The sequence below is a fragment of the Mastigoproctus giganteus genome, chromosome 11, assembly GCF_048544385.1.
Source record: "Mastigoproctus giganteus isolate SK-2022 chromosome 11, ASM4854438v1, whole genome shotgun sequence".
Taxonomy (NCBI): Eukaryota; Metazoa; Arthropoda; class Arachnida; order Uropygi; family Thelyphonidae; genus Mastigoproctus; species Mastigoproctus giganteus.
This window is the reverse complement of record NC_143585.1, coordinates 144,258,991-145,160,952: the sequence shown is the minus strand read 5'-3', so window position 1 is coordinate 145,160,952 and position 901,962 is coordinate 144,258,991. Positions and strand designations below refer to the sequence as shown.

The following is a 901,962-nucleotide window of genomic DNA, read 5'->3' as shown; positions in this document are numbered from 1 at the left end:
AAATACATATTTTCCAAGTTTTTATTTTTTTAAAATGCATTTCAGGCAGAACTTTAATCATCAAGTTGTAGATATATTTTTCTTAAAATATTTCTTTAAAAATTTAAAGCTTATGTTACAAAAGCTTCATGTAAAAATTGATACTTTTCTAAATAATTTTACAGTGCATTTGAATGTTTGTGGCTAAATGCTTATTTTGTACCTTCTGAAGTACGTAGATTCATCTTTCATAAGAAAAAAAAAAAAAAAAAAAGAATGTTTATCTTAACAGATTGAAAATAGAAACAGGACAGCTACTTGTATGATTTGGCAAATAGCTGTCCTTAAAAAGTTTTTATTTTTAATTTAGTACGTAGACCTTTCATTATTGTACATGCAATTATCTGGGCACAGTTCTACAAACATGTACAGAATTACTTTTGACAGACCTTAAATGAGACCTAAAAGCTACATATTACAATCTTATTCACAATTTTTATTTACATAACACAAAAGTCTGTTCTTGTAAACCAAGCCATTTGTGGTGCCTTTTCATTCTAACAGTCACAAACTTAAAACAAGAAAGTACAGTTTTTTGTAGCTCACATGTGATGCCGGCCTAGGTAATTACAAAAAAAATTGTTAATTACTGTTAATAGATGATATTGTCTCTCATATTTTCATGTGTGCTTATTGTCACAGTTTTTTTAACCATATGTTGATGTTTCACACTGCATCAATAAAATAATCTTGCATACTAAAACTAAGATGATCTAAGTATGAGTTAACAGGATGGTCAGATATCTTTTAGAAGAATCTGTTGGCATAAAAGTTTTGTTAATTGTTTGCCATCGTGTTGAGGTCACCTAAGGTAAATAATGGCCATGGTGCATGCATAATCGATTGATATTCTTCATGACTGAAAACAGTTTAGTGACTTTTCTCTACATGCTAAATATGGCCAAAGTATTATTATATTTGAATACTTCCATGCCATCCAATGTCAGTGAGTAACCCAAGAGCACAAAAAGTGTTGTGCAAAGGTAAACACATTAAACTGGCAACAACAGTACCATCTACAAAACATCTACATAAGCTGGAGGCACATCTGTTTGTCTTCTGAAAATTGTCCATTTCACAAGGTTATTTACAGAGTAGATTCACATTGTACGGTAAGGGCCTTTCATTTTTAAATACTGAAATAAAATAAAAAATCTGTATTAATTGTAATATAAATTAATAACATTTTTAAAAAATCTCTGAACACTTTTAGGTATTAATAGCAAGAACAAATCCTGTTTGTTAGCTAATTTTTTATTTTGGGTTGGTGGGTGGGTAAGTTTTAGGAAATATTTATTTAAAACACAAATACGAATAAAAAGTGCTTATTTTGTTCATGAATAAAAAATTTTGTTATTCAAAATTAAACTTATCTTGAAATTTATTATGAAATGAAATTTAATTATTCAAATAAATTTCCTATGTATTACTTACACAGTTTTATTTGGAGTGTAAAAATAATTCTTTACTGACATGACAAAAATGGAAATTCAAAGGGGGAGATTTTCAAATCACTAGCTGAGTGGTAAAAGCCAAGGGTACAGAGGTACACATGCTTAAGTGTCTGTGGTTCAAGAACATATGACTACTAAGTACCGTAATATTGTATTCTCTCCCTCTCTCTATATCCCCCCAAGACTCTTTCTTGTGAATTTCCTAGAAGTTCCATTTTCAGAAGAATGGATCTGGTGCAGACAGGAGCAACAAAGTAAGTGAGGGAAACAAAAGAGTGCTCTTACCAGGAAATGCTTCAGTTTTGCAAATTGTAGCATTTGGAAACTAGGCACCTGCAAAGAGATCTGACTAGGGTGTGTAATGATTTGAATGGATTGAATAAACTCAAAACCAGTGGAATCCTTCCTCTTGCTCAGACTACATGAAGGGACATAAATTCAAACTGAGGAAGGGTGGTTGCAGGAAATATGTGCAGAAATTTGCTTTCAGCCAGGAGATAATTGATTATTATAGGGGGAATGATTCTCCCTCTCACCACTTTTTTGGCCGATGCTGTATTAGTTTTCCTTCTTGGATGATTTGTCACTACTAATACTAAACTCCTCTGATGTTATGTAAGTCATCCCAGAGTATAAACATTTTTTTAGAGGAATGCGTGTTTTTTTTTTTTTTTTTTTTTGTGTATGTTGTAAGCACCAAACCATTCATTTACAGATTTGACGACCAACCTTTGACTGATGCTTCCCCCATTTTTTTTTTTTTTTAATATATAACACAAATAGGTTGCTACATACATTATAGTTCCCCTTACTATAAATTTGCCTTCTGATATAACCGTTTTCTCAATAATTTCATATGTCTAATGTTTGTGTGTGTTTGGTGCAAGGAGTATAAGGAAATTAGGTTGGTTGGTTATTGGAAGTTTAATGGCGCATCAACATCTAAGGCTATCGTGCGCCTGAGGAAATTAGGTGTGAACTCGGCATTCTGATGCACATTTATGAGAGCTTGTAGAAAACGGTGGTGCACTGAAAGGAATTAGAATAGGAGGACTATTAAGCTCTCAGCTGCCCAGCTCAATGCCAGAGCTCAGAGAGCATCAAGCAACACACTGGCAATCCCCAAGGCAAAAAAGTGGAATAAGACCAGGGTATTTCTACAAGCAGTAAAAGTAGATGATGTTGTACAGCAGATATCACTTTTTTTAGAGAATGAAAGGTGATATTATTGTGCAAGTGGGCACTAATTATTAAGAGTAGGAGATCTCAGGACTTGCTAAACAAATACAGGACAATGTTGGATGAAAATTTGTGAGTTAGGATTAAATTTGAAAGTGATTGCAATTCTGCCTAGACATGATAAGGGGAGTACATGTTGAGAGCCTTGTCAATCAATTCATCCCTGGATGAACTGATTGACAAGGCTCTCAACATGAACTGGAGAGACTGTGCAGGTCTCATCGGGTAGAATTTTTCTCAGCGTGGTCTGTGCTTGCTAACAGGAGAGATTGTTTCTACAGGGATGGGACACACTTAAATAGAAGGGTGCAAGAATATTCACTGATGCTATCAAGGCAGTGTTAGGTGGGTCAGAAACTGTTAGCTTGGCAGGAGGAATACACAGACTAATAATTAACTAGAGCCACAGGCAGAGGTGAAACTGATTCTTGCACTGCTCCTATTGAAACATGCAGTGGCCTGGAGAGAAAGGTGTCTGGGATTTCAAGCCCTGCTGTGGGTCATCATGGAACAAGTGAATACACGGACTCTGTTAGAGTAATGAAGAGTAAGAACAGGTGCATGTATACTTGAGTGTAGAAGAATGCTAGGAGCACAGTACATAATTTGATGAATTAGAAGTATTGATTGCATCAAATGCAGATAGTGTTGGGAAATCCCCAAGTGAACAACAGACCATGGTTGGTCTGTTATTCATTTGGCCTCTTTGCCATTGGGAAGGAAGACCAACGTCCCGCCACTGCCTGTCATTATCCACGTAGAGATGGACCAGGCAGTAGGATCACATAAATCTCTGGTGAGGCAAACCCTTGCATCGCCTAGGCTTGCCAGGGAGTGGCCCCCCCCAAAAAAAAAAGAAAAAAAAAAAAAAAAAAAAAAAGTTTTTTATTGGAAAAATGGAAATGAGTGCAGGGGTGATGGTCTGCCCCTCTCACTAAAAAGTGAGTGAGGCGGGCAGGCCTTCACCCCTGGGACCCGCCATGCAAAAAGGGAGGGGGATGGAGCAGACCCCTTAGGTGAGAGAATGGGAGAATAAAAGTCATTGGGTCAAGGGTCCCTATGTGGAAGTTTTGGTTGCTATCTAGACATCTTTTGTCAGCAGTCTGACATCCCACACTGGCCGGTGTCAGCATCCCACACGCCATTGCCCGAGAAAAGGATTTGGCATGGTATCAGCAGAGGGCAGGCACCAAAGTTAGTTTACCATCCCAACTGCAGTCAAGTTTGGGGGGGGTGGGGGGGGAGATCCTGTCTATGACAGGGACACAAGGCATTTAAGAATTTTTTTTTTTTTGCATATATTTAGGGTGCAAATACAAGCAACCTCCATATAGCACAGTACTTTACAACACGGTTTTGCTTTAACATGATTGTTAAATTGAAGCAATCCTCGCACAACACTTATATAACACAATTTCGCTGCAACATGGTTAGAGAATTGCAGAAAACCTCATAACATGGTATTTTTGAGTTTTTGTGTGGGAAAACCCTGCTATTATGTTGGCTGTAATTTTTCATCATTTACATTCTTTTTTGTGAATTCCTGCTATTGATTTGTTAGTCGTTATGCAAAAAAATTATTAGGAAATCCCTGTGTTAGGTTCTATGCTATTGAACTTGTGCTTGTTTGAGACCATAAAAAATTGTAACTTCAAAGTGTGCAGTTCATGACTTTTAAGGTTTTCGTAAGGTTATTTTGGCTTTTATTTGATCATTTATAAATTTTTCCAGGTATGTATTACTAAACTTTGTTCTTAAAAATTGTATTGGAATAATTTCTTTGTTGTGAAATAAATTCCAGCCCTAAATTATGCCTAAGGAAAGTAAAAAAAGAACTGCTCAAGAGAAACTTTATTTCTCTAGAATCAAAGATACAAATTTTGGATCATCTTAATAAAGGGGGAAAGGTATCATACATTGCAAAAAGTTTAAATTTAAATGAAGCAACAATCTGGACCATAAAGAAAAATGAGGGTCTTGCAGTATCTTTCATTTCCACAAATATGACAGCTCATCCCCGGGCACCAATAATTGAGAAAATGGAAAAAGCACTCGGTATTTGGATTGATGATAGCAGTAAAAAATGGATCCAATTAGATGGCAATATAATTAAACAAAAGGTACTAAAAATTTATTACCATTTAAAAGAAAATGGAGACACTTCCGTTAACCCAGAGTTTGTTGCTAGTAAAGGTTGGTTTGAATGATTTAAAAACCACTTCTCATTACATAACATAAGAATTCAAGGGAAAAGTGCATCAGCTGATAATGAAGCTGCCAAGAAGTATACAGAGGAATTTCAAAAAATTACTGAAGAGCATGAATACCCAACAGAACGTTTATTTCAAAGAAAAAAAAAAAAAAGAAAACTGCACAAGGTTTTAAGACATCAAAAGATTGTGTAACATTACTTATGTGCAGTAGCACATCAGGAGATTACATGATAAAACCTATGCTAGTTTATAGATCCTCTAATCCTTGTGCAATGAAAGGTGTAAATAAAAATGTGTTACTGGTATACGGGAAAGCAAATAAAAAGCTTAAACTTAAAAATTTACAAATATCTATCAAACAAAAGCAAACAAACCCAGATTACTAATTTTTTTAAAGAGAGCAGAAGATACACGAAATTTAGATGTTGCAGAAGAAAGTTCAGAAGGTGAAGATATTCTGCAACAGAGAAAACTTTCTCGTTTGACTGTGCTTAGCAGCAATGAAGAGGAAGAAAATGAAGTGAATGTATATTATCTGACATATATGTATCAGAGTTTTTAAGACGTTTGTTCAGTTATTACTATTTTTAATAAAAATTAAGTTTTCAATAGTTATAAAAAATGGTGTATTTTTGTTATCTTTTGGAACGTAACCTCCCTTTTTGTACTGGTTCTTAGTCCTATATACAGATTTTATAGGAAGCTAACTACCGTATTATACGAGGGTTACCTGTATAGGCTATTAAAAATTTGCATTCATCCTCCTTTCACCTTCATTCATACACCCTCGCATACAGCCCTGGATATGGACACCAGAGACAGTGCCACAATTTAGTCAGTTGGTCAAGGCACAGTTTACCAATTTATTCATATAATGATTACACATTTTAGCCTGTCATAGATGGTTTGGGAAAAAGAAGACATATTCTGCAGTGCACACAGAAAGACAGTTAACATCGAGGGAGACAGTCTCATTCGTCACTCTGAATAGGAACACGCGTACATACATTTTTTTTTTTTGGCAGGCTTAATTCATGTCTGCACAGGGTTTCATGGGAATAAAGACAGCTATAAGACATATAAGACATAAGCAGAAGGAAAAACACCTTTGGAATAAGAAAGTGAAAAAAGGCGGCAAAGAACAGGAGGAAGTTCAGGAGCACAAGTTTTGAGAACAAGTGGAGAAATACCATTGGGACCTGGAGCTTTCTTATTCTTAGCATCAAGATTCGTCGACATCCTTTTGACGGAAGACCACAACAGGCATTGAATGGAGCGTGTTGGGAACGGTGGGAGGTGTTTTACCAAGATCATTAATACATGAGTTGGAAGAAAATTGGGATGCTAGCAGGTCAGCTTTATTCTTGGCTGAAGTGACAACAGAACCGTTTGGTTTGGACAGAGGTGGGAGCAAAGATGAGCAAAAGTTGCAGCCAATAGCTTTGGCAAGAGACCAGAATGCTCAGCTACCATTACGGCAAGAAACAAATTTTCTACTCTTAGCCTGTTCAAACTCTAGTTTGGACTGATTAATAACTGCTTTACAATTGTTGTGAGCTTTAGCGTGTGCAGAAAATGAAACTGAAGAATTAGGATATGCAACGTTCTTCTCTTGAACAGCCTTAGCACATTTAGTGGAAAACCAAGGTTCAGATAAAGGACGAGATTTTAAAGTGGAGTGTGGGATAAAGGATTCCATTCCTGCAAGAAAAATTTCACTTGCATGATCTGAGCAAACTTTGTCATCAAAAGTTTTGAAACAGTAATCCGAACAAGGAAAAGAAAAAAAAAAAAAATCTAGAAGGTCATCCCATTTTGCATTCTTGTAATGCCAAACAATACGAGGTTAGCAATAGCCATGAGATAAAGGCTTCACTGGAGAAGAGACAATCACCAAGTTGTGATCTGAGATACCTAAAGGATCTCTCACTTCGACCGTGTACTTAGAAGGGTTGTTTGTGAGAAAAAGATCAAGCGTGTTGGCTGTATGGTTAGGATTGTCCGGTATTCTTGTAGGTAAATGAACAATCTGTGCAAGGTCATTAGTAATTGCAAAAGCCTCAGCATCGTGACCAGCTGGGTAGTTGTGACTAGAAAACAGAAGCCAGCAGGAGTTGTGAACATCAAAATCACCAAGGAAAATTACCTCACTGTTAGGAAAGTTGTACTAGAGAAAGTCAAGTTACAAAGAGAGGAAGTCAGAGCTCCAAGTGATTAGTGGAGGTGGGAGAACGGTAGAGACAACAGATGAATTTGACACAATGAGGTAGAGAGATTTTAAGCTAGAGAAGATTGAAGAGAGGAGATTCAAAATTACCAAGTCTCTGACAGGGAATACTGGTACGGACATATGCACAAATACCGCCTTTGAGGCGAAAGGAATCATACAGGGAATAATTTGGGCAACTGTAATGAGCAGTAGTTGAATCCACCGATAACTGAGATTCTGTCAGAAAAAGTACACGGGGTTTGGTAGACTGCAAGTGGAAAATTGGACATCATCGAGATTAGAATTGAGACCATGTATATTCGTGAAATAAACTAGGGAGTGTTTGGTAGGCTTAGATCTTTTCACAGATAAGCTTACTCTATTATTTTGACAATTCATGGTGTATTCAATAGTAAGAAAAAGTGGGTGGGACATGCTGTATGAAGTAATGAAATTTTTGGATATGGTGTACACATGGTAAGAATATACCCAGATCCTTGACATAACGTGGCCTTGACAATGCTCGTGCATACACACTACTCGGACTCCCTCCAGTCACTATCTGGCAGAGTAGAGGTAGCAAGATTATACACTAGCCGATCTGGAAGCCTCCTAAAGAGTTACTGATAGGTTCGGTCCATTGTACTATTTAGTGGCCAGCCTGTGAACACCATTTGAGAGCTGTACCCTCGAAATGTAAAGAAGATTGGATCGCGCCATGATGTTCATCATAATCTCAAAAGTCATCAGTCATACTATATGATGGAAGAGAAGGGGAAGGGTGGACTGGAACTTAGCTCTGGAGACTAAACATGGGTTCCACCACTTCAAGTCTCCAATAAGCAAAGTGGTGGTATTGAACCGGTTGACGAGAGTCATCTACCACCTAGTACTGCCTGGTAACACAGACAGCGGCATTCCTCCATGTGGTGCAGATGCCACACCTCAATCCCTGATTACGTTGGTTCACACCTGGACCCACCATGTACTTGTGCATGGAGGTTATACCCAGGATTACTAACAGTCCCACCACTGTGAAAGTGCAAGCAGAGGATTTGGCTGTCACAGACCATCTGGACTTCACCGAAATTGGGTCCACTTGACTTGAATGTCACCAGAATATCAGTTTCATCAGCATTTTAGACTCCTAGGTAGCAAGTACAGCTGTCTGGCATATCTGAGAGAATGTCTGTGACAACCTCAAGGACCAAACTTGCCTTTAACTAGTATTAAAGGATTTTTACTCAAACCTTGTTTTCTTTATCTGTCTCTCTGGTACAACTGAAGTACAGGTAGTTCTTGACATTACGAGTTAATTCGTTCCTAGTGCTCGCTCGTAAGGCAAAAACATGTAAAGTGGGAATTAAATCCCATTGGGCATAATTAAAAATAGGGGTTACATTCTCAACAATTAAATTATTTAGGTAATTAGTTTGTTTAAACAATGATTGATTTATCCAGAGAAATTAAAACGTAGCCTGTAAAATCAAGCAAAAATATAATAATAAAGAAATTATTTATGACTTACAAATTTTAAAGAATGTTTATCCTTCATCATTGACTAAATGCATACTCATTAATTACTCATTATTAGCTTGGCACTCGTTGGTTTGTTGCACAAGGAGTCATCTTCTTCAGAAATACTTCAAGAGGCATTTTTTCCAAAGATAATTTTCTATTTTCTTTATAAATTTCAATAGATGCATAAGCATTTTTTAACAGAACACACAAATTGCAACCACTATTTGTGCGGAGTAACAAGTTTACACAGCTTAACAAAAAAGGAATGAAGAGAATATTCTGAAAATTTATTTGTTTTTTATACGATTGAAGATATCAGTAAAGGGGAAACACACTTCACCATAATAATGCAAAAAAACACACAAAAATCCAGGTATCGGTATTTTCGCAAATGCAATAACATCGAGTTTACTACCCATTTATAACTGCTTGCAGTAACAGAAAAGCCCAATAAACCGGAAAGTGCAAATTGTTTTTATTGTTTTATGGTCATGACCTCCAGAAATGTGCTTCAGAAAAATGTCACAAAGGCGTTCAAAATTGGTTCTTATAACAGATGATAATGATGAAAGTGTAGTGCATTTTAGTGATTTGAATTGGTAACTAATACAATTTGCACTATATAAATGACCTTTAAGAGAGTTATATAGTGAAAATTTCAACTTCCGAGATCGTGGAACGAATTACCAAAAAACAATGTGTTATTAGGTTCACATTACGATATTTTCACAATACGATGGTGTCTCTGGAACGGATTAATATAGTAAAGCTGGGTACACTGTACTGTATAGCGTGGTTAGAAATGTGGTATTTATGAAAGTTTAACATTGATTTTCATATTTTGATTTTGTTGATACTGGATACTTTGAAAAAAAAAAAAAAACTCGTAAACTGGGAACTGCCTGTATATATACATTCAATATTAATCCTGATGAAGATAAACAATTCATTACCATTTCCTATGCACCACCTATCGGCAAAGAAATTGCTGAAATTAAACAATTCATTACCATTTCCTATGACCACCTATCGGCAAAGAAATCGCTGAAATGGCTAAAATTATTTCATTTATATTCCATTGAAAAACATAACTTTTTATAAAGGTATACAAAAAAGCCACAACATTAAAAGACCCTTCCAAGACCCTCATCACTAAAAACCCTATATACCAGCTACAATGTAGAGACTGCTCTAAAGCTGACATAGGACAGAGCAAGAGAAAACTTGTAGCCAGAGTAAAAGAGCAAAAGAAGGACATTGAAAAAGCCAGTGTAACAAATTCAGACCCAGCTTTCCATATGTGGATAGAGTATTACAAATGAGCATTTTCCAAAATGTTAGTACTGGCTGCAGACAGATACCATAACTGTAGACTATACAAAGAAGCCTTTCTAATAGGAGCAAACAAATAACATTAACTGCAACAAAGGAATTCAGGTAGAAAAATAGTCACATATACATCTATTATAAGAACTGTATCTTAACCCAAATTAAAAATAAGTTTAAACTTCTTAACCACAACCAACCCTCCAACCAATAATCCCCCCCCCCCCCAAGGTGTGTAGTGTACTATGACCTAAGTCAATCCCTATCAATCACCCTAAAAACAGAGGATCTCAACTGGCAAAGTTTTCAGACAATAAAATTTTTATTTTATCTTATTCTATTTTAATTTAAAATAATCAAATTTAATTTTTTTTTCAATACCACATATCCATAAATGTGTAATGTTACCCACAGGGCACAAGTAAACCCTGGTGTTGAGACTATAAAGATAATCCCTTAGATTCTTGCCCACCAAACCACCTAGCAATGAGATTAAGTAAACTACACTGTGTTTGTGTATATTAGCAGTAATAGTGGCAAATGATGCAAGAAAGCAAACTTATATAGAATCAGCAAAAAAAAGAAAAATAAAATAAACCTCCTTTCACCTATCCGTTCCGTCAAATAGTTTTAGTTCTTTTTTGAATTTATTTAAGCCATCAACTTCCACAATGCCAGATGGAAGTTTTTTCCAGCAATCATCCACCTGCTGACTACAGGCAAACTTCTACACATCTATTCTGCAACTGTCCTCAATTTGAATTTATGTCCCCTTGTGTGTAGTCTGAGCAAGGGGAAGAATTCTATCGGCAATGAGCTTGCTCAATTCATTCAAAGCCTTGAACACAGGTGTCTAGGTCTTCACACACTGCAATTTGTAGAACTGAAGCCTTTCTTGGTAACAACACCCCTTTGTTCCTCTTACCACTATATATATGTTTCTATATAATAGTGGTAAGGGAAATATATGTTTCATCCATGAACAAGTCAGGTTCTTGTGAGCTAAGTAACCTTTTGTAATGGCAATATTGCAAAGACAGCTTTTAAGTACTTACTTATTATCATTTACTTATATAAAATGTACTTTAAAACAAAATTCTTTGAATTAGATCTGAATTTGATTTATTAAAAGGTTTTCAGAAATTGAATTCTACTGGAATTTTTAAGAATTCGACAATAATAACCCTTAGTTACTGTCTTTGCAGTCACTGAAGAAGAGGTATGAAAATAACAGGAAACATTTGACTCTATTATGTCCATATTTCCAAATCAAAATTAAACATAATTAAATCAATGTAGGTTTGAGTGCTTTATTAACTTCAAATAAGAAAAACGTATTTTGCAGCAGTGGCAAAAGAGGGAGGAATTTTTACCAGTGAGAAGTAATATGGATTATGTTTCACATCGGTTGAATCAAAAAAAGGTTATGTTAGTGAACTGGTAGACACTACATTATTATATCATGTATTACGTAATTTATAAATGAAATGATACAATTTAAAGGAATTGAATCACTCAATGCCAAACACTTAAACAGTTTATGGCTAGGTTTTGGGAACTCACTGTTTCCCATCTTCAGGACTAGGTGGATTGCTTGAGGAGTAATACTACAAGTTTTCAATTTGATAATGATACAAATACAAATTCTGTACAAATCAATACAAATACAGTGGATTCCGGTTATTTCGGCCAAATCTTAAAAAACAGAATCCAATCGAGAAAACAGCCAGGGTTTACTTCGCTTAATTGGGACAACATGCCGTTTAATCGGGGTAGGAAACCGCAGCAGTGGAGATTACCCTATGATTGTCTCCGCCCATACCACGTGGTTCGGTCGGATTTTTGGAGGTCACAACCATAAAAAAAATAAAAACAATTAACAGTTACCTGTTTATTGGGCTTTAACTGATATTGGGCATAAACCGATAGTAAACACGATCTTATTGAATTTGCGATGATACCGACAGCTGGAATTCTGCGGGTTATTATGGTGAAATGTGTTTACACTTCATGGAATCATCTCTTCATTCCTATTTTTAAAGCTTCGTAACTTGTTACTCCGTTCTCACTTGTGCATATCGTGTTACTTGCAATATGTTTTTTTTTTTTTTTTTTTGATTTGGTAGTTGTTGGCGCATCGGCTTCTGTGTCCATATTGCACCTCCCAAGGTTTTTGCAGTACTTTGATCCAAGCCCGAGGCGGGAATCGAACCCGCAACCTTTGGGTTGCCGGGCAGGTACTTTACCCACTCGGCTAGCCCGGTCGGCTCTTGCAATATGTGTGTGCAGTGTTCTTTGTTATTGATTGCTTATCTTTTTACTGTTTTAAATTTTAACCCCCACCCACAAATGTCAGTGAACAGAAATGTCTAGTTAGTATGTACATATTACAGTATGTATTAATTATTCCGATTATCACGAATATCATATTCTTCTGATTTTCATGTAACATTTAATTTTTTAATTGGTAAAGTAATAAAGGGTAAATTTGTGCTTAATATATCTTTACTTTTATAGTCTGTGATAATATTCCTCCTATTTTCACTAATTAGAATTGAAATTCAATTCACAAATGTGATAACAATGACTAGAGCTTACTACACATCATGTAGTGAACAGTACTTTACTATGGTGAGTCCATCGCAATGTGATTTGATCGTACAGTGAACCATTGTATTTTTAACAATTTACGTGAAACTTCAGATAATGGGGCAGCCGCTTAATCGGGCCAAAATGTACTAGCCCCGATGTGTCCCAAATAACCGGAATCGACTGTATTATAATGTAATTTTTTTCGCTCAATTTTTTTTTTTTTTTTTTTTTTAAGATTGTAAAATTTAAAACAGTAAAAAAAAAAAAAAAAATAATCAATAACGATGAACATGGCGCACACAAATTGCACAAGTGAGATGTGGAGTAACAAGCTTAAAAAATAGGAAAGAGAAGATAATGAAAATTTATTTATGTTTTTTTTTTTTATGACTGAAGATTTCAGTGAAGGGGAAACACATTTCACCATAATAACGTAAAAACCCACAGAATTCCAGCCATCAGTATTATCGTAAATGCAATAAGATTGAGTTTACTTACCCATTTTTAATGAATTGCACTAACAGAAAAGCCCAATAAACCAGAAACTGCACATTTCATTTATTGTTTTAATGTAGTGATCTCCAGAAATGTGCTTTAATGTAAAATGAAAAGTTTAATTAATAAAGTAAAGTAAAATGTGAGCTCACATGAGGTGATAATACTGTGTTTCCACCTTAACCCTGTGAAGTTCTTAACAGAAAATTTCATTATGACCGTTATCATGGTGACGATTAAGAGAATAAGTGGTACTAAATACTAATATATCTACCAAGAAAAGGAAAAAAAAATTTGTCAATGTTAAACTTCAGTTGCCACCTCTCAGCCCATCTACTCAACTTTTCCAGATCCTGTTGCAGTAGCATACTATTGTTAATGACAGTAATGATAATACGCTACTACAACAGGAGCTAGAAAAGTTGAGCAGATGGGCTGAGAGGTGGTAATTGAAGTTTAACATTGACAAATGGGTAGCAGTAACCCCAGAGTAACATATCAACTGGGTGGTACTACACTCAGGGTAATGGAGAATGAAAAGGACCTAGGAGTAATTGTTCAGTCAGATATGAAGGTTTCTGAGCAGTGCAGACAGGCTTGAAGAGTAGCTAATGGTGTCTTGTCAATGATATACAGGAATTTTTCTAGTATGGATAAGGAGGTGATTGTCTCCTTATATAAGGCAATGGTGAGGCCACACCTTGATTACTGTATACATGTCTGGAGGTCTCATTTTAGGAAAGATGTAGAGCTGTTGGAATGAGTACAGAAAAGGGCAGCGAGATTGGTAAGTGGAACAAAAGGTTGATGTTACCAAGAAATGCTAAAGTTCTGCAAACTGCAGCTTCTGGAGACTAGGCACCTGCAAGGTGATTGAATTGAGGTGTATAAGGCCTTGAATGGTTTGAGCAAGCTCAATGCTGATGGGATTCTTTCTCTTGCTCAGATTATTCACCTGAAAGAACAAAAATTCAAATTGAGGAAAGACAGTTGTAGAATGGATGTTTCAAAATATGCCTTTAGCCAGCAGGTGGTTGATAGTTGCAACAAACTTCCATCTTTTGTAGTGGAAGTCAACAACTTAAATAAGTTCAAGGCAGAACTAGTCAAACATTTGGAGTGAATGGATGGGTGAAATGGGAAGGGTTTTTTTTTTTTTTTTTTTTTTGGCTGATGCTGTATAAGCTTGCTTTTTTGCATCATATGCCTCTACTAATGCTAAAAAGCAATCGCTTTGGATCAGCAAATTAAAATGATAAGGATGTATGAAAATGGTCAAACATTAATAAGTATCACACGGAATTTAGACTTGTCAGTGTCAACAGCGATCACAATAATAAAGGACAAAGAGAGACGAGAAATGGTGAAGGGATCGGCACCAATGAAGTCAACCATAATAACCAAGGCTATGAAATACATATCAGTTTTTACAGTACAATAACATGTGTTTTTATTTCCTTTTATGTTTTCTTTTCTTATGTGCCACTCTGGCTACTTCACTGCTGTCCCCAGATAAAGTTTTAATTGAACTAATTAAAATCATAGAACTATTTTTCTATATATATAACTAATATATAAAAAATATATAACTAATTAACTGAAAAATATATAACAATTTTTCTTCATTCTTCTGAGGATATTAAGTAATTTCGGCATATCAGGGATATAGTGGAAATATTTTTATTAGCCATTCCCGAGTTACGTAAAATTCGACTTATGTAAGAACTCCTGGAACGTATGACGGGGACTTACTATACTGCATTATATACAACTGCCTTCTAATTATTACATTTTTGCATTTTTTATTTAATTAATTCATTAATTAATAAATTTTTTAATGAAAATTCCCTAGAGTTACTCTGATTTAGGTATGAAGTGCTTACCTGTCAATGTGATACTGCATTGGAGTTTCTTGGTCCAGTTGGAGAGGACTGGGGAGGTAGGAGTGGACTGAGTGTTTATATAGGTTGGGGTTGACTTGATGTAGACATTGGGAGGTTGTTGTGTGGTTAAAACTAGCAGATTTTGGGGACAGGGACATATTATGGTGGGAAAATTAGGCAGGTTCTGAGTTTAAGGAGGTTTTGTTTGTTATTTGGTTTTTAGGAGCATTAGCAACTAAGGCCATATTGCTCGGGGGATATGCAGTGGTTATTCCCTGACCTTTCCGCATCCTCCATATTTGGTGGGTATGGGCTCGAACCCCAGTCTAATCAAGAAGCATGTGCTACGCACTGCTGCTCCTGCCCACCTGGTTACAGAGGCGCCAGTTTAAGGAGGTAGGGTGAGGACCAGTTTGAGAGTATATCTATGGATTATTAAACATGATCTGATTGATTTACATGTGAAGTAACTATTCAAGAATTGATTGTGTTGTTCTACCAAACCCATTAAAATTAAATTAAATTACAATATCATGATAATGATAATAATTATTACTGATTGATTAATTACTTATTTAAATTCAAGTTTAAATTAATTTTAATTTGATTTTGACTGGAACTCCCTGGAGTTAACCCCTCTGTTAAGAGGTTTCGGATCTTTTTGCTGAGAACTTCTTCAGGATATCTGCATGGAATAGGTTGTAATAAGCATCGTGGAAGTTAACTCTGCTTCTTGTTGATTTTGGAGCTTCTGAGACATTTTACAAAGTAGGCTTATTTAAAAGTTCTGGAGTACAATGAATCTGTCATCAGTACTATGGTGCTGGAGAAGTCCATGTGCCTCTGGAGGAAAGGGTGTATGTGCAGCTGTTTCAAATTTTTTGATCCTGCTGATTTGAGTGTCTTATGTTCTCATATCCTTTTGTTGAGTCTTCTATATGTTTCTCCGACGTATGTTGAGTGACATGAGCATTGGATAAGGTACACAGGGCCTCTGGGGTTAGATGGTTGATGTTGGTTCCTGGATAGTTTTGTTTCAGAGATTAGGTTCCTGCATAGAATGCTTGGATGTTGTGGTTTTTTACTGCTATGCTGATGCTAATTCTTGGGATGTACGGAATAAGAGCTTGGTCTTAGGTTTGTCTTCTTTCTTCTGTGGAGGCCTGAAACTATTGTTTAGAGTTTTGTTGATGATGCTGTCTGTTAATGCTGGAGGATAATGGTTCTTTAAAGAAGTTGCTTTTATGTTTGAGATTTCCTGTTCCTGTAATTCTGGTTGGTTGCAAACTTTTAGAGCTCTGTTGATGTAGGTTCTGATAATGGAAATTTTTGTGGAGAAATGACTTGTAGTTTAGGATGCATCCTGTGTCCATGGGTTTCCTGTATACTCTGTAGATCATTAGGGTTTCTTGAGATGAGGATGTCCAGGAATGGGAGTTGTCCATTTTCTTCTGTTTCTATCTTAAATTTGATTTTGTGGTGGAAGTTAGCGAGTTGATTTTTCACCTTTGACTCCAAATGAGGAGATGTCATCTGCATAGACCCAGAACTTTGGTTTTATGAGTTGTTGATTTAGAAAATTTTCTTCTAAATGGCCTATAAAGGTTTCTGCCAGGAGGGGAGATAGGGAGTTGCCCATATTGAAACAGTGAGTTCCTAAATGCAGCTGTTGTTATTTATGGTTTTATGGTGCAAAAGCTGCTTTGGCTATATTGTGCCTGTTCAAGTTTTATTTCCAGTTATGTTATTACTGATTTTGGCATATTAGATGTGGTTGGTAAGATTTATTTATGTAAAGAGTTCATTTATGTCTGATTTGTCTCCCATAATAAGCTGAAGGGTTAATGGTTCATTTCCATTGATTCGAAAGCTGATTGGCAGGCAACTTGGTAATGTGGACATTCTAAGATGCTTGCTTTATTGTTAGTGTGGTCAGACACTGTAGGCGATGTGGAGGATCATTTTTCATTAGGAGATAGGGGTGTGTTAAAAGTGTGTCCAATGTGAAGCCAGGCAAGGATGAAACTTTGTGTCTGTTTGTCTGGAAACTTAATTTCCATGATTTCAGCTGCTGTTTGATTTGGTATAATTTGTTGTTTGTTTGAGATTTTCAGGTGTGAGTCCATATATATTCAGAGGCTTTTTTTGGATGACATTTTTTAAAGTTATTTTAAAGTTTATTTGTTTTTTGTGTGGAATTTTATTATGCATATGAGAATTTTCAGTTGAAGGATGTTTTGCAGCTTGATCCACAAGTTCACTGCCCAGTATTCCAGAATATCCAGGAATCCAAGTGAATTTGACTATTTGGTTTTTTTGTCCTAAGATGCGATAAGCAGGAAAGAATTTTTCTTAGATACAGATGAGATGGCTGATCTTCTAGGTGTAAAGCATATATTGCACTTAATGAGTCTGTAAAAATTATATTTTTTATAAAGTATAATTTTTAATTATACATTATAAAGTTTTGAGTTTTGACAATGTGATCTAGTGTGAGACTTATTGCAAATAATTCAGCACTATATATACTGTACTGAAGAGACTGAGAAACTATGCTGTTTGGCAAGACCACTGCAGCACCAACGTGTGTATCCGTTTTGTAGCCATGAGTGTACAGATGACAGTAATCAGAGAACTGCATTACATAAGAAGAATGTAGCTGTTTTATATATTGATTTGGGATGTTGTTTTGCTTCAATTTTGTGAGATCTATGTCACAGTTGACTGAACTGATTTCCCATGGCAGAAGGGATAGGGGGTATCCATAGATTTTATCCATACTTAAGTTCCATTGTGAAAATAATTCTTTTAGTTGGATACTTGCAGGTTTGTATGTGCTAGGTTTGTTCACATATAAGGTTTCCCATTTTGGATTATACAGACATTGTCATGTTGGATGTCCGGGAAGGCTTTAAATTTTAGCAGCATAGTTCAGAAGAAGAACTTGTCTACAAAGACTGAGTGGGAGTTCGTGGATCTCTGTTTATATACTGTACATAGGTGAAGTACGAAATGTTCTGGAAACAATGCATAATGCACTATGATAAATAGGATCTAACCAATTTAACACACTTTTCCTAGCTGAGGAGTGGATGGGAGAACCATAATCTAATCTAGATCTTATCATTGCATGATAAATGCATAAAAGAGAAAAGTTATCAGCTCCCCATGTCATGGCAGATACTGCTCGAAGAATGTTTCATTTGTTTAAGCACACTGTACGTAGATATTCAATGTGTTCTAGGAAATTTAATTTGTCATCCATGATTAGTCCTAGAAGTTGGATACTATATTTAAGTGGGATTTGTTGATTGCTTATTCTTAGTTCTGGGTCAGGATGCATCTTTCATTTTCTGCAGAAGTGTATTGCCGCTGTCTTTTGTACTGAGAGTCGATATCCGTTATAGATGGACCAGGACTTTGTTTTGTTTATAGCACACTGGAGCTGTCTCTCGACTGTGCACATATTCTGTGAGTTATATTGAAATAGTAAGGTTGTTGGTATATAGATATGTTTTTACAGTTTCTGGAATTACTTCTGTGATAGGGTTAATTTTGATTGCAAAAAGGGTTGCACTAAGACTGAGCCTTGGGGTACCCCCCTGTTCTTTACTGTATATTTGAGACAGAATATGATGGTAGTGGACTTTTATATATAAATAAAAGTTCATGTATAAAAGTTCTTTTATACATGAAGTACTGGAGGAACTTTGGTAGATGGCCTTGCAGTCCTAATTCGTGTAGGATACCATATCACCAGATAGTATCAAAAGCCTTTTCAATGTCAAGGCATATCATAACAAGGTGTTCATTTCGGAGAAAGGTTGCATATGTTTGCTTCAGCTTTTGTCATTAGATCTGTTTTGAACCAATACTGAAACCTGTATTTGTTCGGACTAAGGAGATTGTGCGAGTCAAGAAACCATGTTAACCGATCATTCACCATATTTTTTCTAAAGTTTTACCAAGAAGGAAATAGAGCGATAATTATATGGATTTGAATGGTCCTTCCCTGGTTTTGGAAAGGCCAGCACAAACAAATGCTGCCAAGAGTCTGGATATGTGTCCTCAAGATATATCCTATCATAAAGCAGCAAGAGCATGCATAAGGAATTTTCGTGAGATGTTTAATCATTTGATAGTGGATTCCATCCAGACCTGCTGCACCTTGTTTTGATTTGGTTAAGGCTTTATGCAGTTCATTTATAGTAAAGGGCTGGTTATATGAAATCTCATGAGTTGTGTGGAAATTAATTTTGTATATTTTGATTTGAGTTTTTATATTTTTGAAAGACTGGTCTGTATGTTGCTTCAATTCCTCAAAGGTTTCTCCTAATAGGTTTGCAATTTTTTCTGGTTCAGTTATGTCATGAACTTTTCAGCTCATTATTGGTTTAGGGGTTTTTGAATATTTGCTTGAGATTTGTCTAATTTTATTCCAAATAATTCTAGTGTGCATATTCCTATTAATTTTGCTAGCAAAGGATATCCAGGACTCTTTCTGTGATTTCTGACATATATATATAGCGTGCTTTTGCTCTGGCTTGCTTATATTTTAGGAGATTAGTGGGGGTGGGGAACTTTCTGAATTGATTCCAGGCCTTGTTTTTTTTCTTTCTTTGCTTCCAAGCATTCTTCATTCCATCACTGTTTGTAATGTGTATGGTACTGATTAGTTGTCTTTGGTATTGCAATATTTGCTGCAGAGATTATTTAGTTTGTGACATTAGTAACAGCAGTATTGATATCAGAATGTCTTATAGTTTGCTCATCTAAAGAAGCAGAACATTGGTATTTTTCCCAGTTTTCTTTGTGAAATTACCTCTTATAGATTGCAGTACACCATTTGTTAATAGGTGATAAACAACTGGGTAAAGGTCACTGTTATAGGGATCATTTGAAACAGACCAGTCAAGAATAGGAAGGAGAGCCAGGGAATAGATGGTGAGATCAAGAGCAGTAGCAGTCCCTGTAGGACATGGGAGTGAGTACCTGTGTTTAAGAGTGTTAAGTTCCGGCTATCTAGAAGTTTTTCAATCGTCTGACCTCTTTTGTCTGTATTTAGAGAACCCCAAATGATGTGATGCCCATTAAGATCCCCTCCCCCTTAAAACAGAATTGAGATGGTAATTGGTTAACTAAGTTTTCAGTCTTGCAGCATATATATGTATGGTTAGATGGAAGATAAAGTGAAACCATGGTAAAGGTAATTCCAATCATGACTGCTACGACTGCTTCAAGGGGTGTTTGCAGCTGAATATGCCTGGATGGAATATTAGAGTCGACCAAAATGGCGACTTCTTCACGAGCCATTGTTGTGGTTTCTTGCCTATATATATTGTAGTGCTTGATTGAAATACTTACGTGCAGAGTTAGGTTTCTTTCTTGTAAACAAACACTTGCAGGATTGTAGACAGAAATGAGATCTTTGATATTGTTAAGGTTACTTCGAATGCCATGACAATTCCCCTGAAGAAACTGTATGCATTATTTGGGCTTAGTGACTGATTCAGATGATTTATGATGGGCTGCCTGTTTGAACCAATCTGTTTTAGTTTTTTCTTTTCTAGGGAAGCTTGATTGACCACCACTGTCCATATTATCAGTTGCATAAAGTTCCAGGACTGGTTTATCTTCTTGCCCTTTTTCATTGATTTCCATAGTATGTTCTATATGTTCCAGCACCTTTGACCAGCTATATGTTCTAGACATCTTTGTATTACAAAGGGAGAAAGTTTATTGAGTCTAGTCTAGTCTGTCAGAGAATGAAAAATTAGAAATAGTGAAGAGATGGTCTGGGTCACATCTTTCTTCTGTCTCTTGGCAGTAGATGGGTTAAGATCATCTTGCTGCTGATGATGTTCAATTTGATCTACAGATCCAGGTGAAACCTGGTTTGTCCAGTCCGTTATTGCTCCTTTTAGCCCTGAAAAAGATTATTTTTCCTTTCAGGTTTCTGGCCCTGCCATGGGGAGGCAGGAGCAGTGCCACCTAGTGACCAAGCGGCTAGAGAGGTTAATCTGTCAGTGAAAAAATTAATACACTAAGAAAAGAAAGGTAATTTTCCTTCCTGGGTTTTTACTCAAAATTTGTTAAGTGCAGAACCACTTACAATGAATTGAGGATAAGAAAGGCACTAGAAATAAAACAGAACAAAATCACTCAGGATGATCAATCTATATGTTACTGAAGAAAAAACACTTGGACACTACTGCTTGGGTACTCGGCCCTGTAATGTAGCCATGAATTGTTTAAGCATTGAGGTGGTTCAATTCCTTTAAATTGTATCATTTCAATAAAAATTACTTAATTTACCACATGATATTATAGCACCTATCAATTCATTAACATAGTAATGAACAATCACATAGATCTCCCCTTCCAAGTAATTAGAGACAAAACAAGGTTCTTCCACCTTTGCATATGAAGCTTGGATTAATGAAGAATTTTGCTTAAAGCTCTGGATAAAGAAGAAAGTGGATTCAACTGTCTAAGGGAAATATTTTCCAATTTAACAAATGCAAAACTGAAACTGAATTTTGATTGGGCCTACTATGTCTAGCTCAGAGCTCAGCTCTAAAGGTGGAAGAACTCCATTTATGCTCCTTTGGTCTTGGTGGGTGGGTTGGCTCTTCTGCCCCTGCCACATAAAGGCAGGAGTTATGCCACTCGGTGACCAAGCAGCTGGGACAGGTTAAGTTAGTAATACAAGGGTAATAAGAAAAGATGAAACAGAAAGGTAACTTTCCCTTTTGCACTCTAATGTACTGCTTGCAGAATTCAGAATTTGTTGTAATCAGAATATTTGATTGCAACAGATATCCAACTAAACTAACATATATCTTTTACAAAATACTTGGTGGGTTTCAAGAAGGTTGTTCCTTTTCTTAATTCTTAAATTAAGAAATGTTATCTTTGATTAATCATATATAAATCTGAACTGTGTGGTGATGTTCTGTATATGCCAGTTAACAGAAAAATATAACAAAATTTTACCTGAATTACTAAAGAAGGTCCTCCATTTACAATGTCAGGTGGTATCTGAGATAAAGGACAGTTTTCAATGCTCATTATTTGTAGATTAGAGCAGAGGGCTAATTCAAATGGGAGACTATGTAAATTAGGATTGTCATTGATGTATAGCGACTCTAAATTTTCCAAAGTACCTAATAAAATAAAAAATATGAGAAATTTCTGACATAGAGTTTAAACAACATTGTAAAGTTAGACAAAACAAAAGCATGAAAATCATTTAGGAAAATAAGATGGTTAAAATGCCAACCTATTTCTTCTGGTAGATAAACTAAGCCATTTTCTCCAGCACTCAAATAGGCAAGGTTTGTCAAGTGGCCTATAGCACGAGGAAGATTCATAAGTTGATTACTTTGCACAATCAGCTTTTGAAGATCTCGCAAAAATCCTGAAAATAAGTTATTATAGAATTTCAAAATATCTTCAAAACAAAATATTTTGTTTTGAAAAACAAATCTGTTGGCATTAGGAAAATTTATAGTTTAATACTTTAAATAACTGCATGAGATGTTTGGACTAAATTCTTTGTATCTTTGCATCATTTTTTTTTTTTTTTTTTTTTTGGCTGGGGCTATAAGCTTTATAAAGCCATATAATGCTTTCTCGCATTATATGGCTTTGCTGCTAATGCCAATATCTATTTATCTGCCTAAGTGAAGAAGTATTCTATGAAATGTTCATTAAATTTTTGCATTCTTTTGTGATGTTATCTTACAACTGGATTGTGAAAAGCCTGTTTTGGCCAACTAGTGAGAAAGAAAGAAAGGAAGTAGGACTTCGTTGTTGGTTTGGATGAAGACTTAATTGACACAAGAACTGCAAAATTGTACCCAGAGCTGGAACTAGGGTAGGACGAGCAGGGCACCAGCCCCAGGTGCAGCATTTTAAGGGCGCATCTGACCAGTTATATATTTTAAAATTGCTTCATTTTTGATTTTATTATAGTCGGACCTGTGTTAACGAACTTATTTATAGCAAATTTTTTGAATACTACAGAATGCATTCTCTCAGCATTCGAACAAAGAGCTGAGCTAGCAACCACGTACCTCGACATAAGCGCAGCCTTTGATGCCATGTCGATCCCGGCCTTGCTCCTCCTACTTAAGGAGAAATTTCACATTCGAGGTGATATGCTGTGCTTTTTGGAATCTTTTCTCTGTCACAGGGTCCTTATTCTCTATCGGCAACAATGCACCCTATCCTGCGACATTACTGCTGGAGTACTGCAAGGGGGGTGTCCTATCCGGTGTCCTGTTCACAGCTATCATCGTGCCCATTATTGCCTCAACGAATGGTCTCCTATGCTATGCCGATGACCCCAAACTGCTGACTCAAATTAACCCTGGCGACAACCCCACTCAGCTTAGCAACAGGATCAATTCCCAACTTAAGGATCTAGAATTGTACCTGGCAAACTTCAATCTAAAAATCAACCCACTGAAGTCTGCCCAGGTTATATTCTCCCTTAAATCCATGCCGACAGTACTCAATGTTTCACTCGCAGGGGTACGAATACCAAATGTACCCTCGCATACAGACCTTGGCGTTCTGTTTGACCAAAAGATGTCCTTTGTCAACCAGATCGACAAAATCAGTACCAGATTTTCTCGTCTACGGTGGATCTCAAAGCAGCAGCTGCTACACGTCCGACATCCTGTCACTGTTAAAAGGTTCATCACCTCCACCGTCTACCCCGCCATTCTGTATGGTGCAGAAATATGGGCCTCCGCTGCACCTAAAAACCTCAAGCGGGTGTACACCGCTGAATACTGGTTACTGAAATGGGCCAATAACAAGCTTCATCTACCTCCCGCTACCACAACCACCATGATGGCACAAGCACTCGACATCCCGAGGTTGAAGTTCCTGATCGTGGAAAAGAGGCTTGTCTTCATAGCCAAACTCATCACAGACCAGGTATCATCTCCAAATATTTGGAACGCTTGCTCTTGGAGGATTCCACAGCCAAGCCTAAGGTCGGTACCAGCACTCGTGGCTCACCACAACAGGCTTGTACTCACCGAGAGATTTCTTCCCAAGCAGATGCTCGCTGCCCTCAACCGTGTGGACGCCGACATCGACAGCATAATAAGTAACAAGAAGGACAGACACAACTTTATCAAAGCCCTTGAACCCTGATATATTGCCAAGTTGTATTTATTTCTGTATTTGTGTCTAGCTCTGTGTTTTTATGCTGTATTTGTATTTATTTTGCATTTGTGATCGGTATTTTGTAGCCTTTTTGTATGTGTTCGCTGTATTTTGTAGCCTTTTGTATTTGTACGCTGTACTTATCTTATCTATATGTGAACCCCTGGTGCTCGTCGCCATGATGGGATATTGTGCTGTAACTCTACTTCACAATAAAGATTTATTTATTTATTTATTTAATTACATTTAAAAGTTTCTGTAGAATGAAGAAAATTTCCATATAATGAATGGATTATGAGAGACTTAACTTTGTATGTTTTGTTTCCATCTCCGGCCTTTAGGAAATTTAAGCAATTAGAAAGTGCAAATTAAGGGTTAAAGGGATTACAGTTCCATAATGTAAGCGGAACATAAGACGTATGCAGCCACCTGCATACGTCTTCCCACATACCGAGAAGTCATGCTAGTCAACTGCTTTCTATTTTCTATTACCAATCAAAAGATTAAGGTGTATTCCTGACATGGATAATAGTTATAATGATTCCGGAAATTTTTGTGACTTTGTGAGAGTGAAAAAAAATATCAGGGGGGAACAGTGTTTTATAAATTTTGAAAATAACAGAGAAACTCCAATTACAAACTTCTACAAAGTATGGCCTGTTTTCTGACATCACATCTTTGAGCTTTTTGGTTTGTCCTCCAGTGGTTAGCACTGGAGGACAAAATTTTTCAAATTTCTGTTATTTGAAATATCACAAATATTTCAAATATCTGTGAACAGATATTTGAAAAATTATGTTTTATCAATTTTGCAGGATATAAAATCTGTAACCCCTTTACAACTTCTCCAATTTGTTCATGAGTATTGTCTAATAAGAATCTTATCTAAATATAGAAATAGCGCTATGAATTTTCTTACCCTGCCTGTAACAGTAGCTTCTTGTGAAAGATCCTTCAAAGCGAGGTAAAATTCAATTAAAATAATATACCTTTTGCATATTTTTAGTTTATGTTATATTGTTAAAAGTACTAAATTTCACAATATTTTGTTTCTATGATTTTATACTAGATATATAAACATAAACTATCTGGTTTTTTAATTTCTTTGTAGTTTGTATAGAATTAAATTCTCTGTAGATACAAATGATTATTTGTAAGTTTCTTTTTCTTTGATATTTTTGTAAATACAGTAAGCGCTGGTTATAGTGATCACGTTTGGAAATTGAATTTTGATTCTAATAAGCGAAAATCGGCAAATATTATCCAGAGGCTATAAAAATAAAGATATAAAGCACAAATTTACACTTTATTACAAATTAAATAATATGTAAAAATCGGAAGAATATTCTGAATTTTACGTTCCAAACAAAATAAAAATAAATTTATACTTACGTACATTGCTTAATTAATATACATATTAATTAAACATAACACTTTGTAATATGATTATAATTTAAAATAGTCACTTATTTTAGATTTGCTCTAAATTATCACTACAAAGTCTATTTATAGATTTTTCAATATTGTATAACAGTCTATATTCACGATCACTTGCATCAGTTTCTTCCAACGCTCTCCTCAGGATGGCTATAGCTTTGTGAGTTTGCCGTTTTGTAACTGGAATTCGTTCGGGTTCATCTTCATTTTCCTCCTCCTCCTCCTCGGCAAAATTATCAGTAGCAACCGGGCAGTTTCTTCATCTGTTAAAGCTGTAGTAACTTGTAGATTATCTATGTCCACCCAATCATTAAACTCCTGTTCACCCATGTCTTAAGGCTTTTCGACATAATCAGTATTGTGACTTGGTTGACCATCATGAATAATTAATACACATTTTTTGAAATAGTTGCTAATGTAGGTTTCGGAAACTTTATTCCAGGCACTCATTGTCGTATGAAGTGCATCTAGAACAGTTATCTGCTTTGCGATATCGGATGATGTTCCCAAACCTTCATCTATAGACTGGATGATTCTTTGTCTCGTATCCAATCTATAAAAGGTGTTACAAAGGTTTTTATTATTCCCTGGTAGAGAGGTTGAATCAGTGATGTGGTTTTTGAAAGTCAGCTTTGGATGAGCTGTGCAGTTGTCCAAAACCAATCCACTTTATTTTTGTTTTTTTTATCAAATTTCAAATCCCATTTACGAAGATAAACTTCAAATAAAGAAGCTGTCATCCAAGCATTGGTATTATTGGCATATTCAACAGGCAGCTGTTTTACTCCTTTAAAACATCTAGGCGATTTACTTTTGCCGAGAACTAATGGCTTTATCTTGATTGTTCCCATCATGTTGCATATTAAAAGAACTGTAATCCTGTTCTTGATCTTCTTTCCTGCAGACGCAGAGAAAATTTAAAAAATCATTCAATGGTCTGGGGTTGCCCTGTAGTACAACCCTGTTTCATCTGTATTAAAAATGTCTTCAGGACTATAAGTGCTTAACACAGTTTGCCAAGAGGTTTTCAACCAGGTGTCAGCTGCAGAACCACCGGAATCCTGTTTTTCTCAGTGAAGTTTTTTGTAAACAGTATCATACCTCTCCTCCCATCTTGTCAGCCATCCGTCCATTGCCTTAAACTCTGTGTAGTTTTCAGCAAAATCATTAGCTTTTTCCAGAAGAATGCTACAATTGATTGGCGTATTAAATTTTTGAGCTGGCCTGTTTGAACCAAATGAACAGAACTTCATCTACTGTTTGGAATTTCCCTTCACACTTCCTCTTTCTGGTTTCACTAATCAGATTATTACTGTTGAACAAGATCAAATTATCTTATTACTGTTGAGGAAGGGAGCTGACGCTTCCTGCAACATCTCCTTATATAACAGGCTCACGGTACCTCCACACGTGGTATTCCTCCACGTGATTCCCTTGGCGCACGGGCAGAACCGGAAGCGGACATGGCTCGGGTACGTGGCAAACAAAATCATTCATCCATAAAAAAGAACTGCTTCAAAAATAGGATGTATGCGTATACCTCTGTCCCTATTCATGGTATTCTTACTGGATGAGCCAATCCGTAAACCCTCTAGCAACTTACGCTCCCAGTACCCATGCACATGGTCCACGATAATCGCGTCCTCTGGGGGAGATTTGATTCTCCCAAAAATGTTCGGCCACAGCAGACTTATAATCGGCAGTTCTTATAGCATTTAAATGCTCTCCCAGACGATCCCTGAGCCATGTTTTGTTTCCCCCACATAACACTCCCCACAATCCGGGCATTCTATTCTGTATACAAGTCCACTACTGAGGTCTTTTGGTATACGGTCTTTCACCTGGGACACAGCTGTGCACAGCCTCTGCCCGGGAAGCTGTACACAGTGTGTCTTATAACCCTGTAAAATTCTCGTTAAATGCTCAGTAAGGCCCGGATAGTAGGGGATGTATGCGGTGGCTACCGGAACGAATGGCTCCCTACGTTTAGACACTCCTTTACTATATCTGTCCAGGATCCTCTGGGGGTATCCGCATTTTATAAGGTCTGCCGTGACACGATTAATTTCCTTTTCTTTATCCTCAGAGGTGGTGCAGTGTGATCCTGCTCTATCAAATAGGGCTTTTACTACACTGTTCTTATATTGTCCAGCTTGTGCTGAGTTGTAGTGGGTATATTGGCCTCTACACATGGGTTTCTTAAATACTGACGTCTTAAGTCTAGAACCCATCCTAGAGACCAATACATCCAAAAATGACAGGGTACCGCCTATTTCCACCTCTGAGGTAAATTGTATAAATTGGGAGAAGCTATTAAGCCAGCAAACTGCATCATCCTCCCTCCCCTTCTGGACCAGGGTAAAAGTATCATCAACACATCTCTTCCAATTTCTAATAGGAAACGAACACCCACTAAAACCCTACTTTCTAACTTCTCCATGGCCAAATTGGCCACGGTGGCACTAATGGGCGAACCTGTTTGTACATAGTTCCTTGAAATAACATGGTAGTACTAGCCAGACATAATTTCACCCCGGCACAAATATCCTCTATACCAAGCAGTGATCTGTTACCAAGTGAGACATCCTTGGTCAATGCCATTTTTATTCCATGTTTAATAGGAATACATGTAAATAAAGATACGACATCAAAAGAGATCATATTCTCATTATCATTTATAGTCAAATTCCCCACAAAATTTACAAACTCTCTGTCTTTAATAACATATTCGGACTGCCCCACTATGGGCGCAATTAATTTAGCCAAGTACCCTGATAGAGCATACGAAGGCCTCCCTATAAATGATACTATGGGTCTCAGGGGTACTTCAGCCTTATGAATTTTTGGCAGTCCGTAAAACCTAGGGAGTTGACTACCTGTAGCGTGTAATGCCCAGAAAGTCTCCTTGGAAATCTTCTCCGTATTCAACCAAGATTGCACTAATTTGTTGACTCGCCGTTTCAGGCCCACCAACGGGTTCCTTTGGGTCACCTTATAAGTATTATTATCTTGCAGAAGATCCAATGCCTTCTTATTATAATCCTCTGTATTTAGGACCACCGTTGATCTCCCTTTATCCACTGGAAGAATTACTATTCCTTCGTCTCTTCTCAACTCTTCTAGGGCTCTCTTTTGACTAAGGCTAATATTCAGGGATGCTTTCCTCACCTGGCTCAAAATTGCAGCAGACTTCACTCGGATTTCATTAGCTAGAGCCTCAGGAAACTTATTATAGCCCGTTCAATACCCATTGCTATCTCCGCAATGGGGGGTTTGGGGGGGTACAAGTGTTGAACTTGGGGCCTAAATTTAGGACTTCCTCATGTTCTTTAGTGAGCTGTCTATTACTCAAATTGTGTATAAAATGGGTGCTCCTATCATATCGCTGTACTAAATTTTCACTCAACAACCTATTGAACTTCATAATTTGTCATTGTCTATATGACTCCGCTACTCTATAAACTTTATCCGAGACTAATCTTCTAATAAGAACCAAGTGTCTGGAAGAAACATCACTACTAATATTACCTAAATATACATCAATAAATATACATCACATGGAGGAATACCACGTGTGGAGGTACTGTGAGCCTGTTATATAAGGAGATGTTGCAGGAAGTCTTATTACTGTTGAGGTAAACCACCCACAAATGTCAGTGAACAGAAACATCAACTAGTTAGTATGTTCATATTACAGTACGTATTAATTATTCTGATTATCATGTATCATTTAATTTTTTAATTGGTAAGGTAATAAAGGATAAATTTGTGCTTAATATATCTTTACTTTTATATCCTATGGATAATATTTCTCCTATTTTCACTAATTAGAATCACTGTTTAATAGAATTAAAATTCAATTCACAAATGTGATCACAATGACCGGTTCTTACTACACATTGTATAGTGAACGGTACTTTACTATGGTGAGTCCATCATAATGTGATTTGATTGTACAGTGAACCAGGGTCGGGGGTAAAGGGGGGGTCCGTTGTATTTTTAATTATTTACGTGAAACTTTGGATAACTGGGGCAGCTACTTAATCGGGCCAAAATGCACTAGTTCCTATGTGTCCCAAATAACCGGAATCGGCTGTACTTGTATTTTAGGAAAGCTTTGATACTGTGGCAAATGGAAGACTACTGTACAATTTGGAGCAGTATGGCATTAAGGGCAAGTTACTACAATGGATAAAAGGATGGTTAAGTGGGAGAAGATGGAGAGTGGTTATCAATGGACACTGCTCTTCATGAACTTTTGTTTTTAGTGGAGTCCCCCAGGGTTCGGTGTTGTGCACATTGTTGTTTTTGGTATTTATCAATGATATTGATGAAGGTATATCAGGGTTAATGTCTAAGTTTTCAGATGATATGAAGATTGGCATCATCGTTAAAGACAGTAACGATAGTACACTACTGCAACAGGATTTGGAAAAGTTGAGCAGATGGGCTGAGAGATGGCAATTGAAGTTTAACATTGACAAATGTAAAGTACTTCATATGGGTAACCCCAGAGTAACATATCAACTGGGTGGTATACACTGAGGGCAGTGGAGAATAAAAAGGACCTGGGGGTAATTATGCAATCAGATATGAAGTTTTCTGAGCAGTGCAAAAAGGTTGCAAGAGTAGCTCATGGTGTCTTGTCAATGATATACAGGAATTTTTCTAACAGGGATAAGGGGGTGATTGTCTGTTTGTATAAGGCAATGGTCAGGCCACACCTTGAGTACTGTATACAGGTCTGGAGCCCTCATTTTACGAAAGACGTAGAGCTGCTGGGACAAATACAGAGAAGGGCAATGAGATTGGTGTGTGGAACAAAGGGTTGGTGTTCCAAGAAAGGCTTCAGTTCTGGAAATTGCAGCTTTTGGAGACTAGGCACCTGCGAGGTGATCTAATTGAGGTGTATAAGGACTTGAATGGATTGAGCCAGCTCAATGCTAATGGGATTCTTCCTCTTGCTGAGATTACTCAGCTGAGGGGACATAAATTCAAATTGAGGAAAGACAATTGTAGAATAGATGTGCGGAAATTCGCCTTTTGCCAGAGGGTGGTCCATAGTTGGAACAAACTTCCATCTGTTGTGGAGGTCAGCAACTTAAATAAGTTCAAGGCAGAACTAGACAAACATTTGGAGTGAATGGATGGGTGTTTTTTTTTTTTCCTTTTTTTTGGCCAGTGCTATATAATCTTTCTTCCTTGCATCTTATACCCTGCTGTTTTTACGAATCACTGAATTGTTGAAAATGGCATCATTTTTTATCATATCTCATATTGTGAATACCACAACGAGTTGCCTGACATCGTACTACCTCAAATAAGTAACACATCACTAGTAGATAAGGGATAACAGGCTGCTGTTGTTGTGGGGCTGCAGTGATCTGGCAGAGCTGTCAGCCGATTCACTACCCTTGATCCCAATGTGATGTGGGATCTAACAAAAATGGATGTCAAAGGAATGCTCAAAAAGAGAATGTAATGTCTGCTGGATCCAGGTCAGGAATGGATGAGGTTTTTTGTACTCAATCTCTGATAAAGCCTGTAGTACACTTAATGAGTCAGTATATGTACCATGCTCCTTTAGTAGTTGTGAGTTTCAATATGGTCCAGGGCTAACTCTGTAGCATACAACTCAGCTATATATATGCTGTATATCTGGAAAGATTCCTGGGGAATCTTCCCAGATATACTACTGTCCAGAAAGACAGCAGCAAATCCGACAGAAAACTCTGACTTCGAGCCATCAGAAGATAGGCAAGAAATCAGAGTATTCAGCTCAGTGAGCAGTATAGAGTTATTGGTAGACAGAAGATGGAGTGGCGGCCTTACTCCAGTTTTTAATAGAGAAATCGCATGATGAAAGATGAGCATGCCCGGGTGGAAGGCGTTGCCTTGGTGACTCAGCAACATTATCTACTGTTATGCTAAGCTCTCAGAGCAGCTCTTGGACCCGGATACCAAAGGGACGATTGGCAGTGTGATGGGTGTTGTAGAGAGTTTCACATAGTGGCTCAAAAACGCATGTCCATGTAGGGTTGTCTGGCAGGAATTTCAGCTTAAAAGTATATTTTAGAGACAATTTCTTTTGTTGCAGGGACAGAGGCAGTTCACCTGATTTGACATACAAACTCTGGTCAGGAGATGCTCTAAAAGCTCACACAGATGACTTGATGATGAACTGTATCTAGGCATCGTAGTATGCTGTTTCTTGCTGATTCGTACACTTGGGACCTGTAATCTAATTTAGAATGGACAAGGGCATGATATAGGCAGAGTAAGGTGCAGCGGTTTGCTCCCCATTTATTGGAGGAGATCACATTTAGGAGGTACAGTCCCCTTGTGCACTTTGTCTGCAGTTGACGGATATGTGGTAGAAATGTCAACTTTTTATCAATTATGAGCCCCAAAAACTGTCAGGTGTTACTGGAATGATATTTTGTCCCAGCTTGAGTTCTGGTTCAGGGTGAAGATTCCATTTGCAAAGGCTGTCTGCAAAAGTGCATGCAGACGTCTTTTGTGGAGAGAACCTGAAACCGTTAGCCATTACCCAAGAGTTGATGTGGTTATGGCATGCTGCAATTGTCTTTTAATGACCCTCATATTGCATGAGTGAAAAAAATGTTAAGTTGTTTACAAAGAGGGCACTATTTAAGGTTGGAGGAAGTTGTTCAGTAATAGAGTTTACTTTGATGGCAAAAAGGGTAATGCTTAGAACTGATCTTTGTGGAACTCCCTCTTCTTGGCAAAACGGCCAAGAGTGGGTGGATCCTACCTGAACTTGGAAAGACTGGCTAGAGAGGAAGTTTTTAATAAAGATGGCAATGTGTCCCCTAAGAACAAAGTTATATATCTTTTAAGATTCCGTATCTCCAAGCCATGTCATATGCTTTTTCCACATCAAAGAAAACTGACACCTGGTGCTCACATTGCAGGAAGGCATCATGTATAGATGTTTCCAATCGGATTAAATAGTCAAGTGCTGACCTGTTCCTTCGGATGCTACAATGTGTCCTGGAAAGGAGGTCATTAGCTTCTAAATACCACATAAGGCGAGTTTTAACCATTCTTTCCAGGATCTTGCACAAGCTGCTGGTCAGAGCAATAAGATGGTAATTTTTTGGTATTTTTGGATCATTTCCCAGTTGCCATATGCCACGAGTTCGGAAAGTGCTCTTCAGCATAGATTCTATTATACAGTCAGAGCAAGAGATCCATGAATTCTGATGAAAGATGTTTAGTCATCTCATAATTGCCATTATCTGGTCCAATAGCACTTGCCTTGGATAGGGATAATACCACTTTCAGCTCCCATTGTGTAAAAGGCTGATTGTATTTCTCACAGCTGTTTGAAGACAGCTTCAGTTGCTGTTCTTCTGATCTTGGTTTGAGGGCCAGGAACTCTCGGGGGTATGATGTTTCTGAAGACACTTTAGCAGATGTCTCCCCAAGAGTGTTTGCGATTGTAGTTAGGCCTGCAGTTGTACATCCATTATGGTGTGATGTGTATTTGGCCTTCATTTTCCGAACTTTGTCCCAGATGGCTTTAGGATTGGCAGCCTGCATGATGGAAGATACATATCGGATCCATCCTTTTGGCTCTGATGTCTGATGTAATGTGCTTTGGCAAGGTCATGGTTGAAGGCTATTCAATTATCTCTGGTGGGTTCTGACACAAAATTACTACACTTTGTTTTGAGCATTCTAGTTGCTGTGCATTCTTCATTCCACCGTGATTTTGGAAAACGTGTAAACTCGGTTGATGTCCTTGGGATTGCAACTGCCGCTGCCTGGACGATACTTTCTGTGATGTGTTTTGCTGCCTTACTAATTGACTCCTGCCTGACTGTGGTGGTAAAAACATGGTCTAAATGTCTAAAGACATCCCAGCCTGCGTGATTGACCTTCCACCGTGGTATCCTAGACTGGTGGCACTGTCTCCAATTAAAAATGGTGGATAGCACGGGGAAGTGATCACTGCCATAAAGGTTTCCTTCCAATGTCCCATGTACACACAGGCAGAAGGGAAGTGGAGCAGATGGAAAGATCAGTGGCAATAAACGTACTGGTAGCCATGTGAAAAAAGGTATTAGATCCCACATTTAGAAGGGCCAGATCATTATTTTCAAGCAATTGCTCAATAATCCGACCCTTCTATTGATGTCAGAACTACCCCACAGAATATTATGTCCATTGAAATCCCCTAATAATAGAAAAGGGGTTGGCAGTTGCTTAATGAGATCATCAAGGTCTGCCTGGGGGATGTCATTCCCAGGTGGCAATTAGATGGAACAAACTGTTAACAGGAACTCTACTGTAAGACAAACTGCTACAGCCTCTAGGTTGGTGGTATGTGGTATAGCTTGAAAGGGAGTGTGATCACTCACAAGGGTGGAGACTCTGCCATGAGCAGGTCCATCCCCAGCTCCGTCTTTGCGAATAACTGAACAGTTATGCAAGTAAGGATCCTTATTTGCCTTAAAATATGTCTCCTGTAAGCAAAAGCAAGTTGGCTCATGCTTACTCAGGAGTCTTGATGTCATCATTGTTGCTATGGAATCCCTGGCAATTCCATTTTATAAATTTAAATGTACCCATTATTTAGATTTTTGGATCCGTCTGGTGGCTTCTGAAGGACTGCGGGCTTTGTTTTCTGTATCCTTTTCTCTTTCTTTGGAAAGACTGGGCGTTGGCCTGTCTCCATTTCTTCTTGTTCCGCAAAGAGTTTCAGGACTGATTCATCCTGTACCTCCTTATCTTCCACATTCATTGTTTCCTGGATTATATATGGCTGTTCCAATTTCTTTGGAGTTTCTTTAGTAGTGTGTTTTGGAAGTGGTGGAGCATTAGGAGGTACGGATATACGGAGGGGCAGATGACTGATTTTTGGGTGGGCTTTTGGGAATTTAATAAATAGCGCACAATGGAAGTAAATGATTCCCTTGGTGGAACAATCTAGGTGCCAATGGTATTCTTCCCAGAAGCTATCTGGGTGTATGAGGGCTTGCCGCTATTTATTGGTTGGATGCGTTTTCTGGCCTCCTGACAGGATATGTTCAGCTCTGTTTTTCTTTTTTGAATTTCTTTTTTGACCTTCCACTGCTGGCATGTTCGAGAATATGTAGGGTACTCTCCTTGGCAGTTAGTACAATTTGGCTTAGAAGCTTTGCTCTCGATCTTTAGCACCACAGCAAGCACAGGCAGGGGAGCCATGATAAGTTGCTTGGGAGTGGCCATACTTTTGGCATTTAAAACACCTCAATGCGTTAGGGATTTAGGTCCTCACTGGGAAGTTTAAGTAGCCTGCCTTTATAGAAGTTGGAGGCCATGGGGTGTTGACCGTTAGGATGAGAACTCAGGTAGGGATGAGATTCCCATCCTTTTGCATTGATATTCTCTTGACAGCCGTCATTCCTTGGTCTTTCAGTTCAGAGCAGATCTCTTCTTCAGAGACATGAAGAAGGTTCCACTCTGATATGACACCACCTGAAGAGTTCAGAGTTTTATGGGGGGAAACAACTATGGGTATTCCCATTATCGATGTGGCTTTCCGAAGTTGATGTGAATATATTAGGTTTGCAGCCTCAACTAAAATGTCTCCAGAACACAGCCTTTTGACGGATTTTGGAGATTCTGTCAACCCTTCTAATCCTTTGTGGATGAAGGAGGGTGACATTTTCCCAAGTGACTGCTCTCCAGTGGAATGGAGAATGAGGAAAAGCGGTGTCACTGATGGTGGTCTGTTCTCAGTTCTGAGGCTTTTTGAGTTGGTATTATCGGTGTCATTGGATAGATTAGGTAGGGGCCTTGTTAGAGCCCAGAAGGAAAATAAGGATTTAAATTGCTCAAGAGAGCAAGATAAAAAGTTCAGATGGCTAAGTAGCCCACCCAACAGGGAGCCCTACAAGGGGATGCACACTCATTAACTAGCAGGTACTGCGTGCATGAATGGGACACCAAGTTCGCTCAAGAGCATCATACCCACGTTTCCAATAAGCCTTGATCCCTTCCCAGGATCAAAGGGAGGGAGACTTATTAGAAAACACAGTTGACCCTAGCAGTAAGTACCACCTGCCGATTGATCAGGCCCTAAGTGGTGTATTAAGGCTGGGCCCCTCAACCACCAGATCCCCCTTTCTGAGTTCCCACAGGTCTCGGTGCATGGCTGCACATGCTAGATTCCAAAGATGTAAACCTGGACCCAAGGTATGGGAGTTGGATCCCAGTGATGCTAATCTGAAAATCTAGCAGCATCACTGGGAGGTTGCCTCACCACATAACAGGTGTCTATGTTGAGGGGAGATGATATATAGGAATTTTTTTAGTTGGGAAAAGGTGATTATCCCTTTGTATAAGGCAATGGTCAGGCCATGCCTTGAGTACTGCATACAGGTCTGGAGGCCTCATTTTAGGAAGGATGTAGAGTTGCTTGAGCGAGTATAGAGAAGGGCAACAAGATTGGTGAGGGGGAACGAAGGGGGGTCCTCTTACCAAGAAAGGCTTAAGTTCTGCAAATTGCAGCAGCTGGAGACTGGGCACTTGTGAGGTGAACTAATTGAGGTGTATAAGGCCTTGAATTGGTTGAGCAGGCTCAATTCTGATGGGATTCTTCCGCTTGCTCAGATTATGAACCTGAGGGGGGGCATAAATTCAAATTGAGGAAAGACATTTGTAGAATAGATATTTGCCTTTAGCCAGCAGGTAGTTGATTGCTGGAACAAACTTCCGTTGTTGTGGAAGTTGATAGCTTAAATAAATTCAAGGAGGAAATGGAAAAACGTTTAGAGAGAATGGATGTGTAAAATTGTTTTCTTTCTTTTTTTTTTTTTTTTTTTTTGGCTGATACTACATAAGCTCATATGCTTGCTTTCTTGCATCACATGCCTCTTCTACTACTACTACATTTGATACAGACTTTGGATATTGTGGTCTTTAGACCCACTGGGTGCAAGCAGGTGAACTGGCATACTATCTGTGAGTGCCCATATTTACGGCATTTGAAACATCTTAATTGGTTTGGAACTGTCAAGTATCAACTTGACAGTTATGTAACCTGCTTTAATAGGTGATGCATTTTAAATGTAAGAATAGCTGTCCTAGTGGGAACTACATTTCAATCACACCATACCAATATACATTTCATGGCCATTACACCTTGATCCTTTAACTTAGCATATACACTGAGTGGACAGAAATCATGGGATAGCTACCTTGTAACGTGTAGGCCCACCTTTTTCCAGGATAAGGGCATTCACGCGGTGAGGTAGTGCATCCACTTGTACACAAAAGCATTCCACGGGTATTTCCATCCATGCTTGTTGCACTACTGTCCATTATTTTGTCGCATTCCTAGGTAGAGGATCCAAAGCTTGAATGGACCTATCCACTGCATCCCACAGATTCTCCACTGGGTTCATAACCGGTGAACAGGGAGGCCATTCGATGGTGGTAAAATCTGCAAAATGCTCTTGGAACCGTGTTCTAGTCATAACGGCTCTGTGGAGGGTCCTGCTGGAAGAGTCCACATCCCTGTGGATGCACAATGACCATGAAGGGATGCACATGTAGTCAGATGCGTCTAGACATACCAGGGATCTCAATGTGTGCCGGTTCAACATGCCCCAGACCATTACCGACCATCCATCTGCCTGCCTGAACAGTTCCTTGTTGAGATGACAGGTGCAGAGCTTCGTGTGGTTGCCACCAGATATGCAACCTCCCATCCCCTTGAAATAACTGGAAATGGGAGTCATGGGACCAGGAGACCTGTCTCCAATCATCTGACGTCCAGTGCTGATGTTCTTCGCCTACTTGAAGCGTAGAGTCCTGGTATTAGCAATGGGACTCTGGTGGGTCGGCAGCACCATAACCTATTGCAGCCAATGATCACCTGATGGTCTTGGTGGAAACCTTTCTGGCATCTACCTCACTGATTTGTGCCACTGTCGCTCTCCGGTTGGCTGAAACAATGCAAGACAGACATCGATGGCCACATTCATCCATCACCTTTCCCTGCCCACACCATGATGAGATGTTTTTCTGGAAATGGCATATTCCTGATAGACTCTCGATACTGTTGAACGGGGATATGGCAATTTCTGTATCACCTCCACGATAGAGTGACTCATGCGTTGGGCACCCACTATCATCCTTCTTTCAAAGTTGGTTAACTCACAACGTTTATCCATACTGACATTGAATTACCATCAGTGTGGATGCAGTGTACTAATATACCTGACAAGTGGGGGGGGGGGTTCATCCACTAGCGAGAGGAGTGACAGTGGCATGTTGCCCAGAAACCAGGTATCCCATGAATTCAGTCTGTTCAGTGTGTTTCCTCCTAGGAAACATGAAGCAGGTCTAATTTTGTTATGACTCCATGTGATGTGCTGAGCATTTTATCGGAGAATTACCATTACAGGCAGCTCTGCCCAACAAATTCATAGCATTTAACAGTTGTTCGCAGTGCTTGGCACTGGAAGTTTCCACAGGGCCATCACTGAAACCTAACTGCTTGGGGGGGGGGTGCTGCCAATCTTTCTAGTCCCTTCTGGATGAAGAAGGGTGACATTTTTCCAACAGCTTGCTCACTGTTAGGGTGTATTATAAGGAAGAGTGGCATCACAGTTGAGCTGCTGTTATTGGCTATTTTGCTACAGTACATGATTAGGTGGAGACTCTTGAAGCAGGCCTAAAAGGAGAAGAGTTTCATATGGCTTATCTCACCGACCAGTGGAACCCTATGAGAGCACACTCGCTTTTCTAACTAGCAGATAGTGTACGTAAATGGAATGCCAAGTTTACTTTGAGCATCATACCCACATTTCAATAAATTTTGGCAATCTCAGGCCCTAGCAGAAAGACTGATCCCACTCAGGCTGGTCTGGGATCACCTACCTCATCGAAGCTGGGGCCCAAGTTGTGCATTAGGGCTGGGCCACTCATCCACCATGATCTTCCTTTTCTGAGTTTCCACAGGTCATGGTGAATTCCGGATTCCGATGATGCAACCCTGGAACCAAAGTATGGGCATTGGATCATTGGAATCCAGAATTCACCATGACCTGAAGGGTTAGATGCATATGCCCAATATTTCGATTAGAGGATCTTTTTTTTCAATTTCTTCATTGGTTGTTGTTGGTACGTTGTTTAATGACACAAGGGCTGCTAAGGCCATAAGGCCATATTGTGCCTGATTCTATTAAGTAGTGCAGTTAAAATGCTAAAATCTGTTAAATAACAGATTTTAACATTTTAAATTTCTGTTTCAAGAACGCAAAAAACTCAACTAGATTTGCATTGTCTCCATTCAGATGAGATAATGTTAAAGATTCTCACACAATTTTCACATCTTGCAGATGTGAAAGCGATCTGAAAATTGTGTTTCGAACATTAATATAATGGTTACAACTTAGTAGAATATGTTTCACCGTAAGTATAGTCTGACAATATGTACAAATAGGCGGATCTTCCCCCCCACAAGGGCGCCTCCGTAGCCAGGTGGGAAGGAGCAGCAGTGCATAGCACACGCTTCTTGATTAGACCGGGGTTCGAGCCCGTCCCCACCAAATATGGAGGATGCGGAAAGGTCAGGGAATGACCACCGTATATCCCAGAGCAATATGGCCTTAGTTGCTAATGCTCCTAAAAACCAAAAAACAAAAAAAAAAAAAAAAAAAACCCACAAGCAGATAAATATGGGTTAGATGCATATGCCCAATACACGTTCTAGCCAGGATCACCTCCTCTTGCCTATTTGATCTCATGCTTGATGCCCACAACTGAGGTTCCTGTTTAAATTGCAGCAGCTTATTGCTGCCCTGAGCCTGCCAGTGCAGCCATTGTCCTTCACACGTTTTTTATGACTGATTTGTAGTCTGTATATGGCACTTGGTACTTAGGAGAGCATGCAGTAGTCGGATGTTTAGCTGCTTGATCTGCATGTTCATTTCCTTTGATGCCTAAATGACCTGGTATCCAACAGAAAGTGACTGATTTGTTTGCAGCACGTAACACAATTATCGGTGATCTGAGTTGCTTCAAGACAGGGTGGATTGGCTTGGATGAATTTTTTAATGCTGTTATTGCACTCAAAGAGTCAGAATAGATAACTATTTGCTTACAGGACAAATCAGTTACGTGATCTAGAGATATCTTTATCGCAAACAGTTCAGCATTATAGACACTGCATTCCTTCGGAAGGGACACAGAACTAGTAAAGATAGAAGCAACTGCTGCTGCACCTACTGTTGTACTTGTTTTTGAGCCATCGTTATATATGTGAAAACATCGAGAATTTTTAGCTATGCAACATGGAGTGTCCTGATGATTAGATCTGCTGTTTTTTTCCCCCATTGTTGGAAAGACAGATCACAGACCGTATATAACTAGACCATGGAGATTCATAAGTGTATGTTTTCTGAAAGATATTATCTATATGTAAGTTCCAGCATTCTATTAACTGTAGTAGACTTATTCCAATTGGCTTGTTTTCGTTATGTTTGTTATCATAAAAGGTGGTCCACTGGGGCTCGAATAAGTATGGCCAGATAGGATGAAAGGGAAGACTGTATTTTTGCTGCATAGGTGAGTAGCAACATTTTCCTCTGAAGGTGGAGTGGAGATTCATGTGCCTCTATACAGGGTGTCTCAAAAATGTTGGTACAAACGTTTAGGGGAGGTAGATAACAAGGAATGTGAATCGCATAGGAACCCATAACCGGAAACGTCACCGTAAGTCGGTAGACGGTTTCTCCAAGAAAGTGTTCAAGACTTGAATTTTACAGCCTATGTTTTGTTCATGGATGTGGCTTATTTCACTCGGGAAGGCTTATTCAATCAGCACAATGCTTGGGTGTGTGGGCTCACGACAACCCACACGGTGTGCGCCCCCATGCAGCACAACATCGCTTCGCAATAAATGTGTGGGCAGGTATGGTCGGTGACTGCTTAGTCGGCCCATACCTGTTACCATCCCACATGAACTCTGCTAAATATCGGATCTTTCTTGAACAAGTTCTACCAGGGTTACTTGACGATGTTCAGCAAATGTGAAACGCGACATTTGGTTTCGACATGACGGGGTGCCTGCCCATTATGGAAGGTGTGTTCGTGACCATTTGAACAGGCGTTTTGGGCATCGATGGATTGGTCATGGTGGACCTGTTGCCTGGCCCCCATGCTCACCTGATTTATCGAGCCTTGATTTCTTTCTGCGGGGCCCCTCAAATCTATTGTGTATGAATCGCCAGTGGAGACGGAAATGGATCTTGTGGCGAGACTTGTCTGCGCTGCTGCTACTGTCAAAGAAACTCCAGGTGTGTTCGACTTTGTCCGCAAATCCATGCTGTGTCAGTTTCACGCATGCATCGCGTCTCTTGGTGGAACCTTTGAGCATCTGTTGTAACATCATGAAATGTATCCATCTCGTACTCCATTGTTAATATTATGTCAAATAAATGTTGCCACTAATTGCTGATTAGTGGCAAACACTAATTGCCACTAAGTCTTGTGTCATTTCTGCTTCTTGTGCCTCTGCTACTACTTTCCCATGACGTTTCCGGTTATGGGTTCCTATGCGATTCACATTCCTTTAGATGTTACCTACCTCCCCTAAACGTTTGTACCAATATTTTTGAGACACCTTGTATATAGACTCTGTACACAGGAAGTTCTGAATGCTCCTAAAGCAATCCTTAGAGCATTGTGATGGATAGTGTCTAGCCAAAGTAGTGCACTTTTCCTGGCTGAGTCATAGATTGAAGCTCCGTAATCCAAGCAAGATCTAATTAAAACCCGATATGATTGAAACAGAGTATACCGGTCGGCACTCCATGTTGATGGAGATAGTACTCTGAGGATATTTAATTTTTTCAAGCAAATGGTTCTCAGATGTGTGATGTGCTGTATGAAGTTTAATTTATTGTCCAAGATTAGGCCAAGAAATCTGATACTATTGGAAAGAGGTATGGTAAAATTTTTAAGTTGTAATTCAGGCTCGGTGGATTTTATGCTTTTTACAGAAATGAACACAGTTTGATTTTTATGCTAAGTAGTACTTTGTGAGACATCCACAGCTCTATTTTGTTAATTGAAATCTGAAGCTCTCTTGATAGAATTCATATTTTTACCTTGGCACGAGATCATGAGGTCGTCTGCATACTGATATAATTCAACTGTGCTTGGAATATCACAGATGATGTTTATTTTTATTAAAAATAGAGTACGACTCAAAATAGATCCCTGAGGAATGCCTTTCTCCTGTATATCGATTTTAGAAAGAACATTTAGATAACGAACCTGAAAGATTCTGCCACGGAGAAAGCTTTGAATAAACAAGGGAAGCCTACCTCGTAGTCCAAAGGTGTGAAGATCCTGTGAAATACCGAAATGCCATGTTGTACCAAAAGCCTTTTCCAAATCCAAACTTACTTACTATAACTAGGTGGTCATTTCTGATGTTTGATTCTGCTTTAGTCATCATATCAAATACAGATTTTTTCATCGAAAGCCACACTGATTTTTGTGCAGGATGTCACGTGACTCTAAAAATCAGGTAAGGCATTTGAGAAGCAATTTTTCCAGTGTTTCCCCTAAACTAATTACAGAAATCAGACGATAGTTAGCCGGATTAGAGCGAGCTTTTCCTGATTTAGGGATGGCTAATACAAGTAATATCTCCAAGAGCGAGGACAAACATTTTCTTGAAAAATTCTGTTAAGGAATATTAGTAAAGTTTGTAAAGTTGTGTGTTATTCAAGTGTTTCAGTATAATATAAAATATACCATCAGGGCCAGCCGCACTATTAGGTGCTCTGTTAAGAGACTCCTTGGATATTGTAAAATATTGATTATATGGAAGAGAGAGACTGGTGTTGAAATTTAACTTGTGCCTTTCTGCTGCCTCTCTAATTTTCTGAAATTGAACGTCATATGAATTTGCTGCTGAAGTTTTAACAAAAGTCTCAGCAAAAGCATTTGCTATGTCTTTGGGGGGGGGGGAACATAGTTCCTGTCCATTGCAGATCAATATACGAGATGATGATCAAAAAAGGAATAAGTTTGCTAACTGGTTGGTCAGTCAATAAACAAGGCCAGACATTTTATTTGTGTCTTTCTATTAGCATGGAGAGGTTATGAGCTTGTTCTGTAAAGTGTGATGAATCAGTGGGCCTGTAAGGTGGAGTCCTTATATAGTTGACATTTTCTCCTTTTTCATCCTTGGCAGATGAACTTTTCTGCCAAGGTTTCTTGCCTCATCATGCAGAGGCAGGAGGTGCCACCAAGTGGCTAGAAATTTGTGGAGTTAGTTTATTAATTTAATAATAACGGGAAAAAAAAAAGAAAAAGAAAAATGAGTTTCTTTTTTAGAAACTTTGCCAACTTCTTGTTGAAAAGAAAGGCTTACCAAATACAGAAATATAGAACAAGCACTTTATATGTCATAAATATAGAGGAACCCCATGACTTAAATAAGGGTTGCGTTCCGTGGAACGCTACGTGTCGGTATTTCCCCCATGCTTGTGCAGCGCTCGCAACTATGCTCACTGAATTGATTGAATCAAAAAAGAAATGTTCAATGAACTTGTGAATAGAATTATTTATTCAATTTTTTATCTCATGCTCAGGAAAAATGACAAAAGCGTGCAATTTAAAAAAATTTCAAAATTATAAAAATACAAAAAAAGAGAGAGCAGACAGGCATAATGTCAGTAAGTTTTACCTCTTGAGCATCATTGCCAGAATCGACGTCTTCATCTGATAAGTACACCGCTGCAGAGGTTGAGGGCTGTGGAGTTTTAGAAGCAGTCGGCCGCTCAATCTTACGAAAGAACATATTAATGGATGACGGTGGCTTTTTTATTTTCATCGTAGATTTCTTTGTAGAAAGCAAGCATATCATTCACACCTCTGTTAACTTTTAAGAATCGTCTGCTGTCATGTTCCATCTTCTCAAACCTCGCCACTGCCGATGCACTTTCATGAAATGCCATTGCCATCTGAAATTTTACATTGTCTCTTAATGTAAAATTTTTCTCATTGTCTACTGCAGACAATGCCCAAGCCTTATTAATGTTTAAGATGGTGGGGCAAATATTGTAAGATTTCCAAAAGTCCCCTAACATTAAATTTTTCTCACTTTTTACTACAGACAGCCCTTAAATGCACGAGGATTTCCAAATTGGTGCACAAGCAGTGGTATTAATCTGTAATCTCCTGCTGCATTAGCCCCAAGCAAGAGTGCAGCCCTATCTTTTGAAGCCTTAAAACCTGGCATTGTATTTTCCTCTTTGGCAATGTATGTTCAATCCGACATTTTTTCCCAATACAGAGCAGTCTCGCCAACGTTAAAAATTTGCTTCGTTGAAACTTTATCAATAATGTTTTCCAACATATCACAAAATTTCTCTGCAGCTGCAGAATCGGCACAGGCAACTTCACTGCATACTTTAACATTGTGGAAACCAGCATGATGCTTGAACCTATTAAACCACCCGTTGCTTGCCACTAACTTGGTTTGGGGTTCGCCGTGCTTGTATTTAATATCTTTATAAATACTTGTTGCTTTTGCTTGAATGGTCATTAGACTCAAGGGCACTCACTTCTCAATCTGATTTTCCATCTATATTATTAACAGCTGCTCCATCTTCGATATATAGCACCTGAACGCTGTTTTGTAATCACTATTGACTTTAAGTGCATTGATCCTTTGACATGTTCTTTTATATGTGCACTGTCCTTTAAAATAGCATTCACTGTTGAAGCAGTGAGACCTAATTCCCTTGCAATAGATGACAAACTTTGTCCTGCTTTGTACTTCTACTACTACTACTTCTTAATCATTTTTATCTTCATTTCTAAACCAATTTTGTTTCATTTCCTGACATTACTACTACTTGCACTTTTTGTTGGTCACTTTCCCTTCATCATTGTAATACGTAAATAGGAATGAAGAGAAGTTTCTGAAAATTTGTTTTTTATATGATTGAAGATTTCAGTGCAGGGGGACACATTTTGCAATAATAGTGTAAAAACCCACACTCATTGTAATACGTAAATAGGAATGAAGAGAAGTTTCTGAAAATTTGTTTTTTATATGATTGAAGATTTCAGTGCAGGGGGACACATTTTGCAATAATAGTGTAAAAACCCACACAGTTGCATTATCAGTATTATCACAAATGCAATAAGATCAAGTTTACTACCTGTTTATAATTAGATACACTAACAGAAAAGCCCAATAAACTAGAAAGTGCAAATTGTTTTTTGGTCATGACCTCCAGAAACGTGCTTTAGAAAAATATCACAAATGCATTCAAAATTGATTCTTATAATGGAACATATGATAATGATGAAAGTGTAGTGCAATTTACATTATAAATATGACCTTTTAGAGAGATAAATAGCTTAGTAATATAGTGAAATTTTCAACTTCCAAGGACTTGGAACGAATTACAAAAAAAAAAAAAAAAAAAAACACACGTTATTGGGTTCCTATTACAATATTTTCACGATACCTCCCATTTATTCCTACGGGATGCAAAATACGTTTCCACATTTTTTTTTTAAGTTTGCACTGGCTGGCAAAAACTTATGTAAAGTCGAATTTCTGTAAGTCGAGTATTACATAAGTCGGGGAGTTCCTGTAACTTGAAGCACACTGTGAATTGCTGGTACCCAGGGCCCTCATTATGTCCTTTTTTTGATATCATTCTTCTGTCATTTAGCTGTTCCATTAATTTTTGTTTTCTGTTCTTCTTCTAATGTGAGTTACATCTGGCAGCTTGGAGTGATTATTGTTATTCATTTGCAGCATTTCAAACCATGAAAAGCCGAGAGTAAGCTTAGGTTTTCAGCCCTATAATGTGTGGTCAGAAGCATTGCCACCTAGTAACGAAATGGCTGGAGAACTTGCTAGGTTAGGAATCAAAAAGAAATAAAAAGAAGACAGCTGTCCTTAAAGTAATTTTCTTTACTGTAAAGAGAAATTAGAATGCTTTATCACTAGTTTGGAGTTTGATGCTTGGGAAGCTTGTAAAATTCTTGACTCTGGATTATGTACTCATGATTTGACTACTATTGAATTTCTTGATCATGGCTTATGTATTGATGTTGGCTAATATTTATTTGAAATATTTGAGGGAAATTACTGTTTTCAGCTATGATCTGATCATATTTTGACCTCTGAAAAACCTGTGGGATTTCTAAGTCAAGTATGCTCCCGATATTTTCATCCTTATATATCTTCTGTGGATTTGTGCAAAGTTTTTCCAGGAGGTCTTGGTATGGTGGTGAGTATGGCATGAACATGACCTTAACCTGGCAGTGGTAGTTGTTCCTAACCAAATTTAAAGTTCAAAAAAAATTTTGAATTCTGCTTAAACAGTGCCAATATTTTTCTTAATAGATTGCAGTACTCATTGTATGTACTTTAAATTTTAATAAAAAGTTAGGTTAATCTTTAGAAGCAGGAACCCATTTCGAGAATTTTTTGCAATGGCGTGGTGCAATGCAGTGTTTGACAAGCATAGCTCTTCCCAACTGATAATGTGACACTTATGCAAAGAGAACTGCCTAGACTGTGACTCGCAGCCACAAGCTGATCATGTGACATCAATTACACCATGCTGGTGCTTTCCCTCCGATCTTGGTGGCAAGCAGAGAGAGAATATGGATACTTTTCTCTCCACATTTGAAGAATGATAGGGAAGTGATGCTACAATGAATGCTGAGAGAACTGTCTCGACTGCACCTTCTTTTGCAAGCTGGTCATATGATATAAATTGTGCCATGCCAGTGCTTTCTCTTGGATCTCGGTGAGAGAGAGAGAGAGAGAGAGAGAGAGAGAGAGAGAGAGAGAGAGAGAGAGAGAGAGAGAGAGAGAGAGAGAGAGAATATGGGTACCTTTTTCTACAGCTTAAAAGAATGATAGGAAAGTGGCACTCCAGCAAATGTTGAGATAACTGCCTAGACTGTGCCTTGCTTTCACAAGCTAGTATATATGACATCAATAGTGCCATATCAGTACTTTCCCTCTGATCTTGCCAACAAGCAGAGAGAGAGAGAGAGAGAGAGAGAGAGAGAGAAAATACGAGTATCTTTTCTTACACATTCGAAGAATGATAGGTAGTGGCACCACAGTGAATGCTGTCTTTCCAATGAATGCGTGCCATATTGGACAAGGTACAGTATTCTAAGAAAGCTCCATGTCCTGATGGTATTTCTCCACATGTTCTCAAAACCTGCGCTCCTGAACTTACTCCTGTTCTTTGCCGCCTTTTTTTTCACTTTCTTATTCCAAAGGTTTTTTGCTTCTGCTTGGAAATTTGCTCATACCCAGCCAGTTCCTAAAAAGGGTGACAAATCCCTGCCATCCAATTTTCGTCCCATTGCAAATACTTCTTCTCTTTCTAACATAATAGAGAAATCAATTAACTGCCAACTCTTAAACTATCTAGAAATCTTCCGTCTGATCAACGATTGCCAATATGGATTCCATCAGTGTCAATCCACTGGTGATATTCTGGCTTATGTTATCCATCTATGCACAAATTCAATGGAAAAGTTCGGTGAAACACAAGCCATTGCTCTTGACATCTCAAAGGTTTTTGATCGTGTTTGGCATAAAGGTCTTCTGTTTGTTGTTGTTATTTGGTTTCTAGGAGCATTAGCAATTAAGACCATATTGCTCCAGGGATATATGGTGGTCATTCCCTGACCTTTCTGCATCCTCCGTATTTGGTGGTCACGGGCTCGAACCCTGGTCTAATCAAGAAGCATGTGCTACGCACTGCTGTTCCTTCTCACCTGGCTACGGAGGCACCTAAAGGTCTTTTAAACAAGCTTCCATCTTATTGTTTGCCAACTGTTTTTTGTAATTGGTTATTCAGTTTTCCCTCTGACTGCTCACTGAGGGTGATGGTAGATGGCTCTTTGTCTTCTAACTTCTCCATTAATGCTGGTATCCCCCAAGGTTCAGTTCTTTCCCCCACTTTTTTCCTCTTGAATATTAATGGCCTTCTTCCATTGACTGGAAATCATATCCATAGATTTGCTGATGATAGCATTCCACTTTCTAGTTTGAGAAACCTTGACTTGCTCAATCAGCTTCTACTTCTCGAATATCTGCTACCAACTCCTTAAATGCCGATCTCCAGGTAATTCTCCAGTGGGGCAAAGACAACTTAGTTGACTTCAATCCTAAAACTCAGTCCTGTCTTATAAAAGGATTCTTCTGTTCCTTTGCTTATCTTTGTGACACTCCGATTTCTAAGCAAGATGATATCTCTCTTTTGGGGATTACCTTGACTTCTCTCTTGGCACAAGCACATTACAAATATTGCTTCCTCTGCATCCAAAAAACTTGGTTTTATTTTTTGCTTTTGGCATTACTTTTCTTCCAAACAGTTGTTCACTCTGTACAAATTGCAGGTCTGCTCAACCATGGAATAATTTTCCTACATCTGGGGCGGTGCCTCCAAAACCTCTCTCTCAGGCTTCTAGATTCCATTCAGAAGAGGGCAGTTAGGTTAACTAATGACTCATCTCTAACAGAGTCTCTCCTCTCTCTGTCTCATAGATGCACTGTTTCTGCTGCATGCCTTTTCTACAGATACTTCCATGGGCACGGTTCTTCTGAATTAGCTTCTATAATTCACGCTCTCTCTTTCAAAACAGTCCACCACCAGCCAACATCCATTTATTGTCCAACTTCAAACTCACAGAACCAACTTTTCTTCTTCCTCATTTATTCATTCAACTGCCATTTTCTGGAACAACCTTTCTTCATACGTATTTCCTGAAAATTACTGTCTACAGAAGTTCAAGTCTAATGTCAACAAATACCTTTTTTCGTCTTCTCAACCTCCAACCCATGCATGGTACTAAGTACTATAGGTTCTGATACCTCTCGTGTTTGGGGTTTCCATAAAAAAAAAAAAAAAAAAAAAAAATCTGAAGATGCGAAGAAAGGTTGATCGGCAGGATAACATCCTTAAGATTAAAACACATACACCTAAGATACAAACACGGAAGGGGTACCCACTGTAAAGATTATAACACACTAATGCAAAGGGGTTACAGTATGCAAAATAGAATGAATACATGTATCTCATTTCACCACCATTTTTTAATCCTTTTCCATCGGTGGGTAAAAGGTCCCAATGGTAGAAATAAATTGTTTGCTTATGTCCGTAGAAGTGTTTCTCGATTGAACGGTTTATGAGTGTAGTTTTTGATCTCTTACCGGTATGGTGTCCTATGTGTTGTTGAGATTGATGAAGGCAAGTTTGCTTCACTTCAGCGATCGTGAAACTGGAGAAAACACCAACAGTATTGAGGGATGGTGAAGTGCTATGAAAAGACAAGTGCCAGCAGGCAGGAAACCAATTCAATGCGAATCTAGTGGAATTTATTTGGCAAAGGAGACACACATATCTACATAAGCAAACAATTTATTTCTGCCAATGGGACTGTTTACCCACCAACAGAAAAGGATTGATAAACGGCCAGCAAAATGAGGTGCATGTATTCATTCTATTTCTCCGCAGGTATCTCCTCTGTAATTTTAATTTTAGTGTGTGTTTTAATCTTAAGAATGTTATCCCATCTGTCAATCCTTCTTTGCATCTTCAGAATACAGTATGGTTTGTTGGTGCAATCAATCACATGGCATGCTGGCATGCAGTTGTTGGTAAGACAGCATTTAGTGAACCACCACTTCCCTATCATTCTTTGAATGTATAAAAAAGGTACCCATATTCTCTCTGTCTCTCTGCTTGTTGCTGAGATCAGAGGGAATGCACTGGCACAGTGTGATTGATGTCACATGACTAGCTTGTGAAGGCAGGGTGCAGTCTAGGTAGTTCTCTTAGTATAAGTGCCATGTGATCACATGATGGAATGGGAGGAGCTACACTTGTCAAGCACTGCATCATGCCATGCTTGTGCAAAATTCATTGAAGTGGTACCCGCTTGTAAAGATTAATGAAAAATTAAAAATTTTAAATCATGCCTTTTATTTTCAAAATAAAAAATAATAATAAAATAAATTCTACTGAAATTTACAAAAACATATTAAACATAAAAGAGAAACACCAGTCTCTTATATTCCTCCATTTTCCCATTTAAAAGACTATTAAGAGTGTGAAATTTCAAACATGTACATATATATCTGCTGTGTGTGTGTGTGCGTGCGTGCGTGCGTGCGTGCGTGCGATTAAAAAAAAACAAAACAAAAAACTATTATATATATTTGATACTATTAGCTACTTCTGTTTTCAGGTTTATGCATCATATTTTCCACAGTGTCATCTTGAAAGAATATCAGATTTCATATTATCATTTTTAATAACAATCTGCTACATCTAAAAACAATTAGAGATTTATTGAACCAGCCAGAGAAGAAAATCAAGTAACCTGAAAGTAAATCAACATAGTGCCTGTGTTTGTCCAGTACCATGTTACTTCAAAAGCATAAAGCATAAAAGCTGCAAATACAGTTACAGGTCATTTAACAGGTTCTTGCATGCAGTTTCTGAATGAAAACAAAAAAAAAAAATCAGTTTAGAAACTATTGCAGTAAAAGTTTGATTACATTTAGGAAGGTAGAAAAAAATGGAGAGTTTTAATCATGGATTAATAGTTAATGCAGAATGTTTATTTTCTAGAGTTAACTGTCAAGTGACCAACCACGACTTACTAGGCTAAATGATTTTTACCTAATCTCTAAAATATATCACTTGTAGTTACTTGAATTACTATAACTTAATTGAGAATTAAATTAATTTACCAAAATGAATTGAGGCTAAATTTTGTTCATTAGTCCTTTGCTTGTTTGTTTTTTGTTTAACATTTAGTTGTCTGATTTTATAATAATATTATAACATAAAAATATAACCATTTACAATGGTATCCGAGTATTACTCCTTTTTTGGGACTCCAGTAGCTACCTTTGCATCAGCTGGTTGTGATAATATTCTTCCTGCCTAATTCTGTAACTGGGCCTGGAGTGAGGTAATGGAGGGTTTCTAATAGTTTTGTTATGATACTCAGTTATAAATAAATGTGAAAAACTGTGATCTGAAATAGAAAAAGGGTTTAAAGAAATTTTAATACTTAAAAACTTTTTTACCTATTTCATTTGGTAAACTTTCTAATTTATTTTCTTCTAGATCTAAAACTCTTAACCTTCTTAGATTTCCAATGGTTGCAGGAATTCTTTTGAGCAAGTTGTTGCTGAGTGTGAGAACTTCAAGTGACTGAAGGTACTGAATATCATCTGGAATTTTACTAAGCTGATTTGTACCTAAATTTAATTCTACCATATTTGTCCACGTACCAATATCTAAAAAATAATAAAACTGAAAATTAAAATTTTATATATATATATATATATATATATATATAATGCATAAATAGGAAATAAGAAGAAAATACAGAAATTGTACCTGAGTGCGCAAGGCTGCAACACAGGATACAAATGTATATAGATGAAATCAGAATGAATTAATAGAAAAATACATAAAGATGGAACAGTATAGAACACAAGGTGCCGAGTCTAATAGAAGAAGAAAAGAATGAGAAATAAAAAGAGAAAGAATTTTAAGAAACTAAAAAAAAAAAAAAATATATATATATAAAATTATCTGAAATTAAAGGCTGAATCAATGAGCCAATTAAACGTAGAGAAGCTGAAAGCGAAATGTATGTGTATGTATATATTGCTTCGGCCGCACTTGGAACGTTAGTTCATCTTCGCCTTGTTTCACTCTACAGATACAGTGCTTTGTCAAAGGCCAGGAAAAAAAAAAAAAAAAAACATAGAATATACATAGTAACTAATCGAGAACATTTGACTAATTAGTATAAACAAACTTATAAGCAACAAGCTATTTTGTCTAGACATAAACAATGGACACAAAAGGTAATAATACATAATGGTAGAGCGCCAAGATTTGAGGACCATATAAATTTACAATTCAGATACTCAAATCATGTGTACATACACCAATGCAAGATAACAGACAGCAAAGGGGCCAATTATCATAAATGTTAACAAGATTCAGTATCATCCCAGAAGGGCATTATAAGATTAGTTGGCCTCAGTGTAGTTTCCTATGCTAAACTCTTAATAGACAGCTACTGTAAATCTATACAGCTACATAAATATTGACCTTGTACCCGTGGAACAAAACATGTTCCACAGGCTTACATCTCATAAAAGTCCTCAGAATTTTGGAGGACATACTATGAAAACCATTATTGAACAAAACACACACGTATATCACATATAATACATATACAAGACTAAGTATATACACAGTCGTTAGTTTGTTGGTTGTTGGATTTTTTTGGCACAAAAGCAATTTTAGCCATATTGCGCCTATCTATTAGTATTATGTGACAATGACATTGACGTTTCTTAATTATGGTTTATATCTGGCTAAAATATCCTATTAGTTTTAAATAAGTAAATATATTTTCAATGTTGGAGGTATCGCCCTAGGATTTGTGATAAAGTCAGGGAATCCTGAATATTTATAGGGAGATGGAAGGCTGATTGTCGTGCCATGTGATATTGTGGACATTCTATAAGGAAATGTTTTACAGTGAAGACATTCTGGAGGATTTGCTTTTGTGAGTAAGTACAAGTGTGTGAGATGTGTATATCCAATGCGCAGTCTGGTTAAAATGACTTCTTCGTGCCGATTCTTATGAAGACTCGAATTCCACGGCTGAAGTTCATGTTTTATTTGAAACAGTTTATTGTTTGGTTCATTTTGCCACATTTGTGACCACTGAGTGTGGTGAATCTGAATTTTTTGATAGGTCTGTAATCGGAATGTGGAACTTTGTAAAGCCTTAGGTTTGTATTTGTAGGATTCTTTGCTGCTCGATCAGCACTTTTATTACCTTCAATGCCTGCATGTCCTGGTATCCAACAGAAATTTACTTGCCTTCTTTTGCTTTTGAGCTTAACAAGATGAGTTTGTATCTGGTAAAGAATGGGAAGTGATGGAGTCTGCTTTTGTTGGAGAGCATGCATTGCACTCAATGAATCTGCATATATGAGATGTTCCAGAAGAGGAGAGGATGCAATGTATTTTAAGGCCATTAGTAGGGTGAATAGCTGAGCAGAATAGCTACTGCATTGGTTGGAGTTTGTATAAGATGAGCTTGTATCTGGTAAAGAATGGGAAGTGATGGAGTCTGCTTTTGTTGGAGAGAATGTATTGCACTCAATGAATCTGTGTATACGAGATGTTTCAGAAGAGGAGAGGATGCAATGTATTTTAAGGCCATTAGTAGGGCGAATAGCTGAGCAGACTAGCTACTGCATTGGTTTGGGAGTTGCTGTGAGATAACAGTGTGTGGAAGGACCGACTTGGGTATCTGTTTTAGAGCTGTCTGTATATATTTTAAGATTTTCAGAGAACTGTGATGAGTGGGCTGCATGCATCTGTTTTATGTTGACATTTTCCAGAGTGCTTTTTCCCCGCTGTTGAAAATAAGTGTCACAGTTAGGCATGAAAGTGTGACATGGTGGAATACTTATGCTATTATCCTCATGTACGTTGTCAAAGCTTAGGCCCATTTTGAAACTATTTCTTTTAGTCGTATTCCAGCTGGTTTATTGCTGTAGAGGATCTCCCACTGTGGACTGAAGAGATACTGCCAAGTAGGATGATGAGGAAGACTTTGGATTTTAATAGCATAGTTTAATAGCAGCATTTGCCTACAGAGATATAGTGAAAGCTCATGGGTCTCTACATATAAGCTCTGTACAGGCGATGTTCTGTATGCCCCTAAGAAAATTCATAAGGCACTGTGATGTATGGAATCAAGCCATTTGATGTCTACACGAGCTATACACAGGGGCTCCATAGTCGAGTGTTGATCTGATTATAGCACGGTATAGGTGAAGTAGTGTGAACGGATCAGCTCCCCACTTCATTGCAAAAAGAACTCTGAGAATATTTAGTTTTTTTTTTGACAGGTTGTTCGGAGGCATTTGATATGTTCCAAAAAGTTAAGTTTTTTATCGAGAATCAGGCCAAGGAAACGTATACTATTTGCTAGAGGTATCAGCTGGTTTTCTAGTCTTATTTCTGGATCTGGGTGCATTTTTCGCTTTCTTTTACAGAAATATGTAGCCATTGTTTTTTGTTGTGATATTCTGTAGCCATTGTTTTTAGTCCACAATTCTATTTTTTTCACTGCACTTTGTAATTGCCTTTCAATCATGTCCATGTTTTGTGAATGGCACGAAATAGTAACATCATCTGCATAAAGGAATATTTCAACTGTTTTTGGCAGGTCTTTTGTAATAGAATTTATTTTGATTGCAAACAAAGTTGCACTCAGCACTGAACCCTGAGGAACTCCTTCTTCCTGAGTATATGTTTGTGACAGACTGCTTTGATATTTTACTTGGAAGGTTCTGAGCTCCAGAAATTTTTTTATCAAGATTGGTAAGTGGCCACACAAACCAATGTTGTGGAGGTCATTTGGAATGCCATATCGCCAGATGGTGTCAAAGGCTTTTTCTATGTTGAGACTGATCATAATTAGATGCTCATTCCTTAGAAAAGTATTGCAGATATTTGCCTCTGCTTTTATCATGGGGTCCAGAGATGATCTATTTTTACGAAAGCTGTATTGATTTATGTTAAGTACATTATATGTTTCCAAGAACCAGTTTAATTGGTTGTTCACCATTTTCTCAAGGGGCTTCCCAAGGGAACTTGTTAGAGCTATTGGTCGATAATTTGTGGGGATTGTATGATGTTTGCCAGGTTTAGGAAAGGCAATTACAAGGGAGTGACGTCAGGAGTTTGGATAGTAGTTTTCCATATAAATTCTATTGTATAGTATAAGTAATGCCTTTAGAGAGATTTTTGATTAAGTTGTTGGATCATTTCATAGTGAATGCCATCAGGTCCTGCTGCACTCTTCCTAGACTTAGCCAGAGTTTTTTGCAATTCTTCTATGTTGAAAGGCTGGTTATATGGGAATTGTTGGCTGGTATTAAAGTTTAGTCTGTATTTTTCAGCTACAGTTTTTGTTTTCTGAAAGGATGGGATATATGCCAATACTGCTGATATATTTGCAAAAGTAGTTGCAAGTATGTTTGCAATTTCCTTGGAGTTAATTGCAAACATACAATCTCCTGTCCATTCCAGACTATTAGTGGAGTTGGAACAGAAAGAAATTTCCCATTAAGTTTTCTGATTTTGTTCCATATAACACAGGTATTTGTATTTTTGTTAATTGTGGAGGAAAAATGTATCCGTCATTCCTTTCTACTTCTATGCTGGATATATCTGGCTCTGGCTCTAGCTTTTTTAAAATTTATGAGGCTGATGGAGATGGGATACTTTTGGAAGAGATTCCAAGCCTTATTTTTCTCTCTCTTGGCTATACTGTATTCTTTATTCCACCAGGCTGTGGCATGTTTATGATATTTTCCCGATGACCGAGGTATTGTAGCTTCAACTGCTATTAAAATTTGGTTTGTGACATGAGCTACAGCATTGTCTATAGGCTGAGTGGTGATTAGTTGTTCATCTATTGCTGCAATTGTTTTATTATATTTTGTCCATTCAGCTTTATGGAATCTCCATCTTTTTTTGGCCATCATGATGTGTAAGGTCATTTGTTAATATTTTGCAGACCACAGGGAAATGGTTGCTATTAAGAGGATTAGTCAAGATTGTTCATTCAATCAGTGGACATTCAATTCAATAGGACAGGTGAACATATGGAAATGTCAATTGCAGAGGCTGTTCCAGTGGGCAAGTTGATGTATGTCTCAACTCCAGTATTAAGGAGTGAGAGATTTTGCTCTTCCAATAATTTTTCAATCAATTTACCATTTTGTCTTGGTGGCGAGATCCCCACTCCATTTAAATCTCCCATGATACAGACCGGAGATGGTAGCTAGGTTAGTAATGCTTCTAGATATGAATATGCATATTCTTGATTTGGGGGAAGGTAAAGTGAGAATGTAAACTGGATTGAGACTCTTACTGCAACTGCTTCCAAAGATGTTTGTAGTTGGAGGCATTTACATGGAATTCTGAAGTCGATTAAAATTGCCACTCCACTGGAAGGGAATCAGTCTTGTCTAGGTACTGTAACAGTTCACTGCTGTGTTTACTTGTGGAGTTAGGTTAGTTTCTTGAAGGCAGACACCTACCAGATGATATTTATCAATTAGGTCGCGAATGTCATCAGTGTTACTGCGGAAACCTCGACAATTCCATTGTATTATTGTGCGCGTTATATTGGCTTTGTATTCGTATCTGTCTTTTTACGAATAGGGGTCTGCTTGGATCACTCAGGTTTCTTCTCTTTTCTGGGGAAAAATGGACGAACTTACATCTCTTCCTCGGTATGTATCTAAGATTGGTTCCTCTGAGACTTCTTTTTAATATGTATCCATATGATCATGGACAGAGAGTTTGCAATCTGTATATATATCTTTAGTATTTATGGTTGGCTGTGATGTGGAAGACATGTTTGGTGGAATTGTAACAGGTGTATTGATGGCTTGATTGGAAGTTGGTGTTGAGAATGATTTTGCTGATGGAGCTAGGATTGAGCAAGCCCAATCAGATATAGAGATGTTGGGCGGAACTGTAACATTAGTTTGAACGGCAGTGGTAGTGGTGGTAACAGCAGTTATCTGTTTATGCTGTTGGACAGTTGCTGCTTATGAGCGTGTTACTGTAATTGGTGATATTTATTTCTTTGCTTAAGATAGGAAACTTTATGCTCGGTTTTGTACTTCTGAATCATTTTTTCTTTTTTCCATGTTTCACAGTCTTTGGGGTAAGCGGAATGATTGCCTCTACAGTGTGGACACTGTAAAGATTGTGCAGAACATTCAGTATGGATGCGATCTTTAGATCCACATGAAGCACATACAGCAGTCCTTCGACATACTGCCTGTGAACGCCCAAATTTCTGACATTTATAGAATCTGATAGGGCTCTGTATATACGGTCGGACATGACAGTTCAAATATCCAGCCTTTACAGAAGTTGGTGGATTTGGCAAGTTGAACGTTAGTATGATGTTTCTGGTTGGAAGTAATGAATCATCCTTTTTAATTAGGATTCTCTTAACCTGAATAACATTTTGGTCTGAGAGTTCTTGTTTAATTTCTTCCTCAGATACATACAGAAGATCCCATTCTGTTATAACTCCTTTTAAGTAGTTTAAGGTGGCACGAGGTGACACTTCTATGGGAGTTCCTCCAACTGTTTTCAATTTAAGTAACTTGTCACAGTGCTTGGGTTGTGTTGTTTCAACAAGCAGGTCACCTGATTTTAGTCTGCAAACCATTTTTGGTGAGCCAGCAGCATTCTCTAAACATTTCTGGATCAGAAAAGGAGAAAGCTTGCTGACTGGCTGGTCAGTCAAGGAATGTATTATAAGGAAGTGAGGCCAGATATTCTGGTCTGTATCCTTCTTTTGTCTCAGCATAGGAAGGGTTGTGATCTTCCTGCTCTCTAGAATGTGATGGGGTATTGATCCTGCAAGAGTCAGTATTGGTATAGTCCATCTTTGCTCCTTTCAGCCCTTGGCAGATTAACTTTTCTGCTAAGGTTTCCGGCCCCTCCATGGGGAGGCTTTTTTTTTTTTTTTTTTTGTTGGCGCTTCTGTGGCCATAATGCACCTCCCAAGGTTTTTGCACTACTTTGATCCAAGCCCGAGGCGGGAATCGAACCCGCGACCTTTGGGTTGCCAGGCAGGCACTTTACCTACCCGGCTAGCCCGGTCGACCCATGGTGAGGCAGGAGCAGTGCCTAGTGTGACCAAGTGAAAAGTAGTAGGGGTTAGAAATAAACTATGAGAAATAAAGCAAGGTGGCTTTCCTTCCTTGCTCTGTGCAGATACTTTTGTTACAAGAGCTGTTATGAAATAAATAGATTTCTTAATGACAGGAACTTAAAAGAACTGTAAACTGCTTTTTGGAAATCACATTGGAATCACAGAGAAATCACTCGGTCACAATCGCTTGGCACCCAGGGCCATACACAGTCGTACATGTAATATATACAAGAGAGGGGAACATCATGTGAGTAGGGGCCACAGGATAGTTTGTGCACTATACACTAAGTAGATCGCTAAGTCTATATAGATACATAAATTTTTTTCTGTAGCCATGGAGCCAAGCCGAGGTCTATCTTGACAGTGTATTTTATGGTAGGAGATTGTCCCTCCTCAGAAGATAGGGAGAGTGGTACAGAAGGACTCATTCCAAGTGTAGTAGTTGTTGTTGTTGTGCAGCCCAAGTTTGCACTGTTTGAGGTGATGCACTGATTTCTGTTGATGAAGTAGATCGATGGTTGATGAAGCCACAGTTGTTGTAGGTACAGTTGAAGTGTAGTTGTTGTTGAAGTGTCCACGAGAGCAGAAGTTGCACTATTTAATTCAGAAGTTAAGAGATAGTCTTCTAGCAAAGACATCATGGGCAAACAGTTGGAGAGCTTGAAAAGTGCCGACTGGGCTAGCCAGGTGGGTAAAGTGCCTACCTGGCAACCCAAAGGTTGTAGGTTCGAATACCGCCTCGGGCTTGGATCAGAGTAAAATGCAAAAAATAACTCTGGGAGGTGCATTATGGCCACAGAAGCTGATGCGCCAACAACTAACAAAAAAAAAAAAAAGCTTGAAAAGCATTAACGTTCTGAACTAAGAGAGACTCTTGACTGGGAGAGAAATTTTCAATTGACTTAGATAAACCATCTCTTATGTCGTGCAGTTGACATAGAGGACGTGTTTCCAATTTTCAATTCTGTCACAAGCACAGAGATCAGTTTGGGATAACCTAAATTTGTATAATTTCTCATTTAGTGATCCATGTCCTGTTAATAAATAAGAAGTGCACAGATCCATAAAGAACCAGGTTTTAATTTTCGTGCTCGACATGAAGGTAACGTCAGGAAAAAATTCTTTAGTGACAGTACCCAGAGAAGTGGTATCTCAATGTGTTTGCTATGTATTTAAAAGTTCGTTCCAACACTTAGCTTTTTCATGCTTAACATCTGTTTGAAGATCTATGGTGATATTCAAAAATTCAGTTGGAATCTGTCTCTTAATGCGAAAGCAGAGGGCTATATATATTAGGTGTAGGTTGAAGGGCACGTGCCAGTGATAACTTGTAACGCAGGTGTAGATATAGTTCTGCATACTTTTAGCATACTAAGGAGCATAGTTCTCTGTAAACTAGCTAGTTTTGCTTGAAATTTAACTAATTTTGCCCTGTGGAACCATGTGCGAGCAGCACAATTGCTATAGGGAGGAAGACAGCATTGTAATAAACCTATATGGTCCGACACGAGAGACCCCAGTCAGTTCTCAAGACCTTCATGATGGCACCAATTAAGTTTTTAATTTTAGCAGTTACATGATTAAGATGTGAGAAAAATGTAGTCTACAGTCCACAATCACACCCAAATATTTGGTTTTCGTGACAATTAGGAGTCGAACATTGTTAACTTTGACTTGTGGTGGGCGTTGAATATTTAATTTGGAGCCAAAAATCATCATTTTAGTCTTCAAAGCACTGATGGATAGCTTTTTTTGTCTAGAGTCCAACCATAAAGATTTGCAAAAAGAACAGCATTAGCAGAGACTTTGATAGCTGCACGAGAGTGACCACTGATCAAAATGGTTACATCACTGGCATAGGCAATTATTTTGGTGTTGTCAAAAGATCTGGAAATCCATTCCTGAAGGATAGTGTTCCAGATGAGGGGGCCCGGGGGTGTCCCCAGGGGACCCCTGGGGACACCCCCGATACACCTGCCTGGAGACCTGACAGAATTTTGATTTTACGAGCACATGCTGGTTGTTGAAATAACTTCTGAACAAAAGATAAAGTTGTTGAGGACAGTGGCTGGTGCGGAGATGTTCGAGGGTGCTTTCCCACCAGAGGGAATCAAAAGTGCCCTTAAAGTCGATAAAAATAGCAGGAGTGTATTTAGATGTTGAATTTTCAATATGAGAGGTAAATTCAACCAGGGCATCCTCACAGGACCTGCCTGCCGTAAAACATTGATTGGATGTCAGTAAATTCTGTGACTGTAGGTTATTCATAAGGCGCAAAGCCATGAGCCGTTCTAACAGTTCCCCCAGATTTGTCAGAAGGTTTGTTTGTTTGTTTGTTATTTGGATTTTAGGAGCATTATCAACTAAGGCCATATTGCTCCAGGATATGCGGTGGTCATTCCCTGACCTTTCCGCATCCTCCGTATTTGGTGGTGACGGGCTCGAACCCCGGTCTAATCAAGAAGCATGTGCTACGTACTGCTGCTCCTTCTCACCTGGCTACGGAGGTGCCAGCTTTGTCAGAAGGTGATAGGTCTATAGGACTTTGGTTCCAAAGCTGGTTTGTCAGTTTTTTTTAAATAAGTTTTAGTAATGCTGTTTTCCATATGTCTGGGAAGAGACCCTCTTGCAAACATTTATTATAAAGATTAATCAGTACTAGTGGTCTTAGTTTAATAATCCTTAAAACAAAGGTTTTCTACTAGACCCAGACCTGGACACTTTTTAGTATTGATTTTATTTGTGACAGTTTCAAATTCCACAAAAGTAAATGGAGAAGTCTCTGTTAGATTTATATTCAGAGTTGGCAGAACAAGCATTTGAGTGAGCTTATGTGTCAGTTGAAGGGTCATCAATTGGGAATAATCTGTCCAAAATAGTGTTAACAGAGTCTGACCAGTCAGATGTCTCAACAGAATTGTTGACCACAGTACCTTCTAATGAAGAGGTCTTGTTCCTTGAGATTTTGTAGGGAAGGTCCCACAGGTTTGTGTTGCCAGAGCTGTTGACGAAATTCATCCAAGTCTCTCGTTTTCAAGAAGCTTTTACGTATCTTTTTTTTAAGAGATGTATATAGTGAGTGAAAATGCTCTGCATCAGCAGAAGGCCAATGCCGATGTCATTGGTATCTTCGATGGGCCTGATGGACAGATTTTCTAAGTGTTGTGAGTTCTTGGGACTACAACGAACACATTTTGAAATTGATCTTTTTTCCCCTTGAAGACTTGTATGAGGCTTTAATAATCACACTTTGGATTGCAATAGCAGTTTCATTAGCAGAAAAGTCCTGAAAAATATCTGTATCTTTCTCAGGAAAATCCATGCAGATTTAAATATCAAAGGATTGCCAGTTAATATTTTTTGTTGAAAACTTCTGTTGTGGTTGAGTCTAAAAAGTTCTGGTTGAGGAGTATAATTTTTGCCGGAAGTACTGGAGAGAAAAAGATTTTTCCAACCAGGAAAAATGGTCCAATTAGATATGTTAGCACTGAAATTATAAGTAGTCAGGGTCACATTGATATTTGACTCCCCTGAATAACTTGAAAACGCAGTAAATTGTTGTGGTCTGTTAACAATAGATAAGTTATGATTAATTATGAACTCTTCCAGAAGTTGGCCTCTTGTATCAGAGCTAGTACTAAACCACATACTAGATTTAGCATTTACATCAGATGTGATTATGATATTTGTAGGTCCCAAGAAGTTTAATGCAGATTCCAGGTAATATATAGACAGAAGGTAAAAAGTTAGGGTTTGATAGGTAACTAAAACACAAGTTGCTAGTTGATTGCAGAGTCCGTAGATAACAGTTATATCTAGATTTCCATTTAAAAGTTTTAGTGTCTTGTACTGGTTGAATTATTCTGGTGGAGAGGGAAAATCCCTTTATTTTTGAAGTTTGGCCTAAGTGAACCTTTCCATAGGCCGAAAGGGAAAGCTGCGCCTGCTAAAAAAAAAAAAATTCTGAGGTTCCCTGAGAGAGAGAGAGAGAGAGAGAGGTAGAAGGGCATCACCAAGAAAGAGAAGAATGATGATATCCAGCTCATGACCCGGGGCTTGGCACATCTAGGGTCCTGAGCTGGATATCATCATTCTTCTCTTTCTTGGTGATTCCCTTCTACTTCTGACTCTCTCTCAGGGTAACTCAGAATTTTTTTTTGGCTTCCTTGCACCATATAGATAATAATAATAATTATTATGCCTTGTGCATTTAGTCTTCAAAATAATTAAGTTAAGGAAATTAAATTAGAGTATAAATGAATTAAAGAAAAAAAATGATAATGAATACCTTGAATTCATGTATATACCTTAAATATATACTGTATATGTTAAAAGGATAGTATTAATTTTGCATGTCAAAGATGAGGAGAGGTAAATTTTGACTGAAAATTTTAGGAAAGATGTAAATTTAGTGTAACAGGCAAAGTTTTAGAAATGGGAAATAAAACAGAGTGCAGGAAGGAAAAAGTAATAAAAATAAAAGAGGCGAAAATAGCAAAGAAGGAAAGTAAGAATGTCCAAATCGCCCTTGTATTACACTAACAGCTCAACGGACAGAAAAAATGAAGGATAAAAGCCAAAAAAAAAAAAAAAAAAAAAAAAAGAGTTTAAAAGACAGTAGGTAAGCTGAGTATGTACATACCCAACCTCTTAGAGAGGGCCTTGACTGAGAGAGCATTAGTCAAAGGAGAAACTAATACCACATGCCTGTGATACGTTTTGGAATGTCAAAAAAAATGGCCAAATATAAAAATATAGAAGAAAATAAATAAATAAGAATGAATTCAATAAAGTAGAAATTATGAATATCAGAAAACAAATAAATACCTGAAATTCATTAAATTAATTCATGTCATCAAGATAGGCATAAATGGGATATAAACAGAAGCAAGGAGCTATGACAACTGTGGAGTTGCTCAGAGAAGAAGAACAGTATATAAAGTATAATGCAGACTGAATAGAGAGCTGCGTAAAAGAAAGAACTAGTGCCCTCTATAGCTGTTATTACTGTAACATAGAAATAAGCCAAGCTATCGAATAAAAAATAAGCCTGTTAAGACTGAAATACATTTTAAAAAATGAATGTGAAAGGCTGTTATGGCGAAAAAGCAACCTGGAGAAAAGAGAAAGAGCAACATAATCTTTCTCTTTTCTCCAAAATGTATTCTGATCTTATGGGCTTATTTTTTATTCAATAGCTCTGCTCATTTCTATGTTACACTAATAACTTTGTTGCTCACTAATAATTTAATCATATATTTTTTTCTTTCCCTTTCAGCTTCCCTATGTTTAAATTTGCTCATTGATTTCAGATAATTTTTTTTTTTTTTTTTTTTTTAGGTTATTAAAATTCTTTCTCTTTTTATTTCTCATTCTTTTCTTTTTCTTACTTTTCTTCTATTAGCCTTGGAACCTTGTGCTCTGTACTGCTCCATCTTTATGTATTTTTCTATTAATTCATTCTGATTTTACACACACACACTGTTTTGACTATTGTATGTTTATGTTAATTTAAATAAATTAAGTACACTTCTTTCCTTCCTTTTTTAAACATAGACAATGTTAACCATCAGTTCATATTACAAATGTTTAAGTTCCCTTATTTTAAGCCAGAGATTCCTGATGACATTAAGAAATAATATATAAAATTATGCATGATTAATATGTAATAAAGTTAAAATTCTATTGTATGCGGTTTATCCCAAAAAAAAACATGGTATTATACTGTTTTCAACATGTGAAGGCTAAAGATTGAACCACGGACAAAATGCTGGATCACTTTGCACACACTGTGATTTTGAGCATGTTATTATTACTGAGTATCAGCCTTGCAAACAAAGCTTTTCAGATGGAAAAATTTTTGTTATGATTTCCAATTTAGATGGAAAGTATTCTAAAAATTTGCGATGCCCATGCATCATATATGTTATTTCAATATTCAGTAAATTATTTGAGGCATTAAGGTAAAGGAAAAAAAAAAAAAAAGAAAGTGGCACGTGTGCCGAGCGAGCACCTGCAGTAGATGGTTTTACGTGAAACAACCTCTGCATTTCTTTTAGGTATTATGATTTGTATATATTGATTATGAAATAAAAGCTTTTGTATTGTAAATATATTATTGATCATTCACAAATTTTCATAATTTAAATGAATTTGTGAAAACTAAAGTAAGGGATGTATACTTCCGATTGTTGTTGAAATTCAAGGAGTAGTGTTTAGAGTTAGATTGAATGTTCTTGCAGAAAAGAAATTAACGGTTTAGTTTCTTCCAATCTCGGTCCTTGAGGTTGTCACAGACATTCTCTCAGATATGCCAGACAACCTGTACTTGCTACCTGAGAGTCTAAAACGTTGATGAATAAAAATAAGCCTGTTAAGAACTGATATTCATGTGACATTCAAGTCAAGTGGACCCAATTTTGGTGAAGTCTGGACGGTCTGTGACAGCCAAATTCTCTGCTTGCACCTTCACGATGGTGGGACTGTTAGTAATCCTGGGTATAACCTCCGTGCACATGCACACTGTGGGTGACCACCAAAGTGTGAAACAACGTAAGCAGGGGTCGAGGTGTGGTGCCCACATCACATGGAGGAATGCTGTCCCTCTGTGTTACCAGGCAATACTAGGTGGCAGATGACTCTCATGAACTGGTGCAATACCACCACTTTGCTTATTGGAGGCTTGAAGTGGGGGAACCCATGATTAGTCTCCAGAGCTAAGTGCCAATCAACCCTTCCCCACCTCTTCCAATGGAGTATGACTGATGACTTTTGAGGTTATAATGAACATCATGGCAAGATTCAATCTTCCTTTCATTTCGAGGTTACAGCTCTAAAACGGTGTTTGCAGGCTGGCCGGTAGTCAGTATACCGGACCGAATCTATTGGTAACTCTTTAGTAGGCTTCCGGATCAGCTAATGTATAATCTTGTTACCTCTACTCTGCCAGATAGTGACTGGAGGAAGGCCAAGTAGTGTGTATGGGGGGGGTGGCATTGTCGAGGCCACGTTATGTCAAGGATCTGGGTATATTCTTACCATGTGTACGCCATATCCAAAAATTTCATTACTTCATATAGCATGTCCCCCCCACTTTTTCTTACTATTGAATACACCATGAATTGTCAAACTAATAGAGTAAGCTTATCTGCGAAAAGATTTTGTTTGTTTGTTATTTGGTTTTTAGGAGCATTAGCAACTAAGGCCATATTGCTCCGGGATATGTGGTGGTCATTGCCTGACCCTTCTGCATGCTCCGTATTTGGTGGTGACGGGCTCGAACCCTGGTCTAATCAAGAAGCGTGTGCTACGCACTGCTGCTCCTTCCCAACTGGCTACGGAGGCGCCGCGAAAAGATCTAAACCTCCCAAAAACATCCTAGTTCATTTCACAAATATGTAGTCTCAATTCTAATCTCCACGATGTCCATTTCCAGTTGTAGTCTACCAAACCCCATGTACTCTTTCTGACAGAATCTCAGTTATCGGTTGATTCAACTACTGCTCATCTCAGTTTCCCAAATTATTCGCTGTATGATTCCTTTCGCCTCAAATGTGGTACTTGTGCATATGTCCATTCTGATATTTCCTGTCAGAGACTTGGTAATTTGGAAACTCCTCTTTTCGATCTTCTTTGGCTTAAAATCTCTCTACTTCATCGTGTCAAATTCATCTGTTGTCTCTACCATTCTCCGAACTCCACTAATCACTTGAAGCTCTTTGACTTCCTCTCTTTGCAACTTGACTTTCTCCTGTCCAACTTTCCTAACAGTGAGGTAATTTTCCTTGGTGATTTAAATGTTCACAACTCCAGCTGGCTTCCATTTTTCTAGTCACACTGACTAGCTGGTCGAGATGCCGAGGCTTTTGCAATAACTAATGACATTGCACAGATTGTTCATTTACCTACAAGGATACTGGATAATCTTAACCATACAGCCAACACACTTCATCTTTTTCTCACAAACAACCCTTCTAGGTACACGGTCGAAGTGAGTGGTCCTTCAGGCACCTCAGATCACAACTGTGATTGTCTCTTCTCCAATAGAGCCTTTATCTCATGGCTATTTCCAACCTCGTATTGTTTGGCATTACAAGAATGCAAAATGGGATAGAAAAATTGTGGCAATTAGAAAAAAACCTGCAAGATATTTTTCTTCTTTTCCTTGGTTGGATTACTGTGTCAAAACTTCTGATGTCAATGTTTGCTCAGATCGTGTCAGTGAAATTTTTCTTGTAGGAATGGAATCCTTCATTCCAAACTCCACTGTAAAATCTTGTCCTTTATCTAAAACTTGGTTTTCCAATAAATGTGCTAAGGCTGTTCAAGAGAAGAACGTTGCATATCGTAATTGGCTTGTTTCAAATTCTTCAGTTTCATTTTCTGCCTACACCAAAGCCCACAATAATTGTAAAGCAGTTATTAATCAGTGCAAACTAGATTTTGAACAGGATAAGAGTAAAAAACTTGCTTCTTGCCCTATGGTAGCTGAGCATTCTGGTCTCTTACCAAACTATTGCCAGCAATGTTTGCTCACCTCTGTCAAAACCAGATGGTTCTATTGTCACTATAGCCAAGGATAAAGCTGACCTGCTACCATCCCAATTTTCTTCCAACTCATGTATCATTGATCTTGGTAAACACCTCCCACCATTCGCAGCACACCCCATTCAATGCCTCCTGTGGTCTTTTGTCGAAAGGATGTCAGACGGATTTTGAGGAATCTTGATACAAAGAAAGCTCGAGGTCCCGATGGTATTTCTCCACTTGTTCTCAAAGCCTGTGCTCCTGTTCTTTGCCGCCTTTTTTTCACTTTCTTATTTCAAAGGTGTTTAGGTGTTTTTCCTTCTGCTTGGAAATTTGCTCATATCCAGCCAGTTCCTAAAAATGGTGACAAATCCCTCCCATCCAATTATCCTATTGCAATTACTTGTCTTTCTAAAGTAATGGAGAAATCAATTAAGCGCCAACTTTTAAACTAGGAACCTTCCGTCTGATCAACAATTGCTAGTATAAAAGTATGAATTCCATCAGTGTCAATCCACTGGTGATTTCTGGCTTATGTTACTCATTTATGGACAAATTCAATGGAAAAGTTTGTTGAAACACAAGCAGTTGCTTGTGACATCTCAAAGGCTTTCGATCGTGTTTGGCATAAGGGTCTTCTAAACAAGCTTCCATCTTATTGTTTTCCAACTGTTTTTTGTAATTGCTTATCCAGTTTTCTCTCTAATCGCTCACCGAGGGTGATGGTAGATGGCTCTCTGTCTTCTAACTTCTTCACTAATTCTGGTGTCTCCCAAGGTTCCGTTCTTTCCCCCTACTCTTTTCACCTTGTATATAAATGACCTTCTTCCATTGACTGGAAATCCTATCCATAGTTTTGCCGATGATAGCACATTACATTCCACTTTCCATTTTGAGAAACCTTTCCCATGCTCAATCAGCTGCAACGTCTCGAATATCCGCTACCAATTTCTTAAATGCCGATCTCCCGGTAATTCTCCAGTGGGGCAAAGACAACTTAGTTGATTTAAAATAAATAAATAAATTTTCTGTTTATACTCCGGCACGACAACCAAGTCAGTAGAGTTTACAATAAATCGTCAATACAAATATTTATCGTATTTAGTAGTCACGGGCTTGAACCCCGGTCCACTCAAGGAACGCGTGCTATGCACTGTCGCTCCTGACCACTGGGCTACGTCAGGCTCAATCCTTTTAAAACTCAGTCTTGTCTTATATCTCGTAAAAAGGATTCTTCTGCTCCTATGCTTATCTTTGGTAACACTCCAATTTCTAGGCAAAATGATATATCTTTTTTGGGGATTACCCTAACTTCTAATCTCTCTTGGCACAAGCATATTACAAATAATGCTTCCTCTGCACTAAAAAACTTGGTTTTCTCTTTCATTCTTAAGGTTACTTTTTGTCCAAACAGCTGTTTACTCTGTACAAATTGCAAATCTGCCCTACCATGGAATATTGTTCCCACATCTTGGGCGGTGCCCACAAAACCTCTCTCAGGCTTCTAGATTCCATTGAGAAGAGGGCAGTTAGGTTAATGAATGACTCCTCTCTAACAGAGTCTCTCCACTCACTGTCTCATAGATGTACTGTTTCTGCTGGATGCCTCTTCTACAGATAATTCCATGGGCACTGTTCTTCTGAATTGGCTTCTATAATTCCCGCTGTCTCTTTCAAAACAGTCCGAACACGTGCCGCCACCAGCCAACATCCATTTACTGTCCAACTTCAAACTCACAGAACCAACTTTTCATCTTCCTCGTTTATTCATTCAACTGCCGTTTTCTCGAACAACCTTCCTTTATACGTATTTCCTGAAAATTACAGTCTACAGAAGTTCAAGTCTAATATCAACAAATATCTTCTTTCATCTTCTCAACCTCAAACACAAGCAGAGTAGTAAGTACTATAGGTTCTAATACCTCTCGTGTTTGGGGTTCTATAAAAAAAAAATCTGAAGTTAATGCTGAAATCGCAGCTTATGATCATGGGTATTTTAGGCAAATCTTTCTTTAACAAAGATGCACCTTAAATTGAGTCAATTATATCCTGCATGTCACTGTTAAAGAAATATAGACAACTGTTGTAAGTATCACTTGGCTGTTGGGTAAAAAGCTCTCCGCTGTACATATATCTCCAACGGGTCGAACACCGCTGTCTAACTAGTCGTTTGTTGATAGATGACATCTAAGTATAGTGTAACAATGTGTACATCATCCATCTTTGTTGTGATATATTGCAGCTCCAGCTGTCTGTTTGGTTTCACACTTGAATTGAACCATGCAATCAAAGTTTGGGATGCCGGCACTCTCGTTATCGTCTAACCAAGTCTCACATAGCAGCAAGATTTGGCATTGCTCTATAACAGTCTTAGTAAGGTCGGTGTGGTGTGCCCGTAGGCTTTGGCAATTGAGTGAAAGAAACGAGAGTTCCTTTCTATCGTGGATGAAATCAAGCAAGCTGTCGTGTCCAGTCTTGTTTGTAGCTGATTAGTCAAAAGCCTAGCAAACTCATTTTGTAGATCGATGGCGGACGTAGCGTTTCTCAGACCACGGCGCACTCTCTTGTTGCTGGTCAGCGAGACGATGTAACGTCCATTGATGTCAGTTATGCGTGACAGAGTGACATAAACCAGCTGCTGTTCATGCTTCTTTTCGTACTCATAAACCGCTGTATCGAACATGCTGCCGTTCAACTTGTGTGTCATCATTGCACAAACCGGTGTGAGAGGAAAGTGATTTCATTTGGCACAGATTGTGCAGTCGTTGTTCAACGAAATACTCACAGTTCATCTTGAGTGTGGCACAGCTGCTGGACTGATGTTGTTTGCTTGCATATATCTTGCCACCTTCTTGCGAGCTAACTTTTTGATCTTAGGTGAGGTGGTAAATTTGAGCCACAATCTGTTGCTCTTCCTTGTATTCAATCTTTACCCATGGTACCATTAGCAAGCCCATCAGTAATGTCCACATTGGTAGTGATGATATATGGCTTTCCAATAACCAAAGGGAGCTCATAGGATAATCCACTAGTGTCGATAACCAACATTTTATAGTTTCACCAGAAACTCTATAAAGTGATTCCACTATCTCCTTTGTGGGACTGAAGGTAGCACGGTTGTACTAAATGGAATTATTTTGCAAGTAGAATCATATTCTGTGATGGCAGAGGAGATTTTCTTTCCTCCCGAGCAAAGAAATGCCACTTAATAAGTTCTTGCTCATTCTGATCTAATTTAGCTCCATTAATGATTCTGGTTCAACAGTAGAGAACGCAACGTTCGACTGACACTTATTATTATTATTAGCTATATGGTACAAGGAAGCCTGAGGCTTATGCTGCACCAGCCAAAAAAAATAAAAAATCCCAAGTTACCCTGAGAGAGAGAGAGAGAGAGAGAGAGAGAGAGAGAAGTAGAAGGGAATCACCAAGAAAGAGAAGAATGATGATATCCAGCTCAGGACCCTGGGTGTGCCAAGCCCATACTCACCAGATGTGAGCCCCCAGGATTTAACTTGATTGAGGTTGTAGTATTTGAGGCCATGCCAGAGAGTGGAGCTAGCGATACACTGCTTTATCTGTTTATATACAGGAGTCGTGTGAACTGGAGGCAGCTGACGTAAGTCCCTGATTAGGAACATGTCATGTCTACTGAAGTTTGTTCTGACATTTCCAGTTATCTGTTTTAGCCTCACATCCATTTGCGATAACAGCTCGACATTGATCATACTGACTTTGTCAATTAATAGCACTGTGACGTATTTAAACAGTGATCTGTATTGCTCTGTGACTTCCACTGACAGAGGCAGATTTCTTGAAGTGGATATCTTGATTGGAGTGTGCACAGTGGTTCCATCTATCGCAACGGTAGCCTTACCAATTTGAAGTGATGGTTAAGACATTCAAGGCAGATATTGCTGGAATATCAGAGACGTGATGCCACTCAGATATAAGGGATCTTATATCGGAGTGGCACCAAAATCTAAGGAAGTGCATCCAGTTGACATAGATGTCCAGTTCAGTGTTGAGTCAGTTTGGTGACTCTGATGAGTACAATGAACAATTATACAGAGAAATAGAGTGGGCCAATAAATCAGAGTGTCTTATAATGGGGGATTTTAACTCCCCAGATATAGACTGGAACTTGTGGGTTAGTCACTCGTACACTAGCAAGGCTTTTGTGGATTTATTGGATGATTGTTTTCTAAAGCAGCATGTTAGAGAGGCAACATGAGGGAGTAACACTCTTGTTCTGATTATCAGCAGTGATTATTCATGCATTAAGAATTTACAGATAAAGGAACCACTAGGTGGCAGTGATCACAATGTACAGATGTGGGATTTACTTAAGGATGTAACTACCATCAGGGGTAAAGGGAAGGGTTTTTGCTTTCGTAAAAGCGGCTACAGTGGACTCAGAGATTTTTTAGGTTTTATACAGTGGGACCAACTGATGATGTTACCAAAAGCAAATTCTAAATGAGAAGCATTCAAGGAAGTAATTTTGGAAGCGTTGATTTGATTTTGATTTTTGTGGCGCAAAAACAGAAAGGTTATAGTGCGCCATGAAAAGGTTAAAATATAAAAAGATAAGACTGGTAACTTTTAAAAAGATTACTTTGTCAAAAAGTGCATATACAGTGAAACTTCTCCTAACGGACACCTCTCGTTAACGGACATCTCTCTACAACGGACATTTTCAAATTCCCCAACTCACCTCCATTGGTTTTAACGTGTTTGCAGCTTCTGTCTAGCGGACATTCTCTGTAACGGACGCGGACAAGCAATCTGCACTGTTTCATTTAGATTAGCACTTAATTTGATCTCCCCATAACGGACAGCGGGTGAGCTTACGGCCCTTTTTCTTCCACATATTGCCTCAATCGTGTGTTTATTTTCTATTTCCGATTCTCTGAATTTTATCAAGGTTTACGTCGCGGTTCTAAACCCCTTTTCAAGAATTTTAAGGCACGTGTAAAACTTCTGATGAATTCGGTGTGTGCAGGGGGGGGGGGGAATATGGTCGGCCTTTCGTCTTTTCAGTTTCAGTTTTCAGTTTTCTTCAGTGTTGTGTGAAGTGCACAATGTCTTCTCATAAACATTTAACTTTAAAAGATAAAGTTGAACTCATTAATGCGTATTATCGGCAAAAAAATAGTGTTCGCAATCTCGCTGCAAAATTCAAAATCGGGAAGACACAGGTAAGCGACATCCTAAAGAGAAAAAATGAACTGCTTAAACAATTTTGGCAACACGGAAATGATCAGGTTCAAATTCCCGAAAACTGTTGGACTTCAAATTGACAATGTTACATATGAGTGGTTTTGTCGCGAATGTGCTAAAAAAATTCCCATTAATGGGCCTATTATTAGGGAAAAGGCTTTGGAGGTTGCGAAATCTATGGGAGTAAATGAGTTCAAAGCTTCTGTGGGATGGCTAGACAAGTTCAAAACTCGGCATAAAATTTCTTGGAAAACCGTAAGTGGTGAAGGTGGATCTGTTGATACTGGGGTTGTAACAGAGTGGACCGTCAAATTGGAAGATTTATGTCGTGATTTTGAAGCTAAGGATATTTACGACTGTGATGAAACAGGGTTGTTTTTTAAAGCTCTTCCTGAAAAAACAATGAGTCTAAAAAACGAAAAGTGCCAGGGCGGAAAAATTTCTAAGGAACGCTTGACTGTACTATTGTGTACAAATATGCTGGGAGACTTTGAACAACCTCTTGTTATAGGAAAACCACAAAATCCTCGTTGTTTCAAGGGCATAAAGTTGAATCTTTTGAATGTTGACTGGAAGTCTAATAAAAAAGCGTGGATGACACGAGATATCATGAGCGAATGGATAAGTCACTTTAACCAAAACATGATTCGTCAAAACAGAAAAATTATTCTTTTCATGGATAATGCTGCATCTCACCCGCACATTGAATTGTCCAACATTCAAATCGTTTTTCTGCCACCAAACACATCTGCAGAGTGTCAGCCCTTGGATCAAGGGATAATAAAAAAATTTTAAACTTCACTACAGAAAACGAGTTTTAAGACATCTCATTGCAAACATGAACGATGTAACATGTGCGAGTGACCTTGCAAAGAAAATCAGCATCCTAGATGCGATTCAATGGATTTCCTCTTCAGTAAACGCAATTAGAAAACAAACTGTCGTGAACTGTTTTGTAAAGTCTGGCTTCTCAAACGCAAAAATTGAAGTTGTGAACAGCAACGTGGAGCACCAAGAAGAACAAGAACTTCAACATCTATTGATAATGTACGATACTTCCGCTACAAGTGACCCTGGCTACAAAGATAGAGACTCGAACCTCACTACAGAAGATGGTGCTCTAGATATCAACGACATTATCATCGATATTTTTCAAGAAGTTCCTCATGAGGATGAAGAAATGGAAGGAGGTCATTCTGTCGAAGAACATATTAACGACGAACCACCGATGAAAATAGAAGAAACGCTCATACAAATCAATCATTTAAAAATGTTTTGCACCGCTGAAGAAGATACAGAAGGACTTTCGATGGTTTCTTCACTCCAAACAAATGTTGAAAACAAAATTATCAGCCGGAAGAAGGTGCAGAAGAAAATAAGTGATTACTGTATGCATTTTTCTTAAGATAAAGTCATAATATGCATAGCACAATTATATTTATATTATTTACAAAAATATTGCGCAAAATCTGTATATAATTTAATTTAATTTTACATTAAACGTTTAACGATTTTTCTTTATCTCTTGTGTATGTAATTGTATATTATTTACAAAAATATTGTTCAAAATCTGTATATATTTTAATTTAATTTTACATTAAACGTTTAACGATTTTTCTTTCTTTCTTTTTTTTTTCTCCCTCAGACTTCTTGTTAGCGGACACTTCTCTCTAACGGACACATTTTTGTTCCCCATGGCTGTCCGTTAAAGGGAAGTTTCACTGTATATACAGACATATCAATAACTAAAATCAGAACAATGATAAAAGCAAATTGTATATTTCATATGAGTGTATATATATTAATCGATTTGAAAAATCTAAAAACTGCTGACACATTGTCATTGTCATTTAAAATCTGACTGAGTGTATATGGCTCAGTCAGATGGATAAAAGCAGTAAAACGAGCATTTCTAAAATTGGTACAATCACAAAATATGTTGAACAGATAAAATGGGGTCGCATTGCTCGCACATAGGAGGGACATCAGCCCTCAGCAAAAAGGAGTGTGTCATATGACAGTGTCCTATGTGGAGCCAAGCAAGAACAACTTCCTCTTTGCGATCCCTGCATAAGCTGGACCACCAAGGATTGATCACAGGCTTAATCCAACATTGTTTGTAGTAACCAGGCAATGCCACGAATCTTGCCACTGAGATTATAAGTTACTACGGATCACTTGCCTGTAGTCTGTATAGGGGACTAACAGGTCAAGGTTATCCGTCAGGGCTGCTGATTTGGCTGCAGTGTCAGCCAAATCATTTCCTCTAATCCCGATGTGACTGGGGATCCAGCAGAAGCGGATATCAAATCCACTTGCATAGAGGCTGTATATTATCTGCTGAATTCGGGACAGGGTTGGATAATTAGTGTGTGACACCGCTCATAAAGCCTGTAGTGCACTCATTGAATTGGCATATATAATACACCGTTGGTATCGGTGTTTTTCTTATGTGATCTAGAGCCAACTCTATAGCATGCAGCTCTGCAGTGTAAATGCTGCAGTCAAGGGGTATCTGCTCTGATATGGTATTATCTGGAAAAACAACAGCAGATCCCACATACGATTCTGACCTCAAGCCGTCTGTGTAAACTGGCAAGAGGTCAGAATGTTCTGGATGGTGTTGTGAATAGAGCTGAAGGTAGACAGAAGATGAAGTATAAGTATTGGACTTCGTCAAAATCATGAGTGAGAAGTCATATGCTGGTATTTGCACATGCCAGAGTGGAGGGGGCTGTGTTGGTGATTAAGCAATCTTGTCTACCGAGATGTTAAGCTCATTGAGTAGCTCTTGAACACGCATGCTGAATGGGCGATTGGCGGTCCTTTGTGCGTTATAAAGATTTTCCCACCGTGGCTCAAAAACGGATGTCCACGTGGGGTGATCTGGCAGGGATTTCAGTTTGAAGGTATATTGTAGAGACAACTGCATTTGTCGAAGCAACAATGATGGTTCATTTGCTTCGGCATACTGACTTTGGACATGCGAAGTTCTAAATGCACCAGTAGCAATGCGAATGGCTTGATGATGGATGGGGTCAAGCCAATGAACAGTGCTTTTTCTGGCAGATGCATACACCTGAGACCCATTATCTAATTTTCAGCATACTAGTGCATGGTATAAATGGAGTAAAGTACATCGATCTGCATCCCAAGAGGTAGGAGAGAGAGAGAGCGGAGAATGTTAAGCCCTCTCGTGCACTTTGTGTGTAGGTGACGAATATGTTGGACAAATGTCAGCTTTTTATCAAAAATGAGTCCCAGGAATTTTGTCTCTGGTACAACTGGAATGGTGTTTTGTCTAAGTCGTAATCCAGGATCAGGGTGGAGGTTACGTTTGCGACAAAAATCGATGCAAATGGTCTTCTCTGATGAGAACCTGAAACCATTGGCCGTGGCCCAGGTGTTAAGACGGTCAATAGCTGGTTGTAGTTGTCTCTCAATAACCCTCATATTGCATGATTGAGAAAATATGCTGAAGTCATCGATGCAGAGTGCACTGTTTATAGTTGGAGGAAGTTGTTCGGATATAGTCTATTTTAATGGCAAAAAGCGTGACACTTAAGACAGATCCTTGTGGTACCCCCTCCTCTTGGCAAAAGGACCGGGTAAGGGCGGATCCTACACGAACATGGAAATAACGGCAGGATAAAAATTATTTAACAAAATCGGGAAAGTGACTTCTTAGACAGAGGTTGTAAAGGTCTTTTAAAATACCGAATCTCCAAGTTGTGTCGTACGCTTTTTCCATGTCAAAGAAGATGGACACCAAGTGTTCTCTTTTTAGGAAAGCATCTCGAATAGATGTTTCCAGTCCAATTAAGTGGTCCAGTGTGGACCTGTTTCTTCGGAAGCCATACTGAAAGCAGGAGATAAGGTCATTCGATTCTAAATACCGTAAGAGACGAGCATTGACCATTCTCTCTCTCCAATATTTTGCACAGACAGCTGGTCAGAGCAATAGGATCCTTTCCTGGCTTGGCAAAAGCAAGAATAGTTGTCTTGCGCCAGGTATCTGGAAAATTCCTTTCAAGAAAGATTCTATTGTACAGGAAGAGCAGACGGTCCATGGATAATATACTGGACAATCCTAATCATACAGCCAACACGCTTGATCTTTTTCTCACAAACAACCCTTCTAAGTACACGGTCGAAGTGAGAAGTCCTTTAGGCACTTCAGATCACAACTTGGTGATTGTCTCTTCTCCAATGGAGCCTTTATCTCATGGCTATTCCCAACCTTGTGTTGTTTGGCATTACAAGAATGCAAAATGGGATGACCTGCGAGATTTCTTTTCTTCTTTTCCTTGGTAGGATTACTGTTTCAAAACTTCTGATGTCAACGTTTGCTAAGATCGTGTCAGTGAAATTATTCTTGCAGGAATGGAATCCTTTATCCCACACTCCACTTTAAAATCTCATCCGTTATCTAAACCTTGCATCCATATGGAAAATGGAAGCATCTTATGGAAAACCATAAGATGCTTTCATCTTATGGTTTTCCAATAAATGTGCTAAGGCTGTTCAAGAGAAGAATGTTGCATATCGTAACTGGCTTGTTTCTAATTCTTCAGGTTCATTTTCTGCCTACACCAAAGCTCGCAACAATTGTAAAGAAGTTATTAATCACTCAAACTAGATTTTGAACAGGCTTAGAGTAGAAAACTTGCTTCTTGCCCTAATGGTAGCTAAGCATTCTGGTCTCTTGCCAAAGCTATTGGCCTGAACTTTTGCCCATTTCTGCTCCCACCTTTGTCAAAATCAGATGGTTCTGTTGTCACTTCAGCCAAGGATAAAGCTAGTATCCCATTTTTCTTCCAACTCATGTATTAATGATCTTGGTAAAACACCTCCCACCATTCCCAACATGCTCGATTCAATGCCTCCTTTGGTCTTCCATCAAAAGGATGTCAGAAGGATTTTGACGAATATTTGACGCTGGCTAAAGGCAAATTTCCGCACGTCTATCCTACATCTGTCTTTCTTAATGATTCATCTCTAACAGAGATGAATCATTAATTAACTCTCTCCACTCATTGTCTCATAGATGTACTGTTTCTGCTGCACGTCTCTTCTACAGATACTTCCATGGGCACTGTTCTTCTGAATTGGCTTCTATAATTCCCGCTCTCTCTTTCAAAACAGTCTGAACACGTGCCGCCACCAGCCAACATCCATTTGCTGTCCAACTTCAAACTCACAGAACCAACTTTTCATCTTCTTCGTTTATTCATTGAACTGCTGCTTTCTTGAACAACCTTCCTTCATACGTACTTCCTGAAAATTATAGTCTACAGAAGTTCAAGTCCAATGTCAACAAATATCTTCTTTCGTCTTCTCAACCTCCAACCCAAGCACGGTACCAAGTGCTATAGGTTCTAATACCTCTCGTGTTTTGGGTTTACATAAAAAAAAAAAAAAAAAAAAAAAAAAAAGATGGTCCATGGATTCTGGTGAAAGATGTTTGATCATTTCATAATGGATGTTGTCTTGCCCAACAGCGGTAGCCTTGTATGGGCAAGTGCTGTTTTCAGCTCATGGATGGTAAATGGCCCATTTTATGGGTGGGAACCCTTCGATGTGAATTTAAAGGTGTTTTTCAGTGTTGTGGTTTAAGACCAGAAAATGTTTCCCCAGAATTGGCTATTGCAGTAGAGTCTGCAATAGTACATCCATTATATTCAAGGACCGATGAGGGGTGTGCTGTGTATTTTCCCTTAATTTTCCGGATTTTTTCCCAGACTACCTTAGTGCTGGTCGTCTGGGTGATGGATGATGTGAAACAGATCCACAATTCCTTTTGACCTGACGGCGGATGTAGCGTGCTTTCCCTCATGCACGTTTAAAGGCTAATAGTTGACCGTGGTAGGATATCGTTGAAATATCCTCCAAGCTTTGTTTTGAGCCTTTTTGGCTTCTGTGCATTCCGGATTCCACCATGGTTTTGGAAAGGGAGGAAACCGCGTGGATGTTTTTGTAGTTGCAGCTGCATGGGCAATATTTTCTGTTATGTATGTAACTGCATCATCGATAGGCTCCTGACTGACTGACTGCAAAGTTGTCAAACTTTGCCAGGTGTTGAAAGGCACTCCAATCAGCCTGGTCAAACTTCCACCTTGGTAACCTGATAGGAAGACAAGGTCTCCCAGTAATTAAGGTGGTTATCATGGGGAAGTGATCACTTCCATACGGGTTCCCCTCTACCTCCCAAGTAAGTGAAGGGAGAAGAGAAGGGGAGCTAGTACAAAGATCAATAGCAGAAAATGTACGGGGTAGGCATGTGGAAAAAGGTGTTTGTTCCTACATTAAGAAGGGAGAGGTCATTGTCAATGAGCATACGCACTATGATTCGTTCCCTTCTACTGATGCTAGCACTACCCCACAGGGTGTTATGCCCATTAAAGTCTCCAAGAAGTAAGAAAGGGGGAGGCAACTGCATTATGAGATCATCAAGGTCTTTCTGGCAGATGTCAGTACCAGGGGGCAAATATATAGAGCAAATGGTTAGTAAAAACCCCACTGTTATTTGAGTTGCTACTGCCTCTATGCTGGTAGTAAGTTGCAGCGGCTGAAAAGGGGTATGGTTGCCCACAAGGATTGCAACGCCTCCAATGAGCGGGGCCATCCCCAATTCTATCCTTGGGAATGATAGTAACGTTATGCATCCTGGGGTCATCATTTGCCCTTAGGTAAGTCTCCTGTATGCAAAAGCAAGATGGTTTGTGCTTTAGCAGAAGTGCTTTGATGTCTTCTGCATTTTGCCGGAATCCACGACAATTCCATTGTAGGAATTTAGCCATTATTTTGGCTAGGTGATTCCTTCAGGTGGCTTCCGAGATGCTGAGGGCTTGCTTTTTTCAGTCTTAGATTTATCCTTTCTGGGGAAGTATGGACGCTGCCCTGTGTCCATATCCTCCTCAGGAAAGAGTTCCAAGGCTGTTTTTCTTCATGTACCTCCTCCTCAACGTCCATTTTTTTTCTGAGAACTAGAATCTACGTCAGATTTCTTATTCTTTTCTCCAGAAACTTGTTTTCTTATTGGTAGGGCATTAGGAGGTACAGATATCAGAGTGGCAGCTGATTGGTCCTTTTGTGTAGGTTTTATTGAACTTAGCAGGTAGCAAGCAATAGGAGTGAATGACTCCTTTGGTGGTAAGTCTGAGTTCCGATGGAATATCTGCCTGCTACCGTCTGAGCCTAGGTTGGTTTATTTTTATTTAAAGGTTTCACCGTTTTCCTTGCCTCTTGATAAGATATGTTCAGCTCTGCCTTAAGTAGTTGAATTTCTTTTTCTTGTTTCCACCTCTGGCACGCTCTTGAGTAGGCTGGGTGTTCTTCTTGGCAGTTAATGCAGGTTGGTTTTGCAGCTGAATATGATGTTGTTTCGTGGTCCTTTGCAACACACCGAGCGCATACAAGGGTTCCAAGACAAGCCACCTGTGAGTGTCCGTATTTCTGGCACTTGAAGCACTGTAACGGATTTGGGACATATGGACGCACTGGGCAGTTAATATAGCCAGCTTTGATTTCATGAGGAAAAGTTGGTGAATTGAATGTTAAGATAATATTTCTGGTGGGAACTAATTTCCCATTCCTACACATGAATATATGTTTTACAACTGTCACTCCCTGTGGTTTTAACTCTGAACAGATTTCCTCTTCAGTCACATCCATCAGATCCCATTCTGCGATGACACCACGGGATGAGTTCAGTGTCTTGTGGGGGGATTATAGTGACAGGCATTCCCTCGATAGATGTAGCACAGAGGAGCTGTTCTGAGTGTATATCACTTCTGGTTTCTACAAGTATGTCACCCGAACAAAGCCGTTTGAGAGACTTAAGAGATCCTGCCAACCCTTCCAAACCCTTCTGGATAAAGAAGGGTGACATTTTTCCTATAAGCTTCTCACTAATTGAGTGAATTATCAGGAACCGAGGTGTTGGACCTGATATAACCTCCTTTTTCTGTCTTTCTGCAGAAGTGACGTCCTCTTGGTCTACGGTCAAATTTTCAGTTAGGGACCACATAAGAAATTAGTTTATCAGGATTCATGAAGTTTTTTTAAGTGGTTCAGTGCCTGGGCTCCCCATCCACCACGGAACCCAAAGGGACGTCCACTACCCGGCATACAATAAATGCGCTCGGGAGTAGAACGCCAGGGCTACCCAGACACCATACCCGCACCGCCAACCAGCCTGAATCCTGTCCCTCGGACCATGGCATTGACATGGTTGACCCTTGCAGGTGAGCCTACTAGCTGATTTATCCTAGCTGGGCCTTCCAGGACCACGCATCTTGTCGAAGCAGGGGGCCAAAGTGGTGTATTGAAGCTGGGCCCCTCAACCACCAGGATCCCCCTTTCCGAATTTCCACGGGTCACAGCGCACGGCAAACACGCTGGATTCCATTGATGTCGGCCTGGAACCTAGGCTGTGGGCGTTGGATCCCAGTGATGCTAACTGGAGGTCCAGCAGCATCACTGGGAGGTCCCCTCACCACGTACAGGTGCCCAAGTCGAGGGGATTTTGGAAGCTACTAGGCTTTTTGTTCCAACTAAGAAATACTGCTGTAGGTTTAGGCCAAAATGGATGTCAGATGAATTAATGGGACTAGTGGTTGGCAGAGAAGAAAAATGCATGGGATGCACATAAATTGTCAGGCGACACAGAAGCTTATGTGACTTAATTGCACAATATAAGTTATTGTGCAATTAAGTCACAAAGGAGGTTAGGCAAGCAAAGGCAGATTAGGAAAAATCTTTGGCAAAGAAAAACAGCAAAGAATTCTTTACTTATATAAACTCTAAAAGGAAGGGATATGAATCAGATTGGCCCACTTGATATCAATGGTTTGGCTGTAGATGATCATCTATCTCAGATATCTGCCAAACTAAATGAATATTTTGCATCTACATTCACACATGAGGAGTTATTCAAGAAGGATAAAGCCAGATGTTTATCAAACTCTAACAGGGAGTTGATTTTGTAATAACAGAGGAAAGTGTAGGAGAAATTGTTGAAGTTAAACATAAGAAAGGCATATGGGGTTGATGGGATCTATCCAGTTATATTAAAGGAGGTGGCAAAGGAAGTAAGTAAGCAAACCCTTAGCCATAATTATGAGAGCATCCTCTGACTCAGGGGAAGTTCCCAAGGACTGGAGATGTGCTAATGTATCTCCAATTCACAAAGAGGGATCAAAAGACATGAGTAATTACAGACCTGTTAGTTTGACCTGTTCAAAGGAAAATAATGGAGTCATTGGTTAAAGAAGCATTGCAGGATCATCTAGACAAGACAAAAGTAATAATTGAGACAGCATGAGTTTGTCAGGCACCTCTGTAGTCAAGTGGGCAGGAGCAGCAGTGCGTAGCACATGCTTCTTGATTAGACCGGGGTTCAAGCCTGTGACCACCAAATACGGAGGATGTGGAAAGGTCAGGGAATGACCACTGCATATCCCCGGAGAAATATGGCCCTGGTTGCTAATGCTCCTAAAAACCAAACAACAACAACGAGTTTGTCAAGGGGAAGTCTTGTCTGACCAATTTGACTGGATACTATGATGTGGTCACAAAGGAACTGGACGCAAAAAATAATTTTGATATCATATACAGGGATTTCAGGAAAGCTTTTGATACTGTTGCACACGGAAAACTACTGTACAAACTGGAGCAGGGCATTAAGGGCAAGTTGCTATAATGGATAAAAGGACGGCTGAGTGAGAGAAAACAGAGTGGTAATCAATGGGTACTGCTGTCCGTGGACTAATGTTATCGATGGTGTCCCTCAGGGTTCCGTATTGGGCCCATTGTTGTTTTGTATATTTAACAATGATACTGATGAAGGCATATCAAGTTTAATGTCAAAATTTGCAGAGGATACAAAGATTGGCAAGGTTGTTAATAACAGTAATGACAGTATGCTGCTGCAACAGGATCTGGAAAAGTTGGGTAGATGAGCTGAGAAGTTGCAACCGAAGTTTAACATTGACAAATGCAAAGTACTGCATATGGGCAACAGTAACCCCAGAGAAATGTACCAACTATGTGGTGTTACATTCAGGGTAGTGGAGAATGTAAGAGACCTGGGGGGTAATTGTGCAGTCTGATATGAAGTTTTCTGAGCAGTGCAGACAGGCTGCCAGAGTAGGTCATGGGGTGGCTCCGTAGCCAAGTGGGAAGGAGCTGCTCCTTCCCACCTGGCTACGGAGTGTAATACTGTGTAATACACGCTTCTTGATTAGACCGGGGTTCGAGCCCGTCACCACCAAATACGGAGGATGCAGAAAGGTCAGGGAATGACCACCGCATATCCTGGAGTAATATGGCCTTAGTTGCTAATGCTCCTAAAAACCAAATAACAATAAATAAATAACAGTAGGTCATGGGGTCTTATCAATGATATAAAGGAATTTTGTGAGCAGGGATAATGAGGTGATTATCCCCTTGTATAAGGCAATGGTCAGGGCACACTTTGAGTACTGCATACAGGTCTGGAAGCTTCATTTTATGAAGGATGTAGAGTTGCTAGAATGAGTACAGAGAAGGGCAACAAGACTAGTGAAGGGAACAAAGGGGGTGCTGTTATGAAGAAAGGTTTAAGTTCTGCAAATTGCAGCTTCTGGAGACTAGGCACCTGCAAGGTGATCTGATAGAGGTGTATAAAGCCTTGTGGTTTGAGCATGCTCAATGCTGATGGGATTCTGCCTCTTGCTCAGAATAATCACCTGAGAGGGCATAAATTCAAATTGAGGAAGGACAGATGTAGGATAGATGTCTGGAAATTTGTCTTTAGCCAGCGGGTAGTTGGTTGGTGGAACAGACTTCCATCCCTTGTTGTGGAAGTTGATAGCCTAAATAAATTTAAGGCTCAGCTGGACAGGTATTTTGAATGAACGGAGGAGTGAAGTGGAAGTTTTTTTTTTTTTTTTTTTTTCTTCTGGCTGATGCTGCATAAGCTTGCTTTCTTGCATCATATGCCTCTACTAATGCTAATGCTAATCACAAACAATTTTCATATGTATGCTATAATAGCTTCACATGTATGTGGCCGATGCGGTTTCTCAAGAAATAAAGTAACAAATGTATGTGGCCACGTTGGCCACATATAGCGACATAAAGACTTTTTTTTTTTATCTTTTAAGCGAAAAAACTACAACACTGACATTACAATATTTATTTTAGAATTACTAATCAAATTATTTCCTAAATATATTTTTTGGCCGCTGGGAAATTTTTTTTCTTAAACTAGCTTGGCAGTCAACATGTTAACGGTAGAAGGAGGTGATTAGCTGTTGGGTAAAATGTATGTGCTAAAACAACCACTGGTGATCTGGCAAACTCATAATCTGGCACCCTACAGGTCCCAATGCTGCTGGATTAGTGATGGTCGACCTGCATATGATATCAAAATTATTTTTTGCATTCAGTTCCTTTGTAACCACATCATAGTATCCAATCAAATTTTTGAGAATTTGATTGGATACTATGATGTGGATACTATGATTTATGAGAATTTGTAAGACAAGACTTTCCCTTACCAAACTCATACTGTGTCTGAATTATTGATGCAGTCTTGTCTAGATGATTCTGCAATGCATCTTTAACCAGTGACCATTATTTTACCTGGAACAGAAGTTAAACTAACTGGTCTGTAATTACTCATGTAGGGTGGATCCCACACGAACTTGGGAAGACTGGTCTGTAATGAAGGTTTTATAAAGAGGGCAATGTGTCCCATTAGACCAAAGTTATATATGTCTTTTAAAATTCCGTATCTGCAAGTCTTGTCATACTCTTTTTCCACCTCAATGAAAACCAACACCTGGTGCTCACATTTCAGGAAAGCCTCATGAATAGATGTTACCAGGCGGATTAAATGGTCGAGCATTGACCTGTTCCTTTGGAAGCCACATTGTATCCTGGAAAGGAGGTCGCTAGCTTCTAAATACCACAAAAGGTGAGCACTGACCATTCTTTCCAGGATCTTGCACAAGCAACTCGTCAGACAATAGTACGGTAATTTTTTAGTATTTTTGGATCCTTTCCTGGTTTCGGAAAGGCAAGAATGGTTGCCATGTGCCAGTAGTCCGAAACGGCTTTTCAATATAGATTCTATTATAGAGACAGAGCAAATGAGCCATGGATTCTGATGAAAGGTGTTTAATCATCTCATAATGGATTTCATCTGGTCCAACTGTACTTAACTTTGATATTAGTGTGCTACTTTCAGCTCCCACTGTTTAAGAGGCTGATTGTAGTCCTTGCAATTGTTAGAAGACAGCTTCAGGTGATGTTTTTCTGACCTTTGTTTGAATGTGAGGAACTCTGGGGGGTAGGATGTTTCTGAAGACGCTTTAGCGAATGTCTTCTCAAGAGTATTTGCAATTGCAGTTAGGTCTGCAATTGTACATCCATTATGTTCCAGGTTCGATAAAGGGCACACCCTTTTTCGAGGTGTATGTGTCCTTCATTTTCTGAAGTTTGGCTTTAGGATTGGCAGCCCGTGTGAGGGAAGATGTAAATCGGATCCAAGATTCCTTTTGGCTCTGAAGTCTGATGTAACATGCTTTAGCACATGCATGTTTGAAGACTATTAAATTATCTGTGGTGGAGGAATGACGAAATATTCCCCATGCTTTGTTTTGAGCCTTTCTAGATGCTGCACATTCTCCATTCCACCATGGTTTTGGAAAACATGGAAACCAGGACAATGTCCTTGGGATTGCAACTACTGTTGCTTGGATGATACTTCTGTGATGTGTTTTACTGACTCATTAATTGGCCTCTGGCCAACTATAGTGGTATTGAACATTGCCAGATGTTAAAAGGCATTCAAGTCGGCATGATCAATCTCCCAATGTGGTATCCTCAACTGGTGGCATTATCTCCTATTAGAAATGATGGATAACAGGGAAGTGATCACTACCATAAAGGTTTTCTTCAACCTCCCATGTACACAGAGGCAGGGGGGAAGTGGAGCAGATGAAAAGATCAATGGCAGTATGTTGTTGTTGTTGTTACTGAGTTTAATGACACAAAGGTTGCTAGGGCCATATTGTGTCTTTTTAATGGTGAATATGAAATATTAACTTCACTGTAATACCTGTTATATTTTGTGGTATATTCCTAAATGATTTAGGAAAGTAAATAGTTTTTTTTATTAGAATCATCTCCCAGAATCTGCAGTAAATTTATTGATGACCATGTTTTAGCAATTGATTTAAAGGTGTTTAAGTGGGGACAGTCCACTAACAAATGGCAAATGATCAGTTGTACTTGATATGATATACATTGGAGAGTGCTGTCATTAGTTAATAGATACAGGTGAGTGAGGTGAGTATGCCCAATACTTAGCCTTCCTAAAATTGTTTCTTCTTTGGTTCTGGTTTTATTTGGTATAGTTTGTTTCCTGGATAGCCTCTCCAGATTAGTGACCAGCTATTGTAAAATGATTTACGGATAATATGTTTATAATCAGTATATGGAGTTTGAAAAGCCTGCAAAAGAGTAGTAGCTGATTGTTTAGCTGCAAGGTATGCTCTTTCATTTCCTATTATTGTCAATAATAGTAAATGTACAGGTAGCCATGTGGAAAAAGGGGTTAAATTCCACATTTAGAAGGGTCAGATCATTGTTTTCAAGCAATTGCTCGATAATCTGACCTCTTCTATTGATGTCAGAACTACACCACAGAGTATTAAGCCCGTTGAAATCCCCTAATAATAGAAAAGGGGATAGCAATTGCTTAATGAGATCATTAAGTTGGGAGATGTCGTTCCCAGGTGGCAAATAGACAGAGCAAACAGTTAAGAGGAATCCCACTGTAAGACGAGCTGCTACAGGTTAGTGGTAAATGGTTATTTGGTTTTTTTTTAGGAGCATTAGCAACTAAGGCCATATTGCTCCGGGATATGCGGTGGTCATTCCCTGACCTTTCCACATCCTCCGTATTTGGTGGTGACGGGCTCGAACCCCGATCTAATCAAGAAGCGTGTGCTATGCACTGCTGCTCCTTCCCATCTGGCTATGGAGGCGCCTGTGGTAAGTGGCATAGCTTGAAAGGGGGTATGGTTACACACAAGGATGGCAACTCCTCCGTGGGCAGATCCATCCCCCAGCTCTGTCTTTGCGAATAACTGAACAGTTACGTAAGTAAGGGTCTTGATTTGTCTTTAAATTCGTCTCCTGTAAGCAAAAGCAAGTTGGCTCATGCTTACTCAAGAGAGCCTTGATGTCATCATGGTTTCTACGGAATCTCCAGCAATTTCATTGTAGAAATTTAAATGTACCCATTATTTAGATTTACTGGGTCTATCTGGTGGTTTCCAAAGGGCGGAGAGCTTCGTTTTCTCAGGCCTAGATTTATCTCTCTTTGGAACCTCATCCCTCTTTCCAATGCCCTAAGTACCTCATCCACTACGGAAACCTATGAGGAGTCACCCCACTCGTGAACAAGCAGGTACTGCGTTGGTTTATATCCATATCTTCTTCTTCTTCTTCTTTCTCAGAGAGTTCCAGGACAGACTTGTCCTGTTCCAACTTATCTTAATGGATTGTTAATGACTGTAATGATAGTATGCTACTGCAACAGGATATGGAAAAGTTGAGCAGATGGGCTGAGAGATGGCAACTGAAGTTTAACATTGTCAAATGTAAAATACTGCATATGGGTAGCAGTAACCCCATAGTAACATATCAACTGAATGGTACTACACTAAAGGTAGTGGAGAATGAAAAGGACCTGGTCTAATTGTGCAGTCAGATATGAAGTGTTCTGAGCAGTGCAGAAAGGCTGTAAGTGTAGCTCATGGTGCCTTGTCAATGATATACAGGAATTTTGCTAGCAAGGATAAGGGGTGATTGTCTCCTTGTATAAGGCAATGGTCAGGCCACACCTTGAGTTCTGTAAACAGGTCTGGAGGCCTCATTTTAGGAAAGGTATAGAGCTGCTGGAATGAGTACAGAGAAGGGCAACGAGATCGAGTGGAACAAAGGGTTGGTGTTACCAAGAAAGGCTTAAGTTCTGCAAATTGCAACTTCTGGCAACTAGGCACCTGCGAGGTGATCTAATTGAGGCGTATAAGGCCTTGAATGGATTGAGCAAACTCAATGCTAATGCAAGTCTTCCTCTTTCTTAGATTACTCACCTGAGGGGGCATAAATTCAAATTGAGGAAAGACAATTGTAGACTAGATGTGCGGAAATTCGCCTTTAGCCAGTGGGTATCTGGTTGATAGTTGGAACAAACTTGCATCCATTGTAGTGGAGGTCAGCAGGTTAAATAAGTTCAAGGCAGAATTAGACAAACATTTGAAGTGAATGGATGGATGGGTGAAATATGAAGGGTTTTTTTTTGGCTGATGTTACAAGCTTGCTTTCTTGCATCGTATGCAGTACTTAATGCTAATTGATAATTTTTAACTATCCAATCCATTCACCAGAATACAATACTGGCCTTTTGCACAAAATTGTGAGCCCTATGTCTACAAGCAAACACTAAATGTTCCTGAAATCTAACCTAATCCATAGTGATTTCCTGCAGTTACATCAACACTAATACCAAAACCTGACCTCACGCCTGTGAGGTCAGGTTTTGGTATCACTATTGATGCTAGTTTATACAGCATGAAAAATGTATATACATATATTACCCATTCTCTCCAAATACTTTGTCTAAATCTTCCTTAAAGTTATTCAAACTACCCACAACACTAGGTGGAAATTTATAATGACAATCAGTTACTCTTTGGCTTAATGCAAATTCATGCACATCTATTCTGTGGCTATCCTTTTCTAATTTAAATATATGCAATACAGTAGACTGTTCAAATAACGGCACTTTTGAGCTAACGGCACATTGAGATCAGATTTACATACAGCGCAGATATCTTGCAGTGCCGAAAAAAGAAAACGGCAAATCACGTGATTACTTTGTTTGTTTAAATTCGCCATTTTTAAAGTGAATTCTATACTGATATCATGGATTATACTGCTGTTTTACATTTATTTTAAATTAAAAACCCCGCACTATGGCTCTTAGTGAGGGGTTAAGTTAATAAACCTCATACAAAGAAGAAAAGAAAAATAACATTAAAGCTTAGTGACAAACTTGATATTATAATAGAAATTAGAACGGGTGTAAGTAGGAGTATATTAATGGTAGAATATAACATTGGATTTTCAACATGTTTATGATTTTTATGTGTAGTTAATAAAATTGCATTCTTAATCTCTATTTTTTATTTAGCCTCATTATTTCTGCATTAAATATATTAAAATAAAACTTTCTAGATAATGGAAAAATCGAAATAACTGCATCTTGAATCCCCGAAGGAGCCGTTATTTGGAAAGTCTATTCTATATCCTTATTACTTTACCAATTAAAAAATAAATGATACGTGAAAATTGGAAGAATATACGTGATAATCAGAATAATTAATACGTACTGTAATATGCACAGACTAACTAGTTGACATTTCTGTTCACTGACATTTGTGGGTAGGAGTTAAAATTTAAACAGTAAAAAGATAAGCAATCAATAACAAAGAACACAGTGCACACAAATTGCAAGTAACACGATACGCGTAAGTGAGAATGGAATAACAAGTTACGAAGCTTAAAAAATAGGAATGAAGAGGAAACACATTTCACCATAATAACGTAAAAATTCCAGGTGTGAGTATTATAGCAAATTCAATAAGATTGAGTTTACTATCTGTTTATAATAGATTGCACTAACAGAAAAGCCCAATAAACCAGAAACTGCTAAATGTTTTTATTGTTTTATGGCTGTGACCTCCAGACTGACTGGACCACGTGGTATGGTTGGAGACAATCGTAGGGTAATCTTGAGTGCTGCAGTCTCCTGCTCTGATTAAATGGCATGTTATCCCAAGTAAACTGCCCCGATTAACTGGTGGCCCAAATAACCAGAATCCACTGTAGGTTGTAAAACTTTAAAAATATATGACACTTGGTCATTTTCTGATAAAATCTGACTGAGTGTTTTGTATAGATGGGTAAAAGAGGTAAAATGCGTATCATTAAAATCTGGACATTCTATTAAAATATGTTTCACAGATAGAACTGTGGCACAGGACTCACACATAGGAGAGTCATCAGCCCTTAGCAATTACGAATGTGTCAGATGACTGTGTCTTATGCAGGTCCGGGGAAGAACAACTTCCTCTTTTCGATTCCTGCTCAGACTAGACTGCCACGGTTCAATTACAGGCTTTTACATCATGTCATTTTTTTGTAGTCTGTCCATCCTACGAATCCTGCCAATGGGAGTGAATCTTTTTGTGTATTATTTGCCTGTAGTCTGTATAGGGGACTGACAGGCAACAATTATTAGTGGGAATTGCTGATTTAGCTGCAGTGTCAACCAAATCATTTTCTCTAATCCCAATGTGGCTAGGAATCCAGCAGAAGCAGATGTCGTATTCACATTCATGGAGAGAACAGATCTTCTGCTGAATCTGAGACAGAATTGGGTGAGAACAATTACCATGTGCCAGGTATCCAGAAACTGCCCTTCAGTATATAGATTTTGTTATATAAAAGGAGCAGGTGATCCATAGATGTTGGTGAAAGTTGCTTAACCATTTCATAATGGATGCCATCTGGTCCAATAGCACTTGCTTTAGATATGTTTCAGGACCAAAAACTCTGGTCAGCTTATGTTTCAGGACTATAAACTCTAGGGAATAGGAAGATATCCCAGAGATGTTTGCAAATGTTTCCCCAATAGTATTGGCTATTGCAGTTGGCTCTGCAGTAGCGCATCCATTTTATTCTAGGATTGATGAAGGGCAAGATGTATATTTTCCCTTTATTTTCTGGATTTTATCCTAGGCCACCTTAGTGCTGGTAGACTGGGTAATAGATGACATAAAACGGATCCATGATTCCTTCCGACTCTGGTGGTGAATGTAGCATGCTTTGGCTCGTGCACTTTTAAAAGCTATAAGGTTGGTCATGGTAGGAGATCGGTGTAATATCCCCCAAGCTTTGTTTTGAGCCTTTTTGCTGCTGCGCACTGTGAATTCCACCATGGATTGGGAAAAGGTGTAAACTGGGCAGATGTTTTTGGGATTGCAATTGCAGCTGCATGGACGATATTTTCTGCAACATACGTGACTGCATCACTGATAGGCTCCTGACTGACTGACTGCAGTTGTTGTTGTTGTTGTTGGGTTTTAACGACACATAGGCTGCTTTGGCCATATTGTGTCTTCTAATGGTGAATTCGAAATAATAACTATATTTTATGATATATTTTTATCCGGTTTAGGAAAGTAAATAGCTCTTTTTTATTAGGATCATCTCCCAGAATCTGCGATAAATTTATTGATGACTGTGTTTTAGCAATTGATTTAAAAGTATCTAAGCGGATGTTTTGAAAGTGGGGACAGTCCACTAACAAATGGCGAATGGTCAGTTGTACTTGACATGATGTACATTGTGGAGCGCTGTCATTATTTAATAGATACAGGTGAGTGAGATGAGTATGCCCAATCCTGAGCCTTCCTAAAATTATTTCTTCTCGTCTGCTTTTCTGGAAGCTGGAGGGCCACAGCTTTGGTTCTGGTTTTATTTGGTATAATTTGTTTCTTGGATAACCTCTCCAGATTAGTGACCAGCTATTGTAACATGCTTTACGGATAATATGTTTATAATCAGTATATGGGGTTCGAAAAGTCTGCAAAAGAGTAGTATCTGGTTGTTTCGCTGCAAGATCTGCTCTTTCATTTCCTGCTATCCCAGAATGACCTGGAATCCAACAGAATGTTACAGTTTGGTTTGACTCATTACACACAAGTAATTTAGAATGGATTTGTTTTATTACAGGGTGAGAGGAATTGGTATTACTATTTATGGCAGAGACAGCACTGAGCGAGTCAGTGTATATTATGGCAGACGAAATTAGAAGTTTAGCAATGTGACCTAGAGCCAAGTTAATAGCATAAAGCTCAGCAGTGAAGATACTGCATTCTACAGGTAATGAGACAGAAGTGGTGAAAGATGGAAAGACTGCCGCAGCACCTACTTGAGTCTCAGTTTTTGATCCGTCTGTGTAAATCTTACAGGCCTGTGAATTAGAAGCAGAGTGAGCTTCATGTAACTGTGCGATATTGAAGGGACACAAGGTGTTCTTTCCCCACTGTTGGAAATAGTCATCGTAAATTGCAGGGATATTTGTCCACGGTGGATCAGGCGGTGTTATGTCCTGATATATATTGCCTATTTCAATATTCCACGCTTGAGTTAGTTCTTTAAGTCTAAGTGCAGCAGGTCTGTTTTCATTTGGTTTGCTGTTGTAAAATGAGTCCCATTCGGTATTGTATAGACATCTCCAATTCGGGTGGTAGGGAAGACTGCGGATTTTTGCGGCATATATTAAAAGCAATGTTTTCCTCCGAAGATGTAAGGGAGGTTCGTGGGGTTCAATGTAAAGGCTCTGGACTGGAGAGGTCCTGAAAGCCCCTAGAGAAACTCGAAGGGCACTGTGCTGGACGGTATTTAACTGCTCTAAAGTACTCTTCCTCGCAGAGTCATACACTGGAGAACCGTAGTCCAAACGGGACCTGATGAGAGCTCTATAAATATGGATAAGCGTATGCCAATCAGCACCCCATGACATGGATGACACACACCGAAGGATATTCAATTTCTTCAAGCAGAACTGACTGCAGTGATTTAAAAATTTGCATGATGTTGAAAGGCATTCCAGTCAGCCTGATCAAACTTCCACCACAGTAACCTAAAAGGAAGACATGATCTCCCACTGTGTAAGCAGGTTATCACAGGGAAGTCATCACTTCCATAGGGGTTCTCCTCCACTTCCCAAGTGAGAGAAGGGAGAAGTGAAGGGGGAGCAGATAGAAAGATCAATGGCAGAAAATGTATGGATAGGCATGTGGAAGAAGGTATTTGTTCCCATATTTAGAAGGGAGAGGTCATTGTCATTTAGCATATGCACTATGACTTGTCCCCTTCCATTGATGCTAGAATATCCCATAGGGCACTATGCCCATTAAAATCCCTGAGAATTAAGAAAGGGGGGAAGCAGCTGCGTTACAAGATCATCAAGGTCTTTCCGGGAGATGTCAGTCCAAGGTGGCAAATAAATAGAGCAGACAGTTAATAAAAATCCCACTGCAAGGCGAATTGCAACAGTCTCTGTGCTTGTTGTTGTAAGTAGCAAGGGCTGAACTGGGATCTGGTTGCCCATAAGGATAGCCACTCCTCCATGAGCAGGACCATCTGCATTTCTATCCTTACAAAAAATTGTGATGTTATGCATGGTGAGATCATCATTTGCTATTAGGTAAGTCTCCTGCAAGCAAAATCAAACTGGCTCGTGCTTTTGCAGGAGCGCCTTGATGTCGGCAGTATTTCGCCAGAATCCACAATAATTCCATTGTAGGAATTTAGCCATTATTTTGGCTTGGTGGGTCCATCAGGCAGCTTCCGAGGTGCTGAGGGCTTACTTTTGTCAGTCTTGGATTTATCTTTTTTGGGGAAGTATGAATGCTGACCCGTGTCCATTTCCTGCTCCATAAAGAGTTCCAAGACTGATTTGTCTGGTACCTCCTTATCCTCTACATCAGTGGTTCCCAAACTACTGAGATCTACAGACCCCTTCAAAAATGAAAAAAGTTTACGGACCCCTTCAAAAATTAAAAAAAGTTCGTAGACCTCCTATATATATGTATATGTTTCTCTGTGTGTGTGTGTGTGTGTATATGTGTATGAACACTGGGTTTTCTGAAAAGAAAATTCAGAGTTTTACATTTAAAACAACTCAACTTTATTCTAATTTTTACATAAATATATAATAATAATTTTAATTTATCATCAATTTGCTATACGTAGAACGAATAATTTGACTAGTTCCAGATGGTCATTTTGCGGACCCTTTGAACTTGTCTACGGACCCCAGTTTGGGAACCTCTGCTCTGCATCCATTGTTTCTAGTATTACAGGTGGCTCTTTCGATCTTTTTGGCTTTTCTTTATCACTTGGTTTTGGTAGTGGTGGAGCACTAGGAGGTATGGATATAGGAGTGGCAGCTGGCTGCGTTTTTTGGGTGAGTTTTTGTGAATGCAATAAATAGCATGCAATTGTAGAAAATGACACTTTTGGTGGTATAGTTATCTCAGTTTGTGTACTGATAGTGCACTTCACAGAAATCTTCTGGGCATATGAAGGCTTCCCGCTATTTATTAGTTGGATGCGTTTTCTGACCTCTGGATAGAAGATGTTCAGCTCTGTTTTTCGTTTTCTTTTTTGTCCTTCCATCGCTGGCATGCTCTAGAGTAGGCAGGGTGCTCTCCTTGGCAATTTACACAGATCAGTTTGGAAACTGAGCATTCCTTGCTCTTGTGGTCTTTTGAACACATCGAGCACAGGCAAGGTTACCACGACAAGCTGTTTGTGAGTGGCCGTATTTTTGACATCTGAAACACCTCAGTGAGTTTGGAATGTAAATCATCACTGGGCAGTTAAAGTAGCCTGCTTTGATGGAACTTGCAGGCTGTGGGGGTGTTGAAAGGATGAGAACTCAGGTAGGGACGAGATTCCCATCCTTTTGCATTGATATTCTCTTGACAGCCAACATTCCTTGGTCTTTTAGCTCAGAGCAGATATTCTTTTGGTACATGGAGGTCTCACTCTAATATGACACCTTGTGAAGAATTCAGAGCTTTGTGGGGGGTTATAGGTATTCCCCCTATGGATGTAGAGTTCAGGATTTTTTCTGATTGTTTTGTGGTAGAAGCTTCGAACAAAGGGTCGCCAGAGCACAGCCATTTTAAGGATTTTGGTGAACATGCCAACCCTTCTAATCCTGTCTGGATAAAGACGGGTGACATCTTTCCGACTGACTGCTCTCCGGTGGAATGGAGAATGAGGTAGAGCAGTGTCACTTATGGTGGTGTGTCCTCAGTTTTGGCTCTTTTTACCAAGGTGTTTTCATTATTTTCACTTTGATTAGGTAAGGGCCTTGTTGGGGCCCCAGAAGAAATAGGATTTAAATTGCTGGTATGAGTAAGATAAAAATTTCCAATGCCCTAAGTACCTCACCCACCACGGAGCCCTATGAGGGGGTGCCCACTCACGAACTAGTAGGTACTGCGTACACGAATGGGACGCCAAACGTGGGTATGGTGCTTAGGAGCACCATACCCACATTTCCAATAAGCCTTGATCCCCTCCCAGGAACAAAGGGAGAGAGAGTTATTGGAACGCAGTTGACCCTAGCAGTAAGAACCACCCACCGATTAAGCTCAGTCCAGCCAGTTCGGGACCTCCTGTCTTGTTGAAGCAGAGTCCAAAGTGGTGTATTAAGGCTGGACCACCCTCAACCACCAGGATCCCCCTTTCCAAGTTTCCATGGGTCATGCTGCATGGCGGCTGCACATGTCGGATTCCAATGATGTAACTCTGGAACCAAGGTATGGGCATTAGATCCCAGTGATGCTAATCTAGAAGGCCAGCAGCCTTCTAGATTAGCATCTAGGAGGGAGGTCCCCTCACCACGTACAGGAGCCCACGTCGAAGGGTATTTCCTATTGTTTCCCCAACTAATCTTGCTGTTCATATCTGCACACTTTGCAAAAGATCTATATTGTTCCTAAAATGAGGTTTCCCAACCTGTATGCTGTATTCCACAGGTAATCTGTAATCTACATGTGGTCTAACAATTGCATTATACAATGGAATAATCACCTTTTTGTCTCTTCTGGCAAAGAGTACATACACTGTATCATTGATAGAATTGCATTAGGTATTCTAGTAGCTTGTTTGCACTGCAGAGAGAATTTCATGGTACAAATTAACCCTAGGAATTTGAAATGGAAGCCATTGCAAAACAAAATAAAACTGCACAAATGAAAAAGATTATAATTTAATAATATTCTTTCATAAAATCACTATACAGCCTGAAAATACAATATATTACAAGGGCATAACAAAGGGCTAAAAATTAAATTTAAAAATTAACTATTGCCAAGTCCAGATTTACTGAGGTGCTTCAATTTGTATAGATGACTTTCTATTGATATTTCACTACAGATGACAGTGTGGCAATATTGCACTTTTAAAAGCAGAATGTATGCTTATACCTGAATCTGAATTCACAGTATTCAATTTCTATTTGTTTCAATTTATATTTTTTTTGTTGTATTAATTACCAAACTAAAATCATCAATGGCACTCCCAGTAAAGTTCTTTGCCCACAAAGGACATAATGAAGTTCTCTGAGCAATGCAAATGGACTGCTAGGACTGTCCATGGGGTTTGTCAATGGTATACAGAAATTTTTCCAGTAGGGATAGATAAGGCGGTCGTTATCCTGTTGTATAAACTGATGGTTACGCCTTTTTTTTTTTTTTTTTTTTTTGTTTTTTTTGTTTTTAGGAGCATTAGCAACTAAGGCCATATTGCTCCGGGATATGCGGTGGTCATTCCCTGACCTTTCCGTATTTGGTGGTGACGGGCTTGAACCCGTCTAATCAAGAAGCGTGTGCAACGCACTGCTGCTCCTTCCCACCTGGCTACAGAGGCGCCTTACACCATATCTTGAATACTGCATACAGGTATGGCCTCATTTTAGGAAGGATGTGGATCTGTTGGAACGAATGCAAAGAAGAGCAACAAGATTAGGAATGGAGGAACAAAAGGGTATTCCTACAAAAAAAAAAAAAAAAAAAGTATTGGTTGCAGTATTGGAAAAACAGGAATTACAAAAACAAATAATATCATATGCCTGGATCTCTGATCGAATTGTCACACTCAGATTAAAAACCGGAAGAAACTATGTCTGTTACAGGTATTTATGCTCGTGTGACTAGAGAATCGGAAGGATTTTATCAAAAGGATTACAAAAAACAATTGACAAAATCAATAAAAAGGATTTATTGATTTTTATAAATCAATAAATAAGCTTTTCATACCAATAAGAAATATGTTCAAGGTTTAGGCCTAAACAGATGTCAGCTGAACTGAGACTTGTGGCAGAGAAGACAGATACATGGGATGCATATAAATTATCAGGTGACACAGAAGTCTATGGTAGCTATAAGCCAGTCTGTAATCAAGTAACAAAGAGGGTTAAGCAAGAAAAGGCAGATTACAAGAAATCTTTGGCAAAATTTGCATTCTTTACTTATATAAACTCTAGAAGGAAGTGAATGAATCAGGTTAGCCCACTTGGTACCAATGGTTTGATTTGATGATCTTGCTCAGATAGCTGAAAAACTAAATGATTATTCTGTATCTACATTCACACACGAGGAGTTATTCAAGGAGGAGAATGCCAGAAGTTTATCAAACTCTAACATGGAGCTTAATGATTTTTTAATAACTGAGACAGCAAAGTGAAGGAGAAATTGTTGATGTTAAACATAAGAAATGCACCAGGGGTGGATGGGATCTATCCAGTTATATTAAAGGAGGCAGCAAAGAAGTAAGCAAGCAAACTTTTAGTCATAATTATGAGTGCATCCTTGGATTCAGGGGAGGTCCACATGAACTGCAGATGTTCAAATGTATCCCCAATTCAAAAAGGGTAATGAAAGGGTGACACGAGTAATTACAGACCTGTTAGTTTAACTTCTATTCCGGGGAAAATAATGGAGTCACTGGTTAAAGAAGCACTGCAAAATCATCTAGACAAGACTGCAGTAATAATTCAGTCAGCATAGGTATGTTAAGGGGAAGACTTATCTGACCAATTTGATTGGACACTGTGATGTGATTACAAAAGAACTGGATGCAAAAAATAATTTTCATATCATATACTTGGATTTCAGGAAAGCCTTTGATACCATTGCACATGGAAGACAACTGTACACATTGTAGCAGTATGGCATTAATTAAGGGCAAGTTGCTACAATGAATAAAAGAGTGATTGAGCAGAAGAAGACAGAGCGTGGTAATCAATGGACACTGCTCTTCGTGGATTAATGTTATAAGTGGAGTCCCCCAAGGGTTTGGTGTTGGGCTCGTTGTTTTGTATATTTATCAATGAAGGTATATCAGGTTTGATGTTGAGGTTTGCAGATAATACAGAGGTTGGCAGAGTTGTTAATCACAGGAAGTTACTGCAACAGGATCTAGAAAAGTTGGGCAGATGGGCTGAGAAGTGGCAACTGAAGTTTAACTTTGCAAAGTACAGTGAAAGGACAGAATTCATGGGCTACCTGCTTCCTGGGCAATGCAACACTGTCAGCCCTCTCGCTAGTGGGCGAACCCACCACTTGGTAGGTATATAGGAACATTGCATTCACGTAGGCGGTAATTCGATGTCAGTATGGATAAACATCATGAATTAACCGACTTTAAAAGAGGGATAACAGTGGGTGCCCAAAGGATGGGTAACTCTACTGCGAAGGTGGTACAGAAATGCACTATCCCTGTTTGACACTATTAGGAGTGTATTGGGATTATGCCATTTCTGGAATAACATCTCATTGTGGACAGCACTGTGGGCGGAGGAACATGGCCATCAACATCTATCTCGCATTGTTTCTGCCAAAAGGAGAGTGACAGTGGAACAAATCAAAGCCAGCTTCAACAAGGGAGGTGCCAGAAATGTTTACACCAAGACTGCCAGGCGACCATTAGCCTCAATAGGTTATGTGAGCCTCTGACCTGCCAGAGTCCCATTGCTAACACCATGAACACAAGACTCTAAGCTTCAAATGGGTGAAAGAACATCGGCATTGGAACTTGGATGATTGGAGACAGGTCTCTTAGACCGATGAGTCCCGCTTCCAGTTATTTCGAGCTGATGGGAGGGTGCGTATCGGTTAACATGACAGGTGCTATGCACCTGTCATGTTAACAAGGAACTGCTCAGGCATGTGGACAGTTAATTATGGTCTGGGGCATGTTCATTTGGTACATTTTGGGTCCTCTAGTACATCTAGTTACATCTCTGAATGGTCCGGTTACTTGTATATCCTTGGAGACCATATGTATCCTTCATGGTCATTGTGCATCCACAGGGCAATGGACTCTTCCAGCATGACATTGTACCTCCCCACAGAGCCGTGGTGACTAGAACATGGTTTTACGAGCATTCCACAGATTTTACCACCTTGGAATGGCCTCTCTGTTGAACTAGACATGAACCTAGACATGAATTGTCAGGGAAACGGGGAACATGCTTTGTAAAAAGGATAGGTGGAACAGGACCAGGGTATGTCTGCTAGGGGCAAAGGTTGATGACGTTGTAGAGCGGATATCATCTTTCAAGGGCACAAAAGGTGATATAGTTGTACACGTTGGCACTAATGATATTAAGAGTAGGAGACCGGCGGAATTACTCAACAAGTACAGGTCACTGTTGAAAAAAAGCCGTGAAATAGGGTTGAATTTGAAAGTGTCTGCAATTCTGCCCAGACACGATAGGAGGGAGTACATGATGAGAGCCTTGTCGATCAATTCGGCCCTGGAAAGATTGTGCAAGGCTCAAGGGGTAGAATTTTTTTCAGCCTGGACTGTACTTGTTAACAGGAGAGATTGCTTCTACAGGGATGGGATACACTTAAATAGAAAGGGTGCAAGAATATTTGCTGATGCTATCGAGGCAGTGTTAGGTGGGTCGGAAAACTGCTAGTTTTGGGGGATACAAAGACTAATAGTTTAACAGTAACCGCAGGCAGAGGTGAAGGTGATTCTTGCACAACTTCTATTAGAATAAGAAGCGACCTGGAGCGAGGGGTGTTGGGGGTTTCAGGGACGGATGGCAGTCATCATGGAATAGTTGGGTATATGGGATGTGTTAGGGTAACAAGGAATAGGCATAGGCGCATGTATGTTTGCATGTATACCAATGCTAGAAGTATAGTAAATAAATTTGATGAATTTGAAGTGTTGGTCAAGACATCAAAGGCGGATATTGTTGGGATAGCAGAGACGTGGTGTCACAAAGATATAAGGAATGCAGAACTGGAATTTGGGGAGTACAATGTGTACAGAAAGGATAGACAGGACAGAAAGGGAGGGGGTGTTATGCTGTTAATTAAGAAAACCATAAAATCAAAGGAAGTGCACCCAGTTAATATAGATGAACAGTGCTCTGTTGAGTCAGTTTGGTGTGAGATAAGCACTGCGAAAGGAAAAATAAGAGTAGGAGTGTGTTATAGGCCTAATGACTTGAATGAGTACAATGAACAATTATACAGAGAAATAGAGTGGGCCAGTAAATCAGAATGTCTTATAATGGGGGATTTTAACTTCCCAGATATTGACTGGAACTTGTGGGTTGGTCACTCACACACTAGTCAGACTTTTGTGGATTTATTGGATGATTGTTTTCTGCAGCAGCATGTTCGAGAGGCAACCAGAGAAAGTAACACTCTTGATCTGGTTATCAGCAGTGATCATTCGTGTATTAAGAATTTGCAGATATAGGAACCACTAGGTGGCAGTGATCACAGTGTGCTGAAGTGGGATTTACTCAAAGAGATAACTACCGTCAGGGGTAAAGGAAAGGGTTTTTGCTTCCGTAAAGGGGAGTACAGTGGTCTCAGACAGTTTTTAAATTCTGTACAGTGGGATCAACTGACGATGTTACAAACAGTAAATTCTAAGTGGGAAGCATTCAAGGAATTAATCGTGGAAGCTACTAGGCTTTATATACCGATTAAGAAATATTGTTCAAGGTTTAGGCCTAAATGGTTATCAAATGAACTAATGAGACTCGTGACAGAGAAGAAAAATGCATGGGATGCATATAAATTATCAGGTGACGCAGAAGCCTGTGGCAGATATAAGCTAGTCTCTAATCAGGTCACAAAGGAGGTTCGGCAGGCGAAGGCGGATTACGAGAAATCTTTGGCAAAAGATGCTAAGAAAAATAGCAAGGATTTCTTTACTTATATAAACTCTAAAAGGAAGGGGATGAATATGATTGGTCCACTTGACATCGATGGTTCGACTGTTGATGATCCTGCTCAGATAGCAAACAAACTGAATGAGTATTTTGCATCTAAATTCACACGTGAGGAATTATTACAGTTTGAAAATGGAAGAAGGTTATCAAATTGTAGCAGTGTGCTTAATGATTTTGTAATAACTGAGAGCAAAGTGGAGGAGAAATTGTTGAAGTTAAACATAAGAAAGGCACCTGGGATGGATGGGATCTATCCAGTTATTTTAAAGGAGGCGGCAAAGCAACTAAGCAAACCCTTAGCCATAATTATGAGAGCATCCTTGGACTCAGGGGAGGTTCCCACGAACTGGAGATGTGCAAATGTGTCCCCAATTCACAAAGGTGGATCGAAGGGTGACACGAGTAATTACAGACCAGTTAGTTTAACTTCTGTTCCGGGTAAAATAATGGAGTCACTGGTTAAAGATGCATTGCAGGATCATCTAGACAAGACTGCAGCAATAATTCAAACACAGCATGGGTTTGTTAAGGGAAAGTCTTGTCTGACAAATTTGATTGGTTATTATGATGTGGTCACAAAGGAACTGGATGCAAAAAGTAAATTTTGATATCATATACTTGGATTTCAGGAAAGCTTTTGACACTGTTGCGCATGGAAGACTACTGTACAAATTGGAGCAGAATGGTATTAAGGGTAAGTTGCTACAATGGATAAAAGGATGGTTAAGTGGGAGAAGACAGAGGGTGGTAATCAATGGGTGCTGCTCTTCGTGGACTAATGTTATTAGTGGAGTCCCACAGGGTTCGGTGTTGGGTCCACTGTTGTTTTGTGTATTTATCAATGATATTGATGAAGGTATATCAGGCTTAATGTCGAAGTTTGCAGATGACACAAAGGTTGGCAGGGTTGTTAATGACAGTAATGGCAGTGTGCTACTGCAACAGGATCTAGATAATTTGGGCAGATGGGCTAAGAAGTGGCAACTGAAGTTCAACCTTGACAAATGCAAAGTACTGCATATGGGTAGAAGTAACCCCAGAGAAACGTACCAACTGTGTGGTACTACACTTAAGGTGGTAGAAAATGAAAAAGACCTGGGAGTAATTGTGCAGTCAGATATGAAGTTTTCTGAGCAATGCAGACAGGCGGCTAGGGCAGGTCATGGGGTTTTGTCAATGATATATAGGAATTTTGCTAGCAGGGAAAAGGAGGTGATTGTCCCTCTGTATAAGGCAATGGTCAGGCCACGCCTTGAGTACTGCGTACAGGTCTGGAGGCCTCATTTTAGGAAGGATGTAGATTTGCTTGAGCGTGTACAGAGAAGAGCAACACGATTGGTGAGGGGAATGAAGGGATTCTCTTACCAAGAGAGGCTTAAGTTCTGCAAATTGCAGTGGCTGGAGACTAGGCACCTGCGCGGTGATCTGATTGAGGTCTATAAGGCCTTGAATGGGTTCAGCACGCTGAATTCTGATGGGATCCTTCCACTTGTTCAGATTACAAACCTACGGGGGCATAAATTCAAATTAAGAAAGGACAGATGTAGAATAGATGTGCGGAAATTTGCCTTTAGCCAGCGGGTGGTTAATTGATGGAACAAACTTCCATCTGTCGTTGTGGAAGTTGATAGGTTAAATAAATTTAAGGAGGAACTGGACAGGCATTTGGAGGGAATGGTGTGATTTTTTTTTTTTGGCTGATGCTGCATAAGCTCCTACACTTGCTTTCTTGCATCATGTGCCACTACTACTACCTTATGCAGCATCTTTGGGATGTTGTGGAAAGGTCTGTTTGAACTTTGGCTCCTTCACCCTGGAATGCGATGGAATTATGGACTGCGATGCAGCAAGCATGGATGGAAATACCTGTGGAACACTTTCGCGAAGTTGTGGACTCAATGCCTCGCCATGTGACTGCCCTCATCCGGGCTAAAGGTGGGCCTACCCATTACTAGGTAGGTATCACATGATTTCTGTTCACTCAGTGTACTGCATATGGGTAGAAATAACACCAGAGAAACATACCAACTGTGTGGTACTATACTCAGGGTATTAGAGGAAAAACACCCCGGGGCAATTGTGCAGTTAGATATGAAATTTTCTGAGCAGTGCACATTAGCTGCAGAGCAGGTGATGGGGTCGTTTCAGTGATATACAGGAATTTTGCTAGCATGGGATAAGGAGGTGATTACCCCTTTGTATAAGGCAATGGTCAGGCCACACCTTGAGTACTGCATATAGGTATAGAGGCCTCATTTTAGGTAGATGTAGAGTGCTGAAACGAGTACAGAAAAGGGCAACGAGTTTGGTGATGAGAACAAAGGAGCGCACTTACCAATAAAGGCTTAAGTTATGCAAACTGCAGCATCTGAAGACTAGGCACCTGCGAGGTGATCTGATTGAGGTGTATAAGGCTTTTAATGGTTTGAGCAGGCTCAATGTTGATGGGATTCTTCCTCTTGCTCAGATTACAAATCTGAGTGGGCATAAACTCAAATTCAGGAAAGACAGTTGTAGAATTGATGTGTGGAAAGTTGCCTTTAGCCACAGGGTAGTCGATTGCTGGAACAAACTTCCATCTGTCGTTGAAGTTGATAGCTTAAATAAATTGAAGGAAGAACTGGACAAAGTTTTTGTAGCAAATGGATGTGTGAAATGGGAAATTTTTTTTTTTTTTTTTTTTTTTGCCGATGCTGTATAAGCTTGGTTTCTTGCATCATGTGGCAATGCTAATTCTAAATGACTACATAGTAATTATGGAAGATCTAATGCTAGAATAGGTGGCAATCATTTAATAGACTGCACTTGAAAATATGGACAACAAACCTATAATCAAAATAGAAAAATGTCTGAAAGATTTGTGTGTTTATAATGATGTCCGAATTACTAATACATATTTTAAACAGAAAGATATTCACAATTACACATGGGCAGCAAGATGGATCAGATCAATTATAGATTATATAATAAACCAGAAACTGAAGTCGCATCACAGATACAAGAGTGTATAGGGGTAGCGAAATAAATACTGCTCATAGGTTATTGATAAGTAATTTAAGACTTCCTTACACTGTATGGAAGTCTTACAGTGGTTTCCTTATATTGGCACTGCTATTGTAAGGAAGCCATTGCCACAAGTGTTAAAAAATTACTTCCACAGTTCTAAATATAAAACACATCTTTTAAATGAAGAACGTATCCAAAATTTATATATAACTACAAGAAATAATTACCTACATAAATACTAGTATTGGCTCAGGGGAGAACTGAGGGGGGCAGTTGCCCTCTGAATCAGAGCCTATTAAAATGCACTACTTGCTTGATGTTTGTGGAGCAGTCGGGTACGGGACATGATACTGCCATGGGGGATGTCTTTGTGTGTGCGCGATGCAAGGAAATCAGGCGACAACTCAGCGTTGTTATGGGCCTATATGAGAGCTTGAAGGACAGGGTGGATGCCCTCGAAGGATTAAAAATAAGGGGCCCATCAAGCTCTCAGCTGCCCACACCAATGCCAGAGCTTGCACTTGGTTATCACGCAACGCAGCTGCAGCCCCCAAGGCAGGATGCGCTGGTCACAAAGGAACTAGTAGTTGTTGGTGACTCTATTGTCAGGAAAACGGGAAACATGCTTTGTAAAAAGGACAGGTGGAACAGGACCAGGGTATGTCTGCCAAGGGCAAAGGTTGATGACGTTGTAGAACGGATATCATCTTTTAAGGGCACAAAAGGTGATATAGTTGTACACGTTGGCATTAATGATATTAAGAGTAGGAGACCGGCGGAATTACTTAACAAGTACAGGTCACTGTTTAAAAAAAGCCGTGAATTAGGGTTGAATTTGAAAGTGTCTGCAATTCTGCCCAGACACGATAGGAGGGAGTATATGATGAGAGCCCTGTCGATCAATTCTGCCCTGGAAAGATTGTGCAAGGCTCAAGGGGTAGAATTTTTTTCAGCCTGGTCTGTACTTGTTAACAGGAGAGACTGCTTCTACAGGGATGGGATACACTTAAATAGAAAGGGTGAAAGAATGTTTGCTGATGCTATCGAGGCAGTGTTAGGTGGGTCAGAAAACTGCTAGATTGGGGGGATACAAGGACTAATAGATTACCAGTAGCCACTGGCAGAGGTGAAAGTGATTCTGGCACTGCTTCTATTAGAATGAGCCGCAGCCTGGAAAATAAGATGCAGGATATTTCAGAGACTGCTGGGAATCATTGGAGTACAAGTAAACACATGGGTTGTGTTAGGGTAGCTAAGAAAAAGAACAGGTGCATGTATACTTGGTGTACACCAATGCTAGGAGTTTAGTAAATAAATTTGATGAATTTGAGGTATTGCTCAAAACATCAAAGGAAGATATTGTGGGGATTTCAGAGATGTGGTGTCACACAGATATAAGGAATGCAGAACTGGAATTTGGGGAGTACAATGTCTACAGAAAGGATAGACAGGATAAGAAGGGAGGAGAGGTTATGCTATTAGTTAAGAAACACATAAAATCCAAGGAAGTGAAGCCAGTCGACATCAGTGGACAGTGCAGTGTCTAGTCAGTTTGGTGTGACATAAGCATTGGGAGATCAAAATTGAGAGTAGGAGTGTGCTATAGGCCTAATGATTCTGATGAGTATAATAAGAAACTGCACAGGGAAATAGAGTGGGCCAGTAAATCAGGGAGTCTTATAATGGGGGATTTTAATTTCCCAGATATTGACTGGAATTTGGGGGCTGGTCACTCACACACTAGCAAGGCTTTTGGGGATTTATTGGATGATTGTTTTCTACATCAGCATGTTCGGGAGGCAACTAGAGGGAGTAATACTGTTGATTTGATTATCAGTAGTGATTCTTCATGCATTAAGAATCTGCAGGTAAATGAACCACTAGGTGGCAGTGATCACAGTGTGCTGAAGTGGGATTTACTCAAAGAGGTAACTACCATTAGGGGTAAAGGGAAGGGTTATTGCTTTCGTAAAGGTGACTACGATGGACTGAGACAGTATTTAAATTCTATACAGTGGGACCAACTGATGATGTTACCAACAGCAAATTCAAAATGGGAAGCATTCAAAGAACTTATCTTGGAAGCTACTAGGCTTTACATACCAACTAAGAAATATTGTTCAAGGTTTAGGCCTAAATGGATGTCAGATGAACTAATGAGACATATGGCAGAGAAGAAAAATGCATGGGATACATACAAATTAACACGTGACACAGAAGCCTATGATAGATACAAGTTGATCTGTAACCAAGTTACAAAGAAGGTTAGGCAGGCGAAGGCAGATTACGAGAAATCTCTGGCAAGGGATGCAAAGAAAAACAGCAAGTTGATCTGTAACCAAGTTACAAAGAAGGTTAGGCAGGCGAAGGCAGATTACGAGAAATCTCTGGCAAGGGATGCAAAGAAAAACAGCAAAGAGTTCTTTACTTATGTAAACTCTAGAAGGAAGGGGACAGTGGAAGGGGACATCAGTGGACAGTGCAGTGTCTAGTCAGTTTGGTGTGACATAAGCATTGGGAGATCAAAATTGAGAGTAGGAGTGTGCTATAGGCCTAATGATTCTGATGAGTATAATAAGAAACTGCACAGGGAAATAGAGTGGGCCAGTAAATCAGGGAGTCTTATATGGGGGATTTTAATTTCCCAGATATTGACTGGAATTTGGGGGCTGGTCACTCACACACTAGCAAGGCTTTTGGGGATTTATTGGATGATTGTTTTCTACATCAGCATGTTCGGGAGGCAACTAGAGGGAGTAATACTCTTGATTTGATTATCAGTAGTGATTCTTCATGCATTAAGAATCTGCAGGTAAATGAACCACTAGGTGGCAGTGATCACAGTGTGCTGAAGTGGGATTTACTCAAAGAGGTAACTACCATTAGGGGTAAAGGGAAGGGTTATTGCTTTCGTAAAGGTGACTACGATGGACTGAGACAGTATTTAAATTCTATACAGTGGGACCAACTGATGATGTTACCAACAGCAAATTCAAAATGGGAAGCATTCAAAGAACTTATCTTGGAAGCTACTAGGCTTTACATACCAACTAAGAAATATTGTTCAAGGTTTAGGCCTAAATGGATGTCAGATGAACTAATGAGACATATGGCAGAGAAGAAAAATGCATGGGATACATACAAATTAACACGTGACACAGAAGCCTATGATAGATACAAGTTGATCTGTAACCAAGTTACAAAGAAGGTTAGGCAGGCGAAGGCAGATTACGAGAAATCTCTGGCAAGGGATGCAAAGAAAAACAGCAAAGAGTTCTTTACTTATGTAAACTCTAGAAGGAAGGGGATGAATCAGATTGGTCCTCTTGATATCGATGGGTCAACTGTTGATGATCCTGCTCAGGTAGCTAACAAACTAAATGAATATTTTGCATCGACATTCACACATGAGGAGTTATTCAGCGAGGGGAATGCCAGAAGTGTATTCAACTCTGGAAGTAAGCTAGAGAATCTTGTAATAACTGAGAGTAAAGTGGAGGAGAAATTGTTGAAGATAAACACAAGAAAGGCACCTGGGGTGGATGGGATCTATCCAGTTATATTAAAGGAGGCAGCAAAGGAAGTAAGCAAACCCTTAGCCATAATTATGAGAGCTTCCTTGGACTCATGGGAAGTACCTATGGACTGGAGATATGCAAATGTGACCCCAATTCACAAAGGAGGATCAAAGGGCGACACAAGTAATTATAGACCTGTTAGTTTAACTTCTGTTCCCGGAATATTAATGGAGGCACTGGTTAAATAAGCACTGCAGGATCATCTAGACAAGACTTCAGTTATAGCTCAGACACAGCATGGTTTTGTTAAGGGGAAGTCTTGCCTGACCAATTTGATTGGATACTATGATGCAGTCACAAAAGAACTGGATGCAGGGAATACCTTTGATATTATATACTTGGATCTTAGAAAGGCTTTTGATACTGTTGCACATGGAAGACTGCTGCACAAATTGGAGCAGTGTGGCATTGGAGGCAAATTGCTGCTATGGATAAAGGGGTGGTTGGGGGGGAGAAGACAGAGAGTGGTAATCAATGGACACTGCTCGTCGTGGACTAATGTTATTAGTGGAGTCACTCAGGGTTCAGTATTGGGTCCATTATTGTTTTCTGTATTTATAAATGATATTGATGATGGTATATCAAACTTAATGTCGAAGTTTGCAGGATCTGGAAAGGTTGAGCAGATGGGCTGAGAGGTGGCAAATGAAGTTTAATATTGACAAATGTAAAGTACTACATATGGGAAACAGCAACCCCAGAGCAACATATCAACTCTGTGGTACTACACTCACAGTGGTAGAGAGTGAAAGGGACCTGGGGGTGGTTGTGCAGGCAGATATGAAGTTCTCTGAGCAGTGCAGACGGGCTGCAAGAGTAGCTCATGGTGTATTGTCAATGATATATAGGAATTTTTCTAGCAGGGATAAGGAGGTGATTATTCCCTTGTATAAGGCAATGGTCAGGCCACACCTAGAGTACTGTATACAGGTCTGGAGGCCTCATTTCAAGAAGGATGTAAAGCTGCTGGAACGAGTACAGAGAAGGGCAACAAGATTAGTGAATGGAACAAAGGGTGCCTTACGAAGAAAGGCTTAAGTTTTGCAAATTACAGTGTCTGGAGACTAGGTACCAGCAAGGTGATCTGATAGAGGCGTATAAAGCCTTGAATGGTTTGAGCATTCTCAATACCGATGGGATTCTTCCTCTTGCTCAGAATAATCAACCTGAGAGGGCATAAATTCAAATTAAGGAAAGACAGATGTAGGATTAAATAAGTTTAAGGCTCAGCTGGACAGGTATTTCGAAGTGGTTACTTTTTATTTATTTATTTATATATATATTTTTTTGGCTGATGCTGCATAAGCTTGCTTTCTTGCATCAAATGCCTCTACTAAGACTAATGCTAATACTGCTATGCAGTACATACAAAATTTATGCAACCATCTTAAAAAACAAACTTATAAAATGTGTGGAAAATGTTTTTAATTGAAGAACAATCAGGTTTGTGGAAAGATTGAAGCTGTACCAATCCTGTCTTAATTTTACAACAAATAAATAACAGGAGAAAAGAATTTAACCAGTCAATCTCCCTAATGTTTATTGGCTATAAGCAAGCATATGACAAAATCCATGGACTGACTCTGGGAAATTTTATGGTGTAAATTCACATTTATTATCAGCATTTAAGGTTTTATATGATAATACAGATGTTAGTACAATTAAACAATTTTAAATTTTCAAACAGAATTAAAACAACTAGAGGATTATGACAAGGGTGTGGACTCTCACCTTTACTGTTTAATATCAATAAGGTAACAGAAGACTGGATAAAATTACACTCTAACGGGATTCCAATTTCAGCATAAAGAAAAGTCTCAACTCTACTATATGCTGATGACCAAGTTATTTTAGCTGAATCTCAGACAGAATAATAAAAATCTGCTCATGATCTTTTCAAAATTAGTTCATTATTTGGTATGGAAATATCCATAAAAAACAAAAAAAACTATGGCCATGCAAGGAAAGGAATTATTACGAGCAAAAACAGTATATATATAATAGAACAAGTAAAAACATTTAAATACCTCAGAAATATGATTTTAGATTAAGGAAATGCAGATATGGAGAGTAAAATAATAAATTTCAACAAAATTAATGGTATTATTAAAAGACATTTTGGTAAATATATGTCAAGAGATATACAATTACAGCTTATAAAATAATCTCAAAGCCAGCATTAATGTTTGGCTCCAAAACTTGGATCTTGAAGAAAAAAGATGAAAGAAGGTTGGAAGCACTACAAATGAGATTTCTTAGACTGCTTGCAGGGTATTTGTTCAGAGACCATATACCAAACCACACCGTTAGAGAATGTTTTGGCTTCAGAAATATAGTGAAAGATATTACAAGATATAGAACACAGTTGGGGGGGGGGAACACATAATGAGGATGACTGACAAAAGACTTCTTAAGAAGGCTCTGTTTCACAGGCCATACAGATGGAGAAGGGTTGGAAGACAAGAAAAGACGAAGTTTGAGTTGCTGGATGGAATCAGCCCTAATGGCCCAATCCCTGTTTGTAGAGAAGAAGAAAAATCACTACAGCTCTGCAAATCGTGCCATGTGGAAACCAGGGACTTGTGAGGCGATCTGATTTAGGTGACTTTGAATGGATTGAGTAAGTTCAAGTACATGCTGATGGCATCCTTACTCTTGTTCAGGCAATACATATGTGGGGAGCATGAATTAAATGGAGGAAGGATGGTTGCAATACAGATGTATACAAATTTGCTTTCAGCCAGAGAGTAGTTGATTGTTGAAAGACAAATTTTCATTGGCATTGTGGAAGTGGGTAGTTTGAATAAATTTAAGAAAGAACAAAGCAAATTATTAGAAGGGATGGACAGGTGTATTTTTATTTAACTTTTATTTTTTCCCTGAGGCTGTATAAGCTTGCTTCGTTGCATCATTTGCCATTACTAATACTAATGCTATTAATTTTGATAGTGATATTGAGGTTGCCAGTCGAGGAGTTGTTTTATACCTTACATAAACCTACATCTCACATTCATAAAGAGTATATGGTGAGATTCCTCCATTTCATAAATAATAATTACTTATTAATTTGAAAGAAACATTCCAGTCTGTGGGTTTTGGCTGGAAAACAAATATTAAAAGCTTTATAGATTCTGATTTCTATTGAAGGTAGTACACTCAATTAAAAACTTTAAATAACTAACGGAATAAAGAATAAATAAATGAAGGATGTCAACAACAGTATCTTTATTAGAATCACATTGTAACATAAATCCACAATTAGATAAACTGATATTAGAAATATATTTAAAAATGATGATACATAGTATTGGTATGCCATAGGATAATCATATGATATTTAAAATATTGATTATGCTAATGATGTAGAGGATGCTACAGTACATGCACAAACTATAGAATGAATTTTGTCCATTTCAAATGCAATGCCACAGCTCAAGAAGTTTAAAGAGAGATGAGAAGCTGGGTGCCATGTCATAGGACTTAGGTTAGATGAACTGCCAAGACTGAGGAGTCTTTTTTCCAATGCATGCACGCTTGCTCGAAAATCATACAGAAATGGAAGACAAAGGAAATGAAGAAGTTGAATTGTGAAGAGCTGATTGCATATCTTGAGAGGACCTCAACTGTGCTTATCCCAACTGTGAAGCATTGACAGTATGATGTTACTTTTCATAGTATGGCACTGGACCACTGATTTTTATATATGGTATGATGTTCTAGACAATGGAAATCCACTGGCAACCTGTAGGGCCAAATAAGGCAGTATAAATTTGTATAGCCCTCTGCAGTTTCTAAAAACTTCTCTTCTGATGGATGTTGATTCAACTCAAGTTCCACTTTAAATGACATAAATCTAGATTGATATTTATATATATATTAATCATAAATATATTAATGGGATATTTTTGCACCCCAGGGTTGTGGCTTATGTACCAGTGAACTGGTACATAAGACACAACACAAGTCCATGTTGAAGAGCTACAGTTTTCAGCAGAAGTGATTTGAAGAGAACACTCTGATACCACTGGTATGGCGAGATCAGAGCCTTAATCTTAACTTCAGTGAACATCTGGGATGAGTTGGCAAGGCATACACAAAATTGAGGAGGTTAACCTTACAAGCTAAAAAAGATTTCCTGCAATTTCTCCTGGAAATTTCCAAAAATTGATAAAAATTTGCCACATAGGCTATCTACTGTATAGAAGGCCAAAGGTGAGCAGAAATCATTTTAAAATAATATTCAGCCATTTTAAAATTTGTTTGTCACTTATATGAATGTCTCTCTTGGTGTCCCAATACTAATGATATCATAATTCAAAAACTTTCCATAACTAAAACTTACCTAATGGTAATGAAGTCAGTTGGTTATCTTTCATATTGAGTTTTGTCAAGTTTTTGGCACGTGAAAAAATACCAAAAGGGATTTTATTAATTAGATTGTGCTCCATGTTTATAGTCTAGAATTTAAAAAAAAAAAAAAAAAAAAAAAAAAACACTTCCTGTTATATACTGCCAATTACCGGTCCTGATAGCAAACAGTTAATACATGTTAATAAATACATGCATAATAATGATTATTGAAATCTTAAAAGATCTTTCTTTTTCTCTCTCTCTCTCTCTCCCTCAACGGGCATCCATATGTGGTGAAGGGGACCCCCCCCCAGTGATGCTGCTGGCTTCCAATACTCATACCTTGGTTTCAGGGTTACATCATTGGAATACACCATTTTTGCCCTTGCTTCAACAAGACAGGAGATTCTGAACTGGTCTGAATGGGATCAATCAGTGAGTGATTCTAACTGCTAGGGTCAACTGCATTCCAATTAGGCTCATTTCCTTTGGTCCACGAACAGAAAGAAGTATTGGAAATGTAGGTATCATGCTCTACATAAACTTGGCATCCCATTTGCATATCTAGTACCTGCTATATGGATCATAAATATTCTTTTAGCAGCACATTCTTTTGTGCAGGCATATCAAGAACTGGAAATTGGTGAAATAACGAGAACTTAAACCTCTGTGGAGTGTATTCTTTAGAAATGCAGATTATTCTCAGATGTTTCGTGGTACTTCCTGCAACATTTCTTCAGTGATTGTAATGACAGCAGAACTGATAAATTATGGTGATATGATTAGCATAAAGTTGTTAATTTTGATTACCCATTAATTTCTCAATAAGATCAAAGGCTTTGGATCGTGTTTGGCATAAAGGTCTTCTAAACAAGCTTCCATCTTATGGTTTGCCAACTGTTTTTTGTAATTGGTTATCCAGTTTTCTCTCTGATTGCTCCCTGAGGGTGATGCTAGATGGCTCTCTGTCTTCTAACTTCTCCACTAATGCTGGTGTTCTCCAAGGTTCAGTTCTTTCCCGCACTCTTTTCCTCATGTATATTAGCGACCTTCTTCCATTGACTGGAAATCCTATCCATAGTTTTGCCGATGATAGCACATTGCATTCCATTTCCCATTTTGAGAAACCTTATCCTGCTCGATCAGCTTTTTATTTCAATCCTTCTAAAACTCAGTCTTGTCTTATATCTCACAAAAAGGATTCTTCTGCTCCTATGCTTATCTTTGGTGACACTCTGATTTCTAGCCAAGATGATATATCTCTTTTGGGGATTACCCTGACTTCTAATCTGTCTTTGCATGAGCACATTACAAATATTGCATCCTCTGCATCTAAAAAACTTGGTTTTCTCTTTTGCTCTCATTACTTTTCTTTCAAACAGCTGTTCACTCTGTACAAATCGCAAATTCGCCCTATCATGGAATATTGTTCCCACATCTGGGGCAGTGCCCCCAAAACCTCTTTCAGGCTAATTAATGACTCCTCTCTAACACAGTTTCTCCACTCGCTGTCTCATAGATGTACTGTTTCTGCTGCATGCCTTTTATACAGATACTTCCATGGGCACTGTTCTTCTGAATTGACTTCTATAATTCCCGCTCTCTCTCTCTTTTAAAACAGTCCGAACACATGCCTCTACCAGCCAACATCAATTTACTGTCAATCCCAGGGGTCACATCTGGTGAGTACGGGCTTGGCATACCCAACCCAGGGACCTGAGCTGGATACCATCATTCTTCTCTTTCCTGGCGATTTCTTTCTACGTCTGTCTCTCACAGGGTTACTTGAAAATTTTTTTTTTTTTTTTTTTTTTTTTGGCTGGTGTAGAATAAGCCTCAGGCTTCCTTGCTATATGGCTAATAATAATAATAATAAAAACTTCAAACGAACACAACCAACTTTTCATCTTCCTTGTTTATTCATTCAACTGCTGCTTTCTGGAACAAACTTCCTTCATACGTATTTCCTGAAAATTACAGTCTACAGAAGTTCAAGTCTAATGTCAACAAATATCTTCTTTCGTCTTTGCAACCTCCAACCCAAGCACGGTACTAAGTACTATAAGTTCTAATACCTCTCGTGTTTGGGGTTTCCATTAAAAAAAAAAAAAAAAAAAATTGATTACACATTTCTGATTTGTTAAGGTGTAGTCTTGAATTAATTAACAAATAGTTATTAGCAACCATCAGGCAAAGAATTAAATTTTAACAGTTTTAAAAATTATGTGAATTGTGTTAAAACTTTAACTGTTAATTCTTTACCTGATGTTGCTAATAGCTATTTGTTAATTATTTGAAGACTAAATCTTATCTTTAGCAAATAAAAAATGTGTAATTGGATTACTGCTTAATAATGTATAATCAAATTAACAGGTAATAATGTGTAATAAAAATTAACAACTTTATGTGACTCATATCACCATAATTTACCATATCTGCTGTCTCATTTTACAGTCACTGAAGAAGTTGCACAAGAAGTAATACGAAACATCTGAGAATAATCTGTAATTCTTAAAAAATTAAAGGCAGATTACTCCACTCTGGTTTAAGTGATCACTATTTCACCAATTTCCAGTAGTACCTGCTAATTTTTGAGTGGGTATCCCTTTGAGGGGGCTCTGTGTAGTAATTTAAATAGTACATAGTGATTTACATCTTTTTCTTCAAGGCCCTGTCTAACCGATTAGAACAGAAAGACAATATCTGCCAAAAGAGCTAGAAATGAGGATATGCCATCAGTGACACCACTTTTTTTCATTCTCCATTCTGCTGGAGAGTAGACATTCAGAAAAATGTTAACCATCCAGAAAGGATTAAAAGGGCTGGCATAGTCTACAAAATTTGTGAAACATCTGCATTCTGGAGATCTAGTCAAGGCTTCAAGTCCCAAAAATGCCTAGAAAATTCTGAAAGCCACTGATAGGGTGAATGCCTATCATCGTAAACCTTCCCTTCCTATAAAACTCTGAATTCTTCATGTGTGCCATCTCATGATGGGATCTTCTTCATATCTCTGAGGAAGAAATCTGCTCTGAAATGAAAGATCAAAGTGTGACAGCATTCAAGCAAATATTGTTGTACAAGGATGGAAACTCCATGGCCTCCAAGTTAAATCCAGGCAGGCTACTTAAGCTACCCAGTAAGAATTTATATTCCAAATCCATTGAGGTGTTTAAAGTGCCAAAAGTATGCCCACTAGTAAACAGCCTGTCATGGCAACCCAGCCTGTTCTCAGTGTGGTGCCAAAGACCACGAGAGCAAAGGATGTTCAGTTTCAAAACAGGTTTGTACAAATTGCCAAGGAAAGAATACTGCATACTCCTGAGCATGATATCAGTGGAAGGAGGGTAAAGAAATTCGAAAACAGAACTGAATATTTCCTATCAAGAAAGGCCATGTTGTTGTTTAAGGGTTTTAAGACATATGGGCACCAATGGCCAAGATGTGTCTTTCCAAGTTATTAATATAATATCGGTGTTTAGATACACCATAGACAACTCTTAAGAAACTACAAAGTAGTTGTTGTAGGCATCATTTGCTCTTTCTCATATCGTGCTCTGCTTTTAGAGTTGTCTATGGTGTATCTAAACACCGATATTATATAGATATTAAACTCTTAATGTATTATGTCTTGTGCATTTAGTTATTTTAAATATTGTCATATACACCTTTTGGCATCTCTCATATTGTGTGATTATCTTCACAACTGGGTCGTCATGTCTGCAATACCAGGGTACCTGCCCACCCACTGATGATAGGCCAATAGCCTTGAAACATGTCTGGGTGGTGGTACTCACTGAGAATAAGTAACAATAGTCTTCTCTATTAGTGAAGTGTTACTTATTCGAGGTAGTGCAATATCATGGCAACTCGTCGTGAAGGCAGAGCACAATATGAGAAAGAGCAAATGATGCCTACAACAACTACTTTGTAGTTTCTTAAGAGTTGTCTATGGCGTATCTAAACACACCGATATTATATAGATATTAAACTCTTAATGTATTATGCCTTGTGCATTTAGTTATTTTAAACCAAGTTATTAATGTAAATTGAACATTTTTTTAGATTTGTTTATCAAATAGGATTGGCCAAATAAAATTGAACAGTGATCTGGTTATTGCATAAACTCTGAACATAAAGGAATCTGGAATTTCTGAATTGAGGGCATACCAAAAGAATGTGTCTTAATGAAAGCTGAACATGGCATTGAACACAGAGTGGGGGATTTTTATATGCTAAGAGATGAAAATACGCGAGATGAGTATGACCAATTTGTAGTCTGGCAAGCATTACTTCTTCTGATGCTGGAGTGCCATATTTGTGGAGTAGGTTTTATTTCCTGTAGTTTATTGTTGATTTGATTTTGGCATATCTGGGCCCATTCATTTTTTAACTTTCTCTAATAATGAGTATGTGGGACTATCATTGTTCTGTTTGGCAGTTCTGATGCTGACTTAGCTGCATTGTCTGCTTTTTCATTGCCTTCTATTCTGCAGTGTCCTGGGATCCAGCAAAGAGTTATTTCAGTGTTTCTTTTGATAGCGGTTGATTAGAAAGCCAATTTTTTTTTGTAGGATAGGATGATGAGAATTTTGTTTACCCTGTATGCTGAGATAGCAATGAGCGAATCAGAATATAATAGGACAGAGAGTGACAACTGTGGACATATTTCACTTAATGCAAGCTGGATAGCATATAGTTTTGCAGAAAGTATGCTGCACTCAGCTGGGAGGGATTTTGAGATTACATGTGAAAGGAATACAAGTGCTGCCCCTACATGTGATTGGCACGTAGAGCCATCCATATATGAGTTTCCCAGTGGGCTCCAAAGTATGGTCAGTATGTAACTGTCAGATATTAAGTGGTGGAACAGTATTTTTTGACAATTGAGTGAAGTATAGATCAATGTCTGTGTCTTGTCTATCTGATGGAAGCAAAGGCATATTTCTACTTTCAGCAATTTTATTGAAGTCAATTTTCCACTTCTGTATTGCTTCTTGAAGATGTATCCCAGCAGGCCTAGGTTCATTAGGCTTGGATTCGTAAAGTATTGGCCAAATAGGTTCGTTGAGGTATACCCAGCAGGGGTGAGTTGGAGAGCTTCTTATTTTGGCAGCGTATTGGCAGAGTAGGCATTGCCTTCTAAGATAAAGCGGAGGTTCATGTGCTTCTATGTACAAGCTCTGTACTGGAGAGGTTCTGTAGGCACCTAGCGCGGATCGAAGGGCACTGTATTGGATGGTGTTCAGAGATTCTAAGATGTTGTTTTTAGCTGAAGCATATACTACAGCTCCGTAATCTAATCATGACCAGATTCGACACAATATAAATTCAGCAATGACTGCCTGTCAGCACCCAAAGAAGCTGAGGATACTGCATGAAGGATGTTTAATTTCTGAAGCACGTAGTTTCCAGTTATATGCATATGAAAATTTGTTTGGTGTCTAAAATTAAACCCAATAATCTTATGGAATCTTGGTATTTCTCTGTCTTTCAGTTTTATTACAGGTTTCGGATGAAGTGATCGTAATTTACAGAAGTGTACTGCTGCTGCTGTTTTTCCCTCGGTTAATTGATAGCTGTTATATTTTGTCCAAGTTTCAATTTTGGTTATTGCTAACTGTAGTTGTCTTTCAGTGGTAGCCATGCTTGATGAATGATAGGAAATAGCAAGATCGTCTGCAATACAGATGTTTCAGCTGTAGCTGGGATGTCTTAAGTAATGCAAAAAGTGTGGCTCTTAAAATCAATCCCTGAGGTACTCCTTCTTGCATGTGAATTTTGGACAGCTTATTCTGGAATCTTACTTGAAAGGTCCTGAGATGAAGAAATTCTGAATGAATCTAGGCAGGTTACCTCTCAGTCTAAGGTTGTATAAGTCTTGGACGATTTCACATCTCCAGGTTGTGTCAAATGCTTTGGTAATATCAAAAGTTATTATTACGATGTGCTGTTTTTTTGACAAAAGCATTTTGAATGTGAGCTTTGACTTTGATGTGGACATCAGTTGTAGACCTGTTACAGCAGAAACCAAATTAGTATCTTGATCTTCAATGATCCAGAAAATCTCCTGTGAACCATCTTTTCCAGTATCTTTGCTAAGTAGCTGGTCAATGATATAGGATGATAACTGTTGAGGGAGGAAGCATCTTTACCCGGTTTTGCTATGGCTACCACTATTGACTGATGTCATGTATCAGGGTAAACATTCTCTTCAAAGATTCTGTTGTAAAATTTCAGTAGTGTAGATTTTGAGTTTAGGTGGCGAAGCATTATGTAGAAAATGCCATTTGGCTCGGCAGAACTATTTCGAGAATTCTGGAGAGCTTCACTGAGTTCAGTAATAAATAGAAGGTTATAGGAATATGATTGGTTTGTCTTAAAGTTAATTTTATACTTTTCCACAGACATTTTTGTGCATCTAAATGAGTCTTCATAAGACTGAAAGGATGAAGTGGCAGTGAATGTTTCAGCTAGTACCTCTGCAATATCAGTCAGAGAAGAAATATCCATTTCTTTCCAAGACAGGAATGGGTGCAGAAGTTCGTTGAAACTTTCCACTGAGGATATGGATCTTTCTGGGGTCAGTGTTTCTGCAGATGGTAGAAGTAAATCGAATCCATGCATACTGTTTTGCTTTCCTATGAATTCAGCGTGTTTCAGCTTTCAGTCGTTTATAATTTATAAGGTTCTCCATTGTAGCATTTCATTGAAAAATGTTCCACACTTTATTTTGTTTTCTTTTGGCAAGAAAACAATCTCTTATCCACCAACCATTATATCTTTGTTTCGTAATATTTGATTTTGGTATTGCAGTGGCAGCAGTTCCAAGCAGTTCTTCTACTATATGACTAGCGGCATTATTAATAGATGTAGTAAGTATTAAATGGCTATCAAATTGAATGGTATTAGAAAACTGTTCCCGGTTTGGGTGGAGAAAATTCCATGTAATTCGTTGGTTGTAGGCATAGTTTGTATCTGTCTGTATTTTACAAATTATGGGAAAGTGATCACTGTGGTGAAGGTCAGTTAATACTGTCCAATCAAGGCTAGCATAAATGGACGAGGAACATATGGACAAAAAAGAGACAAGTAATTGATAGTACGTATGAAGTTTGAATATCGAAATAAGGCTAGAATTTTCTAATGCAATCCCGCTTATATTGCGATGTGATTCTTTGGACTCCGAGCATCGTGTTATAAAGGGTTTCACCAGAACTTAAAATCAAATGATCTCCCATTCCAGGACACAGTGTGAAGGAACAGGTCAACACTTAACCATTTAATCACATTGAAAACACTTTAACAAAATGTTTTCCTAATATGCAAGCACCCGGTGCCCATTTTCTTTGATATGGAAAAAAAACAACACGACTTGTAGATTTTTTGGAATCTTGAAATATGTTCTTAACTTTGATCTTCAAGGTCATCTTGCTGTATTTGTTAAAAATTTTCTTTAAAAAGGTTCATTCTAAGTTTGTGTGGGCCCTGCAACCTCCCTCTGCCTTTTTTGCCAAGGGGAAGGAATTCCCAAGGATCTGTTCTAAGTATTGCAGTTTTTTGCCGTTAAGTTAATTCCATTACTGAACAACTTTCTCCACCTGTGAATAGTACCCTCTTTGTTGATTACCTAATTATTTTTATGTACTCATGCAACATGGCAGTCATTGAATGGCAATTGCTGCAAACGATTGCCACCTCAACTCCTGAGCATTGGCTAAAGCAGTGGTTTTCGACCTTTTTATAATAATAGCACCCCTAAGTAATTTATTTTATTATGTGGCACCAATACTCAATTTTCTGCCTGTTAGATCCGATTCTCTCTCTCTCTGTATATATATATAATTTTATTCTTTACGTAGAGGTACTAAATAAACATCAATTATAGATCTCCACAAAAGTAAAAAGATAACATACATTTTATAATGAAATAAATATATAAATTAAAAAAAAAAAAAAAAGTTTGTAAGTAAATTAAACCCAAATTACGTGGCACCCCTGGAATGTTGATGCGGCATCCTAAGGTGCTGCAGTACCCAGGTTGAAAACCACTGGGCTAAAGGTTTCAGATTTTTATATCAGAAGACCATTTGCTTACATTTTTTGTACACGGAACCTTCACCATGAACCAGAACTCATGGTCCGGACAAATGCCATACCAGCAGCATCTGACAGAAAATTCCTTGGATTTATATTTGATAATAAGTTGACATTTCTGCAACACATCTAACAACTGTAGACAAAAGTGCATGAAGTGCTAAACTTCCTAAGGTCCATATTATTTCATAACTGGACTGCCGATTGTTGTATACTGTATTTTGAAACTATTGTGCACTTGTCCAGCCCAAACTAGATTATGGGTCTCAGGTCTATATGTCCGCCAGAAAAAGTATATTGTGATGGTTAGATCCAATCCACCATCAAGTTACCCATATTATTGCTGTTGGAGTATTTAAAATATTCCCTGTCCTGATTCTTTATGTTGAAGCTACTGAACCACCCCTTTCTCTCTGATGAAAGTATTTGTCACTATAGTATATCTTTAAACTAAAATCCCTGGTCGACCACTCCATGTGAACATCCATTTTTTTAGCCATGATAGGAGAATCTCTATAACACCTGTAACACACCCTACTGCCAACCATCCCTCTGGTATTCGAGTCTGAGAGTTGCTCAGAGAGCTTAACATCACAATAGACAATGTTACCTAGGCAAGCTAATCCATCGTCATGCAATTTCTCCTTTAAAAACTGGGGAAAGGATAGCACTCCATATATTGTCTACCTACAAATCTATGCTGCCCATTGAGCTGATTACTCTGATTTCATGTTTGTGCCTATCTTCACTGATGGTTCAAAGTCATAATCATCCGTGGGATCTCCTGCTAGCTTCCTAGGTAATACTCTATCTGAGAAGATTCCCAAAAATGCAGCATATATAGAGCTGAGTTATATGCTATTGAGATAGCCTTGGATCATTAAAAGATACCATTATCAAAAGATATATACTGATTCTTTAAGCACATTATGGGTTTGATTTGCCATGAGATATAATTTTTATCCAGTCCTGATCCAGGTTCATGCTACTTTTGGTTAGAGCATTCGTTTGAGTGTTCTTATGTTGGATCCCAAGCCACATCAGATAAGGGGTAGGTAATGATCTGGGTGATTCTGCAGTCAGATCAGCACAGTCCCAGAACAATCACAGTCTGTTAGTCCCCTATACAGACTGCAGGTGAGTAATATGTAATATATTATATTTCCAGTGACAAGAGTCATGGCTGGTCATAAATAAGGTATATTAGATGTAATCAAACTGTGGCAGCAGTCTAATTTTAACCACACAGAGGAAGCTGTTCTTGCTTGCCTTTGCATAGTACACAGTAATATGCAGAGGCAAGCAAGAACAACTGCATAGCACACAGTAATCTTACACTTTGTTTCTTATGAGGGCTGATGACACTCCTGTGTTTGAGAATTTGTGACATCATTTTAATTTTCTGGCATATTTTGTTTTACCTGTTTTTACCAATGAATATAGTTCATCTTTTACTTGTTTTAGCCACCTGACTTAGCCCTATACACTCAATCAGATTTTATCATGACAATGATAATGTATCAGCCATTTTAACTATTTAACCCTGCCTGTTTTCCTTATATCCACTGTATGCTTGTACTGCTCCGGTCATATAGACCCGATGTAGTATTTCTATAAGTTTTTGTTAAGAAATGAAAACATGATACAAAGTAATAATTAGATAAAAATGGAAACAAAGTTAGTATAAGGAGATATATTATAATAATGGTAAGGTACAAAATGCTTGTAATTAGTAAACAAACAAAAATTTTGACTCTAAAATGATAGAAAAACAACAAACATTTTTTGCAATTAGGGTAGTAATATGTGACATGAACTTCACACAGATACTTGTTGCACATGCAGCATGTCATATTAGTTTTCTTGCCACAACTTGAAGAGCAAAATTTGCATCAGGCTTCTTTACTGGGTGCAGGTGATCCTCATGCAGGAGGTGATGCTGACATTCCTAGGAGATCCCTGACAATGGTAGCAGCTTGATCAGTTCTGGGTTTATTTTTTTCTCATGGTAATATACGGAGTTATCAGTGACTTTTCTAATTCTGTTATGAATATTCATCTCTTGTGCAAAAGATTATTTTTCCACTCTGGATTAATTTCTCTCCACAAAACAAATGCATTGTAAGCACTTAGGTCAAGCATGTTGTAAAATATAATCATGGGCCAATGATTAGTTTTCATTTTGCAATCATACATTGCAGTAAGTTGGCCCAGGCTGTCAACAGCTCTTTTTGTGGAATTATAGTCCAATATCCAAACACTACACATATACCTTGATTTTGTTTGAGGAACTTCTCCAAGTAGGAACTTATACTATCACAGAGAGTTCATATTTTGATATATGGTATTAGCTGGTTCCGTAGAGGCCTCCATAGCCGAGTAGTCAGTAGCGGGAGTGCAGTAGCATACGCTCTTTGAGTTGACCGGGGTTCAAGCCCTTGACTGCTGAATACGGTCGATCTGCCAACCTGCATTGAACCAGCGTGGCAGATTATGGTCCATTTCCCTCAACATGAATTGTTGAGGAGGCTTCCATCCTGCAGTGAGTTGATAATGGCTGCACTTTACCTTTTTTATTACCTGGTTTGGTAGGAATATATTCTTTGAAAGGGCACAGTCTTCTAAAATTTACCAGCTGTTTCACCTGAATTGTATAACTTGAGAAGGACATTTCAAACCACTTTTCCCATAATTATTGCAATTAACTTGCCTTTTGCTATTCTTTCCACATGATCAGTTTTATCATCAAAACATAAGATGTGTGATATGCAGCAAAAATGTTTGTGACATTATTGCACGAAAAATAGGATCAACCTGATGCTAGATCCCAGACTCTTAGTTGAGTCACCAAATGACAAAACCAGCCAACAACAGCAACACCATTAAGCATATGATGCAAGAAAGCAAGCTTATACTGCATCAGCCCAAAAAAAAAAAAAAAAAACCCCTTCCCAATTCACCCATCCAGTCACTCCAAATGTTTGTCTACTAGAGCCTCAAATTTATTTGAGCTATCAACTTCCACAACAGATGGAAGTCTGTTCCACCAATCAACTACCTGCTGGCTAAAGGCAAACTTCCTGATATCTATTCTACACCTGTCTTTCCTCAATTTGAATCTATGCCCCTCAGGTTCATAATCTGAGCAAGCGTAAGAATACCATCAGCATTGAGCTTCCTGAAACCATTCAAGGCCTTATTCACCTCAATCAGATCACCTCGCAGGTGCTTAATCTCCAAACGCTGCAATCTGCAGAACTTAAGCCTTTCTTGGTAAGAGCGCTCCTTTGTACTCGTTCTAGAAACTCTGCATCCTTTCTAAAATGAGGCCTCCAGAACTGTATGCAGTACTCAAGGTGTGGCCTGACCATTGCCTTATACAAAGGGATAATCACCTCCTTGTCTCTGCTATAAAAATTCCTATATATCATTGACAAGACTCCATGACCTGCTCTGGGGCAGCCTGTCTGCACTGCTCAGAGAACTTCATATTTGACTGCACAATTACCCCTGGGTCTTTTTCATTCTCCACTTCCCTGAGTGTAGTACCACACAATCGGTACGAGTGTAGTACCACACAATCGGTACGTTTCAATCGGTTGGGTTACTGCTACCCATATGCAATACTTTGCATTTGTCAATGTTAAACTTCAGTTTCCACTTTTCAGCCCACCTGCCTAACTTTTCTAGATCCTGTTGCAGTAACACACCATTATTTTCATTAACAACACTGTCAACCTTTGTATCATCTACAAACTTGGACATTAAGCCCCTGATATACCTTCATTGATATATACAGAAAACAATAATATTCCCAATGCTGAACCCTAGGGACTCCACTAATAACATCAGTCCACGAAGAGCAGTTTCCATTGATCCACCACTCTCTGTCATCTTCCACTCAACTATCCCTTTTTCCATTGTAGCAACTTGCCCTTAATACCATACTGCTCCAATTTTACAGTAGTCCCCCATGCCCAACAGTATCAAAAGCTTTCCTGAAATCCAAGTACAGATAGCCCTCATTTTGTGCTGGTCCGATTTGTGCTGATTCACAATAGCGCCAATCACTAGCCACAATGCCTTTTTTATTTTTTATTTATTTATTTTTGCAATTTTTTTATAAATTGAAAGTTTAAAATTGTCAGACAAAATTTATTGGCATCATACTGTGCTATGTGTCATGCACTGTTCATGTGATTTAGGACAATCTGAGCCAATCAGCAATTAGTGCATTCGCATCAGAGACGAGAAAGATTCCCGCCCTCAAAGTAACCACTCGTGGATGTGGGTAGTAAAGGTTTATGCGGTGAAGCATTCAGTTGGTTGTTGTTTAAGCTATTTACACGTGTTGGAAATTTATTATGCTAACATTTTTTTATTAATTGTGCTATTAATAAATTAAAATAATAATAATAGTGATAGCCATGGCAGTTTTTTCCAATCGTGTTATAAAGTTTTTAATTTAACAGAATGGCGCCTCTGTAGCCAGGTGGGCAGGAGCAGTAGTGCGTAGCACATGCTTCTTGATTAGACCAGGGTTCGAGCCCATGATCACCAAATAAGGAGGATGTGGAAAGGTCAGGGAATGACCACCGCATATCCCCAGAGCAATATGGCCTAAGTTGCTAATGCTCCTAAAAGCCAAATAACAACAACAACAATTTAATAGAATAAAGACATGCTATGTCTGGTAAAAGTAGTTAATTGAATTCTAGCACAATATTCGGAGAATAGAATCTGATGAAAGCCACCCTAATGTGTGTAGGGCTATGAATATGCTTCCATCCACTATTACTACAACTATGAAGAATGATAATAAAATAAAACAATTGATGCAAAGTGGTAGGTAAAATTTTTGGTGCCTGGAACCTAACCCTGTGATTTCCAATTGACTCCATTATATAAAGGGTTCCATTTGAACCTGTCCCCCCGGGAACCTAACCCCGATGTAAATCGAGGGTTGCCTGTATATGATATCAAAATTATTTTTTGCATCCAGTTCCTTTGTAACCACATCGTAGTATCCAATCAAATTTGAAACTTTCCCTTAACAAACTCATGCTGTATCTGAATTATTACTGCAGTCTTATCTAGATTATCCTGCAATGCTTCTTTAACCAGTGACTCCATTATTTTTCCTGGAACAGAAGTTAAACTAACAGGTATATAATTATTTGTGTCACTCTTTGGGGATACATTTGTACATGTATTATTTTGGCCAGTTCATCATCATTAAGATAACGCCTTGCCATTGTTTCACTGTTATGCAGCCAAGGAAAAGAAATCAAACTAAATATTTACTTATACAGGGTGTTTCAAAAGTGATGGTCAATAATTTAAAGGTGAACTGTACAGATTACAATATGCAAAAAAAAAACCTAGTAAACATGGGTCTTTAAGTGAATCGAGATATTGCACTTTTCTAGTTGGGATCCACCACTGACTTGTTTATTTAGGTTAGGCTATGCTCTTTCTCTCCATTTCCCCTCTCTCAATGCTCTTTTGAGACATAGCAGGCATACTACTTGTCAAAGGATAGTCAATATGGAAAGAGGTTACAGCAACGAAGAGTATGCAGACATGCACTTCATGTATAGTAAAGCCAACAGCAGTGCACTCGAGACTGCACGTTTGTACCAAGAAGCATTTCCCTGCCGAAGGCAGCCCAACAGGCACACATTTATCAGGGAACATGGGCGCTTCACACATGGAATATGAGCAGTTAGGCCCAGAAGCATAACACCTGATGTTGGGAGTTAGAAAGAACATCCTGCAACATCCTGTGGTGTTGAAACCAAAAATTAAAAATGTATTATCTTATGTTTAATAAAACCACCCTTAGCAAAGGATTCACAGCTTTTTGCTAAACTAGTGCTCCCATAGTCAGTAGTGGATCTTAACAGAAAATGTGCATTATCTCAAAAATGGTTCATTTGCGGCCCGATGTTCATTGTAACTTTTTTGCTTATTTTAGTTTGTACTTTTCACCTTTAAATTATTGACCATTTTTGAAACATCCGGTATATCCATGAAGCAAGATATACCTACTACCATCTGTATATCTTGCTTTGGTGTGTATCTTGTCAGAATGAAACTAAATCCATTTGTACTGGATTTCCATTTATATGCTTGCACAGACATGTCTGAGCTCATACAGAAACTTGTTGAATTGTGACATATGAGCTTATTTTATGGTAAACGTCTTGCAATAGTAGAAACATTCTATTTTTATCATAAAATAGTTTATAATTTAATTTTAGGCACTCAAAAAATAAAAAAAAGCTATTTTATCCACATATGATCATAACTACCCAAAGACAGTATACGTAACAATGTTAATTATACAAAAGTTTTAAACTATATTTTTCCTAAAATAAGAAAAATATAAACATTTTCTGCTGAGAAACAGTCATGAAGCATTAGAGTAAAATGTTAGCATAAAAAATTATAGTCACTTATCATTTCAAGGACCTGAGGAGAACAGCAAACATTTTCTGCTGAGAAACAAAGTCATGAAGCATTAGAGTAAAATGTTAGCATAAAAAATTATAGTCACTTATCATTTCAAGGACCTGAGGAGAACAGCAAAGTTAAAATTGTTTACAGATCTTTTATCCTTATACCTTTGACATAGTGACCTAATTTTGTAGGTCACTGATCTCTTTCATGCTCTTACCTTTTACATGACCTTGGTTTGGTGCATCATAGACTTTGTTGCTAATGCCACTAAAATCCAACGCTATCAACCATGCACACACATGGTTGATTTTGTTGGGTTATTTTCTCTGGAGATTTTTATTTTGAAAGCTTCAAGGTTAACATTTGAAAATAAATTTTTTTTCAAATATTGCACATATTGCAGGTACATGGAAATAAGCAAACAGCTTCCACAAATCTACTATGAATTATGCTACATATTATTACTTAATGAAATAAAGTAGCTGTTATACCGCACAAGGTTTTTGTATAAGATATTTATTGAAACATATGACTGCAATTTAAACTTAGTAACAATTGGCCAATATGCTTTGGAGTTCCTTTGTATACCATTGTCATGCCTGTAGAGTGCAAAATGCACCAAAACAAAACATCACAAAATAATATTAAATAACTTTAAGAACTGCATTACATTGAAATACAAGAAATTGTTGACATTTGTAGGCTAGGCTCGGTAAAATACATATAGTATACAATTAAAATAAAAATTATATAAAAGTCCTTAGAAATTCGTTGTTTTTCCCTGCAACAGAACAAATTTCTCAGCATTCTACCAAAGATATCATAAAATACAGTAAGACAACACCAGATGGGAAATATAAGTTGGGGTAAAGGAAATGGTAAATATAGAGGAAAGCCAAAAAACATTTAGGTCTATTTATTACAAAATGATTAAAGGGAGAAATATAAACTAAATTACAATCAATGAAGTGTAGGTAACTAAACTACTGTGAGATGAAAAATCCTGAAAACCTAAACACTGATGGGGTACTTTAGAATTAGCATTAGTAGTGGTAAATTATGCAGAAAGCAAGCTTATACAGCATCGGCAAAAAAAAAAAAAAAAAAAAACGCACACAATTCCCATTTCATCTATCCATTCCCTACAATAGTTTGTCTAGTTCATCCTTGAATTTATTTAACCTTCAACTTCACAACAAGAAATGGAAGTTTGCCAGCAATCAACCACTCACTGGCTAAAGGCAAACTTCTGTACATATATATTCTGCAACACCATCCTTGCTCAATTTGAATTGTGCCCATTCATGTGCACAGTCTGTACAAGATATAGAATTCCATCAACATTTAGCTTGCTCAATCCATTGAAAGCCTTAAACACCTCAATCAGATCACTTCACAGGAGCCTAGTCTCCAGAGGCTGTAATTTGCAAAACTGAAGCTGTTCCTTGGTAACAGCACCCCCTTTGTTCCCCTCACCAATCTCATTGCCAGTATTTCTATATCCTAACTAAAATGGGGCCTCCAGACCTGTGTGCAATACACAAAATGTGGCCTGACCATTGCCTTATTCAACGGGATATTCATCTCCTTATCCCTGCTAGCAAAATTCCTGTATATCATTAATAAGATCCCATGAGCTGTCCAGGCAGTTTCTCTACATTGCTCAGAGAACTTCATATGACCGTACAATTAATCCAAGGTCTTTTTCATTTTCCACTAACCTGAGTGTAGTACCAGAGAGTTCGTATGTTACTCTGGAGTTACTGCTACCCATATGAAGTACTTTGCATTTATCAATTTTAAACTTCAATTGCCATTTCTCGGCCAATCTGCCTAACGTTTATAGAACCTGTTGCAGCAGCATTCTGCCATTACTATCATTAACCATCCTGCCAACCTTCGTATCATCTGCAAACTTGGACATTAAGCCTGATATACCTTCATCAATATCATTGATATTTTAAATTCTGTATGTTGGAACCAACTGATGATGTTACCAACAGCAAATTCAAAATGGGAAGCATTCAAAGAATTGATCTTGTACGCTACTAGGTTTTTCATACCAACAAAGAAATATTGTTCACGATTTAGGCCTAAATGGATGTTCGATGAGCTAATTAGACATGTGACAGAGAAGAAAAATTCATGGGATATTTATAAATTAACATGTGACACAGAAGCCTATGATAGATATAAGCTGGTCTATAACCAAGTTACAAAGGAGGTTAGGGAGGCGAAGGCAGATTATGAGAAATCTTTGGCAAAGGATGCAAAGAAAAACAGCAAAGAGTTCTTTACTTATGTAAACTCTAGAAGGAAGGGGATGAATCAGATTGGTCCACTTGATATCGATGGTTCAACTGTTGATGATCCTGCTCAGGTAGCTAACAAACTAAATGAATATTTTGCATCAACATTCACACATGAGGAGTTATCAGGGGGAGTTATGAGGAGTTAAGAATAACTTTGATATCATAGATTTGGATCTTAGAAAAGCCTTTGATACTGTTGTACGTGGAAGACTGCTGCACAAATTGGAGCAGTGTGGCACTGGAGGCAAATTGCTGCTATGGATAAAGGGATGGTTGAGTGGGAGAAGACAGCAAGTCGTAATCAATGGACACTGCTCTTCGTGGACTAATGTTATTAGTGGAGTCCCTCAGGGTTCAGTGTTGGGTCCATTGTTATTTTCTGTATTTATAAATGATATCAGGCTAAATGTCCAAGTTTGCAGATGATACGAAGGTTGGCAGGGTTGTTAATAACACTAATGACAGTACACTGCTGCAACAGGATCTAGAAAAGTTGAGCAGATGGGCCGAGAGATAGTAGTAGTAGTGGCATGTTATGCAAGAAAGCAAGTGTATGAGCTTATGCAGCATCAGCCAAAAAAAAAAAAAAAAAAAAAATCACACCATTCCCTCCAAATCCTGTCCAGTTCCTCCTTAAATTTATTCAATCTATCAACTTCCACAACGACAGATGGAAGTTTGTTCCAGCAATTAACCACCCGCTGGCTAAAGGCAAATTTCCGCACATCTATTCTACATCTGTCTTTTCTTAATTTGAATTTATGCCCCCTTAGGTTCTTAATCTGAACAAGTGGAAGGATCCCATCAGAATTCAGCGTGCTCAACCCATTCAAGGCCTTATATACCTCAATCAGATCACCGTGCAGGTGCCTAGTCTCCAGCCACTGCAATTTGCAGAACTTAAGCCTCTCTTGGTAAGAGGATCCCTTCATTCCCCTCACCAATCTTGTTGCCCTTCTCTGTACACGCTCAAGTAAATCTACATCCTTCCTAAAATGAGGCCTCCAGACCTGTAAGCAGTACTCAAGGCGTGGCCTGACCATTGCCTTATACAGAGGGATAATCACCTCCTTTTCCCTGCTAGCAAAATTCCTATATATCATTGACAAAACCCCATGACCTGCCCTGGCAGCTTGTCTGCATTGCTCAGAAAATTCATATCTGGCTGCACAATTACTCCCAAGTCTTTTTCATTTTCTACCACCTTAAGTGTAGTACCACACAGTTGGTACGTTTCTCTGGGGTTACTTCTACCCATATGCAGTACTTTGAATTTGTCAAGGTTAAACTTCAGTTGCCACTTCTTAGCCCATCTGCCCAAATTATCTAGATCCTGTTGCAGTATCGCACTGCCATTACTGTCATTAACAACCCTGCCAACCTTTGTATCATCAGCAAACTTCGACATTAAGCCTGATATACCTTCATCAATATCATTGATAAATATACATAACAATAGTGGATCTAACACCGAACCCTGTGGGACTCCACTAATAACATTAGTCCACGAAGCGCAGCACCCATTGATTACCACCCTCTGTCTTCTCCCACTTAACCATCTTTTTATCCATTGTAGCAACTTACCCTTAATACCGTTCTGCTCCAATTTGTACAATAGTCTTCCATGCGCAACAGTGTCAAAAACTTTCCTGAAATCCAACTATATGATATCAAAATTATTTTTTGCATCCAGTTCCTTTGTAACCGCATCATAATATCCTATCAAATTTGTCAGACAAGACTTTCCCTTAACAAACCCAAGCTGTGTCTGAATTATTGCTGCAGTCTTGTCTAGATGATCCTGCAATGCATCTTTAACCAGTGACTCCATTATTTTACCCGGAACAGAAGTTAAACTAACTGGTCTGTAATTACTCATGTCACCCTTTGATCCCACTTTGTGAATTGGGGATATATTTGCACATCTCCAGTCCGTGGGAACCTCCCCTGAGTCCAAGGACGCTCTCATAATTATGGCTAAGGGTTTGCTTAGTTGCTATGCCGCTTCTTTTAATATAACTGGATAGATCCCATCCACCCCAGGTGCTTTTCTTATGTTTAACTTCAACAATTTCTCCTCCACTTTGCTTTCAGTTACTCCAAAATCATTAAGTATCCTGCTACAATTTGATAACCTTCTGCCATTTTCAAACCTTAATAATTCCTCATGTGTGAATGTAGATGCAAAATATTCATTCAGTTTGATTGCTATCTGAGCAGAATCATCAACAGTCGAACCATCGATGTCAAGTGGATCAATCAGATTCATCCCCTTTCTTTTAGAGTTTATATAAGTAAAGAATTCCTTGCTGTTTTTCTTAGCATCTTTTGCCAAGGATTTCTCGTAATCTGCCTTCGCCTGCCTAACCTCCTTTGTCACCTGATTACAGACTAGCTTATATCTGCCATAGGCTTCTGAGTCGCTTGATAATTTATATGCATCCCATGCATTTTTCTCCTCTATTACGAGTCTCATTAATTCATTAGATAACCATTTAGGCCTAAACCTTGAACAATATTTCTTAATAGGTATGAAACTTTTAGTAGCTTCCACGATTAATTCCTTGAATGCTTCACACTTAGAATTTACTGTTGGTAACATCATCAGTTGATCCCACTGTACAGAATTTAAAAACTGTCGGAGAGCACTGTACTCACCTTTACGGAAGCAAAAACCCTTTCCTTTACCCCTGATGGTAATTAAATCTTTAAGTAAATCCCACATCAGTACACTGTGATCACTGCCACCTAGTGGTTCCTTTATCTGCAAATTCTTAATACACGAATGATCACTGCTGATAACCAGATCAAGAGTATTACTTTGTCTGGTTGCCTCTCGAACATGCTGCTGCAGAAAACAATCATCCAATAAATCCACAAAAGTCTGACTAGTGTGTGAGTGACCAACCCACAAGTTCCAGTCAATATCTGGGAAGTTAAAATCCCCCATTATAAGATATTCCGATTTACTAGCCCACTCTATTTCTCTGTACAATTGTTCATTGTACTCATTCGAGTCATTAGGCCTATAACACACTCCTACTCTTATTTTTGCTTTCGCAGTGCTTATGTCACACCAGACTGACTCCACAGTGCACTGTTCATCTATATCAACTGGATGCACTTCTTTTGATTTTATGTTTTTCTTAATTAACAGCATAACATCACCTCCCTTTCTATCCTGTCTATCCTTTCTGTACACATTGTACTCCCCAAATTCCAGTTCAGCATTCCTTATATCTGTGTGACACCACGTCTCTGCTATCCCAACAATATCCGCCTTTGATGTCTTGACCACCACTTCAAATTCATCAAATTTATTTACTATACTTCTAGCATTGGTATACATGCTAGAAGTACATATGTATACCTATGTAAATTGGTATACATAGGTGGCAAATGAAGTTTAACATTGACAAATGTAAAGTACTACATATGGGAAGCAGTAATCCCAGAGTAACGTATCAACTCTGTGGTACCAAACTATCAGTGGTAGAGAATGAAAAGGACCTGGAGGTAATTGTGCAGGCAGATATGAAGTTTTCTGAGCAGTGCAGATGATCTGCAAGAGTAGCTCATGGTGTCTTGTCAATGATACACAGGAATTTTTCTAGCAGGGATAAGCCGGTGATTATCCCCTTGTATAAGGCAATGGTCAGACCACATCATGAGTATTGTATACAGGTTTGGAGGCCTCATTTGAAGAAGGATGTTGAGCTGTTGGAACGAGTACAGAGAAGGGCAACAAGATTAGTGAATGGAATAAAGGGTTGCTCTTACGAAGAAAGGCTTAAGTTTTGCAAATTACAGCGTCTGGAGACTAGGCACCTGCGAGGTGATCTGATTGAGGTGTATAAACCCTTGAATGGTTTGAGCATGCTCAATGCTGCTGTGATTGTTCCTCTTGCCCAGAATAATCACCTGAGAGGGCATAAATTCAAATTGAGGAAAGACGGTTGTAGGATAGGTGTGCAGAAGTTTGCCTTTAGCCAGTGGGTGGTTGATTGCTGGAACAAACTTCCATCTGTGTGAGAAGTTGATAGCTTAAATAGATTCAAAGCAGAACTTGACAAACATTTGGAGCAAGTGAAATAAGGTTTTTTTTTTTTTTTTTTTGGCTGATGCTATATAAGCTTGCTTTCTTGTATCATGTGCCTTTGCTAATTCTAATAAATACAGAAAACAACAATAGGCCAACACTGAACTCTGGGGGACTCCACTAATAACATTACTCCATGAAGATTACCACACTCTGTGTTCTGCCACTTAACCATCCCTTTATATATAGCTGCAACTTGCCCTTAATGCCACACTGCTCCAATTTGTATAGCAGTCTTTTACATGGAACGGAATCAAAATCTTTCCTGAAATCTAAGTAAATGATATCAAAATTATTTTTTACATCCACTTCTTTTGTGACCACATCATATCAAACAAGATTTTATGTTTGATATGATGGGGTCGTCATCATATCAAACAAGATTTCCCCTTAACAAACAACATGGTCAAACAAGATTTCCCCTTAACAAACCCATGCTGTGTGTCAAGTTTAATTGTGGTCTTGTCTAGATGATCCTGCATTACTTCTTTTAGGAGTTTAACAGTAGTTAAACTAACAGGCTTGTAGTTACTCGTATCACCCTTTGAATAGCAGTCTTTTACATGGAACGGTATCAAAATCCTCAAAGAAGTAATGCAAGATCATCACATTGCTCTGGTCACCCATGTCAACTGGATGCATTGCCTTAGATTTTATGTGCTTCTTAAATAAAAGCATAACCTCACTCCAATCCTTTGTGAATTGGAGTATGCATTTGCACATCTCCAGCCCGTGAGGACTTCCCCTGAGTCCAAGGACGCGCTCATAATTATGGCTAAGGGTTTGCTTACTTCCTTTGCAGCTTTCCTTAATATAACTAGATAGATCCAATCCACCCTAGGTGTCTTTTTATGTTTGACTTCAACAATTTCTTTTCCACTTTTCTCTTATTTATTACAGAAGCCATAACCCCACTCCAATCATTTAGCTCCCTGTTAAAGCTTGATAAACTTCTGGCATTCGCTTCCCTAAAGAATTCTTCATGTGTGAATGTAAATGCAAAATATTTACATTGTTTGTCAGCACCCTGAGGAGCAGCATCAACAGTTGAACCATCCATATCAAGTGGACCAATTTGATTCATCCTCTTCTTGAGTTTACACAGGTAAGAAGTCTTTGATGTTTTCCTTTGCATCATCTTTTTACAAAGATTTCTCGTAATCTGCCTTCACTTGCCTGCCCTCCTTTGTGATTTGATTACAGACTAGTTTACATCTACCAGAGGTTTTTGTCTGGCCCAATAATTTATATGCATCCCATGCACTTTACTTCTCTGCTACTTGTATATGAGTAGTTCATCTGAAATCCATTTGGGTCTAAGCCTTGAAGAGTATTTCTTCATTGGTAAGAAAATCCTAGTAGCTTCAATGATTACTTCTCCTAATACTTCCTATTTAGAATTTGCTGTTGGTAACATCATCATTTGTTCCACTGTAGTCACCCTTAAGAAGGCAAAAACCTTTCCCTTTGCCCTTGACAGTAGTTATGTCTTTAATTAAATTTCACATTAGTATTGGTGGTCAGTGCCACCCAGTGGGTCTTTAACCTGCAGATTCTTAATGCATGAAGAATCACTGCTGATAACCAGATCAAGATTAATGCTTCCTCTTTTTGCTCTCTAGCATGCTGCTTTAGAAAACAGTTATTCAAGAAATCTACAAAATTCTTGCTAGTGTGTGAGTGACCAACCCAAAAATTCCAGTCAACATCTGGGATGTTAAAATCTCCCATTAGAAGTCATTCTGATTTACTGGCCCACTATATTTCTCTGTATAGTTGTTTGGTATACTCATCAGAGTCACTAGATTTTTGCTTTCCCAGTGCTTGTGTCACACCAAACAGACTTCACATTGCTCTTGTCACCCATATCAACTGGATGCATTGCCTTAGATTTTATGTGCTTCTCAAATAAAAGCATAACCCCACTCCAATCCTGTCTGTTCTGGATGTATATATAAGTTTTTTATGCATCCAGAAATCATGGAGTCACATATAAGCTAGTAGTAGAGGAATTAAAAGTGGTTCAAGACAAAAATGGCATGCTATGCAACTGACATGAAATTTTCTGGATAAAAAGGAGGCCTGTCCGTGATTTAAAGGACCTTTTAATAGAGTGTAGAACATTAATATCCTCTATACAAGGTGATGATTAGACTGCATTTGGAGTACTGTACCCAGGTTTGCACACAGCACCTAAAAAAAGATAACTTCTACAGATGTTCAAAGAAGGGCCACCAGATTACTGATGAGTGCAAATCATTGCACATGCGAAGAATGGTTTAGATGATGGACTGCAGAATTCAACAACTAGACATCTAAATGGAGATCTGATTAAGGCGTATAAATCACTGAAGTTCCTTTGCTGCTTCCTTTAATATAACTGGATAGATTACATCCGTCCCAGAAAGGCACCTGGAGGTGGATGGGATCTATCGAGTTATACAGTGGATTCCGGTTATTTGGGCCACCGGTTAATCGGGGCAGCCGTTTATTTGGGGCAAATCCTAAAAAACAGAAACCAATCGAGAAAATAGCCAGGGTTTACTTCGCTTAATTGGGACAGCATGCTGTTTAATCGGGGCAGGAGACCGCAGCACTGGAGATTACCCTACGATTGTCTCCGGCGGTACCACGTGGTTTGGTCGAAATTCTGGAGGTCACAACCATAAAACAATAAAAACAATTAGCAGTCAGCTGTTTATTGGGCTTTTCTGTTAGTGAAATCTATCATAAACGGACAGTAAATTCGATCTTACTGAATTTGTACCAACAGCTGGAATTCTGTGGGTTATTATGGTGAAATGTGTTTACACTTCCATGAAATCTTCAATCATATAAAAAAAATTAATTTTCAGATCTTCTCTTCATTCCTATTTTTAAAGATTTGTAACTCGTTACTCCATTCTCACTTGCGCGTATTGTGTTACTTGAAATTTGTGTGTGCCGTGTTCTCTGTTATTGATTGCTTATCTTTTTACTGTTTTAAATTTTAACCCCTACCAGCAAATGACAGTGAATAGAAATGTCAACTAGTTTAGTTAGTATGTACATATTACAGTACGTATTAATTCTTCTGATCATCACATATATTCTTCCGATTATCACGTATATTTTTCCGAATTTCACGTATCATCTATTTATTTATTAATTATTAATTATTTAATTATTTATTTATTAATAATATTATTTAATTATTTATATCATTTAATCACGTATCATTTATATCATTTAATAAAGGGTATTTTTGTGCTTAATATATCTTTGCTTTTATAGCCTGGGGATAACATTCCTCCTATTTTCGCTAATTAGAATCGCTGTTTAATAGAATTAAAATTTAGTTCACAAACGTGATCACAATGACCGGTGCTTACTGCACATCGTATAGTGAACGGTACTTCACTATGTTGAGTTTGTTTTAACGTGATTTGATTGTACAGTGAACCAATTTTAAAGTGTGGGGGGGGGGGGGTACAGTACATTGTATTTTTAACTATTTACGTGAAACTTCAGATAATTGGGGCAGCCGCTTAATCGGGTCAAAATGCACTAGTCCCGATGTGTCCCAAATAACCGGAATGGACTGTATTATGTGTCTCCAATTCACAAAGGGGTGGGATCAAAGGGTGACAAGAGTAATTACAGACCTGTTAGTTTAACTTCCGTTCCAGGGAAAATAATGGAGTCACTGGTTAAAGAGGCAATGCAGGATCATCTAGACAAGACTGCAGTTGTAGTTCAGACACTGCATCAGTTTGTTAAGGGGAAGTCCTGTCTGACAAATTTGATTGTATACTATGATGTAGTCACAAAGGAAGTGGATGCAAAAAATAATTTTTGTATCATATACAGGTCGACCATCACTAATCCGGCCACCCATTATCCGGTTCCACCGCTAATTTGGACATAATTTCTGTGAACATAATTTCAAATTTCCCCGGCTGGCGCACTGACCTGCCACTACTGTTTTGGTGGCAGCATTAGCTGTTGGTGCAAACTGATAAACACTTAATATTTAGCTGGCAAGCCATTCCTACGTGTTTTTCTGGATTTATTATTATAACCTGCTCACATTTAGCCCCAGCCATGGTTCCAATGCATTAAGGAAGTGCCTCTTTTGGTGTAAAGCGCAAACACAGTACATTGTCCATAACAGATAAAGTTGAACTTCTGAAAAAACTCGACAGCGGTGTGTCTGTGAGAAGTTTAACTCTGATTAATTGTAAATTCCAGCAGTTCCTCTTATTTTAGTAATTTTCTTTTAGCCATTCCTTTTTAGATTTTTTTTTACAACACACTTATACACACTTTCGGAAAAACACAACACAGTATGATGGATAATACAGTGTGCTAACGAACTTGTTTTCACACAATCTCTAACAATACTGACAAACGTATTGTGAGTTTGAGAGTTTATTTTATCATAATTAGTTTTATTGCAGCTTTCGCCGCACGTGCAATAAACTAATCACAAACGACCTTCATATGTATGCCGTAATCACAGAGTAGTATTTTACTTCTCTGTGGCCATAATAGCGTAACACGTATGTGGCCGACACGGCTTCTCAAGAAATAAAGTAACCAAATATGTGGCCATGTTGGTCACATATATGCAACATAAGACTTTTTTTTTTTTTTTTCTTTTAAGCGAAAAAACGACAACACTGACATTACAATATTTATTTTAGAATTACTAATCAAATTATTTCCTAAATATTTTTTTGGCCCCTGGGGAATTTTTTTCTTAAACTAGCTTGGCAGTCAACGTGTTAAAGGTAGAAGGAGGTGGTTAGCTGTTGGGTAAAATGTATGTGCTAAAATAACCACCGATGATCCGGCAAACTCGCCAATCCGGCACCCCAGAAGTCCTGACGCTGCTGGATTAGTGATGGTCGACCTGTACTTGGATTTTAGGAAAGCATTTAATACTTTTGCACATGGAAGACTACTGTACAAACTGGAGCAGTATGGCATTAAGGGAAAGTTGCTGCAATGGATAAAAAGATTGTTGAGTGGGAGAAGACAGAGAGTGGTAATCATTAGACATGCTCTTCATGGACTAATGTTATTAGTGGAGTTCCCCAGGGTTTGTGTTGGGCTCATTTGTTTCCTGTATTTATCAATGAAGGTATATCAGGGTTAAAGTCTAGGTTTTCAGACGATATGAAGGTTGGCAGGGTTGTTAATGACAGTAATGATAGGCCATTCCTGCAAAAGGATCTGGAAAAGTTCAGCCGATGGGTTGCAACTGAAGTTTAACATTGCCAAGTACAGCATATGGGTAGACGTAATCGCAGATTAACATACCAACTGGGTAGCACTACACTCAGGATAGTGGAGAATGAAAAGGACCTGGTGGTAATTGGGCAGTCAGATATGAAATTTTCTGAGCAGTGAAGACCACCTGAAAGAGTAGCTCCTGGTGTCTTGTCAATGATATACAGGAATTTTGATAGCAGGGATAAGGAGATGATTGTTCCCTTGTATAAGGCAATGGTCAGGCAGGCCACACCTCGAGTACTGAATACAGGTATGGAGGCCTCATTTTAGGAAGGATGTAGCACTGCTGGAAACAAGTACAGAGATGGGCAACGAGATTGATGAATGGAACAAAGGGTTGTGTTACCAAGAAAGGCTTAAGTTCTGCAAATTGCAGCCTCTGGAGACTTGGCACATGTGAGGTGATCTAAGTGAGGTGTATAAGGCCTTTTAATGTTTTGAGCAAGCTCAATGCTGATGGGATTCTTCCTCTTGCTCAGATTACTCATCTGAGGAGACCTAAATTCAAATTGAGGAAAGGCAATCGAGGAAAGAGAACAGTGCAGAATAGATAGATGATTGAAAATTGAGGAAAGAGAATAGATGCGCAGAAATTTACCTCTAGCCAGTTGGAGCAAACTTCCATCTTTTGTCGTGGAGGTCAACTTAAATAAGTTCAAGGCAGAACTAGACAAACATTTGGAGTGAATGGATGGGTGAAATGGGAAGGGGTTTTTTTTTTTTTTTTTTTTTTTGGCTATATATGCTATATAAGCTTGCTTTCTTGCATCATATTCATATTATGTAATAACTTAGCACCTAATGCTAAGTTATTGTGTAAAATGAATGAAGGAGGTGAAAATCTGCCTTTTCTCATAGGCAAGACATGAACCAGTGGTAAGAAATATAATGTCTCAGGGAATTAGCCATAAGTAGTGGCATATGATGCAAGAAAGCAAGCTTATACAGCATCTGCCAAAAAAAAAAAAAAAAAAAACTTCCCATATGACATGTCCATTGGCTCCAAAATTATGTCCAGTTCTGCCATGAATTTATTTAATTTATCAACTTCCACAAAGTCAGATGGAAGTCGGTTCCAGCAATCAACTACCCATTGGCTAAGGGTAAACTTCGGAACATCTATTGTACAACTGTCTTTCCTCAGTTTGAGTTTGTCTCCCTGAGGTTCCTAATCTGAGCAAGAGGAAGAATCCCATCAGCACTGAGCCTGGCAAACTGTTCAAAGCCTTATACACCTCAATGAAATCACCTTGCATGTGCCTAATCTACAGATGTTTAAGGGTTTTAAGACACAATGGCATCAATGGCAAGATGTGTCTTTCCAAGTTTTAAATGTAAATCAAATTTTTTTTTTTTTTTTTTTAGATTTGTTTATCAAATCAGATTTGCGAAATAAAATTAAACAGTTCATCTAGATTTGCAGAGTTACCTAAGATCTGTTGAATGGTAAGTGGATTCTTGTTATTGCATAAACTCTGAAAACAAAGGAAACTGGAATTTCTGAATTGAGCACATACCAAAAGAATGTGTCTTTCTGAAAGCTGAACTTGGCATTGAATGCAGAGTGGGGGATTTTTGTTTGCTAATAGATGATATTGGGTAAGATGAATATGGCCAATTTGCAGTCTGGCAAGCATTACTTCTTCTCTGCGACCTCCTCTGATGCTGGAGTGCCATATTTATGGATTCGGTTTTATTTCCTACAGTTTATTGTTGTTTTGATTTTTCCATATGTGGGACCATTCATTTTCACATTCTCTAATAATAACTGGACTAAAATCAGTGTGTGGGACTATCATTGTTTTTTTGGCTGTTCTGATGCTGACTTGGCTGCACAGTCTGCTTTATTATTGCCTTCTATTCCGCAGCATCCTGGAATCCATCAAAGAGTTATTTCAGAGCGTTTTTTTTGACAGAGATTGATTACAAAGCCAATTTCTTGTAGGAGGGGATGATGAGAATGTTGATTACTGGATGAGCAATATCCATCTCATCATCAGCATGTAGCAGGAGAACTGCATCTTCATTATCCGAGTTCTCATTAATTTCCATAGTTTGATCAGTTGGTTTATTCAGTGTAAAATTTGCATCTTTCTCCTTTGTTTACATTTCTAACTTGGGGGCATTGTCTTGTGGCTTGGATGGCTTTGTATTAGTAGAATTTGTTGTACTCTTGGTGCTGGTGTTGGTTGCTATCAGTGTTTCACCATCCGCAAAGATGGATCTGGTCCATTGGGCAAGAGATAATTTAGGAGGAATTGTAATATAAGTCTGTGCTGAAACTTCTTTAGTGTTTTTAACTGCATTAGAATATGATTTGTAAGGCATCATGTTTAATATCTGTTTTCGTGCTTCTTGGTATGAGATATTTTTTTTCTACCTTGTACTTTAGTATTTTCTTACCCATCTTCCACGATTCACAAGATCTGATATATGGCAGTTGGGACACTTTGGTGTTACTACTGTGTATTCAGTTTGGGAGTAGTCCAGAAAGCCACACAATTGACCAATGACCTTTCCTTGACATGCTGTTTGAGAATGACCATACTTCTGGCATTTAAAGGAACTAAGTGGATTTGGAATTTATGGTCGGATCTTACAAGAAAGATAGCCAGCTTTAACCGGTGCAGGGAGATTTGGAGTGTTAAAGGTAAGGATAACATTTCTTGTGGGTGTAAGGACACCATTTTGTTTGGTCATTATTCTTTGGAACATTAAGGAGGTTCCATTCCGAAATGACCCCTTTTGAGAGGTTTAAAGTTCTGTGCGGGGTTACAAAAATGGGAAGGCCTCCAAAGAGCGTTTGCTTCAGGAACTGCCTAGATTGATATGGGTTCAATGTTTCTACAAGGAGATCTTCTGAGTGAAGTTGTTTGACCATTTTAGGAATTCCTGCTACAGCCTCTATGCTTTTCTGTACAAGAAATGGAGATAACCTGTTAGGAGGTTTATTTGACAAAGAATGCAGAATTAAGAGAGCAAGTATGTCAGATGAAGCATTATCTTTTTTTAATTCTTTTTGCTTGAGATGATTCAAGTTTACGTGAGTACATAAGCTCATAAGATATTAGAGGATCTATGTTTGCTCCTTTTTGCACTGAGTGCTGCGTTTATACTCAGGTTACCAGCCCTGTTATGTAGAGGCAGGAGCTACCAGTGACCAAGTGATAAGAAGTTAGTGGTTACTGTGTGTTAGAGAAGTTATATAAATACAAAAGAAAGGTGTATTTCCTTTCTTGGTATAAAGCTTACTTCTTTATTTAGGAGACAAAAATAAATAACTTTGAAATAAAAGATGCTTTCAAATCACTAGAACACTTTGATTGGCACTCTTGGCTGCAATTTGCAGAACATAAGCCTTTCTTGGTAAGAGCACTGCTTTGTTCCCCTCACCAATCTTGTTGCCCTTCTCTGTACTCACTCAAGGAATGTTACATTCTTCCTAAAATGATGCTTCCAGACCTGCATGCTGTATTCAAGGTGTGTCCTGACAATTGCCTTATACAAAGGGATAATCACTTCCTTTTTCCTACTAGCAAAATTCCAATTCCTGTATATATCAATAACAAGACCCCATGACCGACTCTGGCAGCCTGTGTGTGTGCACTGATCAGAAATCTTCATATCTGTCTGCACAGGTCTTTTTCATTCTCCACTACCTGGGAGTGTAGTACCACACTGCTGGTACATTTTTTTTTGGGTTACTGCTATCCATATGCAGTACTTTGCATTTGTCAATGTTAAATTTCATTTGCCAGTTCTCAGCCCATCTGTCCATCTTTTCTTGATCCTGCTGCAGTAGCATACTGCCATTGCAGTCATTAACAACCCTGATAATCTTTGTATCATCTGCATACTTGGACATTAAGCCTGATATACTTTCATCAATATCATTGATAGATATACAAAACAAAACTACTTTTGTAATGAGCAGCAGCCTAGAGGGCACCATTGCTGGGGATTTCAAGAGCTGCTAGGAGTCATCATGGAACAAGTAAATACTCGGGATGTTTTAGGGTAACTAATAGTAAGAACAAGTGCATGCATACTTGCATGTACAATGCTAGAAGCATAGTAAATAAATGTGATGAATTTGAAGTGCTGATCAAGGCATCAAAGGCAGATATTGTTGAGCAGAGACATGGTGTCACACAGATATAAGTTATGCAGAATTGGAATTTGGGGAGTACAATGGGTACAGAAAGGATAGACAGGGTAGGAAGGGAGGAAGGGTTATGCTATTAGTTAAGAAACACATAAAATCTATGGAAGTAACGTCCAGCTGACATGGGTGTACAGTGCAATGTTGAGTCTGTGTGGTGTGACATAAACACTGGGAAAGGGAAAGTGAGAGTAGGAGTGTGTTATAGGCCTAATGACTCTGACGAGTACAACGAACAGTTGTGCAGAGAAATAGTGTAGTGGGCCAATAAATCAGAATGTCTTGTAATGGGAGATTTTAACTTACCAGATATTGACTGGAACTTGTGGATTGGTCACTCACACGCTAGCAAGACTTTTGTGGATTTATTGGAGGATTGTTTTCTACAGCAACAAGGTAATACTCTTGATCTGATTATCAGCGGTGATTATTTATGCATTAAGAATTTGCAGATAAAGGAACCACTAAGTTACAGTACACTGTGATCACAGTGTACTGATGTGGGTTTTACTTAATGATGTAACTACCATCAATGGTAAAGGGAAGGATTTTTGTTTTGTAAAGGTGACTACATTGGTCTCAGAGAGTTTTTAAATTCTATACAGTGGAATCAACTGATGATGTTACCAATGATGAATTCTAAATGGGAAGCCTTCAGGGACTTAACCTTGGACGCTACTAGGCTTTTCATACCAACTAAGCGATACTGTTCAAGCTGCAGGCCTAAATGGATGTCAGATGAATTAATGGGACTCATAGCAGAGAAGAAAAATGCATGGGATACATATAAATTTTCAAGCGACACAGAAGCCTATGGCACATATAAGCTAGTCAGTAATCAAGTTACAAAGGAGGTTATTATTTATTAGCTATATGGTGCAAGGAAGCCTGAGGCTTATGCTGCACCAGCCAAAAAAAAATTCCCGAGTTACCTGAGAGAGAGAGGGAGAGGTAGAAAGGAATCACCAAGAAAGAGAAGAATGATGATATTTAGTCAGGCAAAGGCAGATGAAGAAATCTTTGGCAAAGGATGCAAAGAAAAAACAGCAAAGAGTTCTTTAGTTATGTAAACTGTAGAAGGAAGAAGTTGAATCAGATTGGTTCACTTAACATAGATGATTCGACTATTGATGATACTGCTCAAGTAGCTGATAAAATGAATGTGTATTTTGCATCTACATTCACACATGAGGAGTTATTCAAAGAGGGGAATGCCAGAAGTCTAACAGGGAGCTAAGTGATTTTGTAATAATTGAGAGCAAAGTAGAGGAGAAATTACTGAAGTTAAGCTTAAAAAAGGCACCTGGGGTGGATGGAATCTGTCCAGTTATATTGAAGGAGGCAGCAAGGGAAGTTAACAAACCATTATCCATAATTATGAGAGAATCCTTAGATTCAGAAGAGGTCCCCATGGACTGGAGATGTGCAAATGTATCCTGAATTCACAAAGGGGGTTGAAAGGGTGACATAAATAATTATAGACCTGTTAGTTTAACCTATACTGGGGAAAATAATGGAGTCACTGGTTAAAGAGGTGATTCAGGATCACTTAGAAAACATTGCAGTAATAGTTCAGACAGAGCATGGGTATCTCTCTCAAAGCCACGGAAATTTTTTTTTTTTTTTTTTTTTTTGGTTCATGCAGCATAAGCCTCAGGCTTCTTTGCACCATACGGCTAATAATAATAATTATAAAGGAGTAGTAAACTCGATCTTATTGCATTTGCGATAATCCCGATAACTTGTGTGGATTTTTACGTTATTATGGTGAAATGAGTTCCCCTTCACTGAAATCTTCAAACATATAAAAAATATAAATATATTTTCAGAATCTTCTCTTCATTCCTATTTACTTATTACAATGGTGCAGGGAAAGGGACCAAAGGAAGGTGCAAGTGCTGGCAGAGATAGGAAACAAAACAAAATTGATTTAGAAATGAAGATGATTAATTAAGAAGTATACAGCAGGAAAACGTTTGTCATTATTGCACAGAATTAGGGCTCACTGCTTCCACAGTGAATACAATTTTAAGGGACGCTCAAGGGGTAGAATTTTTTCAGCCTGGACTATACTTGTTAACAGGAGAGACTGCTTCAACAGGGATGGGATACACTGAAATAGAAAGGGTGCAAGAATATTTGCTGAAGCTATCGAGGCAGTGTTAGGTGGGTCGGAAAACTGTTAGCTTGGGGGGATACAAAGACAGTAGCCATTGGCAGAGGTGAAAGTGATTCTTGCACTGCTTCTACTGGAATGAGCAGAAGCCTGAAAAACACGATGCAGGATATTTCAGAGACTACTGGGAGTCATTGCGGTACAAGTAAACACATGGGTTGTGTTAAGGTAGCTAAGAATAGAAACAGGTGCATGTATACTTCCGTGTAATGCTAGGAGTTTGGTAAATAAATTTGATGAATTTGAGGTATTGCTCAAAGCATCAAAGGCGGATATTGTTGGGATATCAGAGACGTGGTGTCACACAGATATAAGTAATACAGAACTGCAATTTGAGGAGTACAACATCTACAGAAAGGATAGACAGAATAGGAAGGGAGGAGGGGTTATGATATTAGTTAAGAAACACATAAAATCCAAGGAAGTGAAGCCAGTCGACATAGCTGGACAGTACAGTGTCGAGTCAGTTTGATGTGACATAAGCATTGGGAGATCAAAATTGAGAGTAGGAGTGTGCTATAGGCCTAATGACTCTGATGAGTATAATAAGAAACTGTACAGGGAAATAGCGTGGGCCTGTACTTCAGAGAGTCTTATAATGGGGGATTTTAATTTCCCAGATATTGACTGGAATTTGTGGATTGGTCACTGACACACTAGCAAGGCTTTTGTGGATTTATTGGATGATTGTTTTCTACACCAGCATGTTCGGGAGGCAACTAGAGGGAGTAATACTCTTGATCTGATTATCAGTAGTGATTCTTCATGCATTAAACATCTGCAGATAAAGGAACCACTAGGTGGCAGTGATCACAGTGTGCTGAAGTGGGATTTACTCAAAGAGGTAACTACCATCAGGGGTAAAGGGAAGGGTTATTGCTTTCGTAAAGGCGACTACAATGGTCTGAGACAGTATTTAAATTCTCTACAGTGGGACCAACTGAAGATGTTACCAACAGCAAATTCAAAATGGGAAGCATTCAAAGAACTTATCTTGGAAGCTACTAGGCTTTACATACCAACTAAGAAATATTGTTCAAAGTTTAGGCCTAAATGGATGTCAGATGAACTAATGAGACATATGACAGAGAAGAAAAATGCATGGGATACATATAAATTAACACACAACACAGAAGCCTGATAGATACAAGTTGATCTGTAACCAAGTTACAAAGGAGGTTAGGCAGGCAAAGGCAGATTACGAGAAATCTTTGACAAGGAATGCAAAGAAAAACAGCAAACAGCTCTTTACTTATGTAAACTCTAGAAGGAAGGAGATGAATCAGATTGGTCCACTGGATGTTGATGGTTCAACAGTTGAGGATCCTGCTCAGGCGGCTAACAATCTAAACAAGTACTTTGCATCTACATTCACACATGAGGAGTTATTCAGGAAGGGTAATGTCGTGGGTGAAGTAAACATTGGCAGTGAGCTAGATGATTTTCTAATAACTGAGAGGAAAGTGGAGGAGAAATTGTTGAGGATAAACATAAAAAGGCACACGGGGTGGATGGGATCTGTCTAGTTATATTAAAGGAGGCAGCAAAGGAAGTAAGCAAACCCCTAGCCATAATTATGAGAGCTTCTTTGGACTCAGGGGAGGTACCCATAGACTGGAGATGTGCAAATGTAACCCCAATTCACAAAGGAGGATCAAAGGCTGACACAAGTAATTATAGACCTGTTAGTTTAACTTCGGTTCCAGGAAAATTAATGGAGGCACTGGTTAAGGAAGCACTGCAGGATCATCTGGACAAGAATTCAGTTATAGCTCAGACACAGCATGGTTTTGTTAAGGGCAGGTCTTGTCTGACCAATTTGATTGGATACTATGATGTAGTCACAAAAGAACTGGATGCAGGGAATAACTTTGATATTATATATTTGGATATTAGAAAGGCTTTTGATACTGTTGCGCATGGAAGACTGTTGCACAAATTGGAGCAGTGTGGCAATGGAGGCAAATTGCTGCTATGGATAAAGGGATGGTTGAGTGGCAAAAGACAGAGTGTTAATCAATGGACACTGCTCAACGTGGACTAATGTTATTAGTGGAGTTCCTCAGGGTTCAGTGTTGGGTCCATTGTTGTTTTCTGTATTTATAAATGATACTGATGATGGTATATCAAGCTTAATGTCCAAGTTTGCAGACGATACAAAGGTTGGCAGGGTTGTTAACGACACTACTGATGCTATGCTGCTTCAACAGGATCTGGAAAGGTTGAGCAGATGGGCTGAGAGGTGGCAAATTAAGTTTAACATTGACAAATGTAAAGTACTACATATGGGAAACAGTAACCCCAGATCAACGTATCAACTCTGTGGTACTACGCTGACAGTGGTAGAGAATGAAAAGGACCTGGGGGTAATTGTGCAGGCAGATATGAAGTTCTCTGAGCAGTGCAGACGAGCTGCAAGAGTAGCTCATGGTGTCTTGTCAATGATATACAGGAATTTTTCTAGCAGGGATAGGGATGTGATTATTCCCTTGTATAAGGCATTGGTCAGGCCACACCTTGAGTACTGTATACAGGTCTGGAGGCCTCATTTCAAGAAGGATGTAGAGCTGCTGGAACGAGTACAGAGAAGGGCAACAAGATTAGTGAATGGAACAAAGGGTTGCTCTTACGAAGAAAGGCTTAAGTTTTGCAAATTACAGAGTCTGGAGACTAGGCATAGGCGAGGTGATTTGATAGAGGTGTATAAGGCTTTGAATGGCTTGAGCATGCTCAATGCCGATGGGATTCTTCCTCTTGCTCAGAATAATCAACCTGAGAGGGCATAAATTCAAATTAAGGAAAGACAGATGTAGGATAGATGTGCAGAAATTTGCCTTTAGCCAGCAGGCAGTTGGTTTGTGGAATAGACTTCCATCACTTGTTGTTGAAGTTGATAGCTTAAACAAATTTAAGGCTCAGCTGGACAGGTATTTCGAACGAACGGAGGGGTGAAATGGGAGTAGTGGTTGTGGGTTTTTTTTTTTGGCTGATGCTGAATAAGCTTGCTTTCTTGCATCATATGCCTCTACTAATGCTAATGCTAACTGTTTGAGACCACTGTAGTCAGCTTTAAGAAAGCAAAAATCCTTCCCCTTACAGTAGTTACATGTTTAAGTAAATTCCACATTAGTACACTTTGATCACAGCTGATAATCAGGTCAAGAGTATTACTCCCTCTTGGCTCTCGAACATGCTGCTGTAGAAAACAATCATCCAATAAATCCATAAATGTCCTGCTAGTGTGCGATTGACCAATCCACAAGTCCAAGACCAATTCTAATTGTGATTTACTGGCCCACTCTATATCTGTGTACAGCTGTTCGTTGTACTCATTAGAGTCATTAGACCTATGATATACTAGTTCCCTCATTTTTGATTTCCCAGAGCTTATGTCACACGAAACTTACTCAACATTGCACTGTCCTCCCATGTCCACTGGATGCACTGCCTTAGATTTTATGTTTCTTAACTAACATCATAAACCCTCTTCCCTTCCTATCCTGTCTATCCTTTCTATATACATTGTTCTTGCCAAAATCCAATTCTGCATTCCTTATATCTGTGTGACATCACACCTCTGATATACCAAAAACATCCACCTTTGATGTCTTAACCAGCACTTCAAATATATTTACTATACTCCTTGCATTGGTGTACATGCAAGTATACATGCACTCTTAGTTACACAAACAGCCCATGTATTTACTTGTTTCTTTATGACTCCCAGCAGTTCCTGAAATTCCCAGCAACTTGCTTTCTAGGCTGCTGTTAATTCGAATAAAGCAGTACTAGAATCATTTCTCCTCTGTATGTGGCTACTGTTAATCTCTTAGTCTGTGAATCCTCCAAGGCTAACAGTTTTCCAACCCACCTAACGCTGCCTCAATAGCATCAGAAAATATTCTTGCTCCCTTTCTGTTTAAGTGCCCATCCCTGTAGACACAGTCTCTCCTGTCAACAAGCACAGACCAGGTTAAAAAAAGTTCTACCCCATGGTCCTTGCACAATCTCTGCAGAGCCGAATTGACCAGCAAGGCTCTCATCATATACTCCCTCCTATCATTAGTGCCAATGTGTTCAACAAAATCATCTTTTGTGCCCTTAAGTGATATCTGCTCTACAACACCATAAACCTTTGCCCCTGGGAATCATACCCTGGACGTATTCTACCTATCCTTTTTGCACAATATATTTCCCCTTTCCCTGACAACTGATTCACCGAAAATAACTAGTTCCTGTGGGACCTGCACATTGTCTTGAAGCTTGGCACTATGTTGCCTGTTGCACACGAGTGAGCTCTGTCATTGAATTGGACAGCTGAGAGAGCTTGATGGGTCCCCAATTTTACTTCCTTCGAGGGAATCTTCTCAAATGCTCATAGACATCCATCAGAAAGCTGAGTTGGTGCCTAATTTCTTCACGCTCTCTGATAGTGTTTGTGCTTTGCCTGCATATGTATAAGTTTCAATAGTTTTAGTGATGTCGTGTCAATTTTGTTGACCTGAATTGTGAATGAGGTTGCAGTGAGTATATATCCCTGCACTACTTCTTCCTCCCGAATATGAGATGTAGACAGTATGTTTTGATGGCAGACCTGAAAAGAACACAGGTGTAGGAAATTCTGGATTATTTCAGGGACAATGTTCCTTTAGCCCTATATGTAAAGGTTCATAATAATACCAAATCACATTGACCTAGTGAACAGATTTGCCCCAAAGCTTCTGTTCAGCCAACACATATACATGCTTCTCACAAAAGCTGCTAGACTAAGATGGTTATGCAAGCAGCATCTTCAACATGTAACAGACAAATCCGCCCTTGTCAGATACATTTCAACAATTGTTTATCCTCCTTTCTCTATGCTGCAGAGATCTGGACATCTGCATCTCCCTCTACCATCAAACCACTGTTCTCCTCCAAGTATTGGCTTCTCAAATGGGCTTGCCACAAACTGAGCCTACCTCCCCAGCTCTGAACCACTGCTGTGGCCAACACACTTGATATCCCAAAACTCAAGTGGCTCATAATTTAAGTAGAATCGTTATTACAGTCAAATTCATGACTGGTCTCATCTTCTCTCCCTCCTTCTGGGATAACTGTGCATGGAGGATCCCAGTGGCGTATCTGTGAGCAAATCCACAGATATTCCCTCTTCCAACACACCTTCATCTGTCAGACCAGTTCCTTCCTCAGCAGATGTTATCACACGTCCAAGATCTAGATGCTGCCTTCAACAAGTTTAGTTATACCCAATTCATTTCTCTATTTTTCTAATACTTTATTTAACTTATTCATTATTATTATTATTATTTATTTTTTTTTTTTTTGTTTATTCAGGTGACTTTGTCTTTACTTTACATTGTTAACCCCTGACCACTTTTCTGTGACGGGCAGATGCAACTGCACTATGTACATCACTATCTCTGTGTTGCAATAAAAATTTCTCTCTAATGGCAAGGAATGTCAAATTCCTTTTCACTATCTAAGTTGACCATGATTAGATGTTGTTTCATGATGAAGGCATTTCGAATATGGGATTTAGCTTTGATGAGTATGTCTAGAGTGGATCTGTTCTTGCAAAAGCCATACTCATGAACTGTTAAAAGATTCTCTAACTCTAGGATCCTTTTTGCCTCATGTGAACCATTCTTTCAAAAATTTTTTCCATACAGCTTTTAAGAGATAAAAAGTAAAGTAAAGTAAAGTGCAGCCATTATCAACCCACTGCAGGATGGAAGCCTCCTCAAGAGATATTTTAGAGATATTTACCTCTAATTTTAAACCAAGGAATGAATGAACAGTGTCAAGAAAGAATAAAAACATTTTTGGAGAAGAGCCGATTCATAAATTAGTAGAGTACATAAGTATTCGTCAAGTATTTAAGAATAACATAATGAATGCCACCTGGGCCAGCAGAACTATCTGAAGATTTATTTAAATATTCTTTAAGGATTGTCAATGTAAATGGTTGAAGTAAAAGGTGTGGAGAAGTTAACTTTGTGCATTCAGCCTCTGTTTTGATACACTGAAAGGAGGTGGTGTAAGCGGCAGAAGCAGATATTATATTGCAGAGAACGATTCTGCTCATGCATTTGCAACTTCTACAGCCGCGGCTAGATATATTTCCCATTCCAGCAGAGTATTGGAGAGGGTGGTTGAAGGAATTTTCCTTTAGCACTTATATTCTTCTCCAGATAAATTGTGAGTCAGTGTCTTTGGTGACAGTCAAGGAAAATGTGATCTGGAGTTGTGTTTAGCCTTCTACCTCATTTTTATTGCTTTAGCTTTAAGTGTTTTTATATTCAATTAAATGTCTGGTGGTGAGAAACTTGTGGGAGTTATTCTGAACATAGTTTTTCTCCCATTTGGCATTAGAGCAATTCTGTATTCTACCAGTGGTTTTGGTGGGTCCAGAGAGTACATAATTTTGGAATGGAAGCTTCAGATGCAGTTAGTTTCTGATTGACAGTGTACATAGTTACATTGTCACTGGGTTGTTGTTGAACATAAATTCTGTTTAAATGGACTTGGATGGAGCAGCTGTCCTCGTTCATCTTGTTAAACTTCCAGGTGAATCGTTGCTCAAGAGATGGAGTTATCTATGTTTGTAACTAGAAAATGATTGGAAAGTGATGACTGTGTAGGGAGTTGTTTAACACTGACTATATCATACTTGGAAAAGGAAAAACTCATGTCAGCAGATTGCTAAGTCTATTGGTATCCTGTAGGTAGGTGAATATAGGTGGTAGATTCAGTGTAGTAGAGGAGTTATTATTCAGGAATGTTTCAATCAATTTGCCTCTTGTGCCCATTATAGGTAACTCTTGTAACAGATGGTCATTGAAGTCATAAAAAAGATATATTGGAGTGGAAGTTGCATAATAATATTGTCAATTTCTCAACTGGGGAATGGTTGCAATGGAATATAAATGGAAACCAGGGTAATTGATATACCAATTATACAAGTTGCAACAGCTTCTAGGGTGGTTTGCAACTGAATATGCCCGGAGGTTATATTTGATTTAACAAGAAAAACTACTCCTCCACGGGAAGGACTGAGCTCCTCTTTCTTCTATACATGGTGTAATTTGTAAATTTTGGTGAAGCGTGTGGTGGTAAGAATGTTTTCTGAAGACATACTCCTAGTAGATTGAATTTAATGAGTAATTCTCTTAAGTAATCAGAACTGTAGTTTAGTCCTCTGCAGTACCCCTGTATGATGTTGAACATTATTTAAGTTTAGTCATGGAAGATTAGTCTGACTTTTTTTTGGAAAATAGGGCATCCAGAATACAGTGTCATTCATGTAGTAGAGTTCTAAAATGGGCTCCTCGTTATCTAAATGCTCATCTACTTTAATTTAAAAAAAAAATCAAATCTCGATAGATTCAGACTTAATGAATAATTCTCTTAAGTAATCAAATTGTTGCTTAGCCCTCTGCAGTATCACTGTATGATGTTGTACAGTAGCATGAGATTCAGTGTTTTTTGAGCCTTTATCAGTTTTTGATTTTTCTGTATCATATGAAACTGAAGGAGCATCACTTAGGATGTTCATTGGGGTATTTGTAGCTTCACTAGTTTTCATTTGAGACATATCTTGGAGGTTGAGAATGTACATTTGATCCAGTTAGCTGGAATTGATACATCCATATATATTTTTTTTAGAGCTGCAACAGAAAGATAGCTTAGTGTGCAAGCAGCATAGGAACAGCTACGCATATTCAATGTAACTTGTCTATTCCTCAGGAAATGTGACCTTATTTTCTATTTTTAAAATTTCCCCCATCTCCTGTTATCCATAATTCACATTCTTTGAAAAAAGGCTGGGTGGCTTCCTTTGCATTTTGGACAAAAAGGGGTTGTGGCTGAGCAATCTGCTCGCGTATGTTCTTAAGAACCACAGATGGAACAAATGGCATCGCCAAGACATGCTTGCTGGGAATGACTATATTTCTGGCATTTGAAACAACAAACTTGATTCAGAATGTAAGATCGAATCTAAATTTTAAATGATTAGCTTTAATTGTGGATGGTAAGTGGAGTGCTGAATGTTTAAATGATGGTTCTAGTTGGAATGACAATCTTTTTTTAGTTATGATTTGTAGCATTAATTACTTTTTTGATAGCTGTTTTCCTGAACTAGTTTCTCTTCAGAGATTAAGTAGGTACCACTCTCTGATGGCACCTTTAGATGGATTTAAGGTATTGTGCAGAATAATGGATACTGGCAGCCCATATTGTTACCTTTAATAGCCACTCAGAATGTTTTGAGGTGGCTCTTTCAATTCAGGAGGTCACCTTGGATTGTAGTCACTTTCAACATTTTAGGTGATCCAGTGATAAATTCCAAGTATTTTTGGAGTAAGAAGGGTCATAACTTGCACACAGGCTGTATAAAGAGTGTATCACCAGATACACTCTTAGAGATTATAAAATTGTAATTATAAAATTACAAAAAAAAGAGTGTATCATACTCCTTTATCCACCCAAAGAGTGTTCACCAGAGAGAGTATGGTATATCATGGCACTGTGTTTCTGTTCTGAGCCTTTTAGGTTGATTAGATTCTTGATTGTCATGTGGTTTGGGTCTTGAGCCTGAATACTCTAATGGTGGAAAATTGTTTTGTCTGTGGTGGCTCCTTTTGTCACTGAGGCCAAAATCTTTAGAACCTAAGATACTGGCCCCACCACGGGAAAGCAGGAGCATTGCTATTTGGTGGCCAAGCAGAGGTTAATACCATTAATAGAGCTAATAAAAAAAATTAAACAAAAAAGGGTGCTTTACTTATTCTGGGCTCTCTTTGTACTTCTCTTAAGAAAACAGAGCTACTTAGCAGTAAAATGTAATAAGTAACACAGAAAACAAGGGAAATTCAGTTGTGTAGGAGAGAAAAACTCACTAAGCAACAAGAATTGCTTGGCCGTGGAAGTTCTTGACACTGGGCTGACCAGTAAATTTTTTTTTTTTCTCTGGTGCTGTATAGCTTGTTTCCTTGTGCTACTCATAATATTATTATTGATACTAACTTCAAGTTGAAAATGCACATAGTCTTTTCAGAGCTCAATGTTTTTCAGGATTCCAGATGATGAACTGATTTTTCAATGAATTATGGTCTTATTTTGATTTTACAGCTTCAAAAACTCAATCACAACAAATACTGCAAAATTATAATGTTAAGAGTTTGATTTCAATTCACTTCAAGTTCACTGACAGTGTAAACTGTCAGCCCTAAAATCACTAGAGCCAATAATAAGTATAATTTTGAAATCCCAAAATTTCTAGCAACCTCTTGAATTGACAGTCAAATAGAATCAAATCAAGAGTTCTGATTCTTCTGGCATTCTAGAGATCTTCTGGAAATTTCCCGAGACACACACACACACACACACACACACACACACACACAATATATCCAAAATTAGCCTTCTGTCAACTGATTTAATGCCTTAATGTCATGCAATGCCTGGACACTCCTGACTTATGTAAGGATTGCGTCTACGGAACACTACAACATAAGTCGGAATTTCCCTCATTCTTGTGCAGCACTCACAACTGTGCTCGCTGAATTGACTGAATTAAAAAAGAAGTGTTTGACGAACATGTAAATAGAATTATTTATTGTATTCATTCAATTTTTTATCTCACACGCAGGAATAATTACAAAAAGAGAGGAGACAGGCACAATGTCAGTAGGTTTTACCTCTCGAGCATCGTTGCCAGAATCAGCGTCTTCAGCTGATAAGTACGCCACTGCGTAGGTTGAGGGCTGTGGAGATTTAGAAGGGGTCGGCTGCTCAACCTTACGAAAAAACAGATTAATGGATGATTGGATAGTTGCTTTTTTCTTTTTCATCATAGATTTATTTGTAGCAAGCAAGCATATCATTCACCCTTCTGTTAACTTTTAAAAATCGCTCACCATCAGGATCTATATTCTCAAACCTCGTCGTCGATGCAATTTAACGAAATGCCATTGCCAAATCTCTGCCGATGAAGCTTCTTGGCTCCTCAATTTGGTTCATCTTGAGCTTTGTCAGCATTTTCTTCTTTCACTATCACTGCCTGCAAGTCAATAGGTCTTCGTTAGATAATTCCTTCTCTTCTTCCTCTGTTAAATGCAATTCTGCCCAGACACGATAGGAGGGAGTATATGATGAGAGCCTTGTCGATCAATTCGGCCCTGGAGGGATTGGCAAGGCTCAAGGGGTAGAATTTTTTTCAGCCTGGACTGTACTTGTTAACAGGAGAGATTGCTTCTACAGGGATGGGATACACTTAAATAGAAAGGGTGCAAGAATTTTTGCTGATGCTGTCGAGGCAGTGTTAGGTGGGTCGGAAAACTGCTAGTTGGGGGGGATACAAGGACTAATAGATTAACAGTAGCCACTGGCAGAGGTGGAAGTGATTCTTGCACTGCTTCTATTGAAATGAGCAGAAGCCTGAAAAACAAGATGCAGGATATTTCAGAGACTGCTGGGAGTCATTGCGGTACAAGTAAACACATGGGTTGTGTTAGGGTAGCTAAGAATAGAAACAGGTGCATGTATACCTGCGTGTACACCAATGCTAGGAGTTTGGTAAATAAATTTGATGAATTTGAGGTATTGCTCAAAACATCAAAGGCAGATATTGTTGGGATATCAGAGACGTGGTGTCACACAGATATAAGTAATGCGGAACTGGAATTTGGGGAATACAATGTGTATAGAAAGGATAGACAGGACAGTAGGGGAGGAGGGGTTATGCTATTAATTAAGAAACAAAGTCCAAGGAAGTGAAGCCAGTCGACATCGATGGACAGGGCAGTGTCGAGTCAGTTTGGTGTGACATAAGCATAGGGAAATCAAAATTGAGAGTAGGAGTGTGCTATAGGCCTAATGACTCTGATGAGTATAATAAGATATTGTACAGGGAAATAGAGTGGGCCAGTAAATCAGAGAGTCTTATAATGGGGGATTTTAATTTCCCAGATATTGACTGGAATTTGTGGGTTGGTCACTGACACACTAGCAAGGCTTTTGTGAATTTATTGGATGATTGTTTTCTACATCAGCATGTTCGTGAGGCAACAAGAGGGAGCAATACTCTTGATCTGATTATCAGTAGTGATTCTTCATGCATTAAGAATCTGCAGATAAATGAACCACTAGGTGGCAGTGATCACAGTGTGTTGAAGTGGGATTTACTCAAGGAGGTAACTACCATCAGAGGTAAAGGGAAGGGTTTTTGTTTTCGTAAAGGCGACTATGATGGTCTGAGACAGTATTTAAATTCTATACAGTGGGACCAACTGATGATGTTACCAACAGCAAACTCAAAATGGGAAGCATTCAAGGAACTAATCTTGGAGGCTACCAGGCTTTACATACCAACTAAGAAATATTGTTCAAGGTTTAGGCCTAAATGGTTGTCAGATGAACTAATGAGACATGTGGCAGAGAAGAAAAATGCATGGGATACATACAAATTAATGGGTGACATGGAAGCCTATGGTAGATATAAGTTGGTCTGTAACCAAGTCACAAAGGAGATTAGGCAGGCAAAGGCAGACTACGAAAAATCCTTGGCAAAGGATGCAAAGAAAAACAGAAAAGAGTTCTTTACATATTTAAACTCGAGAAGGAAAGGGATGAATCAGATTGGTCCACTGGATATTGATGGTTCAACAGTTGAGGATCCTGCTCAGGTGGCTAACAATCTAAACGAGTACTTTGCATCTACATTCACGCATGAGGAGTTATTCAGGAAGGAGAATGATGTAGGTAAAGTAAACATTGGCAGTGAGCTGGATGATTTTGTAATAACTGAGAGGAAAGTGGAGAGATTGTTGAGGATAAACATAAAAAAGGCACCTGGGGTGGATGGGATCTATCCAGTTATATTAAAGGAGGCAGCAAAGGAAGTAAGCAAACCCCTAGCCATAATTATGAGAGCTTCTTTGGACTCAGGGGAGGTACCCATAGACTGGAGATGTGCAAATGTAACCCCAATTCACAAAGGAGGATCAAAGGCTGACACAAGGAATTATAGACCTGTTAGTTTAACTTCTGTTCCAGGTAAATTAATGGAGGCACTGGTTAAAGAAGCACTGCAGGATCATCTAGACAAGAATTCAGTTATAGCTCAGACGCAGCATGGGTTTGTTAAGGGCAGGTCTTGCCTGACCAATTTGATTGGATACTATGATGTAGTCACAAAAGAACTGGATGCAGGGAATAACTTTGATATTATATATTTGGATCTTAGAAAGGCTTTTGATACTGTTGCACATGGAAGACTGCTGCACAAATTGGAACAGTGTGGCATTGGAGGCAAATTGCTGCTATGGATAAGGGGATGGTTGAGTGGCAGAAGACAGAGAGTGGTAATCAATGGACACTGCTCAACGTGGACTAATGTTATTAGTGGAGTTCCTCAGGGTTCAGTGTTGGGTCCGTTGTTGTTTTCGGTGTTTATGAATGATATTGATGATGGGATATCAAGTTTAATGTCCAAGTTTGCAGATGATACAAAGGTTGGCAGGGTTGTTAAGGACACTACTGACGCTATGCTGCTGCAACAGGATCTGGAAAGGTTGAACAAATGGGCTGAGAGGTGGCAAATGAAGTTTAACATTGACAAATGTAAAGTACTACATATGGGAAACAGTAACCCCAGAGCAACATATCGACTCTGCGGTACTACACTGACAGTGGTGGAGAATGAAAAGGACCTGGGGGTAATTGTGCAGGCAGATATGAAGTTCTCTGAGCAGTGCAGACAAGCTGGAAGAGTAGCTCATGGTGTCTTGTCAATGATATACAGGAATTTTTCTAGCAGGGATAAGGAGGTGATTATTCCTTTGTATAAGGCAATGGTTAGGCCACATCTTGAGTACTGTATACAGGTCTGGAGGCCTCATTTCAAGAAGGATGTAGAGCTGCTGGAACGGGTACAGAGAAGGGCAACAAGATTAGTGAATGGAACAAAGGGTTGCTCTTACGAAGAAAGGCTTAAGTTTTGCAAATTACAGAGTCTGGAGACTAGGCACCAGCGAGGTGATCTGATAGAGGTGTATAAGGCTTTGAATGGTTTGAGCATGCTCAATGCCAATGGGATTCTTCATCTTGCTCAGAATAATCACCTCAGAGGGCATAAATTCAAATTGAGAAAGGACGGATGTCGGATAGATGTGCGGAAATTTGCTTTTGGCCAGCGGGTGGTTGGTTGGTGGAACCGACTTCCATCACTTGTTGTTGAAGTTGATAGCCTAAACAAATTTAAAGCTCAACTGGACAGGTATTTCGAACGAACGGAGGGGTGAAATGGGAGTGGTTTTTTTTTTTTTTTTTTTGGCTGATGCTGAATAAGCTTGCTTTCTTGCATCATATGCCTCTACTAATGCTAAATCCTCAACATCTTTGGCATCAACCTCCAACTGAAGTAGCTCTGCAACTTTTACAATCTTATCTGTAACCTCTTCATATGATTAGTCTTTTTCAAACCTTTGAAGCCTTTCACGTGCTGTGGGCATAATTTCTTTCATGCGCCATTTAAACAACTTTTATTAATTTCCGCCCAGGCCTTATTAATGTTTAAGATGGTGTGGTAAATATTGTAAGATTTCCAAAAGTCCCTAAACGTAAAATTTTTCTCACTGTCTACTGCAGACAATGCCTGAGCAAATGTTGTGCGTAAATAATATGCTTTTAAATTCAAAATAACACCGCTGATCCATAGGTTGGATGAGTGAAGTCTTGTATGGCGGTAGAAATGTGACTCTCATGTTCGAATTGAAATCAGCTAGATGTGTAGGATGTCCAGAAGCATTATCTAATAGAAGCAAAATCTCGAAAGGAACGTCGTTGTCTTTACAATATTTTTCAACCTCGGGAATGAAGCAGCATTTAAACCAATCCTCAAAGAGAGATATTGTTATCCATGCTCTCTGGTTCGATCAGAAATGCACGGGTAGGATGGCTTTGTTGATGCTCTTAAATGCACAAGGATTTCCAGCATGGTACACAAGCAGTGGTTTTAACCTATAATCTCCTGCTGCATTAGCCGCAAGCAAGAGCGTGGCCCTATCTTTTGATGCCTTTAAACCTGGCATTGTAGTTTCCTCTTTGGCAATGTTTGTTCCGGCATTTTTTTCCAATACAGAGCAGTCTCGCCAATGTTAAAAATTTGCTGCATTGAATAGCCGCCTTCATCAATAATTTTTTCCAACACATCACAAAAGTTCTCTGCATCTGCAGAATCATCACTGGCGCCTTCACCGCTTACTTTAATGCTGTGTAAATCAGCACGATGCTTGAACCTATTAAACCACCCAATGCTTGCCACGAACTTGGGTGGGGTTTGCCGCATTTATCCTTAATATCTTCATAAATACTTGTTGCTTTTGCTTGAATGGTCATTAGACTCAGGGGCACTTGCTTCTCAATCTGATTTTCCATCCATTTTATTAACAGCTGTTCCATCTTCGATACAGCATCTGAACAATCTTTTGTGATCACAGTTCACCTTAAGTGCATTGATCCTTTGACATGTTCTTTTATACATGCACTGTCCTTTAAAACAGTATTTACTGTTGAAGCAGCGAGACCTATTTCCCTTGCAATAGATGACAAACTTTGTCCTGCTTCGTACTTCTTAATCATTTTCATCTTCATTTCTAAATCAATTTTTGTTCGTTTTCTGGCACTACTACCACTTGCACTTTTCATTGGTTGCTTTCCCTTCATCATTGTAATACATAATAGGAATGAAGAGAAGTTTCTGAAAATTGGTTTTTTATATGATTGAAGATTTCAGTGAAGGGGAACACATTTCATCATAATAGCGTAAAAACATATACACTGTAGTTATCGGTATTATCACAAATCCAATAAGATCGAGTTTACTACCCATTTATAATTAGATGCACTAACAGAAAAGCCCAATAAACTGGAAACTGCAAATTGCTTTTATTGTTTTATGGTTGTGACCTCCAGAAACGTGCTTCAGAAAAATATCACAAAGGCTTTCATAAGTGATTCTTATAACAGAACATATGATAATGATGAAAGGGTAGTGTAATTTCCATTATAAATATGACCTTTTAGAGAGATAAATAGCTTAGTAATATAGTGAGATTTTCAACTTCCAAGGACTTGAAACTAATTACAAAAAAAAAAACAATGTGTTATTGAGTTCACATTACGATATTTTCACAATACCTCCATTCATTCCTACGGGATGCAAAATATGTTTCCACGATTTTTTTAAGTTTGCACCAGCCAGCAAAAACTTATGTAAAGTCGAATTTCCATAAGTCGAGTATTACGTAAGTTGGGGAGTTCCTGTAATATAAATATAACATCATAGTAGATATCCAGTGCAATGCCACACAGTAATGCACTTGGAATCAACCACACTGCTGTTTGTGTACTCACTTCAGCCCCACACTACTTCAGTTTCCAACCATCTAAAGGTAGTTCAGTTTTAGTTTTTGAATTAGGAGATGGATAAAATGTGGAAGCTTGGGTCATGTGTTGTCTGTGTTCTTACCTAAATTTGGGCCTGATTACAGAGGTTGTCTGCACTGTTTCTTATGTCGAAAATAAAAATGAGACGAATGACTTGTTAAAGTATGCGGTGATTAATGTGCAGGAAAGCAATACCATATTATCTTACAATAATATGGTATTGCTTTCCTGCACATTAATGGATAGCTTCTGTAATCTAAAAATATATTCTTGGCTAAATGCTATGAGCATGAAGGAGATAGTTTATCTTGCATGGGTACTGCACATACATCATTTAATTATATCTTACTTTGTGAATACCTTCATAACGAGTGGCCGAGGTATTGCACTGCTTTGAATAAGTAATGCTTCACCAGTGGAGAAGACTAATGTTACTTATTCTCGGCAGATACCATCACCCAGATGGCACCATTTTGAAGCTTGTTGGCTTACTCATTGGTGGGTGTGTACTGCATATACATCACATATAATTTAATAATGCATTCATACTCTTAGCATTTAGCCAAGAATATATTTTTGGATTAAACCACACACACACCATCAAGCATATCACATATTGTGGAGTTATACTTCATAATTGGGTTGTCACTATTTCAACAACAGGGTACCTGCCCGCCCACTGATGAGTAAGCCAACAAGCTTTGAAACGGTGCCGCCTGGGTGGTAGTATCCACCAAGAATAAGTAACATTAATCTTCTCCACTGGTGAAGTGTTACTTATTCAAATAACAAGGTATTTCACTTATTCAAAGTGAAATACCTTGGCCACTCATTGTGAAGGTTGAGTCACAATATGAGATATAATTAAATGATGCATTCATACTACCTGAGTAGTAGAAATGATGTATGTGCAGTACCCATGTATAATAAACCATCTCCTTTAGCTTCTGTAATGGTCATCTAATGATGCCCATTCTTGTTTCTAGCTGAACGACTTTTCCATGCCCCACTATACTAAAAAAATATATATAAATAAATAAATAAAATAAAAATATAGATATTACTTTTAGTGCACAAAGTTGTTAAAGTAAAAAAGAAATAATAAAAAATTCTACATTGCCTGTACTTAATATATATATATATTTTTTTTGTGCCTGTGAATACTAAAGCAAACAATTAAATACATGTTAAAGTTTAAAAGTTAGTGATTCTGTTGCCATTCAATATCATAGGAAGAATCATGGCATCTGGAGTGTGATATAGGAAGGGTGCCTGACTCAGGATTAAAAGACTTTATTATTAATACTAGGATAAGTTACATAAAAGTTGTTTAAAAAATTGCAGGACATAACAAGAAAAACTCATTCAATCTACAGTTCCCCCCTCCTTTTTTAATAATAATAAAAATATGTATTTCAATTGCCAAGACTTCAAAATGCAATTTATGCATATACTTACATAAACATTACAGAACTGAGATGGGCCTCCAACAGGATAAGATGTAAATGCATTTCTTGATAATGTTAAGCTTGTTAAAGTACTTAGACTAGACAGTAAACCCTCCTTAAAAAAAAAAAAAAAATAATAATAATAAATAAATTAAAAAAAAATAAATAAATAAAAAAAAAAAAAAATATATATATATATATATATATCAATAAAAGAAAGAATGGGAAAACAAAATATTAGAATACTCTTGGATATCACCAAGAATATTGAAATTAAGACTAAAAATTCTATCTTATACAATAACGATCATTGGCATCTATGCACTAGTAGAAGGCAACATTGATGAAACCGCGGAATTTTATGACGTTTACAGCAGATCATAGACCAAACTAACAAAAACGAGTATCTCATACTAGCAGGAGATTTTAATGCAAGGGTTGGTGCTCAATCAGTAGACAAATGTATAGGATCAGAAGGTGAACCCGTGGTCAACAATAATGGAAGATGCCTGGTAGACTTCTGCATTTTTAATAAACTTAAAATCACAAATACTTTTTTCAGACACAAGAATATCCATAAATTCACATGGGAAGCAAGAAACACAAAGTCTATAATAGATTATATTATCATTAATGAAAATTTAAATGACAAAATTAGAGAGACTACAGTATTCAGAGGCAGTGAAATCGACAGTGATCACTACCTAGTAGAAAGCACTTTCAAAATAAAAAGAAATTATATTAATAAAAAGAAGAAAATACCAACAAAAACTACTAAGAAATTAAAAATACATTTGTTGGAAGATGAAAGCACTAAATTCCTGTATGAAAGTCGATTGAAAGATAAACTCAAATCAGATGAAAGTGATAATGTTGAGGAAATCTGGTCAAACATGAAAAAATCAATTCTGGGAGCTGCTGAAGAAAGTCTTGGATATAAACCTATAAAAAATAAAAACTGGCTAAGAACTTGGAGTGAAGAATTGAAACAAACAATCAATGAGAAAAAAAAAGGCCTATAAACTGTTCCTACAAACTAAAGACCTACATCTACACATAAAATATAAAAAGCTTAGAGCAGAAGTCAGAAAACTAACCAGAAGAATCCAACGAGATGACTGGGATAAATTTGTTAAATCTTTAGAACGTGATATCACGGACCCACAGAGAAGAGGTTTTAAAATTTTTAAGATATTACAACTAGACACAAATGATCAAATAAAAACCAACTCCATCTCCCAAGCAGAATGGAAGCAACACTATTCTAAACTATGGTATAACCCAGGCACTAGGGAATTGGAAGATGAATCTGTGGTAACTAAAGATGAAAAAATATAACAGTGGAAGAACTAGAGTTAATATTACAAAAATCAAAAAACTGAAAAAGCCCAGGCATAGACAATATGAAGGTAGAACTATTTAAATATGGGGGTACCTTACTAAAAAATGCACTACTAAAATTATTTATCATCATATGGCATAAGCAACAGATACCCAAAGATTGGGAAACAGGAATAGTAACCAATTTACACAAAAAAGGCTCCAGAAATAACCCTAAAAACTACAGAGGGATAACACTGCTGTCAACTGCTGCAAAGCTATACTCTAATATACTAAAGAATAAACTTAATAAATACAGTGAACAGTTCTTAGAAGAAAAACAATGTGGATTCCGAAAAGGGAGAAGCACAATAGATGCCATTTTCTCACCAACAAATTTTGGAGAAAAGAAGAGAATTCAATCTACCAACATTTCTGCTGTTTATTGATTATGAAAAAGCATATGACAATGTAAACCGGGAAAAAACTTTGGCAGATTCTACGTGAAGAAAATATCCCAACCCAACTCCGGAAAGCGATGCAAAGCCTATATAAAAACTCAAAAGTCTGTATAAAATATTCTAATGGCCAACTATCAGACCCAATTAACACCAATAAAGGAGTCAAACAAGGATGCGGACTATCACCAAATTTATTTAATATCTACCTCAATAAAATTCTTAAAAGAATGGAAACAAACAATTAACAACGGAATACAGTTGAACAACAGGAATAAAATCCAAACTATATTGTATGCTAATGAACAAATTATAATTGCAAAATCCGAAGATGAACTACAGATAGCAGCAAATGAACTTAATAAAATAGGTAAAAAGTACGAGATGAAAATCTCCACCTCAAAAACAAAATGAATGGGATTATGTGGAAAAATCATACAAAGAGTCAAAATTGTTATTGATGTAAAATAATAGAACAAATATCTGACTTCACCTATTTTGGAAATTTAATATCAAATGAAGGGAAAGACATCCACACTAAACTACAAAAATATAATAAAATGAATGGAACGATTAAATGCCACTTCAGAAAACAAATGACAACCGAAACATATGACTGCACAACATCACTTCAAAACCAGCCCTCTTCTACAGCTGTGAGACTTGGGTCATAAATAAGAAAGATGCACACAGACTAGAAGCAGCACAAATGAGATTTTTAAGACCATTATTAGGCTTTACAAGACTAGACCACCAAAGAAATTTAGATATCCGCAAGAAATTAAAAGTAGATAACATAGTAAATGACATAAAACGGTATCAGGAAAAATGGATCAGCCACATAGAAAGAATGAACCCAGACCGGATCCCAAAATTAGCCTTTAATTATAAATCTACAGGCAAGAGAGATGTTGGTCGACCAAGACAACGATGGCGAGATCAAGACCACCTCCAAGAGCTACAATGGAACAGGTCTTAAAAGACCTAAGCCGGACCAAGTTCATGATGATATATCACTACTCATTAAAATAACTAAAAGATTCTATTCTTTCAACTAGAAAATAAAATGGCTATGTCTATAGTTAAATATAGTGTATAGTTAGATAATAACAGCCTAAAAAAATGGAATGGTTTCTTATTGTATAGAGGTGTGTGTTAAATTAGAAACACACATCAGTCACATAAAGCATCATAAGAAGTTTTCTCAGACTGTTATCAATTAGGTCGTGGTTGTTCTTAACTATAAAACAAATTACAAAGCATCACATTCTCTTTCAGATAATATGATACTATGTTACTGCATCATATGCTGCATGAGAGAGAGAGAGAGAGAGAAGTAGATATCCAGCTCAGGACCTGGATATGCCAAGCCCATTTTTCTTTTTTTATGAAAACCCCAAACACGAGAGGTATTAGAACCTATAGTACTTAGTACCGTGCTTGGGTTGGAGGTTGAGAAGACGAAAGAAGATATTTGTTGATATTAGACTTGAACTTCTGTAGACTGTAATTTTCAGGAAATACATATGAAGGAAGGTTGTTCCAGAAAACGGCAGTTGAATGAATAAACGAGGAAGATGAAAAGTTGGTTCTGTGAGTTCAAAGTTGGACGTAAAATGGATGTTGGCTGGTGGCGGCATGTGTTTGGACTGTTTTGAAAGAGAGAGTGGGAATTATAAAAGCCAATTCAGAAGAACAGTGGCCACTGAAGTATCTGCAGAAAAGGCATGCAGCAGAAATAGTACGTCCATGAGATAGCAAGTGGAGAGACTGTTAGAGAGGAGTCGTTAATTACCCTAACTGCCCTCTTCTGAATGGAATCTAGAAGCCTGAGAGAGGTTGTGGGGGCACCGACCCAGATGTGAGAACAATATTCCATGGTAGGGCAGATTTGTGATTTCTACAGAGTGAAGGACTGTTTGGAAGTAAAGTAACGCCAAGAGTGAAAGAGAAAACCAAGTTTTTTAGATGCAGAGGAAGCAATATTTGTAATGTGCTTGTGCCAAGAGAGATTAGAAGTCAGGGTAGTCCCCAAAAGAGATATATCACTTTGCCTAGAAATCGGAGTATCACCAAAGATAAGCATAGGAGCACAAGAATAATTTTTTGGTTGATATAAGACAAGACTGAGTTATAGAAGGATTGAAATCAACTAAGTTGCCTTTGCCTCACTGGAGATTGGTATTTAAGAAATTGGTAGCGGATATTCGAGAAGTTGAAGATGATTGAGCAGGGCAAAGTTTCTTAAAATGGAAAGTGGAATGCAATGTACTATCGGCAAAACTATGGATGGGATTTCCAGTCAATGGAAGAAGGTCATTAATATTCAAGAGGAAAAGAGTGGGAGAAAGAATTGAACCTTGGGGGATACCAGCATTAGTGGAGAAGTTAGAAGACAGAGAGCCATCTCTGTCTTCTAACTTAATCAAAATCCTTCTACCATCACCCTCAGTGAGTGATTAGAGAGAAAACTGGATAGTCAATTACAAAAAACAGTTGGCAAACCATAAGATGGAAGCTTGTTTAGAAGACCTTTATGCCAAACATGATCAAAAGCCTTTGAGATGTCAAGAGCAACAACTTTTTTTCCCCGAACCTTTCCATTGACTTAGTCCATAAATGGGTAACATAAGCCAGAATATCACCAATGGATCGACACTGACGGTTTCTAGGTAGTTTAAGAGTTGGCGGTTAATTGATTTCTCCAATACTTTAGAAAGAGTAGAAGTAATTGAAATGGGATGATAATTGGATGGGAGGAATTTGACCCTTTTTAGGAACTGGCTGCATATGAGCAAATTTCCAAGCAGAAGGGAAAAACACTTTTGGAATAAGAAAGTGAAAAAAGGCGGCAATGAACAGGAGTAAGTTCAGGAGCACAGGTTTTGAGAACAAGTGGAGAAATACCATCAGGACCTGGAGCTTTCTTAGCATCAAGATTCGTCAAAATCCTTCTAACATCCTTTTGACAGAAAGGATTTTAATACAGATCATTAATACACGAGTTGGAAGAAAAATGGGATAGTAGCTTTATCCTTGGCTGAAGTGACAACAGAACCATCTGGTTTTGACAAAGGTGGGAGCAGAAATGGGCAAAAGTTGTGGCCAATAGCTTTGGCAAGAGACCAGAATGCTCATCTACTATTAGGGCAAGAAGCAAGAATTCTACTCTTAGCCTGCTGAAAATCTAGGATTGTTTGAACTGATTAATAACTGCTTTACAATTGTTGCAAGCTTTGGTGTAGGCAGAAAATGAAACTGAAGAATTAGAAACAAGCCAATTACGATATGCAGCATTCTTCTCTTGAACAGCCTTAGCACATTTATTGGAAAACCAAGGTTTAGATAAAGGACAAAATTTTAAAGTGGAGTGTGGAATAAAGGATTTCATTCCTACAAGAATAATTTCAATGACACGATCTGAGCAAACGTTGACATCAGAAGTTTTGAAACAGTAATCTGACCAAGGAAAAGAAGAAAAGGTCATCCCAATTTGCATTCTTGTAATGCCAAACAATACTAGGTTGGGAATAGCCATGAGATAAAGGCTCCATTAGAAAAGAGACAATCACCAAGTTGTGATCTGAGATGCCTAAAGGACCATTCACTTCGATCGTGTACTTAGAAGGGATGTTTGTGAGAAAAGCTGTATGGTTAGGATTGTCTGGTATTCTTGTAGGTAAATGAACAATCTATGCAATCATTAGTAATTGCAAAAGCCTCAGCATCTCTGTTTTCTAGTCACACTGATCAGCTGGGTCGGTGTGACTAGAAAACGGAAGCCTTCCTTTGCTGCTTCCTTTAATATAACAGGATAGATCCCATCCACCCTGGGTGCCTTTTTTATGTTTATCTTCAACAATATTGTCTCCACTTTCCTCTCAATTATTACAAAATCATCTGGCTCGTCCCCAGAGTTGTAGTAATTAAACACATAATATATAATAATATAAAACACATAATATATAATAATATTTTATTATATATTATGTGTTTAATTATAGGGTATAACAATAAAGTCCAACTTAGGTTAACTAAATACTTGGCCTTATGGCACTATAGGCATAGTTTTACTCTGAATACCAATATACTACATTCTAATTTTATTTCATTTGTCATTTGATTCCCATTATATATATATATATATATATATATATATATATATATATATATATATATATATATATATATATAAAAGATGATACCTTGTAATAATAGTGGAATTTAAAATTCATTGTAGTATATTTCACACAAATAATTCTCATTTCTATCTACTGAAAAATCACTGGAAGTTACTATTGCTACATTTTCCCTTCAGCTAATGCCAGGATATAGCATAATGTGTAAGGGTATAGAGCTTCCACTTTAAATTTCCAGGATTCAATATAATAATTTTGGGTCACTGATTCCAAATTCTGAAAATGTATACCAGAAAGATATACATTCCAATTAGTTTCTCTTGTAGTAGTAGTAGAGGCATGTGATGCAAGAAAGCAAGCTTTTGTAGCATAAGCAAAAAACAACAAAAAAAATCATTTCACTCACCATTCCCTCTAAAAGTTTATCCAGTTCCTCCTTGAATTTATTTAGGCTATCAACTTTCACAATGACAGATGGAATTTTGTTCCAGCAATCAAATCCACCCACTGGCTAAACGCAAACTTCCACACATCTGTTCTTCAACTGTCTTTCCTCAGTTTGAGTTTGTGCCCCCTCAGGTTCGTAATCTGAGCAAGAGAAAGAATCCCATAGGCATTGAGCTTGCTCATACTGTTCAAGGCCTTGTACACCTCAGTCAGATCACTTTGCAGGTGCCTAGTCTCCAGACGCTACAATTTGCAGAACTTAAGCCTTTTTTGGTAAGAGCACCCATTTGCTTCCCCGACCAATCTTGTTGCCCTTCTCTGTAGTCAAGCAACTTTACATCCTTCCTAAAATGAGGCCTCCAGACCTGTATGCAGTACTCAAGGCATGGCCTTACCATTGCTTTATACAAAGGGATAATCATTTCCTTTTCACTAGAAAATTTCCTGTATATCATTGACAATACCCCATGACCTGTTCAAAGCATTTCTGCACTGCTCAGAAAACTTCATATCTGACTGCACAATTACTGCCAGGTCTTTTTTATTTTCTACCACCCTAAATGTAGTACCACACAGTTGGTACTTTTCTCTGGGGTTACTTCTATCCATTTGATAAAAGTAACCTTCAATTTGATATTGTTGTACATGTTGGCACTAATGATATTAAGAGTAGGAGACCGGTGGTATTACTTAACAAGTACAAGCCAATGCTGAAAAAAAGCTGTGAGTTAGGGTTGAATTTGAAAGTGTCTGAAATTCTGACCAGACACGATAGGAGGGAGTATATTATGAGAGCCTTGCGATCAATTTGGCCCTGGAGAGATTGTTCAAGGCTCAAGGGGTAGAATTTTTCTCAGCCTGGTCTATGCGTGTTAAGAGGAGTGACTGTTTCTACAGGGATGGGATACACTTAAATAGAAAGGGTGCAAGAATATTTGCTGATGCTATCAAGGCACAGTTTTCCGAGTTCCGCCTAGGAAAACTGCTAGCTTGGGGGAGATACACGGACTAATAGATTAACAGTAGCTGCTGGCAGAGGTGAAAGTGATTTTTGCACTGCTTCTATTGAACTGCAATTGAGCAGCAGTCTGGAAAGCAAGGCAATGGGGATTTCCAGGACTGCTGGGAGTCATAGTGGAACAAGTCAGTACATGGGCTGTGTTAGGGTAACTAAGAGTAGAAAAAGATGCATGTACACCAACGCTAGGAGTATAGTTTATAAATTCGATAAGCTTGAAGTGCTAGTCAAGACAATAAAGGCAGATATTGTTGGGATATCAGAGACGTGGTGTCACACAAACATAAGTAGTGCAGAATTGGAATTTCGGGAGTACAATGTCTACAGAAAGGATAGACAGGACAGGAAGTGCATCCAATTTATGTTTGTGGACAATGAAATGTTGAGTCTGTGTGGTGTGACATAAGCACTGGGAAAGGAAAAACGAGAGGTGGTGTGTGTGTTATAGGCCTAATGAATCTGATGAGTATAATGAGCAAATGTGCAGAGAAATAGAGTGGGCCAGTAAATCAGTCTTATAATGGGGGATTTTAATTTCCCAGAGATTGACTGGAATTTGTGGGTTGGTCACTCACACACTAGCAAGGCTTTTGTGGATTTATTGGATGATTGTTTTCTGCATCAGCATGTTCGGGAGGCAACTAGAGGGAGTAATACTCTTGATCTGATTATTAGTAGTGATTCTTCATGCATTAAGAATCTGCAGATAAAGGAACCACTAGGTGGCAGTGATTACAGTATGCTGAACTGGGATTTACTCAAAGAGGTAACTACCATTATGGGTAGTTACGTATTTTTTAGAGAAGGGTTTTTTCTTTCGTGAAGGTGACTACGGTGGTCTGAGATAGTAAATAAATTCTATACAGTGGGACCAACTGATGATGTTACCAACAGCAAATTCAAAATGGGAAGCATTTAAAGAATTAATCTTCGAAGCTACTAGGCTTTTCATACCAACTAAGAAATATTGTTAAAGATTTAGGCCTAAATGCATGTCAGATGAACTAATTAGACATGTGACAGATATAAAATAACAGGTGGCACAGAAATCTATGATAGATATAAGCTGGTCTGTTGTTATTTGTTTTTTTTTAGGAGCATTAGCAACTAAGGCCATATTGCTCCGGGATATGCGGTGGTCATTCCCTGACCTTTCAGCACCCTCCGTATTTGGTGGTGACAGGCTCGAACCCCGGTCTAATCAAGAAGCGTGTGCCATGCACTGCTGCTCCTTCCCACCTGGCTACGGAGGTGCCAGCTGGTCTGTAACCAAGTCACAAAGCAGATTAGGCAGGGCAAGGCAGATTACGAGAAATATTTGTCAAAGGATGCAAAGAAAAAACAGCAAAGAGTTCTTTACTTTAATATCAATGGTTCAACTGGTGATGATCCTGCTCAGGTAGCTAATAAACCAAATGAATATTTTGCATCTACATTTACACGTGAGGAGTTATTTAGAGAGGGGAATGCCAGAGTCATATTAAACTCTGGCAGTAAGCTAGATAATCTTGTAATAACTGAGAGTAAAGTGGAGGAAAAATTGTTGAAGATAAAACATAAGAAAGGCACCTGGGGTGGATGGAATCTATCCAGTTATATTAAAGGAAGCGGCAAAGGAAGTTAGCAAACCTTTAGCCATAATTATGAGAGCTTTAAAGTAGTAGTAGTATGTGATGCAAGAAAGCAAGTGTATGAGCTTATGCAGCATCAGCCAAAAAAAAAAAAAAAAAATCACACCATTCCCTCCAAATGCCTGTCCAGTTCCTCCTTAAATTTATTTAACCTATCAACTTCCACAACGACAGATGGAAGTTTGTTCCAGAAATTAACCACCGCTGGCTAAAGGCAAATTTCCGCACATCTATTCTACATCTGTCTTTTCTTAATTTGAATTTATGCTCCCTTAAGTTCATAATCTGAACAAGTGGAAGGATCCCATCAGAATTCAGCGTGCTCAAACCATTCAAAGCCTTATACACCTCAATCAGATCACCGCGCAGGTGCCTAGTCTTCAGCCACTGCAATTTGTAGAACTTAAGCCTCTCTTGGTAAGAGGATCCCTTCATTCCCCTCACCAATCTTGTTGACCTTCTCTGTACACACTCAAGCAAATCTACATCCTTCCTAAAATGAGGAATCAGTTTTGGTTCTACCCAAGCCTTGTTACATCATACATTCTAACTAGTCACAGTTCTTTGAACGCTTGTCTTCTTCAATTCAATCTATCCACGACAGATACCTGTTTCTGTGGTGCCTCTGAAGACTGGAGTCATGTCTTATTCTTCTGCCCAGTTTACCAAGATTTAAGACAAACATTAATCTAGTACAGTGCATAATTTCTCTCCTGGAAATGAAAGATATCTTATTGAAAATCAAAATGCCTTCTCAGCTCTACAGGAATTTTCCACACAGGTTTTCAACAGACGACGTGGATTGCTGAGCTGACTTCTATACTCAACAAAGCTACTTTTTTTTTTTAATAATAATTATTATTTAAATATTTTATCTAATTAATTTATTATTATTATTTTTTTTCTTTATCTTTTGAAACGTAATAGTATTTTGTCCTTTTTTTTTTTTTTTTTTGTTAGCCACCTTTGGGGGCAGGATTCGCTGGTCTCCAGTTTATTAGAGACAGGATTTTAAACTGCTTGTACCCAGATTGAGCTTCCTGGGTATGGGAACTGCTGGCATCCATTGCTATTACACTTTTTGCAGTGGATGAGGGATTCTTTGTTGTATTCACCACCATACGTGATTATAGGAGCCTGCTACACCCATATGACTTGCGCTTATTCCTATGAGTGCTTGAAATATTACATTTAGTTTAGTATGTGTATAGTTGGGCCTGCCTCCTCGTGGCGTGGACAGGTACTGGAAGCAGCCTTCCCGATGATCGCTGCTTCCTCGTAGCAAAGCGGCCAGAAACAGCTAAACATACACACACACACACACTATGCAAACATAACACTACACTAATTTCTGGCAATTGTATAGAGTCTTGTATATCATCACAGAGAACCATGGTGGAGATAAACTAACATTTAGGGGCTGCCTTGCGTAAGACACAACACATGTCCTCAATCAAAAACAACGGTGGTCCCAATACTGATCCTTAGGGAACCCTGCTTCTTACATTAACCCAATATGGGGAATAACCATTTATCACAACCCCCTGCTTAGTGCCTTCAAGCCATTGTGCTATCCATCTAAGGATTTTCCCTATGATTTCAGCCTGCTCCAACTTATAAAGTAACTGCTAATGTGAGACTGAGTCAAATGCTTTGCTGAAATCCAAATAAACAATGTCGAAATTATTCTCTAAATCCAGCTCACGAGTGACCTGTCAAAACAGTTTATCCCCATGAGCCAGGACAGCTCATGGGGATTTGGCAATGATATACAAGAACATGATTACGATTAAAGAGGCCTGTGCACTCTGTATTCATATTATTATTTTTGATTATTACAATACACAGAGCGAAATGGAGACAGAATAAGTAATGACAAGTTTAATATTAATTGGAAGACACACATATAATTAAATTAGATACATACAAAAGCTTTTGGTTAGTTTTTTCGGTTAGGAGGTGAAAAGTGAAACCTTCATTAGTCAAACTGACAGTTAAGAGTGTGGAACATGACGGCGTGTACTGCCAGTCATATATATGAACTGCGTGGTTAATTGTTGGATGTTGAAGCCTGTGGCTGTGACGGATGTTGCCAATGTTTGTCATTCATCAAAATGGTTGCTTCAATGATAGGGTGGACACAACATCCACTGCTCCTGTTGACTGAGGTATTAGAGCATGTGATGTTCAACGACTCCAACCAGGCATGCCGCCGGTAGTGGCAGGACCTATCTACAATCATGACATTGCGGTGTGGGCCAATGTCGTGGTGGGTTAACCAGAAGTGTTCGGCAATGGCCGAGTGTTCTATGTCCACTAAGTGGATGGCTCTTTTGTGTTCCAAAAGACGTTTTCTGAGCCGTCTTCCAGTTTCCCCAATGTAGTAGCCAGTGCAGTCACAGCAAGAGATGCGGTAGACTAGACCACTTTGTAGTAAGGTGGGAACTGGTGTTTTCACTTTAGAGATGAGGGATCATAACTTTCTGCCTGGGAGTTGTACGCATTTTATCCCATGTAGACCACTAGACCACTTTGTAGTAAGGTGGGAACTGGTGTTTTCACTTTAGAGATGAGGGATCATAACTTTCTGCCTGGGAGTTGTACGCATTTTATCCCATGTAGACCACTAAACCACTTTGTAGTAAGGTGGGAACTGGTGTTTTCACTTTAGAGATGAGGGATCATAACTTTCTGCCTGGGAGTTGTACGCATTTTATCCCATGTGATTTTAGGACCCTAGAAACCTGTTGTCATAGGCTTGGGTAGTATGGGATAAAGGCGCTCCCGGTTGAGTCATTACCTTGGATGTTCCTGTTGGTTGCTATGTGGCCATGTGCCTGTAGGTCACACCTATCAAGGGTACTGGTAGGATAGGCAACCTCGCAAGATCCGCTTTGACTTTAGCGATTTCGGTGCACCTCTCATCTACAGAACTAGAGTGGCTCCAGGCACGAGTTAATAAGGTTCATGCAGTGGCAAGAAGATGGCTGCACACGTGTGCTGACCATAAGTTGGTAAACTGGCCAGTACACATTGGTTTACGATAGACAGTTGTCTTCAAGTGCGTGCCCTCACGTCGGACAAGGGTGTCTAAGTATGGTATGGTATTGTCTGATTCTAGCTTGATGGTGAATTTTATGAAAGGCGACAGAGAATTGAGGTGGTCTAAGAGTCGGACACAAAGTGACACCAAAAGGTAATGGGATCTGGTACATTCGTAAATGCACGACCCTCTAATTCTTCCATCATGATATTTGCCGTGATTGAACTAACTGGGGAACCCATGGCTGTGCCGTGCACCTGTTGGTAAATGGAGTCGCTGAACATATCGTCTGGTGTTAGTTTGGTTCTGCTGCTAAGAGTTTGGTTGTTATCCAAGAGTTCCTTTGCACATGTGATGGCAAGTTCCACTGGAATGGAGGGAAAAGTGAAACTACATCAAATAATGGCATGATTTGATTTTCTGAGATGGATAGGGTTCGGATCTGTTCTATAAATTCACTACTGTTGGAGATGGTGTTGGTGGTCTTGCCTACTAGGGGAGAAAGAGCCCAGAGACAAACTTCGCTAATTCATAACTTGGCGAGCCACAACAGGAGACAATGGGTCTTAACGGTATACATTCTTTGTTAACCTTCGGTAGTTCGTAGAATTGTGGAATCTGGCAGCTGGAAGCACAGAGGCGATTACATGTGGATTCTGTTATTTTCTTCTGTTTAAACCAACTGTTGACAAGGATGTTCACTTTTGACTCCCATCATTCCAAGACTTTGATGGGAGGAATGGTTAAGGGTTGGTAAACAGAAGTGTCCTGCAGGAGCAGCAGGGTTTTCGTCTCGTAATCTGTGCGATTTAATATGGTTGTTCGATGTCCTTTATCTGCCAGTAAGATGACTATGGGAGTCTTGTTTCAATGCTTTAAGAGCAGAAATCTGTTTGTGGTTGAGATTGGAAGAAGCAGGGCGAGCATGATGTAAAATTGCTGCAGTTTTTAGGATTTTGCTGCAAATTGTGTTTGCCACTTCTTCAGGGAAACGTGTTAAACACGCTTCTACGCCTAAAGCAATATCAGTGATTGGTGGGTTTCTTGGAAGGACAGCAAATTTCACCCAGAGTCAACAGATCTACTTGTTCTGTAGATAACTGTTTGTTGCTTAAGTTCAATACAAAATTGTGTGCAATTTGTGGAAGCGGTACTATGCCGATGACGAGATTCACGGGACTCACCAATTAAAACAGCAAACTTACATTTTTGGCATGTACAGTGGTGTTCAGATTCTCTGACGGCTTGGGAGCACAAGGTATGGATTATATAGGTGTAAACTGGATCAGGAACTAAACTTCTAAGTTCGACTAGCAGGGCTGCTTTACTCGTTGAAGCATTTTTTAAGTCTCGATGAAGGCAGCCGATCCAAATTTTGAGGGTCTTGTAGCTGAAGTTTTGACTGGCATGTTGCATACATTTGTTAGGAAATGGAGGTTTGTAGAGAAATCCTTTCGGGATGACGTCATTTGATTTACACCTGTGGGCAAATCTAAGATGTTGTCTACCACGGGCTATCAAAATGAAGTTCTTTTGCGGTTTCACCACTATGTCGTATGTTTGTTGGCCAAGAACAGTCCGAATATGATTAAAGAGGCCTGTGCACTCTGGATTCATATTATTATTTTTGATTATTACAATACACAGAGCGAAACGGAGACAGAATAAGTAATGACAAGTTTAATATTAATTGGAAGACACACACATATATTAAATTAGATACATACAAAAGCTTTCAGTTAGTTTGCTAACCTTCATCAGTCAAACTGACAAGTTAAGAGTGTGGAACATGAGGGCGTGTACTGCCAGTCATGTGTATGAACTGTGTCGTTAATTGTAGATAGGTCCCGCCACTGCCGGTGGCGTGCCTGGTTGGAGTCGTTGAACATCACATGCTCTAATACCTCAGTCAATAGGAGCAGTGGATATCGTGTCCACCCTATCACTGACTCAACCATTTTGATGAATGAAAAACGTTGGCAACATGCGCCACAGCCACAGGCTTCAACATCCAACAATTCACCACGCAGTTTATAAACGTGACTGGCAGTACACGCCGTCATGTTCCACACTCTTAACTGTCAGTTTGACTGATGAAGGTTAGCAAACTAACAGAAAGCTTTTGTATGTATCTAATTTAATATATGTGTGTCTTCCAATTAATATTAAACTTGTCATTACTTATTCTGTCTCCGTTTCGCTCTGTGTATTGTAATAATCAAAAAAATAATAATATACAGGAACTTTGCTAGCAGGGATAAGGAAATTATTATCTCATTGTACAAGGCTACATCTTGAGCCTAATTTTAGGAAGAATGTTGGTCTGCTGGAACAGGTGCAGAGAATGGCAATGAGATTGAAGGGAAAGACAGAGTGGTCTTTCCACTCTATCTTTCAAAACTGAAGTTGCAGAACTGAAGCCTTCCTACCAAGGAAGGCTTCAGTTCTGCAAATTGCAGTGTGTTGGAGACTAGGCACTCGCAACATGATCCGATTGAGGTGTTTTAAGGCTGTGAATGGATTGATCAAGCTCAATGCTGATTGCATTCTTCCTCTTGCTCAGACTATACACATGTGGTGGCATAAATTCAAATTGAGGATGGTTGCAGGATAGATGTACAGAGGTTTGCCTTCGGCCAGCAAGTGGTTAATTGTTGGAACAAACTTCCATCTGTTGTTATGGAAGTGGGTAGTTTGAATTGAATAAATTCAGGGAAGAACTAGAAATATAATTGGAGGATGGACATGTGATGTGGGAGCAATTTTTTGGTCGATGATTCATAAGCTTGCTTTCTTGCATCATTTGATACTTCTAATATTGTTATGATTTTATTTACAGTGTGCTCAATCTATTTGCTACTGGTTTTGATATACCTCAGACAGACTGATTTAATTATGCAGTTGTCTTCTCCTGTCTTTCTTCTTCAGGATTTCATTGAACATAACACTCTGGGGTAGTACTTACATTAATGACATTGGATGTGTCATATAGTATATGCTCACTGACAATCACATCACCTCTCCCATTTGAATGCAGGAACTAACACATTTTTCAACATGTTAACCAGGATGTTCTCTACCATTATCTTACAATCTGCTCCTTTTATCTCCTTCCTCCACTTACATGGAGGTGGAAAAGGAGAACCCACATGGAAGTGAACCCTTCCCCCATGCTAACTTTTTACTTAGCAGGAGAATGTGTCTTCTTTTTAGGTTATTATGGTGGAAGATTGTCAGGTTGACTGGAATGCCTTCCAATATCTGGTAGAGTTTACAGTCCGTCAAGGAGCCTATCAATGATGCCTTGATATACATTACAAAAAAATACTCTCCATATGGCTGCAAGTATTACAACCGCTTACCCAATTAACATCATTTCCAAAACATAGTGGAATGCAGAATAAGCAGAATGCACAGCAGTGAAAAAGGCTCAAAACAAACCTTGAGTGGATGTCTTGAAGTTATTCTATCACTTTTAATCTCATAACTTTTAAACATGCATGTGCCCACTGTCAGAGCCAAAAAGAATTCTGGATCTGGATTCTTTAAATCAGCATTTCCCAAAATGTTTTAGTCACGGAACACTTTTCATCTCACAACATATTCACAGAACACTTACGAAACACAAGTTTAGCGGGAGCCACAGAATTGTTTGCTAATATTTTATTACATATGATGCATCAGGAGCATCTTTATTAACTGTCATTATACTTTCATTTTGGTCTTAGTTGGTTCCTGTTTTTTCACTTTGGATTTTTGGGAAACAAAAGGCTGTGATTGTTCATCCTTATTTTGAAGTGTGACAATATTGCGTTCGTTTTCATTGACCACAGTTGCACTACTAGAAGTACTTTGCTTCTTGTTTTAAAGTTCCTTTTTTCAACCACAAATCTGTTGTCATATATTTTAATAATAATATTTCAAAATACTAATAATTAGCAAAAAAAATTTAAACAGGAAGCGAGTTTAGTTATGATATTGGTTCACTTCCTCCTCTCCTTCAACCCGTGTACTCCAGGCTAAATCATATATGAATGGCATACTAGATAACCACATTGCTACTTTTTTACTTTTTTGTAGGTGTCATTACCTCTATGCATACTTCTCTGTGCAAAAGCCCACCAAAATAAAGTGTTCCACAGTCTATTTGATTATTAGTCTATGCCAGTATATTAATAAAAAAAAATTATGTTAAATATTATAATGATTCAAAAGTGGTGTACGCTACAAATATGCAAAATTTATTTTTTTTGCGGAACACCACATCTCATGGAACACTAGTGTTCCGCAGAACACAGTTTGAGAAACGCTGCTTTAAATCATCTATCAGCCATTGAACCATACCTTAAGGGACAGCATCTGGAAAATAAACGGAAAATATACATCTGTTATATATCAGTCCTGATATATAACAGATGTTGTAGTTATTTGGTTTTTAGGAGCATTAGCAACTAAGGCCATATTGCTCCGGAGATATGCGGTGGTCATTCCCTGACCTTTCTGCATCCTCCATATTTGGTGGTCACGGGCTCGAACCCCGGTCTAATCAAGAAGCGTGTGCTATGCACTGCTGCTCCTGCCCACCTGGCTACGGTGAGCCGACGTATAACAGATGTGTTGCAGCTGATTCAACTCCAATTGTGCTCTTAGGAAGACATTTTCTAACATCTCTGCAACATTGTCTTATTCTCAGAGTTCTTGATCCTAAAACAGAAAATGTAAAAACAGGCACTTAATTTCACAAAGGTTTTTAACCATACAACAGATCGTTTACCATTCAGGAGTTTAAAACAGCTTTCACTCTTAAGAAGTCAAGTGCAGTCAGACCACATTGCATCCATTATGAAATGAATAAGCACATTTTGCTGATATCTAATTATCATCTGCTCTTCTTGTATAATAGAATTTTTCTTGAAGAGCAGTTTCTGGATGCCTGGTGCAAGGCAACATTCCTTGCCTTTGCTAAGCCAGGAAAGGGTCCCAAATATCCAACAAATAATTGTCCCGATTAGCTGAATATGCAAAATCTTGGAGAGAGTAGTCAATGCTTATCTTATATAATATTTAGAAACAAATGACCTCCTCTCCAACATTCAGTGCAGCTTTTAAAGGAATAGGTCCACTTTGGACCATATGATTAGACTGGTACCATCTATCTGAGATGCTTTTCTAAAATAAGAACACCTGCTGCCTATTTTTTTTTTTTTTTTTTAATAAAGGAAACTTTCAAAGCAGGGGCCAAAGTTTATTAGGGCTGCTCACCCATCAGGGGTTCCCTGTTTCAAGTTTCCACAAGTTGCATTGCATTGCTCAGCTGCACATTCCAGATTCCAGTGATGTAATCCTGGTACCAGTGTATGGGCAATTGATCCCAGTAATGATAATCTAAAAGACCAGCAGCATTATTGAAAAGTCCCCTCACTACATAAATGTGCCCATGTCTAGGGGCTTATACACTTAATTTACAAAAAATATAACTTAAAAAATAAACAAAGTTTGTATTTGGTTAAAATATAACTAAGTTACAACATAATGGAAATACAAAAATTTGTTTCTTACTCACTGGTAACTGTGATATAGCATTACTTTCTACATTGAATTCAGTCATATGAACACAGTTACTAAGGGATTTTGGAACTGCTGTCAATTGGTTATATCTGATATAAAAAAAATCAAAAAAAAAAATCAATAATTTTATACTTTAATTTGAATGTTTCTTAATGAAAATTGTGCATTGTAACTTTAAATGATTCATTCAAACAAATAAAACAAATCTTTCCAACTGATTATAATCTACCGATACAAATTATATTCCGAAAATTAAATAAATGTTAAATAAAAATTATATTTCTGTATAAAATACATGAACTGTGTGAACAAATAATTAAAGATAAAATTAAGCTTTAAAATTTTAAAGGTAAAATTTTAAGCTTCAAAATTTAGATATAATTTATGCCTGTCAAATTATATATTATAGTCATCCACAGATGACAGTAACTCACAAGTGTTACAACAAATATTTTCTGATTAAATCCAAATATGTGATGCCAGTAAGCACTAACATAAGTTTGTTTCCTGATAAATGTTCACTGGACCAGTGGCTTTCATTCTTTTGCCTATTTGTTCATTCATTTTAAAGGTAAGAGTTCTGTTTTAACTGTTCCCAACATTTAAGCATCAAAGAAAATTTTGTTTTCATTAAGTTTAGTGAGATGAGTAATTTTCAGTCAAACAGGAAAAAAAATAAATAAATAAATAAAAAAAACATTCTTCACTGAAAAAAGAATGAATTTATTAAATGCAATGAAGTGTGGCAGAAGCAAAGAATATGTCAAAGACTGAATAATCTTTTAAGGAATCATTATATCTAGGAGGCCCTAATGAAATTGTAAAACTTTTTGAAACAGTATTAGGAATATGCAAATATAGCGAAACCTGTCTAAAGCAGTTAAGATGCTCCAAACCACTGGTTTAGGAGAAAGTGTCTGCTTTGCAGAGTTAGTGTAACCAATTTCAATAATTCAGAAAAATGAAATTCACTGCAACAAGTTGCTTACTCAGTTTTTTTTTTTTTTTAATTCATCATCAGTATATGATGCAAGCCTTGTCAATCAATTCGGCCCTGGAGAGATTGTGCAAGGCTCATGGAGTAGAATTTTTTTCAGCATGGTCTGTGATTGTTAACAGGAGAGATTGCTTCTACATGGATGGGATACACTTAAATAGAAAGGGTGCAAGAATATTCAGTAGTGCTATCAAAGAAATGTTAGGTGGGTCGGAAAACTGCTAGCTTGAGGAGATTCACAGACTAATAGATTAACAGTAGCCACAGGCAGAGGTGGAAATGATTCTTGCACTGCTTCTATTGGAATGAGCAGCAGCCCAGAAAGCAAGTGGCTGAGGATTTCAGGAATTGCTGGGGGTCATGAAACAAGTAAATACATGGCTATGTTAGAGTAACTAACAGTGAGAACAGGTGCATGTATACTTGCATTTACACTAATGCTAGGAGTATTGTAAATAAATTTGATGAATATGAAATGCTGGTCAAGACGACAAAGGCAGATATTGTTGGGATATCAGAGACATGGTGTCACACAGATATAAGGAATGCAGAATGGAATTTAGGGAGTACAATGTGTAGAGAAAGGGTTATGCTGTTAGTTAAGAAACACAAAATCTACGGAAGTGCAATGTTGAGTCAGTTTGGTGTGACATAAGCACTGGGAAAGCAAAAATGAGGGTAGGAGTTTGTTATGGGCCTAATGACCCATGGAAAACTAATGACCCATGCACAAATTGGAACAGTGTGGTATTGGAGGCAAATTGCTGCTATGGATAAAGGGATGGTTGAGTGGGAGAAGACAGTGAGTGGTAATCAATGGACACTGCTCTTCATGGACTAATATTATTAGTGGAGTCCCCTCAAGGTTCAGTGTTGGGTCCATTGTTGTTTTCTGTATTTATAAATGATATTGATGATGATATATCAGGCTTAATGACACTAATGACAGTACACTGGATCTAGAAAAGTTGAGCAGATGGGCTGAGAGGTGAAAAAGGAATTTTAACATTGACAAATGTAAAGTACTACATATGGGAAGCAATAATCCCAGAGTAATGTACCAACTCTGTGGAACCACACCGAGAATGAAAAGGACCTGGGGGTAATTGTGCAGGCAGATATGAAGTTTTCTGAGCAGTGCAGATGGTCTGGGAAAGCAAAAATGAGGGTAGGAGTTTGTTATGGGCCTAATGACCCATGGAAAACTAATGACCCATGCACAAATTGGAACAGTGTGGTATTGGAGGCAAATTGCTGCTATGGATAAAGGGATGGTTGAGTGGGAGAAGACAGTGAGTGGTAATCAATGGACACTGCTCTTCATGGACTAATATTATTAGTGGAGTCCCCTCAAGGTTCAGTGTTGGGTCCATTGTTGTTTTCTGTATTTATAAATGATATTGATGATGATATATCAGGCTTAATGACAGTACACTGGATCTAGAAAAGTTGAGCAGATGGGCTGAGAGGTGAAAAAGGAATTTTAACATTGACAAATGTAAAGTACTACATATGGGAAGCAATAATCCCAGAGTAATGTACCAACTCTGTGGAACCACACCGAGAATGAAAAGGACCTGGGGGTAATTGTGCAGGCAGATATGAAGTTTTCTGAGCAGTGCAGATGGTCTGCAAGAGTAGCTCATGGTGTCTTGTCAATGATATACAGGAATTTTTCTAGCAGGGATAAGGAGGTGATTATCCCCTTGTATAAGGCAATGGTCAGACCACATCTTGAGTACTGTATACAGGTGTGGAGGCCTCATTTTAAAAAGGATGTAGAGCTGTTGGAACGAGTACAGAGAAGGGCAACAAGAATGAAACAAAGGGTTGCTCTTACAAAGAAAGGCTTAAGTTTTGCAAATTACAGTGTCTGGAGACTAGGCACCTGCAAGGTTATCTGATTGAGGTGTATAAACCCTTGAATGGATTGAGCATGCTCAATGCTGATGGGATTCTTCCTCTTGCTCAGATTACAAACCTGAGGGGACATAAACTGAAATTGAGGAAAGACAGTTGTCAAATAAATGTGCAGAAATTTCCTGTTAGCCAGCAGTAGTTGATTGCTGGAACAAACTTCCATCTGTCATTGTGGAAGTTGATAGCTTAAATAAATTCAAGGCAGAACTAGATAAACATTTGGAATGAATGGATGGGTAAAATGGGAAGGGTTTTTTTTTTGGATGATGCTGTATAAGCTTGCCTTCTTGTATCTTGTGCCTCTGCTAATGCTAAGAAATATTTGTTTCAATTAGGTTTTAATAAATAACTTTCAGTAAATTTAATTAAATTTAAATTTAAAATTTCTACATATGGCCCTGCGATAAAAGCAAGAAATTGTATTTCTTAAAATAAATTAACACTCAATCATTATCATAGGAAAATTTCCAGATGTGGTTTGGTTTTTCTGGTGTGTGAGAAACAAAGCCTATAATGTGCCTTTGTTGCATGCAGCTTTTCACCAAACAGTCAAAGGTTATAATGATTCAATACAAGTAAATAATAAAAAAAGGTTTTCCCCTCGGCATACATCACTATGCTAAATGTATAAGCATACAAAACATAAAGTCTATCAGAAATTAATGGTACAATCCTAAATATATTCACACTATACATTCACAAAATATATATACATTCACACTTTTTAAAAAGTTAAACACAGCGGGTATATATGGTCTTTTTCAGAAAATCTGACTAAGATTATAAGGCTCAGTGAAATGACTAAAAGCTGTAAAATATAAAAGACTTTGTCAATAACATGGACAATCAGTTAAAATAGTGTTTCAGTTCACACACATTAGTATTAGCAATGGCCACATGGTGGAAAGAAGCCTATGGCATATGCCGCACCAGCCAAAAAAAAAAAAAATAATAATAAATAAATAATAATAATAATAATAAATAATTAAATAAAATAAAAAAATAAAATAAGAAGAAAATTTAAAAATTAATTAATAAGAAAAAAATAAATAAACAACCTATGGTTTGCCACCTCCCGCAGATAATTATCCAACTAATCTTAGAACTTCCCCAAACTGTCGGCCTCTACCCATGTATATAACTTTAGGCAAGGTAAGCGTCGCTTACGGGTGGCAGTTCAGGAGGGCACCAAAAACATTTTGGACATATACAAGTCAGAGTGTTTAATGAACTTCTTTAAAGAGAAATTTTCTTTACAGCGATTTTTTTTAAAATTCCCATGGGTAATTAGATTTATAATAGTTTCAGTAGAACGAAGAAAATTTCCATATAACAACAGATTATGAGAGACTTTACTATTAATTTCATTAATAGAATTAATAGAGAATGCATTGCTTGCACCTCTGGCCTTCAGGCAATTGAATCAATTAGTGCTGCTGCTAAGTACAAATTAAGAGCAAAGATATTACCATTCTGCAACTTAGTGTTACCATTAAAACCTAAGCAACCGCCTGTCACACATACACAGAAGTCGTTGCACTGGTCATCTGATTGGTTTATACAACCAATCAGATGATCAATGAATGTGACTTCCATCGTTTACCAGTATTCAACATAGCAGGCAAATAACTCATTTGAAATAAATACAGTGCACAAAATTAGCATTAGTTGAAGCATATGATGCAAGAAAGCAAGCTTATGCAGCATCAGCCAAAAACAAAAAAAAACCTTCCCATTTCACCCATCCGGTCACTCCAAATGTTTGTCTAGTTCAGCCTTCAATTTATTTAAGCTATCAACTTCCACAACAAGATGGAAGTCTGTTCCAGCAATCAACTACCCACTGGCTAAAGTAAAACTTCCGCACATCTATTCTACAACTGTCTTTCCTCAATTTGAATCTAAGCCCACTCAGGTTCTTAAACTGAGCAAGCAGAAGTATCCCATCAGCATTGAGCCTGCTCAAATCATTTAAGGCCTTATACACCTCAATCAGATCACCATGCAGAATTTAAGCCTTTCTTGGCAAGCGCACCACTTTGTTCCTCTCACCAATTGTGTTGCCCTTCTCTGTACTCATTCTAGCAACTTTACATCCTTCCTAAAATGAGTCCTCCAGACCTGTATACACTATTCAATAGGTGGCCTGACCATTGACTTATACAAAGGGATAATCATCTCCTTGTCTCTGCTAGAAAAATTCCTATATATCATTGACAAAACTTCATGACTTGCTCTGGCACCCATTTGCACTGCACAGAGAACTTCATATGATGACTGCACAATACCCTTAGGTCTTTTTCATCCTCCACCTCTCTGACAGTAGTACCACAAGATACGTTTCTCTTGGGTTACTGCTACCCATATGGAGTATTTTGCATTTGTTGTTAAACTTCAGTTGCCACTTCTCAGCCCATCTGCCTAACTTTTGTGGATCCTGTTGCAGTTGCAGACTGTCTTTATTGTCATTAACAACCGAGCCAACCTTTGTATCATCTGCAAACTTAGACATTAAGCCTGATATACCTTCATCGACATCATTGATAAATACATAAAACAACAATGAGCCCAGCACTGAACCCTGGGGGACTCTGCTAATAACATTAGTCCACTTAGAGCAGTGTCCATTTATTAACATTCTCTGCCATCTCCTACCCAACCATTCCTTTATCCATTGCAGTAACTTGCCCTTAATGCCATACCACTCCAATCTGTACAGCAGTCTTTCATGTGCAACAGTATCAAAAGCTTTCCTGAAATCCAAGTATATGATATCAAAATTATTTTTTGCATCCAGTTCCTTTGTCACTACCACATCTTAGTATCCAATCAAATTGGACAGACAAGACTTCCCCTTAACAAACCCATGCTGTGTCTGAGCTATTACTGCTGTCTTGTCTATGTGATCTTGTATCGCTTTCTTAACCAGTGACTCCATTATTTTCCCCGGAACAGAAAATAAACTAACAGGTCTATAATTATTTGTGTCACGCTTTGAACCTCCTTTGTAAATTGGGGATACATTTGCGCATCTGCAGTCCATGGGGACCTCTCCTGACTCTAAGGATGCTCTCATAATTATGGCTAAGGGTTTGCTTACTTCCATTGTTTCCACTTTCATTATAACTGGATAGATTCCATCTGCCCCAGATGCCTTTTTTATGTTTAACTTCAACAATTTCTCCTCCACTTTGCTCTCATTATTACAAAATCACTTAGCTCCCTGTTAGAGTTTGATAAATTTCTGGCATTCCCCTCCTTGAATAATTCCTCATGTGTAAATGTAGATGCAAAATACTCATTCAGTTTATCAGCTACTTGAGCAGAATTATGAGTAGTCGAACCATCTATCTTAAGTGGACCAATCTGATTCATCCCCTTCTTTCTAGAGTTTACACAAGAAAAGAACAGAACCCTTTGCTGTTTTTCTTTGCGTCCTTTGCCAAAGATTTCTTATAATCTGCCTTCACCTGCTTAATGACTTAGCTCCTTTGTGACTTGATTACATACTAGCTTATATCTGCCATAGGCTTCTGTGTTGCCTGATAATTTATATGCATTCCATGCATTTTTCTTCTCTGCCACCTGCCTCATTAATTCATCCGACATCCATTTATGCCTGAACCTTGAACAGTATTTCTTAGTTGGTAAGAAAAGCCTAGTAGCCTCCAAGATTAAGTCACTGAAAGCTTCCCATTTAGAATTCACTGTTGGTAACATCATCAGTTGATCCAACTGCATAGAATTTAAAACTGTATGAGACCACTGTAGTCACTTTTATGAAAACAAAAACCCTTCACTTTACCCTTGATAGTAGTTATATCTTTAAGTAAATCTCACATCAGATCATTGTCACCTAGTGGTTCCTGTATCTTCAAATTTTTAATGCATGAATAATTACAGCTGATAATCAGATCAAGGGTATTACTCACTTTGGTTGACAGTCGAACATTGTGCTGCTGTAGAAAACAACCCTCTAATAAATCCACAAAAGTCTTGCTAGCGTGTGAGTGATGAACCCACAAGTTCCAGTCAATATCTGGAAAGTTAAAATCCCCCATTACAAGACATTCTGATTTACTGGCCCAATCTATTTCTCTGTACAACTGTTCACTGTACCCATCAGAATCATTAGGCCTATAACATACTCGTTCTCTCATTTTCCCTTTCCCAGTGTTTATGTCACACCAAACAGACCCAACATTCATTGTCCACCCGTGTCAACTAGAGGCACCACCTTAGATTTTATGTGTTTCTTAACTAACAGCATAACCCCTCCTTCCTTCCTTCCTACCCTGTCTGTCCTTTCTGTACACATTGTACTCCCCAAATTCCAATTCTGCACTGTTTATATCTGTGTGACACTATGTCTCTGATATCCCAACAATATCTGCCTTTGATGTCTTGATCAGCGGTTCAAATTCATCAATTTTACAAATTGATTTGTATTTACTATACTTCTAGCATTAGTATACATGCAAATATACATGCACTTGCTCCTACTCTTAGTTACCCTAACACAGCCGATGTATTTACTTGTTCCATGATGACTCCCAGCAGCTGCTCATTACAATAGAAGCAGAGCAAGAATCACTTTCGCCTCTGCCTGCAGTTACTGTTTACCTTGTAGTCTGTGAATCCCCCCAATCTAGCAGTTTTCCAACCCACCTAACATTGCCTCGATAGCATCAGCAAATATTCTTGCACCCTTTCTATTTAAGTGTATATCATCCCTGAAGAAGCAGTCTCTCTCTTGTTAGCAAGCACAGACCAAGCTGAAAAAAATTCAACCCTATGAGCCTTGCACAATCTCTCCAGGGCCGAACTGATTGACAAAGCTCTCATCATATACTACCCCCTATCGTATCGGGCAGAATTGCAGACACTTTCAAATTTAACCCTAACTCGCAACTTTTTACAGGATTGAATTTATTTTTATTTATTTACTGAATTTAATTTACTTGTTAAGTAAATCTACAGATCTCTTACTCTTAAGGTCATTAGTGGCAATCGTGTACAAAAATATCACCTTTTGTGCCCTTAAAAGATGATATCTGCCCTGCAATGTCGTCAACTTTTGCCCCTGGCAGACATACCCTGGTCCTGTTCCACCTATCCTTTTTGCATAATATATTCCCTGTCTCCCTGACAATAGAGTCACCAACAATAACTAGTTACTGTGGAAAATTGTTGACACTTTAAGGTGCTTATCTGGATCTGTGTTTCATATTTATATTTTGCAGTTATAAAATCTTTTTCTTCAAGTTCTCTGTCCTCCAGCAGGTTCAGGGCTCCATTGGCGCCATGCTTCTCTATCTTGTGCTATCCTTTTAATTCCTGCATAATTTGCTATTAACATCGAATTTGCTATTAACATCGCATTGCAATTCTCCTTCTCCCAACAGTTTTCTCCCCACACATCTACCCCTGTCCTCTATATGCTTTCTCTCAATACATGTCCTATAAAGTCATTTTGAGTGCCTTAATTCTTTACTAATGTTCTCTCTTTTACTTTCCTCAAAATCTCATTACTCACTCTGTCCATTCATTTCACCCATTCCATTCTAGCCGTCTAATCTCCTCTGTCCCCAGTGTCCATGTGCCATAAAGTACAACAGTCCATATTAATGTTTTCACAATTTGCTTTCTTTATTCTTTCTTGAAATTTCTTCTAAATAGTTCTTTTCTATTACTAAATGCCTCTTTGCCAATTGCATAATATATTCCCTGTCTCCCTGACAATAGAGTCGCCCCACAATATAAGCAAGCCTTGTTTTTATTATTTCTTCCAGGTTTTTTTCCATTTTCTGTCATTATGCTTCCCAAATACCTGTATCTGTCGACCTGTTCCAATATTATTCCATCTAATGTTGTATTGATTCTTCTTTCTGGCCTCTTTGAAAGAACATTACCTTCGTTTTGTTGCTGTTAGTCTTCATATTTTACTCCTTTATCATGCTGTTCAAGATGTCCAAGGAACTCTGTAATTTTTCATTATTAGCAATCAATATCTAATCATCTGCAAATCTTATTGTCTTTATCTTCTCCCCTTTTACTTTTACACCTCCTTTTAGCTCTTCTTTGAATTCTTTCATCAATGCTTCTGCGTATGAATCAAATAGTATGGGGGACATGGAACATCCTTATCTTACACCCCTACCAATGGAAAATCACGGAATATTTTCAAGAAAATAGAACAGAGAAAGCATTCCAAAATATTCTTGATTTGGCTAATAATATGGCTACTCTCATTGGCATTGCCACTTAATTTCCAAAAGTAAGCACTGTAAGGAAAAGATTGAAAAGACGTCATTTCGATTATGAAAGTAGAGAAGAAGCTATTCAGGATCTGCAACAAAATTTCAAAATTAATTTTTTCTTTCAAATTATGGACAGAATTTTCTTGTGAACTGAAAGGTTTAGAAATATGAAAGAACATGTAGAAATATTTGTAATATTTCTGAATTAAAAAAAAAAAATGGTGATATAACGACTTCTTAAATCTTTGCAAAGACTTACATATTAAATTAAGTGATATTGATCGTAATGAGTCTGATATTGATGGTTTAGCATTATTTGAAGAACTTAGAGTACTTCAAATTTATATTAAAGACAATATTACCCCATGTGAAGCATTACAATATATTTTTAAAAAACAATTTTAAAGATACTTTTCCAAATGCAGCAGTTGCATTAAGAATTTATGAAATGAGAGGAACAAGGGGGTCTGGAGACAAGGCCCTGCAAGGTGATATGATTGAGGTGTATAAGGCCTTGAATGGGTTGAGCAGGCTCAATGTTGATGGAATTCTTCTGCTTGCTCAGATTATGCACTTGAGAGAGCATAAATTCAAAAACTGAGGAAAGAAGTTGCAGAATAGATGTGGAAATTTGCAATTAGCTAGAGAGTGGTTGAATGCTGGAACAAACTTCCATCTGTTGTTGTGGAAGTTGATAGCTTAAATAAATTCAAGGAGGAACTGGACAAACATTTAGAATTTAAAGTTTATTTCCAGAATTTTAGAATGATTTTGTTATTTTTGTTCGTTGTTTCATTATATTATATGTGAGATATGTTGTAATTCTTTTCTTTTTCAATAAATTAACAATAATTATTTACACCTTATTTTATTTTTTAATCGAAATATTTTTGGGCGGCAAATTTGATTTCGCTTACTGGCGGCACATAGGGTTGCAGCAGCCCTGCTTATTCCAGTAATTTATAACTCACTGGCCCAAATAAAACTTACAGAGGGAGATGTTAGACTGAAATGCAGTCTAACATCTCCCTCCGTAACTTGAAATTATGGCCCCTAGTTCTAGAATCATTTATAACCATGAAAATTTGGTCTGCAATGGCTGAAGTACTGCTTTGTTTTCCAAAGTCTTGTATGGCTGAAAATGGTTTTAGTTCAGTAAATAAAATATTAGAAAAGGAGAGAAACAGAACTGATATATGTACAAGAGGAGACATTAGAATTAAACTTATTAACATCATATCGAACATTGAACATTTAGCAAAGAAGCATCAGGCTCAGGGATCCCGTCGAATAAAAGTATATAAAATTTTCTTGTTTAAAATTTCATAGGGGCAACAAAAAAAAAAAAAAAAAACATTCTCTAAAAAAAAACCCTTTGGGGGTGATAATTAAAAAAAGGTTGAGAAACACTGGGTTATATCATTTCCCCTGATCACAGTGACTTGGAATCCAGCAGGAGTGGATGCCAAATTTAGAGAGAGAAAAAAGCATCTGCTTAACGTGGGACAGGACATGGATGAAGATTATACCTCATTGTTAATAAAGATTGTAAAGTGCTTGACAAATCAATATACATTACATTTTTTTGGTAATAGTTATTTTTGGCACAATCAAGCCATTCAACACTGCTCTATATGTGCTACTTCTCGTGGTATCCGGCTGGGCAACATTTTCTGCGGAAGGATAGTAGTGGATATCCCACATGTGATTGTGACTAAAAGCCATCTGCGTAGACTGGAAGAAAGTCAATACTTTCCAGCAACTCTTCACAGTTTTAGATGCTGTGAAGAGTTGCTAGAAAACAGATGGCAGTGTTCCAGACTCTTCCCTACTGCCCTCCTCCTAGATCTTGATGGAGAAGTTGCAATTTGGGAGAAGGCAGAAAGAACTGTCTAGGTAATTGGGTAACGTTGTTGTTCTCATGTTTAAGCAACTTAACAACCCTGTATACAGTTTCCCATTGTGTGGTACAAGCAGTGAAGTCCAGGGCTGATTAGGCAGGGATTTCAATTTTGGTGTATATTTTCTTATATTTTATTGCTAATATGAACCAGAGCTGTAATGCTCAATATGCTTTATGTTGATATCAATATCGTAAAATGATAAGAGAAGTTTACCTCAATATAATACGTAGAACTCTGTATGATACTCTCCGGCAATTAAAACGAAAAAAATCGAAAATCTTGCATAACAGTAAAAAATAATTAAAAATCAATTGAACACAATTAAAAATCAAATGAATACAATTAAAAATTAAATAGATTAAGTAAAAGAAATTTAACGAAAAAAAAAAGCAAGACGATTTTCCTTCCTGAAGCTGACAATGCTTTCTGACCATTTGTCGTGATCACAGGAATGAAAATTACCGAATAGGGGTGAGCATGAAACTTAAATAGGGATTATTTGTCTTCGTGCATGCTCATAAAAGCCCATGAATCAGAGATTAGAAATGGCTGGCGAACATTAACAGAATTCTCATGTAATTTAAGTTCGACAGTTTCTGCAATTATGTTGGACAATTAAGTATTTTGGCCTCGTTAAATAAAAAAAGTATGTTTTTCATTAACGGCATGAAAGGCTAATTCTGACGCTGTTGAACGAGAAGCACAAACTGAGGGTGCATGGTGATTAACACGAAAATTCAGAGGAAATCACGTAGAACCTTGGTACGACGAGTTGCAATCACCACAAGAAATGTTGTATACCAGGTCATTTTTCAAGAAAAGGGTGAACAGAAAGTGGACATGGAAGAGCGCAAATGGATTAACAACTAATGAAATCTACTTCATCCTCACTAACAGAAGATATATCATGAATGATGTTACTGTCCTGAACAGGGTAAACGTTGGAAGTGATCACAGAATGGTAAGATGCACGCTTGATATAGATGTTAGAAAAGAAAGGAAAAAAACTAACTCGAGTAAATAATACGAAGGTCTTTGAGATAACAGAAGAGGAGAAAAAGCAGTATGTACTGCTTTTTCTCCTCTTCTGTTAGTTGTTAAAAAAAGTTACTTAAGAACAAGTTTGAGCTTCTGCAGATGGCTCAGGACCAAGATATCGATGATGAATATTACAACTTTCTGAAAGTGATAAAGCCCAAGAAACCTATAGGTAAAAAGAAATCCAAAGAAGAAAAAAATTAGTCAACAAACACTTGTCATGATGAACCGAAGACGACAAATGAAGAGCAAGATAAACACTGACGAGGAGAAAATTGAGTATATTGAGTTATGCAAAGCATTAGAAAGAGACTCAGAAAGGACATAAGAAGATTTAATACAAGAAAAGTAGAACAAGCATTAAGGGAAAACAAAGGATTTAAATCAGCAGCCATGGGCAGTAATACAGAAAAACAAATGATACTGAACCTGAAGAATAGCAATGGTGTACTTATAAATAGCAGAAAAGGCATAATTCAAATAGCAAAGACTACTATAGAGAATTATACAAGGAGCGAGGGAATGATGCCAGCAGTGGGGAAGAGGTCACAAATTAGTAACACACACACACACACACACATGACATACCCGATATCCTTCCTGATGTGGTAGAACATGCGTTGGAGAAAATGAAGAATCAGAAAGCCCTGGGGGAAGATGAAGTTACTGTATAGTTGTTAAAATTGGAAGGAAGAAACATGGCACAAAAACTGGCAAGACTCTTCACAAAATGCATTAGAAAAGGTGTGACGCCTAAGGAGTGGAATAAAGCAACCATAGTTTTGCTGCATAAGAAAGGAGAAAAATCAGAAATTGGATATTATAGATCAATTAGCTTGTAATCCCACATCTACAAGTTGTTCACAAGGGTCCTTACTAACAGATTAAAAAGAATACTTGATGAGAATCAACCGAAAGAGCAAGCTGGCTTTAGGACAGGATTCTCAACTATGGATCACCTTCATGTAATATCACAGCTAATGGAGAAAGCAAATGAATATAAAACACCATTATGCCTGGCATTTGTGGATTATGAAAAGGCATTTGACTCCATACAGCATAAGTCAATGTTTCCTGCACTGGAAAGACAAGGCATAGATACCCCATATATTATGATTTTGAAGAAAATGTATCAGAATGCTACCTCCTTTATTAGACTAGACAAAGACAGTAGCAACTTTAAAAGTGAGAAAGGAGTTCGACAAGGAGACACAAAATCTCCAAAGTTGTTTACTGCTGTCCTTGAGGAAGCTTTCAGAAGATTAGACTGGTTGCAGAAAGGAGTCAATGTGAATGGAGAGTACCTAAACCATTTATGATCTGCAGATGACATTGTGGTCATAAGCCATGATCCCAAAGAACTGGAGGAAAATCTTAATCAGTTATGCAGAGTTAGTATGGATTTTGGACTAAAGATGAATATGGCTAAACAAAAGTAATGATGAACAAGTATGCCATTGAAAGGGATATAATGATTGAAGGAGCAGTAATTGAAAAGTTGGAGTCATATACTTATCTGGGACAAGTCATGAGCTGTAATAATGATAAATGGCTGAAAGTCAAGAGAAGAATAAATTTTGGATGGACAGCGTTCAGGAAATAGCCACATACCGAGGAGCAATATCACAATTTGTCTGAAACGTAAAATAATGAACCAATGTATACTACTTATCATGACTTATGGTAGTGAAACTTGGGCACTCACCAAAAGAATGGTAGAGAAGCTGAGAATGACACAGCGAAGAATGGAACAAATTATACGGGGAATCAGACTGTGACTGTTAGATAAGAAGAGAAATACATGGATTAGCAAACTCAAGTAAGGGACATTGTTATCAAAACTAAAGAACTAAAATGGTCTTGGGCAGGACACATAGCTTGAAGACATGATGACAGATGGACTAAGAGAATAACAGAATGGTGCCCAAGAGGTGCTAGAAGAAAACCTGGAAGACAATGACAGAGATGGACAGAAGAAATTCATGAGTTTGTGGGTAGTAAATGGATGGCCATTGCACAAAACAGAAGGAACTGGAAAGTTGCTGTAGAGGCCTTCATCCTGTAGTGGATTGATAATGGTTGATGATGATGATGATGACCAGGTCATTTGTTTGTGTTGTGAATGAGGAAAGGACTGAGTGATTTTTCAGTATAGTGTGTAGTTTCTGTATTGGCCTGGCCACAATTTTAAATTCGGTATCTTTAAAGAATCTGTTAAGCAGTTTATGCCACTGTTCAACATATGGGACAGAAATAAAGTATCTTTTAATATTACGATTGTTGGTTGATGTAGTATTTTGTATTCTATCCCTAGCTGGTACCCTAATTCGGTTTATTGTAGCAAGGTTTGTTTAATAACCCCTGTTTAAGAATTTGCTTGTTAATATTTGTATTTCTGAGCCCAAAGCAGATTCCATCATTGAATATTTATAGGCATTTAGAAATTGATTAATGATAATAGATCTCCTGTAGGAGAATGGGTGATAGCTGTTATAATGTAGAAGCATGCCGGTGTTTGTAGGGTTATGTTAGATGTAAATTGGATTTTATTCGTGTCCCAAGTAAGCGTGAAATTTAGAAAATTTAATGACTTTGTATCTGTACCATCCCTTTCCAACGTAAATTTCAGTCTAGAGTGAATATTATTAAACGAATGTAAAATGTCTTGGATAGTACTACCATCAGTAATAACTAGAACATCGTCTACAAAAATTTGTAAATACCTCCCATAGTATGTGATACGGGGTAAAAAAGGTGTCAAATGTATATGTCAATTGTTGAGAGATATACCTCGGATATTAAGCCGCTCAAGCTGAATCCAATCGGCAAACCAAAAATTTGTTTGTATACTTTGTCTCGAAAGGTGATATAGTTGGCCTCAACTAAGAGTTTAATTAAGTGAAAATTTTCTTTAATAGGAAGCTTCTTATAATTAATCGGTATAGAATTATTATTTAACATATCTCAAATAATATCTAATGTGTATTCAACATTTACATTTGTATATAACGAGGTAACATCTAGTGAGAATAAATTATCATTATCACTAAGTCTACAGTCCTTAAGGTTCTTAAATAATGTATTGTAGCTCTTAATCCCAAATTGTATCGCCTATCTAAAGGTTTTTATAATGCTATATACATGTGTGGCCAAGATGAAAATGCCGAGTTTCTGTAGGTAACAATAGGCCGAATAGGAAATCCGGTCTTGTGTAATTTTACCTGACTGAAAAGTGCAGGAATATTGTATGTTCTGGCCTTCAAATCCTTTAATTTAGCCATAGTAATGTAGTTATTTTTTCGATACGTGATTAACGTTTTATTGTATTGATTGACCAAATTGTTAAATAGTGCCAGGTCTACTTCAAGGTAAGTGGAGGTATCTGAAACAACCGAATCTAACTTATTAATATAATCCTGTTTATCGAGTATAACAACTGTAACTCCTTTATCTGCCTTCTTTATTTGCCCTCTGTATAATAATGTCTTTATTTTCCCAAAGTTCACATAAAGCTGAACTGTCATGTGTATTCAATTTAGGAAGTTGCATTTCTTTTCTGTTATTCACCACTTGGTTAACTTGTTAAATAAATAAATCTTTCTGTAGAACATTACGAAGTCCAAGTTCAATATCAATTATGCACTGTTTTTTCAGCCGTAACACAGGAAGCAGAAGCAGTTCCTGCTAGGGTGACCAAACAGTATTAAAGTTAGTATGTTAATAAAGAAAGATAACAATAAAAAGGTATTTTTATTTCCTGGAACTTGCTTACAGTTTGTAAAACAAATTCTACTTTTTAATGGAAATGGAAGAAAGAAAAAAAAAAGACTTATAAAAGTGCACAAAGAATCATCCTCAAGTGAGAAAATTAGTGATGGGCATATAACTGAGTGGTGATATCATCTGAATGATATATGTGATTATGACAAATTGTTTGATTATTTTTTGAATGATGTCAATAAATTATATCATTTTAATGATTAATATTTAATAACTACTAATCATGCATTTATTGAAACCTCTTGATTACTAATCATTCAATAATGCCCAACGTTAATAAGACTGCATGGCACCTAGGGCTTTAGCAGTATACTGCAATGAGAAAACAATAAGGCTCCAGGCCAAAACTTTGTTATAGTAGGGAGATAAAAGTTAATTTTTTTTCAAAAGCCAAGGTTTACTAAAAATAAATTTAAAGTTTCAGCTGTGTTTACATACATTTGAGATGCTTTCTCTACATCTTTACAAACATTAATACAATATTTTGCTGTGTTTTAGGTAGTATGTCTTTATCACCCTACATAATGGTACCATATATGCAGACCTTCAGACTGAACATTACTTCGAATGCAAAATATTAAATTGTCCTTTAATTGTACTTTAATTGTCCATAAACAAGTCTTATGGGATTAAATCACATGTTTAAGCGCTGAAGGGAATACTGTGCAGATGTTTGTAAGATGATAGGATATGTGGAACCAATATCAAACACTTGTAGACTTGTGAAACAAAAAAAAGAAATAAAAAATATATTATTTTCTTTTGAAAAACTAAAAATAAATAACAAAAACTTTCAAATTTGTTAGGTTTTTTAGTATTTAGATTAATTCCATTCCAGATGCAAATATTTCTGAGGAAACATGCACTCTAGTTTGTACAGTTGCAGAATGAAAATCGTGGGATAATTCATGGAGGGTCTAATTTGTCATAGACTACGACAAATCAGTGAAGGGTAGAAAAGCTACTATACCATCACAAAAGACAATTAAAGTAAACCTGTACTTATACATAAATAGCAGTAAGTGATTAAAATGACACTGACATTACATTTATAATCATCAATGTAAATTAATCTTTTCAAAATGAAAAATTGAATACACTTACCTTAATCCCATCCTTGAAAGAGCTTTTAAATTACCTATTGTTTCTGGAATATCAATTAATTCATTATGCTGGACATCTAATGTTGATAACTGTACACAGTTTCCAATTTCTGAAAAGAAAAACAAAAAAAAAAAAAAATAGAAGGGGGGATTTTTGACTGAAATGTATTTTTAAAATATAATAATATGTTAATGCAGTTAAGTATCTCCAATATAAAGCAGTGGCATGGCGTAGCATGAGAAGCATGCTGATGCATATCTAATAATTGTCCATTGCTAACACTGATATATACACAGGGGGGGGGGATGCATTACACTAATAACTGGTTCATAAATTTTGAACCTCAAAGCATTAAGCAATAGAAAGACTATTGCATACACTAAGCAGTTTAAATATTGGAAGCTGAAAAAAACCTATGAAAGCAAAAAAAATATAATATATAATTTCAATAAGGTGAAAAAGCTTTTGTCACTTTATAATACTGAAGCTCTAACTTTGTATAAATAATTTAAAAAATAAAATGACTATATATTTTACAGCTTTATTCATCATCTATTGTTGTTCCGCTGTTCCACGGGTTGACGTAAAAAGCCCCGCCATCACGTCCTACTTCATTGATTTTGCTCCAATTTCCTCCTCTCTTTGTACAGTATTTTTCCATGCGAAAAAGTGTCAAAGCTTTCCTGAAATCCAAGTATATGATATCAAAAATAATTTTTTGCATCCAGTTCCTTTGTAACCACATCATAGTATCCAATCAAATTTGTCAGACAAGACTTCCATTAACAAACTAATCATGTGTCTGAATTATTATTGCAGTCTTGTCTAGATGATTCTGCAATGCATCTTTATCAGTTTCTCCATTATTTTCCCTAGAACAAAAGTTAAACTAACTGGTCTGTAATTACTCGTGTCACCCTTAGATACCCCTTTGTGAAATGGTGATACATTTTCACATCTCCAGTCCGTGGGGACTTCCCCTGAGTCCAAGGATGCTCTCATAATTATGGCTGAGGGTTTGCTTACTTTCTTTGCTGCCTCCTAGAATATAACTGGATAGATCTCCTCCACCCCAGGTGCCTTTCTTATGTTTAACTTCAACAATTTCTCCTTCACTTTGCTCTCATGATTTGATTTGATTTGGTGTTTATTGGCGCAAAAACAACTAAGGCTATACTGCGCCACTTTGCTCTCAGTTAGCACCTCCATAGCCAGGTGAGCAGGAGCAGCAGTGCGTAGCACACGCTTCTTGATTAGACCGGGGTTCGAGCCCGTACACACCAAATATGGAGGATGCGGCAGGTCAGGGAATGACCACCGCATATTCACAGCCCAGATAAAGGGTGAGGGTTGGCATCAGGAAGGGCATCCGGCCGTAAAAATTGCATGCTAAAACAATAAAAAAAAAAAAAAAAAAAAAACGCTGACCCCATATAATAATGGGAAAAAGGCGAGGACAAAAAAAAAAAAAAAAAAAAAAAATGGATGATTGTTTTCTACAGCAGCATGTTCGGGATGCAACTAGAGGGAGTAATACTCTTGATCTGATTATCAGTAATGATTATTCATGCATCAAGAATCTGCAGATAAAGGAACCACTAGGTGGCAGTGATCACAGTGTGCTGAAGTGGGATTTACTCAGAGGCAACTACCATCAAGGGCAAAGGGAAAGGTTTGTGCTTTCGTAAAGGCGACTACGGTGGTCTGAGACAGTATTTATATTCTATACGGTGGTACCAACTGATGATGTTACCAACAGCAAATTCAAAATGGGAAGCATTCAAAGAATTAATCTTGGAAGCTACTAGGCTTTTCATACCAACAAAGAAATATTGTTCAAGATTTAGGCCTAAATGGATGTCAGATGAACTAATTAGACATGTGACAGAGAAGAAAAATGCATGGGATACATGTAAATTAACATGTGACACAGAAGCCTATGATAGATATAAGCTGGTCTGTAACCAGGTTACAAAGGAGATTAGGCAAGCGAAGGCAGATTACAAGAAATCTTTGGCAAAGGATACAGAGAAAGAAAAACAGCAAAGAGTTCTTTACTTATGTAAACTCTAGAAGGAAGGGGATGAATCAGATTGGTCCACTTGATATCGATGGTTCAACTGTTGATGATCCTGCTCAGGTAGCTAACAAACTAAATGAATATTTTGCATCGACATTCACACATGAGGAGTTATTCAGCGAGGGGAATGCCACAGGTGTACTCAACTCAGGCAGTAAGCTAGATAATCTTGTAATAACTGAGCGTAACGTGGAGGAGAAATTGTTGAAGATAAACACAAGGCCTTTCTTGTGTTTATCTTCAACACACCTGGGGTGGATGGAATCTATCCAGTTATATTAAAGGAGGCGGCAAAGAAAGTAAGCAAGCCCTTAGCCATAATTATGAGAGCTTCCCTGGACTCAGGGGAGGTACCCATGGACTTTGCATGGAAGTACCCATGCAAATGTGATCCCAATCCACAAAGGAGGATCAAAGGGAGACATGGGTAATTACAGACCTGTTAGTTTAACTTCTGGTCCTGGGAAATTAATGGAGGCACTGGTTAAAGAAGCATTGGGATCATCTATCATTGCAGGACACAGCATGGGTTTGTTAAGGGGAAGTCTTGTATGACTAATTTGATTGGATACTATGATGTAGTGACAAAGGAACTGGATGCAAAGAATAACTTTGATATCCTATATTTGGATCTTAAAAAAGCCTTTGATACTGTTGCACATGGAAGACTGCTGCACAAATTGGAGCAGTGTGGCACTGGAGGCAAATTGCTGCTATGGATAAAGGGATGGTTGAGTGGGAGAGAGTGGTAATCAATGGATACTGCTCTTCGTGGACTAACGTTATTAGTGAAGTCCCTCAGGGTTCAGTGTTGGGTCCATTGTTGTTTTCTGTATTTATAAATGATATTGATGATGGTATATCAGGCTTAATGTCCAAGTTTTGAGATGATACGAAGGTTGGCAGGTTTCTTATTGACACTAATGACAGTACACTGCTGCAACAGGATCTAGAAAAGTTGAGCAGGTGGGCTGAGAGTTGGCAAATGAAGTGTAACATTGACAAATGTAAAATACTACATATGGGAGGCAGTAATCTCAGAGTAACGTATCAACTCTGTGGTAGCACACTGACAGTGGTAGAGAATGAAAAGGACCTGGGGGTAATTGTTCAGGTAGATATGAAGTTTTCTGAGTAGTGCAGATGGTCTGCAAGAGTAGCTCATGGTGTCCTGTCAATGATATACAGGAATTTTTCTAGCAGGGATAGGGAGGTGATTGCCCCTTGTATAATGCAATGGTCAGACCACACCTTGAGTACTGTATACAGGTCTGGAGGCCTTATTTTAAGAAGGATGTAGAGCTGTTGGAACGAGTACAGAGAAGGGGAACGAGACTAGTGAATGTAACAAATGGTTGCTCTTAAGAAGAAAGGCTTAAGTTTTGCAAATTACAGTGTCTGGAGACTAGGTACCTATCAGGTGATCTGATTGAGGTGTATAAAGCCTTGAATGGTTTGAGAATGCTCAATGCTGATCTGATGGGATTTTCCTCTTGCTCAGAATAATCGCCTGAGAGGGCATAAATTCAAATTGAGGAAAGACGGTTGGAGGATAGATGTGCAGAAGTTTGCCTTTGGCCAGTGGGGTGGTTGATTGCTGGAACAAACTTCCATCTGTCATTGTAGAAGTTGATAGCTTAAATAGATTGAAGGCAGAACTTGACAAATATTTGGAGCAAGTGGATGGGTGAAATAAGGTTTTTTTTTTTTTTTTTGGCTGATGCTATAGAAGCTTGCTTTCTTGCATCATGTGCCTTTGCTAATGCTAATGATCCAAATTGCAAATAGGGTAGCACTCAGGATGGAGCTCTGGGGAACACCCTCTTCTTGAATGTGAGATGATGAGAGCACATTTCTTTATCTGACTTGAAATGTGCATAACCTTAAAAAATTCTGAATTATTTGAGGAAGGTAGCCTTTCAGCCCTAACCTATGCAGGTCTTTAATAATACCATGTTGCCAAGTGGTATCAAATGCTTTCTGATTATCTAGGTTGATCATCACTATATGTTGTATCATGACAAAGGTGTTGTGTATGCTAGATTTGATTTTAACTAGTAAATCTAGAGTACACCTGTTTTTGCAGGAGCCATATTGGTGATCAGAAAGAAGAATTTGAGAGTCTAGAATCCAGGTGAGCCTCTTATTCACCATCCTTTCAAAGATTTTGTCCAAACAGCTTGTCAATGATATGGGTCTGCAATTCTGAACTACAGAGTTTTCTTATAGCACAATACAGGAATGACACCATGACAGAGGAGATATGGTTATAGAAGAGTAATAATATGCCTAAATCGGTTTCAAATAATCTAATAATCTGGTCCTGCTGCATTATTTGGAGATTGCTCAAAGATTCTTTGAGCTCATCTAGAGTAATAGGCTGATTATATGGAAGTGAGAGCCTGGTTGAAAAATTCAATTTATGACGTTCATCATTAGTTTTAATGCATTGAAAGGAGGTCACATAAGGGGAAGAGGAGGAAATATTATAGAAAGATTCTGCTAAAGCATTTGCAATCAAAAAGACGTACTGGTCATGGAGGAGAACAGTCAGCGGATTTTTGGCTGTTGTGAAGGAATAAGTATTTAGACAGTTTTACCATATTCTTCGTTAATTAACATACTACATTGTGTTTTACAAAGATATTAAATAGGTTTAGTAGCGTTCATTAACTTCTTATTTTGAATTTAACTAGTGATTTTTGGAAGATATGACTCCCGGTGCTGGTGCCAATATTGTTGAACTAGCCGCCATATTGTAATTGATAAGAAATAGTGCAACATATATATCTCGAACTGATAGCATAAGGTATAACGTAATACGAAGCAGTGTATTAGGATTCTGTTAGTTTAGTATAGTATTATCAATTAAATATATTTATTAATCTTATTAAATTCCATCGTTGATTAAACTGTATTTAAATGGAAATCATGACACAGACAAGAGCAGCGAAGCAAAGATTAGCGAGAGTGCTGTGATGCAGGGTAGAAACGAAGGGGGCGATTCTCCAATGCATCACAGTCTCAAAAAATGTGCGAAATGTGAAATGTTTGCCAAACTTTCTAAAACAGGACATGATCTAGCCAAGGAGGATGTCTTTGTCTGTGCTAGATGCCTAGAATGTCAAGAAATTAGGTGCCAACTCAGCAATCTGATAGGAGTCTATGAGAGCTTGAGGTGTAGGGTAAATTCCCTTGAAGAAATTAATATGAGGGGTACATCAAGCTCTCAGTTGCCTGGTTCAACGGCAGAGCTGACTCCAGTGCATCAGGCAACACAGAGGCAATCTCCAAGACAGAATGCGCTGGTTCCAAAGAAAATAGTTATTGCTGGTGACTTTATTGTCAGGGAGACGGGGAATATACTATGCAAGAAGGATAGGTGGAACAGGACCAGGGTATGTCTGCCAGGGGCAAAAGTTGATGACAGAGCAGATATCACCTTTTGAGGGCACAAAAGGTGATATTGTCTGAGTCTAAGGAAGCTCTCATAATTATTGCTAACGGATTGCTTACTTCCTTTGTTGCCTCCTTTATTATAACTGGATAGATCCCATCCACCCCAGGTGCCTTTCTTGTATTTATCTTCAACAATTTCTCCTCCACTTTACTCTCAATTATTACAAGATCATCTAGCTCACTGCCAGTGTTTACTTAATCTATGGCATTCCCCTTCCTGAATAACTCCTCATGTGTGAATGTAGATGCAAAATATTGATTTAGTTTGTTAGCTACTTGAGCAGGATCATGAAGAGTTGAACCATCGATATCAAGTGGACCAATCTGATTCATCCCCTTCCTTCTAGAGTTTACATAAGTAAAGAACTCCTTGCTGTTTTTCTTTGCATTCCTTGCCAAAGATTTCTCGTAATCTGCCTTCTTCTGCCTAACCTCCTTTGTAACTTCGTTAGAGATCAACTTGTATCTATCATAGGCTTCTGTGTCACATGTTAATTTATATGTATCCCATGCATTTTTCTTCTCTGCCATATGTCTCATTAGTTCATCTGACATCCATTTAGGCCTGAACCTTGAACAATATTTCTTAGTTGGTATGTAAAGCCTAGTAGCTTCCAAGATAAGTTCTTTGAATGCTTCTCATTTTGAGTTTGCTGTTGGTAACATCATCAGTTGGTGTTGGTAACATCATCTGTATAGAATTTAAATACTGTCTCAGACCATCGTAGTCGCCTTTACAAAAGCAATAACCCTTCCCTTTACCCCTGATGTTAGTTACCTCCTTGAGTAAATCCCACTTCAGCACACTGTGATCACTGCCACCTAGTGGTTCCCGTATCTGCAGATTCTTAATGCATGAAGAATCATTACTGATAATCAAATGAAGAGTATTGCTCCCTCTAGTTGCCTCCCGAACATGCTGATTTAGAAAACAATCATCCAATAAATCCACAAAAGCCTTGCTAGTGTGTCAGTGACCAACCCACAAATTCCAGTCAATATCTGGGAAATTAAAATCCCCCATTATAAGACTCTCTGATGTACTGGCCCACTCTATTTCCCTGTACAGTTTCTTATTATACTCATCAGAGTCATTAGGCCTATAGCACACTCCTACTCTCAATTTTGATCTCCCAATGCTTATGTCACACCAAACTGACTCGACACTGCACTGTCCAGCGATGTCGACTGGCTTCACTTTCTTGGAATTTATGTGTTTCTTAACTAATAGCATAACCCCTCCTCCCTTCCTATCCTGTCTATCCTTTCTGTAGACGTTGTACTCCCCAAATTCCAGTTCTGCATTCCTTATATCTGTGTGACACCATGTCTCTGATATCCCAACAATATCCGCCTTTGATTCTTTGAGCAATACCTCAAATTCATCAAATTTATTTACCAAACTCCTGGCATTGGCATACACGCAAGTATACATGCACCTGTTCTTTTTCTTAGCTACTCTAACACAACCCATGTGTTTACTTGGACCCCATTGACTCCCAGCAGTCTGAAGTATTCTTCATCTTATTTTCCAGGCTGCTGCTCATTCCAATAGAAGCAGTGCAAGAATCACTTTCACCTCTGCCAGTGGCTACTGTTAATCTATTAGTCCTTGTATCCCCCCAATCTAGCAATTTTCCGATACACCTAACACTGCCTCGATAGTATCAGCAAACATTCTTGCACCATTTATATTTAATTGTATCCCATCCCTGTAGAAGCAGTCTCTCCTGTTAACAAGTACAGACTAGGCTGAAAAAAATTCTACCCCTTGAGCCTTGCACAATCTTTCCAGGGCAGAATTGATCGACAGGGCTCTCATCATATACTCCCTCCTATCGTGTCTGGGCAGAATTGCAGACACTTTCAAATTCAACCCTAATTCACAGCTTTTTTTCAACAGTGACCTGTACTTGTTAAGTAATTCTGCCGGTCTCCTACTCTTAATATCATTAGTGCCAACGTGTACAACTATATCACCTTTTATGCCCTTAAAAGATGATATCCGCTCTACAACGTCATCAACCTTTGCCTCTGGCAGACATACCCTGGTCCTGTTTCACCTATCCTTCTTATAAAGCATGTTTCCCATTTCCCTGACAATAGAGTCACCAACAACTAATAGTTCCTTTGGGACCAGCTCTGCCTTGGGGGTTGCCGCTGTGTTGCGTGATGCCCAAGTGCAAGCTCTTCCGTTGGTGTGAGCAGCTGAGAGCTTGATGGGCCCCTCACTTCTAATCCTTCGAGGGCATCCACCCTGTCCTTCAAGCTCTCATATAGGCCCATAACAACGCTGAGTTGTCACCTGATTTCCTTACACTCCTTGCATCGCGCACATACAAAGACCTCCCCCATGGCAGTATCATGTCCCGTACCTGACTGCTCCACAAACATCAAGCAAATAGTGCATTTTAAAAGGCTGTGATTCAGAGGGCAACTGCCCCCCTCAGTTCTCTCCTGAGCCACAGCACTTCCATTAGCTTGAGCCTTTTACTTTGCTGCTCTGGTCTGAGTCATGATTTTGATTTAATTTCAATAAAATTTCAATTTCAGTACAAAATTAAAACACTAAACTTGTATCCCAACACAGTTATAACGCTATATTTATGTTTCAGTATTGAGTGTTATCTACGAAATCCCTTTATATAACTTCCATATCATGTTAAGTATTAATTATTTATTTTTGCTAATTATTTATGTTACGTAATCTAAGTCGTTATATGTATATTGTTAAAAGTAGAATTTAATTGACAATGAAGTTCAACAAGATTAATAGATTTACTGATTAATTGACAATATTATATTATGTACTATACTATACTAAGCTTATGCTATCTAGTTCGAGATATTTTGTATCGCGTAACAATGCCGGCAAATTACGAACGGTAAATCTACGAACACTTAAGTATCGATTAACGTCCAAATCTTGCTGTCTTAATTCAGAATAAACTAAGGATTCTGACTACCTACTTACAGAAAATAATTTGATTAGTAATTGCAAAAGCCTCAGCATCTCGACCAGCTGGGTTGGTGTGACTAGAAAACGGACGCCGGCTGGAGTTGTGAGCATTAAAATCGCCAAGGAAAATTACCTCACTGTTAGGAAAGTTGGACTGGAGAAAGTCAAGTTGCAAAGAGAGGAAGTCAAAGAGCTCCAAATGATTAGTGGAGTTGGGAGAACGGTAGAGACAACAGATGAATTTGACACAATGAAGTAGAGAGATTTTAAGCCAGAGAAGATTCCAAATTGCCAAGTCTCTCACAGGGAATATCAGAACGGACATATGCACAAGTACCACTTTGAGGCGAAAGGAATCATACAACAAATAATTTAGGCAGTTGAGATGAGCAGTAGTTGAATCAACCGATAACTGAGATTCTGTCAGAAAAAGTACAAGGGGTTTGGCAGACTGCAAGTGGAAATGGAAATCGTTGAGATTAAAATTGAGACCACGTATATTTGTGAAATGAATTAGGAAGTGCTTGGGAGGTTTAGATGTTTTTGCAGGTAAGCTTGCTCTATTAGTTTGACAATTCATGGTGTATTCAATAGTAAGAAAAAGTGGGTGGGACATGCTGTATGAAGTAATGAAATTTTTGGATATGGGGTACACATGGTAAGAATATACCCAGATCCTTGACATAATGTGGCCTTGACAATGCTCTCCGCATACACACTACTCGGACTCCCTCCAGTCACTATCTGGCAGAGTAGTGGTAGCAAGATTATACACTAGGTGATCCGGAAGCCTCCTAGAGAGTTACCAATAGATTCGGTCCGGTGTACTAACTAGTGGCCGGCCTGCGAACACCATTTTAGAGTTGTACCCTCGAAATGTAAGGAATATTGGAACTTGCCACGATGTTCATCATAACCTCAAAAGTCATCAATCATACTGCATGATGGAAGAGAAAGGGAAGGGTTGACCGGAACTTAGCTCTGGAGACTAAACATGGGTTCCAACCCTTCAAGCCTCCAATAAGCAAAGTGGTGGTATTGCACCGGTTGATGAGAGTCATCTAGTCATCTACACCTAGTACTGCCTGGTAACATAGAGGGGCGGCGTCCCTCCATGTGGTGTGGGCGCCACACCTCGACCCCTGCTTACGTTGGTTTACACCTAGGTGGTCACCCACCATGTACTTGTGCATGGAGGGTTATACCCAGGATTACTAACAGTCCCAACATCGTGAAGGTGCAAGCAGAGTAGTATAATAGCTGATTACAGAAGTGCATAACAGCTGATTTTTTCTCAGATATTCTATATCCATTATTTTTAGTCCATGCTTCTATTTTGTTTATGGATAATTGGAGCTGTCGTTCAGTTGAGTTCATGCTTTGTGATTGAAATGAAATAGAAAGGTCATCTGCGTACATATATATTTCCAGTGAAGGTGGTATAACCTTTGTGATATTGTTCACCCGCAGCGCAAACAGGGTTGCATTTAATACTGAGCCCTGGGGGACCCCTTCCTGTTGTGTATATATTGTAGATAAACAGCCTTTATATCGTACCTGAAATGTTCTGTTAGTAAGGAATTTTTCTATAAATTGTGGAAGTTGTCCTCTGTATTCTAACTGAAATAGATCTTATAGGATTTCGAATCTCCATGCTGTGTCAAAAGCTTTTTCAAGATCTAGAGTTACCATCACCATATGCTGCTTTCTTATAAATGAGTTTCTAATATTTGTTTCAACTTGGACATATAGATCTAGTGTTGATCTATTTTTCCTAAATCCAAATTGGTGGAGTGATAAAACATTCTCTTTTTCCAGCAACTATGTAAGTCTATTGTGCACCATTCGTTCAAGGATTTTCCAAAAGCAGCTGGTCAGTGAAATAGGGTGATAATTATATGTATAGGAAGGATCTTTTCCTGGTTTGGGAAATGCAAGGACAATTGCATGCTGCCATATCAATGGATACAGGTTGTTCAGAAAAATTCTATTATATAGAGCTAGCAGGATATCCAGACAATCAGAGTTTAGGTGTTGTATCATAGTATAATAAATGCCATCGGGACCTGGTGCGCTATTAGGCAATTTTGTAATTTGTTTAAGTAACTCCTCTTTCAGAAATGGTAGATTATAGGAATGAAATGTCTTGGTAGAGAAATTCAACTTACTCCGTTCAGCTTTCTCTTTATATTTTTGAAAGTCAGTGCTGTAGCTTGTAACTGCTGATGTAGAAGCAAAAGATTCAGCCAGAATTTCTGATATCTTGTCTGTTGTAGAAACGTTCTGCCCTTTCCAATGGAAGATTGGAGATTGTATGCTTGGATATCTTCCACTTAATAGCCAAATTTTTTTCCACACCAAACTGGGACTCGAGTTCCTAGTAAGTGTGGAGGCAAGCATGATCCAAGAATTTTTCTTTGCCTTCTGAATTCTCCTCGCTTCGGCTTTGGCTTTTTTATATGCAATCAAATTGAGGATAGTTGGATATTTCCGGAATCTATTCCATGCATGATTTCGTTTTGTTTTGTTTTTGCTGTTGCACATTCTGCATTCCACCAAGAGTTGTACCTTGCCCTGCTTATTTGGGGTATTGTAGCTTTTGAAGCTTTTAGCAGTTGATCGTTGATATATGACAGCATCATCTATTGGTAGGGTTTCTATTAATTGCTTTTCTAACTTGATTAATTGCATATATTTACTCCAATTAGCTTTTTTAAAATTCCATACTGTTCTAGTTTCTACTGTAAGAGTCTATTGTGTCTGTATGTACTATCGGAAAATGATCACTGTTGTAAGGATCACTTAATACGAACCATTCTATACTGGGATAAATTGATGGAGAACATATTGTTAAGTCTATTGCAGAAGTGATACCTGTAGCCAAACTGATATAAGTGTGAGATCTAGTATTCAGTAAATTCAGTTGTTGATCATCTAGGAAAGTTTCGATTAAGTTACCTCTATTGTCTGTGTGAGAAGATCCTCACAGATGATGATGGGCATTCATATCTCCCATAAGGCAATAGGGAGGTTGAAGCTGCATAGTAAGATTGTTTAATTCCGATCTGGAGAGAGGAATATTTGGTTGAAGATAAAGGGATGAGATTGTGATAGAAATTCCGATGGCTATTCTCACTGCTACTGCTTCTAAGTTGGTTTTTAATGTTGTTTGCTTAGCTGGTATATTAGTATTCACCAAAATTGCCACTCCTCATTTGGCAGTTCTGTTATCATTTCAGTCTCTCCGGAAAAGTGTATAATTTTGAAATGTGGGTGAAGATTGAAGTGTTAGATGGGTCTCCTGAAGGCAAATGCAGACCGGTTTATACTGCTGAATAATATCTTTTATTTCATCCAATTTTCCATGTAAACCACGGCAGTTCCATCGTATAATGATATGTTGCATTATTTAGGTCTCGGAACTATTTGTTGAATCTGGCTGCGCTTTTGAGTTTTTTCGTTTATCATATTTGGGTCTGTCTTTCTTCGGAAAATTAGGACAAGGTGTATCAATATCTTCTGCAGGGTGTAGTTCTAGTATGTTCTCTCTCTCTCTGTTCATCAGTATCCATTTTGTCTATGTTTGTTTGTTTCTGTTCATTAGATGCTGTTTGCTTTGTTTTTGAAGATGTTACTTCTGATTTCTGCTTTCCAGGCATGGAAGTATCCTGCTCTTTAGCAATGGATGTTTCTTGCGAAGCTGTTTTTGTCATCAAAATTACTTTACTCCAGTCTATAATTTGATTTAGAGGTATTACTACCTCCGTTTGAGTGGCTATAGTTTGCTGTCATTTCACTGCTGAAGCATAGGAACGTGAAGGTTTGGTTGCAAGTATCTGTTTTCTTGCTTCCGGATAAGACACTTTATTTTCTACTTCGTATTTTTGAATTTGTTTTTCCAATACCCACATTTCGCATGTCTTCGAAAAAGCAGGGTGATTTCCGTGACAGTTTGGACAGAGTGGCGTAGAGGATGTGCAGTTTGCTTGATTGTGTTCTTTCGATTCACAGAGTGGACAGATGGGATCACTGCAACATGTCGCCTGAGAGTGTCCATATCGCTGACAGTTGTAACACCTTATTGAATTCGGTATATACGGTTGGATTTTGCAATTTAAATATCCTGCTTTAACTGAGTGGGGAAGAGAAGGATTGTTAACGGTGAGAATAACTGATCGGGTTGGAGTGAGAATTCCGTCTTTCTTCATCATTATCCTCCTAACATGTATCACTTGTTGTTCTGTTAACTCGCACAGTAATTCTTCCTCTGAAACAGTCAAAAGGTCCCATTTGGTAATAACACCTTTCGATGTATTCAGGGAATTATGTGGGGTAATTTCAACTGGCAGTCCTGCAAACGTTTTTGGTTTTAGCAATTTCTCAGATTGATGACTTAGTGAGGTTTCTACTAAGAGATCACCTGATTGTAATTGTTTTATCATTTTTGGTGATCCAACCATGGACTCTATAGTCTTCTGAACTAAGAAAGGGGATAATTTCCCAATGGGTTGTGTTGATAACGAATGTATCACCAAAAAGAAAGGAACAGTAGGCTGAGAGCTGTTGATTTTCATTCTCTTAGCCTGAGAGATGTTCAGCAGTAAGTCATCAGATTTATTGCAGTTAACTTTCTCCATTCTTGTGTTGTTAGTTTTTTGGTCCATTTTAAACTCCTTTTAGTACTGGGTGATGTCTTTTTACCCAGGTCCAGCCCCGCCATGGGGAGGCAAGAGTAGTGCCACCAAGTGACCAAGCGAGTAAAATAGAAGGTTAGTACACAGAAAAATTAAAAAAGGTTACTTTCCTTTCTGAAACTTCTTCCTTATGCTTTAAGAAAGAGAACTCTTATTATATGTTTGAATAATGGAAGAAAAAACATGTGAACTCAAAGGGAAAAGTTTATCTCTCTAATATAATCGCAGTAGAAGTCACAGGGAAGATCGCTTGGCGTCAAGATTCGCTTGGCGCCCAGGGCCATTACTTAGAAGGCTTGTGATGTACAAGTTAGTGCAAATGCATCATTTTAGTATGTAGCACCTACTAAAGTGGTTAAAAATTGGCATCATTTAAATATATCTCATATTGTGAATACTTTCATGAAAAGTTCTCATGATATTGCACTACCTCAAATAAGTAACGGCAAACCAATGGAGAAGACTACTGTTACTTATTCTCGGCGGATACCACCACCCAAATGGTACCATTTCGAAGCTTATTAAAATAAGCTCGTTGTCAAGGTATTCACAATATGAGATATACTTAAATGATGCCAATTTTTAACCACTTTAGTAGGTTACTGCATACTAAAATGATGCATTTGCACTAACTTATATGTCAGTAAACTCATATGCAACACGAGGCTTCAGCCCTAAAACATTTTTAATATGATAACTAGTTACATACCATCAGGCTTCTCTCATATTGCGGTGTTAACTTCATAACTGGGTTGTCATCATTGCAATGTCAGGGTACCTGCCCACCCTGATGGGCAGGTACCTACCTGGAGATGTGCAAATGAATCCCCAATTCACAAAGGGGGATCGAAGGGTGACACGAGTAATTACAGACCAGTTAGTTTATCTTCTGTTCCGGGTAAAATAATGGAGTCACTGGTTAAAGATGCATTGCAGGATCATCTAGACAAGACTGCAGCAATAATTCAGACACAGCATGGGTTTGTTAAGGAAAAGTCTTCTCTGACAAATTTGATAGGATATTATGATGTGATTACAAAGGAACTGGATGCAAAAAATAATTTTGATATCATATATTTGGATATCAGGAAAGATTTTGACACTGTTGCACATGGAAGACTATTGTACAAATTGGAGCAGAATGGTATTAAGGATAAGTTGCTACAATGGATAAAAGGATAGTTAAGTGGGAGAAGACAAAGGGTGGTAATCAATGGGTGCTGCTCTTCGTAGACTAATGTTATTAGTGGAGTCCCACAGGGTTCGGTGTTGGGTCCACTGTTGTTTTGTATATTTATCAATGATATTGATGAAGGTATATCAAGCTTAGTGTCAAGCTAAAGGTTGGCATGGTTGTTAATGACAGTAATGGCAGTGTGCTACTGCAACAGGATCTAGATAATTTGGGCAGATGAGCTAAGAAGTGGCAACTGAAGTTTAACCTCGACAAATGCAAAGTACTGCATATGGGTAGAAGTAACCCGAGAGAAAAGTACCAACTGTGTGGTACTACACTTAAGGTGGTAGAAATGAAAAAGACCTGGGAGTAATTGTGCAGTCAGATATGAAGTTTTCTGAGCAATGCAGACAGGCTGCCAGGGCAGGTCATGGGGTTTTGTCAATGATATATAGGAATTTTGCTAGCAGGGAAAAGGAGGTGATTGTTCCTCTGTATAAGGCAATGGTCAGGCCACACCTTGAGTACTGCGTACAGGTCTGGAGGCCTCATTTTAGGAAGGATGTAGATTTGCTTGAGCGTGTACAGAGAAGGGCAACAATATTGGTTAGGGGAACCAAGAGAGGCTAAAGTTCTGCAAATTGCAGTGGCTGGAGACTAGGCACCTGCGCAGTGATCTGATTGAGGTGTATAAGGCCTTGAATGGGTTGAGCACGCTGAATTCTGATGGGATCCTTCCACTTGTTCAGATTACGAACCTAAGGGGGCATAAGTTCAAATTAAGAAAAGACAGATGTAGAATAGATGTGCGGAAATTTGCCTTTAGCCAGCAGTTGGTTAATTGCCGGAACAAACTTCCATCTGTCGCGGAAGTTGATAGGTTGAATAAATTTAAGGAGGAACTGGACAGGCATTTGGAGGGAATGGTGTGATTTTTTTTTGGCTGATGCTGCATAAGCTCATACACTTGCTTTCTTGCATCACATGCCACTACTACTACTACTACCCACCGATGAGAAGCTTCAAAGAGGTGCTGTCTGGCTGGTGCTATCTGCCGAGAATAAATAACAATAGTCTTTTCCATTGGTGAGGTTTTACTTCTTCTAGGTAGTGCAATATCGTGGCAATTTTTTATGAAGATATTCATAATATGAGATTTACTTAAATGATGCCAATTTTTAATCCCTTTAGTAAGTTGTTTGCTGCATACTAAAATGATGCATTTGTACTAACTTGTACATCAGTAAACTCTTATGCAAAATGAGGCTTTAGCCCTAAAATATATTTAGTTAGAAGCGTTTTTGTGAAAAAAATATCAAGTGTGTTGGCTGTGTGGTTAGGGTAGTCTGGTATTCTGGTAGGTAAATGGACAATCTGTGCAAGGTCATTAGTAATTGCAAAAGCCTCAGCATCTCGACCAGGTGGATCTGTGGGATTAGAAAAGTCACACAGAGTTGTTAACTGGAGTTGTTAACATTACAATCACCAAGGAAAATTAATGCACTGTTAGGAAAGTGAGTTTCAAAAGTTTCAAAGAGTTCAAAGTGATTAGCGGGGTTGGGAAAACGATAGAGGCAACAGATGAATTTGAAAGAACGTTGTAGTGAGAGTTTAAGCCAGAGAATATTAAAAGGAGGAGATTCCAAATTACTAAGTCTCTGACTGGAAATATCACAGCAGACATATGTAGAAGTACCACTTTTTAAGTGAAAGTTATCATATGGTGAATATTTCGGACAAGTGATTTGAGCAGCAGTTGAATGAACTGATAACTGGAATTCTGTCAGAAAAAATGCATGGGGATTTGGCAGACTGTAAGTGGAAATGGACCTCATTGAGTTTGGAACTTAGACCACATATATCTGTTAATTGAACAAGGAAGTGTTTGGGAGGTGTAGATCTTTTCACAGATATGTTTGTTCTATTAATTTGACAATTCATGACGTATTCAGTAGTGAGAAAAGGTGGGGAGGACATGGTGTGTGAAGTAATGATGTTTTTGGATATGTCATACACATGGTGAGAATATACCCAGCTCCTTGACATAACGTGGCCTTGACAATGCCCCCCCCCCCCCCACATACACATTACTCGGACTCCCTCTAGTCACTATCTGGCAGAGTAGAGGCTATATATGAGATTATACACTAGCTGGTTTGGATGACTCCTAGAGAATTACCAATAGGTTCGGTCCCATGGACTATCTAAGGGCCAGCCTGCGAACATCATTTTAAAGCTGTACCAAAATGTAAGGAAGATTTGATCTCACCATGATGTCAATTGTAACCTCAAAACACATAAATCGTACTGAATGATGGAAGAGATGGGGGAGGATTGTGATCACTGCATGCATTTTTCTTTCGTCACTAGTCTCATCACTTCATCTGACATCCCTTTAGGTCTACGAATTGAACAGTATCTCTTAATTGGCATAAAAAGCCTAATAGCTTCTATGATTACCTCTCTGAATGCTTTCCATTTAGAATTTGATATTGGTAAAAACTATCAGATGGTCCCAATGCATAGAATTTATAAACTTTGACCATTTTAGTCACCTTTACAAAAGCCCTTCCCCTTTGCTTTTAACAATGGTTATATCTTTTTTTTTTCTAACCTCCACAACAATATACTATATTCTTAATGCATGAAGTGTCATTGCTGATAATTATATCAAAAATGTTACTTTTTCTTTTTCCCTCTCTAACATACTTTCATTCTCTAACGTGTGGAAAACAATCATCCATATATATCCCCAAGTATTACTACTGCACAGTGACAAACCCACAAGTTGCAGTCAATATCTGTAAAGTTAAAAAAATCTCATATTAAAAGAACAAAGCTATTGGCCGCAACTTTTGCCCATCTCTGCTCCCACCTCTGTCCAAACCAGATGAGGTTCTGTTGTCACTTCGGACAAGGATAAAGCTGATCTGCTAGCATCCCATTTTTCTTCCAACTCACGTATTAATGATCTTGATAAAACATCTCCCACCATTCCCAACACGCTCCATTCAATGCCTCCTGTGGTCTTCCGTCAAAAGGATGTAGGAAGGATTTTGACGAATCTTGATGCTAAGAAAGCTCCAGGTCCCGATGGTATTTCTCCACTTGTTCTCAAAACCTGTGCTCCTGAACTTACTCCTATTCTTTGCTGCCTTTTTTCGCTTTCTTATTCCAAAGGTGTTTTTCCTTCTGCCTGGAAATTTGCTCATATCCAGCCTGTTCCTAAAAAGGCTGACAAATCTCTCCCATACAATTATCATCCCATTGCAATTACTTCTACTCTTTCTAAAGTAATGGAGAAATCAATTAACCACCAACTCTTAAACTACCTAGAAACCTTCCATCTGATCAACGATCGCCAGTATGGATTCCGTCAGTGTCAATCCACTGGTGATATTCTGGCTTATGTTACCCATTTATGGACTAATTCAATGGAAATGTTCAGTGAAACACAAGCAGTTGCTCTTGACATCTCAAAGGCTTTCGATCATGTTTGGCATAAAGGTCTTCTAAACAAGCTTCCATCTTATGGTTTGCCAACTGTTTTTTGTAATTGGTTATCCAATTGTCTCTCTGATCACTCACTAAGGGTGATGGTAGATGGCTCTCTGTCTTCTAACTTCTTCACTAATGCCGGTGTCCCCCAAGGTTCAGTTCTTTCCCCCACTCTTTTCCTCTTGTATATTAATGACCTTCTTCCATTGACTGGAAATCTTATCCATAGTTTTGCTGATGATAGCACATTGCATTCCACTTTCCATTTTAAGAAACCTTGTTCTGCTCAATCAGCTTCAACTTCTCGAAAATCTGCTACCAATTCCTTAAATGCCGATCTCCAGGTAATTCTCCAGTGGGGCAAACACAACTTAGTTGATTTCAATCCTTCTAAAACTCAGTCTTGTCTTATATCTCGCAAAAAGGATTCTTCTGCTCCTATGCTTATCTTTGGTGACACTCTGACTTCTAGGCAAAATGATATATCTCTTTTGGGAATTACCCTGACTTCTAATCTCTCTTGGCACAAGCACATTACAAATATTGCTTCCTCTGCATCTAAAAAAACTTGGTTTTCTCTTTCGCTCTCGGCGTTACTTTTCTTCCAAACAGCTGTTCACTCTGTGCAAATCGCAAATCTGCCCTACCATGGAATATTGTTCCCACATCTGGGGTGGTGCCCCCAAAACCTCTCTCAGCCTTCTTGATTCCATTCAGCAGAGGGCAGTTAGGTTAATTAATGACTAATCTCTAAGAGTCTCTCCACTCGCTGTCTCATAGACGTTCTGTTTCTGCTGCATGCCTCTTCTACAGATACTTCCATGGGCACTGTTCTTCTGAATTTGCTTCTATAATTCCCGCTCTCTCTTTCAAAACAGTCCAAACACGTGCCGCCACCAGCCAACATCCATTTATTGTCCAACTTCAAACTCAGAGAACCAACTTTTCATCTTCCTCGTTTATTCATTCAACTGCTGTTTTCTGGAACAACCTTCCTTCGTACGTATTTCCTGAAAATTACAGTCTACAGAAGTTCAAGTCTAATGTCAACAAATATCTTCTTTCGTCTTCTCAACCTCCAACCCAACCACGGTACTATGTACTATAGGTTCCAATACCTCTCATGTTTGGGGTTTACATAAAAAAAAATAAATAAATAAACTTTAATACTAATACATGGTGCTATATTATTTTATTGTTTAAAATTGCAAATTACTTACCGTGAGGTAAATGTTTCAGATGATTATTGGAAGCATCAAAAGTAATGAGCTGAGTCAGTCTTCCTATGCCTGCCGGTAATTCTCTAATCTTATTTTCCCTTAAACTCAGCATTGTTAAATTCTGAAAGTTAATATTATTTATTAATATACTTCATTATAAAGAAAATACAAATAACAGTTCAAATTTTTGAGATATGTCGAAGTTTACATCAGTCAATTCGTAAAGAGCCATAAAAATTTTGTGCTGGAAGAGAAGTCTACATATATCTTTGTACTTAGTGTATGCAATATCAAACTAAAATATAAAATGGCAACTTCTACTTGTTATCAGTGTTTTTTTGAGTAGTTATGCATTCTGCTTGTTTAAATCCATATGATGCCATAGACTGGTAAAAATCTGTTAAAGAATGGATCTGTAAACCTCATTGGCCCTGTGTGGCAGTCTCAGAATATAGGAGAATCGTGTGAGATGTCTATTTCAATTTTTAGTGTTCCGTCACGTGTTGAGAGAACACTAAAAATTTAAACATTTTTAGTGTTCTCTCAACACTAAATGAGTTTTAAAAATCATTGGATTCATCTTGACGTTTTTCTCGTAAGAAGGTCACAGAAAGCTGGCTTATTTCTAAGGCATTCACTAAATGAAAGGTGAGCAATTTCAATTTTGCTTAAACTCAGAAAACAATTTCCTATAATCAGTGCTTACCAGTGAAGGTTGTATTCCTTAAGAAAAAGATTCTCCCCCATACTAAGACAGCAGCAAGAAAGAGATGGATTTTTACCTACCAAAGGAATTTAAATTCGATAGCTCTGAATTATTTCAACTAAAAGATCACTTAAGATTAATTTAAAATGGCTAAAGTGGCTAGAGTACCACAAATCTCAAGAAACCAGTGCATTTTTTGTAAATCCATAAGAAGGAAGACTTATTTCTTATGGTCTGTAAATGTATCATGTGTTTAAAATGTTTTAAAAATTTCAAGGATAACTAAACAAAGAAGCAGTGAACTTCAGTTGTCTTTTGAAGCAAAATGTGGTTCTTAAAAAACAAAAAATTAAAAAAATGTTCTTGTTTATACTCCGGTACAACCACCAGATCAGTGGAGTTCACAACAATTCATTGATGCAAATGTTAATCATATTTAGCAGTCACGGGCTTGAACCCCAGTCCACTCAAGGAGCATGTGCTACTGCGCTCATGCTCCTGACCACTCAGATACATCAGGCCTTAAGTCAGAGTAGAAACATGGCAACAAAGTTATCCAGTCAAATAATCAGAAAACACCTGCCTCCAAAATTAGCAAGCCCAGACAAGAAACTAGCCTTAATTTATAGGATTCCCTATTAACTAGAACAGATGAGATTAAATATGGCAGCAAAAAATTGAAGAAATTATCAAAGAAAACCAGAAGAAATCATTGCACGAAGCCCAGAACAACTCACACTGATGAAGCTCTCCTTATATCTCTTGAATATGAATCAAGCTTGAATATAACCTCTCCTCTCAATATTAATTGTAGTAATATTAATGTCACCCACAATGATGAGAGTCTGGATGATCCCATCACCTGTTCCCAATGATCACCCATCTCTCACTCTGTATATCAGCTATTAAGGCTACAGACGAGCTCATCCAAATAAGTACAGTAAGCACTAACCAAACTAAAATTTTCCTGCAAAATTATACTGAAAATTGGCATTCTCAGAGCATTAAACCCATCCCCACACCACAACAATGGGCTGATCACCCCATTCAGCTTTTCCACATTGCCAGTGAATTATCAACAAGGTCAAAAGATTTGTGGGACAATTCTTCAATTCATCTCAGAGGACTGCCACTTGATCAGCTTTCTTGATAGCAATATCAAGCAATATCAATAGCAATAACTAAAGCTGAATTTAACTCTTAATTTAACTCTGAATTTAACAAACAGAAATTTAACTCTTTCTTTGCAAGCTAAAGAACTATCAAAGTGACCTTGTGAACACCACCGATTTACATTCGATGGATGATGATGTACAAACTGGGCAGAAGCAGAACCAAACTTCAGCTGAGGTTTACAGCCCATTTGCCAATGATGCATGTCCACTGAATACTTGGGCATCAGATGGTTGCACCACAACATCATTAGAGGTAATTGAGAAACCAAATAAGAAAGCGAGAAAAGGTCTAGTCTGTAACTGCTCCACTACCCAACATGAGCTGCAAATGCCAAACCATTAGAAGTAACTACAGGGATAATATCATACAAGGGCCTCCTCTGACCTGGAAGCCTTTACTATGACATAACTCTACAGAAAACCATGGATCATGTGAGTATCCAACAGATGTCATCAATATAATAGACCTGTATTCCAGGCACCTTAGATAGTAGCTAATAAAAGCACACATCTTGGATCACACAAATGCTTGGAAAACTATAGACTGCATGTAGTCACCAACATCAGCAACCCAGCCATCAGTTCAGAATGAATCTGCCTGCTGACAACCATGGATTTTCGCTATGAAATGCTTCACACCCTGCAAGGCACAACTTCTTTATACACAAGGCTGATCATCGCTCTCAGCTAAAAGCTGCACCTGTATGAGAGAAAATGTTTGTGACCAGGCTAGACTCTAACACCACAATTTCAGATCTTCAAACTCTTATATTGTAAAGAACTGGACTACAGCCATAAATAAGCCACAGATATGGACCAAACATTCATCATATTACTCATTCAAAGGGACATTCAACCTTCAGCATTTTAGCACCATACTCAACCTGCAAATATTGTCTTTTGGATTGGATTGGATTTATTATGGATTTACTGCAGCAACCTAGGCTGTATTGCTTCAACAACAAAAAATAAATAGACATATTGCAAAAAGCTGTTTAAGCATGGGTAATGCATCTCCACCATTTCTACTACCTAGGTAAGAGCGGTTTCTGAAAAGTAAGGTAACATATTTTTTTTCTTAATAATGGTGAAAGGGAATGAGATGAAATGCGGTGGACAGATAAACCCGTTAATAACGTTCAAAAAGACCGCCAGTGCAGTGTTGTAGCACTCTCACCTCACTACTGCAACGAGTACTTCGCAGATACCAGCAAAATGGCAGCTACCATGCGAGTGTGGTCCAAAACAGGCATTCATGAAGTTATTCGCTTTTTGCAAGCAAAAGGGTTTTCACTAAGTGACATTCACCATGAATTGGTTGCTGTGTATGGCGAAAAGGTGATGACAAAGAAGCAGATATGTTTTTGGTGCAAGGGCATCGTTCTTGAAAACAGGCGAGTGAAACTGTGTGAAATTGCACAAATGATGAATGTGAGTAAGTTGGCTGTTCATGATGTCCTTAGCTTTTGAAAGGTGAGCTGCCACTGGGTGCCCTGACAATTGTCAGAGGAGGAGGACAAAGCAAAATGCATGGGGATGTGTCTGGAGAAACTGTTGCGATACAGCGATGAAGGAGAGGATTTTTTAGCTCGCATAGTCACAGCAGATGAAACATGGGTTCATCACTTTACCCCAGAGAACAAACAAGATTCCATGAACTGGAAACATCCACAATCTTCTGTGCGAAAAAAATTCCAAACTGTTCCCAGTGTCCGAAAAGTCATGGCCGCAGTGTTCTGGGATCGCCAAGGCGTTCTGTTGGTAGACTTCTTGACGGAGGGAGGAACAATCAATGCACAGCTTTACCATGCAATGTTGAAAAAAAAATTAGGGCCAACATTCAACAAAAATGACAGGACTCCTGACAAGCGCCGTGATTTTGTTGCACAACAACGCAATTCCACACACTGCCCACACCACTCGTGAGTGGTAATTATTGGGAAACTCTGTCACATCCCCCCTACAGCCCAGACTTAGCTCCTTTAGACTTCCATTTGTTCGGCCCTCTGAAAAAAAATCTTTCAGGAAAGCATTTCACCATGGATGAGGAAGTTCATCAGGCAGTGTGATGTTGGTTACTGCATGTGAGCACGGACTTCTTCAGTACTGGTATTGATAAATTGATCCATCATTGAGACAAGTGCATCAATAAAACTAGAGACTGTGGAGAAGTAGTGTATTTTCACTTATTTCTTGGTGTGCAATTTCAACTTAGTATTATTAAACATCATCGAGAGAAAAAATGTGTTACCTTACTTTTCGGAACCACCCCTCATATTATGCATGCATCGTTTTATTATATCTCATATTGTAAATATCTTCACGAGTTGCCTAGATATTGCACTACTTCAAATAAGTAATGCTTCTCTGGTAGAGAAGGCTACTTTGTTTATTTAAAAGTTATACTGTTACTTATTCTCAGATGGCACCACCACCCAGACACCATTTCGAAGCTAGTTGGCTTCATCATCGGTGGGTTGGTGGTTTAATCTAAATATATTTCTTGACATTTCGTCAAGAAATATATTTAGTTTACACCATCAAGCATCTCTCATATTGTGCAGTTATACTTCATAACTGGGTTGTCACTATTGCAACAGGGTACCTGCCACCCACTGATAATTAAGCCAACTTGCTTTGAAACAGTGCCATCTGGGTGGTGGTGGTACTTATTCTCAGATGGGCACCACCACCACCCAGTGCCATCTGGGTGGTGGTGGTGCCCATCTGAGAATAAGTAACAGTAGTTTTCTCTGCCAGAGAAGTGTTACTTATTAGAAAAATGCAATATGTAGGCAACTTGTTGTGAAGGTATTCAACAATATGAGATATAATAAAATGATGTATGCATACTACCTAGGTAGTAGAAATGATGAAAATGCATTACCCATGCTTAAACAGCTTTTTTCATACTCTTTGACATTTCATCAAGAAATATATTTAGATTAAACTATGCACACCATCAAGCATCTCTCATATTGTGGAGTTATACTGCATAATTGGGTTGTCACTATTGCAACAGGTTACCTGCCCACCCACTGATGATGAAGCTAACTAGCTTCAAAACGGTGCCGTCTGGGTGGTGGTGAGAATAACAGTAGTCATCTCTACCAGAGAAGCATTACTTATTCGAAGTACAGCCACTCCCCGACTAACACAAGGGTTGCAATCTGCAGAACGCTACATAAGTCGAATTTTATAATAATCTTAAATTATACGTGAAAACCTCATACCTTTGAGTAGGACTGTTAATCTCAAAACTCAATCGCGAATGATTATATGAATTTTTCCCCGTGTATTGTCATAAATGAATCAAGTTAAAATAACTATTAATTAAAATAAGCATGTATTCAACTCTCATATCATGTCAAGGGAATCGGAAAGACACCAGGTGGGAAGGAGCAGCAGTGCATAGCACACGCTTCTTGATTAGACCGGGGTTCGAGCTTGTCACCACCAAATACGGAAGATGCGGAAAGGTCAGGGAATGACCACCGCATATCCCAGAGCAATATGGCCTTAGTTGCTAATGCTCCTAAAAACAAAATAACAAACAAACAAACAAACACGGCGGCCACCAACCTCCAAAAACCAACCAACACCACAAGCCATCATGAGAATTGAAAGACAATTTTCACGAAATTCTAAAAACGACGACACTAATAAATTAATTCATACGAAAGTTAAACTTTAAAGTCGTTATTAACTTCTTTTAAGAGATCACCTTACTCGGTATTGTTGCCATGTTCACAAGAAGTACAAAAGTGATTCGCAAATGCTATCCCCCTGTTTTATATCAAATTAATGACACCTGACATGATTATTTATATAAACCAATGTATGAATTGCTATTCATGCATGCACGTAAGAGTCCATGAGTCCGAAAAATGATAAGGTCTGTGTACATTAATAGATTTAACATTTAATCTCATTTCTAATGTTTCAGCAATTAATAATTTAAAATATTCATGCTGTTTATTAAGAACCTTGGATTCATTAAAAAGAAACATATGTCCATCAGTGATTACATGAAATGCAGGCTCAGATGCACCCATCCTATCTGCTCTTACTGATGCCAAATGCTGCTGTATCCTTACTGAAAGTGAATTACTCGAACATGATGATTGTTTTCTGCAGCAGCATGTTCGAGAGGCAACCAGAGAAAGTAATACTCTTGATCTGGTTATCAGCAGTGATCATTCATGTATTAGGAATTTGCAGATAAAAGAACCACTAGGTGGCAGTGATCACAGTGTACTGATGTGGGATTTACTTAAAGATTTAATTACCATCAGGGGTAAAGGAAAGGGTTTTGCTTCCGTAAAGGCGAGTACAGTGGTCTCCGACAGTTTTTAAATTCTGTACAGTGGGATCAACTGACGATGTTACCAACAGTAAATTCTAAGTGGGAAGCATTCAAGGAATTAATCGTGGAAGCTACTAAACGTTTCATACCTATTAAGAAATATTGTTCAATGTTTAGGCCTAAATGGTTGTCAAATGAACTAATCAGACTCGTAACAGAGAAGAAAAATGCATGGGATGCATACAAATTAACACGTGACACAGAAGCCTATGATAGCTATAAGTTGATCTGTAACCAAGTTACAAAGGAGTTTAGGCAGGCAAAGGCAGATTACGAGAAATCCTTGGCAAGATGCTAAGAAAAACAGCAAGGATTTCTTTACTTATATAAACTCTAAAAGGAAGGGGATGAATCTGATTGGTCCACTTGACATCGATGGTTGGACTGTTGATGATCCTGCTCAGATAGCAAACAAACTGAATGAGTATTTTGCATCTACATTCACACGTGAGGAATTATTAAGGTTTGAAAATGGCAGAAGGTTATCAAATTGTAGCAGGATACTTAATGATTTTGGAATAACTGAAAGCAAAGTGGAGGAGAAATTGTTGAAGTTAAACATAAGAAAAGCACCTGGGGTGGATGGGATCTATCCAGTTATATTAAACGAGGCGGCAAAGCAACTAAGCAAACCCTTAGCCATAATTATGAGAGCATCCTTGGACTCAGGGAAGGTTCCCACGGACTGGAGATGTGCAAATGTATCCCCAATTCACAAAGGGGGATCGAAGGGTGACACGGGTAATTACAGACCAGTTAGTTTAACTTCTATTCCGGGTAAAATAATGGAGTCGCTGGTTAAAGATGCACTGCAGGATCATCTAGACAAGACTGCAGCAATAATTCAGACACAGCATGGGTTTGTTAAGGGAAAGTCTTGTCTGACAAATTTGATAGGATATTATGATGTGGTTACAAAGGAACTGGATGCAAAAAATAATTTTTATATCATATATTTGGATTTCGGGAAAGCTTTTGACACTGTTGCGCATGGAAGACTATTGTACAAATTGGAGCAGAATGGTATTAAGGGTAAGTTGCTACAATGGATAAAAGGATAGTTAAGTGGGAGAAGACAGAGGGTGGTAATCAATGGGTGCTGCTCTTCTTGGACTAATGTTATTAGTGGAGTCCCACAGGGTTCGGTGTTGGGTCCACTGTTGTTTTGTATATTTATCAATGATATTGATGAAGGTATATCAGGCTTAGTGTCGAAGTTTGCAGATGATACAAAGGTTGGCAGGGTTGTTAATGACAGTAATGGCAGTGTGCTACTGCAACAGGATCTAGATAATTTGGGCAGATGGGCTAAGAAGTGGCAACTGAAGTTTAACCTTGACAAATGCAAAGTACTGCATATGGGTAGAAGTAACCCCAGAGAAACGTACCAACTGTGTGGTACTACACTTAAGGTGGTAGAAAATGAAAAAGACCTGGGAGTAATTGTGCAGTCAGATATGAAGTTTTCTGAGCAATGCAGACAGGCTGCCAGGGCAGGTCATGGGGTTTTGTCAATGATCTATAGGAATTTTGCTAGCAGAGAAAAGGAGGTGGTTATCCCTCTGTATAAGGCAATGGTCAAGCCACGCCTTGAGTACTGCGTACAGGTCTGGAGGCCTCATTTTAGGAAGGATGTAGATTTACTTGAGCGTGTACAGAGAAGGGCAACAAGATTGGTGAGGGGAATGAAGGGATCCTCTTATCAAGAGAGGTTTAAGTTCTGCAAATTGCAGTGGCTGGAGACTAGGCACCTGCGCGGTGATCTGATTGAGGTGTATAAGGCCTTGAATGGGTTCAGCACGCTGAATTCTGATGGGATCCTTCCACTTGTTCAGATTACAAACCTACGGGGGCATAAATTCAAATTAAGAAAAGACAGATATAGATTAGATGTGCGGAAATTTGCCTTTAGCCAGCGGGTGGTTAATTGCTGGAACAAACTTCCATCTGTCGTTGTGGAAGTTGATAGGTTGAATAAATTTAAGGAGGAACTGGACAGGCATTTGGAGGGAATGGTGTGATTTTTTTTTTTTTTTTTTTTTTTGGCTGATGCTGCATAAGCTCATACATTTGCTTTCTTGCATCACATGCCACTACTACTACTACTACAACTACTACTAATTTTGGGTCGAGCCAATATAAGTAGAATTGCATCCACCACAAGAAATGTTGTAAACAATATTGTGAGCTTCCATGGTAGGAACTACATATGCCCTATATTTCAAGATCGCATGGAGCTTACTCATGGGTTGTGGATCAATCTTAAATTCAGTGTTCTTAAATATGTTAATAAATTGTCTATACCAATATTGTATATACAGAACTTTCCGCCCTGTCATTTGTTGTACCCATCTCTAATTTATATTTCGCCTGTTGACTAATCTGCATAATGGTACCTAATGAATAACCCCTATTTAAAAACCTTTTTGTCAGTTCTGTGAGCTCATCCAATAAGGATTCTTGAATAGAGCTGTATCTATATGCATTATGAAACTGGTTAAAAATAATGCTCCTTTTGTATGTAAAAGGGTGGTAGCTTGAACGGTGCAAGAATTTTTCCGTATTTGTTGACTTTCTATAAATTTTAAAAAATATGTTTTCATTAATTCTGATTAAAGTAAAATTTGTGATGTGGAATTTGCATTTCTAGGGTGAATTTAAGTCGAGTTTGAATGTTATTAAATGTATCCAGGACCTTCTGTACTATATATTTATTAGTAATTATCAAGATATCATCAAGATATCTGCCATAAAACATTATATTAGAGAGATATGGTGTTAAGTATATCTGCTCGATCATATTTAGATAAATTTCAGCCAAAATCCACTCAAGCTAAGTCCCATTGGTAAACCGAATATCTGCTTGTAAATTTTATTTTGGAAATTAATATAATTGGTTTGTACAAGAAATTTTATCAAATAAAATATTTCATTTCTGGGTAAATTTGACATGCTTAAACAGATTGTCTGATCATTGATAAGGTTCCATATTATGTCAAGGGCATATTCTACATGTACGTTGGTGTACAAGGAAACGACATATAAAGAGAATAATTCGTCATCTCCATTTAGCGTTTTTTCTTTTAATTGGTTGAATAACCACTCTGAATTCTTTAGACTATAAACTTTAATGTTAAACGCAGTGGTTTAATAATGTTGTAAAGATATGCCACGAGCGATGCAAAAGCTGTGTTTCTGTAAGAAACAATAGGTCTAATAGGGTATCCTATTTTATGAAGTTTAACTTGTCCGAAAAGAGTTGGTACCGCATTAGTCCTAGCCTTAAGGGATTTTAAAGTGGCCATCGAAATATAGTCTTTTTTTCTGTACTCAGTTAACTTACTATTAAATTGTTTAATTAAGTTGTCAAATACCACTTTCTCTACAACCTGGTATGTAGAACTACCAGATATAATATTACTAAGTTTGTCTATATAATCTATTTTATTTAAGATTACAACTGTATCACCCTTGTTGGCTTTCTGTACAATAATATTGTTGTTCCGTCATAATTTTTGGAGATCAATACTTTCTTCTTTTGATAATCTAGGTATATACGGGTCCCTGTTCTGATTGATAATTCCATTAATTTGCTGTATCAACCCTTCCCTATTTTTAGAGTTCCTTAAGCCAAATTCGAATTCAATAACTGTTTGCTTTTTTTGGAAGATGTCTAAATTATAATTTAGACGTCTTCCAAATTACCTTTACTTAAATTACCTTTACTTAAAAGATTGATTTGTGGAATGGACAATTCATAGGAAGATAAATTGACCACACCAACTCTGTGGTACTACACTGACAGTGGTAGAGAATGAAAAGGACCTGGGGGTAATTGTGCAGGCAGATATGAAGTTCTCTGAGCAGTGCAGATGGGCTGCAAGAGTAGCTCGTGGTGTCTTGTCAATGATATACAGGAATTTTTCTAACAGGGATAAGGGGGTGATTGTCTGTTTGTATAAGGCAATGGTCAGGCCACACCTTGAGTACTGTATACAGGTATGGAGGACTCATTTCAAGAAGGATGTAGAGCTGCTGGAACGAGTACAGAGAAGGGCAACAAGATTAGTGAATGGAACAAGGGGTTGCTCTTATGAAGAAAGTTTTGCAAATTACAGTGTCTGGAGACTAGGCACCGGCGAGGTGATCTGATAGAGGTGTATAAAGTCTTGAATGGTTTGAGCATGCTCAATGCTGATGGGATTCTTCCTCTTGCTCAGAATAATCACCTGAGAGGGCATAAATTCAAATTGAGGAAAGACAGATGTAGGATAGATGTGCGGAAATTTGCCTTTAGCCAGTGGGTAGTTGGTTGGTGGAACAGACTTCCATCCCTTGTTGTGGAAGTTGATAGCCTAAATAAATTTAAGGCTCAGCTGGACAGGTATTTTGAACGAACGGAGGGGTGAAGTGGAAGTTTTTTTTTTTTTTTCTTGGCTGATGCTGCATAAGCTTGCTTTCTTGCATCATATGCCTCTACTAATGCTAATTCTCTTCTGTATGTATTACACTAGATTCCGTCGTGTTATGTCGTGTCAGCCTATCAGTTATCATATGTTGTAAACCCATCCCACTAAATCTTGTCTTGTATTATTCCCCTACGCCAAATCTCTACTGCTGTGTTATTATTCCTCATGTGAAGTAAGCATTGTAGTTTATTATTAGTATGTCTCATATTTATTTCAATTGCTTGCGCTTGTTTCCTTAATTCAATATTTGATTTTAGATAAGCCCAATCATTAATATGTAAATAATCCTTTATCTTATTATGTAAACGTTGTAGTTGACAAAAGTAACTCTTCTTTCTGCAAACTCTGAAATCCAGGGTTAATCTAACAATAAAAACCAATATAAAATCTAACAATATAAACCAATGTATGAATTGCTATTCATGCATGCGCGTAAGACACAAATAATCTCGTGTCAGGTGTCGTTAATTTCATATAAAACAGATGCGATAGCATTTGCGAATCACTTTTGTACTTCTTGTGAACACAGTAACAATACCGAATAAGGTGGTCTCTTAAAAGAAGTTAATAACGATTTTAAAGTTTAACTTTCGTGTGAATTAATTTATTAGTGTCATCGTTTTTAGAATTTCGCGACAATTGTTTTTCTATTCTCATGATGGCTTTGGCGTTGGTTGGTTTTTGGAGGTTGGTGGCCGCTGTCTTTCCGTGATTCTTTCCAATTCCCTTGAATACATGCTTATTTTAATTAATAGTTATTTTAACTTGATTCATTTATGACAATACATGGGGGGGGTGAATTCATTATTTTTGACTTACAAATATTAACGAATGTTTACTCTTCATCATCGACTAAATGCACACTCGTTAATCACTCATTGTTGGGTCGGCAAACGTTATTGGTTTGTTGCACAAGGAGCCGTCTTCTTCACAAATGATTCAAGAGGTGTTTGTTTTTCCAGGATCTTCTCTTTTATTTATAAATTTCACGTTAGCAAGCATAAGCAATTTTTAATGGCACGCACAAATTGCAACTAATTAACATGATATGCGCAAGTGAGATTGCAAATAACACGATACACACGGAATAACAAGTTTACAAAGAAAAGGAATGAAGAGAAGATTCTGAAAATTTATTTATGTTTTTCATATGATTGAATATTGCAGTGAAGGAGAAACACATTTCACCATAATAACGCAAAAACCCACATAATTCCACCTATCAGTATTTTCGCAAATGCAGTAACATCGAGTTTACTACCCGTTTATAATTGGATTGCACTAACAGAAAAGCCCAATAAATTGGAAATTGCAATCCAAATTGTTTTTATTGTTTTATGGTTTGCATCTTCCAGAAATATGCTTTAGAAAAATATCGCAAAGGCATTCAAAATTGATTCTTATAACAGAACATGATTTGAATTCGTAATTAATACAATTTACATTACAAAAATGACCTTTTAGAGAGATAAATAAATTAGTTATATAGTGAAAATTTCAACTTCCGAGGTCTTGGAATGAATAACCAAACAACAGTGTGTTATTGGGTTCATATTACGATATTTTCACGATATGATGGTGTCAATGGAACAGATTAATATAAGGGGTGCACTGTATTGTATAGCTACAGGCATGGTTTGAAATGCGGGATTTATGAATGTTTAACATTCATTTTTTTGCAATTAATGTTCATATTTTTGAATTTGTTGATACTTGATACTTCTACAAATTGCAGCATCTGGAGATTAGGCACCTGCGATGTGATCTAATTAGGGTGTATAAGGCCTTGAATGGTTTGAGCAAGCTCAATGCTGATGGAATTCTTCCACTTGCTCAGATTATTCACCTGAAGGGATATAAATTCAAATTGAGGAAAGACAATTGTTGATTAGATGTGTGGAAAAATGCCTTTAGCCAGCGGGTGGTTGATAGTTGGAACAAACATTGACTTAAATACGTTCAAGGTTTGAACTAGACAAACATTTGAAATGAATGGATTGGTAAAATGGAATTTTTTTTTTTTTTTTTTTTTGGCTGATGCTATATAAGCTTACTTTCTTGCATCATATACATCTGCTAATACTAACTTCTTCTGAAACTGATTATAGATAAAGCCTTAATGCACTTAAAGAATCAGTGTGACCCATACACCTTTGATAACTATTAGTTTTAATGTGGTCCAAGACTAGCTCTATTACAACTCTTCGGTTTATATACTGCACTCCTATGGAATTTGCTGAGAAACTATTATCTGGGAATGCAGCAGATCACACAGATGACTTTGATTTCGAATCATCAGTAAAGATGGACAGGAAATAAGATTAAGGAGATTGATCGGCAGTATAGAGTTGTAGGTAGACAGAGGGGGAGGTACGTGCCTTTCCCCAGATGTTAAGGGAGAAATAGTGGGAAGTGTTGGCTTGGTGAGTGGGCAATATTGTGAAGCTCTATGAGCATGAATGCCAAAGGGACAGATGGCAGTCCGATGAGTGTTATATAGATTTTCCCATCATGGCTCAAAAATGAATGTTCACGTAGGATTGTCTGGAAGAGATTTCATTTAAAAGCAGATTTTAGTGACAGTGACGATTTAGTTGCTTCAACATATAAACTCTGGACAGGGGATGTTCGCATGCCCCAGTAGCAATAATGATGGATTGATGGAGAACTCAGTCTAGCCATCGAAGTATGCTGTTTCTAGCAGATGCGTACACCTGGGACCCATAATCTAATTTAGCATGGACAAGTGCATGGTTGCTGTTGTTTAAGGGTTTTAAGACACAAGGGCATCAGTGGCCAAGATGTGTCTTTCCAAGTTTGTAATGTAAATCAAATTTTTTTTAGATTAGTTTATCAAATCTGATTTGCCGAATAAAATTAAACAGTTCATCTAATTTTGCAGAATTGCATAAGATCTGTTGAAGGGTAAGTGGATTCTGGTAATTGCATAAACTGTGAAAACAAAGTAATCTGGAATTTTTGAATTGAGGGCATACCAAAAGAATGTGTCTTACTGGAAGCTCAACCTGGCATTGAACACAGAGTGAGGGATTTTTATTTGCTAATAGATGAAAATGTGCAAGATGAGTATGGCCAATTCGTAGTCTGGCATGCATTATTTCTTCTCTGCGACTTCCTCTGATGCTGGAGTGCCATATTTGTGGATTAGGTTTTATTTCCTGTAGTTTATTGTTGATAATAATATAATAATAATAGTTTAATAATATGTAAATCACCAATTAAAATTCGAAAAAAAAAATCATACAAATTATAATCAAACATGCAAGTATTATGATAATCTTATTCTTCTTTGCTTTTTATTTACATATGTATCAATCACTTCATTTTTTAATTTTTCCAATAGCTCATTCGGGCCCTCTAAGCTTATCTTCATGCAAAGTACTTGATATGGGTAGCAGTAATCCCAGAGTAACATACCAACTGTGCCTTACTGCATGTAGGGTAGTGGAGAATGAAAAAGACCTGGGAGTAATTGTACAGTAAATGATGTTTTCTGAACAGTGCAGACAGGCTACGAGGTCTTGGAGTCTTGTCAATGATATATAGGAATTATGCTACCAGGGATAAGGGGGTGATTATTCCCTTGTATAAGGCAGTAGTCAGGCCACACACCTTGAATACTGCATACAGGTCGGGAGCCCCATTTTGGAAAGATGTTGAGCTACTAGAAAGAGTACAGAGAAGGGTAACGAGATTAGTGAGTGGAACACAGGGTTGCTGTTTGCAAGATAGGCTTAAGTTCTGCAAATTGCAGCATCTGGAGACTAGGCACCTGTGAGGTGAGCTCGTTGAGGTGTATTATTGGTTTGCACAAGCTCAATGCTGATGGGATTCTTCCTCTTGCTCAAATTCTGCAAATGACAAAGGGGGGTGGCATAATTTCAAATTAAGGAAAGACAGTTGTAGAATAGATGTGCGGAAATTTTCCTTTAGCCAGTGGGTGGTTGATTGCTGGAACAAACTTCCATCTGTCATTGTTGAAATTGACAACTTAAATAAATTCAAGGATGACCTAGACAAACTTTTGGAGTGAATGGATGAGTGAAATGGGAAGGGTTTTTTTTTTTTTTTTTTGGCTGATGCTATATAAGCTTGCTTTCTTGCATCATATGTCTCTATTAATGCTAATGCTAATCTTCCAATATTATAGTACAGATACAGATATAATAAAAATATCATAAAACGTAGTCTCTAGGCTGAAACCAAGCCACCTTGTTTGCTGTATACAATGGAAGAATTAGCCACAAGTAGATTCTTGCTGTGAAAAAAAAAAAAAAAAAAAAAACCCAAATAAAGGGAAATCTGAAAACCATAAAGTGAAACTCCCCACTTGAAGTAGTGGCTGCAGTAGCCTCACCTCTCTGCACATGCATCATTTATCCCTTCTCCTGAAAGCCATGGGACACTTTATAATTACAATAGCATCAGTCAGGTACCAATTCAGGCAAACCTATTGACAGCTTGTGATCGAGTTGTTGACTTGTTTGCAATTTGGAGGGAAAGTTTTTACAGCTCCAGCTAATAGAGTTTTTCTTAAATTTTTGCTGTTTTATTGACTTAAATTGGCATATTAATTTATTTTCTAGAAGTAGCTTTATATTCCTCGATATGATACTTAGTTTATTTTGAACTTAGATAGAGATTTTGTAGGTTATTAATTAGTATCGGTAAAGGTATCCAATCCGTGTGTTGGATAAGATTTTGCAGCTCCGGTGAACTACTTTTTTAATTATATTTAGCTGTTTTATTGACTTAATTCTTATATTAAATTATTTTCTATAAGTAGCTTATAGTCCTAGTCCAGCTCCTTGGTTTATTTTGAATTTACATAGCGATTTTGAAAGTTAATACTTAGTGTCCGTAGATTTACTGTTCGTAACTTGCCGCCATTGCTATACGATACAACGTATATTCTGAACTAGATAGTGTAAGGTTTAACATAAAACCAGATAGCAATACCCATAGCACTGCATTAAAAATCTGTTAGCTTAGTATAGTATTATCAATTAATCAGTAAAATTTATTAATGATATTAAATTTTATTGTCCATTAAACTGCACTTAAATGGAATCATGACCTAGAGCAGTAGAGAAATTTAGCCAGAGTGCTGTGGCTCGGAGGAGAAGAAGGGGGTGATTCTCCAGTGCATCAGTCTAAAAAAAATGTGCAAAATGTGAAATGTTTGCTTGGCTAGATCGTGTCCTGTCTAGAACAGGACACGATCTAGCCAAGGAGGATGTCTTCTTGTGTCATGTACACTAGGTGCAGACTGTGAAGAAATTAGGCACCAACTCAGCATTCTGATGGGTGTCTATGAGGGTTTGAGGTGTAGGGTGGATGCCCTCAAGGAAATTAATAAGAGGGGCCCATCAAGCTCTCAGATGCCCAACTCAATGCCAGAGCTCAGTCCTGTGCATCAGGCAAACACAGCGGCAATCTCAAAGGCAGAATGCGCTAGTCCCACAGAAACTAGTTATTGTTGGTGACTCTACTGTCAGGGAGATGGGGGATATATTATGAAAAAAGGATAGGTGGAACAGAACCAGGATCATTAACTTTTGCCCCCTGGCAAAAGTTGATGACATTGTAGAGCAAATATTATCTTTTAAGGGCACAAAAAGTGATATTGTTGTACACGTTGACACTAATGGCCTCATCTTATAATCACTCCTATTGTGTCTGGCAGATTCTGCCCAGACACAATAGGAGTGATTATAAGATGAGAGCCTTGTCAATCAATTCAGCCCTGGCGAGATTCTGCAAGGCTCATGGGGTAGATTTTTTTTCAGTGTGGTGGTCTGTGCTTGCTATCAGGAGAGACTTCTTTTACATGGATGGGATACACTTAAATAGAAAGGGTGCAAGAAAATTTGCTGATGCTATTGAGGCAGTATTAGGTGAGTCAGAAAACAGCTAGCTTGGGGGAATACAAACAGTAGCCACAGGCAGAGGCAAAAGCAATTCTTGCACTGCTTCTATTGTAACGAGCAGCAGCCTAGAGAGAAAGTTGCCAGGGACTTAAAAATACATGGGCTGTGTTAGGGGAACTAAGAGTAAAAACAGGTGCATGTATACTTGCATGTACACTAATGCTGGAAGTATAGAAAATAAATTTGATGAATTTGAAGTACTGATCAAGCCAACAGAGACAGGTATTGTTGGGATATCAGAGACATGGTATCACACAGATATAAGCAGTGCAGAAGTGGAATTTGGAGAGTACAATGTGTACAGAAAGGGCAGACAGGGTAGGAAGGGAGGAGGGGGTTATGCTGTTAGTTAAGAAACACATAAAATCTAAGGAAGTGTATCCAGTTAACATGGGTGCACAGTGCATTAATGGCCTTTCAAATTTTACAAGACACTTTCAAATTTTAACTTTCCAGATATTGACTGGAACTTGTGGATTGGTCACTCGCGCGCAAACAAGATTTTTGTGGATTTACTGTATGATTGTTTTCTACGGCAACATGTTTAAGGGGCAAGGAGGGGGGGGGGGTAATACTCTTGATTATCAGCAGTGATGACGCATGCACTAGGAATTTGCACATAAAGGAACCACTAGGTGACAGTGATTGCAGTCTACTGATGTGGGATTTACTTAAAGATGTAACTACCATCAAGTTGAAAGGGAAGGGTTTTTGTTTTTGTAAAGGTAACTACAGTGGTCTCAGCCAGTTTTTGAATTCTATATCATGGGATCAACTGATGATGTTGATCCCAGAAGAAAAATGTGTGGGATACATATAAATTATGCAGGTGACACAGAAGCCTATGGCAGATATAAGCTTGTCTGTAATCAAGCACAAAGGAGGCTAGGCAAGGTTAAGTAGAAAAAAAGTGCAGTCATAATAAAAACCTAATCTACACTAATCAAAATTGATAGCTGCTTCCTTTTAAGAAATACGCTCCTACAGAATTCCTGTAATAGCTTAAAACGTTTTTCATCAATCAACCATTCTGTTTCAGTTCCCCTATTCAGTGTAGGCAAGCTATCTCTTAATTTACTTCTAAATTCTTCATAAATTGGGCAATCACCCAATCATCCACATATCCAGTTTCATGCAGCCACATATTAAGTACCAGATTCCAGAACACTAATCCCTGTGGGCAACCCCTGTTAATATCTCATTCAAATTTAGAATGTGGTGCCCAGTGAACCTACAGGAGCACAAGGGAGCTGTTTCCCGACCTAGATCACATAGCTTAGATTTTAATGAGCCATGTCCCATTAGCAAATGAGACACTTCCATAGTTGGTTAAAACCACTTAGTCTTCTTACCACTATTAAAACTTACTTTTGGAATAAATAGCCTAGTAACATATCCAATATTACTTGTGCTCCAATGGTTCTGCCATATTTCATTTAACTTTAACCATATATTCCTTTTCCTCAATTTTCCTATCTACCAAAATGTCATTAGTAATACCCAAAAATGATATCTGAATTCCCTTTCTCAAAAAACAGCTAAATGCTCTAAACGCTATACAGGCAGTTCTTGCTTTACGAGTTCTCGGGTGTACGAGTTTTTTCCCTCAAGTATCAACAAAATTGAAAATATGAACATTAATTGCAAAAAATGAATGCTAAACATTCATAAATACCACATTCCAAGCCACGTGCATAGCTATACAATACAGTGTACCCCGCTTTACGATATTAATCTGTTCCAGAGACACTATCGTATCATTAAAATACCGTAACGTGAATCCAATAACACATTTGTTTTTTGATAATTCATTTCAAGATCTAGGAAGTTGAAATTTTTGCTGTATAACTAAGCTATTTATCTTTCTAAAAAGATTTAAGGTCATGAGCATGACCTTAAGGCCATATAAAAAAAGGTCATGAGTGTGGTTTGTAAATTGTATTAGTTACCAATTCAAATCATTAAAATGCACTACCCTTTCATCGTTATCATATGTTCTGTTATAAGAATCAATTTTAAATGCATTTGTAATATTTTTCTAAATCACATTTCTGGAGGTTACTACCATGAAACAATAAAAACAATTTTCACTTTCCGGTTTATTGGGCTTTTCTGTTACTGCAAGCAATTATAAACAGGTAGTAAATTAGATCTTCTTGCATTTGCGAAAATATCGATAGCTGAAATTGTGTGGTTTTTTACGTTATTATGGTGAAACGTGTTTCCCCTTTACTGAAATCTTCAATCGTATAAAAAACATAAATAAATTTTCAGAATCTTCTCTTCATTCCTTTTTTTTAAAGCTTCATAAACTTATTACTCCACGCGAATCGTCTTAGTTGCAATTTGTGCGTGCCGTTAAAAAATGCACATGCATGTAATCGTGAAATTTATAAAGAAAAGAGATTCCAAGATTATCTTGGAAACAAACGCCTCTTGAAGCATTTCTGAAGAAGACGACTCCTTGTGCAACAAATCAATGAGTGCCAGGCCAATAATGAGTGAATAACAAGTGTGCATTTAGTCAATGATGATGATGAAGAATAAACATTGTTTAACTTTTGTAAGTCGTAAATAATTTCTCTATTATTATAATTTGCCTGATTTTACAGACTACGTTTTCATTTCTTTCTATAAATCAATCATTGTTTAAACATAAACTAATTAGGTAACTAATTTCATTGTTGAGAACGTAATGCATATGGGAAATAAATTCCTGCTTTACGAGTTTTCACTTTATAATGCGCACTAGGCAGGAATTAACTTGTAAAGTCGAGAACTATCTGTATATAAATCTAATGGAAGGGTGCCAGCAATTACCTGCATTGCATGTGTGGAGACGGTTTTACATATTTGGTATTGTTAGCAACATGGATCTCTGAATTGAGTTAATCTTATTCCTAAATTTAATTACATTAATTCTCTTAAACCAGACAGAAGCAGCATATGATACTATACATAACCTTATAATATAACACAAGGACCCTTTTACCGAGTCCCCAGTCCTTTCTAGTAATCCTTACAATAGGGGCAGTAATTTTTTTTAACCTTGCCATTCAGATATTCAAGATGTGCCACAAACGACATATTATCATCTATAATTATACCAAGGTACTTGACCTTAGAGACCAAAGGTATCTGCTTATTATTAATAAGTATATGAGGAGGCCTACTGTAATCAAGTTTCCCTTTAGTCAACATCATAACCATCTTAGTAGAAGATATACTAAGTTTATTGTCTGTAGCACAATTGGCCAGACTATCCACAACCATCTTAATTTTACCCTCAATGTCTCTCCTTGATTTGCCTTGCACACACAACACTAAATCATCCACATATGCAGTTTCATGCAGCCACATATTAAGTACCAGATTCCAGAACACTAATCCCTGTGGGCAACCCCTGTTAATATCTCATTCAAATTTAGAATGTGGTGCAAACAATAATTCTCCTCCCCTTTAAATAATCTCCAATTATTCTGTATAATAAATCCAGGCAATGTAGTGCTCTCAAAGAGGCCAACACACTCTCATACCAAACAGTGTCAAAGGTCCACTCAAAATCAATGAATAGAGCCAAGACATATTTATAATTAGAGTTTATACTATAATTAACAAGATCATGTATTGCATCCTCTGTCGAGCTTTTCTTTTTAAAACCAAATTGGTGTGGAAAATATAAATTCCTGGCCAAAAATAAAGCCTCCAATCTCATTAATATCAATCTTTCCGATACTTTACCAAGATTTGGTAACAATGAGATAGGCCAATAGCCTCTTGGATCAGAAACTGGTTTTCCTGGTTTCCTTATTAATTTTAATAAAGCGATCTTCCAGAACCCAGGTACAGTCCCAGAGATAAAACATTTAATATAAGATCAGAAAAGGTAACTACAATTTTAATAATACAGCTATTTTCAAGCTTATCAATTCTTGGAGTTTTATTAACATTCAATTAAGAGCAAACTGACCTAAGTTCAGTAATATTAAACAAATCAATATCATTATTACCAATGTACCTAAGATTCTCTTCCCTAACTTTCGTCTGTACTCAGAATCCTCACTATGGTCATCCATCAAAAATAATTTATCAGTTATTGTAGTTATAGTTGTTAACCAATCAGTAGTTTCCCCATTATCAGAAGTAACTGTACTTATTGCATTATTTAAATTTAGTTTATCCCTGGGATACAGAAGCCCCAGGGATCAGTATTCCCAACATTAAAAACCAAATCTTACCATGCCTTAATCTTATGATTATAAATGGCTTTATGATACAACCTCCTTTAATTTTATACAAATCCTTATACACCTCAGCCTCAAAAGCACCCCAACTTCTCAGCCTGTGATACTTCCTCCTTAGGCCAAACACCTCATGCCTTAATACAGTTAATTCAGCTGACAACCAAGGTACTTTATGTGAAATATTTCTCTTATGCTTAACTGTGAAATAAAGCATTCAGTAAGGTATGCTGGACAAAAAACACATTCTGTAGCTGTGACATCATTCAAAGATTATGCAAACAAGACAAACTTTCTCCAATTAATTGATTTAAAGTTTAATCTAGTGTGATCTTGTAACACAGGCTTATTTAATTGACCTTTGTATAAACTCAAATAAAACAAAATGGATCTGTGATCACTATTAGTAAAGTTATCCTTAACATCCTGATAAGAAATTCTTCTATCTAAAGGTAAAAAGGTAAAGTGCAGCCATTATCAACCCACTGCAGGATGGAAGCCTCCTCAACAATTCATGCTAAGGGAAATGGACCATAATCTGCCACGCTGGTCCATTGCGGATTGGCAGATCGACCATATTCAGCAGTCAGGGTCTTGAATCCCGGTCTACTCAAAGAGCATGTGCTACTGCACTCCCGCTCCTGACCACTCGGCTACGGAGTTCTTCTATCTGACTAATGTTGATATCAATATTAGAATTGCCATGTAAATTGTCAAATGTATATGGCTTATTAGGAAAATTTAAAATATTCAAATTATAACATAAAATAAAATCCTCCAACTGTGCCCCTCTGCTGTCTCCAATATTGCTATGCCACATTCTAGACTTAGAATTTGCAGCTAATGTTATGATTACATCACTGCCAGCCACAAATTCCATAAATCTTTCTACATATTGAATAATAACATCAATGTTAATTGCAGGAGACCAGTACAGAGACACTACATAAACTGATATCATGGAAGTGACAATATGTGCACATGTAGCATATTCTGAACAAAAACTGGATATAACAGTTACATTTAAATTTTTATTGAAAACAACAATAGCTGTTTTCGGTTTTACAGTCAATGTATGGATTACCTTGCATGTTACTGGAAAACCAGTCGCTTTATAGGTTTCTGCAAAAACACCAACATATGGTTCTTGCAAACATAATACATCTAACCCATAATCAATCATTAAAACTTTAACCTCATCCATAAACCTTCTGCATCTTTGACTATTTAATTGCATTAATCAATTCTACATGCTACACAACCTCTAGAATTTATACCACTATTATTATTAGAAACATGCGTACTGGCAAAATCTAATGCTATTATATATTATGGACACTGTGAATCGCTCACAGAGTGTTCAAAGTTCCTGCCTCTCCTTTTACAATTTATACATTTAGGAGGTGAATCTTTATTTTGACAATCATTATAAATATGACCAGACTGAGCAGTGGCTACAAAAAATAGATTGGCGAGTACAATAGACTGAAGAATGTCCGTATCCGAGACACTTAAAACATTTAGTAAGTATTACAAATTTTCGAAACTTATGGGAATTATACCCAATAAATATTCTGTCATTCTGCAAGATACTGTTATAGATCGTCAGGATCAGGCTAATCACCCAATTAGTCACCCACTGTTTAGATCCTGTACTAAATCTGAAAGTCACACCATCTTGTATTTCTTTCTCTGTAAAATCCCTGAAATTTTTGCAATATAGATCTTCCAGTATCTCTTCCTTGGTTATATCTTTCGGCACATCGAATACTAAAATTGTTGGATTAGCTAATCTAACCCTATCAGATTTAATTCCCTGTCCTGACACCCCCTCAGAACTGACTATCCTATCAAGTTCTTCAATTTTTTCTGTTTCAAGGAGGACACCCTTATTTCTAATCTTTCGCAAATTCCGTACTTTTATATCTCTGAATTCCTTTTTTACAGAATTAACCACTGCATCATTAACCTCTTGACTAGTGCTAAACTTGGCATCATTACCAGCCCTGAATATTACTGTATTATTAACGCTGGGCTTAACATTTCTAGACCCATCGATTTCCCTACTCTTCTCAGAAGACAGCATTAGCATTAGTTCAGGCATATGATGCAAGAAAGCAAGCTTATAGAACATCAGTCAAAAAGAAAAAAGCCTTCCCATTTCGCCCATCTGGTCAGTTCAAATGTTTGTCTAGTTCAGCTTTAAATTTATTTAAGCTATCAACTTCCACAACAGATGGAAGTCTGTTCCAGCAATGAACTACCTGCTGGCTAAAGCAAACTTTCTCCCATCTATTATACAACTGTCTTTCCTCAATTTGAATCTATGTCCCCACAGGTTCTTAATCTGAGCAAGCGGAAGTATCCCATCAACACTGAGCCTGATCAAACTGTTCAAGGCTTTGTACACCTCAATCAGATCACCTCACAGGTGCCTGGTCTCCCGATGCTGCAACTTACAGAATTCAAGCCTGTCCTGATAAGAGAACCCCTTTGTTCCTCTCACCAACTCTATATCCTTCCTAAAATGAAGCCTCTAGACCTGTACGCAGTATTCAAGGTGTGACCATTGCCTTATACAAAGATATAATCACCTCCTTGTCTTCTGACAAAACTCCATTACCTGCCCTGGCAGCCCATCTGCACTGCACAGAGCACTTCATATCTGACTGCACAATTATCCCCAGGTCTATTTCATTCTCCACCTCCCTGTACTCAGAATCCCCACTATGGTCATCCATCAAAAATAAGCAATCAGAATGAATAGCAGTAACCCAAGAGAAACATACCAACTGTGTTACTGCTATTCATATGCAGTACTTTGCATTTGTCAATGTTAAACTTCAGTTTCCACTTCTCAGCCCATCTACCTAACTTTTCTGGATCCTGTTGCAGTAGCATACTGGCTTTACTATCATTAACAAGCCCTGCCAAGCTTTGTATCATCTGAAAACTTGGACATTAAGCCTGATATACCATCGTCGATATCATTAATAAATACACAAAACAGTGGGCCCAGCAGCAAACCTTGGGGGATTCCACTAATAACATTAATCCATGTAGAGCAGTGTCCATTTATTACCACTCTCTGATATCTACCACTCAACAATCCCCCTATCCATTGCGGCAACTTGCCCTTAATGCCATGCCACTCAAATTTGTACAGCAGTCTTTAAAGTGCAACAGTATCAAAAGCCTTTCTAAGATCCAAATATATGATATCAAAATTATTTTTTGCATCCAGTTCCTTTGTGACCATATTGTAGTATCCAATCAAATTGGTCAGACAAGATCTCCCCTTAACAAACCCATGCTGTGTCTGAAATATTACTGGTCTTGTCTAGGTGATCTTGCATCACTTCTTTAAGAATTGACTCCATTATTTTTCCCAGAACAGAAGTTAAACTAACAGGTCTATAATTATTTGTGTCCCCCTTTGACATGCCGCTAAGTATTTTAATGTGTGCGTATTATGTGTGCGCATCCAGTTCCTTTGTGACCATATTGTAGTATCCAATCAAATTGGTCAGACAAGATCTCCCCTTAACAAACCCATGCTGTGTCTGAAATATTACTGGTCTTGTCTAGGTGATCTTGCATCACTTCTTTAAGAATTGACTCCATTATTTTTCCCAGAACAGAAGTTAAACTAACAGGTCTATAATTATTTGTGTCCCCCTTTGACATGCCGCTAAGTATTTTAATGTGTGCGTATTTTGTGGCCATTGTGCCGGGTGAGCTACACTTATAAGAATTGTACAAAGAGGTCTTATGCACCTAAGTGCATCAATTGCTGGCACAGAGAGTCCTCTTCTGCACACTCACTGGCCGATAATATCTGCCCTGATCACTGTAGAGCGGTGGATATCCTTCAAAGAAGGACCAACTTTGGTAATTAGAGTTGGTTGCTGGGTTGTGTGGGGATGTTTTCTGAACTGAACAGGAACGATCAGATTTTAGGTTGTGCCTCATCCAAGAATGGCTGCGGACAGCTTGCTGTAGATCGAGTGTTGTGTGTGTTGGTGGGTTGCTGCTTGTGTGCATTCATGTCAGTGTCATAATACTATTGTCAAGAATTAGTTTTGTGATTACGATTTTAACCACTTGTTATAGTTGCCATGGCGAGATCCAAACTTCCTTACATTTCAAGGGTACAGCTCTAAAATGGTGTTCGCAGGCCGGCCACTAGTTAGTACATTGGACCGAACCTATTGGTAACTCTCTAGAAGGCTTCTGGATCAGCACTAGATGATCTGGAGGGCATTGTCGAGTTCACGTTATGTCAAGGATCTCGGTATATTCTTACCATATGTATGTATGCCATATCCAAAAATTTCATTACTTCATATAGCATGTCTTGCCCGCCACCAACTTTTTTGTACTATTGAATACACCAGGAATTGTCAAACCAATAGAGCAAACTTATCTACGAAAAGATCTAAACCTCCCAAACTCTTCCTAGTTCATTTTACAAACGTGGTCTCAGTTCTAATCTCAATGATGTCCATTTCCACTTACAGTCTGCCAAACCCCATGTACTTTTTCTGACAGAATCTCAGTTATCAGTTGATTCAACCACTGCTCATCTCAGTTGCCCAAATTATTCACTGTATGATTATTTTTGTCTCAAAGGTGGTACTTGTGCATATGTCCACTCCGATATTCCCTCAGAGACTTGGCAATTTGGAATCTCCACTTTTCAATCTTCTCTGGCTTAAAATCTCTCTACCTCATTCTGTCAAATGCTGTTCATTTAACCAACAGCAAATTCAAAATGGGAGGCATTCAAGAATTAATCTTGGAAGATACTAGGCTTTACATACCAACTAAGAAATATTGGTTCAAGGTTTAGGCCTAAATGGATGTCAGATGAACTAATGAGACATGTGTCAGAGAAGAAAAATGCATGGGATACATATAAATTAATGGGTCACATGGAAGCCTATGACAGATATAAGCTGGTCTGTAACCAAGTCACAAAGGAGATTAGGCAGGCAAAGGCAGATTATGAGAAATCTTTGGCAAAGGATGCAAAGAAAAACAGCAACGAGTTCTTTACCTATGTAAACCCTAGAAGGAAAGGGATGAATCAGATTGGTCCACTGGATATTGAGGGTTCAACTGTTGCTCAGGTGGCTAACAAACTAAATGAGTATTTTGCATCTACATTCACACATGAGGAGTCATTTAAAGAGGGGAATGCCAAAGGTGATTAAACTCTGGCAGTGAGCTAGATGATTTTGTAATAACAAAGGAAAGTGGAGGAGAAATTATTGAAAATAAACATAAAAAAGGCACCAGGGGTGGATTGGATCTATCCAGTTATATTAAAGGAGGCAGAAAAGAAAGGAAGCAAACCCTTAGCCATAATTATGAGAGCTTCCTTGGAATCAGGGGAGATGGACTGGAGGTGTGAAAATGTGACCCCAAGTCAAAAAGGGGGATCAAAGGGCAACACAAGTAATTATAGACCTGTTAGTTTAACTTCTGTTCCAGGGATTTTAATGGAGGCATTGCTTAAAGAAGCACTGCAGGATCATCTAGACAAGACTTCAGTTATAGCTCGGTTTTGTTAAGGGGAAGTCTTCTCTGACCAATATGATTGGATACTATGATGTGGTCACAAAGGAACTGGATGCAAGGAATAACTTTGATATCATATATTTGGATCTTAGAAAGGCTTTTGATACTGTTGCACATGGAAGACTGCTGCACAAATTGGAGCAGTGTGGCATTAGAGGCAAATTGCTGCTATGGATAAAGGGATGGTTGAGAGGGAGAACACAGAGAGTGGTAATCAATGGACACTGCTCTCCGTGGACTAATGTTATTAGTGGAGTCCCTCAGGGTTTAGTGTTGGGCCCATTGTTGTTTTCTGTATTTATAAATGATATTGATGATAGTATATCAGGCTTAATGTCCAAGTTTGTAGACGATACAAAGGTTGTCAGGGTTGTTAATGACACTACGCTGTTACAACAGGATCTAGAAAAGTTGAGCAGATGGGACAAGAGTTGGCAAAAGAAGTTTAACATTGACACATGTAAAGTATTATATATGGGAAGTTTTTTTTTTGATAGTTGTTGGCGCATAGGCTTCTGTGGCCATAATGCACCTCCCAAAGTTTTTGCAGTACTCTGATCCAAGCCCGAGGCGGGAATCGAACCCACAACCTTTGGGTTACCAGGCAGGCACTTTACCCGGTCGGCATATGGGAAGTAGTAACCCTAGAGTAGTGTATCAACTGTGTGGTACTACACTGACAGTGGTAGAGAATGAAAAGGACTTTGAGGTAATTGTGAAGGCAGATATGAAGTTTTCTGAGCAATGCAGATGGTTTGCAAGAGTAGCTTGTGGTGTCTTGTAATTGATATACAGGAATTTTTCTAGCAGGGATAAGGAGGTGATTATCCCCTTGTATAAGGTAATGGTCAGGCTACACCTTGAGTACTGTATACAGGTCTGGAGGCCTCATTTTAGGAAGGATATAGAGCTATTGGAACTAGTACAGAGAACTTCAAAAAGATTAGTGAATGGAACAAAGGGTTGCTCTTATGAAGAAAGGCTTAAATTTTGCAAATTAGTGTCTGGAGACTAGACACCTGCGAGGTGATCCGATTGAGGTGTATAAAGCCTTAAATGGTTTGAGCATGCTCAATGCTGATGGGAAACTGCCTCTTGCTCAGAATAATCACCTGAGAGGGCATACATTCAAACTGAGGAAAGACAGTTGTAGGATAGATGTGCGGAAATTTGCCTTTAGTCAGCAGGTAGTTGATTGGTGGAACAGACTTCCATTTTTTATTGTGAAAGTTTGATAGCTTAAATAAATTTAAGCCTGAGCTGGACAGGTATTTGGAACGAATGGAAGGGTGAAATGGGAGTGAGTTTTTTTTGTGCTTTGGCTGATGCTGCATAAGCTTGCTTTCTTGCATCGTATGCCTCTACTAATGCTAATGCTAAATTCATCTGTTGTCTCTACTGTTCTCTCAACTCCACTAATCACATGGGACTCTTTGACTTCCTCTCTTTACAACTTGACTTTCCTAACAGTGAGGTAATTTCCCTTAGTGATTTTACTGTTCACAGCTCCAGCTGGGTTCCGTTTTTTAGTCACACAGACTCAGCTGGTTGAGATGCTAAGGCTTTTGCAATTATTACTAATGACCTCGCACAGATTGTTCATTTACCTACCAGATTACTGGATAATCCAAACCATACAGCCAACATGTTTGATCTTTTTCACACTTCTAAGTACATGGTCGAAGTGAGTTGTCCTTTAGGCACCTCGGATCACAACTTGGTGATTGTCTCTTCTCCAATGGAGCTTTTATCTCATGGCTATTCCCAACCTCGTGTTTTTTGGCATTACAAGAATGCAAAATGGGATGACCTGCGAGATTTCTTTTCCTTGGTCGGATTACTGTTTCAAAACTTCTGATGTCAACGTCTGCTTAAATCGTGTCAGTGAAATTATTTTTGTAGGAATGGAATCTTTTATTCCACATGCCACTTTAAAATCTCGTCCTTTATCAAAACCTTGGCTTTCCAATAAAAGTGCTAAGGCTGTTCAAGGGAAGAATGTTGCATATGGCAATTGGCTTGTTTCTTCAGTTACATTTTCTGCTTACACCAAAGCTTGCAACAATTGTAAAGCAGTTATTAATCAGTCCAAACTAGATTTTGAACAGACAGAGTAGAAAACTTGCTTCTTGCCCTAACGGTAGGCAAGCATTCTTCTTGCCAAAGCTATTGGCAGCAACTTTTGCTCATCTCTGCTCCCACCTCTGTCAAAACAAGATGGTTCTATTGTCACTTCAGCCAAGGATAAATCTGACCTGCTAATATCCCATTTTTCTTCCAACCCATGTATTAATGATCTTGGTAAAACACCTCCCACCATTCCTAGCATGCTCCATTCAATGCCTCCTGTGGTGTTTTGTCAAAAGGATGTCAGAAAGATTTGATGAATCTTGATGCTAAGAAAGCTCCAGGTCCTGATGGTATTTCTCCACTTGTTCTCAAAACCCGTGTTCTTTAACTTACTCCTGTTCTTTGCTGCCTGTTTCACTTTCATATTCCAAAGGTGTTTTTCCTTCTGCTTGGAAATTTGCTCATATCTGGCCAGTTCCTAAAAAAGGATGACAAATCCCTCCCATCCAATTATCGTCCAATTGCAATTACTTCTACTCTTTCTAAAATAATGAAACAATCAATTAACCACCAACTCTGAAATTATCTAGAAACCTTCCATCTGATCACCGATCGCCAGTATGGATTCCGTCAGTGTCAATCCACTTGTAATATTGTGGCTTATGTTACCCACTTATGAGCAAATTCAATGGAAAATTTCAGTGAAACATAAGCAGTTGCACTTGACATCTCAAAGGCTTTCATTCGCGTTTGGCATAAAAGTCTTCTAAACAAGCTTCCATCTTATGGTATGTCAAATGTTTTTTGTAATTGGTTATCCAGCTTTCTCTCTGACTGCTCACTGATGGTGAGTGTAGATGGCTCTCTGTCTTCTAACTTCTGCACTAATGCTGGTGTCCCCCAAAGTTCAGTTCTTTCCCCCACTCTTTTTCTCTTGTATATTAATGACCTTCTTCAATTGACCAGAAATCCTTTAGTTTTGCTGATGATAGCACATTGCACTCCATTTTCCATTTGAGAAACCTCGTCCTGCTCAATCAGCTTCAACTTCTCAATTATCTGCTACCAATTCCTTAAATGGCGCTCTCCAAGTAATTCTGCATTGGGGCAAAGACAACTTAGTTGATTTCAATCCATCTAAAACTCAGTCCTATCTTATATCTCGCAAAAAGAATTCTTCTGCTCCTATGCTTATCTTTGGTGACACTCCAATTTCTAGGCAAGATGACATATCTCTTTTCGGGACTACCTTGACTTCTAATCTCTCTCTTGGCACAAGCACATTACAAATGTTGCTTCCTCTGCATCTAAAAACTTGGTTTTCTCTTTCGCTCTCAGTGTTACTTTTCTTCCAAACAGCTGTTCACTCTATACAAATCGCAAATCCCCTGTACCATGGAATATTGTTTCCACAATATTCCATGGTACGGGGGATTTAGGAACTGGGGCAGTTCCCCCAAAACCTCCCTCATGCTTCTATTCAGAAGAGATTCCATTCAGAAGAGGGCAGTTAGGTTAATTAATGACTCATCTCTAACAGAGTCTCTCCACTCTCTGTCTTATAGACGTACTGTGTGTGCTGCGTGTCTTTTCTACAGATACTTCCATGGGCTCTGTTCTTCTGAATTTACTTCTATAATTCCCGCTCTCTCTCTCTCTCTCTCTCTCTTTCAAAACAATCCGAACACATCCGCCACCAGCCAACATCCATTTACTGTCCAACTTGAAACTCACAGAACCAACTTTTCATCTTCTTTGTTTATTCATTCAACTGCCATTTTCACGAACAACCTTCCTTCGTGCATATTTCCTGAAAATTAGTCTACAGAAGTTCAAGACTAATGTAAACAAATATCATCTTTTGTCTTCTCAACCTCTAACCCATGTTCGGTACTATTCTCTCTCGTATTCGGGGTTTTCATTAAAAAAAAAAAAAGTGAGAGATCTGGGCCTATAGGTCGAGAGGCCTCCTAGGAAACGCCCGACATTAGTAGTGTTTGACATTAGTAAAACTGTGACAAATGGCTACTTCTATCAGGTCTATGAGAGGAACCCGACTGAGTGCGGGGTGACTCAGAATCAGATGTAAAGATATTGACAAAGAATAAGTCCAGAGGTTCCTCTGGTCTTAATTACATTCTAGAGGTGTCAAGTGATTCAGGTGAGGGATCTCTTGATGATGACCCCAGCACTATAGATGTATGTTATAAGGTGCCATTTGGCCAGGCACTGTGCAGCAGATGTCATCTGTGGACATTGTTTTTGTTTGGTTTTTAGGAGCATTAGCAACTAAGGCCATATTGCTCTGGGGATATGCAGTGGTCTCTTGACCTTTCCGCATCCTCCATATTTGGTGGTCACGGGCTTGAACCCTGGTCTAATCAAGAAGCATGTGCTACGCACTGCTGCACCTGCCCACCTGGCTATGGAGGCACCTGTGGACATTGTGCTGAGCATGGCCACTCCTTTAGAGTGTAGTAAAAAGGATCAGCCGCCAAGGTGTGCAAATTGCTGGAGGAGGATGTGTCCTTCTGGGCACACCACAGTTGATAAAAGGTGTCCAGATTATATAAGGGCTACTGATATCGTAAGGAGGACTATTTTTAGACATACATCCTGCAGTGTTGCTCAGGGGTGCCGCTATCTTTGGTTAGATTGAGTCAGGTCGAAGATGTGTAGATATGCACAATCTGGGGTGGCTGCCTCAGTTGATGGACCAGAAGCTGCCAATAGCGTTATGCTGGGCCATGCATCGGGGATTCCCTTGCCTAGTATGGGGGGTCCTGGTAATGATGCCCTCCTGTGTTGGGAGATGCGAAGTATTGAGTACACACTGATGTTAGTTTGTATAAATATTTCTGGAAATTGTTTAAATTGCTTATATTGTTGTGATTGGAGAAGCCAATTGCTTTGAATTAAACAGAGGAGAGCAAGACTCTCTTCCTACCTGGCTTGAGCTGGGCCCTTGAGTAGGGTTTGAGCAAGAGATTCTCACAAACAGTTCATTGCTAGTTAAGTTTATAAAATTTAATTGATCAATGAGTGTTTGATTATTAATCGGAATAAGGTCTCCTAGGTAGGGCAACCTACCTCTTGTGGTGGAGGGGTGGAGTAACTGTCCCTGTCGAGAGGCCAATGGTCATTTAGTTATGTTGTTATTGAACTTGTGAAACTAACCAAAATAAGGTACAGCTAAGCTGAGAATAAGCACCATATGGGCAGGAGCCCAGATGGCCACCTAGATGAAAGTTCGCACAAATGATAAATGCCTCTTTTACTTTGTTGTTGAGGAGCAGGCTAAGTCGTACTAGGCCACCCATTATTAGAAGTGGAGGTGTCTCTTTGAGGAATGTTTCTTGTGTCAGGTACCTGGGGTTGCATTTGGAAGAGCATCTCTTTATGACGAAACACGTAAAATATTTGAAATCAGAAGTTAAACTATTATATGCCGAGCTTTAAATATGCTATATGAATGTGTTTTTGTTTCCATTCTGATGTATGCCTCTAGGGATTGGTTTGAACAAGTTACAAATGTGATAATTAAAAAGCATTTGTTTTCTACTCAGAGATTTGTTCTTCTGCGGGTAATCAGGGCCTGCCATACTGTGACTACTGACATCTTGCAGGTCATTTCGGGCAAAATGCTGGCTGACCTATTGGTAATAATAGTAGGGTTGAAATACTGTCTGCGAAGAAACATTTCCACTGAGATTTTGGGCATCTGGTCATCTCCGGTGTTGGGGGGGGGGTGCACTCAATTCTCATCAGATGACTGCTGAGAGGCAGAGAATACACGAACTTATGAACAGTTGGTAATACAGATGGAATTGTTCTGAGAAGGGTAGGGAGACATTTGTGTTTTTGCCCTCCATCTCAACAGTAAATTTTAAATTGTGGCTTTGGCTACTACAATTTAGTACAATCGTGTGTTTTCTCCCCACTGAAATGGCTTGAGGTCCAGACTGAGCCAGTTTGGCTTGGTCACCTCTGATTTGGGTGAGCGCGGGACGACAAGCCTTCAGGTTGCCCTCTATTGTCCAAATTACGGGGACATTAGATATGAATTAGAAAGAAGCACTTTTGTTTTTAATGATTCTTTGCTAGAGTTCTTTTTGGATAAAATTTTATATAAATTATTTTCAGTTTGTAAATAATGCTTTTAAAAGAAGAGCTAGAATTCTATCTACAAACAGCATACCTCTGCAAGATCTGAGACGGTAAATGAATGCCTTTGACAGTGCAATGTGCTGTTCAATGCCTTCAGGCAAACTGCTGTAGCTCTTCATTATATGCATTTCATTGGTTTTAATATTTTTTGTTTAGATAGATAGATAGGTTTTATAGTAAATTTTATTTTTAATTTACTTGTAATATATTTCATTCAACTGATTAAGAAATGGAAATACAAATACTGTAAATAGTTTTTTTATAAGCATTATTATTTTGTATATACAGTAGACTCTTGATTTTCCGGGATAGATAGTAAAAAGAAAATCCCGGATAATCAATTTCCCGGTTAATCCAAAACTACAGTAAGTCTCCGACATACGTAAGAGATATGTTCCAGAACTTTTTACGTAACTCGGGAATGATTAATAAAATATTGCTACTATATCCGCAATATGCCAAAATTACAAAAACCACAATGTCCTTGGAAGAAGGAAGAAAAATAGTTATATACTGTATTTTTAATTAGTTCAATTAAAAACTATCCGGGCAAAGCGATGAAGTAGCTGGAGTGGCACATAAGAAAACAAAAGGAAGAAAAAAACGGATGTTATTATACTGTAAAAACTGAATGTATTTCGTAGCCTTGGTTAATATAGTTGACTTCATTGGTGCCGATCCCCTCACTGCTTCTCGTATTCTGTCTTTGCCCTTTATTATTGCGTTCACCATTGACACTGACAAATCTGAATTCCATGTGATACTTGTTAATGTTTGGCCATTTTCATACATCCTTATTATTTTAATTTTCTGATCCAACTCAATCACTTTCCTTTTCTTGATAGATTTACTAGTACCGCTCTCACTTATTCTCTTAGTCGGCTCCTGATAATGGTCAAGATGAAATTTTCTGTAAAGAACTTCACAAGGTTAAGGCAAAAACTCACTATTATCACCCCATGAGAGTTCACATTTTACTAAAGCACATTTCTGGAGGTCACTGCCATCAAACAATAAAAATAATTTGCACTTTCTGGGTTATTGGGCTTTTCTGTTACTGCAAGCAGTTATAAATGGGTAGTAAACTTGATCTTACTGCATTTGCAATAATACTGATAGCTGGAATTCTGTGGGTTTATTATTATTATGGTGAAATGTTTCCCATCCGATGAAATCTTCAATCATAAAAAACATAAGTAAATTTTTAGAATCTTCTCTTCATTCCTATTTTTAAGCTTGTTGTTCTGTATCTCACTTGTGAAAGTTGTGCGTGCTATGATCGTTGTTATTGATTGCTTATTACATTTTTTTTACTGTTTTAAATTTTACAATCCTTAAAAAAAAAAATTGAGTGAAAAAAAATTTACATAAGTCTGAAGTTACATAAATCGGGGACTTACTATATCGAAAAATGTTCGCCAACCTACGTAAAAAATATGGTGATAGATAAAAATTGAAAAAAACTTACCACGCGCTACTTGCGTGTCCAATCCAACATGTCCTTTTATTTTTTACGATGCCGCGTAAAGTTTGGTCATATACAGGAAAAATTCCTGTATATCATTGACAATACTCCATGAGCTACTCTTGCAGCCCGTCTGCACTGCTCAGAGAACTTCATATCTGCCTGCCCAACTACCCCCAAGTCCCTTTCATTCTCTACCACTGTCAGTGTAGTACCACAGAGTTGATACGTTGCTCTCGGGTTGCTGTTTCCCATGTGTAGTACTTTACATTTGTCAATGTTAAACTTCATTTGCCACCTCTCAGCCCATCTGCTCAACCTTTCCAGATCCTGTTGCAGCAGCATAGTGTCAGTAGTGTCCTTGACAACCCTGCCAACCTTTGTATCGTCTGCAAACTTGGACATTAAGCTTGATATACCATCATCAATATCATTTATAAATACAGAAAACAATAATGGACCCAACACTGAGCCCTGAGGGACTCCACTAATAACATTAGTCCACGATGAGCAGTGTCCATTGATTACCACTCTCTGTCTTCTCCCCCTCAACCACCCCTTTATCCATAGCAGCAATTTGCCTCCAATGTCACACTGCTCCAATTTGTGTAGCAGTCTTCCATGTGCAACAGTATCAAAAGCCTTTCTAAGATCCAAATATACAATATCAGAGTTATTCCCTACATCCAGTTCTTTTGTGACTGCATCATAGTATCCAATCAAATTGGTCAGGCAAGACTTTCCCTTAACAAAACCATGCTGTGTCTGAGTTATAACTGAAGTCTTGTCTAGATGATCCTGCAGTGCTTCTTTAACCAGTGCCTCCATTAATTTTCCTGGAACAGAAGTTAAACTCACAGGTCTATAATTACTTGTGTCAGCCTTTGATCCTCCTTTGTGAATTGGGGTCACATTTGCACATCTCCAGTCTATGGGTACCTCCCCTTGTCCAAAGACAGAAAGCAGGGTAATATGATCTAGCTAGGATAGGTGGTTTCTCAGGGTTCTTGAGTATCAGTTTGATGTTTGCATTTTTCCAGGAATCTGGGAATGTGCCTTCTGTAAGGCACCCATTGAACAAGGGGAGCATAGTATTTGGGTGAATTTCTGTGCCAGTTTCTTCAGGAGCTTTCCTCAATAAGATAGGCCCAGGGCACCTCCTGTCTTTCATTTTTGCTAAAGCATTGAAGAGCTCTTCTCTGGTAAATGGTTGTTCAATTAGTGGGTTGCAGTAGTTCTGATTGTGGGTGTATGTTTTTATTTGATGCTTCATAGTAGGCTGTGCATCCTTAGGGATAAAGTTGTCCAAGATGTTGACCGTGGAATCCCAGGAGCAAGTCATAGTGCCTGCAGGAGTAATCATCAATCGAGCAATTTCTCCTCTTGGGAGCTTGTCAGTAACAACATGGTTGACAAGTCCCCATGGGTCACTGTTTCCAGTATAAGAAACAGGAGTGTGCCAAGATTCTGTCTTCTTAGTTCTAATGTTAATGTATTAGTTTCTCAATTTCCTATATACTTCTCTGCAGGCATCAACCTCAGGCTGGGGCACAGAGGTCCTGGCATTCTGGAAGTATTTCTGGGTAGAGTGAACAGCCCTGCAAAGATGGTCTGATTCTGAACACCACCACAGAACAGCTCTGTGATGGGATTTTCCTCATTTTGATGGTTTGCAAGTCTTCATCACAATATTTAGCTGGTCAGGGCAGCAGCAGCAAGAGACAATGTTGTCATCAGGAAGCTGGGACTCAACCAACAGAGCCCTGTGGTCACAGGTGGTCCAGGCCTCTTGGACTTGGCAGAATTGAAAGTGATGTGAGATTGATCTTGAAACAAGTGTGACATTTATAGTACTCTCTCAAAGTGTACTACTAAATGTTGGAAGATGGCCAGATTTACTGAGGAGATCCAGGGTGGTGGCATGCAGGAAGTCTTCAAGCTGTTGTCTGCAGTGGGATCCAGCTCTGTCAGGAGTTTTACTGTGCCACAGGGCCGAGTGGCAATTGGCATCTATAGAGATAAGTAATTTGGCAGGTGAGAGGAGCATGATGTCTGCCTGAAGGTACTGAATGGTGATAGTGGCAGTGATATCTTCATTTGCCCTTGCATACAGAGAGAAAAGGTGGAGTGAGCCAAACCATGTAGAAATTTGAGCATAGGGAAGTTATTTTAGTGACCATGATCTGGGAGTTTCGGACAAAAACAATGGCAGAGCAGGGTGATTTATTTGAACATTCAATCACCCTGAAGCTTCTAGGATAGCCCTCAGTTGCAAAGGAGTGAGCGTAAGGTTCTTGCAAAAAGAGGACATCAATATCCTGCTCATCCATGATTATCCTGATTTGATTGGTTACACCTGTGGAATGTTGGGAATTAATTTGCAAAAATTTAATCATTGTGTTGATTTTCTGATTCTGCTGTCTGTCCATAATTGGTCTTTTGCTGGATGAAGCGCTTTGCTTTTAGGTACACAGAACATGATGGATCTTTAAATGAGTGTGTTCTCTGGCTTGGCCAATTTACAGTTAGAGCACACTGGATCCTGGGAATGATTTGGGCACTCTTTGAATTTGTGATCCTTTTGAGCTCAGTGCTCACATATAGTAGTTGTTTGAGTGCATGTATGAGTAGTGTGCCGAAATCTCAGGCATTTGAAACATTTCTGGACTGGGATGTGTTCCTGAAATCAATGGCTTTTCCACCCCAAGTAGATTCTACTTGGGGTGGAAAAGCCAAGGCCTAGAACATTTTTCAGAATGTTCCAGGTTCTGGGTGCCAGCTCCAAGATCCAATTTAATATATTGCCTATTTTTAATCTGGTCAAGTATTTAAGTCTTGCTTCTTGTGGTAAACCTTGTTTGGGAAAGTGGCCTTGCAGAGGTCATCTGATATCTTGTCAACATCAAAGAGAACAGAATGGTCCTTTCTATTTCAGCCTGTAGGCCGACATTAGAGACTTCTGGGTACGTTAGAATGCATTGGGCTTCCTCCCTGGTCGCAGTCTCAATGATTATACCTGGATGTCTTGTATTTCTTATGCTTTTTTTTTTTTTTTAATGTTTTGCAGATGTACCTTGAGTTTTGTTGTTACAGCTGCTTTAACCGGCACACAGGAGTCAAGCAGGACCACATCCTTGGACCTGATGACAACAAGGTTCTACTCTCTGTTGGGAGATGGTCTTGATTTGCTGGGTTGCACTAGTGGCCGGTTCAGTTTCAGGTTCAACAGCGAATCGGCAAATGAGTGGAGGCACTGTTGCATTTTATTTGTTTTTCACTCATTCAAAAGCAGGTCTAATCTTGGCCATTTTCATCCAAATGTTTATAATTTTGCTTCTTGTTGCAAATGTGCTTCAATTTTCTTGCTGGGAGGAAAACTTACTCATTTCTGATGTGCATCACTAGAGTCTCTAATGATGCACATCAGATCTCTTGTCTAGAGAGATAAAAAAGCCATCGGGGATGGCAAGGCCGTCTTGTTGAAAATCATCATTGATACAAGTTTCATCTGTGACAGTTGAGAGAGAGAGAGAGAGAGAGTGGGGATTTAGTGCCCACACATGACGGTTTGGCCACGCGTACGTGGCCAAACCGTCATGTGTAGGCACTGTCATGGTTCTGGCACTCCGGAACTTTCTGCTAAGTTTCGGAGTGCCGGAGGTATTCTGAGAGTTTTCCAAAACAGAGTCTGGTTTAGCCTGTTAATGGTGTCAAGGAGTTTGGAATCAGCTGCGTCCAACTCAGAGTTACACATATTTCATTAGTTTGTCAAATTCAGCTTATAGGCAAAACTTGGAAAATCAGGAATTCTGGATAAAAGAAACAGCCACTGTCTCAGTCAGTGGCGTAGCCATGATTTTTTGTCAGCACGTACGTTCAAAAAAAGCGCTAATTGCCTAATGCTAAAATGTGGCACAATACCAGATTTCGGCATCGAGGAGTACAATGCACCTGCTGACCCTACCCTGACTATGCCACTGGTCTCAGTTCAATACAGTTTTCAGAGACAAGTAGAACGAGGTATGTCATAATTTAGTAAAAGCATTTGTCTTTGTAGCAGCAAAGGTGTTTCATGGTAATGTACAGTATGTCCCCATTGCAAGAAGAGCACTGTGGTCTACAGGATCAAGCCAACGTAATGCTCTTGGTCTACTGGAACTATAGACTAAAGAATCGTAGTCTAGATGTGACCGTATTAATTCATGGTATAAATGTAGCAGTGATTAATGGTTGGCTCCCCATGTTGTGCCAGGTAGAACTCTTAAGATGTTTGGCTTTCTAAGACAAGCAAGCCGGAGCATTTTTATATGTTCAAGGAAGGCGAGTTTTTGGTTGAATATCACCCCGAAGGTGTCATGAATTTTAATTTCTGTCTTAATTAAAAGATCAAGAGTGGATCTACCTTCACAGAAGCCACATTGCACTGGATTTAGGAGATCATTTCTAGCTAGAAACTAGGTTAGCCGGGCATTGATCATTTTTTCCATGACCTTGGTCATACAACTGGTGAGTGCAATAGATTTATAACGTTACAGATTTGTAGGATCTTGTCCTGGTTTTGGAAATGCCGAAACATAAGAATAGTGCCATTTGTCAGGGAAAGTGTTTTCTTTGAATATTCTGTTGTAGAGGAGTAAGTGTTTTGAGGGCCAGTTCAGTAAGTTTTTTTGGCGCCTCCGTAGCCAGGTGGGAAGGAGCAGCAGTGCGTAACACACGCTTCTTGATTAGACCGGGGTTCGAGCCCGTCACCACCAAATACGGAGGATGCGGAAAGGTCATTCAGGGAATAACCACCGCATATCCCGGAGCAATATGGCCTTAGTTGCTAATGCTCCTAAAAACCAAATAACAAACAAACAAACAGTAAGTTTTGCTATCATGGTGTAATGTATTCCATCTAGTCCTGTTGCACTGAGTTTAGTAGAAGCTAGAGCATGATGCAGTAGATGACTTTCATCAACCAGTGAAATACCACCACTTTGCTTATTGGAGGCTTGAAGTGGTGAAACCCAAGTTTAGTCTCTAGAGCAAAGTTTCCGGCATCCCCCTTCCCCCCATACTTCCCTTCAACCCATGCACGGTACTAAGTACTATAGGTTTTGATACCTTTCGTGTTTGGGGTTTTCATAAAAAAAAAAAAAAAAAAAAAAAAAAATGATGCAACTCTGACACTGTTAAGGGGAGATCATATGCAGCACTTAGATGCCGATTACAAATTGATTATGAGATTTCCGTGAAGGATCTACCAAGGGTGTTAGCAATCTACTCTGGTTTTGTAGATGACCAGATAAATGTGCACGTGAAAAAATTCCATACGAAAATTCTGCACAGAAAAAACACACTGTCATAAATGCTCACATTAATTTTACTTTACAAAAAAATTATTTTATATTTCAAAATGCAACAAAATGTTGAATTTATATATTTTATTTCTACTTCTATATGATGTATTTTAATATAACTTTTGATATATGAAACTTTTGATTTCAATATAAAATAGAATATTTGGATGTAAATGTGTGTAATGGAAATTACAGGAAATAAAATGTTCTGGTTTTATTGCAGCTAAAGCCTTTTATTTTATTTATAAAAATAAATTATTTTTTCTCTGTCTTACAAAGTGAACAGTCAACAGTTTTTGGTTTTTTTATCAAGAAACAACTAATTCAGACACATTTCAGTGATTTATTTATTTGTCAAGGATTTGAATAGAATTTTCATTACTGTAAGTTAGCCAATCTCTGCATATCTTCTACCTGCTCATATTCCTGCACAAAAGTGGCAACAGCAGTCATGTAGTGAATCATATCTTCTCTTTTTCACCTCTAGACGACCTGTCTATGTATTAGCCAGTGTCAATCTGTGGCAAGCCCTCGTCAGCGGAATAGAGAATTAAGTGTATTGTGAAATCCCTCACAGCAGTTTGTAGTTTTAGGCGACTGTTCAAGAGCAGCATTCTTAGTGATTTATTACTATTTATACCCCAGAGGCTCACATCTGGTGAGTATGGGCTTAGAAAACCCAAGGTCCTGAGCTGGATATCATCATTCTTGCTTTCTTGGTGATTCCTTTCTACCTCTCTCTCTCTCTCTCTCTCTCTCTCTCTCTCTCTCAGGGTAACATGGGAAACCTCAGGCTTCCTTGCACTTTATGACTAATAATAATAATAAGTATCCAAGTTCTTATTCTGTAACAAAATGTAAATACAGTCAGTCCTCGTATAGCACGATAGTTGTGTTCCTAGAAAACCTCGTGCTATGCAAAATCGTGCAATATAAACAACAGGCCCTATGGGAAAAATCGGGTTAGGTGCCGACCACCCAAGATTGAACACACATTTGTAACCAAAACATTACCAAACACAATAAATAATCACGTATTTTATTATGACTATTACGTAATAAAATATTGCTAATGCCTTTGCTTCTATCGTAAGCAAACTTGTTTTTTGTTTGGTTTTCTATCCAAACTGATGACAGCCGTTCCATCTCTTCCAATTATTTGTGTCTTAATCTAATGAATTAAATTACACTTTGAGTTGTTCCTGCTATGAAAGTTGTTTTTGTTTTCTCTCCATTCTTTGTAATTCTCGGCGTTGCCTCATTTAGGTCTGTAGCACGTGCAATATCACATGGTCTTCCATTTCGCTCAAAGCGTTTCACAATTTCATATTTTTTTCTCTATCGACAGAAGCGGACTGGCCATAAGCCGTACCGGGGAAACCCCGGTGGGTCGGAGGCCGGTGTGATTTTGGCCATAAACCATAGTATGAGGCCACTATAAATTTCCCCGAGTAAGAATTTTTGACCCAGTCCGCCTGTTTATCGATATTGCTTTTCTTTTTCTCTCTGAATTGTTGGATTAGGTAAATGACCGTTTTCTCTGTGATTGAGAAGATTTCTCACAAGGGATGACTGTTTGGGCATTTGGGCATATGAGTAATGATGTACTGGCTGTACATCATTACTCAACTCTGAAACACATTCCCCATCACATTACAAGCAGTAGAACTAACTACTCTCGGAATTTATATGTAATGTATTGCCTCATTTTGCTTCTGGCAACATTGGCTTCTGCTTTTTTAGGCCAGGAATCATGACAATGTTCGGTTGGTTGTTGTATTATGTTGCCATCTTTTGTTTTCATAATTGACTGACAATTGAGGGTGCAGCAGGTAGAGATCCCCAGTTTCCAATAAGAATATGGAATCATCATGATGCAGCTCTTGAATGGTCACCTAAAACTACAAACTGCTATGAGGGATTTCACAATGCACTTAATTCCCTATTCCACTGCAGTCATCCCAGTGTGTGGTTTTTGATGGACTGAAGAGGGACCTGGATTGCCACAGACTGACACTGACTAATGCACAGGCAGGTCATCTAGAGGTGAAAAAGAGAAGATATGATGCACTGCATGACTTGGTTGCCACTTTTGTGCAGGAATATGAGCAGGTAGAAGACAAACTGAAATACTTGCTGAAAATTCTATTCAAATCCTTGACAAATAAATAAATCACTGAAATATGTCTGAATTAGTTGTTTCTTGATAAAAAACCAAAAACTGTTGACTGTTCACTTTGTAAGACAGAGAAAAAATAATTTTTTATAAATAAAATAAAAGGCTTTAGTTGCAATAAAACTAGAGCATTTTATTTCATGTAATTTCCCTTACAAACATTTAAATTCAAATATTCTATATTAAAATACATCGTATAGAAGCAGAAATAAAATATATAAATTCAACATTTTGTTCATTTTGAAATATGAAATAATTTGTTTTTTGTAAACTAAAAATAATGTGAGCATTTATCCGTGTGGGTATTTTTAATGTGAGCATTTATGACAACGGGGGTTTTTTTGTGTGGGCTTTTGTCAGGGAACTGGTTTTGTAATATCATAGCCACTGATAGTGAGCATGGGACAGTTGATGTGTGGGTGTTTTGCATACATTCGGTGTATTTTGGCCCAGATTGTTTGGGTTTTTGTTATTCTTGTAATTGTAGAAGCGAAATGCTTCCATGCTTCCCTTTTGCTAGTCTGCCTGACATGTTTTGCCTGTTTAAAGCAAATGAACCCCAGGGGCTCACATCTGGTGAGTATGGGCTTGGAAAACCCAGGGTCCTGAGCTGGATATCATCATTCTTCTCTTTCTTAGTGATTCCTTTTTACTTCTGATTTTTTTCTCTCTCCCTCTCTCCCAAATTTTCTTTTGGCTGGTGCAGCAAAAGCCTCAGGCTTCCTTGCACCATATGGCTAATAATAATGAGGTGTTCTGTTGTTGGGAAATTCCTGAAGATGTTCCATACTCTGTTCTTCTGTTTATAAGCTGCACTGCATTCATCATTCCATCACACCTTTGAGCGTGCCGATATTTTTGTGGATTGTTTAGGAATTGCTTTGCCTGCAGTATATGGTTAGGTATAAATTCTACTGTCAGGTTTATGGGTGTTTGTTGGACCTGCTTTACTTCTAGTGTTGCTAGCTGCTTGTACCCATCCCATTCAGCTTTGGAAAAGTTCCATTTGGCAATTCGGTAAGAAAGGCAAGGAACATTTGTATCAATGCGGCATATCACTGGTAATGATCATTGCCCAGTGGATTTCTGTGAATAGTCCATCCAAATAATGGATATATGGTTGCTGAGCATAGAGAGATGGTTGAAGTAGATCCTGTAGGAAGATGCATATAAGTGTGCACTCCATTATTGAGAGTTATCAGATTGGACTGATCAAGTAATTTTTTGACAGTTTGTCCATGCTTGTCCAGGTTATGGTTTCCCCCACAGTGGATGGTGACTGTTGAGATCTCCTAGGCTGCAGTAGGGTTTGGGAAGTTGTATCACTAATTCTTCTAAGTTGGCTAGGTAGCAAGTATAATGAGACTATCTAACTGATTCATGCAGCAACTGCCTGAATGTTAGTTTTTAGTGTATCTGGGAGTTGATGATAAGCACTACCCCTCCACGTGCAAGATTGTTCGGATTGCATGCAACACAATCTTTCAGAAGTATTATGTATTTCCAAAGGGAAACAATTATATTTGGTGTTAGATTGTTTCCTGTAGACAGAAGGCAATAGGATCATATTGTGAAAAGAAATCACATTTGTGACAAGAGAATGTGTTTAAATTCATAGAACAATTACATTTGTTAAAATGTAAAAAGAATGCATACAGATATTCTGCTGAAGTATTAATATCTTCATCTTTGGTTTTTTAGCTATCTCCACATGCCTACAAATTTCTACAGCATTCTGTATTCCTACTTCTCCCTCACCCAAGTACTATTCATAGGCTCTGCTCTTCTCGAAATAAAAAAATTCCAGATAACCAGCAAGAGAATCGATTATTTTCTGATGTATGCTAAACAGAAATTGGCCTTCTTAAATTCTTCAAAAGGCAAAATTGGCTTAATGATCGATGAAATCTGTCTGCAACCTTATATTGATTACAAAGGTGGAAACATACCGGGAAATTCTTTTGACAGTACTGATGCCTACAAGTGCATATGTCATTTATATTTTATCCATGAAAAAAATTACTGCAGAAAAATTACATTCAATTTTTAAAAAATTATGAGTTTGGAAAAAATTGGTTATAATGTAACAATTGTAAGTGATAATAATCCGATTAACAGAAAAAATATTTAATTATTTATAAATCCTCCAAGGCTGAATAATTCACAATAACTGGTTACACCAACATAACTTGAGTAAATATTTTTATTATCCATCTTTTGAAAATACTGCACATCTTCATATAGCTTCATTTATCTTGCCTTATTAAAGCATTGTATTCCATGTAATACTGAAAAATCTGTGAAATATGGTTACAAATTAACATTGAAGGCTTTGAATCCCTGAAGTTCAGGGAGACCAAGTGTAAAACTTGTATTGCAGATTTTCAATAAAAATGCCATTAATAGCCTTATTCATTTAGGTCCAAAAAGAAATTTACCACTTCATAAAAATACTTATTTAATTAGAAATGAAATAGTATCTTTATGCACCTTTGAAGCATACCACTTACATTTTACTTGAAATGGTAAATTACTGTTTTACAGAATTAAACACGAGTTATTTTCTTACAGGAAAATTTCAGACACCTTAGAGGAAAGATATGACCAATACATACAATTATCTGATTCAGTATAGTGTCTTTAAGGCAAGTTTATGAAAACAAAATGAAATTATAAATGTATTCTGTATTATTTTTAACTTTAAAATCAATGCTTTCAATGCAAATGCATTTCAGGAAAGTCTTGTTGAAATAGGAAATGCAGACTACTACATCCATACTGTTTTCTCACATTACCATCTCAGAATGTGATTTAATAAAAGAAACAGGTTACATGCCACTCTTAGTTTATCTTAATGGATATCTGCATATATTGTTATCAAAAGATATCGCTGTGCGGAATGAAAACTTATTTTAACAGTGAACGAGTTATTACCTTCAAGTAGCCAATCTGAACTAATTCAAAATGTAGATAGAGGTGGACTGTTGTACACTCAATCAAATGTTGCTATTACTGTATATTGTTATACATTGTTTCAAAAAATTATATCATCACACACACCATAGAGAAACAATTCTTGAAGTTACATAATCAGAGAGATTTCTTATCACTGCTTACATCATTTTTTTCTGAAACTACTGAAATTTCTTTGAATGGTGTTTGCAAAAATGGTATTTTTAGAGAAATAATTTTAAATTTGCAAATTAATACCATTATCAATATTTGGCTCAAATTATTGTAAAAAGAAAAATGATGTATGAAGAGCAACACATAAACACAAACTTCAAACATTGAAAAAAAAAAAAAAAAAAAAATGTTAAAAAAAAAGGGTAAATTTAAAGTAAAAAATTTCTGTTCAATTACAGTAATCAAATTATTAGATTTAATGTATAAATGTATACATTAGTTGGATTACAAATTACATGTGACGCACTCAAAATATAATAAAAAAGTTAACCATAAAATGTATCTAATATTTTTAGAATTTTTATGATAAAAAAAAATCACATTTAAGTAACAAAACTTTAATCTTTTTTAATTTTCATATAGTCTCTTTCAACTTATAAATTAGTTTTCCATTATGCACTGAAAATAAAGCAGAGTTACATTCAATTCTTACAGTAGTGACAGGTAGTCTGGCCAATATTTTAATAAACAATAATTGCATATTGTAAAATTCCAGTTGTACACAATAGAGCGATCAAGATGGTTCATTTGGATTAATATACAAACTTTTAACTGGAGACATCCAAAAGGCACCAGTAGCAAAATAGATTCCCTCATGATAATGAATTAGATCATGTCATCGAAGAATACTTTCTCTGGCTGAAGCAGGTATAATCGAGCACTATAATCCAGTTCAGTACGAACAGGTGCACGGTTGTTGTTGTGGTGTTTTCTGGCACAAGGGCTACCTAGGCCATATTGCACTTCAGGTGCATGGTACAAATGGAATAGTGTGCAGAAGTCTGCTCCCCAATTAACAGCATATAGAGAACAGAGCATAGTAATATCCCTTGTGCATTTTGTCCATAACTGATGAATGTGCTCAAGAAAGGTTAGCTTCCTTTTAAAAATGACCCTCGTGATTTAAACTTCTGTTGTAAATAAGATGAATTTTCTCATCTAACTTGAACTCCTGATTGGGATGCAAGTTTTACTTTTTTTGCAGAAGTAGCTGTATACAGTCTTTTCCAATGAAAATCTGAATCCACTGACTATGTCCTCTTATTAAGATGGTTTATAGCCTGATCCAGCTGCCTTTCAATTACTCTCATGTTGCATGACTAATAGTAAATGTATGCTGAAGTCATCAACAATAAGAGCATTACAAAGTTCTGTAGAAGCAGGTTGATGGAGTTTATGCTGACAGCAAAAATGCTTATACTGGATCCTTGGGATACTTCTTCCTCTTCATGGAAATGCCAAGAAAGGGAAGACTTGACTTTGAAGTTGAAATGCATAATATGATGAAAATGGGGAAATTTCTCTTCAGATCAAACTTATGGAGATCTTCTAAAATCAAATCTTTGGTCTATACATAATGCTTTCTTGATATCAAAGAAATCTGATATTCAACGTTACGACTTCATAAAGGAATCATGGAGATAAATTTCGAGTCTAATTAGATGATTCAAAGTAGATCTACCCCTTTAAACCCACACTGTGTTTTGAAAAGCAGCTCACTTTCTTCCAAATTCCATAAAGTTTGAGCATTAACCATATATTCTAGCACTTTACATACAGAGTTATGGGTCGATAATTTTGTGGGATATACAAATCCTTTCCTGGCTTTGCAATGCTAAGACTATTGCCTTGTGCCATGGGTCTGGAAATCCTCCTTCAAAGAATACATGACTGAACAAGAGAAGTTGTTGTTTGATTTATTGGTGCAAGAGCTAATAAGGCCATAATGCATAGTACAGTCTTAATTGGTACAGGTTTGTTATATTAAACAAGTGGATTCAGATCTGACAAGTAATTAATGATCTTATTTTCAGGCAAGTAAAAAGATCATTAATAACTTGTCAGTCTCCAAGGATCTGCTGTAAAGTAAATTTATGAGAGGAATATAGATACAGAGAGAAAGCTATTTATCCTTTCCTCAAGTATAATGGGCATTCAGTAATAAGGTGTTTTACTGTGAGTTCGGTTTGACAGTTCTGCACAGTGAAGGCTCATCCCATGATTAGGTAACTATGAGCTAGGTGGGTATGTCCAATCTGCAATCTAGCAGGTATAACTTATTCCTTCCTGTTCCCTCTTAGGCTAGGTAGCCATTGTTTGTGATCATTTTTAATCTGGAACAGTTTATTGCTTTTGTTCTCCTGACAAATGGATAGCCATTTTTTTTTTCTACCAATACATTGTATTATGTGTTTTTAATCAGTGTAAGGTATCTGGAGGTGATGTTATGTGACTGGCATTCTTGGCAGCAAAATCCACTCATTCATTTCCTGTGATTCCAGAACATCCGGGTATCTAACAGAAGATTATTTTTTGTGTGTTTGCAAGAAGCTTCGCTAATTTTATTCGAATTTGTTGTTGAAATACAACAAAGGAAGTTTACAGTGAAGAGCAGATACAACGCTTAAAGAATCGGCATAGATAATGGTTTGAGACTGTTTTACATTCTCTAAAGCCATCAGGATAACATACAGTTCTGCGGTGTAAATGCTGAACTCCAAAGGGGGCTGATGTGATATTGTTATATTTGATAGAACTACAGCTGAACCAACTGTACTGTACTGTCTGTCTTGGAGTTGGTGTAAATTTGGGTGAAATTAGAGAATTGAAAAGAGTGAGCCAAGTGGATTTCCTTAATACTGAAATTTGGAATTGCATTTTTTCCTCTTTGTTGGAAATGTTTATCATGTGCCAAGACTATGTGTCATGGCGGTGTAGCTTTCATCAGGAATTATGTTATCCATATTTAGTCCCCAACATGTGTTTAAGCTTTGTAACCTAATTCTGCATGGTTTATTTTGCAAAGGTTTATTTTTATACAAATTATCCAATTTTAGTGTAAACAGATATTGCTATATAGGATGATGTGGGAAACATCTGATCTTAGCTGCATAGTGGAGTAGCAGAGTATGCTGATGCAGGGGTGGTTCATGTGCTTCTGTTTAAAAACTCTGTACTGGTGATGTATGGAAAGTTCCTAGGACAATTCGGAGAGCATTGTGACGTACAGGGTCAAGCCATTTTAATACACTGTCTGAGACATATACAGGAGACCCATAGTCTAGTCTAGATCTAATTAGTGAACAGTATAAGTGTAGCAGCATGTACCAATCTGCACCCCATGACATAGTAGAAATTGCCCTAAGTAGATTCAGCTTCCTTAGACAGGTCGTACGGATATGCTCCAAAAAACTTGATTTTTTTATCCAGAATTAGTCCAAGAAATCTAATACTACGTTGAAAAGTAATTGGATGAGAGCAGAGTTGTAAGTCTGGAACAGGATGTAAATTCCATTTACAGCAAAAATGAATTGCTGTTTTTTTTTCTTTGAGAGTTGATAACTGTTATCTTTTTCCCACTGAACAAGCTTGTTAATTGAGCCTTGAAGCTGTCTTTCATTTACATGCATATTTTGAGAGTGGCATGAGATGGTGAGATAGTCCACATATAGATATGTTTCAACAATGTCAGAAAACATTTGGTAATTTAATTAATCTTGATGGAGAAGAGCGTGGCACTAAGCACAGAACCCTGGAGGACCCCTTCTTCTTGCACAAATGTTTGGGAGAGAGCAAAGTGAAAACATACCTGAAAGTATCTATTGCTCAAAAAGTTCTGGATAAATTTGTAAGATGACCTCGAAGACTGCATTCATAGAGATTGTGAAGAATCCCATATCATCAGCCCTTTTCAATGTTAAGACATATCATCATTAAGTGTTCGTTCCTGAGAAATGCATTTTGAATGTTTCTTTCAGCTTTGATCATGAGATCAAGTGTTGATTTACTTCTTCAAAAGTCATATTGATTTTGACTTAGGATGTTTTCAGTCTCTATGAACCATGTCAAGCTGGCATTAATTATTTCTAATGTTTTTCCTAAACAGCTAGTTAAAGCAATAAGTCACTAATTTGTTGGATCAGAATGGTCCTTTCCTGGTTTTGGGAAGGCTAAAACAATGGAATGATACCAGCTAGTATGGTAGTAATCTTCATGACAGATTCTATTATATAGTTTTAGAAGGGTAGACCGGGACTCTTCACTCAAATGATATAACATGACATAATAGATTCCATCAAGGCCAGCAGCACTATTCTTTGTTTGTAAGAGCGCACTGTATAACTTCATTGTAAAGGGTATATTATATGGAAGCTGGCTTGTAGTATTGAAATTCAGATTATATTTTTATGCTTGTAGTTTATGTAACTGAAAGGCTGGCTCATAGGCAGTTACAGCTGAGTGTGTTTCAAATATTTCACCTAATAAATTAGCAATTTTGAGAGGATTACAGATTTCTTTCCCTTTTAAAAGTAGTATCGGAGTGGTTATAGGAGGCTAATTCCCATTAATTCTTTTGATTTTATTCCAAACTGTTTTGATGTCTGTGAAAGGTGTTTTAGCATTATGCATTACTTAATGGACAATGTTTGGTCCAAGTGCATGTTTCACAAAGAGAAGGGACAATCATCAGTTCTTTACTAAAAGGCTTTTATGATAATGACGTAAAATTGATCCCTTTCTATGATAGTCAAAAAAACTTGAGTATAAAAGGTTCTTCCTGAAATATGTACAAATAAATCTCCAGTGCATCTGCAATTGGACCTCCATTATAATGCAGGATTGGTGATGGTAAGAAGAATATCACCACCTCATTTTTGCTTTTATCCCATACAACTTTAGAACTGGTCAACCAGGTTATAGATGAAGAAAATTAATCCAAGAGATCTTCTGATTCTAACACTAAAATGGAGAGCTTGAGCACATTTAAATGTTAATATTTTCAGTAGTAGGATAACATCCCACCACTGAAATGGTTCCATTCTTTGTTTTGTGCTCTCCTAGTAGACAATTCTAGAATTCTTGTGGCGTGTGATATTGCACCACTGATTGAAATGACTGACTGTGAATGCACTAAATGTGCTAGATGTTTGAAGGTATTCCAGCCAGCTAGTTCAAACTTCCACTTTGGAACCCAAACAGGATAACAAGGTTGCACACTGACCAAGGTATATCACTGGGAAGTGATCATTCAAGGTTTTCAATTACTTCCCACATAAATAATGGGAAGAGGAAAGAGGAACAAATGGACAAATCACCAGTGGTAAAATCATGCATGGATTGATGGAAATATGTATGTCTCTAACTTTAAAATTGAAAGGTCATTATGGTTCAGCTCTATTAATTGACCACATCCATTAATACTGGCTTACCCCATAATGTGTATTTGATATTAACCCACCATTGGAGGTGGGACACCTCACAGGTGTCCCTCAAAAATAAAGTTCCTACATTAACTGTTAATCAGTGATTTAAAAAACTGAATTTTTTTTTTTACCTTCCTAAATACAGTAAAACTTTTTCTGCAATAGTTTATGATTTTCTTACAAAAAACATAAGAAAATCACTTCAAATGGCTGCTACTTTGTAGTAAGCAGTATATGTAGTTTCATATTTTGTGCTCTGTAAAGGGTACCAAATTTGAAATAAGCCTGAAAATTGGAAGAAACTAACATTACTGAATATCCTGAAAGAGGCCTCTGAGGTCGGGAAAACTCATATCTAGGAAATAAACTCATACACCGACCATTGAACAAAATTTACTGTAACTAAAATTTTTACAAATAGTATAGAAATATAATATAAATTATTTACAATAAACTAATGATTGTACATTACGGAATACTAAAAACTGTAATAAAAGATCATTTACAATAAAATAAGCTAAAATATAAAATTAAAAGCGCTAAAAACCTGGAGCTTTCGAGAGCGTCAGCTCTCTTCTTCAACAGTAATATAACTTTCTGCAACATCTCCTTAAATAGCAGGTTCACGGTACCTCCACACGTGGTATTTCTCCACGTGGTTCAATCGGCACATGGTCAGAACCGGAAGCGGAAATGTCTCGGGTACGTGGCAAAGAAAATCGTTCATCCGAACTTAATACAATTGTTTCAAAAATAGGATGAATACGCATGCCTCTATCTCTATTCATGGTATTCTTACTGGATGAACCAATCCGTAAACCCTCGAGCCATTTACGCTCCCAGTATCCGTGTGCATGATCCAAAATAATAGCGTCCTCCGGTGAGATTTGATGCTGCTTCTCCCAAAAATGTTCGGCCACGGCAGACTTACCGTAATCAGCGGTTCTTATGGCACTTACTGTAACCTGATTACGGTAAGTCTGCCGTGGCCGGGGAGAAACAGCATCAAATCTCCCCGGAGGACGCTATTATTTTGGATCATGCACACGGATACTGGGAGCGTAAATGGCTCGAGGGTTTACGGATTGGTTCATCCAGTAAGAATACCATGAATAGAGATAGAGGCATGCGTATTCATCCTATTTTTAAAACAATTGTATTAAGTTCGGATGAACGATTTTCTTTGCCACGTACCCGAGACATTTCCGCTTCCGGTTCTGACCATGTGCCGATTGAACCACGTGGAGAAATACCACGTGTGGAGGTACCGCGAACCTGCTATTTAAGGAGATATTGCAGAAAGTTATATTACTGTTGAAGAAGAGAGCTGACGTTCTCGAAAGCTCCAGGTTTTTAGCGCATTTTATTGTAAACGATCTTTTATTACAGTTTTTAGTATTCCGTAATGTACAATCATTAGTTTATTGTAAATAATTTATATTATATTTTTATACTATTTGTAAAAATTTTAGTTACAGTAAATTTTGTTCAATGGTCGGTGTATGAGTTTATTTCCTAGATATAACATTACTGAATATATATTAAGTTTTTAATAATGCTTATATACACAATTAGCAGAAATATATACACATTTGCAGTTTGAAATTTCATGCACTGAACAGTCTTTTAAATTGGAAAATAAACAGACTAAAAGATGCTTGTATTTTATGCCTAATATATTTTTTTGCAATATTTAGCAAAATTAATATATTATTTTTTGAAAATAAAAGGCATAAAATATCCAGATTTTAAAAATTTAATATTTTTTTAAAACTGAAAAAGTTATATACATTAAGTATTGCAATCCATTAAAAAAAAAAAGATAAGATACCATTGTTCAAGCAGAATTAAAAAAAAAAGGCAAAAAGGTTTTTCTAAAATTAAATGGGCAGCTTTCTTGAGAACATGTCTTACTCTCATGATCTAGAGGGATTACCACATCAAGCACAGATGAGAATTCCATGACAGGCCACATGTGAACATCCATTTTTCTGACATTTAAAACATTGGATTGAATTTGGTGCATAAAGTCTTACTATACAGTGAACATAACCAGCTGTGATGAAGTAAGGCAATGTTGGAGAATTAAAGGTAAAGGATGACTGTTCTTGGTGGAACTACATTTCCCTCCTTGCACATGAGTATTGTTTAAGCTGCTGTCACTCTGTTTGGGATTTTGGTTAATTGCAGACTTCCTCCTCTGACACCGAATTCCCACTCTGAGATGACGATTTATGATGAATTAAGTGTTTTTTTTTGTTTTTTTTTTTTGTCATAGTAATTAATGATCCTCCAATAGCAGTTGTTTGGAAAAGCTACACAGAATATTTCGATTTTATTTCAATTAGATCTCCAGAACAAGTCTCTTAATTTACTTGGGGGGACATTCCAATCCCTCTAAAGCAATCTGTATAAAAAATGGGGACATCCTTCCAATAGGTTTTTTGGTGTTGAAATGCATAATCAGGAACTCAGGTATAGGCCCTGATTTTCTGGTCTCTTTGCAGCAGTGATGTCTAGCTCAAGGCCATGGTTTTCTGATAGGGAGAGCATGTTGGGGCCCCCAAAAGGATTTGCAATAACAGGATTTATGAAAATTTTAAATTTTGTTTCAATTTCTGGGCTCCTCATCCAATGCAGAACCCAACTACCTGGCAAGTAATAAATGTGCTCAGGAGTGGAATGCCAGGGATACCCAGACACCACATCTCCACTAGTCTGAATCCTGTCCTTTGGATCATGAGGATGAGGACATGGCTGACCTTTGCAAGTGAACCAACTAATTGATTGATCCTGGGTGAATCATACCAGGACCACCAATAATATTGAAGCAGGGGCAAAAGAAGTGTGTAGCCCTAAACCACCCTTTCTGAGTTTTCACATGTTACAACACAAGGCAAACACGCTGAATTCCTATAGTGGTAGCCTAGGATGTGAGTTGGATCCCAGTGATGCTAATCTGGAGGACCAGCATCACTGAGAGATCCCTTATCACATACAGCACCCACATAAAGGGACAAGTGGTCAGATACAGCTTATTGGAGGCACCTCCTTAGCCAGGTGGGCAGGAGCAGCAGTGCATAGCACACGCTTCTTGATTAGACCGGGGTTCGAGCCCGTCACCACCAAATACAGAGGATGCGGAAAGGTCAGGGAATGACCACCACCCAGAGCAATATGGCCTTAGTTGCTAATGCTCCTAAAAACCAAATAGACAAACAGACAGCTTATTGGTGCAAGAGGCCAATGGAGATTGGCTTAACTTGTGCAGGGTAAAAGAAAGTCTATATTTAAAAAGTAACAACCCAGTACAACAGTGGTAACCAAAGAGACAGTTCAGAATGCACAACTCATCATACCTTATCATGGATGGAGTATTTCAGCTGACAGCTGAACTGGGTTCCACCTGTCAGCAATAAAAAAAGAAAATACAGTTACAGTGGGCTCAGGAACACCAATATTTGACAGTGGAGGGTTGCAAATATGTTGTCTAGTGTGATGAATCCTGGTTCCTGTTGTGACACATAGAACTAGAATATGGAGAAAACAACATGAGTCTGGTTCCATCCTATCAGGTGTCAATAATACAGGTTGGTGGTGGAGATAGTGGTAGTAGTGTAACATTATGTGGAGCATTTTTATGGTGCACATTGGACTCTCATTGATACCAGCAGAACAAGGAAGTAAGCAAACCCTTAGCCATAATTATGAGAGCTTCCTTGGACTCAGGGGAGGTACCCATAGACTGGAAATGTGCAAATGTGACCCCAATTCACAAAGGAGGATCAAAGGCTGACACAAGTAATTATAGACCTGTGAGCTTGACTTCTGTTCCAGGAAAATTAATGGAGGCACTGGTTAAAGACGCACTGCAGGATCATTTAGACAAGACTTCAGTTATAGCTCAGACACAGCATGGTTTTGTTAAGGGGAAGTCTTGCCTGACCAACTTGATTGGATACTATGATGCAGTCACAAAAGAACTGGATGCAGGGAATAACTTTGATATTATATACTTGGATCTTAGAAAGGCTTTTGATACTGTTGCACATGGAAGACTGCTACACAAATTGGAGCAGTGTGACATTGGAGGCAAATTGCTGCTATGGATAAAGGGGTGGTTGAGGGGGAGAAGACAGAGAGTGGTAATCAATGGACACTGCTCATCGTGGACTGATGTTATTAGTGGAGTCCCTCAGGGCTCAGTGTTGGGTCCATTATTGTTTTCTGTATTTATAAATGATATTGATGATGGTATATCGGGATTAATGTCCAAGTTTGCAGACGATACAAAGGTTGGCAGGGTTGTCAAGGACACTACTGACACTATGCTTCTGCAACAGGATCTGGAAAGGTTGAGCAGATGGGCTGAGAGGTGGCAAATGAAGTTTAACATTGACAAATGTAAAGTACTACACATGGGAAACAGCAACCCCAGAGCAACGTATCAACTCTATGGTACAACACTGACAGTGGTAGAGAATGAAAGGGACTTGGGGGTGGTTGTGCAGGCAGATATGAAGTTCCCTGAGCAGTGCAGACGGGCTGCAAGAGTAGCTCATGGAGTATTGTCAATGATATACAGGAATTTTTCCAGCAGGGATAAGGAGGTGATTATTCCATTGTATAAGGCGATGGTCAGGCCACACCTAGAGTACTGTATACAGGTCTGGAGGCCTCATTTCAAGAAGGATGTAGAGCTGCTGGAACGAGTACAGAGAAGGGCAACAAGATTAGTGAATGGAACAAAGGGGTGCTCTTACGAAGAAAGGCTTAAGTTTTGCAAATTACAGTGTCTGGAGACTAGGCACCAGCGAGGTGATCTGATAGAGGTGTATAAAGCCTTGAATGGTTTAAGCATGCTCAATGCTGATGGGATTCTTCCTCTAGCTCAGAATAATCACCTGAGAGGGCATAAATTCAAATTGAGGAAAGACAGATGTAGGATAGACGTGCGGAAATTTGCCTTTAGCCAGCGAGTGGTTGGTTGGTGGAACAGACTTCCATCCCTTGTGGTGGAGGTTGATAGCCTAAATAAGTTTAAGGCTCAGCTGGACAGGTATTTTGAACGAACAGAGGGGTGAAGTGGAAGTGGTTTTTTTTTTTTTTTTTGGCTGATGCTGCATAAGCTTGCTTTCTTGCATCAAATGCCTCTACTAATGCTAATGCTAACAACGTTTAGATGCTTCAGGTTATTTAAAAAATGCTTCTGACCAGGCTATTCTCTTTATGGCTGGAATGTATCCATCTGTGAATAGGTTTTTCTAACAAGACAGCAAGCTTATACAGCATCAGCCAAACAAAAAAATGCAATGTATCACAAGGCCAGTTTGTACAGGGTTGGTTCCAGGTCCACAAGAGTAAATTCAGTCTACTGCAGTGGTCTCCTCAGTCACCAAGTCTAACCCCAACTGATTACCTGTAGAATAAGGTTGAAAGTACCCTTGGGAGTGGAGATCTGTAGATATCCAATTTTCAACAACTGTGGCAAGCAACTGCATCTTGACATAGAACAGAACCCATGTAGCAAGCTTTTGACGAGTTTATGCCACAATTAATGCAAGCTGTGCTGAAGGCTGTTGTTATTTGTTATTTGGTTTTTTAGGAGCATTAGCAACTAAGGCCATATTGCTCCTAGAATATGCGGTGGTCATTTCATGACCTTTCCGCATCGTCCGTATTTGGTGGTGACGGGCTCGAACCCCGGTCTAATCAAGAAGCGTGTACTATTATGCACTGCTGCTCCTTCCCACCTGGCTACGGAGGCACCAGTGCTGAAGGCTAAAGGGTAGTGAGACACGCTCACTGTTAGGCAAGTAGGGTGAACCTAATAAAGCAGTCATATTTTTGATATTTAAAACACATTACTGGGTTTCAAATTTATGGTCTGACCTTACCGTTGGATAGCTAGCTTTTAGTCTATGGCCTATGTTCTGTTCCATGTTAAGATGCACACAGTTGTTGCAAATTGGATATTTACAGATCTCTACTCCCAAGAGTACTTTCAACTTACCTTTAACTAGGTAAATTACAGCTGAGCATCACATTATAAGGGAATAAGCAGTGTTTTGTTTTGTGATAATTTTTTTGCCTATACAGCCACTCCCCGATTAATGTAAGGGTTGTGTTTCATGTAAGTCAGATTTTACGCAAGTCAATTTCCCCCATGCTTGTGCAGCAATCGCAACTGTGCTCGCTGAATTGATTGAATTAAAAAAGAAATGTTCGACGAACATGTGAATAGAATTATTTATTGTAGTCATTCATTGTTTTATCTCATGCGAAGGAAAAATTACAAAAGTATGTAATTTAAAAAATTTCGAAATTATAAAATTACAAAAAAAGAAAGGAGACAGGCATAATGCCAGTAAGTTTTACCACTCGAGCATTGCCAGAATCAAAGTCTTCAGCTGATAAGTACGCCGCTGTGGAGGTTGAGGGTTGTGTAGATTTAGAAGGGGTCGGCCACTCAACCTTATGAAAGAACATATTAATGGATGATTAAACGGTGGCTTTTTTCTTTTCACTGTAGATTTCTTTTTTGCAAGCATATCATTCACCCTTGGCACCTCAGTAGCCAGGTGGGCAGGAGCAGTGCGTAGCACACGCTTCTTGATTAAGACTGGGGTTCAAGTCCGTGAACACCAAATACGGAGGATGCGGAAAGGTCGGAATGACCACCGCACATCCCCGGAGCAATATGGCGTTAGTTGCTAATGCTCCAAAAAACAACAACATATCATTCATCCCTCTGTTAACTTTTAAGAATCATTTGCTGTCAAGATTCATCTTCTCAGACCTTGCCATTTCCAGTGCAATTTCACAAAATGCCATTGCCATTTCTCTGGTGATGAAGCATCTCGGCTCCTCATTTGGTCCATCTTGAGCTTCGTCAACATTTTATTCTTTCACTATCACTACCTGCAAGTCAATAAGTTTGTCATTAGATAATTCCTTCTCTTCTTCCTCTATTAACTCCTCCACATCTTTGACAATAACCTCCAACTGAAGTAGCTTTGCAACCTTTACAATCTTATCTGTAACCTCTTCATATGATTCATCTTTTTCAAACCATTCAAAGCCTTTTATGTGCCATGGACATATTTTCTTCCCTGCACCATTTAAAATTTTTTTAGTAATTTCCACCCAGGCCTTATTAGTGTTTAAGATGGCGTGGAAAATATTTCCAAAAGTCTCTTAACGTAAAATTTTTCTCACAGTCTACTGCAGACAATGCCTAAGCAAATGTTGTGCATATATGGTATGCTTTTAAATTCGAAATAACATCCTGATCCATAGGTTGGAAGAGTGAAGTTGTGTTTGGTGGTAGAAATATGACTCTCACATTCGAATTTTAAATTATCTAGCTGCATAGGATGTCCAGGAGCATTATCTAATAGAAGCAGCATTTAAACCAATCCTCAAAGAGAGATAATGTTATCCATGCTCTCTGGTTCGATCGGAAATGCACAAGGATTTCCAGAATGGTACACAAGCAGTGGTATTAATCTGTAATCTCCCGCTGCATTAGCGTGGCCCTACCTTTTGAAGCCTGGCATTCTTTTCCTCTTTGGCAATGTATGTTCGATCCAGCATTTTTTTACAATACAGAGCAGTCTCGTCAACATTAAAAATTTGCTCCGTTGAATATTCACCTTCATCAATAATTTTTTTCCAACACACCAAAATTTCTCTACAGCTGCAGAATCAACACTGGCAACTTCACCGCATACTTTAATGCTTTGGAAACCAGTGCAATGCTTGAACCTATTAAACCATCCGTTGCTTGCAACAAACTTGGCTTGGGGTTTGCCGTACTTATCCTTAATATCTTCATAAATACTTCTTGCCTTTGCTAGAATGGCCATTGGACACAGAGGCACTTGCTTCTGAATATGATTTTCCATCCATATTATTAATAGCTTTTCCATCTTCGATATAGCACCTGAACACTGTTGATCTTAAGTGCATTGATCCTTTGACATGTTCTTCTATATATGTGCACTGTCCTTTAAAATAGTATTCACTGTTGAAGCAACGAGACCTAATTCCCATGCAATAGGTGATAAAAATTTGTCCTACTTCATACTTCTTAATCATTTTCATCTTCATTTCTAAATCGATTTTGTTTCGTTTCCTGGCACCGCCAGTGCTTGCACTTTCCATTGGCCCTCTCCCTTCATCATTGTAATAGATAAATAGGAATGAAGAGAAGATTCTGAAAATTTGTTTTTTATATGATTAAAGATTTCAGTGAAGGGGAACATTTCACCATAATAACGTAAAAACCCACACAATTCCAGTTTTCAGGATTATCGCAAATGCAATAAGATAGAGTTTACTACCTGTTTATAACAGATTGCACTAACAGAAAAGCCCAATAAACCAGAAAGTGCAAATTGTTTTTATTGTTTTTTGATCGTGACCTCCAGAAACGTGCTTTAGAAAAATATCACAAAGGCGTTCAAAATTGATTCTTATAATGGGAACATATGATACCGATGAAAGTGTAGTGAAATTTCCATTATAAATATGACCTTTTTAATAAATAGCTTAGTAATATAGAAAATTTTTCAACTTCCAAGGATTTCGAACGAATTACAAAAAAAAAAAAAAAAAAAAAAAAAGTTATTGGATTGACATTATGATTTATATTTTCACAATACCTCCATTTATTCCTACAGATGTAAAATACATTTTCATATATTTTTTTTTTCAGTTTGCACCAACCGGCAAAAAGTTACGTAAAATTTGCATAAGTCCAGTGTGACCCAGGGGCTCACATCTGGTGAGTATGGGCTTGGCCCACCCAGGGTCCTCAGCTGGATATCATCATTCTTCTCTTTCTTGGTGACTTCCTTCTACTTCTCTCTCTCTCTCTCTCTCTCTCTCTCTCTCTCTCTCTCTCTCACACACACACACACACACACACACACACACAGGGTAACTCAGAAATTTTTTTTGGCTGGTGCAGCATAAGCCTCAGGCTTCCTTGCACCACATGGCTAATAATAATAATAATAATAATAATAATAAGTCGGTGACTTCTTGTATAAGAATTTGGTTATACAAGTTCTACTTTCTAATCTAACATATTAAGTAAAAGCCCACCCTGGTATTTCTCTTATTGAGGTGTGAATGGGAAGCATTCGAGGAATTAACCTTGGAAGCTACTAAGCTTTTCATACCAACTAAAATACTGTTCAAGGTTTAAGCCAAAATGGTTATGATATGAACTAATGAGACTCGTAGCAGAGAAGAAAAATGTGTGGGATGTATATAAATTATTAGGTGAGACAGAAGATTATGGTAGATGTAAGCTTTTGTAATCAAGTCACAAAGGAGGTTAGGCAAGCGAAGGCAGATTATGAGAAATCTTTGGCAAAGGATGCAAAGAAAAACAGCAAAGACTTCTTTAGTTACATAAACTAGAAGGAAATGGATGAGTGTCAAAGTAGATGCAAAATGAATATTTTGCATCTACTTTGACACAAGGGGAAGTCTGTACGGAAGTGGGGGCCAGAAGCTTATCAAACTCTAGCAGGGAGCTAAATGATTTTGTAATAACTGAGAGCAAAGTGGAGGAGAAATTGCTGAAGTTAACCATAAGAAAGGCAACTCGGCAGATAGGATCTATCCAGTTATATTAATCCCTTCCCCGGAACATTTTTTTCCGAAAAATGTGCCGTAATGGATCAACTTTTTTTTATTTTACAGATTAAAAGTATGCACCATGCGAATATTCAATATATAGTTTTTTGTGTTTTTTATTAATTTTTTTGTAGAAAATACATGGGAGTAATTAACCCATTTGGGCTATACCGAGTTATCTTGTGTACGACAAAAAGTGTGCAAATTATACAGATTTTTTTTTAATAAATTAGCGCTTGAGCTAAAAGAAAGGCACAGAAAAGTCTTCATTGCTTATTATATAGGGCACCTCCGTAGCCAGGTGGGCAGGAGCAGCAGTGCGTAACACATGCTTCTTAATTAGACGGGGGTTCGAGCCTGTGACCACCACAAATATGGAGGATGCAGAAAGGTCAAAAAATGACCACCGCATATCCCCAGAGCAATATGGCCTTAGTTGCTAATTCTTCTAAAAACCAAATATCAAACTCATTATATAAATAAATTTAAAAAATCAAGTGGAATGCACAAGCAGTAATCACGAACTAACTACATTCTGACACATGGCTGCCACAAGTGGACAGGCAAGGTAAGCGTCGCTTACGGGCGGCAGTTTAAGAGGGTGCCAAAATATTTTTCGATATTTTTGTGAATTATTTTCGTGGGTTCAGTATTCTGCATTTAGGATAGCAAATTATATTTTGCTTATTGGCGGCACAGGAATGCGCACTACTGTTCTGACATTGCTGTACAATATAAGTAAAACGAAAGCCAGTCGTTTCCTGCCAGGCGTAATAAAATCCTGAAAAAAACTCTGAATTTACCTGCCTAATGCAAAATTAGCCAGATAAATGTAGAGAAAATACGTTTTAGTCCTAAATTTTGAGGTATTATTGTTTGCTTCGGGTATTATTGTACCCCAAGATATTTTGTGTAGTTCCAAATAACTTTTAAAACTAAAAACGAGATATCTCGGAATAATCCATGAAGCGGTTAAGGGAGGCAGCAAAGTAAGTAAGCAAACCCTTAGCCATAATTATGAGGGCTTCCTTGGATCCAGGAGACGGTCCCATGCACTGGAGATGTGCAAATATATCCCTAATTCACAAAGGAAGATCAAAGGGAGATACAAAGAATTACAGACCTGTTAGTTTAACTTCTGTTATGGGGAAAATAACGGAGTCACTGGTGAAAGCCATGCAGGATCATCTAGATAAGACTGCAGTTATAGTTCAGACACAGCATGGGTTTGTTAAGGTGAATTCTTGTCTTTTGACTGGGTACTATAATGTGGTCACAAAGAACCTGGATGCAAAAAATTAATTTGATATTATATACTTGGATCTTAGAAAATTTGATATTATATACTTGGATCTTAGAAAGGCTTTTGATACTGTTGCACATGGAAGACTGCTACACAAATTGGAGCAGTGTGACATTGGAGGCAAATTGCTGCTATGGATAAAGGGGTGGTTGAGGGGGAGAAGACAGAGAGTGGTAATCAATGGACACTGCTCATCGTGGACTAATGTTATTAGTGGAGTCCCTCAGGGCTCAGTGTTGGGTCCATTATTGTTTTCTGTATTTATAAATGATATTGATGATGGTATATCAAGCTTAATGTCCAAGTTTGCAGACGATACAAAGGTTGGCAGGGTTGTCAAGGACACTACTGACACTATGCTGCTGCAACAGGATCTGGAAAGGTTGAGCAGATGGGCTGAGAGGTGGCAAGTGAAGTTTAACATTGACAAATGTAAAGTACTACACATGGGAAACAGCAACCCCAGAGCAACGTATCAACTCTATGGTACTACACTGACAGTGGTAGAGAATGAAAGGGACTTGGGGGTGGTTGTGCAGGCAGATATGAAGTTCTCTGAGCAGTGCAGACGGGCTGCAAGAGTAGCTCATGGAGTATTGTCAATGATATACAGGAATTTTTCCAGCAGGAGGTGATTATTCCATTGTATAAGGCAATGGTCAGGCCACACCTAGAGTACTGCATACAGGTCTGGAGGCCTCATTTCAAGAAGGATGTAGAGCTGCTGGAACGAGTACAGAGAAGGGCAACAAGATTAGTGAATGGAACAAAGGGGTGCTCTTACGAAGAAAGGCTTAAGGTTTGCAAATTACAGTGTCTGGAGACTAGGCACCAGCGAGGTGATCTGATAGAGGTGTATAAGGCCTTGAATGCTTTAAGCATGCTCAATGCTGATGGGATTCTTCCTCTAGCTCAGAAAAATCACCTGAGAGGGCATAAATTCAAATTGAGGAAAGACAGATATAGGATAGACGTGTGGAAATTTGCCTTTAGCCAGCGGGTGGTTGGTTGGTGGAACAGACTTCCATCCCTTGTGGTGGAGGTTGATAGCCTAAATAAGTTTAAGGCTCAGCTGGACAGGTATTTGGAACGAACAGAGGGGTGAAGTGGAAGTGGGTTTTTTTTTTTTTTTTTGGCTGATGCTGCATAAGCTTGCTTTCTTGCATCAAATGCCTCTACTAATGCTAATGCTAATTTTGATATCATACACTTGAATAATCAGGAAAGCTTTTGATATTGTTCCACATAAAAGACTACTGTGACTACTGTACAAATTGGAACAGTATGGCATTAGGGGCAAGTTGCTGCTATGGATAAATGGATGGTTGAGTGGAAGAAGACAGAGTGCTAATTGATGGACACTGCTCTTCATGGACATGTTACTAGTGAAGCCTCCCCCAAAGGTTCAGTGTTGGGCCCATTGTTTTTTCTATATTTATCAATGATAATGAGGCTTAATGTACAAATCTGCAGATGACACAAAGTCTGGCAGGGTTATTAATGACAGTAATGAATGTATACTACTGCAATAGGATCTAGAAAAGTTGGGAAGACGGGCTGAGAAGGGGCAACTGAAGTTTTAACATTGAGAAATGCAATACACTTCCCATGGGTAGCATTACCCCATAGGCTATACTATGACGAGCACTTAAAGCACCAGCATCACCTGGAGTAAATGCCTCCAAAACAGCAAACGTTATGTCAAGGATCTGGGTATATTCTTACCATGTGTACGCCATAACCAAATATCTAAACTTTTCATTACTTCATACAGCATGTCCCACTTTTCCTTACTATTGAATACACTATGAATTGTCAAACTAATACAGCAAGCTTATCTGCGAAAAGATCTAAACCTCCCAAACACTTCCTAATTCATTTCACAAATATACATGGTCTCAATTCTAATCTCAACGATGTCCATTTCCACTTGCAATCTGCCACACCCCATGTATTTTTTCTGACAGAATCTCAGTTGATTCAACTACTACTCATCTCAGATGCCCAAATTATTCGCTGTATGATTCCTTTCGCCTCAAAGGTGGTACTTGTGCATATGTCCATTCTGATATTCCGTCAGACTTGGTAATCTGGAATCTCCTCTCTTCGATCTTCTCTGGCTTAAAATCTCTCTACCTCACTGTGTCAAATTCATCTGTTGTCTCTACCATTCTCCCAACTCCACTAATCACTTGGAGCTCTTTGACTTCCTCTCTTTACAACTTGACTTTCTCCAGTCCAACTTCCTAACAGTGAGATAATTTTCCTTGGTGATTTTAATGTTCACAACTCCAGCTGGCTTCCGTTTTCTAGTCACACCGATCCAGCTGGTCGAGATGCTGAGGCTTTTGCAATTACTAATGAGCTTGCACAGACTGTTCATTTACATACAAGAATACTGGACAATCCTAATCATAAAGCCAACATGCTTGATCTTTTTCTCACAAACAACCCTTCTAAGTACACGGTTGAAGTGACAGGTCCTTTAGGCACTTCAGATCACAACTTGGCGATTGCCTCTTCTCCAATGGAGCCTTTATCTCATGGCTTTTCCCAACCTCTTGTTTGTCATTACAAGAATGCAAAATGGGATGACCTACGAGATTTCTTTTCTTATTTTCCTTGGTCGGATTACTGTTTCAAAACTTCTGATGTCAACGTTTGCTGAGATCGTGTCAGTGAAGTTATTCTTGCAGGAATGGAATCCTTTATCCCACACTCCACTTTAAAATCTCATCCTTTTTCTAAACTTTATCTAAATCATCCTTTATCTTAGCACAATAAATGTGCTAAGGCTTTTCAAGAGAAGAACACTGCATACCGTAATTGGCTTGTTTTCTAATTCTTCAGTTTCATTTTCTGCCTACACCAAAGCTCGAAACAATTGTAAAGCAGTTATTAATCAGTCCAAACTAGAGTTTGAACAGGTTAAGAGTGGAAAACATGCTTCTTGCCCTAATGGTAGATGAGCATTCTGGTCTCTTGCCAAAGCTATTGGCTCCCACCTCTGTCCAAACCAGATGGTTGTTGTCACTTCAGCCAAGGATATAGCTGACCTGCTTGCATCGGAAAAACACCTCCCTCCATTCAATGCCTCCTGTGGTCTTCCATCAAAAGGATGCCAGAAGGATTTTAATCATTCTAAATGCTAAGAAAGCTGCAGGTCCTGATGGTATTTCTCCACTTGTTCTTAAAACCTGTGCTCCTGAACTTACTCCTGTTCTTTTCCATCTTTTTTCACTTTCTTATTCCAAAGGTGTTTTTCCTTCTGCTTGGAAATTTGCCCATATCCAGCCAGTTCCTAAAAAGGGTGACAAATCCCTCCCATCCAATTATCGTCCCATTGCTATTACTTCTACTCTTTCTAAAGTAATGGAGAAATCAATTAACCGCCAACTCTTAAACTACCTAGAAACCTGCCATCTGATCAACGATCGCCAGATGGATTCTGTCAGTGTCGATCCACTGGTGATATTCTGGCTTATATTACCCATTTATGGACTAATTCAATGGAAAAGTTCGGTGAACCACAAGTAATTGTGCAGGCAGATATGAAGTTTTGTGATCAGTGCAGATGGTCTGCAAGAGTAGCTCATTGTGTCTTGTCGATGATATACAGGAATATTTCTAACAGGGATAAGGACGTGATTATCCCCTTGTATAAGGCAATGGTCAGGCCACACCTTGAGTACTGTATACAGGTCTGGAGGCCTCATTTTAAGAAGGATGTAGAGCTGTTGGAATGAGTACAGAGAAGGGCAACAAGATTAGTGAATGGAACAAAAGGTTTCTCTTATGAAGAAAGGCTTAAGTTTTGCAAGTTAGTGTCTAGATACTAGGCACCTGCGAGGTGATCTGATTGAGATGTATAAAGCCTTGAATGATTTGAGCATGCTCAATGCTGATGGGACTCTTCCTCTTCAAATTGAGGAAAGACAGATGTAGGATAGATGTGCGGAAGTTTGCCTTTAGCCAGCGGGTAGTTAGTTGGTGGAACAGATTTCCATCCTTTGTTGTGGAAGTTGATAGACTAACTAAATTTAAGGCTGAGCTGGACAGGTATTTGGAACGAATGGAGGGATGAAATGGGAGCACTTTTTTTTTTTTTTTTTTTGGCTGATGCTGCATAAGCTTGCTTTCTTGCATCATATGCCTCTACTAATGCTAATGGAAATACTTTTTTCATGGCATGGGCAGGATGCACACCAATTATACCCAATTAAATTTGTAATTGAACAATGGCAGGCTAATCTGCACAGGAATCACAAAAAGGAAGATGTTCTAGCTCAGAGCTGAGCTAGAACAACTTCCTGTAGGACCTCGTTTGATTCATTTGTTTTTGCTGAGGACTGATGACCTTTCTATATATGAGTGCTATAACACTGTTTTAACCACAAAACACATTTTTACTGAATGTTCCAATTTATCAATGGGTGCTGTTTAAGTTTTAACTCCTTTAGCATCTAAGCCTTAGACATTCAGCCTGATTTTATCTGATGAAGCCAACGTGTCTAAAATTTTTCAGTTTTTAAAACACACAAATATAAATTAGTTTTTGTTAGTAAGCATATATATTTATGGTTCTTTGTTTTTAGACCTGTTACTGCTTTTATAAATTCTTACATCGTAACCTATTTGTAGCTTACTGGTATTTTATTCTTGGACTTGTTGCATCATGGCCTAAATTTGCTTGTGCTCCATTAAAAACCAAATCAAATCTCTGATAGGGTAAAAGGTTGGTTATGCAGTTCATTAAGACTGGTGGAAAAATTCAGGCTCTATTTTTCAGTTTGTGCTTTATGAAGAGTGGTGGGTTATTATTGGAGTGTTTAGAAGTTTTGGCAAAGATATAATCTAGAATATTTCTGACATCCCCTGTTTCAACATTATCTTGCTCATTTCCAATTAAGTAGAGAGGAAAAAATTTGGTAAAAATAGTTCATTTGTTAATTTTACTCCCTACCACTCTGGTTATTGCAGATGTAAATCAGATCCCAGAGTCCCTTTTTCTTTGCTGCGTGACATACCTGTCTTTCACACAGATTTTTTTTAAAAATTGTTTTAGATTTTAGAAAGATATCCTATGCATAGCATGTTTTACATTATTACACTTTCATTCCACCAAGGTACTGTGGGGAACCTTGTGTATGTTTTTGGTATTAATAGTTCAGCTGCCAGGATTATATGATTTGTGATTTATTCTTTTACCCCCTGAGCTGTTGATCAAAATTTAGAAATAAGAAACTTGGCACCACGAAGTTACCAAAGTGAGCACCTATAAAATATCACTTAGGTAATATATCTTTAAAAAAATAAAATAGAGAGAAAAAAAAGACAGGATTTTTTTAAAAGATGATTTTCCAATTTTTTTTTTTTTTTTTTTTTAAGAATAAAAGTAAAGCAATACTCCAGCCTTCTCATGATCAGCAGTAAACACTTTCCCACAGCCACCTGCTGTTTTGGTGGCTGTGAGAAAGTGTTGCACAGCTATGGGAACATCTTAAATTGCTTAGAAATCAACGTTTAAAAAAAAAAAAGAAAAAAAAAAAGTTACTTCATATTATAAGAGGGACATTCAAAAAATAAGTTACACCTGCCGCCATCTCTTAGTATAATTGCACAGCAACTGTGGTGTCTGCACAGAATGGAGTTCATATCGTGCACCCCCTGGTAGGTGAGTTTCGTTGACGTAGCGGTAACAGTTGTGTAGGAGCAAGCGTTCATAATGGCATGTCGGCTAGAATGTTACTCCAAGTTCGAGGTACGTGGCACAGTACGATTTTTGTGGGTTTGTTTCGGGATTTATTGGGCACATCGGCAACTATGGCCATAGTGCACTATACATATGGTAAGTATGCATGCCATTTCTTCTCAAATAGAGAAAATGGAAAAAAAGAACCAGAAAGTAATTTTTTAACTAACTAAAGGAGGTGATATACTTTAATCATCTTGAGAAAGTTATAAATGCTTGAGACATTTGTTTAATTATTTAAAAGTGAAGTAAGTGTAGAAGGATCTTCTGTTGTGCAAAGATTCTGGCATTCTCTTGTATATTTTGTACATTCAACCAGAATGTGTTTCACTGAGAGCATTTATTACAGTGATGACATTGAGGGGGTATCTCTCCTCTTAAAAGATAACCATGAGTGATATTTGTGTGACCTATTTGCAGACAAGCTAATATTACCTCCTGATGTTGGATTGAACTGAAGCTGGAAGGCCATCGCTCAAGGTTTGGCTTGATACTTCGAAGCTTATTGTTAGGTTGATTTTCCCATGATAACTGCCATTGGCACACGTATTTTTCCTGGATTATTGGTCGATAGTCTTGATGAGGCACTTTCCACTTGTTCTCGGGTGGTAGGTGAGCTAATTTGGCAGCATTGTCCGCTAGTTCATTTCCAGGAATTGACATATGTCTGGGACCCAGCAGAAGTGTATGTTTTTCCCAAATTCTGATAAGGTATGTAAAGAGCTGACTATTCTTTTCACGACTGGGTGGGTGATGTTCATGATGTTTTTAGTGCTTGAAGTGCACTTAAAGAATCTGTAAAAATTATGCTGTTGTTAATATCAGAGGATTCAATATGATTCAGTGCAACCTGAATTGCTATTAATTCGGCAGAAAATATACTGAACTCGCGTGACAACTGATAAGCTAATGTGATGTTTGAAAAAACTGCGGCAATTTCAACGTGGACATCATTCTTTGTCCATCAGTATGTACTACGGAAAAGCAGGGAAACTGGTCCACCACTGCATGGTGGTATGATTCTTTTTGCTTCTTGGTAAGAAACATTATGGTTGGTTTTATATTTCTGGATAAGTTTCTCACTTTTCCAGCGCTCACATGTTCTAGCATAAGCGGGATGATCTTTTTTGCAGTTTGGACATACTGATTGAGGAGCATTACAGTTTTCACAATCGTGTTCAACTGAACCACACTTTGCGCAAGTAGGGGTTCCCCGGCAAGAATGGACATTCCCAGCTGTCTGGGAATGTTCATACTTCTGACATCGGAAACACGGTAACGGGTTTGGGACATATGGTCTGACATTATATACCAGATATCCGGCCTTGATGGACGATTCGGTGTATTAAAGGTCAAGATCAGATTGCGGGTAGGGATCAGATTGCCATCTTTTCTGGTGGAGATTCTCTTGACATGAATAACTCCTTGTTCTTTCAGTTCTTCTAGCATTTATTCTTCAGATACATCTACTAAGTCCCAGTCTGAGATCACTCCTTTAGAGGTATTCAGTGATCTGTGGGGCATTAGTCACTGGGAGTCCTGCAAAGAAATTAGTTTTCAGAAGTTGCTCAGAATGTTTGGCATTAGATGTCTCAATGAGAATATCTCCTGATCTGAGTCTTTTTACGGATTTCGGAGATCCTGCTCTACTTTCCAATTCCTTTTGAATTCTAAATGGAGAAAGTTTGCCAACTGCATTCCCACCAGTTGAATGGATGATCAGATAGGTTGGAATTGGATAGGTCTCTGGGCTCAGTTCTTTGGCACTTTGCAGTTCCTGCTGTGGAACTATCTTTCTTTTTTTATATCTGGGTTGCGTCTGGCAGCCCAGATAAGTCTGAGTTTGACTTACTCATGATATGCTCTTTTTGGCCCCGGGAGATTGTCTTTTTCTCCGAGGTTACCAGCCCTGCCACGTGGAGGCAAGAGCAGTGCTACCTAGTGACCCAAGCGAAGAAAAGGGTTAGTATTAACTAAAAATAAAAAATAAAAGAGTGGTTAAAGAAAGGTGGCGTTCCTTTCTAGGTTATAGTATTTGAATATATCTATTTAATTATAATATTCAGGAGTTATCGGACTTTCGAAACTCAGGAGAAACGTATTTATAGTTAAGCGTACTAGATAATCACTCTGGAAAGGCACTGTGGTCACTAATATCGCTTGGCACTCGAGGCCGATTTTTGTCTGAATTGTTCTGAGACTCATCGTGAAATAACGGCAGTGTATGGAGAAAATGCAATGTCGCGTCCAGTCATAGTGAAGTGGTGCCAGCAGTTTGAAAGTGGTTGCACAGAATTGATGGATGCTGATTGAAAAGGAAGACCATCAACATCGACCATTGCAGACAATGTGATGCAGGTATATGAAATGATTCACAATAATTGAAGACTAAGAGTCGCAGAAATGGCAAAGCAGTTGGATATTAGCATTAGCATTAGTAGAGGCATATGATACAAGAAAGCAAGCTTATGCAACATCAGCCAAAAAAAAAAAAAAAAACTATGTCCATTTCACCCCTCCTTTACGTTTGTGAGTAACCAACCGCTCTGATCGTCGAAATACCTGTTCAGTTCAGCCTTAAATTTATTTAGGCTATCAACTTTCACAACAAGGGATGGAAGTCTGTTCCACCAACCATCTACCTACTGGCTAAAGGCAAATTTCTGCATATCTATCCTACATCTGTCTTTCCTCAATCTGAATTTATGCCATCTCAGGTGATTATTCTGAGCAAGAGGAAGAATCCCATCGGCATTGAGCATACTCAAACCATTCAAGGCTTTATACACCTCTATCAGATCGCCTTGCCGGTGCCTAGTCTCCAGACACTGTAATTTGCAAAACTTAAGCCTTTCTTTGTAAGAGCAACCCTTTGTTCCATTCACTAATCTTGTTGCCCTTCTCTGTTAACTCGTTCCAGCAGCTCTACATCCTTCTTGAAATGAAGCCTCCAGACCTGTATACAGTACTCAAGGTGTGACCTGACCATTGCCTTATACAAGAGAATAATCACCTCCTTATCCCTGCTGGAAAAATTCCTGTATATCATTGACAAGACACCATGAGCTACTTTTGCAGCCCATCTGCACTGCTCAGAGAACTTCATATCTGCCTGCACAATTACCCCCAGGTCGTTTTCATTCTCTACCACTGTCAGTGTAGTACCACAGAGTTGATACTTTGCTCTGGGGTTGCTGTTTCCCATTTGTAGCATTTTACATTTGTCAATGTTAAACTTCATTTGTCACCTCTAAGCCCATCTGCTCAACCTTTCCAGATCCTGTTGCAGCAGCATAGCGTCAGTAGTGTCCTTAACAACCCTGCCAACCTTTGTATCGTCTGCAAACTTGGACATTAAGCTTGATATACCATCATCAATATCATTTATAAATACAGAAAACAATAACGGACCCAAAGCTGAACCCTGAGGGACTCCACTAATAACATTAGTCCACGATGAGCAGTGTCCATTGATTACCACTCTCTGTCTTCTCCCCCTCACCATCCCTTTATCCATAGCAGAAATTTGCCTCCTATGTCACACTGATCCAATTTGTGCAGCAGTCTTCCATGTGCAACAGTATCAAAAGCCTTTCTAAGATCCAAATATATAATATCAAAGTTACTCCCTGCATCCAGTTCTTTTGTGACTGCATCATAGTATCCAATCAAATTGGTGAGGCAAGACTTTCCCTTAACAAAACCATGCTGTGTCCGAGCTATATCTGAAGTCTTGTCTAGATGAATCTGCAGTGCTTCTTTAATCTGTGACATGATGTGACATGGCAAATGTGACGTGGCTCCCGCAATGTCACATTTGCACATCTTCAGTCCATGGGTACCTCCCCTGAGTCCAAGGAAGTTCTCATAATTATGGCTAAGGGTTTGCTTACTTCCTTTGCTGCCTCCTTTAATATAACTGGATGGATCCTATCCACCCCAGGTGCCTTTCTTGTGTTTATCTTCAACAATTTCTCCTCCACTTTACTCTCAGTTATTACAAGATTATCTAGCTTACTGCCAGAGTTGAATACACCTCTGGCATTCCCCTCGCTGAATAACTCCTCATATGTGAATGTAGATGTAAAATATTCATTTAGTTTGTTAGCTACCTGAGCAGGATCATCAACAATTGAACCATCAATATCAAGTGGACCAATCTGATTCATCCCCTTCCTTCTAGAGTTTACATAAGTAAAGAACTCTTTGCTGTTTTTCTTTGCATCCTTTGTCAAAGATTTCTCGTAATCTGCCTAACCTCCTTTGTAACTTGGTTACAGCCAGCTTATATCTATCATAGGCTTCAGTGTCACATGTTAATTTATATGTATCCCATGCATTTTTCTTCTCTGCCATGTGTCTCATTAATTCATCTGACATCCATTTAGGCCTTAACTTTGAACAGTATTTCTTAGTTGGTATGTAAAGCCTAGTAGCCTCCAAGATAAGTTCTTTGAATGCTTCCCATTTTGAATTTGCTGTTGGTAACATCATCAGTTGGTCCCACTGTATAGAATTTAAATACTGTCTCAGACCATCATAGTCGCCTTTACGAAAGCAAAAACCCTTCCCTTTACCCCTGATGGTAGTTACCTCTTTGAGTTAATCCCATTGTGATCACTGCCACCTAGTGGTTCCTTTATCTGCAGATTCTTAATGCATGAAAAATCACTACTGATAATCAGATCAAGAGTATTACTCCCTCTAGTTGCCTCCTGAACATGCTGATGTAGAAAACAATCATCCAATAAATCCACAAAAGCCTTGCTATTGTGTGAGTGACCAACCCACAAATTCCAGTCAATATCTGGGAAATTAAAATCCCCCATTATGAGACACTCTGATTTACTGGCCCACTCTATTTCCCTGTAGTTTCTTACTATACTCATCAGAGTCATTAGGCCTATAGCACACTCCTCTCAATTTTGATCTCCCAATGCTTATGTCACAGAAAACTGACTCGATACTGCACTGTCCAGCGATGTCGAATGGCTTCACTTCCTTGGATTTCATGTTTCTTAACTAATAGCATAACCCCTCCTCCTTCCTATTTTGTCTGTCCTTTCTGTAGACATTGTACTCCCCAAATTCCAGTTCTGCATTCCTTATATCTGTGTTATATATTGTAATTTTTTATTTTTTAGGAGCATTAGCAACTAAGGCCATATTGCTCCGGGATATGCGGTGGTCATTCCCTGACCTTTCCGCATCCTCCGTATTTGGTGGTGACGGGCTCGAACCCCGGTCTAATCAAGAAGCGTGTGCTACGCACTGCTGCTCCTTCCCACCTGGATACGGAGGCGCCTTATATCTGTGTGACACCACGTCTCTGATATCCCAAAATATCTGCCTTTGATGTTTAGAGCAATACCTCAAATTCATCAAATGTATTTAACAAACTCCTATCATTGGTGTACACCAAGTATACATGCACCCGTTCCTATTCTTAGCTACCCTAACACAACCCATGTGTTTACTTGTACCGCAATGACTCCCAGCAGTCTCTGAAATATCCTGCATCTTGTTTTCCCGGCTAATGCTCATTCCAATAGAAGCAGTGGAAGAATCACTTTCAACCTCTGCCAGTGGCTACTGTTAATCTATTAGTCCTTGTATTCTACCAAGCTAGCAGTTTTCCGACCCACCTAACACTGCCTCGATAGTATCAGCAAATATTCTTCCACCCTTTCTATTTAAATGTATTCCATCCCTGTAGAAGCAGAGTCTCCTGTTAACAAGTACAGACCAGGCTTAAAAAAAATTTACCCCTTAAGCGTTGCACAATCATTCCAGGGCCGAATTGATCAACAAGGCTCTCATCATATACTCCCTCCCTATCGTGTCTGGATATTTTGACAGGCAGTGTTCATTCCATCATCCGTGAACATCTTGACTATTGCAATTTGTGTGCACAATGAGTTCCTCATTCACTGACAGATGAACACAAAGGTCAACTTTTTTTTTCCTTCTCTAGCCTTCCTTCAACAGTATTCTGTGGAAGGCCATGACTTCCTGAGCTGCATGATCACTGGCGATGAAACGTGGATGTACCATTTCAACCCAGAAATGAAGACAGCATCTATGGAATGGAGACACACAACATCACCTGTGTGGAAGAAATTCAAAGTTGCACCATCAGCAGGAAAGGTCATGGCCACTGTGTTTTTCAACTGTGAAGGAGTTGTTTACACAGAATTTATGGCAAAGGGCACAACAATTGTTAATGCTGCCTCACACTGCCAAACATTGTGGTCTTTGTGAACAGCCATGAAAAACAAGAGGCATGGGAAGTTATGCAAAGGTGTTGTTCTCATTCAGGACAATGCCATGCCACACAATGCATGCACAACACAACACTTGCTCCAAAGTTTTGGATGGGAGGCATGACAACATCTGTCATACAGTCCTGATCTTTCACCTTGTGACTATCACATCTTCAGCAAGCTGAAAGAACATCTAGGGGAACAACGATTTGCAAATGATGAGCAGGTGCAAACAGCAGTTCGATGGCGGCTGAATGACCAAGGAGTGAATTTCTATCATCAGGGAATCGAATGTTTAGTCACACGTTCCGAGAAGTGTTTACACCAACTCGGTAAATATGTGGAAAAGTAGTGCAAGGTATGTGCTTTCTATTGCATAATGTTACGTACCTCGATAAATGTTTTTCTTGGGCTGCAATGGTCAAGTGTAACTAATTTTTTGAATTATGTTTTATTCAGAATGTGGAGTTTGGATAATGTAATGCAGTGTCATACAATTTATCCAGTAAGCTTGATGGGAGAAAAGCCAATTTTCCAATTTTTTGAATGATACATATACCAGTCGGCTGATTATACTCTTGATCATTGGATGAAAGTGAAAATTGTGAATGAAATTCTCCATAGCTGTGTTTGGATATCTTTAATACAGTATATGCATGCCTGTTTTACTTACTGAAGTGTCGAACAGCTATATAGGAGATAATTAAAAAGGCAAGAGTAATGAATATAGCAGTGGTAAGCACTTGAAAAAGCTTTCCACGAGCCTTCAAGCAAATTTAGTTTTTCAGGCTTTTTATTTCCAGCACAATGCAAATGATATGGCCCAGAGATGATGCTCTCCCCCACTTTAGAAAGCAGTACAGATTTAACCTAATACAAACATGAATAAAAATTAATATCAAAGGGGAAAAAAAAAAAATTCACAAAATGATCTCTTAACTTTTGTTGCTTTTTATAGTGCCAGAAGTTAAAAAAAAAAATGTTCTCCCTTGTTAACAAATTAGTAATGGCTACCTCTTGGTCATTGTTGTGAGATATCAATGAAATGAGGGCAACTAAGGCTGACATATCTTTCTGTGGTCCATCTGTTAGAAAGCTTAATCTGTACATCAGAGCAATTAGATACATGAATACAGCTGAATTTGTGAAAGAATAGGAAAAGTTCATTGAACATTTACTTTATTTCTGAGAATATGTTCTATTATTGTTGGAGGGGTCTGTAATTTCAAAAGTGTTCTAAAGGTGCAAGGTCTTTCATTTGAGAAGCGTTGACCACAGGGGCTCACATCTGGTAAGTATGGGCTTGGCACACCCTAGGATCCTGAGCAGGATATCATCATTCTTTCTTGGTGATTCCCTTCTACTCTCTCTGTCTCTCTCAGGGAATTTTTTTTTTTTTTTGGCTGGTGCAACACAAGCCTCAGGCTTCCTTGCACCATGTAGCTAATAATAATAATAAATTGCACTGAGGACAGCTTTCACTCATGAGCAAATGGAGGTGAGTAAAATGTGTATGGCCAATATATATAACAGTGTTAAAATAACTTCTTGTCAGTTTCTTCAGGAACTTGATAACCATGTCTGCACCTCAATTTATTTGATAGAGTGCTATTTATTTCTGCAATCCATATTCATGCCCATTTGAATTTTTATGCCTTTCGGACTGCATTCTTATAATCTGTGTATGAAACTATACAGTGAAAACAAACTGGTCTGTTTAGCTACTGTACTATCTCTGCTTGTTCATTTTCTTGTCAATCAGAGTTGCCTTATATCCAACAAAAAGTTATTTCTATTTTATGTTCTTAAAAGTAGTGAAGTTTATATCAGATATCTTTTAGTGCTGGATGAGAATCATGGAAATTATTTTGTATAGCTGATACTGCATTCAGATGTAATGACACTATCTATGAAGGAGGGTAAAACACCTGCTGCTCCCAGCTGATTGTCAGATTTGGCACCACCTGTGCATGTTTTATATTTATATGGATTCTCTGAAGCATGCAGTTGTTGAAGTTACAATATGGTAGTGTGTTCCTATCCCCTCTGGGTAAAGGAAAGATCACAGTGAGGAGGATAGGCTCTTTCATGGTGGATCACGAGTATCGGTATCCTGGTGAGTGTTACTTAGATTCAAATTCCACTTATGCAAGAGTTCTTTCAGTTGAAGACCTGCAAGTGACTTTTTATGAAACAAAACACTAAGTTTTGTTTCATAAAAAGAGAGCCTCTGGGGATCGTAGAGATATTTCCAGTTCGGATGCATGGGAAGCCTTTGTATTTTAGCTGCATATATACATAAGAGGATTTGCCTCCTGAGAAACAGTGGAAGTTCCTTTGCTTTATATACAAACTTTGCACAGGAGAAGTTCTAAAATCTCTGATGGTTGTCCAAAGTGCACTACGTTGGACAATATTAAGACAATACTCTCCTCCTGGCTGAGGAATATACTAGAGAACTATAATCGAGGCTAGTAGTATCCAGCCTTTTTCCATACAGGGGCCATAATCAGAGTTAGTGTGGCCCTCAAAACAAATCTAAGTGATTTGAGAAAAATTAGTGTGTTACATTTTCATTGAAGTGTACTGGGCATACACTTTTGCACAGCCACCAAGGTTAAGCAGAAGGCACACCATAATTGGAGTCTGGGAACATTTTGATAGTACCTTGTATATACAGATGCTTCTGGTCAGACATGCGCATGTTTGATACAAAAATATATAAAAGAAACAGAATTCCCGACACCAACATGTGGTTTCATAACTCAACACTCACAGATTCACTGCAACAAATGAATCTGTGAGAGTGTTGAATGTTTATTTCTGCTTATTTTAGCATCGAATGTACATGATTCTTGAAATATTTTAAAAAATTTTAAATTCTGTTTTAGTTCTAACTTTCTGCGTGGGCTGTATAAAAATGATTCACATGCCATATCCAGCCCACAGGCCATAGGTTGGACAACACTTATCTAGGCCATAATCTGATTAATGCTCTATATAAATGTAGTAGAGATTCTCTGTCTGCAGTCCAAAATGTAGCTGATACTGATCAAAGGATGTTTAGTTTTTGCAAGCAGTTAGTGATCCTTGATAGTAGTTACATCTTTAAGTAAATACCATATCAGTAAACTGTGATCCCTGTCAACTTAGTTTTTCTTTTATCTGCAGATTCATAATGCAAGAGGAATCATTGGTGATAATCAGATTAAGAGTATTTCTTTCTTTAGTTGCCTCTCAAACATGCTTCCATAGAAAACAGTCATCCAATAAATGCACAAAATTCCAACCCACAATTCGAGTCAATATCTATAAAGTTAAAGTTCCCCATTATAAGACATTCTGATTTATTGTCCCACTCATTTGTCTTCCCAGGCACTTTTTCATTAGAAAGGAAGATAGTTTTAAAATATGTTAGTCTGTGTGTTGAGTGAATGATGTGGACTGCCTGGAGCATTGATTCTGTCTATATCAGTGTTTTTTAATTTTTTTCTGGAACTTAAGTTCTTCATATTTTTGGCCTGTTTCAGTTTTGGATATGAACCAACTGGATTTCTGGGTCTTAAATTCTGTTCATTCCACTCCCTGTAATGCAGTGATTCATTCTCAAAGGGTGTGCCATGAAACTTTGGATGTCATGTCATTTCAGGTAGCTAAATTAGTTATCTTTAACAGATAAATGGCCATGTTTGGTATTCAAATATCTTTTCAGTTTACTGGGAACTATACACTCATTGCTAAGTTTTTTTCCCACAGACCACACATTCGGGAATACAATGGTTTTCAGATTCACTGTATGTAAATCCAAAGTTTAAATAACTTATCTGTACAAACAGATAGGTTAAAGACTGTACAAAGGGACTGCATGTCCTGTACGGATTATACGAAACTTATACCTGCAATTGGTTTGTTTTCACTTTTGTTATTTTCTGCCACAGACTTATTGTTCACCATTTTTTGTTTAATCAAAAACTTATCCATATTAAATTTAAAAATTTTATTGAAAAAGGCAAAATAAACAAAGTTTTCCAAAATATACAAAAAACATATGCACTTGCAAAGAACTAAACAAAAATGGCTGCTCTTATTGAAGGGAAATTTAAATGGTCAGTGTGCATTTGTTCATTCATGGGAAAGAATACTGAGCCGTCAGCAAAAAAAGTCTGAGAACCATTGTTGTGAGAGGAAGCTTTTCCTAACTGGGCTGCTGGCTCCACCAAGTGAAAGTAGCAGTGCCACCTTGTGACCTAATCTTGGTGGAGGATAAGTAAAGATTATCTAATTGAGTATTTAAGCAGAGGAAAAGATTTTAGTTCTTCAAGAAAGAGTGCAAATTTACTGAAAATGTCACTAGATCACAAAATCACTCGGCATTTGAAGCCAGAAAAAGTAATCAGTAGTGATTGCTACTATGAGAGTTTGCTTCAACTTCAAAAGTAGATTTACATAAAGGAAAGGTGGGCATAAGAAGAAATCAACTGCTGATTTAGTATGAAAAAGAAGGTCAAAAAAGTATTGATTTTGCTATTAAAAAGGAATAAATGTTAATGATCAATTGAAATTCTATATCTTGCAATTATCTTTGTAATAAAATTATTCAACCCTTAATTTGTACAATTTTTTTTTAAATACCCTGTATACAGGGTTATTTCAATTAAAATGCACTGGGGTAGATATATCTTGCTTTATCGTCTGAACCTTTTTCATCATAATTGGGGTGAAATTTTTGATATTAAAATTGGACTAAGTATTACTGCTTAGATTTTACAATTTTTGAATTAAAATTTTTCCTCCTTAACTGCTTTTTTCTCAATAGGAACGTTGTTTTCTTTCTTTCTTTCTTTCTTTCTTTCTTTCTCTCTCTCTGTTAAAACATCAGTGCATTCTAAAATGAATCAGTGTATCTGAAATAGATTCATTTCAGAATCTAACCCGATTTTATTTGAAGAAAAAACGAACAAACAAATACAATGGTTGTACGTGATGGCCACTTTTCGACAGGGGTATTTAGCTGAATCTATCAGCTAGCTGTACATGGGCAGTTGTGTTGTATTTCCTCTTACAAATAATGACAAAAGAAATAACATTCAAAAGAATGTGGTGGAAAGCAGAAATTCTGAGAAAAAAGTTTGAGGGGGAAAAAAACGAATTCACAATAATAAATACATTATCAGGGAATAAAAAAAAGAGAGAGAAATGAAAGACAACGATTATTTTGTGTGTAAATTTTATGATTTTGATCTTTTGTTATCAAAGATCAGTTATCAGTAACATTCAACAATGCTGTTATTGGCTGTGGCTTTTATTTCCAAAAATGAAAGGTAACAATGTCAATACACTGAAAGGAGAGAATTCACGGAATACCTGGTTCATGGGCAACATGACTGTCACTGTCTCGCTAGTGGATGAACCCACTGCTTGGAAGGTATATAAGTACACTGCAATCACATAGACATGGTAATTCATGTCTATGTGAATGCAGTGGTAATTTGTTCATTCACATGGTAATTCGATGTCAGTATGGATACTGACATCGAGAGTTAATTGACTTTGAAAGAGGGATGATAGTGGGTGCCCGATGCATGGGTCACTTTATTGCGGAGGTGGTACAGAAATTGCACTATTCCCGTTTGACAGTATCAAGAGTGTATCGGGAATACACCACTTCTGGAATAACATCTCTTCGTGGACAGCACTGTTGGCAGAGAAAGGTGGCGGATGAACATGGCCATCGATTTGGAACATGTTCACAAAGAAGACAAAGAATTTTTGATACTGTTGCTTCTAGTCACATCTAACTAGCGTGTTTAGAGGTTATTACCACGTTGACTAAGATTTTTGCAGCTCTGGCGAATGCTAAGTTTTCATTTATATTTAGTCATTTTATTGACTTAATTGTTATACTAAATTATTTTCTATAAGTAGCTTTATAGTTCTAGCCAAGCTCCGTGGTTTATGAATTTAGATAGCAATTTTGAAAGTTAATATTTAGTGTCCGTAGATTTTACTTTCGTAACTTGCCAATATTGTTATATGATAAGGAATAGCGCAAGGTTTAACTTAAAACTAGACAATGAAAAACATAGCACTGTATTACAAATCTGTTAGATTAGTATAGTATTATCAATTAATCAGTAAAATTTATTAATCTTATTAAAGTTCATTGTTAATTGAATTATACTTAATGGAATCATAACCCAGACTAGAGCAGCAAAGCAGCGTTCACAGAATGGCCAGAGTGAACAGCCAATGCATCACAGTCTAAAACAATGCATGAAATGTGAAACGTTTGCAGATCTGTCTAGAATAGGACATGATCTAGTCAAGGAGAAGGATGTCTGTGTGTGCTACGTGCAGAGATTGTGAAGAAATTAGAAAACAACTCAGCATTCTGATGGGCATCTATGAGAGTTTGAGGTGTAGGGTAATGCCCTCAAAGAAATTAATATGAGGGGCCCATCAAGCTCTCAGCTGCCCAAATCAATGCCAGACCTCACTCCTGTGCATCAGGCAACACACCCAATCTCCAAAGCAGAATGCGCTGGTCCCACAGGAACTAGTTATTGTCTGTGACTCTATTGTCAGGGAGATGGGGAATATATTGTGCAAAAAGTATAGGTGGAACAGGACCAGAGTATGTCTGACAGGGACAAAAGTTGACGATGTTGTAGGGCAGATATTATCTTTTAAGGGCACAAAATGTGATACTGTTATATGCATTGGCACTAATGACCTTAAGAGTAAGAGATCTGCAGAGTTACTTAACAAGTAGAGGTCAATGCTGAAAAAAGTCACGAGTTAGGGTTAAATATGAAAGTGACTGCAATTCTGCCCAGATATGACGAGAGCCTTGTCAATCAATTCAGCCCTGAAGAGATTGTGCAAGGCTCAAGGGGTAATTTTTTTCAGCGTGATCTGTGCTTGCTAACAGCAGAGACTGCTTCTACAGGGATGGGATACACTTAAATAGATAGGGTGCTGATGCTATTGAGGCAGTGTTAGTAGGGTCGGAAAACTGCTAGTTTGAAGGGGATACACAGGTATCAGACTAACAGTCTAACAGTAGCCGCTGCAAAGGTGAAAGTGATTTTTGCACTGCTTCTATTGTAATGAGCAGCAGCCTAGAGAGCAGGTTCCTGGGGACTTCAAGAGCTGCTGGGAGTCATCATGGAACAAGTAAATACATGAGCTATGTTAGGGTAACTAAGAGTAAGAACAAGTTCATGTATACTTGCATATATGCTAATGCTAGAAGTATAGTAAATAAAATTGATTAATTTGAAGTGCTGATCAAGACATCGAAGACAAATATTGTTGGGATATCAGAGACATGGTGTCAGACAGATATAAGCAGTGCAGAATTGGAACTTGGGGCAATGTGTACAGAAAGGACAGACAGAGTAGGAAGGGAGAAGGGATTATTCTGTTAGTTACGAAACACAAAATCTAAGGAAGTGCATCCAGTTGGCATGGGTGGACAGTGCAATGCTGAGTCTGTTTTGTGTGACATAAACACTGGGAAAGGGAACATGAGAGTAGGGGTATGGCCTAATGACTCTGATGAGTACAATGAACAGTTGTGCAGAGAAATAGAATTGGCCAGTAAACAGAATGTCTTGTAATGGGGGATTTTAACTTTCCAGATATTGACTGGAGCTTGTGGGTTGGTCACTCGCATGCTAGCAAGACTTTTGTGAATTTATTGGAGGATTGTTCTCTATAGCAACTAGAGGTAGTAATACCCTTGATCTGATTATCAGCAATGATTATTCATGCATTAAGAATTTGCAGATAAAGGAACCACTGGGTGACAGTGATCACAGTGTTCTGATGTGGGATTTACTTAAAGATGTAACTACCATCAAGGCTAAAGGGAAGGGCTTTTGCTTTTGTAAAGGTGACTACAGAGGTCTCAGACAGTTTTTAAATTCTGTACAGTGGGAACAACTGATGATGTTACCAACAGTGAATTCTAAATGAGAAGCCTTCAGGGACTTAATCTTGGAGACTACTAAGCTTTTCATACCAACTAAGAAATACTGTTCAAGGTTCAAGGCTAAATGGATGTCGGATGAATTAATGAAGTTCGTGGCAGAGAAGAAAAATGAATGGGAAGCATGGCAGATATAAGCTAGTCTGTAATCAATCACAAGGAAGGTTAGGCAAATGAAGGCAGATTACGAGAAATCCTTGACAAAGGGGGTGCCTCCGTAGCCAGGTGGGAAGGAGCAGCAGTGCATAGCACACGCTTCTTGATTAGACCGGGGTTCGAGCCCGTTACCACCAAATACGGAGGATGCGGAAAGGTCAGGGAATGACCACCGCATATCCTGGAGCAATATGGCCTTAGTTGATAATGCTCCTAAAAAAAAAAAAAAAAAAACCCATGTTGACAAAGGATGCAAGGAAAAACAGCAAAGAGTTCTTTACTTATGTAAACTCTAGAAGGAAGGGGATGAATCAGATTGGTCCACTTAACATAGATGGTTTGACTATTGATGATCTGGCTCAAGTAGCTGATAAACTGAATGAGTATTTTGCATCTACATTCACACATGAGTTTATTATTAGGCATATGGTGGAAGGAAGGCTGAGGGTTCTGCTCCACCAGCCGAAAAAAAAATTTGAGTTACCCTGGGAGAGAGAGAGAGAGAGAAGGGAATCACTAAGGAAGAGAATAATGATGATATCCAGCTCAGGAGTTATTCAAGGAGGGGAATGCCAAAGTTTATCAAACTCTAATAGGGAGCTAAGTGATTTTGTAATAACTGAGAACAAAGTGTAGAAGAAATTGTTGAAGTTAAACATAAAAAAGGCACCTGGGACAGATGGAATCTACCCAATTATAATGAAGGAGGCAGCAAGGGAAGTAAGCAAACCCTTAGCCATAATTATGAGAGCATCCTTAGAGTCAGGGGAGGTACCCATGGACTGGAGATGTGCAAATGTATCCCCGCTTCACAAAAGTGGTTCAAAGAGTGACAGAAATAATTAGAGACCATTTAGTTTAACTTGTTCCAGTGAAAATAATGGAGTCACTGGTTGTTAATGACAGTAAAGACAGCATGCTACTGTAACAGGATCTAGAAAGGTTATGCAGATGGGCTGAGTACTGGCAACTGAAGTTTATCATTGACAAATGCAAAGTACTCCATATGGGTAGCAATAACCCAAGAGAAATGTACCAACTGTGTGGTACTACACTCAAGGAGGTGGAGAATGAAAAAGACCTGAGGGTAATTGTGCAGTCAGATATGAAGTTCTCTGAACAGTGCAGATGGGATGCCAGAGCAGGTCATGGAGTTTTGTCAATTATATATAAGAATTTTGCTAGCAGAGACAAAGGAGGTGATGTTCCCTTTGTATAAGGCAATGGTCAGGCCACAACTTGAGTACTGTATACATTTCTGGAGGCCTCATTTTAGGAAGGATGTAGAGTTGCTAGAACAAGTACAGAGAAGGGCAACAAGATTGGTGAGATAAATTGGTGCACTTACGAAGAAAGGCTTAAGTTCTGCAAGTTGCAGCATCAGGAGTGTAGGCACCTGTAAGGTGATCTGATCGAGGTGTATAAGGCCTTGAATGGTTTGTTCAGGCTCACTGATGATGGGATACTTCCGCTTGCTCAGATTAAGAACCTGAAGGGACATAGCTTCAAATTGAGCAAAGATAGTTGTAGAATAGATAGTTGTGGATGTTTGCCTTTATCCAGCAGGTAGTTGATTGCTGGAACAGACTTCCATCTTTTGTTGTGGAAGTTGATAGCTTAAATACATTTAAGGCTGAACTAGACAAACATTTGGAGGGATCGAATGGGTGAAATGAGAAGGGTGTTTTTTTTTTTTTTGGCTGAGGCTGTATAACTTGCTTTCTTGCATCATATGCCTCAACTAATGCTAATCTTCGTCATGCGAGATCAAGTGGGTGGATATTGGTGGAGACTCAGAGAGAACAAACTGTGTCTCTATCATTTGTTTTTACAACAAGGTGATGATACAAATGCTTGGAATCAGGGTGATGCATGGGTATTTGTGGGCCCGGATGCAAAAGGAGTTAAGGGGACCTGTTTATGTCTCCTTAACCCTTTTTAAGACTGATAGTTGCCTCAACTGGGGCCCCTAAACCCCTTGGAGTGGTCCTTGTGCAGCACATCCAATGCACACCCCCCATTTGCATGGCCCAGCTTAGAGTTTTATAATTTTCTGTTAAGTAATTTAGAAGAAATTTTCAATTTCCTTAGCAATACCCTATGGACTGATGACCTCGTTCACTTGAGATGATTTCACCAATATACACAATTTTTGATACTCTGCTCCTATCTGTCAAAACCAATACTGTTGTTGAATAGTTGTCATGAGGCGAGATGGTTTGTTAGTGTGTGCTGTGGCATGTAGGGGAGATGGAGTTGTTGGCCCAGTTTTTACTGATGTCACACTGGCTGGTGAAACATTATGAATTACCACACATTGACATATTTAATTGGTTAAATAATTCCATAATCATCCCAGGGATGCCAGACATCCCACAATGCGTGGGACAGTCCCGCGCCCCGCATAAACATTTAAATGTTCCGTGGGTAAAAAATTAACATATTTTGACTGTAAAATAACAAAATAATGCCGTAAAAAGTGATGGATGCTGTTATGAAATGTATTTCTTTCCTAATATGTATGAATTTCGGACACTGGCGGGAGTTGCACGCTAATGGTCATGGGACGCGTTAGATGTCAGGGAATTCCCTTGAGCCGCTTGGGGATTTTTAGACCCTAAGCGTCTGCGTAAATAGTGTGATCAACGATGTCAGTGTTTTCTGGTGGTCTAAGCTAGGTGTATCTCGAGTGTGTGTTTATCTTTCATTATAAAAAGAATAAAAATTATTTTGACATCTGTCTAATCAGTTCAGCTGCTGTAGGAATTGTTATTTATATAAGGTAAATTTCATTTAATTTTTGTTTTAACTAAAATTTTTAGTCTAATAACGAGTGCTTGGCGTAAAGATAGAAATAGATTGATTCTAAAAAATTTGGAGGCTGAGTTGATGATAAAACAGAATTTTGGAATGAATTGTTCGGAATTCCAATTTTTTTTTAAAAATCAAGGTTTAGTCATTCAAGTGAAATCAAGTGATAAATATTGAATAATTTTTAGGATTATAGTATAAATAAAAATTTAACTCAATTATTTTTGTTGTTTTTTTTATTAGATACATTTTTAAATGGCCAAAATGAAGTTTATAAATTAAAAATGATATGTCAAAATCATTAATTGTGAAAATTTTCTTTAGAAAAATTGCCGCAATTTTTTTGATTTTTGTCCCGCGAGACCTAATTTGAAATCTGGCAACCCTGTCAAAGCCCGATATCCGCTGAATCCAGCATAATGGCATTCCACTGCACTGCACTGCACAAACCTATAGCAAAACAACAGCAGCAGGTATGACACGTATTTAAAGCCCAGTGCATAGGATATGGGTTGTTATATCTTGGCCACTACGTTCTCCCAATCTCACTCCCTTTAGACTTTGTATTTTGGGGTTTCGTTAAAGCAAAAGTGTATGAAACACCCATTGATAATTCAGACAATCTCAAAAGCAGAATACATAATGCATGCACTAAAATTAACAGTGTTATGTATTGTGACAGAGGAGGCCACCTAGTTTATGGATAATATTGAAAGCACATATATATTGTTTAATGTAAAAAGGTCAATCGTTTGTGTGGTGTGTATCTGCTGTTATTAAAATTGTTTGAATCTGTTGTTGTTATTATTAGTTACATTGTTACCTTTCACATTTGTAAAAATAGCAATGGTCATACAGTGTTATTGAACATTACAGATAACTGATCTTAGATAATAAATGGCAAAAATTGCATAATTAAGCACCAAAATATCCATTACCATTTCATCTATAACTTTTTTTTTTTTTTTTTTTTTTATTTCCTTATAATGAATTTATTATTGTGCATTTCCAAAGTCTACAGATGATGCAAGGATTGGCAGGGTGGTTAATGACAGTAATTATAGTATGCTACAACAGGGTCTAGAAAAATTAGCCTGATGGGCTGAGAAATGGCAATTGAACCTTCACAAATACAAAGTACAGGCGCACCCTGACTTATGAAAGGTTTCTGTTCCGGAAACCTGTCCATAAATCGAAATTTTATGAAACTCTGAAACCACCCAAATCTGTACATAAAGGTAAACATAAGTCTTTAAGGTTATTATTATATTAATACCACTCTTATGCCACATGAAATTAATAATAGTTTATTAGGCTGTTCACCTAAATTTCTATACATTAAGGTGACGTTTCAGGTATCTTACCAATACCCATTATTAGACCATGCTGTTGGGAGGAAAAGAAAATAGAAAGCATTATGAATTTGAATATTTTAGAATGTTACAATTACAATATTACAGTTCTAAAGTATAAAGTTTTGAATAGCCATTACAACAGGAAATCTGAGGTTTAACAAAGAGATTAAATAGTTAAATTGTTACCTGCTGATAGACTCCTCTTGCCGATGCTCCCAGAAACCTGATATGCAGACAGGCAAGAGGCGCTGTCAGCAGTTAATTAACTGTATAAATAATGGGGTGTAAAAATGAGGCAAAAGAAGAAATAGTTTAATAAGAACCTCTCATTCTAGATACATAAAAGTCATTGCACATCATGTGATAAGTCGTGGTGAGCGATGTGCATGGGCAATGTTATTGCCCATGTACATAGCTTGCTAGAGATTGTAGCTTATCTAGATTGTCTCATTGTATAAGGCACTGGTCAGGCCTCATATAGGTCTGGAGTACCGCATATAGGTCTGGAGGGATAGGTCATTTTAGGAAGATGTAGAGCGTGCTAGAACCAGGGGGGAGGGGGGGAGAGAAGGGCAACAAGATTGGCGAGGCAAACCGAGGGGTGCTCTTACCACAAAAGGCTTCAGTTCAGCAAAACTGCAGTGTCTGGAGACTAGACATCTACATGGTGGTCTGATTATGCTGTTCAAGGCTTTGAATGGCTTGAGCATGCTCAATGCTGATGGGATTTTTTCTTAGACTACACATGAGGGGAATGATGGATGCAGAATTGATGTGCAGAAGTTGTGAAAGTGGATGGCTCAAATAAATTCAAGTAAGAACTAGGCAAACAACAGTATGCTTGGTTCTTCTTCTTCTTCTTTCGAATGGAGGAATACATACGCGAAATAGGATTTTTTTTTTTTTTTTTGCTGATGCTGTATAAGCTTGCTTGCTTGTTTGCATTATTTGCCAACACTAATACTAATAGTTTTGTTCCTAAACTTCTATTTGATGAAATTTCTGCTTTCCACTCCACATTTTTTTTTTTTTTTTTTAATAATTATTTTTAATGTTATTTCTTTTGTCATTATTATGCAAGAGATGTGGCACAAAACTGTGTTTGTAAATCTACCTGTTCAATAATAATGTTAAATTCATCACATAACCATTCTGTGTGTTTTTTTTTTTTTTTTTTTTAAATTGGTTTAAATTTGTTTTAGAAGTACATAAATTATGTTTCTGTACTAAATCGATGACAGAACAAGCTTCCCAATGATAAAAAAGCAGCTGATTAGGCAAATTTTAAATTTAGAAACTGTAAAATCTAACAGTAATACTTAAACAATTTTAATATCAAATTAAAAAATTTAAGCCTAAATATGACAAAATGGATCCAGATGAAAAAAAAGCCTAAACCTAAAAATAAGCATGATACATTTTGGTGATTTTAATTGAAACACCCTGCGTATTTAAACTTAAAAAGAAGTAATAATCCTATAAGGTTTACTTAGCTTCTTAAGCACTGCTTTTAGGAACAAGAATGAATTCTTTTCCTATAATGTCATGCACTAATAATTAAAACTATAAACACTTTATAGTTCAGAAAAAAAAAGTTATAAAAGGATATACAGTATTTTAGAAACAAATCAGGAAGAGTTTTATTTCTATCTATCCCATATGCAAGTACCCATTCACTTTATTAGTTAAAATCAATAAAACATATGTTAGGACTGAATGAAATGTTAAATTTTCCTTCATCTAGGAATATATATACTTTTTGTCAATCATTAGAATTTTGATGTCAAGGACCATGATATCAAATTGAGAGTTTTAGTGGACTCAATAAAATGAAAAGCAACCTACTTACAATTATTTATGTTGTGTCATTTTTGTGCCTCTGTCCCATAGCATGAAAGAACTAAGCATTAATTGTTGTACAAAAGGTTTGAATTCTTGTAGCAATAATCCAATTTCACTGCAATTATTAGCAGGTCATCCACTTGCTTCCATCTTTACAAGATTTCCTAAGTACCCTGTTAAAGTAAATGAATGCACGTTCACATTGTGCTGTGCTTTCAGAATGTTCATACATCTTTGTCATAGCTTCATTGAAATTCAGTGAAGCAAAGATAAGTTTGTACTTTGCCCATTCAGCTAGATAAAGACTTTCTATTAAAATCATTATGATGTTTAGATAAATATCTGTAATGTATTATATACTTTTTTTCTAATGGCAAAATTTAATTTTTTCTGCACTATTATTTATGTAAAGAGATGTTACTATTTATGATGGGGCAGATTTAAATGTCTTCTAAATACTACTTTTGACAAGTAATAACACTTATTATCTTAAGTTTTTTTCCATACTGTACATTAGTACTTCACATATCTGTTGTTCCAATACAATCATATATTATTCTTCTTGGTGAGCAGCCATTTCATTTTTTTTTTAAAGATCATTTCCTGAATGTTCAAATTTTAGGATATGAATAAGGAAATGATTAGTCTCCCCACCCCCTTTCAGAAGGAATTAAAGATGAGTGCATAGAGAATCATCAAAAAATACATAGTTAGTTGAAGTTTAACTGGTTTTGAGTTTTCAACAGATTTCTTATCTGAGCAATGTCTAAAAGTTAAGAGAAATTAAAACTGCTGTGGTTTTCTATCCAGGAGTAATCAAGGATGCACTTTGAGTGTCACATTAAAGTCACAATATTATGCAAGAGCAATGGGAAAATGCCAATGTACTCTGTATTTATTATTCGTCCCCTTATTTGTTTTTCATGTACTTTATCTGTGAATAGTATTAATAACAAGGAGTGAGTTTTTTTTTTTTTTTTTTAAATACAGTTAGCATTATTATCAATTTTTGTGAACAATGGACAATTTGTTGAAACACCTACAATTTTGTCAAGAGAGACTCTGGATGAATTACCATGTGTTTTAAAGTGGATTGAATACTACAGAGTCAGCCACATATAACATGCATTTACAAACATCGATACTAAATTTTTTTTTAATCTAAAATTTCAGCTTAGTGAAAAAATAATACCTTATTTCTTGCAATTAAGCTAATAAAATTAAAAAGATGAGTCACACTAACCAAGTGATTTTGTATGGGAACTAATATAACTTCCTGCTTTTTTCATGACTTGTCGAACACACTAGCAAGGCTTTTGTGGATTTACTGGATGATTGTTTTCTACACCAGCATGTTCGGGAGGCAACTAGAGGGAGTAATGCTCTTGATCTGATTATCAGTAGTGATTCTTCATGCATTAAGAATCTGCAGATAAAGGAACCACTAGGTGGCAGTGATCACAGTGTGCTGAAGTGGGATTTACTCAAGGAGGTAACTACCATCAGCGGTAAAGGGAAGGGTTTTTGCTTTCGTAAAGGCGACTATGATGGTCTGAGACAGTATTTAAATTCTATACAGTGGGACCAACTGATGATGTTACTAACAGCAAATTCAAAATAGGAAGCATTCAAGGAATTAATCTTGGAAGCTACCAGGCTTTACATACCAACCAAGAAATATTGTTCAAGGTTCAGGCCTAAATGGTTGTCAGATGAACTAATGAGACATATGGCAGAGAAGAAAAATCCATGGGATACATACAAATTAATGGGTGACATGGAAGCCTATGATAGATATAAGTTGGTCTGTAACCAAGTCACAAAGGAGATTAGGAGAAATCCTTGGCAAAGGATGCAAAGAAAAACAGAAAAGAGTTCTTTACCTATTTAAACTCAAGAAGGAAAGGGATGAATCAGATTGGTCCACTGGATGTTGATGGTTCAACAGTTGAGGATCCTGCTCAGGTGGCTAACAATCTAAACAAGTATTTTGCATCTACATTCACACATGAGGAGTTATACAGGAAGGGGAATGTCGTAGGTGAAGTAAACATTGGCAGTGAGCTAGATGATTTTCTAATAACTGAGAGGAAAGTGGAGGAGAAATTGTTGAGGATAAACATAAAAAAGGCACCCAGGGTGGATGGGATCTATCCAGTTATATTAAAGGAGGCAGCAAAGGAAGTAAGCAAACCCCTAGCCATAATTATGAGAGCTTCTTTGGACTCGGGGGAGGTACCCATAGACTGGAGATGTGCAAATGTAACCCCAATTCACAAAGGAGGATCAAAGGCTGACACAAGTAATTATAGACCTGTTAGTTTAACTTCGGTTCCAGGAAAATTAATGGAGGCACTGGTTAAAAAAGCACTGTAGGATCATCTAGACAAGAATTCAGTTATAGCTGAGACACAGCATGGTTTTGTTAAGGGCAGGTCTTGTCTGACCAATTTGATTGGATACTATGATGTAGTCACAAAAGAACTGGATGCAGGGAATAACTTTGATATTATATATTTGGATCTTAGAAAGGCTTTTGATACTGTTGCACATGGAAGACTGCTGCACAAATTGGAGCAGTGTGGCATTGGAGGCAAATTGCTGCTATGGATAAAGGGATGGTTGAGTGGCAGAAGACAGAGAGTGGTAATCAATGGACACTGCTCAACGTTGACTAATGTTATTAGTGAAGTTCTTCAGGGTTCAGTGTTGGGTCCATTGTTGTTTTCTGTATTTATAAATGATACTGATGATGGTATATCAAGCTTATTGTCCAAGTTTGCAGACGATACAAAGGTTGGCAGGGTTGTTAAGGACACTACTGATGCTATGCTGCTGCAACAGGATCTGGAAAGGTTGAGCAGATGAGCTGAGAGGTGGCAAATGAAGTTTAACATTGACAAATGTAAAGTACTACATATGGGAAACAGTAACCCCAGATCAACATATCAACTCTGTGGTACTATGCTGACAGTGGTAGAGAATGAAAAGGACCTGGGGGTAATTGTGCAGGCAGATATGAAGTTCTCTGAGCAGTGTAGACAAGCTGCACGAGTAGCTCATGGTGTCTTGTCAATGATATACAGGAATTTTTCTAGCAGGGATAGGGATGTGATTATTTCCTTGTATAAGGCATTGGTCAGACCACACCTTGAGTACTGTATACAGGTCTGGAGGCCTCATTTCAAGAAGGATGTAGAGCTGCTGGAACAAGTACAGAGAAGGGCAACAAGATTAGTGAATGGAACAAAGGGTTGCTCTTACGAAGAAAGGCTTAAGTTTTGCAAATTACAGAGTCTGGAGACTAGGCATCGGCGAGGTGATCTGATAGAGGTGTATAAGACTTTGAATGGCTTGAGCATGCTCAATGCCAATGGGATTCTTCCTCTTGCTCAGAATAATCACCTGAGAGGGCATAAATTCAAATTGAGGAAGGACGGATGTCGGATAGATGTGCGGAAATTTGCCTTTAGCCAGCGGGCAGTTGGTTTGTGGAATAGACTTCCATCACTTGTTGTTGAAGTTGATAGCCTAAACAAATTTAAGGCTCAGCTGGACAGGTATTTCGAACGAACGGAGGGGTGAAATGGGAGTAGTGGTTGTGTTTTTTTTTTTTTTTTTGGCTGATGCTGAATAAGCTTGCTTTCTTGCATCATATGCCTCTACTCATGCAAGGAGTAATTAATTACTCCTTGGTCTTGCAATTCTTGCTTTAGTTCTTCTTTTTGATGCTTTTAGTTGTATTCAAGGATTTGGTAACATTAAATGTAGGGGAGACAGTAGCAGAGGTTCCACTAAATGTTGAGCTTTTGTAATTTCTCAGATTTTCAAGCAATGGCAACTTCAACTAGAAATCCCCTGATCAAGATGGATGGATGAGATCTATCCAATTATATTAAGGGAGACAGCAAAGGAGATAATCAAACCCTTAGCCATAATTATGAGAGCATCTTTGGATTCAAGGGAAGTCTCTGTTTGGAGATGTGCACATGTATCCCCAATTCGCAAAGGGAACAAAGAGTGACACAAATAATTACAGTCCTATTAGCCTTAACCTCTATTCCAAGGAAGATAATGGTCACTGGTTAAAGAAGTAATACAGGACCATCTAGACAGCAGTGCAGTTATACTTCAGTCACAGCATAGGTTTGTCAAGGAACAAGCTCGTCTGACCAATTTTATTGGATACTATGATGCAGTCAAAGGAAATGGATGCAAAAAATAATTTTAATATCATATACAGTAAGCTCCGGTTATAGTGATCATGTTTGAAAATTGAATTTTGATTCTAATAATGCCGATACTAATAAGCGAAGATCAACAAATATTATCCACAGGTTAGCAAAATAAAAATAAATTTATACTTATGTAAATAGCTTAATTAATATACATATTAATTAAACATAGCACTTTGTAATATGATTATAATTTAAAATAGTGATTTATTTTAGAATTGTTTTAAATTATCACTGCAAAGTCTATATATTTTTCGATATTGTATAACAGTCTATATTCACAATCACTTGCACCAGTTTCTTACAAAGCTCTCCCCAGGAATGCTACAGCCTCAAGAGTTTGCTGTATTGTAACTGGAATTTGTTCAGGTTCATCTTCATTTTCTTCCTCCTTGGCAAAATAATCAGTAACAGACTGGGCAATTTCTTCATCTGTTAAAGCTGTAGTAATTTGTTGCTCACCATCTATGTCGACCCAATCATTAAACTCCTGTTCACCCTCTTCAGGCGTTTCAAAGTAATCAATATCATGACTTAGTTGACCATCACAAATAATTAATCCACATTTTTTGAAACAGTTGCTAATGCAGGTTTTGGAAACTTCATTCCTGGCACTCATTGTCACATGTGCATCTAGACCAGCTATATGCTTTGTGATATCGGATGATGTTCCCAAAACATCATCCGTAGACTGAATGATTCTGTGCCTCATATCCGATCTATAAAAGGTCTTAAAGGTTTTTATTATTCCCTGGTCAAGAGGTTGAATCAATGATGTGGTATTCGGAGGTAGAAAAACCAATTCAATGTTTTTGAAAGTCAACTTTGGATGAGCTAGGCAGTTGTCCAAAACCAATTCAATTTTTTTTTTTTTTTTTTTTGTTTTTCTTATCCAATTGCAAGTGTTGCCATTATTGGCATATTCAACAAGCAGCTGTTGTACTCCTTTAAAACATCTAGGTGATTTACTCTTGCTTATAACTAATGGCTTAATCTTGATTGTTCCCATCACATTGCATGTTAAAATAAATGTAATCCTGTCTTTGTTCTTTCCTGCAGACGCAGAGGAATTTTTAAAAATCATGCAATGGTCTCAGGTAGCCCCGTAGTACAACCCTGTTTCATCTGTATTAAAAATATCTTCAGTATTATTAGTGTTTAACACAGGTTGCCAAGAGGTTTTTAACCAGTTGTCAGCTGCAGAACCACCGGATTCCGGTTTTTCTCCGTGAAGTTTTTTGTAAACAATATCATACCTCACCTTCCATCTTGTCAGCCATCCATCTGGTGCCTTACACTCTTTGTGCAGTTTTTCAGAAAAATCATTGGCTTTTTTTGAAGAAGAATGCTACGATTGATTAGTTCACTAAATGAGCTGGCTTGTTTGAACCAAACGAACAGGGCTTCATCTACTGTTTGACATTCCTCTTCACACTTCCGTTTTCCGATTTCACTAATCATATTAGTGTTAGTGTGTGTTATGTGATTTTAATAATTTTGAAAAAGATGACTCAGGTGCTCTTAATTTTACCGCTGCTTCTCTTTGAGATATATTGCTTAAGTTTAATTTGTCGTATGTTTCTATAATTTGTTTGTTTCGGGATTTATTAGGCGCATCGGCAACTATGGCCATAGTGCGCCATCTATAATTCGTAACATCTTTTACACTCAAATTCATTCTTTCTATTCACTGACATTTTTTGGGTAGTAAAAAAGATGTGTCGATCAATAAAGCACACAGCACGCACAAACTAACACAAAATGTGCAAGTGAGATACAGATTAAAAATTTAAGAAGTTTAGACATAGGAATGAAGAACAGATTTCAGTGAAGGGGAAACACATTTCACCATAATAACATAAAACACACAGAATTCCAGCTATCGGTATTATTGAAAATGCAATAAGATTTAGTTTACTACCTGTTTATAACAGATTGTGCAAACAAAAAAGCCCAACAAAAAACTGCAAATTGTTTTCATTGTTTTATGGTTGTGACCTCCAGAAATGCACTTTAGAAAAATATCAGAGAGGCGTTCAAAATTTAAAATGTGATTCTAATAAATAATGAAAGTGTAGTGCATTTTATTGATTTGAATCAGTTCTTTGAAATTTGATTCTATAAAATGGCTAATTCTAATAACCAGTGATCACTACAACCGGCGCTTACTGTACTTGGATTTCGGGAAGGCTTTTGATACTGTTGCACATAACAGACTGCGGTTCAAATTGAAGCAGTGTGGCATTAAGGGCAAGTTACTGCTCCGGATAAAGGGATGGTTGAGTGGGAGAACACAGAGTTGTTATCAGTGGACACTGCTCTTCATGGACTAATGTTATTAGTGGAGTCCTCTAAGGTTCAGTGTCCGGCCCATTGTTGTTTTCTATATTTATCAATGATATTGATGAAGGCATATCAGTCTTAGTATCCAAGTTTGCAGATGTACGAAGATTGGCAGGGTGGTTAATGAGAGTAATGACGGTATGCTACTGCAACAGGATCTAGTTTGTTTGTTTGTTGTTTGGTTTTTAGGAGCATTAGCAACTAAGGCCATATTGCTCTGGGGATATGCAGTGGTCATTCCCTGACCTTTCCTCATCATCCGTATTTGGTGGTCACGGGCTCGAACCCCTGTCTAATCAAGAAGCATGTGCTATGCACTACTGCTCCTGTCCACCTGGCTACAGAGGCAGCTATAGGATCTAGTAAAGTAGAAACACCTACCATTTTGTCAAGGACATAGGCTGAGAAATGGTAATTGAAGTTTAACATTGACAAATGCAAATTACTAAATATGGGTAACAGTTTTTTGGTTTAGATTTTATTGGTGCATTAGCAACTAAGAATATAATGTGCCAAAAGCACGGTTAAAATTTTTCAGTGACCTAAAAAATTAGGTTACTTTGTCAAAGGGGATAAAGTTACATCAGCAGTGTAAAAGATATATTTTTAAATAAGACAAATTGTTTAAGAACTTTAAATAATTAAAAACAGATGAAGTATTTATTGTCAAATAAAATCTGACTGCATGTGTATAAGGCTCGGGAAGGAGACTAAAAGCTGTAAAATATAGCACATGTTCATGTCTATAATGTGGACACTCGATTAAAATATGCTGAATGCTTAAATATTTTCACAATTCTCACACATAAGAGAATTATCTGCCCTCAGCATGAACGAGTATGTAAGATGACTGTGTCCTATGCAGAGGCGACAAGAACAACTTCCTCTCTACAGTTCCTGTGCAAACTAGACTGCCAGTATTGAATTACAGGATTTATCTAATAGAATTTGTCTGTGTCCTGCCCACGTCAAGATTGTTGCCACTGGGAGAATAATTTGGAGTGTATCATATGCTTGTAGTCTGAATAGGGGATTAACAGGCCACGACTGTTCTGAGATTGTGATGTTATGGCTGCTGCACCTGCCAGATTATTACCTCTGATCCCAATGTGGCTTGGGATCCGGAAGATCTGGATGTCAAACCTCTATTCATAAAGAGACAGGACTGGATGAGGATTATATCTTATCATTGATAAAGCCTATAATGCACTTAAGGAATCAGAGTAATACCATACACCTTTGATATTTATTAGTTTTAATGTGATCATTATATAGCATACAACTTTGCAGTATAATATACTGCAGTTGTGGGAAATCATTACAGATGATGTACTGTCTGGGAAGACTACAGCAGATCTCAAAGATGATTCTAATTTCAAGCCATCAGTGAAAACAGGCAGGATTTGGTTTGGTTTTTTTTTTTTGGCACACCAGCAACTAAAGCTATAATGCACCAAAACCAGGTTATACAAAATATAACAGTTAAGAATTCAGTGACCTAATGAAATTAGGTCACTATGTCCAAATGTATAACAATAAGCATATGTAAAAGAGTATAAAAAGGTGACTTAAATACAACTAAAAAGGTTTAATGATTTTAAATAACTAAATGACCGACACACGGTCACCGTCGGATAAAATCTGACTGAGTGTATAAGGCTTAGTCAGATCATCAAAAGCGGTAAAATATAAAAGATGTTGGTGTCTATATTGTGGACACTCAGATAAAACAAGCCGAATAGTTAAAAAGGAGTCACAATTCTCACACAGGGAGTCACCTGCCTGCAGCAGGAATGCATGAGTAAGATGACTGTGTCCTATGTGGAGGCAAGCAAGAACAACTTCCCCTCTGCAGACTCTACTGTCACTGTTGTATTACAAGCTTTATCTGATATAGCTTGTTTGTAACCTGCCCATGCCAAGATTGTTGCCACTGGGAGAGTAATCTCTTGCATATTATTTGCCTGTAGTCTGTATAGGGAACTAGCAGGTTAATGTTGTTCTGAGCTTGCGGTGACCTGGCTGCAGCATCAGCCAGTTCATTACCCTTGATCCCAATGTGGCTTGGGACCCAGCAGAAGCGGATGTCGAAAAAAAGCTCTCAGAAAGGGAGTGAAGCAACTGCTGGACAGGTCAGGTATGGATGAGGATTATATCCCATCCCCGATAAAACTTGAAGTATACTTAATGAGTACTGTATACACCATACACCTTGTATGGTGTATACAGTACATGTGGATTTTAATGTGGTATGATATATATACAGTAATTGTGGATTTTAATGTGGCTTAAGGCTAATTCAGATGATTCTGACTACAACCATCTGTGAAGACAGGCAGGAAGTCAGAGTATTCAGCTCAGTGGGAGCACAGAGTTGTTCGTAGACAGAACTGAGAGTGGTGGCCTTTACCCTATTATGAATGGAGAAGTTGCATGATGGTATTCGGTCATTCCAAGGTAGTGGTGATGATTGCTTTGATGACTTGGTCACATTGTCTACTATCATGTTCAATTCTCCTAAAAAATCTTGAATATGGATACCAAAGGAATGGTTGGCCGTCTTACGGCTGTTATAGAGGTTTACCTAATGTGGCTCAAAAGCAGATGCCCACATGGGGTTGTTGTTGTTATTGGTTTTTAGGAGCATTAGCAACTAAGGCCATATTGCTCCGGGGATATGCGGTGGTCATTCCCTGACCTCTCCGCATCCTCCATATATGGTGGTCACAGGCTCGAACCCCAGTCTAATCAAGAAGCTTGTGCTACGCACTGCTGCTCCTGCCCACCTGGCTACGGAAGCGCCCTGGGGTTGTCTGGCAGGGATTTTAGTTTAAAGGTGTATTGTAATGACAAGTGCTTTCATTGAAGAAACAAGGATGGTTCAGTTGCTTTGACAAACAGGCTCTGGACAGGAGATGTTCAGAGCACTCCAATAGCAATGTGGATAGCCTGGTGGTGGACTGGGTCAAGCAATTGCAGTAGGCCATGTCTGGCAGATGCATACACTTGGGAACCCATGATCTAGTTTACAACGAATGAGTGCATGATAAATTTGGAAATAATGTGCAACAATCTGCATTCCACTTGTTGGAAGATAATATAGCCCATAACATGCACAGGCTCTTTGTGTAAATTTTTTGAAGTTGATGGATGTGACGTAAGAGTGTTTAATTTTTATCAAATATAAGGCCGAAGAATTTTGTTTTAGATGCTACTGGGATTACATTTTGTCCGATCTTTAGTTCTGGTTCAGGGTGAAGATTATACTTTGAACAAAAATGGACACAGACAGTCTTTTGGGATGAAAACCTGAGCCCATTTGTCATTCAATTACCCTCATATTGCATGATTCTGAAAAGATGCCAAAGTCATCAACGAAGAGGGCACTGTTTATGGTTGAAGGAAGTTATTCAGTAATAGAATCAACTATGATAGCCACTTAGTACTGATCCTTGAGGAACCCCTTCCTCTTGGAAAAATGGCCGAGAGAGGATTGCACACAAACTTGGAACAACTGGTTTGAGAGGAAGTTTTTTTATAAAAATGGATGTGTCCCCTAAGACAAAGTTTTATACACATATATATATATATATATATCTTTTAAAATTCTAAAATTTCCAAGCCATATCATAAGTTTTTCCCATATCAAAGAAAACAGACCTGATGCTCATGTTTCAGGAAACATCACGGATAGATGTTTCTAGGTGGATTAAATGGTCAAGTGTTTCTTCGGAAGTCAAACTGTGTCCTGGAAAGAAGGACATGGTTTTTGAAGGAAACAACCTCCAAAAACCACATGAATCTACAGTTGACCATTCTTTCAGCATCTTGCAGAAACAGCTGGTCAGAGCTATAGGATGATAATTAACTGTGGATATTAGTAGGTGTTTTTGGATCTTTTCCTGGTTTAGGAAAGGCAAGTACGATTGCCTTATGCCAAGGGTCTAGAAACTGCTCGTTGATATAAATTCTATTGTAGAGACAGCAGATAATCCATAGATTCTGACGAAGGATGTTTAATCATCTCATAATGGATGTCATCTGGCCTGACAGCACTTGTCTAAGAATGAGAGAGTGCTACCACCAGTACCCATTGTGTAAAATGCTGATTGTATAGTTCACAGCCATTTGAGGAAACTTCAATTGCTGCTTTTAAAATTTTTGTTTGGCAACCAGGAACTCTGGGGTGTAGGATGTTATAGCAGACATTGGCAAATGTCTCCCCAAGAGTGTTTGCAATTGCAGTTTGGTCTGCAATTGCATCATCATCATCATCACTAACCTACACTACTTGTACAATGCGTTACCTGAGGAACAGCTCATCCGCGCTTGTCTTTAATCTATAATTTCATCCGTAATCGATCTTTCTTTCTTTCTTTCTTATCCTTTCATATTTTTTTTCTTCTCTTTCCCTTTCCTTTTTTTTTCTTTTCCTATCCCTTTTCTTTCTCTCTTTCTTTTTCCCCCTCTTTACAAACTGTAACTCACATAAAACTTTAAACTCAAAAAATGGCAATATAAATAAAAACTCACAAGTGCAAAAATAACTGTGATATAAATAGCTCAAAATATAAATAAAGATAAAATAGCTAAAAAAATGTAAATAAAAATAGCATCAGTGCAAATTAAACTCTTAAAACTCCATTTACATATGTACACTATATACAATCCATTAATTTCTCAATCTTATATTCCTTATTTCATTAATTCCCTTAGCATAATCCAAAAAAGCTTCATACCAAATCCTATTCTTAAATAAGTCACTGGGGGTATTTGAGTCACAGTGAATCTTAGAGAAAAATATTTCTCTGTTCTGTGTACCTTGCACAATTATTTTCCAACACATGATCTGTATCTTCAATGTGTCCACATAGATACCTTGAGTCATTTTCTATTCCTAGCTCCACCAACTTTTTCCTCATTCCATGTCCAGTTACTATCATTGTAACCATCAGACCCACGCCCAGCCATCTATCCATTTCTCTTACTGCCTCCACTCCAGACAGGAAGGCATATGTGACACGGCCGTTGTCAGAACGGTTCCACCTTTCTTGCCAAATACTATATATTTCTTGTTGCAATCATTTTCTCTCTCTCTCTCTCTCTCTCTCTCCTTTAGATCCTGCTTCCCATATACCTTATTTATCTCAATACAAGATTTAATCCCCAATATTTCTATCCTCTCATTTTTCTTTATTGCATACTCCATTACTCATTTAATCACAATCAGATCAATTGGTCTACAATTGCATATCCATTACGCTCTAGGTTTGTTAAAGGGTGATATGTATTTCCCTTTAATTTTCCAGACTTTGTCCAAGACAACTTATTTTGCAGCCGCCCGGCTGATGGAAGATGTCAAGCAGATCCAAGATTCATTCTGACTCTGATATCTAATATAACATGCATTGCAACGTGCACATTTCAAGGCTATTAGATTTTCTGTGGTAGGATATCAACGAAATATCCCCCACGCTTTGTTTTATGCCTTTCTTGTGCTGTGCATTCTACGTTCCATCATGGTTTTGGAAACATTGGAAACCGAGTTGATATCTTCAGAATTGCAACTGCCGCTGCTTGGATAATACTTTCTGTGATGTACTTAACTGCATCATTAATTGGCTCCTGGCTGGCCATAGTTGAATTAAACGTTGCCATCTGTTTGAAGGAATTCCAGTCAGCACGATCAACCTTCCATTGCGATATCCTAGACATGTGGCATGATCTCCCATTGCAAAGTGTGGATATCACACAGAAGTAATCACTAAAGTAAGGTTTTCTGCAACTTCAAATGTACAGGCAGGCACATACAGGAGGGAAGCAGAGCAGATGGAAAGATCAATGGCAGTTGTTGTTGTGTTGTAGGGATTTATTAGGCGCATCGGCAACTATGGCCATAGTGCACCATACATATGGTAAGTATTAATTTTATTTCCCGTCAGATAGAGATAATTGCAAAAAATAGTACCAGGAAATTAGTTTTTAACTAGTTAAAGGATTTGGTATATATTAATCATTTTTAGAAAGGTAAACATGCTTGAGACATTTCCTTTATTGCCTAAAAGTGAAATAACTTAACATGAAATAATTTGACCTGTACTTGTTAATTACTTAACAAGTACAGGTCACTGCTGAAAAAAAGCCGTGAATTAGGGTTGAATTTGAAAGTGTCTGCAATTCTGCCCAGACACGATAGGAGGGAGTACATGATGAGAGCCTTGTCGATCAATTCGGCCCTGGAAAGATTGTGCAAGGCTCAAGGGGTAGAATTTTTTTCAGCATAGTCTGTACTTGTTAGCAGGAGAGACTGCTTCTACAGGGATGGGATACACTTAAATAGAAAGGGTGCAAGAATATTTGCTGATGCTATCGAGGCAGTGTTAGGTGGGTCGGAAAACTGCTAGATTGGGGGGGATACAAGGACTAATAGATTAACAGTAGCCACTGGCAGAGGTGAAAGTGATTCTTGCACTGCTTCTATTGGAATGAGCAGAAGCCTGGAAAACAAGATGCACTATGTTTCAGAGACTGCTGGGAGTCATTGCAGTACAAGTAAACACATGGGTTGTGTTAGGGTAGCTAAGAATAGGAATAGGTGCATGTATACTTGCGTGTACACCAATGCTAGGAGTTTCGTAAATAAATTTGAGGTATTGCTCAAAGCATCAAAGGCGGGATATCAGAGACGTGGTGTCACACAGATATAAGGAATGCAGAACTGGAATTTGGGGAGTACAACATCTACAGAAAGTATAGACAGGATAGGAAGGGAGGAGGGGTTATGCTATTAGTTAAGAAACACATAAAATCCAAGGAAGTGAAGACAGTCGACATCTCTGGACAGTGCAGTGTCGAGTCAGTTTTGTGTGACATAAGCATTGGGAGATCAAAATTGAGAGTAGGAGTGTGCTATAGGCCTAGTGATTCTGATGAGTATAATAAGAAAATGTACAGGGAAATATAGTGAGCTAGTACATCAGAGTCTTATAATGGGGGATTTTAATTTCCCAGATATTGACTGGAATTTGTGGGTTGGTAACACACACTAGCAAGTGTGGATTTATTGGAAGATTGTTTTCTACATCAGCATATTTGGAAGGCTACAAGAGGGAGTAATATTCTTGATTTGATTATCAGTAGTGATTCTTCATGCATTAAGAATCTGCAGATAAAGGAACTACTAGGTGGCAGTGATCACAGTGTGCTGAAGTGGGATCTACTCAAAGAGGTAGTAGTAGTAGTAGTGGCATGTGATGCAAGAAAGCAAATGTATGAGCTTATGCAGCATCAGCCAAAAAAAAAAAAAAAAAAAAAACACACCATTCCCTCCAAATGACTGTCCAGTTCCTCCTTAAATTTATTCAACCTATCAACTTCCACGACAGATGGAAGTTTGTTCCAGCAATTAACCCGCTGGCTAAAGGCAAATTTCCGCACAACTATTCTACATCTGTCTTTTCTTAATTTGAATTTATGCCCCCTTAGGTTCGTAATCTGAACAAGTGGAAGGATCCTATCAGAATTCAGCGTGCTCAACCCATTCAAGGCCTTATATACGTCAATCAGATCACTGCGCAGGTGCCTAGTCTCCAGCCACTGCAATTTGCAGAACTTAAGCCTCTCTTGGTAAGAGAATCCCTTCATTCCCCTCACCAATCTTGTTGCCCTTCTCTGTACACGCTCAAGTAAATCTACATCCTTCCTAAAATGAGGCCTCCAGACCTGTACGCAGTACTCAAGGCGTGGCCTGACCATTGCCTTATACAGAGGGCTAATCACCTCCTTTTCCCTGCTAGCAAAATTCCTATATATCATTGAGAAAACCCCATGACCTGCCCTGGCAGCCTGTCTGCATTGTTCAGAAAACTTCATATCTGACTGCACAATTACTCCCAGGTCTTTTTCATTTTCTACCACCTTAAGTGTAATACCACACAGTTGGTACGTTTCTCTGGGGTTACTTCTACCCATATGCAGTACTTTGCATTTGTCAAGGTTAAAATTCAGTTGCCACTTCTTAGCCCATCGGCCCAAATTATCTAGATCCTGTTGCAGTAGCACACTGCCATTACTGTCATTAACAAACCTGCCACCCTTTGTATCATCTGCAAACTTCGACATTAAGCCTGATATACCTTCATCAATATCATTGATAAATATACAAAATAACATTGGACCTAACACCGAACCCTGTGGGACTGCACTAATAACATTAGTCCAAGAAGAGCAGCACCCATTGATTACCACCCTCTGTCTTCTCGCACTTAACCATCCTTTTATCCATTGTAGCAACTTACCCTTAATACCATTCTGCTCCAATTTGTACAATAGTCTTCCATGCGCAACAGTGTCAAAAGCTTTCCTGAAATCCAAATATATGATATCAAAATTATTTTTTGCATCCAGTTCCTTTGTAACCACATCATAATATCCTATCAAATTTGTCAGACAAGACTTTCCCTTAACAAACCCATGCTGTGTCTGAATTATTGCTGCAGTCTTGTCTAGATGATCCTGCAATGCATCTTTAACCAGCGACCCCATTATTTTACCCGGAACAGAAGTTAAACTAACTGGTCTGTAATTACTTGTGTCACCCTACCATCAGGTAACTACCATCAGGGGTAAAGGGAAGGGTTATTGCTTTTGTAAAGGCGACTACGATGGTCTGAGACAGTATTTAAATTCTATACAGTGGGACCAACTGATGATGTTACCAACAGCAAATTCAAAATGGGAAGCATTCAAAGAACTTATCTTGGAAGCTACTAGGCTTTACATACCAACTAAGAAATACTGTTCAAAGTTTAGGCCTAAATGGATGTCAGATGAATTAATGAGACTCATGGGATACATATAAATTAACACGTGACACAGAAGCCTATGACAGATATAAGCTGGTCTGTAACCAAGTCACAAAGGAGGTTAGGCAGGCAAAGGCAGATTATGAGAAATCTTTGGCAAAGGATGCAAAGAAAAACAGAAAACAGTTCTTTACTTATGTAAACTCTAGAAGGAAGGGGATGAATCAGATTGGTCCACTTGATATCGATGGTTCAACTGTTGATGATCCTGCTCAGGTAGCTAACAAACTAAATGAATATTTTGCATTGACATTCACACGAGGAGTTATTCAGTGAGGGGAATGCCAGAGGTGTATTCAACTCTGGCAGTAAGCTAGATAATCTTGTAATAACTGAGAGTAAAATGGAGGAAAAATTGTTGAAGATAAACACAAGAAAGGCACCTGGGGTGGATGGGATCTATCCAGTTATATTAAAGGAGGCAGCAAAGGAAGTAAGCAAACCCTTAGCCATAATTATGAGAGATTCCTTGGACTCAGGGGAGGTAACCATAGACTGATGCCAATTCACAAAGGAGGATCAAAGGCTGACAAGTAATTATAGATCTGTGAGTTTAACTTCTGTTCCAGGAAAATTAATGGAGGCACTGGTTAAAGAAGCACTGCAGGATCATCTAGACAAGACTTCAGTTATAGCTCGAACACAGCATGGTTTTGTTAAGGGGAAGTCTTGCCTGACTAATTTGATTGGATACTATGATGCAGTCACAAAAGAGCTAAATGCAGGGAATAACTTTGATATTATATACTTGGATCTTAGAAAGGCTTTTGATAGAGGTGTATAAAGCCTTGAATGGTTTAAGCATGCTCAATGCTGATGGGATTCTTCCTCTAGCTCAGAAAAATCACCTGAGAGGGCATAAATTCAAATTGAGGAAAGACAGATGTAGGATAGACGTGCGGAAATTTGCCTTTAGCCAGCGGGTGGTTGGTTGGTTGGTGGAACAGACTTCCATCCCTTGTGGTGGAGGTTGATAGCCTAAATAAGTTTAAGGCTCAGCTGGACAGGTATTTTGAACGAACAGAGGGGTGAAGTGGAAGTGGGTTTTTTTTTTTTTTTTTTTTTTGGCTGATGCTGCATAAGCTTGCTTTCTTGCATCAAATGCCTCTACTAATGCTAATGCTAATGCTAATACTGTTGCACATGGAAGATTGCTGCACAAATTGGAACAGTGTGGCATTGGAGGCAAATTGCTGCTATGGATAAGGGGTGGTTGAGGGTGAGAAGACAGAGAGTGGTAATCAATTGACACTGCTCATTGTGGACTAATGTTATTAGTGGAGTCTCTCAGGGTTCAATGTTCGGTCCATTATTGTTATCTGTATTTATAAATAATATTGATGATAGTATATCAAGCTTAATGTCCACGTCTGCAGACGATACAAAGGTTGGCAGGGTTGTTAAGGACACTACTGATGCTATGCTGCTGCAACAGGATCTGGAAAGGTTGAGCAGATGGGCTGAGAGGTGGCAAATGAAGTTTAACATTGACAAATGTGAAGTACTACATATGGGAAACAGCAACCTCAGAGCAACGTATCAATTCTGTGGTACTACACTGACAGTGGTAGAGAATGAAAAGGATCTGTGGGTAATTGTGCAGGTAGATATGAAGTTCTCTCAGCAGTGCAGACGGGCTGTAAAAGTAGCTCATGGTGTCTTGTCAATGATATACAGGAATTTTTCTAGCAGGGATAAGGAGGTGATTATTCCCTTGTATAAGGCAATGGTCAGGCCACACCTTGAGTACTGTATACTGGTCTGGAGGCCTCATTTCAAGAAGGTTTGGTTTGGTTTGTTTGGAATTTTTTGGCGCACTAGCAGCTACGGCTATGATGCGCCAAGACTAGGTAATATTTATATATATTTTTTTTAAATTCTCGGTGACCTAATTAGTAAGGCCACCATGTCCATATATATAATAACAATGATATAAAAAATAAATCAATAAAAACGTAACAATAACATAAATTAAATACAATTAAAAACTTTTATTAATTTAAAATAGCTAAAAACAGCCGACACGTTGTCATTGTCAGATAAAATCTGACTGAGTGTATACGGCTCAGTCAGATGATTAAAAGCGGTAAGACGGATATTGCTAAAATCTGGACAGTCAATTAAAAGGTGTCTAATCGTTAAAACTGTGCCACAGGACACACACATAGGAGGGTCACCAGCCCTCACATTTCAAGAAGGATGTAGAGCTGCTGGAACGAGTACAGAGAAGGGCAACAAGATTAGTGAATGGAACAAAGGGTTGCTCTTACGAAGAAAGGCTTAAGTTTTGCAAATTACAGTGTCTGGAGACTAGGCACCGGCGAGGTGATTTGATAGAGGTGTATAAAGCATTGAATGGTTTGAGCATGCTCAATGCTGATGGGATTCTTCCTCTTGCTCAGAATAATCACCTGAGAGGGCATAAATTCAAATTGAGGAAAGACAGATGTAGGATAGATGTGCGGAAATTTGCCTTTAGCCATTGGGTAGTTGGTCGGTGGAACAGACTTTCTTTCCTTGTTGTGGAAGTTGATAGCCTAAATAAATTTAAGGCTCAGCTGGACAGGTATTTCGAATGAATGGAGGGGTGAAGTGGAAGGTTTTTTTTTTTTTTTTTTTTTTTGGCTGATGCTGCATAAGCTAGCTTCCTTGCATCATATGTCTCTACTAATTATAATGCTAATAAGTGTAAGAGGGTCTTCTGCTGTGACTGGAGTAAAAAGATTCTGGCGTTCTCTTGTATATTTTAGACATTCAACGAGGATATGTTTCACTGAAAGTACTGCATTCCAGTGATGACTCGTGGGGGGGTCTCCCCCTCTTAACAGATAACTATGAGTGATATTTGTATGACCTATTCATAGGCATGCTAATATTACCTCCTATTGTCAATTGAGTTGAAGCTTGAAAGCCATCGCTCAAGTTTTCGCTTGATACTCCGAAGTTTATTGCTATATTGATTTTTCCATGATAATTGCCACTGGTACATGCATTATCTCTGGATTATGGATTTGTAGTCTTGATATGGTACTTTCCAGTTGTCATTGGGTGGTAAGTTGGCTGATTTTGCAGCATTGTCAGCTAATTCATTTCCTGGAATTCCCATATGTCCAGGGACCCAGCAGGTGTATGCTTTTCCCAAGTTAGAAAAAAGTATGCAAAGAGGAGGTTACTTCCTTTAAGACTGGGTGGGTGATATTCATGGGATTTTTTAGGGTTGAAGTGCACTTAAAGAGTTTGTAAAAATTATACTATTTTCAATATCGGAGGACTCTATATGCTTCTGTGCAATCTGAATAGCCATTAATTCGACAGAAAATATACCAAACTCATATAGCAATTCATAGGCCAATGTGATGTTCAGAAAAACTGCGGCAATTCCAATGTGGGTCTCATTCTTTGATCCGTCCGTATGTACTATGACGAAGTTGGGGAACTGATCCACTATTGCATGATGTTTGTTTGTTATTTGGTTTTTAGGAGCATTAGCAACTAAGGCCATATTGCTCCAGGAACATGCAGAAAGGTCATTCCCTAACCTTTCCGCATCCTCCGTATTTGGTGGTGATGGGCTCGAACACCAGTCTAATCAAGAAGCGTGTGCTACACACTGCTGCTCCTTCCCAACTATTGCACGATACAGTAATAAAAAATTTTCTTTATGCAATGTAGATTTATTCCATTGATGTTGGGATAAATCGCATGAAAGTAAGTCCCAAGGAGCACAGGAAATTAGAAGTGTATTTGCAATATTATAAAAAGACAGATTAAGTTCATCTGAAAGGTATTTTATTTGCATACCTAATGGTTGGTTAGCAGGGCAGTTTCGGTATAACATGCTGTGCTGGTGGGTGAAAAGTATCTCCCAGTTTGGGTCAGGCATAGATCTAATTTTATTTGCACAGTGTAATATAAGTTGTTGTCTTCTGATTGAGAGAGGGGGTTCATGTGCTTCAGCATACATGATGTGTATTGGAGATGTGCAATATGCCCCTATGGCAATGCATATTGCACTATGATGGATAGGGTCAAGCCAGCGAAGGACACTAGGCCTTGTTGCACTATACACTGGTGCTCCATAGTCAAGCTTTGATCTCATTAAGGCTCTGTATAATTGCAACATGGTAACTCGATCAGCTCCCGACTTAGTTGCTGAGAGAAAACACAGATGATATTTAGCTTTTGTTGACAGGATGTTCTTAGTTTTTTAATATGCTCTAAAAAAGTAAGTTTATGATCTAATGTGATTCCTAAAAACCGTATGCTAGGATGAACTGCTATTGGTTGGCCATTCAGTTATAGTTCCAGATGTGGGTGAAATTTACGTTGGCGGCAAAAATGGATGCATGTTTTATACGGACAGAGTTGAAATCCATTAGTTTGTGTCCATGAACTGATCTTATTTATTGCCACTCGTAATTGTCTCTCAACAGTATTCATGTTTTTCGCATGACACGATATGCTAAGAGTCATCTACAAACAGTGCTGTATCAGTAGTGTTTGGAATCTGTTCGGCAATGGTGTTCATTGGAATTATGAAAAGCGTAGCACTGAATACATAGCCTTGGGGGACTCCTTGTAAGAACACATGGGATAATGAAGTTTTAAAACAAACCTGAAATGTGCATTTGTACAGGAAGTTCTGAATGAAAATCGGGAGATGACCCTGAAGTCCATGGTGGTATAATTCGCGGGGTAGTCCATACTTTCATGTGGAATCGTAAACTTTACTTATATCAGAACACACCATGACATAATGTTCCGATCTAAGGAATGCATTTCGGATGGATTTCTCAAGTCTTATCTAAGTCTTATCAACACTAGTATATCTAGTGTTGATCTGTTTTTTCGGATACCATATTGTGCAGAAAGTAGGAGATTAAAGTTTTCTAGGTAACATATCAGTTGACGGTTTATAATTTTTTCAAGAATTTTGCAGAGGCAACTGGTTAAGGCAATGGGTCTATAGCTATTAGGGTTTGTTGGGTCTTTTCCTGGTTTAAGGAAGGCAAGGACTGTAGCATGGTGCCATTGTCTAGGGAATGTATCTTCTAGGTAAAGTCTATTGAATAGATTAACAAGTGACAGCATTAATTCAGTATTTAGTTCCTGCATCATCGAGTACTGAATATTATCTGGTCCTACAGTACTGTGTCTACATGTTGATAGAGCTCTATGCAGTTCGTGGAGAGCAAAATGGTAGGTTGTTGTTGTTGTTATTTGGTTTTTAGGAGCATTAGCAACTATGGCCATATTGCTCCAGGATATGCGGTGGTCATTCCCTGACCTTTCCGCATCCTCCGTATTTGGTGGTGACGGGCTCGAACCCCGGTCTAATCAAGAAGCGTGTGCTACGCACTGCTACTGCTCCTTCCCACCTGGCTACGGAGGCGCCATGGTAGGTTGTATTGTTCATTCGCTTTAGATGAAAAGTTTAATTTTTGTTTTTCTGTATTTGTTTAAAATCTTCTGAAGGCTGGTGTGTAACTTTCTGTTGCTGATACTTTGGCAAAAGTTTCCCCTAAGATGTTGGCAATTTGGGCAGGGAGAAATATTCTGTCCCCCATTCCATGATAGGAACGGAATCGTCTGGTGTTTACCACTCATTTTTCTGATTCTTTTCCAAATTTTATTTGTAGGAGTGTCTTGGTTGATGGTTGAAGTAAAGCGGATCCAATTTTCCTTTTTATTACAGCATCTAACATATCTTGCTCTTGCACATTTATACTGGATAAGATTTTCTGTAGTTGGACTGCGACGAAAGGAATTCCGCACTTTATTTTGTTCTTTTTTAGCTGCCTGGCATTCTTTATTCTACCAGATTTTTGGGTGTATCGGCAATTTTGAAGAGGATTTTGGTATTGTTTTTTCTGCTGCATGTAATATTGTTTTTGTGACATATTCAACTGCTTCATGAGGTGGGGATTTTTTGATTATTTTCATGTCAAATTTAGCTAGTTTTTTATACATCTGCCAATTTGCTTTATCAGTGAGCCACTGTGGAATTTTAGTAGGATAATAAGAGGGCTTATTCAGTAATTAAATCAGCATGGGAATCACTATGAAGTGGATCATTATTTATTGACCACTTCAGAGAAGGATATAGGGCTGCTGAGCAGATAGACAGATCTATTGCAGTATTAGTTCCAGAAGGAAGGTGAACATATGTAGGTGACCCATCATTAAGAAGGAGAAGGTTGTTATCGTTTAAACATTTTTCAATTTGTTTTCCTCTTTGGTCAATGTTGTTGTTGTCCCACAGTGCGTGATGACCATTTAAATCTCCCAGAATGAGGAAAGGTGTGGGGAGTTGAGCTATGAGATTATCTAGATCATTTTGATGAAAGTTATAGCTAGGTGGAATGTACAAAGAACAAATTGTAATGTGGATATCAGCAGCTACATAGACTGCTGCTGCCTCAAGGGGAGAGTTCAGTAAAATATGCTTGACAGGAATGTGTGGGTTGAATAAAACAGCTAAACTACCATGTGCACTATTTTGATGGGTTCTGTCTTTTCTAAAGATATTATACTGCTACAGTTTTGGTGTATCTTGAGGTTTTAAATATGTCTCTTGAATGCACAGACATATTGGAGTATATTTAGAGGTAAGATCATAAACATCATCAATATTGACACAGAAACCACGACAGTTCCACTGAATTATTTTGTTCATTATTTGGTTCTTGTTAGGATTTCAGAACGTTTTCATGTTGACGTTCTCTGATTTTCGCTCTTGTTTTTATCGTTCTCTGATTTTCGCTCTTGTTTTTATCTTTTTTTGGAAAGTAAGGCTTACATGTGTCCATGTCTTCAAAAAAAATTTCTAGGACACCATTTTCTGCAGATTTTTCATTAATATCCATTTCTTCTTGATGTCTGAGAGTTTTGATTGGTTTTTCTTTGCATTCTTTGTCCGGGGAATGTAGTTTTTTCACATGGTATGGATATTGCTGTATTGACTCCTTGAGTTTGGGTTGCACTGTACAGGGTTTTGACATAATTTGAGAAAGAGACTCTTTTGGAGGTACTGATAATTCAGTTTGCGTTGCTGTTGACTGATATTTTTTTATAATTTGGGCATACGTAGGTCTGTTTGGATGGGTTTGTGGTGAGATGATCCACTTTGCCTCTTGATAGGAAACATTATTGTTTGTTTTATATTTCTGAATAAGTTTTTTGTTTTTCCATCAGTCACATGTTTTAGCATAGGCAAGGTGGTCCTTTTTACAGTTTGGGCATATTGGTTGAGGGCGGTACAGGCTTCGGAGTCATGTTCTACTGAACCACACTTTGCACAAGTAGGGGTTCCCTGGCAAGCTGTCTGGGAATGTCCGTACTTCTGACATTGGAAACACCGTAGCGGGTTTGGAATATATGGTCTGACATTGCATACCAGATATCCGTCCTTAATGGATGTTGGATGATGTGGTGTGTTAAATGTCAATATCAGATTTCGTGTAGGGGTCAGATTGCCATCTTTCCTGGTGGAGATTCTCTTCACTTGAATAACACTTTGTTCTTTAAGTTCCTCTAACATCTCCTCTTCAGACACATCCAGTAAATCCCAGTCCGAGATCACTGCTTTGGAGGAATTCAGTGATCTGTGGGGTGTCACAGTTACTGGTAGTTCTGCAAAGAGTTTAATGCTCAAAAGTCGTTCTGAATGTTTAGAGTGACTTTAGAGGTCTCTATGAGGATGTCTCCTGACCTCACAGTCTTTTTACAGACTTGGGAAGTCCAACTCTACTTTCTAATTCCTTTTGGACTCTAAATGGTGAGAGTTTTCTAATTGCATTTTCACCAGTTAAGTGGATAATTAAAAAAGTAGGAATAGGATAATTTTCTGTCTCAGTTTTTTGGCATTTGGCAGTTCCTGCATTGGAACTGTCTTTCGTTCATTTTGGATGTCTGGGGTGCGTCCGGCAGCCCAGATGTCAGAGATTGATTTTCTCATGACATGCTCTTTGTGGCCCTGGGAGAGTGTCTTTTTCGCCCAGGTTACCAGCCCTGCCACATGGAGGCAAGAGCGGTGCCACCTAGTGACCCAAGCAAAGAAAAAAAAAAAGGGTTAGTATAAACTAAAAATAAAAAAAGGAATTAAAGAAAGGTGATTTTCCTTTCTAGGTTATAGTATTTGGATAAATGTATTTAAAAATAATACTCAAAAGTTACCAGTCTTACAAAACTCAGGAGAAATGTATATAAAGTTAAGCGTACCAGATAATCATTATGAAAGTCGCTGTGGTCACTAGTATCATCACTTGGCACTGGGGGGGGGGGGCAGATCAGTGGCAGTAAAAGTACAGGTAGCCATGTGGAAAAAGGTATTAGATCCCACATTTAGAAGGGGCAGGTCATTGTTTTCAAGCAATCACTTTATAATCTGACCCCTTCCATTGATGTTAGCACTACCGCACAGAGTACTATGTCCATTGAAATCCCCTAGTAATAGAAAAGAGGGATTGCAACTGCTTAATGAGATCAAGGTCTGCCTGGTGGATGTTGTTCCCAGGTGGCAAATGGATTGAACAGATAGAAGAAACCCTACTGAAAGATGTATGGCTACGCCTCTAAATTGTTAGTCAGTGGCAAAGTTTGAAGGGGAGTATGGTTACCAACAAGGATGGCAACTCCTCCATGGGCAGGTCCATCCCCAGTTCTGTCTTTCTGAATGGTAGAACAGCTAAGCATATGAGGGTCCTCATTTGCCTTTAAATATGTCTCCTGTAAGCAGAAGCATGTTGGCTCATACTTATGGAGGAGGGCCTTGATGTCTTCATTGTTTAGATGGAAACCACAGCAGTTTCACTGCAGAAATTTGAAATTGGATGTTACTCAGATTTGGTGGGTCGTCTGTGGGCATCCAAAGGGCTGAGGGCTTTACTCTGTCTTGAATTTATCCTTTTTGGGAAAGAATGGACATTGTCCAGTTGTCCATATCTTCTTCTGCAAAAAGTTCCAAAAACGCATCATTTGTTTCCTTCGCCTCTATCTCCATTTTTTTCATTTGTCACAGGCAGCAAATCAGGTTTTTTTGTTTACTCTATATTATTTTGTTTAGGTAGAGGTGGAGTAGCAGATAGTATTGAAATGATAGTGGCAGCTGACTGGGTGTTTTGATGTGGCTTTTGATTGTTCAGTAAGTAGCATGCAATGGGAGCAGGCAGCAGAAGTTTTTTTTGGTGGGATTGTTATATCTGTTTGAATTCCAACAGATTACTTCCCTGCAGCCTTCTGAGCATATGTGGTTTATTGCTAATTATTGGAAATACTAGTTTTCTTGCCTCCCAATAAGGAATATTCAGCTCTGCCTTGTGTCGCTGTATCTGCTTTTCTTGTTTCCACTGCATGCCCTTGGGTATGCGGGGTGCTCACCTCCTCAGCTGACACAAGTGGATTTGGTGGCTGTACATGCATTGTTTTAGTGGTCTTTTATACTCCCAAGCACAGGCAGGTGCTCCATGACAGGCCACCTGCAGATGCCCATATTTCTGGCACTTAAAAACATCACAATGGGGTTAAAATGTATGGCCTTACATTGCAATTTATGTACCCGGCTTTAATCGAATTCGGAGAATTAAATGTAAGAATTAAATTTCTAGTTGGTACTGACTTCCCATCCTTACACATAGAAATTCTTTTAACAGCTATTACTCCCTGCAACGAAAACAACCCGAGTAACTTCAAGGAGAAGGAGGAGGTCCCACTCTGAGATGACACCCTTTGATGAATTTAGAATTCTATGTGGTGTCACAGTATTTCTGCAATTGATGTTGCTCGGGGTAGCTGCTCAGAGCAATTGAATCAATTGAAACTAAGAATGCCCAGTCATTCTTAGTTTCAGTTAAGAGGTCCCCAGAACAAAGCCTCTTAACTGATTTAGGGGAACTCCTCTAAACCTTTCTGAATGAAAAAGGGCAACGTTTTTCCAATAGGTTTCTCGGTTTTGGAATGGGAGCTAATAGAACTTCAGTTTGTGATCGCTTTGCTGCAGTGGCATTTGTCTGGTTAATTTTGTTTTAAATTAGGGACTGGGTTGGTGTCTCAAAATAAATAATTTTATCAGGATTCATAATGATTTTTGCATTTGTTCAGTGCTGAGGCTCCCCACCCACCACAGAGTCCAAATGGAATGCCCACTATCTGGCAAGCACTAAATGTACTTGGGAGTGGGACAGGGCTACCTAGACACTGTACCTGCACCTCCTCCGCCAGCCTGAATCCTGTCCCTTGGACTGTGGGAGTAGGGTTATGGCATTGACACAGGTGAACCCACTAGCCGAATAATCCTAGCCAAGGCCATCCAGGACCACCCTGGTCAAAGCAGGGGCCAAAGTGGTGTGCTGAAGCTGGACCCCTCTCAGCCACCAGGATTCCCTTTCCGAATTTCCACAGGTTGCAATGCACGACAAACACACCGGAGTCCTACGATGTTAGTTAGCCTGGAACCTGGTAGGCATTGGATCCCAGTGATACTAATCTGGAGGACCAGCAGGATCACTAGGAGGTCCCTTCACCATGTACAGGTGCCCACATTGCAATTAAGTCCCATTCTGCGATGACGCCTTTCGATGAATTTAAGCTATTGTGGGGAGTAAGAAATACTGGAAACCCACCAAATGTCATTGTCTTTAAGAGCCAATCAGAATGTTTGGAGGTGGCTATTTCAAACAAGAGATCTCCTGATTGTAGTTGCTTCACCATTTTTAGTGATCCTGCAATAGATTTCAGATGTTGAATCATAAATGGCGATAACTTGCCCACGGGCTGAGTGGACAGAGTCCACCCAGCCCGTGAGCAAGTCTGGACACTGTGCTTCTGTTCGAAGCCTTCTTGGTTGACTAGTGTTATTATCATGACAGGATTCTCGTCTTGGGCTTGAAGACGAAGGGTGGAAAATTATTAGAATCCATTATGGCTCCTTTTGGCCCTGGGGGTTTATCTTTACCACCCAGGTTTCCAGCCCCGCCACGGAGAGGCAGGTGCAGTGCAGCGAGGTGACCAAACGGCTGAGTTACTAAATTAATATTCAAAGAAAAAAGAAACAGAAAGGTGGTTTCCCTTTCTGGGCCACTGCCTACTTCTTGTAGAGTGAAAGTGCTACTCTGATATACAAATCAAATCAAGAAAACGGTTTTTGAAACAAAAAATAGAATCTGTTAGCTCAAATACTCTTTGTAGAAATCGCTTTTAGAAATGCACTAGAAATTGCTTGGCCACGGAACGCTTGGCACACAGGGCCAAGAAAGCCTGCATGTTGAACTTGCCTCCAAATACCACATAAGACAAGCATTGATCATTCTCAACAGAATTTTCCACAAACAGCTAGTCAGAGATATAGTTTGTGAACAGTTTGTTGGGACTTGAGGATTTTTTCCTGTCTGAGGAAATTGCGTATGCCTGGAAACTGCTCTTCAAGAAATTTTACTATATAAAAAGGGAAGGTGTTAAATCATTTCATAATGGGTGTTATCTGGTGCATCAACACTACCTTAGTAAGATTTAGAGCTGTTTTTAGCTCTTCAATGGTAAGTGGCCCATTATTGGGTTCAAAATTTTTATATTTGAGTTGAAGTGCCTATATTTTTTGTTTTTCTCTTTTTCACAACCAGGAACTCTAGAGCATAAGAAAGATGTTGCAGAGATGGTAGGTAACAAATTCTCCCCAAGAGTATTGACTATTGCAGTTGAGGCTGCAATAAAGTATCCATGTTGTTGCAGGACCAATGAAGGGAGAAATATGTATTTTCTTTTGGCTCTTACAGCAAATACAAACCAATTTTTGGTGCAAACACTTTTAAAGGCTAAGAGATTAATCAGAGTCGAATTAGAAAGAAAAAGGCTCAAATCAAGCTTTTTTTTAATTGTAATTGCAGCTGCATGGCTATATTCTGTGATGTATACCACTGAATAACTGATAGGCTCCTGACTGACTGATATGAGTTAATATCTGTCTGGTGTTGAAAGGTGTGCCAGTCAGTCAATCTTCTACTGGGATGACAGTCTCCTACTAAGAAAGCAGGTTATCACATGGACTCAAATCACTTCCATATGGGTTCCTGTTCCCCTCACAAATAAGTGAAGAAAGGGGAGAAGGAAGGCATATAAAAAGATCAATAGTAGAAAACGTACGAGTAGACATATGGAAGAAGGTGAGTTCTCACATTTGGGGGGGGGGGAAGAGGAGAGAGAGATATCATTGTCAATGAGCATATACTCCATGACATGTCCAATTCCACTCATGTCAGCACTACTAAACAGGGTAGTATGTCTACTGATATCCCCAAGAAATCAGACATGAGAAGCAACTGCATAATGAGATCAAGATCTGTCTGAGGGATTTCAGTTCGAAGTAAAAAATAGATGGAATACTGTTAAAAACCCTACCGGTTTTTATTAAGAGTATTATTTTTCTAAAGTAAATGATTCTTTTGGTGGGATCCCTCTGTCTGAGCTTATGAAGGCTTGTTGGTATTTAGAGTTTTCATTGATTTCCTGCCTCCTGATATGATACGTTCAGCTCTGCTGTAAGTTTCTGCATTTCTTTTTCTATCGCTGGCATGTTTGTGAGTAAGCAAGGTGCTCTCCTTGGCAGTTAATGCAAGTTGGTTCAGCTGAACACGATGTAATTTCATAGTCCTTTTCACCATGCCATGTAAGGGCACAATGGTAGGCCATTTGAGTATCCATATTTCTTGCACACTTAAAACACTTTAAAGGATTTGGCACATATGACGTATAGAAAAATTTAGATAGCCAACCTTGATCGAATTAGGAGACATTGGTGAAATAAAGGTAAGGATGAAACTTCCAGCAGGTACTGGATTCCTGTTCCTACTTACTAATAGTCATTTTGCAGCTATAATTCTCCTGGCCTTAGTTCAGAACACATTTATTCCTCAAACACGTGGAGAAGATTGCATTCCAAGATTATGCCTCGGGATGAGCTGTGTCCTGGGTATTAACACAATCAGTATTTCCCCCAGCAGATGTTGTTGCTCTTTGTCTCGATAACAATGTTTTCCTCACATTTGGCATCACAGCAATCTGCATTCCACAAGTTGCTAGGGTGGGAGCATTTGTGAGGTCATGATTTCGGAATGGAATCTTTAGCTACAGTTTATATCGGATTGGTAATGTATGTAGTTACATCGTCAATGGGTTGTTGTTGAGCATAACTCCTGTCTAACTGGACATGGGTGGAATAGCTATCCCAGTTTGCCTTGTTGAACTTCCAGGTGGATCATTGCTTGAGAGTTGAGGTTACCTACGTTTGTAATGAGCAAATTATTGGAAAGTGATCACTGTTTAGAGGATCGTTTATAACTGACCATGTCATCCTTGGAAAATTTAATGGTGAGCAGATTGATAAGTCTATTGCAGAGCTAAATCCTGTAAGTATGTGAATATAGGTGGGAAATCCAGAGTTTAGTTAGGTTGTTATTATACATGAATATTTCAATCAATTTACCTCTTGTGTCAATTGCAGGTGACTCCCCATAATGGACTGTGGCGGTTGAAGTCACCAAAAAGGCAGACTGGAGATGGGAGTTAGTGTAATCAGATTAATAAGTTCTGTATTGGAAAATGGTTGAGAAGGTTGTATATATATAGAAGCTAGGTTGAAATTATTGATATATAGAATGAAATACGCAATGCCAAGGCTTCTAGACTGGTTCGTAACTAAATGTGCCTGGCAGGTATATTTGATTTCAGAAGCACAGCTACTCTTCTGTGGGCAGGAGACTCTAAGATCCTGTCTTTTCTATAGATTGAGTAATTTGTAAATTTTGGTGAAGCTTGTGATGATAAGTAAGTTTCCTGAAGACATACTCCTATCGGAGTGAATTGCATTAGTAAATCTCTCTTAAGTCATCAGAACTGCTGCTTAGTCCTCTGCAATTTCACCACATGATATTATTTAGGTTTAGTAGTGGCAGGTTGGTCTGATTATTTTTTTGAAAGTGGAGTGTTTGTCTTCTGTCTTGTTTTATTTTGTCTTTTTTTTCTTTGGGGAAAAGGTGCATCCAGAATTCATGGTGTCATTTGCATGTTGTTCTAAAATGGGCTCTTCATTAACAGCTCATCTACATCCACACTGTTAGTGGGAGTTTCCACTTTTTTGAGCCTGTGTCAGATTTCAATTGTTCTTATGGAGTATCACTAGGTATACTGTAGTGTTTATAGCTTTGCCAGTTTTCTTTGAAGGATTATCTTTTTTAGTGGTTGTAAATATAGATTTCAACCTGTTCTCTAGAGAGGTGTTAGGCAGAACTGATACATCCATTTGTGCTGCAGCACAAATGGATGTATCAGTTCTGCTTCAAGTGCAGGCTGCATAGGAATGATTACTAGGCATGCTCAACCTGCCTACATGCCTCAGGAAATGTAACTTTATTTTATATTTTGTATTTATTGAATTTTCTTTCTCATTATCCATTACTTCACAAGTTTTGGAAAATGCTGGGTGGCTTCCTTTGCAGTTTGGACAAACAGGGGTTGTGATTCAGCAATATGCTTAAGTATGCTCTTTAGATCCGAGATGGAACATATGGCTGTTTGACATGCCTGCTTGGGAATGACTGTATTTCTGACATTTAAAGCAACGAATGGGATTCAGAATGCAAAGTCTAATCTGAAAGTTTAAATAGCCAGATTTAATTGAGGATGCAAGTCTGGAGTGCTAAATGTCAAAATGATGGATCTAGTTGGAGTGAGATGTCCATCTTTTTTAGTCATGATCCGTTTCGCATTTATTACTTTTTGACTGCTGACTTTCTGGAGTTCTTTTTCAGAGACTATAATTAGGTCTTGCTCGCTGATGACACCTTTTGATGAATTTAAAGTTTTGTGGGGAGTAATAATTGATACTGGAAACCCAACAAATGTCATTGTTTTTAACAGCTGCTCAGAATGTTTTGAGGTGGCCGTTTCAATCGGGGGGGGGGAGTCTCCAGATTGCAGTCTTTTCACCATTTTTGAAGATTCAGTAATAGATTCTAAATATTTTTGAATTAAGAATGGTGATAACTTACCCACAGATTAGGTGGATAAAGAATGTATCACCAGGATATTTGGTATATTACCATAACACTGTGCTTCTCTTCGAAGCCTTTTAAGGTGACTGGAGCTTGAAGACTAAAGGCAGGTAACTATTTGTATCTATGGTGGTTCCTTTTTGGCCTTGGTTTCTTATCTTTACTACCTATGTTACTGGCCCTGCCATGGGGAGGCAAGAGCAGTGCCACTTAGTTACAGTTTTATTGGATTGGTAATGTATGTAGTTACATCGTCAATGGGTTGTTGTTGAGCATAACCCCTGTCTAACTGGACCTGGGTGGAATAGCTGTCCCAGTTTGCCTTGTTGAACTTTCAGGTGGATCATTGCTTGAGAGTGGAGGTTACCCACGTTTGTAACGAGCAAATTATTGGAAAGTGATCACTGTTTAGAGGATCATTTATAACTGACCATGTCATCCTTGGAAAATTTAATGGTGAGCAGATTGATAAGTCTATTGCAGAGGTAAATCCTGTAAGAAAGTAGAGCTACAGAAAAATTTAATAAGTAAGAGAGAACACAAAGAAAAATTCAGTTGCAGGAGAGAAACAATCTTTAATCACACAAGAATCACTTGGCACCTGGGGCCAGAAATGTATGCATACTCAGGATGTTGCCTAACTATTGCCCTAATCACCTCCCTATCCTTGCTGGAAAAGTTCCTGTATATCTGCACTGCTCAGAAAACTTCATTTTGGACTGTGCAATTACCCCTAGTTCTCTTCTGTTCTCCTTAAGTGTGATACCACCATCTGGGATCAGTATTAGTTATTTGTTTTTTTTTTTTTTTTTTTTAGGAGCATTGTTTGACTAAGACCATATTGCTCTGGGAATATGCGGTGGTCATTCCCTGACCTTTCCGCATCCTCCATATTTGGTGGTGACGGGTTCGAACACCAGTCTAATCAAGAAGCGTGTGCTACGCACTGCTGCTCCTTCCCACCTGGCTACGGAGGCACCTTTCAGTATTAGTAATGGCAAATGATGCAAGAAAGCAAATTTATACAGCATCAGCCAAAAAAGAAAAAGAGCAAACACTTCTATATCACCTGTTCCCCCACCCTTCTAATAGTTTACCCAGTTCTTTCTACAATTTATTTAAACTATCCACCTGTACAATACTAGATGTGAAGTTGTTGCAACAATCAACTACCTGCTGGCTAAAGGCAAATTCACACACTTCACAATTCTTCACACTACCTTGGAGCCATCCTTCCTCAAATGTATGGTCTGAGAAGAGAAAGACATTGAGCTTACTCAGTGCATTCAAAGCCTCCTGTATATCGTGGACAAAATCCCATGAGCTGTGCTGGCAGTCTACCTACACTCTTCAGAGAACTTCATATCTAACTGCACAATTATCCCCAGATCTTTTTCATTTTCCACTACCCTTAAGTGTAGTACCACAATGTTAATCTGGGATTACTGTTCCTCATGTGAAGTACTTTTGTTCATATTAAACTTAGCATTAGCATTAGTAGAGGCATTTGATGCAAGAAAGCAAGCTTATGCAGCATCAGCCAAAAAAAAAAAAAAAAAAAAAACCACTCCCACTTCACCCCTCTGTTCATTCAAAATACCAGTCCAGCTGAGCCTTAAACTTATTTAGGCTATCAACTTCCACGACAAGGGATTGAAGTCTGTTCCACCAACCAACCACTCGCTGGCTAAAGGCAAATTTCCGCACGTCTATCCTACATCTGTCTTTCCTCAATTTGAATTTATGCCCTCTCAGGTGATTATTCTGAGCAAGAGGAAGAATCCCATCAGCATTGAGCATGCTCAAACCATTCAATGCTTTATACACCTCTATCAGATCACCTCGCTGGTGCCTAGTCTCCAGACACTGTAATTTGCAAAACTTAAGCCTTTCTTCGTAAGAGCATCCCTTTGTTCCATTCACTAATCTTGTTGCCCTTCTCTGTACTCGTTCCAGCAGCTCTACATCCTTCTTGAAATGAGGCTTCCAGGCCTGTATATAGTACTCTAGGTGTGGCCTGACCATTGCCTTATACAAGGGAATAATCACCTCCTTATCCCTGCTAGAAAAATTCCTATATATCATTGACAATACACCATGAGCTACTCTTGCAGCCTGTCTGCACTACTCAGAGAACTTCATATCTGCCTGCACAACCACCCCCAGGTCCCTTTCATTCTCTACCACTGTCAGTGTAGTACCACAGAGTTGATACGTTGCTCTGGGGTTGCTGTTTCCCATGTGTAGTACTTTACATTTGTCAATGTTAAACTTCATTTGCCACCTCTCAGCCCATCTGCTCAACCTTTCCAGATCCTGTTGCAGCAGCATAGTGTCAGTAGTGTCCTTGACAACCCTGCCTACCTTTGTATCGTCTGCAAACTTCGACATTAAGCTTGATATACCATCATCAATATCATTTATGAATACAGAAAACAATAATGGACCCAACACTGAGCCCTGAGGGACTCCACTAATAACATTAGTCCACGACGAGCAGTGTCCATTGATTACCACTCTCTGTCTTCTCCCCCTCAGCCACCCCTTTATCCACAGCAGCAATTTGCCTCCAATGTCACACTGCTCCAATTTGTGCAGCAGTCTTCTATGTGCAACAGTATCAAAAGCCTTTCTAAGATCCAAGTATATAATATCAAAGTTATTCCCTGCATCCAGTTCCTTTGTGACTGCATCATAGTATCCAATCAAATTGGTCAGGCAAGACTTCCCCTTAACAAAACCATGCTGTGTCCGAGCTATAACTGAAGTCTTGTCTAAATGATCCTGCAGTGCTTCTTTAACTAGTGCCTCCATTAATTTTCCTGGAACAGAAGTTAAACTCACAGGTCTATAATTGCTTGTGTCAGCTTTTGATCCTCCTTTGTGAATTGGGGTCACATTTGCACATCTCCGGTCTGTGGGTACCTCCCCTGAGTCCAAGGAAGCTCTCATAATTATGGCTAAGGGTTTGCTTACTTCCTCTGCTGCCTCCTTTAATATAACTGGATAGATCCCATCCACCCCTGGTGCCTTTCTTGTGTTTATCTTCAACAATTTCTCCCCCACTTTACTCTCAGTTTTTACAAGATTCTCTAGCTTACTGCTAGAGTTGAATACACCTCTGGCTTTCCCCTCGATAAATAACTCCTCATGTGTGAATGTCGATGCAAAATATTCATTTAGTTTGTTAGCTACCTGAGCAGGATCATCAACAGTTGACCCATCGATATCAAGTGGACCAATCTGATTCATCCCCTTCCTTCTAGAGTTTACATAAGTAAAGAACTCTTTGCTGTTTTTCTTTGCATCCCTTGCCAAAGATTTCTTGTAATCTGCCTTCGCCTGCCTAACCTCCTTTGTAACTTGGTTACAGATCAACTTGTATCTATCATAGGCTTCTGTGTCATGTGTTAATTTGTATGTATATCATGCATGTTTCTTCTCTGCCATATGCCTCATCAGTTCATCTGACATCCATTTAGGCCTAAACCTTGAACAATATTTCTTAGTTGGTATGTAAAGTCTAGTAGCTTCCAAGATAAGTTCTTTGAATGCTTCCCATTTTGCATTTGCTGTTGGTAACATCATCAGTTGGTCCCACTGTATAGAATTTAAATACTGTCTCAGTCCATCGTAGTCGCCTTTACGAAAGCAATAACCCTTCCCTTTACCCCTAATGGTAGTTACCTCTTTGAGTAAATCCCACTTCAGCACACTGTGATCACTGCCACCTAGTGGTTCATTTATCTGCAGATTCTTAATGCATGAAGAATCACTGCTGATAATCAAATCAAGAGTATTCCTCCCTCTAGTTGCCTCCTGAACATGCTGATGTAGAAAACAGTCATCCAATAAATCCACAAAAGCCTTGCTAGTGTGTGAGTGACCAGCCCCCAAATTCCAGTCAATATCTGGGAAATTAAAATCTCCCATTATAAGACTCTCTGATTTACTGGCCCACTATTTCCCTGTACAGTTTCTTATTATACTCATCAGAGTCATTAGGCCTATAGCACACTCCTACTCTCAATTTTGATCTCCCAATGCTTATGTCACACCAAACTGACTCGACACTGCACTGTCCAGCGATGTCCACTGGCTTCACTTCCTTGGATTTTATGTATTTCTTAACTAATAGCATAACCCCTCCTCCCTTCCTATCCAGTCTATCTTTTCTGTAGACGTTGTACTCCCCAAATTCCAGTTCTGCATTCCTTATATCTGTGTGACACCAAGTCTCTGATATCCCAATAATATCTGCCTTTGATGTTTTGAGCAATACCTCAAATTCATCAACTTTATTTACTAAACTCCTAGCATTGGTGTACACGCAAGTATACATGCACCTATTTCTACTCTTAGCTACCCTAACACAACCCATGTGTTTACTTGCACTGCAATGACTCCCAGCAGTCTCTGAAATATCCTGAATCTTGTTTTTCAGGCTTCTGCTCAGTCCAATAGAAGCAGTGCAAGAATCTCTTTCACCTCTGCCAGTGGCTACTGTTAATCTATTCGTCTTTGTATCCCCCCAAGCTAGCAGTTTTCCGACCCACCTAACACTGCCTCGATAGCATCAGCAAATATTCTTGCACCCTTTCTATTTAAGTGTATCCCATCCCTGTAGAAGCAATCTCTCCTGTTAACAAGTACAGTCCAGGCTGAAAAAAATTCTACCCCTTGAGCCTTGCACAATCTTTCCAGGGCCGAATTGATCGACAAGGCTCTCATCATATACTCCCTCCTATCGTGTCTGGGCAGAATTGCAGACACTTTCAAATTCAACCCTATTTCACGGCTTTTTTAAAACAGTGACCTGTACTTGTTAAGCAATTCTGCCGGTCTCCTACTCTTGATATCGTTAGTGCCAACGTGTACAACTATATCACCTTTTGTGCCCTTAAAAGATGATATCTGCTCTACAACGTCATCAACCTTTGCCCCTGGCAGACATACCCTGGTCCTGTTCCACCTATCCTTTTTACAAAGCATGTTCCCCGTTTCCCTGACAATAGAGTCACCAACAACTACTAGTTCCTTTGGGACCAGCGCATTCTGCCTTGGGGGTTGCCGCTGTGTTTCACGATGACCAAGTGCAAGCTCTGGCGTTGATGTGGGCAGCTGAGAGCTTGATGGGCCCCTCAATTTATTTCCTTCGAGGGCATCCACCCTGTCCTTCAAGCTCTCATATAAGCCCATAAGAACGCTGAGTTGTTGCCTGATTTCGATACACTCCTTGCATCGTGCACACACACAAAGACATCGTGTGTGCACGATGGCAATATCATGTCCCGTACCTGAATGCTCCACAAACATCATGCAAGCTGTGCATTTTAGAAGGCTGTGATTCAGAAGGCAACTGCCCCCCTCAGTTCTCCTCTGAGCCACAGCACTTCCATTAGCTTGAGCCTTTTGTTTTGCTGCTGTGGTCTGAGTCATGATTACTTTTAATTTAAATAAAATTTCAATTTCAGTTTATAACCCTAACTTATCTCCCAACACAGTTATAACGGGATATATATTTTTTAGCGTCAAGTATTAATCAATCAGTCAGTATTAATTATCTCCGAGTTCCCTTTATATAACTTCCGTATCAGTTATGTATTAATTAATTATGTTACGTTTGTAATCTAAGTCGGTATATGTATTTAGTTAAAAGTGCAATTTAAATGCCAACGAAGTTCAACAAGTTTAATAGATTTTACCGATCGCTGAAAATATTATAACGTATACTATACTAACGTTATCTAGGTTCGATATATAACGATCGTATGACAAAGACAAAGGCGGAAGTTACGAACGGTAATCTATGGACACTTAAGTATTAATTACCTTTCAAATCTCGCTGTCTCAATTCAGAATAAACTAACGATCCTTACTAGGTCTATAAGCTACTTACAAAAAATAATTTGATGTAAAAAATATTCAATAAGCGGCTAAATTTGGCTAAAAAAACTTCTCGTTCAGCGGAGTTGTAACTTGTAACACGTGGATTTGATACCCTTACCGATACTTTTATGCAATTACAAGGCCGAGTAAAGAATAAATACACCAGATTAATCAGAAATATCACAAAATAATGCTATACTACTAAATTTAAATCAAAAGTTTTAGAAAAACAATAATTTCAAATCAATAAATAAGAAAAATCCACTTAGCGGCTTTGAACACGTCTGGCCCCTACTAGCCTCGAACTTAAATTGCCACTTCTCAGCCCATCTACCTAATTTGTCTAGATCTTGTTGCAGTGGCATACCCTGATTACTGTGATTAACCACCCTGCCACCTTCACACCTTTTCATCTGTAGATACTTAACGTGATATGCCTTTATCAGTATCATTAAAAATATCGAAAACAACAATGAGCTGAGCACTGAACCTGGGGGCCTTCGCTAATAATATTAGTCCAAGAAGAGCAGTGTCCATTGGTGACCACATTCTGTCTTCTCCCACTTAATCATTATCTATAGCAATAATTTGTCCTGAATGCTACACTGCTCTAATTTGTATAGCATAGGATTACTGCTACCCATATATAGTACCTTGCAATTATTAATGTTAAACATCAGTTGCCACTTCTCAGCCCACTGCCTAATTTATCTAGGTCTTGCTGAAGTAGTTTGAATCCTATAATTAACCACCCTGCCAACCTTTATTTCATCTGCAAACTTGAAACAATAAGTTTGATATGCCTTCATCTGTATCATTAATAAATATTGCAAAGAGTCAGGGGGCTAGCACTGAACACAGAGTCTCAACTAACATCAGTAGTGCTGCTCCAAGAAGAGCATGTCCATTAATTACTGCCCTCTGTCTTCTGCCACTCACCCAACTCTAATTATTGTGATAACTTGCTCCCAATGTTACAATGCTCAAATTTGTACAGCAGTCTTTAACATGGAATAGTGTCAAAAACTTTGCTGAAATCTCAATGCAAGGTGTGCAATAAAGTTTGCAGACTAATGCAATAAAAGGAACACAAAGCAAAGCAGCTAAAAGACTGTTTTATTTTTATTCAAATTATCATCACCTGTACTTATTACACCATTCTAAAAGTTTCCAAAAAGAATCAGCAAATTCATTCAAAGAAATGATGTTAAGTTTGGCAGTTGCAATTTTCTTTATGCCCATAACATCTGAAATCTCTTTTCTTTGAGGACATTTTTCATCACAGGAAACAAGAAGAAGTCCACAAATGCTAGATCAGGAGAGGATGGCTGATTTGTAAAATGCCATGTTTTGTCAAAATTGTCTTCAGAACAAGTGCGGAACGGGTAAGGGCTTTATCGTGCAATAAGAACAAGCTGTCTTTCACTCAAAATTGTGGCCTCACCTGGGAAATGCACTTCAGTATTCTTTGAAGAATCTGTACACATCTCCCCTTCAGGTATGAATTCCTTGTGAATCACATCCTGTCTGTCAAAAAACATCAGCATCATCTTGATCCTGGACTTCTTCAAACAAAACTTTTTAGGCTTTGGCAATGATTTTGAAGACCACTGCATGCTCTGATATTTCATCTCTGGGTTGTACTGAAACACCCAACACTCATCCGCAGTGACAATAAGTTGAGGAAATTAAGATCATCTTGACAAGTCTGGATGAAGTCTTCACATGACATTCTTCCTTGATTCTACTCTGTGAGGCTGTGCTACAGAAATTTTGTGCAGACCATCCTTTTCACTAAATCTGCACAAAAAATTTTACAAATCATCTCTTTATTCATATCTAACTCATCAGCTATCATTCTGAGAGTCAAACCATCTCTTGCCACAATTTCCAAAACTTTTGCAAATCTGTCCTCATTTCGAAGATGAGGAAAGACAGTTGTAGAATAGATGTGCAGAAATTTGGCTTTAGCCATCGGGTAGTTGATTGCTGGAACGAACTTCCATCTGTTGTTGTGGAAGTTGATAGCTTAAATAAATTCAAGAAGGAACTGGACAAACTTTTTAGAGGGAATGGATGTGTGAAATTGTGGTTTTTTTTTGGTTTTTTTTCTGCTGTGCTAAATAAGCTCATATGCTTGCTTTCTTGCTACTACTACTCTACTCTACTTTGTTGTTAATGCACACAACTAATTAATCTCCAATTTCATTATGGGGAATCTGTCAATTTGACCCCTTCTCAGTCTCGCTATTATGTTAGAGATGACAGCATTGAGTTTCATAGTCTTTTGCAAAAACATTTTTTTTTTTTTTTTTTTTTTTTTTGGTAAAGAAATAGGTGGAGGAAAAACAATGTGAGCAAATCAGAATTTTTAAGAAATTCCTTTTTCTTCACTTTGGTAAAGAATGTAGTCATGGTTAAGCTGGCAACAGTTTTCCGTAAATTGATTTGGTATATTTTCATTTCCAGTGCATCATTTTGGCACAGGGATGATATCTCAATTTATAAAGCAATAAAGATGAATAAAAGAATTTAAAGCTTATTTGAAAAGTCATATAAGTATTTAAAATGTATTTAAAAAGTGACATAAGTAACGATTTATTTTCAAAAAATAATTAAATTGTGTTTTCAGCTTCAAACTCGTTACTGATAGAATGCCACCAATAGAACCTAGAAATAAAAGCCAAAATACTGCCCACCATGACATACATTAGTAAAGGCTTCCTTCCTTATCAATCTCAATTCTTCTTCTTCTTTGGTCCTTAGCTGGCGGCTGGAGGAGGCGGTTGGCCACGCAACCAGTACGCTGCTGTAGGTGCCGCAGGGTTTCGGACTTGCTCTTTGATGTTCTTCCATGCTTTACGATCCATGGCATCAGTCCTGGCCTGATTAAGGTCGAGACTTCGGCTCTTCAGGTAATTTTCCACTTGCTTGGCCCACGTTTTCCTAGGCGCGGTCCATTGAATGCTCCATTGGGTGGGTCATTGTCTCCAAAGGAGTGTGGATGGTATTCTATTTGCACCCATTCTACATACATGGCCGAACCATCTAAGCCTTTGCTTCTGGATTTGGTCGGCGATGGTTGGTTGCTGTTGGCACTGGCGCGGATAGTATCATTAGTGATGTGGTCGCGAAGTGAGATGGCCAGGATCTGCTGCAGGCATCGCATTTGGAATCAATCTCAATCAGTAACCATCAATGAGAGACAAGTGCATAGATAGTATGTGATGAATGTAAAAACAAGTTGATGCAGTAAAACTTCATTTTAAATAAAGTAATAAAGCAATTAGTAAATAAATCTGATGAATTTGAAGTGCTGGTCAAGTCATCAAATGCAGAGATTGTTGGGATATCAGAGATGTGGTGTGATGCAGAATTTGAATATGGGAAGTAAATGTAAGTAAATGTGTGTTAATCAATGATCTTCGCTCTTAGTTAAGAAGTACATAAAATCTAAGACAGTGCATCCAGTTGACATGGATAGACAGTGCAATGTTGAGTTAGTTTGATATGACATAAGCACTGGAAAGCAAAAATGAGTAGGGGTGAGTTATAGGGCCAAATGACTGGGATGAGTACAATGAAAAATAGAATAGACAGATCAGAATGTCTTATACTGGGGATATTTTAATTTTCCAGATACTGACTGGAACTTGAGTATTGTTCACTCTCACACCAGCAAGACTTTTGTGGATTTACTGGGTAACTGTTTTCTACAGAAGCATGTTAGAGAAGAAAAAAGAGAGCAATACTCTTGATCTGATTCAGCAGTGATTCTTCATGCATTAAGTATCTGCAGTTAAAAGAAACAGCAGGTGGCAGTGATCACAGTGTATTGATTTGGGATTTACTTAAGAACTACCATCAAGGGAAAGGGAAAGATTTTTACTTTTGTGAAGCAGACTACAGTGGTCACAGACAAATCTCTCTCTCTCTCTCTGCTTCAATCTCACCTGATAATTTTTCCCGTGCATGGGGTAAATTATCAAGTGAAATAGAAACCTATGGTAGACTAGTCTGCAATCAAGTCACAAAGAAAGTTAGGAAAGCCAAGGAGATTTTGAGAAATCTTTGGCAAAAAAAGCAAAGAAAAACAGAAAACATTACTTTACTGATATAAACAGTGGAAGGAAGAGGATGAATCACACTGTTAATGAACCTGCTCAAGTTGCTGACAAACCGAATACATATTCTGCAGACATTGTTTGGATATCAGAGATGTTTAAATGAGATGGGTCATATTCAAACATGAGGAATTCTTTAGGGAAGTGGATATCAGAAGTTTATCAAACTAACAGGGAGCTAAATGATTTTGCAAAAACTGAGAGTAAAGTGGAGGAGAAATTGTAGAGTTAAACATAAGAAAGGAACCTAGGATGGACAGAATCTATTCAGTTATATTAAAGGAGGTAGCAAAGGAAGTAAGTAAATCCTTAGCCATAATTATGAGGGCATCTCTGAATTCAGGGGACATCCCTGCAGACAGCAGATTTGTAAATGTATCCCCAATTTATAAAGAGGAATTAAAGGGTGACAAGTAATTACAGACCGGTTGGCTTAACATCTATTCCAGGGAAAATAATGGAATCACTGGTTAAAAAGTAACACAAGACTATCTAGATAGGACTGCAGTTATACCCTAGACACAGCATGGGTTTGTTAAGGGAAATCTTGTCTGGCCAGTTTGATTGGATACTATGATGCTGTCACTAAGGAACTGGATGCAAAAAATAATTTTGATATCATAAACTTGGATTTCAGGAAGGCTTTTGATACTGTTGCACATAAAAGACTGGTACAAATTTGAGCAATGCGATATTAAGGGCAAGTTACTGCTATGGATAAAAGGATGGTTGAGTGAGAGAAGACAGAGTGGTTATGAATGGACACTGCTCTTCATGGACTCATGTTATTAGTGGAGTTCCTCAGGGTTCGGTGCTGGTCTCATTGTTTTCTATATTTAGTAATAATATTGATGATACAAAAGTTGGCAGAGTGGTCAATCACAGTAATGATGGCATGCCACTGCAACAGGATCTAGAAAAATTAGGCAGATGGACTGAGTATAGCAATTGAAGTTTTACCTTAAAAAATGCAATGTACTGCATTTTTTAAGTTACTGCAACTCTGGGGTTACTGCATATGAGTAGCAGTAACCCCAGCGTAATGTACGGGCTGCATGGACCTATGCTCAAGATAGTAGAAAATGAATTAGAGCCAAGAGTAGTAGTTGTTGTTGTTGTTGGGGTTTTCGGTGCAATTGCTACTTAGGCCATATCCACCTATCAAAGTAGTCCATATTACCTTCGTTGGCTGCTGTGGAAGCAGTGAAAAGCGGTCACATAATCCTATTCATTTCAGGAAGGAGAAAAATTCGAGATTTGAATTTTTGCCTATGATATGGTTAAGTGACAAAGATTCCTTTAACTTTGCAAGAGAGCTGAATGACAATAGACAGGCATAATTATACAAAAGCACATTCCAGAAGTCCAGTATGGTTGACTGTGAGTGGTGTGTGGCAGTGAGTACATTTTGGAGGGTCATTTCCTGACAAAAGGAATGGGTTAAATGAGCATGGCCTACTTGGGTTCTGGCTAGGATTACTTCTTCCTGTTTGTTTGTAATGAAGCTGGAAGTGCATAATTTTGGTACCAGCTTAATTTGAAGGAGTTTACAGGAATACCTTGCATAGCGCGGTTTTGAACAGCGTGGTTTTGCTATAGTGTGGGTTACAAATTGAAAAAAAAAAATTAACTGCATTACGCACCAATACATTTGATATGTACATATGTAGGTATTAAAATGCCAGCACGTAGGCCAATGTGTTATGGATTCAAGGCCATTCTGACTGTTGTCAAAACTTCCATTATATACGGACTCTGCTAGCATTCATACATTAGTAAACACTCTAGATTCCGAACGGTGAGGGCGTTGATTGTGCATAAGCTGTACAAATATTTTTCGCTGTGTATTTTTATTAAAGATTTTTTAAAAACGTTACACCTTTATACGCAAATATGAGTGGAAAGAAGAAATGTAATGGCGCCGAGTGTTCTTCTAGATCCAAACATCGAACGAGGTATGAAAGTAAGGCAGGCATTGAAAAATGATATTCAATGTTATAAAGAGATGTATGCAGATAAAAAGAAGAAAAAAAACTGTGCAAACTAAGCTGTTCAGTTATTTTTCAAAATAAAAATACAGTACATCACTTATATTCTTTTGGTATGCACATACTGCAATAAAAATTATTTCTAATGTACTTACTAGTATTTTTCATTTTTATCATTTTAGTCTATTTTTTTGCAAGAACTTTGTATGCATCAATTTATAGTAAACAAACACCTATATATTTTTGCAACTCGACCCATATAATCAAATTTTCGGAACGCATTACATTAAAATACATACTAATAATACCTCGATCAGTGCGGTTTCGCATAGCGCAGTATTTTTTTTGGCACGAATTAACTGCACTATGCGATGTATTCCTGTATTGTGAATTTGTGCTTGCCACTGAAGTGACCACCATCCTTTTCATATACTTTGTATATTTATTTTGCAGTCAATGAACTGTACTAAGAAAATTCATTGGGACTGTGCTGGATGGATGTTTGGCAGCAGCAGCAACATCATCATCATCCATGATCTCTTTTGCTGGTATTCCAGTATGGCCAGGGATCCAACAGAAGACAACCTTTTGCCAATGTTATCTGAGACAAATCAGGTCTCTTCTGATGAACTTTAGTAAGGGATCAGTAGGTGATGGAAGTGTTTTGTAAGGCTAAATAAGGTGCTTTGCCAATCTGTGTATATCATGCTTTTGGACTAAGAGGTGGAAAATATTTTCTATAGCAAGCTTTATGTCATATAATTCAGTGGTTAAAACTACTACATTCTGTGGGAAGTGATACAGAAATGGCGGTGTCAGGTAATACCACTGCTACACCCCCTCCAATCTCAGACTTCGATCCATTAGTATAAATTTTAAATTTGAGATAATATTGTATATGAACAATGTGCAGCTACTGGATGTTAATGTTTGCTATACAGTGTTTTCCTCAATTGTTGGAAATAATTGTCACAAGATGGTAATGATGGTAGACCATGGAAGGTCATGATCTACAGGAACTCAGAGGACTTTATTGAAGTGTATATTCCAATTTTCCATTAGTTCCTTTAACCTAATACCAGCAGGTGTAGCTGCCTGTGGTTTGTTTCTATTAAAGGTAGCAAACTGTGGATCGTTAAATACTGACCAATTAGGATGTCAACTGGCTTTGGATCTTGATTGCATAGTTCAGTAATAGCATGCTTCTCCTGATATTTAGAGGAACTTCATAGGCTTCAAACCTACAGACTTTGTACTGGAGATGTTCTGAAAGAACCTAAAACTATTCTAAGAGCTGAATGTTACTGCTACCCACATGAAAAGTACTGCATGTGGATAGCAGTAACCCCAGAGTAACATATACCAACTGTGCAGTACTACACTCAGGGTAGTGGAGAATGACAAAGACCTGAGGGCAATGGTGCCATCAGATATGAAGTTTACTGAGTGGTGAAAACAGGCTGCCAGAGAAGTTCATGGGGTCTTGTCAATGATATACAGGAATTTTGCTAGCAGGGATAAGGAGGTGATAATCCCTTTGTGATAATCCCACACCTTGATTACTGAACACAGGTCTAGAGGCCTCATTTTAGGAAGGATGTAGAGCTGCTGGAATGAGACAGAGAAGGGCAATGAGATTGGCAAGGGGAATAAAGGGTTGCTCTCACCAAGAAAGGCTTAAGTTCTGCCAGCACTTGGAGACTAGGCACCTGCAAGGTGATCTAATTGAGGTGTATAAGGCCTTGAATGGTTTGAGCAAGCATTAAATAAATTATCTACCTAAGGTACTTCCCATAGTTATATTTGAGTTATTCACGATTTATCATGTTCCTACATATCTCAACTTGAATCATACTAATTTTGATCCCACTTTGTGTTACAGAGTCATTTAGGTTGTGTGACTCTGTAACAGAAAGCAGGAAGACACTTGCATCAAATTATGAATTTGCTGAAATTGGAGCAACATTCAGTCATCAAGTTTCTCACCAAAGAAGGAAATCGACCGAAGCCATTCACGAAAGGATGGTGGTTGTGTATGGCAACAGTGTACCAAGAGTTCAGAGTACCAAGTGAAATTATGGTCAAAACAGTTCAAATGGGATAGGGAGTCCATCGAAGATAACCCAAATCCAGGAAGGCCTGTGACAGCAACCATCTAGAAACCCTTGTACTCAATAGCAGACGTTTAAAGGTACCCCAATCTCTAGGAAATGTGACATATCTGAGGGAACAGTTATAACCATCCTCCATGAACATTTGGGGGTGAATAATATCAGTGCAAGGTGGGCTCCTGATTTCTGACCCCCCGGCAGAAGCGATTCAGAGTATGGTGTTGTAAGGTGAATTTAGAACTTTATGGAAGAGATCCTAAAACTTTCATCTGCAGAATTGTTAAGGGTGATAAAACATGGGTTCATCACTAGGATCCTAAGACCAAGAAAGAATCAATGCAATAGAAGCATAAGGGTTCTCCCCCACCAAAAAAATTTCAGACACAATCTTCAACTGGCAAGGTTGTGGCCACCATTTTTTGGGATGCTAATGGAATTTTGTACATTCACAACTTGGAACACAAGCAAATAGTCACTGGAGATTCATATGCATCTCTACTGTACAGCCTAAGGAATGTCATAAAGGAAAAAATTTCCAGGGTGTGCTGCTTCTTCACGAAAACGCACAGATCACATGCTGTTGCTGTTGCTTTGAGAGACTGTGACTTTACAGAACTTACCCATCCATCTTACAGTTCGGATCTGGTCCCAGTGACTATTTCCTGTTTCAACACCAATAAAAACGTACATGGACGTCACTTTGCTGATGATAATGAACTGAAGTCTGCAGTTTCTGCATTCTTTGATGGACAGGACAAAGAATTTTATTTGTCTGGTATTTCATCATTTCCAACAAAATGGAACAAGTGTATTGAAGTTCAGGGGAGTTACATTGAAAAATAAAAACAGATTTTTGCCTCTATCTCATTTCCTCCATAGATAGATAAATTTTAGAACATCCCTTGTATGATCTTGCCTAGAAATCAGCATCATCAAAGATAAGCATAGGAGTACAAGAATCCTTTTTACCAAGATATGTCAGGACTCAGTTTTAGAAGGATTTAAATCAACTAATTTATCTTTGCCCAAGCAGAGAATTACCTGGAGATCAGCATTTAAGAAATCTGGAGTGGATATTGGAGAAATTGAAGTTTTTTGTGCAGGGCAAGGTTTCTCAAACTGGAAGGTGGAATGCATTGAGCTATCATTAGCAAAACAATGGATAGGATTTCTGGTCAATGGAAAACAATTATTAATATACAAGAGGCAAAAAAGTATGGGCAAAAGAACTGAACCTTGAGAAGTTAGAAGACAAAGAGCCATCTACCTTACCCACAGTGAGTGGCAAGAGATAAAACTGAATACCTAATTACAAAAAACATTTAGAAGATCTATATGCCAAACATGATCAAAAGCCTTTGAAATATCAAGAGCAACTGCTTACGTTTCACCAACTTTTCCATTGAACTTATCCACAGAGGGGTAGCATAAGCCAAAATATCACCAGTGGATCAACACTGATGGAATCCATATTAGTAATCATTGATCACATGGAAGGTTTCTAGCCAGTTTAAGAGTTTTGGCAGTTAATTGATTTCTCTATCAATTTAGAAATAATACAAGTAAGTTCAATGGGATGATAACTGTATGGGACAGATTTGTCACCCTTTTTACTAACTGGCTGAATATGAGCAAATTTCTAAGCAGTAGTGTTATGTTATTTTTGTTATTTGGTTTTTAGGAGCATTAGCAACTAAGGCCATATTGCTCCGAGAATATGCGGTGGTCATTCCCTGACCTTTTTGCATCCTCCGTATTTGGTGGTGACGGGCTCGAACCATGGTCTAACCAAGAAGCGTGTGCTACGCACTGCTGCTCCTTCCCACCTGGCTACGGAGGCGCCTGGAAGCAGTAGGGAAAATACCTTTGGAGTAATTATGTAGTAGATCCCATCTGGACCAGCAGCACTACTGGATGTTTCATTTGAGTGCCCCTAAAAGTTCTGTTAATGTGAATGGCTGGTTGTATGGGTGTGAAGCTATTGTAGAAAAATTAATCTTCTGCTTTTTTTCAGATTCTTTAATTCATTTGAAAGGTTGGGTTGTAGGTGGATATTGATGATATACTGGTAAATGATTCTGCTAAGGCATTTGCTATTTCTCCCAGCAATGACAACTCCTTCCCTTCCCAGTTTAATATAGTAGTTGGGGACTGGACATATTTGCCATTAAGCATTTGTATTTTCCTCCAGATGATTCTGCTGTCAGTGTCTTTGTTTATACTTGAGGAAAAGCTAATCCAGGGATCTTTCTTTGCTTTGTCTTATTTGGCGGAACTTTGCATTCAGCATTTTAAAGCTAAATAAGTTACTAGTTGTGGGAAATTTGCAAAACAAGTTCCAAGCTTTATTTTTTTTCCTGTTTAGCAACATGCACAATCCTGATTCCACCAGTGATTACTGTGTTTGCACTTCCCTTGCAAAGATTTTGGTATAGCAGATGTGGCAGCTTGCAATATTTGATTAGTTATGTGTTCTGTGACATTATCTACAGGCTGGGATTGGACTATATCACCATTAATGAGAGGCATATTCATTCCAACGTGCCGTACGAAATTTCCAAGCGGAGCAACGCAATAAAGGGGAGTTTCCTGTGTTTGCAGATGATCGGTAGATGATCATTTTGGATTTTCAAGTACAGAACACTCCACATTAGAATATATGGAGGGAGAATAGATTGAAAGATCTATTGCACTCATGGATCCTGTAGAAAAATTAATATAAGTAGGCTTGCCAGTGTTCAAAAGGGTAAGCTGACAAACATCAAGAAGTGATTCTATTAGTTTACCTCTCTTGTCAATTATGGGAGATCCCCACAGAGAATGATATGCATTGAATTCTCCAAGCAAGTAGAATGGATGTGGTAGCTAGTCTATTTGATTTTCTAGGTCATCTGAAGAGGATAAGAAATTAGGAGGGATTAACCTTAGGGGCTCACATCTGGTGAGTATGGGCTTGGGCACACCCAGGGTCCTGAGCTGGATATCATCATTCTTCTCTTTCTTGGTGATATTTTCTCTCTCTCTCTCTCTCTCTCTCTCAGGGTAATTCAGATATTTTTTTTGGTTGGTGCAGCAAAAGCCTCAGGCTAATAATAATAACACACATAGATGCTATTGTAAGAGTAGTCCCAATTACAGTATACACTGCTACTACTACTTCAAAAGGAGTTTGAACTGCAAGATGTTTGGATGAAATATTTCCAATAAGAACCACCACCCTCCACAAGCTGGTGAGTTACTCCTGTCTCATCTGAAAATAGTGTAATTTTTAATGGTAGGACACACTTGTGAATTTAAATATGTTTCCCGAAGGGATATGTCTGCTGGTTCGCACCATTCAATGGGATCATATAAATCATCTTTTGTGTTGTGAAAGCCTCTACAATTCCATTGAAGTATTCCTTCCATTAAGCAGTTTTGTTGGTTGGTTTTGTTTCTAACTGCTTTTTTGTTTTAAGCTTATTTGTAACCATCTATTTTTGCTTTTTCTTTCTTAGGAAAGAAAGGATGTGTTGTGTCCACTTCACTGGTTGCATGAAGTTGCAAAATTCCGTCATCAGAATCATTCTGTTGATCAATATCCATTCCAGTTGAAATTGGTGGTTGCTGTTTTGTGGTTTCTGTCACTTTTGGTTTTGCTGTTGGATGATGAATATCGGCTGAAACAATAACTGGAGTATTACTGGCTTGTTCAGATTTTTGTTGTGGAGGACACTGTTTGGAAGTGGAGAGTATGGAACGTGCCCAATTAGTGGTGGATATATTTAGAGAAACTGTAACATCTGTTTAAATAGCTATGGACTGAAATTGTTGAGCAGCTGTGGCATATTGTATGCTTTGGCTCTGTTTTTATTATTTGTCTTCTCGCCTCTGAATATGTGGCTTTGTTCTACACTTTATATTTTTGTATTTTTTTTTTTTCCCTTGCTTCCTATAGATCACATGTTTTGGAAAAAGCCGGGTGATTACCCTTATAGTTTGGGCAATGAGAAGTGGCAGTGCATTCAGATTGATTGTGTTCCTTTGGTCCACAATTAGGACATATTGCCTTACCTTTGGGAGTGTCCTTATTTTTGGCACTTATAGCACATGATGGAGTTTGGGACATAAGGACAGACACAGCAATGGAGAAATCCTGCTTTGACTGATTTTGGTAGGATGGGCGAGTTAAAAGTGAGGATTATGCTCCTAGTTGGAACAAGAATACCACCTTTCCAGGTGACGATCCTCCTTGCTTGGATGACTCTGTGTTCATCTAGCTCTTTGACGATTTCCTCTTCTGGTACCATTAATAAATCCCATTCAGAGATTACTCCCTTTCAGGAGTTTAGGGTGGCATGGGGAGTAACTTTTATTGGTTGTCTGCCAAAAGTTATCAGCTTTAACAGCTTTGAAGAATGCTGGGATTTCATGGTCTCTACCAGAAGATCCTCAGATTGGAGTTGCCTTACTGATTTTGGTGAACCTGCAGCAGACACAATACATTTTTGCACAAGGATGGGGATAGTTTACTCAGAGGCTGGTCTGAGAGAGAGAGAGAGAGAGAGAGAGAGAGAGAGAGAGAGAAGTATGAGGAATGTTGTTATCTCCTCTTGATGGTTTGTTTTCAACTTCTTTAGTTGAGAGAAGTAATTTTCAGTGTCATTTGTAGGTAGTCTTGAGCTCAATGGCTCTAAAAGTGAACATTGTTATCCATCTTTGCTCCTTTCAGCCCTGGGAGAGTGAATTTCTTCTCCCAGATTACTGGCCCTGCTGCAGGAAGGCAGGAGCAGTGCAGCTAATGACCAAATGGTATAAAAGTTAGTAAGTTAGTTTAAAGGAAAAAAAGAAAGGCAGTTTTCTTCTGAAACTTACAATTCATAAGACTAAGTTTACTATTACTTAATGTCAACATAAAAAAAACTATTACAAATGAACGAAACTATAGCTTTGACAAAAATGTTCTAGAAATTACTCAGGGAATCGCTTGATCACCATAACGCTTTGCACCCAGGGCCACCCTGAGCAGAATTGTCCACATTCAAACCATCAATATGAAGTAAACCAAAGTTATCTATTGCCTTCCTTCTAGTAAAGATGTCTCCGCTGTTTCTTGCTGATACATCCTTTGCCAACCATTTCTTGTGATCTGCCTTTGCTTGCCTAACCTCCTTTGTGACTTGATTACAGCCTAGTTTACAAGTACTATAGGCTTCTGTGTCACCTGAAATTCCATCCCATGCATTTTTCTTCTCAGCCACAAGTCTCATTGTTTTATCTGACATCCATCATTATCATCAGCCATTTTCAATCCATTGCAGGATGAAGGCCACTCCTGCAACTTTCTAGTTCCTTCTGTTTTGTGCAATGGCCATCCATTTACTGCCCATCTCCATTGTTGTCTTCCAGGTTTTTCTTTTAGCTCCTCTTTGGTACCATTCTGTTATTTTCTTAATCCATCTCTCATCATGTCTTCAAGCTATATGTCCTGCCCAATCTGACATCCATTTAGGCCTAATCCTTGAACAGCATTTCTCAGTTGGTATGAAAAGCCAGTAGCCAGCAATGTGATTAATTCCTTGTCTTTTCAATTTAGAATTTGCTGAAGGTAATATTATCAGTTAGTTCCACTGGATAGAATTTAAAAACTGTCTGTGACTACTGTAGTCATCTTTATGAAAACAAAAACCGTTCCCTTTACCATTGATAGTAGTTACATCCAGGGCCAGATTTACATATAATCTAAACAAGCTACAGCTTAGGGCCTCACATTACGAGGGACCTCGCTCCATCTTAAAAATCCTTTTTTAATATTGTCACAGGTGAACAGTATGAGAAAAGGGCCTCATACAGGTTATAGCTTAGGGCCACAACAAGTGTTTAAATCTGGCCCTGATTAAATCTTTAAGTAAATTCCAAATCAATACACTATGATCACTGCCATTTAGTGATTCTTTTATTTGCAGATTCTTAATGCAAGGATAATCAGATCAATGTTACTCCCTCTTGTTGCCTTTCTAACATGCTGCTGTAGAAAACAGCCTTCCAATAAACCCATGAAAGTCCTGCAAGTGTGTGAGTGACCAACCCACAAGTTCTAGTCAATATCTAGCATTTGTGAGTTGAAAAGTTAAAATCCCCAATGTAAATGTCTTATAAAAGACATTCTGATTTATTAGCCACTCTTAATTCTTTGTACAGTTGTTTGCTGTATTCATCAGAGTACAACTAACAATTTCAACAGAGCAAATTCATTAAGCTAATAACACACTCCTATTCTCATTTTGCTTTCCCAGTGTTAGAACCCACCAAATTGACTCAACATTGCATTGACCACTCAAGTCAAATGGATGCACTGGCTTAGATTTAAATGCTTCTTAACTAAGGCAGTGCATCTATATTTGCTGTTCTCCTAGCATTTGTTCTTACTCTTAGTTACCCTACCTGCCCACATATTTACTTGTTTCATTATGACTCCCAGCAGTTCCTGAAATCCCCAGCAATTTGCTTTCTAGGCTGCTGCTCATTCCAATAGAATCACTTCCACCTCTGCCTGCGGCTATTGTTAATCTATCAGTCTGTAAATCCCCCTCCTCCAGCTAGCAGTTTCCAACCCACCTAACTCCACCTCGATAGCATAAGCAAATATTCTTGCACCCTTTCTATTTAAGTGTATCCCATTCCTGCAGAAGTAGTCTCTCCAATTAACAAGCACAGACCACTCTGAAAAAAATAACTCCAAAAGCCTTGCACAATCTCTCCAGGGACGAATTGATTGACAAGGCTCTCATTATACACTCCTTCCTACCGTGTCTGGCCAGAATTGCAGACACTTTCAAATTTAATCCTAACTCGCAACTTTTTTTTTTTTTTCAACATTGTCCTATACTTGTTAAGTAAGTCCGCAGATCTCTACTCTTAATGTCATTAGTGCGAACAACAATATCACCCTTTGTGTCCTTAAAAGATATCTGCTCTACAACATCATCAACCTTTGCCCCAGGCAGACACCCTGGTTCTATTTCACATATCTTTTTTGCACAATATATTTCCCTGCAAATAGAGTCAATGACAACGATTAGCCCCTTTGGGACAAGCACATTTTGCCTTGAGAGTTGCCGCTGTGTTGCCTGATACTCAAGTGCAAGCTCTGGCATTGAGTTGGGCAGCTGAGAGCTTGATGGGCCACCCGAATTTAAATTCTTTGAGGGCATTAATCCTGTTCTTCAAGCACTCATAAAGGCCCATAACAATGCAGAGTTGGTGAAAATGCAGAGTGCAGAAACCACGGTAGGGTTTCTGCACTAGTATCCTGAAATGTATAACACTCATTTAGGCTCCAGCATGTGTTTAGACCTAATGTTGGATGGTTTGTTAAGCTGTAGTTTAGTTTGATAAAAGTCCACTATTTTGGTAAGAGGAGACATTGGCATATGGAGTGATGTGGAAGGCTGCTGATTTTCTCTGCCCAATTTAGTAGAACTGTCATCAAAGATGTAATAGCAGCAGTTTGTCAGATGTAGCAGGTGCCAGAATGGAAGGAGGGGTAGGTTTCAGAATAGAAACTGGTTATGTACAAAAGGCCTGTGGTACAATTTGTAGTGCATTGTGATGTATGGATCTAGGCATTTCAGTGTGCTTGGCCTAGCTTAGGTATAATAAATAAATAAATAAATAAATAAATAAATAAATTTTCTGTTTATACTCCGGCACAACAACCAAGTCAGTAGAGTTTACAATAAATCGTCAATACAAATATTTATCGTATTTAGTAGTCACTGGCTTGAACCCCGGTCCACTCAAGGAACACGTGCTATGCACTCTCGCTCCTGACCACTCGGCTACAGCCACAATCCAATTAAGATCTAATGATACAGATGTAACAGCATATAATGACTCCTCAATGTAAGCATCTCTACATGGCGAGGGAACTCTCAGTGATTCTGGTCCTCCAGATTTGCATTACTGAAATCCAACACTTAGGTATAATATAATAATTTCACTATGATATAAGTCTAGGTTACAGGCTTATATCATAGTGAAAGCTGAAAATAAGCGAATATAAATTGTAATCAGTATGCAACACCTTGCCAAATATGCAAACTAGGATAGTTAAACATGACTAGATTTAAAAAAAGGAAAAGTCCTACTTTATTATCTGGAGGAAACAAAACAACTGTCTTAAAGATTCACAGAACATTCTAGTAAAGATTTGCTATCCTTTAAGAATTTTCCTTTTTGTTTTTCTGTTTTTATTACAAATCAAAGCTTGGTATAGTATACATAAGCATAACCTATTTATAAGTAAATCAAATTTAATCCATTTCATTAGCAAAGGACAACTTGTAACTTAAATTTCCTTTTGAAAAGTAAAATGCCTCAAGAGGCAGACTAAATAAATACTTTTCAGTCTGATTATAGCTCTCACATCTGATAAGCTTCAAATGTTGCACTATATATTGGTGGTGGGGAAAATGCCTACTCTTTCAGTTCCATGAGACCCTCTATTTCTATATTATCTCTAAGACAAGAAGCACTAACAACAGACAGTGGGAACTGTCTCTCTTTCTCTAGTAGAGCTTATAGTTAGGAAACACTGGAGCATATGTACAATATTTTAACACAAAAGGAATAGTTTTATGTCTAATAATAACTGTTTATTTACATTAAAAAATATGGCAAATAAGTAATTTCTAAAAATATTTATTTTAAACAATTAATTTAAGAGTAACAAGGTTTTAATAATTAAAACATTAAAAAATATATATTACAATATCAACATTCTTTTAATGGAAAGCAGTTCATAAATAATTTATAGTTTTGTTCCTGTAAATTACTGTGTGCAATTAAGATGATGATCAATAGTTCATTCTGCAATAGTCACCCTTCCACAAAGCAGAATAATTACAAGAAAAATCTGACATGTATACCATGTGCTGTGACCAGTGAACTCAGAATGGGTGATCCTGATGGCCTTTGGGGAGTCAGCTTCCCCATGTGCTATTTTTTCCTGTGCTTTGACAAGTACAGTCAGTCCTCATATAACACGTGTTTACACTTCACGAATTCTATCATACACAATTTATAAATAGGGGAACGATATTGCATACAACATGAACATAATTCGCTTATGCACGATTCACCTTTATGTTTACAAGAAATGGTAGTCGAACGCGACATAATCACCCCAACTGAACACAACACAGTAGGAATGAAGAGAAGATTCTGAAAATTTATGTTTTTATGAGTTCATGGAAGGGGAAACATTTCACATAATAATGTAAAAACCCACAGAAACTCCACTAGCAGGAACCCCCAAAAAACCGGAAACTGCAAATTGTTTTTATTGTTTTATAGTATCGACCTCCACCAATTGGACGAGGCTAGTGGGAGCCAGACGTGTTCAAAGCCGCTAAATGGATTTTCTTATTTATTGATTTGGAATTGTTGTTTTTCTAAAATTTTTGATTTAAATTTAGTAGTATAGCATTATTTTGTGATTTTCTGATTGATCTGGTGTATTTATTCTTTAGTCGGCCTTGTAATTGCATAAAAGTATCGGTAAGGGCATCAAATCCACATGTTACAAGCAGCTCCGCAGAACGAGAAGTTTTTTAGCCATATTTAGCCGCTTTATTGACCAATTGTTACATCAAATAATTTTCTATAAGTAGCTTATAGACCTAGTCAGGATCCTTAGTTTATTCTGAATTTAGACAGCGAGATTTGGAAGTTAATTAATACTTAAGTGTCCCTACATTTACTGTTCGTAACTTGCTGCCATTATACGACACAACGTTATAACCCGAACTAGATAGCTTAAGCTTAGTATAGTACAGTATATAATATAATATTGTCAATTAATCAGTAAAATCTATTAATTTTATTAAACTTCGTTGTCAATTAAATTGTACTTTTAACTAAATACATAACGACTTAGATTACAAACGTAACATAATTAATTAATACATAACTTGATACGGAAGTTATATAAACGGAACTCGTAGATAATACTTGATACTGAAAAATATGTATAGCATTATAACTGTGTTGGGATACAAGTTATGGTTATAATTTTGTACTGAAATTGAAATTAAATCGAAATCATAACTCAGACCGCCGGCCGGGCTAGCCGAGTGGGTAAAGTACCTGCCCGGCAACTCAAAGGTCGCGGGTTCGATTCCCGCCTCGGGCTTGGATCAGAGTACTGCAAAAACCTTGGGAGGTGCAATATGGCCACAGAAGCCGATGCGCCAACAACTACCAAATCAAAAAAAAAAAATAAAATAAAATAACTCAGACCAGAGCAGCAAAGCAAAAGGCTCAAGCTAATGGGAGTGCGGTGGCTCAGGGGAGAACTGAGGGGGGGGGGCAGTTGCCATCTGAATCAGAGCCTTTTAAAATGCACTTCTTGCATGATGTTTGTGGACCAATCGGGTACGGGACATGATACTGCCATGGGGGATGTCCTTGTGTGTGCGTGCGATGCAAGGAGTTTAACAAAATCAGGCGACAACTCAGCGTTATAGGCCTATATGAGAGCTTGAAGGACAGGGTGGATGCCCTCGAAGGAACTAAATTGAGGGGAACATCAAGCTCTCAGCCCCACATCAATACCAGAGCTTGCACTTGGTCATCACGCTACACAACGGCAACCCCCAAGGCAGAATGCGCTGGTCCAACACGAACTAGAAGTTGACTCTATTGGCAGGGAAACGGGGAACATGCGTTGTAAAAAGGATAGGTGGAACAGGACCAGGGTATGTCTGCCAGGGGCAAAGGTTGATGATGTTGTAGAGTGGATATCATCTTTTAAGGGCACAAAAGGTGATATAGTTGTACACATTGGCATTAATATATTAAGAGTAGGAGACTAGCAGAATTACTTAACAAGTACAGGTCACTGTTGAAAAAAAAGCTGTCAATTAGGGTTGAATTTGAAAGTGTCTGCAATTCTGCCGAGACACGATAGGAGGCAGTATATGACGAGAGCCTTGTTTCGATTAATTTGGCCCTGGAAAAATTGTACAAGGCTCAAGGGGTAGAATTTTTTTCAGCCTGGTCTGTACTTGTTAGCAGGAGAGACTGCTTCTACAGGGATGGGATACACTTAAATAGAAAGGGTGCAAGAATATTTGCTGATGCTATCGAGGCAGTGTTAGGTGGGTCGGAAAACTGCTAGCTTGGGGAATATAAGGACAAATAGATTAACAGTAGACACTGGCAGAGGTGAAAGTGATTCTTGCACTGCTTCTATTGGAATGTGCAAATGCCTGGAAAACAAGATGCAAGATATTTCAGAGACTGCTGGGAGTCATTGCGGTACAAGTAAACACATGGGTTGTGTGAGGGTAGCTAAGAATAGGAACAGGTGCATGTATCCTTGCGTGTACACCAATGCTAGAAGTTTGGTAAATAAATTTGATGAATTTGAGGTATTGCTCAAAGCATCAAAGGCAATTATTGTTGGGATAACAGAGACGTGGTGTCACACAGATATAAGGAATACAGAAATGGAATTTGGGGAGTACAATGTGTACAGAAAGGATAGACAGGATAGGAAGGGAGGAAGGGGGTTATGCTGTTAGTTAAGAAACACATAAGATCCAAGGAAGTGAAGTCAGTCAACATCGCTGGACAGTGCAGTGTCGAGTCAGTTTGGAGTGACATAAGCATTGGGAGATCAAAATTGAGAGTAGGAGTGTGCTATAGGCCTAATGACTCTGATGAGTATAATAAGAAACTGTACAGGGAAATAGAGTCGGCCAGTAAATCAGACAGTCTTATAATGGGGGGGATTTTAATTTCTCAGATATTGACTGGAATTTGTGGGTTGGTCACTCACATACTAGCAAGGCTTTTGTGGATTTATTGCATGATTGTTTTCTACATCAGCATGTTCGGGAGGCAACTAGAGGGGGAGTAATACTCTTTATTTGATTATCATTAGTGATTCTTCATGCATTAAGAATCTGCAGAGAAAGGAACCACTAGGTGGCAGTGATCACAGTGTGCTGAAATGAGATTTACTCAAAGAGGTAACTACCATCAGGGGTAAAGGGAAGGGTTTTTGCTTTCGTAAAGGCGACTACGATGGTCTGAGACAGTATTTAAATTCTATACAGTGGGACCAACTGATGATGTTACCAATAGCAAATTCAAAATGGGAAGCAATCAAAGAACTTATCTTGGAAGCTACTAGGCTTTACATACCAACTAAGAAATATTGTTCAAGGTTCAGGCCTAAATCGATGTCAGATGAACTAATGAGACATATGGCAGAGAAGAAAAATGCATGGGATACATATAAATTAACATGTGACACAGAAGTCTATGATAGATACAAGTTGATCTCTAACGAAGTTACAAAGGAGGTTAGGTAGGCGAAGGCAGATTACGAGAAATCTTTGGCAAAGGATGCAAAGACTTCTTTACTTATGTAAACTCTAGAAGGAAGGGGATGAATCAGATTGATCCACTTGATATCGATGGTTCAACTGTTGATGATCCTGCTCAGGTAGCTAACAAACTAAATGAATATTTTGCATCAATGTTCACACATGAGGAGTTATTCAGCGAGGGGAAAGCCAGAGGTGTATTCAACTCTGGCAGTAAGCTGGATAATCTTGTAATAACTGAGAGTAAAGTGGAGGAGAAATTGTTGAAGATAAACACAAGAAAGGCACCTGGGGTGGATGGGATCTATCCAGTTATATTAAAGGAGGCAGCAGAGGAAGTAAGCAAACCCTTAGCCATAATTATGAGAGCTTCCTTGGACTCAGGGGAGGTACCCATAGACTGGAGATGTGCAAATGTGACCCCAATTCACAAAGGAGGATCAAAGGCTGACACAAGTAATTATAGACCTGTGAGTTTAACTTCTGTTCCAGGAAAATTAATGGAGGCACTGGTTAAAGAAACACTGCAGGGTCATCTAGACAAAACTTCAGTTATAGCTTGGACACAGCATGGTTTTGTTAAGGGAAAGTCTTGCCTGACCAATTTGATTGGATCCTATGATGCAGTCACAAAAGAAATGGATGCAGGGAATAACTTTGATATTATATACTTGGATCTTAGAAAGGCTTTTGATACTGTTGCACATGGAAGACTGCTGCACAAACTGGAGCAGTGTGGCATTGGAGGCAAATTGCTGCTATGGATAAAGGGGTGGTTGAGGGGGAGAAGACAGAGTGGTAATCAATGGACACTGCTCATTGTGGACTAATGTTATTAGTGGAGTCCCTCAGGGTTCAGTGTTGGGTCCATTATTGTTTTCTGTATTTATAAATAATATTGATGATGGTATATCAAGCTTAATGTCCAAGTTTGCAGATGATACAAAGGTTGGCAGGGTTGTTAAGGACACTACTGACGCTATGCTGCTGCTGCAACAGGGTCTGGAAAGGTTGAGCAGATGGGCTTAGAGGTGGCAAATGAAGTTTAACATTGACAAATGTAAAGGGCTACAAATGCGAAACTGCAACCCCAGAGCAACGTATCAACACTGTGGCACTACACTGACAGTGGTAGAGAATGAAAAGAACCTGGGGGGTAATCGTGTAGGCAGATATGGAGTTTTCTGACAGAGCAGACGGGCTGCAAGAGTAGCTCTCATGGTGTCTTGTCAATGATATACAGGAATTTTTCTAGCAGGGATAAGGAGGCGATTATTCCCTTGTATAAGGCAATGGTCAGGCCACACCTTGCGTACTGTATACAGGTCTGGAGGCCTCATTTCAAGAAGGATGTAGAGCTTCTGGAACGAGTAGTGAAGGGCAACAAGATTAGTGAATGGAACAAAGGGTTGCTCTTACGAAGAAAGGCTTAAGTTTTGCAAATTACAGTGTCTGGAGACTAGTCACCGGCGAGGTGATCTGATCGAGGTGTATAAAGGCTTGAATGGTTTGAGCATGCTCAATGCTGATGGGATTCTTCCTCTTGCTCAGAACAATCACCTGAGAGGGCATAAATTCAAATTGAGGAAAGACAGATGTAGGATAGATGTGTGGAAATTTGCCTTTAGCCAGCGGGTAGTTGGTTGGTTGAAAAGACTTCCATCCCTTGTTGTGGAAGTGCATAGCCTAAATAAATTTAAGGCTCAGCTGGACAGGTATTTCGAACGAACGGAGGAGTGAAGTGGAAGTGTTTTTTTTTGGCTGATGCTGCATAAGCTTGCTTTCTTGCATCATATGCCTCTACTAATGCTAATGCTAAATGTGCTTTAGTAAAACGTAAGCATGTAATATGTGAGAAGTGTGTTTCTGCCTTTACTGCATTGTTTATTCAGTTTCTACATTTGTGCTGCGTCGTTTATTCAGTTGCTACTTGTTTGATGCGCGTTTATGTATATCAAACTTGCCTCCTCATTTTTGTTCTTTTTATACTTGTGCTCTATTCTCAAAAGAATTAGTAAAATACTTGAAAAAAAGTGTGAAAAGGAAGCTTTCTGGTGAAAATACTTCAGAGAGAAAAAAGAAAAGCAAAATCGATAGAAGAAAATATGAAATTGTGAAAAGCATTGAGCGGAATGAAAGAACATTCGATATTGTGCGTGCTACATGTGATAAGGGAACACTGAGAACAATTAAAAAGAATGCAGAAAAAATAAAAGCAACTTTCATAGTAGGAACAACACCACAAAGTGTAACAAAATCAATTAGATCAAGACACAAAGAATTGGAATAGATGGAACGTCTTTTATCTGTTTGGATAGAAGATCAAACAAAGAAGAGATCAGGAACAAGTACGATAAAAGCAAAGGCATTGGCAATATTTGAAGACCTCAGAAATAAAGCCGAAAACCCTCAAAAAGTGCCTCCCTTTACTGCCAGTAGTGGCTGGTTCAATAATTTCAAGAAACATCATGCTTTCCATAATGTGAAATTATCAGGTGAAGCTGCGAGTGCAGATGAAACAGTGGCAAAGGCATTTCCGCCGATACTGAAAAAGAGGGCTATACACTGGTCCAAAATTTCAACTTTGAGGAAACCGAACTATATCGGAAAAAAATGCTACCACGCACATATATCTGAAGAGATGAAGCAATAATTCCAGGCTTCGAGGCTGCTAAGGATAGACTCACCGTTATGTTAGGAGCAAATGCAAGTGGTGACTTGAAACTGAAGCCTGTTGTTGTTTATCATGCAGCCAATCCACAAGCATTAAAAGGGATCGTAAGGACTACCCTGGGTGTTTACTTTAGGAACAGCAAAAGAGGGTGGATGACAGGGCAGATCTTCACTGACCTTCTACTACATGTGTTTCGAAGCTACTGCAAAAAGAAAAATTCGGATTTTAAGATTTTAATTATTTTGGACAATGCTGAACTGTCACCAAACATTAAAATCCTGTTTTTACCACCGAACACAACATCTCTTATCTAGCCACTTGACCAAGGAGTAATTGCTGCTTTTAAGCACTATTACACAAGATGCACATTTAAGATGTTGATAGCAGAAACAGAGGGTGAAAAATGCACCAACAGTTAAAGACTTCTGGAAACGATTCAACATAAAGAATGCAATTTACATAATTGTGAAGGCTTGGAACGAAGTGACAAAAGAATGCTTACATGGTGTTGGTGGCCTCTTTTGCCAGATTTTATTTGTAATTTTAAAGGCTTTGATCCTGTAAACGAGCTTCCTAAATTAAAAGCACATTGTGTTGCCCTCACAAAGAAGGTTGGCTTTGAGGAATTGGAGGAAGAAGATTTAGAAGAGTTGCTTGTCTCATGAAGAAGAACTTTCAACTGAAGAACTGCAACAACTTGTTGCTGGAGGGCAGGTGGAAGATGAGGAAGACTATGAAGTTGAATGCCTGAACGCCACCATAAAACAGCTTTTACTTCAGAGTTATCTTCAGTTTTAAATTCATTTGAGAAAAGTATGCAATGGCTAGAAGATAACGATTATAATGCAGAAAGAAGCAGAAGAGCACTTCATACAATTCAATCCTTTGGAGCCACATAAGCAGCTGCTTTGTGAAAGAAGGAAGATTGTGAAACAACTGAAACTAGATGTTTTTTTTTTATGAAAACACCCAAGAAAGAGACAGAAAATAAGCCACCGCCCTGTAGTTCTGGCATGACCACATTTCGTCCAAAGTCCTCATCGGCATCTCCTCCAACTCCCAGTTCCGATAATGATGACAACCTGCCGCCACTTTTCCCATAATTCCGCTGCTTCAACCCTTTCTCAAGCCCTTTCCCTCAAGCTGTCTTCATTTATTTTTAAGGCAAGAATCTAAATTTAAATGATTATATTATTAATTTTTTACGTTTTTCAACTGTGTAAGTGTTTTATTACAATTATTTATTGTATTTGGTAATGTTTTGGTTACAAATGTCTGTCCAATCTTGGGTGGTCGGCACCTAACCCTATTTTTACCATAGGGCCTGTTGTTTCTATTGCACGATTTTGCATTGCACTAAGAACACAACTATCGTGTTATACAAGGACTAACTCTACTGACCAAAGTGGATGGTCCAAGGATGTCCACAGCCCATGGACTGTGTATGCACAGTCCATTACTTCACACTGTGCAGCCTGTGGTTACGTAAACAGCCTTCAAATGTTTTGCATCCCAAGTTGAAAAACAGCATCACAAAATATCTATTTTTAATAATATTCATATTTTTCTATGTTGCTTTTTCATTTTTATGTATCTTCAGAATTTAATAATGTTATTTATAATGATATAATAACAACAGTGCAATAAAAGTTAGTATTATGTAATAAATAGCAATAAATACATTTCATAATTAAATTTTCATATTTAATTATGAAATGTAAAAAAAATAATACTGTAAATATGAATGCAGATAACAAAAATTAAATTTTCGCAAAAAAATGCATAATTAGTTACTACTAATTTCTTACTAGGAACTAGTCTTGCAGCCCGTGACCTTCAGCATTTTATCTGTTTTGATCCCTAGCCAAAAAGGGTGGGATAGACAGGAGATTTTGGGATGGCTCACCTTGGATCTGTCTAATCTATCGGTTCCAACAACTTCATACCCGATTGTAAATTGCCAACCTTTATCGAATCGCAAACCCCTTTCAACATAATATTTTTATCGTGAACCCCTAAGCCTATAATCTCTGAAATCATATAATAGTGCTGAATTTTTGTTATAATATATTTCCAGTACTACGTGTTTATAAGCGATATTATGTATTAAGATAAAATTATTATTAAGTACCTGTAACATAACGGTCTTTGAGAACAAAAAAAAATTTAGTACGGAAAACATTTATTTAACACCATATACTGTAAGATAGTAAACTAATTATAAGGAATTGTGGATGATGTGGTTTCTTTCATTGGCAATGCTTTACTTCATATCTAATTTTATTTTACTTTATTCTATTTTTGTTTATTATTAGTTAATTTTTTATAACTCTTTTACCACAGCCCACAAGCTACCTGCTTTGTATGATCAGAAGGTCCAAGATATTTGAGTAATAAATGTCATTTACTATTTTTTTTTTTTTTTTTGGAAAAATATCGATAGCTTATGAGCAATTACGAGGATACCAATAATGATCAACAAAACTTTTTTTATTAACGCACAAAACTTTACACTTTATTTTTACAAATAAACAAGCATTTCATCTCATTCAAAAAATTTAAAAGGTTTCTCTCTTCCTCCTTTTCAAATGAAACACACTTAATTTAAAATTGTCCACTCATTACAAAGTCTTACAGAATGCATGTAATAAAATCCTTAAACATAATCTTAATATGCAGTTATAAATCAAACTAAATCATAAATTTAATGTGATTGTTGGGTTAGTTTTTTTCCCAAACAAAGTGTAGCAATATTTGGTTTGAAGGAAGACAGACAGAGCCTCAAGTCTGGTTCTGCATCAAGTTTGTTCTGGTATTGTGGCTTCAACAAGGTATAAATTGCAAAAGCTCTCTCACACATATGTAGTTAAAAATGGGAGCAGGATTTTCACAGCTTTTTTGCAAAGTGATGGATATTCTCTTTTTAATCCAAGCCAAAAGGTTATAAGATTTTCAGTCTTGAATAAGTTTTGAAGTTGAAATGTTGTTGATATATCAAAAAAGGTTTTCTTTTACTATTAGTTTTAGGTCAGCCCATTGCCACAAAAAGACTCATCAAATGGATTACGAATCCAGTCCAGATTTTTTTTTATATTTGTGGAAAATACTCTCTGTGGGAAAAAAGTGACCTGTAGGAAGTTGAGATGCTCCTTAATATTTTTCTTAACAACTTTGTCCAAAGTCATTTCATTTTCAGTTAAAAAATTATATAAAGTGCTAAAACACTCTGTACTGTTATCAATAAAGTCTTTCGAAAATTAATTTTTTTATCATGCTTTCCACTCAGTCTTGAACAGTGAAAACCATTGTATTTGAGCCTTGTAATGATAAATGGAGTTCATTTATCTTCACAAAATATCGGACAAATAAGCTAAGTTTTGAAGCCATATTTGGTCTGTTGTACACCCACTGAGATGAAAAGGATGATCCATGAAGAAAAGAATTAATTTTTGTCTTAATTCAAATAAATGTGTAATTGCTTTGCCATGTGACAGCCATCTAATATCCATGTGTGTTAAAAGAGTTACATGCTCACTGCCCATTTCTTTACATAAAGAAGTGAATAGTGTGGAATTTGTTGGTCTCGATTTTATAAAGTTAACTATTTTTACAGCATCATCAAGTACACTTTTAAGTTGAGACATTCGTCTCAATGCTACAGCTTATCTATGAATGTTGCAATATGTCCATGAGATATCAGCACATATTTTTGATGCGAGTAATAAGGCCCACAAATTTTCCTGTCATTGATTTTGCTCCATTTGTACAAATTCCACAACACAAAGACCAATCAATTTGTTTTTCTTCAAAATAGGAGTTAATTAAATTAAAAATGTCCTCACCTGTTGTATGCTCTGTTAAAGGACGACAAAGCAGTATATTTCCCTCCACTTTACCTTCCTTCAAGTAGCGTGCAAATACAATTAAAATGGCCAGATTGGAAACATCTGTGGTCTCATCTAATTGCAAAGCATAAAATGTACTTTTTCTCACCCTTTTTACAATAATGGATTCAACATTTTCAGACATATCATGTATTCAGCGAGACACTGTTATTGGAACAGGGTATCATATTCAATTTCCTCGCCAAATTGTCACAAAATATACACCTGACAATAGCTTTTGCACATGGGAAAATCAAATTTTCAGCAATACTATGGGCTTGCCCAGCTTTTGCTATTTCATAGCTTACTAAATACAATGCCTCAAGTGCTTTTTCACTGTCTTGATTTTGGAGCGATATATGCAAATCAATATTAGATGTTTTGATTTCTTGCAATTTCTGCTTTAAAAAAAAAATCAACTGGATTTTATACATAATTTTCGTGTTTTGTTTCTAAATGACGAGACAAGGGGGAAGGTTTCAAACTACTATTGGCAAGCACTTCTCTACAAATGACATATTGTGGGCATGGTTGGTCCTCATCTCCAAGAAATGAAAAACCAAATTTAACCAAACTTCACTATATTTCCTCTTTTTACTATTCCTTTTCATAGTGGTTTTTTGAAGGTCATCTTGGGACAAATTTGAGGGATGATTTTGATTTTCAAGCTTCTCATTAATTTGTATTTCAACATCATTGTTATTCATGATTTCAGTCTTCAAACAATGGTCCATAATGATTTTTAAAGTTTAGTGTAATACTGCACAACATTCAAATCCGACATGATGTGGCGCAGCAACTAGCGCAATGTTTACCGGAGTTTGTCTGACACGTGACTGAACGGTGCGATACATATTGGCACATTCGCACCCAATTCCCTCACTGGCAGTCTAATAGAAACCTCTGAAATTAAAGATTCTATATCCATGTTGAAATCAATGCCTAGTGTCGACAACCAGTGAGCTTAAATTAAAAAGCAGGAGGATTAACACAACCAGCACTGACCAATTCCGATATGTTTTTACGGACATGATTGTCTACTTGTGACTTAGTGGGGTTAGGGAGGTGAAAGACTTTTTCGGAGGTAGAAAATTGATGGGTGTTAACAATTACTGTCTTTTTTTAGGCCACGATTTAAAATATAATGCATATTTTACGCATCGTGCAGGCTGCAATTTGCTGTAAAAAGCAAAACAGTAAGGAACTTTTTAAAAAAGGGCATTTATTGACCAAAAATCAATGATAGTAAAAAATGCAATTTTACTATCATTGATAGTCTTGCCAGTATTTCTCCATGGCATTCCTGTTTGAATGCAGTTTCACACTTTTGTCCCATATTTCGCATTTTACATAAATCTATAAATGTTTGAGATTAAAACTTCTGTATTGCAAGTTTTCTTTACGTCACCAGGAATTCTTGCTTTCTATAGCAACAGCAGTTCCAATAATTGTCTAAAGGCCAGAGGTGTGAGCAATGTGTACCCAGTTGAATGACATCTGTACTTGCCCTGGGGATCAGCAAGCTTAATTTGTTAAAGTAAGCTGGGGATTAACACAAGAAGCGATGCCACTGTCCACACGCTGTTATTGTACACACTCCCATTAACTTACATGAGCACCTATCGTGCATGCTCGCCATGTAAGGGCACATAACCAAAACCATAACTAAATATAAATTTTGAATTGAACCGCATAAATTAATATTAAACTATTTCGTAGTTTACAAAAATATACCTATGTAGATCTAAGCAGACACCATTACAGAATTTTTAGTGCAAACCCCCTGGAACACTTTTGCAAACCCACAGGGATTTGCAAACCACCGGTTGGGAACAGCTGCTCCAGAAATGTTGGGAAGCGTTGATCCCAATATTAATCAAATGGCTTTGTTCTGATGACATCCTTTTATGACTAATGAGTTCACTTGTAAAGTTCAAGCATGTTAATGCTATGTCCTCACCTTCATGGTCCAAAGGACAAGATTCTGGCTGGAGGAGAGTGGGATGCCAGGTCTACCCCCATTCGCAGGTGAAATTGGGAATGGGTAGCCCTGGCATCTTACTCCAAAGTGCATTTATTGCTTAGGCATCCCTATAGGTTCTGTGATGGGTCAGGAGTTCATGCAGTGAAACAAACCAAAAACTATGAATCCTTATACAGTAGAGCATTGACAATCTGAACTAACTGGGACTGGGGTAGTTTGGACTTCTGATTTTTTCAGATTTTCTTATCATTATCATTATCTTTTTATTGAACTTATCAAAAATACTGTTCTACACTGTTCTGGAGACTAAGAAAAGTTTAGTAGTAAGTTTAGAAATAAAAAAAAAACTGACTAAAATCTGAGGCACCACCTAATTTTCTATTAAAACCCAGCATCTTTTCACACAACAAAGATCCAGATATGGATTCTCCTAAACTTTGTCTCTGTGTGAACGTAGTAGTGGCATCTTCGAGGGATGGGTCAAGGGCTATTCTCATAGTTTTTCTTTCTTTTTTTTTTTTGCACCATCTGAATCAAGTTTCAACATGAAAGTTAAAATTTTTTCCTTGTTTTTGATGTCTGTTATGGTTGACTTTCCAACCTCATAATTTTGCTAACGAAGACCCAATTTTTCCCTTTGAAAATCTGTTTAAAATCTCAATCTTCGATTCAACTGATAAAAATTTCCACTTTCTTTTAAAAGATAAAGAAAACTACAGTATGGTAAAAAATAAAATTCTGTAAAAACTTTGTTCAGAATCTTTTTACTCTATATGTTATTTGTGTGTTTGTTAGTTGCAAGTTCCGCGTGCCATGTTTTGCTATTGATTGACGCTTATCTTTTTTTACACTTTTAGATTTAAAACAAAAATGTTATTGAACAAAGCCACTTGATTGCTTTTGGGTTGATCCTAAAAGCAATCAAGTGGCTTTGTTCTGATGACATCCTCCTCTTTTATTTTATTTTATTTTTTTTTTAAGAACAGAAATGACAAGCACTCAGAACTACTCCACTGAACCACCCACACATTAACTGCCATGGAGAACATCCTGCATACTCTGATTGATACCAGCAGTGGAAAGAAAGAAAAAGAAATACAGAGACTTAAAGAAGAGCTGAATATATCATATCAGGAGATGAAAAGCAGCAAAACTAGTAAACAGCAATAAGCCCACACACGCTTAAAAGGTTTTAGTGAATTGTTCTATCGAGATACAAATGGAAATGACTATTCCACCAAATAAATCATTCACTCCTACTGCTCGTTATTTACTGAGTTCTCAAAATCATACAGAGAAAACTCTGTCAGCTGCTGGTACAAGTACCTCCTAATGCTCCACTACTAACAAAAATCCAGTGATAAAGAAAGATCACAGAAAACTCAAGTACCACTATTAACACAAAAAATGGATATATGTGATACCTGACGAATCGTGTTGGAACTTTTGCTGAGGAAGAAATAGACACTGGTCAACAGTCATTTTCCCCAAAAAGAATAATCTGAGATTGAAAAGAGTAAGCCTTCAGAAGCCTGACCCATCAGATCCACCAAGCGCAAATATTGGCTAAATTCCTACAGTAGAATTCCAATAAACTGCTCCTTAAAAATATTGAACAGCTTGTTTTTGCATGCAGGAGACAGTCCTAAGGGTACTGGAAACCCTTCCTTGAATAAAATTACTGTAATCGGTAAAGATAGTTCTGGAAAGGAAGTTGCTATCCTTATAGGAAGCCAGATCCCGTTTCATTGCTATTCATATTAGAATTGCAGTTGCATTTTTATTAATAGTGTTTTCCATCTATATGACACCTGGGACAGACACCACCCAGCCACCCAGAGCCAGATCTTGAATATCTCATTATGCAAGTCACCTATGCAAATATGGCCGCCGTTTAGTTTGGATGCACATTTCAATGCTCCTGATATTTTGCTTTCAAGATGTGATTAAACCTTAGTATATATTATATAATATCAGTGTAAATACACCATAGTTTCCCCATAAGTTTAACTACATAAGTAGTGTAACAGCATCGTTTGATTTTTATCTCATATTGTGGCTACCTTCAACAACGAGATACCAGGTATTGCACTACTTTGAATAAATAACGCTTCTCTAGTAGAGGAGACTACTGTTATTTATTCTTAATGGGTACCACCACCCAGACACGTTTTGGAGTTTGTTGGCTCACTCATCAGTGGACAGGCAGGTACCCTGATGATAAAGCAGACATGCCATCATGGTTGTGAAGTTAATTCCACAATATGAGAGATGCCAAATGGTGACAATAATGATACGTTGAAGACTAAATGCACAAGGCATAATGTTATGGGTTGAAATTAACTATATAAAATCAGTGTAAATACACCATAGTTTCCCCATAAGTTTAACTATATAAGTGGTGTAGCGGCATCGTTTGATTTTTATTTCATTTTGTGGCTACCTTCACAATGAGATACCAGGTATTGTACTATTCCGAATAAATAAGGCTTCTCTAGTAAAGGAAACTACTGTTACTCGTTATGAAGGTAGCCACAATATGAGATAAAAATCAAACGATGCCATTATGTAGTTAAACTTACAGGGAAACTATGGTTATGTTATATTGTTATTTGGAGCATTAGCAACTAAGGCCTTGTTCCGGGGATATGCGGTGGTCATTCCCTGACCTTTCCGCATCCTCCGTATTGGTGGGCACGGGCTCGAACCCTGGTCTAATCAAGAAGTGTGTGCTACGCACTGCTGCTCCTGCCCACCTGGCTACGGAGGTACTGGAAACTATGGTGTATTTACACTACTATTATATAGTTAATTTCAACCCATAACATATTATGCCTTGTGCATTTAGCCTTCAACATATAATTTTCATCACCATTTGGCATCTGTGGAATTAACTTCACAACCATGATGGATATCTGCTTTATCAGGGTACCTGCCCACCCACCGATGAGTGGGCCAACAAGTGCTGAAACATGTCTGGGTGGTGGTACCCATTGAGAATAAATAACAGTAGTCTCCTCTACTAGAGAAGCGTTATTTATTCAAAGTAGTGTAATACCTGGTATCTCATTGTTGAAGGTAGCCACAATATGAAATAAAAATCAAACGATGCCATTACACTTTGAGCTCTGCCGCACCCTAGCCTGACAGCAGATAACCACACAAACAGTACCGATATGCCATCCAGAAAGCGGGCTGGCCACTTTTCCAGGCGATGCTACACAGAAATGCCCAAATGCTACAAACTAGACTAAACCTGGACCAGTACCAGATAGCAGTGGTAAATCTTATAACAAGAGCTGTAAACCAATCCATCAAGCACAAAAAGTCTATTTCAGGAGCCATACCCTGGTGGTGTCAGAAGCTCCAACAACTCAGGCACCAAGTTCAAAGAAAAAGGAAACTGTTCCAACATGCTCGGCATTCCTGGCCAGCCATTGTGGTGGAATTTCTGAATCAATGATACCAAGAAACCAGAAATGAATACACGTCCCTGATATGCCAGCAGAAACAGCATTGTTGAGAAAACTTTGTCTCCACGACAGGAAATGCCGACCCTTGGGGTGTGGTATAAACAATAACTACCAATAAACTCCGCGAGGGAGAGGTCACACCAGCAATGAAAACACTGCAGGATACCTTCACCAAAACGTGGCAGGTGTCCAACAACATTTTAGATGCCATGCTCCAGCAACATCTGGATGCTGTCACCCCAGACGAGACCATACTATGTGAAGAAAACGAAAACCACCACACTGACTCAGAGGAGAGCCCGTTCACCAAAATAGAACTAGACCTAGCCACGATGAAGCTGAAAAACAAAAAATCACCAGACTGTGACCTGCTGGAATCTGAGATGGGCAAAAGGGCTGCAGAGACCATTCCAGAGGTATATCCTAGATCAGTTCAATCAGTGCCTCAAGGTGGGCTATTTCTCACTGGAGTGCAGAACTGCCGGTCTTTGCCTCATGCTTAAAAATACTACAAAACAACCAGACCTTCCGAAGTATTACCAGTCCATTACGCTTCTGTAGGTACTCAGCAAATTGCTGGGGCACCTCCTCCGTAACAGGATAGAAGCAAGGCACACAGACGCTGGCCAAAAGTCTCAAAACCAGTATGGTTTCAAGAAAGGATGCTCCCGCATCAGAAATACTTTCTTACCATAGCAATAAACTTTGCCGGGCGTTTGACACCCTATGGTGGCCAAGCATCCTCGGCAGGCACCGGAGGGCCAACCTGCCTGCTAATATAAATATTGCATCAAAAGCTACTTAACAAACCGGGCAGTTACAGTCACAGTTCCATACTGTTCAATAAACAAGTGTATAGTGGATGCCCACATGGCTCTGTTCTGGGCCCACTCCTCTGGAACATGGTTTTTGATGGCTTTCTGACCAAGGACCTTGGAAGAGTGAAAAGCCAAGCCTAGGCAGATGACCTGATTTTAATGCTGGCCGTGGACACCGGGGCTATGCTTGAGACTTCTGCAACCCAAGTGATCAACATCCTGCAAGACTGGGCTGAAATGAATAATCTTAAGATCTTCACCACAAAGACAAGCTCAATACTTTTAAAGGGTACCCTTGACATAAGGTGACCACCACAAATTCATATATGTGGAACCAGAATCAAGCTATTCACTGAACTTAAGCACCTGGGTGTTGTATTGGACAGGAAAATATCTTTTACGCCACACTTCAACTACATCCACAACAAGATCAGATGCTATTGTGCACTTTTTGCAAGGGTCTCCAACAAAGACTGTGAAGAAGAACCCTTGGCCTATTCTACAAAGCCGTAGGATATTTCCTAAGTGGCGGGTGTTTGGTTTCATAAGGCCACCACTGCCATAAACAAAAAGATACTCGAAACTATGCAGCGACACATACTTCTCATCATTATTTCAAGGGCATGTAATACTGTGAGCACCCACCACTCTCTCAGGGCCCTGCACGGAACCCTGCCTTCAGACCTGGAGGTGGTTTATCGGGGCTGCTGCACCACCTGACAAAAGGAAAAGAAATCACCAGCCTCGATATCACAACTGATCCTGCAAATGAACCAAAAATAGAACGAAAATGCCTTGCCACATATCTACTATGTGTCTGGCTGACACGATGGTAGATGTCGTCGAAGGGTGCCATCACACAAAAGTTCATCCCGGACGTGCAAACCGTGTGTTCATGCTTCCCACAGTGGTTATCACCCAGACTGCAAACAACATACCTCCTGACTGGACATGGAGTGATCCAAGGAAAGTTTCACACCTTTAGATTGAGTGACACCCTTCTGTCACTGTGGTGAAACAGAGACATGGGATCACTTAATGTATTTCTGTCATCTTTATGAAGACTTGTGATACAGACTCATCACAGACATCCACTTCTCACCATAAAACGAGGAGCACTATCTTCTTACTGAGGAGGACAACTACACGGCTTTCACCCGCTTTGCCCACGATCTTTTCGCAAGAGACCAGACATGCTCCAAACCTCAACCGCTTCCAGACCATAACCGAGTGCCAAACTTTTACACGGCCTTCACCCGCTCTGCCCCAGATCTTTTTGCAGGGCACCAAATGTATCCCGAACCTCAACCACTTCAAGACCAACACTCAGTGCCAAACTCCACCACCCAAAAAAAGATAACCCAGCCAACTCATTCATGGAGGGGGAACTGCAACACTGTCTGTGACTCCACGATCAACGGACCACACTACAAGTACTTGGATCCGACTCTGTGCCTGGACGGGACCCCACCCCTACAAGAAATCTTCTTGGTGGGGTCTGCTCCCAAGAACGACAAGGACTCCTAAACTGGACCTACCACTGACTATGACTAGTCACCTAAGATCTAGATCAAATAACCTGCTCCAAACAGAAAAAACTTACTGGAATCAACTCAACCACACCGGGATGCTGTCCCATGATCAAACAATGCAAGACTAAATCAAAAAACCACAGATGGACACCTGTTTAACTGGACTGACCAGCCTCAGATGGGACCCTGTCCCATTAACAACCACCAGACTGGACACTTAAAAACCATGGATGGGACAGTCTCGGGAATGACCTACTGAACTGATGGAACTGCTGTTACACTGCACATACGAGGCTGTGCAGCGTAACAGCAGTTGGCATTCGAGGTGAGTGGACATGCTTCGTCAGGGCTCCTCAGATAAGTGGATTGGATTACTGTTGATTATTGCTTTTAAATATTTGATTTATTTAGTATATTGTTGGATTATTTTGTTATAGGTTTTCCTGTAACAGTTTGATTTTTATAATATTATAGATATCATTTTTTAAAGTTAATTTCAATTGATATTTAGCTAATTTTATAATGGTAATTATGAGATCTGCCTTAAACACGTCACAGGGTATCATGGCTCACACAGAAATAGCCGATGGCGATTTACAGGCGAGTCATGATTTAATCCGTTGCGGAACCTGTGGAATGGTTTCTAAGGTCGACCTGGTGACTAATCATAGCTCACCTGGGGATTCTTTTCTTTGTGATCGATGCAAAGAGTGCACCGATCTTAAATTACAATTTGGTCCACTGATGGAACAATTTGAGTCACTGAAAAAATGGGTGCTTGCCCTCGAGAATAATGCATCTGGGAGCTCGTCAGGGACTCAAGACTCCAACAATCTACCAAGTGATGCACTCCCGATTCGGGCCTCAAAACAGAAAAACCAAGTGCAAACTACTCTGGTTAAAAAGGACATTGTTTTATTAGGAGACTCCATTGTCAGGGAAACAGGGAATATTTTTTGTAATAAGGATAGGTGGAGTACAACCAGGGTATGTCTGCCAGGAGCAACTATTAATGATGTCACCAACAGACTGTCAGATTTTAAGAGGGGTAAAGAGAATATTATTATTCATGTGGAGACTAATGACATCAAAGGTACACGATCTGATGATTTGTTGGTAAAATACAGGACCATACTGAGGAAATGCCACGAGCTAGGCCACAATGTCTATGTGTCTGCAGTTCTGCCCAGACACGATAGGAGGGTATATGTTAAAAGCCTTGTGGATTAACTCAATACTTAAAGGACTCTAAAGGCTTTTGGGGGGAAATTTCTATCAGATTGGTCCGCAATTGTAGGTGAAGGAATTTGTTTTGTAGAGACGGGATACACTTAAACAAAGGTGGTGCAAAAGTTTTTGCCAGTTTTATTGAGGATACCTTAAAGGTTCAGGGAAACTGCTAGTTAGGGGGGGGGGGATGTGGATAATACTGACACACGTTTATCTGATCATATTGGTCAAAGTAATTCTTGCACATACCTCAAGAGTTCTTATCTGTTACCCCAACTGGACATATTATCTAGATGTTCTGGGGGCAGAAACGTTTCAAGTGAGCTGGTAGCTAATGCCAGGGAAGAGAGCCTAAAAAACTTCAAGGGTTGTTAAACATGCAAGAACAGTAAGTCTCAATTGTTTATGTAGTAATATTAGAAGTGTCATCAATAAAATGAGCAAATTCGAACTACTGGTTAAAACAAGTAACAAGGACAAAATAGGGCTTACGGAAATGTGTTATTACCCGGAAATAGGGAATGATGAGTTTCAGTATGGCTTGTATAATGTATTTAGGAAGGATAGAAGGGGTGGTGGGGAAATCTGGAAAAGCTATCGTTGCTCAGGCTGCTTCTTATCAGAAGCAGCCTAAGCGACGATAGCTTTTCCAGATTCAGACGTTTCACGTGCTAGTATAGAATCTGTATGGTGTGAGATAGTTGGAAATAAAGGTATAATGCGAGATACAATGATCTACAGACCAGGTGATTGTGAAGATTATGATGGAGCCTCTACATGCAAATGGCGTGGGCAAGTAAGCATCAATGTCTTAATATGGGTGATTTCAGTTTGCCTCTAATTGATTGGAGTAAATGGGAAGGAAACTCGACATGGGGAACAAACTTTTTAAATCAACTAGATAACTGTTATTTGCATCAATATGTCAGAGAAAGTACTAGAGAAAAGAATATCCTAGACCTCATCATCACCCATGAATCAGATGACATAAGAGGGCTGACAGTAGAGGAGCCAGTAACAGGAAGTGATCATGGAGTTCTACAGCGGATGATGAAAAGAGAGGTAGCAGTAGTAAAAGACAAGGGAATGGGTTTTAATTTCAGAAAAGGAAATTACAATGCCTTAAGGTACTACATGGCCTCTATCAACTGGATAGATATCACACAGAAAACAAATACAATTGAACTGTGGTATGCTTTTAAAACATTAATCACAGACGCCTTGAATGCATATTTACCATTAAAAAAAAATACTCCACGAGGAGGGTTCCAAGTTGGATGAATAGTGAAGTTGCCGCATTACTTGAGCAGAAAAAGGTGGCATGGAAAAGTTATAGAGCAATAAAAAGTACTGAAGCCTGTAACAGCTACAAGATGATCTGTAATAGAGCCACAGAAAAGGTTCAACAGGCAAAGGCAGTTTATGAGAAATCACCAGCAAACAGAGCAAAGAGGGGGAATAAGGAATTCTTCACATATATAAATGCTAAGAAGAGCAAGACAAACCAGGTCGGACCTTTATGTAAGGGAAAGGGGATAGTATTAAATACACCAGCTGCCATTGCAGATGAACTCAACAGTTATTTTGCATCGATATTTACAGATGAAAGACTTTCGTGACAATGGGAAATTGTGGGAACGAAGTTGAAAAATATGTAATTAATGATATTGAAATTTCGCAAGATTATTTAATGAAAAAACTTTCGAGCCTACAGGCCAGTAAGGCTCCTGGAGTTGATGGAATATACCTTATAAACTTAAGGGAGGCGCAAGTGAGTGCATTGAACCATTGAGGCTAATTATGCGAGCATCACTAGACTCTGGGGAGATTCCGTTGGATTGGAAAAGTGCCAATGTATTCCCATACATAAGGGTGGTTCTAAGAGTGAAGTGGGAAATTATCAACCTGTCAGTCTGATTTCAGTGGTAGGGAAAATCATGGAGGCAATGATCAAGGGTGGAATTCAGGATCATTTGGATAGAATTGAAATTCTCAAGGTTACTCAGCATGGTTTTGTAAAGGGAAAATAATGTTTAACAAATCTGGTTTGCTATTTTGAAAGGGTCACTCACGAGCTGTATTTAGGGAATAATTTCGACATTGTTTATTTAGATCAGCAAAGCTTTTGACTCAGTCCCACATGAGCGGTTGTTTTATAAGCTGGAACAGGTTGGAATCACTGTGAAAATCCTTAGATGGATAGCAGGATGGCTTCGGGGCAGGAGGCAGAGGGTTGTGATAAATGGCTCTTCCTCAGATTGGGTTGATGTAAGAAGTGGGGTTCCCCAAGGATCACTATTAGGACCACTGTTGTTCTTAATTTTCATAAACGACACTGATGAAGGGATAGACGGCGTGATGTCTAAATTTGCAGATGATGTTAAAATTGGTAGAGTAGTTAATATCATTGTCAAGCTGAGCTTCTTCAGAGAGACCTAGATAGACTTCAGGAATGGTCAGAAAAATGGCAGCTATGCTTTAATCCAACAAAGTGTAAGGTATTAACACCTGGGAAACAGTAATCCCAAAATAACTTATTCACTTGGTGGAGTTCAACTAAACCCAGTACTGGAGGAAAGGGACTTGGGTGTTATGATACGGTCAGACATGAAATTCTCTGAGCATTGTAAACAGGTTGCAAGGAAGGCCCATGGTGTCCTATTTGATGATCTATTGAACTTTTGCAAGTAGAGATACAGACATGATAATCCCATTATATAAGGCTTTTGTTAGACCACACTTGGAATACTGTGTTCAAGTATGCAGACCACACCTAAAGAAGACATCGAGCTTCTTGAAAGGGTACAAAGACGGGTAACTCACTTGGTGAGATTGGCAAAAGGGTGTCCTTATGAAGAAAGACTTTGAATACGTGGGTTGCAGAGTTTGGAAACTAGACACCTTAGAGGAGATTTGATTGAGGTGTTTAAGGGTCTGAGAGGCATCAGTAAAATGAATGAGGACGAAATTTTCAAGATAATAAATGATGCTAGAACTAGGGGACATAAATTCAAGTTACGGGGGAGGGGAGATGTTTAGATTGGACTGCTAGAAGTTTTATTTTAGCCAGCGAGTTATAAATTACTGGAATAAGTTGCCTACATGGGTGGTAGAGGCTGACAGTTTGGGGAAATTCAAAAGTCATCTGGATAGTACCTTCAGGTGAGGGGAAAGGCATAGGATGATAGGTTTAATTTCCTTTTCTTTTATTAATTATTAGTTTTTTTTTTTTTTTTTTTGGCTGGTGCAACATAAGCCATAGGCTTTCTTGCACCATGCAGCCATTACTAATACTCCTTTGGCAATCTGGGCAGGTGTTCTTGCTTGGCCTATCTTTCTTTCCCTTCCCCTTGTGGGGGTAGGCAATGGCGCCTTGTCTCCACCCTTCCACCTCACAGTTTCCTCCTGGTGGGGCACTGGCGTGCCCCACTGACATTCCCTGAGATCGCCTTCCCTATTTGACCCTATATTTCAGTCTTCAGTCTCCTTCCCCCCCATACCTAAACTACACAGTGTACACCCTACACAATCAAAAATTTAACTCTCCAAATTGAATCTTGCATCACCCTGTTTGGCTTCTAACCTCATTTGTGTCTTATCCTCAAAAATCGCATCTTGTGTTCCCCCCCCCCCTCAACCATAGGCCCTAGCCACTAAAATCTCAGGAAACTAGGTGGCAGGGCCTGCCAGAGTGATAAAATAAAATTACTGAGTACCTGGTCTGCCTCCACAGGGCAGAGTGTTAGCAGTGGTGGGCATCAATAAGGGTCCAACGGCTAAATGGCCAGATGAACAATGGTACATGAGACTATACTCTACAATATCCATACACTTTTAAATCTCTAGCCTTTACAGCATACTGTAACACGTGACAAGGTATACTATGTGGAGATGAGGGAAACCCCTGGTGCCATTAGACTCTAAACACACTTTACACAAATCACCTACTCCTGTGTTAAAAAAGAGATTTTAACATGGGTAAGTAACGACATTAATGGAAATTGATGTGCCACAGATCATATTCTCATTGACAATGACCTGTCCCTTCTAAATATGGGAACCAACACCTTTTGTATGCCAATCCATACATTTTCTATTTTTTTTAATCTCACCTTCCTTACTTAGGAGATGGAAGACTGCTATGGAAGTGATCACTTCCCTGTAATAACTTCATTCCTTAATAGGAGACCATGCTTTCTTTTTAGACCAACTAATGAAGACTGATCAGGCTGACTGGAATGGCTTCCAAAGTCTGGCAGAGGTTGACATCACTATAGCCAGTCAGTAGCCTATCAGTGATGGCAAAAAAATATTGTTTTTACTATTGCAATTCCAGAAACATCTATCTAGTTTCCACCATTTACAAAAAAATGATAAAGTAACAACAAAAAGGGTCAAATAAAAAAGCTTGGGAAGTATTCCGAAGATATCCATCCTACAATATATAATCTCATATCCCTTAAACATGCATGAGCCACGTCATGCTATATTCGCTGTCAGAACCAAAAGAAATTAGAGATCCATGTTATATCCTCTTTTACTCAGTCAACCTGGCCTAAGGTGGTCTGGGTATTTATCCTAGTGTTCACAGGCAACAGTTGCACAATATTTGTGGAATCCCATGGCGATGTTTTCTCTTGAGAGTGCAGTCACCAACCCCCATATATTGTTTATTTATTTGGTTCCTTTTTAATATTGGAATTAGCTAATTTAGGTATATTTAACTGCTTGGTAGCAATTAGTGCTGCTCAAGAATTTCTTCTGTTGCAGTTAGCAGCAACCTCTCAATTGGTGTAAGAGTGATTTAATTTGAACCTTTTTTAAAGTATATGATATATAAAACTAAATTTATAATAAATTAAAAATTATCATATTTCCATATTTTTATAAAATTTAATTAACTGCTTACTGTGAAATTGGCTATTTCTTCACCAACAATTTTGATCCTATTAAATCTCAGAAATAATGTTGTTAATGAAGTCAAACTATATACCACATCCGGAATCTAGAAAAAAAAAAAAAAAAAAAAAAAAAGTGACAATTTTGATTTTTGGGAAAAACCACACAAGAGTGACTTTTTCTGATATTAAATACAAAATAAACCACATTATAGCAAAAAATAAAAATTACCCAGTTTTTTTCCAATTTTTTAAAATGAATACTCAATGGTCTATTAGGTAATATTTTTATATAAGTAAAAATAGTTTTGCATGTTTTAATTTTACAGTTTTGCTGTCAGTGGATGAAATTTGTTCAATATTTTAAACAGGGAAAAAACAATTATTGTAATAGTAGTGGCAAATCATGCAAGAAAGCAACCTGATATATCATCAAAAAAAAAAAAAAAAAAAAAAACCACTATACACCTTACTCATCCATACCCTTCAAGAATTTGTCTATTTCTTCCTTGAGTTTATTCAAACCATCCAATCACACAACAGATGGAAGCCTCTTCCAGCAATCAAACATCCACTGGCTTAAGGCAAACTTCCACACATCTTTCCTTCAACTTCAACCATCCTTCCTGAACTTAAATATGAAAGATCTCCAGATTTACTTAACAAGTACAGATCAATGTTGAAAAAAAGTTGCAAGTCAGATTAAATTTGAAAGTGTCTGCAATTCTGCCCATGCACGATAGGAGGGAGTATATGACAAGAGCCTCTGTCAATAAATTCAGCCCTGGAGAGATTGTGCAAGGCTCATTGGATAAAATTTTTTTCAGCATGGTCTGTGCTTGCTAACAGGAGAGACTGCTTCTACATGGATGGGATTCAATTAAATAGAAAGAGTGCAAGAATATTTTCTGATGCCATTGATACAGTTTAAGTGGGTCAGAAAACTGCTTGCTTGGGGGGGATTCACAGACTAAAAGATTAATGGTAGCCACAGGCAGAGCCAAAAGTGATTCTTGCACTGCTATTGTAATGAGCAGCAGGTTTCTATGGATTTCAAGTGCTGCTAGGAGTCATCATGGAACAAGTAAATACATAGGCTGTGTTAGGGTAACTAAGAGTAAGAACAGGTGCATGTATACTTGCATAAATACCAATGCTAGAAATATAGAAATAAATTTGAAGTGCTGATCAAGACATCAAAGGTAGATATCATTGGGATATCAGAGAAATGGTGACACAGAGATATAAGCTGTGCAGAATTGGAATTTGAGGAGTTCAGTGTGTACAGAAAGGATAGACAGGATAAAATAAAATTACTGGGTAGGAAGGGTGACTTTGATGAGTACAAGGAACAATTGGGCAGTGAAACAGAGTGGGCCAATAAATCAAAATGTCTTGTAATGGGTGATTTTAACTTCCCATATATTGACTAGAACTTGTGGATTGGTCATATGCACACTAACAAGACTTGTGTATTTTTTAGAGGATTGATTTATATGGCAATGTGTTCATCAAGGAGCAAATAAAGGGAGTAATACTTTTGATCTAATTATCAGAAGTGATAATTCATGCAGTAAGAATTTGCAGATAAAAGAACCACTAGGTGACAGTGAGTGATCACAATCATTTAGTAAATTAGAATTAGTAGAGGCATATGATGCAAGAAAGCAAGCTTATGCAGCATCAGCCAAAAACAAAGAAAAAAAAAAAAAAAAAACACTCCCATTTCACCCCTCCGTTTGTTCAAAATACCTGTCCAGCTGAGCCTTAAATTTATTTAGGCTACCAACTTTCACAACAAGGGATGGAAGTCTGTTCCACCAACCCAACTACCCACTGGCTAAAGGCAAATTTCTGCACATCTATCCTATATCTGTCTTTCCTCAATTTGAATTTATGCCCTCTCAGGTGATTATTCTTCCTCTTGCTCAGTGAGCAAGAGGAAGAATCCCATCAGCATTGAGCATGCTCAAACCATTCAAGGCTTTATACACCTCTTTCAGACCTGTAACTGCCTAGTCTCCAGACACTGTAATTTGCAAAACTTAAGCCTTTCTTCGTAAGTGCAACCCTTTGTTCCATTCACTAATCTTGTTGCCCTTCTCTGTACTCGTTCCAGCAGCTCTACATCCTTCTTGAAATGAGGCCTCCAGACCTGTATACAGTACTCAAGGTGTGGCCTGACCATTGCCTTATACAAGGGAATAATCACCTCCTTATCCCTGCTAGAAAACTTCCTGTATATCATTGACAAGGCACCATGAGCTACCCTTGCAGCCCATCTGCACTGCTCAGAAAACTTCATATATGCCTGCACAATTACCCCCAGTTCCTTTTCATTCTCTACCAGTGTCAGTGTAGTACCACAGAGTTGATATGTTGCTGTGGGTTTACTGTTTCCCATATGTAGTACTTTACATTTGTCAATGTTAAACTTCATTTGCCACCTCTCAGCCCATCTGCTCAACTTTTCCAGATCCTGTTGCAGCAGCATAGCATCAGTAGTGTCCTTAACAACCCTGCCAACCTTTGTATCGTCTGCAAACTTGGGCATTAAGCTTGATATACCATCATCAATATCATTTATAAATACAGAAAACAAAAATGGACCCAACACTGAACCCTGAGGGACTCCACTAATAACATTAGTCCACGATGAGCATTGTCCATTGATTACCACTGTCTTCTCCCCCCCCTCAACCAACCCTTTATCCATAGCAGCAATTTGCCTCCAATGCCACACTGCTCCAATTTGTGTAGCAGTCTTCCATGTGGAACAGTATCAAAAGCCTCTATGAGATCCAAATATATAATATCAAAGGCAATACCAAATATATAATATTCCCTGCATCCAGTTCTTTTGTGACTGCATCATAGAATCCAATCAAATTGGTCAGGCAAGACTTTCCCTTAACAAAACCATGCTGTGTCCGAGCTATAACTGAAGTCTTGTCTAGATGATCCTGCAGTGCTTCTTTAACCAGTGCCTCCATTAATTTTCCTGGAACAGAAGTTAAACTCACAGGTCTATAATTACTTGTGTCAGCCTTTGATCCTCCTTTGTGAATTGGGATCAACATTTGCACATCTCCAGTCTATGGGTACCTCCCCTGAGTCCAAAGAAGATCTCATAATTATGGCTAAGGGTTTGCTTACTTCCTTTGCTGCCTCCTTTAATATAACTGGATAGATCCCATCCACCCCGCATGCTTTTTTATGTCTATCCTCAACAATTTCTCCTCCACTTTCCTCTCAGTTCTTACAAAATCATCTAGCTCAATACCAGAGTTTACGGTGTCTCCGTAGCCAGGTGGGAAGGAGCAGCAGTGCACAGCACACGCTTCTTGATTAGACCGGGGTTCGAGCCCGTCACCCCCAAATACGGAGGATGCAGAAAGGTCAAGGAATGACCACCGCATATCCCAGAGCAATATGGCCTTAGTTGCTAATGCTCCTAAAAACCAACCAAACAACAACCAGAGTTTACGCCACCTCTGGCATTCCCCTTCCTGAATAACCCCTCATGTGTGAATGTAGATGCAAAATACTCATTTAGTTTGTTAGCCACCTGAGCAGGATCCTCAACTGTTGAACCATCCAGTGGACCAATCTGATTCATCCCTTTCCTTCTAGAGTTTACACATAGGTAAAGAACTCTTTTCTGTTTTTCTTTGCATCCCTTGCCAAAGGTTTCTCATAATCTGCCTTTGCCTGCCTAATCTCTTTTGTGACATGGTTACAGACCAGCTTATATCTATCATAGGCTTCCATGTCACCCATTAATTTATATGTATCAAATGCATTTTTCTTCTCGGCCATATGTCTCATTAGTTGATCTGACATCCACTTAGACCTAAACCGTGAACAATATTTCTTAATTGGTATGTAAAGCCTAGTAGCTTACAAGATAAGTTCTTTGAATGCTTCCCATTTTGAATTTGCTGTTAGTAACATCATCAGTTGGTCCCACTGTATGGAATTTAAATACTGTATCAGACCATCGTAGTCGCCTTTACGAAAGCAAAAACCCTTCCTTACCCCTGATAGTAGTTACCTCTTTGAGTAAATCCCACTTCAGCACACTGTGATCACTGCCACCTAATGGTTCCTTTATCTGCAGATTCTTAATGCCTGAAAATTCACTACTGATAATCAGATCAAGAGTATTACTCCCTCTGGTTGCCTCCTGAACATGCTGATGTAGAAAACAATCATCCAATAAATCCACAAAAGCCTTGCTAGTGTGTGAGTGACCAACCCACAAATTCCATTCAATATCTGGGAAATTAAAATTATAAGACACTCTGATTTACTGGCCCACTCTATTTCCCTGTACAGTTTCTTATTATACTCATCAGCGTCATTAGGCCTATAGCACACTCCTACTCTCAATTTTGATCTCCCAATGGTTATGTCACACCAAACTGACTCGACACTGCACTGTCCAGCGATGTCGACTGGCTTCACTTGGATTTTATGTGTTTCGTAACTAATAGCACAGCCCCTCCTCCCTTCCTATCCTCTCTGTACACATTGTACTCTCCAAATTCCAGTTCTGCATTCCTTATATCTGTGTGACACCACGTCTCTGATATCCCAACAATATCTGCCTTTGATGTTTTGAGCAATACCTCAAATTCATCAAATTTATTTACCAAACTCCTAGCATTAGTGTACAAGCAAGTATACATGCACCTGTTCCTATTCTTAGCTACCCTAACACAACCCATGTGTTTACTTGTATCACAATGACTCCCAGCTGTCTCTGAAATACCCTGCATCTTGTTTTCCAGGCTGCTGCTCATTCCAATAGAAGCAGTGCAAGAATCACTCACTGCTGCCAGTGGCTACTGTTAATCTATTAGCCATTGTATCCCCCCAAGCTAGCAGTTTTCCAACCCACCTAACACTGCCTCGATAGCATCAGCAAACATTCTTGCACCCTTTCTATTTAAGTGTATCCCATCCCTGTAGAAGCAGTCTTTTCTGTTAACAAGTACAGACCAGGCTTTAAAAAATTCTACTCCTTGAAATTCAACTCTAATTCATGGCTTTTTTTCATCCTGATGTAAGATTTACTTAAAGATGTCGTTACCATCAAGGGTAAAGGGAAGAGAGTTTTGTTTTCGTAAAGGTTACTATAATGGTCTCAGAAAGTTTTTAAATTCTATACAGTGGGATCAACTGATGTTAAAAACAGAAAATTATAAATGGGTAGCCTTCAAAAAATTAATCTTGGAAGCTACTGGGCTTTTCATAACAACTAAGAAATACTGTTCAAGATTTAGACCTAAATGGATGTCAGATGAACTAATCAGACATGTGGCAGAGAATAAAAATGCATAGATATATATAAATTAGCAGATGACACAGAGGCCTATGGCTCCGTAGCCGAGTAGTCAGGAGCAGGAGTGCAGTAGCACACGCTCTTTGAGTAGACCGGGGTCCAAGCCCCTGACTGCTGAATACGGTCGATCTGCCAACCCGCACCGGACCAGCGTGGCAGATTATGGTCCATTTTCCCTCAGCATGAATTGTTGAGGCTTCCATCCTGCAGTGGGTTGATAATGGCCGCACTTTACTTTTTTTTTTTTACAGAAGCCTATGGCAGACGTAAGCAAGTCTGTAAGCAAGTCACAAAGGAGGTTAGTCAAGCAAAGGCTGATTTCGAGAAATCCTTGGAAAAGGATGTAAAAAAACCCCAACAAAGACTTCTTCACTTATGTAAATTCTAGATTGAAGGGGATGAATCAGATTGGTCCACTTGATGTTTTGATGTTGTGGGTTTGACTGTTGATAATCTGCTCAGATAGCTGACAAACTGAATGAGTATTTTGCATCTGCATTCAACATGAGGAATTCTGTAAGGAATGGGAGGACAGGTTTACTAAACTCTAACAGGGAACTAAATGATTTTGTAATACCAGAGAGCTAAGTGGAGGAGAAATTGTTGAAATGAAACATAAAAAAGGCACCTGGGGCAGATGAAGTCTATCCAGTAATATTGAAGGAGGCAGTGATGTAAGTCAGCAAATCCTTAGTCATAATTATGAAAGCATCTTTAGATTCAGGAGAGGTCCCCATGTACTGAAGATGTGCAAATGAATCCTCAATTCACAAAGGGGGTTCAGAATAGACACAAATAATTATAGACCTGTTAATTTAGCTTCTGTTCCGGGGAAAACAATGGAGTCACTGGTTAAAAAAGATGCAGGATCACCTAGACGAGACTACAGTTATAGTTCAGACACAGCATAGGTTTGTTAAGGGTAAGTCATTTCTGACCAATTTGATTGGATACTATGATGTGTTCACAAAGGAACTGGATGCAAAAAATAATTTTGATATCATATACTTGGAATTCAGGGAAGCTTTTGATACTGTTGCACATCAAAGACTGCTGTACGAATTAAAGCAGTATGGCCTTAAGGGCAAGTTGCTGCAATGGATGAAGGGATGGTTGAGTAGGAGACGGCAAAGAGTGGTAATAAATGGACATTGCTCTACTTGGGCTAATGTTATTAGTGGAGTCCCCCAGGGTTCGGTGCTGGGCCCATTGTTGTTTTGGGGATTTATCAATGATATCGATGAAGGTATATATCAGACTTAATGTCCAAGTTTGCAGATGATACAAAGGTGGCAGGGTTGTTAATGACAGTAAAGGCAGTATGCTACTGCATTAGGATCTAGCAAATTTAGACAGATGGGCTGAGAAGCAGCAATTGAAGTTTAACATTGACAAATGCAAAGTACTGTATATGGGTAGAGGTAACCCAAAAGAAACGTACCAACTGCGTGGTACTACACTCAGAGAGGTGGAGAATGAAGAAGACCTGGGGGCAATTGTGCAGTCAGATATGAAGTTCTCTAAGCAGGTCGTGCAGTTTTGTCAATGATATATATAGGAGTTTTGTTAGCAGAGACAAGGAGGTGATTATTCCTTTGTATAAAGCAATTGTCAGGCAACACCTTGAGTACTGCATACAAGTCTGGAGGTCTCATTTTAGGGAGGATGTAGAATTGCTAGAATGAGTACAGAAAAGGGCAACAAGATTGGTGAGAGGAACAAAGGGGTACTCTTTTCAAGGGAGGCTTAAGTTCTGAAAGTTGCAGCATCTGGAGACTAAGCACCTGCGAGGTGATCTGATTGAGGTGTATAAGGCCTTGAATGGTTTGAGTAGGCTCAATGCTGATGGGATACTTCCACTTGCTCAGATTAAGAATCTGAGAGGGCATAGATTCAAACTGAGGAAAGACGGTTGTAGAATAGACGTGCGGAAGTTTGCCTTTAGCCACCGGGTAGTTGATTGCTGGAACAGACTTCCATCTGTTGTTGTGGAAGTTGATAGCTTAAATAAATTTAAGGCTGAACTAGACAAACATTTGGAGTGACCGAATGGGTGAAAATTGGTTTTTTTTGTTTTTTTTTTGCCTGATGCTATATAAGCTTACTTTCTTGCATCATATGACTCAACTAATGCTAACTTAAATTTATGCCCTCTCACGTGCAGTCTGAGCAAGAGGAAGAATGCCATTCACATCCTTAAACATCTCAATCAGATCACCCCCACAGGTGCCTAAGTCTCCAGAACTGCAATTTGTAGTTTTTAAGACTTTCTAGGAACCCCTTTTGCTCCCTTCAAAAATCTGGATGCCCTCCTATGTAGCCATTCCAGCAGTGCTACATCCTTTCTAAAGCGAGGCCTCCATGTTTCCAATACTCAAAGGCTTGTACAAAAAAATAATCACTTCTTTATCTCTGCTAGAAAAGCTTCTGTATTTCACTGACAAAACCCAATGAGCTGTCTTGGGCAGCAGGTCTGCAGTTCTCAGAAAATTTCATATCTGACTGAACAATTACCTCCAGGTCTTTTTCATTTTCCACTACATTAAATGTTGTACCACACAGTTGATAAGTTACTCAGGGATTATTGCTACTCATATGTCCTACCTTGCATTTGTCAATTTTAAACTTCAACTGCCATTTCTCATCCCATTGACCTAATTTTTCAAGATCTTGTTGCAGTAGCTCACGCTGATTGCTGTCATTAACCACCCTGCCATCCTTTGTATCATCCGTAAACTTTGACCTTAAGCTTGATATACCTGCATCATTATCATTAATAAATATTGAAAACAATGGGCTCAGCACTGAACCATTTGGGACTCCTCTGATAACATTAGTCCACAAAGAGCTGTGGCCATCTATAACCACTCTCTGTATTCTTCCACTTAACCATCCCTTTATCCATAGCAGTTACTTCCCCTATATGCCACATTGCTCCAGTTTGTACTCCAGTCTTTTATGTGCAACAGTATCAAAATCATTCCTGAAATCCAAGTAAATAATTATGATATCAAAATTATTTTTTTCATCCAGTTCCTTGATCCCTGCATCACAGTAACCCATAAGATTGGTTAGACAGAACCACCACTTAACAAATCCTTGCTGTGACTGCAGTATAACTGCATTCCTGTCCAGATAGTCCACCATTACTTCTTTAACCAGTGACTCCATTATTTTCTCTGGAACAGCTAACAGGTCTGTAATACTCATGTCGTCATTTTACTCCCTTTTTTGAATTGGGGATACATTCGTAATATCCAGTCCATAGGGACTTAGACTGAATCTAATGATGATGCTCTCATAATTAACGCTAAAGGATTGTTTACCTCCTCTGCTGCCTCTCTTAATATGATTGCATAGATCCCATCCATCCTAGGTACCTTTTTTCATGTTCAGTTTCAACAATTTCTCTTCCATTTTCCTTTCATTTATCACAGTCATTTAGCTTCCCACTGGAGTTTGATAAACTTCTGGCATTCCCTCCACTAAAGAATTCCTGATGTTTGAATGTAGATGCAAAATACCTATTCACTTTTTCAGGAACCTAAAGTACAGAAGTCTTTTGCATAAAAGTCTTTCTGCTTTTCTTTGCCAGAGCCTTCTGATAATCTGCCTTAGCTTGCCTAACCTTCTTTGTGACTTGATTACACAGCAATTGATTACACAGTAATCAATTACTGTGTAATCAATTACACAGTAATAAATTTCTTGATTACACAGTAATAAATTTCTTTACTTCATTATACACTTAAATTTTTTCATCTAATGTAATCTCAACATATATTTATATGTGCATTAAGGATTGCTTAAATAAAACTGATTTCTTATACACAAATATAACTATTATAATTCAAAAAACATACTTCTAGTTTGCATGGACACAGATAATCATCCATGATATCTTTTGTAATAGGAAATTGAGAATAAATGGGTTTAAATAAATTCCTTCAATTTTGGCAAGGTATAATTCTGCTAAAAGTCCACTGAGGACAACTCATGGGGTTTTGTCAATGATATACAGGAATTTTGCTAGCAGGGATAAGGTGATGGTCAAGCCACATCTTGAGTACTGAATACAGGTCTGGAGGCCTCATTTTAGGAAGGATGTAGAGCTGCTGGAATGAGTACAGAGGAGGGAAACGAGATTGGTAAGGAGAACAAAGGGGTGCCCTTACTAAGAAAGGCTTTAGTTCTGTAACTTGCAAAAATATGAGGATGGGTGGAACTAGAGAAACTATTGGAGGGAATAGATAAGTGATGTGTGTGTGTTTTTGTCTAATGCTGTATAAGCTTGCTTTCTTGCATCATATCCCACTATTAATGCTAATGCGAATTTTTACCTATCATAAGCTTCTGAATCACATGATAATTTCTATGCATCCCATGCACTTTTCTTCCCTGCCACTTGTCTCAATAGTTCAGCTTATATCCATTTAGGTATTTGCCCTGAACAGTATTTCTTTGTTGGTATGAAAAGCCTAGTAGTTTCTACTATTACTTACCTGAATGCTTTCCATTTAGAATTAGCTGGTGGTAACATCTCTGGTTGGCCACACTGCATAGAACTTAAAAACTGTCTGAGATAACTGTAACCCTTACGAAAGCAAAAGCCTCTTCCTTTACCCTTTATAGTAATATTGTCTTTAATTAAATTTCACATTGATACACTGTGATTGCTGCCTCTCAGTAGGTGTCTTTTCTTTTACCTTACCTGCAAAGTCTTAATGTATGTATAATCACTATTGATAACAAGATCAAGAGCATTGCTTCCTCTTGTTGCTTCTCTAAGATGCTGCAGTAGGAATTCCTCCAAGAATGTCTTATAATCCCAATTATAAAACATTCTGATTTACTGGCCAACTTTCTCTGTATAGTTGTTTGGTATACTGATCACAGTCATTAGGCCTATAACACATTCCTACTCTCAAGTTTATTTCCCCGTTGCTTATATCACACACCAGATTTTAGCATTACAGAGGCATTTGATGCAAGAAAGCAAGCTTATGCAGCATCAGCCAAAAAAAAAAAATAAATAAATAAATAAATAAAAACTAACCACTTCCACTTCACCCCTCTGTTCATTCGAAATACCTGTTCAGTTGAGCCTTAAACTTATTTAGGCTATCACCTTCCACGACAAGGGATGGACATTTATTCCACCAACCAACCACCCGCTGGCTAAAGGCAAATTTCCTCACGTCTCTCCTACATCTGTCTTTTCTCAATTTGAATTTATGCCCTCTCAGGTGATTATTCTGAGCAAGAGGAAGAATCCCATCAGCATTGAGCATGCTCAAACCATTCAAGGCTTTATACACCTCTATCAGATCACCTCGCCGGTGCCTAGTCTCCAGACACTGTAATTTGCAAAACTTAAGCCTTTCTTCGTAAGAGCACCCCTTTGTTACATTCACTAATCTTGTTGCCCTTCTCTGTACTCGTTCCAGCATCTCTACATCCTTCTTGAAATGAGGCCTCCAGACCTGTATACAGTACTCTAGGTGTGGTCTGACCATTGCCTTATACAAGGGAATAATCACCTCCTTATCCCTGCTAGAAAAATTCCTATATATCATTGACAATACACCATGAGCTACTCTTGCAGCCCGTCTGCACTGCTCAGAAAACTTCATATCTGCCTGCACAACCACTCCAGGTCCCTTTCATTCTCTACCACTGTCAGTGTAGTACCACAGAGTTGATACGTTGTTCTGGGGTTGCTGTTTCCCATATGTAGTACATTACATTTGTCAATGTTAAACTTCATTTGCCACCTCGAAGCCCATCTGCTCAACCTTTTCAGATCCTGTTGCAGTAGCATAATGTCAGTAGTGTCCTTGACAACCCTGCCAGCCTTTGTATCGTCGGCAAACTTGGACATTAAGCTTGATATACCATCATCAATATCATTTATAAATACAGAAAACAATAATGGACCCAATACTGAACCCTGAGGGACTCCACTAATAACATTAGTCCACGATGAGCAGTGTCCATTGATTACCACTCTCTGTCTTCTCCCCCTCAACCACCCCTTTATCCACAGCAGCAATTTGCCTCCAATGCCACACTGCTCCAATTTGTGCAGCAGTCTTCCATGTGCAACAGTATCAAAAGCTTTCTAAGATCCAAGTATATAATATCAAAGTTATTCCCTGCATCCAGTTCTTTTTGTGACTGCATCATAGTAGCCAATCAAATTGGTCAGGCAAGACTTCCCCTTAACAATACCATGCTGTGTCTGAGCTATGACTGAAGTCTTGTCTAGATAATCCTGCAGTGCTTCTTTAACCAGTGGCTCCATTAATTTTCCAGGAACAGAAGTTAAACTAACAGGTCTATAATTATTTGTGTCGCCCTTTGATCCTCCTTTGTGAATTGGGGTTACATTTGCACATCTCCAGTCCATGGGTACTTCCCCTGAGTCCAAGGAAGCTCTCATAATTATGGCTAAGGGTTTGCTTACTTCCTTTGCTGCTTCCTTTAATATAACTGGATATATCCCGTCCACCCCAGGTGCCTTTCTTGTATTTATCTTCAACAATTTCTCCTCCACTTTACTCTCAGTTATTACAAGATTCTCTAGCTTACTGCCAGAGTTGAATACACCTCTGGCATTCTCCTCGCTGAATAACTCCTCATGTGTGAATGTTGATGCAAAATATTCATTCAGTTTGTTAGCTACCTGAGCAGGATCATCAACGGTTGATCCATCAATATCAAGTGGACTAATCTGATTCATCCTCTTCCTTCTAGAGTTTACATAAGTAAAGAACTCTTTGCTGTTTTTCTTTGCATCCCTTGCCAAAGATTTCTTGTAATCTGCCTTTGCCTGCCTAACCTCCTTTGCAACTTGGTTACAGATCAACTTGTATCTATCATAGGCTTCTGTGTCATGTGTTAATTTGTATGTATCCCATGCATTTTTCTTCTCTGCCATATGTCTCATTAGTTCATCTGACATCCACTTAGGCCTAAACCTTGAACAATATTTCTTAGTTGGTATGTAAAGCCTAGTAGCTTCCAAGATAAGTTCTTTGAATGCTTCCCATTTTGAATTTGCTGTTGGTAACATCATCAGTTGGTCCCACTGTATAGAATTTAAATACTGTCTCAGTCCATCGTAGTCGCCTTTACGAAAGCAATAACCCTTCCCTTTACCCCTAATGGTAGTTACCTCTTTGAGTAAATCCCACATCAGCACACTGTGATCACTGCCACTTAGTGGTTCATTTACCTGCAGATTCTTAATGCACGAAGAATCACTACTGATAATCAAATCAAGAGTATTACTCCCTCTAGTTGCCTCCTGAACATGCTGATGTAGAAAACAATCATCCAATAAATCCACAAAAGCCTTGCTAGTGTGTGAGTGACCAGCCCCCAAATTCCAGTCAATATCTGGGAAATTAAAATCCCCCATTATAAGACTCTCTGATTTACTGGCCAATTCTATTTCCCCGTACAGTTTCTTATTATACTCATCAGAGTCATTAGGCCTATAGCACACTCCTACTCTCAATTTTGATCTCCCAATGCTTATGTCACACCAAACTGGCTCGACACTGCACTGTCCAGCAATGTCGACTGGCTTCACTTCCTTGGATTTTATGTATTTCTTAACTAATAGCATAACCCCTTCTCCCTTCCTACCCTGTCTGTCCTTTCTGTAGACATTGTACTCCCCAAATTCCAGTTCTGCATTCCTTATATCTGTGTGACACCACGTCTCTGAAATCCCCACAATATCTGCCTTTGATGTTTTGAGCAATACCTCAACGAACTCCTAGCATTGGTGTACACCAAGTATACATGCACCAGTTCCTATTCTTAGCTACCCTAACACAACCCATGTGTTTACTTGTACTGCAGTGACTCCCAGCAGTCTCTGAAATATCCTGCATCTTGTTTTCCAGGCTAATGCTCACCAATAGAAGCAGTGCAAGAATCACTTTCACTTCTGCCAGTGGCTACTGTTAATCTATTAGTCCTTGTATTCCGCCAAGCTAGCAGTTTTCCGACCCACCTAACACTGCCTCGATAGCATCAGATTTTTGGGTGACCATTGCAAAAATATTGCACTGGTCACCCATGTCGACTGGATGTACTGCCCTATATTTAATATGCTTCTTAACTAAGAGCATAACCCTTCCATCTGCTCATCTGTCCTTCCTGTATACACTCTACTCCTCATATTCAAATTCATCATCACTTATGTCTCAGTGACTCCATGTGTCTACTATCCCTATAATGTCTGCACTTGATAACTTAATCAGTACTTCAAATTCATCAAGTTTAATTACAATGCTCCTTGCATTCGTGTACATGCAAGTATACATGCACATGTTATTACTCTTAGTTACCCTTACACAACCCATGTCTTTACTTGTTCCATAATGATCCACAGCAGGGCCTGAAATCCCAGTCACTTTGCTTACCAGTTTGCTCCATTTTCCAATAGAAGCAGTGCAAGAATCACCTTCACCTCTGCCACCAGCTTTAGTTAATCTATTTGTCTGTGTATTCCCCCCAAGCTAGAAGTTTTCTGATTCACCTATCACTGCCTTGATGGCATCAGGAAATATTCTTGCACACCTTCTATTTAAGTATATTCCATCCCTGTAAAAATAATCTCTCCTGTTAACAAATACAGACTATACTGAGAAAATTTCTACATAAGCTTTGCACATTCTACCCAAGGCCAAATTGATTGACAAGGCTTTCAACACACACTCCCTCCTATCACATCTGAGCAGAATTGCATTCACTTTCAAATTCAATCCTAACTCATACCTTTTTACCAACACTACCCTATATACTTGTGAAGTAAGTCCTCCGATCTCCTATTCTTAATAGCAAAGTGTGCAACAATATCACCTTTTGTGCCCCTAAAAGATGATATCTGCTCTATATCATCTACTTTTGTTCCCTGTCAGACATACCCTGGTCCTATTCCACCTGTACTTCTTGCACAATATATTTCCTGTTTCCCTGATAAAAGAGTCACTGACAAACACCTGTAGTGTGTGTGTTCACAATAATGCTACACTTCGAAATAAAAACATTAAACAGCAATACTTCACATACTTCAAAAATAAAATTTCAAAATTGCCAATTTCTTGTAGAGATCCCCAGCTTCCAAATGAGACATGTTTATTTACAGGGAATCCAATTTACAATGCATTACATAAATATGAAATAAGGGACAACTCAGCTACATAGTCATAGGCACCATAGTTTAACATCTGAAATTGCTGAGTGGTCAAATGTGAGGGTGCAGCAACAGCAAAAAAAAAGGCTTTTTTTCCCCCCCTAATAGGTACCCCTTGAGTTGCACCAATTAAGTTATTACATAAAATCATAGTAAACCAACTGTAAACCAACATTTTTCTACAGAATATGGTGTAATACAAATGGTTTACATTTTGGATCAGACTAAGAGATCTCCCAACTCACTCAAGGATTTACTACTTGAAGTATCCTCAACATTGACAAACGTGAATTTCACAGCACAGATCTCGTAATTACAAAGAACACTAATTGAAGTGAATAGTCAATAGTGTTCTCTGTAATTCAGTTGTAAATTACAGAAATTTATAACTGAATTACAACTGGGAAATACAGTAGTTAGTTCCCTTATAAAGCTAAATGTTAAGTTTTGTGAGTGTTCTGTGTAGAATTAGCATTTCATTGTATTTTTTATCGAATTTCTAATTGAAGTGAGACGGGAAGCAAATGAACATCTAGAGCAGTGCTTCTCATTTAGTGTACAGAGTCATAAAAGGATACAATATAATAATAATCCCAGCTTGAATATATTGATGTTTCCATAACATAACGATATATTATAACTGTAAAGTAGCCTTTTCAAAATAAATTTTTCTCATAAAATTACTGTTATTCCCTAGTATAAAACTTTAGATGCTTTCAATTACTTAAAAGCATATTTTCATTAAAGGGGGGGGAAAAAATTTTTTTAATGGAAAATTTGTTTTGCTGCTATTAGTGAGTAAGGTTGTCTCAGGTCCATCATTTCTAGCCTCACAGATGAACTGTTATTATTAAGGTTTAATAGTGCACTGCACCTTTCATACAGTGTACAGAAATAAACACACCCTCAACATTGGCATGTTAACTTTGCATCTCATAAGTTTTAGGAATGGAAAAGCTTCTGTAATATCTTATCTATCTTCAATCATTGCAGACACCTAGTTCAATTGAACAACTGTGGCCAGGAACATAGTGAATCATTTTATTAATAATCACAAGGGCTTGCTGTACTGTAAGCACACTTTCACTTCAGGTACTTGGTTGAGAGAGAGCAGTCACATTGGTTCAAAGCAATGTACTTATGCCCTCGTACCTGATCACTTAGATATGGTTCTTGCTATGGTTGTTGCATTCAGTTACTCTGCAAAAATCATTAAAAATCACTTCAGAGGCAAATGAATAAAAGTGTTTGTCTGTATTTGGGAAGGTGGAAAAGGTTTCAGATTTTTAATCGCTGGTTGGAGGTTAATGTGAGATTATAATTTTCAAAGGTTGCCTAAGGGGTGACTATCTCCAAACTTCCCTTAACCTGCCACCACAGCCAGGTTAAGGGAAGGTTGTGTTTGACCAACCTGGTAAATTATTATAATGCATTATTAAATAGATGGATGCAGGTAAGAATTTTGACGTTATATATCCAGACTTGAGTGAAACTTTTGATACCAACCCTTGTGGAAGGCTACTATATAAACCAAAACAAACTAGTATTACTGTAAGATCCAATTCTGGATTGTTGGATGGCTAAAAGTCAGGAGATAGAAGATTGTCATAGTCAATTTTTACAGTGGAGACCAGTGCAACCAGTGGGGTCTTTCAAGGTTTCGTGTTTGGTCCCCTCTATTTTTAATTTTCATAAATGATATTGATGGTGGTAGTGTCCAAGAAATGCCGTCAACATGTGCTGATTTGAAGGTGGGAAGGGTGGTTAATAATTTGAACCAAGGCCATGATGTTTCAAAGAATTAGATTAGGTGCAAATATGTTATGAAAAATTGCAAGTTCAATGTTTCTAAATGTAAAGATTATGCATTTGGTGAACAGAATAACAGAAATCTTGAAGGTGTGTGTGTACAAGTTTGCAATTAGCCCTGTCACAGCCAGAAGTTCACAGGATAGGTTGAAAAATAACATGTGCACATTAAGTTTACTTGGATCTAATCTAAAGTTTAATAAGTAAAATGAAATAAGGTAATGTTTACTAGCAAACTTAATATAAAACAGTGGAATAATCGACACTGAGTAACTTAGAAAAGCAAGAATGAATTTTCATTATTTGGGAATTACATATATGTTAGGACTTCTTCATTATGACTCTTTGGGAAAGCACTTGAGAATCAGCTCTGTATCATGTTACTTACAGTTCGGGTAATTTTCCATTAAAATGGATTCCATGAGTTCACTTCATTTATTTTGTGCTCCATGAAATTTACAGGTGCCCTTTTCATTTACCCTATATCCTATTGAGCTGTGGAACCACCATATATGATAATATACTATTTGTGTATTTGAAGTCAGAGGCAACCTAGTTTAGGTCCACATTTAGGCTTTTTACGATATAGCATTTGATGTGGGATGAACTGTCTGTAAGTGGGAGAGAGTTAAAGGCAGTTCAAAAATGAAAAAGATTTAGCTGTTACAATTTAACCTGACAATTTTCCATTCAGTATAAACAGATGACTAGGAAGGCACATGGTGTCCTGTCCATGAATTATAGAACCTTTGCTAGTAGTGAGTAGAATATCCTTATTCCTCTGTATAGACAATGATAACTAGATTGCATTTGGAGTTTGTAATCAGGGATGGAGAGGGTTCAAAGAAGGGGTGGCCAGATTAGTTGTACAAATCGACACACATGAAGGACACCTTTGGATGTGGGAACTGAAAAGTTTGACAGCTAAATATCTAAGGGGAGATTTGATTGAGGTGTATAAAGTGCTGAAGAGGGTGGTTAAAATGAATAAGACTTGTTCTCTCACATAAACGAGACAAGAACTGGGAGGCCCAAAAGGCTGGATCTTATGAAATTTGCCTCTGCAAAACAGGTTGTTCAACACTGGAATAAATTACCTTCCAAAGTGGTAGAGGCAATAAGGTTTTCTCTCTCTCTCTCTATATATATATATATTGGTGCCTGCGTAGCCAGGAGCAGCAGTGCTTAGCACACGCTTCTTGATTAGACTGGGTTTCGAGCCAGTGACCACCAAATATAGAGAATGCAGAAAGGTCAGGGAGTGACCACCGCATATCCCCGGAGCAATATGGCCTTAGTTGCTAATTCTCCTAAAAACCAAATAACAAACACAACATATATATAGACAAAAAGGTAATTATCAGTGTATTTTGTAGGGGAGTTGAGCTATCAGGTGTAATAACCATGGAAGAATTGGTAAAAATAAAAAAATACCCGAAATAAAATGCAATTAATGTAAGCACAATTATAGTAAGTACATAAAGCTGTGGGTCCTAGGACTTTTAACTACTTCGTCTGGGGGTCAGCAGCAAAAATCGTAGGAGCCATCACAATAAGCCAGGTCTGTTTCTGTTATGATGTACACATAAAAAGTATACGTATACATCATAGCTGACCCAACAGAAACCAGAAGGAAGAATAAAAGAATAAATAAACTGCATCTACAGTAATGTCAGGAGTGTTATCAATAAAATGGCTGAATTTGAACTCCTGGTTAGGACAACTAATGCTGATATAATGGGGCTAACAGAAACATGGTGCCACCTGGAAATTGGGGATGACAAGTTCCACTATGGTATGTATAATGTATTTAGGAAAGATAGAAGGGCTGGAGGGGTCATGCTTCTTATCAAAAGCAACTTGAGTGTGAAAGGAGCTTTTGTTGAGTCTGAAGTTACATCTGTCAGCATAGAATATGTGTGGTGTTTAAAGTGGATGAGATTTGCAGTTGTTGGAAACTTCCTGAAGATGTTCCGTGCTTTGTTCTTTTCTTTTTTAGCCGTGCTGCATTCATTCATCATTCCACCAAAATTTTGAGCATGCTGATATTTTATTGGATTGCTTTGTCTGCTGCCTGTAGTATTTGTCGAGATATATATTCTGTGGCTGAGTTTATGGACCTGCTTTTCTTCCAGTATTGTTAGTTGTTTGTATATATCCCATTTTGCTTTGGAAAATTCCATTTAAAAGTTCTTTTAGAAAAGTATTAGCATTAGAGGAGGCATATGATGCAAGAAAGCAAGCTTATGCAGCATCAGCCAAAAAAAAAAAAAAAAAAAAAAACCCCTTCCACTTCACCCCTCCGTTCGTTCGAAATACCTGTCCAGCTGAGCCTTAAATTTATTTAGGCTATCAACTTCCACAACAAGGGATGGAAGTCTGTTCCACCGACCAACTACCCGCTGGCTAAAGGCAAATTTCCGCACATCTATCCTACATCTGTCTTTCCTCAATTTGAATTTATGCCCTCTCAGGTGATTATTCTGAGCAAGAGGCAGCATTCCATCAGCATTGAGAGTGGGGGATGTTTGTATCAGTCCGGCATATCATTGGGTAATGGTCACTACCCAGTGAATTGCTGTGAATAGTTCCATCCAAATATAGAATATATGGATGCTGAGCATAGTGAGACATCAATAGCTGAGGTAGATCCTGTAGGTAAATGCGTATAGGTGTGTGTGCTATTATTGAGAGTAATCAAATTGTGCTGGTCAAGTAACTTTTCTATAATTTGTCCTCGTTTGTCCATATTTTGATTTCCCCATAAAGGATGATGACTATTGAGGTCCCCTAGGATGAAGTAGCATTAAGGAAGTTGTACCACTAGTTCCTCTACGTCAGTGTAGCTTATATTTTGATTAGGTGGCAAGTATAGCGAGATGATATTCAAGTCAAAACTAAAGCTGACTCGCACTGCAACTGCTTCAAGGTTTTTTTTTTTTTAATGGGAGTGGTTTGGAGAGTATTTGAGTGTTGATTATCAATGCTACACCTCCATGTGCCTGATTGTTAGGGTTGTGTACAACACGATCTTGCCGATGAATTATATAGTTCTGGAGAGAAAAAGTTATGTGGGGTCAGATTGGTTTCCTGAAGGCAGAAAGTGATAGGATCATATTATGAGAGGAGATCTTGGATGTCATTTAAATTACTGCGATATCCTCTACAGTTCCACTGCTGAAATGTAGGCATTATTTGGGTTTAGTAGAACCCTTGATTTGTTTTCGAGGGGTTGAAGGTTTGTTTCGCTCAGGTTTCCCTTTCCCCTTCTTTGGAAAGTATGGTTTTCCCTGTGTCCATATCTTCATCAGTAAATAGTTCTAGTACGTGCTCATCTTGGTGTGAGCTATCTTCTAGGTCCATCAATCTGTTTGGTTTGCATCAGGAGAGGTAGTTACTTTAGTGTTTTGCTGTGGGGAGGCATCTGGCTGTACAGTAATTGGAGTATTTATGGCTTTACTTTGTTTGCTTGTCGTTTGGTTTACTGGTACGGTGGTCAATACTGACCTTGCCCATTGAGATAGCAATTCACTTGGTGGTATGGTTACCACTGTTTGGGTTGCAATTGATATGTCTTTTGGTTGGTTTGTTTTATTATTATTCAGGGTTGGTAAAGATTTTTTGGCCTCTTGATAGGTGACATCGTGTTCAGTTTGGTGTATGTTTTTTTAACTTTTCCAAAGGGGACACTCCTTAGAAAACGCCGGATGTGCTTCTCTGCAGTTTGAACAACTAGGTGTTGTAGCTGTGCATTCAGTGTTCATGTGTGCAGTGGACCCACATGCGGCACAGGCAGCTGCTCCTCTGCAGACTGTCTGTGAGTGCCCAAACTTCTGGCGCTTGTAGCAGTGCAAGGGATTTGGAATGTACACTCTAACACAGCAATTAAAATAACCTGCTTTGATTGCTGTTGGTGGTTTTGGATTATCGAAAGTGAGTATTATGTTTCGAGTGGGAACTAGTGTGCCGTCTTTCTTTGTCATTATTCTTCTTACATTGATTACTCCTTGATCTTGTAATTCCTGTTTTAACTCTTCATCTGACACGTTCGTGAGGTCCCATTCGGTGAAGACACCTCTTGATGTGTTCAGGGAAACGTGTGGTGAAATGGTAATGGAAGTTCCAAAAGTTTTTAGTTTCAGTATTTGCTCAAACTGTCGAGCAGTGGCAACTTCAACCAGTAAGTCTCCTGATCTTAAGCAACGAACTGTCTTTGGGGTACCTATTATTGGGGTATCTAGGTATTTTTGCACTAGAAATGGTGATAGTTTGCCACTAGGTTGTTCTTCAGTTGAGCGAATGATAAGAAAGGTTGGAGTTCTGATTTTGGCTACATTAGTCTACATTACAACTGTTTGCGCCCTGTAAGAGTCTCATCCATGCACCCAGTGGATTTCTGGGTCTTAGGATCTGTTAGCTCCATTTCACCCTGGAAAGGAGAGCTTTTTCCCTCCAGGTTACCAACCCGCCACGTGGAGGCAGGAGCAGTGCCACCTTTGTGACCAAGCAGTAGTGGGTTAGTGATAAAACTAAAAAATGGAATAAAGAAAGGTTACTTTTCCTTCTGATCTAGTAAAGTGCTTTTTTACTGAATGAATTGAGTGTTAATGTAACACTGAAAATAAGAAAACGATTTTATTTCATCAAGAAAGAACACTAATTTACTGGCAGAGACACTTGACCACAAAATCGCTTGCCATCTGGGGCCGTTGATTGTTGCCTGGAGATTCCTTTTGTTGGGAATCGGACCTTCAAACCAGTGACTACCGCTGAGAAGTCTAGGAATTCCACCCGAACGGGGACTTGTTCTAGGAACTTCACTTCAGACTTGTTGAGAAACTGCTAGAGAATTTTGCTGCTGACCTACTGCTGCTTTCTGAAGACTTCTTACTTCATCTTCTGCCCAATTGCTAGTCCCAAAGCCTTTCAGATGTAAGCTATCAGAAGAACCATTGAAGACTAAGACTTAGAGAAGAGACTTGGAGAAAGACTTCTTTTTCCTGAACAAAGCAAAGATTTTTCTGGCAAGTCTCACCCTAACTTTATGACACAATAGCTTAAATATGAATGAAACTATCAGACGTTAATAACTTACTCTTAACTTGATAGTCTAAGAAGAAACATCCCTCCTTGTAAGAACACTTACTAATGTAGTATCACTCTTACAACACCTTAGTAATTAGAATGCAAGACACAGGTGAATTTATTTGTATTAATGAAATTCATTAAGCTTAGACTGTTATATATTGAGTCCGTGCAGTACATATACATATGCAACTATACACTTGCACTGAAGGATGAGTGTTGGTTCTTAGAGGACGAGCAGTGCAAACTGAAGACCACATATTTGTCCACATGTATCATTAGCTTTACATATATAGTATATCATTTTATCCTTTTTGGTAAGAAATAGAGCTCATTGTACAATCAGTATTTTTTGTGTGTTTTTTATATGCTACAATTAATAAACTATGTTTTGTTTAATCATCTTGCCCTCTGACCAATTCTCTTGCCACACGTTAATCTTAGCACAAGATTTATAGTAAAGGAACCATGTTTTGCAGCATTCTGAGATCTAACTTTAATATCTGCATACTTATAGGATGATTTCAGAGTAAAAAACACAATGCATGATCCAAGCTTCAAGTTCTCCTTATCAATGTTAAGCAGAATTTTAGAGCATACAACATCATTGTCCTATTATTGAACCGCTAGACAATCACTGACTTTCACAGTTTTTCTGGGACATCTTTAACTAAGATTTAATATAACCAAATCAGCTTTGGAATTCAGTCCATGCACAAGGCATGTTAGTTAACACTGATAGGTAAAGGCTGCAGAACACTGATGTCCACGAAACAGCCTGCGTAACATATCAGTAATTCTTCTAAGTCAGCATAGCTTATATTTTGGTCAGGTGGCAAGTATAATGAGACTATGGTTAAATCAAAGTTAACATTGACTCTGCAGTGACTGCCTCGAAGTCTATTTTTAGTGATTTTTTTTTTTTTGGATTGTGGAACAAAATCTTGCCGATGAATTATGTATTTTCAAAAGGAAACAATTATATTTGGTGTTAGTTGTTGTTGGTTTAGGGATTTATTAGGCGCATCGGCAACTATGGCCATAGTGCACCATACATATAAGTATTAATGCTATTTCCTGTCAGATAGAGTTAATTGCAAAAAATAGTACAAGCAAGTTAGTTTTTAACTAGTTAAAGGAGGTGTGGTATACATTAATCAATTTGAGAAATTAAAAATGCTTGAGACATTTGCTTTATTGCCTAAAAGTGAAATAAGTGTAAGAGGGTCTTCTGTTGTGGGTGGAGTGAAAAGATTCTGGCATTCTCTTGTATATTTTAGACATTCAACATGGATATATTTTATTGAAAGCACTGCACAGCAGTGATGACACTCGGGGGGGGGGGGGGTCTCCCCTCCTAATACATAACAATGAGTGATATTTTTAGTGACCTATTCGTAGGCATGCTAATATTACCTCCTGTTGTTGAATTGAGTTAAAGCTTGAAAGGCATCACTCAAGTTTTGGCTTGATGCTCCAAAGTTATGTCATATTGATTTTTTCATGATTAATTGCCACTAGTACATGCATTTTCTCTGGATTATTGATTTGTAGTCTTGATATGGTACTTTCCAATTATCATTGGGTGGTTAAGATGGCCGATTTTGCAGCATTGTCAGATAATTAATTTCCTGGAATTCCCATATGTCCAGGGACCCAGCAGAGGCGTATGCTTTTCCCAAGTTTGAAAAAGTATGCAAAGAGGAGATTACTTCCTTTAAGACTGGGTGGGTGATATTCATAGGGTTTTTCAGGGCTTGAAGTGCACTTAAAGAGTCTGTAAAAATTATACTATTTTCAATATCGGAGGATTCGATATACTTCAGTGCAATCTGAATAGCCATTAGTTCAGCAGAAAATATACTAAACTCATATGGCAGTTCATAGTCCAATGTGGTGTTCAGAAAAACTGCGGCAATTCCAACGTGGGCCTCATTCTTTGATCCGTCCGTACGCACTACGACGAAGTTGGGTAACTGATCCACTACCGCATGATACAGTCGCAAGAAATTTTCTTTATGTAACATAGATTTATTCCATTGATGTAGAGATAAATTGCATGAAGGTGAAGTCCCAAGGAGCACAGGAAATTGGAAGTGTATTTGCAACATTATTAAAAGATGGATTAAGTTCATCTGAAAGGTATTTTATTCACATACCTAACGGTCGGTTAGAAGAAGGGCGGTTTTGGTATAACATGCTGTGCTCGTGGTTGAAAAGTATCTCCCAGTTTGGGTGTTCAGGCATAGATCTAATTTTATATGCATAGTGTAATATAAGTTGTTGTCCTCTGATTGAGATAGGGGGTTCATGCGCTTCACAGCATATAGGCTGTGTACTGGAGACGTGCGATATGCTCCTATGGCATTGCACTATGATGGATAGGGTCAAGCCAGCAAAGGACACTAGGGCTTGCTGAGCTATACACTGGTGCTCCATAGTCAAGCTTTGTTCTTATTAAGGCTCTGTATCATCGCAACATGGAAACTCGATCAGCTTCCCACTTAGTTGCTGAGAGAACCCAGATGACATTTAGCTTTTGTTGACAGGATGGTCTTAGTTTTTTAATATGTTCTAAAATGGTAAGTTTATGATCTAAACTGTATGCTGGGATGAACTGCTGCTGGTTGGCCATTTAGTTGTAGTTCTGGATGTGGGTGAAGTTTATGTTGGTTGCAAAAATGGATGCACAACGTTTTATGTGGACAGAGTTGAAATCCATTAGTTTGCGTCCATAAACTGATCTTAGTTATTGCTCCTTGTAACTGTCTTTCAACAGTATTCATGTTTTTTGCATGAAATGCTAAGGTGATCTACAAATAGTACTGTATCAATAGTGTTTGGAATCTGTTCGGCAATGGTGTTTATTGCAATTATGATTTGAGTTTTTTTTTTTTTTTTTTTAGGAGCATTAGCAACTAAGGCCATATTGCTCCAGGAATATGTGGTGGTCATTCCCTGACCTTTCCGCATTCCCTGTATTTGGTGGTGACAGGCTCGAACCCCGGTCTAATCAAGAAGCGTGTGCTATGCACTGCTGCTTCTTCCCACCTGGCTACGGAGGTGCTTGCAATTATGAAAAGTGTAGCACTGAGTACAGAGTGCTTGGGGGACTTCTTATAAGAACACATGGGATAATGAAGTTTTAAAACCAACCTGAAATGTGCGTTTGTACAGGTAAATGAAAATCAGGAAATGACCCCAAAATGCACGGTGATATAATTCACAAAGTAGTCCATACTTCCACATGGAATTGTAAACTTTACTTATATCAAAACACACCATGACATAATGTTCCGATCTAAGGAATGCGTTTCGGATGGAGTTCAAGTCTTGCTAGTATAATTAGTGTTGATCTGTTTTTTCGGATACTATATTGTGCGGAAAGTAGGAGATTAAAGTTTTCTAGGTACCATATCAGTCAACGGTTTATCATCTTTTCAAGAATTTTGCAGAGGCAACAGGTCAAGGCAATGGGTCTATAGCTATTAGGGCTTCTCGGGTCTTTTCCTGGTTTAAGGAAGGCAAGGACTGTAGCATGGTGCCATTGTCTGGGGAATGTATCTTCTAGATAAAGTCTATTGAACAGATCAACAAGTGACAGCATTGATTCAGTATTTAGTTCCTGTATCATTGAGTAGTAAATATTATCTGGTCCTACAGCACTGCATCTATATGTTGATAGAGCAGTTCGTGGAGAGCAAATGGTAAGGTTGTATTGTTCATTCGCTTTAGACGAAAATTTTAATTTTTGTTTTTCTGTATTTGTTTTAAATCTTTTGAATGCTGGTGTGTAACTTTCTGTTGCTGATGCTTTGGCAAATGTTTCCCCTAAGATGTTGGCAATTTGGGCAGGGTCAGAAATATTCTGTCCCCCCCCCCCCATTCCATGATAGGAACGGGAATTGTCTGGTGTTTTCCACTCATTTTTCTGATTGTTTTCCAAATTTTATTTGTAGGGGTGTCTTGGCTGAGGGTTGAAGTAAAGCGGATCCAAGTTGCCTTTTTATTACAGCGTCTAACATACCTTGCTATTGCACATCTATACTGGATAAGATTTTCTGAAGTTGCACTGCGACAAAAGGAAATCCACACTTTATTTTGCTCTTTTTTAGCTGCCCAGCATTCGTTACTCCACCAGATTTTTGGATGAATCGGCAGTTTTAAAGAGGGTTTTGGTATGTTTTATTCTGCTGCATGTAATATTGTTTTTGTGACATATTCAACTGCTTCATCAGTTGGGGATTCTTCGATTATTTTCGTGTCAAATTTAGCTAGTTTTTTATACATCTGCCAGTTTGCTTTATCAGTGAGCCACTGCGGAATTTTAGTAACATAATAAGAGGACTTATTCAATAATTAAATTAGTATGGGAAAATTATCACTATGAAGTGGATCATTATTTACTGACCACTTTAAAGAAGGATATAGGGCTGCTGAATAGATGGACAAATCTATTGCAGCATTAGTTCCAGAAGGGAGGTGAACATATGTAGGTGACCCATCATTTAGTAGAAGGTTATCGTATAAACATTTTTCAATTTGTTTTGTTGTTGCCCCATAGTGTGTAATGACCATTTAAAACTCCCAGAATGAGGAAAAATGTAGGGAGTTGAGTTATGAGATTATCTAGATCATTTTGATGAAAGTTATATAGCTATGTGGAATGTACAAGGAGCAAATTGTAATGTGGATATCAGCAGCTACACGGACTGCTGCTACCTCAAGGAAAGAGTACAGTAAAACATGCTTGGCAGGAACGTGTGGGTTTACTGAAACAGCTACACCTCCAAGTGCAGTATTATATAGATAAAGATATTATACTCAGTATACAGATATTAAACTGAAACAGTTTTGGTGTATCTTGAGGTTTTAAATGTCTCTTGAAGGCACAGACATATTGGCATATATTTAGAGGTAAGTTCATAAACATCATCAATATTGGCATGGAAACCACAACGATTCCACTGAATTATTGTGTTCATTATTTGTTTCTTTTTAGGCTTTCAGAACGTTTTCGTGTCGAAGTTCTCTGATTTTCGCTCTTGTTTTTATCTTTTTTTTTGGAAAGTAAGACTTGCATATGTCCATGTCTTCGAAAAAAATTTCTAGGATGCCATCTTCTGCTGATTTTTCATTAATATCCACTTCTTGATGTCTGAGAGTTTTGATGGGATTTTCTTTGCATTCTTGGTCTGGGGAATATAGTTTTCTGGGTGGTATGGATATTGGTGGTATTGACTCCTTGAGTTTGGGTTGCACTGTACAGGGTTTTAACGTAATTTGAGAAAGACTCTTTCGGGCGTACTGATAATTCAGTTTGCATTGCTGTTGACTGATATTTTTTGATAATTTGGGCATACGTAGGTCTGTTTGGATGGGTTGGTAGTGAGATGATCCGTTTTGCCTCTTGATAGGAAACAGTTTGTTTTATATTTTTGAATAAGTTTTTCGTTTTTCCAGCATTCACATGTTTTAGCATAGGCAAGGTGGTCCTTTTTACAGTTTGGGTATATTGGTTGAGGGGCAGTACAGGCTTCGCAGTCGTGTTCTACTGAACTGCACTTTGCACAAGTAGGGGTTCCCCGGCAAGCTGTCTGGGAATGACCGTACTTCTGACATTGGAAACATTGTAACGGGTTTGGAATATATGGTCTGACATTGCATACCACATATCCAGCCTTAACGGATGTTGGACGATGCGATGTGTTAAATGTCGATATCAGATTTCGTGTAGGGGTCAGATTGCCATCATTTCTGGTGTAGATTCTTCACTTGAATAACACCTTGTTCTTTAAATTCTTCTAGCATGTCCTCTTCAGACACATCTAGTAAATCCCAGTCTGAGATCACTCCTTTGGAGGAGCTCAGTGATCTGTGGGTTGTCACGGTTACTGGTAGTCCTGCAAAGAGTTTAATGCTCAAAAGTCGCTCTGAATGTTTAGTGTTAGAGGTCTCTATGAGGATGTCTCCTCACCTTGGGAGCTCCAGCTCTACTTTCTAATTCCTTTTGGACTCTAAATGGCGAGTTTTCCAATTGCATTTTCACCACTTCAGTGGATAATTAAGAAAGTTGAAATAGGATAATTCTGTCTCAATTTTTTTGGTGTTTGGCAGTTCCTGCATTGGAACTGTCTTTCATTTTGGATGTCTGGGGTGCATCTGGCAGCCCAGATAAGTCAGAGTTTGATTTTATCATGATGTACTCTTTTTGGCCCTGGGAGATTTTCTTTTTCTCCCAGGTTACCAGCCCTGCCATGTGGAGGCAAGAGCAGTGCCACCTAGTGACCCAAGCAAAGAAGAAAGCGTTAGTATAAACTAAAAATAAAAAAGGGATTAAAGAAATGCGATTTTCCTTTCTATGTTATAGTATGTGGATAAATGTATTTAAAAATAATACTCAAGAGTTAGCGATCTTACGAAACTCAGGAGAAACATTTTTACAGTTAAGCATACCAGATAATCACTATGAAAGTCACTGTGGTCACTAATATCGCTTGGCATTTGGGGCCGTAGACAGAAGGCAATAGGGTCATATTGTGAAAGGAGATCTCGGACATCAGACAAATTACGATAGCCTCTGCAATTCCACTGTAAGAAGGTAAGCATTATTTGGGTTTAGTGGAACCTTCGACTTATTTCAAGGGACAGAAGGTTTACATCGCTCAAGTTTACCTTTCCCCTTCCTTGAAAAATAAGGTTTCCCTATATCCATATCCTCCTTGGTGAACAATTCTAAAACCTGTTCATCTTCATTTAAATTGTCTTCCGAGTCCACGTATTCTGTTTGGTTTGAGTCAGGAGTGGTAGTACTGCGGTATTCTGCTGTTGAATGGTATCTAGTTGTACTGATTGGCATATTTATAGATTTGCTTTGTTTGTTTTTCATTTGGTATGTTGGTACTGGGGTAAATAGTGACCTTGCCCATTTGGCTAGTGATTTACTTGGTAGTATAGTTACCTCCATTTGGGTAGAAATTGATGCATGTTTTGCTGTTATTTGTACATAAGTTGGCTTGTTAGTATTCGGAACAGGTAAGGATTTTTTAGCCTCTTGGTAGGTTACATTATGTTCAGTTTTGTACCGTTGTATTTTTTTTTCACGTTTCCAAAGGGGACACTCCTTGGAATACATCGGATGTGCCTCTTTACAGTTAAGACAGATTGGTGTTGTGGCAGCGCAGTCAGTACTAATGTGTGCAGTGGATCCACAGGCAGTTACCCCTCTGCAGACTGTCTGTGAGTACCCAAACTTCTGGCACTTGTAGCAGCATAATGGGTTTGGGATGTATGGTTTAACTCGGCAGTTAAGATAGCCTTTTATCACTGTCAGTGGTTTGGGGTTGTCAAAAGGGAGCATTATGTTCCAAGTAGGAACTAGTATTATGACAAAGAAAGACTAGCTGTCTTTCTTTGTCATAATTCTTGTGACATTGATGACTCCTTGGTCTTGTAATTCTTGTTTTAGCTCTTGTCTGACATGTTGATGATGTCCCATTCGGTGATGGCACCTCTTGACGTGTTCAGGGAAACTTAGTGAAACGGTGACAGAAGTTTCACAAAAGTTTAGTTTTTGTAGTTGCTCAGATTGTCGAGCAGTGGGAACTTCAACCAGTAGGTCTCCTGATCTTAAACGACGAACTGTCTTGGGAGTACCGATTGTGCTTTCTAGGCATTTCTGCACTAGGAGAAAGTTTTTCAATCGGCTGTTCTTGAGTAGAATGAATGATTAGGGAAGTGGGAGTGTGGAATCTGTCTACGTCAGTCTTTTGGCATTTTCCTGCGACAGAACCAGACTCCTCTTGTTGCCTTGTCACAGTTTCTTCTGTGCACCCAGTGGTTTTCTGGGTTTTGGGAACTGCTTGCTCCATTTCACCCTGGAAGGTGACCTTTCCCCCTCCAGGTTATCGGCCCTGCCACATGGAGGCAGGGCAGTGCCACATTTGTGACCAAGTAGTAATATGGGTTAGTGATAATATGTAAATAAAAGAAAAAAAGAAAGGTTACTTCTCCTCCTGATCAAGTAAAGTGATTGTTAGCGTAACACTAAATAAAGAAGAAGATTTTACTTATTCAAGAGAGAGTGCTAATTCACTGGCAGACACATGATCACAAAATTGCATGGCATGGGCCGAGAGAGCATGGAGGAAATTTTAACCTCTCACGTATTTGTACACAAGGTGGCAGATATGTTGAAGGAACATCAACTTTTTATCGAATATGAGCCCCAAAAATCTTGCAGGTACCACTGGAATTGCATTTTGTCCAAGCCTCAATTCAAGCTTAGGATGCAGATTACACTTGCAACAAAATTTTCATTCAGCAAATGGGCCTTTGCAGTGAAAACCTGAGGCCAGGTTTTCACTGCTCAGTAATTGATGCAATCAACGAAATGCTGCAGTTGTCTTTCGGTGCCCCTTATGTTGCATGACTGAGAAAATATGCTGAGTCATTAACTTAATGGGCATTATTTACAATTGGAGGAAGTTGTTCCATAATGCAATTCACTCAGATTTTAAAACAAGTTTTTAACTGCCAAGGTACATTATTGATAATTGAATTTACCTGAAATGTAATTGTATTTGAGGTAATGTAAAGCACATACATAATCCCAATTTTACTGTATTGTGTCCTCTAACCAATTTTCTCAACTTCCACGTTTCATATTTTGACATTTCCTCCCATTTTCTATGTATATTGTTTTCGTTCATTGCATATAAATCTTATCTTAATGTCATACACAGGAGTTTAGCACTTCCTTTTTGCTTATTATTGTTAAAAGAGTATATTCTTGTGGACATTATTATTATTTCTACTTAAATATATTCTTTTAGATATTATTATACGGTGGATTATGGTTATTTGGGCCACCGATTAATCGGGGCAGCCATTTATTTGGGGCAAATTTTAAGAAACAGAACCCAATCGAGAATATAGCCAGGGTTTACTTCACTTAATTGGGACAATGTGCTATTTAATTGGGGCAGGAGACCGCAGCACTGGAGATTACCCTATGATTGTCTCCGACCATACCACGTGGTTCGGTCGGATTTCAGTCACAACCATAAAACAATTAGCAGTCACCTGTTTATTAGGCTTTTCTGTTAGTGCAATCTATCATAAACGGATAATAAACTCGATCTTATTGAATTTGTGAGAATGCCGACAGCTGGAATTTCAGTCATATAAAAATATTAATTTTCAGAATCTTTTCTTCATTCCTATTTTTAAAGCTTCGTAACTTGTTACTCCCGTTCTCACTTGCGCGTATCCTGTTACTTGCAATTTGTGTGTGCCGTGTTCTTCATTATTGATTGCTTATCTTTTTTACTGTTTTAAATTTTAACCACTGCCCACAAATGTCAGTGAACAGAAATGTAGTAGTAGTAGTGGCATGTGATGCAAGAAAGCAAGTGTATGAGCTTATGCAGCATCAGCCAAAAAAAAAAAAAAAAAATCACACCATTCCCTCCAAATGCCTGTCCAGTTCCTCCTTGAATTTATTTAACCTATCAATTTCCACAACGACAGATGGAAGTTTGTTCCAGCAATTAACCACCCGCTGGCTAAAGGCAAATTTCCGCACATCTATTCTACATCTGTCTTTTCTTAATTCCGATTTATGCACCCTTAGGTTCGTAATCTGAACAAGTGGAAGGATCCCATCAGAATTCAGCATGCTCAACCCATTCAAGGCCTTATACACCTCAATCAGATCACCGCCCAGGTGCCTAGTCTCTGGGGTTACTTCTACCCATATACAGTACTTTGCTTTTGTCAAGGTTAAACTTCAGTTGCCACTTCTTAGCCCATCTGTCCAAATTATCTAGATCCTGTTGCAGTAGCACACTGCCATTACTGTCATTAACAACCCTGCCAACCTTTGTATCATCTGCAAACTTCGACACTAAGCCTGATATACCTTCATCAATATCATTGATAAATATACAAAACAACAGAAGACCCAACATCGAACCGTGTGGGACTCCACTAATAACATTAGTCCATGAAGAGCAGCACCCATTAATTACCACCCTCTGTCCTCCCACTTAACCATACTTTTATCCATTGTAGCAACTTAACCTTAATACCATTCTGCTCCAATTTGTACAATAGTCTTCCATATGCAACAGTGTCAAAAGCTTTCCTGAAATCCAAGTATATGATATCAAAATTATTTTTTGCATCCAGTTCCTTTGTAACCACATCATGTCAACTGGTTAGTATGTACATATTACAGTACATATTAATTATTCCAATTATCACGTATATTCTTCCAATTTTCACATATCATTTAATTTTTTAATTGGTAAGGTAATAAAGGGTAAATTCGTGCTTAATATATCTTTACTTTTATAGCCTGTGGATAATATTCCTCCTATTTTCTCTAATTAGAATCGCTGTTTAATAGAATTAAAATTCAATTCACAAATGTGATCACAATGACCGGCACTTACTACACATCGTATAGTAAGTACTTTACTATGGCAATTATTATTATTATATTAGGGTCTCCCATAAATGATTACATATACCCGTTTATGTATTATGTCTGTAAATTGCGTGTGTTCTCTGGTCGATTTGCCTGTTTTGCTGGACGAAAAAAAAACCCCAGTTTCTGGGGGAAAATTTGCTATCTGCGCCTGAGACCGACTAACTCAGCTACGGAGTGAAAAAAGCCCATTAAAGTTCCTTGCGTCATCGACGGAATTCGAACCCGGGCTTTTTCCACCCGGTGTGGGGAGGATGGTGACGATACCACTATCGTCACGGTGCTACACGTGCAGACTCTTTACTATGGTAAGTCCACGATAATGTGATTTGATTGTACAGTGAACCAATTGTAAAGGAGGGGGTAATGTGAAATTTCGGATAATATTGGCAGACGCGTAATCGGATCAAAATGCACTAGTCCCGATGTGTCCCAAATAACTGGAATCGACTGTATCTGCTTACACAGGGTGTATGAGACTTATCTTTAAAACTTTGTTCATAAATAAAATTTTAATCGGGAGTCGTAGAGCAATATTGAAGGTCTAATCTTATAGAAAAACTTTTGAAGTGTCACTGAGTACAGGTAGCAAGTGATTATGCAAGGTGATAGGGTTGCCCATAAGAAATTTGCAATCACCATGTTTGATAGAGTTCACAGGGATAATGAATTTCTGGAAAAAATCCTGTTCACAGCTGAAGCCACATTCCACATTTCAGGGACAGTTAACAAACAAAACTAGAATTTGGGGAGTACAATGTGTACAGAAAGGATAGACAGGATAGGAAGGGAGATGGTGTTATGCTGTTAATAAAGAAAAACATAAAATCAAAAGAAGTGCATCCAGTTGATATTGATGAACAGTGCACTATTGAGTCAGTTTGGTGTGACATAAGCACTGCGAAAGCAAAAATTAGAGTAGGAGTGTGTTATAGGCCTAATGACTTGAATGAGTACAATGAACAATTGTACAGAGAAATAGAGTGGGCTAGTAAATCGGAATGTCTTATAATGGGGGATTTTAACTTCCCAGATATTGACTGGAACTTGTGGGTTGGGCATTCACACACTAGTCAGACTTTTGTGGATTTATTGGATGATTGTTTTCTGCAGCAGCATGTTCGAGAGGCAACCAGAGAAAGTAATACTCTTGATCTGGTTATCAGCAGTGATCATTCATGTATTAGGAATTTGCAGATAAAAGAACCATTAGGTGGCAGTGATCACAGTGTACTGACGTGGGATTTACTTAAAGATTTAATTACCATCAGGGGTAAAGGAAAGGGTTTTTGCTTCCGTAAAGGCGAGTACAGTGGTCTCCAACAGTTTTTAAATTCTGTACAGTGGGATCAACTGACGATGTTACCAACAGTAAATTCTAAGTGGGAAGCATTCAAGGAATTAATCGTGGAAGCTACTAAAAGTTTCATACCTATTAAGAAATATTGTTCAATGTTTAGGCCTAAATGGTTGTCAAATGAACTAATGAGACTCGTAACAGAGAAGAAAAATGCATGGGATGCATATAAATTATCAAGCAACTTAGAAGATTATGGCAGATATAAGTTAATCTGTAATCAGGTCACAAAGCAGGTTCGGCAGGCAAAGGCAGATTATGAGAAATCCTTGGCAAAAGATGCTAAGAAAAACAGCAAGGATTTCTTTACTTATATAAACTCTAAAAGGAAGGGGATGAATCTGATTGGTCCACTTGACATCGATGGTTCGACTGTTGATGATCCTGCTCAGCTAGCAAACAAACTGAATGAGTATTTTGCATCTACATTCACACATGAGGAATTATTAAGGTTTGAAAATGGCAGAAGGTTATCAAATTGTAGCAAGATACTTAATGATTTTGTAATAACTGAGAGCAAAGTGGAAGAGAAATTGTTGAAGTTAAACGTAGGAAAAGCACCTGGGGTGGATGGGATCTATCCAGTTATATTAAAGGATGTGGCAAAGCAACTAAGCAAACCCTTAGCCATAATTATGAGAGCATCCTTGGACTCAGGGGAGGTTCCCACAGACTGCAGATGTGCAAATGTATCCCCAATTCACAAAGGGGGATCGAAGGGTGACACGAGTAATTACAGACCAGTTAGTTTAACTTCTGTTCCGGGTAAAATAATGGAGTTGCTGGTTAAGATGCATTGCAGGATCATCTAGACAAGACTGCAGCAATAATTCAGACACAGCATGGATTTGTTAAGGGAAAGTCTTGTCTGACAAATTTGATAGGATATTATGATGTGGTTACAAAGGAACTGGATGCAAACAATAATTTTGATATCATATATTTGGATTTCAGGAAAGCTTTTGACACTGTTGCGCATGGAAGACTATTGTACAAATTGGAGCAGAATGGTATTAAGGGTAAGTTGCTACAATGGATAAAAGGATGGTTAAGTGCGAGAAGACAGAGGGTGGTAATCAATGGGTGCTGCTCTTCTTGGACTAATGTTATTAGTGGAGTCCCACAGGGTTCGGTGTTAGGTCCACTGTTGTTTTGTATATTTATCAATGATATTGATGAAGGTATATCAGGCTTAATGTCGAAGTTTGCAGATGAGACAAAGGTTGGCAGGGTTGTTAATGACAGTAATGGCAGTGTGCTACTGCAACAGGATCTAGATAATTTGGGCAGATCGGCTAAGAAGTGGCAACTGAAGTTTAACCTTGACAAATGCAAAGTACTGCATATAGGTAGAAGTAACCCCAGAGAAACATACCAACTGTGTGGTACTACACATAAGGTGGTAGAAAATGAAAAAGACCTGGGAGTAATTGTGCAGGCAGATATAAAGTTTTCTGAGCAATGCAGACAGGCTGCCAGGGCAGGTCATGGGGTTTTGTCAATGATATATAGGAATTTTGCTAGCAGGGAAAAGGAGGTGATTATCCCTCTGTATAAGGCAATGGTCAGGCCACACCTTGAGTACTGCATACAGGTCTGGAGGCCTCATTTTAGGAAGGATGTAGATTTACTTGAGTGTGTACAGAGAAGGGCAACAAGATTGGTGAGGGGAATGAAGGGATCCTCTTACCAAGAGAGGCTTAAGTTCTGCAAATTGCAGTAGCTGGAGACTAGGCACCTGCACGGTGATCTGATTGAGGTATATAAGGCCTTGAATGGGTTGAGCACGCTGAATTCTGATGGGATCCTTCCACTTGTTCAGATTAAGAACCTAAGGGGGCATAAATTCAAATTAAGAAAAGACAGATGTAGAATAGATGTGCGGAAATTTGCCTTTAGCCAGCGGGTGGTTAATTGCTGGAACAAAATTCCATCTGTCGTTGTGGAAGTTGATAGGTTGAATAAATTTAAGGAGGAACTGGACAGGCATTTGGAGGGAATGGTGCGATTTTTTTTTTTTTTTGGCTGATGCTGCATAAGCTCATACATTTGCTTTCTTGCTTGCTTACTACTACTACTACTACTACGTACGAATCTGGGGATCAGAAAACCCACACGTCATGACAAAGCACATTAGAGACAGACCCAAAGTTAATGTGTGGTGTGGCCTGTTTCATATAGTGTGATTGGATCCTTTTTCTTCGTTGAATCAACAGTCAACTCTAACATCTACCTAGACATGCTGGAAAACTTTGCCTATCCACAGCTAGAAGAATTGCAACCTGGTTTCTTCTTCCAGAAAGATGACGTCAGACCACACTGGGGCTTGATTGTGCGCGAGTCTCTCAACGAGAAATTCCCGAACCGATGGATTGGGTGTGGTGCTCCCATACCTTGGCCACCTAGATCATCAGATATCAAGCCATGTGATTTCTTTCTATGGGGGTATGTTAAAGACAATGTGTACAAAACTCTGGTGGGTGACATTAATGATTTGAAGGAAAGAATCGCAGTTGAAATTTAAAAGGTTGACACAAACATGCTGAAGCATACATACATGGCAGGAACTGGAATATCGTTTGGATATTTTGCGCCTGACTAATGGTGCCCACATTGAGTGTTTGTGACTTTCGGGAAAAAAAAGTGAAATTTTCTGTTAGATGTTGCCTGAATGGTAATTCTAAGTCTTTCAATAAAGTTCTTCAGATATTCTCATATACCCTGTGTGTGTGTGTGTGTGTGTGTGTGTGTGTGTGTGTGTGTGTGTGTGTGTGTGTGTGTGTGTGTGTGTGTGTGCACACAATTTCAATATATAATTCAATATCAATATATTAATACAAACCTATATATACAGGAATCCCTTGATTAGCGCGGGTTCGATTAGTGTGAGATGAATCAAAATTTCGATTAGCGCAGTATTTTGGCTTGGCCTAAAGAAACTGAAGCTAGTGATGCTACAAAGTCAATACTAAGCTACGAATGTAAATACAGTGCTAAAGTATGCATAACATTAGAGAACATTATAGAAACACATCCCTTGTTTTCTTAGTGAAAATGCAGCTCTGTTCACAAAAGGGAGTTACTGTTTATTTCACGTCGCGTTACACCTTCTCCATCGAGAAATAAACAAAAACATACGCAAGCTACAGTATGGGAAGCGCGTTTTTCTACCATAAGAAAATAAAAAGGAAACGGATTATTTCAAACGTATTATTACAACAATTGAAATATTTTCTAATATTATGCACTCTGAAGGACAACACCAGCCACACTACATTTGTTACGTACATGCAGATCAGTTGTTCTTGCGTTGTGTGTTAACTTGCAGACTCCCGTGTATCTCCTGCAATTAATTACTGAGCATACTAATTAATTACATTAATTTCTATTAAATTTTTTATATATTACGTAATTATTAACTATGGATAAAAGGAAAAGTGTATCTGATAGTGCCTCTGGTAAAAAAAAGTGATAACGTTAGATGAAAAAATTGAAGTCATAAAAAGATTTGAAGATGGCGATAGTAAAATACAAATTTGACATCTTGGAATGCCTGAATCAACAGTTCGGACAATTTTAAGTAAAGCCAGTGCATATAAGGAAAAAGGTAGGCTTGCTTCATCGTCAGCATGCACACAAACCACAAGAAATAGACGTGTCAATGATTGAGATGGAACGTCTTTTAGCCATTTGGATAAAAGACTGCAATCAAAAAAGAATTCCAATCTGCACAATGACCATAAAGGAAAAAAGTCAACAATAGAAAACTTGGGTAGAGCGGTAACTGAAGAAAATGTTCAAGCAAGTTCTTCAAAAGAAAGTGATTGAAGCAGAAATGGAAGAAATTTCACTGCCAGTAAAGGCTGGTTTGAACGTTTTAAGAAAAGAATAGGACTGCATAACGTTGCATTAACTGGAGAAGCGGCAAGTGCAGATAAAGATGCAGCCACGAAATATCCCAAAATTTTAAAGAAAATTGTTGAGACGGCGGCTATGCAAATGAACAAATATTTAACGTTGATGAAACAGACCTTTTTTGGAAACTAATGCGGAAAAAAAAAAAAAAAAAAAAAAAAAAACTTTCTAGCAAAAAAAGAAAAGGCTCAACTAGACTATAAAGTTTCCAAAGATAGAATAACACTTTTATTGGGAGGCAATGCAGAAGGTGATTTGAAATTAAAACCCATGGTTATCTATAGAAATGAAACTCCCAGATCTTTCAGTAAAGGTATTAATAAAGCAAGCCTACCTGTTGTTTGGCACTCTAACAGAAAAGCTTGGGTCACGAAAGCTTTATTTGAAGAGTGGTTCACTAGCTATTTCTGTCCGAAAGTTAAGGCCTACTGCGAAGAAAATAATCTTGCATTCAAAATTTTATTGATTTTAGACAATGCCCCTGGCCACCCACCAGCACTTTCTGATTTGTGTGAAAACTTGAAAGTTATTTTTTTACCTCCAAATACGACAAGTCTTTTACAGCCTATGGATCAAGGCATAATTACTACTTTTAAGGCCTATTATTTACGCAGAACATTTGCTTGTTTGTTTATTCCCTTTTTTTTTTGTTTATTCCCTTTTTATGGTCATTCCCTGACCTTTCCGCATCCTCCATATTTGGTGGTCACGGGCTCGAACCCCGGTCTAATCAAGAAGCGTGTGCTACGCACTGCTGCTCCTGCCCACCTGGCTACGGAAGTGGCCCAGAACATTTGTGCAAGCAATTGAAGCAACAACTGGAGATGGTGCAGTTTCTTTAGTTGAATTTTGGAGAAATTACAACATCATGAAAGAAAGACAATATTCATGAGTCATGGTCTGAAGTAACATCCAGTAATATGAGAGCAATTTGGAAGAATATTTTGCTATATTGCGCAAATGATTTCTGTAGTTTCACTCATGTCAACATTGTTATTAATGAAATAGCAAATATTGGAAGATATCTAGGCTTTGATGAAATCAACAACAGTGATGTTCAAGAATTGCTGGAATCACATTCAGAACAATTAAGTGATTCTGACCTCCTTAATATTGCTGAATAATGAGCATATGACAAGGTGGAAATTTGCAAGGAAGAAAATGTTCAAGAAAAGAAGTTGACATTAACAGAACTTAAAGGAATATTTCACGCAGCTGAAAATTTGAAATGAAACAACTAATCATGGATGCAGACCCAGATATAGAGCGCAGTATGCAAATTCGCAGGAACATTGAAATAGATATGTATCCATACAAGCAAATTTATGATGAAAGGAAGAAAGAAAAGTCTGCACAAACCAGCCTTTTGAAATATTTTACAAAGAAATAAAGTGAGTTATATATTCTAATTTTTTTTTTTAATTTCAATAAACTTTTGATTACTGTACTGCAAATATTTATAATTATCCTTTGCTTTTATACTGATGTACATTAAATTGCCATAAAAAATGTATTTTTAAAAATATTGATTGGTATATTGGAATGAATTAGGCTATTTTGTATTGATTATTAACTTCGATTAGCGCGATTTCGCATAGTGTGCCATTTTCGCTGAACCAATTAATTGTGCTAATCGAGGGATTCCTGTATATATATATATACACAGTGCTTTTTTTGTGACAGTATGCAACGGTACGGCGTACCAGCACCTTCATTAACAGTGACGTGTGACATTTGGATGCAGTGCACTTCAAAATTTGTAATATTCCGTAAATTTTTTTACATGTTTATCTACTATTCAAATAAGCTTAAAATTATTTAACTAATTTTACATTTTCACTGTCTATTGTTAAGATATTTTCTATATAAAACTGTATAACCATTTTTATAATTCTAAATTGCTCAAATCTGACCTCTGTTTAATTATTTTGAATTCCCCTTGGAAGTTACATTTAAAATAGTTTCCGTTGAGCAAGAAAATTTTCATATAGTAAACAGATTAGGAGAGAATTAACTCGGTACGCACTGTTCGCATTTCTGACCTTCAGGCAATTAGTGCTGCTGAGCGAATTAAGAGAGCTAAAGGGATTACCATTTATAATTTAGTGGTACCTGGTAAAACCTATCCGACCACCTGTCCTGCGTATGGAGAAGTCGTGCTGGTCAACAGTGAGCAGATCAAGATGTATTCCCAATGGGCTCTGGCCCACCTTCTACTGCAGTGGTGTCCAACCATTTCCCATATAGGTGCATATTCAAAAAATTTCAAAGTTAGATTTCTTTAGAGTGTTACATTTTCCATATCTTGTTGCATGTAAAAGTAAAATTGAAAATATTCAAAAATTTTATTAAGTACAATACACAATTACATTTACTGAACAAAACATTTAAAGAGAATTTTTTTCATAATTAACAAAATTTAAAATGCTGTTTTAGTTCACTTTCCTCGCGGACCATAGGTTGGACACCTTCGTGAATCAACTGTAAATGCCCCGTTCGAGAATTAGGAGGGAGTAATTTCTTTTACCCCGACAAATAATCATCTGTTGTTTCGTGGAAGTGCGTTATCCACATTTTTCCGATCTCTGTTTACATGATCACAATACCTGAATATCCGAATGACACTGACATTTTCAAAAAAAAAAATTCAAATTTAAGAACTAGTGACAATACCAATGACGAGAGAAGGAAAACTAGGACAACAAAGGTATTAAACCTTCTAAGCATGAATAGTTGGCATTTGGTGAAAATGAAGTTAGAAAATTGTCAATTAGGTTACAGTTATATGCAATTCGTGGATTTCGGAGGTACCTAATTGAAAAGATGATTTCGGAAGAATTTGATGGGCGCTCTGAGTATGATACCAATTTCATCGAGTGAATGTGAATGAGGATTTTCACAAATGAATCTGATTGTCAGCCCAACCAGAGCTTCGTTGATGACAAAAACACTTTCTTCACTACTGTTTCTTAAAATTGTAGGCCCACCGCTGATCCACTTCAATCCGACAAAATATGTTGATTCATGGCTGCTTCAGAAAGGTCATTGAGCAAGAGACACACAAAGAGGAAGAAAAGAAGTTGGCATAGGGTGTTGGATGAGAACTTATTAAAAATTTGGAATATTCTACAAAAACTTTATTATAAAATTATTTTTATTTATGTTATTTATTTTTACTTATTATTTTTAGGGGCCATAGTTTAATGAAGGACCATTAAAATGTCACTTGGTTGTCTGCCTGTCTGTCCGTCTGTTGCAGCATTGTATCTCTGGAACCACTCAACCTATTGACTAGAAATTTTGCATGGGTTTGCACATCAAGTGGGCCAACATAACACCATATTGATCACTGTTGACAAAAATTTGTCTGAGAAATGGAGGGCGGTAAATGTGGGGGATAAAAATGTTGTCGACAACCTATAGCTACACCATTGGAAAGAGCTCAACGAGTATGTTTAAAATATAATTTTAAAATATTTTTAAAATTAAAAATGGTGGCATCAGACAGGAAAATGTAAGTAATTTTCGTGTCTCCCCTCTATTTCGGTCGCTAATGGAGCTAAAAATTTAAAAATCACATTAACTGTGCATTATTCGATGCTTATCAAGGGAAAACTATTGCAATTGAAATCCATCATTTATTTTTGTGCTAAACTCAGTTCAAAATCTTTTTTTTGTTGCACTTCAATAGCGTGCTTCTTTTTACTAAGTAACTCTCCTTTTAGTGACAAAAAGGTTCCTAAATAGTTAGTTAATAATTCTATAAAGGTCATTTATGAATTCTGTGACAAGAAGTACTTTTTAACAATTTTCAAAGCTGTGGGGTTGTCCCGGCAAGGAGGTACTCAGAGAGCCAGTGTTGAGGCGGCAGTGGTGGGAAGGTGCCTGCGCAGTCTTGCAGGGCCCTCACCTACCAGTCGCTTCTTCCCCAAGACTTTAATTGCTTCTGCAGGAAGAAGTCGGAGTCGCTTCTCCCACCCTTGGTATTGGTATTCATAACAATGGGAAAGACTCAAATAGACAACATTTTCATTATTTCCTAAGTTTTAGGCCAAGCCGGGGTACTAGAAACTTTTTTCAGTTACCATAAAGCTCTCTATTTGAGATACTACACTAACAACAATTTGTGTAATCCTGAGTGTCCGGCACTCAGTAGTTGACCGATTTATTTACTTATTTTATTCACATTTTACTTATTTTTCTATATATACTTGAATAATAAATTTATACTTAATAAACTGTGTTAATACACTAAATTTGTTGTTCTTATTCCAAAAACATTACTACGAAAGTAACTATCGGGAAAAAAAAATTTTTAGAGTACTTTTCATATCCTTTTAATTTTTCCTGATAGCAAAGAATGAGTACCAGCACCTATTTTTTTTTATAAAAAAAGCATTGTATATATTTTTTTTTTCATTTTTTTTTTTTTTTTTTGTATTATTATTTTTCCAGCTTTTATACATTCAGAAACTATTGTAACATTCATGCTTTTTTTTTTTTTTTTTTTTAATACTAGAAACTCTTGACTTGACATCAACTTAAGTTAAAAGTAGTTCATGGAGCTTGTGAAATACATCAAACAGCATGTATAAAACTGTTTATTAAACCAGGAAGAATTTCGAATAGCATTTAATTCCATTTTCCAAATAAACCTGAGAAATGCAAGATATATCATTCAGCAATTAATAATAATTCAATAATTCACTAGTTATACAATGTAAGGGGAAATAAAAATTACTTACCTCACTGAGTTTGTTATGCCTGAGATCTAATACTTTCAAATGCGTTAAGTTAGATAGTGTATCTGGCAAACTAGTTAAACAATTTTCACTAAGGGCCAAAGTTTCAAGGTTAATAAGGAAGCCAATCTCGTAAGGAAGGGTAGAGAGTTTGTTGCCATAAAGATATAATTCTACTAAATCAGTCAACTCTTTCACTGATGCAGGAATTATACTTATCTGGGACAGATAAAAAAGAAAAAAATCCACTTGTAGAGTTAATGTAGATAAGATTAAAATACAACTTAATTAAAAATAAAATTAAAAAAAAAAAAAAAAATCACACAATGTAATAATGTTATCCAACAATGTAATTACCTCAGTAAGCAAAACCAAATGTAAATTCATATAACTTTTGAATACTCCGTTATATTAGTATTAGTAATGGAAAATGATGCAAGAAAGCAAGCTTATACATCATCAGGAAGAAAAAAAATTAAAAAAAAACTCCCATTTCATCAATTCGTCATTCCCTCCAATAGTTGGTCGCATTCTTCCTTGAATTTATTTAAGATATCAACTTCAACAACAATAGATGAAAGTTTGTTCCAGCAATCAACCACACGCTGGCTAAATGCAAACTTCTGCATATCTATTCTGCAACCATCCTTGATCAAATTTGTGACCCCTCACATGCACAGTCTAACCAAGAGGAATAATTCCATTATCATTGAGCTTGCTCAAACCATTCAAAGCCTCAATCAGATCACCTCGCTGGTATGCCTAGTCTCCAGATGCTGAAATTTGCCAAACCGAAGCCTTTCTTCAAGGTGTGGCCCCAAAATGGCCTCCAGACCTGTATACCTGGAGGCCACATCTTGAGTACTATACACAGTACTCAATATTTGGTCTGGCTGTTGCCTCATAGAATGAGATAATCACCTCCTTATTCCTACTAACAAAATTCCTCTATATCATTGACAAACCCCATGAGAACCTCATATCCGACTGCATAATTACCCCAGGTCTTTTCATTTTCCACTACCCTGAGTGTAGTACCACACACTACATTATTGTATTATTGCTGCTACCCACATGCAGTACTTTGCATTTGTCAATGTTATACTTGAACTGCTATTTCTCAGCCCATCTGCCAATTTTTTCTAGATCCTGTTGCAGTAGCATACCACCATTCTGATCATCAGCCACCTTGCTAACCATTATATCATTTACAAACTTCAACATTAAGCTTGATATTCCTTCATCAATATCATTGATAAATATAGAAAACAACAATGGGACTAACACCAAAGCTTGGGGCCTCCACTAATAACATTATTCAACAAACAGCATCCGTTGATTACTACTGTGTCTTCTCCAAACTCAACCATCCCTTTATCCATAGCAGCAACTTACCCTTAATGCCACATTGCTCCACTTTGTACAGCAGTCTTATATATGCAGAACAGTATCAAAAGCTTTCCTGAAATTCAAGTATGTATAGTATCTTATGTAGGACGGCACCTGAACGAAAGTTCAACTCCGTAAAGTATGAGAAATAATGTTTGATATCAAAATTATTTTTTGCATCCAGTTCCTTTGTGATCACATTATATGATCAAATTGGTCAAAGATTTCGCCTTAACAAACCCATGCTGTGTCTGAACTATTTCTGCAGTCTTGTCTAGATGATCCTGCATTACTTCTTTTACCAGTGACTCCATTATTTTCTCTGGCACAGAAGTTAAACTAACAGGTCTGTAATCACTTGTGTCACTCTTTAATCCCCCTTTCTGAATTGAGGATACATTTGCACATCTGCCGTGGACTGGAGATGTGTGAAACTCCCCTGAATCCAAGGATGCTCTCACAATTATGGCTAAGGGTTTGCTAACTTCATTTATTGCCTCCTTTAATATAATTAGATATATCCCATCAACCCCAGGTACCTTTCTTATGTTTAACTTCAACTATTTTTCTTCCACTTTCCTCTCAGTTATTACAAAATCATTTAGCTCTCTGCTAGAGTTTGATAAACTTCTGGCATTCCCTTCCCTAAAGAATTCCTTGTGTGTAAATATAGATGCAAAATACTCATTCAGTTTGTTCGACTGTCACTGAGTCAAACCATCGATATCATATGGACTAATCCAATTCATCCCCTTGCTTCTAGTGTTTACAAAAGTAAAGAAGTCTTTGCTGTTTTTCTTTGCATCCTTTGCCAAAGATTTCTCGTAATCTGCCTTCTCTTTTCTAATGTTCTTTGTGTTCTTGATTACAGAGTAGTTTATATCTATCATAGACATTTGTGTTTCCTGAAAATGTATATGCATCTCATGCATTTTTCTTCTCTGCCACAAGTCTTATCAGTTCAGCTAACATCCATTTAGACCAATTGTTGAATCCAGGGGGTGAGTTTCACCCACAGTGGAATAAAATCCCCCTCAGGTGAAAAATAGTAATTTTTATTTTATAAAACACAAATTCAATAAATTTATGTCAAATAAACATAACACGAAAAACACATCAACTAATGTGGTACTTGTTAGGTAGTACACACGGCGAAAATAAATCACTAAAATTCAAAGGACATGAAATTTTCAAAATAATTAAAAGGGCAATATTTCTGGCTGCACAAATTGTAACTACTAAAAGTCACGATTTCAAGTGTCCGCATTTTCGTTTTATGGTTTTCAGGTTCCTTTTATTTTCACACGAACCATCTCTTGATAGTGTTTCACACAAACGGTCCACTTGTGACTAATTCTTTGTTTGTATATTGCAAACAAGATTGCAGGCACGAATAGGTTCGCCTGAATTGGTTCCTGACAGATGCTATTGTAATTATAAAGTGTTCCGCAGCTTTCAGGGGAATCTGCAGCCACTAATTCAATCGACAGCAGTTTCGCTTTATAGTTTTCACATTCCCATTATTTTATTTTATTTTTTTTTCCACAGCAAGGGTCTACTTGTGGCTAATTCTTCCTTTGTATACCACAAACAGGACAGTTTGGTTGCGGCCTATAAACAATACATTTTATATCCTTTTTATTATATATGCATCTGTACTGTAATATTGAATAACTCATTGGAAGAGGGTCCAAATGAGTTACCAGAAACATTAATAAATGAAGTGATTGATACACATGCAAAGAAAAAAAGCAAAGAAGAATAAGATTATTACCGTACAGTTCTTGCATGCTTGATTATAATTTGTTTTGTTTTTTTTTGCAAATTTTAATTGGTGATTTTCATATTATTAAACTGTGATTATTGTCAACAATGTGGTTTTTGTGAACTGACTATTATAGTATTTTGATGTTAAATAATAAATATTTCCTTTTTTGTTTTCTCATATTCAATTATAACATTCATAAATATGTATAATCTGTATATTTATATTTATGCATATACACTGATGTTCAAAGAAAATGCATCACCTAGGAATTTCACATTTCTAACCCTTTTTCACAATGGTACATTACATTAATGACTAGCATCACAAATAGAAATATAAACAAAAGATATTTATTAATAGTTAAGGCAAAGCTAAGCAATATTTCACAGTTGCTCTCAAAAGTCGGCCCTGGACAGATTGTGCAAGGCTCAAGGGGCAGAATTTTTCTCAGCCTGGTCTGTGCTTGTTAACATGAAGACTGCTTCTACATGGATGGGATACACTTAAATAGAAAGGGTGAAAGAATATTTGCTGATGCTATCGAGACAGTGTTAGGTGGGTCGAAAAACTGCTAGCTTGGGGGAGATACACGGACTAATAGATTAACAGTAGCTACTGGCAGAGGTAAAAGTTATTCTTTCAAGTAACTACATGGGCTGTATTAGGGTAGCTAAGAATAGGAACAGGTGCATATATACATGCGTGTACACCAATGCTAGGAGTTTGCTAAATAAATTTGATGAATTTGAGGTGTTGGTCAAAACATCAAAGGCAGATATTGTTGGGATATCAGAATTTTATCTTCATTCCTTTATTTACAGATTGGTTTTCACCTCACTTTGTGCCTGAAGTAAAACAGTATTGTGAAGATAAAAATATTCCTTTTCGGGCGATTCTGATTTTAGATAACGCACCTGGCCACCCACCACCCTAATATCAAAATAAATTTTTTGCCACCAAATTGCGACACTACTTTTGCAACCAATGGACCAGAGCATTATTTAAACATTTAAAGCACATTATCTGCGAAAGACATTTGACATGCTAATTAGGAGGGAGGTCCAACTGTTAAAGAATTTTGGAAAGAATTCCATATTTTAGATGCAATTAAAATAATACAACAAACCTGGAACAAAATTACAGAACTTGAAGGGTGTTTGGAATAAACTATATCCTCAGTTTATTGATAATTTTGCAACAGAAGCAGATTGCTAATCAATTGCAGCTTGACGTTTCTTCAATTGATGTCACTAATCTGTTTCAAGCACATAATGGAGAGCTCACAAATGAAGACCTTTTTGAAACAGCAAAATGTGAAGAAGCTGAGGAAGAAGATTTTACAGCCGAAACTCCTGTTAGTTCCTTCACTCTCAAGGGGCTAGACGAAGCTTTTCAACACATAGAAAAAGCAATTTAGATTTTCGATTCACAAGATTCAAAATTTGGAGCATACTAGGAAAGTTGCTAATGATTTAAAAAATGCTTATGCATGCTATCATGAAATTTATAAAGAAAAGAGAAGACTACCTTGGAAACAAATGTCTCTTGATGCATTTCTGGAGAAGACGACTCTTTGTGCCTTCAACAAACCAACAACGAGTGTCGTGACAACAGACCAACAATGTGTGATCAACGAGTGTGCATTTAGTCGATGATGATGATGATGAAGAATAAACTTTCTTTAACATTTGTAAGTCAGAAATAATTTATTTATTATTATAATTTGCTTGATTTTACAAGCTAGGTTTTTATTGCTTTGGATAAATCAATCATTGTTTAAGCATAAACTAATTATCTAAATAATTTCATTGTTAAGAACGTAACCACTAATTTTAACATTACGTCTATGGGAAAAAAATTCCCGCTTTACAAGCATGTGCGAGGAGCGAATTAATTCGTAAAGTCGAGAACTACCTGTATTTTAAATATTTGTACAGAAGGCCCTCGTTATAACATGGTTTGCTTTACACTGATTCGCTATAATGCTGTTCTTACATTATAACCCGTATCTGACTATAACACTCTTTTACAGATTGCATTTTTGGCATATTTAACGAAATCGTTTCATTTGATGGAGTTGATGGCTTGAAAATGAATAGCAAAATGGCATTAAAATGTTTCCCGTACCGACTTGAGAAATTTTCCCACGCACAGTGAAATTTTCTCGCAGGCTAATTTAATTGCAGTACAGTGACTTGTTACGTAGTTCCAAGATCAACATTTTAAAAAATGATCAAGTATATTGCTTGTAATATTTGCGTTATATGCATTTATCCGAAGTCTAGTCATCACTCAGTACAGTATTAGACATTGTGCGTAACGGACAGTTTACTCGAACATTGTATCATAATTATTATTTATTATAATAAATATTATAATTATTATTAATTATGCATAATATATTAATTATTCGAAGAGTTAATAATGTCAGATAAGAATGAAAAAGCAACAATGTCTCGATGCAGTACAAAGACTATAAATGTAAGAAAAAGATTGAATTTGCAAATTAAATTAGATGTTTTGAAGCAAATCGATTCCAGTCAACGACAAGCGGATGTGTGCCATAATTTAGGACTGGCAAGTTTAACTGTAAGAACAATTATAAAAAAATAAAGAATTAATTTTAGCAGCGGGAAAGACAGCTGTTCCACTGCAAGCAACTATGGCTAGGCCGGCTATTAGGATTGAAATGGAGAGACTAACTAATTTTATTGAAAAGAATATCCAATGCAGAATTCAGTCAAGTTAAATATTATATATAAAAAAAAAAAAAAAAAAAAAAAGAGAGAGAGATTAGCTATATGATGATCTAAAGAAAACTCACCTAAAAAAAAAATGTGGACCCATTTAAAACTAGTAAGGGCTGGTTGAATAGATTTAAAATCCAGGGAGAAGCTGTGCCGCAAGTGCAGATCAAGGAGCAAAAACTTTCAAAATAGAAATCGTTAAAATTATTGAAGAGGGGTATTATGCGTTATACTTCTCAACAAGTTTTTAACATAAATGAAGCAGGACTTTTGTGGAAACGAATGCTTGATGAAGCAGGACTTTTGTAGAAACGAATGCTTGATGAAGCAGGACTTTTGTAGAAACGAATGCCTAAAAGAAGTTTCATATTGAAAGAAGGAAAAAACATGCCAGGTTTCAAAGCTGCAAAGCAGCGGTTGACTTTATTGTTGGGTGGTAACGCTGCGGGAGATTTAAAATTAAAACTCCTTTTAGTTTATCAGGAAGAGGGGCAAAGTACAACCTAAAATAGACACATTTTTCATGATTAAATTCATCAATTAAATTAAATCAATTAAAATCAATTTAGATCAATTAAATTCATGATTTTAATTGGAATTTTAAGTTTAATTTTGATACGTGAGTAGTTACCACATAATTATACAGTATACGTATGTAATGCAGAATATTTTATATGTACAAATATTTCAATGTTAAATATTTTGACTGACATTTGTGCATCTTTTTGCTACCATTTATTATTGATTAGGAAATATTCTATGGCACCGACTGCAACTCACAAATACATATGTTACCCTATGGGTATGGGCGCTCGCTTAGTGCGGATTCACTTAGCGCTCTGTTTTTCTGCAACAAATTATCAGTGTTAAGCGGGGGTCACTTGTATAGTTTGTAAATAATTCAGTGAAATATTTTGGTCCTGCTCTTTGGGATGCAACAATATTCCTCATGCATTATGAAACCCAAAGCAAAAGGCCTTTTTCTAAGTGACCTATGTAAATTCAAGTAAATAATTACATTGTGATATTTATTTCACCTTGAGAATGCCATGCACTACAAATGCACAGGTAAATAATTACATAGGTCATTTCCTGATTAGATGTCGATCACAGTGACATTGTTTTTTTTGTCTGGTGGCACCGGGGCTCTCCCCCAATTCCACATAGAATACAATACTCTGCATAAGACAAGGGTGTGTGTGTTAGTGGGTGTTTTGTGAAGTATTAGTGTGGGTTGTGTTGTTCCTGTGACCACTTAACCTGGGGCCTGTGGAGAGCCACTAACACCACCAGTTTCCATCACCGCCCCCAGGACACATTAGGAGAGAAGAAAGCTCTGGCAAGGTGAATCCTGGTGCAGTCTAGGCATCCAAGGAGAGCCCAAAAAGAATAAATAATAAATATAATAATAAAAAATAATTTTATTGGAAATGAGATAATGGGGAGATGGGAAGAGGGTGGGATAAAAGGAGCAGAGAACAGAGTGGGGGAAATAATCGAGGCACTTGCCTGATTTGAAAGAGGAGACAGTAAGGGGACCCTGGTAGAGGATACCCATTCTGGTCCAGAGGGTGGGAGATGAAAGTGGGTGGTGGGGTGAGCCACCATGCTAAAAGGGGTAGGGACACCCAGGGTGGGGGAAGGAGACAACCATCCCAGGTTGTAAGGGAAAGAGATTCTTATAGCAGAGAATGCTTTTTGCAACTCTGTCCCATACTGGCCTGGGGTTGCCTTAAAGGTCAGCGTCAGCATCCCACACCATGCCAGATGGGAAGAGCTACAGCATTAGCATTAGTAGAGGCATATGATGCAAGAAAGCAAGCTTATTCAGCATCAGCCAAAAAAAAAAAAAAAAAACCACTCCCATTTCACCCCTTTGTTCGTTCGAAATACCTGTCCAGTTGAGCTTTAAATTTGTTTAGGCTATCAACTTCAACAACAAGTGATGGAAGTCGGTTCCACCAACCAACCACCCGCTGGCCAAAGGCAAATATCCGACATCCGTCCTTCCTCAATTTGAATTTATGCCCTCTCAGGTGATTCTGAGCAAGATGAAGAATCCCATTGGCATTGAGCATGCTCAAACCATTCAAAGCCTTATACACCTCTATCAGATCACCTCGCCGGTGCCTAGTCTCCAGACTCTGTAATTTGCAAAACTTAAGCCTTTCTTCGTAAGAGCAACCCTTTGTTCCATTCACTAATCTTGTTGCCCTTCTCTGTACCCGTTCCAGATGTCATGGTGTCAGCTTGGATAACGATAAGGCCTCTGAGGGCCTGCATAGCCATCAGTTTGTCCAGTGAAGAGGCTAAGATAGAACATGCAATTAATAACTTTCATTCACTCAAAATTCACACAATTTTACTTTTTATAGTTTTTTTCTTACACTTTCTATTTTCTTTTATATATTAGATATCAGTGTGTTTTAACAGGTGTGTCTTTTATGTAGAAAAGATTTGACTTACTCTGTCCTACCTCTACATATTACATATAAAAGCAAGCGGGGGAAGGGGGGGGGGGGCAAATCCCCCTAATTATAATTAATAATATAGTTTCTTTTATATTATAATATAAAATAAAGTTTTATATTATAATAATGTAGTTTATTAGGCAAACAGCCTAATAAACTACATTATTAATTTCACGTGATATAACAGTGATATGAATATAATAATAACCTTTACGTTAAAATATTTCATAAAATTTTAAGACACATCAGTGCTTACTTCAATATTCATGAGTATTTTTTTTATTTTTTTTTTATTTCAGTGACCCCATAAAGTTCATGTTCAAAAAAATAAAAGTCGATGCTGAGTATAGTGTTTTTAATGAGTGGTAGCCAATTAATTACTTTTTTGCATTCCTCAATGATACTTGCACATCTTATGCGCAATGAAGCCTTGTAGGTGTTCAAGGAATATAATGTGAAACGTCACTACATCACAAAACATGCCTCAACTTACAATAAATTTCAAGCTTTGGGGCAGAAAAAACTCCAAGAACTGACCCAAATTTTCAAAGTCAACAACAGAAGATTAGTACTTTTACTCATCAAAATTTATCTGCAGTTAGCTAGTTTTTGAGCCTCCCAAATCAAATCGATGCCAAAGAAGGAAGGGCCTTTACTGATGGAGAATTTGTAAAACGAATTTGTTTGGCAATTGCAGAAGAAGCATGTCCTGAGAAAGTAAAGAATTTTGCATCTGTAAGTTTATCTTCATCAACGAGAAGATTTAGGAGCCGATGTTCAAAATCAACTTGTACAAAAAGTTTGTGAATTTACACATTTTTCAATAGCAATTGATGAGAGTAAAAATACAAACTATACAGTTCAATTACTAATTTTTATCAGAGGTGTAAATCAAAATTTTGCAATAACTGAAGAGCTAGTTGCATTAAAAAGCTTGAAAGATACATGTGAAAATATTTTTGAGGGGTGTCAGAAGAAAGTCATGGCCTCAAATTGAATTGGGATTTGCCATCAGCAGTTACGACGTATGGCACGAAAAATATGGTCAGTACTAAAATTGGGTTCATAGGTCAGCTTCATAAATATCTTGAGAATAACAATATTAAAAAACCAATGCAATTTCATTGTATAATTCACCAGCAGTCTTTGTGCCAAAAATTTTTGGGTGTAGATTCAGTCATGTCAACTGTAATATCAACAGTAAAGTTTATTCGCAAGTCTGGTCTGAATCATTGGCAATTCAAAAATTTTCTTGGAACTAATGAGGCTGAATACGGCGATTTGTTTTAATTTACATATTGTCTACCATGATGAAGTATGATGGTTGAGTTGCGGTAATGTGTTGAAGCGATTTTTTGAACATATTCAAATTAGATCTATTTATGAAAGAAAAATTGAAACTCGTTCCAGAATTGCGAGATCTCAAATGTTTGTGGAGCCTTGATTTTTTAACAGATATATGTGAACATCTGAATTTTCTTAATATGAAACTACAAGAACGAGACAAACTTGTCAATGAATTGTATTATAATGTCAAAGCATTTGAAACAAAACTAGAGTTATTTAAAAGTCAACTACTTCAGAATAATTTTTTACATTTTCCATGTTGCAATAATTTATTTAAAAGTATGCCTAGGTGTAATTTTTCCACTGAAAAATTTGTCCAAAACGTCAATTTATTGTAGGAAAATTTTGTAGCTAGATTTTCTGATTTTAAAAATAATTCACAGGTGTCTGAACTTTTTCAAAATCCGTTTGACATACCAGTCAATAATGCTGATGAGAATTTACAATTAGAGTTGATAGATCTTTAATCTATTTTATGCACTAAATACAATACTAAAAATGAAAATCTAATTCAATTTTATTCAACATTATCTGAGTCAGATTATCCAAAAATTAAAAAAAATTTTGCAAGAAAGGTTACATCAATTTTCGGAAGTACATGCATACGTAAACAGACCTTTTCAAAAATGAAATATGTACAATCAAAAATACGAACACATCTAAATGACCTACACTTACATGCCTTTTTAAGAATTGAAACTAGTACTTCAAAACTCGATATTACGAAACTTAGTCACACTCTACAACCACTTTTATTGCATTAATTATAATTTTGTTTTGTTACTAACTGTATTTTTGTGATTAGTACAATAAATAAGCAATAATTAATTTTGTTGTATTACTGACTGTATATTTGTGATTAGTACAATAAATAAGTAATAATTAAAATCTGATATAAACAAACTGGTATATTTCATATACCAGTTTGTTTCTATCATTTCATATTATATATCCATCGATTTATTTTTGAATTTGTAGATATAGGTAGGTATAAAATTTGTTTCTCTGCATAACATTTAAGTTGTGCAGAGAACGTAGTTTTCAAAAATTAGGAATTTTCTCCGGCACACTAAATATTCCAGAAATTCATATGTGGCCCACTTCTCTAAAAATTTGGGAAACCCTGCCCTAGAGTATGAGCAACTGCAGTTGGATCTGCAAATGAACATCCATTGCACTCTATAATCAATAAAGAGCATGGTGGATATTTCTGCTTCATTTTCTGAATCATATCCCAAACTACTTTTGAGCTAGCAGCCTGGGTTATAGAGGAGCTAAAATAGATCCAAGGTTCCCTTTGGCTCTGATGTTGGGTATAGTATGCTTTGGCACATGCATGTTTCAGCATTTTTGCTGCTATGCATTCTGAATTCCACCCAAGGTTCTGGAAAAGGTGGAAATCATGTAGAGGATTTTGGAATTGCAACTGCTGCTGCATGGTTGGTTTGAGTTTTATTGGTGTATTAGCAATTATGACAATGCACCAAAACCAGACAAGATAAAAGCTAAGATTTCACTGACTTAATGAATGAGGTCACTAGGTCAAAATATATAATAATAAAGGTATAACAATAAGAAGGTAAATTTTAAATAAGAATAAAAAGGTTTCATGATTTTAAATAGCTAAAAAAATGGACACATGCTCATTATCACATAAAATCTGAGTACATGGCTCAGCCAGTGACAAAAAGCAGTAAAGTATAAAACACGTATAACATATATTTAGTATAATATAGACACTCAGTTGAATATTATGAATGGTGCCACAATTCTCACATATAAGAGAGTCATAGTCATCTGCCCTCGGCAGTAATCATGCGTAAGATGACTACGTCCTACGAAGAGGCGAGGTATAACAACTTCCTCTCTACGGTTCCTGTGCAGACTAGACTGCCAGTATTGGATTATGGGCTTTATCTGATACAGCTTGTTCATAACCTGCCCAAGCCAAGGTTGTTGCCACTTAGAGTAATTTAGTGGATATTATTTGCCTGTAGTCTGTATAGGGACTAACAGTCTACAGCTGCTGTGACATTATGGTGATCTGGCTGCAGCCAGTTCATCAAAAACAGATGTCGAAAGAACACTCAGAGACAGAGAATGAAGCATCTGCTGGACCAGATATGAATGAGAATTATATCTCATCCCACATAAAACTTTTAGTATACTTAATGAGCCAGTATACACCACATGCCTTTGGTAATAGTGGGTTTTAATGTGGTCCAGGGCTAACTCTATAGCATACAATTCAGCTGAATATATGTTGCATTCATGGGAAATGTTTCCTAAATAGTATAATCTGTGAAGATGGCAGCAGATCCAACAGATGACTTGAGTCATCAGTGAAGACAGGCAAGAAGTCAGAGTATTCAGCTCAGCAGATAGCGTAGAGTTGTTGGTAGCCAGAAGATGAGGTGATGGCCTTACCCCAATTTCTAATGAAGAAATCACATGGTATGCAATCACACTAGGGTGGAAATAGTTGTCATGGTGACCAGGCAACACTGTCTACTGTGATGTTCAATTATCTTTATAGTTCTTGGACATGAACCACACTAAAGGAATGGTTGACATTCTGGCATGTGTTATAACATTTTTCGCCATCGTGTCTCGAAAATGGATGTTTATGTGTGATTGTGTGGTAGGAATTTCCATTTTAGTGACAATTGCTTTCATTTGAGCAACAGTGGTGGTTCATTTACATCGACATATAAACTATGAACAAGGGATGTTTAAAATGCTTCAATAGCAACATGGATGGCTTGATGGTGAACTGGGTCTAGCCATCATAGTACGCTATTTCTTGCTACGTACACTCGGAACTCAATCTAATTTAGATGACAAGTGCATGAAAGAAGTGGAGTAAATTGCAGCAGTCAGCTCCCCTAATTATTGGATGAGATAGCATATAGAAGGTTCACTCTCATTGTGCACTTTTTATGGAGTTCATGGATATGTGGGAGGAATGTAAACTTATTTTTGAGCATAAGCCCCAAAAATTTTGTCTCACATACTAATGGAATGATGTTTTCTCTGGGCTTGAGTTCAGGGTGAAAGCTTTGTTGGCAAACAAAAGTGTATGCAAATGTTCTTCTAAGATGCGAACCTGAAACCATTACTTATTACCCAAGAGTTGATGTGGTCAATGATGCGCTGCAATTACCTTTTCAGTAACCCTCATATTGCATGACTAAGAAAATATACTGAAATCATCAACAAAGAGAGCACTTTTCACTGTTGGAGGAGGAAAAGGTGACATGTTACATCATCAACAAAAGCACTGTTTATGGTTAAAGGAAGTTGTTCAATAACAGAATTAACATTTATAGCAAAAAGCATAACACTAAGAACTGATCATTGGGAACTCCCTCCTCTTGACAAAAATATCAAAACAGAGAAAGAGAGACCTACACAAACTTGGAATGAAGGATTTAACAAAAAAATTTTGATGAAAAGGGACAGATGGTCCCTAAGACCAGTGGTGTGCAAACTTATTTTCTCATGAGCCCCTTTATTAAACATAAAATTGAAGTAACCCCTCAATGTAACCCGAGATAGGATGACCAGATTTTTAGAGAAGAAAAATGGCATTTTATGAATTAAGTAGTAAAAAATTTTATTCGAGTACTGAGAAAGGAATAAAAAAAATTCTTTTCTTTTTAATTTACACATTAAAATAATTGTTTAATATTTTAATTGAAAACAACAAATCAAATTCTTATTCTTTAATTAAGATTACTAAACAATAAAAAATGAAAAATTACAAAACAAAACAATTGATGAGAAGGATGAACCAATTAATGATGGATAAGCGATAATTTTCGGTCCATATTTGGTGCAATGTCTGAAATTACTAATCTCATATCATCTTCTGGATCAAGTCTGGAACACTGTTTTGTTTTTACAGCTGTTAATTTTGAGAAACAAACCTCACATATATATGCAGACCCGAAAGGTAGCAATGTTTGTATTGCCATTTTCGATAATTCTGGATACTTGTCTCAAAGAAAAAAAATCAAAATTTTTTCACAAGTTGCAGTCTTGAACGAGCACTATAATGCTTCGTCAGACGACAGGTCGATAAGATCTTCCTTTTGCTGAATGGTAATTTTGGGGCATGAAGAAATTTCAAAAGCAAGGGATCAAAAATATCCAATACAAATTTTTTTCTGGAGATACATTAAATCGTTTGAAAAAATTCTTAGTTAGCATTGTTAAGTGGGTGGCGATGATATCATTGCCACCCACTTAATTGTAAAATGTCAATATTATTGTTATTAAAAAAAAAAATCAGAAAAAAAAATAGGAACATTTCAGTATTATTTTGCTCAAATTCAGTTTTCAAAAGATTAAGCTTCTTTTTGAAAGCTTCTATTTTATCATTGAGTATTAATACATTTGTTCCCTGTCCTTGAAGACTTAAATTTAAATCATTAAGTTTTTCAAATATATCAACAAGGTAACTAAGTTTTCCAAGCCATTTTTTATTTGTAAACAACTGAACAAGGTTCTGATTTTTATCTGATAAAAACTTCATGTTTGAGGTCAAAAAGATGTCACAAAACTTTACCACTGGACAGCCACCTCGCTTTCATATATAAAAGAAGTGTTTCATAAGTAGATCCCATTTCATTAAAGTATAGCAAAAGGTCTTCTATTTACGCTTCTACTTTTAATAAAGTTGATCACACTTACTGCATCTTTCAAAACTTTGTGCAAATCAATTTTCATTTCCTTCGTTACTAATGCTTCCCTATTTATAATGCAATGATTAAAAACTATATTTGTGATGATTTACATAATTAAATTACATTACTTAATGATTTACATAAAATATAAATCATTAAGTTGTGGAGCAATTTCCTTTACTTTGCCTTTTAAACCTTTATTTTCTTGTTAATGCAGCCACACCATCAATATAAATCACTTTTTCCCACGTTACGTTATTTGTTTGAAAGAAAATATTTATAACATCAAAAATCTTCTTGCCCATCATTCTTCCTTCCAAAGCTTTGCAAAACAGAAAATCCTCCAAAATATCTCCCTTGTAGTAGTATCTGGCATATACAATAAGTTGAGCAAGGTTTGAAATACCTGTGGATTCATCTAACTGTATTACAAAAATTGGACTTTCTCTCAATTGATTTAATAAATTGAATTTTAGGTTGTCCTCAATAACTGTAATACAGCACATGTAATGTCTCTGGATAGAGGAATAGTTTTCAAATCATTGCTGTACTTTTCTCCATACATAATTGAAATCATTTTTATTGTAGCAGGGAGAACAAGAGATTCAGCAATAGTAGTATGTGATTTCAAATTTTCCCCTATTAAATATGAAACTTCCACAGATGCTCTTAAAGCTTTACAAGGAACTGCTGCATGTTTCTTCATGAAAGATTTCAGACCTTGTATGCCGTCGGCTTGTCTCTTGAAAAAGGATTCAGTTTTTTTCATTAGCTCTGGATGTTTCAATACGCAAGTGTCTTTTTAATTTAATAGGTTTTATGCTTTCTTTATCCAGTTTTTCGTAACATTATGAAACAGGATGTTGCTCATCATCAACAACACTGTAAGTGAAGCCATACTTCATAAATTCCTCTTGATATTTTCTATTCTTTTTCATTCCTTTTGGTTTGGAATATGATGGCTCTCTACCAGAAATTCGTGGTTGCACTACACTTGAAAGTGCAGTGCAATTGCCAATTATTAGTGTCCAAATTTTCATATGATATATTTCTTACCTTATTAGCTTCTGAAGTATCTGTAGTAACATTGTCGTCACTCCGTGGCCATTTTGTTCTGATTACCCATGGTAAAATATATATCTTTTTTCTCCTTAAAGACAAGGATAATAACAGTGAAACATGCAATATAAAAAGTAGCAGAGGAATGAAAAATACATCCAAGTTGACATGAAAGCACCGAATTACAAAACAGAATAAAGTGTGCATGCAAGAAACTTGCTATATAACATATTTACTGACACTGCATATTCGTACTTCTGACCTTCAGGCAATTTGAGAATTTGTGCTGTAGGAAGCACGAATTAAGAGGTAAAGAAATTATCGTTCAGCAATTGAGTAGTACTGAGAAGTATTAATACATACTAAGAAAGTCGCACTAGTCGGATGCTTTCTATGTGTCCATAGCCAACGAGCAAATTAGGCATATTCTTGACATGGACAATAAGTAAGAACTCCACCTGCATCACATGTGTAACCAGCCTAACAAAATAAAAAGTGGCAGTAGAGTTCATTCATATCTCAGACTTTGTTTGAGTAGTAAGGTCTCTACATAGAAAATTTTATTTAAAAATTGCCACGAACCCTCTGGGGGTCGCATGCCACAATTTGCACACCACTGCCTAAGACCCATGTCATATGCTTTTTTCTTATCAAAGAAAATTGACACCTGGTGCTGGAGTTAGAGAAAAGCATCTTGAATTGATGTGTCCAGCCTTATTATTTGGTTGAGCATTGACCTGTTCTTTCGGAATCCACATTGTATTCCGGAGAGGAGTTCATTTGCTTCTAAAACCATACGCAGTGAAATTGACCATCCTTTCCAGGATTTTGCACAAGCAGCTTGTCAGAGTAATTGGGGGTAATTGCTCAGAAATTTTGGATCACTTCCTAGGGAAGGCAAGCACAACTGTCTTATTCCAGAAGTCCAGAAACTGCTCTTCAAGACATTTGGTTATATCTGATCCATAGATTCAAATGAAAGATATTTACATGTCATAATGGATGTCATCTGGCCTGATGGCACTTGCACGGGATAGAGATAGTGCCTTTCATTTCCCATTCTGTGAAGAGCTGATTATATGCCTCACAGTTATTTGAATACAAATTCAAATGCTTCATTTCAGCAGACACTTTAGCAAAAATCTTCCCCCAGAGTGTTCACAATTGCAATTGAAGTAAACTGATCTAAACCAAAAGATACATTTGGCCTGACATAGGGTATAGTATGCTTTAGTAGGTGCACATTTCAAGGAATTAAATTTTCTTCTGTGGGTGGGATATTGTTGGAATATAATCAGATGTAAGAATTGTTAACACTATTACATGTACTTACAATTAATTAGATCCTGATGAATTGTTCTCTTATTTGAAGTATATAAAACTATATCATCAGCTCTAACCATCAAGTATTGGAAAAGAATTTCTTTCAAATAAATAACAAATAATCATAATTCGATCTAGTGGGCCCTTGTACCAATTAATCTCACACAATAACAATAAAAACGACAACTATTTGTTTGGCACTTGATCAGAGTGCCCCAGAATCCAGTTTAACTTGGAAAAATGGTTTTTATTCTGTAAATTAATCAAAAACTTGTTTTGTTTTATTGCTGGATGAGAGGATAAGAATTTATTTTCAGTGCTGAGACCACACTCAGAGTTTCTGGATATTAAGTGGAGCTGAATGTTGATAACATCCAAGGCTAACTTGTTTGTATACACAGTGCTGTCATATTATGATAGTTACATTCACTAGGGAGAGATAGAGAAATAGTATTGGAGGGAAAATTCAGTGCAGCACCAGTTTTAAAACTGTCAGTGTCTAATATCAGATAATTCAAACAGCTGTTAAGAGCATGTCCATAATGAAGTTGTTGAATGTTACAGTTTGCTAGAGTTTGTTTTTCCCATTGTCAAAAAAGTTTCACAAAGTGCAAGATTGATCAACCAGCATGGGAGCTCATTTTCCCCTATACAGTGGATTTGAACAGGAAATATTGGAAAAGCCCTTAGTACAGTGTGGAGGGTGTTGCATTGAATGGTTTTAATCTTAAACATACAGTCTTCCTAGCCAAGCCACAGACAACAGCACTACAGTCCAAGCTGGATCTGATACAAAAGCAACAACTGAAACTACAGGCAACCCATGTTGTAGCAGAGATGGCTCAGTGCAAGTTGAGTTTTTTTAAGTATGTTATATGAGAAGCAAAATTGAATGTGGAGTCTATTATTAAACCAAGACAAATATTAATGGCAAGGGGATCAGATTGATCAACCAGCATGGAAAAAAGACGACTTGAATCTGAGTTCCAGGTCAGGATGTAGTTTATGCTTTTTTAAAGAAGTAAACTGCAATAGTTCTTTGCTCTGATAGATAGTATGACAATAATGTTAAAAAAAAACCATATTTCTTATTTCATGTTAAGAGATATTCCATATTTCTTAACATAGATGCCAAAGTCTGTTTCTTACTCAGTTAAAAGCTGAAGACAAATGACAAATACAGAGAGTTCATCAGCATACCAATATAATTCAGTATTTGGGATAGTCTGTGTTATGGTATTTAATTTAATTGCAAACAGAGCAGCATTAAGTAGTGACTCCTGTGGGGCACCTTTCCATGTAAATTTTCAAGAAAGGATGTTCTGATATCAAATCTGAAATGTTTTACATTAAAGGAAGTTTTAACAAATTGAAGTAAATGATCTATATACCACTATTATAAACTTTCGTTGATGGGTTGGTTGCATGTTTTTCCTTGTTTCTTCCATTGCCTGTCTTAATGAAATTGTCATATCCTGTTAGTTTAGGAAAAATAGCGATAAGTTAATAAATTTTTTTTCTAATTTGCAGTTAAAAGAAGATAATGCTCATCTGGTAGCAAATTTTTTGTGGAACTAACAAATACCATTGATCACAGTTTTCTGTGCCTACTTCATGCTATCAATGAGCAAGGTGATGCTTGCTGCCAGTGCTTATCTGCCTCCCTGTAGTACCAAAGGCCTTTTCTATATCAAGGCTTACCATTACAAGATGTTCATTTCTGAATGTCTTGTAATGATAAGTTGGGTTTAGCATTCATAAGCATTAAATGCTAGCACCAGTTGTGATCATAAGATTCAAAAGGGGAATTGGTTCTGTTGGACTCCAAATTGATTTTTCTTCAAAAGAGATTCAAGAACTGATAGAAGTTGTCTGCATCTCAATCCCTGTGACAGTGTGTCATGCAAACAATGTAAATAGGCTAAGGGGGAAATAAAGGATACTAATGGCATTTATTTAAAGAAAAAATAAATAAAAATTAAATGTGGCCAAAAATAATCTCACATTTGGAAGCAAAATTTTCGTAAATGAATCTTTTGTCTCTTCACGCAACATAATTCTGACACAACTACATAAAACTGGGACCAATGAAAGAGTTTAAGGCCATAGAGGAAGGCTGTTACTGGCACACTATTTCAAAAAGGTCCTGAGACAAGTGATGTTAAACTTCATAGTGAACTCAACAAACCACAAATCAGAGCTGCTGCTGAAACTTAGTTTCATACTTGCTACATCTCAGAGAGAAGAGAAGGCTCAGTTAATAAGAGTGTTGTTAAAAATTATTTTAGGCATTTATAAATCAAAGGCCTGTGCACAACGTACTTAATTTCAAGACACCATGTAGCAATGTGAGCGTTAAGGTTCATTTTCTATACAGCCACCATGATGCAGTTAGTGAAGAGCTGGATGAAATCAAAATATTAAGACTATGAAAAAAAAAGTTATCAGGGTAAATGGAATGAGGCAATGATGGCAGACTACTATTTGTTAGTGTCTATGTGATGTGCACAAGAGTTTCAAAAAACAAATTCATCCACATGCAAAAAAGGAACCGTGTCAAACTGCTATATAAGATATTGGTTTAGTGAGATGACTGAGTACATTGTCACTGGTTCTTAATATTCTGTGCCTATCTGCTAAATGTTTGAAAGAGATATATATTTTGATATGGGTGGTAACATTTTTTTTATTTTTCATTTTGTGTAAATTGACATGACACAGCAAAATCAATTACAGATTTGGAATTGGCACCTAAAATAAGCGTACAAGTTCCACCATTTGCTTTCATAAAAAAAAGTTTTTTTTAAAATAGTACCATGTTATTTTATAATGCTGTGAAATATTTTAGAACATAAAATTTGAGATGACTCGAGTGTAATCATTATTATTTAAAATGTGTTATTGTATAACTTTTGTATAGAAGTAATTAAAATAACACTAATGTCTGCATTAACAATGCTATAAAATCTTAGCATGGCATCATTTTCTCATATTGTGAAGCTATCACTACAAATAAACAGCCTTTCCCAGAATGTGAAATGTATTGCCAATCCTGTGTGATGAATATCGCCACTCATATGACCATTTTGGGAATTACTGTGCCCTCATCAGTGGGCCCGCATACACCTATCAGTACGCCACTTGAAAATCCTGTGATGGTTCAGCTCAAATGCAACAATTTTGTGCAAATGTTAGCTTGACATTTAGTTACTACTAGTACAAGTATCACATTTCAGCAGTAATATCAAATCTGTGTAACATGAAACTCTATGCTCTGACAAGTTCAATTTTAGATTTCACACACCATTTGGCATAGTTTTAAGTTAAACCTTTTATTATGCACATATCCATCCAAAAATTGTAGTTTACATTTTCAGCTTTAACTGATACCAAAAATATCTAAGAACGTAAATTAAAGTACAAAATAAAGGTCTTACATTGGACTTGCTCAGATCCAATCGAGATGATCCTTCTTCTTTACATCTGGAAAATTCTTTAGACACATCCTAAAAGGAATTTTTAAAAATTAATTAAAACAGTCTATTAAAAGAAAACAGCTATCCATGTCACAATAGTTATACATAACAGGATGCTAGTCAGTGATATAGCTAAAAATTTTTGATAATTAATATCTCCCAAATCTGATATATACAATATGCAGTGTATATATAAATAAATATTCATTTACTGCATATTACAGCAAGCCCTTCACAGCATATGGCTAGGGCGCCAGATAATTTAGTACATAGGAAATAAAATAGTATGTTTTAACAAAATAAGATAGTTGCAATACCAGTGTTCACCCCAGGACCTATCGAATGGGCGCACCACCCTCTGAATTTAACTGACCGCCCGGCTAAAATTGAAGCAATTCTCGCAGTACCATATGGTACTGCCCACTGATCTCGATCAAAATTAATTCGAACATACTATGTGATCGAGATCAGTGCGACAGGAGCATATAACGTTAAATTATGCAATTAATTTTTGCTCTGGATAGCTTAAGTCACATTTATAAATAACAGAAATTTTTTTAATATTGCAAAGTATTACACTTCCCCACCCGGCTACTTCATAATGTCACCCAGCTGGCAAAATTTTCTGGGGGAAGAACACTGAATACAATACATTAAGTTGATAGTTACTTGGTTGAAGGCAGACTGCTGTTTGTGTTTCTTTTCACCTGATTGGAAATATGATTCCTGTATGCTTGAGAGATGATAAACCGTTGGTAATCAACACCATAAAGATTCACAAGCTGAAGAGGTGCATTCGGAAACATTCTGTCCATCTGCTTGAGTCTGGAAAGGCTAATGGGACTATATCTTTAATCTTATAAATAAGATGAAAGATATAGAACAGTAAAAAAGGGGAGAAGAAATGTAGTGAAATAGTAGAGCACGGGTAGCCTGGAGTCCTATTTCTATAGAAAAGACCTTGAACAGAAAGGTTCAAGGTTAATGAACTATTTCATATCTGAAACTGAGACAAAGTTTGATATTGTCACCTTTACTTGCAATTTTGATGACTGGTTCTTGAAAAGTGACACCAAGGCACATATAAATATATATACACACACAGGTGGGCTTTATTTTGCACTGGTCTGATTCGCAATAGCGCCGATCATTAACCACAATGCTATTTTTATTTATTTACTTTTGCAATTTTTTTATAAATTGAAAGTTTTAAAATCGTCAGACAAAATTTATTGGCATCATACTGTGCTATGTATCGTGCACTGTTCACGTGGTTTAGGACAATCTGAGCCAATCAGCAATTAGCGCATTCATATCGGAGATGAGAAAGATTCTCACCCTCAAAGTAACCACTCGTGGACGCGGGTAGTAAAGGTCCATGCGGTGAAGCATTCAGTTGGTTGTTTGTTTACACTATTTACGTGTTGGAAATTTATACACTAACATTTCTTTATTAATTGAACTATTAATAAATTAAATAATAATAATAGTGATAGCCGTGTGCAGTTTTTTCCAATTGTGTTATAAAGTTTTTAATTTAACAGAATAAAGACACACCATGTCTGGTAAAAGCAGTTAATTGAATCCTAGTCCAATATTCGGAGAATAGAATCTGATGAAAGCCGCCCTAATGTGTGTGTAGGGCTACGAACATGCCTCCATCGATTACTACAACTATGTAATAAAACAATAATGCATCGATTGTTTTATTATTTACAAATAATAAAACAATCGATGCAAAGGATGCAAAGTGGTAGGTAAAAGTTTTGGTGCACGGAACCTAACCCTGTGATTTCCGATTGACTCCATTATATAAAGGGTTCCATTGTGCAAATGCACCTGTAGGAACCTAACCCCGACTTAAATTGAGGGCTACCTGTGCATATATATATAAGTTAATAGTCGTGAAGGGCACAACTACATAAGTTAGACAACTAACTTATGTAGAAATTATGGTCGTTGGGTACTTTCTGCATATAGCAGTGTCCCAGGTCCGTAATCCACAATTATTATTATTTTTTTTATTATTAACAATATCAAACCGTTGCTGCCTATAAAACATACATATATATGTATGTATAATACAAAATGAAATAATATTAAGCAAAAAGATATTGCCTCTTTTTCTCTCACATCTCTTCTTCCCATTGATCTTATCACAACTAATATTCATCATGGTCATTGGGTTTCTCTGATTATCAGTAGTCCTAGTCCATGTAAATATGTTCTTTCGTTCTCTCTTTTCTATATATATAAAATGTGGTTTGTATCATAAATATAGTGCCTGAACTAAGAGAGGTTTAAAGGAAAGTAAAAACTGGAAGTATAGTAGTGGTGAAAAAGTGAAAGAATTTAAAAAACCTAGTGCAAAAATGAAATGGGACTAAGGAAGCAAACAATATACAAAAAAATATTTGTAGAAATAAATAATACATAAATAATAATGTATTCAAATATGGGAGGGCAATATTAGAAAGACATCAAATAAAGGGATGGCAAATATGCAAAATCTGAATACAGTAAACGAAAAAAATTATACATGGCCAGGCCTTTCAACAGGGGATCTTTCATTTTTATCTTTCTACTTTCTTTTTCTATCTTTTTCCAGTTCATAAAACTATTAGTGTAATACGAGGGTAATATGAATGCCCCTGCATCCTATTTTCGCCTTCTTTTGACCATCTTTTTCTCCCCCTCCCTATCCTCAAGAATTTTACCATTCCCTATACTATTTGCTTGGCTACACTTGTTGCACTAGTTGCACGTAGTGCAACTATTTTTCCTGGTAGTTGAGAAAGAAGAAGAAAGCTGTCTTAACTACAGGGTGGCTGGCACCCACCAGTACTGCACTACCTCCAGTGGGTGTGGGATATTGTCTACTTCAGGACTGGCATAGTTGACGAGATTGTTAAGGTACATATTAATTGAATCCCACCTCCCCTGCACTGACTTCGTACAGGTGCTCACATCAAGGGGGACTGGCATGGTGGTTAATGACAGTAATCAGGATATGCTACTGCACCTAGATCTAGAAAAGTTAGGCAGAGGGGGGGCTGAAAAGTGACAGGTGAAGTTAACTGACAAATTCAAGCTATTGCATATCGGTAGCAATAATCAAAGAATAACACTGAGGATAGTAGGGAATGAAAAAGACCTGAGTTTAAGTGGTGTGTTGTTATGAAAACTCCAAATGCAAGAGGTATTAGAACCTATAGTACTTAGTACCATGCATGGGCTGAAGGTTGAAAAGATAAAAGAAGATACCTGTTGACAGTAGACTTGAATTTCTGTAGATTGTAATTTTCAGGAAATAAGTATGAAAAAATGTTGTCCCAGAAAAAAAATGACGAATGAATAAATGAAGCAGAAGAAAAGTGGGTTCTGTGAGTTTGAAGTGGACAGTAAATGGATGTTGAATGGTCGCAGCACATGTTCTGACTGGTTTGGAAGAGGGAGCAGGAATTATAGAAGCACCAATTCAGAAGAACAGTGCCCACGGAATTAACTATAGAAAAGGCAGGGGCAAAGGTAAATAAAGCCATCACGAGAATCATGGCAAACTACAGGAAACTTATCAGACAAACTGGTTTGCCACTACCACAGTTTCTCCCTGCATCCTCGGTAAACAGATGGTGCACGTTATCAGTAGAAGTCGAGAAAGATATACTGATTGACACATATGGTGACAGACAAAGTACTGATTGACATTATGATATGCATACATATATATAAAGAATCTTTCTTTCTTTTCCTATTATTTCCTAACTTAACATTTAAGGTCAGGTTATGAAATAATGTATAATTAAAAATAAAGAAACCTTAGTAAAATTTCATAACCAGGTGCATATTCTAGCATAACATAACCTAACTTTTTTCACTAGCTTGCTTTAATCCATCCCGAATTAGTGGCGTAAACTAATTGAACCTTTTCACTAGCCAAAATTTTGTAAAATAATAAGAAGTTTACCTCAATATAATAAGTAGAACACTTCCGTATGATACTCTCCAGCAATTAAAATGAAAAAATTGAAAATCTTACATTATATCCCCTTGCTACAATAAACCAAATTAGGGTACAAGCTAGGGATAGGATACAAAATACTACATCAACCAACAATCGTAATATTAAAATATACTTTATTTCTATTCCATATGTTGAACAGTGGCACAAACACCTTAACAGATTCTTTAAAGATACTGAATTTAAAACTGTGGCCAGGCCAATACGGAAAATACACACTATACTGAAAAATCGCTCAGTCCTTTCCTCATTGGCAACACAAATAAATTAACTGGTATACATTTCTTGAAAGAGATTGCAACTCGTTGTACCAAGGTTTTATGCATTTTCCTCTGAATTTGTGTTAATCAACATGTGGCCTCAGTTCGTGCTTCTCGTTCAGCAGTGTCAGAATTAGCCTTTCATGCCATTAACAAAAAATATATTTTTTATTTAACGAGGCCAAAATACTTAAGTGTCCAACGTAATTATACAAGACTATTAATGGCAGAAACTGTCAAAATAAAATTACATGTGAATTCTGCTAATGTTCGCCGGCAATTTCTAATCTCCGATTCATGGCTTTTACACGCATGTGCAAAGACAAATAATCCCTGTTTAAGTTTCATGCGCACCCCTATTTGATAATTTTCGTTCCTGTGATCACGACATACAGTCAGCTTCATTTTGCATTTTTTTTTGTTAAAGTTCTTTTAATTTTTAATTGTGTTAGATTGATTTTTAATTGTGTTCAATTGATTTTAATTATTTTTTACTGTAATGTAAGATTTTTTCTTTTAATTGCTGGAGAGTATCATACGGAAGTGTTCTACGTATGATATTGCGGTAAACTTCTCTTATTATTTTACAAATATTGATATCAACATAGAATGTACTGAGCATTACAGTTCTCGTTCATACTATCACTAGCCAAAAATGAAAATCTATTTAAAAAAACCCGCACACAATTAAAAAACACTGATAGTCTGGAGTGTGCACCCTGTTTTGAATTTTATCCAAAACCAGTAAACCTTTTCCTTGGGAAAAAAAGGAAAAGGTTAGGTTTCCTAACCTAACCTTAAAAACATACAAAGAAATCAGTAATATGGTTTTTTATAGTGAAAAAAAAATAAAATAAAATAATCTGCTTTTAATAATGAGGAGAAAAAAAAAAAATCATTACATGGTCTATCATGCCTACGTGTCAATCAATATAAAGTTGTTGGCTTCCACTGCCACTAACGATAACACATACAGTGTTTACCAAGAAGGCAGGGAGAAACTGCAGTAGGAGCAAACGAGTTTGTCTGATAACTTTCCCATAGTTTACTGTGGTTCTCATGTTGGCTTTCTTTACTTTAGCCGAGGAAGGCAGAAAAAACAGAAAATCTATGAGGCAGAGAGTGGAGAGAGACTGTGTTAGATAAGAGTCATTAATTAACCTAACTGCCCTCTTTTGAATGGAACCTAGAAGACTCAAAGAGATTTTGGAAGCACTGCCCCAGATGCAGGAACAATATTCCATGATAGGGCAGATTTCAGTTTGTACAGAATGAACAGCTGTTTGGAAGACAAGTAATGCTGAGAGTGAAGGAGAAACCTACTTTTTTTTGATTAGAGAAGCAATATTTGCAAAGTGCTTGTAACAAGAGAGATTAGAAGTCGGGTTATAACTTCCAACAGAGATATAGGATCTTGCCTAGAAATCAGCGTCGAAGATAAGCGTAGGAGCAGAAGAATAATTTTTGCGAGATATAAGACAGGACTGAATTTTAGAAGGATTGAAATCAATAAAGTTATCTTTGCTCTACTGGAGATAAGCATTTAATTACTTGGAGATCAGAATTTAAGGAATTGGGAATGGATATTCAAGAAGTTGAAGCTGTATTATTCTGGGCAAGGTTTCTCAAACTAGAAGGGAATACAATGCGCTATCATCAGCAAAAACCATGGTTAGGATTTCCAGTCAATGAAAGAAGGTCATTAACAAACAAGAGGAAAAGAGTGGGAGAAGGAACTGAACCTTGGGGAACACTAGCATTAGTGGAAAAATTAGAAGACAGAGAACCATCTACCATTACCCACAGTGTGCGGTCAGAGAGAAAACTGGATAACCAATTACAAAAAACAGTTGGCAAACCATAAGATGCCAGCTTATTTAGGAGACCTTTATGCCAAACACAATCAAAAGCCTTTGAAATGTCAAGAGCAACTGCTTGAGTTTCCAACTTTCCCACTGAATTTATCCACAGATGGATAACATAAGCCAGAACATCAAGTTTGATGGAATCCATACTGGCAATTGTTGATCAGATGAAAGCTTTCTAGATAGTTTAAGAGTTGGTGATTAATTGATTTCTGCATGACTTTAGAAAGAGTAGAAGTGAAATGGGATAATAATTGGATGGGAGGGATTAGTCATCCTTTTTAGGAACCAGCATGATGTGAGCAAATTTCCAAGCAGAAGGGAAAATAGCATTGGAATAAAAAATGCAACACAGAACAGGAGTAAGCTCCAGAGCACAGGTTTTGAGAACAAACAAGAAATACCACCATAACCTGGACCTTTCCTAGCATTGAGATTGTTCAAAATCCTTCTGACAGAAGGCAATAGGAAGCAATAACTGGTGTACTGGGAATGGTAGGAGGTAGTTTACCAAGATGAGCAATACGTGGGTTAGAAGAAAAGTAGGTGCTAGCAAGTCAGCTCTAACTTTAGCTGAAGTGGCAAGGGAACCATCTGGTTTTGACAGAGGTGGGAATAGAGATGGGCAAAAATTGTGGCCAATAGCTTTGGCATGAGACCAGAATGCTCAACTACCATTTGGACAAGAAGCAGGTTTTCTACCCACAGCTCATTTGAAATCTAGTTTGGACTAATTAATAACTTCTTTATAATTGTTTCAAGCTTTGGTGTAGGCAGAAAATTAACCCAAAGTTTCAGATACAAGTCAATTGTGATATGCAACATTCTCACCCTGAACAGCCTTAGCACATTTATTGGAAAACCAAGGTTTAGATAAAGAATAAGATTTTACGGTGGAGTAAAGAATAGAGGATTTTATCCCTACAAGAATGATTTCATTAACACGATCTGAGAAAACGTACTGAAATTTGGGCAAAGTCTTTGAGAGGTTGCTTGCCACAAGATTAACCAAAATGTTTGAGGATTATTATCTTAGCTCAGATCTCAGCATGGGTTTAAAAAAAGGTCACTCGACTGAGGATGCTATACAGACGGTTCTGAATTACATCTAGACATCACCCAGTAAATATGTTCTAATGGTTTTTGTGGACTTTGAGGGTGCTTTTGAATCACTTTGGTGGGAGAGTGCCCTCAAGTCTTTGCATTCGGCACACTGTGATAAATACATCTTTGAAACTTAAGATCTTATTTTCAGGATAGAAAGGTAAAAGAACGTGCTAAGCACTTAACCTATGAGTCAAAATTAAAAAACTTTTAATTTTGTTTTAATGTCACCCATTAATTTATATGTATCCCATGCATTTTTTTTCTCTGCCACATGTCTCATTAGAAGGGCATGAATGGATAAGCATGATTGTGTACACTCACAAATCTTCTGCATTGTTAGAAATAGGGTTCCAGATGAATAGAAAAGTAAAAATTTGAGACAACCTGCCATAGTTCTATAAGATGTACAAATACAGTCCTAAGATTGGAACAGAAAAAATTATGTCTGTTGATCTACTCTGTGCTAGAGGTGGAAGAAACATATGATGTGATATTATAAATACTTTAAGAGTAATGAGTAACTTAAGGAGGAAGCTTTGTATATAAGTTTATATTGTATGTTTGTGTTGTTTTGTGCTTTCAGTTTTTTTTTTTTTTTCTGGAAGTGTTGTTGGATTTCCTTTGACAAATTAAAAAATATTTTGGTCAATAGTTATGGAGTATTATACTGGTGTGAGCTCACTGGTGCAAAATATATATATATATTTTTTTTTTTTTTTGCTGGTATCCAGGACAGCAGCCTGGGTATGGAATTTTTCTGGCATCCACAGGCATAGCACTACCTCCTGTGGGTGTGGGATTTTGTGCATTGCACACAGACCGTGGAAAATTAGTAGGTAAGTGAGGTATTCAGAACTGGGCAACCTGAGTACGGGGTCAATGTATTCACTCATTTTTCATACACGACCAATGTATTCACCTGTAGTGGATGCAAATAAAATAGAGGCAACAGGTTCGGCTCCACATGATAAGGAGGGGCACTGGACAGCAGTTGTCCAGGTGATGGCTGCTCCCTGGCAGAAAAGAGACCTGACACTCACAACACATACTACAGAACATACATTAACCACATGTCAGACCCATTTTACAGAGTTTCTGTATTTCATCACAATGACACTAGGTGGAGATGGACTTTTGTCTGGGAGCCACCATCTATGGTGGCTCCCAGATGGAATTAACACATACAGGGTACACATACATGTTCCTTCTGTACGCAGCGTACTCCCTGTATTCTGAATCCATTATATCTGAGTGAAATAATGTCTCTGATACTCCCACACTGTCTGCACCAGATGACTTGGTCAGTACTTTAATTTCATTAAATTAATTTACTATGCTCCTAGCATTAGTGTAAATTGAAGTACAGTTATTTATTATATTCATCACAGTCATCAGGATCATAACACACTCCTACTCTAATTTTAGGTTTTCTCCAGTGCTCGTGTCACTCTAACCTAACTTTACATTGCACTGGGGAAACGTGAACTGATGCATTTTGTTAGATGACTTCTTTATACACCTATACATTAGAGAAGATGCAACAAAGGAAAGAAACGCTCCCGATCTGGCCATCAGCAGAAACTGTCATGCATTAACAATCTGCAGGTCGGAAGCCACTAGGTAGCGGCAATCACTGCATAAAGATATAGGACCCATTCCAAGAAATAACCACTGCCAACTGCAAAGGGAAGGTTCCTGCCTTCACAAAGGTGACTATTGATGGGCTCACAGTTTTAAACTCTTTTCTGTGGACCCAACTGATGACATTTAAAATTATAAATGAATGGAAAGAGGTCAAGAATTCTAGTTTGTTTTTGGTTTTAAATGCCATAATATGCCAGTCAGACAACAGAATCAGTCAAATCAATGGAGTTTAAAAATCTCTTGAAGAAGTTTTATGTGTCTATATTAAAAACATTTGGAGGAGAGTCCAGAAATCAGTAGCACATTGAGATAGTATGGTAGGGGTTAACTACCTGCAAAAAATAAAAAAATACTGTTCATGAATTAACAGCTGCTGGAGTGTATATCGTTCCCCAGATCAGTCCACAGATTTAAAGCGTAACTAACACTCTTATTGAAGAGTGTACATTCATGAGAAAATGTTTACCATTATAATGGTATTGTAATTTAAACATAGTAGGGATTTAGCTCCTCTGCTCATAGTAAGTGGGAATGAGCCAGATTTATATTACCAATCTGAAGTCAGGTGAGAACTACTTCTGGGCAGAATATACATGTGCTATAATGCCATGAATCAATTTTTGGTTTAATTTGGTGTACTTTTTTAAAAATATGATCATTGAAGTATGTTTGCTATTGTGAGAGGTAGCTATATCACACTGTGTATTTATAATTTGTATATCAAACAGGAAAGACTGAATTACTAAATAAAAAGTTGTGATTTTGCTGTTCGATTAGCAATTCATTCTGTTTTATCCTGACATGGCCTGGGATCAGAAACAGACATAATTCTTTTTGAACAAAGTTAACAAGGTAAACTGGATCTGGCAAAAATTTGAGTGATTCCCCCCTCCACTGTGTGTGTGTGTGTGTGTGTGTGCGCGCGCGCGATGACTTTTAATTATTATTAAGGGATATTAATGGAGTTGTGCTAATTTAATGCTATTGTATAGGGTTAATTTTAGTACATATAAAACATAGTTTTTATATGAACTAAACTTATATTTCTTATTAAATTTGGTTCTACATTGGAAAAACCAACCCACTAGTTAGCTATAAACTATCCCTGGAATGGGTAGCCTAATGTACCATCTTCTTCCAGTCACATAGCTCCCTGAGGAGCTGTTGTGGCCACCAACAAATTCCTTCAACTGCATCGATTGTGTGCTATACGAGCAGCATCGCAAAGTATCATGCCCAGAAGTTCACTGATCCATCCTTCCACCTAGTTGCAAGTCTTCCTCTGCACCTCTTCCCCTCAGTTTTTCTTTCCATTATATTCTTCAACAGAAAGTTTTCTCTTCTTACTATATGACCAAAAAAACTTGAGTTTTCTTTTGTTGATGCTATGAAGAATTTTAGGCCTGCCAATTTTATTCAATATCCACTCATTTGTTCTTCAATCCAAGTAAGAAATATGCAGTATTCTTCTGTAACACCACATTTCAAATGCCTCAATTTTCTTCCTGTCAACTCTTTTCAGTGATTCACAGTTTCGTCTTTAGGGGCAGATCATGATCTCTCCAATATTTTATCAGATCAGCGACCGATGTTTTAGCAATTGCCTGTCGTCTCTTTGCATCATTTGAGCAGTCACTATTTTTTATTTATTCTTGACCCTAAGTAATCAAATTCATCAATTTCTTTGATATCTTGCCCATTAACCTTCACCTTACTGGAATCAAGATTATCACCAATCACCATAATAAATCAGAAACAATTCTTTTTTCTTACTTGCTTCACATACTCTCCTCAGAGTTTCTTTAAGATGATCCTTAGAATTAAAAATTAGAACAGTATCATCTGCATAACAAAGGTTGTTTATCTTTAGTCCTCCAATTTTGATGCCATTTTTAATAACAGCACCCCTAATTAATTTTATTTTATTGCACCCCTACTCAATTTTCTTCCTATTAGATCCAATTCTGTGTGCAATATTATTAAAAAAATGTTATATGATAGTTATTGCAATAATATAACTATAAACAAAATTACAATTCATAATACAAATTATATATATATATACTGTATAATTTTATTCTTTATATAGAGGTACTAAATAAAGATCAATCATAAATCACCACAAAATTAAAAAGATACCGTACACCTTTTTATAATGAAATAAATATATAAATTTTAAAAAATAAGTTTAAGTAATGTAAACCCAAATTACATGCACCCCTGGAATGTTGTTGCGGCACCCCGGTTGAAAACCATTGCTCTAAATCTTCCAAAACTTCAAGCATGATGTCTTCAGCATAAAGATTAAAAAGGTGAGGTGACAAAATACAGCCCTGCCTGACGCTGTTACCTATTGTGAAAAAGTCCGTGTTTCCCATGTTTGTTCTCACAGTTCCTTGCTGTTCTTGGTACAGTAGCTTAATCAGCTAAATTATGTGGATTGGGAAACCCATAATAGTCATCATTTCCCACAATTTCTCATGTTAAACACAATCAAATGCTTTTGCATAATCTATAAAATGCAAAACGACTGGAACATTGAATTCTTTGCATTTTTCTATAATCAGTCGTAGGCTTAAGATCTGATCCTCTACCCCTTCTGAAACCTGCTTGTTCTTCTGGCATTTCTTCAAGTTTTCTTGAGATTCTGTTCAATATGATTTTAAGAATAATCTTGCTAGTGAGTGTGACAAATTAGGCTAATAGTCCTGTAATTTGAGCAAATTTTCAGATTTTTTTTGAGAATGCCGGGTGGTTTACATAAAAGACAGCAAACTGTGATAGGGGCTTTGAATCACCTGTCACAGTTTGCTGTCTTTTACGTAAACCATCCTGTTTAATTAAAAAATTTAAGTACATATAACTTATTTACCTTATTCCAAAAAAATTTTCCCCCAAGTTATGACCTAAAGTTAACCTAGAAAAACTGGTATAGAGATTACAGGAACAGGTATGTAATAAACATTCTTCTAGTTTGGCTATGTGTCTGCTGAAAACTCCTGAGGAAGTAGCAGATAAATGGCTAAGAGGGAGAATGTTAATTTTTCTTTAATTTCCTTAAGTTTCTCCAAATTTACATTAATTTCAAAATGTTATATATTACTATATATTTATATGTATCTATGGTACATTAGGCTATCCATTCCAGAGTTAGTTTATTGATAACTAGTGGGTTGGTTGGGGTCACCACACACCTGATGCTCCCACGTAAAACCAAATTTAATAATAAGAAATAAGTTTAGTACACACACACACACACACACACACACACACACACACACACACACACACACACACACACACACACACACAGTACTTTTATGATGGTTGGTCATGCCATATTCTAGAGAAAGTTGTACTACATATAATTCAGCTGTGTATATGCTGCATTCTAAGTAGAGTCTAGTTGACAGATTTATGTCCGGAAAGAATGCAGTTAGGGTTTTAGATTTTGAGCCATTAGTGTAAATTTGAGCATAAAAATGAAAGATTGCAAAATTGTGCATATGTAAATATTCTAGGGCAGAGTTCTTCAGCATATGGGCAGATTTTGTACAATTAGGAGTTCCTGGACCCAAATCCCTATAGGTCTATTGGTGCTTTGAGAAAAATTATACAGATTTTCCCAGTGGAGAACAAAATTGATAGGAGGAATTTTTGGTTTAAATAAATATTGCAATGCTAGTTTTTTGATGCCTGGTGGACAGAGTTGGTTCATTGGCATCTACATACAAATTGTTGATAGGAAATGTATTGAAAGCTCCTGAAGCAATACGAATGGCACTATGATGAACTGGGTCCAACCATCTAAGGGCACTTTTATTAGCTGAGTTATACACTGGGGCATCGTTATCTAGTTTAAATCATATAACAGCATGGTATGATTGGAGTAGAGAACAACTATCTGCTGCCCAAAAGGTTGATGACAGGATATGTAACATGTTCCACTTGATCAGATGTGCTCAAGAAAGGGTCAACTTCTTATCTGGTATTAGCTCTAAAAATTTTACATATGGTTTTACTGGGATGAGGTGTCCCTCTAGTTTTAATTCCAGATGAAGATTACATTTATGGCAAAAATGTAGACACACACAGTTTTATGTATTGAAAATCAGAAACCATTATTTAAGGCATGTGCATTGATATTGTTAATATCAATCTGAAATTGTCTTTCAGTTCTCATTTTCTATGAATGGCAGGAGATACTCTCATGCAGTAGTGTGCTATTAATTTTTAACAACTGGCTCACTAAAAAAGAACAAGACCAAAAATGTGTGTATATATTTATTGCAAGTTTTACTGATTTACAACAATTCAGAATACAAAAATTTTCAAACAATAATAAAATATTCATTTTTTTAATTTCTACATAGCCAATTGATTTTCACAAAATGTTTTTGTTGATTTTTGCCGAGTTCTTGTACCGAATCTATGGCTGCGATTCAATCATGATTTGACAGTAACCCCAGAGTAACATACCAACTGTGCGTTACTACACTCAGTGTAGTGGAGAATGAAAAAAAAAAAACCTCATTTTAGGAAGGATGTGGGGCTGCTGGAATGAGTATAGGGAAGGGCAAGAAGATTGGTGAGGGGAACAAAGGGGTGCTCTTGCCTAAGTTCTACAAATTACAGCATCTGGAGACTAGGCACCTGCGAGGTGATCTGATTGAGGTGTATAAGGCCTTGAATGGTTTGAGCAAGCTCAATGCCGGGGATTCTTCCTCGTGCCAAGATTAATCGCTTGAGAGGACATAAATTCAAATTGAGTAAAGACAGTTAAGAATAGATGTGCGGAAATTTGCCTTTAGCTAGCTAGCGGGTGGTTGATTTCTGGAGCAAACTTCCATCTGTCGTTGTAGAAGTGGAGAGCTTAAATAAATTCAAGGAAGAACTAGACAAACTTTGGAGTGAATTGGTTGGTGATCTACTAATACTAAATGTTTTTATTGACTTTTGCCGAGCTCTTGTATCCGTAGCCAATCTATGGTTGTGATTCAACTGTGATTTGACAAATGGAGTTGTATCCCAATCAGCTATCTCTTTTCCCAATAAATTTATCGTCATTAAATCTGACATGTGAACTAATGTTAAACTATTCTTCACCCTTGTACAAATTATGTTCATTAAACATAATTAGGATAAAGGTATGGTTGAGTGGGAAAAGACAGAGTGGTAATCAATGGATACCGCTCATTGTTGACTAATGTTATCAGTGGAGTCCCTCGGGGTTCAGTGTTGTTTTCTATCATGAATATAAATGAATATAAATATTCATAAATATTCAATGAATATATACTATCATGAATATAAATGATATTCATGATAGTATATCAAGCTTAATATCCAAGTTTGCAGACGATACAAAGGTTGTTAAGGACACTAATGACAGTACGCTGCTGCAACAGAATCAAGAAAAGTTGAGCAGATGGGCTGAGAGGCAGCAAATGAAGTTTAACATTGACAAATGGAAAGTACTACATATGGGAAGCAGTAACACTAGAGTGACGTATCAACTCTGTGGTATTACACTGACAGTGGTAGGGAACCAAAAGGACCTGGGAGTAATTGTGCAGGCAGATATGAAGTTTCTGAGCAGTGCAGACAGTCTGCAAGAGTGGCTCATATTGCCTTGTCAATGATATACAGGAACATTTCTAGCAGGGATAAGGAGGTGATTATCCCTTTGTATAAGGCAATGGTCAGGCTACACCTGGAGTACTGTATACAGGTCTGGAGGCCTAATTTTAAGAAGGATGTAGAGCTGTTGGAATGAGTACACAGAAGGGAAACAAGATTAGTGAATGGAACAAAGGGTTGCTCTTATGAAGAAATGCTTAAATTTTGCAAATTACAGTGTCTTGAGACTAGGCACCTGCGAGGTGATCTGATTGAGGTGTATAAAGCCTTGAATGGTTTGAGCATGCTCAATTGCTCAATGCTGATGGGATTCTTCCTCTTGCTCAGAATAATCACCTGAGAGGACATAAATTCAAATTGAGAAGTTTGCCTTTAGCCAGCAGGTAGTTGGTTGGTGGAACAGACTTCCATCCTTTGTTGTGGAAGTTCATAGACTAAATAAATTTAAGGCTGTGCTGGACAGGTATTTAGAATAAATGGAGGAGTGAAATGGAAACAGTTTTTTTTTTTTTTTTTCGGCTGATGCTGCATAAGCTTGCTTTCTTGCATCATATGTCTCTACTAATACTAAAGTACACAGTCAAAATGAGTGGTCCTTTAGGCTGTTCTTGTTGTTATTTGGTTTTTAGGAGCATTAGCAACTAAGGCCATATTGCTCCGGGGATATGCAGTGGTCATTCCCTAACCTTTCTGCATCCTCCGTATTTGGTGGCTCACGGGCTCGAACCCCGGTCTAATCAAGAAGCATGTGCTACGCACTGCTGCTCCTGCCCACTGAGCCGCCAGGTCCTTTAGGAATCTCAGATCACAACTTGGTGATTGTCTCTTCTCTAATGGTGTTTTTATCTCATGGCTATTCCCAACTCTGTGTTGTTAGCATTACAAGAATGCAAAATGGGATGACCTGCAGGAATTCTTTTCTTCTTTTCCTTGGTTGGATTACTGTTTCAAAACTTCTGATGTCAACGTTTCCTCAGATCGTGTCAGTGAAATTATTCTTGTAGGTATGGAATCCTTTATTGCACACTCCACTTTAAAATCTCATCCTTTATCTAAACTGTAGTTTTCCAATAAATGTGCAAAGGCTGTTCAAGAGAAGAATGTTGCATATTGTAATTGGCTTGCTTCCCATTCTTCAGATTCATTTTCAGCCTACAGCAAAGCTCACAACAATTGAAAAGCAGTTGTTAATCAGTCCAAACTAGATTTTGAACAGGCTAAGAGTAGAAAACTTGCTTCTTACCCTAATGGTAGCCAAGAATTCTGGTCTCTTGCCAAAGCTATTGGACACAACTTTTGCCCATCTTTGCTCCCACCTCTGTCAAAACGAGATGGTTCTATCATCACTTCAGGCAAGGATAAAGCCAACCTGCTAGCCTCCCATTTTTCTTACAACTCATATATTAACGATCATGGTCTTAACTCCATTCAATGCCTCCTGTGGTCTTCCATCAAAAGGATGTCAGAAGGATTTTGACGAATCTTGATGGTAAGAAAGCTCCAGGTCCTGATAGTATTTCTCCACTTGTTCTCAAAACCTGTGTTCCTCAACTTGTTCCTGTTCTTTGCCGACTTTTTTTCATTTTCTTATTCCTTTCACTTTCTTTCACTTTCTAAGAAAGTGAAAAAGGGCGGCAAAGAACAGGAGTAATATGAGCAAATTTCCATTCAGAATGGAAATTTGCTCATATCCGGCCAGTTCCTTAAGAGGGTAGCAAATAACTCCTATCCAATCGTCATATTGCAATTACTTCTACTCTTTCTAAAGTAATGGAGAAATCCATTAACCGCCAACTCTTAAACTATCTAGAAACCTTCTGTCTGATCAATGATTGCCAGTATGGATTTCGTCAGTGTTGATACACTAGTGATATTCTGGCTTATGTTACCCATTTATGGACAAATTCAATGGAAAAGTTCGGTGAAACACAAGCAGTTGCTCTTCACATCTCAAAGGCTTTCGATCGTGTTTGGCATCTGTTTGGTAATGGTTTGCCAACTGTTTTTTGTAATTGGTTCTCCAGTTTTCTCTGACTGCTCACTGAGGGTGATGGTAGATGGCTCTCTGTCTTCTAACTTCTCCACTAATGCTGGTGTCCTCCAAGGTTCAGTTCTTTCCCTCACCTTTTCCTCTTGTATATTAATGACCTCCCTCAATTGACTGAAAATCCTATCCATCATTTTGCTGATGATAGCACATTGCATTCCGCTTGCCAGTTTGAGAAAGCTCAACCTACTAAATCATCTTCAACTTCTTGAATATCTGCTACCAATTCCTTAAATGCCGATCTCCGGGTAATTCTCCAGTGGGGCAAACACAACTTAGTTGATTTCAATCCTTCTAAAACTCAGTCCTGTCTTATATCTCGCAAAAAGGATTCTTCTGCTCCTATACTTATCTTTGGTGACACTGTTTTGTAGGCAAGATTATATATCTCTTTTGGGGATTACCCCATCTTCTAATCTCTCTTGACACAAGCACATTACAAATATTGCTTCCTCTGCATCTAAAAAAAACTTGGTTTTCTTTTTCGCTCTCAGCGTTACTTTCCTTCCAAGCAGATGTTCCCTCTGTACAAATCACAAATCTGCCCTACCAGGGAATATTGTTCCCACATCTGGGGCAATGCCCCCAAAACCTCTCTCTCAGGCTTCTAGATTCCATTCAGAAGAGGGCAATTAGGTTAATTAATAACTCCTCTCTAACAGAGTCTCTCCCCGTCTGATACTGTTTTGCTGCATGCCTTTTATGCAGATATTTCCATGGACACTGTTCTTCTGAATTGGCTTCTATAATTCCCGCTCCTCTCTTTCAAAACAGTCTGAACATGTGCCGCCACCAGCCATTTACTGTCCAACTTCAAACTCACAGAACTAACTTTTCATCAACCTCATTTATTTATTCAACTGCCATTTTCTGGAACAACCTTCCTTCATACGTATTTCCTGAAAATTACAATCTACAGAAGTTCAAGTCTAATGTCAATAAATATCTTCTTCGTCTTTTCCAACCCAAGCACAGTACTAAGTACTATAGGTTCTAATACCTCTCGTGTTTGGGCTTTTCATATAAAAAAATTCTTGCTGCACTGCTGTCCATAATTCCATTGCATTCCTGGGTGGAGAATCTAAAGCTCAAACAGCCCATTCCAACAGCATCCTAAAGATGCTCCACGGGGTTCAACGTCCAAAGATGGGAGGCCGTTCCATTGTGGTAAAATCTGCGGAATATGAGAAATGCTCTTCGAACCATGTTCTAGTCACCACGGCTCTGTGGGGAGGCGCACTGTCCTGCTGGAAGAATCCAGTGCCCTGTGGGTGCACAATTACCATGAAGGGATGCAGATAACTGCAAGAATGGACACGTTCTTGCAGTTATCTGCATCCCTTCATGGGCTGTTCAGAGCTGCATCTAAATATACCAGAGGTCCCAACATGTGCCAGTTTAACACGCCCCAGACCATTACCGACAGTCCACCTACTCAAACTTCCTTGTTGACATGACGGGTGCATAGCTTCATGCAGTTTTCGGCAGATACACACCCGGCTGCCTGCTCGAAATAACTGGAAACAGGACTCATCGGACCAGGAGACCAGTCTCCAATCATCCAAGGTCCAGTGCCGATGTTCTTTCACCCAGTTGAAGCGTAGAGTCCTGTGTTGTGGTGTTAGAAATGGATTGGCAGCTATCATAACCTATTGCAGCTAATGATTGCCTGATGGTCCATGTGGAGACATTTCTGTTTTAGACATTTCTAAAAGGAATACATGTAAACTATTTGTATAGTTATCCAACAATGGAGAGTATCAGCACTGAAGTGTTCTACAAAACATCACAGAGGTGATTCCTCCAGTTCCTACCTAATTGATTTACAATGTTAGAACGTATTGAGCCTTTGCTGCTCTGTTATCTATTAATTAAATACATAAATATAAAATGTGAAACTTTACAAATGGAATGTGCACAGCGTGGTCATGTGTTGAGTAAAAAGAGAGAGCTTGCATGAGGATATGCGAATGCTAAAGCATCAACTAAAAGAAAAAAAAAAAGTGCAGAACTAGGTGATTGTTGTAGATGCTGTAACACTACATACTCCATTATTGGTGGAGATGCATGCCTCTATTGCAGTTAAAAATGCTATGACAACCAGATATGTGCAGTGATTAAAGCCACAGTCATTGATAGTAGTGGCAAGATTGGTCAACCACCAAAAGAGCATGTGCTCTGGCCAATCTTTCCACTGCCATCAACGATGGTAGTGGAGAGATTGTCCAGAGCACAAAGGCCTGTGTGCACACTACTCTCTTGAATCTGGAGTCATTCCAGCTCCATGGGGCGGCACACAGGCAACAAAGTTTCTAAGATAAGAGCCGACTTCACCAACTGTGGCTGTCCCACCTGTGTCTTGGACAAATGCGACCTACAAGCCCGTGAGCTTGCCACACATCCGAGCCCCCCCCCCATAACAACAAGACAATATCTACCGCTTACATCCCATATTACCAGGGCGCTTCAAATTGCATTTCTAAGATCTTATGTGGGTACCAGATAAAGTGTTTGCAACTTCCAGGTAGAGGATCGCGATCTCTTGTCTCGAGGGCAAAGACACCCATCTCCCCCCCGTTTATGCTGTGGTGTGATACTCTGCATTATATGCCACGATTGCGGCAGCTGCTATTTGGGGCAAACTGCCAGAATGCTCCAGGACCGCCTCTCTGAACATGAAAGGGCTATTCGATTAGCTGACTTTGCAGTTGCAGAGCATTATTGGTCAATGCAACACGACCTCAATCCCAGATGTGATAATGAGGTGGTTGACCAATCCTGCCACTACCTTCAATGACTGTGGCTTGAGTCACTGAAAATATCTGGTTGTCATAGCGTTTTTAACCACAATAGAGGCATGTGTCTACACCCAATCATGGAGTCTGTAGTGTTACAGCATGACAACTGCTGGAAATCAGTCCATGTATGTAGCCAGCATCTACAACAATCACCTAGTTCTACACTGTGATGCTTTAGCATTCGCATATCCTCTTGCACACTCTCTCTCTTTTTTGCTCAACATGACCACGCTCTGCACATTCCATTTGTAACATTTCATATTTATGAATGTATTCACACAGATTCCAAAGAAATACTTAAATCTCAAAATCTCCTGTTAATTAATTACTTATTAAATTCCATAGATGAGTGAATTCCTTTACTCATCTATGGAACTTGGTACCACACGCCTTTAATTTCATCTAGGTTTGAATCCAAACTGTTTGTCTGACTGGTTTGCATTTAGGCAGCACGTTTCTAAATGGAAGAATATGGATACTAGATGTCATGATTTGATAAAAGGCATCTCATATACTCATTTCCATTTTTATTAAATAGTCTCATGTAGAACTGTCGCATCTTAAGCCACACCGAGTATTGGTGAAATTTTCATTATGTTCTAGATTCCACACTAGTCTTTGTCTACATACCACACTACAATTGAGTAGTCTTTCCAAAATTTTGCAGATACCACTGGTCAGAGCTATGGGATAGCAGTTATTTGTAACAGTGGGACCTTTGCCATCTTTTCGGAATGTCAGGACTACTGCTCAAAGCCAAGGATCGGGTAAAACATCTTCCATAAAACCAGACTACTTTTTCTTCGGATAGCAATAGTGCTATATGGAGTTCTTTTGGTGTAAGAGGTCTACTGTATGATTCAATTCCATTAGAACAAAAGTTTAGCTTCTATCCAGTCTTTGTGTACTAAGAACTTCTGAGGATAAGATGTCCTTGCTGATAGATGAGCAAATATCTTACATAGTGCATTCAGTAATGCATTACATAATACTAGGGAGGCAGAGTTTCTGTATTTAACTTGCATTTCGTGGATTTCATTCCAGAGAGCCTTCATACCAGTGGACTGGTTTATGAATGACACAAAATAGATCTAAGAATCTTTCTGGCTTTGATGGCTTATATATTTTACTTTTGCACATGCTCATTTGAATAGTACTAAGTTCTCAGTGGTGGGATACTGACAAAACTTGTTCCATGCTTTATTTTTTGCTTTTCTGGCCTCCATGCACTTGGCAGTCCATCATGACTTTGGATAAAGAGAAAAAAATATGTAGAAGTTTTTGAATAGACTGTGTGGCAACTTGAACTATACTTTCTGTGATATGTATTATTGCACAATTTATTGATTCTTGACTGACTACTTATGTATCAAATGAGGCTAATTTACTGTAAGACTCCCAATTGGCACTTTCAAATTTCCAGTGAAATATTCTGCTGGAATGGCAAAATGTGTTGGCAAAGTGTAGAGATTACCAGACAGTGGTTACTATTAAATGGACTTTAAATGACTTTCCAAATGAAAACAGGGTATTACAGTGGATTAGTTGTTAGAATGTCCATTTTATATGGTAGTGCTCACAATATTGTGAAAGGTCACCTGAAAATGGCACGGATCTGTGCCCACTGGATTCCAAACAATTTGGCTCCAGAACAAAATCAGCAAAGAGTAGACGTGCAAAGAAATGTTGATCATTTTGAAACACTGTCAATTTTAAATCAAATAGTAATTTGTGATGAACATTGAATTTTTCACTATGATCCAGAGACAAAACAACAGTAGAGTGAGTGGAAGCATTCTGATTCACCAAGACCTAAGAAATCGAGCTTCTCATTCGGTTGAAAAACAAATAGTGTGTGTTTTATTGACAGAAAGAGCATTCTTGTTACACATTTTTGCCTCGTGGAACAACTATGAATAGGAAAGCATACTCTGTGGTTCTCAGAGTTAAATTTCACTGTGCCATTCATTAGCATTAGTAGGGCATATGATGCAAGAAAGCAAAAAATCAGCCAAAAAAAAAAAAAAAAACCCTTTCCACTTCACCCATCCATTCACTCCAAATGTTTGTCTAGTTCTACCTTGAACTTATTTAAGTTTCTGACTCCACTACAACAGATGGAAGTTTGTTCCAACTATCAACCACCCGCTGGCTAAAGGCAAATTTCTGCACATCTATTCTACAATTGTCTTTCCACAATTTGAATTTATGCCCCCTCAGGTGAGTAATCTAAGCAAAAGGAAGAATCCCATTAGCATTGAGCTTGCTCAATCCATTCACGACCTTATACACCTCAATTAGATCACCTCACAGGTGCCTAATCTCCAGAAGCTGCAATTTGCAGAACTTAACCCTTTCTTGGTAACACTAACCCTTTGTTCCACTCACCAATCTCACTGCTCTTGTCTGTACTCATTCTGGCAGCTCTACATCTTTCCCATTCGTGAGGAAATATATAGAACTTTCCGATGTGAAACGATTTCTCCATCAAGACAATGCCAGGCCCCATATAGCTAATATTGTGTAGCCAGTGACCACTGCCATAGGTGTCGAGGTTCTGCCACATCCCCCTTATTCACCAAACTTAGCCAGCATGAATTCTTCCTATTTCCACGTCGGAAGAAAGCTCTGAAAGGCAAGTGTTTCACTTCCGACAACGATGCCACAGAGCCACAACAGAAGCACTTCAGTCTTTAGAAAAATGGCTTGCAAGAAGCATTTAATGCCTGGGTACAGTGGTGGTGAATTTGTGTAAAGTTCAAGGGAGAGTATTTCAAGAAAGAGAAATCCACAGAAGATTCAGATGATGACAATTACGATAAGATCTTGCACCAGTCCGTGAATTAAATGATCGCCTCTCGTATAATGATCACATGGTAATGAAAAATCACACAAGTGGACTGCTACTTCTTTGAGATGGCTCATCAGTGGTAATTATTGCACTGGTAAAGGGTATTCACAAAGATGGTTACACCACTATGAGCCAGCCCTTCACATACTGCATCCTAATGGTACATTATACAGTTCAGTCCAGTGGACTATCTAGCAGCCAACCTACAAACACCATTTTAGAGGTTGTACCCTCAAAATGTAAAGAAGGTTGATTCTCCCCATGGCGTCCATCATAAACGCAAAGGACATCAATGATACTGCATGGTGCAAGAGATGGGTGGAGGAGTTGACAGAGCTTTACTGTAGAGACTAAACATGGGTTCCACCACTTCAAGCCTCCAATAAGCAAAGTGGTGGTATTGCATCAGTTGATGAGAGGGTGCAGTCAGGCATGAAGTTCTCTGAGTAGTATAGACAGGCAGCTAGGACAGTTTGTGGGGTTTTGTCATTGGTATGCAGAAATTTTACCAGCAAAAAGGAGGTCATTATCCCTTTGTATAAGGTAATAGTTAGGCCACATCTTGAGTACTGCATATCGGTCTGGAGGCCCCATATTAGTAATGATGTGGACTTGATGGAATGGGTGCAGAGAAAGGCAGCAAGATTAGTGAGGGTAATAAAAAGATGCTCTTACCAGGAAAAGTCAGTTCTACAAATTTCAGCATTTGGAAACTAGACACCTGCAAGGAGATCTGACCAGGGTTCAAGCCCATGATCACCAAATACGGATGATGCAGAAAGGTCAGGGAATTACCACCGCATATCCCCGGAGCAATATGGCCTTAGTTGCTAATGCTCCTAAAAACCAAATAACAAACAAACAGGAGATCTGATTGAGGTCTTAAAATTAAGCTTTTAAGACTGAGTAAGCTAAATGTTGATAATATTGTTACTCTTGCTCAGACAACCTACATAAGGGGGCATAAATTTAAGTTTAGCCATGATGGTTGCAGGAAAGGTGTGTGAAATTTTGCTTTCAGCCAGCAGGAATTGATTTCAGGCAAACTTCCATCTGGTGTTGTGGAAGTAGCTAGTTTGAATAAACTCAAGGAAGAACTAAAAAAACTCTTAGTTGGGGTTTTTTTGGCCGCTACAATTTCATCAGGTTGCATATTTCTCCTTCACCTGAAATTTGATAATACACTGCCAATTCACATTCAGGTTGATGGAATCAATGCCATATTATATTGGTGTCTTCTTCATAAGATGCTGGAGAAATGAGCAATGTGACTTATTATAACCAGAAATGAAATTAGTTTTCTCATAAAGATGCTGGTCTCTGGAAGCCCAGTTCAATCTTGAATCACTCCCATACATAGATCACTAAGATCAAAGTTATTCAACAATACATGGAGCTACTTCCGAGCATAAATCAATATGGCATGCCACAATCTCTTAACTCTGGGGTAGGAATGAACATTTGATGATAAAATACTTACCAAGTCTGCCTGTATAGAGCCTTTCTTTTTTGATGTTAGCTTCACTTTGTTACTACCAGGATGAGTGACAGTGACCTGTTTGGGCCTTGCAGTGTCTCCACTACCCAGAGATCCTGAGCTTAGTTTCTTTTCCTAAATGCAAACAAAAATTACAAAATATACCAACTGATGAAAAAGAAAAAAGCAAATTATTAATTAAGCTTATTAATAAAACTGGTTTACTACAAACAAAAAAATTATGTAATTATGTACCAGGTACATAATGAGTTGCTACCACTCAACTCTGAGACTGATAGTGTCACAGCGGCAGCGGTTAAAAACACCTTTATTGCAGGAACTCATTATGAAACTAAAATTATGTGTAAAGTTACCACTTTGCGTATATGTTCATGAAGACATTGTATTATAATTCCAATACTGAATTATTTTAGGAAATTCTCTTTTCACCCATCCCCCATTTCCTTTTCGATAATGAGCAGTAAATTGTGCAAGATTTATATATTTTAATGTTTCACCCTGTTTTTCATATTTATCAAAAATACTATCTTTCCATATATCCAAAGACTCACTATCAATTTGTTGTTCATCCAATTCAGCCTTTGGTTTACGTAATTTCTGATGCTCGTGTGGCCACACCATTGGCACGTATTCAATCGCTCTTGAAGACACGGATATTGGGTATTGTAATAAATACCAAGCTGCCTCTTGTGTATCCATAGAATTCAACACATCTACACTTAATGCTCGTGTTATATCAGTTATATCCATATCAGGATATTCTTCTTGTTCTTGTAGCTCTATAATTTTCCTTTGCAGATTGCTTATTCCTCTGTTAGTTTTATTCACATATTCAATTACATATGCTGCACATAAATATTCTTCTATGATAAATTGTAAATCCAAATTAGACTTAAGCACTCCTAAAATCCAAGGATTGTAATTATTCATAGATATCTCTTCTACCTTGCAATGCGTTTACAAAATACACGTGGTTATTTGATACCAGCCCTCAAAATATTTAGATATTCTTCTTCTGATTGGCATTGATTTGATTTGAGGAATTATTCGAAATTAACATGATTATCCAATTCTAATGAGTCATGCATTTTACGATAAGCTAATCTTCGGAGGCCATCAGTATCAATATACGAGTTTGTGACATTGGGCAAAAAGGTGCTTCAAATTGACATTCGCGTTATTTTTATAACAGGTAAAAGTATGCTTATGTTGCTGTAAATATGAATAATCTGAAGTTCTCTATAGAACATAATGCATCTATCATTTGGATTGATTCTTCCATCCCACCTTCTTTTTCTTCTAATGGTGCAGAGGGTGCATTGTTCATCCATAATAATATATTTGCATGTGGACTTCCTCGATGTTGAAATTCAATGCATTTAAAGAAATTTAAAACATAATATTTCCCAAAAGGACTATAGATGTTTGACTTTAAAATTTTTAGTATACTCTCAACAATTTTATTAAAGTATATTTTTTTTTTTTTTTTTTTTTTTGATTTGGTAGTTATTGGCGCATCGGCTTCTGTGGCCATATTGCACCTCCCAAGGTTTTTGCAGTACTTTGATCCAAGCCCGAGGCGGGAATCGAACCCGCGACCTTTGGGTTGCCGGGCAGGTACTTTACCCACTCGGCTAGCCCGGTCGGCATTAAAGTATATGGCACACGTTACAGGGTTTTCATTTATTAATGTAGCTCTTTCCATGTAAGATAGATCTATAACTTCATTAGTTGTAATTTCTTGTTTATATCTGAATTTGTATAACACATAGTAATATGGGCCATGTTGGTTCATTATTCACACGTACTCAACGTCAAGAAGGTTTTTAGATCCATAACTTTTCCTAATTGACAAATAATTGACGTAGGTTTCCTAATTGACGAATCATGGCAAACACATTTCATTTACGTTGACTCCAATAATATGCTGAATTTTAGAAATGCCAAGTTAGAAACTAATGACTTGTTTATAAATTCTTTTTATTCCAATATAGAACAAGTAATGTTATCTGTTATTCCTACTGATTTAAATACAATTTGCAAATTTTCTGCAGTATGCATTCACATAATTTTCATTGCCACATATAGCAAATGTTGGGGCATTACTCCACAATGATCAGATTTACAAATTTCACTCAATGCCATCATAAAGGGAGTAATTTTCAATCCATTTTTAAATTTTTATCCAAAATATATAGCTGAAAAAGAAAGTTCTTCTGCATGTATATCAAATATGAAACGTGTTGGAGACGATTTCTGACCCGGTGCCATAACATAAATATTTATCTTCAGACCATAATAATGTTTGTTGTTAAATTAACAATAGTTCATCATCAAAGTTGACAGGTTCCACAATTTCATCTGAATGTTCCCGTTCACTATCATCATTTGTCCCCAAGAAATTGTCACTCACTTTTATGCCATAGAATTTATACAAAGGTGAATTTATCAAATACTGTAACCATATCTTCCCTATTTTCTTCTGCACACATCCTTGTAGATATGATGATTTATGTAAGAGTCTTCTTTTTATATGCACATTAATGGTATAATCGTCATCTAATTCTCTAGGTAATTGATGAACCATCATATTGACGTTAACTTTTGGATATATAAATCCATTTGACCTGGCCATAGTTGGTATCCATCCCTCTTTTAATGAAGTATGACATATATTACACATACTCACTTCAGTAAATGAAATTCATTTTGAAGTAATTCATATGAAGTTGTTGTAAATGGTTTCAAATCTAATTGAAACCATAAACGATCACAAACATTACAACTAAATCCAAATGGGTTTTTGTACACTAGTTTTTCAAACTCACTGTCAGCTCATGTATAACTATAGGGATGTAATCAGGAATCTTGTTATTAGCCATTTCTAATTTTGCTTTTTTTCGTGCACGATATTCCTTTATTCGTTCTGCTGGAGTTTTAGATTCCTGATAAATATCAGGCATAGTAGAACTCTGTGGTTGAATTTCATTATGATTCGGAATAGTTTGAATTTCTAAGCTCCTTTTCTTCCGTTCACAACATTCCTTCATTATTTCAGTTAGAGTTTTTTTGGGTGCAGTTTGAGAACTCCCAACTTCCCTTTCTTTTTTTCATGATATTCCTTCGAACACTGGGTTGTAGATTTTGGCACAGTCACTTGCTTGTTTGTTTGTTATGTTGTTTGGTTTTTAGGAGCATTAGCAATTAAGGCCATATTGCTCTGGGGATATGCGGTGGTCATTCCCTGACCTTTCTGCATCCTCCGTATTTGGTGGTCACGGGCTCGAACCCCAGTCTAATCAAGAAGCGTGTGCTATGCACTGCCACTCCTGCCCATGGAGGTGCCACAGTCACTTGCGTATTAATCATTATGCTGATATAACAGTATAAAGTAGTGGGTCACTGCTCAATTGTACTTGTTGTGTTACTGCAACTTGTTGCATACAATTGAGTTTTCTTGGGCACATGCGTTGTATTTGTTACGTCACTACAACAACAAGTACAATGAATGCGCATTGGGTTTCATGACAATTTCCAGTTAACGTAATGCTTCTTTCCAAATAACGCTGGTAAAAACGTTTTTAATGTAAAAAAAAAAAAAAAAAAAAAAAAAAAAAAAACCACATTCTTCTAAGAAAGGGTTAATTCAGTGGACAAAGTAATGGGATCATTACATAGTGGGGGAGGGGGGGACTGGTTATTCCGAAAGCATAATCTTGAACAATCTGCTTCTTGTATTTGCTTTAAACAGAAAAATTGTTTGTTACACCTCTCCAAAAACAATGGTTGAATCTGCTCTTGCAGTCAAGTCAAGCACAAGGCAAAATAACAAAAATGAATTTTTAAAAAATTAGTCGAATAGTAATAAAGAGACAAATTATTCAAAACTGTATTCAATAACATATTCTATCTGTTTTCTTCTCAAAATATGCAATCTACTGGTGCATACACATTAAACCTGAAAAAAAAAAAATTCTTTTGTTTTAACCAGTAAACTGCAACAATATATATCAAACTATAAATATACCATTGCAAGTGACACAGTGTAGTAGTAGTTTAAATGGGTGTGATTCCCATCATGAGATAGGAATCAGACCCATCGAAAAATACTTCCCATTAAGATGGGGAAAAACTTTTCTGGACTTTCTGAAATATGTTTTAAAAAACAGTGGGCTTTACTACCCTAGCATATAATAATCATTTCACTGCCTTGATGAGCAACTAATTGACAAACTAAAAATGAGAATTTTCTATTCAGATTAATGAATCCACAGTTACTGACAATAAGGCCAAATTTCAAGAAGAGATGTTTGTAAAATCTATAGAAACTTACTTTACTGGAGCATCCATTTTTGCTGTAAAAACATGGTTTGATGGAAAACAAGTACCACTGGAAAATTTGGTATTTTGTGCCACTGATGGTGCTATCTCTATGGTTAGAAGACAGGTTTTATAGCCCACAATATACTAAATGTGATCACATGATCATCTTATATAAAGGGACAATGGCATTCTCTTCCCTTTAGAATGGCATTCTTTGCAAATGTCTTATACATTTGCAAAGAATACAAATCTTACTAATGTGACACACAAAGTCACAAAAGTGGCTTCCAACTTTGTGTTGGAAAAATGGGCAGACAGACTATAAACCACTGCTCTTATTTCAAAATAAAGGTCCTTTGTTAGATCTGAAGAAATACAAATTAGAGCTTCTAATTTTGGCAACTTTGTAGCCCATCGCAAGCTTATTCTAGTGAGGAATCCCATAAAGGACACCATGAGATCCTCAATGTCTCCTTTGTATGTTCTTCTGAAGAGGAAACAAGCCCCAGGTGTTTCTAAAGATTCCAACTAACTAAATCTGTTGATTTTGCATGTCCCAAAACAGTGCAGTTAAGAGAAGTCAAAATGTTAGAGATACAGCTGCACAGACATTAAAAAAAAAGATTATAAGAATGTGAGAATCAAATCAATGAGCACATATTTTATTTATATACAGAATACAGGCACTCCCCGGCTTACGTAATACTAGACTTACTGAATTTCTACTTTACGTAAGCTTTTGCTGGCTGGTGCAAATTTAAAAAAAATCGTGGAAACGTATTTTGCATCCTGTAGGAATAAATGGAGGTATCGTGAAAATATAATGTGAACCCAATAATACAGTGTTTTTTTTTTTTTTTTGGTAATTTGTTCCAAGACCTTGGAAGTTGAAATTTTCGCCATATAACTAAGCTTTTTATCTCTCTAAAAGGTCATTTTTATAATGGAAATTGCACTACACTTTCATCATTATCATATGTTCCGTTATAAGAATCAATTTTGAATGCCTTTGTGATATTTTTCTAAACCACATTTCTGGTGGTCACAACCATAAAACAATTTGCACTTTCTCGTTTGTTGGACTTTTCTGTTAGTGCAATCTATTATAAACAGGTAGTAAACTCGATTATTGCATTTGCGATAATACCAATAACTGGAATTCTGTAGGTTATGTTACGGTATTATGGTGAAATGAGTTCCCCTTCACTGAAATCTTCAAATCATATAAAAGACAAATAAATTTTCAGAATCTTCTCTCCATTCCTATTTACTTAATACAATGGTGAAGGGAAAGGAACCAGTGAGAGAAAACTGGATATTCAATTACAAAGAACAGTTTGCAAACCATAGGATGGAAGCTTATTTAGAAGACCTTTATGCCAAACGCGATCAAAAGCATCTGAAATATCAAGAGCAATGACTTGAGTTTCACCAAACTTTTCCATTGAATTTGTCCATAGATGGGTTTGTTGTTTGTTTGTTATTTTGGGTTTTAGGAGCATTAGCAACTGAGGCCATATTGCTCCGGGATATGCGGTGGTCATTCCCTGACCTTTCCGCATCCTCCGTATTTGGTGGTGACGGGCTCGAACCCTGGTCTAATCAAGAAGCATGTGCTACGCACTGCTGCTTCTTCCCACCTGGCTACGGAGGCACCTTCCATAGATGGATAGATGGGTAACATAAGCCAGAATATCACCAGTGGAACGACACTGATGGAATCCATACTGGCCATTGTTGATCAGATGAAAGATTTCCAGATAGTTTAAGAGTTGGCAGTTAATTGATTTCTCCATTACTTTGGAAAGAGTAGAAGTGATCGCAATGGGATGATAATTAGATGGAAGGGATTTGTCACCCTTTTTAGACACTGGCTGGATATGATCAAAGCAAAATGAAAATCACCTTTGGAATAAGTAAGTGAAACAAAACGACACAAAATTGGAGTAAGTTCAGGAGCACAGGTTTTGAGAATGAGTGGAGAAATACCATCAGGACCTGGAGATTTCTTGGCTTCAGATTCACCAAAATCCTTCTGATATACTTTTGACGGCAGACCACTGGAGGCATTGAATGGAGTGTACAGTACTGGAAACGGTTTGATTTACCAAAATCGTGAATACATGATTTGGAAGAAAAATAGGATGTTAGCAGGTTAGCTTTGTCTTTGGCTGATGTAGCAATGGAACCATCTGGTTTTGACAGAGCTGGGAACACAGTTGGGCAAAAATTGTGGCCAATATCTTTGGCAAGAAACTAGAATGCTCCGCTACCATTTGGACAAGAAATGAGTCGGTATCACGAAAGGAGAGATCACCAGCAAGTTTTTTCCACAGACAAATATAGTATACCCAAAATCACCATCATGGTTCTTCCCAGGACTTCATACAATGTACTTAATAAAAGGGCATGGCCCCTTCAATGCAAAGTTTGCTGGCTTCAGACTCACAGAAAACCCACATTGCACTTGTGGAGAGATAGAAGACTGGAACCATGTTATGTTTGACTGTCCCATCTACGAAGACCTAAGATATATTCTGATTACAAAAGTGAGATTTCTTCCAAGCCAACAAGAATTTCTCCTCTTTGAAACGAAAGATTATAAAGCATTGTCACGATTCGCCCAGGACCTCTTTGCGAGAAGAAGGGTGCAAATTCCCATACACTGAGGAAAAGCCATCAGGCTATGACAACCCAAAGAAAAAACATATCACCAACCAGCATTTCTCCTCCTTTCAACGGAAGAAGATTAAAACCGAAAACTTGATGACAGGCTGCAAGCACAACCTCACCTGCAAGTACGGGACTTGTCCCAGGGATGACCCACAACCCTAGAAGTTGACGTCTCTTTAGAAGAACTAGAACTTAAATAGAAGACCTACCATGGACTTGACCTCATTGCAGCTCTTTCAACGCCACAGGAGATCCTATACCTGTGCTCTCTTGCACAGTACTTTCTTTCCACTTCCCTGGGGAGGGGAGGAGATGGTTTCACTGTCTCTTTACCTCCTTGCTCTCCTTTTCCTCCTGGTGGGACATGGGCTTGCCCCACTGACCACAGGGGTCACATCCTCTATCGACCCCTTACTTCCTGTTTCCTCCCCCCAGTCTTCAGTCTCTCCCCTACTCCGTTCACTTTCACAGCATAACCCCACACATTCTAAATTTAAATCTTAGACCTGGGGTCGCCTTCCCTATTGGCTCCATAATTCTGACTCCCCCCCCTACTCTGCCTAAACACCAGCGAATGCCCCACACAATGTCAAAATTTTAAAAAATTTTGAAAATTCCAACTGCATACGAAAACCCCTCTCGGCCTAACCTTTCAGTGACTACAGTAAACCCCCGCTATTTGTGGGGGTTACGTTCCTGAGAAATGTCACGAATATCGAAAACGCGAATACTGAGTTATGGCTCCGATAGTAATAAAGGAGTTCCGTTCCAAAGTATGAAATATATAAGAAAAACTAGTCTAAAATTTTGTCTATGTATGTATTATATGTACCTTCATAATATGACAATGTACATAGGCAGTACATAGTGAAATGCAAGCATATGGCATCGAAATGAAAATAAGAAACAATTTAATATTAAATTGTAATATTTATTAGAAATTTCAAACAAATCTTTCAAACCAGTGCCTTTGCTAGCTAAAAAACGTATCCCGCCAGTGCTATCACCAGTTTCGCTAAAGTGTTGATAAAGGTGTTTTGCCTTTTCACGAATGATGAGTGAACTTAACGGAATTATATTTTGAGTTCGGTCTTCTATCCACAGATTTAAAGCTTTTTCCATTTTTTCTAATTTAACATCACGAGTTACAGAGCAAATTTTTGAAGCAATTAGCGTGTTTTCACGGACACTACGGCGGATTTTTTCTTCCGATTTTTTGATTGATCGTACCGTTGACTCATTGATTTTATAATGTTTTGCCACTGAGCAGACACTTCCAACATTAGAAATTTTGTCTAATAACTCAATTTTATTCGCTAATGTCATCACCTTCTTTGATATTTTCACATTTCCCTTGTTATTCGTAGCCATATTTTTGTACGGGTAAAAAAGAACTTGTCCACAATAAAGGCACTTTCTGCTGTTAACACACTCGAAAAATCTGTTTTACCCTGCAAAACGGTAGATTTATCACTTTTGTAAGCATATCAATTTATAAATTGATAAATTTATAAGGATATAAATTAAAAGCCAACGACCAAACCTTCCATGACAAGCGCATAACACATACTGAACAAGGATTGCAAGAAACATCCAAGCTCAATTTTGTCACCCCTCTCCCCCCACCCACTGAACGCTTTTTTGACCGGGAAAGATAATTTTAGCCACACCCATGTTTTTTTATGGCGGAAAATATTCACGGCGCTTTAAAATTCATTTTTTTTTTTAGGTTTCATTTTATATTAAATCAACGATTGCGAATACGCGAAACCACGAATAGCGGGGTTTACTGTACTTCCAAATACTATTAAATTATTATTTTTTTAGGTCCTTGCCACTGAAATCTCAGGAAATTAGGTGGCAGGATCTGCCAGAGTTAAAACTTAAAATTACTTGGTACCTGGTCTGCCTCCACAAGGCATAGTGTGGACAACGTTGGGCCCCAGCAGGGGTCTAGCGGCTAAATGGCCAGAAGAACAACAATACACAACATTACACTTACAAAATCCATACACTTTTAAATCTCTGGACTTCCCAGTGAACTGGTACACCTACAATGAAAGCAACGTGGAGATGGGGGAAACCACTGGTGCCGTTAGACATGAACACACTATAGAAACATAGTACTGGAAATATTTTATGATAAAAATTCAGAAATATGATTTCAGAGAATATAGTGGTTTGCATTAAAAATATTGTGTTGAAAGGGGCTCGCGATAAAAAATATAACGTTGAAAAGAGTTTGCAAATCAAAAAAGGTTGGAAACCGCTGCTTTAGACAATAGATTTCTGTTTGCATAAAGATTCTTTTAAAAATGTTAAGCTTGTCTAAATGCAGAGTCTCTTTCAGTTTTTCATATTCTTTATGCTTGGTCAAATAGTGGCGTTCAAGATTGTACTTTTTATAAACTGCAACCAATTCTTTACAAATGAGACATGCACACACACTTTCCATTTACTTCCATGAAAAAAATATTCGTCCATTTTTCATCAAAGAACTTTTTCCAACAGCTCTTCTTTTATTATTACTAGTAATTGCAGAAAGGGGTTACCTTTTATGCATTTTACAATATTGACTTAAATAAAACGAAGCAAATGAACCATAAATGTTGCCAGATTCAAAATTATTGCAATTATGTGTAATGATGCAACCGACAACCAACCAAGACAAAACTTAAATCAACACTGACTACTGATTGCCAATAACAAGACCTAATAAGACAGAGGCAATGCATGCAAGCGTGGTTTTTGGGGAGAAACAAATACTAAATGCTAATTGGTTGTAAAAATGGTGTGACTATTATTCATATGTATTCAATTCATCAATTATAAGTCATCAATTCATATGTATTCCAACTCATGATTAATGTCACAAGACAAGCATTACAGCCAACAGAAATTTGTTTATGGAGTACTTAAAACAACTACAGTGAAACTTCCCTTTAACGGACAGCCATGGGGAACGAAAATGTGTCCATTAGAGAGAAGTGTCCGCTAACAAGAAGTCTGAGGGAGAAAAAAAAAAAAGAAAGAAAGAAAAATCGTTAAACGTTTAATGTAAAATTAAATTAAAATATATACAGATTTTGCACAATATTTTTGTAAATAATATACTGTACATACAATTTTGCTATGCATATTATGACTTTATCTTAAGAAAAATACATACAGTAATCACTTATTTTCTTCTGCACCTTCTTCCGGCTGATAATTTTGTTTTCAACATTTGTTTGGAGTGAAGAAACCATCGAAAGTCCTTCAGTATCTTCTTCAGCGGCGAAAAACATTTTTAAACAATTGATTTGTATGAGCGCTTCTTCTATTTTCATCGGTGGTTCGTCGTTAATATGTTCTTCGATAGAATGACCTTCTTCCATTTCTTCATCCTCATGAGGAACTTCTTGAAAAATATCGATGATAATGTCGTTGATATCTAGAGCACCATCTTCTGTAGTGAGGTTCGAGTCTATATCTTTGTAGCCGAAGTATCGTACATTATCAATAGATGTTGAAGTTCTTGTTCTTCTTGGTGCTCCGCATTGCTGTTCACAACTTCAATTTTTGCGTTTGAGAAGCCAGACTTTATAAAACAGTTCACGACAGTTTGTTTTCTAATTGCATTTACTGAAGAGGAAATCCATTGAATCGCATCTAGGATGCTGATTTTCTTTGCAAGGTCACTCGCACATGTTACATCGTTCATGTTTGCAATGAGATGTCTTAAAACACGTTTTCTGTAGTGAAGTTTAAAATTTTTTATTATCCCTTGATCCAAGGGCTGACACTCTGCAGATGTGTTTGGTGGCAGAAAAATGATTTGAATGTTGGACAATTCAATGTGCGGGTGAGATGCAGCATTATCCATGAAAAGAATAATTTTTCTGTTTTGACGAATCATGTTTTGGTTAAAGTGACTTATCCATTCGCTCATGATATCTCGTGTCATCCACACTTTTTTATTAGACTTCCAGTCAACATTCAAAAGATTCAACTTTATGCCCTTGAAACAACGAGGATTTTGTGGTTTTCCTATAACAAGAGGTTGTTCAAAGTCTCCCAGCATATTTGTACACAATAGTACAGTCAAGCGTTCCTTAGAAATTTTTCCGCCCTGGCACTTTTCGTTTTTTAGACTCATTGTTTTTTCAGGAAGAGCTTTAAAAAACAACCCTGTTTCGTCACAGTTGCAAATATCCTTAGCTTCAAAATCACGACATAAATCTTCCAATTTGACGGTCCACTCTGTTACAACCCCAGTATCAACAGAACCACCTTCACCACTTACGGTTTTCCAAGAAATTTTATGCCGAGTTTTGAACTTGTCTAGCCATCCCACAGAGGCTTTGAACTCATTTACTCCCATAGATTTCGCAACCTCCAAAGCCTTTTCCCTAATAATAGGCCCATTAATGGGAATTTTTTTAGCACGTGCGCGACAAAACCACTCATACGTAACATTGTCAATTTGAAATCCAACAGTTTTCGGGAATGATTTTTGAACCTGATCATTTCCGTGTTGCCAAAATTGTTTGAGCAGTTCATTTTTTTTTCTTTAGGATGTCGCTTACCTGTGTCTTCCCGATTTTGAATTTTGCAGCGAGATTGCGAACACTATTTTATTGCCGATCATACGCATTAATGAGTTCGACTTTATCTTTTAAAGTTAAATGTTTACGAGAAGACATTGTGCACTTCACACAACACTGAACAAAACTGAAAACTGAAACTCAAAAGACGAAAGGCCGACCAAATTCACCCTGCCCCCTGCACACACCGAATTCGTCACAAGTTTTACACGTGCCTTAAAAATTCTTGAAAAAGGGTTTACAACCGCGACGTAAACCTTGATAAAATTCAGAGAATCGGAAATAGAAAATAGATTGAGGCAATATGTGGAAGAAAAGTTCCTAGAAAAAGGCCGTGAGCTCTCCCGCAGTCCGTTATGGGGAGATCAAATTAAGTGCTAATCTAAACGAAACAGTGCAGATTGCCTGTCCGCGTCCGTTACAGAGAATGTCCGCTAGACAGAAGCTGCAAACACGTTAAAACCAATGGAGGTGAATTGGGGAATTTGAAAATGTCCGTTGTAGAGAGATGTCCGCTAACGAGAGGTGTCCGTTAGAAGTTTCACTGTATATTAAATGACTTTATGCCCCCATAAATTATTATATTAGGGTCACCCGTAATTCATTACATAAACCTGTATATTGTGTCTGTAAATTGCGTGTGTTCTCTGGTCGATTTGCCTATTTTGCTGGACGGAAAAAACCTTGCTATCTACATCTGAGATAGACCAACTCAGCCACGGAGTGAAAAAAAGCCCATTAAAGTTCCTCACGTCATCGGCGGGATTCAGCTCGGGCCTTTTCCACCCGGTATGGGAAGGACGGTGCTGATACCACTGTGCTACCCATGCAGACTTTTTTACCACAAAATTTATGGCGTTTTTTTCAATTGGCATTTTAGAGGACTTCATCAGCTGACAGTTTCAAATTTGACTGGGGGTGAAATTTTGCCAGCGGGTGAGAGGTTCAAGTGATCAGGTGGCACTAGGATCTTCTACCTCCTGCAACAATGATATTTGAACCAAGTAGTTATGATTCCCGAATGCTTCAGATGAGTGAAAATACTGAAAAATTGATTTTTAAACAATGGCACTCTTAAATGGAGCAAAAGTTTGATCCCAGGCAAATGCATGCTTTATACTTTATTGTTTATCAACTTGCATAGGGGAGAATTGGTAAGAAATTAATAATAGTTGAATACAATGGTAAAACTACCATACTGTCACCATAGTTGAGCCTGTTCCAAGAATTTCGCTAGGGAGAAGGAAGAATTTGTAATTTTTATTGGGTGAGTAACTGTTCTTTTGTTTTCATGGTGCATTAGATCTGAAGGAGAGAAATTATGAAAGATTACAAGAATGAAATTAGGAAGGATATTATAAAAGAAAAATAGTAAAAAATATGGTTTCAGCACACGTAACTAATAAATACTATTGCTACTACTCCTCTAGTCCAATTTGGTCATTCCAGAATAAAAACAAAATTTTATATTTGACATAGGTAAAGACTGCACCCTCTGCCTTTGGGCTTGTATACTTTCACTTTAAACCTTAGACCAATGTTCCCCAATATTTTTCCAGATACAAACCACTTTTAATTTGAGATGGAAATCATGGCCCACTATCAAATTTGAGGCAGAGGCCACCATGGACCCATGAAAACTATTAAAGTATATATATGCAAATATATTAATATCTTTTTTCTTTTTTTTTTTTCCAAGTACAATGATAGGTACTCATGCTTAACATATGTAGTATACTTCAGGTTGTTATAGGTATACCCGATCTCCCATAATTGTTAATGAGAACAATTTTTTTTTTTGTCTACCACAAAAAAGGAAAAAAAAAACCAATAGTTTTATTGTAAAGTCCCACGGATTACTTACCTTCAATTTTCTCAGGGAAAGAATGGGAATAGGTTTAAAAAAAATGCTAAATTAAAAATGTTAAAAATGCCTATAGCTGAGTGGTCATGAGCAGCAGTGTGGTAACACATGGTTTTTGAGTAAACAGAGGTTCAATTCCTTGACTGCTAAATATGGTCAATCTATCAACCTGCACTGGACCAGCATGGCAGATTATGGTCCATTTCCTCAACATGAATCGTTGAGGAGGCTTCCATCCTACAGTGGGTTGATAACGGCTGCAGTTACCTTTTTTTTTTTTTTTTTTTTTTTTTTAACGGGGAACCCATACTGCTTGGTCATTTTCCTTTGTGTAAAATATACTTAATCCTCACAAAATTTAAAATAAATTGGAGATGACATGATAACGCACTCACTCTCTCAAGTTTCTAGCACTCTAAGTGCCAGCTCAGAAGTTGATGACCAGCCTGATTAATAGAAGGCAATGAATCCATACTTTTTTTTTTCCCATACTGGGGGGAAGGTTTAATGTGTGATTACTAATAACAGAATTTAACTTGATATTTTATCCTAGTGGAGGGGAGATACAAATCCCTTTTGAAGTGAGCAAAGCTTCTGTTTCAAGACCGCTAAAATCAAGAGCCAATTTAACGAGACATTTAGAATTATCCAGTCTTATTTCTCCTCCTGGAATTCCCCCCCCTTTGAATTCAGCACTATATCCAATCATTTCTGCCAGTTGCATTCTACCCACCCTGCTCTATAATATTCCTTTAGCCTGCACCAGGCTATTCAATTAGTGTGTTGGGCAGACCACTTTTAGGAGGTTCAAAGATCTAGCAGGCCATTGTAATTATTAATAAATATTTATTTGCCTAAGTATTATTAATATACATACTTGTTTTATATATGAGGCTAGATAAAGAAATTTAACAACATATGAATAAATTGTAGTCTATTTAAAAAGTTAAGTACATAAAAATGATGAAGTTTTTGTTTATTAACAGTTTCCAATGGCCCAAGCCAACAACAGACCAGTGGAAAGTGCATTGCAGACTACTGAATGAATAGTGCTGTCCTACATCCTTTCACCTCTCAATAAAATTTAATGAGATTTACCTAAGTCACATTTCCAATAACCAGTTTTTAATAATTACTTTACTACCCCCCCCCAGTAATCTTCGGAAATCACTATACATTTTAGTATATTTATTTATTTATATAAAAAGACAAATTTAATCTGTACAGGAATGAATAGTTTTTGTATTTTATGAATTTTGCTAGAAATGTGTAAGTGGTGTAGTGCAAGACACCATTTTTGTTTTTATTTTTTTGGAATAAAGGATGATAATGATAATAATAATATCTCCTAACATTTTATGCAAGTACTACTCCTGCTATGGAGTAGTCAAACCATACTATCAAAGCTATTGAAGGTGAAAAGTCTTGGACATACACTGACTGTCTCCAGGAGCTCCTGCTCCAAGGTCGGTCCAGAGTTGCTTTCCATTCCCTTGCAGCAACACTCTACCTGGCAGCATGATAGGCCACGCTAAAAGGCAGAAAAAGTATAGTACTACTAATACTGATTTCATGAACTGAAATATACAGTGCCAATATAGGATTAATCAAAGAAAATACAGAATTAGCAAAAATGACAGCCAAATATGGTTACGTAAAGCTTTGTACACAAAATTCAGGCAAAAATATTTTCTTACAGAATTTAAGACTTTAGTGATCATTAAATATAAATGAAGAAAAAAATAAAAGAGAATAAAACTATAAAAAAAAACAAATTTAAGTTGGTTTTATTCTTTGACAGGCGACCAACTTTTAATTATCAGCAAAGTTGATTTATACCGAACAGCTTAAAATTAAATGAGTACTCCCTGCCCCTACCGATGAGTATATTATTTTTTATTTAAAGGAATGTCCTTGCTCTAAAAGCCATTTCAGTTAGCTGTAAATTCATAAAGCAGGTTGTTGACACCAAGTCTGAAGGCTGGCAAACCAGGTACTGAATGGAAATGTAACTCAGATTTAACCAACTCTAAACCTCCCCCACCCCATCTGTGGAGGCTTGGTTTCACATGGTTAGCTGCAATAATCAAAATCAACTGTCCAATAAAATAAAAATTATGGTAAGAAAGACCACTCTCGACATAATAATATATCTCCTATTTTTTTTATGCAAAGTACTACTACTACTGTTACAGAGTACTCAACCCATACTATTAAAGCTCAAAAGGTAAAATTTTTCACAGAATGGTGCTTGTTAACAGGAGGGAGGGAGAGGGAGAGAGAGAGAGGGAGAGAGGGGGAGAGAGAGAGAGAGAGAGAGAGAGAGAGAGAGAGAGAGAGAGAGAGAGAGAGAGAGAGAGAGAGATTCTACAGGAATGGGATACACTTTAATAGAAATGGTGCAAGAATATTTGCTGATGTTATCATGTCAGGTGGGTCGCATACTGCAAGCTTGGAGAGATTCACAGACTAATAGATTAACAGCAGCTGCAGGCAAAGGTGAAAGTGATTCTTGCACTGCTTCTATTGGAATGACTATCAGACTTAAAAGCAAGGTGATGGGAATTTCCAGGACTGCTGGGAGTCATCATGGAACAAGTAAATACATGGGCTGTATTAGGATAACGAAGAGTAAGAACAGGTGCATGTATACTTCCATGTACATCAATGCTAGGGGGTTTAGTATATAAATTTGATGAATTTGAGGTGCTGTCAAGCCATCAAAGGCAGATATTGTTGGAATATCAGAGACATGGTGTCACACAGATATAAAGAATACAGAATTGGAATTTGGGGAATACAATGTGTACAGAAAGGATAGGAAGGGAGGAGGGGTTATGCTGTTAATTAAGAAAAAAAATCTAAGGAGTGCATCTAGTTGACATTGGTGGACAATGCAATGTTGAGTCGGTTTGGTGTGACATTAGCAATGGGAAAGCAAAATTGAGAGTACGAGTGTGTTATAGGCCAAATGACTTGGATGTGTACAGTGAACAACAGAGAAAAAAAAAAGGAGTGGCAAGTAAATCAGATTGTCTTATAATGGATGATTTTAACTTCCCAGATAATGACTGGAACTTAAGTTAGTCACTCGCACACTAGCAAGACTTTTGTGGATTTACCGGATGACTGTTTTCTACTGCAGCATGTTCGAGAGGCAACTAGAGGGAATAGTACTCTTGATCTGATTATCAGCAGTGATTCTTCATGCATTAAGAATCTGCATTAAAGGAACCACTAAGTGGCAGCAATCACAGTGTGCTGATGTTGGATTTACTTAAAGATATAACTACTATCAGAGGTAAAGGGAAGGGTTTTTGCTTTTGTAAAGGTGACTACAGTGGTCTCAGATAGTTTTTAAATTCTATATAATGGGATCAACTGATGATGTTACCAACAGCAAATTCTAAATGGGAAGCATTCAAGGAAGTAATCTTTTCATTCCAACTAAGAAATATTGTTCATGGTTTAGGCCTAAATGGATGGCAAATAAGCTAACGAGACTAGTGGCAGAGAAGAAAAATGCATGGGGTACATATAAATTATCAAGTGACACAGAAAACTATGGTAGATATAAGCTTGTCTGTAATCAAGTCACAAAAGAGGTTAGGCAAGCGAAGGCAGATTATGAGAAATCTTTGGCAAAGGATGCAAAGACTTCTTTACTTATGTAAACTCTAGAAGGAAAGGGATGAATCAGATTGGTCCACTTGATATCAATAGTTTGATTGATGTTCGATATCAAGCGTTCGATTCTTAGCCAGAAGCTTATACAACTCTAGCAGGGAGCTAGAATTGTATAAGCTTCTGGTTAGCTCCCTGCTAGAGTTGTATAAGCTTCTGGCTAAGAGAAGATAATCTTCTGGGTGATTGTCTGGCCTTTCTGAAGGTAATCCACTGGTAATACTCCATTGGCATCCCAAAAAATCAATGCCATCCAAGAATTGAACACGGCCTTCCTTGGAGGAAGAAAACAGCTGTTTCTGTTTCCACTGTCAAACAGTGCAAATGTTCACTTGACTGGACAACTCTTGTGTGTTTTTGATTTGCTATCAAAACTTTGGGACCCATCGTGCTGACACCTTTTTCATAGCAAGAACCTCTTATGTGGTACGCACATTCAGATGAGATTCCCAATATATGCTGGCAATGTATCGAACTGTCACTTGTTGATCACTCAACACCAGCTCATGCAAACTATCACCAACTTCTGGAGTGGTGGACATTGCAGGTCTTCCATGACAACGGTCATCTACCAAACTCCCCCTCCCATGTTGAAATTCTGCTGCCCACTTCTTAACCATGCAATAGGAAGGGGCATCCTTCCTCAATGCTACAACCATATCTTCATGAATTGCCTTTGGTGTTAGTCCCTATTTTTTCTTTTTTTTTCCCCAAATATTGGATGACTGCACTGTGACACTCTCACTCTCTCTCTCTCTCTCCCCTCATTCACACAACTCTGTTGACTTTAGGATCTGTAATTAAAAAAAGATCTTATTGAAACCATGTAAACTTTGGATTAGTATTTAAAGTGTTATGCAAGTACAAAATTTTTTTAACACTATACCACTACCCTTTCATACAAACCCTCTAATACAAATTGGAGCAGTGTAGCATTAGGGGAAGTTACTGGTATAGATAAAGGGATGGCTGAGCAGGGTGAATATAAATGGCACTGTTCTTCGACTGTTGTTATTAGTGGAGTTCCCAGGGTACAGTGCTCCAACGATCGTTATTTTCAATACTTATTAAAGATACTGATGAAGACTTATTTAAGTTTGCAGATTACACAAAGTTTGGTAGGGTGGTTAATGCCACCAATCACAGTATGCCACATGGGCTGAGATGTGGCAACTGAAGTTTTAACTTTTACAAATGAAAAGTACTGCATATGGGTAACAGCAATCCCAGATTAACACACCAACTCTGTGGTGCCACACCAAAGGCAGTGGAGAATGTAAAGACCTGGGGAGGTGTAATCTTGCAGTCAGATATGAAATTCTCTAACCAATGCAGACAGGCCATCTCATTGGGTTTTGTCAATAATATACAGGAATAAAGATGATTATCCCATTATATTAGGCAATGGTAGGTCACACCTTCAGTACTGCATACAGGTCTGGAAGCCTTATTTTAGGAAAGATGTGAATCTGTTGTAACAGGTACACAGAAGAGCAACAATGTTAATTAGGGGAACAAAAGGGTACTCATACCAAGAAAAATTTCAGTTCTGCAAAATGCAGCATCTGAAAACTAGTCACAGGTGAGTAGATCTGAGAAGTGTTTAAGGCTTGAATGAACTGAGTAAATTAAATTGTTGATGGTATCCTTACTTTTGCTCAGACAACACAAAGTGGCAAATATTTAAACTGAGGAAGGATGGTTACAAGATAAATGTGCTGAAATTTTATTTTAGTCAGTTGACTGTTAAAACAAACTCCCATCACATGTTGTGGAAGAGGACAGTTTGAATAAATTTAACGAAGAATCAGATGTTTCAGACAATGTTTGCTTTTCTTCTTTTGGCTGACTGTTATAAGCTTCCTTTCTTGCATCATTGGCCAATACCAATAATAAAAACTAAACAACAATATATGCTATTTTATGTAACTTAACCAAGTATTTGTAGAAAAAAGAACATGCTACCACAAAATAAATACAAGCAAATTAATTCTAAAATTAGGCTTATTCTTTGTGAGGTCTGAGTCTGCTGCTAACTATTACTACCTGAATACCAAGCTATTCTTATTAATCAGAATAAATTATAGTCAGCCTTATAACAGTAACAGTCAAAAGCATTAATGTGTAACAGTACTTTTAGTGGTATAGCTGGTTTTCTTTTTTCTACAATAATTTTATAGACAATAAATTTTTCTTTACAGACAAAGTTAGGGAACCTAACCTTGCTAAATAAGGTTATGTTAGGGTACATAAAAGAGAATAATTAGCAGTTGGTTCTTAAGCATTTAGTAAACAATGTTGATTGAAATAGTTTAGAGAAAGCAACGTGTAAGTTTGTTCATATAAAGTATGATTTGCAGTTGCTAGCTGATGATGGTTTAATGGTAATGATGGTTTGACTGACAAAAGTTGGCAGCCTTCAGAAAAAAATCAGAGACTAACAAACTGTGAGACTTTGTTTTCTTCTCATATTGAAGATATGGAAAATTATTGAGTGAAAAGAACATTTAGTTTATTCTTTCCAGTAAATCTACACGATGTATTTGATACAAGTGTTGAAGCACACAGTAATTATTATTTTTTTTAACCAGCAGTAGAATCTCATCTCCCTTAGATGGCCAGGTTAGCAATTAGCATTGGCACACGATAAAAGAAAGCAAGCTTATACAGCATCAGCAAAAAAAAAAAAAAAAACACTTTCCCATTTCACTGATCCCTTCATTCCAAATATTTGTCTAGTTCTGTCTTGAATTTAAGCTATTAACTTCCACAACAACAGATGGAAGTTTGTTCCAGCAATCAACTACCTGCTAACTAAACTCAAACTTCTGCACATCTATTCTACAACTGTCTTTCCTCAGCTTGAATCTATGCCCCCTCAGGTTGCAATCTGAGCAAGAGAAAAAATCCCCTCAGCATCAAGCCTACTCAATCCATTCAAGATTTTATACATCTCAATCAGATCACCTCGCAGGTGCCTAGGCTGCAGAAGTTGCAATTTGCAGAAATTAAGCCTTTCTTCATAAGTGCATCCCCTTTGTTCCCTTCACCAGCCTCATTTCCCTTCTCTGTACTTGTTCTAGCAACTCTACATCCTTCCTAAAATGAGGCCTCCAGACCTTGAGTACTGTACACAGTACTCAAGGTGTGGCCTGACCATTGCCTTATACAAGGGAATAAGGTACACAGTTGAAGACCCACTCTGGAATCCTGTCTGCACTGCTCAAAAAACTTCATATCTGACTGCACAATTACCCCCAGGTCTCTTTCGTTTTCCACTATCCTGAGTGTAACACCACATAGTTGGTACATTTCTCTGGGGTTACTGCTACCCATATGCAGAACTTTACATTTGTCAGTGTTAAACTTCAGTTGTCACTTTGATGTTATGCAATTACTTGAAGTTTTCAATTTAGTTTCAACATGGAAATAATAATTTATCATTATCACTTTTTCATTGAAAAATGTTAATTTCTAGGTGTTTTCTGGTTTAATTCTTTTACAGGTATTTACTAGATTAATTTTTAGTGCTGGAATAATGTGAGTTGTTTTCTGTAAAAAAATATCTATGGAAATTTAAATATGGCAGTGATTAATAGTATCACATTTCTATTTTGAGGTACCAATAAGTTTTTTAAAAAGTTATGCATAATTAGTGTATATATATATATATATATATATTTTTATTTTTTTTTTTTGGTTTGTTAAAACTAATGAATATTTCTAGTGGCCAAAAAAACAGCATTATCATTAAAAAATAAAACTTAATAAGTAGTGCATTCATAATTAATAATCTTAATAAGTAGTGCATTAGTCTAATATAAGCACAACTCAAAATACAATACTAAATACTTTTTTCAAAACTTAAGGTTAAAGTTAGTCCCCTGTCAGGTGATGGGTTAAACAGTTCAATCCACCTTCACCCTGTTAGGTGAAGGTAGGCCAAACAAATCAATTTTAAATTAATTTTACTTTTAGTATCAGTTTGCTTCTTGCCATGTTATTAATTTAATTTTTTTGTTATATCTTCTACATTCATAGTAAATAAAAATAAGTAATTTTAAGTTAATTTATTAATTAAGAAATATAATAAACACCATTTCCTTTAATACCTAAGTAGAAAATTTTAAAAAAATACACTACAGCTAGATGGAGAGAAATAAGTGTTTACCAAACTAACAGACTGAAAATTATCAGTTTACAGTCAAGAGGCAAAGGATTCTTCACAAATTATTTTTATATACAGCTCAATGTCTTCAGCTTTTCCTTTATATAAGCAATATTCTTTTAAAACTAAACAGAAACATATGGAAAATAGAACAAAGCTAATTCAATAATAAAAAAAAATTTAAACAGTTGTTTATGAAGGCGAAAGATGCACCACTGTATCAGAGTAGTCAGTAGCACACGCTTTTCACTTGACCGTGACTGCTAAATACGATTAACGATTGTATTCATGTTTTATAGTAAACCCCTCTGACCTGGTGATCATGGCAGAGTATAAACATGGAAATTTGAGGTGTTGTAATATCCAAAAAATCGAAAGTGAAATTTTCGTGGGGTGAGGGAACACCTTCCTTCATATGTAATGGCTCTGTCCATCTCTTTTCTGAAGTTCGCCAATTGATCAAATGTATTTAACTTGGGAATGATGATTATTATGACTTTATGTGAAATGGGCGTGAATAACTGCTCAGAATAATTACTTAAATTCCTATTCTTAATCTTTTAGATCCATGTTCACCTATACAGTAAGAATAAAGTTTAACTAAGTGAAATGAAATGTGCGTTCAATTCATCAACGTAGGGTGCTAACGAAGATAAATCCAAAAGGAGAAAATGGATGGGGGGGAGTGAACTGAGGATTTAAAAAAAATTCATTCACTTTTCCGAGTTTTAAACAATGGTATATGGAGGGATACATTTCCTACCCCAAAAGGGTATATTCCTTGGCCTTTTTACATTCTTTACATTTGTATTCCTAATCTAAGAGTAAATAATCTGAAAATGCTTGTTTTGTAGTGATGTTTATTAAAAAAAAAAATGAATTTAAAACTGCTTTCACTAATTTAAAATAAAGAGGCCTTTCGGTTTTCGAAAGGAACCTACAAAAAACAGGGGAGGGGGGAATCGGAATGGGATTTAGCAATTTAAAACTTACGTTCATTCATTGTACTGAAGTATTTCTTAAAGAAAATAAGGCAAAAAAAGAAAATTAATAATAATTATTTTACACTATCAAAATTTAATTATTTGAAACCCGACTGCATCTAACGCCAAATCATAATTTCATTTCCTTTCTAAACCGTTGTTCGATGGAAATGTGGTGACCTTTAACATTAAAGGGGGGGGGGAAATAACGGCCACACTTCCACAAAAAATAAGGTAACTCACTGAGCGTTACGCACTATCTAAAGAAGAAAAAAAAAAAACACATCAAGCTTTTCTTTACAATTACAGACCACAATACGGGGTAAGCACGTGGCTGCAATGCTCCCAGCAGACCCCATGCAAATATAAAACGCAATTAGCATTCTGAATACGTCACTCATTTAAGGATTAACTGTCTCTTACCTTTGATCCATCTTTGGTTTCTTTACTAGTTGACGGCAAGCTACTTCCCGAAGTTTCAGGTGCGTCATATGTGCTTGTAAGACATACAGGAATGTTCATGGGTCCTAAGCTCATAACTTCTGGGTCCGGTGAACTAGGACTAACGTTAGGGCTGAAACTTGAAGGTCCAGGCCGAGAACTACTAGATGGTCCACTGCCTTCACCTTTATAGTCCGCAAGCCTTTCCGCCGCACTAGAACTACTGACATTTTCGGTCCGCGCCCTAAAAGACTTCCGCATGCTGTTAGTTTTTCCCGCGGTAGAAACGGTGCCAGCTGAAGCACTACAAATTCATTCAACCGATTGCTGGTAGCAATGAACTGACGCCGAGGTTAGGGAAAGACGAGAAACTTTCACATACACGATCTACAAAGATTTTATGAAAAATTCTGGCTCTTGGGTGTAAGGCGTTAAATTCCACAAAAAGCTGCACAAAAACTAAGTTACGAATAAGTACAACACATCATCAAAATGACAACCTGGGAAACCGAAGTGCGCTTCCATTTGAGAACGAGAGTGCGAAAAGTTTGACAGTTTAGTTACCACAAAAGTAATCAATACTTCTACTTTACATATCATTTAAGTGACTTCATAATTCGGCATCACACCACAGAACGTATCATCAGTACCATTTTGTATGCATAATTACTGTGAGAAATTAGTCACTAAAAACAAATTGAAATATCCGCACTTCAAATTCAAACATTTCTTTGAATCAACGATCAGTTGTAGCTCACTTAAAAACACAATCTTGTTAACTAACAAACTGAAGTGATAACGGCACGATACGATGTTATCAACTCATTCTATTGATCGAAAGACATGTTATACTGATACCCATGTTCAGAGTATAACCTAAGAGCATGGCTGAGATTAAAGCTCAGTCACATGCACTTCAACAATCGTGGGAGGAATTCCCACTCAAAAACAACTTACGTAGTTCACACCTGTGTCGAGGCTATAAAGGCGAAAGCAGCTCCGTGTAATGAATTTCGTTTATCAAAGCACATTCGGGTTTGCAGTAAGCGGGTGCATGCAATTCTCTGATGCATGCCTTTTCATTACCAATCTATAGAACTTGCTCCGTATACTTTAACGAAACATTAAAAAATATATATTTTTTGGAACTTTCACCGGATAGTTCAGAATTTCCTTGTATAAGCACCCTCTCATTTCACCGGTGCCTACAGATCTTACTGATGTTATGTCATTCTGCGTGGAGCAGTTGCGCAGTAAGCTGTATCCAGGGGCGTGACGTTTTAGCCCAGGGTAACAACTGGGGACGCCGTTTTAGTGTAGGTGACAACGATGGTCATAACATGTGGAGGGGAGGTCAACTGGTGGTTGCTGAACACATGCTTTCAATGAAACCAGAGCAAATTCGGTTATATTTGGGCAGTGATTGACCATTACATCAGCTGTGGCGACAGATGAAACCAAGTTAGTGTGTCACACGTCCGCTTGTACCTTAAAAGCGAATGAATTGGTCAAAACGTGCCCAGAAGACGTTTTATATCACAATCTAAGAGCAGCAAGAAATGCCGGTAAGAGTTGTGGAGGATCGCGAATATTATTATTCTATTCAGTAAATTTTAGGGTTTATGTGTTGTATGCTGTTCAAATTTCATGCGTCTTCATTAAAATTGCTTAACTGGAAAAACACATTTTTTTTTTTTATGATATCGCAGATTTCTAGCATCCTTTGTCAACATTTTTGTGAGAATTCCCCGTGGAATTCACACATTGTACTCGTCTCCTATGGAAGTAATAAATTAATCCAGTCGAATGAGCGCACAAGAAATTATAAACCCAATAAAATAAGTTAGAAAATACAACAGACGAAAGATGAAAATAAATATTCTTCCTTGGAAAGAAATAACTTGTTTGTGAAAATTACGTGTGTAACAAAACTCAAGAACGTGATTAGTCACGGTTTCCTAAACACACGTGACTACATTCGATTTTCCGCCATCGGCATAACCTAGATTCCCGGGGAAGACTATCACTGTTTCGTCCAGGCACTTTCGATCAGTTGTTGCAGCACATGCAGTCAGGTTCGAATATTACGCAAGAACTGGCAGCTTCAATCCGTGCGACATGTGCAGAGAGGCGTCCCAGAATGTTCTCCAGCTATTGCCCGGGATTCACCCTTGTTCGCATGCTGTTTGGAAAGTATGATAAAAGCTGTTGGGAAAAGTGTTCAACTGTTTACAAAGAATTTATCTAAGAAAAACAATACGGCGGCAACATCAATAGCAAGTCATGCTTGAGTTGTAATAATGCAATGCGGAACAAAGATATATTAATATGCAAATTAAGCGTATATGGAATCTTTTTTTTTTTTTTTTTTTGAGAATCCTGTGACTGCAGTTTTCGATGCTTGCATTGTCATATCATCGCAGGCTTCGACTGTGATGCCATGCAGTGTATTTATTGTTTATGTAACTTTTCCTTCCCTCCCCTGAGCTTAGGGCCTGGTGCAGCTGCACCATAGTATGGTATACAGAATAGTACTGTACCCTGTGATATGGTATGCCTGCTGCAAGTTAATCAAAATCCCTCTCCGAGACAAATGCACGGGACTACACTTCAGATAAATGCATTCTTATTTTCTTAATCCCCTTTGGCTGAACTCAAAATACCGTGAACTTGCTATTATTAGTAACATTCTATTATTTCTCAACTAAATACTCAATATCATGTTACATTTATTTTCGTGTAAAATTAAAAAATAGGCCCAAGTATAAATCCCCCACCAGCATTAAGCCAAAGTAGAAAGTTGCGCTGTTGGATTGTGAAATATTTTGTTTAATATGAGGTATAAATGGCACATGAAGGAGGTGGTGGTTTTGCCAACTGCTATCAAGTAACATTCCTGCGAATGTTACCTAACAACAAAGACAAAATCACTTGGGAAAAATAAGTTGTGCACCCTCCATGAATGGATGAATAATGAAATGCAGCAGAACCTCATAAATCGGATAGCCTGCGAATATATAACATACCAAAGTTTTTGAAAATTCTGATTTACGGGTAAGCTCTTGTAATTTTAATTTCCGACTGCATGATTTAATGGAGTCACACGATTAACGAAATTTTTAATTTTACGATGTGAATTCGGGGAGAGCTTTCGGTTGCGTAATAAAGTAAGTACAGTATGCTTTTTTCCAAACTAAATAATTTAAACATATTTTTGGCAATCGAATTGGAATATATATCGCTAATGCTGGTAGCCCAGGTACTACTCTGTGGCTGGTAGCAACCAGCATTAAGCCAAAATAGAAAGTTGCGCTGTTGGTTTTTGAAATATTTTGTTTAATATGAGGTATAAATGGCACGATGATCTGATAATCCTTTGGTGTAGCGCTGTAACAGCTTCGGAACGTTTCAGCATCCTGCGATTCCAATTACTTTTTTTGACGAAGCATGTCGCTCATCCCTGTGGTTTACGACGTACTTTCAGAAAGAATTAAATACTTTTTTTTATTTATTTATTAATTTTAACGTTTTTATTTATATTTCCCGTCTCTCTCTCTCTCTCCCTCCCTCTCTCTCAGCTGGGGAATTTAAATTTTTTTTAATGATTATAAAAGGTACCATATGATCTGATAATTCTTTAGCGTCGGAACGTTTCAGCTCTATCCGTGATTGCAACCTGTTTTTCTGACAGAGCATGCGTGTCTTTCACTGTGTTTGCCCATCTCTAAAGTGTAGTAAGATACTGTATTACTACTCTATATACTTTTCGACGCACTTTCAGTAATTCAAAAGGAATTAAATATATTTTTTATATTTTTTTTTTACTTTTAACATTTTTAATCTCTATGCTTATATTCGGAGCTTATGTGTTGAATTCCCGCTAATTAATGTAATTAACGAATTTTAATTTGCTGCTTTTATAGAAGCTATATTTTGACCACTACCATGAAGATTAATAAAATTTTCATATCATGAAATACGAACGCACATGAACACAAATATAAACTAAAGATACGTTCACAATCCAGACATAAGGCAGATTGTAAAAGTATCGTCACAACAGAATACACATACACGCCCTTTTCATTTGTTGTGTACATTATTATTATTATTATTATTAGCCGTATGGTGCAAGGAAGCCTGAGGCTTATGCTGCACCAGCCAAATTCCCGCGTTACCCTGGGAGAGAGAAATAGAAGAGAATCAGCAAGAAAGAGAAGAATGATGATAGAGTTACTGTTTATCATTCTTCTACAATAATGAGGCACACTTAAATAAATCTTTATTGCAATGCAATAATAAGACTTTTCATGGCAATGGCCAGGGTTTTACATCAAGAAAAGACAAGAAGTGAATAAAGTCTAGAAGGGCTCATGTCGAAATCTCAAGCATCTAGGTTTCTGGTGTAAATCTGTCAAATATTATTGTGTAAAGGTTTTGAGTTTAAGATTATTAGTAAAGATACATTAAAAATTCCGTTAGCATAATTTAGAAGAGTAGACAATTTAAAGATGAATAATTAAAATAAATTAGAATACTACTAAAAACTACAAGAGGAAACCTCATACCTTTATGTAGGACCAATTCTCTCAACCCTGACAGTCGAAGGATTATGTGATTATACGAATAAATGGCAATAATAGGGGCTTTCTCAGGGAGAAAGCCCTTGTTAATGAGGAAAATGGTAATGAAGTGGATAGCTGGCCTCCTCAGTATTAAGAAGGGCAGGAAAGTGAAAAATCAAGAAACTATAGAAATTCTAGAGTTGCAACAAAAGAAAGAACTAAAACTAGATTACTTAACAAATTTGACTGACCCTATCAAACAGGCAAAGGAAACCAGAGTGTATCTAGAAGAATATATGCACAAGCAAACACCAACAGGATTACTTCTGCAATTAAGCTTGGATAGTGAACTGTTGGTCACTGCTTGAGCAGCACCTGATTGAATTAAACACAGAGAACCAAGTGTTAAAATTAAAATTAGAGATTACAATTGAGGAGAAGAACAACTATAAAACAATGGACACATTAACCTATGCCCAAGCTGCAAAGGTTAATGGCAAACAGGACATAACTAAAACTAAACAAATAGATACTAAGCAACCTAATATAAACAAGGAAAGCAACATTATTATTCTGAAAGCAAAAGTGACTCTATCCATAAAACCAGTGAGGCAGTTAAGGACAGAGTGGTAACAAAGTCGAGGCCTCATCTGAGAGAAATAAGATAAACATGAGAAAAATCAGGAATAATGGAGTCCTGATCGAGGTAGCAAGCAAAGAAGATCTAAGAAAAATAGAAAACCATCCTGAGGTTGAAAAACTGGGCTTACTCCCTGAAAAACCAAAAGGGAGAAACCCAAATATCATAATCTTTGATGTACCTGTGTCAGTAATAGAAAAAGAATTCATGATGGACATTTACTTCAAAAACTTTAACAATGAAATGACAATAGATGAATTTGCTGCTGAAAAGAGCAACGAAAAACAAAAGGAATGGACAGCTCAACATAATTGCAGAAATTACACCGAAAATTTGGAAGGTATTGCAGGGACAACAGAGAATCTATGCTGGCTGGACCCCCTAGGCGCCTCCGTAGCCAGTTGGGAAGGAGTAGCAGTGCGTAGCACACGCTTCTTGATTAGACCGGGGTTCGAGCCCGTGACCACCAAATACGGAGGATGCGGAAAGGTCAGGGAATGACCACCGCATATCCTGGAGCAATATGGCCTTAGTTGCTAATGATCCTAAAAAAAAAAAAAAAAAAAAAAAAAAAACAAATAACAAATAATAGCTGGCTGGACCAGTCATAGATTTAGGGAACATTTCCCTGTCCAAAGATGTTTTAACTGCCATAAATACACACCTGTGTGTATATACGAAGTGAGATGGCATGAAACCCTAAATTTATTTGGGGCAGTGGCAAAAATGTCGTTGCTATAAGAGCAGGAAATTAAAATTAACAAAGATGACTACAATAAAATAAATAAATGTTTCTTACTGAAAATACGGCAGATCTCTTACAACATTGGGTGAGTGGGGAATCCACGAAACAAGCTCCGAATAGCAAAATTAAATTCCCAATACCGACGGACAAATAGGGCGAATGACACACATCACATACTCCATCAAGATAACAGGTTGGAATCACAAGTCGAAGCGGAGACGTAAAGCTTGCCCAGATTTCATAAATCGAATGACCTTAAAAACTAAAATACTAGTTCACAATACAGAACTATGAACTGGTATTGAATATCGAAAAATGAATGATATTTCATTTAATATTAGTAGTAGCAAATAAATACAAGAAATCAAGCTTAAAAAGCATCAGCCAAAAAAAACACTTCCCAACTCACCTGTCCATCCTCACCAAAAATTTATCTAGTTCTTTGTATTTACTCAAACTACTCATTCATCGTTACTATTTTCATAGTAACGATGAAGTACAGTATCGTAAATGTGCAAAAAGAAATCGGTGTGTGAAAAGTATTAACGAAACATAATCTACAAAACGAGCACTTGCGGTGCTTTTTGATCCCACTAGTCTTCTAAAGTCTTGAGGAGGTAACCTCCGATTTTGTAAATTTGTGGTTAGTTTAAATGAAATTGCACAGTGGTCACTACACGTTAGATCCTCAATCACAGCCCAGTTTGATATTTTGTTAGTGATGCTTGCAGTTCTGAGGGTCAGGTCGCTGTTAGACTCACCGTTTATTGTGAAGAAGGTTCTGGCTTGGTTGGATTTATTTAGGATGTGCCAGTATGAAGTTCTCCAGTTGTCGTCCTCTGTGGTCAGTAGAGGTACTAAACCATAATGGAGACTTGGCATTGAGCTATAATGATTGGTGATAGGCATAGTTTTTCAATGACAAAATCTAGATAGTTCAGGGAGATTTGGGTATCTTCAGATGGAGAACAGTAGAGTGGTACCAAATAGAAAATATGAGAAAGTGATGAGATTTCTACACGTAGCATTTGGTCTACAAAGGGAAGAAATAGTTGTTATATCAAGTGGGGTATTAAATGCCATTATTGCAGATTTTGGATGTTCTGCATCAGCATGTATGATCCGGGCAGAGATTGGGGAACCCATTAATTTTGAGTTGTGTCCATGGAGACGACTTCTGGAAAAATAGGGTTCTTGTAAGCAGAGCAAGTCATAGGAATTCTCAGTGATGGCAACTCTGACTTCATCTGTGACATTCCTCGAGCAATGAGCATTCAGTTGCAGTATGGTAATATCCTCATGGTCAGGGAAAGTTGCATTAAGGGCAGAGGTCTGGTCGATGTTACTCATTAACGGTTCTTCTTTTAGCCTGTTCCAATGCTCTAATGTATTCTGGACACGAAGTGTCCTTTACAGAGTGATTGTAATCCTTATGACACCTCTTGCAATTGATGCATTTTGGTCTATCCTGTTTTTGAGGACAGTCTGCATATACATGTCCTCCCATGGCACAATGAGCACACGACACAACTTTTTGATTACAGTTGTGCGACCAAAACCCAGACATCTAAAGCATTTGTTCACTATTATAAACCGATGGTACTTATGGGCTTGATACCCAAGATAAAGTCTGTCCTGTTCAAAAAGATATTTTAGAAATTTTGCAGGGAAGCCAATGACCCAATTTGTTGAGTTGGCTTTAGATCCTGTGTTAAACCTGAGATTGATGGACTCTTTGACTTCATCAAATTTGAAGCTAAAATTCTGTAGGTTCTTATGGTATATGTCAGATATGATATCATCTTTTGATAATTCTTTGGGAACATCATACACAAGTATCATGGGATCATTCATCTTTGGCTTGGCTGTAGAGAGACATTGTTTGATAATTGTCTTAGAAGATACAATCTTGTCTAGATCATCAGAGCTAGTGGTTTCCAGAACAATGCCTTTATTCTTAATTGTGCGTAAAGATTTTATTTTAACATTTCTTCTCTCAGTGATTTTGCAACTGTATTTTTGATTTCATTACTTGATTCCATTTTGCAATTATTTGTGGCACGTATGATCAATACATTTTGTTTTGGAGTTGTCTGGGAAGTTTCGTGCTGTTCGTTTCATCTAGGTTGTCTTAGAATATAGTTGTCTTCTGCAAGATGTGGTGAAGCAACAGAGTTAGAGTAACTTTTGCACTTTACAGTGTTCAATCCCTGTTGCAAAGTGGTGGCATATGTCTTCTTAGAGTCCGATAGGACTTGAAAATGGCATTCTTGGTAGAGAACTTGTTTTCTGAGTTCTTCTGCTCTTTCTTTTAATTTCTCCTTTTCTATGATGAGAGTTGTTATGGCTTCCATTTCAGTCCATTTATCCATAATAAAGTTTATGGCAGACATTATGTTATTTGCCTCATGGATGATATAGGCCACTATGTCACATTTAAGCAGTGATGTGGCTTCATTTATAGATGTTAGGGAGTCGGTTGTATCCTCTTTATTAATGTAATTGTTATTTTTGGTTATTGTATCTTCTTCTTCTTTGCTACTTCAGGTGTGCACCTGGCTGGAGTCATCAACAGCACACAGATGCTGTTCTGACAGTTGGGAGCATTTTTGTGTTTCATTTCTTGATCAATAATTATGCTCAGTTCTTCTAGTCTGGGAATTCCTGATGGTCCAACCTGTCAACCTGCACCATCGGTCTTATCTGACGTCGCACTGTCTGTGGGCCTATTGCCAGGATCCCTGAACTTTGGATGTTCCATTTTGTTTTTGTTGTAGGTGTGGTTTCCAGAAGAGAGTTGGATAATGGTTGGACCCACGGCTTACTTTTAAGACTGGGGTGTTTGGTTACTGTTTTATGTTCTTTGAAAGTCTTCAAAAGGGGATGAAAACTGATGCAGTTTCAGAGACAAGTCTTTTTTTATTATCAATTTTGATGGTGTGGTCCTAGAAGTGTATAGATTGTCTTAATGGCAAAAGGAGATCAAGTTGATCCTGGGAGGTCTTAATTCTAATCCAGAAAAGTAGTTGGATGAAGGTGAGGGGGTAGGGGTAAACTAAGACTCCTCTTGGAGGTGGTTGCTGCAACATAGATGGTTACACATTTTGCCTTCAATTTTTGTAAATAAATTTGTTTCTAAGGAATATGGGTTCCTGTCAGAGGTAACAAATGATGCTGATTCTTTTGAGACCTGTCCTAAATCTGTGGGTGATGTAGTTACAAAGAATCACCAGTTGTAGATGTCACTCACCCACATAGGAACAGTGCAGGGGTTTGGTGTGACAAATCTTTTTGACAGAAAATTCAATGTAAAGTCTCTTGGGTGTATATAAGGCATTGGGAGGGTATACCTATATGCTGCTGATTCTGTTGGGATGGTTATTTCTTTCCCAGCAGGTCCTGGTCAATAGCTATAGTTCAAATAATATGTGGAAAGCCCTTTTTCCAAGATGGTGCTTAGGCAGGTGTTGTTCATGGTGGAATTTTTAGAGTAGGTAGATTGGTACAAATAAGGATGCTTTTATCTTAAGGGAAGTCCTGACGAGTGTTTTGAGGTGTTTATTGTTGGAATCCGTTAAGTAGCTGAACCTCCATAGACTTCGGATGGGGGCGGAGTAACAGAATTTTTTGGGAATACTGATGATTCAGAGAAGCGAATTCTGCTCAATGCTGGTTTCACTGGTGTCCAATAATGATTTATCTTGATGGAGTTACAAAGTTATTGGTCTTGTAAGTTATGATATCGTAACATTATCCAATAGAAATGAAGGCAAGTACATCGTTAGGGGTATGTCTCAAGAAATACTGTCAAAATAATTTGTGAAAATGGTCTAAAAAGAAAGCCCAGAGTCTTTTTAGACTCTGGGCTTTCTATGAGTCCACATCCCAGTAAATAAATCCGGAAATTCAAAGCAACAGATGATCGAGCATGACGATACAGCCTCTCTAATATCAATCCTATGGCTGACCATTGGCCACTACCATAGGAACAACGTTAGATTCGATCTAGGAATTTCGAGCCTTCCCCATGAGATAGACACTTGAAATTTTACTTACATGTACTTCAAATAATTCTATATCAAATACAATACTTGGCGCTATCTGGAAACTCGACAGTCCGAAGTTCTTGATCATTAATTCGGAATACTGAAACAGGCAACCATCATTTTATATAGAGGGCGTTCGCATGCCAGTAGGCCTGACCAGTGAAATGTTGGTCCATACACACAAATTTGTCAGCTGAAATTAATGTTTAATCAAGGGGTCTAGTTTTTACAGCAAAACGTGCCTCATATTAAGCAACCATCGCCACTTGCCTAGACAGTGGGCACTATGCATGATGGGTCCATGGACTCATCTGTGCTGCTTGCACCACACACGAAGGCGCACTTTAGCGTGTTGCACCAAGTAACTGAGCTTATCCGACAAACACACTTGTTTCTAGCCCTCCATTGTCCGACTAGCGTGTGGTTGGCTCTACAGCATCTGCCGTTGATGATGATGTTGGTGAGCAGAGGTGTCTCCTGGGGTCGTTTTTAACTTTTTTGACAATCCCAATTAAAAGCTACAGTATTTAGTACCGTGCAGGGGGTGAAGGTCTAGAAGATGAAAGAATTTTACTAATTGATATTAAACTTGCATTTCTCTAAATTTGTCAGTTCCTAAAAAGGATTTGTCATCCTTTTTAGGAACTGAGCTATTTTCCAAAGGAGAAGAGAAAACACTTTTGGAATAAGAAAGTGAAAAAAAAGGCGACACAGAACACGAGTCTGTTCAGGAACACAGGTTTTGAGCACGAGAGGAGAAATACCATCATGATCTGGAGCATTCTTAGCATCAAGATTGTTTAAAATTCTTCTGGTAACCTTTTGACGAAGATCACAAGAGGCATTGAATGAATTGTACTGGGAATGGGTAGGAGGTAGTTTAACAAGATCGATACATGAGTTAGGAGAAAGTAGGATTGGTTTGGTTTCTATTGAGGTTTAATGGCGCATGGACTACGCAGGTCATAATGCGCCAGCAGAGAGAAAGTAGGACTCTAGCAGATCAGCTTCACCTTGGCTGAAGTGGCAATAGAACCATTTGATTTTGAGAGAGGTGGGAATAGAGATGAGCAAAAGTTGCAGCAAATTGCTTTGGTAAGAGACTAGAATGTGGTCGACTACTATTTGGACAAGAAGAAAGTTTTCTACTCTTAGCCCGAATGTCAGTTCCATTAGCGTTTTACACTCCCAGGCAGTGGCGTAGGAACACTTTGGCATTGGGGCAGTTGCCAAGGGCGCCGACAGGAGAAGGACACCACAGAGGCCACATCAGTACAGTTCCAAGCTATTTCGACACCCGAGGCTAACTGACGAAATGGCGCCCCTCGATGATGTCGAATCAAGATGACAGCACACGGAGGGTGAAAATTAATTTTCACACGGCGATTCAAGCCTGCATGCATCCGTACATCTGAGTACATACTGCATAGCATCATTGATCTCTTTGCTGTCCAGAATGTAACTTTGAAGGGACCGATCAGGCGATCGCTTCATCAGCGCATGCTCAAATTCATAGCAGTTCGCAATTCACGCATTGTGTACAAACTGAATAAGTTATAAGTTATAGTGTTTTTGTGATTGCTATATAAACAGGTAGCAATATATAAATACATATTGAACAATTAAACTTTACACCAGCCGTTTTTTTTTTTATTGTTCAATATGAATTGCCCCAGCCTTGTAGGCCTATTTAGAGATATCCTTAATAGCTATGGTCACTCCGTAGTGCGGCGCATCCGCGAAAAAAAAAAAAAACGTCTGGTGTAAAGTTTAATTGTTCAATATGAATTGTCCCAGCCTTGTAGGCCTATTTAGAAATATATAAATAGCAATATAAACGTAATGTATGAATGTACCAACTATGAAGACCTACACTGCAAACTTATGACAGCAACCACGTACTTCCCAAGATATCTCGAGTCGCACCTACTAGATTCATGCGAAGAGTACAAGGCACTAGCCAAATTCGCGCAGGAGTTGTTTACCAGGAGCAAAACACAAATTGCTGTTCACAGGGAACCACAATAATAAGGAGACACTCGTGCAAGAGCTGCTTACCCCTCCAGCGCAAAACACAACTGCTGAATATAAGTAACTTCAATAAGGAGGGACCTCGCGGACTCTTAGTACAACGACCTACCTAATAGAGACACGGAAATATGAATGACGCATGTAAGGATTGCCGCTCGTGCATCGTCTGCACAAAAATGGATATACTAACTAATAGACAGGTCGGGACTGTCCCAGGAATGACGAACTTTTAGCTTGGACACTTCAACTACTATAACTACACGCAGCTTTGCTGCTGATGCCATAAGGCGATCCTACACCTGTGCTCACTTGCACAAGGCTTTTACTCCACTGGGCGGGGGGAGAGAGTGGACGGCTCTGCTGTTTACTTTCCCCCTCGCCCACCTGTCTTTTCCTCCTGGTGGGGCATGAACATGCCCCACTGACCTTCTCTGGGGGCTACTCATGTGAGGCTTTGTTCGATGCGGGTTGTGTTAATTAGTGCTCTTCAAAGTGTGTTTTTTAAAGTGGTGCCAATTTATCATTTTGGATTAAATTCAAGTCGAAGTGGATCTATTTGGTTCGGTGAGTCGACTGATGTTTATTTTATGCCTAACTTCTAAGGCGTTCTCCAGTTATGAACGACTTTAAATCTTCACCCTTATCGTTCATTCACGGTTCACGGCTCGTTCATAATGGCTACGCCCTATAGGTCCGGCCGTTGTTTTTAACTTTCACTCTTTGCCATAGTTTTAGACCACTTATCTTTTAGAGAGTTATGGATACCCTAATTAATTTCATATCAGCTGCTACTGATTTTAGTGAAATTGTGTTGATTGCTGTGATTTGAGGAATATATTGTTTTGGCGCGAATAATTTCGTCCTTTCTTCTTCGGCCACTTTGTTTGAAATAACAAATCACGAGACCTCCAGGGCGATCGGCTATTGGTTCTCCTGAAGCCAGGAACTTAAGTTAGAACTTCTAATTAGGAACATTTATTTATTAATTATGATGTCAGTAGTAATTAATACTGACTGTCTATTTAGTTAATTAATGTGGTTATTCATTTTGGAACATACTATTTACATAGCTTTTGAAGGGGACTCTCTTTTATTGTGCATTGATACATCTGAATACTGCTCCTCGGGTGACGTCAGCAATCCTCTGTCGCCCAAGAATACAATATGCAAATTTTTTCCCATCTCTTTCAGCGCCCCCTACCGACACGAGTTGGAAAATCTTCTTTTCAGTTAATTATTTAAATTCTTCACTAGCCATTTCTGGATTTTTGACTAAAATTCAGTAGAACCATTCACCCCCTGAATTTAAATATTTCATCCCAGCAGAGCAAGATGGTTGAAAATAATGAAAATACTGAAAGTTCACAGGATGAGGTTAGCACGTCTGAGAGAGACGAATCGGAGACTTCTAATTCACTGCTTCTTAGAGTATCTGGCAAATCCTCCTCCAAGAGAAAGAAGTCCAAGGGAAGGTCCAGAGCTTGTCCTCTGCGCTCCTCTTGCTCTCCACTTCCTGCACAGATGAATAATATTTGTATATCACCTTACATAGACCATAATTACTCAGCTTCCACCTTGGACCAAAGAATCTCTACACCAGTAGCTGCCTCCATCCTCGAATCGATGGCAAACTCCACCTCAACCGCAGCCTTACCTGCAGTTCCAAACACTCCTGTAGCTGCTGCTTCTGAGACGCAAAACTCCTCAGGTGCTCACCAAACTCCATCAGCTCTGCCACTTCAAACTGCCCCAGCAGATTTCTTGGCTACACAACTACCGTCTGCTCTGGACCAAGTGGTCTCATCTGGGATCCCACCATCCAGTATGCTTACCATTCCTGCACCACCTGTTCTGGCTGGCCTCTTTAATGAGGGAGACACCACCTCCTTCCATCAGATCATTTCAGTCTTGCACAGGAACTTGGTGGCACTCCTCAACCAAGACTCCATAAGATTCACCAAAGCCACTGGAAACTATGTCCAGGAGCTTTGGACAAGCCTAGAAACAATCACAACAGCTCTTCTAATCGAGAATGAGAAGCTAAAAGCTGTCAATGAAGAAATCAAGACAAGGTCTACAATACTGGAAAAGGCCTTAGACATCTGCGCTAAGCTTCCGCAGTCTTCACTCGAGCGGGAACTGGGCCTAACCAAAGAACCTGAATCAACTACAGTGCCCTCTTATGCCGGTGCTGTATTTAAGAACCTTCCAACCTCTAAACTGGGTACCTCCATCCAAGGGCATCCACCAGAGACCAGTCAACAAAACCCCCAGCATATAAGAAAGAGAACCCTGATAAAACAGCAGAATCTGGTCGTTATCAGACCCATTAACTCCAAAGAATCACATACAAGTGAACAAATCAAGACCAAAATAATGACAGAGTTGAAAGATGATCTCAAAACTACAAAAATAAAAGCAATAAGAAAAACTAGAAATACAGGCATAGTGATCGAAACGGAAACTAAAAAAGAAGCTAACAAAATTATGACCAATGCAAAAATAATGACAATGGGTCTAAAGGCAGAGCCGCCAAAAAAGTTGGGGCCCTCTATCATCATTTTTGACCTCAGTGACAACCTGACCCCACAGCAACTCACTGAGGAACTATACTGTAGGAACTTGCAGGAGTACTTCCCAGACTTAGAGGCAGATGCCTTAATCACACCTAAATACTCAAAAAAAGTCAAAGGAGGAGGAGGCAAAAACTGGATTGTTCAAATCAACCCAATCGCCTGGAAGGTCCTTAACAATCAAGCAAGGGTGTACATAAACTGGGGCAGCCACCGCTTTCGCGAACATGTGGCTGTGCCTAAATGCTTCAAGTGTTGTAGGTTCGGCCACACCTCACACACTTGTATCCAGACAGTGCCAACGTGCGGCCATTGTGCTGAAAAGGCCACGAATTTAGCAGCTGTCCTAACAAAACCAAAGATCCTATTTGTGTGAACTGTAAAAGTTTCAAAATCGACTCAGCACATTCCATCAGAGACAGAATATGTCCAACATATATAAAAGCCAAGGGTCAGCACCAACAACGGATCGATTATGGGGAGACATCTTAAAAAATTTAACTTCGAAGAGGTAAAAATAATGCAAATTAACGCACAGCGGGCCCGGGCTGTGGTCGGCCAAATCAGGATTCGGGCAGAAGAGGACAACACTGATGTAATTATCCTGCAAGAGCCGTACACCCATAAGAACCAGGTCAGAGGCTATCCCTTGACCTACAAAGTCATCCAGGTGGAAGGGGAAACCCCCTGGGCAGCAATAGCTGTAAGAAACCCTGACATCACAGCCACAAAGATAACACAACTTTGCACAGCCTGGGCCGTATGTGCCCACATTATTACAGCGCTTGGAAACTTTTACGTCGTTGCCCTATACTGCCGTCCAGGAGAAGATATTATCAGGGCTATAAGATACCTTCAAAGTGTACTAAATACTCTTCCTGAAGGGAGAATTATCGTTGGGGCAGATGTAAACTGCAGGTCTCCCGCGTGGTACAGCACAACACCAGACCGTCGAGGAGCAACAAACGGCCAAAGACTGGAGAACTACCTGGGTAACTCCCCTTTCGGAATCCTCAATCAGCCAAACAACCTCCCCACTTTCAGCAGCACCCTTTGGGAAGCCACCATTGACATTTCTCTTGCTACAAGAAACACAGCCAGCTATATCTCCGACTGGAAGGTCCAAGATGATTGGACGACCTCGGACCACCGAGCCATTACATTCAGGATCACAAAAAACTGTAATAGACAACCAATTTCCAGAGTAATGCAACATAGATATGCAATAGAAAAAACAAACTGGGACACGTTCAGGGGTGCCCTGCTGGAAATGGGTGGGAAAACAGCAGCAGAAACTCAGGCAAACTCAAAATCCAAACCTTCTTCAAAAAGAGATTACCACCCTATTAACACAAGTCTGCAATGCCACAATTAAAAGGAAAAAACCTTCTCCGGGAGCGGTGCCCTGGTGGAATGAGGAGCTTCGAAGGATGAGAAAGGAGGTACAAGCCAAACGAAAAGCGTTCCAAAGGGCGAGAAGATCTTGGCCTGATGTGGAGGTCGAAGAACTTAAACAAGTATATCGAACAGCAAGAAACGTGTATACGGAAAGAATAAAGAAATCAAAGCAGCAATCCTGGGAGCAACTTGTCTCTTACACGGGAAATTCTGATCCCTGGGGGGTGGTGTACAAAATCACCACAAACAAACTCCCCAGGGGGGAAGTGAACACCGCTACAGAAACCCCGCAGGGAAACCTAACCACCACCTGGAGGGACTCAGTCTCAAACATCTTAAACAACGTTTTTCCTCCAAACATTAATCCAACAACAACTGAGCAGCATGAGATCTGCAGAGAAAATGAAACCTATTGGACTGGACAAGTTGAACCGCAGTTCACACATGAAGAACTCCTAGCCGCAACAGCTCTTATCAAAGGGAAAAAATGTCCAGGGCCTGACTTGTTCGAGCCTGAGATTGTGAAGAAGGTTGTGGAGCTTTCCCCGGAGCTATTGCTGCACCTGTTCAATCTCTGCCTACACACTGGCACCTTCCCTGATGACTGGAAAGTTGCAAATATGAAACTTATCCTTAAAAATCCGACAAAACCACCACATCTACCAAGTTCGTACAGGCCCATAGCCCTATTGTCCGTATGCAGCAAGCTCCTAGAGCGTCTCCTCCATGTACGGATCCAAAGCTACTATGAGAAAGCAAACCTAATATCTCCAAACCAATATGGTTTCAGACCAGGGCGTTCCACGGTTGATGCTCTACAGGCACTGCTCACTGAGGCCCACCAAGCAGACAGAAAATACTTCCTGATGATTACAATTGATTTCGCGGGAGCGTTCAACACCCTTTGGTGGCCGAGCGTCCTCCGCAGACTCAGGCAAGCAAATGTACCGGACAATTTGTTCAATATCATGAAAAGCTACCTCTCAAATAGGGTAATCACAGTAAATGCACCTTATCAGAAATTCACAAGACGGATACACCGTGGCTGCCCCCAGGGCTCGGTCCTGGGGCCGACCTTATGGAACATGGTGATGGACGAATTTCTATGCCTTGACCTCGGGGAGGTTCGTTCACAAGCCTTTGCTGATGATCTCATCCTGATGGTGACTGCAAATTCCAGGGCCCAGCTTGAGACATTGGCAAACCATGCACTCCAAATCCTCCAGGACTGGGCAAAAACACACTGCTTGACCATATCACCATCAAAAACAAACTCTCTGCTTCTTAAAGGAACTCTCTGTATTACAAGACCACCACAGATTAAAATTGGAAACAAGACCATAAAGTTGTCAGAGCAACTGAAATATCTTGGCATAGTACTAGATAGAAAACTCTCCTTCCAAGCTCATCTCAAATACATCAGAACCAAAGTGAGAAACTATACTGCCATGGTTGCTAGGATATCCCGTCGGGACTGGGGTCTCAGCAAGCGAACCCTCTCGTTGTACTACAAGGCTATCTTCATCCCTGTGATTACGTATGCAGCCGGAATTTGGTTTGGCAAGGCTACGACTGCAGTAAACAGACGAATCCTGAATTCCACTCAACGCACGGTCCTGCTCTCCATCTCTCGTGCCTGCTGCACTGTGAGTACTCACGCCCTCCAGGTCCTGGTGGGGGCCCTCCCCCTCGACCTGGAGGTGGTGAGAAATGGAATGTTGTATCATCTGTCTAAGGGCGTGTCTCAGACCTGCTTGGGATTCGAGCTGAATCTTACCAACAACCAAAAATTTGAGAAGAGGAGACTTCAAGCACACATGCAGTGGGTGTGGCAGGACCGCTGGACAAATTCAACCAAGGGGGAAATCACCAGGAGATTCATCCCAGATGTTAGCAGAATCTATCCAAAATCCCCATTATGGTTTTCTCCAGGCTTGTATGCCACGTATTTGCTTACTGGCCATGGTTCAATAAAGGCAAAACTAACAACCTTTGGCCTAGAAGAGGACTCAACATGCGCCTGTGGAGGAATTGAGGACTGGGATCACCTCATGCACGAGTGCCCCCTCTACGATGACCTCCGCTGCCAGCTTATCACAAAGTTGACTTATATACCAAAAGGCAAAGAAAACCACTTACTGGAGACTAAGGAAGAGTATCAAGCTCTCACCAACTATGCACAGCAGCTTTTCTTGAGGAGAAGACAACTAATTGCAGCAACATGATAACCCTCTACTAAATGAACCCAGGGACCCTGATGGTACTGGAACCAAGCAGCTAAACTTAACCAGCATTACCATCATTGGTGTGAACTACTATACATTCTCCAAAATGTCACCCATCAAAGATAACTACCAAATAACTACCTTTGAATAGAGACAACCCACAAATTAAGACAATCTAAGAAAGACAAAAGGTTCTTATTCTTCTGGACTTGTTTCTCATGGATGTGACCAATAAGACAATCTCCTAGATAAAGACTGACAATGCCACCGGCATGCCATTGGATGTCAACTTCTTTTCTTGGCCAACTAGCATTCCGAACCATGTACCCTAACTTGGTTCACTTTAATACCCCCTCCCCTGGTAGGGAGAGGGAGGGGACGGGTTTCTGTCTCCTCCCCCTCCCTGCTACACCCTTTTTTTTTCTCCTGGTGGGGCCAGTCTCCACTGACCTTTCTGGGGTTGCCTTCCCTATCATCCCCATATTTCTATATGTTCCCCCCCCGTCCTCAGTCTTCACCCCTACTCTAACTAAATATGCATTTTATTCTATTTTATTTTTATTTTATTATAATTTTTTTTATTTATTTATTATTATTATTACTTTATTTATTTATTTATTTATTTATTTATTTTATTTTTTTTTATTTATTTATTATTATTATTACTTTTTTTTTTAATTTATTTATTTATTTTATTTTTTTTATTTATTATTATTATTTTTTTATTTATTGATTTTTTATTATTATTATTATTTTTATTTATTTTATTTATTTATTTATTTATTATTATTATTATTTTTTTTTTATTTTATTTTTTATTTTATTTATTATTTTTTTTTATTTTATTTATTTTTTTTTTTTAGGCCCTTGCCACTGAAATCTTAGGAAATTAGGTGGCAGGGCCTGCCAGAGTAATTACTTCCAATGCGATCCCTCTATGCCTGACCTGCCTCCTCGGGGTTAAGTGTGGGCAACGGGGGGTCCCACTAGGGGCCCAACGGCTAAAAGGTCAGAGGAACAACACAACATGACACTACACAACATAAACATGTACCTTACACTTTTTAAAATCTCTGGCCTTCACAGTGTTCTGTGTTTCACAAACAGAGTACACAACACGGAGATGGGGGAAACCCCTTGGGCCGTTAGACAATGAACACTTTACACTTTACACTTTGACCTTCTCTGGGGTCGTCTTCCTTATTAACCCCATATTTCTGACTCCCGCCCCAGCCTTCAGTCCTCCCCACTCTGACTAAATATCATAGCGTACGCCCCACACTACCAAAATTTTAATTGATCAAATCAAGTCACACATGCCCCTTTGGGCCTCTAATAATCTCTTTCGCGTCTTACCCTGAAAATCGCCGCTTGTTGCATTATTTTTTTTATTTTATTTATTTATCTATTTTTTTTTTATAGGCCCTAGCCACTGAAATCTCAGGAAACTAGGTGGCAGTCCCTGCCAGAGTAAAGCTTCATACTTCTGTGTACCTGGTCTGCCTCCACGGGGCCAAGTGTGGGCAACGTTGGGCCTCAGTAGGGATCCAGCGGCTAAATGGCCAGATGAACAACGATACATAACATTACACTTATACAAAATCCATACACTTTTAAATCTCTGGCCTTCCCAGTGAACTGGTACACCTACAATGAAAGCAACTCGGAGATGGGGGAATCCCTGGTGCCGTTAGACATCAATACACTTTACATTTATATACAGGTAATCGTGAATATTGTGATTTATAATTTAAATAAAACAATAAAGGCCAAATTAATATTAGACATGCCACCAAAAAAAAAAAAAAAAAGTGGAGATCAATACCGCGTAGAAAGACTTCATAAAGAGGAAATTAGAAAAAACGTTCCGCTAGTTTATAAAACTGGCTTACAATAAGCCACTCCAAACCTGAAAGTGACGAAGTAAACAAACATGATTCGAATGAAGATAAAACAAATGATGATGCCACTGAAATAGAAGTCTAAGAAAAAGCTCAAACAGTTGAAGTTATTTTAAAAGAATTAGAAAGTGTGGACAATAATCAACAACAGTTGGCAGAAGAAAATCATGGTAGCAATATTAACATGGAACATGTAAGTCTGAATTTTAATGATCCGACCACATGGAACCCACAAAAGGAGATATCTTATGGTGCAACACGGTCCCAAACATATGAAAGGCTTAAGTTTTGCAAATTACAGTGTCTGGAGACTAGGCACCGGCGAGGTGATCTGATAGAGGTGTATAAAGCCTTGAATGGTTTGAATATGCTCAATGCCAATGGGATTCTTCCTTTTGCTCAGAATAATCACTTGAGAGGGCATAATTCAAATTGAGGAAAGACAGATGTAGGATAGATGTGCGGAAATTTGCCTTTAGCCAGCGGGTAGTTGGTTGGTGGAACATACTTCCATCCCTTGTTGTGGAAGTTGATAGCCTAAATAAATTTAGGGCTCTGGTGGACACGTATTTCGAACGAACGGAGGGGTGAAAGGGGAGTGTTTTTTTTTTAAATTTTTTTTAGTTGATGCTGCATAAGCTTGCTTTCTTGCATCATATGCCTCTACTAATGCTAATGTAGTCTTAAATACGTATCCTGTCACTAATGGCCGATTTTCAATAATTCGTGGAAATACAAAAATGAAGGTATTGATAAAAAAGAGAGAGGAAATGGTTATTTTATGGCAAAAACAAAGATGCAATATATTGTTTTCCGTGCTTCTTGTTTGTATCTGGCACAAATAATTTTCCATTTTGCAGCTCAGATGGATTTAAGGATTGGAAACTTCTAAATCCAAACGTTCTTTTTCATGAGAATTCATTACAACACAAAATGGAAATTGTCAGAAAAGGATCTTCAAAAAGGTGGACTAACTGACGACGCTGCACAAGCAGCTCTAAGAAGCGAAATTTCGAAATGGCGTCATATATTGAAAAGTATATTGTTCTGTGCTGAAAATAATTTGGCATTTGGTGGACATGCTAGTATTATCGATACCGAAGAAAAAAATTGTGGCGTATTTTTAAACTTGATAAGCCAATTTCAGTTGGTTTGAAAAATGCTCTGGAATCGCATAATCGCACCACACTAATTATTTATCTCCAGAAATTCAGGATGGATTTATTAATTTGTTAGCAACAAAAGTACAAAGTGAAATAATTTAAAATAACAAAATGCAACAAGGCATAATATGTTAAGAGTAAGAGTTTTATATCTATATAATATCGGTGTGGATACACCATAGATAACTCTTAAGAAAAAACTACAATAGTAATGTGTGAGGCATCATTTCGTCTGTATCTTATATTGGCTCGATGATAGGCCAATAGCTTTGAAACGGTGCCGTTTCACTTCCACGAAACAACAGATGACCGCTTGTAGGGATAAAGGAAACCACTCTCTTCTAAATCTATAACAGGGTGCTTATAATAGAAGGTTGACCAGGGCCTATTGTCCAAATGTTGAATACACCTTGGTCTGCCCACTGGCTTTGGATACACAGAAAGTAGTTGACGAGCTCGACTTCTCGGTATGTGGGACAGGTAGTCGGATAGGTTTTACGGGTTCCACTGAGTTGCAGATGGTAACCTCTTTATCTTTTAATTCGGGGGTAACAACAGCAATATTGCTTGCTTGAAGGCCATGGGTGCGAACGATGTGTACCCAGTTAAGTCTTGTAATGCAGTAGTTATATGGAAAATTTTCTTCGTTCTATGAACGAAGAAAATTTTCATTTCCATAAAACGAAGAAATAAAAAGATAACATTTATCTCTAAATAGCAAAATTCACTATAAAGAAGTTGGCTAAACAGAGGTCCGACTGTACTTATTATTTATTATGATTTTACCAATTATCGAAAAAAGGCGCGTAGCCACGAATTTGCCAAGGGCGCTGAAAACCTAGCCACGCCCCTGCTCCCAGGTAGCAAGCCCAGCTTGACAAACCCGAGAGAATATTGTCTGTTGTGGAACCCCATAAGTCTGAGTGTCCAGTGCATCATAATTTGGAATATTATTATATTTCCCATATTGTACTCGATATAAACTCTCGCATAGTGACCTGTTGTTGAACTAGTACAATGTACTGCACCCTACAGTCATCATGAGCATCCACCTTACATAATCATTTATACTGCTGTTGGTGAGATGTGGTTTGACCACTTTGACATCATTTTTTGTATAGCATTAGCATTAGTAGAGGCATTTGATGCAAGAAAGCAAGCTTATGCAGCATCAGCCAAAAAAAAAAAAAAAACCCACTTCCACTTCACCCCTCTGTTCGTTCAAAATACCTGTCCAGCTGAGCCTTAAACTTATTTAGGCTATCAACCTCCACTACAAGGGATGGAAGTCTGTTCCACCAACCAACCACCCACTGGCTAAAGGCAAATTTCCGCACGTCTATCCCACATCTGTCTTTCCTCAATTTGAATTTATGCCCTCTCAGGTGATCATTCTGAGCTAGAGGAAGAATCCCATCAGCATTGAGCATGCTCAAACCATTTAAGGCTTTATACACCTCTATCAGATCACCTCGCTGGTGCCTAGTCTCCAGACACTGTAATTTGCAAAACTTAAGCCTTTCATATGTTTGGGACCGTGTTGCACCATAAGATATCTCCTTTTGTGGGTATTAAAGTTCCATGTGGTCGGATCATTAAAATTCAGACTTACATGTTCCATGTTAATATTGCTACCATGATTTTCTTCTGCCAACTGTTGTTGATTATTGTCCACACAGTGATCCGTGATCAACCGATAAGATGTGCCGACTCAGATATCGAGGCATCCAGTGCACAAGCTCCCACTATCATTCCCTTTTGAAACTTTGTGACTATTATGTCCATTAAATACTACGTTGCCACTGTGACTTGCATGACCGGTTGCAAATTATACAAAACTGTTAGGGTTTTTACACTGCGAGCTAGACCATTAGGGACAGGGTGGTCATAATTCAGTGATCACCGAGTGTATATAATTTGCTAGAGACCGAATGTCAAATTCAGGATTTGATAGAGTGTGTTCAAAAACAACTAGTCAAAGTGGTACCGGTAGTTCCAGACCATGGGATATTGGCCTTACAGCTAGAGTAATGTTACTAGAGGTACACGATATTCTGCTTCTTCGCGTTATAACTTGCTAAATTTACAGATCAAAAGTAGCAATCAAGATGATTTTGAGGTTCTCTCGAAATCATGACTTTCATTTCCACAATCACAAGGTTGGAGGGGACAACTTTTATCTGGTTACCTAATTTAATTCCAAAATATGCAACGTACACATTTTTCACAAATGATATTTTATATCCCGTCTTTGTTTCGCCTCGTCACAGTTACCACAAATTTATTTGGATTGTTCACACAACAGCAAGTTACATTGTCAAAGGCACAGAATATGAAAATCATGGTGGAAGCAGATACTAATTAGCAGGACTGCACTAGAAACAACTGAATACAGAAGAAATGATTCGCATGTTTATATAACTGCTGACTTTCAGGTAACGATATCTCTAAACATATCTTGGGACGTCTATACCTATAACTCACAACGGAATTAGTACGTATATCGCTCATACATGGACTTTATCTAAGGAAGCAATTTTTTTTTTTTTTTTTTCGTGAAAAAACGCACACTTGATGGGTAAAAATTGTTTGGATATTTAGAAATACCACTAAAAGCATCCCCCAAATTATTTTGAATTTTGGGAACATCAAAATCAATTCGGACCAGTGTAATCACTATACCCACCACTTTACATCGCGTTCCACAATCCAGTGTGATGTACATTTAAATCTCTAGGTAAAAAAATGTTACACTAGGGTTACCCAGTTTTTTAATTCAACTCTCCAAATGTATTATGTTCGTGAATTGCTTGTGTTCTCTGGTAGATTTTCCTGTTTTCCTGGACGAAAAACCTTGCCATCTTTGCCTGAGACAGACTAACTTAGTCACAAAGTGAAAAAAAAAGTCCATAGAAGTTCCTCCAGTCGTTGATGAGATTCGAACCTTTTCCATCCGGGGTGTGGACAGTGAAGAACCCACTGTGCTACCGCAACGACAATCTCCAGTTAAAATGGAGAGCACCACTGTACAACTCAAAATTGGTTTCTTGTAAAAAAAAAAAAAATAATAAATAACTAATTTGCAGACCAAAATATAACATTGTCTTTAGATTTCATTTACATCCCCAGAGTATGTAATGTTCCGATATCGAAAGTGACTGTAAATTTTTATTGTTTTAAAGTTGTGTTACACCAAATCTAGCTAAAATCTAAAATCGTTTTACCTTCCTTAACACATTTTTCCCTAAAACCTTTAAATTCTTCATATTATGTTTACAATATTATCCGTGTTTTGATGAACACATTTAATATCTCGTTTGGTTTGATAGCTTCAACCTCTGGTTACCATATCGAGGAGTTTGCTGGTAAAATTTTCACAACCTGCTCTAAAAAAAAAGTAAGGGTATGGTAATTTGAACTGATTTTATTTGCTACCTGGGCCGATTGGCGGCGCACCTGTCTTCCACAATTCTTTTGTGCAAATGACTTCATCGATTACTTGCTTGCCTCTCACGAACTCCAGTGTTTTCTCCGCCAGGGGCGGTGACTGCTTTCCACGATCTTTGTGCAACCACTTGACTCTTCCACTTCATGCTCCGATATTATTTTCTGATGGCTGCTTCCCATAACCCGTTGCGTAGGCCGGACTCCGTTATTCTTAAAATAAAATTTTGCTGCTGGATGGCGTCACTTTCATAAAACAATTTCATTTGGTGGGATTCCAACTGAGGTCTATGAGCTTTACGGGCAGGTATCCTAAACTGGAATATAATGTGAAATTATAAAGTTTTGAAATTAATTTCAATAAGATGAATTTTTAAATTCTAATGAGAAATTAAAACTTAAATGAAATTTCCCGAATGTGGTTAAAGTTTGAAAATAAATACTCTGAAAATTATAAGGGAAATATTGTACGTTGAGTGGACAGAAATCGCGGGTTACCAACCGAGTAACGGGTAAGCCCACCTTTCGCCCAGATAAGGGCAGACACGGGGGGAGGCATTGAGTTCACTAGGTCATGAAAGCGTTCCACACGTATTTCCATCAATGCCTGCTGCACCACTGTCCATAATTCTATTGCATTTCTGGGTGGAGGATCCAAAGCTCGATCGGATCTTTCCACAGCATCCTAAAGATGCTCCACAGGGTTTATGTCCAGTGAACGGAGAGGCCACTCCATGGTGGTAAAATCTGTGGAATGCACTTCGAACTATGGCTCTGTGAGGAGGTGCACTGTCCTGCTGGAAGAGACCATTTCCCTGTGGGTGCACGATGGCCACGAAGGAATGCAGATGGTTTGCAAGGATGCGCGCACATAACCTGGCCCGTTCAGAGATGCATCTAGACGTACCAGAGGTCCCAGCGTGTCAGTTGAACATACCCCAGACCATTACTGACTGTCCATCTGCCTGCACTTCCTTGTTGACATGACAGGTGCATAGCCTCGTATGGTTTCGGCCAGATATGCACTCTCCCGTCCACTCGAAATAACTGAAAATGCGTCTCATCGGACTAGGAGACCAGTCTCCAATAAGGCAAGGGCCAGTGCTAATTATCTTTTGCTCAGTTGAGATGTAGAATCTTGTGTCATGGTGTTAGCAATAGGACTCTGGTGAGTCAGTGGCTCCCATAACCTATTGTGAATAATGAGCGCTTGATGGTCTTGGTGGAGACATTTCTGGCACCTCCCTCATTGAAATTAGTGGAGATTTGTGCTACTGTCACTCTCTAGTTGGCTGAAACAATGTGAGACAGATGTCGACGGCCATCCACCACCTTTTTCCACCCACAGCGCTGTCCACGATGAGATGTGACGTAGCCCAGTGGTCAGGAGCGAGGGTGCATAGCACGCGTTCCTTGAGTGGACCGGGGTTCAAGCCCGTGACTACTAAATACGATAAATATTTGTATTGACGATTTATTGTAAACTCTACTGACTTGGTTGTCGTGCCGGAGTATAAACAGAAAATTTATTTATTTATCTATTATATTCCGATACTGTTGATATTGTCGATCGAGGATAGTGCAATTTCTATATCACCTCCGCGATAGAGTGGCCTGAGGTCGGGCACCCACTATCGTCCCACTTTCAAAGTCGGTTATCTCACGACGTTTATCCATACTGATATTGAATTACCTTCTACGTTAATGCAGTATACCTATGTACCTGCCAAGCAGTGGGTTCGTCCACTAGCGAGAGGGTTGACAGCGTCACATTGTCCAGGAACCAGGTATCCCATGAATTCTGTCCTTTCAGTGTAATTATAATGGGATGGAAGTCTGGTGGAACAGACTTCCATCCCTTGTCGTGGAAGTTGATAGCCTAAATAAGTTTAAGGCTCAGCTGGACAGGTATTTCGAACGAACAGAGGGGTGAAGTGGAAGTGGTTATTTTTTATTTATTTATTTATTTTTTTTTTTTTGGCTGATGCTGCATAAGCTTGCTTTCTTGCATCAAATGCCTCTACTAATGCTAATAATATTCTAATCTAAACTATTTTAAATATAATTACCAAAAAATTTGCTAAATAGAAAAATTAGCTATAAAGGAGTTCGTTAAACAGAGTTCGATTGAGTAATTTAAAATTCTAAAAATGGTTATAGTTTTATGTAGAAAATATCTTAACCACAGGCAGTGAAAAACGCAAATTGAGTTAATAGTAGGCAAACATGTGAAAAATATTTACTGAATATTAAAAATTTCGAAATGTGTTGATCCAACCGTCACACGTCACTGTTAATAAAGGTGCCCGTATTGCTGCGAACCGTCCCAAAAAAAGCACTAATTTCCTATCGCTGTGGTATATTTGTAGATAGTGAAAACCTAACAGATACAATAAATAAGAAAATCACTGCCTTCTTGCTCTTCTCACCGTCATCTTGGAGGGTGTACCGAAACGTCACCTTATTAATATAAAACTAAGTTTTATATTATAATAATGTAGTTTATTAGGCAAACAGACTAATAAACTATATATTATTAAGTTCACGTGATATAAGAGTGATATGAATTTATAATGATAACCTTTATGTTAAAATATTTCATAAAATTTTAAGACAGACCAGGGCTTGCTTACTTCAATATTCACGAGTATTTTTTTATTCCAGTGACCGACCCCATAAAAATCATGTCGAAAAAAAGAAAAGTTGATGCTGCGTGTCGCGTTTTTAATTGAGCGGTGGCTAATTAATTACTTTTTCGCACTGCTCAATGTACTTGCACATGTCTTATTTGCAATGAAGCTTTGTTGGTGTTCAAGGAATATAATGTGAAACATCACTACACCACAACCGTCACTACCAAATACGGAAAAGTCAGGGAATGACCACCGCCCGGAGCAATATGGCCTTAGTTGCTAATGCTCCTAAAAACCAAACAACAACAACAACTACACCACAAAACATACCTCAAATTACGATAAATTTCATGCTTTGCGTCAGAAAAAAATCCAAGAACTAACCGAAACTTTTCAGTCAACAACAGAAGATTAGAACTCTTACTCATCAAAATTTATCTGCAGTTAGAGCTAGTTTTCGAGCCACCCAAATCATTGCGAAGAAGGAAGGGCCTTCACGGATGCAGAATTCGTAAAACGAATTTGTTTGGCAATTGCAGAAGTATGTCCTGAGAAAGTAAAAATTTTATTTTGAGTCTGTAAGTTTATATTCATCAACGAGAAGAACTGAAGATTTAGGAGACGATGTTCTAAATCAACTTGTCGAAAAAGTTCGTAAATTCACACATTTTTCAATAGCAATTGATGAGAGTGAAGACACAAGCCATAACAGTTCATTGAAGAGGCCTCTGGAGTCAGGAACTCTATGATGATCTATGATGCTACTAAAAAACTGACCCAAATCGATAAAATGCCTTTATTAAAATAAAAATAAAATACACATACTGACTGTATAATGAAATAAAATTTTATATAAAAAGAATAAAACATAAAATTAAACGCGCTAAAAGATGTTTAAAAACCACTAAAACAGGAGCTTTCAGCAGAAGCGGTCGCTTTCATCAGCAGTCATGGTTGCAGTTTATCCGACAATCTATATATGTACACATATACGCCTCAGCAGGTCCGCGACACGAATGGCCCTGCGCACAGTCCACTTCTCGTGCGTTTGAATCGGAAATGGAACGAACCATTCTAAACAGTTCGTCTCTTCTTAGGATAAGGACTTCAAAGAGTGGATGAATGCAACAGTCCTTATCCCTATTAAGACTATAGCGTCCAGACGAACATATCCTTAAACTCTCTAGCCATTTCCGGTTCCAAAAGCCACGCGCTCTATCCACGATCACGGCTTCTTTAACTGTAATGCCATGTTCAGCTACTGCTGAATCCACGTAATTGGCTGTTTTGAGGGCCCTATCGTGTTCCCCCCTCCCCCCAGGCGATCACGCAGCCTACGTTTAGTTTCCTCTACATAACACCCTTCACAATCCAGACACTCAATTTCATATATGACCCGACTAGTGTCATTACCCGCAATACGATCTTTGATTGTGGACCCTACTTACTGGCGCATTATAGCCTTAGTTGCTAATGCGCCAATAAAAACCAAACAAACAAACCCTACTTACTATGTACAGTCTTCGACCCGGCAGCTGCCACATCGTATCTTACACGAACGTAAAATACGGGAAATGGGTTCTGAAATGCCCGGATTGTAGGGAATGTATGCGGTGGCAACAGTTGCAAAAGCATCACTGCGATTCTTTCTGTTCATTCGTTAACTCCTTGTCACTCAAGTTATGAATGACCTCGCCCCTAGTGACTACATTACTTTCCCCCACGGCTTCCTCTCTTAATCTATTATATTTATTCACTTGCCTTTGCCTATATTCATCCGAGATCCGGGCAGCTTTATGCAATTTACCGGATCAGTATATTGCATAAAGATTTGATGTATACCAGGAAGTGGAAAGAAACAAGTGCCGGGTGTTTAAGTGAATGTTTGGAATTAGTACATTAGACACGGGTTTCCAGAACAGTGATGGCCAAAGCTGTCCGGATCTCGGATGAATATAGGCAAAGGCAAGTGAATAACTATAATAGATTAAGAGAGGAAGCCGTGGGAGAAAGTAATGTAGTCACTCGGGGCGAGTTCATTCATAACCTGAGTGACAAGGAGTTAACGAATGAAAAGAAAGAATTATTAAGTCTAGTCCCCACTTTCAGTTTAGTTCCTCGTAGGCTTCCCATAGCAGATATAGCAATGGGTACAGAGAGGGCTGTGGCCAATCTACCTGAAGTCACAGCTAATGAGATCCAGATTAGGACGTTGTGCATGTTAGGTTCAGCATGCAAAGCTTCTTCCAATTTAACAGCTGCACAAAGAAGAGCATTAGGGGAATTAAAACAAGATGATAGTATTGTAGTACTACGTGCGGACAAGGGCAGATCTACGGTAGTGTTGAACAAAGATGATTATCAGGAAAAGGCCCTTAGTTTATTAAATGATAGGTATATGTATAGAATCATTCGTAGGAACCACTTGGGCGGGCAGGAACGAATTAATAAATTAATCCAGAGTTGGCGCAATGCGGGAAAAATATCCGAGGTTTCCTGGAGGTTGCGTGCGTCAGGCTGTCATTTGCCTAGATTTTATGGTCTGCTTAAAGTGCACAAGGTTGGGGTACCTCTCAGGCCCAGTGTGTCGTTTGTGGGTAGTCTGATGCATGCAATGTCCAGGTTTTTGGCTGAACTTGTATCTCCCGTCACTACGGGCACTCGGATTACACCATTAAAAACAGCAGGGAGTTTGTGCAGTTCGTCCGTGCTCAGGAGGTAGAAGAGAGTGAGATTATGGTATCTTTCGATGTTGTTTCTTTGTTCACATGTATACCCGTTGAACATGGCTTGGATCGTGTGCAGAAGGCTTTGAATAGGGATGATACTTTGAAGGATAGGACAGCCCTAAGTGGTGAACTAACACCTTCACAAAGACATTTGTGAAGGTGTTAGTTTATGTTTATCTAGTACCACCATGTTGTTTAAAAATGTACAAATGTACCAGCAGGTCCGCGGAATAGCCATGGGTTCACCTATTAGTGCAATTATAGCCAATTTATCCATGGAAGACAGAATGTTGGGGAGCTCTAGTCCACCTCCCCATTATGGGCGCGGAAGAGGTATGTTGATGACACGTTCACGGTAATACAAAGGGCATACGAAACAGAAGTGATTAATTGGTTGAATAATGGTTCGCCCTATATTCAGTTCACCTCAAAGGTTGAGCAGGGGGGGGGGGGCTTCCGTTCCTAGATGTGTGTGTGTGTACAGAGAAGGCAGACACTTGAAAATTAAGGTTTATAGAAAACCTATTTGTCGTGGCCAATACACACACACTATTAAAACTGCTCAGGCCGATTGCTACAAAAATCGTGTGGTTAAGGCCTTAATGGGACGGGTGGGGTCCCACTGCTCTTCATCTGAGGGGAGCGACGAGACTAAATGGGTTATGGCTGACCTCATAACGTGCGGTTACCGCCAGCGCATCATTGAGGGGTGTTTAAGAGATATGAGTAGCAGTCGCAGGGATGCTTTTACACCTGTTGCCACTGCATCCATTCCCTACTATCCAGGCATTTCAGATGTGGCAGCTGCCGGGTCGGAGACTGCACACAATAAGTAGAGTTCACATTTAAAGATCCTATTGCGGGTGGGGTCTTTATATGAAACTGAGTGTCCGGATTGTGGGGGAAACGAAACGTAGGCTGCGTGATCGCCTGGGCAAACACGATAGGGCCATCAAGACAGCCAATTACGTGGATTCAGCCGTAGCTGAACATGCCTGGGAAACTGGGCATGGCATTATAGTTAAAGAATAAAGAAGCCGTGATCGTGGATAGAACGCATGGCTTTTGGAACCGGAAATGGCTAGAGAGTTTAAGGATATGTTCGTCTGGACGCTATAGTCTTAATTGGGACAAGGGCTGTTGCATTCATCCACTCTTTGAAGTCCTTATCCTAGGAAGAGCAGAACGGTTTAGAGCGGTTCTGTCCATTTCTGGTTCCAACGCAGGAGAAGTGGACAGTGCGCAAGTGCCATAGTTCGTGTCGCGGACCTGTTGGGGCGTATATGTGTACATATATAGATTGTCGGATAACCTGCAACCATTATTGCTGATGAAGGCGGCCGCTGCTGCTTTAGTGGTTTTTACTAATTTTAAACATCTTTTTAGTGCTTTTAATTTTATATTTTATCACATTTTATTCTTGTTATATACAATTTTATTTCTTTTTAATATACAGTTTATACAGTCAGTATGTGCGTTTTTATTTTATTTTAATAAAGGCATTTTATCGATTTGAGTCAGTAGCCCAGTGGTCAGGAGGGAGAGTACATAGCACGCGTTCCTTGAGCGGACCGGGGTTCAAGCCCGTGACTACTAAATACGATAAATATTTGTATTGGTGATTTATTGTAAACTCTACTGAATTGATTGTCGTGCCGGAGTATAAAGAGAAAAAAATTTAGCAGCATTATAGATGAATCAAGCCATACAGTTCAATTACTACTATTTATCCGAGGTGTAAATCAAAATTTTGCAATAACTGAAGAGCTAGTTGCATTAAAAAGTTTGAAAGATATAACAGGTGAAAATATATTTTTGAGTGTGTCAGAAGCAACTGACGGCTTCAAACTGAATTGGGATTTGCTATCAGCAGTTACGACGGATGGTGCTAAAAATATGGTCGGTACTAAAATTAGGTTCATGGGTTAGCTTCATAAATATTTTGAGAGTAAAAATATTAAAAAACCAATGCAATTTCATTGTATAATTCACTAACAGTCTTTGTGCGGAAAATTTTTGGGCGTAGATTCAGTTATGTCAACTGTAATATCAACAGTAAAGTTTATTATCAAGATTGGTCTGAATCATCGGAAATTCAAAACTTTTCTTGAAACTATTCAGGCCGAATACGGTGATTTGTTGCACATACTGAAGTACGATGGTTGAGTCGCGGTAACGTGCTGAAGCCATTTGAGATCTATTTATGAATGAAAAATTGAAACGTGTTCCGGAACTGTCAGATCTCAAATTGTTGTGGAACCTTGCCTTTTTAACAGATATGTGAACACCTGAATTTTTCTAAAAATGAAACTACAAGAATGAGACAAACTTGTCAATGAATTGTATTATAACGTGAAAGCATTTGAAACAAAACTGGAGTAATTTAAAAGTCAACTACTTCGGAATAATTTTTCACATTTCCCATGTTGCAATAATTTATCTAAAAATATGCTTAGTTGTAATTTTTCCATTGAAATTTTGTTCAAAACGTTAGACGTTAGTTTGTCGTAGGAAAATTTTGCGGATAGATTTTCTGATTTTAAAAATAATTCAAAGGTGTTTGAACTTTTTCAAAATCCGTTTGACGTACCCGTCAACGATGTTGAGAATTTACAATTAGAGCTGGTAGATCTTCAATCTAATGATGCCCAGAAGACGACATTATCTCAGTCAGATTATCTAAAAATTAAAACCTTTGCAAGAAAGGTTACACCAATTTTCGGAAGTACATGTATATGTGAGCAGACCTTTTCAAAAACGTAAAATCAAAAATACGATTACTTTTAACCGACCAGCATTTCAATGACTTTTTATGGATTGGAACTAGTACTTTAAAACCAGATATTACGAAACTTAGTCGCACTGTACAACCACATTCATCTCATTAATTATAATTTTGTTGTATTACTAACTGTATTTTTGTGATTAGTACAATAAATAGTAATAATTATTTTGTTGCTTTATTGACTGTATTTTTGTGATTACTTCAATAAATCGGCTCCTCTGTAGCCAGGTGGGAAGGAGCAGCAGAGCGTAGCACACGCTTCTTGATTAGACCGGGGTCCGTCACCACCAGATACGGAGGATGCGGAAAGGTCAGGGAATGACCACCGCATATTCCCGGAGAAATGTGGCCTTAGTTCCTAATGCTCCTAAAAACCAAATAACAAACAAATTTCAATAAATAAGTAGTAATTAAAATTTGATATAAACAAACTGGTATGTTTTGTATTACATATCCATCGATTTATTTTTGAATCTGTAGGTATAGGTAGCTATAATTTTTTTTTTCTGCATAGCATTAAAGTTATGCAGAGAATGTGGTTTTCAGTGATGAGGAATTTTCTCCAAATATTCCAAAAATTCATGTGGCCCACTTCTCTAAATGTTTGAGAACACCTGAATTATAAAGCATAGAATCTACATATGTCAACTGTTACATGAACGATAACCACACTGAATGAATTTTTTTAGATTTCGTGAACGACTTTTAATTCCTTCGCCCTTCGAAGATGGAAATCCAGATTTTGGCTTATTGTTTATTGAGCCAGTTTCTTTAAGTTTTTTTCACCCCATTCTATAAGAAATTTTTTGTAGTGCTTGGAATAGTTTTTGAAGGGCAGACATGAATTTCATTTCAGCTAGCCAAATGATGCAGTCCACCTTTCATCAACAGCTGTGTTTCAATTATGTATTGAATTAAAATATATTTTATTTTTTTACAACAGAAACAAATAAATTTTAGTTTTATCACTTTTAGAATAAAAGGTTATTAACCTTTAAAAGTGAATACGAACTTTATGGACAATCTGTATAAGGAATATTTAATCCTTAATGCTATTGTTACGATATTGAAAATAATAACAATGGCGTCTTTATGGTAGTAATTGAACTACTATCTTGTTAAATCCTTTGATCACATTATTATGCAAATATCATTTATTCATTATTGTTCTTCTTCTTCTTAGGATTTAATCAGTTATTACAACGGTTCTCCTCAACCTAACATCGAAAAGTCATTCCCTTATTCTTTTTTTTTCATTGTCTTCTATCTTTTCAATCTCTGTCCACCAGCCTTCTTCTATTCATGGCTGCTCTCACGCCTTTTATCCACGTCTTTCTTCGTTTTCCTCTCTTTCTCCTTCTCCATGTCATTCATTCCATGGCTCTTCTGGGCAATTTGTTGCCGTCCATTCTCTTTACATGGCCAAACCACTCCAATCAATCTTTTCTCTTCTATTTTATCAATGACGGTTTTTTGAACATTTATTCTTATCATATTATTTATAACTTTTTCAGTCCTAGACTTTCCTGCTGATCTTTGCCAAAAATTCATCTCAACGGCCTAGCAGTTTATTTTTTTCCCCTTTCAGTTAAGTTCCAAATCTCATATCCATATAATAAAACTTTGTAGTATTGCATTATATATTTAATGTTTAGTTTTGTTAATATTTTTATTCCATAGCACAGCATTAAGCATTCCTATGACCTTTCTGCCTTCACCCAGTCTTCTCTTAATTTCCTGTGCAGATGATCCATCAGCCTGAATAATTTTACCCAGGTATTTAAATCCAGAACCTCCTCACTTCGATTCATGTACTCTGTCTTATTAAAATTAACGGTCAGTCCCCATGTTTTATATTCTTCTAGTAACTCTGCCCATGTAGTTTACATCATCATCCTGTGCTACCACAATTTGGTCATCTGCAAACAGTAGATTGTAAAGGTATTTATCTTGACCAAGGGGAACACCCACTGAACTGCACTTCTGTGACTATGGTCTTAGAACAACTTCCAGGTACAGCTTTTTAACAAAGTAGGTGAAAAACAGTATCCTTGAAGTAGTCCTTTGGAAGTCTTAAATTTTCTTGATATTTTTGAACCAAATTTTATACAGCTTCTATTGTTCTTGTAGATTATTCTAATTATTTCATTTAATGGGTTGCATATTGATATTTTTTTCATAGCCTTCCGCAGAATATTTCTTGGCACATTATCATATGCTTTCTCTAAGTCTATGAATAGCGTACCTACATCCCGGTTTGTGGCCTGACATTTTTCCAGAATTTTCTTAACCATGAATAAATGGTCTATACATGAGCGTCCAGTCGAAAAGCAACTGTTCCTCAGAAATAACAGTCCCTTGTTCCAGTTTTGATTTTATCAAAATCACTTTTCCAAATAGTTTAGCAATAGAGCTCATAACACAGATTCCTCTATAGTTGGAGCATTTTCTGTCAAAATTGATGTAACGTATCCGATTGTCATCTCATCTGGTATTTCTTCGCCATCGCATAATTTGCTGAACAATCGAGTTAGTAGATTTATAACTTTTCGACCTCCATATTTAAGCAGCTCCATGTTAATTCCACCTGGACCTTTTCCATTTTTATTTCCACTATTTGGATGTTCAATCCTTTTTCCATGACAACCCTGTTTCGGTTTCTCTAAATTCTTCTCTTCTTTCATTCAATAGCTGTTCATAACAATTGACCCATTCCTACAGATCTATCATTTTGCTTGAGGTTTCCTTAAACTCTTCAATACTCTCCACACCTCTGCAGATCTTTTACATTCTAGTTTGCTGTTCACCTCGGCAGATACTGTCCCAGGACTCGTTCTTTGCCTTGACTACTTCCTTATTTTTTTCTTTATATATTTTTCTATGAACTTCACTTTTTCAGCTTAGCCATCTTTGGTATGCTTCCTTTTTATCCTTTATTAATTCCTTAATTTCCATATTCAGCCAATCATTTTGTTTCATCTTTTGAATTTCCTGCCTCTCCAGCAGTTTCTTTTAGGTATTTAAATATCTTTTGCACTCTCGCATAGGTTTCATCTAATTCTTGGTCTAATCTTCGTTGATACAAGCCCCTAGTGCTCTCATCTTTTAGTGAGTCCACATTGAATCTTTCGGTATCAAGTTGTTCACTCCTCTCAAGGTCTTTCTCTTTCTTTCTTGGCACATCTATGGGAATGACAACATAGCCTCCACCAAAAAGTGATCAGAGCCGCAATATGCTCCTCTCTGGGCCATAACGTCACAGACAAAAATTGTGCTATGCTGTTTAGTAATCACGTCATCCATTATTGATTTGTCCTTTTGTTTCTTGGAACCATGTGAACTTATGTCTCTATGTTGGAAAAAGGTGTTACTAATCCTCAGCTTATATTGGGAACAAAAAAAAAAAGTTCTCTCCGTTATCATTCTTTACATTTTCTCCGTGTCTTCCCACCACTTCATTGTCCACAGCCTGTCCAACTCTGGAGTTCTAATCCCCCATTGACTTATCTCCCAGCAACATGGAATTGGTTCTATTACTCCTTTCAGGTTTTCTCAGAAATCTTTAATATCTGAAGGAGACTCATTATTAGGAGCATATACCCCAATAGTAATTTCTCTTCCATATATTTTAATTTCAAGGGTCATGATTCGTTCATCAACAAAACTCCATTTTTCAATAAACTGAGATTCTTGTGGATAAGTACAGCAACCCCTGCCTTAGCTCTTACATGTCGGTCGACACCAGACCAAAGGAAAATATATTCACCAGTAATTTCTTCCCCTCTTCCTTTCTTCTTTGTTTCAGTTAAGATCACCACATCCAATTTATATTTCCCAATTCCAATAAAACTTCATCTTGTTTTGTGCCAACTCCTTGTACATTCCAGCAGCCAAAATTCATAATCCTTTTCCGTTTGCCAATTCGATTCCTATTTGTTCGTCCGATTTTTTCTCTGTTAAGTATTTTAGCATTGAAAGAATGTTTTATGATGAATGGGGAGCTGGCCCATTGCATCAACCCCCAACCTGGAGGACCAGGGTATCTTTTTTCGTCAGATCTCGAGCCACAAACCATTCTGGCTTGGGAGGCCCTACTAATGATCTACAGAGCCATGCTACCACCAGCATAGCTCTGTAGTTCATTGAGACACGCAAGCCCCACCACCACGACAAGGTAAAGATACTATCGGTGGGGTTCATTATTGTAAACAACGAATTAATTTAGGTAAATGTAGCAACCCTATCCGCAACAAACGAGCTATATTTTTTTTTACAATTCTTTTGCCACTTTTTATCAGAATTGCAAATTGGGCCCTGCGTGCTGCTTCAAAAAGAAATAAAACAAATAAAAAAACAACAAAGAAAACATAATACAAATGTTAAAAACATTTTTGTATACAATTGGCCATACTCGTCATTCATTCACCGTGGTATTTTCCTTTTCCTTTCAGGGAAGAAGACTAAACGAGAATGCAAGAAATGAAGTTTCGGCGACGTATGACATCGCACTTTATATGCGTTGAGCAGTTTCTTTACTCCATCTTTGCATGCGAGAGACCTGTGGATTACCTAAAGTTTCCACAAAGAAGCTCTTAGTTCTGAATGCTTTTAGTTCTAATACATTGAGGTATTTTCCAAAGCTTTCATCCTGCAGTAGTTCTCTGATTTAAGAGCCCACAAAAATTTACTTTTCACTTTTGCTACACTAACTTTGGAAATTTCTCACTTCAGCGAAATCCTCTCGATTTCACCTTATAAATTGCTTTTCAAAACTCTTCCTTAAGCCAAGTTTAATGTCGAAGACCGAAAGAAAAAATCTTCATTCGATTCAGTAATAGAACATACTGCACACTACTTGTTTCTGCTTCATTTGTGCTACTTGGACACCATTTTTGAAAATGGCTGTCACACAGGCATAGTAAACACTATTTTTGTGAACATAACAGTGCCTTCGTGTTATAGTATATCTCCTTCAGATGAACGGAATGTATGGCTTTAAGTGCCCATCTTTCAAACTTCACTATGAGGAGCCACTGAGATGTCATGTGTACTCATGACAGTCCTCCAGAAAACTGCATTGATATCATGGCAGTATCAGAGCAGCCCATTTACTGTAAAGAATACTGCCAAAACTTTGCTTCTTTATTTATAATGGGAAATCTTTACGATCTTAACCAGATGTTTCTGATCAGTTGTGATTCGTCATGCATTAAGAATCTGCAGATAAAGGAACTACTAGGCGGCAGTTATCACAGTGTACTGATGTGGGATTTACTTAAAGATATAATTTCCATCAGGGGTAAAGGGAAGAGTTTTTGCTTTTGTAAAGATGACTACAGTGTTCTCAGACAGTTTTTAAATTCTGTACACTGGGACCAATGTTACAACAACAAACATTAAGAGAATTAATCATGGAAGCTACTAGGCTTTCATACGAACTAAGATATATTGTTAAATGTTTAAGACTAAATAGATGTCATATGGACTAACGAGACATGTGCCACAGAAGAAAAATGTATGGGATACATATAAATTAACAGGTGACACAAAAGCCTCGGTAGATATAAGGTGGTTTGTAACGAAGTCTCAAAGGACATTAGGCAGGCAATGGCAGATCATGAGAAATCTTTGGCAAAGGATGCAAAGAAAAACAGCAAAGAGTTCTTTACTTATGTAAACTCTAGAAGGAAGGGGATGAATCAGATTGGTTCATATGATATCGATGGTTCAACTTCGACAATCCTCCTCAGGTAGCAAGCAAACACTGAATGAGTATTTTGCATCTACATTTACAGATCAGGAATTTTCAAGAAGGGGAATGCCAGAGGTGTATTAAACTCTGGCAGTGAGCTAAATGATTTTGTAATAACTGAGAGCAAAGTGGAGAATTTGTTGAAGATAAGCATAAGAAAGGCAACTGGGGTGGATGGGATCTATCCAGATATATTAAAGGAGGCAGCAAAGGAAGTAAGCAAACCTTTATCCATAATTATGAGAGCTTCCTTGGACTCAGCGGAGGTACCCATGGATTGGAGGTGTGCAATTGTGACCCAAATTCACAAAGGAGGATCAGAGGGTATAAAGTAATTACAGACCTATTAGTTTTTCTTTTCTGGGGAAATTAATTGAGGCACTGGTGAAAGAAGCAGTGCAGGAACATCCAGACAAGACTTCAGGCACAGCATGGGTTGGGTTTGTTAAGGGGAAGTCTTGTGTGACCAATTTGATTGGATACTATGATGTGGTCACATAGGAACTGGATGCAAAGAATAACTTTTGATATCATATACTTGGATTTCAGGAAAGCTTTTAATACTGTTGCACATGGAAGACTGTTATACAAATTGGAATGGTATGGCAATAAAGGCAAGTTGCTGCAATGGATAAAGGGATGGTCAGTGTGAGAAGACAGAGTGGTAATCAATTGACACTGCTCTTCATGGACTAATGTTATTAGTGGAGTTCCCCAGGATTCAGTGTTGGGTCCATTGTTGTTTTCTGTATTTATTAATGATATTGATAAAGGTATATCAGGCTTAATGTCCAACTTTGCAGATGATACAAAGGTTGGAAGGGTTGACAGTATGCTACTCCAACTGGATATAGATAAGTTGGGAAAGTGGGCTGAGAAGTGGCAACTGAAGTTTGACATTAACAAATGCAAAGTACTGCATATGGATAGCAATAACCCAAGAGAAAAGAGAAACGTACCAACTGTGTGGTACTACACTCAGGGAAAAGACCTGGGGGTAATTGTGCAGTCAAATATGAAGTTTGCTGAGAAGTGTACACGGGCTGCCAGGGCAGGTAGTGGAGTCTTGTCAATGATATATAGGAATTTTTCTAGCATGGACAGGAAGGTGATTATCCCGTTATACAAGGCAATGGTTAGGCCACACCTAGAGTACTGTGTACAGGTCTGGAGGCCTCATTTTAGGAAGGATGTAGAGTTGCTAGTACGAGTACAAAGAAGGGCAACAAGATTGGTGAGGGGAACAAAGGGGTGCTCTTACCAAGAAAGGCTTAAGTTCTGCAAATCGCAGTGCATGGAGAGTAGGCACCTGCAACATGATCTGATTGAGGTGTATAAGGCCTTGAATGGGTTGAGCAAGCTGAATGCTGATCGGATTCTTCCTCTTGCTTAGATTAAGAAAAGACAGTTGTAAAATAGATGTGTGGAAATTTGCCTTTTTTTTGGCCAGCGGGTAGTTGATTGGTGGAAGAGACTTTCATCTTTTGTTGTGGAAGTTGATAGCCTAAATAAATTTAAGGCTGAGCTGGACAGGCATTTGAAATGAATGGAAGGGTGAAATGGGAGGAAATGCATATGCATGATAGAATGTATATGTGCTGGTATGACTGTATGTGTTTATGTGTCTGTGTGGGAAATGAGTCCACTTAACTTGCACAAAATAAAGTGTGCAGTTGTTGTTGTTGGTTTGTTGTTTAATGGCACAAGGGCTGCTAAGGCCATTTATGCCTGAAGTGTGCAGTAATGAGTGGAATAAATGTGAATGGGAATGTATGAGAATGCCCACAATGTTTAATTAATGTGCACATTGAATATGTATATTTAATTAAAAGTTAGTTTTTCTTTTGCAGATTTGGCTGTTAAACTGCATGTGAATGGTTAATTGGTAAACTGGCACTTGCGTGCACACACACACACTATATTGTATCAGGAAAAACTGGTCATACTGTAGTAGTGTCTTCTATGGCCTAAAATAAGTAAAAAATTTGCACATAAAAATGGGTTCAGAAATGTCCCCTTTGGTCACTAGGGCGCTCAATGTTTTGCAAAAATTGAATCAATTTGTAAGGTTAATCAACAACACTAAAACTTACTCTTGACAAGAAATAAAATACTTTATTTTAGGATAAATTAACATTACCAAGTTAGATTAATTACTCAAAATGTCCACCAACAACCACGATAAACATTTCATCACGACGCAGTAGAGATGTGGCTGCATTCTCCAAAATCCTTCAGTTGTATTCAATTTGAACCCGCAACATCCGTGACTGATTGCAAAAGTGCATCTGAATTGCTAGATTTTTGTGCATACACTAGCACCTTTATGTGATCCCAAAGGAAATAAACAGCAGATTTGAATCCAGAGATCGTGATGGACAGGAATGTCAGCCTCGGTGGCTGATCCAATGATTGGGATATACATGACTGAGATAGTCTGTTACATGATGAAAATGAGCTGATACTCAATCATGATGCAGATATGGGCTTGTGTTGCTAATGAAAATTTGTGTAAAAGAGATGGCAACTGATATTCCAGAAAGTTAGCGTATGAATCCTCAGTGAGATGACCACCGAAGACCTGAGGTGTAATCAACAGGTTGCCAATGATGCCACACCAGACATTTAATGGAAAACCGATTTATGTTGAAAGTTAGTCTCAATTAATTACTTCATGAGTATTATCTTTGGCACATATGTGTGTGTTCCTCATATTATTCACCCCATCATGTGTGAACGTTGCTTTATTGATGAACAAAATGTGTGAGCAATGTTCATTGCTACCAATTAGACATTGACAAAAATTTAATCATGCACCATAATCTTCTTGAATATGCAGAACAGGTTGAGTATGATACAGATAAAACCCCTCAGAATGTTATGTTCTCCATACTGTTACAGGGGGGGGGGACCATTAGTACTTGATGGGATACATCGTTTTATAGGTACAACGTCTTCTTGAATAGCTGGCTGGCATTCTGATTTCATTATGGATGATCCAGTCCTCGTAGTCTCTCATAGCTGTCTGCGTGCATCTGTAAACAGTTGCTAATTTGGATACCTGCAGTTAGGGAAATGTCATTGACATTTGTGAATAGTAACTGTTGCACTGCCATCACAAAAACCATAAATAAAATGTATGTCTACATATTCCTCCTTTGTGAACTGAGATGGCATTATTTTTAGCAAAAAACAAGAAATTTTCACACTAATGTAGATAAATAACACAATTATGAACAAAAAACAATAAAAAATGCACACACGTAAACATTAATTATATATATAAAAACAAAAAAGAGTGAAAGCTGTAACACAACCGTTGCTCTGCCAGTGCTACTTACAACTGTTTTTGTTTACAAAACTTTGAGCATTACCCCCTAGACCCCCTAGCGGTGAGAGGAGGCATTTCCGGATCCACATTTATATGCAATTTTTTTTTAACTTATTATGGGCTGCAGAACACACCTACAATATGGCAGATTCCTCCCGAAACACTCTTTATTGTAAGTATGCATATACAGGTAGTTCCTGACTTTACAAGTTAATTTGTTTCTAGAGTGCTCGTAAAGTGGATATTTTTTCCCCCATAGACATAATGCTAAAAACAGGGTTTATGTTCTCAACAATGAAATTTGACTGTAGTAATGTCAAATAAAGGTCAACAAAACAATAGTTTATGTTTAAACAATGATTATTTGTCCAAAGAAATGAAAACAAAGCCCATAAAATCAAGCAAATTATAATAAAGAAATTATTTATGTCATATAAATGTTTATTCTTCATCATCATAAACTAAATGTGCACTCAGTGATGGTTTGTCACATGGTGGTGGTGGTTCAACGCACTTGTTGGCTCGGCACTCGTTATTTTTTTTAAACCTTAAGGAGTTGTCTTGTTCTTCGGAAGTACTTCAAAAGTCATTTGTTTCCAAGACAGTCTTCTCTTTTCTTTATATCACTCACGTGCACGCACACCACCTTCCCTATCTCTTCCACCATGCAGTATGATTGATGACTTTTGAGGTTATGATGAACATCGTGGCGAGATCCAATATTCCTTTTATTTTGAGGGTACAGCTCTAAAACAGTGTTTGCAGGCCGGCCGCTGGTTAGTACAATGGACCGAACCTATTGGCAAATCTCTAGGAGGCTTCCGGATCAGCTAGTGTATAATCTTGCTACATCTACTCTGCCAGATGGTGACTGGAGGGAGTCCGAGTAGTGTGCATGCGGGGAGCATTGTCGAGGCCATGTTATGTCAAGGATCTGGATATATTCTTACCGTGTGTACGCCATATCCAAACATTTCATTACTTCATACAGCATGTCCCACCCACTTTTTCTTACTATTGAATATACCATGAATTGTCAAACTAATAAAGCAAGCTTATCTGCGAAAAGATCTAAACCTCCCAAGCACTTCCTGATTCATTTCACAAATATACGTGACCTTAATTCTAATCTCAACGACGTCTATTTCCACTTGCAGTCTGCCAAACCCCATGTACTTTTTCTGAAAGAATCTCAGTTATCGGTTGATTCAACTACTACTCATCCCAGATGCCCAAATTATTCACTGTATGATTCCTTTCGCCTCAAAGGTATTCACTGTATGATTCCTTTCGCCTCAAAGGTGGTACTAGTGCATATGTCCATCCTGATATTCCCTGTCAGAGACTTGGCAATTTGGAATCTCCTCTCTTTGATCTTCTCTGGCTTAAAATCTCTCTACATCATTGTGTCAAATTCATCTGTTGTCTCTACCGTTCTCCCAACTCCACTAATCACATGGAGCTCTTTGACTTCCTCTCTTTGCAACTTGACTTTCTCCAGTCCAACTTTCCCAACAGTGAGGTAATTTTCCTTGATGATTTTAATGTTCACAACTCCAGCTGGCTTCTGTTTTCTAGTCACACCGACCCAGCTGGTCATGATGCTGAGGCTTTTGCAATTACTAATGACCTTGCACAGATTGTTGATTTACCTACAAGAATACCGGACAATCCTAATCATACAGACAATACGCTTCATCTTTTTCTCACAAACAACCCTTCTAAGTACACAGTCGATGTGAGAGGTCCTTTAGGCACTTCAGATCACAACTTGGTGATTGTCTCTTCTCCAATGGAACCTTTATCTCATGGCTATTCCCAACCTTCGTGTTGTTTGGCATTACAAGAATGCAAAATGGGATGACCTGCGAGACTTCTTTTCCTTGGTCGGATTACTGTTTCAAAACTTCTGATGTCAACGTTTGTTCAGATGGTGTCAGTGAAATTATTCTTGCAGGAATGGAATCCTTTATCCCACACTCCACTTTAAAATCTCGTCCTTTAAATAAACCTTGGTTTTCCAATAAACGTGCTAAGGCTGTTCAAGAGAAGAATGTTGCATATCGTAATTGGCTTGTTTCTAATTCTCCAGTTTCATTTTCTGCCTATACCAAAGCTCGCAACAATTGTAAAGCAGTTATTAATCAGTCCAAATTAGAGTTTGAACAGGCTAAGAGTAGAAAACTTGCTTCTTGCCCTAATGGTAGCCGAGAATTCTGGTCTCTTGCCAAAGCTATTGGCCGCAATGTTTGCCAGTCTCTGCTCCCACCTCTGTTCAAACCAGATGGTTCTGTTGTCACTTCAGCCAAAGCATAAAGCTGACCTGCTAGCATCCCATTTTTCTTCCAACTCATGTATTAATGATCTTGGTAAAACACCTCCCACCATTCCCAACAAGCTCCATTCAATGCCTCCTGTGGTCTTCGTCAAAAGGATGTCAGAAGGATTTAACAGATCTTGATGCTAAGAAAGCTCCAGGTCCTGATGGTATTTCTTCACTTGTTCTCAAAACCTGTGCTCCTGAACTTACTCCTATTCTTTGCCGCCTTTTTTCACTTTCTTATTCCAAAGGTGTTTTTCCTTCTGCTTCGAAATTTGCTCATATCCAGCCAGTTCCTAAAAAGGGTGACAAATCCCTCCCATCCAATTATCGTCCCATTGCAATTACTTCTACTCTTTCTAAAGTAATGGAGAAATCAATTAACCGCCAACTCTTAAACTACCTAGAAACCTTCCGTCTGATCAACGATTGCCAGTAGGGATTCCGTCAGTGTCGTTCCACTGGTGATATTCTGGCTTATGTTACTCATTTATGGACTAATTCAATGGAAAGGTTCGGTGAAACACAAGTAGTTGCTCTTGACATCTCAAAGGCTTTCGATCGTGTTTGGCATAAAGGTCTGCTAAACAAACTTCCATCTTATGGTTTGCCAACTGTTTTTAGTAATTGGTTATCCAGTTTTCTCTCTGATCGCTCACTGAGGGTTATAGTAGATGGGTCTCTCTCTCTCTCTCTCTCTCTCGCTCTCTCTCTCTCCTAACTTCTCCACTAATGCCGGTGTCCCCCAAGGTTCAGTTCTTTCCCCAACTCTTTTCCTCTTGTATATTAATGACCTTCTTCCATTGACTGGAAATCCTATCCATAGTTTTGCCGATGATAGCATAAATTCATTCCACTTTCCATTTTGAGAAACCTTGTCCTGTTCAATCAGCTTCAACTTCTCGAAAATCCGCTACCAATTCCTTAAATGCCGATCTTTGGGTAATTCTCCAGTGGGGCAAAGACAACTTAGTTGATTTCAACCCTTCTAAAACTCAGTCTTGTCTTATATCTCGCAAAAAGGATTCTTCTGCTCCTATGCTTATCTTCAGTGACACTCCGATTTCTAGGGAATATGATATATCTCTTTTGGGGATTACCCTGACTTCTAATCTCTCTTGGCACAAGCACATTACAAATATTGCTTCCTCTGCATCTAAAAAACTTGGTTTTCTCTTTCGCTCTCGGCGTTACTTTTTTTCCAAAGAGTTGCTAACTATGTATAAATCGCAAATCCGCCCTGCCATAGAATATTGTTCTCACATCTGGGGTGGTGCCCCCAAAACCTCTCTCAAGCTTTTTGATTCCTTCAGAAGAGGGCAGTTAGGTTAATTAATGATTCATCTCTAACAGAGTCTCTCCACTCGCTGTCTCACAGATGTACTGTTTCTGCTGCATGCCTCTTCTACAGATACTTCCATGGGCACTGTTCTTCTGAATTGGCTTCTATAATTCCTGCTGTCTCTTTCAAAACAGTCCGAACACGTGCCGCCAGCAGCCAACATCCATTTACTGTCAAACTTCGAACTCACAGAGCCAACTTTTCATCTTTCTCGTTTATTCATTCAACTGCCGTTTTCTGGAACAACCCTCCTTCATACATATTTCCTGAAAATTACAGTCTACAGAAGTTCAAGTCCAATGTCAACAAATATCTTCTTTCATCTTCTCAATCTCCAACCCAAGGACGGCACTTAGTACTATAGGTTCTAATATCTCTTGTGTTTGGGGTTTACATAAAAAAAAAAAAAAAAAACACACCCACACCTAAGTTGTCTACATTTTAATAGTAGTAGTAGCAGGGCCATGCTGAGCCATTTTAGTACTCGAGGCAAGAATGAAAAATTGCACTCTACTGTTATTCATGGCAATGTTGGAAATTATTTAAACTTTATTTTGGTGTGCCTTTCAGTTTTTTAATCTGAGGCAAGAGACTTGTTCAACCTAATCGTGGTGGTATGGCTCTAAATAGTAGTAATAATGGCAAATGATGCAAGGCAAGAAAGCAAGCAGATATAGCATTAGCAAAAAAAAAAAAACCCTACACAGGTTGCCCATTCATACCTTCCAAGAATTTGTCTAGTTCTTCTTTGAATAATTAAACCCATCCAATTCCACAACAGATGGAAGCTTGTTCCAACAATCAACTACCCACATCTGTCCTGCAACCATCCTTCCTCAAATTGAATTTATGCCTCCTCATGTGTGTGTGCGCGCACGTAGTTTCAGCAAGTGGAAGAATGCCATTAACATTCAGCTTACTCAATCCATTCAAGGCTTTAAATATATCAATCAGATCTCCCTACCAGTACCAAGTTTCTAGATGCTACAGTTTGCGGAACTGAAGCCTTTCTAGGTAAGAGTATCCTTTTGTTCCCTTCACCAGTCTGGTTGCCCTTTGCACCTGTTCCAGCAGATCTACATCCTTCCCAAAATGAAGCCTCCAAACCTGTATACAGTACTCAAGATGTGGCCTACCTTATACAAAGGGATAATCACCTCCTTATCCCTGTTAGCAAAGTTTCTGTATATCACTGACAAAACCCCATGAGCTTTACTGGCAGCAAGTCTGCACAACTCAAATAATTTCAAGTCTGCACTCCTCAGATAATTTCATGTCTGGCTGCACAATTATCCTAGGTCTTTGTTTCATTCTGCAATACCCCGAGTGTAGTACCACACAGCTGATAAGTTACTCTGAGGTTACTGCTAACAATATGCAGTACTTGCATTTGTCAATGTTAAACTTCAACAGCCACTTCTCAGCTCATTGATCCAATTTTCCTAGATTTTGTTGCAGCAGCTCACTCTGATGACTGTTGTTAACCAACCTGCCAAGCTTTGTATTATCTGCAAACTTAGAAATTAAGCCTGATATATCTTCATCAATATTACTGATAAATAGTGAAAATAACAATGAGCCCAGCTGTGAACCCTGGAAAACTCCATTAATATCATTAGTCCACGAAGAGGAGTAGTACCTATCGATAACCACTCTGTCTTCTACCACTTAATCATAACTTTATCCATAGCAGTAACTTGCCCTCAATGCCACATTGCTCCAGTTTGTATTGCAGTCGTTTATGCGTGACAGTATCAAAAGCCTTCCCGAAATCCAAGTATATGATATCAAAATTAAGTAAAATACTTAAAAGGTGTGAAAGGAAGCATCCTGGTGAAGACACTACAGATGCAGAGAGAAAAAGAAAAGCAATATTGATAAACAGAGGCGGACTGGATCAAAAATTCTTACCCGGGAAAATTTGTAGCGGCCTCATACTAGCGTTTATGGCCAAAATCACACCGGCCTCCATCCTCTTCTGGCCTCCGGCCCATCAGGGTTTCCCCGGTAAGGCTTATGGCCAGTCCGCCTCTGTTGATAGAGAAAAAATATGAAATTTTAAAACACTTTGAGCGAAATTAAGACCATGTGATATTGCACGTGCCACTGGCCTAAATGAGGCAACGGCGAGAATTAGAAAGAATGCAGAGAAAATAAAAGCAACTTTCATAGCAGGAACAACTCAAAGTGTAATTCAAATCCATTAGATCAAGACACAAAGAATTGGAAGAGATGGAACGGCTGTCATCTGTTTAGATAGAAAATCAAAAAAAAAACATGTTTGCTTACGATAGAAGCAAAAGCATTAGCAATATTTTATTACGATTATTTATTGTGTTTGGTAATGTTTTGGTTACAAATGTGTGTTCAATCTTGGGTGGTCGGCACCTAACCCTATTTTTCCCATAGGGCCTGTTATTTATATTGCACGATTTTGCATTGCACGAGGATTTCTAGGAACACAACTATTGTGCTATACGAGCACTGACTGTACCAATATGTTGCCAAAAAGAAAACATATTATGCTAACATTTAAAGACAAAATGGCAATAATTGAGGCCTCGAAAAGGGATGAATCAGGATTTTTTTTTGGCTGAGAAATATGGAGTTGCCACATCAAGAATCCCGCATGTGAAAAAAAATAGCAAAGCATTACCAAATTCCCCAATCATCTGATGGATGATGATGGCAATTTAGCAGCTACGATTATGAGAAAAATCTGGAAATGAAGAAGCTGAAAAGACTATCTACATGTGGTTTATTCAAAAGCGATCTGGACAGAGGATATCTGGTCCTTGATTGTGTAGAAAAGTGATATTTTTTACTACAAAATTAAATGGGGACCCAAATTTCAAAGCAAGTTCCGGCTGGTTCCAAAATTTTAACGAGTGACTTGGTATTAGAGAACTTGAAATTCATGGAGAAAAGCTTTCTGCCAACATATCTTCAGCAAATGCTTTTAGAGAAACATTGAAGTTGTTTGTAGAGGAAGAAGGATACAATGAATACTTCATTTATTCAGCAGATCATTATCCTCACGTTGTGAGAGAACAGCACCAAGCTATAAAACAAGCAAAGAACTTTAACCATAATGGTTTGTGTCAATTCAAATGGCAGATACAGAATGCCACTGTTTTTTATTGGGAAGTTGAAAAATCCTCCTAGATGCTTCAAAAGTGTAATAAGTCTTCCAGTTACGTATGGTCATCAGAAAAAAAGAATGGGTAAATGGTGAAATTTTCAAAGAATGGTATAAAAAATGTTTATTCTGGAAGTGAAAGAATATCAAAAATCAATTGGTAAAGAAGGAAAAAATATTATTATTCGATAAACCTTCACATTTGCCAACAGAATGCTTAATCCAGATGGACAAAATGGTTACAGTTAAATTTCTTCCACCAAATGTTAATCTATAATACAACCGAACATACAACAAATCAATGTAGACGAGGAATTTCTAAAGTCCTCTGCAACTGAGGCTGTAGTTAGTCAATCTCGGGCAAAGGGTTTTCTTCTGTGAGTTATTTAGGTTTGTCAGCCAGCACAATGCAAATCACTAGTAAACACACTTGTACGTATGTAATGCACAATATGGTTGAGTAGTTGATGTGCCTAAAACTATATAACAACAACACGAAATGCATAAAGCAAATATTAAATTCTGTATATCCATCCATTTGCATGTAATAGTGATTGCAATGAATGTATTTTCATGACATTTCATACTTGGCCTTTTAGAAAGTTTTGTTGAGCTATTCCACATTATTATCCGAAGCACTGAAAATTTTGTTTGTGGCAGTGCTGATTAGAGGAATAAATGGGAAATATGGCAGATGTGCAGAAAATACAAATTTTCTATTCAAGCACTGTAATATTAAAGTGGTTGATTTTTAAAGCATGAGATATAAAGTCCCAGGAATAATTTCAGTTAAATTGCACTTACCAATTAGTTTTTGTTCCCTTTAAAGCAGTTCCCTCCAAAAGCTCTATATGAAGCCTTTCTCATTTGCTGCAACTGGAAGCATTTCTGGAACCCATCTACTGATATTAATAATAACAGCAACAAAACATGTTATTTATGCTTAATTTAATAATGATTACAATGATTAATTTACACATTTTAATTTTCAAACAGAACCCCAACTGCACCAAAATGAAATATTCTGCAAAGCCAGTTTTTTCTGGTGGTGTTCCCAAGTTGGCAATGGCATCTTTTAATGAATCCCCTCAAGATCTTTTCAAATTAACTTACTCCTTAGTGTTCTAATAACAAATCATTGTGGTGTACATACAATAATTTGTACATTTTTAATACTGCACAGTTCTTCCAATAGATTATTAAATTAAAAGCTCTTGTTCAATAACAGCTGATTATCTTCACTGTCCAAGGTTCCTTAATTATTTAACATTCAGATTATAACCTGTAACAACAAAAGAAATGTTATTAATTTCAATTTTCTATTCAAGTTATGTTCTTCTGCATCTTTACAAATTACCTTATTATTTTAAAGGTATACAATCAAATATACAAAGGTACAAGCCAAAAATTTCTGAACTGGGGCAGTAAAATTAATTTAGACTTACTTTATTTACATGTTGGCATTATTTCCTTCAAAGTACACCCCTCCAGAGTTTATATATTGATCCCAACACTTTTTACACCATTTGAAGCATCTCTGGAACTTCTGTTTCATGATGGCAACACTTTCTGCAATTTAGCTTGAATCTCCACAATGTTTTTGAATGTTCATCCCTTTAATTGGATTCTCATTTTGGGGAAAAGGAAAAAGTCACAGTGGGTCAGGTTGGGAAAATAGGGAGGAGGTGGGACCAACCGTTTTGTTCTTGGCAAAAACTGGTGAAGTGTGTGGACTTGCACAATGTCATGATGCAGAAGCCAATGCCAAGTAAAACATTTTTCTGGAGGTCCTGACATTCATGCCATTTATCTTGACATCAATCTCTCAAACATCTCAGGACCCTGACATAGAACTGATTTCCCGGTTTGGCTTGGTGGAAGGAACTCCTAATGAACAATTCTCTCACTGTCAAAGAAAACAATGAGCATGCTCGATGTTTGATCCGATCCCCTTACCTTTTTTGGAAGTGGAGATGGACTCTTTTCCACTGAGATTACTGCTGCTTGGTTTTGGGATCATAACCATAAACCCAGCTTTCACTCCTGTTATGACCTTGGAAAGGAAGTTTCTGTCCATTCAGATCCGTGCACACAGAAAGCTGTTCTGTTTATCACTCAGCAAATGGGGCACAAATTTAGCAGTAATCTGCCTACCTATGATTAGTTTAATGAAGCATAAATTCTCAGTTAAAATGTGTCAACATGTACCATATGACACGCCAAGAATGTCACAAATATCGTTAATCACACAGTCTGCTCTCATGGATGACTTGATGCATTTATTCAACATTTTCATCCATTTGACTGGATGACCTGAGCACTCAAAATTCTCAAACGAAGTTTGGCCATCTTGGAAATGTGAATACTATTGAATGAAAAGTTTGTGTTCTACCCACTGCATCATCACCAATGTTTAAGCATTCCTTAAGTCTCTGAAGCTGTTTTCTCAAGTTTATGAAAAAAATTTGGTGCACTATTCCTTAACATCTGTCCTCTTACTGGCTACAAAAATTTGTAACTACATTTACAAAAATCACAAAACACAACAAAAACAAGTTAATCAGTAATGTTCCACAGATAGGTTGGGTAGGCTGAGTAAAAGAAAGCACTGGCTAAGAGAGCAAAGAAGGGGGACAAGGAGTTTTTCATGCATGTGAATACAAAGAAGAAAAAAAGAAAAAGATCAGATCAGATTGTTGTGCACTGGGTATGGGAAAGGCATAGATAAACCAGCAGATGTTGTTGCTAATGAACTGAATGGTTACTTTGCATTGGTCTTTACTGATGAAAGACCCTTTATACGGAGCCACATAAGATTAATGATTTCAAAATTACTGATGACTATTTATTAGAAAACCTTTTTGGTCTAAAAGCAAGTAAAGCTTATGGAGTTGATGGCACATACCCATTAACTTTGATGGAGGTGGCCAGACACAGAGTGTATTGAACTACTGAGGTTAATTATAAGGGCATCTTTGGACTTGGGAGAGATTCCTTCAGATTAGCGAAGTGCAAGTGTATTGCCAATGAATAAAGACGGCTCTAAGAGTGAAGTAACTACAGATTAGTTGGTCTGACTTCAGTAGTAGTGAAAATTTAGAGGCAATGATCAAGAGTGCAATCCAGGTACATTTAAATAGAAGTGGCATTCTGCCATTTCTACGGATACACAACTTGATTTTGTTAAGGGAAAATCATGTTTAAGTCACATACTGATGAGCTAGACGTAGGGAACAATTTCTACATAGTTAAATTGGATTTCAGCAAGGCACTTGACTCTGTCTCTCATGTGAGGTAACTGTATAAACTGGAAAATGTTGGGCATTACTGGAAAGATTATAAGATGAATTGCTGGGTGGCTGCAGCATGGAAGGCAAAGGGTTGTGATTAATGGATATTCTTCAGATTGGTATAATTTCAGAAGTGGGGTCCCCCAAGGATCAGTTCTTGGACCATTGTTGTTTCTGATTTTCATAAACGATATCGATGCAGGATGTAATGTGAAAACTTGTAGAAAATGCAAAGACTGGGAGAGTCGTTAATGATCAGTGCCAAGCAGTGCTCCTTCAGGATTGAACATGCTTCAAGAATGGTCAGAAAAGTGGTAGCCATGTTTTATTGCAGCAAAATGCAGGGTTACTCTTGGGAATAGCAACCACAAAATAACTTATACACACTGAATTAAAAATACAAAAAGAAAGGGATCTGGGAGTTATGATACAAGCAGAAGATGAAGTTTCCTGAGCAGTGTAAACAGGCGGCCAATAAAGCTCATGGTGTCCTATTGATGATTTATTAAAAAACATCTTGTAAATATAGGAAGGTCATAATCCCACTGTATTATTGCAAGACTGCATCTGGAATACTGTGTCCAAGTATGGAGATTTCATCTGAAAAAAGACATCGAGCTTCTTGAAAGGTCCAAAGATGGGCAACTTGCATGGTGAGATCAGCAAAAGGGAGACCATATGAGAAAAGACTGATTATGTGGGCTAAAGAGCTTGGAAACCAGGCACCTTAGAGAAGACGACTGAAGTGTACAAGGGTCTGTGAGCCTTATACACCTCAGTAAAATGGGGGCATAAATTCAAGTTACAGGAGAAGATGTTTGACTAGATTGTAGGAAATTTTTTCTTAGTCAGAGGGTTGTTGATTACTGGAACAATTTGCCTGCAGAGGTAGGTGAAGCTGACAGTTTGAATATATTAAAAGGTCTGCTGGATAGTTACCTACATGAGGAGGGGAGCATATAATTTATATTTTTTAATCTACTTTTTCTTTTTTTGGCCAGTACAGCAAAATCCTGTGGCTTCCTTGCACTATATGGCTGTTACAAATACTAAACACATACTTAAACACCAACTGCACAAAAGCACATGTATAACTGGTGCAAAACGTGCACTACTATAAGTGTGGTTAGCACTCCATACAGCCAGCACAGAAACTTTTGGCTCACACTCTGTACATCTATTACTGTAAATTACGGTAATACTGTAAATTACGGTAATACTATTACGGAATTCATATAACGTAACTCGGTAGGAGATAAAACTCGATACTGAAATATATATATACAATGTTATAACTGCATTGGGATATAAGTTTAGTATTATATTTTTATATTTTTAATTGTATTGAAAATGAATCGAAATCACGGCTCAGGCCAGAGCAGCAAAGCAAAAGGCTCAAGCTTCAAGCAACCAAGGTAGTGGGAGTGCTGTGGCTTAGGGGAGAGCTGAGGGGGGGGGGGTTGTCCTCTGAATCACAGCCTTTTGAAATGTACTGCTTGTATGATGTTTGTGGAGCTATCAGGAACGGGCCATGATATTGCCAAGTGGAATGTCTGTGTGTGTGTACTCGATGTAAGGAGTGTGAGGAAATCAGGCGCCAACTCAGTGGCACCTGATTTCCTCATATTTATAATTATGAGATATTCATGAGAGCTTGAAGAACAGGGTAGATGCCCTTGAAGCATTTAAATTGAGAGCCCATCAAGTTCTCAGCTGCCCACATCAATGCCAGAGCTTGTACTTCAACATCAGTCAACACAGTGGCAATCCCCAAGGCAGAATGAGCTGGTTCCACAGGAACTAGTTGTTGTCGGTGACTCTATTGTCAGGGAAACAGGGAATATATTGTGCAAAAAGGATAGATGGAACAGGACCAGGGTATGTCTGCCAGGGGCAAAGACTGATGACGTTGTAGGTCAGATATCATCCTTTAAGGGCACAAAGGGTGATATTGTTGTACACGTTGGCACTAATGATATTAAGAGTAGGAGAACAGTGGAATTACTTAACAAGTACAAGTCAATGTTGAAAAACAGCCGTGAGTTAGGGTTGAAATTGAAAGTGTCTGCAATTCTGTCCAGACATGATAAGAGAGAGAGTATATGATGAGAGCCTTCTCAATCAATTCAGCCCTGGCCAGATTATGCAAGGCTTTTTCACAAGCACAGACCATGCTTTGCATAGTCTGTGCTTGCTAACAGGAGAGACTGGCTTCTAGAGGTATGGGATATGCTTAAATAGAAAGGGCAAGAATAGTTGGTGATGCTATCTAAGCAGAGTTAGGTGGGTTAAAAAACTGCGAGTTTGGGGGGGAATACACGGACTAATACATTAACAGTAGCTGCTGGCAGAAGTGAAGGTGATTCTTGCATTCCTATTGTAATGAGCAGCAGCCTGAAGAGGATACTGTTGGAGATTTCAGGAGCTCCTGGGAGAGTCATCATGGAACAAGTAAATACATGGGCTGTGTTAGGGTAACTAACAATAAGAACAGGTGCATATATACTTGTGTGTACACCAGTGCTAGTAATTTGGTAAATAAATTTGAATTTCAGGTGTTGGTCAAAACATCAAAGGCAGATATAGTTGGGATATCAGAGATGTGGTGTCACACAGATATAAGGAATGCAGAATTGGAATTTGGGTAGTACAATCTGTACAGAAAGGATATACAGGATAGGAATGGAGGTTACTGTTATTATTGTTATTTGGTTTTTTTTAGGAGCATTAGCAACTAAGGCCATATTGCTCTGAGGATATGTGGTGGTTCTCTGACCTTTCCGCATCCTCCGTATTCGGTGGTCACGGGCTCGAACCCCGGTCTAATCAAGAAGCATGTGCTACGCACTGCTGCTCCTGCCCACCTGGCTATGGAGGCTCCTAGGAATGGAGGAGGGGTTATGCTATTAACATTAGCATTAGTTGAGGCACATAATGCAAGAAAGCAAACTTAGAGACCTTCAGCAAAAAAAAAAAAAAAAACTTCTGCACATCTATTCTACAACTGTCTTTCCTCAATTTTAATTTATGATCCCTCAGGTTCTTAACCTGTGCAAGTGGAAGTATCCCATCAGCATTGAGCTAGCTCAAACAATTCAAGGCCTTGTACACCTGTCAGATCACCTCACAGGTGCCTAGTCTCCAAATGCTGCAATTTACAAAATTTAAGACTCTCCTGGTAAGAGAAATCCCCCCCCCCCATCTGTTCTTCTCACCAATCTTGTTGTTGCCATTCTCTGTACTTATTCTAGCAAATCTACATCCTTCCTAAAATGAGGCCTCCAGACCAATCTTGTTGCCATTCTCTGTACTCATTCTAGCACATCTACATCCTTCCTAAAATGAGGCCTCCAGACCTGTACCCAGTACTCAACTTGTGGCCTTACCATTGCCTTATACAAAGGTATAACCACCTCCTTGTCTCTGCTAGCAAAATTCCTATATATCATTGACAAGACTCCATGACTTGCTCTGGCAGCCCGTCTGCATTGCTCAAAGAACGGCATTTCTGTCTGACTGCACAATTACCCCCAGGTGTTCTTCATTCTCCACCTCTCGGAGTGCAGTATTTTGCATTTGTCAAAATTAAACTTCAGTTGCCACTTATCAACCCATCTACCTAACTTTTCTAGATCCTGTTTGAGTAGCATAGTGTCTTTACTATCATTAGCAACCCTGCCAATCTTTGTATCATCTGCTAACTTGGATATTAAGCCTGATATATCATCATCGATATAATTAATAAATAAACAAAACAACAATGGGCCCAGCACCGAACCCTGGGGAACTCCACTAATAACATTAGTCCACGTAGAGCAGTGTCCATTTATTGCTACTCTCTGCTGCCTCCTACCCAACCATCCCTTTATCCATTGCAGCAACTTGCCTTTATTGCCATACCATTCCAATTTCTATAACAGTCTTCCATGTGCAACAGTATCAAAAGCTTTCCTGAAATCCAAGTATATGATATCAAAATTATTTTTTTGCATCCAGTTCCTTTGTGATGACATCGTAGTATCTAATCAAATTGGTCAGACAAGACTTTCCCTTAATAAACCCATGCTGTATCTGAACTATTACTGCAGTCTTGTCCAGGTAATCCTGCTTCACTTCTTTAACCAGTTACTCCATTGTTTTCTCCACAGATAATTATATTAATAACTAATTCAAATTATAATAATTACAATAACTAATAATTATTTAATATATATATAATATATATATATATTAAATAACTAATATATATAATAACTAATAGTTATAATAATTATAATAACTAATTAAAATTATAATAATAATTAATTCAAAGGGTGACACAAATAATTATAGACCTGTTAGTTTACCAGAAGTTAAACTAACTGGTCTATAATTATTTGTGTCACCCTTTGAATCCCCTTTGTGAATTGGGGATACATTTGCACATCTGCAGTCAACGGAGACCTACCCTGAATCTAAAGATGCTCTCATGATTAAGGCTAAGGATTTGCTTACTTCCCTTGCTGCCTCCTTCAGTATAACTGGATAGATTCCATCTGCTCTGGGTGCCTTTTTAATGTTTAACTTCAATAATTTCTCCTCCACTTTGCTCTCCGTTATTACAAAATCATTTAGCTCCTTGTTAGAGTTTAGTAAACTTCTGTCCTCCCCTTCGTTACAGAATTCGTCATGTGTGAATGCAGATGCAAAATACTCATTCAGTTTGTCAGCTATCTGAGCATGATCATCAATAGTCGAACCACTAACATCAAGTGGACCATATAATATCGGTGTAAATACACCATAGCTTACCTAAAAATTTAACTACATAAGTAGTGTAATGGCATCGTTTGATTTTATCTCATATTGTGGCTACTTTCACAATGAGATACCAGGTATTGCACTACTTCGAATAAATAACGCTTCTCTAGTAGAGGAGGCTACTGTTATTTATTCTCAGTGGACACCACCACTCAGACGCATTTTGGAGCTTGTTGGCTCACTTGTTGGCAGGTACCCTGATAATGCAGACATCCTATCACGGTTGCAAAGTTAATTCCACAATATAGTAATGCCACGAGTGGTCAAGCGGTTGTTAGGTTAGTTGGATTAGTAACTCTAATAAGAACAAAAGGAAAGTTGTCTTTTCTTTCCTGACTTAACTTACTACTTGTAAGATGAAGTCTACATTGATTTTTGAAAGAACTTAAGAGAAAGTAACTGGAAACTTTAAACAGAAGAGTGATTCCTTTAAAGGAGAACGCTTTAGATTGCTTTATAAAGCTCTGAAATCGCTTGGCCACGGAAACACTTGGCACCCGCGGTCAAATTATTACAGCCATTTCTAGTCATTTAAATGCTTTTAATTTAAACCTACAAGGCAAATTGGTCTCTGATTTGTATGGTGACATCAAATCATTTCAGAATAAGTTGTTATTATTTAAATCCCAAATTGAAGGAGATAATTTAGTTATAATAAATTATCTCCTTTGAAGATTGTACCTAAAAGAGAAACACTTATTTCCAAAGAATCGTTGCCTCTAGTTATTACAATTAGTTTTTGATGATTTTGAAAGTCAATTTGCTGATATAAGATCTCATGAAAAAGAAATAAGCATGTTTGAGAATCAATTTACTTCTGTGGCTGAAAACTACAATCCCAGCTTGCAACCTGAACTTACTGATCTTCAAGCCAAAACATGGTCCAAAAATAAGTATATGGACTGTGAAATTAAACTACTTGAATTCTACAAGGCTCTCCCATCTGAAGATTTTCTACTAATAAAAGAAAATGCCACGAAAATGTTTTTTTTTGTTTGAATCAACGTATGTTTGCAAGCAAATTGTTTAATGCATGTAATCAAATAAATATTTAAAAAGTAACAGAATAACAGTTGAGCATCTTCATTCTGTATCAAGAATTGGCATCGCAAATTTTCAAATAAATTTTGAACAATTATCTAAAAACATTTAGTCTCAATCATTTCATTATATGTTAAGTTTTGTTCAGTAAATGTTATGTATTGTACTTAATAAAATTTTCGAATATTTTCCATTTTAGGTGTATCATTATATTTATTTATTCTCCTTAATATTCAAAAGCAGTGATCCTTTCAGGTTGTAATTTTCTAAAGTGAGCATTTAAAAGCAAAAGTAAGGTATTTCAAAAAAAAAAAAAAAAAACAAGAGTAAAGTATTTTTTGAAAAAACAAAAATAAGTCATATTTTTATAATTTTAATCAAATCTAAAAAATAAATCACTGACATAGATTTGTTGCACATAAGTGTTGGGAATTTGCATTTTTTATATATAGCCTGAAAATAAAAAATGGTAACATGAAAATAGAAACTTCCTTTTACATGCAACAAGATATGGAAAATGCAACACACTTTTTCAATTTTTCTCGAATCACTCAGTGTGACCTGCAAAACAAATCTAACTTTCAATATGGCCCTTGTACTGGAAAAGGTTGGACACCACTGGTCTAGGGGTTAAAGTGAAAATTCACCAGTCCAGAGGCTGTGGGCATTTTTGTTTCTAATTTCTACATTTTTATTTTGCCATTATTTATTTTTCTTTCCTTTATATTGGTTTAGAACTAATTCATTATAAAGAGTGCCAAATCAGATCAATAAGGTACGGCAAAATGGGAATGTTTTTGGCAGTCAAATTTCATAATTTTCAGTACGCAATGTGAGAAAAATAAACGTTAACTAAAAGAAGTTTTGTACTAGACTGACACATCAAAGTTAAAATAGTGTGTGCATGCTCATTAGAAGTTGCTCTAAGATCTACTCACAATCTTTTAGCAACCTCTATGCATTCAAGAATTAAAATATCAACATATGGTTTTTTTTACATATGCAATGCTCTCTCTGACTGAACTTCTGATACGTTCTGATGCACCTGTAGGTGCATCAGCAACTACAGGCCATATAACACCATTGTGCATTATGTTTGTAAAAGTGTGTGTGTGTTCATGAGCTGATTGAAACTGACTGGGAAGTTGGCTCCTTGGATAATGGGACAATGGGAGGAACCTTTATGAGCTTTTTCACATTATCAAAGAGTTAAGTCATTGTTTTCATTGGTTTTGATACTTCAGTCTTAGGTGCCAACGTACCATGTCTACGGGCTAGTCTGCATGTTGTGCATGGTGAAAAACCAGAATAACTTACAGAAGAGTCAGTTTTTATATGACTACTGACTTTAAAGTTAAAGTTATACAGTCAGTTGCAGCTGTAGTTAGTTACTGTCCCTGTGATTACCTAACTACAGCTGCAACTGACCATTTAAGTTTAACCTTCAACCATTTCAGGAGTGACTTTGGCAAGCAGGTGTGACTCCAGAAGTAAGTTTGTTCATAAAATTTTGTGTAAAAAAAAAAAAAAAAAAAAAAAAAACTGTACATGTACATAAAGTGCTTTGAAATATTAATTTGTTCTTAAATGGAGTGAAATTGTCAACAAACCAGAATAATCTTAAAAAAACTTGTTCCTTTTTAATTGGTAAAGGCTAAAATATGTGAGAAAGCTAGACTTCTGCACAGAAACAAACTGCATTCCTAGAAATATGCTAACCAAATGTAAACTTCCTGAGGGCTAACCTATTAGTTTTCTCAATAGTCATTTAGGTCCCATTTCAATGCGAAAATTCCATTGTCATTCAATGTGCCCAGTGCCCCTAATGCTTTATACACAGTCTCCACTCCTGAGACACCTTTGTTTCTGAGCTATATAAACCCCACGCCTTTGTAGTCTACCATTCTCACTTAAACCACTTACCTGTCTTTGAACCTTTTAAGACGTCCAAATCATTCAAAATATGAGCAAATAAAATAAAATAGTAAAGTAATAAAATGATAAAAATAAAAGGAATTAAAAGGATTAAAAATACAAATAAATGAAATAAAATAAAATAAAGAAAAATAAAATAAAAATAATAGAAATAAGGAAGTGATAGAAAAATAAAGGGGGGAGAGATAAAAAAAAAGTAAATAAATAAAATAAAATAAAAATCTCACACCAGTGTAAGGCTGGTGTTTGCAATGAGAAACACAATAGAGGAAAGAACATCAGTAAAAGTAGGAGGAAGAATAAAAAGTAAACACTTGATAGACAGACAAAAGGAAAAGACATCGATTAAAAGGGGACAGAGAGAAGAGATAAAAATTCCACATAGGATAACCTGTATCAGTAGATGATCCCAACTCAGGAGTAGCCTGAGGCCAGCAGGAGATAGAAGACAGGAAAACACAGTGATATTGTTCAGCTTCATATAAGTAAGATTAGCAACTGTCCAAGTCGAAGATGGTGGTGAAGAATGCCACTTGAGCTAAAGACGGTGGTAGCGATGAATTGGCGATGATGGCCTGGACTGGAAGGAAGAGCTGGAATAGGAGTAGTTCCCAGAATTGAAGCACTATTGATGAGTTGTACACATCTGGTGAAGGATTTATGTGCAAAATCTTGAAGAAGATTAAATTTTTTTGGAGCCAAGAGAGAGAGAGAGATGACTAATTACTTGGAGAAAATGGTTGACAGATAGCAGACAGAGGCTGATATGATTCAAGCAATATGGACAGGTGAAAAGAACATGCTACCAGTCTTCTCGGCTGCCACAGTTAGAGGGGAGAATCAGACAGGTTAAACAAAGCAAGTTAAATGTAGCAAAGGAAACCATGGCCAGTTAAAGGAAAAAGAGCGTATAGACTTAGATTAGATTGAACCACTTTAGAACAGACTTCTATAAGGCAAAGGACACAGATGGAATAAACTTTCTTGTAACCATACCTCTGGAAGAAGACCACCGATCTCACCAGAGTTGAACTGAGTAGTTCTAGGAATCAGTTTTTTCAGTTTTAGGATTGCAGTGGATATTAACAGTTATGTCTAAAAATTCAACAGAAATGGCATGTCTAAGGTAATAGCAAAAACCTCAATAAGCAATATGGAGGTCCAGAGGTAGGCAACCATTTAAAACCTGTAGCGCAGCTATCAAGACAGTGCGACAGAAACAACTCATCATTAAGAGCAATGTCTTTGGATAGAGGAGAGTTTCTCTTGGATAGCAACCTTCTTAGTATACCAAAACCAAGTGCCAGCGCCATAGGTACAAATTAGAACAAACACCACTTTGTACAAAAGACGAAGGGTACAATGGTTAATACCACTGATGAGACAGATGGGCAAGCAAAGAAGGTGCAAGACATGTTTCTAGGAGTTTAATTTATGATCTAGAATAATACCCAAGAATTTATGTGAATCAACCAGAGAGAGAGAGAGAGAGAGAGAGAGTGAAAAGTTTAAGTCGGAGGCCCGAAAACGTTAAGGTTATCCTTAAGATAAAGAAGCTTATTCTTGTCAGGAGTAATGGTAAGTTTATTAATAACGGACCAAGAGCACAGGTCATTCATGACGCTATTGGAAGTACTTTCCAAAGAAGAACAAGAAGTACCAAGGACAAGAAATGTTAGATCATTAGCATATGCTATTTTAGAAGCATTGGAAGATAAATGGAGAAGCCACTCATCCAGAACTAAATCCCGGATGAGTGGAACAAGCAATGAATCTTGTGGGCATCCTTGAGAGGCAGAGCAACTAAGTTGCTGAGTACCAGAAATGATTCAGATAGAATAGTGGAGAAAGTCATTGCAGGTTAAGTTGTAGAGTTGTGTTGTTGTTATTTGGTTTTTAGGAGCATTAGCAACTAAGGCCATATTGCTCCGGTGCGGTGGTCATTCCCTGACTTTTCCGCATGCTCCGTATTTGGTGGTGACGGGCTCGAACCCCGGTCTAATCAAGAAGCGTGTGCTACCACTGCTGCTGCTCCTTCCCACCTGGCTACGGAGGCGCCTGTAGAGTTGTGAGGGGCATTGCGTAGCTCTGAGGCAAAAAACAAAGCTCTCCCATCAAAAGGAGTCAAAAGCTCTAGAGAAATCTATGAAAATAGCCATAGCATATTTAAACATGCAGTTGTACTGGGGAAAGAATTTCAACCAAGGCCTCCTCAGTTTCATGCCCTGGAAGAAAACCAAAGTAAAAAGACAATTTAGACAGGCAGCAATAAGTTGTACAATGGTTTTACCCAAGTTGTACAATAAAACAATAAGAAGATAGGCCTTACCAGAAGTAGGGCATCAGGTTTGGAAATTAATTTTAACAATGCCATCTTCTAAAGGATATGAAAAGTTGCCTCATTTCAGCATTTATTACAGAGTGTAACAAAGACAGTTGTGCAGTTGCTTGATAAAAATACCCTCGACGTTCTCAAGTCCAGGACAACTATTATTATTGATTTCAGAGATTGCCAAATCAACTTCCTCCTGGCTGAAGCAGGGAGTGGATTCAGAAGTAGCATAGGTCCTAATGAGAGATCTAATTAGCATTAGTAGAGGAATATGATTAGGGGTCTTGCTAGGGTATGTGGCACCAGAGTGCAACTGAAATTTGGTGCCCTCTTTAAAAATTTCTTCATATGTGTATATAAGTTTCAGGTTTTCAGGCGCCCCTTCAACATTGGCACCTTGGTGCAGTGCAACCCTTGCACTCTCAGGATTGCCTGCCCCTGCATATGATGCAAGAAAGTAAGCTTATATAGCATCAGCCAAAAAAAAAAAAAAAAAACTTCCCATTTCACACATCCATTGACTCCAAATCTTGTCCACCTCCACTACGACAGATGGAAGTTTGTTGCAACTATCAACCACTCGCTGGCTAAAGGCAAATTTACACACATTTATTCTACAACTGTCTTTCTTCAATTTGAATTTATGTCCCCTCAGGTGAGTAATCTGAGCAGAGGAAGAATCCTATCAGCATCGAGCTTGCTCAAACCATTCAAGGCCTTATAGACCTCAATTAGATCACCCGCAGGTGCCTAGTCTCCAGATGCTGCAATTTGCAGAACTTAACCTTTCTTCGTAAGGGCAGCCCTTTGTTCCACTCACCGATCTTGTTGCTCATCTTTTTACTCGTTCCAGTAGCTCTACATCCTTCCTAAAATGAGGCTTCCAGATCTGTATGCAGTACTCACGGTGGCCTGACTATAGACTTATACAAGGTGACAATCACCTCCTTATCCCTGCTAGCAAAATTTCTGTATATCATTGACAAGACTCCATGAGTTACTCTTGCAGCAGCTGTTGTTGTTGTTATTATTTGGTTTTTAGGAGCATTAGCAACTAAGGCCATATTGCTTCAGGGATATGCAGTGGTCATTCCCTGACCTTACTGCATCCTCTGTTTTGGTGGTCACGGGCTCGAACCCTGGTCTAATCAAGAAGCGTGTGCTACGCACTGCTGCTCCTGTCCACCTGGCTACGGAGACGCCTTGCTCTTGCAGCCTGTCTGTACTACTAAAAAAACTTCATATCTGACTGCACAAATATCTCCAGGTCTTTTTCATTATCTACTACCCATATGAAGTACTTTACATTTGTCAATGTTAAACTTCAGTTGCCACCTCTCAGTCCATCTGTTCAACTTTTATAGATCCCGTTGCAGTAGTATACTATCATTACTGTCATTAACATCCCGGCCGACCTTCGTATCGTCTGAAAACTTGGTCATTAACCCTGATATACTTTCATCAACTAATAACATTATTCCACTGATTACAACTCTCTTCTATTCTTACTATTCCACTGATTACCACTCTTCTGCCACTCAACCACCTTTTATCCATTGCAGCAACTTTCCCTTAATGCCATTCTGTTCCAATTTGTAAAGTAGTTTTCCATGTGCAACAGTATCAAAAGCTTTCCTAAAATCCAAATACATGATATCAAAATTATTTTTTTGCATCCAGTTCCTTTGTGACCACATCATAGTATCCAATCAATTTTGTCAGACAAGACTTCCCCTTAAAAAACCCACGCTGTGTCTCAACTATAACTGCAGTCTTGTCTATATGATCCTGCAGCGATTCTTTAAACAATGACTCCATTATTTTCCCTGGAACAGAAGTTAAACTAACAGCAAATCTTTGGCTTTAACTATTTGTAATTATTTGTGCCACCCTTTGTGAATTGGGAAAATATTTGCACATCTCTAGTCCATGAGGACCTCCCCTGAGTCCAGGGAAGATTTTATAATTATGGCTAAGGGTTTACTTACTTCCTTTAATATAACTAGATAGATTCTATCCACCCCAGGTGCCTTTCTTATGTTCAATTTCAAAAATTTCTCTTCCACTTTGCTCTCAGTTATTACAAAACCTTAGCTCCCTGCCTCAGGTTGATAAGCTTGTAGCCTCCACTTCCCTACAGACTACCTCAGCAGATTCATCAACAATCACACCGTCGATATCAAGGGGACCAATCTGATTCATCCCCTTCCTTCTAGAGTTTACATAAGTAAAGAAGTCTGATGTTTTTCTTTGTAACCTTTGCCAAAGATTTCTCATAATCTGCCTTCGCTTGTCTAACCTCCTTTGTGACTTGATTACAGACTAGCTTATATCTACCAGTCTTCTATATCACCTGATAATTGATATGCATCACATGCATTTTTCTTCTCTGCCACGAGTCTCATTAGTTCATCAACCATCCATTAGGCCTAAATCTTGATTGGTATTTCTTAGTTGGGACAAAAAGCCTAGTAGCTTCCCATTTTGAATTTGCTGTTGGTAACATCATCAGTTGGTCCCATTGTATAGAATTTAAAGCGTCTGGGACTGCTGTAGTCACCTTTACGAAAGCAAAAACCCTTTCCCATTTCCCCTGATAATAGTTACATCTTTGAGTAAACCCCATGTCAAACACACTGTGACCTAGTTGTTCCTTTATCTGCAGATTCTCAATGCACAAATAATCAATGCTGATAATCAGATCAAGAGCATTACTCCCTCTAGTTGGCTTTTGAACATGCTGCTATAGAAAACAATCATACAATAAATTCCCAAAAGCCTTGCTAGTGTGCGGGTGACCAACCCACAAGTTCCAATTAATATATGGGAAGTTAAAATCCCCCATTATAAGACAATCTGATTTCCTGGCCCACTATTTCTCTGTGCAGTTGTTCATTGTACTCATCAGAGTCATTAGGCCTATAACACACTCCCACTCTCATTTTTGCTTTCCCAGTGCTTATGTCACACCAAACTGACTCAACATTGTACTGTTCACCTATGTCAACTGGATGAACTTAGATTTTATGTGTTTCTTAACTAACAGCATAACCTCCTCCCTTCCTATCATGCCAATCCATTCTGTACACATTAGCATTAGTAGAGGCATATGATGCAAAAAAGCAAACTTATGCAACATAAAAAAAACAAAAAAAAAAAAAAAAAAAAAAAAAACGCTGCCATTTCACCCCTCCGTTCATTCCAAATACCTGTCCAGCTCAGCCTTAAATTTATTTAGCCTACCAACTTCCACAACAAAGGATGGATGTCTGTTCCATCAACCAATTTTGGAAGTTAATTAATACGTAAGGGTACATAGATTTACCGTTCATAACTTGCCGCCATTATTATATTATATAACGTCATATCCTGAATTAGATAGCATTAGCTTAGTATAGTTTAGTGTATAATATTATCAATTAATCAGTAACATTTATTAATCTTGTTAAACTTCATTGTCAATTAAATTGTATTTTTTAACTAAATACATATAACGACTTAGATTTTACAAACGTAACATAATTAATTAATACATAACTTGATACGGAAGTTATATAATGGAACTCGGAGATAATATTTGATACTGAAAAAGATATATAGATATATAGTGTTATAACTGCATTGGGATACAAGTTTAGGGTTATAATTTTGTACTGAAACTGAAATTGAATCAAAATCATGACTCAGACCAGAGCAGCAAAGCAAAAGGCTCAAGCTAATTGTAGTGCTGTGGCTCAGGGGAGAACTGAGGGGGCAGTTGCCCTCTAAATCACAGCCTTTTAAAATGCACTGCTTGCTTGATGTTTGTGGAGCAATCAGGTACAGGTCATGATATTGCCGAGGGGAACGTCTTTGTGTGTGCACGATGTAAGGAGTGTGAGGAAATCAGGCAACTCAGCGTTGTTATGGGCCTATATGAGAGCTTGAAGGACAGAGTGGATGCCCTCGAAGGATCTAAATTGAGGGCCCATCAAGCTCTCAGCTGCCCACATCAATGTCAGAACTTGCATTTGAACATCACGCAACACAGCAGCAACTCTCAAGGCAGAATGTGCTGGTCCCAAAGGAACTAGTTGTAGGTGACTCTATTGTCAGAGAAACGGAACATATTGTGCAAAAAGGATAGATAGAACAGGACCAGGGTATGTCTGCCAGGGGCAACGGTTGATGACATTGTAGGTCAGATATCATCCTTTAAGGGCACAAAGGGTGATATTGTTGTGCAAGTTGGCACTAATGATATTAAGAGCAGGAGACCGGCAGAATTACTTAACAAGTACAAGACAATGCTGAAAAAAAGCTGTGACTTAGGGTTGAATTTGAAAGTGTCTGCAATTCTGCCCAGACACGAAAGGAGGGAGTATATAATGAGAGCCCTGTTGATCAATTCAGCCCTGGAAAGATTGTGCAAGGCTCAAGGGGTAGAATTTTTTTCAGCCTGCTCTCTACTTGTTAACAAGGGTGACTGCTTCTACAGGGATGGGATACATTTAAATAAAGAGGGTACAGAAATATTTGCTGATGCTATTGAGGCAGTGTCAGGTGGGTCAGAAAACTGCTAGCTTGTGGGGATACAAGGACTAATAGATTAACAGTAGCCACTGGCAGAGGTGAAAGTGATTCTTCCACTGCTTCTATTAGAATCAGCAGCAGCCTGGAAAACAAGATGCAGGGTATTTCAAAGACTGCTGGGAGTCATTGTGGTACAAGTAAACACATGGGTTGTGTTAGGGTAACTAAGAATAGGAACAGGTGCATGTATGCTTGCATGTACACCAATGCTAGGAGTTTGGTAAATAAATTTGATGAATTTGAGGTATTGCTCAAAACATCAAAGGCAGTTATTTTTGGGATATCAGAGACATGGTGTCACACAGATATAAGGAATGCAGAACTGGAATTTGGGGAGTACAATGTCTACAGAAAGGACAGACACGATAGGAAGGGAGGAGGAGTTATGCTATTAGTTAAGAAACACATAAAATCCAAGGAAAGTGAAGCCAGTTGACATCGCTGGACAGTGAAGTGTCGAGTCAGTTTGGTGTGACATAAGCATTGGGAGATCAAAATTGAGAATAGGAGTGTGTCATAGGCTTAATGACTCTGATGAGTATAATTAGAAACTATACAGGAAAATAGAATGGGCTAGTAAATCAGAGAGTCTTATAATAGGGGATTTCAATTTCCCAGATATTGACTGGAATTTGTAGGTTGGTCTCTCACACACTAGCAAGGCTTTTGTGGATTTATTGGATGATTGTTTTCTGCATCAGCATGCTCGTGAGGCTACTAGAGGGAGTAATACTCTTAATCTGATTACCAGTATGATTCTTCATGCATTAAGAATCTGCAGATAAAGGAACCACTAGGTGGCAATGATCACAGTGTGCTGAAGTGGGATTACTCAAAGAGGTAACGAACATCAGAGGTAAAGGGAAGGGTTTTTGCTTTCGTAAAGGCGACTACGGTGGTCTGAGACAATATTTAAATTCTATACAGTGGGACCAACTGATGATGTTACCAACAGCAAATTCAAAATGGAAAGCATTCAAAGAATTAATCTTGGAAGCTACTAGGCTTTACATACCAAGAAATATTGTTCTGGATGTCAGATGAACTAATGAGACATATGGCAGAGAAGAAAAATGCATGGGATACATATAAATTAATGGTTGACATGGAAGCTTATGATAGATATAAGCTGGTAGGTAACCAAGTCATAAAGGAGATTAATCAGGCAAAGGCAAATTATGAGAATTCTTTGGTAAAAGATGCAAAGAAAAACAGCAAAGAGTTCTTCACCTATGTAAACTCTAGAAGGAAAGGGATGAATCAGATTGGTCCATTGGATATTGATGGTTCAACTGTTGATGATCCTGCTCAGGTGGCTAACAAAGTAAATGAGTATTTTGCATCTATATTCACACATGAGGAGTTATTCAGGGAGGGGAATGCCAGAGGTGAATTAAACTCTGGCAGTGAGCTAGATGATTTTGTAATAACTGAGAGGAAAGCAAGGAGAAATTGTTGAAGATAAACATAAAAAAGGCACCCAGGGTGGATGGGATCTATCCAGTTATATTAAAGGAGGCAGCAAAGGAAGTAAGCAAACCCTTAGCCATAATTATGAGAGCTTCCTTGGACTCAGGGGAGGTACCCATGGACTGGAGATGTGCAAATGTGACCCCAATTCACAAAGGAGGATCAAATGGCGACACAAGTAATTATAGACATGTTAGTTTAACTTCTGTTCCAGGAAAATTAATGGAGGCACTGGTTAAAGAAGCACTGCAGGATCATCTAGGCAAGACTTCAGTTCTAGCTCGGACACAGCATGGTTTTGTTAAGGAAAAGTCTTGCCTGACCAATTTGATTGGATACTATGATGTAGTCACAAGGGAACTGGATGCAGGGAAGAACTTTGATATCATATATTTGGATCTTAAAAAGGCTTTTGATACTGTTGCACATGGAAGACTGCTGAACAAATTGGAGCAGTGTGGCATTGGAGGAAAATTTCTGCTATGGATAAAGGGATGGTTGAGTGGGAGAAGACAGAGAGTGGTAATCAATGGATACTGCTCATCATGGACTAATGTTATTAGTGGAGTCTCTCAGGGTTCAGCGTTGGGTCCATTGTTGTTTTCTGTATTTATAAATGATATTGATGATGGGATATCAAGCGTAATGTCCAAGTTTGCTGATGATACGAAGGTTGGAAGAGTTGTTAAGGACACTAATGACAGTATGCTGCTGCAATAGGATCTAGAAAAATTGAGCAGATTGACTGAGAGGTAGCAAATGAAGTTTAACATTGACAAATGTAAAGTACTCCATATGGGAATCAGTAACCACAGAGTAACGTATCAATTCTGTGGTACTACGCTGACAATGTCGGAGAACTAAAAGGACCTGGGGGTAATTGTGCAGGCAGATATAAAGTTTTCTGAGCAGTGCAAACGGTCTGCAAGAGTAGCTCATGGTGTCTTGTCAATGATATACAGGAATTTTTATAGCAGGGATAAGAAGGTGATTATCCCCTTATATAAGGCAATGGTCAGGCCACACTTTGAGTACTGTATACAGGTCTGGAGGTGTAATTTTAAGAAGGATGTAGAGCTGTTGGAATGAGTACACAGAAGGGCAACAAGATTAGTGAATGGAACCAAGGGTTGTTCTTACAAAGAAAGGCTTAAATTTTGCAAATCACAGTGTCTGGAGACTAGGCAACTGAGAGGTGATCTGATTGAGGTGTATACAGCCTTGAATGGTTTGCGCATGCTCAATGCTGATAGGATTCTTCCTCTTGCTCAGAATAATCACCCGAGAGGGCATAAATTCAAATTGAGGAAAGACAGATGTAGGATAGATGTGCGAAAGTTTGCCTTTAGCTAGAGGGTGGTTGGTTTAGTGGAACAGACTTCCATCCTTTGTTGTGGAAGTTGATAGGCTAAATAAATTTAAGGCTGAGCTGGACAGGTATTTGGAATGAACAGAGGGGTGAAATTGGAGCATTTTTTTTTTTTTTTTTGGCTGATGCTGCATAAGCTTGCTTTCTTGCATCATATGTCTCTACTAATGCTAATGCTACTACTATTCCTTTGTTGAAATTCATGTCAGTCTTTGCCGGACAGACCACAGCAATCACGAAAGTAAGAAGTGCCAGTTCTGCTGCAATGCTACTACTACACTCAACTGTAAAATACTAGTTGCAAAGCCGGATTATTTGGCTGCCATGGCACCACAGTTATAAAGTCCTACTGATAATTTTAATATTATCAACTCTCAATAAACTTCTTCTAACAATTTGTAACTAATTATGAATCATTACAATAAATTTATGGTAACTTTCCATTAGATCAGAATTTTCCTTAATTTAACCACAAATTTTAGGTAAACATACCATTTTATAAACTTTTCAAACAATTTTGTTTTTGCAGCAAAAACCATTTTAGTATTGTGCCACACAACGCCTTATGGTTGCTTTAACAACAGATGAAGAAATATGGTACAAAAAAAAAAAAAAAAAACACACACATGCAGTTTTGAGTTAGAAATAAACATTTTCCCCAAGTCAAATACAGCGCGCCCTTGTTACACTGATTTGCTATAATGCTGTTCTTATATTATAACCCATATCTGACTATAACGCTGTCACAAATCACTATAACGCTCTTTTACAGATTGCATTTTTGTCATATTTAACAAAATCATTTCATTTGATAGAGTCGATAACTTGAAAATGAATAGAAAAATAGCATTAAAACGTTTCCCACGCCAACTTGAGAAATTTTCTCAAGTTTAAAAAATTTTAATCTTGATCATTAAAATTTTAATATTTTAATACCTGATCATTTTTTTACATTTTAAAAAAATTATCAAGTATATTGCAAGTAATATTTGTGTTATATGCATTTAACCGAAGTCTAGTCATCACTCTAATACTGACATTACGCAGTGTCAGTATTAGACATTGTGTGTAACAGACAGTTTACTCGAACATTGTATCATAATTAATGCAACCAACGCAGTTACATTTTCGAAGAGTTAATAATGGTGGATAAGAATAAAAAAGCAACAACGTTGGATGCAGTACGAAGACAACAAATGTAAGTAAAAGACTGAATTTGAAAATTAAATTAGATGTTTTGAAGTGAATCGATTCCAGTCAACGACAAGTGGATGTGTGCCATAATTTATGACTGGCAAGTTTAACTGTAAGAGCAATTATAAAAAATAAAGAATTAATTTTAGCAGCGGGAAAAACAGCTGTTCCACTGCTTGCAGTGGAACAGCAGTTTTTCCTGGCTATTAGAATTGAAATGGAGACTTTAACTAATTTTATTGAAAATAATATCCAATGCAAAATTTACTTAAGTTAAATATTTAAAAAAAGGGGGGGGGGAGAAGAGAGAGAGAGAAGAGAGAGAGAGAGAGAGAGAGAGAGAGAGAGAGAGAGAGAGAGAGAGAGAGAGAGAGACCCTATATGATGGTCTGAAGAAAACTCACCTAAAAAGAAAAAAAATGTGGAACCATTTAAAAGTAGTAAGGGCTGGTTGAATAGATTTAAAATCCAGGGAGAAGCTGCACCGCAAGTGCAGATCAAGGAGCCAAAACTTTAAAAAAAAAACTTGTTAAAATTATTGAAGAGGGGTATTATGTGTTATACTTCTTAACAAGTTTTTAACATAGATGAAGCAGGGCATTTTTGGAAACAAATGCCTAAAAGAAGTTTCATATTAAAAGAAGAAAAAAGCATGCCAGGTTTCAAAGCGGTAAAGCAGCGGTTGACTTTATTGTTGGGTGGTAACGCTCCAGGGGGATTTAAAATTAAAACCCCTTTTAGTTTATCAGGAAGAGGGCCAAATTACAACCCAAAATTGACACATTTTTCATGATTAAATTCATCAATTAAATTAAATCAATTACAATCAATTTAGATCAATTAAATTCATGATTTTAATTGGAATTTTAAGTTTAATTTTTATATTTAAGTAGTTACCACATAAGTATATACATATGTAATGCAGAATATTTTATATGAATATATATATTTGAACATTAAATATTTTGACTGATATTTGTGCATCTTTTCACTACTGTTTATTATTTATTAGGAAATATCCTATGGCACCGACTGCAACTCACAAATACATATGTTACCTTATGGGAATGCGGCACTGGCTTAGAGAAGATTCACTTAGCGCTCTATTTTTATGGAACGAATTATCAGCGTTAAGCGGGGGTCTCCTGTATCAATAAAGAAGTCAACCTTGTTTCCAGAGCAGCCAATACTGAGGACTGATATGATCAAGTAACATCCTGATGTTCCTGTTTATGGACATTGATAACATCTATTTACAATTCCCCTCATCCATATACAAGGATTTATTTGAGTTTCAGAACCAATGCAAGGACCTCTGAGCACTGAGCAAAATCTAAGCATGAATGCTCATTCCATTAAAGGGAAAGTAAAAGTTATTCAGTTTATGGCTTTTAGTGTCAAGTGCTGGACGTTATAAAATGTAACTGAGCCTAATCACAAAAAATTTCAAACTTACTCAAATGAGTAGGCTATCCTCAACCCAATGCCTTTTGATAACAGTTTTATCAACTCTCTCCCCATGTAATCAAATTTAAAATAGCTTTTAATGTTGCTGACCAACCACTCAGAATTTTCCTGAAAGGTATATCAAAGTAAATATGAAATTTATCAAACAATAACATAAAACTATCAGGTGGATTTTTTGAAATTTGTTATTTACATTAAAAAATTTCAATATCTAGTTGAGTAATTTTTATATATTTTCCACAAAATATTTCATAATTCTGTTGATTATACAAATTAAACAGAAAATTAAATATTCTGACTGCTCACCTTGAATTCTCCCATCCTTCTCATTTCTTTTCAAAGTCTTTTAACTTTGATCTAATATTAGGAATTTTTTTGGCTGGATAGATAACCCTTGATATTCCTATAAGCATACCATACACTGTTTCTAGCTGTTTTCATTATATATATATCATTATAAAACATATAGGGTGATTCTTAAGTATGTTACACCAGTCTTATGGGAGGTTTTTTTTTTTTTTTTCCGATTGTTTGAGTCAGAAAAGAAAGAAAAAAAAAAAAGGCTGGCATAGCAGACATGTTACACGATTGTCAGAATGCTGGCATGTGGATGGAGGTGTACTTGTCCTCCACACAAGTGCAGAGAATGTTTATAGCTTACTTTGAAGAGCAGCACTCCAAGCCAACTTACTATTCAGAGATTCAATGAAAGTTTGTGTGTTCACTGGTGCTGATGTTGATCCTCTGCACAGCGGCTGTCCAAAGACAGCTATCACTAATTGAAATATTTAAAAGTCCAAACGCAACGTTAACATTGCTGTCTAAATCATTGTGATGCCTTGGTATCAAAACAGGTTTGTCATATATACAACAGCATGGCAAATTGTAACTCAGGAATTATGCTTACAGCCAAATCATGAACAAATTCTTCATTCACTATCAGAAGACAAAGTGAATAATATAAGGTGCTGTGAAACCTTACTTGAAAAGCAGAATACTGATGCTAACATTGTCCATTAACATTGCCTTCTCAGATGAGGCAATATTCCGTGTCTGTGAGAAATCGACTCAATCATTTGGGGGCCAGAAAACTCTCATTACGTACATGAAAATGAAACAGCCTTGTCTAAAGTGAATGTTTGGTGCAACTTACTTGTTATTAGTATTAGTGCACTGTTATTTGACAGAAAGTGAATGAAATGGACTCCATTTCTTCCAGGAAGAAAGAGTGAAAGCTGATAACTACCTCACCATGTTGCAAGAATATGCCTCTGATGATCTATCACTCAATATCTTAGTCCAATATTTAATTAAAAATATTGGATTTTTAATTAAATTTTAATCACTAGATTGCCTTGGGCCTACAGGATCTGTTTTTTTGTGATTGAGGTGTAAAAAGCCTTGAATGGTTTGAGCACGCTCAATGCTGATGGGATTCTTCCTCTTGCTCAGAATAATCGCCTGAGAGGGCATAAATTCAAATTGAGGAAAGATGTGCGGAAGTTTGCCTTTAGCCAGCGGGTGGTTGATTGCTGGAACAAACTTCCATCTGTCATTGTAGAAGTTGATAGCTTAAATAGATTCAAGGCAGAACATGACAAACATTTGGAGCGAGGGGGTGGGTGAACTAAGGTTTTTTTTTTTTTTTTTTTTTGGCTGATGCTATATAAGCTTGCTTTCTTGCATCATGTGCCCTTGCTAATGCATGGATACTTTTAACATGATTGCACTTCCCACATTTTACCCACACCATGTGTGCCAATAGTGTCCAAGTAAGGAAATTGCATCTAAAAAAGACACTGAGCCTCTTGAAAAGGTCTAAAGACACTTGGACATCACTTTTGAATGTTGCTTGATTGGCCATGCTGCTCTTCTGAAATGGACACCCACGGTCACCTGACCTTACTCCATGTGATGTTTGGCTGTGGAGTATGGTCAGGTTTTCTATACCCTTTATTTTAACCATACTTAAATCATATCAATGATTTAAAGGCCAGAATTACACTTATCCACAGAAATGTGTGCAGCTATATTAAACACTACACTCCAGCAATTTGAAAGATTCACTGATAATAATGGTGCATACATTGAATGCTGACAGTTTTTTTTCTTTTCTTTTTAATTTTCTTTGTAATAGTGTAAAATAAGTAAACAAAAAAAAAAAAAAAAAAAGATTTACAGTTTAGCATTAACAGTGACATTTATATTTTTCACCAATACTTCTAAATCATTCCACAGCAAAACTAGACATTCTCTCTCTCTCTCTCTCTCAGACAGTATGAAAAAATGTGGTTGTATAAAATACAGTAAACCCTTGCTAATCGTTACAGTTAATCCAGATGTCAGAAAATCTGAATCAAAATATGAAAAATTCTGTTCACAGTTGAGTACTTTGAAAGACACACGGATGAGTAACTTTCACTGCGTGCTGGTTGACTGCACAGAGAAAGATGGAACATACATTACATTTGTTTAGTATCATTGTTGACTCTGAGTCGGACGGATGTTATTGCTTATATTGCTTCATTTGCATACTTATTTATACGCATATAAATATGTACATAAGTTAATATATTTTATATAATTATTGGTTCTAAGGAATTAAAAATGAAATAAAAAGAAAACACTTTATTTTAACTATCATTTAAGTCTGATATCATTTATAAATACAGAAACCAACAATGGACCCAACACTGAACCCTGAGAGACTCCACTAATAACATTAGTCCACGAAGAGCAGTGTCCATTGATTACCACTCTCTGTCTTCTCCCACTCAACCATCCCTTTATCCATAGCAGCAATTTGCCTCCAATGCAACACTGCTCCAATTTGTGCAGCAGTCTTCCATGAGCAATAGTATCAAAGGCTTTTCTAAGATCGAAATATATGATATAAAATTCTTTGCATCCAGTTCCTTTGTCACTACATCATGGTATCCAATAAAATTAGCCAGACAAGACTTCCCCTTAACAAACCCATGCTGTGTCTGAGCTATAACTGAAGTCTTGTCTAGATGATCCTGCAATGCTTCTTTAACCAGTGCCTCCATTAATTTTTCTGTGTTAGAGAATGCATAATAAAAAAGAGTGGGAAAGGAAGGAGGCAGGAGTAGTGTTACTAGAAGCAAAGCAGTTGAAAGAGTTAGTTGGTTAGTAAAATATATAGAGTAAGTCCCTGACTTATGTAACTTCGGACTTACATAAATTTTTTTTCGCTCAAATGTTTTTTTTTTTTTTTAGGATTGTAAAATTTAAAACAGTAAAAAAAAAATAATAATAATGATAATAATAAAAATAAATAAGCAATCAATACGAAGCTTAAAAAATAGAAATGAAGAGAAGATTCCGAAAATTTATTTTTTTTATTACTGAAGATTTCAGTGAAGGGAACACTTTTCTTATGTACCACTCTGGCTACATCATCGCTGTCCCTAGATAAAGTTTTTAATCGAACTAATTAAAAAAAATATATATATATATAACTATTTTTCTATGTATATAACTAATATATTTTAAAATATACATATAACTAATTAACTGAAAAATAGACTATTTTTCTTCATTCTTCTGAGGATATTATGTGGCTTTTGTAATTTTGACATAACAGAGATATAGCAGTAATATTTTATTAGTCATTCCTGAGTTACATAAAACTTGACTTATGTAAGAAGTCCTGGACCGTATCTCTTATGTATGTCGGGGACTTACTGTATAAATAAATAAGCGTTTTTGTATACTTACTGTATACAAAAAAAAAAAAAAAAAAAAAAAGAAAGGCAAATTTTCTTTCTGTGTTCTAACTTGAGGTTTTATGCCATTCAAATATGTGAGCTCTTTACATAGTATCTTCCCCCCATAAACTTGACGTAAGGACTCATAACTTTCAGTTAGTATTTTCTTTAGTTTTGTTAAAATTTTAGGTTAATTCATTGTCTATTCTTTTGTCTGTCACCTGTGAAACAAAGGCATAGCAGTTGACCTTGAACCTTTCTCCCATTGGCTGCCAAGTCTTATTCTAACTCACTTGTTTACTTGCAGTGAGACAGATTTTCATTACCTTTAAGTTTTTTGAAGTTTCCCAGAAAACTGACAGACAAAAGAATAGATAATGAATTAACCTAAAATTTTAACAAAACTAAAGAAAATACTAACTGAAAGTTATGAGTTCTTACTTCAAGTTTATGGGGGAAAGATACTATGTAAAGAGCTCACATATTTGAATGGCATAAAAGATTTTTAAAAGGAAGAGAGAATGTGGAAGATAATAAATGACCAGGCCATCCGATATCATGAAAACTGATGAAAATGTGGATCAGGTAAAGACATTGATTAGAAGTGATCATCGTTTAAGCATTAGAATGGCTGCATCAGAACTCAATATGGATAAAGAAACAGTTAGACAAATTTTAAATGAAGGTCAAAGAAAGAGCTGACTCCAAGTTTTGTGAAGATGTTTTGAAAAAATATTGAAGATACAGACTGATGAGTATTGTAACTACTTGTGATGAAAGTTGGCTGTTCCAGTATGACCCAGAAACTAAAAGAAAGAAAGAAAGAAAGACAGTCAATGCAATAGAAGACAAAACAACCGTTCATACACAAAAAAAAAAAAAAATAAAAAAAAAAAAATAAATAAATAAAAAAATAAATAAAAAAACCATGCTTCTTGTTTTCTTCGATATTAAAAGGAATTATTATGCTGAATATGTCCCACCAAGACAATGCTACTGCACATAACATGCTCCCAATGCACCAGTTTCTGGCCAAAAAAACAAATCCCTTTTTGTGAATATGCGCCCTACTCGCCAGACTGAGCCCCTTGTGACTGTATTTCTCTTCCCTAAACTGAAAAGTGTACTTAGGGGAACTTATTTTCAGCCCACTGAAGATATTCACAAGAAAAAAAAAAAAAAAAAAAAAAAAACGGCTGAAATGTTCAAAGGGCTTACAGAAGATGACTTCCAGAAATGTTTCTGTGCTTGGAAGCAACATATAGAACAGTGAGTGCAATACCAAAGCAAGTATTTTGAAGGAGACAACCTGTAAGGTATAGGTAAGAACAGTGTGTGTAATCCCAAAGCAAGTATTTTGAAGGAGACAACCTGTAAGGTATAGGTAGTGGCAGGGTAGAGCAAATATATGTGCAGGACTGACCAATTGCAGTTATACAGTTGGATTAGTTCAAAACAACATAGAAGCGGTGAAGAGTTGTTCTTTCCAAATAAATTTTGCATTCACTGAATAGTGTTTTGGGTCAAACAGTACCAGGGGTTTCCCTCATTTCCGCTGTTCAGTGAACAAGTGTAAAGTGTGTTAGCTGTCAGATGGCACCATGGGTTTTCCCCATCTCCGTGTTGTGTACTCTGTTTGTGAACATAGTACCCTGTGGAGGCCAGAGATTTAAAAAGTGCGTGGGAAGTGGAATGTCATGTAGTGTTATGTTCTGTCGTTTCTCTGACCATTTAGCTGTTGGTAGATTATTTACCAGTAGATTATTTTTAAGTACTCTGACAGGCCTTGCCACCTAGTTTCTGGAGATTTCAGTGGCAAAGGCCTACGAGAGTGAACTTAAAGTAATTTTTTTGTTTCCAATAGTTATTATTCATTAAAAACCAGAATTTTGCAGAGCCAAGCAAGAGAAAGTGTCTAATGTAGTTGACTACTGTAAAAGTGAGGAAAAAAATGGAAGTCTTTTAATACCACTGACAAAATCAGTCAAAAGAATGTCAGCATCAACTGGCATATCAGAGTGAACAGTTTACCAAATTAAAAAGGAGAAGAAAAAGAAATGAGAAGGCCAGTTATTTAAATCACCAAATAAATGTTTCCATTCACACCTCAAAATTCATATCAACGATTTTGACAAATGTATAATATGAAGAGTTTAATGGGTTTTATGCTGTAAAAAATGAATTTCCTACAATAAATAAAAAAAAATTCTCAAAAAACTAAACAAAGATATAGGATTTAAAATGCAGTGAAAGAACGTTATGACAAATAGAATTCTTCTACTTGTGAATTTCATATTTAAAGACTATAATATGTTTTAGAGAAGACTGACCTATAATATATATGAATGAAATGTGCAAGTAAAGGCTCTCGTTTAATTATTGCTCATGCCAGAAATAATGGGTTTATCTCAAATTCTTTACTTATATTTAAAGCTCAACAGAAGATGGAAGGTTATCACGATGAAATGAACTGGCTGAATTTCGAATTTTATATAGAAGAAATATTAATCCCCAATATTTGGAGATTAGTCATATGAGGGGGGTATCAAAAAGTTCGTACCCTTACCTAAAAATAATAGCCCAAGAAAGGTGAAACTTGACAGGAACTTTAATCCTTTTCTATGTACTCTCCATGTATAGCAACACATTTGTCCCACCTATGGATCAGCTGTTTAATGCCTTGATCATAGAAGTCTGCACTTTTTGCTGAAACCACAATTCTACTTCATCGACGACTTCCTGAGATGAATCAAAGTGGCATCCATGCAATAGTTTCTTCATTTCTGTAAACAAGAAGTCGTCTGATGGTGCTAAGACAGGAGAATAGGGTGAGTGCTGCAGTAGTTCAAAGTCACACTGGGCAACAAAGTTGGTGGTGGCAACGGCCGCACGCATGAGCTGGTGCATTGTCTAACAGAAGGCGGACACCTTTGGTTAACATTCCACGCCTTTCACCTTCAAAGCATTGCGTAACTTTTTCAAAAGATTTCTGTAGTATTCTCTGGTAAGTGTGGAATCATGAGGTAGGTAATCTGTCAGGATAACCCCTTTTCTGTCCAAAAACATGGATAACATCACCTTCTTCACTGATGGAGTGGTTTTTGTCATTTTAGGAGGTGGGGAGGAGTGTGCTTCCACTGCTTTGACAGGTCTACAGATCATACTGGTACACTGAGAATTTGTCATTTGTCACCAACCGATTAAAAAAGTTCTTAACATCCGCTTTACACAAATCCAACAGTTAGTGAGAACATTGCATTCAACACTGCTTCTGCAAAGGCATCAGCAATCTTGGAACTCATCATGCGGAGACCTTAGACATGTGCCATGGGCAGACTCATAACTTATTACTGCTGCATTTGCGATGAAATGAATTGTCACTCAGCTGCTCAACCTTTGCAATCGTCTCAGTCTGTGGTTATCGAAAGCCTTCCTTCTCTTCGCTTGTCAAAGACACTTGTACAACTGCACTGGAACTCCCGTTTACACTTTTTTACAGTGTCATAGGATGGACAATTCTGCCCACCCACAGCTTTTATTTCTTTGCCAATTTCCTGAGCATTTCTTGCCCAGAAAATGCAGGAACTTGATCACTGCTTGATACTGAACTTTGTCAACCATAGCATCCTTCCTCAGATTCAGGGCTCCACCTCTGGTGTGCAATCACCTATGGAAATGAAATTTCACATGTTAGTTATTGAATATGTAGACAACTTATATTAAAAACGGCATCTTCCTCCTGACGTTTTATCTAGGTCAGGGTACAAACTTTTTTATACCCCTTCGTACATACTGCCCTGCATCATACTGTTTTGTTAGAAAAGATTCCAATGTCTAGAAATAAAAAATGTGATTTGCAAGGGTTGCAAAAAAACTGTGTACCATATGATCAGAATATGTTGAAAGATATACTTTGCAATGTAATCAAACAATATCAACTATCTACTAAAATTTTTAAACTGGATAAAATAATAGAAAGATATGATATGTCTGTATTTCATTTGCCCCTACCATACAGACCTAAACTCAAATGAGTTTACATGGGGACAGATTAAGTAATACATTGCATTTCATAATGTGTCTTTTAAACTAGATGACATTAAATCATTATTTGAACAAAAGGAAGCTGAAATTGGCATTTAATAATGGAAAGAATGTTGCAAACATGTTAATGAGATTGAAAAGCCACATACGGATCAACAGCATCTCACTGATGAGAGGAAAGAAAATTTTACTATACAGTCAGGAGTAAGTAAAGAAGAATCCTCACTTGATGAAGAAACACTTCCTATTTCATTTCACAAATATACATGGTCTCAGTTTTAATCTCAATGATGTCCATTTCCACTTACAGTCTGCCAAACCCCCATGTACTTTATCCAACAGAATCTCAGTTATCGGTTGATTCAACCACTGCTCATCTCAGTTATCCTAATTATTCGCTGTACGATTCCTTTTGCCTCAAAGGTGGTACTCGTGCATATGTCCATTCCGATATTCCCTGTCAGAGACTTGGTTGGAATCTCCTCTTTGCGATCTTCTCTGGCGTAAAATCTCCCTACCTCATTCTGTCAAAATCATCTGTTGTCTTTACTGTTCTTCCAACTCCACTAATCACTTGGAACTCTGACTTCCTCGATTTGCAACTAGACTTTCTCCAGTCCAACTTTCCTAACAGTGAGGTAATTTTCCTTGGTGATTTTAATGTTCACAGCTCCAGCTGGCTTAAATTTTCTAGTCACACAGACCCAGCTGGTCAAGATGCTGAGGCTTTTGCAATTATTAATAATCTCACACAGATTATTCATTTACCTACAAGAATACAGGACAATCCTAACTATACAGCCAACACACTTGATCTTTTTCTCACAAACAACCCTTCTAAGTACACAGTCGAAGTGAGTGGTCCTTTATCTCATGACTATTCCCAACCTCTTGTTGTTTGGCATTACAAGAATGCAAAATGGGATGACCAGTCAGATTTCTTTTCTTCTTTCCCTTGGTCGGATTAGTGTTTCAAAACTTCTGATGTCAATGTTTGCTCAGATTGCGTCAGCGAAATTATTCTTGAAGGAATGGAATCCTTTATTCTACATTCCACCTTAAAATCTCGTCCTTTATCAAAACCTTGGTTTTCCAATAAATGTGCTAAGGCTGTTCAAGAGAAGAATGTTGCATATCGTAATTGACTTGTTTCCAATACTTCAGTTTCATTTTCTGCCTACACCAGAGCATGTGACAATTGTAAAGCAGTTAATCAGTCCAATTTAGATTTTGAACAATTCTTCAGTTTCATTTTTTGCCTACACCAAAGCTTGCAACAATTGTAAAGCAGTTATTTATCAGTCCAAACTAGGGTATATGAGGATAAGGATAAATGGGCCTGTTGTACTGGAATCCATAGCATAACAAATAACAAATAATTATTTGTTAGTCCAAACTAGATTTTGAACAGGCTAAGAGTAGAAAATGTGTTTCTTGCCCTAATGGTAGCCAAGCATTCTGGTCTCTTGCCAAAGCTATTGGCTGCAACTTTTGCCCATCTTGCTCCCACCTCTGTCAAAATCAGATGGTTCTATTGTCACTTCAGCCAAGGATAAAGCCGACCTGCTAGCATCTCATTTTTCTTCCAACTCATGTATTAATGATCTTGGTAAAACACCTTTCACCATTCCCAGCATGCTCCATTCAATGCCTCCTGTGGTCTTCCGTCCAAAGGATATCAGAAGGATTTTGATGAATCTTTATGCAAAGAAACTCCAGGTCGTGACGGTATTTCTCCACATGTTCTCAAAACCTATGCTCGTGAACTTAATCCTGTTCTTTGCCACCTTTTCCCCACTTTCTTATTCCAAAGATGTTTTTCCTTCTGCTTGGAAATTTGCTCATATCCAGGCAGTTACTAAAAAGGGTGACATATCCCTCCCATCCAATTATTGTCCCATTGCAATTACTTCTACTTTTTCTAAAGTAATGGAGGAATCAATTAACTGCCAACTCTTAAACTATCTAGAAACCTTCCGTCTGTCAACGATTGCTAGTATGGATTCCGTCAGTTTCAATCCACTGGTGATATTCTGGCTTATGTAACCCATCTATGGACAAATTCAATGGAAAAGTTTGGTGAAACACAAGCAGTTGCTCAAGACATCTCAAAGGTTTTCGATCGTGTTTGGCATAAAGGTCTTCTAAACAAGCTTCCATCTTATGGTTTGCCAACTGTTTTTTGCAATGGGTTATCCATTTTTCTCTCTGACCACTCACTGAGGGTGATTGCTCTCAGTCTTCTAATTTCTCCACTAATGCTGGTGTCCTCCAAGGTTCAGTTCTTTCCCCCACTCTTTTCCTCATGTATATTAATAACCTTCTTCCATTGACTGGAAATCCTATCCACAGTTTTGCTGACGATAGCACATTGCCTTCCACTTTCCAGTTTGAGAAACCTCACCCTGCTCAATCAGCTTCACTTCTTGAATAATCGCTACAAATTCTTTAAATGCTGCTCTCCAGGTAATTCTTGAGGTCCTTGAGGTTGTCACAGATATTCTCTCAGATATGCCAGACAAGCTGTACTTGCTACCTGGGAGTCTAAAACGTTGATGGAACTGATATTCGGGTGACACTCAAGTCAAGTGGACCCAATTTCGGCAAAGTCCGGACGGTCTGTTACAGCCAAATCCTCTGCTTGCACCTTCACGATGGTGGGACTGTTAGTAATCCTGGGTATAACCTCCATGCACAAGTACACGGTGGGTGACCACCCAGGTGTGAACCAACATAAGCATGGGTCGAGGTGTGGCGCCCACACCACATGGAGGAACGCCGCCCCTCTATGTTACCAGGCAGTACTGGATGGTAGATGACTCATCAACCGGTGAAATACCACCACTTTGCTTATTGGAAGCTTGAAGTGGTGGAACCCATGTTTAGTCTTTAGAGCTAAGTTCCGGTCAACCCTTCCCTATCTCTTCAATCATGCAGTCTGATTGATGACTTTTGAGGTTATGATGAACATCGTGGCGAGATCCAATATTCCTTACATTTCGAGGGTACAGCTCTAAAACGGTGTTCGCAGGCCAGCCGCTAGTTAGTACAGCAGACCAAATCTATTGGTAACTCTCTAGGAGGCTTCCAGATCAGCTAGTGTATAATCTTGCTACCTCTACTCTGCCAGATAGTGACTGGAAGGAGTCCGAGTAATGTGTATGTGGGGAGTATTGTCGAGGCCACATTATGTCAAGGATCTGGGTATATTCTTACCACATGTACGCCATATCCAAAAATTTCATTACTTCATACAGCATGTCCCACCCACTTTTTCTTACTATTGAATACACCATGAATTGTCAAACTAATAGAGCAAGCTTATCTGCGAAAAAATCTAAACCTCCCAAGCACTTCCTAATTCATTTCACATATATATGTGGTCTCAATTCAAATCTCAACGATGTCCATTTCCACTTGCAGTCTGCCAAACCCCACGTACTTTTTCTGAGAATGTTAGTTATCGGTTGATTCAACTACAGCTCATCTCAGATGCCCAAATTATTCGCTGTATGATTCTTTTCGCCTAAAAGGTGATACTTGTGCATATGTCCATCCTGACATTCCCTGTCAGAGACTTTGCAATTTGGAATCTCCTCTCTTTGATCTTCTCTGGCTTAAAATCTCTACCTCATTGTGTCAAATTCATCTACCGTTCTCCCAACTCCACTAATCACTTGGAACTTTTTGACTTCCTCTCTTTGCAACTTGTCTTTCTCTAGGTTTCCTAACAGTGAGGTAATTTTCCTTGGTGATTTTAATGTTTCTAGTCACACCGACCCAGCAAGTTGAGATGCTGGGGCTTTTGCAATTACTAATGACCTAGCACAGATTGTTCATTTACCTACAAGAATATGGGACAATCCTAATCATACAGCCAATACGCTTGATCTTTTTCTCACAAACAACCTTTCTAAGTACACGGTTGAAGTGTGAGGTCCTTTAGGCACTTCAGATCACAACTTGGTGATTGTCTCTTCTCCAATGGAACCTTTATCTCATGGCTATTCCAAACCTCGTGTTGTTTGGCATTACAAGAATGCAAAATGGGATGACCTGCGAGACTTCTTTTCCTTGGTCGGATTACTGTTTCAAAACTTCTGATGTCAACGTTTGCTCAGATTGTGTCAGTGAAATTATTCTTGCAGAAATGGAATCCTTTATCCCACACTCCACTTTAAAATCTCGTCCTTTATCTAAACCTTGGTTTTCCAATAAATGTGCTAAGGCTGTTCAAGAGAAGAATGTTGCATATCGTAATTGGCTTGTTTCTAATTCTTCAGTTTCATTTTCTGCCTACACCAAAGCTTGCAACAATTGTAAAGCAGTTATTAATCAGTCCAAACTAGAGTTTGAACAGGCTAAGAGTAGAAAACTTGCTTCTTGCCCTAATGGTAGCCGAGCATTCTGGTCTCTTGCCAAAGCTATTGGCTGCAACTTTTGCCCATCTCTGCTCCCACCTCTGTCCAAATCAGATGGTTCTGTTGTCACTTCAGCCAAGGATAAAGCTGACTTGCTAGCATCCCATTTTTCTTCCAGCTCATGTATTAATGATCTTGGTAAAACACCTCCCACCATTCCCAACACGTTCCATTCAATGCCTCCTGTGGTCTTCCATCAAAAGGATATCAGAAGGATTTTGATGAATCTTGATGCTAAGAAAGCTTCAGGTCCTGATGGTATTTCTCCACTTGTTCTCAAAACCTGTGCTCCTGAACTTACTCCTTTCTTTGCCACCTTTTTTCACTTTCTTATTCCAAAGGTGTTTTTCCTTCTGCTTGGAAATTTGCTCATATCCAGCCAGTTCCTAAAAAGGGTGACAAATCCCTCCCATCCAATTATCGTCCCATTGCAATTACTTCTACTCTTTCTAAAGTAATGGAGAAATCAATTAACCGCCAACTCTTAAACTACCTGGGAACCTTCCGTCTGATCAAAGGTTGCCAGTATAGATTCCGTCAGTGTTGATCCACTGGTGATATTCTGGCCTATGTTACCCATTTATGGACTAATTCAATGGAAAGGTTCGGTGAAACACAAGTAGTTGCTCTTGACATCTCAAAGGCTTTCGATCGTGTTTGGCATAAATGTCTTCTAAACAAGCTTCTATCTTATGGTTTGCCAACTGTTTTTAGTAATTGGTTATCCAGTTTTCTCTCTGATCGCTCACTGAGGGTAATGGTAGATGGCTCTCTGTTTTCTAACTTCTCCACTAATGCCGGTGTCCCCCAAGGTTCAGTTCTTTCCCCCACTCTTTTCCTCTTGTATATTAATGACCTTCTTCCATTGACTGGAAATCCTATCCATAGTTTTGCCGATGATAGCACATTGCATTCCACTTTCCATTTTGAGAAACCTTGTCCTGCTCAATCAGCTTCAACTTCTCGAAAATCTGCTACCAATTCCTTAAATGCAGATCTTCAGGTAATTCTCCAATAGGGCAAAGACAACTTAGTTGATTTCAACCATTCTAAAACTCAGTCTTGTCTTATATCTCGCAAAAAGGATTCTTCTGCTCCTATGCTTATCTTTAGTGACATTCCGATTTCTAGGCAAAATGATATATCTCTTTTGGGGATTATCCTGACTTCTAATCTCTCTTGGCACAAGCACATTACAAATATTGCTTACTCTGCATCTAAAAAACTTGGTTTTCTCTTTCGCTCTCAGCGTTACTTTTCTTCCAAACAGCTGCTCACTCTGTATAAATCGCAAATCCGCCCTGCCATGGAATATTGTTCCCAAAACTGGGATGGTGCCCCCAAAACCTCTCTCAGGCTTCTTGATTCCATTCAGAAGAGGCAGTTAGGTTAATTAATGATTCATCTCTAACAAAGTCTCTCCACTCGCTTTCTCATAGACATACTGTTTCTGCTGCATGCCTCTTCTACAGATACTTCCATGGGCACTGTTCTTCTGAATTGGCTTCTATAATTCCCGCTCTCTCTTTCAAAACAGTCCGAACACGTGCCGCCACCAGCCAACATCCATTTACTGTCCAACTTCAAACCCACAGAACCAACTTTTCATCTTCCTCATTTGTTCATTCAACTGAAGTTTTCTGGAACAACCGTTCTTCATATGTATTTCCTGAAAATTACAACCTACAGAAGTTCAAGTCTAATGTCAACAAATATCTTCTTTCGTCTTCTGAACCTCTAACCCACGCACGGTACTAAGTACTATAGGTTCTAATACCTCTCGTGTTTGGGGTTTTCTTAAAAAAAAAAAAAAATTCTCCAGTGGGGCAAAGACAACTTAGTTGATTTGAATTCTTCTAAAACTCAGTCCTGTCTTATATCTCACAAAAAGGATTTTTTCTGCTTCTATACTTATCTTTGGTGCCACTCCGATTTCTAGGCAAAATGATACATCTCTTTTGGGGATTACCCTATCTTCTAATCTCTCTTGGCACAAGCACATTACAAATATTGCTTCCTCTACATATAAAAAACTTGGTTTTCTCTTTGCTCTCAACGTTACTTTTCTTTTAAACTGCTGTTCACTCTGTACAAATCACAAATCCATCCTACCATGGAATATTGTTTCCACATCAGGGGCAGTGCCCCCAAAACTTCTCTCAGGTTTCTAGATTTAATTTAGAAGAGTGCAGTTAGGTTAATTAATGAATCATCTCTAACAGAGTCTCTCCACTGTCTGTCTCATAGACATAGTGTTTCTGCTGCATGCCTTTTCTACAGATACTTCCATGGGCACTGTTCTTCTTAATTGGCTTCTATAATTCCTGGTCTCTCTTTCAAAACAGTCCGAACACATGCCGCCACCAGTCAACATCCATTTACTGTACAACTTCAAACTTACAGAACCAGCTTTTCATCTTCTTTGTTCATTCATTCAAATGCCGTTTTCTGGAACATTTCCTTCATACATATTTCCTGAAAATTACAGTCTACAGAAGTTCAAGTCTAATGTCACAAATATCTTCTTTCGTCTTCTCAACCTTCAACCCATGTAAGGTACTAAGTACTATAGGTTCTAATACCTCTCGTGTTTGGGGTTTTCTTAAAAAAAAAAAAAAAAAAAACAGACTGCACGTGAGGATGAAATTAATTTCCAGCATCAATAAATTCTGATTAAGTTTGCTTAAAAGATAAAATAACTTAAAAAGACAATGCATATCCATTATATATCAGTAGTAAAAGTAAGTATTTTTATAATTTACAATTAATAGTATTTGTAAAATAATAAGAGGAGTTTACCTCAATATAGTACGTAGAACACTTCCGTATGATACTCTGCAGAAATATCTGGAGAGTATCATACGGAAGTGTTCTACGTACTATATTGAGGTAAACTCCTCTTATTATTTTACAAATATTAATATCAACGTAGAACGTATTGAGTATTACAGCTCTGATTCATACTATCTAATTAATAGTATAAAAAAATTGTTACGAATATTAATGTATATGATATTTTATTTCATTCATCTTGATTTCTTCGTATCAATAAAATAATTTAATTAATAAATTTTTTGCAAGCTAAGATGTTTCCCAGAATCCAACAGCATTTTTAAATATTTTTAAGTGCAAATTATATATTTCTCGTATGCTAGTTTTGATATCTTACTGGATGTTTTGTTTTTCGTTTATTATTTCAAACAGCACATTTTACAATTTACAGGCAGGCATACAAAAACCCTACAATGGGCCCTACAGTATAAAACTAATATTCATTCCCCACTTTTCTACTGATTGCTTAACAGTTCAGCATTCACTCCTTACATTAAACATTTTGACTTGCCCTGTGGTGACACATAGTGCATAGTCCTTACAAGCACATTGACAGAAACTGTGCGAAATATTTCATTATATTTATTTTATTGCAACAGTCTTGTTACTTAATAGCCATGCCTTATAAATAAAACTCATAAAGAGAAAGACAATGTAAACTTAAAAAATTACTTTAATAATCTTTATGGAGTACCATATGAATTGTACTGGGATTGCATGACTTCAAATTTTCTTGGCTCCTAAGATTGGAAACTAGGGAGTTGTATATACATACAGTTCATCACAACTATGTGTATATACAACTACACTATTACACATATCTTACAGCAGTAGAAATGTTGTGCTATTGTGCTACGGTCATGTTTAGTTTTTAACTCATTTTTATACTTTAATTTTTTACTTGAATTTCTTCTTTTAATTTAATCTGGACCTTGCTAACATTCTTATATTTACATCCTTAACAGTTAATGTAATTTAATGCAAAATTAATATTAAATTGTCACACTTTGGATACTATGCCATAAATTATTGGCTTTCATAGTGATATTACTATTTTTATGGTAAATCATGTTAAATTAAATTTCACAAAAAGGTTCAGAAATTTCAATTCTATCAAAAAAGATGCATAGATGTGAGTATAGTAGTAATTCTGAACCACACATTTGGCCATTTACTTTTAGAAGGTGGTACAGTAAGCATTTATGCTGAAGGTCTTTTGTAGAATCATTAGGTTAATAGTTGTCAAACCAATGGTCTTTCTGTGCCAGATTACAGCAAAATTAGCACTCCCTAATGCTTAAAATATGTTTAAATTTTATTTTTGGTTATTGGCATTTGTGATTGGAACTCTAATATTAGCAATTATTTTAAGCTTCCACATTTAGGCCCATGTAAAGCTGGTATAAGGAACACAGAAAGAGAGTATACTAATTATTAGTATAATTAGTATACTAATTACTTTATGCACTGAGAGGCATTGGTCTTAGTCGAAGTGCTTATCAATGTATAAAGACAGTAATTAGTTATATATATATATATATTCATATATATAATTGTAGTTTGATTATTCTAATATTGGTTTATATAACACAACACAGCGGCAACCCCCAAGGCAGAATGCGCTGGTCCCAAAGGAACTAGTAGTTGTTGGTGACTCTATTGTCAGGGAAACGGGGAACATGCTTTGTAAAAAGGATAGGTGGAACAGGACCAGGGTATGTCTGCCAGGGGCAAAGGTTGATGACGTTGTAGAGCAGATATCATCTTTTAAGGGCACAAAAGGTGATATAGTTGTACATGTTGGCACTAATGATATCAAGAGTAGGAGACCGGCAGAATTGCTTAACAAGTACAGGTCACTGTTGAAAAAAAGCCGTGAAATAGGGTTGAATTTGAAAGTGCCTGCAATTCTGCCCAAACACGATAGGAGGGAGTATATGATGAGAGCCTTGTCGATCAATTCGGCCCTGGAAAGATTGTGCAAGGCTCAAGGGGTAGAATTTTTTTCAGCCGACTGTACTTGTTAACAGAAGAGATTGCTTCTACAGGGATGGGATACACTTAAATAGAAAGGGTGCAAGAATATTTGCTGATGCTATCGAGGCAGTGTTAGGTGGGTCGGAAAACTGCTAGCTTGGGGGGGGGGAGACAAAGACGAATAGATTAACAGTAGCCACTGGCAGAGGTGAAAGAGATTCTAGCACTGCTTCTATTGGAATGAGCAGAAGCCTGAAAAACAAGATGCAGGATATTTCAGACTACCGGGAGTCATTGCGGTACAAGTAAACACATGGGTTGTGTTAGGGTAGCTAAGAATAGAAATAGGTGCATGTATACTTGCGTGTACACCATGCTAGGAGTTTAGTAAATAAATTTGATGAATTTGAGGTATTGCTCAAAACATCAAAGGCAGATATTGTTGGGATATCAGAGACGTGGTGTCACACAGATATAAGGAATGCAGAACTGGAATTTGGGGAGTACAATGTCTACAGAAAGGATAGACAGGACAGGAAGGGAGGAGGGGTTATGCTATTAGTTAAGAAATACATAAAATCCAAGGAAGTGAAGCCAGTGGACATCGCTGGACAGTGCACTGTCGAGTCAGTTTGGTGTGACATAAGCATTGGGAGATCAAAATTGAGAGTAGGAGTGTGCTATAGGCCTAATGACTCTGATGAGTATAATAAGATACTGTACAGGGAAATAGAGTGGACCAGTAAATTGGAGAGTTTTATAATGGGAGATTTTAATTTCCCAGATATTGACTGGAATTTGGGGGCTGGTCACTCACACACTAGCAAGGCTTTTGTGGATTTATTGGATGATTTCTACATCAGCATGTTCAGGAGGCAACTAGAGGGAAGAATACTCTTGATTTGATTATCAGCAGTGATTCTTCATGCATTAAGAATCTGCAGATAAATGAACCACTAGGTGGCAGTGATCACAGTGTGCTGAAGTGGGATTTACTCAAAGAAGTAACTACCATTAGGGGTAAAGGGAAGGGTTATTGCTTTCGTAAAGGCGACTACGATGGACTGAGACAGTATTTAAATTCTATACAGTGGGACCAACTGATGATGTTACCAACAGCAAATGCAAAATGGGAAGCATTCAAAGAACTTATCTTGGAAGCTACTAGGCTTTACATACCAACTAAGAAATATTTTTCAAGGTTTAGGCCTAAATGGATGTCAGATGAACTGATGAGGCATATGGCAGAGAAGAAACATGCATGGGATACATACAAATTAACACATGACACAGAAGCCTATGATAGATACAAGTTGATCTGTAACCAAGTTACAAAGGAGATTAGGCAGGCGAAGGCAGATTATGAGAAATCTTTGGCAAGGGATGTAAAGAAAAACAGCAAAGAGTTCTTTAATTATGTAAACTCTAGAAGGAAGGGGATAAATCAGATTGGTCAACTTGATATCGATGGGTCAACTGTTGATGATCCTGCTCAGGTAGCTAACAAACTAAAAGAATATTTTGCATCGACATTCACACATGAGGAGTTATTTAGCGGGGGAAAGCCAGAGGTGTATTCAACTCTAGCAGTAAGCTAGAGAATCTTGTAATAACTGAGAGTAAAGTGGAGGAGAAATTGTTGAAGATAAACACAAGAAAGGCACCCGGGGTGGATGGGATCTATCCAGTTATATTAAAGGATGCAGCAAAGGAAGTAAGCAAACCCTTAGCCATAATTATGAGAGCTTCCTTGGACTCAGGGGAGGTACCCACAGACTGGAGATGTGCAAATGTCACCCCAATTCACAAAGGAGGATCAAAGGCTGACACAAGTAATTATAGACCTGTGAGTTTAACTTCTGTTCCAGGAAAATTAATGGAGGCACTAGTTAAAGAAGCATTGCAGGATCATCTAGACAAGACTTCAGTTACAGCTCGGACACAGCATGGTTTTGTTAAGGGGAAGTCTTGCCTGACCAATTTGATTGGATACTATGATACAGTCACAAAGGAACTGGATGCAGGGAATAACTTTGATATTATATACTTGGATCTTAGAAAGGCTTTTGATACTGTTGCACATGGAAGACTGCTGCACAAATTGGAGCAGTGTGGCATTGGAGGCAAATTGCTGCTGTGGATAAAGGGGTGGCTGAGGGGGAGAAGACAGAGAGTGGTAATCAATGGACACTGCTCGTTGTGGACTAATGTTATTAGTGGAGTCCCTCAGGGCTCAGTGTTGGGTCCAGTATTGTTTTCTGTATTCATAAATGATATTGATGAGGGTATATCAAGCTTAATGTTGAAGTTTGCAGACGATACAAATGTAGGAAGGGTTGTCAAGGCACTGCTGACACTATGCTGCTGCAACAGGATCTGGAAAGGTTGAGCAGATGGGCTGAGAGGTGGCAAATGAAGTTTAACATTGACAAATGTAAAGTACTACACATGGGAAACAGCAACCCCAGAGCAACGTATCAACTCTGTGGTACTACACTGACAGTGGTAGAGAATGAAAGGGACCTGGGGGTGGTTGTGCAGGCAGATATGAAGTTCTCTGAGCAGTGCAGACGGGCTGCAAGAGTAGCTCATGGAGTATTGTCGATGATATATAGGAATTTTTCTATCGGGGATAAGGAGGTGATTATTCCCTTGTATAAGGCAATGGTCAGGCCACACCTAGAGTTCTGTATACAGGTCTGGAGGCCTCATTTCAAGAAGGATGTAGAGCTGCTGGAACGAGTACAGAGAAGGGCAACAAGAATAGTGAATGGAACAAAGGGGTGCTCTTACGAAGAAAGGCTTAAGTTTTGCAAATTACAGTGTTTGGAGACTAGGCACCAGCGAGGTGATCTGATAGAGGTGTATAAAGCCTTGAATGGTTTGAGCATGCTCAATGCCGATGGGATCCTTCCTCTCGCTCAGAATAATCACCTGAGAGGGCATAAATTCAAATTGAGGAAAGACAGATGTAGGATAGACGTGCGGAAATTTTCCTTTAGCCAGCGGGTGGTTGGTTGGTGGAACAGACTTCCATCCCTTGTCATGGAAGTTGATAGCCTAAATAAGTTTAAGGCTCAGCTGGACAGGTATTTTGAACGAACAGCGGGGTGAAGTGGAAGTGGTTTTTTTTTTTTTTTTTTTGGATAATGCTGCATAAGCTTGCTTTCTTGCCTCAAATGCCTCTACTAATGCTAATGCTAATAATATACACTGATTCATGTCTTTACATATTATGTTATTCCTATATTGCTAGAAACCAAGTGATATCATTTATATCTCTTGGTTACTAGCTGCTGATATATACATGATATGTACATCAAATTTAGGATCTCTCTAATAGCATTTTTCAGTATCTGCAATAGATATATACATGTCGATTGTGTAATGTTAAATTTTAATACACGCACGCATGCACGCACATACACACGCACAAAATATGAGTTACAGCTCTACTAGCAAATCCTAATGCCACTAGAATAATTGTGATATATATATATATTTTTTATATATATATGTTATGTTTTTATATATATATATATATATATATATATATAAAACAGGTAGAATTGCATTTAAAATTCAAATTCAAAATGTCAGCATACATGCACTGTTTGCTTTCAAAATCTAGAAATCTAGCTACCTTTCATCTTTGTTCGCTTCGTTTCGTGTACCAGAGGTCTAAGGCTTTATTGACAACTAGATCAGCAGTATCTTCAGGAACCTGCAATAATAAAATAAGAAAAAATAAAATAAACAAAAATTAAAATGCCAAGACAGTCTTCCAACCTTTCTAAACTGGAATACTACCACTAAAAAATTAATTTCATTATATCATTTCAGCAACTATAATCAGTTGGTGAGGTTATTCATTAGTCTTATCTTGCTGGATTATATATACAACGAGTTGGCTTTGCGTTAATGATACCTACCTAATACTTTGTGGGGCTACCTTCTGCCGGTAACACAGCCCATCTTGGCACGAGCTCCACAAGATGTTGTAGGCATTACTGGTAGGACACTATCAGTAATGCCTGCATGTTGTCAACTGGATGTTGTATTGTCCAATATCCTTATCAGTAGGGCCTAAAAATGCTTATTTGGGATAAGATAGGGCAAATTGGGTGTCCGTGGAAGGATGGAGAATTAACTGTCATGTTCCTGAAACCAGTTAGCAACCTACTGAGTGCCATGGCATGATGCATTATCTTGCTAATAAATGCTTGAATTATCTGGATACAATGTTATCATGAAGTGGTGTACTTCGTCAGTAACGATGGAAAGGTTAGCAGTGGACACAGGGCATGCCACTAAAACATTTATCAAACCATAAAACCAATGCCTCCAGCCTGCTGGACACCACAAGTACATTCAAGAAGCCATACTACAGCCTCATGTTGCTTTCTCAAAATACAAATATGTCTATCAGCATGACAGAGTTGGTAACAAGATTCGTCACACCAGGAGACATTTTTGTAACATGTTGGTGGTCCAGGGTTGGTGCTGACATGCCCACACAAAGCAGTTTCTTTTTTCTTTCTTTTTTTTTTTTTTTTGCAGTGAGCTTAGGTACTCATGATGGTCATATACTGCTGTAGCGTACACAATCTAATGTCCAGCACATAGCCCATGGGGATATTTGTCTTGCTATTCCTATGTTGTACTAGGTAGTTATCTGGGCCACGGTGCTACAGTCCTGTTGTGTTTCAAGACACACTGCTCACCACAGCCGTTGACAACATCTGACTTATGGCCGGTTGTTTGACTGCTGGCAAGCCAGTCACGGTAGACTTGTGACACTACACAATATGAGCACTTAATCACATTGACTGGGGAGATACAGGCACGTGCATGTCTTGCTCCCTCAATTATTCCACGATCACAGTCAAAACAATCTTGATGCTGATCCATTCTATCTCACACATATTCAATTTTTGATGTCTGTGAGAAAGAATATCTTATATCAGCCATTCCTGACTGAACTTTAACTATTGTCACAGACCAGGCCATTCCTAAACAAGAGGTTGTCACTAATGCAAAGTCAACTGTGTATACTTTTAACTTATTATGAAAAAATAATAGGTATATATACGCCGATGAAGCCAAAACATTATGACCAGTGAGTTATGTAAATCGAAGCAAATGCAGGTGAACTACGCCGCATGCGCAGGTCGGTATAAAAAACACCTGATACTGAGCTCTGTTAATCAGTGCTACTCTTGTTCTTCAGATGGGAAAGGCAGCAGACTTAAGCGAGTTTGACAAAGGCCAAATTGTAATGGCCAGATGACTGGGTCATAGCATATCCGAAACGGCAATCCTAGTGGGGTGCTCACAGTCAGCCGTGGTTAGTACCTACTGAAAGTGGTTCGAGGAGGGGAAACCCACAAACCGCCAGCGAGGTGTTGGACAACCACGGCTCATTGATGCTCGAGGTGAACAAAGGCTCTCCTGGATGGTACGTGGCAACAGAAGGGCGACTGTGGCGCAACCAACCAGTAATTGGAATGCTAGTGACGGGAGTAATGTGTCACAACACACAGTACATCGAACCCTGCTGAAAATGGGGCTATGTAGCTGCAGGCCACTCCGAGTGCCCATGCTAACAACTGTTCACCAGCGACAAAGCCTATAATAGGCACGCAAGCATCGAAACTGGACCTTGAGTGATTGGAAAAAGGTCGTCTGGTCCGATGAATCACGTTTCCTGTTGCACCATATGGACAGCCGGGTACGTGTGCATCGTTTACCTAGGGATGAAAACTGTGGGATGAAAACAAGCCAGTGGAGGTGGTGTCATGCTTTGGGCAATGTTCTTCTGGGATATCCTGGGTCCAGTCATCCATGTTCCGGGCACTCTGACATCTACCACCTACCTAAACATCATTGCTGACCAGGTACACCCTTTCATGGCAATGGTCTTCCCCTCTGGTGGTGCAGTCTTTCAGCAGGATTCTCCAATGCATCACAGGCTAAAAAAGTGCACACACGAAATGTATGCAGACCTGTCTAGAACAGGACATGATCTAGCCAAGGAGGATGGCTTTGTGTGTGCTAGGTGTAGACTGTGAGGAAATTAGGTGCCAACTCAGCATTCTGATGGGTGTCTATGAGAGTTCTAGGTAGATGCCCTCGAGGAAATTAATATGAGGGGCCCATCAAGCTTTAAGCTGCCCAAATCAACACCAGAGCTCATTGCTGTGCATCAGGTGGCAATAATCTCCAAGGCAGAATTTGCTGGACCCATAGGAACTAGTTATTGTTGGTGACTCTATTGTCGGGGAGATGGAGAATATATTATGCAAAAAGTATATGTGGAAAAGGCCAGGATATGTCTGCCAGGGGCAAAAGTTGATGGCGTTGTAGAGCAGATATCTTTTTAAGGGCACAAAAGGTGATATTGTTGTACATGTTGGCACTAATGACATTAATAGTAAGAGATGTGCAGATTTAATTAACAAATACAGGTCAATGTTGAAAAAATGTTGTGCGCTACAGTTGAATTTGAAAGTGTCTGCAATTCTGCCCAGACACGGTAGGAGAGAGTATATGATGAGAGCCTTGTCGATCAATTCGGCTGTGGAGAGAGAGATTGTTGAAGTTAAACATAAAAAAGGCACCTAGGGCACATGGAATCTATTCAGGTATATTGAAGGAGGCAGTGAGGGAAGTAACAAACCCCTAGTCTTAATTATGAGGGCATCCTTAGATGCAGGGGAGGTTCCCATGGACTGGAGATGTGCAAATTTATCCCCAATTCACAAAGGGGTTCAAAGGGTGATGCAAATAATTATAGATCTGTTAGTTTAACTCCTGTTCCAGGGAAAATAATGGAATCACTGGTTAAAGAAGTGATGCAGGATCACCTAGACAAGACTGCAGTAATAGTTGAGCCAGCATGGGTTTGTTAAGGGGAAGTCTTGTCTGACAAATTTGATTGGATACTACGAAGTGGTCACAAAGAAACTAGATGTAAAAAATAATTTTGATATCATATACTTGGATTTCAGGAAAGCTTTTCATACTGATGCACATGGAAGACTGCTGTAAAAATTGGAGCGGTATGGCATTAAGGGCAAGTTGCTGCAATGGATATAGGGATGGTTGAGTGAGAGACGGTAGAGAGTGGTAATAAATGGACACTGCTCTACATGGACTAATGTTATTAGTGTAGTCCCTCAAGGTTCGGAGCTGGGCCCATTGTTGTTTTCTATATTTATAAATGATATCGATGAAGGTATATCAGGCTTAATGTCCAAGTTTGTAGATGATACCAAGGTTGGCAGTGTTGTTAATGATAGTTACAGTATACTACTGGAACAGGATCTATAAAAGTTAGGTAGATGGGTTGAGAAGTGGCAACTGAAGTTGAATATTGACAAATTCAAAGTATTGCATATGGGTAGCAGTAACCGAAGAGAAATGTACCAACTGTGTGGTATTACACTCACGGAGGTGGAGATGAAAACATCCTGCGAGTAATTGTGCAGTCGGATATGAAGTTCTCTGAGCAGTGCAGACAGGTTGCCAGAGCAGATACTGCAGTTTTGGGCACCTCCGTAGTCACGCGGAAAGGTCAGGGTATGACCACTGCATATCCCAGGAGAAATATGATATGGCCTTAGTTGCTAATGCTCCTAAAAATCAAATAACAAGCAAACAAACTGCAGTTCTGTCAATGATATATAGGAATTTTGCTAGCAGAGACAAGGCGGTGATTATACTTTGTATAAGGCAATGGTCAGGCCACACCTTCAGTACTGTGTACAGGTCTGGAGGCCTCATTTTAGGAAGCATGTAGAGTTGCTAGAACGAATATAGAGAAGGGCAAAAAGACTGGTGAAAGGAACAATGGGGTTCTCTTACCAAGAGAGGCTTAAATTCTGCAAGTGGCAGCATCTGGAGACTAGGCAAAGGCAACTGTCAGGTGATCTGACTGAGGTGTACAAGGCCTTGAATGGTTTGAGTAGGCGCAATGCTGATGGCATACTCCTGCTTGCTCATATTAAGAACCTGAGAGGCATAGATTCAAATTGAGGAAAGACAGTTGTAGAACAGATGTGCGGAAGTTTATGTTTAGCCAGCGAGTAGTTGATTGCTGGAATAGACTTCCATATGTTCTTGTGGAAGTTGATAGCTTAAATAAATTTAAGGCTGAACTAGACAAACATTTGGAGGGACCAGATGTGTGAAATAGGAAGTCTTTTTTTTTTTTTTTTTTTTTTTTTTGGCTGATGCTCTATAAGCTTTTTCTTGCATTATATGCCTCAACTAATCCTAATGCTAATAATATTTGAAAATAAAATATGGGTTACATATTTTTTTTCTTCATTATTCCAACATATTTCCTCAATTGTTTAAAGGTAGATCTTGAAATAAATTTGAAGAAATAGACTGAAAACATTTAGGGCTTACAGAAAATTCACTAAATGTTACAGGTTAGTGCATTAGCATCATGTTTATATGAAGTGAATTACCAAAATGGTAAAATGGCATAATTTTTTATCTTATCTCATATTGTGAATACCTTCACGAGTTGCCTGATATTGCACTACCTTGAATAAGTAACGTGATGCAAGGCCAAACTGCCTTGAAATGGCTGTCTGGGTGGTGGTATCCATTGAGAATAAGTAACAATAGTCTTCTCCATTAGTGAAACGTTACTAATTCAACGTAGTGCAATATCAGGCAGCTCGTTGATGCTAATGCACTAAGCTGTTATGTTTATTGAAGAAATAGTACATAAATTAGCAAATATACATTAATCTGTGAGCAAAAGTACAGGAACTCTCGGACTTATGTGAGGGTTGCGTTCCGTGGAAGCTGCGCAATTCGGAATTTCCCCCATGTTTGTGTAGCACTCGCAACTATGCTCACTGAATTGATTAAATGAAAAAAGAAAATGTTCGACGAACATGCAAATAGAATTATTTATTGTATTTATTCATCTCATGCACAGGAAAAATTACAAAAGCGTGCAATTTAAAAAAATTTCAAAATTATAAAATTACAAAAAACAGTGAGGAGACAGGCATAACGTCAGTAAGTTTTACCTCTCGAGCATCACTGCCAGAATTGATGTCTTCACAGCTCACAGCTTCACATCTAGAAAGAACATATTAATGGATAACGGCTTTTTTCTTTTCATCATAGATTTCTTTGTAGCAAGCAAGCATATCATTCACCCCAGCTGTTAACTTTTAAGAATCGTTAAAGAATCTGTCAGGATCCATCTTCTGAAACTGCACCATTGCTGATGCAATTTCACAAAATGCCACTGCCATCTCTCTGGTGATGAAGCATCTTGGCTCCTAATTTGGTTCATCATGAGCTTTGTCAGTATTTTCTTCTTTCACTATCGCTGTCTGCAAGTCAATACGTTCTTTGTTAGATAATTCCTTCTCATCTTCCTCTATTAACTCCTCCATGTCACTGGCATCAACCTCCAACTGAAGTAGCTCTGCAATCTTTACAATCTTATATGTAACCGCTTCATATGATTCGTCTTTTTCAAATCCTTTGAAGCCTTTTATGTGCCGTGGGCATATTTTCTTCCACGCACCATTTAAACAACTTTTAGTAATTTCTGCCCAGGATTTATTAATGTTTAAGATGGCGTGGCAAGTATTATAAGATTTCCAAAAGTCTCTTAACGTAAAATTTTTCTCATTGTCTACTGCAGACAATGCCTGAGCAAATGCTGTGCATAAATAGTATCATCATCTATCATCGTTTCACTATTCCACGGGTCGACGTATGAAGCCTTGCCACCATGCCCTGTCTGTGTACTTCTCTCCATCATTTCACTCTAAATTCCCCCTCTCTTAATGACATCAGTCTTTATCATGTCCTGCCATTTTATTCTTGGTCTCCCTCTTTGCCTTTTGTCCCTTAATTGTAAATCAAACATTGTTCTTGGCAAACGCCTCTCGTTCATCCTCTTGACATGTCCAAACCATTTCAAATGGGACCTTTCAATCCTATTCTGGAGTTTTTCAACCTGAATTCTCTCTCTAATCACATCATTCCTGATTTTGTCGCATCTTGTCTTTCTGGCTATGCTCCTCACAAATCTCATTTCTGCCCTCTGAATTCTGCTTTCATCCTTTTTCCTCATAGTCCAAGTTTCAGATACATGTGTCAGAATTGGTACGTAATAGTCCTGATATATAGCCTTCTTACACTTCAGTGGTATGTTCCTGTTCCAAATCAGATCTCTTGTCTCCTTATAGATATTCCCACCCACTTGTATCCTTCTACTTATTTCTTCGTCTATTACTCCAGTCTTTGTAATGGAGCTTCCTAGATACTTGAAGTTGTTAATCATTTTTAGCTGTTTCCCTTCCATTGTAATGAGTAAATAGTATGCTTTTAAATTCGAAATAACACTCTGATCCATAGGTTGGATGAGTGAAGTCGTGTTTGCCGGTAGAAATACGACTCTCACTTCGAATTGAAATCATCTAGATGCGTAGGATGTCCAGGAGCATTATCTAATAGAAGCAAAATCTTGAAAGGAACATCACTGTCTTTACAATATTTTTCAACCTCGGGAATGAAGCAGCATTTAGATGAATCCTCAAAGAGAGATATTGTTATCCATGCTCTCTGGTTCGATCAGAAATGCATGGGTAGGGTGCCTTTATCGATGCCCTTAAATGCACAAGGATTTTCAGAATGGTACACAAGCAGTTGTTTTAATCTGTAATCTCCTGCTGCATTAGCCCCAAGCAAGAGGGTCACCCTTTCTTTTGACACCTTGAAACCTAGTATTGTATTTTCTTTTATGGCAATGTATGTTCGATCTGGCATTTTTTTCCAATACAGAGCAGCCATGTCAACGTTAAAAATTTGCTGCGTTGAATAGACACCTACATCAATAATTTTTTCCAACATATCACAAAATTTCTCTGCAGCTGCACTGGCAACTTCACCACATATTTCAATGTTGTGGAAACCAGCGCGATGCTTGAACCTATTAAACCGCCCGTTGCTTGCCACAAACTTGGGGTGGGGTTCACTGTACTTACCCTTAATATCTATAAAAATACTTGTTGCTTTTGATTGAATGGTCATTAGACTCAGCGGCACTCGCTTCTGAATCTGGTTTTCCATCCATATTATTAACAGCTGTTCCATCTTTGATATAGCACCTGAATGCTGTTTTGTGTCACTGTTGATCTTAAGTGCATTGATCCTTTGACATGTTCTTTTATATGCACACTGTCCTTTAAAATAGTATTCACTGTTGAGGCAGCGAGACCTAATTCCCTTGCAATAGATGACAAACTTTGTCCTGCTTCGTACTTCTTAATCATTTTCATCTTCATTTCTAAATCAATTTTGTTTCATTTCCTGGCACTACCACCACTTGCACTTTTAATTGGTTGCTTTCCCTTCATCATTGTAATACATAAATAGGAATGAAGAGAAGTTTCTGAAAATTTGTTTTTTATATGATTGAAGATTTCAGTGAAGGGGCATTTCACTATAATAGTGTAAAAACCCACACAATTGCAGTTATTAGCAATTGCAATAAGATTGAGTTTACTACCAGTTTATAATTAGATGCAATAACAGAAAAGTTCAATAAACTTTAAAGTGCAAATTGTTTTTATTGTTTTATGGTTGTGATCTCCAGAAACGTGCTTTAGAAAAATATCACAAAGGCGTTTTAAACTTGATTCTTATACAGGAACATATGATAACGATGAAAGGGTAGTGCAATTTCCATTATAAATATGACCTTTTAGAGAGATAAATAGCTTAGTAATATAGCAAAATTTAACTTCCAAGGACTTGGAACAAATTACAAAAAAAAAAAAAAAACCCAATGTGTTATTGGGTTCACAATGATATTTTCACGATACCTCCATTTATTCCTATGGGATGCAAAATACGTTTCCACGATTTTTTAAAGTTTGCACCGGCCAACAAAAACTTACATAAAGTCAAATTTGTGTAAGTCGAGTATTATGAGTATTATGTAAGTCGGGGAGTTCCTGTAAATGTTTAAAGTTGAATACACATATACAAAATGCCTGGTATAATACTGCACAAACAACACATATTGAACATACAAGGTGATCCTGCAGCAGCAGCAGCAACAACAAACTTTGTGTCTGAGGTCTGAAGAAATGTTTCTTCTAACTGGGCTTATATCTCATAATTGAAATGCAGTGGGACTCAAACTTTTTTTTTTTTTTTTTTTTAAGTAAAACTGTTTTATTCAGGTTCTCTAGACATGTAAAACCTGAAGATCCTAAAGCTATTTTGCCCAGAGTTCATCAGTAAAACTATCAAAGGAGAGCATCCCTATTATTTTTCCAGATCCTGCAACAGGATCTGGAAAGGTTGAGCAGATGGGCTGAGAGGTGGCAAATGAAGTTTAACATTGACAAATGTAAAGTACTACACATGGGAAACAGCAACCCCAGAGCAACGTATCAACTCTGTGGTACTACACTGACAGTGGTAGAGAATGAAAGGGACTTGGGGGTGGTTGTGCAGGCAGATATGAAGTTCTCTGAGCAGTGCAGACGGGCTGCAAGAGTAGCTCATGGAGTATTGTCAATGATATACAGGAATTTTTCCAGCAGGGATAAGGAGGTGATTATTCCCTTGTATAAGGCAATGGTCAGGCCACACCTAGAGTACTGTATACAGGTCTGGAGGCCTTATTTCAAGAAGGATGTAGAGCTGCTGGAACGAGTACAGAGAAGGGCAACAAGATTAGTGAATGGAACAAAGGGGTGCTCTTACGAAGAAAGGCTTAAGTTTTGCAAATTACAGTGTCTGGAGACTAGGCACCAGCGAGGTGATCTGATAGAGGTGCATAAAGCCTTGAATGGTTTGAGCATGCTCAATGCTGATGGGATTCTTCCTCTAGCTCAGAAAAATCACCTGAGAGGGCATAAATTCAAATTGAGGAAAGACAGATGTAGGATAGACGTGCGGAAATTTGCCTTTAGCCAGCGGGTGGTTGGTTGGTGGAACAGACTTCCATCCCTTGTGGTGGAGGTTGATAGCCTAAATAAGTTTAAGGCTCAGCTGGACAGGTATTTTGAACGAACAGAGGGGTGAAGTGGAAGTGGGTTTTTTTTTTTTTTTTTTTTTTGGCTGATGCTGCATAAGCTTGCTTTCTTGCATCAAATGCCTCTACTAATGCTAATGCTAATTTTTTCTTTTCACTTTGAATTTTAAATCAAAGTTCCACTGCCTCCCAACCTATGCACCTTACACCTGGTTAAAATCTTTGATCCTGGCTTACCTCAAAACATGGTTAATAAGTGAAATTGGTTATTCATTTTTATTATTTTTCAAGGTTTTTACAACTCTTCCTTTTCACTAATGATGTGGAAAGGAATGGTTGAAAAAAACATTGAAAAATACAGAAATGGCTATGCGGATAGTCATTTTTGTTTATTCACATTAGTTTACTTCAACTTTACTGGTTTTGGATGAATTTTTTAAAATTTATCAAGTTTGGTTAGAAATTCATGCCAAAGTAGTATTAACTGATTTCAAATATGAAGATGCTTTTTCTCAAATGAAGTGGTTTAAGGCTGACTGCATTTTGTGCAGTATCATTAAGGACCATTCTAAAAGTAATATTCCTAGAAGAACAGAACAAGTTATTCTGGAGGGGGGGGGGGGGGGAGAAAGAGAGATCGAGAGAGAGAGAGAGATGTCAAAGAATGGATACCTGGCAGAATTCGATTATTTGTGATGCAGTATTATCCATTATGATCTATGGTAAGGAAATCATTATATCTACTAGTGTTTTCCATTTATAAAGCATCTGCTGAAAGTAGGACCTAAAAGTGGATGAGCAGTGAACAGGGCAACCTTGAACCTCCTGAAATGAAGGAATGGTGAACAAAGCTGCTGGATTAATTTCAGTAAGTAATCCAACTGAAATCTCACAGACAGAATCATAATTAAGCAGGGTACAACTGGATTCCCTTGTTGCTCATGCCATAAGAAAATGGTTTTACAATGTAAATGTAAAGAAGTTTTTTAGCCATATTTAGCCGTTTTATTGATCAATAGTTACATCAAATTATTTTCTATAAGTAGCTTATAGACCTAGTCAGGATCCTTAGTTTATTCTGAATTGAGACAGCGAGATTTGGAAGTTAATTAATACTTAAGTGTCCGTAGATTTACCGTTTGTAACTTGCCGCCATTGTTATATGACACAACGTTATATCCCGAACTAGATAGCGTAAGCTTAGTATAGTACAGTATATAATATAATATTGTCAATTAATCATTAAAATCTACTAATATTGTTAAACTTCATTGTCAATTAAATTGTACTTTTAACTAAATACATAACAACTTAGATTACAAACGTAACATAATTAATTAATACATAACTTGATATGGAAGTTATATAAATGGAACTCATAGATAATACTCGATACTGAAAAATATATATAGCGTTATAACTGTGTGGGGATACAAGTTTAGGGTTATAATTTTGTTTTGAAATTGAAATTTTATTGAAATTAAACCGAAATCATGATTCAGACCAGAGCAGCAAGGCAAAAGGCTCAAGTTACTGGGAGTGCTGTGGCTCAGGGGAGAACTGAGGGGGGGGACAGTTGCCCTCTGAATCGGCCTTTTAAAATGCACTGCTTGCATGATGTTTGTGGAGCAATCGGGTATGGGACATGATATTGTCATGGGGGATGTCTTTGTGTGCGCGCGTTGCAAGGAGTGTAACGAAATCAGGCGACAACTCAGCGTTGTTATGGGCCTATATGAGAGCTTGAAGAACAGGGTGGATGCCCTCGAAGGATCTAAATTGAGGGGCCTGTTAAGCTTTCAGCTGCCCAAATCAACGCCAGATCTTGCACTTGGTCATCGCGCAACACAGCGGCAACCCCCAAGGCAGAATGCGCTGGTCCCACAGGAACTAGCAGTTGTTGGTGACTCTATTGTCAGGGAAACGGGGAATGTGCTTTGTAAAAAGGATAGGTGGAACAGGACCAGAGTATGTCTGCCAGGGGCAAAGGTTGATGACATTGTAGAGTGGATATCTTTTAAGGGCACAAAGGTGATATAGTTGTACACATTAGCACTAATGATATTAAGAGTAGGAGACTGGCGGAATTACTTAACAAATACAGGTCACTGTCGAAAAAAAAGCTGTGAATTAGGGTTGAATTTGAAAGTGTCTGCAATTCTGCCCAGACACAATAGGAGGGAGTATATATATATATTTTTTTTGTAGTTGTTGGCGCATCGGCTTCTGTGGCCATAGTGCACCTCCCAAGGTTTTTGCAGTACTTTGATCTAAGCCTGGGGTGGGATTCGAACCCGTGACCTTTGGGTTGCCAGGCAGGCACTTTACCCACCTGGCTAGCTCGGTCGGCCAGGGAGTATATGATGAGAACCTTGTCGATCTATTCGGCCCTGGAAAGATTGTGCAAGGCTCGAGGGGTAGAATTTTTTTTAGCCTGGTTTGTACTTGTTAACAGGAGAGACTGTTTCTACAGGAATGGGATACACTTAAATAGAAAGAGTGCAAGAATATTTGCTGATGTTATCGAGGCTTGTTAGGTGGGTCGGAAAACTGCTAGCTTTGGGGGATACAAGGACTAACAGATTAACAGTAGCCACTGCCAGAGGTGAAAGTGATTCTTGCACTGCTTCTATTGGAATGAGCAGCAGCTTGGAAAACAAGATGCAGGTTATTTCAGAGACTGCTGGGAGTCATTGTGGTACAAGTAAACACATGGGTTGTGTTAGGGTAGCTAAGAATAGAAATAGGTGCATGTATACTTGCGTGTACACTAATGCTAGGAGTTTAGTAAATAAATTTGATGAATTTGAGGTATTGCTCAAAACATCAAAGGCAGATATTGTTGGGATATCAGAGACGTGGTGTCACACAGATATAAGGAATGCAGAACTGGAATTTGGGGAGTACAATGTGTACAGAAAGGATAGACAGGATAGGAAGGGAGGAGGGGTTATGCTATTAGTTAAGAAACACAAAATCCAAGGAAGTGAAGCCAGTCGACATTGCTGGACAGTGCAGTGTCGAGTCAGTTTTGTGTGACATAAGCATTGGGAGATCAAAATTGAGAGTAGGAGTGTGCTATGGCCTAATGACTCTGATGAGTATAATAAGAAACTGTACAGGGAAATAGAGTGGGCCAGTAAATCAGAGAGTCTTATAATGGGGATCCTAATTTCCCAGATATTGACTGGAACTTGTGGGTTGGTCACTCACACATTAGCAAGGCTTTTGTAGATTTATTGGATGATTGTTTTCTACATCAGCATGTTCGGGAGACAACTAGAGGGAGTAATACTCTTGATTTGATTATCAGTAGTGATTCTTCATGCATTAAGAATCTGCAGATAAAGGAACCACTAGGTGGCAGTGATCACAGTGTGCTGAAGTGGGATTTACTCAAAGAGGTAACTACCATCAGGGGTAAAGGGAAGGGTTTTTGCTTTCTTAAAGGCGACTACGATGGTCTGAGACAGTATTTAAATTCTATACAGTGGGACCAACTGATGATGTTACCAACAGCAAATTCAAAATGGGAAGCATTCAAAGAACTTATCTTGGAAGCTACTAGGCTTTACATACCAACTAAGAAATACTGTTCAATGTTTAGGCCTAAATAGATGTCAGATGAACTAATGACACATATTGCAGAGAAGAAAAATGCATGGGATACATATAAATTAATGGGCGACATGGAAGTCTATGATAGATATAAGTTGATCTGTAACCAAGTTATAAAGGAGGTTAAGCAGGCGAAGGCAGATTACGAGAAATCTTTGGCAAAGGATGCAAAGAAAAACAGCAAAGAGTTCTTTACTTATCTAAACTCTAGAAGGAAGGGGATGAATCAGATTGGTCAACTTGATACTGATGGTTCAACTGTTGATGATCCTCCTCAGGTAGCTAACAAACTAAATGAATATTTTGCTTCTAAATTCACACATGAGGAGTTATTCAGGGAGGGGAATGCCAGAGGTGTATTCAACTCTGGCAGAAAGCTAGATAATCTTGTAATAATTGAGAGTAAAGTGGAGGAGAAATTGTTGTAGATAAACACAAGAAAGCCACCTGGAGTGGATGGGATCTATCCAGTTATATTAAAGGAGGCAGAAAAGGAAGTAAACAAACCCTTAGCCCTAATTATGAGAGCTTCCTTGGACTCAGGGGAGGTACCCATAGACTGGAAAGGTGCAAATGTGACTCCAATTCAGAAAGGAGGGTCAAAGGCTGATACAAGTAATTATAGACTTGTGATTTTAACTTCTTTTCCAGGAAAATTAATGTAGGCACTTGTTAAAGAAGCACTGCAGGATCATCTAGACAAGACTTCAATTATAGCTCAAACACAGCATGGGTTTGTTAAGGGAAAGTCTTGCTTGACCAATTTGATTGGATACTATGATGTCATCACAAAGGAACTGGATGCAGGAAATAACTTTGATATTATATATTTGGATCTTAGAAAGGCTTTTGATACTGTTGTACATGGAAGACTGCTGCACAAATTGGAGCAGTGTGGCATTGGAGGCAAATTTCTGCTATGGATAAAAGGGTGGTTGAGGGGGAGAAGACAGAGAGTGGTAATCAATGGACACTGCTCATCGTGGACTAATGTTATTAGTGGAGTCCCTCAGGGTTCAGTGTTGGGTCCATTATTGTTTTCTGTATTTATAAATGATATTGATGATGGTATATCAAGCTTAATGTCCAAGTTTGCAGACGATACAAAGGTTGGCAGGGTTGTTAAGGACACTACTGACGATATGCTGCTGCAACAGGATCTGGAAAGATTGAGCAGATGGGCTGAGAGGTGGCAAATGAAGTTTAACATTGACAAATGTAAAGTACTACATATGGGAACAGCAACCCCAGAGCAACGTATCAACTCTGTGGTACTACACTGACAGTGGCAGAGAATGAAAAGGACCTGAGGGTAATTGTGCAGGCAGATATGAAGTTCTCTGAGCTGTGCAGACTGGCTGCAAGAGTAGCTCATGGTGTCTTGTCAATGATATACAGGAATTTTTCTAGCAGGGATAAGGAGGTGATTATTCCCTTGTATAAGGCAATGGTCAGCCCACACCTTTAGTACTGTATTCAGGTCTGGAGGCCTCATTTCAAGAAGGATGTAGAGCTGCTGGAACGAGTACGAGTACAGAGAAAAGCAACAAGATTAGTGAATGGAACAAAGGGGTGCTCTTACGAAGAAAGGCTTAAGTTTTGCAAATTACAGTGTCTGGAGACTAGGCACCGGCGAGGTGATCTGATAGAGGAGTATAAAGCATTGAATGGTTTGAGCATGCTCAATGCTGATGGGACTCTTCCTCTTGCTCAGAATAATCACCTGAGAGGGCATAAATTCAAATTGAGGAAAGACAGATGTGCAGAAGTTTGCCTTTAGGCAGCGGGTAGTTGGTTGGTGGAACAGACTTCCATCCCTTGTTGTGGAAGTTGATAGCCAAAATAAATTTAAGGCTCAGCTGGACAGGTAGTCTATGATAGACTATTTTGAACGAACGGAGGGGTGGAATGGAAGTGGTTTTTTTTTTTTTTTTTGGCTGATGCTGCATAAGCTTAGTTTCTTGCATCATATGCCTCTACTAATGCTAATGCGAAGTGAAAGGCAGTTTAGAAAAACTTGGCTATGCATTTCTTCAAAACATCATTACCATCGATGAACCCACAATGCATACATGAATATCAAACTGTATTTCTGATTTTCTGCAGCCAATATATATAGGCACCTTGTGACTTCTGGTTCTTTCTAAAATTAAAGAAAGATCTCAGGGTAGGACTATTTCCATCGACTGAGATAAACATAAAGGCCAAAGATGCAAAATTTAAAGTTGTTGCCAAGAATAGCTTAGGACCACTTGTTCCAATAATGGATACTTAAGGGAATGTGCTGAGCTGGATTTTTAAATTTATCACATCTCTTTGTGCACATTTGTCTTATTACTTTCTGAATTCCCCCCCCCCCTCCATATACTGGTTCTTAGGGTTTTGTGAAAACAGTCTCTTATTTGTTTTCTTCTTAAACCATTAAGCCCATCCAATTCAAAACTTGACTGGAACAGAGAGGTTGGCAATAACTTCTGTTCCTTCCAATTAACAGTATCCATATCGATAACAGAAATCACTCAGTAATGGCAGTGAGCAACACTACAAACGTTTGATTTTTAGTAAAATAAATATATGTAAAAACAAGTCAAAGCATGGAAAAGGTTTGTAATATCATGTTATTATAAAGGTATGTAATTTTGTTGCAGAAGTAACCATGATGGGTATATCTTATATCCTGTTAATGAAATGTTTATTTTTATACATTTGTAGTTAAGGATTTTTACCCTGCCAGTATCCTTAATAAATTATATAAAATATATATGAGACACAAGCTGTCAAGGTTATCTGTTTGCAGCTGCTTGCATACTCCTGATAAAAATAAATTTTAGAGCCACTGCTATAAGAGATTATAATAAGCTATCATCTAACTCATTAGATTCTCATTGAAACGTGGAATTATAGATGAAGAATGTTAGCAATAACATAGATTAGGAAATAAAAGAATAGTTATTCAAGGTTTTTACTGAAAGTAGGACCTAAAAGTGAAATTTAAAACAGATCTTGTGTTAGTAGTTAATAGTATTCACCATATAGTGCAAGAAAGCCACAGGCTTTTGTTGCACTGGCAAACAAAAAAAAAAAAAAAACTAAGTAGATAAGAAAATACAAATTATATGCTTGCCTCTTCACACAGGTAACTATCCAGTTGACCTCTGAATTTATTCAAACTGTCAGCCCCAACTACCTGTAAGGGCAAGTTGTTCTAACAATCAACAACCTACTAGCTAAAAGGAAACTTCCTACAACCTAGTCTAAACTTCTTCCCCTGTAATTTGAATTTATGGCCCCTAGTTTTGGCAATCTTCATAACTGTGAAAAATTGCACCCTCATTCATTTTACTAACCCCTCTCAGAGCTATATAAACCTCAATCAGGTCACCATTGAGACACCTGATTGCCAAGCTCTGTAGCCCACATAATCAGTCTTTCCTTATACAGTTTCCCTTTTGTCGATCTCACCATGTGAGTTGCCCATCTTTGGACAATTTCAAGAAGCTCAATATCTTTTTTTCAGATGAAGTCTCCATACCTGAACACAGTATTCTGGTACTGTGCCCAGAGTTTTCCCCAAAGGGTGGGGCACACGTTGTTTTTACAAAGCAGTTTTTTTTAACAAAATATGGTCAAAACATCTCATTAATCCTATGAAATGTATTTTACTTCAAACTTTGGGATTAAATGTATTAATTTATAAAAGTATGTGTACTCAAAGCTAAAGTTTATTTCAAATCTGTTTATTTGCACTTGTTCTAGAAGAAAAGTGTGGGGGGGCAAGTGAAATTCAGGAAATATTTTAAGGGGGCTTAAGGCATAAAATTTTGGGACCTCTGAATTAGCCAATCTCAGGCAGAGGGTGTAGGGTTTTTCCTCATGAGCCATTCTGGGTTTTTCAGCTTATAAAATACACAAATTGGCTAGTGAATACACACTTCAACAAACATAATACACTTATGGTTGAGCAGATGCTTCAGAGATGATAATACCAAATTATTACCGATGATGGCAAAAGTTCATTACTGCTCAAGAAGAGCACATTATTACTCTCAAGGAGAGAAGTACTTTGAAGGTGATTTGTGTGTAGGTTTAGTTAGATTAACATGCTAGTCCAGGAAATTTTAGGCTGTACCATGTACAGCTGAACACTAATTAGAGCTATTGTAAACTATCAATTTCTGCTATTGATTACCACAATTCTGATGTCTACATGAACCAATGTAACCTTTTAACTAATAATCTAATTTGAAAACTATTTACAACTACATAATCAGCATAATGAAAATTGCACAATATGAAATTCTTGCCACAGCTGAAGTAATATAAAGGAATAAAAATTTAATTAAAATAATATACAAAACAAAATATGACTATAAACATACAGGATTAAAAAGAATAAAATCACAAAAGGTAATAACAGTGATAAGAACATGTATACCATATAAAAGGATAAAACATTCACATAAAATATCAATATGGCATACAGTCAATATATATCAAAATAAATATATAAACTAAAAATGTGACAAAAACAAATTAAACATGAATGGCAAATATAAAAGGAAAAATAAAAAGGAATAAAATATAAAAACATAACAGAATATAAACTTTTAGGTACTAGCATTTTCCACCTGTAGGACTTAAATACCTGCTGTGGACGTGGGAGATACTAGTAACTTGATGTGCAGTGGCCATAGGCATAATGGCAACTGCAATTGTAAGGAGAGCATTCACACTCACAGCTCAAATAATTAACACAGATGTAAATTATACTTTGGAGAACAAAAAATTACTTAAAGAACAATAACAAATAGTTTTTAAATGGTTTTTACAAGCTATCTATCACTATTTGACTATTTCTACAAAGAAAACAATGGCTTGGCAGGTACTGAATTACACTGCATGGCCAGTCTGGTTGAAGACTAGCACAGGAGTTGCTTTTCTGTGGGGGGCTGCTCTCAGACCCCAAACACCTGATGCTGAGTAAACTTCCAGGGTGCTTAGGAGTGAACGATGCTATTATTACAAGGGAAAGGGCATAACATGGGGATGGTTAAGTGGGAGAAGACAGAGGGTGGTAATCAATGGGTGCTGCTCTTCTTGGACTAATGTTATTAGTGGGGTCCCACAGGGTTCGGTGTTAGGTCCGCTGTTGTTTTGTATATTTATCAATGATATTGATGAAGATATATCAGGCTTAATGTCGAAGTTTGCAGATGATACAAAGGTTGGCAGGGTTGTTAATGAGTGAAAGAAGCACTGCAGGATCATCTAGACAAGACTTCAGTTATAGCTAGGACACAGCATGGTTTTGTTAAGGGGAAGTCTTGCCTGACCAATTTGATTGGATACTATGATGCAGTCACAAAAGAACTGGATGCAGGGAATAACTTTGATATTATATACTTGGATCTTAGAAAGGCTTTTGATACTGTTGCACATGGAAGACTGCTGCACAAATTGGAGCAGTGTGGCATTGGAGGCAAGTTGCTGCTATGGATAAAGGGGTGGTTGAGGGGGAGAAGACAGAGAGTGGTAATCAATGGACACTGCTCATCGTGGACTAATGTTATTAGTGGAGTCCCTCAGGGTTCAGTATTGGGGCCTTTATTGTTTTCTGTATTTATAAATGATATTGATGATGGTATATCAGGCTTAATGTCCAAGTTTGCAGACGATACGAAGGTTGGCAGGGTTGTCAAGGACACTACTGACACTATGCTGCTGCAACAGGATTTGGAAAGGTTGAGCAGATGGGCTTCGAGGTGGCAAATGAAGTTTAACATTGACAAATGTAAAGTACTACATATGGGAAACAGCAACCCCAGAGCAACGTATCAACTCTGTGGTACTACACTGACAGTGGTAGAGAATGAAAGGGACCTGGGGGTGGTGGTGCAGGCAGATATGAAGTTCTCTGAGCAGTGCAGACGAGCTGCAAGAGTAGCTCATGGTGTATTGTCAATGATATATAGGAATTTTTCTAGCAGGGATAAGGAGGTGATTATTCCCTTGTATAAGGCAATGGTCAGGCCACACCTAGAGTACTGTATACAGGCCTGGAGGCCTCATTTCAGGAAGGATGTAGAGCTGCTGGAACGAGTACAGAGAAGGGCAACTAGATTGGTGAATGGGACAAAGGGGTTCTCTTACGAAGAAAGGCTTAAGTTTTGCAAATTACAGTGTCTGGAAACTAGGCACCAGCGGGGTGATCTGATAGAGGTGTACAAAGCCTTGAATGGTTTGAGCATGCTCAATGCTGATGGGATTCTTCCTCTAGCTCAGAAAAATCACCTGAGAGGGCATAAATTCAAATTGAGGAAAGACAGATGTAGGATAGATGTGCGGAAATTTGCCTTTAGCCAGCGGGTGGTTGGTGGGTGGAACAGACTTCCATCCCTTGTCGTGGAAGTTGATAGCCTAAATAAGTTTAAGGCTCAGCTGGACAGGTATTTTGAACGAACAGAGGGGTGAAGTGGAAGTGGTTATTTTTATTTATTTATGTTACTTTTTTTTTTTTTTTTTTTTGGCTGATGCTGCATAAGCTTGCTTTCTTGCATCAAATGCCTCTACTAATGCTAATGCTAAATGCTAATGACAGTAATGGCAGTGTGCTACTGCAACAGGATCCGGATAATTTGGGCAGATGGGCTAAGAAGTGGCAACTGATGTTTAACCTTGACAAATGCAAAGTACTGCATATGGGTAGAAGTAACCCCAGAGAAACGTACCAACTGTGTGGTACTACACTTAAGGTGGTAGAAAATGAAAAAGACCTGGGAGTAATTGTGCAGTCAGATATGAAGTTTTCTGAGCAATGCAGACAGGCTGCCAGGGCAGGTCATGGGGTTTTGTCAATGATATATAGGAATTTTGCTAGCAGGGAAAAGGAGGTGATTATCCCTCTGTATAAGGCAATGGTCAGGCCTTGAGTACTGCGTACAGGTCTGGAGGCCTCATTTTAGGAAGGATGTAGATTTACTTGAGCATGTACAGAGAAGGGTAACAAGATTGGTGAGGGGAATGAAGGGATCCTCTTATCAAGAGAGGCTTAAGTTCTGCAAATTGCAGTGGCTAGAGACTAGGCACCTGCGTGGTGATCTGATTGAGGTGTATAAGGCCTTGAATGGGTTGAGCACGCTGAATTCTGAATTCTCAAATTAAGAAAGGACAGATGTAGAATAGATGTGCGGAAATTTGCCTTTAGCCAGCGGGTGGTTAATTGCTGGAACAAACTTCCATCTGTCGTGGAAGTTGATAGGTTGAATAAATTTAAGGAGGAACTGGACAGGCATTTGGAGGGAATGGTGTGATTTTTTTTGGCTGATGCTGCATAAGCTCATACACTTGCTTTCTTGCATCACATGCCACTACTACTACTACTTTTGGAGAAGACATAGTATTAGTATTAGTAATGGCCGCATGGTGCAAGAAAGCCTATGGCTTATGCTGCACCAGCCAAAAAAAAAAAAAAAAACACCCCGAATATAACAATGATAAAAAAATAAAAAATAATAATTAATAAAAGAAAAGGAAATTAAACCTACATCCTATGCGCTTCCCTCACCCGAAGGTACTATCCAGATGACCTTTGAATTTTCCAAAACTGTCAGCCTCTACCACCCATGTAGGCAACTTATTCCAGTAATTTATAACTCACTGGCTAAAATAAAACTTCCTGCAGTCCAATCTAAACATCTCCCCCTGTAACTTGAATTTATGTCCCCTAGTTCTAGCCTCATTTATAATCTTGAAAATTTCATCCTCATTCATTTTACTGATGCCTCTCAGACCCTTAAACACCTCAATCAAATCTCCTCTAAGGTGTCTAGTTTCCAAACTCTGCAACCCACATATTCGAAATCTTTCTTCATAAGGATACCCTTTTGCCGATCTCACCAGGCGAGTTACCCGTCTTTGCACCCTTTCAAGAAGCTCGATGTCTTTCTTTAGGTGCGGTCTCCATACTTGAACACAGTATTCCAAGTGTGGTCTAACAAAAGCCTTATATAATGGGATTATCATGTCTGTATCTCTACTTGCAAAAGTTCAATAGATCATCAAATAGGACACCATGGGCCTTCCTTGCAACCTGTTTACAATGCTCAGAGAATTTCATGTCTGACCGTATCATAACACCCAAATCCCTTTCCTCCAGTACTGGGTTTAGTTGAACTCCACCAAGTGAATAAGTTATTTTGGGATTACTGTTTCCCAGGTGTAATACCTTACACTTTGTTGGATTAAAGCATAGCTGCCATTTTTCTGACCATTCCTGAAGTCTATCTAGGTCTCTCTGAAGAAGCTCAGCTTGATAGTGATCATTGATCATTAACTACTCTACCAATTTTAATATCATCTGCAAATTTAGACATCACGCCCTCTATCCCTTCATCGATGTCGTTTATTAAAATTAAAAACAACAGTGGTCCTAATACTGATCCTTGAGGAACCCCACTTCTTACATCAACCCAATCTGAGGAATAGCCATTCATCACAACCCTCTGCTTCCTGCCCTGAAGCCATCCTGCTATCCATCTAAGGATTTTCCCAGTGATTCCAACCTGTTCCAGCTTATAAAGCAACTGCTCATGTGGGACTAAGTCAAAAGCTTTGCTGAAATCTAAATAAACGTTGAAATTATTCCCTAAATCCAGCTCGTGACCCTTTCAAAATAGCGAACCAGATTTGTTAAACATGATTTTCCCTTTACAAAACCATGCTGAGTATCCTTGGGAATTTCAATTCTATCCAAATGATCCTGAATTCCACCCTTGATCATTGCCTCCATGATTTTTCCTACCACTGAAGTAAGACTGACATGTCGATAATTTCCTACTCCACTCTTAGAGCCACCCTTATGTATGGGAGATACATTGGCACTTTTCCAATCCAATGGAATCTCCCCAGAGTGTAGTAGTAATGCTTGCATAATTAGCCTCAATGGTTCAATGCACTCACTTGCCGCCACCCTTAAGATTATAGGGTATATTCCATCAACTCCAGGAGCCTTACTGGCCTGTAGGCTCGAAAGTTTTTTCATTAAATAATCTTGCGAAATTTCAATATCATTAATTACATATTTTTCAACTTCGCTCCCACAATTTCCCATTGCCACAAAAGGTTTTTCATTTGTAAATATCGATGCAAAATAACTGTTGAGTTCATCTGCAACAGTAGCTGGTGTATTTAATACTATCCTCTTTCCCTTACGTGTATTTAATACTATCCCCTTTCCCTTACGTCCGATCTGGTTTGTCCTGCTCTTCTTGGCATTTATATATGTGAAGAATTCCTTATCCCCCTCTTTGCTCTGTTTGCTAGTGCATTCTCATAAACTGCCTTTGCCTGTCGAACCTTTTCTGTGGCTCTATTACAGATCATCTTGTAGCTGTTATAGGCTTCAGTACTTTTTATTGCTCTGTAACCTTTCCATGCCACCTTTTTCTGCTCAAGTAATGTGGCAACTTCACTATTCATCCAACTTGGAACCCTCCTCATGGAGTATTTTTTTAATGGTAAATATGCATTCAAGGCATCTGCGATTATTGTTTTAAAAGCATACCACAGTTCAATAGTATTAATTCTCTGTGCGATATCTACCCAGTTAATAGAGGCCATGTAGTACCTTAAGGCATTGTAATTTCCTTTTCTGAAATTAAAACCCATTCCTTTGCCTTTTACTACTGCTACCTCTCTCATCATCATCATCATCATCATCATCCACCGTAGAACTCTGTGATCACTTCCTGCTACTGGTCCTCTACTGTCATCTGATTCATGGGTGATGATGAGGTCTAGGATATTCTTTTCTCTAGTACTTTCCCTGACATGTTGATACAAATAACAGTCATCTAGTTGATTTAAAAATTTTGTTCCCCATGTCAAGTTTCCTTCCCATTTACTCCAATCAATTAGAGACAAATTGAAATCACCCATAATAAGACATTGACGCTTACTTGCCCATTCCATTTGCATGTAGAGGCTTTTGTCATAATCTTCACAATCACCTGGTCTGTAGATTACTCCTACTCGCATTATACCTTTGTTTCCAACTATCTCACACCATACAGATTCTATACTAGCATGTGAAACGTCTGAATCTGGGAAAGCTATCGTCACACTCAAGCTGCTTCTGATAAGAAGCATTACCCCACCACCCCTTCTATCTACCCTATCCTTCCTAAATACATTATACAAGTCGTACTGAAACTCATCATCCCCAATTTCCGGGTAGCACCACGTTTCCATAAGCCTTATAATGTCTGCATTACTTGTTTTAACCAGCATAAAACAATATAGACAGCCACAATGAATTACTGTGCAGTAGGGAATAATTATATTGTTCATTTCTTTTTGTGAAGCATCACTGTGTTTTGTCTTAAAGTTGCACATTCATTATGGTCAGCTTGCTTGTTTTGCTAGGCAAAAACATGGGTTACTGGGTGGGTGTTAGCAGAGGGCAATGCAACCCCCATTCTAACACTTAATTTTCTATGGCATGAAAGGAAGGGGGAAAACCCCCCCAAAAAATCCTCCAATCAAAGAGCTCAAACTAAAGCCCTTTCCATACATAGTGTGGAAGGAAAAAGAACTGAACTACTATGCTCCCACTGATCATGTGATCAGGATAATTTTCAAAAATGATAGCTTCGCTTCGTATTGTATATAACTGACATACACCGATGAGCCAAAACATTATGACCACCTACCTAATTAGATGTTGGTTCTCAATGTGCAGCCAAAACAGCTCATACCCGGCAAGGCATGGATGCTACAAGATTTCTAAATGTGTCTTGTGGTATCTGGTACCAACATGCAACCAGAAGATCCTTGAATAATGTTTAGGTAGGTGGTAGATGTTAGATGATCATGGATGACTGGACCAAGGGGCGCCTCCATAGCCAGGCGGGCAGGAGCAGCAGTGCGTAGCACACGCTTCTTGATCAGACCGAGGTTTGAGCCCGTGAACACCAAATACGGAGGATGCGGAAAGGTCAGGGAATGACCTCCGCATATCCCCGGAGCAATATGACCTTAGTTGCTAATGCTCCTAAAAACCAAATAACAACAACAACATGGACCAAGGGTATCCCAGCAGAACATCACCCAAAGCATGACACCGCCACCAGCAGCTTTGTTTTCATCCCATGGTGCATCCAGGCGCCATCACTTCCTCAGGTAAATGATGCACATGTAGCCGGCTGTCCACAAGGTGCAACAGGAAACGTGATTCATCAGGCCAGACGACCTTCTTCTATCACTCAAGGTCCAGTTTCAATGCTCACGTGCCCACTGTAGGCACTGTCACCGGTGAACCGTGGTTAGCATGGGCACTCAGAGCAGCCTGCAGCTATGCAGCCCCATTTTCAGCAGGGTTCGATGCACTGTGTGTTGTGACACATTACTCCTGCCACGAGCATTCCAATTACTGGCTGGTTGCGCCACAGTCGCCATGTACCATCCGGGAGAGCCTTTGCTCACCTCGAGCATCGATGAGCCATGATCGTCCAACACATCGCAAGTGGTTTATGGGTTCACCCTCCTCGGACCACTTTCGGTAAGTACTAACTATGGCTGACTGTGAGAACCCAACCAGCTGTGCAGTTTCAGATATGCGCTGACCCAGTTGTCTAGCCATTACAATTTGGCCTTTGTCAAACTTGCTTAAGTCTGCTGCCTTTCCCATCTGAAGGACAATCAGGTATTTTTTATACCATGTCCCGACCTGCGCAAGTGCCACAGTTCACCTACAGTTGCTTCGATTTGCATAACGACTCGCTGGTCATAATGTTTTGGCTCATCAGTGTAGAAATTAACATTTCATACCTTTCTCAAGTATTTTGTAACTTCCTCAGCTGTATTCATTCCTAAGATTGGACGCCTCAGGGTAATTAGCATAGCTGCTCCCATAAATGCTAAAATTTTGGATGAGCCAGCAAATACTTTGTCCCACAACCTGGAAATAATTTAAAGTTTATGTTACATAAGTGAAATAAATATGATGAAAAAAAATTATTTATTAAAATTATACAGTCGATTCGGGTTATTTGGGCCACCGGTTAATTGGGGCAGCCATTTATTTGGGGAAAATCTTGAAAAACAGAACTCAATCGAGAAAATAGCCAGGGTTTACTTTGCTTAATTGGGACAACATGTCGTTTAATCAGAGCAGGAGACCGCAGCACTGGAGATTACCCTACGATTGTCTCCAACCATACCATATGGTTCGGTCTGATTTCGGGGGGGGTCACAACCATAAAACAATAAAATCAATTAGCAGTCACCTGTTTATTGGGCTTTTCTGTTAGTGCAATCTATCAAAAACGATAGTAAACGTGATCTTATTAAATTTGCGATAATACCAACAGCTGGAATTCTGTGGGTTATTATGGTGAAATGTGTTTACACTTCTATGGAATCTTCAATCATATAAAAAAATTAATTTTCAGCTCTTCATTCCTATTTTTAAAGCTTCGTAACTTGTCTCCATTCTCACTTGCGCGTATTGAGTTACTTGCAATTTGTGTGTGCCATGTTCTTTGTTATATTACAGTACGTATTAATTATTACGATTATCACGTATCATTTGATTTTTTTTAACTGGTAAGGTAATAAAGGGTAAATTTGTGCTTAATATCTTTACTTTTATAGCCTGTGGATAATATTTCTCCTATTTTCACTAATTAGAATCGCTGTTTAATAGAATTAAAATTCAATTCACAAACGAGATCACAATGACCGGCGTTTACTACACATCGTATAGTAACATGATTTGATTGCACAGTGAACCAATTGTAAAGTGGGGGTTACATTGTGTTTTTAACTATTTACGTGAAACTTCGGATAATTGGGGCAGCCGCTTAATCGGGCCAAAATGCACTAGTCCCGATCCCAAATAACCAGGATCAACTGTATTAATTAAATGTTGAAAAATTAAAGGCAATGGGTAAATTCTCATCAAAATAAGGCATGTAAAAGTTCAGCCATCTGGCATCTATCTAAATGAAAAACTGATGCAACGCAAGTTTCAAAAATTATATATTAAAAAATGACAGTTATACTACTCACCCAATAGTTATGATTGGTTATATAACACCTCTGCAGTTGCAATGAGGCATTGTCAAACTAAACGTATGCCTGTTAAGTGGTGGACTCCACAGTTAACAAAGCTACGCAATACAGCTAGGAAGATATACCAAAGAAGTAAATCATGGTGAAGATGATCAAATGCATTTAAGGAATAAGTATCAACGACTGAGAAGAAGATACACAAGTCTGATTGCAAAATAAAAATTTAATGTGTGGAAAGAACTTGTAAGGATATGTGGGAACAGTGATCCTTGGGGCTTAATTTAAAAATTATGTACAAGTAAAATTAAACACCCAGTGGAAGATACCACACGTTAAATTCACAATGGTGATGGTACTTCTTGAACATGGGAAGAAAGTGTAGGTTTGATATTAGATAATTTGGTGAGTGACATGAAGGCACATGGTGAGCCTGATGACAGTGAAAACAATTACTTAGAAATGGAATTGCTTAATGAAAGTTACAGAGGCAGTGGGGAAGAGTGCAGCTTCCAGATGAATGAGTTAGAAATCAGAGTAGAAAGAATCGAGAATAAATGCGCAGGAATGGAACTCATTGAGGGAGAGGTCATAAAACAGAGTCTGAAATTGATATCAGAGCACCTGCTAAGCATTTTTAATGCATGTCTTAGATATGGAGTATTTCCACCACCATGGAAGGAAGCACTTTTAAAACTTCTGCTGAAATCACCATTGAAACCAAAAGAAAGGGCAGCTTCATATCGTCATTGGGAAAATTGGTGGAATCTGTACACCAATGCAGATCAAAATATTGTCTAGGTATCTTTGTAGATTTCGCTGGGGGATTTGATAGCATTGACTGGCACAGTGTTCTTATAGTATTACGTCAAGCAAAATGCACACCACAGATCTACTCTGTTATAAGAGATTACTTCTGTGACAGAACAGTTACATCAGCATGTGGGAGTATTATCAGAGTTTTAAGAGGCTGCCCGCAAGGGTCAGTCCTTGGCCCATTAATGTGGAATTTAGTCCTAAATGATTGGTTAAAACTGGACTATAACAATGTTGTTATGGTATGTATGCTGATGACTTAGTTTTGCTGGTGGACGGTGACTCGAGGCTCCAATTAGAGGAATGATCACATTTCATTTTTTCGGAGCTGAGTACCTGGTGTAAATTGCACAGGCTTGTGATTTCAACAGAAAAGAGCAAAACTCAGTCGTTAAAAGGATACCTGTCTATTATGAGAAATCCACAATGCCAGATAAATGGAGTGAGTCTATAGTGTGTGAAAACTATCAAATACCTAGGAGTTAAGATTGATAGACAGTTACGGTTTGTCTCGCACATCAACTACATCGCTGAGAAGATTCGTAAATTTATTGGTATGATTGGCTGTGTAACTAGGAAGGAGTGGGGGATAAAAGGCAAGGCACTGAATCTATTTTATTACTGTATCTTCTTACCAATTGTGAGCTATGGTGCACATGTCTGGCTAGATTGCACGATGCAGAAGGCAAATGTTAGGAGAATATTTTCAATTCAATGGACAATGTTGTTACAACTTAGTATGGCCTGTAGGTTTGTATCAAATGAGGCCTTGCAGGTGATAACACAGCTGCCATTGGATTTGATCTTAGTATTCAAGTCAATGTGCTTCTATCTGCCACATAGACAGCCACACGAGCAGATATCAATTGACATTCGTTGTGACGATGGTTATAACAAGGAGAGGAAACAACTGTGGACTCTTCTTATTGATCGGTGGCAAAACAGATGGAACAACTGCACCAAGGGTTTAATAACCAAAAAGTTTCTTCCAAGTATCAAACAGTTTGGGAAGGGTATGCCAACTTGGTTTCAACCAAACCTATATTCAGCGTTTCTGCTTATAGGACACGGGCTCTTCTTTGGAAAACTATATGATGTTTATTGTGTACTCGTGGAGAAAGAGAAGACTGGGTACATCTTCTGTGTAGGTGCCATGAATACTAGGATCTACGAGAGAACTGATTGATGGAGCACCCAGCGTGCAAACACCAACTTCTGGATGTGAGGCCCTTCTACTGAAGGCAAGGGCAGACTTTGGTGCTTTTCTAACTTTTGCTGTACAAGTTTTCAAGAGATGACAAGTCCTGCTGAAAATGGAGCAATGGATCAATGTGCCATGGAGCAGATCCAACGCAAATGGATCTGCTCCACCGCACATCCAAATTTCTTGAGTGAAATGGATGTAGCACATTCCAGTTTTTCATGACTGAAACTGATACATGTAGAATATTTCTGTCAGCTGTGGCAATCAAAATGGAAGAGGTGATTTGGCACAGGTGACACTCATTGTCAAACTCACAAACTCTTGATGGAGGTTAAAACCAACATCCTCTTCAACAGGTGAATATTTCTTCCTTAAAACGTGAACCATGCAACATCATATTGAAAACAATTTCCACCATGCTGTGAACAGCTCCTATAACATTTTCTTGAATGATCCTTGCTGCATGAGTAGATCTGCCGGCTAAATCATACTGAAATTGTAATTCCAAGGTGTCACCAGTTCCTATAACATGATGTCCTAAGGTGAGCTGCTTCATTTGGCGACCTTCAGATTACAGCAAAGGGGTTCTTTGTGCTGCGAACGACAGCTGTGTGATGCAGTTCCTAATACTGCAGGCACAAGTTTTGGTAGCTTCTAGATAATCACTATTGATTCAAGAGGACTAGTACAAATAGGCCAGTTCATCCCTAGTTAGCCCACATTTCATCACTGAGTATGCTTTCAAGGCAGAGTATTCGAGGACAGGTGTTTCAGGCTGTGCATTTCATCACTGACTGGTCTTTCAAGTCAGTGTACTCGACAAGTCCATTGGAAACGTCAACTTCTAATTCGAGAATAGCCTTGTGCAAGCGAAGTTTTTTTACTGCTCCTGGAATAGAGAAGTTTTTTCTGTTTTATTAGCTTAAATTGGCATATTAACTTATTTTCTAGAGTAGCTTTATATTCCTAGTTACGATACTTAGTTTAAAGTTTAACTTAGATAGAGATTTTGTAGGTATTACTTAGTATCAGTAAGGGTATCAAATCCACATGTTACAAGTTGCAGCTCTGCTGAACGAGAAGTTTTTTAGCCATATTAAGCTGCTTTATTGATCAACTGTTATATCAAATTATTTTCTATAAGTAGCTTATAGATCTAGTCAGGATCCTTAGTTTATTCTGAATTGAGACAGCGAGATTTGGAAGTTAATTAATACTTGAGTGTCTGTAGATTTACCGTTCGTAACTTGCCTTCATTGTTATACGATACAACGTTATATCCTGAACTAGATAGCGTAAGCTTAGTATAGTATAGTATATAATATAATATTGTCGATCAATCAGTAAAATCTGTTAATCTTGTTAAACTTCAATGTCAATTAAATTGTACTTTTTAACTAAATACATATAACAACTTAGATTACAAATGAAACATAATTAATTAATACATAACTTGATATGGAAGTTATATAAACGGAACTCGTAGATAACACTCGATACTGAAAAATATATATAGCATTATAACTGTGTTGGGATACAAGTTTAGGGTTATAATTTTGTACTGAAATTGAAATTTTATTGAAATTAAAACAAAATCATGATCTGACCAGAGCAGCAAAGCAAAAGGCTCAAGCTAATGGGAGTGTTGTGGCTCAGGGGAGAACTGAGGGGAGGGGGGAGTTGACCTCTGAATCACAGCCTTTTAGAATGCACTGCCTGTATGACGTATGTGGAGCAATCGGGTACAGGACATGATATTGCCATGGGGGATGGCTTTGTGAGTGTGCGATATAAGGAGTGCAAGGAAATCAGGTAACAACTCAGCGTTGTTATGGGCCTATATGAGAGCTTGAAGGACAGGGTGGATGCCCACGAAGGATCTAAATTGACGGGCCCATCAAGCTCTCAGCTGCCCACATCAACGCCAGAGCTTGCACTTGGTCATCACGCAACACAGCGGCAACTCCCAAGGCAGAATGCACTGGTCCCATAGGAACTAGTAGTTGTTGTTGCCTCTATTGTCAGGGAAACGGAGAACATGCTTTGTAAAAAGGATAGGTGGAACAGGACTAGGGTATGTCTACCAGGGGCAAAGGTTGATGTGTTGTAGAGTGGATATAATCTTTTAAGGGTACAAAAGGTGATATAGTTGTACACGTTGGCACTAATCATATATTAAGAGTAGGAGACTGGCGGAATTACTTAACAAGTACAGGTCACTGTTGAAAAAAAGCGGTGAATTATGGTTGAATTTGAAAGTGTCTGCAATTCTGCCCAGACACAATAGAAGGGAGTATATGATGAGAGCCTGGTCAATCAACTCGGCCCTGGAAAGATTGCGCAAGGCTCTAGGCGTACAATTTTTTTTCAGCCTGGTCTGTACTTGTTAACAGGGGGGACTGCTTTTACAGGGATGGGATACACTTAAATAGAAAGGGTGCAAGAATATTTGTTGATGTTATCGAGGCAGTGTTAGGTGGGTCGGAAAACTGCTAGCATGGGGGGGATACAAGGACTAATAGATTAACAGTAGCCACTGCCAGAGGTGAAAGTGATTTTTGCACTGCTTCTATTGGAATGAGCAGCAGCCTGGAAAACAAGATGCAAGATATTTCAGAGACTGCTGGGAGTCATTGCGGTACAAGTAAACACATGGGTTGTGTTAGGGTAGCTAAGAATAGGAAGAGATGCATGTATACTTGCGTGTACACCAATGCTAGGAGTCTGGTAAATAAATTTGATGAATTTGAGGTATTGCTGAAAACATCAAAGGCAGATATTGTTGGGATATCAGAATCATGGTGTCACACAGATATAAGGAATGCAGAACTGGAATTTGGGGAGTACAATGTGTACAGAAAGAATAGACATGATAGGAAGTGAGGAGGGATTATGCTATTAGTTAAGAAACACATAAAATCCAAGGAAGTGAAGCCAGTTGACATCCCTGGACAGTGCAGTGTCAAGTCAGTCTGGTGTGACATAAGCATTCTGAGATCAAAATCGAGAGTAGGAGTGTGCTATAGGCCTGATGACTCTGATGAGTATAATAAGAAACTGTACAGGGAAATAGTGGGCCAGTAAATTAGAGAGTCTTATAATGGGGGATTTTAATTTCCCAGATATTGACTGGAATTTGTGGTTTGGTCACTCACACACTAGCAAGGCTTTTGTGGATTTATTGGATGATTGTTTTCTACATCAGCATGTTCGGGAGGCAACTAGAGGGAGTAATACTCTTGATCTGATTATCAGTAGTGATTCTTCATGCATTAAGAATCTGCAGATAAAGGAACCACTAGGTGGCAGTGATCACAGTGTGCTGAAGTGGGATTTACTGAAAGAGGTAACTACCATCAGGGGTAAAGGGAATGGTTTTTGCTTTCGTAAAGGCGAATACGATGGTCTGAGACAGTATTTAAATTCTATACAGTAGGACCAACTGATGATGTTACCAACAGCAAATTCAAAATGGGAAGCATTCAAAGAACCTATCATAGAAGCTACTAGGCTTTACATACCAACTAAGGAATATTGTTCAAGGTTTAGGTCTAAATGGATGTCAGATGAACTAATGAGACATATGGCAGAAGAAAAATGCATGGGATATATACAAATTAATGGGCAACATGGAAGCCTATGATAGATATAAGTTGATCTGTAACCAAGTGACAAAGGAGATTAGGCAGGCAAAATCAGATTATGAGAAATCCTTGGCAAAGGATGCAAAGAAAAAGAGAAAAGAGTTCTTTACTTATGTAAACTCTAGAAGGAAAGGGATGAATCGATTGGTCCACTGGATATGGATGGTTCAACAGTTGAGGATCCTGCTGAGGCGGCTAACAAACTAAACGAGTATTTTGCATCTACATTCATGCATGAGGAATTATTCAGGAAGGAGAATGCCAGAGGTGAAGTAAACTCTGGCAGTAAGCTAGATGATTTTGTAATAACTGAGAGGAAAGTGGGGGAGAAATTGTTGAGAATAAACATAAAAAAGGCACCTGGGGTGGATGGGATCTATCCAGTTATATTAAAGGAGGCAGCAAAGGAAGTAAGCAAACCCTTAGCCATAATTATGAGAGCTTCTTTGGACTCAGAGGAGGTACCCACAGACTGGAGATGTGCAAATGTGACCCCAATTCACAAAGGAGGATCAAAGGCAGACACAATTAATTATACACCTGTGAGTTTAACTTCTGTTCCAGGAAAATTAATGGAGTCACTGGTTAAAGAAGCACTGCAGGATCATCTAGAAAAGACTTCAGCTATAGCTCGGACACAGCATGGTTTTGTTAAGGGAAAGTCTCGCCTGACCAATTTGATTAGATACTATGATGCAGTCACAAAAGAACTGGATGCAGGGAATAACTTTGATATTATATATTTGGATCTTACAAAGGCTTTTGATACTGTTGCACATGGAAGACTGCTGCACAAATTGGAGCAGTGTGGCATTGGAGGCAAATTGCTGCTATGGATAAAGGGATGGTTGAGGGGGAGAAGACAGAGAGTGGTAAACAATGGACACTGCTCATTGTGGACTAATGTTATTAGTGGAGTCCCTCAGGGGTCAGTGTTGGGTCCATTATTGTTTTCTGTATTTATAAATGATATTGATGATGGTATATCAAGCTTAATGTGCAAGTTTGCAGACGATACAAAGGTTGGCAGGGTTGTTAAGGACACTACTGACGCAATGCTGCTGCAACAGGATCTGGAAAGGTTGAGCAGATGGGCTGAGAGGTGGCAAATGTAAAGTACTACATATGGGAATCAGTAACCACAGAGCAACGTATCAACTCTGTGGTACTACACTGACAGTGGTAGAGAATGAAAAGGACCTGGCGGTAGTTGTGCAGGCAGATATGAAGTTCTCTGAGCAGTGCAGACAGGCTGCAAGAGTAGCTCATGGTGTCTTGTCAATGATTAGCATTAGCATTAATAGACGCATTTGATGCAAGAAAGCAAGCTCATGCAGCATCAGCCAAAAAAAAAAAAAAAAAAGATAAATAAATAAATAAAAAAATAACCACTTCCACTTCACCCCTCTGTTCATTCGAAATACCTGTCCAGCTAAGCCTTAAACTTATTCAGGCTATCAACTTCCGCGACAAGGGATGGAAGTCTCTTCCACCAATCAACCACCCGCTGGCTTAAGGCAAATTTCCGCACGTCTATCCTACATCTGTCCTTCCTGAATTTGAATTTATGCCCTCTCAGGTGATTATTCTGAGCAAGAGGAAGAATCCCGTCAGCATTGAGCATGCTCAGACCATTCAAGGCTTTATACACCTCTATCAGATCACCTCGCTGGTGCCTTGTCTCCAGGAATTTATGATATATAGGAATTTTTCTAGCAGGGATAAGGAGGTGATTATTCCCTTGTATAAGGCAATGGTCAGGCCACACCTTGAGTACTGTATACAGGTCTGGAGGCCTCATTTCAAGAAGGATGTAGAGCTGCTGGAATGAGTACAGAGAAAGGCAACAAGATTAGTGAATGGAACAAAGGGTTGCTCTTACGAAGAAAGGCTTAAGTTTGGCAAATTACAATGTCTGGAGAGTAGGTGCCGGTGAGGTGATCTGATAGAGGTGTATAAAGCCTTGAATGGTTTGAGCATGCTCAATGCCGATGAGACTCTTCCTCTTTCTCAGAATAATCACCTGAAAGGGCATAAATTCAAATTGAGGAAAGACAGATGTGCGGAAATTTGCCTTTAGCCAGCGGGTAGCTGGTTGCTGGAACAGTCTTCTATCCCTTGTTGTGGAAGTTGATAGCCTAAATAAATTTAAGGCTCAGCTGGATAGGTATTTCGAACCAACGGAGGGGTGATATGGGAGTGGTTTTTTTTTTTTTTTTTTTGGCTGATGCTGCATAAGCTTGCTTTCTTGCATCATATGCCTTGTTGAACTCCTTTCTCGATTTTAAATTTGCTACTGTCTTTGTCTAGTCTAATAAAGGAGGTAGCGTTCTCATATATTTTCTTAAAAATCATAATATATGTGGTATCTATGCCTTGTCTTTCCAGTACCCAAAACATTGCCTTATGCTGTATGGAGTCGAATGCCTTTTCATAATCCACAAATGCCAGGCATAATGGTGTTGTATATTCATTTGCTTTCTCCATTAGCTGTGATGTTATGTGAAGGTGATCCATAGTTGGGAATCCTGTCCTAAAGCCAACTTGCTTTTTCGGTTGATTCTCATCAGGTATTCTTTCTAATCTGTTAGTAATGACCCTTGTGATCAACTTGTAGATGTGGGATAACAAGCTAATTGGTCTATAATTTCCAATTTCTGATTTATCTCCTTTCTTATGCAGCAAAACTATGATTGCATTATTCCACTGCTTAGGCGTCAACACCTTTTCTAATGCATTTTGTGAAGAGCCTTGCCAGTTTTTGTGTTATGTCTCTTCCTCCCAATTTTAACAACTCTACAGTAACTTCATCTTCCCCCGGGGCTTTCTGATTCTTCATTTTCTTCAACGCCTGTTCTACCTCATTAGGAAGAATATTGGGTATGTCGTATTGCTAATTTGCATCTTCCCCACAGCTGGCATCATTCCCTCGCTCCTTGTATAATTCCTATATAGTAGTCTTCTGTTATTTGAATTATGCCTTCTCTGCTATTTATAAGTACACCATCGCTATTCTTCAGTTTCAGTAGTCTTTCTGTATTACTGCTCATGGCTGCTGATTTAAGTCCTTTGTTTTCCCTTAATGCTTGTTCTACTTTTCTTGTGTTAAATCTTCTTATTTGTTGTTTGTTATTTGGTTTTTAGGAGCATTAGCAACTAAGGCCATATTGCTCCGGGAAATGCGGTGGTCATTCCCTGACCTTTCCTCATCCTCCGTATTTGGTGGTGACGGGCTCGAACCCCGGTCTAATCAAGAAGCGTGTGCTACGCACTGCTGCTCCTTCCCACCTGGCTACGGAGGCACCTAAAAATCTTCTTATGTCCTCTCTGAGCCTCTTTCTAATGGCTTTGCATAACTCAGTATACTCAATTTTTTCCTTGTCAGTGTTTATCTTGCTCTTCATTTGTCACCTTCGGTTCATCATAACAAGTGTTTCTTGACTAATTTTTTCTTCTTGATTTCTTTTTCCCTATAGGTTTCTTGGGCTTTCACTTTCAGAAAGTTGTAGTGTTCCTCGTCGATATCTTGGTCCTGAGCAATCTGCAGAAGCTCAAAGTTGTTCTTAAGTTCCAGTACATTCTGCTCTTTATCCTCTTCTGTTATCTCAAAGACCTTCATATTATTTACTCGAGTCAGGTTTTTTCTTTCCTTTCCTACATCTATATCAAGTGTGCATCTTACCATTCTGCGATCACTTCCAACATTTACCTCATTCGGGACTGTAACATCATTCACGATATATCTTCTAGACTCTTCCATGTCCACTTTTTGTTCACCCTTTTCTTGAAAAAAAGTGTTCATTACTGACAATCCTTGAGATTCTGCAAATTCCACAAGTTTTTCACCTCTTTCATTTCTTTCACCAATTCCAAAATTTCCTATAGTTCCTCTTTCTGCACTGTTTTGTCTTTTTCCAACCTTAGCATTGAAGTCCCCCATAATAATAGTGTAGTGGGTTTTCTGCTCATCTAGAAGACTCTCAATTTCGGTGTACATTTCTTCAACCTTTTCATCATCATGGCTCGATGTTGGTGCATAAATCATTATAACCTTTAGCTTGTACCTCTTAGAAATCTTGAGTATTAGTCTTGACACCCTTGGTGATGTACTTTTGAATTCCAAAATGTTGTTTTTTATATCTTTATGGACCAGAAACCCAACTCCACCTTTGCTCCTTTCACTGTTTCCATTGGTGTACAGCATATTTCCACTCGATAAACTTATAAGTGATTCATTTCTTCTTCTTGTTTCAGCCAAACCGATGATATCCCAATTCACATTTTCTAGTTCCTTTTCCAGCTCTAATATCCTGTCTTCACCAATGGTTGATCTTACGTTGTAACAGGCCAAGTTCAGTTTCTGTGCATGGCAGCCTGGTTGTACCCAGAGATTCTTAGCACCCTCTGCTTCCACTCGGATCCTCTCGCTGCCGTAAGAGGGAGAGTGAAAACCGCTGGGGACTGAGGGCCATTTGTTTCGTTGTGCTGTCATATGCTGGAGGGTTTGGTCTTTTCCTCTTCACGCTGACCAGGCGTCTTGAAGAGAACCACTCTACACGTTCGTTGCCACCTAAGTGACATAACAGGGCTTACCATCAAGAAGGTGTGCATGAGTGGAATTTATGGAGGCAGGCCAACCGGACATCTCCTAAAACTTCTGTAATAGAAAGATATTGGATCCATCAGTGTTTAAGACTGAGTGCCTGATAACACACAGAATACCTGTTCCCTCTAAGTGCTATTGCAATAGATTCTAGAAATGTGGGGCAGATGGGCTGAGAATTGGCAACTGAAGTTTAACATTGACAAATGTAAAGTACTGCATATGGGTAGCAGTAACCCAAGAGTAACATACCAACTGTGTGGCACTACACTCCGAGTAGTAGAGAATGAAAAAGATCTGGGGTTAATTGTGCAGCCAGATATGAAGTTTTCTGAGCAGTGCAGACAGGCTGCAAGAGTAGCTTACGGTGTCTTATCAATGATAAACAGAAATTTTGCTAGCAGTGATAAGGAGGTGATTGTCCCCTTGTATAAGGCAATGGTCAGGCCACACCTTGAGTACTGTATACTGGTCTGGAGGTCTCATTTTAGGAAGGAAGGAAGTAAAGCTGCTGTAACATGTACAGTCAGTCCTCGTATAACACGTGTTTACACTACACGAATTCGATCATACACGAGCAATACCTTAGGAAGGATGTAGATCTTCTGGAATGGGTGCAGAGAAGAGCTCTAAGATTGGTGAAGGAACAAAAGGGTGCTCGTACCCAAAAAGGCTTCAGTTCTGTAAATTGTAGCATCTGGAAACCAGGCACCTGGGAAGAGTCTTCTACTTGCTGAGATTACCCACATGAGTGGGCATTAACCTAAATTGAAGAAGGAGAATGGTTGTAAGGTAGCTGTGCAGAAGTTTGCTTTCAGCCAGTGGGTTGTTGATTGTTTGAGCAAACTTCAATCTGTTGTCTTTTGGAAGCGGGTAGTTTGAGTAAATTCAGTGAACAGCTAGACATTTTGAAGGGGTGGATGGATCAGATGGGTAATGGTTTTTTTTTTTTTTTTTGCTGATTCTCTGTAAGCTTGTGTTCTTACATCATTTGCCACAACTAATACTAGTTACCTAGCTGAATTTCTTAGTTACCAATGGCAGTTTGTTGAGCCTTGATTATTACCATTATCTTCCTTGATAGTATATTAGTTTTGCCACTTCTCTTCTTCGAAGAGGTCTGGGTTCAATTTCTGTTGATGGCAGTAGGAAGTTTTAAAGTCCTCTTCAATCAAGTCTGTAGTTTTTTGATCACAAGATGAGGGCAGGGTTTTGTAGCCTACACAACATGCAAATTAGCCCATGAACATAACACCTCTGCAGATACAAATCACTTATATAGATATAGGTTATGCTTGGGAATGATTAATGCAATAATTATTAATATTATTGATTATTATGATTATTGTACTGTCCTGGGAATATTGAATGTGTAAAGAATTACTATATGTCACTAGTGCACATACAGGAAATTATGCTCCTGGATATCCTGAATACAAATGTTATATTCTTTCTTCACTTTCCTTCAACAATTTATTTCAATACTCGGAACTATAATGGTTAACCTATGGGCTCACATCTGGTGAGTATGGGCTTGGCACACCCAGGGTCCTGAGCTGGATATCATCATTCTTCTCTTTCTTGGTTATTCCCTTCTACTTCTCTCTCTCTCTCTCTCTCTCTCTCTCGGTAATTCAGAAATTTTTTTTTTTTGGTTGATGCAGCATAAGCCTCAGGCTTCCTTGCAACATATGGCTAATAATGATAATAATAATACGGAGTACAGGAGTGTTTATTTCTCTCCTAATTACTTACCCAATCTGCAATAAAAGACCCTGGATGGCAGCAATCATGTTGTACTAATGTGGAATTTAATTAAAGACAAATACTATCAAGGGTAAATGGAAAGACTTTTGTTTTCATAAGGGTGACTTCAGTGGTCTCAGACAGTTTTTAAATTCTGTGGAGTAGGATCAACTGATGATGTTATCATCAGCAAATTCTAAATGAGAAACATTCAGAGAAGTAATCATAGAAGCCACTGGACTTTTCATACCAACTAACAAATAGTGTTCCAATAATGATATTGATATATCAGGCTTAATGTATAATCCATTTAGACCTAAATGGATGTCAGATGAACTGATGAGACTTGTGCAGTGAAGAAAATTCATGGGATGTATATAAATTATCAGGTGGTGATGTCTACAGCAAACGCACTAATCTGGAATCAAGTCACAGAGGATAATAGGCTAGCTAAGGAAATTATGAGAAATTTCTGGCAAAGAAAAGCAACAAAAGACTTTTTTACTTATGTAAATGGTATAAAGAGGAAGTTGAATCACATTGGTCCACTAGATATGAATGGATTAACTGTTGGTGATCATGCTCAGATTGCTGACAAACTGAATGGGTTTGCATCTACATTCACATATGAGAAATTCTTTAGGGGAGGGGATAGCAGAAATTTATTAATTTCAAACGGGAAGCTAAATGACTTGGTAATAACTGAAAGGAAAGTGGAAGAGAAATTGTTGGAGCTGAACATAAAGAAGGTGCCTTGGGTGGATGAAATCTATCCATTTACATTAAGGGAGGCAGCAAAGGATTTAAGCACACCCCTAGCCATAATTATGAGAGCATATGGAGAGGTCTCTATGGACTGGAGATGAAAATGTATCCTCAGTTCATAAGAGGGGGGGGAGGATCAAAAGGTGACATGAGTAATTACAGACCTGTTAACTTAACGTCTGTTCTGGGAAAAATAATGGAGTCACTGATTAAAGAATTAATGCAGAACCATCTGGACATGAATGCAATAATACCACAATCACAGCATAGATTTGTTATGGGATGGTCTTGTCTAACCAATCTGATAGGTTATTATGATGCAGTGACCAAGGAACTAGATGCAAAAAAATTATTTTTATATCATAGACTTGGATTTCAGGAAGGCTTTTGATACTGTTGCACATAAAAAAACTGCTGCACAAACTGAAGCCATACGGCATTAAGAGCAAGTTAATGCTATGGATAAAGGAATGGTTGAGTGGAAGAAGACAGAGAGTGGTTATCCATGGGCACTGCTCTTTGTGAACTAATATTATTAGTGGATAATGATATTGATATATCAGACCTAATGTCTAAATTTGCAGATGATACAACAGTTAGCAGGGAGGTTAATGACACTAATCAGGGTGATGATGAGCTACTGCAACAAAATCTAGGAAAATTGGGTGGATGTGCTGAGAAATGGTAGTTGACATTTTACATTGACAAATGCAAGGTACTGCATATGGGCACACCTCCGTAGCCAGATGGGCAGGAGTGGCAGTGCGTAGCACACGCATCTTGATTAGACCGGGGTTCGAGCCCATGACCACCGCATATCCCCGGAGCAATATGGCCTTGGCAATCTCATAATTATTGCTAAGGGTTTGCTTACTTCCTTTGCTGCTTCCTTTAATATAACTGGATAGATCCCATCCACCTGGGTTGGATGGGATCCTCAACAATTTCTCCTCCACTTTCCTCTCAGTTATTACAAAATCATCTAGCTCACTGCCAGAGTTTACTTCACCTCTGGCATTCCCCTTCATGAATAACTCCTCATGTGTGAATGTAGATGCAAAATACTCGTTTAGTTTGTTAGCCACCTGAGCAGGATTCTCAACTGTTGAACCATCAATTAGTGGACCAATCTGATTCATCCCTTTCCTTCTAGAGTTTAAATAGGTAAAGAACTCTTTTCTGTTTTTCTTTGCATCCTTTGCCAAGGATTTCTCATAATCTGCCTTTGCCTGCCTAATCTCCTTTGTGACTTGGTTACAGACCACCTTATATCTATCATAGGCTTCCATGTTGCCCATTAATTTATATGTATCCCATGCATTTTTCTTCTCTGCCATATGTCTCATTAGTTCATCTGTCATCCATTTAGGCCTAAACCTTGAACAATATTTCTTAGTTGGTATGTAAAGCCTAGTAGCTTCCAAGATAGGTTCTTTGAATATTTCCCATTTCGAATTTCCTGTTGGTAACATCATCAGTTGATCCCACTGTATAGAACTTAAATACTGTCTCAGACCATCGCAGTCGCCTTTACGAAAGCAATAACCCTTCCCTTTACCCCTGATGGTAGTTACATTTTTGAGTAAATCCCACTTCAGCACACTGTGATCACTGCCACCTAGTGGTTCCTTTATCTGCAGATTCTTAATGCATAAAGAATCACTACTGATAATCAGATCAAGAGTATTACTCCCTCTAATTGCCTCCTGAACATGCTGATGTAGAAAACAATCATCCAATAAATCCACAAAAGCCTTGCTAGTGTGTGAGTGACCAACCCACAAATTCCAGTCAATATCTGGGAAATTAAAATCCCCCATTATAAGACTGATTTACTGGCCCACTCTATTTCCCTGTACAGTATCTTATTATACCCATCAGAGTCATTAGGCCTATAGCACACTTCTACTCTCAATTTTGAAAAGCATACTTCTACTCTCAAACTGAATCGACACTGCACTGTCCAGCGATGTCGAGTGGCTTCACTTCCTTGGATTTTATGTGTTTCTTAACTAATAGCATAACCCCTCCTCCCTTCCTATCCTTTCTGTGCACATTGTACTCCCCAAATTCCAGTTCTGCATTCCTTATATTTGTGTGACACCACATCTCTGAAATCCCAACAATATCTGCCTTTGATGTTTTGAGCAATACCTCAAATTCATCAAATTTATTTACCAATAATGATTGAAGGAGCAGTAATTGAAAAGGTGGAGTCATATACTTATCTGGAACAAGTTATTAGCTGTAATAATGATAAATGGCTGGAAGTCAAGAGAAGAATAAACTTTGGACGGATAGCATTCAGGAAATATAGTCACATACTGAAGTGCAATATCCAAGTTTGTCTGAAATGTAAAATAATGAACAAATGTATACTCCCCACCACGACTTATGGAAGTGAAACTTGGGCACTCACCAAAAGAATGGAAGAGAAGCTGAGAACTATACAGGGAAGAATGGAACGAATTATATTGGGAATCAGATTGTTAGATAAGAAGAAAAACACATGGATTAGGCAGCAAACTCAAGTAAAGGACATTCTTATCAAAACTAAAGAACTAAAATGGTCTTGGGCAGGACACATAGCTCGAAGACACGATGACAGATGGACTGAGAAAATAACAGGATGGTACCCAAGAGGAGCTAGAAGAAAACCTGGAAAGCAACGGCAGAGATGGTTAGATGAAATTCATGATTTTGTGGCTAGTAAATGGATGGCCATTGCACAAAACAGAAGGAACTGGAAAGTTGCTGGAGAGGCCTTCATCCTGCAGTGGATTGAAAATGGTTGATGATGATGATGACTACTGTCATTGTCAACCTTTTATCATCTGAAAAAAACTTGGACAAGAAGCCTGATATACCTTCATCAGTAGCATTGATAAATATATGAAACAACAGGGGTCCCAACAGCAAACTCTGGGGTACTCGACTAATCTCCAGTCCATGGGGACTTCCCGAGTCCAAGGATGCTCACATAATTATGACCAAGGGTATTTACTTACTTCCTTTCCCTCCGCTTTTAATTTAACTGGATAGATCCCATCCACTCAAGGTGCCTTTCTTATGTTTAACTTCAAATGTCTCCTCCACTTTGCTCTCAGTTATTACAAAATCATTTAGATTTTAATAAGAGTTTAATAAGCTTCTGTTCTCCACTTCCCTACAGAATGTGAAGGCAGAAAAACTTCAGAGGGATTTGCTGTGTCTTGGTAAAAGTAACTTACAGAAAGTAAAAAGTAACCCACCTTTCTAGTGCATTTTCATGAAAAACTTCAGCAAAACTGGTCTCAAACCAAAGAGAAGTAGGAAGTGCTCTGACAGCATGTATACTGACAAGATGAAGGTATAATTCAGGATCCTCTTTTTGTACAATAAACTCCATACATTCTGGCTACAATAAAAATAAAATTTATTTCAAAAAAGAATTACATACCTGATCCCAAAATTTACTGAATGATATAATATCAATCAGTAATTTTTTTTATTTTTACTAAATAATAAATTATTTTTATTTATTATTTAGTAAAAATAAAAATATTTTAAATATTTTTAATGTATACTTTCTTAAAAAGTTAAGAAGCACAATTAGGTATAACAGTTTTTGCCTTCTGTTTTAGATCAGTGATATATCTCATTGGATGGGAGAAAAATAAAAATATATAACTAAAAGTTAATTCCTAATTGAACCATGAAAGGATTTAACCCAGCAGTAGATGCAGCAAGAAAACCACCTAAGTAGGTAACCTGAAACTTTGTTTAAAGTTTCAGGTTACTTTCAGTGTCAGCACTTGTCCAGTATCATGCTACTCTGCAAGCAAAAAGCCAAATAGTTGCAAAGACAGTAGCGGGTAACCCAACAAGTTCTCACATGCAATTTCTGTATTAAAACCATAAAAAAATAAATAATAAATAAATAAATAATAACAATAAAAAAGAAAACTGCAGAAACTATTGCAGTAAAAGTTTGACTATATTTAAGAAGGCAGAAAAAATTCCAGATTTTTACTCACTGGTTAACACTTAAAGCAAAAATATTATTTGAGGGTCACTTGTCAGGTTACCCACCACTACTGCTGGGTTTAAGAGTACAGCCTTCCTGAAGTGCACTTCAACAGGGCATAGTAATCTTAATACTGCCCTCACTGGTCATAATATAACCAAAAGTAAAAAGTATTTTAAAAAAAGTGAAGGAATAAAGAAAATAAATGGCAAAAAAGAGTACAAATCTTTTTGGATTTATTGTTGATTATTATCAGACAGTAACTGACAATAAATATGAAATGACTGACTGCTACTCTTATACAGATATTTGGAAGCTGAATTTTGGAATAAATGGGAAATGGTATATAATTATTTGTGTGTTGGATATATTTTTTTTTTATTGATCCAAAATTTGTTTATAGTCATATTCTTTTAACAGTATGCTTATAGAAGAAGAGAAATTTATTTCAATATGACAGTATGCTATCAATTTTAACAGTATGCTGTATTGCTCCCATTTTTTTTTGCATTTGGTCAATTAATGAGATCTTTATTAGTATCCTACTAATATTAGTAGCAAATGATACATGGATGTATCATTTGCTACTAATTTTTTTCATTTTCTTTCTCCACTACCATTCTACTATCATTTTCTTTCTCCACTACTCTGGATATCATACCAACGAATTGGTATGTTATTCAGGGATGCAGTATATATCTGAAACAGAGCAACAGCTTCCAAAAAACCCAGATAAATTATTGGCTCAACTGTTTTCAGAATGGCCTTATACTGATATATACTATTTAAGGGGTCTGGCTGAATCCCTACCAGTGAGAATTCATGAAGTGATTTATGTTAAAGGAGAGGTTATTATTAATTGAAAAATTACACAGATAACTAATTTTTTTTTTTTTTTTAATCTGGTGTCTCTATGTTTAAAGAGAGGAAAAGAGAATGTTCTCTTTATTTCAACTGAGGTGAATGGAGCACACTTAAAACACATTACATTCACAAGTCATATCAATTTCAACAGAATGTCTTTCAATAACTGTGGCAATGTTCTTAACTTAAATGTCTTGGAAAATAGGTGAAAAAAAAAGTTTCCCATGGCAAAGTCCTGCAGTACAGATAATTTAGCAAGGGTTAACTAAATCACTTTTCAAATAAATATTCAGGGCCTGAATATTTATAACATGCCTTTGTGATATTTTTCTAAAACACATTTCATTGTTTTATGGTAGTGACTACCATAAAACAATAGAAACAATTTGCACTTTCCGGTTTATTGGGCTTTTCTGTTAGCGCAACATATTTATAAACGGGCGGGTAGTAAACTCAATCTTATTGCATTTGTGATAATACTAATAACTGGAATTATGTGGATTTTTAAGTTATTATGGTGAAATGAGTTTCCCTTCAGTGAAATCTTCAATCATATAAAAAACAAATAAATTTTCAGAATCTTCTCTTTATTCCAATTTACTTGTTACAATAGTGAAGGGAAAGGGACCAACAGAAAGTGCAAGTGCTGTTAGTGCTAGGAAACGAAACAAAATTTATTTAGAAATGAAGATGATTAATTAAGAATTACGAAGCAGGACAAAGTTTGTCATCTATTTAATGGGAATTAGGTCTAACTGCTTCAACAGAGAGTACTATTTTAAAGGACAGTGCACATATAAAAGAATATGTCAAAGGATCAACACACTTAAGATCAACAGTGATCACAAAACAGCGTAGGTGCTATATCGAAGATAGAACAGCTATTAATAATATGGAGGGTAAAGCAGATTCAGAAGCAAGTGCCCCTGAGTCCAATGGCCATTCAAGCAAAAGCAAGAAGTATTTATGAAGATATTAAGGATAAGTATGGCGAACCTCAAGCCAAGTTTGCGGCAAGCAATGGGTGGTTTAATAGGTTCAAGCATCGATCTGGTTTCCACAACGTCAAACTATACGGTGAAGTTCCCTGTGCCGATTCTGAAGCTGCAGAGAAATTTTGGGATGTGTTGGAAAAAATTATCAATGAAGGCAGCTACCCAACGCAGCAAATTTTTAACGTTGACGAGACTGCTCTGTATTGGAAAAAAATGGCGGATTGAACATATATTGCCAAGGAGGAAAAGACAATGACAGGTTTCAAGGCTTCAAAAGACTGGGTCATGCTCTTGCTTGGGGTTAATGCAGCAGGAGATTACAGATTAAAACCACTGCTTGTGTACCATTCTGGAAATCCTGGTGCATTTAAGGGCATCGATAAAGTCATTCTACCCATGCATTTCCGATCGAACCAGAGAGCATAGATAACAATATCTCTCTTTGAGGATTGATTTAAATGCTGCTTCATTCCCAAGGTTGAAAAATATAGTAACGACAACGACATTCCTTTCAAGATTTTTTTGCTTCTATTAGATAATGCTTCTAGACATCCTACGTATCTAGATGATTTCAATTCGAACGTGAGAATCATATTCTACTGCCAAACACGACTTCACTCATCCAATCTATGGATCAGGGTGTTATTTTGAATTTAAAAGCATTTGCTCAGGCATTGTCTGCAGTAGACAATGAGAAAAATTTTACGTTAAGAGACTTTTGGAAATCTTACAATTTTACCATGCCATCTAAACCTTAATAAGGCATGGGTGGAAATTACTAGAAGTTGTTTAAATGGTGCATAGAAGAAAATATGCCCACGGCATGTAAAAGGCTTCAATGGATTTGAAAAAAAGACGAATCATATGAAGAGGTTACAGATACATTAGCATTAGTAGAGGCATATGATGCAAGAAAGCAAGCTTATTCAGCATCAGCCAAAAAAAAAAAAAAAAAAAACCAACCACTACTCCCATTTCACCCCTCCGTTCGTTCGAAATACCTGCCAGCTGAGCCTTAAATTTATTTAGGCTATCAACTTCAACAACAAGCGATGGGAGTCTATTCCACAAACCAACTGCCCGCTGGCTAAAGGCAAATTTCCGCACATCTATCCGACATCCGTCCTTCCTCAATTTGAATTTATGCCCTCTCAGGTGATTATTCTGAGCAAGAGGAAGAATCCCATCGGCATTGAGCATGCTCAAGCCATTCAAAGCCTTATACACCTCTATCAGATCACCTCGCCGATGCCTAGTCTCCAGGCTCTGTAATTTGCAAAACTTAAGCCTTTCTTCGTAAGAGCAACCCTTTGTTCCATTCACTAATCTTGTTGCCCTTCTCTGTACTCGTTCGAGCAGCTCTACATCCTTCTTGAAATGAGGCCTCCAGACCTGTATACAGTACTCAAGGTGTGGCCTGACCAATGCCTTATACAAGGGAATAATCACATCCTTATCCCTGCTAGAAAAATTCCTGTATATCATTGACAAGACACCATGAGCTACTCTTGCAGCTCGTCTGCACTGCTCAGAGAACTTCATATCTGCCTGCACAATTACCCCCAGGTCCTTTTCATTCTCTACCACTGTCAGCGTAGTACCACAGAGTTACGTTGATCTGGGGTTACTGTTTCCCATATGTAGTACTTTACATTTGTCAATGTTAAACTTCATTTGCCACCTCTCAGCCCATCTGCTCAACCTTTCCAGATCCTGTTGCAGCAGCATAGTATCAGTAGTGTCCTTAACAACCCTGCCAACCTTGGTATCGTCTGCAAACTTGGACATTAAGCCTGATACACCATCATCAATATCATTTATAAATACAGAAAACAACAATGGACCCAACACTGAACCCTGAGGAACTCCACTAATAACATTAGTCCACGTTGAGCAGTGTCCATTGATTACCACTCTCTGTCTTCTGCCACTCAACCATCCCTTTATCCATAGCAGCAATTTGCCTCCAATGCCACACTTCTCCAATTTGTGCAGCAGTCTTCCATGCGCAACAGTATCAAAAGCCTTTCTAAGATCCAAATATATAATATCAAAGTTATTCCCTGCATCCAGTTCTTTTGTGACTACATCATAGTATCCAATCAAATTGGTCAGGCAAGACCTGCCCTTAACAAAACCATGCTGTGTCTGAGCTATAACTGAATTCTTGTCCAGATGATCCTGCAGTGCTTCTTTAACCAGTGCCTCCATTACTTTTCCTGGAACCGAAGTTAAACTAACAGGTCTATAATTACTTGTGTCAGCCTTTGATCCTCCTTTGTGAATTGGGGTTACATTTGCACATCTCCAGTCCATGGGTACCTCCCCTGAGTCCAAAGAAGCTCTCATAATTATGGCTAGGGGTTTGCTTACTTCCTTTGCTGCCTCCTTTAATATAACTGGATAGATCCCATCCACCCCTGGTGCCTTTTTTATGTTTATCCTCAGCAATTTCTCCTCCACTTTCCTCTCAGTTATTAGAAAATAATCTAGCTCACTGCCAATGTTTACTTCACCTACGACATTCCCCTTCCTGAATAACTCCTCATGTGTGAATGTAGATGCAAAATACTCATTTAGATTGTTAGCCACCTGAGCAGGATCCTCAACTGTTGAACCATCAACATCCAGTGGACCAATCTGATTCATCCCTTTCCTTCTTGATTTTAAATAGGTAAAGAACTGTTTTCTGTTTTTCTTTGCGTCCTTTGCCAAGGATTTCTCATAATCTGCCTTTGCCTGCCTAATCTCCTTTGTGACTTGGTTACAGACCAACTTATATCTATCATAGGCTTCCATGTCACCCATTAATTTGTATGTATCCCATGCATTTTTCTTCTCTGCCATATGTCTCATTAGTTCATCTGACATACGATTGTAAAGGTTGCAGAGCTACTTCAGCTAGAGGATGATGCCAAAGACATGGAGGAGTTAATAGAATAAGAAGAGAAGGAATTATCTAATGAAGGATTTATTGACTTGCAGGTAGAAATAGTGAAAGAAGAAACTGCTGACAAAGCTCAAGATGAACCAAATGAGGAGCCAAGATGCTTCATCCCCAAAGAGATGGCAATGGCGAGGTTTGAGAAGATGGATCCTGACAGTGAACGATTCTTAAAAGTTAACAGAGGGATGAATGATATGCTTGCTAGAAAGAAATCTACAATGAAAAGAAAAAGCCACCATCCAGTCATCCATTAATATGTTCTTTCAAAAAAGTTGAGCAGCCGACCCCTTCTAAATCTCCACAGTAGTGTACTTATCAGCTGAAGACGTCGATTCTGGCAACAGCGCTCAAGAGATAAAACTTACTGACAATATGCCTGTCTCCTCTTTTTTTGTAATTTTATAATTTTGAAAATTTTTAAATTGCATGCTTTTGTAACTTTTCCTGAGCATGGGATAAAAAATGGAATAAATACAATAAATAATTCTATTTTCATGTTTGTCGAACATTTCTTTTTTGATGCAATCAATTCAGTGAGCACAGTTGTGAGTGCTGCATAAGCTGTTGTTGTTTATTTGGTTTTTAGGAGCATTAGCAACTAAGGCCACGTTTCTCCAGGTATTTGCGGTGGTCATACCCTGACCTTTTCACATCCTCCATATTTGGTGGTCATGGGCTTGAACCCTGGTTTAATCAAGAAGCATGTGCTATGCACTGCTGCTCCTGCTCACCTGGCTACGGAGGCACCTCTGCACAAGCATTTAGAGAAATTCAGACTTACATAGTTCTGCAGAATGCAACCCTTACATAAATCGGGGAGTGGCTGTATATTAAATTTGTTTCCTTTTAGTTCTCAGTTTGGTTTCAGTAATGATTATTTAAATTCTCACACAGAGGTCACACACATGTGATGTACATCAACATTTTATGCTATTTGTCTTTCCTATAAAATAAAGTCAGTGAATGTTCAGAAGCCGTTACAAAGTAATAATAAAATTTTAATAATTTTTATTGTAACGTTACAAAATATTATTATTTTGTAACGTTACAATAAAAATTACTCTGTAACGTTACAAAATACATTTAAAATGAATCTCTTTAGAACAAGTTTATAAAAATAACAGTTCTGTTATTGAATACTTCCCACTGAATTTTTTTTTACCTGATTAACAAAACTATGCATTTTAAAGTATAATATCATATTCATAATGGAAATTTTTTAAAATAATATCAAACTAAGTATTCAGCAATGGGTGATTTTCACACCTCAACGTACTCACATATTAATATATCTCAATTTTTTTTTTTCTCTTTAAAAATTCTATCCTCATCTTAAGTCTAAATTATTGTATTGATAGTCTCAATGGTTAAATTTATATATATATATATATATATAGTATGAATCAGAGCTGAAATAATTTACTAATATATATATATATAAACATTCATAATATAAGTGATTACATTGCACCTGCAATATTTATCATTTTATAATGTGGTTGCATATGAATGCTTTGCATTAATTTTTATTCTTGATGAATAATATCATACCAATAATAAAATTAAAATATCATTTGGTGGGGCAATTTCATCATTCACTGCTATATAAATATTTCATGAAATCAGAGAAACTGCCAATTCTAAATTCATTTGGAATTTTTTTTTTTTTTTTTAACCAAGTTTGTTGTGCAGGCTTTCAAGATCTTTCACATACCAAGATTTAAAGTTGATATACAGCTGCTTTTCATTTTCCACAGAATTTTTTTTCCTGTTATAAGAACAGTATAAGTATAAATAATTTCTTATAACTGCAACAGTTCAGTTTTTTTTTTTTTTTATAAATAAACTATTTATAACATCTCCAACTTATGTTTTAATTTAGTACCTTATAATGCAAGTTTCAATATATTTTTTGACATGAATAAAATCTATGCTGGGGGTACCCTATGGTGCTCAGGCTGTCATGAAAAGTGAAACTTCTAACTGCTGTTATATCTCCGAAACTGATAGTATAAACAATTTATATTTATTTTGTCAGGTATATAATGTGATGCCAAAGATGTCGACGAATATGCAAGAAAAAAATTTGAAATTTTGATATTTAATATAATTTTTTTTTAGAAAAAACTAAAAAGTTCACATTTTGGTCATTTACCGTTGTGCCTTCATTAGTTTCACTCTCAATAACATCTAAACTATGATAGATAGACATAAACAGTAAGCGACAAAATTGTTCAGTAGGAAACGTAGTTTTCACATCTATAAATAGTTTTGATGTAGCTCTTATGGTTCAGGAGTAATAGCGATGAAAATTTGAGAGAGTTGAAAAATTCGAGCATTTTCAAGTTTGTTTTCACAATATCTTGAAAACTATAAATGTTAAACAAGAACAGTAAGCAACAAAATTGTTGCTCTTTGAGAGCTCTACAAAGATATATAACTAGATTTCAAATCGGGTTTTTAGTTTTCGAGAGTTGAACAACTCGTTAAAGTAACTACTTCGTTCAGTTACTCTGCATTTTTCGAGCAGTGCGGTTGTGTTTCATTTAGTTAAGTAGTGACAATGCCGAAAGTAACATCAACTAAACGTGTTCAAAGATTTCAACAAAATCACAAATCTAACGTTGAAAAGCAAGCACCAAAGTCGGTGGCGGAATGCAAGAGAGAGAAAGTTGTAAGTGTAAAAGTAAGCAAGAACAATTACAGGCAGATGTCCGGCCATCAACATCGAAAAGAACAGTGCAATTAGTGAATGAAGATCATCAAAAGTGTTATACATTAGCTTCAAAAGAATTTGAAAAAATGTTTTTGAACAACTCAATCGGATATGTCTGCAATGTTTGCAACAGACTGTGGTTTCAGAATTATTTGAGATTACCAAAGCCAAACCATATACAAATTCTTGAAGATGAATTTCCAGAAGCAGAGAACATGGCATCGTTTATACTTTGCAATACATGCTTCACAAACTTAGAATAGAGCAATGTACTGTCATTATTGCGGTTGTAACGCACCTAAGATGCAAGATCTTCAAACTGAATTGAAATGTTTGAATAACCGTTTGGAAACACTCTTTACAATTGCATTACAATTTTGGGATCAAGTTTCTTCGCCAAGTTTCAGAATGGTATTGTTGAACACACAGAGTTTGAAACTTGATAGCAAAGACATTGCAACCAATCCAATTCTCATGGAATTGAATATCTTGGCATTAAATGAAAAAAGGCTTGAAAACGATGAAAATGTTGATCTTCGATGATACAAATGTATCATACAATTCAAAAGACCTGTGCGATCTGGTGGTGGTGTTACGATATACAATAAAGTCGAATCGACAATATGTACGCCACATATTCTCATTACCGTGGATGCAGACTCACTACAGCAAATGACTTGTACAGATAATTGTGGCGACATTTGTGCAACTGAAGTTGAAATAAATGGACAGAAGACTTTGCTTGTAACATTCTACACCTCACCTAATTCAACATTGGAGAAGATTAAAGCTTTCTTAATATCCAATCTAGCAATTTATATGCCAAAGTTTGGAGACATACCTAAAGTTTTGAGGAAATTCAACTTTCAAAAGATCCCAATAATTTTAGCGGGTGATTTCAAAATTGATGTTAAGAAACCTGAAATGCTCCATTCCTTGACTTCATGGAATCAACATTCAATCTTAAACTTGTATCAGATCTTATAAAATCTGATACGCATGGTCAATCATGTAGCGACTAGTCTTCAATCACAATGTTAATAGTTTGAATTGTTTCAACTATGTATCCTACTTTAGTTACCACAAACTTTAACTGTTAATTGTAAACGAAAACACAGAATAAAATAAAACAGATTTTATTTAGCTTAAATTCTATTTTTTCATTTCACATGACGGTATTCATGGATCCATCTTCGCTCCATGGAGCCAATGTAGATTTTTTTTTTGTTGGCTAATACTAATATGTATATTATAAAAGTACAATATCATAATTAATAATTTTTTTTAAATTTTAACCTAGGCAAGCACTTTCATTTACCAAAGGGCTCTGTCAATCATAAAAACTATAAATAGAGACTGATTTTTTTAACTTTTGTAGATTTTCTCTCTTGCATTATAAAAATAAAATTATGTTAATCATAAACCAATTTTTTTAAAAATTTATAACCTTAGTGGTCACTGTAGCTTATCACAGAAGTCCAGTTTTAAAAAATTATAATGCAGCCACAGATTTTGTATTCAAAATTTTTCCCAGCTGTAAAGCTAAATGCATGGTTAAAACAAATTCTTAATCATAATATAAATAAAGAGAATCCCAATATAGAAATGGATTAAACGTCTTAAGTCATAAACCACCATTACTGTGGTTTTTAAATAATGCTGTACTTTTTTTTTTTTTATACAAAGCTATAACAAATCTTTCAAAAGCAACCTGCACGGCAATATAGATGTTTACTTAATTAGTGGGAAAGGAAAGTAACCTTCAAATATGAAAAAAAAAAAAAAAAAAAAAAAAACATAATTTGAAACTTAAGGGCTATCAGCAGTGATTCATGCATAAAAGTCATGCATGCTAGTCCTTGAAGTTGTCACAGACATTCTCTCAGATATGCCAGACAAGCTGTTCTGGCTACCTGGGAGTCTAAAACGCTGATGGAACTGATATTCGGGTGACACTTAAGTCAAGTGGACCCAATTTCGGCGAAGTCCGGACGGTCTATGACAGCCAAATCCTCTGCTTGCACCTTCACGATGGTGGGACTGTTAGTAATCCTGGGTATAACCTCCATGCACAAGTACATGGTGGGTGACCACCCAGGTGTGAACCAACGTAAGCAGGGGTCGAGGTGTGGCGCCCACACCACATGGAGGAACGCCGCCCCTCTATGTTACCAGCCAGTACTAGGTGGTAGATGACTCTCATCAACCGGTGAAATACCACCACTTTGCTTATTGGAGGCTTGAAGTGGTGGAACCCATGTTTAGTCTCTAGAGCTAAGTTCCGGCCAACCCTTCCCTATCTCTTGCATCATGCAGTATGATTGATGATTTTTGAGGTTATGATGAATATCGTGGCGAGATCCAATATTCCTCACATTTTGAGGGTACAGCTCTAAAACGGTGTTCGCAGGCCGGCCGCTAGATAGTACACCGGACCAAACCTATTGGTAACTCTCTAGGAGGCTTCCGGATCAGCTAGTGTATAATCTTGCTACCTCTACTCTGCCAGATAGTGACTAGAGGGAGTCCAAGTAGTGTGTATGTGGGGAGCATTGTCGAGGCCACGTTATGTCAAGGATCTGGGTATATTCTTACCACATGTACGCCATATCCAAAAATTTCATTACTTCATACAGCATGTCCCACCCACTTTTTCTTACTATTGAATACACCATGAATTGTCAAAATAATAAAGCAAGCTTATCTGCGAAAAGATCTAAACCTCCCAAGGACTTCCTAATTCATTTCACAAATATACGTGGTCTCAATTCCAATCTCAACGATGTCCATTTCCACTTGCAGTCTTCCAAACCCCATGTACTTTTTCTGACTGAATCTCAGTTATCAGTTGATTCAACTACTGCTCATCTCAGATGTCCAAATTATTTGCTGTATGATTCCTTTTGCCTCAAAGGTGGTACTTGTGCATATGTCCGTTCTGATATTCCCTGTCACAGACTTGGCAATTTGGAATCTCCTCTCTTTGATCTTCTCTGGCTTAAAATCTCTCTATCTCATTGTGTCAAATTCATCTGTTGTCTCTACCGTTCTCCCAACTCCACTAATCACTTGGAGCTCTTTGACTTCCTCTCTTTGCAACTTGACTTTCTCCAGTCCAACTTTCCTAACAGTGAGTTAATTTTCCTTGGTGAGTTTAACGTTCACAACTCCAGCTGGCTTCCGTTTTCTAGTTACACAGACCCAGCAGGTCGAGATGCTGAGGCTTTTGCAATTACTAACGACCTAGCACAGATTGTCCATTTACCTACAAGAATACCGGACAATCCTAATCATACAGCCAATACGCTTGATCTTTTTCTCACAAACAACCCTTCTAAGTACAAGGTCGAAGTGAGAGGTCCTTTAGGCACTTCAGATCACAACTTGGTGATTGTCTCTTCTCCAATGGAACCTTTATCTCATGGCTATTCCCAACCTCGTATTGTTTGGCATTATAAGAATGCAAAATGGGATGACCTGCGAGACTTCTTTTCTTCTTTTCCTTGGTCTGATTACTGTTTCAAAACTTCTGATGTCAACGTTTGCTCAGATCGTGTCAGTGAAATTATTCTTGCAGGAATGGAATCCTTTATCCCACACTCCACTTTAAAATCTCGTCCTTTATCTAAACCTTGGTTCTCCAACAAATGTGCTAAGGCTGTCCAAGAGAAGAATGTTGCATATCGTAATTGGCTTGTTTCTAATTCTTCAGTTTCATTTTCTGCCTACACCAAAGCTCGCAACAATTGTAAAGCAGTTATTAATCAGTCCAAACTAGAGTTTGAACAGGCTAAGAGTAGAAAACTTGCTTCTTGCCCTAATGGCAGCCGAGCATTCTGGTCTCTTGCCAAAGCTATTGGCCGCAACTTTTGCCCATCTCTGCTCCCACCGCTGTCAAAACCAGATGGTTCTGTTGTCACTTCAGCCAAGGATAAAGCTGACCTGCTAGCATCCCATTTTTCTTCCAGCTCATGTATTAATGATCTTGGTAAAACACCTCCCACCATTCCTAACACGCTCCATTCAATGCCTTCTGTGGTCTTCCGTCAAAAGGATATCAGAAGGATTTTGATGAATCTTAATGCTAAGAAAGCTCCAGGTCCTGATGGTATTTCTCCACTTGTTCTCAAAACCTGTGCTCCTGAACTTACTCCTATTCTTTGCCGCCTTTTTTCACTTTCTTATTCCAAAGGTGTTTTTCCTTCTGCTTGGAAATTTGCTCATATCCAGCCAGTTCCTAAAAAGGGTGACAAATCCCTCCCATCCAATTATCGTCCCATTGCAATTACTTCTACTCTTTCTAAAGTAATGGAGAAATCAATTAACTTACAACTCTTAAACTACCTAGAAACCTTCCGTCTGATCAACGATCGCCAGTATGGATTCCGTCAGTGTCGATCCACTGGTGATATTCTGGCTTATGTTACCCATTTATGGACTAATTCAATGGAAAGGTTCGGTGAAACACAAGTAGTTGCTCTTGACATCTCAAAGGCTTTTGATCGTGTTTGGCATAAAGGTCTTCTAAACAAGCTTCCATCTTATGGTTTGCCAACTGTTTTTAGTAATTGGTTATCCAGTTTTCTCTCTGATCGCTCACTGAGGGTGATGGTAGATGGCTCTCTGTCTTCTAACTTCTCCACTAATGCCGGTGTCCCCCAAGGTTCAGTTCTTTCCCCCCACTCTTTTCCTCTTGTATATTAATGACCTTCTTCCATTGACTGGAAATCCTATTCATAGTTTTCCCGATGATAGCACATTGCATTCAACTTTCCATTTTGAGAAACCTTGTCCTGCTCAATCAGCTTCAAGTTTTCAAAAATCTGCTGCCAATTCCTTAAATGCCGATCTTCAGGTAATTCTCCAGTGGGGCAAAGACAACTTAGTTGATTTCAACCCTTCTAAAACTCAGTCTTGTCTTATATCTCACAAAAAGGATTCTTCTGCTCCTATGCTTATCTTTAGTGACACTCCGATTTCTAGGCAAAATGATATATCTCTTTTGGGGATTACCCTGACTTCTAATCTCTCTTGGCACAAGCACATTACAAATATTGCTTCCTCTGCATCTAAAAAACTTGGTTTTCTCTTTCGCTCTCGACGTTACTTTTCTTCCAAACAGCTGCTCACTCTGTATAAATCGCAAATCCGCCCTGCCATGGAATATTGTTCCCACATCTGGGGTGGTGCCCCCAAAACCTCTCTCAGGCTTCTTGATTCCATTCAGAAGAGGGCAGTTAGGTTAATTAATGATTCATCTCTAACATAGTCTCTCCACTCGCTTTCTCATAGACGTACTGTTTCTGCTGCATGCCTCTTCTACAGATACTTCCATGGGCACTGTTCTTCTGAATTGGCTTCTATAATTCCCGCTCTCTCTTTCAAAACAGTCCAAACACGTGCCGCCACCAGTCAACATCCATTTACTGTCCAGCTTCAAACCCACAGAACCAACTTTTCATCTTCCTCATTTATTCATTCAACTGCCGTTTTCTGGAACAACCTTCCTTCATACGTATTTCCTGAAAATTACAATCTACAGAAGTTCAAGTCCAATGTCAACAAATATCTTCTTTCGTCTTTTGAACCTCCAACCCAAGCACGGTACTAAGTACTATAGGTTCTAATGACTCGAATGAGTACAATGAACAATTGTACGGAGAAATAGAGTGGGCCAGTAAATCAGAATGTCTTATAATGGGGGATTTTAACTTCCCAGATATTGACTGGAACTTGTGGGTTGGTCACTCACACACTAGTCAGACTTTTGTGGATTTATTGGATGATTGTTTTCTGCAGCAGCATGTTCGAGAGGCAACCAGAGAAAGTAATACTCTTGATCTGGTTATCAGCAGTGATCATTCGTGTATTAAGAATTTGCAGATAAAAGAACCACTAGGTGGCAGTGATCACAGTGTGCTGAAGTGGGATTTACTCAAAGAGGTAACTACCGTCAGGGGTAAAGGAAAGGGTTTTTGCTTCCGTAAAGGGGAGTACAGTGGTCTCAGACAGTTTTTAAATTCTGTACAGTGGGATCGACTGACGATGTTACAAACAGTAAATTCTAAGTGGGAAGCATTCAAGGAATTAATCGTGTAAGCTACTAGACTTTTCATACCGATGAAGAAATATTGTTCAAGGTTTAGGCCTAAATGGTTATCAAATGAACTAATGAGACTCGTGACAGAGAAGAAAAATGCATGGGATGCATATAAATTATCAGGCGACGCAGAAGCCTGTAGCAGATATAAGCTAGTCTGTAATCAGGTCACAAAGGAGGTTCGGCAGGCAAAGGCGGATTACGAGAAATCTTTGGCAAAAGATGCTAAGAAAAACAGCAAGGATTTCTTTACTTATATAAACTCTAAAAGGAAGGGGCTGAATATGATTGGTCCACTTGACATCGATGGTTCGACTGTTGATGATCCTGCTCAGATAGCAAACAAACTGAATGAGTATTTTGCATCTACATTCACACGTGAGGAATCATTACAGTTTGAAAATGGAAGAGGGTTATCAAATTGTAGCAGTGTGCTTAATGATTTTGTAATAACTGAGAGCAAAGTGGAGGAGAAATTGTTGAAGTTAAACATAAGAAAGGCACCTGGGGCGGATGGGATCTATCCAGTTATATTAAAGGAGGCGGCAAAGCAACTAAGCAAACCCTTAGCCATAATTATGAGAGCATCCTTGGATTCAGGGGAGGTTCCCACGGACTGGAGATGTGCAAATGTATCCCCAATTCACAAAGGAGGTTCGAAGGGTGACACAAATAATTACAGACCAGTTAGTTTAACTTCTGTTCCGGGTAAAATAATGGAGTCACTGGTTAAAGATGCATTGCAGGATCATCTAGACAAGACTGCAGCAATAATTCAGACACAGCATGGGTTTGTTAAGGGAAAGTCTTGTCTGACAAATTTGATTGGTTATTATGATGTGGTCACAAAGGAACTGGATGCAAAAAATAATTTTGATATCATATACTTGGATTTCAGGAAAGCTTTTGACACTGTTGCGCATGGAAGACTACTGTACAAATTGGAGCAGAATGGTATTAAGGGTAAGTTGCTACAATGGATAAAAGGATGGTTAAGTGGGAGAAGACAGAGGGTGGTAATCAATGGGTGCTGCTCTTCGTGGACTAATGTTATTAGTGGAGTCCCACAGGGTTCGGTGTTGGGGCCACTGTTGTTTTGTATATTTATCAATGATATTGATGAAGGTATATCAAGCTTAATGTCGAAGTTTGCAGATGACACGAAGGTTGGCAGGGTTGTTAATGACAGTAATGGCAGTGTGCTACTGCAACAGGATCTAGATAATTTGGGCAGATGGGCTAAGAAGTGGCAACTGAAGTTTAACCTTGACAAATGCAAAGTACTGCATATGGGTAGAAGTAACCCCAGAGAAACGTACCAACTGTGTAGTACTACACTTAAGGTGGTAGAAAATGAAAAAGACCTGGGAGTAATTGTGCAGTCAGATATGAAGTTTTCTGAGCAATGTAGACAGGCTGCTAGGGCAGGTCATGGGGTTTTGTCAATGATATATAGGAATTTTGCTAGCAGGGAAAAGGAGGTGATTGTCCCTCTGTATAAGGCAATGGTCAGGCCACGCCTTGAGTACTGCGTACAGGTCTGGAGGCCTCATTTTAGGAAGGATGTAGATTTGCTTGAGCGTGTACAGAGAAGAGCAACATGATTGGTGAGGGGAATGAAGGGATCCTCTTACCAAGAGAGGCTTAAGTTCTGCAAATTGCAGTGGCTGGAGACTAGGCACCTGCGCGGTGAACTGATTGAGGTCTATAAGGCCTTGAATGGGTTGAGCACGCTGAATTCTGATGGGATCCTCCCACTTGTTCAGAATACGAACCTACGGGGACATAAGTTCAAATTAAGAAAGGATAGATGTAGAATAGATGTGCGGAAATTTGCCTTTAGCCAGCGGGTGGTTAATTGCTGGAACAAACTTCCATCTGTCGTTGTGGAAGTTGATAGGTTAAATAAATTTAAGGAGGAACTGGACAGGCAATTGGAGGGTATGGTGTGATTTTTTTTTTTTTTTTTTTTTGGCTGATGCTGCATAAGCTCCTACACTGCTTTCTTGCATCAAGTGCCACTACTACTACTACTACTACCTCTCGTGTTTGGGGTTCTCATAAAAAAAAAAAAATTAAAAAAAATAAAAATAAAAAATCTTTAGGTTAAAGACTGCAGAATTTTAAGTCTAATGTCAACAAATATCTCTAGTCTTCTCAACCTCCAATCCAAGCATGGTACTAAGTATTATAGGTTCTAATACCTCCCGTGTTTGGGATTTTCATAAAAAAAAAAATAAAAAAAAAAAAAGATTAAAGAGCCTTCAGTGGCAGTGACCATAGTGTATTGATATATTATATTCAAAGAAATAACTATCAAGGGGAAGAGAAGGGATTTTGTTTCTGCAAAGGTGATTACAATGGGCTGAGACATTTTGTGAACTCTTTTCAGTTGGATCAACTGATGTTGTTAAAAGAATGCAAATATCAAATGGGAAATGTCTAGAGAAGTAATCATAGAGGCCATTAAGTGTTTTACACCACCTAAGAGTTACTGTTCAGGGCTTAGACCAAAATAGATGTCAGATGAACTTATGTGCTTGAGAAAGAGAAGAAAAATGAATAGGATGATTACAAATTATCAAGGGATACAGAGTCTTACAATAAGTATAAACTAGCGTGTAATCAAGTTACTCAGGTTAGGCAGGCTGAGGCTGATTATGAGAGGTTCTTCGCCAAGAGCGCAAAGAAAGCAGCACAGAATTTTTGTGTATATTAAGTAGAAGGAAACGATGAATCACATTGGTCTGCTGAATAAGAATGGTACAACTTCTGATGATCCTGTACAGATTGCAGATGATACAAAGGTTGGCAGGGTTGTCAAGGACACTACTGACACTATGCTGCTGCAACAGGATCTGGAAAGGTTGAGCAGATGGGCTGAGAGGTGGCAAATGAAGTTTAACATTGACAAATGTAAAGTACTACACATGGGAAACAGCAACCCCAGAGCAACGTATCAACTCTGTGGTACTACACTGACAGTGGTAGAGAATGAAAGGGACTTGGGGGTGGTTGTGCAGGCAGATATGAAGTTCTCTGAGCAGTGCAGACGGGCTGCAAGAGTAGCTCATGGAGTATTGTCAATGATATACAGGAATTTTTCCAGCAGGGATAAGGAGGTGATTATTCCATTGTATAAGGCAATGGTCAGGCCACACCTAGAGTACTGTATACAGGTCTGGAGGCCTCATTTCAAGAAGGATGTAGAGCTGCTGGAACGAGTACAGAGAAGGGCAAAAGATTAGTGAATGGAACAAAGGGGTGCTCTTACAAAGAAAGGCTTAAGTTTTGCAAATTACAGTGTCTGGAGACTAGGCACCAGCGAGGTGATCTGATAGAGGTGTATAAAGCCTTGAATGGTTTAAGCATGCTCAATGCTGATGGGATTCTTCCTCTAGCTCAGAAAAATCACCTGAGAGGGCATAAATTCAAATTGAGGAAAGACAGATGTAGGACAGACGTGCGGAAATTTGCCTTTAGCCAGCGGGTGGTTGGTTGGTTGGTGGAACAGATTTCCATCCCTTGTGGTGGAGGTTGATAGCCTAAATAAGTTTAAGGCTCAGCTGGACAGGTATTTTGAACGAACAGAGGGGTGAAGTGGAAGGTGGTTTTTTTTTTTTTTTTTGGCTGATGCTGCATAAGCTTGCTTTCTTGCATCAAATGCCTCTACTAATGCTAATGCTAATTGCTGATAAACTAAATAAATATTTTGCATTAGCATTCACACAGAAAGAAGTATTCGGAATGGGGTTAGCAGAAGTCTATCTAATGCAGCTTGGGAGTTAATTGATTTTATAATAACAGAAAGTGAAGGTGAAAGAGAAATTTCTGTAACTAAAAGTAAAAAAGGACTTGCAATTGATGTAATCTATCCAATTGTGTTAAAAGAACCTGCAAAAACAGCCAACTTAACCTTTAGCCATAATAATGAGAGTATCCTTAGATGCTCTCATTATGGAGATGTGCAAATGTATTTCCTATTCAAAAAGGTGGTTAAAAAGGTGAAGTGAATAACTACCGACCAGTAAGTATAGTGTCTGTGCCATGGAAAATAATGGAATCACTATTTTAGAGCAAGTTACTCCTATGGATAAAGGCATGGTTAAGTACTAGAAGTAAAGAGTGGTTATAAATGGTCAATGCTCTACATGGGTAATATGATGAGTGGAGTTGCACAGGGGACAGTGTTGGACCCCCCCTTACTGTTTTTAAAATTTATTGATGATATTGTTGGAGGTGTTTTAAGTTTAATGTCTAAGTATGTGGATGATACAAAAATGACAATAATCATGGAATATTACTTCAAGTGAATATAGATAAACAAAAGCAAATGAGCTGGAAAATGGCAGCTGAGGCTTACCAGTGATAAATGCAAGGTACTGCATTTGGGTAGCAGTAATTCAAGAATAGAATAAATTCAAGTGGCACTATAAGAGTTCTGTCAATAATATACAGCAGGCCATCGTTATAACGCGGTTTGCTTTACGCTGATTCGCTATAACACTGTTCTTATATTATAACCTGTATCTGACTATAACGCTGTCACAAATCACTATAACGCTCTTTTACAGATTGCATTTTTGGCATATTTTACGAAATTGTTTCATTTGATGGAGTTGATAGCTTGAAAATGAATAGCAAAACAGCATTAAAACATTTCCCATGCCGGCTTGAGAAATTTTCCCACGCTCAGTGAAATTTTCTCGGATGCTAATTTAATTGAAGTACAGTGACTTGTTACATAGTTCCGAGATCAACATTTTAAAAAATGATCAAGTATATTGCTTGTAATATTTGCGTTATATGCATTTATCCGAAGTCTAGTCATCACTCAGTACAGTATTAGACATTGTGCGTAACGCACAGTTTACTCGAACATTGTATCATAATTAATGCAACCAACGCAGTTACATTTTCAAAGAGTTAATAATGGCGGATAAGAATGAAAAAGCAACAATGTCTAGCCGCAGTACAAAAACTATAAACGTAAGAAAAATACTGAATTTTAAAATTAAATTAGATGTTTTAAAGCGAATTGATTCCGGTCAATGACAAGCAGATGTGTGCCATAATTTAGGACTGGCAAGTTCAACTGTAAGAACAATTATAAAAAATAAAGAATTAATTTTAGCAGCAGGAAAGACAGCTGTTCCACTGCAAGCAACTAGGGCTAGGCCAGCTATTAGGATTGAAATTGAGAGACTTTAACTAATTTTATTGAAGATAATATCCAATGCAGAATTCAGTTAAGTTAAATGTTATATATAAAAAAAAAAAAAAAAAAAAAAAAAAAGAGAGAGAGAGAGATTAGCCTATATGATGATCTGAAGAAAGCCCACCTAAAAAAAAAAAAAAATGTGGAACCATTTAAAATTAGTAAGGGCTGGTTGAATAGATTTAAAATCCAGGGAGAAGCCAAAAGTGCAGATTAAGGAGCAGACACTTTCAAAAAAGAACTTGTTAAAATTATTGATGAGGGGTATTATGTGTTATACTTCTCAACAAGTTTTTAATATAGATGAAGCAGGACTTTTTTGGAAATGAATGCCTAAAAGAAGTTTCATATTGAAAGAATAAAAAAACATGCCAGGTTTCAAAGCGGCGAAGGATTGGTTGATTTTATTGTTGGGTGGTAACGCTGCGAGGGATTTAAAATTAATACCCCTTTTAGTTTACCAGGAAGAGGGCCAAAGTACAACCCAAAATTGATACATTTTTCATGATTAAATTCATCAATTAAATTAAATCAATTAAATTCATGATTTTAATTGGAATTTTAAGGTTAATTTTGACACGTAAGTAGTTATCACATAATTATATATGTATGGAATGCAGAATATGTACACATATTTGAATATTAAATATTTTGACCGACATTTGTGCATCTTTTCACTACTGTTTATTATTGATTAGAAAATATCCTATGGCACAGACCGCAACTTACAAATACATATTTTACCTTATGGGAATGCAGTGCTTGTTTATCCCGGATTCACTTAGCACTGTGTTTTTCTGGAACGAATTATCAGCGTTAAGCAGGGGTGACCTGTACAGGAACTTTGCCAGTAGGGACAAAGAGATAATCCACCCAATGTGCAAGACAATGATTAGGCCTGAAATACTGCATACGTTTTGAAATCTGGGAAACCTCATTTCAGGAAGAGGACAGATGTGTTTGGGAAGGGTGCAGGGTTGTTGTTGTTGGTTTAGTTTTATTGGCGCATCAGCAACTAAGGCTATAATGCGCCAAAACCTTGTCATAAAAATGGTAAAAATCTTTCAGTGACCTAACGAATTAGGTCACTAAGTCAGGGTATAAAAGCCACGTATAAACTGTAAAAGACGAATATCAGTAAACAAGGTAAAAATAATAAATCTTAAAATAATAAGATTTTTTAAATATGATTAAAAAGGTTTACTGATTTCAGGAAACTAAAAATACCAGACACATGGTCATTGTTGGATAAAATCTGACTGAGTGTATAAGGCTCAGTCAGATGGTTAAAAGCGATAAAACGAGCATTACTAAAACTGGAATAGTTACATAAAATATGTTTAATGGATAAAATGGTGTCGCATTGCTCGCACATAGGAGGATCATCCGCCCTCAGCAGAAACGAATGTGTCAGATGACTGTGTCCTATGCGGAGTCGGGCAAGAACAACTTCCTCGCTCCGATTCCTGCGCAGACTGGACTGCCATGTTTGTATTAGAGGCTTTATTTGGTATAATTTATTTGTTCTCTCTCTATGCCATAGTTCTTGCCATTGGGAATATATCTTTTGGTGTATTATTTGCCTGTAGTCTGTATAGGGGACTGACAGGCAGCAATTGTTAGTGGGAGCTGCTGATTTGGCTGCAGTGTCAGCCAAATCATTTCCCTTTATCCCAATGTGGCTAGGAATCCAGCAGAAGCGGATATCAAATTTGTATTTATGAAGAGAATATATCTTCTGCTGAACCCGAGAGAGAACTGGATGACAGTTGTGTCTCAAAGATAATAAAGCCTGTAATACACTCAAAGAATCAGAATATATTATTGACCTTTGGCATTGAGAAGTTCGAATGTGATCCAAGGCTAACTCTATAGCATGCAGCTCTGCAATGTATATGCTGGATTCAGGAAGGATCTGCTGAGATATTATAGTGTCCCGAAAGACAGCAGCAGATCCTACGCACGATTCAGACTTCGAGCCATCTGTGTAGACGGGCAGGAAGTCGGAATACTCAGCTCGGTGTGCGGAAAAGAGCTGATGGTAGACAGATGACGAGGTTTCAGATTTTACCCATTTCTTAAGGGAGAAGTCGCACAATGGAGTATGAGCATGCCAGGGTGGAAGGGTCTCTTTTGGTGTTTGTGCAACCTTGTCTACCATGATGTTAAACTCTCTTAGTAGCTCTTGGACACGAATACCAAAAGGTCGATTGGCAGTCTGACGGGTATTGTACAAGTTTTCCCAACGTGGCTCAAAGACAGATGTCCACGTAGGATGGTCTGGCAGGGATTTCAGCTTTAAAGCATAGCTTAAAGACAACTGCTTACGTCGAAGGGATAACGGTGGTTCGTTTGCTTCGACGTATAAGCTCTGGACAGGAGATGTTCGAAATGCTCCAGTAGCGATACGGATAGCCTGATGGTGGACGGGATCCAACCATCGAAGGACACTGTCTCTAGCTGAGGAGTATACCTGGGCCCCGTAGACCAATTTGGATCGTACAAGTGCACGATAAATACGTAGTAGGGTGCACCTATCTGCTCCTCAACGCGTAGAGGAGAGAGAGCGAAGAATATGTTCAAGAAAGGTCAACTTTTTGTCGAACACAAGTCAAGAATTTGCTTGACACTACTGGAATAGCATTTTGTCCGAGCATTAATTCAGGTTCAGGATGAAGATTACGCTTACGACAAAAATGTACACAAACGGTCTTCTCCGGCGAGAACCTGAAGCCATTAGCAAGTGCCCAGGAATTGAGTCGATCAACGGCTTTCTGCAGTTGTCTTTCAATAACCCTCATGTTGCATGACTGACAAAAAATGCTGAAGTCATCAACATAGAGGGCACTGTTTACAGTTGGAGGAAGTTGTTCTGTGATGGAATTTATTTTGATGGCGAAAAGCGTGACACTTAAAACTGATCCTTGTGGTACTCCCTCCTCTTGGCTAAAGGAACGAGAGAGTGAGGATCCCACACGAACTTGGAAAGATCGATTGGCTAAAAAGTTTTGAATAAACATAGGAAGATGCCCTCTAAGGCCTAGGCTGTGCAAACTTTTAATATGCCAAATCTCCAAGCTGTGTCATACGCTTTCTCCATGTCAAAGAACACCGACACCAAGTGTTCGCGTTTTAGGAAAGCATCCCGGATGGATGTTTCCAGTCTAATAAGATGGTCCAAAGTGGACCGGTTCCTTCGGAAGCCGCACTGGATGTTGGAGAGAAGGTCATTTGATTCTAAATACCAGATTAAACAAGAATTAACCATTCTCTCCAGGATTTTGCACAAACAGCTAGTCAGAGCAATGGGACGATAATTTCTAGTGACTTTTGGATCCTTTCCTGGCTTAGCAAAAGCAAGAACGGTTGCCTTGCGCCAGGAATCCGGAAACTGCCCTTCGATAAAGATTCTGTTATACAGAGTGAGCAGATAATCCATAGATTTTGGTGAAAGATGTTTAATCATTTCATAATGGATGCCATCTGGTCCAACAGCACTTGCTTTGGAAAGAGTGAGGGCTCTTTTCAGTTCGTGTATAGTGAATTTCCCGTTATAGGGACAGTCACTCTTACACTTAAAATTAAGTGCCTGTTTTTCTATTTTATGTTTCAGGACCAGGAACTCTGGGGAATACGAAGATGTTGCACAGATGTTAGAGAATGTTTCCCCAAGAGAGTTGGCTATTGCAGTTGGATCTGCAATAGCGCATCCATTATAATCTAGGATTGAAGTAGGGTGGGATGTATGTTTTCCCTTCATTTTCCGGATTTTATCCCAGACTACCTTAGAGTTGGTAGACTGGTTAATAGATGATGTAAAGCGGATCCACGATTCCCTTTGACTCTGACGGTGGATGTAGCGTGCTTTGGCTCGTGCACGTTTAAACGCTAGAAGGTTGTTCGTGGTAGGATATCGGCGGAATATCCCCCACGCTTTGTTTTGAGCCTTTTTTGCTGCTGTGCATTGGGAATTCCACCAAGGTTTGGGAAATGGTGGAAACCGGGCAGATGTTTTTGGAACAGCATTCGCAGCTGCTTGGACCATAACCTCTGTGATGTATGTTACTGCATCATTGATAGGCTCCTGACTGACTGTATTCAGGTGGAAATTTGCCTGACGTTGGAAGGCAGTCCAGTCAGCCTGATCAATTTTCCACCGTGGTAACCTGAAGGGAAGACATGGTCTCCCACTGTGTAGCGAGGTTATCACAGGGAAGTGATCACTTCCGAATGGGTTCTCCTCCACTTCCCAGGTGAGTGAGGGGAGTAGAAAAGGGGAGCAGATAGAGAGATCAATGGCAGAAAAGGTACGGGTAGGCATGTGGAAGAAGGTGTTTGTTCCAGTATTTAGAAGGGAAAGGTCATTGTCATTGAGCGTGCGCTCTACGACTCGTCCCCTTGCATTAAGGTTAGCACTACCCCACAGGGTGTTATGTCCATTAAAATCCCCGAGAAGTAAGAAAGGGGGAGGCAACTGCGTTACAAGATCATCAAGGTCTTCCTGGGAGATGTCAGTCCCAGGTGGCAAATAAATAGAATAGACGGTTAATAAAAATCCCCCTGAAAGGCGAATTGCAACAGCCTCTATGCTGGTTGTAATGTGCAATGGCTGAACTGGGGTCTGGTTGCCCACAAGGATAGCCACTCCTCCATGAGCAAGACCATCCGCAATTCTATCCTTTCGAAAAATTGCGATGTTGTGCATGGTGGGATCATCATTTGCCTTCAGATAAGTCTCCTGCAAGCAAAAGCAAACTGGCTCGTACTTTTGCAGGAGGGCCTTGATGTCATCAGTATTTTGCCGGAATCCACGACAATTCCATTATAGGAATTTAGCCATTATTTTGGCTTGGTGGGTCCGTCAGGCAGCTTCCGAGGTGCTGAGGGCTTACCTTTTTCAGTTTTGGTTTTATCCTTCCTGGGGAAGTACGGACGCTGACCAGTGTCCATTTCCTCCTCAGCAAAGAGCTCCAAAACTGAATCTTCGTGTACCTCCTTCTGCTCGACCTCCATGTTTTCTTGGGTAGTAGGAGGTACTTCACCTTTCTTATTTTTTTCTTTGGTGATTGCCTTTGTTACTTCTGGAGCATTAGGAGGTACAGATATCGGCGTGGCAGGTGATTGGTCCTTCTGTACAGGTTTTTGGGAGCTTAAAAGATAACGTGCGATGGGCGTAAATGATTCTTTTGGAGGGATGGACATGTCTGTCTGTGTTCCGATGGAACACCTCCCTGCTACCTTCTGGGCATAGGTACGTTTGTTGATGTTGAGCGGTTTCACCGCTTTCCTTGCCTCCTGGTACGATATGTTTAGCTCTGCCTTCAGCCGTTGTATTTCTTTTTCTTCTTTCCACCTCTGGCATGCTCGTGAGTAGGCCGGGTGTTCTCCCTCACAGTTAATACAGGTGGGTTTTGCGGCTGAACATGCTGTTGTTTCGTGGTCCTTTGCACCGCATCGGGGGCATGCAAGGACTCCACGGCAGGCCATTTGAGAATGTCCGTACTTCTGGCATTTAAAACACCGTAAAGGGTTCGGAACGTACGGACGCACTGAACAGTTGATGTATCCAGCTTTAATCTCATCAGGAGGTTTGGGAGAGTTAAAAGTCAGGATAACACTCCTGGTTTTAACAAGTTTCACATCCCTACGCGCACTAATTCTCTTGACGGCTATAACTCCCTGAGGTTTCAGTTCCAAGCAGATTTCCTCCTCGGTTACGTCGAGAAGGTCCCATTCCGAAATGACACCTCTCGATGAGTTTAGTGTTCTATGTGGTGTTACTGTTATGGGTATTCCTCCGATTGATGTTGCACGGAGTAGCTGCTCAGACTGCCTGTCAGTTTTGGTTTCAATTAAGAGGTCTCCAGAACGGAGCCTCTTAACTGATTTGGGTGACCCTACTAACCTATCTAACCCTTTCTGTATAAAGAAGGGTGACATTTTGCCAATCGGTTTTTCATTCGTCGAGTGTATAATTAAAAATCTTGGGACAGGCCTTGATGATGATGTTTCAGTTCGCTGTCTCTTTTTCGCAATAATATCTGCCTCTCCGTCTGTATTTTCAGATAGGGGCCGGGTTGGGGCCCCTGAAGAAATAAGTTTATCAGGATTCATAGAAATTTTAAATTGTTTAGTGCCCGGGCTCCCCACCCACCATGGAGCCCAAAGGGACGCCCACTACCTGGCATGCAATAAATGCGCTCGGGAGTGGAACGCCAGGGCTACCCAGACACTATACCCGCACCGCCGCCAGCCTGAATCCTGTCCCTCGGACCATGAGGGTAGGGGTGTGGCATTGACACGGTTGACCCTCGCAGGCGAGCCTACTAGCCGATTGATCCTAGCCAGGCCTTCCAGGACCACCCGTCTTGTCGAAGCAGGGGCCAAAGTGGTGTATTGAAGCTGGGCCCCTCAACCACCAGGATCCCCCTTTCTGAATTTACACGGGTCGCAGCGCACGGCAAACACGCAGGATTCCATTGATGTAAGCCTGGAACCTGGGCTGTGGGCGTTAGATCCCAGTGATGCTAGTCTGGAAGTCCAGCAGCGTCACTGGAAGGTCCCCTCACCACGTACAGGTGCCCACGTCGAGGGGAAAAGGGTGCAGGGAAGAGCATTGATATTACCTAGGGTGGGGTTGTGGGGAAACAAAAGGATTTTTAGATTAGAGGTCTGTAAACTGTAGTCTCTGGAAACTAGGTATCTGCATAGTGACCTAATTGAAATGTATAAGGCTTTAAAAAGGTTAAGTAAACTAAATGCTGATGGCACCTTTACTCTTTCTCAGTTGAAACACAAAAGGGACAAAAATTTAAACTGAAAAGGATAGTTGCAGATAAGATGTATGGAGATTTGCATTTAGCCAAAGTAGCCTTTTGTTGGAATAATTTTCTACCTAGTATTGTAGAGGTGGATGGTTTGAGTAAAGATGTGGACAAATTATTGGAAGAGATGGGAAAATAAAAATATTTCCTCCCTGGCTGGTGCTGTATAATCTTTACTTTCTTGCACCATGCTGCCAATACTAATACTAACGTCATAGCAATGTTGGTGCCTATCAGTCTCCACACTACTCTTCACACAAATGGTTGAAAAGTGGCACCCCTGAGGTTCTTGTATTTGATTACTCTGCAAAAATGGAAAAAAAAAAAAACTGAACATAGTCAAACTTTTACTGCAATAGTTTGACTATAATTAGGAACCTAGCAAAAAACTTAGATCATTCTAAATTAAAATCATGTACACAATATGTATATTTTATAATTTTTCTTTAAACACAGAAAAGTGTTCTGCAAGCAAAGGATCATTTAGTCGACTGTTTCCTGATGTGTGTGTGTGCGTGCGTGCATGCATGCATGTATTGGAGTATATAAATATATTGCATATTAATCATTTAGTTCACTTAACTAATTACATATACAAATCTGGTGTATAAGTGTTTCTATTACTTAGTTTTGAATTAGTATTAACAACTCATGTTATTCCTTTCATTGTGTGAAATGGAAGTTTCACATTCAGTCATCTTTTTTAAGAGACATCTTACCAAAATACCGATCGCCAGGAAGGCTGAAAGCAATAACACTGCTCAACAGCTAAAATGTTTCAGTAATAAAATTATAAATTTTGACTAATAATAATGTGTTAAATATGAACATGACAGTTAAAATGGATTATTAATTCTAGTTTTGACACTTTCACTTTCAGCATGTTTTTGCTTGATTTTTGGGAAAATTTGGCCTTGAGGTACAGTTTGTGTGGCAACACTGCAGCCATTGGTGTGCTGAGTCACACCATTTCCTATCTAGATGCGTCAGTCAGTCTGAGCCAGGCATGTGTCCATGCTACACTTATTTTCAACCGAGGAAAATCTTAAAATTTAGAATGATGCGTAAATGTGTCAATAGTGCAGATAATTTTTATTATGTTTGTGGTGAAGTGACATTTGTATTACACAAGCACGCCAGTACTCCAATAATAAAAACGCATACAACTGTAATTTTGGCTGCAAGGTTGGAGACTAAGACAAAGGCTAGGCACCGCAAATTTCCTGCAATACTTGTGCTTCTAATCTCCAAAGCTGGCCAAATCACAAAGTCTGGTGTATAAGTGTTTCTATTATTTAATTTTGAATTAGTATTAACAACTCATGTTATTCCTTTCACACAACATATTCAGTTATCCTTTTTTAAGAGACACCTTACCAAAATATCAATCACCGGTAAGGTCGAAAGCAATAACTATGGTCAACAGCTAAAATGTTTCCGTAATAAAATTATAAATTTTGACTAATATTATCTACACACTTATGCTCAATGCCTTTTGGCATTCCAATCATATGGAAAGAGTCTTCAGATCACACAATGGACTTATTTTTGCATGGTACTACCTCTTCAGCAGGAGATTCCTGAGAAGAAAAAGTGGACCTTATGCTACCTGAATATACCATCTGCTATCCAAACAGTACCCCACAGAGAAGGGCTTCCCGTTTGTGAGCCACCAGCTGAACATTAACATTAGCATTAGCATTAGTAGAGGCATATGATGCAAGAAAGCAAGCTTATCCAGCATCAGCCGAAGAAAAAAAAAAAAAACCTCCCATTTCACCCCTCCATTCATTCGAAATACCTGTCCAGCTGAGCCTTAAATTTATTTAGGCTATCAACTTCCACAACAAGGGATGGAAGTCTGTTGCACCAACCAACTATCTGCTTGCTAAAGGCAAATTTCCGCACATCTATCCTACATCTGTCTTTCCTCAATTTGAATATATGCCATCTCATGTGATTATTCTGAGCAAGAGGAAGAATCCCATCGGCATTGAGCATGCTAAAACCATTCAAGGCTTTATACACCTCTATCAGATCACCTTGCCAGTGCCTAGTCTCCAGACACTGTAATTTGCAAAACTTAAGCCTTTCTTCGTAAAAGCAACCCTTTGTTTCATTCACTAATCTTGTTGTTCTTCTCTGTACTCGTTTCAGCAGCTCTACATCCTTCTTGAAATGAGGCCTCCAGACATTACTCAAGGTGTGGCCTGACCATTGCCTTATACAAGGGAATAATCATCTCCTTATCCCTGCTAGAAAAATTCCTGTATATCATTGGACAAGACACCATGAGCTACTCTTGCAGCCCATCTGCACTGCTCAGAGAACTTCATATCTGCCTGCACAATTACCCCCAGGTCCTTTTCATTCTCTACCACTGTCAGTGTAGTACCACAGATTTGATACGTTGCTCTGGGGTTACTGTTTCCCATATGTAGTACTTTACATTTGTCAATGTTAAACTTCATTTGCCACCTCTCAGCCCATCTGCTCAACCTTTCCAGATCCTGTTGCAGCAGCATAGCATCAGTAGTGTCCTTAACAACCCTGCCAACATGTTTTAGAATCTGATGAAGAGTCAAGTGATAGCTGAGATAAATCACCTGAACCCTCCACATCAATAGCTTCTGATTTTATTTCCAATTTCCCTCTCTGCAGAGCCACACAAAATTATACAAATTGAATTAAATGATCTTATCAGAGATCTTGATTTACCAAAAAATAAGGCCGAACTTTTAGGCTCAAGACTTCAACCATGGAATCTCTTTAAAGATAATCTTAGAGTCTCTGGTACCAACAAAAGGATTTAATCCAGTTTCTTTGAAATGAAAAGTAACCTTCTTGCCTGCACTGACATCAATGGTTTAATGGACTCACTAAATATTAACCAAAACCTTCAAGACTGGAGGCTTCATAGATTCTTCTAAATTGAGTTTAAAGTTAGTGACTTAAAAGTAACTGCCATCTTGTTAGAAATGCAGCAGAGAAACACAGAATTTTGCTGTTTTCTTTGCAAATGGGATGGTAGAGCACGGTCTTCCTCGTTACACAAGAAAAGATTGAGTGTTTGCCTTCAAGGCAAACACTTGATGCAGGAATAAAAATGTCCATTATACTCCACTAGTTGAGACAAGCAAAATCCTGTTACTTCCCCTACACATAAAATTGGGACTTATGAAACAATTTGTTAAGGCTATATATCAAGATGGACCAGCTTTCAAATACCTGAAGTAAAAAATTTCAAGGCTTAGCAAAGCCAAAATAAAGGAAGGCATGTTCACTGGCACACAGATAAGGGACCTTCTCAAGGACGAACGGTTTGACCAGATCCTCCATGGTGATAAGAAAGTGGCCTGAGATGTTTAAAAATAAAATAAATAAATTTTCTGTTTATACTCCGGGACGACCAAACGGTCAGAGGAGTTCACAAATAGAGAGAATACAAGAAACAGCACCATATTCAGCAGTCACGGGCTTGAACCCCGGTCACTCAAGGCACGTGTACTTATGCACACGCGCGCCTGACCACTAGGCTACGGCGGCCTAGTTTACAAACTTTTAGCAACAAACTTTCAGGGAAACATCAAAGCAGATAGATATAAACAGCTTATGAGAAATCTTCTGTCACCATATGATACATTAGGTTGCAGCATGTCATTAAAAATACACTTTCTTTACTCCCATTTGAATATTTTCCTGAACAATTCTGGCACATAAAGTGATAATGTATAAGTGAAGATTGATGCAATAAAGCGTCATACGTTTAACAGTGCAAGTATTCTATATAATATTGGTGTAAATACACCATAGAAAACCCTTAAACGAAAAAACTACGTTTGTAGTTTGAAGGGACATCATTTTATCTGTATCTCATATTGTGCTCCTCCTTCACAACGAGTTGCCATGTATTGCACTACCTCAAATAAGTAACGCTTCACTAAAAGAGAAGACTATTGTTACTTATTCTTGGTGGGCACCACCACCACCCAGACGGCACCATTTCAAGGCTTGTTGGCCCTTCATCGGTGGGTGGACAGGCACCCTGGTATTGCAGACATGACAATCCTGTTGTGAAGATAACCACACAATATGTGTGATTATCTTCACAACTGGCTTGTTGGCCCTTAACAAGATGAAGGGCCAACAAGCCTTGAAACTTCTCGAAGTATACTCATGGACGAAGGGCTAAATTGAGTTACTGTGGCACCGGTGGGCAGTAAGGAAATTTTACCATCAACAAAGATATAAAAGTGGGTGGTAGGAATTAAAAGGTTGACGGCCCCTGATATAAGATATATTAAAACATTACAGTGGAGGTTTTATTTATTCCATTTTAGGCCTGCATAACATATTTTACAGAATATAAGACACAGCAGGTTTCAAAACTTGAGCAAATTCATTTTTTTAATGCTGATTTCTCAACCCAACACATGCAAAACAATACAGAAAAAATACTTGGATCAAAGAAACAAAAAAAAAAAAAAAAAAAAAAAAAATCGAAAATTTGTCGACCAGTATAATATTATTCTGCTCCATAAGATAATTAGCTGTGAGAAATTTTCAGAGGATATGATTCACTGTTTACATGCAATATAAATGACAACTGAACATCACTTACCAATGTGGGAAGTATTTGAATAAATTTCTCTTTTTGGAGTTTCATAAAATTTCTTAACAGCCAATATGCATCTTCTGAAGATGAGCACATCTTGGCACATGCAGAGGCTATTACTAGTAATTTTTCATAATCAGGTTCATTCCACTACAAGGAAATATAAGGAAATAAACTATAAGGAAATATAAACACATTATGGGTGATAAAAACTGCTTTTTTACCAGTTTATGATAAGATCACCTGTTCAAACAGGTATTTTTAATACCGTCAATTCCAAAAGACTGTTCCCACTTACAGCTAATTTGAAAAAGAGTGTTATTACTTTAGCACTATATTCAATCCTCAATATCCTAACAAGTGTTATGTTAAAATCACGATGCCCACTTCATTTCTTCCATTTATTAGCACACAAGAAAAATTTTAAAAGTTTTCTTCAAATCATTTCTGGCCAAGTTACTTGGTCTCAAGTGAAATGTGTTTTCCTCGAAAAAGGTTTCCCTGAGTTTCTGATTCCATAAAATGGATGATGATTTGTTGTTTTATGGTACATTGGTATATTAAGCCATTGTATAAGTATAAGTTCAAGACAGTTAACAAGTGATAAGTAACCTAGAAATAGTTTACCATGTCAAAAATAGATATTAGCATTAAGTAAAGGCACATGATGCAAGAAAGCAAGCTTATATAGCATCAGCCAAAAAAAAAAAAAAAAAACACACCTTATTTCACCCATCCACTCGCTCCAAATGTTTGTCAAGTTCTGCCTTGAATCTATTTAAGCTATCAACTTCTATGACAGATGGAAGTTTGTTCCAGCAATCAATCACCTGCTGGCTAAAGGCAAACTTCCGCACATCTATCTTACAACCGTCTTTCCTCAATTTGGATTTATGCCCTCTAAGGCGATTATTCTGAGCAAGAGGAAGAATCCCATCAGCATTGAGCATACTCAAACCATTCAAGGCTTTATACACCTCAATCAGATCACCTTGCAGGTGCTTAGTCTCCAGACACTGTAATTTGCAAAACTTAACCCTTTCTTCGTAAGAGCAACCCTTTGAATATAAAGAGAAACGCTAGACAATATACAATAGAAACATGCAACTAAATCTCACACACACACACACACAATTTTAAAAAATACAATTACAGTAAACCCTTGCTAATTCGGATTAATTGGGGGAAGAAGTCATCTAGATTATGCGATAGTCCAGATTAGTGAAGCAAAAAATAATCCGAAAAGGCAAAAAAAAAAAAAAAAAAAAAAAAAACTTAGAACACAATAAAATGAAAAATTTAATGATATAGATAGCGCTGATGAAAATAAATAAAAAAATATCATTGTAGAGCCTTTATTTAAAAACTATAAAATGACAATACATTTATCCATCGATAGATGGATAAGTAGCTTTATAGTCCTAGTCAAGCTCCTTGGTTTATTATGAATTTAGATAGCGATTTCGAGAGTTAATACTTAGTGTCCATAGATTTTACCGTTCGTAACTTGCCACCATTATTATAGGATACGGAATAGCATTAATGTATATCCTGAACTTGATAGCATAAGGTTTAATGCAAAACTAGATAGCAAAATATGTAGCACTATATTAGAAATCTGTTATTAGTATAGTATTATCAATTAATCAGCAAAATTTATTAATCTTATTAAATTTCACTGATAATTAAATTGTACTTAAACAGAATCATGACCCAGACAAGAGCAGCAAATCAACAAGCATGAAATAGCAGTAGTACTGTGATTCGGGGGAGAACAGAAGGGGGGGGGATTCTCCAACGCATCACAGTTTTAAAAAATGTGCAAAATGTGAAATGTTTGCAGACTTTCTAGAACAGGACATGATCTAGGCAAGGAGAATGTCTTTGTGTGTGCTAGGTGCAGAGACTGAAAAAATTAGGCGGCAACTCAGCATTCTGATGAATGTCTATGAGAGTTTGAGGTGTGAGGTAGATGCCCTTGAGGAAATTAATATGGGGGGCCCCCATCACATTCTCAGCTGCACAAATCAATGCCAGAGCTCACTCTTGTGCATCAAGCAACACAGTGGCAATCTACAAGGCAGAATGCACTGGTCCCACAGGAGCTAGGTGACTCTATTGTTAGGGAGATAGGGAATATACTATGCAAAAAGGATAGGTGGAACAAAACCAGGGTATGTCTGCCAGTGGCAAAAGTTGATGACGTTGTAGAGCAGATATCTTTTAAGGGCACAAAAGGCGATATTGTTGTACACTTTGGCACTAATGACATTAAGAGTAAGAGATCTGCAGATTTACTCAACAAGTACAGGTCAACATTGAAAAAAAAAAAAAAAAAAGTTGCGAGTTAGGGTTAAATTTGAAAGTGTCTGCAATTCTGCACAGACAGGAGAGGAGGGAGTATATGATGACAGCCTTGTCAGTCAATTCAGCCTTGGAGAGATTGTGCACAGCTCATGGGGTAGAATTTTTTTCAGCATGGTTAATGCTTGCTAACAGAAGGGACTGCTTCTACAGGGATATGATACACTTATATAGAAAGGGTGCAAGAATATTTGCTGATGCTATCAAGGCAGTGTTAGTTGGGTCAGAAAACTGTTCGCTTAGGGGATTCACAGACTAACAGTAGCCACTTGCAGAGGTGAAAGTGGTTCTTTCACTGCTTTTATTGAAATGCAATTGAGCAGCAGCCTGGAAAGCAAGGCAATGGGAATTTCCAGGACTGCTGGGAATCATAGTGGAACAAGTAAATACATGGGCTGTGTTAGGGTATCTAAGAGTAAGAACAGGTGCATGTATACACCTGTGTATACATGCACCTGTTCTTATTTGTGTGACATAATCTTTCACAAGGGATGCAAAGAAAAACAACAAAGACTTCTTTACTTATGTAAACTCTAGAAGGAAGGGGATGAATTAGATTGGTCCACTTGATGTTGGTGGTTCGACTGTTGATGATTCTAGAAGTATAGTAAATAAATTTTATGAAACTAAAGTGCTGATCAAGACATCAAAGGCAGATATTTTTGAGATATCAGAGTCATGGTGTCACACAGATAAAAGCAGTGCAGAATTGGAATTTGGGGCCTAAAAATGTGTACAGAAAGAATAGAGAAGGTAGGAAGGGAGGAGGGGTTATGCTGTTAGTTAAGAAACATAAAATCTAAGGAAGCGCATTCAGTTGGCATAGGTGGACAGTGCAATGTTGGGTCAGTTTTGTGTGACATAAGTACTGGGAGAGGGAAATGAGTGGGAGAGTAGCAGTGTGTTATAGGACAATGACTGTGATGAGTACAACGAACAATTGTGCAGAAAAATAGAGTGGGGCAGTAAATCAGAATGTCTTGTAATGGGGAATTTTAACTTTCCAAATATTGACTGGAACTTGTGGTTTGGTCACTTGCACGCTAGCAAGACTTTTGTGGATTTATTGGAGGATTGTTTTCTTAAGCAACATGTTAGAGAGGCAACCAGAGGAAGTAATACTCTTGATCTGATTATCAGCAGTGATTATTCATGCATTAAGAATTTTCAGATAAAGGAACCACCAGGTGACAGTGATCACAATGTACTGATATGGGATTTAATTAAAGATGTAACTACCATCAAGGGTAAGGGGAAGGGTTTTTGTTTTCATAAAGGTGACTACAGCGGTCTTAGACAGATTTTTAAATTCTATACAGTGGGATCAACTGATGATGTTAACAACGGTGAATTCTAAATGGGAAGACATTAAGGAATTAATCTTGGAAGCTAGTAGGCTTTTCATACTAAGAAAGAAATACTGTTCAAGATTTAGACCTAAATGGATGTCAGATGAACTAATGAGGCTCGTAGCAAAGAATAAAAATGTGTGAGATGCATATAAATTATCAGGTGACACAGAAGCCTATGGCAGATATAAGTTAGTCTGTAATCAAGTCAGAAAGGAGGTAATGCAAGCGAAGGCTGAATACGAGAAATCTTTCACAAGGGATGCAAAGAAAAACAACAAAGACTTCTTTACTTATGTAAACTCTAGAAGGAAGGGGATGAATCAGATTGGTCCACTTGATGTTGATGATTCGACTGTTGATGATCCTGTTCAAATAGCTGACAAACAGAATGAGTATTTTGTTCATATTCACACTACATTCACACATGAGGAATTCTGTAAGGAAAGGAAGGATAGAAGTTTACTAAATTCTTAACAGGGAGCTAAATGATTTTGTAATAACGGAGAGCAAAGTGGAGGAGAAATTGTTAAAGTTAAACATAAAAAAGGTACGTGGGGCAGATGGAATCTATCCAGTTATATTGAAGGAGGCAGCAAGGAAAGTTAGCAAACCCTCAGCCATAATTATGAGAGCATCCTTAGATTCAGGGGACTGGAGAGGTGCAAATGTATCTCCAATTCACAAAGGGGTTTCAAAGGATGACATAAATGCTGATGGCATTCTTATTCTTTTTTTGGATGACAAACATAAGGGGACATAAATTTAAATTGAAAAAGGATGGTTGTTGGATAGATCTGTAAAAATTTGCTTTTGGCCAGAGAGTAATTGACTATGCTGTGAAAGTGGGTAATATGAATACATTTAAAGAAGGATTAGAGAAATTATTACAGGTAAAGGACAGATGATGTGGGTAGTTTCCTCTTTCTCTCTCTCTCTCTCTCTCTCTCTCTCTCTTTTGCTAATGCTTTACAAGCTTTCTTCGTTGCATCATTTGTCACTACTAGTACTTGTAACATTTTCTGATACCTAATGCCCTTTCATAACTCATCATCTACCATCTGCAGACATCTACATGAATGTAACTGTTGAACGGCGAAGTTTGAAGTCCTTAAAATATTATACAACTTCTAATTTATGGCTAGCATAATTTATCAGCATTATTTCTTCTTTGGTAAATAATTAATAACTAATCAGATAATATGAATGATATGAAACTTTCATTTAATTACTAGAAAACTTAAAAAAGTCATCAAAGTTCATAAAAACATGTTATATTATAATAACGTGTTTTTATATTATACTATAATGAATATTATATTATTTGTTATAATAACTATAACTATATGAGTAGTGTTTATATAACATAAGTTTCCAAATGCTTACATTTATATCAGATCTATACATCAACCTTCCTTCTTCCAGCATAAACATTAATGCTAAAATGGTTGATGGTGGAGTATCACGGTTGATTTTACGCATTACTGAAAGAGACTTATTCAAATCTTTATACTGTTCCAAACGCTCACCGGCTACTGCTTGGTGGCATTGTGGTGTCTCGGGGAGTATACCTATATAAATATATCACATGAAATATCAGTACATTAATATGATGTAATGATTTATTCTGATTCATTAATGTGGGTAAATCTAATTTTGTAGATTTACCAAAAATTACTGAACTTTTTAACTTTCACACTAGGATCTTACAAATGGAACTTAAAATGGCTTGTGCACACAATACTAACTTTTCCATAATTAAGGATTTTGTGGAACCATTGGGTTCTACAAGATCCTTAATGAGACAGAAGGGGGAAATTATATGATCACTGACTGTTATATTTTTATATTTGTTTGTTTTTTTAAGGGGGGTCCATATTGTTAAAAAAAAAACCAAAAAAAAAAAAAAAAAAAAACCCCCACGAATGAGATATATATTAACAGTATCTTAATAAAAATTAAGAAATATCCAAGATTCAGAACTGTCTAGAGTACTGGCTCCAAAGTATAAACCACAGGATTCCATGCACTCCCATGTTTCAACCAAAGAATTCCAGAGGTTCTGCAAATGTTCTGATAATTTTTTATAACTGATTTTTCATTTAATTTGTACATACATATTATACTACTGTTTTTAAAATATAAAGTTCTATGGCCAAAAAAAGTTTGAGGAGCACTGGTCTCAACAATCTCGCACTGCAAGAAATTTCTGTTTTCTGTGTGAAGTTCTCACATACAGCTTTACAAGAAAACAGAACCTGTTCATTTTAAGAGATGATACATCCATATCACCTCTTAAAATGAATAGTGCATTAGTTGCAAATCATTGATTTTCTAAATTAATCATATGGGATGAAGTACCCATAGCTTCTGTTAATACACTTATGTAAATTAATCATCTACAGCAAGACACTGAAACACAGAAATATTTATTTTGATGGTAAGATTATTGTTCTTGTTGGTAACTTTTGTCAATTATTTTCAGTTATTCCTCATATCCATTATTAACTCTAAATATGAAAGCTAATTCAAATTAAATGGCATTAGCTTTCATATTGCAAATGAATTGTGTCTGTGTGCTGGTATAGATGATATAAAAAAAACTACATTTGCAATTAACCATTTAAGGTAACCTGATTTCACACAAATTTTGGAGATCTACTGCAACCAAACACACACACTTCATGAAAAAGTGGTATTGATAAATAAAAAATGAAGAGCGATGAACAGAATCAAATTATAAATAGACTACACACTAAATTCTCAATTTTATTAAAGTATAAATAAAATAGTATCTGAGAATGGTTAAGAAAAATTGACATAACTGATACTGTTTCCCCAACTGGAGTGGGGTTCTCAAAGCCTCCTCAAGCTTCTAGACTCCATTCAAAAGAATGACAGTCAGGTTAATTAATGACCCATCTTAAGTCTCTCCATCTGTTTCACAGAAGTTCAGTTTCTGTGCATGCCTTTTTATAGATACTTCCACAGGCACCATTCTTCAGAATTATCATCCGTAATTCACCCACTCTTTTCCAAATCACTCTGAACACACCATTCACTATCTAACTACAAACTACATCCATTCACTATCTAACTACAAACTCAGACAACCAACTTTTCTTCATTTAATCCTTCTACTTCTGTTTTCTGGAAAATTATCATCTGCAGAAATTCAAGTCATATGTCAAATAGTATCTTCTGTTTATCTTTTCAACCTTCAACCCATATAGTACTAAGTACTATAGGTTCTAAATATCTTTCATGTTTGGGGTTTTCATAAAAAGCTGACAAAGTGATGTCTATTTGGGTGGGGGGGGGACTCTAGGATAATTATTAGAAAAAGAACTACAGTACTACAAATATTTCAGTCCAGTACAACAAATATTTCAGTCCAGTACATTCAGACATTGAATATGCACAAAAAAACAAAAAAAATTAAAAGAGTAAGGTCTGGCAATATAGCAATGATGCTTCCACATGACAATGTGCCATCTGACTATGCATCAGGCATTAACAAGAATTTTGTGGCTGTGATTTGAAGTTGTTCTGCATCTTCCCTTAAAACAAATTTGGTCCCAGGAAACTTTTTCTTTTTTTATTCCCAAAGTTAATTTTTTAATTTCACTTTTAGAGCAACAGACATGACTCCAATGACAAGTTGGTGTTGGTTTTTATACATGCATTAGCAACTTAGGCTATATTGCATCATTCTATATGAATATTATGTGTGTAATGTCAAGTGTGTGATCATGGGCCATGTTGTATTGGCTGAAAAATCCAGAATAACTTGCAAGAGAAATCCACCTCCTTCCATCAGTGATTGCCTAGCTATAGCTTCAACTGAAGAGGACTTTGGAAATTCCTCCAGTTGACAATGGAAATCAAACTCAGATATCTTCAAATGAGTGACAAATGGTGAAATGTCTACACTGTAACAGAGGACTCCAATAAGGAAGTTAAAGCAACTCAAAAGATAGTTTGTCCCTCAGCTGAACGAATTTTAGTTGAACGGCACAGAGTGGAAAATAATTCTTTTTAACTACAAGTGTATTTTTTGTATTTTGATAATTTATCTCTATTCCTTCAAAAGCCATGAGATAAGAGGTGTTACTTTTCAGCCCACCTTCATTTTTTTTTTTTTTTTTAGGAGCATTAGCAAGTAAGGCCATATTGCTCCGGGATATGCGGTGGTCATTCCCTTGACCTTTCCACATCCTCCGTATTTGGTGGTGACGGGCTCGAACCCAGGTCTAATCAAGAAGCGTATGCTACGCACTGCTGCTCCTTCCCACCTGGCTACGGAGGTGCCCCCACCTTCATTAAATATTTCTCACCTGAAGTATATGTTCCAAATGGATGTATTAATATTTAAATGAATATGGAAGTGGGGGGGGGGATTTCCAAAACTACATCACTTCTGGATCCGAAAAAACACCCCACAGTGATTCCCCCACCCCTTTAATTCAAAGGTCGGCCAGAGTAGTAGTGAAAAACCAAAATGCCCAATGAAGATTTCATTCATTTTTAATCTTCTCAAAATCTGATTCCCATTTCTGATCAAATATCATGGCTAGCCCACCACTCTTTCTCCAATTAGAGAGTATCCCTAACATAACACTTCAGGACCTAACATAGCCCATTTGCAAGTTTTCTTTGTTGGTGTTATGATAAAGTTCCTCATCAATGTGAGTTTTTAATCATCTTTTATAGTATACAGGGGCATTTGAAAATTTTCTATCCCACCACAGAAAGAATGGTGAGTGCAATCTGAAAATGAATAGTTTTATGCTATAGTCACCTCTAAGGATTGCACACACACATGCAATGTGCCCTATCTTTTGTAGATCCCCCTAGCACAGAATCCACTTTCTTGGTTCTCTAACCACTCCTAAAATGTATGAAAGGATGACAAATAATGACATTATTTGTCATCCTTTCAAATATTTCTTCAGCGTGGAAAACAGGCAGTAATTCAGAGGCCAGATCTGTTGAACAGGGTGGATATGGCAACAATTCATAAACTAAATTCTTAACTGCCTTTATCATCTGCAGAAATATTTAATTTTTTTATTAAATTATAAAAATTTAATTTTAATTACTCATGAAATTTCATGAGTAATTAAAAAAAAGCAGGAAGAACAATATTTACCTTTGATAGATTTACCTTATCAAGGCAATGCTCTGTGTAAGTGTGCATACACAAGCAATTTTTTTGTTGTGGCAATTAAGAAGATGGAACGTGTTCTATTTTTGATGCCCTGAAACTGTTTTCTATATGAAATAAAACACGTTTGAATATATTTCCTGTGCATTGGTGATGAAACACTTGGTGTTTTTATCACAAAGTCCTGTCTGATGTAAAAGTAATTTATTTTGTGAGATGGAAAGAAGACAAACATCATCCCCACAAACACATAAAACAACAACAACAAAAAAATCTGCAGCCCAACAAGAAGTATCAGATAATCAAAGTTTCTGATACTCATTGAAATATATTTTTAAACATTTCTGTGAATAGTTTCTTAAATTATCATATTATTATTATTTTTTAAAAATTTGTTTCTTGCAAATATTTCAGAGTAAACCCTATAAAACAGTTGCATTGTAAATATAACGGAACAGTCATTAAAAAATATCTTATTTTTAATAATCAAATATATACTTGACATTAGTGATGTATGTTGCACATGATGAACTGGAATGGGTATTATGGTGCAATAAAATGTTATAATTTAAAACTTTATATATGAAAGAACTGATAATTCAGTTCTTTCTAGCATTAAGGGCAAGTTGTTACAATGGATAAAAGGATGGCTGAGTGGGAGAAGACAGAGAGTGGTAATCAATTGACACTGCTCTTCGTGGACTAATGTTATTAGTGGAGATCCCCCCCCAGGGTTCAGTGCTGGGCCCATTGTTGTTTTGTTTATTTATCAATGATATTGATGAAGGTGTATCAGGGTTAATGTCTAAGTTTGCAGACGATACGAAGGTTGGCAGGGTTGTTAATGACACTAATGATAGTATGCTATTGCAATAGGATCTGGAAAAGTTGAGCAGATGGGCTGAGAGGTGGCAACTGAAGTTTAACATTGACAAATGTAAAGTACTGCATATGGGTAGCAGTAACCCCAGAGTAACGTATCAACTGGGTGGTACTACACTCAGGATAGTGGAGAATGAAAAGGACCTGGGGATAATTTTGCAGTCAGATATGAAGTTTTCTGAGCAGTGCAAAAAAGTATGCAAGGGTAGCTCATGGTGTCTTATCAATGATATATAGAAATTTTGCTATCAGGGATAAGGAGGTAATTGTCCCCTTGTATAAGGCAATGGTCAGGCCACACCTTGAGTACTATATATACAGGCCTGTAGGCCTCATTTTAGGAAAGATGTAGAGCTGCTGGAACAAGTACAGAGAAGGGTAACGAGATTGGTGAGGGGGAACAAAGGGTGGTGTTACCAAGAAAGGCTTAAGTTCTGCAAATTGCTGCTTCTGGAGACTAGGCACCTGTGAGATGATCTAATTAAGGTGTATAAGGCCTTGAATGGATTGAGCAAGCTCAATGCTAATGGGATTTTTCCATTTGCCCAGATTACTCATCTGAGGGGGCATAAATTCCAATTGAGGTAAGACAATTGTAGAATAGATGTGTGGAAATTCACCTTTAGCCAGCAGGTGGTTGATAGTTGGAACAAATTTCCATCTGTTATAGTGGAGGTCAGCAACTTAAATAAGTTCAAGGTAGAACTCGACAAACATTTGGAGTGAATGGATGGGTGAAATGGGAAGGTTGTTTTTTTTTTTTTTTTTTTTTTTTTTGCTAATGCTATATAAGCTTGCTTTCTTGAATCATATGCTCTACTAATGCTAATGCTAATTCTTTGCTGGTCTAAGGTATTCATATTTAGTTTATATAATTATAGTAATTTTATTTATGATATTATAAAGTATTACCTTTCAGAGTAATTAATTTTTTTACTGTAAAATTTGTAAAACAGTTCTGGAAAAAATACAACTCCTGAATGTGCCCAATACTACTTTTTTCTTCATAAAGCATATACTATTTTTAAGGCCAGCATTGGAGGAGAGGGGTGAAAAAAAAAAAAAAAAACCATTTCCCAAATCTCCTGTTGTTGTTGTTTTGGTTTTTAGGAGCATTAGCAACTACGGCCATATTGCTCCAGGATATGCGGTAGTCATTCCCTGACCTTTCCGCATCCTCCGCATTTGGTGGTGATGGGCTCGAACCCCGGTCTAATCAAGAAGCGTGTGCTACGCACTGCTGCTCCTTCCCACCTGGCTACGGAGGCGCCTCAAATCTCCTGTCCATCGCTCTAATAGTTTGTCTAGTTCTATCTTGAATTTATTATTCAGACTACCCACCTCCACAAGATGGAAGCTTTTTCCAATAATCAACTACCTGCTGGCTGAAGGGAAAACTTCTGCACATCCATATTGCAAAAATCCTTCCTCAATTTAAATTTATGTCCCCATGGGTACATAGTCTAAGCAAGAGGAAGGGTACAATCAGCATTAAGCTTACTCAATCCATTCAAAAACTTAAAACACAATCAGATCTCCTCATGGGTTCCTAAGATTCCAGAGTTGGCAATTTGCAGGACTAAAGCCTATCTTGTTAAGGGCACCTTTTTGATCCCCTCACTAATCTTGCTCTCCTCTGTACCCGATTAAACAGCTCTACATCCTTCCTAAAATGAGGATTCCAGATCTGAATATTCAAGATGTGGCCTAACCATGGTCTTACACATTGGGATAATTACCTCCTTATCCCTGCTTTTAACATTCCTGTATATCATTGACAAAACAAGATGAACTGTCCTAACAGCCTACATGAAATTGATCAGAGGTTTCTTGTCTGACTGCACTACTCCCATATCTTTTTCATTCTCCACTACCCTAAGTGTGGTAACCACATAGTTGGCATGTTATTTTGCAGATTACTGCTACCCATGAGCAGTACCTTGCATTTCTCAATGTTAAATTTCAATTGCTACTTCTCAGCTCATGTGCCCAACTTTCCTAGACCTTGTTGCAATAAGCATACCCTGTTTACTATCATTAACTGTCCTGCTAACTTTCGTATTATCTACAAACTTAGACATTTGGCCTGATATGCCTTCATCAATTCCATTAACAAATATAGAAAACAATGCTGGGTTCAGACTCCACTAATAATCATAGTCCAAGAGAGTAGTGCCCATTCTTTGTCTTCTCCCAATCAACCCATTCCTTAATCCATAGTAGTAACTTGAGCTTAATGCTACACTGCTCCAATTTGTACAGCAGTCTTTTATGTGCAACAGGATCAGAGGCTTCCCTGAAATCCAATTATATAATAAAATTATTTTTTTGCATCCAGTTTCTTTGTTATTGCATTACAGTATCCAATCAGATTGGTCAGACAAATTTGTCCCTTAACAAATTCATGCTGTAATTACAGTATAACTGCAGTCCTGTCTAGGTAGTCCTTCATTCATTCTTCAATCAGTGATTTCATTATTTTCCCTGCAACAGAAGTTAAGCTAACAGGCTTGTAATAACTCATGTCACAGTGATCCTGCTCTGTGGACTGAGAGCATATGTTTGCACTTGTCCAGTTCATAGAAACCTCTTTTGAATTAAAGATTACTCTAATTTTTCCTCCTTTGCTGCCTCCCTTAACGTAACTGAATAAATCTCATCCACCCCAGGTGCCCTTTTTTTATGTTTATCTTCAACATTTCTCTTCCACTTTGCTATCAGTTATCACAAAATCATTCAGCTCTCTATTAGAATTCCATATACTCTTGTCATCTCCATCCCTAAAAAATTTCTCATGTGAGAATGCAGATACAATATATCTATAATTTCCCAGCAAGCTGAGCAGAATCATCAACAATTAAAGCATTCATATCTAGTGGACCAATGTGATTCATCCCCTTCCTTCTAGTGTTTACATAAATAAAGAAATGTTGCTCCTTTCTTTGCTAGAGACTTATTAACAACTGCCTTACCTTGCTTAACCTCCTTTACAACTCAACTACAGTCTAGTTTATATTTACTGTAGGCTTCTTTATCACCTGGTAATTTATATATATGCACATCATGTATTTTTCTTTTCTGTCATAAGTCTCATCAGACATCTGTTCAGGTCTAAACCTTGAACAGCATTTCTTAGAATAAAAAAAAGAATAGTAGCTTCTATAATTACCATCCTGAATGCTTCCTATTTAGAGAATTCACTGTTGGCAACATGATTAGCTAGTTCCACTGAATAGATTTCAGAAGCTTCTGAGACCACCATAGCCATCCTTTTGAAAACAAAATAATTTTCTCTCATCATCAACAGAAGTTATATTTTTAAGTATATCCCACATCAATATAGTATGATCACTGCCACCTAGTGAATCCTTTATCTGGATATTCTTAATGCTTGATGAGTCACTGCTGGTAATGAGATCAAGAGTAATGCTTTCTGCTTTTGCCTCTCAAACATCTCTGCCTTAGAAATGAGTCATTCATTAAATCCAGAAAATTTCTACTATTGTCCAAGTGACCAATCTGAAAGTTTCAGTCAATATCTTGAAAGTTTAAAATCCCCCATTAAAAGACAGTCTGATTTACTGGTCCACTATTTCTCTGTAGGGTTCTTTGTTATACTTGTCACAGTCAATCAGGACTGTAGCACACTCCAACTCTCATTTTGTTATTCCAGTGCTTGTCACACCAAACTGACTCAATAGTGCATTGGCCATCCATGTCTTTATTATTTAAAGTTTATTGGATTTTAATACTGTTTTGTAGCTCAAATTTGTAGCAGAGTTATTATTTGCTATTATCTAATTAAGTTTGTGAATTTTTTTCTTACTTGGACAAGGATTTTAATTAAAAACAAGAATCAAAGTAGGAGAGAATTTTGGTATTAATAACAGCAGCAAATGAAGCAAGAAAGCAAAATTAGACAGCATCAGCAAAAAAAAAAAAAAAAAAACTGTTCAATAGTTTATCTAGTTCACCCTTGAATTTATTCAAACTGCCTGCTACCAGTTTGTTCCAGCAATCAACTAATGGCTCACTGCATCAAAACTTCTGCAGTCACCCTTCTGTAGTTTCAAGTTATACTCTCACCCCATGTGTGCAGACTGTGCAAGTGGAAGAATACCATCAGAATTGAGCTTGCTAAATCCATTCAAAGCTTCAAACACTTCAATCAGATCATCCGTTTAAGTGCCTAGTCTCCAGACTAATTTACAGGACTGAAGCCTTCCTTGGTAAGAGCACTTCTTTGTTTCTCCCTCACCAATCTCGCTGGCTTTCTCTGCACCTGTTTCAGCACCCACACCCTTCCAAAAATGAATCCTCCAGACCTGGATGCAGTAATCAAGGTACAGCTTAACCCAGTGGTTTTCAACCTTTTTTTTTAATAATGGCACCCCTAAGTAATTTATTTTATTCTGCGGCACCCCTACTCAATTTTCTCCCTGTGTGTGTATGTGTGTGTGTGTGTATATATATGTATATATATACAGGGTGATTCACTACCAGTGCGACAAACTTGCAGGAGGTGTAGGGGGCACAAAGACGAATCGGAATCACATAGCATTGAAGGGTCTGAAATGCCTTCATCATGCGGTAGAGGACATTGAACGGGAGGTCGCGTGAACAGCAATTCCGCTGGAAGTCAGCATTTGCGAACCGGTTCCCGAGGCAGTAGGATGGACGAGTATTCAAACGTTGAACTGGCCGACATGCACCTCGCGTATGGAGCTGCGGACTGTAATGGGCACACCGAATAATTTTATTCTTTATATAGATGTACTAATAGTAAATTAATAAGAGGAGTTTACCTCAATATAGTACGTGGAACACTTCCGTATGATACCCTCCAGAAATTAAAACGGAAAAAACGAAAAAATCGACAACTTACCGGTACATTAAAGTAAAATATAAATAATTAAAGTAAATTATAAATAATTAAATAATCAATTTAACACAATTCAAAATCAATTCAAAACAATTAAAATTCAAATTAACGCAATTAAAAGAATCTAACGAAAATATTCAAAACGATTTTCCTTCCTGAAGCTGACAATGCTTTTCGACCGACTGTCGTGATCACAGGAATGAAAATTATCGAATCAGGCTAAACCTGCAACTTAAATAGTGATTATGTGTCTTCGCGCATGCGCGTAAAGGTCCACGCATCGGAGATCAAATATGGCCGCCGAACATTAACAGAATTCTCGTGTAATTTAATTTCAACGGTTTCTGCAATTAATAGTCGCGTATAATTACGTTGAACGTTAAGTATTTTGGCCTCGTTAAATAAAAAAGTATGTTTTTCGTTAATGGCATGAAAGGCTAATTCTGACGCTGCTGAACGAGAAGCACGAACGGAGGCTTCGTGTTGATTTACACGGATATTAAGAGAAAACCGCGTGGAACCCTGATAAGACGAGTCGCAATCACCGCAAGAAATGTTGTATACTAGATCATTAATTTGTGTTGCGAACGCCGAAAGAACCGAGCGATTGTTCAGTATAGTGTGTAACTTCCGTATAGGCCTAGCTATAATTTTAAATTCGGTATCTTTAAAGAATCTGTTAAGCTGTTTGTGCCACTGTTCAACATATGGGACAGAAATAAAGTATTTTTTGATATTACTATTGTTGATTGGTGCAGTATTTTGTATCCTATCCTTAGCTTGTACCCTAATTCGATTTATTGTGTTAATGGGATAACCCCTGTTCAAGAATCTGCTAGTTAATATTTGTATTTCTGAGTCTAAAGCAGAATCCGTCGTTGAATATTTATAGGCATTTAGAAATTGATTAAAGATAATCGATCTTTTGTAGGTGAACGGGTGGTAGCTATTATAATGTAGAAGCATACCGGTGTTTGTGGGTTTTCGATAGATGCTAAATTGTATTTTGTTCGAGTCCCGGGTAAGCGTGAAATTTAGAAAGTTTAATGACTTAGTATCCGTATCTTCCCTTTCCAATGTAAATTTGAGTCTAGAATGAATATTGTTAAACGAATGTAAAATATCTTGGATAGTACTACTATCGGTAATAACTAGAACATCGTCTAAATACCTCCCATAGTATGTGATACGGGGACGAAAAGGTGTCAAATGTATCTGCTCAATCGTTGAGAGATAGATCTCTGACATTAAGCCACTCAGGCTCAAACCCATTGGTAATCCAAAAATTTGTTTGTACACCTTGTCTCGAAAGGTGATGTAGTTAGCCTCAACTAATAGTTTAATTAAGTGAAAAATCTCCTTTATAGGCAGCTTCGTATAATTAATCGGTGTCGAGTTTTTATTTAACATATCCCAAATAATATCTAATGTGTATTCAACGTTTACATTTGTATATAATGATGTAATATCTAATGAGAATAAATTGTCATTGTCGCCGAGTCTACAGTCTTTAAGATTATTAAATAATGTATCGTAATTCTTAATCCCAAATTGTATAACCTGTCTAAAAGGTTTTATAATGTTATATACATGTGTGGCTAAGGCTGAAAATGCCGAGTTCCTGTAGGAAACAATAGGTCGAATCGGAAATCCAGGCTTGTGTAATTTTACCTGACCAAAAAGTGCAGGAATATTGTATGTTCTGGACTTCAATTCCTTCAACTGAACCATAGTAATGTAGTCGTTTTTACGATATGTGGTTAACGTTTTATTGTATTGATTTACCAAATTGGTAAACAGTGTCGGGTCCACTTCACAATAAGTGGAGCTATCAGATACAACTGAATCTAACTTATTAATATAATCATGTTTATCTAGTATTACCACTGTATCTCCTTTATCTGCCCTCTGTATAATAATGTCCTTATTTTCTCGAAGTTCTCGTAAAGCTGAACTGTCATGTGTATTCAATTTAGGAAGTCGTGTTTCTTTTATGTTATTCACTACTTGGTTAACTTGTTGAATAAATACATCTTTTTGTGGAACACTACGAAGTCCAAATTCAAAATCAATTACGCATTGTTTTTTTGGCAGCTTTCGAGGTGGTAAATTATAATTTAATCCTTTGGATAAAAGTGAAATCTGGTCCTGCGATAGTGTACACGAGGAAAGATTTGTAACCTGTTGATGTGTCGGTTCGTTGGATACTGGGTGAGGGGGTGTTCGTGAACTAGCCGACATATTCTGTGGTAGTGCGTTATGTGTCTGTGGGGGGGATGTCACCCAACTCGTGTGAACTTGGTCGCAAGCTCGCGACAATGTGTTAGAATTCGTATGAACGTGTCTTGAACTATTCGATAATGTTTGCAACTTATTAACGTGTCTGTTTTTTATTTCTGAGGCTTGTGCTTCCCGTCGCAAATCTATGGAGGTCTTCAATACAGACCAATCGTTCGGATGTAGATAATTTTTTAATTTATCGCGAAGCTTCCTAACCTGGGAAAGGTATTTTTGTTTATCCGAATATCGAGATTTTAAGGCAAGCTTAACAATATTACGTGATGTCGCCAGTGATAGTTGTTTTATGCCTGAAATTTTTTGATTTAAATTCACCCTGGCAAACTTCGGAACGATGTTGTTTTGAAGGCAATATTTTAGGAAAGAAATATGGTAACTTTGGGCCGAGTACCTTAGTGTAGATTTAATGTAATTTTGTACCAAGCCATTCAAAAAATCTCCCATAATTGTGTGTATCGATTGTATACTACTGGAGAGACAGGAAGTGAATGAAATAGTCAATAAGAGTATGAAAATTAATTTGATAGTATGAATCAGAGCTGTAATACTCAATATGTTCTACGTTGATAATGATATTAGTAAATTAATAAGAGGAGTTTACCTCAATATAGTACGTGGAACACTTCCGTATGATACCCTCCAGAAATTAAAACGGAAAAAACGAAAAAATCGACAACTTACCGGTACATTAAAGTAAAATATAAATAATTAAAGTAAATTATAAATAATTAAATAATCAATTTAACACAATTCAAAACAATTAAAATTCAAATTAACGCAATTAAAAGAATCTAACGAAAATATTCAAAACGATTTTCCTTCCTGAAGCTGACAATGCTTTTCGACCGACTGTCGTGATCACAGGAATGAAAATTATCGAATCAGGCTAAACCTGCAACTTAAATAGTGATTATGTGTCTTCGCGCATGCGCGTAAAGGTCCACGCATCGGAGATCAAATATGGCCGCCGAACATTAACAGAATTCTCGTGTAATTTAATTTCAACGGTTTCTGCAATTAATAATACGCGACTATTAATTGCAGAAACCGTTGAAATTAAATTACACGAGAATTCTGTTAATGTTCGGCGGCCATATTTGATCTCCGATGCGTGGACCTTTACGCGCATGCGCGAAGACACATAATCACTATTTAAGTTGCAGGTTTAGCCTGATTCGATAATTTTCATTCCTGTGATCACGACAGTCGGTCGAAAAGCATTGTCAGCTTCAGGAAGGAAAATCGTTTTGAATATTTTCGTTAGATTCTTTTAATTGCGTTAATTTGAATTTTAATTGTTTTGAATTGATTTTGAATTGTGTTAAATTGATTATTTAATTATTTATAATTTACTTTAATTATTTATATTTTACTTTAATGTACCGGTAAGTTGTCGATTTTTTCGTTTTTTCCGTTTTAATTTCTGGAGGGTATCATACGGAAGTGTTCCACGTACTATATTGAGGTAAACTCCTCTTATTAATTTACTAATATCATTATCAACGTAGAACATATTGAGTATTACAGCTCTGATTCATACTATCAAATAGATGTACTAAGTAAACATCAATTATAGATCACCAAAAAATTAAAAAGATACTGTACATCTTTTTATAATGAAATAAACATAAATTTTAAAAAAATAATAAGTTTAAGTAACTTAAACCCAAATTACGTGGCACCCCTGGAATGTTGCTTAAGGCAATGGGTTAATTACTTCAGAATGTCAACCATTCTGAGAAAACCTGTTTCGATTCACAAACTGTTTGAAGAAACGGGACCCATTCGGAAGCGTGCGAAATTATGCCTGTACGAAGCTGTAGATGAAGTCGTTTTTAAGTGGGTAAATTTGATTTGGCAAAACATGCCGATATCAGGGCCATTAATAAAAGAAAAGGCTATGGAGTATGCATCTTTTCTGGGGCATAAAACATTCTAAGCCAGTTCTGGTTGGCTGGACAAATTTAAAAAGTGCCATCACTTACTCAAAAAAATTATTTCTGGTGAAAGTGGATTTGTAATTGAAGACTGTACCCATAGAAAAGAAACAGTTTTGAAAAAAAATATGGAGGACTACAAGCCCAAAGACATTCAACATTCATGAAATCTATTTTTCAGGTCTATTTTTTAAAGGTTTGCTGAACAAGACACTGGCTTTTAAAGGTGATAAATGTGTTGTAGGTGGTAAAAATAGTAAGGAGAGTCTTCGGTGGTGGAAATATGACTGGTAATGAAAAATTGAAGCGTTTGGTAATAGGCAAAAGTAAATAACCCCGATGTTTCAAAGGAGTAAAGTCATTAGAGTTGGACTACAGCTACAACAAAAAAGCTTGAATGACAAGTGAAATTTTTGAACAGTGGATTTTAAATTTTGATAGAAAGATGATGAAAGAAAACAGAAAAATCGCTTTGATTGTCGACAACTGCCCACCTTCAACTCAGTAATTTCGAAACTTAGGAGTGTGAAGCTTGTTTTCTTCGCTCCGAATACCTCACACAAACTGCAGCCAATAGACCAAGGCATTATCGAGAATTTGGAAATGCACTACCGAAGGCGCATACGGAAAAATATTATACTGAGAACAGAAACCAACCAACCTATAGATTTGCAGATGTGCATATCAGAGTTGGCAAAAGTTTGGAATCAAGATGTGATGGAAACAACGATTAAGAATTGTTTTTCAAAAGCAAGTTTTGATAAAATGCCAATTAACAGCGATGAGAGGGATGAACTACTAAAAGATATTGGGCAATCTTGGGAAGAACTCCAAGTGAAAGGTTTGATCAGTGGAGAAATTGTTCTTGAAGAATCTTTAGGAGTTGATAACGATGTCATAGTAGCTGAATATCTGAGTGACTCCAATATTTTGAAAGTATTCAAAGAACTAGTGACAATATCAACAATGAGTTGGATGAAAATGTTTCAAATGTTGGCAGCATTTGAAACTTTGCATTGAGGCCTACAGTGTGAAGAAAATATATTTGAGTGCTTAAACGAATGCCAACATTTTTATGAACGATGCACAGTAAAATCCAGTATTTTAAAGACTAAATGCACAAGCCATAATGGGTTGAAATTAACTATATAATATTGGTGTAAATACACCATAGTTTACCCATAAATTTAACTACATAAGTAGTGTAAAGGCATCATTTTATTTTATCTCATATTGTGGCGACGTTCCCTTCACAACGAGATACCATGTATTGCACTGCTTTGAATAAATAATGCTTCTCTAGTAGAGGAGACTATGGTTATTTATTCTCAGTGGGCACCACCAACCAGAAACATTTCGGAGCTTGTTGACTCACTCATCGGTGGGCGGGCAGGTACCCTGATAATGCAGACATGCCATCACAGTTGTGAAGTTAATTCTACAATATGAGAAATGCCAAATGGTGAAAATAATAATAATACTGTATTTTAAAGACTAAATGCACAAAGCATAATAAGTTATGGGTAGAAATTGACTATATAATAATTATTAACTAACTATAACTATATAATATTTATTTATATAGTAAAATCCAGTGGACAACAAAAAATAACTAAATGTTTTACGACATAATTCTTAAAAGTGTGCTATCAGTGTAGATCATATCAGTGTAGATACACCATAGTGTACCCATAAATTTGAACTATGTATGTAGTGTAAAGGCATTGTTTTAATTGTATCTCATATTGTGAGTGCCTTCACGAGATAGCTGGTATAGCACTACTTCGAATAAATAACGCTTCTCTAGTAGTTATTTATTTTACTGTTATTTATTTTCAGTGGATACCACCACACACACTATCGTTCTGAAGCTAGTTGTATATTTGTGGGATAATAACTTTACTATCCATTTGTCCCTATTACACTTAGAAAAGCAAAAAAGTAGAGGGAAAGTTATAGTAGGAGAGGAAGAAGAAAAGAAACAGTGTAGAAAAATGAAAGGGACTAACTCCTTAAACTTACACCACTCAAAAACTCAGACTCCTCAAATAAGCTGCCCCAGTGGGGAAGACTATTGTTACCTATTCTAGGAAACTCCGGGCAGCTTAAAGCACCCCCTGACGGCACCATTTCGAAGCTTCATTGTTGGTGGATGGGCAGGTACCATAGTAATGCAACATGCCATCACAGTTGTAGTTATTTCCACAATATGAGAGATGCCAAATGGTGAATAAATAATAATGTATTAGAAGACGAAATGTACAAGGCATAATTTCTTATGGATTTAGTAATTAACTATATAATATCAGTGTAGATACACCATAGTTTACCCATAAATTTGAAAAACATATATAGTATTTTTTTTTTTTTTTTTAGGAGCATTAGCAACTAAGGCCATATTGCTCCGGGGATATGCGGTGGTCATTCTCTGACCTTTCTGCAGCCTCCGTATTTGGTGGGCACGGGCTCGAACCCCGGTCTAATCAAGAAGCGTGTGCTACGCACTGCTGCTCCTGCCCACTTGGCTATGGAGGCGCCTATGTATGTAGTGTAAAGGCATCGTTTTAATTGTATCTCATATTATGGGTGCCTTCACAATGAATAAATAATGCTTCTCTAGTAGAGAAGACTACTGTTATTTGAAGTAGTGCAATACCAGCTATCTCACTGTGAAGGCACCCACAATATGAGATATAATTAAAACAATGCCTTTACACTACATACACAGTTCAAATTTATGGGTAAACTATGGTGTATCTACACTGATATTATATAGTTAATTACCTAAACCCATAAGAAATTATGCCTTGTGCATTTTGTCTTCTAATAACTAATATATTATGCACATCAAGTAAGTGGTAATTTCTTAATATGTGATACAGTAAACCCTCGATTCAACGGACTAATAGGGGAGAAGGGGTGTCCATTAATGCTGAAAGTCCGTTAAATCAAATGTAACCTGGCGGGGCTTTTTTTATTGTTCTTAATGTAAAAAAAAGCTTTAATACAATATACAGTACTGTACAATATAAAATTATGTTGCAATTTGGCCTTTGATTTACGGATATCAGAAACAGTTTTTTTTTTTTTTTACAGCGTAAATTTTACAAACACGTGCTACTGAGACGCCTTGTTCTAATTTCTAAATTAGCTCTAATTTTTGTGCCACATTTAAGTTCACACACTTTCTTTTAACTCCTCTATCACTTGATGGCATTTTAAATTGTAAGGATTGCAAAATTATTTAATAAATAAAGTCACAATTTAGAAATCACAGAAACACTCTGCATACAACCTGACCGCACAATAACTTGAGGCAGACTGAGACCGAAACAAAGCGAGTCGGTAGACCTGCAGTTTAGAGTCCCGAGTCACGTTAGCTCGCAAGTCACGGCCTGCTCTTATCTGTAACCTGGGAAAACAGCTATTTGAACACGTTTTCAGAAAGAATAAAAAACAATTTCCTGAATTTGATTATAAAAATAAAAGTAGGTAATATCAAAACAATAATGGAAATAGGTAATTATTATTAATTTTTTAAATTAGTAACAACACTGAAGTTTTGTACAACCTAAAAAAAATAATATGGTAGAGATTAATATGTACATTATTGTATTATTATTTGTCCGGTCCATTAAATCCGAAATCCATTATATCGGGGTCCATTAAATTGAGGGTTTACTGTATTAATAAATGTATTGTTTTAAAATATTAGAAAATTTATTCATTCCCACTTATTTCTGATTTATTTCCCATATTTTACTATATTTCTGAATGTTGAATTACAGTATTTTTCATTGTTGAATAGGTCATATTTCTTTATAATGAAATTTCTGTATAACGAATTTTTTCAGGCGAATGATCAATTTGGTTAAACGGAGGTCCGACTGTATACATATATATACATACTATCTTCAAAATCATTAATAGATATAGAAAACAACAATGGGCCTAAGACTAATAAGTGGGGGGACTCCACTATTAACATTAGTCCACAAGAGCACAGTCCACAGATGACTACTCCATCTTCTTACACTCAACCATCCATTTATTAACAGCAGTAACATACCCTTAATGCCACACCACTCCAAATTATACAGCAGTCTTTTATGTGCAACAGCATCAGAAAATTTTCTAAAATCTTGAAAATATTATATCAAAATTATTTTTAGAATTCAGTTCTTTTATTACTGCATCATACAATACCCAATCAAATTGGTGAGACATGATTTTCCTTTGGGGACTCCTTGCTATGACTGCAGTATACTGCATTCCTGCCTAGATGGTTCTGTATTACTTCTTTAACTAGTGACTATTATTTTTTCTGGAACAGAAGTCAAGCTAACAGGTCTGTAATTACTCATGTTACCCTTTGACCTGGCTTTATGAATTGGGGATACATTTGCACATCTTCGGTCCACAGGGAACTCTCCCGAATCCAAAGATGCTTTCTAATTATAACAAATGGCTTGCTTACCAACTCTGCTTCCTCCCTTAACATAACTGGATAGATCCCATCCAATGCCAGTGCCTTTATATTTAGCTTCAACAATTTCTCTGCCACTTTCCTCTCAATTATCACAAAATCATTTATCACCCTGTTAGAATTTGATAAATTCTGCATCCCCTAAATAACTGCTCAGATGTTAATGTAGATGCAAAATACCAATTCAGTTTGTTAGCAACCTGAGCTTATCATGAACAGTTAAGTCATTGATATTAAGTGGATGTCATTAATATGATTTATCCCCTTCCTTCTAGTGTTTACATAATTAAAGAAGCCTTTGCTGTTTTCCTGTGCATTCTTTGTGACAGACTTCTAATTTTCTGCTTTAGTAATAGTATTTGCCATAGAGCACAAGGAAGCCATAGGCTTTCATTGCACTGGCAAAAAAAAAAAAAAAAAAAAAAACAAGTAGATAAGAAAATACAAATTATATCCTTCCCTCTTCACACAGGTAACTATCCAGTTGACCTCAGAATTTATTCAAACTGTCAGCCTCAACTACCTGTGAGGGCAAGTTGTTCCAGCAATCAATGACTTGCTGGCTAAAAGAAAACTTCCTACAATGTAATTTAAACCCCAACCCCTGTAATTTGAATTTATTACCCCTAGTTCTGGAATTCTTTATAACAGTAAGAATTCCACCTTCATTCATTTCTAATCACTCTCAGAGCTTTATAAACTTCAAACAGGTCACCTCTGAGGTGCTTGGTTGTCAAGCTCTGTAGCCCACACATAACTGGGTCATATGGTAATTCTCCTACTCATCTCACCATTCGAGTTACCTGTCTTTCAACCCTTTCAAGAAGCTCAATGTCTTTTTTCAGATGAGGTCTCCACACTTGAACACAGTACGTATTCCAAATGTGGTCTTACAATTGCCTTAACACAGTGGGATTATGACCTCCCTATCTCTACAGGATAATGTTCAAGACAGTAATGATAGGACACCATGAGTTTTCTTGGCTGCCTGTTTACACCATTCAGAAAACTTCATATCTTCCTGTATCATAACTTCCAGATCCCTTTTCTCCTCCATTGTTTTTAATTCAACCTCACCAAGTGTATAATTTATTTGAGGGTTACTATTCCCCAAGTGCCTTTAGCAGCATTAAAACATAACTGCCACTTCTATGACCATCTTTGAAGACTGTTCAAGTCATCTTGGAGTGCTGCTTGGCATTAACAGCTCTGATCATTAACAACTCTGCCAATTTTTATGTCATCTGCAAATTTTAACATCGTGCCTTCTATTCCTTTATCAATGTCATTTATGAAAATGAGAAACAGCAGTGGTCTGAGAATCAATCATTAAGGGATTCCACTCCTTAGGGACCAAGTCATATGCTTTTCTAAAATCCAAATAAACTCAAAATTGTTCCTAAATCCAGCTAATGAGTAACTGTGTAAAAATAGCCTACTAAGTTAGTTAACCATTATTTAGCATTAGCCGAGGCATAGGATGCAAGAGAGCAAGCTTATATAGGATCAGCCAAAAAAAAAAAAAAAAAAACTTCCCGTTTCACCCAACCATTTACTCAAAAAGTTTGTATTGTTCAGCCTTGAATTTATTTAAGCTGTCAACTTCCACAACAATAGATGGAAGATTGTTCCAGCAATCAACCACCTGCTGGCTAAAGGCAAATTTCTGCACATCTATTCTACAACTGTCTTTCCCTAATTTGAGTTTCTGGCCCCTCAGGTTTGTAATCTGAGCAAGAGGAAGAATCCCATCAGCATTGAGCCTGCTCAAATTCAAGGCCTTATATACCTCAATCAGATTACCTCGCAGTTGCTTAGTCTCCAGATGCAGCAATTTGTAGAACTTAAGAATTTCTTGGTAAGAGCACCACTTTGTTCCCTTCACCAATCTCATTGCCCTTCTCTGTACTCGTTCTAGTAGCTCAACATCTTTCCTAAAAAGAGGCTGCCAGACCTGTATGCAATACACAAGGTGTGGCCTGACCATTGCCTTATACAAGGGGATAATCACCTCCTTATCCCTATTAGCAAAATTCGTATACATCATCAACAAGACCCCATGAGCTACTCTTGCAGCGTGCCTGAACTGCTCAGAAAACTTCATATCTGACTGCACAATTATCCCCAGGTTTTTTTCATTCTCCACTACCATGAGTGTAGGACCGCACAGTTCATATGTTACTCTTGGGTTTCTGCTACCCATATGCAGTACTTTGCATTTGTCAATGTTAAACTTCAGTTGCCACCTCTCAGCCCATCTGCTCAAATTTTCTAGATTCTGTTGTAGTGTACCGTTCTTACTGTCATTAACAACCCTACCAACCTTCTGCCACTTGGACATTACGCCTGATATACATTCATCAATATCATTGATAAATACAGAAAACAACAATGGGGGACCAACACGGACCACCTGGGGAACTCCACTAATAACATTAGTCCATGAAGAGCAGTGTCCATTGATTACTACTCTCTGTCTTCTCCCATTCACTCATCCATTTATCCATTGTAGCAACTTGCCCTTAATTCCATACTACTCCAACTTGCAAATTAACTTTAGCAATTTCTCCTTCACTTTTCTCTCAATTATTACAAAATCATTTAAAAAAAAAACTCCTTGTTACAGTTTGATAATCTGGCATTCTCCTCCCTTAATAACTCCTGATGTGTGAATATAGATGCAAAATACTCATTCAGTTTGTCAGCTACCTCATCATGATTATCAATCATCGAACCATCGATATCAAGTGGACTAATCTGATTCATCCCCTTCCTTCTAGAGCTTAAATAAATAAAGAAGTCTTTACTGTTTTTCTTTGCATCCTCTGTCAAAGATTTCTTGTACTCTGCCTTTGCTTGCCTAATGTCCTTTGTGAGTTCCTTACAGACTACCTTATATATATCATAGGCATCTTTGTCTCCTGATAATTTATAAGCATGCCATGCATTTTTTCTTCTCTGCCATGAGTCTCATTAGTTAATCTGACACCCATTTAGGCCTAAACCTTGAACAATGCAGTTGTGCCCCCCTATCTGCTGATTCAGTTACCCACGGAAAAAAACCGAAAAAACTTAATACGTAGTACTCGTGTGTCCAATACGATGCTTCCCTTTATTTTTTACTATGTCAATTTTAAATCGAATAGCTTCCCTTTATTTTTTACAATGTCATGTATGGTTTTGTCACCAACATTATAATGGTTCTTTAGAGATTTAACAAATGCACCGTTTTCAAACTTTTGAATAATTTCAAGTTTTTGTTTAATTTGAAAGCACAACTCTTGCTTTTGCCCATTTTCATGATTTCTAAACAAAAAATAAATAAATAAAAAAATAGTTACTATAAAAAAAAAAAAAGAATAAATTCAGACATCCCTGACATCAATAACGAAACGAAATTTGTCCTTTTCCGGTGCGACAGAACATAACAATTGATGAAACGCACTAAATCAAACTAAACATTTGGTCTTTTTTTTTTTTTTGAGCGGTAGGTGTGAAGACAGCGGGGGTTACAGAATAATAGGTACACTAATCTCCCAATGACAACTTATAATGCCGGTTCTTGTCGCTTATTTACGACTTGCAAAATATCTCTTGTAAATCTATTTTAGTTATTACTTGAATTTTATAATTTCTGGTTGATTTTTTTTTTTTTTTTTTTTTGTTTATTTGGAGTCTTGAAGTGTTCCGGTTAATCCAATCCCGGTAAATCAAGAGTCTGCTGTACTTTATTATTACCATATTTAATGTTGGTAATGTCTTACTGTGTGTTTAATTTATCAATTAACCTTATTATATATATGTATATACAAAAAAATTACATTATATATGGGGTCAGCAGGTGTTCGCTTATATCTGCAGTTTCAGCCATCCACGGTAGGTTTTGGAACGTATCCCCCGCAGATATGGGGGTCTTACTGTATTTCAGTAGGTGGCATGAAAAGCCTTGTGGCTTCCAAGATTAATTCCTTCAATGCTTACCATTTAGAATATGCTGTAACACATCAGTTGGTCCCACTGTATAGAATTTAAAAATATCTCTGAGTCCACTGTAGTCACCTTTATAAAAGCAAAAAACCCGTCCGTTTACCCCTGATGGTAGTTACATCTTTGAGAAAATCTCACAGCAGTACACTGTGATCACTGCCACTCAGTTGTTCCTTTATCTGTAGATTCGTAATGCATGAATAATCACTGCTGATAATCAGATCAAAAGTATTACTCCCTCTTGTTGCCTCTTGAACATTTTGTCAATTTTGAACATTAATGCCCCTTGAACATTCATTTGGCTGTAGAAAACAATCATCCAATAAATCCACAAAAGTCTTGCTAGTGTGCGAGTGACCAACCCACAAGTTCCAGTCTATATCTGTGAAGTTTAAATCCCCCATTATAAGACAATCTGATTTACTGGTCCACTGTACAGTTGTTTGTTGTACTCATCGGAGTCATTATGCCTAAAACACACTCCTACTCTCAGCTTTGCTTTCCCAGTGCTTATGTCACACCAAACTTACTGAACACTGCCCTGTTCACCCATGTCAACTGGATACACTTCCTTAGATTTTGTGTTTCTTAACTAACAGCATCACCCCCTCCTTCCCTTCTATCCTTTCTGTACACATTGTACTTCCCAAATTCCAATTCTGAATTCCTTATCTCTATGTGACACATCTCTGATATCCCAACAAAATTCACCAAAAATGTCTTCACCAACACCTCAAATTCATAATTTATTTACTATACTCCTAGCATTGGTGTACATGCAAGTATACATGCACCTGTTCTTACTCTTAGTTACCCATGCATTTACTTGTTATATGATGACTCCCAGCAGTCCTTGAAATCTCCAACACCTCACTTTCCAGGCTGCTGCTCATTTCAATAAAAGCATCGCAAGAATCACTTTCACCTCTGCCTACCGTTAATCTATTAGTTTGTGAATCCCCCCCCCTCCCAAGCTAGCAGTTTTCTGACCCACTTAACACTACCTTGATAGCATCAGCAAATATCATTGCATCCTTTCTATTTAAGTGTATCCTATCCCCATAGAAACAATCTCTCATGTTAACAAGCGCAGACCACAGTGAGAAAAATTCTACCCCACGAGCCTTGCACAATCTCCCAATTCACCCTTAACAAAGCCATGTTGTGTCCTTCAGATGCCATATCTATCTAAATGTCCCTGGATTGCACTCTTAATCATTGCCTCTAAGATTTTTCCTACCACTTAAATCAGACTAACCAGTCTTTAGTTACCAACTTCACTCTTCGAACTGCTTTTATGTATTGGCAATACACTGACACTTCTCCAATCCAAAGGAATCTCCTGAGTCCAAAGATGCCCCCACAATTAACCTCAATGTTTCAATACACTCCCTTGTGCTCTCCCTCAAAACTACAGAGTATATGCCACCAACTCCGGGAGCCTAACTTGCCTTTATATCTCAAAAGTTTTTCTAATAAACGATCATCTCTAATTATGACATCACTAATTTCATATGGCTCAGCCTATTTCGCACAGGATCTTCTCAGCACAAAGGGTCTTTCGTCAGTAAAGATCGAAGCAAAGCACCTATCCAATTTATCTGCAACATCAGCTGGGTTATTTAAGATTTTCCTATACCTAGTTCACAAGGGTCCACTCTGATTAGCTTTCTTCTTTGTTGTTTTCCCACCATGAAAAATTCCTTGTCCCCATTCTTTGCTATCTTAGCCAATGCTTTCTCATACGCAGCATTGGCACCTCGCTGATGTTATCTGTGGTACTATTACATACATACATACATTAACAACTTCATCCCATGTGTGCCTCCAGGGCACGAGGCCCATATGCATTGTGGTATTATTACAGATCAACTTGTACCTGTTGTAGGCTTCAATACTTTTAATCCCTCTTAACTGTCCTATGCTCTTTTTCTGCTCTATTTGATCATCCAGTTCTGCATTCATCCACTTCGACATCCTCCTGCTGCAATATTTTATTAAAGGTATGTATATATGCGTTTGTGGCTTCTGTGATTTCTGCTTTAAAAGAATTCCATAATTCAAATGTATTGGCCATCCCAAGGCAATCTGCCCAATTCACAGGTACCACATAGTGCCTTAAACTGTCAATGTCTCTTCTACTGAAGTTATAACTTGTGCCTCTACCTTTAACTGCTGCAACAGTTTTCTTCATCTTCCAACTGACGATTTCATGATCACGTCCTGGCAATGGTTCCTGTGCTTTAAGCCCTGTGATTTCATCTGATTCATTAGTAACGATGAGGTAAAGAATATTCTCACCCCTAGTACTTTCGTTAACATGCTGGTACAAATAATAATCATCTAGTTTATTTAAAAAAGTTTTTGCCCATGGTGAATTTCTCTCCCACTTATTCCAATCAGTCTGGGGTGGATTAAAGGCCAGATAATAAGACATTCATGCTTACCTACCCATTCCATCTGCATATAAAGACTGTCATTATATTCTACACAATCTTCTGATCTGTAGATTACTTCCACTCGCATTGTTTCTATGCTTCCACCTAACCCACAACCAGGGGTGTTCCTAGGGTATATGGCACCTGGGTGCCAATTGCAATTTGGTACACCCCTTTAAAATTTTCTTCATATGTGTATGTAAATTTCAAGTTTTCAGGTGCCCCTTGAATGTTGGTGCCCGGGTGCAGTGCACCCCACCCCTGCTCTCACACAGAATCTATGCTGGCAGACATAACTTCAGACCCAGCGAAGGCTCTTTTCACACTCGGGCTGCTTTTGATAAGAAGCATGATCCCTCCACCCCTTCTGTCTTCCCAATCTTTCCTAAATATATTATACACACCATAGTGGAACTCGTTATCACTAATTTCCGGGTAGCACCGCGTTTCTGTTAGACCTATTATATCAGCATTAGTGTTCCTAACTAGGAGTTCAAATTCAGCCATTTTATTGACAACACTCCTTTATTACTTTAGGCACAGTTGAGACTAAGTAATCTTCTACACTTTACAATGCTGACACATCCATTGAAGTTATTTAGGTTTGTATCCCAAGCTTTATCTTCTCCCTGATTTGAAACATTGGTACCCACAGAATAGCAGCATGCCTTATCTTGCCTAACTTACTTTGTGATTTGACTTGCAGACTGGTTTATATTTACTGCAGGCTTCTGATAATTTATATGCATCCTATGTATTTTTCTTCTTTGCCATGAGTCTCATTAGTTCATCTGGCATTCATTTAAGTCTTACACTAGTAGTTTCTACGATTACTTCTCTGAATATTTTTCATTTATAATTTGCTGTTGATAACATCACCAGTTGGTCCAATTGTACTGAATTTAAAAACTATCTAAGCTGTAGGCATCTTTACAAAAGCAAAAGTCTTTCCTTCTACCCTTGATGGTAGTTACACCTTTAAGAAACCCACATAAATACACTGTGATCAGTGTCACCTAATGGTTCTTTTATCTCGATATTCTTAATGCATGAAGAATTGCTACAGATAATCAGATCAAGAGTATTACTTTCTTTTGTTGCCTTTTTCTGCTTTCTCTTCTTGCTGTTGTGAACAGTCATCTAATAAATCCACAAAAGTCTTACTTGTGTGTGTGACCAACCCATGAGTTCCAGTCAACATAAGGAAAATTAAAATCCACCATTTTAAGACATTCTGATTAACTGTCCCACTATTTCTCTGTATAGTTGTTCATTACACTCATCAAAGTGATTAGACCTGTAGTAGAATCCTACACTTTTGCTTTTTCAGTGCTTCTGCCTTCAAGTATTTACACACACGCGCATGCACACACGAAATGTATTTTGTCTCCAGTGCATTTATTGTGGAAATATAAGGACTCTAATATTCTTTTGTATAATTCTATGGATGTAGAATTATTATTACTAGTGTCTTCATAGTTGCAAATTATAATTTTATAATGCAATAATATGAAATGATTTCAGAATAATTTTATAGCACAATTCATACTGGTTTACTGACTGGTCGTAGTAGTAGTATATTACTACTTATGTATTCTTTAGTATCACTGTGACAATATTGAGAAACAACACTGTAGTTTTTAATTTACATTTGCAGATAAAATCATGCCTAAAAGCAAAGTGTACAGAGCAGTAAGAATTATTTAGCTTGGGAAGAGGTAATTACCAAGGACAGTTCTTTTACTTATTAGGAGAATTGTTCTTGATAATCAGGCCTTTTCATTTGTACTGCTTCTGCACATGAAGCTACAGAAGATGCCTTTACATGTGTTTGCTTTAGATGGAAATAATGAGGAAATTAAGCAAATTTTTTTTTTTTGTTGAGCAAATTCTTAAGAAGGATGTAGAGCTGTTGGAACAAGTACAGAGGAGGGCAACAAGATTAGTGAATGGAACAAAGGTTGCTCTTACGAAGAAAAGCTTAAGTTTTGCAAATTACAGTGATCTGATTGAGGTGTATAAAGCCTTGGATGGTTTGAGCATGCTCAATGCCGATGGGATTCTTTCTCTTGTTCAGAATAATCGCCTGAGAGGGCATAAATTCAAATTGAGGAAAGACAGGTGTAGGATAGATGTGCGGAAGTTTGCCTTTACCCAGCGGGTGGTTGATTGCTGGAATAAACTTCTATCTATCGTTATAGAAGTTGATAGCGTAAACAGATTTAATGCAGAACTAGACAAACGTTTGGAGCGAGTGGATGGGTGAAATGAGAAGGGGGTGAGTTTTTTTTTTTTTTTTTTTGGCTGATGCTATATAAGCTTGCTTTCTTGCATCATGTGCCCTTGCTAATGCTAATTCAAGTTCTTGAAGAAAAGGGTTAATACCCTTAAAGGCATTAAAATAGGGAGCCCATCAGGGGCTCACATCTGGTAAGTATGGGCTTGGCAAACCTAGGGTTCTGAGCTGGATATCATCATTCTTCTCTTTCTTGGTGATTCCCTTCTACTTCTCTCTCTCTCTCCCCTGCCTCTATTTCTTAGGGTAACATGGGAAATTTTTTTTTTTTTTTTGGCTGGTGCAGTGCAGCATAAGCCTCAGGCTTCCTTGTACCATATGGCTAATAATAATAATAATAATAATAATGGGAATAAATGAATTATTTCCATAATCAAAATAACTGAATTATTTTGAGGATTTACTTTGCAAGAATGAGGTAATGGTGAGAAAAATCCGAACATTCAGGGTTAAACTTTAAAGTATCTGCTGAGGCATAAGACAAAGGAATATTGGAGAATAAGGGGCCCTGGAAAGATTGTGCAATACTCACGGGAGTGAAAGTTTTCCCAGCACAGCTAAAATTTTAATAGGAGGTTAAAAGTACAGCTATGCTGGGAAACCTTTTTTACAGGGATAGAATACACTGAAATAGAAGTGCAAGAATATTTGATGTGATACTGAGGTTTGTGAAGATGTGAATATTTGATGTGATACTTAGATAATAATAATGTGATATATTATTATTATCTAAGTGGATCAGAACATTGCTGGTTTTTTCTGAGGGGGAGTGATATAGACTAATTGACTTAGGTGGCCAAGTGCAATATTGAGTCAATTTGGTGGGAAGCTACAGGTGCCTTTGCATGTGTTACAGAAAGCAAAAATGTGTATTATTGGCCTAATGATGTCAATGGGTACAACGAACACTGTACAGAAAAATAGAGTGAGCCATAAAACAGAATGTCTTATAATGGATGAATCTGAACTTTCAGATATTGATTGGAACTTGTGAGTTGGTCACTCACAGACCAGCAAGATTCTGTGGATTTATTGGATGACTGATTTCTACAGCAGCATGTTAGAGAGGCAAAAAGAGGGAGTAACACTCTTGATCTGATTATTGGCAGTGATTAGCATTAGTAGTGGCACATGATGCAAGAAAGCAAGCTTATACAGCATCAGCCAAAAAAAAATAAAAATAAATAAATAAAATAACCTTTCATTTCACCTATCCATTTGCTCCAAAATTTTGTCCAGTTCTTCCTTGAATCTATTTAAGATATCAACTACTATGATAGATGGAAGTTTGTTCCAGCAATCAACCACTTGCTGGAAAAGGGCAAAATTTCCGCACATCCATTCTGCAACTGTCTTTCCTCAATTTGAATTTATGACCCCTCAATTGTGTAATCTGAGCAAGAGGAAGAATCCTATCAGCACTGAGCTTGCTCAAACCATTCAAAGCCTTATACACCTGAATCAGACCACCTTGCAGGTGCCTAGTCTCCAGACACTGCAATTTGCAGAACTTAAGCCTTTCTTGGTAAGAGCACCCCCTTATTCCCCTCACCAATCTTATTGCCCTTCTCTGTACTCATCCATAACTTCTATAATTACTGCCCTGAACACTTCCTATTTAGAATTTTCAGTTGCTAAGAACATCAGTTGTGCCCACTGAAAAGAATTTAAAAACCATTGAAGCGAATGTGTGAATTTAAAAACCATATCTACGACCATTGTAGTTACCTTTATGAAAATAAAATCCCTTCCCTTCAACTTTAACAGTAGTTAGGTCTTTAAAAAAATTACACATCAATACACTAAGATCATTGTCATAAAGTGGTTACTTTATCTGAAGATGCTTAATGCATGAGGAGTCACTACTGATGATCAGATCAAGAGTATTGCTTTCTCCTGTTGCCTCTCCAATGTGCTGATATAGAACAGAAAATAAGTTCAGAAAAGTTCTGCTGCATGAGTGACCAAACCACAAGTTCCAGTCAATATCTGGAAAGTTAAAATACACCATTATAAGACATTGGTTTATTTACTATTTGTCTGTATAATTGTTCATTACACTCATCACATATTTCTACTTTCATTTTTATTTTCCCAGAGCTTATATCACACCAAAGTGACTTAACATTATACTGGCAACTGCCTTAGTTTTCAGGGGAGTGCAACTTAGCTTTTCCTGATCAACACTTGGTAAGTTTTCTAGTAAGATATAAACACGAGACAGAAACCACATTTTTTATCCTCAATATTTTTGCCTCATTAGATGGTTTGCTAATGAGATTTGTTAAAAGTGACCAAAAACACTTTTTGCCCAATATGAAAAATAATTTTTAGCTATAGTTTGTTTCTAATATTATCTCTATGTACTGAATGCGAATATGAGCTGGTCCAACCAGCTTATATTCACATTCAGTACATAGTACAAGTACAAACTAATTACAAAAAAAATTTATTTATTTGTTCTTACACCATTCTAGTGTGCAAGGGCAAATCTGTGAATGAATTCCCCAGCTTCATCTGATGACATTTTGCAATAATAGCATGAAGAAATATCACCTGAAAACAATCTTATCAGTTATTAAATACCATCCTACTATGCTGGGTCAGCTATTATTCACATGTAATTCACTGTACTAATATTGGGAACATAAAGAAATAACAAAATTTTTCCCCCTGAGATATAAAAGTATTTTTCCTTACCTTTAAGAAGTTTATCTTATTAAAAGTAACATTTAAAAAAATGAAATATTATATGTATGGGATGGAGGGGGAGATTGAAAATTTTTTTTTTTACCACAATGCAGATCACAAAAGGGTTTCATGAAAGGCTATTGCCAATCTGTGTTGTGACTCTTATGCATTCACAGAAAATTTAAGGTTTGTAACTATTTCTTTTCCTTTACAAGAGGATGTTGAAGTGTGGAAGATGAATGAAGATGGCAAATGTAGAGAGAAGCAAGCAAATACAGTAACTGATTACCTTCATTTAAAGGGAATGTCACCAAAAGAAATACATGCAACAAACATTATGGGAATCCCGTCCTTCATATGCCATAATTTTAAATTCTGCAACCCGGTAAAACTGGATTGTAGAATTTAAGCATCGATGAGACAGTGTTGAAGATGTACCCCGCAATGGGAGGCCTGTTACTATGTCAATACCTGCAAACGTGGATACCATTTGTGAAATGATCATGCAAGATTGCAGAGTAACATTAAAGCCATTGAAAGAACATTCAACATCTCCCATGAGCAAAAAGATATTGTAGAGAATGTTTTAGGAATGAAGAAGGTTTCTTTGAGGTGGGTCCCTAAAGCACTGGATACAGATAAGAATGGAGAAAAAGTGAGTTGTCATGAGATTGTGCAGCATTTTGAAGCTAATGAAACTCTGTTTTAGGGGGGTGGCATGTCACTGTGGATGAAACGTGGGTGCGCCACTTCAATCCTGAAACAAAAGAACAATCAAAACAGTGAAAGCATCCCCCTCCCCTTCTTCAAAAAAACAAGTTTCCGGTGCAGAAGATGGCTGGGAAAGTCAGCATCCGTCTTCTGGAATGCAGGAGAAGTGATTATGGTTGATTTCTTGGAACGAGATACTACTATCAATGCCAAGTATTATTCTAATCTACTGAGTTGTTTCCACAAGGATTTGAAGCTCAATACGTGCGATATTGCTCAGAGTCATCTTGCATCAAGACAATGTACCGGCACACACACAACTGCACGACTACAGGTTCAAGCTATTAAAGCATCTGCCCTACTTACTGGATTCGATTCCATCAGCCTATTTTCTATTTCCAAAACTCAAAAAATTACTTGAAAGGATAGAAATTCGAAAATGACAATGCTCTGTGGATGCAGCCAACTGTTTTGAGTCAAAAATCTTCTCAACATGTTATTTAAACTGATTACAAAAATTAGTGGATTGTGCCAGAAAGTGTATTCACTTAAGGCGAGGGAAGGAGGAATATACTGAAAAATAAATGGGTTTTCACAACTTTCCAGCATTCCTTCTACAAGGGGGCCAGAAACTTTTCAACCTCTCATCATATATTCTTCTTTATTAATTTTGTATGAGCTCCAATTTTTATGCTGGAGAACTTGTGGTAAGCATAAAGCATTAATAAAAATAAAGGAAAGCTTTTGATACTGTTGCACACAGAATACTGCAGTACAAACCAGAGCGGTATGGCATCAAGGGCAAGCTGCTGCAATGGATACAGGGATAGTTGAGTGGGAGACGGCAGAGAGCAGTAATAAATGGACACTGCTCTAAGTGGACCAATATTATTAGTGGAACCCAAAAGGATTTGGTGCTGGGCCCATTGTTCTTTTGTGTATTTATCAATGATAGTGATGAAGGTATATCAGGCTTAATGTCCAAGTTTTCAGATGATACAAAGGTTGGCAGGGTTGTTAATGACACAAAAGACAGTATGTTACTGCAACAGGATCTAGAAAAGTTAGGCAGATAGGCTGAAAAGTGGCAACTGAAGTTTAACATTGAAAAATGCAAAGTACTGTATATGGGTAGCAGTAACCCAAGAGAAACGTACCAACTGTGTGGTACTACACTGAGGGAGGTGGAGAATGAAAGGGACTTGGGGATAATTGTGCAGTCAGATATGTAGTTCTCTGAGCAGTGCAGATGGGCTGCCAGAGCAGTTCATTGAGTTTTGTCAATGATATATAGTAATTTTGCTAGCAGAGACAAGGAGATGATTATCCCTTTGTACAAGGCAATGTTCAGCCCACACCTTGAGTACTGCGTACAGGTCTGGAGCCCCCATTTTAAGAAGGATGTAGAGATTCTAGGATGAATATATATAAGGGCAACAAGATTGGTGAGAGGAAGAAAGGGGTGCACTTACGAAGAAAGGCTTAAGTTCTGCAAGTTGCAGCATCTGAAGACTAGGCACCTGCGAGATGATCTGATTGACGTGTATAAGGCCTCGAATTGTTTGAGCAGGCTCAATGCTAATGGGATACTTCCGCTTGCTCAGATTAAGAACCTGAGGTGGCATAGATTCAAATTGAGGAAAGACAGTTGTAGAATGGATGTGCGTGGAAGTTTGCCTTTAGCCAGTGGGTAGTTGATTGCTGGAACAGACTTCCATCTGTTGTTTTGGAAGTTGATAGCTTAAATAAATTTAAGACTGAACTAGACAAACATTTGGAAAGACTGAATAGGCGAAATGGGAAAGGTTTTTTTTTTTTTTTCGCTGATGCTGTATAAGCTTGCTTTCTTGCATCATATGCCTCAACTAATGCTAATGCTAAATGTTACTTTTGGCATTTTGTTATTAGTTTTATCGAGAAGTTATGCCAGTTTCATTGACTACTTGAGATTTCATTTGAGTGCGTGTGCAAAATGCCATATTAGCATTCTAAAAAGTATTAAATCAAATATCAGCTTAATGTTATATGGATAAGATATTTACATCAAATTAGCATTAGCATAGGCATACGATGCAGGAAAGAAAGCTTATATATCATCAGTCAAAAAAAAAAAAAAAAAAATTCCCATTTCACCCATTCATTCATTCCAAATGTTTGTCCAGTTCTGCCTTGAATTTATTTAAGCTATCAACTTCCACAACAACAGATGGAAGTTTATTGCAGCAATCAACTACCCGTTGGCTAAAGGCAAATTTCCACACATCTATTCGACAACTGCCTTTCCTCAATTTCAGTTTATGGCCCCTCAGGTTTGTAATCTGAGCAAGAAAAAGAATCCTATCGGCATTGAGCCTGTTTAATCCATTCAAGGTCTTATATATCTCAATCAGATCGCCTTGCAGGTGTCTAGTCTCCAGATGCTGCAATTTGCAGAACTTAAGCCTTTCTTCGTAAGAGCACCCCTTTTTTCCCCTCACCAGTTTTGTTGTCCTTCTCTATACTCTTTCTAGCAATTCTACATCCTTCCTAAAATGACGCTTCCAGACCTGTATGCAGTACCCAAGGTGTGGCCAGACCACTGCCTTATACAAGGAAATAATCACTTCCTTATCCCTGCTTGCAAAATTCTTGTATATCATTGACAAAACCCGATGACTGACTCTGGGAACCTGTCTGAACTCCTCAGAAAACTTCATATCTGACTGAACATTTACTCCCAGGTCCCTTTCATTCTCCACCTCCCTGAGTGTAGTACCACACAGTTGGTACATTTCTCTTGGGCTACTGCTACCCATATGCAGTACTTTGCATTTGTCAATGTTAAACTTCAGTTGCCACTTCTCAGCCCATCTGCCCAGCTTTTCCAGATTCTGTTGCAGCAGCATTAGCAAGGGCACATGATGCAAGAAAGCAAGCTTATATAGCATCAACCAAAAAAAAAAAAAAAAAAAAAACAACACACAGACCCTTCTCATTTCACCCATCCACTTGCTCCAAATGTTTGTCCAGTTCTGCCCTGAATCTGTTTAAGCTATCAGCTTCCACAATGACAGATGGAAGTTTGTTCCAACAATCAACCACAGACTAGCTAAAGGCAAACTCTCATTACTATGATTAACAACACTGCCAACCTTTGTATCATCTGCAAACTTTGTTTGATATACTTTCATCAATATCACTGATAAATATACAAAACAACAATGGGCCCAATACTGAATATTGGGGGCAGGGCCGCTGCGACCCTATGTGCCAGTAAGCAGAATCAAACTTGCTGCCCCAAAATATTTGGATTGAAAAATAAAATAAGGTATAAATAACTATTATTAATTTATTGAAAATGAAAAGAATTACAACATATCTCACATATAATATAATGAAACGAACAAAAATAAGAAATTCGTTGTGAATTTCTGGAAATAAACTTTAAATTCTAAATCACAGTAATCATACCCACAATAATAAAATAAAATGAAAATTATACAAATTTATGTTTCCTTGCTTTAAGATGTTCAAATTTATTAATTATTTCATTTATGCTTATTTGTTCCAAAAGATCATTTTCTATTGAAATTATTGCCAAATTAGAGATTCATTGTTGAGACATTGTCAATCATAAATAATTTTTTATTAATTTTAATTTTGAAAAACTCCATTCACCTAAGGCAACTGGTAAAGTTAGAAAATTTCTTAAAGCAACTGCTACATTTGGAAAATGTATCTGTAAAATCATTTTTAAAAATATATTGTAAAACTTCTAAGTTCTTCAGATAATGTTAAACCATCAATATTGGACTCATTACGATCAATGTCACTTAATATGTAAATCTTTGCAATGATTTAATAAACTGTCATCTGACCATTTTTTTAATTAGGAAATATAAACCATTTTAAATATTTCTATATGTTCTTTCATATTTGTAAACCTTACAGTTAACGTGAAAATTGTTGTGTCCATAATTTGAAAGAAAAATTTAATTTTGAAATTTTGTTGCAGATCCTGAATAGCTTCATCTCTGCTTTCATAATCGAAATAACATTTTTTCAATCTTTTCCTTACAGTGCTTCTGAAAACGAAGCTTCAATGCCAATGATAATAGTCATATTATTAGCCCAATTGACAATTTTTTGAACGCTTCCTCTGTTCTATTTTCTTTAAAATACTCCGTGATATTTTGTAGACATTCAAGAACTTCGTGTATATCAGAATCCCACCTTTTTTTTTTTAAACATTTTACTTACACTATTAATTTTATTTAAAATATCATGCCAATTTATAACTGAAAAAAGAAACATATTATTTTAAGGCTATTGATTTAGCACGATTCCTTGTATCCATATCTTTATTTTCGTCTTCAGTGATTATAGCAAAATATTTAGCTTCTCCAATCATTTCTAGTATTTTATATGTAATATTTTGTGAAATTATTTCAATAATTTCATTTGTATTTGATTACCCAAACAATGCACAATATTTTTCCATTCCGATTTCTGAATATGGAGAATGTGTCCTGCCATAACTGAATCAAATTCAGCAATTGTTTCAGAAAGTTTTAAAAAGCTATCGTTATCATTTTCATATAAATCTTTTGGGGATCCCTGAACGCTATACATTGCCTTGCTAAAAATAGTATCATATACATTATTCTGGCTGAAATACAGAACATTGTTATTTTTTATTTGGTTTTTAGGAGCATTAGCAACTAAGGCCATATTGCTCCGAGATATGCGGTGGTTATTCCCTGACCTTTCCTCTGCATCCTCCGTATTTGGTGGTGACGGGCTCGAACCCCGGTCTAATCAAGAAGCGTGTGCTACGCACTGCTGCTCCTTCCCACCTGGCTACAGAGGCGCCTATATACAGAACATGGGTATCTCTGTTGTGGGTGTGGCCGAAGAATGGAGTGATTGTCCGGTCGAGTTCTCTGATTGGCTGATTATTGGGAATGCATAATTTACCTCATTTTGTGTTTCCGATTGTTTGATTTTATGCAAATTCACTTCTGACTTTAGTGGGAAATGCGAAATTATCGTGCTGTAGTTTAGTTGTAGTTGTGCTGTCCTCAGTTATTGTTATTCCATTTGCAAAAGGATGAATGTAAGATGAGTTTTTTGTTTTCAAGTTGTTTCTTGACAATTTGATGTTTTTTGCAGTTATTATATAAGTTGTTAGTATCAGGTTCTCTTTATATTAGCAGAGGTGTGGGAGCAGGAGCCCCCCCAGAACAAAAAAAAAAAAAAAAGAAACATTTCTGTTGACATGCATGAGCAATTCTCATTGTTAATGCATGTGAAATTGTCTAATAATATAAGGGCGAGAAGAATCAGTGGTTATATGTGGTGTTAATTTTTGTTAGCTGTTTAAAACAAAATTGCCGTTTTCTTTTTCTTCATTTCAGCTCTGCCATATTGTGATATTCCCCAGTAACATGCAGGAGAGGGGGAAAGCAGTGAGTGGGAGATGCCTTCACGTCCTATCATTGCCTTCTTTCTCGCCGAAGTACGGGGTTGTTCCCATGGTCTGGTATAACCCTGCAAAATATAAATATGAAACACGGATCCAGATAAGCAAATTAACATAACAAATCCCTTTGGCTCTTAATTCGCATTTAGCAGCACCAATTGCCTAAATGCCAGAGGCGCAAACAATGCATTCCCAGTTAAGTCTCTCATAATCCGTTTGTTATATGGAAATTTTCTTCATTCTACGGAAACTATTTTAAATGTAATTACCAATGGGGATTCAAAAAATATTGCTAAATAGAAAATTTCGGTGAAACGTTCATTAAACAGAGGTCCGACTTGTATATGTCAAAAATTTTTTGGTGTCCTCCTGAACTTTTACAGTAAGCTTACCTCGCCTACCCACTTGCGGTGGCCCTGCCTGGGGTACACCACTAATAATATTAGTCCATGAAGCAAATTACCATTAGATTTACCACTAAAGCCAACTCCATCTCTGCTTCGCATCAGGTAATCACACTCACCCCAAATCTCTTCAAGACGGTCATGTCTTTGGAACGGATCTATCTGGAGTGCAGCGCATACCACTTCAGACCACTCACAGCGTTGGTGGTCTGAAGTGGTTGACCAAGTGCTTCCTCTGCCTAGGATTTGGACACACTGCCCAGTATTGCTCCCACAAATCTCCCACCTGTGGATACTGCACTCGCAGTGGCCATGTTCATGCTGAATGCCCCAATAAGGATGGGGCACCTAATTGTGCTAACTGTAAAAGGAATTAAAGGGAACACAGCCATTCTGTGAGGGACAGTGCATATCCGGAATATCAATGAGCTTTAGACCAGGCAAGACTAAGGACTGCTGATGAATAAACACCAAAAAGCCTCCTTCCATTTCCCAATCCCACAAATAGAACCTCCAGCCCTCAGCCTTCAACTTCTCTTGTGTCCTGCAATGGACACCAGTCTAGGGCAGTAGCAGATGAAATTAGACGTGCAGCAGAGAAAAACTCCATAGACATCATCTCTATACAGGAACCATATGTTTCAAGACCTCAGACGGGAAACACTTCAAAGATCCAGAAAACTTTAAACCCTTCAAAGATCCAAAGGCTTCTTTATTCACCATCGAGTCATCCAACCCACCCTGGATGACCCAAAAACCTGCATTGTAGTAATGAATAAAAAGCTGGACATCCTAGTGATCCATGGCCTGTGCACGAAGTATGCAACCTGTATTCAGGTAACGTATGCCTCACTTTCATTTTATCTCATCTCTTTATATTGCCCACCATCTCATGACATCGAGGCATCACTCAACTACCTAGATCTCGCACTGGACTCCTTAGGGTCCAATATGGTTATAATCACCTCAGATGTAAATGCCAAATCCACCCTCTGGCAGTCGCCAGTTACGGACTCCAGAGGTCTTCTGCTTGAGGACCTGATCTCCATTCGGAACCCAACCATTCATAACAAACAAAGTCAATGCATCACCTACTGCAGTGTCATAGTGAAATTCAACATCGACATCACAGCCACCACCAATGACCTAAGAAACTTGACTTGTGGCTGGACCATCATTCGGATTGGATCCTAAGCGATCATAGAGTGATACGTTTCCACATCAGCATGCACACACACCTAACCGAGCACCTCATATTGCACCCACTGGGTTTGTCAGGTTCTCGACTAAGGCCATTGACTGGGCAGCGTTTGACTCTTCCATACAGAGAGATTTTCCAGACCTACCCTCACTATCCGATAAGAGTGCAGCTGACCTGACAGATCTGTACCAGAGCTCACTCCAATTAGCTGCATATCACTCGGCGAAGATTGCAGGGGTTCTTCCACTGGACCTCTTTGTAGTTTATAGGAGACTATGCTACAGAATACGGAGGAGGATTCCTGCAGCAATCCTAGGCATCCACCTTAACTTAGATACGGATGTGAAAAGAGAGAAACTGCACTGCTATAATGAGCTAGTTCATATATGGCAGATGTGATGGGTCACAACCAATAAGGGACTAGTCACGAAAAACTTCATACTGCATGTTACCTTTGCAATGGCAAAATCTGTTTCGAAATGGTTTACTCTCATGATGGACACCTCCTATCTAGTCACAGGACATGGGGTCCCCAATGAGAAATTGTTTCAATTTAGAATTTCAGAGTCAGAGCTTTGTTTCTGTGGAGGAAAGGAGAACTGGTCCCACATACTCTTCGACTGTGCAATATATATAATGAATCCAGAGAAAAGCTGAGGAATTCTCAACTCCACTGTAGTTGAGGAGAATCCATATCCAGGGATTCTCCTAAACTGCAGTGGAACAGCTAATTCAAACAGCAAATAATCTTGCAGCACTCCAGGCCTTTGCAAAAGAAGTTTTTGCTCGAAGGAAGGTGCTTATTCTGGGGGCGAACGCGGTTCTGTCCCAAATCAATCAAGTCTGAAGGTAAAATTGGACAATAAGATTCGTTTCACCAAGAAGACCTGGACAATACTTAGAGTTTAATAGTCTGTTTTTGATGTTAGAGTTCTTGATAGCCACAATTGTTTAAGTTATGGATGAGTTGCTGGTGTAAACTTTATGCTTTTTTTTTTTTTTTTTTTTTTTTTTAAATTAATTTATATATTTTATGTTCTTACAATGTTGTATTTATTTATTTTATGAAAGATGTAAGATACTCAGTTGAGAGTTGTTAGGCGGATTTGAACTTATGTTCTGGGTGCTGCCTTTATTTTTAATAAAAAATAAAAAAAATAAAAAATTAGTCCACGAAGAGCTGTGTCCATTGATTACCACTCTCTGTATTCTCCCGCTCAACCATCCTTTTATCCATTTTAGCAACTTGTCCTTAATGCCATACTGCTCCAAATTTGTACAGTAGTCTTCCATGTGCAACAGTATCAAAAGCTTTCCTGAAACCCAGGTGTATGATATCAAAATTATTTTTGCATCCAGCTCCTTTGTGACCACATCATAGCATCCAATCAAATTGATCAGACAAGACTTCCCCTTAACAAACCCATATTGTGTCTGAATTATTACTGCAATCTTGTCTAGATGAACCTGCAATGCTTCTTTAACCAGTGACTCCATTATATTCCCTGGAACGAGGTCAAACTAACAGGTCTGTAATTATTTGTGTCACCCTTTGATCCCCCTTTGTGAACTGGAGATACATTTACACATCTCCAATTCTCCACTTTGCTTTCAGTTATTACAAAATCATTTAACTCCCTGTTAGAGTTTGATAAACATCTGGCCCTCTGCTCCTTGAATAACTCCTCATGTGTGAATGTAGATGCAAAATACTCATTTAGTTTGGCAGCTATCTGAGAATGATCATCTACAGTCAAACCATTGATATCAAGTGGACCAATCTAATTCATCCCTTTCCTTTTATAGTTTATATAAATAAAGAAATCTTTGCTGTTTTTCTTTGCATCCTTTGCCAAAGATTTCTCATAATCTGCCTTCTCTTGAATAACCTCCTTTATGACTTTATTACAGACTAGCTTATATCTACCATAGGCTTCTGCATCACTTGATAATTTATATGCATCCCATGCATTTTTCTTCTCTGCCACAAGTCTCATTAGTTCATCTGCCATCTATTTGGGCCTAAACCTAGAACAGTATTTATAATTTGGAAAAATTCTGGTGAGTATGGGCTTGGCGCACACCCACAGTCCTGAGCTAGATATCATCATTTGTCTCTGTCTTGGTGATTTCCTTCTACTTCTGTCTGTCTGTCTGTCTCTCTCTCTCTCACAGGGTTACTCAGAAATTTTTTTGGCTGGTGCAGCATAAGCCTTGGGCTTCCTTGCGCCATATTGCTAATAATAGTAATAATAATAATAAAAATCCAGTAGCTTCCAAGATTACTTCCTTGAATGCTTCCCATTTAGAATTTGCTGTTGGTGACATCATCAGTTGGTCCCACAGTATGGAATTTAAAAAATCCCTGAGACCACTGTAGTCACTTTGACGAAAGTAAAAACCCTTCCCTTTACTCCTGATGGTAGTTACTAGGGCTTGCAAACCGGTTTTATAAAACTGGTTTTCATATTGAGTTGTTAAAACTGCAACTGAGCTTCTAAAACCGGATTTGAATATTTTCTTAGTCCACTCTCGAATATAGTTTTTTGTTATGCACATATTCTTTTGTTTGTTTGTCTGGATCGTTCAACTGCTTTATGTTTTAAACATGCTTAAAACATAAAGTGCTTGGGGGAGTGACGCATAGTATTGTGCTTTTGTTATCTTCAATATTTTTATTTAAAATTGTCGGTGATATAAATTCCTACTAATTAATATTTTCATGTTTGTTTAATGTTTTAAACATGTTTAAAACATGTTAATGTTTTAAACATGTTTTTTATTTTATTTTATTTTACGTTTAGGTACGAATCTCATGGGCAAGTGGCCCAAATCTAGGAGGGGTACCTTTTATCTTCCCACCTGTATCATGGCACAATGCAGGTGTACTCATTTACGACTGAGTGAGTCGGAGTGATAGCGTAAAAGAAAATGCTCAACATTTCTCCGTTCCATCTATCTTGGAACGGAGAAATGTTGTTGGAACGCGCCTTATTGATATAAGTTATGGAACGCGCCTTATTGACTCACTAGAAACAGATTCGCTGGATATTGCATCAAATTTCAATTGTAGAAAGTTTTTTGCTTCTTTATTCCTATTAAATTTGCGAATAAATGTTCTCCAAAAAGCAGCTTCACCAAATTTAGCTTTTATGTAATTTTGAAAATACAATAGATTTAATTGGAGAAAAAAATTTGCAAGTAAATAAATAAAAAATTTCTTTCGTAAAAATTTTGAAACTTGCCTCGTTTAGACTCTTCATTCAGTGCTTGGGGGAGTGACGCATAGTATTGTGCTTTTGTTATCTTCAATATTTTTATTTAAAATTGTCGATGATATAAATTCCTACTAATTAATATTTATTACTCTTAATATATCAAAGATGAAATCAAACATATGGAATTATTTTGCTCGAAAAAGCAAAGATGAAGCACAATGTTCGAAATGTCAGAAGATAATGAAGTCGTCTGGAGGATCTACATCTCTGATGTTGCATTTAAAGAAAATGCATCAGATTGGCATTAAACAAGGTAACAGTGAACCTCCCGTACAAATGGTAAGAACATTAGAAAACTTTATCGTTAAAAAATCTATGGAAGAAGAGATTTCAAAATTAGCTGCTTTAGATGGATTTTCTTTTAATTCAATTGCCAAGATGCGTTTATACAATCAAGCCTTTACCTTCAGAGAAATAAATACGATAAATTACCACCAGCCTCAGTGAATGGAATTAAAAATATGGTTCTGAATTATTATAAAACTAAGAAAGAAGAACTCATTCAGCATTTCAAAAATTCATTGGTTTTGGATGCACGGTATTCATTGACTCTAGACGAATATACGTCTATACAAAATAAAAGGTATATGAATATAAATGTGCATTCAAAAGACAATCGTTGGTCGTTAGGTCTTATTGAGATTAATGGTTCACTTGATAGTAGAACAGCAAATTGTGAATGGACACTTGAAGGAATTTGGTTTGAACTTGGATGAGGATATTGTTGCCTGCACCACCGATGGAGCAGCAATGATGATTAAGTTTGGAAAGCAAATTATGCCTAATCATCAACAATGTATAGCCCACTATATACATCTATCAGTTATAGATGTACTTCATGAAAAAGCAATCAATTATGGTGCTACAGTCTGAGTCTCCCAAAGACAATGAAAATAACGAGAAAGTAGTAATGATGAAGAAGTTGAAGAAAGACAGCAAGGCATGCTTTATCAAACCGACTTTACCGATGAGCTCATTTATTTCTTCAATCCAATGGCCAATATTGCACAAACTATTAACAAAGTCAGAAAAATTTGCAAGCTTTTTCTAAAATCGCCTACCAAAAATGACATATTACAAAATTTTGTTACAGCAAAATTTAATGGGAAAGAATATAAACTTATTAGATTGCAAGACTAGATGGGATAGCACATTCTATATGATTGAGAGATTTTTGAAATTGAAAAATTGCATTCCAAATGCTCTATGTGCAGTACTGTCAACTGAAGCTGTGTCTGACGATGACTGTAAAACACTTGAATTGCTATGGGAAACTTTGCGACCAGTTGAAATGATTCTGAAGGCTATAACCTCAGAAGATACAGACTTACTTAAAGCAGAGTCTTCAACAGAATTTCTGCTTGCTAAGCTTGATACAGAAAACCCATTTTCTTTAAAGTTTCACCACAGCCTTTTGCAGCGTTACAATGCAAGACAAAATTGCCAAACTGTGGCTTTGCTGAGCTATCTACACAACCCCAAAAAGTTTAGGAAAGAAGATTCAGGTTCAAGAACTTTTGATTTTCCAAGTAAGCAAGTTTTGAAAAAGCATGCTGAAGAGATTTATCAGAGATTATTTGCAAAACATTCCGAAGGAGTCTTAGCATTGAATGAAGAAACTGAAAATAAACAACTGTTCTTTTACAAGAAAACAAGGACTCGTCTAGTTCCGATGTTGGAGATATACTCTTGCGAGAGTATGATAGTGTAATAAAGAGATTAACTGAAGAGCCATCAAAATATCCGAGTGAACTGGAAATCTGCAAAGAATTTAAAATTTTGGAGACAACTAGCAGTAGAAGTGAAAAGCTGGAGAAAGTTTATAGAGCACTGCTGACCATTAAACCAACAAGTGTCCAATCTGAGAGAGTGTTTTCGATCACTGGTCTCTTTAACACAAAAATAAGGTCAAGTCTATCAGGAAAAATTCTAAATATACTGTGTTTTTTAAAGGATCATTTTCAGAAAAAAAGCTGAGCAATAAATAGTAAAGTAATTTCCCCATGCTGTTTTTTTTCACATTATTTTTATTTATTTATTATTATAGGGCTTATTAATTTTTTGTTTACTATACAAGAAGATAGTTTTTATTCAAAGGATTTGAATACAATTTGTAATTTTGTATAATCTCAAGCTGGTTACTTTTTTGGAGCATTTTAATTTTTTTATTTTTTTTACTATAAGAGGTGATAGATTTTGTTTAAAAGATTTGATTATGATTTGTACAATCTACCCAAGATAAAATAAATACCTGTGTTATAAGCTTTTAATTATTTCCCCTAAGTCTGAGAAAATCGGTTTTAAAACCGGTTTTAAGAGTAAACTTCGGTTAAACTCGGTTTTGAAATTTCTCGGTTTTATGCAAGCCCTAGTAGTTACATCTTTAAGTAAATCCCACATCAGTAGACTGTGATCACTGCCACCTAGTGGTTCCTTTATCTGTAAATTCTTAATGCATGAATAATAACTGCTGATAATCAGATCAAGAGTGTTACTCCCTCTAGTTGCCTCTATAAAATGCTGCTGTAGAAAACAATCATCCAATAAATACACAAAAGCTTTGCTAGTGTGCGAGTGACTAATCCACAAGTTCCAGTCAATATCTAGGAAGTTAAAATCCCCCATTATAAAACACTGATTTACTGGCCCACTATTTCTCTGTATAACTGTTCATTGTACTCATCAGAGTTGTTAGGCCTATAACAAATTCCTACCCTCATTTTTGCTTTCCCAGTGCTTATGTCACACCAAACTAACTCAACATCGCACTGTCCATCTATGTCAAGAAGATGCACTTCCTTAGATTTTATGTTTCTTAACTAACAGCATAACCTCCTCCTCCCTTCCTATCTGTACACATTGTTCTCCCCAAATTCCAATTCAGCATTCCTTATATCTGTGTGACACCATGTCTCTGATATCCCAACAATATCTGCCTATGATGTCTTGACCAGCACTTCAAATTCAGGCGCCTTCATAACCAGGTGGGCAGGAGCAGCATGGGCTCGAACCCCGGTCTAATCAAGAAGCACGTAGCATGTGCTTCTTGATTAGACCGGGGTTCGAGCCTGTGACTACCAAATACGGAGGATGCGGAAAGGTCAAAGAATGACCACCGCATATCCCCGGAGCAATATGGCCTTAGTTGCTAATGCTCCTAAAAACCAAATAACAAACAAACAAACTTCAAATTCAACAAATTTATTTACTATACTCCTAGCATTGGTGTAAATGCAAGTATACATGCACCTGTTCTTACTTTTAGTTAACCTAACACAGCCCATGTATTTACTTGTTCCATGATGACTCCCAGCTGTTCTTGAAATCCCCAACACCTTGCTTCCCAGGCTGCTGCTCATTCCAATGGAAGTATTGCATGTATCACTTGCACTTCTGCCTGCGGCTACTGTTAATCTATTAGTCTGTGAATTCCCCCTAAGCTTGCAGTTTTCCTACCCAACTAACACTGCCTTGATAGCATCAGCAAATATTATTGCACCTTTTCTATTTAAGTGTATCATATCTATTTCTATTTAAGTGTATCATAACTATAATTTCTATTTAAGTGTATCATAACCACACTGAGAAAATTCTACTCCATGAACCTTGCACAGTCTCTCCAGGGCCGAACTGATTGACAAGGCTCTCATCATATACTCCCTACTATCATGTCTGGGCAGAATTCCAGACACTTTCAAATTTAACCCTGACTTGCAACTCTTTTTCAACATTATGTGTACTTGTTAAGTAAGTCCGCAGATCTCCTACTCTTAATGTCATTAGTACCAATCCATACAACAATATCACCCTTTGTGCCCCCCCTTAAAAGATGATATCTGCTCTACGTCATCAACTTTTGCACCTGGCAGACACACCCTGGTCCAACTCATGCTATTCAATCTATCCTTTTTGCACGATATATTTTCCATGCCCCTGACAACAGAGTCACCAACAATAACTTGCTCCTGTGGGACCAGCACTTTCTGCCCTGAAGATTGCTGCTGTGTTGCCTGATGCACGAGTGAGATCTGGCATTGAGTTGGGCAGCTGAGAGCTTGATGGGCCCCATTTTTATTCCTTCAAGGGCATCTACCCAACTCTCAAAACTCTCATAGAAACATCTCATCTCAACTCTCAAAACACCCATCAGAACGTTGAGTTGGCCTAATTTCTTCACATTCTCTGCACCCAGCACACACAAAGACATACTCCATGGCTAGATCATGTCCTGTTCTAGATAGGTCCGTGAAATGTCACATTTTGCACATTTTTTTAGACTGCCAGAGAATCGCCCGCTTTGGTTCTCCCCCGAACCACAGCACTTTCACTACTTTGTGAATGCGGCTTTGCTGCTCTAGTTTGGGGCTTGATTTCCATTTAAATACAATTTAATTAACAATCAAAATATCAATCCCTCTGCACTGCATCTTCAGCACAAGAAGATGCAACCTTGAACTGGTCTTATGTCAGTATTTTAAACTTTTCAAAACCTTCCTTACCTACAGTATTTGATTTTATCTGGTTAGCACCAAAGCAGTTAAGGTGTTAGTATATTGTGACTATCTGTGAATACTTAGGGTGACTTGCTCATCTGCTGAATGGAAAAAACCATGTAACCTTCACTTAAGGCTGACTAGCACAGCCATTAGATTAAAAAAAAAAAACAAAAAAAACCACAAAAATTCATCATCTCAACAGGATCCAAACCCTTGCATTTTCCACATACTGTGTGAAAGAACACTGTGTTAGCCACAAGGGGCTGCCCATATGATAATATCTGAACTCTTGAGTTCAGAAGTTTGTTTTGTACAATAATAATTAATATTCAGATGGCACACTTGCTTCTTTAATAACACTTACCATCCCTATTTACATGGTGGCTACTTTTTACTTTGTAAAAGAACACATCACAAACCAGAAATAAATTCGTACCGTGCTAGTTAAGAGGGCTCCACATATGGTTTTATCAGGAAGAACGCAGATTTCATAAGTTTTTTTTTTCACTATCATAATTAATATTTGGATTGAATCCTCTGTAAAGCTTATTTAAAACAAGTGTGTATAATGAATATGTTTTGTTAACTCTGAGTACTCCACATGTGGTTGTATCCTGATGAGCAGTAATTTCAAGTTTGTTTTTGCACTATCATCAATCAATATTCATTTGTGGCATCAAGTGAATACACGGTTCTTAAGCCAACAGACTGCAGCAAAAAGTTAGATAAAAAGATTGGGCAGTATAAATCTTAACCAAATACAAAATTAGAAGCTCCACCAATAGGTCAAAGGTTAATATCTCTAAAAGACTGCTTAGCCCTGTTACAGACATGAACAATGAATAGAAGGGTGAATACAGCAAGTATTAAATTAAAATTTGTAAACTAACTAAGTGTTAAATAGCAAATATATAGCAGATTCACGAATGTGGCACTTTCTTGGGGTGGGGGAAGCCAGTTCATGCATGCTGTTACATGTATGGTTTTGTTTGTCTCAGTTTGCCAATCAGTATTACTGTGTATTGTCCTTTGTAAAATCTCATTTTTGTGGTCAAAAGTAAAATTTGGAATAATGAATACAAGAATGCAAAAAATTCTTGCAATATGTTCCTCACTTCAAATGGAATCTGATTTAGAAGTTGAAGGTTGCAATCACTTGAATGACTTTAAAGCTTCAGATGACAATAAAAATTATGTACCCTCCGATGACGATAATTACTATATGAAGTTTTATAAATGAAGTTTATAAATAAAGTTTTCTGAGCAGTGCAGACGGGCTGCAAGAGTAGCTCATGGTGTATTGTCGATGATATATAGGAATTTTTCTAGCAGGGATAAGGAGGTGATTATTCCCTTGTATAAGGCAATGGTCAGGCCACACCTAGAGTACTGTATACAGGTCTGGAGGCCTCATTTCAAGAAGGATGTAGAGATGCTGGAACGAGTACAGAGAAGGGCAACAAGATAAGTGAATGGAACAAAGGGGTGCTCTTACAAAGAAAGGCTTAAGTTTTGCAAATTACAGTGTCTGGAGACTAGGCACCGGCAAGGTGATCTGATAGAGGTGTATAAAGCCTTGAATGGTTTGAGCATGCTCAATGCTGATGGGATTCTTCCTCTTGCTCAGAATAATCACCTGAGAGGGCATAAATTCAAATTGAGAAAAGACAGATGTAGGATAGACATGAGGAAATTTGCCTTTAGCCAGCGGGTGGTTGGTTGGTGGAATAGACTTCCATCCCTTGTCGTGGAAGTTGATAGCCTAAATAAGTTTAAGGCTCAGCTGGACAGGTATTTCGAACGAACAGAGGGGTGAAGTGGAAGTGGTTAGTTTTTATTTATTTATTTATTTTATTTTTTTATTTATTTATTTTATTATTTTTTTATTTATTTATTTTTTTTTTTTTTGGCTGATGCTGCATAAGCTTGCTTTCTTGCATCAAATGCCTCTACTAATGCTAATGCTAATTACTCATCACTTATGGCTTCAATGTGCATGTACTTGTTAAAAATCATCCCCAGTTTAAAAACTGTTAGACACATTTTTTTAGCCAGGCCATTCAGAAATGGAGTGTGACTCAATGCACTCTAAAGTTGAGAGAAAAGCCATGTACCTGAGGGATGGCTCCAAATAATTAATGGTGCAAGATTGAAACCTACACCATTGTGTGTAGATATCATGCAATATGATGACTTTTACAATTTTACTTTTTTTGCCAAACAACTTAAAGGTGCTGTTCCTTGGAGAAAAGTCTGCTGCCTTGAATTCCAAAAATGACAGGACGGGCATGTCACAATGTTTCACAAAACAAACTACAAAGATGAATTTATAACAGTAAACCTAAAAGGACCTAAAGGAAGATCCAGCAATGAGAAACATAACCTTCTCAAAGGCCTATAATGAGGAACTTCATATATCTCATGCAAAGCTTAAAGATTTAGTGAAAATGTGGCAAGATTTATTAATACCGAAGGAGTAGCACAAATTTAAAAGCATCAGTAGAATTAGGGGATAATTTACCAGCACTGGGATTTAAGTGAAGAATCTGAATATGAAGAATATATTGAAAATTAATTTATACCAATTTGTATGTTATTGTAATTAAACACATTATTAATAATTTTTTTCATTTATTTATATGTATATATTATTCTAACCTCATTTTATTAAAAAATTATTCATTTCTGACCAAGTGGATGTATTCAAATTTTTTTTTTCATCTTTTCAATTCTTTATGAATCTGACAAAATTTCAAACTTCACAATGCCAAAATCACCAAAGTGCTTTTTAAGCCCCTACATAATGGCAATCTTAAATTACCAATATGGATTAAAAACAGCATCTTTGGAAGATACTTATAAAACAACATTTAGTTAAAAAAAACTAAAAAAACTTGATTTTTCCAAAGTCAAAGAATCTTTAAATGCGTTTTTCTCAAAACTATCTTTTTGCAGATTCGTAGTTATGGCATGGAATCGACGATATGTAGAGAGAGTGGAAGAAGAATTTACTATTCAATTTGAGCTATTTATGTCTTTGTAAAAAAAAAAAAAAAATTTCAGTAAACTTGCCAAGTTTCATATTAGTAACTGTTACTGATAGGGAGGGTTTAATGTCTGAATTATACAACTTAGCAAGGATGACTAAAGTTATCATTTCAATGGAAACACAGAATTCCACATCGAGGGCTTAGTGTCAGATGGCATTAACTACAAAAGTGCATTTTTGTTTTGAGACAATTTTAGTTTAACTTTATACAAATAACAATGCATACCATACCATAGAGATGCATTTATTATTATTATTATCATCAATTTATTTATCTGTTGAAGAGACACCCCTGGGACAGCCATTGGCTAGAAGGGTGAGAGTTACATTCTAAGGTGTGAAGCAGACCCATGAGCAAAAGGTTACAAAGTTCATGGGACGTTCACCCTGAAAGGTTGAATACAGAATTTTGGAATACATGAGTAATTATGATTTTATAATAGAATATTTACATTTTTGGCATCTTTGAACATCACAGAATATTTAAAATTTTGCCATCACCTTAGGTTGGCATCTAGAGTACCGAGAATATATAGTTAAAAGGGATCAAAATTAAATGCAGTTTTTGAGCCGAGTGGCTGTGCACTATAGTTAAAGGAGACGATAGGAGTCAGCAAAGACTGGCAATCTGTAGGCTTTTTCGTTACAGAGCTTTTCTGGTTCAAGTCTTAGTTGATTGAAGAGCTATATTGTGTTTGCTGGAAAAAAGCGACTTAGACTGTCCAGGTTTTTTAAGTTGCTTTGAAGAGAATGTCTTGTTTCAGCAATTATGGTGGCTTCTCGACGAGAGTGAAACAAGCCGTCAATACTGGGAGAATCTAACCTAGTAGTTTACATGTTTTTTCTAGTTTCTCTAGTAGTTTACACATTAGCTTGGACTATCTTTCCGGTAAATCAAGAAAATGTTAAATGACTTTTTCTTGGTTAATTACAAAAATGTTTACCACAAAATGATTTTGTAGTTAACGCTGTCTGACACTAAACCCTCGATATAATCATGGCATTCACCTATGAATGTTTTGGATAGAGTAATACCAGTCCAGTGGGAGAGGCATATAAAATGTAGGGTTTAAGCATTTTGTTGAAGTTTTTAATGATGAAATTAAAAAAAGTGAATGGTTGCAGTTACTGTTTTAGAGAATAAGGTGCATGGTTGAACTTATTACCCATATGATTACAATAATGAACAAAAGTAAATTTAGAGTCACAAAACACTCCTAAATTTTGGGGGAAATCATCTGAGAATCCAATGAAGCCAAAACTGAAAAAGAGCATGTTTAAAAAATTTAATATAGGAGGAGAACTCTTGAAGTGTGTCAAAATACTTTTCAGATGGAGATAATGTGAGTTCGTTCAACCACAAGAGGAAAATCAGAAGTTGTGATAACCTTGACATCTACATAGGAAAGGACATATTATCATAACCTATAACTTGTATGACTGAAGAAAATGTTGCAGTAAGGCTGAGAGAGGAATAGCAGATAACGGACCACTTTCAGGAATGCTAGCTGAAAAAAGGATCTCTTAACATTCTGGACAGGTGTAACAAGAGTTCTAGCAAAGACATTTTCAAGAACTTTTAAACAATCTCCAAATATGTTAAAATGGTCTTTCAAAGTGGTATGAAGTAATGTTATGCAAACAGCATCAAAAGCAGAGTTCTTTTAATGTTGATGCACACGACATAAATTTGTTGTTTAAAATTTAGTGCAATAAGAATCAGAAAAGTTTATAATAAGTGAATCATGATCATGGACTGACCAGGAACACCATAATAAGTGTGATCACAATACATACAAAAGAAATGTTTGAATAATATTGGAAGAATATGTGGACATGTTAGGTTGTGTTTGTTATGTTATTTGGTTTTTAGGAGCATTAGCAACTAAGGCCATATTGCTCCGGAGATATTCGGTGGTCATTCACTGACCTTTCTGCATCTTCCATATTTGGTGGTCACGGGCTCGAACCCTGGTCTAATCAAGAAGCGTGTGCTACGCACTGCTGCTCCTGCCCACCTGGCTACGGAGGTGCCGATGTGGACATGTGTATATGTAAAGGGCGGCTCCTAGAACGTTTATTCAACTTCATCTCATATCTCTGTGAAGAACAGTATCACTAGAAATGGGCCAGATATGTGTGTGAAGTCGGTTTGTGTGTATTATGCGTGTGTTCTGTTGTTCTGTTCTGGCCGCATGGCTACCCAGAAGCATCAGCCACCTGGACAGAAGATTCTGGGTACTCGTCCACACCACGGGAAGGTGGGCCAGTCCATGTAAAGCACATACTGTCTCAAGAGGGACTCTGACCCACCTGATGTTGTCAGAAGGTAGGCCAGGATCCTCTGGGGGCCCATTCCAGAGGGAAAAAAAAAAAATAAGATTACCCATGGTGCTGGATCATCATCATCATCATCAGCCATTTTCAATCTACTGCAGGATGAAGGCCTCTCCAGCAACTTTCCAGTTCCTTCTGTTTTGAGCACTGGCCATCCATTTACTACCAGAGAACTCATGAATTTCATCTATCCATCTCCGCCTTTGTCTTCCAGGTTTTCTTCTAGCTCCTCTTGGGTACCATTCTGTTATTTTCTTAGTCCATCTGTCACCATGTCTTCGAGCTATGTGTCCTGCCCAAGACCATTTTAGTTTTAGTTTTGATAAGAATGTCCTTTACTTGAGTTTGCTGCCTAATCCATGTGTTTCTCTTCTTATCTAACAGTCTGATTCCCAATATAATTCGTTCCATTCTTTGCTGTGTAGTTCTCAGCTTCTCTTCCATTCTTTTGGTGAGTGCCAAAGTTTCACTTCCATAAGTCATCGTGGGGAGTATACATTGGTTCATTATTTTACGTTTCAGACAAACTGGGATATTGCTCTTCAGTATGTGACTATATTTCCTGAATGCTATCCATCCAAAATTTATTCTTCTTTTGACGTCCAGCCATTTATCATTATTACAGCTAATAACTTGTCCCAGATAAATATATGACTCCACCTTTTCAATTACTGCTCCTTCAATCATTATTTGCCTTTCTGTGGCATACTTATTCATTATTACTTTTGTTTTACCCATATTCATCTTTAGTCCAAAATCCTTACTAACTGTGCATAACTGATTAAGATTTTCCTCTAATTCTTTGGGATCGTGGCTTATGACCACAATGTCATCTGCAAATCGTAAATGGTTTAGGTACTCTCCATTCACATTGACTCCTTTCTGCGACCAGTCTAATCTTCTGAAAGTTTCCTCAAGGACAGCAGTAAACAGCTTCGGAAATATTGTCTCCTTGTCGAACTCCTTTCTCAATTTTAAATTTCCTACTGTCTTTGTCTAGTCTAATAAAGGAGGTGCACTCTCATATATTTTCTTCAAAATCATAAATATATGGGGTATCTATGCCTTGTCTTTTCAGTGCCCGAAACATTGCCTTATGCTGTATGGAGTCAAATGCCTTTTCATAATCCACAAATGCCAGGCATAATGGTGTTTTATATTCATTTGCTTTCTCCATTAGCTGTGATATTACATGAAGGTGATCCATAGTTGAGAATCCTGTTCTAAAGCCAGCTTGCTCTTTCGGTTGATTCTCATCAAGTATTCTTCTAATCTGTTAGTAATTACCCTTGTGAACAACTTGTAGATGTGGGATAACAAGCTAATTGGTCTATAATTTCCAATTTCTGATTTATCTCCTTTCTTATGCAACAAAACTATGATTGCATTATTCCACTGCTTAGGCGCCACACCTTTTCTAATGCACTTTGTGAAGAGCCTTGCCAGTTTTTGTGTTTTGTCTCTTCCTCCCAATTTCAACAACTCTATAGTAACTTCATCTTCCCCCGGGGCTTTCTGATTCTTCATTTTCTTCAATGCATGTTCTACTTCATCAGGAAGAATATCGGGTATGTCGTATGTGTTGCTACTTTGCAATCCATCTTCCCCACTGCTGGCATCATTCCCTCGCTCCTTGTATAATTCTCTATAGTAGTCTTCTGTTATTTGAATTATGCCTTCTCTGCTGTTTATAAGTACACCATCGCTATTCTTCAGTTTCAGTATCATTTGTCTTTCTGTATTACTGCTCATGGCTGCTGATTTAATTCCTTTGTTTTCCCTTAATGCTTGTTCTACTTTTCTTTTGTTAAATCTTCTTATGTCCTCTCTGAGTCTCTTTCTAATGGCTTTGCATAACTCAGTATACTTAATTTTCTCGCTGTCAGTGTTTTTCTTGCTCTTCATTTGTCGTCTTTGGTTCATCATGACAAGTGTTTCTTGAATAATTTTTTCTTCTTTGGATTTCTTTTTCCCTATAGGTTTCTTGGGCTTTATCACTTTCAGAAAGTTGTAATATTCCTCGTCGATATCTTGGTCCTGAGCAGTCTGCAGAAACTCAAACTTGTTCTTAAGTTCCAGTACATACTTCGTTTTCTCCTCCTCTGTTATCTCAAAGACCTTTGTATTATTTACTCGAGTCAGTTTTTTCCTTTCCTTTCCTACATCTATATCAAGTGTACATCTTACCATTCTGTGATCACTTCCAACATTTACCTTATTCAGGACGGTAACATCATTCACAATATATCTTCTGTTAGTGAGGACGAAGTCGATTTCATTAGTTGTTAATCCATTTGGACTCTTCCATGTCCACTTCCTGTTCACCCTTTTCTTGAAAAAAGTGTTCATTACTGACAGTCCTTGAGATTCTGCAAATTCCACAAGTCTTTCACCTCTTTTATTTCTTTCACCAATTCCAAAATTTCCTATAGTTCCTCTTTCTGCGCTGTTTTGCCTTTTTCCAACCTTAGCATTGAAGTCCCCCATAATAATAGTGTAGTGTGTTTTCTGCTCATCTAGAAGACTCTCAATTTCAGTGTACATTTCTTCAACCTCTTCTTCATCATTATTCGATGTTTGTGCATAAATCATTATAATCTTTAGCTTGTACCTCTTAGAAATCTTGAGTATTAGTCTTGACACCCTTGGTGATGTACTTTTGAATTCCAAAATGTCGTTTTTAAAATCTTTATGGACCAGAAAGCCAACTCCACCTTCATTCCTTTCACTGTTTCCATTGGTGTACAGCATATTTTCACTTGATAAACTTATAAGTGATTCATTTCTTCTTCTTGTTTCAGCCAAACTGATGATATTCCAATTCACATTTTCTAATTCCTTTTCCAGCTCTAATATCCTGTCATCACCAATGAGTAATCTTACGCTATAACAGGCCAAGTTCAGTTTCTGTGCATGGCAGCCTGGTCGTACCCAGATATTCTTAGCACCCTCTGCTTTCACTCTGATCCTCTCGCTGCCGTAAGAGCTGGGGACTGAGGGCCATTTGCTTTGTCGTGCTGTCATATGCTGGAGGATTTGGTCTTTTCCTCTTCACGCTGACCAGGCGTCTTGAAGAGAACCACTCTACATGTTCGTTGCCACCTAAGTGACGTAACAGGGCTTACCATCGAGAAGGTATGCACGAGTGGATTTTAGGGAGGCAGGCCAACCAGACTTCTCCTAAATCTTCTGTAATAGAGAGATATTGGATCCATCAGTGTTTTAGGCTGAGTGTCTGATAAAACACACAGGATACCTGTTCACCTCTAAGCCCCCTCTAATAAGTTCCCCTCTAATCTAAGGTGCTGGATATGGAACTGGAATTCATAGAAAATTAAGCAGAAGAAAATAAAATAAAACATTTATAAAAAAATAAAATAAAATAAAATAAATTAATAAATAAAAAAATTAAAAAATATATTAAAAAAAAATCAATAATAATAATAAATAAAATAAGTAAAATGGAAGAAGGTAGTAGTGCTGCTAAAAAAAGTGGTGCTATTTTTTTTAATATATTAAATAAAAAAAAATTAATAAATAAACAAATAAAAGAAATTAGCGGTGCTCCTAAAAAAAAAATATATATATAATAATAAATAAATACATAAAGGAAAGAAAGTGATGCTACTAAAAAAAAAAAAAGAAAACCAGAGAAAGAAAGCACTTATTTTGTCTGCAAGCCGAGGAAAAATTTCACTTCTTGAGGATTTGAGTTTATATATTATTAAAGGGGATCTAAACAGCTATGCATCAGCAGGACTATTGTGCTGCATTCTGTTGAGATCTGTCGACAATGAACGACTTCGAAGAAATACACCTTGAGCGAAAGCCTGCAGAATGAGATATGACTCCGAGCTTTGAAGCAGAGATGACTCCTGTCCTGGTTGAAAATTAGTAAGTGCATGAAGAGGAAGTCTGAGATCATCATACAGGGAGCAATGAAACAAGATGTGATTCCAACTCTCTGGTGATCCACACGAACAGAGGTCTGTTTGTGATAAACTGAACCTAAAAAGACTCTGGTTCGTCGATCCATGTCCTGTCAACAGGTAGGACGTGAATATGTCCATGCAGAACCACAATTGAACACATTTATCAAGGAGAAATGAAACTTGTGGTATAAATTTTCTCGTTGTTGCACCAACAGGAGCTGTTGTTGTTGTTTTTTGGAGCATTAGCAACTAAGGCGATATTGCTCCGGGAATATGCGGTGGTCATTTCCTTGACCTTTCTGTATCCTCCGTATTTGCTGGTGACGGGCTCGAACCCCGGTCTAATCAAGAAGCGTGTGCTACGCACTGCTGCTCCTTCCCACCTGGCTACGGAGGTTCCTCCAACGGGAGCTGTATCCCATCGAGACTGCCAGATGTTAACTAACTCATTCCACAGTCTCCTTCCTTTTTTAGCATCATCTTGAAGGTTGATGGTTATTCCAAGAAATCCGGTCTCAATGTGGTTTTTCAGTTTGTATAAAAATCCTCTATAAGTAACTTGCAAGTCTAAAGGTAATGTTCCGGATAGTACTTGCAGAGCTTGCATCGAGACTGTCCTGCATGCCCTAACTAAACACCGCAAGATGGTTCTCTGCAATGAGGCAAGTTTTACTTTGAAGTGTTTGAGCCGTGCCCTGTGAAACCATGCACCGGCAGCATACGTGATTAGAGGGAGGAAAACTGCATTGTAATAGATACTTAAAGTTTTTCTGGAGAGCCCCCATTCAACACAGGACACCCTAACAATTGCACCAGTAAATCTACGTATTTTAGATGATAAGTTTGTCAAGTGAGGAATAAAATTGAGACTGGAATCAATTACCACTCCTCGAACCTTGTACTCTTTAACTATGGGGAGACGAATGTTGTTGATCTTGACCAACGGAGGATGAGAGATATCCAACTTTGATCCAAGAATTATCACCTTTGTTTTGACAAGCTGATTTTAAGCTTATTGGAAGAATATATCATTTAAGTAGGTTAAGAATGAATTACAACATATATAGGTTGAATACCTTTCAGATATTGTGGATTTTCACATTTTGAAAGTGGCCAATTCGTACATGACCCATTCAAGAAGAAAGTAGTTAGATGACAGTGCAATACTGAAAAGTGAACTAAAAGTTTATGTACAGTGTAGTCCGGTTATTTGGGCCACCGGTTAATCGGAGCAGCCGTTTATTTGGGGCAAATCTTAAAAAACAGAAACCAATCGAGAAAATAGCCAGGACTTACTTCACTTAATTGGGACAGCATGCCGATTAATCGGGGCAGGAGACCGCAGCACTGGAGATTACCCTACGATTGTCTCCGATGGTACCACGTGGTTCGGTCGAAATTCTGGAGGTCATAACCATAAATAAACAAAAACAATTAGCAGTCACCTGTTTATTGGGCTTTTCTGTTAGTGAAATCTATCATAAATGGATAGTAAACTCGATCTTACTGAATTTGCGATAATATGACAGCTGGAATTCTGTGGGTTATTATGGCGAAATGTGTTTACACTTCCATGAAATCTTCAATCATATAAAAAAATTAATTTTCAGATCTTCTCTTCATTACTATTTTTAAAGCTTTGTAACTCGTTAGTCCGTTCTCACTTGCAAATATCGTGTTACTTGCAATTTGTGTGTGCCGCGCTCTTTGTTATTGATTGCTTATCTTTTTACTGTTTTAAATTTTAACCCCCACCCACAAATGTCAGTGAACAGAAATGTCAACTAGTTCATATGTACATATTACAGTACGTATTAATTATTCCGATTATCACATATATTCTTCCGATTTTCACATATCATTTAATTTTTTAATTGGTAAGGTAATAAAGGGTAAATTTGTGCTTAATATATCTTTACTTTTATAGCCTGTGGATAGTATTCCTCCTATTTTCTCTAATTAGAATCGCTGTTTAATAGAATTAAAATTCAATTCACAAACGTGATCACAATGACCGGTGCTTACTACACATCGTATAGTGAACAGTACTTTATTATGGTGAGTTCATCGTAACGTGATTTGATTGTACAGTGAACCAATTGTAAAAGGGAGGGTTACATTGTATTTTTAACTATTTATGTGAAACTTTGGATAACTGGGGCAGCCGCTTAATCGGGCCAAAATGCACTAGTCCCGATGTGTCCCAAATAACCGGAATGGACTGTATATAAGTACCAGATATTTTTATGAAGAATATCTGAATTATGAAGGAAGGTTATTTGTGCCAACAGTGCCTTTCAGAGGTAGGGAATTAAGTGTAATTTTCGGCAAGTCTTTGGAGAGATATATACTGCTCAAATTACTGATTGGAAATGGATTATCCTGAAGTTTAATAGGACAAGCAACATTTAGATAAATCTCAAGATGTGCTCAATTCATTATATAAGTTAAACCATGAGAGAAGATATAACTTCTTATAGTATAGATCCTTGAATTAGTTTTAATATTTGAATTTATATAATAATTTTAATTGACATCTCGCTTACGTTTATTAAATTCTTTCTGAGACCACAAAAGAATAAGTTGGTTAATGCATGCAATGTATTACATTTCAGGTGCATTCAAAATTTCTTAAATTAATTGAATTCTTTTTCTGTGATTAAATAGCAGTGAAAAAGTCAATATAGTTATTTTCTTATCAATTAATTACTAAGATTATCACTTCATACAATGCTTAATACAACTCTATAGTTTTTTGTTCTGCACAAGCAACACCACATTCATAAGTCTTAAATAATACATGTAAAGATTGCAAGGACTGTCTAAAGCTAACAATACTGTATTAAAACTATGTTTAATTGATGAATTCGTTTTTTACATTCAAGTTGTATGGACAAAAATAGCTAAAAATTTTTTTTTTGTTAGTTGTTGGCGCAGCGGCTTCTGTGGCCATGTTGCACCTTCCAAGGTTTCTGCATTCTCTACTCTGATCCAAAACCAAGGCAAGATTCGAACACCCGACCTTTGAGTTGCCAGGGAGGCACTTTACCCAACTGGCTAGCCCGGTCGGCATATCTAAAATGCAGTTAAGCATATGATGGATGACTAATCGTGAAACTGCGTGGTTTTCTTTTTGTGTCATTGAGGAGGGGGGAAGTGCTTAGTTTTGACTGGTAGGTAGTTAATTAATGTTACTGTACATATAATTTTATGTGTTTCTTGTTCTTTCTTTCTTTATGTGTTTGAATATTGAATGTGATCATGAAAACTTAAAAACGTGATTTAAAACTTGAGTTTAAACTTGATGGCTAGTTTGTTCACACCTTAAAGTTGAAAAATAAGTTGATCTTTTTTCTTTTTAAGTAGTTTTTTTTTTAATTTAGTGTTTTCATTTTTTAAAATTTATTTTGTAATATAGATGTTGGTGAATCCAGGGTTTTTATATGATTTGGAAAGTGTGGGGCAAAAGGCTGTGGCTGAGTGGTGTACAAGTGTTGGTCTGATTGCCTGTGAGTATGAATGTCCTTGTGGGAGTCACATGGAATTTATTGAAAGGAAGCATGTAGGAAAAGTGGGGTCTGGGTGTGGCAGCCCCAGAAAAAAAAAAGGGGTAAAATGCCTGGCCGTCCATTTTCTCTGATTACAGCTTGCTTCCAGCTGTAGAAGCAGTGTGTGGCATTTGGCTTGTTTCTGCCAATCACTTTTGGCACTAATCCTCGCCAAGGTAAGTCACGTAGTTTCATGTTTATGTCAACCTCGTATGCTTAACTGCATTTTTACTGAAAAAATTAAGTATTGTCCGATTTATACTTGTCTGAGTATAATGAAATTTGGAACAGATCGACAAATATTTTTAAAGGCTCAAATATAAAACTTTATGAAAATTCATCCAATAGGAGTTAAGTTATTACTTGTGGATAACCGGACGGAGAGACAAATGGATGAAAAATGGGTAAAGATAACATGCACTTATGTACACATACATACATATACACAACTATAATAAAATAAAACAAATAAACAATAAAGGGAACTCCTATATAGCCTCCTCCTATACACTTTTAACATATTACTATATATATATATATTTATATATGTGTTATACTCCAGTTTCTGGGTAACACTTGTCTCTGCATCGTGGGTGTGCAAAGAACAGTGATTGTATGGTTGAGTTTTGTGATTGGGTGATTACTGCGAACGTGTAATTTTTCTTTCTGATTATTCGATTGGATGTAAATTCTCTTCTGATTTGGAGGGAAATGCAAAATTATCATTTGCACATGTGTTGTTCTTGTTTAGTTGTCGCCATTGTGCTGGTGCTGTTGGACATAGGTGTTATTGTTGAAGTTGGTGAGGGCAAGTTTGGTAAAAGGAAGTGCAATAGGGGTAGAAGAGTGAATGGATGGGTAGTGGGTGTTTGGTAGGGTTGAAAGAGGTACATCATGTTGTTTTTTCAGGGTTGTTGAAAATCGGAGTAAAGAAGTCTTCCTAGATATCGTTAACACTTCCATTTTATCTGGTACTACTACAGTATCAGATTGCTGGAAGTCTTACAATTGTATAGGTGATGAAGGGTTTCAGCAGATAGCGGTTAACCACTCGTTTACTTCAGAGATCCCAAAACTTGTGCAAATTTTTATTACTTATTATTTTATTATTATTAGCCATATAGTGCAAGGAAGCCTGAGGCTTATGCTGCACCAGACAAAAAAAATTTTCTAAATTACCCCAAGAGAGAGAGAGAGGAGGGGGGGGGAATCACCAAGAAAAAGAAGAATGATGATATCCATCAGGACCCTGGGTGTGTCAAGCACATACTCACCAGATGTGAACAGTATAGAGGGTTCATGGGGTACTACTGAACGGCAATTGCCATCTAGAAAAGTCAATGGTCAGTTTGACTCCTACCTCACAGAGTTTGTATGGTGGCATAGGTATTCTGGCAGCAGTGACTTAACGATGGCTTTTATCAATGGAATTTGTGAATTATACCGCCCAGGGATGGCAGAACTGATGAGGTGAGTTTTCTTGTATTCAAGTAGTCATTTTGCTTAGTGAAAAAAAAAAAAAGTTAGGTTTATACATTACTTCGGGAGGGATTCAAGCAAACACCTGTCATTGGCCACAGCCAGGACTCATCAGGTGTTTTCTTTGTGCTGAACTCCAGTATTTGGGTACCCCTTGTCTTCGTGTCATGGGCATAGAATGGAGTGATTGTACTGTAGAGGTTTGTTGTTTGTTTGTTATTTGGTTTTTAGGAGCATTAGCAACTAAGGCTATATTGCTCCGGGATACGGGATATGCAGTGGTCATTCCCTGACCTTTCCGCATCCTCCGTATTTGGTGGTGACAGGCTCAAACCCTGATCTAATCAAGAAGTGTGTGCTATGCACTGCCGCTCCTTCCCACCTGGCTACGGAGGCGGCACTATAGAGGTGTGATTAGGTGATTAGTATGAATGTGTAATTTGTCTTTCTGATTGTATGTAGATTTCCTTCTGATTTGGAGGGAAAATGCAAAATTATTATTTGCATTCAAGACATTCTTGTTAGGCGTCGCCATTGTGCTGGATATTTTTCTGTGGTTGTGCGCTTGTGATGTTGGATATTTTCTGTGCTGCCGTGTGGTGTTATTCTTTTGCTTAGGATGTTGCTTGTTATTGCCATTGTGTTGCTGTTGGATATTTTTCTTTGCTGTGATTTCATGAGGGATTCAAGCAAAAAACAGTCACTGGCTATGGCCAGGACTCACGAGGTGAGTTTTCTTTGTATTGAAGTTGCCATTGTTGTTTAGTGAAAAAAGGTTAGGTTTTTACGTGACTTCAAGAGGGATTCAGGCAAAAAACGCACTTGTTTTCAAAAATTTGCATTTTAGGGTTGTTGAAAATCGGAGTAAAGAAGTCCTCCTAGACTTCTCTACTCCGTTAATACTTCCATTTTACCTGGTAGTAGTATAGTGTCGGATTACCATGGCTTTTATCAATGGATTTTATGAAGTATACCAGCCTGCATGTGAGGACTGATGAGGTGAGTTTCTTTGTATCGAAGTAGTCATTTTTGTTTAGTGATAAAAGGTTATATTTTTGTGATGTCGGGATGGATTCAAGCAAAAAATGGAGTTGTTTGTAAAAATTTGTATTTATTTTCATTTATTTTGGTTCCGTATTGCCATTTTCCTTTTTTTGTTTAGGCTGGGATGGATTCTGAAGTCATGTGACTTTTCTGACGGGGGGGGGGGGGGGCAGTGAGTAGCATCTGTCAATCACTTCCTTCTTCCTGTCTTTTTGTCAAAGCATGGAGTGGTACCAAGATCTAGAGATCCATCTTTCTTTGTATTAAAGTTGTCATTTTTATTTAGAAGAGGTTAGGATTTTACAAGACTTCATGAGGGATTCATGCAAAACACGCACCTGTTTTTAAAAATTTGTATTTATATTCAGCTATTTTATTTCCGTATTGCCGTTTCCCTTTTGCTTTATTTAGGCTGCAACGTATTGTGATGCCACGTGACATTCCCATGTCACATGCAGGCGAGGAGGCAGGGGAAAGCAGTGTGGTACCTGCCAATCGCTGCCTTCTTTCTGTCTTTTTCGAAGTACGGAGGGGTGCCACAATCTGGAGTTTTACCTATATATGTATGCATAAGCACCTAAAAATGATAGCCATAATCAGAACAGAAACGTTTGTATGCTCAAAATCATTTTTCTTCTAATTTAGAAGCGTAGATAACTGTGGGTTCGCCATGCTTTAGAGAAATTTGATGGGGAGGATGTCATTTTTGATAACCACGCTTCTTTAAAATGAGACCACCTATCCCCGTTTACATGCGGCTATTATTGTAACTTTGCAGAAAAAAAAGGTCTAAACGTCAGCTGAAATGACTACAACATTCGAAATTCTGTATAGGTATCCTTACCTAGAAGTAACTTCCACACATATTATCCGATACATTGATGGAAGCGAAAATCTTAAACAAAACTGTGATAATTTTGAAATATCAATTGGTTTATCTTTCAACAACATTTCTAACGATTTTTTTTCAACTCCCCGAAAACCAACTTTATCATAATAATAAGAACGAAAATTTCTGCTATCATCTGCCATATTTTAAGTTGATGCTAATGCCATCTGCTGGAATTGTTTAAATAAATAATACGCCAACATATTCTAGCAAAAGTAACATCATGGAAAAAAAAAAATCAAAAAAAAAAAAAAAAAACCTATAAAGCCCAAGGCTGCCAGGTGAGTTTTCTTATTCATTGTAATCGAATTCTCGCATCTAATATATTCTTCAAGAGACATTGATTAGGATCACTTAACATAATGTAAGGACGTGAGCTAATTCGATGAACGCTAGGGGCTCACATCTGGTGAGTATGGGCTTGGCAAACCCCGGATCCTGAGCTGGATATTATCATCCTTCTTTTTCTTGGTGATTCCTTTCTACTTTTCTTTCTCTCTCTCTCTCTCTCTCTCTCTCTCTCTCTCTCAGGGTAACTCGGGGAATTTTTTTATTTTATTATTTTATTTTATTTATTTTTTTTTTTTTTTGGCTGGTGCAGCATAAGCTTCAGGCTTCCTTGCACCATATGGCTAATAATAATAATAATAATAATAATAATAAACGCAGCACCAGTCGATGCGTAGCTAAATTCGTCTTGGTGCAATGCGAAAGAGCATAACTTCCAAAAGTGCCTGTGGTGCTAGTGATACAGTGTGTGAAAGTTCTGATGTTCAACTGCCTACTTTGCACCCGCGAAGTGAGGTGAAAGAAAGGTAGATTAATAGTGAAGACAGTCCACCATGGATTTTAGCGAAATTAGGGTAAGAAAGGGGATTAAAAGTCTCAGGAGCAGGTGCTCCTGCGCGAACCCCATTGGCCAAGCCCTCTGTGTGTGTGTGTGTGTGTTCATCCTGCACCCAGCTGAGTGTCAGCAGTGATCCAACACCCTAAAGTGGGTGCCAGCATGTGTCCTCTTCATTAATGATTCGCAGTATAGTATCGGTAACAAGGATTTACATTTATCCTATCCCCATAGGAGTTAACAGGGAGTGGGGAGTATTCTGAATTGTACCAGCAGCGTTGAGTTTGGCACGCTTTGTGATGAAGACAGTCTTGGCAAATCGAGTGAAAGCAATATATGTATCCTCATCATTTAGTAGAACTTGCTCCTAATTGCGAGGAATTTCTCGGATTACTCTAAATAGTTATAACCGGAGATTTTCATAGGCAGGGTACTCGTACATAACGTGGACCCAGGACTCCACAATGGCAGTAGGATGTGACTCGATACCCATTGAGTTGTGTTTTTGCTGGATGATCCATGTTCTGTTAATAAAAAAGGTTGCTTGAAGTCTAGGTGAGTACCAGGAAGGAGGCTTGGGAAACGTGAAACTAACTGAGGGAAAGAAAGGCCTGACGTAGCTGAGTGGTCAGGAGCGAGATGGCATAGCACGCATTCCTTGAGTGGACCGGGGTTCAAGCCCATTACTACTAAATACGATAAATATTTGTATTGACGATTTATTGTAAACTCCACTGACTTGGTTGTCGTGCCGGAGTATAAACAGAAAAATTTTTAACTTCTTTGTTATTTCTCCTTTGGGGGATTGAATTCCAGAATTCCTGCCAGAGACGCTGCAGGTGATAAAGTGTAAAGTGTTAGTTGTCAAACGACCCCAGGGGTTCCCCCATCTCCGCGTTGTGTACTGTGTTTGTGTACAACAGAACTCCGTGAAGGCCAGAGGTTTTGAAAAAGTGTAAAGTGTGCTTTAGTGATGCGTTGTGTTGTGATGTTGTTCCTCTGACCATTTAACATTTGGGCCCTAGTAGGACCCCCCCCCCCTTGTCCACACTTTGCTCCGAGGAGGCAGGTCAGGCATAGAGAGATCGCTTTAGTACTCTGGCAGGGCCCCCACTTAGTTTCCGAAGATTTCAGTGTCAACGGCCTATTGTTAAAAAAAAAAAATCGCGATCAGTTAGAGTAGGAGTACAGACTGAAGAAGGGAGGGGGATAACAGGTAGAGATATGGTGATAATAGAGAAGGCAGCCCAAAAGATTCAATGGGGGCAAACCCCACCATATGAAAGGGGGGAAAGGAGGAGAGGCAGAACCTGTCTCCTCCCCCATCTCTGCCAATCGTGTGGGGTTGAAAGTGGATCAGGTTTGGGCACCAGTTCGGATCGCAGCTGGCGATAGTCATAATCAGGTAGAGAATTCGTTTTCTCGGTTGTGAAATACATTTAGGAGGTTGACTTTGATGTTGTTTTGCGTCCTCCAAATGTTTGGCATCTTGAGTTTCCTTGGTCTTGTCATTTTATTTTTGTGGTCAGTGTTCTTGAGGCATTCCTTGTGGTCATCCTTGTGGTGCTTGATCAGCTTACGCCTGTGTCTTCTTGTGTCGCAGTAGGTAGGCTTCTATCTTCTCAATCCCACTGAAATGTTACAAGGAGAGTAAGATTTCTATTCCACCAGACGCAAGTTTTAGATGTTATATGTCTTTTCCTAGTAAATAATAAGAAAGTCCTGGACATAGCTGGCAAAATCTGAACTTGAAGAAGATCTAAAGTAGATTCTTCCACCCTAGAGAAAAGTCATTCTTAAGAGATTATTCTAATTTAACCTAATTGACCTTACGGGTAGAAAAACGTATGAGATCTTGGAGGGAGTCGATTCTATTTTGTTTTAAGGCAGTAGTCTTGACAATAAATAAGCTAAGATGCTAAAAGTCTAAGAAGGTTCAATATGCCAGTTTGAAATATTGTTTGCAAAGTTATTAGAGTAAATGGTAACATTCACATTTGATTGTGCTGAAATGTACAATTTTGTTCATTTCAGGATTTTGTACAATAGATTTATGACCTAAATTGTATTCCTTAATAGCTCTCGTGGGTAGCACAGTTGGTGGAATTGCCGTCTTCTCCATACTGGATGGAAAAGACCTGCGTTCAAGTCGCGAGAAATTTTTATCAGCTTTTTTACAGTGTGGCTGAATTAGTCAGTCTTAGGTGAAGGGTATGGTTTTTCCTCCTGAAAACTCGAGTTTTCATTCCATAAAACAGAATATCGACCACACAACACACCAATGTTCGACCCGTGCTCGGGTCGAAACGCATGTGCACGACCTGGCACAGTGCCGTCCCGGGGTAACCCAAAATTTCTTGGGGAACTAAACTGATTTTAATAATAATAAAAATAATAATTTACAGACATTATATACGCGGAGTAATATGGCCTTAGACGCTAATGCTCCTGAAGCCCTACTACAACGACAACCACAACATTCCTCAATAAGGCGTCCTCTTTGATCTGTTTGAATGCTGAAACACAGTTATTATTTTGAGTTTGCATCCGTGGCAATAGTAATATTTACTGGACCAAGAAAATATAGAGCATGCTAAAGATAATTTAGTTGTACATCGATATCAGCAGAAGCAAAGATAGTAGACTGAGAATAAGTAAAAGGAAAATATGAAGTTGTAATAATCATTACACAAGGTGTAAATTTGTTACAAAGGCCATTAATAACAATAACATCTGTTGATCTCTTTAAAATAATAATCCCAGCCTTTGTATCATCCACATTAGCTTGAATGAATCGTGTCTAAAGTGAAGAACCGATCATTTTAGTAACGTTGCCTAAGTTTACTTTAGAGATAAAAAGATTCTTGAACTGCGATTATATCGATCTCATTGTCTTCAGAACCTTTTTACGAATCTCATCAGCAAGGTCATGTTATTTTGGTCCATTTATCTGAAATATTTTTACTGTACAGTCAGAGTCAAACTTTGAAGAATAGCTACTATTGGAATTTTGTAATGCCGGGTTATTCATAATTAGTTCTCAAAAGCAATTTTCGTCTCTCACGGAGTTTATAGTTTATGTAGGAAGCGCGCTCATTTCTGTGTGATCATTTGGAAAAGACATGATCGTTGTTACTGCAGTGTCCACCAGCTGGAGGTTTATGAGATCAGTATTGTGATATATAGCGATAGTGTGCGCGGGTAGCGCAGTGGTATCGTCTCCATCCTCCCCACACCGGGTGGAAAAAGCCCGGGTTCGAAACCCGTCGATGGTGCGAGGAATTTCAATGGGCTCTTTTCACTCCGTGGCTGAGTCAGTCGGTACCAGGCGTAGATAGCAAGGTTCCCCTCCCCCGGCAACTCCGGTTTTTCGTCCAGCAAAACAGGCAAATCGACCAGAGAGAACACGCAATTTACGGACAAAATGCACAATTTAGTTATTCGTGTGGCCTTAAAATAATAGTTTGGTTGTTTTTTTTTTTTTTATGAATAGCGAATAGCCAAGCCATAAAAAAAAAAAAAACATTTCATTACTACCGAAAAAGGTCGACGCGTGCGGGCATTCCACCCAGTGTAGACTGTACACATGCAAACACACACAGTACCTTGATTACCATTATATAGAATGGATATATATATGTATATGATAATGTCCATAAAACTGTATATAATCTTGTATATAAATTGTTTATATCATGAGAATGTACATAAAATTGTGTGTGTAAATAAATGGAAAAAAATGGAATGTACAAAGATCAGCGATACACATGTACACCCTGGACAAAAAATCCCAGACCCCAGTTCACCGAATTTGCAGAACATGTCTTGATCTAAACGTTACTCACTGTTTTATTTATTCAAATGTAAAATCCATAATCTGCGAGATTTTTGTTATATAAATCCTCAGTTATATCATCTTTAGTTCAATATTTGGGAATATCAAATATTAGAACCGTTGGACCAATCGTTTTGGAGAACTGATTGTAATTTCGGAATTGGAGTTTTTTTTTTTTTAAAGTGTCTGAAGTTTGATAACCTGTCAGAATCATTTTAAGTGACCTTTTCTAAAATAACGCCCATATTTCTTGCAACTCGTATGGATTTCACTTTCATTGGTTTGGAGTCTTTCTGCAAGGTATTCATAACAATCTCCTATACTTCCTGACTTGTTTTTAAGTCAGTTCCGCTGCTCTCAATATAACGACATTTTGTTGTTCCTTTACAAAAGGCCTGAGTATGTGTACATTTTTTATTTTAGGTGGCACCCGAGATAAATTATGCTACACCTTAAATCTCTGGTGAAAACAGTATTCTCTCAAAAGAGTAGGAGATTAAGAGTAGGAGACAGGCATAATTACTTAACAAGTACAGGTCACTGTTCAAAAAAAGCCATGAATTAGGGTTGAATTTAAAAGTGTCTGCAATTCTGCCCAGACACGATAGGAGGAAGTATATGATGAGAGCCTTGTCGATCAATTCGGCCCTGGATGGATTGTGCAAGGCTCAAGGAGTAGAATTTTTTTCAGCTTGGTCTGTACTTCTTAACAGGAGAGACTGCTTCAGCAGGGATGGGATACACTTAAATAGAAGGGATGCAAGAATATTTGCTGATGCTATCGAGGCAGCGTTATTAAGAGTGTCGAAAAACTGCTAGCTTGGGGAATACAAGGACTAATAGATTAACAGTAGCAACTGGCAGAGGTGAAAGTGATTCTTGCACTGGTTCTATTAGAATGAGTAGCAGCCTGAAAACAAGATGCAGGATATTTCAGAGACTGCTGGGAGTCATTGCGGAACAAGTAAACACTTCGGATGTGTTAGGGTAGCTAAGAATAGGAACAGTTGGATGATTACTTGCATGTACACCAATGCTAGAAGTTTGGTAAATAAATTTGATGAATTTGAGGTATTGCTCAAAACATCAAAGGCAGATATTGTTGGGATATCAGAGACGTGGTGTCACACAGATATAAGGAATGCAGAACTGGAATTTGGAGAGTACAATGTGTACAGGAAGGATACATAGGATAGGAAAGGAGGAGGGGTTATGCTATTAGTTAAGAAACATAAAATCCAAGGAAGTGAAGCCAGTCGACATCGCTGGACAGTGCAGTGTCGAGTCAGTTTGGTGTGACATAAGCATTGGAAGATCAAAATTGATGGTAGGAGTGTGTTATAGGCCTAATGACTCTAATGATTTTAATAAGAAACTGTACAAGGAAATAGAGCGGGCCAGTAAATCACAGAGTCTTATAATGGGGGATTTTAATTTCCCAGATATTGACTGGAATTTATGGTTTGGTCACTCACACACTAGCAAGGCTTTTGTGGATTTATTGGATGATTGTTTTCTACATCAGCATGTTCGGGAGACAACTAGAGGGAGTAATACTCTTGATCTGATTATCACTAGTGATTCTTCATGCATTAAGAATCTGCAGATAAAGGAACCACTAGTTGGCAGTGATCACAGTGTGTTGAAGTGGGATTTACTTAAAGAGGTAACTACCATCAGGGGTAAGGGAAGGGTTTTTGCTTTCGTGAAGGCGATAACGGTGGTCTGAGACAGTATTTAAATTCTATACAGTGGGATCAACTGATGATATTACCAACAGCAAATTCTAAATCAGAAGCATCCAAAGAATTAATCTTGGAAGCCATTGGGCTTTACATACCAACTAAGACATATTGTTCAAGGTTTAGGCCTAAATGGATGTCAGATGAACTAATGAGACATATGGCAGAGAAGTAAAATGCATGGGATACATATAAATTAATGGGTGACATGGAAGCTTATCATAGATATAAGCTGGTCTGTAACCAAGTCACAAAGGAGATTAGGCAGCCAAAGGCAGATTATGAGAAATCCTTGAGAAAGGATACAAAGAAAAACAACAAAGAGTTCTTTACCTATGTAAATTTTAGAAGGAAAGGGATGAATCAAATTGGTCCACTAGATATTGATGGTTCAACTTTTGATGATCCTTCTCAGGTGGCTAACAAACTAAATGAGTATTTTGCATCTACATTCACCCTTTAGGAGCTATTCAGGGAGGAGAATGTCAGAGGTCAGTTAAACTCTGGCAGAGAGCTAGATGATTTTGTAATAACTGAGAGGAAAGCGGAGGAGAAATTGTTGAAGATAAACATAAAAAAGACACCCGGGTGGATGGGATCTATCAAGTTATATTAAAAGACGCAGCAGAGGAAGTAAGCAAGCCCTTAGCTATAATTATGAGAGCTTCTTTGGACTCAGGGGAGTTACCCATGGACTGGAGATGTGTAAATGTGATTTGCACCACAATTCACAAAGGAGGTTCAAACGGCAAATTAATGAAGGCACTGGTTAAAGAAGCACTGCAGGATCATCTAGACAAGACATCAGTTATAGTTTGGACAAACAGCATTGCTTTGTTAAGGGAAAGTCTTGCTTGACCAATTGAATTGGATACAATGATGTGGTCACAAAAGAACTGGATGCAGGGAAGAACTTTGATATCATATATTTGGATCTTAGAAAGGCTTTTGATACTGTTGCACATGGAAGACTGCTGAAAAAATTGGAGCAGTGTGGCATTGGAGGCAAATTGCTGCTATGGATAAAGGAATGGTTGACTGGGAGAAGACAGAGAGTGGTAATCAATGGACACTGCTCACCGTGGACTAGTGTTATTAGTGGAGACCCTCAGGGTACAGTGTTGGGTCCATCGTTGTTTTCTGTATTTATAAATGATATTGATGATGGTATATCAAGCTTAATGTCCAAGTTTCCAGACAATACAAAGGTTGGCAGGGTTATTAGGACACTAATGACAGTACGCTGCTGCAACAGGATCTAGAAAAGTTGAGCAGATGGGCTGAGAGGTGGCAAATGAAGTTTAACATTGACAAATGTAATGCACTACCTATGGGAAGCAGTATCCTCGGAGTGAGGTATTAACTCATTCGTACTACACTGACAGTGGTAAAGAACGAAAAGGACCTGGAGGTAATTGTGGAGGCAAATATGAAGTTTTCTGAGCAGTGAGATGGTCTCTAAGAGTAGCTCATAGTGTCTTGTCAATGACATACAGGAATTTTTCTAGCAGGGATAAGAAGGTGATTATCCTCTTTTATATGGCAAGGTCAGGCCACACCTTGTGTACTGTATACAGGTCTGGAGGCCTCATTTTAAGAAGGATGTAGAGCTGATGGAACGAGTAAAGAGAAGGGCAACAAGATTAGTGAATGGAACAAAGGGTTTCTCTTACGAAGAAAGACTTAAATTTTGCGAATTACAGTGTCTGGAGAGTAGGCACCTGCCAGGTGATCTGATGGAGGTGTATAAAACCTTGAATGGTTTAAGCAAGCTGACTGCTGATAGAATTCTTCCTCTTGTTCAGAATAATCACCTGAGAGTGCATAAATTCAAATTGAGGAAAGACAGATGTTGAATAGATGTGTGGAAGTTTGCCTTTAGCCAGCGGGTAGTTGGTTGGTGGAAGAGACTTCCATCCTTTGTTGTGGAAGTTGATAGCCTAAATAAATTTAAGGCTGAGCTGGACAGGTATTTGGAACGAATGGAAGGGTGAAATAGGAGCGGTTTTTTTTTTTTTTTTTTGGTTGATGCTGCATAACCTTGCTTTCTTGCATCATATGCCTCTACTAATGCTAAAGTTAATGCTAAAAGGCTTGATTATGTTGTATATATGTGTGTATTTGTGTATTGTGTAAGCGTTTGTTTATGCTGTTAGAGTTTTTTTTTTTTTATATAAACGCCAAACACGAGAGGTTGTAGAACCTATAGTATTTAGTACCGTGCTTGGGTTAGAGGTTGAGAAGACGAAAGATGATATTTGTTTACATTAGTCTTGAACTTCTGTAGACTAATTTTAAGGAAATATGCATGAAGGACAAAACGGCAGTTGAATGAATAAACGAGGAAGATGAAAAGTTGGTTCTATGAGTTTGGAGTTGGACAGTGAATGGATGTTGGCTGGTGGTGGCACGTGTTCGAACTGTTTTGAAAGAGAGAACGGGAATTATAGAAGCCAATTCAGAAGAACAGTGCCCATGGAAGTATCTGTAGAAGAGGCATGCAGCAGAAACAGTGCGTCTATGAGACAGCGAGTGAAGAGACTCTGTTATAGATGAATCATTAATTAACCTAACTGCCCTCTTCTGAATGGAATCAAGAAGCCTGAGAGAGGTTTTGGGGGCACCACCCCAGATGTTGGAACAATATTCCATGGCAGGGCGGATTTGCGATTTGTACAGAGTGAACAGCTGTTTGGAAGAAAAGTAACGCCGAGAGCGAAAGAGAAAACCAAGTTTTTTAGATGAAGAGTAAGCAATATTTGTAATGTGCTTGTGCCAAGAGAGATTAGAAGTCAAGGTAATCCGCAAAAGAGATATATCAGGTTGAGATATATAGATATATAGAAAGAGATATATATGGTTGGTGGAACCGACTTCCATCACTTGTTGTTGAAGTTGACAGCCTAAACAAATTTAAAGCTCAACTGGACAGGTATTTCGAACGAACGGAGGGGTGAAATGGGAATGGTGTGTTTTTTTTTTTTTTTTGGCTGATGCTGAATAAGCTTGCTTTCTGGCATCAAATGCCTCTACTAATGCTAATGCTAATGCTAATCATTTTGCCTAGAAATCGGAGTGTCACTAAAGATAAGCATAGGAGCAGAAGAATCCTTTTTGCGAGATATAAGACAAAACTGAATTTTAGAAGGGTTGAAATAAACTAAGTTATCTTTGCCCCATTGCAGAATTACCTGAAGATCGGCATTTAAGGAATTGGTAGCAGATTTTCGAGAAGTTGAAGCTGATTGAGCAGGACAAGGTTTCTCAAAATGGAAAGTGGAATGCAATGTGCTATCATCGGGAAAACTATGGATAGGTTTCCAGTCAATGGAAGACGGTCATTAATATACAAGAGGAAAAGAGTGGGGGAAAGAACTGAACCTTGGGGGACACCAGCATTAGTGGAGAAGTTAGAAGACAGAACCATCTACAATCACCCTCAGTGAGCGATCAGAGAGAAAACTGGGTAACCAATTACTAAAAACAGTTGGCAAACCATAAGATGGAAGCTTGTTTAGAAGACCTTTATGCCAAACACGATCGAAAGCCTTTGAGATGTCAAGAGCAACTACTTGTGTTTCACCGAACCTTTCCATTGAATTAGTCCATAAATGGGTAACATAATCCAGAATATCACCAGTGGATGGACACTGACGGAATCCATGCTGGAGATCGTTGATCAGACGGAAGGTTTCTAAGTAGTTTAAGAGGTGGCCGTTAATTGATTTCTCCATTACTTTAGAAAGAGTAGAAGTAATTGTAATGGGACGATAATTGGATGGGAGGGATTTGTCACCCTTTTTAGGAACTGGCTGGATATGAGTAAATTTCGAAGCAGAAGGAAAAACACCTTTGGAATAAGAAAGTGAAAAAAGGCTGCAAAGAACAGGAGTAAGTTCAGGAGAACAGGTTTTGAAAACAAGTGGAGAAATACCATCGGGACCTGGAGCTTTCTTAGCATCAAGATTCGTCAAAATCCTTCTGACATCCTTTTGACGGAAGACCACAGGAGGCATTGAATGGAGCGTGTTGGGAATGCTGTGAGGTGGTTTACCAAAATCATTAAGACATGATTTGGAAGTAAAATGGGACGCTAGCAGGTCAGCTTTATCCTTGGCTGAAGTGACAACAGAACCATCTGGTTTGGACAGAGGTGGGAGCAGAGATGGGCAAAAGTTGCGGCCAATAGCTTTGGCAAGAGAGCAGAATGCTTGGATGCCATTAGGGCAAGAAACAAGTTTTCTACTCTTAGCCTGTTCAAACTCTAGTTTGGACTGATTAATAACTGCTTTTCAATTGTTGCGAGCTTTGTTGTATGCAGAAAATGAAACTGAAGAATTAGAAACAAGCCAATTACGAAATGCAACATTCTTCTCTTGAATAGCCTTAGCACATTTATTGGAAAACCAAGGTTTAGTTAAATTACGAGATATTAAAGTGGAATGTGGGATAAAGGATTCCATTTTTGGAAGAATAATTTCACTGACACGATCTGAGGAAAATGTTGACATCAGAAGTTTTGAAACAGTAATCCGACTAAGGAAAAGAAGAAAGGAAATCTCGCAGGTCATCCCAGTTTGCATTCTTGTAATGCCAAACACCAGTTGCGAGGTTGGGAATAGCCATGAGATAAAGGTTCCATTGGAGAAGAGACAATCACCAAGTTGTGATCTGAAGTGCCTAATGACTTCTCACTTCGACCGTGTACTTAGAAGGGTTGTTTGTGAGAAAAAGATCACGCGTACTGGCTGTATGATTAGGATTTTCCGGTATTCTTGTAGGTAAATGGACAATCTGTGCAAGGTCATTAGTAACTGCCAAAGCCTCAGCCTCTCGACCAGCTGGGTCAGTGTGACTAGAAAACGGAAGCCAGCTGGAGTTGTGAACATTAAAATCACCAAGGAAAATTACCTCACTGTTAGGAAAGTTGGACTGGACAAAGTCAAGTTGCAAAGAGAGGAAGTCAAAGAGCTCCAAGTGATTAGTGGAGTTGGGAGGTCGGTAGAGACAACAGATGAATTTGACACAATGAGGTAGAGAGATTCTAAGTCAGAGAAGATCAAAGAGAGGAGATTCCAAATTGCCAAGTCTCTGACAGGGAATATCAGAATGGACATATGCACAGGTACCACCTTTGAGGCGAAAGGAATCATACAGCGAATAATTTGGGCATCTAAGGTGAGCAATAGTTGAATCAACCGATAACTGAGATTCTGTCAGTAAAAGTACGTGGGGTTTGGCAGACTGCAAGTGGAAATGGACATCGTTGAGATTAGAACTGAGACCACGTATATTTGTGAAATGAATTAGGAAGTGGACGTAGTGTCTTTGTTAGATGGTGTCAGTGGTTTCCCACAAAACCGCGCTTAGTGGTGCTGTGAAGATGCAGGACTCTGCAAGGCGAGACCAGTGCGAATTGTGTTGGGTATCGTAAGTTATGTTTGTTTGTGTTGTTCATCTGGCCTCTTAGTTACTGGTAGGTGCGATCAGCAAGCAATGAATCTCGAAGCATCTCTCCACGGCACGAGGAGCTGGACCAGGAGCATATAAAAACGTCTGAGGAGGCTGGCCTCTGGCAGACTCAGGGGGCAGCCCCAGATGAAGAGAAAAACGGAGACAGTGGAAGAAAGGGAAATCACAGGGATTCAAAGGGAAGAAAGGAAATCAAAGGGAAGAAAGGAAATCAAAGGGAAGAAAGGAAATCAAAGGGAAGAAAGGAAATCAAAGGAAGAAAGGGAAATCAAAGGTGAAGGTGAAAGGCTAAGCATGAAGTAAGATGTCCTCGAGGCGAGTAGAAATGGAAATCAAAGGTGGCGGTGGAAGGGGGCCATAAACATAAATGTTCCTGAGGCGAGTAGGAGATAGAAACACCTGTAGTAGGTATGTTGCCCTAAACAAGGTTGGAGAGCGGCAAGAGAGTAAAAGTGCCTAAGCATCTATTGACTTCTAAGGAGTGTTTTTGAGGCAGCAGAATATTGGAGATCAAGCTCTATGTGGAAGGTGGTGGTGGTGAGATGAGTGGATGCAGATTATTATTATTATTATTGCTGCTTTTATATTATTTCTTCCTGATTGGGGGTTCCACCTCGTGACGGGTATTGCTACCAAGTACACAGGATTGCTGTGGTTATGTCTGATGTTACTGTTGGTCGAGGGACTCTCTGACAATCCTACAGGTGTTCAGGATTGCGACTTTCTGGAGTTCCTTGTAGGTGTTCGCTGGGAGACCTATTGCTGCTTGGCTGTTATGCAGGGTCTTTGGCACCATACCTATGGTTGACACGATGATCGGGATGATCGTTACTTGTTGCATTTGCCATGCCACATCTCTTTGATCTCCTGTCTTAGGTTCGTGTACTTCCCGATTTTTTCCTCTTGGGTTTTCTGCAGGTTGTCAGTGTTGGGTACCGCTAGGTCAATCAGATAGGTAGCTTTTTCCTTCTTGTCCACAAGGGTTATGTCTGGTCTGTTGTGCGGGATTGTCCTATCCGTTATTATGGCGTGGTCCAGTACAGCTTGTGGGTTGGGGTCTCTAGTACTGCCTGGGGTTCGTACTTGTAGTACGGTACACTTTCTTCGATCAACTCGTATTTCCTTGCTAATATCTGATGTATTGTCCTGGCTACCTGGTCGTGTCTATGAGTGTACTCAGTCTGGGTTATCATCTTGCACCCCGCGGTGATGTGTTGGATCGTTTCTGAGGCCAGGTGGCATTGTCGACATGTGTCATCTAACACTTCGGGCTCCTTGGCGATGTATTTTCTATAGTTCCTGGTGTTGATTACCTGGTCTTGGATGGCGAGCATGAATCCTTCAGTCTCGGGGAAGAGCGTCCCGCTCGTGAGCCATGCATTAGGGGGGGACTCCTCGCTTAGGTTGAGTGGGGTATGCCACTTGTCTATCTTCCTTATGGCCTGGTGGAGTGCAGCTGTGTGTTTCTGGAAGTAATCCTTCAGGTTAACTATCGCTGTTTTCTGTTGCTCAATGAGATCTATCAGGCTCCTTCCTTCTTCTTCCCAGGCAATTGTCAGCCTCTCCACGGCAGCTCTCTTGGTCGTCGTTGTCCTTGTCTTTCTCATGATATCCTCCAGCTCGGTGTTAGTCCAATCTATGACCTCGGAAGGAGTATGTTAGCACTGGGAGTGCATAGGTGTTTATGGCTTTAACTGTGTTCCCTCCGTTCAGCTTTGCTTTCAGCAGGCTTCTGAGTCTCTGATGGTATTTTTCGGTCAGGCAGGCCTTAATTTCCTTGTGCTGTAACTGCTGCGCCTGCATCATCCCCAAGTATTTGTAGGCCTCTCCGTCTGCCATGGCTTCGATCTCTTTACCACTCTGCAGCTGGTAGTTTCGGTTGACTAATTTTCCCTGACACAGTCCGTGGGTATTGCTTTTGTCTAGACCAAATTCCATCCTAATATCCTTGCTGAATTCTTCGGTGATCTGGGGTAGTTGCTGAAGGTGCTTCTCCGTTCCCGCGTAGAGCTTGATATCATCCATATACATCAGGTGGGTGAGGGTGTACAGGTTCTTCCTTCCTTCTTTGAGGTTATATCCCTACTTGCTACTGGTGGACAGAATGGTGGACAGCGGGTTAAGTGCTAGACAGAACTTCAATGGGCTCAGGGCATCTCCCTGAAAGATTCCTCTCCTGATGGGGATTGGTCTGGTTGTGATGTTTTAAACCTTAATGGTGGTACTCCATTTCGCCATCTTTGCTCCTCGGGAGTTTGTCACTATCGGATTGACTTTGTTGATTTTCAGCGCCTCTATTAGCCAGTTATGAGGCACGAAGTCGAAGGCCTTGTGGTAATCGATGTAGGCTGTGTACATGTTGCGGCGCTTCTTGTATGCTTGTTCAATAACAGCAGCATCCGTGGTTAATTGCTCCTTGCATCCTTTGCTCAGCCGCTTGCATCCTTTGCGCAGCCGCTTCCATCCTTTCTGCTGTTCGGCCATTATGCTTTGTCTCTCCAAGTGTTCTGTTATCTTTCTGGTTATGCAGCTGGTCAGGATCTTGTACATTGTTGGGAGGCAGGTGATTGGCCTATATTTCGCTGGGTTTCTTGTATCTTCGTCTCTAGGCTTCAGATATGTGATTCCTTGAGTGAGAAACTCCGGGATTGTCTCTGGGTGCCTTATCATTTGGGTGAACTGCTCTGCCAGGTGCTGGTGTGTGCAAGTGAGCTTCTTGTACCAGTAGTTGTAGACGTTATCTATTCCTGAAGTTCGCCAGTTGTGAAAGTTCTTGATCGTCTGTTTTACTTCCTCTTCCTGAATCTCCAACCCTCTAATTTCTTGTACGTCCTTGGTTTTCTTGCGTTCTAATTCTATACAGGTGGATCGGCTGTTATGTCTTATTTCCTTGCTTCATATGTTTCCCCAGAACTCCTCAATCGCCTTCTTCTCGGGTGGTCCGTTTCCTTCTTTCCCATCTTCTCCGAGATTCCTGTAGAAGATTGGCTTGTTTATTTTCCTTTGGGAGCTCTCTTTGTATCGGCCGTAGGCTCTTGTTGAGTGCAAGGAGGTTCTGCTTCAATGTGTCTAAGTACTCTCCTGTTCTCTGATTTTTTTGTCACATGTTTGCTGTGGACACTGTCTCTCTTGAAAATGCTCTTCACTTTTCCAATTAATTAATTACCCCTATTGCCCCGTTGGTATTGGGTCAATTGGCCTATCTTGACTCTTAATTATTCTATCTTCTGCTGAAGTCTTCTTTCCCAAGCTGGTGATTCCTTCTGTTTTCGGTTCTTCTGCTGCTGGACCCTCGCTTCTCTTCCATTAATACTCGTGGCTGCTACCGCAACACAATACACGGCTGTGTGGATAGCCTCCAGTGTTGCACCATTGCTGTCGAGGTAATGCGGTATTATGTGCCAATTTAGGTGGTCTGTGACTCTCCACAAGGTTCTATTCGATCTCTGCTTCGGTATTACGTGAGTCTTTGTAGGGTGCATTCCTTATAATTCTGTTAGGGCCTTCTTCTACTCGTCCTCATAGTAGCCCTTGCGCCAAAACAACAACAACAACAACAACAACAACAACAACCTCCAATCATCCAAGGTCCAGTGCCGATGTTCTTTCGCCCAGTTGAGGCGTAGAGTCCTGTGTCGTGGTGTTAGCAATGGGACTCGTGGGTCGGTGGCTCTCATAACCTATTGCGACTAATAATCGCCTGATGGTCTTGGGAAAGACACCTCTGGCACCTCCCTTGTTTAAGCTGGCGGTGATTTGTTCCACTCTGTCGCTCTCTGGTTGACTGAAACAATACGAGACGTATGTCAACGTTCACGTTCGTTAAATATTTTTATGAACTGTGAATTGATGGCATAACTAAACCAATTGTGAGTATTAAACAAGAATACAACATCCAGACCTTCTTTTACAGATTTGGACTCTGCAGAGATGTAACGTGGACTTTATGGGCTTGGACATCACGGTAGCCGTCTCATTGTTGCTGCTAAGGTAAATCTTATAGAGAATAATCTTCTTCAGAGTATTTCGTTGGAAAATACGGATGGTGAAGAAGGACTTTAGAGACTAACATGGAGAACACACTTTAAGCGCCAAGAACTCAGGTTTCGACCCAGGAATAGACGCACATTAAAGACATGTGTGAAGAGAACAATGAAGTTTGTGGAGGTGGTCGCTTTGCGCCTGCCTGGCGCATATATCCTTTCAATATGTAAATTTTAATTAATGGTATTTTATGTAAACTTATTTCTCAGAAATTGTGAGCTATGTAAATAGAATATTGGTCTTGGTAGTACTGAATTGAACTTGTGGACTTGTTTCCACGTGCTTTTTTTTTTGCTGGTCCCCAGGTTTGGGCAACCTGGGGGCGGGATTTCTAGCACCCACCGGTGTAAGGTGTAAGGTGTAAGGTGTGTTGGGGGTCTAACGGCTCCTGGGGTTTCCCCCATCTCCGCGTATTTTCTATGTTTCGGGCAAGCCTGAGATTTTTTTTTTTTTTTTTTTTTTTTTTAAATATATATGGTTCATGAGCTATGTGGCGTGTTGTGCCCTTTGTTCATCCGGCCTATTAGCCGCCAGGCCCCTAGTGGGACCTGACGTTTCCACACCCTGCCACGAGGAGGCTGGCCGGGTGTACCCAATGAAGCTATTTTACTCTGGCGGGTCCTGCCACTTACTTTCCTGAGATTTCAGTGGCAAGGACCTAAAAAAAAAAAAAAAAAAAATATATATATGTATATAAAAATAAAATACATTGGAGAAGTCGCGAGCATAGTTTAGTAAGTTAAGGTTCTTTTAAACATCGTTTGGGGTTTACACTGAAAGTCTGTAAGGCCTAAAAGGTCGGGCATAAATTTTGGTGTGTCTTAAATTTTGATGTTGGGCTGATCGCTATGTAAGATGACAGTTTTGGGTGGGGAGGCAGAAGACTGGGGGTGGAAATAGGAAGCAAAGGGGTCGATAGAGAAGATGACCCCCCGTTTTTCAGTGGAGCATGCCCATGCTCCACCAGAGGGAAAGAAGGGTGGCAAGGGGAGAAGAGGGTTCTTCCCTTGCGAGGAAATGGGGTTTAAAGAGAATCCTGCAGGTGCAGGATCTGAGAGCCAGATGGCGCTCTACTCTAGCTCTGGGACGCTTCAGTGTTGGTCTCTTTCAGGAATTTCATCAGTGTGACGAGAATTTGTCTTGTCTGTGGTAGTTTTCCTCAAGATAGTTGTTTTCTCCTTTTCCTGTGAGCAGCTTTGATTGGCACTAATGGTGCATTTTTTGAACTGTTGGATTTTCTTCTTTGTTTCTGGTTTGTTTGAATTTCTCCGTTGTTCTGGTTCATCCATTCCTTCTAAGTTTAGGCTTTTCTATTGAGTGTTGTTGTCTTCCTGTTGGACAGATTGTATTGCAATAATTGTTTTCCTTCTTGTAAATAGTTGAGTTGCAAAGTTGGTAAAAGCTACAAACTCCTCTTGTGAATTCAGGAGTCGGGATTCTTGGTTAATTGGATTGTACTGGATGTTTCTAATGAGGCTCGCTCTTATGTCGTCATAATTTTCACATTCATGCATGATATGAGTCCATGATTCGGGTTCTCCGCAAGTACAATTTCTATCTTCTGTTATGCCTAGCATGTTTAGCTTTTCCTTGAACGGACCATGACCCGTTAGTAGATACGTAGCGTTAAGGCCCGGGAAAAACCACAGTGGGGCTTTCGGGTGCATTTTTGTCACCAGTGGAAGAAATTTATGGGTTATTGTTCCTTTGGTGGTTTCATTCCACCTTCTTTGCCAGGTTTCTGTTAGGAATTCATCTATCCTTTTTTGTTCCCTCTTCCAGCCACTAGTCACGTCAAGGGTTATGCCACAGGTTGTAATTGGAATCGCTTTTTTGTGATAATACACTAGTCCCGCGCGAGCAACTTCCAGGTCAAGGGGTAGTGCACCTGCAATGACCTGGAGCGCCGCCGTACTAACTGTGCTACTCGCTCTAGTGATTGTAAGTAGTATGTTCCTCTGAATTGTTTCAAGAATTTTCCTGTTTGTTACTGTGCTGGTTTTTGTCATCCATACTGGCGATCCGTACATAATTACCGGGATGAAGAGGGTTTTGTAATATAGGGAGAGGATCTTTTTATTTAGCCCCCAGTCCTTACGTGTGATTCTTGATATAAGCGCTGTGTATATGCGTATCTTCTTCCTGAGGTAGTTTAAGTGCGGTTTAAATGAGAGATTGCTGTCAATGATAATTCCTAAGTATTTTATCTCGTTTGATAATTTAACTGTTATTCCTTCTACTTTGATTTGTGGTGGCCTGTTTAAGTTTAGTTTTCCTTTCAAGAGGACCGAGTTGGTTTTTTCCGGTGCTAGTTTTAGGTTATTTAGTTTAACCCAATCCTGTAGGATTTGCAGCGCTCCATTTGCTTGTTTTTCAAGGTTGGCTCTTGAATCAGCTGCTGTGATTAAAAGTAAATCATCGGCAAAGGCCTGCGCCTCAACCTCCCCCAGGTCCTTGCAGAGAAAGTCATCGAGGACCAAGTTCCACAGGAGTGGCCCCAGAACAGAACCCTGGGGGCAGCCCCTGCGAACTGCACGTGATAGGCTGGAATAGGGCGCAAGGATCTGCACTTCCCTGTCAGTGAGATACGACTTTACACAGTCAAATAGGCACCCACCGGTATAACACTTCCATTGATGGGTGCAGGATTTGTGCAATACAGCACACACACAGGGAATAGTAGACCCACAAGCTAGTCAAGGTCCGCCACAGCACATGCGCAGTTGTGGCCCACCTTCTCGTGGTGTAGACGGACATTGGGTAAGCTTTTCAGGTGACCGCCTGCCTGGTGACAAAGAGGCCCGAAACAACTAAACAACATAACAGTGTAACAGTGTACACACTGCACAAACATAACGCTACACGCATTTCTGGCCTTTTAGAGAGTCCTGTATTCATCACAGTGTACCAAGGTGGAGATGAAGTGACGTTCAGGTGCCATCCCACAAGATAATATACATGTTTACACATGTCCTCCCACAGCGTTGTCCACAATGAGATGTAATTCCGGAAATGGCGTATTCCCGATACATGATTGATACTGTCGAACGGGGATAGTGCTTTTTCTGTACCACCTCTGCGATAGAGTGACCCATGCGTCGGGCAACCACTATTATCCCTCTTTCAAAGTCGGTTAACTCACGGCATTTATCCATACTAACATCGAAATACCATCTACGTGATGCAGTGTACCAATATACCTGTCAAGAGGTGGGTTCGTGCATTAGCGAGAGGGGTGACAACATCACGTTGCCCGGGAACCAGGTATCCCATGAATTCTGTCATTTCAGTGTAATATATCCAGATATTTTGCTCGAGTCTATAACTCCTATTTAGAGGAGAATATGTTTCCTAAATTATGGAAGGCTGCTATTCTTAGAGTGATCCTTAAAAATTCAGAGAAGCCTGTGAACGAACCGTCGTCATATCATCCGATAGCATGGTTACTTGTCTTGGGCAGAATATATGAAACGTTATTCATATTTAGGTTTAATGCGAGGTACATTGCTTCAAATCTAAATTCTGATAAACAGTTTGGGTTAAAAAAAAAAGGCAGGTTCACTGAAGGTGCAATACGACAACTGACGGAAACTGTCCTTAATAACTCTAGGCGATATGTCTTCAGTTTGTTCGTGGACTTTAAGGGCGCAAGGAATTATCATCAGCTGGGACAGAGCTGCTCTATGTCCCGGAAATTTATATAACATCTTGAAGGATTTCTTTTCGGACCGCATTGTTCTGGTTCGTTAAATTTTGAACAAAAATCATATGACATCCAGCGAGGTTGTCTCCAGGGGTCCATACTCAGCCCCTATATGTGGTCAATGGTTCTAGATAAGTTTCTTAAGGGTGACTTGGGAGATGCTACGGTTATCACCTATGCTGATGGTCTGGTTTTAAATTGTGGGGCGACTGAAGAAAAGAGATTGAAGACAAAGGTAGTACAGTTTTCAGCAAGCTGTCAGATTGGACTGCCCTTCACGAACTTACTATTTCTAAGGAAAAAACTGTGGCTATGTTATTGAAGAACTCTTTATTATATACAGAAGGCACATTGCTGTATACAACTCCCTTCACGGCTACAAGACAGGGGTTTACATAAAAGAAATTATACAACATAATAAAGAAAGATGAAAAAAAGTAATAATAAAAAAAACAGCATTATGACTCCAGAAAAGTTTGAACACTGAAATGATTGATCCATGGCAGTGATGGACAAGTCCTCGGGAGCAGGTTCTAATATCCTGTGATGTGATCCTGGGAAGGAAGTCGACCGAGTACTTTCTGCCTATATTTCTTATCGACTGCGAACTTGTAGAGGTCGCTTCCAAGGAGTCCAAGGAGTGTATGTCCTGCAGCATTTGCACGGGTAGGAACCGATCAGATAACTTTAACCAGTTTGGAATGGCCTGAAGGATTGGATTGGCCTTAAGGCTTGGGACAGAGATCTTCCATCCGCAGTTAGCCCAGAAATCGTACTGAAATAATTCCGACTATTTTGAAGGTAAAGACGAGTCTTCTATCGTGAATGATGGCAGGAAGACGACTGATGTGAGAGCTGCCGCCATCTGGTGGTCCTTGGTACAAGGGGAAGCCGAAATTTCCAATATGTTCCACTTCAGTAGCCAGAATTCTCCCGCGAAATTCCGTCTAAGATGGGTCGTAGCAGTTGAAGTCCAGACTTCGGCGCCATAGCGTAGACCGAATAAACACATGTCTTAATATATCTGCACCCAACAGCCTGGTCATGGAAGTGCATAAGTTGTTGTTTAATCATCCACTGGAGTCTACAGAACTTTATTTGTAGGTGGTCTATGTGCGGTAGAAAGTAGAGCTTTTGAAAAAAAATAACGCCCAGATCTGTATGTTGTTGGACGGCAGAAAAATGGGGATCCTCTTAAAATGGGTCGCACTATTGTTGGGCTCCGTGTGAGAGAGAAAGTCAACTGTTTTGACTTCTCAGGATTGATGTGAAGTCCGAAACCGGAGAAGAAGGCCTCAAGATTCATATATTCATTCCTGGGATATATATATTCATATATATCCCAGGAATGATGGGAGTAAACAGTTTTATGTCATCGGCAAAGGTAGTTCGGCCCGTCACGAACGGCACGAGAACAGCTGATAACAAGATTCCTGACAGGACCCCGCATTATAAGGTATAAGGTATAAGGTATGTTCGTGTCAGACGGCACCTGGGATTTCTCCCATCTCCGCGTTTGTTTCGCTGTATCGAGGACAGTACACTGTCAAGCCTGAGACTTGAAAGTGTGTGGGCCGTGTCTGTGCAGTGTGATATGTTGTGCTCATTGTTCGGCTTATTGGCTGCCAGGCCCCTAGTGGAGCCCGACGTTGCCCATACCTTGCCACGTGGAGGCTAGCCGGGTGTATTCAGTATCACAACAAATTGCTCTGGCAGGTCCTGCCACCTAGTTTCCTGGGATTTCAGTGGCTAGGACCAAAAAAAAAAAAAAAAAAAAAATTATGCGTTTGACATTAACGCTTAATGGGATTGCTGTTAGGAAATCGCTGGTTGGGGTTTAACGCTAAAGAGATGTGTTAAAGGCCTAATAGGTCGGGCAAAATTTTGATGTTATTAAATTTAGACATGTGAGGCTATACGCTAGATAAAAGCTAATAGTGTTAGTTGTCTTAGAGATTTACACGAAACCGGTAGAATTTAGACGTTGATTAGAATTTGGCGGCATTGTCGGTCGATTTAGTGAGAGGGGGAGGGAGACTGAAGACTGGGGGAAAAACAGATAGAAGAATAGGGACGATAGAGTAGGTATCCCCAAAGAGGTCAGTGGAGACGAGCCCCACCAAGCGATGTATGGGGGGTAGGCAGGGAGGAGAGGAGACAGAGATCCGTCTCCTCCCTCCCCTGACTGGGGATGTGGTTTTAAAGGGAACCAGGTTAGGGTACCCAGTTCAGATCGCCAATGCCTTGTTGGCAGCAAAGCCACAGGATGTCTTCGTCGGTGTCATGTCCAAGCAGTGTCGAATCCGGTATGAAGGCTAAGCTGCCCATCCCGCTCCGGGGGTGGGATATGTTAGCTGGCAGTAGGGAACCCACCAGGCGAGGGGGTGGGAGAGATACACATTTACTTCATTCATAATCTGCGTTCTCACTCTACTTGCATTCTTTTTGTTTATTTATTTATTTTTTTAATACTTTTTTCTTATTTTATAATTTTTTTTCCAAGTTTTTATATATATATATATATATATATTATTTTTTTTTTTTCACTCAACTCATTCATCTTTTTCTCACACAACCAGGGAAGGGATGCAATGATGTGTAGTGTAAATTTAAATACTAATTAAAACTAGGGTTAGAGTGTACTTAACTGTAGCATTTATGGTTTATGTTTTTTTTCTCACACGCTTACACTCTTATTCATTCTTCTAGCTCTCATCTCATTTATTCGACTCTTACTTTCTGCACTGCACTCTCTGGGCACCCCAACTTACTGTTATTCTTCAGTTGTGGTGCAGGCCTAGCCGCAAGTTTTTTTTTTTTTTTTTTTGCAGGCCAGGGGAGAATGCAGTGTTAGTGTTTATGTGGTTAGTAAATGTTTGTTGGTACAGTATACGTAAAGTAATGTAAGTTATTTTTAACTTTGTATTCTTTCGGCCAATTACATTTGCTCTTCCACTCATTCCCATTCACTCTCTCTTTCCCCCATGCTAGGTCACTCTTTCTTTCACCAAAACTGCCATTTATTCCCTTTTATCATAATTCCTAGTTCACTCAGTGCTCAGCCTATTCATTCTATCTTTCATTTTCATTCATTCATTCTACATTGCATCCCCTTGCTACTAGCTTACTGATATTTTTCAGTTAATCTGCTGGCTGCCTGTACATCTCCCTCCCCTGCATGGTTACTTATTTGGTGTAGGGCCCCAGGCATGGCAGGATAGTCCTGGGGAGTTTTGTTATGTCAGGTTTCTGTCAGAGCGCAGAATACTGCTGTCCTAACGGTTTTTAAGTCATCGTCTGGGTGTGGTGGGAAACTTGGGCAATTTTACTATTGATTATGGTATAATTGCTAGGGGGCTGAATTGCCATTCTTTGTTTGGATTGCTCTGCGCATTTCGACTACTTTCTGTGTGAAAGATGTAAAAGCTTTATAATTTTGCTCTTCTATGATGAAGAGATGTTCTTCTCCCCTGGGAAGGGGACCAATCTGTGCTATTAGCTCTGTTCTGGGGGATGTCATATATTATACATTCATATAGAATGCGTGCCCAGTCTTCACTTTCGCTACAGGACCCCGCATTGTGGGACTCTAATAATAAATAGTCCTGCCTAATAATAGTCCTGGTGTATCACAGATTGCCATCGCGAACAATAATGGTCCTGTTCTGAAGCATTGTCTGAATAAACCAGAGCACATCTCCACCAATGAGGCAATACTCACGTAGTAGACAACGCGTAAACGGATATGGAATCAAACGCTGCCTGGACGTCGATATACGTAACAGTGATTTCCGAATGGTGCTCAAATGCCTCGAGGATCTTGGTAGTGGTGGTGACTCTTTTCATTTTTCTTCTTTTCCATCTTTTCAGACTCTACACTTATGTTACAAACTACACATTTTTATTTATTATATTATATATATAAATATATTAGTTGACCCATTAATTTCGGGGTGAAATAAAAAATTAAATGTGAATGTAATTAGCGCATATGTACTTCGGTTCAGGAGGTGCATTTTAGTGAAGTGCCTAACATGAACTTGAATCCGAACTGCCCCGATTATCCGGACAGTTCTCCCCCCCCCCAAATTGAGTGATTCAGAGTTTGAAGTCCTTGACAAAGACCAATCAAAATACCCTATCCACTCTAGGAATGAACCCCTGCTGTAGGGGACCACGGAATAAAGCAATCTAAAGCCAAGTTAAGAAGAAAGAGAGACGCGGTAGATCTGCCCCTGACTCTCCAGTGACCAAAGAAACCCGGGAGGAGGGCGCACATGACACTTTAAGCGATTGTGAATGCAAAGAGCAGAAAAATCAATATCCCTGGTTTCCATGAGGTCACCGCTGTTTGGGATTCCGGTTGAACAGATAATAGCCATCAGAGGAGCACTAGAGAAATATATGGCGAAAAAATCGACTCGAATCATCACGGCCATAACAACCGATGTAGTAGAATATTCAGCAAATTAGAAACTGATTTTAAATCTCCATGTTGATCACAATAGGCTTCAAGCCAAACTTGAAGTCCCCACACAGGAAGGAGAAAAACAAATGCCAAACCACCCAACCAAATTCCAAAACAACAAGGTGACTAAAAGGCCAGACTCCCACATCATCTTGGTAAAGCAAGTAGAGAGCGCACAACTTGAAACAAGCGAAGCGGTTACAAAGAACCAGACTGAGCAAATGAAAACAATACAAATCAAAGGCATAAGGAAGACTAGACATCTAGGAGTATTATCGAAATGGACACCAGGGAGGAGGCGCAAACCATACTTAAAAGCACTAAACTGGCAAATTATGGGCTTAGGTTGGAGGCCCAAAGAAGAAAGGGCCCTCCACCCTGCTCTACGATATTCACTAGATCAGTGGTCTCCAAACTTGTTTTGGTCGCGTACCCTTATTTTACTTAAAAGGACTAGTGCGCACCACAGAATTAAAAAAAATAATTATATAAGTTTAATATAAGACGCAACAGCAACCATCAACAAGCCTTTATCAGAAATAAAGCAGTACCTCATGAGATTTGACTTGCAAGTTAATCCTGCAAAATCCGCCATCATGGTCTTCTCACTGAAACCCACACCAACCATAATTCAGCCGGCGATAGACGGAGTCTTGATCCCATGCATCGAAAAGCAGAAAGACTTGGGTGTGACCTTTGATCGAAAATTAAGATTCCATCATCACATTGAAGAACTCTGTGCTAAATTCAACAGGAAACGGTGGACTGCCAAGCAGCACTTGCTACATATTCATAACACAAATCTGATAAGAACGTATATCAGAACGATGAGCTTCGGAGGTGTACGGTATGGGGCAGAGTTTCGGGGCTCGGCTGCAAGCACAACAGTCAAACCATTGAACGCCCTGGAACACTGGTTCCTGAAGTGGGCTACCTGTAAGTGTCATTTCCCATCACAACGGATGGTCAAAGCACTGAATTTAATCAGATTCGCAGCCTTAATGAACGAAAGAAGACTAATCTTCACCATCAAAATGATCGCTGGAAGAATCTCAGCGCTCAACATTTGGGACACCATGAGCTGGAGAATTCACAACCAGTACTCCGCTCCACTCCCAAGCTTCTTGCTCTTCTGTCGAGGTTACATTTTAAAAATCGGTTCCTCCCTTCTCAGAAGCTCTATCTAGCTGAGTCCTTGGACGCCGACCTGTGCAAAATGGTTGATGACAAAAAGTACAGACGGCACATCTTAGAACTGCACGTGTGTTCCACAAACATCAACTGATGTGAGAACTCGGCTTGGCATGAATTTCAGGGAAACTTGAATTCAAGAAAACTGCCCTGTGTTATTTTAATTTTTTTTATTATTTTAATTTGGTGTATTTTTGTTATTATTGTATTTCATTTTTAACTAAATTCAATCTGTTGTATGTTATTTATTTATCCTATTATTTATTTATTACATTTCCGGCGAGATGATATCTCTGTCGCTTGTTAACCCCTGGCTTAGTGCCGTGAAGGGTTTGTAAAGGCAGGGTACCTGCATGTACCTAGGAACCTTAAAGATCATATTATATATATATATATATATATATATATATATATATATATATATATATATATATATATATATATATAATAAAAGAATAATTGTATTAAGAAGCTAATTAATCATGGAGGGTGGAATGTAACAGTACGAAAGGGAAGATAACATTGATTATGGTTCAGGGACAGCATTAGCAAAACGTACCCTACAGCCATAATGTATATATATATATATATATATGTATATAAAGATTTTTTATTGTATGTAGAAAGTGTGAAGAAGAAGATTTGTTCTAAACATATTGAATCTACGGTATACACCAGAAGTGAGCTCGACTATATGGATAAGGAATGTAGCGATATATGATATGAAAAAGAAAGAGACAGGAAATTAAAAATAAAAGGTGAAAAGGCGACCAAAATAAGATTACATTGTAGTGTTTTTCACAATTTTCACCTTATTCTTACCGCAAAATTTAAAAATTTTAAAATTTCGTTCACAACCGATCACGAGGCCAGAGCACACGTCTACCGTAGCATGCAGAACATGTCGGAAACGGAAGCAAGAACATTGCCGTCTTTCTCATAATTTCTGTGGATGACCTCTAATGAAGACACTGAAAAATACAATAAAAAATCTTTATATATATATATATATTTTTTTTTTTATGTATAATTTACATGGAAGGCATTACATCTAAAATCGCATATCATTTTAAAAGATTACAAATAAAAAAAAAATACAAAAAAAAAAAAATAATTGAAACAAAATTAAATTGAAGTTCAAGTACAAAAGGCATGTACTTGAGCGGGCATGATCAAATAAAGCCGCGCGATCACACAAAGTCGCATATTGAAGTATTAAAAAAACATTTATTTATAATTTTTATTTTCGATTACGTTTCGAAAAACTAAAGTTTTCATAATTAATAAATATTGATTTATTGCGGATTACCTCGAGCACCCCATGGATCATCTCGCGCACCCCACTTTGGAGACCACTGCACTAGTGTATGGCACCGGACGAACTCAAAGCAGAGATCTTCAACAAGAATCTAAGCATCTACCTCCAAGAAGAAATAAACGAAGAAGACATATGTCCCAATTCAAAACCAAGGCAAAGTCCCCCACAAGCGTCAATTGGGTCGTAAAGCTATCTACCAGAGTTTGGCAAATTCTAGGAGCCCAAAATTTTTGAGTTCAGTTTGCAGTAATGCTGAAATATTTTAATTGTGTAAAATTACTTATGTCGAGTCCGTGGGTGGCATTATCTGTTGGTTCGTTAGACAGTATCTCTAACGAACAGGAAATTTTTTCAGTTCCGAATCTGGTTGGTTATTGAGTCACTGATTCACTTCTTTTTGAGTCGAAGGTTCCGCTGTCACTCCAAAATGTTTCTTTGAATGGTCATAATGACAATTGTCACTAAGAGTTAATTTAGAGAATAAATTAGGTTTAGTTGCATTTCTAAACGCAGATTACTTTGGCGGAATGTGGAGATTTTTTTCTCTACCCCATGGACAATGTTCAAAAATTGGTGCATGGATAGTCAGTAAATTAGCAAGCAACCAACCAACAAACCTCATCTCTGACAGCATTCAAGCATCTGTTTCTTGTGTATTACAAGAAGAGAAGCCCATGGCGAAATATAATGAGGTTCCTTACTTAATTGCTATCATTTGACTTTTTTTCGTATAAGAAAATTATGAGTTGTCTTTTGAATGAGCCGCAAGCTGCGACCACGCTATTCACCGTGAGAATCAATGCTTTTAATAAGGTGTTATTCACTTACAACCGGGAACCACTGATAATTTTTGTAAATATTAATTTGTCTTTACTAGCAATCATCGTTCTCCGAAGGTATCATAGAAAGACATTTATTTGTCAATATGTTCAATATCCTAACCCATTTTGCTGGACATAAGATTTGAATGGAAAGGCCATTATGAGTAATTAAGTGAACAAAAAGGAAAGAGAATTTGTTCGGCCTCCAATTTGTACAGATAATGAGTGACTGATATTTAGGGCAGGAGAAAATAACGCTGTCTTGATACTTTATATGATCAATTGTCTCAATTAAAATCCCATTAAATCAGCAATTAGTCGGGTGGTTTGCTAAAGGAGTGCAAATTTTGTCATTAGCTTACTTTCATCGCAGCTAACAATGGCAGAGAGAGAGAGAGAGAGAGAGAGAGAGACACTTTAGCCTAAGCTGTTCACAAGAGCTGAAGAAGGATGCATATTAACTTAAGATTTGCTGTCGAACAAGTCACGTGTTTGAAATTTTTCTCAAACACGTAACTTGTTCGACACTGAATTTTTTTTTTTTTTTTAATAAGTACCTATCTCGTAAGGGTGCTTCTGAAATTATACTACTTGTATTTACAATTGACATTTCAACATTGAACTCATGAATTCTTTCTTTGTGAACATACAGTAATTTGGTTCAATTTGAAAACTGTTTTAAATGTAGTATAATTCTGAATATAGGAATCTGTGGTGCTTAAATTTGTTTTTATGTTAAATAGATATATAAATAAATAAGCATAACACAATCAAAAAAGTAAAACGTGCATATTACGTGAAATTATGTAATGGCGCGTAATAAAAGTATACGGTATTCATTTTTAGGTGCGTTAGCATATATGCATTAATATCGAATTTGCATAGCAATTCTATTTTTTGGGCATCATCCTGGACATTATCATCCAATATTACTTCGAACACTGAACTGAATACCTGCACCCAGTACTTCCTCAGAGATCGACAATCACCAATCTCATGGGAATACTTCTAAGAATCCAGCAAGCTCGAAATAACAAAGGTGTAACATGAAAGGGTGTACCTGGTCAGCCGCGTATGACAATATACACCGATGAGCCAAAACATTATGACCACCTACTTAATATGATGTTGGTACTCCCCGTGCAGCCGAAACAGCTCGTACCCGTCAAGGCATGGACCCCACAAGATTTCTAATGGTGTCTTGTGGTATCTGGTACCAACAAGTAACCAGCAGATCCTTTAACTCTTGTAAAGTCCGTGGTTTAGACGTCGCAAATCGGAGTTGCTGTTCCAACACAAACCACAGATGCTCGATAGGATTGATGTCTGTGGAATTTGGAGGCCAGGGCAATACCTGGAAGTCTTCCTCATGTTCTGCGAACCAGTCTCGAACAATCCGGGCGATGTGCCATGGCGCATTATCCTGCTGAAAGACGGCACCGCCAGGGGAGAAGACCGTTGCCATGAAAGGGTGTACCTGGTCAGCAATGATGTTTAGTAAAGTGTAGTGTGTGCTTGGGGTTAAACGGCACAAGGGGTTCCCCCATCTCTGCGTAGTTTACATTGTCAGGTGATACAGTACTCTGTAAAGGCCAGAGATTTAAAAGTGCGTGGATAATGTTCAAGTGTGGTGTTGTGCACCGTTGTTCCTCTGGCCATTTAGCCGCCAGACCTCAGCTGAGGTCTGGCGTTGCCCACTTTCGCCCCGTGGAGGCAGTCCAGGTACCCAGTATTCTAAGTTCACTCTGGGAGGTCCTGCCACCTAGTTTCCTGAGATTTCAGTGGCTAGGACCTTAAAAAAAAAAAAAGAAAAAAAGCCGACCCCGTGCAGTTTAAATTCGATTGCAAGGGGATGGCGCTGAGCATGAAAAGAGGTCGAATATTTGGCGAAAAAGTTTTGGTTCGGACTAAATTTTGACGTGTGGGGTGATGTACGCTAAGTTGCAGGTAGAGAGGGAAGAGACTGAAGACTATGGGGGAGAAAGATAGGAAGAAACTGGGGTCAATGGAGGAGGCGTCCCCAGCGAAAATCAGTGGGGCATGGGCATGCCCCACCAGAGGGGAAAAGGAGGCGGTGGAGAGTGGGGAAGGTAACAAGGAGGCCGTCGCCTCTCCCCCTCGCTGGGGTGGGAAGAAAGTGGTGAGCGCGGCAAGGGAGCCGGCTCAGATCGCCAAAATTGCACCGCAACAGCTGGTCAGCAGTTTATTATTATTATTACCTCCTGTTTATTCCACAAAAGGAACCACCCCGGGATGGCACAGTGCCAGGAGGGTGCTAATTACATGTCAAGGTACGAGATACTACGGGCAGTGGGTTACGTATACTGAAAACGCAGTCTCGTCCCGAAATATTATATACACATTTTATATTTAATACAGTATTTACACATTAATGATTCTGTACATACATTATACAAATCATGTATTTACAATTCAGTAATTTCATATATATTTACACAACTGTTAGGGAACGTATATTTTACCAGTCAATAGCTTACCAAATTATTATTGTTCTTAAAACAGAAAGTTTCAGTTTTGCTCACAGTTCTTTGGTATGTGTGTCACTTTGCAGCCGATTCATATTTCGGCAAGTCTAGAAGAATCCTGGAAGATCTCTTTCCGGTACGTTGCATCTTCACAGTTTTTCGGCATCTATCTGCACAGAGTTAAATATTTTTGCTGTGTTTGATGGGAAGAATCTTTGCAGGCTACTAAGATTGTTCAGGATTGGACGCAGTGGATTATTTACTCCACCGCAACGTCTAGCAGTGGCACGTGGTTTGACTAGAATATTAAAAAATTCAAGTTTCTGTTTATACTCCGGCACGACAATCAAATCAGTAGATTTTACAATAAATCGTCAATACAAATAGTTATTTGTATTTAGTAGTCACGGGCTTGAACCCCGGTCCACTCAAAGAACGCGTGCTATGTAGTCTCGCTCCTGACCACTGGGCTACGTCCAGGGCTAGCGCACAGTTCCACCTACGGTTAAACTTCAAAGTTGAAAAGGATTTCGTGTTTTTCGTTTATTTTTGAAATGATTATTGGAAATAGAGAATGAATATACTATATGCAGGACCTGTTAATAAAAATATTCATTGCGTTGCATTGTTCTTCACACAAAATTTCATATAACTCCGTTGACTGTATATTTAGGTTTAAAAAGCTGAGGGTGCTGCAGTTCCACAGTGCCTGCCAACGAGTTGCCCCTGCATTAGTTACAAAATACATACTCAAGATAAGAGTATGACTAGTATAAAACAGAACTACGATGCTCAATACATTCTACGTTGTATTTCAGTATTTGTAGAAGAATAAGAGAAATTTACCTCAATATGATATGTAGAACACTTTCTAATGACACTCTCCAGCAAATAACCGAATATAAAATTAACGCAAAATGATTGCAGTCATCATCATCATCATCATCATCAGCCATTTTCAATCCACTGCAGGATGAAAGCCTCTCCAGCAACTTTCCAGTTCCTTCTGCTTTGTGCAATGGACATCCATTTACTACCCACAAACTCATGAATTTCATCTATCCATCTCCGTCGTTGTCTTCCAGGTTTTCTTCTAGCTCCTCTTGAGTACCATTTTGTTATTTTCTTAGTCCATCTGTTATCATGTCTTCGAGCTATGTGTTCTGCCCAAGACCATTTTAGTTCTTTAGTTTTGATAAGAATGTCCTTTACTTGAGTTTGCTGCCTAATCCACGTGTTTCTCTTCTTATCTAACAGCCCGATTCCCAATATAATTCGTTCCATTCTTCGCTGTGTAGTTCTCAACTTCTCTTCCATTCTTCGCTGTGTAGTTCTCAGCTTCTCTTCCATTCTTTTGGTGAGTGCCCAAGTTTCACTTCCATAAGTCATGGTGGGGAGTATACATTGGTTCATTATTTTACGTTTCAGACAAATTGGGATATTGCTCTTCAGTATGTGACTATATTTCCTGAATGCTATCCATCCAAAATTTATTCTTCTCTTGACTTCCAGCCATTTATCATTATTACAGCTAATAACTTGTCCCAGATAACTATATGACTCCACCTTTTCAATTACTGCTCCTTCAATCATCATTTCCCTTTCCGTGGCATACTTGTTCATCATTACTTTTGTTTTAGCCATATTCATCTTTAGTCCGAAATCCTTACTAACTCTGCATAACTGATTAAGATTTTCCTCTAATCCTTTGGGATCGTGGCTTATGACAACAATGTCGTCTGCAAATCATAAATGGTTTAGGTACTCTCAATTTTAAATTTGCTGCTGTCTTTGTCTAGTCTAATAAAGGAGGTAGCATTCTCATATATTTTCTTAAAAATCAATATATGGGGTATCTATGCCTTGTCTTTCCAGTGACCGAAACATTGTCTTATGCTGTATGGAGTCAAATTCCAGGCATAATGGTGTTTTATATTCATTTGCTTTCTCCATTAGCTGTGATATTACGTGAAGGTGATCCATAGTTGAGAATCCCGCCCTAAAAGACAGCTTGCGCTTTCGGTTGATTCTCATCAAGTATTCTTTCTAATCTGTTAGTAATGACCCTTGTGAACAACTTGTAGATATGGGATAACAAGCTAATTGGTCTATAATTTCCAATTTCTGATTTATCTCCTTTCTTATGCAGCAAAACTATGGTTGCATTATTCCACTCCTTAGGCCTCACGCCTTTTCTAATGCATTCTGTGAAGAGTCTTGCCACTTTTTGTGTCATGTCTCTTCCTCCCAATTTTAACAACTCTGCAGTAACTTCATCTTCCCCCGGGGCTTTCTGATTCTTCATTTCCTTCAACGCATGTTCCACCTCATCATGATTACAATAATAAAGCTAATAAAAAAAATAAAAAAATTAAAACAAGTTCAACGCAAATTTTGAAAAAAGACTTTCCATCCTTACTTTTTTCAAAATTTGCTTTGAACTTGTTTTATTAATTGTTTTTTTAATTTTAATTTTTTAATAGTAAAGTTAATTAAAAATAATTAATTTTATTACTGTAATCATTTTGCGTTAATTTTATATTCGGTTATTTGCTGGAGAGTGTCATTAGAAAGTGTTCTAGATATCATATTGAGGTAAATTTCTCTTATTCTTATACTATTTTAAGCCAGCTGAATAAATAATTCATCTGCCGTGCTGGTGTCTTATGTCTGTTAATTGCGTGTGTTCTATGGTCGATTTGTCTGTTTTGCAGAACGAAAAACCCTAGTTTCTGGGGGAAACCGTGCAATCTACGCCTGAAACCGACTAACTCAGCCGCTGAGTGAAAAAAAAAAAGCCCATTAAAGTTCCTCGAGTCATCGACTGGATTCGAATCCGGGCCTTATAGAAGATAAGAGAATACATCGAATTGCATAATTAAATACATTTAATTGTATAAGAGAATACATTGTTGGGGATTTAGGTTATAATAGTGGTGGCGTTGGCCACCCACTATGGAGTATTATTTTTTTATATTGTCAATCCCGACTAAAGTTGCTGAAGAAGACATCTAGATCCTGGACGCGTGATAATATCTGTTGAGAATGGAACTGATCCTACAGGTGAAGGCATGTTTGAAGAGGGCATAGCTGCGGCGTTACTCGCAGATGTACCACTGAGATCTTCCATGCACAGTTGTCCCAAAAGGAGGGAGATGAGATGAGACCAGTCACGAGCTTGACCACAATGACGAGTCTTCTTTCATCAATGAGTCACGTGAGCCTTGGGATGTTGAGTGTGTTAGCCATAGCGGTGGTTCAGAGCTGGGGAGGTAGGCTGAGCTTGTGGCAAGCCAACTTGAGGAGTCAGTACGGAGTAGAACACTAGTTTAGTGGTAGAGGGAGATGCGAATGTCAAATCACTGCAGCGTAGTAGAGAAGCGGGGGGATAAACTATTGTTGAAATGTATCTGACCATGATGAATTTGTCTGCTATTTGTTGCATATGCTGCTTTCAAATTCACCTAAGGCTAGCTGCTTTATTGAGAAGCATATCTACATGTTGGCTGAACAGATGCTTTGGGTCGGATCTGATCCCTAGGTCAATGTTATTTTGAACAATCGGTATAGAAGCTCCATTGAGAGCTGGATGAATTTTTGTTGGGATTTGTATTAGCGAGAAAACCATGGTTTCTGACTTTTTAGGAGTGATGCGTAGACCATATTGCTTGAAGTAGGTAGTTATTGCTTAGAGAATGGATGTTAGCTCTTCTGAGATATGGTGAGGGTCTTGGTTTGCCTTAATCGGCATCGGTATCTCTAGGTGGTCGGCATATACCATGGTATTCAGCTCTCGGATTATCAGTGGAGCAATGAGGGCGGTGAAGAGGATACCAGATAGTACTGCTCACTGCGGGACTCCAACCGAGATTACTTTGCAGTATTAGGGTTATTTACAGACAGTTCACTATGCGTTATGCAGCAGAGATTTGAGGAAAGCTAAGATGTCACCACCTATCTGATAGCGGTTCTCTAGTAGCTATAGGAAAGATGGGATGTCCACGGCATCGTATGCAGAACCACTTGTAAAATTAGTAATAATATTGTTTTTTTCTCCTATCTCATCCTTGTTTATTACATTGTATTAGCCTTTACTGTAATGTTGTATTAGCCTTTGTAACCTTGCATTAGCCTTTACTGTAAACCCCTGGCTTGTAGCCATGAAGGGTATTGTGTACGGCGTGTACGTTTTGTACGCAATAAAGAGTTCTTCTTCTTCTTCTTCTTCTTCTTCTTCTTATAAACAGTGGTAAAAAGGGTCTCTGTTATTCTACGCATCTTCATTTGAATTCATGACTGGTTGGTTTGCCAAAAGTCGTTTTCTTCTAGAAAATTGCTCGGTTGAGAACTGCTGGAAGGCTTTGAAATTGGTGATGGATTCAATTAAGAGTGTTTCGTTCCTTGGAGAGAGGCTGGGAATTTGTGCCTTCAGGACGTTTCTAATATCCTCGTAGAGCGGGCAGTGGTACAGGACGTGGATCCAATCTTCTGTTTGTTGGCATATGCAGGAATCCGTGTTAGCTAATCTAAACTGATACAGTTTTGAGTTCATTGATCCATGGCCAGTGAGGAGAAATGATATGTGGATGTTAGGAGTGAACCAGCAGAAAGTTCTTTGGTTTGCTGTGAAGGAGACTTCTGGGATGAAGTTGAAAGTCGTTCTGCCTTTAGTTGATATGTTCCAGCATGTTTGCCATTGTTTCACCCATTCTGTCCAGACTGGGGTCTTCTCAGATTTTAGTTAATTGATGGTAGACGTCAGAGTGCTGGGCACATGGATGACTGGACTCAAGGTAGCGCAGCGGAGCATCGCCCAAAGCATGACACCGCCGCCACTGGCTTGTTTTCGTCCCACGGTGCATCCAGGTGTCATCACTTCCCCAGATAAACGACGCACACCTACCCAGCTGTCCACATGGTGCAACAGAAAACTTGATTCATTGGACCAGACAACCTTCTTTCAATGGCTCAAGGTCCAGTTTCGATACTCGCGTGCCCATTGTAGTCACTGTCGCCGGTGAACCGTGGGTAGCTTGGGCACTCGGAGCAGCCTGCGGCTACGCAGCTCCATTTTCAGCAGGGTTCGATGTACTGTGTGTTGTGACGCATTACTCCCGTCACCAACATTCCAATTACCGGCGAGTTGCGCCATAGTCTCCCTTCTGTTACCATGTACCATCCGGGGAGAGCCTTCGTCACCTCGAGCATCGATGAGTCGTGGTCGTCCAATATCTCGCCGTCGGTTCTTGGGTTATCCCTCCTCGGATCACTTCCAGTAGGTACTAAGCACGGCTGACCGTGAGCACTCCACCAGCCGTGCCGTTTTCCGATATGCTCTGTCCAGTCGCCTGGCCAATACAATTTGCCTTTGTCAAACTCGCTTAAGTCTGCTGCCTTTCCCATCTGAAGAATAAAAGTAACACTGATTAACGAAGCTCAATATCAGGTGTTTTTATTATCAGGTGTTTTTATATGAGGTCCCGACCTGCGAAAGCGCCGTAGTTCACCTACAGTTGCTTCAATACGCATAACGACTCGCTGGTCAAAATGTTTTGACCGATCGGTGTATGCATCCCATGCATTTTTCTTCTCTGCCACGAGTCTCATAAGTTCATCTGACATCCATTGGAACAAAAAGCATAGTAGCTTCCAAGATTACTTCCTTTAATGCTTCCCATTTAGAGCTGTTTGCCATTCAGAATTTATTTCTGTTGGTAACATCATCAGTTGGTTCCACTGTATAGAATTTAAAAAGCTCTGAGACCATTGCAGTCGCCTTTACGGAAGCAAAACCCCTTCCCTTTACCTCTGATGTTAGTTACATCTTTAAGTAAATCCCACATCAGTACACTGTGATCACTGCCACGTAGTGGTCCCTTTATCTGTAAATTCTCAATGCATGAATGATCAATGCTGATAATCAGATCGAGAGTGTTACTCTCTCTGGTTGCCTCTCTAAGATGCTGCTGTAGAAAGTAATCATCGAACAAATCCACAGGAGTGTTGCTAGTGTGAGAGTAACCAATCTACAAGTTCCAGTCAATATCTGGGAAGTTAAAATCCCCGATTATAAAACACTAATTTACTGGCCCACTCTATTTCTCTGTATAATTGTTCATTATACTCATCAGAGTCATTAGGCTATAACACACACCTACCCTCATTTTTGCTTTCCCAGCGTTTATGTCCCACCAAACTGACTCAACCTTGCGCTGTCCATCTATGTCAATTGGATGCACTTCCTTAGATTTTATGTGCTTCTTAATTAACAGCATGACTCCTCCTCTTTTCCTGTCCTGTCTATCCTTTCTGTACAAATTATACTCCCCAAATTCCAATTCTGCATTCCTTATATCTGTGTGATACCACTTGTCTAATATACCCTCTAGCGTCAGTACTCTCTAGTGTCAGCACTAGAGCGTACTGACGATCGCTGTTCTATCCTGTAGTGTTGTCTTTGCATCATGCCATACCGGCGTCGGTAGTTCCTGCTAATTCACTGATTTCCTTGGTGGTGTCAAGTCCGTGAGGTCAGATCCAGGTAAATCATTTGTCTATTTTCATTTGTGATGTCAAGTCCATGAAGTCAATTCCAGGTAGATCACTTTTCGGCAGGATACCTTTTTATTCCTCAGCGGTTCAATTTATCTAATTCTTTGATGCTTTCCGGTTTCGCATTATCAGGTATTTTGTCGTGCGCATCCGATGGAGTCCCGCCGAAGTCAGGTCTCCCAAGGGTTGGATTCGTTTATCTGCCTTGAGTAATTTAGTCTTGGTTGTCGCGTCAGGTGGTTTCTAGTCTTCTTGGTAGGCATCATTGCGTTGGAGGGCAATTTGCATTCTTCTTCTTCTTCTTCTTCTCTTAAATGTCTTGTGCGAATTTGCTAAACACTTTGTACTCCTCTGTTTTCAAGAGATGTTGTTCCCGATTCTGGGGGAGGTAAATGATGTTAGTCATCAGTATGCAGCGAAGGTCTTCTTGATGTTCGCATTCATACATCATGTGCTGCAAAGTTTCTAGCTCTCTGCATCTGCATGTTGGGTCATCGACTATTCTCATTGCGTTGAGCTTCGCATTAATTGTGCCGTGTCTAGTTAGAAGGTAAGTAGCCTTCAGTCCCGTGTGGAACCACTGTGGGGTTTTCGGGTAGAGTCTGCTTTAGGGATAAATTTTAGTGTTATTTCTACCTTATCTGAGTTTGACCATCTCTTCTACCATGTCTGCCCCAAGTGAAGCAGCAGTTTCTCCTGCTTTTTGCCGTTTGCTGGGTCGATTGTATATTAAAAGTATGATATTAGGGTTCCCTGTAAATGATTACATCTACCCATATATTTATTTTGTGTGTAAATTGCGTGTGTTCTCTGGTCGATTTGCCTGTTTGCTGGAAGAAAAAATCCCAGTTTCTGGGCGGAAAACCTTTGCTGTCTATACTTGAGACCAACCACGAAGTGAAGAAAGCCCACTAAAGTTCCTCGCGTCATCGAGGGGATTTGAATCCGTGCTTTTTACACCCGGTGTGAGGGGGGGCAGTGACGATACCACTGTGCTACACGCGTATACGGGTCGATTGTATATAGTGTGCTCATGTCTAACGGCACCAGGGGTTTCTTCCATCTCCGTGTTGCTTTCATTGTGGGTGTAACTTGTATACCCAAAAATGCGTACTGACGATCCACAGCGGACCACTTCTAGCTCCAGCAGAAAGGCTCCCGCCAGCGCCTGTAGGGCATGGGTGCTCACCCGCAGCGGGTGTGGATGATAGTAAGCAGTGTGTGAGTGTGTGTGGTATCGCTGGTGGCTCCTAGGCATTTGTCCATCTCCACTTGTTCTTTTGTGGTGTCTCAGGCGTAGACAGCAAGGGTTTTTTCCCCAGAAACTGGTGTTTTTCGTCCAGCAAAACAGACAAATCGACTAGAGAACACACGCAATTAAGAGACATAAGGCACACAGCACGGCAGACGAATTTATTTATTCGGGTAGCCTAAAAATAACAGTTTACTTTAGTTTGTTCATCTGTGGTGGAGCAGAACTTCTGTAGAGCGGGCCCGAAAAAGTGTTGGCGCTCGTGTGTCGGCCTAATGTATTGGTCCGGGTCCACTCTTACCTGTACTGCTGAAACGTACAAAATCCCGCACCGACCGGGATTTTGTAAGCAGTATATTTCTCTGTATAGTATCTGGGATTCTTCTATTGACAGTTGCCACTGCCTTGTAGTAACAGATGGACGAACTGTAGGTTATCGCCGGGATGAAAATAACTCAGTAATATAGTGCCAATGCTTTTTGTTTTAGCCCCCATTCTCATCTTGAGATCTTCGCAGTCATGGCTGTGTATTTAATGAGCTTTTCCCTCAGGTAAAGAAGGTATGGTTTAAATGATAAATTGGTGTCTATTAGTATCCCCAGGGTATTTAAGCTCTTAGGTCAGTTTGACTGTTTTTCCTTCAACTTTTTTTCGTCTTAATTTGCTGTGGCCGTGCAATATTAAGCTTACCTTTTAGGAGTATTTAACTTGTTTTATTTGCTGAAATTACCAGTGAGTGCAGTTTTGCCCAATCCTGTAGTGTTTCTTTGCCTGATTTGTCTGAGTTTCCATACTAACTCTAGAATCTGCGGCTATTGTGCGGATGAGGTCATCCGCGATGGCCTGACTGCCAACCTCCCCCAGGTCCATCGCAAGGAACTTATCTCTAACTATACTCCATAGTAGTGGCCGCAGCACAGAACCCTGCGGTCATCCTCTGTGGACGCTTTTGGTCACTTTTTGGTATGGTGTGATCACCTCAGTTCTAGTTTCTGAATGATATGAGCGGATGGTATTGTACAAGTTCATTGGTATTGCTGCCTCCCAGAGTCTGCCCAGGGCGCTCGGCAACCAGAGGGTGTCGAACACCCCAGCGAAGTCCACAGAGATGACCAAGAAGTATTTTAGTGCATTGCTTTGCTGCATATAGGAGGCTTTTAAAGCATCGATTGTTGAGGTTCTTGGTTTGAACCCATATTGCGTAGGAGAACTGAATTTTGCTGCATTGTAATGTTTAGTTATTCTTTTGTGAAGGAGTGTCTCGTATACTTTCCTCGCCATTGGGAGCAGGGCGATAGGTCCGTAGGAGTCTGGTTTCGGGTTGTTTGGTCGGATTTTTAAGAATCAGCTTCAAATTTGCAGTTTTCCAATTGGAGAATGTGCCCACCGCTAAGTGTTGGAGTAAGTGGTTGGGTGCGATGCCCACCATTTTCTTAATTGTCTCTGATTCTAATAAGTCTTGTCCCGGACATTTTCTGTTTCTCATGAGGGCGGTTGCAGCCTGGAGTTCTTCAATCATGAATTGTCGTTCCATCTGGTTTGTGAAGTATTCCTCGTTTGCGTGGCAGAGGGCATGCTGGCCTGGTGTTAGGACAGTGCGCGGTTCCTTATGATTGACTTTATGATGTTGGCAATAGAGTCTTTCCATGTTGTTGTTAGAGTTCCTCGTGGCGTCATGGTGGCAGTAGTAACTTCGTCCCTGGGACGTTTGTTAGTTGTTTTTTTGGTTATTAAATAAGTGGTTATTTTCAGTCCAGTCAGGATAAGGTGTCATTTTGGGTCTGTCATTAATGGGACAATGATCCCGTCTAGGCATATGTATTTACCTCTATGGGATGCTTGGAACAGGCAGTGGCTTTAGCTGTCAACTTGTTGGTATGGTATGCTATCCTTGGTTTGGTATCCGTTTCGTCCGCGTAGAGGTATCATAGTCAGTTGCATTTTGTGGGATCGTGATCCCGTCCATGTTTCTCTTGATTTTCTGCTTCTAGGGCACTTTGTTCCAGTGGTCAAGGTAGTTGGTCCTTAATCCTTAATCCACCAATGCAGTCAATGTCAACGACACCGGCACGTTCAGACGAACAAAAAAAATAAAAAAAATAAAAAAAAATAAAAAACTTCGACCATGGCTTTGTTTGTTTGTTTGTTATTTGGAGCATTAGCAACTAAGGCCATATTGCTCCAGGGATATTCGGTGGTCATTCACTGATCTTTTCGGATCCTCCGTATTTGGTGGTCACGGGCTCGAACACCGGTCTAATCAAGAAGCGTGTGTACGCACTGCTGCTCCTGCCCACCTACGGAGGCGCCTTTTGACCATGGCAAACTAGCTTCTGATCCGGCAGGCATGTAGAGATGACCTCTATTCGATTGCGAATCGAATAAATGCCAAAACTGTCAAGTTCCGCGTACTTCATGGTGAATAGTCTAAAATTTAATAGGGAATGTCTATGAGCTTTTCAAGCTATAATGAATCCACAAAACAACCTAATGCTTAAAACAATTTTAGATGACCAGCCAAATATTACCGACAAAATTTCTTTTTTTTAAGTTAATTGGATACGTCCGAAACATATAAAAGTTAATACTTTGCCATTTGTGTAGAAGCTACACGATTAAAATGCAAATGCAGACCCTTGTATTCTTCTAAAATGTCGAAATATCAAACTCTCCTAAGCTGAGGCCATTATAGTCTAAGCTGCCCTTTCGCCAAAAGCACTTAACAACGACAAGCTCCACCAACGAATAAAAAATAAAAAAAACAGAGTAAAAAGTATTTATTTTTCTTTTTGAAAACGTATTTTAACAGGACTCTTTTGATTCCGCGTTTTACACTTGAATGGTCTGAAGTCGTGACGTACAAGTTAAGCTCGTTACTCCAACGTTTCTGCCATTCTTCAAAAACTTAGTGGAAGACATTTTTTGACGTGCGTTTGAGAATCGCCTCTGCTGTCTTTACAACATCTTTTGACGGCTGAAAACGTTTTCCTCGCGGCTCTTTCTGTAACTGTCGATGTAAAGAAATCGTAGAGTGCAGGGTCAGGACTGGAGGGCGAATAAGGAACGGGCTGAAATTTAGAATAGGCACCCCTGGACGTGGCCGAAGAACAGGCGTAGTCGAGGACGTGATTGGTCCTGTCGAAGGAAAGAACGTGGTTTGCTCCTCCCTTCCTCGTGTGAATGACGAGGTACAGGGAAAGGCTACGTGACGATCAGGTCACGTGAAGGACGTGAACTAAGAAAAATAGTTTCAGTTAGAAGGGAAAAAACAGTTAGAGGGAAAGGTCATGTTGTTAATTGATTTTCATTTTTTCCCAGTGAAAAAAAGGTTAGGTTAGATTAGCAAAAGTGTGGGTTTTTAATACATTTCCTTTTTTGTTCTAGATAAAATGATTGGTAAGTTTACACCACTATTTCGGGACGGGTTCAAGCAATAGAAGTGTGGGTTATGTAATACAAGCCGGCAGGCGAGGATGAGGGCATCCCACTGGTCGGGTGGGCGTTTTTTTTTTTTTTTTTTTTTGGTGCTTATGTGGTTTCTTGAAGATTTGAATTGTTTAGAAGCAGTAGTTGTACGACTTTTAGTTACTAGCAGAGGCCAGCAGGAAAAAACAACTTTACTTTTTTAATTAACTTATTGTCTTTTTATTTTGCTGCTTTTTTTTTTTTTTTTGCTTCTAATTGCGACCATTTTTCTGAGTTCAGGTCCGTCACGCGGCCTTTCACTGTGCCTGATCACGTTACAGGGGGAGGGAAGGAGCGATCGCGTCAATCATTTTGCCCATCCGTTGGCGACGCCGAAGGATACATTATTCTAAAGTTTTACCAAGGAACACATTTGACATTAATGCTGGCTAAGTATTCCATGGCAGTATAAGCAATGTGAAGTCGAGCACTGTGATGCAGCAATCCCCCACTTGCGTGCATTTGTGGTCGTTTGCGATGAACGTGATCCCGCAAAGTGCGCAGTACAGTTCTGTAGTCAGGTCCCGTAACAGTCGTATGTCGTGGCACAACTTTCTGGCAGGGGTGGCTCGTTTGTAGGCCCTGCGGAACTGCAGCACCCCCAGCTTTTTAAATCTAAATATACAGCCAACGGAATTATATGAAATTTTAGGAAGAACAATGCAACGCAATGAATATTTTTATTAACAGGTATCTCATAGTATACTCATCCTCTATTTCCAATAATCATTTCAAAAATAAACGAATAAATCACGAAATCGTTTTCAACTTTGAAATTTAACCGTAGGTGGAACTGTGCGCTACCCAATTCCACATTTTGGCCCCAGTGGTTGAGTCAATGCCTAGTTGGCAGGTTGCCAAAACGCATTTTTTAGAGGTGACTTAACCGAGTCAAAGGAATTGGGGAACGAGCAGTGCCGATTTGAACGGTGCACCAAACTTGAAAGAAAAAGTTATTAATTTATTTTCAACAAATAAAAACCGAAGAATGGGTTTTATTTTTAAATAAAATTTCGAAAGTACCCAAGTCTGTTAATGGTAAGTGTCCAGTTAATGTTTTGTAGAATTTTTAACTTGCTTATTATTACAACCTATGTCTACGTGTCTTATAACCAAGGCAATTTAATGTAACTTTAAGAAGCAGCACCCCCATATATCAGAGTCATTAGCCGCCACTGCTTTCTGGTAAAAATTTTGGCAACAACATTCTGGTAAATTTAAGCTTTATTAAGTATATTGTAATAACTTTTGTAATTTTAGTATACAGTACTTGTTAAGGTGGAAATTGTTAATAGGTTATTATTTGACATTTGGATTATTTCAACATTTACTTTACTTTTACTAAAACTATGGTTTCATCTGTTCAAATAATTATGGTTTCGAATCATTCCTTGATTTGAAACCATAACTTTTTCCTGTTTTCGGTGTTGGCGATGACGTAGACTTCCAAAGAAAACTTCGTTGCTTATTCTCTGGGTCCAAATGAAGCCATGGCTCATCTGCCGTTAACACCTTGTGCAGAACATCAACATCTTCAGTAACCAGCTCCTGACAAACCTCCGTGCGAATTTGTTGTTGAGATGTGAGCAGTCTCGGAACGCAGCGTGCACAAACACGTGTCAAGTGCAAATGGCCATAGAGAGTATTCTGCGTGCTTTCTACCGATATTTTCAATATTTCTGCCAGTTGCCTTACTTGCTATACAAGAATCTTCTCTAACGATCCAGAACCTGTCGTGATTGAATCGTGTCCATCTTTAAACGTTCTAAACCACCCGCCAGCCGTGCTATACGGAAGCTTAGATTCATCATAAGTTTCGTTCAATCATCTTACGCTACAGCTGATGTTTTGTTGAGAAGGAAACAAAATTTGAGAGCACCATACTGTTCCTCGAGTGTCACGTCCATCGTTACGTAGGCGAAACTGAACAGGCGTAAACCTGAGAAAATGCCAAGGTCACACCGTCCGCACGAGTCAACCGCGCAATTGCTGCGTAATGTAGCGTGGTTTGGTCTTAATGCCTCACCTCAGCTAGAAATAGCAATGAGTACGGTTGTTCGTGAAAAATTGTTTTCTTCTTTATTGAACAGCCCTCGTATATTTGTTACTAGTGGATTAGTTTCAGTCATGATCTCAAAAGTAGGCCACTAGGGATCAGCTTTTAGTTTGGATTTCAAAAGCAATTCTCTCATCGGTTGGTGATTCTTATTGAACTTAACCTTGATAGAGCCAACGTGATAGAAGTTGCCAGATGTAAATTTAACCTTTTTTCAGTAGACCGAAATAAATATCGTAATTTAGTAGTTTTGTTAAAGGGGAAAATTTTTTAAAGGTCAATATTTGAATTTTGATTATTTGAACCTGTACCTTACTAACATGATTTCAACTGGAAAAACTACACGTAACATGCCATGACTGACGGGCGATTTGTAATTAACAAGTTAAGTGATTCGTGTCTCTCGGCACCAGGGCTTTCCCCCATCTCCACATTGCTTTGCTTGTGGATGCAACAGTTCACTGCAAAGGCCAGAGATTTAAAAGTGCGGTGTTATGTATCATTTTATTTCTTCAGACCATTTAGCCGCTAGACCCCTGCTGGGGCCCAACGTTGCCTAAACGTGGCCTCGTGGAGACAGACCAGATACACAGTAGTTTGAAATTTTTACTCTGGCAGGCTCTGTCACCTAGTTTCCTGGGATTTCACTGGCTAGGGCCTAAAAAAAAAAAAAACATCGTAGGGGTAGGCACTAGTTTCTGTAAGGCCTAAAAGTTTGCGTACTTAGTTTAATTTAGACATTGCTAGAGTTTTACTGGGAGGACATGCACAGGAGAGGCTGAAGGCTGGGAGGGGGGGTTGAAAGGTAGAAGTACGGGGACGATAAAGAAGGCAATCCCCAGATTGTCAGTGAGGCAGGCACATGCCTCACCAGGCGGCGGGGAAGGGAGGAGACTGCGGAAAAAGACTCATCCGCCCGGGGGAGGGGAAAGATAGGACCACACAACTGAATGCGGTGGTCATACAGCAACGTTGCTTATCTCTTTTTCCGTTATACACTGGTGGGTAAAACGTAAGGACCAAAACTACACTGTGCTGCCACTTTATTAGGTACACCTAGCTAGTAACATGTTGAGCCTCCCTTAGCCTTCAAAACAGCCTGGATTCGTCTAGGCATGGATTGAACAAGATGCTGAAAACGTGTGGAGGAATGGAGTACCATTCAGACACGAGTGTGTCACGCAGGTCCTTGAGATTCGACGGAGGTGTAATCCTGCAGCGAACAGCCCTTTCCAGCTTATCCCAAAGATGTGCAATAGGATTGAGATCCGCGGACTCAGCGGGCCACTGCAGCAAAGAAAAGTCATTGTCATGTTCCTGGAACCATTCCATAGTGATTCCGGCTTTGTGCACCGGCGCATTATCCTGCTGGAAGTAACCATGTGACTGGGGATAAACTGTCAACATGAACGGATGCACTTGGTCAGCGACGATGTTTAGGTACGATGTGGCATTCAGACGTGAATCTATGGGTATCAATGGACCCAACGTGTGCCAAGAAAACATTCCCCACACCATAAAACTGCCCCAACCACCTTGCATAGTAGTTGTCAGACATGACGGGTCCATGGATTCATGTTGTTTTCGACAAATTCTGAGCCTTCCATCAACATGATGCACCAGGAACTTAGACTCGTCAGACCAAGCAACTGTTTTCCAATCCTCGATAGTCCAGTGCTGGTGTTACTGTGCCCACAGGAGGCGTCTCTCTTGTTCTTCGTTGATAACAAAGGTACGCGAAGTGGCCGTCGGCTGTTGTAGTCCATTCGCGACAAAGTGCGACTAGTGGTCCGTTGCGATATTTTGTTCTGCGCACTGAGGTTGTATTCTGACGTGATGTGCGACATTGTGGCCCATCTGTTTGCTTACACAATTCTAGCCATCCTCCTCTGATCTCTCTCATCAACAAGCGATTTTCTTCCACAGGAGTGCCGTTGAGAGGATGTTTTCTGTTCGTTGCACCATTCTTGATACACCCTTGAAACTTTGTTACGTGAAAAGTTCAGGAGAACTGCCGTTTTAAAGATGCTTTGTCCAGAACGTCTTGCACCTACTACCATGCCACGTTCGAAGTCCGTTAGATCACTCCTTTTCCCTATTCTTGATACGGTTTGTAGGCTTTACTGATACTAGAAAGGTTGTTCTGCTGCATTTATATCCACAACTGTTGTCATGTGACTTCCAACGTTGTCGGACAAACCATTTATGTGCGCAGCAGGGGTGTACTTAATAAAGTGGCAGCACAGTGTATTTCTAAAGGTTACAACCACAAAATCTTTACTTAAGGTACTCTTTACGGATGAGAGTAGATTCAGTCTCAGCAACGATTCTGAACGTCAGCTAATCTGGCGAGAGGTTGGCACACGGTATCACCCCGCAAAGATCACTGAAAGGGATCTTGGATGGACGTACACAACTCCAGATACTGGAAGGCGGTACTGTAAACGGTGCACCCTACTGTACTGAGGTAATCCTTTCCCATGTGCGTCTGTTCCGAGGCGCCATTGGCCCCGAGTTCGTGTTTAAGGATGATAACGCCACACCCCATCGCACTTCAGCTGTTGATATGCTTTTGGAAAGTGAGGACGTTGTTCGTATGGATTGGTCTGCCCGTTCCTCCCTCCCTTCGCCGATCTAAATCCCATCGAACACATATGGGACGCTCTGTGGAGACGCCTAGCGGCACGTCCACACCCACCAGAAAATGTTCACCAGCTGAAGATGGCGCTGACAGAGGAATGGAAGAGGTTACCGCAAGAACTTATCAACAACGTTCTTCTAAGTATGGACAGGCAGTGCAATGCCTGCATCGACATTATGGGTGGCCATATCTCCTACCGAGGACCACCTCTTCCCTTTATTCCATCTTTGGCAGTGATGCATCTGTATCATGGCAGCCAATGCTACGATGCCATTTTTGAAAGTCCCTCTGTACCGTTTTGTTTCCGTTGTTGTGTCAGTGTTGTTTCTTTCATCATTTCTGTACCTCACGAGGTTCCTTTAGTATGGTTTACCCTATCCAGGCCACTCCTATGAGAAGCTACAGGTGAAAACCTGATTGGTCCTTAAATTTTGCACACTAGTGTATTATTCCTATCTGGGTTACCAGAATTTGAGAGTCACTCATGGGACCAGATTCCCGTGTGGTGCGGTCAGGGACGTATAGGCTTTGGTTGCCCTTGAGGTGCGGTCTAATCGATTTGTAGGTGGAGTCATCTTCATCTGTGTGGACGTATTGGGGTAGGTGAGGCCTGGGAGGTTCTTTGTCTTCATGCTGCTGCCTCCCCCTCCCAATCCGGTTGACACTTGAGAGTGGGTATAGCTCAGTGAAAGACAAAGTTTAGTGAGGGTCAGTCTTACGGTCGCTCTTGGTATGCTTTTCAGGGATGCCAAATTTAATCCTTAGTCCTTGGGTTTGTAGTTCTGCTTTGTGGTTCCCTGCGTCATCAGGTAGCAGCTTCTGTCTCCTTTATTTGACTGAGTCCGTCCATGTGCTGGTAGCGCGTTCCGCGTGTTGTTTTACGGGGCCGCTCGCTGTCTTCTTCTTCTTCTTGCAAATAGTTTTGTGCATATTTGTGAAAGCTTTATATTCATCCGCGGATTCAAGGAGTTGGTGTTCCCGGTTTTTAGGCAAGTACATGATTTGCGTAATGAGTACACATCTTAGGCCTTTGTATAATGTGCACTCGTACATCAAGTGTTTCCATGATTCTTCTTCGCTGCAGGTGCATGCCCTATCTTCAATAATCCCAAGCGCTGTAAGTTTGGCCTTTATCGGTCCGTGGCCCGTCAGCAAGAAGGTTACATTTAGCCCTGGTGAGGATGTTATGAGTTGTGTTATGTCCTGCTGCAAGACATCTGAATCAGGTACGCTGGCAGCGTGATTTGTTCCGGTTTGTATGGTTATCCTGTTCTTCAATTGGTTCGTATACAGTTCCATATACAGTTCTCAGTTTGCTGTTTCTACCTCGAATCTTTCAGCATCAGTCTGCTTATGGGGTTTCTTGCCATTGTTCTCGTTATCCAGTAGGTTACTGTCCGGTGGTCGGATGTTATCCAGGCGTTTTGCCCTCGCCAATCAGAGATGCATGGTGCAACATTTCTTGTGGCTATGGTGATATCTATGGTTGCTTCCCATAGAATGTTGTAGTAGGTAGATAGTTGGAAGGGTTGGTTCAGAACAGTGAAGGATGAGGTTGAGAGGAATCCTTATAGTTGGAGTCAATTTTTGGTGCCCCGCCAGTCCTGCGTTCTGCTGTGTGACGCCGACAACCTGCAGTTGACATCGGCTCCAATGATGACTCTACAGCCATGGAGGATATTTTGGGCCGACTGTTATGGCCAGATTTATGTCATCTCTTGGTTGACTGGAAACCAACTGAAATAACAAAGATTTCTCCCACTGAACTGATGATGCGGGCACAAGCCGTAGTAAGTTGTGTGATCTTAGTGACAGTTATCTCCGGGTTGTGAAACGAGTGACGCCCATGGGGTGCCTTCGTCCATCTGTATAACTTTGTAGGCCAGTGGGTAGCCTCCGACCTTCCCCATATGTGTGTAAGACTCTTGTATTATTATTACATCTGTGTTTTCTTCATCCGCTTTAGTCTTCACCTGGTCGACCACTGCCCGGGCTCGCTGCGCATTTATTTGGTGTGTGCTTAGCACTCCGTGGTTGTAACCTTTAGGGCGTGTTCATATAATCAGTTTTTGGTTGGTAATGTGCACTCGTCTATATATCTCATCCTTCTTGCTTTTAAGTTTATAGGGCATTTGGCATCCCTGATAGAATGCGCGTGGTCTATTTTTGCAGCTCTGCAGTTGGCATATACAGGTTCCTTAGTCTTCTTTGGGCAGTTAGTGTAGTGATGCCCTTTATCCAAACAGTGACCACAGGTTGGCTCCAATTGGGCACAGGTGTGGGAAATGTGGCCGAATTTGCAGTACCTGTAACACTTTGGTACAACCACATGCTCCCGGAATCTGTGACTTCCCCATTCAATGAAGATCCAATTTTATCCCTTGATTACCTGTCGGGCCTCGGGGGAAAGTTACAACATCCAGTTCGTGTTTCCACTCTTCTTGCTTTGGTTGGAATATCTAGAATTCATTAGTTGGTCTTGGTCATGGTCCGGTAACGTACCTTGCAGGTTTCGTCTATATATCTCATCTTTCAGTTTTTTTGGCATGAGGTCGGGGCTAAGGTCGAAAATTATCACTGTTGGCCCTTTTCTCCTGCAATTTTGGGATTTCTTATGATTTGTTGAGCTTCTTCGTTGGTCATTGACAATTGACTTGTCAGTCAAGCCTTTTTCCTTGTACTCGCTCTCGCATGTACACTGAAAGGGCGATGCTGTTACCCCTCTCAGTAGTGGACGAACCCACCACTTGGCAGGTATGTAGGTACACTACATCACTACATTAACGCAGACGGTAATTCGATGGCAGTATGGATAAACGTCGTGAGTTAATTGACTTTGAAAGAGGGACGATAGTGGTTGCTCGATGCATGGGTCACTCTTATCGCAGAAGTGGTACAGAAATTGTACTATACCCGTTCTACAGCATCAAGAGTGCATCGGGAATACGCCATTTCTGGAATAACATCTCGTCGTGGACAGCGCTGTGGACGGAGAAAGGTGGTAGATGAACGTGGCCATCGATTTCTGTCTCGCATTGTTTCAGCCAACGGAAGAGCGACAATGGCACAAATCACAGCGATTTCAACGAGGGAGGGAGGGAGGTGCCAGGAACGTCTCCACCAAGCCATCAGGTGATCATTAGCCGCAACAGGTTATGGGACTCACCAGAGTCCCATTGCTAACACCACGACACAGGACTCTACGCCTCAGCTGGGCGAAAGAACATCGGCACTGGACCTTGGATGATTGGAGATGGGACTCCTATTCCGATGAGTCCCTTTTCCAGTTATTTCGAATAGGAGAGTGCGTATTCGCGTGTAGCACAGTGGCGACGCTACCATTGCGCCGGTACCACAGTGGTAGCGTCACCAACCTCCCCACACCGCGTGGAAAAAGCCCGCGTTCGAATCCCGTTGATGATGCGAGGAATTTTAATGGGCTTTTTTCACTCTGTGACTGAGTTAGTCGGTCTCAGGCGGAGATAGCAAGGTTTTTCATCCAGAAAAACAGACGAATCGACCATAGAACACACGCAATTAACAGACACAAGACACACAGCATGGCAGATGGATTTAATTATTCGGGTGGCCTAAAAATAATAGGTTTTTTTTTTTTTTTTTTTTATTTGGGAGGGTGCGTATCTGGCAGAAACTTCATGAAGCTATGCACCCGTCATGTCAACAAGAACTGTTCAGGCAGGTTCACGATCGGTAATGGTCTGGGGCGTGTTCAAATGTGACACATTGGGACTTCTGGTACGTAAAGACGCATCTCTGAACAGTCCAGCTTACGTGTCCATTCTTGCACACACCATCTGTATCCCTTTATAGTCATCGTGCTCCCACAGGGCAATGGACTCTTCCAGCAGGACTGCGCCTCCGCACAGAACCGTGGTGACTAGAACATGGTTCGAAGAGCATTCCTCAGATTTTACCACCATGGAATGGCCTCCCCTTTCAGCGGACATGAACCCTGTGGAGCATCTTTGGGATGATGTGGAAAGGTCCGTTCGAGATCTGGATTCTACCCAGGAATGCGATGGAATTACGGACAACGGTGCAGCAAGCATGGATAGAAATACAGTACCTGTGGAACGCTTTCGTGAACTAGTGGACTCAATGACTCGCTGTGTAACTGCCCTTATCCGGGCGAAAGGTGGGCCTACCCGTTATTAAGTTGGTATCCCATGATTTCTGTCCACTCAGCGTATGCAGGACTTTCTCTAGCTCATGGTGATTCTTTTTTGTTGACTACATGTAGGTGATGCTACGAGCTTGAATTAGAAATCCGTGTACTGTTAGGCGAGATCGAGTCTGCGAAACGAGAAGATTTACTAGAGAAATTTCGAACTGGAGCTCGAACAGAAACCCAAGTATCTGTTTTTGTACCTAGCGACTCTCTCCCGAATCCGGTCTTTAGATTTAATTTTTCAGTGCAGAATACTTTGGTTCAAGAAGTAGCCTTACTAGGTGAGTCAAGTGTAACAGAAACTGGAAATTCTATAATAAAGGCAGATGGAAGAGAACCAGAGTGTGGCTGTCAAGTGTGAAAATAGATGATGTGACTAACCAGTTATCAGCCCTTAAGGGTAATAAACAATGTACATAGAGTATAGTGATTCTTGTCAATCGGCTCTTGGGGTCCCCCCCAACTGCCCAATGTAGATGCAATACAAACTTTGTAAAGGCCATATGGTGTGTGTGTTATTATGTAGTTTGCGTGTGTACTGTTGGTCTGTTTTTCATCCAACCGCTTGGCCTAGGGAACTGCGGTGTTCCACAGGCCGACCAGCAGGATGTAAAAGGTCTTGTGTGGAGCGACCACTGGGCCTCACCTGAGCTTGATGGGGGGGCTGTAAAAAAATAGACGGGCTTCCCCTGTGGAGGAAGCCCATCTTCCACCGGAGGTCTGTTAAGAGCAGAAAAATGTTTAAGATGGTAGGACCAGGGCCGTGCAAAAGTACTTGGGTGTCCGGATGCAAAAGGAGTTAAGGGGCCTCGTTTATTTATGTTGAGACTTTTATGTTTCCCTCGATTTGGGGGCCTTGGTGCGGCGCATCGAATGTATCCCCCATTTGCACGGCCCTGGGTAGGGCTCACCACGGGTGAAAGGTTTGGTATGGGAGTGGAGAAGGAGAAGGCTGAGGCCTGAGTTTAAGGAGCATAAAGCCAGAGAGTCAGAGTGCACTATGTCGTGTGAGAGGTCGCTATAGTTGTAGTCGATTCCACTAAATCCTACACTGGATAGACCAACGGCAACCAGTGTCAGCAATCCCACCATGCTGAGTGTTACCAATGGGGGACAGCATGGTATCAGCAAGCAAGGGGATTTTTTGAGTTGATTACCCCTTTCTGCTAAAGTCAGATTTGGGGCTGTCAGAACAACACTCACACACATACGCACACTCACTCCACATGTACAGTAGCCATTTACTCACCTGTTATGCATACATATACGCAGTACACATTTTTATTTAGAGAACACATATTTTGAGGGTAGAACAACTGTGACGTTGACAATAACTTTCTCTTACACATTTACTTTGTTCCATTCATCGTCTTGCATTCAGACAAGATATAGTTACCCTAAAGAGGTGATTGTCCCTCTGTATAAGGCAATGGTCAGGCCACGCCTTGAGTACTGCGTACAGGTCTGGGGGCCTCATTTTAGGAAGGATGTAGATTTGCTTGAGTGTGTACAGAGAAGAGCAACACGATTGGTGAGGGGAATGAAGGGATTCTCTTACCAAGAGAGGCTTAAGTTCTGCAAATTGCAGTGGCTGGAGACTAGGCACCTGCGCGGTGATCTGATTGAGGTGTATAAGGCCTTGAATGGGTTGAGCACGCTGAATTCTGATGGGAACCTTCCACTTGTTCAGATTACGAACCTAAGGGGGCATAAATTCAAATTGAGGAAAGACAGCTGTAAATAGATGTGCGGAAATTTGCCTTTCAGCGGGTGGTTAATTGCTGGAACAAACTTCCATCTGTCGTTGTGGAAGTTAGCTTAAATAAATTCAAGGGAGGAACTGGACAAACATTTAAAGGGGATTGTTTTGTATTTTTTTTGGCTGATGCTGCATAAGCTCATGCACTTGCTTTCTTGCATCACTAAATACAACAAACAGCAAGACACATCCTTTTTGATGCGAAAACATCTATGGCGGCACTGGAGTAAAACAGATTGGTAACGAAATTTTCTTACGGACAGACGTCACTTCCTAAATGACGCCAACTCAGCCACCAACGTTGATTCGGTAGAGTCAGCTGCGATAGTAATATTATACAAGAATAAAAGCTTCGAAGCTTCTCGTATGGAAAAGGAATGAGTTCAAAAACATGGAGAACGAAAACAATGCAGACTTTAATAAAATCTGCTTCTCAAGAGTTTGATCAACATCAACCTTCTAAGTAGCGTAAGTAAGTAAGTTTCGATTAAACCGTTTAAAATTTAAACGGTTTTGATTCAAGAACCCAACAGTAAAACAATCACTCGAACAAACAACAATCACTCCTTGCAGTAGTTTTTGGTTAGGACGTCATGGATTTTGCTAACCACTGAATTGTGAAAATACAAAATCTAATTTCGGTTAACAACCCATAAGAGTATTTCGAAGATGGCTAAAACTGTAGCTGAGCGAAATCGAGAGAAGTATGCAAGAATTATAGCTTCAAAGCCACCGAAGAAGCCTCCCATGTCGATAAAAGAACGAGAGCAAAAACATTCCGAAAAACAAAACCATTCAGGCCCGTTTGAACTTGTTCAAATGGCCCTGAATGGTTTTGCTCTCCATGTTCCCAGCCTGAATACATTTACTCACATAAATAGACGGATATACCCTTATGACACATGTTAAATTCATTCATTCAGTAGGGGAATACACACGCACTCTCATTCTTATGATTTTTGAAAGCATTTTAATAGTCGCTAAAGTTGAAGAGAGCTCCGACTAAGCATTAATTCGCTCATCCCTTGTATTTACTACCTCGCTTGCCACCATTAAGACGGCCGTGATGGAGAGCTCCTACTGAACATAGACTTTCAATCTCAAGCTTTGCATTTACTCACAGGTTTATGTCCAAGGCGGTCGTAATAGAGAGCTCCAAGTGGACTTAGTCGTTCACTCACCCTTGCTTTTACTCTCATGCTTTCTCCCACCGTGATAGACAGTTCCAGTTAGACATGGATATTGACTTAACGCTTTTATTTACAATAAATAGTGTACACAGATCCATGTGGATACTAATCACTTAAAATATAAACGAACTGATGACTTAGTCAAGAAATATAAGGTTATGCTGGAAAAATGACGCGAGAAAGAACAAAATGACTCGTCTGCAGTTCAGCCTAGACATGATGGCAGGGACTATAGACTTAAGGTACTGTGCATGGTTTATGGGGAGAAATTTTTTCCACAGCATGGCCTGCTTTAATTAATAGAAATTTGTTCTGTAAAGATGGAACTTCTTTGAACAGAGAAGATACAATAGTTTTTACTAGTCCACTGAAGAAGGTTTTAGGGGCCGGGGGAAACTGATGATTCCGGGGCTTAGGAAGAGCCATTGCGATGATACTGATTAGTGACATAGGCCAAAATAACGCTTGCACCTTCCCTGTGTGAACTTCTGTACGATTTCTGATTACTTTCTTCACAGAAAGAAACATTGATATGCATTCAAAATTGGAATATGGGGGTTCAGAAAGGGTAGCCAAGACAGAAGGGGAGGTTATGATTTTAATTAAGTAGCACATAAAATCTAAGGCTGTGCATTCACTTGACATTGGTGGCCTACAATGTTGAGTCAGTTTGTTATGACATACGCACGGGGAAAGCAAAAATGAGAGTAGGAATGCGTTATAGGCTTAATGACTCTGATGAGTACACTGAGCAATGTACAGAGAAATGGAGTGAGCCTATCAGAATGTCTTATAATGGGGGATTTTAACTTTCTCGACATTGACTGGTCATTTTCACATACTAGCAAGACTTTTGTGGATTTCTTGGATGACAATTTCCTACAGCAGCATGTTCGAAAGGCAACAAGCGAGAACAATACTCTCGATCCGATTATCAGCAGCAATTATTGATACATTAAGAATCTGCAGAAAAAAGAACCACTAGGTGGCAGTGATCACAGTGTACTTATGTGGGATTTACTTAAAAATGTAACTACCACCAAGACTGGACTGCACTGGCCTCAGTTTTGGAATTCTACACAGTGGAACTAACTGATGATTATACCATCAGCAAAATGGAAAGAATTCAAGGGAAAAAAAAAAAAACTTAGAAGCTACTAGGCTTGCTTTTCATACCAATTAAGAAATACTGTTGAAGACTTAGATCTAAATGAATGTCAGATGAAATAATGAGACTCGTTGCAGAGAATAAAAATGCAAGGGACGCATATCAGGTGATACAGAAGTCTATAGTAGATATAAACTAGTTTGCAATCAAGTAGCGAAGGATGTTAGGCAAAGTAAGGCAGATTACGAGAAATCTTTGGCAAAGGATATAAAGAAAATAGCCGACTTGTTTTCTTAGGTAAACACTAGAAGGAAGGGGATGAATCACATCCACCCACTTAATATTGATGGTTGAACTGATGATGATCCTGCTCAGATTGCTGACAAGATGAATGAGTATTTTGCATCTGCTTTCACGCACGTGGAACTCTTTAGCGGAGTGGATACCAGAAGTTTATCAAATTCTACCAGGGAGCTAAATGATTTTGTAATTACTGAGAGGTAAGTGAAAGAGAAAATAGTAATAGACGGCTGTGATGCAAGAAAGCAAGCGTAAGACCTTATGTAGCATCAGCCAAAAAAAGGGGGGAAAAAAAGAATTCGCAACCATTCCCTCTAAAATTTTGTCCAGTTCCTTCTTGAATTTCTTTGACCCATCAACTTCCACAATGAGAGATGGAAGTTTGTTCTAGAAATTAACCACCCGCTGGCTAAAGGCAAATTTCCGCACATCTATTCTACATCTGTCCTTTCTTAATTTGAATTTATGCACCCTTAAATTCGTAATCTGAACAAGTGGAAGAATCCCATCAGAATTCAGCGTGCTAAACCCATTCAAGGCCTTATACACCTCAATCAGATCACCTCGCAGGTGCCTAATCTCCAGCTGCTGCAATTTGCAGAACTTAAGCCTCTCTTGGTAAGAGGGTTCCTTCATTCCCCTCACCAATCTTGTTGCCCTTCTCTGTACACGCTCAAGTAAATCTACATCCTTCCTAAAATGAGGCCTCCAGACCTGTACGCAGTACTCAAGGCGTGGCCTGACCATTGCCTTATACAAAGGAATAATCACCTCCTTTTCCCTGCTACCAAAATTCCTGTATATCATTGACAAAACCCATGACCTGCTCTTGCAGCTTGTCTGCATTGCTTAGAAAACTTCATATCTGCCTGCACAATTACTCCCAATTCTTTCATTTTCTACCACCTTAATTGTAGTACCACACAGTTGATACGTTCCTCTGATGTTACTTCTACCCATATGCACTACTTTGCATTTTAGTATGAGTCAGTGACATTTTCTAATTTTCCGTTAACTGACAGCATGCAGTGCACAATTGCAAATAATTTTGCACACATTTTTCCTTTAACAAGTTGTACGCGGCATAACACACGCCATCTTTCTGATTATGGCGTAAATAGTTTAATCTAGATCCTTCAGTCTTCACCATTCTTGTTTAGCGATGATATAATTCTACAGCAGTCACCTGTGGGATGTATGCATATGTCTCTATTTGCAGGTGGTTCCCCGTCTTCTCCAACCAATATTGCGGCAACCTCCGTTTTGGATATAGGTCCATTATATGGTCTCTTAACCATCTCGTCCAATTGTTGCATTACTTCAAACCTTGGTTTGATTGTTTTTTAAGCCATTTTGTTGTTGCTTCAGCAGAATCGAAAATATAAAGTTGTCCATATCCCGACTTGTTTTACTCGTTTGGATATAGCGGCAAGATCAAATGGTAAACCTGGCTGTCTATTCTAAGACAGTATGGATCATTTCGAAGCGGTGATTTAATATCTACGCCCACTGATGCGAACGCCATTGCTGAGTTTAGTCTGGATGAAAAGTATTTTAACAATTTTTAAGGCGCTAAGTCGATTGTGTTACTAAAATATGGCGATCTCCTGGTCTTATCTAAGAGCAGATTCAAAAATGTTTAGAGGAATTAGAAAATCTTCTGAAAAGAAGTCTGGAGAGGAGAGTGAAGATGAATTTAGAGAAGAAGAAATGACGAATGGATTCCTAATGAAAGAGGCGAAGAATCTAGTAGTTAGTGAAGATAATACTTCTGATTCATCAAGTGATACTGCAGATGATAATACACGGCATCATAATCGTAAAATTATGTGTCTATCAGTGAGCAGAAAACATACTTCAAAATCTGGGCACATAATGGGAAGTTGTAGAATCTGATGGTCCTTCAGCTGGACGTGCGCTGCAAAGGAATATAATTCACGATAATCGTTATGCAAGAAGAATTATGTATGGATTCTGTGAAAGTGCGCTTTGTTTTTTTTGTAGACGCTTCAATGATAAAACGCATACAGAAAGAACTTCACCGAAATCGAAGCGCAAAGACAAGTGAAGGATAATAATTGGTCTACATACATTTTAGAACTTGATGCTTCTATCGCCACTTTTAGCTCGCGGAGCATACGATGCTAGAAATTTAGAACTGGATAGTTTTTGGTCATCAACTATATGTGGCCCTTCAACTTTTTCCTGATACAATGTCAAGTAACAATTTTTTTGAAATTACGCGGTTCATAAGATTAGACACACGTTCTCCACGGGAGGAGATCTAGGAAATGATAAACTTGCTTCAGCTTCAGAAATATGGCGCAAATTTATTTCCAACTGTAAAGCTTGCGATATATACTTGGAGCAAACATTACATATTTCCAACTAAACCTAGATGCCTTTATCGGCATGTGTTCAGATACCGATTTGTAGGTTGCGCGGGCTTAAAAATCCAGAATATCACGGGGGAAATCTACTCCCTCCTCATGAGATGGGTTAACTACAGCCCGATTGAAAACGTTTTTAGAAATCCCTCCAGTCATCTACGGAACTGGAACCCAGACCTTTTTAAACGCCTGACAATGGTGAAACCACTATATTGTCATCACGGACGACTTCTCTTCGGTCTTTTACCTGCCGATTTCTGCTGTGTTGGTAAATATTTCTCGGCGGTAGCCCTTATCGTTTCTTTGATTATGTTGGATGACGTAATCATCAAACGGTAGCACCCTAGAGTCTGTAGGATGCCATGTTAGATAAATCTATTTTTTTCCATTGCAGAAAAATGGCAGAAGCCTAGATCAATGGCATGATAAAGTTTCCGTTGTTGTTTCCTTCATCATTTCTGTACCTCACGAGATTCCTTTGGTATGCTTTTCCCATATCCGGGCCACTCCTATGAGAAGCTACAGGCAAAAACCCGGCTGGTCCTTAAATTTTGCACACCAGGGTAGTAATAGTAATAGATGTGATGTAAGAAAACAAATACGCTTGCTTTCTTGCATCATGAGCTTATGTAGGTTCAGCCAAAAAAAAAAAAAAAAAAAAATTCACACAACCATTCCCTCTAAACGTTTGTCCAGTTCCTCCATGAATTCATTTAACCTATCAACTTCCACAACGACAGATGGAAGTTTGTTCCAACAATCAAGCGTTCGCTGGCTAAAGGCAAATTTCCGCACATCTATTCTACAACTGTCTTTCCTCGATTTGAATTTATGCCCCCTTAGGTTCGTAATCTGAACAAATGGAAGAATCCCATCAGAATTCAGCGTGCTGAACCCATTCAAGGCGTTATACACCTCAATCAGATCACTTCGCAGGTGCCTAGTCTCCAGCTGCTGCAATTTGCCGAACTTAAGCCTCTCTTGGTAAGAGGATCCCTTCATTCCCCTCACCAATCTTGTGGCCCTTCTCTGTACACGCTCAAGCAAATCTACATCCTTCCTAAAATGAGGCCTCCAGACCTGCACGCAGTACTCAAGGTGTGACCTGACCATTGCCTTATACAAAGGGATACCCACCTTCTTTTCCCTGCTAGCAAAATTCCTGTATATCATTGACAAGACTCCATGACCTGCTCTTGCAGCCTTTCTGCATTACTCAGAAAACTTCATATCTGCCTGCACAATTACTCCCATGTCTTTTTCATTTTCTACTACCCTAAGTGTTGTACCACACAGTTGGTACGTTCCTCTGGAGTTACTTCTACCCACATACAGTATTTTGCATTTGTCAAGGTTAAACTTTAGTTGCCACTTCTCCGCCCATCTGCCCAAATTTTCTAGATCCTGTTGCAGTAGCACACTGCCATTACTGTCATTAACAACCCTGCCAACCTTTGTATCATCTGCGAACTTCGACACTAAGCCTGATATACCTTCATCAATATCATTCATAAATTTACAAAACAATGGTGGGCCGAACACCGAACCCTGGGGGAACTCCTTTAATAATATTAGATGAAAAGAGAGTTCAGATGAAAAGTTCTTAATATACCGGCGGGACATTTTTCTCATTGCGCAGATTTGGACCATCTTTATTGCAGGCAGTGATTGGTTACATGATTGCCTGATGCAATAATACCCACAACAGCGACAATGCTAGGGGTTTAACATTAAATAACTTATACAGGAAAAATTACTTAAAACATATATTAGCACATAAAACGTATAATTACATATTTTACCTATAAAATTAATATTAACATGTGAAATGAAGAAACATGAAAAGCGATGAAAAGAGGATGGCAGTCACTCGGTTGAAGACGAAAGATGGTCCCTGATGATGCGTCTTCTGTACGATTTGTCCTCTATGAACTTTTTGTAGTCCACATCCATCTCCTGGACATTGTGGAGCATCTCCATGGGCAGGAATCTATCCCCTATTCTGAGCCTCCACGCCACAGACTGCAGAGAGGGGAGGGCTCTTAAGGGTTTTGGTGGGATCCTCCAATTGCACATCTGCCAAAAATTTGGCGTATTGACTTCACCCGCTATCATTTTAATTGTCACAAGCAAGCGGAGGGCAAATATCCGTTTGGAGACTTTTCTGTAATTTAGAAGTTGGGTGATATCTGAAGTATGTATGAGTGGTGGCAGTTTATGCTTGAAGAGGACCCACCGAATAAGCCAGTACTCATCAGATGCAATGGTTTTTAGCGTGGTTTTCGTTGCCGACGCCCAGATTTCTGACCCGTAGGTGATGACTGGCTGCAGAAACCGGTATATGTATTGGAGTGTGTACTCAGGCTCTGTGACATGAAGGAGGTGTTGTTTGGCAAGCCATCTTGCTCTGCAGACCTTGTTGTGAATGTCTGCAACATGGTGTTTGAAACTGAGTTTAGGGTCGAATATAACGCCGAGATCTTTGTGCTTGATGACTGGGGTGATGGGGGTTCCGTGGATTTCCAGGTTTAGTTGCGTTGGGTTTGATTTGAGGGAAAATACCATTTGTGCAGATTTTTTTGGATTTATCTTAAGAGAGAACTGTGCCAAGTATGTAATCAGATTCTTGAGGCTGTTGATAATGTTTCCAGAAACAGAATCAGGTCGGGCGGTCCCGTTGATCCGATAGAGGAGCTTCAAGTCGTCTGCATAACTGATAAATTCTGTTTGCTGACACAGGAATGGGTGGATGGTAGCCGTAAAGAGGAGCCCTGAGAGAACTCCGCCCTGGGGTACACCTACACAAACTTTCCTTGTGAAAGATTTTTTATTCACAGTCAAGTGAAGGACCCTGGTCGTAAGTAGCGACTTCAAGAATTCCAGTATATTGCCTTTTATCTGGTATCCATCCTCACAAAGTTGCAGGAGGGGCTGGATGTCTATACTGTCGAATGCAGACTGGATATCCAGATAAACAATTGCCACCTCCGCCCTATCTTGTAGAGCCCCCAGAATGGTGTTGGTGGTTTGCAATAGGTTTGTAATGGTGGACCTGCGTTTCAAGGCATAGTGAATGTATGGTGATTCACATGGCAGAACCTGGTGGTTAGGACAGGAAGAAGGCACTTCTCCATGACTTTGAGGAGACATGAGGCTTTCATTATTGGCCTGAATTGTGAAATTGATGTCGCTCCTTGTGTTTTGGGGATTGGTCGGACAATATATTGATTCCAGGCTGTTGGGAAACTTTGCGTTGTGAGGATTCCATTGAAGATACCTAGGAGTGCATCAATGATGAATACACTAACGCTCTTAAGAATGAATTGTGGGACCCCATCATATCCAGTGCAAGACGTTGGTGGGATATCATTGATGGCCTGGATAAGCTCTCTTTTTGTGATGATGATGGAAGCGAGGACATCTCGCTGACAACTGTTGTGAATTTTAAAGTCTGATGCTGACTTTGGCTTAAATCTTGTGATGTAGTCTAGCCATTCAATTGGATTAAGTTGTTGAGGGAATTCATCATGCCTTGCCTTAAACGGTGCTTTCCCGATCTTGATTGTTTTGTCGATATAGGCTTTAATGGCTTCAGATTTGCTTCTATTGAACTGGGCGCGGGCTCTTGAGTATGCAATTCTGTCTAGTGGGTCTAATTTTGCTTTCCATTTTGCATGTAGTCGTTGTTTATTCCGAAATTTAAGGCTGAGATCTTGGGTCCACCATGCTTTGCTTCGACAGGAGATTGAAACTGTTTTTGACGCTGCAGTTCGAGCAATAGACTGCAGCCAGCAGGTAACAAAGTGCAGCCCGAGCTGTGGATCACATTGGTTTAGGGCTTCCCAAGGAAAAATAGATGCTGCGAAGCAGCATTTCTCTAGATTGAGGAGAGAAGGGCTAATCACTATCTTCTTAACTGGTGCCTGATGTTGCCAGGATGTCCTGGGAGTGATTGGAAGAATGAGGCCTACTGGTAGATGGTCTGACATGAAGGCTGTTTCCGGTTTGCTGTCAACGGTGAGGGTGTCTGTTGCAAATATTAGGTCTAACAGGTTAGAGCCTCTGGTAGGGGAAAAATTCTAGAGGGTCAGACCTACTGATGCCAGATTAGAAGATAACAATTTGCGAAGACTGTGTTGGCCTGAGCTAATATTAAAGTCTCCACACACTAGTAATGTTGCTTTAGGGTGGCATTGATTAATGATCCAGTTGGAGATCTCTTGTAAAGTGTTCTTTACTGTGGGAGGGGGGATGTAGACTGTGCACACGTTAAGTCTGTGGCCTTGAATGCTGAGTGAGGCTCTTGCAGCTTCAAACCGTTCTGTTTTTAGTGTTGCTGAGCTTGTCAGTGAGAATTTTTTTGTGTTGAAGAGAATGCCTACACCACCACCAGTTGTCCGTTCCCTGGAGGCAAAAATGCCCGAGAAGCAAGTGGCTTGAGAAAATGCGAGGTCTTCTTCATTGGGGGACAGCCATGTCTCTGTGATACAGATGATGTCATACCACCTTGACAAAAGAAGAATTTCCATTGTCTGAAGTTTATTTCTCAGACTTCTAGCATTTTGATAGAAAAGTGTGCACATTAAAGAAGTTTGGATGTATGTCCTTGTTGGAGCTCTGATGGCCTTCATCAATCGTCTATGGTTCGTTCTGGAGGTAGTTCTCACCTGAATATTCATAGGTCTTCCATCAGGCGTTTGTGGTGGGTGATCATGGCCCTGGCAAGCTTCTGTGAGGGTGTTTGAACCTTTAAGAAGGTCCTGCTCAGTATAACCGGAATGTTCCTCCCCAAACTTCGACTTAATGGCGGGTCTGAGTCAGGTTTTCCTTTCATTATTTGTAGTTTTAATACGTTGGGGATACCGCATCCAGGTAGAGGTACGCTTTGTAGTGTAGAAGTGTTTCACTAGTGCCCATGCAGGCCAAGAAGATGCAAGGCTGAGTAGTTTGTAGTTTGATTCTGCTGTAGTGATTTTGAATGATGCATAGTATGGTTGTTTGGTCGTGAGCCTGGTAACTTCTGTGTCTATAACTTCTTTGTCTATTGAGAAAGAGAGAGAGAGATTTTTGATTTGATTTGATTTGGATTTTATTGGCGCATTAGCAACTAAGGCTATAATGCGCCAATGAGAGAGAGAGAGAGAGAGAGAGAACGTGAATTTGGATGGTGAAAGTAATATTTTGGTACGAGTACAAAGAGGATTCGTAATTAATTTTCCATGACCAATTCATAGTTGGAACTGATCACGTTATCTGACAAAAATTCTTTGATGTAATTGGATGAGACTGCACGCAGTTTGATCTTGTTCCTTTCAGTTTCTTTTTACTTGAATATTGCGCATTTATTGTCGAACCTGGCATCCCAGCTCTTCGCACTTTAGAAATACTCTGCGTCAGATGTTAATGGATCCCTAAATCCTACAACGCTATCAGTAATCAACATTACTGACTGCATTTTAATAGCAAACACATACAAAACAGGTAATTAAATGAAAAAGTGATGACTATCATGTAAAAGCAAAGAAGGCAAACAGAAATAATTACACATCATCCGGAGTGAGAAAAATGATGTTGAAATATTTTTCTAACGTAGTTCGAAGTTCGATTTAGCTGCAAATGACGACTTCCCTTTTCAGAGCGCGATTATTTCAATCAGTTTTTGGCTGGTGATGTATCAAGTTTTTAATGCGCTGAATTCTGTTGGTACACGTTTTTTCAACCCCATCAACCAATAAAAGCTGTCCTATTCATTATACCTGCACCCATTTTCGGTAGAGTGAAGTACTGCGTGTGCCTAATTCGTGTTTTTAATTAGTCATTTTCCCAGCTCATTATGTTAAAAGCTACCCCCGAACGTTCTTTTCAGTGAATTCTTCGGCACACACACACACACTGTAAAATGATAGAGTGCTTTAATTACTCTTTGTAATTAGTCGCTCTTTAGACATGAACAGCATACGCCGATCTGTTTTTTAATTAATCTTTTCGTATTAAAAAGCCCACTTAATAGCCTTTCACATTAGTATTGTTAATCTGCGATGGCTACTGCGTACATACAACTACTGCTATTTTACATTCGTACCTCATAAGAGAAATTCGGCAAAACAAATCCACGGCCCTTATTCTCAGATGTGCGCCCGGCACGGTTATACCAAATGTCGCTTTCTTTCTGGTTATTTAGTTTACTGAGCTCAACAACTGAAGTTTTCAAGGTGAAGTTGGGCTTATGCCTGGGAGCCACACACACACGCGCGAGTGTTTAATGATATGTCTTCTTCTTCCAGTCACATAGTTCCCCGAGGAGCTGTTGTGGCCACCAACAGAATCCTCCAACTGCATCGATCATGTGCTATACGAGCAGCATCTCAAAATATCACGCCCAAAAGTTCACCGATCCCATCCTTCCACCTAGTTGCAGGTCTTCCTTTAACAGCAGTTTTTGGAGTTGGTTTTGATATGTACAGAACTTCTAATTATATAAATGATGTGCATAATCTTCAGACTGTATATTGTGTGTAATTAATAAATGTATATGTAAGCGACTTATATAAGAGAGTTATATAACACTTAAGAATTTTATTTTTAACGTTTCAGGGATTCCGTTCTCCTTCTTCGGGTAAATTATAAGTACCTTTTGCCGATTGTCCAGTGATTGTAGATCACCGCAGAATGAGCAAAATATCCTGCCCGAAATAAGTTGAAATTAAATTTCAACTTATTTCAGGCGGGACGTTTAAAGCGTGGTCCCCGAAAACGTCTCAAAGAATAAATTATTATCGTGCTCTTAGGCTTAACACTAAAATGAAAACAACGTAATTATTTCATTTTAAAAATCAATTCTGGTATCAAGCTCCATTACTATCCATTTGTGTTTTAACTTTGGTTTATCAGAAGAAATGGCAGTTCGTTAATTTGTTTTTGTACCGAAGCAACTAAGGCTATGAGGTGCCAGTCAGAAAATAATAAGAAATTAACTGTATTCGATGATCTGAACGTCTTCGGGTATCGTCAAATTCTGTTTTATGTGTCCACGTCTCGGTTTTATTTTTACTACTAGAGGATCCACACAATAAAGCAACACTGAAGTTGGACAAAAGAGTTTTTACCTTTATTATTTTTAATTATTGATTTATTTTTTCATTCAGAGATTGGCGTATATTATGGTTTCGTTGGCATTTGTTTGCTTTCTTCTGATTCTTATATTAGCGGCAATGACTAGTCCTCCAATAAAACCGATTTAGAAAGTGGAAACTTTATTTCGTTATGCTGTCCTTATACAGTAGTATATAGATTTAAATGCAATAATATGTGATTGAAGAGGTGCGGAAGTGCTTGGGCCCAGACCACGAGTGGGCCTCGTACTTCCGCCAACTTGTTTTGATGAGGTGACTGACGTTGTGTAATTTGCCCGGTAATCTCTTTAACTCAGGGATCCTACTTTGCGATACCGCGATCCCCTTAAAGTGATAAATGAATTTGTGATAAATTAAAGTGATAAATGAATCATTAAGTGGCTTCGAACTCGGGTCTTTTCCACCCGGTGTGAAGAGAATGGCGATTACAACCGCTATGGTACCCACGAGGGCAAAATTTTAATCTGTGTATGAAGTTATATAATGATACAGTTTTATAAAATAAAATCGTTTCATTGGAAATAAACAAGCTTGATGATACCCAAAGATCAAAGCTCGACCACCTTCTCTGAGGCAAAATTAAAAAAAAAAAAAATCTGATCCCTCTAAATTATTTCAAGACCCACAGTTTGAGAACACTCTGCTTTTATCAGATATTTAATTCACTGCAGGGAGGTTGCGAGTCGCGGGCAGCACAGTGGATGGCATCATTCCTCTTTTCGTTCCTTATGGAAAACGAGACCTCGTTTCTATAACCGTTGCTGCTGTGGGGGGGGGGATTATTAAAAATGTTATTAGTTTGATTTAATTTGAACCCTACTGACGTCTCAAACCTACCCCACAAACGCAAATCTGACTGCAATTCACAGAAAATTCTGGATTCTAGGGTATGTAAAGCAGGTGTTAACATTAAAGACACACATTTATTTACAACCTTTAACGAACATTATATACAGCATTTACAAAAACAAACAAACTACATATATACATGCATATCAATTTCCAACTATTCTCAATTTACAAATTAATAACATCAGTTGTATTTTACTTAATATGAATCCTCGATGATTACTCAATCATTCTCTTCCATTACCAATTTTTCTCAATTTTTGCCAATTTTTATCGCTATCATCAGTAAAACTCATTCCAACTGTTATTACATCGTTAGATGTCTTAGCTTTTAACCCATGAAATGTATTACAACTGGTATCCTCTTACATCAGTAATATTTATTACAAATCACTCATTCTACCTTAATTACTCTCTGATTATCATCTTAGTCATCCCTCTTTACTCTTGAGGTTTCTCTATAAATAAAATTTCTTTCTCTTTACACCTCAACTGGTATGTTACCTTGTGTTGGCACTTGGCCTAAACTAATGATATGTCCTTACAATACTACCCCTATAATTACCTCTGTACCACACTTTCGTTACTTCATAATCATTTACATTCACAAAAAATTATCTCAACCTTAGTAACTAACTTGCTTAATACAACAGGAGTGTTCTTTTTTTAAAAGGGCTATCACTCAATTCCTTACAGAGCTAGGTTATGAGTCTTTGAGTTCAGTATTCGATAAAAAAAAAACAAAACAAAACAGGAACAGACACTTTCGTTCTGGAATGGCCGCTACTTCTAATGTCCTTGCGTTCAGGCTGCCTTCGTGACAGACGGGCTTTCTTCCATTTCTAGGGCACACTGCCTTCCGACGCCAGACCAGACTTTCTTTTTCTTCTTGGCTCACTTATCTTTAATCTTAACTACTGCCTTCACTGCCTATCACTGCTGTCCGTTACCGGACCAGGCTTTCTTTCTCTCACGTTTTTTCTTCTTCATCTTGCTACCACGAGATGTGAACTCTGACCACCAAAAAATCTACTTCTACTTCAACCCGCAACCCACGACCTTTTCGACCACAGAGAAGTCAGATACAGAATGGACACTTGCTGAAATTACTCTCCCCCCAAACTTTACTCTTTCCCTCAAGTTTGGAACGTCTCCCCCAAGGACTCCAACCAATCCCCATACTGTTTAATTTTTTCATTCTTTCCTATTTGCTAAAACAACTCACCCCAGCTGTCTCCCTAGCGCACAAACGAACCCTTCTCTAGAAATTTCTTTTTTTTCACATGGCAGTATAGCCCTTTCATGTTTGCCGGTAACCTCCAAAACACTGATTTTCGTTTGACACTTTCTCTGCTAAATATGGCCAACTATCCAAATATCAGTCACTCTGTCGCCGTTTCTTTTTTGGTTGGGAACACCGGACGTCCACTAATATCCTGTTTACTTCCTAAACGGTGGCTTAGATCAAAAGAGACGCTTCGTAATCCCATTTTACGGTCCTATTGTTCTTGACCTCAACAACCTTTTCTCGCCTGTTCTCAAATGGCACCTTCTACCTAGTCTTGCTGTCCCTGTTTGCTCTCTCTTATATTATTTAAATTACTTGTTTACCGTTAGCCGCTATTTTAATTCACACTAAAACTGTCCATTCGTAAACCCAGTGTTTCTTCAAACTTTACCCTTATTTACATTAAAACTAAATATCCAATCTGAATACTTACTATCTTTAACTTAATACACGGAAATTAATACTAATTTTCACTTTCCATTGCCCTTCCTGGATTTATTTTAGCAAAACAAATATTTCTATTTTAATTTGTAAGATCTACTTCTTACACTGCCATTCCCTCTACGTGAAATAGTACCAATAACAGAAGATTCATTTTCGCTCCACCACACACAAAGTTGAGATGTAATCGCTATTGGGACGAAAGGACGTTTTGTGGGCATTTTTGCCCGATGACAGATAAAAAATATAATGGCCAAGTTAGTCGATGTTGCACGTGGTTATAAAGTTCTTTCCTTCGGGAAACCTCGGCTCTTTCATCCTCGAAAACACTGAAATATATCATAGAACGCACGGAATTTACCAATATACTGATTCCTCTTGGCTTTAGTTGCCTTAACGCAAATTCTAAACAGCGTGTAAGGTTATTTCTAAGTCTCGAATTTCTGTCGGATGTTTTTATAACGGTCTACTCCACCACGCTATTATTTTAATACTTAGATTTCAAATTTAATAAATAAAATTAAAACGCACAAAATATTTTAAATAAATTTAAATAATTAAAATTGAAAATGTTCATTTTATCTGACGTCGATATTAAGGAAGGATTTTAATATCTGTTTATTTTGTAAATCACACGTTTTTCATGAGCAGAAAGCTCTGAGTTTTTCCACAGAGTTCTCGTAGATTCGTTCTTCTCATGGGTATTTACGAGAAGAAGGATTTTTCATTCGTTGGGAAGTGCGCGAGGAATTCACATCGCTTTCCTTGCCCTTGCTGTTCACCTCGAGATTTTATACACCAGCCTAAAACTTGGAATCACAGATTATGACAACAGATTTTATTTATTTATTTATTTTTGAAATAACTATAACAATGTAAGATTTAATATAAAAAATAGCACGGTGCAAAGTATTTTAAGAATTTTTTTTTATTAGGCATTGAAGAATTTACCCCAAAAAATATTGAAACGATTAATATTAACGACTGTAATGATTTTTCATAAAAATATCCTCTAGGAGATTTTATCAATGCTTTACACAGACGTGGCATTCTGGAGATTAATTTTAGAATGGTGTCTTCACTAACATTATTCCAAGCAATCTGCAAGATTTGCCGTACATTTGTGAAGATGGGCAGACTTCACGGATTGACGGTCTAGAATCTAGATGATCCCATAAATTGGATTTATATTAGTCGAATGGAGTGGTCACACTATTCTCCCCTCCTGTTGTTTATTTGCTAGAAAGTCCCTGCAGAGCTTAGAGCTGCGCTTCGAATCATTTTCTTGTTGTAATATAAAATTTCTTCCGCAAAGTCAAAGTCCAGATGATATCGAATTATTTCAACGCTGTTTTTAGAGCTCTCTTTCCTTAAAGTTCCTTCAATTCTGACGATGTCAGTACTCCAGAAAAACAGAAGCAATCTCATATTGTGATGGAATCTCCACCGTGCTTGTTTGTTGGCACTAAACAATGTGGCACCATTCTTCTTCAGTTGATCGTGTCACGTAAATTCTATGCTTGGATCCAAAAATTTCAAATTTATTTTCATCTGTCCACAGTACGTTTTCCAACTCTTCAACTGTCCAATGTTGATCGCTCTAGTTAGCCCAATCCAACCATTTCTTTCTGTTTCCCGGTTTTAATGTGTTTTTACTTACAGTATTTACAGGTTTTTTCTTAAGTTTACAGTGGGTGTAGACATTGGAGTTTTTGTTCCTATTGAACTCAACTAGGATCTCAGGTGCAGTAAGTCGTTGGTTGTGTTTATAAATCAGTGTTATGGTTTTATCTTGTGCTTCCATTGTTACGCGCCTTCGTCTTGATCGTGGTTTGTCCTTTAAACTGCCAGCCTCCTTGTATCGTTGAACGTAGTTGGTATTGGTTTAAATGAAACGCCTACATTTTTGCCAATACTTCTCGTGGAATAACTTTCTTTATATAGAGTTATAACAGCGCGTCTTTTTTCAACCCTCAGTTCCTTATTTCTTGCCATGTTTATCACGAAACAGACAAACCTACAGCAAACACTCTTTTTGAATGACGGGTGTTCTATTCTTTAAGTTACAGCTCTTACTCCTCAATGCAATTAATGCAAAACACTCTACAGTCATCCACAACCTTCAATAATATTGAAACAATACTCCCACTTTCCAGTTCAACGTTCTAATACATTAAGAAGCCTTCTACAATGTTCTACCACGTTCAGGAATCTTCTACACCTTTTCGGAATATTCTAGAAATTTCTTAAATGTTATTTCAATTTTTTTTTTTGATTTTTGTACACGGCCTGCGTCGATCGCTGCAGTGATCCTTCTCCCTAAGTCTTCCTTCATTTGTCAAAAGGTGGGGAAGGGGGGAGCACTTGGACGTTTGGTCTTTAATGTAACCGCACAAAGCGAAGTCCGATTCTGTGAGAGGTCCAGTGAGCGAGCTGCAAAAAACTGAACCTTCCAACAGTACTCATTGATCTGGAAAGTGGAGATCCAAACAGCTTCAAACATCCTTATGGAAGTGAAGGAGCGTGCGATCTTTTTGGAAGAATATATTGTTGCTGCAATCATCCTGAGCAACTTCAGAATCAGATAATTCTTAGAATGTCTCAGTACACGGAACAGTGATTCTTCTTTCTGTAAAGAAGAATGTGGTCAGCGCATGTGGACTGCAGTGAACACATTTGCAAACTTTCACAGGTGTGAAGCTACTTTTGACTTCCCAAGCATCCGAACCGAGGGTAACTGCTACATTTGGACTTAGCAAGGCAAGAATAAATAAATAAAGAAAAAATCTATATTACTCTTAGTGGAAAACACTACAGTAAGGAAATTTGGCCCATCACAGCGTAAAACGACTAGGAATCATATATAAAAAAATTAATCATATATAAATCTTTATAATAGTATTTAATTATTATTATTAGTTTATTTCATCTGGTTACAGCCGTTGACAAGGGGTGTTTTTTACATGCTGAGGCCTGAGACCTTTAAGCCTGAAAATTTTAACACCGGAAATTAAATTTAACGTCGTTGAACTGCAGTGAATATTAAAAACGATGACCACGAGCTTTCTTTAGAAATGTTATATCACGCATGATTTTAAATTGATAATAAATCAATAATTAAAATTAATATGATATTACGCATGATTTAAAAAGTATTTTATTTTTAACATTTTATTTATTTTAGAATATTTTCTGCTTTAATTGTCCCTACGTAGGATTGGCGATGTGGTCATCCCGGGTGACCCAGCTGTTTGTTTACATTTTGTAATGTTCCAGTAGGTAAAACCCTTGCATTTTCAGAAATGCATCGATGCCTTTTCTTTCTTCTTTCGACCAGCTTACTCTAATTAAAATTCAGCAATCTTTCAGTTTTACTGGATAAACAGCATATGACCAGAACCGCTCATCTGATCAAAATAAACCCAGAATGCACAATGCGGCAAAAAGTAAGGACACTAACGCGAGTATCTCTCTCTGGGAAAGGGCGCTAGAGAAGCATCGAAGATTACACTTGTCGTTAACCCAAACCAGTCGGCCATTAGTTGCTATTTTGGACGGACGTTCTTTATGCACTGTGGTTAACTTCACCGTCAGAAACCAAAGAACGGATCAACGTCAAGTTTTGTGTAAACCTGGAGAAAAGTCCCACTGAACGCACGCTGTGTTACGAACAGCTAATGGGGATGAGGCTCTGTCCCGAACACAAATATTTCGATGGTTTAAGTTTTAAAGAGGGGCAAAGAATATGTATGTTTTCATGTCGTGGGTGACACCCAGACTTTCATCCGACTCCACCTTGTATTTCTGTTGTTATATACAGTATCCCTAAAAGGACCTGATGCGTGTATAGTGTAAGGTTTTGTAGTAAGTGTATGTACGTTGTATCAGGCCTCTTAGCCAGCAGGGAGCAGCCAACACCTGGGAAGCTGCTGCCTGGTGCCCGTCTCTAGCCACAGGGAGGCGGGCCTTATTCTACTATCTGCGTTATAACACAAAATCCCGCACCCACCTGAGGTAGTGCTATACAGGTGGGTGACTGCAACCTGCACTCAGGCAGTCCAGACATGAGGGCCAGCAAAACCCCTCCCAGACCAGGAACAAAGCCAGGATGGAAAATCCACCCCCCCAGACATAGCAAAAGCCAGCCCAGGAGAGAGAGAGAAAATAATTTCACCCCCCCCCCGGCCAAGCACAAGCCAATCTTTCACTTCGAGGATCGTCTGCTATGTAGCAGACGATCCTCGAAGTGAAAGCCTGAAAACAACCTGCAGCTTCGAATTGGTGAAAAAAGTGTGCGATTTACTAGCAAGTGATTGCCAATTAACGCTGAGAATGCTAGTGAGTGAACAAATTGGGAATAAGGAATTTAAAAAGTTTCGTAATTAATATAGACTTCGGAAGAAGAAAAATTTTTCTGCGAAGTTTGTTCCACATTGTGATGAGGAAAAACTCAGACGATTGGATACTCGCAGAGATCTTGTTCAAACAGCTGATAGCGAACCTGAATTCCTAAACAGCATTATTACTGGGCACGAAAGTCCGTGCTTCCAGTATGATTCTGAGACCAAAAGACAAAGCGACAAAGAAATCACTAAGAATACTAAGACCTAAAAAAGATTCATTTCCAGAAATCGCGTGTCAAAACATGCAAATTGCATTCTTCGATCAAAAAGGGACAATAAACAAGGAATTTGTTCCAGAAGAAAGGCCTGTTACTAGCAATTACTAGTTAGCGATATCGAAACTTCTATTGGCGAAAATCAAGCGGGTGCGGCCAGATTTTGAATGGTCTGATTGGACTGTTCCATGACAATAATGAGCCTTGTAACACAGCGATAAAGCCTTGTAAGCGATGAGCCTTGTAACTCAACCTTACTGCCCTTCAGCAGACATTTTTTTTCTGTTTTCAAGTTGAAATAGAGATTGGAAGGACGCTGATTTGAAAGTGTTTATGAAAATCAGAAAAATGCGACAGAACTAAATTCCATCAGAGCCAACGAGTTTTTCCAAGTCTTTCCAAAGCTTATATGAATGCTGTAACAAGTGTATTCGGTTCCATATTTTAGCTTATTTGAATTTGAATTTGGTCTCGGTATTTTTTTTCTTTTCTCTGTTATCAATTTAACTTTATCCTTCACACTTAAAAGTATGCTTTTAACTCGGTGCGCCACGATTACACAAAGGAATAATCAGCTGGGTTACTCTTTGTTGGTTAAGTAAAAACCCATAATTGGGAGCCATAAAAGCAATCCAACAACGTTAAAGTACGCAGTAAAGTGGCAATACAGAATTTAGAAATAGTCTATTTTGTGCAATTGTTATCGATTTATGACACGAGAGGGGCAGTTTTAGAAGATAATTTAGTTGAGTCGTCAGTTTTTGTTGGACGGAAGGAACTCGTTGATAACCAGCAATGGAAAACTCAGTTTAAGATGACTTAATGCATTCGCTGATCACCTCGAACAGTTTCATGGATTGCTGTATTTGCGAACAACATCGATGCAGTTGTCATCTCTTTCTATTTGATCAGGAAAAATTTTAAGAGGTCTTACTCTGATGAAATACAATATCTTACGCATAGAGTTTGACGTAAGCGCCACCGTTGGTTTCTCACATCTGCGCCATAGGTACTCTTGTGAAGAAATAAAAATACAGTGCTCTATAAAAGCCAGAATTATTGAGTGTAGTGTGTGGTTTATGTTAGAGTTGCGTTATGTTCTGTTGTTGTCTTTCTGGCTACACTGCAGCAGGAACCCTAGTGGGACTATACGTTGCCCGCCACCACCACCATTGAAAAATGAGCCAGGCAGTCCATTTTCTCTGGCTAGTCTTCGCCAGAGTCACCTGTGCTTCCTGGATGGAGACTAAATAAAAAAAAGTGTGAGCGAGGGTGATAATAAAAAAGAGGGTCAGGAGTAAGAAGATGAGGAGAGAAGGCATTTTCCGACGGAAGGAGGTAGGGAGGGACCGAAGAATTAGATCACCCTGGGCTGTGAAGCTCACCCAGATACAGGGAAAGTGGAACGATTGTAGGGCTAGAGTGCCCCATTTTTACCTGGGTACTTTAAAGTACCCAGGTAAAAATGTCAAGGATCCCGTACCCACTAATCACATCACCAGTAATATCTTCATGTGGTGTTAAGTCAGCAGAATGACTCCTCTTTTCACTTGGTTAAGATTAAGGGAGTTAAATTCTTCTGAGGGTTGTTTTTCTGTATGAAAACGGGGTCTGCGAAAATGCAGAAAGTTCCTTGTAGTGGTCTTCGTTTGTGACGAAAGAGAATTCTTCGGCACTAGGAAGAGAAAGAGTGCTTGAAGCATCTAAGAGGATGGAAAATGATATGCATAGTGGACATATGGTCTTTGTCGGGCGGTGCCAGTGGTTTCCCACAAAACTCACTTGGTGACACTGTGAAGATGCACAAGTCTGCAAAGCCAGTTGAGTGCGAGTTGTGTTGGGTACTGTAAGTTATGGCTCGTCTTGTTCATCTAGCCCACTTAGCTACTGGGAGGCGCAATCACTAAGGATGGCGACTCCCGGTATCCGTCCATGGCACGAGGAGCCAAGCAAGGACAGTAAGAGGGACATCGACCGAAACTCCCCTCTAGCAAAGCAAGGAAGAAGCGATCTCAGGAAAAGAAATGAGGTGGGGGGGGGGGTTGGATGTAAAGTGGAAGGAAAGGAGTAGACATACAGGGGATGTTTCCAGGCGAGCAGGAATGTGAAATCACTAGTAGTTAAAGAGTGGCGCCTCCGTAGCCAGGTGGGCACTACCAGCAGTGCGTAGCACATGCTTCTTGATTAGACCGGGGTTCGAGCCCGTGACCACCAAATACGGAGAATGCGGAAAGGTCAGGGAATGACCATCGCATATCCCTGGAGCAATATGGTCTTATTTGCTAATGCTCCTAAAATACAAATAATAATAATAACAACAACAACAACAATTATATCCTACTAGTAACTATTATCCCTGTAGAAGGGATAATAGTTACTAGTAGGAAAAACAGTAGGGCAGTTAGACGGCTTAAAAAGGGAAGATAGGGGTTCGGAGTCGTCAAGTGACTCCATAATCCTACCCCAGAAAGGGGGTTAGCAAGGGCTGGGTCAAAAAAGGCCGCCGTAGCCTAGTGGTCAGGCGCGCGGGTGCATAAGTACACGTGCCTTGAGTGACCGGGGTTCAAGCCCGTGACTACTGAATACGGTGCTGTTTCTTGTATTCTGTCTATCTTGTGAACTCCTCTGACCGTTTGGTCGTCCCGGAGTATAAACAGAAAATTTATTTATTTATTTATTTAAATACTAAAATAAGGAACTAACAAAACTAAAGAACTAAAATGGTCTTGGGCAGGATACATAGCTCGAAGACATGATGACAGATGGACTAAGAAAATAACAGAATGGTATCCAAGAGGAGCTAGAAGAAAACCTGGAAGACAAAGGCGGAGATGGATAGATGAAATTCATGAGTTTTTGGGTAGTAAATGGATGGCCAGTGCTCAAAACAGAAGGAACTGGAAAGTTGCTGGAGAGGCCTTCATCCTGCAGTGGATTGAAAATGGCTGATGATGATGATGATGGGTCAAATACCCAGTAATTCCACGCTGGGAAAAGCCAGCGTCACCAGTGTAGTCCGGGATACAGTCCTAGCAGGTGAGTTTTTTGATGAGCGGTGGCGGCAGCAGCCAGCAGCGATCTTCTCTTAAAAAGATTTGAAGTGAAGTGAAGTGAAGTAAAGGAGGGCAGTGAACGCCTCTTTATTTTGATGAGGTTGCGGTAACGCTCGAGCGAAGTAAATTTGGTAGAGAGTAGAAGTTGTTGGTTTCTGAGATCAAGATAAATATTATAGTTCTGCTCGAAACGGATCCAATCCTCTGACTTGTCGCAACAACATTTTTTTATCATCGTCCAGTCTCAGATACTTTAACTTGGCCCAAATTGAACCGCGGCCAGTTGTAATACAGGTGGTTTCCTAGTTAGGGATTAGCCAGGTCAGGTGCTGGGAGTGAGGGAGCTTATCGGAATGAAGTTCCGGCTGATCTCTCCTTTATTACTGCAGGTTCAGCCAGTTTGCCTGACTGACCATGTCTAGGGAATATAAAAGAGGCGTAATAAGATGATAACTTGAGGTAGGAGGCGGGCAACTACTTAAGTGGATAAGATAATAGCCAACTGTGGTTGGTTTTTGCAGAAATTTGCTATATCCAAGTTATTTGAAAACTGTGGTCGATCAAACTACCGTTTATAATGGATTTGATGGAATGTTACATAATTTCATGGGAAAACAGTTGCTGGGAAATATATCAGCAGTGATGCTCCCTCTTATAAGGAAATTAAATTTAGACATCATTTGTGAGTAGATTGCATAGAGGACATGGGTTCATTCCCGATTTGAGAGAATTAAAAAAAAAAGGGTTGTCAGACGCCACGCTGCAATAATATGTTGTTCATGGAACGTGGATATGTTATTGTCGATTAAGAAATAGTCTCAACACTAATACACAGTTCAAAACAATTGGGGTATCGCAGCTTGTACAAATAATCGTATAATGACATGTGCCTAATGATGGAGATGAATCTGAAGTCTGATCAGAGTTTGCAGAAAACTTTCAAAGAAAGCAGAGAGAAAATAGTAACTACGGCTTTATTGGGTAGGGCATATCAGAAGCAAAGTACTACGAACAGTCTTTGTCACCGTTTTGTCACAGCAGACAACGAATTTAGTACGGTGATGGTCCCCGAACCGGCCAGACAGGTTTTGCACCTGCGATGAATCGATAAAATCAAAGTATCGATGAGAATTGTTGCAGGATCAGTCTTGGGCGAGTGCTCTTTCCAGCTGATTGTCACTGGATACACCTGACGAGATTCGCTTCATCTTCTTAGGTTGTGCCAGATGTGCTCCACAGAATTCGTGTCGGGGGAGTAGAACCAGCTGTGCTCTCTCGGGTTGGTTGAGGTTTGTTGTCCATCAAAATGAACTCTTCGCCTACGTCACGCGCATAGGGAAGGATCACGGTTCCCAGGGTCTTATCTCTATATCCGCTTATATCGGGAACGAAACCATGCCTATGCTTGCGTGCAGTCAGGGTCCTGTTCCTGATGTGGAGGTGTTTACGACCAACCAAAGAGAGTAATGCCGTCCCATGCCGGTAATCTGCTTCTACCGAACTGGCTCTCTTCCTTCACGTACACAGGGTTGTTTCGGATGCTTCTTTCACGCCGCAGCTGAAGAGAAATACGACAGTAGGCTGTACCTCGTTACGTCGGACACTGACTGAAACGTATACCAAAGATCTTCTCGCGCAAAGTCCACGCCTGTGCAGATTGCAGATATCGTATGGCTTAGTGACAATAGCTCAGTGGGGGGTAGAAGAGAGAGAGAGAGATCTTTCCTCGGCGTTGTTCATAGTCCGTGGCTCTGAACTAGACGTCCACGAATGATTTGGGTTTCTTCGAATCGATTCCACAACTTACCAACGACACACCAAGCTATGCGCGAACTTGGCGTTGTGACTGTCTTGTCTTCCGTCTTCCGATGACTCTTCCAGTGGATGATTTGTACAAGTCTGTCTGAGAAGGTTTTTGAGAGGGAAAATAACATTTGCGTAAAGCTTAAATGCATTTTTGCGAATGGTGCACAGTGTGGTCACCAATGAAAGAATTCGCATCGACACGCCATAAATGGATGTTGATGGATATTGTGTGGACTATGATTGGCATTGAGTGCAAAAGAAGTAAAAACTGCGTCAAGACACGTCAATATTAAAATGAAGGGGACGTGACGTTAAACAGGGGTGGATTTTATTTTAAATTACGGCGAAGCTACGGATGTACTTAAAAAGGAAGACTCGTTATTTAATGCGGGGCTAATTGCGTTTGTTGGTAAATCCACGTATAAGACGGACAGCGGTTCAAAGTCAACCGGCGAATTATTGCGAGAGCGGCAATTTCTTACCGTTCCTCGCGAAGACGGTTAAGGAGGGGGTAATTAAGGTGGTGACGGAATCCGTGGGCGTGTGGAATCCGCGCGATGAAAGCGCGTGGCTGATTGTCAGTAATATAAAATTTGTTTCCGCTCATCTTTATTCATATCCGTCGCGAGGCGCACGGGGAATGCGCGAAGCTCGCGCTTGTCGATATGACAATAAAGAATTCTAAAAACATATGTGTGCCACGACGGGTTAAAGTTTCCCTAAAAGACCAAGCGTGCGCGACAATACGATTCTTCTGTTCAACCGGGGTCATCACAGGAGGCGGTGCCGGCTGGTCATATATTTATTTGATCATTCTTCCGCGGAGATGACAACTTTTTACACTCTAAGACAAACAGCCTCGAAAAAAACCCACTCGAGCATTTTTTTGCCTCTTTCGCAGTCCCGCGAGACAGATGAATGCGGGCTGACAGATGAATGGGGAGAAGCGGGCTTTGTGTGCATTTGTAAGGGTGTCCCGATTACCAGTTGGCTCCACGATTTGATATGTTCCAATAAGCTTTTGTTATCGGCATTTTCACTAAAAGTTCACGATAAAAATGTGCGAAGAGATTAAACGAGCCATCTAGTTGTGTTTGTGACAGGCCCGAACGGCCTTCGGCAACAATGACAATGCGAACCTTTAAGCGGGTAAGGGGCTTGCGTCATTGCTCGTGCCACCAACGAGCCGCTCATGCATACAAAGTTCCATAAATTCCTGGCGGTTTCTAAAACGTGATACGATAGACAGGAGGAATATGAGTTTCTTTTTAACCTCCGTAAAAACTGCGCTGTTTTTATAATGAAACTTCATCAAGGAGCAATGTAGACCGCGTCTCATTCGCGTTATCTTTGCGAAGGGAGAGAGTGAGGAGGGGAAAGGGTCTAATGAAGCGTGGGTTCTAATCTCGGCCGCGCGTGAGCAAATGAAACAATGTATAAGATCCCGGTGAATGCGGCATCGTTTATCTTTGGGATTGGATATTTACGCGTAATTTACTCTCAAAGTGTCCCAGTGCCGTGCGTCCTGCTATCTCAGTGAGGGAAAGACAAAGGCCGGTATTGATTGTGACAAGCCGCAACCACCACACAAGCCGGTAACAATTAGAGTGTGTAATCTGTGTTCTTTGCCGCGACAACACTAGTATTCAATTGTCGGCGGGCACTGTCCCGGCGTCGATGCATCTCATCAGGGAATGTTGCTTACTTGGCTTCATCTATCTTCTCGCAATATTTGAACGAAAATCGCCGCCAATGCAAATGATACAAAAGAATGCGAGGAAAGTGGCCAGATGACCTGTGCGCGTTATTGCGACGAATTTAGCAGTCATTTGCGGCACTTCATTACCCCGAAAATAAATGTTTTGTAAACGATCCACGTTTCGGAATGACAGTGGGTGGGTGGGGGGGGGCGAGCAGTTAGGTGGCGGATCGATGGCGATGACGTCACGAATGGTGAGTGCGATTACTTACACTTTACAAACACCGGCCTTCGCTGATTGAGAGGTCAATCGGAGAGCCGCCAAAACGGAACGCACGGATATGGGACGAAAGTCATCGCTCACTTTTCTCGAAGACATTTTCGTTTTCACTAAACGAAAAAGATTCTTTTAGGCTTCACTTTACCCGAGTCTTCCCCTCTGTTCTTCTCTTGTTCTTAACGCGGTGCTGACACGGTTTCGCTGCTGCTCCTGTTGCCATGTCCTGGTTCATCCTATACTTCGGAAAGAGGGCCTCAATATGTTGCGATGCATCAATTGAAGCTCTTCGGAGCCGGGAAGTTGCACCTCCTCCGAATACAGGCTTTCAAACAGTCGATTATCAATTATTGCGCTAGCATTTTTAAGCAATATATTTATTGGGGATGAAAAGCCACTCTTTGCAGTTGCCCTAAAATGGGCGGCTTCGGCTGATAGCGCGATTAATTTGAAAAATTTTGACTTCCGACAGTTGGGTTGGATTGGTTTGAGTTAGGTTAGGCGTATGTTAAGGTCACACCAACTTTGCAGGACACAAACCCTACTTTCCCGAAGGAAAAACCACACAACCCTTGCCCGAAACCAAGTCAGCCACGTTGTGAAAAAGTCCTATTAAAAAATAACTCGAGCCATTGACGAGACTTCAACTAAGGACTTTCCACTCGGTGTGGGAGACGAGTGATCACAACGCCACCGTACTACACGCGAGGGAGACTTCCGAGGTATCTTGGAAATCATCGCAAACCTGTGGCATCTTTTAAGGGACAACCTTATTAAAACCACACACCATCTGATTCCGAAGAGGTTTACTCGAAATTAAGCGAAGCAACGCCTGCAATGCTCAGTGAGAAAGCTCACTGACATTTTGCAGCTTACACTCATTCGATTCCGTTGAAAGTAATGGAGAGGTTGTGTTTTTTTGAGTTGTGTCAGTACAATTGCGTGGGAGCTAAACCATGTTATTGAGCAAGAATTGAATAGAAGAAGGCAATTTCAGTTTGCAAAATGACTGAAACAGATGAGTAAAATTTGGTCTGGTCTATACTATATTATGATACTACAGAAACGTGTATAAACATATAACTAAACTATGTGCATTAAACGTGTATACTGTCTTACTAAAAATAATGGGTCAGTCGTGGTTATGAACAAAATTTTTTATTGAAGGAAGTTAATAGCATGTTGGCCTGCCTTTGACGATAACGACTGCTGCAGCATTTTCTACTAATTTTTGGTAGTAAGTGTCGTTAGTGCTCTACCCCTTCTTTAAAGCATTCGTAGATTCCACTAACGAAGAGAGGCGATCTTGCTCTGGTCTTGACCTTAATTTGCGATTGATTTCATCCCACAGATATTCAGTAAAGTTCACAAAGAAAGTCTGTGCTGGCCGCAGCCCCCTTTCAATGTCATTCTTTTAATACCACGCGTTCACCATCACAACATTCACATCACCTTTGTGATGCGAACGTTGTCGTATTAGAAGGTGTAATGGCCGCTTCCATAAGCTTTGCCACAGTGTAAGGCTTATGGAATAGTTCAGATATCAATCTACATTCGTGATTCGATTCACTGGACCTAGTCCATACTATAGTTCTAGTCCCATACCGTGTCACTTCATCCTCCCAACTTTACAGGTGATACAATCAGGTATCAAGCATTTTCTGAGTACCTTCGCATACTCAAACATACCGAACAGGCTGGAAGGGTGTGTATTAATTGATCGACGTCCTTCAATCCAATCGAGGTTCAGAGTCGCTGTGCCTTCCACGATCCCTGTTGACTGTATATCTTCGTTTTTGTTATCAAAGGCTTGTGGGTTGCAGGAGTGAAAATCATGGCATTCATCTCTCTCTCTCTCTCTCTCTCTCTCTCTCTCTGAACAATTATAGGTTTTGGCCGCTCGGAGCACCATACTCAGATCATGCAGGGCGTAATAGCGATGAGGTAACCACAGGTAACTTTTAATGTGATGGTCATATCAACCACAAATTAAGGCAAGGACCACATTCTATTGACCTGTGGTAGAAAACTGGTGATAGTGTGCCCCATTCCACTTTAAAGCATTTGTGAAATTCACTAAAGAAGAGGGCCGTTTTTGGCCTTGCTTTAAATCTGAGTTCTCATTCATCTCAAAAGGACTGAGCGTTCCTTTGATCATTGCAATGTTCCCGCGTTATTCTTTTCAAAACCACAAGTTTACATCGCATAGAAAAAACTGCTTCCATAAAAAAATTGTCACAACGTAGGGTACACAGAATTGCCCAGAACATCAGTGTAGGACACACCATTCGTGGTTCCATGCACTGCAAACAGTTGACTCGGTTTGTACCACGAGAAACATCCCCAATCATGATACCTAAACCTCCTCCTCCCTCCAAGTTCGCAGTAGCAACAACAACACACTCAAATAGTTACCGCTGTTTGGACATTCCCTATACTCAAATACTTCCATTAGAGTGAAGGGTTATAGCGTGACTCGAGACCCATTTCCATTAAGCCCAGTTCAGGTTCGATGTGCCTTGCACGAATTGATGATTGAATTAATTTTTCTTATCAAAAAAGCTGAAGTCTACAGACTACAGCCCTTCCTTGAAAATTCCTGGCATTCGGATTTTTATGTCGGAGACGCACTTAGTGGTTTGTTTGTGGCTGCTCGCAGCTCAAAACTCAGATTCACCAGGGGTCGGGTCTGGTGGCGAGATGGAGTAACCAATTATTTCGTGTCGGTCAGAATTTTGCACTCGCTGGTCGTTTCTTGGGCTTAGTGTGACCTCGGAATTTTTTATTTGTTTTAGAGTATTGCGAAGTCTGAGTTGGAAATGTTTAATTTGTGCGCAAAAGCGCATACTCACATTTTTTCCAACATCACACCAACTATCATTAACATTCGAAACTGTTAGCTCTTTTTATTTGCTCATCGTGTACACACGTTCCAAATGAATTCCTAACCTACCGCTGATAACTGCTATAGAATTTCTTTTTGCATATTTCGTAGCCACATATAATTTCTGGAAATTAGCATTAGCAGAGGCATCTGATGCAAGAAAGCAAGCTGTTACAGCATCTCAGCCAAAAAAACAAAACAAAACAACCTTTCCCATTTCATCCACCTGCTCCAAATGTTTGTCTAGTTCTTCTACCTTGAATTTGTTAAAACTATTCAATTCCGCAACGACAGATGGAAGTTTGTTCCAGCAATCAAACACCCGCTGGCTAAAGGAAAATTTCCGCACATCTGTTCTACAATTGTCTTTCTTCAATTTGGGTTTATGCCCCCTCAAGTTTTTATTATTATTACATTAAGGTCACCCGTAATTTAATACATCTACCTGTATTTGTGTCTGTAAATCGACCAGAGCAGGTCGATTTGCCTGCTCTGGTGGACGAAAAACCCGTTTCTGAGGATTAAAACTTTGCTATCTACACCTGAGACCGACTAACTCAGTCACGGAGTGAAAAAGTCCATTAAAGTTCCTCGCGTCATCGACGGGATTCGAACCCGGGCCTTTTCCACCCGGTGTGGGGAGGACGGTGATGATACCACTGTGCTACCGCGCAGACTGCTCCCTCAGGTTTGTAATCTAAGCAAGAGGAAGAATCCCATTAGCATTGATCCTGCTCAAACCATTCACTACAGCTCTATCAGATCACCTCGCAGGTACCTAATCTCCAGACGCTGCAATTTGCAGAACTTAAGCCTTCCTTGGTAAGAGTTCCCGTTTGTTCTCCTCACTAATCTTGTTGCCCTTCTCTGTGCTCGTTCTAACTCTCCATCCTTCCTAAAATGAGGCCTCCAGACCTGTACGCAGTACTCAAGGCGTGGCCTGACCACTGCCTTATACAAAGGTATAATTACCCCCTTTTCTCTGCTAGCAAAATTCCTGTATATCATTGACAAAACCTCATGACCTGCTCTGGCAGCCTGACTGCGCTGCTCAGAAAAATTCATATCTGACTGCATAATTACCCCCAGGTCTTTCATTTTCTACCACCCCAAGTGTAGTACCACACGGTTGGTACGTTTCTCTGGGGTTACCGCTAAACCTATGCAGTACTATGCATTTGTCAATGTTAAACCTCAGTTGCCACTTCTCAGTCCATCTGCCCAACTTTTCTAGATCCTGTTGCAGTAGCACACTGCCATTACTGTCATTAACAACCCTGCCAACCTTTGTATCATCTGCAAACGTTGTAACATCTGACAGATTCTCGTTCAGTTTGTCAGCTATCTGAGTAGGATCAGCAACAGCAAACCGTCGATATCAAATGGAACAATCTGATTTATCCCCTTTCTTCTAGAGTTTATATAAGTAAAGAAGTCTTCTTTGTTGTTTTTCTTTGCATCCTTTGCCAAAGATTTCTCGCAATCTGCCTTCGCTCGCGTAACCTCCTTTTTCTTCTCTGCCACGAGTCTCATTAGTTCATCTGACATCCATTTGGGCCTAAACCTTGAACAGTATTTCTTAGTTGGTGTTATCCAGATATTACAGTACTCCACAGCGAGATTTACTGCTACTCAAATCAGTACCTCGTATTTATCAGCGTTAAACTTCAATTGCCACCTTTCGGTCTGCCTCTTTTTTTATAGATCATGTTGAAGTTTCATGCCCTGATTAATGTCGTTAATCAACCTACTCGCCTTTGAAAATTAAGACATCAAAACTGAAGTTCTTCCTTCATGAATGTCATTAATAAATATTAAACGCAGTAAGCGCCCAACACCAACCTCTGTGGTACTTCACACTTAATAATGCAACAGTTACTTCCACCTCATCCTTAACGCTGCTATTGGGAGCAGACTGGCAGTTATAACGGTGCCCAGGTAATACTTTGAAGGGACCCACAACATTTTTTAACTAAAAGTATCCCTTCCTTACCGATTTCGGGGGTTAGTGATTGACTAACCCTTGCCAACAAAATGGCGAAGGCAAATTCTTAAAAGTAATGGAAAAGGACAGCTACATTCCAGGAAAATCAGAAAACATAGAAAAACAACTTTTAAACAGAAATGGGGGAAAAGTAATAATGTAAATTTCACATACATACAAAAGTATTTAAGTTTATCGTCAGAGTAATTCAAAAAAGACCGCATACGAGGTTGAACAAGCCGGGAGAGGACGTTTTGTGGGTGGAAGAGCTTGATGTCGTGGAGGTAGCGATTGATTTCAAGAAATGTCACTGAAGGCTCTTTGTGTTTGTTTAATTTCTTTATAGAGTTCTTTGCATTGTATATATTTTTATTTAAATCAGTTCGAAGTACATAACCGTCCCCCCCTAGAAACTACCTACAATAACAAGGGACACACAAAGAGTTACATTATTTAAATTACATCAATTCTACAGTAGCTAATAGGATGTAATAAACAACAATAAATATAAAAGCGTGCATTAACTTAAAATAGAACAGGTTTGTTTAATAGGTAGCACCTTTCTTGCGGCTGATGTTAGTTTGATAGGTGCCACGCAGGAGTGTGTAAACTCGATAGTCTACCTCTGACTTGTACGCCTTTTCCCTTTAAAACCGATTACAACTAATGTCCAGGATGAGGAAGATTTTTCCAGCAATGTCGGACGGGAACATCCACTTAAGGCTTAAACAGTTTCTGGGTTCGTGCAATTTGGTTTGACTATGGCGAGGGTTCTCGTGGTGGTGGTGGCGGCCGTGGTGGTTGGGTGGAGGTTTGCAATCTACGCCAGATTTCCGAATTTCTCTTCTTTCTATGGACGGCTTTGGCAGTATGGATGCGTTGAGTTTGGTTATGATAAGCTGCGAGGTGAGGGGTCGCATTCAGGCTGGCGTGAAGATTTCTTGAGATGGTAAATGGCTTTCCGGTTACCCACTTCAAAATTCAATATTCCACAGATAGGAACCCATGAGATTAACGGCCGGAGGCCCTCACTACCTGCACATCGATGAATCAAAAATAGCTAAAACGAGAACAACCGTAATAAATTCATCTTTATATCAGCATTTTTTCATAAATATAAGAATCACAAAAGAAAATAAGAAAATGTGTGCGAGTCTGTTTATCTGTGTCAGGGATCCTCATAGGGAAATTTGCCGATGATAACCCTTGTCAGGGAGAGTGAAATGTCCCCGTAGTCCAATCTGCTCCTGGTTGTCATAAAACCTATTATTTTTTGCATCCCGACCCCAAACTGGCAGTTTCACCTTCCTCAGGGGCATCAGCAAATCCCATCTCTATAAAGATACAGCCGGTGCCGATTAACAGTTGACACTGCCATACTGAGAAAAGTTCTATCACATAAACCTTCTGCAGTTTTTCCAAGTTGGAAATGTTTGTTCATTAACTTCCTCCTGTCATGCCTGGACAAAATTTTGACACTCTCACATTAAGTTTCAAATTAGGGATTTTTTTTCCTCGATGTTACTTAATAACTACGAGCATAGCCCATATGAGCTAAGACTCATATTGATTATCTAATATATAGACAATCTAGCATATATAGCGATGTCACCTTTTGTGCCTTTTAAAAGATGATACATTTCTACAAATCACTAACTTTTCACCTGGCAGACATCTTGTTCCTGTTTCACATATCTTTATTTATACATTATATTCTTCATTTCCTAACATTTCAATCAGAATTATAATCAAGCTCCTATGCGTCAAGGTGTTCTTTTCCCGATGACCCGTCCCTGAGCCAGAAGCATCGCATTAGGCTTCATTATAGAATTATATCAGTATCCCTTGAGAATATTCAGTACCCGCTGAATTACATATAACCGTTCTCGTTGAGTCACGCCAGGACTAGTTCTTTGCTAGCTGTAGATGCAACCGTTGTTAAGGCTATATATATAAACAGACAGAAAAATAAATAATTAAAATGACAACATTATTAAAATATGCTGCGTTATGATAATACATTAAAATGCGATATTTATTACAAAAATACTATTTAAAATGCTATTTAAGATGCGATGAACTGCTTCTTAAAATGGCCTATGATTAAATTTGAAATATCGGAAGCTGTCCATTACTGTTAAAGATTAACAAAAAAACTTTAACTACCCTCTCGAATTTAACAGTTTTAAGTACCACTAAACAACAATAAAAAACAAAAGTACGGATATACTATTTATTCAATTATAAATCTACCGAAGTTTAAGTAAACCATAAAGCTGACAGAGCTACGTGATGAGCAGAACAGAAACCGTTTGTCCGAGTTCCATTTTGCAGGTTCGGATAGTTGTGGTTCTGGTGTAACGCAAGCGGACACAGATGTATGAGATTCATTAGCATTAGCATTAGCATTAGTAGAGGCATATGATGCAAGAAAGCAAGCTTATTCAGCATCAGCCAAAAAAAAAAAAAAAAACCCTCTCCCATTTCACCCCTCCGTTCGTTCGAAATACCTGTCCAGTTGAGCTTTAAATTTGTTTAGGCTGTCAACTTCAACAACAAGTGATGGAAGTCGGTTCCACCAACCAACCACCCGCTGGCCAAAGGCAAATTTCCGCACATCTATCCGACATCCGTCCTTCCTCAATTTGAATTTATGCCCTCTGAGGTGATTATTCTGAGAAAGATGAAGAATCCCATTGGCATTGAGCATGCTCAAACCATTCAAAGCCTTATACACCTCTATCAGATCACCTCGCCGGTGTCTAGTCTCCAGACTCTGTAATTTGCAAAACTTAAGCCTTTCTTCGTAAGAGCAACCCTTTGTTCCATTTACTAATCTTGTTGCCCTTCTCTGTACCCGTTCCAGCAGCTCTACATCCTTCTTGAAATGAAGCCTCCAGACCTGTATACAGTACTCTAGGTGTGGCCTGACAATTGCCTTATACAAGGGAATAATCACCTCCTTATCCCTGCTAGAAAAATTCCTCTTTATCATTGACAAGACACCATGAGCTACTCTTGCAGCTCGTCTGCACTGCTCAGAGAACTTCATATCTGCCTGCACAATTACCCCCAGGTCCTTTTCATTCTCCACCACTGTCAGTGTAGTACCGCAGAGTTGATACATTGCTCTGGGGTTACTGTTACCCATATGTAGTACTTTACATTTGTCAATGTTAAACTTCATTTGCCACCTCTCAGCCCATCTGTTCAACCTTTCCAGATCCTGTTGCAGCAGCATAGCGTCAGTAGTGTCCTTAACGACCCTGCCAACCTTTGTATCATCTGCAAACTTAGACATTAAACTTGATATCCCATCATCAATATCATTCATAAACACCGAAAACAACAATGGACCCAACACTGAACCTTGAGGAACTCCACTAATAACATTAGTCCACGTTGAGCAGTGTCCATTGATTACCACTCTCTGTCTTCTGCCACTCAACCATCCCCTTATCCATAGCAGCAATTTGCCTCCAATGCCACACTGCTCCAATTTGTGCAGCAGTCTACCATGTGGAACAGTATCAAAAGCCTTTCTAAGATCCAAATATATAATATCAAAGTTATTCCCTGCATCCAGTTCTTTTGTGACTACATCATAGTATCCAATCAAATTGGTCAGGCAAGACCTGCCCTTAACAAAACCATGCTGCGTCTGAGCTATAACTGAATTCTTGTCTAGATGATCCTGCAGTGCTTCTTTAACCAGTGCCTCCATTAATTTTCCAGGAACAGAAGTTAAACTAACAGGTCTATAATTACTTGTGTCAGCCTTTGATCTTCCTTTGTGAATTGGGGTTACATTTGCACATCTCCAGTCTATGGGTACCTCCCCTGAGTCCAAAGAAGCTCTCATAATTATGGCTAGGGGTTTGCATACTTCCTTTGCTGCCTCCTTTAATATAACTGGATAGATCCCATCCACCCCAGGTGCCTTTTTTATGTTTATCCTCAACAATCTCTCCTCCACTTTCCTCTCAGTTATTACAAAATCATCCAGCTCACTGCCAATGTTTACTTTACCTACATCATTCTCCTTCCTGAATAACTCCTCATGCGTGAATGTAGATGCAAAATACTCGTTTAGATTGTTAGCCACCTGAGCAGGATCCTCAACTGTTGAACCATCAATATCCAGTGGACCAATCTGATTCATCCCTTTCCTTCTCGAGTTCAAGTATGTAAAGAACTCCTTTCTGTTTTTCTTTGCATCCTTTGCCAAGGATTTTTCGTAGTCTGCCTTTGCCTGCCTAATCTCCTTTGTGACTTGGTTACAGACCAACTTATATCTATCATAGGCTTCCATGTCACCCATTAATTTGTATGTATCCCATGCATTTTTCTTCTCTGCCACATGTCTCATTAGTCCATCTGACAACCATTTAGGCCTAAACCTTGAACAATATTTTTTAGTTGGTATGTAAAGCCTGGTAGCCACCAAGATTAGTTGTAGCCAGAACCGCCTTCCTCTAGGTCAGTGTTTCGCAACTTTTTTTTAGGAATGTCCATACACACCTAACTCAAGCGCCCTTGGATAAACAGGATTGCACGTTATTTCGATGTAATACTCTCGGAAACCTTGAATCGGCTCCAATGAAACAGTTACAATGAAGTCGAAACTTCCTCCAGCCCCGACTGTACACGAACATTTATTTATAATGTTAGCGTATGTTTAAAGCAGAAAGAAATGGGAAATCTCTAGAATTTACCAAAGAAACTATCCACTTTACTGGAGCTAAAAAGGTAGGGGGGGGCCTTCCTCTAATTGGAGCAGTTAGCCTAGATGTAATAGGTTAGATGATGTACTCCGTGCGTTACATTTCAGGGGCAGCAGCGGTAGTAATTTATGATTTATTAGCAAAAAAAGAGCAAAAAAAGCAACTGCTTTTATACGCGAACCGAGGAAATTTCCTTTGTACGCATCTGCTATATTCATTCATTCCTCCAATGAACGCGAGGGAATAAACATAATATACAGCGCTTCAGTTGCACAGGCATATAGACAGCCTATGAGATATGTATGGAAAAAAAAAAAAAAAAAAAAAAAAGATAATAATTACCAGGCCTCTATAGTCCGATTTAATGAAATTTGGGCTCGACAAATCTTTCTGCAAAAACCAAATATAAAATTGCCCAAAACTCTGGACGTTAAGTTATTACATGCAGACGGACAGCGCGGCATGGTGAAAAGACAAATGGGCGCTTTTCGTATATTTGCTAAAGCTCCTGATAATAAACTGGTTTAGACCGTGTTTATGCATTATTGTTATTATTTGCCTCGGTGTATTATAAGAAATAAATAAAAAAAAAAAAAAATATATATATATATATATACAGTCAGTGATCCCTGAATTGAGACTACCCCATCCGTAATGGACTGTGCCTTATAGTTCGCGGTATAAAAAGCCAACCAGCTTCGTTCATTAGAGCAGTGGCAATTTGCATCTGGTCGTGAAAGTCAAAGTGTAAAGTACGTGGCAGTTAAGATGTCGCGGAGTTTCCAATGGGCATGATTGTGGGAGCTCGTGCGACGGATACATTCATATTGGAAATGGCCAGCTGTAGTTAAGGTATACAAAGAACGGCGTCGAATACCTTACAAAGAACGGCAAGGTGTTGTTGTAGTAACGTTTTACGAGCATCAGCGACTAAAGCCGTATTGCTCCTTGTACATCGTCTGTAAAATTCGTGTGTTCCGAATTCAATTTTCTGTTTTACTGTACGAATAATCCGAGTTTACGGGAACAAAAACCATGCTACCCTCATCCGAGAGCGACTAACTCAGCCACGTTGGTGAAAAATGCCCGTGAAAGTTCTTTCTTCCATCGACGACACTCGACCTCGGGTCATTTCCACCCGGTGCGGGGAGGACGGCAATTGTACCAACTGCGCTACCCACGAGAGCACTCAAGGTGAATGTTCGTGGTGAGCGAAGAGTGCAGTGCGTTGTATACAGGTTCAAGGGCAGGCCACTGTGTGACAAATCAAATTCAAATGATTATATTAGGGTCACCCGTAATTTAATACATCTACTCGTATTTGTGTCTGTAAATTGCGTGTGTTCTCTGGTCGATTTGCCTATTTTGCTCGACGAAAAACCCCAGTTTCTGGGGGGGGGGGTGAACCTTGCTATCTACGCCTGAGACCCACTAACTCAGCCACGGAGTGAAAAAAGGCCATTAAAGTTCCTCCCGTCATCGACAGGATTCGAACCCTGACCTTTTCCGCTCGGTGTGGGGGGGATGGTGACGATACCCACTTTTGTACCCGCGCAGACGTCGCTGTGTGCCAGTTGAAATCGCAATACAAATGGAGAATGAAAATCAATGTCCCAAATGGCGTTGCACCACATACTCATACTCTGGGGTTCCACAGCCGACCCAAGAGACACCCTCTCCTCACAGCTCATTATCCTCCACGGCCAATGCTGTGATGTTAACAAATGCTGGTTAGACCCTGAAGGACTGGAAAAGAACGTGCTGGTTGCATGGGCTCAAATACCTGGTGCAACATGCCGATAGATTCTTTCGTGTGTGGGGCAAGCAAAACAAGTCCATGGAACCTGGATAGTGGGCATTGTGTAATGCCCACTATCCAGGCAGATGGCGGTGGTTGCTTAATATGGGGCATGTTTTGCTGGCAAGAACTAGGACGTCTGGAGCATATCTTTATTGCAATCAGCGGACCACCATTTCACCATTTCAAAATGGTGGTCCATACGTAAAAAAAAAAAAATTAAAATTAAAAATTTGATTTATTTATTAATTATTTTTATTTGTTATTATTTATTAATTAATTTATTTATTAATTTATTTATTAATTTTTATTTATTAATTAATTTATTTATTTTTTATTTATTTATTATTTTATTTATTTATTTATTTAGTATTATTATTTTTATTTATTTATTTAGTATTATTTTATCTTTTATTATTATTATATATTTTTTTTTATTTATTTATTATTTATTATTTATTTTTTTTTTGCAGGCGTTCTGGTGGGTTGCCAGAGCGCGGGATGCTGGCGCCAAGCATTTTTATTTATTGTCTGGTGCGGGATTGCCCTGTATTTATTCCCAAGTGGTGGCAAGGTTTTTTTTTTTTTTTTTTTGCTGGCACTCAGGTATGGGGTAGCCTGAGTGCGGGATGTTGGCACCCACCTGTTTAGCACTGCCTCAGGTAGGTGTGGAGTTGGTGCTAATTTGCACAGTGAGGCCTGTAGTGGACCCAGGTCTGGCTCTACTTGTCGGGGACGTCACCGGGGGACAGCTGCCTGGGTGTTGGCTGCTTCGTGGTGGCCTGGGTGCAGCATGCATGGCATGTATTCGAGCCTCTACTCAGAGTTTGTTGTAGATAGGATTGGGGTGGATTTGGATGAGAGTCTTTGGGCCACCAGAAAAGAACATACATACATAGATAGGACCACCATTTCACTAGTGAGATCTACCGGCAACTACTGGGAAGCAGCCTTCTTGGTAATCGCTGCTTCCTGGTGGCTAAGTGGCCAGAAACTACTAAACGACATAACAACAACAACGCACACTGCGCAAATATAGCACTACACTCATTTCTGGCCATTACACGGCGTTTTGTATATCATCACAGAGAACCATGGCGGAATTGACCTAGCGTTTAGGGGCCGCTTTACATAAGGCGCAACACATGTCCACATTTACACATATCGGCAACTCTCAGGAGAACTTGTGCTCCGTGCCTTGCATTTTTTCCAGACAGAAACGGAATCTTCTAAGACGATAACGCGCCGTGTCATTGGGCGCACTCTGTGCAGGAGTGATTGCAGCAACTCAGTGAGGATATCACCCATTTCGATTGATCCTCCAAATTCGCCTGACCTCGGTCCAATTGAACATTACAGTTTCATTGAAGCTTTTTGGCAACTAATATACTAGCGCCACATTTATTAATATGGATGGGCATTAAAAAAAAATTGAAAGTATATGGGATCGATAACGCGATGTGCATATTTGCATTCACGTACGGTACCCCAGGGCCACAGACAACATAACTCAGAATACGTAAAACAACAATCACACTCATCAAATTTAGCATCGATTGAAACCACTGACAAATAAGCTGTGTTTATCGTTAAAACCTTCCAGAGTTTTGTTATTATTGTATGAAAATTTGTGGTATTAATTCAGCCCAAATTTGACACGATTTATCAAGCAGACAACATTTTCTATGATACTAAAGATTAGTCAAATAAATAAACAAATAAAAAACAATGGGTCAGCAATCAGACACTGCGATATAAGATTTACTTCAATTACTGAAAGAAATCTTATATACGGATAAATCACTGAATATACGAGGGTCATTCCGAAAGTAATGGTCCATAATATTTTCAGAAGGCTGTATTTATTTTGTAACATTGTTACTTGCGCTCCTACAGGCACTATACGAAGTGCAAGTAATAAATAAAACTTTCTGTCTCCCAGAACGTTAGTGACATCGTCTTCTCACAGGTGGTGTTCTGAGTGTCCGACTTCTGACAGATATTCGTGGAGGCAGCCATGTCTGATGGACACAGTGTACAACAGAGAAACAATAGAAGCAACCATGTGAGGGCAGCTGTGCACGTTATCCACTTAGTCCAGGGCCAATTTTGCTACAGTCGACAGCAATGTCCCCGACACCAAGACTTCAATAACGGGCCCTCACAGAAGCAAATGGAGTGTGATCACTGCCTTACCGCATTAGGTGGGAAAGGCCGGATTTGGAAGTCTGTCAATGACGCGAGCAACTTTTTAGGGCTTTTTTATATAGTGGTTGAGTTAGTTGGTCTCAGGCGATGGGTGCATGGGTTTCCTCCTCCTGGAAACTCGGGAAACCGGCCAAAGGAACAAGCAATTACAGACATGATATACTACGCCTCATAATCTTAGTTGCTTTAGAGCTTAACATGCACTTGACGTAACATAACTTAAATTCAATAACAGCAACCTGCTTCTGACTTTCATAGAGGCAGCTAAGTTGGACTACTCTTACAGCACCGCCACCTGTGGGAAGATGGTGCATATCAGGAGGTAGGGGACGTGCCTCTACAGCGTACAATCTATAGAACAAATAAGACCGTGAAAAATTGTTTCAGGGGATTAGTGTTGGAATGACCTTCAATATTAAAGTTCAACTAGTTTGCAGAATGCAAATGGACGCAGTACTTAGAAAAGTTTAAAGAGAAATATTAAACAACTAGAGACGGGATTTTGCGCTTTCTAGATTTAATACTATTATTTACTGCTCAATAGAACACTGAAAGTAAATGCTATTATTAACTTCTCAATAAAATCTCAAAATGTCTCGTGGTCCACACTTATTTCGATGATCTCCATCAGTAGGTTTCCTGCGTGTATGTAGAATGAAATGGTAAATCCAGTCAAGGATCTACATATATCACGTTCTTTGAAGTGAACTGTATTGACAAGGCGAAGCGTGACAGTCTGGATTCGAACTAGAATAAAGCAGTGAGTCACACGGGGAAATGAGATGGACTCTATTTCCCAATCGTTCGCAGCCACAGTTATGCAGGTTGAAGCAAAAGTTAGAGAAAACGGTTGTAAATTATCCATCTTAATTATTCACTTTTTGAAAAGAGGTTTATACAAAAGTTGCCGAGTACATCGTGTGACTAATTAAGGAATATCAAATTAATGTTTCGTGTTGTTTAAAGTAACAGTGTCATCCAAAGGTTTTTAAAAGCCAAAGAACGCCTGTTTCAGAGTAGTTTAACAGTGGGATGTAACACTGACATAAGGTTTTGTTGTCTTCTCAAAATTACTTTTTCTGATCAGTAGCTGCATATTCTTTGGCTTTCTCAACTGGAATTTTCCGCCTGTATAATAATAATAACCCCGGAGTAACAGATGGCATGTCGTCGATGCCACCTGGCCCTTGATATGATACACAATAAATAGCCTAACATATCATGGCCTGAGTTATCAGTGAGATGACCTAAGAAATGTACACTCCTGTCTAAAATTTTGGAATCACGTTTCATTTTTCTTAATTTTCAAAGTTTTATTAAAATAGAACCAACTTGTTTATCAATTTTTATGAAAATATTTTCTATTATATATAAAAATTAAAAAGAAACTTCAATTTTTCAACTTCAAATTTAAGGAATTTCTAGAATATTCGAGAATATTTCAGAAAGATGTAGAAGACGTCTGAATGTCGTAAACGTTGTAGATAATTCTACAATATTCTAGAAATTTGGAGTATTGTTTCAATATTATTGAAGATTGTGGATGATTGTAGAGTGTTTTGCAGTAATATAAATTGAGGATTAAGAGCTGTAACTTAGAATCAAATACCTACCACTCAGAGTGTTTGGTATAAGTTTTGTGCGTTTTGTGAAAAAAACATGGCAAAAAATAAGGAATTGAGTATTGAAAAAAGAACCGCTATTATAACGCCGTATAAAGAAAGTTATTCCATGAGAAGTATTAGCAATAAACTAGTTGTTTAATTTAAACGAGTACAAATTACCATTCCACAGTTCAAGGAAACTGGTAGTCTCCTTGAACTGTGGAATGAAAGGAACAACCATGATCAGGACGATGCGCGTAACAACGGAAGCAGCAAAAGATAAGACCATAGAACACTGATTTCTAAAGACAATCGACGACTTACTACACTTGAAATATCGGCCGAGTTCAATAGGAACAGAGAAACTTCCTTGTCAACATCCACTAAAATTTCATTTCGTCTTAAACAAGCTAGAGTCTGCCAAATCCCACGTACTTTTTCTGGCTGAATTCCAGTTATCGGTTGATTCCACCACTGCTCATCTCAGTTATCCTAATTATTCGCTGTATGATTCCTTTCGCTTCAAAGGTGGCACTTGTGCATATGTCCTCTCTGACATTCCCTGTCCGAGACTTAGTAATATGGATTCTCCTCTTTTCGATCTTCTCTGGCTTAAAATCTCTCTACCTAATTTTGTCAAATTCATCTGTTGCCTCTGTGGTTCTTCCAACTCCACTAATCACTTGGAACTCTTTGACTTCCTCTCTTTGAAACCTGAATTTCTGCAGTCCAACATTCCTAACAGTGAGGTTATTTTCCTTGGTGATTTTAATGTTCGCAACTCCAGCTGACTTCCGTTTTCTAGTCACACGGACCCAGCTGTCGAAGATGCTGATGCTTTTCCAATTACTAATGACCTCGCGCAGACTGTTCATTTACCTACCAGAATACGATAATCTTAACCACACATCCAAAACGATGTGTGGATGTGTGGTTAAGATCAAGCGTGATCTTTTTCTCATAAACAACTCTTCTAAGTGCATGGTCGAGTTATATGGCTCTCTAGGCACTTTATATCACAACTTGGTGGTCTCTTCTTCAATGGAGGCGTTCTGTCGTCGCCATTTTGAACTTCCTGTTGTTTGACATTATAAGAATGCAAAATGGGATGATCTGCGAAATTTATTTTCCTTGTTCGGATTACTATTTCAAATCTTCTGATGTTAACTTTTTCTCAGATCGTGTCAGTTAAATTATTGTTGTAGGAATGAAATCCTTTATTCCACACCACCTTAAAATCTCGTCCTTTATCTAAACCTTGGTTTTTCAATAAATGTGCTAAGGCTGTGCAAGATATTGCATATCGCAATTGGCTTGTATCCAAATCTCCAGGTTCGTTTTCTGCCTACACCAAAGTTGGCAGCAATTGTAAGGCAGTTATTAATCCGTTCAAACTAGATTTCGAACAGGCTAAGAGTAGAAAACTTGCTTCTTGTCCAAATGGTATTCGAGCATTCCGTCTCTTGAGGCTATTGGCCGCAACTTTTGCCAATCTCTGTTCCCCCACCTGTGTCCAAACCAGATGGTTCTATTGCCACTTCTGCTAAAGATAAAGCGAACCTACTAGCATCGTACTTTTCTGTTTGTTATTTGGTTTTTAGGAGCATTAGCAACTAAGGCCATATTGCTCCGGGGATATGCGGTGGTCATTCCCTGACCTTTCCGCATCCTCTGTATTTGGTGGTCACGGGTTGGAACCCCGGTCTAATCAAGAAGCGTGTGCTACGCACTGCTGCTCCTGCCCACCTGGCTACGGAGGCGCCAATTCGTACTTTTCTGAAAATTAGTGTACTGATTGGCTTGGTAAACCACCACCACCTCCTACCATTCCCAGTACACTCCATTCGGTGCCTCCTGTGGTCTTCCGACCATCAAAAGGATGTGAGAAGAATTTTGAACAGTCTTGTTGGCAAGAAAACGACATCTTGATGGTATTTTGTTCTCAAAACCTGTGCTCCTGAACTTGTTCCTGCTCTGTGTCGCCTTTTTTCTTTCTTGTTCCACTTGTGTTTTTACCTTCTGTTTGGAAATTTAGTCATATCCAGTCGGTTTCTAAAAAGGGTGACAAGTCGGGAAAAGATAATATAGTTGGTTTCAATCCTTCTAAAATTCACTCCTGTCTTATGTCTCGCAAAAATATTCTTTTTATCCTATGTATGCTTATCTTTGATGACAATCAGATTTATAGACAAGATCACATATCTCTATCCTGACTTCTAACTTCTCTTTCTTGGCATAAGCACATTACAAATATTGCTACCTCTGCATCCAAAAAAACTGGCTTTTCTCTTTCGCTATCCGCGTTACTTTTCTTCCTCACGTTGTACTAATCGCAAATCCGCCCTACCATGGAATATTATTCCCATATCTGGAACGGTTTCCCCAAAATCTCTCTCAATCTTCTCGATTCCATTCAAAAGAGGGCAATTAGGTTGATTAATGTCTCATCTTTAGCAAAGTCTCTCTGCTCTCTGTCTTATAGACGTTGTTTCTGTTGAATGCCTTGTGTATAGTTTCTTCCATGGGCACCGTTTTCTGAATTGGTTTCTATAACTGCTGCCTTCTCTTCCAGTCCAGACCCAACAAGTGCCCCAACCAGTCGGCATCCTTTTATAGCCTATTATTAAATTCGCAGAACCAACTTTTCTTCTTCCTCGTTTATTCCTTCAACTTGCGTTTTCTAGAACAATCTCCTTTCATACGCATTTCCTGAAAATTACACTCTACAGAAATTGAAGTCTAATGTCGACACGTTTCATCTTTTCATCCTCCCTCAACCCAAGCACGGTACCAAGTAATATAGTTTGTAATATTTTTAGTGTTTGTGGTTTTCATTAAAAAAAAAAAAAGCAGGGCTTCATGGTCGTGCTGTCCGAAAAACCTTATTAAAGCCAGAAAATCAAAAGGAAGGTTGGTTTGAGAAAAGCGCTAATCAGTATTGGACAATTGAAGAGTGTAAAACGTACTTTGGACGGATGAATCCAAATTTGAAATTTTTGGATCCGTTAATCGTCTCACGTAAATGTGAGACGATCAACTGAAGAAACAACGGTGGTACATTTTTTAATGCCTAAAGTCAAGCACGGTGGTGGTTCCATGACGATGTGGGCTTACTTCTATTTTTTTGGACAGGGCGATATCGTCTGAATTGAAGGAAATTTAAGAAAATAAGGCTTTAAAACATTCTTGAACATAATGCAGTATTCTTCTGATCTGGACTTTGCGGAAGAAATTTTATTTTACAACAAGAAATTACCCGAAGTTCAGCTCAAACTGTTCAGTGAATTTCTAGCAATTAAATAACAGGAAAGGACATTGCAAATTGCAATGTGGCCATCACCAATCGCCTGACTTAAACCCAATAGAGCTTATAAAAGCTCTATTGGTTTTAAATTATTTTATGGGATCACCTATACTGTCAAGCTTTCCCATCTTCACAAAATTTATGGGAAAGGAACTTGCAGATAATTTGGAACATCGTTAGTCAAGACACTACTATTATATTATTATCGCCAGAAGGTCTGTGTAAGGCAGTGATGAAATCACTGGAGGATATTTTGATGAAAAATCAGTTAATATTAATAGTTTCAGTATTTTTTGCTGTAAATTTTTCAATGCTGAATAAAAAAATCTTAAAACACCTTGTTGGCTTTTATATTAAACCTTAAATTGTCTCAAAACTTTCAAAAACAAACGCCAACTGTTGCTATACGCTGTGCTTTTTTCGAGGGGGGGGAGGGTGCAGCTCCTTCTTATTTCTCTATAAATAAGCCGCTTGTAATAAAAATGACTCCATCCAAGGAGACCAACGAACTCATTGAGAATTTCTTTTCGTAATAATAAAGCGTTCAATAAACAGGAAAACAAGGAATATATTCTTTTCCTCCCGGTCTGCTTTTCCATAAACGAGACCGAATAGAATTCCCTCCGGGTTACCCCATCATTTTGTGCTGCGTCGACGTGCCGTTGGGAGCGAGGCTACGTTAGGGAGCCGTTCGTTTCTCTCTTTGGCCCGTTCCTCCGCTTCACCCCATTTCCGCGCGGTGTCTTTCAGGCAGATTTAAGTGATGGCCACGACTTAATACACGACTGTCATCAGCGGGCCCGGAAAAGCAACCATGTATGAATTTTACCCTAAAACTGTGTTTTATTCTATCCGCTGGCGATAAGCTATCGCTAGTAGACGGCGGAATAATGACAGGAGTAACCGAATCAGTCCCATCCTGCTTTTCTTTCACGTGGCCCATTATGGCGTTGTTCAAAGGGTAATTCAAATGATGAGGCATGCAGCTTCGTTGATATGCACACCATCTTAAGCAAATGTCGTCTTGAGCATCATTTGGACCATGACTTTTATCCCCTGTAAAGAAATTGTCCACATGGATGAGCGATGCCGCGTCGTTTCTCATTTTTTTGTTCCGCCTTTTTTTTTTTTTTTTTCATTCCATTTTCTTTTCCCCTTCCCCCGTGTCCCGTTGCACATTTTTCTGCATTTAACTCGACATTTATCCGTTTGCAGAACACACTGTGATATTTTTTGGAGCACCACCACCACTTTTTATTGGTCGTTGATACGGTGATTTCTGATTTGGAAAGATTGCGTTCAATTTTGTTTTTTTAAATATACGCGCTGTCATTTCAATGACCTACAATTTTCACGACGCGACAGAGAGAGAGAGAGAGAGAGAGAGAGAGAGATTTAACTACTTTCATTTCGGGATTCGTGGTTAATAAAAACCTCTACTTCTAAATATAAATTTCTTAATTTGAATTTAGCTTTTAATGTTTATCAATCTGAAATAACACAAATATGGTTTCACTCAATTACCTGACTTAATATTTACGGATGTGATTCCAAGGTGAGAGAGAGAAGAGTTCAGCCAATACTAATTTATTAAACTCGGTAATACAAATTCAATAACAGACAACAAAAGTGTATACTATTATTGACTAGTATCTTCAGTTTTCATTTAATACTTCACGTATAGTTTAATAGCTTTTTTTTAATGTTTTTGCACGCGCACACATACACCAAAGTTTATTTATAAGAGTTGTGTGGGTCTGTTTTTAGAAAGACTCGTAGAACTTATTGCAAATAAAACCAGTGAGTTTTTTTTTTTAAATGGCTCTTACGTAAAATAAAAACATCGTGTTTATAAATCACTTTAAGGACAAAATAAAAATGTAGATATTTAACAATAAACTCTAAAACAACGATCATCTTTCTCTCTTTATATTAAAATATTAGTATATTATTTGTCTAATGAAACATTTATACCTCTTAGGAATAAATCAAAGTCGGTTTATTAAGTTATTATGGCCTAATCGGACAAATTAATAAATAAACGGACACACGATAGTAGTGTTGAAACTCATTAAAAATTATAAATGATATAAGTTTTTACTCAAATAATAAATTATAGTTAAATAATAATTAATTTTAGACACTTTGGAATCTAAAAAAAAAAAAACATACCTGATAAAGCTTCTCACTTCTTGGCTGTCAAACTGCGCGCTGGTGTGGTTTTGATATCAAAGCCTAAGTGTCATACCATGACCGATAAAAGAGACCGAATTATGAAGCCTCAATAGCAAACAGTTAAATTCAGTTTTAACCTTTTTATCAGTTATGAATCCTCCATACCAGTTTTTCCTTCTCTGTCACTGCAATTGGCCGAATCTATAGTGGGTTGCCGTAGTGCTATATCAGGATGGTGGTTCTTCTTTCTGAGCTAGTTTTCTTGAAGATAATATTGCTTATCGAACACTGTTTTCTGTTTATTGAGTTGGATGCAAAAGTTTAATTTAGAATGCTTCTTTTATTTTTCTCCCGATGTATTGGTGGCCGTTGCAGTTTATCGAAACTCAACCCCACGCCTTAGAAATCCGTCCCGCATTCAGTCGTAAGCACTAACTTTGAATTATTCACGTGGTATAAGAGTGGTTGGTTAGATAATTAATCTGTGGATAATCACCAAACACCATCGAAATTCCTAAATTACATACTGTTTGAAGTAACGCGTAATGTTTTTTAATAATTATTTTCCCGGCAGGCCGTTGTATCAATACGAGAAAACATCGGTTTCTTTATTATAGTATAGGCGTGTATTAGACACTTTTGGGAAAAGTTATTTTTCACTAAAACCTCAATGACTCATGGGGAAATCAAATAATGAGTTAAAGAATCGAACACTATTTTATAACGTTAAAGAAATTGTTGAAAACTGCAACAGGTAATGCTCAAGGAGGTGCAAACAAAAGAAAAAAATATATATATATACATATATATTATTTGTTTGTTCGCTTGAACGCAGACTGCTGTTTGCACCTCTTCAGCATTTTGCAGTTCCAGTTGCAGTTCCAACAATTCCTTTAGCGTGGTATAATACAGAGTTTACTTTTCTAAAGCATTATTTTTCTTTATTATGCTTTGTGAAAATTTTTGTTAGTGTTTATTATTATTATTGTTATTATCGTCCTCTGGTTAGGGGATTTCACGACCGGCTTGCATTCACACTGAAGCAGGGTCAGCCCTATAGTTTGGCTTTCGAGCCATTTTCAATCGGAGGCTCGGATACTTGCCAATTTTTTTTTAACCATCCTAAGAACCATCGTTGCTTCTCGGGGTGTTTTGGGAGTGATACCTACTAAAATTGTTACCACAATATTGGTCCTACTTTCCACCGTTGAGGAGCTGTGGACATTTTAAGGTGCGCCCAAGAAAAATAAATGAGAGTATCAATCAGATGAATTTATTTCCACAACCCAGGCCTCTCTAAACGAGCAGGAACTGGGAACCCACTATAGTTATACGAAGAGCAGTGTACCATGCTCATCATTTATTCTACAAGTATTCATCAGTCTGTTATTCTACAAGTATTCAACAGTCGATGATGCTCCTAAAATCTTTTTTAGGAGCATCATCGACTAAGGCCATATTGCTCCGGGGAAAAAGCATGCGTCCTTCTCCTGAGACCGACTAACAGGGCCACGTTGTGAAAAAGCTCCTAAAAATTCTGCACATCAGTGACGGGAATCGAACTCAGGTCTTTCCCACCCGGTGTGGGGAGGATGGCGAGTCTACCAACTGTGCTACCCACAAGCGTAATAATAATAGTATCTTTGGGTCTATTCATAAACTAAGCAATGCAAGGGGGGGGGGGGGGGTCTAGCAAAATATACGACGAAGAGGTTTCCAAATAATGGTTTCGTAACAAGTCTTTTTCATTTTATGTTTTATGAAATAACATAAAAATGTAACCTGAATTGGAGTTTTTTCCTCTTGAGAGAGGAGTTTCAAAGCTATTAATACTAGGGGGAGATCGGAAAAATAACATTATTTGCAATTCATCGAAGGACTGCGAATTACATCGTCTAGCATAATTTTTGTGTTTCATTTCTTGGAAAGGGTTATAATTATCCCCTTAAAGCTATTTTTATACATTTTGAACCCTGTCCCAGAGGGCGATCACATTTCTCTTTCTATACTTATAAAATCAAATATTCTGCTTTATAAATGGTATAAATACTGCATATACAGTACCATAGATTTATAAATAATTTAAAAAACAAAACAACATGACGAGATTCTAAAATTACAAGTAATCTTACTAGTATTACTAGAATAAATTACTACTACTAGAATTACTAGTAATTATAATTACTTAGGATTTCTAGCAATCTTAGAATTTCGACAAGAGGGCGCAGCGGTAGTCAATTTGTCGTCTGGCCAGGGAACGGAATGAGACTCTTTCGTTACGTGGGTTTCTTTTTTTCGTTAATTGTCAAGTTATACTAAGCCTTCAGAGATACAAATACGTATGTGTGTTAAATTTTAAATCCGAAATTAAAGTGAATTCCAATAGAACTGCCAATTTTACGTCGATTTGTTTTTGTCCCTCTTTAACTCCGGTCGCCCCTGTGAGGTAAGGATTTTCCTCAATTACGATTTCTAGATTTGCTTTGTCTTATAGCTTTTCGAGTCAATGAGAGTCTGTCAAGTTTATGTAATTTTAAAGCAGGAATTCATCTTCAAGGTTCATTTTTAAATGCTTAGTTCATTAATTATTAAGTGCAGAGTTAAATATGACTTTCGAGTTTAATTAATTTGATTGAATCAAACAAAATAGAGCGCGAAATGATTATGCAAAGTAGTTGTAGCCCCGATATTCCTAGAATTTAATGTGATCTCGCCATTTTCAAATAATTAACTGATATTGTGCCTATTTCTCCTATTTATTATTATTATTTTTATTTCTAGTTTCACATTCTGTTCGTGTGGCAAGAATGTGAGCTTAAAGCGCTACTCATCGAGCTATGCTAATAATCTAATCATTTAATGTAATTGCTGTATCTGCCAAAGAAAAAGCTCCAATTCTCTCGTTATTAATAAAAGCAAATAATACGCAAGAAGTTCAGCAACACCTCTAAGCCTTAAACTGATTAGCGCTGAACACCCCTATAAAATTGAACATTTCAGTGATGCTGCTGCCCCCTACACTTACATCAAGTTTTCCTCTCTCACCTGCGTCTGTGCGGAAGCCACATCTTAATGGATTTTCGACGATGACACAATTCTTGCTTCAAATTTTTGATCTTTCTCCAAGGTCGAATGTTATCTGACACACTTAGAGGGCGTAATAATTTTTGTAGGGATATGAATATCTTGGAGAATGAATCCTTTTTAATAGGTTTTTTAATTAGGAGGGATATTAAATGACAACTAAATTGAATCAGTTTTAAATTTTAACACAGGGAATGTGGAGAAGTAATATTTCCCCTTTATGCCCTTATATAAAAGTCGAAATGTAATATGAAAAGTTTAATTCGTACTTTTCCAGACATTCTGGATTCGATACCATTGCCTAGGCCTTCTATATAATGCCTGGATTGTATTCTTTTTGGTAACATATGTAACGGGATTCTTTTTATTAAAAAGGCGCTCTGATTTCATTGATCTTAAATGTGTTACAAAGAGTAACACATTCAAGATTTAGTCTGCTTCCACTTCTTGTGAAGTGGAAGCAGACTAAACTGTTTAATGGACGTCGTGGTCTTATTATGGACGAAATCTCAAGCTATTTAATGTCCAGATCAGTTTTTTCTTGGTTATTTTCGATGTTTTAGAATTAGGCGACCATATCGCAACATAATTCGAACTCCGTAGTACTTACAACCTATAAAATCCGAGTATCGTTATCTGCAACTGGTGAATTAGCTTAAGAATAGAAGGGAAACTCTTCGGATACCTACTTTCCCAATATCCGCTCATTGGTCGAATGGACCCGTGAAGCAATCATATTTCTGTCGATCAGTCACGTTCACCTGAGATTTTATTGGCTGTTCCCCTTGTTCGTCGAATCAATGTGTCACTCAATCGCTGTGACACCGTAGCAAATGTCAAATCAAAGAATATGACGGGTAGTGTAATGTGGACGAGACAGTACACTCATTTAGTTTATACGTAAAAGTGATCGTTTTAACCAAATTTTCAGATTTTCTTTTAACACAGATGGATATGTCCTATTCCTTCCCTCTCTAAAACTGGCAGAAGTGAATTCGAATTTTCAGTCAGGAACATATGGTGGCTATTCAAAATTTCAAATTATTGTTGTGTCAGCGGCACCAGAGCTGTGGCTCGCATAATATCGTGTATTACGTCTGTATAAGCGGGGATGTTCAGAGCCGATTTGTATGTTGTGCGGGATAAAAACCGCGGAAGAAATAATGGGGTGACCCTATGCTTTTCCCTGGGACCGTCTAATTATAGCCTTGATGAAGAAGACTTAAGAAATTTCCTCGCTCATCGATGAGAATCAAATCAGAAGTCCGGTTTGATTCTCATCGAATGTATGATGCCGACTACGCTGCGGCAGAGGGGAATATCTGTCGTGGAGGTTTCGGAGTGTTAGCTCATAGCCACTTTGTATTTCTGTGTTAATTCGTCGCTGTCAAGCCAGTAATTGTAGTGCGTGCATAATGTTATGTTCTGTGACGAGTTGTTCGACCAGCAACTTAGCAACCAGGAAACAGCAATCACAAGGAAAGCTGATTTGTGGCTGACGTCCTTGTCAAGAGAATGAGAAAGAAGTCTAATGCTGATAAAGCTCAAGTCGGGGTCCTCTTTGTTTCTGGATAAAACCAGGAAAGAACATTCAAGTATGAGTTAAATCGTACGAAATAAAAGCTCAGGACAGAGTCAATTCAGGAAGATGCCAAACCACAGCAAAGGTTGACAGAAAGCTAACATTTACTTAAAATATACAATAAGATGTTCATAATGTTCTTTGGATTCAGTCAACCGATGCTAATCACCATGGATGACAGGGGTCCACCGAAGAGCATAGAATAGATCTCTTCCTTTCATACCAAAATACAATCACACATCAGATGCGACAAATGCTTTAACTGACCACAATGATAGTCTGTCTGTATTAGAAACTCCATGTTAAAAAGGTTTATAGTGAGATGACCTGTGATTAGTAATAACTAAAGGTTGTAAATAAGGTAGGATGGAACCGAGCAAAAGTAGACTTGGTGATGAAAATTGCATTGGGTAGGAAACATTTTGTAACTGGTGTACAAGAGGATTCGCACCACCGTTACTACCAAATATTAACCACATGATTTAAATTCAATTTTAGGATCTGCAGCAAGATCCATCAAAACCAAGGGATGATACGATTACTCCGTCTTAAACAGAAAGAAAGACCCGAAAAGTCTTGTAGATCAAGAGGCAATTTTCCAGCAATGATCCACATCGCCACAGAAGAAACGGTTCAGCAAGCATTAGTAAGTCGCGAAAGCATCATCCTCTGATGCCAAAATGTTTTCGTATGGAAGTTTTAGTAGCTCCTAGAAAACCATGCGCCAGCCCAATAATTGGCACAAAATCATCAGAATGCAACTGTGAGGTCCCTGCCTCCTAGTTTCCATTCAGTTCTCATTATCCGATCAACCAAACCAATAAGTTACGTTTACCTTCTTGATACAAACAATACGACAAGGAAAGTAAGTTAGTCATCAAATAACAACCCCAAATATTTAACAGTACGTGAGCATTAAATCGAGTTTCTAGATTACTGTACATTAGGGTGTCTGGTCTGAGAAAGCTGTTCTTTAAGAACGATTAATTTTGTTATTGTTTTGGAGATCGCGAGCTTATGAACTAAAAAAGCCACTCATTAAGTTGCATTAAAAGAGTATTGGCATATTGGGGTCGTCGGAGTACGCAACTTGTTTAACAACATCAGTTTTCTTGTAACAGCCAACCATCTAACACGTATTCTAGTAGGCCGGACAGTATAGAACCCTGTGTAGACAACCTTTCTTAATCTGTTTAGTTATCTTATGATAGTGAGTTTGGATCACAGCATATCGATCCGCAAAATAACTTCTCATAGTTTCGAGGATCTGGGCAGAACAGTTAGAGATAGAATTTGCTTTAAAAGGTGATAAAAATCAAACGTGCGACATTTAATTAAATCGTACGACAAAAAAGATTGTCCGGTTCATTTCACCAATCAACATTCCATTTGCCATTGTATACACAGCTTGAAGTAACAAATAATACTTTGTAGGGATGACAAAAGGAATGCTTACGATTTTGCAAATGTGAAAAAAAAATTGTTATTTAAGTAAGAGATCGACTTGACCAGAGCGAATCAATAATTGTAGCTGTTTGAAGCGAACCTGGTGAAGAGCTTAATCTTATTCATATACGAGTAATTCTAGCATGTCTGGCCACTTTATTAGGACTTATCTACGGGCAAGTGTATCCTAATCGATTAGTCAGAGCCCACTATACAAATTACTTCGTAATTCAGCTCACTCGGGTCTCTTTATACCAAGCAATTCGTCATGCCTCTTCCACAAACGTATTTCAGTGGGGACGCTGTAATGCGGGAATTTAGTTCCGGTGCTATAGCGGTTCCATCTTTGTTAAGCGTTCAAAAAACCACTGTCATTCGATAGTTATTGAGCTTGCTTTTCATTAATAAATATGCCTCTAGAATGAATAAACATTTAAAAAGAAGAAACACTATCATTTATGGAGGAAATATTTTCAAGCTATTTCTCTCATTCTACACTAAATTTTGCATAACTCAATTGCGATAGCTCAAAAACGAGTTGAATAGTGCCAGAAGGGAGCGCTGACGAAGCTTAAATGTGATTTTTCCGGCACAAAAAGATTTGGGAGGGGGGAGGGGTCCACGAATAGGTCGATTCTTCTTGCGCTCTTATGCTGTCCATGTGTGGGATTAAGTGGCACAGCTATTGCGTAATGAGGATTTATGTGACACAATGTGGGCCCACTGATTCTTATGGAAAGTAAAAAAATTCCACTACTTCATTCTGTTCAAAGTATTTCGTGTTGCCTTGACCACAATGAATATTTTCAATGCGACCCGCCTGTTGTGAGTTCGGCCGGCTTTTTCCTCCTAGTGGACCGTTGACTCGAGCTTTTCAAAGTCACAGCAGTTCTTGTTTTCATCCCTTCGGTGGTTCATAAACAGGTCAATAGACGGCCTGCCGCTGACCTGCTGCATCCCTCGTCAGTATTTTCAACTTAAAGGCATCAAACTCGCATTGAGGTTCATGGCCTGGCTGCTTAGCACTTCAGTAGCAGAAAACTGTTTAAGTAGAAATTATTCTTTGCTCGAAAGAATTATTTAGGAGAAAAATCTTAAATTTCTTTTTATTAGAAAAAATGGGACTAACAGAGTTTGACATTAATCCCGTTTTTTGTATTGTGATTGTCATACGAGTTTTTAAAATCAAGTACGATATTACCCTACTTCTATTTTGACCCTCCCCCAGAATAACTTATTGATGCAATTAGATATAGTGTTCTTGTCAAGGGGCACCGGGTTCCTTCCCAACTCCGAGTGGTCTACTCTGTGTTGCAGTACAAACTCCGTAAAGGCTAGAGATAGAGTAAGTTTAAATGTAGTGTTGGGTTGGGTTGTTGGTCTGTTGTTCCTTCGGCCGTTTAGCCGCTGGGGTACCTAGTGGGGCCTGTGCCCGTATTCACCTTGGGAAGGTAGGCTGGGAGTAGGGTATAAATATACTCTGGCTGGGGAACCCCTGGGCGTCGCCTGAGCTTGCTAGGGAGGACCCTTGAAAAAAAAAAAAAAAAAACATGAAATTTTTATTGGAAAAGGAGAGTTATTGGGTTTAAAGACATAAGGGCAACTGAGGCCAAATTGTGAAGGAAAAGGAGAGTAGGGGTGATAGTTAAAGTATTGGAGAAAAGGGATGAAGATAGTTGGTGGACAATAGGAAGGTTTTCCACCTGGAAGGAGGAAGTTAAAGGTATAGAGGGAAACCACCTTCCACATGAGGTATGTTATAGGTTTGTGGTGGTAGGGTCCACCAGGCGGAGGGATTAGAATGGGAGGTGGGGGAAGGAAAGCTTGAATAGGAGTGAAAGGTCATAGGGCCAGGGTACCCTAAGTGGGAGGGGGAGATCGCACTGTGGAAAGTGCTTATCTGTTTAGTGATTCCACTTCGGCCACACCAGCAATAGCCGTTGTCAGCTAATTCCACGTCATGCCTCAAAAGTGGGGCCATGATTCTGCAGTTTACTGCAGTCACAATGTTAGCTGGGCATCTGGATTTCTTCAGGCTAACGGGATGGAGCGAATGCTTGAAATGCATGCGTTTATGGAGGTGCTCGCTCACAGACAGAATGCAGAATACTAGTCTGTTGGTTTAGAGGAGAGGATGACGTTCTTCTCTGATGACGACTACGATTGTGCTGAACTGATTTACATGACGTGATGGCAGGTCTCATCTTATTTCTGTTATTAGGACATGTTGTTAGGACATAACTTATTTATTGAAGTAGCACTCGTGTGTGGATTCATGACTTGACGTTAAGCTTCCTCGGACATGAAAAACAGAACTACCTGGCGTTCAGTTGTTTGAGCATGCGTTTTAATTATGTACGTTCCATTTGTTCGCTTGACAGTAGGCCCCTGTTTCGGTTCCACGCTCCACGGATGGTTATCAACTAGTGGCTGTATAGTGTTTCTTGCCTCCCCCCCTACAAACCGCGAAGAATGCACTGTGACACAAAAATTCTATGAACGCCAGTGTTTGCGTAGTTTAGTGTTAGGTTATGTTGGTCCTCTAGCGTTTAGCTGACAGATTCTGTAGTGGGACCCCGCCTTTCCTTCCACCGCGTCGGTGAGGCAGCCGGGTACAAGTAGGAGAAGTATTTTGGCGGGGGCCAATCCTGGACGTGACTGAGTCAGCCAAGGAAGGCCCAATAAAAAAAAGTATACTCTGGAAAGGGAAGACGTGAAAAGAGAGCGCAGGGCGCCCTCTTTTCATGTCTTTCAAGACTTTTCTGAGCCCAGGGCAGCTGGCACACTCTCAACGATCCTGAGTGGAAGTGTTTCTTATTTCACTACATTTATAGTGATCCTGGAATCACTCTTTTGATCTAGAACGGGAAGAACACCTGGTTCCATCGTAAGAATATTTTTACAATATCAGAGGCCTCGACTTCGTACGTTAAGGCAATACCAGGAGGATTACAAGCGGAAATTAAATCATGATAGAAGCGAAGGGCCAAATTATGTGGCCTTCTTCTAATATGAAGTTGATGAATTCTATTACGCCATTAATGGTGTAGCACCAATAGGAAAGCAGAGGGAGTCCACTTTCGTCTTGGTTTCATAATTGGATTTCGTGGTGACGGATAAAGGAACGTTTTTGAGCGTAACTAAATTAAGAGAGCTGATAATGCAACATTTTCTAAAATTAGAGACTAAAATATTAGATGCAAATACTTTCTTTCAATGGAGAATACAATAGTCTGATTTTATGCTGTCAGCAGCAAGGAATAAGTAGCTGAGTTATATCTCTTCGGGGTGCAACCCATCCGGTCCCCTTTGCCATCGCTCTTCTTAATGTTCAGTTATTACTCAGCTGCTATTGAACTGGAGACTAGAAAATGAAAAAAAAAAAAAAAAGTTAAAAGTTTAATGTCACGCAACAAATGTATCCTTTATTGGTCATTTCTGTTTGGCAAAAACAAACAGAACAAAATTGTCTACGTTCATAGTTAGTTTTCAACCCGGTGTTAGAATTTCGCTGATCAACCCAGCTATGCTGGAAATGGTTTTAAACCGGGTACTTCGGTTAAGCTGCCTGTTTTTAAAAGTTCATGGCAGTGTTTCTCTATCGAAGCTTGCGGGACTTTAAAATACTGTCATTTGCACAGCCAAGTTTCTTTTAAGATTTTCCTCGACAAAATCAGCAGCGCAAAACTATAAATACGTATCTTAAATTTGACATTTTGCATCGAGGGCTTTTTTATGTTGAGTTATTCAACGACATTTTAAAGGAGATACCAAAAGAGAGAGAGAATCTGCGCGCACATGAGAACTTGGTATTTTCTTTAGGTTGTCAAACAGGTACCACTGTTAAGAATATCGGCCCGATGATCCAGAATTTTAGGCCCGCCATTACGAGTTTTATCGGTTGTATAGCAAAGCCTACGATGTTTTTTTTTTTTATATTATCAATTGTCGTGTGGCGGGCCAATTAGAAACTTGTGTGTCTTGAAATAATATCTGTATTCGCGTCTTAGTTACGAAATAAATTGAATTTGAAATTTCGCTCCAAAATGAACTATCTCTGTTGGAGTGTTGGGGCCATTTTCGGTCAGGCAAGTGGCTTCGCATGTGCACTATGTGTGCTGCATCTGTTTTTAAGCTTTCGATATACATGCCCACCAAATTGAATGTTGTTCCCGCAAGTATAACGGGATATATTTGCAATTTTATAGATTTGGTGACTTAAAAGCATCCTGTATAACAACGTCATAATTAGCCTATAGGGAATCATTTTTGATTTTTCATTAAAAAAAATTGGATGATTCCTGCGTTAAAGAAAATAAGTTAGTACTGCTCGTTTAGTGGTAGGCGGAAGAAAGATCCAAAATATCGTAGACGACTTTGTTGATGAACTGTGCAGCAAACTTTTCCTACTTCGTTGATTTTGATGTTCGAAATTTTGAAGATTTGTCGATCACTCTTTTAATTATGGTTATTGCGCAAATCTGTGACTAGACAAAGAAAAGTAAGATATTTCAGAATTAATAATAATAACAGGAAGGATCTGACGGCCTCTAAAGGGGTACGGTTGTCAGTTTGCGTTTAGCAGGTGTGCAGAGGAGAAAGCTGCTACGCTTTTCGCATATTCGAAGAATAGTCGTTGGAATGTATAATTAAAAAACTCAATTTGGACCTTATTACGTGAAGAAACGTAATCCTGTGTAAGGTCACAGGGCAAGGTGCTCGATGTCTCGAGCATATTATGAAGTATAATTGTAACATCACAAGGCGTCAGTACTACACCACCGTACGAGGAACCCTGTTAATAATGCACTAGGACAATAAGAGATCTTCACGGAAGCAACTGATGTCGAACACCAACTGGTCTGATAAATCCCGATTTACGCTTTTCAGCACCGATGGAAAGTGCACGCACGGAGGAAACAGGCGCTGCAACTGTCCTGTGTTTGTGCATACCGACAGCGCAGGCTGCCACAGGAGATGTCATGTTTTCGCTCTTAGTCCGCTGATCCCGCTAGACAGGGTCCTGAGCGCCAGTACATATATTTAAACATCGTTGTGGATCAGGCCTGACGTAGCCAGGAGCGCCAGTGCAGTAGTTCACGCTCTTTGAATGGACCGGGGTTCAAGCTGATTGCTAAATAACGTTTGTATTGATTGATTTATTGTAAACTCAACTGACCCGGTGGTCGTGCCAGAGTATAAACAAGGTACACCACAATTTTGCGTGTTTATGCTTTTGGCCAAGGGATAGTGCTTTCGAATGAAAATTCAACCATTCACTGCGACTAATGTTTGAAAAAATTGTTTCGATAACACGAGGAGGGTAGAGGATTGTGCTTCGTTAGCACAATCCTCTGTTGTCTTCTCCCTAGTGGCTAAGAGGCTTGATACAATTACTACAGTATATTACACAATACATATATCAGGCTTTTTTATAGTGAATGTATAATCAGTATGGGGTCACAAGGTGAAGTTGGATGATAGTCTAGGAGCTACCCAAGACATACGAGCAAAAAAAAAAAAAAAAAAAAACATGGCTAATTCTGACTATAGAATGCACACAACTGAACTTCTTTACACTGCCAAAGAAGCAAACAAACCACCTTCATGGGTAGCACAGTGATTATAATCATCGTCCTTTCCACAGCGGGTATAAAAGACCAGAGGTCGAATCCAAACAGTCAATGATGCTTTTGACACTTTCGAATCCAAGAAGTCAGTGACGCTTTTATGGGTTAGTTTGGATGGACTAACTCCACCACAACATGGATGGAGTTAGTTTGTTCAGGAGAGGATATCAAGGTTTTTTACTCACTCCTGTTTTCCATCCAACAAAACAAGCAAACCCAGCTCGCATTTACAAACAGAATACGCATGGGTGGATGAACTTGTCTTTTTGGCTAAACGTGATCTGAAATATTATTATATACATTTCATTCCGTTTGTTTATTAATTCACTTCCTTCCCTCTCCAATAAAAATAACTTGCCCGTTGTTATAATTCGTATTCAGCTTTTTTAGTTATTCGATTCTTCCTTGCTTGACCTATTTGATTCCTCCCACTTCTAACCGCTTCTCAGTAAATTGTAGTAACTTTCAAGAAAGGAAGCACCATTTGCTGATTGCAGACTTCCTTATGTGGTGGTGTGTTTCTCACTCGCAGGAGTGAAGAGCAGCAGCAATTGGCCTTTCATCCAGTGCACAGGCTCGGAATTTCTTCGAAACACTTAAGCCAACTTTGCGAGCAATATCTTGAACAATTAAGCTACTCCCTCTCCGAGCTGTAAGCTAATTATCCGAGTTAGTTCCTTGTATATCAGAATCAGTTGTGTTCACGTGACACCGGTCAAGTGGAGCGTGATTTACCTTCTTGCGATCTTCTTGTTGCTCGTGTAGTCGTGCACGAGGTTGCTGTTACAGGCAGAACGCGTGCAGGAATCCCGATGTGTTCACTCGCGTGAAAACAAGTGAGAATAAAGCTGACACGCTATTAATTAGCAGGTGGTAAAATAAAGTTGGATGCGAACTTCTTCCCCTCGCGCGCGCGACACAAGCGATGCTGGCAATGTTTAACGAACCACATCTGTCCGTCCACTTCGAAACTCGCTGTGTTGCCGTCAATGGATGTAGTTGTCTTTGCGTGATCGGAATGCTCTTTCGTTTAAATATGGTCCCCGTGGATACAAGAGGGCTCCTTAAGTCATTTACCAGCGTGTTGAGCCTTGGACGAAAGCGCTAAGATAAGATAAAGAATCGGATAAGTTGTGCCCTTTCAAATGAATCGTAGCGATAGAGTAGTGACAGTATAGCGAGTCGCGCACCCTGACTGGGTTAGTGATTAATGACACCGGCACCTTTTGCAGGAAAACAGGAACAGTCTCTGCACTCAATCTTGATGGAAGAATACTCCTTAATTTTGAATTTTTAACTCTCTTCAAGCTCTCTCATCGACGACAAATCCAGAGAAATATGTTGATGTTTTCATCCAGATGAAACTCGGGCTGTTTCTGCTGCTTATTTCCCATAACAGTGGCTTACAATAATCTTTATTTAAAATTCTGGAGCGCAATAATTGGTGTTTAATAACCAGAATTTTAATATTATTCGGCATTGACAGCGGTGCAACTTTTTTAAAAAGCAGGAAAGAAAAAGGACAGGTCTTACAGGTAGGTTAGGCAGTCGGTGTTGCATTGGAACACATCGAAAACTATACCGTGAGCACTTTCGGGGATATATCATTTGTCACCGTTAGAAATTTCATTCTGCGAAGGGCGATCAGCGACGAAATCAGCAGACCTAAATTGTCCAGTCTATTGCTGAGCAACCCCTTCTACTCATCTCACAGCATTCCTCCTTTTCACCTAACTTTAATTTTTGGGAGAGGACAGGGGGCCTACTTCCTTACGAATGCGTGGTCGATAAATGGCGATTCACTGAACGTAATATCACTAACAAAGACGGATTCTGTAAAATATCTTTTGATCAACAGAAAAATGGTTTGTTTTTTAACGCAGATCTTTTCATCTGTGGAAACGTGGGTTTGTACTTCCTTTTAATACGCAGGAATTACTTTAGCCCTAATAAGAAAAATGGACAGGAGACAGAACGGACATCGTTGTGAAATGCGTTTCGCCTTTGTTTGCGGTTCAAGATTCTGATATTCACGAATCCAGCTCGAAGACCTTATAGGTGTGAGTCCGAACGGTGACATCAAGTTGGTTTGTCTTCTGGAATGTACTCTTAATGAGCTGCCGGTGGGTCACATTTTGTTAAGGGGTTCCACATATAAGGTTTCTCTTTTTTAATTTTATCACCAGGACTCGATTTGCTTCTGTAAAACGGTTCGAAATCGCCATTCTTGTTTTTTTTTTTCTTGTTATCTGTTGTCTTAAGGCAATCTGCTCTTCCTCGCTCCTTCCATTAATCACTGGGAAAAATGTACTCTTTAAGTCCGTCCCTTGGGATCATTAGACAGTGGACCGATAAATCAACCCTTTAATTACATTTAATGTTACTTTGTAGAAAGGTTAATGGAAATGACTTGTAAGCTGTTTCTGGTAGACCCTAACGTTTTCGCGTTTCATGTCAGCCGTTTTCAATTAGCCCTTCATCATCTGCTCGCTGTCTTAGCGCAGAGACTCTTAACAACTTTCATAACAAATGTAACTGAACGAAGAGTTTAATTCTGGTTAATTCCACAATACCTGTGCACAGATGAAAGGTGAAGAATTGGCCTCTCGTTATTAACATTACTTGCATTGCTTAACCTCTCAGTCGCGTGCTCCGTGCGTTTAACGAAGTTACATTTTTTGCCTCCTGATATAATCCCCCCCTCCTCCACTCTTCTCCTCTCCTTTTGCTCTCCCTCACCGCCCGTTTCTTTCAAAACCAGACGGCCGAAATTAGCCCGGTTCTGTCGGCTGAAAATTTTTCCGCGAACTGGCAAAGAAGGGGGACCAGATTAATCGGTAGCATCAAGCCCGTTTCTCCCCCAACAATGCGCCGTCTTATCAGGGCTAATTTTTCAAAATAAATCACCTATCTAAGCAGCAGAGATAGGGGTTCCTTGTGGAGATAGCGCCTAATTACGTAGCCATTGTTTCTTTACACTGAAGCCACCTCTGCAACCGACATTAACCGATCTATTCGGCCAGTTGCCATAATGAGGAGTAGACAATGATGAATGCACTAACAAATACCCCCTATGAGAGAGAGAGCTACCAGCCGCTACCGACGAAAATAAATAAGGTAATTGATAAAAACTTTGCGGCGAAGTTCATCAAGGGCGACTAACTTTCTGCGTCTCTTGGTGTCGTCACTGGCTATTAACGCACCCACGGTAAGCAATGTATTGACCATCGTGGCGATGAGCAAAGGCTGGCCTGTGTGCGCGAAGGAACTGAGTTTTACAGCTAAAATCATTTTAAGAAGGAACTGGACACCATTAGAAACAAAATTTCGATTTGAAACAACAGCAACAACGCTAAAATCTTCCTTAATTGGATGGCTCCTGGCTTTGGATGCTGTGCAAAGGAAAGATAAAAGTTCAGAAGAAACGGGAAACTTTCCACATTTTTATTCGCTTTGTTTATGTTTAATCGGAGTCTGTCTCAACATTTCCTGTAACTTTACTCTCTTATGTGTTCTGCTATCCCGTTTGGAATTATTTATTTTTTTCTCTACTTAGATACACGAAGGCGAAATTATGCTTTTCAGTTTCTCATCTACGATAAATCGCCATCAATTTCCCAGCTATTTCATCCTACCCTATAGTAGGCTCGATTCTTTTGTTAGTAAAATCTGTTTAGGATAGGACTCTCCCCACCCCTCCATTCATAATTTGATTGGAGATCATATTGGGTTGCGAAGTCATTAAGTTCTGGACCCCGCATAATCTCCAATCAAATCACAGAACTACTAAGGTCCAAAAATATATCAAGAATTAATAATGAAAAAAAAAAACAGCCCATGATGCATCGTGAAATAATTCAACGAGGCTACTGGATTTCATTCGTGTTGGTTATTATTTATGTAGAATGTATACATAAATGCAGCTCTCGTGGGGTCTGCTGCGTTTATATGCTGATTTTATGTGTTTAGCAAACATCCAGCAGATGGTTGCTAAGAGGCCAGTATCATATAAAACGTACACGACATCACATTAAACACGCACTCTACATAACACTCACGACCCCTGGTTTAACAGTATTCGTGCTTCTTCGCAATGACATTCGGCTGGTTTGTGAGGAACCCCTGGCAATACCCTGACAAGTAACATTGTGTCTATATCCACTCTTCCAGTCTCATCACATCTTTTTCTTATTTTTGAGGTTCATTTTCCTTTCAAATAATTTAGTTCATCATCTATTTGTAAACCTAAATACAATTTGAGGAAGAATCTCCTGTTTTCGAGCGGCTTAATAAAGTAGACCATTTAACTGATGCTTTCCTTCTCACCATTCTCCCGGTCATCAACGACTGTGTTCCCATCTCCGGCACCTACAATGCCAAATTTCTTCACCAGTACAGCAAGGAAGACATACTTATTACGATTAAATCAAAGGAATTCTTTAGTGGGCAATTCAGTGAATCTGGTGGTCCGCACATCTTCAACTATCAGCGTTTAAGGCGGGAAGTCAAAACTCATCATTTTGGGCATTTTTTTTTTTTTTTTTTATGTAAACCCCAAACACGAGAGGTATCGGAACCTATAGTACTTAGTACCGTGTTTGGGTTGGAGGTCGATAAGACGAAAGAAGACATTTGTTGACATTGGACTTGAACTTCTGTAGATTGTAATTTTCAGGAAATACGTATGAAGGAAGGTTGTTCCAGAAAATGGCAGTTGAATGAATAAACGAGGAAGATGAAAAGTTGGTTCTGTGAGTTTGAAATTGGACAGTAAATGGATGTTGGCTGGTGGCGGCACGTGTTCGGACTCTTTCGAAAGAGAGAGCGGGAATTATAGAAGCCAATTCAGAAGAACAGTGCCCATGGAAGTATCTGTAGAAGAGGCATGCAGCAGAAACAGAACATCTATGAGAATGCGAGTGGAGAGACTCTGTTAGAGATGAATCATTAATTAACCTAACTGCCCTCTTCTGAATGGAATCAAGAAGCCTGAGAGAGGTTTTGGGGGCACCACCCCAGATGTGGGAACAATATTCCATTGCAGGGCGGATGTGCGATTTGTACACAGTGAACAGATGTTTGGAAGAAAAGTAACTCCGAGAGCAAAAGAGAAAACCAAGTTTTTTAGATGCAGAGGAAGCAATATTTGTAATGTGCTTGTGCCAAGAGAGATTAGAAGTCAGGGTAATCCCCAAAAGAGATATATCATTTTGCCTAGAAATCGGAGTGTCACTACAGATAAGCATAGGAGCAGAAGAATCCTTTTTGCGAGATATAAGACAAGATTGAGTTTTAGAAGGATTGAAATCAACTAAGTTGTCTTTGCCCCATTGGTGAATTACCTGAAGATCGGCATTTAAAGAATTGGTATCAGATTTTCGAGAAGTTGCAGCTGATTAGCTGATTGAGCAATGAATGCAACGTGCTATCATCGGCAAAACTATGGATAGGATTTCCAGTCAATGGAAGAAGGTATTAATATACAAGAGGAAAAGAGGAGGGGGGGAAGAACTGAACCTTGGGGACACCGCCATTAGTGGAGAAGTTAGAAGACACAGAGCCATCTACCATCACCCTCAGTGAGCGATCAGGAAGGAAGCTGGATAACCAATTCTAAAAACAGTTGACAAACCATAAGATGGAACCTTGTGTAGAAGACCTTTATGCCAAACACGATCGAAAGCCTTTGAGATGTCAAGAGCAACTACTTGTGTTTCACCGAACCTTTCCATTGAATTAGTCCATAAAAGGGTAACATAAGCCAGAATATCACCAGTGGATCGACACTGACGGAATCCATACTGGCTATCATTGATCAGACGGAAGGTTTCTAGGTAGTTTAAGAGTTGGCGATTAATTGATTTCTCCATTACTTTAGAAAGAGTAGAAGTAATTGCAATGGGACGATAATTGAATGTGAGGGATTTGTCACCCTTTTTAGGAACTGGCTGGATATGAGAAAATTTCCAAGCAGAAGGAAAAAGGCCTTTGGAATAAGAAAGTGAAAAAGGCGGCAAAGAATAGGAGTAAGTTCAGGAGCACAGGTTTTGAGAACAAGTGGAGAAATACCATCGGGACCTGGAACTTTCCTAGCATCAAGATTCATCACAATCCTTATGATATCCTTTTGACAGAAGACCACAGGAAGCATTGAATGGAGCGTGTTGGGAATGGTGGGTGGTGTTTTACCAAGATCATTAATACATGAGTTGGAAGAAAAATGGGATGGTAGCAGGTCAGTTTTATCCTTGGCTGAATTGACAACAGAACCATCTGGTTTGGACAGAGTTTTTGTGCAGAGATGGGCAAAAGTTGCGGCCAATAGCTTTGGCAAGAAACTAGAATGCTCGGCTATCATTAGGGCAAGAAGCAAATTTTCTACTCTTAGCCTGTTCAAACTCTAGTTTGGACTGATTAATAACTGCTTTACAATTGTTGCGAGCTTTGGTGTAGGCAGAAAATGAAACTGAATAATTAGAAACAAGTCAATTGCGATATGCAACATTCTTCTCTTGAATAGCCTTAGCACATTTATTGGAAAACCAAGGTTTAGATAAAGGACGAGATTTCAAAGTGGAGTGTGGGATAAAGGATTCCATTCCTGCAAGAATAATTTCACTAACACGATCTGAGCAAATGTTGACATCAGAAGTTTTGAAACAGTAATCCGTCCAAGGAAAAGAAGAAAAGAAGTCTCGCAGGTCATCCCATCTTGCATTCTTGTAATGCCAAACAACAGTTGCGAGGTTGGGAATAGCCATGAGATAAAGGCTCCATTGGAGAAGAGACAATCACCAAGTTGTGATCTGAAGTGCCTAAAGGACCTTTCACTTCGACCGTGTACTTAGAAGGGTTGTTTTCGAGAAAAAGTTCAAGTGTGCTGGCTGTATGTTTAGGATTGTCCGGTATTCTTGTAGGTAAATGGACAATCTGTGCAAGGTCATTAGTAATTGCAAAAGCCTCAGCATCTCGACCAGCTGGGTCGGTGTGACTAGAAAACGGAAGCCAGCTGGAGTTGTGAACATGAAAATCACCAAGGTAAATTACCTAACTGTTAGGAAAGTTGGACTGGAAAAAGTCACGTTGCAAAGAGAGGAAGTGAAAAAGCTCTAAGTGATTAGTGGAGTTGGGAGAATGGTAGAAACAACAAATGAATTTGACATGAGGTAGAGAGATTTTAAGTCAGAGAAGATCAAAGAGAGGAGATTCCAAATTGCCAAGTCTCTGACAGGGAATATCAGAACGGACATATGCACAAGTACCACCTTTGAGGCGAAAGGAATCATACAGCGAATAATTTGGGCATCTGAAATGAGCAGTAGTTGAATCAACCGATAACTGAGATTCTGTCAGAAAAAGTACATTGGGTTTGGCAGACTGCAAGTGGAAATGGACATTGTTGAGATTAGAATTGAGACCACGTATATTTGTGAAATGAATTAGTGTTTGCAGCACCCATCACCATTAAGCAACTTTGTATAGCTCAGTTGGGTCACCTTTAACACCATCTCTCCTCTCAGCTGAAAACCATTGACATGGTTTAATCACTTCAAGTTCCACGTCTCTCAGCACTCATTGACGCTCAACGCCTCACCAGGTTGATTTCTTCTTCAGATTTCTGGGAAACGTGTCACTGGCACATTTCATTTCATATCCATCTCTACGATCGTCCCCAGAACCCCACCTAATCTCTAATGACTGCATCTGACGGACAGATTTTTACTTTGCAAATGCTCCTATTAGTTCATTCCTTGGTTGCTGACTTCACAAAATTTTCCATAAGCAAAGTTTATAGGCGCAAGATTTTGAGACACGACTTCCTGTCTAAATCTCATTGTGGTGGAAGGAACATCTGTGAACCTCCAAAAACAGCGAGTTAAGTTTTATGGTTTTGTGCAACTGCCATATGCGTTACTCAAACAATCTTGTGTGACCTTTGCAAAATTCTGGTCCTCAATTTTCTGGTATGTGAGGCCAAGAGTGTTAGTGTAAGGCTTTCAAATTACTAGGCTTTTTAAATTAAATTTAATTAATTTTAATGTAATTAAAGATATTTAGTTATATACTGTAATTTTATTAAGTACTATATATAAATAAATATCTTTAATTTATTAATATTTTCCTTTTGTTAAAACCCCTAGTTTCTTAAGCCATGATGGACATTATTGCTATGCTGTACCCTGTAACAAAAATGATTCTTATATAAATTCTGTTCAAATTAGCTTAATCATTAACAATGACACCAAACAGTTTTGGAACATCATAAAATCAAATTCCAACTCCTGCCAACAAAACCACTTTTACAAATTGGATCAAAATATATCAATTTCCGGACCTCAACTGATTGCTGGTTCTCGCTCTCTCCACTGCCTCTCAAATTAATAACTGGAAATGTTTTCTTCTGCAACGTCCAGTTCCTGTCAAAGATGATATCCTTAATGTATTCACCTTTTTGATTAGATATGTAATTTTCCTGTGAAAAACTGAACAACGACTGTCCTGCTCTCCCTTATTGCATCCCTATTCTCTTCTGAAAAAAAAAACAAAAAAAAAACAAAAACATCTACTAATACTCTTCTGTATTATCTTGTTCGCTTAGACAATATCAGTATACAGCCTATCTTTAAAGAGGATCAAAAGAATCGATGAAGAAATACAGGCCAATTTCTCCCAGAACAGCCATTGCAAATGTTTTTAATGCCACAATTCATAGGCATTTGTCAAACTACCTGAAATCATTCATGGTTCAACAACAATATGAGTGCCTCCAAGATGGATCGGTCTCCACTGACCTAAGTCTATACTAGCAGTTTGTATATGATTGTGTTCGCCTGGACATTTGGATTTCTTCTGGCCAAGAACAAGTGCTTGAATATATATATTTAAAATGCTATGGTGGATTTATCGTGACTTTAATGTAATTAAAGATATTTACAGTACTTTTGTTAAGTACTATATATAACTTTTAATCTTTAATTATGATATTTAGTAATATCTTAATACTGATTAAGATTACATGTACTTGTATGGAATCAAGGTTTTTTTTTTTTTCCATACTGCATCACTTTGCGAAGTACGAGGAATAACTACTGGTTTTCTTGTGAGGCAAACTATCATCTTCTGCCGGTACCGAAACTCAGTGGTTTCATCTCCTTGCGAGTAACTTCCATTTCTTTGTGAGGAAATCTATTACATCTCCTTACGATGCATAAAAATGGGATTTTGGAACTTCTTTGGGATGCATCAGGTTCTTCTCTTGCATTTCTTTGTTCTAAAAAGGTCGGCACGTATGACAGGGTCCTGTTATGCTCAGCTGTTCGTGTGCTGACTGTGCTTTGGTATGTGTGTTCAGTTCTTGGAATTAAGTGTTGGATAATGATGACTGTCTGCTACTGGCTGGGCTCGTTTGTGAGAAAATAGGGGGTTCCAGTGGAGAGTTAGACCTCCCGGCGAGCCTGCTGGTGGCGGATAGTGGCGATAGCTGAGAAACACAAACTGCATCTTGTTTGCAGAATGGTTAGGGCAGTCACAACGTTAGCTGGGTATCTGAGTTTCTTCAGACCAATGGGATGGGAGCAAGTGCTTGAACTGCATGCGTTTATGGCGGTGCTCGCTTACAGGTACAGTGCGGAATGCTGATTACGACTATGATTATGCTGAATTGATTACTTTACTTTCTGTTGTTAGGACATAACTTACTTATTGAAGCATTCGTGTGTGGATTAATGACTTGACGTTAATCTTCCTCAGACATGAAAGCACAACTAAATGACCTTCAATGGTTGAGGGTATGTTTAATTATGTACATCTCATTTTTCGCTCGACAATAGGCCCATGGCCTGATTCAACGAACCAGGGATGGTGACAAACTAGTGGCTGTATAGTGGCGCAGTATAATATACACTGAGTGATCACTGAATTATGACCACCCCTATGAAAACTGAATGCGGCCCGTTGACCACGTGAGGTACGAGAATGCGGAGTTAGTCGACCTACGTAGCGAAGGTGTTATTGGTTCAGCAGGTAGTAAAATTCCGAGCGTGATGGGTAAAATGGAGGATTTATCGGACTTTGATAAAGGACAGATTGTGGTTGCTCGACGAGCTGATGTCTCGATTTCCCAAACGGCTGAACTGTTGGGTGTTCGAGAGCCGCCGTAGTTAAAGTGTACTTGGACTGGTGTCAAAATGGTCAAACAGCGACCCGAAGGCAAAACAAGGCAAAGGTCAGCGAAAGGTTGATGTTAAAGGTGAGCGCTCGGTCCGACGACGCGAACAGGCACAGCACTGTTGAAGAGTTGACTGCCCAATACAACATGGGTCAACCCGGAACAATATCTGGCATGACCATGCGTCGCATGCTCGCACGTATGGGCTATACCAGCAGACAACCCCGACGCATCCTCTCTCCTAACCAATGTTCATCGGCGTAAAAGACTCGCCTGGTGCAAAGAGCATGCAAGTTGGACGTTAGAAGACTGGAGGAAAGTGTGCTGGTCGGATGAATCACATTATTTACTCCACACCGTGGATGGTCGTGTACGGATTTGAAGTCAACAATATGAGGCTCTTGATCCACCATGCATGGTATCAAAAGTGCAGGCCGGCGGTTGTATGGTGTGGGGCATGTTTCCACTGGCAGGAACGTGGATCCCTGGTGCATGTGGAACAACGTATCAGTGGTCTCCGCTATTGTCAACTGCTTGCTCACTGTGTACATCCCGCTATGTTACACTTTTTCCCGAATGGCGATGGTGTCTTCCAAAATGACAATGCGCCGAGCCATTGGGCACTTGATGTGCAGGAATGGTTTGAGGAACACAATTCTGATTTCCAGCATAACGATTGGCTTCCGAACTCCACCGATATCAATCCCATAGAGCATGTGGGACACTATGGAAAGGTATATCAGGTGTCTGGATACACCCAGTCACCTCCATACCTGCATTGCTGGCCGCATTACACACAGCTTAGTTGGCCATACCTCCCGAACGCTTCCGACATCTTGTTGAATCAATGCCACGTCGGATAGCTGCTGTACTGGGGGCAAAAGGTGGACTTACGAGGTATTAGATAGGTGGTCATAATTTACTGGTCACTCAGTGTATGTGCTAATATTATTTGTGCCGTACTGTGGCGGGGTTGCCAGAAAAGTTGGCTGAGACCGCGTAGTGTAATAAATAAATAAAAAAGCTAACTTGTGGATATTGATTTTGTTGATATAAACAAGTAATTTTGAGAAGTTACCACACAACACTGTTATTAGCAAACTGAAGAGTTACTGAATTCAGGACCCTCTTCTTGAATCCAAAGCTACATTCTTCAGAGGCAAAATACTGTTATTGTCAATAATGAGCATTTAAAATCTTTCTCCCCAAGTAGCGAGTTCTCGAAGGGGCTTCCCTGGCACTTCTCCAATTGAACATCTTCATCAATGATTGTACTCAGTTAAAATTTTCATGTTTGCCGATGTCAATCTCAACTCATCTATTTCAAAACCATTTGACCAAATTCAACCCGCCAAGCTCCAAACAAACTTATGCAGTAGGCCTCTGACAACGGGCTCTCTGTAAATAGATGTAAATTCCAATCTCTCCATTTTGCAACTTCCAAATCATGTAATAATCTCTACCATTGCTACCATATTGGATGAGTTTGTATTTGTAAAGATATAGTAATTGGCTTCTCTGTAATTCGTGATCTGTTTTAATATAATAGTTTAATGTAACGGATACTTTTACTATAAAAAAATTAGAACAGACTTTTAATAGAATTTTTAACGCGAATATTTAGCAGCCGTGGCCAAATATTAGAACTGTAAATTTACGTGCGATTTCTCTTTTTTATTAAGTAATTTAATGGTTTAATAAAAATAATAATACAAGAAACGCAGGTTCGAACCACGGTCGCTCAAAGGATATGTACTTATGGACCCTCACTCCTGACTACTCGACTTGGACTGGAATGGTACAATGGAGCGTCTCCAGTCCAAGAGAATCACCGCTGAGCTTGCCGAAGTCCTCATAATTATTCTTAATGAACTTTCCCTTCGCTCTCAAAATAGAGTTTATGCCATTTATCCTAAAAGCTTGCCTGCCTTCACGGTGAAATGTTTTAAGTTTTTCTTAAACAGTCCTCTGTTCCATGTCTTGAATTTACAGTGCGCAGGTTGATTAGCACAGTTTCTCCTCGCAGTATAAGGACTTTCGTCTCCAAAGATCGATGAGAAGTACCCCTTCAGTTCATCACTTACATCAGCTAGATTATCAATGACTTCTTCGCACCCATTACGCAAAGATCGAATCTGATTTTCTCTTTTCTTCTTTGTATTTACAAATGTGGTAAATTTCTTGTCTCCTTTGCTCTTTTACGCAGTGATTTTTCATACTCAGCCTAGCTTACTATTACAGATCATTACTATTATATACTTTAGAGGTTTAAATTGCTTTGTAACTGACCCATGCTATTTTACTTTTGTACTATTAAACTACTTTACTTCTTTATTCATTTACTTGCATCCTCTCCCCCTTTTTTTTTCAATGGAATAGTCTCCATTGGTCTCTGAGGCTTGTCACAGATATTCTTCTGGATATGAGAGCTAAGCCCTGCTATCCGGGGATCTCAGACGCTGGAACTGTTATTGAAGTCCCAATTGTGAATCACATGGACTTGAGCCCTCGAGGGTAGCGCAATTTGCAGAATCGCCGTCCTCCGAACACCGGATGGAAAAGACCTGAGTTCGAGTCCCATCGATGACGTGAGGAATTTTTATGTAACTTTTTCACAACGTGGGTGAGTCGGTCTCAGGCGAGGGTAACCAAAACTCCGTTTTTCTTCCAGAAAACAAAAAATCGATCACAGAACACAGAAATTTATAGACAATATATACGGGGCAATATGGCTTTAATTGCTGATCCGCCTAAAACCCTAAACAAACACACTGATTTCTGTCTGTTTTAAAGGACTCTGTATATCACAGCGTAAAAAGAGTAGTTGAACTAACATTCAGGGCCGTCCTTCATAGGACGCAGGTCCTATGTCTCCTGCATCCGCAACAGACATAGCACAAGTTGTGTCCTATGTCTCAACTCATAATTTCATTGCTTCTGATCTGCCAGCTAGTGACTGGAGGGAGTCTGAGTAGCGCGTTTGTATGTGGGAGGCACTGTCGAAGCCAAGTTACATGAAAGGGGTGGGTATATTCTCGTTGTATATGCCGCTATATATCCAAAAAAATTCATAATTTTTTTAACATGTTCCCCATCCCCTTATCTACTGAATGCATCAAGAATAATCCATCTAATCGAAAAACTTCTGCGTCAAGGTTTGAACTTTCCTCCAAAAACTTCCTCATTCATTTCACAAATGCATGGTCTGAGTTCTAATCTCATGGTCCTTTCCCACTTACAATCTACCAAGTCCCACTTAATTTTTCTGGAGTAGTCTCAGTTATCGATTACTTTAATCGCTACTCATACCAGTTGCCTAATTATTCTCACTACCTTGTTGTTTTCTGCATTTATTAATGTTATTGGTGAGGGTATATCAGGCTTAATGTCTCAGTTTGCAGATGATACAAAGGTTGGTAGGGTGGAATTACTGCTGGCCATATTACTGCATATGGGTAGCAGTAATCCCAGAGTAACGTATTGACTGTTTGGTACTACACCCAGGGTGGTAGTGAAAAATGAAAAGGACCGGTGGATAATTGTACAGTCTGATGTGAAGTTCTCTGAGACTGTGGACAGGCTGCCAGGGCAGCTCATGAGGGTTTTGTAAATGATTAATATTAGTAGAGGCATATGATTCAAGAAAGCAATCTTATACAGCACCAGTCAAAAAAAAAATTTCCCATTTCACCCATTCATTCACTCTAAACGTTCGTGTAGTTCTGCCTTGAATTTATTTAAGCTGTCAACTTCCACAACAACAGATGGAAGTTTGTTCCAGCAATCAAGCGTTCGCTGGCTAAAGGCAAATCTCCGTACATCTATTCTACAACTGTCATTCCTCAATTTGAATTTATGCCCCCTCAGGTTCGTAATCTGAGCGAGGAGAAGAATCCCATCAGCATTGAGCTTGCTCAAACCATTGAAGGCCTTATACACCTCAATATACATAGATTTTGCTACCAGAAATAAGGAGGTGATTATCCCATTGCATAAGCAGTGGTCAGGCCACATCTTTAGTACAGCATTACAGGTCTGGAAGCCTCATTTTAGGAAGGATGTAGAGCTGCTGGAATGGGTACAGAGAAGGGCAACGAGATTGGTGAGGGGAACAAAGGGATGCTCTTACCAAGAAAGGCTTCATTTCTGCAAATTGCAGCGTCGGAGACTAGGCACTTGTGAGGTGATCTCACTGAGGTATGTAAGGCTTTGAATGGCTTGAGAAAACTCAATGCTGATGGTATTCTACATCTTGCTCAGACTACGTACTGAGAGAGCATTAATTCAAATTGAGGAAGGATATTTGCGGAATAGATGCGAACGTTTTTCTTCGGCCAACGGATAGTTGAATTCTAGAACAAAGTTTTCATCGTTGGTGTGGAAGTGGATAGTTTGAATAAATTCGAGAAAGAATTATACAAACAATTCTGGGAATGGATAGGTGAAATGGGATTTTTTTTTTTTTTTTTTTTTGGTTAATGCTGTATAAGCTTGCTTTCCTGCATCACATGTCACTATTAATAAAACTAAAACTTCCACTCTTTCAAAGATTATGGAGAAATCCCTCAAATGCAACTGTTAAACTCTCTCGAAACTTCCTTCTGATCAATTATTGCCAATATGGATTCCGACAGTGTTGAGCCACTGATGATATATTGGCTTACGTCACTCATCTTTGGACAAATTCGATGGAAAAAAATTGGTGAAAATGAAGCAATTTCTCTTTCTTGAACAAAAAAATCAGAAAAAATATATAATTCTCTATTTTTAAATTCGACATTTTATTTTCGCTATATTTCCCTTCTAGATTGACTCCTCGTTTGTGTTGACAATATTCTTTTCTTCTTGCGTGCGCACAAACACCTTTGCTTCGTTTTTTATTCTTTTCAGATACGTCAAATCATCGAAAAGTTTAAAACCATACCGAGTCCTTCTATTACCTATGCGCAATTTTAAATCACTCGCTTAAAACTGAGAATTGCAGTTGCTGTAGCTATAGTAGGGCTTTAGGAGCATCAGCGACTAAGGCCATATTTCTTCGTGCATATTAGCTGTAAAAATTGAGCGTGTTCTGAGGTTGATTTTTCTGTTTGCTTGGCGAAAATTCTCAGTTTCCGACCGAAGAAACCGTGCTACCTCGCCTCAGACCCACTAACTCAGCCACGATGTGAAAAAGGACCATAAAAATTCCTCGCGTCATCAACGGGACTCGAACTCAGGTATTGTCCACTCTGTGTGTTGGGGGGACGGCGATCCTACCAACCGTGCTACCACGAAGGCAAAACTGAGAGCGTTTAGCGCATGTATCCTCAGGAAATCATACCAATGCATATTTTGATACCTGACGAAGACAATTGATACCCTCTTCTTAACTATTTATGTCTGTCCAATTTTAACAAATTTTAACGAACATCGATAAAACAAGCAACAATTATGGAATAAACATCAATATAAATAAAACCAAACTAATGCAAATCGGAAGGAACATAGAAGACATAAACATCCAAAATCAACAGATAGAACAAGTAATTCTTCATCTGTTGATTTTGGATCAACAGATAGAATTCCTATACCTGGTCTCATTAATAACTGGAAACCTAAGTAATATTGACCAAATTAATCGCAGTCTGAACTGCGATTAATTTGGTCAAATCGGATGGACAAATATGAACAGACTCAAAAACATATGGAGGAGGAACAAAATCTCAAATAGTCTAAAACTTAAACTATACGAAACGGTCATCACACCCACAGCAACTTACGGATCAGAGAATTGGAGAATAAATAAGAAAGGCAAAAGATAATGGCATTTGAAATGAAATGCTTAAGGAAAATTAATAAAACAAATTGGAGAGAACACAAAAACCAATGAACAAATAAGAAGAGATCTAAATCTTGAATGTAGCATAATAGAACTCATCTAAAATAAACAACTTCAGTGGTTTGGAAATGTGAATCGGATGAAATAGTAAAGCTTGCCTAACGTAGTATTGACAAGAATAATTGGAAATAACAGACCACCAGGAAGATCTAAAAGAGAATGGCTTCAATGTCTAAAGGAGCCTTTCAGAGCTACCGACAACAATGGAGATCGATATCCAAATGGGGACTCAACCCGTGCTGAACGGAAGAGTAGAAAGATGATGATGAGTCACTTATCGTGGCTTTCCACTCTTTTGAAGCCCCTAAAAATGTTAACACCATGTTCAAGACAAACCCCCATTACCGCGATTATGAGATTTAAAGAAAGAGAACCTCTGATATAAACCGCGAACTGCACGTCCTCGACTTCTATCGGAAGTTGTGACGCTCACAAATAACTGAATCTGTCGATGAAGAGGCTGCCTCCATCGCTCGCAATATTTCTAGCGCACGTGTCGTCTTCTCGAACTACCGGTGTTCTTTCGAGCACCGGAAGGAAAGTTCGCCGTGTTTGCATGCCCTGATATTCCTATTAATCACATGGGCGCATCAAATCTTATTCTCAGATAAGCCTAAATGTGTGGTCTTTTGCCTAATAAAATAGAAACGCAACTATCTTGTTTTTCACACGTTTTGTGGATTGACGAAGCACATTTTTCGTTGAATAGGGCGGGAACATTCATAATTGTCTCATTTGTCTGAAACTACCGACATCAGTTTCAGGACGTCTCTGTTCGTTCTGCAAAGGTGGCTGTTTGAGCAAATTATGCTGCGCTTACGACAACTCTAATGCTTTAAAGACCTTCGAGACAATCTACATGCATGGTGGAGCGACACCACATTATTCTTTTACCAATTTTTGCTCAGCTGCGTGAAATATTTTAGACTTAAGACGAGAGATTACGTCTTAAGTCTAAAACTCAACCGACTTCTCCTGGGAGGCAATGCTGTTTGGAATTCCAAATGCTGTTTGGAATTCCAAGTGGGAAAAAATGTAAACATTTTAATGGCTAAAATTTTACATTTTTAAGATTTTATCTATTTAAGTAGGTATATTATATCCTTCTGTATTCAATCGTGTTTTATCTTTCCATCCACAAAAACTACGCTTTCTACATAAACTTCTATAGAAGTTTATCTGCGTATCTCTTGAATATTGTTTGTTTCTTGACGAAAATCTACAGCATTACCAAATACTAAACGTGCGTATGCTTTGTACTTTGGTTGCAAGATTGATTGGTGATCAGGACAAAATTTGGGCTCCACGTATGTCCTGTACCTACACCACACATCTGAGGATGTGGTAACCGGGAAAATTAAAAGTATACCTTTTGCTCTTCTCATGGCCTGGAGAGAACCGCGCAGCCACAGAGACGATTGCAATTTCTGCATACAAAAATATCAGGGATTTCTCTATTTCTGAAAAAGGAAGCACAGCATCAAATATCCTAACATATCATCTGCAATAAAGCCTGTTCCGCATAATGAACACCAATCGATATTAGTTCCCCCAAAATCATAGGTTAAAAGAATCATGTGGAATATAGCAAACATCCTTGTGTTGCAGATTCCGCTAAACCATCTACTTCAAGAGATTTGGGCTAAACACCGGAAAATTATAACGCGCCACACTTAATTAAACAAGAAGAGTTGAATGACTTAGCTCGTGATTTAAACTTATCTAAAGAAGGACAAAAAAATCTTACAACAGTGGAAGTTACTTTGAAGCACGAAGTAAATTTACAGTATATCGAAAACGTCAAAGCGTTTTCAAAATATTTCGTTATGGAAGTGGATACGTATATCTTTCTATAGAAATATTAGTGGTCTTATAATTTAACTGAGCATTGATCACAATCCTAATGAATGGCGTATATTTAGTAACGCCTCAAAATTAAGCTTAAAAGCAGTGTTTCTGCACAATGGAAATGCATTCCTATCAGTTCCTCTACTTCATGCTGTTGGCTTGAAAGAAACATATGAAAGGCTGTCCAAGATGTCCAAGATCCAGAGTGCAATCAAGTACCATGACTTTGCTTGAAATGTCTGTTGTGGTGATCTTAGGTAATTGGATTACTCACCAGTCTACGGGATTTCATAAAATACTCCTTTTTTTCGATATCTGTGGGACTCGGGTAACAGTAAAACAATTATATTGTGCGTCAATAGCAAAAGAGGGAGAAACCTTTCCAGGAAGAAGCAATATAAAAAATGTTCTACTGGTTTAACCTAAAAGAAATTTTTTCCTTTTTTAAACAAAAACAAAGTTCAAAAAACTTGAATTAATAAAGAATTTTGTTAAGGCTCTGGAGAAAGAAGGAAGTGGAAAATACTACCCAATGCAATTGTTTCTCAATTTAACATGGAATCTGAAAAAAAGAATTTTCATTAGGTCTCAAATAAAGAAACTGCCTAAGATGATGTGTGTGAAACAAAGCTGCACAATATTGACCTTGGCGATAGTTTAAAGCGGTTTTGCATAATTTCTTGGAAGAGGGAGAGGAGATAATTGTGAATCTCTGGTGTCAACTTTACTGCAATGTTTTATAGATATGCCGAATGTCTTTGAAAATTCATTTTCAGTTTTTTCCCCTCAGAATTGGGATATTTAATTTTCAAGCAAGTTGAATCGTTGCTTTTCGCTTACAAGTACATATCCAACCGAAAAGCGATGCTGATATGAAATTACGGCTGGCTTCTTAAGAATAAAAATAGAAATGGACTATGTGAAAAACTGTCTAACGTATCTAAGGAAATAGAATGTTTATAGTACATTATATATTTGATTAAAGTATTTTAAAATGAAGAAGGCTCATCTTTAAGATATCACTGAATGATATTTGAAGTCAATTTTTCGTGAAGTTACTGAAATTTTGTTATATCTTCAATGGACACGTGATAAAGAGATATAATATTGGTTTTTTCGGGGTCTACGGATCAATTTCCTTTTGTTTTTCAAGACTTCAGTTACCTGTAATGTAAAAGTCAAACAAGAAAGCTTGTGTAAGCAGGGCTTTGTTCCAAGAGGGAATCTGCATCATTTCTGCCCTGAAGTAAAGATTATCCCAGTTTCGTACAGATTAATGGAGAGAATGATGAAACCCATCTTCTTCCCCAAATAAGAAATCGATTTTTACAGCCCATGACCCGAATGCGATTGCTAATTCAAGCGATGTTATCGTATGGGTCGCATTTACTAAATGCTTCGAAGACCTGAAAACGTAGAGAGCCAGATTTAAGGGAATGTTGAAAACGCTTCAATATCAAGAATACAAAAAATAACATAGCAATTGCCTATGTGCCTCTTACATTTTTGATAACATAGCAGTTGCCTGTGATAAAGTCAGTTCCTACTTCAGGGAAGCTACAGTGAAAAAGTTAACTCCCCGAATGTATCGCTGATTTCACTGGATTCCAAGAGGCGATACTCGAAAAAATGCAGGAAATGTTTGTTCAGTTCAGAATTATAGGCCTGTGATGTTGTAAAGTTCAACGCTTAAGAACTGGTTCGAACAATTAATTTGACCTCAGACCTGAGAAAGGATGGAGAAGAAGAAAATATGAACTTCGAAAGTGATGGATTCTTTTTAGCATGGGAGGTCATAAATGAGTTTTATGAGTGTCAGCCGGATGCGGAAAGAGACCCTCCAATGGCTATGAATGATGCCCAGATTGCACAGAGATCTTTTTAACAAGAAGATTTGTTTCTGCTGATCTGAGTTACTATAAGAAAATCTGAATGAGAGGAAGCAGGTTAATTAAAATGAAATTTGGATTCCTTTTGCAAGAAGGAAGATTTTAAGTTTCTGTATTAGTATAGGCCGTAAGATGTAAGAAAGCTAGGCTTTTGCTGCATCAGCCAAAAAAAAACTTCATCTGTACACCTGTTTCCCTTTTATCATACTCTTCCCACTGCTATCCAGGAAGGCAATTTAATCCACCCCTTAATAATGTCTGTTCTTATGACACCCATTTGCTATTCATAAATGGGTGTCTTTGCTCTTTTAAGTTCAATGTCTTTTCTCAAATGCGACCTACAAACGCGAATAAAGTATTCTAAATTATGTACCACCGTTGACCGTATATAACGGAATTATAACCTTATTTTCTCTAGATCCACAAAAACTCATCGACGAAACACTTTGAATCTTCCTGGCCGGCTGCCTACTCTGCATGGTAACTTTCGCGTCTAACTGTATTGAATTACCTAATTATTTTTCGTCTACCATTGCGCCATTAAACAGCAACTAATTCAATCATTCAATCTTTTTCGTCATTTACGCCCCTCGGCTCTATCCCGCCTACTATATAATTTACTCTCGGGTTACTATGTCGCAAATATATAACCTTATATTTTTCCGCATAAAAACGCAACTGCCATTTCTCTGACCATCTGTAAAGCTTTCTCCAAATTATTCTGAAGAAGGTCAGAATGATTTCCATTGTTAATCACCCTTCCGGACTTTGTCATCTGCAAATCTTGACATTGTACCTTTCATCGTTTATATCATTAAAGACGACCTCCAGACGCGAATACAGTATTCTAAATGACTCAGTTAACCCTGTAGTTGACCTTATGCGTTTTTGTGTATCTGGGAGAAAAAAAATCACCGAATCTTGAGAATTCGCCTATAGTTCGCCCACTTTGAAGGATTAATATAACAATCTTCTGCCTCCTGCTATTCAGGCATCCCTCAATCCAAATCAGGATCTTGCCCACGATCCTCAATATACTCCAGTATGTACAGCAACTTTCCATGTGGAGTGGTGTCAAATTCTTTGCTAAAGGCCAAGTATAATCGAAACTGTTTCTTGCGTCCAACTCCCGTGACACCACATCATAGTAATCTGTCAAGTTGGTCAAACAAGATTTTCCCTTTGCAAATCTGTATTGTGATCAATTTAGAATATTACACTTTTCAATCATACATTATGATCTCTCCCTTCACTAAGATTAAACTAATGTGTCTGTAGTTACTCTTTTATGACAACCTCATAATTGACTCTAAAGGTTTAGTTAATTCCTTTGCAGTCTCTTCCAATGTAATAGGGTAAATACCATCTGTACCTGGGATCTTACCTACTTTCAAGCTTAGTAGTTTTCTGTTGGAATCTTTTGTGTAATAATAATATCACAATATTTCATTTCTGAGGTATATTGACCCAATGTCCCCCACCCGGAAAGCGAAAGGGACCTTCTGCTATAATGATCGATAGATTTTTTTTTCCCAATCACCCGAAACATCTGCTGTATTATCCACGATTCTGCCGTTTCTAGTGCTTTCTTTTACTCAGCCATCGCCTGCCTAGTCCCCATCCCTTCTATGCTCTTGTTACAAATCAACTTATAATTATTATACGAATCTGAGTTTCCAGTCATTTTGTAATTGATCCGTGCTGCCTTTTCTTCACCATCAAACCCACTGAATCATTTTTCATATACCTTGGTGTCCTCCTTTCTTAACTGGAATGAATGCACTAGGTGGCTTTGGCGATGAACATCTCGAAAGTACACCATAATTCAAATGTACTTTTGATCTTACTCATTTCATCTCCACTAAGTGAGTCCTAGAACCTTCTCAGTCCACGGTAATTAAAATTAAATGTTTTGAAATTAAAACTCTTACCCCTTACCTTTGATCCCAGAAATCTCAATTGTTATTGTTCACTTTAGGAGTACGCTTTGGTCTCTGACTGCTAATGATTCCCGCCATGACCAGTGACCATAATATTGGTTACTGCTCATGACCAGATCAAGAATATTGCTGATACTTGTGCTCTCCGTGTCATGTTGATGCAAATAACAGTCACCAAATTGGTATAGAAAATTTCGAGTTGCCAGTCCACCATAGTTCAATGAGTAGCAAGTTCAAATCTTCCATAAGAAGGCATTCTGACTTCGTCTACTCGAAGAGCATATAGCGATTGTTATCATATTCATCTTGATCATGCGGCCTGCAGCACGCCCCAACGCTCAACTTTTTTTCTATTAAGCATGTAACGCCATACATACTTATCTGTTCTGAGCTCCTCGGAGACACTTTCCTGGGAAGAGACAATGAACAAGATACCAAGACAATCCTGATCGTGACACTGAGGTACACAGAAACGTCATCACTGAGAATCAGGGCTACTTACGCTCTGCCACAGAAGAACTCTTCATGGAAGAGGAGGTTGCATTAGCCATAAATAAAATCAAAAATGGAAAAGCTCCCGGACTGGACCTCATCGAGGGGGAATCCATCAAACACCTTTGGTCTGTTGCACCCGATGTTCTAGTACAACTATTCAACATGTGTCTTAATGAAGGCTCCTTTCCTACACGTTGGAAACACACCAACCTCAGGCCAACCCAAAGATCTAAATCGTCCCACTAGTACAGCCAAAGCATACCGTCCAATTGCTCTATTAGGAAAAGTGTTTGAGAGGTTACTTCTAATCCTTCTTCAGTTTTTCTATGAAACCAAAGGACTCGGCACCACACTAGTTTGGCTTCAAGCAGGGGTGCTCAACTATTGATGCACTACTGAAAACTATTCAGCTAGCAGATAATTCTGATGCCCTTTACGTACTGGCGATTTTTATAGATTTTAAGGGAGCTTTTGACACCGTCTGGTGGCCAGGGATCTTGCGGCTAGCCAGAATATCTGGCTGCTCCTTCAATAACTTCAAATGTCATACAGATTACTTCTATAACAGAAAAATTACCATGAAAACAAAATTTCATAGTATTACCCGCCAACTCACCAGAGGCTTCCCGCAGGGCTCTGTTCTGGGGCCAGCTGTTTGAATATGATTCTGGATGAATGGCTCCCCCAGGACTTCCCCCATATGACACATATCTCATATGCAGATGACCTGGTTATCGTCGTTGAGGGCCCTACTCGTGCAGCTATTGAGACCAGAGCCAACAGTCTTGAATGCCTTGTCGGTTTGGGCTGAAGAGAATAAGCTGGAAATCTCTACAGATAAAAGCAAAACCCTGCTTCTCAAAGGCTGTCTTGACATTAACAGACCACCAACCATTCGTTATAAACAGACCACCAACCATTCGTTCTACCTAGTGTCTCCTACCTCAACAAACAAAGACTTGGCTGGTTCTTCCCTCATTTACACACTACCATTCTTCTGGCAGGACATGGGTCATTCAAAAAGCGACTTCAGGACTTGTAAACGATGCCCACTGTGTATGTGGAGGACTGGTATCACGTAATGCACTCATGTAACATCTACCTGGACCTACGTAATCAATTGTTACTGGATATAAATTTAATCACACTTAGTCCGGAAAGCAACCTGTTAAAATCAAAAGAAGCGTTTTTAGCTTTTAGCAGGTATGCCTCAGCAGTCTTCAAAACGTGTGATCCCACAACATAGACATCCAGACCAGACGTTCCTGAAACCGCTATGATTTCTCCTCGTACCTGCTCTTCCCTCATCACCGGCCACTATCAGAACTGAATGAACACCCCACTGGACATTTTCCTCGTTGAAATGACGGCACTGAACTGATAGCAATCGAACTCAGACACTTCTCATTGCACATACCCAATTTTGCAGCCATCCCTTGTTCTGCAAGCTGTCTTTCATTCCCTGACCTTCGGTGTGTTCCCAGACCAGGGGTGATTCCTACTTCTCCCTTCCCACCTCTTCTTTCAGCTGGAGGATTCCTTCTTTCCCCATCCTCCTCCTCCTTTTACCTACCTTGACTCCACCACTTGTATTATCTTCCCCACTCTCTTCCCTTTTTTTTTTTTTTTTTTCTTTTTTTTGTCTCCGTCCAGAAAGCTCAGGGGACCCTGGCGGAGATCAGCCAGAGTATGAAGGCAGCCTGGCTCACCTCCAGTAGTGGTGGCGGGCAATGTAGAGTTTCACTAGGGGACTTGCGGCCAAGTAGCCAGAGATACAACAACAGAACATAACACAATAATGCATAAACCAGACACTATACTTTTTTCTGGCTTATTCAGTAGTTCTGCATTCCGTCACAGAGTACATACGGCGCAGATATGGGAAACCACACGTGGCGCCTAACCCTAAATACTATGCCACATACTATATACTCTGCCGAAACTGCTCTGAATTAGCTTACGATCTTACAGCATTTAAGAAGCTTTTTATCAGTAGTATACCAAACATGTGTCTGGTATTTTAAAGTATTACTACAAAAGTAAAGATAGAATAAAATAAAGGAGAGAAAAAGGTATGTATTTTTATGTAGGGCGGTACCTGGAACATTAGTTCAAATCCGCCTCGTGTCACTGTGAGTTCTATTATACGCTCTGTCCATCTCAAAAAGACAAGGTCCTGGACCATCAGAGGTAGTGCAGTATTAACGGGTGCAAGTAATCCCTGGTGGCCCATGTCAAGAAAGAAAGAAAAAAAAAAACATTTGCAAAAATCAAAAGTAACTTTACTGATGAATCAGTAGACTCCACAGGCGGTTTCATCAATAGCAGCCAATAAGATAACATCCACGAAGTAATGAATTAAAACTATCATTTGCATAGTATACTCTATCTTTCAAAATAAACCAAAATATTTGGTAATTACTATAATATCTTTGATTTATACCAATCATGTTGTCATCCATATTAGTACAGCAAGAATTAGAAGAGTTCAACAAAGCATATTTCAAGTGGAATTTCAAAGCTGTGTCATAACAACTGCACTAATCATTACTACAACAAGGATGTTCTTCTGCATACCTCTCGAGAAAAACTACGTATTTAGTGCTTGTAACTTATTTCTATTCTGAATACGCACACAAATTCTCTTCTAGGAATTTAATTCGGACAATTTGAATTAAAGAATTCTGGAGATCATTATAAAAATGGAGCTCAAAGAGAATAAATACTTATTTTCTTATATCTTTTATATCGCAGAAAATAAATACAGTAAATCGGGAAATTTTTGAATATTTTTCCTAAGGTAGTCAATCGGTCAAATATGTCCCTGGCAGTAGGTACCGATACCCCATTGAGGCGAAATGGAGTTAGAGAAAAGCCTCAGAATAACTTAATAATTTTTAATTTGTCATAAAAATATGACTACAGTACAATCATTGTTATCTAAAACTTTTTGTAAAAGCCTGTAGCTTTTATTTAATAATTTAGTAATAACTGTTTCATTTTATAATTGAATAAGTTGACTTAACCAGACATGCCGCTCGATAACATTTAAAGTACTAAATTTCGTATGGATTTCTTTAAAAGAATACTTCACTAGTCATCCAAGTTGGATGACTAGTGAAGTTGCCGCATTACTTGAGCAGAAAAAGGTGGCATGGAAAGGTTACAGAGCAATAAAAAGTACTGAAGCCTATAACAGCTACAAGGTGATGTGTAATAGAGCCACAGAAAAGGTTCGACAGGCAAAGGCAGTTTATGAGAAATCACTAGCAAACAGAGCAAAGAGGGGGGATAAAGAATTCTTCACATATATAAATGCCAAGAAGAGCAGGACAAACCAGATCGGACCTCTACGTAAGGGAAAGGGGATAGTAATAAATACACCAGCTGCCGTTGCAGATGAACTCAACAGTTATTTTGCATCGATATTTACAAATGAAAAGCCTTTTGTGGCAATGGGAAATTGTGGGAGCGAAGTTAAAAAATATGTAATTAATGATATTGAAATTTCGCAAGATTATTTAATGAAAAAACTTTCGAGCCTAAAGACCAGTAAAGCTCCTGGAGTTGATGGAATATACCTTATAATCTTAAGAGAGGCGGCAAGCGAGTGCATTGAACCATTGAGGCTAATTATGCGAGCATCATTAGACTCTGGGGAGATTCCCTTGGATTGGAAAAGTGCAAATGTATCTCCCATACATAAGGGTGGCTCTAAAAGTGAAGTTGGAAATTATCGACCTGTCAGTCTGACTTCAGTAGTAGGGAAAATCATGGAGGCAATGATCAAGGGTGGAATTCAGGATCATTTGGATCGAATTGAAATTCTCAAGGATACTCAGCATGGTTTCGTAAAGGGAAAATCATGTTTAACAAATCTGGTTCGACTATGTATAAATATAGTGCAAATGCATCAGGAATACATAGCTGTATCTGAATAAATCAGATTATTAATAAAACGGCATCGTTTTAAGTTATATCTCATATTGTGAATACATTGCGCTTGAGTCCAAATCTGGTTCGCTATTTCGAAAGGGTCACTCACGAGCTGGATTTAGGGAATAATTTCGACATTGTTTATTTAGATTTCAGCAAAGCTTTTGACTCAGTCCCACATGAGCGGTTGCTTTATAAGCTGGAACAGGTTGGAATCACTGGGAAAATCCTTAGATGGATAGAAGGATGGCTTCAGGGCAGGAGGCAGAGGGTTGTGATAAATGGCTATTCCTCAGATTGGGTTGATGTAAGAAGTGGGGTTCCCCAAGGATCAGTATTACGACCACTGTTGTTTTTAATTTTCATAAACGACATTGATGAAGGGATAGAGGGCGTGATGTCTAAATTTGCAGATGATGTTAAAATTTGGAGAGTAGTTAATGATCACTGTCAAGCTGAGCGTCTTCAGAGAGACCTAGATAGACTTCAGGAATGGTCAGAAAAATGGCAGCTGTGCTTTAATCCAACAAAGTGTAAGGTATTACACCTGGGAAACAGTAATCCCAAAAAAACCTATTCACTTGGTGGAGTTCAACTAAAGCCAGTACTGGAGGAAAGGGACTTGGGTGTTACGATACGGTCAGACATGAAATTCTCTGAGCATTGTAAACAGGTTGCAAGGAAGGCCCATGGTGTCCTATCGATGATCTATCGAACTTTTGCAAGTAGAGATAGGGACGTGATAATCCCATTATATAAGGCTTATGTTAGACCACACTTGGAATACTGTGTTCAAGTATGGAGACCGCACCTAAAGAAAGACATCGAGCTTCTTGAAAGGGTGCAAAGAAGGGTAACTCGCCTGGTGAGATCGGCAAAAGGGCGTCCTTATGAAGAAAGACTTCGAATATGTGGGTTGCAGAGTTTGGAAACTAGACACCTTAGAGGAGATTTGATTGAGGTGTTTAAGGCTCTGAGAGGCATCAGTAAAATGAATGAGGACAAAATTTTCAAGATTATAAATGATGCTAGAACTAGGGGACATAAATTCAAGTTACGGGGGGAAATGTTTAGATTGGACTGCAGGAAGTTCTATTTTAGCCAGCGAGTTGTAAATTACTGGAATGGGTTGCCTTCATGGATGGTAGAGGCCGACAGTTTGTGGAAATTCAAAGGTCATCTGGATAGTACTTTCGGGTAAGGGAAGCGCATAGGATGATAGGTTTAATTTCCTTTTTATTTATTTAATTTTTATTTATTAATTATTATTATTTAGTTATTTATTTATTTATTTATTTTTTTTTGTTTTTATCATTGTTTTGTTCGGATTTTTTTTTTTTTTTTTTTTTTTGGCTGGTGCAGCATAAGCCATAGGCTTTCTTGCACCATGCGGCCGTTACTAATACTAATACTGAACTTAGAACTATAATACCACCGCTAAGATTCGTCCGCATTCTGAAATATCTTTGAATAAAGAGAAATATTCCAAAATATTTTATTATAAAACTTAAAGGTATGTGTAATATAAAAGTAAGAAATATGGTTGCAATTAACTTCCGTGATTAAATTATTTAATCGGTAAATTTCTTCCCGGTGAATGCTTTTTATTTATATATGTATTTTTTTTTATTTATATATTTCGGTCTTCCTAACCCTTCGTTTGGGAAGACCAACGATACCATTACATTCTTTGGGAAGACCAAAGAATGTAATTTTCAGGAAATAAGTGTGAAGGGGGTTTGTGTCGGAAAACGGAAGTTGAAGGAATAAATGAGGAAGAAGAAAAGTTAGTTCTACGAGTTTGAAATTGGACAGTAAATACATATTGGCAAGTTGCGGTACGTGTGCGGACCGATTTGAAAGAGAAGAGGGTAGTTGCAGAAGCCATTTGAGAAGAACAGTGCCCATGGAAATATCTATGCAGCATAAACACAACGTCTGGAGATTTAAGAAATTAGCGGTCGATATTCGGTAAGTTGAATCCGTTTGTGCACAATGAGGTTCCTCAAACTATAAGGTGGAATGCAATGTACTATCACCAACAAAACTATGGATGTTTCCAGGCAATGAAAGAAGGTCATTAAAATACAAGAGGAAAAGAATGGGAGAAAGAACTAAACTTTGGAGTAGAAATTTTTTCTCTGATTCATCAATGCAGTCAGAGAGAAAATTTGGATACCCAATTGCAAAATGCAGTCGGCAGACCGTAAGATGGAAGCTTGTAAAGAAGACCTTTAAACCATATTTCATGAATCTCAAACAGTTTGGTGAAACTGCTTGAATTTCGCAAAACTTTTATGAAAAGTGTTTTTTTCACAGAATTTTTCCATACTTGGTTAACCTAAGCCAAAATATCACTAGCGGATCAATACTGATGAAATCCATAGTGGCAATCAGTGATCAGATAGGTCTCGAGATAGTTTAGGAGTTGGCGATTAATGGATTTCTCTTTAGAAGTTAATTTTCAAAGAGTGTTAGAGGTATATGTAATAGGACGATTATTGGATGGGAGGGATTGTGACAAATACCTGGACATTACCAATCCACTGAGGGGACGTGTTCTCCCAACCGTGACCTGCACATCTTTAATTGTGACAGTTACTTGGACATGACTACAGAAGAGGACCTTGCCTCTCGACCATGACTTGCGCGCCAAGTGTCCTGCTGCCAAAAGTCAGACCACAACAACAGAACCAAACATAATACTTCTCATATGCCACACACAATACTGTCTGGCTTTTATGGAGTACTGTATATTTCACAAGAGTACTTATGGCGCAGTTGTGGGAAATCACTGTGGCGCACCCTCCCCAAACACTATGTTACCCCTTTTTTAAGAACTGACTGGATATGAGTACGCTTCAAACAGAAGGAAAAACCAGTGGAATGATATGGTATAAAATGCGACAGAGTACAGGAGTTAGCTCACGAGCATAGGTTTTGAAAACAAATGAAAAATCTATCAACAAGCCCTGGAACTTTCTTGGCATTAAGATTGTTCAAAATTCTTGGCATATTTGACTGAAGTGCACAGTGAACTGTAATGGGATTAGTAGGAGTTGGTTTACCAGGATCGCTTATAAAAGAGGTAGAAGGAAAGTAGGATGCTAGTGAGTCGACTTTATCTTCAGGTGAGGTGGCAATAGAATCGACTACAGTTTGGACAAGAAGCATGTTTTCTACTCTTAATCTGTTCAAAATCTAGTTTCAATTGATTAATAATTGCATAATTGCTTTTCAATTGTTGTCAGTTTTAGCATACAATATATGCAAGATAATTAATTATCTTGAATAGCCTTAGCACACTTATTGGAAACCTAAGCTTTAGATAAAAGAGGAGATTTTAAGGTGGAGCGTAGAATAAAGGATTTTATACCTACAATAATAATTTCACTGACACGATCTGAGCAAACATTGACATTAGAACATTTAAAACTGTAATCCAACCAAGGAAAAGAACCATGGAAACTCGCAGATCATCCCATTTTTGCAAACAACTTAGGTTTGAGAACGGCCATTAGAGTAGACCATCGCCAACCGTTTACTCTATAAGTTGTGTGTGAGAAAAAGATCGATAGTGTTTGGTGTAGGATAGAATTATCTGGTAGATAAATTAAAAATTTGTGCCAAGTCATTAGTAATTGCAAAAGTCTCAACATCACGACCGGCTGGGTTCGTGTGACTAGAAAACGGAAGTCACTTGGTATTGTGAACATTATAATCAACAAAGAAAATTACCTCACTGTTAGCAAAGGTGGACTTGGAAAGTCGAATATCAAAGAATGTAAATCAGAGAGCTCAGAGTGATTAGCGGGCAGAACGATAGCGGCAACAGATGAATTTGAAGGAATGGGGTAGAGAGATTTTAAGCCAGAGAAGATTGAAAATTACTAAGTCTCTGACTTGGAATATTCGAGAGGAGATATGCACAATTACACATTTGAAGCGAAAGGAATCGTACCGTAAATAATTGGGACAACCGATAATTGAGATTCTGTTTTTTAAAAAAAAATAAGCAAAAGTAAATAAAAGCTTGGCAGACTGCCAATGGAAATGGAGATGACTGAGATTGGAAACGAGACCACATATATTTGAGAAATGAATGAGGAAGTTTTGAGAAATTTAGATCTTTTCGCAGTTAAGTTTGTTCTGTTAATTTCTCTATTCATGGTGTTCAGTAGTAAAAGTAGAGGGGGTACAGGTTGTGTGAAATAATGAAATTTTTGCATATGGCATACACACACACACACAGCAGGAATATGCCCAGTTCCTTGACATAACGTGGCCTTGACAATGCCCCCCGCATATACACTACTGGGACTCCCCCTCCCTCAATCACTATCTGGCAGAGTAAAGGCAGCGAGATTATATATTAGCTGATCCAGATGCCGTCTAGAGAGCTACTAGAGTTACTAATAGCTTTGGCCCGGTGGCCTATCTAGTGGCCGAATTCCGAATATCATTTTAGAGCTGTACCCTGGAAATATAATGAAGACTGGATCTCGCCATGATGCCTGTCATAATCACAAAAGACATCAGTCATATTGCATGATGGAAGAGATGGGGGTTTGCTGGAGCATTAATTTTCCTCTCCAATAAGAAAGGTGGTGGTATTGCACCGGTTGATGAGAATCATCTGCCACTTAGAATTTATATCAGTTCGTTCATTTTTTCTGTCAAAAGTATCGAGGAATAGTCAGGAAAAAACAATAAATACATCCGTCTGTATTATATCGCGCAAACCCAAATTAATGAAAACGCACACATGAAACCATTTCATTCACTGCACATCTGATTAAATTTTTGTCATTGAGCTCATATTTACAACGTTCGTTAGTCAGATGTGTAAACGCATTAGTTACATAATTTCGTCTTTAAAAATTAACTCATTATATCTAGTCAATATCATAAACTTGATTTCTGGTTGACACTTTTTTTTCTAATGGTGTATGATTTATTTTTGAACCAAGGGGAAATCTTTACAAGGATTCAGATTGTTGTAGAAGTAATATAGCGAGCTCACAGAAATTTATCAGAAAAGCTACAGAGGCTAGGGAAAGTAAGTCTCCAGGAATGGACGGTGTACTTCCTCTTATATTAAAACAGGTTGCGTGTGAGTGCATAATCCCGATAGAGATGTTAATGAGATTATCATTAGATTCTGAGACGAGCCCCCATGGACTGGAGGGGCTGAAATATATCACCAATCCACAAAGGAAGTGTAAGAAACGTAATGGGCAAGTATTAGTTGTGGGTAAAATCATGGAGTGTCTGATTAAGAATACAATACAGGACCGTCTCGATAGGAATGGTATCTTCATGGATGGCAGTATGGGTACGTGAAGGGGATGTCTTGTTTGAGCAGTCTAGTTAATTATTATGACGAAGTCATAAAACAGTTGGATGCAAGAAACAACTTTGACATTATATACCGTGACTTCAGTAAGACGTTTGATTCGGTTTACCAAGGAAGGCTGTTACCTAAACTGAAGTAAATTAGGATTAATGGAGAGATCTTTTTCTGGAATACGAGCTGATTTAAACATAGAAGGGTGATCATAGATGTACCTTGGTCTGCCCTGAAGGACTCCCATATTGGGCGTCCTACAGGGCAGATCAATGTACCGATTTCCGATTTTCCTTAATGTATAAAGAACTGTATAAGTTGATTACATTTTAATTTCAATATGTATTATAGATGAGATATATGTTTGAAGCCGAGTAAGTGACGTATATTGTTAAATCAATATCAATTAATGTTATAAATTTAATTATGAACATGTATTTAATTTCAAAGTCATGGATGAAACAAAGCCACGTATTTTAAGTACCCTGATAGCTACAGTAGGCTGTTTGGGTCAGATGTAATTAAAATGAATGAATAATAGTAATAATAATAATAATAATTAATGACATTGACGCGGGGTGGAGAACTGTCATAAAGTTTGTTGATAATTTAAAGGTAGGAAGGATGGTTTATCACCAGAACCAAGCCATGTTGCTTTAGAATAACTGAATCATTTGCAGATACAGTCTGAAAAATAGGAACAGGAAACTAAGGTATTACATCTGAGTTAGGAGGAGAGTAGTTAAGTAGGTAAGGATGAAATGACCTGGGGATTATAATAAAATATGATACGATATTTGTCATGCAGTGGTCTGACAAATATCGTATCATATTTATAGGATCTTTACAAGTAGGGAGATGGATATTAGTGGTCCTCTGTATAAGACGATGGTGAGGAGGCATCCGGAATAAATTTAAAGTGTGTTAGCTGTCTAACGGCTCCAGGGATTTCATCCAACTCCATTTGCGTACTTTGTTCGTGAAGCACAGTACACTGTGGAGGCCAGGGATTTAAAAGTGTATGGGATATGGTTATGTTGTGTAGTGTTATGTTCTGTCGTTTCTCTGACCACATTGAGCCCCTAGTGGGACCCGTCGTTGCCAACACTTAGCCACAAGGAGGTAGGTCAGGCACCCAGTAGACAGATTATTTCGCTACTGTGGCAGGCCCTGCCACCTAGTTTTCGAAGATTTCAGTGGCAGGGCCTAAAAAAATGGGGGGGGGGGGGGTGAAAGCTGGAAGTCAGAAAAAGAAGGCCGAAATGGAATTTAAGCGAAGATGAGATTACATTTTTGACTTTGGCTAAATTTGGCAACATTAAGTTGGGACGTATTCGGTCGGTTTAGTTAGCGTAGTGAGGGAGGAGGACTGAAGGCTGGAGGGACAGGCAGAAATATGGTGACGATAGGGAAGGCGTACCCAGAAAAGTCAGTGGGGGCTGTCCCCACCAGGAGAAGAGTGCAGGGCGGTGAAAGACAAGACCTCGTCAGGGGAAAAGGAGTAAAGGCACCACACCTTAATCTCGACCAAGTGATCAAGGCTTCTATACGTTGGGACGACTGAGAGCACGCACAAGTATAAGCTGAACATTGACTGATGGGGGGGGGGTAACGTAAAGTGTTCAACTTGCGACGCATTGTGAACAGGCTTTCTTGTGAGGTTTTGATGAGGCGAATACAAATAGCAGGCTCCTTAACATAGTCTTCCTTTGTTTAAAGTTTCGAAATACTGTAATCCTTAATAGGGTGTCAACTGGCATCCAGTAAAAACTATTGGTTGCTTTTTCGATTTGGTGTTCGTGGGCGACCTTCGTTACCCTCCCATACGTTGTTGGTCCGTGTATCCCTCCAACGATTTTTCACCACTACTAATCATCCAGAAACCCCGCCCGATTTGTTCTTTCCCTAACAGGAATAAAGGTGAAAAATACTGCGCCAAGTACATTTTTAGAAGTGGTATGAAATTTGCGGGCTTCTTTTATTTGACGAGTGAATTTTATGTTCATTTTTTGAAAGCACGTGAACATTTATGTAATTTATATTAGCATACATACATATTTCCAATTTTGCGCATATATATTTTTTCAAACAGCAGAAAACGTGAGATTCTTCCTTAACTTTTGCATATGAAAGTGTTTTATGCGTGTGACAAATTTTATTTGTAGTTACACGAAAATTTGATTGTATATTTTAGTTTATTACAAGTGGGATTTGTTTCTTGAAAATAATATGCTAACCAGCAGGTATCTTATAAAATACTTGCTTCGCTTGCATTGGTGTTATTTTCAAATAGAGCGCTTTGAATTGCTGTTATTGTTCTAGATGGAGGTATTGATAGAAACTTGCCTAACTGGGAGTAAATTAATGTGGCCACAATTGAAGTGTTATCATTTTAAGTGGGGGATTCCCTTGGCGAAGAGAATTGGGCGCACAGTGGCTACGCTGGTGCTTCGGTTTTACGTACAATTTATTGTAACGGAATTAATTACTCCTTAAGTTAAAGGAATCTGAAACTGAAATCTCTCTAGTTGAGAACATAAAATTCTTGGTGGAGTTGCATTTGAAGAGATGTTGCTGATCTAATCTTACACTTTATTTGTAGTACCCTTTATTGTAATAATAATTATGGTTGGGTTCAGCGGCTGTTGGTCTGACACTGAACTTTATGACCGGTCTTGGTGTAAGTAGATGTTCCGTTAATCCTTACTTTAAGCTCCAAGATTCGTCTTTGATTTGACTGCACTGAAATAGTGTCAGATGTTTTAGATTTTGCCCCAGTTGGTGATGAGAACATTTATTATATTGAAAATTTTACGGTAAGGATCTGCATTATTTATTGCTCATCTTGAATCCTTTAAGTGCGGAGTGTGTTGATTAAAAAACTTCAAAGCATTTTTAAAGAGACAAAAAAAAAAAAAAAAATCCAAAAGGAATGTGCGCAGGATTGCGCAAAAACGAAACGAGAAAACATAAAAACTGAGACATCGGAAATTGTTTTTCGTAAGTTATCTTTGGCCAATGTCAAAAGAAAAATGAAATTTTTTATGACTCTTAAAGTTCAGCGTTTAGGGAAGCGCTGTGGGTAGACACATTGCGAATCTTGATATCATTCCTGATAAGTTCATTATAATGGATGGTATCGGGAGTAGTCTTCAGTTAATGTTTGTTGATTAGGAGCGAGATTTATAGACGAAGGTGTAGATTTTTTTTTTTTTTTTTGTTACCCTTCAGTCCTGGAAGTAAAATTTTCAATGGCTAATCTTTTATTATGAAATTGAAGAAAAAAATATGCAACAGCCAAAACTGATTAAATCTGGCAGGGTGTGAGAAAAGTTCACAAAAGCTGCTCTCCCTAGAAGGGAGTGTAATATAGACCTTTCATCGTACAGCCTGGAAGGACAGCGATTGTAATCACTGCGCTATTCTACATGAAACACTAAGAGGTACTGTTGAGTCTCTTGCCAAAAGAGACACAAGTACTTCGTCAAACTAGTTTCAGAAATAATTAATCGTTTAAAATAATTCCACAAATGAATCCCATATCCATCAGAATTCGCACATTTTAATTTCTCTCTCTCACTTACGAAATGGAATCAATGTTTCCAAGTTATGGCATCCACTATTTCTTTTTTGTAATTAGATTTAAGTACATTTGCGAAAACCTCACATTTAGAAATAGGGGAGAGAGAGAGAGATGCTGATAAATATGAGGAGAGGACAGAGGTACAGGAATTTACTATAGTAAATTAGTAATATTTCTGACCGGCGTTAATTAAATTATTAATAATAATTATTATTGTTAAAAAAGTCCCGGGTAATGGCCATTTGATGATTCGACAGATTTCCTCGGTGACTCAAACTGACGTACGATTCAAAGTGCAACTGAAATGCCGAATACCCATGAGATGTGCGAATGTGTAATTTTAACAGAGTTGATTATGAAACAAAACGAGTTGAGTAAGTCGAGGCTGTATTTATGTCATCCGTTGTTTAGTTTTAGATTAATTCTAATTGTAGGAAAATTGGCGCGACAAACTTGAGTTCCTCGGAGTAAAAAATCTTTAATAAGTATCTATCGAGAGTGTTTTAGCGCATTTCCTGTAATAGTCTTAGCGGTGAAATATTTCGTAGTTCTCCAAGAATTAGCGAACTTCACGCAGTTTTTTTTTTTTTTTTTTTTTAATCGCGCACCCTGAAATAAAAGATTGATTTTTCAAGCGGCAAAAATCTTTGTCAGGAAACTTTTCCGCACATTACCCACCTAATTATATATTGGGAAAGCACGAGCTAATTATTTGCTCTGGCCCGCGAATGAAAAGATTGCTCCGCGTTTTAAATTAAAAGAAGTACACTAATGTGGCACATCTGTTATTCCTTCCTCGCTGCCAAATCGGCTCCTAAATAAAACACACGTACACACTGGCCGCTCTTTTAAATCATACGTGATCATATTATTTTTAATTAATTTAATTAATCTTGAATTTTACCAAGCTGTTAGAATTACTTTGACGCAGTATATTATCGCTTCTCAGTAGCTTTGCCCGCGTAATGACTACTACGGTTTCCTCATTACTGTATTCTCTGCCAAACGTACTTCTGCACTGTCCCGACATCTGGTGGCAATTAACGGAAACGTCGGCGAGAAGAGAAAATATTCGATTTTTTAAACGTTGCTTTTCGCGATTGATATTTTGATCGAAAAATAATAAGTCTTTATAAGGACATCTTAAAATTCCGATATTAATAAGTTCTGCCAAATTAAAGAATAATTTCGTGGATTTCGTACATTGAAAATTTAAATTATGAAGTAAGTTTCGAATTGAGTTCGGTTTTTGTTTTTGAAATGGGAAGTACACGCGCTACTTAGTGAAATTACTCGCGTGATTTTTTGCGAATTGCTAGGACTACTTTTATCTTTTTTTTTTTTTTTTTCTTCGGATGGAGATATAACTATTTCAAACGCCAGTTTCGTTTGTATGGTCTAAAAGTCGCATTTCGTTTTCTTGTAAGTGCAATGTTTTCAGTTCCCCCTTGAACTGTTCGTTATATGTTTTCCATTCTTGAACTGTCAATTACAATGATCAAATATCACATTTAATGACAGGATACGCGTATCCCGAAATGCATAAGTCCAGTTGTATGTTGTCATAACTTTAGGCAATGGTTCATATTCGTGGACGTAAACAAGAAAACTTCTTAGCTTACTGGATTGATTACATACTAATTTTGAACTGAAAATGCGCTAATTACATCGAGCACTAAAATGGTGTCTAAATCGGAATAAATCAAGTATATTCGGATGGGGAAGAGACTGTGAGTTTCATATATCTGCTCAAGATAATATCAAAACCCTTTATCAGAAAATGTAAATATTTTGCTGGGCCTCAGAGCTCGTAGCTGGTTATTTAAGCGCGCTGAAAGGGCGCTTTCAATAAGTAATTATAAATAATATTTATAAATATAAATATTGTTGGAAGTTTAAAATTTGTGAATTTTCAAAAACTATAATAAGATAAATCTGTGATTGGCTTGATTGAATACCATTCCATATGATTTTCGCTGTCATATGGAATGACAGCGAAAATCATATGAAAACTCCAAATATGGAAAGGTATTAGAATGTATAGCACTTAGTACAGTCCGTGAGTTGAAAGTTGAGAAAGCAGAAGAAGATACTTGTTGACTTGAATTTCTGTGAATTGTAATTTTCAGAAAACAGAAGTTGAAGGGATAAATGAGGAAGAAGGAAAGTTGGTTTCGTGAGTTTGAAGCTGGACTGTAAATTGATGCCAACTAATTGCAGCACGTGTTCGGACTGGTTTGGAAGAGATTGGGGGAATTGCAAAAGCCAATTCAGACGAACAGTGCCCGTGGAGTATATATAGAAAAGGCACGCAGCAGAAACAGAACTTCTACAGAAAGTGGAGCGACCGACTCTGTAAGAGATGAGTTATGAATTAACTTAATTGCCCTCTTTTAAATAGATTCTATAAGCCTGAGAGAAGTTTCGGTGGCACCACTACAGATGTAGGAACAGTATTCCTTAGTAGGGTGAATTTGAGATTTGTACAGAGTCAGCAGGTGTTTAGAAGAAAAGTAATGCCGAATGTGAAAAAGAAAACCCACTATTTTATATTCAGATGAAGCAATATTTGTGATCTGCTCATGCAGAGAGAAAGAGAGAGAATAGAAGTCAGGGTTATCCCTAATAGAGATATGTGATTTTTAATTTTTTTTTGTATACTTTTTTATCAGTTTCGTTTATTTATTATTCACATTGTACTTATGTTATTTTATTTCTGATTTTTCTCTTTTTTACTCGCGATATTGACTCCTTCACCTTGATGTCTATTCACCCATATCATCTGTGTGACCTCTAAAACACCAGGTGTTCTGTCCATGAAGGGTCAAATTGCCGTACATTGCATACATTTGCTAGCAATGAAGAACAACGTCTATGAAAATGCATTAGGCGCAGACCAAGGAATAAAGCTATATGGTTTTGCTATCTGCTGTATTGTAACCCAGAAGAATCTAGTGGAAAACAAAGCAGGGCCTATATGTAAACAAACAATACATAAAACTACATAACTACTCTGATGCAGAATATTTCCGTACATAATACACAACTTAAGACAAAAAGAACCAGTTTTCATTAATAGCTGAATTTCATTATTATCTCATGGAATCAAGTATGTAAAGCCACCCATAGAAGAAAGTTTGTAGAGTAATATAGACAAATAGAACTATCATGCAAGTGTGAACGAACTAAGGATCACACCCGCCCAATAAATTTTTTGTGACCATGTCAGTCGAATTCAGTTGTTGATGTGAAATTGGACAGATTATTGGTGTGGAGAAATGGATGTTGGTTATTAATGGCTCTTGCTTTTCGTGGATTAATATTATGAATAGGGCCTTCACTGTTTATAATATTTAATTATAACCGAAATCTAAACTGAATATAATTTTAGATAATTTTATTTTTCATCATCTGTCAGATGTTGGTTCTGTTTCTTTCAATTTAATTATTAATATTTCATAGAGCAAGATTTTTTTTCTCCCTGTTATTGTATTGTTTTTTATTTGCTTTCCATTCACGATCGCTTTTATATAATGCTACTAACGCCATTAAACTTTATATTCTAATCCCATACGATATGTTTTTATATACAGTAATTTTAGAATTAATGTAGTGAATACTTAACTATATCAGGAAACATCCATCCAGGCATTCAGCAGATTTTGTTCCTTGTTGATGTTAACACCAACTGATGTTAACAAATGCAAATGTTAAAGAGGAAGTGTTCAGGGAAGTAATCATTGCAGATGCTAAGTTTTTTATGCTAACAGATATTGTTGAACGTTTAGACCTAAGTGGATGTCAGATGAACTCTTAAGACTAGCGGCAGAGAAGGAAAATGTGTGGGATGATTATAAAATATCAGGGAACATAGAATCCACAGGAAGTATATACTCTGCAATCAAGTCAAGGTGGGGGGGGGTTAGGCAAGCTAAGGCAGTTTATGAAAAGTCTTTGACTAAGAATGTAAAGAAAAGGAGCAAGGACTTCTAATGTTGACGCTAGAAGTAGAGGAAGGAACTACATGACCTACTAGACATGATTGGCAATCTTGTTCTGGCTGCTGATAACCTGAATAAATAGTTGCATCTATATTCTCACGCGAAATTTTTAGCAATGGGAATACTAGAAGTATACCAAGGTATAACTGGGAGCTAAATGATTGTGATAACCAAGAAAAAAAGTGGATGAGAAATTGTTGAGGCTAAAAGTAAAAAAATGCGCCTCTAAGGAATCTATCCAACTATATTAAAAGAATAAGCAAACCTTTGGCCAAAAGTATAAGAGCATCCTTAGATTAAGAGGATGTCGCTACAAATTTGGGATGTGCAAATTTGTCTCCTATTCATAAAGATAGATCAGTGGGCGATGTGAGTAATTACAGACCTGTATGGATTTGTTAAGGGGCGACCTTGTATGACCAGTCTTATTAGATATTATGTTGCAGTAACAAAGGAACTGGATGCAAAAAATAATTTTAACATCGTACACTTCGATTTCAGTAAAGCCTGATAGAGCACTGAACAAATTGGAGCAGTGTGGCATTAAGGAAAATTATTGCTCTGGATAAAGGGATAGTTGAGTGGCAGAGGACTCTATTTATTAGGCACTGCTCTTCCAGGACTAATATTACTATTTATTACTATTGGAGGTTCAATGCTAATTCCCTTTTCAATATTTATTAACGATATTGACTAAGGCATATCAAGCTTTGTCCAAGTTTACGGATAATATTAAGGTTGGCAAGGTGGTTAATGTCAGGAATCAAGCACTTAGAGAAATTTGGCAGATGGGCTGAGAAGTGGCAACTGAAGTTTAACATTGATGAACGCAAAATAATGCATATATATGGTAGTAATCCAGAAAAATATGCCAATTTGGATGATACCACATTTAAGGCGGTGAATTTCATTTGTGGAGAACGAAAAGGACCTAGGATAATTGTAATGTCTGACATCATGTCTTCTGGGAAAGTGTAGACAGGCTGGTAGGGCAGCTTATGGGGCTTTGACAATGATATCCAGTAATTTTTCCAGCAGAGAGAAGGAGATAATTGTCCCATAGTACAATAATAAGGTAATGGTAAGCTCACCTTGAGTACTGCATACAGGTCTGGAAAAGTTTAGGGTGGATGAGGATCTTTTGGAACGGGTGTAGCGGAGCAGCGAGATTAGTGAGGAGAAAAAATTAAATTGCAAATTGCAGCATCTAGAGACTAGGCTTTAGTAGTGTGATCTGAATGAGGTGTTTAAGGCTTTGAATGGATTGAACAAACTCAACAGTGATGGCAATTTTACCCTTTCTCAGACTGCACACATGAGGGGGCATAAATTCAAACTGAAGGAGGTTGGTTGCAGGATAGATGCGCGGAAGTTTTCTTCAGCAAGCGGGTGATTGATTATTGGAACAAACTTCCCTCTGATATTGTGGAAGTAGGTAGTTTGAATAAATATAAGGAATGAGATAAATTATTAGACGGGATGAATAGACAAGATGGGTAGTTTTTTTTTTGTTTTTTTTTTGCTGATGCTGTATAAGCTTCCTTGAACCCTAAGAAGTGAGTACAAATTAACGCACATTAATTTCCGTGAGAATCATATTTGTATTCAAGTTTGAAATAATATAGGATACAAATCCCCGTGATAACATTTATACTTATTAACCAGGAGTGCACTAAATTTTTATGAAAACTGGTTATCGCATTTATCTCGCTCCTGTTGGAATCGGTTGCTTTGATGCCTGTTAATGTTGTCACTGAAAAATTTGGAAGGATCTGCAGTGAGAACATAGGGACTAATTGTTGTAGACGAGAGAACAGGGTTTTGAAACATACAAAATTATTAACGGTAGTCCGGAGTGGGAACCTCGAGTGACCTTGTTCTCAGTCTACTAAATTTGGGTGATTAATTGCTATTTGAAACTGGTAGGGCGTATACTATCACTGCGATGAGTTTTACTATCAAATAGCTATTTGCAGCTGTAATCTGTATTTTACATGTGGATTAGGCCAAGGATGGAATGGAGAATCGAACTTGGGATTGTGAACCGGCTTTCAGTTGACCCACCTGATCCAGCATCGAGCCTATAGTATCTGTTAATCTGTGCTTCTGGAGACGAGAACTAAATAACAGAAGCATAGAAATGGATCGGAAAGAGGAATTTTTTAGAAGTGCACAGTATTGTGTTATTAGTTTGTATTCACCCCACTACTCCTATTTGTCACCCACATAACTGAATAATCAGGCGTGAGTTACCATTGTATTCTTTTATCTACTTAAATTAATAAATGAGGTGTGTGTGTGTGCTCTAAGTGCCAAAGCACAGACTTAGCACACACACTAAGTGCTAAGGCTATGAGGCGTCGGTGTTTTGTCTCTAAATTTCGTGTGTTCCTTGGCCGATTTGCTTGTTTTCTCGACGGAAAACCCGAGATTTCGTGAATTAAGTGAGGAGCAATGCCACTAGCTATGAAAAATGTCTCTCATTTGTTGAATAAAATCATTCAAGGCTGCTGAGTTTTATTTTGTCTGTCAGAAGCGGAAACAGTGAGGAAGCCTTGCCTATTAGATTTGTTTGTACTTACTGGTTTGTAGGAGTAGTACTCGATGCTCAAAATTGGAAAAGATTAGCAATCGGCAGACTAATATAGTGTATTGTGTGACGAAAATAAAAAAATGAAATTTACTTTTTTTCAAATTTTATCCAACACATTTAAACATTATATGCCACTTCTTGTTTTTTTTTTTTGACATTCTGACGCTGCACTCTTTGCGCAGATAAAAATACAACACGGATATGAGCGACAAGCTCGGGTTAAAACAATAATTTGAATTTGATTTCGGACACTACGGTTAATTACGAGAATGTTCAAACTTACAATGACTATAATTATCATCTTAACTTTTTGGGAAACTTTTTTGTTGAAGTTTAACAACCAGACATTTTGAGGTTTAAATAAATAAACTTGAAAGTTTATTTATTCTTATGTTTTCTTTAGCTTACCAACCGGAACGTCATTTTCTTACGTTCCCACCCATTGGAGCAAAGGTGGGACTGCAAGGATTCGCAACGCCGAAATGAAATCCCAAAAGCCGTGTCACGACTGTTTTTATTATAAATCAAAGCATTTTAGAAGGATTAGAGGAGAGGATTATCCGATGGCCAAAACCATTAAATTACATCTATTTGGATTACGGTTTCAAACTATGTCAAAACAGTGGGAAAATCTCTCTCTCTCTCTCTCTCTCTCTCTCTCTCTCTCTCTCTCTCTCTCTCTCTCTCTCTCTCTCTACGCATGATAAATAGCTGCATGAATAATGAACCAGTTAAATCGTTAAATTTTACCAGACGGTTATGCCGAATCAGTTCAAAAATTTGTTTGGGTTGGGTAGCTCATTATTCTGTACACATTTTTAAAGATCTCTCGAGTGACGAAGAGTGATCTTTAATTGTTCTATAATTATGTTATCGACAGGACTATATATATATATGAAAATGTTCACTGCTTGTTCATTTTTTGCTTTCAAGTTTCTTCTTGACTTAATACTACAATTTTCAGTTTCTTCCTCTGTAGTCATTACATAAAAAAAAGTCAGAATAATTCATTAACTGCAAATCGAATTATGCATCTTGGACTTATCTGCAACTTGACTTTCTTATCCTTCTCCTTCCTTTTATTGCCAGCTGAGAAATCTGATCTTTTATACGTATATGCGATATCCCACTTTGTTCTTTCTGTTTTCAGCCGTAATTTTAATATGAGTATATCAACTTCTCGTTAGGTGGCGCTCCAAAGCAGCATCAGCGAAGAAGTGGAGTACGGGTGTAAACGGACTCTCATGCGACTGCAGTGTTTCCTCGCTGTTTTGTAAACTGTTGGTAGAACAACGATTATTTGTTGAAAATTTTCCTCCGCTTGATGGGTGATTGTAACCCGACTTGAAAAGAGAGAGAGAGATCAGGAGGAATCCCAGTAGCAAACGAACTGAGTCACAGTGCAAGTGGCAATGAAAAAATTGAAATGTCGTAGGCCAGGATTTGGAGAGCGACATCGCTGTGAAAATTGTTTGATGAACTTGTCTGGCTAAACTGAATGAGTGGTAAGATAGAATGCCCATTAGAAAAGGCGGAGAAAGCAAAACGAATGACTGATATTGAAGTGCTTTTGAAAGACATTACTGTGCTTTTATGTTTTTGCAATCAGATTTAATTTATGGGAATAGATGATCATATGCTTGTGATATATCTGATAATGTCCATGATATATATGTTCGGATACCGCTGGATCCATTGTCAATATGCTAAAAAAAGAGAGAGAGATTAAGATTTCTAGGCGCGTCCTATTCAACAGCCAAGTGATACATCACTTGTCATACATATAGAGGACCTAGGTTTGACCCTTGTCGTTAGACCGATGAAGAGTACTTCTGTTGGGGATGAGTAGAATCTTTATTTGGAGCTTTTCATTGGAGTCCCAATTAGGCGACTTTGGCGAAGGAATTGTTTTCCTTTATGTTTTTCTTATGGCCTAATGCATCAATAAACGATATATTGATGCATTAGGCTGTAGTTATCTCAGCACTTAACGGGAAACTACTCACCTGAAGCAAATACCTTGCCAGCGTTTCTATTCTTAGTTAGGAGCTAAGATTCTCGAAGGCATTAAAATACATAATAGTTTGCAAATCTGACTTCTGACAAGAAAGAGAGAGATTATTAATTTCCTTCATATTAGTCACTTATATTGTGAAAAATTAATGGCCACATTTTATGACCATTATATTCAGCTAACATATTGGTTTTACATTTTGTCAAGCGGAGAAGAGTAGCACTCTACTTCGAGATGACATGTATGGTGGTGTAAAAAGCCTACTCTTCAATGCTAAAAATGAGGTGGAATAAGTACCACGACAGAATTCAAATGATTAGCAGTTCGTATTACTTAAAGGAATCTGATTGTTTTAATTGCTTATGGTCATACATATACTGATTACTTCAATCCAAAGAAAATACTACGTCTATCTTTAATAGACTAGGCAGTTAACAAACAAAGTTTGTAATAAAGAGAGCAATTCCTTTTCTGGGACGGATCTCTCATGATGTGAAGCTGCTACCACTACTGGCCTCAGTGTGTACTGTAAATAAACAGAACTTTTCCTAAGAGAAGTGTAATTGCTACTTGTAATGCAGTGCGACTTACTGGACGACTGTTTCTGTGGTTACCACCTTATCGGTAAGAGATGAGATATACCACCACCTAGTGTAGCAAGTGACAATAGAGGACTAAAACTCCCAATTAAATAAAATACGCAATAGTTGGCAAAAGTGACTATTTAAATCAAGGCTTAAGCCTTTTGCGAGTTTAACTCATAAGAGAAGTGTCTCTTTCGAAATAACCGTAATAAAATAAATGTATTATAATTAAGGAAACGTGGTTATGCCTAAAAGACTATTATGAAAATTAAAGCATCATTTACCACGAAGGAAGAAGATGCTGCAATTAGGGTACTTTCCAGAAAGGTGCAGCCTCACTAAGTGTGTGTAAGGCACCCCAATATTCAAATAAAATAAAACCATAAAATAAAATAATAAAACAAAACGACACTCACCCTCTGTAGTACATTTATACATTTATTTATACACACAATTCTATATACATTCTCAAGATTTATATACATCCATTTATATATACATGATACAAGATTTATATACAATTTATATACATTCTCACATATATATCCATTCGCGACATGTATACAGATAAAGTGTATTTGTAAGTTATTAGCGGCTTCCAGGGTTTCCCCTATATCCGCCGTTTGTTAGGCTTTTTGCCAAGTTGCCGGCTTAGAAAAGAACTTAAAAGAGCATCAAATTTCACGTATATATTTAACACAAAACAAAAAAAAAAAAAAATGCATCTGATAGGTGAAATATGTAATTAGGTGTGCATTAGTGTTGTGTTTGCGTTGTGTGTTAGCCGGCACCTGGCATTTAGCAGTAGGGGGCTGTGGCAGGTTTGTGTCACAGCCCCTCACTCCCATCCCTAGCCACATGGAGGCAGCCAGGATCTACTGTATCTTAAGAGGACACGGACTGATCCGGTCCTGTGGTTAAGTTTTTGGACGTCTGATGTCCCATCAAGTTAATCCTGTGTGGCCAGGTAATGCATCAGGGAAGGTCCCCTCAGAATTACCAGGGCACACTTTTTGGTTTTATTTCCCCTTAGATATGAAATAAAATAAAATAAAATAAAATAAATAAAACAATTAAAATAAAGTAAAGTAAAATAAAATAAATAAAACAATTAAAATAAAGTAAAGTAAAATAAAATAAATAAAACAATTAAAATAAAGTAAAGTAAAATAAAATAAGATAATTAAAATAAATAAAATAAAGTAAAATATATTAAAATAAATAAAATAAAATAAATTAAACTATAATAATATAAGGACTATCATTTACTTTTCGATATCCCTATACCCCATCTCTCACAGGGCTCAGTCCTGGCCAAGAGTGGGAGGGATGTACTATTCCATCTCTTGCAGGGCTCAATCCTGACCGAGAGTGGGAATGAGGGGACAAAGTTTCTTCTCTTCCCCTTCCCTTCTTCTTTGTTGTTGTTCATGTCTCAATCTTTGCTTGTTGTCCATGTCATACTATTGTGACCTGGGAATTTCACCCCATTACCTCTGCTCACTTGATGTGCCTTTGGCTTTGGCAATGTTAGGGTTAACTGGCCTTATTGTGCCTGGTACTGTTGATGTGAGGTACAAAGTTTTTGGCCCTTGGTGTAATTTGTGATGTCAGTGTTGCAGTCAACCTGCTTTGTTCTCATTGGCACTTAACTGCTTGCAGGGTGAGCTGTCTGAGGCATGGGCACTGGGAATGTGATTCAGTGACCTGCCCCTTGATTTTATTCTGTCTCTCTTCTTCCCCTTTTCCTTCTACTCTCTTTCCTTCCCTTTCCTCCCTTCTTGTTGTCTTCTATGCCTCAATCATTCCTTCTTGTTCTTGCAGTGCTACTGTGATCTGGGACAAATATTCACTACTTCCTATACCTACCAGATGAGCCTTGGGCCCAGGCACTGGCAGGGTTAACTGGTCTTAGTGAGCTTGGCACTAATAGTTTGTGGTTCATACTGTGATCTAGGACACTTATTCACTACTACCATGATCTAGGACACTTATTCACTGCTTCCTATACCTACCAGATGTGCCCTAGGCCCAGGCACTGACAGGGTTAACTGGTCTGAGTGAGCCTGGTACTGATAATTTGTGGTACATATAAGGTTTATGACCGTTGTTGAGGTTCCCTAAGAAGGTACTATTGTAGTCAACATGTATTTTCTTAATGGTGCTAAACTACTTGTGTGGTAAGTGCACCGTGTTGTCTGAAACATGGGCACTGAGGATGTAGTTCAGTACCATGCCCTTGAATTTATTTTTGTTGTTTTCCATGTTGCAATCATTACTTCTTGTTATTGTCATATTTCTGTGGCATAGGGTATACTCTCCATTTCCCTTACTCACTTGTTGTATCTTAGACTTTTGCCATGTTGGGGTTGACTGGTCTTTTGTTCCTGGTACTGTTTATTATGGTACATGTACAGTTTATGTCCATTGTTATGACTATCTGAAATGACAGTGCTGCAGTCAGCATGTATTCCTTTTTATTGTGGTATTTTTAGCATGGGTACTGAGAATATATATCAGTCCCTTTCCGTAGGTTAGTCTCCATCCATGCTGTGTCCTCTCTCCCAATTTTAGGTATGGGCTTGTGTGTTGCCTCTTGCTTTACTCCGGCATACCGAGGAGGGTTCTTCTTCTTTTGAATGCACTTGTTGCAAAGTTTACTAATGCTTGAAAGTTATCTGGTGATTCCAGCACTTTGGGGAAATCCTCAGTGTGATACACTTCTGTTACAAGCTGGAATGGTTGTCTCAGGTCTGTGTAGTTTATGCATTCGAGCATTATATGTTGTACGGTTTCCAGTGACCCGCATCTGCAGTTGGGGGAATCAGCCAGCCCCAGAGCATGCAGTCTTGCATTTATGCTTCCATGACCCGACAGGAGGAAGGTAGTATATAAATCTGGGCTCAACCAGGGTTTATTGTTTTTATTTATTTCCTGTGCCAGGGGGATGAATTGGTATGTTGTTCTCCCTTTGGTGTCTTCTCTCCATTCTCTTTGCCAGTCTGTAATGAACATTTCTCTTAATCTTCTTTTTTCTTCCTTATCTGTCTCATTTGGATCTGTTGTATATTCTCCTAGGGAATGTGGGGTTCCTTGTCTTCTATAGTATTTTAGATATACCTGTATAATTTCGTATGTTATTGGTATTTTACCACATATTATCTGGAGTGCTGATGTAGAGATGGTTCTACATCTCTACATCAGCACTCCAGATAATATGTGGTAAAATACCAATAACATACGAGCGACACTCCACCCAATTAGATGGATCCCACAACCACCGAAGCACGAGGGCCACTCACATATAAAAAAAGAACTCACAAGTACCGCCTTTTTTAGGGGACATCAGCGCTTGAGAACGTTGATGATGGTATTTCATTCGTTGACCGCTGTCCAGCCAAATGTTCCCATGCGGTCCTGAACACAAAAGTAACGAACAAACTCAATTTTAAAATATGCTATGGCCACCGCCCTCTATAGATTAAATGAGGAAACAAAATGCAAATCTGAACGTTGATCCAGCCAATCGACAGGTCTAAAAGAAATACAAAAATATTTTATTTGAATATTGGGGTGTCTTCGTACAGTATACAGTTGATTACGATATTGCACCTTTCTGAGAAGTTACCCCGATTACAGCTTTTCTTGTCTAGTGGTAAATAATTTTATTTTTCATAACACTCTTGAAGACATAACAATATTTGTTTAATTATAATAAAATTACTTTTAATGTGGACATAACATGATCCGTCGCATTCTCCCTGCCACCTTCTGTCCCATTTTCCTTTATTCAGAATGACCACCTCTTCACTGTTTCAATTTTTCTTTCATTTTGTTAGTGTTAATTAATTTATTGAATTTTATTTATTTATGTTAATTTTGATTTTTTTAAAATTAGTATTTAGTGTTTTTATTAGCTCATTCCGAAACTGTATTGTTTATGAATATTAAGATGTTTCGTTCTATTAAAATGAATGACGACTTATTTCCGAATGGGAAGCCTTTCAGTTCTTCTCATCAAGTCAACCTTGTGGGAAATTTTCAAGTTCGATTTAATGATAGTCCAACCAGTCATTTCTAACGAAATGATTTATTGGGCTATCATTCATCGCAACAATATTCCTTAAACGAATAAGATTCGTTCGCTAACATAATGCTGTCGATAGTTTAGTGTCCGTACCACGGATCCATCGTATTGTGCTTTCGTCGAAAGCCGTGTCAATCCTTGCAAGATAGAGACCACAGTAAAACGAGGAACTGGCAGTTCAATCTCATAGACCTTAAGACTGGCCTCTAAAATACAGTAAACTTCTGTTAGGGTTCACGAACGTATTGGCCCCAAAGAGCACCTAAGCGGAAATCCCTTTTTTGGGGGGGCTACTTTTATTTTTTATGCAAGTTGAAAACTTGTACTACTTTGCTTTTTTGGCACCTTCAACCTTTCTTCGCATGCCGTTAAAATGATAAAAATTTTAAAAAAGATTTTATTATATTAAACTAAACAAATCTTGAGTTATCTTGAAATAGGGAATGAGGAGATTTATTGGTGCAGCGTTGAACAACACACAAAAAGATTACTGTATCAGTGAAGAAAGCGGACGAACAATGTTTAATTTAAAAAATGAGCATGTAGATGCACCGATAAATGGGAAGAATTGAATAATTAAAAGAGCGTTCCGTTTACCTTAAAAGTTTCGAGTTAAAATATGAAAAGAAAAACGTCACTTGCATTGGAAACGAATTCTACCTTGTAAAAACAAACCGCACCATAAACGATTCCTTTTGTCTCTATCATCTGTTTTCCAAAAGCAAAACTCGAGAAGAAAGAAGGTTCTATCCGAATCTATTCCTTCTCGGAACCTTAAAAAAAGTAATACAAGCGGAAAAACGTTTTAAATGGGAACGCTGTGCACATTAAAGAATGTATGACACTTCGTGAGGTTGGTCTTGAGACCAAAAGAAAAGAATGCTAAAAGTGGGAGTTTACTGTACTAGTCGCTGAGTTGGATTTCTTAGTCGTCTTGGCAACTATGTTTGTCGAGTCCTGGTAATAAGAAATAGGATTGATACCTAACATTATGATGTACTAAGAAAGGAATTTGAACTAGAAGTGGTGGGGCGGATCTGTTGGAGCTGATTGCATTATAAACAAACTTGGTGCCTTAGTATATTAGAATATAAAGTAGAAAGCCTTTTCGACTTTCTACTTTGAATTCTAAGAGAGAAATTCTCTCTTAAAATATAAAAGAAAAAATCTCTAAAAGATAAGGAGGATCTGTAGGCAACAACACTAGATGAGACGACTGTAGAAACAGAGGTTGATGAATTTAATTTGAATATGCTCAAGCGTGTGGGAGAAACCTAATTGAAGTGATCATCACCTAAGAGAAATTGAAGAAATTTCTCGTAGAAGGTGATGATCACTTTATTGCAATTAAAAACAAACGAACTTCTAATCAATCCAAGAAGCTAGAAGTGAGAAGGCTAAGTGAATATAATGGGGAGGATAACTACCAAGTCTTTGGGTCGTAGGATTGGTCAAGCGTTGGTCAAGCTAGTTTCAAGTATAATTAATTACCGGTAATTTATTTAATTAATATATTATATATTAATCATTTCACAGTATAAAATATTTCATAGAGTATAAGAGTACCCAGTCATTTATTAAGTAATAATTTATTAAGTTGTAAGTTAATTTCCGAAATATTTTCTAAATTTAGTCTTGATTATTTCTTACCTATAATTATAGTGAGTACCAAAGCTACAAAGGATACCATGGAACAGGACCTCATGACTCCTGCTGGAACTTGGTTGCTTATACAAATCTCCAATGTACACGCGAAGGTATTTTTGAACCCAATCATAGTATTAATTGATGACTCATTTTTGTGTGCTAAATGGAGAGTGTGGCAATCAAAGGCGACACTAACTCGCTTAGAAAGAGAATGTTTATGTTCTTAACTCGATAAAACCAGGGACTACGGAGGGACTCCTGATTCAGTCTCCAGTATGAATCGTCTTGAGCAGACATGACTTCTTGCTTCAAGATAAGATAGTCTTGTTAGGGGATTCACTTGTGAGTGCATTTTGCAATGAAGATAGGTGGAACACAGTCAAAATATGTATCTGGTTCAATAATCGATGATGTAACTAACCAGTTCTTAAGGGAACTAGTGGACTTTTGGTTATATGAAGAGTGATAAAAGCTTTGAGCCTAGCATGGAAAATATAATTCGATGATGCTAGCTATAAGGCTTTTAGAATTCTGATCAGTTTCATGTGTTTGTGTCTGATATTTTTTATAGCTCATTATAATGATAAAACGTGCTGATTTTGAAAAATGGCGCAGAACGAGCTACTTGAGGTCATCAAGTATTTGCAAAAGAAAAATTTAACCCCAGCTGAGATCCACTTAATTCGGGACGCAGCTACACTATATGCCACGGTGATAAAATGGACTGACGATCTTGGAAGATGCATACCATAATGGCAGACCAAAAACAGTTATGACTGAGACTTGATAAATGAAATCCCAGATACGGCAACAAATGAATGATGGATTACAATCGGAAAAAAATTGAGACCACAAGGAATGTTTATGGAACAGTGTAGTTATTGTCCATAATTTAAAAAAAAAACAATTAGATAAAAAAGAAAGGTCAGCAAGATAGGTGTGACTGAAACAAATGAGAAACTTTCAGCGGCACATCTAAGAATGTTCAGTAGACATCCTCCCTCTTTTTATAAACAATTTATTTAGGATAAGGCTTGGGTTCATCACTTCGATTATCAGATAACACCGGTCATCAAGTATTTTTCATCGAAAAAATGTGAGTAATTTGGACGCAGATTCCAAATGTTTTCGGTGTTTCTCTAGCACTTCTGGGTTTTCGGGCCCTCCTGGGTAGCACAGTTGGTAGAATCGCCGTCCTCCCCACACCGGGTGAAAAAGACCCGAGTCCGAGTCCCGTTTTGATGACGTGAGGAATTTTTATGGGCCTTTTTCACAACGTGGCCAAGTTAGTCGGTCTCAGGCGAGAGTAGCATGGTTTTTTTTTCTCGGAAACTTTGGTTTTTCGTCTAGCAAACTGAAAATCGACTACGGAACACAATCGATTTACAGACAGTATACACGGAGTAATATGGCTTTAGTCGCTGATGCTCCTAAAACTCTACTGCAACGACAACTGGGTTTTCGTTTTCACTTCTGACATGTCGTCCGATTACATAAATATGAGACTGATTGTATCGCTCTCACATACCTGATCAGCCAACCTACACGAATATAATTATTATTTATTTATTTATTTATTGATATTACTATTAATATATTTATGTAATCATTTGAATGTACTTATACCCCGCTTATTTCATGATTTAATTATTTTATTATGAAGTGTTTCAAAGATCTTAACTTAGACAGTTTATCATGGCACGGAAGTGTGAAAAATGTCGCCAACAAATTCTGCCATCCATGTGTGCGGTGCTTTTAGTACACGCTACGGCATAAAATCACGACTGATATTTTCAGAAAATTTGCCAGTTATACCTGGTTGCTGTTCTCCAGCTGACTAGAATAAGGGGTAGGTACCACCTGTTATATGTACCGCTTGTTCGAATGAATTATGTGACTCGTTGAATAAAAGGAAAAAGTTGATGCCGTTGGCCATGATTTGGAGGGTGCCAAAGGACCACGATTGATTTTGACTGTAATCGGATTGTCAGCGAATAATAAGCACAAGAATATTTATTCGAATCTGGATTCAGTGAGAGACCAATCTCTTACAATGACTATCATTCATGATACAGTCATTGTAAGAGATTGATCTCTCACTGAGGTTGCTCCACTTAAGGAACTAGATTCTTTAGAAGCGAAATAGAAATGATGAAGGTGCGATTAGCCGATCCTGGGTACACGAGCGAAGAGGCATCGGAGCTGGAGTTGGATTACCACATTGGAAATCTAGTCCTCTCCAAAGATAAAGCCGTACTTCTCGGCTCGAGACTAAAGGAGAAACACTCGGTTAAGAAGATCATCAAAGTGACATTTTGGCAATTTTTCTTTGCCACCTAGTGCAGTGAAATCAAGGAGCTTTTAGGGAATTGTCACAAGTACCGATTACAATTGAATAGTGCCTCTTTATCTACTCCTCACAGCGAAGATTGGAATCAGTTTCCTTGCAAACAGAAATTAAAGCCATTCATTTCCATTGTCCACTTTATTCCCCTAAAGGAGACACCATAAAATGAAGACACTGCTCGAAACACTTGAATACAGCACTCATCATTGGAATATCTGGTGACCTCAAAATGAGCATGCAGAGAGGGGTTCAATAAATATTGTGACGACCATTGGGGCAGCCGTTCTACCCCAGACCATTATATCAAGCGTGACTGGCTTTAAAGAAGACCATGTGAACCAGGAACGAGTAGTATTCGGCATCTAATGAAAATTTTCCTTCCAACTTTCCATATTTAATTACTGTGAAGAAGATTTTTGTGAAAGCGTTGGATGAGATTAATTCTAGACGATTTCATTGCCTAAGTGAGAAATTTTGCAAGATCCCTGCCGTGAAAGAAAAGGGGGAAGTTTTGTGGCGCTTAAAATTTCATGCTTCAGCAGCATGAAAGCTCTGAAAAATGCCTCAGTATTAGAACGAAAAAGCATGATAGTCTTTGGGGAAATTTTTGTCTCCCTCATACAAAGAGTTCGGAAACTGCATGTAAAGAAATGAGATGTCATATTTCGCTGAATGAATCTTCATTTCCTGCATTCGCATTTAGACTTCTTTCCCGAAAATCTTGGCATGATCAGTGACAAGCAAGGGGGAAAAATTCTATGAAGACAAGTCAATGGAAAAATCGCTACCAAGGTTTCCCAAACGAACGCATATTGGCATACTACTGCTGATGTTGTACAATGAATTTCCAGATGGTGTACCAAAGGAAATCATTCGCACAACTACATCTTTTTTGTAAAATAGTGTACAACAGTATTATTTTAACTGCATGTATAAAGTTTGTTGAGTTTAAACTGTAAAATAATAAAAATATAATTACAATCAGTCTCATGTGTTTTGTAATGAAATATTTGTAGTTTTAATTAACTTGTACTGATATTATCAGCGGTTGCATTGCCGAAACTACAAGTGCTAAAAAAATTTAAGTTGAGCGAAAACTAGATTAGAAAAGTGTTTACATCTTTGATAAAAAAAGAAAAAGTTTAATTTTGGCGAACAGTGTAACCGGAATAATGGATCTCCTCCTTTAAAGGTTGGGGTATGGACTGTATTTTAAAATGCTGTGGGAATTTTATTGATTGAGTATTTGGAGCATGGATAGATAATATCAGACAGTTATTACTAAGCATGTTTAGTCCAGTGATTGCATGTGGAAATTAAAGAGAAGAGAAGAGGAAAGGAAAGTTGAATTACAGCTTACTTCCACTAGGACAATGAACCAGTTCACAAGTCTAAAGTTGCAAATGCTGCCATTCGTAAGGCTCGATTTAAAATTGTTGACATCGTACATGTGAGTATCAGTGGCATTATATACACGCAAACGAACTAAGTACTTTGGTTGAAGATTGCAAAGTCATGCTGAAGGATTGGTGTGAGTTAGGGCAAAATGGCTTAACGGGTTTATAATCCTGTTCGGGTATGATAGGAGAGATTTTATGGGGTGGGCCTTATCTATTAACTCTAGGCCTAGGGAGATTCAGCAAAGCTTTAGGAAGAGATTTCTTTAATCGGTGTGGTCCATACCAGTTTGTAGAAGGAATTTATTTTACGTTGATAGCGTATATTTGAACAGAGGATTCCAAAATACCACGCTCAGGTCATTGATGGAGACTTCAGGATTCAGGGAAACGGCGAGTCGAAACTGGGTAGAAATCAATGTGCAATTGGTTAATGAAGGTTAAGAATACATTTGTTACTCTTTTCATGGATTTCAGTGAGAGATTTCCTGAGTCCAAGTGTGAACCGTAGTCCAGAGGTCCATGAATGATCATTCATTGTCCAGTTATGTGAAGTAATTGCGACGAAATAAAGCTATGACAGGCTACCAGGCACAGCATCCATGAGTGGTGTTATGGGATGTTATGATGGCAGTGAATAATAACATTGGCTCTACTGAGATTGAATGCATGTAGTTATGGCAAAGGGAAGTGGCGAGTTTTTGAATAATTATGCGCTAGAGGGAAGGTAGAGCTAAACGGTACAAATGGAGATAGCCAGAAAGCCGCCTAAAACTAAAGTGACCAGACCTCCCGGATTATGCGGTACAGTCCCGGATTTGAGTCGTTTTCCCCGCATTGCAAATTGTCCCGGAAAATGTTATTTTATAAGTTTAATTCAAGGAGTATGTGAATATTTTTTTATAAATAAAAATTAAAGAAATATATGTCTATATTGTTTTTATGAAGGGAGGGTGTTTTGTAAAATCGATGCCCGGCATTGGAATACTAAGGATCTAGTCACTTTACCTAAAACGGATATTATAGTTTCGTTATATTTGTACAGGTAAATGGCAAGATCTCTTTGATTTCTGTGCTTTGGAAGTCACATCTAAAGAAGGACATTGAGCTTCTTGAAAGGATCGTTCATTATGAGGAGACTATACATCGATGTGGATTACAGAACTTAGAAACTACATATCTCGGGCGGTTAGGGCAGATTTGATCGAGATGTTATGAATTTTTATGCTTGCAGTATACTGGGAAAGCTAATTGTGACTTGGCTTGAAGAAAGTTGTGTGTTGCCGAATACTGGAATAGCTGCCTCCCTAGTGGAGATTGATGGTCTGTCGAAATTTAACTGATGGAGGTGGGGTGGAGCGATTTTGAATCGTCGTTTCTAAATAGGTAGTTTTGTTAAAATACAGTATATCATCCCAAAAGTTAGACCATGATTTTTGATACATCTGATTAGGGAACTAACTTGGGGAACTGGATGTTGACCGATTACATTCTCACTATGGCGATGGTTAAATGAAATTTCGGAATTACTGCATGATCGGCCAGCGAAAATCTTATACCATTCGTTCTGAGGTTCAAAACCCTTACCAATAAGCTATAAATCGATCAAAGTTCAGTAGAAAGTTTATAGAGGGAAATATCTGGATGAAAGAATCAAAAGCATGACGGAGAAAAGAGATCCAGGCTGTTTGTCTTTATCGAAATTAGTACGTAGTGAGCAAACACAGCGCGAGATTGGCAATTTGTATTCAGTTATTTTTTTCTACTACTCTAACGACGCAGCCGATTGGTACAGCAGTACGTGCTTTTCAGATGTTCTTACCCACGTGGCCAAAATACGGGTAATGGCAATATCCTTGTGAAAGCCTAGTTGTAAGCTCCTCTGAGCTATGGCTGTGGATCCGTATAAACAGAACTTTGTCTTTGAGTGTCAACGGAACTTTTTATTTTAATTTTTAGTTTTCTCTTAAACTCGGCTAATAATGCTCAAGCAAAAGCCTATTCAGGGCCGGCTCGAGGCGATAAGCGAAATACGACAGTTTCGGGGGAGCGTAATAAGCGGTCGCTACAGCGACCGCTTATAACAGGCCTGCCAAGGGGGAGGGAGAGGTTTGATACAAATGGATATAGCCTACGGGCACGTACATGCACAGAGCCGTTCCGCTTCCACGTCTGAAGCTTTGGCCATTAATTATTTCCCTTTGTTTAACATATCAGCTAGTAATTTTTAAGTAATTGAAGAATGGTACGTGTGCGACAGAATTTTCCTTAAATTTAATTTCATTGCTGCGATCATTGGATCATAATTACCACATTAATAGCTCATTCCGAGTTGCTGATGTCTCTTTTGTATGACTCGAGGATTGTATGCTGTTTGCCTCGTGCTAACTTAACCCGTCCTTTTTCATAACAAGAAACAGAGGGGGGGGGATGCGAATTATATTTAATTATTCTTTACAACTTTAATTCAGTCTTAAGGCCCTATTGAGTAGGAGCCAGAACAGCCAATGATGCACAAGCCCAGACCGATTCTTCGCGCAGGATATTGTTCGGCCTTTCTTTCTCTTTCCGAATTGCGCAGTTCCATCTCTCAGAAGAAGCACGAAGAAGAAGAGGAGTGTCATTCCCTCCCTCCCCCTTCCTCAGGCAGCCCATGACGCTGGAGATAATGGGGAAAATATGTAGGCTGCCTTGCCAAAAGTGGCTGTCCATATGGCCACATGTAAATCTCGAAGGCTTTCTGCCTCGCTGCTGTCGAGACAGCGTTCATGCTTCACGAACTTCAATGCCGAGTGTTACATAACGCGACTTCACCACGATGCACGTGCTGCTCTGTTATTCCTTACCAGCTGGGTATACCCTCGCGAAGCAATGGATTCAACTGGTCCTTTAACTGTGGCGTCGTTTAATTATAAATTCGCCACATTTATCGCTGTTTCGTCACCACCTTTAGCGGCACGAGCAACTTCGCAGCCGATTCGTATGGCATCCACCACGTACGTGATAGCGTCGTCCGGTTGCATCATTTAGCACCCGGGTTTGAAATTGACCGCATCTGCTGCCTTCTGGAAATAATTTCTGTAATGAAATATATTTTATAAAGGATGATCATAATTCAGTCTAATCAGTATTATTTGCATTTGTTGTATCGTTTCCTTATTGTCTTGTAAGATTCCTCTGGATCTCTGTTATGGGAATCTTTGTTGTCCTCGCTTTTATTATAATTATTCTTTCAGATATATGTCCAATGCTCCTTTAAATTTCGATACTCTTCCCACCTCTGCAAGAGTAGGCGAGGGTTTATTCCAGCAATCACAGTTTAACTGCGAGAAAATTTTGGACATCATTCTGACACAGTTTATTGACACGATATTACTCCTCATGGCTCTAGTTGCATCTTCAGTTTTACGAAATAGAAATAGTCTGAGCTAGCACATGCATAGCGTACAACTCATAAACCAGATCAGGCGTTGGCTTCAAACGGATACAACTCAGTGCAAACTTTAATGACATTAATACAGATAAAACGATGTGTTTAATTACCACAGTTCGGCGCATTATGACCCTGTTGCCCTTGCGCCGTAAAGCCTATAAATAAACCAGGCGTTGCAACTTTTTAGGAGTAGTTTCCGAGTTCACTTCGATGTGGTTGGGAGATGGAAAATTGGATGCTGGGTTTACTGTGGACTGGAATTTCTGGTGCCAGTAGTCAGTTATTGAAATCAGGGAATTTGTGTCAAATTATTTGCTATCGACTTACAAAAATTACTTCACATTAGTTTGGGTAGAGGTTTTGAAATGCATTAAGGGCACTTCACCTCAACTGAAATTGTAATGAGCACGCCTGTTTGTCTTTGTTGCGACTTTCGTCAGAGGACTGTGTCCTACACAATCTTTCTGGATGATGAAAAAACTTAGTTGAGCTTTGTTTATATCACGATGCTGAATTAGAATGCGATGTACCCAATTGTGATATTGCGAGTGAAGACAGTTTCGGGATAAGTATCTGCAAGCGTTGTATAACGTTGGTTGACCAAGAGTCATAGGACAAGCAAATGACCGATTATGACTGTCTGAGGACATACGGAGGTGACAGCGGAGCGATACTCTTTCGAGTATGCAGTCTCCTTTTGACGGAATATCTCACGCCAATGGTAACCTGTAGACTTCCTGAGAGAATTCGATATGCAAGAGAACTCATGATTTTTATGCTTTCCACCCCACCTGATCTCGGAGATGAGTCCTCCTCAGCTGGTGCCATTGCATCCGAGAACGGTAGCCCCATATGATTTTTGGGAGAGGAATCCCCAATCCTTCTCATTTGGTTTTATCCTAAGTGGAAAGGCATCGAACTGAATTCCATTCATATTGTAGGAAAAGCTGGGAAAGGCAAATTTAAAGTTGCCATTTACTTCGATATCAGTTCCACACTACCCTGATTAGTGGACTTAATACCACCGGAACTCTTTTACCATCTCATTTGGCAGCGTGAGTGTTGCTTTGAATTCATGAATCTTACCTCTGTATCTAGTGGTTTGCAACCTCCTCTGCTGGTTGCACTTTTCAGAAAACCGTAGAACGAGTTTATTTCGGATATGTCATATCCTACCTATAAATCCAATACAATCTTTCGTCACTTATTTCGTAAAATATTGCACTTTTTCCATTTATGCCTTAACTTTTATACACCAGTCTATGTCTAGGTATAAAACAGAAAAAATAATAAACAAAAAATAAGTAATAACGAGAGAAACAAATTAACGAAAGCCTTTTTAGAGAGTCAACAGCAGCTGCTCCATCCCGTATGTTTGAATGTTCTCAGGCTGTTTAAGACTTCTGAAAAGCGTCCACTGTATGTGATTCTATTTCCAAACGTAGCGTACCTATCACTTCACTTCAGTAGGCGAATATTTCTACTGTACACCGGGGTAACACGTAAAATGGAATGTCCCGTTTCTTATTTAATTTTAAAACATCGAATGAATCTTTTCGAATGAAAAAACAATTCTTAACTACCGAAATTAAAGCGTAGAATAATATTCGGTTTGCTCAACGGGCTGAAATTATTTAATGGCGAATAGTAATTTCGTACTAAGAAACAGAAGCGACGTTTGTTTACATTTCTGTTCTCATTTCTTATTTGCCCCCAGCCCCGATTAAGAGAAACACTCGTGGCAGTTACTAGCAGTGCCACACACATTTAAGATCATTGCGATTTCAAGAAAGCTCTTCGAGTTTCACACTCTTCGTTGGGTTTTCACGAAGTTGTTCGGCGCTCTAGAATCGATCCCGATAAAGTTCAACTACTTAAATAATAATAAACAACATTTACTTAGAAGAAGCGGAATTTTCCTCAAACACCACCCCATTCATTTCTAACACATCGCAGTTTGCTAAAATTTCTGCAGCACGATCGAGCGCCTTTATATTAATTTACAGATGAAAGTTCACATTGCGATTCGCGTGCACATGTCGGATTCTAGCAGCAGCCTTCCACTTGGAACATGTCGCGCGAGTAGTATTATGAACTTGGACGAGGTAAACGGGGAGACTTGTCCCCCAAATGCGCAAATTAAAGAATTAAAGTCAAAAAAAGGAGAAGAAAATATAAATGGTACCTGCTACACCAAAATTTGAACAGAATAACCCGCATAGTGTGCCATTTCCTGTGACATACTCCCCTCCTCTGTCTCTCTACCCCCAGACTTCGCTGAGATATGACGCAGTTTACCAACAGTTGCAATCCGCGCTAGGCTCATCCCCTCGCTGTGACCGGGCACCCTACACGGCACGTTGCTATGGTTACTGCAGCCGATACGCACACCCCAGCAGTCGGGGTACCCCGTGTGGTGGCTGTCACACACAACTTTAATTATCCTAGGACGAAAGCACCACTTCGGCAGAGGGGCCCTCAAGCCTTCCTGCCCTACGCCACTCCATTATTGTATAGTGATGTTCTGTTTAGCACGAAATTCTCGCTCTTTCTTTCCTTCCTTCCCACGCGCGCACACACTCCATCATTTTGCCTATCTTCTATTTTTGAATCGTGTACTGCGGCAGCTGCTAAAAATTATATATATAAACTCGAAATAATTCGAGAATAAGATTTAAATTATTTTCTGATAATTCAAATTGCGAATAATCGAAATAATTTTATTTGAAAGTTGAAGGATAGTTGTTCCATCGTGTTCACCATTTCTGTATTTATTATCTCGTGATATTTGCTAGTTCGACGTATTTATTCGAGTTAAAAAGGAGAGTTCTTCAATAAACGAAAACCTAAAAAAGCGTACATAACAGCCCATTTTTGAATGAGCGATTTCATACAAAATCAGTAGCTAACTTTTAAGTCGAAGAAATACAAACGCCGAAAACATTCATCCCGATAACTGAACGTTGAATGTAACGCACTGACTGAAATACAAGTAGATGATACCAAGCTGTTAGACCAGCTGATGAACGAAAAATAATCAACAAATAATAAATTTTCTGCAAAGTACCACCGCAGAAGCAGATGGAATCGCAGCCTTCGTTATTAACATGTGGACTGTGTACAATGTTCCGCCTCTGGTACACGTCATTAAAAATTTGTTCTGCATCGTTACCTCCCAATGCGGAGACCTTATAAAACCAACCTCCTCTCCAAGCCTGGTGTTGTCCATAGTCGATTTAAACGACCAACGTCCACTGCACGGGCAAAAAAGAAAATAATCTTAGAAAACATTACTGCTCTACTTAAAACTGTCCATCAGCAAAAAAGCGTACTCGCCAAGGGTACTTTGCTATGAATCTCAGAATCTCTTAAACTAAGAATCAAAGAAACTTGAATCACTCTTTTGGGCAAGCTCTTCTCTCAATCAACACAACACTAGACATCAGCCAGCTTATCACCGCAGTGCTAGCCGGAGTCAACTCACGAGTTATCTTCTTTTATAAACCAACCTCTTAAGATTTCACCATACGGACCAATTGTCTGGAATTCCAGGTTACACTTCCTCGCTACCTGAACCTAGCGAAGTCTATCAAGAAGAAATCCTCAAAATGATTAAAGTTCAGCCAACGAAGGCAAATACCCAACAACAGAAATAAATTAACGGCCAACTGGAACAGACAGAGCAAATAATTTAAATCACCCTGTCCTCTCTCAAACTATAAAAAGTTCTGGAGATTTCAAAATCATCTCATCTGTGCGCACTTAGGATCGTAAAGGGCGAATGTACCTTCTGCAGCAAAAAATAATTATTTTTTTATATTCTTATATATATCTGCACCAAGGGACTAGAGTAGTTCATATCTTCAATTTTAACTGATGATGGCACACGGCACTTTGCCCAACGCCCAGTAAAATTGTTTCACCACTTGACACTCGCTTAGAAAGGTCTGCGATGAAATCCTCTGGGAAACTGGAAGAATTTTTAAAGACACTCTCAATCGGGAGTCAACCTCAGATGAAAGAAGTACATTTTTTCTTTGAGTTATTCCGAATTTTTCGGTCCACACAACGTGCAAATCTCCCAGTGAATACACATGCGTATTACACACGAAGCCAATGAATTCGATCGCGCACTATGAGCATTAGTTACCACTGGACCAAAACCATGCCTTGTCTATTAATGCCAATTACATATGGCATTCATACACATTGATATCGATTGATATACCATTAGATAATATCCTATATACGCTCCTACAAAAAAGTAATGGGGCACTTCACTATTTGCAGGAATCTGTGTGCAACTACGAAATATGCAAATATTTTGACTTGGTCAACATTAGTTTGAATATTCTGGACTAATGTTGATTTGAATGATCAACATTAGTCCAGAATTTCGTCCAACGTGCAGACCGAAGAAGAAGAACGATGAATCCGCGGAAGGAGCTAAGAGCTTCATAGAGGATTGCAATTTGATATCGTGTGACAAAAATGTCGGTACATGTTCAGGAATTAAATATTCCCAAGTCGACATACAGCTCTTTGGAATTATGAATGTCACTGTACACGAGTTAAGGGTTAGGGCTGGGAGTGGTTCAGGTTGATAGGTGTTCATGTGGTAGTGCAGAAGACACTGAATATTTATTATGGAACTGTATATAATAGAAAGATTTTTTGGAAATACAGAAATCAGTACCATGGAGCCATATGAGTTATTTAGGGATAGGCAAAAGTATGATGTTTTTCTGGAGTTAGTTCATGTAATTCGTTTGAGAAGAAAAGAATTGTTGAAAGTATAAATAGTGTGTATGTATCTGTAAATGTATATTTTTATGTTGGGGTTTTAGATTGAAGATATTAGGTATACGTAGTTTATTTAAGAGGTATTTGTTAATGGCATTATAAGATGAGGTGTTTGATGTTCAGGGTTGTGTTATGCACATGTTAAGATTGGTGTTAGATAGCAGTGACCCGCCTCCCAGGGGCAGTAACTGGGTTCATGAATCTTGACATTGTCTGGCACTAAAGCTGGACTACGTAGTCGATATAAGAGTTAAAAATTATACAAGATATCTTAGACGTAGGGGAGCTGTGGTTCAGATAACGCTAGGCTCAAGCGGTAGATTCGAAATGATGATGATGCTGTGGGATCGCTTACTACCTGAATGTAGTAAGCTTTGTCTTCTCAGTGTGAAAGTGGGAATATCATGATGTGAGGGCGTTTCACGTATATGACATGGTTCACTCATCACGGGGCCAATGTACCCTTGTGAACATAGCTTAGAGTTCAAGAATAGCAAGGAGGAATCAAACTACTAATCACCACGCCGCTGTGTTCTCAACACCCTGGCCAATTCAAGGAATACGTTTCCCCCGCAAACACAATAGGTTTTTCAATGTATGGGGAATAGACCCAAAGGAATTGTGAGAAAAGAAATCACACAAAACACAAATCGGTAGCGGAACGTACTCTATGATCCAGTTCTATCAGATGGTTGCCAGGAAACTTTATATCCCACTCTCACGGTGAAGGACTTTTTGTGTCGGGAATGGCAAACATCATAAATATACACCACTGCCACGGAGGACTTATTGGTGTGGTAATATCATATATGAATGGTCGTCTGGCCAATTCAACTATCACAGGACATAATAAACGGTTCAAAAAATGGAACAATTTATTATGTCATCTCATAGTCACTTATAGTGATCTTATAATCGCAATAAGGTGATTTTTTTCGTCGATTAACGTTTCAGTTACGCCCTTTTGACGCAATCAGAACAGTAATCAGTTTAAGTGGATGAGTAATTGAGTTTCAATTCTGTTGTGTTAATGTTCCGTGCTCTCTATGACTGATTTGTCTATTAATTTAGTTTGTCTTCGAAGGAAACGTAAGTCGGACTGCAGGACTCTTTGTATTGCAATAGCGCAGAACGAATTGAGTGGATACCGAGAGTGAGTCCGTGTCGAACTGAAATCCACTGTTCACTATCGGACTGAATAAGTAGAAAATCTCAGTGCGGTGGAGTTTAAACATTATGATCTTCTCCTCATTGTAAACTTTTCCTTTGTTGAGGTTAGTTCAATGGATTGCACACGCAGCTGTAGGTGGTTCCGACACTTTATTGTGGATGTTATTTTTTATGCCATATTACTCCTGTTTCTTTGAAATTCGGACCAGCTCGGAGGAAAAGTAACAAAACACTGTGTAACTTCAGTGACTCGTGAAAGTGGAAGAGTATACCAACAATAGCATTAGCCACATCATGTTTTTTTTTCTTTTCGAAATCGCGTAACCTCACTTCTGTGGACAGGGTAGACAGCGCATCAAAGGTGAATTAAGAAGGTCAAAGACGATGCTGATGAGTACAATCTAGAGCGCTAAGAAAGAAGTAGTGTTCTCGTGCGAAGTTCAGCGTTCCCGTACTACTTAAATGCTAATGGATCATTAGAAGGGCAGAAAAACTCTCCCCAGGCACATCTCTGTCTGATATCGGGGTAATGTCTTCTTCTTCTTGTAGTGAACAGCCCTTGGCTCTCTCTTCTTTCTTGGTTAGTCTAATAGCTGAGTTTTCTGTCATTTTACTGCGCTCTTTACTCCCACTATATAGTCCAACTTGGCGTCTTATTTAATTCTCGTGGTCGTATCAGCTGTTTAGAAAATATATGGCAGGAGTGAATCAACGTTCAGAAACAGATTAAAGGAAGGTGCAATTAAAGATGTTCTTAAATATTGCGTTTGAGCTCGTTCCTGCCAAGTTGTTGAACACATTCAATTTGAACAGTTGTTTAAATTCTCCAATATGGAATTTTTTCTTTCGAGTTTGTTTCTTCATATCCTGTAGGGACGGATTTTGTGGGTGTGGTGAGATGGGGTCCAACTGTCTTATTCATTGTCTGCAACAGTATTAGATGCCACTACCCCCCCTCTCCCCACACAAGCCTTCCCTACAGGGTATAAAGAAAGGAAGCCGTGGAAAAAAAAATCCTCATTGGACAATTTAAACACACAGCCCGAGTTTCTACTCTAAACGTCCAATTTCTTGGACTGTGTCCTAGGAAAAGTTGTAAATTTGTCTATTAATGCAGTACACAAAATTAATGATGTATATTTCCACAGGCTTCAGATTATCTAGAAAAAAGTGTTAGTTATGCCCGGAGAGTTAACTAATTAAACTTTCCTGGTTTTTCGCATAAAACTGTTAATGGTCTCAATAACTGAATATAAGCAACTATACTTGATCACTCTGTAATCAACTGTAGTTGCTTATATTTATTATTGTGTGTGTGTATGCACTACCCGAACCAATTGACTTAGAAGTGCTAGGGGCAATACCGTAGAGCTTTGCATAAGGACGCGATTACGAATCGCCTATCAATCCAGGCCAAGATCCAATTCATATCTAGTAAAACCATATGCACTACGAAATACGCATTTCATTCGGAACGATTGGACTATTTAGGATTGAAAACAGGTCTTATGAATTCTGTTTTGAACTGTTAGATGTATAGATGGTAAGTATAGAAGAGTGCATGCCTACCATCTATTCATAACGTGTGGACCGCACCTTTACGATCGATTCAGGACCTGAAAAAGTTAAACTTTTTAAAAATCACAGTGGCATTTGAATGGTTAAAATATTAAACAGGAATTAGGAGACGGATACCTGGTAAAATGTTTATTCGTACTAGGTACATGTTTGCTTATTCGTATTTATTTATTTATTTATTATTATTTTTTACTATTGAAACACAGTCATTTTTAAAAATTCAAACAATTGTAGGTCACGTACAATTCAGAATCGGACGCAAGTTTATACGAAATTTTCATCGTGTTCAGGTCATGAATCGATCCTAAAAGTACGGCCCGTATGTTCAAAAACACCTTTTGCGTAATGTGTGGATCCAGTGCATGCGGAGATTGTTCCATCACATGTTTACTATACCAGCGACGGGAGATGGAATAATTGTGAGGAGAATGTTCTGGTGGCATGGATCAGGCTCGCTGATAAGTTCTGCAGGATGGAAAACAGTTTACGCACATTTTAATGAAATTATCAGATCAGTTCTTCGTTTTTATCTTGGATAGAATGCTCACTTTCAAGAAGATATTGCGACTATCCCTTCTGTAGCTGGTTGTGAGGAATTCCAAATGACGGTGAATTCAGTTACCTCCCTGTTAAAGCCCCCTCCCCAGAGCATTTCCTTTCTTATGCTACAAATTGTTGGTTGTTGTCTTATATGCTGCGATTATTTTCAGGAACATTCAGGCATTTGACTCTCCCCTTCTCTCTCCCCCTTTGGAAGCACAATAACAAAAGTTTTTCTAATTTTTTAAATATATTTTTTATGAGTTAATGATAATTTTCGTATAGATTTTTTTGTAGTATTGATGACCAGGAATAGCATAAGTTCCTTAAGGGTCACAACAGATAGATTCGTTTTTTTTTTTTACTCACTTCCGATCCATTGTCCTGTATATATGGAATCAGCAACGGTCATTTATAAAATATGGGGGGGGCGGTCTATTATGTCTATAATTTGGGTACGTTCCTGGATGAAAAACTAGATTAAAATCAGAAGAAAGCCGTGCACGACCTCTCCAGATCTAATTACAGTTTAGAGTGAAAAATCCCGGAGTCTTCGGCAACAATGGGAATCAAATCCCAACTTTTCCAAAGGGATGACAAGCAGAACTTAAACTAAATGTTGCTTCCCACAGAAGCAACAATTAAATTCTATTTCTCATGGACTCGTCCCACTCCCTTTGCCTGAGATTGGTTTCGCTACTTTGGTGACTGGAGGAATTTCTAAAGTCCTCTTCAATCGAGGCTGTAGTTATCCAATCTTAGGAGGATGGAGTACGAGTTCTTGTGAGCTATTCTGGGTTATCGGCCCGGGAAGACCAACTTCTACAGACATAATCCAATTATACGGATAAAAGTTACACTTGGGAATTAACATAATTTACTTTAGTTTATGTTTTCTTGTGAATTCCTCTGACTTATGTAGTCATCTCGGAGTGGCCGTCAGTACGTGAACCACCCGCAGGGATGGTTCACGACCTGACGGATATTCCTGTCACTTTTCCGTGATGTTTTACGCAGACGGCATCTGTGAGGCACTGATTTTATTTCTGTGTTCTTCGAGCACGTTTCATGAGTTTGCGTCCTCGTCCAGACTTGTTTTTAAGGTTTTCCATATTTCAATAAAATCTACGAGAATGGAAGTTCAGACGAGTCTTCGCAGTTGCGCGCACAGAAAGGTTACTGATGTAGCTTCCTACCACTGCTATTTTAAGTTGAAAATCAAAGTTCCGAACCGTGAATTCGTACTGCTGCTGCACAGACAGACCCACGAGATTTATATTGATATAAGTGACCAACGTGTACGGGGAGAGCCCGCACATGTTTCTCAATTATAGCAATATAAATTTAGCCTTAGCTTCTACGTCATTAGAATTATTTCCACCCCACATACCGTTCTCATGTTACAAGATCCATCGAGAGGTGTATAAGTATTACTTTGATTGGTGTCATTAAGAAAACGCATTTCTGCATTTCCTTGTCCTACCTGACTTTCCCTTAAGCCCTCTCCAATAACATCCCGCACAGTCCCTCTGGGTTTGAGCTAATCTATATGGTGCTAATCTATATGGTTCAAGTGTCTTGAACTGTTACCTATGGAGCTTTAAATTTTTATTTAAAAAATTTACATTTAAGATTTATAATTTAACTCCTCTGAGTTATGTTCTTATCAGAAACGTGCACACCGTGATTAATCAGTCTCTGATTACTCTATCAAAGCTATTTATGTAAAACTTAACCTGTATACGTTGCATACTTCCTAATATTTGAATGGATTCTCTAACGAGTCCAATATATGAGTCCTCTTAATCAGTTTGACTTTCTGATTACAACATACATTATTTCCACATAACTGCAGTTTGTCGTGTGGTTCCCAAATGGAGTAGAGGATAAAATTTATGAGGAAATGTAAAAAATACATCTCAAAATTTAAGTTTTGATTGAGCTTGGATTTCTTACGCTTTCCATTTTGAATCATTATTGCTACAGGAACATACACAGCATAGCAATAATTCTCACTACAGTTTAAGAAGCTAGGGGGGTTTAACAAAAGAAATGTAGTATGAATTAAAGATGTTTAGTTTATATACAGTATTTAATAAAACAAATACATTAAAATTAATTAATTGAATTAAATTAAAAACTGGTCATGGAGAGGATTACATCTAGATCCTTGTCCTACCAAACTCAATTACCTGTTATGCCTCACATAACAGGTGATTTAGTTTCAGAATTTTAGGCCACGCATGAGTGTTTAAACAAGACATAATAGTTACACAAACCATAAAAATTAACCTCGCAATGATCGGAGGTGCATAGATGTTCTTTTCTACTGCAGTGAGGTTTAGACAGGAAGACTTGCTGGAGGATCTTATGCCTGAGCCAAAAAGGAGTATTTTTGATTGTAGAACTCTATCAGACAGATGCAGTCGTTGAAGATTCTGGGAATGATAATAGCGATGGTTGTGATATGTACCAGTGACACATTTCCCAGAAACTTACTGAAGAAATCAATCCAGTGCGGAATTTTGGTGGTGTAATTAGGCGTATGGTGCCAATGAGTACTGAGAGACGTGGAACTTGAAGTGATCGGACCATGTAAGTGATATGCAACTGACGGGGAAGATATGTTTAAAGGTGGCCCACTTGAGCAGCCAAAACTCAGCTGCATAAAGTTGCTTAATTGTGGCGGATGCGCAAATTTCAGCAGCATAGAGCAGTGTGGAATAGATAATGGTTGTGATGTATTTGTTTGTAGTTGCAACGACGTCAGTTTGGTGTCAAAAATGACCTCAAAATCTATGTGACTATTAACCACAGGGATTGGAGCTCCTCAGAACATAGGTTGAATTTGGGGAGGCATTGGTTTCAGGAAAAAAAAAAAAGGAGTGTTTTTCGTTGACTTGTTTGGTTGTGGTTTCAGTGTTGTCTGATGGAGTGATCTTGTTAAAGTTTATAGATCATCATCATAAACGATGATATCCTCTTTTTTTTATTGACTATAGGGCCAATGATGATAGTGAAGGAGGTCTGAGAGGATGCTCGTGCACCCTTACAGAAATGTGGTATCTTTGCATGTTGCCTGCACTGAGTTGAATGATCCTGATTCCTTGTATCGCTGCTTCAAATCCTATGTATATATATATCTTTATTGCAATTAATGAAATTCGGTGAAAAATTTTACATGCATGCCTGATGCAATGCCCATAACAGCAACAATGCTAGGGGTTTGAGAAGGTTAGTCCCTCCTCTCACTTTTTACGGCATTAGCTGAGGTGGGATGTGACAGTCTGCTTTCTGGTCCACTTACTTATTGCAGTACTAAAATTGTAGAAAACAGACTGTCACATGATCCTGTGGGTTCATAGAGACACGCACTAGAAATGTTATTGTTTAATTATTAACGAAAACTCCTCCCAAAGTGGAAAAGAAAACCTAACCGGGAACTTAAGTTTATTGAAATATAAAATGTCAAAGCTAGGACAAGAAGTGAATGGCCATCAACAAGATAAGAACAGTGTGCGCAGAAATTGCTAAATCCATCATCAGTTCACGACAAAGATAATTGGAAAGTGGAATTCAGGGAACAACAATGCGTGAACACGTAAACATTGACCTTAGTGAATTCAGAGAGGGATAATGATCTGTTAAGAAGAATATAAGAGCGGGTCACTTTTTTCAAGTCTAACTTTGAAGTCAGTGTTTTGAATGAATTTGACTTGAAGTAAGGGAACTTTCATTACTGCGAACTTAACAGAGCACCCCCCCCCCCCCCGTCTGCGAACTTGAGGTTCGTACCTCAAGTGGGTCGATAAACATTCCCAGTAATATCTGGTTCCAACAAAACATTTGGTCCAAACACCTTCGAGAGCACCAGAATGAAGTATCCTGCAGGTGAGTTGTTAGAGAATCAACAGACTTCCTTCATGGAATCTTGACCTGACGACATGCGATAATTCATTGCGAGTATTATACGAAGTAAACTATCTGTATAATGTTACGTTGAATGTTGAATCTAGCTCAGTCGTTATAATCACTGTGCTAGATGTAACACCTCTCACACCTGTCCTCCCGTGAGAGCATAGTGGTTTCGTCCTCGTTTGGAGAGGTCTGGGCTCGAGTCCCATTGTATACTGGAAGAATTTCTAAAGGCTTTCTAGAGGTTGTATTTCGCCAATCCCAGGAGGAGGGAGTAGAGTTTTTTCTTGGTGGTGAGTTATTCTGGGTTTTTCAGCCGGAACAAGATGAAAACTGGCACGTGCACACACACTCACACGTGCTTAATATACGCTAGCGAAATATGGTCTTAAGTCGCTGACACCCCTGAATCTCAACATCACCTTCAACTCTCCCTGGAAGATACCTTTAGATTTGATTGGATTTTGAGTGGATCTTTAGTTTTGACGAAAATTTTCAAATATTCGTCGTAAAAGAGCAATGCAGATTATACTAGGTCTTTCTTGTTTCATTTATAATGTGTTGCGATAATGGTGACTTCGTAAGCATCCTGTAAATGGAAATATTATTTATTGCAGTTTTTTTTTAAATTCATAATTGTTATTTTGGCAGAATATCTGGCGTTTAACTATAAACATTTACAATTAAAGCAGTTTTCTCATTCAATTATTTTGGTGTTTTTCCTTTATTTATTCGGCGTGCTTTTTGATCTTTAGATTTGATGGTGATTTTTAAATTATCGTTGCGGATTATAACGTTCCCTGTATTGGATGCTAGAAAGATTGATTCAAGGGCAGCAGAGAAAACATTTGAGGGGAGAGAGCCACCACAACCCCCGCTCTGCAGGCAGACTTTGTGTAAGGGCGTAGTGAGTGTTATATGATAGGCAAAGCGAAGGCGTGGGCTGACTTCATTTAGGTAACTTCATTTGGAGGATTACTGTGCTGAATATCACCAACTAGTCACAGCTTACACAGGATGAAAAACTGTACCTTTTGGATTTAAAGACTTTGCTTGATAACATTTGGTTGTTACTAACAGAGCACTGTTGTACAGTATTCAATCCTTACCATTACTTATGCATGAACACGTTGTGAATGGCATGCGCAAGCTGGTAGAAGAAAATTCAGTAATGTATATAAAATATGCAGATAAAAACTATATGGGCATGTTTAATAAAGACAGCGAAGGCAATATACAGACTACCTACATCCATTAAAGAAAATGACGCAGTCAACATAACTTTAAATACATCCAAATAAACATTCACGCGTAATTTTCTTTAAATCATAAGAAGGTTTTACCTTAAGTAAATCTTCAGATACTTGTTGCCTTCGCATCAAAAAGTATTAACAAAATGGTGGCCCATCGGGCACGTGTAATTGGCATACCGCGAATCTGAACTGTGAGGGAAAGAAGCAGAAATTTATTGGACGTTGGTGAGATCAATGAATTCTACCTATAGGCACTACACCCCGACAGGGAGGGAAGGGGAAGGAGTTTCCTCGGAGGTCATTTAACTGCACGTTCACTGCAAATATGCAGATTCATTACAATTTGCGGTGAAAGGCAGGAAAATAAATGAAATGTAACAGCGTCGTAAGCTGTCCGAATTCAGTAAGAAGTTGTATTCACTTGAAAACACGGATGGGTACGTTCCTTTGGTAAAGCACGAGGGCTCCCAGATAGAATTATTCTTCGAATAGTCGAAAGGTTTCTAATATATATATTGCACTTATTATACACGAAGCAGCAATGGAGATTCTACACCCAGCCAAAATGACCAGCGTGTACCATAAGACATTCGCATTACTAATAAAAATCGAAATAAATCCTCTTCAACCTTGGAAAGGCTGAAAGAAAAGCATTGTGCTCTCACCATCGGGAACCTCAGATAAAGTATTTCGAAATTACATATAAAGAACAGCCATTTTTGTAATAAAACGCGATAAACTTGAAATATTGTTGATTGATTTACTGTTCGATGGTGCAGATTTTTCGTGAACAACCTCAGCCCAATTCGATCTCAGCCGGAAATTCGTTAAGTGACCATCAACGTATGTCGAATGTAGCCTGCAAATGGCTCGATGACGACTGACCCACCGATTAAATGTGCGCGTCAGTGAGTCAAGAAATCCTGCACACTTTGCCGAAAGCCATTTTGGATGCGGGATTATTTCCTATCAATTCTTGAGCGCGAAGCGTACTGTTTGTGTGCGCGCGCCAAGACCTTCTCGTCCAAATGTTCGAGGACTGTGATGAACGATGCTACGACTACCATCACGGGTTCAGGCAGTGTGATACACACTTCTCTTCATTAGTTTGGTGCAGAACAACACTGTGCATGTGCCAATAGGCACTGTAACTGGGTTTAATAGATTTAACAGCGATGTAACTTCAGTAACTGGTTTTACCAAATTTAATGTCACCCGTTAATTCCTAGTTTTTCCCTCCAGTTAATCGAGAAGTTCTTAGTGAAGTCTTCGGCTGTAGGTAAGAAGCCAGTTAACAAACTTGCAGAGTGGTATTGGCACCTGGAGTTGATGAAGGTAAGAACACAATTAAGGCCTCCTTACTTGTAGCCACGGGACGGAGAAGAGCCACTTACAGAGCCGGGTGGGTAGAAATGCTAATTATCTTGTGGCAATGGTGGGGAGGGAGAGTGCAGAATGTGTGTGAGAGAGAGAGAGAGAGAAGAGGAGAGCGCTGTATTAGGCTAGCGAGGGATAAATGAGGCTGATTTTAATCCTCGTTGCTGAAAACTAATTCTCTACTTTTTCTTTTTCCCATTCTCTTCTCTTTGGTTTTCTCACTCGTTATCCTTAATGTTCGACTAGCGGCGAAATTCCGTGACTTGTGTCAGACCAAATCTTATCTGATACGAGGACGTCGTAAAAAGAGACCGAAAAAAGTAGAACGTAATGGGGTAAATGAAACTGCGGGGTTCAACAGCTAAATGGAATAAATCGCGAGAAAGGATGCCGCGGATTTCACTTTCCATTTAAATCATAAAATGCGTGGACCGGGGATTTTTTGTGATGTGTGAGGGATTTACGGATGTCCCTGTGACTCCTCCGTCGATGATGCGGGCA

At 38.4% G+C, this 901,962-nt stretch overlaps 2 protein-coding genes across 4 annotated transcripts; both read right to left on the bottom strand.

The window, feature by feature from the left end:
• Positions 1-368: 368 nt before the first annotated feature.
• LOC150078496 (leucine-rich repeat protein soc-2 homolog) lies at positions 369-487,822 on the bottom strand. 3 transcript variants are annotated; one of them, XM_090385300.1, is made up of 14 exons: positions 486,580-487,822; positions 463,858-463,989; positions 440,106-440,174; positions 419,880-420,095; positions 377,930-378,025; positions 213,227-213,347; positions 194,140-194,248; positions 177,132-177,225; positions 159,523-159,627; positions 110,019-110,133; positions 50,724-50,936; positions 22,254-22,391; positions 21,968-22,137; positions 369-1,175 (listed from the first exon to the last, which is right to left on the bottom strand). In XM_090385300.1, exons 1-14 carry the CDS (start codon positions 486,856-486,858, stop codon positions 1,140-1,142), a joined length of 1,893 nt encoding a protein of 630 aa, XP_090241426.1. In that variant the 5' UTR covers positions 486,859-487,822; the 3' UTR covers positions 369-1,139. The 3 variants fall into 3 exon arrangements, with proteins under 3 accessions (XP_090241426.1, XP_090241427.1, XP_090241428.1); XM_090385301.1 differs by lacking the exon at positions 377,930-378,025; XM_090385302.1 differs by lacking the exon at positions 419,880-420,095.
• A 48,470-nt stretch (positions 487,823-536,292) lies between these two features.
• On the bottom strand, positions 536,293-719,365 carry TBC1d7 (TBC1 domain family member 7). Its single transcript, XM_090384586.1, is given in 9 exon segments — positions 536,293-536,641; positions 559,136-559,232; positions 579,478-579,558; positions 604,312-604,441; positions 621,583-621,728; positions 652,623-652,766; positions 657,716-657,900; positions 719,178-719,196; positions 719,198-719,365. Coding segments are annotated over 7 exon segments (870 nt in total). The 3' UTR covers positions 536,293-536,641; positions 559,136-559,232; positions 579,478-579,480.
• Positions 719,366-901,962: the final 182,597 nt, after the last annotated feature.

Coding starts and splice junctions, on each gene's coding strand:
- LOC150078496 (XM_090385300.1), bottom strand. CDS start 486,858: ATGCGGAAGTCTTTTAGGGCGCGGACCGAAAATGTCAGTAGTTCTAGT. Junction 420,096..440,105: donor TGGATCTGAGCAAGTCCAAT/GTAAGACCTTTA, acceptor TATCTGTCCCAG/ATAAGTATAATTCCTGCATC. Junction 177,226..194,139: donor CTTTCAAGGATGGGATTAAG/GTAAGTGTATTC, acceptor TTTTTATATCAG/ATATAACCAATTGACAGCAG.